Source organism: Chrysemys picta, chromosome 15, assembly GCF_011386835.1.
Source record: "Chrysemys picta bellii isolate R12L10 chromosome 15, ASM1138683v2, whole genome shotgun sequence".
Classification (NCBI taxonomy): Eukaryota; Metazoa; Chordata; order Testudines; family Emydidae; genus Chrysemys; species Chrysemys picta.
The window spans coordinates 25,756,914-26,893,403 of NC_088805.1; the positions used below are offsets into that span (position 1 = coordinate 25,756,914).

At 43.6% G+C, this 1,136,490-nt stretch overlaps 23 protein-coding genes and 3 long non-coding RNA genes across 111 annotated transcripts; 12 read left to right on the top strand and 14 right to left on the bottom strand.

Moving 5' to 3' along the window:
• Positions 1-37,417: 37,417 nt before the first annotated feature.
• Positions 37,418-66,636, bottom strand: RFLNA (refilin A). Of its 3 annotated transcripts, none has more exons than XM_008163488.4 (4): positions 66,502-66,636; positions 65,121-65,481; positions 45,083-45,192; positions 37,418-40,235 (listed from the first exon to the last, which is right to left on the bottom strand). In XM_008163488.4, the coding sequence occupies exons 2-4, from the start codon at positions 65,325-65,327 to the stop codon at positions 39,881-39,883; spliced, it is 672 nt and encodes a 223-aa protein (XP_008161710.1). In that variant the 5' UTR covers positions 65,328-65,481; positions 66,502-66,636; the 3' UTR covers positions 37,418-39,880. The 3 variants fall into 3 exon arrangements, with proteins under 3 accessions (XP_008161710.1, XP_065424131.1, XP_008161709.1); XM_065568059.1 differs by lacking the exon at positions 66,502-66,636 and adding an exon at positions 66,386-66,477; XM_008163487.4 differs by lacking the exon at positions 66,502-66,636 and adding an exon at positions 65,863-65,987.
• Positions 66,532-293,231, top strand: CCDC92 (coiled-coil domain containing 92). Of its 17 annotated transcripts, XM_065568048.1 has the most exons (8): positions 66,532-66,669; positions 69,453-69,627; positions 85,527-85,616; positions 173,859-174,050; positions 203,206-203,268; positions 288,685-288,830; positions 290,304-290,345; positions 291,491-293,231. In XM_065568048.1, exons 5-8 carry the CDS (start codon positions 203,225-203,227, stop codon positions 292,264-292,266), a joined length of 1,008 nt encoding a protein of 335 aa, XP_065424120.1. In that variant the 5' UTR covers positions 66,532-66,669; positions 69,453-69,627; positions 85,527-85,616; positions 173,859-174,050; positions 203,206-203,224; the 3' UTR covers positions 292,267-293,231. The 17 variants fall into 17 exon arrangements, with proteins under 17 accessions (XP_065424120.1, XP_065424121.1, XP_042708458.1 ...); XM_065568049.1 differs by lacking the exon at positions 173,859-174,050; XM_042852524.2 differs by lacking the exons at positions 66,532-66,669; positions 69,453-69,627; positions 173,859-174,050 and adding an exon at positions 78,160-78,256.
• On the bottom strand, positions 272,058-278,457 carry LOC135975774 (uncharacterized). The gene is made up of 3 exons (XR_010592801.1): positions 278,301-278,457; positions 277,139-277,315; positions 272,058-275,844 (listed from the first exon to the last, which is right to left on the bottom strand). It is a non-coding gene; the product is annotated as an uncharacterized LOC135975774 (long non-coding RNA).
• Positions 293,232-294,492: 1,261 nt separating the features above from the next.
• DNAH10 (dynein axonemal heavy chain 10) lies at positions 294,493-397,882 on the bottom strand. Its single transcript, XM_008163490.4, has 79 exons — positions 397,554-397,882; positions 396,309-396,419; positions 393,408-393,553; positions 390,179-390,284; positions 388,894-389,009; positions 388,142-388,373; positions 387,209-387,366; positions 381,804-382,034; positions 380,663-380,853; positions 379,939-380,137; positions 378,231-378,425; positions 376,990-377,160; positions 372,042-372,218; positions 371,464-371,640; positions 370,414-370,583; positions 367,242-367,393; positions 366,458-366,622; positions 365,501-365,708; positions 363,372-363,528; positions 361,911-362,387; positions 361,469-361,627; positions 360,069-360,185; positions 359,886-359,988; positions 359,472-359,650; positions 358,614-358,825; positions 357,456-357,612; positions 356,433-356,666; positions 356,202-356,324; positions 355,427-355,660; positions 354,676-354,899; positions 351,636-351,905; positions 351,375-351,558; positions 350,353-350,487; positions 349,787-349,939; positions 349,178-349,366; positions 348,926-349,072; positions 347,701-347,892; positions 347,400-347,518; positions 347,041-347,199; positions 345,125-345,260; positions 344,864-344,986; positions 339,848-339,982; positions 339,222-339,438; positions 337,597-337,716; positions 335,918-336,063; positions 335,213-335,365; positions 333,667-333,927; positions 332,259-332,431; positions 330,740-330,833; positions 329,370-329,537; positions 327,822-328,010; positions 326,979-327,150; positions 325,460-325,663; positions 324,590-324,670; positions 322,392-322,589; positions 321,524-321,685; positions 320,654-320,828; positions 318,814-318,995; positions 317,134-317,270; positions 315,969-316,186; positions 314,978-315,199; positions 313,377-313,524; positions 312,057-312,336; positions 310,928-311,157; positions 309,549-309,822; positions 308,930-309,034; positions 308,135-308,289; positions 306,833-306,987; positions 304,763-304,946; positions 303,593-303,793; positions 302,245-302,454; positions 301,770-301,865; positions 300,886-301,057; positions 300,396-300,527; positions 298,850-299,061; positions 298,589-298,756; positions 297,877-298,057; positions 295,456-295,601; positions 294,493-294,976 (listed from the first exon to the last, which is right to left on the bottom strand). The coding sequence occupies exons 1-79, from the start codon at positions 397,783-397,785 to the stop codon at positions 294,830-294,832; spliced, it is 13,923 nt and encodes a 4,640-aa protein (XP_008161712.2). The 5' UTR covers positions 397,786-397,882; the 3' UTR covers positions 294,493-294,829.
• A 2,257-nt stretch (positions 397,883-400,139) lies between these two features.
• LOC101944206 (uncharacterized) lies at positions 400,140-449,890 on the bottom strand. Its single transcript, XM_065568532.1, has 39 exons — positions 449,688-449,890; positions 448,094-448,207; positions 447,036-447,109; positions 446,014-446,209; positions 445,149-445,249; positions 444,424-444,620; positions 444,024-444,147; positions 443,177-443,312; positions 442,073-442,138; positions 441,250-441,378; positions 440,669-440,746; positions 439,628-439,705; positions 438,977-439,088; positions 437,873-437,976; positions 437,260-437,416; positions 435,946-436,071; positions 434,808-434,896; positions 433,673-433,794; positions 432,328-432,338; positions 429,770-430,457; positions 426,246-426,324; positions 424,485-424,582; positions 421,821-421,958; positions 421,195-421,295; positions 420,159-420,285; positions 419,197-419,279; positions 417,803-417,896; positions 416,053-416,265; positions 415,168-415,318; positions 414,095-414,234; positions 411,396-411,553; positions 408,717-408,807; positions 408,064-408,182; positions 407,058-407,268; positions 406,243-406,362; positions 404,848-404,967; positions 403,285-403,402; positions 401,819-401,990; positions 400,140-401,540 (listed from the first exon to the last, which is right to left on the bottom strand). Exons 1-39 carry the CDS (start codon positions 449,776-449,778, stop codon positions 401,438-401,440), a joined length of 5,229 nt encoding a protein of 1,742 aa, XP_065424604.1. The 5' UTR covers positions 449,779-449,890; the 3' UTR covers positions 400,140-401,437.
• LOC101936190 (uncharacterized) lies at positions 430,595-431,795 on the top strand. Its single transcript, XR_010592800.1, has 3 exons — positions 430,595-430,726; positions 431,055-431,107; positions 431,659-431,795. It is a non-coding gene; the product is annotated as an uncharacterized LOC101936190 (long non-coding RNA).
• Positions 449,891-453,213: 3,323 nt separating the features above from the next.
• GTF2H3 (general transcription factor IIH subunit 3) lies at positions 453,214-463,166 on the bottom strand. 2 transcript variants are annotated; one of them, XM_005298723.5, is made up of 13 exons: positions 463,033-463,166; positions 462,383-462,462; positions 461,267-461,373; positions 460,480-460,643; positions 459,729-459,791; positions 459,376-459,405; positions 458,290-458,318; positions 458,125-458,199; positions 457,550-457,603; positions 456,546-456,614; positions 454,783-454,918; positions 454,651-454,687; positions 453,214-454,557 (listed from the first exon to the last, which is right to left on the bottom strand). In XM_005298723.5, the coding sequence occupies exons 1-13, from the start codon at positions 463,040-463,042 to the stop codon at positions 454,488-454,490; spliced, it is 924 nt and encodes a 307-aa protein (XP_005298780.1). In that variant the 5' UTR covers positions 463,043-463,166; the 3' UTR covers positions 453,214-454,487. The 2 variants fall into 2 exon arrangements, with proteins under 2 accessions (XP_005298780.1, XP_065424130.1); XM_065568058.1 differs by lacking the exon at positions 454,783-454,918 and having other exon boundaries at positions 453,215-454,557; positions 454,651-454,729.
• EIF2B1 (eukaryotic translation initiation factor 2B subunit alpha) lies at positions 463,153-471,652 on the top strand. The gene is made up of 9 exons (XM_005298724.4): positions 463,153-463,315; positions 463,569-463,670; positions 465,716-465,852; positions 465,953-466,069; positions 466,676-466,788; positions 468,277-468,345; positions 469,743-469,818; positions 470,756-470,881; positions 471,488-471,652. Exons 1-9 carry the CDS (start codon positions 463,153-463,155, stop codon positions 471,641-471,643), a joined length of 1,059 nt encoding a protein of 352 aa, XP_005298781.2. The 3' UTR covers positions 471,644-471,652.
• A 150-nt stretch (positions 471,653-471,802) lies between these two features.
• DDX55 (DEAD-box helicase 55) lies at positions 471,803-486,703 on the bottom strand. Its single transcript, XM_005298725.5, has 14 exons — positions 486,512-486,703; positions 485,234-485,284; positions 485,057-485,143; positions 484,245-484,336; positions 484,097-484,159; positions 482,657-482,806; positions 481,462-481,651; positions 480,588-480,670; positions 478,995-479,126; positions 477,912-478,004; positions 476,861-476,975; positions 476,106-476,274; positions 474,605-474,900; positions 471,803-472,450 (listed from the first exon to the last, which is right to left on the bottom strand). Exons 1-14 carry the CDS (start codon positions 486,617-486,619, stop codon positions 472,289-472,291), a joined length of 1,791 nt encoding a protein of 596 aa, XP_005298782.2. The 5' UTR covers positions 486,620-486,703; the 3' UTR covers positions 471,803-472,288.
• Positions 486,704-489,260: 2,557 nt separating this feature from the next.
• TMED2 (transmembrane p24 trafficking protein 2) lies at positions 489,261-498,241 on the bottom strand. 2 transcript variants are annotated; one of them, XM_024101457.3, is made up of 5 exons: positions 497,811-498,071; positions 495,361-495,553; positions 494,899-494,919; positions 492,644-492,751; positions 489,261-490,790 (listed from the first exon to the last, which is right to left on the bottom strand). In XM_024101457.3, exons 1-5 carry the CDS (start codon positions 497,988-497,990, stop codon positions 490,666-490,668), a joined length of 627 nt encoding a protein of 208 aa, XP_023957225.1. In that variant the 5' UTR covers positions 497,991-498,071; the 3' UTR covers positions 489,261-490,665. The 2 variants fall into 2 exon arrangements, with proteins under 2 accessions (XP_023957225.1, XP_005298778.1); XM_005298721.5 differs by lacking the exon at positions 494,899-494,919 and having other exon boundaries at positions 497,811-498,241.
• Positions 498,242-507,587: 9,346 nt separating this feature from the next.
• RILPL1 (Rab interacting lysosomal protein like 1) lies at positions 507,588-548,525 on the top strand. Of its 10 annotated transcripts, none has more exons than XR_010592802.1 (9): positions 507,733-508,358; positions 512,622-512,772; positions 520,441-520,559; positions 522,029-522,247; positions 531,828-532,000; positions 533,815-533,907; positions 538,967-539,086; positions 541,219-541,264; positions 542,491-543,356. XR_010592802.1 is itself a non-coding variant. In XM_008163505.4 (9 exons), exons 1-8 carry the CDS (start codon positions 508,059-508,061, stop codon positions 541,219-541,221), a joined length of 1,146 nt encoding a protein of 381 aa, XP_008161727.1. In that variant the 5' UTR covers positions 507,733-508,058; the 3' UTR covers positions 541,222-541,264; positions 542,491-543,356. The 10 variants fall into 10 exon arrangements, 8 of the variants coding, with proteins under 8 accessions (XP_065424140.1, XP_008161730.1, XP_008161727.1 ...); XM_008163505.4 differs by having other exon boundaries at positions 538,999-539,086; XM_008163508.4 differs by lacking the exon at positions 538,967-539,086 and having other exon boundaries at positions 507,720-508,358.
• Positions 548,526-550,600: 2,075 nt separating this feature from the next.
• SNRNP35 (small nuclear ribonucleoprotein U11/U12 subunit 35) lies at positions 550,601-554,083 on the bottom strand. Of its 3 annotated transcripts, none has more exons than XM_005298712.5 (2): positions 553,683-554,083; positions 550,601-552,611 (listed from the first exon to the last, which is right to left on the bottom strand). In XM_005298712.5, the coding sequence occupies exon 2, from the start codon at positions 552,606-552,608 to the stop codon at positions 551,793-551,795; it is 816 nt and encodes a 271-aa protein (XP_005298769.2). In that variant the 5' UTR covers positions 552,609-552,611; positions 553,683-554,083; the 3' UTR covers positions 550,601-551,792. The 3 variants fall into 3 exon arrangements, with proteins under 3 accessions (XP_005298769.2, XP_005298770.2, XP_065424144.1); XM_005298713.5 differs by having other exon boundaries at positions 553,562-553,731; XM_065568072.1 differs by lacking the exon at positions 553,683-554,083 and adding an exon at positions 552,784-552,922.
• Positions 554,084-555,110: 1,027 nt separating this feature from the next.
• Positions 555,111-562,204, top strand: RILPL2 (Rab interacting lysosomal protein like 2). Its single transcript, XM_005298711.4, has 4 exons — positions 555,111-555,590; positions 556,659-556,810; positions 560,529-560,642; positions 561,893-562,204. Exons 1-4 carry the CDS (start codon positions 555,252-555,254, stop codon positions 561,921-561,923), a joined length of 636 nt encoding a protein of 211 aa, XP_005298768.1. The 5' UTR covers positions 555,111-555,251; the 3' UTR covers positions 561,924-562,204.
• A 2,193-nt stretch (positions 562,205-564,397) lies between these two features.
• On the bottom strand, positions 564,398-575,578 carry KMT5A (lysine methyltransferase 5A). Of its 5 annotated transcripts, none has more exons than XM_042852519.2 (8): positions 575,320-575,578; positions 574,529-574,626; positions 572,233-572,389; positions 569,924-570,143; positions 569,046-569,133; positions 568,542-568,601; positions 567,352-567,542; positions 564,398-566,152 (listed from the first exon to the last, which is right to left on the bottom strand). In XM_042852519.2, exons 1-8 carry the CDS (start codon positions 575,561-575,563, stop codon positions 565,942-565,944), a joined length of 1,269 nt encoding a protein of 422 aa, XP_042708453.2. In that variant the 5' UTR covers positions 575,564-575,578; the 3' UTR covers positions 564,398-565,941. The 5 variants fall into 5 exon arrangements, with proteins under 5 accessions (XP_042708453.2, XP_005298765.2, XP_042708454.2 ...); XM_005298708.5 differs by having other exon boundaries at positions 575,351-575,490; XM_042852520.2 differs by lacking the exon at positions 568,542-568,601.
• Positions 575,579-577,127: 1,549 nt separating this feature from the next.
• On the top strand, positions 577,128-581,394 carry LOC135975775 (uncharacterized). Its single transcript, XR_010592803.1, has 2 exons — positions 577,128-577,286; positions 579,181-581,394. It is a non-coding gene; the product is annotated as an uncharacterized LOC135975775 (long non-coding RNA).
• Positions 581,395-585,454: 4,060 nt separating this feature from the next.
• Positions 585,455-627,454, top strand: SBNO1 (strawberry notch homolog 1). 10 transcript variants are annotated; one of them, XM_065568062.1, is made up of 34 exons: positions 585,899-586,016; positions 594,529-594,613; positions 595,515-595,642; positions 596,625-596,729; positions 597,671-597,980; positions 599,746-599,790; positions 600,204-600,304; positions 601,666-601,762; positions 604,460-604,620; positions 604,809-604,942; positions 605,095-605,185; positions 607,489-607,650; positions 608,373-608,508; positions 608,588-608,693; positions 609,420-609,573; positions 610,736-610,918; positions 611,188-611,285; positions 611,445-611,596; positions 612,000-612,197; positions 612,733-612,903; positions 613,015-613,184; positions 614,677-614,808; positions 617,019-617,154; positions 617,913-618,025; positions 618,128-618,199; positions 618,784-618,883; positions 619,652-619,726; positions 620,064-620,210; positions 620,301-620,395; positions 620,649-620,741; positions 621,385-621,522; positions 622,410-622,486; positions 623,341-623,534; positions 625,466-627,454. In XM_065568062.1, exons 3-34 carry the CDS (start codon positions 595,517-595,519, stop codon positions 625,606-625,608), a joined length of 4,215 nt encoding a protein of 1,404 aa, XP_065424134.1. In that variant the 5' UTR covers positions 585,899-586,016; positions 594,529-594,613; positions 595,515-595,516; the 3' UTR covers positions 625,609-627,454. The 10 variants fall into 10 exon arrangements, with proteins under 10 accessions (XP_042708452.1, XP_065424138.1, XP_023957155.1 ...); XM_024101388.3 differs by lacking the exon at positions 599,746-599,790 and having other exon boundaries at positions 585,806-586,016; XM_065568061.1 differs by lacking the exon at positions 594,529-594,613 and having other exon boundaries at positions 585,878-586,016.
• Positions 627,455-637,079: 9,625 nt separating this feature from the next.
• Positions 637,080-666,067, top strand: CDK2AP1 (cyclin dependent kinase 2 associated protein 1). 2 transcript variants are annotated; one of them, XM_042852516.2, is made up of 4 exons: positions 637,080-637,202; positions 661,103-661,209; positions 662,471-662,597; positions 665,272-665,478. In XM_042852516.2, the coding sequence occupies exons 2-4, from the start codon at positions 661,132-661,134 to the stop codon at positions 665,337-665,339; spliced, it is 273 nt and encodes a 90-aa protein (XP_042708450.1). In that variant the 5' UTR covers positions 637,080-637,202; positions 661,103-661,131; the 3' UTR covers positions 665,340-665,478. The 2 variants fall into 2 exon arrangements, with proteins under 2 accessions (XP_042708450.1, XP_005298759.2); XM_005298702.4 differs by lacking the exon at positions 637,080-637,202 and adding an exon at positions 643,855-644,098 and having other exon boundaries at positions 665,272-666,067.
• Positions 666,068-667,080: 1,013 nt separating this feature from the next.
• MTRFR (mitochondrial translation release factor in rescue) lies at positions 667,081-673,954 on the bottom strand. The gene is made up of 4 exons (XM_042852515.2): positions 673,822-673,954; positions 673,166-673,262; positions 670,393-670,710; positions 667,081-669,111 (listed from the first exon to the last, which is right to left on the bottom strand). The coding sequence occupies exons 1-4, from the start codon at positions 673,896-673,898 to the stop codon at positions 668,899-668,901; spliced, it is 705 nt and encodes a 234-aa protein (XP_042708449.2). The 5' UTR covers positions 673,899-673,954; the 3' UTR covers positions 667,081-668,898.
• A 144-nt stretch (positions 673,955-674,098) lies between these two features.
• Positions 674,099-721,534, top strand: MPHOSPH9 (M-phase phosphoprotein 9). 5 transcript variants are annotated; one of them, XM_065568710.1, is made up of 26 exons: positions 674,214-674,383; positions 677,118-677,514; positions 680,447-680,585; positions 684,634-684,787; positions 689,725-689,814; positions 690,565-690,604; positions 693,029-693,549; positions 694,979-695,105; positions 698,554-698,644; positions 699,744-699,850; positions 701,428-701,550; positions 702,174-702,628; positions 703,844-704,002; positions 704,089-704,176; positions 705,184-705,399; positions 708,095-708,142; positions 708,703-708,767; positions 712,384-712,485; positions 713,859-713,996; positions 714,823-714,998; positions 715,930-716,094; positions 716,442-716,562; positions 717,447-717,550; positions 718,532-718,782; positions 719,306-719,374; positions 720,846-721,534. In XM_065568710.1, the coding sequence occupies exons 7-26, from the start codon at positions 693,152-693,154 to the stop codon at positions 720,945-720,947; spliced, it is 3,105 nt and encodes a 1,034-aa protein (XP_065424782.1). In that variant the 5' UTR covers positions 674,214-674,383; positions 677,118-677,514; positions 680,447-680,585; positions 684,634-684,787; positions 689,725-689,814; positions 690,565-690,604; positions 693,029-693,151; the 3' UTR covers positions 720,948-721,534. The 5 variants fall into 5 exon arrangements, with proteins under 5 accessions (XP_008161733.2, XP_065424781.1, XP_023957162.2 ...); XM_065568709.1 differs by lacking the exon at positions 677,118-677,514 and having other exon boundaries at positions 674,194-674,383; positions 690,568-690,604; XM_024101394.3 differs by lacking the exon at positions 690,565-690,604 and having other exon boundaries at positions 674,198-674,383.
• Positions 721,535-727,039: 5,505 nt separating this feature from the next.
• On the top strand, positions 727,040-927,255 carry PITPNM2 (phosphatidylinositol transfer protein membrane associated 2). 14 transcript variants are annotated; one of them, XM_065568711.1, is made up of 27 exons: positions 727,040-727,135; positions 749,117-749,216; positions 824,740-824,913; positions 855,025-855,239; positions 856,242-856,363; positions 858,098-858,331; positions 868,720-869,049; positions 872,466-872,561; positions 879,575-879,676; positions 880,753-880,823; positions 882,973-883,217; positions 884,036-884,225; positions 885,202-885,321; positions 886,142-886,353; positions 891,706-891,881; positions 892,609-892,779; positions 894,085-894,234; positions 902,408-902,572; positions 906,601-906,813; positions 909,629-909,777; positions 914,477-914,593; positions 915,723-915,839; positions 916,132-916,280; positions 917,669-917,818; positions 917,916-918,099; positions 921,767-921,895; positions 922,592-927,255. In XM_065568711.1, exons 3-27 carry the CDS (start codon positions 824,836-824,838, stop codon positions 922,934-922,936), a joined length of 4,230 nt encoding a protein of 1,409 aa, XP_065424783.1. In that variant the 5' UTR covers positions 727,040-727,135; positions 749,117-749,216; positions 824,740-824,835; the 3' UTR covers positions 922,937-927,255. The 14 variants fall into 14 exon arrangements, with proteins under 14 accessions (XP_065424783.1, XP_008161743.1, XP_065424786.1 ...); XM_008163521.4 differs by lacking the exon at positions 727,040-727,135 and adding an exon at positions 727,270-727,409; XM_065568714.1 differs by lacking the exon at positions 727,040-727,135 and adding an exon at positions 727,270-727,409 and having other exon boundaries at positions 902,411-902,572.
• Positions 927,256-928,622: 1,367 nt separating this feature from the next.
• ARL6IP4 (ADP ribosylation factor like GTPase 6 interacting protein 4) lies at positions 928,623-939,700 on the bottom strand. Of its 3 annotated transcripts, none has more exons than XM_008163533.4 (6): positions 939,309-939,700; positions 935,666-935,871; positions 934,707-935,033; positions 932,767-932,884; positions 930,085-930,154; positions 928,623-929,739 (listed from the first exon to the last, which is right to left on the bottom strand). In XM_008163533.4, exons 2-6 carry the CDS (start codon positions 935,856-935,858, stop codon positions 929,683-929,685), a joined length of 765 nt encoding a protein of 254 aa, XP_008161755.1. In that variant the 5' UTR covers positions 935,859-935,871; positions 939,309-939,700; the 3' UTR covers positions 928,623-929,682. The 3 variants fall into 3 exon arrangements, with proteins under 3 accessions (XP_008161755.1, XP_023957171.1, XP_042708446.1); XM_024101403.3 differs by having other exon boundaries at positions 935,656-935,871; XM_042852512.2 differs by lacking the exon at positions 930,085-930,154.
• A 2,941-nt stretch (positions 939,701-942,641) lies between these two features.
• Positions 942,642-953,571, bottom strand: OGFOD2 (2-oxoglutarate and iron dependent oxygenase domain containing 2). 3 transcript variants are annotated; one of them, XM_008163531.4, is made up of 7 exons: positions 953,260-953,571; positions 951,303-951,359; positions 949,483-949,593; positions 948,206-948,305; positions 947,025-947,149; positions 944,819-945,076; positions 942,642-943,865 (listed from the first exon to the last, which is right to left on the bottom strand). In XM_008163531.4, exons 1-7 carry the CDS (start codon positions 953,419-953,421, stop codon positions 943,590-943,592), a joined length of 1,089 nt encoding a protein of 362 aa, XP_008161753.2. In that variant the 5' UTR covers positions 953,422-953,571; the 3' UTR covers positions 942,642-943,589. The 3 variants fall into 3 exon arrangements, with proteins under 3 accessions (XP_008161753.2, XP_042708445.2, XP_023957170.2); XM_042852511.2 differs by having other exon boundaries at positions 953,313-953,507; XM_024101402.3 differs by having other exon boundaries at positions 953,099-953,482.
• A 16,329-nt stretch (positions 953,572-969,900) lies between these two features.
• Positions 969,901-1,004,802, top strand: ABCB9 (ATP binding cassette subfamily B member 9). 4 transcript variants are annotated; one of them, XM_008163536.4, is made up of 12 exons: positions 969,901-970,036; positions 979,707-980,411; positions 980,709-980,823; positions 981,979-982,109; positions 982,634-982,839; positions 985,309-985,506; positions 989,522-989,650; positions 991,811-991,999; positions 994,756-994,929; positions 996,832-996,991; positions 999,386-999,522; positions 1,003,038-1,004,802. In XM_008163536.4, exons 2-12 carry the CDS (start codon positions 979,787-979,789, stop codon positions 1,003,335-1,003,337), a joined length of 2,364 nt encoding a protein of 787 aa, XP_008161758.2. In that variant the 5' UTR covers positions 969,901-970,036; positions 979,707-979,786; the 3' UTR covers positions 1,003,338-1,004,802. The 4 variants fall into 4 exon arrangements, with proteins under 4 accessions (XP_008161758.2, XP_042708436.2, XP_023957212.2 ...); XM_024101444.3 differs by having other exon boundaries at positions 969,920-970,036; positions 979,742-980,411; XM_024101445.3 differs by having other exon boundaries at positions 969,947-970,036; positions 980,709-981,345.
• Positions 1,004,803-1,013,953: 9,151 nt separating this feature from the next.
• Positions 1,013,954-1,037,665, top strand: VPS37B (VPS37B subunit of ESCRT-I). Its single transcript, XM_065568738.1, has 4 exons — positions 1,013,954-1,014,157; positions 1,032,649-1,032,820; positions 1,034,836-1,034,918; positions 1,036,475-1,037,665. The coding sequence occupies exons 1-4, from the start codon at positions 1,014,053-1,014,055 to the stop codon at positions 1,036,976-1,036,978; spliced, it is 864 nt and encodes a 287-aa protein (XP_065424810.1). The 5' UTR covers positions 1,013,954-1,014,052; the 3' UTR covers positions 1,036,979-1,037,665.
• A 10,610-nt stretch (positions 1,037,666-1,048,275) lies between these two features.
• Positions 1,048,276-1,110,688, bottom strand: HIP1R (huntingtin interacting protein 1 related). Of its 7 annotated transcripts, XM_065568727.1 has the most exons (33): positions 1,110,625-1,110,673; positions 1,082,113-1,082,548; positions 1,081,494-1,081,557; positions 1,080,608-1,080,750; positions 1,078,915-1,078,971; positions 1,077,961-1,078,041; positions 1,077,647-1,077,723; positions 1,074,245-1,074,306; positions 1,072,332-1,072,472; positions 1,070,244-1,070,301; positions 1,070,057-1,070,132; positions 1,068,963-1,069,100; positions 1,068,102-1,068,160; positions 1,067,947-1,068,019; positions 1,067,311-1,067,494; positions 1,066,790-1,066,878; positions 1,066,164-1,066,280; positions 1,065,195-1,065,296; positions 1,063,657-1,063,851; positions 1,062,564-1,062,711; positions 1,061,660-1,061,746; positions 1,060,583-1,060,690; positions 1,058,740-1,058,876; positions 1,056,813-1,056,923; positions 1,056,486-1,056,544; positions 1,056,023-1,056,053; positions 1,055,829-1,055,891; positions 1,055,063-1,055,163; positions 1,054,190-1,054,295; positions 1,053,150-1,053,273; positions 1,052,097-1,052,158; positions 1,051,318-1,051,521; positions 1,048,276-1,050,617 (listed from the first exon to the last, which is right to left on the bottom strand). In XM_065568727.1, exons 3-33 carry the CDS (start codon positions 1,081,552-1,081,554, stop codon positions 1,050,570-1,050,572), a joined length of 3,102 nt encoding a protein of 1,033 aa, XP_065424799.1. In that variant the 5' UTR covers positions 1,081,555-1,081,557; positions 1,082,113-1,082,548; positions 1,110,625-1,110,673; the 3' UTR covers positions 1,048,276-1,050,569. The 7 variants fall into 7 exon arrangements, with proteins under 7 accessions (XP_065424799.1, XP_065424797.1, XP_065424800.1 ...); XM_065568725.1 differs by lacking the exon at positions 1,082,113-1,082,548 and having other exon boundaries at positions 1,068,936-1,069,100; positions 1,110,625-1,110,688; XM_065568728.1 differs by lacking the exon at positions 1,082,113-1,082,548 and having other exon boundaries at positions 1,110,625-1,110,668.
• A 1,208-nt stretch (positions 1,110,689-1,111,896) lies between these two features.
• CCDC62 (coiled-coil domain containing 62) lies at positions 1,111,897-1,133,605 on the bottom strand. 11 transcript variants are annotated; one of them, XM_065568732.1, is made up of 14 exons: positions 1,133,494-1,133,605; positions 1,132,395-1,132,531; positions 1,131,239-1,131,431; positions 1,129,106-1,129,272; positions 1,127,736-1,127,837; positions 1,127,213-1,127,384; positions 1,127,031-1,127,132; positions 1,125,713-1,125,801; positions 1,124,404-1,124,504; positions 1,122,303-1,123,076; positions 1,117,619-1,117,787; positions 1,115,908-1,116,039; positions 1,114,519-1,114,611; positions 1,111,897-1,112,746 (listed from the first exon to the last, which is right to left on the bottom strand). In XM_065568732.1, exons 2-13 carry the CDS (start codon positions 1,132,428-1,132,430, stop codon positions 1,114,525-1,114,527), a joined length of 2,124 nt encoding a protein of 707 aa, XP_065424804.1. In that variant the 5' UTR covers positions 1,132,431-1,132,531; positions 1,133,494-1,133,605; the 3' UTR covers positions 1,111,897-1,112,746; positions 1,114,519-1,114,524. The 11 variants fall into 11 exon arrangements, with proteins under 11 accessions (XP_065424804.1, XP_065424801.1, XP_065424803.1 ...); XM_065568729.1 differs by lacking the exon at positions 1,133,494-1,133,605 and adding an exon at positions 1,133,301-1,133,484; XM_065568731.1 differs by lacking the exon at positions 1,133,494-1,133,605 and adding an exon at positions 1,133,187-1,133,475.
• Positions 1,133,606-1,136,490: the final 2,885 nt, after the last annotated feature.

A 1,136,490-nucleotide genomic window follows, 5' to 3' on the forward strand; every position in this document is an offset into this window, starting at 1 on the left:
AAACGTTGGCAATTTTTTAATGAGACATGGACGCGCTTTTCACCGAAATGTTTGCCAGAAATCCATCCCGTTTTTGACTGGTGCTGGAAGAGAAAAAAATGTGATTTGCTACAAAAAACGATGCCAGTTTTCAGCCAGCTCTAGAGACAGACCTTTCAGTGTAGCTTTTTTCTGTTGGCATGAGGGATCCGAGCTTTGTCAGCCACCCTTAGACTAGACCTCAGCAGTACCTGCAGTAGGTGACAGCAAGAGGAAATAAACCCGAGTAGCCTGTGCTAATGGACAGAGAAAGCTGGTCTCAGACGTCGGAGGGGTTGTCATCCGGTCTTTGCTTAGCAGGATAAGTGCCTAGAGCCCAGCAGTGCGAGCTGGATGTGTGTGCATTTCCCGCGTCTCGTGGGGAATCTGGCTGGGTGGTGCAGAGGGAGTGGCATTCTGCGTGAAAACTAGAGCTGAGCTGGGAGGAGGGGCTGGGATTCTCTTCCGCAATGGGCTGGTCCCTGAAGGTGGCCATCAGAACGTGTCGGATAAGTGAGACTCTTCCAGAATTTAGGCTGGAAGTTTTACAGGGGGCCGAAGGGAGTTAGGCACCTGTCTATCATTGACCTTTAGGGGAAGCTTGGGAACCTTAACCCCTTTAAGCTCCTTTGAAATTCCCAGCCCAACTAGCTTGGGTTTGCTGACATAGCCTCCCCACCCCCCATGCCAGATGTGCTGATGTAGCACAAATGATAACAAACACCTGTCTAGAGCCGTTCCACTTCCCTCCTTCCCATCCCCCCGCCCCATTCATGCTCAGCAAGGCCTCGCCCTAGACTCTCCTAGTCAAAGTGAAAACCCTTGGACATCAGCATGGACGGTTTGGGGTTAGACCCTTGGGCATCCCCCACCGACAGGAAGAAAAGGAAACACCTGCAAAGTGCAGGGTTAAAATATAACTTGGCAAAGAGCCATACAAACGTGCGTTGCTGTCTGATGACGCCCGTTATACTTGGCAACCTGGGCTGGGTGAACGTCACTGTGATGTAGAAAGTCCTGTTACGTCAGAGGGGGGAATATCTAACGGGGAGGGAGGAGCCTTGGAAATCCTTTTGATGTCCAGGGCAGCCGCAGCTGTTTGTCTCTGCAGCCCCTCAGCTGCCCCATTGCTTATTTTATACCCAAGGGAGGGTTTCGGGCAGAGGAGCAGGGGGGAGGGTCTCCTTGTTCAGCGCTGGCCACTGTTTCCTTCCGGACGTTTGCAGCGTAGAGGGTTTTAGCCCCAGAAGTTGAATACCTTGGGAGCAGAGTGAGTCTTTCAAAGCCTTAATTGACTGGTAAATCTTGAACGATTGGTCTCTTTTCTTCCCGGCACTTACTGCATCCCAAGTGATGAGTGGAACCACCTGGTACGTCCCTGTCGAAGTGGGGAGCTCGCTGCGTTTAATGAGGACAGGCCTGGGATTACTGAAAAAGAGAGAACCTCCAAAACCGCTCGGCAAAGGTCGTCTGTTAAATCCAAACCTCTTTAGATATTGCTGAGACTCTTCGTCCGTTTGGGTTCTGTGCAGCAGTGCTCATCTTATATGGCTGGATGGACATCATCCTGTGGCTTCTGTGGTGCCTTGCCTTTGCTAAGGGGCGTGGAAGTGGTCACCTGGGCTTTAGGCACATGCACTCACTGGAAGGAGTGACAGCCAGAGGCCCAAGGTGAGCTACCCAGGAATGGTGGGTGGGTCTGTAGCAGCCAAGAGGTTCAAGCCTCTGTAGTTCTCTTCAGGCTAAAAGTATTTCCTTCTGCGAATAGCTCTGGGGAGAGGTGCTCTGGAGCATGAAATCCCCTAGCTGCAGAACAGGAACAGCCCAGTGCCCATTCCCCGCTCTGCTCTGCAAGGGGGCCCCCAGGCCTGGCCTGCAGGGACCGGCTCTAGGGAGTGAGGATGGCCCATTTGGTTGTGAGTCTGCCCACAGCTGTCAGGTAGGGCGTGGTTCCTGCGGTCTGGGGTGAGGACAGAGATCCACCGACTCGTTCCACGCAGGCAGTTGAAATCAGGACTCTCAAGCAGTAAGCTGTCAGGCGTTGCCGCTTTGCCACATGGAGCAGTTGGACAGCTCTTTTTTTCAACAATGACAAACGACCGAGCTGGGAACTAGCCCAGGCTCCTCTTTACAGCGTCAAATGCTCAAAGAAAACCTTGTTAGTAAGATACCGTTCCACTCCTCTGTGTACAGTACCAGGAAAAATCAAACCACCTCAGTGCACCCACGGATCCCCACCCTGCTTCTGAATGCAGACAGGCAGTGCCCAGAACTCACTGATGGCCTTTGCTAGGATTGTTACTGGGAGAAGGCAGAAGGATCTTTTTTAAAAGCTCCCGACCTCAGATTTGCAGCTTTCCGATTGGGCTAGAGTCTGACTGAATTGTTCTGGCTCCTTGTTTGTCTAGACGCCTTCATGGTAGGTGTTGAATGATTTTCATTGGAAAAAAATGTCCCCCCCAAAATCACGCACCATCTGTCATCGCCGTCCCACCTGTGCAGATATCCCTAGCGTGTGCCGCTGGAAGACACCCAGGGCAAACCCAAAAGCATGTAGCGTTGCCAGAAATAACAAACCTCCAATAGCCACATGTGCCTAGAACTTCTCTGGGCGTCCTTGATGTGACAGATCCAGCATCATTGAGTCTAAAGATAGCCCCAAACCAAGCTGAAAATGGGGTGGGGTGGGAAACATACACAAGCTTGGAGTAGTCACAGTTCATGGTATCCTAGGCCAAGATCCTCACAGGTATTTAGCCATTGGTGTCAATGGAAGTTAGGTGCCTCTATACTTTTGAGGATCTGGGGCATAGGGCTTAGCTATACTTTAAAGGGATGTTTTCTTTTAGTAAGTGAGAAATTGTATTCCTATTGAAATTAGTGGCAAAACTTCCACAGACTTCCCCGGGGGCAGGATCACATCCTGTACCATACGCATGGTATTTGGCCTATGTGGGACCAAAGAAACACAGTGAGTAGGGTTAGACCTGAACTAAGATTTATCCAACTTGGGCTGTTTTTCTTTATCCGGTTGATATCAGTGACTGGAATAGAGCTGCCACCACGGAGTGCGAAATGCATTTGATTGTTGTGCTTATCTTAGGCAAACTCTTCTCCCGGTGTAAATTTATTCAGGTCCAATCAGTGACGCTTACATCAATGTTGTCTACTTTGTCAGGAAAGAATGGAGGGTAGCCTCTCTCGCTCAGTGATCCGGAATAGAAATAGGTGACCCAGGATGTTGAGAGTGTGTATTCTGTGTCACTGAGGACTGGTGTTTTTCTTATAGTTACAGTACTTGGTATTTCAGTGTTACAGGGCTGAGCATGAGCCAGTCTTTTGCACAAAGCTGCTGGAACAAGCAACTATTGAACTTAGAGACACTAAGATTTCAAAACTGTAACCCCACCTCAGCCCTCCGCTCGGTTTTGGGTTTTCAAGGGACTGACCCTTTTAAGAGACTTTCCCCAATGTCATTGGCTCGATGGTATTAGTCTGACAGGGGGGTGTTTTTACTCACTAGTAGTATGCTGAGGTGTGTGGCCAGGAGCCTGTTGCTTTAGGTTTCCGGGATGCAGTGCTAAGGAGACATGTTGTAAATACGCTGGTCACTTCTGATGTTTATCTAACATGTTCTTGCTCACCTGCCCGGGTGCCTTTGAATACAAGGGACTGGCGTCTTCTCCAGTGTTTGTGACTACAGCCACGTGTACATTCCACACAGGGATTCGGGAATGGCTGTCCCTTCAAAACCAGGTACTTGTGCCCAGATACTGTAAATTCTGTGTGTGTGTGTGTGTGTGTGTACACTCCTAGACTGTGTGTGTGTGTGTGTATATACATAGATCTCCATATGCATGTGTGTGTAGGTGTGCGCACACACGTGCTTTTACATGTGCCTGAATCGATGTATTGGCATATATCCATGGATGTACTAAACATACAAGCTGGATTTTGGTAAATCAGGTTCACCACAATTCAGCCAAATTCAGACTCCATTGACCGCAACTCCCATATAAGGTGAGCACTGTCTGTGTTAGCTGAAAGGAAAGACATTTTTCATACAAAACTGTCTGCATAATCTCTGTCAGATTTTGGTGACCTATGTCTTTGTGCTACCTGCTATGATTTTTATTGATCGTGCAATCAAAAATGGAGGTTATATTAAACTATTTAAAGAAAAAGGTTTGAAGTTAGTGTAACCAACTTTCTAATTTGTACAAACAAACAAAAAGATAAAAGGACAATTTATTGTTTGAACTGTACAAGGGGGAAAAAAAATCTATCTTTTGTACAACCAAATTGTGCATAGCTGTTTTGAAGCGAGTTGTATGATAGAACGAACTGTATATAGAACTGATGAGTTGTAAATATTTATGCGGCTTGCTATAAAGGGTTGGTTTTCTTCTACTGAAGGTGAAGTTTTTGTTCACTGTCATTTTGCTCAACATGCCCACTGGCATTGTGGGTAGCAGGGTCTGAACACTGTCTTACTGTTTTCAATAAAAAAAGGAGGAGGAAAAAAAAAGCTTATTGCCCACAAAGCAGAGCTCTCCTCTGGTTCTTGTGTACTTAACCCAGGTGACAGCAAGATGGTCAACTGACCTTTCCAGAGAGCACTAACCTCCAGGAGGTGCACACGATGGTGACAACTGGGTAGAGTTTAAAGAGTTCACTAAGAGCGCGTCTCCACTGGGATTGCAGCGCAGGTAGACATATCTGCACTAGCATGGCTAAAAATAGTGTAGATGCGAGCTACAGGCTGCAGCCTTTCCCCGCCGACGGAGCCTTTCCCTGCAGCAGGGAAAGATCCCAGCAGCAGGGAGGCTGCGGCCCTGCTAAAAATAGCAGTGTGTAGATGGCCGAGGTGCTGCTCGGGCCTGTCTAGAGCTGTGTAGGGGACACACCCACAGGATTCAGGCCTTGTGTCTTTACTTGCCTGAGCAGTGCCACACTGTCTACGCGGCCATTTATACCATGCACTGTGTGTCCTCTGCACACTGCCATAAGCAACGTGCAGTGTGGATGTGCCCTCTGAGGCACGTGAGCTGGAATCCTGCATTTACACATAACATGCCAAACACAGAACGTGTATTATACCACAACACACATTGCTCTTCACGCCCCTCCCCCCCCCCCCCCCCCGGGAGCTCTAGTTCCAAGTAGCTCAGTGCACAGGTGATGAGCACCATGCAGGTACATGGACAATTACACAAGGCAATCACACCAGCTGTAGCGAGAGGAGGATTGGACATGGGGGCGGGGGGGGGGGGGGGTTAATTCTGCCTGCAGGTGTCACTCCTGCAGAAGGCTCTGGGTGCTGCATCCATGCATTTAATGACACTCTTGGGTCTTGTGAGTCCAGCTTGCATTCCTCACTGGCCCCCCATTTCTGTTCTTGGGAGCTCAAATCTACACGCTGGTGTTGAAATCCTCACTTTAGAGACCCCCTGTTGATGTGAGCACAGGATTTGAAAACCGGGCTCCTTGCGCATGGAATATGCCAGGCCAACAGCACAACTGAGCCTTTGTATTAGGTCCCATTGGATTGTCAAGCACTTGCTTCCTGCCTCTTGGAGCCTCCAGCCTCAGGTGTCTGTGTGTGTTGGTCAGCTAGAGATGACAGGTGAGTTGCTCTGAAATAGCGACGGTTGCCCAAAGAAGCCAACAGGACAAGCGTTCCAGGTGGATCGTGTGGGACGGGGAAGAAAGAGGCTGGGGAACTAGTGTCCACCCCAACAGCTGATAATTTTCTCTGTGGATGCCTCGCTCCTCGGGAAACCCTCCAGGGTCCCTGCCCAGAATTAAATCTGCTGTAATAAACCCATCATAAAGCAGGTTGGCTGACTGGTGCCTGTTCCCAGTTTGGCCCACAAGGTGGCAGTATCTGCCTAACCAAGCATCCTTTCTTCTGTAGCCTGTGGCAACCTCCTGGCGCTGGCCTTTGTTGTGAGTTTCTAGTCCCTGGCAGTTGACCAGGTGCCCAAGGAGTCGCTTTCATAGAATCATAGAATATCAGGGTTGGAAGGGACCTCAGGAGGTCATCTAGTCCAACCCCCTGCTCAAAGCAGGACCAATTCCCAACTAAATCATCCCAGCCAGGGCTTTGTCAAGCTGGGCCTTAAAAACCTCCAAGAAAGGAGATTCCACCACCTCCCTAGTAACGCATTCCAGTGCTTCACTACTCTCCTAGTGAAATAATGTTTCCTAATATCCAACCTAGACCTCCCCCACTGCAACTTGAGACCATTGCTCGTTGCCCTTCCCTGGCTGCTGTGGAGGCCTTAGCTTGCATGGGCCTTTCCTTCGAGAAGTCGAAAGCAAATCAACACTGAAGCCCCTTTGTTTTCTGCCTCAGACTGAGTCGGGGTCGGAGAGGGGCCTGGGTGTGCCCGATTCCTGTGATTGGAGTGTAAGCCTCGTGTTATTTTGGGGGGTTCTTAAAGCCCCAGCTGCTGGAGTCCTGTGATGAAGGGAGACTGCTTTCCGTTTTAAAAGATGTGGAGGTTGTAGGGGGAAAAGGCTCAAATATGTGACGCTGGAAGGCAAATAAAAAAGACCCCGACCCTGAGCGAGTTACTAGACACTCAGGATTTTTACTGCTAGAGGCTGGCAATACCTGGTTCTCGCCAGTACTTGGCAGCGAGGTGGGAGGATGGGCTCTTGGCCGTTGAAGCAGGCATGTTGGACAGCAGCAGAACTGGACTTCCCACGCCCAACGCTGAGAGGCTATGGGGTATCCGAAGGAGCTTGGATTTCTGCCTGTCTCCTCCCCTCAATACATGGCCAGATCCTGAAGGGGAAGGGGGCCATCTCAGGGACAGCGTGGCAGCACGTGCCTTTCATCTTTAACAGCCCCTCTAAACATCAGAGTTCCCGAGATCCCGGCCTTGCTGAATGAGATCCCTGAGCTGCTGATCCCCCTGCAAACTTGCTGGGGGAAGAAGCATGAGATGGGGAGAACATGGTCTAGAGTGAGTGATGGACTGGGGATCCAGAGACTCAGATTCTAGTCCCAGCTGCCCCACTACTTCTGTGTGAGAGTGTTGCCACGATGCTGAGCCTGCTCTGTGCCTCAGTTTCCCCGTCTGACAGAGCTGATCCCCTACCATTGCAAAGGGCTGCGAGATCCTCAGACCAAGTTCTCCAGAAAGGCAGTGTTTGTACCAGGGAGCCCTAACAGAAGCACTTTAAAATGTTGCCTTCCCCAAAGTGTCTGAAACCCAGAACAGCACTTCTAAATAGATCTGATTCCATAACATCCCAGGCTGAGTGAGAGGGGAAATGGGAGGGGTGTGGCCTGAGCTCCCAAATGGCGCTTTAATGCAACAACTCCTTTATTTTGTCAGCCATGCCGCGACGGAATGAGCAATCAAAGATCCAGCGTGATCCAGCCACAGCAGCTGGATTGATTTTGGACTCACACTGGGGCCCAGAACGCCACTCCAACAGTCAACAGCTCTTTTCTTTCCCTGTCATTTCCACCTTCCACCCAAGTGACACAGTCCTCTGCTCTTTGCTCAGGTGGCAAGCAGCCATCTTCTCCCTCCCTCTGAGGCTTGCCTTGCTATACCTAATCCCTTGCACTGGAGATCAGGCTACATGGGAAGGCAATGTGGCCGAATGGATAATGCCTTGGGTTAGCACGCAGAAGACCTAGGTTCTAGTCCTGGCTTTGCTGCTGGGTGAGTCACTGCACTGGTCTGTGCCTCAGTTTCCCCATCTGTAAAATGGGGGGGATGAGACTGACCTTGTTGGTAAAGCACTTTGAGAGCTGTAGCTGAAAAGTGCTCTATAGGTATAAGGTATTGTGCATTGGGGAGCTAGTCCCATTTGCGATTACTTGTATCCCAAACACACAGGCCTCGAAACCCCCATAGAAGGTATCAGACCAACTGATGGCTTGGTAGGAATTGAAATCTAGATTTGGGTTTAAGAATCAAAGCGGTTAAGGGCTGAATTTCAAAAGCTGTCAGGGGAGGTCTGGATTAACTCTCCACTCAGCTCTCTCTCTTAGCTGAATGAATGTTAATTAAAATGACAGTGTCAAGATATTTCTCATAACTTTACAAATCATTTTCCTTCCACCTCGCTGCTATTTGTCATACAGAAGCTTGCAGCTGAGATCTGTTTTAGCCATGTTCTCCCCTCCTCCACTGGAACGAACAGCTCCGTCTTGCATTCGATGTGCTAGGCAGTGCAGGGCTCTGGAGGCCAATGTGTTATGGTAGGGTTGCCTCTGAGTGCTAAGTGCTGTGCATGGTGCTTTGCTATTGCAGATTTGCTAGTGAATCTTGGGATCTGTGTATTGCTTTGTTGGCTTACATGTGCTGGCCTATGGATATTGTCTAACGATAAATAGCCTTTTAAAGCAGGTTTTATTCAGTATCACCTAGAGAAAAGATCACCTGCACGTGCCAAACAAATGTACCATAAAAGGGGCTGAATTAAAGTTTGGAGCTGTGCACCCTGAGGCCATGTCTCCAGCTGCTAGACAACACCATTACCTTACTTGTTATAAATGGCCTAGTGGACAGAGCACAGGACTGGGACTTGGGAGGGCTGGGTTCTATTCCAGCTCTGCCCCAGCCTGATCTGTGACGTTGGGCACGTAGCTTCACCACTTGGTGTCTCAGTTTCCCCATCTGTAAAATGGGGATAATGCTATTGACCTCCTTTGTAAAGCACTTTGAGGACTGCTGCTAAGTGCTAGATGATGTTATTTATTTATTACTACAGATATGCCTGAAAAGGACCCCATCCTAATGAGCAAGATTTCTGGACAAAATGCAACCTAGGGAATGGCTCGGGGGAGCCCGCTTTATTCATGTGACTTCTTCATGTATCATTTGTCATGTCCGCTTTAAAAGCCATTGGCTAGAGAAAGGGAAACAATAATACGCGGCACTTCCACCATGGCCTTTGGCCCAGGGAGGATAGATGGGAGTGCGGCCTAGCTGAGACCTCTTCACGCTTCAAGGGATGGGATTGTTCGGGGGGCTTGTGAATTGGACACAGCATCTTTCACCGTCAGGTTGGGGGCTTGGGTCCCGTGGGTGACAGTGAGCCGGGGGTATTCCCTTTGATGGCCTAGTATCAGACTCTTTGTATTCCTGAGCACACAACCACATTACCAAGGATATCAATGAGGCAGAACAATTTGTTGCCCAAGTTCAATATCTAGTTGGGAGCCCCGATGTATACCACGAAGACACTCACACTGAGGGCAAAGCAAAACTTGTGAAGCAATTTTATTAGCATAGTCATAAAGACACAAATGCTCCAAATCACATTGCAATATAGCAGTAGTACAGGGTAGTTCAGCTAATATCTTGTACTGTTCCTTACATGTCTGCTCACACCCTTCCTAGGAGATGTGGGGCGGGTGAGAGAGAGAGAGATCTTGCTTTGTCCCTGGCGTGATGGTCCAAATCTCCCCCTTACATGGTGGTCTGGCCTATTATAGGGCCTTAGGGGACTGTCATGTATATTCATAGAAATGCCAGGCCTCCTTTGTCCGTATCTAACTTCCTCACCCTAATAATGTTGGGGTGTCCTTATCCTATAGGTTTAGTCAATTAATTATCATACGCATGAGTTCATCACCAAGGCAAGTTCATGGTTAAGCATCTGCCAACATTTTATCCGAAAATATCCTAGTCTAGTATCAGTTCAGTGTTCTTACACTTACCTGTTATTATCTTCAAGCTCTCCCGCCAAGCACAATGTTCCCCAGTTGCCAAAAACTCAGGGTCACAGTTGGGCCACCTCAAAGCCTTATGCTAACTCCTTAAGCTAATGCCTTACAGGATATAGGCCTGTAAGTTCCTGTGCTACTGCTAAACCGAATGCTAAGCTATCTCCGTGGGCTACATCCCATTACCATCGGTGCATCTGCCCAGCCCAGGGCTGAATGCATGCTGGGGATGTGATGTGAATGAAGCCTGCATGGTACCTCCCTGATGGGCAGACCAAGGTGAAAAATTCTCCAAAAACCAGGTAAAAACATTAAAAATGAGACAAGAGAAAACCACAAGGCAACAGGAGACAACTGAGCTGAGCAGCGATCAGCCGCCAGTTCACGCAAGGAAGGACTCAGGGTTCATTTGCCATCACCTTCCAGTTAATTTGTCCTGTCAGCTCTAAACTGACTGCGCGCTCATTGTCATCGTTTCATTTTTTTATTTGAACTCGCTATTTCCTGCAACTCAATAAAACTCAAACAACCCCTCGTTTTTATTGGCAGAGCTAACAAATGGCAGGAAACAGCAGACCGCAAAGTGCATAAGACCAGGGGCTTTTTCCCCCCTCTTCCCTTCCTTGGGCAGGAGACTGTTTTTACTGGATTATTGGAGGGGAAATTGAAACCCCTTGAATACTGAAATCTCCTTGCGAAGTTCTTTCACTGCTTTATTTAGGCTCGGAGGGGGAAATGGTAGCAGCTCTGAAAAGTCCCCTTGAAAAAGCTGAATGATTTCCCTGACACATCAGATGCTGATGATCTCCTACATTGAGATGCGCGTTGGCCAGCCCATTCGAGGCCTGGATTTTGGATGGAGACAAAGGCTGCCACATGCCTTTCAGAGACTAACGTGCCTGGCTTTGCTGAGTCCCAAAGCCCTGGAGATGGAAGCCTTCGAAGGGCGGGTCCCCACTGCTCTGGTTGGTGGGGTTTATTAGGAGACCCTTGGCCTATCTGTCCGCTGGCTCTGAAGCTCTGTTTGGTCCCCCTTGGCAGCCAATGAGGTTCGGGTTCATACTTGTCTCCGTGTTTGTACTACAGACCTGGCTACGTGCACAGTAGCGTCTGCCGTCCTGGTTCTTAGTGTGGAGTTTGTGGAGCCCAATGAGTAGTTGGCCAGGAGACTTAGCAGCAAAACAGGTGTCTGTCCCCACTCCAGCACCTGCCACTCAACCCAGCCAGGAGGGGAGTGGGGCTGGGCTCAGGCACCCTGAATTGCCCCATCCCAAAAGACAGCGGCGGGAGCGAGCTCTTGGAATAGACTCATGCTGGCTATGAGTGAGCCCTGAGGTAGCCCCCCTCTGGGGATGGCGGGAAACTGGAGCGGCACAGAGCGCTTTGTGACTCCCTTCAGCTGAGCTCTGGCTCTGAGGATCACATTGCGTTGTGTACAGCCCAGGGGGTTCAGAGCCTGGGTGGGACACAGCGGGCCAGGAGAGTGCAGGCGAATCCCTCACCAGATGCCACCTCACTTCATGGACCTGGCCTGACCCAGCGTAGCGGGACTTCTGATTCCCCTCTAGGGCGCCTCCCCTGTCCAAATCTGGGAAATCAGCTCTCGCGGCACCAGCCCCCCTGCCCCCAGTCTGCTCTCTGCTTGCTCTGGGATACTCTCTTCTGGGAGGGCAGGTCACCCTTTGGCCCACCCGTTCCAGGGTTACAAAGTCCAACAGAGGGCCAAATGCCTTCTCTGGACACTGCTCAGCCCTGGCTTGGGGCAACGATAGCAGTGGTTGGCAGGGGGAGCCTTCCCTCCCCCCACCCCCTCGACTACACTGGGTTCTGGCCCAGGGCCTCTATAACCAGCAATCCAGGTCGGCTCAGGCTCCGTCCCTGTTGCCGCTTCTCTGGGCTCCTTCCTACTCAGCAGCTTTCCCTCCCCTTGTCTGGGTCTGGATTTACCACAGGAGCCTGCTTTGCGCCTCATGGCAGGACAGGATCTCAGGGGTTACTCTCCCCCGGACTCTCCCCTTGTGCTTGAAGACCTGATGCCTACTTCTACAGCCCCCTTCTGCTTTCAGCCTCCTGGCTTTATAGTCTGGGCTTCACCCTCAGTTAACCCTCCCCTCCCCCCCGCCTCTCAGGCCCTCGTTAACTCTATCAGAGCTGGTATGGATTCACAGCCCGTCACACCCAGACCGCCTCTGAAATATGAGCATTCCAGCCTGGCTGATAACCCGTTGGTAACAGGACCCCAACACCCACCATCTGCAAGCACTTTCCTCACTGTCACATTCAAGTTCAAACTGTGCTAACTTCATCCCATTGGGAGACCAAAGCGGAGAAACATAGCTAACATAGGCCGGGGGGAGCGGGGGCTCTGAAAACCAGAGCGTACGGCTTGTGTACTCAGGACTGCAGCTCTGAGACCGGATGTGCCAGCCACGCACCTGATTGCTGGCATATGGGTGATCACACGTTTGCACTCCAATGTGTGCTAAGGCGTGTGTTCAGCGTGCACTTTTTGAGAGAAGACGATTGAGACGGGAGCGTGCTGGAAATGTTTGAATTAGCTCAGGACTGTTAGACAATGAATACTGGTGCGCTATCTGAGAGGCCGTGGGACAAACCAAAGAAAAGGGGGCCTGAAGGGCTGGGGCAAGGGGAAATGCATGGAAGCAGCGTTTAGGTGTTAGTTTACAAAGCCAGTGATGAATAGGTAGTCCAGGCTTCCCACTGAGTTGGTGGAGCCGAGTGGTTATAATGTGTTTAAGTAAAAATCAGATGGAATTTAATACATTAAAGGGCCAGTCCTTCGTTTTGTCCTTGGGAGCACACAGCCGCCTTTCCTAGCGGGGTCCAGAGGGGATTTAACAGTGGTCAGGTCCATTCTCTTCCACTGCCCCTGAGAATGGCAATGCAGTATTGTTCCTGGGTAGGTTATCACACTCCTCTGACCTGGGCTGTTGTAAAAAGAACGGTTGCATGTATTTAAAACTTTCAACTAACATTGACCGGGGGGTCACCAAATGGTTCTGAGCATCACGGGCCATTGGGTGCCCTCTGCTCCTGCACAATCGTCTGCCTAACCCAACCTGTGTCTTCCTATCATTGTGCTTTACAGGTACCAGTGTTGGAGGTATCCAGGCAATATTGGTCATATAAATCTGTTATCTAGACAGCTAATGGTGCAGCCTACTGATCTATCTATTGATTGATTGATGACATTTCTGCAGCCCCCTCCCCACCTCCATAGCCAAGTATCCATGTGCTCTTCTGCCTCACATGAGTCCCATGTACATAAGATATGGGGTATAAATCTTCAGTCTTAAGTTTGGTTTAAAGTTCGTTGAGACCAATAACACTGGGTTTGAAGTCTTTTGGAACGTCCTTTCTCAAGGCAACTAGAGAAATGTTACCGACTGAAGCTGAGCTATTTGGCTTGTCAGTGACTGAGGTGTGGGTGGTCACGCCTAGTGGTTGGAGCAGCAGACAGTGGTCAGGAATTGGAGCCCAGGACCAGAGCTGAAATCAGAAGTTGGAGCCAAGGGTTGGAACTGGAGTCAGAGGCCAGAGGCTAGGGCCAAGGGTCAGGGCCAAAGTCAGAAGACAGGAAACAGAGCCAAGGGTCAGAACTGGAGAAAGGCAAGGCTGGGAAAAGGCTGGTGCCACTTCCGGAGCAAGGCTGGGAACAAACAGATGCAGGAGCTACTGCAGCTGCAGGTCAGCGCTTTGAGCAGCCTCTGAGCTGCCACTGCTGGGCGTAAGAGACAGTCTGATGATTCTTCCAACCAATCGGGCAGCGTAGCCAATCAAGCAGCCTGCCGCACTCCTTAGGTTGCCAGAAGACTGACTCTCCGACAGGCCCGGCTTCCTGACACAGCTTTATCAGCAGTCAGATTTAAATAAGGGAGCGTGACAGCAATGGCCCTCGTCAATAACTCCTATTCTGGTTGGAGAAGCAGAGGCGGACTTCAAGCTTCGAAGCCAAAACTTACGTTTTAATGAGAGCAAACGGGCTGTGTCCATAAGGAGTTGAAAGTGAAAGGGGACAAAAGCTGCTGGGTTTGAAAACACCTTGGTAACAAAGGATAGAAATTCAGAACTCTTATGTTTTGGGGCTAAAAGGTCACAAGTGATGGTTACGAAGCGGAGGGAGAAGTGCCGGGAAATAGGTCCTGCAGATCCCTAGCTGGTCTGGCAATGATGGATTGCTGCTGAGTTGGGCCTGTGAGAATATTTCTTAGTTTGGAAAGCACTGAAGTGAGAGGAAGACATTTGGAAGGGCTTGTCCAAGGTAAAGCGAAGAGGGAAAGCAGAGCATGAGAGAGCAGCCTGACGAGTATTCAATCTTCATTGCTCTTTCTGCAGGGTGGAGAATCAGGGGCCCTTCATGGTGCTTTAAATTCCCTTTGTAAGCAAAGAGTCGCAGAACTGGGATGCATAGCACAGATTAAGGGGAAAGTATTTGTAGGATCCGGCAGTGAACGTCGCAAGAAAAAACAGAGTGCCAAAAGGCAAATGGTGTCTGCGAGGAGACCTATCCTGCCTTGCCATTAGCAGATACTCTAAGAACACAGGAAGTGCCATCCCAGACCCAAACAAGGACCCATCTGGTCCACTATCTGGCCTCCAGCTGTGGCTGCAAACAGATGTTCTCTTTATGCTTAGAAAGCTTCAGAGACATGTTTTGATAGTGGGCACTCAGGCCTGGAGGGCCCCCTCGTGGCCCAGTATGTAACTGTGGATACGCTTCTGCCTCAGTTTCCCCTAGTGGGCTTTTAGTAAGTTCAATGAGGCTTGCATACAGTGAACAAAGCCCCTTCAGGGCTCTGGTTTATTTAACCTATCAAACGTGGTATGTAAACAAGCCCTCTCCTTCTGCTGTAAGTCCCCAGGCTTCTGCACTGGCTGGAGCTCTGCAGTCTCTCACCCTGAGCCAGCACAGATCTCCCAGGCTTCCCTGCCTGGAGAGCTTTGTAGTCTCTCTCCTCCGGGGCTTTCTCTCTTTGTGTTGCAGGCCTGTTCCTCTCTCCGGGAGCCTCTGCTCTCCAGGGAGACACCACTGGGGGTAGCTTCCTCCCCTGAGGAGCTCTCTCCCCAGGAGATTCCACTCTGTGTCTGGGCTCCTGCCTGAGCCCCCATAATGCTTTATTATGCTCCTTAACTAATTAATTAATTATGCCCTGCTACTTATCCCATTAACCAGCCACAGGTGGACCTGGGTTGGCTCATTCCCCTTAGTGGAGCCTGTCCCAGAGAGACTGGGTGCTGGACCCTTCAGAGAGCCACTTCTGTGACACTGTGGGACCAGATTCCCAGTGCGCAGCACCCACAACCCAGGGGTTAACCTCTTCTGGAAATCTGTCCCGCAGTCACCATGAGGTGCTGCGCTCTGCTGTTATTCAGGGCACCACTCGCGTGATACCTTTCCTGTCCGCAGGTAAGGTGGTTTCTCCAGATCTGTTGTCATTCACCTTTTCCCTGGCTCCTTTCATGTCCCCACACTTGTGCTGTTTGTGACACTCCGGAGGATTTCTGGCAGGAGGAGCAGTTTTACAAAGTGTTATGGGAACTCGCCGGGGAAGCGGCTTTGGTTTTTGTTTGGGACTTTGAGGTTATTTCTACTGTAACGTCTGACACTTCTCTTCATGCCAAGGTGCCCCTCCCCACAGGAGCATTTGACCCTTAGATAAGTACGGGCCTAGAGGAGGAGTACCACAGATTGGCTCTGAATAGGGAAAGAAAGTCTACCCGTATAAATAGCGGGTATAAGTCAGCAGCCTAAACTCTATGGCCTCTGGCCCGAACAGTTTTCTTTTTTAAACTGAAATTCAAGGCTGGCGAGTTGAACTGTAGCGAAGGCATTTGTGGTCCCTGAAAGGCAGGATTGTTTCTACTTATGTAAAAGTCCCTCAGCTATGCCAGGTGAGCAGGGGGCTGTTCAAATGAGGAATGGAGCTGGGCAGCTGGGTCTCTGGCCAGAAAAAGCAGGTAACTGTTCTTCGGCTCCTTAGAACAGGAAGTATTTTATACTCTCCTGACAATTGCAATCTAAATAGTCATTCATCAGTTTCTGTGATTTACCATGAAATTATATATGCTCGCTGATAATGATACATCGGGCTAAAGAGCTGATCTTGGCAGCCGATTAGACACGCCAGATTGGCATGCAACTTGGAGGGAAAATATGGCAGCCTTCTGCTGCTATTCCTGGCTATTATCAATTTTAGCCCATTGGGGGTGTTGTTTTAGCTGGCTGATCAGTATTTGTTTTGTGTGTGATGTGAGTGGGAGAATAAGGCGAGTAAGGAAGCATGGGAAAGGGTGCCATTTTTTTTAATTGCCGAATTAATTGCCAGGTTTATTTCCCCTCTCATTTTGGCCCCCTGTAATGATTGAAATGAATATTTGTCAGGACAGCAGCCAGGTAATAAATCACGCGCCACAGGCTGGAAGCTGGAACAGTCACACCTGAGATTGATGTCAATTGTAATAAAATGAAAGAGCTGTCAGGCCCCGCAGAGGAGCTGGTGGGATGGTTAAACGAAAATGTTTTTAAAAACACCCATTTTGCAGACATACTCCTTCAAAATTCCATAATCTTCCAGTGTTGGCCTTTAAATCGTCTTTCCTGTTCTTTAGGGACAGTAATGAGGGATTGCCTAGGAGGACAGCGTAGGACTCTTCCATGGGAAGAAAGCCAGGTATGCAATAACCTGATCTCTTATAACTGATAAAGTGGTAACCTTTATTGCCTTCAAAAGTAGGGAACCTGCTTGAGTCAGAAGAAAAGGCACCGTTAAAATGACCGAGAGAGTTTTTCCCGAAGCAGTAAATAAAAAGCTAGTCTTGTGGCAGCCATCTCCAGGGCTCTCCAGAACGTGAAGGGCATTTATGGGATGGGAGGTGACTGTACAAAAAAGGCACCTTCTCATCTAAAACACTGTGAGCCCTAGTCGTGCCTTGTTTACGTTCGTTTTACCCAATGCAACGCCATTGACTTCAGTGGAGTTACTCCTGGTGTGAGAGGGGAATCAAGCCTAAGATTCAGTTTCTATGCATTTTTGGCTCAGGTAATTGACCCAAACCAAGATCCCAGAACTTCGAAGGCATCTGGCTCAAGACTCATACTTTTGCAGCTGGCTTTTTTCTCTGTAAGTAGTTGAACCAAAACTCCAGATCTGAACAATCACAAACATGGGGAAAGCTCTGATCCACATTTGTAGCAGAAATTTTTGGCTCAAGGCATTTTCTACTGCTTGCTTTACTGACAAAAAGTCTTTTCTCCTGTTAGTACTCCGGAACCAATACACTTATGGGAGCATTAGCAGGATTATTTTCTGCTTCCTACATCATGAGCTAAATTCCAAATTGCTTGTAAAGATGCATGATGTAAGAAGACCCAGGTTGACCCTCAGATTCTAGGTTGAAGTTGCAGTTAGAAAACTCATCTTTCCATTTATAAATTGAATAACTCTGATCGGAAAGTCACGAGGGGTGAAATTCACCCTTATGTCAGCCCACACATAAATGGAACAGGTGTAAACCGCTACACAAGGTGCAAGGCGGTAGAGTACTAGGACCCCGATACGTAATGCTGCGGCTTATAGCATTATGAAAAGTGCAACGTCGGTTGTGGATATTAATGATTCTTTTAAAAAATATACCCCTGAAAGAATGGCCTCCGGTTTGAATTCCATCTTTGGGAACAATCAAAATGACTCGAGATGTAAATGTGTAACTTGATAAAGCACGCTGTGTTAGTAACAGTGGTAATCTCTATCTGGAGACCTCTTTCCTTTGAAGTTGGATGCAGTTTTAAACTCCGCAGGGTATTTTTGCTTAGAAAAATCCAGCAGTTGCCAGTGAAGATTGATCTTTGTCCAGAATTCTTTTCTCTGTAGTATTTGTTAGCCACTTACAGTTTCTTTGATGCTAGATACATGGCTGGCTTAGCTTAACCAAGAAGATTGTGTTTCAGTATTTGATGTGCAGGAGCAGGATGCTAGGAAACATGGAACACTCGAGCTGCCGGGTAAGGTTATGTGACAAATGGTATATTTCAAGTTAGCGTTATTATTTGGCCAGAGCAGCCCCTAATGCTGGCAGCTGCAGGCCCAGGGACTGCAGAAAGCTGTTTGCAGAGGAATCCCGGATGTGGAACATTGCTGATTTTCCGGGGGGGTTTCCTGACTGGCATCCCTGCTAAAGTGTGGGGCTGGTCTTCTGAGCCCCATCAAAGCCAAAGGAAATTAGGGGCACTGCTCAGACAGTAAGATCTAGCTCAGTGTGGGGAGGGGGATCAGAACTGAGCCCACCGAGCATCTGCAGGATCTCCATACACAGTAAGTGCTCACGGTGACTAGCATTTACACTGATGCTGGTGGCATTCCTCACCGAAGCATTGTTTGTAATGAGCAAGAGAGGCAGAATCTAGCCCTTGTTAATTAAGCCTCTCAGCACCCTGTGAGATGCGTGTTCTTATACCCCTTACCCCAGGGGCCCAACACAGAGCGGTGAGCGTTGCTTTTTGCCCAATTTATCAGTTGAGACACAGAGAGTTACTGGGAAAGCAGGGCATAGATCGCTCTCTCCTAGATCCTTACTGCAAACGCCAGAAACTCCCTCCTTCAGTCACGTCCCAGTGCATGAACTGGGCCAAATTATGTATCACGGAATAGCCAGGACCTAGGTTGAGACCACCAAGCTATTTCGTTTGAGCTAACCCAGCTCTGAACTTGGGGCATTTTTCTCCAGACTTTTCTGTATGCAGTCCCTGTGCTGGGTAAGTGCTCTCAGCTACCTGCAGTAAAGAGATGAGGCTCTCATCTTAATGCAAGGATATCATTCCATGATGGAATTCTGTTGAAGGTAAAATCTGGCTACCAGCAGGAGCTTAGGCTAGAGTGACCATGGTGATATTTAATCCAGCACCATGTGTTGCAATTTATGATGCCTAGAATGTTTCAGAGCATTCAGGGGAAATATCATATATGGGTCATTGGGATTTTTTTTTTTCCTGTTTAAGGGCCCGATCCTGCAAAGACGTACTCATGCCTTTCCCTTTAGGCACATAGGTTTTTTGCATTAAAGCCAATGGGACTATGAACATGCATAGCATTAAGCAAGATGGTGGGTAAGTCTTTGCAAGCTTTGAGCCTGAATCAGCAGTTCTCAGCTGTGGTCTATGGTCCCTCATGGGTGGTCTGAAGAGAGCTGGACAGCTGCAGGGTGCTGAGTCCTCCTCGTTTCCAACCGATATGGAAAGAGGAGATGGGATGAGGAGGTTCGATGAAGAGCAAAAGCACACGATGCCATTTACTTTTACCCAAAAGCTTTGAAAGAAGCTAAATGTCATTAAATACTTTCCCAGTGCTCCATTCTCCGTGTCAGCAATTGCTCCAGTTGCCACAAAGCTGTGCTGGGCTGGCCAGATGATCTCCCTGTTGAGTTGTTGTCCACATTATGAAGATGCACGAGACCCCCTGGTTTGAATGATCTTGCTCAAGATGGGCTCAGAGTCCAGGGATGGATTCACGTCTGCTTTTCCTAAGCTCTGAGGGTATTTGCAGCTGCAATTTGGTTTCAGGAGAGAGAGATGGGCCAGCTGCAGAGTTCAGCACCAGAGGGATGGTTCAGCCCATTGCTGGAGAAAGGGGCTGGATCTGGTTTCAAGTTGGGTCTGGCCAGAGAGGGCACAGCCAGATCCTGGGCATTGGGCTGGACCCATCTCTAGCGATGATGTTTTTGAAATACCAAAGAACCATTGTTACTGCACAAGGTGAGTCCTTCATTTGGGAGGTGCAGTTGGGCCAGGAAGGCTTGCAGTCCAGTGGATGGTGCACTGGGCTGGGACTCTGGTGATCTGACCATTGTGACTGTGTGCCCCTGGGAAAGTCACTTCCCCTCTCTGTGCCTCTGTTTCCCCTCCTGCCGTGTATCTGCCTTGTCTACTGAGATTGTAAGCGCTTTGAGGCAGGGAGACTCATGCCCAGCACCCTGTTCCTGGCTGGCACTGCTAGGTGCTAATGTAATGCAAATGATCAATAATATGAACAATGCCAGGAGCCCCTATGGAGAGCCAGGCAGAGTATCAATTAACTCTAAGGTCTCTTCCCCTGCAGCCCCTTCCTCTGTGTAGCTGTTACACATTATCTGGGCTGCTCACACATGTGGGCAAAGGCAGTTTGCACTAGCCAGCTCTGAAGTTACAATTCCCTTCTGGGCAGATCTCTTGTACTGGTTTCACATAGAGATGTAGCACATCACCCACTGGAGGCTGGGGAGCCTCCATGGAGGGGCAAGCGTGCTCTCCAGATGTTGTGTTTTTTAAAGACCTGCAAGCTGCTGGGGGAGGGGGCATTTCCCCTTATAAAATGCAGCACTTGGTGAAAGGAGCCTCTCAGAAATCGCTGAGCTTCGTGTTTCAGAGGGAGGGTCTGTCGGGCTGCTGCCCAACGGAACGCGGTGGGCAAATGCAGCTGGGCCGGGATGTGTCCCGCTGGTGGGGAGCCAAGCCTGGAAGCTTTCAAAACGTGTGGGCCGTTATACGCACGCTCACGATACAACTGTGGCTTTCAGAGCAGGGGCTGTGCTGCCAAGAGGCTTGAGATTTAAATATTTTGACTTGAGATGGGCCCAAGCTATAAAGTTCAGTTATGGTGGAGCCTGAAACAGAGTAGAGGAGGGATGGCCTGGTGGTTTGGGTGCTTGTCTGCGGCTTTGGTGACCCAGGTTCAGTTCCCTGTTCTGCCACTGACTTCCCGTGGGACCTTGGGCAATTCACTTAGGCCCAGCTCCGCAAAGGTATTATGGCTCCCAACTTCCACTGAAGTCAAGGGCAATATCCTCAGGTACCTTTAAGCATCTGGGCCTGAGTCTCGCTCTGCCTCTGCACCTAGGCTGTAAAAGGGGGATAACGGTGCTTCCCTACCTCCTGGGGGTGTTGTGAGGTTAGAGATCGTGAGGTGCTCTGACACTCCCCAAGCAATGGGTGCAGCATCTCAGCAGTTAGAAACCTTTCAGCTGCTGTTGTGGGACGTGACAGGGCTCGCTGCTCCCTGCTGCGTGGGCTCAGTTTGGCCCAGCTGATTTTAGTGACCAAAATAAACATGTTCTGCATTTCACTCCTGTTAGCGCCCCGGAGCTACAGGGGAGAGTGCTGGATGCTGGCCCAGCTTGGCCAGCAGCAGCAGAACTGTGGATGAAATTCCAGTGAGAGGGGCGATCAGTGACACCTGCCAGTGATGGGTGAGCACAGAGCAGATCATTTGGCTGCAGAACCTTTTCTGTCGGAGGTGATGCCCAAGAAGGAAAGCCCCAGCCGTGGTTCACCCTGGGATCGGAGGGCTGGCAGCTAGAAGAACCAGCTTCCTGACGTATACAAGAGAGTTAAGAGCAAGCTGTCTGGGGTGCCCCGCAAAACCCAGGAACAAGGCCACATATCGCTGAGTGCTGTCTCCTGGCACTTTCTATATTAATGACTTGCATGTACGTAGCCATCTCTAGCAGTCAGCACGTTTGCTCTGCAATCACTGTGGCCCAATACAGTGTCATTTTAGGATGTTGGTGGCTGCGATGTTCAGAAGCACCATGGGGAGTTGCCCGAAACCCCAGCTGAAGGGGGCAAACAGGATTTGCATACTTCCCTTGGAGCTGACATTGGCTGGGTGGGGGGGTCGCTTTCTGTATACAGGGCGTGTTGCGAGGGCTGTCGAACAACCCTACCCAGAGGTGGCTGCATTGAATGACGGAAGAAGTGATCACGTCCTGGGTGCCGTTTGCCCAGCGGGTATGGTGGTGAGGCACGTACAGCTCCATAAGGAGGTAGGTAAAAGGAAGGGGCTAATCTGTCCATAGCGTATGGGGATTGCTGGTGCGAGGCTGGTTGATGAGATGCTGCATTAGGAGGGAGAGACTGGGTTTTAGTCCTGGCTCTGCCACTGGTCTGCCATGGTCCCCTCTATCTGGACTCTTTGGGACTGTCTCTTCCCATGGGTATGTCTGCACCGGGGTCGCAGAGCTCCTAGCACGGCAGGGCTCTGAGCTCAGCTGGCGCCTTTAGTCAGGGCCGGCTCTAACTTTTTTGCCGCCCCAAGCAAAAAAAAAAAAAAGAGCGCCACCCCGCCAAACCCCCCGCCCCCGAGTGCCGCCCCGCCGAAACACACCCCGCCCCCTGCGCCGCACCACCAAAACACCCTCCTCCCCCCGAGCGCCACGCTGCCGAAACACAAACAACCCAGCCCCCCGAGCGCCGCCCGGCCGAAACCAAAACAACAACAACAACAAAAACCTAGAGCACTGCCCCGTTGAACCAAAAAAAACCCCCAAGCATCGTGCCGCCGAAACACGCCCCCCCCAGCACTGTGCCGCCGAAACACGCACACACACCCCAGCGCCGTGCTGCCGAAACACCCCCCCCCCCCCCCCCCGAGCACTGCCCGGCCGAAACCAAAACAACAACAACAAAAAACCCCGAGCGCCCCCCCACCACCCGAAGATTGGCCGCCCCTTACAAGGTGCCACCCCAAGCACATGCTTGGTCGGCTGGTGCCTGGAGCCGGCCCTGCCTTTAGCTGCTTGCCACCGCAGGACAGATTGTAAATATGAATGACGAAGCGCGCTCAGATCCTGGGAGGCAGTGCAGAGGCTCTTTGTGGTGTCTTTGTTTCACTGCATTTTGTGAGCTTTGCAAATGTTTAATAAATTGTAACAATCTCCTGCCCCCCGCCAATACCCCTGCAAACTAGAGCCCTGCAACCCGCCCGAAGCCAACAGGGCCCAACTGAAAGGGTCAGATCAGGTGGAAAAACAAATGGACCCGCTCGGGCTGGCTCCCCTCCTTCTGCATCATCGCTGTGTACCCCACTCCTGCCGGCCACTGCTACCTCACTGTGCTGTGTGCGCCATGGAGCGAGTGAGCTGGGGTGTCTCAGTGTGTGGGATGGGATGGCAAGTGCTGGACCTGCAAACCAAAAGGAATCCTGAGCTTTTCTGAAAAACTCGTCTGTCTTTACTGCCTGAGTCTGATCTCACTTACATCAGTGTTAGAGTGATGTAACTACACTGAGTTACATGCGAGCTCAGACAAGGGCCCCACGTATTCTGCCAGCCATGCGGTTAAGTGAATGTTTTTCTTCTTGTTGGTTTGTTCCCAGATCCTTTTGTTGGTTGGGTTTACATGCTGCAGCTACTCATGGGTAGAAAGGTTTCTACAATGACTTTCCACTGAAATACCATGCGATTGTTGTGCTACTTGGCTGGAGGCAGCTCATGGGGAGTATTGCAAGCAATTCTGCCCTATCACATGAGAGCTCTGGGTTAGAGGATTAGCCAGAGGTCCCAAAAAAACATGCTGCTGCTTCATCTGCCAGGCCCTTGTACTGATGGGGGGGGAGAGGGATTTTCCATGTGGCTTCCAATGTGGTAACCTGGCCAGAAGGTAAAATCTGATACACCAACAAAGCTCTTTGCAGCCTATTCCTCCAGGCAGGTTCTCTGGACAATCAGTGGGGGTTTGGACAGAGGAGGGCTGGAAGGGACAGCACTGCTGCAGGTATTACAGGGCAGGTAGAAAGCCAGAAAAGCTGCTGCCCAGATTCCGAGCCGAGATGCGTGCCAGCCAACCTGACCGTCACTCAGCTTATCTAAGGGCCCAGGGGGAATCAGCCCAGCATCTCCCAGGAAAGAGAAGAATCCGCGCAGAGCAGTGACACTTGAGTCTGCAGCGTCGGATGCTACAGAAGAGGAGAGCCAGAGAGGAGAGCACTCCGGGCAGGGAAGAGAATTTCTTGAAAGGATGGAAATGGAACAGAGGCTGTGAACGACATCCCAGAACTGAGCCATGGGGCCTGTGGTTAAGGGTCTGGTCTATAGTTCTTACTCAGGCAAAATGGCCAGTGAAGTCAATGGGACTTTTGATGGGAATTGTGCCTGGGTGAAGACTGAGTATGAACAAGGTCCTGATGATTTAGGCATATGTTTAAATGTGCTGATTAAGGCCCCAATTCAGCCAAGCACTTGAGCACATGCTTGACTTAAGCAGGTGCTTAAGTCCCTCCCTATTCACCAAAGCACTCAATGGAATGCTTGAAGCCTATGCCATGTGCTGAATCAGGTTAGTAATGCCCGTCTGTTTTCCATTCATAAAATCCATAGATTGAGCAAACAGTTAAACGAATGTCCTGGAAGTGCAGGCGCTAAGAAGCTGTCTGATGTGGAGCAGAAACGGCTGTGACCAGAGGAGGTCAGAGAGGAATACAAAGGCTGTTATTTCCTGAGGAATTTGTCAGTATGACAAATAGGGTTTTTTTAATTCACGGCATTTTTCTAGCCGGCCTCCCACACAACAGCCAAAGTGACTTTCACATGCATGTAGAAGGGGATCGGCTTGTGTTTCTTGTAATCCAATGCTCGTGGATTCAGACAAGAAATCAGTCGGATCACTGTTTATTATCAGTAAGTGGGGCAGGTTTAAAGGAAATGGGCAGATTTCAACACTAGAGCTATAACTAATTTACTGCTGGCATGTTCCGCTCTTGCCCTCATTATTTATGTTGAAAATGATAAATGAGGGATTGATGTTTCTTGCTGGTTTATGAATAATCAGGTTATTGCTCTGCAAAGCCCTGGGGGAGGGTAGTGTTTCTGCAATCCTCCGTCAAAGAGAATGCAGCTTGCTGTGTGTGTGTGCCCACGCAGCCCCCCCACACTTCTCTTTGCACACCCACCGCTCTGTGCATGCGTGCATTTGCACACTCACTACCTGGGCCTACACTTGCCCGCACCCAAACCCACCTTTCTGCTCACACCTCTGCATGTGTTTGTTCACCCCTCTGTGCACCTACGTGCACTCACCCCCACCTTTCTGTGCACAATCAGTGCCTATGGCCACGTGCACATGGGCCCACGCACTCAGATCCACGCAGATCCTGGTTGTCAGAAACGTAAGTCGCTCTAACTCTCCTCCAGCCAGTGGAGTCCCATGATGCCACACGTGGCTAATTCTGAGTTAGTGACTTTTAAAGAAACAAACGAATTAGCTTCTCACTGAAAAGTACTAGTTAGCTTTGGGGTGATATTGTGGGAAGTACTTGGTGTAGCAGAGGTCTGGATGCTGGGGACAGGGTCCGTCTATGACTCTGTTTGTACAGCACCCAGCACAGTGGGGATCCTGTGTTTGATTGGCCCTCAGGTGTTGCTGTAATAAACATGGTTATTACTAATGGTATCAAAAGGCCCAGGCTAGTGATGCAAAGGGGCAGTAGTCGTCTGGAAGAAGCACTGATAACATTCGTATTTCAAGGAGCTCTTATGAGGAATTAGCTCGCTCACTTTGCAGTGAGAATGCAAGCCCATGTGCTGCTATCCCACAATTCCATCTGGGCTGTACTTTGTCTACCTCCATCTTTCTTCGGCACTGTAAGTCACTGACACTGGCTCAGCGCTCTAGCCCCGTGTTTGCCTGCTCCGTTTCGGCCGCCCTTCCACTGCATTTACAGAGATGCCATCCAAGAAATACTCCTCCTGTGCTGAAACTAGCCCTCTGGTAGAGCTGTGATGTGCTAGTAGTAAGACTCGTAAGTAGGAGAAATGTACCCCAAATGACATTTTTATGTTTAGTTGACAGGAAAGAAGCAGAGAGGCTGAGCAGTCAGCCAGCTGTGCTGTGAATCACTTTGCAGACTGACTTAATTAATGGCATTCTCATTAACCGTTCTTGCTGCCAAATACTGCTTGCTTTCACCTTCAGAACTGTCTGCATTGATAATGAATAACTCCACTTGCAAGTTACTTATGAAATATTGTTTTCCTGTCACTGCCACAGACAGCAGCTCGGCTAGCTGAGAGAGAGAACCCTGTGAATGAATTCATAGAGCACCGCTCAGAACCATGGGATAGCCCAGCAGAAATCCAGCCCACCACACAGGTGGATACAATTACACAGGTTGGCCACAGGTAGCACTTAGGTCTCAGAGCAGAGTTAGACTTCAGTCTTTCTTCAGACCAGCCTTATAAACCTGTTCATTTTGATTTATATAAAACTGAGTCTCTCTCTTTCACAGTTTCTTTCCGTCTTGTTTAAGGATCTTGATGCAAATGCAACTGGATGGCCCTTTCTGCATTAAGGCGTCACCTAGCTCTTCAGAAGACCCATCTGCTGACAGTACAGGGTTAGGTTCTTATATTACCAACTGCCCAGTGGAAGTAGTAGCCCATTGAGGAGATAGTGGTGGGGGGGAGGGCTCGTGACCTTGCACCCCTTTATACCCTTGCACTGCTGTGTTAGCCAAGCCTTAATTCAGCCCCCAGTTCCCTTAGCTCAGCCAGGATAGGTTCAAACTGGTGGCTTGGTGATCAGTGGTTTAAACTGCTCAAATGCCTGTTTTTGGCTGGCTTCCCACTACTGGGCAAGTTAATTTTCCAGCAATTCCCTTCATGGCTTATTGACCGGAGAGAGATCTGGAATAAAATTTGACAAATGGTTCTGTCATCCCCATATGCCTCCCTAGCTGTGTTTTGCATGATGGAATGGAGCTCTCAGCTATTTCTTTTTATTTTATCTGAATCTGCAGTTAAGCCATATTTGTCCAATCGATGCCCAATATCAGTAACTTTGGTGACATCAGGTTTTTTGACTTTTTAAGTTTAAGGTTCTTGCTGTCTGCAAAACTTGCCTACATTTTTTTCCTTCTGTTCTTTAAGGTGCCTAGTCCAAATTAAAGCACCATCCATAACTTCAGCACCTTGTAATCCCTCTGAGATCTAGGCAATTGCTTTTTGAAATATCCCTGGAGCAGAACTAATACCAAATGTCATTCGCTTAAATTTATAAGATCCAAATGGCATAGTAAAAGTTGCTAGCTTAGAGCTTGGCTCATCTGATTTTACTATCCAAAATGCATGTCCTTCACCCAACACAGAGATTGCTTTCGCCTCTGAGGGCTTAGCTACTACAACTGTTTTCACTGGATGATGCTAATGTTTTGTTTAAATACCAAGAATAGTTGCATAATGATATTTTATTTGCCTCTGAGTCCCAACCAGCCCACTCGGTAGATAGTTCTGCCTTTTCCAAATCTTCCACCCTCTCCATATTATCAGGTTCAGTATCTACTTTGTCTGTTAGGGCAAAAGGATTTTGGTTTGTTTTCTGATGGATGACTCACCAAAGATTTGTGTGCAGAAAAAGAAAATGATCACCTTCTTGTAGGCTTTTCAACCATCCTATCAAACTGAATAGACAAGTAGATCTTTTGCATATGGTATCCTTCTCTCTTCAGCTCTATAGGTTTTAACAATCCTTTCTGTAGACACCTATTAGTTTCACTCCTATTAAATCCTATAAGACTTGTCCGTAAGGGTTAAGACAATATTCTCCTTGCAGACATTCTAGGGCTTGGAAGACAGCTGAGAATTCTCCCAACATGCTGGCTGTGCTTTCTTCATGTGAGTCTATGACATTCACAGCTATGTCTTTTCAACTAACTTCAGAGTTAGGCAGGGTTTTAATTCCCTAATACAGGTGGTGCATCTGTCTTGACTGTTAGGAAAGTTATTAAGCAAGATTGACGTATAAAACAAGTTGTAAAACTTGCATGTTGTTGTACTAGTGTATTAATTCCTGGATATGAAACCAGTCAAAGCGTGTCACATCAGCATTGTTTCACAGTGTTTGAAAGGCATACAGGAAAACCTATGAGAGAGGAATTAGTAGGTTGGATGCTAGGGTTATCCAATTAGGTGTGGTGGGGTGAGTGAGGTAAAGGGAAATTTAGACTGAATGACTGGAAAAACTTCAAAACAGTGAAATCTCCGATTGTGAAACAGTCTCCTGAGAGAAGTGGTAGAAGCTTCTTTGCTTGAATCATTTAAAATTGGCCTGGACACAAAGTGCTTCAGAATACATTAACAGTCAAGACTGAGCATCTGATGCTATATCATCTCTTATCTGTGGCTCTTGGAGCCTTTACAAACATCAATTAAACCTCCCGGCATGAGGCAGTGTGGTGTAGTGATTATGGGGCTGGTCTGAGAGTCAGGAGACATGGGTTCTATTTCCTGCATCTCTGGCTGGCTTGCTGTGTGAGTTTGGGAAGGTCACACCTCTCTGTGCCTCAGTTTACCCTCCTGCCCTTGGTCCATCTTGCCTATTTAGCTTGCAAGCTCTTCAGGGCAAGGACTGACCCTCACTCTGAGTTTGTACAACACCTAGCCCAACAGGACTCTGACCTCCATTGGAGCTTCTGGGAAATATTGTACTACAAATAATACTCCCACCCTCCCCCATCCAGAGAAGTAAATAGTATCATCTCCATATTAGAGAGTGCGAAACTGAAGCCATGAGCAGGTAGGCAATGTGAGTATTTGTGATGATTTCTGTCTTGCCCCAAACGACACACAGAAACTTCCAGTTATTAGTGGTGGATGGGGGCAGGTCACCTAGTGAGGCTGCACGTAAGGGTGGCGGAATCAGGAGAACGTTCCAGTTCCCTGCTCTAATTGGTCATGCTGTCTCGCGTACGCCGAAGGGAGGACTCAGCCCTGGTGATGGTGGCTGAGATGCAGCTTGACGGGCTGTTGTTCCAGTGCTGCTGCTGTTCCGTCATGGTAGGCCGTACACTAGCAATCTCCAGCAAGTCTCCCAGGGATACCCAAGCAGGTCTCATCGAGCGAGAGCCCTACTGCTGTTCTGCTCTGTTGGTGGAGCTTATCAATATCATTACTTGGGACATCCCTGCCCTCAAGAGAGCAGACCAATCTGCTCTTCCTGACACCAGCTGTCACAAAGAAACCCCACTCCTTCCTCTGTCCGCTCCAGGGGATTACGCTGCTGGCAAATGAACCCCATGCTTGTGTGCTGGGAGAAAAGGAGAGAGGCTGCAGAGGAGTGGGAGGTTTTTCTGGACGCGATAAATCGAACCCAGAAGTGCTCCCCGTCGACTCCGGTAATCCTGCTCGGTGCGAGGAATACGCGGAGTCGACGGGGGAGCCTGCCTGCCGCGTCTGGACCGCGGTAAGTTTGAACTAAGGTACGTCGACTTCAGCTACGTTATTCACGCAGCTGAAGTTGCGTACCTTAGTTCGAATTGGGGGGTTAGTGTAGACCAGGCCTCAGAGATTAAGTGACTCCATAAAATCATACAAAGATAAAATCAACTAAGTCTCCTAACGTAAAATGTTCAAAAATGCCCAGCTGACTTAACAAAAGAACAGCCAGCTTCGGTCAGACTAATGGTCCATTGAGCCCTGTATCCTGTCTTCTGAAAGTGGCCAGTGCCAGATACTTCTGGCAGTGGGAGGCTTAGGGACACATGGGGCCTGGGGTTGTGTCCCTGACTTTCTTGGCTAATAGCCATTGATGGACCTGACCTCTATGAACTTAGGAGTTTGCTACGTCTTGTTGACTTTCAAAGGGGGTCAGGTTCCTAAGTGCCTCCCTCTTTTGAAAGTGGGACAAAGGTTCCTAAGTCTCTGAGGCACTTCTGAAGATGGGATCATCAGTCCCTAGTGATTCCCACACTTTATCCAAGGTCACACTGGAAGTCTGTGGCAGAGCCAGCTACAGACCCAGCACTCCTAACCCCCAGTCTTGTGCCTAGATCACAAGAGCCTTTCTCCCTAAATATCCAGTTATTTAACAACTAACTCCTGTAGATTGTGTTTCACCGAGTATATTCTGTTGAGAGTGGCTTAAGGAAAAGCTGAAATGTACTTTTTACTCCCTCCCTCATGTTCCCATCCCAAAACTCCCAATCAAAAGAAAGTTTGGATATTTGTCTTATTGACAACATGCTACCAGGACTTCCTAACCCAAACCCACTAGAGAGAAGACATCCAATAGAAGCATCACAAAAAATATCCCATCTGATTAGACTGTACTAATACAAGGCTAGGCAGTGAGTTGCAAGTTGTTGTGTGTGGAAGAGGAAGCAAAAGCCAGACATGTGAGCATTCTGCTTTTCTGCATTTTATTAAGATATATACATTTGTTTTCTTAAATTATTTTCTATGAATTGAACAGGAAGTGATTATTGTGGAGAGAGAAAAAATACAAAAATAAAAGGGTATCAGGAAGTACCGGATCACCACATATACAACAGTAAAGTACTTTACAAGCACTTAGAGTATTAGAATTATAAAAATAGAAATACAACACATCCAAGAGCATGAGCCACTTCTCTAATCATCAAACATCTTTCAATTCCACCTGCAGTTCAGGATTCCCATGACAGAATACATTAGCTGGTTTGGACAATGGACATATTGGCTAGAGAGGAAAGGGCATCCCAACACTTTAAAAATAAAATGGTTCATCTGTTAGCAGCGTGGGCTTTTTAGATGTGATCAGCATTGGCCCTAATGTTGCTCCCAATGACACCAATGGGGTCTAGCTCTCACTGACTTCAAGTGGGAGCAGAGTTAGGTCGACACTGGGAGCATTTGAAGATCCCACCCACAGTCGCCTACGGCCTGACCCAAAACCTATTGAAATCAACGTGAGCCTTTCCACAGACTTCGACTGCCTTGAAAGCCACACTGTGTACCTGGCTCCACAAGGGCATGCCACAGCGCTGGTGCAGGATCTGGGGGCTTCAAGCCAAATTCTGAGATTCACTGTTTTCAATCAGCCTGAATGGATGCAGGTCAGGAGGTGTTTTGTTTTGTTTTGGTTTTTGGTTCCTCAGCCTCAAGGAAGGAAAATGTGTCTGTGTCACTTTTTGTTTCAAATTTTGTTTTGGAAAATGTCAAAATCTTGAATTGAAAGATATAGAAATGTCAATATTTTGTTTGGGGAGGGTTTCTCTTTGGGCATCACTTATTTTATTGCATTCATTGACAAAGAGTCTGTCTGTCTGTCTCTTTCTTTCTCTCTCTCTCTTTCAAAATGTTACAAAGGAATTATGAAAAACAAAGAACAAACAAACTCTGGGCATAATTGATTCTATTACATCCTGTGACAAAATGGTATAGAAAAACAACCCCCTCAAAATGTAAAAAATATCAACATTTCCAAATTTCTGATTGGGATGGCTAAGCAGAACATTTTGGGGGGAAAAACGGGAGCTTTTTGCAAAAGTTCCTGGTTTAAAAAAAAAAAGAAAAATTTTCGCTGCGGGCAGGAAAGTATTAAAAGAAAGATCTTGACCAACTCTATCCATTGGGCTCATGGCATGATGGAAAACAAACAGGTCAAAAAAGCTCAAGAGCTTGGGTGACACTGGTAAGTAACTACTCAGGGAAATACACCTTTTCAAAGCTACATTTACTCATTGTAGATTAACGGCCTGTAACTCTAGAAAAATAAAGGTATAAAGATCCGTTGTTTAAAATTAATTATATCCCTTTAAAAAAAGAGAGCTCTGTAAAATGAAACAGCCCCTTTAAATGCATAAAACGCTACAAATAAGGCATTTATTTGCTGCTGGCAGAAATTAATTGGCAAACAATTAGCCTTTTCTGATTGACATAGCAAACCTAGAATCTAATTTATGGTGTTCAAGTGAGATGTAACAATTATTATTCTCCAAACCAAAAAAAGAAGTGTTGCAAACAAAGCTCCGACTATTGGCAACATGTAAACAAGCCGCAGGGATATGGCTAGCGAGTGGGTAAAAAGCACTGTGTAGGAAGAAGGCAAGACATGCCTGCTTCTGACTATCAGAAGCACATGGGTGATTCACGCACTGATTCAGCATCAAACCAAAAGCCCAGTGAAGTCAGTGGTTCTCCTAGTATCTGGGATGTATTTGTGTATGAATGCCCAAAGGGACAGATTTAAAACAAAAGAAAACTGACCCATCTTGTTGCAACTACGTTACAGGAAACTGGCATGGGTACAAGACCACGCTGAATGAGAGGCGACGTCAAGGAAATCTAGGCTGTAACTGATGACGTTGCTTTGAAAGAGAGCATTAAACTAGCAAACAATAAATGTGACTGCAACAGGGTCTGATCTGACTGCCACTGATCTCAGTAGGAGTCTCTTGGCTGATTTAATGGGGAGTTGGCTAGAGCCCTTAGACAAGTTAAATAAAAACCTGGTGCTGTAAGGGCCCGGTGCTGTAAGGGCCCAGTCCTGCAAGGAGCCCCCAGAACTTTGTCCCAGCTGGGGGAACAAGAGGAGATCAGACCTGTTGGGTATAATCCCTGCTTAGCATGAGCCAGTGGGTTCCATCTGCAGAAGCGTTTCCTCTTGCCAATGCATTGCACACCTTATTCCGCTGAACCTTCGCCCCATTGCTTGTCAGCTTATTGTAAATCTCCAGCGCCTAACCCAGCTTTTCAAACCAGCTACCTGTGCAATCATGCACTTAATCTAGGAGACCAATCACTGTGATTGCATGTGCCGATCAAGTAACCGCACATACAAATGGCTAGCTAGGGTCATTAGTATACTGAATTACCTGGCTGGGTATTTGTACTGCAGCGCTGGGCTGCATCGGGAATGAACCAAGTTACCCCACAAATTGTATTTTGGGCACCCCGACTGAAAACAAGGACCAGATAAATGACGTCAATTGGAGCCGTTATAGACTACGGGGCCTGATCTATTTTAGATCTGCACAGACATAATCCCAGTCCAAATCGGTAAGAAGATGTTAGAAGGTATTTGAAAAACCCTACAACTGCCACACGTGCTGTATTATAGTTCCACATCCCAGGTTTAGATCCATTCATGTTCCTCTGTAAGATTATTATTCAGGATATCTCAGCGCTAATGATACAGTTCAGACTTTATGTTTTCCCTTTCAGTCCTGCTGGCACCCAGTGACACTGATTTCATTGCTCCCTAGGACGTTCAATAACCTCCTGTGCTTTTTTGGTCTCCTAACAAGCAAAATATCTTGCAGCTCTCCAGAGGCCTGATCAGTGCAAACTGTTCTGCAGCCGCTGAAGCTGAGCCATGTTCAGGATTCGAGTGATTGCTGCTTTTTGGACCGTTTGTCTGTTAAGAAACCACGTCTGTGAATCTATTTTTTTCTTCTTTTTAAGGCAAAACAAGCCAATAAAAATCACCTTGGCTCCCCCGGAGCCGAGAACGGCACGTTTGGACGTTTCTTTCAAGTATGTTTTCTAGTCTGAAAGCGCGTTTAAGTGTTTGCACAGCAAACAAAGCCCAGAACTGGGGGTGGATTAGTTTGGAAGGACGAAGCCGCTCGCGCTCCAAACCAGCATGTTTTACGTCTGGCCCTGGTGACTGCTGGGAGCCAGCAGAACCTTCGCACAGTGACCATGCTCGCCTCAGCGTGGAGTGGAGCTGTTCTGGGAGGGCAAGGAGTGGAAAAGATATGGTGAGTAAGGGCTGGGCTGTGCCTTCTGGGCAGTGGCAGGCGTAGTGCAGTCACACAACCCTAGTGGGAACACCAGGAGAACATAGCACACACTGACCCACCCCCTAAGACAGTGCAGTGTGTATTCACCTCTGCAGTTAGCCAGCCTGCAGTGCTCCCTGCCCCCTTTGGGGGAGATTGTGTCCTGGGGGCACAAGGACTGGGACTGTGCACTGTGGGGGTGGGAAAGGTGCCTTGTACCTTTCCTCCCACCTTGGACAGCCTCCCAAGAGCCAGTCACAGGCTGCCGAGGAAACTTTGACTTAAGCAGAGTGTCAGGGGAGTGGGGCCAAAGAACGGACAGCGAGTCAGGTGTCTGCCCCTGGATTTCATTTGCCAACCAGATTTTTTGCAGCAGCTGGCATTCATAAAGCAAAGGCAGGAAGCAACAGGCTCCCTAGGCAGCGAAGTGGTGTCTGCCCAGCATGCTGCGATGAGGGAGAGCAGCACAAGTGACCCGCTGCATCGGCTCAGCTACACACGTCGCTGTGGCAAGGGCTGGTGTGCAGAACAAATAGCCGGCGGGATTCCGGAAGGCAAGACTACGTCGAAGCGGAGCCAGCCTGGCAAGGGATGGCCATTTAGTTTGCCTTCTGAGTCTGGCCTGTCCCTTGCGACCAACAAGAGCAGGGAATTTAACAGGTAAGGCTGAACTGCAACTTGTAAGTCACCCTGTTGGGAGTCTAAAGGACTCATCAAGGGGAAATCAGGTCCAGATTGTCCAAAAAGGTGCAACCTTGGGGTGGGCTCTTCTAATTTTAGAGTGAGTGTGAGGGGGATTACGTTCCAATCTGAGAGCAGGAATACAGGTTAAAGGACCTTGGGGTTCCCCTTCAGCTCATGGGAAATGGAGCCTCAATTTACTCCTCTGTCCACTCTTTGGAAAGCCCTGAACAGCCTCAGGGTCTGTCTTCACTGCAGAGGTAATTTGGGCTCTTGCTCAGACATTGGCCCCAACACCCATCCTGTCCACAAACACAACACTCCCCCCTGAGTCTGGTGGTGCTGTAGAGCTGGGTTAGTGCTCAGTGCCTGTTTTCGCTCGAGCTGGTAACCCACCCACTTTGCAGTGAGGACACAGGCTAAATCACTTGTGTGCCAATAGTCCTCCAAACTATCCCAAAATTTCCCTCCATGCACCCAGAAGGACAGACAAATTCTCCCACAATTCACTGGGAAGGGATTGCAGAGCGGCCCAGTTGACCACTGCACAAAGGACCATAGGCTATGCCCCCTGAAGTCTACTGACGCACATGGGGAAATGTAAGGCCCCAGTAGCTTGTGTGGCTTTGCAGACAACTCAGACCTGGATGCCCATTCACCCGAGTTAACTGTGCCATGAAGACATACCATATGTGGGTTATGGTAGGACACCCCCCCCCACACACACACACACACATTTGAAGCTGGATAGTTTGGGGCAAATACTATGCTTCTTTATGCCTGAAGTCAATGTGCTGGACAGAGCAAGTGCACAGCTTTCAGTGCTAGCGGTGTCCCTGCAATAGGGTTACCATACGTCCGGATTTTCCCGGACATGTCCGGCTTTTGGGGGCTCAAATCCCCGTCCGGGGGGAAATCCCCCAAAGCCGGGCATGTCCGGGAAAATCGGGAGGCTCGGCCGGGGCCTCTTTGTCCGGGGTCGGGGGCATGGTGCCGGGCCGGGAGTGCGGTGCCGGGCCGGGCCCGCGGGGCCGGGAGCCGGTCCGGGGAGCCGGTCCGGGCCCGTGGGGCCGGGTCGGGGAGCCGGGCCGGGGGTGCGCCGGGCCCGCGGGGCCGGCAGCCGGGCCGGGGTCGGTGCGCCGGGCCCGCGGGGCCGGCAGCCGGGGCCGGGGCCGGTGCGCCGGGGCCGGTGCGCCGGGTCGGCAGCCGGGGCCGGTGCGCCGGGCCCGCGGGGCCGGCAGCCGGGGCCGGGGCCGGTGCGCCGGGCCCGGGGTCGGGGCCGGCAGCCGGGGCCGGTGCGCCGGGTCGGCAGCCGGGGCCGGTGCGCCGGGCCCGCGGGGCCGGCAGCCGGGGCCGGTGCGCCGGGCCCGGGGTCGGGGCCGGCAGCCGGGGCCGGTGCGCCGGGCCCGGGGTCGGGGCCGGCAGCCGGGGCCGGTGCGCCGGGCCCGGGGTCGGGGCCGGCAGCCGGGGCCGGTGCGCCGGGCCCGGGGTCGGGGCCGGCAGCCGGGGCCGGTGCGCCGGGGCCGGCAGCCGGGGCCGGCAGCCGGGGCCGGGGCCGGTGCGCCGGCAGCCGGGGCCGGGGCCGGTGCGCCGGCAGCCGGGGCCGGGGTCGGTGCGCCGGCAGCCGGGGCCGGGGTCGGTGCGCCGGCAGCCGGGGCCGGGGTCGGTGCGCCGGGGCCGGGGTCGGTGCGCCGGCAGCCGGGGCCGGGGTCGGTGCGCCGGGGCCGGGGTCGGTGCGCCGGCAGCCGGGGCCGGGGTCGGTGCGCCGGGCCCGGGGTCGGGGCCGGCAGCCGGGGCCGGGGTCGGTGCGCCGGGCCCGGGGTCGGGGTCGGTGCGCCGGGCCCGGGGTCGGGGCCGGCAGCCGGGCCCGGGGTCGGGGCCGGCAGCCGGGCCCGGGGCCGGCAGCCGGGCCCGGGGTCGGTGCGCCGGGCCCGGGGTCGGGGGGCTGGGAGCCGGGCCGGGGTCGGGGGGCTGGGAGCCGGGGTCGGTGCGCCGGGCCAGCGGGGCCGGGAGCCGGGGTCGGGGTCGGTGCGCCGGGCCAGCGGGGCCGGGAGCCGGGGGGTGCGCCGGGGCCGGGGCTGGGAGCCGGGCAGGGGTCGGTGCGCTGGGCCCGCGGGGCGGGGAGCCGGGGGGTGCGCCGGGCCCGCGGGAGGTGGTCGGTCGGGGCCGGCACCCCAGGGCCCGAGCCAACCCAGGCTGGAGCCGCCGGGGGGCCACCCTGGGCCGCGCCTCCTCCCCCCCGCCCCCCCTTACCTGCTTCAGGCTTCCCGCGAATTAAATGTTCGCGGGAAGCAGGGGAGGGGGCGGAGACTTTGGGAGGGGGCGGAGTTGGGGCGGGGGCATGGGCGGGGCTGGGGGCGGGGCCAGGGCCCCGGGGAGTGTCCTCCATTTGGAGGCACAAAATATGGTAACCCTACCCTGCAATCAACACTTCCGAGATACATTAAGACGTCAAGTTAGTGTCTGAATAAAAAATATGCTTCTTTAAAACAAACAAACCCCCCAAGAATGGCCCTGGTTCAGAAAGGAAAGAGTTCTGGTTACACAAATGAATTGCCTTTCCCCATGGCTTTTGAAACAGAACGGAAGGGGGCTATTGGCCCCGTACTGAAACTCAGTGGGGTTTTTTGGCTGGCCATCTCCCAGTACCAATAGAAGGGGGACGGGCCGATGAGAAATCAGGACCCTGAGACTGACACTCCCTGGGGGCAATGGGAGAAGCCAACGCTCCAAGTCACCCTGATTGACAGGGCAGGCTGGCCAATGAGGGAGGCCAGGAGTCCCGTCCTCCGTGTGAGCGGGAGCTGCCTGGGCCAGAGCGGGGCCGAGCGGAGCCGGGGAGCAGGCCTTCGCCGGTCAGAGAGAACCAGGGAGCTGCGCTGAGGGCAGAGTGGGGCTGGAGCTGGAGCCGGGGGCGGTGAGCAGCTGGGGAGAGTGAGGGGGATCTGGGCAGTGGCCCGGCGCAGGGAGACACCCCCAGCCACGAGGCTTTGCATGGAGGGGATCATAACCCCGACGAGGGGCGACGCTGGGAAGAAGGGCCCGGCCACCTAGAGCCACCGCCAGAGCAAGTGTCTGACCCGCAGCATCCCTGCAGCACAGCCAGGGCCTGGGCAGGGGCCTGGGCCGTGCGAGGAACAGACTGTGAACTGCCCGGATGTTCCAGAGACGCTGTTTGGGGTTCCCCCGTTTCCACAGAGACGTGTTTTCGCCTTTCCCATTTTGTCCTTATTTTTTAATTGGTTGCTGTTTAATAAATGGTATTTGTTTTGAACTACGTGCAATGATCAGTGGGTCAGGGAAGGGTCCAGAGTGGAGAGAGCACCCCGGAGTGAGGTCCCCTTAACCCCTGTCCTAAGTGACTACCACAAGATAGGGGGTCGAGTCCCCTCGGGAATCCTGGATTCAGTCTTCTCGGGGTTACGAGGGCTCTGCCACATAGGAGAGTTGAAGGGGAGCCCTTGAGGTCAGGCAGGGCAATGGGAGTGGGAGCGAGGACTCCGATCCTTTCGCTAGCCGATTCCATTGGGGTAGTGTGTAAGCTAGGAACGTTTCCCACAAGAGCAGGACCATTCACTCGCTTACGTAGAAGGAAACCTGATCTTTTCAAATCAGTTTTTTTTTTAAATATCTGGAGGGGTTTGTTTGGTTTTAGTTTATCATGGCATTTTTAACAGCTGTGGGCGTTCGTGTGATTACAAACTTTCTGGGCAAGGAGTCTGAGTTATTCCTTATTATTAGGTGGTGTAACTTGGCTGGTCATGTGTACACTGAAATAACTGAATCAGAATTGCAGCAAGACAAATACAAAACACTTAAGGGGGGCGGGGGAACCAAATAGACATTAACTTCCAGAGCTGTTTAGCTAAAAAGCCTGCAGGAGTTACAGGTAACATTTTCAAGAGCATCTAAGTCCCATTTGCCAAAGTGACATAGGCACGTAGACACCTACGGTCTATTGATTTTAAATGAGACTAAAAGTTTCTAAGTGCCCAAGGCCCAGATCCTCAAATATATTTAGGTGCATAATTCCCCTAGGAGTTAGGTATCTAAATACCTTTGCGGATCTCAGTCTGTCTCCTTGGAAAATGGAACTTAGCCTCCTAAATCACTTAGGTGCTGTTCAGAATTTTACCGTAGGTGTCCAAACCCCATACAAATCCAGTGAGAGTTAGGTGTCTAATTCCTTTTGTCTCCATTGACAATCCCAGCCCTGTTGGCCAGTATTCACAAAGCAGTAACAGCTTTGGGATCTTGTATTGCTTTCTTACCCCTCTGCGTAGGCACTGTCATTTACTGACGCACTGTTGCTTAGCATTGTTCCTGTTGTAGTCTAATCAACACAAAAGTCCCACTTGTAGGCACATCAAATAATCTTTGTAGGTGATGCTGGATGGGTTCAATTTTCATAACTATGGGCATGATTTCCTTAATTCCTTTCCCAGCCAGAGCTGTGCTTGTCTTGCTGCAGTTTGTTATCCCCAGAGGGAAATGAAAACAGCTAACAACAGATCAGTACAGCGATGCCACATATGGAGTCCTGCACTAAAACAGAGCCTGCCAGAGCACTGTTGTTCTCTTTTCTCGTTCCCTTTCAATGCTGATGCCAGTTGAAGCCCTAGAACGGACGGTTTCCTTATAGTTTAGATACAAGTGAAAGTGAGCATTTAAAAAAGAGCAACCAACTTCCCTCTTTCAGCTTCAGCTCACAAAAAAATAAAGTACCAGGAGGTTAAATCCATTCTTTGTAAAGAAGAGGTGGGAAAAGGGTATCAAATCAGTCTCTGCTAGCAGGGGTCTGTCTCGGGGACAAGGTGACATGCAGATGCCGTCTAACCCAGTGACAGGATCTGTTAGTGCCAGAGCTCCGAGAGCTTGTAGTTGGCAGGGAGGGATCAGCCAGGTTTGAAGCTGGCTGCTGGTGCTGGCCCGCTGGCACCTTCTGAAGGCTGCCCACCTCCGTGTTTTTACAGCTGCATGGGAAGTAACCAGCTTGGGGGAGGAGCAGAGGGTAGGAATAGGCGGTTCCTTTCATTGTCCTTGGATGAATTATTACTATTGTGCACTATTACCGGACTCAACAGGCTGGCGATGAGCCACGGCCCCATTCTGCTGAATTTTGGAAACATCTGTCCTGTTGACAGTCTTCAACTCGGAGTTTAAACTTCTGCTCCTGCTATGGTCTTTATCATCTCATATAACAGAAAAGACTTTTGGTCCTCAAGGAATTGCCCTTGAAAGCCTATTCTCCTATACCTAGTTAACCTGATTGTCGTAAGCTGCCTTTGCATAAAATCAGGTTAATCCTGAATTAGATCTGTCCTCTCTGTGTGTTTTATCCCTGTTAGCTAAGCTTTCTGCCATTTTCCCTGGCTTGAATCCTCCTTAGAATGCAAATCTCCCCTGAAGCATTCCATTCTCGGCTCCCCTAGAAGCCCCTTGCACGGTATCCCGCTATGGCATGTAAACATCTGGCTCCTCAAAAGGGTCTCGAATGGGAGTTTGGCACTTGCCTATTCTGGAAAGGCTGGTGCCCTGTCAGCATGATCGATCGTCTTCCCTGTTTTGGTGACCATTTTTATTTAAAAAAAAGCTAAATCGGAGGTCGCTGTGGTGCTGCAATGCAATCCTGGAGCCGTCCTCCAGATGGGGATTCGAAGTGGGATCAATGTCTTAAGCAATTAAAAATAACAACTGTCTTCTCTGTGTTTAAACACTAGGAGAAGCAGGCAGATAGCAGCTGTGCAGGTTGGATGGTGAGTCTGCAGCTGGTCTTCTCCTATCAGACAGGATCGGCTTCCAAGGCACTGCTAAGTCGTGCCTACATGCTAGAGAAGACCCACGGAGCTGGGAAGCAGCACTATAACATATGGTAACTGCAAACCTAGGGCCTTTGCTGTCTGATTTCATTGAAATGCTATTTAAAATAGATATGTGTCAAAAAATAAAATAAAAATCCAGAGCGTGAACATCAAAAATGTCCCACAACAAACGCCAGCCTTGTGCTGACCAAATCCATAAAGAGTACGACCCCTCTAGGCCTCCTCTTGGAGCAGTTCAGATGCGTCTAAGACCACGCACGCCCAGCCGCTAGTAGTCAAGGGCCCATCGCCATCAATGAAGGCACCTGGCCAAATCTGTCTGTCCGGAGAGGCCAGCGAAGGACGCGGCCTTGTGGTCGTCAGAGCCCCCCACGGGTGGACGAAAGGGTCTCGCTGTAGATGACGCAGGGGCTGGTTTCTTCATACAGCTCCAGTTGCACGCTGGACGCGAACCAGCGCTTGGCACAGCCCAGGCTGTAGGTGAGGGTGGTTCGGTAAATGTTCTTGGTGCGTTTGGGGAAGATGATGGTTGTGCTCTGGAACCGCAGGGGCTTCTGTCGGGGCTCGAAGATCAGCTGCGACTTGTAGTTCCTCCAGGTGCAGTTTGGCGTGGCTATGACCGTCTCGCTGTAGGCGGTTATGGTGGGGATGGGTCCGTAGAAGATGTCGTCCTTGTAGTGTTTCTCTGAGTCATATTTCACCTCCGAGTTGCACCTGAAAAGGGCAGTGAGAAGTCAGGCAGCGAAGGGAGCGCATAGGGCAGGAGGGCTCTGTGCTGACCCGCTCCTATCTTCTGCCAAGTTCTTGGCCCAACCAAAGCAAATGGTGCTCTAGGGAGGGCTGGGCAGATGGACCCTCTGGCGCAGAACAGCAGCAGAATGCCCTTGCTGCAACCACAGGTTTGCAATAGCCATCTCCGTTGCTGTAGCCACCCATCTCCTGGTAGTTCTGCTTAGTTGTGAATCCATGATCCCAACTCCCCATGGGTGGTGGGGCACAGGGATCCCTGCTGGAGCCTGGTTGCCTGCCATAGAGAGGATTGGGACCCCCTGCACAGGCACATGGGTTCCTGCCCCTTTCCCTGGACAGCAGAACAGCTCTGGTTTGGTTGCTTCACAGTGTCATCCCTGCTCCCTCCTGGGGCCTTAGGATTATCCCGGCCCTAAGCCAGGATCCCTTTTAGCTGAGTTCCACAGTGAGAGCAAGCCCGGGCACAGTGGTGAAGGGCACAGCTGTTGGCCACTTGTTGCTGGTGCCCCGTATGTGGGAGGCAGAGGAGTTGGAGAGAAACAGATGTTCAGCCAGAGGCTGGAAAGGTGAGCCTGGTCAAGGATTCCTGACATTTTAGGTGCATCCGTGGCCCACCCCTGCTTTTCCACCACGTGGTGTGCTGGCTTCCTAGTCTCTACCCGAACACACATCAGTGGTCTCTGGCAGACCTTCTGCGGCTAGTCTCTTGTAGCATTGCCATCAACCATGATGGCAAAGGGTTCCCTTGATTCTTAAATCATGCTGCATAAGGGAACAGATTGTCATCATGCAGCACACCACCTTCCCCTGGCATTGTGACGGAAAGAGGCAGCCCTCCCTTACGGGTAGTGCACAGGGAGCATGGGAAATGGACATGCAAGCTGGGTGAAAACTGCCTCTATTGGTTCATGCTCCTGTACTCCTAATGGGGACCCTTAGGTGGCCCTAAGGCGGATGCCTTTCTGGTCTCTGTTGTGCACCAGTGTCAGCTCCTGCCCTCACTTGGCAAAAAAATAACACCCTGGACATGGTTATTAAAGGGAGCTAGAGGGGGCTTGATTGAGCTGTTTAACACCTTCTGCCCATCCCTCGCATATTAGAGCAAAGGGTCACCTGCTTAGAGCAATGACAGCTTGATTTACATGTCACCTAGAGCACAAAGCCATTGCCCCCAAACTAGGCTGCAGTAGGGAAAAAGGGAGTGAAGTGACCCAGCACAACCTCAAAAAGCTGTGCCAAATGGGTAGAGGAAATCCTGAGCTAGCCATAAACCAAGGAGCATGAGGGAGTGGATGGAGATTGCTTGATGGTCTGGGTTCTACAGAAACGCCAGTGATGGGTCAAAACTAGGGCTGTCAATTAATCGCAGTTAACTCACGTGATTAACTCAAATCTAATCACGATTTAAAAAATTAATCGCAGTTTTCATTGCATTGTTAAACAATAGAATACCAATAGAAATTTATTAAATATTTTTGGGTGGTGTTCTACATTTTCAAATATATTGATTTCAATTACAACACAGAATACAAAGTGTGCACTGCTCACTTTATATTATTACTTTTGATTTTAAATATTTGTACTATAAAAATGATAAACAAAAGAAACAGTATTTTTCAATTCACCTCATACAAGTACTATAGTATCAGAGGGGTAGCCGTGTTAGTCTGAATCTGTAAAAAGCAACAGAGGGTCCTGTGGCACCTTTGAGACTAACAGAAGTACTGGGAGCATAAGCTTTCGTGGGTAAGAACCTCACTTCTTCAGATACAAGTGCATCTGAAGAAGTGAGGTTCTTACCCACGAAAGCTTATGCTCCCAGTACTTCTGTTAGTCTCAAAGGTGCCACAGGACCCTCTGTTGCTAAGTACTATAGTGCGATCTCTTTATCGTGAAAGTGCAACTTACAAATGTAGATTTTTTTTTTGTTACATAACTGCACTCAAAAACAAAACAATGCAAAACTTTAGAGCCTACTAGTCCACTCAGTCCTACTTCTCGTTCAGCCAATTGCTAAGACAAACAAGTTTGTGTACATTTATGGGAGCTAATACTGCCAGCTTCTTCTTTACAATGTCACCTGAAAGTGAGAACAGGCGTTCACATGGGACCTTTTTTAGCCAGCACTGCAAGATATTTATGTGCCAGATATGCTAAACATTCGTATACCCTTGCATGCTTTGGCCACCATTCCAGAGGACATGCTTCCATGCTGATGATGCTCATTAAAAAAATGAGTTACCGTAATTAAATTTGTGACTGAACTCCCTGGGGGAGAATTGTATGTCTCCGTCAGGGCCGGCTCCAGGCACCAGCCTGGCAAGCAGGTGCTTAGGGTGGCCGCTCCGGAGAGGGGCGGCACGTTCAGATATTCGGTGGCAATTCGGCGGATGGTCCCTCACTCCCGCTGGGAGCAAAGGACCTCCCGCCGAATTGCCGCCGCAAATCGCGATCGCGGCTTTTTTTTTTTTTTTTTGGCTGCTTGGGGCGGCCAAAACCCTGGAGCCGGCCCTGGTCTCCGGTTCTATTTTACCCACATTCTGCCATATATTTTGTGTTATAGTAGTCTCAGATGATGACTCAGCACATGTTGTTCATTTTAAGAACACTTTTCCTGCAGATCTGACAAAATGCAAAGAAGATAACAATGTTGAGATTTCTAAAGATAGCTACAGCACTCGAACCAAGGTTTAAGAATCTGACGTGCCTTCCAAAATCTGAGAGGGATGAGGTGTGAAGCATGCTTTCAGAAGTCTTAATAGAGCAACACTTCAATGCAGAAACTACAGAACCCGAACCACCAAAAAAGAAAATCAACCTTCTGCTGGTGGCATCTGACTCAGATGATGAAAATGAACATGTGTTGGACCGCACGGCTTTGGATTGCTATCGAGCAAAACCCATCTTCAGCATGGACACATGTCCTCTGGAATGGTGGTTGAAGCATGAAGGGACATATGAATCTTTAGCGCATCTGGCATGTAAATATCTTGCGACGCCGGCTACAACAGTGCCATGAGAACACCTGTTCTCACTTTCAGATGACATTATGAACAAGAAGCGGGCAGCATTATCTCCTGCAAATGTAAACAAACTTGTTTATGCGATTGGCTGAACAAGAAATAGGACTGTGTGGACTTGTAGGCTGTAAAGTTTTACATTGGTTTATTTTTTTAGTGCAATTTTTTTGTACATAATTCTACATTTGTAAGTTCAACTTTCATGATAAAGAGTTTGCACCACAGTACTTGTATTAGGTGAATTGAAAAATACTATTTCTTTTGTTTTTTTACAGTGCAAATATTTGTAATAAAAATATAAAGTGAGCACTGTACACTTTGTATTTTGTGGTGTAACTGAAATCAATATATTTGAAAATGTAGAAAACACCCAAAAATATTTAAATAAATGGTATTCTATTATTGTTTAACAGTGCGATTAATTGAGATTAATTTTTTTAATTGCTTGACCGCCCTAGAAAATCCCAACCCAAACAGGGAGAAGTTGCAAGGTCTGGTTCACGCTGCCTACACAAAACGAGCACTGCGGGGCTCGGCCACCATTAAGATGAGGATAAAAAATAGACACCAAGATTATTAACAATGGCTCTTCTAGCCTTGTTGGTTTCTCTATCTATATTCCATTGTGCACTTAACCTTCTCTACTTGCTCATGTGCACAAGCCGGTAACCCTGCAAGGTAAATATCCTTAAACTGTATGCTCTTTGGGACAGAGACTGTCTTTTGTTTGTTCTGTGTCCGTACAACATCTAGCACCATGGGGTCCTCGTCCATGATGGGTTCCTAGGTGCTACAGTTATACAGATGATAATAAAAAATCTGGTTTTAGTAAAGCTCAGACTGTAGGGAACTGTGGGACTTTCATGCGTTTTACTGCTCCAAACCTTTCAACTGTAATCAGCAGGTAAGGAATTTGCAGCTCTGTGAAAAAAGATTAAAAGCTGGGTGTGTCCACGTCAATTACCTCCACCCTGGAGGGAGCCTGGAGGATTATGTGGCACACGTAACATGATCTGCCTTAATGTATTTTGCACAGCTAGGTGTGTAAGCAAGCAAGTCGCTTGGTGCACATAAAACAAGACTCTTGTGTAATCGTCATAAAAACATGCCTGCCAGCTGTTCCTGGATAACCAGACATTTATCCGGGTACGTTCCCAGGACGGTCTTTGTGTGGGTTGTGGGGAGTTGTATTCACAACCTCCCCCTCCCTCTAATTATTACCACAAGCTGGGTGAGTAACCATACTGAAAATGCACGTTGGTGTTTTTAAAGTGAATTCCAGGCTGGCAAGAAGAGACCCAGACTGTGAGCCCTGGTACCGTGTAGGCAGCAAAGCAAAGCACCAGCCTCCCAGCATTGAATGTCAGCAGGCCTCTGTCATGGGCTAGAAGGACTGCCCTTAGGGGCAGAGGACAGACTGCCCCATGGAGATGGATCTAACCTTGGCCTCTCTGTTGCGAGCAGCAATAAAAATGGACGCCAGTTATGGAGACCACCAGCTCATTCCGCGTTGGCCACCAAACAGCATTCCAGATGGTAATGGTTTTCTATCCCGGCCTGCACTGGATTTGATATAATCTGGAAATGAAGACCTCCATCTCCTATTACCAACCCCGGAACCACCCTCGCTTCCACCACCCCTGTCAGTTTCTTTTTAGTTCAGGAATTAATCTCCCACTTCCTCCTCCCCTTCACCCCCAACGAAATAACCGTGACACCCATTGATAAACACTGTTAATCTTTTGCAGAAGAAAATGTACTGAGGGAGGGAAGAAACCCCTCCATATGTACCTAATTTCCTGCACAGGTTCAGGGTTGACCTCAATGCTTTCGCCAAAGAACACCGGGAACATTCGAGGCCTCATCTCGGGCACAGAAGAGTTCACAAGAAGGTAAGGAATCTACAGGAAAAACAGGGAAAGAACAGCGCATCAAGCATTAGGACACAGCAGAATGCTGCTGGTGTTATTTACGACATACACTGTTCAGTCATTGAGCATGCCACTGGCGCTATGGCCAAATTCAACCCTGGTGAAGGTGGGCGCAACTCCTCTGAATTCAGACCTCCCTGGGTTCGTGCTCTGCTGGGACTGCCCAAGAAGACGTCTCCTGTGGCAGGTGCTTTTTGTGACGTGGACACGGGCTGGAGAGACAGCACCATCTCATGTCAGGCTGCTGGTGGTAATGGCTTTACATTACAAGGGGCCAAACTTTGCTGCCAGCTAGACTGGTGTAAATCCCAGCTAACTCCATTGACTTCCATGGAATAACTGTGGATTCACCCTAGTGTAAATAAGATATTCTGGCCAATGACTTCATTGGCATTGCACTCAGTTGCACCGAGTCTGAATTTGCCCCTCCCACCCCCTCAAGGCCCTTTAACTCCCACTTACATTCCCTCTTACTTCTCGCAATGGTTAGCCAGTAGTTCTGTTCGGTGTCAGTGCATGGGGAGAAGGGATTCTTCCTTACTCAGGTTACAAAGCTCAAAGGCTCATTTCTCAAAGGGTGGGGCCAGATCCTCAGCTAGTGCATGCTGGGGTAGTTCCTTTGATGTCAACACCAATTTAAATCAACCCCCGAACTGGGAGGTGCAAGAATAGGCACTTCATGGACTCTGATCGGCTTTTCAAGTGGTTTGGCCCGATGGTGCGTCCCCACTAACACTGTCTGTACTTATGTGGTTGCTTTCATTTCTCCCACCCTGGTTGCAACACCAGAATTAGCATTACACAGCTGAGCCTCTGCCAGCACCACCCTAGACACTGCCAGTAGCCGTCCCATCGCAGTGCCTCCTTCTGAGCGCCCAGCCTTGACGTAAGCTGATCTAGCCCTACAATCCAGGGTCGCCTCGCTACCCTGCAGATTCTTTCGTTTGGAATGTTATTCCCTTCCCGTATATCTTTTTCATTTGAATTATTCTTTTCTTCCCTTATTGCTCCTGCTATTGTGAGCCAGTGAGACTAGATAGTTTTCATGGGGGGTCCCCTGCTCAAAATGGGCCTGATCAGCAAAGTTTCAGAACTGGAGGTGGATCTAATGTTTGGGACGGGTGAGGTGGTTCAGACCTGCTGTGGGTCCATCTATGTTTCGTATATTCCTTCCTCTCCTGCTGCTGCTGATCTACATAGGATGAAGCCTGCCTGGATACTCACTGCTCAACCTCTGTCTTGAAATGTCGCTGCCCAAGGATCATAAGGAAAATCCTTCCTGGGGCGGGGATCTAACAAAGCTTTGAGTCTCCAAAACATTTTCCAGTAAGCATTGCGCATGAGAGCCTCAATGGCTTTGTTTCCCCCAACGAGTGCCCTGTTCTGGAGCAGTACTAGTGATGCACTAATGCCCACTTACTCCAACGGGAATGGAGGAGTGAAAACATAGGCCACATTCCCCCACCTGCTATGTCCACCTTGTGCAGGGTAAGCATCTCCCGCTACCCCTCCTCCGCCAGGGGGAGTGTCAGGGGCGTGGCAGGGCAGAGCAGAGCTCCACTGCCCCCAATGCTCCTTTGGAGTATGGCCCCTGGGGGGCTGCAGCTCCAACTTGCACTGGGGCAGGGCAGCTCTGCATCAGGGAGCTGCAACTAGCCCCCTCTCTTGGAACGGAGAATCCAGCCTGATGTACCTTGATTTGGGCTATTCACCCCTGCAGCTGAGTAGCCCTCCTGGTCCTTGCTCCTCGCTAGAAATACTGCAATCCCCAAATGTCCAGGGGACCTGCAGGGAGGCAGAGCGCCCTACTGCTGAGTTCCGCAAACAAGCCATTCACTGCCCCACAGCTGTTTCTGCTTTTTCTGCACCAATGAACACCTCCTGGAATGTTTGTTCCTCTAGCCTAGGAGACCACATTCGGACATGGTGGAGATTAATTGGTGCCTTTCGTTATATTTTCTCAGCCTTGTGAATCTGGGGCTTTAAAACAAAGTGACATAGAGCACTGGGATAGACTCTGAGCACCTTCTCCTGAAGCTTGGGAATGTAGCTGCTTTGCAACTTCTACATGGGACGATGTCAGAAAAACTAGGTTCGGTGGGGAGGACACAAATGGTAGATAAGTACCCAACTCCCATCGAAAATCAACCGGATTTGGATGCCTTTGAAAATCTGCCTTTTAGTCTTAAATGTTACAGTCGTCAGTGGAAATCGCATCCCAGTCTATAATTAATAAAGTCAATATCCTGAACATCTAGAGCGCCTCCCTGCTGACTATTTGAAACTCACTTTGCAAACATTTCAGCCTCAATATCTTCTTAGTAAAGCAAACTAACAATGGGCAAACACCAAGGATTCCCTTTTATCCAAAGCACCAACGTTCAGGGGTTCAGACAAATAATTCTCAGTTTGACTCGTCTCTAAAGCAAACCAAATAAAATGGATTCAGACAGCTTGGGGAACACTGAGGGATTCCAAATTTCTAGTTACTCTCTTGTCCTCTATCAAGAAACACATTCTTCCTCTCTCTGTATTCCTCCCCAAAGTATGGAGTAAATTTGTGCATGCCCTCCATTTTAGATTTTGACCCAGTCATTTATTCAGAACCCTTGAACACCTTAGTAGCTGTTCATACATAAAGCCTAATGGGAAAATAATCTTCTACGTGGTCTGATGATCAGTAGGGGGGAAGTATTGGAGGACCCATAAAGTTCTCTGAAATAATGTTGAGACAAAGAGCTTCTTCCAGCAATATAATGTAGCTGTCTATTCTCACAAAGGCCAGTAGCTTCTCTAGCACACAGGAAAAGCTGCTTAAGTCTCTTTCTCCTTAGATCTGGGGCCAGATTCTCTGCTGGTATAAATTGAGGTGGCTACATGGAAGTTACTGGCGCAGAGTTTTTGCACTGAAGGCAATTAACCGTTGGAGCAACTTACCGAGGAATGTGGTGGGCTCTCCATCATTTGAAATTGTTGGGTGTCTTTATATGAGACGTGTTCTAGTGCAACTACAAATTATTGGGCCTACAGCAGGAATTACTAGGAGAACTCTTATGGCCTATGTTGTACAGGTTGGACTGGATGACCACAACGGTCCCTTCTGGCCTACAAATTTATGACTCTATGGAACTGCTTCAATTTACATCAGCAACAAATCTGACCTCTGAAGTTCTTGGCAGGGAGGAGGGGCTTAGGGGTAAGGCATTTTCAGAAATGTGCCACAGGACATGAAGAAGGCTCCCCCTGACCACCAGGAAAACTAATCATGAACTCCTCTCCAGCATAATGTCCTTAAACATAAGTTCCCAGATTGAGTGAGCTGGGATCTGCTGTCTGGAGCCAGTGCAGCTGCTACGTTAGCTCTGTGGTACTCCCTTGGAAGGCTGCCGTTGTGTGTTTCAGTCCCCACAGCCACTTTGCCGTTGGTTTTGATTTATGAAACACGGGAACCTGGTGTCCCTCTAGGGAAATGTCTGGCGGCCTCTGGGCAGAGTTTAAAGGTGTCTAAGGCAGGTGAAAAACCCTTGAAAACATAATTCTCTCCACCCTGTACAAGCTGAATCTATGCATGACAGAACCTGAGCGCATTTCTCAGCAGTCGCCCATTAAATAACAGTGAATAGCCTGCGAACATGGAGGATCCACTTGACGGTAGCTGAATGGATGGCTTCTAGCTTCCCTCTCTCTTTGAATTGTCTTTCACCTCTGGGTTCCTTACGGCTGGGTGGATCTGCTGCGATGGTGCACTTGGCCCAACAGGCCGCAGGAAGTACTGGCAGTCTCCAGACGCCCTGTGCTAAGAAGATCTCTAACTGTCTCTGCAGAGGCAAGAGGTTCTGAGATGCATCAAACGTTGGGGGGCTTAGCCTGACCCGAAAAGTAAGACTTTGGAGCTTCTACTCCATGGCCAGACAACGTAGTTCTAGAAAATAAAAAGCAAGACCTAAATACTTTTCTAGAGTGAAATTCATGCCTGTGCAGAGGGCCAGCTCCAGGCCTATGCACCACTTAAGTTCCTTGTAAGCCCCCTGGGCCATATCCTCGGGTGATATAAATTGGCATAACTCCACTGACTTCAATGGCACAATCCCGATTTACATCAGCAGACCACCTGGGCTTAAGTGGTGCGTAAGCTGAGAGCTTTTGCTTTTGACTGGCAATGAAGTTTCAGCGTTTCATCTGAATTCTCAGGACCACAGACTCCAGTTTATCGCGTTGCTCTATTACCAGCCAGTTCTTTTTAAACCAGTGAGATTAAAAAAAATCCCTCCTTTTATCAAATGTTGCTGCTCCATCATCGATCATAGCCAGTATTTGCACAGTGCTATGGAAAAGGCTTGTCTGCACTGACTTTCATCTCCTATCCAAATGGGAAAGGTCATTCCTGCTTATTCCTGGCTCACATTCAACACTCACGAGGAAGGGGTGGGCATTTCTATTTGTAAATAAAGCTCTTTGCCTTTTGCATGTGATTCTTTTACAGGGCTATTTTCCATGACAGTATAACATGCCTTGCCTTAGATCGGTATGCTAGCGTTCACCTCTTCTCTGTGTCCAGTGCTCTGTTTGAAAGCACCTAATCTGCAAGGGTTTTGTTGTTGTTGTGGGTGGGGGCGGGGGAGGCAAATTGTACGCAGACACATTTGTAGCATCGGGTAACTGCAAACATGCACCTGCAAACCACTGCAGATTGCTTCTACTTGAGTGGGAAGCAGAGCTGGGAATATGCATCCCTCAATATGCACCCATTGGGAATGCGCAAACGAGAGAGAAACGTAACTAGCTGTTGGGTGCTCTGTGTGACCTGCACAGGCAGAAGTAGTAAAATGGAAAAGAATAATATGATGAAGACTGTTTAGACACAGCCTGCTCTACTAGGTGCCTTCTTGTTCTGTACCATCAGCAATCAGCATGTATTTTTAGTGCAAAAGAATTTGCTGGCTTTGTCTTGTTTTTATAATTCTATGACCAAATTTATCCTTGGCATAACTCCATTGATTTCAGTTTGGTCCCCGATGTTTGTAATCTTACCCAGTCTATCTAGATGGAATCTAACAATCAGAGAGCAGGATGGGACGTAAGCGGGGAATGGGGGGGGGGGTCAGATAATCCCACATCTACTCCTGAAGGGTTCTGACCACTATCAAAGACAGGATACTGGACTACATGGACCTGGGGTCCAATCCAGTGGGGGAATTCCTATGTTTCTAATCAGCCAGATCCTCAGATGGAGTAAATCACTATTGCGCCATTGATTTCAGTAGAGTTATACTGATTTTACACCAGCTGAGGATCTAGGCTGTGCCCATGGTCATGATATCAAAGAGCCCGGTTTCTCTCTACTGGTAGCTAAGGTCAGGAGATTGTCGGCCTTGGGATCCCCAGGGTTGGACTGTGTGAAGATGTGGATGGGATCCCTCCAAGAGGAGAGCGTGCTGGGTGCTTTTCCCTTTGAGTCCATTCTGAACCAATGCCCCAGCAGGTGGTAGCTGGGGCCTGAAGGGACAGTGCCAGGCACAGACCTGGATAGACAAAATAATGTCTATAGAAATGAGCATTTTCAAAACATCCAGGACGAAATTCTGTTTGCGTGGGACAGAAGGGAGGAATTTTGCCCCCGCAGTGAGGAACAGACTTGAATGGATAAATGGCTTTTTATTACCTTGTTGGAGGATTTGCACAGTGCTGGTGCCAGCCCTATAGTAACTGACTAGTTAGTGGGAAAGAGGGAAAGAAATGCCTAAAACAATACTTCAGTGCTCCGGCTAACTGGAGGGACAGATGCTGGCAAGGTCTATTTGAGAAGAACAATGAGCAATGCAAAACGGGTAGAAGACAACCTTCTCCCCAGCCCTCCACAGGGCTTTCCCAGCTGATATCCAAATGATGTGCAGGAATTACCTCGCCACCATTCGACAGAACAGGATGCAGTGCAAAGAACACTGGCCCCGACTGAAATTACAGCGGGAGTTCAGGTGGCGGAATGTAATGTTCAGGGTTGGATTCTGACCAGCCCCCTGGGGCTAACGCCTCTGTCCTGACACAAAGTGCCCCTGGATCTTCGAGAAGCCCACAAGAAGCTGGGGCTTTTCAGACGGCACCTCCAACAGTACAGCAGCCCCCAGCCACATGCCGGGGCATTGGTTTGGAACTGACCCAGAGGGGAAAGCACCTGCCTATTGAATTACCAACGCTCTTTCCAGCATCATCTAGATTTTCCTTGGCAGGATTCCATCCTCCTCCTCAGCCTGTCCAACCCTGCTTAGCATGTGTGAGCTGACAGGATGACAGCACGAGAAAACAGAGCTGGAGCAGCTATACATGCTACATCGCAGCCCTCAAGGAGACTCAAGCTCAGCTTGCTTTGGCCTAGGGCTACACGGTTATTTTAAAATCTAAACAGTTGAGTTGATGTCATGTGCATTTGCCATCTCCTACAGTGGGCAAGGAAAGCTGCTGTCACAACCAAGGAAGCCGCTTTGGCACCCAAAACCAGATTTCCAGCTACCTTGCAATCAAACACTTCATGCTGTCCTATTTCCCCTGAAACCATTACCCTGCAAAGACTTTTTGCATGTGGTAGCTCCGCTTTTCCCTGCACTGTTTCCTGCAGAAGCGTCCATCTTAGGGCATGCGCAGAAGACTAAAACTACGTATAGAGGCAATTCCCGCCATGATTCAGTTTGTTCTTGGCATGCTATTAACTCCACTGTATCTGATTGGATAGAGGTAGGTATTAATACTGCACTCATCACCACGGCATCTTGTCCTTCTCATAATTGGATCTGACACACAAACCCTTGGAGGGAACCACACAAAATATAGTTGAACTGAAAGTATTAAATAGTAAGGGGGAAATGTGCAAAAGCATCTAAGGGATTTAGGAGCTCAATTCCTGTTGATTTTTGAAAATGTCTCCCTAAATCAGAGACAAGGTGGGTGAGGGAATATCTTTTATTGGAACAACTTCCGTTGGTGAAAGAGACAAACTTTTGAGCTACACAGAGCTCTTCTTCAGGTCAGTGGGCAAAAGCTTTGGCTCCAGCATCCTAACCAACATGCCCACTGTATGTTATCAAACCATTTGATCAAAGAGCTAGTCAAAGACCTGGACCAATGATCAAAATGCTGCCAGTGAGGGATGAATCTCATATACTAGGTCGGTCAAGTGTTGTCTTACTCTGCATTTGAAGTGACGGGAATATGTGTTCTTTACTTCCACTGCCAAGAGGGAAAGGAACTTTTACTAAAGTGGAACTATTTGGAATTCAGCTGCCCTTCATGTGCTAGCTGGTTTCAGTGAACCTGTCCGATAATCCCTGTTGCACTTTAGCCAACGCCAGTTCATTGCAGCGCTGAGTAACAAACTTGGTGACAAGGTAACTGGGAGCATTCTTGAGGGATTAGCACATTAGAAGTCCAGACCTCGTAATGTTTCCCCCAAGTGCAGCTCCAGAGCACAATTCTGTTCTCAGCTCTGCACAGCTGATCTCATTCTCCTTACTAACACGCACAAATCGCGTGCTGATTCAAGGGGCATTGCGTGCATCCCAGGACAGTAGGACACTGGAGCCAAGATTTTCCATGTGACTCAGAGAGCAAGACCATGCCCACAGCACTTCATGTAATCTGCACTTTTGTCCAGACTTGTGTACAAAAGGGGTCTGTGAATGGAGAATGTTAGATAGCTGATTGCACGATGTGTATCCTGCTAAATCAGATCATGGACACAGCAGCACTAGGTGTTTGTCGAAGTAATTAACTCATTAATACAACAGGGTCCCTCCGCTGGAAACAGGCGCCTGTCACAGGAATTGGAACACTGTCTGTTGCATAGCAAGGGCCCATCCTACACAACTGAACTCAACGGGAGTTTTGCCATTCACTTCAATGGGAGCAGGAACAGGTCTTCAAATGCATCTACTCCTGAATGCTGGTCACGGGACCATTTTTACACAGGCTATGGAGTTTGCAAAGGTACTGGCGGGGGAATGATCAAAGTAGAAAATGACACATTGGCATAGGTACCAAAGGTAAATCAATGTTAGCATTGCTCCTGCAGGCTTAATTGGAGATATAAACTACACCTATCTGGGTAATCAATAAAGAACAGAACTGCAGAATGACATGTTGAGCTGGTGATTGCCGCTCTTCTACCATCAGAGACACTCACCGTGTCACAACTAACTACACAAGAACGGCCCTGCTGGGTCAGACCAATGGTCCATCTAGCCCAGTATCCTGTCTTTAGATAGTGGCTACAAAGGGAATGAACAGAACAGGACAATCATCAAGTGATCCATCCCCTGGCATCCAGTCCCAGCTTCTGTCAGTCAGAGGCTTAGGGACACCCAGAGCATGGGGTTGCATCCCCAACCATCTTGGCTAACAGCCATTGATGGATTTATTCTCCATGAACTTATCTAATTCTTTCTGAACCCAGTTATACCGTTGGCCTTCACAACATCCCCTGGCAATGAGTCCACAAGTCCAATCATACAACTGCTGCATGAGAATTCTCTTGAAGTCACTTAGAATTCTGCATGTGGAGGCCCTAAGTGGCTTATAAAGCTTGGCGTACATTGAAAGACCATTCATAAAACACTGCAGTTTGCTCCTACTCTAAGCAATCAAAAACCTTGCAAAGAGTGATGAAGTCACTAAATAGCAGCACTTGTTTTATGGAGCAGCTCTTTGGAGGAATCCCAGCTGAGGTTCTGTTTGTCCGTACAGCATTCAGAGTTCTGAAGCATCTTCCCTTCCATCTAATCTGTAGTGTCTGAGTGAAGAATGGGGATTAAATTAAATGGGTCAATCTCTGTATCTTCATTACAGCAGAGTTAGTGGCAGATGTTACCGGAGTTAAGGTAGCAAAACAGTTTCCAACCTAAACTCCCTATTTGCACACATTCACAGCCAAAACTGGTTTAAAAAAAAGGGTGGGGGGGGCGATTTTGTGATTTTTTTTTATTATTTTTTATTTTAAATTTCACCGTTATTTTGAAATCTGAAATTCCAAAATTATAAAAGGTGGAATCAGCTTTGCCTCATTTTTCAAACCAGTATAGTTTCACCAAAATTTCATCAACATTTTCCCCACCTCCAATTTCAGCAATATTTTGAGATTCAAAAAAATGTTGCTCAGCTCAACTTCTAGCTTTCCCAAGTGTTTGTCTCTGGGGCTGAAACGTGACATGCCTGGTGTCTGCCAGAGGCTGGATGGTGGGGGAAGGTTTGAGCACAATCCTGGCAACTGGGCCAACCGAGGCATGGCTAGGGGAAGTGAGCGGTCTCAGATCACACAGCAGGTCAGCGATCATGCTGGGAATAGAACCCAGGAGTCCTGGCCATTAGACAGTGCTACCTCCCAAACAGCCCTTCATGATCCATAAGGAAAGCAGAGGCCAAGCCTAGGAGTAGAAATGAAAATACATATTGGATAGTTGTAGCTAGTCATTCACACCCTTTGGATCACTGGTGTCCTCTGACACGCAGCTAGGTGTTCCTCCCCTCCTCTGACGCTCCCATCAGCATCCCGCTGAAAGTCACCACCCTTACACCCTGTCCAGGGATGGGATTGCTCCCAAGGGTGCACCTGGGAGAGGGCTCAAGAACAAATTAACCCTGTACAGAGTCAGCACCAGGCCCATACTACAACTGCCTGCAAACCAGCACTTCAGTGGTACATCTACTCTGCGAAGGGGTGAATTTCATCCCAAAGCACGTCTAACAAGGGACAGAATAGACTATTTTCTTTTTAGTAAAGAATTTGCTCCTAACACCGAAGGGTTAAAATCTTACTAAAAAACTTAAGTTATTTCTTGTTTGGCAGCATTTTTTCCCTCTTTCTCAACTCCTGTGCCTTTCAGGCATGTAAGGGCCTGGGCAGCTAAGCTCTGCTTTTGAAAGCTACCCCATGATAAACACACACAAAAAGGGTTCCCCAGACAGGTGTTCAACCCCCTGCCCTGAGCTGTATTTTATCTGTTCCGACATAAGTATCACTAAGGGTTACTATGCAGGGACAACTGGCCAACAGCTTAATATCTGCTGGAGGACTACGGGAAATGCACCTGAATGTTTGGAGTATATAGCGTGGTGAAACCTGTTCAGAACAATTGCATAAATAAGCCAGTACAGAGACTGGAGTTCCTCTAGCCACGATAACCATGGGGCAGGGTCTGTCTTTTTGTTCTGTGTTTGCACAGTGCATAGACCAGTGGGGTCCTGGCCCGTGATTAGGGCTACTAGGCGCTACAGTAACACAAATAATAAAGAAGAGAATCAGACGAATACTTAGCCCTGTTAGAACGCCTTGTGCTCAGAGACTCGAGGCATTTTCCAGAAGGAAATGGATTGCAGATTGGGAAGCTAGGAGGGGAGCCTTTCCACCACAAAAAGTGACAACCCTGGCACGCCTTTTGCCCCCAAACCCTTACCAACCACACCAAAAAAGGAAATTAATAGAATCTAAAAAAGGAACAACAACAAAATCAACCCCCTACCCCATACAACTTTAGACTCCGAAAAGAGAGCAAAGGCTCCATGAAATCTACTAGGGACTTCGCTACTGCTATTGATTTTATCTGGAAGAAGCTCAGATCCTATGGTGATGGACAGCAGTCTGAAACAGGTTGATCGATATGAACCAAAAGAAGAAATCACTTGCCCGAGTGTCAGAAGTAGGAACTGAATTCAAGTCACCAGCAGCCCTCTTCTAGCTAACCCCCGTACTAATCTCTTTCCAGATTTCACGTGAACATACTGGTCCATGAAAATGTCATTTTCAGCAAGCTGACATTTACAGCAGTAATGAAACATTTGCCTGAGTTATTCAGTGGCGATGATACATCTACATCTGTTTTAACCGGTAAGATACACTTGGTTAATAGATGATTGTGCATTGCTAATGTCTTGATGTACTGGAGATTACAAGCCCTGTTATTCATGCAACTATCATGGTCCCAGAAACAGGACAGGTTTCCTTTGGAAGTGATAACAGTCAATGGAGACATCAAATTGAAAGCATGGCTGGTAGTCCTAGTGTTATGGAATATTTAATTTTAGATAATTACATCCTGCAGCTCTCAATCAACTTTCTGTTTCAAGTGGGAAATGTATGGTACTTAACTTCTAGTCCAAAAGAGCTATATAGTGATGCAGTGGGGTGTCAACGAGCTGAAAGGTTCCACCCTAGAGGTGGCTACATTTTCATAGCCGGTGAAGTGATTCCTGTATATCTATCTAAAAATTGTGTGCCAAATCCTGCAGTCTTTACTCTTGCAAAACTCCCCCGATTTTATTTCAATTCTGTGTACGTTTTGCCTGAGTAAAGACGACAGGATTTGGTTGTGGCAGGCCTATCTGTCTCTGTGTGTATATCTGCGCAGCAGCTGGAAGCATGCTTCCCAGCTCGGGTAGGCAGACGCTCGCTAGCTCTGCTCAAGCTAAGGTGCTAAAAAGAGCAGGATGGTGGCGGCCCGAGTACCATCCTGCCCAGGGCCGGTTTTAGGAAGTGTGGGGCCCAGTTCGAAGAGTTTTGACGGGGCCCCGGTAGGGATGACTAAAAAAAAAAAACCCACGTAAAAAAACATGCAGGGCTTGTACTCACTGGGCGGCGCTCTGAGTCTTTGGCAGTGGGTCCTCCACTCGCTCTGGGTCTTCGGCGGCACTGAAGGACCCACCGCCAAAGTGCCGCCAAAGACCCGGAGCGCCGCCGGGTGAGTAAAAATTAAAAAGGCGCCTCTAGCCAGGGAAGGGATTCTCGGCCACTTGCCCCCCACTCTGGGCGGCCCTGCCACTGGGCGCGGGGCCCAATTCAGGGGAATTGGTGGAATTGGCCTAAAGCCGGCCCTGATCCTGCCCAACCCCAGTGGGTCTTGGGTGGCTAGCCCAAGCTGCTGCCCGTGCTGCCATGGCCACAATGCTATTTTTCAAGCTAGCACGTGCACGTGTACCTGAATGGAGAATTAGATCTCCCAGCAGCTGTGTACATACCCTATGTTCTCCCTCACCCGCCAGGTATGTGCAGTGTTTGGGGCCAAACATTCAGCCTGTGTAAATCAGTGCATTCAGTGGAGCTGTGCAGCCGGATGGCAGCTGAGATCTGCCCCTATGTATTTAATTTTCAAAGCATTTGGGGATCTTTGGGGCAATGGACACTATATCCTAGAAAGACTTTAGTTCAGAAAGATGGATCTGTGTAGCTATGAAATGAACTGAGAGCTGCTTGCCCAAACTAGGCAGACGCAGTTTTGTTTCTGCAATTTGTGTTCTGGCATCCGGAGACACTCCTCTGGTGGGGACTAGAAAAGAACACTACATCCCTCCAGGGAGACGCTGTATTTGACAGACAGGAGGGGCTGGGTCCTGCTTTACATGCAGGCCTGACATTTTGGGATTCCCACTCATGTGACTGCTAGGAGTGAGATATTAATCAACACACAGACGCAAAGGTTAGTTGGAGCAGTCTATAAACAAGACCATGTTAGCCTGGTGAGTAACTGGAATGCTGAGCTGGCATATGGTTTGTAGATTAGGCAGTGCCCGAGGCCTGCCCGCTCTCTCCTGCCAGGGATGTTTCAAAGAGGTGGCGAAATGGGCCCAGATTCATATAAGAGGGGATGAGGTGGAGCAAGAGCTGGATTCTGGCAAAAAGGGGTGCAGGGCAGGGAGGGAGGTGAGACAGGAAATGAATTCATGCTGATGGGATTGGCATTCCAAAGGCTTCCTGTGGGGTATGGGTGAGGCTCGGATGTGGCAGGGTCTCATGGCTTCAGTGGGGGGCATGCTGCTATTTGGAATGGAGGGAGGGAGGGATTGACTGGGAGCCTCACACCTCTATGAACTTTCTTCAGGGATCTCAGGATGTGTGGGGTTTGAAGGGCCACCAAACTCCACCTCCTAGAAGGGATGATGGCTTTTCCACTTGACTTAGGCCCTGCTGCAGCTTTCGGTGTGTGTGTGTGTGTGTGTGTGTGTGTGTGTGTGTGTGTGGGCGGGGGGTAAACTGGCCCCTAAGGATCCAAAGTTGATGGGACATTTGGCCTGGGCAAGGCCTGACAGATGCATTATCCCCCGCCACACACACACTTCTCACCCAGAAGGTACCTTCCATGCATGGATCGCCTCCATCCATGCTGTCTCCTTGGCACCATCTCCCCCAGAGGGCCCGTTGTGGGGTAGGAGGCAGTATCCCAAAGGGACTGGCATGCACATTGCCCCATCTTAGCAGGGATGCCAGTGAACTGGGGATGGGTGGCATAGAAAGCCATGGATTCTGGGGGCTAAACATCCTGCTCATTCCATGGGCATGAGGTGGTGGTAGGGAACTAGGGTTACCATACGTCCGGATTTTCCCGGACATGTCCGGCTTTTGGGGGCTCAAATCCCCATCCGGGGGGAAATCCCCAAAAGCCGGGCATGTCCGGGAAAATCGGGAGGCTTGGCCGGGGCCTCTTTGTCCGGGGCCGGGGGCATGGTGCAGGGGGCCGGGCTGGGCGCGGGGCCGGGAGCCGGGGGGCGCGGGGCCGGTCCGGGCCCGCGGAGCCGGGTCGGGGAGCCGGGCCGGGCCCGCGGAGCTGGGAGCCGGGGGGTGCGCCGGGGTCGGGGAGCCGGGGAGTGCGCCGGGGTCGGGGAGCCGGGCTGGGAGCCGGGGAGTGCGCCGGGGTCCGGGAGCCGGGGTCGGGGAGCCGGGGGGTGCGCCGAGCCGGGGTCGGGGAGCCGGGGGGTGCGCCGGGCCCGCGGGGCTGGGAGCCGGGGGGTGGTCGGTCGGGGCCGGCACCCCAGGGCCCGAGCCGACCCAGGCTGGAGCCGTGGGGGGACCAGCCTGGGCCGCGCCTCCTCCCCCCCCCTTACCTGCTTCAGGCTTCCCGCGAATTAAATGTTCGCGGGAAGCAGGGGAGGGGGCGGAGACTTTGGGAGGAGGCGGAGTTGGGGCGGGGGCATGGGCGGGGCTGGGGGCGGGGGCGGCCCCCCGGGGAGTGTCCTCCATTTGGAGGCACAAAATATGGTAACCCTAAGGGAACCCACACGCCTTACATGGAACATTGCGATTTCCAACTCGTTCTCCCCTCTGTCTTGGACTGTCCCATGGGACAAATTTTCCCCGAGTAAGGATTTGATCTAAAGGGCTGTATCTGGACCTCAGTTATTTACGTAGCATACCCTGGGGTGGGGACACTTCTCATGTGGAGTGACAGGGGTGTTGCTCTGGTTAATTTAGCGGACAGTGATGTATCAGCCTTTCAGATAACAAGGAACCTGTTGCAAATGGGACAGTGCTGGGAACAGACGGCCCTGCCCTGCGTGGCTCCCAGATGACAGGCCTGCTGCCAAGGGAGCTGTGTCTGCAAATTATTTTGACAAAGGGCCAAGCACATCCAAATAAATTTGACAGACTTTTTTCCCACATGCATAGTGGGGCAAAAGCAAAATAGAGCCGTTTGGCTCAGAGACACAGCACATACTTGCATCCAGACAAATGGGTACGATGCTTCCCACTCTCGGCCCAGGCATGGACCCAGTTCTTTATATGCTGAAGTACCAGTAAGCATCAGCAGCCAAGCTAAGCAGAGAACGTATGCATTTCCAAAGGGGTGTGGTTTAGAGCTACAGTGCCACTTCCATAGCACCTTCTACCTTCCAGACACAAGGAAGATCCCATTCCTGCATTCCTTCCATTTCACACGTGGGGAAACTGAGGTACAGTGGGTCTGGGACTGGACCAGAGTGACACAGTTCCTGACTCCCAGCCGTGTGGTTTAACCACCCATATCCTTCCCTGTTTTCATCCCCTGTCTTTCACCGCCCCCCCCCCCTTGCCCCAACACCACATATGAGTTCTGATCAGGGCCCATTTCTGCTGCTTTGTTTTCTGTTAATGTGAGCAAATGATTCAGCACCGAACATTTCTAGCCAGATCACGCACATTCCCTCTTTTGGGGACAGAATTTCTGGGGCCTCTCAGAGAGCTCTGGATTGTGTGTCTGTGCGGGGAGGGGGACAATTCCTACCTGCATACCACATATTTCTCTAGCAACTCTCCCTCCCCCAGAAAATCCTGGCATCTTATTGCTGTCGCTTTTTGGGACCCCAAAGCCACCAGAATCCCCATGTACCATATGCAGCTCAGCGCTGAAGGAAAGTATAACCCAGGAACATTTTTTAAAATTGTAAACAGTAAACCCATAAGTAAGTTCTGAGCAGACAACCTTTGGGCCTGATTCTGATCTCATTTCCACGGGTGTTAATCCACTGAAAACAATGGAGTTATATCGGTGAGCTGAGAATCGGACCCTCCGCATCAGAACTGTATTCCTGGGCAATCTTAGGAGTAAATTTTCTGTGGGGGTAACTGCACTGAAGACTGAGAATCTGCCCCTTGATCCCTGTCCACTTCTTTCTAGCAGCTGTTTTCTTGTGAAAGCTGTTAACGTATGCTTGTTCTTGCAGCTGATATTAGGGGTCTTCCTTTCTGCCTGACATACAATACAATGTATACCTTGTCTTTCTAATACAATGTATGGGATGCTTTGTAACACAAGTTCCAGTGTGCTTGAGAATAAAAATTAAAAATTCAGTCATCTTTTAAATTTAAAAGATAGCTAAAAGTCCCTCTGTATTTCTAGGCTATATACTTCTCATGGGGACACTTGCCCGTACGCACAAAGCAGCCGAAGAATCTCCAATGAATGGGTTACTTGGGAGAATTAAAAGTAAGTTTCCCTGTATTCCAAGCAAAGTCCAATATAATGGTGTTGAGCTTGCGGTATTTATTACTCTGGCTCTAAATTGCCTTTCATATTTTCTTGGATCCCAAAGCTGTAGCCAAATTGGCTGGTTAAATGTGAATAAATGGTGCATTGTCTTCAAAACAAAATCTGGCTTATTAAAAAGAAGAGTTTTCTTTTTTTATAGTTAAAGTTAATCACACCAAACCCAGGGAATGTGGACTGTAAACAGAAGAATGTCCCTGGGAAGTACATACATACTGAAATGATCTTGTATGTCAAGAATTATCCCAGAGCTAGAAGAATTCTTAAATCTATCTTTAAAGCTGGAACAAAATAGCTGAACCCCAGGAAGATTAAAACTGGATTTTTTGATAATATTGTAATAAGAAATGCCATGAAATACTTCAACTATTTTCCCAGGTACAACTAGACTTACTGTAATTGTACCTAATAGATTTTTGGATATTAGGAATATAGCTTATATATATTTTACTGTATTATAGCACAGACTATTCTCAGCTTTATCTCATGTATAAATACCACAAATAATAATATAATAGGTGCTAAACATGCACGATTTAGTCTGCAAATAGCATTAATTATTGATTCACCAATTGCGCATGCTCTCTGATAAACTGCAAAGAGCAGGGCAATTAAAACAGGAGCACATATTCATGGATTGCATAATTACTCACAGATCTGTGAGTTCTCCTTAAATGGTGAGATGAAAGCTAATTAGAAGCTGACATTTAATAGTATGAAGCAAGCATCATTCTTCATAGTTTTACTTTCTTAACAGAACCAGTTGCAAGCACAGTATTCACAGAGTGAAAATTAGATGGAACGAAATTCCATTTATAGAAAAGTAGAATGACAGTTCCATACAAATAAATAACATATTTCACTATTTTGCAGTGTGCCAACTGCAAGTCTGATTAGAGTAAATCTCCACTTATGGTACAGTCCCATGTCTCAAGCACTTGCATTGCTTCCTCCTCCATATTAGCGCATAAGATTGCTTTTTATATTAGTGGGTCTGTGTTTCTTCTACACCTACTAGAGCATAAAGCATCCACCACATAACAAGCCTACATCCTAACAGCAAGGGCTGACAGCTAACACTGTTGTAATGTGGTGTCCAGTTGGCAAACAATTGTAACATTAACCTCTCAAAATGCTGCCTAATGTTTGTGTGTTCAAAATGAAAGAAATAGCTGGACAATATAATTTTGTTTTTCCATAAATCTTAGAAAATATTTATTCTACAGGAGTCAAGAAGACCCCAGGGATTAATTCAGCCAGAGTATTCCGCTATTCCATTATTTGCACCCACTGATACCAAGGCTGAATTTGTTCTCTGATAAGTAAGGTGCCATTCTGTACAATCTCCTTTTCAGAGGGGCTGACTGAAGAGTGTACAGGGTCTCTGATAACTATCTGCATGGCAGCTGATCTGACTCCATAGTAGAGTTTTATACATGTTTCTAGCTGTTTTTCAGTTCATTAATCCCTCCTCACACATTTCATTTTACAAATGCATAACAAGGACCAGATCCTGCAAAGTCTTAGGCATGGGGGTACCCAAGTAGATAACCCCCTGAAGTTAATGAAAACTGTTCCTATGTGTAAACTTACTCACATGTGGGATGAGGCTCCAAGTTTGGAACCTCAATATTTACTTTATGAATTTGTTTTTTAAAATTAAAACCCACCCTATTACTTTGGTGAGCAACAGTTAGTACTCGTATCAGAGGGGTAGCCGTGTTAGTCTGAATCTGTAAAAAGCAACAGAGGGTCCCGTGGCACCTTTGAGACTAACAGAAGTATTGGGAGCATAAGCTTTCGTGGGTAAGAACCTCACTTCTTCAGATGCAAGTAATGGATTTTTATACCTGCCTCTGGAGATTTCCATTACTTGCATCTGAAGAAGTGAGGTTCTTACCCACGAAAGCTTATGCTCCCAATACTTCTGTTAGTCTTAAAGGTGCCACAGGACCCTCTGTTGCTTTTTAGTTAGTACTCGTGTGAGGACTTTGGCATATTAAGGTGTAAAGGTCAGTTTTCAATAAAACATTAAACACATCCTGAGAACCTGAAAAGGTGAACTTTCAGTGCAAATCTGCACAGGGGGAAGAAGGTACTAGGGTGGTAACTGAAATTCATAAAGTGTTATTCTTTCCTATGGAGAACTAACATCTCATTGTTGCATATAGTTTTTACTTTGTATTTAAGCCAATTAAACGTCTGGTTGAATACACCTAAAAATCTGTTTGTTTTTTTAACAGAAAAATGTTTGAAAGAACCTTGGGCAAAATCCTTCCCTCCAGCAACTCCTTCTAAGCCTCAGTCTTTAAAAGCAATTTATAATTCAACAGATTGAAATTGACAAAATGAAGCAGAACAAAAATCATAATAAATCTGCTTAAATCCTCCTCCAACCTCAAACACTTCACAGACCCTTTGTCAAGATGATCAGAATCAGGCTTCTATCTAAATAGCTGCTGCCAGGCGTTCCAATAGAGCTGTACTGTTCAGCCGTACCACGGATAACTTTTCAAACTGCATCACTCTCTGAAGCACGATTCAAGCAAAGAGCAGTAGCACAGAGCCACCTCTCAAGCAAAAACAACTTCATCCTTTGGAAGAGAACATGAACGTTTCCAAATCTTGTTTCTGATACCAACGGCCCTGACACATGTACATACACTGTTCTGAATAGCGCACTGTTCCACGTTCAGAGCAGAAATGACTGTAGCACTGTTGCTTCAGGCTCACAAACAAATCAGACTGATTTGGAATGAAACCGTTTCAGCAAGCTGAGAAGCCAGCTCTGGTATGTCTAGTCACAACTTCAGACCTAGCCACATGTAGCATTGCAGTAACCAGCCTTGTACTCTCTCTTACCGTACAGAACCATGTCACCCAGGCCAGTGGTTCTCAGCCAGGGGCACACGTACCACTGGGGGTATATCAACTCATCTAGATTTTTGCCTAGTTTGACAACAGAGTACATAGAACGCACTAGCAAAGTCAGCACAAACTAAAATTTCATACCGACAATGACATGTTTATACTGCTTTATATACTATACACTGAAATGTAACTACAATATTTATATTCCAATGGATTTATTTTAGAATATGGTTAAAAGGAGACAATCAGCACTTTTTCAATAACAGTGTGCTGTGACACTTTTGTATTTTCATGTCTGATTTTGTAAGTAAGTAGTTTAAGTGAGGTGAAACGTGGGTGTACGCAAGACAAATCAGACTCCTGAAAGGGGTACAGTAGCCTGGAAAGGTTGAGAGCCACTGAGAGGCTGATTTCTTATTTCTTTCTTTACACTGGAAATTGGAGCATGTGTCTGATATGTTTTAATTAGCAAACCCTTCGTATGATTTATCCTCCAGTTCCCAATCCAAACTGCAAATAATTCACCACAGGGAACTGATGGGGGCTTTGAATGTCCCCAGATCCCCCTGAATTCTGTCACTGGTTGTCCACCAGGGGCCAAACCTTTGCCAGCCAATCCTAACAGCACAGTAAGGAAGTAGGCTGCTGGCTGCTTCCACAGTTTGCAGCTGGAGCAGGGGTTCTAGGTTTGAAGTGTAGCTGTCTTCAGGAAGGCTTAACCCATGACGTGCTCTGTAAGAGCTTTTAATGTTTTGCCTCTGGGGTTCACCAGTGGCCCATCTCACTTCATGAAGCCTGAATGAAGAGAGGGATTAATCATGAGGGAGTCTCACTCCTCACTAGAGACCACATCCAGGTCACCCTGAGGTGCAGGGGGTTGGGTTTATAAAGAGGGTCTATTTGTGAAACCCAGATCCAGGTTGGGATCCAATGCTGGAAGCTCCTGGAAGCCTGGTTTGGGTCTGAGTCACTCATCTCATTCCCTGCCTGCCTCTGACACCCAAACAGGCTCGTACAAACCCACTTTCTTCCTCCCACCCTTTGTCTCTCTTGTCTATTTGGATTGTAAACTCTCTGGGGGCAGATCCCAGAACAAAAGCGTCCTGATGTGGAATAGGGGGTGGTCCCCAGTGAAAGATGGAGACAGTTCCCCCCACTTAAACCCCTGTGGAGCCAGGAACAGGAACCATCCCAGCCTCTCATCCTTGGGAGGAAGCTGTAGGGCCCCAGGGGGGTGGGAAAGGCTCTTACCACTTTGCCTTCCTTGGCTTCCTTTCTGGGCCCATGTCCTGGGTGATCTGTCCCCGTGCTGCTGCCCCCAATGATCCCGGGAGCCAAGGTGTAGAAAGGGGGGCTAGGGCTGGGAGGCAGCCCGGAATCCGGACTGTCCAGCAGGCCCTCCCGGCTCTTCTCTTTCAGACTCTCTTCCATTCCTTGCAGGTGCAGGTGGCCCACCATCTCTGGGGGGCAGTGGAGCCAAGCTGAAGAAAATCCGCCTCCTCCCTGAGCTTGAAGGTAGGAGGTGAAGGGCTTCGGGCACGGCCAGGAGCCCCACAGTCCAGCCAACGAGCCGCCCCCGCTCTGGCACAGCTGCCCGCAGCCCGAGCTGACCCTGCGGGGGAAGGGAGCAGAGAGGGCGCATCAGAGACAAGACCAGCCCTGATCCGCTCCCAACCTCGGTCACGCAGGGTGCCCTGCCCCTAGCAAAGCCCAGGGCAAGAGGCTAATGCTCCCGAAGACGGTTCCACTCCTGTCCCTAGCCTCGGCCCAGAGCGCACCGACCCTACCGCCGGGGCAGAGCGCACGGCGCCCCCTTCCCCAGCCCTGTCCCCGAAGCAGAGCGCACGTATGAGACCCTCTCGCTCCCTAGAGCAAAGCACACCGGACCCTTCCGCCAGGCGCAGATCCCCTGGCTCCCTGCCTTGGGATACAGCGCACGCTCCCCCTCCCCTTGTCACCAATCGCTGAACCGGGGATAGAGCGCTCGGCTCACCCCGAACCTCTCTCCTCGGAGCAGAGCGCACGGCGATCCACCGCCCGCCCCTGCACCTGGGCCACTGACAGCGCCTCCAGGGCAGGGCGCGGGGAACGCAGGGCACCGACCCGCCCCCCTCCAGCCCCAGCAGCAGCGCCCCCGTCTCCGCCCCGCACGGATCCGCCCCTGTGCTCGGTGCACGGAGACGGGCAAACTAGCCCAGCCCCCCCTCGCCTCGCCGGGCGCGGCCCCGCTCTCCGCACGCGGGGGGTGCATGGGGAGCAGGGGCACGGATCGACCCGAGGCTGCCTCGCCGGGCCACGCCAGGAGCGAAGCGGAGCCGGGCTGGGGATTGGTGCCCAGTGTTTGGCTTTACACGCTTCCTTCCTGCAGCAGAGCCGGGGCGACGGGGGCACAGGGCAGGCGGCTGCCCACCGCCTCCCCCTGGCGAGCAGACCGGGAGCCAGCGCTCAGTGTTGGGGAGCCCCTGGGGGGGGTCCCTCGTGCGTTTGTAAAGCGCAAACCTCCCCCGCGCGCGCACCCTGTTGCACCCCGACGCCAGCCGGGCCCGGAGCCCCGCACCCCGCTGCGGGAGGCCGGGTGCGCCCGGAGAACCGGCGGGAGGCGCGGAGCCGAGCGCAAGCAGCGGCCGTTTACGTGCGGTGCAGCGAGCGGTCCCCCGCGGCGGGACTGAGCGCTCGGAACTGGCTCGGCGGCTGCCTGGGCGCGCTCCAGCGCCGGCAGCCAGGGAGAGCTCGCCCGGCCCCGCCGGTCCTGCGCTTCGCAGCAGCCGCTCGGGCACAGGGGGCTGCTGCCGCCGGAGAGGTATTGGGGAAATCCTGCCGCTCGCTTTGGTTCTCCCCGCCTCCTGCCGCTCGCTGGTTTAGCTTAATGGGGTGGGTGGAGAACCAAGGGGCCCTGCCCCCCTCGAACCCTAGGCCCCCCCCTCCCTTCTGTGCATGTTCAGTCACTTCCCCGGCAGGGGAACGGGCTTCTCGCAGCCCCCTCGCTGGCTTTTTCGGTGCTGTGCATTGTTACTGGCTCAGGCAAGGCCAACACACCCCGCCCCTGTAGCCTTCAGGCTTTTTTGGGGGGGGGGGCTCCCTCTCACCCCCATCCAGCTACCCCATACACTTGCCTGGGTTCTTATTTATAGGCCCATCTACAGGACTGGGCATTGCCCAGTGGGCTGGAGAGTGGCTCTGAGAGCAGCGTTTCCCAGAGGAGGAAGCTGGGGAAGGCGCTTGGAAGATGGGCCTTTAACAACATATGCCAGGCTGGTTTCCTGAAGGCCTAAATCCTCACCAGGCCCTTGACTTTAGTGATACGACACTGATTTACATCAGCTAAGAAGCGCTGACCCGGCTGATCTTACCGCCACATGCCGTGGCTGTAACATTAGGGTGCCCCAGCACCTCGACCCTTTGGACACCCAGGTTGGGGCTACAATTAAAAGTTAGGTAACCACAGCAACATAGGGCAGGGCTGTGCAAAAGCCACACGGGGAGCACCATAACTGTGCATACCTAACTTCCCTTCCCCTCCCCTCCCCTCCCATGTAGCTGCAGCTATCGATGGACAAATGCTTCCCATCGTTTGGGGTGGTGGTGTTCCTACACCTTCAGGACAACCGCCTTCCGTCGGCTGCGGCTACACCAGGGGTTATGTCCATTCCAAAAACTCAGCAAACCAATCTAGTGCAGCAAGAAAAGCTTTTATTTTTGCTTGGTTTCTGCAAAGATAAACTGCAGAATGGGTTTTCTCACAGCTTACAATGTGGAGAGAATGTGAGTCAGTGTACACCTTTAAAGGGGGATAGGGGGAGCTGGCATTAGGTAGTCACCACCTGCCTAGCCAAACTGAGACTGCTGCTTATTGCACCGCATTACCTCGTCCTCCCGCTGTGTGTGTTCCTCAGGCACCTTTTGCACCTGTGCATAAACCTAGATTGTGAGAAATTTGGGGCAGGGCCTGCTGATACGACAGACCAGCTTTCAGGCCCTTTCTTTGCACTGAGCAGGCCCTTGCCTCGCAAGCAGGCCTGTTAATGTCAACAGGACTGTTGGCTGTGAGTAAGGATGTCACACCTTGGAAGGCACCTAATGATGCACAGCACAATGGGGCCCATGGCCTTGATTGGAGCTCCTTGGCACTGTGCTAAGGCAAAACCCACAAGGAGATGTTTTTGTAAATTGGAGTAACAAATGAGGGGGTAATTATCATTGTATGGACTATGTCTGGTACTGACTGTTTGTCGGATCGGGACTGGAGCTAGACGCTAACAGGGCCGGCTCTGGCTTTCTGGCCGCCCCAAGCAAAAAAAAAAGAAAAGAAAAACCCGCAGCGGCCAGAACAGCAAAGCAAAAAAAACAAAACCAACCACCTGCAGGAGCCAGGGTGCAGGGGGACTCCCTGTCCTGCAGATGTGCCCCAGCTAGCATGGAGAGAACAGGGGGAGAGAGAGAAGGGGGCGGCCAGGGCTTCAGTGGGGCGCTGCTACGCGGCCCCTCCTGCCGTGCCCTCTGCCAGGAGGGCTCCGCACCACTCCGGTCAGCTGGGAGGGAAGGACATGGACTGCCCTGCTGGGCTTGCTGCAGGGCGCTCCCGTCCTCCACGCCGCTGCCCCCTAAAGGGCGGCCAGAGCGGAGCAAAAAAAAAAAAAAAAAAAGCAGCCATGCCGCCCTAGGATTGGCCGGAATGCCGCCTCCTACAAGCTGCCGCCCCAAGCACCAGCTTGCTCGGCTGGTGCCTGGAGCTGGCCCTGCAGGTAGGGAAGAGAGAGGGGCTGCAACACAAAACAAATCACGTGGTTTGACTTGGTAGGCTAGGGACCTGGCCTGCTGCTTCCAGGAGGACTTTGACTTTGATTTTTACTCTCCACGGGCCGGCTCTGCCACCCTTACCCACATTGAGTAATGCTTTAGGGCCAGATTTTTAAAGCTATTTGGGCACCTGATATGTCAGGTAGTGCCTACTGGGCTATTCAAACGCACCTAGGTGCCTAACTCCCATTTAAATCAATGGGGTTTTGGCATCTAAGTACCTTTACAAATCTGGCCCTTACGCCGTATCCCAGTTTTATACTCATGTAATTCCATCAACTTTACTGAGCAGCTCCTGATTTACTCTGGTGTCACTGAGTTCAGAGGCAGCCCACTGACTTCAGCCTCCTTGAGTTGTTGGTGTGACTTTAGTGCAGTAAGCTACTCAGTGTGAGTAAAGGAAGGCAGAGTCTGACCTCAAACGAGCCATGTTCCTGCACACAGCCCCCTTCAGTCCGTTCGGGTGGTGGTAGAGGAACTTGGCTGTCAGTAAAACTAGATTTGATTAGGTTTATTCAAGTTCAGGTCAAAGCAAAGGCCAAGGATGCCCAAAGCCACTCTTGGCTGAAATGAAGTGCCTCTCTCAGATTAACTATAGTGATTTGTATGCACTGAGCAGTGCAGAAAAATGTAGTTGATTTATAAATGTCAAATAGCCAGCAAGCAGCCCACACAATAACCTCAGTGAATTATTACCTCTGACCCATTCATCAAACCCAGCCAATCATCTGGTAGTGCAGAGTGATTTAAAGCCTATTACTGTAAGAGCTTTAATGTCTCTCACAGAATGCAACTGATCTGCAAATGTCAAAGGGGGGCTGAAGGTCACAATGGCCATAAATTAGGCCTTGGCTTACCACCTATGGAGTTAGAGGATCCCCCAGCACGCTAACGGTGTGACCCTTGAACATTCAACCGGTTAGCCCAATGCAGCCTGTCATCAACCCGCCCTCCTGAACTGGTGAGTCTGTACCGGCAAGAGCAAGCATGGTTCTGTGCAAGGCTGTGTGAGAGGCAAAGGGAGTGAGACAAAGAATTTGGGCTATGGAGAAGGGGTGAGGGAGACATTTTCTCCTGTTATGGATTGTCTATGTTTCAATGGAGCAGTCACCCTGAAGCTGTGTCCCGTGTCTCAACTGAGTGGGACCTGGTTAAAGAAGCCATGTTCGTCTCAGTCTCAAAACATGGCACAAAGGTACACAGCAAAAGAGGCTGGGACCAGTGTGGAGCGATGCTGGTTGACAGCATTATCCAGAAACTTTTATCTGTGCTTGGTGACAATAAGCCACTTAACAAGGTCCCGGCTCCTGTTTTGCGCTTGTGTCTGTTGCACTGGCTGCCTCATCTGGGAGATTCACTAGGTTAGCCTGGATGTTCTCTTCGGCCACTTGGCCGCCTGTAGGTTTCTCCCATGAGGCATCAGCTGAGCCTGACAGGAAGTGAAACAACATTGGGTGACACTCAGGTAGCGTTCGCGCTGCCTTAAATGAGAGAGTTGCCCGAGGAAGGACTGAGAATGGACTTTAGGCTCTAACAGTTATCTTTGCTATCTCTATGCGAAAGAACCATGCATATGCATTACGAGACAGTCTTTCATTACATGATCACATGCTATTTTTTTCCAGAGCCCCTACCTCATTCAGGAAACTGGATGGCCTGTGCACTGAGGATGACACAGGATCATGTAGTGGAGGCAGCTGTCTGGAGGACTCCTACCAAAATATGAAGAACAGCTAGGGGCTGTTACATAGATAGTGGAAATTGTCATAGCTCCAGTTTTAGGAACATCTTTTCAGCATGGTGATGTCAGAAGTAGGGCGCCCGAGAAAATGCTCCCTCGTTCCAGGCTTGCTAACTGAGAGAGTTGTAACGCCGGGAGTGATACGTTTCCAAGTTATGACTTGGAAGGCAGGAAGGAGCAGGGGCATTGGGCCCTGACTGGTGTGGTTGAACCAAGAGGAAGGAAGAGAATGGAGGGAAGTTTTCCAAAATGGCTGCATGCAGCCGAACAGGTGCATGCAGCTGGCACAATGGGCAGCAGTGTCCTGAAGAGACATGCGGTCCACAGCAGCCTGCCCCACCACCAGTGCTTCTGAAAGAGCGACCTTAGTTAGCAGGGAATGGGAGTACAAAATAACAAAAAAGCACCAAATCAGCAAACCTCCAAGAAAAGCCGCATTTGTCAAATGGGCCACAGCTGTTATTTCCATCTCAGTTGGCGATGTGTTTTTAGCAGCGGTTATTAAGTTAGTCTTTGTAAAATATACAGTTCTTGCAACCCCCTGTTGTTTTTCTTCATCAGCTTGTTTCACTGAGAAAAACAACACAGGGCCTGATCCTGAGAAGTGCTGAGCACCCGCACATCATTGGGAGCTACTGGTACTCAGTATCGCTCTGGATCAGACTCTTACTACAGCAATCAGATGAGTCTGATGCTGGAAGGGCCTTTCAAGTGCATGCAGATAGGGCCGGTGCACTCATTAGGCGACCTAGGCGGTTGCCTAGGGCACTGCGATTTGGGGGGCGGCGACCGCGGCGGTATTTCGGCGGTGGGATCTTCCGCCGCCTCTGTGGGGGGGCGGCATTTCGGGGCAGGACCTTCCGCCGTCTAGAGCGGCGGAAAAGCTGGTGGCACTCCTGCATGCAGATTACAGCAGAACTGAAACGCTACTTGGTTCATATAAATTCATATGGGTGAGATCCACATCTGGTATAAGCGCTCATAGCTCCAGTGAAGTCAGGGGAGCCACACGTGTCGCATCAGCAGAGGGTCTGTCTACCAAGTTCCATGCAGTTGTGCGTGGGATTTTCAGACAAGACCTTACAAACCCAGGTCCATTCTTTTCTGCATGGACATTAAAGATCTCGAGGACCATTGTGTGTAAGTGACAGATCTTTGCCCCATGTCCTTGGCCAAACTTTCTCCCTTTCTGTTGGCTCTTTTGCTCTGTCCTGGCTGTTCTCTTTCCAGCTGGTGGCTGCCCTCAGCAGGACTGTAAGTATAAAGGTGCTGATTCTCCTCTGCCTTACACCAGTTTCACACCTGGTCAGTGGAGTGGCTCCTCCTTTACACTGGTGGGAGATGAGAAATAGGTTCAGCTTTCTCCTCCCACACATCTCCCCCTCATGGTCCCTCCACTGCCCACCATACACCTCTCCCTCTCTTCCCCTTCACTGCCTTCCTTTGTTTCCATACTCCCATGCTTCTATTCATTCTTCCCCAGACCGCCCAGCCACCCTGCCCCCCATAATAGCAATAAAAAAACCCTCCGGTGCCAACCATCACCTTGCTCATTCTCTATGTTATGTCCCTTTCCTACACCTTTAATCTGTCTTGCTTATTTAGATGTAAAGTCTTTAGGGCAGGGGCTGTATTCTCTTCCGTGTCCCAGCACAAGTGTTCCAATCCCGATGGAGGCCTTTGGTTGCTCCCAACATAAAACAATCCTATAGTTTGTATTGGACTCCTTTAGGCTAAGTGGCGCCACATCAGTCTAAAGCGTGAGGATGATTTTCCAAGTCTGACCAAGCTGTTGGGCAGGAAGAGGGATTGCAGGCCGCCTGTGTTTAATTAGTAAAGGGAAGCACCTGAGTCAAGCAGCCAGCTCCGGCATAAACAGCAGCCGGTGAATGCCACAGAGAGGCAACAACAACCACAGGCCTTTGGTTTGGTGGTGTAACTCTTTGGCGCTGGAATCTAGCCTCTAGTAGACTCCAGTAATGTTAACGGCAAGTACCTAGGCACGTGGTTAATTGCAGCTGGGAACTAAGCCACCTTTCTGATTGTTTATTTCATGCTTTTGTATGCACCCCCCCCTTCTCTGTCAGAAGGAGGGAATTCCTGCATTTGGGGGGATTCTCTTATACAGATTGTGGCCAGACTCTGAGCCTAACAAGCTATTTGTTCGGCCAAGTTCAGCTCGCAGGGACACTTGCATAAAGCCAGAGGAAGTCCATTGAAGTCAATGTCATTAGTAGTGTGTCTGAGTGCAGAGATTGGTCCATTGGCATCATTAGCGTTACTCTGTATTTACATCAAAATCAGAATCTGGACCCGCTTCTTGGAGTGAAGCTCTGAGGATCTGCATGAGATCAGAGGAGTCCATTTGTCATCTGTGCTACCCACGTGATTATATTTCTATAAAACACTGGTTGATTTTTTGTTTAGGTCGGGGGGGGGGGGGTTGTGTGCCTTAAACAAAAATATCTTCCCCTGACTCCCCTCTCTTAACTTTGTTTTCTTTTAAACTTGACTCTCTACATTGCTCCGAGAGGGTTTATAAAATCCAGTGAGGAAAGAAACTAAGCGGGCTGAGTCACACAAGGGAGGCATATCTAGGCCCATGCAGTTTACTGTGTGTCTGTCTCTTAGATGAGACAGTAAGGCTGAGATTTTCCAACACTACCCTAAAGGAGTTGAACATTCAGTTATTGCCAAAGTCAATGGGAAATGGGCACTCAAATGCCATAGGCAGCTTGGCATATTGCAGCCCCAACTAGCCCCCTAGTTTGTGACAGGTCAGGTGTGCAATTGCATGTGTAGAAAGGCTCATGTGTGCACTTGCATGTGGAATTTGTGCATGCAAAATTACCATCTTTGCATCCATAAATTGGGTGCTTGCACACTTCTCTCCCTTTGTGCCACTCAGGAGAGAGCTGGATGCTGCCAAGAATCTGGTCCAGGGTATGAACAAGTATATGAACAAAACCCGATTTGCCGTGATTATCTGCACAGAATTGTGTGTGCACGGTGGCATGCCTCACCTTGCTGAAAACCCAGACCTTAAACGCACTCGCTTTTATTTCTCTAGCTATTCTCCCAGCTGAATTTTAGTGTGCTTACATGGCAGAATGTCAATATCACGTGCTAAATTTCCTATTCTTGCTGCCAGCCTTGAAAGACAAATACGGTTAGGAAAGAAAAAGAAACGATACAACCGCCGACATCAGGACTTTTCCTGAAGCAGGCTGGGTGGCAAAACGTTAGGAATGTTAGGAATTCCCATTACGGCTCACCATTAAACTTGATCCTTTGGGAACACCCACAACATAACCAGTCCCAATAAAATCGACTTAAGCCACTCTTGGATGTAGCGCTCTTTGGTTCCCTTTGAAAAGGTGGAGCATGTGTCTCGGGCGTCGTTTGATGTGCTCCTGTGAATAATATTCCAAGGTGCTGTAGGTCTGAAACATCAGCATGGCTGGAGCCAAGATGGGGTAGCTCTGTGTGCAAACAGGATTGGACAGGACTAGGCATTCAGTGTGTTGGGGCTGATTCTTCCTGGTGGTGCACCTTGTGGAGTTGTGCGCACCAGGGCAAAGTGAGTGTGAAACGCCACGGAATCAGGATGGTGGCTTGTTTACACTTGCTCGACACTGGAGGAGTGACGGCACAAGATGCAGGACAAGGAGGCTCAGGCACATGTAGTGTTTTACCTGGAAAATGCACAGAGATAGAGCGCTCCTGTGCAGAACAGGAGGGCAGAGCTCAGTTCAAGAGCCTTTCTCCCAAACTAGCAGACACACTTCAACAGGAAATAAAAGCCCCTTCTTTCATAAACAGGCCCATTGCTTTCTTTTCAGGCAGCCCCTATAACAGAAACTCCAGCAAGGCAAGGTCTTCAGCTCTTGGCTGGTTGGTCTAGCCGAGTCCGAAAGCCAAAAAGAACTAAAACAAAATAGACACTTGGGCCTCAAGGAGCCCTGTCAGTGAGCAGAGAAAGGATCTCTCCAACACATCCACAGCCGCCCTATTACCGTCCTACTCACCGTACATATGGACTTCTTCCCTTTGAGCACCTGTGATGATTCCTCTGGGTCCAAGTTTCCCCCTTCATCAGGTAAATGTCATCTCACTTGAGGCAAATGGGTGCAGGGGGGAAAGACCAAAATCACGAGGTTCCCTTTAGGATCCCGAATGGTCTGCCTAGCACCCCATCATAGGAAGTCAAGTCAAAAGGAAACAAACGCTCTTCTATTGCTCTGGAATTAATGTAAATACAGTGAAGATGCTGCCATCATGTACGGTCAAAGACAAGACGTGAAATGTTGTTACTTTGGCAAGAGAGGATTATCTTTAAATAACTTCCTTAAAGTTAGCTGGGCAGAGTGCCTTGTTCTGAGTTTTGATTGCAGCAATCTATACAGTTCATGCTGCAGCCAAGACCTAAAATAAGGGAAAGCTACATTCCAGAGTACATGCCTGATCCAAAGCCCATTGACGTCAATGGAAAGACTTCCATTCACTTAATTAGACTTTGGATCAGGCCCTCGGTGGAGAATACGCGATTGCCAATTGACTGCAGACAGTGTTTGCTGAAGACCCATATACGATTACATGCTGAAGTCAAAGTACACCTTCCAAAGTCTCAGTACCAGCAAAGGCTCGTGCCGGTTAGCCAGGGAAATTTCCTCCACTTCTGTGGAAATTCTCCACAGAATTGCTGTGCTGTTAGCTTGGAGGAAATCAACAGCAAACCCATCCATAAATCAGGAGTTACCAAGTGCCGATAAGGTGTTAAATTTCAAGCTCACGAGGCCATCTTTCTAACAATGACAATCGAAAGGGAGAGCATGAATTCTTTTACACGGAAAAAAAATTCTTGGAAAAACCACCCCCTTTTTGTTTGCCTGTGAATACACTCATGTGTTTTAGATTTCTGCACTGCTCTCCTGCCCGTTAGATGGGAGCACAACGCAACCTGAACGCTTTCACTCTCACGCCAAACCAGGAGATCAAAGTGCCACAGCCGGGCTTGAACCATTAAACCATTTCAAAAGACACAGAACTAAAGTGCTGCCTGATGTACAGACAGCCCATGTTGAAGGGGCCTGTTCATTCAAGAGGAAGGATGGCCTACTAGTTAGAGTACTAACCTAGGACTTGGAAGGTCTAGGTTCAAGTCCCTGCTCTGTCACAGACCTTCTGTGTGACCTTGGGCAAGTCACTTAGTCTCTGTGTGCCTCAGTTTCCCATCTGTGCAATGGGGCTAATGCCACTGCCCTACCCTTCAGGGGTGCTGTGAGGATAACTACATTAAAAGAGTGTGAGATGCTCAGATACAATGGTGATGGGAGGGCATATAAGTACCTTTGATAGATTCTGCCGGCTTACTGTGAATTCAGTGCCAAGCCTGGGGAACGTGCTGCACTGACATACTTGCAGGGTGAAGTCCTCTACCTAACCACAACAGGTACAGCATTGGCGGTGCTAGCTGCCTGCATGCCATCCCTTGTGCCTCTGCCTTTGCGGGGCCATGGGCCTGATCCACAACCCTTCAGAATCAATGCAAAGACTGGATTTCAGTGGGCTCAGGAAGATGGGTTAGTTCCGTCTCCATTCAGTTCTTGGCCTCTCTGACGAGGCAGCCAGGCAGTTTCATGGTTTTGTGACACAGGCATTTGACTGCCAACTTATCTCATGTAGTCCATCAAATAGCCAGTAAACAAGGACTTTTGGTCACTCATGACCAACTGAGGCTGGATTCAAACTGGGAAGCTAGAGGTCAGAGTCTCTGTATCCCATTATTAATCTCTCTGAGCACTCTAATCTCCTGCTGTTTTATGTCCGGGCTTCTTGGAATGGCCATCCGTAGTGTTTCTTTCCCTTGCTGCTGCTCCTTTGACTTTGTTCGCTGGTCCGTGATGGACCCTGAAGCACTATTCATCTATTAAACTGATTAATGTATTGTGTCTATGATACGCAAAGCAAGGTCCGACTCAAAGAAGATAATAGCTGAGCAATCGCTCCCTTCCTATTGTAGATAAGGTACGGCTAACAATGGCATTAGCTATAAAGAGGTAGATCACTTTCCTGGATATAATGGGGTAGCTGGTGGATTGTGAAAGGGTTTCTGCTTAAAGTTTATCAGCCTGATTTCCAGAGGTGCTCCGTTGAAGTCAGTGGGAGCTCCAGGCTTCCAGCACTTTTGAGAAGGCCAAAAACTAGCTGTGTACAGAATCAGAGTTGAATTTAGATCTGAAATGGATTTAGTGCCAACCTCCTCCCAAGTCATGCGTTCCTTTTCATTACCAAACCCTCCAGCAAGAGCATGAAAGGCATGCCGGTGTTAAAATGCAGGTTGGATAACTGGACTTATTTGGCTCGTTTATAATTAAAAATTAATAAAGTAACGATCAAGTAAGTTATCTAACCCTGGGTGTGGCATCTCAAAAGAGTCATCTTTTTAAATAGCATGGTTCATGTTTCTACAGCTTTTCCAGTTGATGTTCTCTTTTCATTCACAAATAAAACATGGACTTACTATGCGGGAATATTGTAAAAGGGGAAACCTGTGCCCTAAACCTTTAGGATTAAATAGTGCAAAGTAGTAAAATCCTAAAGGAGAAGCCAGGAGATCATGAGGGTAACACGGAGCTTGCTAAAATGTCTGAACTAATGACTGCTTTCCCTCTGATATGTCTCGAGTCAGAGCGAACGTGCCCCTGGATGGCTTCATGCAGTACTGCTTGGACTGCCTGATTCATAGCCATAGACTGTGTTTCCCACTTCTGTTTTTCTAGCCTACTTAGTTTTGTGACAAGCAAGGGAAAAATATCTCAGTGGGAAGGAAGCTTCTGTTCTAGGACTGCTCAAAGAAAAACAAGCGATATCAGGAACAGGCCAAAAACTACCTTGATCCCTTTTGGAAAGTAACTAGTTTCCCAGATGAAGATTTTCTCCCAAACTGCAATTTTTAAAAGGCAAGAAAAATGTGATTATGGGAAGAACAATTCTAGGAAAGAAAATTAAATCCATTTCAGATTTGGGTTTTATGTTCCTTTTTAAATGGAAGATGCCAGGTGAATGGAGGGAAACATTTAAAACACCACCAAGTGTCTTCAAGGCAGTTAATTGCTGTCATAGAGTCTAGAATAGTTTATATGCTAACCAGCATATAGAGGTGACATTGCATTTGTCTTTTATTAATGACACGCTCTTTCCTCCTGTGATGTCACACAGTGAATGGCAAACAGTGGTGCTGGAACACTTTTACTAGTGGGGGTGCTGAAAGCCAGCCCCCTTACCCCTGTCTGTGCCTCCACCCCCACCCCAGAGCTGGGACCGGGAGCAGGGCTGTCTCTAGGGGCGGGGGGGACCTGGACAGGGCTAAGGGGGCTGAATCTGGGCTTGGGCACAGGCATTTGACTGCCAGCTTATCTCATGATGTCCATCAAATAGCCGGCAGCTGGGATCCCGTGTGCAGGGCTGGGAGTTCAGTCCCGGGTATGAGGCGGCAGCCAGGACTCCACATGCGGGGCAAGGAGGAGAGCACAGGGCTCGGGGCTGGCAGCTGGGACCCCGTGTATGGGGCCTCGAGCAGAGCCAGGGTGGCAACCAAGACCCCCGTGTGGTAGGCCAGAAGCAGAACCCCACGTAAAACCTGAGAGTGCTGCAGCATCGCACGCACCCCTAGTTCACGCACCTATGGTGGCAAATATATTTCCTTTCCAGGCGCTTTGTGGTCACTGACAGTGAGCTACTGGACTAAAGCTGGGAAGGGGGAGCAGTGCGTCCTGAAATGCCTGTGACAGGTCTGGCTCTGTGGGAAGAGGAGAAGCGGCACAGACACATTATGGGCTAGAACCAGGTAGGACAAGAAAAGGATCTGTGCATATTATGGGTGAGCTGTGGTCGAAAAGCTATCTTCTTCCAAGAGGCTCTCTCCAAACTAAACATGGCCTTTGGTTCCCACTCTGAAATCAAAGGTGGTCCTTTGGTGACCTCACCACCTCCCTTGGCCAGAGAGAGCCTAGAGCTTTGCATCCTGGCTTTAAGATATGAGACGTTCGTATCTTACGTCTTACAGGTCACTGAATGAGACACCAAGGCCAAATTTCCAGTTCCACACAGTTTGCCTTTTTTTTTTTTTTTTTTTTATAGCAGAGTTCAATCATACATGGTCATTATATGCCTGGTCCCAGATGCTGTGGCTATCCAAGTAACTGTCTCATCCAGCTTTGGGAGTCCTGGCTGTTTAGGTCCTTGCAATAAGCAGAGAAAGAGAGAGACTTTGAGGCTAGTGCCAGAATGATACTCTTGGAGGCTGAAGTCCTCCACCTACAGAACTGGACCAGCATAGTCAGCGACATGGCAAGCTTTGCCCAGCAAATGTGCCTCTTCCCACATCTGGTGATTCTTGACTGGGTTATCTATTCACTAAGACCCACTCAAGCTTTTCTGAGACTGCCAACCAAGTTTTAACTGTTGTGGGTTTTGAAACATGGGCATCTGTCCACTGGGAACTGGACTGAAACCACTAACAACATCTGATAGACTGGGCTTGAGTTGATGACCTGGAGATGAAAAGCTCCTCATCTCATTCCCAGTCCTCTGAGCCATCCAATCCCCAACACCCACACCACCCCTAAGTCCCTAATAGTTCTCTAATAGAAAATAACAGAAGCCCAAATACTTGCCACGCAAAATTGAAGCTTAATCCATGTTTCCTATAAGGGTTACAGCAAACCTTTGTCAAAGCAGATATGTTAATCTACCTTTTGGTGCAGAGCACAGTAGGTTTTCAGCTTTAAATTACCATTGTACAGGAACTAATGGCCCTTACAATGGAACTGACTGTGGAAAAACAAGGAACCTGAGCAATTATTAGGTATATATTCCCAGTGAAAACAACTCATTGTCAGTAAAATGCATGATTGATCATCTGGGTCTAGCTCACTTTCATTTTCTTTCCAAGTTGCTCTACTGTATGATGTTAATAGTACTGCAATTATTTTAATGAACTGCACTAAGGGAATTTACAATGTGAATAATTCGGATGCTACCAAGCTGGGAACTCTGACAAGCATTTCTTACTAAGGAGTCAGATATTGCACACAAAAGGGGCGCTGGCCTGGGTCCCTACAAACATCCAACTTTGGGAATGACTGAGGTATGAATTTACAAAGGTGCACTTTGAATACCTGGTACGATGCTACACATTCAAGGCCTGACCCAAGGCCCATTAAAGTCAGTGGAAAGACTTTAATAAGCAGTGGATTAGACCCTAAAGCTGCATTCTTTATACATGCAAAACTCCCATTGCATTCAAAATGAATGGGCGTTTTGGGTGCATAAAGAATGCAATATTGGGCCACAGGACAGAGAACTGTTTAGTTTGATGTCGTGCAGGGATACAGCCATGTCTCCTGTCGGTAACATTAATGGAAGGTACACGGTTACATTCTTGCTTGATGGGCTAAATAAATGGGGTTGATTCAATCTCAGTGAAAAGCAGGTGCATCTCAGCTCCCTTGAAGCCAATGGGTTTATATTAGTTTAAAGTGAGGGGTAAATCAGGCCCAATTGTTTCCCACTCTAAGATTATGAGTGATCCAGTGCAGCTCTAATAACTGACCCACACTGCTACATCACACTCAAGCTGAACTTTTGCGGGGGAGGGATGGGAAGGAAGGAAAGAGAGCTCAGGAAAAGTTGATTTCACTTAATACACATTTCTATGTGTGACTTCTGGTCTTTTGCACCAGACTGGCTATTCTAATGCTATTCCTGGCTCAACCATAAGTGAGAAGGACCAGACAACACCAGAAGAGAGCTTGTGAGGACATTTCCCTGCTGATTCGAGAGGCTGGGATAAATGCTGAAGCTACGGGAGTCGAGACAGGCCCGCAGCCAAGTTCCAATCCCAGCCTGAGGCTTCCCATAGCTTGTGAGTGTTTGCATCCCTGGGGGCTGATTTGGGCTGATGGCTGCTCCGCAGAGGGTCAGAACTAGGCCTGCCTATCACTGGGGAGGACCTGCAAGTTAATCCATTGCATGTACGGAAAGATAAACACGCTGTCATAGCCATTTGGGGGAAGCCTTCAGCCCAATACAGAGCCCAAGGGCCTGGCCTAGGTGCTGGGGCGATGCACAGAGGGAGAAGCATCTTCCCCACTAGCCCGCAGAGTGACTCCACCGCTGCTTTACCAAGGTTTTGTTCCCCTTGTACTCCTCCAGCTTGAGGGGAAGACTGAAGAATCTGTGCTGGGCAGATGCTTTAGTTCTGCCCTAGCCTGATGATACCCCACCTGCACGCGCCTCCTGCTTGGCTCTATGGCCGATCAGCTGTGTGAACCCCCAGTGCATCCTGTCCCAATTCCAGCCCCCTGCCTTGTGCAGCTGCGCCACACTGGCTGCAGAGCTGGGGGTCTCTGTGTGGCTACGGAGAGGGGGGCTGCATTTGCCCCTTAAGGACATACCCTGTGTTTCTTACTCAGTGTTTAGTTGTATCTGAGGGAGACAAACTCCCAAGGAGGAGAAGCTGTGGCATTTGGCCCTGGTCTTGTAGCAGAGTGAGTGATCCCCTAATTTCTACCATTCCCTGGAGTCCATTAGGATTAAGAAACACTGATCAAAGACGGACATTCCCATTTCATCTTGTGGCAGTTGCTCATTGTCAGCTGCTGCTGTGGCAGCTAAGAAGGTGAAATGGGAACTGCATGTTCATGCAGAAATGGCAGGGCAATAAAAATCGATGCAAAATAGAAAAAACCAACCCCACACCGGATGATATTTTATTTCAAATGTCCTCAGAAAAGCCAGGGACCAAATCAAAGCGTGGGGCTCGAAGCTTCTCCACGACATCGATGAGCTGCATTATTCTGGAAGACCCGTTAGGCTCTTTGGAAAGGTGTGTCACTTGTTTTCTGCAGCCCTACAACAACCTGAGATGTTGTAAAAATAGCTGACAATGTCTGATTGACAGCTGAGGATGTGACCCTAAACTCTGATGTTTTCCTTTTCCTGGTGAAATCAATGGTGCCTCAGACAGATGCTGAACTACATGTGTTTGCGGTGGGAGTGCCATTTTAGGCCAGTTTCTTTTGAAAGGGGGGTTGGAATTGCGAAGGATCAGTGGCGCTCCGGGCTCACAAAGAGGCACTGTCTTTGAGGAATCTTTACATAAGCCCCGCAGAACCAAGGCAGCAGGAGTTTGCACAGCTGCTGCTGGAAGCAAACATGTACTTTTAGCTGACCTGTGCTGATGGCTTTGGGCATTAAATCTGACGCTTTCCAGATGTACAGCCCTCTCTTGCCACAATCCAAAAACATTTGGTCCCCAGGTTAAAAAAAAAAAGGTGCTGTAAATACCACATTGTACTATATATTCCAGAGCCTACATTCACAATTTCACTCTAAGACCTTAAGGTGTATACTGAGCTGGGAATTTACAAGGAGGGTTTCAAAATAAGTTTGGTTCAAAGTTAGTTACTGTGCCAGTCTTCATAATTCTTTGCTCTTGATTGGGGCTTTTTCTTCATCCGAATGAGGCTCGTTAGCCAGCGTTTCTTTTAATTTATTAATTCTAAGTTAGCCATAAATCCAGTGACCTCTGCAAATGCAAACATAAGACTCCTATTGATTTTGCTGGGCATTCAAATGAGCCCCGAAACCATTGGCAGGGAAACGGAAGCCTTCAAAATAATTTGCAGATATGCCTTTTGTAAAAAAAACAAAAAATATTTGATTCAGAGCCAGGGGTTTCGATCCTGGGTTGGATCAGAACTTTCTGGGGAACTTGGGACCAAGGCTGAGATTTGGGTCGGGGACAGCCGCATTGCCATGGGCAGAAAGCTGTGCTTTAGTTTAAAGTCATGACTGAAATGCGGAATGGCACTGACAGTTCCATGACGTGTGCAGTCGTTGGTGTGACAAGACTCGCTATTATTGGATAGTGTGGGGAGGCTGGAGAGGAACACGGTTTTGTATTTAGAAAGGATACGGGACTGGTAGTAATAGAAAATCAAGCCTTCTGGTGAACCAGAGGCCAGTCTGGTGCAGACAGCTGCGGCATGAGCTCTCTTCAGACCACCCTGCCAATTCTCTCAAGCGTGACCTGGACTGAAGGACCTTGAAAGGAAAAGGTGATTGGCTCAACTACTCCTTCCTTTTCCTCCAGCTTGCCATCTGGGTTGAGCGGGAAGGATCCTGTGCACTAGCATTGTCACAGGGCCCAATTCTGATCTCATGCATGGCATTGTGAATCAGGAGTAACTCCAGTGAAGTCAGAGGTGCAAGTGAGATCAGAATCGGTCCCAGAAAACCTACAGTGACTTAAGGACTCAGCTGAGGTTACTGATTTGGATTCCGTCTATGAGTGTCAGCTGAATTCAGATGTCTGGTCTTAGAGATAAAAGATACAGAGATAAAAATAAAACTCAGGTAAAAGAATTAACTGACGCCTAAAAGGGACCTGAATTGAGATTATATCAACATAGAGTCATAGCCAAACCAGAGAAACATAGATTCATAGATTCTAGGACTGGAGGGGACCTCGAGAGGTCATCGAGTCCAGTCCCCTGCCCGCATGGCAGGACCAAATACTGTCTAAACCATCCCTGATAGACATTTATTTACATAACTAGCTCACATGCATATATAAACTCCCATTCTGGAGTCATGCTGATCTCAGGCATTCAGAAAAGTGGGGTACCCAGCTGATGTTCCCTTCTTTCTGACTGCCTGACATTCACTAAACTCCCCAGCTTGGCTTGACCTGTTTACAGGCGCCTTTCCCAGCATGTTATCCTGGTAGCTGGCCCTTTAAATCTGGGAAAGGCAAGTAGCTGCAGCCCAAGCATGGATATTTTACTTCTTATTGCAGTAGAGCTGCAAGTCCCTTTTGTGAGGATTTAGTTTCTTTCAGCTTCTCTTTCCTTCCCCCTCTCCTCTGACTCCAGGGGAGTGGCTGTGTTCAAGGGGTGAGCACGGCTTAGGACAGCACAGAGCTCGGAGAAGTCCATGTGATCTGAGTTTTAATAAGATCTGAGCGTTATTCGGACTTTCCGTCCCACATTTCAGTGTTTGTTTTTGTCCCAAACTGGGACAAAAAGTTGAAATTTCGAAATTGTTCATGGAACAGAGATTCTCAAAAAATTCAAGTTGGAAACGCCAACTGGTTTTATTTTGACATTTTTTGATTAAAATGAAACATCTTAACATCCCCACAAATCTCAATATTTCATTTCAATTTGTTGAACTCACCTGAAGTGCTTTGTTTCCAGTCAGTTCAACATTAAATTCCATGTTTTCATTGTGGCGCATTGCCTCATGGGAGCTATAGTTCAGGAGCCTGACGCCCCCATTTTCACTGGCTGGACTACTTCTCCCATGATGCACCACACCAAGCTTGCTTGGAAGGTAAGCCACATTGCATGAGGGGAGATATAATCCTCCGGGGAGCTTGGCCCATAGGTGAGAATGGGGGTCTAATCTACAAAACCCGTAAGGCAATGTGCTGTTAGGGAAATGCAGTTTGTTTTATTGAACTAATTCAAAACAAAAAGTTTTGGGTCAGTTCAACAAAATGAAATATTCCAATTTGGGTCAAACTGACGCAAAATGAAATATTGCTTTTAGATTTTCCCAATGGGAAACTGAATTTGGGAGGAGGGCCAAAACCAAGATTTTTCCCATGGAAATTTTCAATTTTGCAGAAACTTCATTTTCCATCAGAAAATCATCCCAACAGAAAATTCTCCACCAATTCTAGTTTTTGTTTAAGTGCATATCTTTAGGGCCGGATCCAAAGCCCACTGACGTAACTAGGAGTCTAATCATTGCCTTCGGTAGGCTTTGGATAAAGTCAGAAGTTTGCCAAAGTACACTCTATAAACCTAAAAATAAATTGCAAATCTAAGTCATCGAGGGATTTTCTCCAGTCACTAGAATGATCAGCCATATCCCAAAACAAAGGCGCCGGCTGGAGAGAGTGACCTATTTATCAATAAAGTAACAGTGTGCTTTTGCAGCCTCAGTCACTGGAATGCTCTGCGTTATTCCTGAGCCCAACAAGGAGGGAGGTAGCATTATGCAAGCTGCATTAATCTGCAGCAAACCGCTAACAGATCCTTACAAATAATTTCCCCATTAAGTGTCAACCCCAGAGGGGACAGATGGGATGTGTTGCTGCATGAGAGGATTCCTAAATTGGTTTCCCCGCTCAAAGAACTACAAAGAGCTGTGCTGCCCTGTTTAGAAAACATTTGTGTTACAAGCCTAGTCCCGGCGAGGAATCCCTGCTGTAACATGTAACAACTTCACTCTCTGCCCTGGGAAGTGGAGATGTCCCTACTATATGGTCTGGGGGTTGCTCTAATTACTGCAGCCTCCCGAGGCCTGTAGATGAGCTATGTAACAGTCCAGCATCTCTGTAGCACCATATGTTACACAAGTATCCCTCTGCTTCTCCCCCTACCTTGCCCCCAGTCCAGGCTTGGCAAGGTGGGGCTATGTAGAACTGATTACATCGGCCCAACACTGCCTGCTCTAGGGGAATTCTCTTCCTGCCCTTTGCGGCATTCTGACTACCCGCTATACCTCCACAGAGATGTACAGGGGCCAGGCCTGGGGAGAGGGTCTCTCCCCTAGTTGGAGGAACCTGTTAAAGGGGGGGGAAGTCCTTTGCCGCAGTTAACGCATGGTTTAGCACAGAATGTAGATGGGGTGGAGTGCAAGGGCTGTAATACACTCAGGGGATGGAGTTAAAACATGCCTAGGTCCTAGCTGCACTGCAAGCAGGGCCGGTGCAACCCATTAGGCGACCTAAGCTGTCAGGTACGGCGCTAACATTTGGGGGGTGGCGACCGTGGTGGCCGGATCTTCGGCCGCCCCGTTCGTCGGCGGTATTTCGGGGGCAGGACCTTCCGCCACCTAGGGGAGCAAAAAAGCTGGCGGCGCTCCTGACTGCAAGAGTCAACCACACTGCAGGACGGGTGTAGCATGTTTTGTTGCACAATATCAGAGGCAGGTACCGGGTGGGTTTGGTGATGTCTGGGCTCAGTTTGAGCTGTGGGAGAATGTTCCGGTCATCCCTAATTTCATTTACACTTGTTCCCCCCATTTTCACCTTTCATCAGTGAGAGCCATCCATGCACATCTCGGAGACACCACGAGGTCCTGCACCAGTGCCACAGGAGTCCAGCCATGACCTTCCTGCTATTTCTAAGGTAAAGAACAAGCAAAACGCCTGCCCCCCCCCCCATTTTCCCCATAAAACCTTTCCAGCCTTCTCTACCTAGCATCCGAAAAGGTACAAGCCCAACGTTTACAAATTATTTTCCACGTCACCTTTAAATCTGCACTAGTTCTGGTTCTTCTGGCTTCTTTTTATTGTATGAATTATATTTCCCCCCTCCTCCCCGCACGCACGCACGCACTGGCCTGCTAAACCCAGGGTTGTGAGTTCAATCCTTGAGGGGGCCACTTAGGAATCTGGGGAAAATCAGTACTTGGTCCTGCTAGTGAAGGTAGGGGGCTGGACTCGATGACCTTTCAGGGTCCCTTCCAGTTCTATGACGTAGGTTGGTTTTCTGTTTGCAAGGTGCTGGAGATGGAGCCCTGTCTTATGCACCAAAAAGGTATAGTCCCCTTCCCCGCCGGTGACTTCCATGACCAATGCGTCTGCATTGACTAGTCCAGTCTCCAGGGACCAGTTCAACCTTGGTATCTCTACTGAGGCTGCCAGTCATGGTTGGGAGGTTCATGATGCCGACAGCTGTGCTCTAAGAACTGGAATAAGAGCTCCCGCTAATTTTGTGTAGGCCATCAAACAATCATCAGCTGGTCACAACTGACTGGAGTCAAACCAGTGCCCCAGAGGGGAAAGACTGCAATAGAGGTGCCACTGGTAATCCACTGAGCCATCTCTAAAAATTACAAACAAAGCAAGATCTTTTCTGGACTCTCTCAAGGACTCCCTTCCAGCCCCTGATTAGCACCTGTAACTCCCATGGGCGATACCTGTGAGAGCAGAGGTGAGAAGAAAACCCTTAATCCCCATGTGATATAATCTTCCCCATCCCCCCCATTCATTCCTGTCAGTGTGCCCACTGCAGCCTTTTATGGATTGCTTTGCCAGCGCTGACAGTGAACTCTTCATTATAATTACAGTGACTCAACCCTGTGTGGTTTACCTGTTACTTTGTCCTGTTAGCTCAGCTGGCCTGAGTCACCTTCAGGGGCAGAAAAAGTATTGCCATGTCTCAGCTGTAAAGCGTCAGTAACTGTTTACATCTTGTTGGCTAATGGATCATTAAAGATAATTAAAACTAAGCCATTGCCTGCAGATGCTGCCATTTTATGGGTATCTGTGTCACACTCCGCTTTATTCAGAGGAGAAACAAACTATAATTGTGGCTTGTGTGACGTTTTAGTCTGAACGTTAGTGCATACCAGTCTCTGTGATCCAATGCCTCTGACTATACTTTGGTCCAGTTAGAAAGCGGAGTGTTTTGAAATGTGAGCCCTCAGAGATCAGTTCCACTGAGTCAAAATACACCCAGCTGGGGTTTCTCTTTTAAGAGTGAACAGGGGGGAGAAATCATTCTTCTTCTGGAATAGCAAGATGATCATCAAGGAGATAAAGAGTGTGAATTCGCTCCTCTGGTCAGATTAATTACCACTGGCTGACATTCACCTGATTTTCCTTCCTTGGAACCTCCTCAGAGGCTGCGTTCAAATGCTCGCTCCTGGCCCTTGCCCCATTTTTATAAGGATTGCTGATTAAACGATGCTGAGAACGGCCTCCCTTCCACCACGGTGGTCAGAGAGGGAGATTAACCAAATCTGCTGGTAAACCTCACTTACGCTGGGTGCGTTGCCAATCCCTTTCATTTGCTAATCCAGATACACTGATTCCAGGTAATTGTACCCATTCATTTCCTGATTGGTGTAGTCTATACTAACTCCACAAACCACAGGGAAACCTGAAACCCCAGATGGGGAACTTTGCTCCTGCAAGCTGCTCTCTTAGGCGCAGATCCTCATTTGGGCCCTGTGTAAGGAGGAGAGTAGCATTCGGAGCACCTACATTGCTCATAGGCACATATTGCCTTGCCTGTGCTAGGCTTTGCTGCCAACAATGTATCCCCCTTGCTCCCACCAATTCTGCAGGAGCGATAATATAGGCAAGATACCAGCAGCTGCGTTGTCACCACCCTGCCATGTGCTCACCTTTGTGGGAGGGAAGGTGGCCCAGCAAGCCAAGCGCTGGGACTCAGAAGACCTGGGTTCTATTCCTCTCTCTGCCATTGGCCTGCAGGGGCAAATCATTTCTCCTCTCAGGTTCCTCATCTGTAAACTGGGGAGGGTCACTCTGACCTCCTTTGTGAAGTGCTCTGAGATGGAAAATGCTGTATACGAGCAAGGCATTATCTTTATCTAGACCTACTGCACAGCACAGTGGGATGAACGCTAATGGCAACAGGATCCTGGTGTGAAGGACATGGGAGCTGCCCAGGTGGCTGGCTGTTCGGGTGCTGTTTGCTGTAGGATTACAGCTGGAGCTAAAGGGGGAGTCACTTGTGATAGGCCCCATTCACTGATACTTCGTGGCCAAGGCAGGTGTCACTCACTCACTGTGAAGTTTTACCTCTGACCGTGCTGAGTTCAACAGCCCAGCCTGGTGCTGGGAAAGGGGAAATCCAGGCAGGAAACCGGACATGAGAGGGAATAAAAACACCACCCCCAAGTGCGGCAAAGAGAGTGGCAAAGGCTGCTGGGAAGGGGACTGAACTCCAGTCCCCAGGGTTGAGGGTGTCGGGGGTGGGCTAGGCCTGACTAAGCCTATAGGTAAGACAGAGGTGTGTATAGACCTTGCCCGGTGTCCAGGCCCTTTACTCTTGCTGCACCGTGTTCCCACAGTTGAGATTAAACAACACTTTGGTTTGAAAAGGCTGTTCAGATCACTTCCTGAAGGGAAGATCTGCAGGATCCGAACCCCGTCGGGCCTGCTGAGCAATCACGCAGGCAGGGGCTGTAGTGCCAGGCCCAGTCCAGGAATGGGGGAATTGTGGGAATCCATCCTTGGCCAGGTGACGGCAAGAGGCCTCACTCCTTAGGGAGGTGCACTCAGAAAGACCATGGAGGGATCAAAGGTTCAGCTAACCCTGAACGGGGACCGAGGGCCCTTGCCATTGGAGTTGAATTGGTGAGAGCCATGGTGGGGGATTTGGGGCGGAGAAGCCTTGTGTGGACATAGTATTCATGTGCCCCTCAGGTATCACTTAATCTAATTTAATCTCTGATACGAAGAGTGCCACAAAGGCAGCTGGCACTTTAGAGGTACCCAAGAAGTGAAAGGCACCCGCTCCAGAGCACTTGGAATCCAGCTCGGTCAGCTGCATGAGCAGGGACGACAGTCGCAGGGCAAGAGTTTTGGGAGCGTCAACATGGGAAAGTGGTGAGAAATTGTTACGAGGTGTGTGTGGAGAAGGAGGGTACTTGGCATGTGGCTTGGGAGGTTGTTCCAGGCACAAGAGGCTGTGTGAAATAAAGGCATGCAGGCAAGAATAGCAGCAAGTGAAGTTTGTGAAGAGGGTTGGGAGGATTTGGGGGGAGCAGGAGTAGGTGGGAGGAAAAAGGTAGCCAGGACAGAGTCCTGTAGGGCTTTGGAGGTCAGAAGAAGGCACTTGAGAAGAAGGCTGTAGATAAGGACAGGGAGCCAGCTGAGGGATTTGGGGAGCATTTGGTGCAGTGGGAGAGGAAGATGATGGTGGCAGAGTGGGCTGGAGAGGTAAGAACCTGGGAAGCCAGAGAGTAGGTGGTTCTCACAGGAACTGTATGGCAGTGGTTCTCAACCAGGGGTACACGTACCCCTGGGGGTACGCAGAGGTCTTCCAGGGGGTACATCAACTCATCTAGATATTTGCCTAGTTTTGCGACAGGCTACATAAAATGCACTAGCAAAGTCAGAACAAACTAAAATTTCATACAGACAATGACTTGTTTATACTGCTCTATATACTATACACTGAAATGTAAGTACGATATTTATATTCCAGTCGATTTATTTTATAATTATATGGTTAAAAGGAGACAATCAGCACTTTTTCAATAACAGTGCTGTGACACTTTTGTATTTTTATCTCTGGTTTTGTAAGCAAGTAGTTTTTAAGTGAGGTGAAACGTGGGAGTACGCAAGACAAATCAGGCTCCTGAAAGGGGTACAGTAGCCTGGAAAGCTTGAGAGCCACTGGTCTATGGTCCTGCTGATGCCGATGAATACACCAGAGAGCCCAGCATCATAGCCCCCGATGACCTGTCAGGCTGCCCCTCCCCCTGCACCCCGCAGAGGTCACTGTGGGCGTTTCAGCGCCTGCCTCCGCAGTCAAACGTTGAATTTCAATAGCAGTATTTGCTTCTGATGGGGCAGCCACTTAATTCTGCCTGATCCAGGAGCAGAAGTCAGACGTTGGGGAAGTTGGTCTCTTTCCTTCCCGAGCCCCTTGTAATGCCCCTCTGTGCACTGAATATGTATTTTTTTCCACATGTAGTGAAATGGAGTTTGCCTCCACTAAAACAATCGTGTGATCAGCCTGTTGTACAGCAGCCACCATGCTTTCTTGTCTGTCCTTCGTCATTCACCGCCCTCACGCTCTCGTTTCTCAGGGCGGCTTTCTCAGCCCAGCCATTTTCTGCGCTTGCGGGTGTTAAGTTGTGGCAATAATAATCCTGGCCCTGGTGAGAATACCGAACGTGTCGTTTGTTGATCCTGGATGGCTGAGTTGTACTACTGGCTGGCTGGCTGAGCTGCTAGAACTGGCAGACGGAGCTATTTCCAGTGCGTTCCTCTGACAGGGGAAAGTGTGTTTTCAGATTTCTTCTTTCTTCTCCCCCCTTGGAGCCAGCAGCTGCCAGAAAGCTTTGGAGAGGAAACTTCAGAGTTCTTCTGTAGCTCTCGCCTGTGGACTGCGAGCAGGCAGAGTTGGCAGGGCTCTTGCTGCAGGCTGGAGAATACTCTGCAAAGCCGTTCGTCAAGTTCATGCTACTTTAATCGTAGCCGTTTTCCTCCTGCTGGGGTTGGTGACACCGTAGGGGGCGCTTGTCCCTGGGATCCAATAATGAAGCTGCGCCCAACATGATATCCATCCGTTAGCACTGGGCTGCCAGAGATGCCACCTTTCAGGAGAGGTGCAGAAACAAAGTCCTGACTACATGTGATGGGTTAAGATCCTTTGGCTCTCTTTCCAAAACTAGGGGTGTTAGCCCCAGTGTCCTGGATAAACTCTGCTTACATTCTGCCAAGGCAAATTCCCCCTGCGGTGTCAGCTGGCTGCAACATCCTTCGCTTCCTCTCTGTTGCTTAGCATTGCTGTGGGCCATTAGCCAACTCACCCACTTTCAAGATCCCCTCCCACCACACCTCTTCTATGGGGAGACCGGGGAGGTGGGGGGTAGTGCACACCCCAAAGACACTCGGCGTCTCCTACTTGGAATACCCCGGTCTCCTCCTCTCCAGTTATTGCTTGACACCCAACTCCGACCCCCACAGAAAGTGGCTGCCAAAACCATTGTTCCCCCACCAATTTATTTGTTACCTTCACCTGTTCTGTCCTGTCTCCAGTGTAGATTACAACTTGTTTGGGGCAAGGGCCTTTCTTTTTACTTGCTTTGTGAAGCTCCTAGCTCTGTAAAGGTAGCAAGAAACAGCTCACTTTGCACCTGAAGTTCCCAGAGGTGTCACAGCAACAAGCGGCTTATTGAGGCAGGATGGTCCCGTGGTTAGGGTGGTAACCTAGCACATGGGGGGCTTTGGTTCTATTTCCTGTTTTACCACAGCTTCCTCTGTGACCTTGGGCATGTCACTTAGGCTATTAACTCCAATTGATTTCATGGTGGATCTGGGCCTTAGTGTCTCTGGCCTGGCTTTTTAAAGGTATTTATGCAGTGCTGTACTCAGCATTGTAGTACCTATCTGATTTAGGAGCCTAAATCTCATTTCCCTGTTTCGGTACTTAGGAGCTAAAATCCCATCCACTGTCAATGGGAATTTCCTTTTGGAAAAGAGATTTTGGCTCCTAAATCAGTTGGGCACTGCAATGCTTGGCCTGTGAGCCTCAGTTTCCCGTTTCTGTAATGGGGACAATAGCCCTGCCCTGCCCCAGAGCCTTGTTTTGAGAATAACTCTTAAAGATTGTGAGGTGCTCAGACATTATCATGGGCACGTATGAAGACCTTCAATAGATAGAACTTGGAGCGTGATCCAAATCCTATTGCAGTCAATGGAAAGACTCGCATTGACTTCAGGGGACTTTGCATTGTAACATTGCCAGGCCAGGTGTGTAACCCTGAGCATGGGTTTAATCAGGGCTGGAGCAGCATGGTACGTACACCAAACCTGGTCCTGGTGGAGAAAGTCAGAGTTGACACTGAGGCCACAGCTATCAAATGAATGTGCAGGAAAGTGGCTGCGGATTGCAGACGGGGCTGGCTGCTGTGGCTAGCGGAGAACTGCAGACATTTGCTCAGCTCAGGTTTCCCGGCCTCATGGAAATGGGGCGAAGGTGCAGTGACGAACTTCCTGACAGCTGGAATGAAAAAATGTCTAAGCAAACACAAGCCATAATAGCAGATTGGCACAGCTTGTTTATACTCTCTATTGATTCAGTTATAATCATTCGTTAGAGAAAGGGCCCTACTCAATTACTTCCAGTGTGGACATAAAGAAGAACATACTTGCATACAAAGGTTTGGAACAATCGGTCTCTGTTGAGCTTGTGTTGAATTTGACAAAAGGGTTGGTTCAAAAGGAGAGGCACCGGCGTTGAATCCTTGAGTTACCATTGCAATGAACCAGGAGACACAGAATGGGATGGGCCCAATTCAACCACGACCTTAAGCACGTGGTGATGTGCTTTGCTGAATTGAGGCCTTTGGAGGGGTTCTAAGAACCAAATTGTCCTGCAGCTCTCTGCTCTGTTGGGTGCCAAACACTGCGCTGGTGTGAGTGAGTGGAGTGTTCAGAATGAGGGTGGGGTCTGCAGATGTTTCATACCCATGTGCATGAGAATGGCCTGACTCTTGAGTGCTTAACCATGCAACCAAAACAGTCTCCAAACTGGGGGGTGGCGGGTAATGGAATTATATTGAGGATATTTTTGCACCATCCTCCGTCACAACTGACCCTCATTAGACAGTTTCACTAGAGAACCCTTCTGTCTGGTTTAAACTCAAGAGAAGGTTCTGCCAGGACAGGTGCTGGAGCAGCATGGGAGATGCCTTCACTGCCCGTGCTGCACCTGTGGGTAAATAGAGAACAGGGGACTGTTCCTCAGCTGCCAGCATCTCTCTTAGGAGAGAGCTTGCGTTCCCTTTTTAAAAATCAACATGTTGCCTTAAGTGCAGTCATGTGTGTAATGTACAGAATGAATATTGATTCACATGTTAAGGGCCAGCTTTTAATCGAAGCCTGACCAAGGCCTGGCCTCGTTTCAGTCTCTCCCCTGAATTCTTTTAAAAACTCCATGCAGAGCCCTGAAATGAATCTGAATGAAAATGTGCTGTGGGGCTTTGATAGGGTTATTCAACAGCAGAGTAAATGTTCCAGCAGTTTGGGGAGTAAACAGTCCCCGCATGCTCTGCTTTTGCTCAAGGGCAACAATAATTTATGCATCCTGTTTGCTCTTTATAAGATGGATACATACATGTTCCCCTGTGCAATCAACTCCCAAATGCCTTTATTTCTTTAGCCCTTTCTCTGGCCTCTTTATTTCTTCTGGTGTGCAACCAAAATGTTTACACACATGGGGCCTGGTGTCAATCAGGGGAGATCCATTGGCTGCTGTGAAGCTTTGTTGATTTGCACCAACTGAGGATCAGGCCCGTGGGACTGAAAAGCTAAGAGTTGCTGTCGTGCAGATGTTCAGCAATTTCTTTTCTAGAATTCAGAGCTTTGGAATTCCTTAAGCATTTCCCAGCCAGGTTTGGAAGCAGGGGAAAGAATCTGAAATATTCCTCGCTTGTGACTGGCCTTGGTGCCTTGAGACGACTTCGTGACTGCTAGCTCCTGGTCTTATTCACTTGTTGACACGTGGCCTTATAAGACAACAAAGCCTTTTCTTGTTGAACACCTAGCACCAAAGCAGATCCAACATGGATCCAATGATTTGTATATGACCATACTGAGCCCAGATCCACAAAAATGTCTCCCCACAAACAGTCCCTGGATAGCTGGTAACGGAGTCAGTCACGCAACCGATTGTCGCCATTTTCCTGTCTCAGGTCCTGAGTGAGGAAGAGGGTGGTACCTCTCTGGATATTGAGTCACCAGCAATCAGCTGTGCAGTGTACCTCAAGCTGTTCCCGGACACCCCACACACACCCCCTTCCCCTGATCATGGGGCTTAGAACAAAAGGGTTTCCCCCAACACCCCTGTGCTGCTAGCATGCCATGATAATCCCTGTCTGTCCAGAATCTGCAGTTGAAACTAAGTGAGCAAAGTCAGCTGCCAGATGGTTAGCTTTGTGTTCTCCTTTCCTGGAGCTTATCTAGCAGCTTCTTTCAAAGGGCAGCCTCGAGGTGTCTTTCTTTCGTAGGCAGTGTCTTCTTTAGCTCGTCCCAAAGGGTACTCTGATGGCAATAACATCACCTTACATTTATATGGTGCCTTTCATTCTTTCAATACTAGTGTCACCTTCAGCTCACAAGCACAAGGCAGGGAGGGTGTCCCTAGCCTCTGTTTGCCAGAAGCTGGGAATGGGTGATGGGATGGATCACTGGATGATTACCTGTTCTGTTCATTCCCTCTGGGGCACCTGGCATTGGCCACAGCCAGAAGACAGGATACTGGGCTAGATGGACTTTTGGTCTGACCCAGTATGGCCGTTCTTATGTTCACTCTAACCCCCAAGTCCTAATGTAATCATCTGGCACCAGTGGATTGAGGTGTATACTCATCCCAGAGCCCTGGTATCAGATTTTGCCTTAAATATACACAAGAACCACTTCATCTGCCACACAGATACAGCCACTGCTGGGATTAAATGCGGCAGCTGTTTAATTGCACACAAAAATACTCCACAGCCGTTTAGGACTGAACACTAAGGATCCTGTATGCAACTGAAACTTTAGGGGGAATTTGCTGAAAGTAACTACCTCAACTGGAAATGGCCAGGACAGAGAGATTAACAGCCTTACACATACAAAAAGCATCCGGGGCTTCTTAATGAACTAAAGTGATCAGGACCTTGATTTTCCATCTTGTTTGAGGTCTCAATTAGAAATGCAGGGGGCGGGGAGGGGATGGGATGGGAGGAGAGACGAGTGCTTATTTCCAGGCTGCATCAGCTTTCTCTGCAAAAAGGAGGGTTATTTATTAGGCTAGGTCCACACTACCTGCCTGATTCGGCGGGTAGAGATCAATCTGCTGGGATCGATTTATCGCGTCTCATCTGGACGCGATAAATCGATCCCAGAAGCGCTCCCCCGTCGACTGCAGAACTCCTGCTCGCCGAGAGGAGGAAGCACTGTCGACGGGGGAGCTTGCCTGCGCCGCGTGGACGTGCAGTAAATAAACTTAGTTCGATCTAGGAAACGTCGACTTCAGCTACGCTACTCTCGTAGCTGAAGTTACGTTTCCTACATCGATCCCCCGCCCCAGTGTGGACCAAGCCTTAGAATAGGCAGGTCACAAATTAACCCGAAGATTGTTAAAGGGGAACTGAGCCAATAGGTTTTATGACAAAGGTGCTAAAAGAGCAACGCTGATCATTACCCAATCAGCTTCTTTTTCTGAGACCATAACATTAAAAATACAAAACAGAACTGCTGAAGATTTCTTTTCATTAATGGGTTCTTGTGGCACGAACGCTGCTTACACTATCAACATTGTTTCTGGGCAACCACAGGCAACTAATCAATCTTCATTCTGTAAAGAACTGTTCCGTGTTACATGAAAAACCACCTCACTTCTGTTGTTTGAAGGGGAAACCTGGACCGGATAGCATCTGCGCTCTGTAGTGGTCATGTCCCCATGCTTGGGATGCATTCCAGCAAGCGCAATGGTCATTCTACTGGGCAGGGGCAGGTACTCTGAATGGGGATAATCGATTGATGGCGCTCTTCTTAGGGCAGAAGCAGAAACGCTTCACAAACTGAGAACTAGTATAGGAAAACGCTGGCTAAAAGCGCTTGGTCTGATGGCATTTGGCCAATTTGTCAATATCTTCCTTATCCCTGGACGCAATCTGTCTTTGGGCCAGATCCTCAGCCGGTGTAAATCAATGTTGCTCCATTGATTCGTTTATACCAGCTGAGGAGCTGGTCTGCGATGCCGGATGCAGGGTCCGGAGCCTGTTCGGAGAGGATTGTTGGGTGCTCTTGGTTCTGATCGCCGGCAGCCAGTTTGGCTATCGCTGTAATGCTTCCCGGGGATACCCTGGGCGGTGAGGCCCCCTTGCTACCACCTGCCATTGGCATGAGGAAGCCTTGTCTATGCCTGCTGTGGGTGGGGTCCCCAATGCCACCAGTCTCCAGTGACACAAGTGTTGCCTTCCAGGTCTTCGCAGGCCTGGTTCTCTCTATACAAGGTAGCAACAGGCCCGCTCCAACCCCCAAGTCCTCTGAACATCCTCCTGGAGGGCCCAGCTCCTGTGCCACTGGACACTCCCAGACCCTCTGCTCCCCCAGTTTACCACCCCCACCTTTGATCACAGCTCTGCCTAACACAGCACTTAGATATGTTTATGGTAATAACAAGAAGTTTATTTAACAAAGATCAGAAATTTGAGAAAAAGCAAATGGAAACAAATAGTTGCATATGAAATAAAAACATAACAGGCCCTCTAGATCCTAGACTGATATAACTAGCAATTGTCATATCATAGAGAGCAAAAGTTCATCCAAAATCCTTCCAGCGTATGACAGCCAGGCTTGGCTGTGGTCTTCCGTTCATGAGACAAATCATGCTGTCCTCTTGCCTTCTCAGCTGAAAGAGCCAGAGTATGTCTCTCCTCCTATGGTTATAGACCAAAAATGTATTGTCTTTGCTTGCATACAGGGCAGCCGCTTGTGTCTTCCTGTCTAGCATCTCCCCTGGAGGCTTTGCAATCACTTGCTTAGCATTTTGCTCAGAATGTAAATAGGGGACCATTGCAAAATGTACAATACTCAATTTACATGTAGCCAGCCAGAGAGAGAAACATCTCTTGCCTGAAAGAAACCTGTTTCTCACCTTTTGGTGGCCAGCCCAAAGTCACCGACTTTAGAAACGTAATTTTCAGGCTCTACACATAACTCCTTACATATTATCTGCACACACATTTCACGGTGACTACGAAGACCAGCGTGACACAAGCTTCCCGCACAGACGTTACATGATGCTCTTTGGCAAACCAGTACGTAGATACCAGATGCAGGGGATCCCAGTAACTCTTATGTGGTCCCTGCGTCACAGCGGTCGTACAGCAGGGATTGCTGTCAGTTAATACTGAGTCGGAGGCCCAAATTCTGACTGTGGGTGCTCATGCTGCTTTGACTGAAGTCAAAGAAAGCCCCATAAACACCTCTGAGGACAGAAGGCAGCTTCTAGTTTAATTGCCTGTGGATGTTTTGCTCTGTGCTGTCATTCTATTAGCTCTCGCCAGTGGAACGGGCTCAGCCCAGCTCAGTGCTTGGATGGAAGAGGTGTAAGCAATGTTGAGGCGCCTGCAAGTCTCCAATGCCCCAGCTTGCAGCAAGGGGGCTCTGTGGGGATCAGGGAAGCAGGCCTGATTCTCCACAGTCCTGTACCTGGCAGAGCTACCTGCACATGTGAAAAGGAGGAGTACAATGCTACCACATCAGGCTGCAGGTAGCACTGCGCGCCTCACGAGGCTGCGAGGGGACCAGCCATGCTAGACGTTCACATTCTAAGCTTAGAGGTGGATTTTCCTGGTTCCGCAAGGTGACTAGATGATGATTTGTGCCGGTGGCTATGCTGTGCTGCGTGGCACGGAGAGAGGAGAACACCCTCAGCAGAACAAGAGATGGCTTCCTGTGAAAGGGACCTCAGGATGAGAATCACCAACGGAAAGGGCCATTCGCTCCATGCAGCCCATTTGCTCATACCAAAGGCGGTAGAACAGCAACCGGAAGCATTGCTGCCTTCTGAGGGGAAGCCTGTTTGTGCCGCATATTGCCCAAGCCTTTCTCTAGCATAGCATCTCCTTGTATAAGAGCCACTGGTGTAATACTGCCCCGATCAGCGCAGGGTTAGCTTGTGCTAGGCAGGGGAGGTCAGACTAGAGGACCCAATGGTCCTGTCTGGCCTTGGAAGCTATGAATTGGCTGCTGAATGCTAACCCGTGTCCCTGACTTGTCAGACACCCTACAAATAAATATTCTTCAGTGTGCACTGGAGTGACTAGTAGCTCTGGGCTGGCGTGACTCATGCAACTGGGAGGTGGTGCAGGAGCTGCCGCTGCTTCTGCTCCTGAGCTCCCTGTATTGCTCCATCAGTGTACCTCAGCCCCGTGCCTCACCGAGAGTTCTGTGTTGGGCCAAACTGGGGCCCTCCTGTACAGAAAGGCCCTGCCCCAAAAGGGAAACATACAGAGGAAGTGAATGACTTGTCCAATGTCCTGCTGGAGGGTAGTGGCGGCGAGTGGCCAGTTTCCCGAGTCCCAGGCTACTGCCCTATCCACTAGACTATGCTGCTTCTTTAATGATTATGTGCTCCTTTCTCAGCTGCAGCCTTCCTTGTTGCACCTTCCCCAGCCCCCAAAAGGCGTAATGTCTCTCGGTATCAGGCTCGGCACACCGCATGCTCCTGCTCAATCCCCCTCCACCATTGGGCCAGTCTCTACTGGTTAGTTCCATGAAATGTGTTGAAATATACCTTTAGGTAGCTGCTTTTTTTATTATTATTATCATCTTTGGTTTTGTTTCCAGCTTTCAGGTACCGAGTGTTCCCAGTGCTCTGGAGTTGAATCACTTTAATTTGCCCTTTACACACCCACCCCGTGCCTCTGGGGGTTGTGGTTTTTATATACATATAAACACAACTTCACAGGACAAAGGCAGAATTTTCCTTTGAAAGGGACTTATTCTGAAAAGAGGCTCCTCTTTGAAGGCTGAGATCTGTGGTCTCGTTAATTTTCCTTCTATTTCCTCAGGGCTTTGGGCAGAAGAGTGGCATATTCTAACCTCTGTTTTCAAAGGTCATTTCAAAATCATCATGGGGCTTCCTGGGAAGACGATTGAGCTGCAAAGCATGTTGGAGAAGCAGAAGGAAAAGGAGATGCAGACAGGCCAAATGAACAGCCTGCAATGCCTAGGGGGTGCTTGGATCCAGAGTTTCAGTCTGGATCTGTTTCTAATGTGATAGGTGGCAACATGTAAACAGCCTTTATGAGCCAATGTGTTACAGCAGGTAGAGCGCTGGGATTCAGGAAACATGAAGTCTTTTTGTATCTCCGCTACTGATTTGCCCTCTGAGCTTTGGTAAGTCAATTTCCTTCTTTGTTCCTCAGTTTCCCCTTCTGTAAAACAGGGTTAATGGGCATCACCTTTGTAAAGCAAGTTCACAGCAGTATAATGCTGTTCCCTTTCTGTAGTTAGTGGAAGGAATATGGGTGCACATGGCATATTTGGGACTTCAGAGCTAAGACTTGGAACTCCGGTGGTTATCCAACTCCAGTGACATTGGTGTCAGATCAGAAGAGAGCACTCCCAGCCCCTCTTTCTTTTGGCCAGAAGGGGGAGCTAGAGAGCAACAGGAAGCCGTCTCCCTTGCACGCCCAGGGTTTAGAGAAGCACTGCTTCATTTGTTCTCGCAGATTATGGTATTTTAATTTAATTCTTTGAAAGTCTTGTCATTTAATTGCATAATAAGGACTCAGCCATGCACAGTCAGGCTAAACCCGTGGTTGGTACAGCTCATATAACTACTATAGGATCAGGGACAAACCAGCTTTCATTTGTGTCCATAATTCAGATCACAACACAGGCATGCATGGGTTGTAGTGGGATTTTTGAACCGTGCAGTGATATAGCTGTATGAATTAATAGTATCACTTGTTCTCTTCTTCACTGTCTAGAATCAGTCCTGCTTTCTCTATAGTTACTTTTTTCAGCATGAGGGAAAGTCACATGGTATTTATTTTTGAACCTGCTTCATGTAATTACTCAGTAATTTGCAGGGACATGTACAGAAAGTTATATGTAGTTACATGTCATTATAGAAATAAAACTTTTATACTGAAGTGACGTACCGTAATTATAGTTACCATGAGATTTATAGAAAAAATTCTGAGATAAAATAGCTTTACACCAACGAATGCAATGGAGTTGTACTGAGGTGTCAGGATTTTTCTTACTGAATCAAATGCTATTTTGTACTAATTCATAATACTTGCAGTTCCTGTGTGTTCAACTTGTTCTTAAATGATCTGTGAAAAGGGGCAAACAGTGAGGTGGCAAAAATTCCAGACAACATAAAATTACTCAAGATAGTTGAGTCCAAAGTTGACTGTGAAGAGTTACAAAGGGAATTCACAAAATTTTGTGACTGGGCAACAAAATGGTAGATGAAAATCAATGTTGATAAATGCAAAGTAATGCACATTGGAAAACATAATTCCAGCTATACATACAAAATGATGGGATCTATATTAGAGAGAGAGGTGGGTGAGGTAATATATTTTATTGGACCAACTTCTGTTGGTGAGAGAGACAAGCTTTCGAGTTTACACAGAACTCTTCTTCAGGTCTGGGAAAGGTACTCCCAGTGTTACAGCTAAACACAAGGTGGAACAGATTGTTTAGCATAAGTACTTAGCACATATTGTAAGGGACAATTCACGATAGAGTGGCTGGTTAACACCTCTGCAGACACAGGACAAAAAGAGGGTGTTTGTGGGTTATAATAAGCCATAAATCCAGTGTCTCTGTTCAGTCCATGATTTTTAGTGTCTAGCAGAGTGATGAATTTAAGCACCCAGACTCATCTTTTTGAAAGCGTTGTGCGGGTTTCCTTTGAGGATATGGACTGATAGGTCAGATATAGAGTGATCGCTTTGTGAAAAGTGTTCACCCACAAGTGAGAGGATGTTTTTGTCCTTTATCATTTTCCTGTGTAAGTTCATTCGAGAATGTAATGATTGTCTGGTTTCACCTACATAGTTGTTATTGGAGCATTTAATGCACTGGATGAGGTACACCATATGTTGTGCTAGGTATGTGTAGGACCCATAGATCTTGGAAGGTGTAGTGGGGGTGTTGATCAGTGTAACAGTGGAGATATGTCTGCACGTTTTGCATGTGTTGCTCAGGCAGGGTCTGGTGCCACTTTGATTTGGTGTGTCCTGGTCTATGGGGAGCTTGCTTCTGATGATGAGCTTGGATGGCTGTTTGAAGGCCAGAAGTGGGGGTTCAGGGAAGATTTCTTTCACGATGGGGTCGCCATTGAGTATGGGTTATAGTTGTTAGATGATACCCCGTATGCTTGGGTTCCAGTGTGGGGTGGCAGGTGGCAATGAGAGGTGTGTGGCCAGAGAGGGTTTTATTTCTGTATTGAAGCAGGTTCTGTCAGGGTATTTGGGTGGCCCATTCCATGATGAAATCTACTATATCAAGAAAGTCATCATGGGTAGTTTTCTGAAACATCTGCTCAATGTTCAACGGCAGTCAAAAAAGCGAACAGAATGTTAGGAACCATTAGGAAAGGGATAGATAATAAGACAGAAAGTATCGTAATGCCACTACATAAATCCATGGTACATCCACACCTTGAATACTGCATGCAGTTCTGGTCGCCCCATCTCAAAACAGATATATTAGAATTGAAAAAAATACAGATTTGGGGTATGGAACAGCTTCCGTATGAGGAGAGATTAAAAAGACTGGGACTGTTCCTAGAAGAAAATGGATGACTAAGTGGGGTATGATAGAAGCTAGGAATGGGTGACGGGATGGATCATTTGATGATTACCTGTTTTATTCCTTCCCTCTGAAGCACCTGGCTTCAGCCACTGTCAGAAAACAGGATACTGGGCTGGATGGACTTTTGGTCTGACCCAGTATGGCTGTTCTTATGTAAGTCTATAAAATCATGAATGGTGTAGAGAAAGTGAATAGGGAAATGTTATTTACCCCTTCACATTACACAAGAACCAAGGGTGTCCTGATGAAATTAATAGGCAGCAGGTTTAAAACAAACAAAAGGGGGACTGCAGGAAGCTGGGACTAAACAATAGGGGATGGACAGGAGATGGACCTCTGTATATGAGTACATGGAGTAAAAACCCAAATGTCTGTATATATGCAAAATAAAGCATTGTCTAAATTGCATTGCTAAAGACAGATTTTTACACAGAAGAAAGATCTGTCAAGTCTAACTCATCTGGAAAGAAACGCAAACATTTTGCATTAATTTTAAGGTAAATTTTAAAGCATCTCTTTAATAGATTCATAGATTTTTAAGGCCAGAATTCTGTGTCTGCTGTCTCTATGCATAGACGAGTTCTTAGACATTTAAAGGTGTCCTGTATGGTAAACAAAGTCACCACAGTTTCATAGCTACGTACAACACAATATGTTTTTTAAAAATGATAGGCGGGGCTGATAGAGATGCTTCTTGTTATTAAGGTTGCCTGACATTTTCCATTATAAGACCCTATTCTGAATTGCTTACAATTGTGCCAAACTTTACCTGTTTGGGCTGAAATTTTTCATACTGGGTGTCTACCTCTGACTGAATTCAGCTGTTTCCAAGAGCAAGACTAGGGGGAAATACATTGTTTGCCCATGTGAAAAATCTGGCAAACTTTTCTATGAACAGGTCTGGCGTCACCATACTGTGGAGCAGGGGCTTGAACTGTTGGAGGAGGAGGGGCTGGGAGCCAGTTGGGTGCAGGGAGGGACACTGAGATTGGAAGAGGAGCTGGGGGAAAGAAAAGAGACTGGGAATGGCTGAACAAGGAAACTGGGACTAGGGGAGGGAGGCTGGAGCAGAAGGAGACAGTTCTGACAAGGAGCTGGGGTGTAGGTGGAGAACTGGGACTGGCTGGGCAAAGAGACTGAGATTGGATGCGGAGCCCAGGGAGGGAGGGTAAGGTTGGAAGCCAATGCAGTGGGAGGAGAGATAGCTCAGATGAGCAATCGGGCAGGGGGAACAGTGGCTGGCCGGTTGGCAAGGAAACTGGGGACTGTGTGTGTGAGGGAGGGGAAGTGACTGGGAGTCGGATGGAGGAAATTGGAATTTGGAGAGCAAACCTGGAGAAGGGGAACTAGGGCTGGCTGAGCAAACTAGGGCTGGGACAAGATTGTGCAGGCACCCTTAATTCTGGCATTTCCTAATTTTTGAGTGTTTGACTTTGCAACCTGAGCAATGTTCTTTTAAGTGTGAGTGAGTGAGTGAGAGAGAGAGAGATATTTTATTGCTGAGATGAACAAAGAGACAACTTATGGAAGGTAACGTTAGCCGGGAAAGTCCTCCTGATGCATAACCTAAGCAGAATAGAACTAATTCACTTAGAGCCAGATTCTTCAATCCTTACGCTGAGGCTACATCTCCACTGCATGCCACTGGCAGTGCTGTGTAGTGTACAAATGCAGGCTGCATCTATGCTGTGGCAGGTAGCTACACGTGTGACTGAAAGGCTCGGGCAGAGGGGAGGCAGCAGGGAAAAGCCTCAGATGCTCCCCAGTGCTCGAGTCTTTCCTGGCAGCGAGGAAAGGATCTGGTCGTGGGGAGGCAGTGGAGAAAGTCTCCAGGAGCAGGGAGCTGCCGGAGCCTTTTCCCGCTGCCGGAGCCTTTCCCTGCGGTGGAGGAAGGTTCCAGCAGTGGGGAGGTAGTGTAGACAGAGAGGCACCACGTGGGTGTGTAGACAGCATGTAGGGTACATACTCACATACATAGCCACACCCTTCAGGTGCGTCTTTACTCGCCTAAGCCATGCCTCACTGCTACACTGTCTACACTGCTCTTTATACCCGTGCTAGGGGGCATGTATGTGCACTACACACCACCAAAATTAGGGGGCAGAGTAGATATACTCATAGTCAAATTCCTGTAGAAGTCATTGGGAGTTATGGCCGATTAAGGACTACCCACGTGGCATTCAGACACTACCATTTTGTGAATGATTCACACCTACAGTGTGGTGCTTGCTGTGGTATTAAAGTCACTTGATTCTGTTTCTCCTCTAATGTGCTAATTTTTCTTTATACAGATGCATTTAGAAGGCAAACGATCCATTCTAGAGCTCCATCCAAAGAAGGCCAGGGTTTTCCTGGGGGCTACATTAGTGTTTTGTTAGAGAGAGTTTAGTAGGTTACTCAAGTTGTTACACCTGCAGTATTTCAGGCCAAATTCTCAGCTGGCTTATCTCCATTAAGGACAATGGAGCTAGGCCAGAAGAGGTTTGGCCTTAATCTCGAGAAGTAGGAGGTTTTCTGGGATCCATCCATCAATTGCATTTGGGGAGCACAAAGGAGCAGCTCTGACTTTCAAGCAACAAACCAGAGTCCAGAGATAAGGCGTAGGAAAGAATTCAGCCCAACGATCCAGTATGGACAGATTCGCTGGCCACAGTAGAGATGGCCCCAAACCAAACTACAGCTCCAAATATCTCCAGGCTTCTGCACGTTCATTTAGGGCAAGCCCTGAGCGAATGCAGCCTCATGTAGCTCTCTGTTTTGTGCTAGCAGGACCAAGTGAAGAAGCAAATAAAGCCCAATTCTTGCTTGGGGCCCTATGTGCCCTAAGAATGGCCCTTTGTTGCTGCTACTTGAATGGAGCAGCGGGTGTCTGGAAGACCCTTGCTGGGATCGTGCTTTCCGGGGCTATTAGTGAGGGGCTGCTCTGTTCATTAGAATGCTACCTTTGGGCTGGTTTCACCTCCCCAGGCTCGGGGGCTGGGAGGGGCACCCAGTGCTCCCCAGAACCAGGACTCTGTACTTTACAAAAATCCACTGTCTGTGCCGCTCTGGGGGTTTCCTTCACCAGCTGCTGTGTGTGCATCTCCAAATCCTCCCTGCATCTCCCTGCATGTTTTTAGGCCCTACCTCTTTCCCAGCCAGCCCATTTTACCCTCTTTCTCCCATCTCAGCATACAGATACTTTGCGCACTTGCCTTTATAATTGCTTTTCACCAACCCCTCAGCTGTGCAGCCCAGGCCTTACCCCAGCATGGCTAACCACTAGCCAGCACTGACTAATGGGTAACTCCAGGTTCTTGCACAGGATCACTTGTCCTGCAAAACAAGGAGAAAGAAAACAGCCCTTCTGAGGTGGAGTTGCCTCCACAAATGTTTTTCCAGCCGGTGAATGTTTTTCCAAACATGAAACACCTGCCATCTGGCTAAATCCACCTTGAGAAGAAAGAAGCTGTGTCTGGGGCTGAGAGCCTGCCCCAGAACCATCTTAGACCATGTTTGCAAAAACACAGGGCAACTAGAACATCCCAAATATAGGAGCCCCAGGGCTGCTGCTGTAATGGGGGCTTTGTCTCCTCTGCCTTTCCAGGAACTTTTCTAACTCAGCCATACAGATGTGTTGCACTGTGGATGGTTGACGTCGACAGTACCGTGCTTTGCCATTGCTCTCAGATGCTTTCGTATTTTTCATAAGGCAAGCGGCAGGCAGAGATGGCTCCAGAGGGACCACTCGGGGTCATCAGGTACAACATAGGCAGGCTATATTGTTTTTAACAGTTACCTAAGCATTATACAGGGACAAAGAGTGAGGCATCGTCTAAACGTAGCGCTAGGAGACAGGCACTCCGGGGTTCTAATCCCAACTCGAACACTGACGCCATTCGTGATGGGGGGCCAGATTGCCTATCAGTGGAAGTAAGGAGACTGATTTTTGCAGACATGTCTCCCTGTCATAAATTGGAATGGGCCCTTTAAGGGAGCTGGGTGTAGCTCCACCTCTGACTAACTACCTACCTCCCAGGTGGTGAGCTAAGCCCAGCAAGCAGCTCAGTTGGGGAGTGGCTGCAGAGCAGGAGAGAGGCTGAAGGAGACCCTGGGCCAGGGAAAGGAACGGCAGGGACGGTTGTACTGATGTGGGTGGGCACTTCATGGGTAGAGTCATAGATCCCAAGGCCAGAAGGGACCATTTTGATCATCTAGTCTGACCTCCTGTGTAGCACAGGCCAGAGAACTTCCCCAGAATTATTCCTAGAAACGACCTTTTAGTAAAACATCCAGTCTTGATTTAAAAATCTTGCCAATGATAGAGAATCCTTGGTAAGTGTTCCAATGGTTAATTACCCTCAGTGTTAAAACCTTATGCCTTATTTCCAGTCTGAAGTTGTCTAACTTCAACTTCCAGTCATTGGATCGTGTTAGACCTTTCCCTGCTAGACTGAAGAGACTATGATTAAATATTTGTTCCCCATTTAGGTAATTATAGCTTGTAATCAAGTCACCCCTTAACGTTTTCTTTCATAAGCTAAATAGTTGGAGCTCCTTGAGTCCATCACTAGAAGGCAGGTTTTCTAATCCTTTAATCATTCTCGCGGCTCTTCTCTGAAACCTCTCCAATTTATCAACATCCTTCCTGAACAGTGGATACCAAAACTGGACACAGTATTCCAGCAGTGGTTGCACTGGTGCCATAGAGGTAAAATAACCTCTCTACTCCTACTCGAGATTCCCCTATTTATGCATCCCAGGATCTCACTGGCCCTTTGCAGCGGCCTGGTGAGTTGGCCCTCTGCTTTGTGTGAGAGCAGGGAAACAGAGGCAGGGTCCAGTGCTGGGTTTGAGGAGCCGCGGTTACATGGCTCCTGTAAAACTGAGATAACTGAGTGCTTTGAAGATAATATACAATAATGCTTTGCATTTTGTTAGGGTCGTTCATATGAGGATCTCAAAGCACTTTACACATATACATTACATATAAACCTCACAACGTTCCTGAGAAGTAGGTCATGACAATGATCCCCATTTCTCAGATTGGGAAAGCGGGGCACAGAGAAAGTTAGGCCAAGTTTTCCAAAAGTGACTGACCTTGGGCACCTCCATACATGAGTCCCCCACCTGAGACACCTTAAAGTGGCCTGATTTTCACCAAGTGCACAGCACCCGCCCCCTCTGAAAATCAGGCCCCTTTGTGGTGTCTCAGGTTGGGCAGCCAACATGGAGACGCCCCAAAGCGCTAGTCACTTGAAAATCGTGACTTGCCCAGGGTCACAAAGCAAAGCTGGAGCAGGGCTAGGGTGCCCACCTGGATCTTATGACCCCTAGTCCTGAGCTTTAGTCACAAACTTTAGCCCCTCCCAGGATTCCATCCGTCTGTGCTATAAAGAGCACTATGGCATGTGCTAATCTTCTTCTTCTTCAGCCAAGAAACCCGGACTGGTCCAAAGGAGCTTATTTGGTCCCTTGAATGAAAGAAATACAATATTTGAAACCTTTCAGTGGAACGAACACACACACACACACTCTCTCTCTCTCTCTCTCTCTCTCTCTTACTTTCCTTGGATAATGTTAAGGAAAATCAAGGAAGTTTAGCAAGAAATCTGTCCTGCTCTTTCCTTACCTCGTGTGAATGTATTTTTGTTTCTTTCCAAAACAGTGATATTTCCGGATCGAGAGCCAGGACTTTGCTTTGAATTTCTTGGCTCTTTTCAGTTCATGTCACCATAACCATTCCCTTATTTAAACAGAGCCTTTTGTGCTTAGTATATGAAGTCGAACCAATGGCAAATATTATTATGGTATCAGATTCTGCATCAACACCAGCCAAACCTAACCCTTTGCACCACCCTAGTAGGAGTTCTGAGTCCAGTTGTTCCATTTTCTAAAAATATGATTCTGCCCTCAGTCACACCCATGCAAACCCATTAACTGCAGTGGGTATAACTGAGGGCTGAATTGGGCACACAGTTCTACTTTTGCTTCTCTGCCTAACTTCTACAGTTTGGTCTAAGCTGCAGAATTCAGACCCAGACCCAAAATTTGGAGTATGCAGATGCAGACATTTTGATTGGCCTATTATAGACGTAAGGGACAACCACAATGTTCAGATCCAGATCATCTCCAAAGATCTGGTACCGGCCACTGTCAGAAGACAGCATACTGGGCTAAATGGACCATTGGTCTAACCCAGTATGGTCGTGCTTATGTTTTTATTGGCGGGGCAGGGAAAATTCAGATCCTGGGATTTAGTTCTATAAAAGCTCATGCTCGCCACTCCGTCAGGGATCAGCTCACTCAGAAAGGGAAAATTAGAAACAATCAGAGGAAGCCTCAAATAGCTGACCCTGTTCTTTCTTTCTTCTTTCTTTGAGTCTTTCATTCTTTCATTCTTTTGTTCTTTGCTTTTTTACCATCCTGCTTTCATTTTTTCGCTCGTTTGCTAATTACTTCCTTGCTTAATTTTAGGCTTTTATTGTTTTCCTTTCAGCTGGGTACTTGTTTGCATCCTTTCCTGTCTTCTTCAGGAGCAGCAAAGAAAAATGAATGGGGAATGGGAGAAAGAAAGGGAGGAGTTAATCCAGAAACAAATCTCTTTTGTCCTACCCCTATGCTAATGTCCCCCCCCACTCCCAGCCCTGGTGGTCACCCAGGGCCGGTGCAACCATTTAGGCAAACTAGGCAGCCCCCTAGGGTGCCTAGCTGTTGGGTGCACCTAAAAGCCCACTCAGGCGAGGAGGTGGAGTGGAGGTGAGCTGGGGCGGGGGGGCGCGGGGAGGGTCCCCCCCCCGATCACCTCCACTCTGCCTCCTCCGCTGAGCACAGAGCCCCCGCTCTAAGTCTCCTCCAGTCGGCGCCGCAAGCCAGCGGGGGGAGGAGAATTAGAGCGGCGCCGGCATGCTCAGCGGAGGAGGCGGAGCCGAGGTGAGCTGGGGCGGGCTCCCCTAGCAGGGTTAGCTTCTGCGGCGGGGGTTTCCCTGGGCGGGGTTAGCTGCCGCGGGGGGGGCTCCCTGGGCGGGGTTACCTGCTGCAGGGGGGGGGGGAAGAGTCTCCCCAGGCAAGGTTAGCTGCCGCGGGGGTGGGGGGGGCTCCCCGGGCGGGGTTAGCTGCCGTGGAAGCGGGGTTAGTTGCCGTGGAGGTGGGCTCCCCGGGCCGGGGGGGCTCCCCGGGCGGGATTAGCTGCTGCGGAGGGGGGCTCTCCGGGCAGGGGGGGGTGGCGGGCTCCCCAGGTGGGGGGCTGGGTTAGCTGCCGTGGGCGGGGCGGGGTTAGCTGGGTGAGGGGCGCAAGGTGGAAGTTTCGCCTAGGGCGTGAAACTTCCTTGCACCAGCCCTGTGGTCACCTACTAATCTGTCTTTCAAGGATCTCCAGGGAAGAGGCCAAGTAAATTATGTTCTTGAGATCCTGGAACAGCAAAACAAAATGTCCCTTCCCCAAAATGTCTTCTACGGTGTTTTTGGTCTGGCCTGTTCTTTGAAGAGTCTTTGTTGGCCTCTTTCATTTTCTTGGGGCAAAACTGGGTGCACGTACATGACTGCCTTGGTAGACTGTTTATACATCCAGTAAAGGTGAATCCACAGAATGCCAGAAGCGAGCCAACAAGCAGACAAGACAAGCAGCAGCGCACAGGACATCACCTTGAGGTACCTGCAAAAGTTTCTGAAATCTATCTTAGGTCCTTATTATGGCCACCAGTATCATAGTGTTGGAGCATCACAATCTTTTCAATGTATTTACCCTCAGGTAGGGCAGTGCTATTATTCCCATTTTACAGATATGAAACTGAGGCACAGGGAGGGTAAGTGACTTACCTGTGGTCACACAGGGAATCTATGGCAATCTGGTCTCCTGCATCCTAGGCGAGCGCCCGAGCCACTAGGCCATTCTTTCTCTACTGAAATGCACACACGTGAGCTTAGAAGCTGCTGGTCTGTGATCTTGTGATGGTGGACGTTCACAGATCAGATGAATAGTGATCAGAGTCCTCCATGGCAAGTGTTTAGCTGGGTGGTTATGCTGATGGAAACTTATCTGGGCCGTAATGTGAAGGAATCCAAGGACTGGCTGAGAATTTTCACATGCCCCATTTGTCACCGAGGGCCTGCGTGTGTACGTGTTGAGGTTAGTCACTATGTCCCATATCACCTGTGAGGAGCAGAGCCTCCGGTTTTCGTATTCATTCACTGTTGGTTTCATATAGTGGAAGTGAACGGCTCCCTAGAAGGCACATACAGGGCCAGCTCCAGGCACCAGCCCACCGAGCTTGTGCTTGGGGCAGCACCTTGAGGGGGGTGGCGCGGTGCTCTGGCCACCGGGGAGAGTGGAGCCGCAGTGGGCTCGCCGCCCTCCCCCCTGCGCTCTGGCCGCCGGGGAGAGTGGAGCCCCGGCCGGCTCGCCGCCCTCCCCCCTGCGTTCTGGCCGCCGGGGAGAGCGGAGCCCCGGCCGGGCTCGCCACCCTCCCCCCGGCACTACAGCCAGTTGGGGAGAGCGGCCCGCAGCCAGGCTCGGCGCCCTCCCCTGCCGCGCTGGGGAGGGGGGGCGGCGGGAGGCTTTTTTGCCTGGGGCGGCAAAAAAGCCAGAGCCAGCCCTGGGCACATAAACACCAGCTGTCTGGTTTTCCTTTTGCTAGCCAGAGATCCAAGTATCAGTCATTTTACTAGATTCCCTATTGCTGGTAGGGAACGACTGATTCTAGTGGGTGTTGTTCCTCTCTCTCTCTGTAGAATACAAGGCATCTGTATTTTGATTCAGGCTCTAATCATCTCAAATGATTGTCAACATCTGTCTGAACAATCAGCATCCAAACAAAGCCAACCTCCCATACCTGCCCTGAGTCAGCATTTTAGCTGGGGACTCGGGGGAGCGGGGATAGATAGAAACTGATAAATCACTAGAGCACATGGTAGGATTAGAATTGATATTAAGGATGGCAGGGTAGGCAATGGGAAGGCTACATCTAACACCTTCATCAGCAGTGTTGTGTGGAGTGTTGAGAACTGAAATAATAATAAACCAGCTTTGGGGCTGAGTTGTCGTCTCTCAGAATGTGCAAATGGGATAAACGAGAGGCAAGCAGGCCTGGAAAGGTAGAGAGGTTCAATTGGCTTTGGTGCCTTTGTGAAGAACTGCATGCAGTGTTGTTGTAGCCGTGTCAGTCCCAGGATATTAAAGAGACAATGTGGGTGAGGTAATATCTTTATTGGACCAACTTCTGTTGGGAAGAGAGACAAGCTTTCAATCTGACACAGAGTGTTTAAGCGCAAAAGCTTGTGTCTCTTGCCAACAGAAGTTGGCTCAATAAAAGAGATTACCTCACACACCTTGCCTTTGTGAAGAACTGTCCACCTGCCAGGGGAGATGGGTTTAAAGCCCACTTGTTCTTTTACAAGGCTCTGGCAAAGCTCTTCCTCCCTACCATTGAGAACATGAGTTTAGAAAGAGCGGCAATCTGAAGTTGTGCTCCTGGCTGCACATTGCCAGTATTGCCTACATTCAATATGCCACAGCCCCGCGGGTGCCCCAGCCGAAGTGTCTTCTTATCTGAATCATGGTTATGTCACCTGGCCTGAGTCACGTACCCAGTCACCGCCATTTATTCCCCTGTTCTTGGGATCCTTCATGCCTTTGGAATGGGCAGAGTTGCACTGATACTGTTTATGAAGTGGCATAACTGTACATGGTACTTCAGTGTTCAGATACCACAGGGATGGAAGCCATGGAGAAACCTAGATGGCTAGATCTGAGATTTCTGCCTCAGGCAGCTTGTAGGCTTAGAGCTTGATCCTGCAGACATTCACCTCAGAGTTTTTGGACCCAGCTTTTCTTCTTGCCCTCCTGGGCTCCATCCTGTTGCAGGCCCAAAGCAGAACCCCGAATGCAACCCCCATGTGCCCCTTGGAGAAAGTTTGGCTCAGAATTACTTGGATAGCTCTGGGCAGGAGCTCTCCTAGCTGATCCATCTTCAAGTTTGGCTCTCCTCTGCTTTGGGCTGATCGGCAGGCTGGGGTTCTCCTAACCTTGTGCACTTTGGAAGCGTTCCAGGCCTCGTTTTAGATCTGCCCCTTGCAGACTCAAGGACTGGTATGCACCTTGCTTTAATTTGCTCTCAGATGGGGCCCAATTACATCTTTAGGTGCCTGGCTGTTAAGTCAGTAATTTATTTCACAGTAGCCTAGCGTGTTTCTTAAATGGCTGCTTTGCTATGGGGTCTCTATAAGTTACTGTACTGTGCAAACCTGTAAAAAAAAAAAAAAAAAAAAAAAGACTGGAAAGAGTTTGCTGGAAAAAAAATGAGGCCCATAGTAAACTGTGCTTTTTTTTTTTTCCTGCTCACCCATTGGGTCATAAAAGATATAAAAGAACTAAAGAGTTCATATTGCTTAACAAGCTTTTCTTAGTGAGGGTCTCTGACCCAGTGAATCTGTATATTACCTATACATCCATCTAGAAATGAATGTACCCCAGAATAGGTGACACCAGCTCAGCATGATGCATTGCGTGGTTGCTCTCTACATGGCTATTTCTGGTGCAAACTGAAAGGCAAGAGTGATTAAACCAGTGGAGTTCTAGGCTGGTTCTCCCTAGAAGGAGAAGGGACTTGAAGCTACACGGAGAAGACATATCTTGAGGTCTCTGCACAATGCGTCAGCCCCTCTCTGAGGTGCTGTCCACCCCCTTTGCAGCAAGCCATACCCGTCTCCCCTGCCAGGAGCCATGCCACCATTATCTTGACCCTCTGCCTAGGAGTGTGCAACATGCCCCTCTCTGAGGGAAGTGTAGGCACAGAGCGGTAGCTAATGCTTCAAGGAGCAGTAGTTAATGTCCAGTGTCTCCCATAGATGGCCTGCTTGCTGGCTCTACCATCCCATATGCTCCACTTCCAAATAGTCATGGAGGATGAGCATGCAGCATTGGTTTTGCTCCCTCCCCGTTACTTGGGCTCTGGGGCTTTGGCCTTGACCTTTGGCGTAGCGTCTGACCATAACGCTGACTTTGCTCTTGGCTCTGACCACTAGGTCAGACTGCCCTGTTATGGGCCCTGACAGTTGGAGAGTTTACAACATGGTAGGATATTTCTCAAAACACACTGCCGGGAAGTAAGTTTCAAGGCAGTATCTATTATCCTAATAATCCTCTGACTTATTTCTAGCCAAAAGGATTGTATCTGGGGACAGTCCCAAAATATGTGAGCCAGTGTGGCTCCATGGATGTTGAGTCATCACCTACGCCTGTGTGAAGTGTGTGATTTGGTAGCATTACACAATGGGGTAAATGACAGCACTGAAGCTGGTCACAATGCAGAATCCCATTCCATTTCATCATTTCCTGAAAAGCAACATTGAACACAAATTTTGTTTCCGGTTAATCAAAGTATTCGGGTTTTGATAAAATCAAAATGTTTCATTCCAATTTTGACTTTTTACAAATTGTGATTTATAATTTTTAACAGAGCATAAAATAAATTTTGAAACATGTCCTTTTGAAATGACGAATCAAAATGTTCTGCTATGGGTGAAGGCTTCCCTCTAAGCCAAGTGCTTCATTTCTTTTGCAAAATGAAATTGAATCAAAAATGACATGTTCCCGCAGGAATTTCTGATTTTACAAAATGGCATTTTACAATGGAAAAACGTTCAGTCAGAAAATTTTCTCCCAAGCTCTAGCTGACACAAGTTAATGGAGAATTGAGACCCATCTAGATATTTATCTGGCCCTTGTTACCATAGTAGCTGACCGTCTTGCAATCATTGATGTATTTCATCCTCACAGAACGCCTGTGAGGTTAGGAAGTAGCATTAGCTCCATTTTATAGATGTGGAACTGAGGCACAGAGAGACTAAGTGACTTTCCCCAAGTCACACAGGAAGTCTGTGATTGGGTCAAGAACTGAAATCATGTGTCTTGTCCACTAGTCCATTTTTTCTACCTCACCTGAATAAGGACTAAGTAAAAACGGAGGGTCTGATTCTTGTCGCATGCTGGGTGTGCCTTGGTCTAACTCCATTCACTTCAATGGCATTACTCCTGATTTAGAGAAGGGTAAGTAAGAGGAGATGCAGATGCTGAGGAAGGCCTGGGCCATACTGGCCCCAGCCCAGTCCCACCCTCTATGCACTGTAATGAAGAACCCAAGAAGGTTCCAAAGAAAACTTTGAGCTACTCTAAATGTCATAGCTGGCATTGTGCATCAAAGGAGCACAGTCAGGATTCTGACAGTGTGAGCCTGATAGTTCTCTTAAACTGGGATAATTCAGGACCAGTGTCGCTGGAGTCAATGGGGATGCCTGGGTGTAAGATTGGTGGGACTAAGAGGGGAATCAGGCCCCTCGTTTTCAAAACAGATACGGAAGAAATAGACAAAGTTCAAGGGAGAGCAACAGAAATGAGCACAGTATGGAAGATTAGGCCAGTAAGGAGAGCTGTGAGGCCCAGGTCATGATCAGGTTGGAGACGACAGAAGGCTGAGGGGAGACCCAGGGAGTCTGGTTCTGTGCTGCTGCGTCAAGCCAGTTTCGTGCTGGAGGAGCTCCGTTGACTTCAGTAGAGCAGTGCTGGTGCAAACTGGAGGATCAGGCCCGGGTAATTGGCTGCAGCTGTACAAACAGGTGTCACAAAGAGGCCAGGCACTAATTATTTTGCACAAAGAGGACAGCACAAGCAGTAATGGGCTCACGCTGTAGCAGCCAAAACTTCGATTAAACAAATGAAAAACTGTCCAAGCTAAGTTCTGCAGGCATTCATCAGACCTTACCCAGGCAAAACTCTCATTCAAGTCAACTGGGATGCTTGCCTAAAGTTTTATCCCTACAGGAACAATTAGGCCTTGACCCTGCAAGGGGCTCCAGGCAAGCAGACCCCTGCACCCAGCGACTACACGAAGGGCTCCCTGCGGCGTTCTGCTTTGCAAGATGGGGGTGTTTACACAATGGAATAAGCTGCCATGAGCAGCTGGGAAATGAGCTGCGCTGGTGAGATTCAAGACTGGCTTCTATCTATCAGGGATTGTTGAGGAATAACGGTACCCATCCTGCCACGGTAAACGAACTCGGGTCCTTTCCAGTCCAAATGGTTCAACGTGATCCTAAGACTAGTAGCCCCAGAATGTAATGTACCTTTCTTTTCTTGTGTCTGTTTGCTGTCTGTGTAGCTTTTGGGGCATGTGTTTAAACAAACCAATCCCTAGGTTTCCTGTGCATTAGTACCGTAGTTTGCTCCGTGGCTAATGTTGTGTTTCTGTATTCCATGTTATTCTGTTCAGTAATAAATGGTGTTTTCTTTACTGGCATTATTACTCTCTCAGCTGGCTCTCCACTCACAAAGCAATCAGCTGCACCTAGCTTTAAACGACCATTCAGACAGTTGGATGGGGACTGATTTTTGTCAGAGTTAGCCCGTCAGTGGTAACTCGAGAGTCTCTGTGACTTTGCTGGGAACAGGATAGGATGGTATCTCTCCGTAACACTTTGCTGTTTAGAACCTTCTAAGAAACAAACAAATCTGCACTTCCAGCTCTGAAATCTTAGTAGCCTCAGGCCTTGGGAAAACTCCATTTCATTTAGATTCTGGCATTTACGTTTGTTTGCTCTAACTATAAAGACCTTTTCATGCCGCTCCTTGAGAGCTGTTTACCATTTAGCACATGTGGCCTGCATCTCCAGCACTAAAAATCACGTGACAATTTGGCAGCACTCTGTTGAGTTCTCCAGTCCACTAGGGCGAGGTAACAATGACAAAAACCTGTGGCAGTCTGACGTGCGGTAATGTGTTGCCCCAACGATGAGTAAAAGGACACAGTCAAGATAAAGAGAGTTGATGACATTCTGATCTCCGCTGTACCCCTGTACATCTGGAGTAACTCCACGGAAGTCCAACTAGATGGGCTGGTATAAAACAAGGAGAACCCTCAACTGGCCTCTCCAGGTGGCTTGCCATCTGCTTTAGCAGCGCAAAGCAGAGTTAGTGGAGTCTTTACTCCTTGCCCTCGACTGTTGTGTAGAGTTGCGGTGCACCATTAACCACTGGCTTGTTCTCCTCCAGAGGTGGCTGCTTTTCAAAGGCACATACAGCAAGTCTAAGGGCTTGAGCATGTGGTAACAAACTTGGGCAAATCTCCTGTCGACTATAATGGGAGCTTTGCTTGACTGAAGAGTGTGGGTCTGGCCCAAAGACCCCAATCCTGCAAATGGACCCCCTGCCCATATGCAACATTGAAGTCAGCAGAACTGTGTTCGGGCTCAGAGGCCCCTCAATGCACTGCTGGGTGCAGGATCAGGGCCATAATCCTGGGGAAAGAGTCACTATATAAAGATAGTATCCGAGGGGGAGCCGTGTTAGTCTGGATCTGTAAAAAGCGACAAAGAGTCCTATGGCACCTTATAGACTAACAGACGTATTGGAGCATAAGCTTTCGTGGATGAATACCCACTTCGTCAGATGCATGTCTGACAAAGTGAGTATTCACCCACGAAAGCTTATGCTCCAATATGTCTGCTAGTCTATAAGGTGCCACAGGACTCTTTGTCGCTATATAAAGATAGGTTACTGGTAGGAAACTTGCCAGCGACAGGAGTGATTCAGAGCTGGTGATGATAACCAGCGGCTCCTTCTAGGTGCCAGCGACTCAAGAAGTGCCATGAAGGTGAAGAAATAACTAACCACAGCCATTTGCACAGAGAGAGGGGAAGGACAATGAAGATTTATGGCGGATGGCTTGGAGCATTATGGCAACAAAGCCCTAAGGGGGGTGTTTTTTCTTGTGCCTTGGATAGTTCTGAGCTGCCAGATAGGAAGTAGTTGGCAAAAGCTAGAAGATTCTTTTATTAGTTTAATAATTAAATCTCAATAGCTAACCTGCAGCAAAGTGACCAGGTTGGTGTGTTGTGTAGGGGACTTTTTTTTTTTTTTTTAATACATTGATTTCCGAGCCCATTCCTTCCTCGGCGTGTTACTGGATACATCTACACTAGATACCCAGCTGAGCCGAAACCAAGAGCTGGATCTGAACACGCCCCTCCCTTGCAACTTTGCCATCTTGGAACCGTCCCTGTCTTCATAAGGGGTCAAACTGAGCCTGAACTGAACCGGTCCCGGAGTTTGGTTCTTCGGATCCCATGCAGAATCTGCAGCCCAGTCCGGCTTCCATGGCTTGAGCCACCTGGTAGGCAGAGAAGCAAATGAAGCTTGTTGACCTATAATAGGTGACTAAGGAGCTGACGCTACCGAGTAGCATCCTCCTCTATGGACCTGCCCCTCAGTTAGGCCAAGGCGCTCGTGCGCTGCTCTGACAATGTAAAGAGGCTTTAAAGCGGGTGATGCCCCTTCCAAACTCTTCCCTCCTGCACCTTTGCTTCCCCATTCCAGTTCCAGGCAGGTTGTTATAGTGGAGCCCCTGTGAGAACACCCTCAGTGTAGGGGGCCTCCTGAGCTGGTGTAGCGAGGCCTTAAAGGCTCTGCCCCAGCTTCCAGTCCCCAGCACAGAGGTCTGATAGGAGTGTGGCCACCATGCCCTGCACTCTGACTATTCTCTGCTTCCCAGCAGTCCAACAGGGCATAAATCATAGCATCCCGTGGCTTCCTTCACTCACCCTGGGGGCAAGGCAGGCCCCTGCCTGGACCCAGGATACGGAGAGCGCAATGGTGGCTTAAAGTCACTTTAACTCAGTCCATCCTTGCCCCAGATGCAGGCATGGTGTAACTGAGCATCAGGCCCATGCTGTCACCCTGTAATGGAAGACAGGACTTTCACCTCCAGATTGCTGCATCAGGTGAAGAGTAACTGGGTCACCAACCTGCACCGAGCTCTGTGCAGGAGGACCCTGGACTTGCCCATAGCCCCCGTGACTTCAATGATGCTGGAGTCCGCTCACAAGGGGCCCCAAAGTTATCGCCATCTGATGGCTGTTCAGTGATAGACCCTCAGCTCTGAATCTAGCATGGCAATGTGGTCTGATTCCTAGGAGCTGCTCCAGCAGCCTGATTGTAAGATCACACAAACGCTGCATTCTGCCTGCAATGGTATTAAAGCGGCTTAAATGCAACGAATCAACAGCTAACTGTTCTGAAGCCTTCTTGCTTCAAGTCAATCCAGCCCTGTCTTCCAGGGGGTGCTTCAGCAACTAGATCAGTTATTTGCAAAGACCTTGAGTCAGCAAAGCACTTAAGCATGTTCTTAATTTTAAGCAGGCGCTTACAACCGTTCCTTACTCACTTAAGTGCTTTGTTGAATCAGAGTCAAAATGTCCGGCTCCCTTGCCGTCCATCGGTTTAAATTCAACAGCAGATCTAAATTACTCTCTAGCACGCTGGGCTGTTTGTACTGTACAACGTCTCTGTGCTGAAAAAACTCAGAGGCTAAGAATCACGGGGGGGGCACGACGGGGGGAAGTCACTTCCTCAGGAAACACCTAGAACAACAGTTCTTGAAAAAATACTAGCGAAAACCTCCCCTTGTTTTGATAAAATAAAATTCTACCTCTGACTCCACAACATTCTGATTCCTTTATTTATTTTTCTTGAGATGTGGTCCAACATTTTTAGCTAAGAGCTAAAAGGACAGTGAGTAGAACTGAGACATTGACATAAAATAATGCATGCACCTGCTAGCTGGCCTGTAAAGAACGAGAATTATTTGGGCTAACAAAAAGCAAGAAAACTAAAATACACTAATTAAGAATGATAGTAAAAAAAACCCAGCAGTTTAAAAATGCATATAAAATTCCATGAGGCCTTTGAATGACCTTTCTTGTTTGACAGCATCTCACGAAAGCTTTCTTTAGCCAGTTCTGATCGGTGACTGAAAAATTCAGATACATTTCAAGTTTTTGCCTGTTACACTGTCTATTGAAAAAGATGCTTTCGGCTCATAATGATACATTACAAATTAATTCGGTAATCATTCTATTCTGTATGGGTTCTCACACTACCTTCATTACTATGTTATCTGAGTGCCTTCCAGTAGCTCTTGTAACTAATGTCACGTTACTAATGACTTTTCCGATTCTTAAAACAGGATGAAATTTAAAATCAAAGGCTCCACTCAGCTAAGTCAAGGGGACAGCTCACCGGAGTAAAGTTAAGCACACACATCCGTGTGTGTGATGGTCTCCATCTTATTCAGCTCACCAGAAACTGAACTGAGACCCCACAGAGCTAAAAGTCTGAGTTAGTACAGTTGAGCTAAAGGAACAGCCTCTCTGTCTGCGAGCAATGCCAGACTCAGATCCTTCGTGAACTGGGCACAGAGAGGGGCCTGTGACACACACCCCAGTGGGTTACACTTGCAGGACCCAGGCTTCGTCCATGTTTCACCTTTGATGCTGTTTGTTTGGTTTTTGGACTTGACTCCATTTTGGACAACGAAACGCGACTTGTGTATGATTTTTTGGTAATTGTCAGCTAGAGCCAACAATGGCCACAGGGCTGAACAGGATAAAGAGAGTCCCTGTTCCAAAGAGCTTACGGCCTGAAAGAGACACGGAGAACAAGGGAGTGTTAAGTGTCTCTCTTAGTAGTTTAAGTTTCTGGTTTGGCTGGACTAGCAAAGGGCCCGATTCTGGGAGGTGCTGAGCACCCTCCACTGCCACAGATGTGATAAAAAAAATCAGGCCCAGATTCAGGAAAGCAATTCAGCAGGTGCTTAAGTCCCACTGAAGTCATGCTTCAGATTAGGCATGTGCCTTTGTGTGTTCCTGAATAGGGACGGGGCATTTATTACTATTCCAAGCATTTATGATAACAGAACAGTCCCAACCCCAAATGCAAACAGTGCCGAGAAACACTGGTGCTCTGACCCACCCGATAAAAACAACGTGCATCCGCGTTCCAGGCAGGCTGCCTGGCACAGGGGCACCTCCCGGTGTCTTATGACAAGACCTTTACATTTGATGCCCCATACCTATTGCTTGGACAGATCTCTGAATAAGCTCCGACAGGTCCCTTAGGGTTTAGAAGTGCCGTTTTTCTTTTTAAAGCAGTGGCCTGCATGACAGCAGGAATCAATGGGTCAAAGCATGCATGTTCATTCAGTCCTCACGCAGGCCAAGCGCCCATTGATTTCAAGAGCGAGGACTGAATGAAAATGGCATGAGGAAGGTAGGATTTGACCTACCGGATGTTACTTGTATTCGCGCTGCCAGGCCATGCCACATCCTAGTGATACAGTTTCCTCGCTCTGAAGAGGCCAGGTCTGGTGAGGTGTTATGCATCTGTGAGCAGCTAGATGGAGCTACAGAGACCCACACAGGATTCCTAAAATCAAGACATAAAATCCTCGTGCGGCTGGGCTCCTAGGAGAAAAGGCGTATACAGCGCCTCGCTTGAGATGGGGCAGAATCATTTATCCAAGCTGGGGATGGGTCCAAGCGGCAGCATGCGGATCTGGATTTTTAAGCCCCTTGCGGCACGTCTGCACTGCAATTAAAAAACCCATGGCACTGAGTCTCTGCGCCCAGGTCAGTGGACCCAGGCTTGCAGGGTGCAGGCTGCGGGGCTATAAATTTGCAGTGTAGACATTCGGGCCCACGCTCGGAGACCCTCCCCCCTCTTGGGTCTCAGAGCCCAGGCTCTAGCCCAAACTCGAATGTCTATACTGAGTTTTATAGCCCCTTGAGCCCAAGTCAGCTGACCTGGGCCAGCCGCAGCCATGCTATGGGTCTTGTATTGCAGTGTAGACGTACCCTGAGAATCCAGAGGTGTCCATCGCTTAGGCATTGGTTTGTCTCAGGGTAGAGAGATGTGGGACCAGCCACGAAAGCCAGCTCTGAGTCGGATTGTAGCCCTCCTAATGTCCAGGAGCACGTGGGTCTGAGGTTTTGGCTCAGGACCAGGCCTAATCTAAACCCCTCAAGCTTTGGGGGTTCAGATAAGATGAAAGACAAAACCTAAGCAGCCCTGCTTTTAGTGTTGCAAACCCCAAAGCACCCCTTCTCTCCTCTCTACCTCCAGTGGTGGAGCCTGGCCTCCACTGGTCCTTGCAGGGGGAGAGGTGTTGGAAGAACAGATCCTATCAGATCCCGCTTTGCCAAGCCTCCTGATCAGAGACGTGGAGCCGGATTAGCTCCAATATGCTAATTTTCTCCAGCTGAGGATGTGGCCATAGGCCCCACAAGAGCCATGCACAAGGACTCAAGAGCCCTGGGTTGCAGATCTTTGGTCTAGTTGGTGTCACCACCTAGTGTCCTAGTTCCTGGGAATTCCTGGGTCCTTTTACTTTCTCTCTACTGATAGCAGAGGACCGGTGCCATGTGTACCCAGGAAGATCCAGACCCTCCCACCATTGGTCCCTAGTGCCAGAGCTATGCTTTTCTCCTTGAACACGTTGCTCTTTCTGGTTTTCCCCATTGGCATAAGGACTGTCTCGTACTGCAGCTGCCCATGGCACTACATGGCTAGAGGCAGGAATGTGCGTCTTGGCATAAAGCAGGGTTGCATTCCCCATGACTGCAGGACGCGAGGCGCTTTCCCCCCAGTGACATTGTGCTGGGCACCACTCGGCCCCTCGAAGCTCCCAGAGGCTGCTGAGGAGATGACTCACCAAGTGCTGAGGCCTCTCGAAACACCGACACTAGACTAAGCAAATAAATAACGAAACGCACTGGAAACCAGAGGTACGCCCCACTAAAACTTAATAGACGACTTCCTCCACCGCAAACACTGCCCCTGTCTGATGGACCAAGCTACAGGAGTACAAATCAGTCCTGCCAGACACAACCAGGGGTTGCCCTTTGCCGCTCCAGAGCAATATAATTTTGCCATGTAAAAATTCCTGGCACTTACACAGCGCCGTCCATCTGAGGATCTCAGCCCCCTTTCCCAACACGGATTAATTAAGGTCCACAGCATGCCCTGTGAGAGAGACAAGCATTCTCAGGCTTGTTTTATAGCTGAGGCATGGGGGATACACCCATGCTTCTGAAGTGCTAAGTACTTCCTGGCAGGTGCCAGGTGCCCTTGTCTCCCCTGAGCATGCTGCACCTTGCAGGGTCGGGCCCTAACACAAGCTCGCACAGCAAGGTGCCAAGCTTGCAAATCAGTCTCTGCAGGCAGCTCTGTGTGTCTGTGCAGAGCCCCCCGGGAGTCAGTGGGGCTCCATGTGGGTGCAGGAGTCCATTGGCACAGAGCTCTTTGCAGGATCTGGGCCCCAGCGTGTGCTTTATCTTACACCTTTTTATATCCACCTAACACCAGGTTCCCCCGGCCCTGTCTTAAAACCAACTGATGCCACTGCTCGCTTTGCCCAGGAATTTGGCCCAGGCTAGGGCATTAGCCTCTTACCAAGGGCAGGGCCCTTTCCCCTACTCAGGCACTTGGGAAGCACTAACTCAGAACAGCAGCAGAGATACTGCCCTAGCCTGCTGCAGTGTATTGCCTTATGATAAAGCTGCTTAGTAAAGGAGTCTTCCTGCTGGGGTTCTGGTAGGGTGTAGGGCAGGGGTGGCCAACCGGAGCCTGAGAAGGAGCCAGAATTTACCAATGTCCATTGCCAAAGAGCCACAGGAATACAGCAGCAGCCCCCCTTCAGCTCCTGCACCCAGCGCCTCCCATCCACCGGCAGCCCACCCCATCAGCACCTCCCCCTCCCTCTCCACACCTCCCAATCAGCTATTTCCTGTTTTGTGGCATGCAGGAGGCTCTGGGGGAGAGGGGGAGGAGCGAGGGCACGGCAGGCTCAGGGAAGGGGTGGAGTGGGAGCAGGGCCTGTGGCAGAGCCAGGGGTTGAGCAGTGAGTACCCCCCGCCACATTGGAAAGTTGGCACCTGTAGCTCCAGCCCCGGAGTCGGTGTCTATACAAGGAGCCGCATATTAACTTCTGAAGAGCCGCATGTGGCTCCGGAGCCACAGGTTGGCCACCCCTGGTGTAGGGATTACACCCTTTTTTTCCAGTGTATCCAGCAGATACTTCATAGCTTCAAGCTCTTTTCCTCCAGCTCTGCTCCTTTGGATAGTCTGAGAATTTGGCACGGACATAAACCTGAGCCATAAGTCACATCAACCTGGTTGGTTATCATCATTAGACTCTGCAGGACTTGAGTGAGGATCAAAGCCACCCAGATGTGGTGGGAGCAGGATGAAAAGCTGCTTGCTTGTGACATCGGTAGCTGGGGACTGTTGCATTTGCAGGATAGTATGGAAGAAAATGAAATTCAGCCTTTAAAACAAAGAGCCGAATGATCCCAGCTGCGCTCCCCAAGAGACGGATTCTGATAGGCCTGAGCAGATTGAGGATTCACTGGTTCACTCAAAATCATTCTTCATTTAAAATATAAAGCCATGGCTAAATCAAGAGCTATGAGGCCTGTCCTGCATTCCTTACTCAGGCTGAAGTCAGTGCGGGTTTTGCTTGAGGAAGGCCTGCAAGATCGGGTCTCCAGTCTGGATTTGCCTGGGTGTCTTCCAAGGAACAGGTAATTTGCAAACGTGCCAGTTTCAGAGGAAATTCTTTGGCTTTACTGGATCCACACACACGCCATGTTCAGTGACATGCATGAGGACGTCCCTGGCAGGGTGGGAGAGTGTGGAGGCTCTGGGATTCAGAGAAGGAGGGATAATGCTGCCCAGTTTCTATTTCACAAAACAACTTACCACACACATGGATAGGTAAAATGTGGGCCATCCTTACAGGATAGGAGCTCTATTCTGGGCAGCAATAACTTTGGGGGGTCATGGTGCATAATCAGCTGAATATGAGCTCCCAGGGTGATGCTGTGGCCAAACGAGCTAATCTGAACCTGGGATGTATAAAGAGGGGAATCCTGAGTAGGGGTAGAGCGGTTATTTGACCTCTGTATTTGGCACTGGTGCGACTGCTGCTGGAATCTGTGTCCAGTTCTGGTGTCCACAATTCCAGAAGGATGTTGATAAATTGGAGAGGGTTCAGGATTAGATTTAGGAAACCTGCCTTATAGTGATGGACTCAAACTTAATGAACAGCAGTTAAGGGGTGACTTGATTACAGTCATGGGGAACAAATCCTTGATAACGGGCTCATCAATCTAGCAGCGAAAGAACTAACTCCTTGGCTGGAAGCTGAAGTGAGACAAATTCAGACTGGCAGTAAGGTGTAAATAATTAACAGGGAGGGTAATTAACCATTGGAACAATTTACCAAGGACTGAGGTGGAGTCTCCACTACTGGTAATTTATAACTCAAGATTGGCTGTTTCTCTTAAAGCTCTGCTCTAGGAATTATTTCAGGGCAGTTGTGCGGCCTGGGTTAGACAGGAGGTCAGACTAGCTGATCACCATGGTCCCTTTTGCCCTTGGAATCTATAAGCAGCTACCAGCCAGTGTTAATGAGGCACATAATGAGGGTTCTCATTATGGACTGCAGGCAGACAGCTGGGGTTTTCCCAGTGTCCAGGCAGGCAGAGAAGGTGAGGCCTGGTGCTACCACAAAAATGACCCCTGTACAAAAGGAGTAGGAGACAGGCTTTCTTGCTGGTTGTTACTGACTGCCTGGGTGAGTCTGGGTTTTGCTCAAATTCGCTTGTTTTGAACTGGGCTCTAAAGTTGGTTGTTGCCCGATAAAGGATGGCCAGGGCCCGGGCCTTTGTGCTGCTGGAACTTGCTACAAACCAGTAACTCAGGAAAGGGGCTCTTCTGCAAACTGGCTGCAAGCTGTGCCACTCTTGTTCTGATGTGGCTGCTGGGCCCCCAACCAGTGGGTATGCTAAGGATGGGGGGCAGGCATGGCCCCAGGAGGTGTGTGTGTGTGATAATTAGCAGCAATGAGATTCTTTTGACCTAAGGAAAACTTAAGCTGCAGGTTCAGAAACAAATTCCTCCCAAGCGGTGTCAAGTGGCTTGTGGAGGACAGAGTTGGTGGCAGGCCCTTCTCTTGGGTCATTTAAAAATGAGCCACACCGTGTAGTGGTGAATGTATCCTTGAGGGAGCTTTTCTGCATAGGCAGGGATGAATATGATGGCTTAGTGGATCTCTTCCAGCTCTGATTGCTGCAGCACAATCACCCCAGTTATCTCCAGACCAAAGTACACGTGTATAGAGAGAGTTGAATAATAAGCACACGGGTAATGCCATGCTGCTTCGGGCCAGTAGCCCATCTCCACCAGTGGCCAGTACCAGATGCTTCAGAGGAAGCAAAGTGCAAAGAGAGCCTGTCATGGGTAACCAGTCCTGGGTAACAAGTCCTGGGCCTGGTTCTGTGTGTGATGAAGGCTCTTAGCTAACTGCAGAAAGCTCTTGAGGTCTTACAGGATCAGGCCCTAGAAGAGGATAGTGCAGTATTGATGTATCCAGGTAGCTGAGTAGAAATGTTGATTAAAGTCTAAATCCTTCCAGAGCATGAAGTTATTGATGAAAATTGAGTAACCTCCGTTACCAGATAGGATTGTTGACCTTGTCCATCAGAGATTAAAGAGAGTGCATATGAAAACTGGCTTGGACAGGTTTATTCACTCAAGAATTAGCATTTTTATCAGTGTTTACCCATAAGACACCTGATTTAACAAGGAAATCCCTGGCTAGCGAACCCAGACGCTAAACTCACACATGAGTCATGGGCCTGGTCTTATTGACTTCAAGAATAAACATTGCAGAATTACTCTGGCGAGTAAGAGCTATTTGTGTGAGTAAGAACTGCAGCTTGGTCCTTGTATCTAGGCCACTACAGCAATTCTGCCTGGCTGGCATATTGCTGCACTGGGCTGGGGGGTTAGGTCCCTCACCCACCTGTGATACGGCAATATCCCAGCGTGATGCCGTCTGTAGAATGTCATGCCAGGCTTGAGTTAGAGCCCGCGGAAGTCAAGGAGACACTTTCCATCGACTTCAGGGGCTTTGAATGATTTCTGATGGAGCCAGCTGGATTTATGGCTGCCCTCCTACGCATGAGCCACATGCCAGACTTTACTTTGATTGAATTATTTATTATGGGGAAATAAAGCTCTGCAAGTCTAAAGGATGCCACAACAGATGAATGTGTTTGAGGCACTAGCTTGTGGAAAAACTTCTGTTGGTGGGGCACCTGTGTACTGATAGTGAATTTCAGCTCAAGTGCCTGAGTTGAAATACAGGAGCAAGAATAATATCTTGGTAACAGAAGACCTGAGGTTCAGCCCATCAATACCTCCTGGTTAGAATAGACAAATGGGAGCAGTCACAAGGAGCAGATGTGATGGCCAAAAGTGTTCTTATTAAAGTCCCTTCAGCTTCTTTTTAACGTGGCAAATGTGCCCCTGCAGGTGGTTAGTGGCGTAGTCTCCGTTTGCATTGGGATAGCTGAGGTGGAGCCGTTCAGGGGAAGATTCATGTTGCATGCACGCAGGATGCTGGGGTAACAGTTTGTGGACCTCTAAAGAATCAAAGACCAAAGAGACTAAGCTAAGCATTTTCTTTGAATTTTGCTGTTTAAAAGCAGGTACTTTGCCAACCCTCATTTAGTATCCACGCAGGGTTCTACAACATTTGTATCCACATCTGATCCGTGATTCGCAAACGTGGGTTGCAGATACAAAGCGGATATCCGCAGATTTGCAGGGCTCTATGGTTTAGCACCGGGAATTGATGGGATTGTAGAGATTGAAGGGTGTTGGAACAGGCTCGGGCACTTGCATGACAAGTGCAGTTTAGTTCTAGATATGACACTTCCCAGCATGCAAGTGACAGCTTTGTGATGTGCTGCAGTGATGGTGAAGGAGACACCCTGGCTATGTTCAGCTCAGGCCAGAAGCACACCAAAGTCAGCTGCACCCGAATGAACCCTGCTTTGCATCACTGCAGCCCAGCTCTGTAAGGGGCTTGCACCAGTGTCACTAAATTGTTGTCATTACAGCTCTGTGAATTTGCTTTTTGTGGATGGGGGTTTGTCTTAATAATACAAGACCTCATCACAGCTCTGTCCCTGTTGCTAAGGCTTGGCCAAAGTAGGAACGGAGATCACAGTTTGGTGTGGGAGCGACAAGCTGTGCAGATCACTCAGGGTTAGCTGCGATTTGCCGAACTAACTTGATTTCACTATCACTCCTAGAACTTGACTCATTGCTGAATGCAGGGGAGAGAGTCTGTGTGGAGGGGTGCATTGTAATAGTGCCATCCACCCGAACACCCACTGTGCTAAGGAGTGCCCCTTGGAGGTGCACTCATGAGCAAACCTGAGCTGGCAGGTTTGCTCATGAGTGCACTAAAATTGCCTTCCCTTTGCAGAAAGGCCCAGAGAGGGGATAAGCAGTAAGAAATTGAGCAATTGTATTTGCTTTAGGCCCTTGGACTCCAGCAAATAAAGTCCTTGGGGGCGCGCCCGTTATCTTGGGGAAAGCAACAGACCAGGCCTATAAAGCTGATATTTTCTCGGTCGGGATGGCCTTTGGGATCAATGGAGCTACTGTTGCTTGTTGACAGCAGTGCTTGTACTCGGCGCCACGCTGCACAGCGTTCGCCTAGGTCAGAGGTGGGGTCCAAATCCAAATGCCACCGGCTGATGGCTGGCTCCAGAGCTCAACCTCCCAAAACAGCCCCCCCACCCCCTTCTGTTACGAATGCAAAACTCAGAGTGGGTTTCTCAACCGCATTGCAAAGACTCAACACCCACCTGAGCAAAGCCAGGGCCAGACTGGGGTGGATCTGGGCTGATTCGCAGGTTGATGCCAAAGCCAGGTGACATTTGAAAGCTTGTGTGTTGTGCAGTAACTGCCTGGGGGGGGAGGTGTCCTTCTCTTTCCCCTTTCCCACACACCTCCATTGTATCTGTCTAGCTATTCAGGCCTCTGGGGTTTGAGCCTCTGTGCTTCCTAAAGATCTTTGGGCAGGTAAAACTTACCCACAATCCTTCAGTTTCTGTGTCTCTTGCCTTCCATGGGAAGGACAGTCATGGGAGGGAAATGCATGACTCAGGCTCTGTTTCCCATTCTTAAGGTGGAGCCTTCACTCTATTGGGGAGGGAAGATACAGAAAGCAATTCATGGTTTGGTTCCTTGATGTTTCGGAATCCGTCGCCGTCTCCGAGCGGCCAAGGCTGCTCTCGTAAATGAGATCATGCCTCTGAAGTTTTCATCGCTCCAGCTAGGAATAAAGTTTGCTAAAAATGTGTAATAAAGTCACAAAATACACCAGTGGCCATAAATAAACCCGTTGAGTGGGGAACTCAGTAAGCTGCAGAAAACCTCTTTGACAGATCAAAGCTCTTCTGTAAATGTCACACAGGCCGTTTATGAGCTGAGAATGACATGGCTCTGTCACTGGCCCTAGAACACAGTTTCTCCCCAGAGGTGATTTGGGGGGATTGGCTAGAATGGCTTGCCAGGCGTGCACCCGCTGACAAGTATTGCCCTTCCAAGTGCCCGCCCGTCACCTGCTGGGGAATATTTGGGACGAGAGAGAGAGGCGGTTGGAGGCCTTGAGACACCATGGCACTGCTAGACTTTTCCTGCTTTTGAAGCTTCTCCTGGCTTTTGCAGAGAATGTTTCCCCATCTACCTGGAAAATGAAATAATTTTCTCAAAGGAGCTTGTAAAGCACAAATGACGCCAGGCGGGCGGCAGTGGGGGGAAGAGGACCACACAGGGTGTCTGAAATGTCTGCCTGGGACTCAGAAGGCCTGATTTCTATGCCCAGCCCAGCCGGTGACCTTCTGGGAGACCTTGGGCACGTCACTTACCCTCTCTGTGTGTCTATTTTCCATCCTGCCCTTTATCTATCTCAGGGGTTCTCAAACTGGGGGTCAGGACCCCTCAGGGGGTCGTGAGGTTATTATATGGGGGGTCATGAGCTGTCAGCCTCCATCCCAAACCCCACTTTGCATCCAGCATTTATAATGGTGTTAAATATATAAAAAAGTGTTTTTAATGTATAAGGGGGCGTCACACTCAGAGGCTTGCTATGTGAAAGGGGTCACCAGTACAAAAGTTTGAGAACCACTGGTCTCTCTGGACGGCTTAGATGGTAAACGCTTAGGGGCAGGGACCGTCTCTCCCTCTGCATGCACAGCACCTAGCACAATGGGGCCCTGTGCTCAGCTGAGGCCTCTCGGGGGGGGGGGCCCTCACATCATTACTGTAATAGAAATAATAAAAGCACTAACTTGTGTGAGTGGTGCCGCTGACTTCTCACGTGCGCTAGGGTTTTGCAAGACCAGGCCCGTACTGCCTGTAAACCTCTAGCGGGAGCAGTACCATGAGGGAGCGCATCTTGTGTATCTCCTCTGCAGCCAGTCTGCCGCTGGATACCCAAGGACAGCTTCCCTCTGCTGCAGGAAAGGGAGCGTCTCTCTATTTAAAGGTGCCCTCCACAGGAAAAAAATCCTAGCCGATACAAGCTACATCTTTCTCCCCCACCCCCCGCCCCGCCCGTCCTTACTGCTTCCTGTCTTAGTCAGATCTCCCTCTGAGAGGGCCCCCCCACCCACTGTGATATTTCCTCTAGTAATAAAACCAAGAAGCTGGAACTAGCTCTACTTGTTCAGTTTGGGGGAGTCAGAGGTTAATAGCTTGGCATTGAGTTGCCACTTGATAAGATTAATGTTCCCTGGAAGGAGCCCGCACGTACATCGGGCACCTTATACCGCTAAGAACTGATGTGGCTTTTTATAGCACAGGGAGAGAGTTAACTGCTGCCCTTGAATTTCAGAAGCATACAGTTACCAGTAAGTACAGTCTGGCCCTGTAAATCCTGTGTGTGAAGTGGGATGGGGAGGGACAATACCATGTCTCCCCATCTGTCAGCTGTAATCTTTGGGAGAATATTGGGCCTGCTAGATCAACATGTTTGCACATTAGCTGGGCCACATACAGGGGACAGATTCAGCTGGATCTCTCTAAATCTGCCAATATCTGTGCCAGGGAAATCTAGTCTGTCGGTTGTAAAGGACCATGGTGCTATTAGAATAGTGCCCTGTTTGTGTAAATAGATACGGTGCCAGTAGATGGTGGTCAGGAACATGTAGTTCCTGGGTTTTGTAGGACCAATGACCTGTTCTTTGTGGACTTCAGATGGCTTCCTCTAGCAACAATTTGCATCAGCTCAACAGGTGCACATTTTAGGAGGGTCCTGCACCAAAGCCAGATGTCATGGACTTGATTCTCCACTTGGTGTCCTCATTTGCACCAGCCCTAATTGGGTATAATATAAAACCAGACGACACTGGAGTCTGACTCCCTTTTTACCCTGGTGTAAAAGATGAGGTACAGTGCAGAGCAGTGGTGAATCTGGCCTCACATATGTAATTCGTCAGTTGCAATCCCCTCCCTGCAGCATGCACGGTGAGATGAAGCTAGTCGCTTTGCTGCTAGCCCAGATGGGCTCTGTGTTCTGGAAGTCTATTCTTAGAATGTGGGGAGAGGGAACAGCCTGATCACCTTGATGGAATTCTGTTAACTGTCTCGGCCAGCAGGTATGGCCAGGTTAGGAGCTCATGTGGACATGAAATATGAGGTGGTGGGGAACCAGATTCCCAGGTTAGCCCTGGGGAAATAGCACCATAGCATTCCACAAAACACAGCCTTTGACAGAAGTGATGTTGTAATATTGAGGGTGATCACTGTAGTAGTTCAAGTATTGTAAGGGAAGCTTCTCCAAAATGCTAAGAAGGGGGCTGCTTACAGCCATGGCTTTCTCAGATCCCCTTTGCTCTTGTGTGGGAGGAGTGCGGTGCGTGGAAGTTTAATGTAAGCCCGTGTGCTGTGTAGAGTGACGGTGCCTGGTGGAGCCAGGGATGGCAAATGACGCTTCTCAAGCCAAGCTTTGCCCTGGTCTACACTGGGGAGGGAGGAGGTCGATCTAAGTTACGCAACTTAGAAGTCGACATACTTAGACCTACTCACCACAGTGTCTTCACTGCGGAGAGTCAACTGCTGCTGCTCCCCCGTCGACTCTGCCGGCGCCTCTCGCGGTGGTGGAGTGCAGGAGTCGACGGGAGAGCGCTCAGGGGTCAATTTATCGCATCTAAACTAGACACGATAAATCAACCCCCGCTGGATCGATCGCTGCCTGCTGATCCGGCGGGTAGTATAGACATGCCCTTTGTGATGCTATAACCAGGACTTTTCGCTTCATTGCCAACGTGAGGTTAGTCAGTGCAGTGACCACAATGACAGCTGAGAGAAGAATAAAATATGAGTGGAAGAGGGGGGTGTGTGTGTGTGTGTGTGTGTGTGTATGTATTAAATACAATCAGAGAAATGGCTTTGACCAGCCCATGGGTTGGTCAACCCTACTGGGGTTTCTGCAGCTCCTCTGTCTAAGACACCATTTGTTCATACAGCCATTGAGACAAGCTCTACAATGAAACTATAGCGATGCACATTCAGCAGGGTATCGCTATGCATGCAAGAGCTTGGACTTTTGTTTTCATCTTGCCTTCAACACCCTCTGAATCAGTCACAGAGACCAGATAAATACACCACGTGGTCTGGACAGTAGGTTGTAAAGGCATTGGATACCTGTGGGTGACTCCAATTCCAGCCCTTTGCACACTGGTGTATAGCACGGAACCATGTGCAATGATGTTATTCACGCAGCTCTGTTCTGTGCCCCATATGGGTCACTTGAGAGGAGTTTAATTAGGGTTACCATACGTCCGGATTTTCCCGGACATGTCCGGCTTTTTGGGCTCCAAATCCCTGTCCGGGGGGGAAAGCCCAAAAAGCTGGACATGTCTGGGAAAATCGGGGGGGCCGGGCCGGGACGGGGGCTTGGGGGCCGGGACGGGCCGGCGGAGCGGGGCCGGGCCGGGGGCTCGGGGGCTCTGGCGGGGCCGGGACGGGGGCTCTGGCGGGGCCGGGCGCGGGGCCGGGCCCGGGGCTCCGGCGGGGCCGGGGGCCGGGCTGGGGACCGGCAGTGCGGTGCCGGGGGCCTGGGGGCCGGGCCGGGGACCGCAGTGCTAGGCGGGCCGGGGGGCCGGGCCCGGGGCCGGCACCCCAGGGCCGGGGCCAGCCTGGGCCGCGCCTCCTCCCCCCACACTCCCCCTTACCTGCTTCAGGCTTCCCGCGACTCAAATGTTCGCGGGAAGCAGGGGAGGGGGCGGAGACTTTGGGGAGGGGGCGGAGTTGGGGCGGGGGTGGGGCTGGGAGCGGGGGCGGGCCGTGGAGTGTCCTCCTTTGGGAGGCACAAAATATGGTAACCCTAGTTTAATCTACGAGGCTCATTAAGATCGGAGGTTCTGTGCTGCAAAGTGACTGTAAAACTATATGTGGTGTTCCCCTATTTGCTGTCTGTCATTGGCTTGCAGATCAAATCTGCTCAGTTAACAAATAGTATTTGTTTGTACTGTGGTAGCGCCTAGGAGCCCCATTCATGGGCCGGACCATATGGTGCTAGGCGCTGTACAGACACAGCAGAAAAAGAAGGTCCCTGCCCCAGAGAGCTTGTAATGGAAGCAATGTCATTTTTCCTGCCTGTCACTCCTGCAGTCTCCACCTGGATGTGAAAGTCAAGCTGGATTCTTCGTGGCTCGTGCATCATCCCTGAAGGCCTGGATTTGATACCGAAAATACTGTTACAAAAGGAACTCTTTGTGCTAAAGAACAGAGCTAGTGCATATAACATGTTGCAGTGTTACATTCCCACCCCAGTCTATGACCCGTCCCACAGCGCACTGAGCAGATCACAAAGGCACCAGGCTGCCCCAAGCACATTCAGAACGCTGGCACTGTATCGAAGATGGGACTAAATTCCAAGTGCTAAGCTTTAAAGCCGGCCTCCCAGTACTAACCCAGCTCAGCTGTGAGGCATGGAAAACTGCCGCCAGCACTGTTCTTTTAAGTCCTGACTTAGCTGATGGTGCCAAGATTCAGCTTCAGTGTCTGCCAGTCCCCAAACCCATAAACGGCTCTACAAACATTTGAATGTCCTCACACCAAGCTGACCTGAGGGGGGCCGGGGCAGGGCAGGAGAGCGTCCTTTGTGCCTCCGTAAGTTTAAAAACATCTGTCCAGCTGGGAGGGCTGTGAATGATTCCATAGGATTTCTTCTGGGGGGGTTCCCCTCTCACATAGCTTGTAACTGACATAGGTGACAGCATTTAACCTAAGGTCTGAATGAAAACAATTCCAAGGGTTCTGAAATAATCCAGCTCGGCTACTTTTATAGACCGCCCACCTGAGGAGCTCTGCTCGCTTTGTAGCTGTGAATGAATTCAGCCCCGCACCACCCCTGGGATGTTTTACGGGTGGGGGAACTGAGGCATGGAGAAGCATAAGACGTCTGTGGCAGAACTGGGAGTAGTACCCGTGTCTACTGATTCCTACTCCTCTGCGTTCACCACAAGAGAGTGCTCCCCCCCACCACCACTGCACTGGGCGGAAATGCTTGTTAGGCAGATGCCCATAACAATCGCTTTAGTCCATGTATTAGAGAAGGCTCCTGGTAGCACATGCTACAGTTAAGGTTGCAAAACTATTCCCATTAAAACCTCTTCCTGCCTTCAGATGCTCTCAATGCTCCAAAATGGTCACTTCCATGGGGTAGGGAGAAGGTCCCCTCGCCTCTGGACTTTGCAGCGGCCTGGGGAGGCAGAGGGGCAGGAGACTGGCCTTCTCTGCAGGTGGAGAGGAGTGACATTGCCCTGTTGGGGCAGCAGAGCCGGCTGGCCGAGGAGGGTTGTGACGGGAGACTGATATGGGAGGGAATCTTGAATGGGCTCAAAATGTGGCTCTCCTTCGCTGCTGAGTTAGGGTGGTAGAAACTCGTGTGTCTGAGTCCATGAAGGGCCAGTTCAGTGGAGGGTTGGATAAACACGGGAATGGTGTAGATGGGGAATTTGGCCCCATTTTGGAGAGAGGGGTATGTGTTCGGATGGAAAGGTCTGCATATCTGTCTGTATCTGAATGTCTGCGCAGAGCTGCACCATACCGGCCATGTAGAGCAAAGTCATTACACAGCACTGCTCGGACACAGCACTTTTCATCGGAAAGTCTCAAAGCATTTTACCGAGGAGGCCAGGATCATTATCCCCATTTTACAGGTGGGGAAACTGAAGCACAGAGTGGGGATGTGACTTGCCTAAAGTCACACAGCAGGCCAGTGGCAGAGCCAGGAGTTGAACCCAGGTCTCCTGAGTCCTAGGCTAGTGCTCTAGCCACTAAGCAATGCTGCTAGGCATTGCTGTCCTTAAGTGCACAGGAGGTATTGGGCATTGGACAAGGCACAAAAGGAGACAGTCCGTGCCCTGAAGTGCTTACAGCCTGGCAGCTGTCTCTGAGCAGGTCCCTGCTCTGTGGCCACAGCCTGGACCAACCCCACTCTCCTTTATTTCTTCTAGTGGCTACCTTGTCACCACTCAGTGGGGACCAGTCCTGCTGTTCAGTAACTCCTGAATGCGCTTCATTGCTAATGAACCACGTAGCGTGTGTTTAGTCTCGTAGCCCAGCCAGTTCTGGGGTGGGATTTGGCCCTTGGCATGAGGGGGTATTAAATGCCAAGCAAACGCTTCCCTGTTCCACTGCCCCTACTAACTGCCAGGCCCCAGGCTCAGCTGTGAGCTCACACATTCGTTCCCAATGCTTTGTTGTCTGCGCCCACGCCAGGTGACCACGGGCCATTTGGAATAAGCTTTTAACAAGGGGCTGGTCCTGTATCTGGGCACTGAGGTGGGGCTGGGGGATCCTCCTGGCAATAGAGAATGCAGAGAACCAGGGAGCTTCATCCTTTCCTGGGGAAATGGTTTTAAAAAGCAAACGGTGCCAATGTAGGGTGCCAGTGTGAGCTTGGGGGGGGGCTCTTCCCCCACAGCTGTGCTATGGGATGGCTCATTGAAGTCCAGCTGCTGTTCTGGAGCCCCCTGCTGGATCATGCAGATCGTCTGTTGGGAGCCGGGGTGGGGAGTGGATCAACCAGCCCCAAAGATCCTCAGACAAATTCAGAAAAGCAGACCTCAGGAGGCACTGTAGATAGCCCCTCTCTGAACCAGCTGAGCACCTGGTGCCCAAGAGAGACTATTTCTGCTGCCACCCTTCATCAGAGTTTCTACTTGGGCAGAAGTTTGTTCCCATGAGGAATTAACAGGAGCAGGCTGCTTCCCCCCCCCCCCCCGCAGCGAATCAGGAACTAGTCCTGTTCCTGCTGGCAGTTACCCAGAGGTCCCAGGCTGCGCCATGATTGTGGGCACGTAACTGTAACGGGCAGTTTCTCCTTACTGACCCCCCATTTCATCCATGGACTCCAGCCAATCACCAGCACCCATGGTGAGCGGGGCACCTGCCAAAAGAAATTTTAGTGTGTGTGGTGTGGGGAGGGGGGCTATGGGAGGGATAAAGTTCTGATCACAGCAGCTTGCAGAGGGCAGGGTGAAAAGAGGGGTCCAGCTCCTATGTACCCTACCTTTATCTCTTAGCTGTCCTTAGCAATGTGTCTTCCACAACAATCTGCGGGATTTCCCCTCCCCTCCAGCATCTAGCTCAGCGTTTCGAACAAGCTCAGCCATCAGCCTTGCTCATTGCAAACTGCACTGGGCAAATCCTAGAGAATACACACTAGGGAAGAGTCCTTTTATGGCGTTAGTGGGCCAGACGCCCCCCCTACCTCCTTCCCATCCCTGGCTTCTGCGGCAGAACTCTGTGAACACACTTCAGCCACGGTGGATTTACCCAGCCATCCAAAAGATGGTTTAGTTTATTCCTCTGCATCTGCAGAGTAACACAGTGGGTTTAGCCAATAGCTGAGTTCAAGCTTACTATAAATAGTTCCCTAGCTTGTCCGGGGAGTTACCCATTTATAACAGATCTCTTCCTCGTCGACAGCCTTTTTCACATTTGGCAGCAGCAGTAGCGCTGTGCGGGTCATCCCTGCAGAGCTTCACTTCCAAGCCCCTTGAGCACCTGATGAAGCATAACTGGCATTCCCTGTCTGGAGGGGAGGGCTCCTGCTGCAGTCTGTCTATATTTACAGTTTGTGTCTGTAACTCAATAGTTGTGCTTGCGGCCTGTCCGGATACCAAAGTTTCAAGTGCCTCTCACGTCCTTTGATGTACATGCTGGATTTGTTACATTCTACATGGCTGCATCTGCAGCACTGTGCTCGGGGAAAATCTGTCCCGCAGCAGTGTGGGAGGAGACTAAGGGTTTTGTGTTTTTTGTTTTTTTAAATGAGGTTTGTAAAATTTGAGCTGCTTCAAACTCTCAGAGCATTTCCCAAACAGGAATTAACCCTCACAATGCCCTTTCAGGTGCTTCTTCCTCTCCCTCCCATCCAGCCACAATAATACAACACATTTTTTTTAAATGATGGAATGCAGCCACTTCTGGGGGAGAACACAGCAGCCGTTCAACAGTGCATAGCAAAACTACTCAACGGTTTAGAGCAGGAAGTGAAGAATAATGCTGTACCTATTCGAAGTGGGAGTTTAGATAGGCTGCATGTAATTACAGCCATATGGGATTTGGCCAGGACAGTGCCTAAACTTGTCAGCTTTTAAATGACTTGCTATGAATTAATCACGGGGCTGTATTAGCTGAAAATGTGCCCATCACTGTGGGCTCTGGATACTTACAAAGAAGACTCTGAAAAAGAAATTTATTTTTCTTTCAATTTTTTTGTAAATAAATGAATAGTAGGTTGCTCTCCCATGGGTGCTGTAAGCCACTGGAAAATGTGACACATTTCCCCCCCCCCCCCCCCCCCAAAAAAAAAGCCTCATCCAACTTTATCAATTTATGACTTTATCTTTTGTGAATCATTTGGAGTTCTCACCATGAAAGTATTATAAGAATTTCCTTGGCCTCCTCCAGCTCTGATTTTTATCAGAGATGCTGATGACACTTCTTCCACAAAAGATGTGTTAATGTTACTACCCCCAGGGATTTGTCATGTGGTGGTGGTCTTACTGTAGGCTTTGTGTGTTCACGTGGCTAATCTGCTTTGCAGGGTTTCTTTACTGGTTCCTGCCTCTGAATCAATAGTTCCTATCTTCTTATGTGTGCCAAGGGCTTTCCCCCACCAGTCTCCATCATAATCCTCTGTCTGTGACCCACTCCCCGCAGTGACATATTATTTCAGCACCGAGGATTAAGATCCTCTTCTCCTTGACAAGCAGGAAGGCCTCTGTGAACCAAAAAAAATGATTGTCTCTAATTAGACGCAAGTCGACAGAGAAAGAATTGGCTGTAGCACGGGAAAGCTGAAGGGACTAATGTTAGAATGCGGTCTTTTCAAGTTGGATGAGTATAAAAGTTGATCCTTTCCCACAGGAGATGTGGCATGATGAAAAGAACTGGAAAGAAACCACACTGTTCTCCAGTAATGCTAGCTGCTTGGGGGGACCTGCTGTCTCTCCAAGCCAGTGAACTCCATGTCCAGGCAGGAATGTTTGTGTGCAAGCCACACGCTCTTGGGGAAAGCGTCCTGCTGCACCCCGAGGCGCAAAGGGCAGAGTTAAGAAGGAAGCCACAGCCCCTCCTAACGTGAGTTTTCCTTGCTTTGATGGATTTAAATTGGACTTGCCAAGTTACTGGAATGTTGTTTGTTGTGGTTTAAACCTTTTTGTTTTTAAAAGTGTAGCATTAAGAGAGAACTTCCGCAGCTGGTAGAACATCTGTGAAGTGTTTCCCCAGAGGGAGAGCGGAAAAGTTAGGATAAAATTAAACAAGGGCCCAAACAGTGACTGGAGTTCGTTTTTTTTGTTTTTGTTTGTTTTCTCTCTCTTCTCTCTGGGCATACTACGAGAAAGTGCCTTTTGGCAATGGACCCAGCTCAGTCAGTGGCGGGACTTTTCACTGCCCCCTCGGCTGGACAAAGACACCACCCCCGGGGATACATTCTTATACACAGGTACAAACAAGTTACACGTCACTCCTGACGTAGCGAGGTGCAGCCTCTCACCTTGTACATGTTGGTTCGATCAAAACAACTCTATCCATCATTTTACCCATTTGCCCCTGTCATTGGGATGGGTCGGCTTGTTCCATGTTATCTGTGGAATGTTCCAGTATTGGAGTGTTTTGATATCTAGTGTTCAGTACTTTTTAGGTATGTATCTTTTTGCAGCATCAGCCCTTTCCTTGCCAGCTTCTGTGAGCAGGGCCTGCCTCTGGCTCACAGCTTAACTTTGCTTTACGTTAGCAAAGTCTTGACCGTTACTTTAGTTCAGGCCTTAGGCCTCATACCAGGCCTCTGATACCAAGGTTTATTTCTCAGGGCCTCCTCTTGCTACAAGCAATACTGCAAGAAATGCATTTTTAAGAAATTTGCTGAGTCAAATTAGAAATGGGTCTAGAATGGAGCTGCAGATCCAACCTCCCCTTGTATAATGGCTCTGAAGGGGAACACCAGGTGTGAACAATGGTGCTGGAACAATATGTAAAGTGGGGGTATAGAGAGCCAGAGAACCCAACTCTAAACCCTGTATATGATGGGAACTACTTTAAACAGGGGGTGCACGAGCACCCCTAGTTCCAGCACCTGTGGATGTGAACCCCCTTCAGGCTGTGGGGAAGCTCTGATTCAAGTCTCAACTCTGTGGCTAAGGCCCACCTCTACTCTGAACCAGAACTTCTACTGCAGTGTGTCTAGGGCCTGCAAGCTCATTGCTAAGTTCCAAGTGTGAGTAAAGGGTGACATCCCATTGGGTGGCCATGCAACACGCCTGTTTAGGGTCCTTCTGCATGTCTGTGTGGCCAGAGCGCCCACGCCCGAACCCTAGCTGTACAAAATGTATCCTGAAAATCCGTTGCCAACTCCACCAGGAGAGCAATGGAGCCAGAACTTCAATGGGAGCAGGAGCAGACCTGTGGAAGTGGGTATGAAGTCTCTGAAGTAAGTGACAAAATACCTATGCTGCTATCTGTGGTCTAACAACTAATTCAATCCATACAATGGCTTACATCTTTAGGAGCCCAGGGTGAATGGATGGGTTAGTTTCCTTTGGGGTGCTAAAGGCCACATCTTCAGTTAGCATTGGTCAAGCAGTTTTTGCCAACATCATCTCACGATGCCCAAGGAACACTTTTTACAGTACCCATCTTTGCAACACGGATCATTGTCTACACAGCTTTAGTCTTAAACACAGATGGAAGGTAACTCTACAGCAGATGATATCTGGGACATGGTTGTAGTTCCTGACTGGTTGAATATTTATAATGTGGAAGTTATTTGGGGGCGGAGGAATTGCTGGGTGGTGCTGTTGCACATAGTCTCACTCATCTTTTTTCATATCATGCGAGCAGTGCGCAGTCTTTGAAGAAATGCTGTATTGTTGGTTTGAGGGTGGGTTTGTTTTTTTGTGGTGGACGGTGGAGCTTCTTTGTAGGGAGCTCTAGCAAACAGCAAGGGTTCCCTCTCTGCTTATTATCTCTATTAGAAGCAATTCTTGGTGCGGAGGTACTTCCTGGGGACTGGACACTGGTGGGTTTGGGCTGCAAACCATGCAAGTGAGGACTGGTGCTGTGCCATTTGTGACCACCTCAGTTCAAGGACTAGTGTCCACACTGTAAATAAACACCCCCCCCCCCCAGTTTTCTAACTATACATGAATGATTTCTCCTCCAACAGGGAAATGACCTGCAAGGCCCCCAAATCTTCCAACACTGGGCAGAGGGGTGATAATACTCTTGTCTTCATATGAAGACTGGGGGAAGTCACACATTTCTGAACTTCACTACGTTATTCTTATGATAATCTCCTTTCATGCAGGTCACCAGCTTCTTTTATCTTTACAGTCAGACTGGCAAAGTAAAGAAAAGCACTTGATACACGACTTTTAAATACCTCTCCTCCCCCTCCCCTGCCTCCTCGAGGTCTCCATTGATGACGTCAATTTTCATTGTCCAACTGAGCTGATAATGGAGAGGAAGGAAAAGGGATGAACTGTAACCTGTAGTTTGTTTGTTTGAAACCTTTAATAACAATCCACACATGGTTTTAAGACCAAAACAGTCTTTTATTGAGAGTGGGGGAGTGAAAATGAACCAATCTATGCAACCCTGCTAGCTCACGCTCATTTACAAGTCTGCTCTGAGCACTTTCGATCCAAATGCATTGCTCACGTACAGACCTCTGCTCCTGCAAGTTCTCGCACGGCGCAAGGCAGAGCACGCAAGGCTGTGGTTGTTGTGGAGGCCATTCCTGGGGGCACAGATAAGATCAAGCCAAAAATGTAGCGGTAATACATAGCGCGATGTTGGTGTTCCTATGTGTAACGGATCATCCTTAATCTCGAATCTCATTGAACCAGCAGGGGAGCATATCCTTCTCTTTCTAGTCTCATGTTCCAATTTTTTCCCCACCCAAATGTTAGATGGCCCGATCTGTCTGGGGGTTGATTCCCTCTTGCCCTGTCCCTACATCCTTTTTGCTTCCTACGTAAATTCAGCTGAACTCTGATGAATAGAGCATGGGTTTTTTTGTTTTGTTTTGTTGTTTTTTTTTGTTTTTTGTTTTTTTTTTAATGGCCAGGTTATAAACCTCTTGGTAAAAGATGAAGTTGTCCAGTAACTGCCTAAAGCAGTCTTACAGGGCTCTATTTTTGTGAGGCTCTTTTTATATGGTTGGCTTTGATACCTACCTAGCTTTTAAGGGTTGCCCTGGTGTGTTCCTGTTTGGGCTAACCTAGCAGTTGATAGATGTAACTAGGTGTGGACTCACCCCTACAGCACCCCCTGCTGGTTGTCTCAGGAATTAGCTCACCAGCCGTCGGAGCGCCCTCTGCAGGCCAGGTGTCCCACCTGTCGTTGGCCCCCTGTGTCCCTCCCAGACCCCGGTGCCCTTGGCTTGGGTGCTGTCCCCCTGGCAGTACCCCACTCTCAATCTGGGTCTTCCCACCCAGGGGAACCTCCACCCCCTATCCCAATGTCACCTCAGTCATGGCTACTGCCAGTCACCATTTAGCCCCTGCGCCCTGGGGCAGACTGCAGTCTATCAGCCATTCATCATTGTCAACAAGGGGTTTGGACTGGCTGCCTTTACCCACCCTCAGGTTGCCCCTCTGCAACCCCAATACCTATGTGGGCCTAGGACTAGACCCTGCAGCCTGGGGAGTTGCTGGCCTCGGGCTTCCCAGCACCCAAGGCCTTTCCCCAGCCCTGCCTCACTCTAGGTTCCCGGTCAGTTCCCCAGCAGCCAGGCCTGTCCCTCTCTCTCCTGTCAGAGGGAGACTCCTCCACTTCTGGCTATCCTGGCCTTCTTATAAGGCCTAGTTGCTCTGTTTGGGGCGTGGCCCCAGCTGCAGCCACTTCCCCAATCAGCCAGGGTTTTGCTCCTTTACACAGCCCCAGCCCTCTGCAGGGCTTTTCCAACCCCTTCAGCGCTGGAGCGGGCGTTCACCCCGCTACAACAGGTTATTGGTGAAACAACCTCTGACAATGTTCTCTGTTCAGCAACAACAAATTCATGTTCTGCCCCCTGTAAAAAATGTGTGATGAGTGTTGAGCATTGTTGGAACACGGCAGCATTAGATTACAATGAGATTAGAGCAAATCCCTGCTGAAGATCCTTGAAGGCAGGAGCTGCTGTCATGTTACTTAATCCTGTGGCCTTTGGCTTGGCTGTGGAGACTTCATCTACTTTGTGGAGCCAATGAGGTTATGAGGCTACATAACCAGCTGCTTCTTTAGGCCCATGAATATGGATTTAGGACCAGAATTGCCAAAAGTTGTTCATGATTTTTGGGTGCCCAACTTTGAGATCCCTTTTAAAGGGGCTTGGCTGTTTGAGGGTGAGAGCTCAGCACTTATGGAATATCCGTCCCCTTTAAGGTGGCCTAAATTGGGCAGACAGTTACTTGGCTAATCCCTCGGCTGTTTGTAAACGTTGTCCTCCATCCTCTTCCCGGTGAGATTATGCAGCCTCGCCGACTGCAGTATTCGTGAGCACATCCAGAAATGACCATGACTGCCCTCTAAGGTAGGGGAGCACCCAGGCTCATTAAGAACTGTGTGATAGGGTTACCATACGTCTGGTTTTTCCCGGACATGTCCAGTTTTTCGGCAATTAAACCCCCGTCCGGGGGGAATTGCCAAAAAGCCGAACATGTCCAGGGAAAAATACCGGCCGGGCACTTGCCCTCCCGCAGCTGCTCTGCTCCTCCCCGGACTCAGACTTCGGCTCTGTTTAAGAGCCAAGCTGCCCGAGCCAGCGCTACCGGCTTCGGGCAGCCCCCGTGCCTCCAGACCCTGCGCCGCCGGAGCAGAGCAGCTGGAGCCGGGGAGGAGAAGTGCCCGGCCGGGGGCGCAGGGTCCGGAGGCATAGGGGCTGCCCGAAGCCCGAGTGCTACCGGCTTCATGGTTTGCCGGGCAGCCTCCAGACCCTGCGCCCCCGGCTGGGCGCTTCCCCTCCCGGGCTCCAGCTGCGCTGGGAAAGCGCCAGCCGGGGGCGCAGGGTCTGGAGGCTGCCCGGCAAACCGTAAAGCCGGTAGCGCTCGGGCAGCCCTTTTTGCGTGGCTGGGAGGGAGGAGGGGGAGTTAGGGCGGGGACTTTGGGGAAGGGGCGGGACTAGGGCCTGCGGAGTGTCTTTTTTTTTTTTTTTTTTAAATATGGTAACCCTATGTGTGACCTGATCTCTTGTGAGGAGCTCTTCCAAGATCCCAAGCCTGTCTTCCTGTGAAGCGTAAGCCTCTTGTGGCAAGGTTAGAAAGAGGAGGCACCATGCGTGGCACTGTTGGCATTGGAAGGCTGGTGTGGAGCCTAGCAAATGACTGCAGTGCCCGTTCCTGTGCTTGCTTTGAGTTGATAGTCTGCAGGGCTTGCTCATAGTCTGAACCAATTGACACACATTCCGAAGGGGAAAATGGAAACCCCTCGATTCAGACAAATAACAAAGGCCCACGTGCTCCTGTACTGTGCTGAAGAGTGGAGGGGAACAAATTCAATAATGGCCAAACTTCATGGCTCCTTGAGAGCTAGGGATGTTCTCTCCATTTCTTCGCGCCCCCCCCCACCCCAATCACCAGTCAGTCTATCCAACATCAAGGAAAATGGTGGTAGTTTCTCCATTTCTGGAAGGCTCCAGATCAAGCCTGAATGCCTTTCTGGAAGAGATGCTTTAGACACATCCAACTGTTGGGCTCTGTACTGGAGTAACTGGGTGAAATTATGTGGTCGGTGGTACGCAGGTCCGTCTAGATAATGTAACGTTCCCTTCTGGCCTGAAACTCTATGAATCTCTCTAGGTATCTCTGTGGCCCCATCACCATGAGACTCCAAGCCCACAAATCTCCGGCAGCTGCACAGAGGACCCATGTTGTGTGCTTCCATATAGCCCATCATCCTTGGCCCTGGAAACCTGTCCTGTCCGTAGTTGTGAACCAGCTGCACCTTGTTTCCCCACAGATGGGAATCCTAGAGCACATTGTCCCAGCTGGACAAGCCCCCAGGATTTGTAGGTGGTGTAAGTGCTGCGTATTGTTAGCTTGTAGCACTTGGCACCCCAGCACAATAAACCAAAGGGGCAAAGTCATTAAAAAGTGTAACAAGTTTACCTCCCTTTTGTTGTGTATTAAATACAACACATTCTCCCCTTCAGAATAAAAAGGCATGTTACCATGGTAAATATCTAGTGTGGGCAGGATGCTGCACTGTTGGCCTCCGTGGGCTAGAGGAGCATTGCTTGCAGCCCGTGAAATGAGGCTTGAAGTGAGGGGAACTGTCCCATGACAACCCCGCACACAAAAGAAGCCAGGATCCGATTTAGCATGAGGAAGGGGAAGCGCATGCCATCGTGCCTACTGACACATTCTAGCCCAAAGCAGAAGCTGGGGGAAACGGTCCAGGCCCCAGCTGGCTAGCACGTAGACAGGATGTGCTAGCCAGGGGTTCCAGCTGCTCCTCTGAGCCCACCGCCATGTGCTCTCTGCCCTGTCCTGAGTCATCCTGCCCTGCTCTTTTCCCCAGCTCATTGAACCTTCATATGGTTTCAACCTCTATGCTTCCTCCCCGCTCCTCCATGCTCCTACTAGGGCAGGATATTACACCAGCTGTTTACTAGGGGCATCTGTCCTCGCCCAGTGTTTCTAGCCCATCTAGGGCTGGCTGCCTTCTCCTAGCAGGCATAATGGCTATGTTCCACCTGAGTAAATAAAGAGCAAAGAGAGGAACGTGCTGATCAAGAGATTTGCCGGAGACGCCATGAGCAGATTTATGTGTTCGGAACATAGGGTCTTTTATGTTTGGGTTGCAGTTAACCAGCCTGTTAAGAGAAACAAACAAAAATATCCTCTAAAGTTTAGCAGAAAACCAAGGGTTTATTCTGCAGGCAACACTGAGGTCTTGTTGTCTGGCTGAGAGACCCACTCAGTTATCCAGTTTCTTAAGCAATATTATTAACCCTGGGACTGAGCCCCTACAGATCCAGTAACTGTGCGTGCAGCATACATAAAATGTCTGACCACTGGTGTTGATGTGTGTGGTATATTGAAAACTGTGTTATTTAAAATTGTGATCTATCACTTTAAATTCTCAGAGGTTTTCCTGGTCCTGCTTGCAGGCCTGGGGCTCTGTAGGGAAGTGTCACGTGCCAGTACTGTCTGTGTCACTGTACAGCCAACTAGGCTAGAGTAAGGTGGAGTGAGTTGTGCCTCTCTGTTAAGGAGCAGCCTGCTTTGTCTGTCTCTCTCTCTCTGTTTTGGGGATTCTTGTATCTTATTGTTCTAAGAAATAAAGTAGTGTTACGCTGTAGCCTTCCAGTCATTATTTAACTTAACAAGATAGAGCCTGTTGGGGTTTTTTTTCCCAGAGGCACTGGTGACGTGAGTGCTTCTTAAAATCAGGTCCATGCTAGGATTAAGACTGTCCCCTTTTGTATTAAAGCAGAAACTTGACCTAAAAGAACTTTCAGTCAAGGAACCTTTTGCTTTTTCCCTGGGATAGAGAGACAGGAGATCTCTCTCTTCCCTCTGAGGTGACTTGCAGACCAGCCTTCTTTAGGAAACAGGTTTAAAATTTTGGACCTGACTTGACTAGCATGGACAGCAACCCCATTCATTTCCACTTAAAAATGTACACCTATGCAGATCAACTCAGTCCCGTGGGGGGAGAGGGGTTTGTAGCAGGAGCTCAGGTACGTTTGGTAGCAGGGGTGTAGCTGTGTGTTCTGGCCAGGGAGCCCAGCACCTCTCTTCCCTGATGCTCTGGGCAGGCACAGATGAGACACTGGAGCAGGGAAGTCAGAGGAGCTTAGGAGCATTTCTCTGCTGGGGTTTTGGCATGTGTATATGAGCTGGCTGGAAATTTTGCCTGAAATTTGGCTTCTACACAAATACATACGGTAAATGAGCCCAGTTCCTCCGCCCATGGAATGTTTCTCTACCAGGGGTCCAAACTCAGAGAGCCAGTGAGCTTCTCCCAAAGGGGCCTCCCTGACTAGAAGGGCCACAAGTGTGGATGCACTAGTGTGTTTATGGCCCTATTACACCACAGCATGTAGGGGGCTTTCATCAAGGCAGGGGCGCTGGAACAATTTGCATAGTGGGGTGCTGAGAGCCATTGAACCAAACTGGAAACCACTTCAAGCCAGGGGAATGCGGCAGCACCCCCAGCACTCCTAGTTCCAGCCCTTAGTGTGCCAAGTCTGCTCCTCTGCCGCCTCTCCCCACGCCTGGCCCTGGGGCTGGGGGAGCTCTGCTACACAACACTGGTGTAGGAGCCAGACTGACCACACATCAGCACAGCAATTAGAAGTACCCAGCAGCAGCTGGGTTTTGGCCAGCCCTGAGAATTGGGGTGCTCTCCCCGGGCAGTTATTCTCCCCCAGCCGGCATGTGTTCCACAAAGTACACAGATTGATGCGTGGACCATCAGGTCAAGGGAAATCCAATCCTCCTCTTAGGAATAGATGCATTTACCAAGCTGCCTTGGGTAACTGACTCACAAGAAGGCAAGGCTGTTTTGAATTTGAAAGGTAATAAACAACAAGTGAGCAAAAAACCCCCAGCTCCGTTGTTTATCATTTCTCTTGCATTGCTGCTTTAGAATTTTCCAGCCTCCCTTAACCCCCCTCCCCGCCACCACCACACACCCCCCCCCCGGCTAGGTGGGCCCCAGACAATCCACACAACGCTTGCCCCAGTCTTAATGCCGAACTGGAGCATTGAAAATGTGATTGCAGCGCTGGGGGGGAGAACCTCTCTTATTTTGATAAGGCCTTTAGCTTTCTGGTATGAAACAAAAGGCGAACAGCTGTGATATTACAGTGCTAAACAGGTTGAAATGTTGGCCACCCCAAGCCAAATATGTCTTTTAATGTTAACCACTGTGTTCCCACCAATTTCCAGTAATCTTTGAAATAGGAGCCCAGAGACCCTAATGGGCAACGGCTGTGCAATGGGGAAATCTGATGACTTCGTTACCCACAATGCTGCTGTGAAAGACAAACTACATATTTCTGCCTGCAAGGCCTTTTGGCATCAGAAGGGAGCTATGCAGCAAACCCAAGCAGCGTAGTCAAAGGGTTATTATGACTGAAGCCGCGTAGCTGGCTCAAGATGCTGCTTTGCTAATTATTTCAATTGTTTTAGGATTCTACAGAACACAAACCTTGAAAGCAATATTTGTTTTGTGTGCTCGGCAATGCCAAGAGGCTCTTCCATCTCCCATAGTTTGGTGGAGGAGAGATTCTGGCTCAGGAATATAAGGGCGGGGGGGATTTACAATGTTTAGATCCAGATCCAAACTGCCCTGAAGTCCGGAGGGGTTCAGAAGTGGGTTTTTGGCTCAATTGGGTATTGAGAAAGGGAGCCATCTGCAAAGTCCAGATCTGGATTCAGATCAGGTTCTAAATTATGCAAGTGTTTGGATCCAGGATTTTGGTTTGGGGGCCAATCTTTTTTTTAAGCTACTTCTAGATTAATGCCATATTTCTCTCTGATGACAACTAACCATAAATTATGCAAAAGCTGCTCCATCTATCCCAGTTGATCTGACATGCTGCTGGAGAGGAGTGATCCTGAAGGACTTAATTAATGGCATGAGGCAATGTGGTGGGCACTCTGTGTAAGTGGCTTGTTAATTAATAACACTTCTGGAGCAACTCCCTTTATCGCAAAGTATCTTACAAATCTGAATGGCTCGAACCTCTCAAAATCCCAGGGAGGGAAGGAAACCCACTAAACAGATTAGCAACCTCAGGCCAGGTGTACACTAGAAAAGCTTTGGAGATGCAGCTTTCGCCACGATAGCTATTATCTGTTTGAGAAGCAAAATAAGCTCTACTTGCAAGAGTGTCTAACTGAATCTATGTTGGGGCTTTTGCTGGTACACAAATATCACAAAAAATCACATCCCAAACCAACAGTGCTACGCCAGCAGAAGGTCCTAGTATAGGTCTGACCTTAGTCACAGAGAGGTCAAGTGAATTCTCTGAGGTCATAAAAGCCAGCTCTACACTACAGACGTCTGCTGGAGTAGCTGTGTGCAGCTGGCAGTGAAGAGACATCATTGCTGACTGACCAAACATAGCTGTGCTGGCCAAAGCCCCTAGTGTAGATGCAATTATACTGACAAGACTCGTGCACTTCTGCTGGTAGAGTTTGTTTCCCTTTCTGGGCTAGAGAAAGCTGCAGTAGCAAAAGCCAGGCTTTATTGGTATACGCTGCGTCCACACCAGGAGGACTCTGCTGGTACCGTCCGTTGGTAAAGCTATACTGGCCAAGTGTAGACCTGGCTATAGCCTGTCAGTGGCAGATCTGGGAATAGAACACAGGAGACCTGGCTCTCCGTTCCCTGTTGTCCCACTAATTGCCCCTTGGAGGCCAGCGTTCTTCTCCTGACCAGAAATGAATACACCGTACCATACAGCAAGAAAGTGTATTTCGATCAGGGCCGTACTAAACAAAGCCTTTTGACAGCAAGGGAATGCTGTCCAATGACTTCAGTGGGCTTTAGATCAGGCCCCAAAAGCCGCAGGTTTCCTCTTACCCATCCACCATGCTCTGAGAGGTTTCACTGACCAACTCATCCCACCCCCACCTAAAAAAGCAGAAGTGTTGGTCAGGGTTCAGTTAATTTAAAGGCTAAATATCCCTCCCCTCAGACGAATGAGAACTGGCATGTCTGAATGCTAAGCCATCAAACACACATTGCTGGCAAGGCCCCTGAAAGCACTGAAATCCTACAGTAGCCTTCAGCCATTAACATGCCCAGTGTCATCCAGTCCTCTGAAATGTCAAGTTATCTGTTAATGTTTGCTAGACACACGGTATTTTTAAAAGCGGACACCTGTCCTCAAGCCTGGAGCTGTTCTGCTCCTGGGTTGCAGCAGGGCTGGGAGGGCTCAGAGGAGCATGTCTCCTATTTCTTCAGGCTGTAGCTGCCCCACGCTATGCTGCTATGACCATAAAGTGTTACTGAAGTGCTTTCTTCTCTCTGACGATGCTCGTTTAGGAGATGCAGCATGGTCCCCTGGATACAGCACTGTATGGGGAGATGTGGGCCTTATTCCCAGCTCTGCGGCTGGCCTGCTGGGTTGTCTAGGGCAAATCATGTCCCCCCCTCTGTGCCTCAGTTTCCCTCCCTTTGTTTAGACTGTCAGCTCTTCAGGGCAGGGACTGACTCTTGCTGCAGGTGTACAGTGCCCAGCACAATGGGGCCTCATGCTCTAGCCTGATGATAATGTTCCATTGCTAACTCCCCTTCTTTGTCACATGCAGGCTTAAACTTCACTCCAATCTCTTTGAAGTTAAAATGGTAGCACGTCACCGTACAGCAGTTCCTCTAGAGACCGCTCCTCTCAGCTGTCCTCCCATCTCCGCACTTATTGCAAACCCCCTGCAGCAATCGCCCCAAACACTGCGGAATTGTTACCATAAACCATAGTGTATTGGACCATTACACTAGTGTTACCAAATAGCATCTCCTGCTCTGCCCTATTGCCAGAGATCGTCTCCATCAACCAACTAGTTCTCATCAGGCCCTCATCAGGTGGTTTAAGACTTGTATTTATATCTACCATGCTATCCAGATGTGCAGGATGGCAAATGTCCAGCTTCTAATGGCTCTATTTAGTCCCATGATCTCAAAGCATTTTACTCATTCTTCACAACCTCCCCAGTATGAGGCTGGTTAGTATCATTGGCCACAGATTACAGAAGGGGAAAACTGAGGCACAAAGAGGTTAAGGGATTTGCACAAAGTGACCCAGGAAGTCTGTAGCCCAGCCTGGTACAGAATCCTGATCTGCTGCCGCTCAGCTCTGTGCCGGTTATCCTTCCTCCTGCAAAACACTGTGAGCTCAAAGCTGGAGATCTGTAGGTTAGCTGCCGAAACGCGGGGGAGCCGTTGGTATCTGCAAAAGTCCCAGTGACAGGCATAGGAGACGGGCGGAGCTGCCGCAGTCCAGAAGTTGGGGTACGTTGTGATCCAGGGCTCTGACTCTGACTCCGTTCCGCATTCCCCATGGCAGCAGCTCACCTACAAAATCCTCCTGGTGGGTTTTTTAATCCTTTTTTTAATAGGGTGCATTGTTTCTAAAAAGCCTGTCTTAAACATGGAAGGGCATTGTCTCGTTTCTGCTGGCTGAACAGGTCCAGTTAAAGTGGAGCGAGCATAAAATGTGTCCCACTGCCTGCCCACCGATGGGAGGTGGGAGAACAGTGCTCGTTTCTGTTCATACAGAGGGGTTTGAGAGGTTGGGCACAGAGCTGGAGCCAACACAAACAGGGGCCTGTTTTTGGTTTGCCATCTGACCCCAGCCAGCTCCGAGCACTCCTGTCTGCAATCTCAACCTAAATTAAACCTACATGCCATCAGCAGGATTGTTTCTTGTCCCCACAATTAAAGCTTTTCCATGTGTGTAGCTAGGGATTTATTATGTACCTTTAAATGTCTGCAACTGTGGCAGTGTGATACTGCTGAGGCTCGTTAAACCATGGAGCATGCATGGCCCTTACACCCTAGGCCATATGGACCCAGTGGTACAATCAAAGGGGAAGTGCCCGGTCCGTGACAAGCTCCTTGCACTGTGATGTTTTGGTTGCTGTCCTTTAGCAGAACAAAGATCTCAGTGTGCATTTTGTTTCCTTCGTTCTGTTAAATTCTTGGCCACACCAGTCTTCAGTCCACTTCTTTTGTGTAGCTGATTCACTTGGTAGAAATAGCTTTGGAAACAAAGCAGCATTATGTAGCTGGGAAGAAACACTACTGTCTGATTTGCACTCGGATCACTTTCTTTTGAATCCGAAAGAAGACAAAGACTTCATGGTCCAGGGCCTGGCAACTCTTTCTTTGAAAAATAGCTGCTTTCCCTCTGAAGTTTAAAAAGCGAGGGGTCATTTTATAAGCAGGCATGCTGAAAGCTGAAATTAATTTCTGCTAATTAGTCTAATGCTGCCTTCGGCCAACAGTTTGCTGGGAGGGCCAAGAAAGAGCAGCGCACCTCCTGCTTGCAAATGTGAAAATGCCTAAGTCGTTGCTGTTACTTTCAGAGCGGTGTCATTAGCTAGATAGTGTCTCGAACCGGAAACTTAGTTAGAATCCCATCCACACCCAGACTCGGTGTATTCTGATAGGTCCCTCCTGGGCCAGCCAGTGCCTCGCATCTCCTAGGGTGGGGGAGGAGCTGTCTTTCTGTGTGTCTCGTACGGGACTGAGCACATCAACCGTGCTTAACTAAGAAGAGTAACATCACATATTGTTTATCTGTATGTAGTAGCGGCTAGAGGCCCCAATCATGGATCTGTGTCCTGATATACAAACACATAATGAAAAGATCGTCCTTGCCCCAAAGAGCTTATTATCTAAAAACAAAAGCGTCCCCTCTGCTTGGACTCAGATGCTCTGTCCTGGAAGTTTAAAAAGTGGCTTAGTTAAAATAAAAATCACTCATTTACTTCATTTATTTATTTTAACAAACCCATATGAACTCTCGGAGCTACTGGAGTCTCCCTGGAACATCACTAATGAGCCTGAGTCTGTTAGCATACTTCTGTGTCTCGTACTGTGCTCCCCAGACATCCCCACTGTATGCCAGGTGCCGCTACCATGGGAAATGACACAGACTCCAAATAAAAGCTCTGGAGAGTTGAACGATCTCCAGCTCATTAATGGAGAAGTAACTCCAAACATAATTTCAGCTGCGTCCTGCCCTTGTTTGTTTGTCTGCTGGGTGGTGTCCCCTTCTGCCAGGAGTTCTCTGGGTGGGTGTGGTATGTTCGTGTCCGGGCAGGTCTGTCCATTGGGGTGAACACTTCACACGCCAAGCCAAACGTTCGGGGTGTGAAATAAACAGCTCAGAGAGATTTTGGAAATTCTGTTTTCATTCCAGGACACGTAAGAGGCAATTTTGGTTCAAGTAACAGCCTCACACCCTGCTAGTCACCTAGCTTAAATTTTTGCAACTTACTTGTTAAGCCTCAGACTTTATTTTGTCTGTTTAGATCTGTGATTCTTTGCACCAAGAAACACCCCAGCCATCCAGCCTCTCTGCATGCAAAACTCTCCTTTAATTTCATAGACAGTAGAAGATGCCAGGCTTTAAGCCCCTGCACAGAGATGCAGGGCTGTTCTGTGGACTTGCCCTGGCAACCAGACCTGATGGGTCTCATTACCTTCCACTTGGGAGTGTAAAAAGAAAATGCCCCAATTTTCAAAACTGTTCACTAATCTTGGGTGCCTCCGTTCCCAAATTTTCAGCTCTAGACCTCAAAGGCCTGATTTCCAGAGGTGCTGAGCACTGGTCTGCAGATCTATTGGTTAGTCCCACTTGCCCAGGGGAGCAGTGACTGCTGCACCCTCAGAGAGCCTGATAGGCTCCCAGAATGCATTGCTCCCAGCTCAGCTACTTCTTGTTTGGGGGGCGGGGGTGAGGAAGATTGCAGAGACATGTTGAGGGTGAGCACTGGGTCAGAGCTGAAGGCTGTTCTGCAGCCCCAAGAAGGCTGTGCTTTATCCAGGGTTTTAGCTGAATAGCTCCCACTGAAGTAGCTGGGAAGCTGTAGCAGATACACTAACCTCTGAGTGGCCCAGCCACCACTGGAGAGGGGCGGAGCGCCCCACACTACACTAGAACTGCCAAACACACTCTTTGATTTGTGTCAAACCCACAAATAACGTGTTCCCCCCCCCCACGTGAGTAGAAGAATGGAAATGGGGGGAGGGATGGGGGTTAAAAACAAAATTTCACAAAAATCTGTGAATAAATGAAAAATTATTCCTCTAAGAAACCTGTGGAATGAGTGATTTTTATTTCCTCCCCCCCCCCCAAAAAAAACCCTCTTTTGACCAGCTGCTATTAGCAGCACTAGCTGATCTGCATGAGTGCTGTGAAATGGGTACAAATTGCAGTTGTGTAGGCAAGATCCATGATGCTGGTAGAGAAGGCAGGCAATTTCCAATCCCAAAATGTTCACTGGTTGTGAGCAGGTGCTTTGGAAATGCTGATAGACTCGTGTTAATTTCATCTCTGTCCAAAATTGGTAGAACAACAATGGACCCGCCTGGCCTGTTCTTTGAATTCGGTGGGAGTTACAGGCACTGAGTATCCGTGAGGATTGGGCATGTTTAATGCTCACTAAATAGAAGAAGACAAATTTGAATGCGGGGAGGGGGGAGAATTTCAAAAGTAAAAGAAATAAAAGTTCTGTGCAGCACATCACGTGTCTAGTCGTCTGCCTTGACGCATGATTGTAGTGGTTCCACTGGATTCAACAGATCTAGATTCACGCCACCTATTTTCAGTAAGAAATGGGGGCAGTTTTATATTGTCTCTCCTATGCACGTTTGTGCGTTGATGTGGAATATATTTGATCAAATATATGACGGCTCTGGGGAAATCCATTTTCTATGTAGGTGGCACTTCCTGCAGCTGGTAACTGCGGTGCTGCGACTAGTCTGGAACACATTCCAGTTTGATGCATATATGGTACGATGAAAGGTGGCTTATTACTTAAAGATCCACTCCCCTAGATCCGACCTGCAGCATTCAGAAGAATATAATGGTAGGATTAATCCTGCTTTGCATTAGTTTCCATCACCCTTAAGCATTTCTTTTATTCTCGCCTTGTAGCCTATTTTCAAATGGAACATTTTAATTAGAAACAAACCCTGCCGTATTGTAAATAGTAAACTTGCAATTTGACAATGGGAGAAGAGTCTGAAAAGTGCAGATCATTCGTGGATCTGATGTTTGCTGGGGACAATACAGGTCAACAGGTACTGTGTGTTAGTACAATGCCCACACATCATTAACCAGAACCAGCTGGCTTCCATCAGGCAATAAGGAGACCTGACCCTCTGCTAACAGATAGGGGGCCTTAATGTGACTGGAGCAGCAAGGGCTGGGGGCGGGGAGCTGGAACAGGAGAGGAGGGTTCTCTCTCCCCTCCCTCATCCCACATTTGACCTAATTGTGGGATAACCATTCACTGAATTCCTGGTGGACTGCTCAGTAGTGGCCTGGGAACCCCCCAGAGAGAGCGCTGATTAAAACCCAGCCCATCTCAGTGCAGGAACATTATTGCTGTCTGATAGATATTTGGTGACTTATGTGGAATGAATTGGAGTCTCAGCCCCGTTCTGAGTGGAGAGGGGTTCACACCCCCACATCCCTCACACTGATGGAAGCCCTAATTGGTCATATGAGCAGAGAAGCCCAGGGCCAAACAGATCCGGCGATCACCCCACACTCTGAGGTGATCTGTCCCCCTCCAGTTGAGCCGCAGTGATTGCTGGTGCCGATGCTCTGCCTGCTCGGTGGGTGGATGGAGGGAAGTCAGTCCCAGGACCTGCCAATTCGGCATCTCTCCCATGGGGAGAGAAGCTTAAGCTAAGTTCTGGAGCCTGCCCGTTGGTTCTAAGCCTAGGGATCCAGCCTAGCTCGAAGGCACAGGGCCAATGGAAAAAGCAAACCAGGGTCGGACTCACCTTAGAGATTCATTGCACTGGCAAGAAATACACAGGAGACTGGGGGAGAATGCCAGAGAGACAGATTGAAGTGAGGCGCCCAACTCCCATTGACTTTCCATCACTGCCCTTTGTACCTCTGAAAGCCTCACTCTATCCCACTCTCTGGACACGGCATGGCGACGTAGTCCCAGACTGTTCAAAGAATGGCCTGAGGCAAGCACTGGACTCCTTGGATGCTCAGAGCCGGATCCGAAATCGACAGCTCCAGCCCATGTCTAATACGGACACCCTCACGTTCGTAATTAGTTGGCCACTGACCCGACCTCCTTCCAAATCAGATCGAGTTTTGCCTGAGGAGAGATTGACTGACTATATAAAAAAGGGGGTGGGAAACAAGGGCGTCGAGATCTGAGCCGGCAGGTGGGTTGGAGTCCAGGGACTTGGTTCGAGGCAGCCCCCAGTCAGAAGGGCCTGATTCTCTGTTGCCCTGCAGCTGCCCCTGTGCAAAGCATCCCCGTTCTGACGGGACAGTGTTGGCACTGCTGCAAATGGTGCCGGGGCATGACACTTGTGTGGCAGGGTGGAGATGATGACATCATTAACCGCGCACTCCAAGTACCTTTAATGGAAAAGCGGGCGAGGAAGAGACAAAGCCAGGCTGGTGTTTTGTAAGCCTTGGCTTGATTGACCAGCAACGGATTTTTCAACTGAAGTAGATGATTAAATCAGGGGTCAGACTCGATGAGCACCGTCGGGGAGGTATGGAAATAACGGAACTGCCGGCATCACGCTAAGGATATGTTGGGCCCAGTGCTGCATGGTGTTGAGCAGCACTTGAGGCTGCACTGCAGAATCAGGCCCTTTGTCTGGCTGGTTCACAAGCAGTTGTTAAAATGCAAAATCCTTCTTATCCCCAACCCTGAGCCTGCAAACCCTTACTTGCAAGAGTAGCGCTTACTCCCGCAGGTAAGCCTATTGCGTTCAGTGGGGCTGCTTGCGCCAGCGTACTCCTCCTCTGAGTAAGGGTTTGCACAAGCCCCAGAAAGCTGGGACCAAAGTCTCCATTGTTCTCAGCATGAGAAGAGGAATTGGTTATTTCTTCTTCAGCAAGCGGTTTTGGTTCCCACTCTGTGAATTATTGTTAAGGATCTCTCCACACACCCTGCCCTGCCCCCTCCCTGCATTGTTTCCAGGAATGCGGTGAGGCTCCAGTCCATGAAAAGGGGGCGGGAGGGTTCAGAAAAACGTATTGCGCCATTTCAAAACTTCAGTGGAATTAATTAAATCCAAACTTCAACAGTGTGACTTAGTTGACTTTGGATCAGGCCCATAATGAGCTCAATCCCTAGGTGTAGCAATGTGCCAGTGGAGGGGTGTGGCTTCTTGTGATACAAGCGCAAAACTCCCATCCATTTTAGCACAAAACTTAAGACTAATGGGAATTGATTTTTGCATTTCAAATGCATAAAAAAGGAAATAATTTTAATTTGTAATCCGTCTATGAAACGTGATGCTGCTGGATATGGAGATATATAATCTAAACAGCTTGGTAAGGTCCCAGCAAGGACTGAGCATTTATTTGAATGAAGATAATATCTGCAGTTGCATTAGTTAGGATAACAATTACAAAGTCTGTCAATCTTCATGCCTCAGGGTAAAAACTAATCACAGCTGAGGTCAGGAAGACATTTCCGTACCCAGTGACATAGGAGCGCACAATTGGGCTGATGCCTTTCAGAGTGGGAGTGTGGGGGTTATGCCTCTTTCTAACTCAACGGTATGAGTCCTTGTTGGAGACAAGATCTGAGTCAAACCATTGATCCGTTCAGTACAACAAGGTCTGTATGTCTAAAGTCTTTACCATCGTTTCAAGGCCAGAAGAGACCGCTGTGATCATTTAGGCTGACCGCCTGTCTAACACAGGCCACAGAACTTCCCTGAAATAATTCCTATGTGACCTAGAGCATAGTTTTTAAAAGCACCTCCAGTCTTGATTTAAAAACTATGATGACAGGGTCCTGCCCCCAGGCAAAACATGTGGACACCATGCAATACTTTGACTTGTATCTTGCATCGTCAGCTACTGTCCATGCATAATACTGGTGGCTGAGTTTATAAGCTGTAGGTGAATGTCACTCAAGTGACGAAGAATAGAATCGCTATTAAAACCTACAATTGAGGAACCAGACTTAAGGCCCAGTCCAATTGCCAATGAAGGGTGATAGGAGTCTTTTCACTGCCGTCAGTGGGAGCTAGATTGGTCAGTATGCGGGGGACGTGGGACAAGGGGATGAATTTCGAAGACCTAGTACGAATGGCTACCCAACCAGGTGGTGCCTGTTCTAAGAGGCTTTCTCAGCCACCGGCGGTTACGCGTGGGCAATACAGCGTCCGGCGAAGCTAGCACTGAAACGCCAGCCAGTTGATAACAAAGGGAAGCGTGGGCTGGCTGAGTCTGCGAGGTGTTCCCACCCACCGTTCCCCTGCTGCTCTGAACATTGGAAACACATTGGGTGTTACGGTTCAGTGGAAGTTCAGGGGCGGAATCCACGTGAGGGCAAAGCAAGCACTTCCCCTTGTGAAATGGTTACTGACAGGCCGCCTGATACTCCAAGCCCTTGGTGGGTAATTGGCATATCAAATCCATTTCCTCCTGCTTCCTTCTGCGTTGCATCAACAGCATTGATCCCGCATGGCAATAACGTGGCCCGAGACAGCGGGATGGAACTACTTAGACGCTTAAAAACAGGGTCTTAGAAGAACTTGTCTGCTTCCAGCTCTTTCCTCCCCTGATCAGACCTGCCCAAGCATTTGCTTTATTGCTTCGCAGCAGCTGGTGCCTTGAGTAGGGGCTGAGCCGGAACAGCGGAGATGCTCTAGGCTGGCCTGGAGCTCTGAGCCTGGAAGGCCACAGGGGCTGTAGCTGTACCCTGAGGTGCATTGGCTGTGCAGGTGCCCATGGGTGGAACCGTACAGGAACCGGCAGCACTGTGCTGCATTAGCAGAGTTGAGTGGGCACACCAGCGGTGGCACGTCCCTGGAGGCTGTGGCTCCGGTTTGCAGTGCATTGGCTGAGTGGTGTTCAGGGCCATTGGACTATCAGGGCTGTTTCAGATCACTAGCAGAGCTGCCCTTGGCAAGTCGCTGGGGCGCCAGTACAGCTCTTAGATGCACTTTATGTGACCCTAGCCAGTGCTGTGTGAGGTCCTTTACTTTTTAGTGCCCTCATCCTATACTCCCTTTCCCCTTCACGCTCTTCTGTTCTTCACTTTCTATCCTCCATGTTTACTGCATCTCATCTGCCTCCTCTCACCTTTCCTGACCCTCTCACCTTCCGTCTAGTACCTGTGCTTTGATAGGTGTGGTGTATTGAGGACCGTGCTGAAATCCCAAGTTACCACTTTCAGTCCTGTCCGGCTAGGGGGAATCTGTCGGGAAGCATGTGATCAGAGATGGTCTGGAAAGAAGCTGCCTAGAACAAAGAGGGGTGAGTTGTGCCTCTCTGCCTTAGGAAGCAGCCTGCTTTGTCACTCTCAGTTTTGGGGTTCTTGTGTGTTATCGTTCTGAATTCCAAGAAATACAGTGATTACGTTCTTAGGGCTGACTCTGTGGGTGCTCTGTGCACCCACCAGCAGCCCCCCTACCAGAACATCCCCCTCACCCCAGTGCCTCCTACCCATCGGTGGGCACCACAGATCAGTGCCTCCCCCTCCCTCCCAGTGCCTACCACGGATCAGCTGTTTTGGGGAAGGATGAGGGGGGTGGGGGGAGGATGCAGCGTGCTCAGGGGAGGGATTGGAACTGGGCGGGGCGGGAAGAAGCAGGGTGGGGTGAGGCCTTGGGGGAAAGGGTGGAGTGGGGCAGGGCCTGAGGGGAGCCAGGGGGAGCACCCTCCAGCCAGGGCTGGCTCCAGGGTTTTTGCCGCCCCAAGCAGCGGGGGGAAAAAAAAAGCCATGATCGGCAGCAGCTCCACCGCGCCGCTTTCTTCTTCGGCGCAATTCGGCTGCAGGTCCTTCCCTTGGAGAGGGATCGAGGGACCCGCCGCCGAAGAGCCCGACGTGCTGCCCCTTCCCCTTGGCCGCCCCAAGCACCTGCTTGCTGGGCTGGTGCCTGGAGCCAGCCCTGCCTCCGGCAGATTTAAAAACTCGGTGCCTATGATTACATTGCAACCTTCCAGCTGGAGTATCCTATGTTTTTATCTAGCCTCTCTGTATGTATGCTGTGACAATAGCAATAGGTGCAGCCCTGGGGAAGGGGCATCCTTTTCACTCTCTTAGCCTGTTGGTATCCCCACCTCAATAGGACGGCATGAGTCCTGGGCTCCCCTTAGCACTTTCCATGTGGCTGTACCTCTGTGCTCTCTTACATTCTTGCTTTCTTTGCCTCTTCCCACTATCTGGCCCATGTGTTTACCTATCCAAGGTCCCCAGCACTCTTTGATGCCCACACCCTTTCCCTTGAGTTTTTAATTTGTTTCCAATCTAAACATGAAGGGCTCTTCTCCAGCTCTTGGGTTTTTTTAAAAAAAGCACAGTAGCCGTGTTTTCCTGTTCAGTTGTTTGCTGGGATATTTTCACATGTGGCAAACATACCCAGACAATTAATCTTGTGCACCCCCGGGGTGTAATTGTAAAACAATGCATGACTGATAAAGCTGTCTCTTCAGTCGCCATTGTGGTGTTTCTTTGTAGGAACCTTTTCTTGCTGTGCCTGGGCCAATTTCCCCCAGGCTATATCTGGTTGGATACAATGAAAGTAGACCGTATACATCTTAAAAACCACCCAATATTAGGATCTTCTATTTTCCTACTGTTTCTCTTCGGCAAGGGGGAGGTAGCCAAAATCAACAGAAATTCACATAAACATAAAAGCAAGATGAGAGAGAAGCAGCTTGGCTCCCGTCTCCTTTGCTGCAGTCCAATGCCTGCTGCTTGGGGGCCCAGATCATACCCGGTTTATGATGCTTGTCCTCCTGTGAAATGAGTAGGTGGTCTGAGCCCAGCTCTGAGGAAGCGTCCTGTCACAATTGGCACTCTTGTTAGCCGTCTCGGCAGCAGAGAGACCATCGCGTGAGAGGCTGAGCTATCCTCTCGCCCCCAGAAGTGGTCTGTCCCACCAAGCGCTGAGGCCCGTGGGCAGGGCAGCGTGGGAAACTTGTGTAACTGACCCTATTGGGGCTGATGGCGGGGGGTGGGGTGGGGGGGAGGGCTGAAGTCTGACCCTTCGGCGCTAAAAGCCGCTGCTGCTTGTCCTATAGAGGGAAGTCCTGTATGGGGAAGCAGTAGAAGACTTGCAAACCTCTTATGTGGACGGGTCGTGGGGGCAATGCCCCTCAGTTTCGCTATGTGAGGATCACATCCCACCAGTAGCGCAAGTATCTCCGCTATGGCCAAGCAGAGGAACCAGCCCCTAGGGCTTTCAGTGCAGCAGCTTTCGCAGCCCCTTCATGCAAACTGGCACGAGGCTAATCCGACAGCATCTTCCCCTTCCAGTCTGACAATTACCTGTGCATCTAGTGTCCCCATCTCTCCCAACCTACTCCAAGCAATTGATTGAACAACGTTCGCTTCCTAAAAGGCTCCCAGCAAATCTATCCCTCTGTCCAAGCTCAATGATTATAAGGATGAGACACAAAGGTCCGTTTTGACAGAAATCCTTGCGTAGCTTAACAGGACATGGCAGCTTCTTTAATAGTTAACCTACCGTGAAAGCAAATTGAAATTCACCACCATGTTCCTGGCACTACCTGTGTGTTACCCGCATACAAAAAAAGATTTACCCCATTGGGGTGTCTGGGGAGGGGGCACCACAAAAATGTTCAGCGCCCCTTGGATGTTGCTATGCTCATCCAGTGAGAGTGTACTGGTGATGGGGCTCTTTTGAAACTTCAGAATCAACTTTATTTGCATCTGTCGTCTGACCTCTGAACTAACCTAGAGCTCTCTGACAGGAGAACTGGACTGAGACCTGCTGCATCCACACACACTCACCCGATGTTCACTCCTTGCCTGGAGGGGGTTTGGACCACCTTAGCAGTGAAAGACTCCATAGCCTGTTCCCCTCCCGCGCACCATGCAGTTCTAGAAAGGCATGTCTAGGAAACCTCAGATAAGAGCCCCATTGTCCCAGACTCCATGCAAACACCACAAGTGACAATCCCTGCCACAGAGAAAAGGTGCAGTGTGTGTGTGTGTTGGGGGGGGGGGAGGTATAGCCATTAGCCATCCAGGGTCAATTGTGATACTCTTGCTCATGCCAAGTAGTACTTTACTCTCCCCATGGTCACACTGAAATCATTGGGACTAATGGCAGACTAATGTGCAAAGCTCTCACTATCTGCCCCTTAATGAAGGCACCAGTATTAGCTGATCCTTCTCTCTTCCAAAAGTTGTGCTTTTCCAGTGTCCCTTTTTCCAGTCCCTGTCTTGACAGCTGTTCACTCCGTGACTCATCCTAAGCAGCCGTCTGTCCCTGTCTAGCATTCAGAAAGTGAAAATCCAGCCTCCCAAGCTTTGAGAAAATAACAATACAGGCAAAAATGATCACTGTCTCCAGATACAGAGTATAGCCTTGTGGTTAGAGATAAGTGGACTGGGTTCTTGTCTGGAGATATGTCCTCCATGCCCTCTACATCTGTGGTGTCTACACAGTTAAAGATTGATACTGACATAGTCAAACTGAATAGCAATGGTTGTCGCTGCCAGGAATTAACAGGACATTGTATGAGCTTGATTGATAGGCTCTTCCATTGTTGCTCCATGTCCATCCTGCTTCAGGCGGAGTGCTGGTCAGCAGCTCATTTGAGGGGAGACAGTCGGGTCAGAGATTTCAGGGCTGTCTGTTTTCCTCCTACCCATCCTTCATTTTTGCAGCCACCGCCTGCCATGCACAGATCTGCTCTCCCTGCAAATCGGCCTATGTGCCAGGACCGCAGCAGGGCTGCTAGCAATGGAGTTGCACTGAGCAGCACCGACGGTCACGCAGCAGCTGTCTGCGTCCGAATCGCTCTCTAAACTAACCTTTCCACTGCCGTGTGCTCCTTTTTAGAGGAGTTTCAGTACCAGGCTGTTGTTAGCCAGCTCTGCTCTTCAGCCTCTGTTGCTTTGTATCTTCGGGTGGTTATTAATATAGAGAGACAGGCCCAGATCAAAACTCTCTGAACAGTGGAGAAAGGTTTGTGGCTCAGGTTTACACACTGCACCCTGCCACAGGGGAAGGGGAAGCAATCATGACTCAGGGGAAATTAAGGCCTTGATGCTGCTGATCAGGAAGGTTTTACACTCTTCCTTCAAGTACAGTTAATTAAATTCCATCTACTGAAAATTCTCCTTGCAGTTTCAATTGTATATAGGATTCTTCTCTTCCTGTCCTGGTCAGGTGCACCAGGTTTGCCATATGCCATAAAATAGGTGCTACATTCCACTCCGGGAGTGGCTGCATTTCAGTGGTGGGTGACGTGGTTTCTTGGCACGTGCACACGCTAGGGATAGCGTTACAAAATCTTAATTAAGTGGGAAGGGGGACCAGGGGTGCCGAAGGGCAAGGATCTTAGTTCCTTCTGCATGGAATAGTGCAATATAAAGTCTTTCGAACAATCATTTATAAGCTGTGCATTGCGTCCTTCTTTTTTCTTCCTTTATGAAAATGTTATGTTTTGATTTCATGAACAGGGGTGTTAGGTAATGTCTGTACTGCGCTCTGGATAGGGAATGTACCATATAAATGCTATTTAGTATTAATAGGCCAAACCCTCAAGTCCTCGAGCAGGCATAATGCTTGGTAAAGTCCATGAGAAATTTGCCGGTTTAAGTACTTCTTTAAAACTTGCCCCCTTGGCATTAGCCCATGTGGCAGGAAAGCACCATGGAACAAAGCACAGTGCAGTGACAGGCCAAAGTTCACCGAGTCACTTGCAGGAAACCTCTGAACGCTGGTGTGCAAAGCAGCGGGGGGCTTGAGAAAGGAGGAACTCGGAAATCTGCCCCTGCAAGCCCCCAGTTCCAGGGCAAGGCAGTTAAACCCCAGAGATTGCTCGCTACATGTAAAACCACGGAGCCGGTTAAGAACTGCAGGTGGCAAGCTGCTCGGTATGGATGGCTTAGGAGCAGATGGTCTCTTGACAAGTTGTATCTTTTTATCTATTAAAACACCATCCCTGGTCGGATTTGTGCCATATTCTAACTGGGACTCAACAAGAGCTTGTAAACCAGTCCCGGCTCTCCCCTGGATTAACATGACTGACCTGTCAAGGGTGCTACGTGTGATCAGACGATTCAGTCTCGGATGATCTGGGTGTGCACGTGAGGGAGATGATGATTCCTGAGCCCGGCGGGGCTGCGCAGAGCAGGGGATCTGAGTGAGCGTGTAGCACTGAACAGAACGGGAAGCTGAGAGCCTGAGTGCCCATCTCTACAATGCTGCTCCGTGGCTTGAGCGTTTCTGTTTGATCAATGGCCATGGAACTGAAGCCAGCCCTTCTAACACTTCAAAACAGTAGAGCTTTATTTGAATTCAAAGAAAAGAAAGGTCCCTTTGGCATTCTGCAGGAGAAGAGATTGTGTTTCTAGCTGCCAGGAGCGCATACTTTCTAATTCAAGAAAGAGCAGCAAGACAGACCCCATAGACTGTTGTCGGCGCAAGACCAACAAAAATCCTGGCGTTGCACATGGAGAGACTGAGAAGCTGAATAAATTAAAACAGAGGCTGCTTTATTATTAGTCCGAAACTGGGCCACACATAAGACTGGCAAGGGCTCAGGGAGTGGAGTGGGCACCATATCTCCGAGAGGAGGTTGTTTCATTTCCAATCAATTTCTCTTCCTTGCCCAGGACTGGATTCCCCTCTGCTGTGGCAGGGCAGCAACGGGGCAGAAAAGTGCAAGGAAGAATGGGGACTTGGGAGGTCTGGCTTCAGTTCCCAGCTGTGCCACAGGCTCCCTGTGTGACCTTGGGCGAGTCACTTCACCTCTCGCTCGCTACCTCAGTTTCTCCAGCTTTAAAACAGGGCTGATGCCCTGGCAGGCAGGCAAAGCGGCTGTGTTCATTCCCATTTCTAAAATGCCTCCTGCGGAAGGCACAACACAGGTGCAGAGTTATTAGAAACAAGCACAACGAGCTTGAAGCTCGTGGCTGGAGGGAGCAGAGCCTGTGTGACACTGGTCTGTCTCCCACATAGTCCGTCTCCAGTGGCTTTGGGGGAGGACAAAGCATGGGAACACACCACACCCCATGCTGTGCCTATGCCCAGGTAGGTTAGCGTGAGTCTCGTGTATGCTACGTGCCTCTGCCATAGGACAGCAATAGATCCTTGTGGGAAATCGCTGCTGTCCCACACAATGGCTGCCTCAAGCCCCAGCCCTGCAGCCCCCAGAAATGAATTGCTTCCTCCTCAGCGCGTTTACCCTGCGTCTGATGCTGCCTTAAGCCCAGCCATGCTGAGCAGTCTTGTCTCTCTGTCCCTCTCCCTTCTGCACCATCCCATGCCTGCTGTGTTTCCTACTACCAAATGCCACAGGACCTTTTGCTTTCCAGCCCTGATCCTCCCTCTTCTTTCAAAGCTCCTCCTGCCAAACTGCTGGAAACCTCCTTAATTGCTTAATCCAATTTTCCCTCTGGGTCCCTTATGACTCAATTAATTGAATGCAGGATCTCTACCTCCTGGATTCTGCCTAAAAGTGCTTGCCTGATGCTCAAGTTGTCCTAAGGAGAGCGTATGAAATGTACAAGTCCCTGTTCTCTTACACTGCCGATAGTTTACTTTGGTCAGGCTCTTCTGGGGTACTGGGACCCAGAGCCCCATTTATTTCAATGGGGGCCTAAATACCTTTGAGGATATAGACTTGAGACCCCTCAACTCCATTCTAAATGAAACCATCCCAATCTTTTCATTCCCTTTGCATTGTTACAGTTTTAGTCAGAGGAGCCCAGTGCTGAGGGAATTGTGGGGTCAGGGCTGGGGAGAGCTCTGTGGGGAAGGAGAGCTCTGCTGCGGGGGTAAGGAGGACCAGGAGAAGTGATGGATAGAGCCTCATTGCCATAAAGTTCTCCACAGCTTCCCAAGCGACGGGGACCCGACCCCCCCCCCGGACCCGTGCCAGCTTGCCTCACTCAGCACACTGCCCGTGTGACCTAGGTGGCAGGAAGGAAACCCAGTAGGGCCACTTTACTGATCCACCCTGGGCCAAGGCTGTGAGCCCTAATTTGGCTGCTCTGGCTTCGGAAGGGGACGCTCCTGTTTTTCCTGGGTTGTTCACAGCACCACTCCCTGCAACCTGGGAGAGGAGCCAGCTCTTTCCAAGGCCAGTCACCAACGATCGCCAAACAGCTCCCCTCCCTACCGCCTGTCTTCAGCCCTCACAATGAAGAGGAAGACAGATGCCTAATATCCGGGGTGGCTGGTTCCCTGCCAGCTCCTCTGAGGCCTGCTGGGAAGAGGAACAAAGCAGGAGAACAGATACCAAGGCTAAGAAAAATGGAACCCCCCCTCCCCCCAAAGAGCTACCATGCAGAGCACCCTGACAACTAAGGGCCAGAGCTTGGGTGAGGATGAGCACCTGCCCTTCCCATTGGCTTCAGTGGGAGTTACAAGTGCTCAGCATCTTTCAGGATCAGGCCCCACACAACCCAGTTATAACCCTGGCTATTAATACCCATGTTTACACAGGTCAACCAACATGATCCTTCTGGCCTCAGAGTCTCTGAATTGACAGCTCCCAGCGTAGCACCTCCTTCTCGGAAGGGGGCCTTTCCTCGACCAGTGCAGTGCAGTGCAGCCCCCCCCTGACATGAAATGAGACAACTGCAGCTCTGAAGAAGAACATTTCACCCACTTGAAACTTCCAGGACAATTTAAATCTGCAGCCTTAGCCCTCCACAGCACTGGAATCGACGCCCCCTGGTCTTATTTACAAACATCCTGGGAGCTCTAATGGCCCGGTGTGATCAGGACCGTCGTTTGATGACTCACAGGGAAGAGTGCTACCTAATGAAATACCAGCCCCACTTCCTGCAGTGCTGAGATGTACCTTCGACAAGTTCTGAGCTGACTGAACTGCGGGTAAGGTGTGATGGCTCCAGGTTTTTACATGCAGTGGCGTTTCCAGTAGTAACCTAAACAAAAGTCCTGTCGCTCTTTGCATCTTAATGTGTCTTAACAAAAAGTGGCCGCATCGCAACATCAAACAAGAGAGATCTTCTTGGAATAGAAGCACTTGGCATTTTCCTGCTCTCCCATCGCTGGCTGCCTGGTTCTTTGTTCCCAAAGTAAACAGCTGCAGAGAAGAACACAGGCATTGTTGAGCTTTTCGGCAAGTTAGATCCTACCCTCTGAGTGGCATGACATGTACGCACCTTCTCCCCTGTGGCAAGTCATGAAAGAGGCCCGCTTCCTTGCTCTTCAGCTGACAGAGCCTCGTCACTAACTCACTGCTGCTTCACTTGAGTTCTGCATGCCCCAGGGTGAGAATCTGAGAACCGTGCACTCGTGTGTTGATTGATCCGGGATTTATTGCAGATCCGAGAGTCTCTATCTGACCCAAGTAGCACTCCCAGCATTTCTTCATGTAAAGCGCTCTGGAAACCCATAGCGTTTCAGTGGATCGGCTCACCGTAGCAGTGGCGTCTTCATTCCCAAGCTTCCTTCTACCTCTGCGACTCTGGTGCTCACACTAGGTCTCTGTTGCCAAGGTAACTCTCACTCCATGGCCTACGACAGGAGGGGCTGCCCAGCACCATGCAATAGAGTGCCCTGTTCCCACTCAGCTATTGACCACCCTGCTCCACGGCTGAGGCTCCCTGCAGACACGTTGTGTTTCATGGGCTCCATCCTGCCAAGCACTCAGCGCCTCCACTCCTGCTGAACTCGGTGAGAAGCATTTAGCTCTCCTTACCAGGGCTTGCGGGATCAGGCTCTGTTGCCACATCTAAAATGCTCTGCAGGTTTCCTCACAAAGTCCAACCCGTTGCAAGTGGGGAGAGATGAACCTGCTTTTCTTCCCAGCAAGCTGCCTCCCGGGAAGACATCCCAGCATCCTCCTTGCCTACCATGGCTCTGCTATGGAGGGAATTAAATGTCCTCTTTGAGTGAGGCCGGAGCAGCCAGCCCCAGCCCACCTTGGAGTTCTCTTGGCTGCTGTTCCTCAGGCAGACTCTTGGGGTCATTAAAAGATGGAACCTTCTCTCCTTGAGTTCCTGCCACATAAGCTTTGCTGCTCCGCCTCCCTGATCTGTTTGGACGTTTAACACGCTTTCCTGGCTTGGACTCTCCGGCCAGGGAACCAAGCTCACTACATCAAGGGGTGGAGCCATCTAATGTCCCACCCCCTCTGGATTGGCAGGGTCTGCAGTGAGAAAGGGATAAGACCCTTCTTCTCCTCCGGAAGCTGACTGCCCTAAGAGCAGCAAGTGTCCCTCCAACTCCCTCCTAAATAAGTACAAGCACCGAGAATGCTTTTGCAGATTGCACTAGTACCATGAACCAGGGCCCAGTCCTGCAGGGCGCCCAGCACCTTCCCTGCCCACTGAAGTGGATGGAAGCAAAGGTGACCGTCTGTCCTGTCATTGGAAGGGATGCCCCTAATATGTGCCTAATGTCCTATGAACTGCAGCCAAACCGATCTGCTTGCAGCATTTGATCAGATAAAATACCAGGGTTCCAGGCACTAACCATGCAGAGGATTCTGGGTTGTAAATAAAGCACTGCAGGGTGGTGTCCCGAATCTGTCAGAATCTTTTGAGGCTGTCCTTTTCAAAGGCACCTCAAGGAGGAATATGTCCAATTCCCTGTGAACGAAGTGCTGAACTCCCGTTAGACATCTGTGAAAGGGCCACACAACTAGCAGGCTCATTGACCCTGATTCAACCTTTACAGACATATTAGTGGGTTTTGCATGTGTTTTTATATATTGTTAGAGGTTGACAATGTAACCAAACGGTTCCTGTCTGTCGCTGTATTTTGTTAATTCAGAGATCAAAAGGAAATGTTAACGTTTAGATGAACTGTGAATGTAGTAACATCAATCTTCATTTCTCTTTGAAATATTTAGTAAACTACCTGTAAATGGTGGGAGATGGCAGTTGCCTTATGTTAATCCATGTAGTTAATTACCGGTGGTGCTTAGGAATAAGGGAGTTACTTCAAAGTCACTATTGTTCACCCAAGGACTGCACGCTGTCAAGGGGCTGCTAGACAACTATAAAAGGAACTCTGGGGCCCTGATCCTTTTATTTCAGATCTGCTTAAGCTTCATCAGGGGACATTTGAGTCACAAGACTGTGGTCTCCAGCTCCAATCTGGGTCACCCTGATATTGGACTATATGACATATGGAACTTATTCTGAAAGGACTCACCATCTCTACTATGAAACTGACCTAAGAACTCTATTCATATCTGTATGTATAATGATCTTTTAATCGGTACACTCTCTTTTTTTAATAAATCTTAGTTTAGCTAATAAGAATTGGCTGTAAGCGTGTATTTGGGTAAGATCTGAGATATTCATTAACCTGGGAGGAATTGTGTCCCATCCTTTGGGATAGGTAGAACTTTTTATATGATGAACACAATTTTCAGTAAACTTCATCATATTTGACTGGGCTGTCTGGGTGGGAGCGCAAGGCTGGGTTGCTTTGAGAACTATATTTCTGGCTTCTGGGTAACTCGTAAGGTATTGTAGAAGCTGTTTTGTTCCTGGCTTGGTGAATCTAAGTATTAGAATAACCTCCAGTTTGAGGGATTGTCTGCCCCATTCTTTGCAATTTGCCCTAATTGAGCAATCTCAACGTGGCCCCCCTGAGACTCCAGTCACAGCATCTTTGAAAATCTCAGCCTTATTTCCCTAAACTGTGAGGTGTCCTCTGGGGGGTGGAGGAGGAGAGGGATATGAGGGTACTCAGCACCTCACCAGATCAGGCCAGTGGCACACAGCAATTCATTGGTTCCTTCTGGACTTGGAATCTGACCTCCTGTGTAACACAGACCAGAGAACTTCCTCAAAATAATTCCTAGAGCGGAGCTTTTGGAAAAACATCCAATCCTGATTTTAAAATTGACAGTGATGGAGAATCCACCATGAGCTTTGGTAAATTGTTCCAACAGTTAATTATTCTCATTAAAATGTACACTTTATTTCCAGTCTAGCTTCAACTTCCAGCCATGGGTTTGTGTTGTATCTTTCTCTGCTAAACTAAAGAGCCCATTATCAAATATTCATTCCCTATGTAGGTACTTAGACTGTCATGAATTCAGTCTTCAACCATCTCTTTGTTAAGCTAAATAGACTCAAGGAGCTCATCGTATCACTATGAGACATGCTTTTGTAATCTTTTAATCATTCTTGTGGCTCTTCTCTCAATCCTCGCCTGTTTATCAACATCCTTCTTGAATTGCGGGCCCCAGAACTGGACACAGTATTCCAGCAGCAATCGCACCAGTGCCACATAGAGATCAAATGACCTCTCTACCCCTCCTTGAGATTCCCGTTTGTGCACTCCCGGATCCCATTAGCTCTTTTGGCCACAGCATGACATTGGGAGCTCGTGTTCAACTGATTATCCACCCAGATCTTTTTCAGAGTCCCCACTTCCCAGGATAATGGCTCCCATCCTGTAAGTATGGCCAACGTTGTTTGTCCCCAGATGTACACATTCACATTTAGCCGTATTAAAACACATATATTATTTGTTTGCGCCCAGTGTACCAAGTGATCCAGATTACTCTGAATCAGTGATCTGTCTTCTTCATTATTTGCTACTCCCCAATGTTTGTGTCATCTGCAAACTTTATCAGTGATGATTTTGTTTTCTTCCAGGTTATTGTGAAAAATGTTAAATAGCATGGGGCCAAGAACCCCCACTGGCAAGGTCCATTGGTTGCTGCCTGAATATAGCTGTCGTAGGATGTTCGGAGCGAAGTCCTAGGCCCCAATCCTGCTATTGACTCCATGTGGGGAGCCATCCCTGGCTCCCTGTAGGGGCTCTGTGCAGATACAGGGCTCTCCCGCAAAGTCAGTCGCCGGATTAGGGCCTCAGCGTGCACGTTGAAGGAGAATGCTAGCTCCCGGTCCTGAGCATCGAAAAAAGTAAACCCAACTGCAGCAGGGGGTAAACTAGCCTGGAGTGGAAGTGAGGCAGAGCTCTTGGCGCCTCCGTTGTTTGCACTTTGCCTTGCAGTTCCTTGGATCCACCCACAGCCAAGCCAAAGGGGCTACAGACATTGTCAAATTTCACTTGTGTTCACAGTGCTGCTTGGATTCTTCCCCCCCACCCCACCTACTTCTCTGTATTAACCGTAGCCCTGTCATCAAAATAAAAATCTCATTTTCTTGGCGATGGGTGAAGGACGCACCAAAGTGTCATTGCAACAGAGCCAGGTATCTAGCTGCACCATGTCCCCACACCTGGCTTAAAAAGACGTGCCCAGCAAAAATATTTACAAAATATAGCACCATCTAGTGGCCATTTAAAGTAAACGGCCACAATCTAATGCAGGGGTAGGCAACCTATGGCACGCGTGCCAAAGGTGGCATGCAAGCTGATTTTCAGTGGCACTCACACTGCCCGGGTCCTGGCCACCGGTCCAGGGGGCTCTAATTTTAATTTAATTTTAAATGAAGCTTCTTAAACATTTTAAAAACCTTATTTACTTTACATACAACAATAGTTTGGTTATATATTATAGACTTAGAGAAAGAGACCTTCTAAAAACATTAAATGTATGACTGGCACGCGAAACCTTAAATCAGAGTGAATAAATGAAGACTCGGCACACCACTTCTGAAAGGTTGCTGACCCCTGGTCTAATGGCTCCCTTCCACCTCCACCTCTCTTCTCACCCCCCCCCCCAAAAGTATTGCTTTACTTTGGTCTGTATCAGCTATTTGTTTTTTTTTCTTTCATTATGTATGTGAGATTATATGCTTTTAGGAGCAGGTTTTAGATGGAAATGTGTCAGTTTAGAATTGCCGGGACAAGTCTTCATGTGCCTTAGTTGATTCATAGCATTCCAGCATCCTGTTGCACAATTCATGAAGGAGTCCCATCTAAACTGTTCCCAAAACCCATCATGGGTAGATTAAATAAATCTGGAAACCACGTTTGCAGATTTAGAATCCTTACAAGTAATTTATGAGCCTTACTCTTGCATAATAATATTAATGTCAGTTGCATTTTAATGACTGTCAGATACTCCAGTGTTGAGTGACATAGAAATTAATCAAATGCAATTCTCTCCAGTAGCACTGACATGGAGCCACAGAACTTAGAAGTGCTGCAAACCCTACACAGTTCAATGTGTTCGCTTTTGACTAGGTTTAGAAATCTTTGGCCCAGAGCAGCGCCGATCTGGAGCTTGTGGGATTAATTTCCCACCACCATCCCCATACAAAATGTTGTTTCCCATTTTCTGCAGAATTTAAGCTTTATTCCTAGACTTGTGCTTAGAACTGAAAGACCAGACAAATAAGCTCACACTTCTCCTAGGTCATATAGCACTGGGGATCCCTTAGATCGCAGGAAAGCTGTCCGCTTAGGTAGGACACCCAAAACAGGTCTCTGAGATTTATTATTTGTATTACTGTAGCACTTAGGCGCTCCAGTCAGGGACCAGCATCCTATTGTGCTAGGTGCTGTACAAACACACAGCATAGAGACAGTTCTGCCCCAGAGAGCTTGCTAGCTAAGTAGACAAGGGATAACAGATGGAAGACAGGCTGATGGGAGAGTGCAGAGAAATGATAGGTGAAATATATGTGTAGAGGGAGTTATGGGGAATGTGATTACAAAACAGTATGACTATTAATGGGTTCCCTGGAACTGATCCCAAGCTATGAAGTTTAGAACCAGGTCCAGACTTCCCTAAAGTTTGGGGTGGTTGATATCCCAGGTCATTGTTTGGCCCATCATTGCAATTGGGATCTGCCTGGATCTGATCTGCCTTGATCCAACCTGCACCCAAGTTTGGTAGGTTTATGAGTCTATTTCTAGTTTCTGTTCCATTCAGGCTCTATCCCAAGCCCATCGCCATAGTGTCAGAGAGCTTTCCGGTAGTACAGTAAGTGATGTGACTCTCACCCATTATTTGAGGTTCCTTCTCTGTTCCTCCCCTCCCTGCCCCAGAGAGGAAAATTGCATGTGGATGTTCTTGTTTGGGGTTGTTTTGTGTGATGTCCTAGGAACTTTATCTGTGAAAGCCAGGTCAAATAAACGCACCTTGTGTTAGGAATAGGAAGGTCTTAGGTTCTGTAGGAGCAAGTGCCACCTCGTGGACTGGCCCCTGAGAAAGCTCCGTCTTCTGCACAAACAAGTCTGTGTCAAATCCTCTCTCCCATTTATTTGGCTCAATACAACCAGTTTGGCTTAGATTTAAACATATCCCCCTGGCAGTGTGGTGAACCCAAGAACAACAGCACTGCACTCGGGCATGAGAACCGGGAAATGAAACGGGTTATAAACAAAAGTGGAAGTTGATCTGTTGGAATTTTATTGCCCAAGACAAGTAAAAGGGCAAAAACCCAGTGAACAAACAGCCTAAATGGTGAGAGAAGAATGAGCTAAACTCTCAGCTTTAATAATGGGATTTGTTCTGAATAACAGCTCTGACTTATTTCATCATGACTGTCCCTTAAACCAGTGCCCCATTATGGTCAGTTATTGTGCACGGATATCCTCTGAACACTAATGCGTCTTGACACTCCTTTGATAACCCTCCTCAAACATCTAACCCGTCTTGACAATGTTTCACTGGTATCATAATTTGAATAAATCAGACCCTTTAATTCTCTAGCTCCTGCATCTTGGATCACAAGATCAATGCATTTCTCAGTTCTGTGCTGTAATCAGATCCATGGGCATACAATAGCATCACAGAAGTGGCCCATGCCAACCATGGTAAGATAACACTGACGTTTGCTGATTTGCAAAAATGGAAACTCCTAAAGCGTTCCTCCCGGTGCCAGGCTGAAAGAAATTAAAAATACATATATCCATTCTGGCCTCATGCCTGCCTCATGCGATTCCCCCTAAAATTCCCTCTGACCACCTGTAAAGAGAGCAGTGAAATACTCGCTTCTCCGATTAGTGGAACCATCAGTTGTGCAGAATATCTTGAGCAGTCACTTGGACTCCTGGATCAGCTAATCCTTGGGAGAGCTAAGCAACCCACTGACTGGTAGCAATTGGACACCAGCTTGAATCCCGTTTCACCGTCTCGGATTGGGGTTTTTTGAACCAACAATTATTGTGTGCAAATGGGTGAAATTCACCCATCGTGTGGCCAGCCAAAGCTCTCTGCGGTGCATAAACCCTGCACTGGGTTGGTCAGGGGACAAAGGCACAGCAGCAATAAATCATAGAATCGTAGGACTGGAAGGGACCTCCATAGGCTCTAGTCCAGACCCCGGCACTGAGGCAGGACTAAGTATTATCAAGACCATCCCTGACGGGTGTTTATCTAACCTGATCTTAAAAACCTCCAATGACGGAGATTCCACAACCTCCCTAGGCAATTTATTCCAGTGCTGATCTATCCTGACAGGAAGTTTTTCCTAATGTCCAACTAAACTGCCCTTGAGGCAATTTAAGCCCCTTGCCACAGAGGACAGGACGGGAAGTAAAGGAGAACAATTTATCATCCTCCCCTTTAGAACACCCTTTTATGTACTTGAAGACTGTTATCATGTCCCCCCTCAGTCTTCTCTTCTCCAAACTACACAAACCCATGTTTTTCAATCTTTCCTCACGCATAGATCATGTTTTCTAGACCTTTTAAATATTTTTGTTCTTGCTCTTCTCTGGATACTCTCCAGTTTGTTCACATCTTTCCTGAAGTGTGGTGCCCAGAACTGGACACAATACTCCTGTTGAGGACTTATCAGTGCTGAGTAGAGTGTCTTGCTTACAACACTCCTGCTAATACATCCCAGAATAACATTTGCTTTTTTCTGCACCTGTATTACGTTGTTGAACCGCTTTTAGTTTTTGATCCACTGTAACCACCAGATCCTTTTCCTGCAGTACTTCTTCTTAGGCAATCATTTCTCTGCACCCAGCAACGTTATTGCGCGTCACCAGATGGCGCAGTTACCGATAGTCTTACAAACTGTTTTGCTGACTGTACAGTATAGGCAGTTAAATTTGGGAAGGAAAGGTTTGTTGTTAGTTGGGGTGCAATTTTTTTTAAATGAGTATAAATCCAAGTAAAATTTGATTGCCTGAGTGTCTCTGATTGGAACCATTTCTGATGGGACACTGGGCACGCACAAAATTAAACAAGGGTAAAACCCCAAAACACTAGCACCTGTGGTGCAAAGAAGTGTGTTTCTCAGACTTTAGTGAATTTCACCCACAATATTTAGTCCCTTTCCATCTTTAAAAGCATTCCGCTTTTCAAACTTATCCATGCATTATTTCTAGGTTGCCATTTCTGAGTTAGAGGATTCTGAAAGAACTCCCTCCATGTGCTCTTTAAAAAAAAATCCTTCTTGTTGACTATGCATCAGAATAGTAACTGCAGGGGCTTTTAGTTGCCAGCTACTATAAGCTGAGCATCATCAACCTAAATCAAGTCACATCAGCTTCAAATGCTGGTTTTGAAACCGAAGCTGCTAGTTGCAACTAAGGTGCAGAAAATGTGGTGGTCTTACTGGCAGTTACAGATTTAGGTCCCAGGCTCTCCAGCTGCAGCTGTATCTCATAGTCAGGGCCGGCACCAGGCACCAGCCTACCAATCATCTGCTTGGGGCGGCACCTGGAGGAGGGCGGCGCTCAGGCCCGAGAGCGGGGCCGTGACCGGGCTCGCCACCCTCCCCGCGGCGCTCCGGCCAATCGGGGAGAGCGGGGCCCCGGCCGGGCTCTCTGCCTTCCCCCCGGCGCTCCGGCCGGTCGGGGAGAGCGGGGCCCCGGCTGGGCTCGCTGCCTTCCCCCCGGCGCTCCGGCCGGTCGGGGAGAGTGGGGCACCGGCTGGGCTCACCGCCGGTGGGCGGTGGGCGACGGGAGGCTTTTTTGCCTGGGGTGGCAAAAAAGCCAGAGCTGGCCCTGCTCATAGTGTGCATTTGAAAGATGCAGGAGTCACCAGCAAGTCCCCAGCCATGTACAGTTGTTGTCACGTGCTCACATAGGGCCAAACCCTCCTTTCTAGTTTGCACTGCGGCTCTCCAGTGCATGCTGAACTCGTTGTTTGGGAGGAAGTTCTGTGCATGGGAACTGGTATGGAATCTTCATTAGAGCTCCAGACTTCAGGCCAGTAAGGAGATGCTTTGCCCGGGGTGGAGCTCTCATTGGCCAGTTGGGCTGGGCCGTTAGAACTCCTGATAGTGGTGATGTGCGATGAAGTGAAGCAAGGACAAGGCAGCAGCTGAAATTCACAGGGTCTGAGTAATCCCTGAAGTTCCTGATTCAAATGAAGACTCTCTGACTTCCAATCAAGTGGCTGGAGGCACAGTTATGCTGACGTCCATGAGCATTTGTGTCTTTGACTTCATTAGAGCCAAATCTTAGTTCCATCTCTTTTGCATAATGCGTAAATAGAAGAGTGACACTCTAAAGAAGAAAGAGCCAGTTGTTCCATTAATAGCCTTGATTTAAAAAAAAAAAAAAAAGCCCCCAAAACCTGAAAATCTGTTTCTAAATCCAGGAGACTGTTCCTAAATTTCCCCGGAGATGTCAGTGAAATCTGAAAAGGACTCAGCCCAGGAGCTTTTTCTTTATAATATTGAGATGTCATTAACAATAATTAATAATGAAAGTGTGCATTTGGCTTCATTTGTTTATGGAAACTCCAAGTGTGGATGCCTAAGATCTTGCTCTTTCTCGGCTCACAACAGAAGCAGGGCTCAAAGATTTGTATATGTTATTTCTCCATCACAGATGCAGCTAAGAAATCCCAGGAGGTTTGCTCCCCAGAGACCATGCAGCAGACACGAATGGTACATTGTTTGTGAATCCAATGGGCGCAAATTACTGTGTGGTCACCATGGAATAAATTCCATAGATGTCAAGCCGAATCATGCCACAATGTATTTCTGTTCTGGTGTTCAACTTGAAAAGCAACTGAGAAAGGTTAGGAACAATTTAAATAAAAAGAAATATATATTCCATGCTGATATAGATAATGAATCAGAATATGTGGGAAGGAGCATTTCCCATTATTTTCCTGTGTAGGGTTAATTTACCCATAAAACTTTCAGAAACAGCATCAAGGATCTGAAGGGCATTCAGCTTTGAAAAGTGATCTGTCCAAAAATAGCACTTCCTTTAATAGATCTGCTCCTTGTGTGGGCATGTAGGGTCAGATCTGCTGGTTTTTAGTGACACAAATCAGTTTTACTACTTGTTATCCTTATGAGGGCTGCAGAACACACACAGCTGGGAGTGAGCTAGAAATTATCACCAAGATTACATCCTATCAGTGACAGCCATACAAACCCACTGAAGGGAGTGGGGTGGCACAGGAACTGCTGAGGGCTTAGTCTCAGTGCCCTGCCACTGCAGAGGTGTAATGAAGGCCTAATCTGACCCCTTTTTCCTTATGATGATGCACCGAAAAGAGAGATCTCAGGTTGATTCTCGGCACTCAGGTGGCCTCTGCAGTTACCGAGCATATTTGCTCTGAAGTTGCTGAAGGGGCCCCGCATTGATATTTATAGAGTCGCCTTTTGGAGTAGAACTGAATTTTAAACTCGAAGGGCCTGATTTGTGCAGCCCTGCGTGTGCAGAATTGTCACGGACTCCTCTGGAGGATCAAGAGTAGCTACAGGATCAGGTCCATAAGACCTTCCTATTATTGGTACTGTTAGCGAGAGCGCTTTTTGGGGGGACTATAACATTGGCTTTTAAGACTGGGCTGACTGAAAAATTGATGCAAGATCAATTTCATGATTTGTGGTGTGAAAAATCAAACCTCTGAGATTTGTAATGTTCCCTGTTGAATCGGTGAAATTGGAGCTTACAGTATTTGAATCAAATAAGCAGTGTTGCCAACTCTGAGTTTTATCACGTGACTTGCAATATTTTGAGTTGTTCCTTAGAGCTCTAGCTCCTCCAGTCATGTGAATAGAAGAGAACCTCAGCTTTCATATAAAACAAAAAAAAAAACTTAGACCCAGATCCTCAAAGATATTTAGGTACCTAACTCCCATAGTTAGGAACCTATATACCTTTGAGGATCTGGGCCTAAGTTTATAACTCTCATAGCAATGGAGGAGAGCTTGAGAAGATGAACCATAAAGACTCAAAAAGCCAGATAAAAAGAACCCCGTGTTTTTTGTTGGTTTAAAAATGGTGAGATTTAAAAAAAAAAACTCATTATTTTTTGTGGGCCTGACAAATAACTTTTGAACATGTGATGTTGGCAAAACACCAGTCACTTAAGTGTCTCTGAAAATCCCACCCAATAATTAAGATAGGAATGAACAGACTTATTAGAGATCTTATCCATTCCCTGGTTAGTGCAGGATTGTTGCCTATATTTGCTGCTAGTGCTTTTTTCCAGTCTAATTATAAAAATCCCCAGAGACCGGGATTTGGACTTCATTCACTGTGCAACCAGGCAACCCACATTCATTACATCCAACCATTTCCAAAGTGGTTTATAAATATCCCATGGCAGGCTCCTACTAATTAGAAGACAATGACTATAGCTGTGTTTACACTGCTATGCTTGTTAGAAAGAAAAAAAAGTCTCGGGTTTTGTACTATGTGCAACCTGAGATCATACGTTTGAGTGGTGTTTTGATTTTTTTTTAAATTGTTTTTAAAGAAATATTTCTTGAGGGTGCTTTTTGGTTTCTGAGTCAACATAGGCACACGGTTTATAGCTAGTTCCTGGATGAAGTTACCGATCACATGTTCACTGTGAACTTTCCCTAAGTTTATTCAACTCTAAAAATGCAAAGGTGGGTTAGGGAAAAATGTGTAGCTCAGCAATGAGCCTCGTTCTTCGTAAATGTCACGAAGGGCCAGGACTTGTGTTTCCGTTTCGTTGGGCAAATGCAAATATTGTACGTATATTTCAAGCTACACAATGTATGTTCAGCCAAAACCTAGTCGAGCCGAGATCTTAGCAGGGAAAGTCTTCAGCCTAGATAGATCAGCCACGTTATGGCTTTTGCTTTGCAGTGTGTGAATGTTTCATGATGTTGCCAAAGTCAGCCCTTTACATTTTGCTTGAAACTATGTCGTTTGACAGTGGCTTAAACTCTCTGAACTTTGGGCCTTTACTCACTCGCGTAGGCCTGATTTGTGCATTTGGACCCAAACTCAAAAGGAAGAGTAGTCAGTGGTAAGATTAAATGTAGAATGTGTACTTGTGGAGCCAGAAGAACTTTCCTAGAAAGCACTGGTCGATGGGACTACTTGTGCGACTATGGGTTGAGGATTGGGCCCTCTATTGGTAGGGTTCACGGACTTCTACCAGCAGGAGAACATCACATAATTCCAGGAATTCCAGTGCAAACCCTCCCCAGAACAGTGTTGATCTGCTAAGAGGAAGGCTGAGGTAGTGGTTAGGGCGCTAACCTAGGGCTTGGAAGCCCTGGGTTCAAATCCCTGCTTTACTACAGGTTCCTCTGACCTTAGACAAGTCACCTCTGGCTTGGTGTATAAAGATGCAGAGAGGAGCCTAGAAGGATTTACAAAAACACATAAGCAGGCTAGGCATCCAACTCCCATTGAAAGGCAGTGGGAATTAGGCACCTAACTCACTTAGGTGCTTTTGTAAATGCCAGTTGGTGTCTATCTGCATCTTTAGGTCCCTAAATACCTGTGTAAATATGGCCCTTAGTCTCTCTGTGCCTCACTTCACCATTTGTAAGGTGGGGATACCAACACTTCCCTGGCTCACAGAGGTGCTGTGCAGGGAGATATATTATTCTGAGAAACTCAGATATTCTGCGTAAGCACCTAATGTACTTAGGTAAGCACCTAAGACAGATGGTAGCTGAGTACTTCCTGGTTTCTAGTAGGATTGTTTTGTCTCCCTCCATCCCCTGGCAGGAGGTCACTTTCCTACCCTCTAAATAAAGAGACCACGTAATAGTCAATCTTGCCTTTCATTCTGAAAGCTGCAAGGTTCATGGTCTTCACACAAACTTCACCCTGCTGTCCATGTCCTTGTTTCCTAATGAGAAACTCAGTGTTGGAGTTTTAACTCACAGAACAATTTTTACGTCAGGAAGTTGGTGTTCTGACAGTGATACCTAAAAATAGTGTCTGGGTCTAGAATGTTGTTCACCTAGGCGGAAAGCCAGGGAAATCAGCTTGGTAAATCAGGCTTTATGGTCATTTTTCATGAGATTGGATGCAACATCAATGCAGCCTTTTGGATGGAAACTGCTTTTGCATCTGCCAGTTAATTTGTGAAAAAAAAATTGCAAGAATATTATCTCCCCATTGTGCACTTCCTCCCTAATACAACTAAAGAGTGTTCTAATAGTTTATTGCCTGCAAGGATTTGAATATCTTTCCTTCTGCCCAGCAGGGTTTCATGTACAGAACCAGATACCATACTTAAAAGAAAAGGAGACTTAATAACATTGATGTTTTTGGAGTGATTCTAGCTGATCTATTCAACAACTGCTGAATTGTTAGTTGAAGAGAAACCACATTGGGGCTCAGCGTTGGCAGTTCTGTTTAGCTGCTGGCCAAGCAGCATTTTTAAAGCATCTTGCTGCTCTTCCAGTGCGATCAGCAAACTTGTGAAAAAATGAGATTTGACTTGATAGTTGAGAGTTGTGTCTTGTGATTTGCCCTAACTGCTGGTTTTCTAATTGTGCCACTGATCATAGCGATAGTGTTCTGTTCTCCGGCTGCTTTTTTCTGACCTTAATCACCATTAATTAAGGTTTACAACAGGCTTGCATAGTAGGTATTGGCATCATGTTTACAGAGAGGGAAACTGAGGCAGAGGTGTTGAGTGACTTGCCCATGGTCACAGAGTGAGTCAGTGGTAGCCATGTAGACTATATGTAGTTAAAATCTGTCTACCGCCTAGTCATTATAGGTACTTGTACAGTAAGTAAGAGCAGGTCACACATGGATTTATTATCCCCTCCCTGGAGAGGGCTCTCAGACTTTGCAGCCTCTTTGGATGGGGAGCGGGACTGTGATAATTTGTCCCCAGTCTCTGTATGACTTGCTTCTGAGAAATAGAATCACTAACTCCTGTGAATTTGCCCATCCCACCAACAGGGCCAACATGTTGGCCAACTCCTTCCTATTCTCTTACATTTATAATCCCCCTACTTTACACATTCAACAGTTCTTCACACGTTGCTTGACTTTCCTTGCCTTTCCCTGGCTTGTCTTCTTGATTTAGCATCTTCCTCCGTATCTGAGCTGGGGAGGTGGGGAAATCCACCCCTTTTGCTGAACATGGTGTTAACACATTGCTACCAGAACTGACTTGTATCATATCTTCCAAAGAGCAAAGTCGTTTGTTTTTAGAATCCACCAGATTGCTCCAAATGGTACCTTTAGAACATGTTCCCTGGGGAGGATCCCCATCTCTTATGGGGGGGTTAATCTTCTCCTCTGGAAATGAGTCTGTTCAAACACCGTTCCTCATGTTCCAGTTCCTTTGGGTATGATTCTCCATGTCTCGACTTACATTTCCTGCTCCCAGTTGCTATCCCAATTCCATGCTAGGAAAATGGCATATGCTTTCCTGCTTTTCATAAATTACATACATGGCACACGAGGGAGCATGGCAAAACCTTAGAAACTCCAGATACTTATTGCATATAGGATGATGTAGGAGTTGAATGTCCAAGGAGAATGACTATTCCTCTCCCAAGATGATCAGTGTTTACCATAGTCAGTGCAATAGTTTCAGCTATATTACACATAGAGGAAGAATGGGCTTGTGGGTAAGGCTCTGGAGTGGGACTTTGGAGATCTGCATTCAGTTCTTGACTCTGTCATAGACTTCTTGGGTAAATCACTTAAATTCCCTCTGCTTCACTTTCCCATCTGTGAAATGGGGATGACCCTTCCTTTCTCCTGCCCTTTGTCTGTCTGGTCTATTTAAACTGAAAGCTCTTTGGTGCAGCATGCACTATGGAGCTCTGATTTTGGTTGGGGCTGACTAATAACCTACTTACATTATGAATCATCCTATTTTTAAAAGGCAACAAAATACGTCTTTGATCTCTGCCTTAGTCACGTCACGTGCATGTTGAAACCGAGGAAGATGGCAAAGGTAAAGGATAAAAACAGTAATAAATGTACGTGTTCAACTTCCATAATGGAAGTTCTAAAGCTTTTTCACTCAGCTCCATGCTGAAAACACACTTCTAAATGTGCTGAAAAGTCAGGGACAGCAAGCTTTTAAAACTCCTCTTATAAATTTACAGCACCATTTTAACACAAATTAATATTAATGTTGTTTTAGTGCTTTAAAACATTACCTGTCCTAAACTGAACCATGTGAGTTTAATCTTTTCCAATTCCTTTTGGACCACTCTCTTTGCAAGCTAGAAACCTAACTTATCTGTATCTGATCAAAGGCCGGCAATGATAATGTTTAAGCAAAATCTTACCCAAATTCCTGGCGAGATTCAATTCTGAGATAACCATGTACAGATTTCCAAGGTATTTCTGTAACTGATTTTGTATTCAGTGTGTATTTATAAAAGATTTCTGTCACGTACAAGAGGCACGGGGTTGTCCAGAGTTTGGCTTGGCATTTTATGTTGCTCTGAAATTGCTGGTGTTGGTATTTATTTCATAGACATTTTATTGAATTATGTTATGGTTTGGTTAGCTGCACATTTATGAAGATGAGACTAACTGGTCACTTTCTGATGCAAGGAGATTCACCTGATTTGCCTCTGGTGAAGGGGACTTATGAATAAAATAAACATATATTATACAGGCGGGTGTGCATTAGCTACTGATACTACTTGTATCACCCTTTCCATCCAAAGATCTCAAAGCACATCACAACCATAAAGGAATAAAGCCTCCTAACACCCCGGTGAGGTGAGCAAGCGTTGTTTACTAAGAGGTGTGTAAGCAACTTGCCAAGGTTATTCAGGAAGTCTGAGGTGAGTCAGAACTAGAACCTGGAACCCTTATTATTTGTATGGCAGTAACAACCCCAATCATGAACCAGTGCTCTGCTGTGCAAAAGCTGAACTCGAAGGCAGTCCCTCCCCTAGAGAGCTTACAGTCTAAATACAAGCCAAGAGCCGACAGGTGGATACAGATAGGTGGGGGAGCACAAGGAAACAATAACTTTCAGGGTGAAATCCTGATCCCATTGAAGCCAATGGGAGTTTTGCCTTCAACTTCAACAGAGGCAGGATTTCATCCTGGAATCTTAGCTTCTCCACAAGGTTAGTCGCCTCCATGTCAAATGAAGTTTCAGTGATACAAATTGTCGAGTGCACTTTTCAAAGGGGCATGTGGCAAATCCTGAGCCCGCTTTGGAAATCCCAGCTATTGTTATCACTGTACACTCATGCAGTAACTTGTGATGCTGCAACTTCATTGTAGTTTCCAGGTGTCACTGGATCGGTTCCAAGCTGGCCTGGGTTTGAACAGGTAGCCTGGATAGTAGACACTGCCCATCTTAATGTGTTGGGCTTTCTTTCTTTAGAGCCGCACTTTGAGAATGAGATGCACCTTGAGAAGAAGAGGGTAGCTGGAGATCTTCCTGGCTTTGCACTAATTGGAATGGATACAGTCATTCATATCTTGCCTGAGAGTTGGTGTATGCGCTAAGCATCCTTCATGTTGCAGCTGCCATGTCTAATCACAGTTGTTTGTGTTACGTTTTTTGATGTATGGTTCCCATTTGTGGGGAAACCTGCATGGCAATTATCAGGCACTTCCCAGTGTAACATTTAAGAATTGTGAACCCAGGCTGAAGGCTGCTGAAATCTGGTGACTCAAACAAGGTAACCCCATTTATAAATAATTACAACCCTTCCAGAGGATGTGGACTGAGAGGCCTGGCTTGCCCCAGGAGAATATTTACAAAATTCGGATGTTAGTACAAAGTACATTTATTGGGCTTGAAATAAGCTTACATTTTTTTTAAGAGGGTCTAGTATAATTGAATTGGCAAAGCGTTCTCTTTGACATTGATTTTTACAACAGCTTTACCTTTTAGACAAAGTTTCACATGTTCCTGATTTGCAAAATTCATTGTGAATGTTTTCAGATCTGGTTTCTGTCTGCGTTGGGGAGGAAAAAGAATAACACGCAAAATTGTTGCAGTGTAAAGTACAGGTCATGGGCTGAACACGTCTCATTTAAGGGATTCCTGCTTTTAAACACTGACCTTTGACTGCCAGTGTTTCAAAACTTTGCTGTCCCTGTCAAAAAAAAAAAAAGTTAAGTGATGACCTCTCATGTGAAGGGGAACACATCAACTACGAGCTAGACTTACACACATGGACACAGGATTTTATTGTTTAGAATCCATAGGTCTCTTTGTTCTTAAAAAAAAAAATTGACAACCTTTTCCCAGGGAAAACAGTTTCTTGCTTTGTTTTTTAATTAGCTCTGGCGAGTTAGACTAGGGTCTGATCTAAATTCCACGGTCAGTCCAGAGAGGGGAAATGACTTCCACAAGGTCACGGTGACAGAGCTGAAGTGGAACCCAGTCTCCTGACTCTAGTGCCCAATCCACTGGACTACAATGATTCCCCAAAAGTGTGTAGAAATCTATAATATGTCATCAACGCCATTTACAAGTGGAGCAGAAGCTAAGGCATGTATGCTGAAGGGTTTTCCCAGGGACTGGATCAGTTCAAGAAATAAAAGGGCTCTGTTAGAAATTGGTATTATGGGCAACAAACTGTTCATCTTGCTCTACTTCACTGTAAATGTAAGATAGGTGAGATTGCCACATGTTTGGTCTCTGGCGTTCTATCTGGTATGCCAGGAAGGGAAGGACTATGTTGAGTTCTGAGTGTGTTCTGATATGTCTAACAAGGGCCAGGCAAAACACATCACACCGCTCACAACAGGAAATATACCTCGGCCACTTCCCCGTGGATGGCCACCATAGTTTTGCTGGTGCGGATGCTTCCAGGGAGGTCATCTCTGCATATTGGTATCTAAACTAGAGCTGGCAAAGTCCGTAACACTTCTCAGGCAGCAGGGAAACTGAGTGAGAGTTGTCAGTTGAACGCTGCAACGTGGGCATTTATCCCTCCTCCATGCTATTATGGAGGAGACCGGGCAATGATGGAGATGGGCCTGAGCTACAAAATGGATGTGAATGCAGATCAAAGAACTTCCCCAAAGTTTGAGGAAGGGGGCTTGAGTCTGGTGGGCAGGGCTGATTTGGCCCATTATGGACCTTGGGGCAAGCTGCAGAGTTTAGAGCTACCTCTGAACCTTCCCAAAGTTTCTGCCATACACATGCCCCCCTCAATCTCAGGGAGTGCAAGTGACATCTTATATCCATTGTACAAGTGGGGTCAAAGGATGCCCTGTGACCTCAGACACCTGAATAAGAGTGTCCAATTCTAGCCCCAAATGCAAGGAGCTGTAGCAGTTTCCTAGATAATTAGCTCTTCCCTTTTGGGAGCAGTGTAATTAATTGCCTGGGCACAGAATGACAGGTACAGGACCAGGCTGCTACAGAAGATGCTGATACCCAGACGCAAAGGTAATACGTTCCCTTCTTGCTACAGCCTCTCCCCTCAGATGGCCACTGGGAATTTACATCAGTAACAACCTGTTAGGTGTCACCACTGTTCCCAAGAAATGTGGCTAAAACAGCCTTTCTTTGGAGGTAACAAAAATAATTGGGTCTCAAAAGGAAAGCAATTTACCTAGGAAACTCTGAAAGCTCTGGGCATTTCAGCACATCTCAGCTTTTTTTTTTCTTTTTCATTTTCTAAATGGCACAGATTCAGTCACTGTAGATGGTGCATGACTGTGTACATCTGGTTTTATGGTTAAGTGAATAGCTGATTGAACTGATACACTGGACCCAATCTACTGGAGTAAATAAAAGAGCACTTGAAGGAAGCATTGTTTTCTAACAGATGTGATGGTCCAAACTCATTCCTGGTGCAACCCCACTGAAATCCATGAAATCTACCAGGGCAAGGAGGACATTTAAAATCCATGTCCTCCTTGTTTCGGTAGATTGCAAATGGCAAAATTTGGGGGGGTTACACTATATCGTTTTCTCTTGCTGACCCTATCAGTCGCAACTGTAAAGCTATAATCCTAGGAATTTTTCTTAAGCAGTGACCCAAAATCAGCTTAAAAATATAAACAAATACCGAGGGGGAGGAGGGAAAGAATCCAGAAAATGGTGAGACTTTGACTTTGAAGGGGATTCGTATCCCAGCTAACACTGATCGTACATCCCGTGTCATTTCCTATGCGTGCTGCTTTACCGGTAACTTCTTGGGTTTTGTCTTCACTGCCCCCCCCCCCAAAAGGTGTGTGTTTTACATCAGAATAGTTGTCTCGCTGTTATAACCTAGTGGAGACAAGGCTCCGGTAGTTCTTAGCTCGGTGTAGCTAGTCAAAGTCAACCCTATATCTCGACTGTAACTAGCTACATCCAAGTAAAAACAACAGTGCCTTGTCTCCACTAGGATTTTACACACAGTTCACTGTCTCAATGTAAGAACACACCATTTTTTTTGCAGGGAAGGGGTAACCGTGGCCACGTTCTTCTGGGGGTGGTAAGTGGCTTTCTTCTGCGTGTGTGGTCACATGCCATGGTCGACGGAGACTGCCTTTGTGAGTGTGTCTTTTTGTGTTTATTCCGTTTGTTAAGGAAACAATAGATTCTAGCTGGCGTGCCTGGTATGAAGTGGTGACCGTTGCTGATTTCTCTAGGAAGTTACAAGATGCTAAAATAGCCAAAACTCAACAAAGAAAATTCATTTAAAAAAAAAAAAGAGAGAAACTAAAAATCTCCTTTATCTGGCCAGAGCCCTAACTAATGACTGTAGGCCTGACCCTGCCACCTACCCAGATGAGCAGTGACTTTACTGGCTATCATGGCTATAAGTAGCTGGTTTGCACCCCATGCTCCCAATTTTCCTTTGCTGTCCCTGTAACAGGGAGCATCTGGTGAACAGAGAGATGACTTCCTGTTCAAGTCTCCTCTACCCACCCTGCCACGCACACCTCACAGGTGCTCATGGTTGTACTAACGAGGCAGCACTCCTGAAAGAGGCAAAGAGCCAGACCTGCTAACATGGCTCAGCAAGAGGCAGAGGGAGGATAACCCTGGGTAGCAGGCTAAGCTGGGAGTTGAATTACTGCACCGCAAGGTACTGGGATTGGCTGTCCCCTGTTGGTTTACTAAACGTGTTTAACACAGACATTTGGGAGGGGGGAATGATAGTTGACCAGTGTGGTCAAAGAGCAGTTTCATGGACCTACGCTTTCCAGTTGGGCTGATTTAAAAAAGAAACAAACAAACTTAGGAAGTAACCACTGAACTCAGTGGAGCATTTGACTTGATGTCTATTGGTAACCTCGAGGAGCTGTTTTGTCTGGCAGTCCTGCTATCTTTCCAGTAAAGACTTTCCTTAATTGTCTGCCTCCTGCTCAAGTCCTACATGCAGCAGAGTGCTTTAGCACGTGCTTAAATTCCCCTAATTTCAGTGGGTGCAACGCATTTGCTTAAGTGCACTGCTGAAATGGGGCCCAAAACCCGAAGGGGAGGTTCAGCCACAACTCTGATTGAAGTCGGTGAGATTCTTGCACAGTTAAGATGTCCAAGAAACATACTATCCTAGGGTCAGCTATAGAGCAGCTCAACTGATCTCTTCTGCTAGCCAGGTGCCCAACTGTTTTAAAGGGACAGCCCTAACCAAACTTCGAAACACAGGCACGCAGGAAGGGAAATAACATGCAGGTATACATTGAATGACTATGCAGAACAACACATAAATTGTTGGCCTTGCAGATAAGGGAAGAATCATAGAATATCAGGATTGGAAGGGACCTCAGGAGATCATTTAGTTCAACCCCCTGCTCAAAGCAGGACCAATCCCCAAACTAAATCCCCAAATGGCCCCCTTAAGGATTGAACTCACAACCCTGGGTTTAGCAGGCCAATGCTCAAACCACTGAGCTAATAAACTGAGCAATGGGATTTCTGCTATAAGAAGGAGTAGGGGGCCATGGGACAGGGTGACTTGCTTACTCTATGTTGTCTGAGGAAAATTTGTGACTGGTTCCATGAGTTTTATGGTTAACAGCTACACACCATGAAGTTCTTGGCTCAGGAAAGCGACATAACTAATGTGCGCTATAAAATTAAAACACGTTCCACAGAGCAGAGACAGGCACGTACGTTAGATAAGGAAATCTAGACTGAAAGAATGGCTGGAGTTATAACTGCCTTTAATGTGGACCAATCTGACTTCACTTGAGCCATTGCCACATTAGGGCTATTGGCTAATGTATTTATCCTGTGCATTCATTCCTTTCATCTCTGCCCCAGCATTATAAAATATACCGACTGTCACTGCAAAGTAATGTTACTAAATGATTAGTGTAGGTGTCTGAGAGACAGGACACCTGGGCTCTCTTCTTGAATCTGCCACAGATTCAGTGTGTGTCATTGTGAGCAAATCACATAGCCTCTTTGTATTTCAATTCAACCCTGCTATGTAATGGGGATTAAATAGCACATGCATGTCTGCCAAATGGGTGTTGAAAAGCTTAATTAATATCTGTAAATTGAGATCCTCTGTTGAAAGGTTCAGCAACATATAATTGCAAAGTATTACATTAAAAAGGAGGGCAAAATCTCTAAAGAGTTCCTGGGGTTATGTAGAGTATAGAATGCCTGTCATAAAGGGATTTAATAACCTCTGTCAGAATTCAAGAAAACCTGCATTTAAACTGATTTAGATTTACATAAATACACATCAATGAGGGACTCTTACAGGCTCCAAGTTACTTCAGTGAAGTTTTTGACAGTTAATTCTTCATTCTTTCCAGTGTATCATGAAATTGACAGACTCGACATACTTGTCCTTCCTTTTCATAGTCTGAGCAGAACATGGAACCAAATGAAAAGTGCAGGGGTTGTTATTCGGTATAGCTGGCTGAAAGCCCAAGGTAGAGGTCTGTCTGTCTGTCTTTCATTTACTTTACATGTTAACATAATTTCTGACACCCTTGTTCCCATGAAAATGACCAAAAGAGAAATATAATTGCATGACAACAACTTAGTTAATTGCAACAAAAATAGGACTAACTTTACCCTTGGACATTGATATTTTCCAAGCTTCCAGTTAGATGAATGCATAGAAGACAGGGTGCAGTGTATATACTGGACACACAATTGTGTGAGAAATTTGTTTGGGGACTTTTCGAAGTCGATTATGCACAGGAGGGGATAAGAACCGATAAAGACACAGAGTCCGCTCTTCAGCTGGCGTAAATGGATGTAGCTCCAATGAAGTCAACTGAGGATCTGGCACACATTGTACCTCTTGGGTATTCTGTAGCCAATTACAAATCAAACTGATGTATGCTGTCCTTCAGAGCATCACCACTTGGAAAAAGGTTAACTCAGATTCGCTGCAGTCTCAGTGTTGTGAATTCCCTCGGAGCCACATCAAAGCTCTTTGGTAGGAGGATCTCCGTGCCATGTATGTTCTCAAGCAGTCAAAGGGAAACCAGTCCAAGCTGGGGTACAGTGTACATTTCCCGGATCTTCTGTCATCTCGAAGGATTAAAAAAAATTCTCTTGCGCACACACAGAATCCATTATAATACAAATAATAAACAATAATAATAATCCGCTCGTCGCTGGTGAAGTTAGGAATTGCCACACTGACTCCCTGTGGTTTTCTCTCTGCAGTGGTATCCTGCTTCTAATTAAGCAGATTCATCAGACTCAAATTGAAGCACTATGACAAGGCTCAGAATATGTTCCATCTGTGACTGACCATAACACTGCTATCAAAAGGCTTTTGAAAATAAACGCTTGGAGGTCTACTGATGAAAAGCCCTAGTATATCAGTGTTAGCTGATGTTGTAAAGTATTAACTATCACAGCCTGTTCCTTTCTTCTTTGCTCCTATATCTTACATGAGGATGTGGTCTTTTCTTGAAAGCCAGGAAGAGCCCTTTCCTGTTCCAGCCTGAACTCTAATCCCCAACCTGGGGCCACCAAAACGAGTCGGTTTCATGAAGAATCAGCTTAGCTGGCAGAGCCCGCAGCCACTTATACTAACAGTTTTCACATTTTAGCAGAGGTTTCCTACTCAAATAGATAGAATGGTTGACAAGCCTAGGACCAATTCCAGTCATTCTAATAATAACACCTAGCTGCACCCGTAGAGAGGTTTATAAAGGGGCTTATGTGTCTCCAATATCTTATGTACCAAACTAACAGGTGTTTGGGACCCATTAAGTCATATAACAGGCCTTTTCGTGGTGATGTTACTCCAGAGTATTATAGCTGTCATGAAAAAAGCATTAAAGGGAACTAATTCTAGCCTTGAATTATGAGACTTTCTAGTGAAGGTTTCCCCTGGGTCTTCAGAGTAGATCTTATTTTCAAAGCTTTTCCTTTTTAAAAAAGCCTGGACCACTGTGTAAATGGTGGAAGCCAGTTCAAATTGTTTGATTTATCGCAGTTGCTGCTCTCCTTTGGAGAGTGAAGATAATCATGGGGGTACAGAATGTGCTTATGAACCTACGGTTCTATACTAAGGGTTGGATTCTAATCTCACTATTACGCAGGTGTAAATCTGGATTAGCTCCAGTGAAGTCAATGAAGTTACTCCATGTTTACATAAGTGTAAGAGAGATCGGCCTCTTGGCCCCAGAGGACTTCATCTCTGTCTAATCAACTGAATGAAATAACAGCAACAGATCTATCCTATGTACGAGCCCAATAGACTGGATTTTTGGAATCCTAATAAATTTGAAGTGGTTAGTGATACGAAATGTGCCTATGTATTGACCGGAGGAGTTTGCTGGATTTCCTGAGTGACGGTGAACAATACTTGGGGAGAAAGGGATGCGCTTCCTGACATAGCCATAGTGGTGTGACATGAGAGTCACAACCGCCCCAAAACAAGAGAATGAAGCAAGGGGGGAGGAGAGGGAAAATACAACAGCTAGCTGAAACTCTTTTATTATTTTAGTGGGAAATCTCTGGGGGGAGGGATTTTTTTCTCCCCTTTTCCCCACCCCCCAAAAAACAAACACAACTTCCTGTGTAAATTGTTTAGCTTTCAACAACAAAATCAAAACCCGGGAAAATATTTAACCATTTTTGGTAATTTTTAAATCTTTCCCAAACTGAAATTTTACTGACTTGTCCCTGAAAAGGAGAATTTTCCATGACTGGTTCTTGCTCTGGTCAAAAAGCCAAAAAAAGTCAACCAGCTTCAGAACATACACCAGCTCAAACGCCAACTAATCTTCTGGGAGCTGCTGTTGCTTTCCAAAGGCTAAGTGTTGCTGGAGCACTAGTAGCCAAATGAACAATCACGTCCATATAACTTCCTTGTTACCAGCTCCGTTGTATTTCACACATTCACACTCTTCACTTCCAGCTGCTCAGTGCACTTCAATGTTTTCTGTAAAGAACCCCGGAGCCCGAGCTATTGACTCCAATGTTGATTTTAAAGTGCTGCTATGATTATGCTTTACCCATAAGCAGTTAAATGGAATAAATAACATTATTAATTCAATCTGTGGCTGTCTGGCTCAGTGGAGTGCACTTAATTTTTAATATAGCATAATGGAGCTTGATTCCTAGCTACTGGATGGCTTCCCTTAAATTGTCTCTTCAATCATCAGGCAGCAGTGGATTCTTTTAAAATGTTGTTCCTTCTGAAGTGCGGGGAGGTGTTTTTTCCCCACTGAGATGGGGGTGCAAATAGCAGACAGGGAACAACTGTTCTGAGTTACTGTGTGAGGCACACAAGATACCAGAACACACTGCACACAGTGTGGTATGGAGTAGCTGTGGGATGTATCACAGTGATAACTCAGGGATAAGTCCTCAGCTGGTGTGAAGTGTTATAACTGCGTTGACTTGACTGGTTGAGTGGTACAAGGAGACTGAGTCGAAGAATAGTGCAGAAGGGGTCTGGACCCTGCTCACCACTGATGTAAATTCCTAGAGGATCCATAGACGGTGATGGATTTATACCAATATAACGCAAACTCATAACTTGGCCTAAGGTCTCTAACATGCAGTTGGAAAGTGGAGTTAAAGTAGAGACCCGAGATTTTGTCCACACTAAAATCAATGGAATTAACTTGTCCCAATGCCTTCTAAATCATCTGGATGCCAAGGTGGTTGTGACAAAACCTGCATCTTTACTCTCCTAAAACTCCCATTCAGCCCTGGAGGAGTCAGTCCATGGCTATGTCTCCTCTGACCCTTTGTCTGATTAGATTGTAAACTCTTCAGGACAGGAGCTGTATGGCACAATGGGGCCCCACTCTCCGCAGGCCCTGTTAAGCGCTCCTATAATAATCTGTATTTACAACAGCATCGTTTTGTCCTGTAGGTCTGGACAACAGGCGTTTAGCCTATATAAGGGGATCAAGATGTAGCTCGGTTACATTGCAGCACTTGGTCATCGAGTTTTACTGGCACAATTGTTCAACAGAAAGCAAACTTGAAAGCGGGAGTGTTCACGGAAAAATGCATTTTAGATCCTCTTACATAGTTGCACTGCAACTTCTTACACAGTCATCCAATCAGGGAGAAGAAACAATACCTTGTGATTGGGCAGATCAATCGCAGTTAAGCACCACAGTCTGAATTTTGAATGTTCCTGTTGAATCCATTGAGCAAAAAATGTGAAAAACTAATTTGTGACCAAAGCCTAGACTGGCAGGAATAACGACCTGTTCACAGATAGTCCATCAGCAAAATGGAGCTAACTCCTCAAATTATCTGTTACGAATCATCCTCTTAACCGTAGTCCCTAGAGTGAGGATCTCACAGTCTCACCCCTGGCAATGTCTATCCCCAGGACAGCAGACACACCACACAAACTGCAAAGCGAAATGCCCTGGATGGCCAGTCAATGAGAATCAGTGTCTGAAGGTTTCACAGAAGAACTTGGATTTAAAGAGGAGAGTTTGGGAAAAGGGAAGTGGGAAACTGCTCCAAGATTGAGGTGCACCACGAATGAAGGCCCGGAGTTGGGAGTGGATAAATGGAGCAGCTACCTTTCAAAGATAAAGCCGTTGGATGAACTTGCAAAAGAGCTGTCATCGCGTATTCATCAAAACTAAATTATACATGAGAGAGAAATTTGAAACCAAATACCCCAAATGGAAGCATGGAGAGCATTACGACAAGAAGGGAGGAAACGATGCAGCTCTTTGCTGCAGAATCGAAACTTATGAGGAGAAAGTAAATTGGAAACAAAATACCAGTCGCGGAGGCAGAGACACAGTTATGACAAGAATGAGAGAAGGAAACGGAGAAAGGAAATCTAGAGAATCGTCTCCTAATCCTGTGCTTTGGCTGTAGTCTTTCAACAAGCTCTGACAGACCAAACTATCTTGAGAGGATTCCTTCAGCACTATAAACTGAGTTTGCTTCTGTCGAGACAACAGTGTATGCATTATTCATCCTGGTACTTGTTCTCTTAGAACGTCGTGCACAGTCATCAGACTGTGGTTATTGACTGGCCAGGATTTCATATTGATGTGCATTGCATCTAACTGGGGCCACACAGAATATAGGCTGTGGAGGTTTTTGTCTTAATTTTCCCTGCATGAACCTGAAAACTCTCCTTATTCTTGGCATGAAATTCTCTGGCCGAGGTTTTGCAAAAGGTCCAGCTAGATAACCAGAGTGAGCCTTTCTGATCTTTGATTCTATGGAAAAATCCCAGTGTCTCTGAAAAAGGAGCATGCGGTTGGTTGCATTCTCCATATGCCTGAGTAGAAAATGCCTCCATTTTAGAGGCAATTATGAATGAAAAGGTTCTGCATTTCCCTCCTCCAGCTCCTTTACCTACCTCAGGAACATGCTATGAGCCTTAATTAATTAAACGAAGGCTCCTATTGTGATCCTTAATGAGGCACAGCATGGGGAATGAGGGGGTGGTGGATGCAGGCATGCTTATCACCAGGGCCATCCTACCTATGAATACCCAGGCAGCAGAGGCATGCTTAGATGTGGCTCAGACACCACCTGTTTGGAGGTGCGTGCTCTTTCCTCGTGCCCCTTTACCCCCCCCCCCCCCTGACTCCCCACCATGGCAGCTGCGGTCTGTCTGCCAGGATTGGCAGGCATAAGAGTTATTCAGACCATTGGTCCCCATCCTGCTCCCAGTGAAACCAGTAAGAGTCTTGCCATTGACTTCACTGGGACCAGGTTTTACCTCTTCATTCTTTTATATTGCGATGGTGTGAATGAGCTTCCAACCATGCAACCATGAACTGACTCAGCTGGCCCCACCTTTGCACCCCTTGGCCCAAATTAATCCCTGAGATAGTTCCTTTGGCCTGAAGCTTTCTGCTTTCCCTAAGGTACACACATGTGAGTCTCCACAGGTCAGCCAGACGGTGTCAGTTACCGTTGACCAGTAAGAGACCAGGAGATTTTGAAATGTCTGGTCCTCCTTTGTTGTCTTAGTTTAAGAAGGTGACAGTGGTAAGCAGGCATTTTGGTAGCAAGATTACAATCCGCTCTTGAGGTCGCATTCATGCCTTCCTCTCTTGAACATCCAGTCCTGCATATCTTATTCACATGAGTCAATGGGATTTCTTATATGAACAGGGACTATCTGTGTGAAGAATCAGGCACAAATCTATGACCAGTTGGAGAGGAGAAGCATTAATGTGTTGCATAGAGCCACTATATTCTCTTCTCTAATGTACCAATGGTCTCTCATTGCCTAACTGTACGTCTGTAGAACTCAGCATTAATCGTATCCTTTGGTAAATTCTAGGGGCCCAGTCCTGCCACACTAAAAGTGCTGGGGGTCTTGCCAGTAATTTCAATGGGGGCAGGAGTGAGCCCCAGTTCAAGGTCTTTAGACTGTCTTCCCCCAATATAATAGTCATAGTGTGGGGACGAGGGGGGGGGGAAATCATGCTGAATTCCCACAACCCATCCTTTGTGTCTTTGAGAGGCAACGTGTGTCTGATAAGAAAAGGGAGCTGAGCCTCAGGATTTCCATGTGGTAGCCTTTACTTCCCTTTTGAATCGCTTTGCCTTTCAGTTCCTCCGGTTCCACTTCTGTAAAACAGGGAACGTAACGTGTGGGACTTAATGCTTGTGATGCGCTTTAAAATCCTTGGCTGCAAGGCTATATGTGCTGTTAGGTAGGGTCTATAAGCTAGGAATGCTCAGATATACATTTACGCTTGGCAATGTCCGGACACACAATGCAGAAAAGCCGTGTCATAAATCCACATAATTCCTCCAGCCCCCGCGTGTATAATGCAGACAAATGTGTGGTTTTAACTTGGATGGCCAGAGCAGACGCTTAGCAGCAACACAAGGGAAAGGGCAGATTGCAATGTATGTTCAAAGAAGATCAGAAAACCAAACACCTCCTTTTTTCCTTTCACTGAGAGATGGAAGTTAAATCCACCCATGCCGAGCTAATGCTTCTGTGAGCTGTTATGCTGAGGACTGATATGGTGTTGAGAACTAAAGAAGAATTGGAAATACTTATACATAATGGATGCTGGCAACAAAGTCCGCTCACATCACTATAGCAAGTAGCACCTTCATACTGGTGCAGATTTTTCCTCTGTGCTTTGAGACTTTCTTCTGACCAATTGGCAGATCTAGCAGTGACCTCTGTTGCTTCAAACTTCCCAGTCTTAGGCTCTCCTGGCATTTGCTCTCCTGATCAATGGCGTAAACAGCTACAATCACCATATAAATCACCACTGTCGGGATCGGTGAGGTCTCCTTTGGTAAAAGGAGTCCAGTGGGTTGCCAGAAATGCTGTGTTTAAAGTGAAGGAAAATCTGTGTCCCATTATATCTTGAAACGGTATTTATTACTCCTATGCTCACTGGTACTATAAAATAGAGATGGGCCTGAGCCATAGAGCTCAGGTGTGGGTCGGACCCAAAGCTCAGGTGTGTTTAGAGATAGGGCTTTGTCTCAGTCTGTTAATCACAAGAAGGAGCCGCTCTTAATATTCAAATCTGGATTCCAGTTTCAGGGTATCTGTAGTTGGGGATCATCTCTAAAATATCCGGGCCAGATTGCAATGCCCTCATTCACCCTGGGTAGTACTTTAGTCCTGTCATAGTCCCATTGGAGTCAGTGGGACCATTTGTGGAGTGAGATACTACTCAAAGTGAGTAAGAGTATTGCAATCTGGCCCGCAATTGTACACCAGGTGGAAGAGGGAGGTGAGGTTTTTTTTTTTTTTTTTATCCCATGCTAAAAGAAAAGTACAAATGGTGGAGTGCAAATTTCATGGAAGGATTTTGTCCCTTTAACACAAGACTTCTAAGTGTCCATCTTCTTCCCCAGATCTCCCGTAATGCCGTCCATGCAGCAAAAAGGCTCCACTTTGCATCAAGAGAACATGTTCATTTCCACTCTCGCAGCAACAGTAGCTCCTCCCATAAAGCAAATAGTTCTTTCTCTGTCAGACATGAGTAGCACCAGCGGCTAGTTACCTCAGAACTTTGATCAGGCCCGTAGTCTGCCCTGAATGACAAGAGAACAGGCTTTGCCATAATGTAGGGGCTGAATCCAAAAGCCAGCTCTCAACACTCCCAAAATCTGGATCCAGATTTGTGGGCCTTGTACACATCTAGTTTCTATGAGTCTGTGATTGGACTGAGCTCAGCTCAACTCAGCAACTCTTTAAGTCTGAATATCATTACTCTGCAAGCTCTCTGGACCAGGAACATTGCGTTTGTACAGTTCCTGTCACAAAGGGGCATATTTTTGCTGGGGGGCGATTTTTCGCTTTAGTCCTCTGGGTGGTCCTATAATACAACTGATAAACAGACCTAAAACATCCCTTTCCACACTTTCTTTCACTCAGATGCTGCTTTCACACGGTGCAGCTTTTCCTATTAGCCTCCTAATTAGGCTTGGTAGACGCAGTTTGGAGGAGAAATAACTCCTTACAGTAAACAATAACTTCTACCCTGTTAAAATGTTGGGATGCTTACAAAAATCCTGTGTGTGTTACTTGTTCAAAGAACTGTGTGGTGAAGTTGGTGGGGAGTTCAGAATCAGAAAATGCTGATTCGTCAAAACCAAGCTCTTTTTTTTGTGGGGGATCATGCCAGGGTCAACAAAACTCTTGTTGAGAGGTTTCTCGGAATGTCTGGTGAGGCAGAGAAACACCCTAACCTATCCCCCGACCCTCTCTGCTTTCCTGGAGTAGCATGCAGGCCATATACTCATGTGGGAGACCCAGGTTCAAGCCATTGGTAATTCAATGCCCTAATCCCCACTTGATTTCATCCTCATAGGAAAATTTTTGAAATCTGTTTTGCAGGATGGGAGAATCATTTCCCACCCAGCTCTACTGTACATCCACCAGCTAAGTATTCATGCTGAACAGGTCTTTCCCTAATCTCTGCGGGTGTAAAATACGGCTAAATCAGAGTGAGGACACAGGGTGCAGGGCTATGAAGACTCAGGCCCGAAAACTCTGGGGCAGATTTCAGTAAAGCTCTGACCACTTACTTATACCAGCTGAGGATCTGCCCCAAGGTCTATTTTCATCCAGCTGGCTTTTACCATCCCTGTTGTGGCTTTGATGCTGAGGAACTAAAATCACCTTTGCAATAATTCATTGCTTTCAAAGATCAAATTGCCATGCATGTGAGTTTTAAAAGGCAGCCTGAAAAGTGTGGGCCACCACATTGTGCAGCTAAACAAATTAGTCCTGATCCTAAATCCCATTTCACTTGGTTCCAGTGGCATATAACTCTCCACCTTCAAGGCACATACAGTGGCTGGGAAAGAGACCTTCCGTGTCAGGCAATCAAACCTCCTGTGAGCTTAGTTGCAAAGATGAAAATGCATCAGTTAGGAAGCAGACCTCTTGAACTATACTGTGATGTTCACCAGGGTACAAACTGGACATCTGTGTCCCCTCTGTTCTCTAACTTTTTACGCTGCTTTGCTGTGAGAGCAACCACTCCTGACCAGCTCACACACAGCCTCCGGCATGTAAATTAACCCCAGCGATACTGCAGGAGTGCTTCAGTTAACCAGTCTGCTACCCTTGAATTATACTGTAGAGCGACACAAAGAATTTCCCAGTCCCAGACTTGTCCTCAGAAATGTTTGTCTTGTACTGCCCAGCTCTTTCCTTCTGAACAATACAAGGTCATAGAAAGCCTGTCATTTCATTCATGGGAAATGATATGCACAGACCCTCTTATCTCAAACGCTTCAATCCAAACACACTGGCTTAGATAAAACAATACAAAAAGTTTATGAACTACAGAAAGATAGATTGTTAAGCAATTACAAGTAACGAGGCATAAAAATCAGAATTGGTTACAAAGAAATAAAAGGTAAAATGCAAACTAATACCGAATTTAACAAACTAAATGAATTTAAAGCAAAAAGGTTTCTCTCACCATAAGCTTACAGCAGTCTGGCTGAATCCCTTCAGCAGGACCCATTCCCCAGTTCAATGATGCTGCTTTTGTCTTTCAAATGTTATTGATGCCGGGAGTAGAGATGAGGGGAGAGAGGTGATTTGGGGCCTCTTTGAGAATCATCTCTAGCTGGGATTCAGGTGATAGCCAGACTGTTTACACAGGAACCCCCAGTTGTTCCATTGCCAAATTGTAAATTTCTCCCTCACAACCCTCTTCCTGACAAAGAATGGCCACTTAACCAAATGATAGTCCATTTAATTATGCTGACACCTGGCTCAGGTGCTGACTAACCTTTTGTCTCCGATGAACGCATTTGGGCTGCTTCCCCAGATTTGGAATATGCCTTAGTAAGATCATACAGTAGAATCTTATAACTTTACATACAGTGTTGCCACACACATTTTATCAAGCCAATAATGATCAGCAAATTATGGGTTTTCAAATGATACCGCACAAGACATACTTTGTACAAAATTTATCATAGTTTTTTAAAAGTGGTGAACATAAGGTACAGACTGTCACATATGACCTATGACGATGCAGGGTACAATGTTCCAGTCTGTCATGGAATTAAGTGAAGTACTGATACCAGAGTCCAAGATTATTCATATCCCCAGGTAGGTAAGCATAAACAATGAGTCATTCAGCTATCAGTTGCACATGTGCTAATGTGTACAGAGTGGATCTTGTACATGGGACCTAGGGAGTATTGACTTGTGACTATGGCACCGGATTGAGAGTCTGGAGTTCTGGGTTCTATTTCCAGCTCTGTTTCAATTTTGACAAATTGGCATTTTCCAATAAAAGGCCATTCTGTCAGAAAACGTCCAACCAGCCTGTTAGAGAGTCTGGAGAAACATTAAAACTGGAACCAAACTCTGCACCTCATGGGGTTTTCTCATCACTTATGGAGGGGAACTCGACACCTGTACCCAGCTTCCCAGCTGGTGTAAATCAGTGTTAGTCCACAGACACCAGCTGGCAGTCTGGCTCCAAATTCCTAGTTCATCTTACTTTGATGCCCTTAATAGCCATCCCAGGACCACCTCCATCTTTCAGCAATCATGTAAGTACCATGGGAAATGCTTCTCCAAATTAGGGTAGCATGGTGCAGAAGCAAATCAAATTCGGATCCTACATTTGTGGAACTCCATATTCTGCACGAAAGTTTAGGAGTTAAGCTGTTCTTTGTAGTTGGGATCCCAAAGAATAAAAGTCTGAGTTCATGGCTTAAATTCCCTCCTCCCAACAAGTCCTAGTAATAACAATGCTAAAAATAAATAGCCTCTACCTCTATTTACCCAGGTGCAGCAGCTTGATTTTTCTTGAGCTTAGCTCTTCAGTATGGAGATGCTTTCTATTCAGAAAGTCACCACTGATCTCCATCCCTAGCTGCACGTTTAGATGTTTCTTGCAGGAAGTTAGTCACTCATCTAGGGTATCCACTGAAAAGAGCTGTATTCTTGTGCCACAGCTCATGAAATCCTGCTAGGCCCCTTTGGTGGAGAATCTGGTGTCATATCATGCAATTTGCATGAAATCAACATATTTAATGAGCTGATGGGCCCTGTCTATAGCAGATTTATTACCTGATGAGGGGAACATAGCAAGCAACCAGCAAATATAGGTGCAATCACCGATGAAAACAAACTACTTAGTGGGTTCGTGTTGATGGTATAATACTCCATCAATACTAACCTAATGAAGCTTGACTGCAATTCTTTCTTCTCTGCAATGAATTAACGAATGTATCACTTCATTTTTGCATATCCAGTATAATAACCCTACTGTACTTGGTCAGGTTACTTCATCCTGACTCTGACTCCTTTAACGCCCTCAAATTATATTCTTCTCTAAGGAAAAGCCACCTACTCTTCCAATCAGATGCTACATTTACTTTTTAAAAGGGGATCATTGTACAAAGTCCTGCTTCTGCTTTAAATTACCTCCCTAAGCCATGGTGCCAATTCTGCCACGTACAAATGAGCTCCTTTCTACTATAAGTGCACAAATAATTTTTTTAAATTCCGCTAGTGGAGATTTGGCAATAAGAGCTCTTCTGCTGTTGGGACTTTTACATAGTTTTAATCAGCAACAGTGGTCATATCTACTGAAAATCTCTTGCCTTGTTGGAGGGAAAGCCCGAAGTTCAGATGGGCTGAATAGCTTTGCAAGGCCAATATGCACCAAGTGTAGGGAAGGCAACAGTGGGCCAACTGCAGGCAGGCTTGCACTGTAACGTCTTTCTCAGCCCAGTACAGCTGATCCAATGGACAGGGCAGTGCACTGGGAGACATGGGTTCCAGTCCTGGCTTGGCCACTGACCATTTCTGCCTCAGTCTCAATCTATCAAATAGGGACGACGATGATGCTTGCTCACTTTTGTGAACACTTGAGCTATGATTACGTGCCGTGTGTTACAGCTGGGCTTTTTTGGAACTCCAGTGTGGGAGGCCTCCTTAAATTAAACACGAAATAGCTCAACAGAAATTCAAGCACATAGAAATGATTGGGCCCTCAGGTGTGTTTGTGGGTTAAAGGACAAACTGGCCATGCGGCCAAGCTCTGTCAGCTTCAGCAAAGAAACTTTGCCCCTTGCTCTCTCCATCCCAGCAAACAACCCGGGAGAGCAATTTGCTCCAATTAACAACAGGTGGGTCCAAGCTGCACAGTTAGGAGCTAAATCCAATTCTAACTCTCCCTCCCACCCTCAGAGGTGAGTAGATCTGGGTTTCTGGCTAAGTCCATTATAGAAATAAAGGTCTGGCACCACGTTCCCTTCTGGATCCAGCCTTCCCCAGAGTGCACAAGTTTGTCTTGGTTTGAGGCTTTTGGTGCAGGTCTATCTAGCCAAAATCTATTCATATTCTGTATTGTATTGTCAGAACACCTAGGAATGGCCGTCATGGGCCAGGGCCCCCCTGTGCTAGGTGCTGTACAAACAGAAGAAAAAGACTGTCCCCACCCCAAAAGCTGACAGCCTGACATGAAGCAAATTACCTCGGAGGTAAATTCTTCCAGGCAGCAACAGGCTTTTAGTTCTGTGTTTGTACAGCACCTAGCACATTGGGCACCTAGGTGATACTGCAACCCAGAGGACAATGATTCTCCATAATAACCAGCTAAGTACAATGTTCCTGATGTCCCTCTAGCTAAAAAGAAACTTTGGTCAAGATGACTGGAGCTGAGTGGCAGACTTCACAATGGCTACATCTATATAGGGTGACCAGATGTCCCGATTTTATCAGGACAGTCCCAATTTTTGGATCTTTTTCTTATATAGGCTCCTATTGCCCCCCACCCCCTGTCCCAATTTTTCACATTTGCTGTCTGGTCACCCTATGTCTATACTTGGAGCTAGGGGTGTGGTTCCCAGCTCGCACAGACACAGTTGACCTCGCTGTCTCAAGCTAGTGTACTAATGAGTAATGTAGCCATGGTGGACCCTGGGGATGCATATTCGGGGCGACTAGCCTGTACTGCTCACCGCTGCCCGTGCTACCATGGCTACCCCAGTGTTTTTAGCACACTAGCTCGATGATAGCTAGCTCTCAGTGTGTCTGTGCAAACTGGGAACCACTGGCAACCAGCCCTAGCTCCCAGGGGAGCCATAACATAACTGGCAACCAGGTTGCCTAAGCAAATCGTATTTTATGTTAGTAACAATTACAATGATTTGCTTAATGCTCCATTAGCAAAGCTATTCTCTAAAAAACCTGGTCTGACTTTTTTTTAAAAATCAGAAATCCCTGGATTACAGAAGTCATTATTGCAGAGGCTGGTTTTTTTCCCTCTAGCTAAACCAGCTGTGCTTGTATATACCCTTACTAATCTCTAGTAGAGAAATGTTTTTATGCCTTTAGCTGCACCTGCTACATCTATTATGTGGATTATTCTCATTTGGGCTTGAAGCTAGTTGAGAAGATACTCTGAGCACAGAACAGTCATTCTTGACCAGTTTCCCTGATGCTGTAGATACAGGCAGCCTTATCTTTACCATCAGCCAGGCAGTTCTTCTTTCACATGCTTTTCCCCCTTTATTAAATACTTTTTTTTACTGTGAATGCCTTAGTGAGGAAATCCACTTTCCTATTGAAGCGTGGCCTTCTGTGGCCTTCATACTGCGTCCCAGCACTGGTGCAGCATGCAGGAACTTGCTGCATAGCTTTGCAGATACAAATGTCTGACCAGCTAGGAAACTTTCCGGGATGTAGAAACTCATTTCCTTCCTCTTGCTATGTTAATTTGACATGTCCAGCACACAGGACCCCACAGCTGCATTACTCCTCATACATGGTGTGTCGTAGCCTCTTTGAACATGCCCAGTGGATCTAAATCCGTGCACAGGATTTTAAAAATGCCCTTGTGCATCTTAATGCCATGTTGAGATGGGCAACAAGCACTTTGCATTCTCTAACGCTGACTTCTAAACGCGTCTAGACTTTCACCTATGCCTCATCCTTGACCTTACTCAAGGCAATGGGTAGTTCCGTCTTCATAATCCATTTAGTCCCTGGTGTGTCTGACTTTGTTTCCAATCTGTTCCTGTTTCTGAACGCATGGACACTGGGAAGTGGGAACTGGATGGATGCCACTAAACTTATTTATCTTAGGCCACAGAGCAGCCACTAGATCCGGGGCGGCTCTATGTATTTTGCCGCCCCCAGCACGTTAGTCAGGTGGCTTTCGGCAGCGCGCCTGTGGGAGGTCCGCTGGTACCCGCCATCGAATTGCCGCCGAAAGCACGGGACTGGCGGACCTCCCGCAGGCATGCTGTCAAAGGCGGCTTGACTGCCGCCCTCCCGGCGACTGGCACGCCGCTCCCCCGCGGCTTGCCGCCCCACGCACGCGCTTGGAGTACTGGTGCCTGGAGCCGCCTCGACTAGATCTCATGAATGGCTCTACTTGAGTTGGCATGTCTACACTTACCTCCGGAGCGATCGATCCAGCGGGGGTCGATTTATCGCATCTAGTGAAGACGTGATAAATCGACTGCCGAGCCCTCTCCCATCGACTCCGGTACTCCACCAGAGCGAGAAATGTAGGCGGAGTTGACGGGGGAGCGTCCACAGTTGACCTACCACAGTGAAGACACCACGGTAAGTAGCTCTAAATATGTTGCTCTCAGCTCCGCTATTTTCGTGGCTGAAGTTGTGTAACTTAGACCGACTTAGCTCACGCACACACACCCCAGTGTAGACCAGGCCTTAGAAGCAATAGATTTTACAATCCCCTAAAACAGCCTGTCAACCCTTGATAGTGCTGCATTCAGTGACACTACTGTCAACTAATTTTGGGACTACTTTCTTCAGCCACTCTCTGAAATGCTTGAATATCTCTGAACTCGTAAAACTGCTATTTTCAAGCCCCCCCTCCCCCCCTTGGCTCTGCTTGCCTCCTTGTGATTCAAACAGTGTTCTTTTCAGAACTAGGCACCAGGGCCCTGTGGTTTCCTGGTACTTGGAACATAAAATCTCTTCATTCTTCTCTCACAGCTAGCTTCAGAGGCAATGGCGTGATTGATATTTTCCATCGCTGCATTAATGGTCATGGTGCAGTAGTTTTAATCTGTTTCTGCTTCACTTTTTATTTTAAATAATCTGCCTTAAATTTTCTCAGCCCTTCAAGTCACACACAGTGAATGTTATGTGTTTTAAGCTTACCTTGTAACCTAAACTCGGGGGGCTTTGGAGGCTTTCCTATGGCAGAGCTTTCTGAATTCTGAGACGTCTGGGGACGTGGCTGATGTTGCCTGATGTTTGTGTTCTGTGTTTTAATGAGCTTAGCAAATACACGGTTAGACAGCTGCATTCAGCTACGGGGCTAGATTCTGATCTTATGCCAGCTACTCACAATTTACATCAGAGTCAGTGAAAAAGGATTTATGTTACATTAGCTCCTAGGGGCCCTAACTAAGGGCCCCGCTGGGCCAGGTGCTGCACAAACATTAGTGAGAGATGGTCCCTGCCCCAAAGAACTTACAGTTAAACGAGACCGATAAAGGGTGGGAAGGGAAACAGAGGCAGGGAGAGAGGAAGTGACTTGCCCTTCAGTGCCGGGGCCAGGAATAGAGCCCAGGTTTTGGTGCAGTATCCATTAAACTAGACTGCCTCCCATATCAGCCCTGCCTCTGTACTGGAATCCTTTGTGGTGTTGCAGGTTTGATAGTGGCTCCTGATTACAGACAGTGACCAAAACAAGGTTGGGGAAAAAAGTAGAGAGAAGCTGTAGCCGCTAAGCCCCAGATCAAAACTGTCCCAGAATTTCTGGGGAGCTTGGAGCGGGAGGGTTGGTTCCAGCTTTATCTATACAAAGAGGTGGGGAAAATCTTCAAGTACCACAGGCCTGGTTTGCTCTGACAGCTCATGACTGTCAACTAGCTACCAGTGCAGGCCCAGTCTGAAACACCCAGCTAACATCTCTGTGCCTCCATTTCAGCCTGCGTTGTCTTCCTGTGCGATGTATGCAGTCTCTAAATAATCAGTTTCTCTAGTTCAAGCAAAATAAGGTTGCCCCCGCTGCAGGCCTTGTTGGCAACTTCCCCAGAGCCTGCACCTAACTTGTGTACAATTGAGCAGATGATAACCACTTCTAATATACGACTGCCCCACTCCATCGATACCGAGTGTTGTGTCCTGGGATCTGTAGCTGTCTCTCCAGGCCAAATTTTTGTTTTAAGGAGCTCAGCAACTGCAAGCTACTTTGGAGGGTGCAGGGAGGCCCACACAGGCCAAAGCTGAAGCAAAAGTTTAAGAAACTTGTTTGTTTGGCTTTGCTGGTCCTTGGCTCTGGCTGGGGAGAGGGGAGAGGAGCATCAGAGCTCGCTTCCTGGGAGACCCTCTGATTTACTGCACACTGTCTCCTTCCTTGGTTTGTTCCCAATGGTTCTTAACCCTTAGAGCTCTGGAGAAGAGTATGTCCTGTATTTCATTCTCTAGTCTTCAACTGTGTTAAAATACTGCTCCTGCCCTCTTCCATCCCCCAGAGCAAGACTCCCTCCAGAGTTCTCTGCCAATCACCTGGGCAACCCATCCCGCCACAGGAGCACAACGGACTTGCATTCTCTCTTGTCCACCCATCCCATGTCCCTGGATGGAGCTAATCTGGGCTCCATGCTGGTTCCCCTCCACCCTGAACTCCTGTGTTGTTTCACCTCAGCTGGCTTCCAGCCCAAGGAAAGACCTGGGCATTGGAAGCAGTGAGAAGTATGGCCCATCACCAGCACAGGCCAGGGGAAGGCAGCAGGTTCCTGGTGAGGCAGGGAAACCGAGCCGGCTAGGTCTTGCTGCATCCTAGAGTCCTGACCTGGGGGTGTCTCCCAGCACCTCCTTTCTAACACCCAGGAAATTAGCCTGGTCCTGGTGACCTCCACCTGGAATGGAGCTGGTTTCCCCATGGTTAAACATCTGTCAACACGCTGCTGAGATTTTCTCCTGACACATCAGTAATAATTCTGTAGTCCTTATAAATTATTTTTCATTCAACTCGCCTTGGAAAGAGATGGACATGCTCTAGCTTGAACACCCCGACAGTCTGTCTTTGCTTCATTCCTGACATGTTCCAACATATTCTGTTTCCTCTTTGATTTTAAAACAATGCATCTTTGTAATTGTCTTCTGGCTTGGGGGAGTGTTTTTCTTCTTTTCACCTCTTTTTGTTTTTGCCTCCTCAGGAGAATCACTGTTTAGCTGATGATCTACGGACTTCCTACCAAAGTCATCACACACAACATCTGGTAAGTCACTCACCTTTTTATAAATTCAGTCTCTGCTATATCTATTTATGGGTGGAAATTGGCATATTAATAGTTTCATTTTGGTTACAAGGGTAATGAATTCTGGCCTACATCCTGACAACTCTGCTAAGAAAGCTCTCTCCAGCCCTTTGTAAAATCTAGCACCACGATATAATAGCGCGACTGATCCATGCCTGCTTAGGATTTTACACTTGTCGCTTTGCTGCAACATGCATCAACTCTGATCTCCAGCCTGTCAGCAGGGATAGAACCTGCCTTCCCTGCCTTCCCCCAACTCCAAACCACAGGCCTCTCTACTGCTTGCGCTAAAGAAGAATCTGTCAGTTGTTAGAAGTAAAGAGCCTATGAAACAGTTTGGCTGTTTCCGTTCCAGTGGCAGTAGCAGGTGAATGCAGAGGCACAGTCTAATCTCTCTCATGAACAGCGAGGCATCCGGGTCAGATCCTACCAATGTAGGATAATCTTGTTTAAATTCTCTTGAACAACCGCCACCTGCATGTTAGTTCAGTGTTGTTTGGTTTACAGCCTGAATATTGCCTTGGTTGCAGGATAGCAAGCCAGAGTTACTGAACTCAAAGTTGCTGGACTGAGTCCAGGCCAGATCATGGGGGAGCAAACAGTACTACTGTGTAATAGCTGCTTGGTGGCTCGATTGAATTTGGCTGGTGGATCTCTTAGCTCCCGACAGATGGTTGTTCACATCCTGAAAGACCATTGCTGCTACTATCAGAACTGGGTCCTTTGTTAGCAGGCTCTATGGGGAAGCAAAAGGATAATCATGCTTTGGAGAGCGAGCCACCTGTTTACACCCTAGAGATGCCTTCAGGTTACAGTTGGGATGGGAGCAGGGGATAGTTTGCAACACTGCTGCTTAGGCTGCACCTGTTCTGTAGTGAACAGAGGACTTCAATCTCTAGGGCTGTCAGTCTAGCATTTTCACTAGTGCAAAATTCACCACATCTTTTTAATGAGTGTATTTCATTACTGCCAGACACAATCTCTCCTTTGGTTTCTTTATGGATAGAGTGGCCACTCTGTGGTGAAAATGCAAATGTTTGGATGTTATTTTTATGGGAATTTCCTGTTGTTCTGAAGTCAGATGGCCATCTTAAAAGTTCAGATATCACTTCCAACCTTGGTGGCCTAGAGCATGGGTTTGGGCACCTTTATGTGCTGCAAGATGCACCTGTTTTTCCCAAATTCCCAAGGGAATTTTTTTGTGGTGGGGTGGAGTGGAGTGGGGTGGAGTTGGGATCTCAGATAGACGCTGTTATGGTATATAGTACATAGGCTGGATAGAAGTCAGGACACATTTGCTCTGTGTATCTATCACCAAAGCCACGTAAGTACTTAGACAGCTGCACATTGGGACATGTTTGCTCTTAGCCATCTTGCTCAATGTTTTCCTCCAGCTTCAAACAGTCCCACACAGAAATAACTCTGGTGCATAGTGTTTTGCATTTCTACAGGGCTCTTCATCTGAGGCTCTGTCAATATGGAAGGTGTCTTGGTTGTGTTCACAGTATCCTTGATAGAGAGGCAGGAAACCTGAGTCCCAACGAGATTAAATGAGTCAGTAGCAAAGACAGAACTTGCTCCAACTTCATTCTGTCCTAGGTATATTTTCATCACTGTTTTATATCTGCGTTTCACTTCTCTGGGGTCTCTCAGCAAAAGTCACTTGACCTAGAGTTTGGTCCTAATAAAAGCAACCCATATATTGTTGCCTTAATTCATGTACCCACTGGAATTTCTCACTGCAACTTAATTGGGTTAAGTACTTGTAATGCAATTCGCTAGCAGTCTTAACCCTATTCCCAGGTGGCAGGTATGGTTTCCAATGTATACCTATTATATATATATTCTGGCGTCTCCAAGAAGACAATCCAGATTTGTATTTACGGATATCTTTTTATAAGCATGTGTTGCATATTTGAAGACAGCCGGTTCCCCCCTAACCCTGCCCCTTTTGGAGTCAGGTGAATATTAGAGAAGTACAGTATTGAAATGGTATTATACAGCAGTATTGGCATACATTTCTTACCCATGTTGTTTTAATAAATTGGCCCCTCTAATGCTTGTGAACAATTCCCAGGCTCATAAGTAATTTAAGATGAAAATGGGGAACAGAACAGAAAAACTGAATGGAGACACTGACACAAAACAGTATCTGGAGCAGTGTCTCCTCTTTCATAACAAACCGGAACACATCAAAATAAGGACCTGTGCTCCTGCTCCCACTCAAGCTGGGGCTATCACTCTCGTTGGGAGGAATGCTGAGAGGATAACCTTTTGGTTTATTGCAAATTCCGAAAAATCAAAAAACCTTTGTTTCGGGTCAAACCAAAAATGCAATTTGTCAAAACTTTTTCAGTAAGTAAGAAAGTAAAAAGAAAAAGAAATTTTGTTTTGAATTTTTTTGTAAATTAAAGGAAAACTTGAAATGAAAAGTCACTTGGAATCAAACCATTTTGATTTTCTCTGGTTTTTTTAACCGAAATAATTTGCCGTAGATACTAATTTATAAAATGACTGTCACCAAATCCGCTTTATCTACTTACTTATTTATTTTAAAAGTTAGCCCCATTGAAAGTGGGAGCAGAGTTGGGTGCTTGGGCACTTACTCAGCCAACCGTCTATCTGGGTTCTAGGCAATACCACTGAAAGCCTTGAATCCATTATTTCAGGGGTGCCCTGGGCTTCTTGAACATTGAAACCAGACCCATATATCTTGCTGAATCAGAGCCTGGCTCACTGGGAGCTGTGCCTGAGTGATGGTTAACGAGTTAAGATGTGTGCAGAGCTTTGAAAAATATCAAATGCTAACACTATATATCTGCAAAGTATGATTAACTTTGATAAATTCACCCTTAATATACTAAAAGTCTTCCCCTTAAAGGAATTGCCTGTGGAATAAACCAGGGTTCTTATATTGTCCTTAAGAACTTACTGATGTTAAAACACTTCTGAATTTTCAGCTGCCTCCTGAAATCAGGAACAGAACAGAACATGTTCTGAAACAGAACACTGGAGCATTACAAACAGTATTTATTCCCCAACCTGATTTAATTTCTTAAAACTTAAATGCTTTATTCTTTTTTGAAAATGTTAGTAGTTTGCCCCTATGCAAATGATGATTATTGGAGGCTATTCCTGGTCACTGAAGTCAATGATGGAAACTCCTATGGGAACGTAAGCTATAGCAACACTGGCGCTTTTGGAAAATCCCACCCCTAATCTTTGCTGTTGAATTCCGGGCTGGGCCACCAGCAACCTAAGAGCCTATAATATCTGGGTTTAAATAAACTCAAGCAACTAAAATTAAGCCCCTCCATTTGGATTTTGCATTACAAACAGGAGGTTTTTATAAAACCTGGTAAGAAGGGAAATATTTTTGTGACTCTTACTTGTGTGTCAATGAAAAGGGTTTTTTAATGTAAATGATATCCCTTGTAGTGGTGGAAACCCAAACCGCTTACAAGAGCATACAAGTGCATGAGAACTAGAGAAGCCTTTAACCTACAAAGACCTATCGTTCCATGGCTGGAAGCTGAAGCTAGACAAGCTCCAACTTGAAATGTGGTGCAGGGTAATTAACCATTGGAACAACTTAACAAAGGATGTGGTGGATTTTCCATCACCTGAACTCTTTTAGATCAAGATTGTTTTTCTTTAGACCAGGTGCTCTATTCTGGCAGAAGTTACCAGCTTGATGCAGGAATTACTGGGTGAAATTCCAGGATCTATGTTATGCAGGAGGACAGACTAGCTGATCATAGTGGTCCCTTCTCGTCGTAAAATCTATGCAATTAGATGGTGATGCTGACTAGTTACAGGCCTGAAACAGAGCTGGTCTGTTTCATTGTCCAAGCTGCATAAAATTCAAATAATAAACATAACTACCAACAAGCAAATTAGATTTTTAAATACTTTCTGCTTAATTTTTAATTCATTCTAGGTCAGTATTGAAAGCTCAATGTGCTCAGCTCCAAGCTATTGGTTTGGGTTTGTTTCTATACGTTCTCACCATCCCAACTGAGCAAACCTGAGAAGTGCTAGCCAAGACAGTTTTTTCCTTGAGAAATTATGAGGAACTAAAAAGACACTATGACCATTTGTAACATGATTACAGATGGAGGAGCCAATTCAGAAACATTCAGGAAGCTCCTTTCTCCCAGATCATTGTCTAGCGCGAGAACCGAACCTATTTGAAGGTTCTAAAATTGTTGGTTACTTTGGTTTTTTTTTTTTCATTTACGCTGGACATGGAGGTGAGCTATGAAGTCTGGATCCAGCTACAAATATCCCCAGGTCTTCAGTTCAATGAAGTGCAGATCCAGTGTTGTCAATTGGACCCATCTCTAATTTTCATTCTCTCTGTACTTCTGGGTTCTGTCTAAGAGCAGAATTGGAAGTGCCAAAATACCTCAGGAAATACAATGCTGGCAGTTGTATTTCCAATTTGTTCAGAAACAGAAGACAAAATATATATAATATTCCTAAAATTCTAGTCAAATTCTGCAGATTCAAGAAGTTTGGATAAGTTTTGGCAAAAGCATCTAAGCATATGGTGGCTTGTCAGGGCTGCACATGAACTCTGACCCCATCGCTTCTGGGAATGCCATGGTGACTTGCTACTGGCATGTTGTCTGTCGCACCCATTCTCTATGCATTCAACGTGCAAATACTTTTCATTCAACCTTAGGCACAATCTGTGCAGATGAAATTATTCAGCTTGATGTGGGGGAAACGAGAGGCCCATTTATTAATCAACTCCACTCAAGGTTGGCCCATCTGCCCCTCTGTAGATGGAGACAGAGGGGTGGATGAGCCAGACCAAATGGTGCTGTGCCTGTGATCCTTTGTTGCAATGCCCAAAGCAGGGAGGCTGACCCAGTCCTGTGGGATGGGACCTACTGCTGGAGGGTGAATGAGGAGTGGGCTTGCTCTGCGAGCCCTTTCCCCCAGGCCTCAGCTTTCAGCACCCCTGTGATGGGGGGGGGTACTCGTCCAGCAAGAGCTAAATTGGGCCAAGTGGGCCCAATCAGCCCATTTGGCTGCAATCTGGGACGTTTAAGCCTGGGAGGAAATCCCTAATTAGGGGAAGCTCACCTGTGCGGAGACAGGCAGGGCTTGTATAAGGACAGGAAATTGGAAGCAGAGGAGGCTGCAGGGAGGTAGGCTGCAGTCACTCCTTGGGAGAAGGGAGGTGCGTTTGGGGGGGCTGTAGAGACAAGTAGCTCACTCCTGGGAGGAGGGAGCTATGAGGCTCGCAAACCCAGAGGAGTGGGGAGGGCCAGGAGGTAAGGAAGAGTCTCAAGGAAAGGCTGCAAGGTGCCTTGGCTGCTGTTTAGAGGGCCCCTGAGCCAGAACCCAGAGTACAGGATGGGCCCAGGTTTCCCTGCCAGCCACTGAGGGAGTGGCACTTGGGGCAGTGAATGGGAGGACTGCCTGAGACTACTGGTGAGCAGGAACTTTGAGACACAACTCCCTCCCCCCCCCCCCGACACGCACATACCTGAACGGGAAACCACGCTGTGACCTGGGTGGAGGGCCAAGTCACAAAGGGGAGGCTGCGGTTCCTGGAGTGAGAAAGGGGCCGCAGGCCAAGAGAGTGGCTGAATGTAACCACTGGAAGGGGTATCAGCCTGGCAGAGCTAATCCCCAGATTGGCCAGGAGGAGGCACCATCCAGTGGTGAGTGGAGCACCACACCACAACCCCCACTATACTCTTGCATATACAAAAACAACAAAGAGTCTGGTGGCACCTTAAAGACTAACAGATTTATTTGGGCATAAGCTTTCGTGAGTAAAAACCTCACTTCTTCGCTATGCATCCGAAGAAGTGAGGTTTTTACTCACGAAAGCTTATGCCCAAATAAATCTGTTAGTCTTTAAGGTGCCACCAGACTCTTTGTTGTTTTTGTAGATACAGACTAACACGGCTACCCCCTGATACTCTTGCATATGTTGATGTAGCAAAAAAATACATTATTTGGTGACCTTTCTGTGACTTATTTTTTCCTCACACCTCTGCCGTGAAATGCACTAAAAATGTCTGTGCCAAAACCATAGCCTTAATTATGCGCCTCTTAAGGCCCTGATTCAGACAGGTAGTTAAAGTAGGCGCCTAACTTTCAGAATGTGAGGCAAGTGCTGCCTTGAATAGAGTCCTGGATCTAAAGGAGGTCTCACAGTTAGGAAGCTTTGGAATGTTCAGGGATTTACTCACAGACAATAATTGCATTTAAATTGCCTCATCAGTTTGCACCATGCTGTCCTACAGAATATGAACAAACAGAAGAAATTCTTCCTAGAAGTTTTTTAACTTCACAGCGGCTTTTCAGCATTCAGCACCCAGAGGTAATGGGTCATGTGCATTTGCAGGCACCAAATATGTGATTGTGTTTGGGTTTCTTTTTAACTTGACAGTAGCAGTTGGGGGAATGAAGTTCAAATGCAATTTTTGTGATTCAAATGGCAAGGCCTAGAAAAACAGATGTGGGGTGCGTGCCCTGAGCCAAGATCAACTTCACAAAACGTAAAAGATCAGTTCTGCAAAAACTAGAAAAAAATGAGCCCGTCAGTGTCATGATGGATGGGAGTGAGGAAATAGCTCGAGAATATTCAAACAAAAAAAAAATTTGCAGCACAAAAATGTTAACATTCTGGTGCCATTATTTTGTTATGGGTAGGAAATTATTTCAACAAGCAGCTGAAAGATATTTAAATACCAGCCTCTCTCTGAAATACAATGAGAACAGAGGCCTTATTTCTCTGAACTAAGTCTGCATTCATTTTAGGATCAGAATCACCATTATGTAAAAACCTTGACATGTGCTTGCTCTAATCCTTGTCTCTCTCTCCTGTCTGGGAGAAAATTTTGATTTTGTAACACTTGTTCGAATTGGTCAGGAAAACCAAAATGAAATATTTTGTTTGGGCCAGTTTGACCTGAATCAGAATATTGAGGATGTTGAATTAACCTGAAATGTTTTTAGAGTCCATTCAAAATTAAATTGCGTTTCTGTGTTGTGGCATATTGCCTAATGGGAGTCCTAGTTCAGGTCTCCTTTCTCTCCTATGGGCTGACAACAGACAACATCTCCCATGATGCAATGTAGTCTTCCCTCTGACAGAGTGATCTGGTGCATCATGGGAGTCACAGGACTTCAGGTGCCTGATGGGAGATGTAGGCCAGCAAGGGAGCCTGGCCCATAGGGGAGAATGAAGGAATCAGGCACCCAAACTACAATTCCCATTAAACGATGCACCTTAACAGAGAAATTCAGTTTAATGTTGAACTGACTTGAAATATTTTGGGTCAGTTCAATAAACCAAAACAACATAGTTTCATCAGAAATACCAAAATTAAATGCTTCATCGTTTCCCAATTGAAATTTTTCGAAAATTTTCATTCTGCCAAAAAAACTTCGACATTACCACTTTTTCTCCCAAATTGGGACAAAAACAAATGTTGAAATATTGGAATTTCTTGTGGCATGGAAATTCCACTTTTAGCTCCGCTCCAATCAAGTTCTCGTGGAGGGAGAGAGAATTTTTCACCAAGGGAAATTTTTGTTGTGCTGAAGGCCTGATTCTCGTTTACATGAAGGCCCCTGGATGCTCCTAGGGCTGTGTAAAGGGGCCATTATGAAAATCAACATCAGGCTCTGAATGTCATTTTCAAATGTGAACATATTATTTGTGTTGTAGCACCTTCCAGCCTCAGCCCTATTGCGCTAGGTGCTGTACAAACATAAAAGACAGTACTAGACCCAGAGCTTACAATCGAGGTAATAAGACAAGACAACAAGTGGACACAACAGACAGATGGGGGCACATCTGGTGATGGTGAGATGATTGTGATAATCAAATGTTGCACAATAGGCCAAATTAATCCCTGCTGTTACTCTGTTAAGGCAGAGATAACATTGGTTCACAATCATTATGCCTTGTTTCCAGGCTCTCTTTTGCAATGAGCAGGCCAGGGGGCCTGTCAAAGCAGCTGAAAAGGAACAGTCTGGCTATCTCCACTAATGACGGCTGCTGCTGCACAAGAGGTGGAAGTAGGGTGACCAGACAGCAAATGTGAAAAATCGGGACAGGGATTGGGGGGTAATAGGAGCCTATATAAGAAAAAGACCCAAAAATCAGGATTGTCCCTATAAAATCGGGACATCTGGTCACCCTAGGTGGAAGAGAGGAAATGGACATTGCCCTTCAGGGCGAGCCACCAGCGGAAGAGTTTAAAACCCTCACTAATCTCCCTGCTATGATTTCCCAGGGAAGCGATTGCTGTAGCTGCGGGGGAATGGGAAGGGAGACATTGGGCCCTATTAACATGGGATCTGTGCTGTAAGGATGCTTGAGACCCCCTGCTCTAGGCCCTGGTAGATGGTGAGTTTAGTTAAGATGTCTGAATAAGATAAATGCATCATAAATCCTGTGCTCATTTTCACCGTACCCAGAAGCAAACTGAGATGTCAGCTTGGTCTGGACCGTGGTGTGCACCGGCTGGTACCTGTGCACACTGGGCTAGATTTAGAAGAGTGGGTGGTGTTAGTGAATCCCCCTGTGCAGCAGGTATTCACCCCAGCAGACAGGAGGTGGTGTTCTCTCTCTTCTTCATTGTGGTTTCTGCCCATGGAGCAAACTCATCTTCCCTCCCATAAGTGCTCTGCAGCCAGAGCTACTGAAGGGAAGCCCTGGCTTGGCCCACTCTCTGGCTGTATAAGCCCCTTGTCAGCCAGACCACCAACCTCTGGACACATGTTGATCCCTGTGGCCCATCTTCCTCCCAGCATCAATGAAGTTGTAGCCACATTACCAACAGGGCCAGCTCCAGGCACCAGCGGAGGAAGCACGTGCCTGGGGCGGTACATGCTAAGGGGCGGCATTCTGTCCATTCTTGGGGCGGCACAGTCCAGGCGGTTTTTTTGTTGTTGTTTTTTGCTTGGGGCGGCAAAAATGGTAGAGCCAGCCTTGATTACCAACACCTCATTCCATAGCAGATCCTTTGCCCATGGGCCCCTCCTTCAGATTCTCCCGGGGTGAATCTGACCCACTGCTCTCACAACCCCTCAAGACAGGATAGATTCCACAGAGCAGGGACTCTAGCTGCAATCAGAACCGCATCCCAGCTGGGAGATTTTCAAGTGGCTTTTCACGCCAAACCAAAACATTGCCGAGCAGCACGCGAAATGGGAGTCGCCTCTGTGAAAGTGGCTATCACAGACTTCAATTCAAAGCCCCTGTGTCTTGTGTTAAGTCCCTCCCTGTTCTTTACTGACCCTGTTTAAAAAAATTCTCCTCTATGGGGTTCATGCGGAGAAGCCCGTCTGCCATGCTACCTGCCAATGACTGCCATTTCCTGGAAGCCATACAGAGATTACAAATGTTTACTCTGTATATTTGTCTAAAGCATCCAAGTGGAAGGCTTGGGGCAGCGTTTCGGGGCTTACCACATGCTTCATCAAGCCGAGCGTTTACTGGCCAGGAATCCGCAATAACATTGAGTTGCTATTTAAGCTCCACTGTCCTTAGATGAATCTGTAGCCTGTGGCTCCGATAGAAGGGGTCTCTTCTGGCAGACTTGCTGTAAAAGATGAGGTGCCTCGTTCCTGAGCTCCCCTGTCAGAGCTATTTGTGGCAGGCAGTGGTGTCAGTAACAAAAGACATACCCGTGGGTGAGTTTGTAGGTCCTTGATTTGTTAGGGGAGCATGTGCCTACTAATAGAAAGCAGTATCAGATTCCCCCCCTGCAATATTCCTTCCTGGTCTCTTGTTATTTAAATAGCCTCTTTTATCTTACAAACTGTGTGGGTGGGCGAGATGGGTGTGAACCAAAACGCCATAAATTTGGTGGAATTCAGCACCAGATCCAAGTTCCCAGATGGTCTATATCTCTCTAATGGGTGGTACCAATAAAAGGATCAAAGCATCTCCCTTCCCCCTCTGGGGAAATTCAGGTCTGGATCTGAACGCTGTAGTTCAGGCCCGTGTCTCATTGATGGTCCCGGTCCAATTCCTGGCGCACAAGGCTCAGCACAGTACAAACGCCTCGGCACTGTTGTCACCCTGGCTCAGAGTCTCAGCGAAGTAACCCAGACGCTGACTATTTCCTCTTTGAAGGTGGCCCTTCCCAGTCAGAACTGAAGCACAGCGTGGGGGGCCCGGTGAGAAGCTTGCCTCTGGCCTGTTCTCTGGATAGCCAGATGGACCAACACTAAATCCACTCACCAGAAAATGTGTGTGTTTTTAATAAAGAAAACACAACCTTCTTTTACAACAGCAAAGCACTCCCCAGCACCAGCTGCTAGAGGCATCCAGCCGGCAGAGCGGAGTGAGCATAGAGTGCTTCCTCCACCACCTTCTTCCAAGCAGAGATGAATCCGTTTTCCTGTCCTGATGAAATTTTTGAGCTCGCCGCATTGTTCCCGTTCTGTATTGGGGTGAAACTGACACTTTGTGAATTTTTTGGTGAAAAGTGAGAGAGAGAGAGAGGGAGATGCACACCCCTCACACACCCCAGAATAGCCAAGAGCCTGATGGTTACAGCACCTGGGATGTAGAAGACCCAAGTTCAAGTAACTTGAACCTCTTCCACATCCCTGGGGAGTGCCCTAGTTGAGAGAGTGTGACTCTGCCTGTTGGAGCAGTTCCACTTTGTTTAAACAGTGAAACATTCATTGGGCCAGTGCGAGGCTGATTCTGTAGCCCAGTGGTCAAGGCACTTAGCTGGGCACTCTCAGTGGAGCAGAGATTGGTTCTCCCATATCCCAGATGAGAGCCTTAAGCACCAGGCTAATGACTATATTGGAGGGGTGGGGCGTGTCTCTGGCCATCCGGCTTTGACCAGAAATTCCATCCTGGACCTGAGACGCTTTCACAGAAACAGCTACATTCCTGTGAATAGCGTCAGTTTCAACAAATCCGCATTTTCAGCCAAAAAAGGTTTAATTGAGAAATTCCTGACCAGCTCGACTCACTAGGCACGTTACCTACATGAACAGTCTCAAGGCTTTCTAAGTACTGAGCTTTAAATAGAGCCTCAGGGCAAAATTCATCCCTGGTCAGGATTGCATTGGCTTGTGCTAACTGTCTGCCCAGGGGTGAATTTTGCCCTGCATGGCTATTTAAAGCTTGGTACTTCGAAAGCCTTGGGACGCTTATGTAGGTAATGCACATTGTAAGGATGACCTGTGCTGCCTTCTGCGGTCCCTCGGCACAGGGACAATCTCACTCTAATGGCATGGTCCTAATCTCTTGGTTTTAAAAAGTAGAGGTTCCCCTTTATTCTGAAGAGGCAGTAGCTGCGGTCTGTGGAACGATCACTGGCCGTTCTGTGGATTCAGTCTCTTCCTCCAGCACAGTAGCATTTAGGCTGTAGCTTCGTGACAGATGAGGATACGAGCAAGTCGGGAAACACTCCTATTTTTCACCAGATGTGTAGACAGAAGAGCTAAGCCTATAATGAACGGTTCAGGCTTGTATCTCCTGCTGACAAAAGCTGCTGAGAAAGGAGTTCCCAAATTTTGGCTGTGTTTATTGCAAAGCTCAGAAGTCACCCGATGCTAATTTTTCCATTGTCTAGACAGTTACATATCCAGGCAGTGTTATCAGTGTGAACATACTGCAAAAACACCCACTTTTTCTGCTCGTTGTACTTACATGTATGTTGGGTTTACATGTGGTGGCCAGTTGAAGAACCTGCTTCTCCAAAGTGCTGAGACATGTCTTTATAAATCTCTCTCTGGTCTGCTCCTGCAGCTCTTATGCACCCAAAATGCCAATTGACTTAATCTCTCACCAGTGCTGACATTAAGGATGGGCCTGATCCAAACATCCCTTAATTTAAGATGCTTGGGGTGAACTTAGTGCTCGATCAGCATCTCTGCTCTGGGCCAAACCAAATTCTATGAGCCAATCGCGAAGCCCCTTTCCTTCCCCCTCTCAAACTTTGGTCAAGGTCACAACCTTCGTGGCTTGGAGCCGTCTCTAGCCAAAACCTGCTATTTCTCACCGTGTGAAAAACACCTGCCCCTAGCAGCAACCCCTGGGCTGATGTTGCAGTTTGCCATGTGCAGAGTTTCCCCAGGAGGGAGTTAGAATGCGGGGTGTGCAAGGACTGCAGAGAGCCCTTGTCTGCATTGTTAGCAGCTGGTAACCAGTGATGAAATAACCTGTGTGTGTGTGTTCCTTCTACCACTTGTTAGGACTCATATGACTTAAGGACCATGTAGAAGAGGAACAGGCTCCAAGGATTTAGCCCTTGTTTTTATAGTACAAGCTGGATCACTCAGTGCTCGCCAGCTTTTTAGGGTGATTGTTCCCTGACTTTGGCACTGTGTAAGTGCTTACGTTTCAGGGTCCACCTCTGCTGCCAGGGGATACAGCCTAGGCCAAACTCATGAGCTTTATTTACAAAAGACTAATATTTGAACTAAGCTCAGGCATCCTCAGCCAGCTACCTCCTCAGCTCTCTCGCCAGCAGCTTCCTCTCTTCCCTTCCTTTAATGATGAGCTTGGCTTCCAGCCTCTGTGCTGGCTTCCTGCACCGGGTCTGTGGGCCCCCCATTCATGTGGGTGAGTATGTTCTGCCCTATAGGAGCTGGGGGCAGTGTATGCTGGATTGCTTTGCTCCAGCAAAGGATAGGGCACGTGCACAAGTTGGGGAGATGAGTAGCAGAGAATGTGAGACCTGAGTCGATCATTAAGGGCTTGGTTGTGCCTTGTAGCCTGGGGGTGGCACGGAGCTGCACTGTCCTAGAGGGAGCAGTGGTAGCCAGGCAGCCTCACACAGCAGCCAAGGTGCTTGGGAGCTCTATCTTTGGCCCAGCCAGTCAGCTTCACTGGCCAGTGGGGGGATAGAGCCCTGTCCCTGTCCCTTCCCCCACCCCCTTTGTGTGCTCAGGGAAGTGTGGCAGGAGCAGACCCTATACTTCTGGGACTGGCATTCTGCCTAGAACCTCTCTGGGCTGTGCAAGGAGGGGAGGGCCAAGGGCACAAGGGCCAATCAGAATCTGTCTTGGAGGTAGGATGGGGAGCCTAGAGCACTAGGTGAAAGCATCTAAGCCATTGGTTCCCAGTCACCGGTACACTGAGCATTACAAGTATCCTGGAAAGCCTTTAATGTTCAGTGTAGTGGTGACTGGGAATTACTTTCCAAGGCTTTCCAGGGTACCTGTAATGGTTTGTGTACTTGTGGCTGGGAACCAGTGACTTACATGCTCTTACTTGTGAGGAGTCCAAGTCAGGCACAATGTGCAGTTTTTCAGTGGCCTCCACAGCACCCTGAGAGGGGCAAAAGGGGAATGAACCCAAAGAAACCCGTCCCCTTCTGTGACAGGTTTGCCTTCTCCCTTTTAGGTGCCATCAGCCTCCAGTGGTAGAGCCTGAGGGCTGCAGAGGATGGGACCCTGCGTGCACTGGCCAAGCTGAGATCATGTCCCAGAGACAGAGCATCCATCCAGGAACTAAGGCAGGGAAGGAGGAGGGATGGCCGTAATTCACAATCTGGGCAGCTTGCAGTGACAGTGCTGAGGAAGTTTCTCGTCCTCCAAGATTGCTGTGGTCAGTTCCCCAGCTGTGCACTCGCTCTGGCTCTGTTCTGACCACATTGTCCTTCCACCAGCTGGATTTGTTTGGCAAACTGATCCGACCCACGAAACCTCCTTATCGCACCGTCCTGCATATCTTGCGCTTCTTGCAAGTCTTTAAGATTTGGCCCTGTATCTATATAGAGTTCTCTTGAAATGCCCCCTTTTCTGCCATGGAGGATGGTGACCCACAAGTGCCGACTCCATGGGTGCTCCAGGGCTGGAGCACCTATGGAAAAAAATTAGTGGGTGCTTAGCACCCACTGGCAACCAAACTCTCCTCCCTCCCCCCAGCACCTCCTGCCTGCCAGTGGCCCTGCCAAACAACTGCTCCCCCTCCTTCCCAGCGCCTTCCACCCACTGTGGATCAGCTGCTGTTCCAGCATTCAGGAGGTGCTGAGAGGGAGGAGCGGGAGATGGGGCAAGCTTGGGGGAGGGGGCGGAACTGGGTAGGAAGAAGTGGGGGAGGAGTTTGGGGGAAGGGGTGGAGTGGAGGTAGGGCCTGGAGTTGAGCACCCCCAGAGAAAATTGGAAACTGGTGCCTTTGTGGTGACCAGCACAAAGGCAGCATTCAAGGGGATTTTTGAACTAACACAGAGTAAAACCCCAAATATCTGTTCAAAATTAACATTCCATTTAATATTGGCTTAAATTGAGCTGGTTTTGAGAACATCCCATTGTGTAAACTCACAGGACCAGATCCCTAGCTCGTGTCAAGCACTAGAATTATAGAAGTGTAGCACTGGAAGGGACCTCAATAGGTCATCTAGTCCAGTCCCCTGCACTGTATTATCTAGACTGTCCCTGCCAGGTGTTTATCTAACCTGTTCTTTAAAACCTCCTGTTTGGTTTAAAGCAGCCATACAAAGGGGTTGCACCAGTTGAATTAGCTAAATTGGTGAATTGTCTCATGTAGATAAGGCTTTGGGATGGAAAAGCGAAAAGGCAAGAGCGCAGGTAAAAGGGAAAGACTGCTGGAGGGAGATTTTTCAGAAGCACCCAGGATTGGCCTACTGCTGCTGCCCAGTGAAATCTATGGTAAAACTCCCTCTGAAGGCAACACGTGCAGAGTTAGGCCTTGGCTACACTTGCAAGTTAGAGCGCATTAAATCAGTCCCGGGAGCCCCAACTCCTGAGGTGTCCACACTGGCAAGGCACTTAGAGCGCCTGGACTCTGCAGCTGGAGTGCTCCTGGTAATCCACTTCCATGAGAAGCATAGAACTTGCTGCGCTCTGGCTGGAGCGCCGGGGTGTCAGTGTGGACGACGTGTTGCATTACTGCGCTGTGATTGACCTCCGGAAATGTCCCATAATCCCCTGAAGTCCAGGAGCGCCGCCAGCTTTTCTGCCGCCCTAGGCGACAGAAGGTCCCGCCCTGAAATGCCGCCCCCACAGTGGCGGCGGAATATCCCGCCGCCGAAATACTGCTGCAGTCGCTGCCCCCAAAATTGTAGCACCCTAGGCAACCGCCTAGGTCGCCTAATGGGTTGCACTGGCCCTGCTGAAGTCAAGTGGCCACTCTGGTCATTGTTTTGAACTTGGCTGCAGGCCTTTCAAAGCTCCGTTTCTGACAGCCCGCATGCTTATCTGCTCCGGGACACAAAGCAAACCATTACTGTGGAATGGTTGGGGTGTGTGTGTGTGTGTGTGTGTGTGTGTGTGTGTGTGTGTGTGAGAGAGAGAGAGAGAGACGGGGGACAGGGGGGACTGAACTTACAAGATAGCATGCTGACACACTCGGCCCCCCATGCTTTGCAAACCCTTTCCAAAGCACGCTGCAGCCACTTGCACACTGGGATAGCTACCACAATGCACTGCTCTCTGTGGCGTTGCAAGAGCTGCAAATGTGGACATGCTCCACAGTCACAAGAAGCACAGTGTGAACACACAGCAGCACTTTCCCTGCTGCTGTCTCCAAGGGCTCTACATTTGCAAGTGTAGCCATGGCCTTAGACCAAAACTTGGGCTCTTTTGCAAATCCCAACCTCAGCCACCAACATAAAGCAGAGGTGATTCCTGGTAGAAATGGATCTGGAGGAGGAGGGGCATAAGGTTTGCTCACATTCCTCACCTGGATTATGGCTTCAGGTGCATGAGGTGGGCAGAGGGAATGCTCTGTGTGTGCTCTCTCCCCATCTCCTTTTGCAGCTGGGCAGCGCCAACAGGACTCTGGCCCTAGGGGTTTGTCACGGTGTTGCTAAGGTGGGGAGATGGAGGAGGCTTTCAGAGATGGGAATGAGGGATGCAGGAAGGAGGTCACCCCCAGTTTAATGCTCCCAACCCTTAGGGTGTCATAAGAAACCCTGCTGAGAAAGTACCAGAACCCTTTAAAATCTAATATAAGGGAGAGGCTGGGGAGCTGGGAACATGGACTCTTCCCCAAGGTTTTGTTCCTGCCACACTATTTAGTTTTTTTCCATTTGGGGGCATCTGGTTGTCTTTGGCAAAATCAGCATCTCAGCTCATTATCCTTCTGTCCTCATTGTACATCCCAGGCTCCAAATAACATGCTTTGGTTCCAGTTTGAGTGCTGGTCTCTCAGCAACCCAAGGCGGCCAGAGAATTGCTTCTCCACCACGCTGTGGAAAAAGGGGGTGGGGTGAAAAGGAGGAGAACTATTTCCTGCAATGAAACTCTAGCCCATTCCACTTAAAATAGCAGGAAAACAAACTCCTGAGGGACCTTCTAAAAAAAGTTTTGATGCTTGTCTCTACCCTGCCCTCCAAACTCCTCATTTCTCATTTATCTGACTGTTTGGCAAGAGCCTTATTAGACACACTGGAATTCTTTAAACTCCAGAATGTCTCAGTGCTAGGAGAAAGGATGTGTTATACTCCAAAGGAATTGGGGGGGAAAACACCGCTCCAGTTCTGATAGGTACAATATAACAGCCTAGAGCCTGAGCCCGAATGCCAATGTAACTGGCTACAGACAAGTCTTCCCCCTCCCCAGAATAGACAGACCGTTGTGTGCAATAGGCCAGGCTAAGGACTTCTGTGCTGTGTCCCCATTTGGTAGCCAGGGCAAGAGACGTAGGTGGAGGGAAGTGGGAGTGGTCAGGGCATCCTTATGCTCCAGTGATCACTGGCTGCTGGACCAGCTGTTAAGAGTTAGATTCAAGATGATTCCATGCATAATAACAACTTGATTGAACCTCCTAACTAATGAACAATGCTCAAGTGTCCATAGGTGGCATTCTTTAAATTAACTATCTAGCTTTTCAGTGCAAAACTCAAGTATCCCGAACTACAGCAGCATGACTGGTGCCTCCATGATCCCCACAGATACAGATCTACCGTATATAGTATTACTGTCGCAACAGCCCATTGGTTCCAGAGGCAATTGGCCCACGACACGGGCCATGCAGAGGTGGCATAAAATCACATTTGTGTCTCTCTCTGCTTAGCTGTCCTCAGTCCTCTCAGGCTGCAGCTCAGGATCAAGGCCAATTGCATCTTCTAGAACCACCTTCCACAATAGGGCAGTTAGGCTATTTGTTGGTGAAAAGGTATGACTTGGGTATAGAGCTGTGCGAATAACTGATTTTTTTTTTTTTTTTGGTTCACTGGCAGTTCCAAAAAAATCATGGGGGAGGAGGAGAAATTCTTTTGGGTTAACTGAAAAACTGAATTTTGACCGATACCTGAATTAGTCAGGTGACATATGCACCCTTTAAACGAATCCTGCAGGCTTTCATGCAGCTGTGTGAGAGGAGATACCCTGTTCGTTTCAGCTCCTTGCTCTTTCTTCCCCCTCCCTATTGTTTTTTGTTACTTGCCCCTTTTCTCCTGTCTCCCCTTCCCATTGCCCCGCTCTCCTCTACCCCACTGTCCTAATACGATGGCCAAAGAGTAGGGTTACCATCAGGGCCGGCTCTAGGATTTTTGCCGCCCAAAGCAAAAACAATTTTGGCCGCCCCTCCCCCCCCGTTCTTTAATTACCCCACCCCCCCGCCCCGCCTCAACTCCGCCCCTTCCCCAAATCCCCAGCCCTGCCTCCTCCCCCCAGGCTCTCAAGCCTAGGAGGGAGGGAGTGGGAGAAGCGGCGCCCGCGCCGCGACCACTCGGAGTCTCCCCCCGTTCCAGGTTTGAGAGCCTGGGAGGGAGGGGGAGACTCCGAGTGGCCGCAGCGCGGGCGCCGCTTCTCCCCCTCCCTCCCAGGCTTGAGAGCCTGGGACGGAGGGGGAGCAGCGGCACGCGAAACGGCCGCTCGGGATCTCCCCCTCCCTCCCAGGCTTGAGAGCCTGGGACGGAGGGGGAGCAGCGGCGCGCGAATCAGCTGTTTCGCGCGCCGTGGCGGCAGCAGCAGCAGAGGTGAGCTAGGGTGGCCGGGGCACATTTGTAGGGGCGGCATTCTGGCGCCAGCCATGCCGCCCCTAAAAATGTGCCGCCCCAAGCACCAGCTTGTTTTGCTGGTGCCTAGAGCTGGCCCTGGTTACCATATGTCCGGATTTTCCCAGACATATCCGGCTTTTTGGTCCTCCAATCCCAATCTGGGGGAAATTGTCAAAAAGCCGAACATGTCCAGGAAAATACTCCCAGCTTTGTTTTGCCGGCATCCCTGCCCCAGTCCCCTGCTTACCTTAGAGCGGCTCCGGCAGGCTGCGAGCTGCAGGCAGATTCCCCTGCGGCGGCGGCTGCTGCTGCTCCCCCCAGACACCTCAGCTTTATGCAGCTGAAGAGCCGAGCTGCCCGAGTGCTATCGGCTTCACGGTTTGCCGGGCAGCCCCCAGACCTCCAGACCCTGCGCCCCCAGCCGGGTGCTTCCCCAGCACAGCCGGAGCCCGGGAGGGGAAGCGCCTGCCCGGGGCGCAGGGACTGGAGGTCTGGGGCCTGCCCGGCAAACCGTGAAGCCGATAGCACTCAGTCAGCTGTTTCGCGTGGCTGGGAGGGAGGAGGGGGAATGCGGGGCGCTCAGGGGAGGGGGCGGAGTTGGGGCGGGGACTTTGGGGAAGGGGCAGAGTTGGGGGGGAAGGGGCGGAGTTGGGTTGAGGGTGGGGGTGGGGCCCCATGGAGTGTCCTCTTTTTTTAATGTTTAAATATGGTAACACTACCAAAGAGGAGTGGGATATTGACCCACCTTTCTAGGGTGTTGTGAACACAAAGCCTGACTTTGCTTCCACTGAGGACAAAGGGAATGTGTTCAGGCCCTCGATTAATTTCTGTTCTGTGCTTTGACAATGTGAAGCATTACAGATGCGTCACGTCACTCGTTCCTCTCCCCACCCGCACACTCCTGGCTTCTCTCTACCATTCCCCTCCTCTCCCTCTCTCTGACCCCCTCTTCTCTCTCTCAATGCTCAGCTTTTTCCTTGTTCACCCACCCACCCCTTTCGCTCTCTTACCAGCTCTGACTGCGTAGGGGCCTGACCACATCAGCCCCACTTCAATGCTCAGAACTGTGAGAGAACCAGCCTGATAAGCAGGACTCTGGGAAGTTCCTATTCCTGACCAGGAAGGATGAAGCTTCAAGAGGGGAAGATCCATTTTAATAATGGGCTTGCAATGTCTGCAAGAAAACAGCAGAGTGAGCATCCCGCTGCCTACAATGCTTCTGCCCCCGGGATGCTATTGGCCCTGCTCCAGGGATTGATTAGGGACCTGCCCTATCAATGAGACCTATGCTCTCTTGACTCACTTGGGCTGCTTGCATACAGCCACTGCAGGGAGGAAGGGCAGCTCAGAATGCCAGTGTTTCATTGCGTCTCATTCCTGTTCTTTAGTCCAACCTCCCATTGCAGCCATCTGACCTCTGGGTGGGACCGCACTAACCAGTGTCGTACCTGGCTGTAGCCTCCTTTTCTGAGCTGCTGAGCCCTCATTGCTCTCGCTGACTTCTTTGGGATCTCTGAAAACCGGGCTATTAGTGATTCAGTCAGTGGGGCTCTTTTCTTTTGAGTCAACAATGAACCGGTGTCTCTCCCAACTCTGGCATGGAGCTAGGAACTGTTAACATGTGCTACAGAAAGTGGTTTAGGTGATTCAATAGAACAGATCTCTTCCCTGTGAATCAGGAATGACGCCTAGATTCACCAAGGTGCCAAGGGGCTCTCTGTTTCTGGAGCTACCGTATTTCCGATGCTATGTAAAACCAAGGGCTGAGCCACTTGATGTCATTAAAGATCCCCAGGAATTTTTTTAAAAGCAGGGATATTAGCCCAGGTATTCGGGCCACGTTCTAATTTGAGCAACTACATTGTGCCTAACTCTAGTCCCACTGCACTAAACCAATTGTATCATGTTGCTGAGAACGGCTAAATAGCTGCTGTTTTCCCTGGGACCAGTGATCCAGCCTGTCTCGGACAGTGCTAGTACCAGCTGCTGCAGCCCTGGTGTACACACAAAGGTGCACTGGTTCATCTAAATCCATTCAATTGAGCCAGTGCAAACCCCTTTGTGGTCAGTCTTCAATTGATTTCCACCTGGTTTATATCGATGCAGCTTAAATTAGTAAGGAATTGACTTAAACTAAATAGATATAAACCAGGTTGAAACCATTGAATGTCTGCACAGTGGTTTGTACCAGTTTAATTAAATTGGGTTTTAATTCTCAACTTTGCACTTAGAGAAGGCCTCAGTGAAAGTTACAAGAAACCCTGCAGAAAGCAGCTACTGTGTTTCAGTGGTAGGAGGAGCGTGTATCGTGCTTTAGGATGTCTCAAGATGGAAGGCACTATATAAAGATATTATTGTTTTGGGTGGGCAGGGGGGTGGAAATAAGGGTTGTGACAAAGAGGCTAAAACAATGCAAATGAAATCCATTCTCTGGCCAGTCTAACAATTGCAATTTCCTGGTATTCCTTGGATGCTATACGGCGTGTGAGGGAAATATTTGAAAGCCGGTGTGGCAGGGGCTGAGGCGCGCAGATCTGGTTATCATTAACGGCGGCTCTCTCCCTCATTTTCAGTATTCCCTCTGATGAAATGCCTGCTCTGTTTCATTAACCTTTTTGTCAGCTTGGCGAGCAGCGGGAGGCGACTCTGCGCAGTGTCGCCACCTGAAATGAAACTCCCCTTCTCAGCAGTTCATTTAAGGAGCCATATTTACCTTGCCACATTGAGCAAAACAAGGCTTGTTGTGGGATTTGGGGGGCAGGCGGGATTGTTTGTTTTGGGAGGGAGAGAGAAAGACTTCTCTGAAATTCTGTGTAACTGATCCTATGTGAGCCACATAGTGGCAGTCTGCCTTACTGTCTGAAATGTGCATTAGAAACTAGTTTCAATCAAGGTAACCATTCAGCTCCCCAAGCCAAGAAAAATATTGGGCTTGTTGTCAGACCATTAGGAATAGGCTCTCTCAACAGACCGGCTTTCCTTGCCTTCGTATGGGCTGTTTGGGGGGAAAAAATCAACTTCATGGTTACTGCGGCCTTGAGTTACGCACACATGTTAGATTCTGACAAGCAAAATATTCGCTGCACTTTGGAAGACATGTCCCAGGCTGTTCCTCCCTTGCTATTCAGTACCTTGGGCCTAATTCTGATCTCCCTTATGCCAACATAAATCTGATCGATGGAGTTACTCCAGATCTCCCTGGGAGTGACTGAGAGCAGAATCTGGCCCACCTGTCTTTTTCCACCTTTCCCTGCTCCTTAATGAAAGGGATTGAGTGCGAACCCAAGTTCTTGCTGGAAGCTGCACCTCCATTCTCATGTAAATGACAATTTCCAGGTGAAATTTCAGCTGTGTGGCCACAGCAAAGCCTCTGACCCTGCCTTCCCAATTCTAGGTGTATGTCAGTGCCTGTCCTTCAGGTGGAGTTCTGGGACAGGGTGTGTTTAAGCTACATGGAGTGTCTAAGGGGCCAGCACTGGTTCCAAGGACTCGGCATGGGCCATGTGGTCTATGCTCAGAGGAAGGGGTGCCAGATGGGATGCCAGATGGGAGATCTGTTTCCTGAGAGTCCCCAGAGCCCCTAAGATAGAGACAATGCCTGGGTTCCGTTCAGACTCCGGAGGCTAAAGCACCCGGGATCCCACCGCTGGTTCCCCTCATAGCAGTTAGGTGAGTAGCCAAGAGGGGGCGCTCGATGAGACCTGTAACACAGCTGCTCTATATTAAAGGGCAGGATAAAATCAGCCCTTTAAGCTATTCACAGCCAAACCTAGCAACTACCTCCATTGGCACTGGTGCGGTTTTGTCAGGTTTCTTGGTATGGATGTGTTGTTAAGATGAAAGACTGATGAACTATGAATGTGCTTACCAAGGAATGCTGCTGCATGGTCGATCATGTGGTCTCCAAAAGCTTCAGTGGCGTGATAAGATCACCAATAATGGACATAGACTGAATACCCAGCAAAACTGTCTAGAGATCAGTCCAGGTGGCACTCAACCTGCAAGGAGGCTACATCCCTTTGTGATATGTCATGATGGTAACTGTTACAGGATTCATGTGCACCGGTGTTTGCATTTAGATTCCCAGCTTCCAAGTGCTAGAAGACTGAGCTGTCTGCTTTCTGTGCTGTACCCTCGGGAGGTTATCAAGAGAGATCAGATTTACTGCTTCTAAAATGTCAAGAGAGAATAACAGGCAAAAATCTTGTACAAGGCTCAGGTTACAATCTATGATTCAGTACAGACATTTGAAAGGTTTGGTTCTTTAGGGCAGAAGAAAGCCACCACAATGGTAGGCCTGCTAGAGGGAGGATGCATCCTGGGCAAAAGCAGGCTGTTTGGGAAAACAGCTCAATTCTTTCAAGGATCCTGCTGCCACGTTGGTCCCTGGGAAGTGAGACCACCAGTGGGTTGAGTCTTCAAAACAAGTCCCACCATTCACAACATACTGCAGCTATATGCCCCCCAGGTCCTGTATCGTTGCCCTGCAACTCACATTAATGCAGCTGTGTCATTGCTTTTATCATAGCCCTATTATACCAAACAACAAACAGCCAACACCATATAAGCTTTCTGGGCCAGGGACTGTGTGTGGGGACGCTACCTAGCACGTTGTGGTCACCTCCAGAACACAAAGAACGGCCAACAAGAACACAGCCATGTCAGTCGCAGGCTTTCGTGTTCTGTCTCTCGGGGGTCCTTCACAGTCACTGCTGACGGCATGATGACGTGGATACGGTATTTCTTTTATAGTTGCTTTATGTCCATGGTCAGTGGAATGTAACCCAGCTAAGAAGTATCTGTGTAAGGCTAGTATAACAGGTGCCCGAGAGAGAGACCCAAATCCCATTCTTCCTTTTCCCCATCTCTTGGACAAGCTGTTAAAAAAGCAACCAAGAATTCTTGTAGAGGAAACAAACCCAAAGATGTCTTGCAGCAAGGAATAAGCCTGAAGGTGCTGAGAACATCCGCTGTCTGAGCATCGTCATGTATGTTTGTCGGCCATGCCATCCTTCCAACCCAACCATTCACCAGCCTAGCTCTGAACAGCAGAGATGCTCTGGTGAGTGTGCAACTCAGAGTAAACAGAGAAGTGGCTTGCATTAAGACATAGTGCACTCTGGAACAGGAACTGGGCCAGTGGATGATTCTGACTTTAGGGTGTGTCTACACTCGGCTGGAGATGTAATTTCCAGCTCAGGTAGACGTACCTGTGTTAGCTTTGAATGAGCTAGCACTCTAAACAGTGTAGTGCACGGGCAATGGGAGAGGCCAGCTGTCCAAGTACGTACCTACGGTCTCGGATGGGATTATAGTCCGGGCAGCTAGCCCACACAGTCATAGCTACACTGTTATTTTTAGCATGCCAACTCAATCAGAACTAGCGCAGGGATGTTTACCCAAGATGGAAATTACACCTCCAGAGAAGATATACCCTTAGACTCTGAGATGCCCGTTGCTTAGCAAAAAAGAAAATACAACTAGTGCACACTGGGCCAAACTCACCACTACCCTAACCAGGTGGGACTCCATTGAAGTCAGTGAAGTTTTGCATGCTTACCCCAGTGCTGAATTTGCCCAGCTCTCACTACTTAGCATGCTTGTCACAGCAGGTCACATAGACATGGCGAGAGGTGCAGAGCTGTGCACTGACTTATGAAATCCATCAGGCAAGCAGCTGGCTGGAGGCAAGTTTTCCTACAAACCAGAATGTTATTTAATCACAGAGTTTAGTACATTAAAACAAAGGGGCTGCCAACCGAAAAAAACCCAACCCCAAGCCTGGGGCCCATTATTCACTTTGGCGTTGGCCATTTGTGGGTTCCTGGAGCTGTGTGAACATTTCATAAATTTTGTTGCAGACTTGAAACATGAGTCAGGTTCACCCAAACATCTGCTGGGGACAGAGGACTCTTGTTTGTAGACCCTGGGCCAAGTCTTGTGTGAGCCTGACTTGAGCTTTGAGTGAATCTGGACCCTTTGGGTGGAACCCATTGACATTAACTGTGTGGTTTGGACCCAAATCCAGGCAAAACTCTGGGTTTGGCAGAGCTGTGGTTTGAGGAGCAAATCCTGCTCCACAGCCCTGGGAGCGCCCTGCCTGCAGCAGAGCTGGTCCCTTCCTACAGCACAGAGAAAGGATAGGAAACGGAGCGCCCCTAAATCTAGCAATAGGAGGCCACGCCTGCAGCAGAAGTGGTGCATTGCTGTGGCACGGGGAAGGGATAGGGCTGGGTTTCCCGACACATCCCTGAACCGAAAGCTTTGGAGGCACGTGACAGGGCCTGTCTAGGTAAAAAGGGCCAATTGCCGCGGTGACAGTCTGCACTGGAAGAGAGTCAGGGCTGAGACAGTCTAATGGCTGCTGAAGCCCAGCTGGGCAAGGCCTGAAGAGAGGAAGTTGGTGATAAGAGGGGGCTGCAGGGAGGAACTCCACAGTCACTCTCTAGCATGGAGAGGCGAGGAGAGAATGCACACGTGGAATAAACCCTGGGATCCTGCCTGGGAGTACACACTCTGGCAAGAACCTGGGAGAGGGTGAAGTAGCCACAGGGAGCAGAGGAGGCTTCGGTGGTAGGCCAGAAGACAGAGACAGGACAATAGGAAAGAGCCCAGAGAAACAGCAATAGGATCTGGGATTGGGCAGACTGTGGTTGCTGGGGCAGAGGGTCCCTGGGCTGGAACCCAGAGTAGTGGGTGGACCAGGGTTCCCCTGCCATGCCAGTGGCATGGTCTGGGCAATAGAGCTGAAGACTGCCTGAGACAGTTAGTCCTGAGAGACTGTTACTCCAGAAGGGAAAACTAGTGACCTGGCTGGAAGGCCAAGCCACAAAAAAGAGAGCACCCGAGTCCCAAGGAGTGCAGGAGGGGGGAGAGAGGCCACTATGCAAGGGAGAGGGTGTCAGACCTGAATGGAGCTAATCCCCAAACCCAACCACAGGGAGGCACCCAGTGGTGAGGGAACCTTGTGACAGGGAGGCAGGCCTGGGAAGAATACAATGAGTCGAGGATGATGGATAGGCTTCTCTGTAGACCTGCTGGTTTTGTTCTCCATGGAGCAGAGGTGCAAGAGATCCTACTGTAGTAGCCTCAGGGCAGCAGCAGTAGCTACCTAGGGCTGCTGCTCCTCCACAACCTAAGGAAAAGGAAGGATTTCTCCCAGTCGTGTGGAATGTGTATCATGCTCAACTTCCCTCTTTATGCAGGGGGGAGGATTTAGCAATGAGTTGGGGGTGGGGTTGTTGCTTGAATGTAAAAGACAAAAGCTGGGAGCCCTAGATTCAGTCATAACTGGCACAGTAAGGGAGCCAGAGACCCGAAGCAAAAAAAATGGGCTTGCACAAACCCAGTGAGCCCAAATTGCTGGATTCCTCGGGGCTCTATGTGATGTGTCTGTTAGCAGTGAATACGTGTGAAGACTAGCAAGGATTCTTGGCTTAGCATGTGCAAGAGGGGTGCTCTTCCTCACAGGCTAACCGTGATGGAGAACAACGAGCTCCGGGAAACCTGTGGCAATATGTTGACTTGAGTTTTCCTCAGTCACACGCAGTTTTGTGCAGATTGGTGGTTTACTACTGATTTGAATTAGAAGGATCTAGGAAAAGTGCTTGGAGTAACAGATTTTTCAGTATTTATTTTGGAGGTACATCCAGTGGAAAAAAAAATCTTCCAAAGCATTTTGCTTGGCTATGTGGCCTGTTTTATTTGGAGAACAATTGATGATGATGAGTGGCATTAAATGGGAGCGCTGCTTGACAGCTTTTTGACTCTCATGCAAGTCAAAGTAGCAAACTCCATATGTCTGTGCATGTGCATGGGCAGGGGAGAGATACGAGATTTGGAAGAGCTGCCAGATGTATTTAGCCGCTCCACGCTAGGTAGGACTCAGTGCGGATGGCAAAAGTATGTCCGTCTTTGCACAGCCCCGAACGCTGATTTTCTGGAAATCCCTGCAGCATAATGGGAAACTAAATGGAGCATTTCTGCCATAAATATTACAGAGATGAGTTTGATCTGACTTGCAATATCACAGTGGTTGACCGTGGCTTTGCCACAAGCCCCACATGAAGGGCAGCATATATGTATAGGACCCGCCCCAGGAGCAGACTGACGCTGCTTCCCGGTTTCCCCTTGCCCCAGGAGGACAAACCTTGGGCCAACCTTATTTCTGGCACAGGACACATCCACCAGTGAGCCAGCACAGCTGTGCTAGCCAGTGGGTTGTGGGGGTGGAGCCAAGGCTCTGCCCCTTCCCATCCACTCCCCTCCCACACGCCTGGGAGGGATATTGCAGTCCCACAGCAGCTGCTCTCCCTTCCTCACTGCTATGCACAGCACGGGCAGCTGGCCCAGGGAGCAATAGGGCACCGAGCAGCCCGTCGCTGCCCTGGGGGATGGGCCGCAGGCAGCTGCCAGCAGTGGATCATTGGGACGATTAGATGAGCGCATTGGTCGAACACGATTTCTCCCTTCTTTGTATACAGCGTTCTTGGGTACCAGAGGCAAGTCTAGGCAATACGGCAGGCAGCTGCAGGTGGGATAAATCCAGAGCAACTCCACCACAGCCAGTGGATGTACTCCTGGTGTGACTGAGAGCAGAGCTGGGCCCCAACAGTTTCATAAACTTAGGAGCAATAAGGCAAATAAAATAAGCTTAACCAATTACATTTAAAATTAGAGAGAAATGCTTTTGACAGTAAGTTTTGAATTTCCGCCCCCCACCCCAAATGCTTCCAGCTGCGACCTATGACTTGTGAAGCATTCACCTGAGACGTGGGTCATGGTTGCTTCTTATAACTGGTGCTTTCAGTGCATTCGGTCTCTCCTAACAAGAGGCCTCCTCTGCAAAACATTAGCCTGACCCAATGAATGGCATCTCCGCAATGAAGTCCAGACATTCGGCTTCCTTACATGGAGCAGAGAGAAGCATCTAGACATTAAGGCCCAGATTTTCAAAGATATTTAGGCATTGCTCCATTCAACACTGCAACACCTAGGTGATTTAGGAGCCTAACTCTCCTAGGCTCCTAACACTCATACAAACCGCAGCATTGAGCACATCAACCCCTAAATACCTTTAAAACCTGATCTTAAGCTCTTTGGGGCGAGGACATGTATTTGACGTTTGTACAGCACAATGGAGCCCTAGCCTGTAAGCAGCACCACAATCAATGGTAAATAAGGAGCATTACACGGGGAAAGATGCCATCTGTCATCTCATACCATCACATCCTCACTACTAGCTCCAACCACACATGCAGAGAAGAGATCCACTCTAAAAAGGAGGGTGAGGTGGAAATGTGCTGGGGGCAGAAGAAAGAATTTGTCCTGCTGTGGGCAATGGCACATCTGCCCTAGGACACTGCAAGTTAAACAGCGAGCAAGGAGCAACTTTGTGCGGTGGTGAAATGTGGCCCTGTGAATTCGCTGGCTTATGTCAGCGTATCTCCATTTCCGCGGAGAAGCTGGCTGTGCACTAAATCCTGAAGTGCTTTAGGAAGGGACAAGGCCGTGTCTGCAGTTCTTTCTTATTCTTTTTCTGGAGACATTAAAAGGTTTATTTATTATGCAGCTTGCCACACAACCAGCTTTCATCTTGAGGGCTGCCTAATGTTTTCAGGCTGTTTACTCCCTTAAAATGAACAGATGTTTTAGGCTTATTCTTTGGCCTCTGCTTCCAAGTCCAGCAGAATTCTTCCCAGTGCTCCTCACTGGAGTAACAGATTTTTGGCTCTAATAGTGAGGAAAAGATATCATGGCGGTTGGTTTGACTGTAAACATGGAGACAGCCATCACTTCCAGCTGGGGATATCGCTGCATCTTCATAGAAACAGTCTGAACTTCCAAACACACTTTGGATTATCGCAGAGAGCAGTTGTCCTTCCAGTGAACCTACTTTTCTTTCTAAAAGAGGTGCGATAGCTCTAACAGAAGTGATGGGCTTGATGCAGAGATGACTGTGTGAGGCTTTCGGCCTGTGTTATGCAGGAGGTCTGACTAGACGGTCAGAATGGTCCCTTAATATTTATGAATCTATGAAACAAGGCGTTGGAGGTCAGAGTGTGGCATTTGCCAGGGCTCAGCTAATGCCTACAGATTTGTTCGTGAATATTCACAAGGAACCTTTTTGAATTCTCTCTGGGTGTGTTCATATCACAAACCCATTCACTAGCCCCTTTCAGTCCAACTCTGCCGTTCACTCCAGCGTTTCTGCTTTACCGCCCAGTCTAGAATCTTTTTCTCAGGTGACTGATGCCATATCGGATATTCTGGTTGGGATTTTCAAAAGCACTCATCATTCGCCTAAGCCTGCTTCCACTGGTGTCATTGGGAGTTTCACCATTGAATTCAAGTGATGCTGAATTTGATCATTTATTACATTGTAACTTGCTTATTCATTGGTAGTGATGAACAGAACGAGTGTGAAAAATATAAACTGCTGTCCTTCATTCTACAGACACAAAGAGAGAGGGCGAGAAATCTGAACGGTCTGTTATGGCTGTGTTAAATCCAGTCAGAAAATGTCTTAATTTGTTTACACAGATTGATTTGTCAGATTTTAATGCTTTCCAGGTGCTATAACTCAGTGCTACTTGGGCCATAATAACCTTTCTTCATAATTTCCTTTGTCACTGGTGATTATCAAGGAATGCAGTATGCTATATAGAGATGAGCCAAAATGAAATACGGGGACCCAAACACCCCTGAATGATCTAAATTTAATTTCTAGGACGCAGAGTGACCTGCAAACCTGTGCTTTGCGGCGATAATCATCTGCTCAGACTTTAAGCAGTCTGACACCTGCAAACCCCATTGTGTCACTCTGCAAAGTGCATGCCCATGTATTAGAATTGCACAGCATGCATGGATGTTTACTAGTGTGCGCAGGTGCAGATTTTAGTGATCAAAAGTTTAAGCCAAAATAATAATACTTTGTACCTTTATAACATCTTCCATATGAAGACCTCATAGTGCTAATTAACTAAGCATCACAATAACCCAGTGTGGTGGGTAAGTATTCTCCTTTTACAGATGGGGCAGTTAAGGCATAGAGAGGTGAAGTGATTCACCCAAGATCTCATGGGGAGTCTGTAGTAGAACCAGGAACAAAACCCAGATCTCCTGAGTTCCAGCCCAGTGCCTTAACCACAAAACCATCCTCCCATCCTTTAACTTTGAGAGCGTTCTGAATCCAAATCCAAATTCTGTCATGTCATCTGTGGTTCTCTTCATAACGTGCTGATCCAAAGCCTTAGAGCCAAACTCTGATCTTTAAAATACAGACCTGAGTTTTGTGGCTTGTGATACTCTTTAATCAATGCTTTTGGTCGCTAATTTGGCCTCTGTCTAATGACTGTTTCTTCCATTTAGTGTTAACTAAATGTCACCATCTTGAGCTCATTGCTGGCCACTGTACCACACTCTGCGTAAAAGCAGAGATAGAAGAGAGAGTATTTTATTTCAAAGAGAGAGGGGCATAAGCTACAAAACTCTCATCTGAATCTGAACTTCCCCAACACTGAAGGTCAATGGACTCCATGATAGGCCCCATGCCACAAACATTTAAAGGCAGGATCAGTCCCAGTGGTACTTCTCAAATGCATAAAGCTATTGGTGTCTGGGTCCTAGATGCCACCTGTGATGTTCAGCTCTGTTTCCAAACTACCCTGTGGCCCCAGCTCTGGTACACTGCATCTTTTGTGTGTAAAGTTAAAGGAAGGCAGCAATGGAGCCAAGGCCAGTGCTAAAATAAGAAGCCTGGCATAATGCCACCAGGCCATCTCACCCCACGTGCCTTCTGAATTAACACTTTGTGTCATCCTGAAATAGGATTTCTGACTCTTCCTAGATTCACAGATTTATAAATTTGAAGGCCTGAAAAGACCGTTGTTATCTAGTGTGATCTCCTGGCTGACACAGACCATAGAACCTCACCCAGTAAACTCGGCATCAAGCCCATAACGTCTGTTGGAGCTGTAGCATTTCTTTTAGAAAGATAGCAAGTCTTGATTTTAAAAGACTACAAGTAATGGAGAATCCACCACCTCCCTGGGTAAGCTGTTCTAATGGCTAAATACTCTCACTGTTAAAAATGTTCACCTTGTGTCTAATCAGAATTTATCTAGTTTCAGCTTCCAATCAGTCGATCTTGTTTGCCGTTTTCTGCCAAGAGCTGTCCGTTATCAGAAATCTCTTCCAAGTAGGTATTTGTAGACTATGATCAAGTCACCTCTTAATCATTTCTTCAATAAACTAAATAGGTTCTCTATGCCTCTCACTATAAGGCAGGTTTCCATATCTCGAATCGTTCTTGCATCTCTTTTCCAAATCTTGTTGCTCTTTTCCAAATCCTTTCCAACTTCTCAACATCCTTTTTGAAATGTGGACCCAGAACTGGACCCCCTGTTCCTGTAATGCTTTGTGGGGAAAATTTTAAATTCCAGAAATAGAAAGAAGAAAAAAGCACATGTCAGCGAGACGGGGTCTCATTTCATTTCTCAGTCTCTGTGGCTCTTTCTTGGGTTTTAATGTTTCGTACCACAGCTTATTTTAGCCCAGCTGGGGGAAAGTTTAAAATGTTTACTTAAGGGCAGAGCCTTAGCGGTTGTAAACTGCCCTAGCTCCACGGCCTTCATTTTACACCCGCTGAGCATCTGCCCCTTAGAGCTTAAAACACTTGTTGGAAGTGGAAAGCGGAGTTGCTTGAAATAAGCTGCAAAGGCAAAATGGAAATATTCTTTCCGTATCAGCAGAAGCAAATGTGCATACTAGTATAGAGTGGGCTGGGATAGAGGCTGCTAGCCTCACATTCCATACAGGGCTTAAGTTTTGGGTCACTGGCTCCATATAGTCCCAGGTGCCTCGGCTCTTTCCCATCTCACCTGCAAACTCCCCCGCTCCCATCAACCTATTTAGAGGCAGCACAACTCCCTCTTTTACAGTCTGGTCCCTCTCACATTCCCTCGCACAGCCTCACTGTGCTGGACTGTGTAAACAGGGCTTAGGGGAGCCAGAGAGCCCAATTAGCATTTTCTGTGGCACCTGGAGGGAGACCAGTAATTAAGGATTAGACCCAGCTGGGGAGAACTAGACCGGGGTTTCCTATAATGCTAAGACTGAAGATAATAGGGAGAGTGGGCCCAGGAGGGAGGTAGTTGGAAGCTTGCTCTGAAAGCAACCACAGGGGGGCCTGCAGGAAAGTGCCTCTACCCTGAAGGGAGAGGGCAGCTGGGGAGAAGAGGACTCCTAGAGCAGCTCTGGGAGAGGAGAGACTCCAGGGAAGAAGCCATGCGGGTCAGCAGCTCGGGAAGAGCTGGGCCTTCAGGGAGATGGCCCTGGGAGGCCTCACTCTGTGATAGAGTGAGGAAGAATTCTGCACAGCCTGGGAAGGAGCGAAGAGTCTGTTGAAGATTGAACCTGGGAAGGGTGGGAAAGTTTTTTTCCTTTGAGTCGGAACTTCTTTACCCTGGAAGAGTGGGACTCTTAGGGTGATCTGCCTGGAAGGACAAGTGACTTCACAGACCACCAAAGTCAAGAGAAGGAGGGTGAGGCAGATGGGCTGCAATGCCAGGTCTCACCATGAGGAGGTGCTCTCCGATGGTGAATCTATGACCCCACTGAGGTCTAACATTGTTATTCACACCCCAAGAAAACACAGGCACTGGGTTTCCTGTCTGTGAGGTGTAGACTCAGTCCTTCCTTTGACACGTTGACCAATCAGCCTTGAGATCAGCTTTCCTTAGCTATTCTGATTAGCTTTCCTTAGCTATTAAGTGTTTTATTAGCCAGGTTGGTGTTTTTGCCTTTGGATTCGCTTTGCATTCATTCAGGGCAGAGTGACTGAGAGCCCTGATATGTCTTTATCAGGCTTGAAAATCCATCAAAAGTACTGATAGTCTATAATGGGTCTAGAACTTCGTGTGTCATGGCTGTCTCTGATGTTCCTTTCACCTTTTCCCTCAGCATTCAGATTCAAACACATTTTCCCCATCTTCCAGTTGCTTTCCTCCTCCTCCTCTTCCAGAACAGGTCAGCCCCAGACACGTCCCATCTCCCTACCAGCATCAGCACAGATCCTGTGTTTGTACTACGTGTAAAATGATCCCTGGCACAGGTGCCATTCAGCTCAGTGCTTTTACGAGCAACATCTACAAGTTCTTTTGTTCACCAAATCCTGATTGGGGGGGGGGGGGCAGGGGGGAGGAGAATTAACAAAGATGCAACTTGCTTTTCTTTCCTGTCAGGATCACAGCAAGATTAAGTTATTCTGGATGTGTCCCTCCCAGAGTAACTGAGATCAGAGACTGTCCCACTGAGCGGAATAGACTACCAAAGCACTTAGCATAACTTCACCACCATCTGAGATATAGCACCATATCGATGACTGGATTTTCCTCATTGCACGAACATTTACCGCTCCCTCGGCTTTTGCTGTGGCACCATGCCTGTGACTAACTGCATCGCTGTTATCTCTCCTTATTACCTTTATTCTGCAGAATGTCCTGTACATGAGGGGTCCATAGTGGGAGCTTGGGAGGTTGCTGTGAATTCGTGGTGAGCTCCATGTTGAGACTTGCCAAAAGTCAGGGAAACCACAATTATTGGGTGTTGGTTACACCGTCACTGGGGAGAGGAGGACGGCTATGGATCTGGCCCAGCCACTGACACAGTGCTGAGAGCAGGAGTTGAGGGCATTTAGCACCTTGCAGAAATGGTTTGACCCCTTGCAGAATCAGCCCCTGGGTGCTGTGGAGAGGAATTCTATGACCCACATGCTTGCTGGGTGCTCTCTGTGTCTGAGTTGCCCAGTGCTTAATTTGTAATGAAAGAGGTGCTGGAGCTCAAGCAGTTTTTTACATTCATAACTGATGCAGCAAGCCCAGAAACTTCCATGGGTTGTCTGCTTGTGTCCTGAGAAAAATAGCACTTTGCAAAGCTCAAGGTAATGAAGCCTTAGAATGCGTGAGTGAAACAGGCTCCAAGCCGATGCTTTGCCGTTGCACGTTTTAAAAGCGTGTGTGGATTTGATGTAAAGCCTGTTATATTTGGCTGGTAACTTGCTTACTTTGTGTCTGAGCAGATAATGTTGCCTCAGTATCATCTATTCCTCCCTCCCCTCCTTTAACTTTACAAAGTATGTCTTAAAAAAAAAAAAAAAAGCCTGTGTCTTTGGCTGAGCAACCTTCTCAGGAAATGTCTATAGACTGTCTGCACAGGAAATATCTCCAATGGGGAGGAGGGGGAGGAAAGAAAAGCTGAACAGACCTAGATTCTTCTCAACAGATAGATCGTGTGCAATCGCTTCCATTTCACTTCCTCCTTCGGTGCTGTGGTTGGCTTTTCCTCGCGGCTCCCAACCCTCCCACACTACAAGTCTTTAATAAGGTTCCTTCGCTTGGCCTCCCATCACACCAAATCCCAGTAAATTTCCTTGTACTCTCAGGACCAGATTTTCAATAGAGCTCTAGGCCAGAGTTTCAAGTGCTCGGTAACCACAATTGGGGCGGGATTTTCCAAAGAGCGTAGGATTACCTTACATCTTCCCTCCCTGCAAGCCCTCTGCCCGTGGAACTCCTCCTGACTCCAAAGACAGGGCCCAGCGTTTCTTCCCTATAGCCCTAACCCTACAGCATGTCCACAGGCATGGACCTCTGTATGACATCCCACTGACGGGAGTCTGCACAGGCACAGGGTTCATTCAGGTGCATCGTTACAGGGTCAGGGGCTAATATGAGACTTGACAATGGAGAGAAGAAACCTGAAATTTAACCATCCCACGTGCGCACGCACACACACCCCTACACACAACAACAAAAATCCCTTCCCTTTATTTTTATGCCCTGTCACTTGCATGTCTCCTCTACTAGCTCAGTTTGTTAGCAGCATTACTTACTTTCTGCAGGTTACTTTGAAATTTTGCCATTGTTTTAAGTCGAGCAGCAGCAGAGATGGATTTCCCTCGTTCCTCTCTCCAACTGCAAGTTTAACGAAGGATTAAACATCTCAGAGGTGCAAACCACAAATCATTGCACTTTACTATCTTAATTTTAGTTGAACCATCTGGATCAACCACAGCCGGTCTTCCGTCTTTTATGATAACAGGAGGCTGCTTTGTGGAATGCTCCTTCTATAACGGAATATATAGTTACCTCTTTTGACTTGTGTGGTTGGCTCATAGTGCAGATTGTTTCTGTTAGGAGGAGAAATTAATGAAGTGGTCAGGTATCTCTTTGATGCAATCCTGTTTATTTGCACAGAATGGACACACAATCTTGTTACCCTAAACACAGTAGGAATCAAACAGGAGCAATTTCTTTGCTCACAGTTCCACGCCTCCTTCCATCCGCAACTCTGCCCAAAAAGTTCTCTCTCCTAGCTTTCTCTCAGGGCCACACTTTAAGTGCTTCTTGGCTGTCTCCTTGGCTTTATTATTTTTTATGCTTCTTTCTGCTGGTTCTCTGGCTGCCTCCGGTGCTTCCTTTCTGACATACACACTGCCATCAAACATGCCCAGTGAAACCCCTTCATATAGCTCAGTTTCTGACCAGCCTTGCACGCAACTTGTGTTTTGGATGGTGGCTCCTATTGGTTTCAGCTATCGTACTCCAAAAAGGAGCTTAACTGCTTCCTGAATGAAAGGTGTCTGTCACACCCACCAACCTCACCCAAGCTCTCTCAGAATGACACTTAAAAATGGGTTTGAATTTCACCCAACTGCTATCATGTTCAGAGATCCATGTCTGCACCTGATAGGAAAGAATTATCAGGGAAAACAAGTACCTCTTTAAAGTTAACAGGAAAAAGCACAAAGCATATGGCCATGTAAAAAATTGTGGATTAAGCCGAGTGACGTATAAACAATGTGTTTTCTTCCTAGGGTTATCTGATGTATAAAGGAGCCTAATTATGGGATTTTCTTGCCTGAGCCTGAGATTTTGAATGCTAATGTGAGTTTGATCAAAGCCAGCTGAATTCACACAGGTGCTGTATATACAGCATCCCCACCAAGCTTCAGAAATAGCTGAGCCCCACCTACTATTTATCTTAGCATTAGCCCCAGCCAGGGGAATATGCCTAGTGGCCTCTTGGACGGCAATAATAATGCTAATGGAATTCTGAATGTACCTACTTACCCCATCAAGCTGGGCTGTGTTCACCACCCCTCCTAGGACCTTATGGGATTCCTTCCTCCCTCGTAGCAGCAGCCATCATCCCAGGCCTCACTCTTTCACTGGGAGACCAAACAGCAGGGAGAGTATGAAACACAAAGCTCCCTAAGCAGCAAAGAGCTTCACCCTCACCCAAGACATTGCCAAAAATCTTGGTCACACCATGAAAACTCCAAGATTCTTGCCGCAGCTACCGCTGGGCTAGCTCGCTCATGTGGCTGGCCCATGCCTCACAATGGGCCCTCAGGCCAGCCTCTGCCCCCCTCCTTTGGAACTCCAATTGGCTTGTTGACATGTGAACGTCCCCTTTGAAGAAGAACAGAGATTTTTCATTGCAAAGAGCTCAGGCCCCGCGGGGAGCTGGCCCATGCTGGTGAATTACAAAGTGAAACTGTGTTCGTGCTGCCATCCCCAGGGCTCCTCATGTGTAGGTCGGAGTATCTGATGGCCAGGAATGTGGGGGTGGGAGGTGGAAACAGAAGTCTTTTCGCTATGTGTCGGCGTCCTCTCCAGGCCTTTGCATGTTGGAAACCATTTCCATTATCAACCCTCACAAACACTCTTGTTTTCTATATTCATAAGTGAGACTTTTCTGCCTTTCCTGCTACTGTTTCTTCCGACCTATTCAGTCACTCTGCCGATATCTCCAGCTGTCCTGGTGGTTCTTTCTGAGATGAGGGCATTGATACCATAACACCATCGATCATGCCATTCTTCCCTCCCTAAGCTCCTTTCCCCACTTATTTCCATTATGGACAGCAAGCAAAGGTCGGGCATCCATCATCTCTGTCCCTTGATATCAGAAAGCCTCTAACTGGCTGTTGAGCTTTGCCATTTTTGTTGGGAAACATCTGAGTTCAGGACAGGAAGGAGAACCAGCAACTGTTTCAAGAAGCCGAGTTTTCGTCCTGTTCCGAGTGCTTCCTTTGCCCTGCTATGAAGGTGGGTAAAGGGAGTCTTTGCCAGCCCCCAACCTCACCACAAGCAAGTTTGTCAGCTTCCTGCCCACACCGTACACATTCATCATTGCCATGGACAGCGGCGCATTTCCACAGCAGGATGGAACCCACACACCGTGATATCTCTTTGTGTTCATGGGAACAGCTCCACAGCCTTCTATTTAATCCACAGATACAAGCACACAGGATGGGCGGTGGCAGGCCATGCTTCCCCATGATGCCCCACCAGAATGCCTCTGCATCTACTTACAGCACCCTGCACACCATCTCTGGTGCGGGAGGTGAATTCTGTCTCAATGGCCCATTCACTGGGACTGCCACTTACCACCAACTGTGGCGGTCTGTTTTGAGATATGGAGACTTGTCCACTGGAAACTGGACCAAGACCACCATAGCTTCCTGTACCCTACTTCATAGTACTCACAGTATTGGATCTTTGTTACCTTGTGCCTCCCACAGCTGTTTTGTTTGTATCTTAGGGTTTGTCAACAAGGAGAAATTTGCGGCATAACTATACCAGTGTAATTGTATCACTGTAGTTCTACTGATTATGGTATAATTCCCCAGGTAGACACTCATTCTGGAATTAGTCCCTTTCTCCAGTTTACTTTGTAGTGAGATACGCTAAACCAGAAAAAGGCATTCTTATTGTGCAAGAAGAGTGCCCATATGGGGAGCTTTACTGGTATTACTCTAGAGGTGTAATTATCCCTGTGTAGACAAGAAGTTGGCTGAGGGACTGTCTTTTCCCGTGTTTGTACAGAGCCTAGCACAATGGGGTCCAGGTCCATGGCTGGGGCCCTAGGCATTTCCTCAATACAAATAATAAACAGTTTCATAACACCAGAATCCTCAGATAGTAACAGCTTTGTTACTACCAACCCAAGCTGGATTTGAACCAGTGTCCTACATTGGGCTGAGCTTTGCTGACCAACACCAGCTAAGGATCTGGCCTATTTCCAATATTGTAACTTCTAACATGAGCAGAAATCAAGTCTTTTGGATGGGAAATTTCACAAAAGGCAGTTAGAATAAAATGTATGGATTGATGTTTCATTTTCTGGTAATCCAAATAAAAACCGGAGGCTGGGTACATCAGAGTACGAGGGCTCCCAGTGGGTACATCGGAGTAAGCGGGCTCCCTCTGGGAGCCAAGATTTATCTTCCAAACATGCTGAAGAGAGACAGTTTGCAACAGTGCTTCAACCACGGGGCTTTCTTCATTTACTCTATCTTGTGTGTAGTTAGGATAACCCTTTGCTTCTAGTATTTCATGGAGCTACTCATACTGCAAGCACAGTAACAGATGGCCACCAGATCAAAGTTAATCAGCATTCTGTATGCTGTATTTCAAGCTTAGAAATTCATCTGGTTCTAGTAAAATATAGCCTGAAAGCTTCCTAACGTTTCAGTTCAACCACAGAATTATATTAAATGTCTAAGCCTCCCCATCCTCACAGGAGACTGAGAAGAATCATAGGACATATTTAAAAAGGGCTTGATTAGCAAGTTAATTAGAAAAGATTTAAATGCAGTCTTGTACTGGTATGTTACTGGAGATCAGCATTTTTAATGGAGGCTGCGGACTCTTCTTTTACTTTGGTTACTCCTGAAACTTACAGGAGGGTCACATTCAGACCTGGAGCAAGAGGGAACAATCCCATTTCCATTCTCTTACACCTGATGGCCTCCGTAGTCAAGACACCACCATTACTGCTGTGCTAGGAGTATATAATATACTTTGGATTGTTTAGCTGTTCTGCATTTGTCAGCAGAGTTTGGGATTTTTGCATTGCTCCTCAGTGTTTTTCACTGGTTTTCCTTGTGTGCATCTTATCGCTATTATTAATACCTCTACTGCGCCAGGTAAGAGAGGAAGAGATGGTCCCTTCTCTGGAGAGCTGACATTATCAATAGACAAGACAGACAATGGATGAGAGAAAGAAAAGTGTATTCTCCGCATTTGGAACTGAGGCCCAAAAGAGATGATGTGGTGTTTAGTTGTATTATTGTAGGACCTAGGAGCCCCAGTCATGGAGCAGGACCCTATTGTGCTAGGGGCAGTACAAACACAGAACAGCAGGCTACGTAGGTTGTCTGTAGCAGAGCTGGGAACTGAACCCAGTTCTTCTGAATGTCAGTCCGGTGCCCTAGCCACACCTTCCTCTTGAGAGTATAATGTGTGTTAGGTGCTTGATGCTTCTGCAAAGTAACACTTGCTTCTGAATGCATCAGATGAACTCCTGGGCCCACTGAAATCAGTGACAAAATTCCCATCAATGGGACCAAGATTTCACCCAACATTGTTAAATTCTTGTATTCCTCAAACCATTCATGATTCTTCCTTTTTTTTCTCTTTCCCCTTTAAAAAAATCCCACCACTATAGAATACTTATTCCTATGGTCTATGAGAGCAGCGTACACTCTGCAACTTACTTTTCTGCCTTGATTTGTATAACTGGATGGTACAGAGCTGATGGGGAGTAAAGCAGAAACTGTTCAAAATGACACAGAAGAGACAAATCCAAATGTCTTTCTCACATGGGTTTCATTGTTTTAGGATCGAATCCAAACACTATGAATTCCAGTGATTCTAGACTTTGGGAGCCTCAGACCTTTCTGTACAGTCATCTCTGTGGTTTCATTGTGGCCGGCAAACCTGGAAAGAAAGCTTGTTGGACTGGATCTCAGGTATTTTAGCTAGTGTAGCTTGAGCTGCCAATGGTGAAAAGAGCGCTCCCAAGCATGAATGAATGTTTTATTCTGTGCATTTTAGATGAATTAAGCATAGCCAGGCATTATTGATGGGCTGGAGAGTTTTTCTCATAAGAAGTATTTCCATTGACACATAATAAATGTTCTTTGAGATACCAATGTGTAGAAGTGGGAGGCATCCCATGGTTGGTAGAGACTACTCAGATGGTATATATTTAACACACACACACCTAATTTTTGGCACTAGTTTATCCCAAAGCACCATGTATTATTTTTCACTCTTCCAACACAGACACACCCAAATTGCTGTTCAGAAGTCTGAGCGGTATAACTTCCTAACTGAAAAAAGATGACGCTTTGGGACAAATCCTACCCTTAGTTACGCTCGGGTAATTGAGGGCACAAGTGCACATTATATGTCTCATTACAAAAATGGTCTCTGTGAGTGCCTCTTCCATTGGACCCAAAAGAGCAACTTCATTAGCTGGTAGCAGTAGTTGGCTCTTTATCCCCTACGTAGAACAGGCAGTGTATTATTCATGCCTACTCTTAGGGGTGGCTTATCACAAATATCTGAGCTCCACAGGGTTCAAATCCCAGCATGGCCCATAGTGGGAGAGTCATGATAAACTTGTGACCCATTTGAGTATTTGAACTCTTGTTGACCTCATACTCTTGAAATGAGCCGTCTCTGACGGGGAGTGTGTGTAACCCACCAGCAAAGGGCGGTGGTTCTCCCTCTCCCCTGGCTGGCCTATGTAGAGGATATGAGCCTACTACTGCTACCACCAAATGGAGCTAATTAAGTTAATAGAGGCCTGTGCTTTTGGTACTAAAGGTCCTGGTTTCTACCCTTGCTAATGAGTGAGGGGGTTGTTTACACTTGCACATGGTCTTCTAATCTTATTTATGTTAATACATTTAACGTGTGAAAAATGTAAACAGCATTTAATATTCAACACCAAAGTTTGTGTGATAATTTAAAGTCTGTGCCAACAAAATGCCAAAAGGATGAAAGCTTTTAACTCGCATATTTTAATGAATTTGCATGCCACACGCCATGATCGTTCACTGAAACAGCGGAGCTTTTCCTGTAATTAGGACAGCACAGAGTTCCGCTCATGTTGAGCCTTCTCTTGTGCTTTATGGGACATCCCACTACATATAAACATTCCTGCCCTTTGGTCAGTTTCAGAATTCCTTAGCCAGTGGGGATGGGGATGGTGGGATCCTCTGGGCTTTGATTCTTTCTGGACAGCTCCCTAAGACATGCAGGCTGAGTTGAGTGTCTTCTGTTTGTGGGTGAGCGGAACTAAGGCCTGGTCCCCACTAAGTCCCCACTTCGGACTAAGGTACGCAAATTCAGCTACGTTAATAACGTAGCTGAATTCGAAGTACCTTAGTCCGAACTTACCGCGGGTCCAGACGCGGCATGGAGGCTCCCCCGTCGATGCTGCGTACTCCTCTTGCCGAGCTGGAGTACCGGCGTCGACGGCGAGCACTTCCGGGATCGATCCCAGAACATCGATTGCCTGCCACCGGACCCTCCGGTAAGTGAAGACGTACCCTAAGATGCCAACAGTCCTTAGACACTGCATTTGGGGCCAAATTGTAACTTCACTGAAGCCAATGGGAATTTTGCCATCTGCTTCAACAGGATATGGTGCCACATCTTAAACTTAGCTTGTGAACTCTTTGGGGCAGGGAATGTCTCTTTGTGACATGTTTGTACAGCGCCTTGCATAGTGGGGCTCTGGCCTCTAGGCACTACTGTAACAGAAATCATAACAACACTCAGGATTTGGTCCTTGGAGTATTGTGATCCCTTCCCAGTTAGCTGTTGGCTCCATGGAGATGTGCATAGTCGAGTTGATCCATTCCATTTACTGATCAATAGAGGGCCAGTTGGGCTGAGTAATGCCACCTAGCATCTGTATGGATTATTGGAATATTGAATGGGGGACTGGGAGATGACTTGAGCCAGCTGATCTGCTGAAGAGCTGGCTGTTGTTGGCATTGATCTGATTGATAGTTTTAAGCGCTTCTATTACTTTGGCAGCTAGCTAAGTACTACTGTGAAAATAAAACTCCCACATTACACTCACAGATGCTGAGAGCCAGGGTGGTCTAAGAAATGAGTCCAAGGACCTGCCAGGATAATATGTGCTGTTGGCTTAGGAGCCAATCAGATGTCTTCACTACCCCCTTCCACAGCCCTGGAGTGCCCTGGCAGCTGCAGGACCTGAGGGCTGGGGAGAGAGGATATTGGGAACATACCCATTGCATGCTGTGGGGCCCAACTCCATCCTTGCTGGGACTGAGAGCAGGAAAAGGGAAGGGCAGGATGGGGCCTGTGTGTCTATGAACATAGAGATCCAGGAGTACATCTATCCGGATGCTTCTGCAGCTCCAAAGCCACAGTATGTCTAGAGAGTGGTTCAGGTATCACTGTCTAGGAATCGCTGCAAAGCCCCCATGCACTTCCATCATGAGTGAGAAAGCAGAGCAAGGATGCAATTAGACAGCAATGACTCGAGATTCAGGGCATTTTCTGGAGGTTAATGACCCTGGGGGAGGAGTTGATGGTCCAAGGTGCTACCAGGCACCTTGAAATCCAGCCAGTCAACAATGCCTGAGGATTCCAAGGCAATTGTTGGAAAGGGAGGGGAGAAACCCGCAAGCAGGTGTGTTGTCTCTTTATGGGTGATGCTATTTCATCTGGTGCATATGGAGGATGTGCCATGTGAGACCTCTCTGGCCACTTGTGCCTGCTTGTGGCAGATGAGATCTGCTGGATTCCTGGAGTTGCATATTCCAGTATCAGGGTTCTCAGCTGATGCTCCTCTTCCCTGGAATCAGCTTCTCCAGTGTCTTGGCAGATCCCGGGTTGCTGAGCTTTGGGCCCCAAACAACCAAACGTATTTGTTCAGCTAATCCCTGAATACCACTCCTTCCTTCCAAAGCTAATGGAACTCTTCCAGATGGATTCCAGTGCCGGGGGGCAGGATTTGGACCCCTGGACTCCTGAAGGCATGTGAGGGAGGTAGGCGACTGCCACTGATGCAATAAGCAGGACTATCTTGTCTATTCAGATTGTAAATCCCACAGAGCAGGGACTGCCCTCTCCTGCTCAGTGTATGTGCAGAACCTAGCACAGTGGGGAACCAGTCTCATCTGGGACCTATGAGCACAGCTGTAATTCAAATAATAATAATAATAATAGGGCTACGTTCAAACCACCTTGGATGCTTATAGCATGAAGCCAGTCTAGATCCAACCCTCCCCCACACACACACACACATGGGCTGTCTCAGAGCATCAGCACAATTCCACCTCAACTCCATAACAACAGGCAGGTTACTTGCACTGATCCATTTTCTCTTTTAATACTCCAAACCGCCTCAGTCCTTCTCCCTACAGATGAATTTATTTTCTGAACTAAGAATAAAGTTGTTGCAACTGGATGCCAACTATTTCCAGTGCCAGGAAGATGCTGCTGCTCCCCCTGCCTCTGTTTTACATTGAACGTTATCCGCTCTTACTTGTTTCTCTTTGGCCTTCGGAGCCAGTTCAAAGTCAACTGCCTTTCACTTTGATTTAATTTCAATCAAATGTATCCTGACTGCTGACTTGCTGCCTGTTTTTTACATGTCACCAACAAATCACTACCTAGTCGTATTGTTTTGACAGCCATCAAATCTCAGCCTCCCTACTCATTAGGTTTTTTTAATTAACTTGGAAAACTTTGTATTTGCAGGCCAGATCCAGATTTACGTATTCAAAGGAATATTCACACTAAATGTTCAAAGCCTCATGAAAGAGTTACATGACTGAAACAGGGCTTTGGTAGCAGAATACAAAGTGTTTCATTTGAAGTTGCCGGTTCAAATCCAACCTGGATTGATGGTGAGTGCCTGAGTGGATGGTCTCCATTCCATTTCCTTGTTAGTAGGTCCCTTGTCCTTGCTGGTAGCTTCTATCCTTGCTGGTCGTCTCAGTAGAGAGGCAAAGGACTGAAGGGATGTAGAGGTTGAATTCTCTTACTCCCAAAGATGTTGCCATCCTGAACAGGGGAGGCAGTGTCGGGAAACTTGCATAGCTGCTGCTACCACTGTCCTCTGACTAGGCAAAGCAGGGCTAAAATCTCATGCAATGCTGGAAAATGTACATCTCCTGGTTACAGACTGTAGGTTTGGCTTTTGCTGGACTCTGGTATTGAGAAAGCCGTGGAAGGTAGTGGGTACATGAAGGACCAAGGAGTTTGGACCTATACTGGTCCCAATTACCATGCAGATTTGGAGTCAATGGGAGGGGACTCAGCATCTTGCAGTTCTGGCTGTATTTGCAGTGTTATCGGCCGTTCTGGGTGTATTTGGAAGCCCAGAGGGAGGGTGCAGTCTCCACAGGTCTTAGTTCTGATTCATCCTTAGCACTGTGAACCCTGTGAAGGGCTGTTTTTCATTCCTTAAAGGTTCAGCTTTTGCACATATTCCTTGGGAGATCCACGGTCAAGGTCCATTTATGGGGCAAGGCAGAAGTGCTTTCTCCATGACTTCTGTATGTTTTTTCTGCACAGCTCTATGCGCTGCCTTTATAACTTCACCCATCCTACTCTATGGCTCATTTAAGCCCAAGGTTTTCTTTGTGGACCAGGAGTGAAATCCATAATTCTCCTGCCACATAGAGACGGGGGGGGGGGATCACAAACTATTTCACACAAGCCTGGAGTCCTTTGGGTATTGCAACACATCTCACCAATACATCATTCAACATCTCATTATCTGTGAGGACACTTGTTATTAATTACAAAATCTCAAGCTGTCACTGTCTAAGCCATTGATTTATTTCTTGGGGCAACTAGATGTGGTATATGTAGCTATGCAATTGCTCTGGCTTTATCTTCACCTTTAAATCCTTAATGGCTCTGCCTGTTAGACAGGGCAACTGCAATTTTGCACACCGGTGCTGGTGCAGCAGGTTACAATATGTGTGCACGCATGCGTGCACACTGTGTTCTCATATGGAGACTTTACTTTTGTTCTTTCCAGTTATGTTGTTTCCCTTGATCTAAAGTAAGTCATTGAGTGGAAAAGACATGGTTGTTTTGGATGTGTGAATAACCTTATACAATGCTAATTAAAAAGCAATCCACAATAAATAAATGTGTGACACTTCTGTAGCATCTTCCCTGTGAGGAGTGCCTTACGGGCATTAACACAGGTAGCCTCGCCACACTCCCATGTGGTAGAGAGGTAGTAGTCCCATTTTACAGATGGGGACACTGAGGCACAAAGAGATGACTTGACTGGCCCAGACACCTGAAGCCTGTGACAAAGCCAGGAATAGAACCTAGATCTCTTGACTGCCAGACAGTCCCATTCTTCAGCCACAGTTGGTCAGCCATTTAAAAGCATATGTCACAGTTTCAGAGCAACTACACCTGTATTTCCCCTCCATGGTCTTCTAAGGTCACCCACTTTGGGCTTCCAGCTGTCACCCCTCTCTTGGGCAGACACCCATGTCCCACTCCCTCCTAACTAGGGATTTTAAGGCTCCACTGCCTGAGACTGTGATATCGCCAACAAGCCAGACTGTCTAAAAGGCCAGCACCTGCACTTTGCTCTCTCTCCAAGGGCTAGGACCAGGGTATTGTCTGGTTCTGAAATAGGGCAAACACTCCTGCATGTGCTGAACTTTCCACACATGCGTTGACCCACTGAAGTCAATGGGACAATTTACATGCGTAAATGTTTACAGGATTATGGCCATCATTTGCTCCCCTGTAGAAACAGCTCTATTCATTCAAAATCTGTGAGTGTTTGTTTTGAGTACAGATATTTGCTCAAGGCCCACGCAAGGTATAAAGCAAAAGTGCTTTCTCCCTCTAGCGGGTGGGGAGGGATTACTTTGATCCTTGGATAAAAGGTGCTATAGAATTGCAGACAGCACTTCATAAATAGTGTTATTCAGGTTTCAGCCTCACGTGCTCCCTGTAAAGTACAGAAATAACATTAAACCCATTTTAGCCCAAAGCAGTTTAATAAATGATTTGGCTAAGAGAGAACCCAGCAGCTCAATGGCAGAGCTGGGTACAGAATTCTGCACTCCCTGGTGTAACAACTAAGCAAAACTTCCACTCTTGGCCTAGGCCCTAGTCCCTCCTAGCTGCACCAAAGCTCTGCTCAGCATGACTGGAATGGGGGGAAACTACCATTAGGCTCTCTTGTAACTTATGCCAGGCAGGAATTACCAGAATGAAGCTTGCTCTGGCCATATCCCTCCCACCCTGTCATACTGCCTGTCGCTCATGCCAGGGTAATCCTCTACCACCCATTTAGGGCAACTTTAAGGCTTCTTTATGCCACCAGAGCACCACAAAGGGGCCTTAACAGAGGCCGATATCTGGCCCATACCTTTTAGTCCTGTGTCCTTTATACTCCCTAGACATCTGCTCTCCTAACTCCCACTCCCTTCCTTGGAGTTACACAGAGCCACCAAGCAAGAACAATCCCCTGTTATAGCCCATCTGCTAAGTTACAAATTCACAGGAAGACAGCTGCCAGCATGCCCCAATTAACACCTTAATCCAGGAGATAACCTAAACTGGCCTGCATGTTTACTATGTGCGGCGCTTTAGCTGGATCATACACACAACGTGAATGTCTTATTAAAGACTAAAAGGCGACTACTAAAGCAGTTACATAGAAAATGTAACTGTCCAAACCTACCTGATCATTATTTCTATGAAACACTTACGGTACCCACATGTGGGTTAGGCTTGAATCTTTTCACTTGTTGCTCTGTACATAGATCCTTCCTGACAAAGAAAGCAAGCGCCTTCTGCTGGTTGCAAGTGGGAAAGGCGTAGTATATCCCCCCAAAATGTTCTGTAGAAAGTCGAAAACATAACAAAACTTGTTCGTTCTTGCAGGGTGTTCTTATGTTCAGAGAGGTTGTGGTTTGACTATGCTATAGAGCTGAACTATAGATATAAACTCAGCTGGTTCTTTAAAACGGCTGTCTTTAAGGGACACTAAATTGGCACCTGTTGTCATATAGGATGCTGGAAGCATCCCCTGTGGAGGAGGGGGACAGCAGTGGCTCTCTGTCACCTGTGTGCCACCTGGATTCTGGGCTGCTACAGGGACAGAAATGTGCAGTGTAATGTAGATTCCTGGGCCACCTTGCAGCCCAGAAGTTCCATTGCCCTAAGTGCCCTGACAATGCCCCAACTCTGTCCTTTCCCATCCCTGGCATGCACTATATGTTGGGGCTTGGGAGGGCAGGAGGGGCGTAGTAGTAATGTTCCTGCATTGGGGGAATTCTCTGCCAGCCCCTTGCAGCTCTTTTGAGGTCACTAGTCACTCCTGGAGTTGTGTATAGGGACCAGGGTGCAGGCCAGAGTCTGGCCCAAGGTCACTATCTGCATTCCATCTGTCTTTTAGAAATCGGTTACGTCTCAAGCCCTTGGAGATCAATGGGGGTTTTGCATCTTTTCCCATCTGTTACTAATCTGTGGATTTTGCATATGCCAAACCACAACACCCATATGGAAAAACTCTATCTCCTATAGTTCAAAAATACTACACATACCATGGTTCTGTGCCTGCATTCCCCCCTGACACACACACCTCCTGCTGCGTGGGACGGAAGCAAGGACAGAGCATGTGGGATGCCTGGAGAACCTTCAAGGGGCAGGGAAGGGAGAGTTACTCTGTAGAACTGAGCTCTCAGGGGTTCCAGCCATAATAGCATAATAAAGGCAGTCGGGAGCACAACGGGAATTGGCTGAGGTGGTGGGACAAACAGATCCTTGACTACCCAGATTCCCCAGCCAGTCCCGGGGAGTGGTTGGCTAGAATGAGCACTTGTGGAGTGGCTTGACTGTGTTCTGCAGAAGGAGAATTCTGCCCTCTGCTGAACTGCTGCGCATAAAGCCGGTTTGCTGTGAAGAAGGCTTAGCCAGCATATGTCAATTTTCTTTTCTTCTAGAACCCACCGGCTTGGGGAGAGCCTCTTATCCCTCCCTAGGCCGGGGGTTCTCACAAGAAAAATTTTGGTGGCCTTAGAGTGCGGCCACCAACTCTTGCTGGTGGCCACTCTGACAATGTTTCCTAAAATACTTAATTAACTTCAGGAAGAACAAATATATAAGCACATATCCATGTCCAAATCATGGTAATTTAGTTATGTAGGGGTTTTTTTCAGACTCAATAATAAAAATAATGTACAGTTGTCTCTGTTCTTTACTGGATCTAAACAGAAACAAAATAAGGTGCTTTGCCCATTCTTCTTCTTCTTTTTTTTTTTTTTTTGGTTGCTGTTTTTTTTATTTAGACTTGCTAGCTAGTAAGTCTGCTCCTGGGAAAACTGATACACCTCTACCCCAATAGAACGCTGTCCTCGGGAGCCAAAAAATCTTACTGCGTTATAGGTGAAATCGTGTTATATCGAACTTGCTTTGATCCGCCGGAGTGCGCAGCCCCACCCCCCCAGAGCGCTGCTTTACCGCGTTATATCTGAATTCATGTTATATCAGGTCGCGTTATATCTAGGTAGAGGTGTATTTGTAGGTTTGTTAATATCGCTTTTCACAGCAGACTCACTCAGCCCTGGCTAGCTGGGGGACAAATTAAGCTCTGAATGGAGAGGTGGGTAAGGAGGTAGCGAGGGCTAGGGGCAATGGAGGGCTGGGGAAGGCAGAGGAGGCCATCAGCCATGTGGGGGTGTTGAGCCCCGGACCGGGGCCTGGAACCCAAAGCCCCGCAAACGGAACCCAAAGCCCCATGGCCGTAGCCAGCCACCCAACACCCCAGGGCTGAAGCTGGAAACCTGAGCCCTGCTGCCCCTGGGAAAGGGGGGAACTCACACAGTCTGCCTGCTCCTCTGGTTTTTGTGGCTCCAGAGGGGGGCAGGGCCAAACCCCTACTGGTGGCCCTGGGGAAGAGGTGAATGCTTTGCCACTGCACTAGCCGCCCCCTGACCCCATAACTGCCCAGGAGGCTCTGGCTGCAAGAAAAGCCCCTGGTGGCCGCATTTGTGAAATGCTGCCCTAGGCTCTAATGGGCACAAACCTGTCCAAACTGCATTTTATTGAAAACAGAAATGTATTACACATTTAGCATCAAATTTTCAAGTAACTCTAAGTGACTTATGAGCCCAAATCTGATTTTCAGAAGTGACCTAGGCACTTAGGAGCATAAGGCACTTTTGAAATGGGACTTCAAAAATAACATCAGTTCACATTCGCTCAAATCCAGTTGTGTGACCGGCAGGTGATGCAAGTGACGGGTTTGTGTTGGGATCTGTCGGGTTAATTTAGATGGCATAAATGGGTGTTAACATAACCCAGTCATTGTCCCGTATTGCACAGTGTTATAAAAAGGTTCAGGGTTTGGTATACAGAGGCCTCAGCCTGCTTAGTGCCAAGGCAAACACACCATTAAAATTCATATGTACCTAGTATTAAAGATACAAAGAAGAAGGAAAAACAGTTAAAGCATTTGAAATGTAAAGTATTACGTAAAGGTTTCATTTTCACAACAGTTCTTGTTCCCTTTCCCTTTAGATGAAGAGAGATTTTAGAAGGGAAAATCCCTTGTTTGGCGGTCTCTTGGATGGTATCAAAGATGGTAATAACGGTTGTTCTAGGTACAGGATAAGGGAGTGGAGATGGGCTGGAGCCGTTGTGGTGGCTGTTAAAGTTAAAGTCTGATCCCATTTCATCCCAGGTGTTGTTTGGGATTCCGCTGGAGCCAATAGAGATGATGGTATGTGGGTCCCTCTCTTGGCCCGTGCTGGTCAGGATGTCTCAGGAAACAGTGAGGGTGGCGGCCACAATGGTGACGCTTGCTATAATCCCCTCCATCTGTTCTTTCTGTGCTCTCTTCCCAAAGTCTCTTTCTCCAAGGACCCCCAAAAGGAGTGGTGAGTGGGATAGCCCAGCCCTTCGTTATTTTGTCCATCAATTAGGCCTAATTTCCAATACACCCATTTTCATTCATGAATTTCCGGTTCCACATCTTCTGTTTTTACTAGGCGTGATTTCAACATAGTCCTTGGATTATACCAACGTGGCCTTTTTTGTTTGGACTAATTTAATCTCTGTCTGATTTGCTTGTATCTGTATATAACATTCATTATTGACAACAACTTGACCTATTTTTCATGGTTAATTTCTAAGTAGGCAAAAGTTGTATAGACCAATTGTCACAGCAGATTTTAAACCTCTGAAGGCCCAATCCTGCTTGCCTCACTCTAGCTTGACCTCCTGCATAATGCAGGCCATTGAATTTCACCCAGTCATTCTATAATGGAGAGACTTGTCGCTGGAAGGACATTTGTTCAAAACTGGCTCAGGGCAGTAATGCCCGTAGTTGTGATGATAACGAATTGCTTGTATTATTGTAGTGGCTAGAGGCCTCAATCAGGATACCGTTATTCTAGGTGCTGCACGTGCAAAGCATAAGTGACAACCTCTGCCCCTAAAGAGCTGACAATCTAAATAGACCAGACAGACAAAAGGTGGGAGGTGGAAAATGGAGGCCCTGAGGGAGGAAGTGACTTGCTGAAGGTCACACGACAGGTCAGTGGCAGAGCCAAGAAGAGAGATCTCAGCTCTCCTGAGTCCCAGTCTGGTGTCTTAGCCACTGGATGACTTGCTATTATCTCACAGCTTTTCTGTGGCCCATGTGAAAGAAATTGAGTACATGATAAATAGCATTTTCATAGCACCTGCGGATAATTAGAGTCTGAGACCCTAGCCACTGCCAGTTGCCTCGGTACATCCATCTTTGATATTCAATAATGCAAAATTACTCCCAGGATCTAAAAATATCAATTTCTAATCTCTCCCCATCACCACCCTATCAGTCATAAGGTTTTAGTGTTGGTAGCTGGTTGTACAGTAAATGGAATCTAACATTCTTCTTTACCAAAGATTGAAGCAGACTCTTTCAAGAGGCTGCCACCACATATTTTACAATATTGCCACCAACTCCTCCATGGTTGCCAAGTTCTTCAAAGGCTCTTAAAATGAACCCAGTAAAAAGATGTGAGCTGAGATTATAATTTCCAGCCTGATCATAAATTTTGTGCCTGCAGGTTCCTATGGGCGTCTCTAGTCCTTTCCAGCAAGCTAATGGAAACCAGTTATGTATCTTCAAGGCAGAATGCTGAGAGTTTAAAGCATTCCCCTGACTAGGTGCAATGAAGAATCAATACTCTTTCTTTCTGTGATGGCCAAATGATAGTGCATCTTTACTTCACTACATAGCACTTAGCTTTAGCATTAGTCATAGGTTAGGGGGCAAAATGTTGCTTCCTCCTTTATATATAGCTTGTTGAAACCCTCCAAAATACCATCCTTCCAGCCTGAACGCAGGTTAGAAGCACCTTATATGTTTCAGTTAAACTAATCAGCATGTTTTCTATTACTGCAAGAACTGGAGACATCTGTTTTTCTTTTTCTTGACCAAACTTAGTGATGGTTTAAATGCGAATATATCCATGTGTCCTCCTAAAGATTTATCTCATTTATCTGAGCCACAATGTCTACTGACACAAAAATGGTGTGAATTACTGGAGACTTCGTCTTATACCATTTATTATACATGGGGGCTCAGTTAGGGGGACTAGCGTGGGCAACAGATCTAGATTCCAATAGTCTTTGTGCTTAGGGGAACACAAAGACTGACTCTGAAAATCCTTTTGCAGGTGCTTAACTTTATGCACTGTGAGTAGTCCGTTGATGTCCACATCCATTGATGTTACAATGGACTGTTCATAGTGCACATTCTTAAGCATGTGCATAAATTTTTGCAGGATCAGGGGCATAAGATTGCGCCTAACTCTTGTGCAAAATGTGGAAGGCTCCTTGTGTCTTTCCACCCTACCTGTCTTGTGCAACTGCATGTGGAATGGGCACAATCAAGCCTTTAGTAGAGTTTTAAAATGTCATACCCCATGTTGTAATTTTAAAATGTCTGTTTTTAATAAAGAGAAGAACTGGGGCGTGGCCCAACATGCATACTCCATACAGCTTAGATCCCAGCATGCCATGGACATAGCTAGAATGTTTTACTTTAAAATAATGCACAAAGCATGTTGCAACTTCAGCACAATTCCCTTTTTCACTCATTTACTTAAAACAAGGAGAAACCATCGATTTAGAAGAAATGCAGTTCACTTCATTTCCTTCGCCCTGTCTCAGCCAGTACAGATCATAGAGACATAGTGTCCTGATGGTTTAGCTGCCAAGACTACACAGCAGTCATTTGTTATACACAGTAGGGAAAGATCTTGGGATTTCAGCTCCAAAACAGAAACCTACCACTTGACCTCTAGGAAAATTTCCATTGGTTTTCAGTAGTCTTATGACTTATAGCTTCTGTTGTCATTAGAAGGGTGACATGACCTCACATACACTTGAGCAGCTGTGACAACCCATCGAGAAGAAGGTGGTTGTACCTGTAACCAGTACATTCCAGTACACATTGAACCAAAACTCTGCAGTCTTCTCTTGCAAAACTTCCATTGATTTAAATGGGAGATTTGGGTGAGTAAAGCCCATCGAAGTTGTTCCTAATGTAAATAAATACATTTATTTGTCAAATAAAGTCATGCCATTCTTCTAACGAAAACTGCACTAGAGCAGTGGTTCTCAACCCACGGCCCATGCGCTGGACAAAATAGGCATGGTTCTTTATGTATATTTTGCTCTCCAAATACTGGGTCCTCTGAGCTTTTTCTTGATCTTTAATAAGAAGTAGTGAGCAGAACATAGGCACGTGTATGTGAACAGGTCAGTGACTCATGTCCCTGCACAAAGAGGATTTTAAATAAAAGATCTTTAAAAATTGTGATGGGTTTCTGGCCCATGTCTGAAACTTCTTTGTTTTGCCCTGGAAAGTCTATAGCCTTCCCGTGAGACTTGTAAATATTCTAGTCTTTGTCCTTTGCAGTCATGTTGTCCAAGTCTAGCAGCTGGGATTTTCAAAGGACCCCAATTCCCATTGAAATGTACTGGGAGGAAGGTACCTAACTACCTGAGGCTCCTTTTAAAAATCCCATCCAGTATAAGCAAGAGGTGACTTGCCCAGTCATGGGATCCTGGCTAACGGCCATTTCATAGATTAATACTGAAAAGTAATGGATTTGCTAAGTATATTGTTGGTAAAGATGACTGAATGTTATGGGAACTGATCTGGCAAGGTGCTGAGCGCTTCCTGCAGGGAGCTGAGCACCCTGGACTCTCTCAACAAGCAGTGGGAGCCAAAGATGCTCAGCACCTTGCCACAAACTATGGGCCCGATCCTGCAATGTTTTACGTTCAGAGAGTTAGGTCAACTCGCTTGCATATGTAAGGGGTGAGAGAGGATTTGCTTACAGTAAATGAGCTTTCTGGGAAGCATGAGATGTTCTGGATGCATAGAGCTCCTGCCAGGTGGCCCCCAGGCGCAAATTCAGAGCAAGGTCAAGCAGACCTATTTGGAGGTGTTGCTGTACTAAAAACAAATGATGCTGATGTTCTCAAATATCCCGCTGCAAGACAAATAGCTGCTCGGGAGGCTTGTGCCAATGTACTATCCTTGGCATATGGGCCCTGTGCTTGGAGACCACATTCTGCTCAGTACTGTTTTGTTCGCAATAAGAGATGCAGCAAGCAGAGTTGTAGGAAAGAGATCTTTACTGTGCATGCCTAGAGGCCAGTGCTACAGGCTGAGAAGTCTGTGTCTGTCTCCTAGCAAACTTGCCCCAGCTTCCATTCTTGAGCCCCAGGCCTGATGTTGCACCAGACTAGATCTCTCCTAAAACCTGAGCCCCTTTCTCCAGTTCTACTTGTAACCCTTCTGTCAGGTGGAGCCAGCAGCAAACAGGGCCGGGTTCGATATCTAGAAGTTCCTTTTCAACAATACAACACAGAACAGGCTTGAGCCCCCACCCAGTAACCTGGGGAAATTACATATCACCCCTGGGCGCCTCTGAGAGGCAATACTTCTCCACTCACAAGCACAGAGTCTGAGTGTAGAAAAGAAACTTTTAATGAAAGGAAGGAAGTCACCCGCCATTAATGAGGGAAAATGCCACAAGCAGGATTCATAATCCTAAAACTGTGGGCAGGACGCCCACCCCAGAGCATGTGGGGCAGAGCCTTCTGCCTCGTGGTCTTGAGTTCTACAACCAAAAGTTCCTTTTCTGTGCCCCTCTTTGCTCCCTCACCACACCCCACTCACAGTGATTGTCCTTGCTCCGTGAGGATCCAGGGTTCAGAGGGGCATCTGTGAGAGTTCACCTCCCACCCAGGCTAGTTGGGAGGGGGAGAACTCATTCAGACCCTGCTTACACACTCATCATGCTACACATATGTTACAGTTCTTCAATCTTTGTTGTTTATTATTCATATTGCTGTACTGCCTAGGAGCCCTATTCCTGACCCAGGCACTGGGCTAGGCCTGGTATGAACAAGAACAAAAAGATGGTCCCTGCCCCAAAGAGCTTATAGCTTCTCCTTTAGCTTTATCATCTCTTCTGTAAATAAATCCTTGGAAGCATCACCATTTTTACAAGGACAGTACAAAGAAACCAACCTCGCTCCATTAAATGGACTTCTGGCATTTTCAGAGTGCTCTCCTTCCCCTCCCAGGCTGTGAGCAGTTTGTTAGCAATTAGTTTACATCTGCCAGCTACTACCCCACTTATTGTACAGTGCAGGGCCCAAACCCTGCCCTCAGCTGTAACCCTGCATTGAAGCCGATGGCTTGAGTGCGTTTAACTGAGAGCAGAATTTAGCCCCGTGATCTAACTCATGATTTTCAGTATTGTTACCAGATAGCAAAAGGGAATGGTCTTGATTGCAATTTATAACATTTGGTTCCAGTTCATACCTGATGTAGTTCTATATCTCATCTCAATCACAGTGGGGTTACATAGGACCCATGGCTATTATCTGTCAGTGAGGGCTGCATTATTAATCATCATTACATTAAAACATACTTCAAGTAGGTGACTCCAGCTGCAGGTTGTATTATTGTGCTTATATCAGCCAAAATTCGGTTCTCATTTACATCATTGTAAATCTGTAGTAACTCCACTGCGCCACATTCTAATCTCAGTGACATGGGTTTAAATAGGAAATAACTGGGTTGACTTCACTGATAGGTATTCCGGAGTTACCTGGGTGTAGCAGGGAACAGAAATAGGCCCATTGTGTGTATTGTCACCACAGATTTTACAGTAGAAACATTCTTCATATTGAATTGGATGGATAATGGTATTTTTTATGGTCCCTCCTCACATCCCCGACCCTGCTGCAACATCCACCTCCCAGCTTCATAATCAGATCTCTGTCTTCTGTCTTTGTTATTGTTTACAATGTATTAAATTGAAAAGGGGGTAAAGAGAAAAAGGTAGTTGCATTTATCACTGTTTATTGGGGGTAATTTTTCAAAGGCACTTAGAGAGTCAATGGGAGTTGGGTGTTTCACTGCCTTTTGTGGCTTTGAAAATATCCTCTTCTTCTATTACTGTTAGTTGAGCACTAACATAGAGCTCAGGGCTCTACAGAACACATGAATGCTAGGCCAAAAGTTGATAACCTGAGACATCTGCAAAACAAAGAGATTATCTTCCCCCCCTTCACACTGTATCCACTGTTCAGCCCTGTAATTAGTTGATCCTTTAAATCACACAGCCCCCTCCCCAAGCACCATGCCAGGTTCCATCCCCCCTCTGCAAGTAAAACTAGTCCAACATACAAAAGGCCTTCATATAACATTTGTGCTACCTACTGTTTACCAGGGAAACCAAACCACTGCACTACTACTAAGTTAGTTTTATGAACAGCGAGGTGGTCTGAAAAATAAACAATCCAGTGAGGATTTTTTATTGGATTTGTTTCTGTGTAATACTTTTGGTAGCCTTCACACAAATGATGCACAGCACAATTCTTTATACAACTGTGCTGTCACACAAACCTAGTGAAGGTATGCGGCTAATGTGTGCCATCAAGTAGATCTACAGGCAGATCACCTGGCCTGTGGCTCTCTGCCTGTGAGCAAAGTAGTGGCAATCAAAATTATTCTGTTCCAGCTAAAGCCATACAAATCTCTACATGAGAGGTGTTTCTAGATCCATAGACCTCAAACATAAGATCACAGAACACGCAATAGAGGAATGCTGGTCCTGGAGCTAAAGGCCAGGACTGGGAAGCAGTAGATGCTGGGCTGTTTTCCCAGTGTCCAGACTCCTGTGTGCAAATCACTTGGAGACAAACTTTGAAAGAAAGAAGCCTGCAATTTGAATGTAAAAATATGGGATTACCACCACTGCAAGCACAGTCACTGACATTACACATCACTGCCATTTTGATTTCCACACACAGACAGCAGAGAAGGTAAATGGCTATACGCCAAGGCATCCTTTTGGCATCTACAGTTTGGGTGGAATGAATTAGGCTCTAAGATTTTACAGTTGTTCCCCAGCAGTAACAGAGGCTCACACCTCAGCATTTTAACCTGGATCTGATATTGAATGGTAGGGATGGGGGGGTCCAGATTAAGGGTGAGATGCGGAACACTTCCAGCGTTCTGTGTTGTGATGGGGGCCATCACTGTCAGGAGTCCAGCTGTGTGTGCAAAGAGAATTTAGCTGGCTGTAGATAATAGTGCTTTGTACTCCTATTACGTAGCACCTCCCAAAAGTGCTTTGCAGGCATAGAGGACTGAAGCATCTCAGCACCTTGTGAGATATGTTTTAGTCCCACTTTACACATGGGTTACAAAGTAGCAGCCGTGTTAGTCTGTAGCCGCAAAAAGAACAGGAGTACTTGTGGCACCTTAGAGACTAACAAATTTATTTCAGCATAAGCTTTCGTGGGCTACAGCTCAATTGATTGGCCTCTTACAATTGGTATGCGTACTTCCACCTTTTCATGTTCTCTGTATGTATAAATATCTTCTGTCTGTGTGTTCCACTCTATGCATCTGAAGAAGTGGGCTGTAGCCCACGAAAGCTTATGCTGAAATAAATTTGTTAGTCTCTAAGGTGCCACAAGTCCTCCTGTTCTTTTTACACATGGGGAAATGGAAGCATAGAGAGGTTAAGATAGTCTTTAAAAATAATTCAGAAACAGTCATTTTGGGTGTTTTGGCTCATCAGTCATTGTCAGGGGGCTGCAGAAGATAACACCTAAAGTTTAAGTAGGTCAAACAACAATTTACACTTTTTTAATTTGTTCCCTTCATTTTTTTTATTTGGCTACACAGCGGGTGGAAACTAATTTGAAAAGTTATAAAAATAGGGGGGGAAATGCAAACATTTACATGAAACTTTCTGGATTTTTTTAACCAGCTCTATCCAGAATGTGTTTGTGCTGAATCCTCCCTTTCTACTTCCAAAGGGATCTCCCTTACCTGGATTACAATGAATTTACATTTCAGGATCAAAGGCACAATTGACCATATTTCCTTTTTCAACTGTAGAGCTGTTTTTGCCTTTTTCTTTGTGCTACATTATTAGGGAGTAACACTGAATTTAACAATGCTCCTGCATTTGCTGCAGGATGATTCAAACATCAGTACATTTGTCTTCTGGCAGGGGTTCTATGAGAGTCAGCTTCCTGGCCCATTCCTCTAACATTTTTAAGTTGAGTACAATAATGATGCTGTTTAGAGCAAACTGCTTAAAAAGATCTGAGATAAAACAGAAAAGGACGTGGGCTCTAATTGACTGGTTCTCAGGCCTCTGGGTTCCATTCCTGGCTCTGCCAGTGACTCACTTTGTGACCTTTAGCAAGTTAAGTCACTTCTCTGAGCCTCAGTTTTCCTATGTGTAAAAGGGGAGAACTAATATTTTGCTTTCTCAGAGGAATGTTGGGAGAATTAATCAGTTAATGTTTTTGAAATGCCCTAAAGATGGAAAATGCAAGAGAAGTGAGAACTATGATGATGATTACCCCAATGGCTAAAATACTCTGATTTGCTGAAGAGCACACAGGGTCAGACTTACAAAGGTATTTAGGTGCCTACTGGGCTTTTCAAAAGTGCCTAAGGAGGTTAGGCACCTAACTCCCATTGCAATCCCTCACAATGAATGAAGAATTAGACCTATTCAGTGCTTCCCTGCCTCTGCACCTGCCCTCTTGCTGGGTTCTCAGTCACCTATTAGCTATGCAATGATGACAAATTAGCAAGGCTGTTCAAAAATGAAATTAGTGGTGGGACAAATGTGCAGTCAGGGTCAACGGGACTTACAACAGGGATGAATTTGGCCCCCAGAGTTAAGTCTGCAAAAGGTGAAATACAGTGTTTTGGCTTTGCCTTATCTGGGAAAATATCATTTGTGCAATAAAAGGGTACAAATGGGGGAAAAATCAAGTCAAGTTCAAATCTATATTTGCCTGATACAGTGCTGCTATCTAGCCATCCAGTTCTTCTATTGGAGCATACTACCCTAGCATCTGAGCAGTATTTAAGCAAAGACGGAGAAATAATATTTCTCTCTTCCTCCCCAGTAAATAGGAGAATATGCTTGATTAGGATTAAAGTTATTAGTGGGTGCATGCACGTTGTGGGAATGCTCAGATGAAGAAATTAGTTTTGTACTTAATTATGAAGGCAGCACAATCCTTTGGAAGGAGAAGGGATAGTTCAGTGATTTGAGCATTGGCCCCCTAAACCCAGGGTTGTGAGCTTAATCCTTGAGGGGGCCATTTAGGGATCTGGGCCAAAAATCTGTCTGGGGATTAGTCCTGCTTTGAGCAGCAGGTTGGACTAGATGACCTCCTGAGGTCCCTTCCAACCCTGATATTCTATGATCCATGGTCATATTTCTCTTGTGGGAGTGAGTTTCCATAGTCTAGGTCCAGATCCTATGAAAGTTCTGTCTTCGGTGCTCACAGGCCTCTTCCTACACATGCCTTACAAAAGTCTATTACATCTACACAGTTATCTTTATCAACCAAACTTGTAATCACATCAAAGATTGAAATCAGGTTTATTTGACAAGACCTGTTTTTCTATAAAACCATGTTGACTGGCATTAATTATATTCCTATCCTTTAATTCTTTATTACCTGAATTCTGTATCAGCTTTTCCATTATTTTGCCAGGGATTACCATCAGGCTAACTGGCCTATAGTTACCCAGGTCATCCCACTAGTCCTTTTTGAATAATAATAATATATAATGACTGTCACTCATATTGGAGTAGGACTATGACTGGAAATCAGCATCCACGTGTATGGTTCAGGAAACATGCCAGGACACGTTGGTGTCTATATTTCCTCCTACTGTCGGAGGAGGTAGTGCAACGATATTCTGTTGCATGTTCTGTTTCCATCGTAGCAGAGTGCCAAGCTCACCTGTCAAGGGACGTAGACTCCCAGGTCATTAAATCCAGCCCAGCAGATAGTATGTGCCACTTGATGCAATCCTTGTAGCAGAGTTTGGGACGGCCAGCCTTCCTACTGTCTTTTTTTTAAATTCACTGTACAGAACTCTCTTAGGCAGGTGATTTGTTATCCATACATATAACGTGGCTGACCCAGGCCTTTTGCCTCCGTGCTAGCATGGCTTTCACACTTAGCATGGCTGCCAGCTGTAGTACTTCATTGTAAGTGATTTTGTCAGACCATTAATTCCCATTATGCTGCGTAGGTGGCGTTGTTTCAGGCAGCGCAGTTTTTGGATATGGCCACGATAAAGGGGGCAGGTCTCTAACAATTATAGAAGACAAGGGTGCACGACAGCTCTGTAAACTTGGCATTTTGTAGAGACTTTGGCCCCCCGTCTTGTCCAAAGTCTTTTTGTAGATGACCGAAAACTGAGGCAGCTGACTTTAAGCGTGCTGAAAATTCTTTATCAATGCTGGTGGCGCCGGTAACTGTGCTACCTAGGTAGCAGAAGGACTTGACATTGTTTAATTGGTAGCTGTTCAATTTTAATTCTGGTGGTTATGGAACTTATGGGTTTCTGCCAGCAGATGGTAGATACAGGACTTCTGTTTTCTTTACATTAATACAAAGGCCCAAAAGGGATACAGCATGGACAAAGGAATTCAGGAAATGTTGCAGGTTGTTCTGGAAAGGGTGACAAACACTAAGGCCTGGTCTACACTATGAGTTTAGGTCGACTTTAGCAGCGTTAAATCGAATTAAGCCTGGACATGTCCACACGACGAAGCCATTTCTTTCGACTTAAAGGGCCCTTTAAACCGGTTTCTTTACTCCACCTCCGACGAGGGGATTAGCACTAAAATTGGCCTTTGCGAGTTGGATTTGGGGTAGTGTGGACGGAATTCGACGTTATGGCCTCCGGGAGCTATCCCACAGTGCTTCATTGTGACCACTCTGGACAGCACTCTCAACTCAGATGCACTGACCAGGTAGTCAGGAAAAGCCCCGCAAACTTTTGAATTTCATTTCCTGTTTGCCCAGCGTGAAGAGCACAGGTGACCACGCAGAGCTCATCACCACAGGTAACCATGATGGAGTCCCAGGATCGCAAAAGAGCTCCAGCATGGACAGAACGGGAGGTACGGGATCTGCTCACCATATGGGGAGACGAATCAGTGCTAGCTGAACCCCGTAGCAGTAAACGAAATGGCAAAATATTAGAAAAAGTCTCAAAGGCCATGAAGGACAGAGGCCATAACAGGGACGCACAGCAGTGCCGCGTGAAAATTAAGGAGCTAAGGCAAGCCTACCACAAAGCCAGAGAGGCAAATGGAAGGTGTGGGGCAGAGCCGCAAACATGCCGCTTCTACGCGGAGCTGCATGCCATTCTAGGGGGTGCAGCCACCACTACCCCAACCGTGTGCTTTGACTCCGTCAAAGGAGAAACACGCAACAGGGAAGAGGGTTCGGGGTATGCGGAAGATGATGATGATGATGATGAAGACAATGAAGATAGCTCACAGCAAGGAAGCGGAGAAACCGGTTTCCCCAACAGCCAGGATATGTTTATCACCCTGGACCTGGAACCAGTAACCCCCAAACTCACCCAAGGCGTGCTCCCAGACCCTGAGGGCACACAAGGGACCTTTGTAAATATTACACATGGTTTAAAAGCAAGCGTGTTTAATGATTAATTTGCCCTGGCAATCGCGGCCAGAACAGCTACTGGAAAAGTCTGTTAATGTGTATGGGGATGGAGCGGAAATCCTCCAGGGACATCTCCAGAAAGCTCTCCTTCACGTACTCCCAAAGCCTTTGCAAAAAGTTTCTGGGGAGGGCTGCCTTATCCCGTCCGCCATGGTAGGACACTTTACCACACCAGGCCAGTAGCACATAGTCTGGAATCATTGCATAACAAAGCATGGCAGCGTATGGTCCCGGTGTTTGCTGGCATGCAGACAACATCCATTCCTTATCTCTCTTTGTTATCCTCAGGAGAGTGATATCATTCACGGTCACCTGGTTGAAATGGGGTGATTTTATTAAGGGGACATTCAGAGGTGCCCGTTCCTGCTCGGCTGAACAGAAATGTTCCCCGCTGTTAGCCATGTGGTGGGGGGGAGGGGTGAAGTGATCATCCCAGAAAATTGGGGGGGGGGGGTAGTTGGGTTTATGCTGCATGTTAACCCGGAAACCCCAGCCCCTCCTTTTACATTGCAAACCCATTTTAAATGGCCAACCCAATGGGTCCTTGGTATGGGAAATGAGGGCGCTGCTGTTTGAAACCATTCCCACATGTTATGAAGATTAAAAAAGCCAAAAGACTGTGGCTTACCATCACTGCCTGCAAGCCGAAATCTGTTGCCTGGCACTGCGTGAGTGATCTCTCACACCAAACCGGCAGGCCCTCAATATAAGAGGAAAAATGCGACCTTGTAATGAAAGCACATGTGCTGTGTAATGTTAACAGCAAAATTTAACGTGAAAGAGTGTACCCATTGTTCTCTAAAATGTGTCTTTTTTAACCAGCTCTCCCTTCTCCTCCATCAGCTGCAAATGTTTCTCCTTCGCAGAGGCTAGCGAAGATTAGAAGGAGAAAACGGCGGACTTGGGATGATATGTTCACGGAGCTCCAGATGTCCTCCCACACTGAAAGAGCACAGTAGAATGCTTGGAGGCAGTCAATGTCAGAGTGCAAAAAAGCACAATATGAACGAGAGGAGAGGTGGCGGGATGAATCGCGGGCTGAACAGAGCAAGTGGCGGGCTGAAGATGATAGGTGGCGTCAGCTTGCAGACAGAAGGCAAGAGTCGATGCTGCGGCTGCTGGAGCATCAAACTGATATGCTCCAGCGTATGGTTGAGCTGCAGGAAAGGCAGCAGGAGCAGAGACCGCTGCTACAGCCCCTGTGTAACCAACAGCCCTCCTCCCCAAGTCCCATTGCCTCCTCACCCAGATGCCCAAGAACATGGGGGGGGGCCTCTGGCCACCCAGTCACTCCACCCCAGATGATTACCCGAGCATCGGAAGGCTGGCCTTCAATAAGTGTTAAAGTTTTAAAGTGCAGTGTGTCCTTTTCCTTCCCTCCTCCCCCACCCATCCCGGGCTACCTTGGCAATTATCCCCCTAGTTGTGTGATGAATTAATAAAGAATCTATGAATGAGAAGTAACAATGACTTTATTGCCTCTGCAAGCGGTGCTCGATGGGGGGAGGGGAGGGTGGGGTGGTTGGTTTACAGGGAAGTAGAGTGAACCGGGGGGGGGGGGGGGACGGGGGAGGGTGGAGGGTTCATCAAGGAGAAACAAACAGAAGTTTCACACCGTAGCCTGGCCAGTCACAAAACTGGTTTTCAAAGCTTCTCTGATGCGCACCGCGCCCTGCTGTACTCTACGCGCAGCCAGACACCAGGGCGGTTAGAAATCAGCGGCCAGGCGATTTGCCTCAACCTCCCACCTCGCCATAAATGTCTCCCCCTTACTCTCACAGATATTGTGGAGCGCACAGCAAGCAGCAATAACAATGGGGATATTGGTTTCACTGAGGTCTATCCGAGTCAGTAAGCTGCGCCAGCGCGCTTTTAAACGTCCAAATGCACATTCCACTACCATTCGCCACTTGCTCAGCCTATAGTTGAACAGGTCCTGACTACTGTCCAGGCTGCCTGTGTACGGGTTCATGAGCCATGGCATTAAGGGGTAGGCTGGGTCCCCAAGGATAACGATAGGCATTTCAACATCCCCAACGGTTATTTTCTGGTCCGGGAAGAAAGTCCCTTCTTCCAGCTTTCAAAACAGACCAGAGTGCCTGAAGACACGAGCATCATGTACCTTTCCTGGCCATCCCACGTTGATGTTGGTGAAACATCCCTTGTGATCCACCAGGGCTTGCAGCAGCATTGAAAAGAACCCCTTGCAGTTTATGTACTCGGTGGCTTGGTGCTCCGGTGCCAAGATAGGGATATGGGTTCCGTCTATTGCCCCACCACAGTTTGGGAATCCCATTGCAGCAAAGCCATCCACTATGACCTGCACGTTTCCCAGAGTCACTACCCTTGATATCAGTAGGTCTTTGATTACCCTGGCAACTTGGATCACAGCCCCCACAGTAGATTTGCCCACTCCAAATTGATTCCCGACTGACCGGTAGCTGTCTGGCGTTGCAAGCTTCCACAGGGCTATCGCCACTCGCTTCTCAGCTGTGAGGGCTGCTCTCATCCTGGTATTCTGGCGCTTCAGGGCAGGGGAAAGCAAGTCACAAAGTTCCATGAAAGTGCCCTTATGCATGCGAAAGTTTCGCAGCCACTGGGAATCGTCCCACACCTGCAACACGATGTGGTCCCACCAGTTTGTGCTTGTTTCCCGGGCCCAGAATCAGCGTTCCATGCCATGAACCTGCCCCAGTAACACCATGATTTGCACATTGCTGGGGCCCGTACTTTATGAGAGGTCTATGTCCATGTCGATTTCCTCATCACTCTCGTCACCACGCTGCAATCGCCTCCTCGCCTGGTCCTGGTTTTGCTTTGGCATGTCCTGGCTCTGCATATACTCCAGGACAATGCGCGTGGTGTTCACAGTGCTCATACTTGCCACGGTGATCTGAGTGGGCTCCATGATCCCAGTGCCATGGCGTCTGGTCTGAAAAAAGGCGCAAAACTGACGGAGGGGCGACTGACAACATGGTGTACAGGTACAGGGAATTAAAATCAACAACGGTGGCTGTGCATCAGGGAGAAACACAAACAACTGTCACACAGAATGCCCCCTCCCCAAAGATTGAACTCAAAACCGTGGGTTTAGCAGGCCGTTGATTTCATGGAGGGAGGGGGAAGCAAATGAATACAGAACAAATCTGGTCCATCTACTTTTTACATCTTAAGCTGGCAGCAGACGGTGCAGCATGACTGATAGCCCTCGGCATCTTCTGGGTGCTTGGCAGAAAATGATGTACTACGACTGCTAGCCATCATCGTCAAGACGGTTCGATAGGACTGCCGGCAGGACTGAGTCTCCAGGGGACAAAGCATGTCTGCCCAGGTGCCTCTGATCGAACTGGAGTACAACGATGCCAGATACCAGTCATAATACACCATCTACTGCCAAAAGGCAAGGGGCTGCTGCTGTGTAGCAATGCAGCCCCACGTCTGCCAGCACCCAGATAGCTGATGAAGGCTGCCAGTCATACTGCACTGTCTACTGCCAAAAGGCAATTAGCTGCTGCTGTGTAGCAATGCAGTACCACATCTGCCGGCACCCAGATGACATATGGTGACGGTGAGCTGAGCTGAGCTGAGCGGGCTCCATGCTTGCCATGGTATGTTGTCTGCACAGGTAACCCAGGTAAAAAGGTGCAAATCGATTGTCTGCCTTTGCTCTGATGGAGGGGGAGGGGCCTGACAACATGTACCCAGAACCCCCTGCGACACTGTTTTGCATCATCAGGCACTGGGATCTCAACCCAGAATTCCAATGGGCAGCGGAGACTGCAGGAACTGTGGGATAGCTACCCACAGTGCAACGCTCCGGAAGTCGATGCTAGCCTCAGTACTGTGGACGCAGTCCGCCGACTTCATGCACTTAGAGCATTTTATGTGGGGGGACACACAATCGACTGTATAAAACCGATATCTATAAAACCGGCTTCTATAAATTCGACCTAATTTTGTAGTGTAGATATACCCTAAGTCATCAGCATCCAGGAGATCCTTTATTTCACTTTCCTGGGATTTGCTTTTAGCCTTGAATCTATGGAAGTTTAGAAGTCTGCCATCAAATCGTGGTGTTAAAGTGACACCTGTAGTGGTAGTATATGCGGTGACTTCTAGCACTCCAGCCAGGAACAAAGTAAATAAGCACACAGACCTTTTTAACTCCATGGGCTACAGAAAAGGGATCAGATGAGTTGGCACCCACTGATACAAGGGCCTGCACATTGTCAGGGAAGCAGTGTATAAGGTTTATTAGTTTGTCTGGGCAGCCAAACTTTGCAAGAAGGCACCAAACTGCAGAGCATTCGACGGAATCAGACGCCTTACTGAGGTCGACAAAGGCAATGTACAGGGGCAGTTCTTCAGCAGCTTCCTCCTGTAACTAGCGTAGGGTAAATATCCTATTGGCAGTGCTGCGTGATGAATAAAAATCACACTGGGATGCAGGGAGTACATCATCTGCAATAACCTGAAGCCTTTTCAGCAACATCTTATCAAGGATATTACTAGCTATGGAGAGGAGTGAAATGCTACAATAATTGCCGCAATCATGTCTGTCCCCTTTACGTGTATAGATTGTTACTGTTTGGCATCTTTAAAATCATAGGGTAAAACCTCATTTTCCCAGCAGAAACTAAATAGGTGTAGAAAAGCTTTGTGAAGTATAGGACCACCATGTTTCAGCACTTCAGCTGGGATTGCATCAGTTCCAGCTGCCTTTCCCTTTACCATTTTCATAAGTGTATTATTAGTCTCCTCCAAAGTTGGTGGATCTTAGAGTTCAAATCAAACTGGTCTTTGCTCAATTCAGTCTACTGTTTGATCATTTGTGCTCAACTCGTGATTGAGAAGAGTCACAAAATGTTCTTTCTGTCTTTCTAGTATCATTCTCTGCTCAGTCCTTTTTGAATATTGGCACAATATTAGCACTCCTTCAGTTTTATAGAATTTCCCTGGTATTCCAAGATGTATTAAAAATTAACACTAGCTGACCAGAGACCTCCTCAGCCAATTCTTTTAGGACTCTGGGATGCAACTTCTCTAGGCCCACTATTTTAAAATGTTCATCCCTAGTAAATGTTGTCTAATATCCTCCTCAGTTACTAATGGACTGGAAAGCACTTAATCATCCTCATATAAGAGTACATCGTCTGCTTCTTTCCAAATACAGAACAGAAATATGTATTGAACACTGCTGTCTTTTGTGCATCATTATCGTCAGAGTGGTCCAGATGCAGGGAAGTGGAGCTCATTGTGGGGGCTCTGAGTGCAGGGCATGAGCCTCGATGGGAGGGTCTAGGTATGAGGGGGTCTGGATGCATGGGGGTTGGGCAGATGGGGGAGCAGTTCCCTGTACAGAGATCCCTCCCCCTGCAGCTGAGGAGCGATGGGTGCAGGAGGTGGGAGTTTGCAGAGCTTCTGCGGGGAGAAATCTGGGAGTGGGTCTGACCTGGACCCAGAAGCCATGGAGGGGAATAGGAAGTCCTGTCCTCCCGAGTCCAGCCCAGTCGGGACTAGCAGCTCTGCCTGGCGCAGGGTAGGAGCCACCAGCTGGGTCTTCTCCAGTCCCGCCCCCTGCTCCACAGTGATTTACCTCTCTGCCAGCTGCCCTGGCCACCCAAAACATACCGCTGGGGAGAGTCGCATGACCACTCTTGTGGCTTCCTTTGCTTCCCCGTCAGAAAGTTAGTTTCTGCGGGGAAGCAAAGAAATCTGTGGGAGACATACATTCTGCCTGTGTGCAGTGGTGCAGAATAGCCCCCCAGGAGTAAGCTGTGCTCACACTTATATTCATGCATGTATGTATGCACAGGTCCATACACAGTTGAATACATCTTCACACACATGTACATACATAGCACCCCTAGATGCATTCACAGCTTGCACACTCTCAGATATAGCACATCTAACCCCAGCTCTCAGGCACAGTTCTGCACATACTTGCCAAGCTCCTATGCACATTTATGCACACTAGGGTGACTAGATAGGAAGTGTGAAGAATCAGGCTAGGGGTTGGGGGTTAATAGGTGCCTATATAAGATGAAGCCCCTAATACCAGGACTGTCCCTATCAAATCAGGACAGCTGGTTACCCTGGCACACACAAGCACACTCCTCAGACTCACACACTGTTGTGTGTATGTACGTGTGCACACTCAGGTGCGTGTCCAGCTCTCCCGCGCAGTTGCAGGTGCATACACACCCACTCAGGTGTATGCACACTTGCGAGGGGGAGGGTCACACGCTCAGGAGGACGCCCAGCTCTCGGACACGCGCACGCACTCGGGGGCCCGCCGGCCCCTTCGGGTCAGCGGGTGGAGATGAAGCGGCAGCAGCGGCTGATTAAGCGGTGACCTTGTTGCCATGGTAACGGAACTGCTGTCGCTGCAGCCGCACCTGAGCTCTGCGCCTGCGCAGCCCCCCCCCCACACACACACACTCCCGCCCTGCCCCCTCCCCGGGGAGCCGTCTGGCTTCGCCCCCGCCCGGCCCGGGGAGGCGACCCGCAGCCGGGGTAAGTCTCCGCGCGGGGGCTGGTAGCGCTGGGCACAGAGGGGCCCTGCCGGGTGGGGTCGGTGCCAGCCGCGGGAGAGAAGGAGCTGCCCTGAGAGGCCGGGGTGTCTCGCCCCCCCCGCAAGGACAGGTGGGGGGCAGGCTGAGGGGCTGGGTGTTCACACCCCCCCCCTGCACAGACAGGTGGGGGGCAGGCTGAGGGGCTGGGTGTCTCGCCCCCCCCCCCCGCACAGACAGGTGGGGGGCAGGATGAGGGGTTGGGTGTCTCGCCTCCCCCCCCCGCAAGGACAGGTGGGGGGCAGGCTGAGGGGCTGGGTGTCTCGCCTCCCCCCCCCGCACAGACAGGTTGGGGCAGGCTGAGGGGCTGGGTGTCTCGCCTCTCCCCCCCCCCGCACAGACAGGTGGGGGGCAGGCTGAGGGGCTGGGTGTCTCGCCTCTCCCCCCCCCCGCACAGACAGGTGTGGGGGCAGGCTGAGGGGCTGGGTGTCTCGCTTCTCCCCCCCCCCCGCACAGACAGGTGGGGGGCAGGCTGAGGGGCTGGGTGTCTCGCCTCTTCCCGCACAAGCAGGTGGGGGGGCAGGCTGAGGGGCTGGATGTCTCGCCTCTGGCCCCCCCCCGCACGGACAGGTGGGGGGCAGGTGGGCTGGGTGTCTCACCTCCCCTCCTTGTCGGACAGGTGGGGGGCAGGTGGTCTGGGGTGTCTCACCTCCCCCCCCCCCGCATGGACAGGTGGGGGGGCAGGTGGGGCTGGGTGTCTCACTTCCCCCCCCCCCCCCACAGGCAGGGTGGGGGCAGCCTGAGGAGCTGGGTGTCTCGCCTTCCCCCCACACAAATAGGTGGGGAGCAGCCTGAGGGGCTGGGTGCCTCGCGTACCAACCTGCATGAACAGGTGGGGGGGCCAAGGGGCCTTGCGTTCCCCCTCTGCAGGGAGAGGTGGGGTGGCAGCCTGGGGGGCCAGGGTGTGTCACCTCCCCCCAAACACATAGGTGGGGGGGTAGCCTGGGGCCAGGGGCATCTCACCCTATTTCCACACATACACAAGTGAGGAGGGGAGCAAGGGCATCTGGTGGAGACTTTTTTCCTGCCCTCGTTGGGGTGAAGGTGAGACACTCCCTTACTACTCTCACTAAAGTAGTGGTTCTCAACCACTGTGTCTATAGACCTTGTCTAGGGGGTCTGCGAAAGGTGGTTGTTACCAAAGAAAAGTGGTTTTCAACCTGTGGTCCGGACACTTGGGGGTTTGCAGACTGTTTAGATTTCCATAGGGTCCTCACTTCCATATGAAAGTTTTAGGGGTCCACAAATGAAAAAAGGTTGAGCATCACTGCATTAAAACATTTCCTCCTGCCCACGCCCAGCAGAGAATAAAGCTGAGTGTATAGGGTAAAGGCTTTCTTCTCCATGAATGTAATATATGCAGGGACTGCAGGGTTATAGCAAAACGATTGCCTTCCACTTCTGTGAGCCTTTGCAGCCCCTGCTGCAGTCCGCTGGGGAATAGGAGGCAAGCAGGGGGGTTATTCTGCTGCCCTGTTACTCCCTGGCTAACTCACTGACGGGCGTTTCTTTAATTCCCTGTTCCTATTTAGAAAACACAAATCCATTTCAGTGGACTGACTGGGAGGGGAGGTGGCATGACTGCTTGTCTTAGACCATAAGGTATGCCATGGGGGTACCTAATAAAAGAGGAAACATGAAGGACAATGTTGCCTTTGAGCTTTAGGGAAGTGACATTATTCTCCTCCTCTTCCGTTGCAGTGAATCTGTAGGGTGGATGAAGAAAGAAAAGATGGAAGGACTGTGTGTGGGGAGGGGGAGGGGTGAAATCTTTATTCAAGACGAGTTATTTTATGTAAGGAGAGAGCCCCATCATTTCTGGAAATAGTAGCAAGGAGTGCAAAGCTTGTGTTTGGAAATGGAGTGTCTTCCAGCCACCTAGCTGCTGTCTGTTTATCGCCAAACCCAAGAACTAAGGTGGGACCGAGGGCGGGGATCCTTGCATGTTTGTATGTTGCCACCATAAATTATAATGATATGCTTTTTTAATGTAGTATATTAAACTGTCAAAAGCTGAAGTAAGGACAATAAGATAAAAGGGACACGGGACTGTGGCAGCCCTGAGGATGGGATTGTAGAGTTCTGAGCTGCATTGCAGGTGCATAAGAAATATCCAGGAGACTTTGTTTGGATGGGTAAACACTTGAGATAAAATGTGCCTTTGTTGATGTTTATACAGTAGGAATTATCCAACTTAATATTTTAATATTTCATTTCATATCAGTGTGGCTGTAGTGCAGTCCCTCCTTATTTACTGTTTGTTCGCTAGTAAATATAGTCCTTTAGGGTGGTACAGTAGTATGACTGAACTAGTAAGAGAGAATTATGATCTTGTCTTAGTTTAATATAGATGCACATTTAGGCATTCATAAAACTATACATATCCCAAGGTTCATTTAACTATTTAAAACTATTGATATACTGGAACAGCTAATAAAAGGACAAAAATAAGAAATCTATCCATTAAATCCCATATATGTTATCTGTTCCGTTGAATATTAAAGCTGTACATCCACTCTATGAAGTATATTGAGATTTCAATGATGTTTTGTTGTTTAATTGAATTTTCAATTCAAAGGTGGGGAGGTCATGATTCAGGAAGACATTACATGCCTAAAAATCTATAAAATGAATAATTGGACAAACTGGTGCATAACTGCTGTAGCTATTACTAAGTGTACTGCGTACTATATGTTAAAAGCGTTGTTGCAGGAAGAACGGTGACAGCCAAGCTAAATGCTGATTATAAGATTCATAATAACAGAGTTGAACATTAAAATTGTAAACAAGTAATTTTGAAAAAAATTTACATTTCATAAATTTGATTTCAAATTTTAAAAATGTTATCCTTTTTAACAGCAGTTTTAAAATTATAAACTATTTTTCTTTGGCATAATTTGTAAAATTAAAAACTTTTTTCAATGTGGCTCATTATTAAAATCTAAAACCTTTTGAGAATTACTGTGTATTCATTTGGAGGAGTCATCAGTGAGCCTTTGTCATCAGTGGGCAGAAAGAAAATTCCCCTCTGATGTTTTTCCTGTAAGGAATGCACTTTTTGAACATTGTATATAGTATAGTAGGATGGACTAGGATTGCAGGTGGAATAAACTAGCTTGCAAGCTTTGCTCTTGATATTATCTTTAGCCTGGTATTTACTTTATTTAGACTTTTAAAAGTACTGAAAGATGTCTAAGGAATATTTAAAACTAAATGTAAGATGGTATCTAGGGATTATTTTTATAGCATCAGGATCTCCAGTGTATACTTTGTATGTATGTAAGTGGACAAATATAAAATAATCCATCTTTCTGTCTGAGGTCTTACACATGTGTCATCTCATTATTTTTAATAGTAAAATATTCTAAATGACTAATTTTTAGAAGCAAACTAGTCTTATTTCACTATCTTGTATATAACTTTGATCTTTCATATTCCTGAAGTACTGTTTCTATAATACTTTGAAATCTTTTGCTCCACCAGCTAACACAAGTGACTTAATTGATCAGTTTGTCAATAATTAATAGTAGCATTTTTTTTTTTAAGTCTGATGAGGTATTGCAAGATCAGTGATCCAAATGACTTAATCGTAATATTGGATGCTTTATGGGAATACTTAGGCATGTACTGGCCAGAGAACAGTGTCTGTAGCTTCCTTGTTCCACAGTCTTGTCCTGTTCTCCCTTTCTTGATTCTAAAAGGGGTTTAGGAATCTAAGATCTGAAAAAAAGGGAAGCCCTAGAAAAGGAAAAATAGAGGTTTTGTAAGATGGTTGTACTAAGTGACTCTTATTTGAGGTCTGGCTCTTTATGCAGGCTTTTTCATGTCTGTTTACTGTAGTGCACAGTAAAACCATACATTTGTGTCACAGCAACACTGTTATTGTATCCACAGACAAAAAAACCCATACACACCTTTTGTAGATTCTGCTTTAAGGGATGAGAATATTTTACTATAAATTAATTGTACAAGCTAAATTAATATTGAATATTGTACAATAAGGTAGTTTTCCAGCAGCTCCTGCCATACCCTTTGTAATAATTGTGCTGAATGATGCAGCCCAGGAGCGTGGAAGGAGTTAAACTGGAGAGGTTGCCCATTGTTTGTAGAAAAAATCTTATTGCAACTATATAACTAGATCTTGTTGATTCCTTTTGCATCTACGATATGCCAAAATAAAATTTCTGGGACATTCATTCCCTGGCCCATTCTTGTTTTAGTGCTGTATTTTAATATTTTTGTTTGAATGTTAGAGTAAGGTAATTCACTGAACATTGTCATGCTTTGAATTTCTTTGTTCCTCTTTGCAAGGGCCAGTGTTTGCCTTTCTAATGAACTTCTTGTAGCTGATTACAAGATCTGTTACATTTATTAGGCAATATTAAAACTGTTTCTCTGCCTACAAGAGGATGTAGAACAATACCCATAGTACTGTCTGTATTTCTCAGAATCTTCGTCACCATTGCCTGAAGAAATTACTTTGCAGGGGTGATGCTAGTATTATATCAGTATCATAGCTCAGCTAGTTGGAGAAGTCAGCTAACTAGATTATGATAGTTCTGAATGTGGGATAAACACTTGAACTATTGTACTTAAATACAGTTCCCCTCCTTCATAATAATATGTTCATAAAGCAACAATATAAAAAAATATTGCAAATACATTTATCCTGTTATATTTTGGGGACAGTCTTCCATTCAGTGAATTCAGTTGTAAAATTCTCATTGACTTTACTTCGGTCGGAATCAGGCCTTTAAAATGCTAGAAGATTAATATTGGAGCACTGAGAGTCCTAGGATCTTGAAGATTGGTCCACCAGCACTGATCTTATATCAAATGTATTTTTAGTTAACAAAAAGAGGCAAACATGTAACATTAACTGCGTAACTTTTTCTTTCATGTTGCTTGTTACTCCTGTAGACAACAGATTTCTCACTTGCAGGTAAAGTAAACACAACACTGTTTCTGCAATGGTAGATCTAACTCAGTGCACAGCATCTGTTCTCTGGTACAACTCATGCTGAAGATACATTGTTTACAAAACAGGCCTTTAAAATAAAACCTACTGTGCTCAGAACTATGACACATTCTATAAATTGTTTTCAAATTAATCTTTTTTTTTTTTTAAATCCTGTTTACTCTCTGTTTTCTCTTCAAAACTCTATCAGCTGCTTGCAGACACTGGGTAGGCAGTTTTTCTGTGAAATAATCTTTTTGCATGTTAACCCTACAAATGTAGCACTTTCTCTTGCTGTTTTAATTATTGGAAAGCAAACTCCATTTCAGGTGGGAACCAGAGTAAGCCCAAAGCAATTAAAAACAGAATGTTTTTTTGTTTCCAGTTACTTTTAAAGGTTTGGTTCAAGTTGTCCACCCCGTATTATATCTCTAGTCTGCATAATTTAGGAGTATACAATAGCTGGATGTAGTATTAATAAGACATCTGTGAGTGTTTGTGTTTACTCTTCTGATTAAAAAAAAATAAATCTATCATTCATATGCTGTTCCTTAATTGCATTTTTTTCAAATAATACAACCATTGTTTGTCATATGGATCTTTTGCTCTTAAATATCTTATTTTGAGCAAAATAAGGGAAGCAAAAAAATTGAACATGTTTGTAGTTCTAAGTCATTATTGTAAAACAATGGAGCGTACATTTATGAAACAGTATAACGGGAGGTAGATGAACAGGTAGTGAAATTTTCACTGTTTTACACTATTTCAGTATTTTACATAAAAAAATACTGTTAACTTGCAGGCAGTGAGCCCTCTAATATACTTATCATCAAAGTGAAGCAATTGAACATAGGTATAGAATTGTTGTCAGTTGTGTTCTGATTTGGATGTCCAGATGCCTTCTTTGTAAATGGATTTTCCTGGAAGGACGATTCTCTTTGTGGTGCTGAAAGACTCCAGCTTGTTTTGCCCAGATATGTTTTACATATATGCTAGATATAGTTTGAGATTTATGCATTCCTCAGAGTAAACTGTTGATCACTGTGCACAGATAAATGGGTAAAGGCATTTTGGCTTGTAATTAGGTTGTATAGGCAAATAGCTCCAGATAATATGGGGAAGGAGTCCTTTTCCTATAAAAACTAAACCTAAAACAATGGAAATTAAATGCAAAGAACTAGGGTTAATGAAACATGAAAGTTGAAAAGTCAAACATTCAGAATCAGGGCATTCCAAAAATGATGGCAAATCCTTTCCTCTGAATCTCTCCTGGGATTCCCACAATATTGTCAATATAAACTCTTCCTTTAAAATAACATGAAAATATTGGATCTCAGTTCATGAGGGATTACTGACACCTGAAATATCTAAGAGATTTGGTTTCTCTATATTTTAGAATCATATTTCTAATTTAAACACCATTATAGCTCCAAATTTATGTACAGAATACATAACAGTCAGAGTATGTCCTTGTAGGAAAAATTCTTTGCCTTCTAAATAATTTAAGGCCTGATCCTGCTTTTGAATTTTTTGCTTCCATTTTCAAGGGCCTCTTTAATGAACTTCTTGTAGCTGATTACAAATTCTGTTTAATTTATTAAGTGATATTAAAACTGTTTCTCTACCTAGAAGAAGATGGAACTTTTCTTTCTTTTTCACTGACTATGGAATTGTCTCCAGTAGTGAAAATGACATATGGTAGTTAGTTGTAATATTGCATCGCTGACCACAAATCTAATTGTATTCAGGGCTGAAGGCAGAGCCTACCCTTTTGCTATGGCTTTCCCTTAGCCCTGATGGAAATTACATTAAGTAATAAACTACTGTCTGTTCTCAAAATGGAGGAGAGAGAAATGAAGTGATGTTCTCAAGGAACAAAAGGAGGAGAAAATTCAAATCTGTGCATACAAGCTACTTGAAATTAAACAATTTTTAGTCAAAAAATGATTCATTTTTTTATAAAAAAATTGTAGAAATGTTCACGCCTCGTGAAATTGATTTCCTTTAAAAAAAATGTTTATATCAGAATAATTGATATTTTCCTCCAAAATGAGTCTGTTTTTTAACACCTTGAAATGAAAATTTCAGAGTTCTATTACTGAAGTAGACTTTTTTTTTTTCCTGACCAGCTCTATGTGCAAGGAACTGGGATCCTGAGTAATGGACATAGGTCACAGCCTATCTACTTAGGTATTTATACTGTCTCTGGCACTTCTGACATTGTACAGAATCATTTGCCCATGATGATGTTGTCTAATACCATCTGTGAATCACTCCAGTGCTGGTGATGTCTTTATGTATATGCCACAGTATTTCTCTGACCTAACAGAAGCTTGCTTCAATCTGTTCTGATTTAATTGTGGCATCTATCGGACTTGTGTAGTCTCAGGGGGTGAGAAGGATTGTATAATCTTCATTTGAATCATTCTTGCCAATACTTACGATTTTAAGATAGATTGTGTCAAATTTACAGGAAGTCACTGAGGCGTCTGTAAAGAGTACAAGGTGGCTCATTTGTTCATTTTCTGAACATCTAGGAACTTTAAATTGTTGCTGTCAAGACTGTCTCCTCTTAATTGATCTTCCTGCTACTATCCTGGGGAGGCCACATATGTCTGTCTGGAAAACAGCAGGGGAAAATAACCAGGAAAAATGTTAGAAATGATTTCTTAACAAAGATAGGACTATATTCTCATTCTGAGGGGAGGAAAAGATACGTTAATTTTCTCTTTCCTTTCCAGAGACTATAATTATGCTTGAAATATAAAATAAGGCTTAGAAAAATGTGAGGGCAATGATACACGAATCATTGGTGGTAAAGAGGTGGCAATTCAGGCAGACTTATATATCTGAGGCATGAGAGATGTTGGCTTAATTAGTAAGCATCTTATATGTTTTGTAGCAACCAGAGAAAGGAAAATATTTACCATAGCCTGTTAGGAGGAAATTGTGTGGTCCTGTTATATAGTCAAGGCTTCTACATTGCAATTTTTAATCAAAAGGAGAAACCTGTGCATGTCTGTCATATTTTATTATTTTATCCTTTGAGTTGCATGCTTTTCCAGTAACATGAAAAGTCAGTGTGACGGGTTGGATCACAGAAACCCCTTTGGGGTTGCCAACTGATGTGCCAAGACTACTTCTGCCCCTGCTTTCCCTGCCAGCTTGGGACTCCAGAATCCTGCCTGGATGTGCCAGACACGCTTGCCGGCCACAAACACAGACCCAGGTCTGAACCATGTCCCACAAACTGCAAGCTTAACTGAAAGCAAATTAAGAAGTGTTCCTGTCTTTAACACTCAGATGCCCAAACCCCAAATAAATCCGTTTTACCCTGTATAAAGCTTATGCAGGGTAAACTCATAAATTGTCTATAACACTGATAGAGAGAGATGCACAGCTGTTTGCCCTCCCAGATATTAATACATACTCTGGGTTAATTAATAAGTAAAAAGTGATTTTATTAAATACAGAAAGTAGGATTTAAGTGGTTCCAAGTAGTAACAGAACAAAGTAGAACAAAGTGAATTACAAGCAAAATAAAATAAAACACGCAAGTCTATGGCTAATACAGTAAGAAAGCTGAATACAGATAAAACCTCACCCTCAGAGGTGTTCCAGTAAGCTTCCTTTTACAGACTAGTCTCCTTCTAGTCTGGGTCCAGCAATCACTCACACCCCCTGTAGTTACTGTCCTTTGTTCCAGTTTCTTTCAGGTACCCTTTGGGGTGGAGCTGCTATCTCTTGAGCCAGCTGAAGACAAAATGGAGGGATCTCCCACGGGCTTAAATAGACTTTCTCTTGTGGGTGGAGGCCCCCCTCCGCTCTCCTCTGCGAAGTCCAGCTCCAAGATGGAGTTTTAGAGTCACATGGGCAAGTCGCATGTCAGCAGCCATTGCCCACATACTATCTTGAATGTCTTCAGGAACACTTCTTATATTGATTGGAGCCTTCCAAGATCCATTATTCATTAAGTATTTCTTGATTGGGCACTTAATTTGCACATTCCTTTCTCGAGAAGCTGACCAAATGCTTTACTAAGGCTACTTAAAAATCAAGCAAGTACACAGCCAATATTCATAACTTCGAATTAAAAAATGATACATGCCTACAAATAGGATGAATAGATTCAGTCGATCATAACCTTTCAAGAGATATGTTATATGGCATATGTAGCATAAAACATATTCCAATTATGTCATATATATATATATATATATATATACATAAGCAAATGTCCACAAAGCCTTATGGGGTGCACCCTCACAGTCAGTTTGACAGGAACACTTTTGTCATCTGTGAACTGAAGCTGACTAGAAAGGGTCTTCAAAAGATACACTGTGCCCCTGCTTTCTTTAGGTGACTTCCTGAAACTGGATTTGCTACAACACATAAGAAAATATTCTGTCAGCTTATGATTTGTTTTGATCAAGTAAGGAATTGGCTCTCAGCTGAGAGGAAGTTAGTTGCCTGCCTGCATAAATAGTGTATTCCAGCATAAGATGTGAATGCATGTCTGGAGGGTGCTCAAGTGCTTGGTATGTCTGGAGATGGATGGCATGGGTACCATCTGGAAAGAGATGACTTTCTTGTTTAACTGATCTCCCTCCGTCAAAAATAAAACCTTATAAAAATGGCTAGTTAGCTTCATTCCAGTACTGTCTTAATATGCTCTCCCTCCTGGATTCTAAGCCACCATCTCTCTGCTCTTATCTTATGATGTGAGGGCTATGTGAAGGCATTCCAGTTTGTCCACAGGAGCCTGATACACAGCCAGAAAAGGCTTCTGACTCCCTCAGAAATATTTTGAACTACATCCAAACGCTTCAGATCAGAAGGAGCCCTTTCTCTCAGCCCTGCCTATCATTTGTGAAGCAAGATTCCTACTTTTGTCAACTCTTTCAGTTTAATTTATTTTACATTTTGGCTTAAGAATTTTTTCTTTTTTTTTTTTTTTTTAAGAAAAAATACTCTGTAGCACTGAGACAGATCTACCATGAAGCGTTTTTTCTAGTATGCCACAATAGAGTGGGATTTGCCCTCTAAGAGCTGCTGAATACGTCTGCTTTTGACTTGTATCAAGATTTCATCTTGCATAATATAGTTCATTTTGGCAGGTAACACTGCATCATCCACACAGAGCCATGCCGACACTGAGAGGAGCTAGGAAAACATTCACTTCTTGGGGTGGGTAGAAGAATTTTAACATTTATTTAAGACTTCATCCGGGAAGGTGAGTGAAGTCTTGGACTGATTCTTACACAAACGAATCTACTTGCATGCTCCTTTTGGTGCACCTGAAGAAATGTTGTTTGATTAAATTTATCTGTTCCTCTGTCTCTGGGAATCTGTGTATGTCCATAAATCTTTATGGGCAGGTTGGGGGCTTGATCCTGCATTTCTTATTGTATTTACATATTTTTCCTTTTGGTCTCCATTGAGACCACCACCTTCGTCTAAAATCTCATGGGTTTAGGGTGGAACACCGTACGTTTGTCTAGATAAAAGAACTAGCACAATACTGCCGACACACTCGTTGTGCTAATGACAGTATGAAAACTATAAGGGTATATCTACACTGTCGCTGGGAGAAAGCCTCCCAGCCTGGGTAGACATAGTTAGCACTCTAAAAATAGCAGTGTGACTATTGCAGCTCTGGCAGAACTCAGATCCAGGTGACTGGGTGGGCTTGAGAATCCATACTGGTACTTGAGCCGCACCATTCATGTAGCTATTTTTAGTATGTTAGATTGAGCTGAACTAGCATGTCTTTTTACCCAGACTAGATGTTCACTCCCAGTTGAAGTGTAGACATACCCTAAATAACTAGCACTATTGTAGCTGTAAAACAGTTGTCATGCTCACTGTTGTTTGTAATCAGCGGAGTTTGACTTGTAAATATCGTCCTCTATTAATTTGTAAAAAGAAGAACAGGAGTACTGGTGGCACCTTAGAGACTAACAAATTTATTAGAGCATAAGCTTTCGTGGACTACAGCCCACTTCTTCGGATGCATAGGCTGTAGTCCACGAAAGCTTATGCTCTAATAAATTTGTTAGTCTCTAAGGTGCCACCAGTACTCCTGTTCTTCTTTTTGCGGATACAGACTAACACGGCTGCTACTCTGAAACCTATTAATTTGTATCACTTCTTAAATATTTGGAAAGGTTGAAAGTTGTTTTTTTCTTTAAAAAGTTGCAAAACTAAATGTTTTATGGTACCTATAACTTAAGTTTTCTTTTGACTGTGGATTCCAGCCAAAGGGCCCAAATTGCCTTCAGCTTATAAAAAGTCACCACTATCCTACCTGCTCGGAAAAAAACTCAGATCTCCATGCAAGTAGTTCTTGAGTCTGGATCTCCTTGCTATGAAGATTTTTCCCTTTAATATAGTAATAATAATACTTTGTACTTGTTTAGTTCTGGATGCTAAACCCTAAACCTATGAGATTTTAGACGAAGGTGGTGGTCTCAATGGAGACCAATGGAGATGCTAGGAAAGGGATGCTATCAACTTGAATTTGAGTCAGTTTTTAGAAGTTAAAAATAGTTTCAGGTACTGAGCTTGCTCCAAAGTCTATTCCTGTCATTTTTTGTGACTTTAAGAAACAATCCCTTGTTGCTACGTGAAAGACTCACACAAATAGGGAAACTGATTGTACATGGAAACAGTGAAACCTCCTAGATGTAAGGTGTTTGCTTACTTTAGGCTATCTGACATCTGAAAAGGTTTTTATTTCCTCTAGCTTTTTGCTTGTTGTCAGCTTGCATATTATTTCTAACAGTAACGAAAAAAAATTTCAGACAAAAGTGTAAGTTTTAAGTTGACAGTATCCCTGTAAGGCTTCTGAATTAATTGCAAAAAGTAATATTCCAAATCATAAAGTTCAAAGTTAGCTGCCTTTTGTTCAAGGACTGACTGTGTTACAATGAGTTGCCATTGGTGACGTGTATTTTCAGGACACTGCGATTGTTTTTAACTGTGCATCAATCTAGTGCTCTCTTCAATCATGTGTCTCAACATGTTTTAAGATGAAATGTAGAGCATGGGATGGAGTTTCAAAGGTCATGCTAGTCACTCAAAAGGGGATTACAAATTTTAAAATTCCACGAGCCATGCTGAGTGCATCCCATTGAATAGCACTGAGTTCCTGTGAAAACAAAGCAATATCCTCTTTCTCGTCCTGCAGGAGTGGTGAAGCATAAAAGTTCTATCAAAGTGTTTGTGCAAAAACTTAAATTATTTTCAAAAGTACAGTTGATGCACCCAGAAAAACTCAATACAATTCTGTTTGTACATGTGTGCTCAGCTGCCTACCTGCATTCACCAGATCATGAAGCATCGTCCCAAGGGAGCAAAATAATCTTTATGAGCACTTAAGGGAAGGCCATGCACCGTGCTTTTTAGTGGCTTTTGCATCAGTCTCCAAAGGCTGTGGTCGAGTGGGTCCAGTTCTGCCCTCAGTTACAGCATTGTAAAATGAGAGTAACTGCACTGAACTCTCGGAATCTGGTCCAAACTGACTAGACATGCAGTACCTAATCTCGTTAAGGTAAACTTAGTCTTTTTGTTTCAATACCATTTGTAGTTCTTTGGCTCATGCCAGACACAAAGCAGAATAACAGTCAAAGAGCGGAAATGAGCCATCCTGATTATCACTACAAAAGTTTTTTTTTCTCCTGCTGATAATAGCCCACCTTAATTGATTAGTCTCGTTAGAGTTGGTATGGCAATACCCATTTTTTGATGTTCTCTGTGTATATATATCTTCCTACTGTATTTTCCACAGCATGCATCCAATGAAGTGGGTTTTAGCCCACAAAAGCTTATGCCCAAATGAATTTGTTAGTCTCTAAGGTGACATAAGTACTCCTCGTTCTTTTTGCTGATACAGACTAACATGACTGCTACTCTGAAACCAGTCAAAGAGTTGTCTTCATGTAATAGTGACAGTGCTCTGAGTAGGGAGACAGTTGTTTAGTTCATTTCTGTTGACCATGGGGGAACTCCTCATTAAAGCATTCATGGCAGCATTATCCTGTTCAATAATACTTTTGGTGCAGTAAATAATTCCCAGATTACAAACATTCCCTGGCAAAGCAACGAACAAAACCCTATTGAGTGAGGACAAAGAGCTAAAGTGTAAAGAGCAAGCTATGTATGCAACATAAAGAATGAGCTGCTTCAAAGGCACCAGAAAGAAACGTTGATTGTTTCTGAACGTAGTGTGCTTTGTAAATACTAGACACACCAGGAAAGGTTAAGGTATCTCCCATTCTTTTCAAAATCCTCCTTTGGTCTGCACTCTTCTGGGGTGTCGGGCCCTGACCTTTCAAACCTCTTCCCTCTATTCCCTGCTTAAATCCATGCTTGTGAGCCTCTTCCGGAAGTGTGTGGGAAATGTTTAATATACAGACGCTCCCCAACTTATGCAAGCATTCCGTTCCAGAGCACCTTGCGTAACTCGAATTTTGCATAAGTCGGAAACATATACCCAACAATTACGCAAAAAAACCCCAAAACCCCTCCTATTTCTAGCTTATGGAACTTTTCCGTAAGTGCGGATTTGCGTAAGTTGGATTTGCATAACCCGGGGGGTGTCTGTATTCCTAGTTTGTGATCATCTTGGCCTAGAAAATTTAGCCCAACCACAGACTAAGAGTGAATCAGTAATAGAGGTCCAGCTTGTTACACAGCCAGGTTTATTCAGGTTGATCCTTTCTTACGCTCATATGATTTGTGCTTTGGAACATCAGTTTCAGAATCTTTGGACTTATCATCCATAACAATCCCTTTCAAGTTAAGTTTGCATCCTGTTAGGTTACTATGTGCCTAGCAGTACAAAACAATTTGCTGTCAACCCAGGAAAATAATAATTTATACTTTTTATTTAACTGGTTTCCACTTGAATAGCTCAAGTGAAGTTTTTTTATTCTTTTCCCAGATGAGTAAATAATATTGTGTTCAGCCCCTCTTCTCGTCCTAGACTACCAGATGGGGAGTGCATTAGCTAATAGATATCTAGCAAAAAACATTGCAGAATTAGAGCCAGCTGAATAATGATTGATCAACTAGCGTCTGAGAAGCTGTTCAACAGTCAGTTATCTGAGTTTTTCCAGTTCTTCTCCCAATCCACCCCTTGCTCTAGGAAAAGTCATCTAAATTAGGATACAATGACATTTCTGCACTGCAAAAGCATAGAATTCAAAAGGCAGGTAGCTATTATATGTCCATACCATGACTCTGTCTTCCAAAGATATAAAGTTCCCTCTTATTTGTACGGAGTGATATTTCCCCCCATTTCCAAGAAAATGCACAGTTTCTTCCACAGAGACTATATGGGATTGTTTCCACCTGTCTTGGAAGAAGGTACGGTTGGGCAAGCTAACGGTGGAATTGGGGGATGCCCGCATACCCATGGAAACTTCAGCAGACGTGAATGCTACTTTGTGTAGCATTAACTTTATCATTGCCCTTCACCTTCTGTTTTTCTCAAAGGAGGAGGTAAGGTTCAGGCATGACCACAAGGCATCCCCTGGGATTTGCTGTAGTGCGGAGTAAAAACACAGGAAGACCCCAGGATACTCTCAGGATTGGAGGGCTGTGCTCCCTTCATCATCCAGAGGAAGGAGAAAACTGCTTACCTGAGAGGGGCTGCTACCTCAGAAACGCTTGTGTATTAAATTCCATAGATTTCCCTGATTAACTTCTGCAGGGGGAAAGATGTCCTAGGTCCATATTGTCAATTTCTGATGTCACATTTTCCTGCCAGCCTCATAAAACTAATCTGTTTTATTTTTTCCTTCAGACTAGTTAATCCCAATGTGATCCTTAAGACCTAAGGGAGCTATGTGAAAAAAATAACTCCTGGTGTGGAGTAATACTACTGTATAATAGACGCTGAAGAAATCCAATCAGGTTGTCTTATTTTCTGACATATAGTATTATTTTGTTGAATATATTTATTTGGAAGGTTTATATATTTTGAACATCTTTTCTGTTACTCTTTGTGTCTTTAAGTCTTCTAATTTTTTCTTAAAACTTTTCATCTCACTTTAACCTACAGGCACAAAGCTGCTATCGGTAACAATTGTGATAGGAAAGGTTTCCAGATATTATTTATAGACATCTCTTTAAAAAATTTTTTTTCTTTTTATACACTGAAATTAACCAAATAAATCGATTGCTGATATTAACAAAAATCCTGTTTGAGCCCCCATCTGCCACTGCAGTTTTTTTAAGAGTGTAAAGCACTGTAACCATATCTGAAAATCCTGCCATGTTTGGGGAATGGTCTCTAATGCAGATTTCATTCTGCTGTTGCATTCAGTGAGAATACAATGAGCACTTAAGAATCAGATGATGCTGTAAAGCTTTTATCTGGCTGAACTTGGCTTTTCAGAGTAGGCTACATCATTCTGAAAAGGTAATGCAACAGAAATATTGACAATGCTTAAAATTAATGGTGCCCCAAGGTCACGAATATAGCTGAAAAGTCCATTTAAAAATTATCATCTGGCCCTGTGGGCTCTGACAAAATACAGTTGTGGTGGCAACAGAGTGACTCTCAGCAAAGCCTCCTCCCTCACTTGCAAAGACTGTGCTGAACCAATCCTGTTTTACTGAAATCCAGGTTTTACCAGAGCATCCACCCAAAGCTTATTTGTTACTTGTCCAGCACAATAGTCCTTTGCTTAGAGCACTATTGGGCTATAACTTTCCATTGCTTTATGTGTTATGATTATGGTGATTTAGTTGCCTACTAACTAGCTTTGTACATTGTCAGCACAATGCTGGCAAGGCTACCACCCACCCCAGCAAAGACTGAACTAGCATTGTTAATTTAGAATTTTTTGTAAAACAATCATTTTAATCCGTGAGCTTTTTTCTGCAAATCAGCTGAAAGCTCCATGCTACACTTCCATGGAAACTGATTCCCAAAAAGCCCCTTTACTCCATTTTTGACCGGGCAACTCTTGTTTCCATGGGAATAGCAGCTTCCAGCTGACTCATCAGAACTGTATATTTCAGCTCTGGCTACCAAGTAAGATCACCAAGACCCTGTTTTTTAACTACCAGCTAGATTCAAGAGGCCCCAAAATCCTCTGGTTCTCACTTTGGGGGGAGAGATGGAAGTCAAAAAGTAGTGTATGTATTTTTAGAAACATTTTTCAATTTCATTAACTTAATTTGCTGTTAATGTTCCCAAATAAAGATGTTTTTAAAAAGTAATTACATACCTAAAAGAACATCTTTTATGTTTTAAGTTCAAGCATTTAAGATTGCCAGTGTGACCTTAATTCTTCCCCCTTGTTTGTCCATCCTGTGCCCTGAATGAGTCAGGGATCCTGGGGGGACGGACGAGATCATGTAATTAAATACTGTATCATAATGCATATGGAACAAGAGGGAAGAAACAAGATTGCATGGGCAACCATAAATCTGGCACTTCTAACTCTTGAGTACTTGACTTTGCCATCTTAATGGTGTTCACTTAACATAGTCTCTTGTACGTACTTTTGTCCTTTTTTTAAAGTTTAAACAAACTCTGTTATGAAAAACTGTGACACACCTCATCTTGTGTCATCAGTGTTTGTACCCTGAGCCTGCAGGACAGACTTCTGCCACTGAGCTACGGACTAACTACAATAGCTGGCAGTAGGAGAAGGCTGTTGTCCCAGCTGGGGTATAGGCTACTGGAGCCAGGGAATGCTCAGGAGTAGCTTGGCACAAATCTTTCTTCACCCTTTCTTGGAGTTTGAGGGAGCTCCTGCCCGTTGTGGTGCCCCCAGAAGGGGGATTGGCCCCAAAAGCACATGCCAATATGGGAGAAGTCTGGTTCATGCTCACACACACCAGCTGCTGCAACAGTTCCACATGTTTCCGGTATAGCGTGTGCTGATGCTGTCGCTTTATCAGCATGCACCCAGCTCTTTAGAATGTTTGTTGGCAATTATTTTGATGTGGTGCCAAAACTTTCCTGAGGCATGCAAGGAAGAGAAGGGAAATGGTGATTTTCAAACGTTTATAACTTTATCAAACCTCAACAACTTCATGGGACCAACAAATGGCACTTCCCTAGCCTGAGGGCTTTCTTCCTGCAGAATTTCAAAGACCTGCTGCAAACAGTGGAGGTGTTAGAGCTTCTCAAAAAAAAAGTCACAAGAATCTTCTCATAGAAAGTGTTAGGCAACCTAAATATAGAGGTTACTACCAAATCAAAATGCATCGATAAGTGCAGCAGCACTGGATACCCACACTTCTTGGTTGTCTTGGAGATTGGCATTACTGATATTACAGTTTTCTTTACTGGAGCATTAAGTAATCAGGGAAGCTGATCTCTGGGAAGCTGGTGTTCTGTCATAATTTCCTCCCAAAACCATCTAATTCCTGGACACAACTTCCCCGTGTGCAAGAATGTTCCCCTTTCCCTGCAATCTCTCCAAGAGATTTTAAAGTGATGAAGGTTCAGTTAGAAACACAGGGGCTGAGGTTACATAATACCTCACATAAAATGGAGGTATGGCAACTGTATGAATTGCATACTATCACTTCTGGATTTCTGGCAACTACTCTGTGCAGATCACCCTGGGACTAGAACACTCCAAAATGCCCTTTTAAAATAATCTCAAGAATCAGACCCTGACCACTGCCTTAATGTCTTTCTCCGAAAGGAGAATGCGACTACCCTTGCCACAGGTCCCATCTTGCTTTTGTCCTTGACTACACCATGCTGAGTAGAGTCCCTGTGGTCACACTGAGAATCATTATTGTCTTCCCATGAGCTGCAGTTGTTATGGTAGTGCAGTGGAAAGATGTCTTTAGTGTTGTGTAGCTGTGTCACTCAATGTTGTACTATTCATAATTATAAAGCCAGAAGAGACCACTGTGATCATCTAGTCCATTAGCCATCTCCATCTCTTCAATGCCACAGAGAACCTCTTTTTACCTCAATGTGGGTGCTTTGGGGTAGATCCAAGCCCTAGATAACTACTGCCTTACAATCTGTAGAATCCAATGTCTTAATGTTTCTGTTTGTACCAACATTTTATGAGTACCAAAACGGATCCATATTCTCATTAAATGACACATCCCATTGGTCCATTGTCTTGTTCTATAGTATGTCATCACAGAATCTTGGAAATTCTATCTTGTATGGAAATGTCAGGAGGCTGTTCTCCAGTACTGAGAATCCTGCAAGAAGTTGCAAGGATCTGTACTACAGTGCAGTAGAAAATGCTATAAGAGACAGAATAGCACCACACAACGTAGAGTTCTCCTCGAGCAACCTTCTCTTAGTGCAGGTTCCATTGTATACATTTAAACAAAAGCCAACTTCCATTAGGTAACCTTAACAACAGCTTCAGTGTGTCCCAGTCCCAGAGGTTTCCAGCACCATTTGTCTCAACCTTTTGTTAAAGGCAAATGATTTGCTGTCTTGGACGTTCCCGTAATAAGGTTTCACCATACTTGGGTACAATGCACTTCAGTGCTCTGTTTCCTTGCCCTATATAGGGGGAGTTACCGCGCGTGCCTAATTTCCTGTGCCTCAAGAGGTGAATCAAAGTCCACAGTAAAACAAACATCTATTATTCTGTTTTCTTGGAACTCCACTTTTATCTTGTTAAGGGATTAGTGCCTTAAAGCCTGTCTGGAGCTAATGCTTTAAATGTGTTAACTACAAACAAATGAGCACCCTGTGCCCCTATCCCGGCTCTCAGCATGGAGGCTGCTGCCTAGAATGCACTCAGACTTTCTATGAAAGTTAATGACCAGTTCCAATACTAAGTGTCATTAAATGCTTTAATAAACAGGTAATGTGAAATGCCTTTTACTCTTTGTGGGCCTGATTCTGCTTTTGTACTGGTTCTACTAGTGTAACTCCACGGACATTATTGGAGTTTCTCCTGATTCACCCAAGGCTAGAATTGGACCCTTATATCTGCAGGGTAACTGTGTGCTATAACTCTGACTCTCTTTAATAACAGGTTCCTAGATGTCAGGATGGCAGCTTCAAACCTGGAGAACCAGTTGCACAGTGCCCAGAAGAATCTGTTGTTTCTCCAGCGGGAACATGCCAACACACTCAAAGGTTTGCACGCTGAGATTCGACGACTGCAACAGCATTGCACAGGTAGTTACATAAATACTGCCAGCAGTGTTGCTACGAACACTTAGCAGCTCAGCTTTGTGCAGGCTTCACTCCCAAGTCCTCTCCTTCCTGAAGCCATTTGAAATACTATTTCACAATAGTATTCAAATATTATTTGACCAACTGCACTTTCAGAAGAAGCTTTGTATTATATTAGTATTATATTTTAGTAATCGCATAAAAATCTGCAGGTTCAATCCACTTCAGTTTTGAAATCTCCATAAAGCATCGTCTCCTGTGTTGTATTTAGCTCAAACAATGTACATTTCTGAGTACACAAACTATTGTCATAAATAAAGTACAATTGTTAAAATAACTGAAAAGTGTGTTTTTGTAAAGTGTTCTCTCATTTATTTCACGTACATTGGCTTACTTGCTAATATGGTAATCTGCAGTGGATCTCTTAATTCAAAGTAGAAAGGTTCTGCTATAATTTATTATAGCAAATAATAATGTACAGTAGAACCTGAGAGTTACGCACTGACCAGTCAACCACACACCTCAATTGAAACCGGAAGTATACAATCAGGCGGCAGCAGCAGACACCCCCTCCCCCAAAAGGAAGTACAGTACTGTGTTAAAAATAAACTACCAAAAGAATAAAAGCAAAGCAGCATTTTTCTTCTGCATAGTAAAGTTTCAAAGCTGTAGTAAGTCAATGTTCAGTTATAAATTTTTGAAAGAACAACCATAATGTTTTGTTCAGAGTTATGAACACCCTCCATTCCCAAGGTGTTCGTAACTGAGGTTCTACAGTATTGCTGTTTTAAGGGCTTATAAAAATGTTTGTAGTGCAAAATATGTATGTATGGTCTAGCAAAATTATAATTTGAACTCAGGTCTAATGTGTTGGTGAAAACTGATTTTGATTTAGTAGCAAAGATCACTCTTACATTTCTACTGGCTCCATTTAATATGAATTATTGTACCAGCACCAAATGAACCACAGAAACCCTGTAAGGTCCCAACTAGTGTGTATTCCCAGCCAATGCAGGATTTTTCCCTATGGTATATTCTCCAAAGCTCTGTCCAGTCAACAACTTTTCAGAGACTATTTCACAGTATTAGTGTACAAGTGTGCATTGGGCTCAAGCAAAATATAGTCTATTAAACTGATCAATGGCAAACAATGCTAATAAGTGAACAACCGGACAGAACAGATTTTACTCTTCAATTTTAGTCATGAAAATCATTTTAAGTATTTACATAATAAACAAACACTTAATTCAATAAAATTAAACACAAAAATTAACATGTGCAGCTGCAGGATACAGGGGTAGTTTGGGGAGCATTTTCTGTAGCTTTCTTTAAGTCACTAGCTTTTTAAATCTGTTGAAGCAGCCTTTTGTTACTAGAAACATCTATGAATGCAAAAGACAGTTCTAACCTCTTTGCAGATATGCTCTATTTTAATCTTATGTAATGTCCAAAAAATAAAACAGCTTTCTTTTTTAGATTTGACCTATGAGCTGACTCTGAAAAGTTCGGACCTGGCAGGTAAGAAATGCAGTGCAGGTGATGCTTTTCATGGTCTGGTTAACATCTTCCATCTTTGTAGTGGGGTAGGGGTGTGTGGTGTAGGCATGCATTTTTTTTTATAACGCAAGTATATAATAATACTTTTCAGTTAGAATTTATAGTGCCTTCCAACCCAGGATCCCCAAATGCTTTCTTACTTGCTAAGCTTAATTTCTGAATGCTTGTGAAGTGTTCCTATCCCAGGATCACAAAAGAAGCCTATGGAAGGACCAGGAATAAAACCCAGAACTGCTGACCCCCATTTCTTTGTTTTAACCACCAAAGCATCATTTCCCTTTTCCAGTACAAGAAGACAGAAACTATAAATACTCTCACTCTGCCCATAAATCACATTCTTGAAACTGTGCGACTACTGTAGCTGCATCACAGATCTGGAAAAAACTGCCAGGCATTTCAGATGTGTTGTGCTTCAGCTGCTGATAGTTACAACAGTAATGTTTGCTGTGGATAAACCCTAGACTAGGAAAAGGGTACAAACAGGCCTCACAACATGCCTTTGTGTTCAGTATTTGATTGTACCTATTTTACAGAAGGATAAGATGAATATGAAGAGATTAAGTGATTTGCCCGAGGCGTCACGCCATGGCAGTGGGGCAGCCAGGAATAGTGCCCAAGCGTTCTGACTTGAAGAGCACTCTTCTAAGCATTAGCTCACCATAACATTTATAGACTTTCTAATGTGGTACAGCCAGGCATTCTCCTAGCCAGGTTAATGAGTTCTTGTTACTCTTGATGGCCTTGCAGGATTTGCAAAATGACTTAAATTTGGGAGCGTTCAGCAACCAAAATTTACTATAATCTCTGGCTACTTTCCTAGAACAACTGAGCTATCTTCATTTTTATTTCAAGTTGGTATCATCAACTGGGTATCCTCCCCATCCTAAGCTGCTGAATGTGGCATTGATCTTGTATCTAATTTTTTGTTGAACTAAGAGCTATCGTGTTAGCTTTTAAACTATGAAGTGGTCAGGGTATTTCCAGAAGTTAGTCTATGGGATATTCTTACGTTCTGAGAATTAATTTTAAAGAAAGGAGTTGCATTGCTCATTTTTACCCAGTGGCTATAATTAGCTTGAAACCATTTACTTTTCCTGTTCTTCTAGAAAATGGTAATTCAAGAAGCGATGAACTCAAAAGAAAATGTGAAGCACTTGAAGCTCAGCTGAAAGTCAAAGAGGCTGAAAATAATGAATTATTAAAGGAACTGGAACAAAAGACTGCAATGATAATGGTGCTGGAAAACACCATCAAAGAAAGAGAAAAGAAATATTTAGAAGAGTTAAAAATGAAAAGCCATAAGCTAAATATGCTGTCAAGTGAACTAGAGCAGCGAGCAAGCACTATTGCATATCTAACTTCACAACTGCATGCTACCAAGAAAAAGCTTATGAGTTCAAGTGGGACTTCTGATGCCACCCCATCTGGAAGTCCAGTATTGTCCAACTACAAGCCAGCTCCTCCCAAAGATAAGCTACCTGAGACTCCCCGACGCAGAATGAAAAAGAGTCTGTCAACACCACTAAACCCGGAGTTTGAAGAGGCCTATAGATTAGGATCGGATAGTCGAAAGCTGCTGTTGCGAGAGCCTGTTGATGCTATGCCTGATCCCACTCCATTTTTATTGGCCAGGGAAACTGCAGAGATCCACCTGATCAAAGAGAGGCCTTTAGTTATTCCACCCATTGCTTCAGAACGCACATCAGGCCAATCACACAGTCCAGCAAAAGAGAAGCAGCACAAGGCACATATTGGTGTGGCACATCGAATTCACCATGTAGCAACATCCCAGCCTCAGCCTGAGGTTGAAACATTAGCAGTGGATCAGGTCAATGGAAGTAAAGTGGTCCGAAAGCATTCAGGGACAGACAGAACTGTATAAGTCAAATGATTGATGTGATGCTCTATTATTCTGTTGCTGTTTATGCACTGTGATCAAATAGGATAAATCTCATCTGCAGTAAAGTTTCTTTTAATGCCCCATGCATGCCAAATTTTTTCCAGATCTGTCATTAATAATTAGCCTACTTCAATGAAACACAAGTGAGACTCTCTGTTCATATTGCAAAGTATATAATTACTAAATGCTGTGGCCAAATCTAGGTGTACCTGACTGCTTGCTTCTAAGTACTACTCCATTTACTATAACTGCATATGTGGACAAAAGCACAGGCTACAGTCTGCATTATTAATCAACATTAATGAAAAAAGATACTAATTATAAACCTCCAGCAATATGTATTGGCTGTTAATGTTTAAAATGTCAATGTTCCTTTGAAGTCTTGATGGTGTGTATGTAGCATTTCATACACAGACTCTAACTTTCATGACAAAGCCTTTCTTATGGCAGCATTGAAAATAATGCAGATGTGTTAAGATAACCTATGAGAGAACTTTTTTCAGGTGGTCCTGATCAAATTGTGTTCATATTTTTGTTACATTTCTCTCCACTATTACAAAATTCCCAACAAACTTTATTTTATTAATCCTGTATTTTGATTTGTCTCCTTTTCTTCATTCTTTTTAACCGTTTCAAATGGTCCTAATATATAACTAACTCTGGAAAGAAAACACCAATTGAAAAACTATTGTGTAAGTCTTCATGGAGAGAGTATGAACACTGTCCTAATGGAAAGCAGGCTCCTGTTTTGGTGTTTAGAAATTGAATGGTTAATATTAAGCTTACACTAATTAATACTTTGCACTATGGTGCCTTTTGTACAAGGCTGTTAAAACGCCTTACTAAGGTGTAAAAATAATACACTGCACAAAAAGTGCACTATTGAAATGTTTGTTTTTATACTTAGCCTGTATACTGTACAATAGCATAAAAACCATCAGACCTAACCAATGATTTATTTGTTTTTGTTTTAAGTTTGAAACAACTTTATGGAGACACCAGGCTCACTCTGTTCTGAGGCACACTCATGGAAGGATGCAAAACCGAAATGGTATTTTTAGAGTTATTTGAGAATGTTAACCTTGGGAGCCCTTCAACTCATTCTCAATGTTTCAAATGGTTTGGAGAATTCCATTACTAAAACTGTCAATTATTAGCAAAGTACAAATATTCTGGGGTTTTTTTTTTATAAGAGGATGGGGATCTACAGTTCAAAGGAAAATTAGTTACTAAACTGTGAGACAAAAAAGGGGAATGTTTTCCTTTTTAACTCACAATTTTAAAAACTGTTTTGGTTTAGTATCTCTAGTAGCAAATAAACAGAAATATTTAAGTAGTTTATCCTTAAACCCCTCATTCCGGATGTTTGGAAGATGGCCCTAGTTTGCAGTTCTGTAGCACACTTCAACCATAGATCTCAAGGTACTTTACAGCCGTGGATAAATCTGCTACTCATTTTAACCCGTGTCTTGAAATGACTTACCCAAGCGACCACAGGAAATCAGTACTGGAGAACCTGGCTTTCCTCAGGGTATTGTCATGCTGGTTTTCAAAGGATGGGAGGAACAGTGTTGTCTTTGACCTGTCCTATGTGATTCCTATGCTCCCAAAAATACTTCATCTCTCCCAGTAACATACCAGCTGCTTGCCCTTTCCCCTACCCCAAATACACACACCACAAAAACGCAAATGCAGATTTTGTATAAGCATATTCCTTTAACTCCTAAATTTCTGGGAGTTAGCCTCAACACTCATTCTTGCTGTGGTATGAGTCTGCTGTCCGATAAAGCACAACAAATAAAACTGAGCAAATGACTACTCCAAAATGCTGGTAGGTCCATGATGTGCCTTTACCAATTCAAAATACAATACTTGTTTAAGCTAATAAAAGAAACAACTTCTTAGGAGAGGTTGGAAGTAGGTACTTATCCTTTAGACTAAGGACATTATAGATCAGCCAGTGCTTTAGAAAGTAATCCAACTTCCCATGCCTGAGTCTAAAGATGGGATGCCTGAGTCTAAAGTTTACAGTAAAGTGTAAGATTGAAGCTACAATGATATCAAAACCAGTCTGTGGCACGGAAAGAATCTCTTCTAAAGAAAGACCATAGCAGGACGCAGGGGGAAGTGAAAAACGTTTCTTCTAATCATCCCAACCTATGACAGTATTTGTGTGCGAGATTATTTTGTTTTAAGAACTCTCCAGCCTAAAAGGCTAAACCCTTTATTTTTCAAAAGTATAGAAAAAGTTAAATACAAATTGACATAAATGGCTAAAATTCTTCTTTAAATTTGAAGACAAAATTAAATATAAGTTAAACTGCATGGTGCTTTGTATTTACTAAATCATAATGTCTTAGGAAAAATTGCTGCAAATACTTATTTTGAAAATGTCTCTGGGCCAGTTTAAAATCAGTAGAATTCTCTTGAAAACATAGGGAGCAAAAAACTTGATCCCGTGCTTCTTGGCTTAATTTGACTTCATAAGTTGTTCTCAGATATCCACCAATGCACTTTGGGTGTGGGAAATGGACAGTTTAAGGTGTCAGTCAGAGTTCAAAGTGAGACACACCCCTTGCAGCACCCAGTGGGAAATATGCTTTATGGTTGAAAGATCAGCTTCAAAAACTAAGCCAATGCCCATGGCATTTCTTCTCATGGAGGTTGTGTACACAGGTGTCCGGAATGTGTTCTAAAACAAGAGAAAAGCAGCTATTGTTTGAAGTACAACAGGGGCTCATGACTCTGCAAACTAATCACATGAATAAGGATCCTTAACAAGGATTAGGTGTTGCAGGATTGAACCCTTATGCCTTTAGTAAAGGTGATATAAGAAGCTTGCATTCACTATTAGAATCCTAAATCCATAATGTTAAGACAGTCTTAATTTAAATCACTGGCTGGGGCAGATAGGGGGACAGGGATGTATCAGCTTCCCCAATTTTCATTTCATACAGTAATCCTAATTGTCCAAAACTAAATGCGTCACCAACTGATAGCAACTAACAGCAGAGAAATCTAATTAAGAAAGACAAAAATGATGCCTTGTCTATTTCACACACAGTCCTCTCTAAAGCTATTTTGCTGTTAAAACAGTCACATCTGTATGTGCTCTGCCTGTGGTAATAGGAAAGAGCCTGTCAATCTATCCTTGAGGGAAGATGTTCATACCTGTAGTTTGAGCCGATGTGATTCGATAGGAATTATCTTTAAAATAGGTAAATCTACCATCAAGACTTTGGGCTTGCTCCGGGCAAGACAGCAATTCTCAATGTCCCAGTCTGCTCCTTCCAGGTATAGACCAGAAACAAAGCATCCTGCAGCAAGTAGAAAAGCAACATTTTGCTAAATGAATCCATTTGAAAAGGATTCTTTTTTTGTAAGGCACATTCTCTCTGGACTTGCAAGACCTTGTTACTATGGGTTTACAGCAACCTCAGTGCACTGAAATACTGTAAGTGACTCCTATGTTTACTTACTGTGAATCAGGCACAAGCCAACTTTATGCAGTTTTTAAAATTAAAAATATCTTGAATTACACTATCTAGGCTAAACATTTTTAAAGGCGCTCAAGCCTCAGGGCATAAACCAGCTACTAAGTGCCTGGGGCATGTTATTGTATAGCACCTCAACACCTTTGTACTATATGGAAATTTCCTCTGTCAAAGAAGGGCTATTGGAGGTGATGGACACCTGCTGCACTGATACAGCACTTCCTATGTCTTTGGTGAATTAATAATTAGATTGGAAAACTGAAAATTTTGACAAAGGAAACTACAAAAATGTTCAAATATTTCCCCTGATTTGTTGACCAGCGTTGATAACTACTGCTAGGCTGTAGTTATCTGTCTAAAGGTCTTTAATATTAAGGAATAAACCCTTAGCATTACTGTCACCTGATATTTTTACTGATAAGCAAGCTAAAGTAGAGAGCTTATACTTGCCTAAGGTCAAAAAGAAAGCTACTAGCAAAGCAATAAAAGGCTCCCAGGAGTCTTGACTCCCAGCCCTCTGTTCTAAGCCTTAAGAGCTACATTTGCAAAGGCACTTAGGTTCCAAAATCCCAGATTCGCTAAGCCCTTGCTTAACTGCTGCCTAAACTCACTCCGTGCCCAAGATTTTCCTGTAAAAGATCCTTAAGTGCCTATGTTTCCATCCCTGGGCCCATGCATTGCTGTGTCCCTCTAGGGGTCCACATGCCTAAGCCCCCGTGTGAGCCAGAAAATCCACTGATCTTGCCTGCAGGGCCTGAGCTAGGCAAGCTCAGAGGCCACCTAACTCCACACAGCATGGGGGGAGGAGGATCTTCCTCATACGTTGTAGCTCAGTGATTCAGCTGGGATATGAGAGACCCCCTAACTTCAAGTCAAGTCCCCCCAACTGCCTGGGAGAAGGGATTTGACCAGCAATCTGGCACCTCTCAGATGAGTGCCCTAACCACTGAGCTAGTCCAGATTCCCTCAATCTCTCCTGTCGAAGCAGTTCCACTATGTATAAATAATGAAAGAGGCAAAATGGAACAGAGCGCATGAGGCTGGTAGGTAAGGCACTCACCTGACAGACCCAGCATCTAGTCCTCTGTGCCAATGACTCGCTAATAATTTATATGAAGTGCAGTCGCTTCAACGAACGCAATTGAGGGGCCTCCCCACATCAGACTATCCTATGTGCAGTGGTTAGGGCACTCACCCAAGAGGTGGAAGACTTCTGGTCAAATCAGGCAGAGAGGGGACTTGAACTGGAGGTCTCCCACATCCCAGGTGAGTACCCTCACTATTGGGCTAAAAGTTAGGAGGCTGGTCCACCTCCTCTGTTTCTTGCAATAAATACCTTAGGCACCTGACTCCAGGAGAGGTTTCCAGTTGCAGAGCACAGCACTAGCTGCTTCTCTGCTACCTGGATTTAGGGATGGGGCCTAGCACAGACCCCTCTCCTCCACCAATGGCACTGGCTAGTTCAGGCAGCCCCTGCTCAATGTACTGGTTTTTGTGACTTCCATTCTTAGGCACCTGTCTCCCCACATTGATTGTACAGGGAGCCTAGGCCCCAAACCCAGGCTTTGTGAATCCTAGTGATTTTCTAGGAACCTAAAAGTTAGCTGTTGTGATGCTCAACATCAGTCCCTTTCAGGGCTGTGCTACCCTAGAAAATTAGTGACATCGCTCAGGGGTGTGAAAAATCCATGCCTCTCAGCACTGCAGTGAAGCTGACCTCAGGCCCCCAGGCAGCCGTTGACGGAAGAACTCTTCCATTCCCTAGCTACCACCTCTCAGGGAGGCGGATTTACTACTGTGCCAGGAGAGCCTCTCCCTTTGCTGTAGTGTCCACAATGAAGTGCTACAGCTGTGTAGCTGCAGCTGTGCCGCTGTAGCATTTTATATATAGATAGAGCCTCACTCCCATTCCCACTGAATACCTTGGCATCAGTTCCTTCCACTGAATGGTCATGCGTGACAAACAAATCCAAGTTCTTGGCTGTAAAGGCATAAGTTAAAACAAACTAATACTTATTACCTTTATAAAATGGCCAAATATTGTGTTTGCAGCCCAATTACCAACCGCTTTTGCAAACTCTGCATTGGAAAGTGCTACCTTGCCCAGGGCGCTCGGTGACTTCCTCTGCAGTACCATACTGGGTCACTTGTGTGTACAGGGTGGAGCGATCCAGCGGCCAGCCATTTTTCCTACAGGTGGCTTGAACAAGAGCTGTGAGATAAGACTCGGGAATATGTAGTCCTGAGAGCCACATAACATTTGGTTCGCCCTCATTAACCTGGAATCAATCACAAGAGAGACCTCTTTAAATTCTGAACTGCTCTGTCCCATGAGGAAAGTGCCTGCTCCTCATTCAAAAATTGGGGGTTCAGTGCTATGGAAGCTGCAGGTGCTAAGCATCGCTAAAGATTGGCCAATGAATCTTATTTAATCAGCAGTGTGCAGTGCGGGGGGGGAGGGATAGCTCAGTGGTTTGAGCATTGACCTGCTAAATCCAGGTTGTGAGTTCAATCCTTGAGGGGGCCATTTAGGGAACTGGGGTAATAAAAAAAAAAAAAAAAAGCTGGGGATTTGTCCTGCTTTGAGGAAAGGGGGGGTGGACTAGATGATCTCCTGAGATCCCTTCCAACCTTGATATTCTATGATTCAATAACACTATACATGGTGTCATTACTGTAACTAAATGGGTTTGTTTCAAATAGCTTTTAGTTAAAGCATTTTGTGTTAGGTGTTGAAGCCTATAGACTGACTCTATTTGGGCACTAAATAATGCAGACACAGAAGACGGTTTCTCTGTTCTCTTACTCACCCAGGATGTGTACTGGTTATACCTATTCTTAAAGTAAATCATCCAATTTCCAAGTGTTTTTAGTGTGTCAGGTGCCAGCTTTCTCCAGATGCTAGGGATCTGTCCATTAAAGAGCGCCCGAGCCACTTCATCCAGTTCACTGCTCATTCCAACTTCCCCAGCCAAGGCCTGGTGAGAGAATTTGCAGAGACAGAACTTAAGAATTTCAAAGCCCAACAGATTTAAATGAGGAGGATTCCCTTTGAAACTTAATATTCTTACTCTTTGTAGTTCAGCCAGGGATCTGGACATACGAATGATCAGTTTGTTAAAACGTTCCAATTCCTGCAACAGCACAACTGTTGTTGGCGAAATTTCTATTCCCAAAGTCTTTCTTATCTGGTCAAGATCAAATATTTGAGGCATCTTGTTTTCTATGTCCTTTGCAACCTGTCCAATATATTCATCTCGACCAATTCCACTGCCAGATTCCCCTGTAATGAAAACAATTTAGCGAGCGCTAAATAACTTTACATTTTCTATTAGTCTAAATTCAATATTACATGAATTCAAATGTTTCCTATAGATTGTTAATACTAGCAGATTCTTGTTCCTCTCCTGCAACATCTTGCACATGGGCACTGTAGCGGGGTGATCACACCCCGCTCTGGCCCTGGAAGGCCACGCCCCAATCAGGCCTCAGCTGGCCCTTAAAAGAGGGCAGAGGGCCAGGAGCAGAGTCAGTTTCTCTCTGCCTCTAGAGAGGGAAGGGCCTGGCTGCTCAGGAGCTCACAGGGTACTGAAACCTCCCAGGCTGCAGGCTAACACGGCCCAGAAGGGTACTGGGGTTGCAGAGGGCAGCCCAGGGGTACGCCAAGGCAGCAGGTCCAAACCCCCTTGCCTGTGATGCTTGTACACAGCAGTCTGCCCCAGTGAACGGGGGCTAGATGGTGACTGGCAATAGCCTGATAGGGAATTAGCTCTTTCCATTCATTTCTCCACCTTCAGTTCCTTCACTTGGATTCCGGGCAACAGTCCTTGCCCTTCCCCCTGTATTGGGGCGGACCGCATATGCCTGCATTCTCCACCACTCTTGTAACGGGGCGATGCTCACCTCCGTGGCGCCTCCTGCTGCCCTCCCAGGGAATTAGCTCACCAGCCTCCGGAGCGCCCTCTGCTGGCCGGTGTCTTGCCTTTCGCTGGCCCCCGTGTCCCTCCCAGACCCCGGTGCCCCCTTCTCTTGGGGGCTGCCCCCTGGCAGTATCCCCACCCAGAGGAACCTCCACCCACTATCCCCACCTCACTTCAGTATCAGGCTACTGCCAGTCACCATCTAGGGCAGATTGCAGTGTACAAGCCACTCATCACAGGCAAGGGGGGTTTGGACCTACCCCTGGACTGCCCTCTGCAACCCCAGTATCCTTCTGAGCCTTTAACCAGGCCTGCAGCCTGGGAGATTTCCAGGCTGGAGCTCCCCAGCTCCTCTGGCCTTTCCCCCAGCCCTGCTCCACTCTAGGTACCCTGTGAGCTCCTGAGCAGCCAGGCCCTTCCCTCTCTAGAGGCAGAGAGAGACTGACTCTGCTCCTGGCCCACTACCCTCTTATAAGGGCCAGCTGAACCCTGATTGGGGCATGGCCTTCCAGGGCCAGAGCGGGGTGATCACCCCGCTACAGGCACCCTGCTGTGCCCACATGGAGCCATGCTGAAGACAATGGCCATGCAAACACAACAGGCTGCCCATGTGTAAGAAGTTACAAGACCAAGGTCTTGTACATTCATGATTTACTTTTTGTTTGCAAGAACTGTATTCTAGGTGACAAAATCATACCTGTTTGAGGTTGCAGCTCAAGAAGATGAGACCACATATCTCGAGCAGCCTGTGTATAGTATCCGATTTCAGCATTGGGATGAAGACCAAACACCTCTGGGGTATTAGCAAGTGGTAGAGACTCTAGCTCCTCTAGAACACAAAAATACATGAGGCTCGTCAAAATGCAGTGTAGTAAGATATCGCTACCAGATTTACTTGTGTAAAGGGTGTTTAAGGTTTAAAAAGTAAAGAATGTATTTATAAAATCTTCAGTTTTTTCTAAAGATTTTATAAAGAGAAGTGTGATGAGCTGACCACTAGACTCTCGCAGATCTACACACGGCTGGCCTTCTTAACCAAGGGAATAAAAACATTTCTATCAGTGCACACAATGGATGGCTGAAGTTTGCTACAGCCCTTATATAATAATAGAAATACAGAAAGGAAAACATAACTGTAGGTAGAATTTTTAAATACTAACTTGTATGGAAGGAAATGCATTTCTTACCAACAAAGTCATCCTTTGAATTCCCTCCTGGGATTTTATAATCAACCTCTTCATTTTTATAAAAATGGAATGGTTGGAATGTGTCAAATATGAAATCCCCTAAATACTCATCCATATATATGGTCAGAATGCGACGATCAAAGCTGTCAATTGCACGCCCACCGTACATGACCTAGAAATTGGTGAAACTATTTTTATATAACATGCTTACTTGCAACAAGTAGATTTTAAAACTTTTGAAAACTTCAAAATATTTTTGGCTGTTACATACTGCCCCTCCAAGAGGAAACCCTGTGCTTCTCTGGTAACTCCTCCTAACGGGGCAAAAGCAGGAAGTGCTTGGACATTAGTGGGAGTCGAGAGATGGCTGCCAGATTGTGAAGATCATGGCAGGGCTGGTCCTCTCAAGCTTGATTACTGCAAGGACCACAAAGGGTCAAGAGCTCACTAAGATGAAACCATTCAGTTTCCTCAGCAGCGTTACTGAACTATGCATAGTGTGTAAAGAGAGCTCTGAAATGCTGCAACACTTCAGGAGCTTTGTAAATATCCCTTCCTATAGTTCACACTCCAGCACTGGCCTATTGTAATGATAATTCTTTGTAGCTAGTCTGTATAGTGGTTTTCACCAAAGGATCCCAAGGGCTTTCTAATCAAGAATTAAGACTCGCAGCTCCTCCGTGGTATAGGTAAATGTTATGTCCCTATTTCACTGAGGCAAAGAGGTTAAGTGACTTACTCAGGGCCATACAGTGATTTCTTGAAAAAGCCAGGCGAGAACAGTAGCCCACTTTGCTTGAAGATAAGATAGATCTTTTTGCAAGTGCTGGCCTTATTTACAGGATATCATTTTACCATCAGAGCTATTTAACAATCAGATTTACCTCTCCAATGAGATACTTGAGACTGCCCCATGGAATTTTGTCATCATTTTGCTGGTAGGCTTTGGTCAAGTACGTATTCAGGATTTCCATGCACACCTAGTAACAGTTATTACAACATGTTGGATGAGAAGAGTCACAAATTACAAGGATACAGACTTATTTAGTTTTCACACAATTCTAATTCGTACATTAATTATCACGTCTTCCTCAAAAGAAAATGAAAAATAAACCTCACAACAAACAGCCAGCAGGGGGGATGTGTAAAGAGGCTGGATCAGGAATCTGGCTTCTTATTCTCAGCAATCCTATATACTGGCTAAAAATAACTTTATAGACTCAAGGGTCTACAGTGTCTGTTGTGACAGGGAAAGGAGGACCACTCTAACTTACTGTAAAAAGGAGACGGACAGACAGACAGACAGTATATTTGCAAAGGTATGTGCAAACTCAAGGGCCATTAGCTTTAGCTTCTTACCTGGAAATCAGATTCATTAAAATCATATGATACATTCCAGCCAATCTTCCCAAACTTCCTTCTCTCCTGAACCACCGCATGGAAAAATGCTAAGACATAGACCAGTGATTTAAATGCGCCATGGGGGCATTGCTCAAGGGCTTCATGGGGAATTTTGAAGTAAGTGGCTCTCATATTCAGTTTCAGCCCATTCGGTGGTTCTGTTACAACCTAGCAAAAAAAAAAAAAAAGAAAAAAAAAAGAAAACCCTGTCAATTATTTGAAATAAAGTTACAAATTTTACATGTTTGCTCATCACATCATGCTAAAAATATAAAGAGCAGTTATATAACAATAGTGATACCTTATTAAGTACATTTAATTATATTTTGAAATCAAATTCAAATATTTTATATTACACATTTTAATTAATGTTGCCTTAGATCATGCTTCTGAGAAAGGTAAGGATTATTAACCCTATTTTGCAGAGGGTGAAACTGAGGCACGGACAGCTGCTTAGCTTGAGTTTCAAATGTCACACAAGCCCTAATTTGTGCTTGCAACCGTCACGGCTGTGCGCACAGATTGGGTATTTGCAGTGTTAAATTGAAGGTATACACACAGCTATTTTTTGCAGATCTGGGATTAAGCCCTGCCGGTGGTGAATGTTTTAAAGATGTCATCGATACACTAACATACATATCTGAATCAATGACAGGTGCCTAAGTGTCACTCTGCTGCGCTAACATCTGTCAGATAAAATGATTATTGTCACTGCAATGATTTACAACCACATAAATAGTCACCACAAAAGGAACATTAGCACAGCATCTCTGGCTTGCCATTTATAAATAATCAGCTCATCTTGCTTGTGATAAATGCTTCAGCCTCACGTAGCAGCTGGAAACAATTGTCCCATCAGAACATCTGCCCTATTGACACTGTTGTCCAGCTAGACACAGACCTCAGTTCCACATTTTCAGCATTAGCCAACTGACAGGAGGTATTTCTGTGTATCTGGGTATTTCTAACCCACTCATCACAGTGGTATTTGGGACTAAAGGGCATTTACAAGTTCACTTTTACTGACAGGGATTGATTATGCAATATGTGCCTGAGGGTAGCATCAGATGAACACTTCTATTAAACTTATTTCACATCAGTGAAACCCCACCAGCTGGAAAACCAGAGGCTGAAAATAGGAACTTGCTTACCAAGAAAAAAGACAGCATTTAGGGCCCAATCCTGTATGCTGTATTCAGGCCAAATGCCCACCAAGGTCAATCAGTTTTCCCTGAATAAGAGTGGCATGTCATGAGTAAGAGTGCTGTGTCATGCCTTCTGCTGGTCTTTCACCCCTGTACTGTACCTTTAAAGACTTCTGAAGTATTCCAATGGGAAAGCCCAGTGTGGGGTCAGTAGTCAGCCACAGGCGGAAGTCTGGATGAGGCTTAGTAATTCTCTCCAATGCTTTCTCCAAATCAATCAGCCATTTCACCAAAAGATGACAGTTCTGCAACATTAACCACTGTCCGCGAGCCACTGCATTCTCCAGCAACTGCAGTGCAACCTGTGTCAATGAGACGGAAACAGCTGCCTATGAGTAAAGCTTGCTTTGACCCTGAAAGTGCAGGGATTCTGATCGGTTTAGTGCATCCAACTGCTTCCTCATAGCAAGAAAACAGTCAGAGCATTTTCTTGCTTTCTTTTGCAGAATTCTCTTGGCACACTCTGGGGGAAACAAAAATGTCCAATTAAGCCATTGTCCCAATTCTCAGAGCCTCCCAGGAATACCTTGTGCTGGGAGAGATGCTCTTCTATTTCATTAACTGTTTTAAAAATAAAAACAGCACAAAGCTTTCAAACACTTGAAAATGGTAATGAAGTAAACTTGGGTCATTAGTGTGGGGTTTTCAAAAGAGCTTAATACTGGTCTAACTCAGCTCTCACACCAATGGGAACTTTGCCACTGATTTCAAATTATAGCAGAGGAACCGAATGCTGAGTGTTTTTGAAAATCCCGCAGCCATGATAGAGCAGGGAAACAACCAAAGGTACAAACTGAGCACAGATCAGGGTCTTTTTGCTTGCAAATACCAATATGCACTGATGACTTTCCCCCACATTCATATCAAGAGATGGAGAGGCAGGGACACTGACTAAAATCTGACAGCCTGCATATCTGAATCTTTTCAACCTCAACTGTTTTTTTGCTACAGGTGAGGAAGCAATTCTGAACCTATCTTTACTCAAACAGCAAATGAACTGACCAGACCAATATCTGCTCTCATTTTACAGAAAGTGATTGCTCCGAGGGCGGTAATTTGTATGCCAATTCCCACCCATGCTTTGTTTCTAATACACAGAGTACGGCTTTCCCAAAAGCCGGGGGTTGTTGGAACAGAGGCATGGTTGTTGGAACAGACGCATGGCCAGACCCGTAATGTCAGAAATGAGATCTGCAGCAGTCACAAAATAATGTACCGAAGGCAGCACACACGCCATCCCACTGAACTGTGCTTTGTCACAACAAAGTTACCTTTTCTTGTCCTTGTCCCATGGCGAGGAACTTGAGGCGATTCCCTCCAAAGCCTGTCCGATCAGCCAGTTTCATGAGGTCACTGGCAGGGTCAGAGCCAGGACTTAGGATAAAAACAATGGGCGAGTTAGGTGTGCTCTGCTCAAAGATAGCTTCAAAACTGATCACAGGAGGCTGAACATATCTGGGAGAGAAGAACAACAAATTGGTACACTAATTTACACAAAATATTTAAAATGCCATCGATTAGGAGAGTTAATCTGGAAATGGGACAAAGGGATATTAATCCCCGTTTCCTGTTTAGGCAAATTATGCAAATACTCACATAAATGGAAATTAGTGATAATCTGACTTTTCTGTAGTCCCTTCAATTCAAAGGATCTCAAAGTTCAGTACAAATGTAGGGCCTGAACCTGCGAACCCATCATCCAATGCAGTGTTTGCCTCACAGGCAGTCTCAATGAAGTCAATGGGACTATATGTAGGGATTGAGCCCTTTAACAGAAACACTTAGTATATCTATGGAGCACGTCACACACTACTGAAGTACAGCCACCTGTGGTGTGGAATTTGACAGTTATGAAACAGTTTGGATCTTAGGACAAGATGGTAAGTGGAATACTGTGTTCAACTGAAACCACGGGGGGAATTTACAGAGAAAGAACATCACCATTGAAGCTGGCAATTGGCTCAGACACAGGACTAACACTGGACCTAATGAAAAGTGTGGCATGATCCTTAATGATCAAAGTGATACAACATCAGTGCTGTGTACTGTATGCAAGTCTTGTAAACGTTACAACCAGAGCTGGTCAGAAAATGGAATTACTCCAATCTGTGAGAAATTCCAACATGCCAAAATCTGTTTTCATTCTGAAACAAAACAAAAAGTCAGAATTTCTTGCAGAATAAAATATTTTAAAATTTTTGATATGGGGCCAATTAAATGTTTCAGTTTGATGTCAAAACAATATAATATAAATAGTAATATATTATAGTAAATATTATATATAATCTTGCAGTGAAATTATAAAAATGAAATTAATCAAAATCATAAATTTGACGCAAAATATTTTTACCTTATCAAAACAAAATGTTTCAACATTATCAAAACAAATCAAGAAACTCAAAACGATTTGTTTCAACTCCCCCCGCCCTCCAAATTTGGTCAAAATTGACACATTCCTGTCAGAGGTTCTGATAAAGCTACATTGTGTGATGGAAAACTGTTCCATCACATTTTTTTCGAGCAGGTCTACTTATAACTGATCTCAGCCCATTTTATGTATACTTTTAATGGCAAGGAATTTTTAAAACTTCTATTGTAACTTTTCTTGTTAAATCTACTGATGTCACGTACATTGTGCACTGTATATATGGGAAGTACAGATGTTCAAAATAATGATACTTGTCAGTTTAGGGGTACGGTGTGTTGGTGGGAGGAAGAGAGAATGGCAAAGTGAATTGAGCAAAGGGCTAACATCTTCAGGTAGAGTAGCTAGGGGTTATCACACTGCCCCTAAGACAGCTGCAGCTCCAAAAATGCTTATGTCCTCGAAGTTATAAATACCAGCTAAAATAGGACACTTGCAATTCTTGAAAAATAAAATCCATCCAGTCTGATACAGAACCTTTAACTATGCATTAAGAGGCTAAATGAAAGGAGAAATGTACATGGCTATGCACTAGAATTAGCCCAGGAAGGCTCTGGATAAAAGCAGGGGAACATCAGTTACTCCTTTGCTCTCCTGTGAGCAAATCTTCCCCACATGTATTTACCTCAGTAAGGAAACACTGGACAGGAGACCTTTTGTGTACTTTTTTCCCCACTTTACACTGATTTTTCAATTAATCACCACCTGCTTTTTGTTTACTTTTCAAAGATCTCATGTCAAAAAAGCTTGTTAGAATCTAACACAATGCATTTTGCATTCCCATTTAGGTTTGTGTCCATGAAATATCAATTTGCAGTAGATGCTTAGCAATTGATTCAGGGTACCTCCGACTTTCTTTGGTTCTTTTAAAATTGGTAAAGATTCTGGATAAAAAAAATGTATGACAGCAACTTACTTCTCATCCATTGTCAGAGTAACGTAGTCAGTCACTGCGCGATATACACGGTCTACTCGGAAACACCGTAAAAGCAGCAGCTTCTGAAAATGTGTGAGACTGTTTTGGTATTGCATGGGAAATGGTGATTGTTCCAGGGCATCCAGATCATACCACTGAGAAAGGAAATACAGTAGAGAACATGAGTTGATTAGATGGACAAATCAAGTTTATTAGGAAAGTCAAAGTCAATCTGATAACAGGACTGCAACAAGAGAAACAGACATGGGGAAACAGAAGAATCAGAGAAAATCAGAAACTAGAAAAAAATATTAAATAAATGCCAAAAATCAACTTTTTCAGTATAAAACATGTCTGTCCAATGCCATTTTCATACTTTCATTTTATGGTAATTGTCATAAGATACAAATAAATAAGGTCACAAGCTCAAGACAATAATGGATGGTCTAGAGAAGGTGAATCGAAGATTCCTATTTACTCTCCCGCATATGCAAGAACAAACGGACATTCAGTGAAATTGAAAGGCAGCAAATTTAAAACTGATAAAAGGAAATACTTTTTTATACAACATGTAAACTACTCTGTGGAACTCACTCCCAAAAGTGGTAAAAGCTAACAATTAAATAGGAGTTGGGGAGGAGGGATAGCTTAGTGGTTTGAGCATTGGCCTGCTAAACCCAGAGTTGTGAGTTCAATCCTCAAGGGGGCTATTTAGGGAACTAGGATAGATATCTGTCTGGGGATCACCAGGGGGTGGGACTAGATGACCTCCTGAGGTCCCTTCCAGTCCTGATATTCTATGATTTAAAAAATGATTAGAGGTGAAATCCTGACTCTGCTGAAGACAATGGCAAAACTGTCATTGACTTCACTGGGGCCAGGATCATATGTTAGACATTTAACTGGAAAACAAGAACAGCCACAGTTACATAAGATGTTTTAAAACATTTTAAACCCTCATGCTCCTAAGCCAGTCACAAACTGCCCAGGGTCAGGAAGAAAGTTCCCCAGGTGTAGGTTATTCCAGATTTGTTCATTATCAGTTTCTTGAACTTTCCCTGGAAGTTTCTGGTACTGGCCAGTGTTGGAGACAGAATAGCACACTAAATGGCTGACTGGTCTGACTATGGCAATTTCCATGTTTCTATGTAGATCATGCAATTACCCCACAGCTTCTAAAGAAACATCCAGTCAAGGAATAAAGGGAAAAGCCAGTGACGCCTCAAACATTTTTAACAGGTTGAATCATGTTTGAACATTTAATGGGGGGGGAACAGAAACTAGACTAAGAAAATCACTTACTTCTTTCCATATTTCAGGATTTTTTTCCACGTCATCTGGAAGAGACCCAAACTCCTCAGGAAATAGTTCAGATAGGCGAATTATGTCCTCCCAGCCTTGATCCAAAAGCCAAGCACACGGCTTCTTTCGTGTACTCTTCTCCAGGGAAATATTGCCTAGTCACAATTCAGAAAACTAAATAAATATCACTATCATAAAAGGTAGCACAATTACTTTTAATTAGTCTGCTGGAGAAACAGTTACTACTTTGCAAGTATTTTTATGCCGAGTTTATATTTTTGCCACTATTTATGCATTTAACTAAAGATGGACTCTTGGTGTAAAATCGGGGCCCTTCTGGAGTCAATGGGAAGCTTTGTCATTGACGTCACTGGAGTCAGAATTTCACTGTTGGCCTTTCTGCCCTCAAACAAGCTGGAAAGAAATGCAAGGGATCACATCCTCTACTGGTGTAAACCACCCTAGGCCTGTTGCCTGAAACTAAGCTATGCCAATGTACATCAGCTGAGGATCCACTCTTTCAGTTCCAACAGTGCTAGAACCCGTTCACAGAAGTCAGTTGAACATATTTTTGTTGAACATCTATTTTACAATATTCCGCGGGGCTCAGGCTCAGTATGCTGAGGTTTAGGATCTATCTGACTTAGGAGCCCAAGTCCCAAGTAAATGGGACTTAGGTGCTTATGGAAATTTACTAAGCAGCTGACTTTGATAGTCAAATATATGTAGTCAAAATCTCCGTTTTAATTCTAGAAGAGCATGTAACTACTACACGGTATTAAGTATCCAAGTTACCTTTTAAAAAGAAGTCCAGTTCTTCTTGTGGGACTCTACCATCAGCTTGTTCTATCTTGATAGTCATATTGAAGGAAAATAGTAACTTGTGTCTCTCAAACAAGCCTGCAATGAGAACACAATATTCTCATCAGTCTGCTTCTTAAGAATGTGGGCCTCGGACAAATTTCAGATCCAGATCTTGACTCTGATCACCCCACAAAGTTCAAGGTGGTGAATTTTGGTTCAGCCCACTGTAAAGATTTGAGCCTGCAACATTCACATCCAGATCTAGCTTCAGATTCCAAACGATCTCCCCTCCAAAGCCGAGAGAGGTTGAGATCCATATTTCTGGTTTGGAACCACTGCTATTTGTAACTGATTGTTTATTAAAAGTACAAGCACTTCTTAAATGTCAAGGGGATGGAATACAGCACTTCTCTGCATCTCAGCGGAACCTCAACATGAGGGAAGAAGGGGTAGAGAAGGCAGAGGCATTAGCAGTGAATAGTGAATTCAATATTTGTTGAAATACCTTTGACAGTACAAAATTACATTGCTTTGCACAGCTGACTGAAGGAATTCCCATTACAGTCATTCAAACATACACAATGCCATCTCATTGCTTAATCACACTAACCTGTGCAGCCATAGTTATATATGTTGAATGTCAATGTATCCATGATATTTTTTAGCCTCTTTGGAAGAATTGAGTGGGGCATGGATTTCCGAAGCGAAAACCCAAACACATCTAAGAAGGAGGCCAAGGAATATTGATACATGGTGTTGACAAGGGCCATTTCAGACAAAACAAAGAACAAAATGGCGCCCCTCTTAGCAGCAGGTCGGTAACCATCTCGCAGCTTGTCAATGTCCACTGCCGTCTTCTCAGCCAGCTTGAGTTTCTCTGATACCTAGTAAGTGAGAAATGTGGATCCCAGGCAATAATTTTATCTATATATAACTACTACACAGAACTACATGGTTAATGATATGCTGAGCTAATCTGTGGCTAAACAATATTGAAACAGCGTTTTGAAATATTATGAACAACTCTTCCAGGATTTAAAAATATATCAAGCAGTAAACAAGTATCAAAAAATCCTATGAACACTGGCAGATGTGCCATCAAAAGCCAGTTGCTGCCACAGAATCAAGAACATTTCCTTGAAATAATCCCACATTAAATAGCTAAAAATTCAAGTAGCCTTTTTTAAAGAAAAAAATCATATTAGTAAAAATTTTTCCCTCTCCAAAAATGCTTTAGTTCAGTTTATTAAGCTTCCAGATTATAAAGTTGGAATATCTGTGTTACAGAGCACTGTATGTTTGTAAGAAATACTGGAAAAGATTTACAAATTTCAGTTAACCTTCAGTTTTAATAAACTGAAGATTGTTTCGGAGTTGGAATAAGATGTTACCAAAGATAGATAGATAGATAGATAGATAGATAGATAGATACTCACTTTTATTTTTAACTAAAGGTCCCTATTATAAGGAAGTCTTCTCTGAAGGTAGACTTGCCATTTGTGTGAGGGAATAAAATCCTCCCCATGGCACTGAAATATGTCATGATGTTACATCATGAATTCACGATCCAGGTGAAGACCTTCTGACTCACCACCATCACATCAAGCAAAACATTGTAAAGTGCTGGTGTTTCATAGGCCCAAGATTGACTTTGAGACTTCTGCACATTAAGGTATTTCCTCAGGAAATACCATGCTGCCTGGCCCCATACCTAAAGATAATGTATTTCTGAGTATGGATAAACATTCCTGGGTCAGGTGGGCAACTCTGAGCAAGCAAATTCTTAAAGAATTAAGATTTCTGTCTCTGGGCACAAGTGCTAGACCTGTGCATGTATGGAGTTCTCATTGACAAGTGCTCACCATGTAACTCTCAGCTACTTTTCAACTTACATCCTAACTTAAGGAATAAAGGAGGATGAAACAAATCCCAAAGGAAAGATGGGGATTCTTAGGTAGAACAATGGTGAGATAAGGCTCGAATAGGTACCTCACTAGCTTTGGCTTTTGTCTCCTCCAGGGTGTGCACCAAGTCCACATTATCCAACATGTTTCCTGTGGAAGTGGCTAGTTCCCGGAGGAGAGAGTCTTCCAAATCTTTCAGCAAGTTTTTGTTCTCGCTGGTTTCCTGGATGAGATGTTCTCTCTGCTCTTCTAGCTCTCTTCTTTCAAACCCCACAATAACACTGAGCAGCTGATCCTCCAGGCCTTTTAGTGTAACTATGGATGGAAAATGGAGAACCATGTCCTTAGCACAATCTTTCTTAAAACACAAGGTTAGCTTTCATACAGTTCCTTCAGGCTATATGATCTTATATAACTGTGCCAAAAAGACCGGTTTAGTTAACAGCATCGAGTGTTGTTCTTCTATATCAGTTCTCACCTGACACATCTAATAAGCAGCATGTAGTTTAGTCTCCTTTTAGACTAACAGCGGGAAGTGGAAAAATTTAACATTAAATCATAGAATCGTAGGACTGAAAGGGACCTCAAGAGGTCTTCTAGTCCAGTCCCCTGCCCTCAAGGCAGGACTCAGTATTATCAGAGGCTGAATATAAGGGGGAGTATAAACAATATAACATACATTGTAATATTATACATAGTTAACAGGTACTGCAAATTCCTCTGCCAGAGAGCCAGGACATTTCTGTCCCCTCTTCTGATGTGATCAGAGGGCTAGCCACTATTTACAGCACTCGTTCTCTGTTTTCTTACCCACCGAGGGCCAGATTTTGACCCCCTTACTGCTACTGAGAAGCAGCTTTCCCCAGGGGCTGTCAATGGGACTCGTGGAGAAAGGGATCAGACAACACGAGTAAGGGTGTCAGAATCTGCCTTTCATTCAGGCCAGACCTGGATTTGCGGAGGTACACGAAGCAGAGTAACGCCTGGAGGCATTGGTTTCAAGCTAATGAATCTCTAGCTGGGCTCACTATCTCCTGGCTGAAAACACTTGCATTTTACAGCTCAACTCATCCAAACTCATGTGCTGTGGTTTCTGGTACAAGAGAAAGGATCTCAGCTTTTTGGAGCAATCACTCATCTGAGCCTAGTTTATGCCCTACGTTTGCACTACTATGCAGTTAATACTCTGCCCCTAACAGCATGCATTTGCTCACCTGTGTAGTTGATAACCATGGCTTTTCCAAACACTGACGGTGAATATTTAGGGTTCGATAGCTTGGTGTTCAAGTACAATTTGAAATTATTGTCATAGTCTACCTCCTTATCACCCAGCACAATAAATATTCGCCCCTGGGTAACTTTTATATTCTTTTCTAAGACATTGTCAATCACAGGATCTATGTACTCATCTACATCATGGAACAAGAAAGGACTCCCATACTTTATGGCCATTTCTAGTTGTTTAAGGAAATCAGGGTCATTAAAGGAGGCCATCTGAAAGAGAACAGAAAAATGGAAAGATTTGGAAACAGTTAATATTGAATTCACTGAATATTTCTTTTTTACAATAATTGCCAGTATTCATTAAGCTTGCTGTTTGTCTAGGCATCTCTGCCTTTCATCCTACAGATGATATAACCCAGATTGGGAGAGACCAAAGAAAGCACATTCTTGATTCTGATCCACTGAGAAAAACTGTCCGCTTGGAAAACAATTCTTTTCTGCTGCAACTGCGCCCCTAAACACAATGTGGCCTAAACTTTTGTCTATCCTGTTCCTGCAAGCACTGGGGCTTTCTGTGAGATGCAAGTCACGCACCTTGCAGCATGAGTAACGAGGCAAGCCCAAAGTTCAAGCAAGTTTGCAGGTGCCACGCAGGAAGAGCATCACATTGTTGGGTATCCACCAGAACTTAAAAGGCTAGGCAATGGAGCAAGGAGGGGAAAATAGTGGTTTTGAGTGAGCTTGGAGGACTGGAACAGTGAGGGAATTGAGGATCTTGGGAGGGTCATGTCCCGGGGGGATTAAGACTAAATAGTTCTTAGATATAACAGCATTTCACCTCCCCAAACAGACACCCCTTCCAGATGAACTACTGAATTTTTGACAACATGCTTTATAATTGGAGAAGAGGTGTCTTGGTGGCATCTGCCTATGGTCTCCCAAGTTCACACAGCACTAAAAGAGACAGAAGCATGATGTAAGCTGTTGCTCCCCTGCTGAGGGTAGAAGGAAACTGGAGCCCAGCATTCTTCGTTCCCAAAATTGGAGGTCTCTGACATGGCAGCTTGGCGTCTGGTGTTTCAAATATCCTGCTTCAATCCTCCACAGGCTGGATGCAGGGCAGGGTCACTATCCATTTGGATAATTGACTTTATTTTTAGATGCTTAATGGAACTGCACTTCCATCCTATTGAGGGTCAATCATCACGACTGTCAATTTCCACTAGTAAGTGATGTCTTGGTCAAGTGGCAGATATTTATGCATCTTTCAAAACAATAGCTATAAAAATAAAATGAAAATTTAGCTTCACCCTCAAATTATTTTTTTCTTCTTTTCTCCTGATCCAGTTTAATGCCTGCTGCTGGGGGTCTATGCACAAAGGGAATCGGCTAGCACGTGTTGTCAGAATGCCATTCTGAACAGAGAGCTCATCTGGAGGCAAACCTTGGGAGCCCCACCTGGGGAGGAAACAGAGTAAAGATTGCTGTGTATTTTATTCTTTATGGTACAGCAGCATGCTTCACTTATGGGTAAAACAGTGCCGTCCTACTGAGCATTCTAGTACAACACCCTGGAACATACAGTGTATTAGACTGGGAGATGAGGCATGTCTGCATGGCAAAAACAACCTCACAGCAGCGAGTCAGAGCCTGGGTGTACAGAACTGCGCTACAGTGCTGAAAATAGCCATGCAGATGTTTGGGCACAGGCTCTGAAGCCCAGGGAGGGGAGTGGGTTTCAGAGCCCAAGCTCCAGCCCGAGCCCAAACATCTACACAGCTATTTTTAGTGCCACAGCATGAGCCTGAGTCGGTAGACACGGTCTCTGAGACTTGCTGCCCTGGGCTCTCTTTTTGCCATGTAGACATAACCATAGACTCCCAAGGGAAACAAAACATCATTGAGTTACTTATAACTAGCCTGGCTAAAGCACTAATTCACGTATTGTGGTGAATAATCCTGCACTAGCAGGAAAATGGTCTAAACGAGACAGGACCTGGCCCAAATCCACTGAAGTCAATGAAAGGACTCCCACTGGTCTTTGCATCCCACTCATAGTGTGGATCTACTTTGTGAAACACATTTTTCAATGGCATCACGTGGTACCAGCTATACTGAGTGCTATAGATGTGCAAAGTACAATGATTTATTAGATTCCAGGTGCTCAGTTCACAGGAAGAAAGATGTTTTGTCTCACTGCCAGCCTTGGGATCTGAAAATTCTTCCTGGGATGCTTGTGCATCACGAATAGTAAAGATTATACTCTACAAATTCAGCCATTGCTCACTCCGGTAAAAGCCCACTGCATTGACATTCTTATCTATCTAATCTCTATCAGGTATTTCTAGAGCACCAATCACTGTATAGAACTTAGGGGCCTTCAGTTGGTAGCCTAAGGGTAGCAGAGAGCAGGAACAGAGCTCCAGACCGGAACTTAGTTAAAAATTCTGTTGATCAGTGTGAGCAGAATACAGTATATTTAGTATTGGAGACGGGTCAAGATTAGACAATAGCTGTATTGGTTATGCTTGACTACCAGGAGTAAAAAGCAGTTCAAATTTAATTTTGTCATTGGAGTAAGCAGACAGGACTCCAAATACACAGGGGGAAGATCTCTTTGCAAGGCACTTTGAGATTCTTGGATGAAAAGGACTATAAAATTATTATGCTCTATTGAGAAAGATGATCCCGTTTTCAAACAGTCATTTTTTAGAGGAGATTGTATGCTAACGGCTTTTTTCTGATTTCCATGATTCAGTGCACAAACAGAGATGGGCCAAACCCAATCCCCTCCAAACCCAATGATCTCCAATCCTGGATCCAGATCCAGATGCAAACTGCGGGACTCCCACCCTTCTCTACACTCAGTAGCAGCTCGGCTGCTTTTTTAAAGCTCAGTGATTTCACATACCTGCTAATCTCTACATCATCAGTCAGGAGGTATTCCAATCTAAAAGGCTGGCTGAGAGGAATCTCTCGTGATCGTATATCTTCTTGCCACTCATGGTAGATCATCTCATTACGGAAATCCCAATTGAATGCCCCTTCATAGCTCAGAAAAGCAGCACAAAGTAGACAGTCGCCTAGCAGCTTCACTTTTCGCATTTTTAACTCCTCTAAGTCATTTGTCCATCTGATAGAAAAATTAATGAATTCTGGGTCAGTTTGAGATCCTTTCTGCAGCAGGGGTCAGAGAACTCCATTTTGTGTAGAATACCTGCAGCATTTCTAAGCTGCTTAAGTTTTAACTTCAGGTTGCGAAGAGCCCCAAACCTACAATCAACCACCGTATCACAGCAGTAATGGCAGCAGAAAGTTCAATTTGACCTGGAACTAACTTCCTTTTAATCTAAAACAAGTGGATTTGCATCATGCATTTAAGCAGTACTTAACTGCAGCTACATTTTGCTTTTTTGCTTTTCAGTTTAAAAATGTGAGCCTCGAGTATGCCCAGTAAAGACTTCTGGATTGAAAAATCATATTATTTGTTTTTATTATTTTTCAGTAGCCAAAGTATGTTAGTTGCTTCACAAAAACAAACAAAACACACAGGGTGCAATTTTCAAAAGCACCGAGGGAGGTGGTGGAATCTTCATCCTTAGAGGTTTTTAAGGCCCAACTTGCCAAAGCCCTGGCTGGGATGATTTAGTTGGGGTTGGTCCTGATCTGAGCAGGGGGTTGGACTAGATGACCTCTGAGGTCTCTTCCAATCCTAATCTTCTATGATTCTAATTCCCATTTTCAAAAGTGACTTTCATTGAAACTTAGGCTCCTAAGAGCCTGAGTCACTTTTGAAAATGGGACAAACTCCTACGTCACTTAGGTGCTTTTGAAAATTTTATGCATGGTCTCTAAGTTTACATTTTAATGCACAAAATCTATCTTCTGGCACTAGATTTAACCTTATATTTTCAGATCCCAAGCCAGAGATGAGCTTGTCAGCAGCGATAAGTCTCCTTTCCATGATCTCTGCTTCTTCTTGTAATTGTTGTTTTTCCCTTATTGCAGCTTCATACTTATCTCCCAAAGCTTTGAGCTCCCTCTGAATTGTCGCCAGCTCTGTCTGTATCTTTTCCAGATCACGTTTACTTAAGTAGTAGTTCCGTTCCAGTCTAGCCACCTACATTATGAAAGACATCATGTGTCGTGTCAGAGGAAAGAGGAGTTTTATTTTTTGGTGCAAAATCATTGGTTTTCAACCTTCAGTTAGCTAGTTCATATATGTTTAAGACAATCTGGTAATAAATAGTATAAGAAGAAAAAATAGGCACTGTTTTTCACCCAACTCCTCTCACCCCATACACGCATAATATGGTCTGATTCTGCAGTTCTGACACAGACAAAACTCTTAGCCCTGATCTAGCCAGGTACTTAAGCACATGAGCAGTCCCACTGACATCCATAAGAGTACTGGCTGCCTAAGAAAAAAGGGATTAGGGCCTAATAAAACATTTAGAGCCAGGACTTGCCAAATGCACTTGCCCACTGGCAAGTGGCAAACAGAAAACCTTCCTTAGTGACCAGAGATGTTTCCTAGTAGTATTGATAGGATTTACACTTTCATTTTATAAAAGAATTACATTGCTAGTCCTTTTTAAACAGGCCATAAAAATGTTTCCTGCTTAAACCAGATAAATGGATTTGACATACTGTACCATTGAGTCCCACTATGCCCAAATGCCATGGGTATCATTTTAAGTGAGTTTTCAGTAGGCACGTATAACTTTCATCCCTGTTTCCCGCCTTCCCCCAACATCACATTACAAAACTCTTCCTTTTACTTCATGCTTTAATGCAAATGGAAACTGGTATCACAGACCTATAATACAATTAAAACAGCCGCTTGCAATTGAAAGCTTGGCTTTGTAAAGTGCTTTGAGGTCTTCTGAGGAAAAGCACTATATAAGAGCTAGGTATTATTATTTCAATAGTTCTAGCAAACACCACTTTCATGGTTGTTAACACTTTGAAGAGGAGAAACACTGCAGTACATAGAATTGCCAAGTGTTATTTTTGTAGCAACAAATACTCTTCATAGTCCTTTATGTTCACATTTTCACAGTGTACCTTTTCTCTCTTTGGCCTGATTTCCTTAGCTACGTCACAGTAACTCATTACTGCATCGACAAATTTTAACATTCCCAATCCTGCTCTGCTAACAGCTTCCATTTCTTCAAATGTTGTGTTCAGATTCTTTAACAGAGCTAAATGTTAACACACAAAAACACTGCAAGTCAGTTTAATAACAATGCATAAATCACAAGAGCAGTAGCTTTCCTTGTTAATCAAATCTCAACTAGCTCTTTAGTTCTGTGGTATGTATTGGAACAAGGATGTGATAACCAATGCAAAACAACTGTACAGTATAAGGCTATGCTGCTGGACAATAATAAAACAAGCAAGCTATTGTCAGCTATTCAAGGACTTTAGGCCAGATGACTCCAAGGGAAGCTGAGTGAGATCAGCACTTTGCAGGGATTGCTCAGCATTTCTCAGGATCGAGCCCTTTGATGCATCCGAAGAAGTGAGGTTTTAACTCACGAAAGCTTATGCACAAATAAATCTGTTAGTCTTTAAGGTGCCACCAGACTCCTTGTTGTTTTTGTAGATACAGACTAACACGGCTACCCCCTGATACTTGCTTCCTAGGTGGCAGTCAAAGGTTATTATGCTCAATGGACCAAATTCTCCTCTCACTGCCCCAGAGTAACTCCAGTGGAGTTACACTAGATTTACATTGGTGTAAGCTAGGGTTACCATACGTCCTCTTTTTCCCGGACATGTCCGGCTTTTCGGCAGTCAAACCCCCGTCCGGGGGGAATTGCCAAAAAGCCGAACATGTCCGGGAAAATGGCGGCTCTGTTTAAGAGCCGGGCTGCCTGAACGCTACCGGCTTCGGGCAGCCCCGTGCCTCCAGACCCTGCGCCGCCGGAGCCCGGGAGGGGAAGTGCCCGGCTGGGGGCGCAGGGTCTGGAGGCAGGGGGGCTGCCCGAAGCCCGAGCGCTACCGGCTTCACGGTTTGCTGGGCAGCCTCCAGACCCTGCGCCCCCGGCTGGGCGCTTCCCCTCCCGGGCTCCAGCTGCGCTGGGGAAGCGCCGGCTGGGGGCGCAGGGTCTGGGGGCTGCCCGGCAAACCGTGAAGCTGGTAGCACTGGGGCAGCCCTTTCCCCCTGGCTGGGAGTGGGAGGGAGGAGGGGGCAGAGTTAGGGTGGGGGAAGGGGCGGAGTTGGGGCGGGGCTAGGGAAATGGGCGGGGCCATGGCCCGTGGAGGGTCCTCTTTTTTTATTTATGAGATATGGTAACCCTATGTAAGCATGAGCAGAATTTGGTCTGATTAGTTTGAATTGCAGCCCACTGCCTTTCCGTGACACACTTGTGTTGTATCTTTAACGTTCGTTGTGAAGATGATGTGACAATTATACTTTCAAAGTAGCTAAAAAACAGAGGCCCTGCTCAACTGTTCAGTTTATGTCTAACCTCCTCTAAGCAAAAGTCACACAAGATTACAATGCAAGTTAAGGCATAACCCTGTGCAGAGAGCAAGCACAAGGCCTTTGTGCCAGGAAAGTCCTGGTTAAGCCGACAGTGCAAAGCAAGTTGGGCAGAGCCCTCATGTTTGCCCTCGGCACCACGGTGAATTTCCCCAAAGAGAAGAAAGCATCCAGCATAGCAGCTAACATCTGAAATGATATTAATAAAACTCTACATTCAATTCCAAGTGCCTGGTTCATTCAGCTAAACAATTTACCTCGGACGGATTTAACTTGGGTCTGAGTAATTCCATCAAAATCTATCTCCATTAGGGATCGCAGGAAATTTGGGTCAGACATCATTCCTTTGGCCATCTTCCAGTTTAATTCTTTGTATCCTCTCATTATGAGGATACATTCACAAACAGTCTGCACCTGTTTAGGGGGCTTAGCAAAGGATCTAGAAAATAAACATGGGGAAGGGAAAGAGACAAAGTGCATGATGCTATAAATACATAACTCTTATTGGAAGAGCTTTTTTCCCAACCAGTGGTATTTAGTGCAGGGGGTGCTATAAGATAGCAATTCCCTAAGATACCTCCTGATCCAAGTGAGAAATACAATCCAATCCAAACAAGGAAAGATTTATAAACAGAGGGCTAAAAACTAAATATTACATTCATACAACAACGTTCTCAAGGTTTCTAAAGGAGTTCAACCATCAGAGAAATAAAACCCTTAACCATGTTTTTACTGGAGCTTAAAGCTGCATCAGCCTGCAATAACAGCGACAGAACACTGGCAGCAGCCATACTGAGCTGGTTTTGGAAATAATCCTCAGGACCCTTGGCTAAACTAGTGTAATCTACTAGGGGAACAAAGGAGATTTTCGGATGGAAAGGTGAGAAGAAACCCATCAAAGTCTGATACTCTGATCTTGCCTTTGAATTGCCAGTTCTATCCCATCATAGATGAGTATCCAGAAGAAAATATTGTATCTCCTGTTTAAAGGTCTTTATCATACTAGGTGATTAAACGTAAGCATGCTTTCCTATTCAACATTATTTAACAACTGTGAGGGATGACAGGCCTTGAACCCACAGGCAGCATCAGGCCACAGCCACCCCCCAGCAGCTCACCTAAACAAGCAGAGAAAAGGAACCAGTGAGTGCTAGCTCGCAGAGGGCCCCAACCCTGAAGCTCCCAATTGGGGGAAACATCCAGCACCCCTTATTGGCTGAGGAGCGCTATATAAACCAGGAAGAAACAAGAAGTTATCTGAGCAATCCCTGGCTGGCTGCTACTATGGGACCCCTCCTGCTTGAGTGACTCCTGAGCCCTGCATTCCTGCCTGCTCCAGGCCTGGTGGAATGCAATGGTGTGTAACTACAGCCAGAAGCTCCATTGGTGTAAATCAGCATAACTCCACTGAATGGAAGAGGAAGGTCAAGTTGCCCATTGCAAGGGGAACAGGGAGGAAGAGTGTCTAGAGGCCTAGTGGGAGGAGGACGATCAAGAAGTGTGGTGGGGACTGGAAGAGTCTGAAGGGAGCAGGAATGGCAGAATTTTGAGGGGAGCTGAAGTTTGGGTATAGCTTTAAAGCCACCTTTACAAGAGCTATTATTAAAACACAAAAAGAGGAAGGTATATAAAAAGAGAAACACACATTCATACCATCAAACATCTTTGAAACACAAGTGCTGTGTATCCCACATCTAGTGCAGAATAAAATCACCACCCCAGAATGAAAGGGCTAAGATAGCTACTGCTTGAATGACCCCCACAGACATTTCAGTAGTACTCAGGGTGGCAGAAATGTATTACAGAATAATTAGAAAGACATCAAATATTGGATTGCTTTCCTGGAAGGAAGGACAGGCTTGTGGTTGACCCACGGGACTTGGAGATCCCCAAGCTCTGCCTCAGACTTCCTCTGAGACCTTGACCTCTCTATCCTCAATCCCCACATCTATCTACTAGGGATGATCATGCTTCCTTACCTCAGAGGGGTGTGTGAGGCTGAGGGTGCTGGTGCTTGTCAGGTACTTAGACTACAGCAAAGGCACCATGGAAATGAATTTCTAAGAGTTTATGCTATTACAAATCAAAATTAATCACCTAATCTCTGTGACATCAGACTTGTCAAGCTTCTGCAGCTCCAGTTTAGCAGCTTCTAAAATAGGCATGGCCTCCGCCAGGGACGTCTCAGCATCCTTCTTTTCCACAGCAATGACCTTATTCTGTTCTTCTATCTCCACCGCTTTTTCTTCAGCCAATTTTTTCTTCTCCTCAGCTAAAAAGTGCGAAAAGCAGTATATAGTAAATGGCTTACTAAGCTTTGTATCTAGCTAACAAACCAGTAAAAGTGCACATGGCCTAAAATCAGAAACTACCACGATCTCTAGATCACTATTAACTCATTTGGTGCTAGGTCACTGCTATTCACAGTACTCTTCCCATCACAGATAAGTTCTGGAATGCTAAGAACAACAGAACACAATCTCCTTTTCTACTCTCTTCTTCCTGTTTGTGTCTCCTCTTTCAGAGGGGAAACAGCTCACAAATCCCCTTCTGATCCCCGGCGCATTCACTCCCATTGCCTTCCCACATGTTGCCATGCCTTTGGCTCACAAAACTTCCCTTGCTGCTAGTGTCTTCTCTCATAATTTGCTCCTCAACAGTTTGGGATGGGATGTGAAGAAGAACACTGTATCTACTTGAAACTGCAATGGACGTTACTATAGGCAGATTGCAATTGTACAGGTTGGAATTTGGTCAGAAAACAAAGATCAACAGTCCTACTCTTGTGCTAAGTACTATATGACCATTAATGATACCATGGTGGAACCTTAGGTCAGTACTGACAGAACAAGAGTACCACCTATTGAATCATCAACACCTGTGTTCTTTAAGAATCTCCCAGCCTAATACTGACCTGACCCAACCCAGCTTAGCTTGTGGGATATGACAGGAGTTTTAAGTACTTGCCTATTGCTGTGTTGGTTGCTATCTCTTGTAACAAGGCCTCACAGGCAGCTGATTTTTCAGCTAATACAATCTTCTGCTCTGCAAGTTTCTCATTTAGTTCATCCAGCTGAACAGTAGCTTCCTTCAGTTTAGCTAATCCTCCTTCCAGACGTTTGCATTGTGCTTAGTGAAAAAGAGGGAGAAATATTAGTGATTAATGGAGCTATCATACAGTGTCAGACACCATTATTTAACGTGGCCTGTTCTGTAGGCAAAGAAATCAGTCCTTTTCTTAAAACTGGAGCAGGCCTCCCTTGCTTTTTTGCAGGGTCACAAGTTATTATGGAGCTCCAAAGAGCCCAGGCTCCTTGGTCCGTCCTCTTGTTGAGAGTGTAAAACAGAGTCCCACAAGAGAGTTTTCCCCTGAGCATCGGCTCAGGAGTTGCAGAACTTGGCTGAACCATGTCCCCTCTCCTCCTGTGGCACATTTTCTGTGCTTCTGCAGAAGACCAGCTCTGACTGTACGTCAATCACATTTCAATGCACTAGGCACATTTCAGTATCCATCAGAATACAGCTAACTATTCCAAGAGGAACAAAGCACATGTCACTCAGGCATCTCTATAAAACCCTGAGCTGAGTCTGAGATACCAAGTTCAAATCCATACCCAGACTCTCCCAAAGCTCAGGGATGTTTGGATAGGAGGTTCAGGCTTGGGTCCAGATAAAGAAAAAGTGTCACTCAGGACATAGCCCATTATTCAGGTAACATTCATTTGAGGGTATTTGGGTTGTATTTATTTGATTGCTTTTCCACAGATTTGCCGAGCAAAATGAGTCTGTTTAAAACATTTCAATCACATACAGTCTTAAAAAGAGAAAACCTTACCTAAAATGAACTGATTTTTCTCTTCCAGCAATTTGGAGTAAGTATTAATGAAATCAAGATAATTTTTTGGCGTAACATAGTTGCTGCGTCTCAGCTTTTGGAGGAATTTTTTACTGAAATTCCCTACAGATTCGTGCACCATGACTATGTGCTCAATCACGAACTCTGTGTGCTCTGCTGGGATCAGTGGATTTTCCCCTGAAAAGAGGAGATGAAAAATAAAATATCTCAAAGCCATTTAAAAGGATGCTAAGTTTCATTTATCCCCATTTTACAGATAGGGAAACTAAGGCACAGAGAAGTTAAATGACTTGCCTCCGGACAAAGAAAAATCAGTTGCAGAGTTAAGAATAGAACCCAGGAGTCCTAACAGCTGGTCTGCTCAGAGCACTAAACCATGCTGCCTCTAGGCTTGGGAGTTCTCTCTTAACTTTACCAGTATATTTTAAAAATGTTCTTTCCCTGCACACCCCCACGCCCCCTGAAGAAGGCCGCAAATTTGAGTTTTGTGGGGTCTGAGATATAACCACCCACTGTCAGATTGAGCTCAGGTATTTGCATTATAGTACAATGTACTATTTTCCAGCCATCAATTCTTTTCTAGCCTAACTCAACTCACCATCTAAACAACAAAGGACAAGAAGTTGTAGATTTGAGAGTGTAAGATTAGAGCAGATAGTCCACTGCAGTTCAAGACCAACACAACCAGATCTGCAGAGGTTTAAAAAACAGGATCCGTGCAAGTTTAAGAATCAAACACTTCTTATGGACCCCTTATGGGAAGCTGGAATGACTTGAGAGCTGTTTAGATACATCAGACCTTTGATGTCTACCTTCTTAGCAGCAAGGAGTGAGAGTGATACTGTTTCATAACTAAAGCTCCCAAGTCCTTTTCCATTCACCTTGCTGCCAGCTCCTGTAATCCCTTGTGTATCTGTTACTTTTTACTGCCTCTGGGTGGGATTTTCAGAAGGGCTTAAGTGCCTCCAGAGAGCAAGTCCGGAATCCGTGCTTCTCAAAATCCCATTCTCAACCTCTAAACCACATTCATTTAAGAACCCCAAAAGGGATCTGTCTTGAAGTGAAAACCTGCTCATTGGTACTGAACCTTGTGCAGAGGACTGCAAACATCCTGCTAATGTTTGTGAGGATGCTTTATTTCACTTACCTGGCCAGAAGATGATCTAACTTCTTGGAAATGCAGACCCGTCAGCTTTGTTGTTTCAATTTGAATTTTAGCAAACTTAAAAATATATTTGGGGAAGCGACATATTAAAAAACCTATAGTCTGAGAAGGGAGGATTTCACACCTGTCAGGATTTATACAGTCTGAGCAACTGTAAGCAGCTAACGCTCAGCTCAGACACCTGCGCTTTTATGAGTCAACAGTGTGCCCTTGTTGCCAAGAAGGCGAATGGCATTTTGGGCTGTATAAGTAGGAGCATTGCCAGCAGATCAAGGGACGTGATCATTCCCCTCTATTCGACATTGGTGAGGCCTCATCTGGAGTACTGTGTCCAGTTTTGGGCCCCACACTACAAGAAGGATGTGGAAAAATTGGAAAGAGTCCAGCGGAGTGCAACAAAAATGATTAGGAGGCTGGAGCGTATGATTTATGAGGAGAGGCTGAGGGAACTGGGATTATTTAGTCTGCAGAAGAGAAGAATGAGGGGGGATTTGATAGCTGCTTTCAACTACCTGAAAGGAGATTCCAAAGAGGATGGATCTAGACTGTTCTCAGTGGTAGCAGATGACAGAACAAGGAGTAATGGTCTCAAGTTGCAGTGGGGGAGGTTTAGGTTGGATATTAGGAAAAACTTTTTCACCAGAAGGGTGGTGAAGCACAGAAATGGGTTATCTGGGGGGGGGGGGTGGAATCTCCTTCCTTAGAGGTTTTTAAGGTCAGGCTTGACAAAGCCTTGGCTGGGATGATTTAGTTGGAGATTGGTCCTGTTTTGAGCAGGGGGTTGGACTAGATGACTTCCTGAGGTCCCTTCCAACCCTGATATTCTATGATATCTCAGTAACCATTTTTGAATGTTTTTTAGTCGTTACACCGTTAGTTTAGACCCAAGAAGCATCCTTAATGTAAGAGCAAATAAAGAGCCTTACAATATCTTAAAGTAAGGAGTGTGTTTCTTGATACCACTGGATACACCATGAGTTTGAAGGTTAAAAATCCCTAACATTTTACTTACCTAAAAAGGACTTGGCAACTGCGTACAAGGCTTGTGGGGGCCAGGGCAAGAACCAGTCAATACCAGTATTGTTGACAAGACCTTAAAACAAATGAATATTATCAATAAAACAATCCAATCCAGGTCTACCCCTCTTCTAGCTCAGTGCATTGTTCTTTAGTGCGGGATGCAATAAAACTTCTCTTATTTTCACAGCCACTCACAAGCCCACTTTTCTTTGTAAATACCAAACCACAGGATGGAGACAATTCGAGAGTTACTCTAACACAGAGACTAAATGCTGCAAAATAGACAGGCCATTTACTGTACATACCTGGCTCAAAGAAGTTAATTAACTGTCTGACCCAAATATAAACTGACCTTGTAAATGTCAGTCAATAATTTCCACTTAATGTGTGGTAAGTAACTGTGCAAGTACTTAATAATGAAACGCACTATGGTGTATGTTTGCCTTGATGCAGTTTAGCTGCATGTTTGTCAGATATCTGCACACACCCACTGGAGAACTTGTACATAAAAGACAACTGCAGACCTGCATCCCACACAGGGCCGGCTCCAGGCACCAGCCCACCAAGCTTGTGCTTGGGGAGGCACCTGGCGGGGGGCGGCGCGGTGCTCCGGCTCCGGGGAGAGTGGGGCCACGGCCGGGGCTCGCCACCCTCCCCCCGGCGCTCTGGCCACCGGGGAGAGCGGAGCCCCGGCCGGGACTCGCCGCCCTCCCCCCGGCGCTCCGGCCGCCCTCCCCTGCCGCGCTGGGGGAGGGGGTGGCCGGAGGCTTTTTTGCCTGGGGAGGCAAAAAAGCCAGAGCCAGCCCTGATCTCACAGGCACACAGGGGCTAAACACTAAAGTGTTACATTTAATATACAGACCTGGGAAATTTCTGCAACGCGTTCTCAGGGTATCACCAACTGGTGACATCCCAAGTACAATGTGAAGGTTGTTTGCACTCTTATTTACAAAATACTGCCACACACTTTCTTTAGCAGGTCCCATTCCAGCTTTAATAGCTTCATCTCCAATCTGACTGAGTATGGAGTCTTTTTCATCGTCTGGAAAAAGTGCTGGTACAATTCCTATCACATAAAGACAGAGGAGTCACAGAAAGTTGGCAGTATGGCAAAAAGGCAGCATGGCGTAGGGAATGAGCATGGGCCCAGAAGTCAGGAAATTCCTGACTTCTAAAATTGGCTCAGCAAAAATTACTCTTAAGAGTTCTGGACAAATCACTTAATTAACCTCTCTGTGTTTCAGTGTCCCTATCTAGAAAATGAGGGCAATAATTATGGTACCTTCATATCTTACAAGGGTGTTGTGAGGAATAATTACTTTTTTTGTTTAGGTTTCAAACATATAAAACATCATAGCTCAAAAGCTTGTCTTTCACCAACCGAAGTTGGTTCAATAAAAGATATTACCTCCCTCACCTTGTCTCTCTGATATCCTGGCACCAACATGGCTACAACACCACTGCAAACAACATATAGGTGCTAAGTAATTTATCAGTGCTTATAATAATGTAAAATAAAATATATTTTAAAATTATTTTGATCACATGCATATGAAAAATTAAAATGCATGCTTCATCAGATTTGTACATAAAACTAGTGAATATTAATAATCAATCCACATTTTAACTATCACAAACGAATGGCTACTCTAGGTATTTAACAACTGATACAGACAGACATCAGGACAGGGTTAGACAAACAAACACACACACACACACAAGGGAGACAAGGAAAGAGAACACAAGGAAGAGAGTAGGTGTGATCTGTGTAATAGAGATTCTCAAACTGGGCTGTGGAGCACTGGTGGTTCACAGAGCACTTGGTGGTGGTCTATGGAGAGAGGATGGTCACATGGTGTTTTCTCCTTCTCATTTCAGCTGCTAAATGCATTAAAATATGCTAAAAATACATCTTAAGATGTACTTTTCCATGCAAGCTCTTGCTGTAGTTTCCATGGGGATGTTATTCAATTGCCAATGAGAGGGGACATGTCCCTCTGGATCGTGAATGGGATCAAAGATGTCCATGAGACAATCTTTATTATAGTCCACCTTAGGGAACAGTTTGAGAATACTGGGTCAAACACCATGGCCAGGGCAAAATAACCATTCTAGCCCACTAAACCTACCCAGGCATATGTATATGGCCATGTGGGGATGCAGAAAAACTGTAACTAAAGCCAAGGTTATTTCAGGCAATATTTAAAGAAACAGTGTTTTTGCCCTCAGACTGAAACATGAACTCCAGCATCAGAGAACACAGTATGAATAGGAAACATTAATATTTAAAAGCTACATTTGTCTGGTGGTTCAAGCAAAGGTGCATTTTTGATTGTGCATTGCAAGTATTTACGGATTAGCAATCAATCTTTCTGCATCACCTGAAGTTAACATATTGTTGATGAGTTCCAGGAAACCTTCTTCTGCCACATGGGCATCTGTAAACAGGAAAATCATCGACTTGTTCTCAATACCAAGCTTTACATACAGTGTTTTTAAGTCTTCACGGAAATTATTTTCTCCATATCCTCGACTCAGAACAATTTCAAACACCTAATAATGCAACATAGAAATACACTTGAAAGACACAGAATATTGTAGAGATGGGCCAACAACATGATTTTGAATCTGGAACTCAACTTCCCCAGGGTTCTGGTTTGGTCCTATAACTAGTAAACATATAATGTGGAAGTAAAATGGTGACAAAATACTCCTCTGTATTCTCTTTAAACTATTCCATTCCCACAATCCTCCAGGCTTGGAACCTCAAAATCATTTTGGACTTCTCCCTTTCCTTTGTTTCCCCACCATCTTATTTAGATGTTGGTACATCACTGGGCACAATGAGGCCTTGCTGGTACCTCTGAGAACTACTGATAAATAACAACAGTAGTAGTTAAAGGCTACTGATTTTTCACTTAGATCTCCAAAACCTACCCTGTACTCTCTGCTCCCAACCACAAACACCCAGGTTCAAGACCTCATAATCTTCCATGCCAAATCACTGTAACCTCCTATCTCCAGTCTCCGAATGCTCACCTCACCCCTTTCAATCTCTCCAGAGAGCAGCTATTACCCTGATTTTGATTTCACTCATTTCCCCTCATTGTCTGCATCAGGCTTAATTTCTGTGACCTCCCCTTCAAGGCTCTACTCAATTTAGGGACCACCCGCCATTTTTCTGTCCTCAACCCCTTTCAGTGAAAATGTGCAATCCCACAGACCTCACATCCAGCTGTATATGCAGCCAGTCTTGCCAGGGACTGTTTTCCTGAGCCTCCCACTCCTACGAGCAGCGCATGACCACGATCCATCCGTATGATGCGATGCACGCGGGTTAAATGCTCCAAAGCATCATCAAAAAGCACCAGATTCATTTTTGTATTAACTTCATTGTACTCTTCAAGAATCTCCTTTAAAGCCAATTTGTTAGACAGTTAACAACAGAAATGGGAAATGCTGAAAAGGTTAATAAACAAACACAATGTAATAATTTATTTAGAAGCATTATTACACAAAAGGACATTGAGAAAAAGTAGATTATCAAAAAGATTTTTGCATTTAGGATTTCTTCAGCTCATGGAATAGATAGATGGTCACTGATTTCTACTATTTCATACCCAAACCTACTGCCAATGGAAACTATATGTGCATAACAAGGGGTGAATAGACTCCTTAATGGTTCCAAACAAGTTTACTTCACACAAAGAACAAACAAAAGCCTGCACTGGAATATTATGAAAAATGGGCACTATTTATTTACTTTGGAAATGTTTCAATCTCGTGGATAAATCTGTTTAAAATCTAATCCAAAATTGAGTTAAACTGAGTTACCTACACCTGTCCTTGAATCCCCTTACCAATTTTTCTTGCTTTACAATCAATATTTTCCTATTTGTAAAATGTTTTTCTCTCGCCTTTCGCTATGTGAAAGACTCACATAAACAGCAGGGGAAACTACAACTCAATGAGGAAAGAGTGAAAATGACTATATGCAAAGCACTCTCACATCCACAAAGTAAACAAACTGATAAAATAGGGGGAAATGCTTTTGTCTCTCTAATCCTTTTCAGTTTGAGTACTCTCAGCTGTTATTAGTCACAAAAGGGGGAAAAATTCAGACTGAAATGTGACTTTTCTGTTGACAGCGTCCCTTAAAAAAACCCAACCCAAACTCATGTTTATAAAACTTGAATTACATACTGCATGTGAGCCCAGAATGTCTCCAACTTAGGTTTTAGTTAAATGTCAGAAAGCATACAGATTAAATGAAGTAAATACTACTTTTTTGTAGCTTTTAGTCCGGAAAATTGTCAAAGTCTGAATGTACCACAGGTGGCATGGAATCATAGAAATGTAGGCCTGTGAGGAACCTGGAGAGGTCATCTAGTCCATCCATCTATGTTAATAGCCACACCCACCTGAAGGGCAAACTGTTGTCAACGATGGGTATGTCGACACTGCAAATACAAACCCAAGCTGGCCTGTGCCAGCTGATGGGCTCAGAGGGCTTGGGCTAAGGGGCTGTTTAATTGCGGTGTAGATGTTTGGATTGGGCTGGAGCCCGAGCTCTGGGACCTCCCACCTCACAGGGTTCTAGAGCCCAGGCTTCAAACCTGAGCCCGAATGCCTACATTGCAATTAAACAGCCCCGCAAGCCCAAGCCCCGCTAGTACAAATCAGTTGGCACAGGCCAGTATGGGTTTTTATAGATATACCCTATTAGTTCATACAGACAGACTCATACACAGATGCTGGTTAAAGCACTATACCTGAAAGAGAGCTTTTGCTGCATCATAGTCCTGGATGTCTTCATAAACACGAGGTTCCTCTTCATTCAGTGCCATTCTGAAGTCTCCAAAAAGAATAGGGTCTCTCATGGCCTGCTCTAAATCATCTTTGTAATGCTCTTGAATCAAGCCTTGTATATGCTCTTGTACCTTGAGCAAACAGGTAAAATGATGTAAGGAGTTCTGAATTCAGGAACACTAGAAGGGCCTGATCCTGCAAACTCTTACCCATGAGCTATTTGATTGATTTCAATGAAGCTACTGGCACAAATACAACATTTGCCGGATCGGACTCTACTAGCATTGTGAGTTTATCCTCTAAAACCATGCAGTATATACAAGCAGCCCAGGCACTACTGAGACCAATGAGCTGCACAAGTTTAACGGAGAGCAGAATATGCCCATTATAAAAAACACTATCATTATTCTGGTAAAATCACATACCATCCTTCACTCTTATAGTTAGTTCTGATGTCATGCCACCAGTGTCGCCAAGAGTTCATTCACTCTTGTAATACATAATGTAGACACATACTGTATACAGCACACACATATGCATATAAATATAAATGCATTTAGACACACATACATTATATAGTATTGGATGCAAACATATCAAAGTGTAAGGAGATTTAGCACATCAAAATGTTTTTTCTTATTCAAATATTTTATGGTATTACACAAGAAATTGTGAGCTCCCCATCCTGCAGCCCTTGCAGAGACAAAATTTCCATTGGGCCAGTGTATAGCTGCCTGCCTAACTTCATAGTTTTTAATACTGATTTTCACCAGTTTATCTCAGGGGCTGATGCTAACCCTTAATCAGGTAAAACTCACGATTGGGACTGGTAAGCTTCAGGACTCAATACTGCAGAGCTATATTGAGATGATGGTTACCATGCCAATGAAGCATAGAGTCACAGAGTTTAAGGCCAGAAGGTCATCTAGGATGACCTCTTGTAGATGTATGAGTAGTTCATGGAGTCAGCAGAAGCCTAACACACATGCAGCACCTCATTCAGCTTTCCAGTGCTATGTTTTATATATCTAATGCCTGTAATGCCCAGAAGTCTGTAACGTCACAGTAAAATCACAGATTAAATGACCTTTTGGCCGTCTGTGGGTTTGTTCACTTATTCTTTCGTAGCCAGTTGCTAACCTTTTTCATGGTTTTTACATCAGTGGGCTATGTTTAAATCAATTACACTGGTGTAAAATTGGAGTGATGCAGTGGTGAATCAGGCCTGCAGTTTGATTTCAAGACTGTAGTGGAACAGTTGTTAACATTACTATTTTAAACTAATTCCCATATTAATATAAATGATTACTAGTAAATGAAAGAAATTACTCACCAGTGTCTTGTCTACTTCATTGATCAATCTGTCATGGAAAACTCTCAGGCACTCATTTCTCCAGACTCGCACCATCTGTGTGACTGTTTGGAACCTATATCGAAGTTAAAGTATCAGACTGCACCAAATCAGTGGACACAACAAATACGGTCATGTGGTTAATAGACTGTATTCAAATCAGGACTTGTTTCCTTTTTCACTGGAAAGAGTAACTTTATCTACAGAGATCATATTTTATAGTGTTTGTCATCAGGAACAATATCACAATTCAGGATCTTCTAAACTTCTTTACTCCCCTAAGTGATGTATATACAATGAAAGGCAAAACAGAGACAACTGCATCTATGCATTGGTTCTTTTTTTACCTACCTGAAAAAAAAAAAGAGATCTACATAGCTTTTCACATAGCCCAATCACTGATTAATTTTATCCTCAATGTAATTTGATTAAAACCTCAGTAATCAAATACTTTTACTTTTACCCTTCATTCTCAGCAATGCTGTTCAGGCAAAAGTACTGCTTAATTTGGCTATAAAAAGTTCCCATTTAGGTCCCAATTCAGCAAAACATTTAATCATATGCAATTTGTCCTAGTCAACAAATCACTTAAGCACATGTATGTGCTTAAACCCCACTGACTGAAGTACAGGCCTAAAGTTTTGTGCTTAAGTACTTTGCTGAACTGTGTTGGACTGCTGAATCAGAGCCTTAATTATTAAAGAAAAGCCCACAACACTTAATGGGACACAAGAAAAAAGAGTCAATGATATTCAAAGATGCTTTACAGACATTTGTTACTGACTTCATTAGCACTGCCGTGTACTATGCAACCTGGAGGTCAGGTGGATAACAAGATAAACCATTAATTTACTCAAAGCAATAGGATGCAACTTGAAATAAGAACAAGGCATTGCAATCAAAATTAAGATCAAAGAAGCCGGGTAGCTGAAAGTAAGTATTGGCACAGCATCCATAACCTATGCCATTACAGATAGGCAAAGGCATATTGACATGGGTTGACTTAAATGTCAGTCTTAAACAGGTCATAATTGAACAGCTGAGAATTATGCTAGAGCGAAGAACTCTCAGCTGGGGTAAAGCTGGCAGAACAGACTCCTGACCAAGTGCCCCCCTTACCCTGGCATGGAGGGTGTGTCAGGAAAAGAAAGTGGTGTATCAGAGCACAGTGATCCTCAGATGGCATGCAGTTTCTTAGGGACTATATGCTGCTGGAAGTAAATCACAGAAGCTCCTAGACCTCTCTAACTCACACAACAGCTGAAAATGGTCCAGACACCCCCTTACTCTCAGGAAGCTGTATCTGACTCCCTGATGCCCAACTCTCCTGAGCAAAGCACAGCTCAGCTGCAGGAGAAAAGCTACCCTTTTTAACTCCTATTTATGTGACTGCTACATGTGGGTGTTTTCCAGATAGCAAAACTGCCTCCCACTGGGCCAGATCATAAATGAGTGTAGTTCCAGTGAAGTCAATATTTCTAAACATTTTTTCTCCACTTACCGCTCTGGGGTTGTAAGAACAAGTCCATTGTAGACCCTGGAGAGATCACGCAGATTAAAAATATAATGGAATTTGGAAGGAGTTGGGGGTAGATCCCGGACAATCGCTTTATAAAGTTCCAAAGTACAGAACGTCATCTTGTCAGCGATCGCTGCTATAGAGTCATTAAAAATCTGCAAACATGAGAAAGGCAAGACTTCTTCACGAGACTGATCGGAGAGAAATGTGTTTCATTAAACATACTCCACTTTCCTACTTTTCTACCCCTACTTGATAGATTAAAAATAAGTCAGTGCAAGATAAAATGTTCTTCAGAATTTCAGTGTATAATGTAACGTGTGCATCTGACATTTAGTCTAGCTATTTTATTATTTAGATTGTAAACTCTTTGGTGCAGGGACCATCTTTTTGTTCTGTGTTTGTACAGCACCTAGCACAATGGGGTTCTGGTCCGATGACTGGTGCTCCTAGGCACTATCACAATACGGATAATAAATAATATTCTCATATATAAAATTGCAATTTCATGTGCTCAGTGATGCAGTTTAATGCATTATATTTAATTTTCTGTGTTTCTTTTCAAGTCAATATTTTGTAGATCTTTGTATATTTACAGTAACTGGCTATAGACAGCTATGAAAACCATCAATTTACAAATTATCTTCTGGCTTAAAAGTCTATTGCCCAATATATATCAATTCAGCACAAGATGATCACTCTTTACTAATTTTTTACTAGCAACATTCTTTGAGCAGCTACAAAAAAACACTTACTTTATAGAGAATTTCAGGGTGGGTTTTCTTTTCTGATTTTAATAACTATTTGAAGACCAATAAACACATTTAAAAAGCCCACTACAAGGAGAAAGGAAAGAGGAGGGAAAGGAGAAGAGAAAAGTGTATAAGGTTCTAAAATGAATCAGAATAATTAATGTGGAGAAGTGAAAATGATATGCAAAACTGTTTGTCAGCAGCAACGTGGAACCTGATCCAAAAGTCTACATTGAAGTCAACGGAAAGACTCCCATGATTTCAGTGTGTCTGTGGACGAGGACCATGGTGGCTAACAAAATCTCTTAGTAGAGTGATAGCAATATTGCCAATCTGAAGTGTGGCATTATTGTTTGCTATGACTTCACAACACTTTGCCTTCCCAGGCAAGTTATTCCCTATTTGGAGCCAAATTCTTCCCTTGGATAAATGCATGAGGCTCTCCCAACTTGAATAAAGACCCAGGAAAGTATCTGAGTGCCCATTAATAAGAGTCACCAAGCTGCAAGGGAAAGATTGGCCACAAACGGGAAGATGGGAAATCATTAAAAGAAACGCTTTCAAGTTCTGTAATTTCATGGAAAATAAAACTAATTAAATAACAATCCTATGAAGCCTTTTAAATAAATTCAAATTACCTCAGTGTGACCTTTCAGGATGGAGGCATAAATCAAATGCAAAGATGCCTCAGAAGGAAAAGGTACATTGAAAACACTGAAGAGTGAAATGAATCGAGGGTCAACTTCATTACGACCTCCTCCAGCTTTGCCCATGGCAGCAATAAAGCCAAGGTCTCGAAGACTCTTACAATTCATCTCCTTACCACGGTCATATAAGTAACCTTTTTCCAAGAGCAACTTCAACAAGGCAATTGGTTGCTGTGTGCCATATTCATCAACCTTTGTAAAATGAAAGAGCCAACATATTTCAATCACAGCATGTCTGAGTCGCCTATAACTACTTTGAGCAGAAAATCATTGGCTCCATATTCAATAGAACATTATCATGTCTAAATGACATTTTGTAGGGCTTTGGGCACTAATTAACCTCGCTCATTCTGATTGTTTCCGGTGGGGAAAGCACCTCATGTTGCTGATGAGTGACATACACATACACCCCTGCCAAACTTTTGGAGAGATATGGATGGGTTCTAAGGAAGTCATATCCCGCCAATGTCAACCAGAGGGAGGGTCAGTGTGTCACAGGAATTTTAAGGGCAAGAAGAAAGGAAGATCCTAATGACAAAAGAGGCCACCATGGACAAATCTGCCACCATGGACAAAACTTCAGTTTGATGGTCCCCTTCTTATAGGCCTAGGGCAGCAGATTTGGCCCAGCCATCCCTCTGTCATGATGAAGGGGTTGCTGGGCCAAATTTGGGTGAGCGGCATTGCAACCTTGCACACTGAGTCACAATGCCACTCAAATTTGACCCAGCCACCCCTCTATCGTGGGGGGGCCCTAGGCAGCTGCCTAGTTTGACTATAGATAGAGCAGGGGTCGGCAACCTTTCAGAAGTGGTGTGCTGAGTCTTCATTTATTCACTCTAGGTTTCGCATGCCGGTAATACATTTTAACGTTTTTAGAAGGTCTCTCTCTATAAGTCTATAAACTATTGTTGTATGTAAAGTAAACAAATTTTTTAAAATGTTTAAGAAGCTTCATTTAAAATTAAATTAAAATGCAGATCTTATCAGTTTAGTGCAGTGGTTCTTAACCTGGGGTGCATGCAGGAGGGCCGGTGCAAGGATATTTTGCGCCCTAGGCAAAACTTCCACCTTGCGCTCCCCGCCTCCTGCCGGCCTGGGGTTCCATTCACTCAGCCGGCAGCGGGCTGAGCGGGGCCAGCGGCCGGGACCCCGGCTGGCAGCCACGTGCCAGGCAAAATCGGCTCGTGTGCCACCTTTGGCACGCGTGCCGTAGGTTGCCGACCCCTGAGATAGAGCGACCCCGGGATAGCAGCCTATCCATCAAAAAAAGATACATGTTTAAAGTTTAAGAGTGATATTGTAATAGCACTGAAATATGCCACGGTGCTCAGAGGTCCAAAACTTAGAAATTGGAAGGTACAAAGCTGAAGTCCAAGCGTGTATAATGAACCCAGTTGGACTTGTGCGTTAATGGACCACAAGAATGCAGCCTATCATCTTCTTATGTTATATTGCAAACAGGATGGCAGCTTACCCTTGGCATGTTCATATCATCCATGAAAACCAGGAGACGCTTTCCCATAGGGGGCCCATAAGTATCCTTAGTACGTTTCTCTACATTTGCTTCCAAGTTTCTCTGAATATCCATTGATGTTGTACGAGAAGAGAAGTTAATTATTAGCAGCACCTATACAGGAAGAAAAAACTTGATCAAAATGTTTTTTAAAATATTTTAAATGGCATTTTTTAGACAATGTTCTTCACATTTGACAATATGAAAAAAATAGCACACCAGCTATACATTAAACACCATTCTGGTCTGGCTATTCACTTAGAATATAGCCGGTATCATTCTGGGGGTTCAGTAAGACCCCAAGATGATCATTTGATAAACGCATTTTTACCTTATAAAAAACTGAAGCCCTATTTAAGAATAACTATATTAATTCAATGCCTTTGATCCTGAAGGATCCCAAAATATTTTAGATACTTAGGACCTTGCAATCAGAACCTTGCATCCAAGTGGAGCCTCATTGAAGTCAAGGGAGCTGTGCACAGACTCAGGGCCCTAGCAGTGCAAATCCAGTTGTTGAATCCGGGTTTTTAACTGGAGGTATTATTTCACCCGCCACTGAAATGCAGCCACCTCTGGGGTGAAATGCAACTATTTAACAACATACAACATGAGAAAGAGGAAGACACAAGTTTTATAAACCGAACAGAATCCACGAATACATACATTCGTGTCTTGGTTTAGGTTTTTTAGAAATGTTTGTGTAGTTGCAGTCTTAGAAGTGCCAGATTCACCAACAAGAACAACAGGGTGTTTGATTTTTACCATCTGTTCTAACAACCATGTAGTGCGTGTTGTATCCACAGTAGGAACTATTAAAAAAAAAAAGAGTAAAAGATCAATTTAAAATGCAGCAGAGCTGGAGGTTTTGCATATGTAATGATGGCGCAAACCCATACTGTGTTAATATACTGCAGCATAAATGTGTAATCTGAAACAGCAGATAAGTAACAGTATTTAAGAACAACCTTAATTGCACAACCCTCTCTTTTCAACATTTACTGTGGAAACTTTATTCATATGTGTTGAAATGGATTACATTCACCCCATGCACAGATCCAGCAAAAAGCTCGTGCACCATTTAAGCCCCACTGAACCCCTATTTTGAAGATTTAGCTGGGATTTATGAAGGCCTTTTGCTGGAGCTCTGCAGAAGTGAATTTTGCACTGTGTGACTAGATTGAAGTTATTAGGGATAACTTTAGTGGCCATATAATTTATTTGTGTTTTCAGTGAAGTTAACATGTACTTGCTGAATTGTTACTATAAAATTATACGCATTACTTTATCATAACTGTACAACTCACTTGTCACTACTTTATTATGCTGACATAACAACAGATATTGTATTACGGGATTTCATGATAGGTTACTTTTTACTCTGACTAGGCAATTGAGCCAGGATCTGTGATTTTCTTGGCTTGTCTACCCTGGGAGACTGTGGTTGTTTTTTTTCCCACTGGTTCAGCAACTCCCTAATTTTTACCTTAGTAGTTATGCAAAACATGGTTCCTAACAATCCTTAAAAGGTGAACTGTGAACTAACACATTTTTTAGCCATCCCCTACTGCTTCTTTATTATATATAAAGATGGCCTGACAGTGTTTTTTTTTCCTTGTCCTTTACATTACGATGTATCATGAATATCAGTTTTCCACATTCCTCATTTTACTGAAGGGTTTTGACAAGATCCTTGAAGAACCTGAAGGGTGACATCCCACAAGGCTGAAGCTGCCACTGAGAGGGAAGGGGTGTTGAATCTCAGGCTATGTCTACATTTAAAACTCTACAGTGCCACAGCTGCAGCTGCACCAATGCAGCACTTCAATGTAAAAAACTTACTACCGCAACGGGAGGGGTTCTCCCGTCGCTGTAGTTAATCCACCTACCCAAGAGGCAGTAGCTAGTTGGACTGAAGAATCGACCTAGTGCTGTCTACTTGGGGACTCAGATCGGCTTAACTATGTCACTCAGCAGGGTGTGAATTATTCACAATCCTGAGTGACATGTAGATGTGTAGACTAGCCCAGCTGTCTAATTATGATGTCACCATTCAAACCCTCCTAAAACCTTGCTGGAGTCCTCCAGCATGAAGAAGGATATCAAAGCCTATTACTTCTAATGGGAAAAACAGGCAAAAAAAGAAAAACCACTTCCAGTAAACTTTAAGGCTATTGTTGTATATCACAAAGAAGCAGTAAAGAGCAAAATATTTTTTTTTGCCTTGTTATTCATCTTCACTTCCTGAATGAAACATCTCAAAATGGAATCTTGCACTGCACAGGTTATTTACTGCTAGATGGCTATAGATAGCACATTTTAGATTAAAGGATAGCAACACTTACCTAGAATGTCAATAAATTTCACATCAAGTTTATGAAAGTATTCAGGAACTAGTTTGCTCCAAGGTACCCACTTTTTTTGACACCCATCAAAATGAAAGTCATACAAAGTTGGAAGCTGACCTGCAATATACAATGTGGTTCTCATTTAACAACTGAAGATCATCTGGGACATAGAAATATTTCAGGAGAAACATCATTTGACTAAGATAAATGTGCACGGTGAGATTTTGTAATAAGAGGTGCAGCACAGAACTCGCAGCCTGAGGGAGTGTCCTATCATATCTTTAAGTCACTTTGGTGCCCTCCCAATCTTGGGTTACTCCAGGGGCTAGAGAGGCCCTGATGGCCTCTCTAAGTCATTTGAGAGACAAGGTGGGTGAGGTAATATATTTTATTGGACCAACTTCTGTTGGTGAGAGAAACAAGCTTTCAAGCTTATACACCGCTCTGCTTCAGGCCACCTCTCTGTAGGCTTGAAAACTTGTGTCTCTCACCAACAGAATTTGATCCAATAAAAGGTATTGCCTCACCCAACTTTTCGCTCTAATATCCTGGGACCAATATGGCTATAACAATGCTGCATGTCTACATTATTGCAGTCTCCCCAGACTTCCCACGGCCATAGTGATTGCTGCCTAGAGTCTCTGCAGCGCTGAGTGCTGAGGCCTCCCCAACATGCCATTCCTACCCCAGCCCCCAGAACACCGCTATCCCAGGACTTGCAAGGGGGACCCTCCGGAGCAGCCTTGTGGCTGTCTTCCACAGTTCCTCCTGCCTGGACAATCCTCCCCTGGGTGGAACTCTTCTCAGAGAGTGTGTCAGTACTTGAGAGTCATTCAAAGTCAATAGTAGCAGATGGCTCTCAATGACAGTCCTTCAAAGAGGTGTCAAAAACACCTTTCCAGCGCAAGATGTCTGGAGTGCAGAACAACACGCTGCCCTCAGGCAAGTTTAGACATGATGTTCAACACACCTTGTATTTAGCTGTGACACTCTGAGTACATTTCCCAGACCTGAAGAAGAGCTCTGTGTAGCTCAAAAGCTTGTCTCTCCCACCAACAGAAGTTGGTCCAATAAAAGATATTACCTCACCCACCTTGTCTCTCTAATATCCTGCATACAACATACAGGGCCAGCTCCAGCTTTTTTGCCACCCCAAGTGGTGAAAAAGAAAGAAAAAGAAAAGAAAAGAAAAACCAGAGCCGCCCGGAGGGAGCGGAGGGGCAAGTGGGGCAATTTGCCCCAGACCCCACAGGGACCCCAGGAGAATATAGTGGTATTGCAACTTTTTTTTAATGGAAGAGGCCCCCAAAATTGCTTTGCCCCAGGCCCCCTGAATTCTCTGGGCAGCCCTGAGAAAAACCCGATTGAGCTGCCACCGAAGTGCCACCGAAGACGAAGAGAGTGAGTGAAGGACCCGCCGCCGAACTGCCACTGCAGACCCGGACGTGCCGCCCCTTTCTATTGACCGCCCCAGGCACCTGCTTCCTTCGCTGGTGCCTGGAGCCGGCCTTGACGACATACAATACGAACTCTTTGATATAGGCATATCCCACTCTGTCACACTGTTTTCTTTTAAAACAAGGGAAGTGTCCCAGACTGAATTATAAATGACAAAATCCTACCTGGCAGTTCCCCTGGTTTAGCCATGACATTCTCATCTTGAACCATTGACATTGAGGAAATACGTTTAATACTTTCATCAAATTTAATTCTTCCCGTATCAAGGAGCGTAGCACCTAAAGAAGCATACAAAGCTTCCAGGAAGTAGCACTCCAGAACATCAGGATCATCGGGTTCCAGCACTACTATGGCTTCCAGCATCATAGTCAACTGCATCACCTGTGGTAGAAAATTGAGAAACAATGGCTTCAGATGAAGTTCAGAATTATGATGACTTTTAATATGCCTTCTTTTCTTTTCTTTTCTTTTCTTTTCTTTTCTTTTCTTTTCTTTTCATGCCTTTGGGGCAAGGCAATATATTCAAATATGTTGTGATGATTTGTGTGCATATAGGTGTGTGTCTGCTAATATAGGTATTCGTTAAAGTAAAAGAATAGTGTTAGCAACTGACTGTCTTTATTATAGTGGGAATAGAGGCATATTTTGTCTAGTCGTCATACTGAGGAACACTTTGGTTTCACCACTGTCATTGGCTTGCTGTGTAAACTTAGGAAAGTTATGTACCCCCTCTGTGCCTCAGTTTCCCCTTCTGTAGAAGCGTTCTTAAACAATACTCTTTATATCTTACCATATTTAAATCTGTTTGGGGAACAATGGTTTTCAGCTTCTCTCCTTGCTTGCCATCCATAATTCCTTCTACAATCATATCGATAAGGTATGGTACATATTTTTCAAAGAGACGATTTAACTCAACTTGTTCTTGCTGAGAAAAAAGAGATAGGACACAGCCACATAGAAACATTAAAAGCCAGTTTGCTACCTGTCTAACCAACTGTAACTAGTCTTAGGATTTGTCTAAGCAGCCCGACAATTTGGACTATGAGGGTATGAAATGCAGCACACGTTAGCATCCTGCGGTCTAACTGTCCTGTGTGGATGCTGTGGGCGTGAATGAAAAGGTATCTAACGGTATATCTACACTAGGAAATTAGGTCGAATTTATAGAAGTCCATCTTTAGAAAGCGATTTTATACAGTCGATCATGTATGTCCCCACTAAGCGCAGTAGGTCGGCGGAGTGCGACCTCAATACCGTGGCTAGCATTGACTCACGGAGTGTTGCACTGTGGGTAGCTATCCCACAGTCCCCGCTGCCCATTGGAATTCTGGGTTAAGCTCCCAATGCCTGATGGAGCAAAAACATTGTTGCGAGTGGTTTTGGGTACATGTCGTCAGTCTCCCCTCTTTCTTTCCCTCCCTCCTTGAACGCAATTGCAAACAATCATTTCGCGCCTTTTTTCCTGGGTTACCTGTGCAGACGCCATAGCACGGCAAGCATGGAGCCCACTCAGCTCACCACTGCTGTTGTGAGCATTGTAAATACCTTGCGCATTATCCCGCAGGATGTGCAGAACCTGGCTATGAAACGCCAGCATGAGGACGATTGTGAGGAGGACATGGACACGGACGTTCCTGAAAGCACGGGCTGTTGCAATTGGGACAGCATGGCAGCAGTGGGGCAGGTTGATACAGTGAAACGCCGATTTTGGGCCAGGCAAACAAGCACAGACTGGTGGGACCGCATAGTGTGTGTGTTTCTCCTTGATGCAAAACCGCCCCCTTTGTTAAATTTACTTCCCTGTAAGCCAATCCCCCCCCCCCTTCGACCACAACTGGCAAAGGAAATAAAGTCCCTATTGTTTTGAATCCATGCAATCTTTATTTATTAATTTTTTAAGAAGTGAGATAACTGACAAGGTAGAACGGGTGGGGTGGGGGAGGAGGGAAGGACAAGGACACATTGCTTATTGTAGCCACACTACAAATCAAAACTATTTGAATGACAGTCTTCTGTTGCTTGGGCCATCCTCTGGAGTGGAGTGGCTGCGTGCCTGGAGCCTCCCCCCCCGCGTTCTTGGGCGTCTGGGTGAGGAGGATATGGAACTTGGGGAGGAGGGCAGGCGGTTATCCAATGGATGCAGCGGCGGTCTGTGCTCTTGTTGCCTTTCCTGCAGCTCCACCAGACGCCTGATCATGTTCATGTCCTGATCTCTCCCATTAGCCTCAGCATCTGCTCCTGCGTATTCTTATCACGCTCACTATATGCTTTCCTGGCCTCTGCCTCCATGCATTCAGCTGTGCCCTATCAGTGTGGGAGGACTGCATGAGCTCTGAAAACATGTAATCACGAGTGCGTTTTTTTCACCTTCTAATCTGCGATAACCTCAGGGAATGAGATGATACAGGGACCATAGAAGCATTTGCACCTGCAGGGGGGATAAAAAGGGAGAGTAAAATTTAAGAAGATACATTTCTGAGAACAAAAGGGAGACTCTTTCCCAGTGAATCAAGCAATTCACAGCAGACAGCACATGTGCTTTAGCTACAAGGTCGCATTTTGCCTTTTATATTGAGCGACCTGCTGGTATGGTCACACATCACACACGGCTGGGCAACAGAATTCGTTTTCCGGGCAGCCGTGGTAAGCCAAAGGGTACGCAGGGTTGGCTTCTTCCACCTTCATAACATGTGAGAATGGTTTCAAACTGCAGCGCCCTCCTTTCCCATAGCAAGCAATGCCGGTTGGGTTTGCTGTTTAAAAGGAGGGGGCTGCGGTTTGGGGTTGGATGTGCAGCACACCCCTCTCCCCACTGCGTGGCTATTCTCTGGGATGATCCCTTTTAGCCAAGTGCAAACAGCCCAGCATGAACGAGGTCCTTTTACTGTTCCCTTACAAAAATTCCCCTATTTCAACCAGGTGACCATGGATGATATCACTCTCCTGAGGCTGACACAGAAAGATAAAGACCAAATGTTGCATGAATGTGACCAAAACCCAGGACCATTCGCTGCCACGCTTTGTGCTGCAACGATTCTAGACTACTTGCAGAGGCGGCTCTATGTTTTTGCCGCCCCAAGCATGGCAGGCAGGCGGCTTTTGGCTGCGTGCCTGTGTGCGGTCCGCTGGTCACGCGGATTTGGCGGCATGCCTGCGGGAGGTCCGCCGGTGCTGCGCCATCAGGTCCCTGCCGCCAAATTGCCGCCGAAGCCACAGGACCGGCAGACCTCCCGCAGGCATGCCGCCGAAAGCCGCCAGCCTTCAGGGCAAATCAAACATTAAACACAATTGCTTTTAACCCCTGTACTGTAGTTACAAATGTGTACTCACCAGAGGTGCCTTCTCTGCCTTCAGGGTCCGGGAACCCACCTTGGGAGGGTATTGGCTCCAGGGTGATGAAAAGATCCTGGCTGCCGGGGAGAACAGATTCTCCTCCTCCTCCTCCTCATCCACAAAATCCTCCTCCGTGTTACATGAGACTCCCCCCTGGCAGGTGTCCATGGACAGTGGTGGGGTGCTGGTACGGTCCCCCCATAGAATGGCATGCAGCTGATCATAGAAGCGGCATGTATGGGGCTCTGACCCAGAGTAACTGTTTGCCTCCTTTGTCTTTGGTAGGCTTGCCTGAGCTCCTTAACTTTCATGTGGCACTGCTGTGTGTCGCTGGTATAGCCTCTCTCCACCATGCCCTGTGCAATTTTGGCATATATATTAGCATTTCTTCTTTTTGATCGGCGTTCTGCCTGGACAGATTCTTCTTCTCATACAGCAATCACATCCAGTGTCTCCTGTTCGCTCCATGCTGGAACTCGTTTGCGATTCTGGGACTTCATGGTCACCTGTGCTGCTGTGCTTGCCACCCTGACCAAACAGGAAATTAAATTCTAAAGTTCCTGGGGCTTTTCCTGTGTACCTGGCTAGTGCATCGGAGTTGAAAGTTCTGTCCAGAGCAGTCACATTGGAGCACTCTGGGATAGCTCCCAGAGGCCAATACCGTCAAATTGCACTATGCTGTGTCTGCACTACCCCAAATTCGAACCAAGAAGGTCGATTTTAGCGCTACTCCCCTCGCCGGGGAGGAGTACAGCAGTCGATTTTAAGAGCCCTTTAGGTCGGCAGAATGGTGTTGGTTGTGTAGCTGCATTGCTTATAAAATCGACCTAATGCGGCTACGTTCGACCTAACCTCGTAGTGTAGACCAGGGCTAAGTCTGTTTGAAAGAGGACTATGTTAACATGAACTAGATACCTTCTAGTCTGTGTCAGCAGTATTCATATGGGCCAGAGCACAACAATTTGGGGCACTCTGCAATTCCCACCGCTGTAGTCCACATTGCGGCACAGTGTAGACATAGCTATAGAGATGTTCCCTGTACCAGAGGAGGTCTGGGTATAGTTCCCTCAAGAGATGCAACATCACTCTATGGGCCAGATTCTCAGCAGGAGTAGATCTGAATCAGCCAGCTGAACGCAATAGAGCTATGCCAACTTAAACCCACTATGGATCTGGTCCTTTGAATCAAAATCATTAACATGAGAACACTGAGCAAGCCCAAGGGTTAACTCTCGTAGAACTGAGCTGAATTCATAGAGTTCTTGCTTCTCCAGTTCCCAGAGAGGATCAGGACATATTGCAGGAAGAACTTAATAAAATGAGGGACTTCCAGGTATAGGAGGCCATTCTCTATCTCTCTGCTATAAAACTTGGAGTCTGGTGTCTTTCTGCTCACACTACAACTCTTATCAGCTATATGAATGGATGACACATATTTGTTTGTACATAATATAGGAATACTTGTTATAAATACAGTTTAAATAGATTATACTTTTTATGTACATATAACCTTATTTTTAACATAGAAACAGACATGGTGGTATACACTGATCACACACATCATGATGCCTATTATTTGGTGTTAAAGTACCCAAATGAATTATTGGTGTACTGGAAGATTACTACCTTTTATTTGGCATATTATGAAAAATCAGGGGTGATGAAGATGCTTACTTGGGTTTATTACAGGATTATATTTATTTATTGCTGATAAAACTGGTTGAACCCAGGGCATGGGGATTACTCTAGAGCAGTGGGGTCCTGAACTTTATTGATTCACTTATCACCTGTGAAGTGAATGGCTGGAACATCAAGACCCCAGACCAGTAGTGGAACCCTTTTAGTAAAGTATATTAGTCTATGTTAGTTCATTTTCATTTCTATGTCACTGTAGAGCTTCAGTGAAGACATTATGTACACCAACATGAGGGGTCCTTCCATTGGGGTGGGTAATCCACCTCTCCAAGAAGTGATAGCTAGGTTAATGGGAATATTCTATCCATCTAGTGCTGCTCTACACCAGGGGTTAGGTCAGTATAGCTGCGTCTCACAGAGCTGTGGATTTTTCACGTGCCTGAGAGGCGTACTTATACCAAAGTAAATTCCTAGTGCAGTCCAGGCCTTGGTATAACATAAAGCCCTCTTCAAAGCAACCTGAACCATATTACATAAGCAGGGATCATGGATTCACTATTTTATAATATGAATCAGTTCATTCTTATGATAATTTTTTACTTTTATTCTGGAAATCAAGAACCTCTCGCTGATCTGTTTTTATATTATTTGTTTCCACACCAAAGAATTAAAGGTTAACATGCTCATTTTCTTACAGCTCTAATCAAACTTGGTAACAGTGATCTGTATGACAAATGAATTCTAAAGAAATTCAGCCAATGAAGTTGCCACATTTATATTCTATATTCAGATAACAGTTTCTGAAATCATTATCTTATCAACACCAGCAATTTTCTACCTTGTTTCCTCTCTGGTTAAGCCATTTCTGCCAGTACGGCTTATATTTCAAGTTTTTAGGATCTACAAAGACCATCCCACAACGGGATACGGTAGCGGGAGATGCATACTGTAAGTCTCCAACCTAGAAAACAAAGTTGCAATGATGGCCATAAATAACTTGAAACCATGAAGAGCAGTTGAGGCTCCTGCTTTTCAGAATCTGCAGAGCCAGATGGAGTTAACCCTTTATTTGTTGTTAAATGATGTGGTCATTACTCACCTCAAATAACAGAGCACAGTGAGCCTGCAGCCTGATGCGCTCCCCATTGGCCAAGGTTAACAACTTGTTATCATCCATTACAGAATTCATATTTTCCACCCAGAGAGCATCCACATCTCCATCAAATAAAATGTACCTGTAGACATGTCAGACAAAGAGACGTTAGATAAACAGTGATTCATCTTCAATAGTCCCCTCATGTTTTGAAATTAACAAGGCACAGTCTATCCATTTATTTCCTTTTTTAAGTACTATCATCATCATCATCATCATCAAAGATGTTAGCTCAATTTTAGGATAAGGATATGAATTAACCCAAATGGAAGAGATTTAAAGGCTCTCTTGCCCTTTCCTTCAACCTGCCTAGTTCCCATTCACCTTACTAGGAGTACTGAGCTCACATTAACAGACTGCTACACCTTTACAGGCTCAATTCATACAAAATTTGTTTTTGAGGTTGCTTGCCTGCTGAGGCTCAGGCATTCTCCTGCCCACATACCAGAGAAAGATGTTCTCCTTGGGCCTGACACAAAGTCCACTGACTTTACAGTATATCCACCTTAGAAAAAGCTGCCTAGTAGTGAGGAAAAGAACACCGAATGTGTGGCACCACATGTGACGGGAGAGGACTGAATCTCTACTTGGAAGTTATGGTATACAATAGGGCAGAAGTAGAGAGCTCATGGGCAGATCTCCCCAACCCGCCTCAAACACCTCTACAATTCCTCCCCCACCTTTATGGCCTCATGAGAGTCATTGAACTGCTCAGCTTTAGTTTCCCCATCTGTAAAACTGAAATATTATTACATATCTCATTCAAGGGAATGTGTATTAGATGCTGTTTTCAAGTGCTTTCAACCAGAAAACTCTATACAAGAGCTAAGCAATACTGTTAGCTCCCTTCTTCCCATGTACAGTGCACAAGGCCCTCAAATGTGCAATGCACAGGGCTGGAGTTGCAGAACTAATATGTTAAATTTGCTTCTGATGAAAGGCCATGACTATTGCCCAGTTTAAAGTAATTCAATGGAAAGAGAAAAGATAGTATCTTATGTAGCTTAAAATCACTCTAGTACAGGGGTGGCCAATCTGAGCCTGAGAAGGAGCCAGAATTTACCAATGTACATTGCCAAAGAGCCGCAGTAATACATCAGCAACCCCCCATCAGCTCCCCCACCCCGCTCCCAGCACCTCCCACCAAACAGCAGCCCCGTCAATCAGCGCCTCCCCCACCCTCCCCATCAGCTGTTTCGTGGCATGCAGGAGGCTCAGGGGAGGGAGGAGCGAGGGCACTGCAGGCTTAGGGGAGGGGGCAGGAAGGGGTGGAGTGGGGGCAGGGCCTGTGGCAGAGCCAGGGGTTGAGCAGTGAGCACCCCCCGCCACATTGGAAAGTTGGCGCCTGTAGCTCCAGCCCCAGAGTCAGTGCCTATACAAGGAACCACATATTAACTTCTGAAGAGCCGCATGTGGCTCCGGAGCCACAGGTTGGCCACCCCTGTTCTAGTAATTCAAAATAAACTTAAGAGAATGATTCCTTACCTATCAGTACCTGTGGTTCTTCAAGATGTTTTGTCCCCATGGATCCACTCATATTGCCCCTCATCTAATGCATGCAAGATCTCATATGTATGAGGCACATGTGCACCAAGACTGGGATCCACATGGACAAAGACTCAAAGAAGAACTGTCAAATACAGGTCACATTTTTAGCAGAAGCTATTGTCCCTACAGAATCAGATTGGGACACCAAACTCTTAGGACAATATCGTTGTTTGGTTCCTAACCTTTGGGTATGTTCCCTTCATTTTTCTTTAGGACAGTTAATCTAATTTGTATTAAACATAAAATAAAGTGACTTTGTAAAATTCAGAATATCTAAAAGTTAGTAATATAATTTTTAATTCTTAGGTGGTTACCTTCGCTCTTTCTTATCAGTAGGTTTGTTGATTTCCCTGAAGATGTTTGATAGAACTCCATCTGTCCAATCTCGCGTGGTAGGTTCAAGAATACCATACAGCTCAATCACACTCATGGCTTTAGGGTTCAGCATATAAACCTTTGTCACTAATCCTAGCCTAAGCAGAGAGGTAACAGAAAGAACAATATTACCAAACACAACACAACCCAAGTTAAACTTCACACTAAGCAAACACTACAGTAGGATAAAGTTTTAGGGAAGATCACAGCATGAGCACATAGGACTGCTGCAGTACATTTGTCCTATAGACTATGCCCTTTCAAATTCTGATTCCCTTACATCTACTACTGTGCTCACCTGGTTTGGGCCTGGCACAAAGTATTAATGACAACAGACTTGCCACCTCCAGTAGGTCCAACCACCATAGTAGTATGACGAGTTAACATTGTCTCATACATTTGAACTACTTTATCCACCTGAAAAATACACATTATACACTTAGGTAACTGTGTATAAAAAATCATAAGGGCCAGATCTTCAGTTGGTGTATATCAGTATAGCTCCACTGACTACAGTGATGCCAATCCAATATACACCACATGAAGATCTTACCCACTGTTTACAACAATAATGTTAAACAATTCAACATTTCTTCTACCTGGATTGGTAAAACGACATAACCACCTTCTTCTAGCACTTGTTCTACAGCATCGTTAAAGTTAGGATAGCGGACTCGAGGACAATCCAGGCCAGGAAACAAGTCAGAGATCAGGCCAAGGAAGAGAGGTACATCTTCAAACACAAACTTAGGAAGATTCATATCTCGGAGAGCTCTCATCAATACCACATCCTAGACAAAACACAAAATAATAGAGAATCCCCAAATATTCAACCAATTTTCAAAAGTGTAAATAGCCTAGAAAATATTTGTATAAAACCGTTATACAATTATTTTAATACAGTGTTGGCAATTTTTACTATATGCACTCCTGATACCTTTAGATAATTATCTTGGCATGAATTACTGTTGGAAATAAAAGTTATTTCATCACAGTGAAGCTGATCAGTTTCAACTGGGATTTTAAATTCCATTTTTTCATTATAGGAACCAAATTTCCAAACATGGGTGCTGGAATGTCCCAAATTACTGGTTGTTTCTTGAATTAATTCACAAAGGCTCACTGTTAACGTACTTACTTGCTCTGCAAGGAAAACTCTGCAAAACCTACATTTGGGTTTACAAATGTACTGGAAGGTATGGTAAATTAGCAGCTTTGCATGTGCAAATATGGGTTTTGATTATACAACTGGCATATAAGCATTTTTGGTGAGCATAATTTAGGTGTTACATTGGAAATTTTTACTCTGTATATTCATCTAGCCTTTGCATCCTAGATATAAACATTAAGGCCCAGATCTTCCAAAATACTCAAGTGCCTAATGGCAGTTAGGTGCCTAAATACCTTTAAGGACCTTGCCCCAAGACCTTCAAACGTATGTACAAAGTATATACAAACTAAAGGTTAAAACAGCCGTACTCTTCCTTTTATCTGCATTTTGCTGATAACGTAGTCTTCCCATATTGACAGACCCTTTCTGTAAGCACTGCATGTAAAGAGGTGGTACCTGAACATTGTGCAAGGAATGATGTTGCTCAATAAGTAAATCATTAAGTGGGAAGACAAATGCCACAGACAGGAAAGCATCCCTATTTGTGTAGCAGATGTACAAACGACATTCTCAATATATCCAAAGATACTATCAATGAACTGCTACATACGGTGCTACATACAGATCCACAGAAGGTGGTAATTTCAATAAACCTTTGAGAATTTACACCAGTCATACGGGGGCAGTTCCTCAGCTGAACACAGTAAGTCTACCTCATTAAGATCAGGTGATCCTCTCTTCAGTTCTCCAGCCATCACAAGTACAGACTTGAGAGCACGCAGTCCAAAATCATAATGATGCTGTTTAGAAAGTTGCTCTCTTGCTAACTTGTATAATACTGTCATCTTTTTGGCAAGGGCCTATTAGAGAGTGAAGACAGAGAATCATAAGAAAGAAGTCCCAATCCACACACCACGCATGTACATGTTTTTATTTTACTTTACTTTGGAGTAAACTTTCCCTACCTTTGCCAAAAGAAAACCTTCGGAAAAGAGCATGATTTCGCAGATTTGCTGGAGATCTGGTACAATCACAACCACGGGCCTGAATAAAGCTTTTACAGATTCAGGGAGCTCAGTACGGCCAGCATACCCAGGATTCATGGTTATAAAAATGCCCATTCGTGCATCCAGGGAAATTTCCTGCCCTTCAAACTAAAACATAAACAAATGTCAGACTATACTGACTCTGACTTAAAAAGATAAAATGGCAAAAATGCTTTGCACTTCTCTACTATACCTTTTACCTGAGGATCTCAAAACTTTACAATAAATAATAAATTAAGCCTCACAACCCCCACGTCAGGTAGGTAGGTAGGTAGATGTTATCATCCCCATTTTACAGATAGGGAAACTGAGGCACAGAGCACTTAAAGGGAAGTGCTCATTATCTCTGAAAATCAGGCCAATTATTTAAGTGCTTAAATATGCACTTAAGTACTTAACTCTTAATACTCAAGTGTAATACGTTGGCACAAGTAAACTGAATCTTATGATAGCCTCCCCGAATCCCATGCCTTAAGTACAAGACTAGCCTTCTTTCTCAAGAGGTTTTGTGTGTGTGTGTGTGTTTACCTGAAATGTTTTCAACTGATTCATTAGAGCATTTCGTATTGTCTGGATCTGAGAAGAGATGACTGAAAGCACAGAAGCATCTATACGATTAAATTCATCAAAGCATCCCCATGCCCCACACTGGGCAAGACCGGAGAAAATTTTACCAACTGCCTGAAAACAAAACAAAAACAGCACAAAAAACATTCAGCATTAGCACATTTTGGCATATAGTACACCTGTAAAGGACTTAACAAAGCTTATGGATACTTGTCTGCCTTCCCACTCCAAAGTCTATTGCTAGGCTTATTCACTGTATGCTGGTGGCCCACAATGAGCTTAGAATCTTATCATCTAGCCACTGATTCGCACTGTTAAAAGGCAAAGCCAGAATCCTGAGCTCCAGCCACCTCAGGAACTTAAACAAGAAACATTTTTTTTACTATATTTCATTTTCAACTACATGGGATTTATTTGTAAATAGAAGAGGTCTTCTTCGAAAGCTAAAGGCAAGTCATTTAGCCTGCTCTTTGTGCATAATGGTGCTAGTATCCTGTTACCAGAGAACGCAGCCTTCTAACTCTTACTTTGAAATCCATGCCTTCGCCGCAGTTTGTTACAACACACAGCAAGCCCAGGGCTTTGGCCAGATCCTTGGTTGTCTCTGTTTTCCCTGTACCTGCTGGCCCTGCAGGTGCTCCTCCCAAAAACATGGATAGCGCCTTTTGGAAACAAACCACAAAAGCAAGGCTGAATGGAGCAGGGTAACACACTGCAATTCAGCTCAAAGGCTTCCAACAAACATTGTCAAGAAAGTCACCATGTTTGCTCAATAAAAAAGTTATGCAGGTTCCTTACATGCCACAATGTAGCATATGTGTGTGTGTGTGTGTGTGTGTGTGTGTGTGTTTGTATACATATACATATACACACACACATACAGTACAATATAGTTTAGCTATGTGGAGATCATATAAACCGTTACACCTCAGCCCGGGTTTGGGTTGTTTAGCAAATATACTAATTAGAGGAACAAGTCAGTCAGAGATTGCATCGCACTCATGAATTTTATGATTTATTTCTGCTTCATCCCTGTTTGCGCTCTTCCTTCACTTCCCACAGCTGCCAGAGTGCCTCTCTCCTAGCATTTCTGGCTCCTGCCAGTCTGCTTTTACATTGCATGCACCTCAACAGTCTCTCCAGCAAAGATTGATACGTAAGAATGGAAAGTCAGCAGAGGATTAGGCAGAACAGAAGATGGGCACCAGAAATTAGAACTGAAAATACTGGCTGAGGTTGGAGTTTTGGCAGCCAGCAGCAGAGGAACTGGAGATCTCACAAAGTGGCTCAACCATCACTGTAATAATGCCTTAAAATGATCATCTTTCAGCCATGATTTTAACAAAACAACCAGCCTTGAAGCTGATCTAGCCTTTTACATAGTCTTTAAAAATTTCAAATCACATGGGATTTTAACTGAGTTTAAATATACTATTATATAATGTGATCACTTGCGGAAACAGAAAGGGGCAATAAAATAATTATGTTGTGAACCCCAAGAAATATATTTCAACAGAATATTATATGAAAAAAGCCCTTTAATATATACCTGTGTGAGCGTTAGATAGATACGATCTGTAAGGGGAGTGATGACTAGTCTTCCATTCAAGCCCATATATTCATAACCATAGGAAAAGGTGCCAGTGCATTGACGCACATTCAGGTCATCAGGCTCTCGATCCCAGTAAAAACGTAGCTGGCTTTCCCATTCAAACTCTCGAGCTTCCATGATGCTATAAAGGAGAAAGCAAAAGATTGTGAGTACAGAATACAATCTCTCTGGAATTATCTCAGCGGGTCAGTGGATTACCTGTCTCTTACAAACGAATCAACAATATCTCTGGCATGGACATCAATGATGAGAACAGTATTGTATTTTTTTCTGTCATTTTTATTTAATGGCTTTGTGATTCGGGTAACCAGGGCATCAATCTGCTCATGCATTCTCTTGGCATAAAGTTTCATTGCCTGTTTTTCTCCTTTCTTCACTTTGTGAAAGACGTCTTCCACCTCCCAGGTCCACCAGACCTGATTAGCAGCCAGCACCATCATGCCTTGATACATCAACATCCAGTCAACTCTATGGAAAATATGGATAATATATTTGAAAGAACAGTTCTACCCTGAATTTTTGGAACAACTGTGATATCAGTCTGTCTTTCTAGAGACAAGAGAGCACTCTGTAAAGGTGTCAAATACTATTTTAAAAAAACTAGGAAATTCCCCCACAACAAAACTAACTTGTAATTAAAGGTTACTAAGTGCAATTCATAAAAAGACAAGAAATACCATTACACACATCATCAACACTAAAAACTAGGGCTGTCAATTAATCACAGTTAACTCACGTGATTAACTCAAAAAAATTAATCGTGATTAATCGCTGTTTTAATTGTATTGTTAAACAATAAAATACCAATTGAAATTTATTAAATATTTTTGGATGTTTTTCTACATTTTCAAATATATTGATTTCAATTACAACACAGAATAAAAAGTGTACGCCGCTCACTTTATATTATTCTTTTTTATTTCAAATATTTGCACTGTAAAAATGATAAATGAGAGAAACAGTATTTTTCAGTTCACCTCATACAAGTACTGTACTGTAATCTCTTTATTGTGAAAGTGCAACTTACAAATGTAGATTTTTTTCGTTACATAACTGCACTCAAAAACAAAACAATGCAAAACTTTAGAGTCTACAAGTCCACTCAGTCCTATTTCTCGTTCAGCCAATCACTAAGACAAACAAGTTTGTTTACATTTACAGGAGATAATGCTGCCAGCTTCTTCTTTACAATGTCACCTGAAAGTGAGAATAGGCATTCACATGGGACTTTTGTAGCCAGCATTGCAAGATATTTATGTGACAGATATGCTAAACATTCATATGCCCTTTCATGCTTCGGCCACCGTTCCAGAGGACATGCTTCCATGCTGATGATGCTCGTTAAAAAAATAATGCATTAATTAAATTTGTGACTGAACTTCTTGGGGGAGAATTGTATGTCTCCGGCTCTATTTTACCCGCATTCTGCCGTATATTTCATGTTATAGCAGTCTCGGATGATGATTCAGCACGTTGTTCATTTTAAGAACACTTTCGCTGCAGATCTGACAAAATGCAAAGAAGATATCAATGTGAGATTTCTAAAGATAGCTACAGCACTTGAATGAAGGTTTAAGAATCTGAAGTGCCTTCCAAAATCTGAGAGGGACGAGGTCTGGAGCATGCTCTCAGAAGTCTTAAAAGAGCAACACTCTGATGCAGAAACTACAGAACCCAAACCACCAAAGGAGAAAATCAACCTTCTGCTGGTGGCATCTGACTCAGATGATGAAAATGAACATGCGTGAGACCACACTGCTTTGGATTGTTATCAAGCAGAACCCGTCATCAGCATGGACGCAGGTCCTCTGGAATGGTGGTTGAAGCATGAAAGGACATATGAATCTTTAGCGCATCTGGCATATAAATATCTTGCAACATCGGCTGCAACAGTGCCATGAGAACACCTGTTCTCACTTTCAGGTGACATTGTAAACAAGAAGCGGGCAGCATTATCTCCTGCAAATGTAAACAAACTTGTTTGTCTGAGCGACTGGCTGAACAATAGGACTGAGTGGATAAAGCTTTCATGATAAAGAGATTGCACTACAGTACTTATCTTAGGTGAACTGAAATATTAAGTGAGCACTGTACACTTTGTATTCTGTGTTATAACTGAAATCAAAATATTTGAAAACGTAGAAAACATCCAAAAATATTTAAACAAATGGTATTTATTGGTATTTATTGTTTAACAGTGTGATTAATCACGATTAATTTTTTTAATTGTGCGGTTAATCTCAATTAATTTTTTTAATTGCTTGACAGACCTATTAAAAACCACTAAAAACTAAGGAAATCACAGGCTCTGGTTATGTACACAGTGCTGACAACAATCATAACATCCAGTTATGCACACAGATGTTTAAACAGAAAAATTTTCATGGCCCAGCACCCAAGCAACCTTAGCTCTCTCTTTACAGTAAGTCTAAATGAACCTTATCCATTCAGCACACAGTTTCCCTCTGAACTGTCCATAACAATTTAACACTGCATTCTTATCTGTACAAAGGTTGTATGACATGCAGCCTCAGACAAGCATCATATCAGAAGTACTTTAAAAATTCAAGAGTACATTAACATAATCCATCTTATCTATTGATTTATCTGTCTATGTTATTGAAGAATGTATTGATCTATGTATATCATAGTGCCTATCACTGAAGTGCATAAGCACATACAAATACTCATCCAATCTTTTTCTCCTGAGCAAAATAATTCCACTTAAAAGTGGACAATGTCAAAGGACACAAAGCTAGTGGGTGAACAGATCCTAATTCCTAAGCAAGTTCATAAAATTATTCTTTATACTGAAAAGCAACTGTTAGTGTCAGAACACTTGGCCCACAGAATAATCCCCAATACATAATCAAGGCTGTAAATTACATTTCCAGTTATTCATTTGGAACTTATAGAATTAGATTTTGTTCTTCAAATGGAACACTTTAAATGCATTTTTAAAGATAACATTTTTTAAAGATAAACAGAACTACAGGGGCAGAGTTAAAGTTGTTTAGATGCTGGGGATTGAGATTTTTTTCTGCTTAAGTGTCTGTGCATGTGAACTGGGTGGCAATCAATTTTTAATGGACCCTTAACATACAGAGTAAGAGAAGGGAACTATATTTAAATAAAAAAGCAAGTTTCTACAACACTTTCTCTATGGTTTATATAGACTTCAAACTATTAATGGTTTATTATGCTTCAATTGTTATCCTTATCACTTTGATTACTTCACCTGCTTCTATCTTCACAGTATCGAAAAATGGCCTCTTTAGTAATGAGTCTGTTTGTTCTTCTCATTTCAACCAGAACAGCTGTCATCCAGTTCTCGACTCGGCCTTCTGCGGCAATGGCCCGCCGGAACTCCATCACTTCTCCTTCAGCGGAAATCATGGCTGTTGCAATTTTTTCACCACTATCACCCTCCTGAAATCTCAGGGATGCTATGTTATCATACATCTGAAATATGCCAGCAGAGGAACACTTTGTACGATTTGTACTAGAGGTTCCTAAGCTCTAGGTACCTCACTTAACCCCCATTAGAGTTCAGGATCAGGCTCTGAGCAATCAAATATAGCAGACAAATTATTTTTAAAGACTGACAGGCAGATTTTGCACAGACTTATATCCCATGAACCCAACTGCAGTGTGTAAATGAGCATAGAATTTGGCCCAATTAAGATTTTTACAGAAAATACAAATTTACCAAGAGTTATAGAGATGGTTATTCCATAGTAGTTCACTATGGGGCATCCTGAATCTTCCTCTGAAGCCACTGGTACCAGCCATTGGCACTGACAGGATACTGTACTGTATGGATCACTAGTCTGGTCCAGTCTGGCAATTCTTGTGTTTCCTATGTTGCTATTACAGCACGTTTAGTTTGAAAGAAACACTAGCAGGCTCTTAATAATATGTATAATATAGAATCTTCCACCTAAAAATCATAGTGCGCATGGAGCATTCTCATAAGCAGGATGCTGTACCTTTATCATGTGTTCCTGAACGCAGAGCGGGTCACTACTACCAAGGATGCTGAGCAACTCATCATCAGAGATAAAGAAAAATCGGGGGAAAGCATTCCGCTTTGAATCCAGATAATCGTTCAAGCTTTTCTGACATTTCTCTAGACCATCACTTATCTGCTGGAGGTCTGTGAGTCGATTTGGGGCTTCACAGCATTTTTTTATCACTGGGTCTTTTACAGTGTCACCCATTATCTACGGACATAGAAAAGAATGTTTAGAAACTACTAAGGAGTAACATCGAGGAGCAAATTGTGATAGATTTCTCTTATGGCAATACTGAAACAATATAGGATATTATCATTATATATAGTCATACTTTTTATTATTATTTACTATTTCTACAGTACTAAGGTATGCATGATGCCTTAGACAGATAAGTTGTGAAGCGCTTGCAGCTGCAGAACCTTTATTACTGACAATGATGCAAGAAATGGACAGGATCCAGCTTGACTATCAGATCACAGCTTAAATGCGTAGGACTGGCAATTAGGAAAGAAAACATTTTTACTTGTAAACTGATTTCTGTGCCAAGTAAGCTCACTGTCACATTGACATTTTTACAATCAGTTTGAATAGCTGGGAGTATCGCTAGAGAGAAGTACTTGCTTAGTCAAAAATGTTAGGGCACTGACATCTATAAATGGAGGACTGCAGTTAAATATGGACCTAAAAGCAAAACATATCACGTAATTCTCTCAATCACAAGCCATTACAAAACAGGTCAGTTACTTGCCCTTTTAAATATCCTGTCTATGTTGTCAAATTTTTTTGCTTCCTCTGGAAGCTGTGATCTTATATCCCCACCAATAAAGATGCTCTCCAGGTACATCCATTTCCTCTGAACGACCATCCAGACCTGGAAGAAGAGTCAGGTGTTACAATCAAAAAAACAAGTTCTATGGAAAATCTTGATCATGAACAACAAAAGCTAGAGACAAAATTAATCATTCAGTTTCTTCCCTACCTCAATAACTTCACCAATCAAGGACAGAGTTTTTTCCCAGTGGTGAACTGTTGATAGAAAAGGACCTACAAATCGACTGCCTGAGATACTCTGAAGATTGACGGCATTGTCATCAAGAATCTGAGTAATTTCATCGACCGGTCCCAAAATAAAGCCTCGCTCTTGAGTGCCTTTGAAATACCTTTGTACAGTGAACTTCATGTTCTCCCAAGTTTCCACTATCTCCTTAACACCCTGGATGTGAACATAAAAAGAAGGCTGTTTCAGTCCTGTAAAACTAGAGGACAGTCATTCTAACATCAAAATGAAAATCGCTCATTTAGGAAGTCTTTTACACAGATTTTTCTAGCTCTAAAGGGCAGGTCTACTCTGAACAGGGACAATGTATCCATCAGATCTGTTCTTAGTGTGCATTATGAGTTTTATCTGCTAATCTCAATGCGAGAAATAAGTTCTTTCTGCTTTTTATCACTACAGAGCCAACACAGCTCAGAGAGAGATGGATTTGGCTCCATCTAGTGCATCATTAACAGAGCTATCTTCTCTGTTACCTCCAGTGCAGCTCCAGTGAAAATAATTCAGTTATACTAGTATCACTGAAGGACTTATCTGAGCTGCAGAACCTTTATTACTGGCAATGATGCAGAAAACGGAAACCATCCTGCTTGACTATCAGATCCCAGGTTAAATATGCAGGCCTGGCGGTTAGGAAAGAAAATATTTTTAATTGTAAACTGATTTTTGTGTCAAGTAAGCTTTCTGGTAGACAATAAACGTGGAAAACTACCTTGACGCTTTTACAATCACTTTTCAAACTAGACTCACACTTTAAAACCCATCTAATCCAAACAAGGATCACACAAATGGCTAACATAATCTTTTTTGGCAACTAAAGGTTAAACTATTTACTGCTATTCTAAATACCATTTGATAACTGAAAGATCAAAAACAATGAAGAAAATAAAAACCTCTGTTGTCATTACGTGTCTTCAAAACAAGCTAGGTATTATTTAAAAACTTTACCTTCTCAATGCTAAGCTCTTTAACAGCAGATCCCACTATCTCATTGATAACATCTGAGTATTTGTGCAGCTCCATAGCAAACATATTCTCCAAGGTGAAAGTTGCTGTTGTCATTTCAAAACTAGTGCCAGTTCTCTCCATAAGATCTTTCCAATGCCTGGAAAAGTTTCAGTAAATCAACATGTTATAAACAAGACCAGGTATTATCAATAGGGATCAACTTAAAATGCAGGGAATAATGCTATCAAATGAAGACAAATTGGAGGGAACATTCATTTCCTAGACACTCCATCTTCCCATCCCAGCCAAACACCAGGTTGGGGGTTGGCTCAGCAGCTCATTCTTTACTTCCCACAACTCGGTGGGGGTATGGTTTTGGCAGTTCCATGTGATGCAGATAAAAGAGATGAACTGGTAGCTTTGAGCTGTCAAGCTGTTCTAGCAGAGAAAGGGTGGTTTGAATGTCAGGGGAGCTGGTGATAGGAAGGAGGAGCATTGATTTGATCAGATCTCAGCTACTTCTGCTTGAGATCAAATGTAAGGAGCAAAACATCAGTCAGCAGCCAGCTTTGAACTAAGCACAACCAGTGATTATCAGATTCCAGCAGTGTTTCTAGCATTCCAGACTAGAACTACTAGCATTAGACGCTAGATCAGTAGCTATAATATCTACATGTTCATTTGAGTGCACAGAATAGGTAATTATGTGGAACTATCACATTTGTATGATCAAGTGCCTAGCTGCCAGTGCAAGTGAGATAACCACATGGCCTCATTTTGCATGCATGAATTGAGTGGCTGGTCTGAGATACTGAGCCTATGTATCTATGATTTTGGTTTTGTTCATTTTGTGAAGCACTATGACACAGTAAATGTGAAAATTACTGTCAACAAACGTATAATAATGGTCCTGTGCTCGATACAGTTTAGAATTATATTTAGAATTATATTTCATGTTTAGAATGAGACTTCATATTTTACATAAAATACACACAATATTTACACATACTGCATCATCTTGTGCGATCTTAGTAATTGGATATCAACTATTATGGTCCATAATATGCAAAATGTTTGCATGATTTCAACATCTGAATAACAAACAAAAATAAATGTCCTTTCACATATAGAAAATTCCTTAAACAAACAGGATCAAACCTGTCTCTCAATGCTTCGTTTTTCAAATCAAGCAGCAAAGGAATGGAGTCCTTGAATGCCTTCATTTTTGCTTCCAGGTGATAAGCCACCGGCACGCTGCGCACTTGCTTGGGCAGCTTTCGGAGGCTTTTAAGAAATCCTTCAATTCCTTCTTGGAGAAACTGCACATTGAGATTTACCCAAAGGGTCTGCGACCATTCCTCTTTAGCAGCCTGGAAACAAGGTAGATGCAAACATTCATAACATTTCCTTTTAAGTTACTATGAAAGGAATGTGACAACATATTTATTATTTCTACTGCAATAGCATTCAGAGGCCCAGTCAGCATCAGGGACCAAATGTGAAAGACGCTGTACAAACAGCATAAAAGGCAGTCCCCTGCCTCAATGAGCTTATAGTCTGATTTAAGATAAGAGACAACCGGGGAAGCAGTAATAAGAACCTGCTTTACAGAGTCACCGTCTGGCTTTTAATGTTACCACATTTTAATTATTCCAAAATCCATTTAAAAAAAGAAAAACTCGTTCAAAGACCAACTAAGGTCACTTAGGGCCAGCCTGAAATCCGTCTACTCACGAGCACTGCACCTAACCACAGGAGCAATCCTACTGAAGTCAATGAGACTACTTGGGGGTAAGATGCTAACCAGCATGAATAAGAGTATCAAAATCTGGACCTAACTACAACATTACACTTCCTGGACCAGTGTGTATAACTAAAGCACTATTCAGATAATCTACATTCTGGTAGTCAGAAGGATAAAACAATCACAACTTATTTCAGTCAAATGGATCGGAACAGACTTGACTGCAATAAAAGGGAAGTTCTATATTATACATATTTTTATAGAACACTTACTCTTTGCAACTTATAAATTTCATAGATCTGCTTTAGACCCTTCATATCCTTCTGCACTTTTAATAAGTCAGGGTACATTGTGATTGGAAGGTCAAAAAGTTTCTCAGCATTAGCCAACTCCTGACGATTTTTCTCATGTTTTTCCAATTCCTTATCAAAAATATCTAAGAGCTCCAATCCTGTAAAGAGAAGGAAAGTCTGCTAGACAAATATTTTTCATGGGTTATGATGGATAAATAATGCACCATTTTTGTATACATATACACAAATTATATTTCTTCAAATGTCATACTAAATGTTCAGCTTGTATTTTAAGAGGGGAAAACATTTTGAAAGTACATAGGTTTCTGTTTTCAAGTGTATCAGGCTTCACACTACTTTAGATTGTAACTACAGAGACATAAGTCTTCTTACCTTTGTCAAGATTCTCCCCAACAGCACCAGGCCCCTCAGTAGTAAATCTGTGGAAAAAATCTGCTATCTGGCTACTGTAGTCTCCAATCTGCTCCCTTGTAATCTAAAGGGAATATTGTTTGAATTAGGGTTTTTTCCTTCCTTTTCTAAATGCATTTTAAACATATAAGGTAAAAATATTACCTCTGTGAATGTCTTTTTGATGCTTCCAAGGCTGTGATCAACTTCCGATGCATCAGATAAGAGGGTATCCCACATTTGCTTAATCTTGTCGACCAACTCTCTCTCTTCTTCAGTTGTCTAAAGAGAACACACATATGAATACAAAGTATGTGAGCCAAATCCTGAAACTCATACTCACATGAAGAATCCTGACTGAGGATGAAATTGACCCATGGTGCAAAGGCAGCACAAGACCTTCCACATCATGAAAGCCTTCCATCAGTACAGTGAGTACCCTTGAATAAGGCAGTACATGCACACCAAGGAAAGTTTCTTCTCACCAAAACGACACAGGCTAGGGTAGATGGCCATGGGGTGAGTATGCCAGGACAGGGGTCATGAGATGGACATTTTTGCAGATTTTGTTTCAACACCCACACAACTAGCACAGAGAGCTGCAGCTCCTATTCCAGCTCACAGAGCAGCAAAAGCAGATATGGGGGAGAAGTGCACAGCAGCCCAGCTCACTGACCCTGAGTTAGAGTGGTTGATTTCACCTCCCAAACCTCACTGCACTCAGGGCCTGATCCAAAGCCTATTGAAGTCATGTTTTTCCAACTCTTTATCAAAAATGCCTGGTCTACACTAACCCCCCAATTCGAACTAAGGTACGCAACTTCAGCTACGTGAATAACGTAGCTGAAGTCGACGTACCTTAGTTCGAACTTACCACGGTCCAGACGCGGCAGGCAGGCTCCCCCGTCGACTCCGCGTACTCCTCGCGCCAAGCAGGATTACCGGAGTCGACGGGGAGCACTTCTGGGTTCGATTTATCGCGTCCAGACAAGATGCGATAAATCGAACCCAGAAGTTCGATTGCCTGCCGCCGAACCAGCGCGTAAGTATAGACAAGCCCTAAGAGCTTCAATCTTGTAAAGAGAAGGAAAGTCTTCTAGACAAACACTTTTCATGGATTATGATGGATAAATTATGCACCATGTATGTATACATCTACACAAATTCCATTGATTTTAAAGAGCTCTGAATCAGGCCTCCATTCTGCATAAAGCCCAGTCACTGGACTCTATGTGAGTGGAGTGGATTTCCCCAGTGAATGGTACCACTGACTTCTGTGGGAATACCCTCACAAGTAGGAATTACTCACAGGAAAGTACGGGTTACATGATCAGGCCTTCAGTTATGAAATATACAAAAACATTATTTGAATAACCTGAAACTGAGCTAAACAAATGAATAGCAATCTAGTAAATTTCAATCTGGGAGTAACAATGTGAAAATATTACTTTTTGATTCTGTTAATTCAAAATAGTTTAATTAAACTTCATTTGTTTACACAAAAGGTGTTTGTATCTGAAGCACAAGTATAAAATATATATGGGATTAGACATAAATTCACTTACAGGAATGTTATATACTGCAAGGGTCCGGTATCTCTCCTGAATGTCTAAATATTTCAATTCCACCTGTAGAGTCATATCTTTGATCTCTGCAATTGTGCCAAGAACAAATTTGAGATCTTCCAAAGAATCAGGAGTTTTCCTAAGGTTTTGTGATAATCTCTATAAAAGAAAATTACTTTTCAGAAACAGCATTAAGAGAATAATTAGGCAAAAACATAGACAATTAAGTACAATTATATTAAGTCAGCTCATGTAAAACAAATAATCTGCATGTATTTTTTTAGTTAGCAGTTAGTTAATTGATGATAAAGATGAACCCAACAATGTCTGATTGAGATTTCTTTTCCCCTCATAAAATAGGAGGCTTAGGTCATGCAACTGTGCAGCACCACTCAGAGCTGGTTAGAAAGACTGATTATCACTGAGCAGAGAAAATATCTACCTCAATTTCTTCCTGAAGACTGAAGAGTTCTTCTTTTGCAGATTCATTGAGAAGTTTTCCAAGAGAAGTCACCCAACCTTTTGCATTTTCCTGTACTGTGTAGGCTAAAGGGCCCAGGGTAAGCCTAATGCACTGTTCATCTTTAATCAAGGGCTGTTGAGTCACTTCTTGAGCTATCTTAATATAGAACTGCAACTTTTCATCAAAGGTGACACAAGCTGGTTTCTTTGCAGCAAACTTCTCCATAACAATGGCTTTATCTAATTTCCACAGAGGGCGATATCTCTTCCATCGATTCAAGTACTTGGTGAGAGAATTCAGGAGCTTGTGTATGTTTTGAGTGATGAGAACAGCCTGTTCGATTATTAGTGGGTTCTGAGAGATGTCATTAAAAAAACTTAAGGTGATGAGTTCGTCTTCTTCAGCATGCTGAGGGGGGCAGTCGATACAGGTGCCGTGCATCCATCGTACAAAATGCTAGAGTTTTAGTATTAAAATAATAGTGTATTAATGGGGGTGGGTGAAATTAGTGATAGTTGTTAGCCCTTAAGTAGGAGATTGCTCTACTAAAATACTCAAGGCTTAATTCTGATCTGAAATATTCAGGCATGTTGGACTTTTAAAGTTAGCTGTTGGGTATTTGACAAAAGAGGACACCTATCTATCTGAGATCAGAACTGAGCTCAGAGTACCCTGTAGTGCCAAATGCATTCTTCAGGCATTGTTATTTGGTCTGTTTTTCAAGTCTGTCTCCTGAGGATGTCATAAGCTAGGCCAGAGGGGCAGGTACAGGTCAGTCAGGCTCAGCAAGAAAGTAGAGCATGAGCCGTGAGTTTTGGAGTGGGAAGGTGGAAGGCAGGACTGACCTGTATTTATATTTTTAGGGGGTGTGTTGTCTGTTCATCAGTGCAGGGTAGGATTGCTCCTAGAACATTGTTTCTTTTCTGAAAAGAAGCAGTGAGCATCCTACGATTGTGAACAGACCCCTGGCCAGATACCATATCCCATTGAGCTAGTATAGGAGTTATGCACCTTCCTGAGTGTTAGGTAAATAGCCTGCCCTTCTGCTTGTGAGGAGGTTGGTGGTTATAGGAAAGGTTACCTACACCTCTTTTCCTCTTAGCACACATATGCCTAGGGTCCATCCAGTCTTAATTGTATTTGGATGCTATTTCCCTGCTGGTGTTTATATATGTATAGGACCAAATCCTAAAGTTCTTACCCAAGCAAAACTCCTGATGAAGTCAATGGGAATTTTGCCTGAATAAAAACTGTATGAAGATCTGAGTTTGGTCCTTTGTCATTAGCACAGTTTGTAAAATAAAACAATATACTGAATATTTTTATTCCAACCGATATAATCAAAATCTTCCCCTTGACATATGTTCCAACACAAACATAAAGCAAGAATAACTCATTGTGTCAACAAGCAAGCCCTGAATAATCTTTATCAATAATCACCTTAGTGACTTCAACACAGTCTCTGATACAATGAACACTCATTTTGTCAATTTCACTGGCATTAGGATGCAGGATTATCTCAGGAGCAGATAAAATAGTTTCTGTTTGGAACAGTGGGACATCCCGAAGAACGGCTGCATTAAAAGCCTGCAGATTCCTGCCAAAAAAAAAAAAAAAAAGTCAGACAATCTTAATCTGCATTTTATGGCATCATAGATAGGCACAGATCCGTGACAATAAATAGCAGGAATTGCAGACATGAGGTCAAACTCTCCCCTCAGATGTGCAAGTCACTCCCAATTAAGCCATTCACCACTGACATCAATGAGAGGTCCACATGTGCATCTGAGGACAGAACTTATCTCATGTGCCATGTAGAGACTGGTTTGATTGGTAAACTCTTATGGGGCTGCAAGAAAACAGGCAAGAAATTGAACTCTGGTAAACTGATTTCACAAACATTCCCAGAATACAGCAGGGGAACTGCCCTTTGGCTCAACCTAACTGGCACAATGGGGCTGTAGCAAAAAGCATAATCCACTCTCGGAGCACCCCGGTGCAGTGTGCCTCTAAAACCAGGCGGTTAGTCAGCTCCACAGCTGCTCTCCACCACAGGGGACACACTCTGGAGCAGGCTGAGCGTGTGGAATAAGGAATAGGGTGGATCAAGGATTGGAGGAGGTATAGCCAGTGTGCTTTTACACGCAGTGATTCTGAACCCCTAAAATGGCCCAAGGGGCAACTGTAAAAGGCATTCAAGTTGTTTGCCTGTATTGTTAGAGAAGCAAAGAGTAAGTGCTAAATATGTCTCTGTTTACATGCATCCTATTAGAAATCTAACAATGCGACCTAATTAGCTTGTAGATGCTAAATCCAGTTCCTGTCTGATAATGTTTCATTACTGTATTCTATTGACACAGAGATCAAAGGGGGATATTATCATTTAGATGGGACTTGTGGTGTAATAATATTATTGTCCTCATCCTCCTGGAAACTTGTAATTCCACATAGTAAACTACCTGTGAAATATCTTGATAGTTTGAATGGCTATTGCTAAAAGTATTGTCTGAGAAAGGACCCATTGAATAGAGATCACAGACTATCAGCTCGCTTTCATCAAAGCCTACATGGTAGAGTTGCCTGTCAGCGCCCAACCTGCTTCAACTATAAAGGAAGCCTCCCAGCCTGATCTCTTTCATCTCTAATCTGCTTAAATTTTGAACAAGGAAAGTGTAAACTGTAGGATGGAGTTCTTCCAAAGAATTATTTGGAATACCCTGGAAAACGCATGGAAAGAGAGACTTTACATCCAGAGAGACTTTGACAAATCAAGAAGAACAGGAGTACTTGTGGCACCTTAGAGACTAACAAATTTATTAGAGCATAAGCTTTCGTGGGCTGTAGTCCACGAAAGCTTATGCTCTAATAAATTTGTTAGTCTCTAAGGTGCCACAAGTACTCCTGTTCTTCTTTTTGCGGATACAGACTAACACAGCTGTTACTCTGAAATTTGACAAATCAGCAACTTCACCATCTCTGCTTTGAAACTGACCTAAAGTCTTTACACACATTTGTATGTATATTGCTCTCTTAACCATTATAACGCTCTTCTTTTTCTTTTTCCTTTTATTAATAAATCTCTGATTTAGTTATTAAGGATTGTCTGTCAGCACGATATTTTGGTAAGATCTGAGATTAATATTGACCTGGGGATAAGTGTCTGGTCCTTCAGGATTGGTGAACCTCACATATGGTGAATCAGGTTTTCAGTAACATCACTCTATATTAGACTTGGTTGTCTAGATAGGAGCCAAGGGCTGGAAAGCCTAAAAGGGAGTGTGTTTGGCTTCTTGTTAACCAGTGTGGTACTACAGAAGCTCTTTTGTTACTGGCTTGGTGAATCTAATTCAAGAATAAACCACCAGCTTTGGGGATTGTCTGCCCTATTTCTTGCAGTCTCCCCTAACTGTAGCATCCTCGGTGTGGCCCATCCAGGCACCTAATCACAGGGGGGCTGGATTAAATTTTTGCACCTATGAATTTAAAAACAACTGATTTGAAAAAAATAAACAGATGCAAGACAGTAAATCTATTAAACAGATGCAAGACAGTAAATCCATTAGACTTACTTCAGAACTAACTGTGTCAATGTATGATAGATTTTATTTTCCCAAAATGCATAATAGGGTGCTAGTTTTGAAGCTTTGCCAGTGTTTGTGTTGGCAACCAGCCCTTCCATTTTTGTTAGCAAGGGTCCAATGGCAACATACTTTCTAACAATGTGTTCCACGTCTTTAGATCTTTCGCGCTTAATATACTCAAAGAATTCCTTCACTCCTGTAAAAGTTTATGAGAGAAAATTATTATTTATCACTATTTAGTTGTAATAGTAACAGTAGATTAACAAAATAATTAGTTGGGATTTATCTTTGAACGGTAAATTCATCTTGCAAGTTAGTTTAGAATTTAATCTTCATTATTATATTAATACCTCAGACCTTTTGTTGAGTACAGATTCAAGAATCCCAAACTTGACTAAGACAGAGATTTTTACATATGGCGGTAACATTTTTAATGATCAGAGACATTCTGAAATAGCTAAACTCCACTAGTGCATGCTAATGACTGGAAGACCTGCTGTGATGACTGAATTTTACAAATGAGTAAGACGCGACTCCAGCCCCATCCTCTATAACTGCAGTCTTCCTGACAGAACTTGTGCAGTACAGCTGCACAAGAGGGCAGGAGACACTGTATATAGGGGACTGCAGCACCAAGGAAGCCCCCACACAGCAGCACATGGTCGAGGTAGGGGAAAGGCCAGGACATGGATGACCAGAAGAAAGGCAGATACACGTTAAAAGTTCCACTGCTATGTAGATCTTCATGTCTCACCACCACCAGTGGGGATATTGAAGCTTTGCTTGTACTCCCTTCACTGTACTATGACACTGTACTGTAATTAGCCTAGGGAAGTACTTAATATCGTGTTCTCTTGGCAACAATAAAAGAGATGTAGCAAGGACACCACTTCAATAAGAGATTTCACAAAGCTGAGAAATGATCATACAAAATATAAGACCTACCAGGAAGTTCATCCTCATTTTTCAAAGGTGGGGATTTAAATAGATTTGTTGACTCTATTAATAAAAGCTTGTTGTTTATATCTCCGGCATTCTTATGAATCTGATGTACAAGCGATTCAAACTTCCCAATGGCTTGGGTGCACCGAACAATATAGTCACCAATACCTTGAAAATAACATGTGTCCATTTTATTCTCCTTCTTCAACATATCTTACACCCCCATTTTATTAATTAGCCAATCTAAGCTTCTAAAAAAGCAATGTAGGCAGTGCAATGCCCATTCCTTCTAAGACCAAAAGGTCACTGTATTAGCATGTCATGTATAGGGGATGCAATTCCATATTCATTGGGGAAGACTAGTATGTACTTCTTTAACAGGCACTGGGTCAGGCCAACGGACTGCACCATATTTTCCACAGGGTAACAGTCTGTCTTCCCAAACCTGGACTGTGCACCAAAGCTTCCACAGTTCAATTTATGATATCCTTGATCTTGAGCTGTAGTCACTTCTGCTCAGCATTTTAGATATAAGAAACTACTATAAGTTGACAAGAGAAAGAAAAATGTATAGCCTGGGAGATGTTTTACTGAAAATTAATATCTAAAGGACAATTTTAAAATATCATCTATATTACCTAAAAAGCAACAGAGAGTCCTGTGGCACCTTTAAGACTAACCTTTAAAGACTATCTTTTCTGTTAGTCTTAAAGGTGCCACAGGACTCTCAGTTGCGTTTTACAGATCCAGACTAACACGGCTACCCCTCTGATACTTGATATATTACCTAAAGAGTTCCAGTTGAGTCTCTTGTACCCTGATCTAAATACTTTCCAAAGCTCTTGAATGTGATCATCAAGAAGCTGGATTTCTGCTTCATTTAGTGTTCCCATTAATTTGTGATAGTGATCCAACATCTGTTTCATTCCATCTGTGTATCTAAAGAGAGTCACAAGCATAATGCAAAACATTACAATAAAGATATTGACTAGAACATCTGAAAACCTAATTTTGAACCCAGACATGGAGTGCTACACTGGTAGTTTTCCCAAGATTAACAATTTAGTCACCTAACCAGAGACTACTGGCACATCTCCTCTCTGTCATCCTGCTTACACATCAATGCTATTGAAGCCTTGTGGATGGGGGAAGCGGTAGATATGGTATATCTTGACTTTAGTAAGACTTTTGATACTGTCTTGCATGACCTTCTCATAAACAAACTAGGGAAATACAACCTAGATGGAGCTACTATAAGGTGGGTGCATAACTGGTTGGAAAATCCTCCCCAGAGAGTAGTTATCAGTGGTACACAGTCATGCTGGAAGGGCATAACAAGTGGGGTCCCACAGGGATCAGCTCTGGGTCTGGTTCTGTTCAATATCTTCAACGATTTAGATAATGGCATAGAGCAGTGGTTCCCAAACTTTAACAACCTGTGAACCCCTTTTACTAAAATGTTAAGTCTCGTGAACCCCCTCCTAAAAATGAATATTTCCAGGGATTTTCTCCTTCACCTGAGTATAAATAATAAAAGCAGTGATCTTGGAAATATAATTTGTTTTTAATAACATGCTTATTACACACTATTATTATTATTATTTATCATTACAGTATTTGTATTACATTATGAAAATGGCAACACTTTTCCAAGATCTCACTTTTGTAGCTTGTATCACTTTGAATAATCCTGTTATAAGACAAGGCTCCTATGTTTCATCAAGAAGTATCAGATGTGAAACAGCATGAAGGTATTTAAGAAGCCAACTCAGAGTTCCTCCTACACAAGCATTCAGATCTTGAGCAGTCCAAGCAAACACTTCATGTTATAACAAAGCTTAAACTTATAATATATGGAGATATACCTATCTCATAGAGCTGGAAGGGACCTTGAGTCCCCTGCCTTCATTAGCAGGACCAAGTACTGTCCCTGACAGTTGTTGTTGGTGTTGGTTTTTTTTTTTTTGCCCTGATACCTAAATGGCCCCCTCAAGGATTGAACTCACAACCCCAGATTTAGCAGGCCAATGCTCAAACCACTGAGCTATCCCTCTCCCACCAATCAAGTCCAGCCCCCTACCTTCACTAGGAGGACCAAATACTGATTTTGCCCCAGATCCCTAAGTGGCCCCCTCAAGGATTAAGCTTACAACCCTGGGTTTAGCAGGCCAATGCTCAAACTGCCGAGCTGTCCCTCCCCGCCCTTGCTCATTATAATAATTTTAAAAACAATACTATCTGCCTATTTAATTTTAAAAACAGCAAAAAATATCCACCTCCCTTTCCATTTCTTATAATGAGTCTTGAAGTTTAAATCTCCTCAGTGTGATAGATATACTTGCTTTGATCTGGTCAGCTCTTGGAAGTCCAGGGGCTCCGGTCTGCTGGCCCAGTGCTGGCTGGGGTCCCTAAGGTCAGCTCTGTCCGCCATTAGGGAATTTTTTCCCAAAAACCCCCTGTAACATTTCGCGAACCCCCAGGGGTTCACAAACCCCAGGTTGGGAACCACTGGCATAGAGAATACACTTATAAAGTTTACGGATGATACAAAGCTGGGAGGGGTTGCAAGTGCTTTGGAGGACAGGATTAAAATTTAAAATGATCTGGACGAACTGGAGAAATGGTCTGAAGTAAATAGAATGAAATTCAATGAGTACAAATGCGAAGTACTCCATTTAGGAAGGAATAATCAGTTGCACACATACAAAATGGGAAATGACTGCCTAGGAAGGAGTACTGCGGAAAGGGATCTGGGGGTCATAGTGGATCACAAGCTAAATATCAGTCAACAGTGTAACGCTGTTGCAAAAAAAGCAAATATCATTCTGGGATGTATTAGCAGGAGTATTGTAAGACATGAGAAGTAATTCTTCCGCTCTACTCCACGCTGATTGGGCCTCAACTGGAGTATTGTGTCCAGTTCTGGGCGCCACATTTCAGGAAAGATGTGGACAAATTGGAGAAAGTCCAGAGAAGAGCAACAAAAATTATTAAAGGTCTAGAAAACAGGACCTATGAAGGAAGACTGAAAAAACTGGGTTTGTTTAGTCTGGAGAAGAGAAGACTGAGAGGGGACATAACAGTTTTCAAGTACATAAAAGGTTGTTACAAGGAGGAGGGAGAAAAATTGTTCTTCTTAACCTCTGAGGATAGGACAAGAAGCAATAGGCTTAAATTGCAGAAAGGGCGGTTTAGGTTGGACATTAGGAAAAACTTCCTGTCAGAGTGGTTAAGCAATTGCCTAGGGAGGTTGTGGAATCGCCATCATTGGGGATTTTTAAGAGCAGGTTGGACAAACATCTGTCAGGGATGGTCTAGATAATACTTAGTCCTGCCTTGAGTGCAGGGGCTGGACTAGATGACCTCTCGAGGTCCCTTCCAGTTCTGTGATTCTATGAAGTCAATGGAAAGACTCCACTGATTTCAACAGGTGTTGGGTTGGCCCCTATAGTGCCAATCCAGAAAAAGTATTTAAAACATGCTCAATTTTAAGCACATGAGTGAAATCAATGGGTGTCAGGGGCTTTTGAGAATCCCATTAGGCACCTATCTGCATAATTAGTGCCTTAATACCTTTGAAAATCTGCCCTAGGTGACTTGCCCAAGGTCACACAGGAAGTCAATGGCAGAGTCAGGCATTAAATTGAGGTCTCCTAGTGACTGAGGAATGTTACAATGCATAGCAGTATAGTATATGATTTACTTTACTTCATGTTTTTCTTGGGGGGTTACCATGTTTTTTGTTTGCTTGATTTCATCATACATAATTCAGAAAGCAGACAGCACCAAAGGAAAGATTATTTGTGCAAACTTCCAAGAAAACATAACAATGACCATGGGGTCTCATGTTTTTAAAATTTGATGACAAAGGGCCCATTTCTGTTCTGGGTGAAGTCACTAGGAGTATTGCCATTAAGTACAGTCAGAACATAGAGCATGTTCAAATTTTATATCCTTACCTAAGAAATTTGTCCTCCTGTAGTGCCACGTTCCTTGCTATTTCAGGTACTGGAAACCCCAGCTGCTCCATGTATTTTGTTTCATTGATAACCTCTTGGAGTTTGGGAGAAAAATTGACTATGAAACGACTCCACTTCTCCCTGGTGTCAACCTCTTCAGAATGCGGGCTCTACAGCACAGAAGAGAAACAGCAGCAAGAAGGAGGGAGAGGTCAGTTAAAAATCAAAGAAGCAATTATCTTCAAGGGGCATTTTCAAGGCAAACAGACTGATTCACTTGTGTCATATAGCAGGCTTGACATTCAGAGCTAGCTATGGAAATGCATTTCAGACTGGCTGCCACATTCAGCACTTTCTTTTCATGAATTAAACGCAACTATCTCTTTATTTAAAATTGACCATAAGAGACAGAACAAATACTCCCCCTCCATATGCTGTGCCAACAATCCATAATGGAAAACCCAGTGTATTAGTCCCAAGAAGTTTACAATCTAAATAGACAAGGCAGACACGGGGGTAGGGGAAGACATATAACACACAAGCAGAGTGAACAATGTGATGGCAGCAAACTCATGTTAATTCCATGATTTTTTTGGATTGCACCCAGAAGTACCTGGGAATCAAGTTGTCCTTTTAAGTGGAGTATCCTGTAGTGAGCACATCACACTGGAGCTGTATAGTTAGTATAGTAACAAATCTCTATATAGTAAAGATGAAGCTGTTGGAAAATACTTACTAGTTTTTACAGCACCTGAGGAAAATAGAGATATTAAGACAAAGCACTGGCATGTCCTACCTGGAATTGCCAGGAATGATGGCACAACACACATTATCATTTATGCTTCTGCCAGGTCATTCAACAATTGTGACAAATATGACAGCCCATTTCGGATCCCCAAATAATTCTGAGTTCAGAAGTATCGACATTTCCCCAAACAACTCAGTTCTTCTCTTTAAGGAACCACTCTGAGAAAATCTCACCTGATCAGTAACTTGGCTACAAATCAATGAATTAGCAGAAGATTGACACCTGACCCTTCCTCCCCTCACCTGATCGGAGGGCTCCGAATTAGCTTGGACTATGGTCCCAGAAGGATGGACTTTAGCAAGCAGGGTTTTTTTCAATAGTACTGGGAGCATCTGTTCAGTCCAGTCCCTCCAGTGATCATATTTCAGATCTTCATATTCTTTCATTCTCTTAGCCACTTCCAGATACTTATGTTTTACCTGTAAGAAAGAATTCAGCTCTGTTCATCTTACTCTATAATATAAACAGAGACGACATTTTCTTGTCTGAACAGAGCTACTTAAAATAGTTTTTAATATTTGTTTTTATTAAATAAGGGAGCGAGAATAGTCTAGTGGTTAGTGCAGGGGGCTGAGACTGTAGACTCCTAAATTCCATTGCCAACTCTGCTACTGCCTCTTTGAGACACACTCAGAGATGTCACAATCAATGTGTGCCTCAGTTTCCCCATTTGTAATATGTTTTGTATCACAATACTTATGTACACAAACATGCCATGAATTTTAATTGTGTGTAAAGCACTTGTATATATTTGGATGAACAGTGCTACTGAAGTGCAAAGTACTACTTTCTTTATTAAATACCAATGAAACCAACATACCTCCTTCCCACGCTCACTGGCCAGCAACTCCTCTACTTCTTGAAACCGAATAATAGTGTGTTTGATACGATGGAAAAGGGATCGTGACCAATATATTGCCCCAGCCATTGGAGGATGATTCTTGTACAGAGGTGGATTACTGAGGTTTTGGATGAAGATGTTATTAACTATGTCAACCTATACAAGAATTTACACAGTACAGAGTTATCAAAAACATCACCTTTCATCTCCACTATCTCTAGCACATGCCATACACATTAGAAGGATCAACAGCTAATTCCAGCAGCAGAACACTAACAGTTTGTTAATAACGTCCATGGCATCTTTATTTTGGATTAAACGGATTAGAATTATTTGCCCTTCTACATTTTCACCAATAGGTGCTCATTTCACTGTTGATATTCCCAGCCAGATGGCACTTCATTTTCATAATGTCCTTTTGATGTTCTTGCATTTTTTTATTAAAAGGATATAACTTGATATTATTATATTATTTATTATATATTATACACACATGCATGCCCATACATACATGTGATCATATTTTGGTTTCTATCATATAAGCAATCTCAAATGGTCATCCTAATATTATTCATACAAAGAGAAAAACAAGCTTTTAATACCAAGGGATCAATCCTGACTTCACCTGGAAGGTGGAAAAAGGTGTGTGACAGGATCTATCAGGCCTTCTCTGCCCCCTGCTGGAGACATCAGTGCCCTGACACCTCTCTTCTCAAGGAAAACCCACTTAAGCCAGGCTACCAATAAGACTTAGCCCTCCAGAGGACTAGAAGGGCCCTAAGGAGACCCTGACCAATTAGAATCCAGCAAACCAGATAAGAAGGCTTGCAGGCTTCTATTGAGAGAGAGTGCTAGGTGAGACGGGTATAGAGGAGGAGCTCCTCAGTGCTAGGTCAGAACTTAATGGGCCAGGTCAGGGCCTTGCCTTCAAGCACTGAATTTACCGCTTGCCTTTGAGGTTTGTTTATTTAAGGGAACAGATAAACAAAGGTAATAAATTCAGAATATGGCTAACTGTTTAGAGACTGACACTAGGCTTTCAGCATGGGCCACTCTGCTCCAGGCAGGTGGCCATGACTTGTGGACTAAGGCAGGGAGCACTGGCAGTACCACACTTGGCCCCACAGGGAGTGCTATGAAGCAGTCCCCACCTGTGATGAGGTAGAATTACATGTGCAGCAGTGTTGTGTGCAAATAATGCATGAGGAGAGCCATGATCTTACCCTGACAGCTATAGCTGCCTAATAAAATATGATGCCTTGCATAATGACAGGTTTCAGAGTAGCAGCCGGGTTAGTCTGTATCCGCAAAAAGAACAGGAGTACTTGTGGCACCTTAGAGACTAATAAATTTATTTGAGCATAAGCTTTCGTGGGCTACAGCCCACTTCTTCGGATGCATAGAATGGAACATATATTGAGGAGATATATATACACATACAGAGAGCATGAAAAGGTGGGAGTTGTCTTACCAACTCTGAGAGGCCAATTAAGTAAGAGAAAAAAAACTTTTGAAGTGATAATCAAGCTAGCCCAGTACAGACAGTTTGATAAGAAGTGTGAGAATACTTACATGGGGAGATAGATTCAATGTTTGTAATGGCTCAGCCATTCCCAGTCTCTATTCAAGCCTAAGTTGATTGTATCTAGTTTGCATACCCACCCAACAATATTGTTAATCTTTCCAGCTATACTCTTAGCCCAGCAGAAGAGTCTGTCCTATCTCGGGGCCTCTCCTTTTGTCCCTCCAGACCCACGAACATGATACAGTTCTGCGGTGACCTAGAATCCTATTTTCGACGTCTCCGACTCAAAGAATATTTCCAACATACCTCTGAACAGCATACTAACCCAAAGAATCCTCCCTACCAGCACTACAAAAAAAAGGATTCTGCGTGGACTCCTCCAGATGGTCGAAACAATAGACTGGACTTCTAGAGTGCTTCCGTCAACGTGCAAAGGCTGAAATTGTGGAAAAGCAACATCACTTGCCCCATAACCTCAGCTATGCTGAACACAATGCCATCTACAGCCTCAGGAACAACTCTGACATCATAATCAAAAAGGCTGACAAAGGAGGTGCTGTCAGCAACATGAATAAATTGGAATATGACCAAGAGGCTGCTAGACAGCTCTCTAACACCACATTCTACAGGCCATTATCCTCTGATCCCACTGAGGATTACCTAAAGAAACTACACCATCTGCTAAAAAAACTCCCTGACAAAGCACAGGAACAAATCTGTACAGACACATGCCTAGAACCCCAACCAGGGGAATTCTATGTGCTACCCAAGATCCATAAACCTTGAAATCCTGGACGCCCCATCATCTCAGGTATTGGCACCATAACATCAGGATTGTCTGGCTATGTGGACTCTCTCCTCAGGCCCTATGCTACTAGCACTCCCAGCTATCTTCGAGACACCACTGACTTCCTGAGTAAACTACAATCCATCCATGATCTTCCAGAAAACACCATCCTGGCCACTATGGATGTAGAAGCCTTCTACACCAATACTCCACACAAAGATGGACTACAAGATATCAGGAACAGTATCCCCGATAATGTCACAGCTAACCTGGTGGCTGAACTTTGTGACTTTGTCCTCACCCACAACTATTTCACATTTGGGGACAATATATACCTTCAAGTCAGTGGCACTGCTGTGGGTGCATGGCCCCACAGTATGCCAACATTTTTATGGCTGACTTAGAACAATGCTTCCTTAGCTCTCGTCCCCTAACGCCCCTACTCTACTTGAGCTACATTGATGACATCTTCATCATCTGGACCCATGGAAAAGAAGCCCTTGAGGAATTCCACCATGATTTCCATAATTTCCATCCCACCATCAACCTCAGCCTAGATCAATCCACACAAGCAGTCCATTTCCTGGACACTACTGTGCTAATAAGCAATGTTCACATAAATACCACCCTATACCGGAAACCCACTGACCGCTATACTTACCTACATGCCTCCAGCTTCCATCCAGGACACACCACATGTTCCATTGTCTACAGCCAAGCTCTAAGATACAACCGCATTTGCTCCAATCCCTCAGACAGAGACAAGCACCTACAAGATCTCTATCAAGCATTCTTAAAACTACAATACCCACCTGCGGAAGTGAAAAAACAGATTGACAGAGCCAGACGAGTACCCAGAAGTCACCTCCTACAAGACAGGCCCAACAAAGAAAATAACAGAACATCACTAGCTGTCACCTTCAGCCCCCAATTAAAACCTCTCCAGCGCATCATCAAAGATCTACAACCTATTCTGAAAGATGATCCCTCACTCTCACAGATCTTGGGAGACAGACCTGTCCTCGCTTACAGACAACCCCTCAACCTGAAGCAAATACTCACCAGCAACCACACAACAAAAACACTAACCCAGGAACCTATCCTTACAACAAAGCCTGAAGCCAACTCTGTCCACATATTTATTCAGATGACACCATCATAGGACCTAATCACATTAGCCACGCCATCAGGGGCTCGTTCACCTGCACATCTACCAATGTGATATATGCCATCATGTGCCAGCAATGCCCCTCTGCCATGTACATTGGCCAAACTGGACAGTCTCTACGCAAAAGAATAAATGGACACAAATCTGACATCAGGAATCATAACATTCAAAAACCAGTAGGAGAACACTTTAACCTGTCTGGTCACTCAATAACAGACCTGCGGGTGGCAATTTTGCAACAGAAAAGCTTCAAACACAGACTCCAACGAGAAACTGCTGAACTTGAATTGATATGCAAACTAGATACAATCAACTTAGGTTGAATAGAGACAGGGAATTGTCATCCAGCACAAGGAGGTTCATGAGTGTAGGAGACATAATTTTCACAGGAGATGGAATACTGTAGAATGGTGGTTCTCAAACTTTTTTTTTTCGCGGACCACTTGAAAATTGCTAAGGGTCTTGGCAGACCACTTAACGATCTTTCCAAATGTTGTTGTAGCAGTAGCTAACTATTGTAAAGCACTTTGGATAAAAGCGCTATATAAAAAAACCCTTAATAATAAACATTTTTTGTTCTACAAATAAAAGCACACAACTCATATTTTAATATCAGTAGTCTTACCTTTCTAATGCGATGGATTTGCCCTCTCTCCCCCGCCGCAGCAGCCCTTGAGCTGGGCCTGGGAAGGGGGGGGCGTCTCTCCCTCGCCACGGCAGCCCCCAAGTGGGGGCTGGGAAGGAGGGGGAGGTCTCTCCCCGGCAGCCACAGCCCTGGAGCAGGGAAAGTCGCCTTTCTCTGGCTGCCACAGCCCTGCACATCTCAAATTCCTCCCCACCACCCATCTTTTCACCCCACTGCCCCCTCCTACCTACCTCCTGTTCCCCCCAAGGCCACCACCTTACCTTACATGTGCGACTTCTCCAGGGTCCAGGCACCTAATCAGTGGAGCCATGCCTGCAAGGCTCCACTAATTAGGTGGGTGGCCCTTCATTCTCTCATGTGCGGCTGCCCAGGTACGCACCTTAGGGGGAACTATCCGTGGACCACCTGAATGGAGCTCGCGGACCATTGGTGGTCCACGGACCACAGTTTGATAACCTCTGCTGTAGAACTCATGCTCACAAGAAATAAGAATGACCAGGCCCCACTGCATACAGAACTAAATGCAAACCTTGTATCCCTTTGACCCACAATAAGTATCCTAACACAGACAACCACATACACAAATATCTACATACTAATCGTGCTATTTCTCCTTCAGGCTGCAAAGAAAAGAGAGAGATTGTTATGGTTATTTCTAAATACTTGGGAGCCTCTCAGACACTATGGTGACAAGGGCTGTGTAAGTCCCTAGACAGATACATAGATTTATTGTTCAAGAAGGGATACTGCTACTTGGTAGAAAATGTTATGTATTTCTTAAGAAATTCTTAAGTGAAATACCTCTTTACAATACTGTGCCAGAATATCATTAAATTTCATCATCATCTGTCTATTGATGGCATCCCGAGAGCGGATGTGTTTAAAGTTTAAGAGCATGTCAAAAGCAGCCTCTGCTGATCGAAGGGTCTTAAAGGACTCGTCAATAAAATTCTTGGCCTCTTTTTCTATAACCTAGACAAAGAAAAAGACAGCAAGTCAAGAAATAAAACTGCTTATGGATTAACTTTGCAGAGACAAAGGGCGGAAGAGAGAGTGGCCTAGGTGTAAAACACATAATGTTGTGCTAACATTAAAGTATAATTTTGCTTCTCTTTTTTTAATTTTTTTTCCCCCCCAAAACCACCTGATGCCTGTTCAATGGCCTAAGGGAAATGGGTGCACTGGATCTCAATTCAATGCCTACAGGGCAAGAGTGTACATCACAATAAGGGAGGAGGGATAGCTCAGTGGTTTAAGCATTGGCCTGCTAAACCCAGGGTTGTGAGTTCAATCCTTGAGGGGGCCACTTAAAGATCTGGGGCAAAATCAGTACTTGGTCCTACTAGTGAAGGCAGGGGACTGGACTCAATGACTTTTCAGGGTCCCTTCTGGTTCTAGGAGATAGGTATATCTCCATATATTATTATTATTATAAGCACCATCCCAACTGGTACCATTGCTGGTCTTCTCAGCAGACAGGGGAGGGACTGAAGGAGGCCAGGAGTGTGAGCCTTAACTCCCATTTAGGTCATAGGAGAGGCATGTTAAGTGAGTGTCAGGAAAGCAAACTCTACCACTGCTCAATTAACAAAGAGCTTCAGACTCCAGGGCTGTGAATGAACCACAGCTCTACACTCACATGCAAAGTGTAAAACAAACAAACAAAAATAACCCTTGGCTTCCTCCCAAAACTGCAAATTAAAATGTTTGGCCATGATTATCTACTTTTTATTTTATTATTTATTCATTTCTTTTTTACTTTTCAGGCTTGCATTTATTTTAAGTTTAAATTTTGAAATTCTAGAAGGAAGATATACAGTGTTATAGAAAGAAGAACAGGAGGACTTGTGGCACCTTAGAGACTAACAAATTTATTAGAGCATAAGCTTTCGTGGACTACAGCCCACTTATGCTCTAATAAATTTGTTAGTCTCTAAGGTGCCACAAGTCCTCCTGTTCTTCTTTTTGCGGATACAGACTAACACGGCTGCTACTCTGAAACCAGTGTTATAGAAATAACCAGCACAGGACCTGCTACCTACCAGCACTTCCGATTTAAAATCTTCCATAACAAATTTCCATTGGGATGCACATTTGATGCTAAAAGGGTCAAAAGTCAGCACTTCCATAGGACTAATCAGCCCATCAACCCTTCGCAATACATCATCAATGCGCTTTGGATCTCCAGTGACAGCTTTCAGTTCAGGACCAAATATATTGTAGAACTCTTCAATAACCTGTTTGTTCAGACAAACAGACAAGAAGGAATTATTTTTAACTAGCTTTCTGACAAAACAATATTTTTGGATATTCTTCCCTTTAAAAAATAACTTTTACATAGAGGAAATAAATAATCCTTACATTGACATACATTTTGTATAGTCCCATAAAAGACTGTACAATTCCATATAAAAATCTAGGTGCCCAATATCACAGTTCTCAGACAAAATTCCCATTCCTGCTGGTAAGAATATATTGTAAGTTACTACAAAGTTTATATCCTTTCTCTTACCTCAAGATATACTTTCTGATCAAAAACTCACTCATTCACGAACATTATATTTATTATGCCAATGTGATCAAACAAGAATTTCCATAATTCTGATCTATTATCTTGCATTTGACATACTGACCTTTTATGTGTCAAATTTTCTAAAATACTGTACATGGAAAACTCCCACAGTTTCAGGGATTATTTTCCCCCAAAACCAAGTATGTTCACTGTTATTTAATATAATTCTAATAAGATACTAAATCCTAAAAATGACTCATATATAAAAATATTTGATTGTTTTAAATATGTATAGAGTTAGCAATAATGTAAACCTATTAAAATATACACCTTTTCCAGACTAGGGCCCTGATCCTGAGAAGACTTAAGCATGTGCTTAACTACACACACTCATAACTGACATCAGTGGGACTGTCCATTGCCTCAAGTTAAGCACAAGCATAAAACTGCAAGATTTGGTTGTAGTTTTGGATAACTGTTCCTCTATTTATGTCTATGAATTTGTTTTTAAAACATTACATTTATTCTTCAGTGTTAAAAGTACACATTTAAAATACAAGACCTCTTAAAACATTTAAATTATTTTAAAGATAATATAATAATGTGTAAATTTGGTAGTGAATCACATTATCCATCTCCAAATAAAGAGCCCAATTTGGATTAAAGTCAGCATCCATTTCTGGTCCTACAGAAGTTGACCCAGATATAGGAACCCATTCCATAATGCAGTACTGGTGAGCAGACCCCTATGCCCACACACTCCTATAGAAACCATTGAGACTCTGCAGGCATTAGAATCTATCCACATGGATCCCACTGAAGACTTGGGTCGATAATTATTACACCCCCATAATTTTATCCCTTTTGAACTTCCTTCTCCAGTTTGATCCTTTTCCTTTTCCTCCAACTTACTTGGCCCACACTGAAGTCAAGGCCAATTGTATTCCAAGATCAGATAATAAGTGCTCAGGCAGGCAGAAACCATCTGCCTTCCCTCCTCTGCCGCCTTATGTATATTAGAAAAAGTGCTTAGAGTCTAAGAACCTGGGAGGCAGGAGATATACATTTCTACTACAACAGTATTACGAAGAATCTGCCAGGTGAGCCCACTAGCAAATTTCTTAAAGGTTACTAACATTTCATTCAATTCAGCAAATACAATACAATGCAAAACAATCTCTCACAGCTGGAGAATCTAGATACACAATCCTTTTATTTAAAACCACACACATTACTACCTGCACAATATCATACAGATCTTGACAAATCGAAGCCATATAATCGGTTTTTTCAAATAGACGCTTTCGGTCAAATTCCCATCGTTGGTCTCTTCCTGAGGCTTCAATTTGGGCACGAATATCAAAATAGGATTTTTTCCACATTTCAAGAGAGCCTTTGGCTTCCAACAATTTAGTTTTTGCAATGCTTCTATCTTCTCTATTAAACAAAACAAAGCAGTTAGAAGATTGACAAGAACCTTTAAAGGTTTAATATGAAATGATGCTTTCATTGAGCTAGAATATCTTGGTTCAATAAAGTCTTCTATTTTAATGAAATCTAGCTAAAACTTAAAATTTCACAATACTGTCTCACCCTCAAGAACATTTTATGAATTTGGTTTTTGAAAAGTTCAAAAGGAAGAAAGATTTCAGGGCTGATTCTGATAGCACTTACATCATATTTGTACCACTGGAATTCCACTGATTTCAATAGAGTTACGACTACTTTATATCAGCTCATGTCAAAAGGGAACCAGTACCCCCATCTTTAAAGCTGCTTCAATAATATACGAAAGTGCATATAGTGAACTTCTCAAATGTGCCTTTAAATTTGCTAAATATAATGAAAGCTCCTGAAAATAAGTAAAACATACTTGATAAAATTGGCACCTATCATACTTACTGTAAGATATTCAAAGCTACTAATAGTTATGACCTAGTTAAGTAAGAATCTACTGCTTACTTAAACAAAGTCCGTAAGTCCACAACTTTGCAGACCCTTGCTGTAATTTCCCATGCGATTCTTTCCATAAGGGGTATCATCCGCTCATCCTTGTTGTAATGCCGTGAGATAATCCAAACCATTCTCAGTGCGTTCATCATTGAAGGAATTGTATCCAAGACAATATTAAATCCAGTGCCATGAGTTAAATTCTTTTAAATAGAGGATAAATATTGTGAATAAGATTGCCATGAAAAAACAGATACCTATTCTAGCAACTTTTTTTTTCGTGGACCACTTGAAAATTGCTAAGGTTCTCAGCAACTAAATACTTGGGCTCAAGACATATGGCCAAATCTAGCACACCTACATGTCAGTAACTTTAAAGTTACTCATGTGCGTAAGTGTCTGCAGGATTGGGCCTACAGACGTGAATATTCAGGTTGTTGTCTCACTAAAATTCAGGTTTCTATTAAAGACTGCCAGTACTTATTGCCCAAATCTACCTCCGAATGCTTGAATGAGTCCTGTCTCCTTTAACAGGAGACTCATGAATGCATTCAGCAGCAGAAGCTGGCCCAAAAACGGAGCAACGACAAATCTTTGGTTTTGTTTATTCACTCATTTTATTACCCTTGTTAAGTGACTCCCCCGAGGCTGTGGTATAATAGCCAGCACTTCCTACCTAAGTGACTAAAATCTCAGACCTAATTCTACTTTCAGTTACTATGCGCAAAGTACAACTTCCAGTAAAGTCGGTTCCAAAACTGGGGTTTGAAGCAGCCCACATTCCATCAAGGTCTAGTGGGCACAGAAGTGAATGAGAGTTGGCATGCAGTAGATGAGGCAGCCAAGAGTTGAATCAGGCATTAATTCAGTAAACTTGTACAGTTGCCAAAAAGGTTACAAACCACTTCTCTATGAGACAGAATACACTCTCCGCTCTATTGATCACTGCCATCCAAACAACTCTTCACCCAGGAAGAGAAGCTAAACGAGCATTTTTTTCTTTTTCACTATCTAAGCAAATCACCGTGTATTTTTATTATTGATAAAAAATGACAGGAAAAATAAAAAAGAAGAGCTGGGCTTATATCAAAAGAAAGACATGACTGAATTAAACACTGACAAATCTTCCCAAAGTATCATTAGATAAACATACCTTCAAATGGCGCTCCAGAGTTGAAAGAAACCTAACATTATCTACAGCTTCCACATGGTGCCTGCTAAGATCACTTATGACTATCTGCACATTTTCAAGAAGTCCAGATTCAGCTTCCTTTAGTATTGCTAAGATTTTTTTAACTAATGGGAGCTTTATCTGTTCAGTCAGAGCACTTAAAGTAGCATTTCTTTCACGCCACAGGTCAATTTCTGCTAGTGGGCCATTACCCTGAGGATGAGAGGAAGCAAGAAAAGGCATTAGAATTCTCTTTATGACTGGGGGGAAATTATAACCATGCTGACATTTCTTAAGCTTTTATTTGCAACATGTTCAGTGCACTAAACAAGGCTGCATCAATAAAGATATTTATATGGCTACACCTACATAATATGGCCATAAGACATTTCTGAAACACTGAGCACTTCCTAGAGGAAGAAATATTTGCCAATTTAGGCTCCGGTCAGGAGATAAGCCCCACACAATCAGATCCCTGAAGTTAATGGGGCTTCACACAGGCAGTGGGATCTGCCATATGGAACTAATTGCAGGATTGGGGCTTTAGGCCCCAGTTCTGCAAACACTTATGCATATGAGTAACTTTACAGATATGAGTAGTCAGGTTGACTTTCATGGGCTTACTCACTTTCATAAAGTTACTTGTGTGTGTTAACTGTTGGCAGAATCAGGTCCTTATAGTGAGAATTTTTGAATATTCATAAAGATTTCAGGGATAAATAAGTGCTAAATTAAAATAAAATGTCATTGCAGTTTTTAATATTATGTAATGTTTATCACATTGATTTGACTAATAGGGAGACAGCTAACAATGATGATTTTGAAAACATACACTCCATTATCCAAGTTTATTTTGCTGAAGATTCAGAAGATGGGGATAAAGGGTTTCTCTTCATTTTTTTCTAAAGTGTTTCTATTCAAGGCAAATACAAAATGTGGAATAACAGGCTGGGCAATAGTATTAAGAAAAGGATCTGGGGGGTATAGTGGATCACAAATTGAAGAAATTGAAAACTGAAACTGAAACTGGAAATTGAAATGGTTAATATCATACTGGAGTGTATTAACAGGAGTGTTGCATATAAGGTAATTATCCCGCTCTACACAGCACTGGTGAGGCCTCCGTTGGAGTAGTGTGTCTAGTTTTGGGCACCACACTTTAAGAAAGATAAGAAGATACATAAGAACATAAGAACGGCCATACTCAGTCAGACCAAAGGTTCATCTAGCCCAGTATCCTGTCTTCCAACAGTGGCCAATGCCAGGTGCCCCAGAGGAAACAAACAGAACAGGTAATCATCAAGTGATCCATCCCCTGTCACCCATTCTCAGCTTCTGGCAAACAGAGGCTAGGGACACCATCCCTGCCCATCCTGGCTAATAGCCATTGATGGACCTATCCTCCATGAACTTATCTAGCTCTTTTTTGAACCCGTTATAGTCTTGGCTTTCACAAGGAACTCGTTGAGAATTGGGAGGAACTCGTTGAGAATTTGAAAGTAGAAGGCAGCTTGGGTGAAAGTGATCATGAAATCATAGAGTTTGCAATTCTAAGGAAGGGTAGAAGGGAGAACAGCAAAATAGAGACAATGGATTTCAGGAAGGCGGATTTTGGTAAGCTCAGAGAGCTGATAGGTAAGGTCCCATGGGAATCAAGACTGAGGGGAAAAACAACTGAGGAGAGTTGGCAGTTTTTCAAAGGGACACTATTAAGGGCCCAAAAGCAAGCTATTCCGCTGGTTAGGAAAGATAGAAAATATGGCAAAAGACCACCTTGGCTTAACCACGAGATCTTGCATGATCTAAAAAATAAAAAGGAGTCATATAAAAAATGGAAACTAGGACAGATTACAAAGGATGAATATAGGCAAACAACACAGGAATGCAGGGGCAAGATTAGAAAGGCAAAGGCACAAAATGAGCTCAAACTAGCTACAGGAATAAAGGGAAACAAGAAGACTTTGTATCAATACATTAGAAGCAAGAGGAAGACCAAAGACAGGGTAGGCCCACTGCTCAGTGAAGAGGGAGAAACAGTAACAGGAAACTTGGAAATGGCAGAGATGCTTAATGACTTATTTGTTTCAGTCTTCACCAAGAAGTCTGAAGGAATGCCTAACATAGTGAATGCTAATGGGAAGGGGGTAGGTTTAGCAGATAAAATAAAAAAAGAACAAGTTAAAAATCACTTAGAAAAGTTAGATGCCTGCAAGTCACCAGGGCCTGATGAAATGCATCCTAGAATACTCAAGGAGCTAATAGAGGAGGTATCTGAGCCTCTAGCTATTATCTTTGGAAAATCATGGGAGACGGGAGAGATTCCAGAAGACTGGAAAAGGGCAAATATAGTGCCCATCTATAAAAAGGGAAATAAAAACAACCCAGGAAACTACAGACCAGTTAGTTTAACTTCTGTGCCAGGGAAGATAATGGAGCAAGTAATTAAGGAAATCATCTGCAAACACTTGGAAGGTGGTAAGGTGATAGGGAATAGCCAGCATGGATTTGTAAAGAACAAATCGTGTTAAACCAATCTGATTTCTTTGATAGGATAACGAGTCTTGTGGATAAGGGAGAAGCTGTGGATGTGGTAGACCTAGACTTTAGTAAGGCATTTGATACGGTCTCGCATGATATTCTTATCGATAAACTAGGCAAATACAATTTAGATGGGGCTACTATAAGGTGGGTGCATAACTGGCTGGATAACCGTATTAATGGTTGTTATTAATGGTTCCCAATCCTGCTGGAAAGGCATAACAAGTGGGGTTCCGCAGGGGTCTGTTTTGGGACCGGCTCTGTTCAATATCTTCATTAACGACTTAGATATTGGCATAGAAAGTACGCTTATTAAGTTTGCAGATGATATCAAACTGGGAGTGATTGCAACTGCTTTGGAGGACAGGGTCATAATTCAAAATGATCTGGACAAATTGGAGAAATGGTCTGAGTTAAACATGATGAAGTTTAACAAAGACAAATGCAAAGTGCTCCACTTAGGAAGAAAAAATCAGTTTCACACATACAGAATGGGAAGAGACTGTCTAGGAAGGAGTACGGCAGAAAGGGATGTAGGGGTTATAGTGGACCACAAGCTAAATATGAGTCAACAGTGTGATGCTGTTGCAAAAAAAGCAAACATGATTCTGGGATATATTAACAGGTGTGTTGTGAGCAAGACACAAGAAGTCATTCTTCCGTTCTACTTTGCTCTGGTTAGGCCTCAGCTGGAGTATTGTGTCCAGTTCTGGGCACTGCATTTCAAGAAAGATGTGGAGAAATTGGAGAGGGTCCAGAGAAGAGCAACAAGAATGATTAAAGGTCTTGAGAACATGACCTATGAAGGAAGGCTGAAAGAATTGGGTTTGTTTAGTTTGGAAAAGAGAAGACTGAGAGGGGACATGATAGCAGTTTTCAGGTATCTAAAAGGGTGTCATAAGGAGGAGGGAGAAAACTTGTTCACCTTAGCCTTAAGGATAGAACAAGAAGCAATAGGCTTAAACTGCAGCAAGGGAGGTCTAGGTTGGACATTAGGAAAAAGTTCCTAACTGTCAGGGTGGTTAAACACTGGAATAAATTGCCTCGGGAGGTTGTGGAATCTCCATCTCTGGAGATATTTAAGAGTAGGTTAGATAAATGTCTATCAGGGATGGTCTAGACAGTATTTGGTCCTGCCATGCGGGCAGGGGACTGGACTCGATGACCTCTCGAGGTCCCTTCCAGTCCTAGAATCTATGAATCTATAAACATCCTCTGGCAAGGGAATTCCATAGGTTGACCGTGCGCTGTGTGAAAAAATACTTCCTTTTGTTTGTTTTAAACCTGCTGCCTATTAATTTCATTTGCAGACCCCTAGTTCTTGTGTTATGAGAAGGAGTAAATAACACTTTTTTATTTATTTTCTCCACACCAGTCATGATTTTATAGACCTCTATCATATCCCCCCTCAGTCATCTCTTTTCCAAGCTGAAAAGTCCCAGTCTTATTAATCTCTCCTCAGATAGTAGCCATTCCATACCCCTAATAATTTTTGTTGCCCTTTTCTGAACCTTTTCCAATTCTAATATATCTTTTTAGAGATGAGGCGACCACATCTGCATGCAGTATTCAAGATGTGGGTGTACCATGGATTTAAATAAAGGCAATATGATATTTTCTGTCTTATTATCTATCCATTTCTTAATGATTCCCAACATTCTGTTTGCTTTTTGGACTGCTGCTGCACATTGAGTGGATATTTTCAGAGAACTATCCACAATGACGCCAAGGTCTCTTTCTTGAGTGCTAACAGCTAATTTAGACCCCATCATTTTATATGTATATTTGGGATTATGTTTTCCAATGTGCATTACTTTGCATTGTGATGTGGACAAACTGGAGAGAGTGCACAGGAGAGCAACAAAAATGTTAAAAGGTTTAGAAAACCTGACTTATGAAGACACGTAAAAAAATGGGCAATTTTAGTCTTGAGAAAAGAAGACTGAGGGGAGAACTAATAACAGGCTTCAAATATGCTCAGGATTGTTATAAAGAGGACTGTGATCAATTGTTCTCCATGTCCACTGAACAAGCAGCTATCAACTTAATCTGCAGCAAGGGAGATTTAGGCTAGATATTAGAAAAATCTTTCTAACTATAAGGATAGGTAAGTACTGGAATAGGCTTCCAAGGGAAGCTGTGGAATCCCCATCACTGGACATTTTAAAGAATAAGTTAGACAAACATCTGTCAGGGATGGTCTAGGTTTACTTGGCCCTGCCTCACCGCAGGGTTCTGAACTAGATGACTTCTCGAGGTCCCTTCCTGCCCTACTTTTCTATGATTCTCTATTAAGTTAGTTCTAGTGAAAGGAACCTGATGGCAGCCCAGGACGTTGAAGTCCTCTAGCCTCAAAACAGGCAGCTGCAGCAAGCTCCCATACACTGTCCTGCCGATGCGCTTTGCTCCTTCCCCATGATCCCACCCCTAGGAAAGGAAATGTCAGTCTCCAAACCCATTTAGTACCTTGACTCCCTGCAGAGGCTGCCAATAAAAATAGCCATTCAAGCTAATTGTGGTGATAATTTTTGTGATGTGAACACTTGATCATTGGCAGCTGGGCTGAGACCACCACACTCATTTTACACAGAGCACTGAACAGCCATCAGTCGGAAACAACTTTCCATAACTAATAATCCGCAGGGTTTGCACTGACAACTTGGAAGTGAATTGCTTTATACTCCATTACCCAGAAGACACCCAGTTCCCCATTACCTTTGTTTTGCTTTATATTAGTCAGCAGATGGAAACCCCACCCTTTTGGGCAATCAAACAGAGAATAACATTGAGCACAAACCAGTAATGGAGAGATCAGTTTTGGCATGCTGAGTGGTTATTAGCAATGTTACCTGTGGGACCTTTCTGAGTTGTTCCTCAACGGCTGTGGATATTAATGTTAGCCAGGTCATTCCACAGTGCTCCAGTGTTTCAATCACTTCTGGATCTGTGGCAAGTTCACTCACTTCTGCATCTAGATTTATAGTTGGCATCTCCAATTTAATCTCTCCTGTTGGAACAAAATGCAGTTAGACTCAGTTAGCCGTTTTATTTCCTCCATATGCTTCATCAACACCATTTGAATAATACAATGAAAAAAGCACAAACCTTCCATCTAAGTATCTATCTGATGACAGCCAGTAAACCTTCTGCTCATTCTATCAGTGATTTTGGCCAAAAGTTTCCTCTCTCTTCAGAGGTATAACATTTAATGAATGCAAAGGTTTTTGAAAGTGTAACACCCCCACCTCTCACGTTCCAGGGTTTAAGACAATCTCTAACTATTAGGAATTAGGCTGAGACATCATTGGGGCAGATTATCCCACATCTACCTATTCTGGGATTCTTGCACCTTCCTCTGAAGCATCTGGTGATTGCCATTGTCAGAGACAGGATTCTGGACTGGAGAGACCAAAAGCCAGATCCAGTAGGCAATTCCTATATTCCTGTGCTCCCCTCCCTCACTCTCCCTCCACATGACTGCTGGAAGGCAGTTAGGGGAGTTTAGCCTCTCTCCCACTCCTATTCCTGGCTCCTTGGCAGGATATTTATTACAGATCTGGTCCATTTGCTCCATGCTCCCTTGCACGTATAAAGCTGTATGTAATGCTCTTATCATCACAGAAGAGGACCTCTGATCAAATCCGGAGACTCCCCAGGAGCTGCATGCAATTATACAACTACAGGTTGAGTATCACTATTTGAAACAAAGCCAAACCTGAATTAATTTCTTTCCACTGTCATGTAATGTAAATATCAAGTGTGGGGCAGAGGGAGATACTTGCCTTCAATCTGCTGTATAGTCCTTTGAATATGGCTTAGGAATTTCTGCATGTTCATTAAGAACTCATTCCTTATTATGTGAAAACTGTGAAATTCCACAGACTGCTCTTTCTTTTTTTCAAGAGGCTCAGCTTCAGCTAAACGCCTGTCTTCAGGCTCTGGCTTTTCGGTGTCTGGATGAAAGGCAGGTTCCTCAGCCTTGTGCTGATTATGGGACAAAGCAGGCAAAAAAACCTGAAATGAAAACATGTACCACAAATTACACTGTTCACAATTTTGAAAGATCAACATCCAGTCAAATTTCTAACTATTCATTTAACAAACCTTTGGATCTATTGCACATGACTAACTATAATTCATTTCATCTCTTTATCAGCATGATTTTCTCCTCAAATCTTATGGGGTAATTGCCCAGTCATCCTTTTTTATTCTGTCTCCACACCCTATCTGAAAGCTTCCTTCAACCTCACCTGAGTCTCATGTATAAATAAAGGCATGTGTTATTACATTCTCAGACATCTCCCACACTTGGAACATGCAATGAGATCAAATATCAGCTCTCTCCACACTCTTCCCTAAACACCTGGGGGGGGATTCAAATTAAATATTATATATAAATTTAAAGTGGGTAAATCAGATTAGCTCAGCAACTATTAGTATTTACTGTGTACTGATAATATCAACCTTGTACTAAATGGATTAGACTCTAACAAAAACTTCAGGGGCCCATACGCAGAAATGGTAACACCTTTACCTGTGAGAAAATATTCTTCAGCATCAAAAGAGTGTGGCCATTCAGAATGCCACACTCTAGCAATTCAGGCAGAATTTCATTAGCTTCATTCACATCATTAGGTTCACTAACTGTTTCTAGACAGTAATAAATAATAAGTGTTAAATTTTGCTATTTGGTAAAGAAAGCAGTAAGTAAAACCAGTGCTGATGTGTTCCTGCATAAGGAGCAATTAAATGTTAATCATTCTAAAAAGTAAAATATATCTGCTAATAAACTGGGTATGACATGAGCCAATTCACTCAGCCACTTATAAATGAAACCTGCCTGGACTCTCAAATACTCTAACGCAGGTTATTATAAGCAAGCAAAAGGAGATCAGATGGATCATTCTACTATAAGTTTTTATATGCCAGCTTGATGGCTTAGTGGTGGTTCTTTCCTCTGCCATGTCTTCTGGAGATGCTGTTTTAATTTCCAGCTTCTCACTCTTCAGGGGTAATGGGAAAATCTTGCACAGAACTCATCCAAAAATGCCAATTATTTTTTGCTGGAAATGTTGAAAAAAGGAAAGAGAAACATCGAGACGGGGGTGGGGGGTAATAGGCGCCTATATAAGACAAAGCCCCAAATATCAGGACTGTCCCTATAAAATCGGGACATCTGCTCACCCTAGGCTGGTTAGTTCTGCCAAGCTCAGACTGAGACTATTCGATAGCCCTTGTCTAGTATTACAGTGAGGTGGCACCAGGATAGGGTTACGGATTGGGTCTGGACAGTGGCTCAGGGTTAAGGTTACTATAGCCTGCAGCAGACATTGTCACTGTTTTCAGGACAAATTGTTAACTGTTAAAACTAGATTTGTTTATCAGAATTTATCAGAATTTGAGTCATGTAAACAACCCTTGTCCATATAACAGGCTTGGGACACTAAAGTATAGCTCAGTTATCTTCATCATCACCCTAGTGCCTAGCAACATATACAACTTTTCATCTTCAAAGCTTCCTACAAACATTCAGTAGTTAAATCTCAGTACTTCCTCTCAGGAAGGTATGCAAGTCTTATTCTCATCTGTAAAATGGGGGAATGAAGGCAGACAGCTTAGATGACTTTCCACAAAGTGGATGCCAAAGACAAATTAAAACTCAGAAGTTTCTGACTCCCAGGCCTGTTCTGAGACCACACATGTCTATTCATCCTGAATATACATTGTCCTAAATCCCAATCATCATCATTTCTTAGTCTAAAGCGCTTTTTAATACAAACATTGAAAACGTTCAGTCATAATTTATCCATGAAAAATACCTCTTGTATCTCTGAGAAAGAACATAATATCATCATGTACAAATTCTTCAGAAATGTCATTAAAAGCCACATGAAAATATAGGTTGTAAACTGTCTGTTTTATGATCTGAAACATAAGAAAGATGGTAATCAATGTAATCAAATATGCATGTGATTATTTGCTGCCACATTTCTTAAACAAATCCTACAACAGATTTAGAGTTCTGTCAGTTACCAGCAGCAGGACAGAATCAATTCCATCTCTTACTCCAGTATGTTTATGTTATTGTGCCACATAAACCACTAACACAAAAACAAAATTAAAAAAAAAATCACACACCTAACAGTACAAATATTCAGCTTTGGGAGCAACCTAAGAATTTTGCCTCCCAAGCCTATGGAAGCTAAGAGGATCAAGAAATGAGCACTGTCAGTTTCAAATCAGAGAGAGGTTCAGACCACAATGCCTTTGATGGTAGTCTCAAAGAAACACATAAACATACATCCAGCTACTCAAGTGGAAGGAGATAAGACTGGGAGTTCAGAAAAAGACACCAGTCATACAATGAGATTAATTAAATGACTACATCCTGACAGCCTCAAAGAGGCAAGAGCCCTGTTAGCATGCATCCTTAGGTGAACATTAAATGACAAGTAACCTCTGGCCAAGCGCCTAGTGTCCTTCCCACCTCCTTCGCACACTATTGTTACTTATTGGTTCTAGCTAATTATGAACTTTGCTAGCTGTTTGATGCAAACAGATCTGGAGGTTGGTGGTGTAGTATGTGGTACACAAACAACCCATTGATATATTCACTGTAACCATAAATATTGAAAACCTATGTCAGGGATAAAGAAGAACAGGAGTACTTGTGGCACCTTAGAGACTAACAAATTTATTAGAGCATAAGCTTTCGTGGACTACAGCCCAGAAGAAGTGGGCTGTAGTCCACAAAAGCTTATGCTCTAATAAATTTGTTAGTCTCTAAGGTGCCACAAGTACTCCTGTTCTTCTTTTTGCGGATACAGACTAACACGGCTGCTACTCTGAAATATGTCAGGGATAGTGATTCACAGTGCCTGTACAGCACTGTACAACAGCCAGAGTTGAATTATAGGGGGTTTTCACCTTTCTCTGAGGCATCAGGCATAGGCCACTGCCAGAGGCTTGATACTGGACACTTCAGTGGGATGTTGTGTTCACCCCACACCACCCCTGAAGGGGTTAAGGAGGCTCAGAAGTGGCTAATTAACCTAACAGGCTGCATCTGGAGGAAGACTTAGGCCAATACTAATTGACGATGGAGACCATCTGGGGAGGAGTAGGAGGGACTCATATAAAGCCAGGAAGTGAGGGCATAAGGAGGCTTCAGTCACTTGTTGGGCCGAGTAAGCAGGGCCGGTTCTAGCTTTTTTGCTGCCCCAAGCAGCAAAAAAAAGCGCCGCCCCCCCTAGGCCCTCCGCCGAGCGCTGGGCCGTACCGCCCCCCCGCTGAGCGCCGCCGGAAACCCCCCCCAGAGCGCCGCCCCCCCGCCGAGCGCCGCGCGCCGGAGCCCGCCCCCCCCCGGAACCCCGAGCCCCAAGCCCCGCGACGCCCCCTGGTGCCGGAGCCCGCCCCCACCCCCTGCCAAGCGCCACCGGAACCCCCCTCCAGCGCCGCGCCCGCGCCGCACCCCCCCCGTGCGCCGAGCCCCGCGCTGCCGGAGCCTGCCCCCGCCCCCCGCCGAGCACCGCCGGAACCCCCTTCCAGCGCCGCACCCGCGCCGCCCCCTCGCCGAGCCCCGCGCAACCGGAGCCCGCCCCCCCTGCGCCGCGCCACGCTGTCGGAGCGCCCCCCCACGGAATGCCGCGCCGCGCTCCCCCCGCCGCCCCTTACCAGGTGCCACCCCAAGCATGTGCTTGCGTGCCTGATGCCTAGAGCCGGCCCTGCTAGTAAGAAGAGAAGAAGGAAAACCAGTGAGGAAGCAGAAGCCCTGGGACTCTGACAGAAGGGTTTTTCCCCAGAAGGGTGACAGAGAAAGAAGACTGCAGAGTATGGAATAGGAAGAAGCCCAGGGAAACAACAGCAAGGGTTGAGACAATGCAGACCTTGGCTGCTGATAGTAGAGTCCCTGGACTCGAACCTGGAGTAGCAGATGAGCCTGGGTTCCCCTACCAGACAACGGGAAAGTGGTACAGTCTTGAATGGGAAGAGTGCCTGGAATGGTACCTGGACAGCTGGTCTGATGATACTTTGTTAACCACAGTAGGGGAAAACTATATAGTGACCTGGCCAGAGGGCTAAGCCAGGAAGAGGAAGCACTGTGGTTCCTAGAGAGGGGCTCCAGTGCAAGCAAGCAAGGGAGCATCAGACCAGGCAGAGGTAATTCCTAGCCATGAGGGTGCTCCCTGGATGGCTTGCAGAGAGTGTATCCTATTACATTCTGTTTCAGTTGGAAAATCATATGCTCGTATGATTTGTCTTGCTCTAGGACAGGGGTGGGCAAACTACGGCCTGTGAGTCAGGGCTTTGGATCTGGCCTGCGGGATTGCCAGCCCCGTGGCACAGGGGGGCTAAGGCAGGCTGCCTGCCTGCCCTGGCCCTGTGCCGCTCCCAGAAGCGGCTGGCACCACATCCCTGTGGCCCCTGGGGATGGGGGGAGCAGCGGGCTCTGTGCACTGCCCTCACCTGCAGGCACCACCTCCTGCAGCTCCCATTGGCCGGGAACAGGGAACCATGGCCAATGGGAGCTTCGGGGGAGGTATCTGAAGGTGAGGGCAGCATGTGGAGCCCTCTGCCACCCCTCCCGCAGGGATGTGGTGCTGGCCACTTCTGGGAGCGGTGTGGGGCCAGGGAGCCTGTCTTCGTGCTGCTGCCACCCCGGAGCTGCTCAAGGTAAGTGGCGCCGGGCCAAAGCCCACACCCAGAACCCCTCCTGCACCTCTGCCCTCAGCCCCTTGCTGCACCCTGCACCCCACACCCTTCCTGCACCCTAACCCCTTGTCCTGAGCCCTTTCCTGCACACCACACTCCCTCCCGCACCACTGCCCCAGCCCTACATTCATGGCCCTGCATGCAATTTTCCCACCCAGATGTAGCCCTCGGGCCAAAAAGTTTGCCGACCCCTGCTCTAGGATCACAGTATGCAGTTTTACATCTTTAACTCGACATAAGGTTTATTGAAACATTCACACATTCAAATGTTCATATCACAAACAGAGCCCCTTCAGATTCCTCCAAGAAAACAAAAGTAAAATGTAATGGACTTACTTTGAATATTTGCTCTCTGCTTTCACCTGCAAATCCTTGGGCTAGCTCACTCAAACCCGACATAATGGATAGACGCGATGTATGTTCTCGGAAAGATTTAGTGTCTAGAAATTCTGAAACAGATGCTTTGGTTTTCCGATCCCTCTCTAATAAAGAAATTCACAGAAGAGGAAATCAATGAAGCTCACCTATTCCAATCTTTCAGAACCAACTTGTCAAACACAAATTATAGTCCTGAAATAAATGAAAGAACAGCTTTGCTGGTCTCTTTCACAAAGTAGCCATCCAAGCTATGCATTAATCATACATTTCTGTGATTCACACCATTCCATTTCTGCAAAACAGGATCTCAATGTATTCCTAAATATGCATGTACCCCTGCTGTTCTTACCTAGTAACTAGGGTTTGTTTACAATTTCTAATGTCTACAATTGAATATGATGGAAAAATAGATCAACATATTTCAAAAGTCATAGGTGCATTTGTCTAGCCAAATACTTATGGCTCAGTCATGGCCTTCACTGGTAGAAATGTGCTGGTGGGAAATGCCCAAGCAGTGGGGGCTCAAGACATTATGCCTACATAACAAAGAAACAGCCATAACAGTTCTCTTGCTGGCTTTTTAATCACTTTCACTTTTCTTTCCTCCTCTTTTGTGAAAGCCTGTTGTGCCATAATATTAAAAATTTACTGGGACAAATTCTGCACTTGTTTACTTTGTTTACTTTTATTCTGAACTAGTTAAAATGGAATAAAAGCAAGGCTTTACATCCAGCATAACTACATTATGGTCCTCTTGAACCCTACTGAAAGGATTTACATTTAATCCATCTCAGTCTTGATGGTCTCAGTATATAAAGATAGTGACAGGTCTCTGGGACCCTGAAAGAATCACCTCTTCAAAGACAGATCAGTTTAAGTAACTGCCCTAACTGTGCTGGGTGAAGAGTTTTGGTTTTTCTTTCCCAGTCACTCAGTAAGAGAAACACAGCAGCTGATAAGATGAAGAAACAAGCCAAATCAAGTGATGTCTTTTAAGGAAAGTACCATAGCAGAACTCCTGAAAAACCGTATCAGATATTAGTTTGCCATCCACTCTAGACAAAATCTATTTCACCCTGCAAAGTCAGATTTACAGGCCTGGGGAACAGACTTTAAATGGCCTCAGATCTCTGCTGAAGAACTCTGTTCTCGGAATAAATATCACAGGTTAAGTTAAGTCCTAGTGTATGTGGGAGTAATGCCACTGAAGTCAGTGGAGTTTACCAAGACTGAATATGTCCCTCTGAATTTCTTCACTGCATCTTCCTAGGATAGGTCTACACTGCAATTAGACACCTGTAGCTGGCCCGAGCCAGCTGACTTGGGCTCACAGGGCTGAGGCTAAGGGGCTGTTTAATTGTGGCTGTAGATGTTTGCACTCAGGCTGAACCCCAAGCTCTTGGATCCTCCCACATCACAGGGTTCAAGAGCCCGGGCGCCAGCCCAAGTCCAAATGTCTACACTGCAATAAAACAGCCCCTTAGCCCAAGCCCCACAAGTACAAATCAGCTGGCGTAGGCCAACCTCTGGTTTTTAATTGCTTAATCTCTTTCCTGCAATGTAAATCCTTCACCTTTTGTATGAAGAGTACCTCAGCACAGAAATTACAATGCTCAAAGTCATTCTAAGCTACTGCACCAAAATGTGTCAATTTGGGAAGAAAAACATTTTGAGTGAAGTATTTTCATAACGAGCAATATTATAACAAGAGTTTCACTCGTTCCTTATATGTACATTGTATACACACAAAATCAGGACTCAGTGTAGTTGGAATTCTCAGTGACATTTCACATATGGACATGAGATAGATCAGTGTTTCTTAAACTGGGGATCCTGACCCAAAAGGGGGTCAAGGCGATTGTAGGGGGACCATAAAATCACAACAATATTGCTGGGAGAATGGGGAGCTGGAAGGGGGGTACAGCAGCCACCGCTCTCTGGCTACCCATCTCTGAAGGCAGCGCCACCAACAGCAGCAGCACAGAAGGGTGGCAATACCATACCATGCCACCCTACTTCTGCACTGCTGCTAATGGCAGTGCTGCCTTCAGAGCTAGTGGCCGGTCAGCAGCTGCGACTCTCTGACCAGACAGCTCTGAAAGTAGTTTAGATGTAAGGGTGGCAATACCATGAGTACACTTCTATGAGTATGTACAGTGATTTGCTATCACTTTTTGGGGAGGTCATCACAGCCTGAAATATTTTCCAAGAGGGGCCCAACAAAAATAGTTTGAAAACCCCTGAGATAGATGATGCCTCAGACAGGCCACTTCTAAAACAAATAGTTCGTGTGAGTAGCTCTCTGTCTTTGTGTTTAATGCAACACCGTCAATTTTATTGTTAATTACATTTGTCTGAAAAGTTTTTACTTACTATTTATAAAAGTAACACCTACTATTACTAAAGCTGAAATTAGAAAAAAAAATCTGTTTTTCGTTTGGTAACTTTGTGCATTTGACTTTCCTTTGATTATAGTTGGTTGCAGTGTTTCGCTATGATCAGTTTTCCCCTGTTGCTTACTTTGTGCATTTGACAGCACTTTGTGCATAATCAGTTAGTTGGGTTGTTTTGTTTGTGTGGACCCTTCACAAATCGAGAGAGGAAACTGTGATTTTAAAAAACACATCAAACAAAAGTCAATAAAGGGATTCTAGGTCTAGGATAGTAAGTTCAATGACTTTTAATTAAGTATTTTAATTTGATGATTTCAGGTTTACAGTGTTCCTTTATATTAAGGCTTTTAGGGCATAACAAACCATCTTCCTTACTTATGCCATGCTGGGTGAAGCATAATCCTGACGTACTCATCCCCAGCAATGAACCTTCAAGTTACTTACAAGGTCTACTGATCATACATACTTCCTTCTGCTGCTCCAACTGAGGCGGTCTCAGCCAACTCCTCCTGACGAGGGTTATCTGGATCCCCCTCCTTCAGGTCATTTTCAGATATGGTAGGCTCCTCTGTTTCTACTGTACAGGATCAAAATGACACACATGTACAAAACAAACGTGATTTACTCAAGTAGCTACTGTACCACAAAAGGGGACCCCAAAAATCTGACATGCAGTCACACTGACAGAGATGAGACAGACACATGGACTGCATAGATACAGAGCCCTATGCATGGATGGGTGGGGGGGTCACAAAAGCACACTGACATGGAGATACATAGATGCAGGGAACATATGATTATATGCCCATATGGCTGGGTGTGGACAGTGCACAGGCATAGGAACACTGACATGAGTCATGTGGACAAGGCACATGGACACAGGAAATGGACAGACGGACATGGGATGGGCAGACAGAGAGATGCCACAGGCAATGGTCCCAGGGGTGGAGTGACAGGGGGCACATGTGATGGATGGAGGATCACAGATGGAAATGGGGGATGGACAGACAAAAGAGGGGCACGGAAGACGAGGGGGATAATGAGGATGGATGATGGATGGACACATCCCAAGTGAGGTTGACAAGGAGACACGGGAGGGACAGACAGACAGTCAGGGGACACGGGGCATTGGTGCTGGAACTTTGGGTGTTGCCACCTCACCCCCTGGCTGGAAGTGGTTATTAAATACGGGGTTTACAGTTTGGGTCAATGACTCTCAGCATATCCCCCTATAAAAATTGTTCCAGCACCTCCGCACAAGGGATGGACATGGAGAGGGACACACAGGGGATGGATGTACAGATAGCTAGGACACTGAGGAAGGACATGGGGAATGGACAGATGGGGAACACAGAGGATGGCCAGCCACATGGACAAGTGAGATGGACGGGTGGACAGACTGGAGCATAAGGCATAAATGGGGGGACCCAGAGGATAGTCAGAGGGACAGACAGGAGACACGGGATGGAGGGGGGCACATAGGGGAAGGGCAGACATTCCGTTGGTGGGCAAGGAAAGGACGAGGGACGGTTGGACTGAGAGGGTGGACGGACGGGCGGGCGTGGGAGCACAGGGGACAGACGCCGAACAGACGGAGGGCTTGGGACAAGCTGGCTGCGCGCAGACGACAGATGGGCAGGCGGGGCGCCGGGCAGGGGGTCACACGGACGGAGAGACGCGCGGGGCGGGCAGGCGCGTCGCACGGACGGACCGATCTCGATCTCGATCTCCTCCTGGCGCAGCTCGGTCCGCAGCAGCAGCGCGGCCCCCGCCACCTCCCCCTCCTCGCCGGCCGCGCGCTGGTTGAGGAAGCGCAGCACGGTCTCGCCCTCCTCGCCATCGCCCCGGTTCAGCAGCTCCTCGAAGGGCGCCTGGTCGGAGAGCCCCAGGGCGCTCAGCACCCGGTCCTGCATCCACTGCACGCGGACATCGTCCAGGCTCATGGCGGGGCCGAGCCGGGCAGCCGCGGGCAGATGAGCCGCCGACTTCAACGGACGCTACCCGGTGCCCATAGCAACGGCTGGGGGCGGGACTGGCCGCGGCGCGAGCCCTGTGCTTCCCGCAGCCCGCCTCTTTTCCCGCCCACCGCGCGCCTCGTGGGGCCCCCCCAGGGCCGGGCGGCGAAGGGGCTGAGGGCGAGTGTTGCCCCCCATCCCTGGTTGCAGCGCCCCCTACCGCCACCTCACCGTCGCCAGCCAGCACCTTCCCTAGGGTGCCCAGAGAGCACGTGTGAAAAATAGGAACAGTGTGTGGGGGGGTAATAGGCGCCTATATGAGAAAAAGCCCCAACTATCACAACTGTCCCTATAAAATCAGGACATCTGGTCACCCTGACCTTCCCCCACTCACCCTCCCACTCCTACCCCACTGCCCCCACCCAGCCCCTGCCCCCACTCACCCTCATTCCCACCCCGCTGCCCCCAACCAGCAGCTTCCCCCCACACCCCCAAACCACCTCACCTTCCTCTCATTGTACTCGCCCTCCTTTTGCCTTGCCCCCCTTGGAGGGAAGGTTATCCCATGAGGTTCAGTATAACCCCACCTGACGCTAAGGCCCCATGAATAGTGCCACTCACAAGTCGGTTTCAGAGGGCTAGCTTATGCCCAAATAAATATGTTAGTCTCTAAGGTGCCCTAAGGACTCCTAGTTGTTTTTACTCACGAGTTGGGTTCCCCCCCCCCCCCCCCAGCTTTGGGCTAGGCACCAGGAACAAGGAAGTTTTTCTTTTTAAGAAGAAACAGGGCTGAAAGGGCAGGAGAAGCAGCAACAGTACCAAGGGGGTGGGGAGAAAGAAGGCAGCAATACTAAAGCTTGTCCCATGCAGCCTGCACCATGCTGGTGTTCCCTGGCTGACCTGGGGCGGGCATGCAGGGGAAGGATGACCCTGTACAGAACCGGCCTTGTTCCCACCAGCCTCTGCAACATTTGTCAGTTGTCGTTTTGTGGGAGTGAGCCACTCCCACTTCTGGATGTGTTTCTGGGCTGGATGTGTGTGCGTCTAAGAACAGGGATAGATCAGACCTGATTATTTTTACTTCTGCTCACTAGAGGCCGCTGCTCCAACAGAGAATAGCAGCATTAGAACCAGCATATTCCCATGCTGTACTTGCTTGGTGCCTTCCAAAGCAAGCAACTGTGCCTGTAGAAGACACAAGATCAGAAGAGAGGCAAGGGGGGTGGAGGAAGGAAAGCAGCAGCAAAGGGAACAGGACAGTTTATCCGAAATCCAAGTTTTTCTCTCACAGACCCAACAGCAGGCAGCCTTATCAGTTAAAGTAGACTGACAGTAGCCCCATTACCTACCACAGCACATCCCAATTTTTTCCCCAGAATCCTCCCTTTGCTTTTTGGAGTCTTTTCACACTTTATTAGTAATGAACACTAATTCCTCAAGAAGGATTTTTCCTTCACTGTTTTACTTGGTTCTCAAAACAACCTGAATTAGTACAAAATGTCAACAAAATTCCACATAAAAATGCTTTCAACGTACTGGTCTTTAACCGTCAAGTAATTTTTGTTTCATAGCACTAAAGTTTGGGGAGGGGGTGTTATTAGTTTTCTAAATTCCAGGTTATGACACTGCAGGTTTAGGAAATCTATTAAAAGAATGAAAATGTAAACTAACAATCAGTTACTAACTCCAGAGTGTATTTTCAGGCCTTAATCCTGCAAAGAGCTCAGCCACTCCTGTAAAAGTAACTGCAGTTTGCAGGACTGGGTCCTGACAGACACCCTGATGCAGCAAGGACTTTAAATATGTGCTTAACTTCAAGCACTGAATAGTCCCATTGAAGTCAAGCAAACTACTCAAACACATATGTAACTTCAAGACTTTAAGTGCCTTGTTGAATCACAGCCAGAATGTTTTCAGATAGGCTGCTCAATGAAAGTCCAGACCCTAGGTAAAGCAAAAATCCTGTGTGGGATTTACCTATGTGATCTTATGTCTCCACTCCAACAATTCTGAATTTAACACAAAAAAAGTAGATCTTTAGTCGAAAATCTTCTCAATTAAAATAAAATTTAGAGATAGAACATAATGCATATGCAGGCTCTCATTAAGTGAAGCTTTATTCTTAGAAGAGGCCAAGTGGCCTGCTTGGGGTTGCACAAGAAGAAAGAAATGAAAAAACCTAAGATTCAGTAACAAATGTAACTTTTTACAATAGTGGGAACCTCTTAAAATATTGTAAATAAGAAATTGAAATATTACATAGGACAAAATTTTAGTGGTATAGTTTAAGAGCTGCAGGAGTTCATTTTAAACAATTAAATACAACCAAACACTGCAGAATATTAATTCTGCAAATGGCAATTAGATTTTATTTGGAATCAGTATGAAAGAAAACTGTAAACGTTAACTTATGCTGTTCTTATGGCACAAATGTCAAACTATTATGGTAAAATATCCCAATTTTCATTTTGATATAAAAAATGCAAAAGCACGGTCTCCTCCCTTCACATACACCCTTTTAAGTAACATTTCTTAAAATCAGTATAAACAACTTTGGTTCAATAACATCAGATAAACCAGTCACTCCAGTCAAGTTATATCCATAAATGTCTTTAAAGCCAAATATATACAGAATAAATTCAAGGCCTGATTCTGCACTCGTCATAAAAATATAGTTCCCATTAATGGGAACTTTGCATGTGAAAGGTCTGTAGAATGAGCATTTAATACACCATATTCTGCTATACAATTTGAGTCACCTGTTAAAGACATCATTAAGGCCCTGATCCTGCAAAATGGTCTGGATGGGCAATCCCTGCACCCAGCAGAGTTCCACGCAATATAGGAGTCCACCCACACAGACCATTTAGCAAAATTGGGGCATAAGACTATAAACTCCTCAATGAAGGGAGATAAAAAGAACCATCGTTGGGTTTCCCCTACCTGCCCTTAATTTTTCTTTTATCAAATGAAGCTTCAGGATGTGCACTTACAAAGATTAAAGTAATAATTCTGGGCAGAATTCAAGACACAAGATTGTTTTTATAAAAACAAAAAAATAATGTTGGTGTGGTGTTTTAAAAATAGCCCCACAAGAGCATTTTATATTAGTATTTACCGGTTTATACTATTTTTGGTAATCTCCTGGGAATAACTACTGAAAACATACACTGTTTAATCTTAACTGCTTCCAGATTCCATTAGATGGTAAATTAAGTTAATGAGGGGGTGTGATCACATGAGTAATGTACAGTAATCTTGCTGTGTATTTTATATGACGAAACAGAAATTAAGGTCTTTAAGATCATTTAAAAGTATTCATTAAAGAATATAAACAGTCTCTTCTGGAAATAAAATACCTTTCTTATTTTTAGAACAAGCAACAAGATTTTTAGAATTATCTTAAAATTAATTTACATTAGTTTATTATGAAAAAAACATACATTTTATGCCTATATATTTTACAAGAGTCTCCAGATCTGCAATGTATTTGTATGAAGGAGGTATATATTACAGAATTATTTGGCTACATTATAAGGCAATCAGTGAAAAACACATTTTTTCTACAAACTGTACATCAGTGAGATCTAATTACATGATTTGCAGACAACTCTGAACACCTCTGCTTATGCCAATAAAATTATGCAATATCATCTTTATTAAAATGTAAAAAAATGTGCTTAAAGGAAAAAGGAGTAAACTTGTAACCTCCACCGGTGTAGAACTTGTTCTGAAATTCCACCCTGTAATGAGGGGAAAAAAAAAAAATCCACACATTAATACACAACTCAGAGAACAAGACTAGGAGCCAGAAATTCATGAGATCTAATTCTGGCTCTAACACTGATGCCTTTAGGCTAGTTACTTAACTCTTCTGCCAGAGTCATTCGTTTTCAAAATATGCATTCTAAATTTTGGGCCTATCCTACCCAACAATGTCTCTTTAATAAACCAACGCACAGTTGGGGGGGGGGGGGGGGGGAGAAAGGGCAGTTTTTAAAAATTAAAAGTTAGCACTTACCAATGAAGTCGTACAGCATGTAGAAAAGCAGAAAGACCTTCCATGACCAAAAGAATGAATACTGTTAACACAGCAAAGAAGGCTAAAACTGGAACTAACAGCAAGATTCCATATGCTGCATCCACACGAAGGCCCACTCTCATTATCATTGCCCACAGCACTTCTGATAACTCTACAAAACAAATGGTTTCCAAAATTACCTTTGGAAACATACACGTACCCAGTGAGTCTGTTTAACCAGTCTGCACTCCAGTTTCAATTATGTTACTGTGCTAGAATCTCCAGGATCAGAAAATGGAGCAAAAAATGTGCCCCTTTGAAGGAATCCAGTGTATATCACAAGACGCTCAAGGAACTAAACCTTGCACAACAATTAATATTTTTGTAACGGGTGGTAATTTGCATTCACCAGAACACTGAATGAGTAGTCTGTTTACTGTATAATCATATGTAATCAGGGCACAATTATCTGGAGCTGCAGATGCTGTTTTGTTCTCTCAGGAAATAGCTTGTTTATAATTATAAACAGTCTCAGAATAAAATCTACTACTTACGACATCTAATTTATTAAAACCACAAATCCACTAACCAATACTTAATAGTTACTATTGCAAGTGATCCCAAGACACAGACCAGTGTTCACTATATTAAGATTTAAGTACTGAGATACATGTTTTAATTTCACACTGCAAAGCCAGCACACCTTTTCAGACAAGGTTTTTTTTTTTTAAATGTTTAGAAACAATATCACACTCAATAAGATTTTAATAAGCTCACATGCATACAACACATCACTACTTCATCTGTATTAATTCAGTGTAGCATAAAATACCTATATAATTTGGCTGTGAGACACATTCCTGAAATCAGAACAAGAATATAAAATATGAAAAGGTTAGGTGGTTTTTATGATAACTCTCTCATGGTCTCTCAATGAATAATTAAAGGGAAATGGGCAGTGTATTTGGAACATAAATGCCCAGGTTCTAATTTAGAATGACACAAATTCAGAAATATACTTGTCCTGATTCAGGAAAGCATCCCTATTCAGGATAGCTCTTAAGCACATACTTAACTTTAAGCCCATACTTAAGCATGTACTTAAGTCCATCTGTATTCAGGACAATATTTAAGTGCTTTCTCGAATCCTGGCCACTAAAGGGGAAGACTTTAAATATCACATGACATAATATCACCATCTACAGAACCATTTTAAGAGTTACTAGCTGACAGACCTTCACATAATCAGGAGTGAACAATGAAGCCATATACCATATGCAGCACTCCAAGTCACAATTCTACTTTTCAGTAAAATGTGCTTTTTATTAGTCCAGGTCAGTTCACTAGGGTTTTTTTTTTTTTAAATGACCAACCAGATCATTTTAGAATATTCTAGCTATGAAATTATCAAACAAACAACAAACCCCCATACAATATTAAAGTTAGATTGGAATACAAAGACTTACGTGCATGAGCAAGACTTAGTGCCCAGAGTCTCAGGTATGAAGCAGTGTTGGAGATGCATCCTAGACAGTATTCAATGGTATGAATAGTCTGACTCATAAAAACATCTGCAAAGTTAAACTAACAACACATATGTATGTAAATACACTTGTATACATTAAATCCATACTGTGGAGTGTGACAACGTACAACATGCATTTGCAAATCCACTACAGGTTTTAGATCATTAAAAACAAAAAATCTATTTAAAGGTCAAATAAATTTTTATATAATTAAACCAGTGTATAAACTCTAAAAGCTTACATGCTGATTGCACTGATGATAATACAAAATATTAAGGTGTAGTTTTCTAGCAGGTTCTGTACTTGTATGACCAAAGAATATTCTGAAAATGCAAGTAGGCATGTCAATTATTCTGAATGCATCTTATATGAACATATAGTTCTGCCATACTATAATGTGGTCTAATGGAGACCTGAGTTCTAATCCCAGCTAGGCTGTCCATTTACTGTGTTAAGTCTGGGCAAATCACAAACGCTTTCTGCCTCAGCTTTTCCTGTCTCTAAAAGGGGGATAATTATTACTATCAACTGTTGAAAAGCACTCTGAGATCCTCAGATGAAGAGAGCTATAAATGGTAAAGGATAATTATTAATATAGTAATCTTGAGTTATGTTGGCTAGTACTAACACAAACCCAAGATCAGTAATTTTTACTGTAAATCCTGATATTTCTTATGAAACTGTGGTACAATTTGTGCAATGTCTTTCAGTAGAGCTCTCCTATTTCCTAGATATATTAGCCCTACAGAGGTTAAGTCTCAAATCTCCCAGTGAGAAGTTTTATACTAATTTTGCAGATGAGTAAATTGAGGGACAGAGTGTTTAGGAGTGTTAATCAACTCCTATTAAAGTCAAAAGCACGCAGATAACAATGCCTTAAGTGATTTGCCCAAGATTATATTGCATCAGTGTCAGGAACTTGGAGTACAGCTCATGACTCCAGATTTCCAGTTCTCACTAATGACAAGAGCACTGTGCCTTCCCACTGTCAAACTATATAGCATACTATTCAAAAAATTAAAATCAAGAGCCTTTTCTCTAGAGAAGAACCCAAGATGAAAAGAAAAGGAGAAAGTTAGAGTATATTCTCCTCTTTGTCTTGACTAAAGGCACCCAAAATCAAGTACCCATAAAACTATGCAAGAGAGCTTTGATATTGCTTGATTAATCGTACTTTAAAAGGAATTAATGTAGTCTCAGCTGCATGAGGCACTTTGTCTATTTCCCATTATATCAAAACCCAGGAACTCTAATAAGCTGAACTGATACATTTTTGTGATAAGAAATGCAGCGCAGAACAATCACAAATAACAGAATGTAAATTGTATGCAGCCAACCAATCGGGCCATCTTTATAAAAGTCCCCTAGATGGCATTTTTAGAGGTTCCAGGAACTCAACCTGGTTTACTGTATGGCAATTTGCCAAGTATCACCCCATACAATTTTCCACCGCTAACTTGCTTTTAGGCCATTCTTATCACAGGCGGTAGTTGAAAGTGTTACCTCTTCTCCATCCCCTTCTCTGTGCCCACTGTCTAAAGGGCTGCTTCCTTCCTCCACATCATGTGATTGCAATAGAGAAAGTTCTTCTTCACTTTCTTTTCGAACAAGTCTGTAGCCACTCTGCACAAAATGGAAACAGTATCAGTGTCAGTTCACTAACAAGAATTTTTGATGTCACTGTGATAGTTGCAGTTTTTTTTGTATTTATTTAAAGCAGACATTGCAAAAAAATTAAGACTCTCAGGGTATGTGTACACTGCAATTAAAAACCCGCAGCTGGCCCGTGCCAGCTGACTCAGGCTCCGAGGCTTGGCCTGTGGAGCAGTTTAATTACAGTATAGACTTCTGAGCTTGGCCTGGAGCCCAGCCTCTGGGACCCTGCAAGGCGGCACTCTGTGAGGTGGGAGGGTCCCAGAGCCCAGTCCGAGCTCCGAAGTCTACATGGCAATTAAACCGCTCCGCAGCCCAAGATCTGCGAGCCTGAGTCAGCTGTCGTGGGCCAGCCATGAGTGTCTGTTTGCAGTGGAGACATACCCTCGGGACCATAGAAGCTGAGAAAGCTGAAGTGGAAAGGCCCTATTATGCAAAAATAGACATCAATTTTTCTAATTTGCATGGTCATATCAAGCTATAGGACATTTTAGAGATCAATGATTCTAGATACTTTCTTAATCTAAGAGAATTATTTCTTTACCCATATTAACAAATTTAAATGTATCTTACATCTAAAGTAGTTAAAAGAATTTTGACAAATGTAATCTGTGAAAATATCTAATTAGTGAGTTTCCCGCTGTGGTTTTAAAACTTTATTGTACACAATTAGTAAAAGTTTTATTCACACATCTATGACCAACGAAGTGTTACAGAAACAGCCAACAAATATAGCAACAAAGTGTTTCCTCTACTGATTTTGCAGCAGCAGCTAAGTGCGGTTCCCAGAGCTGCACTAATATCTGCAGTGCAGCTAGCTCACAAACACTGAAAAGGCCCAATTCTGGAAATACTCACAAATCATGCATGCGAGGGTTTGTAGCATTGAGCCTATAGTTTGGAATGACAAAGTGCTATGCAAGTTGAAATTGTTGTAGTCCGATTAAATTAACTTTGCTGTTTTTTAAACATTTAAGAAATCTATTTGTTAGAAAGAGAAAGGTGGCCAAAATCATAACGAAAAGAAATTCTATGTTCAGGTTTCTAAAGGCTATTAAAAGCAATGAGTAAAGTGAAACAGTTACTGGATAATGCCTTTTTAGAGCTTCCCCAGTATAGACGAGAATGCTTTTTTTTTTTTTAATTAATTTTAGCCAAAAGGATTTATAAAAAAATACCCTTTAATACAATGCTTGTCAATTTAGAAAATGCATGCTACAGGTATACAGTTCTTTCAATACGTACTCTGTACATTCCAATGCCTCGGCCTCCATTGTGCAACCAATACAAATAAAGTGGTTTTCCAAAAAGCATTACAGGAACAGAAAGCAAAGCAACAATAAATAAAAATCTCTGTAAAATAACCTGTTTGTGGGAGGGGAAAAAAGAAAAGGTGTTTAAAGATGAGTTCAGACAACCTCCCTCCAAGTACTTAAATCAATTTTTTATTAATGAGGAAGAAGCAACTGATTTCCTTTAAGGCCCTGATTCAGCATTTGAGAAGTCACACTTGATTTCAGTGGATCTTAAAGACATCCTTAAAGTTAAGCATGCACATAGGTGTTTTGCTGATTCAGGGCCTTAAATAGCAGTTGTGGGTGCTCATCTTCTGGATTGGCCCCAAAAGGCAGGCAAGCTTGCCAATTTCCAAGCTTAAAAAAATTCTTTTGGTACACAAAATAGCATTAAAAACTAAGAGAGAAGAGATAGTCTGTGCTCTGTTCTGCATCCCTTTTATTAAAGAGAATCAAAGCTAGCCTGAGCAAGGAGTACAGGATTTTGTTCTAGAAATAGCAAGTGTGTTGGGGTTTTTTAAATCTACACAAAAGCTTAGATGAAGTTTAAGAGCAAAATGCTCAGTCAGTCATAATGGATGTGCTTTTTATTTATCTATCTTTTAAAATAATCCTGATACAACCTCTTTACTGTCCCCACACTAGAGGCAGACATTAGCTTAATTTAACATTCAGATAATACTTTGTGTTCAATCACACTATTAAAGAACATATGATCTTCTGAATTCTATCAACCTCCTTTCAGTTTATAAGAGTAGTACTAACCTGTCCTGTATAAAAGGTGTCCATTCCACTAGTGGGAAATAGAAACATGTTAATAAATTGAATCAGAATGCTGGGAGCAGATCTGGAGTTTTCTGCAGAATAAGCTAGCCATTTAAAGATGATCATAAATACAAGATACCCAAAGATGCACAGCATGAATAAAAGTTCAGGAAGGAAAACCAAATAAATATTGTGCCTCTTCCTGAAATATCTAAAAAAAAATAAAAAAGAAAAAGAATTAATGATGAACAACTTTTACATAGAAAGATCACATAGTGTCCAATTCTATAAGGTGCTGAGAGCCCTCAAGCCCTGTGGCATCAATGGAAGTTGAGAGTGTTCAGAAATAGAAACTGTATTAGAAATTATGAGCCAAATCCTGATTCTTTGAACTCAAAAGAAATGTTACCATGGATGTCAATGGTCTCAGGGCCTTAATAGAGGAAGCAAAAGTCTTTTCAATTAAAAGAAAACAAAAATTATTGCAAACAGGGGCCTGAATCCTGCATACACTTATGCAAATACTTAACTTTAAAGAACTGAATCATCCCATTGATTTCAATGAGACTACTCATGCCTTTAGTTCAGCATATGCATATTTGTAGGATTGGGACCCGAGTAACAAAAAGAACATTAACGTTTCAGATAAAACCAAGGCATTAACAATGTTACACAGAAGAGGTTAGGAGGGGCCCAAAAGTGGCAGCTCCAAACCCATCCTTCTCTAGAAGCACAACACAAAATCTCACTTCTCAGAGGCTGCAGATTTTTCTGTATAACACTGGCCTTCCTATATTTTTCCAAGGAAATCAGGATCTCAAGCAAAAACTGACTTGCCTTTGTAAAGCAATTTTCACAGTGAATTCACATTGCCTTTGCTGGAGTTCTCAAAAACATTCTAGTTCCTTCCAATCTCAGATAATAAATACTGATCAGAAAATGTCACATTTATTTGCTTGCATGTGTTTATTGCCACATTCATTTAACTTTAACTTCCCATACTTACAAGTGGTTAAAGACCCCCAGAATAACTCCAAAAGTCATGTGAGTCACTCCAAAAATCACAGACATTTTCATTTTGAAAGAATTTAAAAAACTGAGACGGTTGCTTGCCAGGTTCCAGATCTGAAGGGAAAATAAAAAATAAAAGAGAAATCAATAAGATGAAATAGACTTTCCTAAAATGCCTAGTTCGGGGTGTAACACAATCTCTCCTCAGGAAACCTGTGATAATTCTACACTACAATTAAAAACCTGCAGCTAACTCATGTCAGCTGACTCAGGCTAAGGGGTTATTTAATTGTGGTGTAGACATTTGGGCTTGTCTATACCTCAATTCAACAGCCCCGCAAGCCCAAGCCCAAGTCAGCTGACACAGGCCATCCAAGGGTATTTAACTGCAGTGTAGACATACCCCTGAATTCTAATTCCAGCTAAGATCCCAAGCAAAAATGAGTTTGAAGAAACTAGTTACATCTCTTTCTGAATCACTAGAAGAGGATATCATCCTCATGGGAGAAAGGGGAAATGGAAATCTGCATTTACTCATAATATGTACCCTTACGTTTTGCCTATATACTAAGCAGTTGTCACACTTAACTTATGAGCTGTAAAGCACTGATCATCACAAATGGGTAAATTTAAAGAAAAAGCACCAACCGGATCTATGCCAAAAGGATAAACTCCATTGAACACTCCAGTAACATTTGGATCCAATGTCAAATATCGATTAGACTTCAAATCATCAAGACTGTGGCAAAAGAAACACACAATCAGATCCTGTTGCTTAAAAATAGTAAGCATGTATTGCTTTCACCTCTGCAGAATGTCCTTCCTACTTTCTTGTTTAGCAGAGAGAGAGAAAATAAATGGCTGATCTGAAGGTTGAGGGACGCATAAAGGGATTTCTCAGCACAATAATAGTAAGATAAACAGTCAACATATTAAACTATTCCCAGGTGAATTAAGTACTGATTATAGTTACCAGAATGGCAACCCCTGAAAATGCTTTTCTATTTATCCACAGAACAGATGCAGTATGTGCAGTGTCAGCATAATCTCCCTCATACAATGTAGGTCAGCTCTGACCAGAAAGGACACCACTATAGGTGAGACACGTAGTTCAATAGCCATTCAGTTCTTGGCCTCTGTTGAAACTGTCAACAAAGAAGCTGGTTGTGGTGGTGTTTTTTTAATATGGCTAAATGTGCCCAAGAAATTTGGCTGAAGCTACCAATTTATTTCACATAATCCTCCAAACAAATATCACATAGCAACAACTTATGATCACTCTCAACCTGAGTGGACTCATACTGGTGATCTAGATAGGAAAGATTCCAGATTTAATTTCCAATCCCATAGCCATCCGAAGAGGAGAAGACCACAATGACTGTGGCCATGTTAGCCTAACCAGTCTCCTAGCACTGAAAGACCCTGCTAGCATAAGGTACTTGACAACTCTGTCATTACCTGGCATCTTAACTGCAGTGACAGTTCTAATACCACGTGAGTTTGAAGCCTACAAGAGCTGAAGCATTCAAACTCTATTTTATCTTAAGCATTTCACTTTCCCCCTTTTCGTTTTTTATTTTTGACAAGGAGACGTCCCGTTTTTTTTTTCTATTTTAAGTGTGTGAATGTGTGCTGAGTGCATTTATGAATATTAGTACTTTCTGAATATTTATTAGCATTTTATGAATATTAACCACATGGCAAGGTGCTAAAGAATAACCAGCAGACTGAAGTTACCCTAGAAATTCTGCTTTGTAAAAAAATCAGAGCCTGCGTGCGTTCTTTATTTTGGTAACAGCATTTACAAACTACCATCTATAATTCTTGCTTATCAAAAGTTGCTAACTATTGCATATTAGAAGATCGATGTTAAAGTTTGTGTTCAGAAAGGAAACAGAGCAACCACTGTTGAAATCTAAAGAGGAAATTCCAATTTACTCTGACGACATAGCTTAAAAGTAACAGTAATTTGGCTTTGATAATCAAAATATTCAACTTGCTAAACTGACTGCACTACCATGGGCAAAATCTAAATTGGGGTTTATAAGGGCTTGTCTACATTACCCGCTGGATTGTTGGGCAGTGATTGATCCAGAGGAGGTTGATTTATCGTGTCTAGTCTAGATGTGATAAATCAATCGCCGAGCGCTCTCCCGTCGACTCTGGTACCCCACCAGGGCAAGAGGCGCAGATGGAGTCGACGGTAGAGCGTCAGCCGTCGACTTACCGCAGTGAAGACACCGTGGTAAGTAGATGTAAGTACGTCGACTTCACCTACATTATTCACGTAGCTGCGGTTGCGTAACTTAGATCAATTTCCCCTCTCCCCCCCAGCAGTGTAGAGAAGGCCTCAGAAAACAATTTCTTATTTTAGGGACTATAAGAATTGATTTTACTAGCTAATGGATTAGTTTTAATCCACGGTTATTGTCATTTTTTTTCTTTGACCCTATTTTGATCTTAGGTAAAACAATACAATAATCAAGTTTAGTTTAGTAGTGTGTGTAATAGTGTAACCTTAGTTACATTTTTGTTGGTTTTAATTTTGTTTGCTTATTTGCTTTTAATAAAATTTTATAAAGAAAGTATACCGAGTCATATTTCTTTCAATAAACAACCGGGCCAGAACCACTAAAAATCCTAGTAGATCATCTGACCCAAAAGGAGTGTAATCAGCTCCCCACTAAATTACTCTTTGGTTCTTACTGCTGTTTTGTTACTCTGGGATTACTCATAAATGTTGGGCTGCTATCATTGGTACAGATGCATGTATTTTTAAGACAATAAGCATTGATGTATTTCTTCTGAAGGGAAAGAGACCAGTCTCCCAGCAGTTACATAAATTTTGCAAACAAAGAAAGTGATGGGATTGGTCAAGAAACATTTTCCAGGAGGGTCATCAACTTGAATGCAGTATAAAATACTGAAATGATCCCAAATGACTAGAATTATTGTTTATACTGCACCATAATTGCATAAAGCGAAAAAGAGTTCTGTGGCACCTTATAGACTATAAAGTGCCACAGGACTCTGTCGCTTTTTACAGATCCAGTCCAACACGGCTACCCCTCTGATACTTGACATAATTGCACATTGTGCTTTACAGACAAAATAATGTGTCTCTGCCCCCAAATAATTTCTCAAGTACTACTGTTCAAAATAAGGGCATTTTACTCCTTTGGGAAGGATTTGGAACCTCTTAATGATAACATTTTATGAAGGAATTAAATCAGTCTATTTAAGAAGGCAAAACAGAAGGGAATTATACAATGTTTAGAAAAGACTCTATTTGTTTTAATGGTATAGTAAACAAAGCGTACCACTCACCGCCAGATCTTTTTTTCAAACATTGCGGAAATTTTCCATCCAGAACCAAATATATTTAATGACTTTGAAAAACAGTCATTATAGATCAAGCCAGTGTATACAGAAAACAGACCCATCAACAAAATTATGTATCTCCCTTCAAAGAATGTTTTCATGATCTGTAAATATTGGAGTACAGCACTGTTAGCGAGAGCTATGTGAACTTTCATTATCTGCACATTTCCAAGAGGAGCACATGACCACATTAAAGTTATTATAAGTTATTATAAGTTAAAAATCCATATGAACAATTATTACAGGATATAAAGAAAACTAAGACAAAACCAGGGGGAAAATATCAGACAATCTGGATTGAAGACATCATTTAATAAATTAGTGCCTCTCTTTAAAGACACCCAATTTGTATCTCACCTTTCATACCTTTAATATCGCATGATAGATTTGCAAGAGTTCGGTCACTATCACTACAACAACAACAAATGTAGTCTGAAAGTCACATTTTTGCTTTAAACTAAATCTGTATATTTGAGGAACCTATATAGACTCATACATAGACTCACAGAATACAAACCTAGACCTTCTCTCTATCCTGGAGTCATTATACCACCAAATACTCTACTAAGAGCTTAGTTTATTGCTATGACCATTTTTCAGAATGCTAACGTGTTCATTTTTTGTAGTTGTCATTCATTTAATATCACCTTAAAAGGGTCTTGCAGGCCATATCAAGTCCATGCCTTACCCTGGACTAAGTTTGTCTCTGACAAGGCATGCACTCTCCATACACAAAAAAAGTGAGTCAACACTATACATGCAAATTGGCTTCATATTTTTGAGGACAATCTTTTTTTTTTAATTAATTAGATTTCAAGTTGATGATCTCTTTAAAACTATCCTGCAGCAAGTTTCATTTATGAGTAATGAAAATTTACAAAAACAATGGAAGAAATTAGCATTTAAAGTTTTCGTTCTGCCCTCAAGTCAGCCCATTGTGACTAGGTGCTCCAGCACACATTGAGCAAAAATCAATGCAACAGTGATTGCAATGCCACTAAAGACAATGAACTTTTGCACAAATATAGCAGAGCAGAATTTGACCCATAATATGATATTTAAAATTTCACAACATTCTACTATGACTGAGTGAGTTAGGGATGCAGCAGCAGTCTTTAATTCACAATTTGATTGGCTCAGCTCTTGTCATAAGAACGGCCATACTGGGTGAGACCAATGGTCCATTGAGCCAAGTATCCTCTCTTCCGACAGTGGCCAATGCCAGGTGCTTCAGAGGGAACAAACAGAAAAGGCTATCATCGAGTGATCCATCCCGTCATCCACTCCCAGCTTCTGGCAAACAGAGGCTAGAGACAGAGGATGGTGTTGCATGCCTAACCATTCTGGCTAGTAGCCATTGATGGAACTATCCTCCATGAACTTATCTAGTCCTTTTTTGAACTCTGTCATAGTTTTGGCCTTCACATAGCCCAGCAACAAATTCCACAGGTTGGCTGTGCGTTGTGTGAAGTAGTACTTCCTTTTGTTTGTTTTAAACCTGCCTGCTACTGGTTTCATTAGGTATCCCCTAGTTCTTGTGTTATGTGAAGGAGTCCATAATATTGCCTTATTCACTTTCTTCACATCAGTCAAGATTTTATAGACCTCTATCATATCTCCTCTTAGTTGTCTCTTTTCCAAGCTGAAAAGTCACAGTCTTTAATCTCGCCTCATACAGAAGCTGTTCCATACCCCTAATCTTTTTTGTTGCCCTTCTCTGTATCTTTTCCAATTCTAATATATCTTTTTTGAAATGGGGGAAACCAGATCTGGACACCCTGTTCAAGATGTGGGCCTACCATGGATTTATATAGGGGCCTTATATTTTCTGTCTCATCTATTCCTCTCCTAATGGCTCCTAACACGGTTAGCTTTTTTGACTGCCGCTGCACATTCAGCGGATGTTTTCAGAGAACTATCCACAGTGACTCCAAGATCTCATTTTTGAGTAGTAACTGCTAATTTAGTCCCCATCATTTTGTACACATAGTTGAGACTATGTTTTCCCGTGTGCATTACTTTGCATTTATCAACACTGAATTTCATCTGCCATTTTGTTGCCCAGTCACACAGTTTTGTGAGATCCCTTTGTATCTCTTCGCAGTCCGCTTTAGACTTGACTATCTTGATTAATTTTGTACTGTCTGTACATTTTGCCACCAGTTTACCCCTTTTTCCAGATCATTTATGAATAAGTTGAACAGCACTGGTCCCAGTACAGACCCCTGGGAGACACCACTATTTACCTCTCCATTCTGAAAACTGGCCATTTATTTCTACCCTGTCAATTAAAATGTGTTTATTATTTATTTATATTCCATTTAAATAATTATATTTTGAAAAGATATCATATGCCTCTAGAAGGGGATTATCACAACATGCAAACTAGGAAATCCCGAGACTAATGATCACTACTGCCATCAGTACCACTACAAATTTTTAAAAGGAAGTAAACTGTCCTCTTGTAGCTAGTTTCTGACCAAGTTTCCTTATCCATCTGGACCAGAGTGAATAGTAGCCTTAGCAACCAAAATTAGTATCTTATATGTGCGCAAAGAACAAAGTTTTCAGAACAACAATAACAGTCCTATTAAAATTATCTAAATACTGTTTTGTTTGGGATGGGGGGGATGGGGGAAGCTTACCTCATCTTGTGATCGCGTTAGTCGAGGGTGGTTTTCATAGAGTACCATCAAGAGGGCAAAGATAAACATTAGAAGACCATGTCCAAAGTCTCCAAACATAACAGCAAATAAGAAGGGGAAGGTGATGATGGTGTAGAGGGCTGGGGGGAAAAAAAAAAACAAAAAAACAGCACAACAGACTCGGGTTAATTGCAACCATATTTATTGTGATATTACAATTATCTGAATTTTGCCTAATAAAGTTATACTAAATTAATATAAAGAGGCAGTTACATTCTCTAATGTAATCCTAAAAATGGTATGATGGAGTTCTACTTTTATCATCTCACAGTCACTCCATATCAAGTTTGTTGAGTTTACATATCCAAAGATGCTCGAGCTCCCAGCCCTACACACTTAAACTGGGTTGGTTCTGGCTCATGCAGGACCACACTAATGAGGATTCTGCAATTGGAAATTAGCTAACAATTCTGATTATAATGATGCATGAGCAAGAAGAGAATCCAGCTCTTTCCCCCATTGTTGTATTGACTCTACACTGCTAACATGAGTAAAAAATAAAGATTTATTTTTATCCGTAAAGCTAATAGAATCTTATCCTCATTGTCATGTCAGAGATGGCTGCAGCAATGCATCACAGACTCTGTATAGTTATTAAAGTACTTTGGGTTCCTTCTGGATGACCAGCTCCATATTGGTGTAAGATCAATACCATAACTAAGGTTTCCCATTTTCATGATTATCTTTTCTTCCCAATTCTTCTCTCACAAAAGCAAACAAATTACCAAGACAACGGGTGGAGATACCATAATTAGCTATTGCCATCTTTCGCGGTGCTGAGAGAATACATTGGAAATCAGATCCTTCCTTGTTCCTCAGAGCACTATTTGCATTCTTGATAAAATACTGAAAATTAAAATTGGCCATTAACAATGGAATGTAGAAGTCAACATTTTCCCCTTTACTAAGGGCTTGATTCAACAAGATACTTAAGCACATGCCCTTTTACTGCTAGGAGAAATGAATAAATAATTAATGCAGTGCAAGATTTCATCAACTGTCAGTGGACAAACCTGGATTAACTTCTCTGTAGTTCCCAACTCCATAAGCATCAACAATGTTTTGGAACCCCGAAGTGAATTTATTGGTACGTATTAAAGTTGGAGGCGTTTCTGTTGTTGGTATGGTGTTCATGAATGAAGAGATTGCAGCTCCACTCTTTCTCTAGTTATAGAATGAAATGGGACAAAAAATAAATTATATTAAATCATACTGGACATGTACTTTGCTAACCCAGAAGAGATATTATTTTGATTTTGACAATGTCCACTGAAACAGAAATTGTAAGGTACTTGTCTTCATAACAGAAACTTACTTTCTTATATCTGAGGTACACTGCAGTTTGAGTAACTTTCAAATCTGCAACAATCTTCTCAAGTGCCCTAAGTCTAACATTTGCCTCTCTTTCTACTAGAAATATCCACAATGACCATTTTATACTTAAATCTTTTTACAGAAAGAAAACAAATAGTTACAGAATATGAAATTAGATAAGTAATAGATACTTATGAAACAAAGTCAAGATTTGCTATTACAAATAGTCTAATTTACTGTAACGCCAAGCTTATTCTGACAAAGCTAATTTTATCATTTTATACAAGCCAAATTAGTGCCTTCTAGGGTGATTTCATATGGCCTTGTGAGCCAACTCATTCCTTGAGCCCAATCCTGCAGTCCATACTCTCAAAAAAACTCCCACTGATACCAACAGGGGTTCTACTCAATTACAGTGTTGGAAAGAGCCCACACGGGCCCTTTAACCTCTGTAAGGAGTTACCTATGTCCAGCTCTTTTCCCTCTCAAGTAACATTGTTTTATTTCTTTCCTTATCTTTATTGTTGGCTCAAAACATTCAAAGTTTTGAATTTGTGTGCACACAACCACATAAAATGACTTACTGATCCTTCCTCGAGTGCTCGACGCAAGTTTGGCAGATCAGCTACTGGGCACCAAACCTCAGCAATTAAACATTTATTTGTGACATCAAAACTGCACTGGTTTAGTACATGATGAATGGCTTTCATCTTCTTCACTTGGATAACCCAGGTATAAATGGATTCTGATGCTTTACATAATACTTGTCGTAAATAATCCTCAGTTTTATGCAGCACCTTTGTCAAAGGAAAAATTAGTGGTAATTGAAAATGTAGATGAAAGTTTTACTACAGGAGGAGCACCAAAACTTTGCCCAACTATGGATCATATTGTTAACTTGCTAAGAGCCCCAAGGACAGACCTAACCTACATAAAGTGGAAGGAACTGCAGCTGCCTTGATTTTAATACAGAGATGCAGACCACAGAGACTATAGTTCTTACCAAATAATGTGCCATTCTTGATACAAGCAATCCATCACTTGGATCAAGATGCAGCATTGTATGGTGGAACTTGTCATCTGCACAAGTCACACTTATGTAGAAGAGGTGGCCAGTTGCAAGTCACAACGGAATTGCTGCTGAAAGTGGTAGTTAATATTATTACGGCTGCCCTTGAACTACAATAAACAGAACTGGCAAGATTAAGGTTCTTCCTCTGCAGGTAGATGTGCATGGGTGGGACATTGGTACCCAGGTGAAACTTCAGTGAAGTTAGCAGAGCTCCATACTGGCATAACGGTAAGATTGAATAAAGCAGAATACATTAGTGGAGTCCAAGTATTATTTCCTCATCCTCCTTGTGCTGAACATTCTGAAAATGAAGCCCAATTTACAGAAGCTCATGCAAGGCCTTGGAAAAGGTGTGTTTTTTCTTTTTCAAGCATGACAACATCAACTCAGTCTTTTACAGTACTATGGAAAGCTAGCTATTTTGCAAAAAAAGAGAGGAGAGAGCCTGGAGAAAGGCTTCATCACTGACCTTTTTCCTTTACTCCCTTTATTTAACACATCAAAATAAATATGTCACAATGTAATTAATTCATAAAAACAACTCATTACAAAAGAATTAAAAGATAAAGGAAGGTTTTTGAAAATGTAGGCTTAATTCTTGAAGTATATTTGTCATATTTTTAGTAAGAGTCTAGTATTTAAATAGTATTTAAAGTTTGGCAAAGCACTTCGGATATATGTAATTTATCAAATATTTATTAACCATCGAAGCACAGTACAACATTAGCTAATTTAATCTCTAACATCCTGTGATAGTACATAAGTATTAACATCTCCATTTTACAGAAAGGGAATTAGATGAAGTGGTTAAGTTTCCTGCCAAAGGACACTGCCAGTGCAAGATCATAGATAGGAATTTAGGAATCCCTGGCTCACAATCCTGTGCTCTGACAACTAGCCCATGTTTCTCCTTCTATAACCCTGTTACCATCATTGTCCTTTTTTTATAAGGTGTTTACGCAGGTCAACTCAACTCAGGTACAATATCTAGTTTTGAACCAGGTCATGATTTTCAAGTGACTTGCTCCTGGTCACATCCTACTGTCTCTAGTCCTTTGTTCTGACTGCTTTACCACACAACTACTACATATCTAAAAATCTCCAGTACCTTTTACCAACAAAAGTTTGGGCACTTGAAAAAAATAAGTACACAGCATCAAATTATAGATGTATCAACATAATTAATACTGCAACTATGGGCTAAGTGGTTATCTATGCTCCAATATCTTCAATGAAGAAGGTACTAGTTACATTTTACTCACAACATGAAGATCCTGAATGCGAACGTTTAGTCCTTCAATAACATCTCTGCGCTCCTCAGTGGTATTGGGATAGGGGTATACATGACAATGATAGCTGAAGGAAAAAAATACAGACGCCTGAATTAAACATCCAAGCACTTGAAAAAGATCTGTAAGGAGTAGATCAGCTTTTATAGGTGTGAGTCTTACCTGACCAAGAAAACTTGTGAAAAATACTGAGAGGCCATAGATAGGTGATGAATTGGGTTGCTGTACTCACCACCTTTCCCTTTCACAGATCTTGGATCATAAGAAGTTTGGTCTCAGTCCCCATGTGCACTATAACACATCACCACATAATATGGCATGATTGGCAGTCACTGCCCAGAAGAGGGCCAGGACTAGAGAAGGACACTGCAGGTAAGGGCTAAGGATTGTTGAGGTTTTGGATCACGTCTGCACAGAACTTCGACATGCCATTGTTGTTACTCCCTCCCTAATTCTCAGAATTCACTCCATTCAACTATCCAAATCACCTGAATATTTTTATTAATTTCAGACAATTCACAATCTATTTTACTGATGGTTTTAAAACAGCTCTCTGTATTTTTGATTTAATCATAGTCTAGTAGATAGTTCACCGGACTGGGAGTATGGAGATCTAAGTTCTCTTCAGAGCTCTGCCCCAGACCATGTATGATCCTGGTCAAATCACTAACCCTCTCCGTGCTTCTGTTTCCATTTTACAGATGGGGAAACTAATGTACTTATCCTCCTTTGTAAAATTCTTCGAGAACTACAAATGAAAAAGCATTAGGTAGTATTTGTTCCCCCTCTATTGTTATTTGGCCTACTTAACAAAAGCAGAGATACTGAAGCAAAGTACTGCCAGTGAATGGTTTTAAAACTAAAACAGGAAACTGCAAAATTAATCAAAAAAGACTGCTGCTTACATTTGACAAAGAAAAAAAATAAACAGGACTTATGAAAACACTAAACAGTATACAATTTGACCCATTAAAGGCCTAATTCAAATTCCACTGAAGTCAATGGAAAGACTGGCATTTGACCTCAATGAAAGGTGACTGGCCCTAAGTCCTTTAGTCAAAATTCAAATAGGAAACAATAGAAATGTTAGCATATATCCAGTTGATAAGGTCACTCTTTAGTTGCATACTTAAATTAAATACTTGAATAGAGATCTTAGATAGAAGGATTTGGACATTTCTTTGTACATTACATAACTATAAAACTTGATTACAATTGGAAAAATAACAAGCAGAAATAATGAAAATTAAATCTTCAAAAATGTCCCATGAAATCAGCATACCCAAGTAATGAAATAGTCACCATAAGCAAAACCTAAACAACATTATTCAATATTCAGTAAAAATGAAATTAGTTTTATTTCTCACCAGTCACATATCTTCTTAACCTTCTGGCCAATCTGTTCACCCCAAAAGGATATTAAAAACACGAACCATTTTCTGATTTCACCCTAAAAATAAACAAATAAATGGATGTTGTTTGTTTTAATTATGATTTATAATTCCACCACAATTTGACAATATTTGATTGCCAGTTACTCTTATTGGTTGAAAAGGCAAAATTTTACAAAATTTCTGAAGCAAAATAATGAATTTTGATAACAGGAGAAACACCATTAGCAGCATAAAATTCACATACTCTTAAAAGAGACCTGAAAAGGAAAATGTGTTGGTGCCTTTTTTTTCTTCTTTATGTTGGATTAACACACACCTTTTGAGAGGGGATAAAAGAGAAATCAATTTTTTCTACTCTTTTTCTTATTCACCTTAGAAATATCTGTAATACAAGAAAAGCTCACCCTTTAAGAACTATAGTGTTACAAATTAGATCCATAACAATATTTTCAATAGAGAAAACAGAGTACAGCAGTGTGAGGCAGTCTTAACGTAGAATCTTTTAATGTTTAAAGTTTAGAGAAAAAAATCTTTGCAGATGATCAAACATTCCTTTATTATTGTAATAGCAGATTAAAATAAAACTATATAATATTTAAAGCACTGTACGTGACTGGTTAATAAATACCTAAGTAGTCATTAATGCCATGTACCTTACTCAGGATATCCTGCCATAAAACCATCACCATTTCACAATGAGACTCCACATATGTCAAGCTGAACTACAGAAACTGCTGATTCTTACTCCTGCAGTGATAACAGGATCAGGACCAACATCTGTTTTGTTTTGTTTTAATTCCCAAAGATATTGAAAACTCATTAACATTCCCTTTTTATCTACTGCTGGACGACTAATGACCCTTCCCCTGAGAATCATCTTATCTAATTGTATGATGAGTAAACATAATGAAATGGTAGCTATGACGTTTACTCACTGTATCTGGATCTTCCAGACATTCATCCAGCTCTGCATAAGTAAGAATGGTATATCCTTTACAGACTCTCCATAGCATTTTTTCAAATGCTTCAATTTTTGCTTGGTGAACTAAACCAGATATAAATCTATATAAAAACAGACATGTTATAAGAGTAAACCAAAACTTGACAATATATTTTCTCTAAGACGACTAATTATAATAGTTTAGCATCAGAATTTTTATAGAACAAAATGTCATACCAAACAAATGCTAACCAATTTTCTTTTATTTCCACTCTACAATGTACAATACGCAAGCTTATGCCCAAATAAATTTGTTAGTCTTTAAGGTGCCACAAGGATTCCTCGTTGTTTTTACTGATACAGACTAACACGGCGACCTCTCTGAAACCAATACGCAAATAGTACATTCTACATCGGGAAGAAAAATGTAGAGTACTGGTCTGAGCACACATCTGTGAACCAGCTCAACAAATTCCCTCTGTACCCAGGTGCAAATTACTCAATTGTTCTGCACCTCATAGATTTTCCATTTGCAAAATGTGATATTACCTACTTCACAGAAGAGTGATGAGGATTTGTGTTTGTACATCACTTTGAAAATATGTATGTGTTAAGTATTAAAAATGTTATTATCTTTACAACTTTCATGTCATCATTACTAGTTCATTAAAATGCTACGTAATTACCTTGGGATAAAAAAGGCACCACACTAGATCATTGCATTCTATTATTATACGCAAAGCATTTGTATTACGCACAATGTATATCAGTTTAATGAAGATTTTTGGTAGTATTTTGGGGCCAATCCTACTGCTATTAAGTTAATGTCAAAATCTGGCCCGGTAAGTCTAAGACACAGTGGGACAGATTTTCAGCTAATATAAATTGGCATTGCTCACTTGAAGTAAATGGAGCTACACCAGCTGAGGATCTGGCCCAATATTTAGAGTAGTTTTACAACAGTGCATCAAGGCTTGATCTGCCACACTTGACCAATAAGATTTCTGTTCACGTATTTTAATGTTACCTACCCTAGCTTGGCACCCAGCCGATGCATACAAGTGTAGTCCACCAAAGGATCATTTTCTAAAGATGGGAATTCCTCATAATTGGCATGTAAACAGGATTCATACTGAGAAACAAAAGATACAGATAACTCTCAGGAAGTTCAATATTTTAGTCAATTTGATATCATAAAACCAACTAAAAATTCAATGAAAAAAAATGTCCCATATAGGATTTCAGACAAGCGAGGTTTCAGGATCTCAGGTAAACAGCCTTTTGTCAGCATTCAAAAATATTGTTGCAAAGATTCTATGACACTATTTTAACCGCAACTTGTGTATATAAAAAGTCAAGTCATTCCTTCATCCAATTTCTACTAGGCTGCAATAAAAGCATTTCAATGACTAGATTCTTAACCTGTTAATTCTTTAGCGCGGGGCTGCCTTTTCATTGTGTATGTGTACACAAAGCCTAGCACAATGGGTTCGCAATCCCTGACTGGGATCTACAGGAGCTACACAATAGAAACAATAATAAAGGACAAGACACTGCATGTTGTTGTAAAGACTGCCAAGTTATAGAATTACTAATAAACTTATAAGACAGAATTTTCCCTGAAAATACAATCTTCCCTATGGAGTATACACAGTACCTCAACGGGTCTTTTGATAAAGGTTTGTGTGATCCGCAACATGTATGTGTACTCTGTCAACTCAAGCAGGTTTTTCTTCAACTTTTCTTTGTTTTTAGTCACCTCCCTCAATTCTGTCTCGAGCTTCTGCAACTGTTCCTAAAAAATGGAAAAAGACACTGTATCACTTTCCCTCTCCATTGAAAGTTGGGCATAGTTATTTCTAATTATTTAATGCTTTTTACCAAACATGATCATTAAAAAAAAAAAAAAAAAACAATCAAGGAGAGCATCAGAGACAGTTAAGTCTTCAATCTGGTCAAATTAAACAATATATGTACCTAAAATAAGGAATGTTTGACCATTTATTCTGATAATAAAGACAGTCAACTAGCAGTCTATTTTTTACAGCTTGTTCTAGAACTGACATTTTGTCATCCCAATTAATTCATTTGAAAGTAAGAGCAAAGGAAACAGTCCAAAAATTATTTGCTACTGGTTATATATTTTAATTTAAGTAAGAGCTACAATAAATCTTGTAATCTAAATCATCTGTGAAAAATGCCTATTAGTACATTTGGCAGAAGATGATGACAAGATACTGAAATCAGAATAACTTCCAGCTCTGCTTAAATTATTTAAATCCTCAAAGAAGAAAGTGTATTTATTCTGCAACTGAAAATAAAAGACACATCCTTTATTTTCCTTCCTTTTCTCCCACATTCACTATCCAAAAGTGTCCAACCTGTTATCCAATCACCCTTTTGTTTTTATATTACATAGTCTAGGGCTCCTTTTCAAAAAAATTTATAATGTTATACTCAGATCCTGTAAATACACCCATGCATAACTTTACTCATGAATATTCCCATCAAAATCAATAGGACTGACAAAGTGAGTAACATTACAAACATACCTAAATGTTTACAGGATCGGGGCCTTCGTCACTGGAGTCAAGGCCAGCCCTAGACCAAATGGCACCATAAACGAGGAGCGTCTTCAGCTCCCCCCCCCCACCCCATTTGTTAAACTTTTGAATACCTTATTTTTTATTGCATTTTTAGACCATTTCACTACTTTGTCTCACGATTTGTATGCATGATTTATCCCGGTCATATAAGACGCTAACAACAAAAACAGTACCCCAAGCCCAACACCCAAGGCGGCCTCCTGCCCCTAAATCCAGCCCTGACGGAAGTTACACCAACAGAAAATCTGGCCAGCTATCTTTTTCTAGCCCAGGATCTCTTTTGTTTTGTTTCATCTATACAAAGTACTGAATGCTTTCAATTCCCAGATTTCTCAATGCAAACTCTGCATGTTTAGACACTTGCAGAGTCCTTAGTTAAATCCCTACTTAGCTTGCAAGGAAAGGTAAGACAATCCCATAACTTACTAGTTTTTTTCACTAAAAAGATCTAACATCTATATTCACACAATAAGAAATATTTAAAACTTTATAAGTTTGCCTCACTGATGCAAGAGATTCCCAATGTTTTAATTATTAAGCACTAAGGTTTGGATCCTTCAGTCTGCCTACTCCACTTTGCATTGTGTAGGCTTGATACACCACTGGCATCAGTACCATAAATTAGGGCTGCCTCTGTGCATCCTTAGCTTGTACCAGAGCTGGACAGCTCTTAATCAGAATTAGGTCCTAAAAGGTTTTACGGTATGAATGACTGAATTTTGAATGAGAGATTATAAAACATACCAGGGGTGGTCAAATTGCAGCTCACAAGCTGCATGCAGCTCTTTTACAGTGCAGTTCACAGAACCCCTTGCTCTCCCCTCATTCTCTGCCTACCAGACTTGGGGAGGGAGGAGCTTGGGGCTTCTGCCCTGCGGTGGGATGGCAGGGCTTCAGCCCCATGGGGCGCACCTGTGGGGGCTTGGGGCTTCAGCCCCAGCAGGCATCTCCTGTAGGGCTGACGCCTCGAGCCCCAGCAGGCTTGCCCCACTCTTAAACTTCTGAAGATTTTAGTATGTGGCTTGAAAGGCCAGTAAGTTTGGCCACCCCTGACATTCAACTCATCTCTGCATTTTACAAACAATTGTTTCTACCGAGATACTGTAAATAGAAATCAATTCAACCGCATCTAAACAAATCAGCTGCTTGCTCAACTTTCACATTCACAACTGCCACTGACCTCCATATGCTAAAGGACTGCAATATTGGGTACATTCCCAAAGTGACCTACAAGACTAAAAGATTACAGTCACACTAGTTAACAATTTGTTTGGGAATCCTGACAAGTCAGGTAAACCAGCATACTCAGTATGTCAAAACAAGAGATGCCAACAAGCTCTGAGTTAAAAAGACAAAGAATTAAGAGTTAACTTTAGCTCTGCCACAGAAAAGCCCACATCAATACCACATCTGCACGCCAGTCTCTAGCATATCACTGGCTGAAAGAGAAAAAGCTACAGAGGGGAAAGCTTGAGCGCGAAGTAAAGACATTTTTTTTTCTAAGTTATGCCAACCTGATAGCAGCATTAAGCACAGAACGGTTAGGTTAAAAACATAAAGGTCAAAGACCAAAAGGCACTGAGCACCTGCAGCATGCAGTTTAGTAAAGGAGAACAGCAAATTTTCAGGATTTGTTCCAAAATGAAGGAAAACAAAATTCAGTTCCAAGATCCAATCCTACCCTTTCATTTCTGTAAAATTCTTTAAAGAGTTACCTGGATTTCTAACATGTGTTTAAGATGAGGGGCAGCCGGAGCAGTATCTCCTTCAGGAAGAGGAATATCAGCTTTCTTAATTTCTTGAACTAGAAATCCTGGAGTAAGAACAGAAACAGAATTGGAAAAAGAATTGTATTATGCAATGTTTTTCAAAACATATTGCCTAGATAACTTACTTAGGGGTCCAAACATGCCTGAACACCCCCTGAAAGCTACAGAGTACCCTGTCAGCAGTCATTGAGAGCTCTAAGGATATTGCAAAATCAGGCTCTACAGATCTTATCTTTTTCTGATTCTGATATAGTCTGTCAAGCTAGTGAGTACTGAGGACCTTTAAAAGGGATACAAGGTGATGGAGTTATTGGGGGGGGAGGGGGAAGGTCATTTAACATACAAGGCATAATTTTCTTTTAAGTATTTGTGGAATTAAATATCTTCAGCCATTAAGTCTTTGCAGAAAAATGTCAGTCACAAGGACCTTGAGAAACTTTTAACATTTCATGATACCTCCTCAGGAGACTCCCTTCCCCTAATCATGCCTTCTGCAAAAACTGATGTCCTGCTCACTGATCCATGTGTGCAGAAAAGATTCTTCAAAGTAGGTGGCAAGGGTAGCCTTGACAATAAATGCAACACATGCAGAGCAACGGAAGAGTTGAGACAGCTACTAAGCGTACGAAAAGAATGTGGGTTTTACATGACCTAAACAAACAGCTCATAAGAGGTTAGCAAAAACATTTCCATAAAGAGAATTTATGATATTTTTCCAACAACAAATGGAAGCAAGTTGAAACTCCATTTTAAAAAAAATCTAGTTACCACTAATCTACTAGCACATGAACGTAATTATGGGCACAGAAGGCTATTTTTCAGGAGTGCTTGAAAGTTCAATAGCTGAAGGCCACCTTGTGCACTAATCTACTTAATTCCTAAGGAATTCATTCTAGAGAGAAAGTTCCATTTTCTTAACCAGAATTTTAAACAGAATTTATGTTGAAACAGTTGCAGTAATTTATCAGCAATAGGGTTTAGCAAGTCTTCTACCACCCTATGTTTTTTATTAAAAATATTTACTGGGCACTTAAATAATGTTTTACAAAGGTAAACAGACATCACTAAACTCATTTTACAGCTGGAGAACTGGAGGCACAGGGAGGTTAAGTGACTTGCCCAAGGAAACACAAAGTGTCAATACCAAAATAAGGCCTGGACAACACCTAAAAATTCGATTGGCCTAGCTGTGTCACTCAGGCCAGTAAAAAATTTTACACCCTGAGCAACATACACAGGTTGACCTAACCCCCAGTGTAGATGCAGCTAGGTCGACAGAAGAACTCTTCTGTTGATCTCCCAGAGAGGTGGATTAACTACACCAATGGAAAAAAACCCTTCTGCCAACGTAGGAAGCATCTACTATGATACTACAATGGCACAGCTGCAGCACAGTAGTTGTCGTCATAGCAACTGTAGCATAGACCCAGTCTAAGAAACATCTATTTGTTTTCACTCTCAGTACAGTGACCTATTCGCTGAACCATTCTGATTCCCAAACTTCTAACCATCATAGACTCTACAGAATATATAAAAGAAAGTCTCAGATTTCAAAGTGCTCAAATTCTGTTGTGATCAGCATAATAAAAGAACACAGATAAATAAGATCTCCAATGTAGTAGTACTCTGATTACGTAAACTTTAATTAAGTAAAGACATAGTTTAAGAGATTAGTTTGAGAAATTAAAATATTAAAACAAAGCTTACCAAGTATCCTTTCCATTTCTTCACACTTCTTCACTTCAACCACAAATTTTCTTTGAAATACACTTACACTGGGGTTGAGCTGAGGGTGAAGGAGGAAAAATACTCATTAAATATTTATCACAGCTGTAATTCCTCCAAACACAACTGGTTCATCGACTTTAGAACCCCAATCTTACAAACACTTGTGCTCAACAATTTTACAAACGTGAACAATCCAAATGAACTCAACGAAACTAATAACGTGTAAGAGTTTGCAGGATCAGGGCCCATGAATGCCAACCAGCACTGTTTCATTTGAAGTCTGTTGCTATGATACTAAAACTGGGTAGTCTGGAATTAGAACCACAAAAGGTAACTCCTCCCAGCAGATGCTCCTCTTCATTTAGGAAGATGTAAAGGGATTTCAAACAACAAAATTCAATTAAAACAGAACAATCAAAACCTTCTGCCTCTTTTTCAGCAGACTGTAAAAATAATTACATCCAATTGAGAAACCATGCCAATTTTTTATTTTTTTAATTTAGTGCCTTTATGACTCCAAATTAAAGAGAGAGATTTAGGATTCAATCCTACACCCACTGCAGTGAATGGGAGTTTTGTCACTGAACTTCAGAGGAAACTGAAAGTGAATTCAAGTACAAAAATTTCATTTTACTAAAAGCTACTCTCCCAATGTCATAAATTGTATGTGTAGTGTTCATGAATGTGTATTCAACTTTAGGGTTGGAATTATCATCATGGTTTTTGTATTATCAGCTTGAAAATATGTATGTATAGTATTTTCCACTGTTTTCCTTTTCTCTGCAGCACTAAAAATTAAGGGCCTGACAATAATACCCTTAATCATGCGAGTGGTCCTTTTAGGATTAATCCCATTGACTTCAAATGGTACTACTCACAAAAACAAGAGTTGTAGAATCAGACCCTAAAACGGTGTTTGGATGACAGGACATAAGTTGTCTTTAAACACAGTTTTAGTGTTAATTATTATTATAAATAATTTTCTTCCCATCTACCATCTTTACTTTCCAGTTTCCCTTCAGAAGTTACTTCTAATTAAAAAATCTGAAAGGAAGTTGGAAAAAAATTCTGAAGTTTCAGTCATTAAGCAAAGATCACCCAGATAATCACAACGAATCAGACAGACAAAAAACAAAATTTAGCTATTGACCACCTCTATTTCACATTAGGCAGGGACTTGGTTTCACCTGCTAAGGAAATTCTGTGAATACCTCCAGAAACAGGTATGCTTTAAAACTGGCAGAAAAAGAGAGTCAGCAATATTGATGTGACCAGAAAATGAACTCTGCATCTTTTTAAACAGTTTAGATGCTTCCACTGGCCTACCACTTGGATGTGCATTCATAATAATTGAGACCATATACTCCAAGACTGAAGTCAAAGGGGTTCCACATGGATGTGAGGGTTCACCCACCTAGATCTGATTATAAAATCAAGGCCTAAATAACCTCCAGGCCAGGGTTAGGAAAGAATCTCCTCTGGATGTGTTGACACACTTTGGAAGGTTTGAGGCATTGCTTTGCTGACCTTTCCTTAGAATTAAATGGGTGTTTCCCATACAGTCCCTTTAAAGCAACTGTGGGATGAGGAGCGGCATTGGTGGCCCTCACCAATCTAGGTAGTTTTGCCATATGCACAAATTTTCCCTCCAGTGGCAGGGAAATTGAGTGAGTTATTTAATCAGTTTTCTCCATCTCTAATTTATGATCTGCCTCAGGAGATTATGGAGCTACTACAGATAGTTAAAGAGGAAACTTATCTGCCAGTGTGTGTTGAAATTTCAGAGATTAGTTACACCATAAGTGGATCTTTGAGTTGCCACCCAACCCAGCATCTCTGGGACTATTTCAATTTTCCAAGCATTATCCCACCTCTTGGAAGCCTATTAGGGTATGTCTACACTTACATTTTATAGCATTCTAACTTGCTGGCTCACGGGTGTGAAAAAATCACTCCTCTGAGCACAGCAAGTCTGAGCACTTTAAAGCGCTAGTGTAGACAGGCTCGGAGCTAATCCCTCATGGAGGTGGATTACCAGGAGCGCTAGGAGAGAGCTCGCGCATGACCACACTTGCACTTCAAAGCGCTGCCGCAGGAGTGTTCCCACAGCAATGTTTTGAAGTTTCCATTGTAGACATACCCTATGAAATTGGGGGGAATGGGGGCAGGAGTCAGAAGGCGAGTCACAGGGGAGGGGAGGGGAGGGGATGGGGCAGGAGGAAATTGGGGGGGAATGGGGGCAGGAGTCAGAAGGCGAGTCTCAGGGGAGGGGACGGGGCAGGAGGAAATTGGGGGCAGGAGTCAGAAGGCGAGTCGCGAGGGACGGGACGGGGCAGGAGCAATTGGGGGGGGGAATGGGGGCAGGAGTCAGAAGGCGAGTCGCGGGGGAGGGACGGGGCAGGAGGAAATTGGGGCAGGAGTCAGAAGGCGAGTCTCAGGGAGGGGACGGGGCAGGAGGAAATTGGGGGCAGGAGTCAGAAGGCGAGTCGCGGGGGACGGGGCAGGAGGAAATTGGGGGGGAATGGGGGCAGGAGTCAGAAGGCGAGTCGCGGGGAAGGGGACGGGGCAGGAGGAAATTGGGGGGGGAATGGGGGCAGGAGTCAGAAGGCGAGTCGCGGGGGAGGGGACGGGGCAGGAGGAAATGGGGGGGGAATGGGGGCAGGAGTCAGAAGGCGAGTCGCGGGGAAGGGGACGGGGCAGGAGGAAATGGGGGGGGGAATGGGGGCAGGAGTCAGAAGGCGAGTCGCGGGGGAGGGGACGGGGCAGGAGGAAATGGGGGGGGAATGGGGGCAGGAGTCAGAAGGCGAGTCGCGGGGGAGGGGACGGGGCAGGAGGAAATTGGGGGGAGGGAATGGGGGCAGGAGTCAGAAGGCGAGTCGCGGGGGACGGGGCAGGAGGAAATTGGGGGGAGGGAATGGGGGCAGGAGTCTGAAGACGAGTCGCGGGGGAGGGGACGGGGCAGGGGGGAATGGGGGGGGAATGGGGGCAGGAGTCAGAAGGCGAGTCGCGGGGGAGGGGACGGGGCAGGAGGAAATGGGGGGGGAATGGGGGCAGGAGTCAGAAGGCGAGTCGCGGGGAAGGGGACGGGGCAGGAGGAAATGGGGGGGGAATGGGGGCAGGAGTCAGAAGGCGAGTCGCGGGGGAGGGGACGGGGCAGGAGGAAATGGGGGGGGAATGGGGGCAGGAGTCAGAAGGCGAGTCGCGGGGGAGGGGACGGGGCAGGAGGAAATTGGGGGGAGGGAATGGGGGCAGGAGTCAGAAGGCGAGTCGCGGGGGACGGGGCAGGAGGAAATTGGGGGGGGGGAATGGAGTCAGAAGACGAGTCGCGGGGGAGGGGACGGGGCAGGGGGGAATGGGGGCAGGAGTCAGAAGGCGAGTCGCGGGGGAGGGGACGGGGCAGGAGGAGGAGGAATCTGGGAGAGAAGGGGACAGGAAGCGGGGGGTGTCTCGGGCGGAGAAGATGGGCAGGAGGGAATAGGAAATCCCCCCACACCCATACTCACGTCTCTGAACTCGGCCAGGCCCCTCTCGCCCAGCTCGCTGAGGCACTCATAGGCCGAGCCCGCCTGCAGGAAGAGCTGGGCCAGGCACATACTCTCGCTGCGGAACAGGGAGCCCATGATGAGCCCTGGGCCGGAGAGGGGGGGAGGCTGCGGCCACCCGGCACCCACACGCCAAACGGGCTGAAGAGGATCACCGGGCCCTGTAGCGCGACCGCCTCCCGCGGGCTTTGGCGGGCTCCCCCATCCCCGGGGCCATGGAGAGAGCTCAGCTCCTGCGTCCGCGAGCAGCAACTCCAGCCGCTTCCGGTGTCTAACCCTTCTCAGCAGGCCGGGGGAGCGCGGGCCGAGCGGCGGCGAGCCCTGCGCTCCTCCGCCCCGCCCCCGGGCCGAGCGGCAGAGCGCGCGGGGAAAAGGGCCAGGGCGGAGGCTCCTCTCAGAGCAGCCGCCAGCCGGGCCGGGGCCGGGGCCGGGGCTCGCTCGGCGCTCTGGCTGGGGAGCGAGGTGAAAGGAGAATTCACTACCCGAGGCGGGATGAAGCGTTCCAACGAGTTCCCCGGACCGCCTGCTGTCTACACCACGGAGATCAGCCAGCTCACCCCCCTTCTCCTCCCAGGGGTTGATGTCCCTTAGCTCCAGCCTGATGAAAACTACTGAGCCTTGGCTCCTTTCAGGATTTACAGCCACACACCTGAGCCGGGTCAGTTATCTCGTAAAACCCCAACGCTTTTGGCAGAGAAGGGCGCCTTAAAACTGTAGGGAGCCTGCTAACTTGTGTGAAAACTACAACTACCCGGTCTTCACTAGGCGTTTATCTTGTATTAGTTAGTTACCTCGAGTTAAGAGTACACCTTTTCTCCCTACTGAAGGCACCTTCAATTGAGACAACCCACATGGAAAGCGTCACCAGACCCAGCTCCCATCTGGGTCACATTTTACCCCTCCCCCCCAGTTTTCAAGGTAGTTCAGCTTAACCACTGAAGTTTGGGTCTATTATCTTATGTCTAACAAAGAAGGGACTGAAAAACAGCAGTTTGGTTTGGAAAACCTCATTAGCTAGCTTTGGGTTTGGAAAATGTAGATCAGGGATGGTTGTGGGCTTGATTAATCCCCAAGGATGTGGCAAATGGATCCAGTCCTCAGCAAACTACAAAACACTTTCCTCCACCCCAAAGGGGAGGACTTTGAAACTAGCATTAAAGTAAATCCCCAGGCCCTTTGGAGGGAGATGCAAGGACAGAAAATCTGCTTCATCAGCAAAAAATAAACTGTCCTCTTCTTTCCTCAGAATCTTGGATTGTCTTTACCTCTCAGGCCTGCTCTAAGTCTCATCCATTGGAGGTAAGGAAATTCCTTAACTGGGAAAATTCAGTCATTTTTAAAGCCTCTCCCTTATGAAAATGAGACTTTGAGACATGTGTTTTAATGATATGAATAAAAATAGTAATTGAGACATTTACTGTCATATCCATTACTCAATCATTTTTCTTTACAATCCCATTCAAATTGTCCCAAGCATGAAACAGCTACCCCCAACTCTGTCTCTAAAATGATCCAGTAGCTAGGACAGATGGCAAAACCTCCATACAAGAACAGATTTAGAAGAGCAAAATATTTTTGCTTAGAAAGAGGAGTGGGGAGAGATTATAAAGACTATATACTTTTAGATAGATAAGTAAGCTGTTATTTTTTATCATGTCCCATAAGATAAGAGCACTTAAATTTTAAATGGATACAAGAAAATAAATGCTTTATACACCTCATAATTATCCTATAGAACACAAAGTTGCAAGATACTAAAATAAAGAGTCCAGTTTCAATTAAAGAATTATATACAGATGAGTAAAAAATAGGCTAAAAGTTACATGATCTATTAATCTTTATTCTTCAAGGCAGGTGATCATCAGTTGGAACTTCCACCCACAACTCCATCTTCAGGCAGTGTAGTGCATAATTGGCCAGGTTGATTGTGCAGAGCTGAGTCACCTCCTGCTGCAGCACTGGTGTTAGGCCACTGTTTAAGACAAGATACCAGGCTAGATGGAGCCTTTAGTCAGTAAAATAGGCTAGTTCCTGGCAATTTTTAATATATCCCATTTAAGTCTAGTTTTTTTTTTTTTTAATTCCTGCTTTTATGCAGTAACTGCATCTTTCTAAATGTATCTATTTCAAACCACAACATACAGTACATATATATTTTTGTAAAGAGGTCACCTGTGAAGGGGGGGGGGAGGAGGTGGAATTTATGTCTGCAAGAGGTTTTGGTTGAGAAAAAACTGTTCTAGCCAGGACGTTAGCCTGTTAAGTCTAGTCTCTAGAAATCATGTATTGATTTTGTTTTATTATCCTTACTCACTATTTCTTGAATCTTGATCTTTAATAATAAACTTATGATTGTTTTCACTACAAATATATCTCAGTGCTGAGGTATTGTACAAGGAGCTGACCCGGAGTTGAATCAGTCAAGCTGGTGTGTATGCTGTTTTCTGCGAGTATTCAGTGCATAAAGGGCTGAACACTACATGGGAACTCTTCAGAGGGGCTTGGGGACTGGAATGCACCTAAGGTTAACCTGTAAAACAGAGTAAGGACTAGGATGACTCAGAGAAGATTGTCTGGATGGCTAACAGACTGGTGGTATCAAGGCACTGACCCCCAGTTTAGCACAAGCAAGCCTCTCTCTCACTGGAGTGGTAAACATGACTCTCAGTCCTGGGAAAGTTGAGATCATCACATTTCCACACTAGTTATCCACGGCGTCATCCAGCAAAAGCAAGAAAAAGAAGACTATCTTAAGAAAATAAAAAACAGCCAATTCTTTTCTTTAAAAATATACTTCTTGTTAACATGTACAGAAGGAGAAATTGTTTTCCTTTGCAGATATATTTTTAAACAACACTTAGCATCACAAAGGGAAATAAACACAGTGACTACTACTGTAAGTCAGATAAGGCATTTGGGAAACCAACTCCAGTGGGATTATTGCTACTATTCCAAATGATTTATTTCCAGAGTGATCCAGCAAAATGGAAAAACTAAATTAACTGTAAAGCTCAATCTTTAATTGCTTAGAGAACACTAGTTGTGTACTTGAATTAATCATTAACTGAAGTTTTTATCTTTTATCGGTAAATACTCAAACATCTTACAGTTTAGGTATGAATCCACCCAAGCACATTTCTGCACCCATGCAGTGCACCTCCTAAATCAATGTCACAGGAATGAACTCTGGCAGATCCATTTACAGGATCTAGCCCTTAATTAACATACTTTTTTTAAAAACCTATTACAACCATTTTCTATATAGAACAGACATTAATTTTACATCTGAGTATTTATATAAAAATATACAAAATCCAGAAATTACTTTTTTCACAAGATTTATAATAAAAGTACTACTTATTGAAACATTGGTTGAATACAAAAGTGTAAAAAAACACATTAATAAAATGGTTCTCTTTATACTCCCAAATTTTAAACTGTAGTATTATTTCACACTTTAAGGATTCTGCTCCAAGGATTACTCAGAACAGCTGCGAGTAGAAAGAAAAATGCTAGTATCAAGCCTTTGGCAAGACACTGAGAGTATGGTTCTCCTGAAAGAAAAAAAAAAATCTGAATAAATATAAGGATATGAAAACCCTGGCCCTAAAGTTTTATTTTTATATTGAATTAAAAATTAGGCAAAGATAAAAAGCTACAGAAAACAACTGAACATGGACCTGAATAAAATAATGTTGTACAAAACAACTTGAGGCCTCAATCTTGTGCTGAGAACAGTAGGGGCAGTCCTCTGTACCCTTGCAGTTCTCATTGCAGAAGCAGTGCCTCTGGGCTGGTCCACACTAACCCCCCCCTTCGAACTAAGATACGCAACTTCAGCTACGTTATTCACGTAGTATCTTAGTTCGAACTTACCGCGGGTCCACACGCGGCAGGCAGGCTCCTCCGTCGACTCCACGTACTCCTCTCGTGGTGCAGGAGTACCGGCGTCGACAGCAAGCACTTCCGGGATCGATTTATCGTATCTAGACAAGACGTGATAAATCGATCCCAGAAGATCGATTGCTTACCTCCAGGTCCGGCAGTAAGTATAGATGTACCCTTAGTGTGCTTTACAAACATCAGCTATTTAATCCTCGCAACCCCCTATTAAGCAGATCATACTCATCTTTTACAAATGGAAAAACTGAAAAGTTAACTGATCTACCAAAACGACAACGCCTGGATTGGAACACAGGAGTTCCTAACTCAATTAGCTGAAAGTTGCCAAATGCTACAGGCAAAGGCAGAATACAGAACTTGACAGACTAATAGGCCAGTATTATAGAGCAAGCCATGCATTCTTTTTTATAAAGTAGGTTGGCCAGAAAAAAAAGAAAACTAAACAGAATGGGGATGTAGTGGGGTGGTCACCCCGCTCCTGCCCTGAGGGGGTTAAAGGAGACCTGGAGAGGGCTGTGGCGGAGAAATGTGAGGTTGACTGGGGGAAGCAACCACAGGTGGGGCCATGTCCCAATCAGGCCACAGCTGGCCCTATAAGAGGGCTGAGGGCCAGAGACTAAGAGAGACACCGGGGTCCGGGAGGGACATGGGGGCCAGCGGCAGGCAAGACACCAGCCCGCAGAGGGCGCTCTGGGCTGGAAGAGCTAATCCCTAGGACGATCAGCAGAAGGCGCTGCACTAGTGAGTCGTTGTCCTGCCACAGGGGGATAGAGAGCTTTGAAAGGGGCTAAAAAAGGAACCTTACTCTCCTTAAAACAACATTTTAAAAATAGCAATAAACCCCAAGCGAACTGACAAAGTACTGAGTCTGGTAACTATTCTTCATTTTTTCCCCACTTATCTGCCAAGATACAATATAAATCCAATCATGGACCGTAAAGAACAATTTAACAAACATACTTTACAGCTCACAATTTCCAAAAGACAGGAGAACTTCACTTCCCTATTACAAAGCATCATGTAATTTAACTGATTTTTGTTAATATTTGAAGAAATCCTGATAATACATTGTACTCCACACACACTACTTTTTTACCTGTGTAATACCATGTCAATGGATAAAATAGTTGTGGCCAGCAAACTTCATTTCGATTGCAGTCATATTCTGTATAGTTAATCTGAAATCTACAAACACAATTTAAAAAAAAAACTTAAATTGCAACTATGGTACAACCAGGCACCAGTGCAAATAAAGGGAAAAAAATTAGAAAGCTGTTTGGATTAAATAATCTTGCAGCAGTTTCTTCATGAAACTATTTTTTCATGAAAGATCAATTAAAACAGGAGCATGAAACCTGAAGACTTCCTTTCTGATCAATATCTCTCATTTTTAGCCATGGGATGATTTAAGGGAATGTTCCTTCTTGTGATGAGCACAGATTTACACCAACAAAGAGGATTCTTTTCGGGGTAGTACCAGGGTTTTAAACCAGAAGAACTGGGATGAAACTGACGGGAAAATTTAGATTGAATATAATGGGAAAAAATTATTTATGGTAAGAATTGTTAGTCCATAACATAATTTCCTGAAAGAAAGTCTCATCTCTTGAGAAATTTAAAACTAGACTGGACAAAGCAATATAAAGTTTACTATAAGAAACAAGCTTGATTTATTGGGGCTGACCTAACAGACCTTTCCATATATAATTCTATGGTTCTAGTAGCAAGAGAACAAACACTATGCTTTAGAAATAATAACGTAATTGTTTGAATGTACCTACAAGTGTCAGTTTAGGGTTCAGCACCCGTTATCCATTTGAGTGAATCTCACACAAATAATTCTACTGAGGGACTTGTCACATGAGTAAACGTTGTAGGATGAGGCCCTAGATGCGGAGTACCCTTCAACTCCCATTGAGAGTCAACTGATTTAGTAGGATTTAAGGCACTTCACAGAAACTGACACTTAACTGATAGAACAGCTGTGATTCAGTGCAGTCTAACCAGGCCTCAAACCTAATGACTATTTTCTGGCAAACCAAATTTACTATTTTATTATTGCTATTTTAATTTAGTATTTCTTCATAGGTTTCAGAGTAGCAGCCGTGTTAGTCTGTATCCGCAAAAAGAACAGGAGTACTTGTGGCACAATTTATTTGTTAGTCTCTAAGGTGCCACAAGTACTCCATTTCTTCATAGTCGATGTTAGATATCTGATTTCTATAAAAAGTTACCTTGTCATTGGAATGGGTGGTTGAGCTGGTACTTTAATAAACTGGACTGAAGCAGTGATAGGAAGAGAACTGGACTTATTTTCACAGATAATCCCACATTGGAATTGCCATATCACTGTTGAAAAACTGAAAGAAAATTAACATACAATCAGTGTAATTTATATGGGAAATATATACTCTGACATCTATTTGATCTTATAAAGGGTTTTTTAATAATATTTACAATGTACCTATGATTCTTGCACTGCATTTTCATAATTTTATTAGTTATTCTCTATTTTAATCAGAGTTGGGCAATATCACTCTCCTCGATCCTAATTAAAATTTCAATACACTGAGTTTAATACAAATGCTTTTCACTTTTATATTGTCTTTTCATCATGGCTAACAAAGCATTTAATAAACATTGATGGAAGTCTCACATCACACTGTGAGTCAGGTAAGTATCATGCCAATGTTACCTAGCAGTAAACTGAATTGCAGAGAAGTTAAATGGCTTGCCCTGGGTAACTCAGTCAGTCAGTATCAGGGCTATGACCAGTACTCAGAATAGCAGTCAGGTAGGATCTCTAAGCAACAATGCACATTTGCCAGTCCAAACAAATGCTCATTTTGCATGGACAATGGGTAAATGCTTTTTTTTTTTTTTTTTTTTTTTTTTTGCTGTCACAACTTTGGCATACACACAATAGAAAATTTTACCTATAAAGGTTTATATTATCTTCATCTAATGAGATGGAATGTATAAAACTTACTGCTAACGTGAGCTTTTGACACTTGAAACTTATGAGTTTTGGTTATTTTCTTCCGGAGTTTTTCCACTTATCAGGCTTTCAAATATATAGTTTGCTACAAATGTGTATCAAGTGAAGTTACACAAGTGAAGTTATTTATAACCAGAGAAAAACTTGGCTGCTAATAAAAAGACTGTCAGGTTAAAATAATATTTTAAAGTAATACATTTCCTTACTGCTGTTGCTAGCAACAATGGAGGAGACTTTTTTTTTTAATTGTTTCAGTTTTAATAAGTCTATTTTATCTTTCACCAATAATTTACTTTTTGCACATCTCACCTTGAAAATGAAAACAAGCTAACCAGAAAGTGAAACTGATTATGTATTAGAGCAGCTGGATTTGGGTTGCAAACATTACGGAGAAGAGGAAACCCAAACAAAACCCTAGATAATCATGAAAAAACTGTAAGCAACTGTTTTTTTAAATCTACATATTTTTGGTCTCATTTACCCAACAGTGTCCAACTATATTTGAACACAATATTAATGAAATATAACAACCACCATGATTCTGCTGTACCTGATCTGTACACCGAGTATCTCTTCCTGTGCAATCCCTTCTACTGCACCCACATCAGCAGTGATTATGTGAATATTCAGGTTAGCAGGAATATCTGAGCAGATGCCGTTCAAATTTCCAACACTTGCATTTGCACTAGGATTAGGTGGATCTAAACCTATTCAGGAAAACTGAGTTACTTAGATTTGAAAAAAAAATTAAAAACATATTTTAAACATTATCATGATGCAGTGAGATACTAATAAATACTGCATAGGAATATAACAAAAATGTCTTTTCTTCCTTGGATAAAAGAGAGGTTCCACATGAAATGCTGAGATTGACAGTAAAAATAAAATTTTACTAATCTGTACACATGACATAAATTGGAATTTTTTATTTCCTCATTGTCATAATTTTTTTCCCATAGTATCAGTATTTATATTTAATGTGTGGGGGGATGGCATTGCATGTACACAGAAAAAGAGGATTTCTCATAATTTGAAATTAAAACAGTTACCATACACCTTTACTATGGTTTTATAAGAGAAACTACGTGATTAGAATATTTTAAAGTAAAACTAAAATATATATTAATCTAAGATACAGATAACAAGATGAAGCTTTGACTTACGTATTATTTCCACCAAGTCATTTAGATCACTGTAACTTGAGTTGCCTCTCTTCCCAACATGAGTAGCTTGTATTAATGAATTAAGTCTATCAGTTACATCCTCCCTGCAAAACACTCATGTTGTAATACATTACAAATAAACCTACATCTATACCACTCTGGGCTGTGATTTTATTAGATCTTGTCAGTACTTGTACAGGAGATCCAATATGAAAACCCAAGTGCTGCTGGAATTGATGCGGATGACTCAGTAAGGTGACACACTTCCTTTTGAACCAGTAAACTCCATGCCCAAGCATGATGCAATGAGTTGCTATGCTACTGGAGGGGCCATTTTCTGAATGAGATGTAAAACAAGGGTATCCAGCATTTGTTGTAATTAAGTACCCATCCCTAGAGAGGAAGGCTAGTCCAGTGCTTTGAACATTAGTGTGGGACTTTGGAGACCTAGGTTTGATTCCCAACTCTCTCACAGATTTCCTGTGTGCTTCCATTTCCCATCGGGTAAAATGGGGATACAAGCATTGCCCTAGCTCCAAACGGTGTTGTGAGGATAAATACATTCAAGATTGTGGAGTGCTCAGAGATTATAGAAATGGGGGCCCATGGGGATTTTTAACAAGAGATATTTATTAGTAGTTTGAAGTTTCAAAATTCTCAGTACAGGCACTTAACAAAAAACAAATTTCAGCTATTTGAGTTATTCCAGTGGAAAAAAAAATAGGTCTTTTTTTTTTAAATGGGGAAAATTCATTTTATTGACATTCTCCCAACTCCAAAACAACTTTAAAGATTTTGCTGAAACTACTAAAAAAATTCTTTAGAAAGGCTCTAAAAATAGCCATTTTCAAACCCAAAAGTTACATACTGGTAATTAGAAAAATATGAATGTGTGGATATAAGAGGCTTGTATGGGAACAGTTTTGCAGCATTGGCTATAGTAAGATAAAACAAAAACCCACCACTATAATAATTTCAAATTAGTTAAAGTGCATCGGTTTCTTATTTTGAATGCTAAGATAAGAGTTCTATAAATATTTAAAGCCACAAATGAAGGGGGGTGGGGGAGAAATAGGAGGACAGGACAACCCACATATACCTCACCTTAACTGACCGCAATCTTCATTAATATTCACTTCTAAAACGCATCCAGATAGTGAATTTAATCCAAACAGAACTGGTGTGAAAGTTGCTGATGTACACAAACCATTGCCAACTACAAAATGAAAACATCCATTTGTGTTTCTCATATCAACTTTTCAGTCTCTAGCATGCAAATTTGTAGAAAGCTACTTTGATTTAGAATGCTAAAACAGTTTAGCTCAAATACAGTACTACTAAAATTCTATTTATCTTAAGTGTCCATCCATTTTCATTTGTAGCATCTTAAAAATTACAGATTCTTCAATGCTTTGTTTTATTGCGTATGTCTTGCACTTCCATATAAATGACAATACTTCATATTATCTGTTAGTATATTTTTCTAGTATTTCAGTAGTGGTCTTTTATTCAAGAAAGAGCACTATATACAAAATATAATTATGATATAGGAAAATCTGATTTATACTTGTATATTTAATTGTATTTGGAGTTTCTATTATAAATTTATCTAAATTCCAAGAAACATTAGATTAGCAACTCAGAGCAGTCTGGGAAGGCCAACATAAAAAAAAAATGAAGCAAAACATAATAAAATTAGAGTATTTTTGGTTTATATTGCAGTTGTGATTAAAACAGCATATCAAAAGGTAGTACCTGGCTGCCAAAGTTTTAGAGTGGTAACAGTATCAGAAGAAATATTTACCGCTCTAACAGGTTTGCCAACTTGGTAACCTAAACACAGAAAGAGAAATTGTGAAAGTTTTATAAGAATTAATCAGCATTGACAAACATTTTTATAATACATAAAACTCCCCAAGTTCTTAAAGGTGCCATGGTCTAGTGAATTGAGTTCAGAAATGAAGGCTAGGAACTACTGGATTCTAATCTTGGCTCCCTAGCTACTCTGTGACCTTAGGGATAATGATACAGACCTCCTTTGTAAAGCGCTTTGAGATCTACTGCTGAAAAGCACTGTATAAGAGTTAGGTATTATAGTTAGTCTCAATTACTCTCCCATAAGAGTGTTGTGAGGATTAGTTAGTGTTTGTAAAATACTTTCTAAAAGTGCCTAGTAGTATAATCATGAAGCCTTCTCATTTTGCTAGAAGTATTGTATCCTACAATTCTGAACATGTTGGGGAACCCTAATTGACTGATTAGGTGCTTAGTTTCACATCTAAACAGAACTTTTCATTACAGCAAGAATGGTTTAACTTCAAACAAAAGAGTATTAACGACTTTCAGAAAACAGTAAGAGCCAAATTCTACCTTGTGTTAGCTGGCTGCACTATGGAAGAGAGGAAAGAGGGCAAAGAAAGCCTCTTCTCTTCTATCTTCCTATGCAGCCACAGAGCAAGATTCTAATTCAACATTCAAGGGAGCATTAGGATGAAAACTGCTAATGCATCATGTCAATGGGAATACACACAGTAGCAAGCACTATGCCTGGTAGTGTTTTCACGATCAGACCCTAATATTTTAGTTCCACAATATCTGATGATACTTTTCAGCATTATCAATATTAACAGTGGCAGGGCAGAAAACAGGGAGGCTGTGATGATCAACATTAAGACGAAATGAGAGGGATATAAGAAATAAAATTGGGCACAACTGGTTATGGCTGTCAATAAAAAAAGATTTTTTTTCCCTTCCCCCATCAGCCAATAGAAGCTTAAAATAAAACAGTAGTATTACCTGGATTCCCAGATAGCTCTGTTGTATTAGTAGTATTGAAGCTTACAAAGTTTACTGAAAATCTCTGTGTCAGTATTTCTATTAAAAGAAAAAAAGTAAATAATTTCTTAGCAAAAAAGTAGTCCATTGCAATATTTTTGTTATTTAAAAAAGCAATTGCATCAAAAATTAAACTCCCTCTCCCCCACCCCCCAGTCACAAAAGTCTTGTTAACTGACATACACATCAACCAGCAGCTGCCATTTAGACCCACACTCTTGGATTGTGCGTGCTCATATACGATTATATGATTTCAGAAGCTAATTTACACCTTCTGTGAAGCTTCTCAAATCCAGCAATGCAGGCCACTGACATGCCTTTTTTGTGTAAACAGTACATAATCAATGATTGGAGGTTGATATTCTAAGAAATAACTACCTAAAACAAATAATATACCAACCAGACACCACCCGGCTCTTCTTAGCCCAATGGAAAATTCTATTTCAAATTGATGTTTGATTAAAAGTATTTTTCACAAAACTTCTATGCTGAGAAAAAAACTATTTCTGAATAAGCAATTTTGTAGAGATGCATTACAGTACCTCCATCACATAATTCTCCAATGAGGACTGTGACATTTATTTCCTCTATTGTCTTGCCTTTCCATATGAACATATAATATTCTGCAAAGGTCACATTTGTACATAAAACCTCAGTAGACTGAATGTCTTCTGCAAAGAAAAGAACAGTTCAAATGATGGAAACCATACTAATGAAAGAGGTTATTATGCCTTAAGGAAGATTTTCTACAGAATGCAATAAAAAACTATCTTTAACAAAATCTTGGGCATAACAGCCTTCATTCTAACTTTTTTTGAAAAACAAAAACACCTCCGTTTTAGTGTTTAGTTATTATGATACCATGCCAGCTCAGAGCATCTATGATGCACTCTTCTAGCCTGGAGATCTTCTGCATGAAAGTGTAGATCAACTGGCTGTAAGATACATTTAATGAGAAAGGAGGTCTTTCAAAATACCAATCTATACATCTGCATGTGGATGGGGCTCAACTATTATACTTGAGTGTAAACTTTAAATATAGCCAAAGGGATCCTTACATCTTAACTCCATTACAACTGTTCATTTTTAGTTCTATAAAATTACTTTTGCGACTGGCTAAGATGTATAAGGACTACAGGTCTGATACAACTCCCACTAAAGTCAATAGACTTCTTTACATAGATTTCAAAGGGAGATGGATAAGACTAATATTTTTCAATTTGCATAGCACAATAATTTTTTTTTGTTTTTTCTTTTTTTTAAAGTTTCAGGTAATTGCAAAGATCTCTTTTAACATCTTAACTTAATCATCAACTCCTTGTCTCTTTAAGAATGGTAAGAATAATATGAGTACAGAAAACATACCTGGTTTAGTGATGAAGTTACGTACATCAGTTACATTCCCATAGATCACATTTTGTTGGACAGTGTCTGACAAGAAAAACAGTAAATGCAGCAAGTCTAACTAGCAAATGAGACACAGCCTCATACTGTTTCCTCATCCAAGATAGAGGATTTATTAAACTATAAAAGAATGAGTTAGAAAATAAACCAGCAGGTCTCAGTAAAAGACTATACAGTCGTTACACCACAACAGGTTCCTCTGAAAGAGCATGCTTTATATGACACAACAAAATAAGCAATTTTTGCTGAGTTGCTCTATTAAGATCCAGAGTGATATAACGGACCCAAGCAATGCCCTCAGATACTCAGGTACAACAGGAAGACTGAATTAGGCCCAGACACTTTAAGCCACTAGTTGTATAATACACTTTCAGAAGAGCAATAATTATACTGACACTCTCTATTTTCTAATTATAATCAGATCTTTCTCATTAAATGATAATGTATGGTGTTTTGAAGGATTAATATACTCCCACAGAAGTGCAACATGTGACAAGAAGTGAGGTGGGGGGAGTATTTTACAGTGTAAAGAGAATGTCTTACCTTGGAAATTTATTGGCAAACAACTTAAGATATGTTGTCCTCATGCTGGCACAATGGCCAGGGGGTAATGTAAATATATCTGAGACCCAGGAGACAATGCTTTCTACACTAGGAGAACAAAGTGTTACAAAGAAGCCACTTATGGCTAACTCTAAAGGGAGAATAGTGTCTGCCCTTGGCTGGGGGGAAAAAAAAAAAAGCTCTTACAACAGTATGAATACATAAAAGGAATGCTCTTGATGGGGGGTCAAAATCTGTTTTTGGTGGGAGAGGGGAAACTGAGGAAGTCATAGCCCAAGCTCAAAGTCTCATATCCTGAATCTGGGGACCCTACAGCAGGGGGCTTGCCACAATAACCAGTCAGTCAACAGTTGAATGGCTAAAATGCCTTGCAAGGGAGAAGTTGTTAGATCATAACAAAAATAATGCAGGATATCATATTGTCAATATTAGGACTTTAAGATTACTATATCTATTCTTAAATCAATATCAGTACATTTTGTCAAAGCAAACACAACATACCTCCAGTACCACTGGTTATCATCACATTATGAGACAATCCTTCCTTGTAAGCTGACAGACTAGTAACACATTTAACATCAAAATTCTGAAGGAATGCTACTGGGGCGTTTCCAACACACTGCCCAGCCATGGATCGCTGCATGCAGTTCAACAGAAAAGAATATGAAGATGGAATTTATTCTAGCTCTACTGTTGAAGCTAAAAAGCACACAGCTATTTCATTGCACACGGTGTCTGTACTATGCCCACCTACACTTATCTCAAAACAAGCAAGCTGTTAGACCAAATGATTTATATAAAAATAATCAGATTTTAAAACACGGCTTTCAATAATATTACAATATAATTCAAGGTTTCACTCTGATTTGTAGACCAACTACAATCAGTGACTCTAAAATTAAAATTCTAAAATGTAAAGAAAATTAGAAAAAGCCTGGGTAGTTGAGGTAATAGAAAATAAACAAAGTTTTCAGTTAAAGAGCAGGGAATATAAAAAATACAAAAATATGTTAAGAACCCCTAAAAAATTTAAAAAGCAACAGGGAGTTAAAAATTTTAAGTCATGCCAAATCTGTTTATATTTCTTGACAGTGTATTTTTCTTGGTTAAATTCAAAATATTAATTTTATATGAGAAAAAATTGATGGTAGAAAGACAATGTTTATTTTTTTTAATGTGAATTTTGTGCTAGTTGAAAAGTGTATTTCACCAGTTCAAAACAGCTAGTCACAGAATTGCTTGTATCTGTCTTTGTTCCTATACAGTGAGACAGACGGACAGTGAGACTGACAAATAAGGAAAAGAAAGAAAAAACAAAAGCCAAATACTGCTAACATGAAGCTATTACCTGACGAATTGTAAAATACTCATTCTCTGTTGTCATAATTGGATCTCCTTGTTTGTAACCACTTAAAGGTTTTTCTGGAACAGTTTGCAAAGGAATCTTAAATGAAGAAACTAGAGATGAAGAACTGCAAACAAATTTTAAAAAATAAATGATTAGTGTATCACCTATCCGATGCAAATAATTACTCATTATCTCTTTCAAATCTCCCTCTTTCATATTACCTCAAAACCATACACAGTTACATTTTACTATAAAACTTTAATAATGCATATATTTTAAAATGTTGGTTCTGGATAGTTCCTGTAAACAACATTATTCACATTACACAAGTGGCATAACTTCTTTGGCATATAATAACTATTCGATACATTCACTATGACTTTTTTTTATTAAAACTTACACAGAGCCATGGTAGAAGTAGCCAAGAAATGGTGTATTGTTAAGAGAAGACTGTACACACAAGAAGGGAAACCAGTCAGGAGCACTGTTCGTTGTCTGAACAGAGCACAATTGGTCAAAAGGCAGGTTTACATTCCCACCAAACACTCCAGCAAAACATGATCCACTGAACAACTGCTTCAAATCTGGCGTGCATTCCTTGAAATAAAAAGAAAAAGGAAGTCGTTTAACATGACAGGGCTTTTTTTCTGATTCACCAAGGATGCGCTCTCATGGCAGGTGATATACATACCAGGGTTATTTAAGAAGTGTCTCCTAGCACTATGAGGAGTTAAGATTAAAATGGAAATACGGACACAAATGTTGTATTCCATAACACATTTAGCAGAGCCATAACATTTGAGCGGAGTATGGCCTTTTAAGCGTTTTCACTATATCAAGTTTCCCTTTTTAAAATTCTATCATTAAAAACCAAAGGGCAATAACAGAAACAGTGTTTCCAGTGAAATTTAGTGCTTAGGACACTTCTAGTGACTGAAAGCCCCTATTTATATTGTTTTAAAGTGATGTACTTACTCTTCAAAGACAGACAGTTGATACTAATCCACAATATTTTAACAAATAATTTCTCAGGTATTTTAGTGGACTTTGCTGTATTTCCCTAAGAGTACTGGTGACATCAAACTTTAAAGGGAATAACTTAAAAATTAAATGTGTAATCAGTACCAGATCACAGCAACAACGAATATCACAAATTCCAGCTGTCAGGTTACAAGGACAAGAGCCGAGGGGCTGGAACACTTGGTTAGGGATGACTGTTGCATTTTCTATAAAAGCATAATATAAAATAAAGTTAGGCCATAAAATTAACATTTTCATTTGCATTGCAATCCCACTAACAGATTTATATGACAACATTTTTTTTAAAAAGAGAAAGTAGGCATTAAAGGTTATTCCTACCTTATACATTTTTTTAAATATTGACAAATAGTACCAAGGATCTTTTATTGCTGCCCTATCTCCAGTTTTCCAATTACCTTACATTTTGGGCCAAACCCACCCCAATCAAACCCACTAAGGACTCCCCTCTAACAGGCAACTTCACATGTCTAACCTAAAAGATTAGAATAATCCTGTTTCCATTAAAACTCAACAGATGGAAAGTGACTGCTAAAATAAATCAGACGTTAGATATCCACATCAATATATTTTAATCATCACTTCTCTTCTGTTTTAAAAAAATAATGATAATTAATTGAAAAAAAAACAAACAATTACTACTAGTTTGCCTCACAAGCAATGGAACTGCAAAGGTAGTTTAGCTTGTAATTACCTTATTAAGTCAATTTTGCAAATGCCCAAAAGATACAACTGTAAAAAAAATTATGGGGTGAAATGCTAGCTGGCGCAACTGATGTTAATGAATGTGTTGGTTTGATTTAATCTTTTGTCTATAAATTATAAATACATTAAAGTTTGGGGCAACAAGAGTTAGCACACTGGGAAGTGCCAAGGAATACATACAAATATTCAAAAACGAAACTAGAACCAGCCAAGATACTGATTTCTTTTTAACTACCTAACCATTTACCTGACACATTTCCTGTAAAGGAAGAGTTGGCATATATTTCAGCTTGAATCAGGAGATTTGCCAACACTGTTGAACCACGGCAAGCAGAAACTTGAAGAGTCTCAACAACGCAAAGTGGCTCCATGCAGCAATCAGTTGTGTTAGACAAACACAACTGCAGGTTTCTCATCAAGGTTACTGTCACTTTGGAAACATTCTGAAAAATATCAGTTAAAGTTTGACAGCTATTTTTAAATGTACTAGATTATACTTAGTTATATCCTGCATCAGCTTTGTGCAGGGCAAGCATGTATCCCTTCTGCTACATGCGTTATAATTGAAGCCTCTGTATATCATTGTATCAAAAAGAATATTTGTATGGGACAAAGATCTGCATTGAGATTTGCAAGTAAACAAAGCTGTGAAATGTATGCAGATATCTACACAGATGTTTGCTCACACTTAAATGAATTATACTACCTCAAAACTTACATGCACAAACCTAAAACAAGCAAAAGGATTCATGTTTGGTTTCTTATAGAGTCCTGACAGCTGTGGATTGGACTAATTTTGCTGTCCATCAAGGCCTCAATTTAGAGAAACACTTCTGGCTGACCACAAGCAATGCAAATCATGGTATCCCACAGAAATTCCAGAATTCATAAGAATAAATAAAAGTGATAGTCTAGCATTTACATAGCACCTTTCATTCTTATATAACACCTTTCAAAAGATCTCAATCCCCTTCACAAACTACAGACAGATAGCAAGTGCATCTACTTCTGGAGGGGAGGGCAGCAGGAAACCACCATGACAGAGTTAAATTTTGACATAGGATATACCATACCCCTAAATCCCTACTCTTATGAAAAATGTCATGGAATCTTCAGTGTCCACAAGAATTATTATTCCAAGAAGAGATGAAGACAAGAAATCAAAAATGGGAATTCTTTATGCTACCATTAAATTAGCTTCACATTAACTTTTAATACACCAAACTTCTACTCCCTACCTTTAGAGTGAAGAATCAGTATTTTACGTACCATACCACGAGAAACATTCAAACTCCATTCACCATATCTGTTACTCCCACTGCAGTGTAACAGTGGCAACATTCCTAAATTTAAAAGAAAAAACGGTAAAATTTGTTTTGCTGCTTTCCGTCATTCTCATCTACACATGGAGCAAAGTTAAACCCCAATCCTGTAACTGGCTCCATATGGCAGGATAGATAAAAATCACAGATTTATTTAAATTGGATTTGTTTTAATTTTGTTATTTACATTATAATAATTTTTTTCTTTTTAAAAATAAACCTTTTTTAAATTAAATCTGAATTTCATACAAAATATGTTAAGGCCTAGACTACTTATAATCTCTTATAACATTGAAATAAAAAAATAAATATGCTGAATCCATGAGCCTCTTTCAAAAACTTTGAGTTAAAGGTTGCTTTTCTCTATAAAGAAATAAGCAGGGGAAAACCATCTAACTTTTGAAAGTCAAGTTTTACAAATATGGCACAATATTAGTAAATAAGCAATATATTATTCACCATTTTGTAACATACTAAAAATGTACAATTAAGAATCTGAAAATATTAAGCTACATAGCTGCTTAAATAAATGTATAAAGTTATACTGTACCCTTTTGTAGGTAGCAAAAACATGTACCAAATCTAGTGTAAAGACTATTTAGTTGTAAATCAATATGTTTTAATGGTGATATGAAACACTGAGAATACACCTTTCTTTAGAAAATTACTGAAGTACAAATGGAAAAGTTGATGAAAATCAATTATTTAAATTGAGGCTTTTCACTTGGTGATTTAAATCACCATCCACTTTGCCGCATTGGCAGAGTCCCATGTCCACATGAAGCCTAAGTGGAGACAATGGGGCTCTGTGCAGTGCTGGTTGTAGGATCAAGGCCTTATTTGGTCAGTGGTGGGAGTACTCTGGAGCATCCAGTACAGAGGCCATTGTAAAACAAGGTATACAATTTTCCATCCAATCATCTTAGGAACATAAAGGGAAATAAGATTTCAACTAATATTTGTTTGACTGTAATTTTTAAAAGTAATGGTTTTAAGTCATCTCACCTGTCTCAGTGTTCACATGTATTACATTTACAGCCAGAACAACATCTGCTGAATTCCCCACTAAAAATGAACTGACTGTGGGCCCAGACATGTGGATAAAAGAAGGCTGAAAGACTAAAAAAAAAAAAAAAACAAATTGGTATTAATATTCAGAATATCCTCAATATCTTATATTTATTACAAAATGGGGTGGACACGACTTGATTTTTTTCCCCTGGCATTCTAAGTTTAATTTAAATCATTAAAAATAAACAAAGATCAGTTTCTCATAGAGCCCAAGAGAATAGTAGCCCACCAGATTTTTGTTTTCTACACTCAAATCTCCCTGAAGGCCTCAACAGGTCATTTAAACTTGGCCCAAACAAACAAACAAACAAAAAACCCCTAAAGGATTGTGGGAGGGCTATTTCAAAATTTCTCTTACTCTTCCGGACACGCATGTATTTTATGGAGTCTTGTCTGCAGCCTTTGCTTAATATTAAAAAGAAAGTTCTGATATCCTAAAAAAGTATGGAATACTTGTGGCACCTAAGAGACTCTTAGGTGCCACAAGTACTCCTGTTCTTCTTTTTGCGGATACAGACTAACACGGCTGCTACTCTGAAACCTAAAAAAGTATGGTTACTCAACCTACAAAATAAAACTCTAGTATCCAGTAACATTTACCAATGTTAACATATTCCAGGAAGGACTAGCACCTTTGGTTTCACACACTGAAGAGTCACTTCTGAAAGCCTGATTACCAGAGTACACCCATAACGAGAGAGAGACCTTGGCCTTCTCTGACCCTTCCTTGTTGTCCCCCATTTTCTATGACCAAATAGTCCCATGCAATCCATCTCCAAAAAATATAAACACTCACTAGTCATAGGTTAACTCTCACTGCCTCTCCCATGAGCCGCAAGACCGTGACCTGTCCAGCACCTGCCCCTACAAGCCCACTACCATAATTCAGTGTCCCTCCCCTCCTGCTTCTCCTATGGGTCCGACTAATCTTCAGTCTGTACACCCCACTCCTTAGAGTCTATGTAACCCCACCCCACTCTCCTAACCCTGCCTCCTCAGTGGTCTCTCTGACCCCTCCCCATTATCCCATCCTCCTAGCTCCCCCACAGGTCTCGGACCCCTCCACACTGCTCCACCAACCCCATCTTCTGCCTCCCCCATGGGACTCTCTGGACTCTCCCCCTACCTCCCTCACAGAGCTCTGGGCCTTCCCACTCCCCCCCCCCCCGGGATTGCCAAAACTCCAGGATTGGCCTGGAGTCTCCAAGGATTAAATATTGTCATGTGATTAAATCTCTAGGAATAGTCCAACCAAAACTGGAAACGCTCCCCCACAACGTGTCCCCCCACTTCTCACATGGGTCACTGCCTGCCCCTCCCCACCCCCAATAGCCTCTGGGCCGCCTCTCCCACACAGGTGTCTGCGCTTCATCCGCTGCCTGGCCTGCCCAGGGTTTGAACTGAACAGCGCCCCGCGGACCGGAGGATGGCAGCCAGGCGGGAGACGCCCCGGGCCGAAGGGAGACGGGCCCCTCCCAAATCTAGACACCCCCCCCCCAATAGTTGCCAGGGCCCCAACAGCACCCACCGGGGTTCCCTGGCGGGGCCGGGGTCTGGGCCCACCCCGTGGGGCACTCAGACCCCAGCAGCAGCAGCGCCCCGAGAACAGCAGTGATCATGGCGGGCAGGGGCTGCCCGACAAACGCTTCGGAGGCCGCCTCAGCGCGGCCGCCATCTTGCGGCGGGCCTTGGTCGCTATGGAAACGGTTGCCAGCGGCTCAGAGGAAGGAGGACGGGGCTGGCGAGGCCATGGGGAGCTGGCTTTAGCCTTCTGCCAGGGTGTGGGCTTAGTGGGCTGCAGCCGCCCCCCCCTGCGCGCCACTCGCGCGTAGCTAATGCTGCGAAGAACGTGTGTCCTTGTCTTCCCCAGGGAATGGCCTCGACTAGCTGTGGCGGCCTGGCTCCCTGCCTAGTCAGTCGGGTTCTCAAACATTTTAATGGGGTCACCAAGGCTAGTGTTGGCCCTGGGCCTCAGCAAGTCCAAGTCCCAGGGCTAAGGTTACACAGTTCCGGCCCAGAGCAGAAGCCCTTGGGTTCAGCTTTGCCCGCCTGGGACAGGGCAGCTAGGGTGGGCTCAGTCTTTGGTCCCCCCTTCTGGGGGAATTCTGCATCACTGCGCTTGCGTAGAATTCATTCCCCCTGCAGATTTCTTTGCTTCCCCACAGCAAAATAACTTCTGAGGGGGAAGCAAAGGGAAGCCACAAGAGTGGTCATGTGCCCCACCTCTCCAGCTGTGCAGGCATAGGCACCGACTACGTGAGTGCTCCGGGGCTGGAGCACCCATGGGGAAAAATTAGTGGGTGCTCTGCACCCACCACCAGCCAGGCTCCCCTCACCCCACCTCCTCCCCCACCCAAGGATGCCACATCCCCGCTCCTCTGCCACACTTCCAGCCAGGTGCTTCCATAAGGGATGGGGAGGAGCAGGGGTGCAGCACACTGAGGGGAGGAGGTGGGGCAGGGACCTGGGGGAAGGGGGTGGAATGGGGGCAAAAAGGGGGTGGGGACTTTGGGGAAGGGGTGGAATAGGAGCAGGGGAGGGCGATGCAAGGGCAGGGCCAGGATCAAGCACCCACCAGGCACAGTGGAAGTCGGTGCCTATGAGTGCAGGCAGGTTGGTTTGGGCACCCATAGCAGCTGGTAGAGATGTAAATCACCACCGGGCCTGGGCAGTTCTGCATGAGAGAGAGAGAGAGAGAGATGCTCTCTCCCTCTGGCTCCCTATTGCAGCACGCTCGGCATGGATAGGCAGGGCTTTGGGGTGTTTCTGAAGATGCAGGCGAGGGGCAGGCTCTGTTCCCTCAGGCAGAGCAGAATGTAGCAGCCTGCCTACTTAGTGAATTGTTCCCATTGTTCTTAGTGAATTCCCCCAGGAGTATAAAACCAGTGTAAAAATGTTAAGGTTCCTTTACATTGCCAGAGTGGTGTAAAGGAGCCTTGTTGTAAAGAACAGTGTGGTTTTATAAATGCTTATGGTGCTTTAGTGATTAGAACTGGTCTAAACTTTTGGACTGAAAAAATGTCCTGTCAAAATGTGCTCCATTAATTTACCTTTTGGGAGATGGTCAGTATAAATTGTGAGTTTGGGTCCCCAGCCCTCACTTGCTCTTCAGTTGCCTATGATGTAACATTGAGCATATGGCAGCATATATTTGTTGACTAAGAACTAGAAGTAAAGGATCAATACTAGCTCCATTACTATTAGACAGAGGGGTTTGGTGATTTCCTCCAATGCTCCCCACTCCCATTCTCCATCCATTGTACTGTAGTTTAAATAAATTACCAAAATAATTGAAACCAACTTGATCATAGTGTGTTATTTTGACAAAAATATACAGAATTTTGCAGAATTTTAAAATACTGTGCACAGAATTTTTAATTTTTTGATGCAGAATTTTTAAATTTTTGGCACAGAATTCCCAGAGGAGTAGGTAGTGTAGTAATTTTTGTTGTCAGAAGGAGGTCACGGTCCAATGAAGTTTGAGAACCGCTGGTCTAGACCCAGTGTCTTTTCTTCTGGAATAGCATCCTCACAGGAGCTATTCTGGCCCAGCTCTTGCAAAACAGCTCCCTCTGCAGTAGCTATTCCAGGCCATTTCCCTGGGGCAGGCAAATGTCTTCACAGCAATGGCCTTGCTAGTGGCTGTTTTGTGCAGTTGTAAAATTAAGTGTCAGGGTATCTAGAGCTCTTGTAAAGGCATCTTTCTTAAATCTAAATAAATACATATTCAGTATTACTCTTGGGGGAATTCTGCACCACTGTGCACGTGCAGAATTTATGTCCCCCACAGATTTCTTTGCTTCCCTGCAGAAAAATGACTCTCTGACAGGGAAGCAAAGGGAAGCCACAAGAGCAATCATCTGATCCTTCCCAGCAGTATGTTTTGGGTGCCCAGGGCAGCCAGCAGAGAGTTAAATCACTGTGGGGCAAGGGGTAGGACTGGGAAGATCCGTCTGATGGCTCCTACCCTGCGCCGGGCTCAGCTGCTAGTTCCGGCTGGGCTGGGGCCGGGGAGGATAGGACTTGACTTCCTCTTCCCCTGCATGGCCTCCGGGGCCAGGTCAGACCCACCCCCAGAATTCTCCCCAGCTGCAGGAATGTCTGCAAACCTCCTGCTGCCCCACTTCCTACACCCATCACTCCTCAGCTGTAGGGGGAGGGATCCCTGTATAGGGAGCTGCTCCACCATCCACCCAACCTCTGTGCATCCAGACCCCCTCATACCCAGTCTCTCCCACCAAGCCTCACTTCCCCGCACTCAGAAACCCCCCGATGAGCCACCCATGCTTCCACCCCACTGAGCCCCACTCCCCCAGCATCTAGATACCCCACTGAGCCCCTCAGATCCCCCTGCTGAGCTCTAACTCCCCCCCAGGCCTCCTCCTCGAGCCCCAACCACCTTCGCCTGGACCCATTACCGTTGCACCCGGATCCCTCACTGAGCCACCCGCACCCAGGTTGCCCCACACAGAACCCTCTCAACACATACCTGGATCTCCCCACATTAAGCCCCTCCACACTTGGATCCTGCCATGCTGAGCCTGCCTGCCCACACCTGGTTCACCTGGCATGGAGTGGCATGGCCCTAGGGTGTTTCTGGGGCAGGGTCTGGTCCTTGCGCTGTGTCAAGGTTAGGTGCAGCCTCACTGCTGAGTCCGTGTTCCAGGAGGGAGCTGCACAGTGATCTCCCACCTCTGTTCAGCCAGTGGCCTGTGCTCCCCTGTGCCATGCTGGAGCCTCCATATTTATTCAACAAATAACATTTGAAGAATTTTAAAATATTGTGCACAGAATTGTTATTTTTTTTCGGTGCAGAATGCCCTCAGGAGTAACAGTATGTACCAACAGTACTTAGAGTTTACAAACCACGCCTAATTTTACATTGCAAGGGCCCATATTGCCCTCTTTGTTGCACACGTTTGAGTCTAAACTGTTCATCAAGATACTCAGCAGTATGCAAGATGCCTTGTCTGGTGTGGACCCTCATACTAAATTAACCTTTGATGATTTTGCCTTTAAGGTTATAAAAGCGAGGATAAAAGGGGAAAAAGGCCATTTTTTTTAAAGTCACTTTATTACAAATATTTATATAAAGCAAACTATAAATACAGTGTTCATATAAAATTGCATTTAGTTAATAAATGAGCCAGTAAAAGACTGGCATTTTCAATAAAATGGTAACACAGGCAAAAACCTGATGAAAATATTATAAATCATCATTTCCTGCATATACCATTAAAAAAAGAATTTATCTGCAGTCATGTTTTCTACCTAGAAAACAATTATTCCCATATTGCCTCTGAGTAGTACAACAATTATTAAATATATTTTAAAACACCAAAAGATACAGTTACGGATTAAAAGTAGGGAATTAAAAATAGAGAATTAAATTTTTTGTTTGGTTTAAACACAAAAGGTTTCGAAAGCTGAACATGCACCACGCGTTCACCTGCTGAGATACAGAAAATAAATCAATTCATAACAGAGGCCTTCCTACATTATCTTTCTTTGGTGCAAGTCAAATCTAAAAAAGAAACTTGCTATCAGATTTCAGACAATTAAACTGTTTTCCAGTTTCAAAATATCGTAAAAACAAATCCCTACACATGAGAGTGGAAAAAAAAAATTCACAGATGCTTCTGTTACTGAATTTCAAAAGGAAAATTACTCATTATCTGTATTACCTTGTAATAAAATTATTCACCTGAATAATCTTCAATATACTTGTGTTTTGGGGAGAAGATATTAAAGTGAGAAAAGAATAAAACACACTTAAAGCAGATAATACCCACGAAAGGGGAATTTAGTGGGGGCGGGGGGTGGGAAGAAAAAAAAAAAATCAAACTTGCCTCTTCACAAATTAAATTGAACAACAAACCGTGTTGAAAAGAACTACAGAATCCATCCATAACACTACAGCCTGGATCCTGCAAACACATACAGCCATGCTTACCGTTAACTTTAACATGCATGCAGGATCAGGGCCTAAGCATTTGCATTCTCTGTCTAACTTCTAAACTGACTTAGGGATGCTATTATGTTGTTCTATGATGGTAAATGCACCTTCTGCTTTATACAAGCAGTTTCTGGCTCCTGATAGTCACAAATAGGAGATTTGATTTTAAAATAACACAGAGCATGCACCAATACAACCATTTGTTGCTTACAGAGATGGTGCATATAGTGTGTGATGTTTTTCAATGTTTAGCAACATAGATTTGAACAATTATTTCTTTCACACCTATTAAAAAATGCCACTTTCTCAACTACATGCTGTTTCATGGAATTACGTGGAGGAGGTAATGGTTGGTGTATTTCTATAATGTTGCTATATAGCTAGTTTTAGCTTCTTTTTCTTGGCCTTCATGACAGGTGGTAACGAAATCTTAAAAGCAGTCCTGAAATAATACAAGAAAGAAAAAATAAAATATGCTGAATACATTTCTAAGCCTAGCCTACACAAGCAAACAAAAGTCAAGAAGAGTACTTACTCGCATGTGCTACAAATAGGGCTGAAGTTGCAGAATACTGGAAAATAAAAGAATAGGCCATTTTCACTAAAATAGTTACCTTGAAACAAGAGAAATTAGGTCAGTTCTGTTAAATATATTTGTAAAACTTACTTGACAAACACACAGAGCAGACATAACCTATTTCAATGAGATTTCGATGACAGAAGCAAGCCGCTCGATAGTCAACATGAATGGGGGGTGGAAGGATTAGTTGGGATCTTTGCTCTTGATCAGGAAGAAATACCCACTGTATAAATTAAAAAAATGGGAGGGTATTTTAGAATCTGGGAGGAAACAACTGTGTTAAAGGACTTTGCTATATACACCAAAACTACTGCAGAGAAGAAAGTTACCCTCCCACTTGCCAAAGAAATTCACCTCTATGACTGCATCAGGTCATTAAGTAATTTGAGGAAGAAGGGAATTTTGTCCTCATTCACCTTCCAGGAAATGTTTTGTTGCTCATATCGTAATAAATAAAAAATGGCCTTTTTAAAATCATCAAGTCATTTTAAGACATGACTATTCATTCAACATCAATTTTAAGCATGAGAGAGTTTACTGGGGGTTAGAGATGCCAGAATGATACCCCAGGAGACACGTCACAAATGTATCCACAGAATCCATAAAGAACAAAGAACAGTTATGAAAAGTTTGCTGCCCCTCATTCCCTCCTATCACCGTGCCTCATATTCTAACCTGCTGCAAACACCTCTGCAGGTAAGAGCATACTTCAGTCGTCATGGCATAGGAACATAAGAACGGCCGTCCTGAGTCAAATCAAAGGTCCATCCAGCCCAGTATCCTGTCTACCAACAGTGGCCAATTCCACGTGCCCCAGAGGGAGTAAACTTAACAGGTAATGATCAAGTGATCTCTCTCCTGCTGTCCATCACCGCCCTCTGACAAACAGAGGGTAGGGACACCATTCCTTACTATCCTGGTTAATAGCCATTAATGGACTTAACCTCCATGAATTTATCCAGTTCTCTTTTAAACCCTGTTATAGTCCTAGCCTTCACAACTTCCTCAGGCAAGGAGTTCCACAAGTTGACTGCGTGAAGAAGTACTTCCTTTTATTTGCTGACCATTAATTTCATTTGGTGGCCCCTAGTTCTTATATTATAATTATGGGAACAAGTAAATAACTTTTCCTTATTCACTTTCTCCAGACCACTCATGATTTTATATACCTCTATCATATCCCCCGCTTAGTCTCCTCTTTTCCAAGCTGAAAAGTCCTAGCCTCTTTAATCTCTCCTCATATGGGACCCGTTCCAAACCCCTAATTCACTCACTGAGCACTATACAGGTTGCCAGTTGCTGTCAATTTTGGTGGGTTCTGCATCATAGGCACTTGTCCACTAGGAACTGGACTAGACCAATTCATTTCAAACAGACAAGGAACAGCCATCAGATAGTAATAACTTTCAGTAGTACAAACTTATATCATATTGTCATTTTCCTCCAAGTCTCCCCAGGCAAAATCAATATTATGCACCAGCACTTCAGGTAAGTGACATTCTTAGATACTTTGAGAGATATTTCCCCTTGTTCAGTTTCCCAGTCTTCTTTTAGGATATCCCCTCACCACAGTGAAGTGTCACACATGACTATGCCAGCCAAGCATGAAAGCCCTCCTGCAAAGCCTGTCCCTTATGATGCTTGTCCATACCCTCCCATGACTTCTCACTGCAGCATCTACTGAAGCATATCAAACAGCTGAATCCCTTCGAGCAGTCAGGGTTCCCAACGCTTAACTTCCACGTCAGCTCAAAGAGTCTGCTTCTGCTCCCAATGAAGTCAAGAGGAATTTTGCAACCGACTTCAACAGGAGTCAGAGCAGCCCTCAAGTGTTTTTTTAAGTTACTTACCAGCAAATACTGCAAAAGGGAGGGAATCCGGGGCACTTTCAAGTATATGCCTCCTGTAATGTCACAAGCCTGGAAAGCATACATTGCAAGCACTTAACATAGGAACAATTTTGACACAAACCTGAAAAGAAATTGCTACATAGTACAGGAAGGTTAAAAAAGCCACACATTTTTTCAAGTCCCACAGATTTCAGATTCTAAAGAAGTTATTTGCCCCAGATATTTCCATCCCTGGCTTTTGAACAGCCTCAGGGGAAACTTAAAGGTGGAGGATTGTCCATGGAGAAAGATATGAGCAAGAAAGTGTCTCCCCTCTCTTTGGTACTGCAGTAAAGGACAGCCGTTAGAAAGAAGTAGATGTCAATGGACCTCACACTTAGATACAGAGCCAACTTTATTTTTTAAATTAAGTTTCTTAAAACCATAGTTGTTCTTACATTGCTTATATACCTGAGAACATTTTTTTTGCTTGATTCCCAGTTGAGATTTTAAAACTGAAAGACTCCCCCCGATCAATAATTTAAATAAAAAGAATCCTCAATTGTTTCTTGTACTATCCTACATTAAATTTCTTGATCCGTATATACTACCAAAACCAGTGCCTATTCAACAAATGTTTATCCCTGGAAGGAGGCAATAGTTTCCAGCAATCAGTGTTTGTTAAGTAGAGAACAGTTCAGATTCAGGACAGTGTGTTCCAATAACAGGGTGGGGAGGAACTGATCAAAAACATTTCTGATGCGACAGAGTATCCAGGAGATAAAGTGGAGAGAGCTGATTTAAGGTTTTGTCACATAAAAGGGAACAAATAGGAGCCTGTTCGTTATCGCACAAGATTGAGGCTTGATTTGCCCAGTTCTAATCTTTCCATCTCCAAGCAAAGGGAGCAAAAAGTTTGAGAGAAGATGATTTCAAATGTGTCAAACAAGTGGTCACAAAACAGCTATTTTCAGTTCTTCATCTAAGAACCAATATAACCAATGAGTAATAAAAGTATATTATACCTGCTGTAGGAGTCCTGAATCAGAGTCCAAAACACAGGCATCAATCAAAATATTCTGAAACCAGAAAGATGAGGCTTACAGAAAACAGAAGTTACAATAGTACAATAACTATAACTCTCCATTACCATTACTGCTGAGATCTATTTTAGTTGTAAGTCCCACTACATTCATCTGAACAGACTGCTGAGGCTATTGGCCTTCGGCACCAAAACAAAGTACTGTATTTGACTTTACCCATAGCATGTACCACATCATCCACCCTTCCCTGTCCAATAACTGGCAATCTGGGAAGGACCACAGATGAAGCTTACCTAATATACAGTATCTAATTCTAAGATGTAGGGGGTAAGGCTCAGTAGTCTTTTGGGCTGAACTGGTGGCCACTTTCTGTTACAGTGTGGTGACTTGGATCTACATTTTAACTTAGTTGTCTCTTCCCATGGCAAGAAGATGCTCAGATGGCCCCAAGCATCCCTTAATTAGAAGCACATACATAACAGGGATAGACAATCTTTATGTTTACATGTTGATATTGAAATAATTGAATATTTATCACAATAAAACATTAACTTCACCTGTTTCTGTGCTGCAAAGATCACATTCATGAAATTCATATACTGCAATGCACTGTCTTCTGCAGCTTTTATGACCTAGGTAAAGCAATTGACACCTGTTAGCCTACACAATAGTACTACTGGATATCAAAGCTCATTAAGAAAATTTTATATAGAAGATCTTACCAAAATTCTTGATTTAATTTCTTGGCTGGCTACATATTGGAGACAAAAACATGCATTAGTGTTTCACAGTTACTCCATACATTAGCCTCCAATATTTTTTCTTTGAAATTGTGTAGTATGATCATACACCTCACTTACAGCAGTCAATGAGAGACTGCTTTATCAGTATACTGAGAAGACTAAGTATCATGAAAAGAGCAAGAAAGAAAAATCTGACAAATAGCAGCAGACTTAATTCAGCATTGGTGTGAAAGCAGATACCACCATATTCATTCATTCTCAAAAAGCAACTGGATGGTGAAAAGCAAGGGAATTTCAGTCTCTCATTGACGGTTCACTGGTTCAAACACAGACCAGTTCACAAGTGTGTGACAGTCATCATAATGGCTTTCTGGTTGTAATTTCAGTCCAACGCATAGATGTCCACATCACAAAAGGGTTAGGGTTATTAATTTGCTGTCACAAAGATCAACTTAAATATAGTGACATGAGGTGATCCCCAAGAGTCCTTTCAGGCCTTAATCACAGACCACAACCACTCCAGGTCTCCTTCACCAACACCAGACTTCATTATAGTCTTTCAGCAGGCCACAGCCTGCAGTGTTATTTACATGTATTTAGATTCCATAGCCAGCTGCCCCACTTGCCTCTAGGAAGAGAGCAGTGCAAGCAGCACCTAGTTCTGCCTTCTTCAGCCTTCCTTCAAGATCCCCACTCTTCCTTCCTGTCAACGTATATAATCCCACCTGCTGGGGTTGCTTCTGCTTCCATTAGCCTTTCAGTTGTAGTGCTAATTCAGTTAACTGACACCCTCTGTCAACTGTCTGTCTTCCAGTTAGGTCCCACTTGACATATACTGGTGGGTATTACAGTGACAGGTGCTGAATTAGCTCCTGACTCAGCATACCCGGTTACGTATGTCAACCCCTATATTACCAATCTTCAATCGGCGCTCAAATTGGGTAGTTTAGATGATTAGGACAACCAGTACTGCCCACTGCTGCCAGTTGAAAAAGGGCCAGCATTTTCCCCTCCCCCCTCGTTCTAATATTCAGGTAAATATTCAAGTAGAAGAAAAGACGGTACCTTTTACTTCCTTGTTCATCCTGTGAATATCTATTACACTTGGTATTCAGGAAACATTTTATTCTATTTAGGAAACAGCTCTATAAACCTTCCAAAACTTACTAAAATAGACAGAAAATGTACTAACTGCACTAAACAATTGTACCCTCTTTTACCAACACACACTTTACTGAAGTTTCCGATCTGATGGTATTATACTCATAAGTCATAACTTTAGCATAATAAACTGACAATATTCTAACACAGAATGCTACCACAGAAGAGTTCAAGATTCCCTACAATGATGGTGTAAACAACATAAGATAGAGAGAGAGAGAGAGATTTTGAAAATTCCAGTATTTTAAAAAGGATACAACAAAGTGCTTTAGCCAGTGATCCTGCCAACAAAGTTTCCGTTTGCTGGCCCTTCATGTCAGCTGTAATCCAAAAATACACCTTTGTACAAATTAAAAGTATTTGAATACTAAACATTTAATTTGAATTGTGTCTTGGGCAAATAACATTAAAACATAGGCTCTAATAAAGGTTCGATAATTCAGTATCCCACTTGGCCTCAAATTCTTGCACATTAACAAAATATGGAATGATGGAGAATAAGCTTCAGAAGACAAATGCAAAGGAGCTTCCATCAGTTCCTAGCGGTCTTTCCAGCTATTTTGTAGTTATTCATATTAAGCTTAGGAATTTCCTTTGCTTCATCCAGACCTGTAGACAGCGATCATATCCTTAGTTATCATTTAGCCAAACCGTCCACATTTACTTATTTCAATCTTTATTAAATCAGCCCCTTAGGTTTTTTGCTTTTCTCTGAATTCCCTCCAGCTTCATTACAGGTTTCTGATATTGAGCTGCCTAGAATGGGACAAAATATTTCAGGTGTGTTCTAATCAGTTGTACAGTTGTTTTAGCAACCCAGCTCCCAAGTAGATCATTATAAAGATAGGTAAAATGTGGAACGTAATCTCCTTAACAGTGTCCTTTTCACATAACATCTCAAAGTATTATTTTTCTTACTTTAAACAGTATTTAAAAAAAAAAAACTAACGAGAATGTGGAACTAAATTAACCAAGATGGCTATATTCATTAACAAAAAATCATCTTACTTTTTGTCATCAGGTCTTTAATCTCCTCTGTGATTATTTCATTTATTGCAGTTAATAATTCATATTTTCCATCTTTGCTGCCAGAGCAATTAGACTCTACGAAACTACCACCGTCTCCAAAGAGATCTGCAAATGCCCAGTGCTTTCCAGGGTACAAGAAACGACTAAAAGCGAGAAACAGCAGCACAGTATTAATCATTTGTTTTTAAGGAAATAGGTGAAGAGCCACAAATTCAACCACTGACACAAAATTTTATTCCAAACAATTCTTAGTACCCAGGACACTAATAACTATGTAAGGAGTGTGTTTACAAAGCCCTAAACGGCGTAAGCCCCACCAACATTAAATACTTTCTCTCTGACACTCATCCTGTTGGGAACTGGAAACACCATCTGCCTTTAAGGAACTCCCCCTCATTTCTTAGCTCAGCAAGCAATCACCCTGTTATTGTGACAATCTCCAGAAAGGGAACTTGCCACCTCTTTTGTTAATAGTCAAGATTTAAAAGTTAATATTTTTATTTTTAATTTCAAAAGCTATTTTTGTTCACCTCTTTCTTCTCACAATCCCTTTCTCTTGTTTTCTTTTGCATTCAATAATCACCAACCCACAATCCCCTCCCCTCAATGTTTTTATTCGTTTGTTTTTTAAAAGGGTATCTAATAGATCATGTATTTTAACCTTTGTTTGAATTATTCTCTTCAGCACACTGAGCTATTCAAAAGAATAATATATGAAGGGAAGTTTTATAAATAAAAAGGATACTATATAAGAAAGCTATTGTACCTTTCTTGTGTATGACTTGCTATTACAGCAAGTTTGTTGCTACGATTCATAAATAGATGTGAATTTCCCATCACCATTACTGCATCCAGGCATTTTGATAATGTAAACTGTTGAAAAAAGAAAATCAAGAAAGGACACGTGTGAAAAGCTCAGAAAAATAGATGTACCAGAAGAGCCACCGAATTTAAATAAGAACTTTTAAAAAAAATCTGCACATACAAGTAATATTTTCATTAGGGTTTGGAATTTACAAAGGGAATGAACATGAAATTCAAAAGGCAGATAATCCTCTCTGTAGTACGTGGGAGAGTGTCTGGAAAAACGTTTTTCCACTTCTGTGTCTGTGCATACAGAGACAGAAATGGAAATTAAAATAAATATTATATATGAGAGACTGTCACCCCCCAGAACCACTAATAATCATTGTCATGCTCCAGAACATGTTTGGCATTGGAATACCATTTATACAGGGTTCAGCATCTTCAAAGCACAGCACAAAGATCAACTAGTTAATCCTTACAAGAACTCTGATATGGGTATTATCATCCCAGTTTTAAGAATGAGGAAACCAAGGAATAGAGATTTTACAATTTTCAAGTGTCCCCTAATCAAATGTGCATGTCCAACCTGAGAAACCAACAGCCTGGTTTTCAGAGGTGCTGAGCACCGACAACTTCCACTGATTTCAACTAGAGTTTTGGGTGTTCAACACTTCTAAAAATCAGGCCCAAGATGCCTCAAGTTGAGCTCTTAAAATTAGTGGCCAATTTTGAAAATTTCAGACTAATTTACTTGGCCAAGACTACAGAGCAAGTCAGTGACAACAACTTGGATTAGAACTCAAGAGTACCTGACTCTCCATCCTGTATTCAGTCAAACTGTTGCAGCGCAAACCAATCCAGCATATCATTTGTTTAAAAGGGCATTAGACATGACAAGACATTATTTCAACTATTTTATCATAAGGCAATATTAGCATAATTTTGAATTCCAAGAGTATTTCCCAGTTTCTCTCCAGCAAATGCAGTTCAAAATAAAACAGATTTTGTCAAAAAATTACAGAAAAAGTCTTTTGGAAAACTTCATTGTGACCCCATGCTAGTCAGGAAGCCTTACCTCTGATTCTCCTAGCGCTTTCTTCCCCCACCAGATAGGATTGGTGTCAATGATGATGACTAAGAGATTTAGCTCATCATCTAGAAAAGCAATAATAATACATATGTTTGAGAACAGACAACACTCTGACAATATGGCATCAAGTAACAGCTTCTTTAGAAATATGGGAAGGCCAAAATTTAAAGATCCATAAGCAAAAATACTATTTGGTTTGATGCCCATTTAATTGAGTGTGCATAAGTGTTTGCAGAATCAGGGCCTTATATTCTACTATTAGACATGTTTTTCTTTAGTAACACTTTTCAGTCTCACACACAATAGCAAAAAAAAATGTTAGCAAGAATGTGTGAACAAACCGTCTAAGATTCAGCATAAGTGCAGTTATTCCATAAGTTTATTACCAAAAATTCCATGAACGCCATAAAACATGGAAGGGGAGTAGAATCTATTATGTTATACATAATGAAGCGTTATATATTTTTGAACCCAGAAATACGGGGACGGGGAGGGGGGACGACAACGACACACTAGAAATGAAGAGACTCGGCCTGGGCTCTGAGGAGAGCGAGGGGGAGATGACAGACACCACACCCCACCCCGCTTCCCGCGCGGCCCCCGGGCGGCAGGACGAGGCCCCTGCTAGGACTCACCTGCGCTCATAGTGCCCAGCCCCAGACAGGCGGAGAGCAGACACCGGCTAGGCCGTCGCTTCCGGCGCCTGGAGATGATGTCACCGCTCACTAGTCGCACTGCCCCGTACGTCACGCGTGATGCGGCAAGAGCCGGCCTGTGGGGGAAGGCACCGGTGTCACCACGAAAAGGGGCCGGGCGGGGACAGCAGCTCCCTCCGTGTGAGAGGGGGAAACAAACCCGGCTCTTGCTGCTCCCAGAGGCCCGGTCCCGCCGGGGCAGCTGAAGCCATGAACGAAGCAGGTAACAGGGGCCGGGGCCCGATCAGGGGGTGGGATTAACCGGGCCCTCCCCCAAGCCGCCCCTGGAGGCAGGTGTGTACGCCGCGGCGTACGTGCACTAGCATCCCTCGCGGCCTGGGGCTGCCCCCTGCCGGCGGGGGCGAGACGAGATCCCGCCTGCCCGGCCGGGGGGACCAGGCCTGGCCAGCCCCAGGTGGGGGCTTTCCCCAGGCCGGGCGGGTCCCTGTGGCTGACGGGCCCCGTCTCCCTTGCAGAGCTGATCGAGGCCTTCAAAGCCCAGATGAGGGAGGATCCCGACGTGGCCTCGGCCGTGGCCGCCATCCGCGCGCTGCTGGAGTTCCTGAAGAGAGACAAAGGTACAGGGGCCCTGGCAAACGCCGGCCCAGCCCGTGCTCCGCTGCAGGGCGAGAGCGAGACTAGAACCCGCGGACCCTGCTCCGAGCGCACAGGCCCCTGTCCTGGAGCGAAAGGAAGATGGTCCCGTAGGACGAGCAGTCCTGAATCCGTCCAGTAGAGGGCAGGGGTAATACACCTCCCCGACCACCTTGCAGTATTGATAGGCTTGGACGGATTCCGTTTTTATGAACATCGATTTCACCGTCCGCACACAAACCGACAAAAAAAATGTTTCCATCCATAATTATCAACGTTTAAAAATAGGCAAAGTAAGAAAAATGCTGCCTGATCATTATTGAATGAGGCTAATAAAAAGAACAGGAGTACTTGTGGCATCTTAGAGACTAACAAATTTATTTGAGCATAAGCTTTCGTGGGCTACAGCCCACTTCTTCAGCTGCATAGAATGGAACATATAATATATACATACAGAACATGAAAAGGTGGAAGTAGCCATATTAACTCTAAGAGGCTAATTAATTAAGATGAGCAAGTATCAGCAGGAGAAAAAAAACTAAAGTGGGCTGTAGCCCAATAAAGCTTATGCTCAAATAAATTTGTTAGTCTCTAAGGTGCCACAAGTACTCCTGTTCCTTTTGCAGATACAGACTACCATTGCTGCTACGCTGAAAGCTCTCTAAGTTATTGTCTGAAACCCCCATAATTTCCTGCAACTATGAAAACTGGTAGTTGATAAAAACTGAAAAAATACTAAAACCCCCAAAATTTGCAGAACTGTGAAATGCAAATCAATAAAAATTAAAAATGCTCACAAATAACTATTGATATTATCCATCAAAATTATGTAAAAAAAATCAAATTCTGCCAACCCTAAATATTTGAGACACACCTAATCACATTCATGGTGTTTCAGGTGACTGAAATTCAGAGCTTTGTTGCATTTCAGGTGATTATTTAATTTTTGCTTTCTCAAGAAGCAAGCTATACTGCAGTTCATCTCTGCTTCCAAGATCCTGCCTTTTCTTTTTCACAAGCAAAACTAACAGTCCAGTTCCTGCATTGCAGTAAAAGGCAAGCCCTGTGTTTTGAACCTGAATGTCATACTGTTTTTTAAAGTTCAGAGAAGAGTTAAACATGGAGGTCTTTGAGCAAAAAAAGCAGGCTACACTCCATCCAAAGTTAGAAATAAGAAACTTGTCTGGTAGATGTTGTGCAGAAATGAGCACATGCTGTGAGAAGCGTGCATTACTAATCAAAATCTGGGAAACAGAAATAGTACCAAAAAAGTTTTCAAAATGTATTTGGTGTTTGTTTCTTTAAATATAATCTGCTTCATTGGATATGTGCTCTTCTACTCACAGAGTGGCTAAGCATTGACTGAGCATGGGTGCTGAATTACCTCATTAGCGGCAAGAACGTGTTCCTTCAGGTTACAATCAAAGCACATTGATGGGCAGGCAGGAGCAGTCAACACTGCTGTTGACTATGTAGTAGTATTTCATCAGTTTTCATTCCTGGCAGTAATACACGTTTCAGGAGTGTTTATATTCTCTTTTTAGATGACTGTTATTCTAGAGAAAGGTGGATGGAGGGCATGCGGCAGGTAGGGCTTACAAGACTATAGATTTTGTACTCAAACTTATGGAATCAGTTGAAAAATTTCCACATGGTGTAATAAGCTTCCACTATAATCCCAGGAGGAGAAATACCAAGTTAGTCATTTGGAAAATTTTAAAATACACCCATTAGTGCCATACCAGAATACACCTAAACTTCTGTCTAGCACAGTTGTTCTCAAACTTTTGTACTGGTGACCCCTTTCACATAGCAAGCCTCTGAGTGCCACCCCCCTTATAAATTAAAAACACTTTTTAATACATTTAACACCATTATAAATGCTGGATGCAAAGCAGGGTTTTGGGTGGAGGCTGACAGCTTGCGGCCCCCTGAGGGGTTCCGCCCCCCAGTTCGAGAACCCCTGGTCTAGCATGTAATGAGTATCTTGTTTTGAAATTAAGTTTGCATTTCTCTCTCTCTCTCTCAGGTGAGACCATTCAGGGTTTGAGAGTAAATCTCAAAAATGCCATTGAAACTCTATCTGGTGTTGACTCTTCGGTGGCAGTCTCTTCAGGGGGAGAGCTCTTCCTAAGGTTTATCAGTCTCACCTCACTGGAGTACTCGGTGAGTTTGTCACCAAGTGTAATGTTTCACTCATCCACAAAGTAACACTACTCACAAAGTAATCCTGGGCCCTAATTTTTGTTCTTACTGCTTTTTCCAGGACTATTCAAAATGTAAAGAAATCATGATCGAACGAGGGGAACTTTTCCTTAGGAGAATCTCTCTTTCAAGAAACAAAATTGCAAAACTCTGCCATACATTTATCAAAGATGGTGCTGTAAGTATGTCAGGACTGATTACTCTGTTCTGGGTGTTCCATTATTTCAAGTGATGGAGGAAATAGGTTTTATCCTCATCTGTTAAGGAGAGCCCACATTATCTGATATTGGCTTTCCCAAGTAAAGATTTTACTCCTACCTATCACCCATCACATTTGTTTATGCCACATATTCAAATATTTTCTAAAACTCCCTTTTTCTTTCCCCTCCCTCCACCTTTTTTTCCATATAGACTGACATTAAGCCTGTGGCCCGGTTCTAAGTGGTACTAAGCACCCACAACTACTGGCTTAAATGGAAGTTGTGGGTTCTCAGCCCCTCTCACTGTTAGGGTTTCAGTAATTAAGTGTCCTATAAAGTCCAATTTTCATGATAGTTTGACATCCCATGGTTTTGTAAAAAAATACAGTTTAATATTGGACAGGTCTCCAAAAGTATCTACAACTCTTAATGTTACATTTTTTGTGAAATCTGGGATATCATCTAAAGTAACTGAAGATTATGTTTAAAACATTTGTGCATGGTAAATAATTACAAGAGATCATGACAATAACAAAGCTTTCCTGAAACTTGCTAAAGTAGTAAAATGTCTGTTACTTTAACAGCGAATATTAACGCATGCCTATTCGAGAGTGGTCCTCAGAGTGTTAGAGGCAGCTGCTGCATCAAAGAAGCGTTTCAGTGTTTATATTACTGAATCACAGCCTGATCAAGCAGGGCAAGTATATGTCAGTTTTGTCTTCTTGATTAGTAAGATACTGTAGAGCTAATGTCCATCAGTGGAGTCCTATTTTAAAACAGCTTTTACCTATTTTTTAATTATTGAAAGATAACTATTTCATTGCAAAACATCACATCGCTCTTGACAGATCATCTACAGCAACACCCTTCCAAAGAACTGCTATCAAGTAAACATATTATAGCATCCCCAAGCTTTCCAGCTAAGGTGTAACAAAACTTTAATGACCAGCCACTGCTAGGCAACCCATTTTTTCTCTAAGAATGATTGCTTAAAAGCACAGTCAACTTGAAGTATTTTTTAAAATAAGCTAATAGTAGTAAGTGTTACTTGTAACAATAGGAGGATACAAATGTTTACCAAAAATGTGGTGGGTTTGGGTTTTTTTTTTTTTTTAAGTTCCCTTTAAGACTCTACGTAGTGTATATTACTGACAGCTCTGTACAGCGCTGTCAGTCTCCAGAGGATACAATATAGTTTGAAGGAAGTAAAGGAAAACCATACACGCTGTACAACAACCAGTGCAACCAACCAGGCAGTTTCATTTCTAATGACAATTGAAATACCTGAAGATTGGCAGATAAAGTGTGATTTATCAGCTTCACTAAAGTAACATTTCACAGTAAACTCTGTTCATAGTATCTTGTATTTAACATCAAGTAGATGAAGAAGCTGGGTGTTAAATGTACAGTAAACTGTCAATTTAATCACATGTCTGAGTCTTTTACCTTATAGAGTTACAAGTCATACCTATGATTTCTAAATTGAATGATTAGAGGGGACTCTTCAGTTTTACTCCCTGTATTGTCAATTTCACTATTTCTGTGATAGTCAGCTTGTTTTCCCCTTTATTTGTGTGAGTTTTTCATACAACAGGGAGAAACCAAAAAAAGGAGTGATTGTAGAACCACAGTTACTAATAGGGAGATTTAAACACTGCTGCTTTCAGAGTTGTGTGGCCAGAAAGTGGCAGCTACTGACTGAGGGCCCAGCTCTGCAGGCAGTAGTGCAGAATGGCAATACCATACCATGCCATCCTTACTTCTGCGCTGCTGCTGGTGGCGGCTCTGCCTCCAGAGCTGGGCTCCCGGCCAGCAGCCACCACTCTCCAGCTGCCCAGCTCTGAAGGCAGCACCACCGCCAGCAGCAGTGCAAAAGTAAGGATAGCAGCAGTGCAAATTCCCCCTACAATAACCTTCTGACCACCCCACAACACTTTTTTGGGGTCAGGACCCCTACAATTACAACACTGTGAAATTTTAGATTTAAATAGCTGAAATCATGAAATTTAAAATTTTTAAAATCCTATGACCATGAAATTGATTGACCAAAATGGACCACGAATTTGGTAGGGCCCTATCAGGTTTCATTCATATATACTGAAAAAAATTAGTTTTATCACATCTATGAATTTCACTGACCTCTTTAAAGAAAGATTTAAAAACTTCATAAACATTATTTTAATAGGCAAAAAATGGCAAAGGCCCTTAGCAAGCTCAACGTTCCTGTGACTGTGATTCTAGATGCTGCAGTTGGGTAAGTATATTAATTACATTCTTGGATGTTAACAAGCCTTTCATTGTCCTTCGGGTTTTCATTTTGACTATAGTATATATGAACTTCCCAAAAGGTTGTTCAAATTGGAATAGGTGGTTTTGCTAATTTACTGTAGTATCAACTGGCACAGCTACTGTACAAACTAAATCTTTTGACAGTTAGGATGTGATTGCCATAAATCAAGCAGAAGTATTTGATAATGTTTAGATATTAGATTGAAAAAGATAATTAAGCTTAAGTGTAGCATTTAGGGATATAGGGGAGAAAAGGAGCTGAGATGCTATTAGTAAGGGCTCCATTTTGCCTGCCAGTGTGTTTTTTGTTTTGTTTTGTTTTTTTAAAGTCAGATGCTTTATATAGACGGAAGTGCAGTTACTGGATTTTTTTAAAAAAGCTGATAATTGCTTACTAGATACCAGAATTTGAGTCCTATATGCATGAGAATGGAACAGGGATGGTGTCCCTAGCCTCTGTTTGCCAGAAGCTGTGAATGGGTGACGGGATGGATCACCTGTTCTGTTCATTCTGGGGCACCTGGCATTGCCCACTGTCAGAAGACAGAATACTGGGCTAGATGGACATTTGGTCTGACCCAGTATGGCTGTGCTTATGTTTATGTTCTTATGAACAGCGTGTTAGTAAAACTTAATTCTCTATCCAATACAAAATGCCTGAGAGGCAATTGTCAAGAACATACACACCACTCTAACTTGCTGTATTTTACAAGGAAGTTAACATGAGATCAGTGACTTGACTGATTAAGTTATCTGGCCAGATAACTCTTAGAGACAGAACTGAAAAAATATGCTCATAAGGAGAGAAGTTATTTTAGTTGGTGTTGCATTTCCTTCATGCACCAAGACACATGCTATCTCCTTGGATGAGAGGTGCTGTATAAAAGTACAAAGTATCTTCTTTCTATCAGTATTCTCCATGAAGGAGAAAACAGATGTGAGAGGGCATTGAAAGAAGGGAAAATGCGGGATTAAAGTCATTTGGAATTATTTAAAAGTATATTTTGGTTGTGACCATCTTGAAATGTGGAGGTAAGATAACTTCATAATAGTGTAATATTGAATATCTAAATTTCTGTAACTGATTACTAGTAACTAGTAGACTTCAGCCAAAATATCCTCAGCAACTTTTGAGGTCAATACCTCAAGTATGTTTGGAGAAGCATTGGTTATTTAATATTCCTGTTTGGGGAGATCAAGGAAGGGTAATTCCAAGGACATATGAATAGGCTGCATGCATATATCTGGATAGTTGCAAGAATGACTAGGCTACTGGAAAAGCAAAATGATCATGAGGTATTAACAAAAATAAGTCACATTTCTAGTACTACACTATATGATTTAACTTTTTTTCTTAAACAGCTACATCATGGAGAAAGTGAACCTAGTAATAGTTGGTGCTGAAGGCGTGGTTGAAAGTGGAGGAATTATTAACAAGGTAAGAAGTAGTGAATTAGTGATTCTTCAGATACCTGGAACTGACTGTGCGTGTTGATAGATTTTGAAAATGTGAGCAATGTTTGCATTTTATTTCTACTAGATTTTTACTCACTATAGCTTAATGGGCTCCTTCTAGATGACGCGGGGGGTTCATTCAGGAAACTCCGATAGCTGCTGCTAATTATGTGTGGATAACCCATGCATTAGTGTCATGATTAAAACTATTACAATAAGTTGCCACTTTCTACAGCCCACTGCAATCGAATAGTCTTCATGCTTACAACACACTAAAGTTTAAGGTTAAATCAATTTTGCTTCAGAGTCCTATCAGTTTCAGTTTTACACAGTTGTCAGCATCAAAGTCTGTACCTAAGGCAATGGCTTTATTTTGCTTACTCTGCTTTTTAAAAATAACCATATTCTGTTTGCAACTTTCATATTGATATGCAAAATAAAATATAGCCTAAAGAGTAGTTAGTTTGCAGATAGAAAGATATCTTTTTAGCTTGAAGGAGTACATTAGATATGAAAGCTAGTTAGAATAAACAAAGATGTAACTTTCCTGACCTGAAACACACTGATAGGTAGTACTCTTCGTTTATCGGAATAGAGAGTGGAAGTCAGGACTTCTGGCTTCTGTTCCCTTTTGTACTACTGCTTCCTCTATGCATCAGTCTTCTGCTTTGTAAAATGAGGATAATACTTGCCTAGATCACAGGAGTGTTGTGACCCGTAATGGCGAACAGATGAAACTCTTTTAAAGGAGCATTCTGTTTCTTAAGCTTGGTTTCTATGAAGAGTTCCAGGCTTTTCAGAAGTGCTTTCAGTTCGGATGTTAAGTACTCTCGAAGAGTCTACTGGTTGGAACCATGGAAGTTTACTGTCACTCAGTACTAGAGTGTATATACTGTTTTCCATCTAAACTGTCTCTGCAGATTGGTACAAATCAAATGGCTGTGTGTGCCAAAGCTCAGAATAAACCATTTTATGTGGTAGCAGAAAGCTTCAAGTTTGTAAGACTCTTCCCTCTGAATCAACAAGATGTCCCAGATAAATTTAAGGTAAGGGAAATTCAGAATACTTGCTAACCCACAGAGTTGCACATCAATTGTTCTATGAGCAAATAAATTTATGGTATTAAGATCTTAGCCATGAATTTACACCTAATGCACTGAAAGTGAAGTTTACATTTTTCTATCTAGGGTAAGTCAAAGCCACTCCTGACCTGTAATAACATACAGTATAGCTTAAACAAAAGTGTGTTTGCCAATTTGGATTTTCCCACCCTCACTCACTTTACTAGTATTTTATAGTATTGAAAAGTTTCCTGCTCTATATACACTAAACCAAACTGCCAGAAGCAACAGCACTTCCCCTTAAGTTCTACCAACAAACTGTTCCTGAAGCAGCTCACTCAGTAACAGGACAAGCAGCTGGCAGCAGAATGGCTGGATCAAGGGAAACTTTCCAGAACTATAAACCTTACGTATTCCCGTAGATGAAGTGGCAGTACTAAGTGGCACCAGTCTATGCTGTGGTTAGAGCAGTGGGTTCCTTCAGCTACAGCTAGGGTCCATAAAGTTTGGTCACGCCCTTATTATTATTAGAGCTCAAAAAATTATGGCATATTATTTTGTGACAACTAACGTTTTTCTTCTCCCCCGCAGTACAAAGCAGACACCCTGAAAACAAACCGAAGTCTAACTGAGGAGCACCCCTGGATTGACTACACTTCACCATCACTAATTACATTGCTGTTTACAGACCTAGGTGTGTTAACTCCATCAGCTGTCAGCGATGAACTTATTAAACTTTATCTGTAATGAAGCAGATTCACTGCACGTTATGCTCTATTGTTCAATGACCATCCCTTCACAGTTAGAGTTTGACAGATATAAACTATCCCAACATGTTATAGAAAGGAAACTGTATAAGGATTAACTCCATTACCAGCAGCCTTTTGATTTTTACAATGAAGCAGAAAGTTTTGAATTCATTTATTACATAGAAATGGACCAGTGTGCAAAGTGCAAGTCATTGAGGGTCTGAAGATCTAAAATAAATTTTTATAGAGGGATGCAGCATTGAGGATGACACCTAAACTGCCTTTCCCCACATATGATCTCTGAACAAGTTTAAAAATTACTTAACGATTCCAGATATGTTGGGTACACATCTGAACAAAAAGAATCCACCAGGGACCTGATAACTGAATTCTACATTTCTTACCCGAAGCATTCAGTTTTGGAACAGCAGTCTGATTTAGTTCTGTCTTCAAAGTTGCAGCTATGCTTGTGCCCCCAGTAGAGACTGTAGAGATTCTACTAGATGCACATAATACTTAGGGAAGCCAAGGCTGTTTTGTAGGTAACTAACAATGCAGAGCACAGCGTGAAGTGGCCTTGTGTAAAAGTACAGCTTTACTAAAACGAGACGCATCTTCAAGGAGACACACTTGAAGAGGATTGTCAATCTTCAGACTCTGAGTCAACCACAGCTTTGACTTTTCTCTCACTGCTCATCAGCCTCTTCTCGAACTCTTCCTCGCTAATTTTACCCTTTTTTAACCTTTTCAAAAGTCGTGTGTCATTCAGCAGCTCCTCCATTTCCTCATCTTCAATATCAGAGCCCTGCAGATAGATGAAACACAGCGATTTACTCCTGTACTGAAATGCTTATGTTCTATATATTTGAACACTCTAGAAATAACCATATTAATTTTTTACTGCTGGCGCTTTGTTACATGTATTGTGCTGCTGCCATCCATTACGTAGCCATATTAGTTGGCCCTGGTATGTGCGGCAACACATGAGGCAGTAATAAGGGTTAAAGATGCTTTAGTAACAGAAGGGGACATGGGGAACAGTGGATTCCCTTTTAACAACATTCAAAATACTATTTAAATCTTAAGTCCTCCCTTTTTCCTGCTTATTCAACCCTGACCCTATTAAAGGAAACCCCCAGATAAGATTAAACTTGCCAACTGAAAGTGGGGGAGGCAAGGTTAAAATTAATACAAAGAACTTTGCTTTACTAAAAGTAACATTACATTTGCATAAAACTTGCACGGAATATAGTGAGTTTGAGCCACTTGCAAGGAGAGGGCAGCCTCACATCTTGCTCCAGAGGAGGCTGACTGAGGAAGGTGCAAACCAATGTATTTCCTACATGCTGCCCATTTTGGACCATTCAGGCCTCCATAGCTTTCATGGCCCATCTTGACTTTCTGCTACTGGAGGCTTACAACAGGGTTCTGCTGACAAAAGCCAGGCAAGGAATAGAGCCTCGTCCCTCTCTATAGTGGGTTGACTGCTCACTTTTTTTCCTTAAGCACTCTTGAGAATGCAAGAAACTCAGGTACTGCAGCTCCCTTCATTTCAGATTGTGTACAGCTCTGAGGAGTGAGACTTAAGCAATCCAGTCATTGGCAGAGGAGAACTGGATGGAACTTGCTTTTGAATTCATCAAGTTCTGTCTTTGGGGGTAGCAAGCAGGCAATGTGGACAGTTCTCCAACTTTCTGCCAGACTGAAGTCCTTATTACCCCCCTCCCCCTCCCCCCCCCCCCCCCCCCGCGCGCTTTTGAGGACTGTTACATTCTAACCTGGCTGTGACTATACTGAGGTAGTCACATGTGAGTTTGATAGGGTTACCATATCTCATAAATAAAAAAGAGGACCCTCCACGGGTCCTGGCCCCGCCCATTTCCCCACCCCTAGCCCCGCCCCAACTCCGCCCATTCCCCACCCTAACTCCGCCCCCTCCCACTCCCAGCCAGGGGGAAAGGGCTGCCCCAGTGCTACCAGCTTCACGGTTTCCCGGGCAGCCCCCAGACCCTGCGCCCCCAGCCGGCGCTTCCCCAGCGCAGCTGGAGCCCGGGAGGGGAAGCGCCCAGCCGGGGGCGCAGGGTCTGGAGGCTGCCCAGCAAACCGTGAAGCCGGTAGTGCTCGGGCTTTGGGCAGCCCCTATGCCTCCGGACCCTGCGCCCCCAGCCGGGCACTTCCCCTCCAGGCCCCGGCGGCTCTGCGTAACTTACACTGTATAAGTTACACAGAGCCAAAGAGGAGCAGAGCCCCCGCAGCGGGAGGCTCTGCTCCTCTTCGGCTCTGTTTAAGAGCCGGGCTGCCCGAACGCTACCGGCTTCGGGCAGCCCTGTGCCTCCAGACCCTGCGCCCCCAGCCGGGCACTTCCCCTCCCAGGCTCCTGCGGCGCAGGGTCTGGAGGCACGGGGCTGCCCGAAGCCGGTAGCGTTCGGGCAGCCCAGCTCTTAAACAGCCGAAAAGGAGCAAAGCCTCCAGCGGCTGCGGCTCTGTGTAACTGACACAGTGTCAGTTACACAGAGCCCCGGCGGCTGGAGGCTTTGCTCCTCTTTGGCTCTGTGTAACTGAGAGTTACACAGAGCCCCGGCGGCTGGAGGCTCCAGCCGCCGCGGCTCTGCTCCTCCCCGACTCTTCGGCTCTGTTTAAGAGCCGGGCTGCCCGAGCGCTACCGGCTTCGGGCAGCCCCCCTGCCTCCAGACCCTGTGCCCCCAGCCGGGCACTTCCCCTCCCGGGCTCCGGCGGCGCAGGGTCTGGAGGCACGGGGCTGCCCGAAGCTGGTAGCTTTCGGGCAGCCCGGCTCTTAAACAGAGCCGAAGAGTCGGGGAGGAGCAGAGCCGCCATTTTCCCGGACATGTTCGGCTTTTTGGCAATTCCCCCCGGACGGGGGTTTGACTGCCGAAAAGCCGGACATGTCCGGGAAAAAGAGGACGTATGGTAACCCTAGAGTTTGAGGAACTTAATTTACCTCTTCTCTTCTCCTTTTTGTCGTCATTTTCTTCTTCTTCTTCTCCTTTTTGGCTTTCTGCTTTGACCAGGCTTTATTCCTTATGAATTTTCTTTTTCCTTCATTTTCTTGTCTTTCCTTTCTTTGTTGCTCTAACAGCTTTTGCCTTTGTTTTTCTCTGTTTTTATCTTTGAACGGAATGGAGTCTGTATCAATACTGACAGGAACAAAGTCTGAAAAACACTTTCCTTTTAGTTCAGGCATCCTCGGCATCCTCAGCAGGGCAAAACCTCGAGCAAAACTAGCAAAGTCCAGATCTGTTAAAATAAGGATTAAGATATCAGCATGTGACAAAGTAATAGACCAAATCCAGCAAAGTACTTAAATACATGAGTAGTTCCACTGATTTCAATGGGACTACTCATGTTTAAGTATTTTGCTGGGTTATGTTGCGTTGTGAAGGAGGAGGTGTCTATCTTAATATTTGCGTAGGGTTAAACGCAGATAGAGTTTATGTATGTAAAACCCCTTCCTTCCCTAACATACTGCTTGCATCCTGATACTCAATTGCTTCTCTACTTAGCAGTGCCTATCAGTGGGAAATTGTCCAACAAAATATTTTTTCCATCAGAAAATGTCGATTTGTCCAAATGGAAATTGTTTGCAAGATGGGAGATTTGTGGAAACTGGCCCTAATTCAAAATAATGGTAGGGAATAAGTTTTGAAGTTGTCAGAATGTCCCACTGTAATGTTTAAAAAGTCATTTCAAAATTTATTTGAAAAAAAAGTAAAATAAAGGTCAAGAACTAAACGTTTAGAAACTTTTTGACTGACCCAATCAAAAAAATTCATCTGATTGGTTTGCAAAAATTTTCAAGAAAAACTTTTCATCCCATTTCAGGACAGGAAAAAGATTCAAAATCTCAAACTCTTGTGAGACAGAAAAATCATTCCTTGCCCAGCTTTACCGCACAGACCCAAAGAAAAGTTATTAAATCACCACGCTTGTCATATAAACAGTCCTTGAAGTAATGCATTTTTCTGCAAAATCAGCCCACTGTTAGATGTGTTTAGAAAAATCTGTCACCAAGAGATAATGCATCTTTTACTGTTTTCATTAAGTCAGACAAGGATCTCTGCACACTGCAAGCAGTGGTCTATGTCTCTCTTAAGATTTGCTTTCTTGCTCTGTCAGAATGGCATGGGCTGGGTTCTTATCTGCAACTTTGACTCTGGCTCCCCTCTGTGGCTTGACCAAATCACTTAACCTCTGTGCCTCAGTTTACCCTGCTGTAAAATAGGATTATGCCTCCTTCTACAGAACTTCAGGAGTCAATAATTCATGATTATATAGAAATTTACATCTTCAAAGTGGTATCAATATTTAACTTAAGGTAAACTATGTGCATGAGAACTTGGCAGGTGGATGAGCCTGTAGTGCTTGTGCAACAATATAACTTTTGCCAAACTGAATATAGTCTTTGAAGTAAAGTAAAAATAGCAGCTGCTGCTGGGAATTACCTTTTATTCGGAAGATAAGATTGCACTCATGTTTGGCATAGGCCTGCACACAAGATACAAATGCTTTCATCCCTTTCTCAAACATGGCTCTGTCAGCCAGAGCCAGAGTCTTCAGTTTTGGAAGAACATCTACCACATTTTTCAGTGGTTTCATTTCCTGCATGGGACACTTAACCAAAAAAAGAAAAAAACATAAGCAAGAGCTAAATCTAATGGTTTAAAATAAGCATTGGAACTTCAAACACATACTTCAACATCAATTAAGTCTCAACACATGGAGGATATTTACCTACCACATGTTTTTTATTGATGAAGAAACAAAGTTAAACGGCCTAACCAAAGTTCACACATTGAATTCTGAGAGAATAGGGAACAGAATGCATAAATCCTCACTCAACTCAATTACTAGATCTCACTGCAACTGTCCTACTGCTATTCTGGTGCAATTAAGACCATTATTTTACTTGCAGCCCCAAAAGGAGAAGGATGTCACTACAAAGGTATACGAAGTTTCTATTATAGATTAAGTAGATAATTACACAATGCAGGGAACAATCTTGCTTTAGCGGGGAGATGAATTAGTTTACATAGTAAAACAGATGTGAGAGAAACTTGTTACTCAGCTAGGTTAAAACATCTCATATACATGTTTTAAAATGTATTCATTCGGATTTGAACAAAAACTGGTTTTAGGTCCCATGAATTAGTTTTCATTGTAACTCTCTTCTGCTGTTAGGAAATAAAAGCCAACTCACCTTTTGGTTTATTGAGAGAAAATTTATGTAAGATTCTTCCATGGGAAGCAAAAACACAAGCGCACTGCCTAAATGGCCAATTCGAGCTGTTCGGCCGCAGCGATGCACAAAGGCACTAAAAACACAACAAAGTTGTTTTAACAGGATGAGATGCTCAATTTGCTTTTAAAGTAATACAAGACTGAGTGGAATGGCAGGTTTTATAGAACGGAAGATCTAGGGCTACTGTACTCTTGACGTAGGTGAGGAACTACCAACAACAGTATTGAATACAATGCCTGAATACAGCGCAAGCAGCATATAATCCCCCTCCCAGCACTCAAATGTTCATGTTAAAAGAAGATTTGTCAAATATTTGAGTGTGTGTGTGTGTGATGGTAAAACGATGACACTGGTAGCTGTAAGAGAAATAGTTCCTTTAATTAGCTTTGTTTTTAACCCTCATAGCACTTCCTGAACAGCTCTGCCCCTGCCTACAGCTCTGCTCATTTACTTCTTTCATTCCCTGAATGTCTCCCACCTTACTGCCCCTTTGGTATTCTCTCCTGCCACCCCTTATGTTAGGAACTCTCTTCCATACCCCGTAAATGGCCACTACCATTTTATTAAATGTTAACCCACCTAACCTATAAGTGCAATTATACATCCATAAGTGCTGTTACAAACGTCAGCTTTAACAAAAACTGCAGCGTTCCAATCTTCCTTTGGGCACGTGGGACAGTACACTGTTTTGTCTATCCATTCAGACTAAGTCTTTGGCAGGGAGTAGGTCTTCCATTGTGTTTTGTACAGTACTGAGCTCACTCTGCACTTAAATACACTTCTACCCCAATAGAACGCTATCCTCGGGGGGCCAAAACATTTTACCGCGTTATAGGTGAAACCGCGTTATATCGAACTTGCTTTGATCCGCTGGCATGCGCAGCCCCCCCCCGCCGGAGCGCTGCTTTACCGCGTTATAGCCGAATTCGTGTTATATCGGGGTAGAGGTGTAGTACATTTACATGAACAGAAGTGGGATGAAAGTTCTTATGAAGAATTGAAGTTGTACCTTGCACTGCTAGGTGGATCATACTGTAAAACCCAGTTTACTTCGGGAATGTCTATGCCACGGGCCATCACATCAGTGCAAACTAAAATGCCACTAGAAAGTTGGAAGAAAATGCAAATTTCTGATTAAATAGTCATTTGAGAAGTGCCAGCCAACAGCTCCAACTTCTGCCCAGATTTATATATCATGCATCCCCAATAGAGGCTGTGGGGGTGCATGTCAAGGCAGAATATTTGGCCTTACATTTTTTAAAAATATGAATATCACCATTAGAGAACATATTACAGGCGAGCTAAAATTCACATGGAATGAAAATTCCACTAAGTACTTAGGAGAAGGAATGTATTTTGTATTATATCCTACATACCACTAATTTAAGCTGGATAATCAACTCTTCCCTTTACAAAGTTCCATATTTAAATTATTTCCCCTGCTTCTAAATACTATAAGCATATTAAAGAAAGATCAAATGATCTAACTGCAGTTTTGAAACTATCAATAGGAGACGGGGGAAATGATTCCGTTTCACAGAGAAAGCTAAAACTGAAGTCCTAATGCTTAGATGGCAATAAAAAGGACATAACTGGGCAAGAATTTCAGCCTTTTTCCAATGAGACACAAATATTGCTGGGCCCTAATGACTGCACATATTGCAAAACTGACAAAAGCAGATTACTTTAATGGAAATGAAAAAGCATTTTGTTGGCGATAAAATCCACGTTCTTTTGTTCATACACTAATAAATGAATCTCTGGGTTTCAACTCCTTTTATCAGACAGAGGGGAATTTTCACCATCGCTTCTCTTTTAAATGGGAGTTACCCAAGAGCAGTTTGTGTTGCTGTTTTACCAATTTATCTGAATTTTTTCCTCATTCAGTACACCTATAAACACTTAAAAGTGAGTGTGATTTATATCATCCACATTATCCCAGCTGCTTCAGTAGTCTAGCTAGCAGCCTGCTCAACAGGAAAGCCACATTTCTATAGTCAAGTGCTGTGTACTTCCCCAGGCTGAAAGATGAAGTTTTACCTTTCTTAGCATTTACACTTTTGGCTGGAGTAGTCTATTCAAATGCTCCTACCTTGGGAGTTTCCGAAACTCGGTAAAAATCTTGTTACGTTTATGTTTCATTTTCCCATGAATGCACATTATTTTCACATTTTTAACTAAGGATTCCAGAGCTTTCCCATAATATTCCACACAGGCACAGGTACTGAAGAGACAATGAAAACCACAAAAAGTCAGCATCAACTTTTGTTTAAAAATGCAGCTTACGATGTTACAATTGCATGTGGATTTAGTGCTGGTGAAAGGTGTTACCTTGAAACCCCTGGAGTCTTGGAGTGCTCTGCTTAGCCACAGAACAGGTACAACATGACAGGACAGTGCAAACTTCCTCCACAATGCCCTGCCAATGTGCCTAAATCCTGACCCAGAGGAACCTCCATGGTTCAATCCTTGGCCTCTCTGCTGAAGTTACCAATCATGCTTGCGGTATGTGTGATACAGTTATCCATGGGGAACTGGATTGAGACTATCAACCCATTTCACATAGGTCACTGGACAGCCATCAGATAGATGATGAGTTTCCGTCACTACCAACTTGTGCTGGATTTTAAGAGCTAAGCTGAAAGCAAATGACATCCCCATTACTGGCACTCTGAGCCATCCAGTCTCTTGCTAGGAAAATTTGTTACTATGAAAAATGGGAATGTAGCTGAAGATCTTTTACAATACATTTTCTAGACTCAACTATTTCTACTTGATATATTCTTGAGGCGAGATATATTGTGAGTCTAAAGAAAGGCAATGCAGGATGTTGGACTAAATGGCTTAATATGGGTCCCTTAAAGCACTAACAGTTCTATTATTCTATAAACTCATCCAAGATATAAAGATGTCTTTAGAACCAGCTTAATTTGTTTTATGACAGCAAAGGCCTTTCATAAGAGACCTAAAATTGAGGTCCTGCTATTTCTGGTCACCAAAGATCTCATGCTGTTTTTCACTTGAGTAGGAGCACTGGTTCTCAATACTCTGGCCAAATTCTAAAAAAGATTACAATTACATTCTGTCTCACTAAATACCCTCTGAAGTGTCAGACAATATTTTTCATCACTTCCTATTCTTAACTATCAATTGCTGTTGATGTTAAACACCAGCTATATTCCACCCCATTTTATAAGTACAGAAATTGCTTTACCTACTATAATTTGCCTGTCAATTTAAAGGTCTGATTCTGAATTCCTTGCACATCCAAAATCACTTTGAATTAATTTTGCATTCGGCAGGAATGTAAGATCTAGCCTTACAGGTGGAAAGGGCTCGAGGATCCTTCTGAAAGAAAGGTGCTATACCAATTGCCTATTTTTATTACTAAAAGTATGAGCATTATTTAAATGACTAATGTACAGCTGTCTATGATAATACCTTATTGTGGTTAAGAAATAAACACTGAAAGGTCACATGGCCTGAGCAGTTCTTTCATTGTGACAAAGTCTAAGACAATTTTAATGTGAAGCAATGATCCGCCCCCTTTTTTGTGCATTGTACTCTACACAGAAAGTGGTTAATGTGCTCCCTAGTAGATCTACTTTAGCATGTGTGTCTCATGCGACACTGAGCACACAAATAATCATTGCACTGTTTTCACAAAGAAGCCCAGATGAATTACCTGAAAAAGACCAGATGTTTTTCCTGCTTGTGTTGTCGAAGAAAATGCACCAACTGATTAAATTTTTCATCTGCTTTGCATATCTACACAACATCAAAAACATACGGAAAATAAAACAGTGGGTTCAAGATGAGCTGATTTGCTTGTTTCTTCCATTCACCTCAGCATAGAGCCTTTGTGATTCATTCGTGCACTAATATAGGAGGCATTTTACACAAGTTAATGCTTGCTGAGACGTATTCCACATACATCAGTGTGGGAATACTGTCCTTTATGTATATTGCTGCTTACTGAAGTTAATTAAAAAGAAATAAACATTAACGCTGGAATTCAGCTTTAAAGTTACTTATTATTGGAGGTTTCTGAAGCTGAACTATTGACCTAATTACCAATCTTGGTTGAAGTTATTTTCTCGGTGAGTAAATAAAGAATGACCTCAGGGGCTGGGGAGTGTTACATATTATCCCCATTTCAGAGATGGGGAAAAATGAGGCACAGAAACGTTGAGCAAGTTCCCCAAGGTTATAGAAAGTGAATCAGTGGCAGAGCAAGGAATTAAGGCCAGCAATCCTGACTTAGTGTCTCCAACTCAAGCTACTTGACAATACTGCTTCAGCGGAATTTGAAAGGTCTTAGGCTTGCTTTAGTAGTTGATTTATCTGCATGCATCCTTCTGAGTGATGCTCCTATTTCAATCTTTGTTTACTGCAATAATGTTGCTAGCTGTTTTTGCTGCAGTCTTAGACTATTCACTGTTGCATTGTTTTCTGAAGGCAACGTGACTGTCGAACTGCAGTGCACCAGAATGCAACATTCTGAGTTCATCATTATGTTTAAAACAGAAACAACAAATGTGGGGAGCAGGGAGCCTCACCATGTAGTAATTTTCAAGCCGTGTGGGTGTTTTCTGAGTGCTACTTGCTGCCACTCCCTTCTCTTTCACTGAGATGCGGACAGGATTTCGGAGACCTGCTCTCACCAGGTTCTCTACTTCTTGAGTCTGAGTTGCTGAGAACAGGCCTGTTCGTCTCTGCTTGGGCAAAAAGTCCAGAATGGTATTTAAACTGCAAGTAAACACAATTTAAAAAGAAAATGGCTCCAGTTTTCCATCAAGAGTAAGTTTTATAATCAGTTTTTAAACAGAATGATTTTTTACAAAAGGGTGCTGGGCACACCACCAGCTGTTGCACTACCAATCATGTGTTTGCTTGACTGATTATACTCCATGTGTGTTAGCATCTGAGGTTTTAAATATGAGGTCAGATGAGATTTACTTGAATGTACTATGGATATGAATAACTATGTTTTTGATTATTAGCCTTGTTATGTTGCCCACTTCCTTTGGCTCTTCTCTTTTTCCTCCAAGCTCTGCAGAGAATGATAAAAAAATTACAAGGAAGCTCAAAAAGAAGACAAGATCAGAGAAGAGTGGATCCTTGATGCATACTATAGTTTGATATTTCTTCCTCTTCAGTTTACATTAGTGTATGATCAATTTTAATCTCATATTTGAAATACCAATTTATTTAGTGTGATGGTACCATTAAGAGCAGAAAGGTATAAATAAGCTTCATATGCATTTCCCCACCCATCGTAAAGTTAAAAACGGAGGCATTGTGTAGTGGTCAACATCAGAAGGATCTTGTGGTTAAATCACTTGACGGAGACTCAGGAGAAACAGGTTTAATTCCCAGTGTGACAAGTCACTTGCAAATTCCCTTAACGTAGACAAGGCCTTTAATTTCTTTGTGCCTCAGCTACCCAGCTGTAAAAACAGAGATAATACTTCACTACTTGAAAGGAGTATTGTAAGGACACATTCATTGTTTGAGAGGTTCTCATAGACTATCTTGATGGGTATCACAAACACCTAGATAGAAAAATTGGGACCTGGGACTCCTAAATTTTAATCTCATTGTGTGACCTTTTACAAGTCATGTTACCATTCTGTGACTCAGTTCTTCATCTGTAGCATAGGAATAATATTAATGGTTGTAAAATGCTTTGAGAGCCTTAGATGGATAGCATTATAGGAATAACAAGTACTACTAAAATTATATTAAAAATACCTTGCTTCGAATCCCATATCTAGAAGTCTGTCTGCTTCATCCAATACCAGCACATCAAGTGATTTCACACAACTTGCTAAATCCAGCCCATCTGCTTTTCTTCTGAACATATCCTCCAGACGGCCCGGTGTGGCTATAATGATGTTCCCACTATCGGTGATGGAATATACAGTTTAGGTTAGATTTTAATTGTACTTGGATGTCAACACCATCCCAGAATCTCATCATACCACAAACCTGCACTCAAAACACAGTCTGGAATCTTCAAGTGGGGACTGTGCACTTTTGACTATGGAAGAGAGCTCAGTCCACTGAAGATTTTGCTATTGTCTGTCTTATTAACATATAAAGTGCTCAGATATTATGTTGAAGGGTGAAAGAACAAAACCCTAAAAGATAGATAACTTGTGCATAAAAACAGCTCCCCAGCTACTTATATTGATCCTAGAGCTCAAATAGCTAACAAATAACTGTAAACTGAAAAGCATTCTGGGTACTGGCATGCAAACAAGACCACCAAGTATATGCCACTTTATTTCAGAATTTCCACGTAAGTATCACCACAGAAAGCAGTTTGTTAAAATTACATATCAAATTTACTTAGACAATAGTCTGGTATTCCCAATTCAGGCCTCTGACAGAATGCCAAGCAAGAAAGGCTGAGTCAGCAATCTGTTCACAGCAACTCCAATCAAGCAAGGCAGAATGGAGCTGACTAAGCAGAGCTGTGCCTAATTTGTGGGTGGGGCAGGGCAGAAAAGCTAATTAAGCCATTAGCCAAGAAGGAAGTGGGGGGAGGGGAGAGAGAGATTGCTCTCCCCTGCTTGTTATAGGAGCTGTATATGTTTTGAAGGAAGGTAGTGGGAATCCATTTGTAAATAAACTGCACAAGGTGTTGGACCAGCAGAAGGGTCTCAGAGTAGTTTGCAGACAGGAACAGAGGCAGGAGCCAGGAGGCCCTGTTACAAGATCACAGATTGGTTTCTCACAATTAAGTGAATGCAGAGTATTTTTTTACAAAGATCATTCATCTTCTACATGCTTTTTTCAACCCCGCCTTTCCCAAGCTGAACCACAAGGCTATTTATTTAAGATCCTCTTTAGCACTTAATGTAAAATGTCACAGCAGGGCTAAGTAAGCCATATCTCTTTAGTTAAAAAAAAAAAAAAATTATACTATGCACTAGCCCTCGGTCAGTAACACATTTGAACCCTTCCTACTGTTTTGTTAGTCCCTCATTATGCGTGTCTAATTAAGAGACAGATCCCACAAGCACAAATACATAAATAACTTGATTTATAGAAGGCAATGGGTTAAATACATCCTTAAATATGTGCAGGATTGGCACCCTAATTTATAAACTCCTTGGGGCAGGGATTATGCTTCATTTCTGCTCTGAGAGACAACAATAGAAATACATTAATTATCAGCTAACTCACCCATGTTCTTTGAACTTTTCAATATCTTCTATTGGATTCCTCCCACCAATCAAAAGAATCTGGCTGAAACAAGAAACATGTCACTCAAAAATTTGCAAACAAAAGCCAGAGGAAAGTCTGTTTTCATTACAAATCTAAGCATACCTACCTAAATTGAGGGAAGTGTTTTGTGAAATGTGATAGCACTTCATCAATCTGAACAGCTAACTCTCTTGTGGGTGTGATGACTATGGCTCCAACCTGCTCATTAGAACAAAAGGAAAGACAGAAATAGACAAATGCCCCAAAAGACATTTACTATTTGCTGTGACTATGAAATTCTGATGCTAAAGTTTCCATGTGCAAACACCATTTTTGTTAAAGTGCTGAGAAATAAGTAAGTGATCCAATTCAACCGTCATGTCCTGAAACATGACAAAATGGGATGCATTTTACACAACAGACTGTACAGTACAGTAAAACAAAATCCCTTTGAAATGCCTTTTTTTTTTTTAACTGGGTGCACTTTTTTTTTTTTAAGGCAATAACAAGGTCTTTAGTGACAAGTAGAATGGAAGTGAATTCAAATTTGTTCAGAAATCAAGACATTACAATAAAAAAATAAACGATCATACTTCCTTGATTTCATTACACTGTTTTATATTTTAAGATATCTTGCTCTCTAACAGTTTACAGACATCTTTTGGTCTTGGTAAACAGAAAGCAATACACAAGTACAAATTATTACTAATCAATTTCACTAGCTATTCAGGAACACATTTAAATAAATCTATAAAAAGCAGCACAGTACTTTAAAAATTGTTTTCAATTAATTTCTGGTTACGAATGTAGTAAAGGCCTGATCCTGCAAACCTTTAATCACATGTGTAACTTGACTCTTAAGTAGTCCTATATGTTTTCAATCTTAAGTTACAGCTATAGATTTATTTATATATTCAGAATCCCTCAATTCAGTCTTACCTGCATTTTCTTTAACTTTTCTTCCCGTCTGAGGAGAATTTCTAATATGGGAATTACAAAAGCTAATGTTTTGCCACTGCCTGTTACCTGTGAATATCGAAGCAAAGTTAGTTTCTTCATGAGTGCAAATACTTGTAAGAAAAAACAAACAGCGAACTCAATTAACAAAATACTCACCGCTTCCGCAGCAACATCTTTATTGTTCATAAACAAAGGTATCGTTGCAGACTAAAGGAGACAGAAATATTGCGCGCTTACATCCTCACTGGTTTAAACAAATCTTATGTAACTCAATTCACCCAAGGATCTAAAAGTGCTTTACAAAAGCACATAAGTGTCATCAACCCCATTTTACAGATGGGAAAATGAATCCCAGAGAGGTTAAGTGACTGCTGGTCACACAGGAAGTGCAGGGGGAAAGAGAGATATGGACCTGCCCCGAGAGAAATAAGGGGCTTGGGAGGACCCCAGGGTGGCTAGGAAGGGGAACCTGGCAGGCTGGGGGTAGCATGGGTTGCAGATGGGAAGCTTGACAGGGTGGCAATAATTAGAGAAGTGTGTTTGGAGGAGTTGGGGGGGCGGGGGCAAGGTCTGAGCAGTGACTGACCCAGGAATAGAAAACCCAGGAGTTCTGACTCTCCATCCCCTGTTCTAAGCACCAGACAGCCCCTCACACCCCCATGTAAAGCAGATGACTTGAACCAACTTGTCATTTCCATCAGCTCACTAGAGCAGCACACATTAACACAGGGGTAGGCAACCTCACACTGCCCGGGTCCTGGCCACCGGTCTGGTGGGGGCTCTGCATTTTAATTTAATTTTAAATGAAGCTTCTTAAACATTTAAAAAAAACATATTTACTTTACGTATAGCAATAGTTTAGTTATATATTGTAGACTTATAGAAAGAGACCTTCTAAAAACGTTAAAATGTATTACTGGCATATGAAACCTTAAATTAGAGTGAATAAATGAAGACTCGGCACACCACGTCTGAAAGGTTGCCGACCCCTCTGCTAGCACCTATTGCCCTCTCAGGCGCTACTCATTACCCCATAATGGAGCATCTTCCTTTGGGACTTGCCATCCCCTTTGCATTACACATAGCAACAAACTGCACCAAAGGGGCCCTCCCCCGTCACATTACAAAAAAGGCAGCGCACACAGGTCACCCCACGGACGCTATATGATGGGCTCTCCTCTGCATTGGCGATATAATACATATTATAACAAAATACCCGCGAGGGCTCCCTCCTACGAAAGGGCCCAGCAGGTACAACTGCAGTGGAGCCGTGAGGGGGTCGCTCACAGGGCCCCCCACCCGGGGACACACGGCCGAGCTCTCCCCCACACCGTACTAAAGGGGATGATGGCAATCACAGGGCCCCCCTGTACTGAGCACGGACCACACCACAGAGCCATGGCCCAGCACGCGGGGCTGCTCCCCCCCTCCTACCTGCACGGGGGTCATGTGGGGGAAGCCCAGCTCCCGCAGGGTCTGCAGGACGCCCGGGCTTAGCGTGATGGGCAGAGACTCCCACCTCCCCTCGGTCACCCTCTCCATCTTGACCAGGCTCCTTGCGCTTCCGTCCGTCCGCTCAGGCTGCCCCCCAGCCTGGCTGGGTCCCTTCGTCAATGAGTCCGTGGGAAAACAGCGGCCGGGCGCAGATGCGTTCCGCTTTGCAGCAGGATGCCGATACAGAGCTGCCGCCGGTGTAGAGTGAAAAACTGCGCAGCGGCTGCTTCTGGACTAAGCCAAGTCCTTCCAAACTTGATCGAGGCTTTTATGCCACTCTCCGTAGGCTAAATGTTTGAGCACCTTCTGAGTTAGCGCTTCAGAGGTGATTTCTAGCTTCCAGACCTTTCTGGATCACTTGTTGCTCTAGCTCAGGGGTCATCAACCCTTCAGAAGTGGTGTGCTGAGTATTCATTTAGTCACTCTGATTTAAGGTTTTGTGTGCCAGTAATACATTTTAATGTTTTTAGAAGGTCTCTTTCTATAACATAACTAAACTATTGTTGTATATAAAGTAAATAATGTTTTTAAAATGTTTAAGAAGCTTCATTTAAAACTAGATAAAATGCAGAGTCCCCCAGACCGGTGGCCAGGACCTGGGCAGTGTGAGTGCCACTGAAAATCAGCTTGTGTGCTACCTTTGGCATGCGTGCCAGAGGTTACCTACCCCTGCTCTAGCTCCTTTCACATCACTCAAGATTGCCACAGATGAAAATGCTGAATTTTCCACTGCATAACCTCAAAGTGACAGGAAGGTAGGTATTTCCTCTATCTAAGAGATATGGATCCAGTTCTGACCTTCCTTGCACCAGCACTAAGTCAGGAACACCTCTGTGTAAAATTATATAAAACAAGAATCAGGTTCTATACATTTAGTAAGTTCTTGCTTAACATGTACCAAAGCACATCTTACTAGGCAAGCCTAAAGACTTGATGGGTATGAGTGATGAGATACTGATGAGTTTCTCTGCCCTGACTTTGGTTAATTAGCCTAAAGTTTTTTTTTTCCTTCCTCTCCTTCAGTTAGATAAGTAGAGACCATAGAAAGGTACCTTTCTCAGCACAAGTCCCAGTGGGGAGAGGTCAGCTTTTGGTGAATAACTGTTCTTCAATAGCCTCTGAGAAATTTGGAAGTTACAAACTGAAATACATAGTAATTGCTATGCAAGTGCCCTTCACGCTTAGCCAGTTAACAGTGGATATGCTGGCTATCTTTAGCTAGCTGTACCTCTGATTAACAAAGCTGAGGACAGTCCATGCGATACAATATTAAAGTACGCTATAGCCTTAATTTTTTCCTACATAAAAACTTAATATTGACATTATCAAGGAAGCAATATATTCAATGGACAACTTATGACATCTAGGTCAAAGGCATCAAATGTGAGGTGTTACTGAACACACAATGAGATTACATTTTAAAGTGATAAGATTTGAATATTCCACATAATAGTCTAGGAAAGCAGCAAGGAGTCCTGTGGCACCTTATAGACTAAGACGTATAGGAGCATGAGCTTTTGTGGGTGAATACCCTCTTCTTCGGATGCATCCAAAGAAGTGGGTATTCACCCACGAAAGCTCATGCTCCTATACGTCTGTTAGTCTATAAGGTGCCACAGGACTCCTTGCTTTTACAGATCCAGACTAACACGGCTACCCCTTTGATACATAATAGTCTAGGAGTTTACAGACCAGGCATTTTATAAAATGCACTAGAAATTTATATGTATTATGAACTAAGAGTCAATTATACCCAATTGCTTCTCTACCAAGGACAGATTGTAGATGTGCTATGAAAGCAGCAGCACTAGTTATGTGGATACTACCTGGATATGTATGGTAAAATCCAGATCTTGATTATGATACAGAAATGTGCTTGTCTAGTCTTCCCACCACAGTGACCTGAATCAGAAACCACTAGTCAGCAATATAATTGCACAGAAGCTAGAAGATGGACAGCAGGTAATTGTATTGGTACTTGGAAACCTCATGAAGTGCTTCGGGCACCTATGTCAATACTGTTTCACAAGCAGTCCAGGTGCTTTCACCTGTACCAGCTTGAAGAAAGAAAGATAAAGATTCCCCAACTCCTCTTCTGCTCGGTCAGACTTCTCAATTTTTAAAGTTGTTTTTATTTAGTTTTGCATAAATGTTACAGGGTATTAGTGAAATGCAACTATTACCTTGCTGTTTTAAACATAAACAAGCCTCCCTACAAGAATAAAATAAGCATTTTCCATCAAGCATCTACTCTTTGCTAAAGATCCCATTTTAAACATTTCCTTTACGTGCCCTCAAATACCCAACTCTAATCAAACTGTTTTGCACTTATTGCTAAGCAACTAGTGCCCAACTAGCTTTCTCTGCAAAAATCAGGCCAAATAGTTTACAATCAAATGAGTACATATTTAGTGGAAAAAAACAAAAACAAACAAACAAAAAAACACCACTTTCCACACATTGATAAGAAAACTAATAAAATTAAAATACAAGCGTGGCTGCACGTTATTAGTAAAAGCTGTATATTAGTATTGTCCAAAATTCCTTTTACCCCATAAACAGAGTATGATGTTCCAACTAACGTGTATTTTTCTTTGCACTCATTTTTTCTAAAAATATTTTAAAAAGCAAAATCTCAAACATGAAAAGGTAGAGAATGTCCTAGTTAACTGTCAAGAGACAAAAACCATTTTTTTAAGAATCTGTTTATTTATTGAACTTGGGTCATATTTAGATTCACAAGCAATTTTAAATGTACATCTTAGAATTCAATTTTGAAGTGTTTCACACAAAAATATTGGCACACAACAGTTGCATTAAGGTGTAACAGCCACCCTTTTTGAAGAACTGCTGCAAGTGTTTGCCCAAGGTTGAAAAAGTTTACTTGGAACATGAAAACCTGTAACAAATTTTAAATTAATTGTACAAAACTGTTGTGTGTTACTTGTAATACCTTCCCCCCTTTTGAAAAGACCCCAACCCCACCCCACCCCCAAAAAAAGATTACAACTAATATACATCAGTCACAACATAATCCTGGATCGGCACCCACACCATTTAAATTGTTTAAACCCAGCATCAGATACCAAGAAAGGAAAGTAATTGTTTATACAAAAAAAAAAAGAAATCCACATGTGCCTGAAATAAAGAAAACACACACCAGTACTTAGCATTATGCTAATTAGGATCAGATAATGGCAGAAAATGCCACTTAAATTAAAATAAGGGCTGCATAGCATTGCAATAAACCCCAAGAACCATGAACCCTTTGGCATCAGAAATCCAGATTTCCTGAACACTGGTGCATTCTGCAATAGTGCCAACAGTATGAGCTTCGGACCTGCAAGCACTATGGGGTTAATAACTACTGTTTGCCAAGACACCGCACACAACTGGCTTTGATAGTTATAAACCTGTGAAACTAAAACCAAATAATTGTCTGGTAATAAAAGGAAAGCGTGTATTTTAATATCAATTTTTAATTTAAAAGAATGTAGGGAACAAATCAATGTAATTAAGATCATTACTGTAGATTTTTTTTGTGACCAAGTATGCATACTATACTGGAAATGTCAGCTGTCTTCTACTCATTATCAGTCATATTAGAATGAAGTTCTGCTTTATTTGCCCTTCTGGGCAGTACATGAAAGTGAAGAGGGGATTATTTTCATTCCATACTGTCTACTGCAGGATTAAAGATGTGAAGAATGCAAATAGTCACTTTAGGACCTTTTACTGTTTCCCTAGACAGAATTGCAATTAATTATGAAAACAGAAAAAAAGTTAGAAAAAGACAGTAACATTGCTTATTACTACATTTGAATTATAGCATTTGCAGTCTGTTTAGACCTCGCTTAGCAGAAAGACTAGGCAGATTTCAAGTGAAAAAATTATGCCAATTAAGTGACAAGATATTTTAAACACAGCTTTTGCTACAGAAGATATATAAAAACATTTTATTTTAACTAGGAACTTAAGCAAATAAAGTTTTATAGTTCAGAAATTAGGGCTTAGAAACTAAATGACATTGTTTTGTGACCAAGATGTTTGGTAGATAGTAAAGTGAGTGTTTGGGATCATCAGGAAAAGTTTTCTTAAACAACTCTTCGGACTTCAAAAAATCTCTTCAGGTAGTAGATTTGTCCCAGTGTCATGGCAACTAGTACAAGGGCTTCAAAGAATGACCAGAGGACCACTCTGCTGTTTGTGTTGTCATTAACTGTTGGAGAAAAAAAAAATACTAATTAAATATTTTAAGTATGGTGTAAGATATTTAATAAAGCCTATATAGTTATGACAGCAATCACTATACACATCTGTGCATTCATCCATACAACCCTTAGAATGCTGGCACACTCTGCATTCTTAGCCAAGTAAGTGGTCTAGGATGACTGTGTTACTCTCTAAAAGGTTAATAAAGCTGATAGGACATCACTATAAAATTACAGCGACAAAAGGGTTATAAGGTCTAAAGGTCCAAGCAGAATTTGCCAGTTACATGTCCATTTTTCCAATCCAAGGGGAAATTTTCCTACTGGAATCACACTTTTCAGACACCAGAAACTCTTTCAATCTCAAGGTCAGTCACAAGTTGCAGCATCTTTCAATGCCCTACCCTATCTCCATGAGAATACCTACTAACCCAGACTAATTTATACAAGTTTGATGGCCGCACCTGGTACCTTACTCCAGATTTACTCCTCTGCTTTCTTCCCCTTTAGTGCAACAATTGCATTTCCTAACTTCAGAGTCAAGCTGCTATACCAATTCAGTATCAAGTCTATTAATCCACTGTTCTACAGAGTCAGTACCATTTCCAATATTGATCAAACAAAAATACAGCCAATTACCACTAAAACTGGTTAGTTTGCACATACTGCAAAGCATTTTTACTGTAAACATTTAAAGAGTTCACTGGCGTGTCAAGAATGAGATGTTCCTCTCAGGTAAAATTCTAGAATAGTGTCACTTTGGTAGTAACTGCAGCAAGCTGACGGTTTGCCACTGTGTTTAAAGCACTTTTTCCTAGAGCCTATTGTTATACCATCATATCTTCTACATCCTTTAAAAAACAGCCTAATGGACACGGTTAGGAAGATAGTAAATGAAATGGATACCATAGTTCACAAAATGTTAGGTCAATTCTTTTGCAGTAATTATTATTGCTGAAAGAAAGCATGAAGACATTCTTCCTGGATGTGAAATTATGAACAGGGACCACAACTGCTAGAACCAGTGTAATGAAATGCAGCAATGGAAGAATTTAATAATTGGATTTTATTTGATGGATGTCCCCTCAGGAATCTGCCTCATTTCCCCCAAGTCTTTGATTATGTTTCTCTTTATGAAAAGCCTATCAAGATAATTTTGAATCCATGAGGATAAGGAGAAGTTGATGTTAATGTACATTTATAAATTCAGCCCTAAAGGAGTGGAAATTTTTATGCATTGAATCTTTTTAAAAAGTAAGTTCCTATACAGAAAGTTCTAATGTAACATTATGTGTTTCACAGGAAAACAGATTTCCCCTTTATTTGTACTGGACTTATTCTATCTGCCAATTCTATTTTAAGTAGTGAGGATTGTGTCTTAGACCCTGTTCACCTTCCTCACATGAGTAGCAATAGTTCCACTAACATCCAAAGACCTATCTCTGCATAAGGAAGACAAGGTGAATTAGGCCCAATTACAGCAAAGTAAGCCAGACTTATTTCTCATATCAAATAATGCATCCATCTACCACCAGGAAACATATCACTGACCTTGAGACATTCATAAACATACAGTACTATTTACTAATTGCAAATAGTTCCTGCTTTATCTTTCAAATTTTACACTGGCAAAACAGATAGATATTTTGCATAATTGAATTTTTTAGTTATACTAGGGACAACCAGGTTTAAAGAAAGGATCTCAATGTCATATCACTTTATTTCTATCATGCCAGTAGGACTCAAGAGTTTTTAAATTCTCAAATAACCAAATGTAGTTTTTAGATAGTTTCCCTAAAGCTCAAAATATACTAGCATTTAAGAAAAAAAACCAGCATGCAAGTCAAAGAAAGCCGCATACTTGCTCTGTGTATTCTTTCACGAACTTCCATGTACTCCTGTTCATGCTTTACAGCTGTCATGGCCACTGCTAACTCATTAATCATCTCTTCTAACTTGTTCTGATGAGCTGCAGAACAATTTAAAAAAAATGTAAGAAAGTGTATTATTGACATATCAGAAACAGCTTCTCCTGAAAGTGGATGAATAGTTATATTTAATTCCATACTATGGTTAGTTTTATAAAATGCAGAGTCTATACAGCTGAAAACTTTTCGACCTTGTAGGAAAAGATTATTTGATAAGTAAATCTGATATTGACAATGATGGGAACTATATTTCTAAAAATCTCAGTGTCAGGTTCACAGGTTTCTTCCTTTACAATTATATTTTACGTTTGTGTAAGCCTCCTTCTCCATGGTATCTAACTTGGAGGCCAGGGAAGGGGTGACCAATGTTATAGTCAACACAGATCAGTTACATTCAACATATATATATTTTTCCAGAGAAGCAGAGTGCAAAATTTATCTGAACATATCAAATCAGTACAATATTGTGCTAGCGTCTCTCCTGCTAGGATTATCTTCACTATACGTCCTTCAAACACATTCTCTTAAATAGCACAGAGCTTTAATGCTAATTTGCCAACAGCACAGCAACTGAGAATTTAGTTGAAACTTGTGATGTTGGCTAAAGATGATGAGTTTCTGGAGAGGTGTGTTTGGCTACTCTTGTGACCTTCTTTTGTAGTTGACATATGGGATAAAATCAGTTCTGAAGGAAGACACCTCTCTTTCCAGGTACTGGCATGACATGACAGTGTCCTGATAATGGAAGAGGAAAATAACACCGGATGATTATCGTAGAACAATGGCTTGAGGTGGCTCACCACATGCTGGGAGCAGAGAGCCAGTATTTAGCAGTTTGGATGTCAGATGACAGTAGGCTACTGCCTTCAATGCTCAGAGCAATTTGCAACTCTGCAACATTTAGATTAATAAAGTGTACTTATCAGATTTCTCTAGCACCAAGAACTTCACGTCACTCCCGCAGAGGTTGACCTCTGCTACTAACAGTTCAGATAGCTTGCAGGAATTACCTAGAAGTGCAGGGCAATTCATGGGACATTTAAGGGCAATACTTGGGAGCCACCATACATTATTTTTACTTGTAAATGGCAGATATTTTAGATGCAGCCTTAAATGCTACACGAAGGACCTCTCTCTTTCAGTGATAAGAGAAAGAACAAGGCTGTTCAAAAGCCACACTTCTTTTAGGAAGGAGAAAAGAACTCATGAGTTATGAATTCTGTCACCAAAAAAAACCCCTTTACAGTTGCCAGAGCAATACTGACCTTACCTTACAGATATCAAGATACACCACCCATTCTCACGGCCAGCTGGCTACTGCAATATGGGTAGCTTATTAGTAAGAACAAAGATTACTACTGTATGGATTGTTTAAACATGCTGAAAAGATAGTTGCTTTAAGGCAAACATCTGCCGTAAGCTGACGAAACTAGACTTGTGTCAGTATTCTGCATGATAGGTGTGCTATTCACAGACTTGAGAGAATCTTTTAACTATCTCTTATGAATAAGAACTCAGTTAGAAAATTGTTAAATATTTCAAGAAAATGTCAAGCACTCACTTCACACATGGGTTACATATCTGCTATAATAGAAGACAAAAGGTATTACTGTCTTCTTGCTAATTACTGTAGTGTTGCATGATTTTCTAAATTTTATGATTCAGTCTGTTTCCCAAAACATTAATTTCATTCTTTGGTAAATGACATCTGTTGTAATTTTTCACTTACAGGTTATGCATTAGCTGTAAGATTATATTACAAGAAAGTGGTTCATTCCCCTCCAAAATGCTCTCAATTCCCCACACCCACTTTATTACCAGAAAGCAAAACAACTACTATGAAATATCTAAAGTTACTAGATGATCAGTATTTTAAATTGAATTCTACGTAACAGAAACTCCTGATTACGTCTCCTGTTAGCCATAAATAACCCCCTGAAGACAAATGTTCATTAACAGTTTAAGGGCCTGATCCTGAGAGATGCTAAGCACCCAGACCTCGCAATAGAAGTTGTAGGTGCCCAGCATCGATCAGGATCAGACCTTCATTTTGTGTAGTTTATTAAAAAGACATTCTCATGCTAACAAACAGATGTTAGAAAAGAGGAAAAGCACAAGTTAGATGTTAGTGAATAAACATATGCAAAAGACAAGATGCTAATGAGCTTTCAAAAAGCAGTACACATACCATCCCAGGTATCTCCACCACCTAGGGAAAAGTGTAAGAGATGAACACGAGTACAGGACAAAAGGCTGCAGATAAACCAGTAATGTACATGGCTAGGAGAAAATTACGTATTAGCACACTTATCAAAGAATTGAATGAATGCATGTGGTAATCTACATAGTGCTGAGCACCTGAACTGGAAGTGTGAAACTGAGGAAAAGACTAAAGAATGAAAGCATTAGTGCCTGCAGACGGCAGAGTGATTCCCAGTCATTTTGCATGACGTTGTGTAGTAGTGTCTAAAAATATTTAGACCCAGTTGTAGCTGCTCAAGAAAATGACAAACTAAAGCGACTGAATGAGATAAGAATTGTGAGGTTTCTTGTACCGTACTTCAGAAGGATGTGTGCAGAGAAAAGCTTCTAAGATTAGTGTTTCAAGGTCACAAATCAGAACTATTTTCCTTCCAGAAGTTCTCCTCACCTTCTGTCTCCATGTCTTGCCCTTTTGGAGCTTCTCCAATATCAATAGTGAACATCACTATCTTAGGAGTCATGGTGGACATTCTGTTGCTAAAGCAAAACTTGTAAGTTCCATCCATGTGAGCAGCAAATGTGTATTTTCCACTGGACTCTCTGTCTCCTTTATAAATCCCTTTATTGTCAGGTCCTGTAATCTGGGGGGCAAAAAAGAAAATTTCACTACTCTGTGTGTGTCTTGAAGTCATGCATTTAGAAAAAGCAAATTTAGACTAAACTCATGATATTCCATCTGGAAACGGCACTCCTACCATTGATATGCAATACCAACAGAATCTATATAATCTCTTATCTGCCACAACTAAAAAGCAGTATGACATTTTTCTATCTGCATTAGAACCTTTCAGAAAATACCTCTTTAAGGTGACGTGAAAGGCTTTTTACCTGCCAAGACTTGCATTATCTTTAAACGGTGAAGATGAACATTAGCATCCAAAAGTAAACATAATATATAAACACAGAACCCTAACCTCCATTTCTGGCAGGAAAGTAAATGAGAAGCAAACGTACTTGTTTTGACTTATCACTATTGTTTTTAAGTATACGATTCTGTGCTGCTGCAGGTACCATTCTTAGGATATGACTGAACCAGTGTACTGACCACTTGTGGTCATTAAGATCTTAAGGCTCTTTTTGCCAAAAGTAGAGTGTTGAAACTTGCGTCTTGGCCTTGTTTCATTACATTCTGCTGCCCTAGATGTGAGTTTAAACTGCATTTAATACTTTTCCTCAATACCACTCCTACCTATTCCATAATGTCACTGCATAACTGCAGAAAGCATCAAGAAAAAGTACTGCTACATCTAGTCATTCCACTCAGAAAATCACCCTCAACATTTTTCTTCCTTATTATATCTCACAATCTCTTGTGAAAGTGCTCAAGATAAGCCTAATAGTTGCCATATTCCACTTCAAAGTTGACTGCATTTGTGGTTGGTGAAGAGATTCCACTTGTAGACTGAAGCGTCTTTGGGATTCTTTGAGATGAAGCGTGTACATTATTCTCCTACTGACCTGGATTTCTTTGGGGGAGGAGGGCAAGGGGGGGGGGAAGGTGTCAAAAAAATTAAAAGCCCACAATTCATAATGTGTCAGTCAAATCCAACAATGTTAAGTCAAAATTCATGCATCAAAACTAGGAAACTGCTGTAGGGCCCCCCAAAACTAATCAGCACTATTCTGTAAGAAGCATCCCCTACCACATCCCCTGCTAAAAGAAAGCTTATTTTGAAAACTTTCAAAAGAGGATGTGGGATATAGAAAGGAAGGAAGATTTTAAGAGGGTGGTTTTGAAAGTGCAGTTACTAGACATAGTAATGCCTTTTCCAGGTGCTTTCTGCAGTTATGTTGACAATAGAGAGAAGTTGGCCCTGGGCAACTTGATCTGCAGAAGTAATTTAGCCTCTTCTGGGGGAATTTGGACATCTCAAATTACCAGCAGCAGAGACCATGACCTAGCATGAGTGTGATAGTGCTTCTGCCAAGTAGGAATTTGGCAGGCAAGCCTGGCACATAAAGAAATGCAAGTGGACAAAGAGAGAGCTATATGAGCATTCCAGCCAATTGTGATTAACACATTTCTGTCTTTGGATTTATGGCCACCAGAGCAGCCCCCATCATCACTCTCCCTTCCTTCATAGCTCTGAGCTCTCCCCATTACTAGCCATTAGACTACTAACTGCTCAGGCTACAATCTCCGTTCCCCCCGAGGCTGTCGGTAGCGTCACATCCCTGCTCTCATGCCCCTTTCCCCCCACACACACATCACCACCACCCCGTGGTTACACTCAGAATCCCCTCGCACCACAATAGGGCACATGCATACACTGCCCTGGCCCTTAAAGGATCCTGCTTTTGCCCTTGATAAGATAGAGCCTGACACAGCTCTGCTCCCCAAGGCCAAAAAGCTTCGCTTTGCCTGATCAAGGCGCTAGTTTATCATTCTCTGTTCAGCACGGGCAGATGGGAGGCTGGGCTGGGCTCTGCTCAGGACATTCCATGCGCCCTGGGGTGAGCAAATACCAGAACCCTCATCCCGCCTGAACAACTGTGCCCCCCGTCCCCAGCCATGGTTACACCCCCCTTACGCTTTATCAACCAAACTGCCCCCCAAGCTCAAGGCAATGGCCAAAAGCGCCCCCCCCCCCCGCCATAATTAGAGCCCATCACTCTCACCTACAGCACGGATCACCCCTTCCATGGCATAGCCTGGCATGCCTCGGCCTACCCTTCCTCCCCGCCCCCCACAAGGTCAGCCCACAGCCCCAGCTCCCCTTGCAGGTCCGCTCCCCACGTCCCGCTCTCGTGCCCTCCCGCCTCACTCCCCGGCCCTACTGCCCAGGGGCCGAGACCCCCGTTTCCCCTCCTCGCTTTACCCGCCCTCCCCCGCCTCACCTCCACGTCGATGTCCAAGAAGCCCCCCTCGGCCACCTCGAAGATGAGCCCCATCTTGGTGCCAGACGGGACCCGCTCCAGGAAACACTCCTCCGCGTGCGCGTCGATGCTCACGAAGTAGCCGGCAGCCGGGGCTGAGAGCGCGGCCAGCAGCGCCAGCACCGCCCTCACCGGCGACATGGCGGAGCCAAGGGGGACCGAGCGGCGCGGCAGAAGGGGGGCACGTCCTGCTCACACCCCGCCTCTTCCGGGGCACGGGGCCGCCGTTCATAGGCCAGAACAGACCCACTGCCACGTACAGGCTGCTCTACGGTGGCCACCGAGGGACACGCCAGGGCGGGCGATGCCAAGCCGCGAGGCGCAGAGTTTGGGGGCGGCGAAGGGAATACGCGCTGCGCAGGGGGCGGGACGGTACCCGGCAGGGCCAATCCGCGCCGCGTGGGGAACGGCCGGCGGCCGGAAGGGGACAATCCGCGCGGCGGCACTAGAGCGGGCCTGTCAGAGGCCTGTGAGGAGCGAGTCCGGATGGGGGTGTCAGAGCACAAAGGGACCCGGGGGGAGGGGTCAGGGCCTAGGAGCCTCCCGGAGGGGGGGACCACTGAGGCCAGTGGGGGAGCGGGACGTTAAGACACAGAGGGGAGTTCAGCTGCCAGGGCCCGCCATGGAGCAGGTTGCACTAGCTGCAGGTTCTTGTCACGTGTAACCTCAAGCTGGGCTCGTTACGGGAACAGTTTGGAGGTTCACCGGCTTGGGATCACTGCGGTGAAGAATTGCCATTGCCTCTGGAGAAAGCGCCACCAGTGCAGCAGCTTCTGCCTGCAAAACCAGGCATCACAAGGGGTCGGCTCTCTGACCTGTATCGGGGGCAGCCGTGTTAGTCTGTATCCACAAAAACAACAAGGAGTCTGGTGGCACCTTAAAAACTAACAGATTTATTTGGGCATAAGCTTTCGTGGGTAAAAAACCCTCACTTCTTCAGATGCCTGGCCTGACCTGGTTCTTCTACTGCACCCGTCCTCTGGAAATGCCCAATAGGATCCCCCAGCCTGTGACCTGTGTTGACAAATTTGAAGGTGGACCTAGCATTTGTCCAGTCAACTAAATATTTACCCTTATCTGTCAATATTATTTCTTGTATTGGACCAACATCTGTTGGTGCAAGAGACACATTTCGAGCTACACAGGGCCTTAAGAAAAGCTCAATGTAACCTGAAAGCTTGTCTCTTTCACACAGCTGTTGGGTCAATAAAAGCTATTCCCTCACCCACCTTGTCTCTCTAATATCTCAGCCCTAACGGGGCTACAACAATGCTACAAAAATATTTGTTCTGTCTTGTTTGGTTTGTGCTTAAGACAATCCCTCACAGCCACTTTTCCTGCCATGATCAGGCAGTGCCAGAAAGCAGAAACTGCAGGGTCTGAATTTGACAAGAGTGAGCTCTAAAGCTGAATAATATACACTAATTAATTATGCTACTCACCAAAACTGAGACAATGTTTACTTACTTTACTAGGATTTATGTTGATAAATAGCACTTTGATATTCTTAAGTGAATGGTGCTACATAAATACAAAGTATTATAAGGCCACTAGAAATAGGACTAGTTGAGCAAGAAAATTAATCAATTGGGAACTGTAGAGAGAATAGAAATGTAAAATTAGATATCGCAGGCACTGCATGAAAATGTGATGGATATACATATGATATTGCATCACATATGTATGTTTCTAGTCAGAGGGTTGGTGCTTTCCATTTGTTAACAGGGACCTCTTTTTGTACACTTTTCAATGCTAATATGGGAGGAAAATAATCAACACTGCCGGTCACAAAAACAAACAGTCATGTTTGATTTAATTTTTGTTGTTGTTGCACCAAACCAACAGAAGAGTTTTTAAAGCTAGTGTAAAAGTTGGGCCATCTACCCAAATGTTCGTAAGCTGAGACTTGCTGAAGAACCATTGTGATTAACAGTCATCTGAGGTAAGATGTGTGTGTCAACATCACATGTATTATTTCAGCTAAAACTCATAAGCCTAGTTTCACTTGCATTTTGTAACCAGTGTAATAAGAATATTTGCTGCATGTAGTTAAAGTTCTGCTATAGCTCGCTTGCAACTAATGACAAGTAAGACTCATGCTGCATCTCTTTCTTGATTGTTCCTTTTTCACAAAAGTAGTCCGGTTGAAGTCAACTGTATTAGTCAGACTTTCAGGCTCAGGCTAGAAGTACCTATAGAATAACAAAAAAAACCAAACCTGTATGACAGAAAGATGAACGAGGAGCTTCCATGCCCCCTGCAACAAGTTGATAAGGTAAATTTAAATGGCGTATAAAAGTGAGATTAAAATACATTCATGTAGGACTCCTTTAAGTAGTAACTTTTAAAATATATTCATGCAGAACTCTTTTAAGTATAACTTGGCTGGGAAGTAAAACCATCCAATTTACTACAGTTTATGTTGTGACAGATAGCTCTGGAACAAATCCAAACAGCATAAACTAACATCAATCTCCTTAAATCTGTTCAACAAAACAATATGATCTCACATCACAAATGGTTTGGACTAGCCAACAGAATGGTTGGACAAAGTATGACCCTGATCCTGCAAAGAGAACTGACTAGACCCCTGTGCATGTGCAGAATCCCACTGACTTCAACGTTGTCTTTACAGGATCAGAGCTTATGGACAAAGAGAGAGACAGCATTTAACATAAGCAATAACATCATAATTAATTATAATGGTTGAAATGAAGTAAGGGCACAGTGAGCTCAAAACCTTCATTTATTAACAAAAAGGAACATTATAACTGTCTAAATTACTGTCTTAATCATGAATTAGCCTTTTCTGCATTTTAGGAGAACTTGTTGAAATACATATTGGGCACTAAGACTAGATGAGGCTTTGCCAAATCCACTTTTGAACAATGCTATAACAAAATTATTTCTAATTTACAGGAGATTTAAGCAATATGAGTAAATTCCCATATTAAATTTGCACAGTGAATCTTGACTCTAGTAATCTGTTCTCCCTAAATTAATGAATCTTCAAGCACATAGAGAGAGCAGATAATTTCACACAAAATGAAAATCAGAGTGGGGGACAACTTATTAATAGCTCCTGATTTTTTGAAGACGGAAGCAAAGTATTTCAGGAGTGGAGCAGTTTCAGTCTCTGAAAGGAGGTGACTTTATAGCCTCACATAATTCAGTTTTACTTGTCTGTATGATACTTATACGGCTGTACCTTCCATCCAAGGATCTCAAAGTGCTTTGCAAACATCGATTAAACCCCACAACACACCTATAAGGTAGGCATGACAGGTATTATTATCCCCATGTTACAGAAGGGGAAACTGAGTTACAGTGAGGTTTCATGATGTTTAAAATCACATAGCAAATCAGCATCAGAGCCGGGATTAGCGCTAAGGTAGTGTCCCTTAGATGATAGCTTTGGAATTATACTTGTTTGCTGTTGTTGGCATCAGTAAAACGTTTGTTTGCTTGGGGTTGGTTGGTTGTTTTGTCTTGTTTTCAGGGGTGACCAGGTTCATTTCAATCACAGCCAGATGATTTTTTTGGATCTACTGCCAGTTGCAGGACTCAATGCAGGAAAAATCCCCACAGAGGTCATTAAGAGTTTGAGGTATATTAGTGCAGCAGGATCAGGCCATAATTCTTAAATCACTGCTGTACAATAGAAGTAAGATATGGAAACTGCTTATTCAATCATTGAGTCCATTTCCTTGTGAGGGCAAGATTATGCCCTACAATTCTTTATCTAATCTAATTATGTGTTTCAAGAACCTACTGGTATTTACATAGGTTAGCCTTGCCAAAGTTTAAAAGATTATTTTAATAATATTTCTTATCCTGAATAAATTCTGAAGTGCATTTAATTGCATTTCTGACCCAACTATGAGCAGTGGCCTTTATTTTGAATGTTGGAGACATACGGTTTTGGGGAACACTTTCAGAAGTGGATTAAAATAATCTACCAAAATCCTATAGCATGTATTTGGGGAAAGATCACAAAAACTGAGCCAATACCATTATACAGAGGAACAAGACAAGGATGGTGTCCCTTACCATCCTTATTATTTAATGATTGAACCATTAGAAGAAAAGATCAGGGACACTGCAGAAATGCAGGAAATAAGTATATTGGGAATAGAAAACAAAGTTTCATTATACACGGATGACTTTATGCTTTTTATACAAGTTATAAATAAAAGTAGGCCAGTATTGCAAGAAATAGTTGAAGGTTTTGGTCAGGAATTGGGATGCAGATTAAACTACTCTAAATCAGCAATACTACAACTTGGCTCCATATGATCCCAATAAATTATATATACCCATGGAAAACAGTGGCATTAGTGCATCACCTAAAGTGGGGGAGCTGTTTAAATTAAATATTGAGCCATTCATGACAATTATTTACAATGACCTAGAAAGTTGGGTATTATTACCAAAGACTTTGATAGGTAGATTTCATGTACTTAAAATTCATGTCCTGCCCAGGTCTTGTATCCTTTTTCCATTATTCCCTTTACACCTCTGAAAAAAATCTTCAAGAAATTAAACAAACTTATTCAGAGATTCCTATGGTCAAATCAGAATCCAAGAATCAAAATGGAATGGCTGGAATGTCCAGTTGAAATGGGAGGCCTGGCATTATGAAACTTCAGGAGATACTATAAGGAAGCACAAATTAGGCAGGTACTGGAATGGCTCTCTAATACAGAGAGTCCATCATGGATACAGATGTAACAGACACTGACAAACCTAATCTCATTATATAATTATGTGCCAGCTGGATCATATCCCATTATTCTGGCACCCAGAAAAGTGCACTTACTAATTGGGCATACATGAGGCATAAGACCAAACAAAAAGAGCAGATCTCAGTAATATCAACATTGCAAAATAATTGTGTTTTCAAAGCCCAGCTGAATGATATTGGGGCAAATATTACTATGATGAATGGAAGGATTTATTTAGGGATGGACAACCCTTCCAACAAACAGATGTAGCTGATATATTACAAAAAGAAAAGTATGCACAATATGAGTTTATACAGATTGTTTATCTTTTATTTATTAAATACATTTTCAGATAAGAAAGGAACAAACAAAACTATCTGTATTTGAAACTTGTGTATGTGGTCTTCAAATTTCAGCGATCAAGATTACTTCTAGAATGTTATAATCTCATGACTATGTTTTAAATAACAGATCACATACAGCTATTGTCATGGAGTGCAGACTAAATCTGAAACAACAGTAAAATAATAGAATGAGATAATGCAGATGATAAATATTGGCTCTAATACTAACCAAGTAGTGCAAATTCAGTACTTTTTAGTTTACACAATTTATATTTCTCCATCTCTATATAATAAAATAAATAATATTGCCCCAGATATTTGAATGAAATGCAAAACAGCCAGACTCACTTTCACACCCATGATATGCAGCTGTTGGATAGTAAAAAATAAAATTAGAAAACCATCTTGAAAGAAATAAAAACAAACAGAGATAGAACTTGAACAGGATTTAAAGACGTATTTTGGGAACTGGACTATTACAATGATTCAAACAAGGAATAAGGAAGTTACTTCTATTCTTGCTCTTTATAGCAAAAAAAAAAAATCTTAAATTTGTGGACACAGGCAACGATTGCTACTTTAGATCACTGGAAAAACTATTAACAGAATATCTTATAAAGGAAGGCTTAAATTAAGTGAGAACAGTCCCAGACAAATTCTCAAAAAAAAACAGATAAAAGTAGTAGTATGCCTTGCACAGGAAAACAATTGAAATAATTCAATCATTGATATGCTTTGACAGAGAGACAATATTCTGAGGATAGTCAAGATGATTATATACAGAGGATAATTGAATTACATCTCCTCCCCCTTCCTCCATTAGCTTTCCTTTGTATTTTCTTAAGACTTGCCCCTCCTCCCCCCAAAAAAGAAATTAATCTCCCCCCCCCAACAACAAAAAGTAATAAGAATGATTACACATATACATATGAACCATGCGAAGGTTGTGTTTAAGTAGGTTTGGGGGGACAGGAGAAAAATCTTAATGGTATAACATGATATGGTCAATATACAATGTTGCTTAACATGTTAATTTTTTATGAAGATTTGGGTCTATCTGTGTCAAAACAATGTAATTGTAATTTGTTATTGTTAATTACTCAAAATATCAATAAATAAAATATTTTCCCAAAACAAAACAACTGTTAGCAGTGCTTGTCTTACTAAAACAGTGTGATACTGGCAGTATGGGACATTTTGATTAAACATTCAGGTTGCTTATTGTGAGTCCCAAAACACAATGTATGGATGATGCTTCATAATGGACAAAATAAATGGAGCCGAACATTTAGAGATCTTTCACTTATTAGCAGAATAGCAGGGGAGGTGTTTTCAATCATATTTTACATGCTTTTATAGTAAGAGCTGAAATAGCTTTTCTAATTAAAAGCAGGGTACCTAAGATGAAGGTTCCAAAATGAATTGAAACTGATAGTTAATTTGAATTAGTCAAGAGCAAGAAACCAAAACAGTTAATCCACACATTTTATAAGTCACAAAATAACATTTTCTTCCCACTTTTCAGTAAAGGTAGGCATCCCTGAAGTAAGATCTCATATCACTAAGAATTTGTACAAAAAATACTATACTATCTTTACAAGTATGTTTATGAGTAAGGTTGCCAGGCATCCAGTTTTCAACAAGAACGCTCAGTTGAAAAGGGACCCTGGTGGCTCCAGTCAGCAGCAGGAGGAAGGCTCCCTGCCTGCCTTAGCTCCACGCAGATCCCGGAATCGGCCGCCAGGTCCTTGTGGCCCCTAGGCACATGGGCAGCCAGGGAAGCTCCACCCACTGCCCCTGCTCCTAGTGTCAGCTCCACAGCTCCCATTGGCCGGGAACCGCAACCAATGCGAGCTGCGAGGGTAGCACCTGCGGGTGCAAGGGCAATGCACGGAGCCTCTCTGGCCACCCATGAGCCTAGGGACTGCAGGGACTTGGCAAATGCTTCTTGGGAGCCGCAGTAAGTGCCACCGGGGCCCTGCATCCTAAACTCCCTCTCACACCCCAACCCTCTGCCCCAGCCTGAAGTCCCCTCCAGCACCCAAATTCCCTTCGAGTCCATACCCCTCCCCAATACCTGCCCAGAGCTCCCTCCTGCACCCCAAACCCCTCATCCCTGGCCCCAACCCAGAGCCTGAAATCCCAGCTGGAGTCCTCACCCCCCACGCACCCCAACCCTCTGCCCCAGCCCGGTGAAAGTGAGTGAGGGTGGGGCAGAGCAAGCGGTGGAGGGAGGAGTGATGGAGCGAGCAGGGCGTGGGGCCTCAAAGGGGCGGGGCAGGGGTATTTGGTTTTGTGCCATTACAAAGTTGCCAATCCTACTTATGAGGTATCAAATAATTAAAATGAAGTCACATAATGCATTTTGTGATGAGATAAGCCTTGATTTTTTTAATTTGTTCACTAATGGTCTGATCCTGCCAATGCTTACGCACCTGCAGGATTAGGACCTAAAGGTCCAATCTTGCAGTATGCCAGACACCTTCAACTTCCATTGAAAGGGAACACCCAGCTCTTCACAGGATCAGGCCCCTTTCCCCTAAAGGCCTGATCAAAAGTCTATTGAAGTCAATAAAAAAACTCCCATTGGCTTCAATGGACTTTGGCCAGGCTCTAATTTACACTGTCTCGTCCAATCGTTAGGGTGAATTAGTGATGTTCTACCATACTTCCCTTTACAGCTATCTCCCTACAGCTGTATCTAGCCTTGGTTTTTGCTATCCTATCCAGTTTATTATTATTTTTTCCCCTCCGCATTCGTATGTAAGGCTGGGCAATTTTTCATGATTGACTCTGTGGTCACATGGATTATTTTTTCATCTTTATTTAATCCAGACAAGATATTCAGTTCACAGCACATTTGCTCCTCTGAGGTGCCCTGGTGTGGCCTTTCATGTATTCTCATTATACCCCCATAGCTTTTCATGCCCCCTTAGGCCATGTTTTCCATGAAGTGATGACTTTACTGTTATTCACTCTCATCCCTTCTCTCTTCTACACTGGAGCATTTTTGCCCCTAAAAAGTTTGTTAACAAAAAGTATAAAAGTAAATTTTTACTGGATAACCTGGATGCTTTGTGACTAATGCTAAGCAGGGAAGTAGAGTGTTCAACCCAAATACATTTGGATTGTTTTCTTTGCCCGTAGAGCCACACAATTCAATGAACATGAATGCCTCCTGCTCCTGGCCAATATGGGGAAGTTAGTAATTTTACCACTTATGATGGAATGTAATGTGATACTGACAGCTGAAGTGAATCAGTTTCGCTGCATACACAGCCCAATGTTGCAATGCTTCTGTGCATTCAAAGCTCCCACTCACATCAATGGACATTTTGTGTGTATGAAAGAAATGCAGGAGCAGGTCCAAAATCACAATATATAAGATATTATCAGTAAGTCACATCTTTATTAATTTATTTATTGTAACTTTCCCCCTTATTCCAATCCCATTGTTTGTTGCTCTCATTCATTGTCTAAAATTAGGGCCCTGATCTTGCAATGCATTTATTGGATTGCAGGATAAGGGTCTAAACTAATCACTTCAGGGCAGAGAATGGGATGTTTTATTTATCTGCAAAGTATCTAATACACTTTTGTGTTCCGTATAAATAATAAATAATATACATTTATCAGCATAAGCAAAAAAAGTATTAAACTGCAATTAATACATATACATAGTTTAGTATATAAAAAAACTATTTACATTAAATAAAAATTCTATTTCCAGAGCAGAGTCCAATTCTACAGACAGTTACTACTAATGTCAATGAGACTTCTTAGAACATTATGCCTGGTAGTGTTTGCAGGATCAGGCCCAAAGGTAAAAACAATGATCAGTTAAGCCAGCAAAATCAATTTACTCCAATATTAGGGCTCAAAACCTGCAACTGGATCTGTGCTAGTGGACCCTGTGCACCGGAGCAGACACACTGACTTCCATGTTTACAGGATGGGGCTCAAATGTTTTCTATCCTAGGTAATGCCACTAACTACAAAGTGACTTCTAATGATGGTAGTAACTTGTTTGTAGGATCAGGTCCTCTGTTATACCACTGCAAAACACTTTTAAAATTCATGTTTAAAAATGTTCTGTTCACTTAAGAAAGAATTCTCAAAACTTTTTCTGCCTCCTTTTTAAGGTGCTTTGAGATCCACTTATGAGAAAATGTATGAGCTAGATATGATTAATGAAATATTTAAATATTTTAATTCAACGCAGATTTAAAAATCTCTTTGTTGTTTTTGTATCCTAAATAACATGCGATCACACTATAATTTAATACTAAATAATTATTTGTTACATCAGCATAATAAAACTGTATTACGTACTGTATCTTGATGTAGCTATTTTCTTTTTTTGCTGTACAGCGAACAATTGTGGCAACAGACAAACCTTGTAATTCAGATGAAATCAGACTTGCTGAGGTTGCACAACTGTTGAGGCGAGGGGCACATTAAATAAAGAATATGTAAATCTATACAATATTTATCCAGGAGAAATAATAGCGGCGAGATATCAAGCTAACAGTTTTAAGTGAACGTTTACTGTTGACATCACATTTCTCCAGCTTCTCCCCCCGGATCCAGACTTACACTTTACACAGACGTGCTGTTTGATGCGCCACACTGATTTCCAGTGAGGCTGCCGTGTTTTGAGAGGCTGGCGTGGAGAGGTGTAAACACAAGATCGACCAGCAGGAAGACACTGGCGTGCCCCAGACACGCAGGAAGTATTTCCTAGTGCAAAAAACAAAAAAGCAGTCTGGAGCATCACGTGCTCCCAAAATCTCGTTTCCCATCCCCAACTCCTGCTATCCCAACTTGGAAGGCAGCAGGCATGCGTGGTGTCCTCCTCCTCGCATGGTGACAGGCTCGTGTTATTGGCACCGAGCAGGGTGGAGAGGAGGAGGCAGGCAGGGGGGTGGGATTGGTGGGGGAGCTCTCTCGCTCTCGGCTGCCTTCAGCTGTTCCCATCCAAATGCCAGGCCAGCGCGCAGCCTGCAGCAGCCCCGTTTAACAGCGCAGCCCCGAGCAGAAGTTGGCGAGTTGCTGCTTGGGAAGGGCGGGCGGCTCCGGCGTTGGGGGGTGGCGGCTGCGGTCTATGAGGGACTCCCGGGCGCCGCAGGAACCGGCGAGCCATGGACGGGGGTGGGGGTGTCTCCTCCTCGGCCCTGGAGAAGAACGTGGCGGAGCTGACGGTCATGGACGTGTACGACATCGCCTCGCTGGTGGGGCAGGAGTTCGAGCGGGTCATTGACCAGCACGGCTGCGAGGCCATCGCCCGCCTCATGCCCAAGGTGGTGCGGGTGCTGGAGATCTTGGAGGTGCTGGTGAGCCGCAATCACATCAACCCCGAAATGGAGGAGCTGCGGCTGGAGCTGGATCGGCTCCGGCTGGAGAGGATGGACCGGATCGAGAAGGAGAAGAAGCACCAGAAGGTGGGGGATGGGGGGGTAGGGAAGAAAGGAGACGGTGGGGGGGGGGGCTCTTGTGCATTCACAACGGAAGGGGGGGGGCGCAAGGCTAAACTTGTCCCTCCCGCTTTGCCGTGGGAAGTGCTAGGACTCCTCCGCAAACTCCTGGAGGGACCCACCGCCCGGCTCGGGGGGGGGGGGGGGGGGGGGGGGCTGCCGCCGCCTAAATCCTGCCCCTTGCTGCCGCCCGAGGCTGGGACTTCCCGCGGCTCTGGCGCCGCCAGACTTTCTCCCCTCGGCGGATTCGAACACAAAGCGCGAGAGGAGCCGCCGGGCCGGGGGATGGGTGCGAGGCGCTGCAGGCCCCCGCCCGGGGAAATGAGGATGGCGGTGGGAAGGGGCCCGGCTCTGAGTGACGGGGGCGGGGGTGTGCCAGATACGAACCGCTTCACCGAGGGACTTTTCTCCGGGGAGATTCCCCCGCCCATATCCCCTTTCCCCCTGCTTAGCCCGGCTCCCCCCTCCAGGGGCTCGCCCCGCAGGCAGCGGCCCGCCCGGGAGCAGAGCTCTGTAACACTGAGGACAATGCCCTGGGGAGGGGGGCGCGTAAATAGCCTCCTCCTTTGCCGCCTGACAGGGAAAGACCCAGAGGTTGAAAGTCAGTGCCAGGGTCTGGCTCCCAGACTCCTGCTCAGTCCACTAGGGCGGCTCTGGGGCTGGCCACGACGGCCATCTATCAGTCCAGGAGGGGGAAACTGGACAGGGGGTGACTGTGGGGCCTATTTCTGTTCCCTCTCTGCCGTGTCCAGTGACTCCTCAGGGTGTGGCTACACTGCAATTAGACCCCTGCAGCTGGCCTGTGCCAGCTGCCTGGAGCTCATGGGGCTTGGGCTGAGGGGCAGTTTAGTGGCGGTGTAGAAAGTCCAGCGGGAGCTTGGATCCTCCCACCTTGCCGGGTTCTAGAGCCCAGGCTCCAGCCGGAGCCAGAACCTCGACGCTGCAATTAAACAGCCCCTTAGCCTGAGCCTGGCGACCCCGAGTCAGCTGGCACGGGCCAGCCACAGGTTTTTAATTGCAGAGTAGACATACCCTTAGACACCTGGGAGGAGCGGTGGGCGCTGTCTGGGCTCCTCTGTTCAGTTCCTCTTCTGGTTCCCTGATTTTCAACCGTTGACCTCACTTCCATCCCTGTTTTTCCTTCATTGTCCCACACACTCACTCGTAGCCTGCGCTTAGTGGTTCCTCGGGCTTGGCTGAGGGCACGGGCCTTTAATATTGGGTGGACCTAGACCCACCTCTTCCAGATCTGAAACTGATATGGCCTCTCTGAGGAGCAATGCAGTATTTGGACTAAGCTGCTACCAACATAGTGCTCCCACTCCTGCTCACCTGGATGCCAGAGACAGACATCTTTTCTCAAACCCTATTACCCTAATGTGGCAGCAGAACAGCATGAGCGGCTTTGATTATTGTATTAGAAGTGATTGGGTTTATTTAGAAAACTATCCAAATAACTGTGATTTGGATAAAAATTGCTTCTTTTAGCAAACTCACTCCCATGTCATCACTGGTGTCTTCTTGTACTATTGCTAGTTGCTGACACAAATACAAAATAAAGATATTTATAGAATTTCTCAAAGCTAACCCTACAAACTCAAGATATAGTTAAATACAAAACTTCCCCAAACCCCACAAAGATATCAGGTAGAAATTTAGCTAAATATATTAAAAAGCCCAGTGCTGGCCTAGAGACTTCTCACCTAACATTGTACAGATAGGAATTGTGTGCAATAGTGCCTTTAGAAGTGATGGAGGAAAAAAGTACTGGTAAATCCCTACAGAGTGATCTCGTCTCTTTTTATCTGCATAACGGAAACAAAACGGGCCGGAGCAGATTTTCTTCCCACTCCCCTTTCCTTGCCCTTCTAAGACCCCCTGATCTAGAGAACTATTTCTGAATGAGCAGGTAACTCATTCTCCAGCCCTCTTCAATCCTTGGACCCTCTGCTAGACTGGAACTATATCCCTTGACACCTAACTCTCATGGCATTTTTGTGAACTGAGCACCTGTCTGGTAAAAACTACTATGACTTGAGACCCACCGACTTATTTTATAGGGGCCATCAAACAGTGAGTAGGTGAAAATCACTTTTTCGCTATTAAAAGAGAATGCTATAGTGGGTAGCAGCATCAGAAACTTTATTATTAGTTGATACTCAGTGTGGACACTCCTAAAAGTCAGTGCATGTTTTTAAAGTTTCCCTTGACATGTGATGATCACATGTCATTCTAGGGGCCACAATATGTGGGATCTGGCAAAAAGTTTAAGCACAGATGTAAGTTTTTCCCATAGATATAAATATTTCAGGGTAGAGAGAATGGTAATACACCTTAATATCCGTAACATGGGGATCAGTTTGTCATGCCCCTGCGCTCCTCTAATAGTTCAGCCCCCCCAACAGTGATCATTCCATCTTGGTCTAGTCTGCTAAGCACCAAGCGTGCTCTTGGAAACTATAAGTAACAACTACATGAGGCTAAATTTTGGACTAAAATGACTGTGTAATTGAGCCTGAAAGTGGATGGCAGTTTGGTTTCATAGGGAGATAGGACTAGGAGGGACCTCCTGGGTCATCAGATCCAATCCCCTGCTGTCTCTGGCATCCCCATCATAAAATCCCATCAGAAGTTTATCAAGTTTCTCCTTAAAATGATTTAGGTTGTTTGTCCCCAGAACTTCCAGTGGAAGGCTCTTTTAGAACCTCATTCTTCTTATGCTTAGAAACCTTCTTCTAATTTCCAGTCTAAATGTATTCATGGCCAGTTTATACCCAGGTGTTCTTGTGCCAACATAGTCTTCTAATTTTGTAAGAGAGTTTTTATTTAGATCTAGTATGAGGGGTGGAAGGATTTGATTGTTATTGATAAACATTGATTTCACTGCACACACAAACTGACCAAAAATATTTCCGTCAATAATAATCAAAACTTATAGACAAGCAAAGTAAGGAAAATGCATGTTGAGAACTTCGTAGAGTTTGATTTAAGGATATTTACTTTGCATATTTTGACATGTGCTGTTGACAATTGTATTTTAACAGTTATAAAACTAACTTTTTGAATCTCAAAGTCTACTGTTATTAAATAATTATTGTCTGAACTCTCCCTTAGGAGCCCCCCATAATTTCCCACAACTTTGAAAATTTAAAATTTAAGCATTTTTTTTAAACCCATAGTTTAGCACAACTGCAAACAATTTATAAACATTTAAAATAATTGCTTAAAAATTGATATTATCCATCAAAATTATTTAAAATCAAATTAATTCTGCCAAGCCTATCTATTTCGTATTATTTTCAGCAAAGTTAACTCTAGCCCTGTGTTAGAGCTGTGCTTTGATTTTGAAGTTTCATATAGTTACAACACGCTCCTGTAGAATTACACGCGGAAAAATCAGCAAGTGGCTCAGCCTAGGATTCCATGTTCTGAGCATGGCTTTCTTGTTAATCACAGCACCTACCTTAAACTGGAGCACAGATTGCCCACAGTGAGAAATACTGATAGTTGTGATGAAGCTTTCAAAATATAGATATAAATATGGTCTCTACTATTCCAGGAGGTCTTTATACTTAGTATCCTAATTTGACCTTTCCTGGAACTGGTAACAGCTGCTCTTGACACAAAGTGGCCTGAATAAAGGTAGTTGCTATTTTGAATAGTTTTGCTGTTCTCTGTATAGTTAACACTGCAAAATGTGATTACAGTATATTAGAATAAGAAAAAGGAAGCATAAGTTCATGGTTAAAACAGACGCCTGGGTAACAGGAGCTCTGGGTTCCAACATGAAAAAAAACCCCTCTATATTCTACAGTAGCATACATGGAACCATCACTCATCTAAACTGTACTGTTATGGAACATTGTGATCTTTAAAAAAAAATAGCATGTCCAACTCTGCCACTAACTGACCTCACAAGTGTTGTGAACAGTGTGTTTATACTACACTTTGAGTCTGCTGCCTAGAACTCAGGGGATCTGGCCTCAATTTGTCCCTTTTATATGGACTACTGTTGTGACCTTGAGAAAGGCAACTGAGGCATACAGAGATTAGATGGCTATCTGTGAAAGGGGAGTAATCATTGAGGTTGGCTAGAAGTTCAGAGTATTATTATAAAAGGATAGCTTTAGAGGACAATTGCTAGTGTATTCTGCAAATAGTTTTGGTCAAAGGCTATTGATTGTATATATTACAGCATTAATGTTATGTCATGATCCGGCTTTACTTTAGGAATTAGAACTGGTGGAGGATGTATGGAGAGGGGAAGCACAGGATCTTCTTACCCAAATTGCTCAGCTTCAGGAAGAGAACAAACAGCTGATGACAAACCTGTCGCACAAAGACATCAATTTCACAGAAGAGGAATTTCAGAAACACGAAGGCAAGTTTAACATTTGAAATTCAGTGATAGTATTTTTTTTTAAAGTCATCCCTGATCAAAGTGTCTTGATTGTACATTTCAGCTTGTTCCTGTAGATTGTTGCAGGTCTGTTTTATCAGGATACAAAAGCTGTGAATAAATTCTGGAAACAAAATAAAGACTGGAACAGAGTTATTCACTTGTATGGATGAGAAAATTTAAAAAAAGCAAAACCTAGTTTTCTTTTGGTTTAACATAACATTTTTTGAGGATAGCAACTTGTTAAGAATTTCCTTTAATGAAGTTTTTTTAAATATAGATAGATCTAACCACTTAATAATTGGTTTCAGAGTAGAAGCCGTGTTAGTCTGTATCCGCAAAAAGAACAGGAGTACTTGTGGCACCTTAGAGACTAACAAATTTATTAGAGCATAAGCTTTCGTGGACTACAGCCCACTTCTTTGGATGCATCCGAAGAAGTGGGCTGTAGTCCACGAAAGCTTATGCTCTAATAAATTTGTTAGTCTCTAAGGTGCCACAAGTACTCCTGTTCTTTTCACTTAATAATTGTATGCATATGATAGTGTGGAAATATACAAATCAGCATTCACACTTGGGCATTTAATTCAGCATACTTGATTGTAAAGCAATTATTCAGGCTCCCTTCTGCTGAATTATCAGAATACCAATTAATCCACAACATGCAGCGTTCAGGGGTGGGGGAATTCATATTTTGAAAAATCACCATGTGGTCTCAGATGTCTTGCCAGAATTTCAGAAACCATCTCAATAAAATGCACAAAGAGGGGGAAGTGGTTACAGGAAGGAATTAAACACTAATTCAGGCCTCATAATGAGTTTTATTTTGGGAGTGAGGCTAAATTTATAATCAGGACAGTCCGTAAGCACCAAGGAGAGAGAGCCATAACTTTAAGCACTTGCTTCATTTCAGTTCTCAAGTTCTAAGGCTAGTTGGGAGGTTTTGTCTCTCACAGTATTAAATGGGCAGAAATCTGATTATCTGATCACGGTCCTGAACCACAATCCAATACTGCAATTGGTTCTGTGTGGACAGATTCTGGCGCCCATCTGGAGCCATGCTGACTTCACTGGGTCTCTGCACAGGCACAGACATCCACCTGCAGGATCATAGCCTGTTAGTACAACTGCTCAGATCAAAGATCAGAGTAGACATTCTGCTCATTTAAAAATATTTTTTAAAAGTAACAGTACTTCATCTTGAGACCTTGTAAAGGCCAGGCACTTACTAGTGGCTAATGGCACTTAACCCTTTGCCTCCCCAATGCACCTGCTTCACCAGCATTGAATTCAGCCCTTAGACTTGAGTATCATTGTACTTGATCTGCAGAAAAGTGTTAATGGCATATTACAAAAAAAGGATATCTTACCCTCTCAAGATCGCTGTTTCTTTAAAATAAATGCAGCTCTTCCAATGTAACAGGCTGTATTTGATCTAATTTTTGCAATTTCCTTAGAATTTAATAAACTATTGATTCCATGAAAAGTGTCAGAATATGAAATAAATAAAGATGAGTCACAGACTATAAAAAAATGGAAAACAAAAACATGTCAATGGGTGACCCAGCTCAGTGCAGTTTATATGCTTGTATTTAAATACAGTAATAACTCTTGAATGTAGATAGCCAAGCAGGTGCCAGACATGCTTTTCAAGGTTATTTTTACTTTGTGTGGTAGAGACAGAAAAAACTGCATGAGAACACAAATACTCTAAGTGCCAACATCTCATTTATTTCAGTGAGAGCAGAATTTGACTCAAACTGATATAGATTAACAATGATCCTAACTGGGGAATCCCTTATGTCTGACATGGGAGTTATTGATGCCTATTCCCACTAGAGAATTTTGCTTGTTAACAAATGGGACCAGGATTGAACTGCACATCATGTTAAAGTTTTAATTTGTTCTGGTAGGAAACACTGAAACAGACGCTTGATTTTAAAGGCAACTGATTGACAGAGTAGGGAAAAAAATAACCAGACATACAGTGAGTTGCTGGATGCAGCTTTCCAAGTCCCAAAGCTCAGTTCATGTAGCTGTAATCAGGTTCTAATCTTTACACCCTAGCATGATTTAGTAGGCGTGATCATGTCTCCTAGTGGCTGGTCTCAGGGACTAACAGTCCGCTGCTTAATCTGCAGATAACTACAGAAGTCCTCTCTAGCTCAAGCGGCAGAGGCCTGTGGCTTTGGTGTTAAGAGGTCAGGTTCAGTCCCTGGCAATGACTGTGGTATCTGAATGTACGTAGCCTCGGTTTACTACACTTGGAACTCCTGCACCCCACTGCATTCATATCCCTCCTGAAAACATAAATCTTCTGTGAGGTCTTTCAGTGATAATGAGGGCTTTTGGTTGGTCATATTGAGACCACTGTCCAGTACTGTGTCACTGTTTCCTTGCACTCTTCTGGCTGCATCTGTCTTCTCTTGTCATATATCTAGATGGTAAGCTCTTTGCGGCAGGAACTGACTCTTTGCTTGGTGATTGCACAACCTGTAACACAGGGGTGTCCTGGCCCATGAGCGGATCTCATAGGTGCCACATGAATATCAATAATGGTTATTTGAAGTCACAGTCACTCATGGAAGGAGAGACTAAAAGGGTTAAAATTACATATTTATAGTAAATAAAATTGGCAAGAGTGACAGCTCACAGTACTGTCATCAAAATCTGCATTTCCTTTGCAATAACAATGGCTTAAAGCCACTTTATAGTAGTCCTGAACCCCTCTCCTGACAAGCAGGGTTCATCTCTGCAGCAGCTGTGAAGGGGGACAGGCAGGAGAGAGGCTGCCATCCCTTCTCCAATGCTGCTTTCCTATTTCTGAGCCTGATTCTGCACCATGGAAGTCAATGGGATTTTTGCCAGGGATTTCAGTGTGAAGAGGATCAAACTCCCTCTCTCAGCAAAGGCAGCAGGAACTGCAGTGGGTCTCAACCTAGCTGTCTGAGCTTTGCTACCCTCCAAACCCAGAGAAATCACAGAATTTGATTCCCCACCCCTGGGACGACATGAGAAATGATGAGCCCTAATTCTGAGCATTCCTGATGCATCTCAGTCTCCCACACAGCTCAGGTTTTATACAGGCAGCTTTCAAGTTTCTCAGGGAAATTGGTTCAAGTTGTCGTCAACTGTCACAGCACCTGCAGAACTCCCATTGTCTCAGCATCATGGATATTCTAGGAAAATCACAGAATCCATGACAAATGCAGTATTAATAATAACCCACCCCCACGTACTGAGTGTATTTAAAGGAAATATTCAGCAGCAACAGAAAGGTAGACGTGAACCTATGTATCATATATGTATATGAATGTTTAGTACTCTGCATCTATATAGACTGGGGTCCTTTGGAGCAAGGACTTCTGTACTTTGAATAAACACACTGTGAGTGCTCAAACAATTACAGGGAAACCTAGTGAAATACTTCTAGTGGCCTTGTTCCATAAGGCAGCTCTTTTATCTTGAAGAATGGCCTGTAGCAACTCATCCTTAAAGTATGCAGGACAGAACAGCAGTAAGCGTGAGCCCCTGGTCTTTGGGAGTTTGAGCAGAGGCCTGCAAGAAGCAGAGCAAGGTTAATATGAAAATTGTGTGGCAGAAAACAGAATTCTAAGTAAATACAGCAGGATCTTGGGCTGCAGCTGCAATGTTAGAAATGTGACTCCTACTCATGAGACCAAATTAATACCTGGCATAACGCCAGTGACTGAACAGACTATATCCCTGGTGTAACCCCCACTGGTCCAAGGTCAGACCTTGGATCTGGCCCAGGGCACGTCAGAGAGGGCATACAGATATACTGCTCCGCTTATAGAGCAGCACAGATGCCATGACAGGAGGTCACACATCCTGCCAGCTCAGATAGGATCAGCGTTGTGATGGGTACAATAAGCAGGAGATCTCAACAAACAAGAATCACAAAAACCTCTCAAGTATGTGTTCTAAAGACACTCAGTTACTCTCCACTTCTCATCAGATCCTGAAATCAGACTTGAGTGGGGATTTGGTTTGGTTTGGTTCCCAGTTACTCAGGCCAGTTTCAGGTAAGAGACAATCTACAGTCTTAAAAAAAGCATTACTGTGTCAAGTTAATTCTTCTGCTTAGAGATATGGCCTAAGGGCCAAATCCTGGAATGTGCAGAGCAACCTCAGCTCAGTCTAGTAAGGCAATAGGAGTTGTGGGCTGCCCCGGAGCTCACAGGATCAGAACCCACGATCACCAGGAAGGAGATGAGATTTTGCGTCTGCTTATCCTGGAACCTGTCCTACCCCATATTTGGATCTTTAATCTGACTTCAAGCATCGTATTGTAACATCAGACAACTCCTTCTTGGAGACTGTAGCCTGCACTTGCATGGAGACATCCTCAATGATCTCATAAGCCTTGTCCTACATCTTTAATTTCCATGATCCTTAGGGCCTGACCCTGCTCTCAAGGAAGTCAGTAGAATCAAGCCCTTATTCATCATTTTCCTAACAGGATAAGTCAAGAACCCTTAACCATGATCTAGACAGTTCCTATTAAAATCCTCTTGCAAATGTAGGGGCAAGCAGTATATTTAAATTAAGTATTTATATTGTGGGCCCTGTGCCCTGCTCTACAAATGCATCAGTAGACAGAGTCCCTAACCATAAACAGTCAAGATTTTTTTTAAACTGCTTGCTTCCTTACCATCCCATGGAACAATGCATCAACCACACCAATCCAAAGGAAATTGCTGATGGGATGTGCTTAGGGAAACCAGCTGGGTGTGCCATTTTAACATCTTGCAGATACACAATTCTGAATCATTCAGGGTTAATTATTTCACACTTAGTGCACTCCTTGCATGTTTAAGAAAAATGTAGAGGAGTAAAATGATTGTGGAACAAAAACATCCCCACCCACCCTTGTCCTGGAAAAAAGCCCAGTGATCTGTGTAGACATCTGAAATCTTCCATATTCACCAAGAGTTAAAGAGGAAAACAAAAAAGGAGGGGGAAAGGAGTTAACTGAACATTAGAATGAGACTTTGAGATTCATAGCTAGCAGGTGCTATTTAAGGAGCAAATACTTTCCTCATGAATTAGGTATGGGAGAAACTTGCTTTTTAGAACTGCTGTATTTTGAAGGAAAGTTTGTAAGGGCAGGTGTTTTAGGCCCTGATCTTGCAACTACCTCCGCATGGGTGAGTCCCAGTGCCCACACAGAACCCTACTGATATTTGCTAGCAGGCTATGAAGCATTATCCATAAAATGGAACTACTGTTGACAAGATACCTGTGTAAAAGCACACAGTGCTAAGCTATGCTGGCTTGTTCACTTACTCATTTGTAATGGGGCTCTTGTTCCTTTGTAAAAGTTAGCAGGGGTGCATTGTAATACTATTCCTGTTTTACAAATCGGGAAACAGAAACACCGAGGTGTAGTGACTTGCCCAAGATCATACAGAGAGTCAGTAGCAGTACTGGGAATAGGATCACAGCATCCTAGCTCCCCAGGTGTGTGCTTCAACAGGAGAGTGCAGACATAGTGAAAAGGAAACCAGTTGGTAGTCCAGGAGCCCATTTCTCTTCCCCACAGGATACCAGTAACACCCACTGAAGTGAATAAGAATCATTGTTCTCCTGCAAAGCACTAGAGACTGGAGAGAGAGAGTGAGAATCAGGCCCCAGAAGTAGGACTAGCAGGTTTAAGCAGTTTATTGAGAAATAAAAGAAAATAAATATAAGACAAATAAGCTTATCATGAACATCTGAGTCACTCCAAAGGCTTTATAGATCTTGACAGTAACACACCCTCTAAAACAACTTAATAGCTTTTCCTATTTACCACTCCTCCCTCCAATGCTCTAGTAGGGATTACCTTTCTTCTACTTTTGCATAGCTCAGGTAGCTTCCTAGCTTCCTTTGCAGTGGTAGAGGGGAACTGCTACTCTCCCCCTTTGCAGTCATGTGCTTTTGCACCTCATTAGGAACCTGCACCTGCTCCAAATTGCAAGCTGTAGAAAAACTGGCAGTCAAAGGCAGGCTCCCAGCAGGGGAGTGGAATTGTTCACTCTCTTCCACCCACTTGTCTCTTTCAGGTTTGTCTTGCTCTTGCCTGCTCTCAGTGCACTGTTAACATCAGTGCTCTTCAGGGCAGGGCTCTTAAAAGGGTTCTACTCTGACTTGGGGTGAGGGAGTTTGTGTCACCTGGGATTGGGGTCTACTCGCACCCCAACTGACAAAAGGAAAAACCAGTCAGGAATGAGTCAGCTCATGGTACAGAGCAAAGAACAGACCCTGCGACCCCAAGGTGGGTAAATCTGCTTACACAGCATATTTCAACTGAGACTTGCCATAGTTGTTAAAAAGGGCTTTGAATTTGGCCTCACAGTTACCCCATTGGGGTAAGTAAATTATTATAATCTGTAGTTAATAGAGGGGAAGGCTAAGGAACAGCAGTTAAGTGCCTTGCTTAAGGTCACACAGCCAGTCAGTGGCAGGACTACGCAAAGAACCCTGGATTCTGAGTCCCAGATTCCTGCTTTAACCACTAAATTGCACTTTGGCCAGGGCATCTTCAGTGTTCCTGTTAATAGCCCATTAGCCCCAGGCACCTGTTCACTGGCACAGAATTATGTATCTGTATTAGATACAATTTAAAATTATTTTACTTGATCTGTTAAGAATATCAAACTGCAGGTCTCTGTAGAAGGATGATGATTAGCTGTGAAGCAATTGTAATGAATTTATAACCTCACCATCTTAAACACTTGGTTACATTAGCAGGACAATATGCTATTGTTCTCTTTGTTGCTATACTGCCCACAACTGCAGTCCTTAGGTGCTCTATCGTCTCTCCATTCAGGTGGTTAATGGGGGAAGAGTTTCCAGTTTTGTGATTCTGATATTATCCTAATGAATTGTTGGTCAAACTACAAGTTAACTTAATCCCTTGTTAATCTTTAAACAGTATTGGTGGAGAGATTTTTGACAGCACTTCAAACAGGCTTTACAAGGGAATTCTATCTTTTTTTTCCCGCCTTGTAAAGTGTAATTATTTTAAATCTGAATCACTACAATGGAATGAGAGAAGAAGTTAGAATGGAAAAAACATATATGGCATGATCCTAACTCAGGTTAAACTCCTGTTAAATTTGCTCTGACTTTGGACTGCAGGATCTAGGAAACTAGAAATGGAGATGCAGAATGTTAGTTCAGGCCCCAGTATAGTGGCATGCGTATAAAATCTGAATAGATCTTGCCAATGCAAAATGCCATCTCCCACTCCAGAGAGAACTTTTTTCTTCATTAAAACCTTTTAGGGAGTGCTAACTAGATTACAGGCCATTCATCCATGGGATCCGTACATACATATCACCACTGGATATATCATATAGAAGCACAGTAATGGTATTACATACATTTGCTTATAAATATATCAGAAGCATCACTTTCAATGTTGTGGTTCGCCCTGTGAACTGTATAGCCTGTTTTCCCATCATCCATGGATCCAGTATATTGGCTAAATAACCTTAATTTCTTTATCCAGGGTATTTAACCAACAACCTCTCCCCCTTTGCTGGCTGAATCAGACTATGTCCAGTGCCTTTCCCAAATGTTTCTCCCCATTGTCATGATCATTCTCAGTTTATTTTCTTTGTTTTGTGTTCTTTAAACCAGGAATGTCGGAGAGGGAGAGGCAAGTGATGAAGAAGCTGAAGGAAGTGGTAGATAAACAAAGGGATGAGATCAGAGCCAAGGACCGGGAACTGGGACTTAAAAATGAGGATGTGGAGGCAGTAAGTGTTTCTTGCTCTTCCCCCCCCCCCCCCTTGAAGGAACCATACAGATGTTTATAACCAGTTTTAAATTAATTTAGTGCTTGTGAAGGATGGCCAGATTATTATCCCTGAAGAGTCAAGTCCTCTGTGTATCTATAGAAGAGGTAAAAAAACTGTGAACTCTTCAGGGCAGGCACCAAACCCTCTTCTGTGTCTGGAAAGAACCTAGCACATTGTGGGCATGACTGGAAACCAAGAATGACGGGAGCAGATTTTTCATAGGCCCAAAGGGGAATTGGGTGCCCAACTCCTATTGACTTTTAGTGTGAACTGGGCACCTAACTCCTCTAAAGCCTTTAGAAAATCTCCACTTAGGGAACGCAAACTTTTCCACGCAGCTCACGTAGCCCAACTTCGCCCTTGGAGACATCAGCTGTGGACAGGAGAGGGCTGCATGGCCCATTAAGCTTTGCTTTTCTCTGCTGAGCCTGTCAACCAGAAAGCCCCACTGGGGTGCTATTTGTGACGCGGACACCTGCTCCCTAGAAACGGAGTGAAACCATGACATCATTTCACATACACTACCAGAAAGTCATCAAGGAGAGGATGGACGGGCTTGTGCTCAGGCTCTGGACTGGACTCAGGAGACCTGCGTTCAGTTCCTGACTCTGCCCCAAACTGTGACCTTGAGTAAGGCACAGAATGTCTCTTTGCCGCAGTTCCCCATTCCATCCTGTGGCTGTCCTGTCTATTGAGATGGTAAGCGCTGCAGGGCAGGGACTGTCTCGAACTACGTGTATGTACAGCGCCTGGCACAGTGTGGCTCTGATGTTGGTTGGGGTCCTCTAAGCACTACCACGGTACAGGTAATTAGGTGAAAGCTTGTGCTGTCATGCAGATGTAATTCATAAAGTGTAAAAAAGCCAAAAATGGCTCAGAACTTAAACTGGACAGTGAGAGACTGTGAAACCCAGTAACGACTGAAACTGGTGATATTCTAAACAAAACAAGCTCTCATGCTAATACCATGCTTGTCGCTATTTCCATCACGTCACACTGACCCAACAGGCTTCAGAGTGACAATCCTGGCATCTTCGTACATAGATTGATACTAATCAGACAGTAATAACCTTGACCGCTTCCAATCTAGGTCAAAGCTTGAGCCAGTATCCCATGAGACACCCAGTCCCTGAACCTTGCTTTGCTGAAATAGATTCCAAAGAAAAATGTAGCATTTGAAAAGCTGGATGTGCCTGGAGGATAATGTTCTGTGCTGCAGGAGAAAAAAATCTTCATTTACTCTGAAAGCCAATTGTGGAGACTGCAACTGTAGCAGATTAATTAAATGGTTAAAAATGAATGTGAAATAAAGGAGATCTTTCAAGATAAATACAACAGGAACCTATTGCTAGTTCTTTAATTTAATACTTGTGATTTAATTTACCCTGGTTTAATGGAGGCATACTTATTGTGTCACTTTATGGCAGCTGCAACAACAACAGAACAGGCTAATGAAAATTAATCACGACCTTCGGCACAGAATCACAGTAGTTGAGGCTCAAGGGAAAGCGCTGATTGAGCAGAAGGTGGAATTGGAAGCATATCTGCAAACCAAGGAACAGGAGATGGGCACTTTGAGGGCAGAGCTTGGGAAGCTGAGAGAGAAGCTACAGGGGGAGCACAGCCAAAATGGAGAAGAAATAAAGGTAAGAGGCACTTGATTCTCCCTGAGCAAGTGATTCCCATGGGACAACTGCACATCCAGGGTATACTGTGCCATCGGATTTGAAGTGTAGATCCCCTCTGATTTCAATGGGAATTCTGATCAGATGACCTGATACAGCTGTGACACTGGACCCTCGGATAAGTAGCAATCTGGATTAAAGTTCTGTGTTGCTTAGTGACCAAAACATTCTCCAGAATTTACAGGCATCAGTTTGAACAGCAGTGCAGAATCTCTCAAATGTGATGAACCTCCAACTATTCATGTCCCTCCCAAAACACCCAGCCCACTGGCAATAAGCAGCTGCATGTTTCAGCAGAGTTACATTTATAAAGGTGGACATTCAGCTAGAAAGAACCAAAGGTCGACCCATCCATTCCCATAGATCATTACAAAGTCATGATGTACTGCTGTTGAAAACTATAGTATCCTTGGACTGTTATTGTAGTGAGAGGCAGTGTGGTCTAGTGGATGGACCATGGGATGGGAGCCAGGAATTCCTCAAGTCTAATGGTCTGGCTGCATAGTTTTGATCGTCACTTTTGCTACGTCTACACTGCAGGTGAAGGTGTGACTGTAGTAGGGGTAGGCATACCTGAGCTAGCTTTAATCTAGTTGGCACAGGTAATAGTAGTGAAGATGGATGGCATGGGCTGGCAACCTGAATGTGTCCAAGTTCTGTGGTGGGCTTGTACTCAGGTGGCTAGCCCATGCTGCCACATCTATCCTATTATCTGTGCTAGCTAGATTTAAAGCTAGCACCCTTAACTCTTGGCCTCTGTCTTGCTATATATAAAGTGGGGAGGGGGTGATAATACTTACCCAGCTTTAGTAAGGCACTTGAAGAACCAGGGAGGCCCTATAAAGTTTTATTATTCATTCTTTGCAGTGTAAATGCTTGATGTGCATTTGAGGCATCCAGGCCATGGCAGGGCCTGTGTTAGGATGTCTTATTTCCAGTTAACACAACAAGTAGTAATACCATGTGTTTGTAACTTCATAGGGTAGCCAGCTGGGGAATACTGCAGCCCACAGGTAGCCAGTCCTAGCTTTCTGTAGCTGTGGCAGCTGTTCATTCAAATACACTGTGCTGATGGCACTCTTCAGTGGTGGAATAGTTCTATATTGAATAAGAAAATCTCATTTATGCATTTAGCAACCCGTCGAGCTGCTGTCCTGTGCATCACAGGAAGTGTGACTTTCTGATTGCATGACAGATCACAGAATCCTCCAGATACAGTGACACATAGTTGATTTGTGAGAGCAGTATTAAATACGCCTCGGGCAAGCCAAAATATCTCTAGTGTCAGCTGTTGGTTTATATTCAAGGCAGCCAGTATTTTGGTTGTGCTGTTTTTAGTCTGTGTTTGTGTGGTAGTGGTGTTTTTTCCCCATCCTAAAATATTTAGTGTTCCAAAATGCAGTGGCTGACGAGAGGTTTTAATTTTCGCCCCTAATGGGTCTCACAGGTGATACTGTTGTTGGTCGGTGAAATGTTTTGGTGCAGTAGCAGTCCCCATGTTCTGCAGTAGACGAGGTCTCTTCATTTTATAGAGACACTGCTATTCAGTGGAATTCAGCCTGCTAGAACATTAAATCCCCTCTTCCCCCTCACTTGCAGGACAGGTGGAAATTTTAGGGCTCCAGGACTTGTACGTGGGCCTGACAGTATCACAGGAGGAGAAGCTGGTTACTGATGTTGAGGCTTGAAACCTATGCCTAGTCTCACTGGAGTGAAATGGGAATTTCTGTTGGCCTCATTAGGAACAGAACATCTAAGACATAGGGTTTTTACTGGTGTCCTTGGCTTAACATTTCTTTTCCCCATCCACTTCACTTTTGTGCAGTGTGTCAGAAGGCATCTTCCCTCCACCCCACGTCAGAGGTACTGTGTGACTGTCATGCACATTGGAGGGAAAGGTGCTATGGAGATGTAAATAATGGTCTGACTTTCTTTTCTGGCCCCTGGCTTTCGCTTTGTTTTATTGGGAGTTAGAGACTTCGGTTTCTTTGTGGCTTAGGCTTTTCTCTAATAGTTTTGTTGCTCTGAATCCTCCCAAATTTTGTGGGAGGTGTTATGATCTGGGGTTTTGGGTTTGCCCCATATCTAGTTCCTACAGATGTCAGCTCTGTATAAAGCAGCATCAATTATCACTGCCCAGGCTTCCCAAATCCACTTTCATAGGCCTGCAAGTTACTGTACTAAAAATCTGCAGTAAAATCTGAGAGAGTTAAAAATCTCTTGTATGCCACTCATTTGTGGCAAGTAAGCAGAAGTGTTATATATAGTTATGGTTGAGTTCCAGTTTCCATTCTAAAGCTTCTTTTTTTTTTTTTAAAAAAACAATTCCTCTTTTTGGGAAGAAACTTTCCATTGGTCTGGCTTTTTCTGAGTGTGTGTATGGGGGAGGGTGGAAGGAATATACTGTACTTTGAGCCTAACTTTCCTTTCACTTCTTATACTGGTAATAACCATGACTTCAGTGCAGTTACCAGTCTAAAACTGGTGTAAGGAAGAGGAGAATTGGGCCCTGTATCTTTTGCACTTGCATAACTTAAACAGTTGACTGTCTAGAAACTTCAAAGTCGGCTCATTTCACAGCCTTCACAGGAAGGAAAAGGAATCTGTGTGTCTGAAGAACATCAGCTTATTGGCTATAAAGGGAGACAAGAGAAGCTGTGACTAAAACACAGGATTGGGAGTTAGATGACTTGGATTCTATTTCTGTGCTACTACAGACTTCTTGGTGACCTTGGGCAAATCACTTAACCTGTCTACAGCTCAGTTATGAGAGAGACAGAGAGATGCAGATGTGGAGGACCTGGTTTACATATGTAATGTAAATGACCATGTTTGTCACAGATTAGAAGCACATTGTAACACAGCCCCTTGACTTGGCTGTAGCTTTATTGTAGATGGTCCCTCTGAGTACCCTGCATGGATGCTTCATGTTGTTCTTTGTTGGCTTGAATGTAATGTAGTGCTTCAATTATCAGTATCCAATTGTTGCAGGCAGATGAATTTGCAGTCCTAATAATGGCCAGTATGGGGCCTATTACCCTACAGAGGGCCAGTGTAGTTATTACAGTCACTGCCACTGAAGTTGCGCATAGAATATTTACCTCTCTATCTACATTAGAATAGAAACCCCAACAGAACAGTTTACCAGCAGTGACTGAGGAGAAATAAACATTTTTGTCTTAAAAAATCTGCATAATTAATATAAAACAACTTCAACCATACTTCCTGCATTTACAGTGCACATGGCTTGTTAGTCCTTGTTAACACATACCTTTAAAAACTTAATTGTGTCATCTTGCTACAAATTTTGGGGGGGGGGGTTCTCACAGTAAATTTAACCATTTGTAAGCGGTTTGGACTGTCTCTATACAGCACCTAGCAGTGTAGGGTCCCAATCTCAGTTGTGGGCTTTGTGCTACTGTAATCTCACTAGCCGAGCACTTTCCAGTAAGCTATGTCAATTATTGGCATAGAGATATCTCCAAAGTGAGAAGTACTACCTGCCTGCATTTTATATACCTGATACCTTAACGTTTCTGTTCGGGTCTGTTGTTGTTCCCTGGGTCACTTCCTGCTTACACTACTGTGTGGTGTTTGGCAACAGCTCAGCAGATAACTGGCACGTGCCCTCTGAAATGGAATAGCACACAGCTTTCCAGGTACTAAGCTGGAGAAATAGGCTGCCCTGCAGCAAAACGTTTATAAACCTATCCGAGCACTTGATGTACTTGACCCTTTGCACTCTTGGAGAGGTTACAGGTCTTGGGGGAAACTCCCCTGCAACTTGTGTTTATATCTATGACTGATAGTTAGGGGCTGAGCCACGTGTCTTGAACCCACAAATAGGAATGGTCACTTCTGATAGACACACAAGTTAACCCCTGGGAGACTACAAATATAGAATAAAGGGTGGGTGTGTGTGTGTGTGTGTGTGGGTGTGTGTGTGTGTTGTGCACATGCACACACTATATGGAGATGATCTCAGTGTGGTAAATATATCCTGCATCTTTGACTGCCTCATCTGCACTCTGTCCACTAATCCAGCCCTCCAGGGACTATTTCCTACACACACAACCTCTAAGCAGCTTGCGTCAGCTGCCATTTACCAATAACAGCTTGTCAAGACAATCATTTCCACCTTCCTTTTACTGCACCAAATTGGACTCTTTAAATGTTCCCTCGTCAGAGACTCGGGCCAGTCCTGTGCTTAGCAGAATACCAATGGCAAGGGAGACGCCCCTATTTACAATGCTTCTAGCCCTGGCAGGACCTGAGATACTGACTTGAAATTGTCACGTTATTCTGCACAGAATTGTTTTTGTGGGTCACTCTTAAGAGTTGTTAGTGTAATCTGAGCCCTGTACAGTGGGACTCATATTCACAAAGCACCTGGACTTACAGGCAGAGGAATACAAAATACAGTCCCAATTAAAAAACAATTGTGAAACTCACTATCACATTCCTAGAAGCAGTATTGGTGTAACATACGTGGCATATAGAAAATAGAGAGGGATGGAGTGGGGAGGTATACATTTTAGCAGTACTCATTTGGGATGACCTGAATAACAACATAGTGATTTTTGCCACTGGTTAATGGTGTCCCCATTCATTCATGCTGTTAAAATCTTTGTACCAGACACACATGCACAAGAAAATAGTAAATTGCTAATTGAACAGCACTTAGGCAAAATCTTCTTCCTAACACCCATTGGGTGACTCTCTTATCATGAAGCATAATGATCCTAATTCATATTAAAAATCCAGATTGACCATGACATAACTGAGACACTTACTGTGACTTTTAAAAATTACCCATATCTAATAATCATTTTATTCCAGTGAATGTCCCATTCATTTCACTCACCATTTGGAAGATGCCAGCATCCTAGGGATTAACAAGATTTTTCTGTCCTTTTTGTTGGCACATCATTTCTCGAACAACTGACCATCTTCCCATTCACTAAACTAATTGTGAATGTTCAGAATTAAAGCGTGAATGAATAATGCTCAGGGCTGGTTACAAACCCATAAAAGTGAGGAGAGGTTGTGAACCTGCACCATTGATGCTAACGGGAGCAAGACTGAGTCTGTAAAGTGGCTATGGTATTGTTCAACTGACCTATCAAGAACAGACCAGGGATAATGCTATCAAACAAGACTGTAAATATTTGTAGGCATGTTTTAAATGAACTTGCATTGGCCCTATTCATGCATTAGCTTCCTATTAACATTTGTGCAATGGAGTATTACTAGCACAGATGCTCATGGAAAGTAAATTTGAGTCTAAGTGATCAAATATTTGCAGAAACATGCAAAGCACCAAACTACAAAGTAACCTGGTGAGATTGTCTGCGTCCCCCATTGCTCTAGTGAGAGGAGAGTAATTCTGATTCAAGGTGAAGTCCTACACTCATGTGCACAGAGGAAATAAGCAACAAGGACATGCAGTGGGGATGAAGGATCAAGCAGCACCATCCATCCCATTAGAGCAAATGTACTTTCATCTTGTCTCCTTAATGGTGTCCTGATGGAACTTTGCCATATAACGAAGTTCTCTATTTGCTGTAGGGGAGATGCTGGGCCTGGGCAGGGAGGTGTTCACAGGAGCACTTTTGTTTTAAGTAGTCCATGGTCTGAAGCAATTTGAGGACCAATGTTCTAAAGAATTTTCCTATTGTGTTTAATGCCAGCTAAAATATTGGCTTCCCCTCTAAGGTGGCAAAGACATGTCCAGTCACGAGCACGGTATAAATGCCTTAGCAGAAGACTGCAGCCAGAGAGAGGGAAACTGAAAGCAGCAGAGAAGTAGATAGGAAAATAAGTGAGAAAACAGAGGTGAATAGGGGCATGTGAGGATGCTTGGGGTGTCCTGCTCCCCCCCCTCAAGAAAAGTGACAGTGACTGTCAGTGTTTTACTAATGAATTGAATGAGCTTGGTACTAATCGTTTAAGGGATGATTTCATTGTTGTTAATTCAGCTGGGAGACCCAGCTTTGTAAACAGGCCTAGGCCCTGAGCCAGCAAGCGTGAAAGTGTCTTCAGTCTCTGGAGAGAAAGGATGCTTTCTTCTTGTGGCTGTAACTCATCAGTTTCATGGCAGTGGCATCTCTTCTAATTACGGCCGTTCCCATTCTTTCTGCCAGGGCGAAGGTTAGGCAGTAATTGCAGTGGAAAGCAGAAAGCTGGAATAACTGCCTTCTCTGGAACTAGCACTGGTTGTTGGCTTGGGCTGAGTAAACTTAGCTGCATTGGCTACGTGTGTGTCAGTCTTTGCTGACTTAGATGAGACCTGGACAAGCTGGCGTATCTGGGGAAGGGGATGGGAAGTAAACAGAATTGAAATGGGCTTTGAAATGATGCATGTGACCAAGATGGGTGTAATTGTATGGAAAAGCATTTACATTCTGATTTCCTCTGAACATTTTGTGTTCCATAGTATCCATCTTATGACATTAGGTTGCGATAAGAAGAAAACCTAATTGAATAGTAAGGATCTGACAAACAGAGACCAGCCATCAGTCAAGCTGCTATTCCATCCTTGCAGGACATTGGATAGAATATTCTGCAGCACCAGTTTGCACTTCTACAAACATCCATTAACTAACCCTCCCCACAGCCCTGGGAGGAGGGTGACGGTTATTTTGCTGATGGGTGAGCGGAGGGATGGAGACAGTTAGGCCCGTACTTTCAAAAGTGGCTTGTGTTTGGATGTCCCAGAACTTGGGTCCCCAAATTTAGCTGCTTAGAGTCTTTTCCTGTGAAGTGCTGAGCACCCACCATTCCCAAGTGAAGCTTGTGAGACCTCGAGACCTGTGAAGAATCAGGCCCTTGGTGCCTAAAATCAGGTACCCCAAACTAGAGGCCACGATTGGAAAAGTCACCTTATGTGTCTTTCACAGAGTCACACAGTGAGTTAGAGCAAGAGGTGGGAATGAAATCCAGGAGTCCTGACTTCCTGTTCCCTGCTCCAACCACTAGACCCCCTTCCCGCCCAATGGAGAGAATGTTATTTCAATCAATATAACAGTGACAGTGGGGAGACTTTGACCCTGATCCTGCAAACAGGTACATATGTGCTGAACTTTAAATATGTGAGAAATCCCATTGAACTCTATAGCACTACTCAGATGCATAAAGATAAGTGTTTACAGGAATGGGGGGTCCCTAGGTTGCATATTCCCTGTAGTGCTAGAAAATGGCATTCTCAATAATAGGAGCATGTAGACTATCTGCTTTCAGTGGTATATACCTGCTGTTGACATCGCCTTCACTCTAATCAATCTCACTCTGTAGTGCTTTACAGAGGAAAAATTGCTACCACCTTGTTTTAAATGTGGTATAAATAGATAACCTGCTTTACTGATAGGTTTCATAACTAGAGGGTGGGCTCTAGAAGCCAGTAGTTTTCCTGAATTGTTATAAAAATGGCCTTTTCCCTTTTTAATCAAACGAGTTTAATACCAATTAAACCCATGGGTAGTTTCCTGGGAACTAGAGCTGGTTGGAAAATTTTAATATATAAAACTTTCTGCAAAAACAGTTTGGATTTAATTTTCCAACTAGTCTACTAGAGACTATACTCCCTATTACTACATATCGCCTATAGGACTGACATTGACAAGCGGTGCAATTTAGTGGATAGAGTATCAGACGGGAGCCAGCAATTCCTGAATTCTAATCCTGACTCTCTACATGGACTCGCTCTGTGAGCAAGTCACTTCCTCTTCTTGTACCCTAGGCTAGGTCTACATTGCACTTTCACCGATAAAACTTTTGTCAGTCAGGGGCGTGGAAAAAAAAAATACAGCCCTGACCAACAAAAGTTTTACTGACAAAAAGTGCCGGAGTGGACAGCACTTTATCGGTGGGAGATGCTCTCTCTCGCCAACAAAGCTACTGACCCTCATTGGGAGTGGTTTTATTTTGCCAACAAAGAGCAGGTATGCGGCATACCTTACAGCAGCACTTAGTAGCAGCCCAGCTGTGCTGCTGTAAGGTGCGCAGTGTAGACGTAGTTCTCCTGTCTGTGAAATGGAGGTAATAATACTGACCTACTCTGTAGGGTCTTGGGGATCAATTCAACGTCAAGTCTGAAGGCATCTGAAGCTCTGTAGTGCTATGCTTTAGAATAGAAGTGCTCAGTATTTATTTTTATTATATTGGCCCTAAATGGGGGTGCATCTTATTTAGAGAAGCTTTCCCTGGGAAATGAGATCTTGATCTGCCTTTTTCCATTTGGAGTGTTGAAAGGAACATCTCTATTTAGGTGGCTATACTTTGAATATAAAATACCTAGTTAGGAGCCTCCATGCCACTGGAACACCAACAGACTCCTGACTCCATGACATAGCCAGGAAACTCTTGGACTCTCTTGGTATCTCTTTAAAATCCAGTTTGGGAGATGGGCAGCTTACTTTCTTCCCTGCTTATCTTCATTAGGCCCAAATATGTAAATAATGTGTCTCTCTCAGCCCATTCAGTGACACTGCTTCCATGTGCTGGCACCCCATCAGCTCTTGCAACAAGTACTGAGTTTCAAATGTACTTTGCTGCATGCACCGTTCCAACATTTATTTTACAGCTGGAAGTTTCCCAGACCTCGTAGTGTTCTCAGTTGTGTTGCAGAACATCCAGATTCCAAGCACACACTTCCAACACGCTTGTATTTTCTCCATATCGCTTACTCTGCTTTATATGGCCACCTGATGTCACTGACTACAGCAGCAGTATCGTGTATGGTGACTTTCTTCTCCTTCTCTGTGCTGTAGTCCCTTGGGCCACGTCCCTGCAAACAGAGCCACGCAGGATCTCATTGATTTTGGTGGGGCTCCACACAGGTGTGAGAAACCATCTGCGTAGATCACGGTCCAAGTTCTGCAGAAATTAGGATGCAAGAGACAGAACATCTACAGGCTCCAGGACCAAAACTGGAGAAATCTCCTAACTTTGAGTGAATCTTACATAGAACTATTATATAGAAGAAGAATGGGAGTAACTGGTCTATTTCAAAAATAAAAAAGCCAACCCTACCGTTACCCACAGGGAATATGGGGTGCTCTGCACACATCTGTATATCTCCTCTTTGCAGCTGTTCAGGTTCACTGGTGTTAACATCAGAGGTGTCAATTGAGCAAGGGCATTAATGTAGTAGGTTATTCTATAATCAGGGAAACTTGCAACATCTTCTCAAGAAGCGTCTCTTTATGATTGAAAATACACTAAACAAGCCACACAGCAAAGGTCATTTATTTTAAAATATTTGATTAACTATCTTTAAGAAACTGTGGAAAGTAGGCCCTTGTCAAAACACAGGCCCTACATTTTAAAAAATGACTACCATTGAATTATTCTTGCTGGGGATCTTATTAAACCTGAGCAATGAAGCAAAAGTAGTTGGCTTTCCGTAGCACTCCTCTAACATTGTTGATGGCTCTTATAATATTAAGAATAGAGATGGATGATTCAATTGCATCTCTAAGGAAAAGTTAAGCCTTTGTTGAGTGTGCAATGAATTAATTAAAGCTTGTATTTCATCCTCCAGACAGAACCTAACAATGATGACTTTCTCTCTGAATCGGAGAAGATGGCTCTGGATTTAAAAGATCCAAACCGTCCAAGATTTACTCTACAAGAACTACGGGATGTCTTACACGAGCGGAATGAACTGAAGTCTAGAGTGTTTTTGTTGCAGGAGGAGCTTTTATATTATAAGAGGTGTGTTGGCTCCCACTGTTGGTATTGCTACCTCTGCCTTCTCCATTGTCCTACTCTTGGAGAGGCACAGAATAGAGGGAAACCAGAGATTGGATCTAAAAACTGTGAGTGTCCGCTTAAATAGTCTCTAAGAAATGGCAGTGGATTCTTGGCTTCCCTAAGACAAAGTAAAGATGGCTCCAAAATCTGGTTCATGGTGAAAATTCAAATAAGTTTTGGGAGGCGTTTGGTTTAATTTTAATGTTCCCCAAAACCTGTGACCTCTCAATAGCAGAAATTGCAAACAAATGCATACTTTTAAAAGGGAAAGAAATTGTTAGTGCCTGTTTTTTTTTTTTTTTTTATTATATATAAAAATAAAAATAAAAAATCAGAAAATGGCCTGTTGACAAAGATGGAAATATTTGCCTTTTTTTTTTTTTTTTTTCATTTTCTTTCCCCCCTTTCTTTTTTAGTGGCAAAATGGAGGGAGAGAATCTGGGGAAGGGAATTGAAAACCCCAACAACCAAAAATTTTAGTTTAAATTTTTTTCAAATGAGCAACAAATAAATCTTTTCCATACCTGTGGAACAAAATCTGGCTTGAAATTACAATTAAAAAAACAACCACCCACTCTGCACACTCTAACTCTTTCAATCAGTTCTTTTAAAAAAAAAAAAATGTAAATTTCATGTAGGGACAGTTTATTTACTTACACTCATTTAACATTCTCAGCAAAGCTATATAGGGTCTATATGTCCGTGGGACTGGATACACCTCTAGGTCACTGGCAAAAATCTATTCCTCAGCACATGGCTAGTGCCAAAAAGTATTGCATCTGATACCTGTTCTGTGGCCCAAGGGCAGCAAGGTTATGGTCGCAGTTCAGCACCCAGTGGAGAAGTGCCAAAATCCTAAAACTATCGTGACCATTTCCATTAGCATGCCAGTGATTTCCAGTCCCCTCATAGAGGCCAAGGACTGAATGGGCCTTGAAGACAGGAGAGCTTAGCCTCCCCTACAGGAGCTCTGTTTAGACCGTCATTTGAGGTATATCAGTAGGGGGAAGACTGTCTTGCTGCTCCCCATGCTGCACTTGTTCTTTGACTAAACCAGGGACTCCTGAGCTGTCAATCCAGCACTTACACAACTTTTTAAAATCACATGGTCAGTTTTCCTCTCATAAATGGTGGGATCCATTAAATTCAGCCTGTCGCTCTCAGGGATTGCTGTATGCGGCACAGCAGTATTCTGTCCTCTTCTGAGTTTAAGAAGCTATTGCAGGTACTTGGGTTACCTGAATGTTGAAGTTTTTTAATATATGCAGTATTGTAGCCATGTCAGATCCCAGGATAGTAGAGAGACAAGGTGGGTGAGGTAATATCTTTTACTGTTCCAATTTCTGTTGATGAGCAAGACAAGCTTTCAAGCTTACACAGAAGTCTGACCTTTTTAATGGCACTCACTGCGTATGATTAACCCTACAAATCCTCCTCATGTGACAGTTATAGAACTCCTCTTCTAACATTGGTCACTTGAATTTGAAGGAGTATTGTAAATTAAAAGAAACTAAGGGCCTTATCCACTGCTGATGAAAAGATTGCCACTGACTTGAATGAGTTTGAATCAGCCTTTCAGTTTACAAAGCTTGTTCAGATTCATGAAACTCAGGGTGTGATCCAAACCCACTAAAGTCAGAGGGCATCTTTTCATCTGTTGTGGATCAGGCCCTTAGTTTCTTTTAATTTACAAAACTCCTTCAAATTTTATTTTAAATTTCTCCAGAATAATGGAAGAACTAGAACTTAACTGTATTTTTTTTCTCTTCTTAAAGTGAGGAAACAGAAGAAGAAACTAGATCCCCTCAACCTACACCCATAATTAATTCAAAAACCTCAACTCAGCCAGAATCTGGAATCAAACGACTGTAAGTAGCATTCTCTTCCAATGATCTTGAACTGGGCATGTTTCTTGGGGGTGGTAATTGGGTTGGTTTTAGTTCTGGTTTCTCCCCCCGCCCCTCCAACCCCATTAATCTTCATTTAGTGATATCACGTGCACATGTGTTTTGGAAATAATCCTATAATAAACAGTATTATAAACATACATTTTAGAGGTTTTATGAAACAAAACAGAACATAGTGCTGATTTAATTCTCGGTGACTTCCTATCTCTGACCGGTTCCCTTCACACACATAATAGGGAGAATAAGTGTTCTGTGCACTTGCATTTATGGTTACAGATAAACTGAGAGCCTATGGTGTGTTACATTCTAATATTCCCTTCTTGAGTACTTTTATAATACTCAGATTGAGTAGAATAGCATATGTTATGGATTGTAACAGCATATGAGCTAACAAGCTGTTAGCCACAGAAACTCCGGCTCTTATTTGGAACCATCTTGTCAGGCTCTGAGGCTGTTTGTGTCTGCATATGAAAGTGAACTGCTGGTCTCTCGCCATGGGCTGTGGTCCTATTTCAAGCCTGATCCTGCATTCCTTGGGCACCCCAAATTGCAGCTGAGCCCAATGTAAGATCAGGGTGCATTAGGAATGTAAAATTGGGCACTTTTTCATCTATGTGCTTGCTTACATTTAGACAGTAAACTCCTTGGGGCAGAGACAGCAGACTCAGCAATGGGAACATGTCAGCAAGTTGCCTCCTCTAGGTCTCACACCTGAGAGCGGTAGAATGTGTTGGTTACGAAAGAAACGAAAGCTCAAGCACATAACAGCTGGGTCTGGAGTTCAGTCTCCTTCCCTTCCCACTACTAAGTAGCCGTGTTTACAGATTCATACATCCTGAGAATCTGATTGAGCCTTCAGGTTCAAGCCTTGCCATTTCCCTGTACACACCTAGCTGTATACAGAACACCTGCATTAGGTCTAAGCACAGAGTTAACTCTTTGCTTACTATGCACCCTGTCCGAGGGGGCTTGTCTCTGTTGTTTTTCTGACCTGTAAAGCTCCATGTCCCCTATAGAGGGGTGTAAGTAACAATACTGTGCAGAAAGGATTAGAAAAACAAATTTTTGAATCACTTCATTTGTCAGTTTATCTATTGTCAACTCACACTCTCACCATTTTATTCCAAATATTAGCTTTTGAACCTGCTAAGAGGTTTTCAGGTTTTGTGAATAGTGTAACTATTTTAACAATGCATAAACTATTTGGATATGCCACATTTTTATTTAGTTGCAAAACTCTCCCGTCCTGTCCCTATATGCATATAACCTTCAGCTTCCATATAAAAATAGTGCCTGCACTTACCTAGTGCCTTCCACTGGCTGATTTTGGGGGCTGATCCAAACTCCAGTAAAAGTAACTGGAATGTTTCCATTGACTCCACTTGGCTTTAGCTCATGCTATTAGTGCATAGGAATGGGCCATATTTCAGACTGGTTGCTTCAATGACCCTTTATTTTATATTTGAAAATTATACTTTGAGTTTGACACTTGGATTACTTTTCCTCATGATTATGGTTATGATGCCCTACTTTTATAACACTTATGAGAAGAGCATGTCATGTTTGGACTAGTGGGTTTATCTTGTATGTTCATCTCCATCATAAATGTTCTGTTCCTGTATTACTATTTAATCCTTCACTTTATTTAGTTTGATTCCCCATTTGTGGGGAATGGCCACATAACCAATATAGTGGTGACTGCAACTTGTAGATTGGGATTATCTTGAGCAAAAGCGGGACAAAATTGTAAACTGACCACATTTTGTTGCAATGCTAACTGGACATTCTTAGTTTTGTCTCTCTCTGATTCTAACATACATAGGCAGCATAGGGAGTCATGGCAGGAGAGCATGGATATTTGGAGTGGCTGTCTCGCTGGGTTCTTCCTCTGACTTTTCTGGAGTGCTCTGGAACATATGTTGGGCAGCTGGCCACTAATCAAATGGAAAACTTCTAGACAAATTCAGATCTTTCTTTATCATGTTGCCTTTTAATTTATAATCACCCGTATCTAACAGTAGTAAAAGTTAAACCTGTTGTTTCGACTTGTTCCCTTCTTTCAAAAACTCCTTTCACATTTTAATAAATTCCCAGGCTGTCATCCTAAGCATAGAGCTCCCCTGCCCATTCTTACTGGGATATGGAACTGTGTACCAAACCTGCTATCTGGGGGAACTGGCTTTCTTGTCAACTGGCACTCTCAACACCTTGTGGTGGTGGTGTTTTTTTTTTTTTTTTTCCCTGCCTCTTGCAGGGTGTGTGTGTGTGTGTGTGTGTGTGTGTGTGTAGGGGCGGGAAATGGGACCCTTTTAATTTTTTTAATATAATATAAAATGTGTGTGTATATATAAATTTATTTATTTTTTTTGTTAAATTTGGGATAATTCTTTCCTTATCTTAAGTTAACCAAGACAACAATGGTACTTGAACTTTTTTGCAGCCTCCCTAGACAGAACCCATCTGTCTTCATTGTCTCTCTCATGTCTGGAGTGCCTGAAACTGTGGCACCAGCAGTCCTCCGTGGCTGGGGCACTGTCTGCAGTCCCGACCTGGGGGGCACTCCAGGAGTTTAGTAGTCCCCACATAGGCCAAGGTTTGGCAGGTGCTGGGGGTCTATGTGATTGCCTGAAATGAAAGGAAACCGAATTGCTGGGAAAGAAAAAGGCCCCCATTTCTGTGTCTTCTCCTGCAGCTGCCACTTTACAGCCCCCCACTCAGGTACCAGAAGGAGAAGTAACACAGCCCAGGTAGCCAGCTGCTTCTTGGTCAGGTGAGAGTTAGGGATACAGTTTATCCCTCAAGCTGACAGATCTCTCCTGCTCCAGGCAGACTTTCAGCACCCTGAGACTATAGCCATTTAATTACCTAAATAGTAAATAAATCCCATTATATCCATTTTACAGATGGGGAAGTGGAGGCAAAAAGAAGATGCAGCCAAATTAATAGACCAAAATACCACAGCTTACCCCAGTGATGCTGCAGGGCTGGGAGACACAACTGTGGCTGAAGGGAGCCTTAGTCAAGTTACTTAGGATCTGATTCTGCAAGGTGCTGAGTCACTCCTGTGCTCCAGGTCCCACTGCCAATGGAAGTTGTGGACACTCAGAACTGCTCAGCACCTTGTAAGATCAGGCCCCAAGTCACCTGCTTAAAACCATAGAGGGACACCGTAACTACAGTATTCTACTGTAAGCTCTCCAAACCTGCAATAGCACTGGGATAAGATGTAATAGATTAAAAACGCTACCTTAGTACTCCTTTGGAACAGAGCTGGGATTAGAACTCTGACAGCCTTAGCTGCCACTCCTGTTTTCAGACCGTCTCTCAACAAAGCCTAACTAAGAAAATACAGATTTATTGCCGTTCTCTTAGGAAAAGCTGTATGTCTGCCTCTTTAAAATACACCTCTTTCCCTTCACTGTGAGTACAGTATTATAAAGACACCAGGCATATTCTCTACCATCTTGGATTGGCTCATACAATTAGTGTGTTGCTGCATTTGCAAACAGCTAAGGGAAACAGAAGTTCTGAAATCTACTTTTTTTTTTTTTTTTTTTTTTTTTTTTTTTTCCCCTCCCTGGGGTTTCAGCTTGATTTTTAGATTCTCTACAAGTTTAAAGGGGCACTGATCTCCTGAGATCACCTTAATTTACCATTAAGTTTGTCTCTATTCCTCTATGGCTGCATGTAATGAGAGAATATCTGTCGTCAGCCAAAAGGAGATACTTGTGCGGAAAAAGCATCAGCACTGGAATTAAAAATGCTGGCTCTATTTTGTTTGTACACTGTACAGGAAGACCCTTTTCTTTAAGAGTACCACACTTGTTTGTTCAATGTAATGCCTGAAGTAGTCTTACATCTTGTTCTGATGTCTGAGCGCTATAGATAACTGAGTTGGCCATGGTGTGTAAAACTAGAAGTCCAAGCTATGGTGAATAATATAACAATGTTTGTTTGTTTTGATTCCAAGAATAGCAACTACAGCAGCTGTGTTAGGAAGGCTTTTGAGCTGCATTAGGTCACAAGTGAAATGACTCTGGTGATCTCAACTTTATCCTTAACTGACACTAGTCCACAGCACAAAAATAAATTGGCCACAGTTGACCGTATCTGCAGAGGAGAATCCTTAGAACAGCAGAGGGTGTTGCAGGTATGGACGAAGATGCTTTGTGTGGGCCAAGTCATACAGAGCATCTAGCCGAAGTGCTCTCTCATGTTCAGGTTTTTTGAGCACCAGAGTGTACCTCCAAGTTGCATGAATGGTATGATGTGCAGTAAAAGGGCTGAACACTTACAAAGAAACTGTCACAGCAAGTCAGATAAAATAATGTTTCTTCTAGCATAGTTGTAAGGCTTTGAAACCAGTATTATAGCTGCCTGTGGTTGGCATTTCTGCATGTGTATTGATGCAGAACCACTCAAAAAAGAGACATGGGCCCTTTTTAACCAAGTAGAATGCAATGGGGTTTATTTCAAGTCTTCAAATCCTTTTTTTTTTTTTTTTTTTTTTAAACTTGACAGTATCAGTTTTGTCACTTGTAATACCCTTAACTGTAAAATGGATCATTTCTAACCTTAGTTCCTATGCAAATATCCATGGAAAAGCAGTAGCTATTGTATTGTAGAGCACTGTTTGTATTTCTTAACATCCACCTTCATCCTTCACTTCACCATTATGTATGTGCCTGTTTCTTTTACAAACCTGTAAACTGGAAAAACAATGTATTCTCATGCTCTGCATTGCTAGAGATTATAATCCCTTGGTGAAGTTACACCAAGGCTGTGTGCTGCATCACAGCAGAAATTTGACCTCTCAGTTATGAATATTTTTAAGATGGCATAACAACCAGATTTTAATTACCATACTAATTTATCTAACCCAGAAGTGCCAGTGAGCAGCTGTCTTGGGTGCTGCAGATACATTTCTCTCTCTCCCTACTCTCATGTGTGATAATTCAAAGTAACCCTATGTATCTTGTTTACCTGTCTTTTATGGAATGTCTTTTATTTATTATTCCAGTCTTATCTCTGTGCCTGTACTTTTCTGACCAGGATCTTTACAGCCATAATGCCCATGGTAGCAGCTGGATTGATTCCAGATGATCCCACATTGCAGCCAATAAGAAGACTTGTGTCCCTTGTAGGAATTTTTTTTTAAATGTTTCGTACTGTGGTTTTTTTGTGGGTTCTCTTTTGGTTTGTTTGTTTTTTTTTTGCATGACCCTCATGTATTTTAATATAAGCTGCTGGTTGCATTCTCATTGGCTGACTATAGGATCACAGAAACTCAAAAGCTGCCCATCAGAATGATCAATCAGTACATATTCATTTCAGTATTTGAATGCTCAGTCTTGACTATTCTGTTCCATCATTTCTGTCTTAGTGTTACCATGCTAAACCAATTTGTCCATTACCCATTAAGAAATTAATTCAATAAGAGCATTTTAACCAACATCTGTTAATTTTGCTTACTAAACCTGTTTTGTGTTATATCTATCATGACAAGTGCTTTTTAAAAACTAATTTTTTTGACCTGCTACAAATTAATTCTACAGAATATAATGGCCGATATCTGTGCTAATGCCTAGTGTTTACTTTACTTATAGGCTGTCATTTACATGTCTGAATACATGTTAACTGTGGATTTTGGTCTCCTATTGTGTGCTCCACACTATCCAGATTATATGTACTTAAAACAAGTTCTACAACTAGATTCTTGGCTATCAAAAGAGGGCATTGACTACTGCTAATGCAAGTTCTGGTTGAATTTTGATTTATTATGGTGATCATGTGAAATGACCACTACTAGGGTTACCATATTTAAAAAATAAAAAAAGAGGACACTCCATGGGGCCCTGGCCCTGCCCCTTTCCCACCCCTCTTCCCCGCCCCAACTCCGCCCATTCCCCCGTCCCTTCCCCAAAGTCCCTGCTGTAACTACCCCTCCTCCCTCCCAGCCACGCGAAAAGGGCTGCCCGAGCGCTACCAGGTTCATGGTTTGCCGGGCAGCCTCCAGACCCTGCGCCCCCAGCCGGCGCTTCCCCAGCGCAGCTGGAGCCCGGGAGGGGAAGCACCCAGCTGGGGCGCACAGGGTCTGGAGGCTGCCCGGCAAACCGTGAAGCTGGTAGCGCTCGGGCTTCGGGCAGCCCCCATGCCTCTGGACCCTGCGCCCCCGGCCGGGCACTTCCCCTCCTGGGCTCCGGCAGCTCTGCTCCTCCTCTGACTCTTCGGCTCTGTTTAAGAGCCAAGCTGCCCGAGCGCTACCGGCTTCGGGCAGCCCCCTTGCCTCCGGACCCCGAGCTGCCGGCCGGGCACTTCCCCTCCCGGGCTCCGGGGGCACAGGGTCCGGAGGCATGGGGGCTGCCCGAAGCCGGTAGCGCTCGGGCAGCTCGGCTCTTAAACAGAGCTGAAGAGTCAGGGGAGGAGCACAGCAGCCGCGGGAGGGGAACTGCCCGGCCGGTATTTTTCCCGGACATGTTCGGCTTTTTGGCAATTCCCCCCGGACGGGGGTTTGATTACCAAAAAACCAGACATGTCCAGGAAAAAACAGACATATGGTAACCCTAACCACTACACTGAAGGCTGCAAAATAGTTTTCATTCTAAATTCCTTCCCTTCCCACACAGAAACTTGTAATCTTTCTAAACAGTCAACTTTTGGACTGAGAATTTCCATGCTTTCTTGGCCCAACAATGACACTCTAAGTTCACCAAAATCTCTTCAGCTGGATTTAGAATAAATAGTTTATATATAAAATATCCATTTTCCTACATCATAATTTGAGAGTAACTCAAATGGCTGAACTTTGACCCTTGAAACTTAGCATGTAAATGCAGCTGTCCTCACTGAAAAGTGTGCTTTACTAAACTTGAAAAATGTTAATTATAAACATTTCGAAAATGCAGGAACAAATATGCACAGGGGAAAGCCCTAGTTAGCAGTGCACTTATGCCAGGAGGACTTGGAATCTGGCCTTTAAAAACAAAAACCAACCAACCAACCAAAAACAGATACAGCATAATGAATTTACAAGCTCTGGGGTGACGGTGGCAGGGTAGTGCTGACATATACTTTCTTAGAACAAACCGGAAATTAAATGCAAGACACTGCAATGTTAAGGCTGCAGACTTAAAATCAAAAAGTTAGGAAATGCAAACATTCAGGTCCCAGCAGCAATGTTAACTTGCTTGAACTGCACTCATGTAGTAGTAGTTTCTATCCTGTACTTAAAAGTAGCTTAATGTAGTACTCATGTTATTATTTGTATTGCAGTAGAACCTAAGGACTCCACTCGTAGACAAGGACCCCATTGTGCTAGGTACTATACAAACAGAACCAAAAAGTCCTAAAAAAAGAGCACCATAAAAGCGGAAGGATATGCATTGTGGTTAACACTGAAGATGGTACCTTAACTTTTGCATTTCCCAACAGACATTAATTACATTTTAACATTGCACGAACACCTTTTGCATTTTTTTAATATATGGTTCACTATAACAAAAAATTATTTTGCTTAAGCTGGTAACGTCTGCCATACAAACAAGAAAAACTAAAACTGATTTTTTAATTTTATGTAGTATCAGCTTTGCATTTAATTGCGGTTCACAGGCTTATTAAAATGGCTTATCAGTTCATGCGTACTATTAACTGAGCACCCACACACAGTGTGTGGGTAAACGATATGCACATTTAATATGTTAATTAAGACTCTGATCCTGCAAACACTTGCATACGTGTTTAGGTGTGTGCTGGAATTGGGCCTAAGGTATTAGAAGTATTCACTTTAAACATTTCTTTAAATTTTTAGTGCAGGGGTCGGCAACCTTTCAGAAGTGGTGTGCCGAGTCTTCATTTATTCACTCTAATTTAAGGTTTCACATGCCAGTCATACATTTTAACATTTTTAGAAGGTCTTTCTCCAAGTCTATAATATATAACTAAACTATTGTTGTATGTAAAGTAAATAAGGTTTTTTAAAATGTTTTAAGAAGCTTCATTTAAAATTAAATTAAAATGCAGAGTCCCCCCCCAGACTGGTGGCCAGGACCCAGGCAGTGTGAGTGCCACTGAAAATCTTCGTGCCATAGGTTGCCTACCCCTGTTTTAGTGACTTCTTATACTTATTTCCCTCTCTCCCTCACACCCCCAACTTTTTCTTTCTACTTAAAAGCATATTGTAGTGTTTTCATGCCAAAAAGACACTATGCCAATTTATTTTGTTTATGGCATGAAACTAATCCTTTTGTTTCATTGTTGTGGGTTTGTTGTTTTTTTTTAAATAACTAATACACCCAAACTAAGACTGCACGTGTGTGTAGGTCACAGCATTTAAAGCTTCTTTTGAAGCTTCAGTAACAAAGCAGCTGGAGATGGCAGTGACTTCATCTTGAATAATGTTTGACAAATACTCCATCAGGCTTCGCTGCCCTCATTTTGCAGATGCAAACAGTTTTTTGCTCTTTAAGTTTTGTTGCACCTTGAATCAGTTGTCTCAAATGTCTCCAAACCACTAGATCCTAATTTGTCTTTCTTACTTTCTGGAAGGTTTAGTTTCTTCTCTCGTGATAAAAAACGCATGCAGACGACACAGAAAAACGTTCACTTCCAGGATACTTTTGGCGAATGGGCAGATTCAAACAAAGAGGACTCCTACACCGAACAAGGCCAAGAGGCCCTTCAGCATCTGTGATTAACACTCCAAGCTGTGTTGCTTACCACAATAGATCTGAACATTCTAGTAACAAGAAGCTTCCATAACCAAATCTGGCAGCTCATCATTTTTTATTTGCCTGGCCCATGTTGACGGTTGTTTCAGACATACTTTTCCAAAGGGATTCCTCAGTGTTTACTTGGCGACTGCTCTCCGAAAACAGAATCCAGGCTCTGTAGTAATGGTTATTTATACTCTCGGGTATCAAAGCTTCTAGATAACTGGTTTTGTGCTGAATAACAAGTCTGTCTGACTCTTGCATTAACTACAGTAACACAAGCTTCTTTAAACCAAAAAGCCCCCTGTGCCATTATTAGAGATTTATTTGCATTGCACAATATCTAGTGGTGAAGACTCTGATACCATGTTTGTTAACTAGGGGAGGGGGGGGATTTTTCTTAGTTCTGTTAATGACACTTTCAAAGAGAGAGTTTGCAGTGTATACACTATTTCCAGGGCAGGTCCTACCACAGCTGTATCCTGTCAAACTCACAGGTTGCAGAGAAACTTCTTGGAACTTCAACTGATAAAAATACAGAAACTGGAACAGCTGTGAGGGACTGTGATTGTATATTCCCCTTGTTGTTTATAGTGCCTAAAGCATGTAGATACTGATGTACAAGGTGAGTGTGCCTTGCCTTTTGCTCTGAGTTATGCAGTATTAACAGAAAATGAATTGCTCACATGGAGGAATTCTAAACACTCTGCTTTTTTTTTCTTCTTCTTCGTACCATGCCCTTTTTCCCTCCACCCCTCCTCTCTATGTGTAATATCAGACCTCTGCTGTACAGGAAATAGATCACTTTCCCACAAAAGGCTTTGAACAAAGCCCCAGGCACCACTTACACAAGTTCTTATTCCCTATCTGAAAACCATTTTAACACAAGTATAGTGGAGGTTTTAAGTCAGATGATAACTCCTTTGTTCTGTGTAGACAGTCCCAACCCCCAATCTCACCTCCAGCCCTCCCCAAAATTCTGTTGGGACTGTGGGGACAATAGACTCTAAAATCCCAATCATGCAGGCTATGCCCTAAGCTAACACATGTTATACTGCAGGGGTGCTCTGTATGGACCCTTAGTTACATGCAACAGCTTGGAGCAGTGGGGCCTAACTCTATAATGAAAATCCCACCTCTGTACACAGATGATCTATGGGAAGGTCTGATCTGAAACTCAGTTGTTGATATAAGCCCATCCCCAATTTAACTGTATTTGAACAACTGAGTAGTGGCCATAAACACCCACTAGCAAATCCATCTGTAAGACAGTTGTTACTGGAATAGGTGCCCACCCAGACCACATTGAGACACACTCCCTGAGAGCCATGCTACCCAAACTGTGCTACACATTATCCCCCTAACGTGAGAGAGGCCTTGTCCACTCTGTTGAAGCAGAGAGATAACTATTCTTTGTTACAATGAAGTCTAAGCCATTTTTTGGGCTCAGCTGTACTATAGAAAGAGTCATACTACTGCACAGTTCTGCCATCGGTGAGATGTATCTGCATATATTTGCCTATTGGCTTGTCTGCTCTAGAGTAACATTCTTAAAAAAAAAAAAAAAATCCTAGCAGTACTTGCTATTTTAACAGCATAGTGGTTAGACTTGCTTGAACAGGACACCACGCTAAACTACAGCAGCAATCCACACTCCGTGTATACTAAAGCTCCCAGTGTTGTTGACGCTGCTGGATCTGAACCAGCGACGAAACTTGTAAGCAGAAAATAAGCTTTAGAGAGTTCGTCAAACACGCTTCCCTAGCGTGACTACAAATTTGTATTTTGAACTTAGACTGGTTTAATACTACTGGTTTTGGATTTAAAAAAAATCCCTGTATGTACAGGCTAGGGAACCTCTGCTCGAACCTATCTATAACTCAGCAGGGCTGGAAAACCTGTTGCATCATGGTTCAAATGCTCTTCTGTTTTGTACTCTAAATGGGAGTGAACTGTGCTATGACCTTGGGCTCTTTCCACTCTACAGGATAACGTCAATGTTCCCCACATCGTCCCTTGCACTGGTTGGGCTTTTCAGTTAGGGGCCTACGTGCACTCACCTCAGAAACCGCTTACAGGCAGCAGTCTGTTAACAGGTCTAAATGAGGCCAAAGCCAGGTCTACTCTGCAACCTTGTATCCGTATAACTCCATCACTCAGGAGTGTGAAAAATCCACACTGCTGAGTAACGCAGTTGTAACCACCTAACTCCCCATGTAGACAGTGCTATGGCAACAGCAGGGCTTCTCCCGTTGACATAGCTGCTGCCTCTCGCAGAGGTGTAGTAACGACGCCAATGGGAGAAGCGCTCCTGTCGGTGTAGTAGCAACTTCACTGAAGCGCTGCAGCAGTGCAGCTGCAGTGTTTTAAGTGTAGCCCTACCCTGATATTGCACATTCCCAGCCACGTCACATCCTTACAAATTCAAGTACATCATTCCTTAAGAACCCCTCAGTTAGTTCTGTAGTACAACTCCAATAACTGGGTGGTTGGTTATGCTTTAGCCTGTAACGCTATGCCCACACTGCAGCTGGGACCAAGCCTCCCAGCCCCTGGTAGATGGACTTGTGCTGGCAGGGCTCAACCTGGTGCACTAAAAATAGCAAGGTGGCTTGTGCTGCTTGGGCAGCAGCTCAGGTATTCAAGCAAAGCCCACCTCAGCTGCTGGGTGTGAGCTGGAGTGACTAGCCCGAGTCTCCACTGGAACTGCAATGCCCATGCTGCCATTTTTAGCACACTAGCGCAAGCCCCACTAGCATGAATCTGTCTATATGGGCTGGCAGGCTCACTCCCAGAGGCAGAGGGGGAGGGGTCTGATACTTGAAACGCATTCACATTTGAGATGCTGATAGCACTGTCCAACACTAGCATTTTATGAAGGCTGCGCTATGAAAACAGAACCAGATTTAGACACACTAAAATAACTTATGACCTATATTTCTCATCTTTTAAGAGAAGCCACACCTATAGAAAGTATCTCCACTACCTGTTTAAAACGTGGATTGGGCATACACTTTGTTTATGCATAGGCCCTTACACAAAATGAGGAAACAATAATACTTTCCCAAGTTTCTAAGATAAGTTGGGAAAAGAAATGTAAATGAAACCAGGAAGGTACTGCTATTGTATGATGCATTTAAGATGTAGGAAATCTAGATAATGACCCTTTCATATGTTACTATCATACTTTTATTCCTCAACTTCAGAAGAAAAAAAAGAAGCTTCCCAAAGTGCTGGGAGTTCCCCCTAGTAGGGAAGTGCTATAGACAGCCCTTGCATACGTTATTTTGGACAACTACAGTGACAACACACCACACCATTGTTGCTCTTTATAAACCCAGTTTGTACTGTATCCTGCTGTGAAATTCACTGTGATGTTCCTGTAAATCCTCTTTATAGCCGTTTGTCTGGCACTTTAACAACACTCCAGCAATATTAAGCACTGCGAAAATGTAGTAGGTTTACAAACTGAATCCGCAAACCACTTTCAAAACTGATTAAGAGCTGTGACCTGGGACAATAGCAATACATAAGCTAATACTTAGCCCAGTATCTAAGTGCTTATCTTAAAGAGGAAGTTTCTAGCTCTGTGTGTCAAGTTCGCCCCACAGAGTGGACACCACTGCACTATTGTTGGGCCAAAGCTGCAGCCCATCTGAAACAATGGCACTAAGCAGTTTGAACGTCCCCCATTCATCTCTGTGGGCTGCTACCTTGGAAATCTAATTACTACTGAAACGTACCATTAACCATTTCACTCCTGACTCCACAAACAGTAAGAACATAAGACTGGCCATAGCAATTCAGACCAAAGGTTCATCTAGCCCAGTATCCAGTCTTCCCACAGGGGCCAGTGACAGATGCTTCAGAGGGAATGAACAGAACAGGGCAATTTATCAAGTGATCCATCCCCTGTTGGCCAGTTCCAGCTTCTGGTAGTCAGACGTTTAGGGACAGCCAGAGCATGGGGTTGCATCCCTGACCATCTTGGATAAGAGCCACTGATAGGCCTATCCTCCATGAACTTATCTAATTCTTTTTTGCATCCTGTTATACTTTTGGCAATCAAAACATCCCATGACAATGAGTTCTATATGTTGACTGTGCATTGTGTGAAGAACTACTTCCTTGTTTGTTTTAAACCTACTAATTTCATTGGGTGACCTCTGGTTCTTGTGTTATGTGCAGGAGTATATAACACTTCCTTATTCACTTTCTACATCATGCCGGATTTTACAGACCTCTTATCATGTCCCTAATTAGTCATCTCTTTTTTAAGATTAACAGTCCCAGTGTTTTTAATCTCTCCATGTGGAAGCTGTTCCATACCCCTAATCATTTTTGTTGCCCTTTTCTGTACTTTTTTCAACTCTACTTATCTTTTTTTGAGATGGGGCAACCAGAACTGCACGTGGCATTTAAGGTGTGGGTGTACCATGGATTTCTGTAGTGGCATTATGATCTTTTTTGGTCTTATCTATGCCTTTCCTAATGGTTCTTAACTTTCTCTTTTTGATCACCACTGCACACTGAGTGGATGTTTTCAGAGAACTATCCATGATGACTCCAAGAACTCTTTCTTGGGTAGTAACAGCTAATTTAGACCCTGTTAGATTATGTGTGTATTACTTTGCATTTATTAACATTTAATTTCATCTGCCATTTTGTTGCCCAGTGACCCAGTTTAGTGAGAGCCCTTTGTAACTCTTTGCAGGCAGTTTTGAACTTCACTATCTTGAATAATTTTGTATAATCTGCAAACTTTTCCAGCTCACTGATTGCCCCCTTTTCCAGATCATTTATGAATATGATGAACAGCACTGGTCCCAGTACAGACCCTTGAGGGACCACACTATTTACCTCTCTCCCTTCTGAAAACTGACCATTTATTCCTACCCTTCGTTTCCTATCTTTTAACCTGTTAGTGATCCATGAAAGGATCTCCACTCTTTTCCCATGACTGCTTAAGACCTTTTGGTGTGGGACCTGGTCAAAGGCTTTCTGAAAGTCCAAGTACACTAGATCAACTAGATTACCCTGGTACACATGCTTGTAGACCACCCAAAGAATTCTAATAGACTGGTGAGGCATGATTTCCTTTTACTAAGGCAGCGTTGACTCTTCCCCAACATATTGTGTTATCTATGTGTAATAATTCTGTTCTTTGCTATTGTTTCAGCCAGTGTGCCTGATACTGAAGTTTAGCTTACCGGCCTACAATTTCCAGGATTGCCTCGAGATCCTTTTTTAAAAATCAGTGTCACATTACCTATCTGCCAATCATCTGGCACAAAGTCTGATTTAAGCGAAAGGTTACACAGTTGTTAGTTCTGCAATACTTGGGTGAATACCACCTAGTCCTGGTGATTTATTACTGTTTAATTTATCAACTTGTTCCAAAACCTCTGACACCTCAATCTGAGATGGTTCCTCAGATTTGTCACCTAACGATAATGGCTCAGCTGTGGAATCTTCCTTACATCCTCTGCAGTGAAGACTGATGCAAAGAATTAATTTAGCTTCTCCACAACAGCCTTGTCTTCCTTGAGTGCTCCTTTAGCACCTCAATCCTACAGTGGCCCCACTGATTGTTTGGCAGGCTTCCTGCTTTTCATGCTTTCAGCTAACGCCCTCAGATGGAGAGCAGTCATCTGAAAGGACGTTACTGGGGGAAGAGCTGCTCATTTGGAATAGGCAGAGAGTTGAATATCTACCATGTAGCTTCTTGACAGATTCAAGGAAATGCTCTTCTTTGAAAAGCCAGGTGAGAGGCACAGCAGTCTTGCATTCACTGTGCGGAGTCTTTGAGGTTTCTTTGGTCTAACAGTAAATCGCTTCAATAATGTAATAAATATTTCTGATGGACTTTGCTATGTGAGTGGCTTAGGTTATCTGGTGTTGAAATACAGTGTGTAATGCGATCCTGAGTGGGTTCTACTCATTTGGCACATAGCTGAGGGGTTTATCTTTTCTTTACACATTCACAAAGCTTGTACTGCTCCTCATGCAAACAAAGTCTCCTTGAACTAAACTGAGAGGCTGGCAGATCAGTAGAGGGGAAAGCCTGGAGGGGGAATAGTGCAGATTTGAAGGGGAAGCCACTATAGCAGATTTCTATTGTTCCTGCCTCTAAAACAAATTTTCACCACTGAAATAAGGACTTGGAAACAACGGATCAGATGCTGGACTCCACCACAGTGCAACCCCCTCTCCCCCCACCCCCCAGCTTCTCACTGTGCGGGAAAATCCTTGGCTGATGCAAAGCAGAGTGGAAGCTCCTGTGTCACTCCTATTCTAGGCCTTGGCTCTGGGTGTCCCTGAGCCACACTAATCCCCAGCTGCCAGAATGGCCCTTGGAGCCCTGGACAGCTGGGCGTAAATTAGGGCCTCCAGGCTGCCCTAATTTACACTAGGGCAGTGATTCTCAAACTTCATTGTATCGTGACCCCCTTCTGACAACAAAAATTACTACATGACCCCCCCCCCTCAAGTTTCGGCTTCAGCCTTGGGTGGTGGGGCTTGGGCTTTGGCTTCAGCCTGGGCCTCAGCAAATCTAACACTGGCCCTGGTGACCCTATTAAATGGGGTCGCAACCCAGTTTGGGGTCCCGACTCCTGACCCACAGTTTGAGAACCGCTGCACTAGGGACTGAACTAGCCTCAAGATTGAGTAGTAAGCACAGGGCGATCTAGGCCAAAGTGTAAACAATGGAGGACCGTTTGGAACTGTTCTGGTAAGAATATTTACATAGCTGCTGCCGCCGCCCTGCTTTCAACAGGGCCTCTCCCTACTAAACATGAATATGCTGAGCTTGCTAGAAGCAAAACTACACAGGTTCTAGCACAGAACGCCTTTATCTACCCTACACTTGTAACAGAGGTGGGGCAGTCAGTTACAACTAGCAGCTGTAGTGCACCCAGCAACCATTCTCATCCCCAGAAGCAGATTAAAATCATGGACGGGCTGGGCTTTACTCTTGTTAAGTTCGCTTCCATCTCCATTACAACTTTTAACCATGTTATAGCCAGCTCAGCTGTTGAGGGAGATGGTCTGACCCAGAAAAGCATTTTCTTGCTTTGCAAAATAGTTCGGGTGGGCGTAACCTCAGAGTTGTGCTCTCTAGGCAAGAAAGAGAAAATGAGGTGCAAAGGGAGCAGGAGACAAGGAGGGACAATAACAAAATTACAAACTACATAATTCTTGCACCCATATGGGAGAAGCACCCAACAGCAGCTGTGGTGGTACAAAGAGTAAACAACAGGTTACATGGCTGTTGTATTACATTGCATAACTGTCCCACTGGCTGGTCCAGGGACATCATTCTGAAAGCTAAAGCAGGAGTTTCAAAACAAAGGAATACACAGATGAAAGTCGGGTCACTTTGCTTTGACTGGGCGCTCTCCATAGACTTTACATTGGGATGTGCTATAGCCGCAACAGCTGCTGGAAATTAACCTGAGAAGTCATGTGACCTGCAATCTGCCCTCATGGATCTCTATGTCTAGAACATACAAGTTCTGCTAGTTAAAGGCGAGGATTGAATGAAGCAGCACTCCATTAAAAGAAAGATTTCTAAGGCATGTCTCCCCATTGCACCCAACACCAGTCAAAAACAAACATTATGTCTATCCCCATATCTCTCAAGCAGCTGAATCATTTCCTATCCGTTTTATATTGTGTGAAACATTTGCAAAAGCCAAAGATGATGATTTTACAGATATTTCTTCAATAGGTGACTTCATCAGTCTGTCATATGAGCACATGGCATATATAGGAAATATTTAAGGGCCGGGCTCTCTCATATACAAACAAGCCGTTCTCTCAATAGCCAAGAAGCCTGGACACATGTTTCATTTTGCATCCCACTGAATTAGGTGTGAATACAGGCACATCTGTAAGTCTGGTGTTCCTTACAGAATGCCAACAAGTATTGTGTGGTTAAAAAATTTTTAAAAACATTTCCTTTTTATTTTCATAGGTACATATAACTTGTACATTCCATTGGGTCTCCCCGCAGCAAAGTATAATAGAGAACCCACAGCAAACAGTGATTACTGGTTCCTTAACGTTCTTAGAAATGGAACTACATAGAGCCCGATACCATCAGATGCAGTAAATGCAATACTGTGTGCTTTCCAATGCTTTTGTTATTTCCCAGATCCTGCTACCCCTCCACTCCGCTCTATAAAACACATTAATGAGACTTTGCTTAAAGAAAACCTCTGAAGAGCAACAAATAAAATAATTGGCTGTGTCTTAAGATCTGCCTTCTAACACTTTTGCTGTGAATGCCCAGTTCTGGCTCTCCTCTTTTTCCTGCAGGACTCCTGTCAATATCTGGAAGGCTGGGACTATGATACCAATGCCAGCTGCAGCTCTCTCAGCTCCAAGCTGAGTGAGTGGGGGAGGGCTATGCTGAATCTAACGCAGGATAAGGGCCCATCTATAGAGGTAAACTACTGAGTAAGGGGGAAATCATGTCATAACAGAACTGGGGCTCTGTCCTGTTTATAAGAGATGTGGGTCTTGCCTGTCTAGAATGGTTTGAACCATGTTAAGGAATCCTGCTACAGTCCTGACCTCCAGAAAGAAAGGAGACAGTCACCGCATAGTTAGAATACCCCTACAGGAAGATTTGCTTGCACACAAAGAACAATTTAAATTTTAAATTTAACAAGGTGGGGGTGGGGAATCAAACCAAAGAAAAGGCAGATACCACATAATACATGAGACAGAGAACAAAAGCTCTATAAATAAGAGAGTCACAACTCAACACAGGTACAGGTTACTGCAGGAGTCATTGTCCCCTCTTTCTGGCAAAACCACCATAGAAATTACCTGAAGGACAATAAACCAGAGACAATGGGCCAGCTGCTTGGCTGGCCCAGCTTTGGTGAAGACAGTGGCTCTATCCAATTTTACACCCGCTGAGGATCTAGTTCCAGGTGATTAGCAGGACTCCTTGCAGGCTGGAAGCACGCAGCAAAGCCACAGGTTGAATCTGTGCTCAGAGCTTTCTTAAACCAGAGGCGGGCCCATGCCTGGATTAGAACCTGACCTCAGTTCAGGGTTGTTTGAATCAGAAGGTTTTGGAGGGGGTCTGGCTGTAAACTTCCCCACAGTTCATGGGTGTTCAGCTTAACGGAACTTTCTTCTACCGATGTTTGTCGTCATCTCTCTGCTTCTTAGGGTCTCTCTCCCTGCTCCGGTCTCTTTCCCTGTCTTTTCTCTCTCTGTCCTTCCTCTGCTCCTTTCCTCTTTGGAATCCCGCTCTCTGTCCCGGTTGCTTTCACCCCAAGCCCACGATCGCTCCCTTTCCAGCCATCTCTTGTCTCGGTTCCTTTCAGGGTCTCGGTCCCTCGCTCTCCAGTCCCTCGCTCCCTCACGAGACCAGCTCCTCTCTCTTTTCTCCACTGATCCCTCTCCATAGAAGTCACTTTTCATAGTTGGCAAATTGATGGGCTTTCGGAAAGGCCTGTCCCGCCCTCCAAACCGCAGCTGCCCGGATTCCTTCTTGCCTCCAAAACCACCTCCAAGTCTCCGAGGGATCCATCCTTTGAGGGTCCTTTCCAGCTCGAAGTCCACAAATATCTCATGCTGGTCAATAACCAGCCTGTTGGCATCTCTATGGGCTTTCAAGAGCGAACGTTCCTCTTTGTACTCTATAAACGCATAGCCCTTGGAAAAACCTGTCACCAAGTCTCTAACCAGACGAATCTTCCTAATGTCTCCATACCTGGAAAAGGCTTCCTTCAGCTTCTCCTCTGTGGTTTGTAGATTCAGTCTTGCTACAAAGAGAGTGAGGTGGGGATCTCCTGTAACCCCCTTATTAGGTATGTACCGTGCCAACATGGCCCTCCAAATGGCACGGTCATGGGGCTCTTCATCTGTGCCATCAATGCTCCCTGCTTTGAGGGGGTCATACTCTTTCGCTATGGGCGCCCACTCGTTCATTTTCTAGAGGGAACACAAACATCAAACACACTCCAGCATCACTGCTAACATTCTGTATAAACGTTCACCACTACAGGTGAATTGGAAGACACAGTTAATGAGGATACTTGGCATTTGCCTATAGCACTTTCCATCCCAGGATCACAAAGCACGTTACAAACATGAATGAACTTACAACACTCCACCACAGGCTGATTCCCATTTTACAGATGGGAAAACTAGGACGCAGAGTTCAGTTTTTAGCACAGATTCATCTGCTAGCACTCCACCTGGATAGGCCGTGAGGGGCACAGAAAACCCTAGACATCCTGCATCCTCGCTAAAAAAAAACCCATTAGACTTTGCAGAAATGACAAAGAATCCTTTATAAGATTAATTAAAACAAACTCCACGGAAATCCTCTTTTCAACTAGACTCCCCCAAGCTCTGGCCCCCTGTGGAAGGCGATTTGCTCACTGTGGAGGTGGGGAGCATTTGCTTCCTGGTGTGGGAGGAAGCCTTGCATTATCTGGGTGTATTTTAGGGGAACATCCTTCCGATGCTCTGGTATTGGGTGTTTTTAAGCGAGTGCAGAAAGAGGCCGGATGCCTCCCACAGGCCACTCGGGGAGGGGGGGGGGCGCACAGGCCATGTGCTTCTCAGCCCCCCCCAGCTGGGCTTTGCAGACTTCGCCCCTTCGCTTCCTGGAGCGTGCACAACCCAGCAGCCAGCTCGGCTCCTTCCTACCTTTGCCCTCGGGGTCTCACGCGCTGCCAAGAACCCGGGGGACGCTTAACCCCCTCGGTCCCCGAAATTAGTCAGCACACCCCTCCCCCACCTTCCAGCACAGCTCAGGCCTAGCACATCCCTCCCCCGCCCCCCAGCTCTGGGGCTGAACCTCCCCTAACAGCCCACAACCAGCCCCTCTCTCCAGCCACCCGGGGCGGCCATAGAAACATCTAACGCCCCCTTACTGCAGGCGTCCGGTGCAGGGGCCGGGCCCATTCACACCGGGCCTGGGGACTGTGAGCACCACCGCCATCTGCCCGCCCGCCCGCGCACAGCGGGGTTCCCAGCCCGTCCCCGCACGCTCACCGCCTCTCCTCCGCCGCGGCCCGGGCGCGCTTCTCTCTGCCCACCGGCTGCAGGCCCGCGGCCGGCTTCCCGTCGGCAGGGGCCGATTCGTGCGCGCAAACCACAGACGTCTCCACTTAGCAAAACCCCGCGCGGGGAGGGGCGACTTGTGCAAAGCGCAGCTCCGCGGCCGCGGCCGGGAATTATGCGAGGGCAGCGCGCGCGCTGCGCCCCGGACGGGCCAAGCCCGCGGAAAGTGGCGCTCCAGAAAGGCAGATGCGTTCGCCTTCCTCACCCCGGCCCCTGGGGGAGGGAAGCGGCCTGCAGATGCATTGTCCTTGCTAAGCTGGGGGGGGGGTGGCTGGCTGCAGATGGGTTTGCTTTGCTCACACCCGCTCTGCGCTGGAGGGGGCAGGCTGCAGCAGCTGCGTCCATTGCCCGGGGGAGGCAGCGAGCTGCAGGAGCCTGTCGGGTTTTTGAGACCCGTTACAGTTCACAGGAAACCACCCCCAAGCCCCAACCAGAAGAGGGATTCCTGGCCAGAGTCCTTCCTTGCAGACCAACCAGCCCGGCTGCTTTATTCCCCCGTGCAATGGCTAAGACAACAGGGGCTTTGCAGTGACCCTGGAGCAGGGCCGCTGCCCCTGCCAGTTGCCAGGGGTTGTTGCCATGTGCGGTCTGCCGGGGCGTGCGAGCAGCACCGCAAATCCCCGCCTGGCTTAGCTGTGGCACGGGCGGAGCTGCCGCCGAGCTACGGATCCGGAGAGCGGAATTCACTTTCAAATCCGAATCGAGTTGTAGTGACCCGAGAGAGTGCACAAGGCAAAGCAGCTACGCGCGGGGGGGTGGGGGGGGAGCTGATAAATCCCAAGGGCAGCTCTGGCCCCTGCTTTTGGAGACGGAGCTGAATATTTGGTTCTGTGATAAGGGGCCCCTACATCCTGAGGCATGTGAGTGGGAAACTGGCCCTACCCAGGAGTGTTTCAGTCCCTCCCCATCCTGAGGCGTCTCCATGGAAACTGCAAACGTTACCCAGGGAGGGCAGACGCTTCACCCTGCCCAGGGTTTGCTTTGTCATAGTGCTTCTTGCAAAATGCAATGGGAAATGTCTCCAGCTGCCCTCGCAGCATCAATCCCGCCTGCCTGCAAAAGCCTCCACCCAGTACTTCAACACAGATCACTCCCAGGCCAGCCACAGCCCAGCCTCTTGCGACAGAGACTGGGTCTGCTGGGTAGTTTTGTCTGCACAACCAGCAGTGAAACACACGCCCATAGCCTATCACCCTGCAGCCAATCTCTGTCTCCTGGACACTGTCTAAGAATGAGAGTAGAGCCCACTCCAGCTAGAAGGGAAGCTGTCCCGTGCTGGCCTCGCTTCCCACATGGCTTTTAGCCCCACCCCAGCCTCCCAGCCTTGTTATCTGATTGGCCCCCAGGAGCCTCCCCTGGAGGCGAGAGGACTTGGTCACAGGTTAACAAGTTTCACAGAGGAGGAGGAAGGAAGTTGTTGAGTGTGGCAGCCGAAGCAGGCGACAACTGCAGCAGCAGGTCTGAAACCAGCCTTCTCCAGACTCCCCACTGGGGCTTGCCATGCAGGGTCATCAGCACCAAGAGGAGGGAGAGGTGAAGGAAGAGCCTAGCCCTGAAAGCGCCTTTGAGAAGAGCCCCTTCCAGCTGACAGCAGAGGATGTCTATGACATTTCCTACCTGGTGGGCAGGGAGATCCTGAAAATAAGCAGCGAGCCCCAGGGGGAGGTGCCCACCAGAGTCGCCCAGTTGCAGTTCAAGATAGTGAGGATTCTGGAAATGCTGGAAGCTTTGGTGAATGAGAGTAACCTGACAGTGGAGGAGCTGAAGATGGAGAGAGACAATCTCAGAAAGGAGGTGGAGGGACTCAGAAAGGAGGGTCCCCCAGGGAATGCAGAGCAGGTAGGTATAAGGGCAAGTGCAACCTCAGGAACTGATGTGCTTATTGTGGAGGCATGGGGTTTTATTAACTACACTTTATACTAGTGACATTCAGCGAAGCATCTCCATCAATTTGGCCCACCTTTCACACATTGACAGAGTTACAGCTCCGTTGAGAAACTGCTGTGAGCAACCTCATGAGCGTAGGCACAGTTTGAGGTTAGCAGAATTCTCAACGTCAAAAATCCCTGTCCGATGGGAGGCCATGCTAGCACCACACACTGCAAAACACTTTTGCTAGCATGATTCAAGCCATTGTGTGGACAGGCCCTATTGGAGAAGTTTACTTTTCATCCCTGTTGAAGTTCCTGACCCAGCTGCCCGCGCAGAGACTGGCTCTGGCTAAACAACCTACAATGTTACGGTACAATGTCCTGTAGTATTGTAGGTATAGGGCATGGTTTTGTCTGGACAGAGTCAATATGCTGAAAGAGAGAAGTTCAGACATCCGGGCCCTGATTTTCATGTAGTGTAGATGTACAATTGCACATCTGTCTTTTATGTACAATTGCTCACACAAAAGCACCTAATTAGCCATTTGCACACATGTGAAATCCTTGTGTTTGTGCAAATTAGATGTATCAGAGGAGGAATGACCTTGTGGTTTAGGCGCTCAGCTGGGACTCAGGAAAGCTAGGTTCAGTTCTCAGCTCTGCTCAAATTCTCTCTGCAACCACAGGCGAGTCCCTTAATTTCTCTGGGCCTCAGTTCCTGTCTGTGACAATGGGGATAACAGCACTTCCTTTGCAAGTTTAGAGGTAAACTCTTTGGGGTGGGGACTGTCTTATATGTGCATAAAGCACCTGGCACAATGGGGCCCACAGGCACTACTGAAATACAAATAATTATTTTGCACCTACATTGTATGAAAGATCAAGATTGTAATGTCTATAAATAATTGAAATTACTATTGATTGATAAAGCTGATTCCTTGTCTAAGGTACAGCCTGACAGCTGCTCAGGGGTTATCTGGGCATGTGGTGTCCTTACGGTTGCTTGGTTTTTAAACTGTTGCCCTTTGTTCTACAGCTGAGCCTTGGACCAGACAAAATGATAATAGATCTCACAGATCCAAATCGTCCACGGTTCACGTTGCAGGAGTTGAGAGATGTGCTGCAGGAACGTAACCAGCTGAAAGCACAACTTCTTATTACACAAGAGGAGCTACAGTGCTATAAGAGGTAGATCACTAGGTCATCCAGTCAGCAAAGAACCCCTGTTTATAACACCTGTTTATTATGTAGGGATCATTTCAGAGGAGATTAGTGTTATTTGTTTGCTGTAGCACCCACAATGTGCTAGGCACTGTCCAGGTATACAAGACCGTAAACTCTTTGGAGCGCTGTGGTTATAGAGAGCCTAGCCCAATGGGCCTTATTCTTGGTTGGCCCCTTTGGCACTATCACAATAAATATTATTATTAATAATATTAATAAAAAAGAAGGGACATTCTGGCCCCTAAGAGCTTACGGTGTAAGGATAAACTGACAAGCAGAGAGGGGTCAGGGAGTGGGGGTTTCAAAAGGAATTTTCTATATAAATCAACCTTAAAACTGAAGTTCTGCCTGCTCTGTGTGAGTCAAAAACATGTGTAATTTCACATACCAACATCTGCAGGCAGTTACTTCAACTGTGTGTGCAAAGTAGGAAATTGGGCACACAAATCCAGTGTGTAGGTATGCCTGGCTAGCCATGTGTGAGTGCAAGTACCTTATTCGCACATGCAATCATAGTAATTGCACACATGCATTTTGATGAAAACCAGGATGTAGGTATCTATCCTATGCCACTTGTCATAAGAGCAGGGAGGTTTCTTTGCTGGCCTTAGTTAAAATTTCCCTTCTCCTGTTGTGCAGACTTATGCATGATAGTTTATTTACCACCCTTCATCTCAGAGATGTGTTCATTTCCGTGATGCTGTATGTATAGCTGTAAAGCACTTTAGCATTGTTCAGGATGAAAGTGCATATTTTGTAAGACCCCCAGCTAAAGACTGAGTAAGGCACATACTACAAAAAACTCACCCAGGGATAAGGATTCAGTTCAGGGCAGGTGACCCAGGTGACTGCCTGGAGTGCCAGGCGTGGGGGGCACTGGTCTCGGGATGCTGTTTTTGTTGTTAGTGACAAAAGGGAACATAGAATGTTTGAAGTAACATGGCTCAGGTATTCCATATTTGCTTATATATGGCATGAATAAATACAGATTTACAGATCCTAGCATGCACATTTAGTGTCTTATATGACAGGGATAAATCAAGCATCAAAGTTGTGAAATGGGCTAAAAATGCAATAAAAAATAAGATATTCAAAAGTTTTAACAAAGAGGGGGCGCCGAAGATGCTCCTCGCCTGGGGCACCATTTGGTCTAGGGTGGGCCCTGATTCAGATGACCTCGGTTCTGTTCCCGGCACTGCCACTGATCTATTGTGTGATTTTGGGCAAATCACATCACCTCTCTTTTGTTTTGTTTTCACCTCCCATCCTTTGTCTGGCTTGACTAATTAAACCATAAGCTGTTTGGGACAGGCACTGACTTTTACTCTCTTTGGGCTTGTCTATACTACCATGCGGGGTTGATCTAAGATATGCAACTTCAGCTACGTGAATAGCGTAGCTGAAGTCAAAGTACTTACTTACCACAGTGTCTTCACTGCGGTAAGTCGACAGCTGACGCTCTCCCGTTGACTCCGCTTGCGCTTCTCGTTCTGATGGAGTACCAGAGTAGATGGGAGAGCGCTCAGCGGTCAATTAGATACGATAAATCGACCCCTGCTGGATCGATCCCTGCCCACCGATCCAGCGGGTAGTGTAGACAAGCCCTTTGTAAAGTGCCTGGCACAATGGGGCCCTGATCTCAGTTGAGGTCTCCTTATGATACCATAATACAAATAATAATAAATCCATCCTGAGTACACTTCTATAACAGACATGCATAATGCAAGTTATATCTGAGAAGCCAGTTTCAGACCTGCCCACTCAAACAGCAGTTTTGCCAGCAATGCAGTTAAGGACCCACTCCCCCAGCTCAGTCACACATTAATGGCTTCATTGGCTCTTGACTCTCCAGTTGCCTAACCCAGCTCATTGGAATCCAAGTTACAAATTAACCATGTGAATGTTTAATTCATGTCTTGCATCTGAAGAAGTGAGGTTCTTACCCACGAAAGCTTATGCTCCCAATACTTCTGTTAGTTTTAAAGGTGCCACAGGACCCTCTGTTGCTTTAATTCATAAGTGGATCATGAGCTGTGGGGCTCTAATTACCAACCCATATTGTCAGTAATGGATTTCAATCCAAGTGAATCAGAGGAAAAATAATAATTTGATTTACATGGTAACTTCCTAACAAGGTGCCCAGGGTGCTGAAAAACCCAACTGAAGGCATCAGATATAAAACAAAGTAGTATAAATATGGGACCTTTGAAATAAAAAATGTGTTTTAGAATGTCATGAGTATACTTCCATATAGCACGTGTATAGCACAAAATGTCACGTCCTAAATTTAAGACTCACAGAAAATGTTTTAGTGGCTGGATAATGTATTATTAAAGACATGAGTTTGTCTCGAGTGTTTTTGAAGGAGTATGTTTCAGTGCCCACATTGAACAGCATTGCTTATCTGCATATTGTGGGCTTTGATCCCCTCAGATCTCAAGATAAGCAGAGTCAGGCTAGGTCAGTGCAGTGATGGCCGTGAAGGTGTAGAACTAAGCACCCTCTGCCTGGCCATACAAAGCCCTAATACAGGCCAGCAATGCTTGTAGTTATGGCTTGCACTGGTAGCTTTGCCTGTTTAGAGTAGGGGTTTGCACTGGTACAGCTATATGCCCTAAGGCTGTAACCAGTGAACATTTCCAGTGTAGGGAAGGGAAGTGACACGGGGAAGGTGACATTTATCTACCTCACAGGGGTCTTGTGGACCTTCATTGATTCAGGCCAGAATCTGCTGTTACACCTGTGTAAATCTAAGTGACTGTGCTGGAGATACCCTGGATCTGCCCCAATGTAACCAAGCTTGGAATTTAGTGCTTTGAGATCTTTGGATGGAAGGTGCTTTACAAATGCAACATAGGATTAAAATCAGTCCTCACTGAGTATTAAATAATTACATAACACTCCATCTGTAGCTATATAAGCTTCTAACAATTATCAGTGGGGTTCTTATCAAAATATACTAAGCTAAATTAGAGAGACAAGGTGTGTGAGGTAATATCTGTTATTGGACCAACTTCTGTTGGTGCAAGAGACAAGTTTTCAAGCCACACAGAGCTCATCTTCAGGTCTGGAAAAGAGCTCCTTGTGGCTCGAAAACTTGTCTCTCTCACCAACAGAAGTTGGTCCAGTAAAAAATATTACCTCACCTACCTTGTCTCTCTAATATCCTGGGACCAACACAGCTATAACTGCACTACATCTAAGCTAAATTACTGTGCACAATTAAAATAAGAGTGATTCACTATTAGCATTAGTCCAGGTTAGCTGTGTCCAGAGAAATTAGAGCTCCTATTCAGGAAAGCACTTACACACAACTTGACTTCAGTGGGACTTGAGCACAAGTTAAGAGCTTTCTGAATCGGTGCCTACATTAATAAAGACATAATATTGACTGCATTGTGCATGCCCTAGCTTTACAGACCAGCACAGAACAGTTCCTAGTATCATTTTTTCACAAACTAAAACTAGTACAACATTCCTACGCACAAAGGAAAGGTGCAAAGACACCACAGCCAGCAAACGTGACAGTGCTGCAAACTTTAGCAGGGTATTTTGACATCATCTGCTCAGATGCCACATGCTGCCAGAATTAAGAAAGGGTTCAATATGCACAATGGGGGCGTGGGGGGGGAGAGGTGTAGCACAGATTAAAAACAAAATTCCCATCTCCCTCGTTTGCTAGTGGCATCATTTCACAGAGGGAGGACCAGGCTGGGCCAATGGAAAAGGAATCCACTGTCTGCAGTCCTTCTGGCTCAAGTAAATCTAACGAAGAGAAAACAATCATAAAACGTCTGTAAGTATTGTCACTTCTCTTGCAGCACTTTATAGTGGTGGGCTGACTTGATTGGATACTTGTTCTCCCCTCACAACCCCCCCCCCATTATAAAAATTAAGGGCTGTTGCTGGAACCCTGAAGCCTGCAAACCTCCTCCTGAAGCCAACCAGAATTTAGTAGCATCAGGAGTCTACCACCGAGATGGTTCACATTGCAGCTGGGCATAGCTCCTCTCTGATAAGATGGCAAAAATAATAGCTGCTTCAGTTAACTTTTATGTGAGTTAATCTCCTGACAGGGATAGTCTGAATTAGACACAGAGAGGATGAATGCTTTGTGTAAACAGTGTTAACTAAAAGGCATCAGACACAATCTCTTTAACTAGTAGCAGTGCCTGTAGGAGGAAAGGGTTTCTTAAGAATGGTCCCAGGTCAAATCCTTGAATACTTCTTGCAAAATTAGAGGGAAATTACCACTTAAATGACATGGCCCAGCTTTCAGGTCTCACTTTCAGATTCCTAGAGGAAACTACGTCTCAGACCGCTTTATAGCAGTGCACCACCCCTGACACACTGCATCAAAATAACAGTAAAAACTTAACACTTTTATAGCACCTTTTAGGTGTAGAACTCAAAAGTGCTTTATAAAGGTGGGCATCAGAATTTTAGAGATGGGGAAACTGAGGCACAGATGAAGTGACTTGCCTGAGGTCACAGCATGACACAGCAGAGACGGGGAGAGAACCCAGTTCTCCTGCATACCAGCCGCATCCACTGGACAGTGCTGGTTGCGTCACATACTAGCACAACAGCAAAGGGAGAAGTGATTTTGCCCCGTGCCTGTGAAAAGCACCCTATGAGGCCAAAGACTTTCCAAGCAATCCTTGCTACACAAAGAAGCCTTCAGTTAAGGTCTCAGTCCGGGGGACACATGAAATTGCATGGTATTTATTTATGGTCTTGAATTTAGCCGCCTTGGTCAAAAAATTGCCAGCTTTTCAGAGCTAATCATTAAGCTCTCCTATGCTGTAGGAGGCCATTGCCTCCCCTGTGAGTACACTAAGAATGTCCACGTTGTGTTGTGTACTGACTATCCCCCAAGGTTTGTTTGTGATGGGATTCAAGGGGCTATATGCAGCGGGAGCCTGCTCAAGCTCTGTGCTTATAGCCCCTGAGAGCAGCCCAGTGTGTTAGCAGGACAGGCTCAGCTGGTGGGTGTAGCCTTTCCTTTTTGTAAGACACTTCCCCCACCCCCTCTTTTTGCTCTAGGTTCTCTTTTAAATACGGAAAACGAATATGACTGAGAATTTAGCCACTTCTGCTCCAAAAGTTGCAGCGTATAAAGCCCTTGAGAAGAAGCATTTGAAGGAAAAGAATCAGTTTCACTGTAGAGAAGAGGCCACATCTCAAGAACAACATGTATTTGTATAATACTTTCAGATTTTGCTTTTTTAAATAACATTTCTGACAATGTTTGTATTAAGGAATAAGTGTTGTTTTCTCCTCTTGTAAAGGATGGCAGACTTCCTCTAGACATATCCAGGCAGATGGGGTACGGAATAAACCTTTTTTATATAGCGATTTTCAGTCTTTCGAAGAACCATACCAAGACATAGCCTACAGAAGAAAGAATATTAGTTTTTCCACTCACTGCGTGGGCTAGGGGATTTTCAAAGGCTAGAATGATCTTGCTGACATTTTGCTAGAGTTACACTATCTACAAAGACAGACAAATATGTTTACATTTAGTGACTTTTGTTGTGCAGTGGTCTGACACCAGAAATATCCATATCTTAAAGCAACCCAGAAGCTGAAGCAAACTGGAAGTTGGCCACGTGGTGGCTGTCTTGTGGTTTGTATTAAATTAGTTTGATGTCCTCTGTTCAGCAGCCTAATGCCTACCACTGAGACTACTATAACTGGGAGTATCTGACACCTTTAGCGGTAGACTCACAAGCCAAGCATTGGCTAGACCATGGATATAGAACTCTCATGGCTAGGGGTGATCCTTCAGGTCAAAAGTAAAGCAAGTTGTAGCAGAGTATTAACACTGTTACTACATATGTTCATCCTGCTCAGTGGACATATAGGACTTCAGTTAGTACTGGAACCTTTTAGAGGCAATACCTATATTCTTGAAATATAGCACATTCAACACTGACTTCTCATAGGTACTGAATGGGAATGAAAACACTAAAAATGGAGATAATTCTAGTTTTGGGAAGATAATCACTGATTTAAAAAAGCATACCTAAATGAGCTGCATATACAGAACAGATAAGAGATAGGAAAGTTAATTATCTAGCTGCACTCCACTACTAAATGCATTTAGGTCAAACAGATGGAAGGTAGGTGTAGGGGAGATAATTAATATCTCTGAGGTTTGTACTAAATCTACAACTAGGAAGACAACAGCTATTTTAACAGCATTAGATATGAGGCTGATTAGACATGTAAATAGTAGGAAAAATTAAAAGACTCAAGAATGTCTTATTCCCTTTCAAAAGGGAAGTGAATTCTATGATCTCCTTTGATTCCCTTTTATATGCTAGCAATAGGCAGAATATAGGTCAGTTGATGTATACAGTATATCTATACTTAGTAACAAAGAATGCCAGTTAATATGGCTGCACAGAAGGTAGAAAAACAGCAGTGTCATTTTCAAATGTGTTCACTAGTAACAGAATATTAGTAAAGCAATATCAAAGATACCTAACTTGGAAAGATGTGTCTATAGGGGATAATTCTCTGCAATGGATGGGTGTCACACAGGGTTTGCCATCTTCAAAACATTATTACACCCCAACAGTGGGGATGCTTCTTATATAACCCTTCTGGGTCTGAGGGCTAATTAAACTAAGATTCTATCAAGTATGAAAAAGTCTATTGGGCCAATACATCCCAAAATAGTCTTATTCTATTTGTAACACAGGCACCAGATCAGCAGCTGGTGCTAACAAAATTAAAGCATAACTCTGGCACAAAGGTCTGTGTCCTCCACCATGCCTGCCTGTTACTTGGAGGGAGTGTTCATGAACATTTCTAATTCAGTAGAGGCATGCTGCTATTAGGATAGCAATTTAGGTGAGGGGGGTGGGAGGGAGGAAAGGTGGTAAGATCTACTCCGGTTCTGACAGGTTTCAGAGTAGCAGCCGTGTTAGTCTGTATCCGCAAAAAGAACAGGAGTACTTGTGGCACCTTAGAGACTAACAAATTTATTAGAGCATAAGCTGTCGTGGGCTACAGCCCACTTCTTCGGATGCAGGTTCTGAGTTTTATAGGCTAGCTCTGCACACGAGAGAGAGCAATTGAGAAAACTGACAGCTTCAGCATTCCTGAGGAAAGTAGGCATCTCTCTACAGTGAGTTAAGAAGGGGAAACTGAGGAACAAAGGTGAAGAGTGACTTGTCCAATGTCACAGTGAGCCAGTGGTATAATAAAGCACAGGTTTGTTCCAGTTTCAAGTCTGTTCTCTAGCCACTAGCCCATGCTGCAGAGGGAGAAGCTCTTTCAGAACGATGGAACCTGCACACATTTTTGGCTTCTCTAATAGAGAGAGAGAAGGAACTCTGTGCTGTGCCCACATCTAATTCAAAGCCCCAAAGTAGTTTGCATACAAAATATATACTGATGGTGGTAAGAGACCATGGACATATACATATCCACCCTCCTGAGCTTTCACTGGATGGAGTAGAAGATAACAGGCATCTAAGGGTTAACCATTTTCACAGCTTGCTTAAAGATATCTGAGACAGAGGCAGGCACAACAGCCAATTCATTGTTAATAAATATATATCTTTTTATTTTACAGACACATTTTCTTCAAGTTTTTGTTTTTAAAATACATCACTAACCCACCTCTCTTGCTGCAGAAACACATAGGTTGGACTGTATTACCCTGGCTATCATACAAGTGCACAAGACTGTCTTGGGTGGTATGAGCAGGAGGAGCAGCTTTGAGAACATGGAGAAGCAGAGGACATTAATAAAGCCACAGACCTCTTGCTGACACATTTTCCAGCAACAAGCGTGGCTGGTGGCCTAAGGCCATCTTTCAGCTACACACATGCCAAGCATGCCTTGGCAAACGTTTCAATTGATAAGAGTTCATATTCACTGTAAGGATCTCCATTGTATAGCTTTCCCATACTATGGATTTGGTTCCCCCAATAATGAGCCCAAACCTGTGATGTACTGAGCATCTTCTGCAAGGTGCTAAGCACCCTCAACTCCCAATGAAGTCAATGGGACCAGACAGTGCATGACAGCTTACAGGATCAGGCCCTAAGGAATCTACTCTCTTCAATGCATATGCATAACTCCAAAAGCAAGACTGAAGATGCACATGACGACAAGATTCCAAATTTTGGAAACACTCTGATCCACTTCCAGCATTCACAGTAAATAAATAATTCAGTTTCTGATGTGGCCAATTAACGTTGGGAGGTAATATGTTTGTAGAGAGAGGCCTTTTGTTTTTTAAAAAGCCCTCTAACAAAACTCCCTCAAATCAGCCACCAACTATAAAAAAGGTACCATCTCAAACTTTAGAAAACACAGTAACGCCAAAAAAGCAATTCCTCATTTTGATGACTTGCATGTTTTATCTTCACATTTCTAATAAGCATCAACCCAGTTTATAAAAATCCAACTCCATTTGGATTGGAGTTATGTCTCTCTGAAGAAGGCAGCCAGGTTGATCATTCAATCCCATTATTGCAGTGGATTGTGGTGCATTTGTTGCCAACAAGGGGCAGTGCGCTGGAAAAACTGGACTCCTAGCACAGACTAGTTAAGAATGATCCTAGCAATGCTTCATTCATGAAAAGGTCCTTGGCGTGTCAGTACTAGGTTTAAAAAGGCTGACAAGTAGTCAAATCAATGACTTAAGAGTTAGAACATATGATACATCTGTCACCATCAAGCTAAACAGTTGATAGCTTCCCCCTTTAAAACAGGACATGAGATTTCATTGCCAAAGCAGGAGCATAAACCAAGAGATTCAGATTTATTTTTTTCCCTCCCCCCTTATAAAATATGCATAAGTCTTTGACTGCATGCTCAGGAAGCACTGATCAATCTATTTGCAAAAATGTACAAAATTGAACAATATAAAAAAGTTTCAGTAATCTACGACCATCTGTTCAAGCCTGTCTGGAAACCTGTAACAGATATTTAAATACTTCAGAGCAAAAAGGTGTTTTTTTTTTTTAAACAATTTTAAAACACCAGAAGCAATCCACTAAGATAGCGGTGTTTAAAAAAAAAAAAAAATCCATCAACTCTCCTCAACAGTGCTCAGTCCAAAGAAGGATGAATTAGTGTTTCAGCCACGGATGAGCTTCAATGGAAGCTTTGCTCCTGTCGCCATAATCATACAATAGTTCTTCACCCACTTTAATGTCTCGCGAGGCTATCAGTATGAGATGAGGTACGCCGTCAACATCATGAAGCTTTGTTTGACAATTGCCACATTTGCTGTGATTAATCAGCCTTCCCAGACGATTAGTCTCTTTTGTAGCATCGACACTGAAAGAACAAACACAGATTGGAAGATTTCTGCACAGCACACACAAGTCACACTCTCACAACTAGAAGAGGTTAAATCCACACTGAAAAAATCAAGAGATGAAAGAAAGTATGCAGTCAGCACAAGGCTTGAAAACAGACAAAAAATACTAAAGATCCTGATGCCACTACTGCCCTGATACGCAGAACAAGCTTAACCAAACTGCTCTAACAAATCTAGTTAGTCTTACATTACCACAAGTCAACGTCCCACGGCATATATTCATCACAACTTTACAATTGTGAAAAAAGGGTCTTTCAACTCAGCCATGGATTTCTTCTAGAACTGACTTAGAGTCACTTACTAAGCTTTTTGTGGATCCCTTCCTTCTCTAGATTTTGCTTTCTCCCCATTAGCAGCCATAGGGTAACCACCCAGAAGGGTTTGCTGTCTTACACACAGCTTCCCCAGAAGATATTGGGTCAGCCAGCAAAAGGATGCACAAAAGACCCCTGCTCCTTTAAGGCCGGGTATGCTTAGTGTCCAACACATGCTCAGTCTCCACTGACTGTGGATATTCCCAAAGTGGGTCCACACGTTGCGGTGCCATAGCATCTACCTGAAGCTGTATAGTGCCTATCGCAATAGTAGCTAAGCACAGGTGTCACTGGGACAGCATGGTAGAAGTCAGACCATTAGAATCTATAATTGTCAAAGATATTTAATATGTAGGACTTTGTTACAATAGACTTAGGTTCCAATATTTAATCGATACTAGTTACTGATTTAATCAGCTGCAGTAATTTTAAGTAAATCATGGTATATTACTACTCTTCAATTCTTGGGCTGCTTTTAAAAGCAAAATCCAGCCTGGCGAGGAAGGTTAACATACAGAGGTAAATAAAGCTAATCAGAAAGCCAGATTCTCAGCTCTGCTGCTGATCTATGAACCTCAAATCTATCCACTAAGACATATTGTCTCTTAATTCCAACTTCACTCACTATAACCAGAAGAGATACTCAGCATGTAATTTTGAATGTTCAAGCAATACAAGTGAAAAATATATTCAAATAAAAAGCAAATATCTCAAGGTAAATCTTGAGCTTGGAACTTTTACACTTAGCAGGAAAACAGAAAGATCTGGCACCTTCAAAGCATCCACTTATTCTATTATTATATCCCCTTAAACTTTAAAAACAAACAGAATCAAAAGCTTACCAGTACATTTTGCTTAAATACTGAAAGTAGTACATATAGCAGCCTGTGGATGGATCTTGGGCATACACAGCTTCTCGTTTTTTAGCATCAGTGATCTCTATGAGATCCCCATGATATTCTACCACAAATTCTCCTCGATTAAAGTGTTTGGTAGCAATTACCCCTCTCCCTTTACCATCAATGAAGTCAATCTGTCAAGGAGAAAAGGAGCTCAGTTAGCAAAGCTGCAAAATATTTAAACTGTTTTAAGTAAATCTATTTCCTACCTATTTGGGGGAAGGGAACCTACAAGGATTTGTCTTTGAGACATTAGCACCAATATAAGAGTGTGGCACATATGAACAAGTATTTTAGATAGCAAGATATGGCAGCAGATTGCACAACTTTAGGGGAGATACATGGGATGAATTTAGGGATGCAGATCAACAGATATTTAGATAGACGGTTTCCTAGATAATAAAGACCAATGTCAACTGGACTGAAAAATGCAGAAAAGTGGGATTAGTCATCTTTTTATAGCAATTATTTGTTTTCTTTGAGCGGTGGGGGAGGAGTTAGTCTTTCCATTGCAGACCAGGAGATACCCTCAGTGTCCAATTTGGCTGCAACATAGAATAATAAGAGTTAGAGATGCAGAAAGGCCTATCATGGAAGCTAGTCTAGTCCAAAGCCAATACAGTTTTGTTCCCTACAACATGTTCTCTATTTTATTATCTAATCCATCACTTCATTGGATCACTATTCCACTGCCTAACACACACAAGGGAAGTTTTCCTGCTACTAGCACAGAAGTTTCCTTATTAATTTGAACACATCACTTTTCAGTGTAGCCCTTTCAAACATCCTAAATGATTCCTTCAAACATCTGAAAACATTAAAGACGGAACAGCTTCAGGAGTTTTGATCAGATAATAAGTTTTAGTTCCCCTCCTCCCCCCCAGGTTAGCAGGGACAAGAAGTACAAACCCTCACTTCTGAAAGGGAAAAACAGCAACAAGGGCCCCAGGCAGTGAGCAGAGTTAACTCCAGTAACTGATACTAGCTAACAAACTGATAGGAGTGCCACTACCACCACACTCCCATTCAATGCCACAAGGAAAAGCCTACATTTACTGTTCAGTGTCATGACAATAAAACCTTTTTACCATACAGATGCAGTGTCATGCTATTTAAGTTGGCGTAGCAGTTACCTTCATTCCTTCTTCTTTCCCACTTTCAATTAATTCATCTATTCTCCTCTTTTCCTCAGTCTGCAAAAAGAAAAACCCATAGTATTGCTACTAGGATTTCTGCAGGGTTTTTTAAGATAAGTGTTTTAGGAAGGTGTTTATCTGGTAATAATCTCACTTTTCTAAGCACTCTGTGGTGCTCTATTTAGAGCTCAAGCATGTCAGTTTTGTCAGAAATATTACAACATTGAAGAGAAAATTTCAAATTGCTGTCCAGGAATGTGCAGTTTTTCTATACGAGCAGCTGGGAGGCATCCTAAAGGAATCCAAATTTAGGTTTTGCTGTTTATGAGGAAGTGTTACTTTATATAGTTATATTGTGCATTTGTTATTTGCACTTTTCCTAAGACCTCTCCTAGACAGTACTTTGGAGATTACAAGTATCTGCATTCATCATACTAAATTTTCATTTGACTGGCAGCATGGAAACTGCCAGGATTCGATGGGTTATACAAAAAGCACTACCTGCAATTCCGTTTTGCTCTTCCGGGAACTTCTTCTAACAGGGTAATAATCTGTCACTTTTCGATTCTGTGATATTTTTCCTTGCGCTCTGAGGGATAAGGAAAGAATACATAAATACTTCAGATTTTCTGGCCTCACTGTCCTAACCCAAAAGGGTCAAGAAGCTTTTACTTCCAAGACAGTGATTTGAGAAATGGCTGTTCAGAATTTAAGATTTTTTATCATCTGCACCCTTCATTCTGATACAACACCTTGTACACTCCCGTTCTTCCCCACCTGGTCTCATCACCAGTATTTCAGCCCAAACTCTTGAGATGAGAAAGATATTTCTCAAAGTGTAGAGAATTAGCTCAAATTACTATTATACAGTACCTGTGTGTGTCTCAACCCAAGATGCTCTAGAATTTCTATCATTAAACCTGCTCCATGGTTGGCTGCTGCTGGAGAGGGATGCACCCATCACACGGCGAAACCTTGGTTTACACTGGTCATGCAAAAGTGAGCTTAGATACCAGCTCAGCCATCAGATCACTAGCTATAAAGGTAACAGCCTGGATCTGGCCAAAGAACTTCTTGTTTTGCCCCCCCTCAAAAGTGAGGTCTTAACCACTTTTGTTAGTTCCCATTAGTTAAGATTAGTGGAAATGCACACCAATTTATATACAAGCTAGAAAGCTGTATGTTCAAGAAAAAAAAAATCCTTTGCAAGGCATATCAATGCTTACATCATAGTACAGAATTTACATTGGATTGTTCTTTAGGGTAGGTTTCAGAATAAAACCCTTAAGCCACTATAGCAGAAAATATTTTTGGCACATTTGCTTAAAAAAAATCCAAGATATGGCATATGGATGCCTTTGCTCCCACATGTCACCTACTTTCTCCTTGGTCCAGGTTTTGCTTTTACCACCTTCTTCTGAGCTTGCTTTGCATTTGCTGCATCAGTAGAATCAGAAGGCAGAGGCATGTTTTTCTGAGTTTCTGCAGCTTCTTGTTTTTGATTAGGAAAGGACACTGAAGAATCACACCCACTTTCTTTATCATTCTGGTCTTCTGGTTTTATAGCACCTTCTATTGTATTAAGAGTACTTTTTTTCCCTGTGGATGGAAAATGTAGGACGACTAACATAAGATGTCTTCTAGCTTTCCTTTCTTCTATATCACAAAGTGCCCTAAACTCTTAAAGGTTTCTAACCTGTATTTTATCTGTATCAAATTACAGGGGCAGGATGGGGAAACATTGTATTTATTCTGTTACATGGCAAAAGTAAGTAGTTATAAGGGCCAAATTGGACCAAGTTACCTGTTGATGCATCATGAGTAATTCCTACAGGTCATAAAGGGTGGAGGGGAAGGATTTTAATCCAAGTATTATGTCTAGTTAAAGATGTTATCCAGACAAAGAATTTCCCAAGTCTCAACATCACAGACACTACAAAGGGAGTTTTGTAACAACTGCACTATTGTCCAAGCCAGCAAGTTTGCCATGTTGAACTAGATGAATACTCTGCAAGGAAAGTGACTTCAGGAGTCTGCTGGGGGACTATAGTCCCATACTTAGTGGCTATTGGTATCAAGAGGCCAGTGCCATCAAAAACAAAAACAAAAAAAAGGAAACAAAAGGAATCAAAATTGCTGTTCCTATTATACACATTGTAACAAATCTACAAGCTGCAGCTGGTACAATCAGTAAATGCAGACTCAGAATGTGGGTGGAAGTCTCTAGGATTCCTAGTAGATTCTGAAGGTAAATGGCTTTTAAAAATCACAGATAAAACATTCTAGACCTTCTCCTGGCCTAGAATGACCTCATGGCCTAGACTCAGCAAAGCATTTAAACTTGCTTAATTTTAAGATTTAAATTAGTTTTAAGAGCCTTGCTGAATAGGGATGGGATTACTCACATGCTTAAAAGTTGAGTACATGCTTAAGTTCTTTTGCCTTTATCAGAAACCTCTAGGGGCCTGATGCAATCACTGTTGAAGTCAGTGGAAAGACTTGCATTGACTTCAGTAACGATTGGAACGGGCCCCCAAGCATTGTCAAATTGCAATCTGAGTCCTTTTACCATCTATCTCCAGAGCCCTCACTTTTGACAGGGGAGGTTCTTTATTTCTGGAACACATTTTCTATTGGTCCATCCCAGCCACTTTTAAGAAAGGACGTGCTTTTATTTTATTGGCTTTTTCTTTGTTGCTAAGTTTGCAGCTAGGTTGATGTGGCTTAAGCCATTATTTTCTGTTTAATGGAAACGTGAACTGGCTTTTTTTTTTTTTTGTTAAATGACACCCAAGTACCACAGCAATTGGTGCGTAAGAAATCCTAGTAATAAACAAGCAACAGTAAAACTAGTTAGGGTCGGACTAATTCCATGAACCCAGGAAGAGATGTTAACTGCATGCAACCCAGTGTTTTGTATGTACAAATTTTCAGGTAAGATTTGTATCCTGGTCAACTAAGTAAAAAGGTTTCTAATATGTGCTAAAATTGGTGAGAGCCTACGGTTTAACAGATCAGTGATTCTCCAACTAATCTACAAAACACTCCCATTTGGTGTATAGAGCTACTTCTGTAACAATGAAAAAGCAGCTACCAGTTTTCTAGCATTGGTGCTCAGTCCAAGAAACAGTTTTCGAAAGATGCTTTCCCCCACCACACCCTTAACTCTAGCCACACAGACACTAAATCTAAACACCAGCACCTCTCATCACACTACATGGCTGCTTCATACATTTCTTGGCTTGGTGTTTCCTTGGCACCAAATTTGATTACTATTTAATTACAGAGGAAACCAACTCTGGGTAATAAACATGCAAAGGAGGACAAACCAAACTGCAAAGTGACCCACAGAGATTAAATACAAATGGGGCATGCAGGGAATATTAAGAACTAAATATTTAAGTCCTACACCAGGAAAAGAAAACAAATAAGCCAAGAGACAAAACAAGAGGGAAATTTTAACCAAGCAGCTGCATCATTTAATTTAAATGAAATTGGTAAAGAGAGATCAGTATTCACGAGAGAGTTGAAATTCCATACACACTAACTATTTGCTGGGAAGGCAGGGGATCTACAAAAAAGGGATCTTAAGTTGTACCCAATTTGAAAGTTTGGGGAAAAAAGTCACAGGGCATAGACAAGGCATGTTTTCTAACCCACAAGCAAACGGTTGTAAGGTCAATCTTACCGTCTCCTCTTTTGCATGTTTCATTTAGTGTTTTGCCTTGACATTTCACCTCATGATGCATGACTGAGTTTTCCTCTTGAAGTGGAGGACGAGCACCAGGAGATTTGTTAGAACTTAGGTAGGTGTAGATTTTGGACTGGCCAAGAAATACGTTCTCCTAAAACAGAGACCCAATAAAGCTCATTACATCAAAGAAATCTCATCAATCTCAAACCTCCAGTTGGTATCTGGATCATGCTACATAAGCCAACACCTACATTACTGCAGCATATTTGCATCTGAATAGCAGAGAATATATACATAAAAACCATCTGTGTTCAAAACCATATCACTCTGGTTGGTAATAGCTTGAGCAAAACTTGCCATGCAAATTCTCTGCACAGACACTTCCTCAAAAACAAATTAAATGCATCATGTTAGTTGAATTAAGTGTTAGGGTACAGGCCTAAATTCTTTTCTTGAATGTGTACATAGCTCCTAGTGACTTAAACACAAGGTGCAATGCTGGTCCCTGAGGGCAGCATTTGGTGCTAATATTTTTTTCATGGACCTACATAATTAAGGTTCTCTCAAATGTTTCTTATTTTTAATAGAATAACTATTTAATTTTTGATGATTTTTCTCCACAGTAGTGCAGAACAGAGACAAGTATATTCCATTATTTAGGGAGCTGAAATTGCACTAAAAGGCAAGCAACAAAATTGATCTAAGGCTAGTTTTTTAAAAACTCAGCTTTGGTAATTCTCTGCAGTTTCTCCTCCCACCCCCATTCCAAAAATCAATTCTAGGACACACATCAATACCTACAATACACAGAGGTACCAATGACATCAGAAAGAACTGGATGACCAATTTTAAAATTAAGCAGCATTGTTTCTAGCACACTGTATGAACAGGTTAGAACCAGTGCCCGACACTTCTGAGAAAGTGAACAGAACAGGGTGATTTATTGAGTGATCCATCCACATTATCCAGTCCCAGCTTCTGTACTTGTGTGGGAAGGGCTTATGTGGAGGGCTTAGAAGAGTACCATCATCTTCTCCCGCCTCTCCCAGGTTTAACTCCTAGGTGTCTATCTAGTGATTCTGATTGTTCAACCCCACGGTGTCATGATATGTTGACATAATTTAGCCAGAACCAAGATTGCCTTGGCTATATTTCTTACACACACAAAAATGATTTTCAGCTGTAACAAAAAATATATATATTTTTTCACTAAAAAAGGAACCCTACAGTTAAAGCATAAAATGTACCACATATTCCAACAGATGGGTGCATAAGCACTGAAAATTAAAGGGAGCCTATTGTGGAACAAAATAGATATGTTTTAACCTTAAAATCGGATAAACTCCTTAATGTTATAACCTTAGTGCTCTGTGTCTGAATTATCTGTAATTTGTAATCTTTTTCTGATAGAAGAATTTTGTTAGTTCCTGGCCATTTAAAGGCTCACTCGGCTTGTTTATTTGCATTTATAAATGTATACATACCCCCCTCACAGGTCTATAAATATTTTCCTTCTTTCTGTAGCATTTAGGTCCCAATTTTGTGGGCACTTACAGATGCTCTAACTTCAATGCCACTAACCCCATGCTAAAAGTCAGGCACATAGGCAAGTATTTGGAAGACCCAGGCTTTAAGACTGCAAATTCTTCCAGGGAGGGAGAGAAGCAGTAATTGTAGGTGTTTACACCGCTACCATAATCCCTTCTGCTGCCACCCGACTCCCACAGACAGACTCTTAAGCCCAGCCAAAGCCTCAATGAATGGGGATCAGCTTGCAAAATTGGGGCTACAGTGAAGCTTTGATCCTGCCTAGGGCTTGCAAGGCGACTGCAACAACAACAACGGCAGCGTCGTCCTGCCAGCACTTACACGAGGAACTTTACTCACGTGAGTAGACCCATTGACTTCAGTGCGTCTGCTGCGGCAAGTTCCTCCCGGCTGGCAGCCCCGGCGGGGCCAGGCCCGTGGAATAGCTGCATGGCCACGTCTGCCGGGGCGGGGAGCAGCTCCGGGCGCCCCTTAGCCGGGGTTCGCAGAGGGGAGCGCGGCGACAGGCCCGGGCTGGCTGCAAGGGGCGGCCCTTTCCCCACACCCCGACTCTGCCTCCCCGCGCTCCTGCAGCTTGGCCCTGCCCGGGGAGGAGCCGGGGGGTTCGCCTTGCTCCCCGGCCCCAGTTCCCCGGGCGGCTCCAGCCGCCCCGCCGCAGCCCGCGCTCGGAAGTGGCAGGAAATAACCTTCCCGGCCAGGGCCCAGCCCCCGCGCCCCAGTGTGGGGGACACACGGCGCTTACCCCGTTCATCCTGGGGCGGCCGGGCCCCCTTCTCTCGGTGCTCTCCGGAGCCGCCGCCGCCTCCGCTTTGCCTTCCCGGGGCTTGGACATGGTCTTGCCTAGGGGAGAGCAGGGGATGGGGGCGTCAGAGCCATGCCCGGGGCCGCTTCAGTCCCCAGCAGCGGCCGGAGCCGCCGCCGCCACCTGCGCCATGTTTCAAGGGCTCAGTGCAGAGAGGGAAGCCCAGGCAGGCCGGCCCAGCGCGCACCCCGCACGGGGGGGAGGAGCGCCGCCGAGCTCCCTCCCCCGCTGCCGAGGACACGCTGCCCCCCAGGGGAGCCCACAGCAGCGGTAGAGGGCAAACCAGCCTGGGCTTAGGGAGCCGGTATCTGACACCCCCCACCCCGCAACACACGCCTCCTAGACCCCCACAATACCCCCCATCTACCCACTCACTCCGCCCTCCGTAAGACACACATCCCCCAGTCACCAGTCCCCCCCCCGGGACCCAGTCACCCCCCCCCAGGCTCCAGCCCCCCCAGGGCACCACGCACCCCTCAGGGCCCAGCCCTCTATATAGCCCAATTACCACCCCCACGTCACCCCCACCCTCTATGTAGCCCCCACCCCTCAAGAACCTCAGCTCCATTCACACCCTCAGAACTCCAGCGCCCCTCGCACCCCACGTGCCTGCGCCAACCCAGCCACTCCCTGCCCGCTTCTCTCTGCCCCCATAGGCGCCCGGTCACCAGCCCCTACGCGCGCCCACTGCCCATATCCAGACACACACCCCCGGACCCTCCATAACTTACCCTCCCCCCCAGCACCTGTCAGGGCGGGTACCTTTAGCCATGGCTCCGAGAGCGGAGCCAAGCCCGGCTCGAAGCTGTCCTGGCAGGAGGTCCCCCTCTGAGAACCTTCAGTGTAGCCGGACTGCTCCAAAGAGATGATACACTGAGCCGCTCTCCGCTGCCTGATTGGCGCTTCCACTTGCCTATCACATCTCCCCGCTCTTTGATTGGTGCGCAGGGGAATGTCCCGCCTTCCCCATTCCATTTGAGTCAGCGCACCTCCCTCCCAGTAAGGGTGTTTAAATGTGCGTCCTCTGGTCGCTGATTGGCCAGTGCGAAAAGCACGGGGCCTGTGATTGGAGGCCAGACCAGGAGTTCTCCCTCCTTTGCTAGGCTGGGTGAGAGTTCTGGATCGCTTGACAATAGCCTTATGCACTCCTAGCCACTGTATATGGGGTTCAAGTTGGTTGTACATAAGAGCCCCTATAGGGAACAGTGCAGAATACGGACCCTACATACACAAATCTCTCCCCACTTTTCCAAATCTTTGGCTCTATACTCTTCCCTTCCCGGCATTTCCCTCCCCCCTCCAACCGGCAATTTTTCCTACTTGAGTTAACTTATATTTGGAGCCCTGAAAAGACAATGCTGACTCCCCTGAGACTGCAAAACTCTTCTGCTGAGCTCTGTGTATTCTGCTAACTAGACCCGGTTCCAAGAGGTTTGGCTATGTGCACATATGCACATTGGGATGGGATTACATGTGAGGGTTTAGCTTATTTAAAAAGTGCCTCTTCATTGTCATATATGATGAACACAACCTTGCACATTTTATTTTAAACAAAGCATTCAGCTCCCAGTAACTGAAAGAGCATGGTTATAGTTCTGCATTGTACTTCCCAACACCAGGAAGTACAGAATGCAGATGTGGAGCCCTATCCACTGAACCATACATCATGGCTGCAGGGTTACATTCAGGGCCAGATGACCTCTTCTGTGGGCCTCGGGCTGTTAGATTTTGTGGGGTCCCTGTATACAAGTCTTTTTCCTAATTTAAAACAAAATGCTCACAATTATGGCATCAAGGCTATAATAGCTCAGTGGTTTGAGCATTAGCCTGCTAAACCCAGGGTTGTGAGCTCAATCCTAGAGGGGGCCACGTGGATTTTCCTGTCTGGGGATTGGTCCTGCTTTGAGCAGGGGGTTGGACTAGATGACCTCCTGAGGTCCCTTCCTATCCTGATATTCTATGATTGCTATACTAAACTTGCCTTTTAATTAACATAAAGCCGTTCTGTGTTTACTTTTCAGTATTAAAACATGTAGCATATAGTTAAGTGAATTCAAAATAGCCTACATCTTACTTTAAAACAGCTGTTATAGTCATTTATTTCTGGGAGGGAGTTGGGTGCAGGAGTGGGCTCCAGGCTGGGGCAGAGTGTTGGGGTGCAGGAAAGGGTGAGGGGTGTAGGCTCTGGGAGGGAGTTTGGTACAGGAGGGGATTCTGACCTGGAGCAGAGGGTTGGGATGCAGGAGGGGGTGTGAGGTGTAGGCTCCAGCTGTGAGGCGGTTACCACAGATGGCTCCTGGCTGGCAGTGCAGCAGGGCTCAGGCGCACCATAGCCCCATGCCACTGCCGGAAGTGGCTGCTGGCACGTCTCTGCGCGCCCCTGAGGGGAGGGGGACAGCATGTCTCCATGCACTGCCCGTGCCCGCAAGCGCCACCCCATGGCTCCCATTGGCTGTTTCCTGGCCAATGGGAGCTGCGGGATGGTGCTGGGGGTGGAGGCAATGCGCAGAGCTGCCTCACCCCCCCCCCCAGGGGCCGCAGAGACGTGCCAGCAGCTGGCCACCGCTGGGAGTGACATGGGGCCACGGCATGCAGGAAGCCTACCTGAGTCCTGCTGCGCCGCTGGACTTTTAGCGGCACAGAGATCGTGATTGACTGGTAGAGGCTCCAGGATCAACCAATCAATCGTGATTGACGGGTTGGTGACCACTGAATTGTATATAATTATGGATTTATTTTTGCAGCCCCCCCCCTTAGCCCGAGGCCCTGGGCTGCAGCCCCTAAAGCCCCTGCGTTAATCCAGCCCTGGTTACCTTGTACCTCAAAGTCAGAAAAAAAATATCACCAAGAAGCTTGTAGAAACAAGGAGGCTGGACGCCACATGAGACCATCAATGGGATACAGTACTGAGCTTTTCACCTCTAAGTTTTTGGTATCAATTCAGCTAATTTTGATAATGAATGAAAGTTATTATACAATGGGAGTTTGGTAGCCTATATGAAATGAGTTTGGTGGCCTAAATATAGCTCCTACTGGTCACCCAGCCACTTCACATGTCAACATCACTACAACTGGCATCAATTTGTAATTCTTGTTGGCAGTCCTAGCAGAGAGGCCAAGACATGATTGGGCAGCGGAGACGGAACTATCTTCTCCATCTTAGAGGTAGCTCCTCAAAGTCTATCTCGTCACTTACCAAAAAAGATGGGGTTTTACAGCCACATAGTTAACCAGCATTATTTAGTTATCTTGTTGTAAAATTCTAATGTAAACGAGGCTCTGTATTTTTTACCACAAGGTAGCTAAGTAAGGTCAGCCATAGGTGGTGGTAAGATTTAGTGTTGGCCAATTTACCTATTTAAGCATTTATACCAAGCTGATCAGCAGGGTATCTGAGCTCTTTATAGAGTCTGGGTCTGATTTTGCTCACAATCCAAACTCACACTCTAGTTCTGAAATCACTTACTGTGTAAGCTAATATTTCACCACAAGTAATGGAATCAGCATGGATGCTATACAACTAAACACAACAATAGCAAATTCCGTTCTCTCTGCTACTCAGCTGTTACATTTTGTTCCTGTTGTCTTTCTATTATGTAGGAGCGGTAGTAAGACCATAGTTAAGGTTGCATCAAGGGTTTCAGTGTCACAGGGTAACGATTTGCTAATATATTCTAAATCTTTTGAGAATAAAGCCCAAAATAGAAACATAGTTTTCAAGGTCTAATTTTCTGTGTATATCTTAGACAGAGCTGATTTTTATTTTGTGAAATATTATTAATTGTAGGATAGTGGGTAAGCTAAGTCAGAGAAACTTCAGAAAAAAATTGCAATCAGGGCTGATGTGTGTTGTCGGGACAGTGTGTTGGAAGTTTCACTGCTGCTCCCTGCAGTGTATCTGTTCTGTGAATAAAGGACTGCAATTTCCAGAAGTGTTAAACCTGCAACTGTTACAAGCATAAATTTAACACACACACACCCACACCCACACACCACAATTCTTTAATAATCAGTCAATGTTTTAGATGTCAAACCACTAGCGAATGTGCAGAAGATGGGCCATCGGCAGTCCAAATATACACTTTTGACAAAATCAGAAGTTTCAGCACAGATGTGCTGATTTTCAGTAGCAGAGAGGAGGCCCTGCTGGTTGCTGTAATAGAAATGGAGTAGAGAAAAAGAATATTATTTTGTCCTAAACTGGAGGCTGAGTAAATTCCCTCATTCACACACACTGCCAAAAAATAAGACTGTCGATAATGGGGTTTTGTATGTTATTTTTTTTACTAATATTTCCCACTGTTGCTATTACCAGTTCAGTTCCACAGGCTATGATCATGATGATACGACTATTGCAAATAGGGCTCAAAGCACCCAGAGACATTTTAAACACCATGACCTAGGTCCTGCAATGACCTCTACATGGGTGCAGAGTTCTGGGCTCAGTGAAGCATCAGACCTATATCATCTACTCTCCATGCCTCGCATTCTCCTCAGGCTTAGGATTGTCTACGTTATGGAGACTCTTCTGGCATAACACTGTAGTGTAGATGCAACGTACACTGACATAAAGTGTTCTTCTGTCCATGCAGGAACACCACCTCCCCCAAGGATGATGATGACATCGACGGAAGTATTCTTCCATCAACATGGCTGTGTCTACACTGGTGGTTAGGTTGGCATAGCTATGTCATTCAAGGGTGGTTTTTTTTTTCTCAAGCTACAACTTGTAAGTGTAGACCAAGCGTCAGTAGAACTGAGAGTGATAAGGTGGTTATAAAACAGAAAAGCAATACCATAGTTACAATAATTATTTATATTGTGATAGGCCTCCCAATCAATGTGCTAAGCACTGTCCCCACACACAAAAGAAGAAAGTCCTTGCCTTAAAGAGTTTACCGTTGAAGTAATCTTATATTTATCTGATTTTATTAAAACATAGTTCTGATTGCTATGGTAGCAAAGCACACAGAATACAAAAGATATAAATAAACCACCTTCAAATTATGGCTCTCAAACTGCTACTACCTTGGCATTTTAGCTTGTGCACCTGCAGATACTATTTCATATATCAGAGGGGTAGCCGTGTTAGTCTGAATCTGAAAAAAGCAACAGAGGGTCCTGAATCTGTAAAAAGCAACACTTGCGTCTGATGAAGTGGGCATTCACCCACGAAAGCTTATGCTCCAATACTTCTGTTAGTCTTAAAGGTGCCACAGCACCCTATGTTGTTATTTCATATATGTTAGATGCCATAATTAAAGCTGAGATGGCCATTCCTGACACTGGATGTAAATACTGTTTACATTTTAGCACAGACTTTGTACAAAGCAAGATGATGGAGCATCCATGGAAGATGCAACTGACAATGTATGTCATCTCATATGAGTTAGAAACAGATTTTATTTTGTGCTCATCGGAGAAATATCAAAACCCACATAAAATTACAGCCTTTTACATAACACCCTCAAAGGATAACTCTATAGTCAAAACTATTTTAACCTGTGTCCCCCCCCTCTATTTTTACTGCATCGTTTCACCCATTTTTCACCTACGCTTAACAAAATCAAAACCCTAATTATAACAAATCAATGGGACAAAGACACAAGAGTAAGTTGAGTGGAGAGAGATCACACTGTGTTTTGAAGCATCTCCTGCAATTCCATTAAAGTATCTGAGACACAGTTCTGACTCTTCAAGTATAATAGTAAATTATCAGTAGTATTTTATATCTTACAAAATATGTAACAAAAAATGTAACAGAATGTCAGACAGCCAAACGGAGAAACATCATAGAGGGTGGATTCTACACACTTGCATGAAAACATTGTAAACCACTTTTTAAATTTGTAAGGAGTCCAAAGGCTTGTCTACTTCAGGGATTTTTGCACAAATGTTGCAAGCCTTCTTTTTCCACTGGTGCAATGAATCTATACAAGAGGGTTGCGCTGGTGTAGTACACCAATGCAAAAAATCTATAAGGTAGACATTTCACAGGCCTGGTCTACACCGGGGTAGAGGGGGTGGGTCGGGGAGAGGACAAGCTAAGTCGGTCTAAGTTACGCAACTTCAGCTATGAAAATAGCATAGCTGAAGTCGATATACTTAGAGCTACTTATTGCGGTGTCTTCACTGCGGTAGGTCAACTGCTGACGCTCCCCCGTCGACTCGTTTCTCGCTCCAGTGGAATACCGGAGTTGACAGGACAGCGCTTGGCGGTCGATTTATTGCATCGTCACTAGATGTTATAAATCGACCCCCACTGGATCGATCGCTCCGGAGGTAAGTGTAGACATGCCCATAGGCTGGGACAACGCCTGAGCCTGACTGCTCTCAATGCTGCTCTGAGTTCTGCTGCTGCTTATATCAGATTAACGCCTCCATGCCAAACCTCCAAACAGAAAGTGAAGGTTAGGGTTGAAAAATCACTAGCTGTCCAACAATCGGATCCATGCAGGGAGGTATCCTTGCACCCTAGTGGGGTCTACTGATGTCAATGCAGTTCCGTGTGGCAGCAAGGGTCCACCAGTCCAGATCCAACTCGAGGATCAGGGCCATGATCCAAAATTAAACAGCGAGATCCCAATTCTACAAACATTCACACCTGAGTAACTTAATCCATGTGATCAGTTCCAACCAATTAGATTATTCACAAATGTAAAGTTACTTACATGTATGTTTGCAAACCCCGGGATTAAATGTAAACTCTTTTTTGTTAAAGGTGACCTGCATAGGAAAAAGCAAATTGAGCCTGTGTACTTTGGTGCTCCTTTATGATGTACAGTATAAAGAAGGCCCGAACATTTTTGTTTGTTTGTCTGTTGGTTGTTTAATTATAAAAAGGGGTTTTTGCCAATAATTTTTTAACATTAGCATTTCAATTCCTGTTTAGCCTGGAGCACTAGTTAAGCTATGACATGATAAGAGCCAAGAGAATGAAAGCAATGGAGAAGGAAAGAGATTTTAGTCAGACTTCAAAACTCTTTTGTTAACAACTATTTAACTGCAATGACTAATGAACATTTAGGAAAATGAATGTATTTGTTAAAATTCATCTCCCCTCACCCACTTCCCTTTCAATGAGCCCTCCAATAGATTCTCCAGGAAAAACAGGGAAGACAATAGTTCAGATTCCTATGTAAAGAACAAGTAAGAAAAAACAGTCTTAAAAATGCAGGCCCTCTTTTTACACTTCAGAGAAACAAAGTTTTAGAGGTCACCTTTAGCTAACCCTTCCCTAAGCTCATTTGAGGTTACTATACCTAAAGTTTGAAGTAGCTTTGTTAATGAGATCAACACATTAGCTTGTCATATATTTAACTTTTTTATTGTAAAGTCAAATCTTGGACATTTTTTAAAGTTTTCTCTGAAAATAGAATTTGAAATTGTGGCTCCACGGGCAGCCACCAGGGGGCAAAAACAAACTACGGTAAGTAACCATCATCTCCAGAGCGACAAAGAAAACAATGTCATCTAAAACAGTCTGCTGCACTGGACAGTGTAGATACCATTTTTTTAATGTTTTATCACCACTATTAAATGACAAAAAACACTGTATTTTCTCCTAGGTCTCATTAGGGAGCTATAGATGAAAATGCTAATATGGGGGTAATTGTATTTCATCATGCGTGAGCTTGTAACCCCAAGGAGTCAGTCTGTCTGCTGCAGCCAGTCACCATGATTCAGTGCACTCAGCACACATGGGAGTTGTTCGCTTACTCAGTCTCCATAGAGAGCACCATGGTTGTTACTATGCAGTGCTGAATTAAAACACATTTTCCCTTTCTAATCAACTCACACATTTGCAACTGATTGTGTTAGTTCCTATTATGTATTCTTTGACTTATGTAGCAGGCACCACATTTATAGATAATCACTTTTCATAAACTTTACACAAGTATTTCTTTATGATATGAAGTGTTGACTCAACAATCCATCAGTCTCACCCCTATAGATAACTCACTCACTTATTTAAAAATAAAATAAAAGTGTAGTGATGGAAAAAATAATACCTGACCAATAAAAGCCTGGCAGTGTGATGTAACATTATGTAGAATGATTTTATATAAGACCATATATTACTAGTTAACATTTTAATGATATCAGGATATGACTAATTATATTTCCTATATTGGGTGATGGGGTGGGAAATGGTTGACTGCATTCAGAACAGCAACTGCTGAAAATTAAAATAGTATCTCAGGCCCAAATCCTTAAAGGTGTTTGAGTGCCTAACTCCCATTAATTTCAATGGGATTTAGGCATTGAAATACCAGTACCTAATGCGGCCCAGTTCAGCAAGATACTTAAGCACAGGAGTATCATAAAGTTAGGTACATGATGAAGAACCCAGACCTGCCAAGACTTATGCATGTGCTTAATTTTACATACTGCAAGTAGTTCCATTCCAGTCTACTCACAGTGCATAAAATTAAGCACAAGCATTACTTCTTGCAGACTGACTGGAGCTTATGTATCTTTCTGAATCAGGGCTTGAATACAAGAATTATACAACAACATTAAAACATTTTATATTTTATGGCAGAAAATTTTACATTTACACAGGTGCCCTTAATGTTACACATGCTGCACGTAGACTGTGCACAGCTAGTTAAGTATTCTTTTATTCAAAGTGGTTAAGAGGCAGTAGCCAGGCATTAGGTAGCTGCATTTTACATATTCTTATCTCCTCTGGCCAGACTTCCATCCCCCTCAATGTTTGAGGCCTGAGTGATAAGCCTGATCTGCCTTACTTCAAGCATGGTAACTAGACTGATCTAATTTACAACACCTAATTTACATCCCACTTATCCCATACAGAAATGCTCTGGCTCTGCAGAATTTAAGAGCTCTGCGGGACCTAAGCATCAACCTGCAGAGATTTGTAGCTCTGCAGAAATAGAGTATCAGGCCTGGGGAGCTCTACTCTAATGCTCAGCATCTTTGGAGATCGGGAACTAGAGATACTTTTATAAAACTCCCTAGGAAAATAAATGCTAGAAACTTTATTAACACAATATTAATATGGCATATACCAGGGACAAACATGCAATCTTAATGATATAAACTAATATTCAGTCTTTCATTATCTGATCACATACAATTTTCAATATGCAAAAGTTAAGGTTCCCATAGCAATGTTAACTCTGTCATATTGCACATACATAATATTTTCTATTCCTTTTTTTCTGTTTAAATGTGAAACTGAATACATTTTATAACAAGCTGCAATACATAAGACACAACACTAATATATGAATAACTTTAGCTATATGATTAAGTGCTGCATATGCTGAAAGTTTAAAAATATGTTTTGTGGTCAGAGTTAAGCTTATTTTTGGAATGGGTAAAATGATTTTTTCACATCAGTAATGTAGCTAATCAAATATGTGAAATGTAAGATTAATATTTATACAATTTACCCTAACTAGTCATTTTCATCCTTTATATTCTCATTTGTATTGTGCAAAAATTGAATACTTACATATAATGAAGGAGTAAGCATCACTGAATATTTTTAGTAATTTTATAATAATGCCTATATAAAGATGTTAGCAATATATTTTATGGCTCCTCAGTTCACATTAAAGATAAATAACTTACATACTTCTTAAATGTTCAAATGTTAAATTGCAATATTTTTGTTTCCGAATTTGGATAAACATCATTATTCTTTGTAGCAATCTTAACTGTAAGTTAAAGGTTTGCGGTGCCTAGTTTTTTTTTTTTTTTTTTTTAAATAAAAGGAGGCCTGAAAACTAAAATAAAGATGTCATAAAAAGACATGTCAGCACATAAAAGTTTTCAAGCATACTGGGCTCATTGCAGTTTGTGTAGACAATTTTATGCATCAGGCTAGTAGTTGACTGTAGAGAAAACTTGATGTGCCAGGCATATAGTTTTGTTTTTTTAATAGTAAGGCTCTTAAGGTCTGTGACAGAGTAGCAGAGACTGCTCTCATCACAGAGCCCTTGAGCTGGGCAGGAGTCCTCCAATTCATGAGAAGAAACTTCCTAAGAGAAAAACAGCAGCGAGAACTGTGGACTTAAGCCAGGAAGTCTGTAGTTCAGGTGATCATGGCAGTGGGAAGTAGTTCAGTAGGATCTTGGCACCGATCCTACTAGACTGCTGAAAGTTTTATGCATCTAGAGGTAAAGAGCACCTAACACGACCACGTGTTATGCACCTAAAGAATACACGAGAGGCCCGGTTTTGTAACCACATAAGCAATAATACACCTTAGCCACGGAGTGGGGACCATAGAGGGGCCTAACTTGCACTGATGTTGTGTTCACTGGACATGCAGGGTGCCAGGCATGTGCCAAGCAGGAGCAGAGGCTGCAGGGATAGCAACGGCCAGGGAGATGTAAGAGAAGGCAGCTGACTCCTCGCTGACCCACGCACAGCTCCCGTCTTCAGTTTAGCAGCACCAGGTATAAGCAGACTAAGCAACTGGTTAGGGCCCTGAGCAGCTCGAGGGGAGGACTGGGCTATTCGCTTTTTGAGGACGTGTGTTTAGGGGTGGCAAATATTCCTGTGTAGGGCCCCCAATGGTCTAGCACCGCCTCTGCAGCTTAGCATGTCGCACCCCCCGTCCTATAGGCCTGCTCAGTGACAGTAACCCCGCCGCAGCACTGAAGACCACCCAGGCAAGGAACCTGTGAGGTGCATGCAAAGGCTGCACAAACCCAGGGCCCCATCAGGGCCAGCCTGAGCCCGCCCGCGCATGCGCTCATCCTCTCTAAGGCCCTCAGTGACGCTAAACCGTGCGCACGCGCCTAGCCCTACAACCGTGACCTCATCATCATGGCTCTGGTTCAGACCCTTCTCCCATCGTGCCACGCGCAGAAGACGACAGCGCCTCCCCCTTGCGTACGCACGCCAACGGCCGCCAGCGTACGGGATCACGTGACTCCTAGCAGCCGACTTCTCGCTCTCCCCTCCCCCACCCAACGAAAACTGGGCCTGCACCGACATTCTCATCTACGGCAACTACCATGGGCTAGTCCGGACAGAAGAAGTCGAGCCCCGGGGCTGTCGGGGAGCTCCTTCTACCCGTCCAGGAATTTCTTTCCTTACCCCAGGCTCTACTACGGGCGCTAAAGGCACCACGTCACGTGATGGGAGAGACCGCGGGGAGAAGAGATGGCCACGCCTCTGATGGGAGGGGCAATGAGAACAAGTCAGGTGGTACAGAGCGCCCGCCCGCGACGCGACATACTGGTGTCACGTGGATGTGGCGCGCGGCATACGGCGGGAGGAGGGGCGCCAAGCGGTGAGGTCACGTGTTGCGCCGCCGGCCCTTGGCCCCTCCTCCATGAGAGGGGAGGCAGGGCGGGCAAACATGGCGGCGGTGAGTTAGAAAGCGTCGGACGGCGGGGCTAGCGGCGGATACTTCCAGGAGCGGCTGTGGAGGGATCGAGAGAGAGTGAGTCCGCCCTACCCTCTTGCCCGATACCGCGGGGGGCCTATCCGGCCGCCTAAGCCGGTCCCTGCTCGACGGGGCCGCGGCACTCGCGGGGATCTCCCCCCTCAGCTCCCAGTCTGGGCAGCCACGCACCGAGCGGGGCCAGGCATTGTCCCGCGGCCTCCCCCACTCTGGCCCCACACCGTGCGGGCAGGAGGCCCTTTGAGAGAGCCACGCGGGGTAGGGAGCGGTCGGTGCCTAGGCATTGTCTGGAGGTGGGGACTCAATGGGGAGGGGGATGCAGGTCGCCCTTGCAGCCCCTTCCTCTAAGCCTGCCCCCCAACCCGAGCAGCCGGCCCCGCAGTGACTAGCTCCCCCAGAGTGTCCCCTTGCCGGCAGGGACGCTGCGCCCCCTTCCCCATGCCCCTCTGAAGTCTTGTTGGGTGGAGGGCGCTAATCGCTCCAGTGGGGAGGCGTGTGGGGGGAGGGGGTTGCTATAGGCGGTGTGGGGCCGGCTCGCACTGTTACTGCTGGGGGGGTCACTGCCCCAGAAATGAGCGAACTTTCCTGCTATTGGCTGGTAACACGTATCTGTATGGCGAAGTTTCAGCTCCTGGGTTTATTGAAATAATCTCGTAGGATCCGGTGGTTAACGGCAGAGAAAACTTGTGGCCCTTATAACGTGGCAGGGCGAGGTCCCCCCACACACCCCGTTTTCTAGTTGGTTAAGCAAAATGGCCTCATCATCTAATATTTCTAACCACTGTCGTTGTGTGTCTCTTTAATCGCTTGGTTAATTGTTACAAATAGAGCCTCTCTAGCGACGGGAGAAGACTAGCTGGAAAAGATGTCTTTGGTACTTCATTGGCTTTAAATGTTGTATTTGTAGAACCTCCTACTATCTCTGTAAGCTTAATGCTGTTGTTAAGGGAATTTTTAAGGTGTTGGAGAGCTGAAAAGAAAAGTAGTTTATGGGACGCAATTACGCAGCCAATTCTAACCCAACCCGGAAGTTTATGTCCTGAACACGTGTTTGTGGGCAAGGTTAGGAGGCTGAGGATTGCTGACCCTTTAGTGAGAGGAACCTGTTCGTTAATGTTTGTGTGAATAGCGAGCAAAGTGCTCAAGGGTCCCTGCGACCAACTGGGATCAATGGTGGGATTGAATGTGCTACAAACAGTAACGATTAACGAATGAGCCTCAAGGTCCGGTTAACTCTGACAGCACACCACAAACAAAGGTTGCTAGGGAGAGTAATCACTTAACATGGAAATGCTCTTAAACTTTGTTGAGAAGAGAGGCCTCACTTTTTTCCAATCACAATGATTTTTAAAAATATCGATGATATCCCAGCCTTTTTATTTGAGGAGGAAGTTACATCTGTTAAAAAGTTCTTTCTGAAATAGATACATTCTTAGAAAGTCATGTATCCTGTTAAAGAATGGGCTAATCAGTTGAAGTGTGAAGGGATACAGTTTAAAATTATCTGACAAATTTACAAATCTCGTTTATTTTTCTGTTTTATTTAGGCTACTCGTTGCATTTTATATTGCTTAATAAGTTTCTTTTAGTTTGTCATTAACTAATGCAGTGGGACAGTATTTAAAGTTTATAGATGTTTAGATTTCAATAATTTTAATTAAAAAAAAAAATAAACTATTGAAGTTTCACAACTTTTTTATTAATCCTAAATTTTTGGGGCTTGATCTGCCTGATGGAAATTGATTTATGTATACAATGGTGTATGTTGTGTTATGGTACAGTATTCGTATTGGCTTTCAAGGACACACTACATGCTTACAAGGGCCATAACTTTACCTGAATCTAAAAATGACACTCCTGAAAAATGAAAATAGGCTACATCTCCCCCACCTTCTTCCTTCCCACAAGTCTATCCCATGTTGTCTAGAATAAGTTCTTTTCTCAACTGGTGCTAAAATGGTGTGAGAAATTGACATTAACTGTAGGTGCTTGAGGAGGGTTCAGAGGCAGACAGCTAATTGAAAAGAACTGTTTTGTGTATCTCAGTCTATGCTAGTACTGTTTTCTGGACTGAAGTAGAGAGAGGTTGGTGACCCCCAATACTTTATTGGAGACTATCTCATTCTCCAGAATCTTACTTTTCAGGGTTTTTTTTTTTTTTTAAGTCTCTAGCTCATACGGAACAATTGTTATTGAGAGCTGTGAACTGGCCCATTCATTTAAATGGAGGTGCTAACTTATATGCCCAGTTACAATTTAGACAGAGTTATGATGATAACAGTATGTAAGGAAAGAGAGGAGAGGGACAAAAATCAGCAGTCTGAGGCACTAATTTTTTTTTGACTCAGCAATTAAATGTTGCTTGGGAGTGGGCCACCAATTTTTTTTCCCCATCCAGTGAGACACCTGAGCTTCCTCTCCTCCATGGTTGGGGATTGTTTGTTTTTTTTCTGGACAGGTGGCTTCCTCCCCGGTTCTATTGGCTATGCTCCTCTCTGTGCTGGAGGCTGTCTGCAGGCTTGAGCAGACATTGCTGTATTAACTAAACTTGGGTTACTTTCAGGATTTTCTTTGCCGCTATGACATACATACATAATATAAACATTGATAACTTAGATTCTGATGTCATTGCATGACACTGAGAGCCAGAGTGCTAGGCATGTGCCTGTTTTTCCTTTGCCTTATTCCAGACTTGCCCCGGGGGTATCTGAACCCATTGCAGAGGAGCCAAGCCTAAGGAATTCATCAGATCTTGTATGGCAATGTTTTGAATATCTGCACAGTCTAATGTGTGGCATCTAATTTTGGCTTCTGAAGAAGGCAGAGCTTGTGAGACCAGTGCTTTTCCTAGTTTGAGTTCTGTATGTCTTGTAGTTGTAGCAGAATTCTTGCTAATAATTCCAAGCAAATTTTACTGTGATCTTATTTTTTGACAAGGCATTTCAGATCACTTGGGGTAGTGTAAGAAATGATCTCGGGACAGATTACTATGCTGTGTATGGAAGCAATTGGAGGTGGAGACGGAGAATGTTAATTGTTACAAATAGAGCCTCTCTAGCGATGGGAGAAGACTAGCGGGAAAAGATTTGATCTTTGGTGGTTCACTGGCTTTAAATGTTCTATTTGTAGAAACTCCTACCATCTCTGTAAACTTAATGCTGTTGTTAAGGGAATTCTTAAGGTTTTGGAGAGCTGAAAACTACTTTTGTTTATGGGACGCAATTACACAGCCAGTTCTAATCCAACCCGGAAGTTTGTCCTGAACACGTGTTTGTGGACAAAGTTAGGAGACTGAGGGTTGCTGACCCTTTAGTGAGAGGAACCTGTTCGTTAATGTTTGTGTGAATAGCGAGCAAAGTGCTCAAGGGTTCCTGCAACCATCTGGGATCAATGGTGGGATTGAATGCCACAAACAGAAACAATTAACGAATGAGCCTCAAGGTCCGGTTAACTCTGACAGCACACCACAAAGGTTGCTAGGGAGAATAATCACTTAACATGGAAATGCTCTTAAATTTTGTTGAGAAAAGAGGTCTCACCTTTTTCAGTCACCATGAATTTAAAAAAAATGGATGATATCCCAACCTTTTTATTTGAGGGGGAAGTTACATCTGTTAAAAAGTTCTTTCTGAAATAGATGCATTCTTAAAAGGTCATGGATCCTGTTAAAGAATGGGCTAAGCCAGTGGTTTTCAAACTGCGGGTCGTGACCAGTACTGGGTCGTGGAATGTAAGGCTCTGGGTCGCGGCAGCTCTGGTCAGCACCGCCGACCAGGCTGTTAAAAGTCCTGTCGGTGGTGCTGCCTAGCTAAGACAGGCTAGTGCCTAGCTAAGACAGGCTAGTCCCTACCTGTTTTGACACCGCGCTGCACCCCAGAAGCAGCCAGCAGCAGGTCTGGCTCCTAGACAGAGGGGCCATGGGGCTCTGCGCACTGCCCCCGCCCTGAACACCTGGACGGGGTATGGTTCCTGTGGGTGAGAGTAGCGTGGAGCCACTTGCGCGCCTCTGCCTAGGAGCCGGACCTGCTGCTGGCTGCTTCCAGAGCACAGCCCTGTTGGCAGTGCCAGGACAGACAGGAAGCCTGCCGTAACACCCCCTTGCACTGCTGACCGGGAGCTGCCCAAGGTAAGCCTGCACCCCAATTCCCTGCCCCAGCCCTGAGCCCCCCCCAAACCCAGAGCCCTCTCCTGTACCCTGAACCCCTCATTAATGGTCCCACCCCACGGCCCTCACCCTTGTACCTCAATCCTCTGCCCCAGCCCCGAGCCCCTCCCACACCCTGAGCCCCTCCTTCCCACCTCCGTTGGGTCACGGGCATCAACAATTTTCTTCAACTTTCCGGGTTGCCAGGAAAGAAAAGTTTGAAAACCACTGGGCTAATCAGTTGAAATGGAAAGGGATACAGTTTAAAATTGTCTGACAAATTTACAAATCTGGTTTATTTTTCACTGTTTTGTTTAGGCCTGCTCATTGCATTTTTATGCTGTGTATGGTAGCAACTGGAGGTGGAGAGGGAGAAAGTTTGTGTGGAAGCTACAGCAAGGATTTTAGTGTTAAAGGGTGAGCAAAGGCTGTCAGCACTGTTGACAATAAGATGTTACCTTGGGTTTTTAGTATTCCACATAGTGTGAGATGTTGGGTTCACAGGGGATATGCCATAGACATCAGTGCTTTAAATATTAGCCAGTGGCTTGGAGGGTTTGGTGGAAGCCATAGCAGATTGACTGTGGCAATTGCAAACACACAGTTGAATGCAATTTATGAATAGAGAAGTTCTAAAAATGTAATGGTATATTTAGTGTTATGTGACTTGTAGGGGGGCTTTTTTTAATATGGAAAATCTTTCTGGGCTTGAAGTTACCACCACCCTTCTTTCCTTCTGGGGGAAAAAAGTAGGCTGGACATCTGTTTCTGACTATCTTAGTTTTATGCTGCTGCTTTTGCACTTTCCACCAAGGCTATAACAGGGAAGGTGCGAGACAAAGATTGGCAGGTTGGCACAGATGTATGACATAAAAATGGCATTGAGAATACTGGCAGTTGTGTTTTGATCTTAAATCAGAAGCTTATTTTTGCATGACTTGAGAAGAATTGGTTTATGTAATACATAATGTTAATGAAACCCTCTTTTACTTTGAAAAAATAGTTTTGTGGTGGCACAGCACATCATACAAAATGTGTACTGAGCCATTTTTGTAGCATTTTTTTTGTTATGACAGTAACTTGGATTTTTCTTTGTGCTTTCTAGAAAAAGTGAGTTGTACCACTGCTCTCAAGGTATCTAGTAGTTGTATAACAATTTTTTGTTTTGTGCTTCAGCTTTTTTTGTGATTCTTCTAACAGGTTGGGTCTTGTTGCTTAGTAGTATTGGGATAGATTGCAGACTACAGCTTTTTTTAAAACAAGATTCAACAATGAAAATGTAGGGAACATCTTGCAATATCGTCAACTTTTTTAAAGTAACTTTTGTGTGGATTTTGGGATGCAAGAAACAGCCTTTTATAGTATTGCACAACTTGAGCCACAGAGCTTGATAAAGTAACTTTTGCTTATGCTTACTCAAAAGCATTATACTTTGTAAAAATTATGGAGTTGTATTTTGACTTGATTAGCTTAGTTTTAGGTTTGACTACATGAATGTAAGAATATAAACGATAAGGTATTAAGATGTAGCTTTTTCTGATGTACTTCTGTTGTGTTTTTGGATTCTAAATTAATGCAAAACTGAGTAGTTGAAACTTATATATTGAGCTTAGTTTTGTGGGTTAAGTTTCACAAAACAGAAGATTAGCTATTATTTATTGAATGTTTTTAACGTCAGTCACAATGTCAGGAGTTCGGTATTACCCTAGTGTTTGCAACCAGAACACTATAACTTTATTCTGATTATTCAGGAACCAGATTACTGAAACTAACTAGTCCAGAGTCGTCCAAACTGAATGCCATGCAAGTAAACTGTCACAGTTCTTTCACTCAATCTAAATTGTTAGCAACAGATATCTTTAAGGGAATTAAAAAATGGAGGGATGTATATGAAGGAGAGTGGCAATTGGGATGTCTTTTGGAGATTACTGTGATCATACAGCTGGAGTGCTTAAATTATCTAAGGGTGAGTATAAAACTAAACTTGGTTATTCTAAGAACATATGAATTGCTATACTAGTTCCAACTAGTGGTCATCCTTTGTAGGCCCTGCAGTAGGCAGGTATGAGATAACTTGCCCCCAGGGAAAGCTTCTTCCTAACCCTTTTAGTTGTTGGCTTATACTCAAGCATGAGTATTTATATCTTCCAAAACTCTTGTTTGTTTGTTTAATATTTATAACCCAGGATATTCTTAATATACATGCTAAACTTTTAAATGTCTTGCTTTGAGTTCCACGGACTAATTGTTCATTATGTAGGAAAGTCTTCTCTCTCTCTCTCCCCCCCCCCCCCCCCCCCCCGCAATTTTGGCTTTGTCCCATCTAAATCACCCCATATAGATTGAAAACTTCTGTTCACCCCATTCATTATTTTTGCAGACTTTTATAATGTCCCCTCTCACTCAACTCCAATTGAAGATACAGTCCCAATCTTTTCAGTTGCCTTTCATGAGATTTTCCCTGTGCTTAATCATTCTAGTCACCTGTCTCTAAACTTACTTTATTTCCGCCATCTCCTGATAGAGTTGGGGTGACCAAAACAGTATTCCAGGTGGGGACATTTTGTTGATATGTCGAATTCCATTATGATTTCCTCATTTAGTCTCTCCCTGTTTGTTTGCTCTTTTGGCCACATTGAGCAGAAGTCTTCATTGAGCTAGTAACGGTGATACTCAGGTTTCTTTTCTGAATTGATAGTTTACTTAGAACCCAGTAAAGCGTGTGAGTAGTTCACATTGAAGGAATAATCTGCATTGCTTGCATATGTCCACATAGAACAACTTCTTCCGCTGTGAAGTTCTCTCTGAAGTTCCTGGAACTTCTCCAGTATTGACTAAACATTGTCTTCTGCAAACTTTGTCGCCTTGCTACTCCCACCCTCTTCCAGTTAATTTATAAATGTGGCATTCTACTGTTAACCTTTTCTCATGATGAAAATTAACCATTTTTTCCTACTTTGATTTTTACTTTAATCCAGTTTCTAAACTGGCTACTTAGTGTTTTTTTTTTTAGTAGCCCCTTTTGAAGGGTGGTCAAAGGCCTTTTGAAAGTTTAAATTGTCACCTTTTTCTTTTAATAATTTATTGACTTATTCAGATAATTCTAAAAGACTAGTGAGATGATTTTTCTCTGAGAAAGCAGCAGTGCTGACTAGATTTCCTCATCATGGTGTTCTAGGTATCTTATATTTAATTAAACCAAGTACAGAGGTAAGGCTTACCGGTCTGTAATTCTCCAGATCACTCTGAATGCCTTAAAGTACAATATTTGTTACCCTGTAATACTTTGTAGGAGTATCTGGCTTTAATGGGATTATATGGTTTTACTGACAGTTAAATCTGGATGTGTCCTCTTCAATTTGGGGCTCTCGCTGTCCTCACATTTTGGCCGTGTCTAAGTCTTGTCTATTTTTTCTGCATAACATCTCTAAGATGCAGCCTTTCTTATTCATCTCCACAATTAAAACTATCATGTAAACTCGCATCTTGATTACTGCAACATCCTCCTTTTTGGCCTTTCCAATCCAATCCAGCATGTCACCCCCTCTTTGAATTCCTCCACTGGCTCCCCTTTCTCTAACATATCAAACATATTCACTTCCAAGGCCCTTCAGTCAGTCCCCATCCTACCTATTATCTCATTTGCTGTTGAGCTGTCAATGCCAGCTTTTGCTTGTCTACTTGTTATATTTTCGAACAAGCACATTCCTGTCTTCTCCCATGCTGCCCATTTGCTTGGGCAGTTTTACCTGTAAAAATCCACAAAGATATCTCATTATGCAACTCCAAAACCCTCCTAAAGCGCTCCTTCACCATGAGACTACAAAAAAATTAACAGGCTGTTGGTGTGGTGAAATCACTGCCTGTCCTATTGACCAACATTGTTTCCTTGTGCTCCCCTGTCTGTGTCCATCTGTTCTCTTGTTTTATACTTAGATTGTAAGCTCCTTTAGGTAAGGGCCATCTTTTTGTTCTGTTTGTACAGCACCTAACAGTGGGGGTCCTTATCCTTGACTACGGCTCCTAGACACTATGGTAATAGTTACTAACTTCATTCTTAAACTGATTGATGGAATTTACATTATCAGTTTGTTCCGGCATGTGTTTTTGTTTTGTTTTGACACCACAATCTTTGCCAGTACCTCTTGTATTACTAGACAAGGGTAGGTATCTCCTCAACAATGGGCAGTCTAGAACTAGGGAGCACAAGAATTTTGGATCTTTGAGCTTTGTCTGTTACCTGTTCTGGCAATTGTCAGCAGTGTAGGTGCTGTTAACCAAGTGTTTGAACGTATCTTAGCTATTAGTGCAGACAAGGATAAGCTGCTTAGCATTGTTTTGAAAACTTTGGATAAAACCATGTTTCTGAAACAATGCTGAATGTTTTGTCCTTTTCTATGCTTACAGCTAAACAGAGTTAAGCTACACAGTGCAGACACCTGTTGTCAACAGTGAGTAAACTCTAGGAGTGCAAGCAAACCTATACAGAAAAGTGAGTAACTGTAATGTTTGAGCAAAAACTCAGTCCCTTTGTGGAATGAAAGGGGATATTTGTATTATGATTTCTAGTAACTGGGCTTCCCCTTTTCCCCAAAAACATGGAGTATTTGACTTCTTAATTTACTCCAGGACGGTATAAAACTTAACAGCTATCCTATACATGAAAAGCCCATGGCCTATGTTTTGCTCAGTGTCCCTTACTGATATTTGGTGACTTAATACATTAAATACAGCACTTGACCATCTATCCTGCCCACTATGCAAAAAATCCTCTCAAATTCATGTATGGTACAAAAACTAAAAGCTTATTAGTTTAGTATAAAACAAGTATTTCTAGAACTACTTAAATTAACTGACTTTTCCTGAATTCTTGTCTCATTAAGCAGGTACAGAATTGTTATAGGCTAAACAAGCCAATTATTTTTAACTACTACCTAAGTACTTCTCCCTGCTTAGGCAATATGCTTTAGGGGCTGTTCTTAAAGGGACACAACACAAATTGCACTTCCATCTCACCACTTTTTGCCTACCAGTATTACTTGAAACTCCTACAATTACCAAGACAAAGGCTAGAAGAAAGCTTTTTTCACTTTGTTTACTGTGTGCATTTAATAGCATCTTGTGTATAGTTAGGTTTTCATTGGTTCCCCCATTTATGGGGATCTTGTACGTGAGAAATATTTTTTAAATTTGGAAAATTGAGCACAAAACCACAAGAATTGTCAAGAGACTCTGGACAGATTTAGAACCTGAAACTTGTTTTATGAAAGTGACTAACTTGACTGTGCCCTTAAAAATCAGATGATGAAATATAAAATTCTAAAGGTTTTGCAGAATAAACAATGATTACAATTGTAACTTATGCCTGTGGTCTTCTTTATTTTTGTTTTTAGAGATGGTGGAGCCAGGACAAGATCTGTTGCTTGCTGCTTTGAGTGAGAGTGGAATCAGTCCAAATGATCTGTTTGATATTGACCCTGCGGACATGGGCCTTGCAACACCAGTGCCAGCTGTTCAGCAGGTTAAAAATGAGAACCTTTTTAAATTAGCCAAGATTGCATAATATAGAATCATAGACTAGTTTTTTTTTTTTTTTTTGGTTAACTACACCTCTACCCCGATATAAGGTGACCCGATATAACACGAATTCTGATATAACGGGGTAAAGCAGTGCTCCGGGGGGGGGGGGTGGGAGGCTGCGCACTCCAGTGGATCAAAGCAAGTTCGATATAACGCGGTTTCACCTATAACACGGTAAGATTTTTTTTGGCTCCTGAGGACAGCGTTATATCGAGGTAGAGGTGTATTGTGAAAGAGTGGAATTGTATGTTTTCATTGCTGTGCTGGGCTTGTGTATGGAAAAAATTGAGATGGTAATCACCTGTCTTAAATATGTATTTTAGAAATCAAAAGTATATACGTTATTGACTGAACTTGTATCAATATGAGTTATATATACTTTCTAGGGCCACAATGTCATGTATCCATACATAGAACTTCCATTGATATATCTTGCATGGTTTTCCTCTCCTCTGAAAAAAGAGAGAATTAATTTAATATTTGATTTAATCTCTATGACAACTTACACACCACAAGAATGGAACACATTTTTGGACATAGACAGGGGTGGGTGGGTGAGATTCTGTGGCCTGCGTTGTGCAGGAGGTCAGACTAGACGATCATAATGGTCCCTTCTGACCTTAGTCTAAGATTCTATGAAAACAGTAGTCTGTCAACAGAAATGAAATTGCAGAACTCACTCAGTTTTCAGAGCAGTTAACTGGAAAGGCTTTATGCTTGAAGCAATTTTGGGGGCAGAGTCAATGACTTGGTGTGCTACCAACTTGATTTCTAATAAAACCAGGATTATTAACAGGCAAAGCAAATGAGTTGGTCATTAGTTTTAACATGGGAAGGTGCGGGAGGGGATAGTAGTAAAGGTTTTCATTCTTTTTTTCCTACTAAAACTAGTACCTGATCGTGCTTGCTTTCTTTCTCTCTAGTCAGTGCCACTTAGTGCATTAGAACTAGGCTTGGAGACTGAGGCAACAGTTGCTGTTAAACAAGAACCAGAGACTGTATCTACTCCAGCACTATTAAATGTCAGGGTAAGAGCTGACATATTTAGAGTTTTGTATGTGTAAAATAGTGAAGTGAAAAAGTGAGGAAGGCCTATAAATTGTTGGCTCTTTGCCATCCCTTCAGTATAATTCGTAATACAGTCAAATTCTTTTCTGGCTTTTTCAGTAAAACTCACTTTTGAAGGGTTGGCATGATGTGTAAGAGATGCCATGTCTTAGATCAAGCAAGATTTAAAGGGAAAAGTTGTTTAAGGAAGAGCCCAGTTTCATTTCTTATGAGTACATTAAGGATGCCATTAAACCTGATGCTTTTAGGTACCATATATTATCCTAAATTGGGAGACTGAGAATTCTGGACGTATTATGCGGAAGATCAGTTAACATAGAAGTTATGAACAAGATAATCTTTATCTTACTAGAAGACGTATAAAGTAGTAGATCAATATCTGGAGTGTAGGGTTAACAAAGAATCTGCACAGAAAAAGAAGTTTTAAAATAGATATTAGTTTATTTATTAACTAACTGTAAAACCATGTTGTGCAGTTTGTAAGATTTCTCTACAACCCAAGTGTCTCCACACAGCAGATGTACTTTGTGTCTGGATGGTGAAATCCTTCTCTTTCTTACCTGTTCTTTCCTTTTCTCTTTGGGGAAAAAATCATGTGGAGCTGGATCCTCCCATGAAGCAACACTCCTGCATTTTGGTAGAAGCTTCTTTCTCGGGCTTCCACATCCTGAAATAAAATGGCATTCTAGCATCAGTTAGTTGTGCGATGGAAAGATAATATTGATAGTCCACCGGCTTTAAGAACAAAAAACCCCCTCACACAGCTTAAATTGATACCTCCTGTCCTCTAGCTGAGAGGCATATAACACAAGTTTTGCTTTTTGAGTATTGTCACTTTGAGAATTATAAGGATGATATTTCCAAAACAGGAAAATCTTAAGTTTTTGTTTTTGTTTTCTAGCAACCACCATCAACCACAACCTTTGTGCTGAATCAAATAAATCAGCTTCCAACTTTGGGGACTACAATAGTAATGACAAAAACCACACCTGTGACAACTACTAGGCAGACCATCACTGTAGCAAAAATCATTCAAACCAGCACAACTACTCGACCATCTGTTGCAGCACCAGCAGTACGCAATGCCTTGACCACTACACCTTCAAAGGACCAGGTCCAGCTGAAAGATCTGCTCAAAAACAATAGTCTTAATGAACTAATGAAATTGAAGCCACCTCCGAACATTGCCCAGCCAGTTGCAACAGCAGCCAGTAAGTGGTTCTTTCCCCTTCATCATGTGCATTTTGTTTCGGAAATGTGATAGTGAAATGATCGAATAAAAAGATCTTGGTGGTGGTCTTTTTGGCTCTCGGTGGAGTAACAGAGTAGAATAGCACAATAGCATTAAAATTGAGCCTAGAAAACCTGACACATGTTGGACTCCCAACTTCTCAACATTATAAAAAGAAAGTATGAAGTGGCACAAAATGATTGAATTTTTAAAAACTCAAGAACCATTTGATATATCCTTTTAAGAAATGAGACAAACTGAAAATAAATTTTGAAATAGGACGCTGGTAAATGACTGACATTAGGAATGTTTTGTATATAGCAATTTGTTAATCTTGTTGAAGTTGCATTATTTGAACCTATGCCATTGTCTAATCTGGTGGGTGGGTGGTAGGGGAATACTGTCCTTAAATTATAGTCACAACCCTTTCTCTCTCTCTCTCTCCTTCTCAAAAAGACTTTAGAACAAGCTAGTATTTTTGACTTCTAGCCATGTTTCTCTAAAGCATCCATTGGGGAGGGAATAAACAGAAACCTGTGTCTGCATGTGCGTGCGCACACACACACAGTGCATCCCTCTTTTGTGTCGTATGTTAAAATCTATTGTGGTGGTGGCTAATCTTTTATAGACAATTTAGTGGTTCTCCAGTACTCCATATTTAGGGGGAAATTGTTGCAGGAATAGTTAAATGGTAAGTTACAAATAGTGGGAGATCTAGTATGTATAAATATGTGAGATCCTGTGGTGGGATAATGCCTAGGAACTTTACTACCAGCTTCACCTTGAATATAGTTGATGCTGTACTGCGGAAGTTTTTGCAAGTCTTCTATGCGGCGTATATATGTGGATTTCAGTGTGTGTGTGTGTGTATGTATATGTATATATATATATATATATATATATATATATATATATATATATTAAATCTCCCGCTGATTCCATGTTAATGTTCAAAGGGGTGATTGTGAACTTGAAAGTTAAAATTTCAGGTACCACATGTCAGGAGTCTGTTTTTTTTGTTTTCTGGAACGTGACATTGGTTTTGTAACACACAACTGCTGAACGTGTAATTCAGCTGTCCTGTGAAAGGGAAGTGTTTTTGTTTGTTTGTTTGTTTTGTTTATAAAAACAGCCCAGAATCTACAGAAAGCAGACTCTGCAAAGATGTCATCAGGGAAGAGAAAAGAAACACTTAATAGAACTTGGAAGAATGAAGCTTTACAATGGAGGATTTAAATGCTTTCTTACTATTTAACATACAATTTTTAGCTATTTATATTTTTATTTTACTCTTCTTACAAAAGTAACCTTTGCAAGTCTTACATTTAACTTATATTTTTGCTTTCACATACTGGAAGTTTGAAAGATAGCTCCTTAACTAAAACTTCCACTAAAAGAACAGGAGTACTTGTGTCACCTTAGAGACTAACAAATTTATTAGAGCATAAGCTTTCGTGGACTACAGCCCACTTCTTCGGATGCATCCGAAAGCTTATGCTCTAATAAATTTGTTAGTCTCTAAGGTGCCACAAGTACTCCTGTTCTTTTTGCGGATACAGACTAACCCGGCTGCTACTCTAAAACTTCCACTGTATCTATCCTTGTATAAATAATATTTGTCTTAGATCTGTACTGTGACCCTCATCACCATTACATTCTAAAGGGAGGGAAATGAACAAATGTCTTGTAGCTGTCCATTTTTAGCATTTAAAACAATTCAGTCCAACATGTTGACTTTCTTACAGAAATAATTGTAGTGTCTCCAAAGGTGGTAAACACCACCAAACCAGGTAAGATCACGTCTCTTGATAAAACTGGGTTTGTGGTTTCCTATTAAACTGCCTTCGCTCTCACGTGAGACGGCATACTATTAAATGGTCTATATAGAGGTTTGGTGAAGGTGTCTTTTCTTTAAGTTACACTTAATAGACTCACGCATCTCTCTCCGATATGATGGTACTGGTTAAACTAAAGCTTTAAGTATGTATGGCTCCCTCAGAAGGAGGCAACAGGACTAATTTCAGGCACATTCACAGTTATGTAGATAAATATATTTGGCTATTGTTCTTGAGGACGTCAGTGTACTGTCAAAGATTTTAGATCTTCATTTCCAGCTACCTTGACTGTGTGATGTATAAATCAATACAACAGAGAAAATGTAAGGAAAGTTATTAATTTCTGTAAAATTTAATTTTTTTTGTAGCTGATCTAAGCAATGGTGCTGTAAAGAAGGAGGCTTCTACAAAAGAAGTAACAAGAATATGGGTAAATGATGTAAAAATGAGAAGTTATTCACCTACTATGGTGAGTAGTAAGAATGAATGGATATAGGTTCTTAAGTGAGTTTTACATATAAATGGCCCCAACTGTCTTTAGCTAGTTTCAGCAGTTGCTCATGGAAGCTTCCTAGGTTTCCATAACCACATAGCATATCTGATTCTGAAGGAAAATTTTCCCTGGCTGCAATAGTTGTGGAGTGGTTGGTCCAAGCAGACCAGACCACCATATCTCCAGAACAGTTTCCATATGAGCTAGGGTGGGAGTCATTTGAAGGTCAGGCATCTTTCACAAGAACCCATTGTGCATGCTGAAGGGTATCCTACCTGACCAAAGTTGATGTGCAGCTCCCTCGCTCTGCTGTTGGAAGCTTCCTCTGTATACATTTCCCTGTCATGCAACCAGATACACAACTCTCCACAGTTTGAGGTTGTTAATGTTTCTGTAGCAATTTGGACCAGCATTGGGTTGTATGACCATAATGTAAACTCAGTTTCTTCTCCCATTGATATGCTGGGTGTTTAGTGAATAATTAGTACTAATACTATTGAAACATGCACTTAAATCTTACTTCAACGAGAACTAGATTCAAATGAGTTTAGTGTGTGATCTCCAGTATGGTACCTGGAAGCTGTCTGGATCTTTAATATTAAAAGAGCTATCTGATGCTGAAGGGTTTTGTCTTCAGGCACGGAGGAAGTTTCTTTTCTGCTTAAAAAAAAAAAAAGTACTTCAGGCATCTGTTCGTGTAGTAGCCTGGGCCACAGGATAATAATGGGCTAATGTCATCTCTTTGGGTGTTATATGGGATACCCCAGTGGTGGGTGCATTCCATATGCATACTTTCCAATACTTTGAAGTCATTTGAATCTTTAACCAATGGAAATCTGCAACAGATTTCACAGAAATATTTACTTGAAGGACTTTTCTTTTCTATTAGTTCTCATTACATTTGGATAATTGAAGTTCAATTAAAATTATGCCAACTGGTGCATAAAATCAACTTTAAAATTGCATATTTTGGACTAAAAGCTTTATAAAAGAGTTGGTCCACTGGCTTAGTTGGAGTGCTCACGCTGCTTTGCAGGTTTTATGTTTTTGGCTCACATTTCCTATGCTAGTATCATTTAACTCACTTTCCAGTGATATTTGCATCCAGTGGAATGCCACTGTCTGTGAAGGGAGTCCCTACAGAAGGAATATGGCTGAAGCCTTCTGAAATCTTGTAATGTTTCTTTTGCTCTCTGGTTCAGGTAGTGCACTGTTATGGAAACAATACTAATGTCAATGTCTGTATTCTAGCTTCCACGCCACATGCCTGTACACTTCTAGGATGTTGAGCATCAGCAATGTATCATTTGACTAATGCAGATATATTTTTATTGTAGAAAGTGCCAGTAATAAAAGAGGAAGAGGAACCTGAGGAGGAGGATGAAGAAGAAATGGGTCATGCAGAGACATATGCAGAGTATATGCCAATAAAATGTACGACTCTCGGTTTGCATCCAAAAACTGAAACTCTTTAAATGGTTTAGTGCCCAAATTCCTAACAGAATATGCAAAGATAGACTAGTAATGCTTTATAATGCATCAAAATCAAATAACTAAAAGGGGACCAGATTTTGCTCTTGTGGAGAAAATACCTTTCTCCTGCAACAGTCAACTTTTGAAAGACACACTCAAATCTTTGAACTTGGCCTTGGACAGGTCTGATACTATTTTTGATTTAACTTTCTATCAATAGTTCATGAACAATGGTAAGTTTTTAAAATAACATAATTGGTAAGCCAAAACTTTGGCTTGCCAATGGTCTTTAGAATTGTGTCCATCTATGCACATAATTTTAAAATAAACAGTTGTTCCTGACTGCTCAGGACTGAACTGTTGCCTTCGTATTAAGGGGCTTTGTCTTATTAGCCAAGTGAAGCATTTCAGTCACTTGCTTACTGGGCAGTCACTGTCCTAGGTCTAAGCACTGGCTGGGGAGGTGTTTACATGTATATAATTTAAGTGAATGGTCAAATTTGGCCCTAAATTTTATTTTTTGAGCAGCTTTTATAGAACCAAAGATTACTAGAAATAGTTCCACAGTTTTTCTCTTATTTCGGAAATAAATGGTCTTTAAAGCAAATGAACTTTATCCTGCAGATGGATACTTAAACTTTGCAGCGCTAAGAATATGGAAGTAACTGACTTAATTGATTTGTTTCTCTGTCCAATCTGACATGTAAATAGAACAGGGGTAGGAAACCTGTGGCATGCGTGCCAAAGGCGGCACGCGAGTTGATTTTCAGTGGCACTCTCACTGCCTGGGTCCTGGCCACCAGTCCGGGGGGCTCTGCATTTTAATATAATTTTTAATGAAGCTTCTTAAACATTTTAAAAACCTTTATTTACTTTACATGCAAAAATAGTTTAGTTATATGTTATAGACTTATAGAAAGAGACCTTCTAAAAATGTTAAAATGTATTACTGGCACGCGAAACCTTAAATTAGAATGAATAAATGAAGACTCGGCACACCACGTCTGAAAGGTTGCCGACCCCTGAAATAGAACCTAAATAAAGACAAGTAGATTAAATTGCTAAAAATTTTAACTTTTAATAGCCTATAGTGTTCCTAACATAGGTTTTAAAAAAAATTACAGCATTATTTTAAGCAGTGTTTGAATCCCCTGGTTCATACTGTGTGAAAATATTGTTCTATTGAAGGCAATCCCCCACTAAAATGTTCATATTTTTAAGGGCAAAAGTTACCAATAAGATCATCTCTGTAGAACTCCAGGAAATAGGATTTCACCCCATGTTGTAACTTTAAATTAATAGTTCTTTTGCATATGGGTCCAAAAAATGTTTTGCTTTCCACTGTCTTTTCATCCTGGTTGCCTTTATTTTTCCACAGCAGGATGTGGCACCAATTTCCTCCCTGAATCTTACAAAAAAGTAAACCTTATCCTTTTCAGTGGCACTATAGTAGCCCACTTCTCCTAAGTCATCTCCTTTTATTTTTGCTTTCACTGCTGCTTTCAGTTGAAGAGTTCACTCATTGGAATAAAAAGATTTAAGAGCTACCCCCATTATGCTCAGTGTGTTGGAAAGACATATGACACTTTCTGGGCAGTTAATGTAAAATTGCACTCCTAAGTGTATTATCTTACTGAAACGTATGTAACAGATTCTGTGGGAACCCAAGGAATGTAAGATTGTAAATCTTAATCTATCTCATTACAGCTCAACATGAGTGAAAAACAGGAGTTTAGTTTAAGCAATTCAACGTGTCACAGAACAGAAACTAGTTTTCAAATGCCCTTAAGCTCCCATATTGATGACATTGCTGTAGTCTCATCTGCTATTTGTAACCCAATGATACAATAACATTAAGTCTATTTAAGTGACCTGCAAAGCTTTTGGGATTTTTTTCTAACAGCCCTCATATGACTGCGTATGTTTAAGTTCTCATAACATTTTAAAAATTCTTTTTCTGTCTTGTATTCCTTGGAGTGTGTGTCTTGGAAGTGCCTTTTCTCTCAGTTCATGTAACTTCATTTTTTGAGGATTAGTAACATCACAAACCCAGTGGAAATGTGTGCTAATCACTGACTAATCTGAGCTGCTCCTAGTCAGACTCTTTTCTTCCCACACTCTGTGCTATGGTATTGCTAGATTGCGTACATGGTCAGATAATGTGTAAATAAAGAGTGATTGAGGAAAGCTATTTATATGTTCTTGATAGGAAAATGGCAGTGATCTCATCAGAGAGCAGAGCTTAAGTCCTTCAGGGGACTTTTCTGTGAGGGAAGGCAGAACTCAGAGCCAGTAGCTTTAACTTAAAAGGGAGATTTTGACAAAGCAGAAGTGGATCTTCATGGACCACGAGTCTTGCAAACTGAAAGTGAACAAACTCAAAAGCTTTGAAGGTCACCTTTAAGCTACTTTCATTATATGAAATCCTGGATTAATGCACTTTTTCTTAAAGGAACACCATTTCATATATTAAGAGGAGGAGCTGGATTCAAAAGAGCATAGGAATTTAGAGTTGTCCTGCATTTAACCTTAATCATGAACCAAAAACATCTAGTCTTGGAAGTTGTTTGGGGATTTATCCACTTCTGAAATAACTAATGTAACAATAATGAAACTGTTCTGAATTATGTTTAGAACTACTGTTTTTTCCCAAACTAGTAAAAATTGGTCTACGTCATCCTGATCCAGTAGTAGAAACAAGTTCGTTATCCAGTGTAACCCCTCCTGAAGTATGGTATCAGACATCAATATCTGAAGAAAGTATTGATAATGGTTGGCTGTCGGCATTGCAACTTGAAGCAATTACTTATGCAGCCCAGGTATGTTGCACTACAGTATTTGTTAAAAACTTTATTTTTAGAATACAAAGGTCCATTGAAGGACTAAACTTTGCCTTTCAGGATCAGCTTGTGAAAGGGTGGGAGGGGGATAGTGTGGACTGTTCTGTCCCTGCCGGAATCTATAAATGATCCATTTTTGAAAACTTAAAACATGTTTTCTTTCACAGCAACATGAAACATTCCTGCCTAATGGGGACAGAGCTGGATTCTTGATAGGTGATGGTGCTGGTGTAGGAAAAGGAAGGACCATAGCTGGAATAATCTATGAAAATTACCTGTTGAGTAGAAAAAGAGCTATATGGTAGGTTAACTATTTGTGATGGTAAACTTTGTAGTTACTGCAGTATTTAAAGTTAGTGTAAGCTTTTTTGGACAAAAGTCTTGGATTATGGCTTTTTTGGTCTTTTGCTGTAATAATTTTACAGATTATATGCCCTTTTGTTTTGTATCCAGGTTTAGTGTGTCAAATGATCTGAAATATGATGCTGAAAGAGACTTGAGGGACATTGGCGCAAAAAATATTTTGGTTCATTCCTTAAACAAGGTGTGGAAACTTTTTACTATGTACAATTGAGACAAACCTTTAGGTATGCTCGTGTGATGATACATGCATGTTACTGTTTAATACTATTCTTAAATTTTATGTTGAAACAAACCAGATTAATGGTGACCAGATACTCAACACAATTAATATTAACAATGAGGGGAAAAGAATGCAAGCCAAATACCTATCTTTAAAAGAGGGAACAGAGGATCTAGGGAATTATAGACCAGTCTGGCTGACTTAAATATCTGGAAGGATACTGGAACAAATGATTAAACAATCAGTTTGTAAGGACCTGGAGGATAATATGGTTATAAGAAGTAGCCAGCATGGATTTGTCCAGAACAGATCATGTGAAACCAACCTAATTTCCTTTTTTTGACAGGTTTACCAGCTTAGTGGATACGGGTGCAACAGTAGATGTAATGTAGCTTGATGTTAGTTAGGTTTTTGACATAGGCATAATGTGTCTTTCTCATAAGAAAACTGGGGAAATGTGGTCTAGATGAAATTACTGTAAGGTGAGTGCACAACTGGTGGAAAGACCGTACTCCTAGTAATTGTCAATGTTTCACTGTCAAATTGAGAGGGTGTATCTAGTGGGGTCTCTCAGGTGTCAGTCTTGGGTCTGGTACTGTAGTACTTTTATTAGTGACTTAGATAATGGATAGAGAGTGTATGTATATAATTTGCAGATGACTCCAAACTGGGAGGCGTTACAAGCATTTTGGAGGACAGGATTAGAATTCAAAAGAAGCTTGACAAATTGGTCTGAATTCAACAAGATTAAAGTCAATAAATATCAGTGCAAAGTACTTCACTTAGGAAGCAAAAATCAAATGCACAACTACAAAATGGGGGAGTCACTGGCTACGTGGTAGAACTGCTGAAAAGGATCTGGGGGTTGAAGTGGATCACAAATTGAATGAATCAACAATGTGACTTAACTGCAAAAAAGGCTAATATTCTGGGGTGTATTAACAGGAGTGTTGTATGTAAGACACATGCGGTAATTGTCCCACTACTTGGAACTGGTGAGGCCACAGCTGGATGCAGCTCTGGGTGCTACATTTTAAGAAAGATGTGGACAAGCTGGAGAGAGTCCAGAGGAGAACAAAATACATTTTAGAAAACCTGACATATAGGAAAGGTTAAAAGAGCTGGGTGTGTGTTTCATCTTGAGAGAAGATGACTGAGGGGGGACTTTGCTAATAATCTCCAAATATGCTAAGGTCTGTTATAAAGCAGATGGTGAACAATTGTTCACCATGTCCACAGAAGCTAGGATGAGAAGTAATGGGCTTAATCTGCAGCAAGGGAGATTTTTGGTTAGACATTAGGAAAACCTTTTTAAGAGTAGTTAAGCTCTGGAATAGGCTTCCAGGAGAGATTGTGGAATCCTCAACATTGGCGACTTTTTAAAAACAGGGATGGTGTAGGTTTACTTTGTCCTGCCTCAGTGCAGGGGGCTGGAGTTGATGACTTCTTGAGGTCCCTTCCAACCCTACATTTTTATAATTCCAAGTGCCATGTAGATGATTTTGTTCAGTTAATCTCTAAACTTGCAAATAATTAGCCATATATACCTAACTTCAAGCATAAATAGTGCCCTTAACTTCTGACGAAGTCCTTTTAGAGCTGTGCAGGGAATATTGCTTCAATTTTTTTTTTTTTTTTTGAGTTTGGCATTTGTATTGCTTTTTTCTTTTTAATGATAAATGCCTTGCTATGTAAGAGCTAAGTGCTGTTACTGGTCATATTCACTGTCTGACTTGAAATGATTTTGCTTCCTCTTTTTAAAGTCTGTTGGACCAATGACTGTAGGAGACAGATGAGTAAATCGTTGCTTTTTAGAATGTTAAGACAATTCATTTATAGTAGCTATTGTAAATAAATTTGATCTCTTGGCTAAATGCTGTATTCAACTTAAAAGGGGAAAAAAAAATGCTGAGCAGCTTCTGATTCATGACACATCTTGGCTTTACACTAGGGGAAACCCCTAAATTAGGGGCCTAAACTGTAAAATCTGCAGCCATGGAAGTTTATACCTTCCATGATGTACTTACAAGAGAACCACCATACTATCCTCTTAACCATATTCCCAGTTTGCAAATTGGGACCTTATCCTATAAATTGAAATCACTAGTGACTTCACTGTTATGTAAGGAATGCCGAATCAGTGCTTCAATCAATGTCACTCTTTGAGTATTCACTTGGGTTGTGGGGTATCTCTTCTTGACTAAGATGTGGACAGACCAATTTTTGTAACTTACTAAAATATAACTTTATCTTTTTTCTTGCAGTTCAAATATGGAAAAATTTCTTCCAAACATAATGGGAGTGTAAAGAAAGGTGTAATTTTTGCCACATACTCTTCTCTTATTGGTGAAAGTCAATCTGGTGGTAAATACAAAACCAGGTTAAAGCAGCTTCTCCACTGGTGTGGCGATGACTTTGATGGAGTTGTATCCTTTCATTTCTTAGTCTGCAACAGAAATAATTAAACCATAATATAAAACACATCTTTTGGTGCAAGACAGCCGTGTACATTTTATTTACGGTTATGTTTTAGGAAGGATGTTTTTCATTAATTTGAAACTATATAATATATCAGACACCACAAATGTTTTCTAAATGCTTTATTCAAAACATGTAGCACACTGTACATGTGACCAACTAGCAGCTTGATTCTGGTCCTATATTGGTGTAAATCAGGGATTGACTTCAATAGAGTTAATGAACTACATTGATGTAAACCAGAATGAGATCAGAATCAAGGTTTTGGTGTTTAAATAGGCAGGTTGAGCCTGGAATATGGTCATGAGAAACCTTACCTCTTAGTTAAATTATACGTAATTTCTTTCCAGTTCTTATGGCTTTTTCCTGTAAAATCTTTGGAGGAAACGCATAGTACTTCAAGAGAATTCATTCCAAAAATACATGTAAACATTATGGTAATTGTATATTTGAATAGTTTAAAATTGAATGTCTTGACATTGCCTTAGAAAAATTTGACTAGGCTTTTTTTTTTGACTGAAGTCTGTAGAACATTTACTAGTTAAAACTGATAGCTAATGAAAGTATAGAGTTCACTGCAAAAATCAATTAAAAAAATCCCTCTCCATTCTAAAGACCCTGTACTATATTGACTGTAGGATGGCATGTTTATTCCTTAATTAATGTTCAGATAGTATTTGATGAATGTCACAAAGCTAAGAATCTGTGTCCTGTTGGTTCTTCAAAACCAACAAAGACCGGCTTAGCTGTATTGGAGCTTCAGAATAAACTTCCGAAGGCTAGAGTTGTTTATGCTAGTGCCACAGGTAAGTACTACTTAATGCAGACGTTTAGAGAAAACTGACTTTTTATTGGCATTGGTACAGTATGTGCTATTCCTTTCAGGTGCGTCTGAGCCACGAAATATGGCATACATGAACCGTCTGGGAATATGGGGTGAAGGAACCCCATTTAGGGAATTCAGTGACTTTATTCAGGCTGTTGAAAGAAGGTAATGTAATGTCTTAAAGGATTGTAACAAGAACAGCTATAGTTGTGGCTGCATTATGGTTTCCATTTTTCCATTTCAACCCTGTTTTCAGTCACTTACAGTTCTCCTGAAACTCTTTCAGGCTTGTTCTGTGTCTAAAAGTGAACCTTTCTTAACTTTTTAGTAAAAAATGAAGTAAATGGAGCTTGGGTAGGGATATACTTTAAAAAAAAAAATTGTAATTAACTTTCTAAAGCACTCTACAGCTGGAAAAGTTTGGGGTAGAATGGTTTTCAATTAGAGAAGTGCAGTTGGAGCCAAATTTGTCTCTTATGCCAGTATAAATGGGTAACTGAATGAACAGAAAATGCACTCATTTAACACACTCTGGAGAAATGCATATAAAAAAATGTCAGATAACTGTAACTTTGGCATGAAATTAATGTAAGTATAAAAATGGAAAAAAATTACAAGATGGCTACCCATGGATGTGTTAGGTTATTCGAAAGATAGGCTGCGTGAGAATTATCTACACAATCATATTGCAGGGTATATTCACAAGAGGGCAGAGTTATGGTTGTGCATGCAACCTTATCTCTAACATTTTCTGATTTGTGTTTAATCATACAACTGTAATGCTCATGCTCATTGGTTGTATGGAATAAATATTAGTTTCTTATTTTTCATAGTGTACTTAAATATGCCATTTACTTCTAAACAACTTTGTATTTTTTTGTTTTTATTCAGAGGTGTAGGTGCCATGGAAATAGTTGCTATGGATATGAAACTGAGAGGAATGTACATAGCAAGACAGTTAAGCTTTTCAGGTGTGACCTTCAAAATTGAAGAAGTTCTACTTTCACAGAACTACATTAAAATGTATAATAAATCTGTGAAACTGGTAAGAATTTATTCAGTTTTTAAATATTCATGACAGTTTGAACTAGTAGAGGCTGAGAACATAATGGATGGAGATCATTTGTTGTCAGACTAGGCATAGTGTCCTGATTATACAGCACATGCTGCTGTTATAGGAAAAGAATGAAGTCCATTAGCTTTGCTTTAGTATGAAGGTTCCATTACATATCCCTTTTCCTTGGAGAAGGGAGTTGCTCCTACTCTGGAATATAAAAGTTTAAAAGAATTTACTTCAGAAACATTTTTAAATGAGTCATTACAAAATCACAACAGGTTTCAAGATTTATATTACATTACTTATTCCCCAGCTTGTGCATAACAAGTCTGAATGACTTATCACTATAAAAATTCAGACTTCTTAATCTTCAGAAGGAATTCTCATATAAAATTGTGTAAACTTCTTATGAAAATTTTAGTTCAAATTGAGTTGAATTGTACTAAAAATAAAATAACTCCTAATTTTAATGAGCCATCTTTACAAACAAGGAAGTTGAAGTTTCTATAATTCACTTAACTCTTGGCTATTGCAATGGTCTTTTCTGGTTACTTGGTATATATACACTAATACAATTTTTCTACATAGAAAAACTGTAGAAATTTGTACCTTATATTGGATAATTGAATGGAACAAATAGTGTACATAATTGCATGTGTAAAAATACCAAGATCTATGTTGAGATATTATGATTGTTATATTTAAATTTGCAATGAAGGCATGTTTAATGCTTTCTGAGGTCTAACTTCAAGTTTGATTTCTGAAGTACTTCTCTTGAGCCAACCTTCTTGGTAAGTTTTTTTCAAAACTTCACAGCATTAATTCTGCTGCACAAAACTATCCTGATTATAACAGTCGCTTTTCATAGTTTGTCCCTAGTTTCTGGCAGGCAGTTATTGGTTTTCAGAACAGTGTTTCTTTAGCTCACTCACATGAAACGTTTTGCTATATACTTATTTGGTGTTGGATCTTCTGTCAGAGGACCATTCATTATTGTGTACTCTATTGTCCACCATTGCTTTTCAATTCTAATAATGCTATAAAAGACTACACATGTTTCTTTCTTTGGCTGTTACGTATCTAGTGACAGTAAAATGTATCTGTCTACTTTGAAAGGCGTGATATGTAAAACTTTCGATTTCTTCTTCAGTGGGTGAATGCCAGAGAGAAATTTCAACAATCAGCTGATCTTATTGATGCAGAGCAACGCATGAAAAAGTCTATGTGGGGTCAGTTTTGGTCAGCCCACCAGAGATTTTTCAAGTACCTCTGCATAGCATCCAAAGTCAAAAGGGTGGTACAGCTAGCTAGAGAAGAAATCAAGAATGGGAAAGTAAGTTGTTTTTAAGTCTGGTAGTAGTTCAGAATGTTTTGGAAACCTCTCTAAGTGTAGTACCATCCAAATTACTTGTTCAAATGGCTTTGTTCCTAGTACTAATGTGTTTTGAAGGTGTGTGGTGACATGCTTTTCAGCTTTCTGAGGTTGTTCTTGATTGTGAATCCCTGTTTGTCTAACTTGCGAGAAGTAAAAATACATGCTTTTTTTTTTATCAGAATCTCAGGGCTTTGTGTTAACTGTATTTGTTTTTTTCCCCTTTACAGTGTGTTGTTATTGGACTACAGTCCACAGGAGAAGCAAGAACGTTAGAAGCCTTAGAGGAGGGTGGTGGAGAATTGAATGACTTTGTTTCCACAGCAAAGTAAGTCTTCCTTTTTTTGCTACTGTATCAGTGTGTCTGAGTGAATTTTAGTGCCAAAGAATGGGGGAGAACTGAAAAGTCGCTATATAACCATTTTTTTTCTTAGATGAAAATTGGACTGAGGAACATTCATTCTTAATTTTGTTTTTTCTTACACAGAGGAGTATTGCAGTCTCTCATTGAGAAGCATTTCCCAGCTCCTGACAGGAAGAAGCTTTTTAGTTTGCTGGGAATAGATCTGACTGCTCAAAGTAATAACAATTCACCTAGGGACAGTCCTTGCAAGGAGAATAAAATAAAGAAACGGAAAGGTAAAGTGTAAGCTGCTATTTTTATGTATTTCTTATACTATTGAGGTAATGGCAGCACTTGAAGAATTGCACAGAATAAGATTCTTTGTAGAAGAATCTTTTTATGGGTGGCAAATGGAAACGATTGGGACAGCTAATGGAATCTGGTTCTTGGAGGACCAAATCTTTCACCTTCGATCTGTTTGATAGTATAGATATGCAGGAAAGTTGCAACCTTCGTGACTCACCAAAAAATTTAAAGATTTAAATTGTTAAATTCATGTACTTTCAGTTACGATTCACCCAAAAGCCCCATTTCAGTACTGAGACTCCATTTTTTCCTGGTCACTGCAGAGGTATGAAAACAGACTGTGAAAAATAGACTACAGATCTCTAAATTCATTCTTATTTTGGGGGAAAATAGGTGAGGAAATAACTAGAGAAACCAAGAAAGCTCGTAAAACAAGTGGCCTCGCTGGGAGCAGTTCCGATGAGAGTGAAAGCGAGTCTGATGCCTCAGACAACGAAGAAAGTGACAATGAGAGCTCTAAGTTTTTGAGTTCTGGAGATGATGATGACTTCAACCCATTCAGAGATGAATCTAGTGAGGATGATGAAGATGGTAAGATAACATAAATACTCTTCATTAAGAATTTAGCTGTATTTCTGAATATTACATGTGTTAAATAAAGTTATATTTGACTTCAGTATGAGGCAAAATAGAGGACATTTGTTATAAATGTATAATGTGAAGAAGTACACCTCTACCCTGATATAACGCTGTCCTTGGGAGCCAAAAAATCATAACACGGTTTCACCTATAATGCGGTATCTGCTTTGATCTGCCAGAGTGCGTGCTCTCACCCCCCCCCCCCCCCCCCCCCGAGCACTGCTTTACCGCGTTATATCCGAATTCGTGTTATATCGGGGCGTGTTGTATCAGGGTAGAGGTGTAGGTCCTGAAATTAAATAGTTGTAAAACTGTCATTTTATGCTGAGTGGTTTACCTATGATAGCTGTACCTGACATATCTTTTTAAAGTATTTTTTAAACTGCTTTTATGACATAGAATTTGTCATTGTACTTGGGAATGTTTAAGGTTTTTGAAAATGGGGGAAGTGTCTTGATTATTTACTTAATATTTTCTTTAACTTCAGACCCCTGGTTAATTAGAAAAGACCATAAGAAAAATAAAGACAAGAAAAAGAAGAAAAGTATAGACCCAGATTCCATTCAGAGTGCCTTATTAGCTTCTGGTCTTGGATCAAAACGACCTAGCAGTTTTTCTTCCGTTGCTGTTACCACTGCTTCTAGTACCAATACATCGGGTATGAATGAGTTTTGGAATTATTTAGAGTCTCTCTACTTTTTCAAAACAATTGCAAAACATTTTTAAAAGCTTAACTTCTTAAGGAATTGTTTTTGTCTATAAATTTCAGCTACCAGTAATACTAACAGCAGCTTTGTAACAAGTCAAGATGCTGTTGAAAGAGCCCAGCAGATGAAAAAAGAATTGCTTGATAAACTGGAAAAACTAGCTGAAGACCTTCCTCCTAATACTTTGGATGAACTTATAGATGAACTTGGTGGTCCTGAGAATGTGGCTGAGGTAGGTCCAGTGTGACTATTGCAAGTGAAGAATTTGCTGTTTCCCTCCATTTCACTCAATGTTTACATGTATTTTAGAAATCTGATTGTGGTATTACTATTTTTCAAGACGTGTAGTGATGTGAGCTGCATATTAGAGGATTAAGCTGATAAGTTCATTAGTCTTGCAGGTCCTTATAACTCCCAACACTATAGAACGAAATGTAAAGGCTGGTGAAGAGAAGGGATCTGAATAGATAAGGACTGAGGAAAAACTCTGATTTTATTTTTCTGTTAAAATAATTGTTAGGATTTTCCTCATTAGGTAAGAAATGCTGGCTTCTGTCTGTCTTTGTACTGTTTCTTAATTTCCTGACTAGTTAGCTAAAGCTGATATACTGTGTGTAGCAACATATGACTGTGCTATTCTCTTTTAACTCCAGGTTTCTCTCCCAAAAATCCAGGCAGGGAGGACTCAGAGTGGAGTTGAGGACCAGGGAGGGCATGTGTGTAAAGCTTCACATAAGGGGCAACATTTTTACTCACTAGCAATAAGAAAATTTTCTCCTGTAGACTTACCTGTCTGTCCAGCAGAAACATTCTTTGTTCCCTTAGTTCAGAAGAGACCCTGTTACTTTCAATGAAGTTCTTTGGAGTTCTAGTTCCTTTCTTCAGTGCTCTTAAATTCCTCCCCTTACAAGCATCATTTCTGTGATGTTCCTAGCTGCTGATCCAGGGAGCACAGTGTCAAGCTATCATCCTTCACAGCTTTCCATACTTCCATTTACTAAATATTATGGCTTGTCTACATGAAGAATTAGATCACGGCAAGCTGGTGTGTGAATCTACCTTGCATTACTATCCAGTCACAGTCTAGCTGTCTATGGACAACGCACATCAGCAGGGTGTTTTGTTAACATGTTTTGAGCTAGTTCTGTTCAAAGGGGACTAATCCAGATCAAAGCACTCTGTTAACATGCTTAGTCCTGCAATGAGTGCAGTTGGACTGGACTAGATGACCTCTTGAGGTCCCTTCCAGTCCTGTGATTCTGTGATTCTATGCATCGGGAGGGTGCACACAGACCGTGGCAGGCTATTGCAGAGTAAATTCACACTGCAACTTGCTGCTGCCTAATTGTTTGTGTAGACAAGGTCTTAGACTTACGAGTTCCATGACTTAACTACAGTAACAGTTAAATTCTCTAGTTACTAATGATGCTTCCATTATCAGGCAATAAAAAAACACTAAGATTGGTAACCTCTGCTTTATTGGGTTGCCTTTTTGATTCTCAAGGTTATTCCCAAATAGGAGTATTGTGCACCGCTCAGTATTGCCTCAATCAGGCAGTTTTCAGTTATAAAATGTATCTTAGTCTTTCGGTACTTGCAGTGAATTCTTTTGCTGTCCTCTAAGGATAGTGTGTGAATAAATAGCACTGATGTTTGAAGTAATTTCATGTTCGATCATTTCAGCACCTCTATGATAAGGTTAAAAATGTTCCTTTGTTTTAAAGATGACAGGCCGCAAAGGGAGAGTTGTAAGCAATGATGATGGCAGCATATCTTACGAGTCAAGGTCTGAACTTGATGTACCTGTTGAAATTCTAAATATCACAGAAAAGCAGAGATTCATGGATGGAGACAAGGTAAACTACTTCTGTGTAACTTCAAGGAATAGTTTTATGTTGGAGAAATTATAGCAGGTCTGTCCACAAGCTGTAGGTGCTAGACTATTAAAATGTGCCGTTCCAAGCACAGTATAATGGAAATTAACTGATCCAGAGAATCATATACCCATTTTGCTCCTAAAAGCTCTGTCAGATACGTGACTTCTATGGAATGCCCTGAAGGTCAACAGGCTTTTTCAGCTGGGAATGGGAATTTAACCTGTAGCTTTAAGTCTTTTCTGTTTAAAAGGGGAGACTCAAATTCAAGTTGACACGTGCTTCCAGGAGCCACGCAGAGCGGGAAAAGCCCCCAATCCCGCTCCCCGGTAGGAGCTTGAGGGCTGGATTAAAACGTTTGGAGGGCCAGATGTGGCCCCTGGGCCATAGTTTGCCCACCCCTGTTGTAGAGGCTGTGGAGGCCTGAGTGATATAGCTGACCCTCAACTAAACAGGGACACAGTTATCGGACTAGCTGCACCTCTGACCCCTTGCTGAGTGCATTGAGTGCAGCCGCTTATGTTTCAGGCCACCTCACCTCTCCTGCGATGGAATCATGCAGCTTCTCCGGGTCTTAGACTGGGTTCTGCACTGCAGGACACTGGCTCAACCATACTTACCCCCAACAGATCTGGCTGGGTTCATGTACCTCCAGTTCTTCCCTCTGAGAGCTTCTAACCAGTGCATTAGTGACTCAAAACAGCCTTTTTAAATCAAAGTATTTAACAGTAGGAACAAAACAAGAGAAAAGAGGCTTTAAAACTAAAGTTCCACATGTCTGTCTTTCTGTCTGTCTGTCTTACCTAAAGGCTTACCAGCTTCCTGGAAGCTTAGGAAGGTCTAACTTCTTCAGACCCACAGGTTGGTGTCTGTCCCACCATGAATAGCTGCCAACTACTGTTTCCACATTAGATTGAGCAACTTTAACTGTTTGTAGGCCTTTTGCAATGTTGTAGCCATGTTGGCTCCAGGATATATGAGAGACAAGGTAGTTGAAGCAATATATTTTATTGGACCAACTTCTGTTGATGGAAGGTACAACCTTTCAAACTACACAGAGTTCTTGAGTTCTGAGGAACCAACACCCCCAGACCTGAAGAACTCTATGTAGTTTGAAAGCTTGTACCTTCCATCAACTGAAGTAGGTCCAATAAAATATTTTCTTACCTGCCTTGTCGCTCTGATAGACCTTTTGGTTCCCAGCCTTTGCAAAACAAGCTGTTAACTTGGCTGGAGCCAAGGAGCTAAGATCTTCCCATTTAATAGCTCAGGCATTGTCTTTTGATTCCTCTCAGTGTTTGGCTGGAGGTGTCTCGTATGGAGTCCCTGTCTTGCCTTCCTGCTTGTTTTTCCAACAGCCTGCTAGTAAACTAAATCAATATATTCATACAGTAAATGCTCTAATTAATGGTCTCATACAATATTCATAAGTTAGAGCCTCTCCATATTGCCTATACCCACAGTCCTGTGAGATGCACAAAGACCAACTTGAGAAATCATGTTTTCCATCTGAAAGTTTTACACTGACTACTGTTAAAAGTAACTTCTCAGACTACAGAGAGCCTATTTTTTTAGCTTGGTTGTTATCTTACTACCCTCACTAAATTGTTTGAGTGAGTTGTAACTTAACTTTGCTGTTGCAGTTTTGTTACAAGTTGCATGTAAATATTTAAATCTTTTATCCTGTTTTATAAATACTTGAGTATTTTCACCTGAGGATCAAATGCCAAAATGGTTTTGTACTTGGCTATCAAGGTACCCTTATCCAGTGCAGCAGCCTTATAATTTATATTGCTTGTGGTCAGATGCCACCTTAGTTGCTATAGGAGTTTTTCTCCCTTTCTTTCATGAGGGGCTGGCCTACATCACAGGAGCCACTCCTCTGCCATGGCAGGACTGGATGCAGATCCCTGCTGTTCTCCAACTGCAAGAGGGAGTTGCTGGGGAAGTAAAGTTGATAACCCCCTTTCCTCTCTCAAGGGCTGTGTGCCTGTAGCATTTGTTTAGCCTAAATGCAAGAAAATTAAAGCTGATTCTCTTTCTCCTCCCCCCACCCTCCATGTGACAAGTACCAAAGCTAGTGGTGTAGCTCCAGTCACATAGCAATCGGCAATTCCAAAATCAGCTGTTTTTTCACAGATCTGGAAACTAAGGTTTGGTCTAAAACTTCTAATTTTTCTTCTATGTAAAAGAACATTGCCATCATCTCAGAAGCTGCCAGCTCAGGTATTTCATTACAAGCCGACCGTAGAGCTAAAAATCAGAGGCGGAGAGTGCACATGACTTTGGAGTTACCATGGAGTGCAGATAGAGCAATACAGCAATTTGGTGAGTTAATGTCTGTGTTTTAATTCATCAAGTTCAGAAATAATCTTCTGCACCGGGCATGTCGATGGTTAGTTTTGGTATAATATGGAGTATTCTGTTCGTTAAGTGCTGAGTTCTCTCTCTAATTCTGGTGAATAAAAGGGTGGTGTATACAGAGATTTGTAAATGCTAGAATTAGTTGTTTTGCATGTTCTGTGCATCTTCAAGAAGTAATCAGAAATTTTGGAGTGTTGCATTTGGTAATGTTCATCTGCACATAGTTTTATAGTAGTATTTACAGCATAATCAACAATTTTCTAAATGTTGTCTTGCTAGTGGAGCAGCAGGATTGCTAAATTTAGTTATATTTAAGCTCCACCCCTCTGCCCATCCCATAGTAAGGCCAACTGTCTATGCCCCTCAGTAGAATTTTTACCTGTAGGCATAGTGTAAAAAGCCTAAGCAAAATTGGTAGTATACCTTGTTTCATAGTATGTGCATCCACAAACATTTCTCCTTTGTGCATAGCAGTTACTTGTTTCTCTTTACAGGATTTGTCTAAAACTGGTATAAATAGTATGTTTTTCTGAATTTTTTTAGTCCCTATCACATTGACTCTACTTAAGAATGTATTAAGTCTGTGAGTGGCAAAAGTATCAGTCTCTCCCAATTGCTTGTTTAGGATTCTGGAGGAGACTTTGTTCTACTTTCCCATCAAATGTTCCATGGAGCTCCTGGTTGGTTTTTGTAACACTTTTTTCTCACTTTTAAATACACAGGAAGAACTCACAGATCAAACCAAGTTACTGCACCAGAGTATGTGTTCCTAATTTCCGAATTGGCAGGAGAGCAAAGATTTGCATCTATAGTTGCCAAAAGATTAGAGAGCTTGGTAAGACTGTTACATATAGCTCAGTTAAAGCAGTGTACAGAGTTTATTTTTCAGTACAGAGATCTTTTGTATGTTTTAATTACAAAGATATTGTCTTGACAGGGAGCTCTCACTCACGGTGACAGAAGAGCAACAGAAACTCGAGACCTTAGCAGGTTCAACTTTGACAACAAGGTGACATCTTTGTTTTGTTTGTTTTGTTTTTTAAATAAAAACAGATTGCAACAATACTTATACTAGGCAAAATGAAAAACTGCCTGTGAAGGAATCCCCCCCCCCCCCTCATTCTTTTTTGAACTGTTGCATTTTGCTTCGCTCTCTGCCTGCTGTTTGGGGCGGGAATGTTGTACTCTGCTTAGAAAGTGCCATGTGAAATTACAGCATATATAGATGACTTAATCTACCAGGTAAAGTTCCATGTTTTAACCCTAAGCAGTTTGCTGTCTTTCAGTCAATATGTTGAGCATCCTGAACCTTGGGAAATGAGCATGTTAAGGAGAAATTAACAGACTGGGCTATTACCGTACAATACATCTTGTTAAACTGAGACATTGATTAGAATTTTCCCATTTTCTTCTTCCATGCTCTAATTTGGTTGTTTGTAATTTGGATTATGAATGGAAAAATTATATTCAGGCAAGGATTAAAAAGAGTTCTTTAACCCATGGTGTATATCAGCATGCATACTATGATTCTGAGGCTTAACCCATATGCAAAATTTTTACAGTACTGTACCTTAATCTTTTTTCTTGATACAGTATGGGAGAAATGCTTTGGAGATAGTTATGAAATCCATTGTGAATTTAGATTCCCCAATGGTGTCCCCACCTGCTGACTATCCTGGAGAATTTTTTAAAGGTAATTGTAATTCACTGTTTTCTAGCCTCTAGTTTTTGGTCATCCTTTTTCAAAAACACTTATTTCTGTTTTTCTAAATGGTAGTGAGTGAGGTTTAAATGTAAAGAATTATTCTTAATATCAAGTGGCTTAATTCTGTTCATATTACCAGTACAGTTCTTCTAATTTTGTTTAAATTAACTTGTGAATTTTATGTACTAGTTCATAACCCAAACATGAGATCCATTTCCCCCATGATAAATACAGCTGAATATAATTCCCATAAAAATGTTTAAGGGAACATGTATGGTTATTGTATGCATAGGAAAATTTGAAGTTAAATTCTCTTTAAATTCTCTTTTCCTATGGGTACCAATTTCAGGGAATGCTACAATCTTGTCTAGTTATGGCTATTTAACCACAGTACTACCAGCAACTGTTTAAAAACCTTGCCTGATTGTCATCCTTTTTAAAAAGCTTATTTTGCTCTTTGGTTGATCAAAAATGTAGTAATATTGGTATTCTTCTCTACCCATGTTTCGACTGGACCAGAAGCTAAGGCTTTGTATCGTGACTTCCTAGCATATGGATCAGTCACAAATTTTATATAATATGGGTTGTGCAAAGATTTGGAATTGGATTTTTGGGGCAGGAGTGGGGATTATCTGCTGCTCCAGAGGTAACACAAATATTGGTTTCCTAGCTATTTTCATTTTCTTGGCAATGATATGCTTATTCAGAGGACAGGACAAAGGTGGCTTCAGTCCTTGTAACTTTTTCTTCCCTTAGATGTTCGGCAAGGATTAATAGGTGTGGGCCTAATAAATGTAGAAGACCGATCAGGAATTCTGACACTTGACAAAGGTATTGTTTTTGGTATATCTGTCAATGTTGATAGCTGATGTATAATTTATTGTCACATCAGAAATCACTTTTGTGATTATAAAACCACAGACCTGGCAGTGAGATTTGGGGGTAAATGTGGCACCTGAAACTTTTCTTTCATTTATGTCTAGATTTGAAGTTAATCTCTTTAAGAAGTGTATGCTTTATTTCAAAACCACATGTTTTGCTTTGATCGTTTGAGAAATTTGATTTAGTTAATTTTTAAAACATTTGAATTCTAGTTTAGGACTTAACTTCTACCAGAATTCTCTCTCCTAAGCTGTGCACTTTATACATCATATGTGATTCTTTTTAGATTACAACAATATAGGAAAGTTCCTGAATAGAATTCTGGGAATGGAGGTGCATCAGCAGAATGCTTTATTCCAGTATTTCTCGGATACGTTAAATGCAGTTATACAAAATGCTAAAAAGAATGGAAGATATGACATGGGTATTTTAGGTAAGTCAATTAAATTTCTTAAATTTTTTTCTGCTCCTTAATCTGCTTCTCTTACACAAATTCTTCCGTTCTTGGTTTGGTTTTTTTAAGATCTTGGGTCTGGAGATGAGAAGGTCAGAAAGGCAGATACTAAGAAGTTTTTAACTCCGGGATACTCTACCTCTGGACGTGTAGAATTATACACAGTAAGTTAATTCCATGTTTCTTCAAACTGCCATAACTTTAGTTGCCCTTGAAAATCCTTAATTTGAAACTTCAGTTCTTAATTTGAGACTTGGCATCCTACTATGGAGGCTTGTAAACCTGTTACTGAAAGAATGAAGTTCCTTGTCTTCTTGTAAAGAGCACTGTTAATTGTTTTGACTTAATTGTTTGTATGTAATCTCAGTAACTGTTCCAAAATGTGTTTAAACATCCTTGTTTTAATGTCTCTTGTAGATCAGTGTAGAAAGAGGTATGTCTTGGGAAGAAGCAACTAAGATTTGGGCTGAGCAAACTGGACCAGATGACGGATTTTATTTATCTTCGCAAGTGAGAATCTACTATTAAAATGTTCTGTTCATATTTCTCAGCTGCATTTTTTTTTTAACAGAACAATTTTAGGGCTGCCCCAATAAACTTCACTAACTTGATTTCTTTCACATTAAGTGTGTAAAGTGAATATATTCAGAACTTTAAGATTTTAATTTATTTTCAATCCAGTACAATCACTTTTTTATTCAGTTTAGCAAAATGCTTTCAGATTTTTATAAATGAGCACATTCATTTTAAAAATGATTTTGTGGTTTATGTAACTTTTTTTAATCATAAGCACTGATGACAAAACACTACTTTTAAGATATTCAGGACAGGTATCAAATGTAACCATACACTTAGTATTAAGTGGTATTCATCTTAAAATGTGTGTGCTCATCCTACATGCAAGGAAAACAGTGTATAATCTCAGACATTAGGGTGTGGATTATGGTAATCATGACACCTCTTGGAAGCCAGTGCCCCGATCTTTCACCTCGTGCCAAACTATCATTAAGGCATGTCATTACTAGACCATAATACACACCCTGTTGCATCATATTGGTTAATTCTGTACTCATTTTAGTTGTGAACCAATATGTATATAGAATTAGAATCTGCCCATGTTTAAACTTACAAAATAATCATTTTTTTTTTCCAGATAAGAAATAATAAGAAAACTGCTATCTTGGTAAAGGAAGTGAATCCCAAAAAGAAGCTTTTCTTAGTATACAGACCAAACACTGGAAAACAACTCAAATTGGAAACGTATGCAGACCTGAAAAAGAAATATAAGAAGGTGACCTTTTAAATCAACATTACTTAAAAAGTAGTTTCTTTGTGGTAAAAGACAATGCAGGATTTTTCAAAACTATGTCTGTCCATACACAATATGGTGGCAAGTTATAGAAATACTGCATAAACAACACTGGTTAAGTAAACTTCATCCAGTACAAGCCTATAGTTATCTTTATCCAAAAAGATCTTTAGGGCTTTGCAAGCCTGCCTAAACAAATAGTGTTTTGTATCTGCAAAAACTTATCAAAAGATCAATCGTTCCATTAAGACTTTCCACAACCTAGAAGCAGCTTTCCAAACATCAACTAGGGAGAAGGTTCAACTGCAATTCAACTTACAGAAGATGCTTTATTGCCAACATGTTTGACCACTAGGTACAATATACTCTAACCATACATGATTCTGAACTTTAGAAACAGTAGCAGGGAAACAGCCGAAAGTGCTGAAATTAATCCTTTCATTTGTCCCTCAAGATTGTATCAGAGCAACACAATTGCTTTAGTAGCCAGTGTTTTCATAGGCAAGTTAAGAACTTACACTATGCTTATAAGAATAAGTGAATGAAGTGCACTCAAGTGTGACGATGTCTTTGAGCTTGTCATTTTATAAACGAGGTTCTTGGATCTAGACGTCTCAATCAGTGAGATTCTACTATACCTAAACCTTTATTGACCTCCTTAGCAGGATTTCCACTTTTAGCATGGATGAACCAAAATGCATGCCGAGCATTATAACTTGGGATTTGTTCGTATTTAGTACTAAAAACAAAACCATAGGCGTATCAATATTATCTGTTGCTCCATTGCTACAAGCAAAATACGGTGTGCTGTTCTGTAGTTTTCAGAAGCCACGTTTATATTTTAATACAACTTTTAAATGGCTTTTCAGGTACCTTCTGAAGATGCTCTACCACATTGGCTAGAGCAGTACAATTCATCGGCAGATACCTGTACCCATGCTTATTGGTTAGTATTTATATGTATATAAACAGGTTTTCTACCAAGGTGTTTGACTAAATCTGTTACTTTATCACTTGGACCAGGAGTCTGCAGTTTAATTTATCAACTTCATAAAAATTCCAAGAGCCAATATTGGTCACTTCATGTAATTTCTGAAGGAGTCTCAAAGTCAACAGTCCAAGTGGTAATCTGCAACTTCTTACCTTACAAGAGAGAGAGGAAACTATGAACTTGTTTTCAGACTTCAGTTTTTAGTTCAGAGTGGGCATAATGAAGAACTTTTGAAATTACCCAGAGGGACTAAAAGTATCTCATGCTTTGGTAAACCTATTGATCTGTTGAGATGTATTCGATATAACTAACTTGAAAAAATGTAAACTCAGTAACTTTAGCTAGATTCAGAGTTTAGATGGTTGAACTAAAGAACATTAGTTTTAATGCTGATTCTCCTAGCAGTATGCTGTTAAACCCTCAACATCTGGTGCCTTGACTTCTCAGTGCTAACCACTGATGAAGAATGTCAGTGTGTTAGTACCCGAACAGCTGAATTTGTTTACAGAGCACTTACCCTCTTGCTATTTCTAATGGACATCATTGGTCAGAGCCTCAGCTGGTGTAAATTAGTGTAGCTCTAGTTCTTTAATGCAGCTATGTCAGTTTACACCCGCTGAGGATCTAGCCCGAGATGTACTTTAAAAGCCATTTTGTGAAGTAGCTTTATCTATGTCCCCATCTCACTATCCAGCTTGACTATCTTCACTTTCTCATCCTTTAGTGTTTACTTACACAAGTACAGATCATTTGAATTGCAAAATACTCTCCCTTTTTCTTTAATGTGTTAAACTCTCTTCCTCCTCCAGGAGAGGCAATTGTAAGAAAGCAAGCCTGGGATTAGTTTGTGAAGTGGGCCTCCGCTGTCGAACTTACTTCGTCTTGTGTGGTTCAGTACTAAGTGTCTGGACAAAAGTGGAAGGAGTTCTAGCCTCTGTGAGTGGTACAAATGTGAAAATGCAAATAGTTCGGCTAAGGGCGGAGGATGGACAGAGGATTGTAGGTAAGCAAGTTTGTCCGTTATTTTACCTTGTCTCTGCTGGACCACATAGCAGTCAGTTAACTCTTCAGTCTATACACTGAGTCTATCTTCTGAGTTTGTGTAGGAGGTATACAGGTACACATAGAGAGCAGGCCTTTGTGCCTTACTATAAGTAAGTATTTTGACTTCTGTATTATGAGTTGTTTGCATGAGGTTAAAGGGGAGGAACTATTCCAAACCAGCCTTCTGTGAAAACTTCCACCGGCTAGAGCTGAAGAGCAAAAAAAAAAAATGTAGTGGGTGTGAATCACTTCAGGCTAAGCAGCAGGCGCACTGTCGAAAAGGTAAGGGTCGTTGCACCCCTACACTATTGGACCAGTGTGTTGCACTTTCCCCCTCCTGTTTATCACCTGATGCATATTTCCCAACAAAGGCAAGATCCACCTCTGCCCCAATACACCTGTGGTTCTCTCTGCCACCCAAGTCTTTTCCACCCAGCTATCTTTAAAACCAGAGTCACTCCCCTTTTCAGCCTTGAAGAGGGGTGGCAAAGCCTTAATTCAACCACTAAAATACTCACTTCTGCAGTGTTTGTGGGCTATTGAAGCCATGGCTGAAAAGTATGCGTGGAGAATGTAGGCCTTAGCACAGAGGTGAGCAAACTTTTGGCCTGAGGACCACATCTGGGTATGGGAATTGTATGGCAGGCCATGGATGTTCACGAAATTGGAGGTGCGGGCTCTGGGGTGGGGCCAGGGATAAGGGGTTTGGGGTGCAGGAGGGAACTGCAGGCTGGGGGTGGAGCAGAGGGGTTGGGAGTATGGAAGGGGGCTATGGGCTGAGGCAGGATGTTGAGGTGTGGGAGGAGGTACGGGCTCTGGGCGCAGGTTTCAGAGTGGGGCCAGAAATAAGTTCAGTGTGTGGGAGGGGGTTCTGGGCTGGGGCAGGGGGTTGGTGTAGGAGGGGCTGAGGGCTCCAACTGGGGGTGCAGGCTCTGGGGAGAGGCTGTGGATGAGGGGTTTGGGGTGCAGGGTGCTCCAGGCTGGGATTGAGGGTTCAGAGGGTGGAGGGGGATCAGGGCTGGGGCAGGGGGTTGGGGTGTGGGAGGGAGATAAGGGGTGCAGGCCCTGGGAAGTGCTTACCTCAAGCAGCTCCCAGTAGCAGCAGCATGTCCTCCTCTCTGGCTCCTACATGGAGGTGCAGTCAGGTGACTCTGCGCACTGCCCCATCCGCAGACCACCCCTGCAGTCCCGTTTGGCCACGGTTCACGGCCAATGGGAGCTGCAGGGGCGGCACTTTGGCCAGGGGCAGTGTGTGGCGCCCCCTAGCTGCCCCTGCGTGTAGGAGATGGAGGGGAGACATGCTGCTGCTTCTGGGAGCCGCACAGAGCGACGGCATGAGCAGGGCAAGCCCCCGACCCGCTCCCCGGTGGGAGCTTCAAAGTTGGATTAAAAGGTCTGATGAGCCAGACACGGGCCGTAGTTTGCCCGCCCCTGCCTTAGCAGCTTAACTCAAATGTCCCTAAACTCAGTGAAGATGTTTAAACTGGGTTTTGTTTTTTTTCACTTCATTCCTGAACTTCTGTGGTTTTGCGTCATCTTCTGTTCAACCAGGAGAGTGAATAAATGGCCAATTGCTGCCTGGTGCATCATTTAGTTGAAGGTACAGCAAGAGTAGTTGAAGCTGTACTTCCCTAAAGACAACTTGCATTTTTTTCTCTGCTAGTCTGTGACTGAAGGATCAGATGACTTTTGAATGTATTACTTTTAGTTGGCAATAGAACCTGTTGTAGCGCTCAATAAATTCTTAAAGCCCTTGACATAAAAAGATTTAATTTTCTATGCAAAAGCTACTGCTGACATTTAAGGAACTTGGAACTATTGGCCTAAGTTCTTAAACATACAAACATTGTATACATGTATGAAGTACAACTGACTTGTTGCTAATTTCAGGTTTGCTCATTCCTGCAAATTGCGTATCGCCCCTTGTAAACCTCCTGTCAACATCAGACCAGTCTCAACAGCTTGCAGTACAACAGCAGCAGATATGGCAGCAACATCACCCACAGAGCATCACCAACTTCAACAATGCATAAGAAGACAGACTACAGATGTTGACTTTGGTGTTTGAGAAAAGGCTGTAAAAGCATATCACTTGCATAAAAATCAGGGACAGATTCCAAAGAAATATTTTTTCAGTTCAGTTGTGTGCTCTCAGAAGTACTTTGGGAATAAAGAGGTACATAAAGGATGGTAGAACTGAAAGCCAGCAGTTGCTTATGGTGGTGCATCTGTCTATGCTCTCTGTAGAGCTTCCTGTTTGCTTTTACTTTTGGCCTTTTAAGCCACAAACCACACATTTTGTTTGACAATGCTTGAAAATTCCCAAACAGGCTTTATTTTTATCTTGTCATACAGTGCTCAGGGTTTAACGCAGTACATCAATGCCATTGCTGTGGGAGATAACCTCGAATGCATGTATTGAGTATATATAGAAAATATATATTGGGTTTTTTCTCTTCAGCTTGTAAGTTTATATAAGCATGAAAACTAGAGATTGCACATCATGCATTCATTCAGGTTCCTTCCCAGTTTGTTTGACAGTGCATGTCTTTGGAAACAGGCATGAACAGGATAAACACCCCAGTCAAGAATTCCGAGAGAAACAATCTTAGTTGTACAGCATTGGTTATTGCATTTTTATAGTGTTTATACCCAAGTATTGCATTTTTTCTGGTTCTCTCCTGGAGGTTATATATTTGAGTCTGCAACATGTTTTTTGTGATAAGCATCTTAAATTAAAAAGTTACTTCATTTTAATGTATTAATGGTATTCCTAATGTGTAATGCAAAGATGGCTAAAAGCCTTTCCTTTAAAATTAAAATATTTCCTTAATCCGAGGTGACTATGGAAACTAAGTGCAAATTCACTTCCACCTCACATACAATCTTATATTTTTTACTTCATTAATGTAATTTAATTTGTCACTTGTAAGATGAAACCTTACTTGAGCTGTAAATTAGACAATGGGAAACTCTTGAGGGTTCCGCTATATGTGCTGTTTCTGTTACCCAGTAACTTGAATACTGTTTAATATGTTGTAAGACATTGTAGAGTTTATCTGGAGCTGTTTAAAAGAAATTGTAATGTACAAATGTGAATAGTCACTTATCTATAATATGGGTAAGTTTTGTTTTGCCTATAATAGTAGATGTTTATAAGAAAGTGAAGGACAATGTTTGTCATTTCTTGCTTGCACAGGTTGCACTATTGAAAAATTGAGATTGTATAAACCTGTCCAAAAAACTGCAAGATACCAAAATCTTGTAGATGTCAAATAAAACGTTATTGTACTAACAAAACTGGAGTCTTGTTTAGGCAATCACTGTATTCCAAAAAATTAACAAGTCTAGTTTGGCATTCAACAAGACTTGAATGGTCCAACCTACTTAAGCTAGTCTTCTGTCGTATGGTCCATATCAGTCTTTAAGTTGAGCTAGTTTAGTATCTGAGACAAGGGATAAACTCTATACTGAACTTCAGTATATATTTTACAAGTAAAGATAGTGCTGTAAGTACAATAAAGATAAGGGTAAATGGTTGACCTGATGGCGACTTAGTGCTGTGATCCATTGTAGTGCCTGCTTCATTTCCTTAAACACTTACTCAGTGGACCAGATTCTGATGTCTCAGTGATGTAAATTTGGGATAACTATGGAACTGAGATCAGAAATTGATCTAATAATCTTAGATTTAACTCCGTTAGGTTAATGATCAGTGTGAAGTCCCGTTAGTGCACTAGTATTAGCACATGCAGCACTAATATAGGAAGAACTCATGAATTTGGGGGGAAATGTGTGTGTGCAGGAAGTTCCATGTTTTATTCAGCCAGCAATTGAACAAACTGAAATGCATTTTGAAATAAAGATTTGTAACTACAATTGATGTCTGAGGCTAATGCTGGCAGCAGCTAAACTGCGAGAAAGGATTTCTAACCCAGGTACAAGTGGGTGCAGTTCTATTTCTAACTGTGAAATTGCAAGACAGCATTGACCTGACCTCAAACCCCCCCCCCCCCATACTTTGTTCTAGTGGGGGCAAAGAGTTATTTGACTGCTGTAATGTCATCAGCAGATGCTGGTGATCCAGGCAGGCTGGACATTGTGGACCATAAAAGTAGCAGGAGTGGTGTGAGTTGCATGCTCATCATTGCCTTGTTAGTGGGTACATTCAACATCCTAATAAAGGTGAAATATACTTCATTCATTCTGAGGAGAGGCTGCTTACTCTCAACCCTAAAATTGTTGTGTTGAACAAAACATCTTCAATGTGTTCCTGGGTTGGAAACCTGAATGCTCTATCTGCAATGCAAGTGCAGAGCCTGGTCAAGAAACTTCCCCAAAAATGCAGTTTTCCATTTTCCAATCCGTTCTGTTTGTTTCAAGACAAATACTTTTAATGGGCTGAAACAATCAAACCAGTAACTAGACACACTTTCCTCTGCCACAAAGCTATTCCTTCCTCCCCTCCCCCCATCCTTAAGTTGCAGATGCACAAGAGCTGTTTCCATACTGCTATATCCTTGATTTTGCGACCCAGATCCTTTTCTAGCCTTATGCCATTGATTTCCTGATGCAACCTGCTAATGAATCTAGACCCCAGCTCCAGAGGGAGTATCCCAATAGGCTGTTATAAACTTCTGTTTTAACAAAGGTCTTGTCTTCAATCTCTTGCTCCCTATGTAAACAACTCAGGCAATCTTGATTTTTATGTGCATGCACCCTGGGACGACATGGCATGTTTGTCCCATGGGTAGCCTTAGTGCTATTCACTTTGCATATAAGAAGTATTAACGCTTTTTTTGCAGTGATTAATTTGTATTGTTTTTACCTTTAGATGGTGGAAGTGTTAACACCTAATGCTAGAAGCTCCTGGGAGGAGTGGCCTAGGAGTGTAGGGATAAGTAGAATGGCGTGGGAAATAGATCAGTCATCAAGAAAGGAGGAGGGAAGACCTAACACAACTACAAAGGTAGGGGTGGATATCCTGTCACAGCACCTCTAGCAAATTCAGGCGTCAAGAAGTGGAGGGGGCAGTAAGGGACCCAGATCACAAGCTAAAAGGGAGGCAAGACCCTACTTATCACTTGATCCCTATTTTTGTCACTTACAAAAATCATTGTTCCACTTAGGAACATATGTAGAACTAAAGCTGGATATAGATGTCATTTATAAGAATAATTGTTCAGTCTCATTTTTCACCCACCATTCTAACAATGCACGAGTCCCAGTGGCATGCTATATAAAATGACTGTGTAGGAGCTTGAACTGTCTTGGCCTGGAGTTAGATAAGGGATCAGACAGTTTTTACATGTCTGAGTCAAAATCCACTGACCTTATTCACTTATTTCATGCCTCTACTAGTATGCTCAAATACACTACAGATAAATCTATGACTCCTGCTGAAATTGTCTTGTCCAGTAACTCTATAAACTTTTGTAGTCCTCCAAAGATGCCAATTGTTTAGTCGTGTCTTGAACCGCTTTATATAAATGAAGAAAATTCTGCAACCTGTAAACATTTTGGGAAATGAGTTGTTTTGGAGTTTTGCTTTTACTATTGGGATAAATCTTGCTTAAATCCCATAGTATGTTATCTACGTATATAGATAGAACATGTGTATATAGAGATCTTAAAGACAACTGAGTTCATTAATTTAAATATCTCCTGTAAAGCGACTCTAGTGATCTTGTTCTTAGTCTTTTTCCCTTTCATATGTCCCAAGAGTTTTATTTCCATTTTCTTTACTTGCCCCACACAGCATTTGTATGTACATTAAAATATACAAAATTTTCCAGGGGTATCTGCATACACCAGATCAGTGGTTCTCAAACTTTTTTTTTTTTTCACGGAAGGCTTGAAAATTGCTGAGGGTCTCAGCAGACCACTTAATGATCTTTCCAAATGTTGTTTGTACAGTTAAACTATTGTAAAGTACTTTGGAGAAAAGTACTATATTAAAAAAAATTAATAAACAACTTTTTTCTACAAATAAAAGCGCACAACTCATATTTTAATATCAGTAGTCTTACCTTTCTAATGCAATGGATGTGCCCTCTCTCCCCTGCCGCAGCAGCCCCTGAGCTGGGGCTGGGAAGGAGGGGCATTTCTCCCCTGCCATAGCAGCCACAATGTTGGGGCTGGGAAGGAGTTGGGTCTCTCCCCTGTCATGGCAGCCACAGAGCTGAATCTGGGAAGGAGTTGGGTCTCTCCCCGGCAGCTGCAGCCCTGGAGCTGGGAAAAGTCGTCTTTCTCTGGACCCTGCATGTCCCAAATTCCTCCGACCCCCTCTTCTCACCCCACTGCCACCTCCCCCCTATTCCCTCCCAAGGCCACCACCTCACCTTACGTGTGCATCTTCTCCAGGGTCCAGGCACCTAATTAGTGGAGCCATGCCTGTGTGGCTCCACTAATTAGGTGGGTGGCCCTTCATTCTCTCATGTACAGCCACCTAGGCACACACTTTAGAGGGAATTATCCGCGGACCACCTGAATGGAGCTCGCGGACCACTGGTGGTCCACGGACCACAGTTTGAGAACCTCTGGACTAGATAATTCTATTTTGCAGTCATATTTTCACAACTATCAATTGTCGTCTTCCAAAAAGTTTTCAAAGTGTATTATGTATTTTTAATTCCATATTTTTAGTGTACAATGCATTGTCTTGAAACTGATTCCTGATGTTGTCTTTGGATTAGTACTCAGTTTTTATTGCCTGTACTAGAGGGAAGCAATAGTTTGAGTTTTGATTCAGCTTATGCTCATACGTTTTGATATTCAGTCTCCTTAGCCTTTTCAGTGCATACTGTCTGCTCTAGCAGACATTGCTGAGTAAATTCATCTTAGCGTAGAGTGGGAAGAGAATATCTCCAAGTAGTGTGTTATGAACGCCTACAACGAAGGCATGATTGCAAGCACAAGACCTACAACTAGAGTTGGCGCCCTAAACAGCATTGTCCTCAGTCCTAAAACACAAAGGTATCGTGATCAATACTTATCATGGCTATAGCTCTTCAAAGTGCTCTACAAAGGTGGGTAAGTTGAAGGGAGAAGATGCTGCTGCGATCGTGTCATCCCAGAGAGGGCCTTAAGCTTTATTTTAATGCATCGATTCATGACAAGGAAGTACAGACTGAGAATTAATCAGAAATTGAGTGTCTGCAGAGCAAGTGGCAAATGATCCACATTTAAATCTAGGTCAGAACTCCTGGGGAAACCATTAAACTTTCATCACAGGGAGACCACCCATATACTTGTAGAAGTTACTTACATTTTGGTATAATTTTCACAACCCCATTATTATGGGTGGTACAGGAAGTTTTGTTTCATAAGTAATTCCAAAGCAGTGTGGGATTGGAAAAGAAATTGATAAGATTAAGGTAATTTTTAGTTTGTGCCTTACTCTGCTGTTAAAAACTAGAGGCCATCCAAACCTAAAAGCACTGCTCTCTGTCTTCTCTTATCTTTGAGAAGGATTTATTTAACACCCTTGTTACTGCATTGTACATTCCACAAACTGGAATATCATCAAAGGAAGAATCTCATCGCACATTAGAGACAATCTGTGCTAATTCTATTACTGTTGCAGGCTTCACTAAGAAACAATGAGCCTTAGGAAATATTTAAACCATTTCTCCATTGAAGTTCCAGCCACAGTAGGAGTCCTTGGAACAATATCATGCCCGAGACTGACAAAGCTAGCAGAAATAACAAAGCAACTACCCATGGGAATGTATCTAGAGGTAAACCAGGTTCATCTCTGGTGCTAAAGACTAGAGTGTAAAAGTAAATCCAGAGTGCAATTGATAGCATAACTTGCTAATTATGAGACATTGAAATTGAACAGTAACTGCTTTTCTATTTAGAAAGAGGAAAGAAATGCTTGAAATGCTACTGTCTTGCAGCACATGGTTATGACCAGTAGCAACAGATGCTCTTAAACCACACTTTGGTCTTGTAGTAGTATTGTGGTCCTGTGGATTTTTAACACCAGATGGGTCCATTGTTGTCTAGTTTGACCTGCATAACCCAAAATTTGTAATATAGACTGTGATCCTCAAATCATAACAGTCCACAAAATCGCTAAGCTATAGGATGTTTCCAGAGTATAGATTGGTCCTATACAAGCCCAAACTGTTACAACCTGTTCAGGAGCTACCATGTCATCCAGGTCTACTAATGCTGCAGCTTTTCATAGTATTGTGTAATATGCTCTTAAAAATCAGAGGCCATTTTCACAAAGAAAGAGACCCTTTCCTGGCGTAAAGATATAAAATAGAAATAGTGGTAGCTGCACTTCAAGCCAGACTATCATTCCTGACCAAATCTAGAAACATGGGCTTTTTTTAAGTTTAATTGGTAGGGGGTTTAAGACTCATTTAAATCTTCATATCAGTTTGCTTTAAATTTTATTTTGTAATAACTAAATCCACTTCTGAGCTGAGATTTTGAATATCAAGTTTTTCAGTTTTAACTTTAAACAGACTTTAATGGGCTGAGTTACCTGTCTGGGACCAGTCTCTTGCTATATTTGACATTTGCACTGGAAAGGATAAAGAGGTTTTACTACTAATGTTTTTGTTCTTACAAACAATGTCGGAGACGATAACTTTAATAAAATAGCATGTTCATCATAGGCCCATCATAGTATAGCTATATGTAAAGTTATCAGACCCCTTAGCCATTTACAGAGAATCCCACAAACTACTGCATTTTATTTTAGGTGAGGGTTTCTACCATCTAATCCTGTGGAGTTTTGCCCCTGCAATAACTTTTGCTACAAAGCTAACTCAGAGCAAAAGATGTTGCTTGTATAAGTAGAACTTCACTATTCATGTTCTCACTATACATTTTTAACAGTACATGATGGATTCCAAAGACACCTTAAAATAAAGGTGAATTGTATGATTTTTTTTATATTGATAATGCTAATTTAGATTTTCTGACTCCATTAGAGACTTCACCCTATGCTGGTACAGTACTGCACTGCATCTCCTTGCCTTTCCTGTGTTAACAATAATCCAAAGTATACATAAGCACCAACAGTTTTGATTCAAGATGGCAGAAGATTTGGGGTGTCGTGCAGTAAAATTTTGATGGCTGCATGGATTAGCAGGTTTTATACTCAAGTAAAAATGACAAACTGAAACATTGAGTTTTGTAGTTTTCTTTTTTGTAAACATTCTTCAGTAAATTAAACTGGCTGCTACTTTCATTATTTTTCTTTGCTTATCTACTGTAACATTTAGATACACAACTGTTACGTCTGCAAGTTACCTTCAAGCCATACTTGCATCCACTGAAGATGTTCATTGTTGCCTCACTTCTAGGAACCTTTAGACCCTTAAAGATTATTTTGGTATAGCACAAAAATATTTCCCTTTCATTTTGTTTAGTAAACTAAAATATATCTGACACTTTTAGCGCCTATCAGAGGCTCTCAAGAATTTAAACAATTATTTAATAAGAATGGGGAGTTACCAGTCCTACTTAAAAATTAGTTGTAGGATTCCTTAACCAAAGGGAAAAAACAGGGCTGGCTGGTCTGTGTAATAGAGCTCAGAAACTTATCTTCTGAGTGCTTTTGCTTCTCTTAACCCAGGATCGGCAACCTTTGGCATGCGGCTCGCCAGGGTAAACACCCTGGCGGGCTTGGCCCATTTGTTTACCTGCCGCGTTCGCAGGTTCGGCTGATCGTGGCTCCCACTGGCCGCAGTTCGCTGCTCCAGGCCAATGGGGGTGGCGGGAAGCGGCGCGGGCCAAGGGATGTGTTGACCGCCACTTCCTGCCGCCCCCATTGGCCTGGAGCGGCGAACTGCAGCCAGTGGGAGCCGCAATCGGCCGAACCTGCAGACGCGGCAGGTAAACAAACCGTCCCGGCCTGCCAGGGTGCTTACCCTGGCAAGCTGCGTGCCAAAGGTTGCCGATCCCTGTCTAACCCAAAGTTACCATCGGAAACGGACCAGTCTTTTCTCTGTTCCCTTTTGGATTAATTGCTTTAAATTTTCTCTGATTCTTTCTTTGTTTTACTGTTTCCCCAAAATTGTGCACTCAGATTCTAACGCTTGTGTGATGCCAGTAATTCTTTGTGACTAATGAAGATGCTCATATATTAGAGCTGCATTCTTCATTTTTATTGACTGATTTTTTTTTCTTTTGCCTGGGAGCAGGGGTGGAATTCTGAAAGGAATTGGGGTGGAGGGAGGAGGATGTCAAATTGCCAGCTAGCAAACTGAAGCCCCCTACCTGCAGCACGCCTTTGAAATCTAAATCTAGATAATTTTTTTTCTTGAGACCCTGCTACAAGTAGACATATGCAGAATTTATTGTAACGCAGCTAAATTTACGATGGGTTCTAGAGGGCATGAAACTGAGAGATGTATGTGATCAGGCAGAGTTGCTGTCATTTCTTTTAAATCATCCGCACTAGAACTGAGAGGGATTTAATTACTCCTAGATTTGATCTTCACTGCAGTTATTTGGGAGTGAATAAAAATTGAGTGCATGTCCGAATGAGCAATGAAATGACATCTGTCTGAGCCTGCAACAGCAGGTGAATGAGTGCACGGAAGAGCAGAGGGGAAAGACATAGTGACACTTCCTACACATTCTGATCCTTCTCCCCTCCCTGCCCAATTCTTTTGCCAGAGAAGAGAGGAACCTGATTTTGAGAAGACATGGAGCTGCCTCAGCCTGCTAGGTCTCAGGAATAGAAGCTTTAATCCAACAAGCCTAGCTCGCTTCCAGTCTGGAACCCTCCCAGAGGCTGAATAGCCAGGTAGGAGACCAACATTCCATTGAGGGCCAGAGTCAGTTTTCATTGGGTCAAACTCAATGAAATGCAAGAAAACAAAAGGCAAAAAGAGGCAGGGAAATGTCTGTCAGTAGTAAGAAGAGATAATGATGTTAAGACAGTAACTTTAACCAGACTCTCTTTAATACCAAGACTACAAGTGCCCTTTGAAACAAGAATACAAGTGGAACCTTCAAATGCTCCATCTCCTCTGAAGATAGGCAACCAAGCCTCACTGGCTAAGAAGGTTATTTTTACCCTGACCTCTTCCTGCAGCTCTGACCACCTCATGCAGCATTTCCCTTAACGTCTTCAGGCAGGCCTGCTGCTCCCTCCTCAAGCATATTGCCAAGATGCTTAGAGGTAACCCCCCAGTTTTATTTTCAATGGGAGCCTTCCCTTTCTCCTACTAATTAATGTGTTTGTGACAGTTGAGCAACGTTTCCTACTAAAATTGGCCCTGTCCAATACTTCTGCCCAGCTCTAAAACCTCCCTGCTGCTATAAGACCTTGCAAAGAACCTCTGAGCAGTCACCACTCGTTTTCACAAATTCCCCTTCCCTACTGCATTTAGGGAAGCGTCCCTTATCAAGGACATTGTTCCCTCTTTGAGCTTTACAGTCAATGCACCATTCTAGGCTCTTTGCCAGGATCCCCTGGATTCGGTGTTAATGAGACTCCTGACACTTAGAATGCTGTTCCCTGTTGCCATAGTTGCAGCAAGAAGGGTCAGGGAGATGGCAGTCTCCTGCCCTCCTCACATTTCACACAGGTTAAGTGCCTTTAGGGCTGCTCTGTCCTTTTCTGTCCATAGGGGCCTCTAGGGGCATGTTGATGTTACAGCAGTACAGCTATGCAGCTGCAGCCGTGTCGCTATAGTGTAGATGCTTCCTACTTGGACAGAATGGGTTTTTCCATCAGTGTAGTTAGCTACCTCTCAGAGAGGTGGATTATGTTGATGGAAGAATTCTTCCGTTGACCTAACTGTATCAATGCTGTGGGTTAGTTTAACCTAACTACGGCACACAGGATGCCATATTTTTCACAGCCCTGAGCAACATAGCCGGCTAGATTTAATTTGTAAGTGTAAAGCAGGGCTAGATCATTGCAGTCTTGTGGACAGAGCTGGGAACACCATAAGCTGTCTCAGGACCCTCAGCCTGCAATATGGCTGCCCTCAGTCTCTCAGAGCTGTGTATATTAATGACCCTGGTCAGGAGGGAGCTCTGCTAAATTGTGGCTCAGCTGTACGTGGCTGACTGCAGCCCAGTTTGAGGCAATATTACACCAGGCCCTTGTGTACCCAGCCAAGAACACAGCAAGCAGACTGGGCGCTCAGGAGAAACTTCGATCCTCATCAGCTCCTCATAACTGTCTTAAATTTAACGTTCATGTTTCCTCCTTTCATTAGCTAGGGAGGCGTGTACTCTGAGTAGCTATTCCATTAACTCCAGCTCATTCTGAGGGAGGGCTGAGGTAATCTGGCCTGCCCTTTCTGAGAGGCCTATTGACCATCTACTTTTCTAGATTGTTGGAGGAGAGAAAGCGAAGAATCAGTGGCTGGGGCACTCGACTGGCACTCTAAAGAGCTAGGTCCAACTGCTGGCTTGGCCACAGACTTCCTGTGTGACCTTGGGGGCACGTCTCTGTGCCTCAGCTCCCCATGTCTACAAATCAGGATCCTGCTACTTCCTGGGTTTGTCTCAGTGCCGCAGCCTAAGCAATTGATTAGCCTGAGCGGCTCAAGAGGTCTCCCCTACTCACTTATTTTCATAAGAACTTGCCTGTTTTAGTATTTGGGGGAGCCAATGCCAAATGCCCCAGAGGGAATGAACAGAACAGGTAATCATCAAGTGATCCCTCCCATCACCCATTCCCAGCTTCTGGCAAGCAGAGGCTAGGGACACCATCCCTGCCCATCCTATGCCCCCCACAATGCACAGGGAGTGCCCACAGATGCCAGGAGGTTTGCACAGAGATCAAAAGGAGAGTGCAGCCTATACATAGTGACATAAGGGCTGGGTATTATTTATTCAGTGCCTCGTTATCCCATTCACTGGCCAATGGGAGAGTCTGTTCCCCTTTAAGCCATTGCTGTTACTGCCCGTCGTTTCTCTTTCATCCCATCCTCCTTTTTCTATTTCTCTCTGGCATGTGACCCCATAAATACATCATGTAGGCCAGGTCTAGTGAGTGGACTGTATGTTTGACACCCCTGCTTTAGAGCAATGATAGGAGTAGCAGCCTGACCCAGGAAAGTAGGCATGGTGCTTTCTTTAGATTTGCTCCCTGCAATTAGCTGTACAATAGACCCTGGAGCAGGACTGGCCGTAAGTCCCAAAGTCCCTTGTCTCCTACTCAGAACCCACCACCTCTCAGAATGCTGTCTGCAGCGGCTGAAAGGCAGCGCTTCTACATCCAGGGAGCGGAGGTGGAGTAACACAGGATCTTTGGGATCTCATACCACAGCCTGCAGGCAGTAGTAAGAGACAGAGCAATACGCACTGTTACAGACCGACAGCTGAGTGGTGCCAGATAGCTACTTGCTAGGTTGGGCTTCCTCATTTGGCAGGAAGATCAAGGACTCAGGAGTGGGAGGAAAACAAGAGTCAACTGCCTGGAGGGCTGGAAGAGAGATTCCATCCAGGGGAGCTGAAGGGGTTGGGCTGGGAGGACTGAGAGTTTGTCTAGGATGGGGCCTTAGTCTGGGAAGAAGTCTGCCCAGGGAAGCAGAGAAACACAGAGAGATTTGAATCCACTTGTGCAAACGGTCGTACCAAAGAAAGAGTTCTAGAAACACGGCACTGTCACAGAGGGATTCATCTCACTCACTGCCAGGTAGGGTTCCCAACAGTCCCTTATTACAAGGGACACCCCGTCTTTTTTCATCTCTTTACAACAAGGTCGGGAATTGCTGAGCGCTGCAAAAAGCAGCACAAAATACCCCTGGCAAATGTAGGTGAGTGGTGATTATTATTAATGATAATACTGGGAGCAGGGGTGCTAAGAAAACAGTCCCTTCTTTTTTAAATACAATGTTGGCAACCCTATTGCCAGACCTGAACTCCCCAGCACTTCCTCACAGTCCCTGGCGTCTGTGCCCCAGCAGTGCTGGACCCATCCTTTCCCATCACTGTCTTCAGGAGGGGTAGATATAGGTAGATCCCCTGTTTTTACAAAGCAAAACAAACCAAAAGTTCATCCCTGTTCTTGTTTTCTGTTGTATTTTGCACTGGACATCCAGGGTTTGTCTGCCCTCTTTTCTGGAGAGCCGTTAGAGTGATGGCATCACACAGCGCCAGGAGCCTCAGAGCTGAGCAAACAAGAGGGGAAAGGATTTGTAGTCAGGCTCTTTAGCCGGTTTTGTTCACACCTGTCACTTAGATTCCAGACAAAGAGCTGAGGGGGGGCGGGGAAGAGGTGCTCAGTGTGCAAGATTCTAGACACACAATTGCGTGACTGAGGTTTAAGAAATCTCTCACTTCAGTTCTCTAGTGCTCAGGGAGACCTCCAGCAAATCAGGGAAGACCAGACTTGATACCAGGGCCGGCTCCAGGGTTTTGGCCGCCCCAAGCAGCCAAACAAACAAACAAACAAACAAAAAAAGCCACAATTGGGATCTGCGGCGGCAATTTGGCGGGAGGTCCTTCGCTCCGAGCAGGAGTGAGGGACCGTCCGCCGAATTGCTGCCAAACAGATGGACGTGCCGCCCCTCTCTGAAGTGACTGCCCCAAGCACCTGCTTGGTAAGCTGGTGCCTGGAGCCGGCCCTGCTTGATACTCCTAATATTTCCAAGCAGCAGCCAGGCCCCTTTATCCTAATCCCCTCAGCCTTTTGTTACACCTTCATAAAGAGGCCCCAGGACAGTTTTATTTTACTTGTCACTTTTAAGGCAGAATCCAGGGAACATGGGCCTGATAAACAGAGAGAACCTGGAGTCAGAGATGCAGACAGGGAGGCAGCACCCAACTGTCTGCCTGGCAGGACTGTTCCACTTGGCAGGAAGATGAAGGACTCAGGTGTGGGAGAGAAACAAGACTATCCTAGGGCTGGAAGGGAGTGTCAGTCTCTCCAGAGCTAGTGAGGGGCTAGGGCTGGGCTGGGAAGAAGTCTGTTTTGGGGAAGTTTGGAGAGAGAGCCTGTCTGGGGGCCTGAAATACTGCTGTACCTAGGCTTTGGTTACCTTGAATCCACCCATGATGTGCTCTAGGGGTTAGAGCAGGGAATCAGGACTCTTGGACTTCATTCCCCCATCAGCTGCTGCTAGTTTTGTGGCGTAACCGCTCTGTATCTGAATTCACCACTCTGTGAAGTGGGAGTTGGGAGACTTCATGTATTATTGTTTGTAAAATGTTTTGAGATCTCTGGGTGCTTTATAAAAAGGGGTTAAGTGGTGTTATCAGAAGGGCGACTCTACCAGATAGATGCAAAGTACTGAGCAACAAATTACACAATGCAACATCTGAAAAAAGAAATTAAGCAAAGATGCTCAGGAAAAAGCCACTAGCCTAATGTCCAGAGAACTTGTAAGAGAAAGATTCCCTCAGGCATTCTCCTCTGCTTGCAACCCTCTTGTTTCCCACTGCTTAGCTTCTCAAATGGTTCCATTCTGTGTATAACCAGGAAGGGCTCTGCAGACTTCTGGCGCTGCACACTTTAAGCAGCAAGAAGCATGACAAAGGAACTACATCTAGTACTACAGACACATGGCGTGGGATTTCAGTAAGGCCGGGGAGGGAAATCTTGTTGGATAGGAGCAATAAGTGATGATGGTAGGAAATGAGAGGGAGCTGCATGAGGAACAGAAGGCTTGTGAGTGTAAGAAAGCTGTGAGGCTTTGGAAAAATGATAGTTGGGGTGGAATATCAAGACCCCACACTGGAGGCACAGAAAGGGAATAAGTTGATCTGTCTTCACCGGAGATGCCTTCACCAGTTGCCACCGAAGAGCCATTAGAGATTATCAGGCAAATAATCAGCATTTGTGGAAGTTCCTAAATATGTATTTACCCAGCCGACTTGGAAGCAGTTGTATGTTTATAAAGATAGACGATAAAAGATCTGGAGGAGCTGTCATCAACTTGTGGCTCAGTAATTTGTGCTTTGAACAATCTCTAAAGTCATATTTACATGAGATCTCAACAGCTTGTTTTACCACCTCTCATATACAAGGGACTGTTTATGTAATGATTATATTGTATATAATGATTGATTTGCATATATTCTATATGATTATTTGATTATAATAAATATTATTTAGGTCCTTAACATCTTGGGGATATTTACATAAATTATTGAATATAAATTCCTTCCAGAACAGAGACAAATCTCTAATTTCTTCCCCTCACTCCTAGCTGGTTTGTATGTTTCCGCAGCAGGTAGAGAGTTAATGTTAAAACACACACAACTTAATTAGTTAAAATTAACCAAATTAGTTCAATTGATATTAACTCCCACAAGCAGTTTTTTACACAAATCACAGTGGCAAGGAAATGCCGAGATTTTGATGCTCCACCTTGAATTCCTCTAATTTAATGGTTTAACCCAATAGGATAATAAACATGGCTACTTTACACTCAGCTATCGCTTTCTGTTTGTAGCTCTCTAAGTGCTTTATATAGATGGATCTACATCATTAATTCTTATTCTTTTATTTTATTTTAAGAGATGATAGAGTGGTTACTGGTCTCATTTCACAGCTGGTGAACATACACAACTCTCACTGAGGTCAATGGGAACTAAGGATGTTCAGCACCTGTGAAAATCAGGCCACTTGTGACTTTAGACTGAAGTCCTTCAAAGCAGGGATGGTCTTTTTGTCTGTGTTTGTACAGCACCCTGAACAATAAGATCCCGAACCTAACTGGGGGCTTTGGGCACTAACATCATATAAATATTGACTACTGTTTGCCTCAGGTCACACAGGAAGTCATTGGCAGAGATGAGACATGAACCCAGGTGTCCTGGCACCTAACCCAATACACTATCTAACAGATCACAGTTAGAAAGGAGTTACCACCTTATAAGTGCTGCACCAGCAGCAAGAGGGACGTGTAATATGTCAGGTGAACTTAGAATTCCTTTGTTTTGGGTTTCAGTCTTATAACATCACTTACATGTAGTTTGTGTGTGTTTCTTATACAAAAGCTAGAGGGATGTAGGATCCAGTCCTGCAGTACTTGCTCAGGAGAAACTCAGCAGAAGCTTTGCCTAAAAAGGGCTGGGGCCTTAGTAATGCTATGTATTTCCGTAGGGTGCCCAATGGCCTTGGAGGAAGGGGGTTGAGAAACACTGGTCATGGAAATGAAGAAAGTCCACAGAAGGAGAAGAACCAGGTGAGGGCTCACACAGGCACAGCTTATGTCTTTCAGCTAGTGCAGTCGTTTTTGGAAATGTAACTGCATGTAAGGGGGCCAGAAGCAATGTGTACAGAGAGAAGGAGATGACTTAGTGGAGGCTAGCCCCACTTATGGCCTTTTCTCCCTTGATAAAAAACAAGAAAAATGAAGAACACAAACTTATTTTAAGTTACTCCTGCCTTCAGAGTGTGAGTGTGGGAGAGAATATCAAACTCATGTAACACATTAGCTCTGTAGGACATGTCCCCTTCTAGTGGCTGGCCTACATAGAGATTAAGAGCCCACTACTGCTATCAGTTAACAGTCAGCTCAGGTGGTAGAGACATGATTTTGGTGCAGAAGGTTCCTAGCTTCTATCTCTGCTGAGTGTCCCATGAAGAGAGGTTATTGCACCTGACAGGTGCTGAATGAAGAACAATGGAAGTGATGTCCTCTATCTACAGAATAAAGAACAGGAGTACTTGTGGCACCTTAGAGACTAACAAATTTATTTGAGCATAAGCTTTCGTGGACTACAGCCCATTTCTTCAAATGTAGACCACGAAAGCTTATGCTCAAATAAATTTGTTAGTCTCTAAGGTGCCACAAGTACTCCTGTTCTTTTTGCGGATACAGACTAACACGTCTGCTACTCTGAAACCTATCTACAGAATGTGAACTCCAGCAGTGCAACATGACCTGACCCTCACCTGAAGGCAGTATCTCGGAGGGAATTCGTCTCTGGCATCCTTGCTAAAATTGCCAACAAGGAAGATAGCTGGGATGGGTTTTTTTTTGTTGCAGCTACAAATGATTGAATTGAGACCACTAATTTTACATGGACCACAGACCATTAGACAGATGGAAACAACTTTTGGTCACTTTGTACCCAAGCCAACTTCACTGGGGGCTGCCCAAAGTGAAAAGTCAGAACAAAAGATAGCCAGTCAAGACAAGTAAAGCTGACATGTATTTCAGGTCCCAAAACGTAAGGGTCTGATTTTCTGTGGTCTTGCACCTTGTGTTGTCATTTACAGATCCAAGAGAGTTGAGGAGTGGATGTAAAATCCTATTGTTCGGACAGGGTATCAATAGACACCCACTTTGCACAGGTGTCAGTGATGGAGAATCCGGCCCTACATTCTTGACAGCTTCCTATCAGTGGAGAAAGAAAAAAAGGGATTGCTCAAAAAAGTAGAAGGGTCCCTCTGCATCTTGTACTATTGTATTCTAAAGAGAGATGTTTTTATAGGGTCTTTGCTGTTTTAAAGACATTTCTTATAGGAACGTTGTATATTTTTAAGTTATCAGTGTGAGAACTAGTTAAACCACCTAGACTCCAATTCTCCAAGGCCCTGCACCACATGCAGTTGTTGACACTAATGCAGAGTGGCTGTAGAATACTACTGACTGGGAAAGGTACCATTCTACACCTACTTCATAGACATGTAAATAACTGCAGAAGGGTCAGGGCAAGAGAGAATCAGGCCCACAAACAGCTAGGCCAAGAATTGTGTGTTCTGTAAAGTTTTACAAGCATTCGAGGGATCAGTGTAAACACAATTCTTTCCAAATCCTGCAGCAAAGTTTCAGGGACAGTCAGGCATCAATTTGCAAAGTGATGAATGAGGGGGTTTAGCCGTGTGACTCCTGTTGACTTTTGATGAGAATTGCGCAGCCAAGCTTTATGCGCCACTTTGAAAATATGGGGTAAAAAGCATGTAATTCTATGCGTGAGGTTTTCAGCCCTGTGCTAATGGAGTACAGCACACATCCGTTGTCTAAGCAATAGTCCGCACCACGCTGGGCTCCACTGCCATAACTTGAGATGCATTCGGAGTTGAAAGTGAAACTTCAGAACATCCAGATAATTTGTTTAACAGTAGATCAGGCATCAGCCATGGTTATTCCCATTGGACAGTGCTCTTATGTAGTGTTTAGTCGGTAGAACAGGGGAGTGGAGCTCAGAGACTTGAGTTGTAGTGCCTGTTGTGTGACCTTCCACAAATTGTTTAACCTCTGTGACTCAGTTTCTCCACCTATAAAATGGAGATCATACCTACCTTCCTTTGTAAAGCACTAATGAACTGAAAGATGATATAGGCCCAATTCTGTACCATGTAAGTCAATGGGAAGATTCCATTCAAAAGGAACAGGATTGGGCCCCATCTGGTTGTAAAATATTAGTAGAAATTATAACAGTGTTACAGCCTTCTCAGGGTGACAATCTTACAATGGAAATGCCATGTCATGTGAAATTTCCAGCATGATGCTTAATTCCAGTTGCAGAACCCACTAGAAAGGGCAGTTGGCCAGATTCTGATCAATTACACTCATGTAAATCTGGAATAATTTTAACTGAATATGCCACAGGTTTACTGTGGATTAATTTGAAGATAACTCTGTTGCAATTAAATTGATCCATTGTCTGAATGAGTTTTGGCGTCACAGATTGATGTTTCTAATACTTTTTTTTTAATTTATTTTTAAAATTTAGCCTTCTTCTGAATCTGAGTGGACATTTATTTTTTATGACCATCTCTTTGCAAACAGAAAACCAGTTAATTATTATCTAGTTTTATTTTTATTAAAACTCTCAGTTGCTGCAGTCTATATTAACCTTCAACCTCTGATCAGACCAAATTGATGGTCCAACAGAAAATGTATTTAGTATATAAAATCATTGAAAGGAACACCTCCTTCACTTTATTAGGAGAATTTGCATAGAAAATTAAAAAAAAAAAGATTTTATAACTTATTAGCAGATATTGCCCACCACTCAAATGAATTGGAAAAATTATCATATTAAATTAAAAAAATACAGATTATTGTCTAGTCTCCCATAAAAACCATCCCAGCCACCCTAAAACAAATCCAACTCTTTTTATCCTTTTAAGAATGCCCATTCAACATTTCCTCACATGCCCAGCTCCCCCCTTTTAACAAGTTACAGGATAAGATTTCAACCCAAAAGTTCTGCCAAAAGTTTCTGAAGTTAATTTGAAAACCAACGTTATTTAAAAAAAAAGAACTCTATTGTTTGCTCTTTAAAAATAAAAATGACTCCCCAGCCCCCCAGTAAATAAAAATCTAAAGTGCTCTGGGTGAGGAGGACTGTGGCTGCGAGAGACGTGTGAATTCCTTTTCTCCTCTAAAGTTTTTGGATTCATGTCTCCTAATGATGTATGGATGATATATTGCATTGTGGGTGTCAATATAAGTGACGGCCATATTTGCCGGTGCTGCTACCGCTGTAAACAACCCAAAGTGTCTGGGAGACACAGAGACGCTCCACTGAATGTCAGGACATTTTTATTTCTTGCATTTGCCATGTCTCTAGGAATGTCTTACAAGCCCAACTTGAACGCCCACCTCCCCGGGACTTCCATCAACCAGGGTAAGTCTCCGATTGCAACTGGAGGGCAAGTTTTCCAGCCCTTTTTGGAGGCACAAAAAGAGCGCCGTGGTGCAGCGTGAATACCTGGGGAAAGCCCCAGACTGTAGTTTTTGTCCAGTTCTATACGTAGGGTCAGATCCTCGGAGCTGATTCATATCCGCCATTATTACTAATCACCCACAGCGCTGCGCTTCCCAAGGCGCAAACTTCGGCTCCCCCCCTCTCCCTCCCCGGGCCCCGCGGCGCCCCGGGGCGCTGCGCCCCGCCTGGCGCCCAGGTGCCGGCCGCCTCCGCGCGGCGCCGCTCAGTTGGTGGCTCTTTTGATCCGGCCGTTCGCTTTCCTCCATGATCGCCTCCCCAGGGCTGCTGATTGATCTGGATCAGGAATATTCTGTTCGCGGCTCAGCCGCGACCGCTGCTGGCAAGACGCTGCAAGTGCCTGGCCGCGCGTGGTGTGTGGCCAGGCAGCCCCGCTCTCTCTGCTCCTCGGGGCCGGGGGGCTCGCGCTCTGGGTCCCCCCTTTCTCCAGGGCTGCGCCCCAGAGAGACTTCGAAACAGCCTCCCCCTGATCTGAAATGGGCCCCTCTCCATCAGGGTTTGGCCTCCGGGAAGAGTCCCTCAAAGTGCTGGAGTCTGGGGATGAGTCTGTGCTGGATAAGTCTTCCTCTGCCAGCATGAGAGTCAGTTAGGAGCTTTGGAGAGCTTCATTTTTGTTAAAGAGAGCCTCCTTTAATTTATTTATTTATTTATGTATTTATTTTTCTGTCTGTGTTTATTTTTATTCCCCATCTTCTCCCCCTCCACCCCCCGCAAAGTGACTCGGGTGGATTGAACTTTTTTTATTTTCAAAGGTAACTGACATTTTTAAAAAATGTAATTTCTGCGGTGAACTTTGCTGGGTGTGCGCGTGAAAGAGCGTGCGGGTGTAATTCGGAACAAAGCAGCCGCAATTCATTCACTGGGGGATATTTTCAGGAGATCCCATATCTCTGCACACCGACGGGTATTAAAACAAAAAAATGGAGAAGTTGTCTTTAACCGTTCTGGTCTTAACAGCTCGCTCACACATATAGTGTCTACAGGTCTGACATCAAAATATCAACAGGAAGAAATGTGACTTAAAAAAAAAAAAGAAAGGCAGAGAGAGAAGTTTTGGTGTTTTAGAAGGGAGTAGAAATATAGTACAGTGGTTTTGCAGCACTGTCTGTGATTCTGTTCCTGGGGTACTGATGAGCTAAAGGGATGAATTACATGTACCCCAAAGAAGCTACAATGAGTGGCAATTATAGCACATCTCATTTTGCTGCAAGGAATTGTCACCAGCTGATAGAGAAGAAAGAAATGAACTATATAGCCTTGATCCTGCAAACAGCTACACGTGAGAATAGCTTGAAGCAGGTGAGTAGCTGACTTAAATGGGTACTCAGGTGTGTACAATTAAGCATGCATGTAAGTATTTCCAGGATCATGGCCTGAGATCAGCGTGCTTCTTAAAAAAATAAGCCAGGAAAAGGCATGTTCCTGACTTCAGATTCTTGTGACATACTAAAGCAGTGTCACCAGAAAGAACCAAGCGATGGAACTGTTCTTTTTTGTCTCCCACTACAGCCAGTGTCTCATTCTCTAAAATACCTCCATAGAAGAGCAGGGACACTGAGCTTTTTGTTTTGATTTTTGGCTTACATCATGGAGCGAGGGGAATACACAAGGCTAACGGCACGTCAGATGAAAAGCAATGGCTAAGACCATGGCAAACATGTTACTGAGGATATTGGTTTAAGTAACTCTGAAAGTTCTTTCTGTGATTTTTGTTGCTGTCATTGTTCGGTCTATATGCTCTCTAATGATCCACGACATGATTCAAGCTTTACATTTCTTTCATTCAGTTTGTCCTCCTTTTTTAGTGGCTTTTCAGCAGTCCCCTGTGAGGCTTCCGTGATCCCCGAACTTGTGCTTGCTGGGTTCATGTCATCCTTAACACCCACAGACTCTTAGCAAGGAAAAATATTTTAATCGGTATCCAAAATGGGCTCTCTCTTTCTTTCGATCTCCTGCCATTATCCCTCATTCACCAGCCCTTCCTCTAGCTAGTGGCAATGCCAGCATGATGGCCTGAGGCCAAGGGAGTTAGACAAAGCAGTCCTTGCAGGGGCACACATTGCATTCACAGTGATGTGACTGCAAATGGCTTCCCTCCTTGCTGGACCCTAATTCCGAGTTTCAGGAGGTTCCTTCTCTATTGTGTTTAAATTAAATGCCACCAGCTCAGCTAGAAGTGGAAATCCTGGCTTTGCTTCCGAACCTGGGGCTAGAGCATCCCTTTCCTTTGAATCCCTGTGAAGGGGCTGAAAGCAGGACATCTGTCCCTTTGGCCTGAAATCAGCCCTGCAGAAGCTGCTCTGCGGGAACCTGGAGTGATTGGGGCTCAGTAGTTTGAAGGGATGTGGCCAGCTTGGGGTATCTATATAATAATGCCGATGCTCTGTGCTGCAGGGTTTTTGGTGCAAGTGGGACTAGAGGGGCTGTGGTGCCATGTTTCCGAAGTCTATGTCTTCACTGCACAGTTAACTTGTGTTATCCACACTCTGGTTAATTCCTCTCCACTTAGTCTAGCTCGAGTGAGAGTGGCCACTCTACAAAATAACACGTGAGCTACCCAAAGTGGTTCTATTAGCAGCTGATGAGTTGTGCTAACCTGAGCTGCAGACTATACCGCCAGGCAGGCTAGCCACCACCAGCTAAAAGGTCCATCACCCTGGGATTTGTGTGTGTGGATGGGTCTCGAATTAGGGACAATGCGCCGGTTATAAACCAAGTTACTTGTGCAGTTAAGGCAAGCCCTGAGAGAGAGGAGAATTGCCATAGGGGCAGGAAGGGCTGCAAAGGGTTAATGGGAGATCTGTGGGGATTCTCTGCAGATCTTGGGATGGCTGTGTAAGGAAAGTCTGTCTACTCCACAGGTGGTTTAAACCCCCTCCCCAGCTATATAATACTGTGGGCACTCCAGGGGCCTGATTCTCCACTGCCTTGCAGCTTTGTCATTTACACTAATTCAAAGAGAGAGTAAATCGCTTCCAAAGTGGAATTTTACACTGGCTCTGAACTCGCTTTGCCCAGCTGTGAGTGATGACGCAAAGCTCAGGGCAGTGGGGGTTTAGGCCCCATGTGATTAAACTTGCAGTGTTTTTCCAGGTATCTGTAATCTTCCCATGGGACTTTCCACTCTGGAGCCTGGGCTCTTGTGGTGTAACGTTCAGTGCTGGTCCTGTGTTTTGAAACCAGCCACTCGCAGACATGTTCTTAATCTCAAACACAAAACCTTTCATTTTTTAAGGTCCTCTTTATTTTTATTATCTCACTCACTTTTTTTGTTTTGCCTTGTTTGTTTAAACAGGGTTAGAGCCATTATGGTTGTATTTTGTTTGCGCGCCAACATCTTTAATAATTTCACCTGGAATCTGCACAGCTCTGGGAATGGTATTTGCAAGGTGCATACTGTATCAGTCTTTTTTTTTTTTTTTTTGACAGCTTAACCAAATGCTAAGATCAGAGTGAAGTTTTAAAACTTCCATGTGTAGAATCAAATTCCAGCAGATTATTATAATATTAAGATAGTAGGCTGCATCCCGGATCCATGTTGTTCAACAGCAACCCTTTAAACAGAAAAAAGATTGTAACCTAGGACTTCCGTAGTTCTCACTGTGCCTGCAGTGTCACCACTCAAACTTTACAGTGACTGAGATTCTCCGGCTCCAAAATCACAAGTACCTCCCGCCACTTGAGCCAAAAGAGAATCTCCATTACCTGGTATCAGTATAGTAGGGGCACAACACAGCTGAGAGTTCTGATTCCAGCCAGAAGAGGGCAGTAGAACGTATGCACGCTAGCTAGTCTCTTATGTCCAATAATATGTTACATTATTCATATTAAGGATCTGACTCAGCTCCATAAACAAACTGCTTCCTTAACGTTCTTTATGTAATTATATTTAACGTAATCCTGTTGTCTGTATTCAGGTTTTATGGAGTGGGGGAGTCTATTGTGCCACAGCAGTGCAGAAAATGAAGTACTCTGTTAAGATATCAGTTTGTGGAAGCTTTTACATACTAAACTATGCTAGACACAAGGAGTAATTTGTGGGCATTATAAGAGCTTTAATATTGGTTTTCCAGATTTACATTATTTAAAAAAAAAAACCTCTTGTCTTGGATTCACTCTTTCAAAGATTCGCAGTGGCATTGTTTTTATGACTGTAATTCAGTTTGCTAAAATGTAATACAGCGCTTGCTCACTATTCACTGGAGGGCCAAGTCATGTTAAAAATAGTCTGAAAAGAACTGAGCTAAACATGCTGAGTAGTTTACTTTTTCCAGGTGTAACTCACCTGGTCCTCTATCAAATGAGTACTACCCTCCCCCCTCCTCCCTCCCCCCCCAAATAGGAATGGATAATGGCAGGGGGACACTGACAGGTATTTTTCGCTGTTTTGAGCAAAAAAAGGTGTGGAATTTACAAAACCGAATATGAATTACCTTTGTCTATGTATAAAATGTTAAAACTTAAACGAGGTTCTTTGGCTGTTGCAGAAGAATAACCTGGCGTTTTTTGTTTGTTTTTGTTTTTAAGGAAATGGCCTGATTCTCATTTGCCTTCCATTTACACCAAAGCCCCTTTCTAGGCTCTGGCAATGTAAAGGGGATTTAAAGTGGGTGTAAATATAAAGTAAATGAGTAGATATAATGCATGTCTCATTTACATTGTGAGAGCACTGTAAAGGGGACTTTGCAAAGGGGATCAGTCCCAATATTTTCTACGGAAATGGCTTTTTTATTGTTTGTTTATTTAAATATTCAGTGGGACCGGAGTGTTTAGGGGAGTTCGTAATGGGACACCGAGTGTTTCACTGCTAGGTTGGCAGTGCCTGTCCCGTGCTTTGCCCTGGTGCTGCAATAGGATCTGCCTGCATAGACACTGATGCCCATGTGGCATCTCAATGATTAAAATAATAGAACCGTCAGACTGGAAGGGACCTTGAACCAGTTTCTAGTCCAACTCCCCACACTGAGGCAGGACCAAGTAAACCTAGACCATCCCTGACAGGTGTTTGTCCAACCTGTTCTTAGAAACTTCCAATGATGGGGATTCCACAACCTCCCTTGGAAGCATATTTCAAAGATTAACTACCCTTATAGTTAGAAAGTTTTTCCTAATAACTAACCTAAATTTCCCTTGATGTAGATTAAGCCCATTACTTCTTGTCCTACCTTCAGTGGACATGGAGAACAATAGATCACCATCCTCTTTTTATAATAGCCCTGAACATATTTGAAGACTATTAGCAGGTCCCGTCTCAGTCCTCTTTTCTTAAGACTAAGCATGCTTTGCACTTGTCTTCATTAAATTTAATCTTGTTGATTTCAGACCAATTCTCCAGTTTGTCCAGAGGGTTTTGAGTTTTAATCCTCTCTTCCAAAGTGCTAGTAAACCCTCTCAGCCAGAAGTTATCCACACATTTTATAATCATACTCTTCACTTCATTAGCCAAGTCATTAATGAAAATATAGAATAATGCCAGACCCAGAACTGGACCCTACTAGATACGCCCTCCCAGTTTGACAGTGAACCATTGATAATTACTCTCTGAGTATGGTCTATTAATCAGTTTTGCACCCACATTATGGTAATTTTATCGAGACCACATTTCTCTAGTTTGCTTTTGAGAACATTATGTGGGGCTGTCAAAAGCCTTAGTAAAACCAAGATACATCACATCTACACCTTCCCCCCATCCACTAAGATAGTAACCCTGTAAAAGAAGGAAATTAGGTTGGTGTGGCATTATTCATTCTTGACAAATCCATGTTGGCTATTACTTATAACCCTATTATCCTCTAGGTGCTTACAATTTGATTGTTTAATAATGTTCCAGTATCTTTCCAGGTATCAAAGTTAGGTTGACTGGTCTGTAATTCCCTGGGTTCTCTTGGTTCCCACTTTTTAAAGATAGGTACCATGTTTGCCCCTCTCCACCTGTCCTCCATGAGATTGCAGTTTCATTTTGTATAAACGAAGCCAAGATGTTTTGAGTGCTAAGAATTCATGTTCTTTCCTTCTAAGTTTGAACTTTAAAACCATGATTCAGACTGATGTGATTGTAAAATGGCCAGATTCCACAAATTGGGCCTGGCATCTGGGGTGAAATCCTGGCCCCATTGATTTCTCTCTTTGTGGGTCGTCACTTGCACCTGTGCCCAGGGGCTGTAGAATTCCACCCAATCAAAAAGGCAGCAGTTTGCCCAGAGTACAAGGCAGTGGAGGAATTTACCCAATGAGCTTAATTCTGCTGTCACTTAAACAAGGTTTACATGGCTGTGACACCAATAAGTTCAACAGAATTATTTCCGATTTACATTGGTGGTTTTGAGAGTAGAATCAGGCCTATATGTTCATTACACAATCTTAGTTGGGCAAATGTGTTAAACTCACAATTAATCCACTTGTATTAAAAATGCAACTTCAGATGAACTGGCTTTTTCTTAGGGCTGAGAGTTGTGTGTGGGGTTTTGTTCTTAAGAAAAAGCTTTTATTTTCTGCTCTACTTAGAAATATCAGGTTTTGCCTTGATTGATTGATTGCCAGAGGATTCTATGGATGACTAGAGAAGTGGGGGGATTTGACATCACAAGAAAATGACAGCTTAGCAACTGAGAGGGGAGTAGGTTTTTATTCAGATTGTTTAAGACATGTTTTTTAACACCCGTTTTTGCTCAAATGCTTGACAAACACTTGGGATAAAAGCACTCTGTGAAAAATTCAGACCTCCTGCAGAGGCACTGTGGGATAATTGCATGGATTTTCTCCAGCAAGCACCAAAATGTTCACAGATTTTGTACCAGTATAAATACTTTAGTTAAAATAATAAAATCAACCCCCTAACTAAATAGTTATACTTGTAGGACCCCTAGTGTGGACACAATTATACTGGAATAAGTGTTCCTTATATTTGTATAGTTTTTCCCCCTTCCCATACAGGAATAACTACACTGCTATAAGGGTATGTCTACACTATGGGATTAATCCGAATTTACAGAATTTGAATTTTGGAAACAGATTGTATAAAGTCGAATGTATGCGGCCACACTAAGCACATTAATTCGGCGGTGTGCGTCCATGTACCGAGGCTAGGGTTGATTTCCGGAGCGTTGCACTGTGGGTAGTTATCCCATACCTATCCCATAGTTCCCGCAGTCTCCCCCGCCCATTGGAATTCTGGGTAGAGATCCCAGTGCCTGATGGGGCAAAAAACATTGTCGCAGGTGGTTCTGGGTACATCCTCCTCCCTCCATGAAAGCAAAGGCAGACAACTGTTTCGCGCCTTTTTTCCTGGGTGAACACTGCAGACTCCATACCACGGCAAGCATGGAGCCCGCTCAGCTCAAGACAGCAGTCATGAACATTGTAAACACCTCGCGCGTTCTCATGCAGTTTATGCTGAACCAGGACCAGAAAAACGAGGCGAGGAGGAGGCGGCGATGGCAGCGCGGCAACAAGAGTGATGAGGACATGGACATGGACACAGAATTCTCTCAAACTGCGGGCCCCGGTGCTTTGGAGATCATGTTGTTAATGGGGCAGGTTCTATCCGTGGAACGCCGATTCTGGGCCCGGGAAACAAGCACAGACTGGTGGGACCGCATAGTGTTGCAGGTGTGGGACGATTCCCAGTGGCTGAGAAACTTTTGCATGCGTAAGGGCACTTTCATGGAACTTTGTGACTTGCTGTCCTCTGTCCTGAAGCGCCAGAATACCAAGATGAGAGCAGCCCTCACAGTTGAGAAGCGCGTGGCGATAGCCCTGTGGAAGCTTGCAATGCCAGACAGCTACCGGTCAGTCGGGAATCAATTTGGAGTGGGCAAATCTACTGTGGGGGCTGCTGTGATGCAAGTAGCCAAAGCAATCACTGAGGTGCTGCTACGAAAGGTAGTGACTCTGGGAAATGTGCAGGTCATAGTGGATGGCTTTGCTGCAATGGGATTCCCTAACTGTGGTGGGGCAATAGATGGAAACCATATCCCTATCTTGGCACCGGAGCACCAGGGTACCCAGTACATAAACCGCAAGGGGTACTTTTCAATGGTGCTGCAAGCACTGGTGGATCACAAGGGACATTTCACCAACATCAACGTGGGCTGGCCAGGAAGGGTTCATGAAGCTTGCATCTTCAGGAACACTACTCTATTTAAACGGCTACAGCAAGGGACTTACTTCCCGGACCAGAAAATAACCATTGGGGATGTTGAAATGCCAATAGTTATTCTTGGGGACCCAGCCTACCCCTTAATGCCATGGCTCATGAAGTCATACACAGGCAGCCTGGACAGGAGACAGGAGCTGTTCAGCTACAGGCTGAGCGAGTGCAGAATGGTGGTAGAATGTGCATTTGGCCGTTTAAAAGGTCGCTGGCGATCGTTACTGACTCGCTCAGACCTCCGCCAAACCAATATCCCCATTGTTATTGCTGCTTGCTGTGTGCTCCACAATCTCTGTGAAAGTAAGGGGGAGACCTTTATGGCGGGGTGGGAGGCTGAGGCAAATCGCCTGGCTGCTGACTACGCGCAGCCAGACACCAGGGCGATTAGAAGAGCACACCAGGAAGCGCTGCGCATCAGAGCAGCTTTGAAAACCAGTTTCATGACTGGCCAGGCTACAGTGTGAAATTTCTGTTTGTTTCTACTTGATGAAAACCCGCCCCCTTTATTGACTCATTCTCTGTAAGGAACCCACCCTCCCCCTTCGATCACAGCTTGCTTTCAAAGGAAATAAAGTCACTATTGTTTAAAAATCATGTATTCTTTATTAATTGATTATAAAAAGAAGGAGAGAACTGTGAAGGTAGCCTGGGTGGGGTTTGGGAGGAGGATCGGAGGGAAGGAAAAGGCCACTAAAAAAAGGTTAAAATAATGACAGCCCTTTGCTTGGGCTATCCACTGGGGTGGAATGGGAGGGTGCACGGAGCCTCCCCCCCGCGTTCTTACACGTCTGGGTGAGGAGGCTATGGAACATGGTGAGGGGGGGGGGAGGGTGGTTATACAGGGGCTACAGCGGCAGTCTGTGATCCTGCTGCCGTTCCTGAAGCTACATCAGACGTCGGAGCATGTCTGTTTGCTTACACAGCAGACCCAGCATTGCATCCTGCCTCCTCTGATCTTCCTGCCGCCACCTCTCATCTCGAGCGTCTCTCCTCTCCTCACGTTGGTCCCTTCTGTCCTCATGTTGGTCCCACCTGTCCTCACGTTCACTGGCATCTTTCCTATACTTTGAAATTGTGTCCTTCCACTCATTCAGATGAGCTCTTTCACTGCGGGTGGATTCCATGATTTCCGCGAACATCTCGTCTCGCGTCCTCTTTTTCCGACGCCTTATCTGAGATAGCCTTCGGGACGGAGGAGGGAGGCTTGAAAAATTTGCAGCTGCCGGAGGGAGGGAAAAAAGGAGAGAATTTTTTAAAAAGATACATTTTACAGAACAATGCTTGTACACCATGAAAGAGTATAACACTATTCACATTACATAGCACATGTGATTTCTGTGCAAGGTCGCATTTTGCCTCTTAATATTGAGTGCCTGTGGCTTTGCTGCTAGAGATCACAGACGCAGGTCCAGGCAACAGAATTTGGCTTGCATGCGGCCATGGTAAGCCATTGTCTTTCGGCTTCTGCGCCCTCCTTTCCCACATACCAAGCAAAGCCCGTTGAGTGCTGCGATTTTCCTGTTAACCTTCAGCAGCAGAAAACAAACTAATCCCACCCCCCATCCAATTCTCTGGATGATCGCTTTATCCCTCCCCCCACCGCGTGGCTGGTATCAGGGAAGATCCCTGCTAGCCAAAGGCGAAAAGCTCAGCGCCAATTCCCCCCCCCCTCCCCCGCGCTTGGCTAACTGCAGGGAAGGATTTCTTTTCAGCCACAGGCAAACAGTCCAGTAGGAACGGCCACCTCTGTCCCCTTAATTAAATTCCCGTATTTCAACCAGGTTACCATGAGCGATATCACTGTCCTGAGGATTACACAGCGAGATAAAGAATGGATGTTGCTTGACTGCCAGCAAACACCGGGACCATACGCTGCCAGGCTTTGTCATGCAATGATACCAGATTACTTGCTACTAGCATGACGTGGTCAAGTGTCCTACCATGGAGGATGGAATAAGGCTGCACTGCCCAGAAACCTTGTGGAAAGGCTTTTGGAGTACCTCCAGGAGAGCTTCATGGAGATGTCCCTGGAGGATTTCCGCTCCATCCCCAGACACGTTAACAGACTTCTTCAGTAGCTGTACTGGCCGCGAATGCATCCCAAGTCCTCAGGGCAAAGTAATCATTAAAAAACGCTTGCTTTTAAAACAAGTTTTATATTTTAAAAGGTAAACTCACCTGAGGTCCCTTCCATGGGGTCATGGTCTTGGATACTGACTTGGGAGGGTACTTCAGTCAGGCTGAGAAAAAGATCCTGGCTGTTGGGGAGAACGGAGTGCTGTGTGCTCTCCGCAAGCTCCTCCTCCTCCTCCTTCTCCTCCTCCTCTTCCCTGTCCGCAGAATCCTCAGGTGTGGCTGATGAGATTACCCCCGCCTCGGAATCCACGGTCAGAGGTGGGGTAGTGGTGGCGGATCCCCCTAGAATTGCATGCAGCTCGGCGTAGAAGCAGCATGTCCGCGGCTCTGACCCGGAGCGACCGTTTGCCTCCTTTGTTTTTTGATAGGCTTGTCTGAGTTCCTTGACTTTCACGCGGCATTGATCAAAGTCCCTATTATGGCCTCTCTCCATTGGAGATTTTTTCAAAAGTTTTGGCATTTCATCTTTTCGAACGAAGTTCTACTAGCACTGAATCCTCTCCCCATATAGCGATCAGATCCAGTACCTCCTGTACGGTCCATGCTCGTGCTCTTTTTCAATTATCGGCCTGCATGGTTACCTGTGCTTATGAGCTCTCTGTGGTCACCTGTGCTCTCCTGTGCTGAGCAAACAGGAAATAAAATTCAAATGTTCGCGGGGCTTTTCCTGTCTACCTGGCCAGTGCATCCGAGTTCAGATTGCTGTCTAGAGCGGTCACAATGGTGCACTGTGGGATAGCTCCCGGAGGTCAATACCATCGAATTGCGGCCACACTAACCCTAATTCGAAACGGCAATATCGATTTCGGCGCTACTCCGCTCGTCGGGGAGGAGTACAGAAATCGATTTTAAAAGCCCTTTATTTCGAAAGAAATGGATTCGTTGTGTGGACGGGTGCAGGGTTAATTCAATTTAACGCTGCTAAATTTGAATGAAACTCATAGTGTAGACCAGGCCTAAGCATCTGTAACTGTATGCAAGTGGAGGTGGGGGTGTTATACCACTTTAACTACTTCTGTGTAATTAAAGCAGTACAACTTTTGAGTGTAGATGAGGCCGCAGTTAAGCAGCACAGTAGATTTGGATGCGATAAACATGCCACATGGTTGTGTGGTGACAAAAGCTGCCACCATGTATTTATAACTGTCTGTGTGTGTTGTAAGCAGATCAGATGAGTGCCTTGACCTGGCTACAGAAACACAGTTTACCTTGCAGCATGCACCGGGTTTTGTGAGCTCTCCAAGCACAACCTGACTTCCCATGCACTTCACTTGCTGGCAACAGCAGTAGATTTAAAAACACAACTTCTCATCAACCAGACGAGTGAAACCAGAGAGAATTGGAGGAGCAGCTCTGCAGGAAGGAAGAGGAGTTAAAGGCAGGGCAGCTGGGTGGGAGGCAGATAGTGCTCCATTCAGCTCCTACTGCAGTCCGTGGAAAGGTTCCTGTTGCCTTCAGTGGGAGCTGGGTTGGGCATATAGGGCCTGATTCCAGGCCCGTTGAAGTTTATGGGACCTTTCCATTTACTTGAATTTCACTGGGTGTTGAATCAGGTTGAGAGAGAGCAGCGGGAGGTAAGTTGGGGGGCTGAAAGGGGGAGCATTGGGAGTAAATGTGATGAGTCATTCCAAGAGTGCAGCTGAATCTTGAGAGGAGGGGATGTCTGAGTCTGAGGAGTGCAACTAGCATCTGCCATTCCTCCAGAGGCTCTGGTGACAGTCGTACTGCAGCATTAGTCTCTCTTGTCTGTTTGCGGTATTGCTAATTGCCAGCATTCAAAAGTAATGAGTCAAGCCCCAAAATCATGAGATTGTCCCTTAAAATCATGAGATTTAGAAAAAATACATTTGGGGTTCTTGTTTGACATGTGGTTTCTGAACCTTCGTGGGTACTCGGGTCACATTTTCAAGCTTTTTTCCTTCAGTCAAGAGAAACTGAAACTTAAAAACTTCTCTTTTTGAACTTCTCTAAAAATTGCTAAAAATTTCTCTTTTTAAAAACGATGCAAGCTGAGATTCTCACATGATCACTTTCCTCCAGCACCCAGAGCATTAAGAAGAACATCAAATAGTGCAAGGCTCGTGATAAATCCGTGAGCGTTGTCGGCAGTTTTTATGTCTAAAGCTAGATACATCAGCATGCCTATTATCTTGTCACCCACGCCTCCTTTATCAATATCAGCATGGCTTGGCTACCAGCCTAGGGTTAGGCGACATGTGTATCCCAAAATCGCTGCCATCAGACCTTACACCCTTCGGTGAAGGTCAGCAGCCTTGACCTCAGTTGGATCAACCAGGGGAGTGAATTTGAGTTGTCCCTGCACCTGCTACTCTCCCCTCCATCTCCACGTGTATAGTGAGAACATACTGCTCCAGGTCCCAGATGTTCAGGTCTAGAGTCTGACTCCGGCTTGCCTCATCCCTGGTGCTGGCAGAGGGAGAAGCCATATAGCGCTCTGCGGATCTCGTCGGCACTTTGGATCAGTCCAGGGCTGATGCCAGAGAAAGACGACATCCAAATGCCATGCTGGATCTTTTACCCTCTTCTGTGAAGTACAGTCATTTTGACCTCTTGATGTGGTCTCCTATGACTTAGGATGCCATTTGAGGCTCGCTGGCCTGGTTTTGCTGCTCATTATAATGACAGGGGCCAGCAAATATAATTTTAAATCTATTAAATGCTTTGATACACACATGTATTTTGGATTAACTAAGTAAAAACATCTAAAACCCAGGGCCCTTCCAGGGGACTAATGGGAGAGTTGAGAGGCTGAGAAAAGGCCAAGGTCCATTACTCCCCACCAGACATTAATTGTCAGGAAATACTCTGCACTCAAGCTCGTTATCAGGATCACAACCGCATTTTAAATAAATACAAAAATTTGCTTTTCTTTTTATTGTGCCGAGTCCCACACACTCCCCTACTCCCTCTGGGAATGACTGGCAGGTGTCTGACATGGGCGCTTGCAGCGCATGAAGAACTGGTATCACAGCCAAGCTAAATCCCCTTCTTTGTTCTCTGTGCCTGCTGCTACTGATAAAGAGGTTGGCGCATGGCATTATGTCTTATTACATTTTTGATGCAGACTGCAAAGAAACAGGTAAACTCACCATGGTTACCGCTACTTGTCATTCGGCAGGACATTCTTTGCTCTGTAATGGCCTCTAGTGTCTGCATCACAGCTTTGCATATGCTGTGGGTAAAGTAGACAATACAGTGTCCCTGGCTTCTCCAGTGCCAAAATTCCATGGATCTGATTATTAATGAGAAGTGATGCCCTTGGTGTCACAAAATCCCAGCGCCAATCCTTTCCCCATTGCTCTCTCACAGGATCAGGCTTTTAGTACATTCTCCTTAGTGGTTGTACACTTTTCCCTTTAATGCTAATTCAGCCACTGTCAGAATCTGCAGCTACTCTATACTGCAATGCCATATTGTTGTCAGCGTCCAGATCTGTGAAACTTTCTCATGCAACACCTTGCCGTGGTGTCACTGCTTTGTCTCCATGCATCAGGCACCTGATGGTTTTTGTTCTTATCTGTACGCTCCTTATGTTGTAATCTTGACTTCTATCCAGACTGGGAACGTGACATAGTTCAAATTAACATGGTCTAAGCAGGAGATCAATGAAATGTCTGTTCTGTATTGTTGTTAAAAGCAGCCAGCTGAAACAAATAATTTTAGTTGTTTTCTACTTTTTTTTAATACTTCATAACCAATAGGAAAGATGCGGTGGCTAGTTGCTAGGACAGGTGACTGGGGTCTGGACTCCTGAATGTCTTGTCCTTGTAAACTGATTCAGGGCTTGACCCTGTAAATGCCTTTCCGCCCAGGTGGTGTACTTATTACTGCAAGCAGTTCCACAGACTTCAATTAGACTTTTCAGAATCACCTGGTGGCAAGCAGTCACAGGATTGGGCCCATCCTTTGTGAATGTAGGGAAAGACACTTAACCTACCTATGCCCAGTTTTCTTTTCTGTAAAATGGGCATAACCAAACTCCCCTTCCTTCTAGCGTGCTGGGCTAATTAATGGTTGTAAAGCATTATGAGACCCTTGGAGGAAAGGTGCTACTACCTGCAAAGTAGCATCATGGATGTCTGTTTGACATCATTATTATAGATTTTTGAAATGTTGGGTAAAATGTGGATATAAAAATATTGCAAGTGTAAGTGTGTCCTGAGACAACAACCCACATTACAGAGTGTAAGAATTGAGAACGTTAAGGTGTACCATCATTAGGAAAAAGGTGTGTTCGTACCTCATGTTAGCAACCCTTTCAAGATAAGGCAGTCTGTAATTTTTCAAACAAATTAGCAAATTGAGCTAAAGGTTAAAGGGGAGATGAGTCTTCAACTCAAGCAGCTGACTCATGAAAAAGCTACAGCCACCTTGTCTTCACTAGGATTTTATCTTGCTTTAGCTAACTCAAGTTAAGAACACCCTTTCTTTTTGTAGTGAAGACCAGGCCATCATGGTTCCCTGTGATTGCTATAGAAGCACAATGATACTTTCAAAATGAGGAAGATTAGACTCATGGTTCCATCATGCACTCAGTAGCACTTCTTATCGTGTGATCTCTGCTTCCTTTGGTGGTGTCCTTGCAAAAATAAATAAGTCAGGAGTAAAACACTAAACGGAACAAAATGACTCTCACAACGTCAAATCCTTTTCATTTGTATTTAATTTAAATTCCAAATAGGGCCACAGACATGGGAAAGGGAGTGGGAGAAGCCTTGGAATTTTCAGGGAAGGAGTTTGTAGAGAAGGGAGCCGGTGTGTCTGAGAGGCTGGAGAGAAAGCCTGGACAGAGGGAAGCTACCGTGGGAGCAGGAACGTTTAAAGAGGAGAGAAAGAACAGCTAAACATGATGATATAAATCCCCCTTAGGTCAGATTCTGCAACCCCTACTTGGGCAGAAGGTTATGAAAACAAGCAGCAGGATCGGGACCCTTACATGCCTTTTTATGTTTAAAATGGTGCATTTTCCTGAAAAGGATGATAGACGATGACTGAGGAGGCTGTTTCAGTGGGCAGATGAAATGAGATCAATAGGTGCCATTAGCAGACTCACGTGGACAGAGGTTGAGCCCTTAAATCAGCAATACACAACACTGGATCTGTCTATCGTGTGCGTCTCCTTTCACTGTTGATTGTGGCCCTCGAGGAAAAGGGGGAAGTGATCTGATGTTTCTCTCCCCCACACACATCTTGAATGTTAGAAACTGATTAAGGAATCTGTTCAGATTCTCCTCTACCGGGGCAGATCTTTGACTGATAACACTGGCAAAACCCGTTAAATGAGGTCCTGTAATTCTTGGTTAATTTAAAAAGCCACATTAACTTATGGAATAATAAAGGACACAAAAGGTTTTGGGTTTATTTGGAGGAAGCGTAGGAAGAATGTTCCTGTGCAATATGAGTAACTCACCTTGAACTCCTTCAGGAAAAGGCACTTTCTGAAAGATTGCATCAAGTATAGCAGCTATCTTTTGAGGAACCTACTATTTTAAAAATAATCAAGATGGAACATTAAGTAGATAATTACCTCTGTTACTTTACGATCCATGCAAGATTTATTGACCCTAGAAGTAATGTCTGTCAGTATTTACCTAAGGGGACCATAAAGCTTGATAGTGCCAAAAGTAAATATATGTTCATAATAAAAATGTTCTGCCAGTGCAGTTTAACTTCACTCTGAAGTCTGATGATCTCGTGAAATATCAGACTTAGTAACAAAAAAGTGGTGTTATATTAGTGATCTCTTTCCTTGGTTTATTTGCATAGCCCAATCCTACTGGTTAAAAATGTCTGACATCACACAAGAGATGAACATGATGAACAATATTCACTGCTGATGTCACACAATGAATAGTTGTGGTGTAGGCTCAAAATAGCTTTTAGGGTGATTTGCATTGCAAATGTGGTGACAGTTTGAGTTGTAAAATTACAGCCATATTTACAGTAAGTTTACAGAACATTTACTTTTATATAGTATTGAATTTTTAACAGTACAAATGATATAACCAGGCTTGGCAGAACTTAATTTTTACTTTTTCAGTGTTTATTTTTGAGCATTTTTTTCTATTAATGATTTAAATATTCACAGTTGTTCAAACTGATGGGGTGTGGGATCAGACGCTAAGGTTCAGAAAGTTTAAACTTTATAACTGTTCAAACACAAATTGCCAACATCACATGTCAAAATATACCAAGTAAATATCCTTAAATCAGACTCTAAAGTTCTTAAGCAGCTTTTTTCTTACTTTGCCTCTCTGTAAATTGTGATTATCATCAATGGAAGAATTTTTGTCATGGGTTTGTGTGGCTTTGGTGAAATGATCATTTACTGAAATTTCCCGATTAAAAATCTAATCCTTCCAAGTCTAGATATATCTGTAATGTTATGGCCTGCACTACTTTCACACGTACAGTGTACACTACAGTAAAGTTGGTTACTTTAACTGTCTGTACTGTTTGCAGCGAACAGTGTGACTCTTGAATTAGTGATCTGGAAAAAAATGTTGACAGGTTACTGTTTATTTAAAAAAAACACCTCACTGAATTATGCCCCAATGATAATAAATCTTGCTTTCCTATTTTTTCTTCCTCAAAAGCTGGAAGTGTTCACTCTCCCTCCACAAGTATGGCAACCTCTGCACAATACAGACAGCTTATAAATGATTATGGACCCCCGTCTCTAGGCTATACACAAGGGATGCAGGTAAAATTCCAATTTTTTAAAATTGTATTGGTGACGAGGTTTGAGCAGTAGTATGAATTGTGGCATGTAGACTGATGTGACCCTACCTTGCTTTGAAATGAAATATAAATGGCAGACAGATTCATCACGTGCATCCTGGTTTCATATTAGACTAACTGTAGTGCTCACTGGGGGTTATAGAATCATATGTAAGTCTGAAAGGGACTTCAAGAGGTCGTCTAATCCATCCTCCCATGCTGAGGCAGGGTATTTAATAACTAACCATGAGTCCCTGCCCTTCTGACCACTGGTGAACCACGATGTGAGTTGTGTTTGAAGACAAAGACATAGGTATAAAATGATCAAAGATTATAATTTGATGGTAAAGGCTGCACCAAACAGGACTTTATTAGTATGACTTTTAAAATACAAAATAATATTTAATTGTAAATATATCTTTAACTGTAAATTAAGATTTACCCCAGCAAAACAATGTTATAAAATGCATGATCCAAACCTTCCTGTTGGCTGCTACAAGAATCTAACTGGTCAATTTTTGTGAGTGGCTTCTACCATTTAACAGGGAGGAGGCAGCCTTCTCTAAGCGTATGGACAGCTTTCTTGTATCTCTCTCTCACTGACTCCCCAACTATTTTTAACATACTTGAAAACTAACCATGAGTCCCTGCCCTTCTGACCACTTAAAATTAGAATATAATATATGGAGATATACCTATCTCATAGAGCTGGAAGGGACCCTGAAAGGTCATCGAGTCCAGCCCCCTGAAAGGTCATCGAGTCCAGCCCCCTGCCTTCACTAGCAGGACCAAGTACTGATTTTGCCCCTTTAAGGATTGAACTCACAACCCTGGGTTTAGCAGGCCAATGCTCAAACCACTGAGCTATCCCTCTCCTCCCCTCCCCCCCCCCCCCCCCCCATGAATGGAGGGGTGGGAGAGAGTGATAGAGAGAGAGGAACTTGTGCATTGTGCTAGTTAATGATATGGAATACTGTTCTGATGAAATGTTAAAAGGTCCCAGCCCTGCAGTCAGATCTGCCCTGATAGATCCTTGCAACTGCATGGTACCTCCTCGTATCCAATTGTAGGAGCAGGGGCTAATGCAGCATTGTGTTTAAAATCCTGTAAAACTATGAACTTGATGCATTTAGTGCAAGTGACCATGATCAACTGGGGCACATTATGAAACAGATTCATATGATTGTTTTAATCTGCTATTATTTTTTGCCATGTATAATTGATTAATTTCTTTCAAACTGTAGGGTACCAGCAGCAGTCAAGTACCACAAAGCAAATATGCAGAACTTCTAGCTATCATAGAAGAATTAGGAAAAGAAATTAGACCTACATATGCTGGAAGTAAAAGTGCCATGGAGAGGCTAAAACGAGGTAATTGTTTTTATAGAAATTTTTTTTGTTCCAATATTTACAAACCATTTCCCCACATCCCTTACTTCAGAGATGGGGGAACTCTTACAGCTGGCTTGACTTAGTGTGTTTAGCTATGAGTTGCTTGTTTAACATAGCTTAGCAATCGCCCATTCACTTCCTATTTGACAAACCAATGACTGAATGTATTTCATGTGCACAGAGGGGCGTAACTTGCACCTTCTTCCAGCCCCCTCACTGTGTACATATCAATGTAGGCTCCCAAAAGACTTACTTAGAATCCCCTAAACTAGACTCCAAACCATGTACCAAAGTGTCACTTATACATCACTTTTCCAGCCAGCACTCAAACTTTGCTTGAAGAGATTCTACGCTGTGGTAACTTGCATATTGAGGGGCCAGTAGAGAGGCATGCGGGGGAGGGGGGGGGGAAACAAATGGGAGGCTAACATTGAACTATCCAGCATCTTCCTCTATCACATGTATCACTCCTCCTGGCTCCTCTGTTTGTAAATTCCACCTGTTTAGACATCAATAAGCAGATGTAAATAGATCTAAGGGAGCCTGAGGCTACTAGAGTCTAAGGGCCCAGTTTATCTGTGGTCCACAGTTCCTTTTGGCCAGCAAAAGAGGATGGTAAGTATCCTTTCCTCTTGGTTGGGGAAATCACTGCATGCCCTACAGCTGGTGTAGCCAGCTCCACACCATCCTGTGCAGGAGGCATGTCAAGGACATTCCTGAAGTGCTGCTGAAGTGACCCATAAGGGCCATGGGCAGTTGGGTGCAAGGGAGTTCCCCAAGCTGCTCTATCCTGTGCCAGAGGCTAAAATGGTCACGGATTAGCCCAGCAGCTGGGTGGTGCAAAGGTGGTATTAAGCCAGCTGTACTTAAGGCCCAACTATTAAGGGGAGAGTAATATTTCTGCCACCACGTGCAATAAAACGAATAGTAGCTGTTCTTGGAAGGGATGTGATAAAGTCTGCTGATAAGAGTGGTAAAGTGGAATCTGGGCTGACTAAAATCAGTGTTGCAGGAATCTCTTTATTGCACTGGCTGAGTCAGTGTCAAAATAGATCAAGAATGGCAATAGGCTAATGAGAAGGACGTAGCAGAGACCTGGAAAAGTTCAGACTGTCAGCATGAACAATTGCTTGCTGAACAGTTGCTAGATTAAAGTTGTGCTTTCCTACATTACAGTGAGTATGTATTTATATAGGCATCATGGATATCAGCCAATTTTTCTGACATCTTCTGACTCAAAAACTTGCCCACTCAATAGCGGAGGAGGTTCCTAGGAGGAGGAATTAAGTGTGTGTGTAGGGAGCATACAGTAGTATGATGGGACAGGTCTGGGGGAATCTTGCAGGTGTCCCACATGGGAGCAGGAAGGTATCTGCTATATGGAGCATTCCTCCTGCAGGAGATTTCTGTTTCGTGCTCCACCAGCTTAAAAACCACACAAGCTATCAGGCTTTGAAACCAATTAACTGTCTCAGTTTTCTACCTAATTCAGGGTAGCTTTGCTGCATAAACAGGGCACCTTGCCACATAAAGTCTAATGTGCTGCTTTGAGTCCATCTCTGTGCAAACTATAGGTACAGGCACCAATTTCCTAGTGTGCATATATATATATATTTAACCCTTTGAAAATCCTTGTATCCCTAAATTTTCTAGTGTAACTATTGAATGAGCAATTATTTCTCTGGGTGCAATCACTGGCTGTTGCTCTGTGACCTTGAAGCTTCCGGGCTGGCAGTTCTTCAGAGGCAATGTACTTTGAGTTTGATGAGGCTAAGCATCTCCTGCCGCTCAACAGCAGCTCCTCCACCCAGTTAAGGAGCAGTAGTGGTGAGCTCGGAGCAGAAACCAAACTATTCTCTCTTGCCCTGAAACCTTGGTGCCAGAGTGTAGCCCTGTCTGCACTGGGCAAGTCATGCCAAAATCTCCCTTGGACCAAACACAAGCTCAGACTCCACTGCTGTGAACTTTGATAGCACTAGTCTAGATCTGCCACTAATGTTTTAAGAACCAAGGCTGGGACTTAAGCTGCTTTTGAAAATTCTAGTTCATGTCAACTAGACCTGAGCAAGGTTAGACAACATGGTGCTTAAAATGATGGCCTAGCTATGCTAGCACTCTGCGTTGTTAACACTGGCAGAGCTTAGACTTCGACTTTCAAGGTGACCATTATGGCTCTGAGTTGAGAGACACCCTCTCGAAGAGAAAGTTACTCAATGGACAGATCACGCTTTTTTATTAGGTTATTTTTAGCAGATTTTCAAATTACAATTATGCAAGATTTTTTTTTTTTTTTTAAATTAAGATTTGCAGTTTAAAATAGGCCTGAGCTGCAAAGTTTAGATCCATCGCTGAATGTGGAACTTAAGTTCACAGGTGCCTGGATTCAGGGTTTTGGTCAGGACAGATTTTTAACTGAAGTTTAACACAATGGTCCTTTCTGGCATTGATCTGTGAAAAGATGCCAGTTAGGAGAACCAAACTCACTTGCTTTAACTGCAGTTGGGACGCTGGGGGATGCTGCTGCTGCTGCCTTAGTTATGGTACATCGCAGCACCCTGGCAAGCTATTTTAGGACAGAAACATTAAACCACTTTTTTGAATTTCAACTGTCACCTAACCGGATGCTTTCAAAAAATCTACCGTTCTTTTGCAGGCATCATTCATGCTAGAGGATTAGTTCGGGAATGCTTGGCTGAGACTGAACGGAATGCAAGATCCTAGCCTACTAATTAAATTACAAGACTTTCCATCTCTTTATGAAGAAAAATGTAATACTTATTCCTTTTGAAACATGCAGATGAATCTTTTTATTTTGATTTTTACCCTTTTTTGCCCTTATGAAAATGTACAGTTAAGAATGAGAAGATTTTTCAATTTACTGAGGGTTTGCATTTTTTTTTAAGATGTTAAACGCCCCAAATTCTTTCTAAAAGGTTAAGACTAAAACTGCATGCAGAGGAATGCTTTCTCTCCCACAGACTATACTTAAGTTCCTTTCTTATCCAGCCACAGTCTCATTCTTTTTATTTCTTTGACTATATTCGCTTAACCCCACATGGTCAATCTTTCAACCTTTGACATAAGCTCTAAGGATTTTTTTTTTTTTTTAATAACTGCACTGGTAGCATGTTTTACCTAGTAGTCGGCTATACTCACAGTTTGCCATACAGCATAGACCCTGCTTAGAAATAACCCTTTTTTTGCATAAGCATTTGCATGATTGTTAGTGCTTTGGAGTCCATTTAAAGTGCATGAGTTATAAATACAGAAGATAGAGCAACCTAACAAACAATAACAAGGTCCCAGAAAACTAATTTTCACCCTAAGGCTGAAGATTTCAATTGTAAGTTTGCCAAAAAAACAAAATTCTGGATAAATTACTAAAACTGTTATTTGCATCTTTGTATGTATTTATTACTTGATGTAATAAAGCTTATTTTCATTAACAATTTGTATTAAAACTGTATGTACAGTCACTTTAATCAACCTTATGTTAAAAGTGCAAAAGAACTCAGTAGATAGGCCAATGTTTAACCTTCATGCAGGAGCCTCAAGTCCAGGAACAGACTAGGGAACAGTGCTGTAGACTGCTGGAGATGTTCCAGCCATAGTCCTGGCCTGATGCAGTTAATCTCTGCAGGAAGCAGGTAAGGCTGCTTGCCGGCTCCATTACTACTTATAAAAAGCAAAGTGCGGGGTATGTGTAAGAATGAAAGATACTGTAAAGTTCTAGGGATATGATTTGATACCTTGTAAAAACAAACAAAACAACAAAAACCACCACCACCACTCCATTAAGATGGAAGATCACCTCTTTTCCTTGTGATTTTAAATCAACATCTTTAATAAAACGGAGTAGATGCTCCCTATTCAAATAAATCAGAGGAAATTTTAAAAACAGAATAAAGACCCTTTCTGAGGTGAAACTATTCAAGTGTAATATGATATAGTAAAGACAATGGCATAACGCTGGCATTCAGTCGCATCAAAATTCTGCAAGGTAAACTAAGTAAAACTGACTACTGAAACTGGACAATGAAACCCAAAGAAAGGGATACTTATCAGTGCAAACTATGGATGTTAGGGGATAATAGTTTTGGGAAAGGGACACTTTGCATAATGGTTCAGATGAGTGAACTCACCGAAGTTGCTTTTAACCTACAGTATCCTCCACATCTTTGTCTGATTGTCAGTTGAAGAAAGATGTGATGACTAAGATGTAATGTCTAAAAACTAGGGCTGTCAAATGATTTAAAAAAGTGTTTTAATCGCATTGTTAAATAACAGAATATAAATTTAAATTTATTAAAAATATTTTGGATGTTTTTCTACAATTTCAAATACAGTGATTTCAATTACAACAGACTACAAAGTGTACAGTGTTCACTTTATATTTTTGATTACAAATATTTGCACTGTAAAAAACAAAAAATAGTATTTTCAATTCACCTTCTACAAGTACTGTAATGCAATCTCTTTATTGTGAAAGTGCAACTTACAAATGTAGAATTTTTTTTTACATGCACTCAAAAACAAAACAACGTAAAAATTTTAGAGCCTTCAAGTCCACTCAGTCCTACTTCTTGTTCAGCCAATTACTAAGACAAATGAGTTTGTTTACATTTATGGAAGATAATACTGCCCGCTTCTTACTACAATGTCACCTGAAAGTGAGAACAGGCATTCGCAAGGCACTGTTGTAGCCAGTGTTGCAAGGTATTTACATGCCAGATATGCTAAACATTTGTATGCTCCTTCATGCTTTGACCACCATTCCAGAGGACATGCTTCCATGCTGATGGATTCTGCTCAATAATGATCCAAAGCAGTGCAGACTGACACACCTTCATTTTCATCATCTGAGACAGATGGCACCAACAAAAAGTTGTTTTTGTTTTTTTCGTGGTTTGGGTTCTGTAGTTTCTGCATCAGAGTATTGCACCTTTAAGACTTCTGACAGCATGTTCCACACCTCTTCCCTCTCAGATTTTGGAAAGCACTTCAGATTCTTAAACCTTGGGTTGAGTGCTGTACAAAGCTCCAACTTTGTAGTCTTATGATATAGACTAAGTATTCGTGATGCAATGGGCTCTTGGGAGAGCAAGGTAGATCACTGATTGGAAGATGCAATTTGAATAACACCTCTTAAACCTCTGTCGTTTACAATGTTGAGTGGTCTGCAGTCCATAGCTATCCACTTTGCAATATCATTGGTTAAACTGTTGTACTTTGTTTGGTCCATGGGCTTGTAGCAATCCTGAAACTCTGTAAGCCTACTCTGTCGTAGCTGGCAGGAATCATTTGCTGTCAATGGGTTATCTGTAGCACAAGAACTGGAGGCGAAAGCATGTTTAGCGCACATGTGTACTGCAGACAAAGTCCTTTGATGGTACTGGAACTCAGCCTTGCAATAGCTACAGATAACCATCCAGAAGTTTCTTAAAAATAAACTTCCCATTCAAAAGACCTAACTTTTGCTGCTTTGCTCCATTAACTTTTTCTGATATTTAATCACTCTAGATCATGAAAACACAGTAGAACTGTGCCAATGTCCACCAAGTAATGTAGTACAGTAAGTGAAGATGGTCAAAACAAAGCTGTGTGATTAACTCGTTAAAAAATCATATTAATTGTTTTGCATTAATCACTTGCATTAACTGCAATTAATTGACAACCCTACTAGAAACAAGTTTTTTTTTTTTTTTTTTATAGCTCATCCAATCTGTCTACTGTAATTTATAAAGGGGATTCTGATTTAAATGAAAAAGTTGCTTGAGTAGGGACTATAGCATAAGCAACTGTTTCAGGAGAAGTCCTCATCTTTGTGACTTAATCAGCTGAGAATATTCTCCCCTCACTGTGAGAAGATTTAGAAACAATCTCTAATGCTTTAGTGCTTGAGTTTCTTATTCCCCCCCCCCCCCCCCTCCATTAACTATATTGGATGGAGTTTTCCTATAACATCTATTTAATTAAGGTCTTATGGATCTTGTTTTCTTATCACACCTGTCCTAAACTTGGCACAAATGAACTGATTATATTGAATCTGAGTGTACGGGGATGTCCACAGTAGAAGATGAAATATATAACTGCTATTAACGTTGGGCTAAATACTCTAGCCTTGCACTAATAGCAGGTCACTAAACTCAACATTTTAATAGTGTTTATTATGAAGTCTTATAACAGTATTAAGCCAGAAAACTTCTAACACATGTTTCAAGGGTAGTGACAAACAGTCTTCTCTTTTCCTGACAAGCCAAATCGATAATTTCTCTCACACTTATTTGGCATCTGATTCTTGCATTTCTTTAATATGCCTTTTCTTTTCTAGAGTCTCCTTTGCTCTTTTTTTCTTTTCTTGCTTTTTCTTCTCAGCTGCTCTTTTCTCTTTAAAAATGGTACTATTTTCACCTTTGTAAAAGAGGTCAACTTTTTGCTGCAGGATTGCTCTGGCTCTCTGTCGGTTCAGCTCCACTGATCTAGTTTGATGACACTGAAAAAAAAATGTATTGTAAATTAATTCTGTTCATTCTACATATACATATTTTTCCTTTTACTAAACAGGTTGTACTACTGTAGAGCCTCATTCTGTAAAATCCTCAATATAAATTAATCCTAAAATTTAAAACTGTTTGAGTAAGGAGTGGAATACTTGGCCTGTAATGTGATTTTATTTATGTACTGGCTGAAGGGAAAAAAAGCAACTCTGATAAGAGCTATTTAATTTCAGACTAGTAAGGGAAATTGCACAAGGAAATAAGAAGCCACATTTGTGTCATGACAGTTTCTAAAGGAAAAGCGTTCTCTTTATGTAGTAACATTCAAGAGATGATTAGAACAATTATGAAGTGTATTAATTAAATTAGTGGCTCAAAAAAAAAATCCACTTTAAATGAGCTAGCCTCTCCCTTTCTGCTACAGCAGTAAAGAGCAAACCATTTTTGGCAGCCACCAGATGATGTGATGTTAATGTTTTGAGGTAGCATTTATTGTTTAAGGGTTCTTGTAGTTTGCCTATTGATTTTTGTCTTAATCCTCTCACTGGTAGACTTGAAGATTGCTCCTCCATTCCTTTGAAGTTACTTCTGAATTTAAATTATACTGAGTAAAAGGAAAACATTAAGCTATAGTTAGTGAGCAAAAATTTGTCTCATAAGGATAAATGGCCAGCCCCTAGTTAATAAATTATTCTTACTCATGAATAATTTGAGGAGCAATAGGTATGCTCAGTTTGTACCAAGCTTATTGGATCTGTAGTCTCATCTAGCATTTGTAACAGGGAAGGGAGAGCCAGGAATCCTGATTTTTGTTCCCTGCTCTAGGACCCTGGAAAAATCACTTAAGCTCTGTCTCTCCATTTCACCATTTGTAAAATGGAGAAATTTCCTTACAGCATAGCACGTTGGAAAGCTTACAGTTTAGAAAGTACATTGGAGTTCTTTAGATGATAGGAGCTATTGAAGAGGAAAATTTCAGGAGCCCTTTAACTGGATGTAACATTTGAATGCAAATTTGATGCTGCCTACTTTTCTTATGAATGGTATCATGAAAGGATTGCCTTAAAAAAAAAATCTGGGACAAAGTAACACAAATGCTATCATTTAGCTCTTTAAATTCTAATTATATATTATATTATATTCCTGGGGGAATTCTGCACCAAAAATTAAAAATTCTGCACACAGTATTTTAAAATTCTGCATATTTTATTTGTCAAAATAACACAATATAATTACGTTAGTTTCAATTAGTTAATGGAACCAAATAAATGAATTACCTTGACTACGATCCCAGATGGAATATGCTTCAGGACCACACAGTTGCTTGTCTTATTAGTTGCTTGACCTCCTGGGCCATCACCTCTTACAAACTGTTCTTTTAAGTCTGTTTCACTTAGTGCAAGAAGATCACAAGAATTCTTCTTTCCTGCTACGGGGAATAAAGGTACAGCCAGTCGGGGGGATAAAAACTTTTGCTGCCTCCAAAGCCATGGCCTCCAAGACAATGTATTTATTTTGGTTAGTAAGATGGTGGAATGAAACAAACTTGAAGCATTCATAAAGAAATGGAAACAAAACTTCCTCTTGACTGGAACCTGAAATAGAAAATATCTTGTTTTAACATGATCTACTTGATTTCAAATTAAGAATCTTTTGTGCTCTGCTGTTTGCCATAAGTTGCTCCTGTCATCAACCCTTTGTGATTTCCTTAGTGATTTTCATGCCCACTCCTCATCCGTTTTCATCTTTCCCTTCACAACTGTTTGTTTCCACATCAAAATGGACACTGACAATTTAAGACAGCAGGTGAAGGAGCAAATGGGCTACGAAGACAGAACGCTTGACCCCTAGAGATGATCCCTCCTGGTCCGGGTTTCGATCCTTCTAGGCCCGAAAGTGCAGGGAAGCTTGCACGGCAACCACACATGACTTCAGATTTCTAGTGCTATCAAACAGCATTGTTCCTTGGGCTCTACGTTAAGATAATAAATGTCTTTGTTTTGCTTGAAATATTTACGTATTTGGCTCAAAAGAATGACTACTTGAACATGTGAACTGTATGTCCTGAACACAGTTGATGAAAAATGTTAACATTCAACTAGCAATAAATCTACACTGCTATGAGAAAGGGGGGAAAATGGAAATAGTTTTGAGTGGTTTTAATGAGCAAGTCAAACTGGCCACTTGGTGGCACTAAAAACTAAAAGATGGGAATGCAATGTTTTATTGCAGAAACCATAAAGCAACACTTAATTCTTCAAAGCATAGCAGCAATGAGTTATGGTAACAATTTTTCCTTTCCTCCAGCTCAGTTACTATTGTCAATAACTGGTTGCTTAGGCAACCTTAGTTGAAACAAAGGATAACTGTCTGAACTACTCATCACACATGAATAGAGAAGATTTGGAGAATGCTTAAATGCTTGCAGACTTATATGAATTTGCTACTGTTCCTTGATGCTTTAGCTATAAAAAGATGACTAAAACAAGTATGTACAGAGCAAGACTGACCTACCAGGATTTAATTTTACACAAAACGGGGTCTTTAAAAAAAAAAAATCACACAGTTGTTAGGTGTAGTGTGTGCAGGAGAGAAAGGAAATCATGGTCAACCTTAGTCCTAATCAGAATGGGTGGTACCTTGCTATCATTAGTGTAGCTTAATGAGGGGAAACATCTCAGTCTATAAAAACGGTATCATCCTAGGGTTTTTTAATACAGTCCTAGAAATGTCAAGTCTATCAGAATTCCTTAGATCAGGAGATTTGTGCAGTTTGAAAGCGCTGCAATTATTATACCCTATTTATAGCATTCAATAGCACACTGGGGATTTTAATTATTAAAGTTTCCACACACACTTAAAACACAGAAATATCACTCCATTTTGATTAAAGGCTTCTAAATAGTCAAATGTCTTGGTGTCTCTTGGTTAAATATATCCTGCAACTCAATCTGACAAAACTTTATCAATTTTAACAAAATGCTCTTAACAGTCAGGCTAGGAAGAACAGTCAGTACTTTAATATGCTGAATATTTTCCTGCTAGCCTTCTGAATTGGCGCAGTCAGCACATATTCCCAAATACAAGGATGTCACCTACTAGAAAGAGTAGTGGACAACTTGGGTATTAGGATACCTGTATCCTATTCCTTCTTCTACCCTGACCCACTGTATGACCTTAAACAAGTCCCTTACCTATAGCTTATTTCACCCATCTCTAAGACGTGCAATACCTGCCTTATTGAGGTGCTGCACAAGTGAGTAGCATTATTTAATGAATCAGCATTATCATACTGATTTGCAGGTCACCTTATACATAAAAAATATAAATACTTCCTGTGATTTAGTCCTTAGTGAAAACACATCCTCTCCTTCTGCTTCATCCTGCAGTGAAGTCACAATCGAGTACTTACATTATCAGTTGTCAAGGAAATAATTGTGGTATTAGAAACACTGCATCATGATTTTACTGCAGGATCAGCTAGGAAGAGGTCTGCAAGGGACCATGATCTGATTTAAAACATAGATTGGAAAGTATTCATCATGGTAAGCAATTATGGCATATACATAAGAGATGGGTTTTTTCCCCTTTCTAGTAGAAGATCTTTGGAACAGGCACCTTATCTTCATATCTGTCTGTAAAGCAACTAGCGCTCTGTTGGCATTGTGTGTGTATGTCTGTTGGGGCAACTAAGAACTAGTCCAAAACATCAGTGTTTATTTTGAAATGCAAATAACCACTTGCAATAACTTGTATCTATTTCTTAAGAAGAGTACCATCCACTTAAGGTCACTGACTAGGGTTAATAGTTAAGTAAGACAGACCTGCACAAACTGTTTCAATGATTCTCAATCTGTGGTTCATGCAAGTCTCCTTTCACTTCCTCACACACTAGCAGCACCCTAACAAGCACCTGACCCACCTCTTAGCAGCATAAAGGATTCTAGGATAGAGTTGAGGTTGTGAGCATAAGCGTGGAGAAGCCGGGGGTGGGGGTGGGGGAGGGGACAGAGTAGAATCTGAGGTCAAGGGAATAAAGAGTTTGAACACCTGCTCTGTTTGGTTTGCAACCTGGGGTTCCAGTGTATGGGGAGTGAGATGGGTCCTTTCTCTCAGCCAGTGGTGATACCAAACAGAGCCTTGACAGCTAGGGGACAAAGCAGGAGACTCAATGTTGCAGATGGATTGTCCTGCTGGCCCCCCATCAGGCATCTCTTTTGGGGGAGCCATCAAGACCTTAAGAGAAGTTCTATAACCCAGTTCTAAGTCCATGAAAAACAGACAGTTTTGAAAGGGAGTCTGTGCAGTGATGGCTAGAACAGGGGAAGGGGGCCCGGAAGCCAAGACTCCTACATTCTCTCCCCAGCTCTGGGAGCGGGGTGGGGGCAAGATGGGCATGCAAGGAATAGGAGCTGGGATTCCTGGGTTCTCTCCCCAGCTGTGGGAGCAAAGGGAGAATGGGGGGGCGGTGGTTAGAGGCCAGGACTACTGGCTTCTCTCCCCAGTTCTAGGAGCCGGGACTCCTGGGTTCACTCCCGAGCTCTGGGAGGGAAAGGGGGGGCTAGAGATGGGGGGGGCAGGGATAGGAGCCGGGTTCTCTCCCCAGCTGGGCCCCTGCCTGTAGCCTGATAAACCCCGGCGAAGAGCTGGAGTCTGAAGTCCAGCTAAAAGGGGGCTGGGCGCCAGGCGGGGCCCTTCTTACTTACGGGTGAGTGAGGGTCAGCACAGCCCCCGCAACATCCCCATCGACCGTTTTGCGCATGCACCCCAAGACAAGACGCATGCGTAATACACTTTCCGCTGTATGAGCGCTCTGCGCATGTACAATCCGCAAAAATCCCTCACCGTCCTTCACTGAGCATGCGTAGGCAAGCCAGGTCTCCCGCACACTATGCCGGAGCGCAAAAGCCAATCACTGGGCAGTAGGCAGTGTTACGGCTACTTCTTCCCTTCAGCCAATCATGACCCGGGTACTCGTGCGGCGCGCAGCCGCACCTGCCAATCGGAACGCGGGGATATGGCTCGCCTGTACTTCCCGCACCTCAGCCAATAACGTCGCACGATTGGGTCTGGCGCGCGGCCAGAACAGCCAATCATCGCGAGGGGGCCCCGTCTCTTGTGCCCTCTGCTTCCCCCCAACGTTCGAATCCCAGCCGCCAATCGTGACGAAGGAGATCGCGGCTAGTGCTTGTTTACCGCCTAACGGTCGCCGGAGGGGAACAGTGCTGAAACAAGGACACCCCTCCCTCCGGACAGGCAGAGATGCAGGTAAGGGCTGAGCGAGCCCAGACATGGCCCCTTGGAGTAGAAGACACCCAGTGAGGCAGGTCTTGGCATGCCGCAGCTTGCAGCCCCCCCACCCCTTAGGCGAGACGTCCTCATTTATAGCTTCGACCCCGCCCCCAACAGCGAGTGGCGGTCTTTCCGACCAATTCTGGGGCGGCAAGTCTGTCAACAGTCTTAGAACGCGGTGGGTAAACGTCGAATGAGAGGAGAGGGGCGGAGCCTGAACTGAGAAATTGGAACGGGGGGGGCGGAGAGCTTTTAGGGGAGAGGAAACTGACGAAAAGGAGGCGGGGCTAGAGGGAGGAGAGGAGAGCAAGTGACTGAGGAAGTAGTTGGGAGGACTGAGGGAGATATGCGAGAAGAGACTGGAAGGACCTGGAGGGGGGGAGGGAATAGGAACCAGTGGGCGGTGAGAAGAGTGGGGGGTGACCCAGTGGGAGGATAGGGGCCTGAGGTAGGATGGGGGCCTGAAAGGGAAGAGATAGTGGACAGACAGAGGGCCTGAAGGAGAAGGGGAGGAAAGTACTTGAGGGCAAAGGCACCAGATGCTGCTCAGATGAAAAAAGAACAGGAGTACTTGGGGCAACTTAGAGACTAACAAATTTATTAGAGCATAAGCTTTCGTGGGCTACTGTCCACTTCTTCGGATGCATGCATGCAGTAGCCCATGAAAGCTTATGCTCTAATAAATTTGTTAGTCTCTAAGGTGCCACAAGTACTCCTGTTCTTTTTGCAGATACAGACTAACACGGCTGCTACGCTGAAACCTGCTCAGATGAGGCGGTTGTTAAATAAGGGGGGTAGTCCCCCCCATAAATGTGTTGGTGTAGCAGCTCACCAGCATACATGTTTAGTTCATGTTTTTTTGAGTTGGTCCTACAGTTTTTTCTGGGATGTACCTTGGCCTGTAAGAATAGAACCCAGGAAGTGTTTCCTGTCATTATTCTCATTTTTTATTAAAAGAGTGAAGGTTATTTGTCATGCTCTTAAGCACTGGTATAGTTGAAGTAGTTTACTTCTCCCAAATGAAGGTTAGTGATCAAATGTATTCCTGTTATGGCCCAGTTATTTTAAGAGTGATAAGAAAGCCAGCATTTAATGTCTGAAATGTAGTTGCTGCACACTGACAGCTCAGAGCAATTTAGATGCAATTTTATGTGCACTTCTTCATATTTTTACTCACAGGTATTTAACTTGTATTAAAAAACTTGCATCAGTTCATCTGAGGGAAAACACATAAGAGTTAGTTTTGCAGACTAGTCTAATTTAGTGTCTTTCTACACTGAATGGAAGATCAGTGTTTGGGACTGCAAGGGCTGAGCTATACTGCAAGAACAACCAAAATAAGGGACCCCATGGCAGCTGAGTTATTTCCTGATCCTGTTACAATCATGTTAAAATTTGTAATGTGGACAGGACTAGGCTTGGTAAGCTGGTCAATTGACTGCTCAAATAATATCAATTGACTGGCCAACTATTATTTGACCACCATCAAATATTGTCAACAAATATTCCAGCAAGAATGCCAGGAACTGGGTAGCAGCCTACTCTTTTGATTGCATCCTAGTGCTATCGATTAGCAAGCCTACTTAAATGTCTTGTCATTCACTTTCCTACCTGCTAATGCCATCTGTTTCAATCAGGTGAACTGACTGAAAGCTGAGCATCTTGACCGGGTATAATCTTCAGAACAAACATTCTGTGTACTGTATGTATAGCATTGTATACTAGACCATCAATGTACATGGCAGCTTACAAAGCACACTAAACCAATTAAAAGACGTGCTCCATGTCCCAAAGTGTTTACTATCTAAACTGACTAGACAAACATACAAACTCAGAAGTGAGAGGAGGGTTCAGTCATTAAACCTTCTCCCCTAACACAAAGAAAATAGATGCACAGCCATTAAGCTGCTTGAAGAGTTGGCCTAGCATAAGTACATTTAAAAATAACTTTTTTCTTTTATAGTTGCTATGTGTTTGTTTTTGTTTCTGTTTAATTTCATGTTTCTTTTCTTTTGTAACTGCTAAGTCTTGAGTAACTTCATATTTAAATGCTAACCTAATATTGCTATAAAATATAATCATGCTATCATTTTTTTCAGAACTTCACTTAATTGTGTTTTGCATTTTTCTGAGTTAAAATAACTCAGTTAAGTAACTTGTTTTTTGTACTTAGGTATAAGTATCTATCTAAGATCTATTGGACACCATAAAGTCATACTCTTTTTTGTTACTGTTAATGTTTTGATAAAGTAGTGCTTTACAATATTTGGCTATTTTTGACATTATTTGACTAGTCAATTGACAAGTTATTTTTGGAATGATCAAATGCCCAACCTTAGACTGGACCTTTACATCACAGTTATGTCCCATCCACACTACACCTTTTAATCATGTTGTAACTAGGTTACATGGCTTGATTATTTTTGTAGTACAGAAAGGGTACAAGGCCTTATCTATACAGAGCAGAACTGTGCTTGACAAGTGTTTTTTGAACACTTTTGTAGCTAGTATAGTACTAGTATGACTTCAGTACATATTATGGACAGAGTTCTTTTCAGAGTTACCATACCAACAGAAACCACACAGTGTATTTCACCTCTCCACTTCCAGCAAGTCCATGGCATGGTTTCTGAACACTTGTAACATAGTTTGTTGTTGTGTTGTTTGTAGATGCAAATCATGTGACAACTGTGTTTGAAAATTATTCCAGATGCTGTTATATATCCAAGAGTGGACCAGGCCTGATCTGATATTCTTGAGGCAGCGCTTGAGTCTGAGTGCAGTGAAGGCAGTTTATTCAGTCCTTGAGGGAGAAAAGGACCTCATATTGTTCTGTAATGATTTCTTTTGCTGACTGGTAGAGCAGTGCTAATGGATTCCTGAGGGAGCAACTTCTGGCTTTCCTGGGCTGGATCAACAGTTGACACAATCCAGGGACTTTTAGTATGGGGCTTGATGCAAATTTACCAGACCCCCATTAGTTTAAATACTAAACTTATCAGACAGAGCCAATTATGAGAGATTGGGTTCAGGAGAGCCACCAGCAAATACCAGGAGCAGTTTGCTGCTAAGGAACATAATCCATGACTTCAGACTGATGGAAAGTGGTGAGTGCTGGGATTCTTTCCAAGAAGCTGTCCCTGAACTTTGGTTGGGACCTCTATTTTTTATATCTGCTTTTAGGTGTCTGATAACTTTGAAGCCTTTCCACATCCCTTCTGGCTGCTAGAAGGGAGAAAGCTTTCTTTTTCTAAGCACCTCTGACTGTTAGGGAGGTGTGTGTCTTTAGTATTCTACCCTTTCCCCAGCTTCCATTTGTTTAGGTCCTCCTCTCATGGAGATAGCTGCAGTGCCTGCCTGTAAAGTACTTTTCTCAGACATGACTTTTCTCAGTTTCACTGCTGCCTACAGAGTTATTAAATACCAGCAATGAAACAACCAGAGTCTAGTTAATTTTCATCAGCTGCTGCTTGGAAAAGCAACTTTAAGATGAGTAGGAGTACTGGAACTAGCTATCTGTAGAATTAGTAAGACAGCATCATACTGGTTCATGTTAATATCTTTAAAACTCTACAGGCTTTAAAAAAAAATGAAAGTTTAAGTTCTGCACAAATCAATGTTATAGTCCCTCTAATGCATTAGAAAAGCTCTGTAGAGAGAGGAAGGGATGGTCTTGTGATGAAGGTATTGGACTGAGATATAGGTTAGTTGGATCTTATTCCCAGATCCAGGGCCGGCTCCAGGCACCAACTCAGCAAGCAGGTGCTTGGAGCGGCCAAGGGGAAGGGGCGGCATGTCGGGCTCTTCGGCAGCAATTCGGCGGCAGGTCCCTAGGTCCCTCTTGGAGGGAAGGACCTACCGCCGAAGAAGAAAGCAGCGCGGTGGAGCTACCGCCAAAGTGCTGCTGATCGCAATCCCGGCCTTTTAAAAAAAAAATTCCTGCCACTTGGGGCGGCAAAAACCCTGGAACCGACCCTGCCCAGATCTGTCACAGAATTCTTGTGTAATTTCAGGCAAATCATTTACTCTCTCTGTGCCTCACTTCCCCATCTGTAAATGGGGTTAATTATATTTTCCTACATCACTGGGGTATTGTGAGGATAAATTCGTTAATGTGTAGTAGGTGCTCAGATAAGGACCATAGAGATTACTGATTTTTTTTTTTTTAATAGTGGGGCAAGTGTGCAAACTAGAAATCTCTTGTTTTCCCTCTGCCTCCTTCACCCCACATAAAATTGTTTACTTATTTGTACTTTGGGTTTCTGGTGTCCAAATCTTATTGTTGCAGTGTCAGACACAATCTGATTTTATTGTCATACAATGTTATTTTAAATTATTATACTTTTAATTAGCTGCAATGTTTAACTACAGTTGAATTCATGTTTGGATACATTTTGTTCTTAGTTGAAGAGAAATATTGTTGGGGAAAAAAGTTGAAAACGTTTTGAGTGAATCACTCTACAATATTCACAGACAGAGTAGATTTGATTTAAATCATGTTGATTTAAATCACTAGTCAGGAAGACTCAATTTAATCATGGATTTCTACATAAAAGTACATGCTTTTTGGTTGTTACCAACCTGAAGATCCTGCATGTTCAGACATGTTCCTTTCATCATCTTCAGCGCAGCTTCCTCCTGAGAAGGAACACTTCTCATGATGTTGTTTCATTCAGGCAACCAGGCCTTGCATTTCTTTGTTGCACTTTGTTTGCATTTTGCACGCATGCCTGCCTTACCCACAGGTAGAGGAACTTCATTAAAATATTCCCAAACTGGGTCTCTTTTACGGCCTGCTGCCATTATAGGCTTTCGCTTCTAGTGAGAGACTGGTAGGTCTCAAGTCAATGAAGGCTACACTCAAAGACCTCAAGATTTCTGGAATATGCTGCTCAAACACTTTCACTTTTGTTTCTACTGCCTGTCCCTCCCTTCTCACATTTATCTCCAGACTTCTTCTCCTTGTCCAGATCTATTCTGCCCCCAACTATCTTCTACTGATTGAACTTTTTGAAACTTTGTACTTTTAGAGAGAGGTAAGGGATTGACTCTGTGTACACAAATTTGCAGAAGGACAAAAGGGTTGAGGTCTGTTATTTCTCACCTCTAGATATTATTTATTTAAAAACATTTTTGCTGTTAACAAGCATGTTATCTCTGGAGACACAAATCCACAGTTTGAGAACTGCAAAACTAAGCATCTCTGATGGTATCTTCTAGACTGAGCACTGAGTCCCATTGGGTAGATAGAAAGATTGAACCTAAATAATCTATACATAAATAATCATAAGATTGGGTCTCTAATCCATGAACTATTGGAACTCATTTACAAAACTTTTCTTAAACATTACATGAATTTATTGTCTCATATTCAAGAATTAGAATTTATAATCCCTATTCCATGATGAGATATCTTTGAGTTATAATGTATCTTAATTAAAACTATCTTTAGATAGTTTTTTTTCTCAAAAAGCATTTTATCAAAAAAATTATATTTAAATTAAAAAAAAAGAGAGAGATATTTAATCATTGATTTTTATCCACCCTGCCCTTTGGGGACCTTTACCAGTCAGCATAAATTAAAGTAGTTTCAGGAACTACTTTAACTAGGACTGGGAGCCACATCCATCCCTAACTGTTCTCAATGTCAGGGAGATGTCTTTGTGCCCAACTCCCCTCTGGTCCTGTGCTGAGCACGGCTTGGGTAGATCTGAAGATTGAACCATAGTGTTCCATTTGATCGTTTTCACCACTGCCTTACTGATCATTTACATTTGGTTATAGACTGCATTTTGTTTGATATTCTAGCTAAGTTAGAGTCAGTCATGAAAACATTTACCAAGTGGTTTTGAAGTATGTCAACTCATTTTTTTTTCTTCTTCAGAATATGTATTAGAGCTTAGGATGTTCATGTTTATGAATGTTGACTGAAAATGTGCTTAGATGATGAGCATCTAAAGATTAATCAAATTGTTTAATTAAACAACGAAGCCAAACTGCTTTTTGAAATGAGAGTATGATAATTCTGTATTTTCAAAGGATAACAACAGTATCGTTCTTGGGAATAAAATATGGAAAATTTGGACTCGGTGAGAACTGTGCAAGAACTCTCCCACTCTTCTATAGAATCTGACATCAGAAGTTCCTCCAATTCTGGCTGTAACTTGAATACTAACAGGTAATGATAATGTATAGCACAAACTGATATATATCTTTTTAAAATAGGAAATATGTATTGGACTACAGCTGTTTTTTTGTCTCTTTCTGTTTGGATGATGCCTCAACTCATTTGAAGTGATGTCGTTTTACTAAAACAAAAGCTTCAGAATTTATTATGTGGCCTTGTTAGCTTCTGCTGGGACAAAAAGAAAGGTGACAAACAAATCCAAAGTGAAATAATACCTCAACTGTTGGTGTGCTTCTTTATTATTTTAAATCTGTAGAGAACGCAGCTGTATTATTAAATCTGTATGTAAACATGTATATAGGCCACTTCTACCTAAATATAATATTGTGAATAATTTGTTCTTTCATATGTTAAATGGAGCTAATATAAGGCCACTGTTACCATAAAATTGTTTATTAAAATAGTAATTGTATTCCGTTACCTATACTTACATTTTATAATGCAGGAGGAAGCATCACAGTTCACATTTATTTATTGTTCTTAAAATGCATCTTCCTTGTCTTTCCTACTTGTCTCTTTCTTCCTTTCAAGATTGAACTTTTTCTTCTTGTTCGCTTTGGGCCTGATTAAAGCCCAATGAAGTCAATGTGACCCTTTCCATTGACTCCAGTGGGATTTGGATTAGGTCCATTCAGTCCGGGATCAGTTATATCAGTGTAGTGTGAGCGACAGTTGTGATCTTGCACAGCCTTTTGTAATACTGATGTGTTTTCTGGCATTGAGAAATGAATAAAGATAATTCAATTCCTTTAGTATACTGTTGCTGTATGAGGAATAGGACTATCTATTGTGATTAATGAGTATTGCTGTTGAAAGTCACAAAATCTCATTTCTTCTGAAGATAGAGAGGTACTTAGAATGAAACTAGACAACCTTTTAGTCTGTCACTCAAACTGCTAACAGTCACCATTTCCAAGCAGGTGAAACAATAAATGTTGAGCCAAGAATGCCAGTCTATATCCAGAGTATTTTATTAAATACAGCTATAAAATAATAGAACATACCTGTTGAATCTTGCCAATTCCTATTCTATTGATAGGTACATCTTTATATAGACAAGAAGGAAAAATGAAAAATTCTGTAATCGTGATGGTCTCATAATATCTATCAATGCAGAAGGAGGCACTGCAGTTCTTTTCTTTTTCTTTACACTTCATAAAAACAAAGAAAATCTATTGTAAGCATCCTGATATGAAATAGGATTCTGCAAGACAACTGTAATGTGCAAAACACAAAAAGGAATACAAAAAGCTGTCCACTTAAGCAGATTGTGCCGGGAAGCTAAATCTGGGCTAGTGAACCTACCAGATAGCTTATCAAGTATAGGATTGTGATCACTAGTTCAGCAAGGACCCCAAGTAGTTAGCCTTCAGATGCAAGTGAGCACATAAGCTTTCTGTGGCATTACCCCACACTTTCACCTCCTGTGAGGGTTAGAATTTCCAAGTAGGAATTAAGGCTAGGACAAAGATTTTTTTGGGACTATACCAGATTCCCAATAGAAAGAGGGGAGGATGCATTTCCCTGGAAAACAGGGATTTGTGATTAAATTGTAGCCCAAAAGTTTATATGTATTACACGCATCTACCACTTATATATACTCATTAGTCTGCACCTAGTCCATTAATCAAGAAGGTAGGGCTAGTTAATCTTCAGGTACAAAGAAATAATATCACATCTCTGAAGTAATCTGTATTGTATATTAGATCCCCCTTTATAGTTGCCGATGGAAACCCTTAGTGAGATTTCACCCCTTTGTGAGTTTTGTAAATCTGTACTTAAATCTGTTAGTACACTAGTTTTCAAACTGGGGTGTGACAAGATTAACAGTGGGGTGCAAGAACATATGCTGTATTAAGTTTAGAATATTTATAGTAACTTGTCTGTTGTAATAAACAGTTGCTGTGAAAACCTGAATTCTTTTTCTATTCAGCCCCCAAAATATGAAAAGAAAATGTGGGCTAAAGCAGTGCTTCTCAAAGTTGGGCCGTCGCTTGTTCAAGGAAAGCCCCTGGCAGTCCGGGCTGGTTTGTTTACCTGCCGTGTCTGCAGGTTCGGCCGATTGCGGCTCCCACTGGCCCCAGTTCACCGCTCCAGGCCAATGGGGGCTGCGGGAAGCGGCGGGGGCTGAGGGATGTGCTGGCTGTCCTTCCCACAGCCCCCATTGGCCTGGAGCGGCAAACTGCGGCCAGTGGGAGCCGCGATCGGCCGAACCTGCGGATGCGGCAGGTAAACAAACCGGCCCAGCCCGCCAGGGGCTTTCCCTGCACAAGCGGCGGACCGGCTTTGAGAAGCAGTGGGCTAAAGGACCAGGTGGTAAACGGGAAGAGATTCTTCCTAACTAGAGCTACTAACATGAAGGTTATATGCCATACATCAGTATGATTTTCTCACAGGAAGTTACATCTCTAGAGCAGTGGTCTCCAAACTTTTTTGATCGCGCACCCAATCAGTAAATTTTTGAGCACGCACCCCCTGCCGTGCCGGCTCTACCAGTTTTGCCAAAGCAAAAAAAAAAGCCGCTCGGACTCCCGCCCAAACTGACGAAGCAGAGGGGGGGAAAAAAGCGCTCCTCCTGCCGCGCACCCCCAAGGATCCTCTTGCGCGCCCCACTTTAGAGACCACTGCTCTAGAGGCACTGCTCTCAAACTTCAGACATCAGCAGTATACAAGGACACTTTTCTGTAAGCTGCTGTCTTCAAAAATTACTAAGGAGTCCTGCTTTAAGGAAAATGTATGATTTATTGAAATCTATGCTGGTGACCAATATTAACTGCAGATTTGTGAGGGGCACACTTTCTCTTTTCTTGGACAGCCATTATGTTAATTTTTAAAAATACTTCTTTCACAGCCCTGGTTGATCTCCCTCCTCTGGACACTCACTAAGCTGCTGTGTTTGGATCCTGACACTGGATCATTTTGTTTTTAATCTCCCTGTGGTTCAGCTCTTTGACTCTGGTCTTTCTGACACTCTGCCTGGGCATAGATTCTGTGTGGTACCCTTTCTGGAAGTGGGATCCCTGGGCCCAGTTTCCCTAGTCCCCAAGACCAGTGCTGAACTCCTTAAGACTCCCCAGTAACTTAAACATGCCCTTTCCCAGAGCTCCACTTTTGTGGGCACTCTGGTTTATAATTTACCCCTTCAGGGATATATTATAGTTGAAGCAAATAGAGACAGATTTTGCAAAAAGATTTCTATAACAATCACTTTTTGCTTTAAATAGCACCAGAGATACACAGATCAAGACAAAACAATACAGATCTACACACCATTACCTGCCCTCATTTCCTTACCACTTGTGTGCATTTTTCAAGATTAGAATCTGTTTCTTTTCAGGGATCCAAATCTCTTCTCTGGGACTTCACTCCTCCAGCTCAGGCTTCTCCTCTGAATCTCCTTTCTGCCCCTGCAGCTGCTTCCTTTAGCTTTGTCTGGTCAGAAACCTGCCCCTTTTGAATCACTCCAAGTTCTCTGTTTTTGTGGTGGTGTGTGTGGTTTTTTTTGTTTTTTTGTTTTTTTTTAACCCCGTGCTCTGACACTTCTGTCTCTTTGTTCCCTTCTGGAGATTTTGCACTCCTTAAAACCCTTCTACTCTCTGCAGACAAGCAGGAGAAAACTGCTTTCACCTCCAATGCAGTCATCCCAGAAAACTGTCTGGTCTTTCACACCTGTCCTACTCAGAGACAGACACTCTGGCACCCTCCCTCTGTCTCCTTAGGACAATAAAGTTCATAGTCATAAGTACTTAAATATGCAAAAAGTTCATAATTTCAAACAATTAATAAATTAGACATAGATTCCCTACGTTGTCACAACATGTTTAAGATGACACTGAATCATTTTATGAATTCTCTAACTTTTTTGAAGGGAAAAATAGTCTTGTGTGATCAGATCAGTCTGTTTTTTAGTGTATTAGATTTCAAAATGAGAATTCAATACCAAAGGCTTTTGTATTACTAGTGTATTATTTTGAGTACTGTTGTTGGACATCATCTGGCACAATAAATAATTCAAATATTTTTCTTCATGTTTCAACAGAAGTAGTCCCTCATCCAATCCGAATGGAGTTTCCAGTTTCTCAGGGAAGACCAGCCGCTCTGTAATTCCTGGCTCTGTTGAAGCGCTGGCCTCCTTTATGCAAGATATACAAAAGAGTGGAAGGACAGACTCAGAAATTTTGAAGAACTATGAGGTATCTGATGTTCAGTTTAATTTTTTAAGTTTTTGTATTAATGTAAAAAGGTTGCAGTATGGAGGACAAGTCTAATGGTGCTATAATTTAGAAATAAGACATGACAATGTGTGTTTTGACATTATTTAGGGAACTGTTTTGACACAAGAGTTAGAATGTAGTACATCCTAGTGTAATCAGATACATTGCTGTGCCTTATTGCAATCCTAGCTTGGCTTTGTATGTCTTAATAGTGCACATATAAAGTACAGACGTAAATGTGTTTGAAATGTAATAGACATTTTTTTTTTAATGTTGCAATAACTTTGAGTCTAATTTTTAAACCTTTAAAAGCACTGAAATTCAACGTAAAATCTTACACCAGGGTAGCTGCACAGTTAGCAGAGTTACTTGTACTGTACGGTACTGTGAAATCAGAATCCGAACCAAAGTCTTAGAAAAGTACTAGTGTGAGTCATTAGTTTTATTTTCAAGAAACTATTAGTGTGTTCGAATTGTGGCATTAGTGTGTGTTGCATTCTTCAACAGGTGTCAGGTCATTTTAGCTCATTCTTGATTAAAATATAAGTATAAAAATAAGATAATGTAAATAAAACCAAACTCACTGGTGCTATTTATAAATTTGTTAGTCACTTAATGTTTTAGAAGTCTTTCACATAATTTTATTAACCTGCATTTGTTTTAGTCTTTTTAAAATCTGTAATAATGTTATTGACATTGTAGTAGCACTTCGTAGCGGTGGAAATGTCTTGAAATATTATTAATGTTTTACAAAAAAGTAGCTTCATTGCAAATCCAATACTTTTTCAGAGTTTCATGACTTGACTTTTTAACATAAATTCCCCCAAACCACTAGGCAGAAGTGAATAAGAGATAGTAGGTAGAGTGGGATATACTGTGAAGGGCTTTGAAAGGGCTTTTGCTGGTATGAACCTTAGACAAATATTACTCTGACTGGAACCGACCCCCTCATCGAATTAAGGGGACTCGGGATTTTTGGACTGCATACATAATGTATGTTTGCTGTTTGGAACATACCCTGAAAACCATTGATGCTCCTATTGTCTTGTTATGTGAAAGACCATGAGAATTGAACCAGTACAGCATTTTTATGGCAGGACTCTGCAAGACGTGTTGGAGTGGTGCTGCCGAGATGATTATTAATGGCTATAATTGTCTATGGTCATCCCCTAGTGGTGAGGGTGTCGGCTATGTGAGTCTTGACAGTGTTGCCTTGACCTAGTCAAGGAACACTCAAAAAATCCCTCAGAAGCTGGTCTCCCATCTCCATATGTATCATGGTGGCAAGATTTTCTCATAGATATGGCAACATCAACATCATTGCTGCTTACGCACCTGCTAACCTTGATGATGAGGAAGACAAGGAACTATATGCACCAACCATGTATGATGTCATCAGCAGAGTATCTGTTCATGACATTTTCATTGTGTTATGTGATGCCAATGCTACGCTGGGAGCCAATGCTAGAACAGCTTTGCCGGAAAGCATTGGGCATTTATTTTTGGATGCGACCATGAATGATAACGGTGAGTGATTGCTCAACCGGACTCCATATTTCTGACACCGATTTCCAACAGAAGAACATACATGCCTGGACTTGGTACTTGAATGATGGACGAATCCACAAAGTACTAGATCATTCTCGTATCCAAACAGAGGAGAATCTGTATACATCTCTGTTGGGTGATCGGCAATATTGACTGCAGGTTGCCTGTGGCCATGGTGAAACCGAAGTTGACGGCAACTCAAACCAATCCTTCCATTAGTCATTTAGACTGACTGACTGATGTTGCTGTCAAAATGAAATACCAGACTGAAATCTGCAAATGATTTGACACTCTAATCCAGGGGTGGGCAAACTTTTTGGTTCGAGGGCCACATTTGGGTATGGAAATTGTATGTCGGGCCATGAATGCTCACAAAATTGGGGGCTGGGGTGCAGGAAAGCAGGAGGACTCTGGCTGGGGGTGCGGGCTCTGGGGTGGGGCTGGGGATGAGGGGTTGGGGGTGCAGGAGGGTGCTCTGGGCTGGGACTGAAGAGTTTGGAGGGTGGGAGGGGGATCAGGGCAGGGGGTTGGAGTGCGGGAATGGGTCAGGGGAGCAGGCTCCGGGTGGCACTTACCTCAAGCAGCTCCAGAAACAGCGGCATGTCCCCCCTCTGGTTCCTACACAGAGGCGCAGCCAGGCGCCTCTGCGTGCTGCCCTGTCTGCAGGCACCGCCTCTGCAGCTTCCATTGGCTGTGGTTCCTGGCCAGTGGGAGTGGCGGGGGCAGCGTGTGGAGCCCCCTGGCTCTCCCTACGTGTAGGAGCCAGAGGGGGGGGACATGCCGTTGCTTCCAGGAGCCGTGCAGATTGGGGCAAGCCCTCAACCCTGCTCCTCAGCTGGAGCGCTGCAGCGGGGCAAGCCCCAGACTCCACTCCATGGTGGGAGCTCGAGGGCCGGATTAAAATGCCTGGAGGGCCAGATGCGGCCCCCGGGCCATAGTTTGCCCACCTCTGCTCTAATCCTTGCATATGAAAACTTTTAACATGAGGAAATCAACAATTTGTGGGACTGTTTCCAGCCTTCTATTATGGATGCCCCAAAAAGTGCTGGGGAAAAGTTGCACCAGCCCTAAACATTAATGAATCAGTCAACAGAGCCCGGACATCATAGGAAAACAACATGTGGCTCACTTAAATGGGAAGTATCAAGAATACTGATGGCTCAGTGCCTTGCATAACACAACTTTAAAGCAGGACCATGAAATGTTTTGGGGAAATAAGGCTCAATTGATGGAAGCGTCATTGGCCGGAAATGATTATGGCTTGTCTGTAAAGAACTGTGCACCTTAAAAGCTGGTCTACAGAACAAATCCTCGCCCGTGAAAGATGGACACAATAACATACTGCACATGAAGGCAGAATGTCTGAGTGGATGGAAAGAACACTTTCAGGAGCTTCTGAACCACCCCATCAGAGCTGCTGATGTGCAGCTCCAGGAGGATGCAGAGAGTCCAGTAACCGCCCCTCCATGTAGAGGATGTTACTATCGAGGAGGTTTGAAGTGCAGCCTATAAGCCCAAGAATTGCGGTGCTGCTGATATTTGTGGTATTGCTGATCAAGCACGGTTGGGATTCTGTCTTGGAGTGGCTGACACATATTATCAATCAACTATGGATTCATGCGAAACTACCCGATGACTGGGACCGTGGAATTATTTTGGAAAGGGAAAGGTGATTGTCTGGTGTTTTCAATTCACCGTGGCATCACTTTGTGTTCCATTCCAAGCAAATTCATGTTCATGCTGGTTCTTCTTGAGCACGTTAAGCCCACTATAAGGAATCTATGACCTCTATAGCAAGCGAGGTTTATGCCTGGCTGATTACCACAGAACAGATTTTTACCATTAGACAAATGATTAAAAAAGCCCAAGAGTTTTGGTGTGGGAAGGATGACATGTATACAGCTTTTATTAATATAAAAGCTGCTTTTGACTCTCTGGGCATTGCTCCCTTTGGCTCTGCTTGCAAGATGCTGGTGTGCGTGGCAAATTCTGCATCCTTCTCAGAGATATGCACTGCCAAAATGAAAGCTGTTTGCTTAGGTACAGGTGTGTCCAACTGGTTTGAGTACCACAGAGGCATCTCTTAAGGGTGCATGGCTGTCCCTGATCTGTTCAATGCTGCTGTTGACTGACTGGAGGCCATCAACTAGCTGCATACAGGGGGTGGTACTGCGTGACTTTGGCATAATAGACCTGGAATATGCAGATGACATGGCTGTACTTGCATTCTCATGAATTAATCTCATCAGTGCCCTGAATGTATTTACAAAAGATGCAAGTAAGCTTGGTCTTCTAGTCCAATTAGAAGAAGACCAAAATGATGTAAGTGGTTGATATATCTCTACCCCACCCCGTCATAATCAATGGACAAGAAGTTGAATTCATCAACTCATTTGAGTATCTTGGTTCTGTTGTCACCAAGGAGGGAGGTTGCCTTACTGATCTGAAACATCCAATTGGCAAGGGTATGGGTATTATGAACGCTCTTTGGAAGCCTCTGTTGCATCAATGGGACTAAGATGTGTATCTATAAAGCAGCAGTGGCTTCTGTCCGACTCTGTAGCGGACCAGGTTTTAGAGACGCAAATGTGTCAGCTGGATGTTTTTGACATGAAACCAATGAGGTATTGATGGCATGTGGTGGATTCATCACATTATGAATGAGGCTGTCAGGTGTTGGACTAACCAGTCTCCAGTGTCTTCCCAAGTGACTCAACACTGGCTCAAATGGTTTGGCCATGTCCTCCGTATGCTGCAGCCCACACCAGCCCGCCAGCTTTATGCATTTAATCCAACAAAAGCTGGATGGAGAAGACCTTGAGGCTGGCCTTGCACACACTGGAGGGATGTCATGGCTTCCGACCTTGCTTTCCTCAGCCTTAATATAAAGCAGGCTGCAACCTTGGCAGGAGAGTGGGCTCTCTGGAAATGCATGATACGAAGTGTGCACTCTACAGTCCATGAGCAGGAGAATGAATACATAAATAAGTAAATACCTTGAAAGTGAAGACAAGCGGCTTATGTTTGATGTGATAGAGAAGGGGGAGCCAGTGGAGAGATGTAAAGAGAGAAGTAATATGGTCTAATTTTGTAGAGAAAATTTTTCCTCCTTTATTTTTTAAATAAAACGTAGATATGCATACATTAACTAGAAGTGTCTTTTTTTATTTTTCTCTGTGTGTTTGCTTTATGAGTGTCACTCCTTTTTCTTGGCTGTCGTTGTTTCTCTAGCCGCTATTATTGTTTATTATTTGTATTACAGTTATAGGTAGGGGCCTCAACTGAGACTGGGGTCCCGTTGTGCTGCTAGAGTAAAAGGAATAAGGAAGCAATATGATTTTTAATTATTTCATTTTATGGTTTAATAGACTAGGTGGATACAGTTATTCAAACTGGTGGAGAAACAGTGTCAAGAGCAGATAGTTGTCCAGCAAGAGCAGTTCCATCACCAAATCCAAGTAAGCAATTATTTGTTTATGCAGCAGTTTTAGGCTGACTGCTTTTTAACGTTTTGATCTATTTTTGTATATTTACAAAACAATACAGCACTGTATCATCCACTGCTGTTGTATTTGTTCTGTAAATACATGTAGGGCCTGATCGTCCTTTCATATGTGCAAATTTAGTCAATGGGCGTTGCATGTTTGCATATTGTGGGAAAATTGGACCTCTGATATTTAATATACATGTCTGCAGTACCTTATCACCTGGCTGTTTAATAGTGTATATTTTTAGAAATGGAAAAACAAAGCGGGTGTTTTTATTCAAATTGTTCTTTTTCATAAACATGTATTTTGACCAAATATACAACAAATGAGATTTTTAGAGATAATTACCATTATATGGAATACATATTTTTCTAATTTTAAAATATTATTTGCTCTATTTCAGAAAACATAATCTGAAACATGATTGTCTTAGTTATATGGAGTTTTGCACATAGTACAACATTCATTGTAATATTGTAACAGCTATTTTACCCTTAACTTGGAGAACCTCACTTTCTAACAAAGAAAAAATGATTCAAGATGTTAAGATCTTGTTGTCAAGATTCAAATTCTCCCTCATTCTTGTTTCACAATAAAATCAGACTAGAAGAAAATGTATGTGTGCACATACAAGAGAGAATATTTTAATATACATATACAGTATTTAATATCTTCATTTTGATTGCTGTTTTTTCCCTTTCCTGATGCCCTCTACACTAGTAGTAAGCAACAGTTCCTGAATTGATAAAATTAACAAGAGGTACTGTCCTTTTCTTCTATCCTATCTCCTATTACCCCCCTATTTTTTTAAATATTTTTTGTCTGAACATTTTTGTTCCACCCATGTCCTGTACTCTTGTATTTCCTTCTTCATTTTGTAGATTTTAATTATAGTTGTTGTTGCTCTTGCTAGCCTTGACTAGTACACTATGTTGGCTTTACCTGCCTTGCTTTTACCGATAGGAGGGCCTACCTCTGCAAGAGCTAACTCTGCACTTTGTGATATTAGCAGAGACTAGCTGCATGAATGGCCACACTGTTCAATATACAACCAATGGCCCTAATGCTTTTCTCAATTACTCCAGTATAGATTAGGAGTAACTCAATTAAATCCATCACAAAGTAAATGGAGTTACTCAAGATTTATACTGATTAACTGAGAACAGATTTTAGCCCAGCGAATCAGTGGAAAAAATATGGGGAGAAAACACATATTTAATAAGGAGACAAAACTTGTAGCGTAGCAAGAAGCTTCTTTGATATTTAGTACCACTCGGAGATATTTGATTTGCTGTGCTGTCAGTGACATTTTAACTCAAGGGACAAAGATCCTGAGTTTGGGTAGGAATCACTACAGGGCAGATCCTCAGCTGGTTTGTCATAAATTGTCATAGCTCCGTTACACCAACTCTGAATCTGCCCCAGTGTCTTTCAGATAGTTTGACCCACTCCCATCCTGATATATGAAATTCTTTGAAAAGGTACCTAAAATACATGTTTCCTATAGGTCTGAACATTTCCAAAAGATAATTCAACATCTAGATATTATGTAATATTTTCTATTGCTTTGGACCTTGTGGAGTCATTTACAGCTGTGCAAAGTGGGTGTAAAATGCTGCCCAGTCAGAATAGTGTTTTACACACTTTCCACAGATCTAAATACCTACACACGGTGAAAGGCAATGGAGAATCTGACCCATTTATGTCTAGTTCCTCCCCACCCACAAAAAGAAAATGAAAACAGAAAATGTTGTTGGTCTTGTGATCCAAATCACCAGTGGCCAAGGAAATTTTAATTTAGGACAGGAACTCCATCCTTGAATCTTTGTGGACAATGAGGGAGAGAAAAAGACTGAGTTGAAACCCGCAATAGTTCATTTTTATCACAAGTTAATTAAAGCTAGTGGGCCTGATCCTGAGAGGTGCATTACACCTGCAACTCCCACTGAAATCAGTGGGTTTTGCTGGTGCTCACTTTCTCTTGGAATCAGGGCTTGTTCTTCTTTTTCAGATTTTTGGACCGAAAGGTTTTTGTTTAATATTTTAATTTGTGCTCTCCAGTTGGTATTCATATATAATTGACGTGATGTGGCTTTGGGGAGAAACATTAAAGGAGATTTGACTCCTGTGCACAGAAAACTTATTAAAGTGTATGGGAGTTTAATACGTTACATTTCTGGAAAACAGCTATAGACCCTGATCTTGCAATGCATGCATGGAGGACCCCGTGTACATATAGAGCTTCACTGACTTCAGTGGGGATACAGGTTACAGTTCTAGTGCAGCTCATTGCAGGATCATGGCCATAGGTACCAACACAGAACTTGATAAAAACGTTTGGTTACTCTTTGGAACTGTTCCAGTACATCAGCAATGATAAAACACTTTTTAAATGGTGTATTATTTACCGGTATACTGAAACGGCTCTTTTGGAGACAATCCAGACTGAAAATTAAATGTTTGAATTCATACTCTTTTAATTCTAACAAATCTATATGGATAATCTAGTTAGTGTGGATATTTATGACAGAATGTTGTACAACCATAAGGCAAACACACAAAAAGTAAACCTCTGTGTCAAAATGAACTGCATAATGTAAACTTATTACCCAAAAGGGATATTTTAAAACAAAGAGTTCTTAGAAAATAATCTTACAGAGGTACGTTATTCCTATTACAGTTAAAGCTGAATTATAGTTTCCACTTCCATTAAAGCTCTCCCTCTATTGTCAGAAATGTATAACTTGGATATAAATTTCCTTTAGACCTAAATTTAGGAAACATGTTCTTTGCCCTGAGACAAATTGTTTGCCTATTTTAAAGGATGTGATTAAACAATTTATAACTCTGTATGTAGCTGATACATCACAATAATTCTGAAGGCATATTGGATACACACGTGCATGTTTTTAAATTTATAAGTGATTGCTCAGGATAGTCATTCACTGCTTAAGACTAAGATTTTTTTTTTAAACACACATTTTACTGTTATAGATAACACACATGTTTTTATTTTATGCATGATATATCTATACATTGAAAAGCCTTAACCAGGAATTAGTTCAGATAAGTTCACTAATTCCTAACAATGAAAGTTAATGTAAGATGCATCAAAATACTAATGGGATTTGTGGCACAATTGTATGGTAAAAGCATTTTATCTATTCATCTTTTCTTTTTTTAGTGTATACAGAATGAGATAAGACACTTAGTGAAGTTGCAGAACAGTAATGCTTCATGGGATTCCTTCAACAGCAAAAGTTCTCCTGCTAAACAAGCAAACAATTTCTCTTCACTAGAAAGTCAAATGGGGTTTTGTTCTGAAACCTTTGAAGAAACTGGGTGCATTGTCAATGAACTTAAATCTAATGAAGCTGAAAGTCAGCCAAAAGCATCTCCTGAGCATCCAGAGTGTTGTGTAAATAGGATTTCAATGAGCAGTGGGTATGGTACCCTTTCTGCATCAGAACTGAATCCTAGGAAATCTAAAGACATTAAGTGCATGGGGTATCCAGAGAAGATTTCAAAAGGACAAGGTGATGCACCTGTGATGAAGAAGGATTCAATTGCAGCCAGTGTACAAACTAAAAGAGAATTTATACAAAAAACTGAGAACTATTGTCCATCACTAAAAGATGGTAGTTTAGTTTTTCCTGCTGAATTTGAACATGAGGTTACTGAAGGTCATTGTGGAAAAAAAACCTGGTAAGTGACAGACTTTCCAATTAGTAAATTTAGTACAGTGTGGCGCCAGTCCTGCAAACACACGAGTAACTTTATGCACACAAGTAATCCCATTGAATTTAATGAGACTACTGGCATGCATAAGTGCCCTGTGCTGTTTGGCATATGGTCAAGTTCATTTATCCCAGCTTTTTATGTATGATATTTGAAATGTTTGTCTGATATGGGGGGACAAATGCAGTGATATATTTCTAATTACAAAAATGAGCTAAAAACACATAGTTGATATGCAGCGTTTTCATTTATAGATTGCAAATTTCATATGTTTATGTGTTGAATGTCTGCCTGTATGTGATTAGTATGCTGCTAGCTTGTGCAGTGGCAGCCTACTCATCATTTCCTGTGTGCATGCATTGTAGTATAGGTTGGACTATCGTGAACCACAAAAAACAAAATTTGTTGTTGTTTTGGTTTTTTTTTTTTTTTTTTTTTTTTTTGCTGTACCCAGCAGAATGCAAGTTCAAAGGGTAAGAAGAACTTTTCATCATTGATAAACTGAAATGAATGTCAAAATGTTTAAATTAACTTGGCTGGTTGACAGCATATAATACCATATATGGCTGACCCTTCCCTTTCAGTGAGGTGGAAATGGGAATCTGTGATTTCTGCTCCATATTTATATCCTCTGGGTGTGGGTGTGTTTCTTTCATTGGGGTAGATTCTGATAACCTTGTTCATTGATGAATAGTATCTTAGCTCCATGAGTTGTCCTATTGAAGTCAGTGAGGCTCTCAAAGAGTACTACTCATCATGAGTAAAGGTATCAGTCTCTCTCTCTCTGTATAACTTTTCTTTCTGTATCTCTGTTTGCATCTCTCCTACTGTTACAGAATTACTTGGATTGGAAGGGACCCCTAATAGTAGGCTATGTGGCCATGCCCCTGCTTAATTTTGTAATTGAGTCTGAAACACTTTACTTATTGAACTAGCTAGGATTCCATAGTTCTGTTCAATTTCACCCTATAGCCAGTGTGCCACTGTTAATGTAATTCTGTGAATTAACATAGCACTCACTTGGTTGATTGTAATCCACTGTGTGGTTACTTGAACGGACCAGGAAACATGGTGTTTGTCTAAGTATGTGTAGTGCCTCTGTTATACATAAGTTTTCTGTTGTGATTTGTTAAAATATAGAAAGTTTGATTCTAGACTTACGGGGCCAATAACTTTCCTTATCAGTGCTTTTGCTGGAAGTCAAAACACAGAAAAGCAAATTGGTATCAGTTATTTCTCACTCTTTCTCAAGAATGCACATGGACAATGAAACTTTGATATCTGTGTTTCACATTGAATGGTTTAGCAAGAAATGAATTGCAACAGAAATTATTTTTACGTTACTATAAAGGGAATAGCTGTTGTGTGTTTTTTTTTAATTCTTCTTTCCATGTAGTAAATATCTAACATCATGGGCACAAAAGCTGAAACAAAACCAACCGAAAAGAACAAATATGGAAGAAGAAGGGTACATGAACTCTGTGCAAGGAAATGAGCAAGCAAAAAAATTAACATTGGAGAATGTAAGTGATATACTATTTCTGCCTAGGATGTTTCTACATGGCTGTTCAATTAAAGCTTTAACTATGAGTTACTTTTTACAATATGTACTTTTTGTATATGATCTTGTACTTTGCAACTGTTTGTGTTGTATTACATCCAAAAAATCTCGCTACAAAATATAGGGCCTAATGTGAGGTGAAGTCCTACAGAGTTGAGGGCACTTAGCGTCTCCTAGGAGACACTGCGCATCCTTTCCAGATTGGGCCCTTAAGCAGCTGGGAACCACTGACCATTTTTATTGGCCTTTTATAATAAAACTCCTGGCAGTTTTTCTTTTTTCAAGCATTAGTTGATGCAAGCTCAAGGAACTTTGTCCATCCCCATATATGGCTTCACTAAAAAAACTGCCCCATGAATCCAGTTACACTATAGGGTGCTAAAACACACACAATCAACCCTACCTATGAGAGAAGTTTGGGACACTGGACTGGATGTTCAAAATCACTTATGGTAATATACATAGTTATGGCCATGGTATTTATGCTTTTTGTGCTGTAGCTCTAAAATTATAATGTTGCCTTTTCTTTTAATGTTCATTATACTGTCTGTCCAGAATACATTCACTCTTGTGTTGCCTTCCATATGTCTTTGAATAAAAGTGCCAGCTGGCACGATGTTTTTAACTTTAAAGGAGCAATATGCAGTATAATAATTTACATACTAATCTCAGAATCTGGTCAGACATCTAACTATGAAGCTTTAGAACGATGGTAATTGTACTAATCATTGTCAGACACCTCTCTCCTGACACCATCTTAAGGAAGAAATTCCTACATAGCTGTTTAATGACTCCACCTGCCAGGAAGTAGCAGCCTTAAGGATTGCTTTTCACCTAACTTTATAAGGTGCTGCCTATTCACTTTCCTTTTAGTCTCTTTGCTGCTCTAGAAGCGCTCAGTTGAGACCTCTTCTTCATTTTTCATTGTCATGCCTCTGAAGAGCAGAAGACAGAAATTTAAAAAGTGATGTTAAGAAAGAAGAAAAAAATTTGGGGGGGGGAGGGAAGGGAGAGAATATGTGATGCAATGATTTGGGAAGGTTTTTCTGCTTTGTTTTGGTTTTTGTTCCTACTTTCCCATTTAGCAAATCCTCCCCTTTTTCAGTCTTGAGCTATACTGAGCTTTTCACTTCTGCCAAGCAGCATAGTTATTGAGCAACAATAGCTTCCTGCATTTGGGGCTGAGCATCATCAGTATGCCAAAAGGGGCGGGGGGGGGGGATCCTAGTTGATTGGAATGTCGTCAGACCCATGTATGCTCTTGAGTAAACTTGAATGTACTGCAGGATAGTATTTTTGTCTTGATTAGGTGTTTCTTCACTCTTTTCCCCAGCTCTGCTTAGCAGCCCTTCTTGAGGTGTACTTCCCACTCTCTAGTCCTTTGTGGGTTAGTGCTTTTTCCTGGGGGGGGAAACCAAACAAACCCCACATATATAGCTTCTGACTCTTTCCATACTTTTCAGATGGTATTGGAGGGAGCTTAGCTAGTCTTTCAATCTTTCTGTTGGGCACCCTGAATGTAAAATCCAGTTTTGTGTGTTCTGCAGGGGGAGGAGGGGTAATGGATTGTGTGAGGTAATTCTTAGAAAGTACAAAACTTTAAGTTGCAGCCATTAGGGATTTTTCCCAATAAGAAATCTCCTGGAATCACTTGCAAATGATTGGATATCTGCAATGTAACAACTTTGTTTTATGCCAATGTGTACAGGTTATTAAGGAAAGTAATATACTGCATGTATACAGGACAGGTTTTCAGAAAACAACTTTATATAGGTATCAAATGTATTGAAATTTAGGTAAAATAGCATGTCTGTAGTCTTCTATGAAAAATACAAAGTTTGACTCCTTTACAAGAAAATATCTTTGAGTTACTAGAGTGCAAGTTCAGCATTTCCGAAGAACAGCACAGGAATTGTCAATCTAGTCTAGTATCCTGTCTCTGACAGTGGCCAGTACCAGTTGTTTCAGCAGAAAACTCTGCAGGTGGGATGGTGCTCTTAAGTATGATGCTTTATTTACCTTCCAAAACTCTTAATTTTTTAATATTAAAGGTGGGTTTGTAAATTATAAACTCTGTCTGTTGATTTCTGACTCCCATCTTGAATTTGACCCCAAAAAGTTTTAGTTTATCAATGTACTACATCAAAGGTCTTGCAGAGATGGTCTTCAGTGAGAGTTGCAGTACTTGGCACCTCTATGGATGAAGTCCCTAGTCATATCCTAGTCGTATTCTGTTTTAGCAGTGTTTCTTCGTTACAAAAGCTGTTTTCATTCACTGAATGTAAAACAATTTTTGAAGTTTCCCCTAAGGAGTTTTGAAATTCCCAAAGCTTGCTCTGTTTGATTCCAGGCTTTTAAGTAGGGTCAGAAAGCTTTAAGCACTCTGCTGTGTTGTTGGCTTTAAAGATGATGCAATTAAATTTGAAATAATCTAGAATACATTACCAATGCACAAAAAAGGTCATTTTACTAGCGTTTTGACAACTTGAGGGGTTGAGATGATGAAAGCTTCAATAAAACACGTTTGGGTAGAGCCATACCGGTTCATGTGCCATATTTTCATGTACCTTCTTAAAAGTTGGGACTACTTTTTTTCTATGGATGTTTATTTTTGTCAGAGTGCTGCAGGTAGCTGTTTTTAAGCCAAGACCTCAACCTCGTTTAACTACTCTGTACATCAGCTTAGTGAAAGGCATGTCTTCCTTTGATTAGGGAAGAGGAGAGAGTTATGACAAAATTAAAATTGAAATTATTTGCTGTAGTCTTCTCCATATTACTTCCAACCTCTTTTGAGGTTTTGGGTCACTTTGTATTTTGTTGGGGTGGTTGATTAGATAGTTTTGACTGATGACAAAGGGTGTATTATAAGGCTAAGATGATAGAGAGTATTTACCTCCTGATTCCTGGTAGGTGGAGTCATAACAGCTGAATGTAAGAAATTCCAGTCTTAGGATGAGGAGAGAGAATAACACATTTATTGGTAAGTAAGTCGTCTCTATAATTGCACCTTTTATGGAGCAAAAGTTCAGATGACTGTCATGCTGACAATGGGAGAGTTCTTAGTTTTGTGAAATTTCACAAAACCACATTCAACTAAATGTATCACACTTGAACGAAATAGAAAAGTGGGTTCCCAAATGTGTGTATGGGTGTTTTTTGTTTTTGTTTTTTAACAAATATAGTATGCTGTGTTTGTTGGCTGCAGCTCATTGAACACAATGTCAGGGCCTCAATATCAATTCAGTTGAATGGATATGAATCATGTTATTAAACTAAATTTTTAATTCAATGTTTATTTAACAAAAAATGTTTTAATGCAATTTTTTGAACTGGTGGAACCTTTATTCCTTCTTTTCTGCTTTTTTATTTTATAGTCCATAAACCATATTCTTTTCCCTTTGGAATTTTAGACTAGTGTTACTGCTGCTGCTTCACCGTCTTACACTTTTTACCTCAGCCAACCAAATGAAAGTCCAAATTCCTTAGCATCTGAAGCTTCAGGTATAGTTAATTACTAGTTTATTACTAGTAAAGCCCGACATTCCATTCTTTTTTCTTTTGGATTCTCAATATTTAGAATTCAGTGCTGTAACAGTTACCACTTCTGTTATTTATTTGCTATAGGAAATTTGTTTCTAGCATTGGCAGGCTGTTGAGCCTTTTTAAAATCACATAATTCTGATTATCAACTTGCTATTTTCCCACTTCAAACCCTTGCTGACTTTTGCAGCCAATATCTCACTACAGCTCGAGTTAGGCTGTAAATCAAAGGATCTAAGGCAATATTTCAAAACCTACTAGGACTAAAATCACTATGACGGATTAGTAAACATTTTCAATTGTCAATCCTGGTCCAGTGATCCGAGGGGGTATGGAAACTTGGAAGCACCACTGCTGTAAGCCTAAAACGTGTTTCCATATTCCTTCCCCAAATATGTGAGCAGACTCCACAGACCTGTTTTTGTCTGTCAGACCCAAACAATCAACTCACATATTTTGATCAGAATATAATGCAGATACATTTTAGGAACAAGACCAAGTACAGAAGTACATTTATGCAAATTTACTACACCCATTCACAACCCACTGAGACAGAACTGTGAATTTAAGGCAGCAACTTGGACTCAGGGCTGTTTGTTTATCCCATTGATGCTGGGTCTTTTGGAGGATTTATTAGCTTACTCCAGAGTGCTGATCCAAACCAAGGAGTAGGCAATTCAGAGTTATGTCTAGGGCTAGATTCTCAGCTCTAGCGAACATTCTCATAGCTCCATTGACTTAAATAGGTCTATGACAACGTATGCTAGTGGAGGATCTGTCCCCTAGAGTCCAAGGAGTAAGCCCAAATATTTTCACTAATTTATTGGCACTGTTTCTGGAGTGGTATAGTGTAATACTAGTATACATTTGTTAAAACCTCTTGATACAAAACATCAGTTGCTGCTGCCAAAGATTTGAAGTAAGATACTTAAGTAGACACTAGTATTTAATACAGTGGCTATGTTGGCTATGAAAATAACAGCTACATAACTGACTTAACTATTTTTGTTATGCAGAAGTGAACTTTAAAATTGTGATATCTTTTATTTTTGCTTCTTAGGACTTACATACTGGAAACTAGATGAAAAGGAAATGTATCACTCTTTGCCTGAAAATGTCAGAAATGAATTTTCTAGTATTTTTGCCACAAAAGTGTCATCTGATCAGGTACTTTTTTGTTCTTGCTTTGAAAATCCTGTAATTGTTCATTGTTTCCCATTTGCTCTTTACAGTCTGCAAAGGAGTCAGTCTCTACAGTCTGCCTGCTATATGGGCTCTCTAATTTCTTTTGTGATCCTGTGGCTGTTGAGGTCATAGAGGTGCTCAAGCTACCAATAGCAGCCCCCTAATTTAAAGAGAAGGGGCTAGAGGCTAGCATGTTTAATGAAGGAGACGGAACTCTGGATCTTCTCCCTTTCCCACTCTTAATAAGACAGCAACAGAATCTGTTGACCTTCTAGAGTATGTCTACACTGCAGCTTGGTGCATGGCTCCCACCCTGGATAGATAGACATGGGCTATCTCTACTTGAGCTAGCAGTATAAACCCACCCAACCCCCTGTATCTGTACTTGGGTGGCTCACCCATGCCACTGCCTGTGTTACAATGTCCACACTGCACCAGCTCAAGCAGAGCTTGCACATGTCTGTCCGCGCAGACTGGGAAGTGTGCTCCGAGCCTGTTCCCCACCCTAAGGCATGCTGCAAGACCTCCACTCAGCAGGCTTTTGAGAAGGGGTGCATGGATGAGGATCTAAGTGAGTAAAAGAGATAATTAATTGATAATCCTGACATGTTGGGTGTGTGGGGAATAGATTTCATGAATAACAGGTTATTTTGTAAGGTTTGTATGTATCCTATTGTACATTTGTCTAGAGTTTAAAAAATAAGTAACTGAGAGACACCTCCCAAACAATTGCATACAAATTTCATTAGTAATTAAAAAATCTTTAAACCCTGGGGGCCTGAATGTCTTGTCACTCCAGTGATTTACAATATTATATTTACTTAGGTGGTCTTATGTACGCTTTGGTGCCTAAAGGGAAGACGAGAAGGTGGATAGACAATTATGAATTTACCATAGCAATCATACTTCAGATGATCCATTTTCATTTGGATTGAGTGGTGGGCTTCTGTTGTTTAACTCTGTCAATTACACAGAGAAGTAAACTTCCCCAGGGAAATGTCTTTTTTGCCATTAACTCCCAGTCTCAAATTTTGCTTCTTCATTATTCACTTGCATTTGATGAACTGCTGTGTTGGGGCCTGTGGGGTGTCAGGTGGAGAAATTGTAGTAAAATTGAGGAAAAGGCAGAAGTGCTGTTCTTCAGCCATTCACAACGGGATTGCCTCTCCTAAATGTGTAGCCATTATTGTTTTGAATGAGAAGCAACCAGAATAATTGTTTTTTTTGAGCTCCTCATTGTCTTCAGTCTTTGTAATGTCTACTGGAAACTAATCTGCCTTTAACATGGGTATAGTTGAGAACAGTAGAATTAAAGTTACCACCTGCTTTTTATCTTGTTTGAATACTTCAGGCATTCATGGAGAGAGAGAGAGAGAGGCTTACTGTTTACTAAGGAGATATATATATATATATATAATATAGAAAGCTCAGTGGTTTGTGCATTGAACAAGCCCTTCCTAACTTCTCCATTTTAAATTAAGTATATTAGGTGAAGATTGCTTAAATATCACGGTTGTTTTAATCAGGGAAACAATTAGCTATTTTGTTATTTTTTTAAGTTATCTTCTGGTGATGAGATGAAGCCATCGTTGAAGGATATTTATCATAAAAAACAAAGGGAAAGCAAGCAGCTGCCAGAATGGAATCTCATTTCTCCAGCCCAGCCAAGTCACCCACCAGAGGTAACATTTATTTGAACATTAATGCCTCACGTTTGAACAGAAACATATTTGGCTCTCATTTTCAACTCACAAACCAAGTTCCCAATCTTGAAACAAAGACAAGATGTAGGTTGTGCAGATCTTCATGACCTTATCTAACTGTATCAAACTCCATGATAGCTGATTTTTCTCTTTTCTTCCTTGAATCATCACCAAAATAGTTAATGACTATTTAAGAGTCAACCTTGTTAAGTTTCAGAACCAAAAGTGTGATTAGGAACAGCACACTTTTCTTGCAGTTATTGTCTCACGTTCTCTGCAGTCTTGGGCAGATATCACTGAATTTGATTACATTTGGCTCACACTTTAAAAGTTTTCTTCACAACTACAAGTTCTAGAGATCACTCCTTTTTTAAAATGAAAACCAGGAAGACCAGTAACAGCCACCAGAAAAAAGTGCCAGCTCACTAAGCTGTTGCAAGTCCATCCAGTTCTACCCATATGTATTGCAACCAAATAACTGTTGTCATACTACTTTTAATAGTTTCTGCAGTAGATTTGTATCTCCTTCTAATGGATTAAATGATTCTTCATTCATAAAATCCAATCATAGTTTATTAGTATCTTAATTATTTATTTCATAGGTCTTAACACTAGATCCAACACTGCACATGAAACCCGGTGAGCAGAATCCAGGACATTGTTTTGTCAGTACTCTTGGTGAGAAGACTCCTTTTTCTCCAGACTCTATAGTGGAGCCCACTTTTTCAAGTCATTCTGACACCGATTCATTTTCACATACAAGCAATATAACTTCACCTCAACTAGGCGGTTCTCCAAAATATACTTCCAGCACTGAAGTTTTACATTTGGACCCCTGGGAAAATAATGCATTCCAAAATGAAACCAAGATTGGCTGTTCTTTTCCAATGCCATATGCTGATACTAGTAATGATCTGTTAGTCAACACTGAGGATGAAGAAAGTTTAACTTTAACTCCATCTTCGATCATCCAGTCCCAGCTTCCATGTGGTGACAACAATTTACCAGAATATAGTATTTCAGTGACATCCTTCGAAGATCCGGTGATGTTGTCAAAGTAAGCATTTTTGGCTTTTGTCTTACTTAAATTGTCCTTTTTTCATAAAAATAAAATGTAAAAATACAAAGTTCAGCAAAATGGAGGGAGAAGTTGGACTAGCTCAAAAAAACACTGCTAGAATGTCACTTAATGAAGTTTTTTTGGGTAATAGAGATTTGTGCATACCCTCTATGAGGTAACTAAGAACATAAGAATAGCCATACTGGGTCAGACCAAAGATCCATCTAGCCAAATATTCTGTCTTCTGACAGTGGCCAATGCCAGGTGCCCCAGAGGGAATGAACAGAACAGGGAATCATCAAGTGATCCATTTCTTGTCACCCATTCCCAGCTTCTGGCAAACAGAGGCTAGGGACACCATGCCTCTCGTATCCTGGCTAATAGTCATTGGTGGACCTATCCTCCATGAATTTATCTAGTTCTTTTTTGAACTATTATCCTCATTTTACAGACGAGGAAAAACTGAGGTTCAGAGAGGTGAAGTGACTTGTCCAACATCACGCTACTGGGTGTGAGAGCCATTAGAACCCTGTCACCTCATTCTATGCACAACATTAAACAGCTTGCACAGGAGGTAACATGACTGCTAATGTCTCTGTGCCTCTGTCACCATTTATAAAATGGAGATGATAATACCTGTTTCACAGAGTGAATGTGAGAATTAATATGTATAAAACATTTCAAGGGATAAAATGTATATGTATTCTTATTTGCGCTGCCCTGCTAAAAGAAGCAAAGAGCCACACTATCCAATGAAAAGCAAATATCCCTTCACTCCCTCTGTTTAAGCTATATTGCTTTCCTTAAAGACCAGCAGACCCAGTTTATAGAAGGTGTGTGTGACTTTTCTAAGGGATCATAGCTTGGAGGTAGTTTTGGAGTTTTCTTCTGTCCCCTCCTCTCCCCCCCCCCCCCCCCCCATTTTAATTTAGCATGCATATCTTCTATTGGTCTGTGCAGGCAGAGAGAAGAAAAGCCTTGAATTTGTTTACAAGCACTGAGAGCTTGATCCTGCTTCAGTAAAACCAACTTTCTCCATTGACCTCAATAGGAGCAGTAGCTAGTCCTATGTGAGAGAAGTCCATGTAGTAATAAATATGGCAATGGTTTTAATGCTGGGTTGCCAGTGGATGGTAATGTGGACTAGGGTAAGATTTACATTCAGTAATGTGGAAAAAAACAATAATTTTTTGTTCTTAATTTTAAAATCAGGATTAGGCAGAACTTGAGGAAAAAACATGCCCGACACATAGCTGATCTACGAGCTTATTATGACTCAGAGATCCATAGTTTAAAACAACAACTTGGGGCAAGCCATAAAACTGCTTCATCTGAAGAGCTGAAGAAAATCAATCAAAATCTTGTTGATAGGTAATATTTGTTTTGTGACTATAAGGGAAAGGGTTTTTTTTATTGTATAAATTCTTCGGTAATTTTTAAAAAATTTATGCCTCTAGGTGTGACCAGTTAGATGCTGCTCTCAATGAAGCTAGTACTCGCATGAGAACCCTTGAAAATAAGAATAATATGCTAGAAATGCAAGTGGTAAGTATATATTGTGGGTAACATGGATTAAAGTTGTTTGTTAAGTAAAAAGGTAAGAGTGTGTGCAACTGTTAAAAATATAGATTAAATTGATAGTTATGTTGGCCTCATCCAATATCACATAATATGAACAGCCAGCTCGTATTTGCATAGATACTAAGTTCTGCACCTTTAGAACCTCTTGATCTACAAAATCCCTGTCTTTTGAGCGTCATTCCACTCCAACTACTGCCCATTCTCATGCAAAGACATTTTGCCACCATGTGAGTTCTCTCTGCCATTTTATTCCCACACTCCCTTACCAGTGCATGATGGGCAAGCTATACTCTACAGATGTGATCCTCCTTATCCCTGATTGTTAACATTTCTGTTTGGGGTTTGGTTGAGAACCTTGACCTCTGTAAATGTTTAAACTTTATTATTTGTAAATAACCCTATCCCCTCACCTTCCTTCCAATTTTAGCAAGAACTAAAGTTCACCAATAAAATATTAAAGACGTGTTTCTGATTTTTCTCTCTCTCTCTCTCTCTCTCTCAAAAAAGGGGGGGTCTAAATAATTACGTCCTTTTTTCTTATTTTATACATGGGTGATCAGGCAAATTCCTTATGCAGTGAGGCAAAAAGAACTTCCCTTTACCTATATTTACCCTACTATAGGTTGTAAAGGCCCAGTTGGGCCAAAATTTACGAATCCTCCTTTCATGACACACAGCTTTCCTGATAGTCCTGGGCCTGTTCTGTCATGTCTATACAGCAAACTGGTTCCTTGTTAAAGAACAGGAAATGTTTTTATGAGATGGAAATTGGGTGTCTCTTCTTGAATCTTATTTTTTTAGTCCAATGCATTGCATTAAAGAAAGTAGTTTAAACTTTTTTTCAGTTCCTGTGCATTATTAAAAATTAACTTCTGCTTTCTATCCTTGTAAGATTTAAGATTATAACTTTACTATTTAGAGGCAAAATCTGTTATGTAAATGTTTTAATGAACCTTGTTTTTGTTTTGTAGACAGATTGGAGAGAACGCTTTTATGCAGTCAGTAATACTTCCAAAGTTTTGCAAGAACGTATTGAAGAAATGCGCACAAGTCATAAAGAGAAGGATAACACTATCAGCCGACTAAAATCTAGGCTTAAGGATATAGAAGAAGCATTTGAAAAGGCTTACAAGCTGTCAAATAATAAAGATGCGAGGTTAAAGGAAGAAAATAAAATGTTTCAAGATGTAAGTGAGAAAATAATGAATAATAGTTTACAACTGCACAATATTCCATGAACTGTAAAAGTCTTAGATGCTTTTGGAATAACACTCAAAATTTACTGCAGCAAAACCTGTCTTAAGTGACCAGGAAAACTCAGTCCTGTGGAGGTGGCAGTTAAATAAAGGTTGAACAAGATGATACTAGAAATATAATAGATATTTTAAAATTGTTATTTAAGAGACCAAATTATTTACTCAAATTGGTCATTAGTGCAGATTTGATTATATTCTGTTATTGTACATACTAAAATAAAAGAATATGTATAGTATAACTTATCTTGTATTTTTATTACTTTTTAAACTGTTAGATCATTTTACTGACATTATAGAGAATTTAAGTATTATTTATACCCTTCAAGTCCAGATGGCTAGGTGTTGTTTTGCAACAGCAGGGAGACAGATCTCTAAAGACTCTGCCTACTCAGTTTCTTTTCTGTCTCCAGCAGTCAAATAGTGGTGCTAGCTTAGCTTACCATCTGTGTGTCTGGTAAGGTAACATTTTCTGAACTAATTTTAGAATAAATTTCTCATTGATTTCTTTTCTTTTTTTTTTTTAATTCACTGGGGATGAGCTGACGTTCTGTATTGTAACCCTTTGTGGTTTGTTCAGATTTTCTGTCAAACTGCAGACCAAATTAATAGAACCTTGCTTTCTGACTGTTCATTATTACTTTATAGTAAAATTAATCTGTCTTTACAGAATGCAGATTAGCACTGTGAAAACATATTGGGAGCTTTAGCTCCCTTTTTAGGATGGGATTCTGAAAAGTGCTCTATGTTGGCCAAAATCTTTCCTTTTGAAGTCCAGTGGGAAATTTGACCATTGACTTCACAGGAAGCAGAGCAAAGCCAGTATTGAGCACCTTTGAAAATCCCGTCTTTGGTGGGTAAGTAATTTTGTTTCCTTTTATCTCTTCAGTAGTTTTTTCTGATTCCTTTCTTGACATTTCATTTATAAGAAGTTTTTATATTTTGTATTTTAAATAAAATTCATTAAAAAAAAAATCTAACATACTCCAAGCAGGGTAATGTTAAAGCACACAAGGATTATTAGACAAGTCAACAAACTGCTAACATTATTTGTGCAAACAAAAAGGACTGCCAGTATTTTAGAAATAAAGCCTTTTAGGGAAAATCTGACTTTCTGGACTTATCCCAGTTTGTGTACTGTTATACATATGCCCTGAATATTTAAAAGTATGTCTGCCATTGGGAATTGGAAGAAAAAAGTGAATTTAAAACCAAAACAGCTGTCAGCAATAAAAAGGGCTAACTCCTGAATAGAGACAACTATATTGATCAATAAACATGAGTTCATTAAGAACCACTCCCAACAATAATTTCTTTAGATTGTTCAGCAATACTCTTCTAGCATGAAAGACACCTCTCAAACTCTTTTTAAAGCTTGAGCTCAGCAAAGCACTGGATCTAAGTGCTTAAATAGGTCTTAAATGGTGGAGATGTTCTTGCAAGCGTCCTGCTCAGTGGTGACTTTCCACCCATTGTGAATGAGGAGATCTATATTAAATATTTTTCATGTGTTGTTGGTCCCAATCTTGCAAATTGTTCTGCAACGCTGCATTTGTGCATAGCCCCATTGACTTTAATGCAGCTCCATAGATAGGCAAAGGTGCCTCTGTGCAAAATAGTTTGCAGCATGGTGGTTGTAGTCAGAAGATTGCTCTATGTTAAATTACTTGGGTCCACATCCTGCAAACTCTGACTCCCATAGTTAAGCTCCTGGCTCTGCAGGATCTGGCCCATAATTCTTTCCATATTAATTTTGTTCAGTTTACATTTAAAAGATTTTTCACTTTTATTCGGCCATTAGTCAGTTTTACGGCCCAGACTCCAATATTACATTATCTGGATTGCAAATACTCTAGGGGACTATGTGTATTAAGAAAACCTGTTTCCATTGGATTTTTTGTGTAAATTTTCAATAGATCGTAAAGCTTCATAAAACAAAAGTTTATCAAACCCTAAAGTTCAGGCACAACTGATTTGGCAGTATGTTTTCAACTTTTTGCCTCAAGTAAACTATTCATCAATTTGAATAATTCTCCATTAAATCTTAATAATCAAGATAGTGCAAAGGACAATGAATTGAAACAGAGGGTAAGGGGCTATAAGGTGCCTCCTTACTTCTATATGCTCTTGCTGGGGCCCAGTGTTGGAAGGAAAGCAGCCTTCATGCAACTTCTTCTTCCCCTCCACTCATGTGCAGGTGGGCTGGTGCGGGCAGCCAAGTAATGGTTTGCTTATCCCTCCAGTGTGCCACCCACTTCAGCTGCACTGGCACAGAGAATGAAATAGTCTGCTTTGGACATAGACCAATAGCAAACTGGTGTACTAAACCACCGAAGCAAATGGGCAGCCAAGGAGAGAAGTTTAACTCTCTTAAGTCACAATTTCCTCACATGTCTGCACCTTACATTTACAATCAGAAATATACAGTCTAGCCTTAGCGTGGTGCAGGGGAGCAAATATGCTACAATTCTTATTTTGCTTGTAGCTAATTGGCTTAAACTTAGTTTTTCTAATTGGACTTTTGCTTTAGGTCAATAACTTTAAAATAAATTAAAATGCATGTTAGAGTATAAGAGTTTAGTTTTCCATTATGTTTTAATTTTACTACTTGCAGTTTTTTTTCTTTTAGCTTCTGGGAGAATATGAATCCCTTGGAAAAGAACATGAAAGAGTAAAGGTAAGTAGGCATGGATTAATTTTATTTAAAAACTTTTGAGTAAAAATCTTTGTATAGTTTTAATATATGTTTTTTTTAAAGGAGTGACAGTACTAGAATGTCCAGATATCCAACTATAAGTGAGAGGATAATATTTGAATCAAGGGAACTAAAGGCAGGGAAAAGTTTGAACGGCCTCAGTATTAGGCCCAGATATATCACCATGGCACAGAAATACATATTAATTGAATTTAAGTATTTAAAAAAGGAGTACAGGGATGAATCCATATATTTTAACGAATGGCTTCCTAGTATGTTTGCAATGTCATAGAAGGAAGAAGAGCATGGAGTTCAGAGTACATCAGATGAAGAAGGAAATCTTATTGTTTATATGATATTCTAATCCTAGGCAACAAGGGTATTGCAAAGTCAAATTGAAGTCTAAGGATTTTGTTTTAACATAACTCCCTTTCAAATAAAAAGGTGATACGAATTGTAATTTTTCAATATAGATGAAGTTACTCATTTTTTCCCTTATAAAGTGTCTGCACTTGTTACTTTTTTCTTTGTGTATTTTACAGGATACATTGAATGCAACTGAAAATAAATTGCTTGATGCAAACACCCAGATTTCTGATTTGAAAAGGTAAAATGTGAAAGTATCTTAGTACTATCTTAATAATGTGAATCTAGGTTTAATGCATTTAGCATTTAATCCTTGATAATGGAAATTATTGCAGATCTTTAGATCCAGTTGCAATTTGTAAAAATTAATAAAGCACCTTTGTACAGATATTGAATAATTTTATGTTACGTTGCACAAATTATAAGAGCCTACTTATTTTACAACACTTTAAACATTTTTTTCCTCATCAGGACCTCCTCCCAATCTGGAATGAATGGGTTGCGTCTCCTCTTTCTGTTGTCATTCAGTTCAGCCAATCCACTGGTCAAGCTTTTCATGCCAGAGTTCTCTCCTCAAAAGCCCTCATCTTCAGCTAACCAGTCTTTGATATGGTTTTCACTAATGTGGATGCTGACAGGAATTTGCTGTTCAAGATTATGGCACCTAGGCACAAATAAAGGACAGGAAGGTGTGCCATGTATAGAGCAGGAATAATACCTCCTATGGCTGTCCCTCCTGCTATCTAGACCTCTTTCTTGGCTGATAGAACCGCAATCCATTGAATTTACACTTTCTGGATATGCATCAGGCAGGACTCATGACCATCAAGGGATGAATGGGCCAAAGTCCAACCAGTATTGTGCATGGCTACCGACTGCTGAAAGTCTTTTGTCTCATATTTCTCAACAGTTCTCTTGCAAGCCTCCTAAACAGAGCATTCAGGGCGGCTGTCAGGGGAAGAGGGACTTTACTCTGGAAAAGCTCTAGTATAGGCCGCACAGGATTTCTTTGAGCTGACTTCTCTTGGTATATGACTCACTGTTTCTCTTTTGTGGGTATGTGCTGTCATCCCTTCCCTCCCCATGTTCATCTGAGCATCTGGAGTCTTGCGGTTCATAAGTCAGAAAGATCAGGAGAGATGGGGAAATTACAATTTTTCATGTACATTTTTGTTTGTTGTTTTTCAGTGTTAGGATGGTCACCAGTTTCATCGCCTAGTCAATTCTAGATTTCATTGCTACTAAGCCATTAACCTTCTATTGCTTTGTCTAAAACCAGTCTAGCCAAAGAGAGAATTTGGGACCATTTTGGGTGTTGTCCTGGCCCTTTTATATATTTGTATAATTCACAGGATTTTAAGGAAGCCAAAATCCTTATTTATTTTGTTCTGCTCTCTTTCCTCCCCCCCTCCCCCCCCCCAAAAAAAAAAGGGAGGGAAGAAGGCCTCCTGCTTAGGCTTTGAATTTACTCCTCAATCAAGAAAGTATATATTATTAAGCATTTGAGAGTTTTTAAGACCAGAAAGGGTGTAGAGACATCCCAAGCTGACATGGTGTCCATCTGTCTAAAAGAAACGTAGATGCCAGGTAAATGACCAGTATCTAAACTTTTGTTTTTAGTCATTGTTGTGAAGATTGAGGTGCCTTTGCCATACTTGTATGCTATGTTCTGAGAGCAGGAGTCGGGCGGTTCAGTCTAGTATTTCTTTTGCATTGTCTGTTTCTCTCATCTGGTTCTGTGAACTGCTGGGGCATAGACCATTCCAGATTGGGGGCAACCTTAATGGAAAAAGATATTTTATTTTCCTATCTGAAAACTGTATTTCTGTGATGGATCCCAGTGACTGAGGTGGATCACTACCACCTTCTTACAGCATGAGAGAGCCTTTTCTTTGCCCCCTAGACCAGGGGTGGCCAACCTGAGCTTGAGAAGGAGCCAGAATTTACCAATGTACGTTGCCAAAGAGACACAGTAATACATCAGCAGCCCCTCCATCAGCTCCCATTTTCCCCCCTCCGCATCTCCTGCCCGCTGGCAGCCCCAACAATCAGCACCTCCCCCTCCCTCCCCACATCTCCCACTCGCAGTGATCAGCTGTTTCACAGTGTGCGGGAGGCTTGGGGAGGGGAAGGAGGGAAGCGAGGGCGTGGCAGGCTCGGGGAAGGGGGCAGGAAGGGGTGGGGGCCTTGGAGGAAGGGGTGGAGTGGAGGCAGTGCCTGGTGCAGAGCCAGAGGTTGATCAGTGAGCACCCTCCGGCACATTGGAAAATTGGCATCTGTAGCTCCAGCCCGGAGTCAGCGCCTATTGAAGGAGCCGCATATTAACTTCTGAAGAGCCACATGCGGCTCCAGAGCCACAGGTTGGCCACTCCTGCCCTAGATTTTAGGAAAGCCTCCCCAACTACCAGCTGTTGGCAACACAAGCCTTCTGCTCTGGGCTCTACAAGCCCCTCTCCCAATGCAAGCTAGAAATTTCACACACCCCACTTTGATACACTTGAGTGCCCAACCCTTCATTGACTGGAAACTCACAGTCTACACTGATCCGTGGCCTCCATGGAAGCTGTGCACCTCAATTCTTCTTAGCACAAAGGACTTAAATAAAATTCACTTTGGTTTTAGGTCTAACAGAGTTTGAGATAGAGATTCAAATAAAAGCAAGTATAAAGGTTTGGAAACATAAGGATACAAGTAAAAGAAAAACATACAAAATCTATAGTTTATACTTATTAACAAGTTACTTTCCTGTTGAATACGGTATTGCTCACTCAGTGGTCAGTCCTGGCCATGTTTGTCCAGTTCAGAAAGCTACGATCCACCTTTAATGAGAACCCCCACTTCTGCTGGCAGTGTATCTCCTCTGTAATAGAACAAATCCTGTGCCCTTTCCCCAGGGGATTCCCTTATTCAGAGACTTTTCCTGGAGTTCTTTTGTCTTTAATGCCTCAAGCCTGCACCTGGTCCAGATAGTAACCATAGGCTGGCTTCACAGATGTCTATTGTTCCCAATGTTGATTGAGTTAGCCTCGAGATCTGCCTCGCCTCAGGTGACAACAGTTTTGAAACCTAATAGTCTGCATTTTACATATCTCTTAAGTTATTTCCCTTACAAACATTTCACAGTAACCATGACAATCAGCTAGTTCCTAGGTTTCAGCCAAGACCACCCACAACCTCTTTGATGAAATATTGAGAAATGGTTGGACACAGAGGTAATATACCTGCCTGGGCATGTCTATGTCACAGTCCCCAATCTAGAGGACCACCAGGTCTGGGGTTTTTCACTTTAATTCTGATTGCAGGTTTAACAGAATTCTTGCCAAGGTTTGATTAATTGAAGGTGTGGGTTACTCTGTGGCGGGGGAGGGGAGAGTTATGATGTGAAAAGTCTGAACAGCAGGCTGGGTGAGTTACCTGAGTAACATGTGAGATGAAGATCAGCCCATTAAATCCAAAATGGGGGAGCTTTTTACAGAAATCCACCTTTTCAAGGAGGAAAAGAGATTTTTTTTCTTCCTTTTGGTGAAACTAATTTAAAAAAATAGACTTCATTCAGATAGAACCCATGTAACCTCATTAGTATTTTTAAATGGTTTTACACTTTGATGGAATTATTCCACAGCAACATATTTTTTCTTGCCCTCCATCCATGTTGTTTAACTTCTGATTTGACAGAGCTTGGAATCAGATACAATGAAGTCTCTTTACATACTGGTTACGCTTTTTCCACCTAAACTCCACCAAGGACATATATTAAAAAAAAATCCCTATATTTTAATACTGTGTAAGATCTAACAACACTATCCTAAACTTCTTTTAAACCTCCTTGTAATATGTCTTCTTTACTTCTGCATTAGAACAATTTCAAAACTTGAAGCTCAGATCAAGCAGGTAGAACATGAAAATATGTTGAAACTCCGTCATATTACTGAAAGTCATTTAAGAACATCTCATGCCAAGTAAGTGAATATTCTATCATGTGAAAAGGTGGGTGATGTGTTTTATTGAGAAGTTTTTCTGTTTTGGCTAAAAATGGGTTATCTAACGGTAGACTGTAGCACTTGAAAGACATATTACATAATCCAGCATATTATATGCCAGGAAATGATTAAAAGATCAAATAAAAAATATGGGTGTCCAGTTTTGCAAGCTTTACCTGTATAATCCTTACTCTATAAGTGGTTTCAGTTACTTCACTGGGATTACTTAAATGAGTAGAGATTACCCTTGTGAGTAAAGGTACACAGTAGGAAGTATAAGATCTGAACCTGCAATTGCTCCATGTCATTGTACCTTTAATACTTTGAATCAGAAAGGTGTATTTGACTTTTTAAATTTTTTAAAATAAACTTTTACAAATGTCACTTAGATTATGTGGAAATTAGAGTGTAAATTTTGCTAGAAGAGGGGCAAAACTGGGGTGTGCCTGCTTTGCTCCTTTGATGTATAAAGCATGCCTCAAAAGTTTTACCTTCTATTAAGGAACTTCAGAAATGTACCAATTAGCAACTGAGAGGGATGCCTCCAAAATAGGAAAAATGGAAAGACTTAAATGTTATGAGACAGATTTGCCCCCACTGGTGTAGGGAAGAGGTGCAATTTACTGAAGCCAGTGTAGAACTGGGGATGAAATCAGGCCTTATAAACTGATAGCACACACAGAAAGAGCATCATTCCATTTAAACAAACAGCAGGATAGATTTAAAGAAATATAATTATTGTTCTTGGTATTGTGTGAATGATACGCTGTTATTCTAATTTTTGTGTGCTTTTTAGTGAATCTATATATAAAATCACTTTTTTTGGTATTTCTAATCTGTAATTGTTCAATTGAAAATAGTTGGTGGCCTCTATATTCAACACTCCTCTGTATTATCAGTTGTGCTCTTTCTTTTTAAGAAATATATAGGATGAGACAAAAGAGAAGTAAAGAGTTGGAGGCTTTAAACCAACAGCTTCATCTTAGGTACAATTATATCTTAGTTTTGTATAATTCATTCAAAATCTTTGCGAAGAAGCCAACTTGGTATCTGGCATTTGAAGTCAGAAAAGCAAGTGTTTCTGTATGGAAGTATAGATCTGTGGAAAATACTGCCTTCTAAAAATACGTTATAAATAATTACTGAAATTTGAGTGTGTGTGTTCTTTTAATTAAAACACTCACTTTTTAAAAAGGTACTTATTTCTCCAAATCTTTACAAATTTGTAATTGTATATTGGAATGTAAGGTGCTTTCTCTCTTTGGCTAGTATAAGTGCTATTTGTTTTGTTTTTTAATTTCAAAACCAAAACTTCAAGCATTTCATAATCCTGAAGCTTTTCACTCCAATAGCAAGCTGACAACTTCTGATGTAAACAGACGGAAGTGGTTGATACCAGGAGCAGAGTATTCAATCTTCACAGGCCAACCTTTAGAAAATCAAGAGAGCATTATGGATAATAGACTGGAGGAAACCTACATACCTTCTAGGTAAGATAGCTTCCTGTAACCTCCACCCTCCACTCTGATCTAGTGGAGAATCAGAGCAGTTGTAATCTAAGAAATATCTATGCAATTTCTGATTTTAGAAATAATTTTCTCTAAAATTGACTGTTCTTGAGTTTTGTGCTTGTATTTATTTACTAAAGCCTAAAGTATTTATCCATTGCCTGAAGTGCTGTGCATGTTTTGAAAGAACCTACTAATCTAGTGTGAAACAGGCAGAGACTTTCTTAGCTCTCAAAGGTCTTTTGCCCTTGAAGAGACCTCATAGGTACGTCTTGTTCACTGACCAACCGCCATTGCCTTTATGCCCTCGCAAGTATTCTACTTCAGGTCCTTTGTCAGCAAAGGAGTTCTCGGTGAGAATCGCACTGGCATGGTTGGTTGCAGCTCTGCTGGTTCTGCAGACTTCAGTTTTGATGAGGATGTCACTCTGTCTTTTTAGTAGTTTGCCTTGTTCTTTGTTCGTTCGTCAGTCTCTGTCAGGGTAGATTTGATTTTAAGATTTTACGGAGTTGATGTTTCAAAAATTCTAGCTCACCAAACTTCACTCATTTCCACTATTGCTCAGATTTGGGGGTTCACATCATCCTGTAACTAATATTTAGAAGTCAGAGGTTTCTGGATGAAATAGAGAACATTTATAAGGATTTTCCATTTGGATTGTTGTAAGATGACACAATACTTTGCACCAACAAACTGTAAAGTATTACATTCATTTTTATGTGAGTGTAACTCTTGGTTGATATTTGGATAGCCTACTTACAGTATAAAATCTTGGTTCCTCATATGCTGCTTTCATATATTATTTAAGGCACCATTCTCCGCCTGAAAAGGACCCTTCACAAGAAGATGCTTTAACAAATATAATGGCAAAAAAAGAAAATGAGCCACCAGACACACCAATCATGAAAGCCTTTAAAGAACTTGAAGAGGGAAAAGCATTTAAAAGTTGGGGCACACAGACAGAAAAAGAAGACACTTCAACTAGTAAATTTATTTATATTCTTGGATTTGTCTTGACTTGCATCCTCAAAATCACGTTTTTTGTGTCCTCCAGGATTAGAATTAGTCTGGCTCAGGTGACAGGGTAAAAATAGTTGTTAGCTTTGCAAAGAGTCTTTGTGTATCCTAAAACAATGCTCTGTAGCTTGCCTAACAAAACCGGAAATAACAAAGCTAGCTGACTTGTTTAAAATAATAGGAATGTAAGAAATTCTCTGTAGCATTGTATTAGTTCATCTAGTTCATGTCCTTTCTCTAGCGGAAATTTATATATACTGAGTGTTAACAAAGTTCCTGCTGTCTTTGCACCCACATTTGTTTTGTTGTAGTGTAACGTCTAAATGTTGGCATGAAAGCTGGCGTGTATTATATGACTGAGTAGACTTAATCTCTTCCTCTATGGTGCTGGAGTTGCAGGTGCTTAATACCTCTTCGCATCAGGCCTTTATTACTCAGGCGCCAAAAATATGGATTTAGGAGCCTAAATTCAAGCACCTAGGTTTGAAAACTTAGGTCCTGTTCTAACTCCTGTCTCTCAAGATACTTGTGCTGCCCTGCTTTCTGTCTCCCATTTCTATTAAGCCTGTGCTATTTCTCACTAGCTCAGACTTGTCCTGTTTACCTTCACTTTAAATTCATTTCTTCTCTTCTATATCTGTGCTGCAGAACAGCTCTCCTCATAGGTCAGGTTAACATCTTACTTCAGTGAATGTCAAATATTGCTCAATTTCTAGTGGGGATAGGACTTAAGCATGTACAGTTGGTTAGTATAACACAAACCTACTGACATGGGAAACAGCTGAGATGGAACAAGTACAGGGTTGAGTACAGTAGGTTACATGGGGTCTGAGTGAAGGAGAATCCTCAATATCCTGTGTAATATAAATGTTAATTTTTATGTTTGTTTTTTTTACAGAAACATCACATCGACGTCAAACTGTTGGATTTAATGAAAGCACTTTTAGTGCCAATCGGTCCCCAGAGAAATGCAGAGATCAACAAAGACCAAAAAGATATAGCTCACCTAGTGGGCAGAGGTCATCATCCCTCCCACCTTCAAACAGGAAGGCAAACACTCCAAGTAAGCATTTTTGTGTACAGGTTATTGTGTCACTTCAAAATGCAGTGTATTTAAATAACATAAGGTTGTGTTACAAACAGCTGAAGGTAATTTACAAGTTACGATTCTCACATTGTTATCATGGATTTTCTGAAAAAAGGATTGCGTACATGAGTTACAGACTATGTGAAAGCTGTAACCTTACTATCATTTGTCAGTGTGTGACACATACTTTATATGATTTAAATGGACAGTACTTCATGGAGAACTTTGAGAATAATTCTTTAAGACTTGGGGATCAAATTGTATTAAGAAAAACTATTTAAATAGAAAAAGTGTTAGGCACTTAAATCTTTTCCTCTCTGCAGCACGAAGAGAAATAATGCTGGCACCAGTGTCCGTGACATACAGCCCAAAACGATCTCCAAGAGAAAACCTGTCTCCAGGATTTAGCCACCTGGTTGGCAAAAACGAAAACACAATGACTAGGTACATATTTGTAAATATTAATTTTGGAGCGGGGTTTATTTTCAGATAGTAGTTACACAATTTACGGGCTTGATCCAGCATACCCATACTTTTATGAATAGCTCTTACTCATGGCAGTAGTCTTTTATCACATTTAATCTGAAATACTCATATGAGAGAGGCCTGGTCACTTAAGTAAGGGTTTGCATGACTGGGACATGTATTTGAAGTCAAGTTTGCTTTTTGAAATAGAGCAAGAATAACCTTGGATCCCCCCAGTTAGCATTCACCAAGGTGATGTGTTAGGTATATCGTATTTGATGGAATAATATTGACAGGGAAAAGACTGTAGAGGCATTGTCCTATGTCAACACAGAGTAAATCGGGGTCAGTATGCAGGGATACAAGTGATGCCTTAAAGAATGGGTAAAAGAAAGTAAGCACTTAGAGCTCTTTTTCACTCCCCCATAGAAACTTGTGTGAAGACTAAACTTACTACTGAAACAAAGGGTTTTCTTTATATTTTGCTGGATATCCTGTTTGGCAGAGCTGCAGAGGCAGCATTCTGATTCTGGAGGTGGGGTACAGGGCAGGCATATGTAAGGTGGAGGAAAAGGGAAGTTCAGCATCACTCTTAAGTGTAACATTAAAGTGCTCTTGAGAATGGGAGTCAGGCCTCTTCCTTTAGAAAGAAACAGGTTGCATGATTCAAGGCCTTTGATATATGGAAACCAAAGAACCTGAAGGTGGGGTTGTAATTAGGAGAATCCAGAGAGATCACATTTTCCATTGAAGAGGAAATTGTTTTTAATATGTAAAAGTATAAAAAGAGAGACTATTTTTTATAATAGGTATTTCTAACAAGTAGTTGTCTCTTCTACACCCCGTCCCTCATCATTCTGTAGATTCAATATACTTCTGGATGATTTGGAAACTGCTCCTACCTCTACGTTACAACATAGCAATCCAAGAAAACGACTCCAGTTTCTTTCACTAGATGATATAGAAGGTAATTTGTCAGAATGGGCAGAATTATGATTTTTTAATTTTTTTCTTCACCCTCCTAAAGGGAACTCTTTTTTCTCCACATAGTTTCCACTGAGTAGATAAGAGGAATCCTGACATTTTTCTGATAAATCTCTGTCCTTTTATTTTGCAATAAATAAATGCAATAGTAATATTGCTTGTAGCAGTAAAAAATTACTGTTATTACAGTAAATATTTAATTTTTATACACACACAAACATGCACAAACAATAGAATAACAAAATAATTCAACTGAAAAATAAGAGGAAATAAATTTCCTAATTTCTAATTTAGTTAAGCAATGTATATATTACGAAGAACCAGGCCCTTGTGTGTATTCAATATCCTTAATGAAGGTTCTGTTACTAAGTGTTGCATACAAATAGTGAAGGGTAATTATAATAATAAAGCTAGTTAATTTTAATGTTTTAAATAGTTGGATGAAAACATTATTTTAACCACATTTTCATTAAAATACTGAATGTATGACATTTTATATTATATTTTAAATTTTTAATATTTTAATATTCAATCATGTTTTTAATTCTTTAACTATAATATAAAGAGCAGTCTGAAGCTACAGTGAAATATTTTTCATTACCTATATTAAATATTCTGGTTTAATATTGTAGAAAATTATGTTGTTGTAAATCTGAGATTACTAAAGTCTTCAGTCATCAACAGCAACTAATCAATATTACATAACTTCTTCCCAAGTTTAGCTTCATCTTGAGATAATTCTGATATCATGAGGCATAATTAAATACATTAGTATGTTTGTAGTGAAAGCCTCAAGTGTGAATTTTCATGCCTTTGTCTGTTTGTGTCCTACAGAATCACAGTGATTCATTGCTTTTCCTATGGTTCACTTTATGTTCTGTTATGAATAATACATTTTATATCTATCTATCTATAAATAAAAAGGGGAATTAAAAAAATAAACAGCACTTTCATCTTTTCATAGGAAGGCAACATTCAGGTAAAGGCATTGACAGCTGTGTTAAACATAGTTCTTGCACTGAATCTTTGCACACTGGAATGAAGAAAGGAACTGTGGCTTCTGCCTGGGAAGAGAGGAATATACCACACAAAAATGAACAAAGTATTCCTCCATCAGTAGTACCTTATGATGCTGATTTCAACTATACATCAAGAATTAAGACATTGGCTGAAACTGAGAGACTTTTTGATGAACTCACACAAGAAAAGCAACAGGTAAAAACCATTTTTCTTCTAATTTTATGAATAAATGCATTTGTATAAGAGAGAGGCTAGTGAGACAGCCATATAGCTGCACTATGCCTGGCTCAAACCAATTCAAAGTTCCCAGAGTTGTTCTGACGGTGCAGCATCTTCCTTGCACAGTAAACTTTAGATACTTCAGTCCTTTGACTCTTCTAAGCAAAGTCATATTCTGCAATTGAGATGCAGACAAATGGGGATAGAGGGTCTGAGGTGAATTTATTTTGCAACAAGCCAAGATTTAAACTAGCCTTTCAGAGATGAAAGGTTTGTGCATTAAACCATTCTAGCACCTAATTAGAGTGCTATCTTCTTCAAAGGGATGTTTATGAGGGTGGGTAGAAGTACATATAATTACATAGTAATAATTACGATATCTAAACAACTACACTGCACATATATCTCTAACCTATCCCTGACTTTCTTGCAGATTAAAGATTAGGCAGGTTTATACTGACTTTTGAATTTATATCTGCAGTATTTTGTGTGTTACTAGATTGAGGCTGCATTGAGTCGAATACCTGGTAGTGGGGGAAGAACAACCTTACAAGCAAGATTAAACCAGGTGAAAACACTTATTTCTGTGTATCTGACTATTTTTTCAGTTAATCTCCCAATACTGGAAGTTCAGTCTGTATTCTCTGTTTTGCTACAGAATAAGGTATGGTTTAGTGCAGGGGTAGGCAACCTATGGCACTCGTGCCGAAGGCGGCATGCGAGCTGATTTTTTCAGTGGCACTCACACTGCCCAGGTCCTGGCCACTGGTCTCGGGGGCTCTGCATTTTTATTTAATTTTAAATTAAGCTTCTTAAACATTTTAAAAACCTTATTTACTTTACATACAACAATAGTTTAGTTATATATTATAGACTTATAGAAAGAGGCCTTCTAAAAACATTAAAATGTATTACTGGCACGCGAAACCTTAAATTGGAGTGAAAAAATGAAGACTCGGCACACCGCTTCTGAAAGGTTGCCAACCCCTGGTTTAGTGGATTGTAACAGGAACTTTTCCATACCACTCTACACTGCCCATGAATTGGTTTGAATCTTTAGCTTTTATGGAAATTGTTTGCCAGTTATCATCGTGTCTTAGGACCAAATTAAGAAATGATAGGGTGTAAATCAGATTCAGTTAAAATCACTTCCAACAACTTTACATATCAGTAGTTCTAAGTTAGAGCAGTGGTTTTCAACCTTTTTTCATTTGTAGACCCCTAAATATTTTGAATGGAGGTGTGGACCCCTTTAGAAATCTTAGACATAGTCTGCGGACCCCCACAGCTCTGCGGACCACAAGTTGAAAAACCACTGTTCTATGGCAACGACAACCTTTCGCAGAATCCTTAGACATAGTCCATGGACCCCAGGTTGTAAACCACTGAGTTGGAATACAGTAGAACCTCAGTTATGAACACCTTGGGAATGGAGGTTGTTCGTAACTCTGAACAAAACATTATGGTTGTTCTTCCAAAAGTTTACAAGTGAACATTGACTTAATACAGCTTTGAACTTTTACTATGCAGAAGAAAAAGGCTGCTTCCTCCCCCCCCCCTTTTTTTTTTTAGTAGTTTACGTTTAACAGAGTACTGTACTGTATTTGCTTTTGTGTTTGTGTGTGTGTGTCTTTCTCTCTCTGCTGCTGCCTGATTGCATACTTCTGGTTCCAAATGAGGTGTGTAGTTGACTGGTCAGTTTGTAACTCTGGTGTTCGTAACTCTGAGGTTCTACTGTATATCTACACAACAAATGAAGGTATAGTGGTAGCTCAGGTAGACACACGCATGCTAGCTTTAATCTAGCTTGCACAAGGAACAATAGTAGTGAAGATGTGGCAGCACAGACTTCAGTGCAGGCTAGCTGCCTGAGTACATACTCAGGTAGACAAATGTCCCGGTGTTAGTGGAAAGCTGTTAATGCATCAGAAAAGACACTGACGGAAAATGGGGACAGTACCAACATATTTATTTTAGAAGACCATTGTTTATAACTGTATGGTATTGAATGTATTATCTTTTTAAAATGTTTTCTTTAGGAAGCCTTGGAAGATCGCTTGGAAAGGATTAATAGAGATTTGGGCTCAATCCGTATGACGTTGAAAAGATTTCATGTTTTACGTACCTCTGCAAATCTTTGAGACTTGTATCTATTAAATTCAGATATGCTTTTGTTTGCACTAATGTATAATTATGCACTCAGCAAATGCAAATTGTTTTGTATTTTTGTAAACCCTCAATAGTAGTTTTACAACCATGTTATCCTTTACACACAGCAATATTTTGTACTTCAAATAGCCACATATATTTAAACATATTTTTTTACACTTGAGAAATCAATGTTAATCGTGTATTTTACTATTTTTTAAGAATGTGAATTATTTTTAAATAGTATATAAGAATTCAGTTTATAATAAGGAAGGTAAACTGAGGCAGCTTGTTTTCTGAACAAAATCATGTTGTAATCCTTTTGCAGTTCATTTTGCTCACCATTTTTATAGAGATGAATAGCTACATTGTAAATAATAGGTACTATGACATTTTGAACTTTTATATTATGCAGAAAGCAACACAGCTTCTATGGTGACTATAACTACAAGCATATGGTAAACACCTTTTATTTAAAATATTGTAGCTTGGTTTTTAATTCGCTGTTATTGTGACACATCTTAAATAAATGTATATCTGCAAACTGGAATTCTATTAAATATCCATTTGTATAAATGCATAGAAAGTAGTTATACACACTGAATATTTTTGTTTCAAAATTGTATTTCTTGTGTGATGGGGTGAGGATATTACAGAGCCACATGAATTAAAAAATATTTCTTTAGTGTTGAGACTTACTAATTAATTTAGAAGCCTGTTGGAAATATTCAGGGCCAAATTCTGTTCCATGCCATCTGGTCTTGTCCTCAGATATCTCAGTATTGGTAAATAAGAACTCCCCTCCCAAGGGGCTTGGAGAGGGGAAAAATATATGGAGCTCTTCAAGTGTCTAGGGCTTGTGCAAACAGTGTGGCCTTTATCTAAGACTGTGAGGGGCATCTTCCCACTGTGAGCCTAAATTAATGCTGAAAAAGGGGTTTTCAAGTTACAAGAAGGTTGAGTGTTGAAGATGCAGAGCGCTACAGAACTACATGCGTGGCAGCATTGGTAGAGGGCCTTCTATGTATGGAAATCTTTTTCATGCCCCTCACAGTCTGAGATAAAGGCCACACTCTTTGCGCAAGCCCTAGACACTTGAAGAGTTCCATATATTTTCCCTCTCTTTTGCGAGAGTAGTTCTTGTTCTCTATTCTCTCTATTTGTAATCATCAGGAGTAATTAAACGTAATGATCAATGTAATCGCTCAAAAAATCTCCACAGGTATCTTCCCTTGAGGAAATAGTTTGCTATAGTAACTGTGTACTTAATGTTTCTACTTTGTCTTGATAAAATTCACTCCTGATTATCTCCTTCACACCACACACACAAAGGAGAATTGCACACAATGAAGGGATGTATAATGACTCTTGGACAATAATACTTGACACAGAAATGCATTCTGTACTATGCTTCAGGAAGTACATTGTATATGAGTGAAAGAGGGTTGAGTTCTGTTTCACTTTGGCTTTTAGGGGTTTATATATAATTTATCATTCCAGTCTGAGATTTTGCTTCAGTAGTTTTGTAACGAGTGCTTTCTTTATACATTTTAGCAACTAGAAGCAATACTTGCATTATGTCTGGATGACTGTAGATTGTGATGTTTTTTGCTCGCTTGATTGCCATTGGGCCTATACTAGCAGATCATTTCTAGCACTGTTTTGCTATTTCTCAAAGCTCTAGTTTGTAAAGTTCTGATCACAGTGAGTGCTAGCACACATCCCATCTCCCCATGACACTCCAAGACCTGGAAAACCTAACAACAGTTGTTGTTTTTTTTAATATGCCAGACACTAACCATCATGCTGTCCCCATTCCAATCACAGTTATGTTCACCTTTGTTGCCTTTGTCTGGGCTTGTCCTCGTCCATCCCTCCACAAACGCAAGTTGATGCCACACAATTCCTTTTTGTTGCAAGCTCATTCTTTTCATTTCTGGCCAAAGAGTTTTGTCATGGGATCGGCCCAGCGCATTTTCAGTCTGCCTGGCGATTGCTTGTGGTCTCTGGGTATCCAGTCACTGACGTGGGTTGTCCACTTATTGTCTTGCCATGACCCGCCCATCACACATTAAAAAATAAAATCAGCCTTTTACACTTACAAATTTTGTTGTGGTGAATAATATGTATTTCTTACGTGGGACATTACTGAATTACAAAGGTGTATACCTAATATTTCAGTTTTGTATTTTAATATTAAACATTTAATTAGATTATTTTCTGCTGCCCAAGAATAATACTAGGTTTAGGGATATTACCCAGTGATAATCTAGGTTTTAACCATATCATCTGTTTCAAATTCTGTCATCGTTAAAGATATCAACAATATGATTACTTTGCAACAGAAAGGGCAGGGTCACTGGCATAAAGGCAGCTTGTGCAAGTTTGATTCTAACATTACTGAATGCTTTAAAACCTAGTTCTCTAAAGAACCTTCCCTATTTGTTCCTGCGCGCGCGCGCGCACACACACACACTCTCTCTCTCACACTCTGCAGCCTTAACTTTGCCAATGGAAGATTGGAAGGGGGACTGAATATGTCAGTGAGGGGGAGCTCAGGTGGTGGAATATTCTCCCTCTGATTTAACATAGACTAAGACTAGTCTTCTGGGCATTTTATATTCTGATTTGTAGATTGGATTCAAAATACCTAAAGAGAATAAGAATCTCATCCTCCAACCAGCTGCAATGCCACTCACAAGGAATGGTGTTGCAACGATTTTGAATTATCATAGAGTGCTTGCTCTAATGCCTTCAAATGTATAATTCAGCCTGGAGGGTTTCTCGCAAGCAGTCCATTACTGGATAAGTTTACGCTTGGGAATTAAAACAGGGCTTCAGTCTTCACATTGTCTTAAGTGCTTTTTCTTGTTTACAAATCTGTTCTCTTCCCTCCGTTATCAGAAGAACCAATTTTCCTTGGATAATTGATATACTTACTGGTTTCCACTTTCAGCTATTCCATTATCGCTCCACTACCCTTCATTTTAGACCTAAATTTACCTCCATCCTACCCTCTTTGGTGCCGTTCCCTTTTTATTACGGTCATTTGTTGACATCCGGAAAGAAGAATCATTAAAGTGAGTTTATATGATTTCTGTCTGAAAGTAACCTCCCATTAGCTCAGGCTTTCTGAGCTATTTCTGTTTGTGTTCTCATACTGCTGAGAAAAACTAAGTGTTGGTCCAACATTTTCAAAATATCACTGATTTTGGGTGCCCTACTTAAGACACCTCATACCTGATTTTCAGAAGTGCTGAGAACCTGCATCTCCAAATTAAGTCAGTGGGAAATCTAGATGTTGAGCACTTCTGACAATCAGGCCAACGGTGTCGTAAGCAGGGAACCAAGAAATAGGCGCACCCAAAATCAGTGGCTGCTTTTGAAACTGTATCTGTTATTGCAGCTGACATTTCTGAATGGTGTTCCTTTACATTGGATTTTTAAATGTACAATTTTAAAATGGCTTTCCTTTAACACAGATTTAAATCTCATTCTGTGCTGAGGGCCAAATTATATTTTGAACAGGCTCGAACATATTTATGCTCTTTCCAAGTATGCCCTTTTCCCTTTGCAATTCCTCCCAATTCCTACGGCACTTCTATGCATCGGAGGATAGGAAATTAACTAGGAATCACCACTTTTGTGTGTGTCAGTCTTTTCTGTGAGTTTTCTCGTAGACAGCTCTGCAGTGTAAATCTCTTCCATTGCTGGATCCTGCTTTAATTTGTTGCCCAAATTACAGCATTATGGTAAAGTGAAGAGAGAGGCAGATCAGTTAAGTTATCTCCAGACCAACTGACTGACCAACATCCCTGCTCTGATAAGTATAGTTAAGATTATTCTCTGAACTAAATCACTGAGATGTGCTGAAAAATAAACAGGAACAAACATTTAAAACAAAGGCAACAGGTCCGGAGTTGTATAAAATTGTTTATCTCATTTCCTGACCTTCAGATGGGGAGTTTTGTTACTTCAGTAGTACTTCCTTAAGTATGTTGCACTTAGCTGGTTTCAGTTATTTATATAGCAGTGTATAGTGTAACTGTGGACAGGAACTTTGCAAAGCAAATAAAGAGACAAGGTCCCTGCTTTAAAGTATTTATAATCTAACAGAGAAACAAGAGTTGGGGCATAAGACAGCAGCAGATGAGCTCATTGGAGGCGAGGTTTGGAGGAATGGGTTTTAAGGAGGAGATGAAGGGCACTGGACAAGAATTGGGAGATACTACATTTGGGTAGGAGGCCAATTTTGGGAATTTAGTGGAAAAGCTGAAAGGAGCAGTAAGGAGAGAGGATAGGAATGTTAATAGGGAATGAAATTGGAGGATAAGAGGGCAGTGGTGAGATATGTGTAAGGCTTTGACAGTGCGAACAAAGATCCTGAACATGCTGCAGATAAAGAAGAAAGTTCAGTGTGTTGATAGTGCAATTATGTGGATAAGGCTAATGACTTTATATGTAATTCAATGTGTGTCTCGGAGCTCTGCAAATTGGTAGACAGTGTTGTATAGTTGTGTGATAGAAGTACTCACATGATATATTTTAAATACACAATAACTAATGATGTAATTTTTAAAATATGTAAGGAATCTGGTTACTTCGGCTTCAAACCACTATAGATCACTGTATTTTTTTTCTTTTTCGCTTTTATCCAATCTTGTTAGTGAGCAAAGCTGTAAGAGTAGTCAGTGCTGCTCTAGTCTTGCTATGTATCTCAGAAATTGTAACAGGGCTGGGGTGCTGAGAATTTAAAGGAGAGCGGATCTGGTGGGAGGTCAAATTAAATGAAAATGTTAGGCTTCCTAATTCTGGCCATTAAGTTCCAACCCTCGCATGTGATGAAAAGGTAATGTGAAAGAAAAATCAGTAAAGGAGAGCTTATAGGATGCAGCTTATCAGTTGCTTGTTAATTTTAAGTTAATTTTAAGCCCCATTATCATGGGATGGAAATTAGCATGCAGATGATATAGGCAAGCATTGTCAAACCAGACTTAAAACATTGATTTGTGAAATTCTAGAAAAGCCACACACAGGTCTCCTAGATGCAGACTCAAGTAATTAACATGTTGCATTATATCTATCAAGGGGTAATGGGGGATCTTTCCTGGCCTAAGAAATTAATGAACATTTTGAGACAGAGATCATATGGCTTAGTGAAGCCCTATCTTCATATTTTGAGATGGTGATGATGACTGGTGCCTTGCACCCACACCCAGCAGTCATCTGAGGAGTTTTACCAATATTTGTTGTGCTAGCTGGGGGTTGCAATGCATGAGCTGAGGTCTTTCACTTGAATCCAGCTGACCTGGTTTCTTTTTAGTGTGGATGAGAAGTTCCAAGCCTGGCAGCTACTTTCCCTACATCCAGCCCTCAATGCACTCTGCCTTGCACTGGGATATGGCCCTAAAGCCATTGATCCCAGCAATGACCATAGCAATAGGACTATGGTAAAGGTGTTTCCTAAATCCCCAAACGCACTGGCATTATTAGCATGAGGTACTCCCTGTACCGATGTGCCATAAGAAACAGGGCTATTGTGTGTACACTGTGCAAGACAAACTTCCATTTATGGATCTGAGATTTAGGCGAGGTGGGATCCATTCCAGACTCTGCCATTAACTCACTGTGCCCCATTGGGGAAGTCAGTTGACTTCTGGATACCTCAGTTTTGCATCTGAGAAATGGGGATAAAGATGCTGACTTCCCTCGCTTTGTAACGCAGGTAGAGATCTAGCCCTGAAGAGTGCAATCTAAGCGTATTATTAGTCCTTAGGCTAACCCTATACCGTTGCACCTGCCTTCATCCCCTGTGGCTGGGGCCCGGAAAGTTCTGGAGTTTAGTCCCAGGGAACAGCTAGTTTGGAAGGGGGAGATTTCCCAGCCTCTCGCCCCACCTCTGTAAAGCACCAGTGAGCCGGTGCTGGGGTTTTCTCGCCAGCCTCACCCGAGCCCCTGCCACCCTCAGCAGCTCAGAGCCCGGGGGTGCAGCTCCCAGGTGGCCCCTGCCCGGCCGGAGCTGTTGTACCCCGCCGCGGCCGGAGGGGGGCGCACCCCGCCTGGCTGTCCCCTGGTGCTCCCGGTGCCGAGAGTGAGGGAATGCCTGCGAGCCGGGGAAGGAAGTGGCCGCGCTCTGCAGCAGTGGGCAAGGCTCGCGCCGGGAGAGGAGGCTGCCAGCCGGGTCCGTGTCGCTGCCGAGGGGCAGAGGGAGAGCCAGGCCGCCCCTCCTCCCGCCACAGCCGCGGCAAGAGACCTGCCAGGCAGCCGCCCAGCCGCGCCGGGAGCCCGGGGATTGCCGCGGCAGCTCCCCCCTGGCCAGCGGCACCGCGGAGCCCCGCTGCCCTGCCCGCCCTCGCCGGGGATTATGCGAGAGGGAAGCGGGCAGGTCGGCAGCCCGCTCCTGGTAGCCGGGGAGAGCAGCAGCAGCAGCCGAGCGAGCGCTGGGGCCGCAGCCGGTGCGTGGGGGGAAGGAGCCGCCTCCCAGGGCAGGCGCTGCTGCGCGCGGGGGCCCCTCGTCCCGGCGGGAGGGGGGCGCCGGGGCCGGCCTAGGCCGCTGGAGCCGGAGGGGGCGGGCGGCCCCGTGGCGACGCGGCTGTTCGGGGGGGGGGGCGCCCGCCCGCCAGCGCGGGGGCCGGCCTGGCTGTGGTGGCTGGAGGGGCGTGTGGCGCAGGCTCTGGGCTGGGACCCGGGCGGGTCCCCAGGGGCTGTGGGCTCAGCCCCCAGCCTGGACAGCGGCGGGATAGTGCAGGGGGCAGCAGGTGGCTAGACAGGCCCCCGGCTGGGCATCGCTCCCGGGGGCAATAACATCAGTCTCCTCTGGGCTCCAAACCCCACTGACCCGGGAGTGGGGAGGGATGAGTGTCCCCCCTTCGGCTTAGTTACGTGGGCGAGAGTGTGGGTCCCTGCAGGGAGCGAGTTTCGCCTTTCACCAGCGGTTTCGGGGGACGGGGGGAGATACATTTTAAAATGCCCCCCCCCCTTTTTTTTTTCAAGCTGGTCAGGTCTGTTTTATTAACACGACCGAACTGTGGATGGCAAAGCTCCCTGCTCCCTGTGTTGCTAAGAAACAACCTCTTCGAGCTGCTGCACAGACCCATGCATTAATGGTCACTTCTGTGCCCGCAGATCCAGTCTCGTGTTTGTTATTACTACAAAGAAACCTTTCAGAGAGATTGGAGGGGGCTGTTTTTCTTTTACATGTACTTGAGGCATGGACACGTCTATCCTAGAGACAACATTGTTTTGTTGTTTGCACTGACAGGCTTTCTCACGTGGATTTCTTCGGGTGCTATAGTTAGCAACACAGGGCTGGTAATGCACAGTGAGAGCAGGCTGGAAGAATAATACAAGTCACTTGCTCTTTCCAACTAAGTATTGCTAGAACTCTTCTGTGTTTTAACCCGCCCTGTGGCAAACAGGGTGTTTTGCTAGCAAAAAGTTTCCTATGTAAATGAGGTGGCATGGTAGGAAAGACAGACTATTTTCATTATATTACAACAAATCTAAGAGCTGCAGCAATAACAATGCGGTTTTACAGAAAAGATGAACTGCTCATGATCTAGTTAAAATAACCCATAAATATCCTAAAATGTGGCTTTTTCTTGCTTGCTGGCTACTTGTGCAGAGTGGCTTGCCTCTTAATTTTAGGCTGTAATTTGAATATAATGTCTGAGGAGATGTTTGTGTTTGAAAATATGAGGTAGCAGGTGTACCTGTCTCTTGTTTCAAACCAGCAGATGGAACATTTTAGGTAGTTCATGTACTTGATGTGTATGAAATATTGCTGGGCTTCAGGGATACCACTCTGCTAGACTTTAAGGGTCATATAATTTTAATGCTAAAATTTATTATAAGCATGTGATTTATTTACCTTTGACCATAATCTTAAACTCATGACTTGAAGGTTAGGTGTTTGATTTGGTTTGGATTTTTTTGTAAGTGAATTTAGCCCTACCAAAGGTGTCAGATTTGCATCCCTGGAGACTTCGCTCTGCACATCCCCAGAGCAGGTACAGCACAGGCTGTGGCAGCACAAGCTTCCCTCAAGCTGCCCTGTGATACTTGTCAACTCTGACTTGGCTGGATCACTTCTAGGGATGAAAGGGCAGATCTGTCTCAATCCCATTTCAATTCTAATCTCTCTGCTGAAGGTCCCCAGCTAGTGGGCTGACTTTCAGGACAAGGGCACTTTTCAAATTGAAATGGAGCTGTGACCACCAGCTGGGTTCACATAATCCAGGGGTTCTCAAACTTCATTGCACCGCAACCCCCTTCTGACAACAAAAAGTGCTACATGACCCCAGGAGGAGGAACCGAAGCCTGAGCCCGTCCAGGCCCCGCTGTCCCTGGTGCAGAGGCCAAAGCCCATCAGCTTCAGCCCCAGTTGGGAGGCCTGTAATCTGAGCCCCACCAGCCCGGGCTGAAGCCCTTGGGCTTTGGCTTTGGCCCTGGGTGGTGGAGCTCGGTCTTCAGCTTTCTCCCCAGGTGATGGGGCTCGGGCTTCACTCCCGGCTCCGGGCCCCAATAAGTCTAATGCCAGCCCTGGCAACCTCATTAAAATGGGGTCATGACCCTCTTTGGGGTCCCGACCCACAGTTTGAGAACTGCTGATGTAATCTATAAAAGAGTCACCAGATAGAATAATAGAAATGTAGGACTGGAAGGGACCTCAGTTGATCTTGTCCAGTCCCCAGCACTGAGGAAGGACTAATTATTATCTAGACATTCCTGACAGGTGTTTGTCTAACCTTAAAAATCTCCAATGACAAAAGAATCCATAACCTCCATAAGTAATTTGTTCCAGTGCTGCTTTACCCTGACAGTTAGGAAGTTTTTCCTAATATGTAACCTAAATCTCCCTTGCTGCAATTTAAGCAGCTTTGTCCCAAGCTATTCCCTCTGCAGTCTGACTTGGCTTTCCCCTCTGGGAAGAGAGGTGGAAGGGACTTCCCTTTTCAGGGGGATTCTCTGGTTATTCGGGTGTTGGAGCATCTGCTTGGAGGGAGGGGAAAGCACCTCCATGCTACTTTTTGCAAAGGGGCCCTAAAGAGAGATGCTGGCTGCTCCTCCATCCACCTGCAAGGATTATGAGGACTGAATTTTCAGTATTCTCTGACAGCCTAGAGCGCTTTTGGACTGGGTTCTGGAGCTGCGTGTGTATATGCTCCCCATGGAGAGCCCATGGCACTGCACTGGTATGGTCTGGCAGCATCAATAATGATGCTTTATAGAGTGCTGTTTATCCATAGCTCACAAAGGAGGCTAAGACATTACTATCCATAGTTAGGGAATCAGAGCACAGCTGACTTGCTCAAGATTATGCCACACATCCATGGCAGTACTGGGAATAGAACCCCAGTCTCTGGTCTCCTAGTTCAGTGCCCTCTCCAGAGGCCCATGCTGCCTCCTGAAGATGGGCTGATTTCATTTCATTCTTCTTTGGCATCACTGATTCCAACTCTGTAGATTCCATTCCAAGTGTCTTGGTTTTGCAGTACAGTGCAATAAAATGTAAATTGATGCATATGCTCAACTCCAAGTATGTGAGTAGTCCCATTAAAGTCAGTGGGACTGTGCAGTCTTTGTAAGCACAGGGGTTAGTAATTAGTATGCACTGACTTGATTTCATATTTGAATAATGTGGACTCATAAAATTCCCTCTCCCTTTATTGCTTGATAACCCTCGTTTCTGCCCCCGATCCTTGATTCTCTGGAATATTTTTATCATGTTTGTTTCTACCATGTCTGTTTTGTGCCCCTGAGTAATAGAAGAAGATTGATTATATTACAAAACACAACACTAGCTTCTAAGTGATTTTTCCACTCTTGAATAGTAGGCTGTTGGGAGTGCACCGTTCTGTCCTTTCACAGACCTCATGCCTGATATGTTCAATTGATCTTTGTACGGCTGGTTATTTTAATGTTTGACCAGTTCATGGGCTTGTCCCTGAGTTGCTTGATGGCTGAAAATCCTTAGCATGAAATACAAAGTGAAGAATAGCTAAGCATGACAGAAGAATGGCCACAAACCAGTCCTCTCTTGCGGTTCTACGTTGCAATGCTTCTTTACAATACTGTTCATGTATTCTGATCATTATAGCATCTCAAAGAGAGAGAGAGAAAAAGAGATGTGAGCAAATGACTGAGGTTTAGGGGTTAAAAATGTGGCTTGTTACGTGTCTTACCTTTGATAGATAGAGCAGACTCCTGTTAGGATGTTAATTTGCATTAATCATATTTAAGTTTCCATAACTAACTTTTAATTAAAGCATGGCTGATACCAGCTTAATGAATGTACGTATGCTAGGCCATCTGCATGAATAAAAATTGTTTTTAATTCCCTTACTATTCCCTTTATGGCCCCTTAGATGCTTTTTGTGGCCATTTAAACAGCATATGGTAGCAGCTGTTCATCTTTTTAATATAACTTTTTTGCATCTGTGTTCAAGAAACAATAATTATGTAAATAAACAACTATCTCATATCTTTAAAAGTACCTTGGAACATGAAAAGGTGGTAAGGTATGTCTAGGTGCGTGGATGAGAAAATGTTGCCTAATTTAGGACCTGATCCAAAGCCAGCTGAGGTTAATGGAGAGCCTTTTCGTTGACTTCAGTAGACTTTGGATCAGCTGTTGGGCTCCAATTCAGCAAAACATTTATGTGCTTAAGTCTCACTGAAACCATTAAAAAAACTAACGAGGAATTCTAGCCCATGAAAGCTTCTGCCCAAATAAATGTGTTAGTCTCTAAGGTGCCACAAGGACTCCTCGTTGTTTTTGCTGATACAGACTAATATGGCTACCACTCTGAAAACTGAAACCATTGAAACTTAAGCACGTGCTTTAACTGTTTTGCTGAGTAGAGGTGGATTGTTCAGTCTTAATGCACTCTGATCCGAAATCTCCTCTTATTTACAGTAACTTTTCACAAGAATAACTCTAATGACTTCAGCAGACTTAATCCTGATTTACACCTCGGTTAGTGAGAGCAGAATGAAGACCTCAGAGAGTGATTTTTTGGATGGTAGTTTATTTAATGGGCATCTTTCACCAAAACAATACTTTCTGATACAATATCCCTGTTATTTTGGATTTGCTTCGGACAGCATATTTGAATGTCTTCAGTGTTGTGCATCGAACAGCCCAAACGTTTATTGTGAACTGGCATCTGGTATGTGGGAGTTTTATGCGTCTGCTAATTTTAGTTAATAACCAATTTAGAAAGACTGTGTTTTAGCCTGTTGAGAAATGCTAAAAAGTTGCAAGTGAAAGTGGGATGTTTTGGGGTTTAATTATTTTATTGATTTGCCTTTTTAATTTGAAATCTGTATTGCTTCTGAGCGTTTTCTCTAATGCAGCATCACATCTTCCAGGTAAGCTAATTTTTTAAAAGGCTCATTCAACTGCCCCAAACAGGTTTTTTTGGAATTTACACACTTCGGTAAGAAAAAAAAACCTGTCCTATTTATTGTGATATCGACATAATCTCATAGCTAATTAGCCACACTATATATTTTAACAAACTGTTATGTGAAGGCCTGATTCAAGAGCTGTAGAGTAAAATGGTGCTCTTTATAGTGTAGAGTGGTAGCTGCTATTTATTTTTTTCTGAATCTAGCATGACTCATTACTGTGAATTTGTGAGAATGCAATAATGTGTTCTAGGACCAGTACAATCCACTGGGAAATATTTCTTAACCTGTCACTTTCCCTTTTAAGTTTTCTATCAAAAATGCATTTTTCTTATTTGAATTGTCTTAAATTCACAAATTAGAGAAAATGGTTAATTTTTCTACTAATTTATTTTGAAGGTGATTTGTAAAGAGAAGGAGTGCAATCAGTGTTTCTATTTAAAAAAGCAAAAATTAGTGAAAGACTGTTTTTCAGTCCCAGATTTCAGGTTTTGTAAACAAACAAACAAACAAGTGTTTTGCAAATCCCAGTATGAATAGAAATATAGTTATGAAACTGAGGGAGGCTAGGGTGGAGAGAATAAAATTAAACCTGCATTTGTTTATAACTTTTCCCAGGCAATGTTGGGAATCATTGTACTAGGGCAGGAGAATCTGAAATTGAAACTTTTTATAAACCCAAAGTGTATCTGAGTAGTCCAGTTTCAGTGTCTCAGTTAAGTGTGGTGCCAATTGTAAACAAACAACATAAATAGTGAACAATAAATTTTTGGAAAATTATTTCAATCTTAATAACGTAAGGTGGGATTTTCAAAAATACTTAGTATCAGCCTTGCTCGGCTCCCTTGAAAGTCAACAGGAGTTTTACCCAATAGGGGTGTTAAGTCAGGGTGAAGAGCTCCTGAAAATTCTGCGTATAAACTATTAGTAACATGGGCAATGAGGTTAATATGTGTAACTATCTGAATACTGACTCTTCAGTGAGTTGCACTGAGGGAACTGGGAAACAGTGTGAAAATACACCCGATCTTATCATGGATGATCCTGGCTTCTGGTGTATCACCTAAGATCTACAGGTGTCAGGAGTCAAATCTCCTTTCCATTCTGCAGGGGACAAAGGTCTACAGGGTTAAGTGGTTTGGAGCCCTGGTGATCACCCTCTGCACAATGACAGATTTCGCCCAGAGAGGAGGATGGAAGGATTCTCTTTGTCAGAGGATAAATAGTGAAGGAATGTGCCACAGAGAAAAAGGTAACTGAGCTTGAAAATGTGTTTGCAAGCTCCATCAATGAAAAGTAGGAAGAATCCAATAAACTTAGAGCTAAAACAACCCCTGGAGAATACTTGGGGATACCTGAGGAAATCCATGCAGGAAGATATTTCTGACTTTGAATGAAGGCCTCTTTTAGGACTGAGCCTCATTGCCTGGTGCTCTTCTCCATACAGTCCAGTCAGGGGTGGATTAGGGTTTTGTGGGGCCCTGGACCAGAGCAAATGGGGGCCCCATCCCTTCCGCCTGAAGTACCTCCCCACCCTCGGCACTCTTGCTGGGGAGTGGGTCGGGGTGTGGGGGCTTTCCCTGCTCTGCCCACCCACCCCCCATGCTGGGCGAAATGAGGCACTGGCTAATCTGCCAATGAATCCAGTTATCTGTAAATCTTCATAAAGGAGAGCAGGGAGGGATGCTGTGTAACAGTAATAGCTGGCATTGCTGGTGTAGGGTGCCTTTTCATCTAAGGATCCTGAGGGATTTGATGAATGTTGACTAACCACTGTGCCACACAACACCTCTTTATGTTTGGAATGGGATGCATGAATATCGCTTCCCCTGCCGCTAAGTTGCAGCTGCCTCCTGGGATGGGCATGTCAGGTGTATGAGAGTGTTCAGCAACAAAACAGTTGAGGACAGGAATTGACAAAGAATATTTTAGCCAATAAGACTGTGGGTAGAATGTAATTGTCTGAGCTGGGATATGGGCAGCAGGCCAAAGTTACCCGTGCTCTTATAAAAGAGCAGTAGGATCTTTTAATGACCATGTGTCATTAGGACTTTAGTTTTTGCATCTCTTCCCAACTCAGTTGCAGCTCAGGGGTTCCAAATGAACTGCTTCTGGACCGTCTTCCAGCTTTGATGCAGCAGCCAAAATGTTTTGATGAGTCCGACAAGGCTATAAGATCAGGAATCCTCAACCTTGTGGACAGTGAGATGCCCAGCAATGAGAAAAATGTAAGGAGTCGGGTATCCTGGATAGTTTTGGAAGAGTTACACAGATTCCATTTGGTTTTGCATGGTGTTTAGACAGCTGTGCTCAGTAAGGGCCATGAGAGTACTCACAGGAGACTTTATAACCGTTATGTGCACAGGGAAGGAACAGCACTTAGGCAGCTTGGAGAGAGACCTTGAATAAGATAAGCAATGATGATTCACCACTAACTATTCCCCCACCAGAGTGACTTAGCAGCTTAGCTCCCTAGCTGAGACCAAGTATATCAGATTCCTGCTTGGAGTGAATTTTTATAGCCAATTTATAAGCCTAGGTGACCAGGGGAAAAGGGCAGAGAATTGGCTAATGTCCTAAATGGTGTGCTGTAGCAATCTAGAAAGGCGCATCCCAGCATTCTTGTACCGTCAGGAGAGGTTATAAAAGACAATAGTGAGTTAATGGTTTAAAGTTTTTAATTTGTCATGGTGAGTGCAACTAATTTGATGGATAGAAAAGCTGACTATAATTTGTTTGGATTGCTGGTGCTTACAGATCTAATCCTTAGCTACTAGGTCAAGCAAATTATCTGATTTAACCCATACAGCCATGTCCTCAAAAGGCATTCTCTTCCAACAGTGCAATGCCCTGCTTAGAAAGTGGGCATGTGTAACAGTACAAGCATATGGAGGACCTTGACATACCTTAACACTTCATTGTCAAGAGCCACTGGAAAGGCCTCATTATCCCAAGATGTATAGGAAGAGTCAGGTCCTTGCAGGGTGTTGGACAAATCATAAGGATTTAATTCTACTAAGTGCTTTAAAAGGATATGGGGGGATTGCGGGTTTTTATAGTACAGCTGTGGATCACTACTGTTCAGCTTACACAATGTGTCTCGAATTGGTTAGTCATCAGCTCTGGCTTTTTGGCCGCCCCAAGCAAAAAAAAACAACAACAAAAAAACGGGGCGGCCAGAACAGCAAAGCAAAAAAAACCACAAAAACCTGCGGCGTGGCTGGAGCGCGGGTGCAGGGGGACTGGCTGTGGGGGGAGGGAGCGGGCGGGAGAGAGAGAGAAGGGGGCGGCCAGGGCTACAGCAGGGGCGCTGCCCACGCGGCCCCTCCCGCTGTGCCGCCTCCTGCCGCGAGGGCTCCGCTCCGGTCGGCGGGGAGGGAAGGAAGAGGACTGCCCTGCAGGGCGCTCTGGTTCTCCACGCCGCCGCCCCCTACAGGGCGGCCGGAGCGGAACAAGAACCAAAATAAAAAAGCAGTCGTGCCACCCTAGGATTGGGCAGAATGCCGCCTCCAACAATCTGCCGCCCCAAGCCATAGCTTACTCAGCTGGTGCCTGGAGCCAGCCCTGGTCATCAGAAATCTGGTTTGGGGCTAAGTGCGTCACTCTTCTGTCAGCTCATTTTGAATTGAAGCCAATGAATTATGACTTCTTGGGAAAGCTGGCAGGGCTGTGACTATCTCTGAAGAGGTAAAGAATTCTGTTGTGCCTTGTGAGTTTACGCTCAGGTTCCACTCCTGCTTCCAACAAAGTTGCTAGGAGCTTGGAATTAATAGATTACGATTTTTCTTTTTTGCCTTCTGTCACAGAAAGGCACAAAATGGGGTGTGAATTTCTGTTATGATTTTTTTTTTTAAGCTCAATAGTTTTAGGTAATCTAAGGGGCCTCCTTTTAGGGAAAAGGAACAATGTAGAATGATTTTTCTCTGTGAGCAGTTTACTTACTTTAATGTTGTTGTTCTTCCCCCTTCCCCTTTTCTTTAAAGGAAATAGAACATGGTTTTATGTTTATCGTGTCAGATTAAATTGAAATCCAAATATTTACATCTTCTTGCTGTATCTCAGGTTGAAAACCAATTGTAGGCATTTCCAAGCTGTTTAATTTTCCCTTTCACTGAGTCGGTTGTTCCCCCTGCATGATGGAAACATGGATCCTAATTTCTTTTAAATATTTCTCAGCCAGACTCTGCAGCTGGAAACACTTCCCTCTGTAGGCCTCTCAACCTGGCGTCAGGCTCCTAGTATTCTAGCCTGAACATACCCAGACTTTGTTACTTGCCCCCTCTCTAGTAGCAAATAAAGTGAATGAAAGGGTGGGAAACAAGGGGAGAGAGAGTTTAATGTCTAAATAAGGCTACATCTACACTACGGGGGGAGTCGATTTAAGATACGCAAATTCAGCTACGTGAATAGCGCAGCTGAATTCGACGTATCGCAGCCGACTTACCCCGCTGTGAGGACGGCGACAAAATCGACCTCTGCGGCTTCCTGTCGACGGCGCTTACTCCCACCTCCGCTGGTGGAGTAAGAGCGTCGATTCAGGGATCGATTGTCGCGTCCCGTAAATCGATCCCCGAGAGGTCGATTTCTACCCGCCGATTCAGGCGGGTAGTGTAGACCTAGCCTAACTGTGGATACCTCTGAAAACAAGAATTTAAAATGCTGTGGGAAAAACAGAGGGCTTATCTCTCTCTAGATAACCCTTACCTCTTCTATATGTCCCTTATCTGACTATCTCAAAGCTCTTTGAAAAGGAGGTTGAAGTATCATCATCTCCATTTTACAGATCTTTACACTGAAGCGTAAAGTCGTTTGTCCAAGTCACACAGTGAGTCAGCCAAAAAGCCAGGGAAAGAACCCAGGTCTCCTGTCTCCTAAGCCAGTGCCCTATCTTTTGGTGCACACTGACTCTCATGAATATTCCCATGTAACCAAGCTGAGACTATTTTTCTGTTGAGCAGTTCTGGCAGATCACTCATTTGGGCCCCTATCCTGTGCATTGTATAGTCCCACCTAAATAAATGATATGAACAGAAGCACAGTAGGCACCATGGTGTGTGGGTTTTTTGAGGAGTTGTGTGTGTATCAAATGCCACATTTACAAAGATTTGAAGATCATATTTGAATTTACTGCTGTTTTCCCCCTACTTAGACTATGAAATACTGCAGTTAATTTAACTATTGCAGAAGGTAAACACTTGTTTTGTTTTTAATTGTATCCACTATAAAGTAACACTTTGAAGAATTGTTCCCAAATATGCATTTAGCATGGCTACAATATGTGTCCTATCTGTTTTGTGAACCCAGAACGACTCTTAAAGCTCACTATCTCTTGTGTAAACTCCCCTAAATGGGCTTTTCAACGACAGAATTTATTTAACACACAGTAACTGCCAGGTAGAAATGCATATTAGGGCAAGCTTAATTGAAGCATTAACCTTCCAGCAGCAGCTCTTATGTAGCAAGCCTCTGTTCTAGCCTCGTGTGTATTTTATCAGTTTGTTTGTTTAGTGTAACAGGATGAGTTTTTGACTCTCTGCATACTTTGGTAGCTCTATTTGACAAGCTACTTGGCCAGAGATTCATATAATGATATTATTTGAACCAGGGCACTGGAAATGCATCATCGCTGCTCTGAGTGGGAAAAGCTGTATTGAATTAGGGGCTGATCTTTAACAGTGGTGATTTTTCTTGCAAATCTGTGAGGAAAGCTGTTCAAAATGTTTTACTCTCGTACATTGTTTCCCATTCTGAGTTAATCACCATACACAGTGGACTTCACCACAGAGATGCACTAGTTCTGTGACATGCTTCTCCTTTCCGTTGACCCTGTGGAAGGCACTTCTGTAAGCTTGGCAAAGGGTTCGGACTCCATGGATGGTGAAAAGAAGAACAGGAGTACTTGTGGCACCTTAGAGACTAACAAATTTATTAGAGCATAAGCTTTCGTGGACTACAGCCCACTTCTTCTTATGCATCCGAAGAAGTGGGCTGTAGTCCACGAAAGCTTATGCTCTAATAAATTTGTTAGTCTCTAAGGTGCCACAAGTACTCCTGTTCTTCTTTTTGCGGATACAGACTAACACGGCTGCTACTCTGAAACCTGTCATGGATGGTGAGGGCATTTCTCTCTTCCCCCACCCCCAGGGAGATTCTCTTGCATATGATAATGTTGACATCACCAGCATCCTCTTATGTTGCATGATGTGATATTCCCTGGAGGGGAGTTTCCAGCACCTCCCAGTGGGGAGTCCATGGGAAGTGCTGTGGAACTGAGTAGAAGCACTGGGCCCTGCAACTAGCCTGTGTCCAGCATGGATGTCGATGCCTGTAAGTTTATGGAGGAGGAACCCTGTCTCTCCCCAGTGAACAGTTAAAGTTTCTTGTGGAATCAGCTTCCTTCTGCTGGTTTCTCCACATTTAGGAATGATACTGCCGATTGTTAGTTTTTTTAAATAAAGTACTGCACCTATCCTGCCAGGACATGTGCTAACCTCTCTGGCAGTAATGGCATTCCCTCCCCTCCTCCCAAGCCTTGGTGAGGCCAAGTCCCTCCCTCTGGTACAACCATATAGCCCTGTTGATTTCGGTAGGGCTGCAGAAATGTAACTGAGAGCAGAATGTCCCCCATGTAAGCACTGGAGTTGTTCTGTGTTGCAGGCTCTTCTTCAGAGAAAAGAGCGTTTCAAATTTGGTTTTTGATTTTCAAAATGAGGCCACCTTTCCTAACACACCCCCTGCAGGAATAGTATTAAAATTACCAGTGTCAGTGTTTTTTATTGTGAGAAACAGGGCTGTAATAAAATGAGCACAGTTCCACTAGTACCTACTCACCATGTCTGCATGCTGGGTGTCTTTGAGCCATACCTGATTGCTTTAGTGACAAAACCTTGTTTTGACTCCCTGCTAGTAGTGCGGAGCTTAAAGAGCAGGCAGGAATATCTTTTATCTTATGCATCATCAATAACATTTTCGTCTAAGTTGAGTTAGCAGTTTTTACTGCTGATGATCTGAGGCAGACCTTGGCTTTCAGACCTCAAGTTGAGTTTGCAGCACCAGCAGTTAGAATATGCATCTTCTGTTGTAAACTGACCTGAAATCACCAAGAGACTAAACCTGGAACCCCACGATGTCAGTTTTGCAGCTGCTTCTCAGAGGAGAACTGCATTTTAATATTCCTACTAAGTGCTTGAAAGAGATCTTGCAGTAAACTTGTAATCGTTAAATTTTTGTGCATAATTTGGTTATATTGTTATGAAACCTACTGTAAATGAATTAAACTTTTAAAAACTTTATTTGTAGACTGGGGAATGAACTAGGTCCATTCATTTTTTTTTCTCAGTGTACTCTAGTCAAATTCTTATTCCACACCCTTTACTGTAGTATCTGTAAGGCAGATGTTAACATTACACTTACTTATTTTTCATAAACTACTGAAAATCAGAGTTGTACAGTAGATCACATAACTGAATACCAGGGTGAAGTTAAACCACTAATTTGGGGGGAATGGGTGAGATGCCTTTTCTCCAGAATCAGTTGCTGAATTGGCAATATGTTCCTTCTGTTAACATATGTTAATCTGACTAGCGATAGCTGGAGTAAATATTTAAAGCTCTTCTAGCAAAGATTTCAGTAGCAAAACAGTTAGCTTTTTTATATGATTAAAACTCTGATGTAAATCCTACCAAAGCTGTTTGTTTTCAGGGATAAATCCAATTTAAAGCCAGCTTCCTAAGTCTGTTCCTACTTCAGTCACTTGGGGTCTCTACCAGTGAAGGCCAGCAGGACTGGCTCCTAAATTGTGGCCATATGCTACTATATCTAGGAGAGGGGAGAAATGTAGCTGAGCTCACTACTAATCCTGCATGAAAAGCACAAGCTCAACATCTCTGAGTTTCCAATATGGGGTCTCCAATAAGGAAAGATAGGAGCAACGAGGGAAGGGAAATCCAAAGCACTGTACCGTACACTGGAAAGCCGACTTAACTTAATCATAGCAAATAGAAAGTTATTGTAGCTCAGGGCAGTAGCGTTTGTTTTATTTTTAGGATTTAATTTTTGATTTCTCTGTGCTCCCGTCCCCCAGCTGTAAAATGGCGGTAATGCTTCCTTTGTCTGTCTTGTTTGTTTAGATTGTGAGCTCTTTTGGGTATGGACTGTCTCTCAGTATGTATTTGTACAGTGCCTAGCACAAAGGGACTTACCTTTCAGTTGGGGCCTCCAGATGCTATTGTAATACAAATGACAGCACTGGGGCCCAATGTTCTTAAGCTACTATGAGCTATTGCCTCTTGAAGAAAACCTTTCTATAAAATTATGTCTTAATCTGTAAAATAATGAAAGCTAGCAAATTGTGACAAACCTAAATGACGTGTTTCCATTTGACTCATCAGTTGTCCAAAAGATGACACCATTTACCTCATTAAAAATGAGACATGGTTGCTGAACTGGCACATTCGTTTGTTCTGATAGGTGCTGAGCACTCATTTTCGGTTAGGAAAATAAGTAAATTATTATTTCAGCTAAAATTGGGGTGAAATTTGTAAATTTTCAATCTTTAATATTTAGGATTAAGAATTGTAGCAGGGATGGATTCATGTGTGATGCTCTACCTGGACCTAAACAGCGTGCAAGAATCCACTTCAAAAATAATATATACTGTATTTTTAAAACCCTTTTAAAATGCAGACTAGCCAGATGGTCAAAAGAACCAATCAGTGAGGCAATATGTAAATATTTTCAATCATTACCATGGCACTTCTGTGTTGACACTGAAATATAAAGCGCTATTCCATGGAGCTCATGGGTGATCAGCAGATGAGCTCTGATAAAACAGAGAATAAAGGTGAAAGCCTGAATATTATTGTGGATTATGGGTTTCATCTATACAGGGAGACTACAATTCATTTGTAGAACATGATGGAAAAGCTCTCTGTATCCTCTCTTGAAGCATATTATTTAAACCCAGACAGTCTTTATTTCCTCTCTGTCAGGTCCTGATCAAATGTGGTTGTGGGTTTTTTTTTCTTTTTTTGAGACTTCTCGTTTCACCTGAAATATGCTGTGCAGTAGTTACCACTTCTGCTTTAATTGCCACGTGTATTTGGAAAGGGGCTGGGGCTGGAGCTGTTGAGGAGTTCTTTGCTTTAAACATACCCAGCTAGAGAGAGTGATCAGAAAATAGTTAAAAATCAGCAGATTAAAATACACTTTAAATTTAAAAAAGCCTTCCTAAAAGGAAGCTGCATGTACCAGCCAGAGCAGATCTTTTAGAAATGTGTACTTGGGGCGATAACATTTTCATGTATAAAACATGAGGTTCCCTCAGTGAAAACAAATGCAAAGCCCTCATCCAGCAGAAAGCAGCTTCCTCAATTGCTTGGCCCTTCAGAATCTCAGTGTCTGCAACCCCCATTGAGGATGCTCCCTCTTGGGAGGATTTTTTCCACCCTTTTGTGGTAATTCCTAAACTAACATTAGACAGACAGCTATGGCAGATCACTGTGGTGAAGTCCACTGTGTATGGTGAGACTGTAACTGGCCTTCTCACTAGGCCTATGTGGAGCAGTTGCTATTGTTCTAGTAGGGGCATGGCAACAGAGGGACCCAAAGGCCAGTGTCCATTTTGGAAGGTGGGGTTCTAAACAGACTGGCTGCAGTTTACAGCAGGCTCTCATAATATTAAATACAAGTTCTCCCTGCCATAATGAGAACACAAGGACCAGGGGAGTTAAGTCAGGATGTACGTGGGGCCTCCTCCTTTGAGATGCTGAGTATTGCCGAAGTCCATGGGATATAGATATGGCGACTTTAGTGTGTCTCCGTGCAGCCTAGCACAAACGTTTTACGAGAGGTCAGGAACAGTGCTCTGAGTACAAGGCCGGAAGACAGGAAGACAGGAACTGCTGGGTTCTGATCTTTGCTCTGATGCAGACTCCATCACTGACCTTGGGCCCATTGCTAACCTTTTTGGCCTCCATTTTCCCATCAGTAAAATGGGATAACCATTTGCCTACCTTGCCAGGGTACTGGGCTGGTTACTGTTTGCAAGGAACTTTGAGAATGAAAATGCCATGTGAATGCTGAGTGTCGTCGTAGGCATTGCACAGTCCAAAGAGCTGTCCCTGGATGACATCTCTGCCCTGGTGCTCAGCCAAGGAGAGAGCTCTCCTCACCCAGCTGCTTCCTTCCTCAAACAAAGTGACGGGGAAACTCCATGCGAGGATGGTAGGGTGAGGAGCCCTGCCTGGGCGGGGGTGAGGAGAGTCTGAATAATCTCACTCCACCAAGGAAAGAAAGACCTTCCTCCTCGTAATTGTGTAAACAAATTTACCACAGGAGCCTTGGGGGGCCCACTTGTATTCCCTCTCTGAAGACCACACACAGGGTGTCACTCCATCCCCAGGTGTGCAGTAACTCTCTTGGGCTCCATAGCTGTAGTTGGGCAGAGAGGTCCAGGATATGGGGTTGCCTTGCAGTGAAGTGAAGTGCACGGCTAGATGAGCTCCTCTTCCCTTCCCCGAGCTGCTTTGTCATTCTCCACTCCACCCCCCTTTCCCTTTTTGGCCTTGTGCAGCATCACGTCCTTTCCCTTGGATAGATCCGCCTGCAGCCCAACCAGTACCTTCAGTCTCTCAGACCTGGCATTTTCCTGAAGTCTGTGTATATTTTCTCCTGGCTCAGGCCCTTTATGGGTGAAACCAGAAGCATCTCTGTTACTTAAAGTGTGTAACCGCAGCAGCACAGTAAAGGATCCAGATGCAACTGACATTGGGGAGGGAAGAGCTGGAAACATCCCTTTCAGTGCACCTCATATTATTTCTGCATTAATTGCTAGATTTAGCTTTCTTGTTATAAACTGCACCTGTTCCCTGGCGTATTCTGAATACAAGGTGATTTTTGGTTTTGGATTTATTTATTCCTTTTTTAAACAAAAAGCCAAAGTGCTGGCAGCAGCTTACCTAGTTACAGCCGGATATGGGCCGTTAGGACCGGTTAAAGGTCTGATAAGACGGGAAAGCCCTTTCATTTCAGGGTAGGCAACTACTGTGAATACCCAGCCAGAGAATGTCGCTTGCAAATTGTGTATGTACAGTATTTGGCAGCAGCTGACCTCTGTGAGGATGTAACATGTATTATTATAGATTGTACAAAATCATTAGACTGGGCTATAACAATTGCATTGTTTGGAACTATTTCAACAGTTCATTTACCCTTGGAAAATTGCACTGTGTCCACTCTTATGGGTATGCAGAAACAGAAAAGGGATTTTTCTTCCTCTCTCTCCCCACTCCTTTCTCAGTAGCAGTGTGGCAGTGCTCTTCTGTTGACCCACCCTGTTATCACATGCTAAAGCCCTGCCTAAAGCTACTGACTGATTGTGGCAGGTGTGGTTTGTTAACTCTGGTTAAAAGGAAGGTGAAAGTGCCCTTCTAGGCACAGGGAACTAGGGCACAGAGGCTTCTGCAGGGAAACCCTAGGAACGGCCAAGCATAGGGACAAGGCTGAGGCTTATGGTGTATTGTTATATTTGTTTCAACGAATGATAAAGCCAAATGGCAGGTGGGGACCAAACTTGGGATGCAATGTAGTGTTGTGTATAGGGTACCAGAATGGGAATTGGGAGTCTTTGGTTATGTTCCGAGCTCTGCCAGTCATCTGCTGCCTGACCGTGGCAAATCGCTTTCCCTCTTTGTGCTTCTATTTCCCCTCTCACCCTTTGTCTTCTCTATTTAGATTGTAAGCTCCTTGGGGAGGGACTGCGTCTCTTGTTGTATGTCTGTACTACGTTGGGCCCTGATCTTGGCTTGGAACTGTAAGCGCTGCCATAATCCAAATCAATATTTGGTCCATGGTATACCCGAGTGCCTCTCAACCAGGGGTATGTGTAACCCTGGGGTATGCAGAGGTCTTTCGGGGGTACATCAGTTCATCTAGACATTTGCCTAGTTTTACAACAGGCTACGTAAAATACACTAGCAAAGTCAGTACAAACTAAAATTTCATACAGACAGTGACTTGTTTATACTGCTCTATACACTGAAATGTAAGTGCAATTTTTATATTCCAATCGATTTATTTTATAATTATATGGTAAAAATGAGAAAGTCAGCAATTTTTCAGTAACAGTGTGCTGTGACACTTTTGTATTTGATTTTGTAAGCAAGTAGTTTTTAAGTGAGGTGAAACTTAGGGGTATGCAAGACAAATCAGACTCCTGAAAGGGGTACAGTAGTCTGGAAAGGTTGAGAGCCACTGGTATACCCTGTTGTATTTGTTCTGTTCAGGGTGGGAACGCCACCCATTCCCCAATAAAAAGTACTTGTGTGTGACACTTATGATATCTCTTAGGGGGAACAACTGAGAACTGCAGCACAACACATCAGTTAAGTAGACAGGCCTTCAGAAGCCAGCCAAAAGAATGTTATAATTAGTCTGCTTCCATGGAAAGATAAATGCCAGTTCTATTAGTGTAGTGCAGCGTTTTCAACATTTGTGCTAAAAATGAGCAACTCACCACCTGCTGGGTGGCACCTCATCCTAACTGCAAAATGTATTTACATATGAATCTGTCTACTAAAGCTGCTTTGATCGTCTTCTGCATGGTGGTATGATGCTTTTGAACCTGTGTGTGTGTGTGTGTGTGTGTGTGTGTGTGTGTGTGTGTGTGTGTGTGAATCTTAAGAGGTGCTGAGCAATCCCAACTCCCATGGAAGTCTGAGAGAGTTGCGATTGCTCAGTACCTCTCTGGATCAGGCTCCTAATCGGTGGTCAGTAAATATGCTATCATGTATTAGCATTTCCTTTTTATTCTTGGTGTGAGCCACCTTGGCTCAAATGTCTCTCTGATGCAACTCCACTAAAGGGTTCATGGTTGCAGCAAGAATTAATTTAGATCTATGTGTTTAAGAAGACACACTCATGGTATGTCTTTATAATGAAGATGCAGTGGCTAAAAGTCGATGATTGTTATTTTAAATGGAAAAAAAGCATTTTCATATTGAACTTGGGTTTTTTAAATTAAATACATTTATCTTTTTAAAAATAAACCTGTTTAAAATTAAATTTGAAATTATGACAAGCTATGTAAAGGCCTAAACTTAATATAATCTACTAATTGTTTAAATTTTTTAAAAAATTGCAGCACCCTTCTGCAAATTTTAATGAATTAAAGGGTGCTCCTTTTTAAAATTATGTACAGAATAACGGGGTGGGGGAATCTTTAACTTTTGAGGTCAATTCAAGCTATGTCACAATGTCCTGTACTGTATTCAGTAAGTATCTCAGTTATTTTCAGTCTTTACAGTGGAGGGAAGCCGGTATTTAATTTCCAATGTAAGTACTTTGAAGAAGTATTGTGCAGAAAAGCTTTTGCCTTAATTTCTTTTGGTTTCATTTTAGTTAGCAGGTGCAGAAAGAATATTTTCTTTATGTGGACTAGTTAATTCAAACTTGAGAAGCTGCTAGGGAGTTGAAAAAGCAGGTATGCTCATTTTTTCTCATCCAATCTATGAATAAAAACCAGGTGGGAGAGGATGAGGTCTACTAATTCTAAAAACGTGAAGGACATGGCACCAGGTTTTCAATGGTATTTAGGCAGAGAGGCACCTAATAGGATTTTCAAAAAGTGCTTCCCATGGGAGTTAGGCACCTACTCTGTTTAGGCACTTTTTGAAAATTCCACTAGGAGCCTATCTGCACCTTCAGGCACTTGAACACTTTTGAAAATCTGGCTCATGGTGACCAGAAACAAGTTAGTCAGTTTACTAACTGTAGATGATATTTCCTTTATTTAATAACTTGGTTAGTTTAAAATGCAAGGCATAATTTGATAAATATTTTTTATGTATCTAGCACATTTAAGGTAGTTTTATTTAACTCATAAAAACTAGTTTAAAATGCTGCTTTTGTGCATTTTTAGTTGAATTAAAATTTTCATCCTAATGCAAGTGTGAAAGAAATCAGGAGTAAAAAAATTACCATCTAGTCACGTAAATAGAAAACGGTGAATGATATATTTTTTAACATGATAAAAAATGTAAAAATTAAGAATCTGAACAAATGTATATTAAGCTACATAATTCCTTAAATAAAATATGTATAGGTACAGTGTAAACTTGATTAGCAAAAAGAAGTACCAACATGTAGTATAAAGGCTATATTTGCGTTGCAAATCAACATATTTGAATGGTCATGACAGCCAAGCAGAACAGACCTTTCTTTTGGACTATATACAAATGCAAAACAAAATTAAAATGATTTAAATCACAAGGTTTCCTGCTTGCTTATTTAAATCACTTTAATTTAAATCAAGCCTCCCCAATGAGGACAGGAGGTAATTCCTGTCGACTTTTGTCTGGCATCAGATTCTGGCAAGCCTGAAGCTGAAATCTATCAATAGATGTTTCTTTGTTGGCACCAAGGTTAGCATTTGGGACTGCCTGACTATTGGTCCTGTTGTCTGACCACTATGCCATGTTGCCAGAGCTGCAGCTCAATTTCTAAGTCAAATTTCATCCTTTAATAATAGTCACAATACCAAAGGTTTGTATATAGGTTAAATAATGTGCTGTCGAATTGTTGTAGCGTTTTTATCTGTGCTGGGAAGGCAGAAGTGGTGTTTGGGCTCCATACGACCAACTGAGCTGTGAATCGTCAGATGACGTTAATAACCATTTGAGGACTAAATATATTTTAAGCTGTCTGGCTGTTTGCTGTCTGTTAGGACTCTGAGACTAATGGACCTGAAACATTGTTCATGCTTGCTCTTTCTCCTGTGTAACTGTGACCCTCGCAAGCACGTTAAATAGCTTTGTATGAAGGTACAAGAGTAAACTGCAATTCAGATCTATTTTGGTAAGGTATAAATCAACCCTATTAGCTATGGCAGGGTCAGCTAAATAGTGCACCGTGTAGTGATTCCACGCCTGGCTCCGTATATCCTGCCTTCTGGCTTGTAATCCATGTTCCGGTCTCCAAGATGCTGTGCATGTATGCAGCCTGCTCTGTAGGCGTGTGTTCCAAGGTAGAACCTGCCAGGATAGGTTTTACTTTATGCTTGATCTACAGGAGGTTTTTTGGGGGGGCGGGGGCGCCCATGTATCTCTGCTGTGAGTGTGTGTATTGGGGAAACGCTTGCACTGCCATGAAGTGTTTTTTCTCCTGCTATGTAACGCAGGGGCTTAGAGTCCAGGATAGGGGCCAGAATCACCTGCTCTGGCACAAGTTACAACTCCCAGTGCTGGAAAGGGCAGTTGGGCACCACCCAAGCTCAAAGGGATAATGTTTCCACTGCTCCCCTGGAGGTTCTGCTGAGGTAAGGCAGCTTTAACAGGAGGCCAGTTAATGGGGGCTGCTGTGTGGATGCACTGAATTGGTGCATCACCACTCCCTTGGCAGGCCTGGCTACACCACCTCATGGCCACACCCACCTCTGAGGTGGTGGTGGCTGGCTGTGGGCCTTCTGGCAAAGGCAGATGCGTGCAGATGCCTGGTGTCATTGCTGTCTTCCCTCCCCTCTCTGGACTGTCCACTGCTAGGAGCCTTTGTCAGGGTCTGTGCTGGCTGCCTCTGGAAGAAAGGGATTAAGGAAGGAGTCAGGAGCAGAGGTGTGGGTGAGGCCAAGGTTTTGAAGGGCTTTGAAGAGACATAGTGAGCTTGATTCTAATGTGGGAAGGGGCAAGAAGCCAGTGGAGTGAGGATCGGCAGGACAGGGGAGGGTTGTGTGTGTGTGATCTGATATACTGATCAGGCACTTTAAAAGCGTGCCTTAAAAATGATCTGCAGTGGTTAAAATCAATGCTGAGAGTCCACCCAAAGGAATCTTTTTAAAAAGGTAATAGGCCACTTGCCATAATTAAGCAAACTGCATGAGCTACTTAGGTTATAATTGTTCTATTATGTTCCTTATAGACCTCTCTCAGCTCTCCGGGCAAAGACAGCCTGAGGGGCCAGGATACCAGTAACCACAGGCTGGGGTAGGGAGGTAGAAGGGGCAGTGTCTCGGATATAAATTCCCCATCTCTGCCCCAATACAGCAGGGGAGGAGTAAGGAAAAATAGCACCTCCCAGTACCACTACAGAGAGATGGGGCACTGAAAACTCTCACTTCCCCTGGTAGCCTAGCCCACTCCCCTTTCACCGTGCTGCTCCTCTTGCAATACTAGGGGAAAAGAACCATCTCTCTGTAGTGGTACTGGGAGGTGCTATTTTTCCTTACTCCTCCCCTGCCTGTGGAAGTGAATAGCTTCTATAAAGGCAGTTCCAGCTCCCTTCCCACTCCTAAAGCAAGGGGTCCTGCCTCATCTCAGAGGAGCTGTTTAGTAGACTGCTGCTATGTGAATTTTTTCTTCATCAACATCCATGCTAAATATCTGTGCACTTACATCATTCAGCACCCTGCGTGAACTGGTAACCTTGCATGGGGGATTATGATTATCTTATGCAAAGAGAGCACATGGTAGTGGTCAGTGCAATATTTTTTTTTCTTAATTTAAATTTCCATGAGTTAGAGATTACGATGACTCATGGCTTGGAACGAGCTGAAATCCCTAAGGTGCTTGTTACCGCCTACTATCACGTATTGAATTTCTAACATACTGGAGGGATGTCTGCAGAGAACTATGATGTACAATTATAAAAGGTTATAGCTTCATGTTGTTTGTACAGGAGCTATTTGCATGGCATAACTTCACTCTTGCTGTTAATTTCCCAGCGGCATGGTCGTTAAGTACATGTTCTTTATTTTCTCTAGGATGTTGACATATGTGGACCAACAGTGACATCCTACGTCAGCAATGCTGCGTTGACTCCCTCCTGCATTCAGAAGCATCCAGAGAGATTTCATACGTACGGTATGTTCTGACAGTTCCATTGAATTGCAGTTCTCTTTCTATTAAAAAAAAAAACAAACCACCATTCGTACACTACTGTGGGGAATGGCAACCATCTCTGGGGAACAAGCGGTTAGCCTCAGCTCAGGTTCCTCAGAGGAAGGGCTATACAATGGAAGTTCAAAGAGTGGCTGCTTGGGTAGCCTTTGGGAAGGTCAGACTCCGTGCCTAGGGTCACAGGAGTAGGTTGTCCTGTGCTGAGTTAACTTGTGTGTGTTTTCTGGTTATAATTGTTCTCCTTTTGAAGAAAACTTTTGCTGAGTGAACCTGTGCTTTTGTTTCTGCTCAGTCAACACCCAGAGCTCTCTTAAGTTTGTAAAGTGGGTTCGTTAAAGGGACGCTACCAAATAGGTTACTCCGCAAATTTAGACCTAATATATTTTAAAAAATAACCCTCATACAAATATATTCATTTTTCTTCTTTTTTAAAAAATCAGTGAATGTAAGTATTTTATTTTAAATTTAAACCAGGCAGTGTTTGGAACCTGAATACTGCAATATTGTTTTAGTGCAAGTAATCCAGAAAGCAAGTGCAAGTAATCCAGAAATTGACAGGCTCATGTTCATTTTCCAAGCTGACAGAAATGCAACACCTCCCCCCCCCAACCCCATACAAACAGCACGAATGGTGAGAAGTTGGAATTTTTTTCTGTTTGGATAATTAAAGGTATCAAGAGACGTTTTTGTTTTTTGTAATGACATAGTACATTGTAATTACATTGTGATTTAACCTTGTGATGTGTTCCTTTTAATGTTTATTTTAAATATTTGGTGATTTTCATTAAATGTCCTTCATGTTAGTTTTGCTGTCCTGACTCATATTTCTAAAACTGCTTATGGAACTAGCAAATGAACAGGTGTTCTTCAGCTAATTTACTTGAAAGTAGGTGTGGCCTCAGGATACCCTTTTGACTATTCATGACTGTTGTATTTTCCCACTTCCCTTACCCCATTCTCCCTGAACCCATTAAAATTTGTATCAAAAATGGTTTAACTTTTATCTCCAGTCAAAGTTTCCCTTTGGACTGATGTCTAGGGTGCTGCAATCTTGCATTCTGCTGTTGTAGACTAAAATTCGGGGCTGCTGACCTTCAGTTCAAGAGCAGCTGGAAGCAGGCACAGGATAGACAAGTATAGTTGTGAGAGTACCCAGGCTGAGGAGTACAAGTATCTTTCAGTGATTCTAGATTCACATGCTCAAGGCATTGTAGTTATTCTGAATGTTCACAGTTGCGAGTGAAAGCGTAATCTGGCCTTGAACTAGCACTTGGGTGCCCCAACCAGAAGTCACTGAAGATGAAGGGCCACGTGGTATCCTTAGTATTGTACTGGCATAAAACCCAGGGAGAGGGACAGAGAGCCCAGGAAATGGAGCAGCATTCACCTTGGAGCATCTCCGTCTGATACTCCCCAGAAAGTCTGTGGGGCCAGGTACTGGTATGGTAACTGTTCCTAACCCTGCAGAAGGCTTGAGCCTCTCTGGGACCCAGCTTCTCTCCTGAGAGAGCCATGCTGCCATTGGAGTCTCCCTCCCTACCGCAGCCATGCAGTAGGAAACATGGACGGTCTCTCTGGGAGTAAATACCACTGTTAGCAGCTTAACAGCAGGGTTAATGCTCTTGGCAGCACAAAATTTTCACTCCTATCCACAGGGCCCTGAGAAGAGCCTCCCCTGAGCCTCCTCTGTGTGGTGGAGGCATAGAAGGGCCTCCACTTGCTTGGCGGAAGGGCAGGAACTGGCTCTGCTCTCACTTCCCGTGAGTTTAAAACATTTTATGTCCTAGTTCCTGCTCCTTTGCTCTCCTCTGGGCCGTGTAATGGAGAAGAATGTGACTCTGTAAACTAGTGACAAGCAAAGGAAGGTAAATGCAGTCTCATCCCATTTTCAGGGTTAACTTTGCCCTGTGGACTTAGCCCCATGCTTTTCACTCTCCTGAAGGGATTAATGTATCAAGAGGGCTGAGTGTTTCTCTGTAAAACAGACACAAAATTGGTCGTCAGTTACTCAGAGAGCAAGGAAATGCTACCTTTACACGCAGCAAAATGAAGCCGTGCAGTGCAGGTCGCTAGGAAGCTGAAAGGAGCAATGTCTATGGCTCGGCAGGTTAAGTACATAAGGGAATAAAATTGGCTTTAAAATTTGATGGTGAATGCGGCACTCATGAAAACAAAGTTCTAAATGGCATTGGCCAGAACTAGGAGCAGTTGGATGCAAGCACTGGGTAATTTTCCTACTGTGCTCTACATTGTCCCTGTGCCAGACTTCTGCTGTTCAGTCCCTGAGGGACTTGTGACCAGACTGCCAAACAGAGCAAATAATGTGCGGGGGGAGGAGGAGGAGGAGGAGGAAGCTCCCTTAAGGCTGCTCCTCTGAGGTGCTGAGGGTCTTCCACCCCCACTGCCCTCAGAACCTTACAGGGTCGGCACCTGAGAGAAACCATATCCCACATCCATGGGGGCATTATAATTAAAATACAAGAACTGGGCTTGATTCACAAGGACAGAGCTGGCTCTGTGGATGTACAGGCTGAATGTCCATGTGTGGTGCCTCCAGGACCTGTGATGGGGCTTGAGCCCCTCATAGAGACTGGAAGAAGCCAGCTGGGAGGCAGCACCTGTGCTAGGGGACAGAGGTTGCTGGTACAGAGTGCCTGCTGCACCAGCAGCCTAACCTGTCCCCCTGCTCCCTTGCTCCTACCTGTTCCGAGGGACAGAATTTCCTCATTGCCCTTCCACCCTTCCCTGAGCCTCAGAGGGGAGGAAACGTGAATGTTCCCCTCCCTCATACTCATGTTGGTTAGTCTTTGCCTCTACCTCTGTTGGGTGAGAGGGCAGTTGGGAGCTGGTGCACAGGAAGGGAGTGTGGAGGGGTGACAGACCAGGTGTGGAGGGTTATGTGGAAAGGGGCAGCAAGAGTGAGGTGGTGGTAGGGGGCAGGAAGGGCTAATTGGAGGCAGGGCTGTTGTACTCTGGGGAAGCAGTGCCCCCTCTGGGCAATTCACATGTCTTAAAACAACAATGCATAGAACCACCCTGCAAAGGGAAGTATAAATTACACCTGAATTGACTCCTCCCCATATATCCTGGTTGTGCCCCCTTTTCCAGCCTGCACCGCCTCTTCTTTGGGCTTCACTGTTGCCCTAAGCCCCCAGTAAAGCAGGTGGGCACAGCTGAGTTGGGTTGCCTGAACGAACCCTACAGCAAGCTTTCCCTGTAGAGCCCTGGGCCTCTATGTGGGAGTAAACCAGGGCTGAATCTAACCCTTGGCATGTGCTGTACTAAGCAAGAGTCTTAGAATTATGTGGTCTGAGGAAAGTGGTCTGAGCATCACCCATAGCATGAGAATTGTAGGCCACTTTAGAAGATGACTCTAAAGGCGGATGAACGGATCAATACAACACAATCTATTTTTATGTAGAATCTTTTATATGAAGTATCGCAAGCCATTTTACGAGGAGAGTTAGATCAAGGTGATAACACTTCAGAGAGCTGGGCAACAGCCACTCTCCAAAAGACAGAGAACCGGACTCTGTGTGGAGATGCAGCTCAGCGAGATTGGAGAGAACTGCAATTTAAAAAGCGTTTAAAGGTAGTGCGTGTTAGCACGGCAGCTGTTGAGTTACAGTGGCGGGAGAGGAGAAAGGAGTCGGTAATAGGAGAGACGCGAGTGTGGATAACTTGTGGTAAGGGAAGTGGATTATGAGCAACTTGAATTGGGTATGGTATTAGTTCTCAGCAGAGGTGAGCAATCAGGTACAGGGTGCCTCTCTTTAAAAGACCATGACTTCAGCCTGCACTGATGTTTTTAAATCTCTAGTGGAAATAAGGGTGTGTTTAACTTTTTCCCCCCTTCTCATTGTCGCAGTAAAAGCACTAGGCGTGATGAGCTGTTTGGACACCCAGTGTAACGGGGAGGAAAGAGCTGACGACACTGGTGTGGTTCTAACCACAACATCAACTGACAGTAGTTTCCTGTTACTGGTGTAACTCTCTATAGATGTGAACTTTCTTCATCTGTGTGTGTGTGTGTGTCTCTCTCTCTCTCTCATTTGTTAATTTTTGGCTGAGGTTCTATTGTGAATTTTGTTTAGGGGTGGTTGTATTTTTATTTATTTATTTATTTATTTTTGCACCTTTGTCATACTTGTGTTTGGAGGGTGAGGTAATTATAGAACTCATTACAATCAAACATTTAAGAACATGAAAACAGACGTCTGCATCTCTCTTTTACAGATAACAATAACAAAGCCAACAACCCCCACCCCCCCAAAAGCATATCAGGCCCCAGTTTTGCAATCAGATCTGCACATAGCAAGCCCTACTCATTTCAGTGGGACTCAGTGGTCATAAAGATATACCTGTGGGGATCTGATTACAGGATTGGGGCCTCTGATTCCACCCTTTCCACAGATTCATATCATCCCCTCCTCAATATGTAAAATATCACGGTTGCAAAAACTAGAGCATGCTCTCTTCTGCCGTTCCCATTCCAGCTGCGAAACTTGGCCAGATCCTTCCCTTGTGGTTTGTGATATTGTAAATAAAGGCTGAGGGAGGTTGCATGTTTTCCAGCTCAAGTTATGTTGATTCCAAGGCTGTGGAGTGTGTGTGTGTGTGTGTGTGTGTGTGTGTGTGTGTGTGTGTGGAAATTAAATTGAACTATTCTGGGTTGTTGGGGGAAATATATTATTAATATTATGGGAAAACTATGGAAAAAAGACCATCCCAAATAAGACCATTCCTTTCTGACCAGAGGTTCGTCTAGGGACATGGGGGCAGAAATATTCTAAGCTAGGCACCTAAAGAAAAGTGACTTGATTTTCCAAAGGTGATGAGCACCTGCAGCTCCTGCTGACCTCACTGGCATTTATGGATGCTTCTGAAAAGTAATCCATTTATCCTTAAAAGCATAAGGACATAATTCTGCAAATATTTATGCATGTGAGTAACTCTAACCATGCCCATAGTGGCACTACCACATGAGTAAATTTACTCAAATGCATTAATGTGCACCAGTCAGACCTTTGAATATGGAGTTCTGAAAAATTTTGGTGTTAGATCTTATCAGGTCTGACACATCCTGTGGTCAATTTAGTCCAGTACTCTGCCTTAGGTAGTCAGCAATATCTAATGCTGTAGAGAATGGGGTAGGAGGTGCAGGGGGAATGCATTATATGAGAGCTGTACGATTTAGTGTTTTGAAAACCTATGCTGGTTTTTACTAGTAGATAGAAACTCTCTCGTGCTGAGCCATGATTTATTTGTTTTTGTTATCCAAGTAAATGCCTGTTTCATCCATCTGCCTGGTTTTTGTCTCCCCCTTCTGTGTCGGTGTTTGAGACTTTCTGGTAATGAGTATTCACAGGAGAATATTGTTGGTGTTTAAACTACCGTTTCATGTTGTTAGTTTTGATATTTATATTTAATCCTGTTAGGATTTACTAAGAGACAAGGGATCACAGCAAGGCTATTGGGCTTTATTACTGCCTGATATGCAGAGTGTGATGTTTATGTTGGCTACTGCATTGCAAGTTTCTCTGTGTTGGTCCCAGGATATGAAAGAGGCAAGGTAGGTCGTCAGGTAATATCTTTTTTGAGACCAGCTTCTGGTGACAGAAGGTACACACTTTTGAGCTACACAGAACTCTTCTTTTCCACCAACAGAAGTTGATCCAATAAAATAATATTACTTCACTTACCTCATCTCTTTAGAGTAACCAACAATTACTGGGAATTCTTTGTGTCAGTATTTGTTGTTGGTGGTGCTTTTTCTTGACATTTGCAGTTTTCTTTAAAGACCTTTTCCTGGTAAAGATTTTCTTGGTACTTTTCTTTATCAAAACAGGATATAAAGTGTGAATGCCGCTTGTCACTTTAATCTTGCATTGTAGCTCAGTGCTAAAGAAGTCAAATTTGACATAAAATTTATATAGCTCTAAATGCATAGCAGGAAATAGAATTGGTGAAAATACATTCTACATATAGATGTTAATTTGTCTCTGCAGGATAGGTTTTAGATACATTCACTTAACCTGATTTTGTTCTTAGTGGGCACATAATTCATGGACATAAAAATAATGGCCCAGTTTTATCCCTGCTGTAACTCCATTGACGTCATTGAAGTTACAGCAGGGATGATTTGGCCCAGTTTCTTTAAAAGTAAGACCTGATGAGCAAACCTTTAAGGAAAAGACCTAGAGAGAATTGTTTCTCTTGGATACGATAAAAGGGATCTAATTTTCTATTAAATTCTATAGGACCAGTTTGGTTCCATCCCTATGAAATTAGATAGGACCCTTTCATAAGGAAAGAGTGTAACATGCACTTGCAGTCTGGAGGGTACATTGTCACAAGTGGCACCAGGGAAAGGTTAATCGGTTCAGAGTATATCCATTTTAAAGGGACAAATTTAGAACTAGTCACGTACATGGAAGTCAGCTGGGTTGTATCCTCTACAACAGATTTACATTTTGCATGCTGAAAGACCCAATAGAGCAATCTACTCTGATATCCCTCCTTCTTAAGAAACGACATTCTGAGACATGTAATCTTGAACTAGGTTTTAGAGAAGTGACTGTGTCTATTATTGAGATGCCAAGTTTTCCTTTTCCTCACTGCCTTCTAGAACTGTTGTGGCTGAAGTATACCAGGTTAGAAACCAAAGACACAATAGCTTCCACCTGCCCTGTTTGCAGAATTTTGTCCTGCTGTGGAAATGAGAAGGCATAGGCAATACTGAAGGCAAAAAACAATACTGACCACTACAGAAAGGTAAATAACAGTTGTCTTAAATCTCCCCGTCTCCCCAACCAAAAATAAAAACCCAGCAAAACAACCTCCTGTATTTGCAGGCTTAGCACAAATTGAAAACTCGGACAGGTACTGTGGACATTTAAGAAGTGCTGGTCATTAGTGTCTCCCAGCTCCTTTTGTGGGTGTTGTAGATACCCAGCACTTCTGAAAATTGTGCCATTGATTCATAAAGTGATTATTTTGGTTCAGAGCCTATTGGCAATATTTGGAAGAAGAAATCGTTAGAAAAAATGAGGCTTGTTGTAACTGATTGAAATTTCAGAGTACTGGTTCAGTTCAGCTCTTGAAATGCTGATTTTTGTTGTATAGGGTAGCTGTGTAATTGGGAACTCATTAAGCTATGGGTTCTTGGCACTTTAGATGGCAACAGCTATATCTGGTCAAGATCTAGTTAGCAACTTCTTTTTTTAAATCATTCTTGACCTCTTGCATTTCAAGGTGAGTACTGCTGGACATGCAAATAATTCTCCATGATGAGGAAAATGCTTTTCACATTTTTGGTGAAATAATTCTCTGAGCATGCAAAGCAACTGGCTTGCAAAAGAAATACCTTGCTGATTTAGGGGGCAGTGTTTCCTTGTGCGCATGTGAGTGCATGCACTGTAAGGGAATTCAAGTGGGCAGGCTTTTGCTAGAGCACTACAGAAAGTGCCATTTACTAGTATAAACAGTGAAAAAACTGCCAGAAGCTGGAACTGGCCACTGTTAGAAGAGAGGATATACTTGGCTAGATGGACCGCTGGTCTGACCCAGCATGGCTGTTATAACGTTCTTATGGTCTGTTTTCTCTCCCCACCCCCTTTTAATTTTCATACTTATTTTGTTAGCTTCCTTAACTCCAAATGGAAAATGTGTACTCCTTTATGGTGGGAGGGAGCTCTTAGTGGGGGTGATAGGTTCTAGAACCTAATCTTGAGCGTTTCTACTGCTCTAATCTCTACTCCTGTGCATGGGCTCACTAGCTCCAGTGGGACCATGAATTGGAGCGTAAGGATAGAGAAGGCATTTAGTTTGCAGACTTTTTTCATGTCCATTTTGTATATGAAAATACCCCCCCCCTTTTTTTTTTCTAGCTTGAGGAAGGCGGGGGGTTGGGGCGCCATCTGGTACAGCGAAGAGCTGACCCTCTCCTTTTCTAGCCCCTTATATCTCCTATAATGGGGGACGTTGGGGTCCCAGCAACCAGATGGCTGGGGCCAGGCTGGGGATTTGTGGAAATTATTAGGGGACAGGAGATGACCTGTACTGTACAATTTGTTGCTGGGTACTCCCAGATATGTTAAGAGAATAAAGTTGCGGCAAGTAAACCACATCCATTGCCTCCTGTCTTTCTTCTGGGGTGGCTGGAGATGTTATGTGGCAAAGAATTAGACAAAGGACAACATTTTCAAAAGTGTCTTAAGAGCCTTAAGTCACTTTTGAAAAATTTGCCCTTGTCTATTTCCAAAAAAAAGAGGATGCTTAAAGTGCCCATAAATTCTTTAGCTGTAGCATTCACTGTGGTCCTGTTCGCAATGAATTTATAGGCCTTGTGGACAGAGAGCCCCCTGATGTAACACTTTTGACCACAGAGAAGTTAAAACAGATCTGAATTTTGCTCAGTAGGTTTGTCACATCATGTCCATGTGAAATGGTGCATTAATTAAAATCATAGCAGATTCACAAGTAGATAGAGTAAGAGTTATAAGTATTGGATTACTATTGAAGAAAATAGAATGGCACTGGTAGAATGCTGCTGTGATACATTTAGTGAAACATTAATAAGACTTTGGGTTTTTTTGGTTTATAAATACACCTCTACCCCGATATAACGCTGTCCTCGGGAGCCAAAAAATCTTACCGTGTTATATCGAACTTGCTTTGATCTGCCGGAGTGCGCAACCCCGCCCCCCCGGAGCACTGCTTTACCGCATTATATCCGAATTTGTGTTATATCAGATCGTGTTATATTGGGGTAGAGGTGTAGTGGCCAAAGTACTGTCCTTCAGCTGGTACCTGCCCTCTCTCAGAATATTCCCAACTCCAAGCATTGAAAAATCGCAAGTCTGGCCCCAAAAGATTATGAGAATTTTAAAAAGAGTAAATAATTTTTTTAATTTGCCTTTTTGGTTTGAGTTTTTAGGTATCTCATTTTTTTTCAAGGTTTTCTCACCAATCATGAGGACAAGAAACAACATTTTAAAATGAAAGCTGAGATTGATGTGCAGTGTAATCACATGACTCCAGAAGCTAAGCCTCTTAAGAAAAATGCCAGATGTTACAAGACTTCTGATAAAATTGTGAGAGTTGCCAACAGAGCTCAGGCATTGATTGTAAGATCTCTCTCACAGCCCTTTAACGACTTTTTGCACTGAGATCTTCCCTCAGATGTATTTTCAACCCCTTCCCCTTTAATCACGGCTGTTTCCCCCCACCTGTGGAGGCAGACTCATGTGGCATTTCTCTTGAATCCCCAGCCCATTTTTACATCCCTACTCTTGACTTATCTGCCATCTTGAATCAATGATCAACCCCTCCCCCCCTTTCCTTGGATTCAAGTAGGAGTTAGAATTTGGCAGAGGGGTCTGGAGGCATGAGATAGATGTATTGTTTTATTCGATGGGGGCAGGGTTGGGGGGACATCTATACTTCCTGGTAATCAGGGTGGTGTTTTTGTTTTGTGCATGTCTCTGTCTTTAACAAATTCAGTTGTTTTTGTTTGTTTTTGGGTGGGCTGAGTCATCGGGATGCGGCATCCTCACTTTGTGGGCAGTTGAGGCAACTTTAAAATTGACCGTACACCAGCCATTTTACTTCGAATACAGAGCCCAGTGCTGTAAGTTGCTGATGGCCGCTGGCTCCCACTCAAGTCCATAGGAATAAAGGGCACTACCACCTCACATGACTAAACTCCTGATAGCATGAGTTGTGTTGGGACAAAATGAACAGACTGTTAATCCAGCGTTCTGATTGGACCGGAGGGGCCACCTGTAGTAAAATGAACACTGAAGTGCTTGTGCTCTTTGTGCTGTCTTTAGCAGTTTTAATTCAAGGACAAAGACCTGTTCTCCAAACAGGATGCCAGGAAGTTCAGAAGGTGGGAAAGCAGGAAGAACTAGTATGATCCAGGGTTACCGCAGGCTGCATACAATCCTGGTTTAGATTTATGCTCGCTTTGTGTTGGTGGGATCTGTACTTCATTTCCTGGCGTACTCAGTGCGTTACCCATTGTCTCGCTAGACGGCTGCACTTAACCCTAGGTCGTCACCATGGGTCTGAGTAGAAATAAAGACTAAGATGAAAAGCTTTTGTCTGGATCGAGACTTGTCCCAAGTTCTGAGGTGTCTGGACCCAGGGTTTTGGTTTGGCCCCATCTCTGACTCTTATTGTACTGAGGATTATAAAAACAGGACCTTTACAGTTGGCATTAGACATACATCTGCTTCCCTAAACATCTAGAAACACACTTTTAGCAAATATGTGATCATTGCAAAATGAGGATGTTGTTTGGGCATGTGTCAGAAAAATTTATATAATTTAGGGAACTTATTTCACTTGATTGTGTTCTCGGAATCATTCCCTGTTTATAAACGGAAAAAAAAAAATCCTCCATGCCTATTTCCATAAGAGGTTCCTACCTCTATCTCAATATTAATTAAATTATACCAATGAAAAAACATACCAGCTAGTATAAGCTGCAGTGCTTGGGACCCTTGCTGTAGAATGTAGCAATACATCTTTTTTCATATTTTTTTAAAGTAGTCATATTCTAAGAGAAACCAGTCTCACACATTTTTGCCAAACCTGCAGCCAACAGTGGCCTCAAGTCATGGGATGCCCCATCTCACCAGGGACATGTTGAAAAGCCAGCATGACGATTTCTGCTCTCTTGCCACTTGACTTGGGGTTGAGTGGGTTCATGCCAAGTGAGAGCCGTGTAGGGGATTGGGGTATCTGCCCCATAGGCCAGCCTCTCATAATTGCCCCCTCCTTCTGTTCAATGGAAAGCATCCAGCCAATAACCCTATATGTCCCTCCACAAATAACCACATCAGTTCTGGACATGCTACCTATTGACTTCCCTCATCTGTGAAACATCTCCCCACACCCTCCCTCTGATACAGAAGAGGGAATTGAGGCAGGTGAGTGGAAACATACAGCACACTGACTATTTGATTCTGCAGCTTTGGATTGAAAGGAACGGCTCTGCAGAAGCCTGCCAAATTTTCTTGAACCAGCCCTGATCCTAACATCTGTTGCATACAAATACAAAATCCTACTGAGGAAGACTTGTTGAGAGCTAAGCTAAATCAAATGGTACTTTTGCCAATTAAGTTGACTTATACCTTCTATAAATAAGTCTTTACAAAAAAATATGTACTTTATTGTAGTGCATAGAAGCTTTCAGATGGATTAATTTCTTCTTTGAGTGATGGTCCCTATCTATATTCCATACGTGGGAGATGCATGCACACCATGTGTCTGGGTCTGGAATTTCTTTCAAGCAGTGTCCATTGGCCCATGCATGCACCGTAGCTCTTCTCATGTGCCAAACCAAAGGTATAAAAGGCGATGCAGGCCAATACCTCTCCATTTCCTTCTCACTGTCGCATGGTCTGAGTTTGATTCTTCAATGTACTCAGTTCCTTTTTGCTACGTCATTCCTTTAAGAAATATATATAGCTTAGTTTATAGTAGTTTTTATAGTATAGCATAGACAGATAGATAGCTTTTCCCCCCAGGAAGTCTGGGATTATGCCCAGAGACCTAGGGTTCAAAAACTGTGTTTCCTGGCCTTGCTCCTTTTCTGTTAGTGACAAACATCAACACTGCCTCTACTTCTTCAGAGGCTTATGTTTCCTCCAAGTGCAGCATCTGCCAGTCTTTCACTCTCCCCAGAACTTGTGAGGGTCAGGAACTGAGACTCAGAAAACACCTCTTGGAGAAGTCAGTGAAGCCCCAATCAAATGCAGTCTAGGAACCACTTTCCCCCTCCCCTCATACATGGCCTCAACAAGCAGGCAGCGCTCCTCCGAGCATGAGCTTGGGAATGGAGGCTGTTTGCTAAGTCTACAGAGAAGGCTTCACAGGAGAGTAAGGACACTCTCATAGACATAAGGACAAGTCATCTATGTCTAAGACTGTCCCAAAGAGAAGAGATCCCTCCCCAACCTCGCCATAGTCAGGAGAGCCAGTGTGTTCGGGTGCTAAGATCTTAGGCCCGACTAAATCTTCTCAACAAGAGAAGGTGGTGTGGAAGGGTACAGATCTGACAGTTCCAGCACTGGCTCTGGTGGTAAAGACATGGGATAGACAGCTCCTGGTGCTTCCATCTACTTTGGAACTGAGGTGGTACCAGTTAATGACGCAGTCCCAGAGGGAGCAGACTGCCATGGTGACCAGACAGACTCTGGCTCCATCAATAGACCCTCCTCATACTCCAGGATGGTCAGAGACATACATCTCCCTGGAAGACATATATGCTGCCCCTACCTGCATTACCCACTCCGATTGGGCCCACCATATACTACCTTTCTATAAGGAAAAGGTCTTGCTATGTCTCCACCCCAGATTCATACCCAAGGCAGTTTCTGAGTTTCACGAGTCAGATCATCCACTTATCTGTATTTTTTCCCTAAATCACATGCCTTGGAAGAGGAGAGACGACTGCATTCTCTGAACATTCGGAGGGGTTTGGCCTTTTATTTGCAATGAGCAAAGGACAGTAGAAAGACACCTAAATATTTGTTTCCATAGCAGAGTGATCAAGAGGTCAACCTATATAGTGCAGAGACTTTCAAAATGGATCTTGGGTTGTATTATCCTTTGTTACCACCTAGTTCCCCACCCCTCTTCTCCCCAGAAAGAGCAAAGGCTCATTTCACCAGGGGGCAAACTACTTCATCTGGATCTCTGAGAGACGTACCTACAGTAGAGATATGTAGGGCAGCCACTTGTAGCTCTTTGCATACTTTCACGGGACAGTACGCCCTGGTACCATCATCAGCTGTTGATACGGCTGTGGGGACAGCAGTACTATGATCAGCCATTACTTCTGCGTCCTTGCACCACCTGTTTGACTACTGCTTGTTAATCTCTCACGCGTGGAATACACCTAAGGACCATCACTCGAAGAAGAAATGAAGGTTACTTACTGTATCTAGAGGTCCTTTAAGATGTATGGTTCCTATCTGTATTCCACTACCTGCTCTCCATCCCCTCTGCTGCAGGTTCATTACACTGCAGTAAGAATGGGAAACTGGAGAGGCGTCAGCCTGCACCACCCTTTATGCCCTTGGTTAGAAGCATGGGAGAGCGATGGCGCATGTGTGGGCCAATGGACACTGTTTGCAAGAATTCTGGACTGAAGCAGATAGTGTGCATGTGTATCCTATGTGGAATACAGAGAGAGACCATGCATCTCAAAGAAGCTGCAGTTACAGATGAGTAACCTCCATATCCTGAGTGACCCATTAGTGTAGCCTCTAATGACTTTAAAGATCTGTTGTTAATTTAATTCCTTCACTTCCATTAAAATTGTCTGCTGTTTTCACTCCAGTCCAGCTTACATAGACACGCACTTAAAGTGGGGTGAGGAGAGGGAAGAGATACAAAAATGTCTGTATCCACTTACATACCAAAGATTCTGAGAAAGAAACATATTACCCAGCTCTACCATAGCAACTGAAAACTTGATATCAAAGTACAAGCAGATTCATCAAGTGAGGTAAGATGGCATCTTGTTCAGACAACATTTTGATGTTCATTTCATAATGTGGCAGAAGGGGAAGAAATATCTACACAATGTATAGGCAAAGCATATGCTTTCAGCGAATACTTTTTCTAAATAGCCCCTTATAGTTCACTGAAATTGCCAATGTTGGGTGTATGATCACATCTCCTCTACTCACGTAGTAACGGTGTGTTGTCCAGCCTTGGTGACTCTCTGTTAAGTGCTAAAATGTTACCATTTTGAGTGTTGTTATGGTCTCCTGGTACTGCCTGTTTAAAGATAAGGTTACAGAAGAGTTTTTATTATAACTTTATAAACATGGCTGAAGTTTGAAACTTGGCAGGGGCAGAGTCTTCATTATGATCTAGTACAAATATTCCAGCATCATGGTCCACAGAGCAGTTGCCAGTGGTTTGCAGAAGGCTGGCTGGTCACATGCTGCTGTCTCCAACTTGTTTTTAGTTGCAAAACTGCATTAAAAGAAAAATACATAGGTTATATGTTGTGTTGTATGCTAAGAGCTGCATTGCTCGTGCTCGCTCTCTCTCTACTTGGGATATGAGAGAGATTCATTTGATCTAAGGCAACTGTTAGTACTGTAATACTAAGGTTTCTCCCCCCACCCTATCCTCTTCCCCTTTTTCTAAAAACATTTCTATTTGATAGGTTGGGAGAAAATAACTAGTTCTAGAAATATTGCTTTGTTACTTGAAAATAATCTTACTGATTTTAAATGTATAAAATATTACAACTGTCCAGTTAAAATGAATGGGTTTTTTATTAATGTTGTGTTTTGTTGGTATAATTTAATTAATATGGAAATAGTAAAAGTCCTATGGAAATAAAATGACACTGACGTTAATGCCAGATAAATAAATCATGTTTAGTGCTATTACAATGAATACAAAATTATTTTTTTAATTCTTAATGGACTATTGGAACAATAAATGTAGATCTAAAGAGACATGCTTATATGCTCTTGCTCTAAGCTTATGTTTATGGGTGTATAATTAAATGTTAGGTAATAACATGTTAGTCATTGATCTTGGCTAATAACTAGATTTCGGCTATAGCTGAGAGTTCCAAAATGTCTTTACTATAACAACTTATCTCCACAGCCAGGTCTAGAGTTTTTAAAGCACCTGCATGTACCTGGTGCTGTCTCTGTGTAGTTTAATTAAATCCTAAAATAGCCCTGTAAATAGTATCATCCCTGTCTTATGGATGGGCATTGAGCAAGTGGAGTATTCTTTCAGTCTCCAGCCTCAGACATTGGCCAAGTTGGTAAGAGAGTCTTGGCTAAAGATGGATGAGGAAGAGTAAGGTGTGTACAGCTTCCTAATTCACTGTTTGCATTGTAAATCCTATTTTGTGAGTAATCCGTTTCCACTGGTGGGAATCATATACTATGCAGATAACTCATTAACTCAGAGAGCTTTATTTCATATTAAAAAGGTGTCAGTGGTTTTTACAGCTCTGTTACAGTATTTTATATGATTAAATTGTAGTTTTGAACTAAGTATTTTTGGCATATAATTTTCAATAGTACTTGTAGTTTCAAGGATCAGAAATCCAGTTTCTAGCAGTAATGAAACGCTTCTTAATATGCTCCTCTCGTATGTGCCTTTGTTTAAATTATTAAATCATTGTGGTTGTGACTATGATAATGCTGTCGTTTCATATCTTAGAAAAGGAAAAAATAATTTTATTTGGGCAGAATAATGCAATTGGAACACACATGCCTCTGGGTTCTTTGAGTTAAAGGCTAAAATGGTGCTGGTAGTTGACAGAGATGCACAGTCCTGTTCTTTGATGATAATCTGCATAAATTCCACCACCATATAGTGGCAGCATATTGGTTTTCCTCAAATTACTCATGAGTAAACACTAATATTTTTATGATGTGAATTCACTGGAACAATGCAGGATAAAAAACGTGCTTGTTAGGGGAGACAGTATTTCTAGCGTTTAGATCTGGGGTTTTGGAGTGAGTAGTAGACCTGGGCTCTGTTATGGGAACTACCACTGACTTGCTATGTGACTGTGGGCAAGTTGCTTAACCTCCTTGTGCCTCAGTAGATCACTTGTAGAATGAGTGTCAATATCTATTTAAGAGGTACTTTTTGTAAAGCACTTTGAGATCCTCAGATGTAAATTGCTGTAGAAATGGAAAATGTGGTTTTATTTCTCTTTTGAAGGAGAGGGGAAACGTATGCAGAAACTTGATCACTCCCTAGAGAATCTTGAAATCAAGGCCCCTGCACATATTGTATCCAATGCTGAGTCAAGTATAATTTTATACATTCAATATAAAGACCCAGTGTATGACCTTCTGCAAAATGCAAAGGTGTGTGTACCATTTGTGCTTTAAACACTATGCACATCTTCATCTTTCCTGTTTGCTGCTCATTGAACAAGTCCCTTGTGCCTTGTTGTTTTTGGCTCAGTAACGGATGGCTAAGTGGAACGTGCTGAAAGTGAAATTTCAATATAAAAAAGTGATGTGCTTGTTTTTCACATAAAGGTCTTTCTATAATTCATTAAAAAAAACCCAAACCTTCTTTCCACGATTTATTATCTGTGTTCTTGTGACTCCCACAATATGCTAGGTGCTGTCTACATAATCACAGTCCAGCTGTGAAATAGACAACTCTTCCCTCTCTGAAATATCATGTGCCTGAAGTGAGGAGGCAGAGAGATCAATTTCTTTTCCATCTAGGCTCGAGCATCATATGGGCTATAAACCTCTCTTGCCAGCTCAGTGGTATGGGCAGTTTGTAGACATGGGTATCTGGACAATGATGTGTTTTTCCTCTCTGTTTCGAAGCAGAGTACATCCTGACTATTTATTTGACAGTTGTGATTGCTGACATTTGTTGGGCGAAATTTTTTAAATTGCATCACATCCAGTTTCTCATTTCACTGCAATTGACTGTGAAGCCTTGGTAGGACTCCCAGGAGGAAGATGGCTGTACAAAGATGTGCGAAGCAATAAAAGTTCAGTGGCGCTAGCGTGTGAGCAATGTTACTCGTGTGAGAAATAAGCCCACGTCTTTTGAAGGGCTCTAGAGTTCTGCTCTGTCAATGGGATCCTATGCCTGCAAGGCATCGTGAGCTGGTGTCATGACTTGTGCTACTGGACACATAGAGTTGAGGTTTGTAATAGATACGTTGTGTCCCTCTCTCTCAGTGCCATGGATTGGAATGGTAGGGGCTCAGTGTGATAAGTCCCTGGCAGAGTCCAAGGGACTAATGAGACTCTCATGATGAGAGGGAGACTGGGCTGGAAGGACTCTTGGATTTCCTTGTCCTTCTTTCCCCCTCATTGTCTTCCTTGCCCTCTCTGAACCTGCACCCTTCCTTTGTATTCCCCTCCACTCCCTCCAGCCTGCTGGCAGGGTGAAACCTACACTGCTGGCATACTCTCTTGCCTCAGTTAGTCCAATCATCAGCACTCCTTGCTCTGCCTGAAACAAATGGCCAGACTGCCCGTAGGGGAAGCAAGTAGTGTTCCTCTAAGTGGTGCCTGGCTCACTGCAAGTGAGGGAGAGAAATGGACCTGGCAGAGAACAGCCTGAGCAAAAGGGTTGCCAACAGTTCTGTATGATAAGAGATGTCCCTTATTTACATAAAAAATTGCCCATTCTGTGTTAAATCAGTATGGGACGCCTTTTATTCAGTATTTCAATCAGAGAAAGAAGAACAGGAGTACTTGTGGCACCTTAGAGACTAACAAATTTATTAGAGCATAAGCTTTCGTGGACTACAGCCCACTTCTTCGGATGCATATAGAATGGAACATATATTGAGGAGATATATATACACACATACAGAGAGCATAAACAGGTGGGAGTTGTCTTACCAACTCTGAGAGGCCAATTAATTAAGAGAAAAAAAACTTTTGAAGTGATAATCAAGCTAGCCGAGTACAGACAGTTTGATAATAAGTGTGAGAGTACTTACAAGGGGAGATAGAGTCAATGTTTGTAATGGCTCAGCCATTCCCAGTCCTTATTCAAACCTCTCAGAGTTGGTAAGACAACTCCCACCTGTTTATGCTCTCTGTATGTGTGTATATATATCTCCTCAATATATGTTCCATTCTATATGCATCCGAAGAAGTGGGCTGTAGTCCACGAAAGCTTATGCTCTAATAAATTTGTTAGTCTCTAAGGTGCCACAAGTACTCCTGTTCTTCTTTTTGCGGATACAGACTAACACGGCTGTTACTCTGAAATCAATCAGAGAAATACTTCTGGTTGGCAACTTGACCTGGGGCACAGGGTTGCAATGCCAAACGCCACTCGAATTTGGCCTGGCCATCCCTCCATCATCCCTATGTGGCCCATGGGTTTGTCCTGTATTTTTGAAATGCAGTTTTGGCAACCCTACTGAGCAGGTAGAAACTGTCAGAGATTGAGGGAATTGGAGACCACTCTCACTCTGAGGCACTCCCAGAGCAGGTGATTCTGAGGGAAAATACCTTGCATTGTTCAACAGCTGCCTCTCCAGTCAACTTAAAGGGATATCTTCTTAAACTTGTTTTGCTAGGAATCTTTGGACTTCCTACTGTTACAAGTAACCTCTAAATCTCTTTGTTTACTCTGTGCTTTTGGTAGAGCTTCGTGTTCAGTCATTGTCACTGTTTCCATGTGTGGTCAATTAGCACAAAGAGAAGATAACTGAAAAGCCCCTTATGAACATCAACAGGGGAGAAAGAGCAGAAACACTTTCTTTTTGAATATGAGGCCCTGCATTCTGTTGTGTGCGCTCTTTTGGAGCGCATTGCTTTCAGGAGTGGTGTTGATGGGCTCAGTTTGAGAAACCTGACTTGATTCCATCAGGGAATGTCAGGAAGAATGAAATTGGGCATTGAGGTTGGGGAAGAATTTAGCATAATAACAACACTGGTAGATTATCTGTGGAGCTACACTCAATGAAGACGAGCTCCCTGAGAAAATCTTGGGTGAACTCTTTAAAAAAGAATATGTAATTAATTTTTTTTTCTCTGTAGCTGAGAGTCCGTGGGCAGCATAGGAAAGGTTTTGTTTCAAGAGTATGTAACTGAATGAAAGGTCACAGTCCATTTCTGGATTGTAACCTAGAAAATGCCCCCTCTATAGCACTGTCCATTGTTTTCACACAGGGGTTAGTGTAACACTTCCAGGTGCTCCTTTGCATCCTGCATGGCTGCTTCATATCCCTTTTGGGGTAAGTTCAACCGTGATCACATTTTGCAGTGCAGTAGGCTACAAGAGGAGGTTCAGAACCAATAAAACTCTACCTTTGCGCTCACAGGAAATAAAGTATGGATAAAGGGGAAAAATAATTGGAGGGCAGATGGCACCTTCTGCTCTGCACAGTAAAGTGAGTTTGTTTTACTCTTGTCATCTTTAATACTGCCTAGCATTATTTCTTTATATAATCAAGCACAGAAGCTGCTTCGGGGCAAGGGTTGAGAGTCTGGGAGTTGAGTTGGTGCCTTTGAAAATCTTCCTCTCTTTAGAAGTGGTTGGTCCACAGTCTGAAAAAGTTTGAGAACCACTGACTGTACCAAATTGTAAACCATCTCTAGGACTTAAAATTATTCTGCCTTGTGTTGGACACATTGGGAACCTGCTCTCCTATATCCAGCACTAAAAGCCTATGAGTTGTTGTTTCAGCAGGATGAATAATGGAGATTTAGCACCTGCACCTCTTCTGATGGAAATAGGGGAGGAAGGCTATCTATATTTTGCTCCCTCCTCCTGTAATTATAGCATGTTTGGGCTAGAGATGTATTGAACTACCCAGGCTGCAGAGGATGTTATGGATTCTCCATATTGCTAGTCCTAATCTTAGTTACATACAGCACAGTTCATGCCAATATTCACCCACTTGGATTTGCACTTCCAGTAGCAATCATCACACTGTGAATTTCACCTACGCACAGCTTGTCATGCAGTCGAACCTGTGGTGTCGACTCATTTTTGCCACAGCATGGTGGGGGAAAGGAGGGAGAAGAAATCCACACAACTGAGACACTGGGACAAGCTTCTGAAAAGTGCTCTTTTGTGGTGCTTGTCACAGCCCATTGGAGGTGGGTTGAGGGCAGAAAGGGGAAGTAATTCATTAACTCTATTTTTTTCCTTCTACTTTGAGAAGCCCTGTGCATTTGGGAAAACTCTGCTGTATGTTGCACATTGTGGTATGTGTGTGTGTTTGTTTGGGTTTTTTTGAGAATTCCCACTCCAGTTTGTCAAGTCAGGAGCTTGAGTAGATTCCAAAATGCGCATGACAATGGGAAAGCTCTACTGTCAAAATCTCTCCTCCATTTGCAATGAAACTAAGGGTACATCTACACTACAGGGGGGAGTCGATTTAAGATACGCAAATTCAGCTACGTGAATAGCGTAGCTGAATTCGACGTATCGCAGCCGACTTACCCCGCTGTGAGGACAGCGGCAAAATCGACTTCTGCGGCTTTCTGTCGACGGCGCTTACTCCCACCTCCGCTGGTGGAGTAAGAGCGTCGATTCGGGGATAGATTGTCGCGTCCCGACGGGACGCGATAAATCGATCCCCGAGAGGTCGATTTCTACCCGCCGATTCAGGCGGGTAGTGTAGACCTAGCCTAAGAAGCTCATGAATAACTTCTCCCCCAGATGCTTAAAAACCCCACCCTTCCAATTTCCCAGAGTTGTTCTTAGTATGACATCGTCATTGTATTCAAAATGTGTTTGTACATCTTTCACATGCCTATTGGAGCACTTAAAAACTTGTAGCTGTGGTTATAGCACATGATTTGGTTTTTATGATCTCTTTAATTGGACTGTCACAGGGTGGCTGACTCCTGTAACTCAAGTAGATCCAGCATTCTTGTGCCAGAGCAGGTGCTCCTAGTTGGGCTAATTAAGGGGGTGAGGTTGCAGCTGTGGCTATAAAGGGTTTGAGGGAGTTCCCAATGTTCCAGTGTAGGGTTGGCTGTGAGAAGGAACTTGCTGAGGGAGAGTGAACCAAAAACAGGAAGCTGCTTGGAAGCAGGACTTCGAGTCCTCTGGGAGGGGAGGCAGTGAAAGCTTGAGATACAAAGTGTAAGCTGAGAAACTGTTCGTTTTGGTTGGTTGTTTAAGTTTGGACCATAAAAACCTGCCTAAAAAGAGATTCTGGGTGTGTCATTGAGGCCTCTGTAAGCTGATGAGAAGTCCTGTCACGTGACCCGTAATGGATAATTCAGGCTCTTCAATCAGCTTCTGATTCCAAGAGAGAATGAGGATTGCTGGTGAAAGAAAAGAAAGGGACGTTAAGTTTCCCTCTAAGATTGACTGACCCCCACCTCATCTGAATGTTTAAGGAACATGGAGAAGGCGATCGTCTACTGGTGATGGTGCGGCAGCAGACAGCCACATACATTACAATGGCAGCAGGAACAGCAGCAACAAACACAGACAGTGCTCTGGTAGCTGATGGGAGAACCTGCAGAAGCAAGAATAGGCAGAATTCGGCACTCAACAGTGGAGGCAAGAGGCCCAGTTCCAGCAATAGTAGTGGCTGCAGAAGCTGCTGGACCAAGGGTATCAGTGGAATGTGGTTGGTGCTGGAGAGGGAAGCTTGGGCTGGCTAGTCTCTGGCCTGGCAAAGCTAGGGCCAGAAGATGACCCGGACGCCTTCCTCAAGACCTTTGAGAGAGTGGTGAGTGCTGGTAGGAATCAATTTGGGCAGCCCATATAGCTCCTCCGTTCCTGACTGGTGAGGCACAGGCAGCCTACTGAGCAGTCAGCGATGAGCAGGAAGGCTCCTATCCTGTGGTGAAGGCTGCCATCTTAGATAGATTGGGACTGACTCCAGAGGTGCATATGCACCAATGCTGGGTTGAACCCTTCCAGCAAGGGATATGACCCTCGGTAGTAGCTCAAAAATTACAGGACCTCACAGCTCGGTGGCTATGCCCCCAAATCAGCTCAGTAGAGAAAATCATAGACCAAGTCATCCTGGAGAAGTTTTTGAAGGTACTACAGATGGCAGCCCAAAGATGGGTAAGATGATTTCAGCCTCCCAGCGGAAGATTATCAATCATTCAGTAGAACTGGAACAGCAGTTTAGCCTGGGTTAGGATGGAGGCAGAGAGTGAGAATTGGTAGTGCTTACTGCTAGAGCAGGAGTTGGCTAGGCTCCAGATAGAGAACGGGGGGCAGAGTATAGTAGGGGCCTAGAGGCTGAAGTTGAGTGAGTGGGATACAGTAGGGACCCAGACAGAGCTTCATCAGCGTGCTGGGGGCCAGGTCAGAGGCCAAGGGCAAAAACAGTGGTCTTTTGCGGAAAGGGAAATGGACACCTGTTTTATGGCTCCCGTCCTGAGGACTGGAGAGCTCCTGGAATGACCGGAGGCCACAGAATGTTAGCTACAAATCATTGGACGAGAAAGAGGGAGAGCAGCTGGCTGCTCAGGAAGAGAGAGGTTGCCTGGTCCTGACGGTCAGTGAGCATGATGGGGAAGTAAGAGACTATGCATGCAGAGACCTCAAAACCCCAGAGAGGATAAGATTCTAGAAGATCCCTAGTGAAGATATGAATTGTCTGACTGGTGTTAAGGCCTGTGGGGAACTTGGGGAATATGGAAATAAATATAAATACATTTATATGTATGAGTTCACATAGAGACTTTGTGTTTTGGATTAGGGGTCAGAGCAGTCCAGATAGAGCCCCACAGGCCAGTGTAAAAACCTGCATGTGAAAGAGGCAGGCTTTTCTGAAGGGGCGGGGGGTATGTCACACAGTGGTTGGCCCCATAACTGAACTAGGTCCAGCTCCCGTTTGCCAGAGCAGGTGGTCCCAGTTGGGCCAGTTAAGGCGGGACTGCACTTGTTGCTGTAAGGGATTTGAGGGAGTTCCAGTGAGAAGAAACTGGATGAGGGAGAGTGAACCAGAGAGAGACAGGAAGCTGCTGGAAGCAGGACTGCCAACGTCCCTTGGGAGGGGAGGCAGTGAAAGTCTGAGATGCAAAGGGTGAACTGAGTAACTGTTTTTTGGTTATGTTTGGATAATAAAAACGTGCCTAAAAGAGACTGTTGTTGTGGCTTTGAGGCCTTGGCAAGCTGTTGAGAAGCCCTGCCATGTATCATGGACTATGTGAGATTATATATATTGACAGAAGTGTCTAGGAGGAGCTGTCAAAATACTAAGGAAGGAGTGAATGCATATATTGTTGTAATCTGCTCTTGATCAATATGTTATAGTGTATTTATCAAGTCAGGGCGAAGCCTTAATTACTGATATGAAGCCATTAGGGTCAGAAGCCGTGATTTGAGCTCTTATTGAAGTTGTGCTTATATTTCTGTGCTGAAGATTTAAGCATGTAGAAGGCTTTCTAGGTTGGTTTTATAGGCTAATCCCTTGCTTTTGTTCTCTCTCTCCTTTTAAACTGTACAAAGGTGACAATAGATGCTCGGATATTACAATGGTGAGCACCATGGAAATGCTTACAAATAAATAAGAATAACCTGTTCATAAAGTGTAGATCATTTCCATGGCCAGACTTTTTCCAGAAGTGGAAACAATACTTTTGTTCCACAAATGATTCTTATCCTGTCTGTCTTCTGATGTGAGATTCTTGGATGCAAATTTCTATGGAGGTGTAATGCATTATTAAACATCATTTGCTGTCAATATTGCAAGACTCTGTAGGATATTGGCGTCTTACTTAATAAAACAAAAGTGAACAAACCCTGGAAAATGTACATATAAGGCGGTAAATCATAGGATTGTACGAGAAAGCTTGTGTAATGGTATCATTACTTAAATCTAAAATAGATGCTGTGCTGCTCTGTTTAATGCAATATTTCTCCCCCCGATAAGAAGGCTAAATATGACCTTTACTGCTATAGGGCAGGATAAAATGTGCATCATTTGTTCATATTTTCAAGCAGTCAGCTTTTGTAAACAATTACAAACATGACATGAGAGGAGTGGTCAATGGAAGCCTTAGTCTAGACCAGTGCCCTGCTATTCCATCTGCAGTGTTTTTGATTCAAATTGGCTACAGCTTGTCTTCAATTTAATCTTTGGACTCTTGGTCACCTCTGTCAAAATCAGTGCTCTGCTCTGTTGCGCTTATGCTCCCCAGCACAAACATGCACACACAAACATTTGCAATAAGCTTTGAGTTGCCTAAATGCAATGAGTATGTGCCTCATGCTGAGAGATGCTAAGCACCCACATTTCCCAGTTCTGAAGTTAATGAGTTGCAGACTTCTTGCTGTAAGCTCTCCAGGGCTGGGACTGTGTAGGTCCAACCTTTTCAGCCTGTGGGTCTCACACATTATTTCAAGCTGCATCCAGTATGTTGGAGGAAAACTCTCCTTTGCCACAATGCTAACAAAAAGAAAAACTTGACAATGGTTAGGCTCCTGATGTGCAGAGGTCATGCTGACATGCTCTCATAGTTTCCTTACACTGCCCCATCTGCCTGTGTCAATCCATTGTCTCTTATCTTATACTTAGATTGCAAACTCTTTGGGGGCAGGGATCATCTTTTTGTTCTGTGTTTGTACAGCACCTAGCACAATGGGGTCCTGGTCCATGACTGGGGCTCTTGGGTGCGATGATGATACAAATAATAATAATAGTTGGTCTGCCCTTCTCTGTCAGTCAGTGGGTGACTTAGATCTCTATGGCAGGATCTAAGATTTATTGTAGTATAAAAGGCCTGTTTTCTCAGATTGTCTGTCCAGTTGTCAGTTCAGTCATTTGACTTCTGTTTTAAGGCTGTGTTTTTTCTGACTTCTGGCATGATAGGTTGGTTTTGGTGGTGAAAATATTATTGCCTAAGCTCCATAGGGTAATAATTCATAGTATGGAGGTTGAAGGATTACTTGATGTCTTTGAGTGGCTGTAGTAATGACACATCTGGTATATTTTCTCAAGTCTTCTCTCCCTGAACTACCCTTTCCAGAGTAGAAAAGAGCTAATTAGCTGTGAGGTTCAGGTGACAGCCCCTGAATGATGCAGCAGCTAGTGAGCATTCAGAACAATTTTCCTTAGATGTTAACAAGAAGCCGTCCATGAAATCTTCCAGACACAGTGCTGCTGCATTTTTCATTATTTATCAAAAGGTAAAACTTCTCTGTTGTTTGATGTTCACCCTAATAAACTGCTGTGTTTTAGATGGCTTTTTAAAAAACATGTATAGATTATTACACATAGAGCAGTGTTTCTTTCCTGAATGACAGCACTGCCTGCTTAAATCCTGTCACTGCTATTCATAAAAAGAATTGCTAAGTATACTGTCCAGACTAGAATATCCGACTCTGAATAGTTCTAGAATTACTGTTGATGTTTAATAGCTTAAATTAATACAAATTATCTATTTTTATGAGTGGGTAATTTGGCCCAGTACCTGCTTCAGAGATTTAGTTTAATTCTTAAACTAAATTGTTTACAAGTGTAAATGTCTAAGAGAAATAAAAGAAAGCTCCAAGGAGCTGTTTGAAGAATCCATAGAAATTTTTAAGATGGAAAGGGCATTTTATATTCACTCTTCATTCATCGTCCTGCCAAGACAGAATTGGTTTCTTCAATAGATTCTCCAGTACTTGTTCCAGTCGAGCTTTAAATGACCTAAGGAATGGGGCTTCTGTCACTTCACTTAGGGACTGTTTCACGACGTGACATCTTATTGCCAATATGTTTTCTCTGATGTTACTCATAAATTTACTTTTGCTTTAATTTATTCCAGGCACTCCTAGCTGTACACTCACATTGAGCTATCCTGAATCCTCTTCCTTGGTGTTTTCACTCTGAAAATGCTTGCAGATTGGTACCTCCATCTTAGTTACTGCATAGTTAAGCTATACTCTTTCCTTATACAGTGATTTTCCCTTCCCCCTTAGTTGTTTTGTTCTATGATGCTGAGGCTGGGATTTTCAGGGTGGGTGACTGAAGGAAGTTGGGCACCCAACTCTCATTGACTTTGCAGGATCGGGGCCTTTTGCGCAAGCACCTCCTTGAGGCAACTATGTTGTTACTTTCTATGGGTTGGTTCCTGTCTCCCTTAGGCCCCCTTGACAGTTCTCTACAATGCATTGTGTCCTCTTGGGTTCTCACCAGTGCTGGAGAGAGAGACCCTCACCTCTTCGATCTACTGTTTGCCTCTGTATGCCTCTGTATATTCTACTCAGAATCACAAGGGATTTTTTGCTGTCATATCACAATGCAAACTGATATCTAATTTACTGTCTACTGCTATCCGCAGGTCGCCTGAGTTATCTTTCCCCCAGTGTATTTGCTTGCATTTTTCCAAGCTGAAACTCACATTTTGTTATTTCAGCCCTGTATTTCTAAACTCTCTACAGAAGTGCATTATCTTTGTGTGTGTGTGTGTGTTTTCTCGATCCTCTGTGGTCTTCACAACATCCTCTGATTTCATATCATCATCAGTGAATGGTATTAACATGCTGATTACATTTTCTCTTTCAGATAATTAATAAGCATGTTAAATTAAACTGGGCTTAATACCAAGCCCTGTGCTTTATCAGCCCTGTATTGTTTAAAAGAAATCCCACATAACAAATGTCACCAAGAATGTCTGATGGTGCCTTGTGAATGAGTATGCTGCATAATATGGTATCCTTTAGGGTAAGGTATGATAAAACTAGCTTAAAATGTGTTAGCATAGAAATCTGAAAACCGTGAGAAATCCCTAAAATGAGTTGAGGGCCCAGATAAATGGCAGGATCCCTTTCTGGTTCTGTTGCTGCAGGACAGGGTGAGTGGGTAGGGCCTCCATGTCTCATAGCCCTCCTTGTGGGCCAGACAGAGAGCAGGTCTACTTTGCTAGACCTGAAGGTCTAGGAAGAGGCCATCTGTATGCCCTGTTTAGAGGTGGTTGGGAATGATCTGTGAGTATAGTAATAGGAGAGAGCCTAACATGCATTGCTCTTTCACAGCCCCTAGCAGATATTTTAGGGAGTGGGAATTATAGCTTTGGAGGAAGTTGCCCGCTCTGTGTGATGTGGATTGGGTTCCAGTTTGACGTCTGGCTGGGATCCTCATTGGCACTGACTCACCTGAACAACTGAATGAAAATCCATTTCAGGTAAACTTCAGGGCTGTTTGGAGGAATTTATGCTTAATGGACTAAAATCTGCTCTGAGTGACATTGGTGTTGGTCTGGAGTAACTGCAGTGGCTTCACTGTGGTTACATTTTACTCTAGTGAATTTAAGAACAGAATTTGATCTAGTGGGTGTTGCGCAGTACATCCCTTTCCCATCCTGAAAATGTTAACCCTTGAGGATGTTTGGGCCTTTCTACATTTGTGTTAATATGTTTTCATTTAAAAGGGCTCTGGTAGTTAGGTTTTAATACTAGGATTTGGGAGATGAAGGGCTGGGGAGAGTATATTACAAGCATGTATTAATAGAAATATGTTAAGTAAACTATTAAAACAGTTTTCATTAACTGCTTCTAGTATTCAAACCTCCAGTTGCAGTTCATTGATCTAGGTATTCAATCATTTACCAGTGCATGAGAATCGGACTGTGAAATTGACCAGCTTTTTCATTGCCAAAACTGAGTGAAAAGCCAAAAGTAAGTGGCACAAATGGTGAAAAGTGAGCTAGACTTTTAAAAGCCTTTCAGCTTTGTTACAAATACTACAGTACTAGAAACATGGGGAAGGACATTTGCTTTAAAAAGAAACCTGATTTATTTTATCATAACAGTGCTATTTTTAATTCTCTTTGATTCTGTAACATTTGTAACTTTTTCCTTCCTCCTGTGTTCTCTTCTTTGGCATAGATTTGCACAGTATGCATTGTTCCAGCTTGTTACGTTGTACTTCTTCTTGCAGCCTAATGTCTCCGCAGACTTATGTTGACAGTGATTTTTTGACATCACTCTGTTGCTGTCTTATATTTTGCAGTCTCTCCTGCTTGCTTTTCCCTTTCTTCACAGCATAACACTGTCTCCTTTAGCTTTGCATTGACATTATCATGAGGCTGCTATCATTCAAACAAACGGAGAATTCCTATTAGCATGAGACTGTTAAGAGAATTGCTGCATGTGCACCACCACAGCATTACTTTTATTAAGATGAATGGAAAAGCTTGCAAGGAGAGAGGAAGTACTGGTGTCTTGAGGGCATGATGTTTGGAAATGCAACTCTCCCACCTGAGGAGACTTGGTTTGAGGTTCCTATGTCTTCCCCTTTCTGATTATATAGGCCAGATATTTTCCACTTCTGTATGATGTGAAGGGGAGAGGAAAGGTCCGTTAGCTAGGTAGAAGTGTTCTGATAGGAGTATGCGGCAGGGGAGTTTGCAGCATTTACTCTTTTCCTAGCCCTGAAGAATCTTTCTTGGCTAGCACTATGTAAGATTGGGTTGGAGATGGAGAGCCCATGCAGTGCGTGAGCTGCTCCAATGGTGGAGCTAATAGGGGGACAGGGTAGGTGGGAGAGACAATCGTCCTCCGATGTCCTTTAGTGGTGCCATATCAAGCCAATAGGTATAATTGAAAGTGGCATCACCAATAAAACCCATCAACCCCCAGTTCTATATCTGCTCAAAACCTGGGCTCCGCTATTGAAGCTCCCTCAAGCACTCGTGGAAAGTGGAATTAACCCCTCTTAAGTTATTTCTTCCCAATTTGGGGGGGAGGGTTGGGGCATAGCCATGGGTGAGACCCATTAGCAGTGTAACTCTTCAGGGATATGCTGCCTAGCAGGAGGGGGGGATGGACACCCCAGGGAACAATGGAGGATGCCTCTTGTGAGACTGGAGCTAGATTTCCCCATGGGTCCTTGACTTCTCTGAAGTTCCTGGCCCAGGCTCCTTTCACAATCAGTAAATCTATCCCCCAGTGAGAGACAGGGAAATGCTGCAGAGTTTTCTGGCTGCGTTTGCCCTCTTTTTTGTGTCTTTCTGATGCAGGCAGCATTTAGGCCTCTGACTGTGAGATGATCCCACTGCTATTCTGCAGATGTCATTGCACTGAGTAACCCAACAGCATACGGAACCTGAGAGATACACCAGGGAAAACTTTCTGCCTCCCAAGACTTGAGTTTGGGGCTCTGTGACTTTACCTACAACAGTAGATCGTATCACACAAAACCGAGAACAGAAGCTGCACTCTCTGGAACTTCTTTGCCTACTTTACAAACACTCTCTTCTCCTTGTTGGCAAGCAACTGCTGTTGGTTTTGATGGAAGTTATGAGTGCTCAGCACTTCTGAGAATTGGGGACCAAAGTGTCTCAATTTGGGCACCCAAAATAAATGGGCACTTCTAAAAATGTTGGCCGTAGTTATTCCTTAGACGGCTCTTGGGATATAAACATGCTGTTCAGCCCTACCCCAGGAAAAACAAAATGTATATTTGGACTCCCAGTTGCTTTGTGTGTGAGTGCATGTTTATTTTATTTAAGGAGTTGGTACATAATCAGTTTTAAAATTAACTGTCTGTTGACTTGTCACCCTGTGAATGAAAGCACATTGCTTGTAATTTGTTTGACATTATTCTGTCCTGTTGTCAGACTGCTAATTACATTTAGAACATAACCCAGATGTCTGTCTGTCTCTCTCTTTTTTCCCCCCCTTTTAATTTTAAAACATGGAGGGAAACAATTATCCGGTGAACCTCTGGAAGTCTGTTTGCTCTTGTAAAACTTGTTTACTTACTTGGGGTGTGGTCATCTGCAGATGGATTTGAGATGCAAAGTTCATGTCAGGATCTGGGCCTGTCAAAAGGGACTAGTGGGTGCTTTGCTTTGGTGCCCAACCTGAGATGCCTTAAAGGCAAAATGTGAACACTTGCCCTTCTGAACATGAGGCCCTTTTAAGATGTCTCAGTTTGGGTCCTCTAAATCACTAGTATTGTTTGAAAGCTTAGACCCTAAAGTGGAATGTCCCGGCAGTTTGGGGTATTTGAACCAACCTCTAAATGCATCCCCCACCCAAGGGGGAAGGGACAGCTCAGTGGTTTGAGCATTGGCCTGTTAAACCCAGGGTTGTGAGTTCAATCCTTGAGGGGGCAATTTAGGGATGTGGGGCAAAAATCTGTCTGGGGATTGATTCTGCTTTGAGCAGGGGGTTGGACTAGATGATCTCCTGAGGTCTCTTCCCACCCTGATATTCTGTGATCTATTTTAAGCATCTCTCTTTAGCCATTGCTCTCAAAAAATGTCAGTTTCAAAAGAGATTAGGTGGGGAGTGAGAGAAGAAAGAGAGAGAAATTGCTTGTGCTTTATAATGTTTATATCTAAATAGCGAGGAAAGAGATGCAGAAAGGTTGCCTTCTCAGGAGGAAAGCCATGTTTGCAAGTGAGTGATCTTTTATAAATCAGGAGTAGGATTGGCTTTCCCCTGAATAAGAGCATGATATACCCTGCAGGCTTGGCTTTGTGAGGGTTTGGCTGGGAGAACTCAAGCCGTTTCCCACCTGCTGGAGTGGGAAGTTTACCTCTCAGAATCTCTTTGCAACTTGTGTTTCTTAGTGACTCCCAACACACTCTTAGACATGTGGGATAAAATTTTCAGTACCATGTAAACGAAATCAGCTTAAGTTTCTCTTTTTTCAAAAGCACCAAAGCCACTTAGGCACTCTTGAAAATTTTACTCTAGCTAGTCCAGTAGTGGAGAAAGAAAGTCCTGTGTAGGCTGATAAGTGAATACCTGTCCCATCAATAATAACCCAATTCAGCGGATCCAATTTTGTAAGGCGATTAGGTGCTCGGTAGCTGTTTTTAGTGCTTGGTGACTTCACTCCTTTTGAAGAGCTTTAGTCCCCTCAAGGTCTCCTGAGATCCAACTTTGTGTGTGTGTGTGTGTGTGTGTGTGTGTGTGTGTGTGTGTGTGTTGTTTGTGTGCTGATCTCCATCTTTCTAAGCACCCAAATCTGCAACACTAGCACCAAATTTAACACTGTCCCCTCTAGAGAAAATATTCTGATCTGGCTGGCTCCAGCAGGGGGACTGATTTCTCAGTTCTACAAGGCTTTGATCCAAACTGAGATCGTGGTGTAGGAGAAGGCAAAAGTTTGAGGAGGTCTTAGTGGGTTGTTGTAGAGAAGGACACCTGGGGAAGAAGAAGAAAGGGAATAAAACATACTTCTAATACAACTGATGTTTGAGAGACTTAACACAAAATAATTCCTCGGCTTTTTTTCCCCTGCCACAAAGAACAAATATTTCCTGACGCGTAGCCTGAATGTTGTAAAGGTAGGACAGGCCACGCAAACTGGACCCCATGAGCAGTTCTGTCCCTTTGGTGGAGGTGATTTTGTTTGTCATTCTGTTTTAGCATTGTGGTGCCTCTTGATCCCCTGCCTTTGTTACTTAAGGACTTGACATCTGTTAAGGACTTGCCACCTGCAATCTAGAATGGCCTATGTTTGAACAATGAAATACGTCTATTCACTGGATCCAGGATAAACTCACTTTATGGAGATCTGTGCTACAAAAATGCTCTGCTAATGACAAAAATGAAACCCTGGGTTGTGGAGATAGAGACCGCTTTGGGGCTCCTTCCCTAACAGGTCAAAAAGAGAATGATAGAGTCAGACCTAGATAAAATAGTATTGAAATTTACTTGGTGCACACTTTATGGTAATGGTAATGGTGAGGTGTGGTTCTTGGCTGTAGAATGACTAAAGGGAAGTGATGAGGGGTTGTTTGGAGTACCTTCCCTGCCTGTCTGCTCTTGTGAGCATTTGTTTTATTGTCAAAGGGGAAAAGCCTTGTCTCTTAATTCTTGTGTGTTAGTTTCTGTAACTGATAATTCACCAACAAAATAAATACCATAAATGTTAACTTCATTTGGCCTGTTCATACATATTCTTGAACCTATAATAATATTTTATGCATACATAGAGAAATGTTGTTTTCACCTGGAAGAGATGTTACTGAGTCCGTATGAGGACCAATATGAAAATTCCAAGCATATCTTTTTAACAAAAAATTATTACCTGAACTAGGATGTGAAATTTCAGGTGGGTTGGTTTGATTTTGTATAAATTGGCATCTGGTGGGATGTCAAATTTGCGCTTGTCATGAGAAGCTAGCTTCAATAATTGTTGAAAGGATGACGTTCCTCTCCATAATATAGCTTGCTTCATTTTTCTTGAAGGAGGTGCTGGTACAAAATACAACCCTAATCCTGCAGACACATTCACATATGTTAAACTTTGTGTGCATGAATTGTCTCAGTAACTGAAGTGGAACTATTCACATATGTAAAATTAAGAATGTATGTATGTATTTGCAGGATTGAGGCCTTAGAAAGTAAGGAAAATAAAATAATCAGTGAAATATTAATAGGACAAATATGCAGTGTGCCTTTTATAGAAAAAAATATTGAACAGAAAAAGCAACCAGTATTATAATTACACTAATAAGGGGGAGAATTAAGAAGACTTAACAGCTTAGATACATTTTTGTGTTTCCTTGTGTTTGGTATTGTATTCACTATAGGTGTTACTTCTAATAGTGGTAGTTTTTCCCCCGTGATGAGATGCCCCTATGATTTATTAAAGCATTTATTATCCGGGATTATGCATTTTTTCCAACTTTCAGCCAAAACCTAAAGAGAGAGAACTGTAAATAGGATTACATAGTACGGAAGCAATGAATTTTACACCCTTCGTGTTTCCTTTTGATCATGCAGTAGCATTGTATGAAAGGGAATCTCTCTTCTGTGCTCATCAGATTTCATGGGTCCTTTCTTGTCCATGATGCAAAATATCCAGGACCAGTAAACTAAATCCTGAACTTCTCTTCATTGCTGAATTTTAATTTTAATTTTTTTTCAGTTGTCCATATTTTCCCTCTGTGACAGAACACTAATCTTGTTCTTTCTTATGGCACTTAATTCCCTCCTCCACTCCCACCGAGACAGGAAAAGCTATTTGATCACTTTTGGTAGGAATCTTTCCTTTGCAACTATACCATCTTCCTAAAGAAGAACTGATGAGACTTCAGAGAAATACTGACTACATTTGAATATATAAATCTCTCTCTCTCTCATTCTGCTGTGGTTTATCTCTGGATAACGTTGAATAATGCTGGTTTCTCTCTCTCTGTGCCCTGCCATTTGTGGATACAAAAGGTCCAGTCTAAAGGCTTGACCCTTCAAATGCTTACACGTATGCATAATCCTGTTGAGTTCTACAGAATTACTCACATAAGTAAAGGTATTCATGAGTCTCTGCAGGCTGGGGGCCTAACAAAAAATTCAGCTAGGACTTGGGAAATGCAGACCCCATTTGAGTGTTTGATGAGACAGATCACTTTCAAAGTTTTAAGTTCTGTTGTTTTTTGATTAAGGGCCACTGCTAAAGTGTGCAAATCCTTTCAAATTAATAGAACTTAAAACAATTCTGATTGGCCAGTTCAGTCAGGCATTCAGGAATGATCTGCATTTCTGAGTCCTCCCTTAACTTATCAGGCTAAGAAGGTGGCTTCCAGTGTGACAATCTTTTAAAATTATACTGAAGAAACTTAGTAATAAAATGGTGATTTATTTTCTCTTTGCAGTTAGCCTCAGTGACTGGGTTATCTATATTACACTGCCTGTTTGCTGTAATGAAATGACTAGCTAGAGCAGGGGTAGGGAAACTTTTTGGGGCGGGGGCCACATCAGGGTTGCGAAACGGTATGGAGGGCCGGGTAGGGAAGGCTGTGCCTCCCCAAACAGCCTGCCCCCTGTCCCCTCTCACTTCCTGGCCCCTGATTGCCCCCCTCAGAGCCCCCAAACCATCCAACCCCCCCTGCTCCTTGTCCCCTGACCGCCCCGTCCCGGGACCCCCTGCCCCAACCGCTCCCCGGGGATCCCATCCCCTATCCACTCCCTCCCATAAGCCTCTTTCGGAATGTGGCCCTGCGAACATGGGCGGAGGACTCAGGAGGAGCAGGGGCAGCCGGAAAGAAGCGGCGGTTTCCCCTTCAAAGCACCGCTTCTCTCCGGCCAGCTGCACGGCTGCCCAGAGCTCCTCCTGAGTCCTCCAGCCTTGTTCCCTGCGCTTCCGCCACCCGCACCACCCAGCTGCTTTCCTGCCCCAACAGTGCAGCCCCTCCCTCCCTGCGGGGGGTGCGCCGGTGCTGAGCTGCCCCGGTGCGGGCCCTGGGGCCCCCTGTTGTTGGGGGGTCCTGTGCCAGGGCACCCTGTGTTCACTTGTAAATCTGCCCCTGAGCTGCCCGGCCAGAGCCAGCCATGCTGCCGCGCTACCGGCACGGTGAGCTGAGGCTGCGGGGGAGGGGAGCCAGCAGGGGAGGGGCTGAGGCCAGCCAGGAGCTCAGGGGGCCAGGCAGGACGGCCTGTGGGCCGTAGTTTGCCTACCTCTGAGCTAGAGTAATCCTTGGCACGTTCACCTCCGAAAACTTTGCAGAACTAGCTCTTAGTTTTCCTTTTAGGTATCATTCCTTCTCATACTTTTTTCTCTTCTTACTCTAGTTCTGACATACCCAAAATAAACCAAACATGCAAACCACTCCTCCTCATGTTCCTCCATGTCTTTTAGGTGTTGACATTTCAAAGGGATGCTGTCAGCTGAAGTTGCACTTCTCTCTGGAAAGTTTTGGGTTTACTTATTATTCTTTCCTAATAAAAATCATACCATTTGCCTCTTTGTGCCTCAGTTTCCTCATAGTAAAAAGAGGATAACTGCACTTTGCCACTTCACAGGGTTGTTGTATGGCTAACTGAGTCTTCATAAGGCACTCGGAGATAGTCTGAGGAAAGGCATTTCAGAAATGCAAAACTGTTATTTAATTCTTTTTACTATTCAGGATGTTTAGGCCAGAGTTCTTAGAATCACTGTCTGGCCTTGCCCACATGCGGAGAATGGGCTGCTTTTGACATCTGTTATTAAAATGGCTTCCTCCAGGCCTTTCTCTAAATGGTTTTAAACAACTGCCCTTCTGGGGTCAGTATGGTCAGACCAGTTCAGCACGTTGTAGGAACGCATTTGAAAGGTTCAGAGAAGAGCCATGAGAATGATTAAAGGATTGTTATAGTGATAGACTCAGAGCTTGACCTATTTAACTTGACAACGAAAAGGTTAAGAAGTGACTTGACTACAGTCTGTAAGTATCTACATGGGGAACAAATATTTCACAATGGGCTCTTCAGTCTAGCAGAGAAAAGTCTAACACGATTCAGTGGCTGGAAGTTGAAGCTATACAAATTCAGACTGGAAATAAAGCATACATTTTTGACAGGGAGGGTAATGAACCATTGGAACAATTTACTAAGGGTCATGGTGGATTCTCCGTCACTGATAATTTTTAAATCAAGGTTGGAAGTTTTTCTAAAAGATTTGCTCTAGGAATTATTTTGGGGAAGCTCTATCCAGGAGGTCTAACTAGATGATCCCAATGGTCCCTTCTTCTATGTATCTAGAACTGTTTGCTATAACTTGTATTGAATCTCTTAGGCGCTCTCTTTGCTGCAGAAAAGATGGGTTCTTTACAGCGGGATAATTAATGCACAATTGCCATCCTGCTGTAAAATCATAGTGGAGGCAAGGCACCTGTAGTTTTTAATGTGGCGTAGCTAGATGGGGTCAACACTTTCAAACATAAATTCCCCTACCTACCCTTCGAGCCACCCACAGTTGATCTTGCCTAGGTTACCTCATGGTAAAACTGCAGAGCCTTGTCTCCATTAGAATTCTACAGTGGGCTGGGTAACGTGCATTAATTATCTCACAGTAAAAACACGCCTTTTTGACAGTAAATACAAAGCCTTAGACTACAAGCTCCTTGGGGTAGTGCGTATGTCTCCCTCTAAGTTTGTATAGAGTCTATGGGTGTTACTGTAATATAAATATTACATATTAAATATTAATGTTGACCCTCTGTGCCCCAGTGGGGCAACTGTTTGCAACAACCATTTGAGAGGTACAGGGGAGCTGTTGTCAAGAATGGCTAATTTTCCTAGTGTACACTCTGCCTCCCGTGACATGCTTCAAATCAGCAGCTCGAAGTATGTTGAGATGTGCACACTTTCTGTGAATACAGCTGCTGTTCTTGACCCATCTGCCAAAAATTCTGGTCCTCAAATACAGCTTGCTGCCGTTTGGCTCTCTGTTCTGCTGGAAATGAGAACAGCATTTTAGCACAGGTTTCAGAGTAGCAGCCGTGTTAGTCTGTATCCGCAAAAAGAACAGGAGTACTTGTGGCACCTTAGAGACTAACATTTTAGCACAGTTTTCCTTAATGCAAAAGAACAACTAACTCCCCTATTAAAGACATGTTCCAGAGTGTGAATAAGCATGGTTTTAAAATGGGCCAGCAATTTCTGAATTTGAACCACCACATAAAAGTATTTGTCACTGTGAAAAATCTCCCTTCAAGAGCATGAAAATTCCTTAAGCAAACATGGCTGTGTGATGCCAAACCTAGTTAATTAAAGACAATGCTTCTTAGGTTTCTTGCCCTCCCCATTCAAACAAAACCTGAATCTTCTGGTGCATCTTTAATTTGAGATGAGTATTTCTGTGGGTACAAGGACTTTCTCTGTGCACAAAAAGTGAAGTTGGTTTCCATGACTATTTCTTGATACCACTTTATAAATTAAATAAGTTTTCCCCTACTCTATTCAATTCTGTTAAACTTGACATTTTAATGACTCTCTTAAACCTCTTTTATTTTTAAGTTAGGGATGTTAAACCAACTGGAAAATGTTCAGTTGGCTGAAGGCCTGTGAACATCCATTCTGCATTTAAAATACCTTGTGAGATGCACAAACAAGAAACTCTCTAGACTGATGTGGAGTGGTGGATATGGGAGAAATGCTTGTGTATGTATTACTGCTCCCTACTGGAATGAATGGCTAACTTATCTGTGTGAGAGGGTGGGGTCAATCTCTAGTGGCCGCAGTCTACAGCTGAGAAAAGCCCTAATACTACAGCAGTTCATGGAGGTTAGAGGACAGATGTCTGTTTTTTTTTTTTAATTATTATTATTATTTTTTGCAGCCATAAATTCCAGGTCCTATTGCCTGGTTTGTATGCCTGAGGCTTAGCTAATGACCATGGTGAGAGGGAATTTGCAGTGTAAGGGGATCCATAACTACAAACCCAGGGGGGAAAGAACAAACAAGATTTTACTACTCATTTAAATAAAAAATAAAAAAAACCCTAAACCTCTCTCTTTTGGACAAATTGTTTTAAAATATGTGGCTCCCTGTAACAGGGTGCAACTCGCCATTGCAGCACCTCCTCCTGGCTCTTTTGGAAATTAGCTGTGTGCCCTCTTCTGGTAGTGTCTCGCCCACCGTCACCTCTGCTCCTGTACCCACGTTACTCCCAGGACTGTGGCATCCTCTTCATGACACTGCCCTCTGGCTGTGCTACACTCTGTGTTCTCCCCTTCTGGGGGACCTGTAATCTCCTGTCCGGCCACTCCCTTCAGTGGCAAACTGCAGTCCACAGTCTAGCCACTTCCCACCTGTTTCCAGCACCCTCCTTGCCCTTGCATCAGGGCCTCAGTCTGCAACCCCCAACAGCCAGCCAGGAGCTGTCTCTTGCTCCCTTGGCCCCTGTTGGCAGCATTGCTCTGTCCAGGGTGCTGGCAGTTCTCCCAGCCCGTCAGGGACCCAGTCCTTCCTCCCTGGATTCCCAACAGAGAACTGCCCTCGTCTACCCTGCAGCTCCCTTTTTATATGGACCTACTTTGCCCCGATTGGCTGCCTCCTGCACAGCCTCCTATGGCTACTTTTAACCTCTTTTCTGCCAATGTGGGGGCAGATGCCCGATCACACTCGCGAAGGGGACTCCCAACTGAATTATAGGGAGCCTAATTCCAGTGCTAGCTAGTGACAGTATTGTTCTTCTTCACGACCTGCTTGCTGCCAAGAGCAATGTTCGTGAGACACCCTGTATGAGCACCCTGTATTTTTCAGTTAGAAGTTACCCTTTCAGGAGCCATATCACGATATTGTTCAGATTCTGGAAGCTGAGACATGATGGAACACAATTGTTAATTCATTACAGTGGCATTTTAACTTTACAAATTAAATTGAGGGAGTTGTGTCCCAGTGGGGCTCCTTCTCTGTGCTGCTGGGGGCATCAAACTGGTTATTGTTGCTTCTATGGAAACTGACACGCTCTTGGTACTCATAAGTATCTTAGATGCTTATTTGCTGTTTTGCTTATCTGTGTGTCCACCTCTGGGGGCAAATATTCGGTGTATTAAATACATGTTCCAGCTATCTAACTAGTTGCAGTCCTCTGAGGGGCTCTAGGTTGACTGGCTCCAATTAGACCCCGCTACCTGCTCCCTGACGGCATAAAAGGGTCTGAAGAAGATATGGAGGCCCCTCTTCATCAAGCTGCACCTTGTCTCCTCTTTTCTGCATACCATGCCAGTTAGTGACTAAGTGGCATCCTCCTCACAAGGCCTGCAGCACCTTCCCCAGCATAAGAGGGCCCCTGGAGGCTTTTCTCTTAGCAGCTGCTCAAGTATATGAACTTGAGCAAGGACACCAATGCTGTGTGTCCACCAGTGCCAGTGTTTTATGCAATCAATGAACATCAGCTGCAGGCAACTCAGGATACTAACAAAAAGATGAGTATCTGATCCTGCTGGGGACTTTTGCCTCTTGGGGGGACACATTCATGTGAAGGTAATCTGAGGGCAGACGCAATCTGCTCCATCATAGGCAAATTAGCTACAGCCTTTGGGTTCCAAGCAAGCTGTAAATACAGCTTTCAGTTGGGTGAGGTGTGGGCACCTCCCTTGCAAAGTAATGCTCCAAGAGCTGTGGTTTGTATCTCCAGTTTATTTAGTTAGCTGTATTATAGTGTATTTTCTAAATAGCATATTTTGGAAATGTGACCTAACTGCTGCTTAATTCCTTACGTGCAGTCTCAGCCTTGTAGAAAAGGCGGTATGGTAGCAGCGCTCCAGCGGGAATACCCATAGTTTACCTGAAAGAGACATTTCAAAGCTGGTAATTTCACAGAAGGGGGATGGCAATAGGTCTAATGCTGCCGAGTACAGAAAATATTCTTCACCAAGCATTCTCAAAACTACGATACCCACACAAGGAAATAAAGAATAAAGAAACAAATCAACAGAGCCAGACGTGTACCCAGAAGCCTCCTGCTACAAGACAGGCCCAAAAAAGAAACCAACAGAACTCCACTGGCCATCACCTACAGTCCTCAGCTTAAACCTCTCCAACGCATCATCAGTGATCTACAACCCATCCTGGACAATGATCCCTCGCTTTCACAGACCTTGGGAGGCAGGCCAGTCCTCGCCCACAGACAACCCGCCAACCTTAAGCATATTCTCACCAGCAACCACGCACCGCACCATAACAACTCTAACTCAGGAACCAACCCATGCAACAAACCTCGATGCCAACTCTGCCCACATATCTACACCAGCAACACCATCACAGGACCCAACCAGATCAGCTACAACATCACCAGCTCATTCACCTGCACGTCCACCAATGTTATATATGCCATCATGTGTCAGCAATGCCCCTCTGCTATGTACATTGGCCAAACTGGACAGTCACTACGCAAGAGGATAAATGGACACAAGTTAGATATCAGGAATGGTAATATACAAAAACCTGTAGGAGAACACTTCAACCTCCCTGGCCACACAATAGCAGATGTAAAGGTAGCCATCTTACAGCAAAAAAACTTCAGGACCAGACTCCAAAGAGAAACTGCTGAGCTCCAGTTCATTTGCAAATTTGACACCATCAGATCAGGATTAAACAAAGACTGTGAATGGCTATCCAACTAGAGAAGCAGTTTCTCCTCCCTTGGTGTTCACACCTCAACTGCTAGCAGAGCACCTCACCCTCCCTGATTGAACTAACCTCGTTATCTCCATACTGATTTATACCTGCCTCTGGAAATTTCCATTACTTGCGTCTGATGAAGTGGGCATTCACCCACAAAAGCCTATGCTCCAATACTTCTGTAAGTCTTAAAGGTGCCACAGGGACCCTCTGTTGCTTTTTACAGAAAATATTAGGACAGTTTTACTGTAATTGTGATTGTACATTGTCTGATTTCGATGGTTAAAGGTTCAACAATAAGCAATTATCTTAATAGGCTAATCTGGCAACAGTGTGTGGTTTTTTGTTTTGCCTTTGTGAGGATAGCACTGGCTCATGCTCATGAGTGTTGAGTGGAAGTTACGTTAATAGTAATTGCTAGTAATTTCTTCTCAGCCTCAGGTTAGTGGGTGCACTTAGAAATGTGCCACTGATGGCCCATTTGTTTCTACTTTCCCTCTGGCTACACTGTACTGTCTCCTTTCACCACATACTTCAAGTTGCTTCACAGCTCCCCTTTTCTCCATGGCAACTTAGCTTAGTAGTTCCAGCAGAGGAGAGAATCGGTTTTCTTTTTATTTTGCCTGAACATGGCTTTTGTGTCCAACTGACATGAATGCATCACTCTGCTCTCCTGGTTTTATGGCATGTCATGAAAGAAGTGGTGGCAGCCAACTCATTAAAGATGCCAGAACAGGGGAATGCCTCAGGATTCTTCAAAAATATATCAGACCAACAAATGCTTACTGTGTTCCCCCTGCCCAAGGTAATTTTGCAGTTTCTTTGGAAGCATGGTGATACAGTGGTTCTGTCAGCTTGTAAGGCAAAGGATTAGTCACACACGCTTGTTTTAAAAAGAGAGACTGAAAGTGGATGGTACAGAATAGTTTATTCTTTCTGGGAGAATCCTGATGAGTGCTGCTTGTTCCATTCTGCTATGCAGGAAGTAATCAGACAGCTTTATCTAATTAATTCATACTTAAAAATGCAAGGTGTGCTTATCAAGATCAGGAATAATACATAGAAATACATGGTACTGCTATGAACATAGTATTTTCTAAAATAGATAAGGAAATAGAAATATGGAGAAATACTCTTTATTCACTGTGTATTGATTTGAGAATAAATCCTTTTCTATATTAGAAATTGGGTTAGTTTATATTAAAGACTGGCTTAAGAGCAGAAGTATTTTGTTAGCAACTTTGAGAGCAGGCAGATGTCTGAAAACATCATCTTGCTTGCAAACATTTTCTGTTTTGGTTTTGTTTCTGGCACCTGTCTGATTCTTTAATCACCTTTTTCTTTCCCCCCCTTTCTCCTTTCATCACTGTTGCTGATATTTCCATTGAAAACAGAGTCTTAATTCAGGAAAAGGCTAATAAAAGGAGATCTTCATGCCATACTACTGCTGGGTGCCTCACATGCCAGGAAGACAGTATGTCTGCCCCATTTTTACCTTAGAGATCTTGGCTCTGATATTTATTTACTATGGGTTAGAATATTTCTCCTGTCTTTGAATGCCGTGTGCTCGAGGGAGTCTGACAGAGAGGACATTACGGGGATGCAGTTCAGCAGTCAGCTCTTAGAAACAGCTGTTTTGAATTTTGTTTGAGAATAAAATGTGTCTGATCTTTTAAATAGCAAATGGGCACAGAAATATACTTCATGAGGCACTTCCATCAGATTTATCAGGACTTTGATATAAGCAGCCAGAAAAAGCAATGGTTTGTTTCAGCTCATCTGGGACTGACTGTAATTGTACTGAGTTTGAATGAAATTCAGGCTTTTTCTCTTTGCTCTTTTTTTCCCTTTAAATTGCATTGTTGGAAAATGTAGTTTCTGCTAAATGCTGGCTTTTATTCTGTTTTGGAGAGTCCATATAGGGGTGCATGTTTATAGCAATAAACATGTGGCTTTTTAGTCCAGAATACAAAATGGATTCTTTGCAGGGTAAAAATATTGATCCTTCTCTTCAGCATCTTTACTAAGCAACAAGTCACTAAAAGTAAATAGCGCTAAAAGGGCAGATGGCTGGCTTCCTAAGCAGAGGTTCACAGTCCAGGTTAGTTATCTGTTTGTAGGTTGTTTTAAATTTTGGTTTTAATAGATAAAGAAATGCTTACCTTCTCGCAGTGCCAATTAACTGTGTTGCTCTGCACTTCAATATATCTGCATTTGTTGGGCTGGATTTGGAATGTGTGTGTTGTGCTGTGAAAGACTTTCTTTTCTCTGAGGCTGAAACACTGTGTATGAATGCAAGAGACAGACATGTAGGATCTTTATATTGACAGCATTACTAAACTTTTTTGATGTTTAGTTGGTTGCAGTGTGTGTGTGTCTGTCTCTGTGTGTCTGTCTGTCTTACTGGTTGCTTCATGTAAACTGGCAGTTTAAAAAAAATTACTTTTCTGAGCAGTATTTAACAGCAAGTGGAGAATTTAAAGGTCAGATTCTAGACAACAGCTCTGCTTTTGTTATCCTTCATGTTCTCCGCAGGACAAATTTGTGTTCTCTATCTTGTCCAGATTTGCTGTTGTGTAGATTTATTTTTCTTTGTGTTTTTTTTTAAACAGGAATTTTGAAATGGTTGTGGCAGTAATACTGTTCTCAGAATGTATGTATTATACTGTATGTATCATAGGCATTGCTGCTCTCCTACTAGTTACTCAGAGATAGTAGTATTGATTGGAGCATGGAATTTTCATACTGTTGGAAGCAAAAATTATGCTATTACGCTGGAGGCTTTTAAAGGATTCTTTTACAACAATAAATGTATGTGGGCAGTAGTTATCAAAACTCTTTATTAAATATCTGTAAACTATCTGCCAAGCTGTAGGCTAAAAATTCTGCTGGCAGTTTGTTAATATTTCTAACTCTGCTTTCAGCGTAACGGTGTATGGATTGTATGTTCAGAAGCTAATTCCAGAAAGAGACTTCTGTCTGGCAGAGTAGTTTTCAGGACCAAAGAAGTGATTATCTTTTTCCTTTATGGAAGATCATGTGCTATTTATGAAGGTGGTTGTTATTGTTAGGGCTTGGTTTACTGAGAGAGGAAAAAATCAGTTCATAACATCATGAACTTCAGTAGGTAATGTGTTTGTTTTTGTATTCCTGTTTGTTCAGTTCAGCTGGCTAGATGAACCACCTGTTCTTAGAACTGTATGGGCTGCACTCTTAGAACGGTAAAGATGCGATGACATAAATTGCTCTGTGTGACTTTGATTTCATTTTAGTGCGAGTGCAGCTGAAGTGAGTGTTTTTTATTTGCAAGGTGAGCAGTTCTAATGAGAACCGTCTTGTCTTCAGGCTTTAAAGATGTCCCTATGTTTTGTTATGGCAGATAGGTCTGTGGTTTTAAGTGGAGACTTTGTTTTGTAGGGCCCCTGGGTGACAGTGTTGATTAAGAATTTGTTCTTCGTGGTACATTTCTGAATAGTTCTACAAGTTTCTTTTGTTCCAGTTCATGAGCCCTGGAGTTTGATGGGCCTGAACCAAACATCTCTGAACTTTGGGAAATTTCAGATACAGGTTTGCATACAAATTTGGTGGGATTTGGATCAGTCTCTGGTCTGGGCTAGTGCAGGGAAGCTGCTATACCATGTAGCCTGTTTTTTATAGCTGAACCAATTTTGCGATCTAGCTGGAAAGGATTTTTAAAATACATTAATCTTCACACCAAATAATTAATTTTGTAACAAACAATCTCCTTTTGTGTATGTTTCTCTCTGCTAGAAGAGCCTGCATTGTCAGTATAAGGTAGGCCTACCAAACATGAGTACATGGCTAATTATTGGAAACAAAAGTAGAGCATCTTTAATTACTTTGGAACCATTGCTTAGCATTTTTGACAGGTCTCTTGATGTTGTGCAAAAACATTACTTGCTATATCTGAATGTTTAATAGGACACAGGCTTGAACTGAATTCTGCCTTGAGTGGCTCACTTCTTTGCAACTGAACTGTTTTCTCTTTGAAGTTCTGTTCAGTTTTTGGACAAATGAATCCAATCAGTTGCCTTTCCAGAGGCATTCCAATATTTCTTTACTCTCTTGGTCATACCAGTGATGAAGATGTGTGCTCCAGAAGGGCTTACCCAACCTATGGAAAACTCCAGATTTATCAGAAATCTGGAGTTTTCCAGAAAGACGTGGACGTCTTCAGAGAACTATCCACGATGACTCCAAGATCTCTTTCCTGATTAGTTGTAGTTAAGTTAGCCCCTATCATATTGTTGTATAGTTGGGGTTATTTTTTTCCAGTGTGCATTACTTTATATTTATCCACATTAAATTTCATTTGCCATTTTATTGCCCAATCACTTAGTTTTGTGAGATCTTTTTGAAGTTCTTCACAGTCTGCTTTGGTCTTAACTATCTTGAGCAGTTTAGTATCATCTGCAAACTTTGCCACCTCACTGTTTACCCCTTTCTCCAGATCATTTAAGTTGAATAGGATTGGTCCTAGGACTGACCCTTGTTTGTCTTTGTGAATTTTTAGGTTTTTGTGCCTTTATGTAGTGTCTCTCTATTTTCCTTTCCCTCTTTAGTTACAATAGAAACCACATCACTGGCACGAGCGGAGCTTTGTGACTCTCACAACTGCGGAATAAAATTGCTCTGTATAGTCTTTAGTTGGTGAAATACTGGTAGTATATTTGATACCCCAGGGCAGCGTGAGACTGACTTCTTTGTATGTGGACATGCTAATTTTTATATCACCTACTGCCTTAGCAACTAGAAGCTTCAATTATAGAAATTAAAACCATGCAAGGAACCTGCACTGCCCCCAACAAGCATGGGTATGAAACTGAAAAACACCTTGACTGCAACTGTGCCCAGCAAGCCTTGGAAGATGCAACACAACCATCAACCTGACATGTGGGCTGGGGCTGGACCCTTCACCCTTTGCACACATGAGCTGGGGTCCCACTGAAATGTGTAAAGAAGCTGAGAGAGATCAGCACTTTGCAGGGTCTGACCCTAATAGAAAGACTCCTATTGACTTAATGATCTTTGGATTGGAACCTCTATGCATGGCGTTAAACAGCAAATGCATTTTTAAATCAAAGCAGCTGACAACTCATTCCTGCCTCCCTAGTTCAGAGCTCTCCTTGCAGCAGTTGTTGACATTACAAACACTTTGCAGGTCAGTGCAGACGCACTGTCTCCCTGCTCTGTTTATGGGGTTAGTAATGTCACACAACTCCTACAGGAACCCTGAACTTGGATCATGGCAAATCAAAGACCTTTTCAGTTTACCTTTAAAAATGAGGTACTCAGTGTCCTCTGCCTGGCTACTTTGGAGATGTATCTAGAAATGCAGAGTAGCACAGCAATGGTCTCTGTACTGTGTATGAACCTTACCTGCCTTTACTACTGCCTGATTTATCTGGCTCTATGCGCTCTGTTCTGGTCTGATGGCTTATGAGCTTCTTCCTGAGAACTAGACAGAATGGATATTTTAATATTGATTGCCCTATTAGAAAGCAGAACTGCACTTGTTTACAAATTTAAGGAGGTCTTTTATAAGAGCAGCTTGCTATGGTGCGATCTAACAGAAGCATCTGCCACCCTAGCCTTGCCTGACCATCTGAGCGATTAATTGTGGAGACCCCTTAACTCAGGTGTTCTCAAACTGGGGGTCAGGACCCCTCAGGGGGTTGCGAGGTTATTACATGGGGGGGGGGGAGGGTTCGCGAGCTGTCCTCCTCCACCCCAAACCCTGCTTTGCCTCCAGCATTTATAATGGTGTTAAATATATAAAAACGTGTTTTTAATGTATAAGGGGGGCTTGCTGTGTGAAAGGGGTCACCAGTACAAAAGTCTGAGAACACCTGCCTTAACTGCTCCATGGTTCAAGTTGCCTTCAGAGTTTCACTTAAATCAGGGATAAAATTCTGCTACCTTGCACTTTAGGGTTTTCAGTTTAGTCTCTGAATTTAACCCCTGTTCCTAAGGTCAAAGACTTACTAGTTTTGGCAGAGGAATCATTTATACATGAAATCTTTTTGAACTTTTCATTGAGATTATAAATTCTTCTCTTCTGTCTGAACCACAGGCCCTGTGTGTATTTGTGTCAGGACAAACTGGTGGCAGTGTCAAGTTCTGCTGCTGGTTTTGGTTCTCGGATGCTGCTATGCTAATCCCCAGTTCTCCCCAGCACAGAGTCTGAGGGGACAGGGAGGTCTGAGTGGGGCTGTATATGCTGGGAGCTTTGGGAAAGGCAGGATCTGTAAGGTGATGGTTGGGGTGGGAGGAGCAAAATATGAGGTGTGCAGAGACTTGGCTTCCCAGCCTGTTGGGCGTTGTGCCATGGGTACACAAGGTAGATGGGTGTAATCAGTTCTATAGCATGGTCTGGCAGTGCAGTGGAAATGTGTGGTGGAGTAGAGGGATGGGAGGGGGCATGCATGTCTCCACATCTGGGCTTCCTGGGGATTCCCACCATTCCCCACTGGTAGTTCCAGTCAGATGGACTTCCCTTTGGCAAAGCAGAGAGTGACGCTCCCGTGTCTCCCCATCTCCCATTGTTACTCAGGAAAGTGGGAGAAGCCAGTGCAGGGAGATGGGGGTCAGGGTTGGGGCCAAGAAGCTGATCTTGGAGGCTGTGTTTTGAATACAGAAACACCTGGGCAGATAGAAACACACGAGTCCTTATTTATTTTTTGTTAAAAACCAGGCCAGGTGCACATAGTGCATGTGCAAATAGTTGGTTGCACACTCAGACTGACACTACCACAGCAATTACATGCCTAACTTGTTTAAAAATCGTCCTGACATCATCCTGGCTTCTGGGCAGTACCAACCCTGCTCTGAATGTTAATTGAAAAGGCCTGAATTTTTAATATTATGGGGTTTATGGTGCTTAATTTACCCCCACAAAGTGGGTATAACTGTTTTAAAAGTAATAATCTTGTATTTTTTATATTCCCCAAGCATCAGATTTTAGACATCCTAGAAGTGTAAATTGAAATCCCATCTGGGTAATCTCAGCCATTCATCATTTATACATGTGGTATACTATATAGTTCACTGTGTTTTGATTCTTTTGGCTGAGACCTTAAAAACCAAGCTGTAATCTGCACTTCATGGATGCTAGCAATATGCCTGCTTGCTTACTTACCACCCTAAACTTGCCTGCATTTCAGTAGTGAAGAGCTTTGGTTCCTCTGGGAGGAAAGATGCTAGAGAAATGTAAAATATTATCCTTATTGCTCCCTTTTTAACCTGACCTTTGTCCCACTAGACAGAGCAATCGGGCCTAGAGCAGGCTCAGAATAACCTCCAAAGACTATTTTATGGCCTTTCACAAAGAAAATCTGAAAGTGTGTCACAAAGGACATATATAGAGCTTTAAGGTATTAATTACAGCTCTCAACATACCAGTTTTTGGAAAACATGCGCCTTCAACAAATGTGATTATATAAATTGGGACTTTCAAAGTCTAAGAGAATTCGACACCCAAATCCTATTGAAATTCAGTGTGTGGTGGGTGTCTAGCACCATTGGGTTCCTTTGAAAACTTCAGCCATAATCCTTATGAGGGGCACTTCAGAAAACTAGGCTGCTGCTCATTGCAAAGTGATCAGAACAAAATGACATTGTGGGCCATATAATGGTGAATGTGATTTATCTACGTTTTTCTGTTATTGCCAGGCTAAAAAAAAATAGTGTCCCGTCCTGTTAATGAATCATGAGAGCGTACCTTGAAAGTACAGTGCTGGAGTGGATGATATGAAAAAGAACATTATAATTTTTTGTTTAGCTTTTCCTATTTTGTCCCTTCACAGGAGCACCTAAAAATAAGTAATAATTCTGTGATACAGTCTGCTTGTAATCCCATCTGTCCCTATGAAACTGGCAAATACTTGAGGTTCAAAATAAACTTCACGCGCTATCAGCTGAGACCATCAAGCAGAGTAGTTTCCACATATATTTTCTGCTCAAAGGAAAGAGATTGGTCTTTCTCTTAACAAAGGACTCAAGCAGGCTTTAGTGGTGCTTCTGGGAAACAGTAATAGTTGTCCTAAGATTGGCCATTACCTGGTCCATGAGCCACTTTACCTTGAATGTTCCTTTAAAGTTTAAGACTATGTGCTAACTACTTATACTAAACTTATCTGTTCGATCTTATTTTTAGCTGTGACACTATCTTTCCCAGAGCCAAAGAAGAGCTCTGTGTAGCTCAAAAGCTTGTCTGTCTCTCCTACTGAAGTTGGTCCAATAAAAGATATTACCTCACCCACCTTGTCTAATTCCCTTATAAAAGGCTGTTTTCCTCCACTCCCCTTTTGATTCAAATAATTAAGCATTAACAATCTGTGTAAAATACTAATGTACCAGAGGAAACTGCGAGTAGTTGGTCTGTTGGGTGATGTTGTGTACAATGGCAGACTCTTTGGTTCAGCTTGTCTCTAAGCACTGCCCATCAGTGTATTAATAACACAGCTTCTCCATGGTAACAGGCCTCATCTTAAATGATCGGAAAATAGTGATGCTTCCTTCCCAGATGGTAAGTGTTCCCCTGTATTAATCTCTGCCCTGGCATCGTAGCTGCCAGAGTCAGTGGCATGTTGTGATGACCTTGTGAAAGAGACCAGAGCAGCACAGTTAACTGCATTCTCTACTGGGCAGTAGAATAGCAGATCTCCCCTTCTTATGGAGGCCCGGTTTAACAAGTCCATGCTCAGTAGTGGGGGTTGTTTAATGTGAGACTAGTTTGTAGTCTAATGCAGGAAAGTTAGTTTTGAGCTTCCTATGGGACTGGATGGGATTATTAATGAAGGGTCTTTGTGTTTGGTACCACTCACTCTCAAGAACAGTCACCCTGAAGTTGAGGGGGGATTGTTATATAAGTGGTTCTTGGTCTGAGCAAGGGTTTCAGAATTGGGCCCCATGTTGTTATGCGGAAATGCAATTTGGGGTTTGCTCATGAGAGAGAGTTTCCTGCTGAGAGCATTTATAGTTCAGTACCAGCTTCCCAGGGGAGGGGATGCTCTCTGGAGCAGGCTCTTGGCTGTGAAATTCCTATGTCTAGGGCACAGTGCAAGTATCCTCTTGTCATAGCCCAGTTAATGAGAGAGGCTTGTGCTGTGTGGCCTGAAGATTTGATCCCACTTAGGAATGTAGGATAAAAATGAGGGCGGGGTGGAGATGGCCGTCTTGTATGCATGAGAGGGAGCAGCAACAATGCTATATGCACCCGTCTGCTATGGAGATTGGAAGAGAGAAATGGATAGATGGAAACCTTATAAAGTCCAAGATATAATGCAAAACCTGGAAGAACTGAGCAGCAATCCGGGCTTTTAATTGCCTTCACTCTAAACTCTTCTCTGAAGTTTTGCTCTGTATTGACGTGCTAACGCATAGGAAGCCAATGTTGTTGTTTTCTCCTAATCTTTTCCCAATAAAAAAAGCACTGGCTAAATTTAGAAGGAAACAGTCCTCCATGTTGAGCATTGGCAACCACTCCCTTTTCAGAAATTAGTTCTCTCTGTTGACCGACATTACTGATGGCTTGTGGTACTGAACAAGCCGCCTAAGAATTTGTCTTTGTCCATTACTGTAAAGATCACTGTCTCACAACTCTGGGTCATTGCTGGCAAGGTGATACATTTTATGCCAGTGTAATGAAATCTTGACTAATTACCCTAGTCTGTGAAAGATGTTTGCAAACCTACTTAGAAAGCCCAGTGGCCTTGGTTAAAGTGCACATCAGAAGTGAAGAGTGTACGTGTAAGTATACAAGCGTGGTGGGATGAAAAATGCTTGAGCATAAAAAATTAAATGTGTTTAATTTGGACAGGCACCTGCCTGTTCTGTACAGTCAGGCACAAACTGGGAAATTTGGATCTGGATTTTGACTTCCCGAAGCACATAGGTGTTGAGGTCTGCTGCAATGTTTCAGTTTGTTTATTTGTAGCTTCCTCGGTGTCATGGGCATTGTACAAATATATAGAAGGTATGGGCCCTGCACCCAGGAGCTTAGTCTTTAAAAAGAGAGAGAAGGATCGTGAAATTCAGACTTTGATTCAGAGGGGTTTGAGTCTAGGGATTTTAATTAAATCATCTCTATTATCTCCTTTTCCTTCCTAAAATCAGTGAGATATATTTGGCATAAGAAAGCCATTACTGTATTTCACTTCTCTAAAGGTGCATTTGGCTAATAAATTCATCCTGATCAGTGTTAATCCACAAAGCTCAAACGCACCAGAGAGATAAGGCATCAAATTGCTGGTACAAGAAATAGAGCAGCAAGGAAACCTGTTAGTAATAGCAATTCTTCTCAGCCTTATCTAGCCTCTGCTGTCTGAGGGTCTCAAAGCACTTTAAGCCTCTTAATCTTTTGTCTTCCCATCTCCTCCCCCTTTACCTTTTTTAATGGAAAGTGACCTGTACAGTACGACTTTCAAATATGGCTCTTCTCCCCATGTCTCTTCAGAAGAATGATGTTAACTTAAATCGTATATTATCAACAAGTAATTTTGCCGAGGTTACTAATACCCTAGGTTATCAAAAGTGAAAGAGGTTTTTTTTTTAAATCCAATTTATTTGTCAGTGTTTATGCTCTTACTTTTTGCCTTTCTTTCTGCTTGGACAATAAAAATCAATGAAGTCCGTTTCATTTCAGATTCTTAGTGTTGTGATGATTTCCAGTCACTACAGGGGAATGTCCTTTTAATTTAAAAACAACTGTTTTCATTAGTGTTTTTAAAAACAAAAGTGGAAAATTTTACAAAATGTAAATGATGAACCACCTGTAAGTTGACAATGGTCTCTTTAAAACCGTTCTTCCTCACTCTTCTCCTTCCCTTTTTCAGGCTTTCACTGAATGAACATTGCAGAGGTTGTCACTTGGCTGGCTTTGATATAGTCAGATTTATTTATTTTTTATTTTATTTTAAGTGGCAACCACTTTCGCTGCTCTAGAGCTACTAAAAATAACATCAGAACTCTCCGTTAAAGACAGACTAGCCAGAATTTTTCATAGTGGGATTACACTGGACAGTGCCCCTTGACTTTTTTTGTTTTCTCTCCTGGTCTAAAGAGGCTAGTATGGAGCAGCTGGGTAATTTTTCTGGATGTCTTTTGGAAATGGCAGCTCTGGTTAATGTTGATGCAGAACGTGGGCTGTTTGCCTTTGCTCTCTAACTCAGGAGTGTTCACTATTGCATTTGTTATTTCAGCTCTTACATGATCATTTTATTATTCTCTCAAAGTTTTTTTGAAAATTAGTGGATGAAAAGTGGCGACATAACAATAATGTATTTAGAAGATTTGCTCCCTGTGTGTATTTTGAGTCATCCTTGCTGACTTTAGTAAAAATATTTTTGTCACCACTGTCTGCTCCTGACCTGTTAGTCATCAGGAGAGGGTGAGTTTGATTCTGTTGTGGCTCATGCATGATCAAGAGAGTTAACTAGGGTCGAATCTTGTAAACACTTAAGCACATGTTTAGCATCACATATGTGAGTAGTCTCATTTAGCTCACAGATTCCTGTCTGATCTATCTTCCTGTACCTCAGTTCCCCACCTGTAAAATGCGGCTAAATCTTCCCTACCTGGCAAGGTTGTTGAAGATAAATTAATGTTTATGATGTGCTCAGATACTGGTGACAGGGGCCAAATAAATATCTTGGCAGATAGATCTGCAGACATTAATCACATGAGTAAGAGTTTGCAGGATTAGGCCCTAAGTGAGTCTATGGTTGGGATCTGACACAGACTCGTGATTGTTTAGCTCAGGCTTCTTGTTAGTTTTTGGGGGGTTTATTTATTTTTATTTTCATATAACTTATCAAATCAACTCAGAAGATTTTGCCCATCTATAATGCTGCCCTGAGAGCAGGAGGAGGGGATAGTTCTTTTATTTATTTTAAGTGAGTTTTCAGAAGGGGCTTGAAGATTGGACAGGCAGGGTTGTTTGGTTTATGTTGAGTATATTGGTGTCGCTGTGCTGGGTTTCAAACATTTCTCCACTCTGAGTTGCAATTGCAAACCTTCCACTCTCTTATCCCCACCTAAGGATTCTGAGCTTTATTTTTGCAAGAGATTCTGGTTGAATGGTGACCTCTGAGGGCCAGATCCTCAACTGGTGCAAATCAGTAAATGATCATAGCTCCTTTGACTTCAGTGGAGCTACGCCAGTTTGTGCCTAGCTGAGGATCTGGCCACATATATATATATTTTTTAGACCTTTTTCTTCGAGTGATTGCTCATGTCCATTCAACTTAGGTGTGTGTGCTCACCACATGCACCGGTGCCGGAAGTTTTCCCCTCAACAGTATCCGTAGGGGACCGCACGCACATGCCGCGGTATATAGGGCGCCACCGGTTCCCCCACTCTCCGTTCCTTTTTGCCGGAAACTCTGACAGTGGGGAAGGAGGGCGGGTTGTGGAATGGACATGAGCAACACATCTCAAAGAACACCAGTTCTGGAAAAGGTAACTGTCTTTTCAGTTATTGAGACTGCATTGCTCTGATTCTCCTTCTTTCCAAGCTGTATCATCTCCAAATAAACTTCCCCTCTCTCTGACATTCTTTACAGGTGTTGTCCTTGGGACACAAGCCAGCCACTGACTGCCCGGGGTTAGAAAGAAACTTCCCCTTTGGGCAGGTACTGCATAATTGCCCATTATGGGAGTTTCACACCTTCCTCTGAAGCATCTGTTACTAGCTACTGTCAGATGGAACAGCAGCCTAGATGGGCCACTGGGATGATCCAATATGGCAATTGTTGAAATGCCTTCCAGTAACTCCCCATGGTGCAAAACTGGCTCCTTGCCTCACTTGCAGTCAAGGGTGTTACAAATCTGTCTCCTAAAAATCATTTGTGTTGTGAACGGTTGACTTCCAGAGTTCAGAAACTTCATAGTGGCTTACTGAAAAGCAAAGAGCTGTAGGAGGACAAATGTATCAGTAAATCACATTGAAGAAGCAATAAGTAATCAGTCTGAGGTGAACTGAGCTCATAACTTAATTGCACAATGTAAAATTAAAAACCTTTATTGTGCAGCCCAGTGACTATATATAAAAAGTTTCTTACCAGTATATTTTGGAAATCTTGTACGTTAAAGGGGTCCCACTAAAAAACAAAACATCAGTGTGTATTAGTAGCTCTGTGGCTTGCTGCTGCTTCGCTTTTCTTGTAATTGGCAAGGCTGGTTTAGGATAGTTTTTCCGCATATCAGTATTTCCTGCCAAATTGGCTAAAGAAATGCAAGCATTTGTCTCCTCTGACATGAGAAATGTTCTCTCAGGAAACAGACATCGCACACATCCTGAACTTTCCTTCATGCTCATGTCTGGTTTTATTCCTTTAACATTATGGTAACAACAGCTGATGTAATCATGCCATCTTTATTAAAGCATGCTTGTTTTTATTTTTATATGTACACATATAGATCTCATGAATTAGTCTTATGAATCGGAATGTTCTCTTTGGCTATTTTGTATTACCAGCCCCAATCATAGCCTCTTTCTTTTTCTGATATTCTTTAAATGCACATCCCAGGGCCTTGATCCTGCAACGAAATCTATGCAGAAAGACCCCTTCACCGAGGCAGAGCCCTGACTCCACAGATTTCATTGTAGCAATGGAGCCTTAGGTCACAATAAATAAGAGCAGGAGTTTTTAGTTCCTGTGTGATCCTCTCTTCTCCCTGCTGAGCTGGTCTCTGCCTTAACTTCTATGATTGTTTGTTACGTCAGGTATCAATGGTGAGTACCATAGACTGAGCTATATTGATCATGCTTCCCCTATTTGAGTATATTTTTAGCATTAATTCAACTCCCACAGTGACTTATCCTTGCATGCACTGGATCAGTATTTTCAGTAAAATAACCTGGAATGCACTTTCTCGTCTTGTTTGTACCCAAACCCTGGTCAAAATATTGCATGCCTTGCCGTAATAGTGGACGTTCTATTTCCCTCCCCATAGCTGCAAATCCTCTGTCCCAGGCTCTGAACCTTACCTTAGCCTTGAATCTCCTGAAATAAATCTAGTCTCAGGCACAAACCTGTCAACTGCCTCCCTTATTAGACCCAACTGTCCCAAACCAACTGGATGCTGCTGCTCCACTTCTTTTGTAGTGACTTAATTTGAGTCCTAAATGCCCGACTCCTGAAACTGAGACTTTTGACAACAGTCTTGTATATGGCAAAGAGCTGATTACCACCTCACTGACATCATGCCTCTTGTAATGCTGCTCTTCTTGTGTCCCACATTTGGATCTTAGTTAGTGTTTGAGATTTATTGAGCTGTGAATTCACCTGAGTTTACTGAGTAGAGAGATACCCACTGGTTTTAGTTGATATTAGACTGTCTGATAATGGCTGGAGCGCTGGGTACCTTTTTAAGGTATTGCAGTTTGATTACATGGAACACAAGAAAAGGTCAGTATAGATTATAGAAACATGTAGCCATTGATGGAGCTAGTACGTGCTGATGTCAAACTCCCCTTTAGGAGAAAATGAATATTCATAGGTATTTTACCCTCCTTGGAACCACAGGTTCATATCCCAGGAGGGTCATCTCAACCCTTCCTCTTTCTAAAGAGAAATCCAGTACCGTGCATCTCAGTGCGTGGGACTTTGCATGAGAACACGAAGTGGAGATCCTGCTTGCTCTACACTGACATTAAGGAGCCTGTGGTGTCTTCCATAAGAGCAGGTGTTTCTCCCAGTGTTGCTTAGTAAAATATCCCTTTCTCCCATTGTTGTTGTTTTGCCAGTTGCTTGTGGGTGGCTGCACACAATTGGCATTTATGTATAGTGTGTAACATGCTTAGGGATGAGATGCACTATAGAAATGTAAAAGGTGGCGTTGGATACTTCTTCATCCGACTTGTAATTTTGGAGCTTCCGTGGCTGAAGCATTTCTCTGTAAATATGGGCCTCCTGTCAGAGGTATTGTTGTCTGTGGGTCTGACAAGGGCTCATTGTGCACAGGGCCTTTACCCAGTGACTTGTCTCAATTCCTTCCTTCCTGCTTTAGCTCCCAAACTCAGGAGTGTGCAGTTATTTCACAGATGACGGGCCTTGTTCTGAAACTGAGGGACGAATACTTTAAAAAGATGGCTTATGCTTTTACTGTCTCTGTAAATGCTGACTGGCTTATAATTTCGACTGTCTTGTTTCTCTCCCACTGTCACCACCATCAGTAGGCAGCTGTGGTTGCAAACAATGCCTGTTGGGCAGCTGAATGACCCAGATGCCAAGTGGAGGAAAATATGGATTCTGTTTCCAGCAGTTGTCACACTATTTGGTGCATGTTTCTCTCTTTGACAAGATACAACCCATTCCCAGAAGTGATTCTATCGGATGACTGGAGCAACTGAGATTTATTTTCCTTGGGTTCAGTTTTGATTGTAAATAAACATACAATAGTTTCACATGTCTTTGAAAAGAAACCCTTGTCTGTGGAGGGTTTATATCTACCTGCAATGGCATTTGTAATGCTGTAAGAGCAAAACAGGACAGTTATTCTTCAGGACCATCTGCACAATGAATTGCGAAGTCTCTGCATCACCTCTTCAGTGATGTATGTGATCAATATAACCAAACCAGTAATGCACATAATGGGGAAAGGTTCATTTGAAAACTAGGCTGTATACCAGAGCTCAGATGAGTTTTTAGGATTGTGATCTGGCTTAAGGAGCTCTGCTTTTCTTGAGGATTCTCCCAGAGAGACTTAATTTTTTCTGTGCCTTTTTTTTTTTAGTAGTTCACAAAGATACAGGGTGAATTGTAATGTCTCAACACTTCTGCACAGTTTACGCTCAGGTAAACCTCCTAAATGAACATGCCTCTCACTTCACATCCAGCAAACTGTAGCAACCAATTTTTTTTTAAATAAAATAATTGTTTCCCAGGCAACATAGCGGAGCAGTAAATATATTTTAAGCACCCTGCGTGTGTAGCAAGCTATTGCCCATGGAGACTAGAGCCAAGTAATGCCAGTGCCCAGAAAAAGCCTCATTCAGGTTTAATTAAAGCACATGGAAAAATAGATTGGCAAGATGCTGTGTATTCTCAGGGGCAGGAGAAATACGTCAGTGAGTCAGGGCAGAGCCTGGACTAGGACTCAGTAGGGCCTGTGCCTGCTCAGGTCACTGCCTACAGTGAGTTCTGCAGATCAAGTTTATCTTTGCAAAAACATTAGAAAAAAATAGTATTTCTAAATGTGTCACCTGTATTGAGATCATTTATACCTCAGTAGGTCATGATTATAAATCAGATCTAAGATTTTAGGCTAAACTTGGAGATTGCCCATCAAAGGACCTGTGGTAGGACCCCCTGATTCCAAACAATCTAGACTGCGAGGAGTTTCATGGTGCTCATCAGAATAGTACATATATAAAGGGTGACAGGAGCAGACAGCATGGCTCAATGTGCTCTGCAAGATGATGCTTAGCTTACTAAGGATAAAAGTTGGGGGGGGGGGGGCAGGTGGGAGGGTGTGTTACTGTCAGGCAAGACCTGTGTCCCGGAAAGTGAGTTTTGAAACTGTAGGAAAGGATCTGTGAGCAGCTGTATGCTGTTGAATGGTTTCTCATGTCACAAACCATAGAGCATAGTGTTTCCTACATTGACTATCAAGTCTGCTATCCTGCCATGGCCAATATCTGATGCAAGCCGTACATCTGGCCGTTTTGTACAATGCTGTATTTAGGGAGACATAGGGAATTTCCTACATGACCTCTGCAGCAATCAACTTGTCACTAAAGCACGCAATTATATATCTGTTATTGTAGCTTGCATAGCTATGGATGTCATTGGTCATAACATTTATCCAGCCCTTTTTCAAAAAGCCAACCACAATATTTGTGGTATCTATTTCTGTTACTGTTAGGATCTGAAGAAAACTGGAAGAGCGATCTTAGAGTTCCTGGAATAGCAGAAGAACACAAATCAATATATTAGTGTAACAAAGCTGTACCATGCCTGGCAAACGTATCTCAAATCTTCCACTGGGGAGGGCGGGGGAAGGATTTGAACTTTAAATAAAAACAGACATGAGAAACTGAATTATCAAATGGTTGTATTATGAGTATAGTGGACACTCTTCTCAATTTGGTGAGCTTTAAATATTCATTTAAATCTAGAACCTGCTTTAAAATCTCAGGCTTCTAATCCATTTTCAAATGGTAATGAATTTTGAAAAGCAAACATTTATTTGTGTCTATAGTGACGTGATTCAGGATAGTCTGGAGTTACCTCTGGAGAGGTTTTATTAGGTTCTTTAGCCACAGCCTGTGGGTTCTGTAGTTCTTGGTGATCAAGTCAAATTAAGCAGACGAGATTGAGACCAGTAAGAAAATCAGTCCATGGTACCGTTTGGTCATACGTTTAGTTGCCTATTTATTGTAAGTGTTCGGAACAAATGGAATGGTCAAAATGAAACGAGGAAGTTTAGTGGTTAGAGTGGAGGATTGGGAATGTGAACACTGAGATTCTATTCCCAGGTTTGTCACTGATTTGTTGTGTGACCATGAACCAAAGTATTTTAGAGCTTGAATTTCAGAAGTGCTGAGCATATAATTTCCATCAAACCTTAAGAGACTCTGTCCCTCAGCTTACCCATCTATAAAATGGGTTCAGTGTTTACTCACCCAGGGCTACTTGCCTCTCAGGGTATAGTCAGGCTCAATTAAATATTTGTGGAGCACGCTGAGACCCTCAGCTAGAAGGTGCCTTTAAGACTTCATGGATGCATTCAAAACTTCAGGGCAATAAAATGTGTAGCATCTAGATCCGCCTCCTCCAAAAGCACAGAGTACTAGTAGAATTAATGGGGAATTTCCGTTATTTGTTAACATTTCAGGGCCTATGACAGATAGTTGATCAGTTCTGATTCAATTCATTAGAGGCCAGCAGTACTCACACACCCTCAAACAAGCCAACACAATAATCTTAATGTTAAGATTGTTTTAAAAGTCCAGAACTCAGGTTAGGTCACTGTTTACATCAAAAATATGTCTGCTGTATATACATCTGTAATGCCCCAGTGCATGAAGGGTGTGTATAATTTCTCACAAAGATCATGCAATTTACCTCCTATCTGATATACTGACAGCTGAAGCCAAAATATCAAGAATAAATAAATTCTCAAGACACAAGCACTAGGTAAATCAGATAAGGATGGACAGGAGTCTGCAAGAGACAGAGACAGAGAAGATGTATTTCACAGAAAGAGAGCTCAGTTCTGGTGGTGCAGAAAGGTGTACTGTAGTGGTGGTTCTTATTGTGTACGGCAAGAATACTTACAAACAACACTGTCCTACGAGAGGCCAAATCCTACAAAACTTACCCAGATACCAAGTATGGTAGGATTGGGTTCTCTAGTTCTACCTGTGCTTCTGTCGGAAGCATCATGCCTGTCTAGATTACATCTGTGATGGGTTGGATCACAGAAACCCCCTTGGGGCTGCCAACTGATGTGCCAAGCCTATTTCTGCCCCTGCTTTCCTGCCCTGGCAACTTGGGACTCCAAAGCCCTGCCTGGTTTGAGCCAGACCCACTAGCCTGCTGCAAACCCAGACCCAGGTCTGAACCACGTTCCCTAACAGCTGTAGGCTTAATTGTAAGCAGGTTAAGAAGTGTTCCTGTCTTTAACACTCAGATACTCAACTCCCAATGGGGTCCAAACCCCAAATAAATCCGTTTTACCCTGTATAAAGCTTATACAGGGTAAACTCATAAATTGTCCGCCCTCTATAACACTGATAGAGAGAGATGCACAGCTGTTTGCGCCCCCCCCCCCAGGTATTAATGCATACTCTGGGTTAATTAATAAGTAAAAAGTGATTTTATTAAATATAGAAAGTAGGATTTAAGTGGTTCCAAGTAGTAACAGGCAGAACAAAGTGAATTACCAAGCAAAATAAAATAGAACACACAAGTCTATATCTAATACAGTAAGAAAACTGAATACAGATAGAACTTCACCCTCAGAGGTGTTCCAGTAAGCTTCCTTTTACAGACTAGTCTCCTTCCAGTCTGGGTCCAGCAATCACTCACACCCCCTGTAGTTACTGTCCTTTGTTCCAGTTTCTCTCAGGTATCACAGGGGTTTAAATAGACTTTCTCTTGTGGGTGGAGACCCCCTCCTCTCTCCCATGCAAAGTTCAGCTCCAAGATGGAGTTTTGGAGTCACATGGGCAAGTCACATGTCCATGCATGACTCAGAGCTTACAGGTAGCAGCCAGGGTTCACATGCTGCCTTGAACGTCCTCAAGTAGACTTCTTATGAGGATTGAAGCCTTCCAAGATCCATTGTCTGTTAAGTGCTTCTTGATTGGGCACTTAACTTGCACATTCCTTACTCAAGAAGCTGACCAAATGCTTTACTAAGGCTATTTAGAAATCAAGCAAGTACACAGCCAATATTCATAACTTCGAACACAAAAATGATGCATGCATACAAATAGGAGGTATAGATTCAGTAGATCATAACCTTTATATAGATATGTTACATGGCATATGTAGAATAAAACATATTCCAGTTATGTCATATATACATTCATAAGCATATTTCCATAAAGCCGTATGGGGTGCAACGTAACAACATCAGCTATTGTCAAACTGACACAATAATTCATTATTTCCTGTAACTGTTCTGATAAAAAAATAAATTTGTGCCATGACCTTTTCACACTGAGATCAATGAATTTGGTTTGTACAGGATTTTCTTAAAAGGACACTTTCAGGAGGAATGGGGAGGAGGAGGAGGGGAATGGTTTGCTCATTGTTTATACTAACCATGGAAGGCTGAAACTGAGATCTGTTTCCTATCTTTACTAATTGCTTTCTGTTGCCCCTGCACACAATGGTTTGTTGTTATAGAGCTGCCCTTGAGTGTTGGGTTGCGGGCTTGATTTTTATTTTGTTTTGTTTTAACAGTGAAAAAATGAGTATGGAAGTCCAGCTTGTTTTGAGAAACAAAAATACATGGAATTACATGAGCATTTGTCAATAGTTATAAGAAATCTACACTTGGGAAGGTCTGTAATATATTATAGCATTGAAACCATTATAGTTAATGGTCAGCCTTGCTCCTCTAAAAGAGTTTTTGTCTAGGATGAAACCTGGCACAATCTTAACAAAATCAGATCTCAGATTTTTAGAGTAGCCAACAGGAGGGAAAAATGTTTCTGGGGACCTCAGTCTTTGCAAAACAACTCAAAATAAAGTACTAAAAATGAAGCTGTCACATATGTCCTGAATCTGAGCTTGTGTATTTGACCATTTGAAAACGAATTCATTCCTGTAGTTCCAAAATATTAATGCTAAAGTGACTGCTCTGGGTTCAAGTTAACCACTTCTGATAATGTGTTATCAGTGGCAGGGATTATTTTCACCAGTCTTTCTCTCGAGGAGCCCATTTAAATCAGGGTTAGATCATCTCCCGAAGCCATTGGTATTTAGGAAAAAATGTCCATGACACATTGGAGGAAGGGGCTACTCCACAGATTTTCAGTACTAGTATCATGGGGAGAGGAGTAGAGCTTCCATCCATGAATGCCATGTTATATTGTGGTGGTCTGCCAAATTTCCTGTTTCCATTCATGATATTGAAGTCACATTTCCAAGGAGTAAGGGAAATTTTCAAAAGTTATCTTGCCTACACTATAAATAGTGGCCTCAATATCCTTGCCAGTTAGAAGGGCCCTGTCCCATATTAAAAGGGGACCCAAGCTCAAGGGTGGTGCCTTTTGATGATGGCAGTTTTAAAGAAGAAAAGTCCTTGTGGCATTGAGGAGTCTTTTTTCGTAGCTGGGCTAGCCAGTGCGTGTGGAAGATTATACAGGGACATAAGGAGAAACTTAGTTCTGAAAGGAGAATCCATTTAACTGGGGCACTTTCCAGGAATGATCCATTCCTCTGGAAGTTAATAGTTCCAAGTTTTAAGGCAGCATGTGTTAAGGAGTAACTTTAAACACATCTTTAGTACACATTGTTTCTGATTTTATTGGTAAACCCCGTGTAGGGATCTACTTTGGCCATACAGAATGATGCTGATCAATGGAACTTAGCCTTGTTCGTTTAGAGAGGGGAAAGGTGGTTTTGTGGCTGAAGCCTAGAAGTGGGAGCCAGGAAGACCTGGGTTCTATTCCCAGATCTATAACCCATTCATTGTGTGACCCTGGGCAAGGCACTTGGTCTCTCTCTCTCTGCCTCATTTCCCCACCTGCAAACTAGAGAGAATGATACTACCCTTACTCAAAAGGGCACTGCAAGGCTTAAATCATTAATGTTTGTAAAGTGCTTTGAGATTCTTGCAAGGAATTCACTAGGTCTGGGCAGCTAAGTATTATTTATTACTCTTACAGCACTTGTTGATCACCATCACTCTTTTATCCTTCCCTGGTTTGCAAAATTGGTGTGCTTAGATACTAGAGTGATGGGAGCGCTAAGCATGCTTCAGATATTACCCGTTTTCCTCCCAAGTTAACCTTTGGTCCCTGTCTTATATCTTCTATTTTCAGGCAGTGTTCAGTGCTGTTGTGGTTTTTCTTTTTTTGTCGTTGTTGGTTTGTTTTTGTTTTCTGAACCAACCATTTTAAAATAACACAAAAAAGCCAATAGATTCCCCTCTTTACAGTTCAGGTAGTGGAACACCTTGCAGAGTAGTCACTTAGGACGACAGGGGCAGGAAAACAGTTCAGAGTAATTTGTGATGTTGCTCAGGGTTTTTAGTACCGACCACATGGAGAGGCTACAATTCCTGTAGTGCTGTTTTCTTTCCCTTCTCCAGCTCGTCCTGTTACAGCTGTTGCTGCAATATACAGTTTGAATGTTCTTTACATTGTAGCAAGGAAACCAAACAAATGTGGGATTGAGTTTAATCTTGCAAAAGGTTTATTAGTACTGCGCTGAAACATGCTGTACTTCTGATTCAAAATGGCTCCTACAAGTTTAAATATACAAAGGTATGTCTGGCTTCCCTCTTGGGACTGGCAGGGTCATTTTCTGCAGTATAATCAGCCTTCTCTAACCGTGGCCTGTCTCTGCATCTGGGTTTTATTATGATCGACTTTGCTGCAGGCGTCCTTTAGTTGAGGTTTGCAAAAGCTCAGCTTTGCTATTGAGAATCATCAGACATGACTGGGCTAATGGAGAAGAATGTGGGTTCAGTGGGAAGTTGATTGGGGCACTGTGATAAGAAACTGGGGAAGAGGTGACTTTTAAAAACCAATCTAACAATTAAGCAAAAGGAAACTGTATTTCATTAACCTCTCTGCTTCCACACACTTAAGTGCTTTTCAGATGTCCAGCATGAATACGTATTCGCTTTGCTTCCTGAGTTTGCTTGCATGCAAAAAATATATATTTGGCTTTTCTTCCCCTCCAGTACAATATGGCTATGTAAGCTACATCCACTGTCTTTGTATCTCCAGTTTATGTCGGCAGGTGTAAAATGCATGTCCAGTTCACTTTGTGCATTGTATATTTAAAATGCCTTTTCTCTACTTCCATTTCCCCCATCATGCAAACTTAGCTGTTTTGAATGTCAAAAATAGCTGCAGAAAACAGGTGTTCAACCAAAAGGTTGCAAAATGAACAAAGGTTTTGTGAAAATACTGGTAATTTCACGACGGTTTTGGGGATGGTGAGATCTCACATAGCCCCAAATTTAACCACAACCTCAAGATTTTGTGAAAAGAATTTCCCCAAAGAGAGAATTGGCATCCCACAGCTCTCATATCCTTTGGCGAGTGAATGTGGCTTACGGGGTAGAGGAGCAGGGTACTGAGAAACAGGAGCCTTGGGTTCTATTCCTAGCTCTGCCCTTGTCCTGCTGGGTGGGGGTGACCTTGGGTGAATCCCTTACCTGCTCTCTGCCCCAGTTTACCAATGTTTAAAATTAGGATAATATTTCCTTACTTAAAGCTATCATGAGGAATATTTAATGTCTGTAAAGTACTTTGATCCTCAGAATTATGGCACTGGATATAGTAAATGTGGAGAACTAGCCTTAATATTAATCTTCATTGATGCAGGTTGGGCTGAAGCCTCCAGCAAGTGTTAGAGAGGATCCCAGGAAGCTGTTCCATTCTCCCTGATCAGTATTTGAGGCTGGGTTACATTCTTGGAGGGTACACAAGTAGAAGTGTGACTAGCACACAGAGAGGAATGAATTTGCACCGCTCAGTGCAAAACAAAGGCTTCCTTCAGCTAGATATGAAACATAAATCCAGGGTTTGCAATAACTGAGGTTCAAACACAGGGTCAGGCTTCCTACAGCAGAGAGCCAATGGGTCAAGCTCCCTGCTGTGATTAGTTGCTTGTGGGCATGAGTTGAAGGCTCATACTCATATGGACTTCTCCAGGCTCCCATCAGAGTCTCTCCTTCCTGAGTTATATCCCCACCTGCCAAGGGAAAAGGGGGGCTGCTGTCAAGTCACCTTGATAACCAGCAGGAGTTTCCTGGGGGGCATGAGTGGGGAGAATGCTGATGAACCCAACTGTTGGCAGCAGCTATGGGGCCTGCGACTGCCTGAAACGGGGACTTAACCCCAGGCTTGACAGGTGCTGCGTGGGATCCATTGTGCTGCCACAGAGGCTCTAGGGGTTCTTTATTCTTTCCATTTAATTTGGATCCTGCAAACGGGAATAGTGAAAATAACCCCCCCCCCCAACCCTTTGCACTGCTTCATGGCCCCTTTCCTCCTCCTGCAGTAGGCAAATCTGCTTCTCCTGTGACTCATGCACTGAAATGACAGCTTTTCTGGCATTTCCTGTGCTCATCCAATGCTTGACTGGCTTTGCAAGCTGCGCTGTGTCTCGTTTATTGATAGTCTGGAATGTTTGATAGGAAAATACTTCTGCTCAGAACACTGCCGAGGAGTGGTTATGCTGTTATGGGGAGAACTAGCACCCTGGATGGTGCTCAGTCGTGACACAAGCTCTGTGGGAGTTTTGCCGGGTAGACATATTGCTCCAGGCTGTACAATGGAAAATAACTTGTCGCCAGGCCTTTCTTGCTAAGTCCCTGTGCTTAGTCCTTAATGAGAAAGAAATAGCATTGGGCGTCTGTCCTTTTCACAGGGGCTTGGATATCAATTTTGTGTAGCTATTTCCTATACAGACATTTATCTAGAGACTGGGTTAAGTTAGATGACAGTTTAAAGTACTATGAAAAATCTGCAGGTAAAGTTACTGCAGGCAGCAAGCAGGGGAAATGCGGGAATGCTAGTTGTCAGTGCTGCCACGATCCATCATCCTTCAAAAAACATAAAATAATATGAACTTTATTACAGCCAGCTGGGATAAGAGTGCTATTTCAATTACAGTGGCCAGACAGTGGGCCCAATGCAACTCCCACAGATGTCAAGGGAGAAACTCCTATTGGCTTCAGTGGGTATTGGATAGGTCCCAGGAGACAGCCTGGTGCATACAATGGAGCAAATGTTTCCTGGCAGTTTTCAGAACTCTGGGTGGTGCAACTGCAGTTGCTGGTTTAAGCCCGTATTGATCTGTGACCTCCTTAAAGATCAGGCCCTCTAGGAAACACTGGTTTACTCTGAACTAAATGTTTACCTTCATTACCTTCAGCCCTTGCCTTTGCTGCTCTTCCAGTTGTGTTTATTCTTGAACTATCATAATTGTCCTCAAAGCATCAAGGAAGGAAGCATAGATAGTAGGTACCTCTGGAATTTTACAATCAAGGGGTCAAATTCTGCTCTTGTTTTAGAGGCACAAATCTGGAGTGAGTCTTTGTTTGAGTGGAGTTGAACCAGATTTATGTCTATGGATCAGAGAATGGAATTTGACCCTAACTGAATTTTCACACTTACTGGGGAATTTTCCATGGCTGATGGAATGGGAAACACTTTTTAATATCTGGCTTTATACTGGTCTTCTTAGGACTATTACCCTTTTTGTCAAATTCCAAGCACCAAGATTGTGTTTACTATGTCTTGTTAGAGAGGAGCAGTGTGTTTTGTTACACAGCCAGAAGAAGAAATCCCACCAATCTACCAGTGCAGCTCAATTTGGACTCCTTTGCATCAGCTCGCAATCTGCTTAGCTGAAAATATCCTGGAAACCCATAAATTATTTAGGCGTTATTAGAGGCTGGGTTCCATGTTGCAGTCAGTATTAGGAATGATTTGTAGCAGCAATAAGATCTGACGGGTAAAAACACTGCATCACTTCATGTGGGGGGAAAAAATCAGCCCCCTAAATGTACTGACTGATTGATTTAATATGTAAAAATTCTTGATTATCCATGTACCTTCATTACCCTGGTGCAGTGTTGAAGGGAGGAAACATAAGTCTCTTCTTTTCTGAAAATCACCGTAAAAGGCACTTATCAGATATTCAGAGTAATTATTTTCGAGATTGAAACTCTGAAGGCATTATGCAGTGTGTGAAATCTGTTGGTGTTACGGATGAAAGAACCAACAGACACAGATATTAAACATTCACCACAGCAGGACATGAGGATCACAAACTTTGAATCTCAGTTCCAGTATTGGTCATCAGCCCCCACTAATTAGTCTTTCTCCTCTCATCCTTTGCTTCCTGGGCAGTTCTAGATACCTGGGCAGTTTTCCTGTGGGATAGATAGTGCATGCTTTCTCAGTCCCTAATCAGTCTTTAGGCAAGGTAGACTTCGCACTGACAGATTCCAGTGTGGAGTATTGTGAAGCCATGGTGATGACTCCATGGTTGAGAGTGTAATATATTTTTTCCTTTTATAAGACCATCTTTAAACCAGTTCTGAATGTTCGTTTTAACCACTGCAGTGTTCAGATTTGCTACCTTAATCGTGGCTTTTATGCAGCAGAGAAAAGGGTGAAGCACTCCTGTTCACTCGGCAGTGCTTTCACAATTGCAGGTTGGGTTTTTTGTTGCAACTTTGTTTTTAGAAACCCCAGTGTTAAATGTGATTTTGAGCCTAGGAGCTCTGCAGGGTTGGTGTCATCCTCCTCAGCCCCATGGCTGAAGACTCCGATTGGCGAATGGACACCATCTAGCAAAGAGGGCAGGTGTATGTGGCGGGCTATTGCTCCCTTAGCTCTTCCTTTTACTACTCTTAGTTTTCTCACTTGGTGTTGTTAACGTAGGTCTTATTTTCACTACTCAAAAAGACCTGTTCTTAACAGCTAACGCACAGTGGAATGCTAGTGAAGATAAGGCGGATTCAAGTTTTCATATGAATTAACGAGTAGAGTGAGATGAGGTTTCCCCCAGAGTGTTCGGCTGTGTTTCATGGCAAAAAAAAGTGGCTCTTCTTTTTTATGATGGTGGGATCACTAACATGTGTTAGTGTTTTAATGGAGACAAGGTACCAATAATTCTGACTGGGCAGTAGCTAGGTGATGTCAACCACGGCCGGGGGGATGGGTATGGCGTTGACCTCACCTAGCTATGTCATGGTAAAAACTACAGGTGCCTTGTCTCCACTAGGGTTTTACACGGGATGGCTACCGCATGTGAGTTATCTCACAGTAAATCACATCTTTGTCTGGTAGTGAAGACAAAGCCTTCATTGGCCCAAAGGACACTGGCTAAACACAATCACACAGTCTCCTCCTAAACTCCTCCAAGAGGCCCCCACAAAAGCTCTTTGACTTGAAGCGTATAGGAGCAATAGATTCTTCCCTAGCCATCTTAGGGGATGTCTTCACAGCAGCTGGGAGGTGTAGGCAGACAGCTCAAGCGAGTGCCTAAAAATAGCGCTGTGGCTGTGGAGGTCTGGACAGCAGCTCGGGCTGGCTACCTGAGTACGTACCCAGGGGGTCAGTGGGATTGTAGTAGGGCAGCTAGCTCGAGGTCACACTGCTATTGTGAGGTGCTAGCTCAAGCAGAGCTAATACGTGTCTGCCTGCATAGGGAAATACACTAGCAGCTGTTGTGCTGCGTACCCAAAGTCAGAAAAGCCATCTCGAAGCATTCTTGGCCAGGCATCACACCTCCCTAGGTGCTGCCCACAAATTACACAGGCTTCCAGATGGCAGTTTCTTAACAGTCCACAGCCATTGGATTTACCATGGAACAGATGCAAAAATGCCCCCCTTTACTGTGTCCCTTCAGGTTTGCGATGCCTATTTACAGCAACCCCCTGCAGTTACCGTTCTCTTAATGCTGCTCATATATATTTTTGTATCCAGTTATTTTTAGCAACATGATGCGGAGGGAGGCAGGCGAGGAACAATACTGAGAGAGTGGGGTCTGCGTAGTTCTCTTCCGCAGAGCTGAGCCTGCAAGAACCTGACTAGAGTTGCTCTGCTGCAAGCCTTCCATCAGGGCGCTCGTGACATTTTTGTGACTGTTGCTTGAAATGTGCATACAATAAAGGCCATTTGGAAGCATTTATCATTTAATCTCAGATGTGTTCCTTTTGATATCCATTTTTTCTAAACAACAGCAGAGGGGGAATTATAGCTTATTTTATTTTTTTCCCCTAAACTGATCCATGACTTCACTATGCATCGCAGGTTTTTAATGTCTCTCTTTATTTCATTTTTTCGTAACCTCCAGGCACAGCGTAACCTTAAACATTAATTTTCCAACTACCATTCGGCTAATGGACTTCCCTGCTATTAAATCCCCTTGGAGTTAGAATGCCAAAAGCTGAACTGAGCACTTTGGGGAGCTCACACTGTAGCATCATTAATACAATAGAAAGAAAGAAACGCAATATTCCTGTACCCAGATGTCGCAGGAATCGAGTAAATGGAAATGGTTATAAGATACTGTATCGTAGCTTCATATTAAAAAATGTTTCATGAATCATTTTTTTGCTGCAAGCCAGTATTTGGCTGCCCAGTGAACTATAACAAGATTTAATAGCCACAGTGCAGTTGTATTGCATTTGGACTGATTCCATCCTTCTGTTGTAATAAACGTTGGCTTTACAATGGGCTCTTAAATTCTACAAGTGACGTCAAATTGCATCTAATAATGGAAAAAAGATTAAGTACTGTAAACTCAGCTTTTTCTCTTAATGTTTTCTTCAAGCCTTGCGTTGTCTTCTGGTCTGTGTCCTCATCCCAATGCACCATTATCTACACGTTCTGTATCTGAGTGAATTTGTTCTGAGCTTTGCATCTTAATAGCATCACCAACCACACATGCCCACACCTCCTTTTGTTTTTCTCTTTTATATTCCTGAAAGTGTGGGATTAATTGTACTGCAGGCTAGAGACAGATATGGTGTATGCAGGCATTCTGCAGCCTTTCCCCCTCGCAGCTCTTCCAATGCACCTTAACCCATTCCTGCATTCAACACACCACTCCGGGGAGGTATTGGATTGTGTCAAATTGTGTGGTGATTCTGTGTCGTGGGCAAATGTTGGGTAGGGACCCAACTGATTTTCACATGTGATCTAAGGCAAATTTTGAAACTGAGTTGGGTTTTTGGGGGTTTTGGGTTTTTTTTTTTTTTTTTTGAAGGGACATTATCAACCTGAATTGTTTGTAAACTAATTTCCCAAAATATCATTTGCTGAGACAGATCCCTTTAAACATGTATAATTCACACCATGCTGGGTTGAAGGATTTTTCTGCTCCCTGATGTTTAAATGGATATTTCCAGTTAATTAGTTTATTTTTTGCTATATAACTATATATGAAAACGGAGATTATCTATACAAAAAGTGCTGTCAAATACACAAGGTGGACCAACTGAAGAAATATAGAAAAATATTTTTAACGCTAACTACTTTCAGGAGTAGGTGTTTATAACAACCCTAGTAGTCACAAAGTTATTGTGCAGAAATGTGTTTTTTCAACTTCTAATGTGAAAGTTACATGAACTAATCTACTTGCTCGTGCATAACGTGTCACGTTTTTAAAAATTGCACAATGTTCACATGTTCTTCAGCAAGTCCTTGTAAACAGTATTTTTCCCCGAATGAAGTAGCCCTTAGCTAAATTAACTTTGGTCTTAGAACCCTTACACCATCTCTCTCAGCAGCGTTGGTATGGGGTGTGGTACTATCTGCCTTCCTGCTCACTCTCCCCTCAGGGACCTCTTACGGGATTGATAGGATTTTAAAAGAAAAACAGTTTAGGGGACAGCTCCTTGAAATGTGGTGGTTAGAATGAACATTCTAATGCAGATGGGACAGACTTTTTTGTGGGGATTGTGGAGGGGGGACACAGGACTGATCCAAATGCTAAATATCACTCTCTTCACAAAGAGGTCATTTCAGGGGATAAAGAAACCATACCGAAGCTAAAGAGGGGCTCAGAGCACAAGGGACATGGAATTTTTAAATGGTCTCTAGGTAACACCTTTACAAACCCCTTCAGTATTATTTAGTTGATTTGTTTGTATTGCATATTACCATTGTTTCCTTATTAACTACCATTCATTTCATAATTGTGTGAAGATATTTTGAGGAAAACTAATTCGTACTTGAGTTATGAACACTGATAGTCTTAAATAGTAGGATCTTTGGGGGAGCGGGCTGTTTCGCAGGGAAGGGAGGGAAATTCAGTCACACCCATTTCTTAACCTAGTAGGTGGGTAGTATAGCCTAGTGGATAAGGCACTGTACTAGTACTCAGGAGACTTGGGTTCAGTTCCCAGCTCTCCTGTGAGTTGACTTGAATCAGTCACTTGCCCTCTGTGTGCCTCAGTTTCCCCATCTGTAAAATAGGGGTAATGATATTGACCATGTTTGTAAAGTGCTTTGAGTTCTACAGATGAAAAGTGCTCTGTAAGAGCTAGGTATTAATAATAAAATAAACATCTTGGGTGTACCTGTCTGTGTACAGTTACACCTTTTAATTCTAATTGTGTGGGATAAAGCTCATACCTGCAGCTAGAAAAGCTGTTTTCTGTTGCTTTATGCTTTTAGGATTTATTTCTCCCCTAATGAATATGTTTAATATTAGTTTCAGCATGGGGCATCTATTGCTTCCGCTGTTTAGCTCATTTCAGTCCTAGCTCAGCTCTGTGTACTGCAGAGGCAGCTCTCAGAAAATATTAGCTGATCAGAAATGAGTTGTTGAGGTGACAGCTGGGAGAGCTTGTAGCAGCCCAGCTGGGGGTACAGCAATAATGGGTATTTATAGCTTGAATTTACCAGACGGTGATTGGTTTTCCCACATTGGACCCAACTGACAAGCCGAGCAGCCAGAAGACAGTAAAAAAAAAAAAAAATGTTGTTTTTTGTTATAATCCTCAACCCAGACCTTTTAGGGTCATCCCTTCAGCTTGATCAGGGTTTGGCCTTCAGGACTTTTGATGTTTAAGTATCTGCCATTAATAGTCTCAGCACTCATTAAATCTTATTCCCTAATTACAAGGTTTCAGTTGTCATCAGTCCTTCAGTAAAGCCCTTTTGCAGTCTCTGAAGCATCATTTAATGCCAAGGAGGCTGTGGCAGTCACATCTCAAACCTCTGGTGTCAAACAACCGATACGTGGGCTGGATTGAGGTGATTAGATGCATCTGCTGATGGATTTGGATTCGGCTGAATCTAATCTTTTTTCTTTTTAAATTGAAGTTTCCAAGCCTTTTGTTGTGAAGGAAACCTTTACAATCAGAACTCAATGAAGTGGGGGGGGGGGGGTGTCTTCAGAAAGCCTGAAATTATAGTTCAGAGGTGGCACTGACTTGACTCATCTCAGTGGGGCATTAACTCTGAAGCCCAAGTACGATGCTTTAAGAGCCTGACTTTAAAATAATTGAAGTATAAAATTATGCGCCTGGCATATATGCAAATAGTTACTGCAGTTCTGTGTACAAAGGAGTAACGGCATATACGAATAGCCAAATAGCAGTGGACCTAAAAATGCCCTGTATCACTATTTCCCTCCACTGCACAGCTTTTTAATGTTACTAACTAGCTTTGAGTGTCTCAGATTTTAGTGACCTTCAGGAGCTGCAGGTGATCAGCGCCTTGGAAAATCAGGCCCAAGATGCCTGAAGTTGGACAGCCAAAATCCAGAGCCACTCTTGAAATGATGCCCTCAGTTGCAACCTAATGGCCATATTCCACCTCTTTGCACAACCCCCCACTTTAAGCAGTGGGGATTCAGCAGTGGATTGGGCTAGTCTATACATGTGTAGACCTGGCCCACAGACTATAAATAAACTTTAATTGATCCCAATTCACAGGCTGTGATCCCAATTCACAGGCTGTTGACAGCCCTGCTCTAGAGCCCTGTTCTGCTCTCTCACTGGTGGTCACCCTTAAAAGCTTTCTGTTTTTGCTTTAGATAACATTACCTCTGTGCAGTATTTGCAGTGTTGACTATACTTGGTACCGGGAATACTGCAAATACCAAGGTCATGCTATCTGCTTATCTATGACCATCAAAACGTCTTTACAAGGACAGCTGCTGTCCATCAGTGTGAATTGGGAATAACACTGCTGATTCAGTGCATTAACTCCCAATTTGCATGGATATATCTCACATCTGAATCTGGACCATATCTGTATTTTATCCTTCCCAATACAATGCGTTTTCCTGGGTTGCCACTAAGGGTAGGTCTACACTTACCCGGTAGTTCGGCGGCGAGCGATCGAACTTCTGGGTTCGACTTATCGCGTCTTGTCTGGACGCGATAAGTCGAACCCGGAAGTGCTCGCCGTCGACTGCGGTACTCCAGCTAGACGAGAGGAGTACCGCGGAGTCGACGGGGGAGCCTGCCTGCCGCGTGTGGACCGAGGTAAGTTCGAACTAAGGTACTTCGAACTTCAGCTACGTTATTCACGTAGCTGAAGTTGCGTACCTTAGTTCGAAGTAGGGGGTTAGTGTAGACCTGGCCTTAGTCAAACTGCAATGTTTGACACAGGTTGCTATTTTTCAGGTTAAAGGCAGCCCAGACTCCAAATTTTTCCACATTTTTTTAACTCAGACTGACTTAAAAATTTGCTTTATGTGTGCCAAGTGCTTGGTGTCCCTCCCTCAGGATCAAGCTGCTGATCCTAATCCTGGGTACGTTGGCTGACTGGCACGCATAGCTTGAAGTTGAAAATGAAATCTGGCATTTCAGCTCCGTTTCCTTCAGAAGGGTAGTTGCTTCTTTAGACAATGTTTTGTGGAGGATGTGTATGCATCTGCCATGGCAGGCTTTCTTAAGTGCAGGATGGGACCCAAGCAGTGGAACAGAGCCACAGGAGGAATTCAGAAAAGTACAGTCCAGATGGGCGTATCCTCTGGTCCTGCTCTTTTGTGGAGTGCTTGGTGGTTCTAGGCAACAGGAGACTTGTCAGTCACATATTGGGCCAAACCAAAACCGTGGCTCTGAACGCACTGAACTTTTGGAAAGGCCACATCTGGAAGGGAGCTTTGCAGCGAGGGCTTGCTCATGTCTCATAAAAACTGAGATGTGAGCTAGATCGCTGCCCATTTCTGTAACCAAGACAGGCTATTCAAGGGGGGCCTGACACTCAAAGACCATGTGCAAGTTGAGCCTGCTGGTGGCTGCTACTGTATGTGCTTGCGGCCCTTGGGTCTTTTTTTGTTTTTTAAAGGATGCAGTAAAATAAACCATCTTGTGTCTTGGTTGCCTGAGTCTGTCTGAATTATTATTTATTACCTGTCTGGCACTGAATTATAAACACTTTTTTTTCATCCCAATACCCGTTTCCTGCCATTTTATTGCTCCTAAGATGCTCTTTTGTTTTATTCATCTCTTATAATCGACTGAAATACCCTGTTCTTAACAAGCGCGCGAAGACAGGCAGGTGATGGATGTACCCAATGTGCCTGTGACACCGTTTCAAAGCATCTGAAAAAGATTTTAACTTAAATTTTAAAAGATCACTACATAGACTGAACTGTTCCACCCCACACAAGCAGCCAAACGTTATGTTAAACCTCCTGCTTTAAAAGTTCGGATGCCAGCTTCTCCTTGGAAGGTCAGATATGTTCTGATCTTGGGGTCAGGGTGCTGTTCAGGGCTTATCTCTATTAAATATTATTGCTTTGTTCCATAACATTAATTAAAAGCCTCTTAAGCTTATCCACACCCCATTCTGGAATGTTCTCCTAGTGGATTAGCCTGCCAGAGAAATTCTTTTGGTAGAGTGCACACACGCGTGTGTGTCGGGGGTTGTCTTGACAGAAGTATTCCCCGCAGGGTCTGTCATGTCAGGGAAATTTTCCCTGGGGTTGCGCTGACAGGAATAATAATAATAATTTAAAAGCAATAAAATGCCATGAAACAGAATTAAAAATGAAAAAAATACATTTAAAATTCAGTGCCAGACGGGTAATTATTCTGGGCAAGTCAGTGAGAGGTGAGATAGGGGAGGTAATAAAACAAACCTTAATAATAAAAATAATAATAAAAAAGACTTAAGCCCCTATGTAAATACCCCAGCAACCTTCCACCCCCATCCTGCTAACACTTACACAAGTGTGTTAAGTGTTAATATTCCCATTGCATAAACTCAGGAATGTGTGTAGGTGTTTGCAGGATTGGGCCTAAACTTGCTTATAAGAGAGTGCTTCTTGGCATGGCACAATTTGGTTTAGGCACAAGACAGGAGTGAGGAGGAGCCTGGGTTCTAATCCTGGTTCTGATGCTCATGTACTCTGTGATTTGGGCATATCATTTAGTATCGCCAAGCCTTATTTAATGTCAATAAAGTGCGGTGTAAGTGCCAAGTATTATTAGGGACCCTCAGTGAGAGCGGTGGGACAGGAACTCAGTGCTCCCAGGCTTCCTGCCCTCTGCTTAATTCACTAGATCATGTGGCTTTTGTGGGATCATTATCACTAAAGCAAATTTTAGGATTTAATGTATTATCTGTATTAAGCTAGGCAGGCATCTTGCTGTATAATGAGCTAGTGGACTGTGCTTTCACTCTACTGAACAGCTCTGGCCCTCTGTTAACAAAAACGTGAATTTGGAAGCTAACGTTTAGCGTGGGTGGAATCCTTTGACAAGGTTGGAGAACTCAGTCACGCTTTTCTTGGAGTTATTACAGTAAGTTTACCAAATTTTTTGCCCTGGTGCACATAGTTTTTCTGTGGTATCAATCTTGAAATTGGGATGCCTTTATTTTCCGTGTACTGCACCTTCGCGTTTCTAAAGATTGCTTCTCTTCAGGGACAGCAGCCAGATTGTCATCAGTCACAGCAGCTGTTACAGGAGTCATACAGTGTGCATTCTCATGGAGACTTTACATGGAGTTCTTGTTGTTTTCATTAATCTAAAATCATTCAGATTAAAAGTACGTGTTTCGTTCTTTGAGTATGGAAACATTAACAATTTTTACTTCCTCTGTTTTGTTTGAGGGAGTTAAAATCTTGTCTGGTGGTAGAACAGCTTATTCTAACTTTCTAAATATACACAATAAATAATGCAAACCAATATTCACCTGATTTTGAAATGAGAAATGGAAGTACACCTTATAGAAGCATGTTGTTTCTTTTGTATAACTACAGTATCTTACTTCTGTAAAAACAACGAGGAGTCCTTGTGGCACCTTAGAGACTAACAAATTTATTTGGGCGTAAGCTTTCATGGGCTAAAACCCACTTCATCATGGGAGTTGCCTTACCAAGTGTGGGGTCAGTGCTAACGAGGCCAATTCAATTAAGGTGGAAGTGGCTTATTCTCAACAGTTGACAAGAAGGGGTGAGTATCAGTAGAGGGAAGATTACTTTTGTAGTTGTAACGAGGCCAATGCAGTCAAGGTGGACATCTGCTTTACCGTGTTATATCCGAATTCGTGTTATATCGGGGTAGAGGTGTACACACACACACACACACACACACACTGCTTACTGTATTTTTCACTCCATGCATCTGATGAAGTGGGTTTTAGCCCACAAAAGCTTATGCCCAAATAAATTTGTTAGTCTCTAAAGTGCCACAACGACTCCTTGTTGTTTTTGCTGATACAGATTAACACGGCTACCACTCTGAAACCTGTTACTTCTGTAAGCAAGTGTAAGATCCTGAAATTGCCCACCCTGTGAATGAGTCATTAAACAATTTTTTCTCTGCTTTTCCATTAGATGTTCTTTTATGAAAAAATATATATAATGTAACCAGATACAAAAATCTAGGTTAAAAGAAAATTATTCAGGTTAGAAAGTCAATCACTCAAAAGTTTTAAGGTCCCCTGTACAGCTTTTTTTCTGCCTCCTTGTAAACACAATAAAGGAATTTTTCCTCTGTTTTTTGCGAGAATTATATCGGAACAGTTTCACTAAGCAGATGTGACAAGAGGCCTGTATGCTTTCTGTAGAAGGAAAGGCATTTGGGGTTTATGTGCTGGGGAAACTATTTTTTAAAATCATTTATTCTAGTGACAATGTTATCCCGTAATGCTGCTAAGGTTGGTGTTATCTTGGATAATCTGCCCCTGGGACTACTAGAAAGATTTACAGGTCTGACTGCCAGAGGGAGTTTTGCAGTCACGATTCAGTGTTCTATGCTCTCTCCTCTCCTCACCTTTCTTCTCTCCATTTCTATGTTTAGTACTGCTACAACCACCACCCCTCGTCTGCCGTGTCCTGGAAGTACTCCGAAAGTTGCTCTCTTAGCCCTCTGTGTTGATCAGTCATATTTTCTTTTAAATTGCACAGAAGCTGTGTATTCTAGGACTTCTTTTCTGACTTGAAGTTTGATCTAATGCTGTTAACTTATGCTATGGGTGTGTAAAACAAGTTCTGCCATTAACTTCAGTGGCGGGAGGATTTAATCCCTGGACTTCATTGGAGGGAAAAGAGAATGGATGCTGTTAATAATAATGGGAAGAAAAGTACGTTTTTACAGACCTCTTTGTTAGAGTCCAATTTAAGTTCTCCAATGTGGTGTTACCGAGGGCTGAGGAAGTCTCCTAATTAGTCTCTTTTGTCAGCTGCAGAGCAATCATGTAAGAGGATAAGAAGATCTGATGTCTCTGAGTGGCTACATCTCTGATGTGTCACTGACATTGGAGAGATACATTATTGTCCTACAACAAAAGCTTCACTTTTTCATTTTCAGCTGTGTCATATCTCAGCCGTGGAGATGTTACATATAAAAATCTGTTTGACATGGTGGCAAAGGTCCCTAGGGCAATAGCTTTGAGGGTGTCCCCTGTAGCAAATCAAAATTCTTCTAAAAGAGTCTGTTCAACTTGATACCAGTTCCAGAGTAACAATCAAGGGATTTTTCTTTCTTGTTTTAAGATAAATTAATGTCTCTGGAGATTAAATTATTACGTTTAATCAGTGCAGAAAATAATTGCATCTCTCTGTTTTTATTTCAGGGGTCCTCAATGCACTCACTTACCATTATTTAAGGAGACTCTACTAGAAATATCTGGATTGCATTTCTGAACTGACAAAAAGGCTTGGACTTCAAGATGCTTATAAAGGAATATCGTATTCCAATTCCAATGAGTGTGGAAGAGTATCGGATTGCCCAGCTGTACATGATACAGGTTAGTAATGGTTCAAACAGACATAGTGATGGGCCCACACTGATTTACACAAATGGTATTTTGGTCTTCACTTCCTGTGCAAAAAGTGATGTCTTGATGAAGAACATAGTAATCTGGCGTTTCCGGCAGACTTTTCAGCTAACTTTTTTTAATGCAGTTTTGCTTTTAAAATTTATTTGACCATCTTCTTTCAAGTTAAAGGTTGGATCCTGCTGTCCTTAAACTGGCAAAACTTCCTCTCCTGAAAGAGAATTGGAAGTAAACAGATCTAGTACAAACTTGGGAAGTATCACACCTTGGGTAGGTTATTCCTATGTAGGGAAGCACTGGACCTTAATTTTTATGTGGAAATATTAGTTCATTATAACTTTCAAAAGGTAAACTAAAAATAGCTTAGCACATGACTTACATACTATTTCTTTAATAATTATATGTAAGCACACAGATCCTGTCATCTTAGTTTAGGCACAAAATTTAGTTTTTATTAAATCTAATGTAAATGTTTTCATAACTTTTTAAAAAAATAGAAAACAAAATGTTTGTTTTTGTAATCTCAATCGTCCATGCTCCCCCTCCTAAAAATGGAAATCCAAAAACAATAGCCTTAGGATGGTACATGAGAAACCCAGCAGTGAAATTTACTAAAAAGGAAATGAAATTGCCCATCTAGTTTCATTGCCCATAAAGCTAAAGAAAATGCAAAAATGCCCTCAATCTAGCAAAACACATGCCTAACTCTGAGCACACAGAGCAGTTCCATTTTTATTTCAGTGGGACTGCTCCAGAGGTTTGTATTTAAGCATGTGCTTAGCTGCTTTGCTGGATTGGGACCTAAAATGAACAGCATTAAATGGTGAAAAATTATTCCAGATATGAGAAATTATTTTTATTATACTGTGATTTTTATTTTTACAGTGCCCCCCCCTAAAAAAAAAAAGAATAATTCATTGCTAGACTTGACTACCAAGCAGTGCACAGCATAATATATATTCTTCAATATTACCAAAGGAATTCTTTTTTCTGGCAAAAATATTTGAGTACGTATATAAATTGATAAATGGATTTGTAACTTAATATTAGCATAAGTGAGTAAACATTTTCTCAGGGGGCTTAATTTCTCTGTAGCTTCTCCTGAAGCTAAAATTGTTTTGAAAAATGTCATATAATTATTTTCTCATGACTTTTTCTATCACATTTGGATTAGATGTTTAAATAAAAATCATACTAAGAGGGGAAACATATTAGCTATGCAAATGTAACAGCAGGCTAAGGAACCCGTTGAAGAATGGTCTCATTAGTGGGAGAGATTCAGCATGCTCTTTGTTGGGGAGAATACTTTAATACCATATGCCATTCTGGTTGCCCCATCTCAAAAAAGATACACAACAACTGGAACAAGTACAGAAAAGGGCAACAGAAATGATCTGGTGTATGGAACAGCTTCTGTCTGAGGAGAGATGAAAAAGACTGAAACTGTTCAGCTTAGAAGAAAGATGATTTGGGCGATGATAGAGGGCTATAAAATCATGAATAGTGTGGAGTCAGTGAATAAGGAAGTGTTATTTATCCCTTCACATAACACACGAACTAGTAGTCACCCATTGAAATTAATAGACAGCAGCCTTAAAACAAAAGGTAGCTCTTCTTTCACACAATGCACAGTCAACCTGTAGAACTCGTTGCCAGGGGATGTTGTGAAAGCCAGAAGTATAACCGGCTTCAAAAAGATAAGTTCATGGAGGATAGGTCCATCAATAGCTATTAGCCAACATAGTCAGGGACACAACCCCATGCTCTGGGTGCCTCTAAACCTCTGACTGACGGAAGCAGGGACTGGATGACAGGGAATGGATCACTTGATAATTTTCCTGTTCTGTGTGATCCCTCTGCAGCATCTGGCCACTGTGGGAAGAGAGGATAATGGGCTAGATGGACCATTGGTCTGACCCATTATAGCCATTCTTATGGGATATGTCCTCAGGTTAACAATATTGTTGAATCAGAATTGCTGCCAGGTTTAATGTCTTTTGATGGTGGAACGTTTAGTTAGCGCAGTGGTCCCCAACCTTTTTTGTCGGCGGCATTTCGGTGGCGACGCCTCTGGATGACGCTGCTTGTCGGTGGCATTTCGGTGGATGCTTGTCTGCTGGCCAGTACGCGGGCGCACATAGATTCCCCGGCGGGCGCCATGGCACCCGCGGGCACCGCGTTGGGGACCACTGAGTTAGCGGAATTCTGCTGGTGTTCTCTCAGAAGCCATAAACAAGATTTTATCGGATTAGCACAGAGTGTGTGATTCCATTTAATTGCCTGAAACCATTATCAGGTGATGTGTGTAAGGTCTAGATTCTACCTTTTGGCACTGGCTTGAGCAAGGGGTGGTGTGTAAATGCACCATCCCAGCAATATCCCTCCCCTGCTGCCCCCTTGCCAGACATAATTTGCTGCTGGACTGTGCCCCATCAGCAAATTAGTTTCCCCTGCACCAGCCCAGCTGTACTGGCTGTTGGGTTGGAAGGTGGTTGGAGCCAAGGCTCCAGCCACTCACTGCCCAGCAGGGTAGTAAGTGAACTTGTTTAACTCTGTGTCCCAGCTCCAAGGTCCAGCCTGCAGAAGGGTATAAAGGTGGGGGAAGGTTTCTTACTCCCACATACTTGAAGGTACAATTCATCCAAGGCACAATCTATCTCTAAGAATGAACATAAGCACTTCTGAGAGAAAATATCTATCTTAGCTCAAAATATTTTGAAAGACCCTTGGAATAAAATGTTAGGGTTAAATTCCCCTTTCTTTAATCTTGTTCTGTAAGGGCTCGTTCCATCTGCCCTTGAAGTCAGTGGAAAGACTCCCACACACTTCAGTGGGAATTGGCATGGTCCCCATGACATTAACTGCCTCTGTAAAATAACACTGCTTTATCCTTTGAGAGATAAATCAGGGAATGTTAACTCAGAAGGAGCAGGAAAGAGCACGAAAGACTTTTCTAGATGTTTTCAGAGTGTGATTTTTAATAAGACCCTTTTGTCTGGCTATAGAGGAATCACTATTTTTCTTTTCTTTCATTCCTTTGGAATCTGTAGCCCACAGGAGAAGTTTTTTTTGTGAGTTATAGCATCTAGCTGGTGAGCATATTCCAGGGGGAGCAGCAAACTGGGATGTCTATATGTAATATATAGTAATGTAAAGCCCATTTTTAAGGACAGAATAATGCAGAGGGAGACTTTTCCGTGTTCCGAAAAGATACTGAGCATCTCTCCTTGAGAAGGGATTATTCTTTTCTTTCCTTTTATTAAAATGTGTCCTTAGGAGCACAGAGCCTAGTTTTAAATTTCATTTGTTATGCAGAGCACTGTACAGATGCTGCACTAGAATGATAATCATACCAGTTCGTAAGAGAAGAGGTAGATCTCCAGCACTGCAAAAGTGAAATATGTGGTAATTTATAGGAAATTTTGTTCATAAAGAGTATATTTGGCTTCAGTGAGACTTAAATACATGCTTGACTTTAAGCATATGATTTGTGGCTTTCCTCAATAGGGGTGGAATTATTCATTAGGTTGAAGTTAAATGCAAATCAGGTCTTTTATGAGCAAAGTAAAGCTTTGTGCATAAGTGTAGCCTGTTGAAGTCCATGGATAACGTTTTCAAAAGTGTCTAAATCGCATGGTAGTGAGGCTCTTAAGTTACTTACATGCTTTTGAAACTTTCACCCCGTGGCATTACTTGTGTGAGGGTTGCAAAGTCAGGCCCAAAATAGTTGCAAGGTTTTTTTAAAGAGAGGAATTTCCATTGTTTCTTTTCCCCCCCTCCTTATTCACACAGTGTATGGAGAGGCCACGCTTTACCTTCTGAAGGAGCTGTTCCTGTTGGAACTCTTGGAAAGATTCCCCTTCAGTTTGCTACAAGCAGGATCAGTTCTTACAGAGAACAAAAAGTTCTCACAACTGCTGCTTCTCTTAGAATGATGTATGGTAAATGCACACTGGATAGGAACAATAAAAGTGTACAGGATGAGATTTTGGCATCCTAGTTCTTGGCTCTTTCTGTGCTATTGGCTGCCCAAGGCAGCAATAAATTGTCCCTTCTGTACTCCTTAGTATCTTGCATCTCCCACATTTTCTGGGTTCCCTGCTGATGTTTAAAGTTCCAAAGGCTGAAGTGAATTAATGGCCAGTTTCTTAGAGGCTTGTCATTTTTCCCCTTAGCATCACTTTTGCAGCTTCTGAATCCTTTTCTGCAGAGACAGCGGTTTCAGTACACAGAGTAGCACTTAGATTCTTCAATAAATAAGTTAATTTTATATTACAGCAATGAGCTTAATGGATCCTTGACCTGCTTCCAGACTAGAAGATCTGAACCAAATTGTTTTTTCTCAGTTAGATTTGAGACTCTATAAATAAAGTATTTCCATGGGGAATCTCTAGCATGATGCTTGTCATCGTGTTCAGTTCAGGAAGTCTTGTTGCATCTGTAATAGGGCAGGTAGGGTAATCCTCTGCTGTATGTACAGCTCTCTTCTCATCTTTGTCTTGATGATGGTCTTATTTCTTTCTCATTTGCTCTCCATATGAAAAAATTCCATCTGTTTAGTCTAGACTCCTAACCAATAATCTCCTTTTCTGCAACAATCTCCTTTATTCTGGTGCATAAATCAGGGAACTGAGAAAATAGTGCAAAATACTGAAATCATTCTCAAAACCTCTTTTCAAGACATTATTTTATTCGTGTCATTTTCATATTGATTTCACATTGTTCTTTGATTTGACCAGATCATCTCTCTGCAACACGCTCCATCTGTTTTTAAATGAGATCACAACAGTGATTCTCCTCTCCCCCCCAATGATAAATGGTTGACTGCAACACCAACCAACCACAAGATGGTTGGGGGGAGCAGATATCAAGCATGAGCAGCACATATAAGAGGCTTGGGGAGGTTAAACCTCACTAGAAAACACTGGCCATGCAGGAGGGAAAACCCCATGGATGAGGCATGGGTCACCTCCCTTTGGAGGAGCGCTGGAAGCAAAGCTCCCAAGAAGTGGGGGGAGGCACCAGTCCCCGGATCGTGGGCCCACTCCACCTCTTCCCCCGCGGCCTTGCCCTCGTGCCGCCTCTTCCCTAAGTGGCCCCTGCACACCGCTCGCTCCTCTCCACCACAGAGAGGAGTGAGTGGGCGGGACTTGGGGCAAGAGACGGAGAGGAGCAAGCAGCGGGTGAGCCTTGGGGGAGGAGGTGGAGTTGGGGCGGCGCCTCAGTCCAGGTGCTGGTGCCCCCCCCTTCTAGGGAGCTTCTGGCGCTTGCGTGTAAGCTTCCTCAAACTGAAGACTCATGTGTCTCCTATAATATCAAGCATTCCTTTTGTATGCTACCAGCGTTTCTCTCTGCTAAAAAAAACAGAAATGCGATACATGCTTATTCAAAACTACCTCCTGCTGCCAAACGTGAAGGTGCTCTCGGTGAAATTTGCTCTTAGTAACCAAGGACTAATAACTTTGCACAAGTTGCCATGATGAGCTTGGGGAACTGCAATCTGGTGTGGGGAAGTGCACATTCCTATCCTGGCAAAGGAGGGATACAGCCCAAGAGAACTCTTCAAAAGCCAAAGTCTGGAAAGTAGAACTACCATCTCTGAGGGTCTCTGTGAAATGTCTCACTCTACCAAGTGGTTATGGAGACTCCTGTTCCGAATCCCAAAGTGGACGTTTCTCCATGGAGAGAGGAAATCAAGTGTGAGAAAATGTCTAAACCAGCCTCCTTTGACCTTCAACACAAAATGCTCACAATACTTGTGTTTAAAATACAATAAATCTGAATTGAGGGTTACAAACATTGTTTTCATTTGTTGCCACGTCAAACCATGCTGTCAGTTTAAAACATCTTTCTAATTCTCTTTTTCATCTTCTCAGGAGTTTGCCATCCCTAATCCTTATCAGGGAATTGACAGTGTTCTTGTTACCCACCTTCGACAAACTCATCTTAATCTTGAATCTTTTTTGCTGTTTCGTAAAAGTTTGTATTCTGCTCTATCTTGACCCCATTCACCGTAAAGATCACTGTACCGTTAGGTAAAGGTCAGTCCATTTATCATCTCCATGCCAGTTGCTACTGGAGTTCCCATATGCCCTGGGATTCCAAGAGGTTCTCACTCTTGTGACCCTTAGATGAAGGGAGACATTTCCATTTGATATTAAATTTTATTTTAAAATCGGTGTTCATAACTTTCTTTCTTTGTAAATAACCATGCCCTGTCTAGCTCTAAGCAGTTTCCTGAGGATGGTTGTGATCTTCCTTGGAAGACCATATATTTGAAGAACATTCCCTCTTCATCTTCTGGACCTTGACAGTTGCCTTTTGAGGATGAAAGTTATTTGAAACTGACGCATGAATCCCTTAAACTAAGAATCGTAATACTTGGTACTCTGTTTTGCACTTTATGGGCCTTATCTTGCAAGGCACTCCATTAAGGAGACAATGATTATTTGTAGTACCTAGAGGCCAGAGTCTCTGTTTCTGCTAGGCACATTGTGTAGAACACAAGGAACTCTGCGGGCTCTTATCTCCTCTTAGAATCAGCCCTTTCATACAAGAGTCTCAAAGCAGTTTGGAAATATTAGCCAATTAAGCCTCATAACTCTCCAGGGTGCACTTCTATAGAGTCCAAAAGCAGCTGTAGCCTGAAGCCCCACCATTGCTCATGGCCAAGTGGCCCAGTAGTGGCCCTATTAGCATCTTGGCCAGGAAGTTCAGCTGAGATTGTGGCTGTTTAAAACTGTTAAAAGAAAAACAAAACCACCAAGCGAAAACAGAAGATTATGGCTGAACTAAATAAGCTAGTCAGGAAGCAAGTTTAGCTCAGCTCAGCCAAAGCAAAAGTGGGACATCCGCCTTTAATATTCAGGCCACCGCTTTCTAGTGTGATGCAGTATATTTTGCTATTGAGTTGAGACAACAGCCACTATAATTTGTTAGCCATTCCTGATACCTAGCAATAATGAAGGGCCTTCGCACATGAAAACCCAACTTACCCAGAATTCCCAAATAGAATTAAAGAATAAGTGCCAGAACTTGTCTCTGGCATGGAGTACACAGTTTCACAGCATTGTGTGGACAATACTCCTCAGAGCATACCCTGATAATACCGATAAATCAGGATTATTATTCCTACTTTGCAAATGGGGACACTGAATGAGGAAATGACTTGTCCGAAGCCCCCAAAGAGTTGAGATGGTTATAGGATTTAAGAGTTCCTAGCCTCATACTCGATCTGCTATTTCATTTGAGGTCATTCTTTGGCAATCACAGTTTTTCCTATGTGGATGCAAGTCTTTACAGTGTCACCTTTTGAATGATTTGGACAAGACTTGCAGTCAGTCCTGGAAATTTAAGTTATGAAAACCTCAGACCTTGTTTTATATTTTAGTTCTTTTGGATTCATTTAGCTTTACCTGATCTCATGGGCTTTCTGCTGGATTAATGGAAGGAAATCTCTAGTCAGATGTGTCTTGATGTTCTTTCCATCTCACTGCAGGCTCCTTTTTGCTAGCTCATTTGTAGTTTGGCTTCTGCTCAGACCCTTTTGCACGTTGACTTGCAATGATCCTCCGACATCTATAATTTGCTGTGTTCTCAGAAAAGCAGGCAGTGCTTTCAAGGGTGAGAATCTTATCTCACTTGTGCTGCTCCTCTCTGCTTGATTGGTATTGACTCTGTTGTTTTTCTTTCTCCATATATACTGTGAATCCTGTCAATCTTCAGTTGTCATTTTTTTTCTTGGCAGTCTTCATCATCTGGGTGGGGCTATTCTCTGAGATGCTTGCAGCTGCCAAGTAGAGTCTTGTTGGTTCTTGAAAATGGATTTGAAGAAGTTAAGTGTGTGTTTGTGCAATGAATTCCTGGCATTCTGTCTGATTTCTAGTGGACAGGAGTCCAGCTCAGCAAAACCTCCACTGCATTTGGCACTGGCCAGTCCTCTTTGTTGGCGGCCTCAGGAGATAGGTAAAGGACGGAATGGGTTTGGAGAATGAGCTACTCTTTCATCTCTGGATGTTGGACACTGCAGAACAGGGAGAAACACTGGCAGGTACAGTGTGGGTGAAACCTGTGCATACGTTGCGTCTCATCTACAGGAGAACTCACTTTCCCTGTTACCAATGTGGCTTGTTTCACTAATGCTACATCTTTGAGTTGTCAGGGCTACCCCATGTACCCTGTGCCTCAAACCAGCACTTGATATTCACGCTGTCAATCAGATCCCTTTCTGTTTGTGTTATCTGTCTGACTTCCAATGCCATGCCAGTGCTGGCTTGTCTTTCAAAGTCTGTCTCTAGCCTGGCACAGATTAAAGCACCCAAGATCTGACAGTGACTCTAAAAGTCATCTGTTTTCTCTGAATCTTTTTTTCTTTTTATACCACTGATTAAGATGCAGTTGATCTGTTTTGGATACTTCACCATTTGGAGGATGGTCATTTGCATGTTTCTGTTTTGAAGGCAGTTGCCACTTATTGGTACTGTTATACAACAGCAGCAGCAGAAGAAGAAATGCAGGTCCCTTTCTCAGAGCAAAAAAATGGTCTCATAACCAAATCCACATTTTCAACCTGCTATCTGCATAGTATTGCCAATTGGAAGTGCTCAGAGATCCTGAGTCGGCCTCCCAAAATCATGCAGTTTTTAAAAGTCTTCCATTTTGTTTTGTTTTGGGTTTTTTGGGGGCCCATTAGGGTGTACTCGGGTCATGTTTTCAAGATTTTCTGTGCAGCTATAAGGGTGAGAAACCTACTGTTTTAAAATGAAAGCTGAGAGTCTCACATAATCACTTAACTCCAGGAAATGGGGAAAAACACCAAATATCGAAAGACTGACAATAGAGCTGCAAGAGTTGGCAATACTGTCTGCAGGTAGTGTTTGAAAAGTGCTACATAAACATGAAGTAATATTTGCAGTCATTGTATCAGTACCAGTTTGTGTCCCTTGCTCCAAAAGCATGAAAATTAGGGTTGATTTTATATTAAGTAACTGGTTTGGTTATAGCACTAAGAGCAGGACTCAATATGTGATGTTAAACTGGGGTTAGAATGTAACTCTTGCAATTTTGTTGGGAGTCTCACAGTATTTGATGTCTTTCTTAAAGCCCCAGCTCCTAGAGTCATGTTTTGTGAGAATGTCAGTAATTTTTTTTAATGAAACTTTCTAGCTATTGGATTTGTGGAGAAAAGCTTGAAACTGTGACCCGAATGTATCTTCAAAGCTCAGAAACCAAAGACAAATAAAAAGAACCCAGAATTTCTGACTTTCTTAAAACCTCAAGATTTTTAAGCGAATCCCATGAAATTTTGGGCCTTGGGTCATGATTATTAAATGGTTGGGATTGGCAATACTGTGTGTACTTTTTAAATAAGTAAAGCTTTATCTTTTCAGCTGGGCCACATTTTTTTATTTTATTTTATTTTAATGCAAAATTTTGATTGTGTTTGGTTTGCAAAATAGAAGGGAGTAGTCTGAGTGTCAGACTGAGATTCAGTCTTGATTTCACATCCCATCCCTGATGCACTGAGTGCCCTTGGGCAGTGTGCTTCATCTACCTACCTCAGTTACTCCATCTGTAAAATAGGGATAGTATTTCTCTCAGATGGTGCTTTGTGGAGCAGTCAATGTTGTGCAAATCTTTGAAGAAGAAAAAGCAGGACATAAATGCCAAGTAGAATAAAAAAACTGAGCAGGAAATGGAAGCTGAAATGTTAACAGCCAGTTTAAAAGATATAGCATGTAGGGCAAGCAGGTTTGAGGTGTCTTCATAATAAAATTATTTCCATTTTGCATTCCTGTGCGTCAGGCAGCCCAGCTCCAACAAAAGTGTGGTTGTATGACTTTGCACTGCAGAGTGATTTATGAACGGGTATAAGAATGGTTCTCTTTTAAGGCTGTTAATTATTTATAGACTTGCACAGCGGATTGTCCACATAATATCATGGTGTGTTGTACTAAGAGCTCCATTAATAGCCAGACCTGGTTCTAAATAATGCAGTGCATATAGTATTTGTACACATTGGCCTTGCACGTACATCTGTACTCTTTTGTGAAGGCCTGCTGCTCACAACTTGGCCATTTTACATTTGCTGTGAAAGCAGCAAAGAGTAATGAAGCCTCAGGCAACAGAGGTATTCATCTGTGCATCATGCTGCAGGAGCTTCTACAGTAACAGTCTCTTCTTCAGGGGACAGGGAGGTTGTGTGTTGCTGCTGCTCCTATCTGGGTATATCTCATTACAGCCTTCATCAGATTTCATGCTGAAAACCAAATGAGAGAAGGTTCTTGTGGTCTAGTGATGCAAGGCAGGATATTTTTACAAGCCTAAGCAGGAGTGACACTTCAGACTGAAGTGGGAGTGCTGTCTTGGTCGTTCTGGCTTAAGCTCTTGCTTGGTTCAGCCTTTTGAATTTGCTTCTGAAGGGGCCAGCATCAGAAACCCAAATTTAACTTTGTTTTCTTAAACTAGCAACACGTAGCTTGCATCTTAGTTCAGATGTTGTCCATTTTGTCGCCAGTTAGCCCCTCTGCACTGATGTACATGAGCACCATTCCTCAGCATTGAGCTGTAAATGGTCACTAGACAACCTCTTCAATGTCATAACAAGAGGGCAGTGAACTCTTGTGGTGGTTTAACGGAAACAAATGTTAAATACAGTCTTGACAGTAAGAAACCAATTTACTGAAGCTCCAGTCCAGGAGATATCTGGGATTTTGGGAGCAATGTAAGGTTTTAATAGGTTTGGCTGTTTAAATCCTTCATATATTTTCCAGTAGATGCACGATGTGATCTGTAGTTTATTCCAGCATACCCACACTCCCATTTTACTGCTGAGGAAAACTGTGAGATAGGGCAGGTAGGTGATTTGTCCAAGGATACTTTGGGAGGTCTATGTCCAACCTAGGAATAGATCCCAAGAGCACTGACCCCTAGTCCTGCACCCTAATCATAAGACCATGTGTAATGAGGGTCTGCATTTTGTTGACTTCCCAAGTCACTTTCAAACTCTCGTGTCCTGAGGCACTGGGCTGATGTTTTGATTTATATACGAATAGATACAGTGAACTTTGTGCTAATGGCCTCTATCTGAATGGCCACTAAAATCTCAGTCCTTATGAGAGTTTCCATATTAATAGCACTGTACTATGTGGCCATCTGTTATAGCAGCCTGAAAAATAGCAATTCCCTTGGTGGTGATGTTACCAGGTTTCATCATTTCTGTATATTTTTAATTCTCTCACTTTGCGGACATCTTCTCTGAGCATTCTTAGATTTCTTCATCGTTTTGCCTGAAGAGTAACAGTGTTTGCACAGACTTTATAGTTGAGACATTTGGCCGAGTGCCAGTCGGTGGGGGGTAATGTCCAGATGCAGCAATGCACCGTGTGCTGCTCAGAGAGTGATCAAACCTAGAAAAGGGGGATCTTTAAAACAGCAGCCTGTTTTGCCTTTACTAATAAGCCACTTGTTGAGTGTGTAACTTCCCCCTCCCCCAGTGATTGAACGTTTTCAGATCCTCAGTAACTTACAATATGCTCAGACTGGAACTCAAAATATCCTTGTCAAGCATCATGTTCTAATCTTCCTTAGAGAGACTCAAAGTAAACTCCCTTTGCTGAATATGGATTAAAATCATTTTGTGTCATGCATGAAGGATGCATGTTACAGCACAAAGGGGACACAGAGACCTCCTCTGTGGGTACCATGGTTACTGGTGACATAGTTCAGTTTGATATTAATAATGATTTGTGTGTAGATGGCCTAAACTAAACCCATTGGATTGCTGATGCAGTCCCATTGCCATGGAAACAGATGCTGCAGCTTAAGGTTGCCTGTATCTGTAACATGATGCATGCACACAAAAGCATGGTCTGGTGGTGTCCATAACTCTTAAGAGGATATGAGTGTGATTACTGGAGAAAATGGGAAATTGTAATGGAATTTAATTTATAATGTAGGGGCCTCTAGTTATAAGTGCACAGTAATTCATGGCAGTCTCTGTATTTGGAGAAATAACAAAACACAAAGGTTTTTAATTGTGATTTGGCCTCCAGCTACATTACTTCTAATGAGCATAAGCTGCACAGTGCATGAATTCTTTTTTTACGTGTGTCTTATACAGTGCAGAGCACAATATCAATGCACAAGTAATCGAACAGGCTCACAGGTACTGATAAACCTCCCTGAGTTGGGGGTTTTTGCCTAAGGGTGGGGTAATGGGGAAACACTCTCCTCCTGTGCTCTATCCCAGCTTTAGTAATGACTTGTCAAGTGACCTTGGGTAAATCCATTAAACTGCTGCTTACCCAACTACAAAATGGGAATAATTAGACTTGCTTACTTCACCAGAAGGCCCTATATAAGCTCATAGCAGTAGTATTGATAGAGGAAGGGTGGCTTTGTGGTTAAAGCACTGGACTGGGACTTGGAAGATCTGGGTTTTAATCCCATCTTGGCCACAGACTCCTTGTGTTCAAATCTCTTGAATTTTCTGTGCCGCACATTCTCCATTGTAATTCCCATCCTGTGTTGAGGCTATATTTGCTAATGTTTGAGAGGTAATCGAATGCCAGGAAGATGAGTGCCATAGAGAAGCCAATAAATAAACATTTAGTACTTATTATATACCACAGCATTCAATCAATTGCAATGCATTTACAGCAGTATATGTAACTTTCTTATTCATATGGATTGCAATTTGGTCTTCATGTTGTGTTTTTAAATTTGTCATAAGAGCACATTATGTGCTGATAAAATTTCAATTTTGGTTTTGATTTCAGTTACTTCCAGAAAGGTTCCTCTTCACTGAGAGGTGGGCTTCTCGCTAACACAGAAGAAGTTTAACTCCTTGGCTGAGATAAGAGTGGAATTATTACCCTCTCCCCCACTCCTAACCCTTTTGACTCTGGAGGTGATTTTTCCCCCTCCAATATTAGCCTAATTAGTTTGCTTACATTTTAATTGGGTACTCCAGATCCTTGATGGAATACTGGATGCCTTGTTTTAAAAACCCAGTTTAATATTGTTTTATATAAATAATTTCCCTACCCCCTGCCCAGGTATATTTTTAGGGCAAAATGACTTTTTGTTCTCCTATTTAATTACATGATTTGGGGGGAACCTGCAGACATTAAGTAACTGCCAGCTGTGAATGATACCTGGACTAATAGGTATCTGTATCCAGCAGACAGAAGGTTGCTGGTGGTGAAAGCAGATTGCTCATAATGAATTAGATGTCAGATCGAATGATCAAAAAGGAATAGTTAACAAAACACAGGGCTGACTCATACCACAGCAGGAGACAGCTGAGGATAAAAATGATACACCCATGGGTGCGCATATAATCGCAGTACGTGTTGTCGGGAAACGACAAATCTTACCCTGGAAAAGTGTATTAAAAATAAACTATGCATTAGTTGCAAGACCTTCAGGTATTTTTCCAATAACTGTATCAGTGGGCTTCTGTTTCCATTTAATTATGGCTCCCAGCAACTATGCCCAGACCCTTGTGTCTGTCATCATTCCATTTATTTGTGGCGCCTGGATGCTAGTCTTTGTAAATGGCATGGTCACAATAGGCCCAGATGCATGAGTTAGGCTGAGTGGCTGTGCTACCTATTACTTGACCCAGCTTTTCAGGCAGCAGCTATAAAAGGATATTGAACACTCATCAAGGATGAGAGAAGAGGCAATTTTTAAGCTATAAAGAGAGGACACCTCATTTCAAACCACAAACGCTTCCTTTAGCTAGATCAGCATGCAGTATCGGTAGTGATGTGTGTAGCCCATCTGTAATAGAGAACAGTGCTACAAAACAATAAAAATGATGGGAGGGAAAGCGAGGACTGTGATTATATGTCTGTAAGCCAGGTGTACAACACAGTGCAGCCAAAGAACCTTAATGGAGGCCCACCCACACCCTTTGCCTCTCACTGCAGTGTCGGGACCAACCTGATCAGCTTGGGTTCATCCTTAGTGAACTCAGACAGTTTTTATTCCACAATCACAGAAGATGCCAGGATCAGCTAACTTGAGGCTGGCTTGTATTTGATTTCAAACATCAATCCTGATTGGGATGCAAAATAAGCGTGGCCATTTTGCTCCCCTGGGCAATTTTCCAATGCATCCCTTGGTATTTCAGAGTTTGGGCAACGCCTGCTGTGTAAAACCATAGATAAGGTTGTTCATCGCTTCCCTGTTTCATCAGTGGCTACACACAGTGTTGTGGTAAGTAGCGGTGCAGACAGTTACAATAAACTGTATTTAACTGTCTCCTTTGATTACTGCACTTGCCTGTTGGAGGAGTAGTGGAAAAGGCCCTGGCATCAGATGGTTTGGAGTTCCACAAGCACTGGAGGGAAGAAGCCATAAATGATTGAAATTGAACTCAAAGGACCTCAGTGATCAAGAAAGACTCTTGGCCCTGCTTGGCTATTGTTTTGTTTGGGTGGAGGCATTTATTTTTTGTTTCTTTAAAACAAATTATTGTTAAAAGGACATTGTCAGGTTCGGTAAGACTAAAATTTGGTCTCTTGTGGACTGCAATCTCTTGTATTCCCTATGGTTTTTCACTTGGATTATTATCACTCTCTGACCAAACAAAATTATGGTACAGAATAGATACATATTTAAGACACATAAGTGGAAAAGGGACTAAGGTTATAAGTGAGTGATATTCTGAGACTTAGGGAATCAGTGCTTGGCAACACAGGAGGGGAAGGAAAGACTGATAGATTGTGCCCTAGAATGCATCAGGGAATTAATTATAAGTCAAGGAAGATAATGGTCATTCTTTACAAGGTTCTTTCAAAGCCCATTTGGAGCATTGTATGCTGGTCTGAGCACTGATTATTTTTTGAATGCAGTAGCATCGCGTGGCCCCTACTGAAATTGGGGCCCTACTGTGCTAGGCACTATACAAACACACGGGGAGACATAGTCCTGGCACCAGTGAGCTCACAGTCTAAATAGTCAAAGGGTGGGAGAAGAAACAGTCTCACCCAGGGAAGTGAAATGACTTCCCCAAAGTCACACAGCAAACCCATGATGGAGCCAGGAATAGAACCTATTTATTCCAGTCCAGTGGTCTGTCCACTAGACCATGCCTCCTACCCTGACATTCATTCTACCTTTGGAGAAGGTACAGATGAGGGCAACAAGGATCATTTAAGGTCTGGAAAGGAGGGTCTCTTATTTAGTGTTGTGAAAAGTTGACCTCATCACAAAGTTTAATTAGCTTAAGGGAATTGTGACTTTATCATGAGTCTTGCAATATTTGGTGTTTTTCTTATAGCCCCAGCTCCTGGAATCATGAAAATATGTGAGAATTTCAGATTTCATTTATAAATACAACTCTACCCTGATAGAATGCTGTCCTCGGCAGCCAAAAAATCTTACTGTGTTATAGGTGAAACTGCGTTATATTGAACTTGCTTTGATCCGCCGAAGCATGCAGCCCCCCTCCCCCCCTCCAGAGCGCTGCTTTACTGCGTTATATCCGAATTCGTGTTATATTGGGTCGTGTTATATCGGGGTAGAGGTGTAGATGGTTTCTAGCTTTTATGGTTGTAGAGAAAAGTTTGAAAATGTGGGCTGAGTGCACCCTAAAAGCACAGTAACCAAAAGGCAAACAAAAAGAACCCTAAATTTTTTATTGCTATTATTTTAAATAATGCTTTGTTGGGGGCCTGACTCAAGCTCGGGAGTCGGGATTAGCAATACTGCCAAGGCTCAGGAAAAGACCATTCTGGATTCCAGGGAGATTGTGATCGTAACATTGGGAGAGATTGTGAGACACTGTGAAATCCAGCAGCAACCTTTGGCAAAATATCCCCTTCTCTACACAAGCAGCCTCCACCATAAGCACAGCGCTCCGTGCCTGGAAGAGACAGCGAATGGACAGAGGGCAGTTGGCTTACACTTATCATGGCAGATAGCGATGGGAAGAGGAAGAATACTGTGCAAAGTGTTCGGAACACTGAATTCACCGTTGACTAAAGACATTCAACTGCTAATAATCAAATTAGTATGAAGTTACTGTGGGGGTTGTGCTTGATTCTGTGGGGGTCCCAGGGCGCACATGTTACAGTGGCAGCGAGGAATGTTTTCTGTCTTTTTGGCTGGCCACCGGGATATTTTCCCTGAGACAGCACTTGTAAACAGAAAGGAATCAGTGTCTGATTGGTGATAGGATATTTCAGAGCTGTCTAAGCCACTAGTGACTGGTGGTTGCTACCATCTTGTTGTTCAGTGGACTCTGAAGGATGAGTTTGATCTCAGTGCAGTTCCCAATGGACAGGTACGTGTACACACACACACACACACACACACGTCTAATTAGCACCTTTCCTGCTAGCCTAATCACAACAACAACAAATCAGGAATGGAATTGGCTATGCAGTATAAGTTCCCAGTTTGCCTTACCAGGGTTAGGATTGAGTGTGTTGGCAGGTCAGTCTGGGGAAGTTTGCCCCAGTGCTCCCTTACCCACTTCTGTGGGTAAATAGATGCCTTCATTCTCCAGGACTGTCGCTCTGGCACCTTCTACCAGTGTTAAATTCACACAGAATTTTAAAAAATCCCAGTAGTTACTTCAGTAAAAGTGAAGCAGAGGATCAAAACTTCTGGTCACCGAACTGGAGACAAACCTTACGGCAGGGGTCAGCAACCTTTCAGAAGTGGTGTGCCGAGTCTTCATTTATTCACTCTAATTTAAGGTTTCACGTGCCAGTCATATATTTAAACATTTTTAGAAGGTCTCTTTCTATAAGTCTATAATATATAACTAAACTATTGTTGTATGTAAAGTAAATAAGGTTCTTAAAATGTTTAAGAAGCTTCATTTAAAATTAAATTAAAATGCAGAGCCCCCTGGACCGGTGGCCAGGACCCGGGCAGTGTGAGTGCCACTGAAAATCAGCTCGTGTGCCGCAGGTTACCTACCCCTGCCTTACGGAGTTACAGAAACCCCTTGGTTATTGTTCTCAGAGAATAGACTGTCCATTATTTATGGACACTCGGTTTTATCAAGTATAATACTGTCAATCTTTTCATTGTACGTTACACCAGTTCAAACCAAAACCCCTCATCTCCCATGAAAAGCAAGTCTGTATAAATGTCACAGTCATGCATGAAGAAACTTCATTGTAAAACAAAACCATGTCAGCCTGTTATAAATGTCTAATTTATTTGGATGTGATTGAGGGTTACATCTGTAAACCATAATCAACGGTAAACAAGTTAAGACTTTGTAATTTATTTTAAAAAGCTAGAACAATGTCTTGGACTCCTATTATTAGTATGCAGCTTACACTTTTCTTACTGTTCTCTGCAGCATAATAGCTTTGCTAGAAGTAGCAAATTATACTTAAAAACAAAAAAACCTCAAATGAAGCCAAACATTGAGAAATCTGTTCCTTCATTGTCAGTTTAACTGTAAACTGTACTATGGATCTACAGCTTTTAGAGTCAAAATGTGGTACATTTTTACCCTGAAAGCAAAGCATGATGAATAGGATTGATTTGTTTAGGATCATCCGATCATCAATATCTCTCATGAGTCATGTTGAAATATAAACGGCAAACACAATAATAACATGTGTACATCTACGGAGTGTAGATTGCAAAGTCATCTGCATGTGCATCTTACTGCTGGACGCTTTCATTAAGCAAATTAGTTATGTAAATTGAATGACCTAAAATAGATCTTTGTGGAAGTTTTTTTGATATCACAAGCCATGTTAAAGCAGACCGAGATAAGCTCTTCATGATCCTAGAACACTGGAATTGGTATAACAAGCGAGTTCTGCCCACTGTCCATTTAAATTCACTTTGAAGGAGTGAAGGACAAGCAAGTTCTGCTGGTAAAGTTCTTCTGGGCATTGGAAGATATGAGTTCTATTTCAGGCCTGCCAAAGACTTCCTATGTGATCTTGAGCAGGTCACTTCACCCTGCAGTGCCTCAGTTCCCCATCTGTAAAATGGAGCTAATTAATGTGTGTCTACCTTATACAATTGTTGTGAGGTTTAATACCTTATGTGAGGTGCTTTGAGATCCTGGGTTCAAATGTGCTCTGAAAGCACAACAAATTTTACACTGATAACCAGCTAAAGCATTTTGGTCTGAATAAGAAGGAGGTTATATACCAACCCCTAAAGAAGGGGCCACTAGTTCAAAAAATTCTACTGAGGGGGTTAGGATTTTTCCAAATCCCCCCCATGCAGTGCTGCCACGTGTTGTATTGTAGAGATGCAAATGAGAGGGTATGACACAGCCTCACTGTACAGGGTTCCTATTCCGTTATGCCACTGGCATCCCTAGTTACACAGCAAAGCTATGTCATATAATGACAACGGAGCTGCATGATTATTTATACCTCCAGATCTAGGCTGCTATGCAGAGATCAAAAGAACTGAAAATGGCTGAGATCTGACTGTGTCTCATCTAACCCCATCTCTGAGAGTCAAGCATTTTGAGTGTTAAGGAAAGAAGAAAAGAAATAAAGAGATTCAGTGTGATTAGGATTGTGATTATGTTGAATACTTGTTATATTAGATGGTGCAGAACTAGATAATGAGGCCGGAATTTACCTATCCTGAAAGGCACTTGTTGGGGTAAAGTGAAATTACCAGTTAGTTGGCTGGATTTGTTCTCCTGCTATTGGTGCCCCTTTGGAGTAAGTATGCTGTAGTGGGCCTGGGTTTCCTTGCCTAACAGACACTGGACACTCAGTGTTGTTTGCCTGCAAAACTTCCCCACTGCTTGGGATTTGGGCTGCATTTATTAGGCCTTTAAAAAGGAACAGAAAAGCCCCAGGAAGATTCCTGTGTCTAGTATCCTTAGGCTGGGGGGGTCTTTCACAATCATTAAGGGCAGCAAGCAAAATAATGCCCCCCGCCCCCAAGCAATTTGGACATGAGCTACTTCTGCAGGCTCTTTGGCCTTCCAGCCTTCTTCCCAGGGAAGATCAGATATACATTGCTGGCTAACAATCCCAGCTACCTAATCTCTGCTGGTCCTCAATACATCCTTGCTACCTGCTCTGGACAGGGTGTATTCGGTGGAGAGGGGTGCTCTGTGGACTGTGAAGGGAGGGTGTCCACCCTGTTCCACTGACCCAGGAGAGCAATCCCTGTGACTATCCAGGTAGGATTTTAATCAAACTCTCTGAACTTCTGGGAGCAGAGGCTAGAGGCCCATCCTGAAATTCATCAGCAGAATAAATCACTTTCTAAGACATGAGAGCCTTTGGCCTTATTTGCCTTCAAGGAATGAGAAGTGCCTGTTTTTGAGCAACTGCAGTGAAGACGTATCACTATCTCCTTCTCCTGCTTGTATGTCATTACCCACCTCCCCAGCTCTGGACTGCAGAATCAGGTTGTGAACAAGACTGGCCTGCTGGTTAGTACAGCAATGACAGACACTGGAAACTGTACCATTAAGTATAGGGCAACCTAATCAAGTCTCCCCCCATGATTCATAGTGCTCTGATTATTTGATTTCACAATGTCAACCAAAAAGGCAGCCCTCGCTTTCAGAACATGTTTACAACTAGAAAATAATTTGGGCAGGTGCATTGTGCTTTGTCAATATTTGTAGCTTTTCCATATGTTCTTGGTCTTGGACTCTTACAATCATAGGGTTGTTATATCTGTCTGCTGCCTATATACATTGCTGCAATGAGAACCTATCAATTTAGTAGCTAAATTTCAAGATTTTTGGATTACTTGATATTCAGGAAGTTCTGAGTTCTAATCCTGGCTCTGACATTGACTCTCTCTTTGGTCTTGGACAAATCACTTAACTTCTCTGTGTCTCAGTTTCCTCATTTGATTATAATGACCTCATAATTGGGTTGTGGATTAGTTAATGTTTAAACAGTTTTGAAAATGAAAAACTGTACATAAAAGCTATATTATCATTCCATTTTATAGGACATGATACAGCCTCTAATTTAAATACACTAATTCTTAATCCTGTTAAAATGAGACAAACGGGAAATTCACTTTTCAATGTTTCTATGGCCACCATTTAAAAAAAGTCAAGAGTTTGCATCTTCATGCAGTTGGACAAAGACAATATCTATGTACTTCATAACACTTTAGTTAGACTCACTAAAACTGTGCCCTTGAGCTGTGGACAGATGTACAGAATATTAAAGAAAATCATATAAACTGGACCAAAAACCTACAAATGACACCCCAACACTTTCCACACCCTTTTACAATCACTGGGGAAGACTTCTGGAAAACTGATAATCCTGGGAATTTTCAGGTAACACTGCAAACTCTGGGCTTTAATAAATCAAGAAGGGGGAAGTTAAGGGTAATGTAGCATCTTTAACTTTAAATTTCCTGGTTTAACAGCTTTTGTTCATCTGTACTGATAAACTGTGACACGGCTGCCCTTTGACACCTTGTGGGAGGCAGCTGTTCCCATAGAAGCCAGTGGTAGTAGTAACATGTCCAAAGAGAACTTCTGCAAGACTGCAAAGTTCTGACCTGCGGAATTTATGGGATCATAAATTACTTTGTAAGCCGAGAGACTCTAAACTCAATCAGAGATGCCAGGTTCTGGGTTAAGAGCAATTAGCATCTTCTTTCACCAAGGAGATTGCTTGTGTCTGAGAGAGCCTCATAGGCCATCACTGAGATCGGGACTGAAAAACCGTGCAGCATCTTCCCAAGAACTCTGCCTTTTCATAAATTCAAGTAGAAATAATGACTGAGTGCCACCAATGCTTCCAACACTTGTGACTCTGACCTCTTCCCTTACTGGCTGGTAGAAAAAAGTAGAGAGAACCTGGAGCCTTTCCTAATGGAGACCTTCAACATCTTCTGTAATGTGGGGAATCTGCCACACAACCTCACACCTGCAATAATCCATCCTGTACTAGAGAAACAGTCACTCAGTGCTAGAGATGTCAGGAACCGTTAACAGTTGTCTCACCCTTCCTTTTGTAAGCAAGCCGGGAGGGGAGAATGTTACCTATCAGATGGCAATAACCTGGATCCCTCTTACCCTGGCTTCAGGCCAGGGTGTGGTATGCTTACAATTTGGAGAAATCGATGTGTTGTGAGGTTCAGTGACTTGCTCAAGGTTCCACAGAAAGTCAGTGGCAGAGCTGGGAATAGAACCCCGAATACAGTGCTTCCATTTACAGTCTGCATGAGTCAGAGTGACCATCCCAGCTAAAGTGGAGAGGCAGTGCAAAGGAAAAAGTGTACCTGCCAAAAAGTTTGCTCCTGATTGATTTCCCCCACTGATACAAAAAGATGTACTGCACCTGTCCTGCTTATCCTCCATTATTATTAATTATTATTATTATACAAGAAGCCACAGCAGACATTCAGTTCCAGGTATTCTAAGGCTCTTCACGCTATTGGTTTCTAATGCCAACAATGACCATAACGCTGCTGAATTGCAGCCTGCGACAAAAAGATAAGAGCTTGATCCAACTAGCCCTGACTTGGTTAACTCCAGTGAGACCACTTGCCTAAAAAAGTGTTTGCAAGAATGGACCCCAGGCAGTTAATTAGTAGGGAGGCATACTTTTTCATATGGGGAGGGGACAGAAAATCTGAAAGCCTGTCTTTGAGTGGAACCCTTTGTTTACAGCCCTTTATTTTCAGTTGCGAAGGGCTCATGATAAACGGGGTTAGGTTAGCCCAATATTTAAATGACATTCATTGGAATTACTCATTCCATAATTGTTATTGTGAGGTCATGTGCTGTGTCCCATGTTTGTGCTGCTGTGCCAAGTGATTTATTTTAATAGAAGCCTTTAAGTAACTGGCGTTCTTGCTAATCATGGTGCATCTGCTTCTCTGGGTTCCCTGTTACGAGTAATTTAATGCTATTACTTTAGCTGGAAGGGCTCTGTGTCACCATCTGTCCTGGAAAGCTATTGATGGGGCTGTACGGAACATGGAGTGTCATCAGCAGAAGAGAGAGAGTTCTAAAGGGATGACTGGATTTCCTGTTGTAATATAATATAAGAGGGTTTACTGTGATTATGGCTTAGATGAACTCGTATCTAAAGGTTGTTAGCTGCTATTTGAATTTGCTGGGGACATTTCCCCAGATGTGTATGGAGAGATGTAATATTGTTGGCAGTTAGTTCCAGGTAGTAATCACAAAGGTAAACCATTAAAAGGTTGAAGTTTGTAAGGATACAAGTCCTGTGAAATTAGTATCTAAAGAGCCCCAACCTCAAATGCCTGCACGTCTGCAGCTCCCAGCAACCTAACGTTCAGCAGCAAAGGCTTGCCAGATGCTGCTCAAGCCAAACATTTTCCTAATCAATGATTATTTTTTAATTGTTGTTTACAGACCTGTTCCACGTAATAAACATCTCTTCAGAATATGGCAAGGAGTCACAACAGACATGAAAAGGCTACACAGTTGAAAAGCAAGTTGCTTTCTCATTATCAAAGCCAGGGATGCAGTATAACTTGTACACTTGTAAATTGAGCACAGGTATATGGTATCTTCTTGGCTGTGTCAGAGCATGTTACTGATGCTTTACTTTAGTCATGAGATGAATTCACTCATTGTTCAAGTGACTGGTTTATAATTGAGTTAGGAAATTGGACTGTTCTCAGTCTAACCAGATCTGTCCTTGCCAAACCATTGTAGTTACGTCGGTTTTTATTGTAGTCTAATGGAAAGCATAGGAGTTTTTGACAGCATACTGCTAAAGAAATTCAGTTACGGTTTTGTTTTGTTTTTGTTTTTGTGATGGTTCTGTCCTTCTCAATGTGCCTGACTGGATGGTGCACAGTAACTCGTGTTTTGAATTTTTAGTACCCATTGGACCAACCCAGAATCCTGGCTCCAAACTCCCCTGAAAGTTCAGTTCCAGATCTCAGGTCCGTGGTTCAGGCCCCGCTTTAATTTTATTGAGCAAAGTGCAGCATCTCTTAATTTTTCATATAAATTTAATAGAAAAATATACTTGCTGCATATCAACGTAGCTTGTGCAAATAACCTACACCCAGGAAGAGCAGATATGCACTACACAAGGCAGGGCCAAACTCTCATCCAGCTGCAAAGCCCACCCAGAGGTTAGGTGGAAGGGCTGGTGTGTCTGAAAGCTCCCCCACCCAGTATGCTGGGTGTGAATTAGCCAGAGTCACTTTAGAGCTGTTGTTCCAGACTCTGGGCTATAGTAGTTGGCTGTGGTGCTCTACAAGCCCCGCTACCCAGGCGTTTTGGCTGTTGGATCTATGCAGCTCATGGATTCACTGGCCATACCTCTTGTTTACCACCAACCCTTCTCCATGGTGCCATAAAGGGGATCACAACAAGGAATACTCTGTGGCGTGTGTGTGGGGGGGGGCATAGCATGGCTGCGTCCCCCCATGGCCCACCATCTTCCATGCAGTGCTTCCATTGCACACCTATGCCAGAGGTAGCAAGATCGACCTGTAAAATAGTAAATCCTGATCTGTGCACAGTTACACAGTGTCCAGCTAGATTTACAATGGTCACCCATAAGCTGTTTTAATGACTCCACATAAAACACACAGTCACAGTTGACAGGAGGCTTTTCCTCTGGGATAATGTTTGTAAGGAGAAAACAGAACGAGTTAATGGAAACAAAAGGAATTGGAAATTATATCGTATCAGAACAATGCTTAGCTTTTCAGAACAAGTAGATCTCAAAACGTTTTACAAAGGAGGTCAGTATAATTAGCCCCATTTTAAAGACAGGGAAACTGAGGCACAGAGACGGGAAGTGACTTAGCCAGGGTCAGCCAGTAGACCAGTGGAAAGTGCCCCTGCTTGGACTCAAGCTAGCCTGATGACCACTGGACATGGAGCCCAACCTTCCTAAAGGCATTCTCCCCCATTTTCCAGGCAGCAACTTCCCCTGAGCACCTATGCAGCAGAAGAGAGAACCCCCTTTCACCCGTGACCAGGCTGTGCCATGGCCCAATGCTACCTGTCCCATCACCCTTAAAAACCAGTTCAGTCACCTTGAAGAACTAAATGATTTTACCTCATTGTTGGCAGTCTTATAGGCATAGGCGCCAACACCAAGGGTGCTCCGGGGCTGGAACACCCATGGGGATAAAATGATGAGTGCTAAGCACCTACCGGCAGCCCCCTATCAGCTTCTCCCCATCCCCTCAGCACCTCCCGTCTGCCAGTGGGCCCCACCAATCAGTGCCTCCCCCTCCCTACCACTCCTCCCACCCACCACAATCACCTGTTTCGTGGCATGCAGGAAGCTTGGGGGTGGGAGGAGGGGAGAGGATGTGGCGCACTTGGGGGAGGGGGTGGAACTGGGTGGGAAGAGACAGGGTGGGGGTGGAGTGGGGGAAGAAAGGGGCGGGGCCCGGATTAGAGCTGGGAGTCGAGCACCCCCTGACACTTTGGAAAATCGGCACCTGTGCTTATAGGTATTTCCTATTGCAAGTACAGGGGAACATAGACAATAACAATGCAGATGCTAATGCAACTATTTATTTGTCTATGACAAAACCAGACGGTATTACAGGGTGACCATTGTATCAACCATACAACACAAACCAGACAATTTATTCTAACGCCAAGTCAATTGTGACAAAGTAACTTAATTGCAAAGAAAAAGTAGAGAATTTTGATCTTGGCTGTGTATTGTGATGATCGCGGTATCGTTGGACTCCGAAGCAGAAAGGGATTGTTGTTCATGTTGGGTCCATTCTTGACAAACTCTCTGTCACTAATTAGCTGTTTCTGAATCTAAGAAAATGACTCTGCTTTTCAGTAACACGTTTATAAACCATCCTGGAGCTAACTTCACACCTGGTGTCACTATAGAATGATCCCAGGCATGGATCTGGCCCCACTGTTTATAAGCAACTTGTTGCTTGGTGGAGTAAGACCAGTGAAACTGGTCGCTGGACAATCTCAAATGTAAGAGATTTCTTCCTGGCAAAGAATCAACAGTTTTTGAATCACGACATTTATAGATGCTTAGGATACTCAGCAGAAACATTTCCAGTGAAAGGCATGCAAATTACTTCCAGGGAATTGTTAATTTTATCTGATAAGGAGGGAGAGGCCTTTTTTACAAGGAGCTGATAAAGCATAGCAGATAGCAGCTTTTTAAGTGAAGGCTCTGTACAGCTTACACGGGTATAACTTATGTCGCTCGGGGTGTGAATAAGCCATCCCCCCTTAGTTATGTAAGTTACAGCAATGTAAGCATCAGCGTGGACAGTGCTATGTCCGCGGAAAAGTTTCTCACGCTGACATGGCAACCACTGCTTGCGGGGGCTGGAATAATTAAGTCGATGGGAGAGCTCTCTCCCGTTGGCTTAAAGCATCTGCCCTAGTAATGCTACAGGGGCGCAGCTGCACGCTCTGTAGTGTAGCCATAGCCTGAGTCTCTAACCCTAAGACTGGTGGAGACAATCTTGAAAACCTAAGAGCGACAAGGTGGGTGAGGTAATATCTTTTATGGGTAGGGTGACCCTACGTCCCGTTTTGGCCGTGACAGACCCCTTTTTCAGCTCTGTCCTGCCCGTCCCTACTTTTTTGCCAAAACTGGGCATTTGTCACAGCTGCAAGGCCGAGTGGAGAGCAGCGGCTGATGCCCAGGGGTCAGCTGAAGGCAGTGCTGTCTGCCAGTAGGCAAGCAGAGAAATTGGCTGCGGGCGGGCAGCACTGCCTTCAGAGCTGACCACCCCCCCCGGCCGGTGCGGTGCTCGGGTGGTGCGCCCCAAGCCCAGTAATAAAAAATAAGGGTTGGGAAAAGTTTCCTGATCTCCACAGTGACCAAAGTTCTGTTTGGGGCTCACATGAGGAAAGATGTTGGCTGGGAAGTGTCCAAGATCTTCTCTTTCACCAGATTGGGGGGAGGCGGGGGGAAGTGGGGAGGACAGCTTGGGTGAACCCTGGGCTGTCCCGTTTTTACTTTAAGAAATATCGTCACCCTATTTATGGGACCAACTTCTGTTAGTGAGAGAGAAGCTTTTGAGCCACAGAGAACTCTTCTTCACCTATACTGAAAACATGAGCACAGTTCAACCGAGACATTGATTCCTGCCTGTGTTTGCAAAGAGCCTGAAACAGTAGCTCTGGGAGGTGGGGGCTGCCCCATTTGCCTCAGTGGGCTAGCAACTCAGATGTCCGGTGATGCTATTTTAAACGTCACCATTGTTAGCTATTTCACTGCTGTTGACATAAGTGGGGGGGAGAAGGAGGATCACAGATCTGCACAGTGTACTCTGAGTGGAGTCTCATTTCATTGATTGGTGTTTGGGAGAGGAGCACCATTCACACACACACACCCTGCCCCTATCTGAGCCATGGAGCCACCATGTCAGAGGGGAGGAGCAGAGGTTGGGTACATTTGAGACCCACCAAGGGGGAGCAAATATTTCAGAGCCCAGCAAGGTACCTGCAAGCCCTCTGTCAACCAGCCCCTTACCCAGCCTTCCAAGCAGTGAGGGACAAGGCTGTGCTGCTGGTGGGTGTGGGGCCAGGTGGCTTCCTTCCTGGCTAACGGCAGCTGTAAGCATGAGGACTAGAAACATAACTCTCTTTAAATGCTCTGGGAGCTGGGGCCCTTGGTACATGCCAGTTGTGCCTGCTTTGCCTTAATCCAGCCTGCCCAGGGGTGATTCGGAGCCCAGCAGAGCCTGCGTGATCATATTTTGAATATCTGTGCAATGGGCTGTGAGTGGCATGTCACTGTGGCTTGCCTAGTGGGTGGAGCTTGGGAGAATACAGCCCCTTTTCCCCCAGTTCAAGCCCTGCAGAAGTTCATGCCGTTTATATAGACAGTAAATACAATATGAGAAAGCAAAGCTCTTCTGCCATGATGACAGCTGGGCCTGATTCCATCCTGTCTCAAACTTGCTCCATGGTAGGCAGTTGGTATTTTATTAAAGAAAATGACCTGCTGTGCAGGGCACCTATAGACAATCCTTTACTGCAGCACAACTTTCTGACCCATTCGATGGGAGTCTCATCTGAGTAAGAAATGCAGATGTTGGGCCTCCAAGGTTGTAACTTGGGCCAGCAAAGTGGTTGGCCCACTGGATAGCTCTCTCAAAGACGATAAGGGACATGAGAAACTTTTAGCAGAAAGTCAAAAGTGGAGATATTGTGCTCAGACTTAACTCAATTATAGCCATGATATAAAGTGTATGGAATTACATGCTTTTATCAAGAATAAAGCCTAGATTTCTTTCCCCCTCCCCCACCCATCTTGGTATCCACTATGGTTATAAAAACAGGCCACATAAATCATCAGCATTTCAGTATCCAAATCCAATGCAAGTGTTTGTCTGCAAATCTCCACACACAGTTACTGTTCTGTGTGAGTTATAATAGGCTTGATCCTGGGTGCTGATTTCAGTGCGAACTGAGGGTGCTCACTCAGGCTATTTCATGTTTCAGCCCAGAGCAGGGAGCTGTTATCTGATTCTGAGTTCTTGGAGACTTTATCATCTCCAGTGGTAGGTCTCAAGGCAGCCAATGCAGGGTTTTACATGGTGTGATTTGGCACTAAATGTCATCCATGTTTCCCCTGCTTCTTCAGATTTCCATGTACTACTGCCATGTAATGAAACTCTAGGGCACCATAATTTGTATCGGCTCTTCAGACCAGATGCTCTACTAGGGTGACCAGACAGCAAGTGTGGAAAAATCGGGACAGGGTGGGGGGTAATAGGCACCTATAGAAGAAAAAACTCCAAATATCGGGACTGTCCCTATAAAATAGGGACATCTGGTCACCCTATGCTCTACTATTATTCTGTCTGACACATTCACCATGCCTGCTGGGTTGCTGCCTTTTCTTAGACCTGCTATGTTATGAAATTACAAAATGTTCAGGTCATCAAGATTATTTAATGTTATTGTCATAAATATTTGGACAGGACTTGGCCACAGTTTACATAAGCACTGAAAGACCGTAACTTGTTTTAAGAGGATGTGTGTTTAATGAATTGCAAGCTCAATGCTCTCTCTATAAATTATTTTTACAAATGTGCTTATCTAAACTGCATATCACAATTTACAAAAAACAAGACCCAAAACATTTTTATATTTAGATTTTTTTGTCTATCGGGGAGGAGGGGGAGATTTAAAATGCTTTGAGAATTGGTTTGAAAGTAAATAGCTCTTCTTTGCTTGTTGTTTTGTCCTCAAACACAGACTCTGATCTTCTGCTTCTTATCAATCACTTTTTGTTAAACCATGTTTCCTTTCATGTTGTTTTTCTGCCAAAAAGAAAGGGTCAGTATTGCAGTATCTTTTACAGTCAATTTGTACTACTAATTCCAATTTGTTAATTTTTTAAATTGTTAACTTTCCAATGCACTTTACAAAACAAAAAAAGAAAATGAGTCAGGTGTTCTGAAATACTGAAGTCCCTGCATTATCCTACCCACTGCAGCATGTGTGTTAGAAGTGCACAAACATTTTGGACATCTCTGTCTTTCTTTGCAGGCATTGAACTTAGGTTTTCTTATTAAAGGAATGCTGCCAGGGTTTGGGACAGTTCTCAACATAAGCCGGGATATGGAAGCTGCCAGAGGGTGCTGTGTGCATTCTGGCGAATTTAATATATTTTTTCTATAAATATCTTAATTATCAGGGTGTAGTCTTCAGGCTGTTCTTAAAGAGTTGTCTCTTGCCAGATCATTAAAGGAAAATGCCACTAAATGCTACATTTTCTGCCTATATATTGCATTGTGATGTTGCAGCTAATATTTATTGATTAGTCACTCTGATGTAATATTGCAAAAATACATGTCAAAGCAGGCAAAACCCAATTCCTGCTACTTCTGATAATGTAAAAGGTTATGTGGTGTGGTCTGATCAATTCAGATCTGAATCCAGACTTCAGAGCGTACGAATGCAAAGCTTTGATTCAGCCTATTATATATAGGGGAGTTGCCTGTGACATTTGGGTTTGGATCTTGATTTAACTTCTTCACAGTTCCCAGGCTGTCCTGTACTAGAGTTTTGGCTTGAGTCGGTGTCTAATAGACCATACCTGCTTTGGTCAGTGGATAAATAAGATGACCCAGTAGGTCTCTTCCATTTATAATCTCTCTGATTCTGGGGGTAGCATGTGGTAATATGAGACCATTGGGTGACTCTGCAGTGAGGAAGTTCTGTGCAGGAATGGTGTCCCTAGCCTCTGTTTGCCAGAAACTGTGACTGAGTGACAGGTGTGACAAAGTTCCTTCTCTATCTTGGTGGGTCCTGCGCTTATTGGTAGATTTTCTTGCCTCAGAGATTTACCATGTGGGTTGGGGAACAGCCCAGAGACCTTCCCCACTGGTAGAACCCACAGTCCAGGTCAATTGGGAGGTTTGGGGGAAACCCGGTCCCACCCTCTGCTCCGGGTTCCAGCCCAGGGCCCTGTGGACTGCAGCTGTCTAGGGTGCCTCCTGGAACAGCTGCACAACAGCTACAATTCTCTGGGCTCCTTCCCCATGGCCTCCTCCCAACACCTTCTTTATCCTCACCACCGGACCTTCTTCGTGTCTGTTAATGCTTATACTCCTCAGTCCTCCAGCAGCACATCCTCTCACTCCCAGCTCCTTACACCCACACCACAAGCTGAAGTGAGCTCCTTTTTAAAACCCAGGTGCCCTGATTAGCCTGCCTTAATTGATTCTAGCAGCTTCTTGATTGGCTGCAGGTGTTCTAATCAGCCTGTCTGCCTTAATTGTTTCCAGAAAGTTCCTGATTGTTCTGGAACCTTCCCTGTTACTTTACCCAGGGAAAAGAGACCTACTTAATCTGGGGCTAATATATCTGCCTTCTATCACTCTCCTGTAGCCATCTGGCCTGACCCTGTCACAGAGGGGATGGATCACTTGATGATTGCCTGTTCTGTTTATTCCCTCTGGGGCACCTAGCACTGGTCACTGTCAGAAGACAGGATACTGGGCTAGATGGACTTTTTTGTCTGACCCAGAAGGGCCATTCTTATGTGTTGGTGGTTAGTGGCTGTTGTTGAATATCAGTCAGTTCATGTAGGAGAAATGCCATCTCTCATGTTAATGTGCTTTGAGCAAGTGGTATGTAAAATGTGTATGAGTAAAAACAGTGGTGTCTTTTCCTTTCAGAAAAAGAGCAGAGAAGAGACATGTGGAGAAGGCAGTGGAGTGGAGATCCTGGAGAATAGGCCATACACGGATGGTCCTGGTGGCATTGGGCAGTATACCCATAAAGTGTACCATATTGGTATGCATATACCCAGTTGGTTTCGGTCTATCCTGCCAAAGGCAGCTTTAAGAGTTGAAGAGGAGTCATGGAATGCATATCCTTACACAAGGACAAGGTACTATTCCATGTAGCCCTCCCTAGATTTTGAAAGGAACTGAATATCACTTTACTTGCCATGACTGAGTCACAATGACATCTCTTGTGTTTCCATGAACATTCTTTAGGGAAACATTGGAGCCAAGTCCTGAAATCCTTACTCAGTCCTCAGAGATTTGTGTGAGCAGGCTGTGTGAGGACTTCAGGATTTGGCCCATTGTCTAAAAGTGTAAGCCCAGTTGTGCACCAAAGTGTGGAAAATCATTAATGTTTTACACAGCGTCTTGTGTGTCACACTGCATGTTCCACTAATTGTTGCAAATATCTGATAGTTAACTTAGATTATATTTAAATGTATGTGAAGATGGCAAGGTCAGCATGTCAAACACTGCCTAGTAAAAGTGAAATTGGATTTGCATCCCGACCCTGTTCTAGGTTGGAGAGTCAGAGACGTGGGAGAGAGAGATTTAAGGATAGAAATAAAAGATACTTTGGAGGTTCTCAGATATTAACATGCGGAGGGCTTTATTATTATTATTATTGATTATTTTATTGATTATGTATTTGTTAATTTTTAAAAAAAGAAATAAAAACTCTACTAGGTGTAGGGTTAATCCCCAAAAGGGAAGAGAGCCAAATACTCCATGAGGCCCTAGGGACTTTGGCATTGCCATTCACTGTATTTGGAAGGCATTCAGATATTAGCGTGATGGGCAGCAGTCACTTTTAGCCTAATATCGGAGATAATCTGTGGTCTTGGAGTCTTAGTGTAGCAAGCATTCCCATATAAACCATGTCCTGAGGCCACGCTCTGGCCTTAAGAACAAAATGTTAACACAGCAAAATCACTGGCTCCTTTTTTGTACATGCAGATTGCATCTTAAATGGTATTTAAAGCAAAACATGAGCGAGAAATGGCCTGGATTCGCAACCGGTATTTAGGTGTCTGTTATGAAAGCACTTCTCTACTCCATCAAGTCTAATAGGCTTTAGTCTAAGCTTCATTACTCTTCTCTTCCAGGTATACGTGTCCTTTTGTGGAGAAATTCTCTATTGATATTGAAACGTATTATAAAGCCGATCCAGGGGATCATGTCAATGTATTCAACCTTTCTCCTGCAGAAAAAAGACAGACAATTCTTGGTGAATATCACTTTTCCCCTCACTTTTTCTTCTATCCTGCCTATTGATTGCGACACAGAAGTTTTTATAGTAATTTTTCTTAGGGGAAGAAGCATTGTCTAATGGTTACAAAAAAGAACTGGTAACTAGGAGCTCTGTTCCTGGCCCTGCTGCAGGCAAATCACTTAATTTTTTCCATCTGTCTCCATTTTTCCAACTGTAAATGGGGCTAATACTTTCCTGCCTCATTTGGATGTTGTGAGGACTAACCCTTCTTAAAGGGCTTTGAGATACCAGATAGAGCTATCAAAGGGGAAAGTATTGCTATTTTTAAATAATTTTATAATAATACATTTTCTTTGTATGGGAAAACATTGTTCCTGTGTAAACTTTCAAAACATATGAAGGATCTTCCCCCTTTCTCCCCAGTACCATCTCAGCAGTGGCCAACATTTCAGCATTAAATTCCCATTTGCACCCTTTTGGGCAGATCAGTTTATTGAGCCGTACAAAGGACTTCAATGTGAAGAAGGCAAAAGGGGGCATTTTGTGAAAAGGCCGAAAATGGCAAGTGTCATCCTGATTCCTGCCGCTTGTATTTCCTCCTGGCCAGTCCCTATGGGATAAGCAGTAGACCCATTGTGTCGGAGTTAGTGCTGGCTATTATAGTTACACACCATTAAAGCATCACTTGCTTATGAAACTACTGACACTCTCATGGATTGATTTGAGTTTTGCCTGGCCTTCTTTTAGGGACTGTGAGATTAGCAAGCACAGTATCCCAGTGATGGGAAGAAGGACACCTAGTGGTTGCTGTACCTTTTTTCTTAGCAACTCCTGAAATGCTGCCTATCAGTGGGCAAAGATAGTATCTAAGGTGCAATTTTATTGTGTTTAATTTCTGTAGGCTTGAAATTTTTTGTTATTTTCAGCCTGGATTAGTGTGTTCTCGTCACTGAATGTCAAACCTGCCTGATCAGCCTTTGTGTACTAAATTAACTCTATATAAGAATGATTTGAGTCATGTTCCTTCATACAGAATGTATTGAAAGGCCTGTCAATTCTGAGGGAATAACTGAGATATATAACCGCTTCAGATGGAAGTTTAGATGCCTCTAACAATGTTTTCTGATCTCAGGATTATTTACAGACCTTTTAGGATGCATTCATTAGTTCAGCTACAGTTGCTTGGTCCCCCTTATCACAAAAGTATTCATTAAATAATTTTTAGACTTCAAAGAAAGAAAATTCAGGTTACATATTGTCCATAGCACAACATCAGCAAATGAGAAGTAAACCAGTAACATCACTGTGATGTTCTGCAATGGTACCATATTCAGTGGCTAGTCTCTGTTCTATGATATTATTAGAAAAGAACTGTTGAATTGTAAGCTTCTAAATTTAGGCAGAGCTACAGCATTGTGGTGGCATGAGAGGAGCTGAAGGGTGAAATATACAAAAACTCTTTTTACAGCTGAAAAGATGTAACAGATCTGCCAAAATACCCTCGGTTTACAAAATCTTTGGGCAAAAATATCCATTTGCTAAGACTGTACACGTGAGTTCTCCAGGCATTGTCAACAGCCCTGTCTAGCAGGATTGTATAAACAGTTTAAATATCAATTGTTTAAGGGAAAATACAAAGGAGCTAAATTGCTTTAATGTTTCTGATAGACACCAAAGCGATTTTTAAGTGTTATTTTATAGTTATGCAGAAAGAGAAAACTTTTAAAAAACGTTGTTTTCTGCCTTTAGATCCTATTGATATTGTTAAAGATCCTATCCCACCACATGAATACAAGTCAGAAGAGGATCCAAAGGTTTATAAATCTGTGAAGACTAAAAGAGGGCCATTGTCCGAGGACTGGATTGAGGGGTACAAGAACAACCCTGGGAAATATCCCATCATGTGTGCATATAAACTGTGCAAAGTGGAGTTCAGATACTGGGGGATGCAGTCCAAAATCGAGAGGTTTATCCACGACGTTGGTGAGTAATTGTAGTCTTGTATGTGCTGTCAAAATTTTAACATTGTTTTTAGCATTTCTGAGTCAGAGTGCAGCAGCATGTTACATAAACAGTATGTGCCCAGTTTTCATGTGTGGATGCCTTAAGAGGTCACTGGGCTACTCAGATTAACACTTGGCACAGAATCCTGTGCATATAACATAAGAGATGCCGTTAAAAGAGATTTTTGACAGGGCCATGCAGGATGGCTGTGGGACTGCCCAGAGTACTCAGCATCATTCCCATTGTTTGCAGTCAGACTGTGTGTGGACCCTAACCATGTTTGGTCATAGCTGTATCCTGGAAAATGTTGGGCAGGGCCTTAATCCTCTGAAAAAAGGATTCATCTGTCACAAATCTAACCAACACTTTCAAAGGTCTGTTGGTTTTCCTTAGAATGGGCCAAATCCTCAGGTGCCTCCCAAACGCAAGTAAATGGGCCTTGCAGAGGAGCCTGCCACAGGGCTCAGTGGAGGGGGGTGGGGAATCTCCACTCTGCCCCACACTTTCAGAGCTGCTCTCTCTCTCAGGCCTCCTTGCTTCCCTTCTGAGTGGGAGGAGGGTTGGCCAGTGGCTCTGCATAGTCACAAATCTCTCAGTCCTCCATGATGCACCACTGAAGGCTCTCTGTCCTCTTGTGATTATAATTAAATGTGGTTCAGTGACAATTCTCAGCTACAGTAAAGGTACCACACTGATTAGCATGTGCATTCTTGCGTCTGTGCCTCTAAAGGAGGCCAGCTTGTGTTTTTGTCAGAGGACTAGCTAAATGGATGCTGTACATGGCGGGACGATGGCAGCAGCGTTGGTAATAATTTGTGCTTCGGCTTTGCAAAAAATCTGTAACATAATTGAGACAGTTTTTGCGCCACGCCACAATAGGCAGGATGTACGACTGGTCTGAAAAGAGATTAAATGGTTCCTTAAAACAGTGAAATCTGCCAAGTGTCCTTCCCAAGAATCCAGGCTATAGGGGGCCCTACTACATAGGGGGCCTAGAAGGTTGCTTGCTCAGAACATGCACATTCAATTATCTAGAAATGTTGTACTGATTAGATGCATTATCATTAAGTACAGAGTGATGGCACTGATGCGTGTTAAATAAGGCTATTGGTCATCAATTGCAGTGCTAACTAAATGGCCAGTGCAGCCCCATAATTTCTTCTTTCTAGTAGGGATTCTGTGGTTTTACTGATGTTTCCAGTCACTGTAGGGTCTCAAATGCCAAGTTTTAGCACTTTGACAGTGAATTGTGAACGCATTGATACTGATTAACACTGCTTTCTAACCTCTCATCTGCATTAGAAAATTGCAAAGCTAATGCAAAAACAATCAAACAAACCCCCCTCTACCTGCTACTGAGCCATTCCAGTTGTATCTCATTTGCAGGTACACTTTCAGATGGGTCATTTTCCCTCCTTGCTTTCCAGCTGCTCTAGTTTTGATTGGATTGAATTTCCCTGGGTTTGCCTGCTGGGGACAATTACTGGGACATGCACCATAGGGAGTAGGTGGAATAAGGTAATCCATTTGGAAAATACATATCTCACTTTTTCTTCCAGCAGCTGATCTCAAATTTTAGACCCTTCATTAGTTTGTCTGTATAGAGTAGGAGGCACTTCAGTTTGTGCTAGATGAAGTGAAGACATGATGACCTTTAAAGGTTTAGAGATTTGGTTCAGTTTGGGTGAACACCCTGTAATTTATTTGCTTATCCAAACTGTCCAAAACTTTGAGTCTGCAAAATCATGCCTTGTGAGAACAGGCTTTCTTGCAGGAGTTTGGAACTTCCCATCTCTGCCCAAACCCATACGTGCTGATGCTCCCAAAAACGGGGGTGGTGGGGGGGGGGGGGAAACAGAAACAGGATTTTGGAAAACAGTTCACCATTTAAATTTATTCATTTATTGAGGCTCAGAAGTTTAATTTGCTTTGGGTCTCAGTTTGGGGCAACAATTGGGGATAGTCTTACATTAGCGCAAGATAATTCAGTTGGGGGATCCACCACAGGTTTTTATAATGAGCCCAGTCTAGGCTGGGTGAGAGCTGTGGGAGTCTGTTGAGTGCCAAGTGGCTACCCAGGCAATGCAGAGGTGGTAAATGACACTTACATTTAAGTACCTCGTGTTACCAAGTCAAATTTCAGTGTTCTTTTAAGAGTTCCCAGCTACCTGAAACAAAACTGTACTAAACCCCAGCTCTTGCTTACTTTAAAATTCTGTGTAAAAACGTGCTAAATTCTTGGCTTAGAGAAGGTGGGAAGTAGAGGGCAGTGAATGTGTGCATGCTAACCAGCAGATGTCTCAGAAATTATATGTGTGAGTGCTGGGAAAAAGGATAGATAATCCAAGATTTTAGTAATTACACTAAAACACAATCATTAAAATGGAAATGAAGATGCCAGATGTAATGTCCTAATTCAAATGTATATACTGAAAGCCCTTGGATTCCATTAAGTAATGACATCCAGCTTCTGTTCACACTACATTTTCCTACGTTATCTGCGCAGTCGTTCCTTCCTATTGGCAAAGCTTCTTTGAATTGATTCTGCCCGCTCATATAGAATGACGGTGGTACTGCTTACAATAGTTAGCATTGGTCCCATTGTTTGTAATCATACTGTGTTTTCCATATTAGTTATCTCAGGAGCACTGTTACAGTCCATTCACTAGCCTCGGTAGCAGGTATCGAGTGCTCTGCTAGAGCCATTTTGGTTTTACTTTGTCCATAACCCGAGGCTCTTGGCCAGTCTTTCAGTCTGGTGTGGACGAATTGTTCCTCTCTGACAGGCCGTATTATAGATGGCTCTTACACTATAACAAACCCCCTCAGTATATTGGGGAAATGAGTTAATTTCATCTTTGTCACAAAACATGGCAACAAAATAAAATGAGCCCTTTTTATCTGGAAAATGAAGAGGAAGTATATGGCCCTTTCAATTATTCATAAATAGGATTAGCAGAATTGTTTTTTTTTCATGATTTCAACTGATAGTATCAATGTTTATATTTAAGTATTTTTTATCAATTTACATTTTCATTGTGTGAAATTATGGGAGGTGTCAGACAGTAGTGTGGGGCCAGACAGCAATGGTTTAATGTCTGAGGACGTTGAGATTCAAAACATTAAAGCTTTATAACTGTTAAAACACAAATTGTCAACATCACAAGTCAAAATATACAAAATAAATATCCTTAAACCAAACGCTAATAACTTCTCAAGCAGCATTTTTCTTTCTTTGCCTATCTGTAAAATATGATTATTATCGATGGAAATATTGTTCATTGGTTTGCTTGTGTTGGGTGAAATTGACGTTTACTGACATTTAGCAATAAAAATGTAATCTTTCCAATCCTTTTCATAAAGGAGCTTTGCATAAGTTAAATTGTGGTCTCTTGGAAAGATGGCTCTTGTATATTTCCTAAAAGACTTCATTCAGTCTCTTGTTAATCCAGCTGTTGCAGTGAGCCATATCATCTGATTGTCTGCCACTCAGGCTCCTTACCGCTGTGTGTTATTGATATAAATTATGCCTCTTTGATCTGAAGTAACTTTAAGTTGCATAAAATAAGAGAGGTCTTTGAAGCAGAGTCAGAAAATTGAATGAAGAGTGGAAATTAAAAGTTGGGTATTTGTGGGAGATGGATAGCCTTGCTTAACAGCCCTGGATGCAATACTTGCCATGTAGGAGAGAGTCTCCCTTGTGTTAATATGTTCCCTTGGTACTGGTAACAGTTTGGAGGATGTGCTTGTTGTCTCAGGCCAAATTGGTAATAGCAAAATCACAATGTAGAAGTAAACTCTAATTCGGAGGAGGGTTTAAACTGTACTCAGACCTCGCACTTCTCTTGTGTTTTTCTCTGAGGACCTTTTTTCATCCCAAATTCCCTATTATCCTCATTTTACAGATGGGGAAGCTTACACATGGAACAGTAAAGTGACTTGTCCATGGTCAACAGATTAGCAGCAGAACTGGGAGTGGAATGCAGGAGTTCAGACTCCTAATTCTCTGCACTATGGAGTTATTTAGACTGTGTTCAGTAAATGACGTACAATAGAAAGTTCGGGGAAGGAGTTGAAAGAGAAGAAAACATTAGTTTAGTTAAAAATAGGAAAATTATAATATGTGGTTGACTTACTAAGAGGCTAGATAAGGAAGGGAATGGCTGTGAGAGAGACCGTTGAAATGTTCTCAGTCTCTGATTGAACATAGAAGTCATTCGTTAACTAATTGGACAGTCGCTCTGTTATCTGACATCTTGAGACATTCACTGAAAATGTGGGCTATTAATCTAGGCTAGGTCTACACTACGGGGGGGGAGGGGAGGGTCAACCTAAGGTACGCAACTTCAGCTACGTGAATAGCGTAGCTGAAGTTGCGTATTTTAGGTTGACTTACCCGGCTGTGAGGACGGCGGTGAGTCGACCACTGCTGCGCCGCCGTCGACTCCGCTTCCGCCTCTTGCCGCGGTGGATTTCCAGAGTCGACGGCAGAGCCATCCGGGATCGATTTTATCGCATCTTCTCTAGACGCGATAAGTCGATCCCCAATACATTGATTGCTACCCGCCAATCCGGCGGGTAGTGAAGACGTGCCCCTAGTCTGCTGTGCTAATTGAATGTGCTTTGGATTGAACCCCAAAGAGTTTGTTTACATTAATGTTGCACAATGTTGTACAAGTTTAGGATTTTTGCCATTCCCACTCAGTTGGTACCCTTTGTACATGGGTTATATTTCTTTTGTTTTTCTTAAACAAATCAGTGATGATGTATCTTAAGGCTATATATTGCAGATGATGTGTATGCTAGTGCTGATAACTTGAGAATTTTCTGGATAAGTCCGTATTTTTCTGAGAAGTTTTGTGTCACTTAAATTTTCTCTGTAAAGTACTCATCTAATAATGTCTTATCCAATGCCCATTTAAGTCTATGGAAGGGCTCCCATATATTGGCCAGCCCTTACAGCTTGATATGTACAAGTGTTGGCATCTCCGCTAAGCTTGTGTTTTAATAGATTGCAGCTGGAGGATCAGACATAACCATGTCATTTTGCTTTGTGAGTAGCCTAAATAAGGGAAACGGGGGGGGGGGAATAAACACACAACTTCAGGGTTACATTTTATCAGAAATGTTCAAGCAACTAGAACTGTTCGGACAAGGTTATGGTATCTGTTATGGCTATCAAGGAAATAACGTGCCCACACAAGGGAAATCAGACGTCCTTTATCTGCAGCCAGGAAATTGCAAGTGTGTTATAAAATGCTTGGGACGCGTCACTCTTGTGTGTAAAAACAACTGCCCAGATATACTTAGATTCTGCAGTGTTTTTATGTTATACTTGGATTGTATTTGTGGTTTTACTTTAAATAGAAAAAGCAAACCATGAACTATGAAGAGAGATCTCTAGCCACAGACAGAGCCCTCCAATGGCTCCACACTGGTTGAATTCTAGAAGTATTATTATAATTTGACTGTAACAGAGTTAGCTGGGATGACAAGTTTGAAAGACAAGTGATTAAACGTCCACCACCAGCTGATAATCACAAGGGATGATCTGTCCTAAAACGGTGGAAAATATTACAATTAAATCAACACAGAGATACTAGTCTTTTCTTAACTCAAAAATACGGCAATATTATTTGTTTTAATCAAAACGTTGCACTCCCTGGAGAGTTAATAAAACCACACTAACTATTATTAGTATGTAGGCTGAAGAGGTATTTGGTGCTTATCCATAAAGACTGTTCCTGCATTTCTTTCATAGGCCGAATTCACATTGACTTTAGTGGGTGTCTTGCCTGCATAAGGACAAATAGGGTTGTGCTCATTCCATAAATGAAGGTGAGAACTGGAATGAGACAAGCCAGGGCTTTGTGACAATTTGTTCTCTCTAAATTTCTCAAGATGAAAATCAGTTCTGATTCTCCCTTACTATTCGTCTTTTTTATGAGAAAAAGAGAGCTCTTTGGGAGACTACATGGTAGCACTAGCTTTTCTTCATGTTATTGGACCAGTCTGTTGCATTCCAATCTACGGATATGTCTATACTGAGGCTGGGAGAGTGCTTCCCAGCTTGACTAGACAGGATCAAGCTCCCATGCAGGGCCAGCTCTAGCATTTTTGCACCAAAACAAAACAAAAACAAAAACCCGTGATCGGCGGCAGCTCTACCACCGCTTTATTCTACAGTGGCAATTCAGCGGCAGGTCCTTCGCTCCGAGAGGGAGTGATGGCCCCGCCACCGAATGGCCGGACGTGCTGCCCCCCTCTTCATTGGCCGCCCCAGGCACCTGCTTGCTACGCTGGCGCCTGGAGCCGGCCCTGCTCCCATGCTCTAAAAATAGCAGTGTAGCTGGGGTTAACATGGTGGTGGCTCGGGTTAGCCACCCAGGGATGGTGTCCTTAGCCTCTGTTTGCCAGAAGCTGGGAATGGGCAGCAGGGGTTGGATCACTGGATGATTACCTGTTCTGTTAATTCCTTCTGGGGCACCAGGATTGGCCACTGTCGTCAGACAGGATACTGGGCTAGATGGACCTTTAGTCTGACCCAGTAGGGCCGTTCTTAAGTACATACCCCCTAGGGGTCCAGGCGGGTTCGTACTCACAGGGCTAGCCCAAGCAGCCCAACCATGCTACCCCTGGCTACACTGTTATTTTAGTGCATTAGCTCAAGCCAGGCTAGTGCATGTAAGTCTACTTGAGTTGGGAAACATGCTGCCAACTGCAGTGTAGATGTACCTTAAAAGTGTCAAAAGTGAAAGAAAACAATTCAGTAAAGGTTACATCCATCTAGTTCAGCAAACCTGACCCTGACCCATATTGCCATGTGATAGTGGTTTGCTCAGCAATGTCTGTTGCAATGTTCTAGGTTGTTCCAGCTCTGTTCTGTAAAAATAGCATCATGGAGTTCCATGGTTATTTGCTCTTATTGACTCTAGATCACATTTGCCCAGTTTAAAAGTAAAATGCTTTTTGTTCTGACAGCCCCAGAAAGTTCTCCTGGGATCTGGCAGTGGAACTGGGAATCCCTTCGTGCACAGGGAGGATGGTCTTGTGGTTAAGGCACTGGACAGACACTCAAAGTCAGGGTTCAATTCCCAGTTGAGCCACAGACCTCCTTTGTGACTTCCGAAAGGTTACATGGTCCCTCTGTGCCACAGTGCTCAAGCTGCCACAATATTATTTTTCTACCGCAGAAGGGTGTTGAGGATAAATTCAGTGATGTTTGTGCTATGCTCAGATATTATGGCAGTGGGGGCCAGGTAAGAACTTTAGACCATGGAGAGCAAGAAAGATTCTTTCCGGAGGCCAAATTGTACACTGCCTCCAGATCTTGTCCTGTGCCTGAGAGAGCCATGCCAAGCTTAATTGTCCTGTCCCAGGTTGAGTCTGCAGCCTGGCAGGTAGAAAAAACATTTATTTACTGGTTAAATGAAAACTGTTGGTCTGGAATGACAGACACACAATAAACAGGGAGCCCCGCGATGTCATTTTCAAAAGAATAGTGCTGTAGGAAGAGGTGATTTAGATCTCCAGCCAAACTGTTCATCCAGTTCTAGTACAGAAGAGGAGGACTGCTCTCTCATTGTTGGGATGGGGGTTATACATGTAATTCCTATAATCTAAGGGAAGGGGAGTGAGACAGGGAGGTGAAGAGGAATTAAAGGAGTCTGGCTTACTATCCCATGTGATTTTCTTGGTCCTAATGATTAAAATAAGGTCTGTGATCAGAGCTGTCTGAGCCTTTACACAGAGAGTTTCTGAGAGAAGCAGAGCAATTGAGGCATTACTATATCCAGGCTGTATTCAATAGTGTGAGCAGAGATTGTCATGCTAACGAGCCTCCCGAGTTCTGGAATAGGGGCAGGTAGAGGAAGCAGGCTTCCAACATTGAGATGGAGCTGGAAGGGTCACTGTGATCAGACCAAGCACTCACCCTTTCTCAAGGCGGTTAAGCAATCCGTTTTCAGAGTGCTGCCACCGTCCTAAAAGGTTCCAGTTCCAACCCATGGTAGATCTCAACCACAGCTGTGGCAGAACAGAGCACAATACAGTGGAAACTAGTGAAAGAATTTCTTGGCTATAAACTCTCAGCCTCAAAAAAAGGGGGATATGTGACTGGCAGTTTAAGCCTTGTTTATAGCTGCTGAATGTCCAGCTGTTCTTGGGAAAGGCATTGGAGGTGACACCCATAGCTAAAGAGTTCCCCAGCAAGTCCATGACAAATAATCTGATTGGTGAAACAAAATCAAATTGGCCGGGGGTGGGAGGAAATTTGAACAGAATTGAGATGCTAATCACTGCTGCCCTGCTCCCAAAAGGTCACAATGCGGTGGCTAGGACATGCATATGTTGCATGAAATTACCTTTTGAAAAAGGGCATTGGATGCCTGGCAAGCGCACACACAACGTTGATACACGGCATTGTATTTTGCAAACATAGCCTGAGCATACGGTGAGCTCAGACTGATCTGACACAAGAACCAATGACCCAATATACCGCCGCCTTGTCTTGAGTCATTCTATCAGAGGCAATAAGTGACTTCATGGTGCTTGGCAAACTGACTGTAGCACCATTATCTGACAGAGAATTCACCCGAATGAATAGCAACAACACTGCCTATGGCTGGAGAGAATGACTTATATGGAAAGAAAGATCAAATATGCATATAAAAACAATCACAGAAGGTGGGGGGAGGGGGAGACGTATCCGGTAACATGTTACAAATAATTAAAGGGTGCAAGCAACTGAAGGGAGAGGAATGATTTAGGCTGCTACAAAAGGATAGATAACTAAGCAAAAGTAACATTAGACTGAAGATCTGGAAAATCATTGTAGTAGTTAGATTTCTAAGAGTGTAGAATGGCTTTCTTAAGGAAGCTGTGAATATCACTTGAGACAAACAACTAGAAACTGTATTCTGTGGGGAGCAATTCTGCCTTCATCAGGAGCAGAGGGAGTAGAGGACGGCTTTACTAGGTCTGTCCCATCTCTATTCTCTGTAGGGCTGAGAGAGCCAGTCTTTACCCACGGCCTTGACGGTTTTTTCCCCCCTTAATTAATTGTTAATTGGCTTCAATAATCCTGGGGCAGTTCAGTGACCTCTCTGTGGCTCATTATGTCAGAAGCACAATTGTGGCCAGTGATCTTAGGTCAGAGGCCTCATTGGAATGGTGGACTGTCTGCAGAGCTTTCCTGTGTAGTCTCATTCCCACTCAGAATGTGGGGACTTGATACAATAATCGAAGCGCCAGTAACTCTGGACTTCCAATCTCACCTCTGTTGTTTTGGGCAAGTCCCTTAACCCATCTCTGCCTCCGTTTCCCAATATGTAAAGTGGGGATAATGTTATTTATTTGAAGGGTTTGTGAGAATGAATTTGTTAATGTTTGTAAAAGACTTGAAAGTTGGAATGTGCTGTTTGTATGTCCTGTGCATCCATCAGAGATAATCACCAGTTTAAGGGCATGATCTACCATGAGATTTTAAGTAGTCCTCATTGAAAATCCCAAACAATGACATCTGCTTTAAAGTTTAATGTCCTGGTAATGGTGGCCATCATGTTTAACTTTGGAAGAAAGTTTCTGGAGCACAGTCATAAATATTATTCATGTTTGTGGATGTTTGGAAGGATCTCCCTTTCGGAAATGTGGTGCATTGGAGTAAAATGCTAAATGATGTCATTATCCACTAGATGTTTCTAATGCATCAGTAAAAAGAGCCTGTATGTTGTGAAATAAAGTATTATTTCCCCTTCTCTCTCTCCTCCTGTGCCACTAGTTTGGAAGCTCATATTCATTATTCTATTTTGCCCACAAGTAGAGCTGCATGCAATATTCATGGGAAAACCTGATAGCACCGTTTGAAACTCTCCTGGATAGGAAGCCAGGCAAAGCTTTGACCAGGGATATACCTGACCTACACAATTTGGATCCAGACTTCAAACCTCCCAAAATTCAGAATGTGAGTTGTAGCTGGGTCTGGCTTTTTAGTTAGGCTCATTATAGATAAAGAGAGGAGCCAGTCATGAAATCCAGCTCTGGGTTTGGATTATATGAAACCATCCCCAATTTAAATTATCGACAAAACTTGCATTGTCTTTAGTGGTCCAGACTCTGGCATTGAACGTCTGTGCAGTGTCAGCTTTGGGCCACTGTGGTCAGGGGTTAGTGAACTGACCAGTCTGTATAGTTTTCAAATGGCTGGTAACATCCCTCCTAGCAGAGACCCCTTTATGGCAGATTGGTTAGCTATGTGTAATTAATGCCACTAAAATCAACTCAGTGGTGATTTAGAGACTTCTACTAAATTAATAAAGTTTCTGCCGTATGTTAGCTTTTCTGGTCACTGGCATGTTGTTGCTTTGCAGGCCTTCGGAAGGTAATGGTGAGAGCCCACCGGCAGGCGTGGTGCTGGCAGGATGAATGGTATGGGCTCACCATCGAGGATATCCGGCAGCTCGAGAAGGAGGCACAGCTGATGCTGGCTCAGAAGATGGCCCAGTTCAGCTACAGTGAAAGTGAGGCAGAGCAGCATGGAGCAAAAGACTCCCCAGGCAAGAATGATGCTGAAAGCAACGCCATGTCCTCCGTCGACGCAGCAGACGCTGCTAGTAATATTGGTGAAGCCGTGTCTGGGAGAGGGATAACCAAGCAATGGTCCACGTCTTCCAAATCCTCGCGATCTTCAAAAAGAGGAGGTGAGATGTTTGTAATGGGATTAATTGCGTTGGGAAAAAAACATACAACTCTTGCCTTGGTTCAAGCATAAAGTGTGCTGATGTAACACGCTGGGTAAGTGTGATCATGTCTCACTTCAGTGGCTAGCCCATACAATGGGTCAGAGCTTATTTATTGCTACCAGCTAACTGACTCACTTCTTTAGCCTGTGCATTTGGTGTGAAAGTCCCCTCTGGTGGAGCTGTGTTGAGGGTTATGCCCATGCTGCAACAGCGGCTCCTGAAATGACATTGCCATGAATTCCGTCGAAGTTAAATAAATTACAAAAAGGGGAAATGAGGAAAGGCAGTGAGAGCTGGTGGCAGTGATTGTTGTCAAAAGAAAACAAGAAGGGCACCATGGGGGGGGGGTTAGTCCCTGTTGTTAGTAACATGGACATTTTTATAAGGTTTAATTCCTCAGGCGATGTTCTCTCTCTGGACATGTGCCTGTCTGATGTGAAATGCTAGATGCAGAGAGAGAGAGTCACTGAATAGGCCTTGATCTGATTAATTGTTAGAGTCCATGTCTCCTGCTTTGGATTTCTCTGAAATACAGTTAAAGTGACAGGCATAATCCTCCCTGGTCAGCGATAAATGTTACTGCTTGTCGTTCATTTCTAAGGAGGGGGTTGGCTCCCAGGCTGCTGCAATGTAGTTTGCACAGCTAAGCACCATAATTGGCCTTTTGGGAAAATAATGCAGGTCACCACTGTCGGTGAAGAGAGAGATGAATGACAGCTGTTGCATTTTGCTGCTGTTAATGTCCTCTAACCATCATCCATGGCTAAGGAGATCAGATGCCACCATGGATCATGTTTGTATTTCCTTTTAAATGCCATGCAGGAAAAAATGTCCAAGAGGCTCCAATGAACCTCATTGAAGGACTCACTTCAGACCCAGGAATCTCCCCTGTGCAGTAGGAAGTCACATTATCTCAAGTATCCTTTACTGTACACTCCTTATTTTCTTGACCCACTCTTTGGAAAAGATGACTCGTGACATCTTTAGTCAGTGTTTCCGTCAGGCACAAGTCACATCAAAGACAGTGGAAGGTTTACAGTAGCAAAAAAGTTGTGTGTGTTTTGCAGTAGGGTAGCTATCTCACTGTAAACTCCGAGGATGAAAACGTGGCCTATTGAAGTCCTTGGGGCCAGAATTCATCCCTTTGATGTAATTGGGCAAAGTGAACCACATTGAACAACCTACATTTCTTCTTCAAGGAGTGTCCCTGTGGGTGCTCCACTTTAGGTGTCTTCAAAAAAGAACAGGAGTACTTGTGGCACCTTAGAGACTAACAAATTTATTAGAGCATAAGCTTTCGTGGGCTACAGCCCACTTCTTCGGATGCATATAGAGTGGAACATATGTTGAGGATATATATATACACACATACAGAGAGCATGAACAGGTGGGAGTTGTCTTACCAACTTTGAGAGGCCAATTAAGTAAGAGAAAAAAACTTTTGAAGTGATAATCAAGATAGCCCAGTACAGACAGTTTGATAAGAAGTGTGAGAATACTTACAAGGGGAGATAGATTCAATGTTTGTAATGGCTCAGCCATTCCCAGTCCTTATTCAATCCTGAGTTGATTGTATCTAGTTTGCATATCAATTCCAGCTCAGCAGTCTCTCGTTGGAGTCTGTTTTTGAAGTTTTTCTGTTCTAAGATAGCCACCCGCAGGTCTGTCATTGAATGGCCAGACAGGTTAAAGTGTTCTCCCACTGGTTTTTGAGTATTATGATGCCTGATGTCAGATTTGTGTCCATTAATTCTTTTGCATAGAGGCTGTCCGGTTTGGCCAATGTACATGGCAGAGGGGCATTGCTGGCACATGATGGCATATATCACATTGGATTTTACTGGAAAAAGTGATGAAAGGAGTGAATTGCAATGAGCTGGGAAATACGTCATGCAGATATTTTAATCCTCTTTCATGCTAGGTTTAAGAAACGGCAGCATATTCACATACATAAATGCAAAGAGCTGTCTGGATTTACAGCTACCTTTGACAAGAAAGTAACTCCCTCTCTTTGTATGCAGACTTGATCCGTTTTACACTGCCTAAGCAAGACCCCTGGTGTGAGTGGGGCTCTTGTCACCATCCCATATATTATTACGTGCTCTATTTTTAGAACCTAGCATGCGAGTGTATTTGACGTCATTCCAGTGTGATTTAGCTCGGCTATGCCAATCACACTGCTCGCTATTCCCAGAGGGGTGGATGGTGGGATAGTCGGGGGCTACAGAACCAACTAAGCTGTAATTAACTGCCTCTACTCAGGGTCACAGTGGTCTTTCCACATGACAATTAGGAGTTAAAATTAGAATCGTAAGAATCTGACTCACATATTTAACCCTGTTACAGCAATGGAATAAATAGTTTTCATACAGCCATTACAATAACATGAGCCATTCAATGTTCTTTGTATGCTAAATAAAAATTGTAACCCTGCTGTGTTACATTAGAATGCTGCTGCTACAGGTACTTTGTGTGTGCTCCCTGTTCTGTAACATTGACGGGTGCACCACAATCATGAGTGAAACTGAGAGAGAGAGAACCAGCCTCTCTTGCTTCTTTGTGTATGATTTTCACTTTAGCTGACTTAGTATCCTGTGAAGAGCTCAGCTAAAAAGAGTTCACAGTAGCTAGTTTCTAAATTGTATTTTGAAAGCTAATGTCACAAAAGGTTTACTTTAGCACAATGAACTTTGAAATGGAAAATGAAAGGGATCAAGTAGATGTAAGAAAAGGAGGGCAAACAGACACTGAAGGAATTGTCATGTACTCTTGTTCTCACTGTATTAGTGTAAATCTGTCCATAGTGCACACTGAGAACTTCCATAAAAATAGTTTGGTAGCATTTTATTTAAATCACCCCAGTTAAAGTTTAAATAGATCTCTGTTCCAATTGGTTTGGAAGCAATTTCCTTCTAGAAAACAGATTATTTCTCTCCATACTGTTCCAGGTAGTTTCCCATCTGAAAGTTAGTGGAAGCTGTAGCACGGCTTGTGTGCTGTTACAGTCGAGAAGAAGGCTTACAAATCAGGCTGTTTCCTTTTTAATTGCAAACTGTAAAAACAAAATGATTTTACACATCCTACTAATGGTTATAAATAGCTGCCGTTCAAAATAGCATAAGAGTGATACAAACAGCTTGCTTTAATGTGGCAGCTTGCGGGCAGGTTATAACCACAGTAAGCAAACAGGACTTGCAAAGTGGTACATTGACATCACACTAGCATCACTGGAATATTGTGCCTTAATCTATCGCTGCAGTGATAGATTTTCACAAGGTGCACACGACTATGTTCCTGTACCAAAGACCATGTCAGGAACACTCTGCCTTGTTTATGTAGCTTTCCGCATACGCCTTTTTTTTTGTTTTTTCCAGCAAGCCCCTCCCGCCATAGTATATCCGAGTGGAGGATGCAGAGCATTGCCAGAGATTCAGACGACAGCTCAGATGATGAATTCTTTGATGCACATGGTATGTGGAACCAAAATGGTGATCAGTTTTTTATCTTCTTAAATGGTGGAGTTGGGAGGGGAGCAGGCAGTGTGACCACCTGCCTTGCTTGAAACTGTATTGTTTTCTAATCAAGGGTTTTATGCAGCATTGATGTAATTCAGAGCAGCACTCAACAGACTGTTTCATTCAGCTGGGCAATATTTCAAGTTTAATGTAATCTGTCTGATTATTTTTTAACATTAAATGATCTTGAGTTCTTTTAACATATGGAACTTTGGTATTTTTTGGTGCGAATGCACCTGGGTAAAATTCTGCAATTCTCTACACAAGCTGTGGATATAACTCTTAATATTTCTTATTCAGCATGACTGAGATTGTTTGTTTACAAATAGCCAAGTGGTAAAGCTCATGACAAGTAGAGTCCTGCCTGAGTAAGAAGAGACCCTAGTCTGTCTTTAGCAATAGTCCTTATTAACAGCTTGTATGCCTGCACGAAGAAATGCAAAAGGGAGTGAAGGGAGATGTCGGAGTTCACCAGCATTGAAAGGTTTTTTTGTTTTTTTTTTCCTGCAAGAATTCCTGAAGTGTTTTAGTGTGCTATAGCTCTCTCCACATATTTTTGTTTGCTGTCAGGACCGGCTCCAGGCACCAGCGCAGAAAGCAACGGGCCAACGGGAAGGGGCGGCACGTCCGGGTCTTCGGTGGCAATTCGGCAGCGGGTCCTTCAGTCCCTCTCGGAGGGAAGGACCTGCCGCCAAATTGCTGCTGAAGAATGAAGCGGCGGCGGTAGAGCTGCCACCGAAGTGCCGCCCATCATGGCTTTTTTTTTTTCCCCCGCTTGGGGCGTAGGGTGACCAGACAGCACGTGTGAAACATCGGGACAATGGGTGGGGGGGTAATAGGAGCCTATATAAGAAAAAGACCCCAAAATCAGGATTGTTCCTATAAAATCGGGACATCTGGTCACCCTATTGGGGCGGCAAAAACGCTGGAGCCGGCCCTATTTGCTGTGTGTATCTAAAAGGAGGATGCTCTGCTCTACAGCAATGCTTCTCAAAGTCGGGCAGCCGCTTGTTCAGAGAAAGCCCCTGGTGGTCCGGGCCGGTTTGTTTACCTACCAAGTCCACAGGTTCGGCTGATCGCGGCTCCCACTGGCCGCGGTTCGCCGCTCCAGGCCAATGGGGGCTGCGGGAAGTGGCGTGAGCTGAGGGATGTGCTGGCTGCCCTTTAGCAGCAGCTTCTCTTGAACAAGCGGCAGCCCGACTTTGAGAAGCACTGCTCTACAGGACTCGTATTGTATATATTTGTTAAGCACTGACAGTGAGTTCAGCACTGGTACAAAGCATTAACTACCAAGACACCCTTCTCCAAACAGTCTCCCAATGATCATCTAACAAGCTGGTTAACCTGCACTGCTGGAGCTGGCAAATGGAGTTGCTGATACCATTTTGTAAATAGTATTTCATTCGTGATTGACCATAGCAAGTAGTACAGCTGAAGTGATTTACTTCAGAAAAGTTTTGATATCAAATATTACGAACATGCCCCACATTCTCAGGCTTTCCTTCAAATGTTTTCTTGTGGGAAGTAGCACGCTGCTATAGAGTAAGACTGCAGGTTAAGAGGCTGCTTTGAGTACAGGTTGGCTCGGGGTTGAAGCCCTAAGTGTCACTGGCTCATCAGCCAGGGCTAACTTATTTTATGTGTCTTTATTTATTAACTTATATAGTTCCTGTAACAACTGTACCTCGGGGCTTTACCATAGCAATATAAACATATGAATATAAGTGAGTCATCTAAACCAGTGGTTCTCAAACTTTTTTACTGGTGACCCCTTTCACAAAGCAAGCCTCTGAGTGCGACCCCCCCCCTTATAAATTAAAAACACTTTTTTATATATTTAACACCATTGTAAATGCTGGAGGCAAAGCGGGGCTCAGGGTGGAGGCTGACAGTTCGCAACCCCGCATGTAATAGCCTCATGACCCCCTGAGGGGTCCCAACCCCCAGTTTGAGAACCTCTGATCTAAACAAACTCATAGCTATCCACCATGCATTTTACCTTTTAATCGCTGACTAATAGAATCTAGCGATGGACAACATCTGCTTAAATCATCTAGCTCATCTGCTGCCAATGAAAAATTCCTCCCTATTCTGCTTTGACTGCATCCTATTCAGTCTAGGTTGAAATGTGCTTAATTTGATTGGTTTTTTTCTTCACAAATCGATGTTCTCGACAATGCATATTAAGACTACTGTTTTTTTGGGTAGTGACAATCTGCTACACCCTTTATTGCAGACCAGACGGCTCTCTCATTAGACGCCAACTGCATTGGATTTGTGAATATGGAATGAGTGTTTCTTACAGTGAATACTGTAAGAGAGGCTTGCTGGGCCAGTACCATGGAAACTAAGTGTTGATTGGGATATGAGTCAATGATGAATTCAGTTCCTCATGAGTGCTTCCCGTATACATTCAGATTTCCTTGCTGAATAGTGAGTGTAATCTGAGCCTGTAAAGATTTTTATCTTGTTAGACTTTCCACATGTTCTCAGTCACTGGCATGTTCTGGTAAGGAGAGTTAAAAATACAGTAATATCTATACTGTAATAAATGATAATAACAGGAGTAATATCATATTTGGTGATCACTAAAGCAGCAGTAAGACCTATAATTAAACCTCTCAAGGAAATGAGTTCAATATTTAGATTAAGTTGCTGAAGAAGCTTTGAATTTAATCTCCCCCTTTTTGTTCTCTGTCTGTTTGACACACACGATTTCTCTGGTGTATTCCCGTTGGCAGAGGTATCATGTGATGTTACCTATTTGTACGTTCTCTCTGTGCAGTGAAATCAGATCAACTCAAGTTTTATGGGGGTTGGAAGAATTAAATAGTATGTCGACATGACCATTTCCAGGTCGCTATCTTTTATGGTTGAGGTGTTATTAAAAGCACTAAAAATAAACAGTCTTTGTGCAGCAGTGCATTCAACCCCCTTTATATAACTCTTAGCTGTTTATCAGATTTTCTGAAAAGAATAGTGTTTCAAAATCTTTTTGTTCCTGATCCAAAGAACCTTGCAACTAACAATCTTATTAGTAGCTGTAAAGCAACAAAAAAAGAGAGAACCCTAGCCTGTGAATCTGAAGATTATAGCTTTTACATCTTGGAGACAGCTGAAATTGCAGTCATTTTTATGTTTATAACTCAGTTAAATTTACCTCTTCAGGAAAACAAATCGCTAAGCATGGAACGATAAATACAATTAAAACACAATTAACCTTCAATGATAAATACGATTTCAAATCAGGATTACATAAAAGCTGAACAAAAGCAGTGTTTTATGTGCAGCTCTGAGGTGGTTTCTCTTCAGTGTCAGAGGGAAGAGTGCCCAGAAGTCAGAGATGGTCTGCTAGAGAATTGGCCTCTGACTGTGGGCAGTCTACAAGGAGGGGGCTTTGTTAGATGAAAGAAGAGTTTTAGAATAATGATATTGATATCGTGCCTATCATCTGACTAGCTCATTATGCTTAACAAATAATAATTTAGTGAAGGTGGAAGTTGTATGAGGCATAATGTTGCACACTCTCTGGTAACACAGATTCTAATGCTCTTCCAAGACAGATTTTCTTTGCTGCTATGTCTCTTGAGTCTGGACAAGAAATACTAATGAAGTCACTTAATAACTGTGTTTAATTAAATCTATCCCTGCAGATAGCTGTGCTTGACTGAATAATGGTGATAGCTCATAGGAAGATAATTGCTACGCCGCAAATCCAATGGTCTTTCATACATTTCCATTTGAGAATTAAAAATATTTTTAATAGAACAGATTTTGCTGGTGGGTTTTTACTAAGTCCCACTCATCAGTGTAGGAGAAACAAATATTTAATATGCTCCAGCTTCCAAGTCTCAAAACAGAAAAAAGAAAAAAATCACTTAACAACTTAACAACTTCCTGGCTAACGATCAGGCCGGTGTGTCAATAGGGGTGTTATACAGTTAAGTCTGTTTGTTTGCCATACTTGGCATTTTTCAAATGTGATTTGAAAGAATTTTTCACTTACTAAGACATGAGCTCAGAGTTCTGAGCAAACTATGATGTCATCATTACAGACATCAACATTTATAGGAGCCTATCACCATACTGTTAGAGCGCACTTTACCCAGCTTAAAATTGCATCCAAGACCTTGTCCAGGAATTAGGAGCCATTGCACTATTCCCTCATTTAGCTCACGTGCTTAGAATCTAGAGAACAGAGTGACACCATTAGGCAGGTCTCCACATTAAACTTTTGCCAGTACAGTAATGTTGGCAAGGGGTGCAATTTTTTAACAACATGTTTGTATCGGTAAAGCCCTAGTATAGATGTAATTATACCAGCAAAAAAATTCTTTACCTGTATAGCTTATTTCATTCAGGGGTATAAGCTATACCGGCAAAAGCACTCTTTTGCCAATATAAGCTGTGTATACTCTAGGTGAGTTTGCCAACATAGCTATCCTGGCAAATTTCTTCTAGTATAGACTAGGCCTATTGGCCGGGATTTCTAGCCCATGGTCAATATAAAGTGGAAAGCCTGTGCAAAGTGGATGTCTTGCTACTCTTCCTAAATGTGACCAGGTTCAGGCTTAGATTTATTCAAATTTATTAATGCCCAAAATAGCCTTGGGAATTAGGTTCGCTTTATTCCTTTCAGGTACTTGTGGTGTTAACAATAATGATACTTAGCACCCTTTAATCCAGAGATCTCAGAGCTAGACAAACAAGGCAGCTAAGCTTCCTAACTCCTCTGGGAGATATGTACGGCAAATGTAGGGATTGCTTCATCCACTCCTGAAATGCAGCAACTCCTGGAGTGGATCATGGTGCTTGTTTATTATTTATTATTTGTATTACTGTAGCACATAGGAGCCCTACTCATGGGCCAGGACTCCAATTGTATTACATTCCGTACAAACAGAACAAAAAAGATGGTCCCTGCACCAAAGTGCTAACCATATTCGTATAAGACAAGAAACAACAGATGGATACAGACAGACAGGGACCATAAGGAAACAATGGGTATGACTACCCTACGGCAAAAAAAAAAAAAGCTACTTCAGCGAGTCTCCGAGCCTGGGTCACCTGACTTGGGCTTGTAGGGCTAAAAATAACAGTAGACATTCCGGCTCAGGCTGGTGCCCAGGCTCTGAAACCCAGTGAGGGGGAGGGTCTCAGAGCCTGGGCTCCCACCTGAGCGTCTACACCGCTGTCTTTAGCCCCACAGTGTGAGCCCCGTGAGACCAAGTCAGCTGACCGGGCTCTGAGACTTGCTGGCATGAACTTTATTTGGTCTGTGTAAACATACCCAATGAGTCTGTGTCAATCAGCATGATGGGCAGTGGTCTCAGACACCAGCCCTCATCAGGTTGTTTTTGTAGGCATCATGGCAAAGGAGAGTTTCAGTGGATGACAGTCAGTTAGTTTTGTGGATGTTTATGGGGAGCTCCTCCTGAGCTTAAGCAGAGGCGTGGGAGAAAGCACGAAGGCGCTTGTTAGAAAATGTAACTAATGGGCAATGGAGGCTAGTATCATGGGCTGATCGGAGATGAGAGTCAACATCCTGATAGTGAGAGGGGGCCATCGAGGGCCTTGAAAGTGAAGACCAGAGCTGAGGTTTGATGCAGCAGACAAGGGGGAGCCAGTGGAGGGATCCAAAGAGAAGGTTGACATGGTCAAAACAATGGGCTAAGAAAACTGTTTGCAGCAGCATTCTCAGTGGATAAGAGGGGGGCAAGATTGCGTTTGTCAAGGCCAGAGAGAAGAATGTTGCAGTATTCAAGACACGAGATGGTGAGGGCTTGTATGAGAGAGTTAGCTGTGTGGATGGATAAGAAAGTCTGTGTCTTAGAGATGTTATGCAAGAAAAATTGGCAAGATTTAGACACACCCTGGATATGAGGAGCTAGAGAGAGGTCCAAGTTGAAGATGTGCCCATTGTACAAGCATGAGTGACAGTCAGTATGATGGTGTTGTCCATAGTGACCGAGAAGGGAGATAGCAAGGATAGCTGGGGAGAGGGAGATCAGGAGCTCTGTTTTAGGCACGTTGAACTTGAGCTGGTGGCTAGACATCCACAAGGCGATGTCAGAGAGACAAGCCAAGGTTTTAGTTTGGACAGAAGGAGACAGATCTGAAGTAGTAGGGGTAAATCAGTGAGGCTGTTTAAAATCATACAGCAGTGTTTACAATATAGTTTAGGACAGAAAATGCATCAAGGAAAATACCAAAACTTGGATTCTAACAGCTAACAAGAATTTAAAGCTATTTATGCACATTTCAGAGCTATACACAGATTACTTGTATACTCTGTGGATGAACTTAAACAGCTCTTCTTTTATATTTAAAATGCATTTTGCTCTCACTGTCCTGAGAGCTGATGTCTGTATTAGATTCCAGGATTGTCACTCTCTGTGTGTTGCTCTGAAGCCTAGAAGGTCTATTGCGTCAGCGTGAACCGATGGAGACAGCTACAGGAAGGATTGAGAACACTTTTTGTTTAGAATATCACCAGGTTCAATCATCACTGGGATTTGTGATGTGTTACCATCCAATGTCTAAGTCTTCAGCCATTTTAACTTTACAAATTGTACCTGTGAGTCGTAGTACATGTATCTATGCCATGCCAAGAGTCCTAGACCATTGTGATACCAGAGGTAACTCAACCAGTGACCAGCCTTACTCTGCAGTTAATTTGTATGCGCCATTTTTATTGGTTGCATAAGGGAGACTGCACGGATGGTGGACTTTGTGGCCCAACTGCCACATCCAAGTGACAGCACGAGATTTCAGCTACTAGTTGATTATACAAACACCACGTTTAAACGTTATCTTGCCTCAAATTGCAATGAGGTTACGCAGAATTAATAAAGGTATAGTGTTATTTATAGACATGCTGTCTGTAGTGTGTGTATGTGTGTGCATACACACATCTGCACACACATGTATACAAGGGTATCATAAAAATATTTTTTCTGTCTTTAAAGAGGGCTTGTCCGATAACGAAGAGATGTTCCCAAAAGAAATCACCAAATGGAGTTCCAACGATCTCATGGATAAAATTGGAAGCTCTGAATGCGATGTCCAGGGTAATTTATTTCTTTTTACTTCACACTGTACATAGCATTTTTTAGAGTCACTTAATTTAATCGTCCTGACTAGCCTCTAAAGAAGATAAAATTTGTTATCCCCATTTTACAGCTGGAGAAACGGAGGCAGAGAGAAGTGACTTGCCCAAGGCCCCGGAGAGAGTCAGTGTCCAAGCAGGGGTTAGGAATAGGGAGATCTTGTCTCTCAAACTCTCTCTCTTACGTTCCATTTCAGTTTGATTTCTTACTATAACAAAAGCAATTATCTGATAAAATGATTAAATGCTCTGATGCAGTCTTAAATCACCCATACATTCCTCAGACTTTTTAACCCCTTCTTCTTCCTTGCTCCCTCCCCATACAACAGGGGTTTCTGTTAGGAGAAGGTTTAGCCTTCTCACCTGTATCCTCCTCATCTGATAACATCTTCCTCTCTAAGCCTTTTTGAAGTTGGAAGAAATAGACTCATCAAGTTAGACTGATTCAAGTAAATCCACGCATGCAAGAGCAGGTCAAACCCCATTCCCTTGTTAGAGTTCAAACAGCCTCTTCCGTGCTCCTGTGCAGCTGATCGTTTCTAACAGCTGTGCAAGGGTCTCTCCCACTGCCGCTCTTTAGTTGCTGGAAAAGAACCGTTCTCTCCTTGATGAAGAGACATATGGCCAAATTCAGACTGTTGTTAGCGATTTGCAATTCCATTTCCTTCAGTGGGCTCCTGTCTGCTCATACCAAATCTGAATTGGGCCCCTTTTTTAAAAATATGGGCCATGTCCTCCGTTCTACAGCTGGATATCCTTAGAAAAACCTTCATGTTAAAAAAGAGAGAACTACTAGGACATTTAATGATGGCGTAGTTCATGAGCTCTCAACTTGGGAGGTGACCAAAAAGTGTTGGGACCACACACACCCCATCGTTCCCATATTGCTAAATGGGAGAGGGAATCTGGCTAGGTGGGAGATGGATCCTGATGTGGAAAAAAATGAGAACCACTGCCACAGCCAATGCCATCATTTATATAGCTGCTGTCTAAAATGGAGTCTGGCTGTACTTACATTAGAAACCTCTTTAATTCCAGATGACTTGTATCATGAAACATCAACAGAGTACCATGTTGGGTCCAGTGTGGAAAGGCTAAGCATCATCGAGGTAAGCCCTTGGATTGCATCGAATTAAAATCCCCTGTTTGTTTAAAGAATGTAGCTGGTGAAGTGATGGAGTAAATAGTGCACTTCATTGCTGCAGATGTTTTTTAAGTGACTCCTGTGGCATCTCTGTGTCATGGAGCTAGTTCATGACCAGGCTTACACAGTTACATCACTAAAGTACCTACCTATGGAATACTGTTAACCACGCATAAAAAACGACAAAGCTTGTGAATGTCAAATCATAAAGTCCCTCAGCTGAAAGAGCAAATGATGTCCCCTTGAACTAGCCTAGCAGCAAACATATTCAGCAGTAGCTGTCAATGCACTGTTCAGAACCGTTTTCCAACTCGGTTATAGAGAGAGGTCCAAATCTGAGCCCCACATATAAACAGCCATGATGTTCAGGGACGTTGTGAGCTCTTTGTGGTTCAGGCTCATCTTTCGTTGTAGCCCAAAGCGGGGCAGGGATTTTTATTCCTCCCTCTAGAGAGACATGCAAGCTCAAATCATGTTATGGACAAATCCTCCCCACCCGCCACCAAACACCCTCTAGTTTTGTTCCAAAATTAACATGCGCAGAAATGAGGTGGAAAACAAATAGAATGAGGGTGTAATAGAGTAATTCTAAAATTTCTGAATTGTTCCTTATGGGGAGGAGCCGTGTTTTTATTTTACAAGTTTAACAAGTCTTAATTATCCAAGAGTAGTTGTATTTCAAGAAACGTGTCTTGAAGTCATTTTCTAGGGCGTGATTGGATTAAAGAATCCAAATAGCCCTCTCCACCCCTTACCTTACCTTTACGAGCAGAAGTCATTGAACTTGACAGGAAAGGAGCCTACAGGCATCTTGCTGATAAGCCTCTGAGTGATTCATGGCATCTCAGAACTACACAGGGAAGAACTACACACATAAAACATTTATTACTGAAAGTAAAAGCAATACTGACCTGGTATAACAGCGCCTCCCATGCTTTTAGTCATGCACTTCCAGACAAGAATCCACTTTACAGACACAGTAGGCCAAAGTGAATGAAGGTGTAAGTGGTGGTGTAAGTTACAGAGACTAATAATAATAATTAATAATACTTAGCTCTTAGACAGCATTCCATCCATAGACAAATTCTAACTAGAAATTCCATTGCTTGAAGTCTTTAAATATAGTCTGGATGTCTTTCTAAAAGATTGCATAGCTCAACCAGAAGTTATGGGCTTGGCACAGGATCTGTTGTATGAAATTCTCTGGCCTGTGTTGTACAGGAGGTCAGGCTAGATGATCAGAATGGTTCCTTCTGTCACTAAAATCTATGAATCTCAAACTCACTGAGTTGGGTGAATATCCATACCCCCATGTTACAGATAGACACATCATCCATAGACCTTGGTTTCTCTGATACTGGGTAGATGTGGGGAAGAGTTTACACTGTTATTACTTGTGCTAGGAAAAATTAGGACTTGAGTTACTCTACAGAACTCTCAATCTGGCACCTTTTCATGAGCACAAAATTCATGATAAAAAATGACATTGCATTCTAAGAAAAAAAATGTTCAAAGAGCTGATGTTTGGGTTAACATAAGAAGGTTTGGAATGTTGCCTCCATTACCATACAGGGATAAAGTGTTAGGAAAAAGGATTAGAGCAGGACTCCCACAGTGTTTTTGCTAAAATTATATGATGACGCCTTAAATATATGTTGAATGTTTTGACCTGGTCAAATGCAGTGAAGGAGTCAGTGACACTAGTTATTACCTAGATTTTTAATAGTATGATACAAGTTAAAACAGATATTTTTGAACATGCTTTTGGGGTATCAGCATTACCTCTCAGGCATTTCGGGAAGAAAGAATCAAGTTTCTTTAAAGATACCCTCACTACAGGATTCCTTCTTGTGCTTGAAATAAACCATTTGTCCAGCGTTGCATATCTTGAAGTGCACCAGTTACAGTTGTATGGACAATATATGTGTTTTGTTGCTATTGGGTAGAAATTGGCCTGTCCCCTGGAGGTGCCTGTATTTCAGAGCAGTGTTGTAAGTACATTGTTAAGGGCTGTGGACTAGGAGGTGCTAAATAAACATAGTGTTGTTGGGGCAAATACCAAAGGCTTGGGGGAAACAAGTACTTCCACTATATTTTGTTTAATTTCCTTTTAGGATGAATCAGTGCACCCATCAATGCAGCCAAGCAAAATCCACGTCCTAATCTTGGTACTACATGGAGGAAACATCCTGGATACAGGAAGTGGTGACCAGAATTCAAAACAAGGAGATGTCAATACTATCACAACAGTGTTTGATACAGTAATGAGGGTACATTACCCAGCTGCTCTTGGACACATTGCACTCAAGCTAGTCCCTTGCCCAGCCATCTGCTCAGAAGCCTTTTCACTGGTATCCAAGTAAGTTTGTGCTCCTTTATCTTGGAGAGGGGCACATTTGTAAATTTTTACTCTGTTGTAGTGCATCTATAATCAACGCTATGGGGTATGCTCTGTCTTTGGGCTGGTCTACACTGGGGGGGGATCAATCCAAGATACGCAACTTCAACTACGTGAATAGCATAGCTGAAGTCCAAGTATCTTGGATTGAATTACCTGGGGTCCAGACGGCGTGGGATCGACGGCCGCAGCTCCCCCGTCGACTGCGCTACCGCTGCTCACTCTGGTGGAGTTCCGGAGTCGACGGTGAGTGCATTCGGGGATCGATATATTGCGTCTTAATGAGACGCGATATATCGATCCCGGATAAATTGATTGCTACCCGCTGATACGGCGGGTAGTGAAGACGTACCCTTTGTTGTGGATGCCTAATATTGATGACAACTATCCACACACTTTGAGAGCGCACTTTATTAATTAACTAGCAAGCCTTCCAGCCTCAATTTCATACATGGCTGTAATGTATACAGTACAATAGCAATGCAGCTGGAGTTCTGTGATTGATTTACTCAAACTAATCAGATAAGTACTTGAACTTGAATTTACAGAGTTATTGTCCAAGGGTCATTCTGACTGTGTGTGTTCTCTGAAGATTTAGGTTTAAGGGGGAAAGAAGTGTGTTTTCCCCAGCCCTAGAGCATTTCTACCAGCAAGAGAACACACAGCTTTTGTACTTTGAGATTTTTTTTTTTATGATCTGAAACATTGATTGTGCTGGCTGCAAATGATGAACTCATAATGCAAGCCTCTGTCTCTTTCATCTCCTCTCCTATATTCAGCCTTAGCCCTTACAGTTATGATGAAGGATGCCTCTCCAATAGTCAGGATCACATTCCACTCGCTGCACTTCCTCTGCTAGCAACATCATCCCCACAATATCAGGAGGCAGTAGCCACGGTGATTTTGAGAGCCAATCAAGCTTACAGCGAGTTCATTAAATCACAAGAAGGCACATCATTTACTGGCCAGGTGAGTAAGCTCCTGTTTTAGAACAATAAAATGAAAAGCAGACAAGGCCATTTCCCTCTGAATCTCTTGGAAGAGTTGGAAACGTTTGACAATGCTGGGCTAATTTATGAAAATGTTTTCTTGGGCTTTTTGTTTTGTTTTTAAGATAAAGATTTTTCCCTTATTTTACACTGTTCTTATTGGAGATTAATTTTTATAAGAAGAAAATGCAAATTAGAGCTCAGAAATTTAGCTGTAAAAATGGGAAGTTTAAACAAAAGACACCATAGGTGTGATGTATCTCTCCAAATGAGGTGTAAGAAATGCTCTTTATCTGTTTTAGGTACTCCTCTGGCCCCCATTACCGTAACATCGGAGATCCTCACAATCTTTAACCTATTTATCCTCACAATGCCCCAGGAGGTAGGGCAGTGCTATTGTCCCCACTGGAGTGCTGCAGTCTCCAGACGAGGAACTGAGGCACCAAGAGGCTAAGTGACTTTGCCCAAGGTTGCACAGGAAGTTTGTGAGAAAGGAATTGAATCTGGGCCTCCTGAAACCCAGGGTGGTGCCTTAACTGCCGGACTGTCCTCTTCACCATGTATCACAAGTGCTTCTGCCTCTCCCCACCTTTTATAATCAGGGATTTCATGACCTCCCATATGGGAAGAAATTATCTCAGATCCTGCCTCAAGCCAGATCTGTTCCAGAGCTGGAAACCTTCCAAGGTACCTCACAGCCTGGTATAGAGTAACTGCTGACCCAGAACTCACCCATCTGACACATGATGGTCAATAATTCCATAATTGCTTGGGCTAGCGAGAGCTCTTAGGCAGATATCATCTGATAAAGCGGTGATGCTGATAACTACATTGAAGGATCTCATGTTCCCCATTTTCTGGGCTTAGATGCTTTATTCCTTTAGCTAGTATTTCTGTGAATTCAAAGTGAGGGGGATCATTTTGGGTTTTTTTCCCACCTCTGGTTGCTCTTTCAGGTCTGTTTGGTAGGGGACTGCGTAGGAGGAATCCTGGGATTTGATGCCTTATGTTACAGCAATCAGACTGTGTCTGAGAGCCAAAACAGCAGCCGACGAGGGAGTATTGTGAGTGTGCAGGTAATGTAGCCTACTAGAAACCAGTCAGGATAACCCTGTTGGCCACAGAACTTCCCTGTCTGCCCCTAGCTCCAGACGGAAGGGAGGGTTCCACCTTTAATCCTTCCCCATTCTACCTCCAGTCATCCCCCTGTGTCCAAGGCAGAGGCACTATGGAGGCCTGGTTAGGACTCTGTCAGTGATGCCCTAATATCAGCAATAGTCACCACTGCTAACCTGCTTGTCAAAGCAGAAGAATGTATTTTAGAAAACATGGACTGTTTCTAATTTATTTGGGGCTTTCATCAGAAAGAACAAAGCTCCGTTTTCCAGTTTCATGGAGGGTGTGTGCATACTGGGGTGTGTGCTTGTGTCCCTACTTTTGGGGTAGGCTTTGCGCAACCCTGCTGTGTTGTATTGTTTTGTATTATACGCCTGCCTAGTGGCTATAGAAATGTTGTTTTGTTTTAGGTTTGAATACCAGAAATCCCGTATGAAGCTATTTTTTTTTTTTTAGTATATTTGTCAAGTGAAAATTCATTACAGACTAGGATGTTCTGAGTAATCATGTTCAGGACCATCAAACCTCCTATTCTCCCAGACGGTGAGAGTGGAGCTTCAAGTTGTTAGTGCCCTTTTTAAGCTTTTCAGTTGCACTCCGAGGTAGGTAAAGTAGAATAATTCCCGGAGTGCACTTAGGGTAGGTGTGTTAGGAAATGCAGAGATTAGGTAGATTTGAACTGGAACAAATGAGGAGGCAGTGCAGTTGTTTGAAGAGGGAGGATCTAATGTGGTTGCACTTCTGACTTGCTGCCTGATGCCTGTGTACTTCAAATCCTAGGACACTGACCTCCTGTCTCCTGGAATAATTGTGAACAACAGTTATTGTTCCAGTGGCTCCAACCTGGAGGCCAGCAGACACCTCAGCAGAAGCAACATTGATATTCCTCGGAGCAACGGAGAGGATCCAAAGAAGCAGCTGCCCCGAAAAAGGAGTGATTCATCAACCTACGAAATGGACACAATAAAGCAACATCAGGCATTCCTTTCAAGGTAAGGTTTCAAAGGAACAGTGAGTCAGGAATCCCCGGGGACAAAAGAGACACCCGTGTGCAGTTTTAATGTTTTGTAACCCCGGGGATGGCAAGGTTGAGTAACGTTGTCGAAGAATATCAGAGGTGTTCAGATTCCATTGGCAAGTGTGGGCTTTACAGAGGAATTACCAGCAGCATTGTACGGTACCATGTGATTGTGGGGACAAAATTAACTATGAGCTGCTGCTGTGCTGCACCCACATTACAGTGGGGGGAAAACAGCCGCATAAGAGTAGCAAGAGGTTGGTGGGTTTTTTTTGCCATGTTACTGCAGCAGAGTAAGTATGTAACCAGTGCAGCTGACGAGACAGGAGGACTTAGAGTCAAATGTCATTTTAAGTTTAGGCAGCTATCAAAATTGATCCTGACCTGGCTGGCCTGTTGGTTGGAGAGATGGGTCCGAGCCATCTGTTATGAGCATCCCTAAACATTGGGATATTTTGAGTCTGGATATGAACGCCGACCCTGGGCCCTTCCCGGGTTCCTAGGGCCCTTTGCTGCTATTCTGGAGACACAAGTCCAGGGCAGTAGTCCCTTGCTCCCAGGCCATGGGGTTTGGGATGCTCTAGGTGCAGCACTACAGTCCCCAGAATTGCTCAGCTTTGTCCAATACTGACCCTGACCCTGTTTAAGGAGCAGCATTGACTGGCTCTGAAGGGTGATTCCAAAGCCAAGCCTTCTTGCCTGGAGGTGAGTGGGAGCAGTCCAGGGCCTTGCATGTCAAGCAGGGAGATGAGGGATCCTCAGGGCTCTGCCAGAGGCACAGTGGAACCCTGGGAGAGGAAATGAGATGATCATGGATCCTAAAAGAACAGAATCCTGGGCATTAGAGATGGAAGAGACCAATTAGTTCCCATCCAGTACATCCCCAGTTAGTGCAGGAGTGTCCTCGACAGGTTACTAGACTGAGCACAGCATTAGATTTAAGTGTTGTAAGCTTTGGGTCCCCCCCATCACTTCCCTTGGCATACTGCTCCCCACTCTAACAGAGTGCTGGGAGGAAGGTTTTTGTTCTTGCTCTTCATCCTGAATTTTCCCTTTTGGGAAATCTCTTTCATAACACCCTCCTGAATCTCCCAGTGCATAGGCTCAGCCAGCGGCACCTGTTGTATATTTACTGTATTGTCAGCACAGGCAGCCAAAGTTACCTCTGCCCTGTTAACCCCCTCCTCCAAATTAATGTGTACCCTTTACTGAGCATGGAGACTGTTCAGTTACACCAAAAGTCTGTTTCAGGTTCTTACATATATTGAGGCCCTTACGTAGCGTAATACTGAACTTTTTAAATGGTTCTCGAGAAAATCACTTAATTTATTATTAATTGAATTACTTTCCTAGAGGAAGGTCCTGTTACTACTTAGATGCTGTTCAAGGAGCGTGTCTTTGAAGCAGGATGCTTATGTCCTCACTGCTGCATTTCCATCAGCTTGTGGAATTAGGAGAGTTCTAGACATTTTCTTCTGATCCTTCCCTGTCACTGTCTGACAAGCGATGAACCCTATATTCAACTCCAAGCCTCATTCTCCTACACCAGCTAAGGTCTTCTTTCCATTCCAGCTTGAGGGCTTGGACTCTACTCACCTGTCAGAGGCACTTTACTAAAAGATTTATACACGAGGGAAGGTAGGAAAGTGAATGGCATTGGGGCTGCTATATTAAATGGAACTGCTATATTTAAAAAGATGGCTGCATTTAGGAAAACCAATAAGCTCTTTCCAGCAGGCTAATAAAAGACAGTCAGTCTCTTGTCATAGCTTAGCAAGGCAACCTCCCATATTAGACAGGCAAATGCTGGTCAAATCAAAACGTATTGCTTTCTCCTCCTTGCTTGCTCTAGAAGCCAGAGAGGGCTGTAGCCTGGACTGAACCAAGGAAGATGCCCTTATTTGGTATCTGGCAAGCAGCTTCCTGTTTACTTTGCAAAACGGGTGGTGCGCTAGGGATACTGGCAGGTCCATTGTGTTTACCCCTGTCTGATTGCATATAACCAGCGTGTTACATTATTGTTACATTACACTCTGCTTATGATGATTGATTAATGAACAGCAGAGTAACCAGTACAGTCTCCTATCACTACATAACTTTACCACTAGTATGAATTTTTGCTATGAAAACCAAGATATGATGTAATATGGTTACATGGCTTAATGCAGAGATCTTGGCAGGAGAGAGACCCAAGTTTTCCTAATGAGCACAGCAAATGTGTGTCATTCAGGCAGCCTGGCATATGGCGATCTTTCCATCGGTGCCCAATGCAGATTTTAACACATGCCAAAGACAGATTAATTTTCATTCGCGTGTTAGACTTATCCACTACTTTGGGACAATGCCCAGCAAAGTCAGAGCATCATCTGGTGAGACGACCACTCTTTTATTTTTAAATGCAATCCTTCTGCACTGCTACAATATTTCTGGTTGTGTTGGTTTTATATTATTGTCAATTAGTTGACTTGCTACTAAACCCAATTGGATCCTGTCTAATCACTGCAGCTGTAGCATTCTAAAGGAAAAGCAGGACTATGTGGATTGCTTTGGGCATGATGGATTCTGATTCCCCCTCAGATTTCATTTCTTTGATTCCAAAAGCAGGGCCGGCTCCAGGCACCAGCTTAACAAGCAGATGCTTGGGGCGGCCAAGGGAGAGGGGCGGCACCTGCGGCAATTCGGGGGCGGCAGGTCCCTCACTCCCTCTAGGAGTGAAGGACCTGCCGCTGAACTGCCGCCAACGATCGTGGCTTTTTTTTTTTTTTTTTTGCTTGGGGCGGCAGAAATGCTGCATATCCACTAAAATGAGAAAAACTGTACCAAACGGCTTATTAGAGTGTGCTGTCTCTCCCCTATATCCGACCTGAGGGAGGCTGAAGGAAGGTGCTTGGAATGTAACAGAAATTGAAACCCATCTAGAAAATCCGTTCCTGTCATAATACATCTGATATATGTGCCGTCTGTCATTTTGTGTATTCATTTGAATCAAGCTAATGGACTGGTTCTTCTCTAAAAGGGTGAACTTGTTGCTTATCAAGTTGTCTTAGTTACACATAAGACCAGCGTGTTGCAGCCCTGACAGCTAAAATGGTTCTAATTTTACCAGAGGATTGTTCTTTTGCACACGCATGCTAACATCATGCGTTCTAGCAGCGTGACCTCTTGGAGCATTGTTCATATCACAGGCAGGAAAACAGGCTCATTTTAGCTGTCATTGCTGTTCACCGTCTTGATGCCACTGTTTTGACTTTCTCAATTATTTGTGTGCATAGTATAAGCAAACATCATAACTTGCTCTTGTTGGTAACCAAAACTCTAGACATAGAGCAGTGTGTGTATTACAGAAAATATATGACAGTGTGGTACGGTGCAAAGGTTTTATTAGTGTCCGTCTAGATTGGCAGCCAGTGGAGGCACAATGAGAAAATAAAATCAGAGTGAAACCAATTTACCTTCTTCCCAACTGTGTGTGTGTATGTGTGTGTGTGTGTGTGTCATTCGCAGCTGTTCATTTGTTAGACTGGCCTTCCCAGGTGAAGGATGCATGCAAGGACAGCTGCTCCAGTATCCCAGTGGGCACAGTGCATACAGCCATGTTCCACTGGGGGCTCCGAGACAGCAGCAGTAGCAGGACCTCACTGCACAGCCTGGCAGCCACTTCACTTTCAGAAGTGCCCCTAATGAATGAGCACTTCATGCCTGTAGAGCTAGGGCAAATTGCAGTGACCCCCTCTAGAACTCTGCCCCAGAGCCGGGAAGGGCAGTGTCATTTGGGTCAGCCCTGACTCCAGGCCAGTAGAACTTTTCTGTCAAACCAAGCTGTCATGTAATTCATTGATCCCCCATATTTTACAGGAAAATTCTTTCAACTATGTTACAGAGAGCTTTAAATACAGCCAGATTGTCTTGGTCTAACTCTGCAGGCCTTGGAAAATTACAATTCAGACTCCGAGAACAGGAGTACTTGTGGCACCTTAGAGACTAACAAGGTGCCACAAGTACTCCTGTTCTCTTTGCAGATACAGAATAACACGGCTGCTACTCTGAAACATGAATTCAGACTCACTCTCCTAGAGTCTGGAAAAAAAACCAACCCCTCTTTATTCCCTAAAATAACTTCTTTCTAATCCATACGTTCTGATATTCAGCATCTGATATCTCAAAATCCACCAGCTCCAGAATGAAAACAAGCACTCTATCCTGTTGGAAGCTGGAGTGATCCCCAGCTCACCCATGTAAGAGAGCTTGTGTTTCTAATCCTATTGGAGTTCCAGGAATATTGGACTTTATACTTGTCCTTTAAATCTGCATATTGCCGCCCTGCACTTCAGACCCATTGAATTTTGTAGGGAAATGAGACCCTTTAGAAGGGGAAAAGAAACAAATTAGGGGCAGGCTTTATATTTTTTAATTGAAGCTTTCTGAAGTTGCTCGGGATGGGGCAAGAGGGGAGTTTAAAATGTGAGTAGTCAGGACACGCATGGATTACTGTGCAGAATCCAGGGAAAGATATTGCTGATAAATGCAGTTTATCACGTGGTTTGCTCAGTTCATCACATTGAAATCACCACCGTAGTATCTGGGGTATAAATGTGTATATGTTTTTATATAAGCTTATGCTGTTAGAAAACTCTGTGGCGTGAAGTTGGTGCACAAGAATGTAGGAAACGCTCTTGCAGATTTTGATCTTTCTTTTTCTCTTTCCCCTCCCATTTTCTTTTTTCTTTCCGTTGTAATCCCCTAACATTTGTCCCACTTCCTTGAAGAAGAAATGGGTAAGCACAGCTCACTGCTTTCCGTAGCACTGAGAAATAGAGTGATGAAAAGAAAAAAATGATGAAAAGAATTATGTTGACAAGAAGAGAGACAGTAATAACAATACATGTACTTGGAGTTAAGTTAAAATTGATTGTAAATGCTGCCTTTTGCATGGTACTATAGTAATTTTTGTTTGCTCTTGCTAGCATGCAAATTACTACTTCAGTAGCGGTAGCCAGCATTTTACTCCACAAAGAGCATATTAGAGATTGGAGGAGTGGGGACAGGAATATTAGAGATTGTAGCTCACTTGGAGCTTGAATTTATGGGCTGGATCATATCAGTGAAACAAGGGGACTCTGCTTTGATAGGGTCTCTCACTAGCATGTAGAGGCACAGGTGATTAATGGATACATTTCCTTTTCTTAAAAATAAGAAGAATCGTCTACACGATTAGCCACAGTACAATCTGTGTTCATTATTTCTTTAAAAAAAAAAACACACACCCTTGTGAACAAAATTTTGGCTTTTGACCGTGTTCTTATTTATGAATGTATTGTTGTTTTAGTTTACATTCTAGTGTTCTGAGAAATGACCCAGGATCCAGACGATCGAGTAGCTCCACAATGTTGGATGGAGGAAACCTTGGAAAATTTGAATTTGAGATCACGGATTTCTTCCTGTTTGGGTCTCCCTTGGGCCTGGTCCTTGCATTGAGAAAAACCGTCATCCCAGCCCTTGACAGTAGGTTTTGGCATGCACCAGTGGTTCCACTTAGTGGGCATTTTAAATACCTTCTACTACAAAAAAAGAACAGGAGTACTTGTGGCACCTTAGAGACTAACAAATTTATTAGAGCATAAGCTTTCATGGACTACAGCCCACTTCTTCGGATGCATATAGAGTGAAACATATATTGAGGAGATATATATACGCACATACAGAGAGCATGAACAGGTGGGAGTTGTCTTACCAACTCTGAGAGGCCAATTAAGTGAGAGGAAAAAAAAAAACTTTTGAAGTGATAATCAAGCTAGCCCAGTACAGACAGTTTGTAGTTTCTACTACAAAAAGCTTTGACTTGCAAAGAAAAAATCTAATAACTTGGATGAGATGAACTGTAGAACATATTGTGAAACTAAATTATATATGTGTTGTTCCACCATACAAGTCAGTACTAGCTACTCCTATAAATATTGATTACACATTTTTTGTCATTTAGCCCTAGACAACAAAAATCTAAACATATGCAGCAAAAAACTATTTAGTAAAGTATGTTCCACAGAAACATCAGTTGTCCTGCTTGACTTACAACTGGAGTGTGATGGAAGTAAGCGCTCTTAAAGGGCTTTCCTCCCCCCTCATGCTGCACTTTACAACTAGTAAATCACCTTTTAAATAGATTTATACGAGCCTCACAAATAACTTTGTAATACTTGGGAGTTTCTTTTTTCCCTCCTTTTCTCCTTAGTCTTTCAGCTGAGGCCAGCCTGCCAACAAGTCTATAACCTGTTCCATCCTGCAGACCCATCTGCCTCACGCCTGGAACCCCTTTTGGAAAAGAGATTCCACATGTTGCCTCCCTTCAATATTCCACGCTACCAGAGGTTCCCATTAGGTGACGGCAGTTCTGCTCTTCTGGGTACGTCCGTTTTTATCTGTTATCTGCCTATGGCCCAAAGACTGTGCTCTTGGCGCAGACGCTGAGGTCAGGGGGTGTTTTAACGATGTGAGGTGCACAGGCTTGGCCTCGTAGTGTTTAGCTTCTTCAAAAAGTTCCCAGGCAAGTGGATTTCTCTTTACAAATTCAATGCTTCACATCCAAAATGCCATTGTTGTCATTTATTAAATAAAGCCCAGAAGTTGTGTGAGTCGATATGCAATGTACTTTGTATGTTTTCTCCATTTTACATCCCAGGCAGTGCTTGAGATTGGAACACATGATCAGCTAGGCTGAGATTTAGGGACTTGATTCTTCAGGGGGTTGAGGAGGACTGGGAGGGAGCAGAGCAAAGCCACGTAAGGGATGCAGTTTGCTTTTTTGCACACAATCCATATGGGTGAAGCAAGCTGAGGGGACTGGGTGTCTGAGTACCATTAGCTATGCACGGCACATTCTGTTGAAATGCTGCTGCATATTTTGCCCATGCAAATGGCTCAAATAAGAGAGCAGTGCTCAGAAAGCCCATTTTCAATTCTTGTAATCTACCTGTATGTAAGCCAGCAGTTGGAGACCTCTTTCAGCCTAAGAAACTTGTCTATAGTGAACTCCATTCATAGTAAAAAGCAACAGAGGGTCCTGTGGCACCTTTAAGACTAACAGAAGTATTGGGAGCATGAGCTTTCGTAGGTAAGAACCTCACTTCTTCAGATGCACTTCTGCAGATGTCTTGGAAAGCTTATGCTCCCAATACTTCTGTTAGTCTTAAAGGTGCCACAGGACCCTCTGTCGCTTTTTACAGATTCAGACTAACACGGCTACCTCTCTGATACTTGACTCCATTCATAGTGAAATCACATGCAAGGCCCTGATTATTACAGTGCATCTCAGTGTGCAAATTTAAAATCTTATTGAAGTAAATCTCCACTTGTTTTGGGGAATAATTTTCTCACTTTAAGAAGATTCCATTATATATACTGTAAAATTATGATCAGTGATCAATTTGAAAAGCTACATTGGAGGATTTCCTTTTCTTTTGTTGTAAAATTGCCATTCCTGTGTTTTCTTCTGATGTTATAACTGTTTTAACTAGTAAGGCACTGAATTTAGGCTTATTTGGAAGACCATCTGTCTTGTCTTCTATTTCTCTAATGGAAGGTTGGTCCTTTATAGAAGACCCTGAACTGTAGTTGCAAGTGTTTGATTGTAGTTGTTTGTATGTTTTACAGTTTGTGGCCACATGTTGGTTGTTCTTGTCCTTTTGTTTTCTTCCCCACCTGCTTCTAGTTGAGACAGTCCAGAACAACCCCATCCTCCTTGTGGAAAGCAGCCCATTGGTTGCTCTCCAGCGCCAGGACAGCTTCATGGAAACCAGTATACCTGTTCCAGTTCTGAATTGGCAAGATGTTTCCAATAAAAATGCCGTTTTTGCTGAGTGTGTGTAACCTACCCTTTTCTAGTGTCTTGTGTTGTGTACTTGGGGTGCTCCTTGGAGATTGGTCTTCTACCTCATGGGCCTGAAAGCTTTGCACTATGTACCTGAATATGACAAGTGAAGTGCCTGCATAACCATGTATTCTTGGACCCCAGGCAAGAATAGGACCACAAGCCACTGACTGGGGGTGGTGGAAACTGAGCTGTGAGTTGTCTCCCCTTCTGCTGCAAATGCTGGAAGGGGAGATTGGGGCCAGACAATGAGTTTGCTTTTCCTCTGGTCGAGCTACTGGAGAGGCATCGAGTGGCCGAAAGGCTCCGGGCCCCCACGCTTGCTTTGCTTTTGCTTGAGGCCTGCCCTGCTGTTACAGTTTATGCAGTGTACAGAATCTGCCATTGAAACTGACACCTGGTTTTTGCCTGCAGTACCCAAAGTTTGCCAGTGCAGTCAGCACGTAACTACAAATTAACATACTCTGTATTGTATGTCTGTACCAGAAAGTGACCAGATATTGTCACATGCCCAAAGGTGCACATCTTATATTTAGACACTAATTTTGCATCATCTAAACACAGTGGACAAAGCTTTCAGAACCCAAAGGTGTCTTTTTTTATTTGATTTCTCAAATAATTGCTGCTTTAAAAACAAGTTTGGTTTTTGTTGCTATCAAAAATGCTGCATGGCTATATTTTTCTCGATTACAGCTGATACCAAATCTGCAAGTTAATGAGACTTTCAACTTTATTTCTTTTCTCCTGTATATTTTTTTTTTTACTCTTCCCACCCCTTTTAAATATGCCCCCTGGAGATCCTGATCCTGCAGCCCTTACTCATGTCAGTCAGCTCTTATTGGTCTGAGTAACCCCATTGTGCTGAGTGGTAATTTCGGAACAGCAGCACCTCCCATTGGTTACATTGGATAGAAGATGACACAGGGAGAGATTTTCAAAGGTACAGATGGATGTTAGGTGCCCAATTGCCATTTGTGCCTTTTGAGGTTCTCTAGGAAGGGCGGGGGAAAGGACACTACAGTATTGCCTACCATCGCTTTCCACTTCACTAATGCAGGGTCACTTAGCCTTCATCCCATGTTAGCTGACTGACCATGACTATGCATACAAAAAACTCTTCTCCCATCCCCCATCATCTCAAGAGTGTCATGTGGCCTAGTTGTGCCCATATCTGACTCTACAAATGGAGCAGCAGATGAATTTTCAGGACTAATAAAAAGGTGCTTCAGCCTCTTTTTCTGTTGCTTTTGAAATTAAGGATGGGATTTTCCAACGCACTCAGCATTGGCCACCGACTTCAGTGGGAGCAGAGTTAGGTCAATGCTGAGCATTTAAAATGCCACCCCAATTTTTTGTTTTAACTGCTGAAGAGCTCTTTGCTTCAATGGCACAATGCAGCCTATGTATTCCTTTGCAGGTTACCGTGCTGCATTGAAACAGCCTGTTTCCTGATGGCATGCAGCCCTGACACCCCAGGAACTTAACCCAATGCCACTGATGCATTAGACAGCCCGATGCTGGTCATTTGGTGGGAAGCAATTACTGAGCGCACTGAAAAATACGTCTTAAAATGAAGAGTTGGGGCATTTGAATTTGTATTAAAGCTCCACCGCCCAGAGTTGGGAGAGGAGAGGATTTTCCTCTCTCCCCACCCTTTGCTCACTTTGGAACTACATTAGAACTTGGCTTATTCTCACTGCATTCATCTACACACTCTGCAATTCACACAAGCAAAGGCAATTTCACACAACTTCTCAGCAAAGCTCTACTAGCAGAGGTGGTGCTACAGTGTGAGATCTCCTGTTTCTAAGTCTTCGTTACTCAAACAAATCTTTACCACACAAAGTGCATTTAGGCCAGCATAGTCAAACGGACCTAAATCCGTATCCAGAGACCTAAATAAGTGGCCTGGTTTTCCAAGGAGCTTGTCACCTCCTACTCCCATTATAGTTACTTATGCATCTAACTTTAGGCTCCCCAGTTTGAAAACATTGGCCTTAGCACACAGTTAAAGTTATCTTATTTAGAACTAAATTGCACCCGTCAAGTTAAATGAAAGTATGACCTTTTGTTGCTGCATTATCCTTTTTTAAAACTGTGCAAAATGTTAGTGATTTATACTGAGCGAATTGTAATGCAGTGAGTCTCCCAGTCACTTGTGTGAGTAAACGAGGTTCTCTATTGAACAGCCTAAGGTTTAATTTGCAAATCACTTTCAATATAGATTTGGGATTTCGGAATACTTGACAGAAGGGGTAAATTGAGAAGCCTACGTTTTCTAGACACATTTTTGTCTCTTGTGTTTCCTGTCCCGTATTTTCCCTGGAAACAGCTCTCTGTTATAGAATTGAGGGCTCATCGTTTGAAAAGGGGGGACTCTGTCACTAAAAAAGGGAGAGATTCTGGAGGTTTAAGAAAATATGAAAGCAGATATAATTAAGGCCGCATGAGGGAGCACTGCTGTCAGAGCCAATAGACTCCCTTTATCTGCACGTAGAGTGTTGAGCTCAATAGTGGTGTAACATTAAAAGCTTAGACATTTATATGAATGAGAATAGTCTGTGGTGACACCAGCTAGGACGATATCAAAAGGGCTGTCGATCTTCCTGCTTCAGACCCAGTATTGCCAACCTCAAGCATTCAAAAATCATGAGTCAGCCCCAAAAAATCATGAGATTTTTCTTTTCATAATTTGTTTTAAAATTTGCATCCAGATTTGTAAGCCTTTCGTGTGGCCTCACATCACGTTTCCCAGCTTTCTAGCCCTCCTGGTTGTGGAGAACACTTGCTTTTTTATGTTACATGAAAGCCGAAATTCTCCTGCAATCTCTGATTCCAGCAGCTGGGGCTCTGAGGAAAAAAAACAGATATTGTAAGAGTTGGCAACACCAAATGCCAAGAGGCTGCCATTTTGGATCACTCTTGCCACGTAGCTTTTGAGCTACACAAGTGCTGCAGCACTGTCACCACTAGGTGGAGCTCTTGTATTGGCATGGTTGAAAGTTGGTCCTTGCTCCCTATTACTGCCGGCTGCAGTTGGGATGGGAGAAAAAGTGCCCCCCAACCCCTTGTGTGTGCCTTGCGGGTTAAGTCATTTCCTCCAAGGCATCTGGCATTGGTGTAGGTGTCAGGATACCAGACACACTGGATCATTAGTCTGATCAGTAGTCTGTTTTGCTGCAGCAATTCTTTAAATGTTTACAGCCTGGCAAAACCTCCTGAAAATAGGATTCCACCCATGCTTTCTCTGCACATCTTTGATTGTGGGCCTGATCCTGTGAGGCATGGAGGTCCACAATGCAGGTAGCTCAATAGGGAGCTGTACAAATGCCACTGACGATAAGCGTGTGGAGACTTGAATAGGATCCACCTCTCTGGCCTGGTGTTCACTAGGAAAAAATGGTTGAATTTAGGCTGGGTGTAGCTAAAACGTGCTAGCTAGGCCCGAGCCGAACTCGACCTTTTTCCCCCTAGTGTAGGTGCAAGGTAAGATCTTGAAATTGAACTATTTAGCTAGGCTGCAGCTCAAGCAACTGAAATTGAGCTCCGGATGTTAGGCTATATCTGCACTGGGGAAAAGATCAGGCTTAGCTAGCACATGTTAGCTGAGCCCAACCTAAACTCAGCGCTTTTGCGAGTCAGGATAAAGTCTCTGAGTCTGAGGGGTTGTACAGCTGAGCTCTGCTGTGTGTCTGCTGATTTAATGGAGAGCTGTTCCCATCACACACATTCCAGGCCCTGCTGCTGTATCACTCTGTGTTATAGGAGGGCTGTGGGCCCCATAAGGCATTGTAAAAGCACATGGTAAGAGGCCCCTGCCCCAGAGCACTTACAATCTAATAGATAAGCCAGACAAAGGCTAGGAGGGGAATCAGGTGCAGAAAGGGGAAGTGACATGCTCAGGGTCGCACAGCAGATTAGTGTCAGAGCTGGAAATAGAGCCCATGACACGTGTCTCCCACTCCAGCGTCCCTGTCCACTGGACCACACCAGATCTCCATTCAGTTCCGAACTGTAATCAGCTCCCATGCTTGACTTGTGCCCCTTTCTGGAATGTGGCTTCAGTGTGTTTCCTTTCTATAAATCTTTTATTGAAGGAAGTGCCAGTAGGAGCATGAGACTGCTGCAAAGCGTGGCACGGTGAGACAAGCTGCAGTACAGATGCTGTGCAGCAACCTTGATAGCTGGCAGCTCAAGGCAAAATGGAAAGAGGAAGGAAGTGAGGGGAGCGTACATCAGAGGAGAGGGTGACACTGGCCGAGGCCTTTCAGGCTTAACTCATACAGTGTATGAAACACAAAGTGTCAGGGTCAGACTCTAACTGGGCCCTAGACACTGACAGTCCATATGGCTTTAAGTTGATCAGCTTGTAGCCTTTTTTTCCTGCAGAGCACTGAAATGATTTTACCAACATTTAAGTCCATGTTCTACTACTTTCAGCCATTCTCTTTCCCATCAGAACGGCATAGTTCACGTCAGTTGTATGCCAGAGCCTGTGTTAACTGCAGGTATCTAAGAAAGTACAAATGTTTGGAGTTCCAGTTAGCAAGTCAGTAGCACTAGGCATATGGGCTTCTCGGATCAATATTTAGATGACTCATTTGTGCGCTTGCTAATACAACACCAGACTGACCACATCCAAGTATATTTAATTTCCGGTTAGATCATTTCCCACACAGTTGAAATAAATAATTTACAGTAGGGCTGTCGATTAATAGCAGTTAACTCACATCATTGACTCAAAAAAATTAATCGCTATTAAAAAGTTAATCGTGATTAATCACATTTTTAATCACACTGTTAAACAATAAAATACTAACTGAAATTTATTACATATTTTTGGATGTTTTTTCTACATTTTCAAATATATTGATTTCAATTACAACACAGAATACAGAGTGTACACTGCTCACTTTATATTATTATTTTTTATTACAAATATTTGCATTGTAAAAATGATAAAAGAAACAGTATTTTTCAATTCACCTCATACAAGTACTGTAGTGCAATCTCTTTTTCGTGAAAGCGCAACTTACAATTGTAGATTTTTTTTGTTACACAACTGCACTCAAAAACAAAACAATGCAAAACTTTAGAGCCTACAAGTCCACTCAGTTCTACTTCTCGTTCAGCCAATTGCTAAGACAAACAAGTTTGTTTACATTTACAGGAGGTAATGCTGCCAGCTTCTTATTTACGATGTCACCAGAAAGTGAGAACAGGCATTCTCATGGGACTTTTGTAGCCGGCGTTGCAAGGTATTTACGTGCCAGTTATGCTAAACATTCGTATGCCCCTTCATGTTTTGGCCACCATTCCAGAGGACATGCTTCCATGCTGATGACGCTCGTTAAAAAAATGTGTTAATTAAATTTGTGACTCAACTCCTTGGGGGAGAATTGTATGTCTCTGGCTCTATTTTACCTGCATTCTGGCACATATTTCATGTTATAGTAGTCTTGGATGATGACTCAGCACATGTTGTTCATTTTAAGAACACTTTCGCTGCAGATTTCACAAAACGCAAAGAAGGTACCAGTGTGAGATTTCTAAAGATAGCTACAGCTAGGGTGACCAGATGAGATGAAGAAAATATCGGGACACCGGGGGGCGGGGGGGAAACAAAAAACAAAAAAGCCGAGTGCTGCCAGCGGAGCAAAATATCAAGACAAATTGCGTCCCGACCAGAGATCGGTCAGGACGCGGGACAAACAGCTAAAAATCACGACGGTCCCGATTTTATCGGGATGTCTGGTCACCCTAGCTACAGCACTCAAACCAAGGTTTAAGAATCTGAAGTGCTTTCCAAAATCTGAAAGGGACGAGGTGTGGAGCTTGCTTTCAGAAGTCTTAAAAGAGCAACACTCTCATGCAGAAACTACAGAACCCGAACCACCAAAAAAGAAAATCAGCCTTCTGCTGGTGGCATCTGACTCAGATGATGAAAATGAGCATGCGTCGTCCCACATTGCTTTGGACTGTTATTGAGCAGAACCTGTCATCAGCATGGACACATGTCCCCTAGAATGGTGGTTGAAGCATAAAGGGACATATGAATCTTTAGCACATGAAGCGGGCAGCATTATCTCCTGCAAATGAAAACAAACTTGTTTGTCTGAGCAATTGACTGAACAGGAAATAGGACTGGGTGGACTTGTAGGCTCTAAAGTTTTACATTGTTTTATTTTTGAATGAAGGGGTTTTTTGTACATAATTCTACATTTGTAAGTTCAACTTTAATGATAAAGAGATTGCACTACAGTACCTGTATTAGGCGAATTGAAAAATGCTATTTCTTTTGTTTTTTACAGTGCAAATATTTGTAATACAAATAAATAAAAAGTGAGCACTGTACACTTTGTATTCTGTTATGTGAAAATGTAGAAAACATCCCAAAATATTTAAATAAATGGTATTCTAATGTTTAACAGTGTGATTAATTGCAATTAATTTTTTTAATCACTTGACAGCCCTAATTTACAGCTGACTTTTGTTGCTGGGGGAGGCATTTTCCTCCTTGTTTTGGTGTTTTGTGCCTGCTTGCACAAAATCGATTGATAGTTGTGAATAAAGTTCAGATGCAGATATTCTGATTCTCCAGTGATGGGCAGCAGTGTAGAACTTCAGATAAAAGTGCAAACTCACCTGCTTGCTTTCCATGTCAGCTTTGCATTCCATTAGGTATGTTGCACTAACAGGACATAGTTTCTTTAAATTGAGGATCTCCGTGTGCATCACAGACATTAATTAATTCTGCCTTGCAATGCCTCTGTAGGGTGGGTAGGTATTGTTATAAGCAAATACAAGTAGGAAAATGAGACACACAAGTTAAGTGTGGCTTTGAGCGAGTCACAGCAAGTCAGTGGAACAGCTGGGAAAAGAACCCAGGAGTCACCTTCACTCCCAATCTGCTGCGCTAGCCACTAGGTAACACTGCCTCCCCCATGCTTTAAAATGTTTTTAATGTATAGTTTTTCCCAAAGAAAAGCAGGATTGCCCAATAGATCCACATAAACCTCACAGTTTCTCAGTTACATGCATTATAGAACTAATTTCCCACTAATAATACATACGTACACACATGCACTCCATATGAGTGTGATTTTTACTTCTCATTCCCCTTGTGTTTACTTCCTGAAGGATAAGGCCAAACTTTTTAATCTTGTGGGCCTAAAGTTGTGCTCCTAAATCCAGATTTTAGGTATCTAAATAAAAGTGGCCTGATTTTCAAAAAGGCTGAACACCACCAAATCCAATTTAAATTAAAGGGAAATTTGAGTGCTCAACACCCAGGCTACGTTTACTGAGAAGCCTAAATATGGAGTTAGGAGTCTAACTGGAGGCCTTCAGTTTCACAAATGGTGGCTGTATTTTTTTAGTAACTAAGGGTACGTCTACCCGTAGCCGGAGATGTGATTGCAGTGTGAGTAGGCGGCCCCACACTCGCTTTAATCCCGCTACCGCAGCTAAAAATATCAGAGACAGTGGCACAAATCCTGGTGCAGGCCAGCAACGCTAGTATGTCCCCAAGGTTTTGGGTGGGCTTGTACAGCCCACATTAAAGCCCGGGCCGCTGCGTCTTCGTTGCTGTTAGCCGGGCTATGTAGGTTGAAACTAGCCTGGGTATGTCTGCCTAAGCTGCAATCACACCTTGGATTGCAATGTAAACACACCTTAACTACAAGTCCAACATGAGGCCCACCCTGGCATGACAATATCTCCCTTGGAAACCTTCCCCTTTACTTTAAAAGATGCTATAAAGCTAGTATCTCCTAAATTCAGTTTTTTACCTTCCGCCCTTTCCCCCCATTGTTCTGGCTAAACGTGAATATATAAAGCTGTATATATTCACATGGGTCTGCATGACACATCTTTCTATTCTTGCTGCTCAAGCAAACCTTTCCTGATTTGCTTGGGTTTAAACTGATTCTTTTGCTTTTCTCAATCGGACAATGAGATGCTAGATGCCAACTCTCCTTTTGCCTTTTCTTTCTTTTCAAAATAGAGCTGAGATTAAATGCGTTTTCCTTCCAATTGGTTTGAAAGGTTTTGCATCTGAAAGCCAATCCTTGCCTTGTTTGCCTCCTTTTCTCCTCTTGATTTTGTCTTGCCTGGTCTCTGTCTGTTGGTCTAATATTTTGATTTCCCTGTTTCGACTTCATAGCAGATGTTGTTCAGTCTCATGGTGCAGTCTTCATGGAAAATGCGTCCCTTTCCACCCCCATTACAACCCCTCAGTTCAGGGGATTCCGGAGGGCCAGTGAGATCAGCATTGCCAGCCAGGTCTCAGGAATGGCAGACAGTTACACTGCTTCCAACATAGCTAACAGTAAGTGTTTCGCACCCTCCAAGATTTCTTCTCACTGTAGCACTAAAGTAGCAGCACCACACACCAGGCTGACCTCAATGTATAGGATAGACCTGTAGAACTGTCTTTATTTTGTGTGTGTGTTTAACATATAGCCTGGTTTGGAGTTAACCACTGTATTGCTCCATGATCCTTCAAACTCCACACTGTGCAGTGTTATCAGATACAAAGGGTTGGGGAGAATAGGACACTGAGGGTATTTCCTGCTGTTGACAATGTTTCCTGGTGAGGGTCAGTCATAACACCTGCCGGTCCTCCCGATTGCTTGCTTAATTAAGTCTAATAATAGCAGCACAGAACATCAGACTGCATGGCCAAGGGTCTTCTTTGAAAAGCATTTTGCTCCTTGTTAAAGGAAAACAGCTCCCTTGACTATTGCAAAGGATGGAGCTTTCCGATCCATTGTAAAGCTGATCCCTGCCTGAATATCAAAAAGAATATACATACTTACATCTGAGTGGTGGTGTTACTATTTATTATTATCTATACCAATGTAATAACTTCTTGTAGTTGTGTTAGACTCACCTGTCCTTTAGAATTGGGGTGTGAATGGAATAGTTTGGCCGACTTTTTTTCCCCCAATGGGAAAACTGATCTAATTTGCACCTTTGAAACTGATGTCTGTAGAAATGGAGGTCCCTTATTCCAGATATTCATGGGTGAACCATCCGGCTGTTTGTCCTCTTAATTTCTTGTTACAATAGTTGCATGTTTTGTTTAAATGTATTCTCCTAAAATACAGTGCGCCCTCATTAGCAGGCATTCCACAGGTAGGATTGGAATAGGTAGGATTTGAGTCCTACAAGGTTTACATGAATTCCTGCAATGAGGAGTCAAACATTGCTGAAGACTTAGGCAGGCTAACTTTGTCACTGGAGGTGGGGCTGAACCAGAATGTCTGGGGCTGTTTAAATCCCGTATCTGAATTTGATGGCAAGAGTCAGTCTCTGCTTTTAGCTGGGCGCCTTGCAGTGAGGGAGGATAGCGAATGTAATTGCTTGTCTGAGGCTGTTTTCAGTGATTAATAAGAAGTTGGAACTATTCCACCTAAGCCCAATTTTATCATTGTCAATGACACATTGTTAATGCACCCTTAGGAAGAACAGATGCCTACAATTATAATACAGTGGACTGCCACTATATTATGCATGTTGGAGTGATTATGGGCATAAATTGTTCATGTATAAAAGATAATTGATAACCTTGAACAACCATTGGCCCCTGTGCAACATTAAGGAATCAAATGGTATGTCTAGTCTTCAGTTGATAATTGTGATCTATGCAACTGGTATATGATCAGCACTTTTCAATAAATAACGTAAGATCTGACAGGTGGCACATCACGTATTATTTAAAGGTAATGTGCAAAGGGAAAAAATGGGGGGGGTGTCCCTTTTTTGGGCTACTTTCTGTTTTAAAAAAAAAAGGCTGGGGGGAGGGAACTGAAGTTTTTCTTGTTTGGTTTACACGTTAGAAATTCAGCTCATATTTTGCCCGGAGGACTAGAAAATTAGCAAAATGATGACATTACAAGAACCAAAGCTGAGCAACTGAGTGTGGAAGTGGTTTTTCGCCAGATTGAGTTAAAAAATTTTTTTGTCAAGGCCCATTTAACTTCAGTGACTAAGAAATCTTTTGGAGAAAGGCAGCCTTTGCTAAAAATTCACCCTCTTCCTCCTCTCTATTAAGGTGTGAGTATTAACAATAGACATTCTCTGCGACCCCAACAAATCAGTGTTGGGCTGGTCTAGCTTTTCTGGCTGATGTTCCTGATACTGCTAAGGCAAAAACCCAAAAAGAATTTTTAAAAAACAAAAAAAACTTTGAGAACCTGGAAGGAAGCCAAAAACCCCAAAGGCACAATCCCAGTTTTAAAAAATACTTGTTCATGTCACCTTTAGTGGACCACTAGGCTTTGAACTATGACATTTATAATTAAACACTAAGGTTTTTAGTTCCTCCTGAGGTAAATATCATAATGTGAAGTAAAATGTGTAGGCTGGGACATTCAACAGAACCCAAGGTTTGTATGTTCCTGACTCCCATTGAAATCTGCCCAATTCTCTGCTGCATCTTTGACTATTCCAGCTTTAACCACAAACAAAGGGGGCACCTGCTCTTCTGGATATGTGCACATACCTCCTCTGAGCACTCGGCCAAGTGCAGTGCTGGTCTGTGTGCAGGATTGGGAGATAGGAGTCCCCAAATCCTCCTCCTGTCTCTGATACTGACTCCCTCTGTAGCTTTGGGCAAATCATGGAATCACTCTGCCTCAGTTTCCCCATCTGTAAAACAGGAATAATAATATTACCCTCCTTATGGGCATGTGACAATGAATCAGTTAAAGCATCTAAAATACTTTGACCTTGAAAAGCAGTATATATAAGTTCCTAGTATTATTAGGATTAGGATTTCTCATGCAGCCCGTGTTTATGCCATGTAACATTTTTGTGCATATGTTACAGTGGGGTTGAGTAGCTTCTTATTTTCTTTGCTAGATGTCAGTGTGTGGCGAGAATAAACTACCTGCACTTTAACAAATGGGGTTTTCCTTTCTTAAGGAGAGGATTTTTTGTTTATCGTATCAGAGCAAATACACAAAACACACAGTGGGACTGCACAATAAAATGTGTTATGCCTTGCTACGTGTTAATCTGTCTGGGTAGAAGGTTCCTTACCAGGGGGTTTGTTTTGTGCACGTTTCACACCCTGGGGTAATTGCTGAGCTCAGCCAGTCAGGAAGGTAAATCCTGGAGGAGGAGTTGTTAAGGGTTGATTATTAAAGATGTATCTCATGGTAGCGCCCCAAGGTCCCTATCAGGATCAGGGCCCCAGTGCGCTGGGGCCTACACAAGCATAGAACGAGGCGATTGCTGCCCTCAGGTGTTGACAAGCTGAATAAAGCCTTCGTGTAAATATCCAACATTTCCCTTCCCTGAGGAAGTGAAGCTTTGCAGACAATGTGGGTCAAATTCATTAAGCCACAAGCTCTGATGGAGTTACACCAGGGGATGGATTTGGCCAGCTCTCTTCAGACTGCCATGTGCCTTCATTATACGAAGGTGGGAACAATTTGTGCCCTTGCTCATGCCTACATAACCCCACTGACCTCAGTGGGATTGGTGGAGTTTAATGGAGAAAGCAGAATCTAGCTCGTCAGGTGAAAGCTGGTGCTTTTGTATTGGACTGAAAGACGCCCTCTTAAAACGAACTTCCCTCCTTCATTTCAGGGGCACTTCTGCATGTGTTGCTGAATAGAGAAGTTGACCTCCCCACCCCCGTTTGTTTGATTATTAAGACTTCTGTTTGCCACATGATTTTTGTCTTCCTGCACAGATGGCCTCGAGAGCCAGAAATGTAGCACTGAAGGTTTTGACTTTGTCTCATTGTCCTCAGCAAGCACTTGAGTTAGGCCTTCCAAATACATTTCCATTTCTATATCCTTTCCAGGGCCAGCTTCAGATACTGGGAACAAGCCACTGTGATTCCATTGCATGAAGTCCAGTGAGAATCCGCAACATGGGCCTCCACAGCCCTGCTTCCCGGGGAGTTCCCTCTGCATGGCACTGTAGAGTGGTGGGGGATAGCTAACTGTGGATGCACAGGCTTAACCCCTCCTCCCCATGGAAAAGCAACATCCTATCAACAGTGGCAGCAGCTTTGCAGCCATTGAGTTAGGGAAAGAAGATTCCCAGCTGTATACCTCCTTAGATTTCCACCATAAAGACAGGCTACTCAAGGTGGCAGGTAGTCAACCTTCATCTCTTTATAAGGAAACAGATGTAAATGCTTAATTTCAACTCCAAAATAATAGTTCCCACACATAGGATCGCAATCTCGTTCCTTTAATCCATGTGTCTTTTCCATCATAATGTTAATTGCTGGAGGACAAAACTGATGTGTTCTGCATGTGTGTGCTGTGATAATAAGTGTGGGTTTTTGTTTGTGTGTGTGTGTGTGTGTGTTTTTTTTTAATTTTGTTTCTTTAGAAAACAAAAATCGTCTTAACCATGCCAGAGGAGGATTTAGCTTTCTGTCCCAACTTGCCCTCCCTCACAAATCCCCCACCCAAGCCTCGCCCAAGAGACGTAGGCAACGTAAACATGAAATACCCCAGAACCATTTAGGAAGAAGGCTTGAGGGGCCATCAAGTTGGGATCCGGACTCTATTCTACAAATACCAGATCTGGACATCAAGAAAGGTATTCTGGAGAGGGGACTTATCTATCCAGCTAATCTCCTACATCATCTAACTGGGGCAGTTCTCTTCTCCAGAGGAAATCTGTTTGCTTTCTCCTTTCACCAAGGGTCCTCGCAAACTTAGCCCTATTTAACAAATACTTGTTTTCATATTGCATGAAAGAGTAACAGCAGCACTGCTAACAGTTGGCGATGGCACAAACTCTTGTAGACAAGACGTGGGAGCAACCACACTGGCCCATAGCCCCTGTTGCAATCTCTTCCTAGCACGAAGGCATTCCTCCTGGCTGATCTGTACAAAGAATCTGAAGTTAACCGAGAATAGGACTTTCATGAGAAATGGAAAGTTGGATCTTTACCAGTAACTGGTGATTCCATAGCCAGAAACACAAGCAGAAGATCATGTCTTTTCATAGGTCAAAATCTCTGTACAAATGGCCATTGTGTGTCAAATCCTGGGCCGAGCAGGGAAAGCAGAGTAACGGAACTGGCCCACCTATACTCAGGAAAGGCAGCACCTGTATTCTGGCTGCCAGCAGAATACCCTGCCCATTATTCTTGCTAGAATCAGGGATAGTTGGCCTGGGGAAGCCTGGTTCATAGCCACCATTGCTGGACCAGGGGGCGTATGCACATACCAACGCCATACCTCAGATCACCCTGCTGTGGCTCCTGCCAGGACAGCCTGCAGAGGAGTCATCGGCTCATTTGTGGAGAGAGTGGGCAACTCTTCCCTTGGGCCCAGATTTTCAAATGAGGTGTCTGCTTGGTGGCAGCTATCACATCCCCTCCCATGTCAAGCTGTCTCGTTTTTGTGTCTGGTGCCTTATTGGAGAACGTTCTCAAGAGAACCAGCAAAGCTATTCTAGGGAATCCCAAGCTCCTTGTCCAAGCCCCAGCTTGCTACTTGCATGCAGAAGTAACTCCTCCTAACACCACTGCTCTGGGGTTTCTACATCTCCTTCTGTGGGTGCTTTTTCATCACAAAGCCATGTGGGAGTTCAAGGCTGCCTGCGTCTAGAAAGTCAGCCCCTTGCTTTTGGCACTGAAATCTATGCGCTGAAATGTTCTCAGTCTGACCCATTTGAAAAGGTGATCACGTGGTTATTTACAATGGCGCTCAATGTGGGGTTAAACCGTGGCAGTGCCCCAATCGGGTAAGTGTGACAGCCACTGGCCAGGTGTCACTTGTGGGCTGCCGGTGGGTCTCAAACTGTGGTCTTGCAGAAGGAGATATTCTGAAGAGCAACAGTGGGGAGTGGGATCTGGGCAGTGGGGTGGGGCCTGGGAGGGAATGTGGATCCATTTTACAGGGAAGACGTTGGGAACCTTCTGGTCTAGCTGAAGGATCTGACTGGCTGTTCCTTGTGTTTGGTGGTGATCTGTGTGCAAACTGCCCCCATTGAGCACTTCCGCGTCACCACCTCACTCCCATTGATATCCCTGCAGTGTGGCTCTGTTACTAGAAGAGAGAATGACTTGGTATTAAAATACGGTCATTGACTTTTCTGCTGGGTTTTAAATTACCCTGTAGCTACCGGCTTCCCCTGTAGCCCCTGTCCCAGTAGACCTGGAGATTCGTCCGTATCTTCACCGTTTAATGCCCCCATCCTCAAAGCTCGCCAGAGCCTCTGTTCTGAGAGCTGCAGGGTTTAGCGAGTCCTCGCTGGTTCTCTTGGTGGGCCGGAGGGTTGGTTGTGAAGACACTCGCTCCTGCAGAGGCTGAGCAAGTTGCTTCAGTAGCCCTCCAGAGGCTGGCTGCCTGCAGAATGGTGGTGGTGGTGGTGATGATGAATGCTTCACTATGGGCCTTACTCATAATCCAGTCTCTTTCCCCCTCCCAGTGTTTCGCTCATGTCTTTCCATAGCAGCTAACCTGTGACTCCATTGCCTTTATATTGTTCACTTCTGCTTCTGATATTAATAATAAAATATGGGATTTTAACTCTCTGGGTTTGAGAGGGTTTATGCCTCAGTGAAAATTAAAGAGAAACATCCTGTTTGTTTAGTTTTTTGCCTTTAACAGCATCTGCTAGCCTCTGCTTAAAGCAGGCCCATGGAGCTGAAAATGACTCAGGTATATGTGTGCAGTGTTGTTGTGGCTGTGGCTGTCCCAGGATATTAGACACACAAGGTGGGTGAGGCAATAGTTTTTATTGGACCAACTTCTGTTGAGGAGGGAGACAAGCTTTTGAGCTTACACAGAACTCTTCAGGTCTGGGAAAGGTTGCAGTACGTAGACGCATCCATGGCTCTCCCCCGTCCCACCTCCAGGGCAGAGACTCTTTTTATTCCATTTTTGCTGTACGGATTGAGAGGTTTGTTTGATCCTCATCACCACGGTATCAGCACATTGTCACAAACTCACTGTGAGTGGGAGTGACCCTGCACCGAGGACACCCACTGGCTGTCCCCAGGAGCGTTGATGACATGTACATGCCCCGTCTAATCTGAAAGTTATTTTGATTATCGCTGTTCTAGTATGCACAAGAGACTCTAGGGTATGTATTAATGGCCTCTAATACCCTGGCTGGGCATGGAGTCACCAGCCTCACATTCCCCAGGGGTGTGGATTAATGGCTAGTTACTGCCTCCTCCAGGGATATCCTGTTTGATTGAATAAAGAAGATGTCATGCTCTGTGCCTCGTACTATCCTTGGGTGGCTCGTTAATACTTTTGAGCCCTGTTCAAAGACTGCTCCATCTTAACAATAAAATCAATGGGGAAAGAATTGCCCAGCGCAAGGACCCATGGCCTAAGGTTAACATTTAAAACAGCTCACTCCTCTCTTTTTAACAAGCCTTTTCTTTCATTAGTTGCTGCCAGATGGTGGGGAACAAAAAGAATAGACTATGCCCTTTACTGTCCCGATGCACTGACTGCCTTTCCGACGGTAGCCTTACCACACCTCTTCCATGCAAGCTACTGGGAATCGACAGATGTAGTCTCCTTTCTGCTGAGACAGGTACCATCAATATTTCATGCTTCTCTCTCTTCTCCCTTATGCCTAACTTTGGTTGGAAAATATTTTGGAGTCTATTTTCGCCTTGCTGCACCCTCCAGAATAACTTTTGTTGACACTAACGGGGGCTCACCGTATAAATGGAGGGAAAAAATGTACACTTCACAACTGCAGATCCATCTTCTTTCCCTTCCCATGCTGTTTCAAAGACAGCTGCATTGCAAATAATACTTACTGCTATGCACAGACTTTTCATGGAAACCACCAAATCACACATGACTTGCTTGGTGCTGGCTTTTGTTACTGGAGCAGGTTCTTGGAGAGAGGTTCACTAATGATCTAAATAATTTGGAGTCAATTTGGGCCCATTTCATATCATAGGCTTGCAGCATTGCATGATTTTGAGGCAAAAACCAGGTGATGCTTGCGTGTTTGGATTGAACTTTGCTTTGAATTTTTACATCCTTTCAAACCTGAAGCTCAAAGGGAAGCTCTCGGTGCAAACCCTACATGGAATGAAACAGAAGGAAAAGTTTGTACAAGTTTCAGACTTGGCTTGCTAAATTAAAGTGTTCAATCCTCCATTTGGGCTCTCAAATTAACACTTAAACACCCTGAGGACTACGGATTTTTGCTTCAAGATCCAGAACTTGGTACCACAGTTCAAATTACTTCTCATGGGGGTAGGTAAATAACAAATGATGGTTTCGACCATCACATTTTGGATTCTTTCAGTTTAACTTTGGTGACACATTTAAATTTTGCAACATCACATTTTTTTTCTAAAACCAGTGGGGATATTTCCCTTTAAAGCAAACAAACAAACATTGAAAATAGTTGTTTTCCCAGAAGTGCATGAAACCCAAAAATAGCAGTATTAAGACCCTGAAGGTGAAAACAACTATGAACAAAAGAGAGACACATTCTTCTTGATTGCCCTTGTCCACCTGGAGAGAAATGCAAAGAGTAAAAAGGAACATAAATAGTTAAAGAAGAAACTTGCTAGCTTGTGACATGTGGGGCAATGTGTTCAAATCAGGGGCCTAAAGTTGGGCTCCTAGATTTATGCTTAGGCAGCTAAATCAACGTAGCCTGATTTTTTTAGAGACCCTGAATACCACACTCCCACTGAAGTCAGTGGGAGCTGCAAGTGCTTAACCCCTGGGAATTTTGGTTGTCTCAATATAGATTTAGAAGCCCCAACTTTAGCCCCCAGGGTTTGAAAACTCTTGCCAAGATTATTAAGTTGACAATGTACCTTTAAAGCACAGTGCATTGTCAGAGCATAACAATCCCTCGCTGCAACACAAACATTGCGATCCGCAGAGAAAAAACACACGAGCCCAAAGGGCTGCTCTAGTGACCATATTGCCATGGCCCAACATCATTCATTTCTAAAACTCAAGCAGAGATGCTCTCTGTCATTTTCATCACAGCGGAGAGGGGGCTGCTTCTGTGGATTGCAAGCCGCTGGCCGTGTCCTTCCAGATGCACAGTGGGCCGGAGTCTCTTCTCTCCCTCCTTTCCCTGTCCCAAGTTCTTTCCCCGATAAGGATTTGGAAACATCTTTTCATTTGGTGCCTCTTCTGTTGGGCGCTAGCGAGAGGACAGGTCACCCAGGACAAAGGGATAGTCTGGGATCATCACTCCACAGACTGTAGCTGAACTGGAGCCAGTTGTATCTGTTTTGGTTCTGCCCCCGTTTATTCTGAATTGCCAGTGGCCTGGTGCTGGAGCATTCAGAGGGGATCTACCCACTTTGGTGTTGGTTGCATTAGTCCCTTTTGCCAGAAAAAATTCCAGGGGGCCCTGTGCTGAAGAATGGAGAATAATTATTTAATCCCAGTACCCTGATTTTATGCTCCAACTCCTTTTAGTCTAAACTTTGAACTGGCTTAAGTGAAGTACTAGCATCCTCACCTGTGCAGCTACTCAGCACCGGGTAGGATCCAGCTCCTCATATTGGCCTGGGTTTGCTGTGTATTAGCTCAGCGGTTTAAATTACCCCAGCGCTGTTGCAGCATATCTGACTGCAGCTCTCCATTATTTATAGCCCTCTATTGGCAAACTCTTTTTCATTGCTGTCGTCCAAGTTTGTTGGTAGGTTCCATAACAACGGGGATGTTAGCACTGGTGGCTGCAGTACCCTGGTATTAATTGATCTCGACCCTTTATTCCCTGCCCTGTCTCTAGTTTCCAACCCAGTGGGCCAATGTTGCAGTCACATGCTATGTCTCCTGATTTTGAACAGTAGGCTCCAATGGGGAACTTCGCCTAAACGGCTGCAGGAAGAAAACAGTGTGTGTGTGTGTGTGTCAGAGTCTTAAGGAGTCTAACACACAAAATGTCCTGTTCTAGAAATAGCCCAGCCAGTTACTCAGAATGCAAAGAAAACATGTTTGTGTAACGCAGCGTGTGACGTTACATCTTGTGGCATGAAAAATATCCTTGCCATCCATTCAAAGCCCTTGGAGCTCAGCAGTGGCTGTTTATTTAGCCTTGTCTCTTTCCGTTGCCCCACCTCTGCTTCTAGAGCATTATCTTTCTCAATCCCCACCCCCTCCCTATTCTTCCAAGGCCCTGTGCCGCCTCCCCTCTTATTCAACAGCCTAGAATGCCAGCATTGGGAAGCTAATGATAGGGATATGATTTTAATCCTCATTGAAAGGCATTCCGGACAAAGTTAAAAGGAAACTATCAAGTAGATTTAGGCCCAAAACCTTACGCTTTATTAAAACAAATAAATGCAAATATGATCAGAAACATTTTCGTGATTTAAATTTCTCATCAGTCAAGGCCATTGTTTTATTCATCCCCTTAGCTTTTCATTCCCAACAGCATTGGGGGTGAAGTGGAGGTGGGGCAGGTAGATTAGGAGAACCAGGAGGTGAAACTGACCAGTCTTGTTTTGCTGTGAGTGAAATGGAAAAATGAAACAGTCTAAATTCTGCAAAGTAAACTGGCCTATCAGATTGCTTCAGTTTTAATCTACATGGGGCAAATGGTAACACGTGAGGGAATGTGTGAGGTTTTTAAAATATGTTTATTCACTTGACAGAGCCCCTTTTAATCTTTTCATGGCCTGGGAGAAAATTGGAAAAAAGCCATCTGATCATAGTACAATTCAAAATGCTCCGTGTAATCTCTCTGCCCAGTCCTTTTTTGTTTTCTGTGTGAGATTCCCCTCTTCTGGAACTGACCTAAGAACAGACTAGCTGCAGTGTGAACCCAGAACATAACCCCATTTCCCTCTGCCATTTGATCCAGCCGGCAGATGTCCCCAAAGGTTGATAGTGAGCTTACCATAGGAAATGTTTGCACACTTTGCAAATCTCATTGTGTCAGTCCGCTCGTCCCCATTCCAGTGCAGGAACATCATACTGTATGATGTGCCGGAACTTCTCCGTGGACCCAGAGAGCCAGAGCCCCATTCCTCTCCTGAACTCTGGTCTTCTAAATCACAGAACACTGCTGGCCCAGTGCTGAACCTGGCTCAATACCTAATGTCATCATCAAAATGAGAGGAGCACAAGAAGCAAGACAGGAGAACGCCATGTGCAATGTATTTAAATAGAAACACTAGATGACAGGCAACTGGGATTAACTCCAGCCCAATCAGGAAGCCTGCTGGGATCTTAGCCCTCGTAGGGTCCAGCTTGCGCAGACCCGTTAAGGGCAGACTCAGTAGGACTGGAGGGAATGATGAGAATACTTCTGAAGAATAAGCCTGAGGAAATGACACATGCAGATAAGTGAGCACAGTTGGAACAGGTAGCGATGGATCTGAATTACTGAAATGGCAAGCAAATAATGACTGGAAATGCGTATGTGACTTGAGGACCTGGCAAGAAGGCAGGCAAGGCTGGAGCATAATCAGGCGAGATGGTGGCTGCAAACTGTAGGATTCCCTACAGAAGAGGCAGTTTTCTATAAGTACCTGAGTGCCAAAGTTCTTCCCCTGCAGTGTTTGCTGAATGAGCATTTTCCAAGGGCAGCTTTTTGGACATGGTCTCAAGGAAGTAGCAGGGTCTGAGGCGTCACAAACTCTCAGTTTGTGTTAATTGAACATCTGGGACAAAATCCATCCCCGGTATAAGCCCAGCGAAGCCAAGAGAGTTACACTAGCAGCCTAGCAGTTATGTATCTGTGATCAGCATCTGTGCTTCGTTGCCTTTGCTCCATTTTGTACTCAGCTTGTTAAACTCCCCTATAGTTCTTTCTGTTCCTTAACTCTTCCCAGACTCATTCCACTGTCTCTTCAGCCTTTTCTAGCTTCCCTCGGCTTCTTTTTCATCTCTCTCTCATTCTAGTCCTAACCATGCTTCACCATGCTTTCACACTTGCCCTCCTATGTGCCTACTTATCATCTCAGTCTAAGGTTCCCTTTTATAGCTTCAACCCACTTCTTAATAACTCAGCTCTGGCAACAACCTTTCCTGGCTCTAAAGATCACTAACATCATACAGTTATGGGAGGGCCAGAAAAATCTTGTAGACTAACAATGCAAATTTCCTGCAAGCAAAATTCTATAAAGCCACCTGCCCAGCAAATGCTGCGATTCCATCACATGCTTTGCAAACGCAGCAGAGAGGAATAAATACCCTAAAGCTGCAGCGGGTGCATTCACTATGAAATTCCTGCAGCTCTTGGGGTTTAGCCCAGGTGCGTCATGAGTTGCTGATGGGGGCTGGTCTTTCCTTAGGTGATGAGACACGAAAACTCCAGCATTCTGGAACTGGATGGAAAGGAGGTCTCTGTATTCACTCCTTCAAAGCCCAGGGAGAAGTGGCTGCGCAAGAGGACGCATGTTAAGCTAAGGGTAATAGTGTTTCTATTATGTCTCCCCAAAGGAAACTACTGTTAAACATGATTTAGCTGGATTTGGGCCTGTAATAAGAACAGTTTTAAAGTTAACCAATATGGGTACAACTCTGTTACTGCCCATGGACTGCACAATTACACGGGGCTGGAGAGGTTGCATTGCAGTAATCGGCTGTGTCAGTGAGATATCCCAGTTATAGATTTCTGGAAGAGAGAGACACTCTCTGCCACAAGGTCTCCTCCATATAAAATACTGAGTGTTGGCTATAGGTCAAGAAAGGAGACGGAATTGTGTCAAAGTCTGGTGTCCTGAATTGTCTTTACAGTAACTGTCATTCCCTGGAGTTCCTGAATCCAGAGGATGAGAAGCTTTTCTGATTCCATGAGCGGGAAGTTTGTTTAGCCAGTAATAATGTCAGCAGACTCCTGATGACAGTCATTTTGCCTCCTGATTTGAAGGTGCAACATACAGAATTTTGCACCACAAGGGATCGGATTTTCAAGGTGTTCTGTGTCCCTCACTATACAGTATTTGTGCCCCAAGGATCCGGAGTAGTATTACTAGCCAGTGACAGTATCATTGTGTGAGATCATGGCATATGCATGTATAAAGGTCCAGAAAGGACAACCATCATTTTTGCAGACTCAAATTTTGCCTGTTAGGAGTGGCAGCAGGGAAACCAAGTAGAGGCCCCTTCTCAAATAATGCTCAGGATCAATTAACTGTAGGTGCAAATTCTACCATTTACATGACTAGGTAATTAACTGCACCCAGACATCAGCTCCTTGGCCAAATACATTAGGATCCACGCCCACAATTGATGGTGGGTGCAAATCATGTGGCCATAAATTACTATAGCTAAAACGGAGACCAAGTGCAGAAGGCCCTTTAAAAGTCTTGTCCTAAATGTACAATACTTCTTTTTCCTTAAAAATGTGTGTTGTTTAATATAGATATATAATAGTGATGGGGGACAGAGGATGTCACAAGAAGAAAATTACTCCTCCAAAAACTCCTGTTTGTCCATGTGTTTGGCATTATTATCACTATAGCAACTTTGCATTAGCCATGAGGTTCTGCTGGGAATCTAACTAGGTTTATTCTGTTTTTCCCTTGACGTCTGCAGAATGTCACAGCCAACCACAGAATCAATGATGCCATCGCTAATGAAGACGGACCCCAGACCTTAACAGGAAGGTTTATGTATGGGCCGTTAGACATGGTCACGCTCACTGGGGAAAAGGTACATTTGCCTTAGGTGTGCATTGCCCATAAATAGCAAAAGACCTAGGCAGTAGTAGTTGCTGGCCAATGTTCCTTTTGTATCTGTAAATGTTAAAAGAGAGAACTGTCCAGTTACCTGCACAATCAAGCACCTTTTCCTGTGTCCACTAAGAGCCCCCTTTGCCCAGCCTATCTATTGCATTACACTTGAGAGAGATTTGAGGACGCCATGTTCAGACCCAGATTAGGATCCTGTCTAGTATCAAAGTTATTTAATACTTCCTTAGTCCTGAACCTCCTTTGCCTCCCAGGTGGACATTCACATCATGACCCAGCCGCCATCTGGAGAGTGGATTTACTTTGACACCGAAATCAGCAACAGCAGTGGCCGGATTTCCTACGTTATCCCTGAGAACAAGCGTCTGGGGATTGGCGTATATCCCATCAAGATGGTGGTCAGGTGCTGAGCTTTAAGCTCATTTGGCTTAGCCCCCAGTTTGACAGGACTCTCTGAAAAAGACTGTAGACACTTCTCAGTTATTCTGATTGCATGATAGAAAATCATAGAAAATAAATGTTAACTGGTCAAGTGCAATTCTACCTGAAAAGTGACTGTGTTTAAAAAGTGGCTTGTTCTTATCAAACGCTCTTCTCCCTATTGTATCATCAGAGTCTGATCTGCTGACTTGATGGACAAAACAATTTTACTCGTTACCCTGCAGCACCAGCGATGGGACAAAGAGCTGTATTCTGTTCTGCCTCCTGCATCATCAACAGCATTGTTAACTGAGTTCCAATGGCTGGGCCAGACTTTTCCTCCTTTTCCAGATGTGCAACTTCATTGTCTTCAGTGGAACTGCATAGCTGAGCGCACCTTGAAGACTGTAAACTTGCACTTGCCCAGGTTCCCCTTAGGGCAGAGCCTTTGTTATTAGTGATGATGCACAATGCAGAAAGTCTCTAGCTTGACTTTTGGCTTTCAGAGCAGGCAGCGCCAAAAAGCATCTTGTCATTGGTGAACTGAACAAATCTGCTCTAGAGGCATTGAAACATACTGAAGCTGGGGCCCCCCACAACGCTAGTCCAAGTCACTGTAATTATATTCATCTTACGTATGGGCATTTTCTGTGGGGCTTCTCGCTGTAGTATCATTAATGACTTTGCGGCAGATTTTTAAAGATATTTAATAGACACCTGGTGGGATTTTCATAAGTACCCAACTACCATTGAGGAAAGGCCCTGCACTGCCTCTCAGTGGGGGTTAGGTGCTTTTGAAACTCCCACTCGGCAGCGATCTGCAAATTTAGGTGCCTAAATACCTTTAAAAAATCTGTCCCTTTATCCTTGCAATAACACTGCCAGGCAGGAAATCATTAGCATCATCCATTTGACACATGGGTAACTGAGGCACAGAAAGATGATTTGCCAAGTCAGGAACAGAAGCCGTATCTCCTGAGTCTTATTCCAGCGCCTTACCCACAAGGCCTTCCTTCCTCTCTGAGTACATACCTATCAGATCAGTGGATAGTCTTCTCCACCATTTGTGCTGAGATACAGACACAACAGGCCATATCTGCAGCTGGTATAAATCGGAGTAACTCTGAAATCAGTGGATCTGTGTTGATTTACATCAGCTGAGATGATCTAACCCTTAAGACACAGGAGGGGGTGTAGGGCCTTAGCAGAATTGTGTGTGTGAAGTGATGGCAGGATCTGTCCCTTAATTTTCTGTATTCCCTGGTCGTTTACTGTATGCTTGCTGAATTGGTATTGCAAATGGGCATTGTAGCTTTAATCTCTCAGCCAGGTTTGTCCACTGTTTTTAACCCCCTATTTCTTTCCTTGTAGGGGTGACCACACATATGCAGATAGCTATATCACCGTTCTACCTAAGGGGACGGAATTTGTGGTCTTCAGCATTGATGGTTCCTTTGCAGCCAGCGTGTCTATAATGGGTAGTGACCCCAAAGTCAGAGCTGGCGCAGTTGATGTTGTAAGGTCAGTGGCTGGGGGAAATGCTTTCGTATTAAATGAATATTTTAATCCTACCTCAAATATAGGTCCATAATACGCTGTTGTTTTTTTCCCCCACCAGGCACTGGCAAGACCTTGGCTACCTCATTATCTATGTCACAGGCCGACCTGATATGCAGAAGCAAAGGGTGGTGGCATGGTTAGCACAGCACAATTTCCCCCATGGGATAGTCTCATTCTGTGATGGGCTTGTCCATGACCCACTGCGGCACAAGGCCAACTTCCTGAAAACCCTCATTACAGACGTAAGTATGGGCTGTACTGAGATGTGAGCAAAGCGAGGGTTCATCCACTTGACCCGGCTTAGTCAAGTCCTGCTCTGCAGTGGGAGATTAACCTGCATTCATTTTATTTTTAGCCACCCCACCCCCTGTTTTTTTATTTTCTAACTCCACAAAGGTGTCTGTGCAGTTAAAATATGTTCGCTCCATTCTGCGCTGTGCTGCAATCCTTGCTGCTTCCATTACTAAATGCCTATTGCCCTAGAGGGAATCATGATTATTGTGCTTTCTCCCCACCTGCTTAGTGCATTTCTGGATGCCTGTCATATCTGCAGATAAAGGGATGCCTTATAGATAGAGGGCTGTCAAAGAGATTGTGACCTGCAGCCAACCAAAACCCAGAATTCAAGCCTGTCTCCATATTGGGCCGAATCCAAATACCCCGTTATCTGGGAAAATTTGGACTGGAATCTCCATGTTTGTGAACATTAAGATCTGGGGTTTGGGTGAGGTCCATTATATAGATGCCAAGTTCTGATCCAAAGTTCCAGTTCAGGGGCTTGGGGTGGACTCATCTTTACTTGGAGAGTTGGGCCGGATTAGCACTTGGATGACAGACCTTTAAGGAACATCCAGGCAGGATTGATGGTGGGGGATCTAATGAATGAATGCCCTCTCATGGTGCTGAGGGTGCATACCATCCTTCAGATGAAACAAAACCAATGTGCTCATTAGAAATCCTTTGGCACTTTTTGCAGGAGAAGGCTTGTTCACCTTGTTGTCATGGCCAAATGCCAGTTGAGATAGTTAATTCCTCCTGTGGTTGAATGTTAGTGAAGTCCTTTGAGATCCTTGGATGCAGGATTCTATAGAAGTGCCATATAATTTCCTTTATCTTTTGAAGACTGGCCTGCCCTGGCAGTGCTTTGCAGGGCTTAAGAAGACCTCCAGGTCTCCATCTCTCACTGCTTTGGGTTGGTGAGAATTAGAGTAGTTTAGGGTGATGCATGTAGTGATGGGAAGAAAGTGCTGGTTCAGATGATAGCAGAGCAGCTAGAGAGGGGCTTTGACAGATCAGTGAATGTCACAAGAGATGGCAGGACTTCAATCCATCCCTTGCTAAGATGTTAATGTTGTCGGGCATATCAGAACATGTGAGTTTGCCCGGCAGCAGCCAACTGATGATGATATGGCACTGCTACAGCGCCTTCCCTTGGAGGATCTCAAAGCACTTTACTGCTATCGATCACCCATCCTTCACAACACCTCTGATGTAGGTAAATATTATCCCCCTTTTACAGAGAGAATCTGAGACACAGAGCTGAGTTACCCATCACAGAGAGGATCATCTGAAAAGCCAGGCTTAGAACCCAGGAGTCCTAGTTTTCTGCTCTAACCAGGAGATCACTTTGCCTCTCTCCAACAAAGGCTGTGCATGCTCTTTGTAGCAGGTGCACAACCAAGGAAGTAAATAGGAGTTAACTTCTTGGTTTGTACTCCCTATTCTGCAAGGCCCAGAGGATCCACAACCCCATTCAAATGTTCCCCTCACAAGATCTGGCTCTCACTCAGCATGGAAATTAACCAGCAACTTTTATAGAGGCTGTTGGTGCCAAGGAGACCAGACAGTGTAATAAATGTGAAAGCAATAGAAAGGCACCAACTTTACTGCATGCAGTTAAACCCAGTCAATCCTAAAGGTTGTTAGAGAGAGTGGAGAATGAAGTACAAAATAAAACCTACTGCACAGATTCTGTTTTTAAAGACTAGCCCAGTGTACTCTTTGCCTGTGGGGACCCCCCAAGGTCATACTGCATACATTACCTGGGTGGAGAGAGAGCAGAAAAGAGCAACAAGATTGATCAGCGAGCTGGAGGAAAGATCACAAGAGCATATACTGTATCTGCAGTTTGGGTATAGGATGACTCAGAATGGGACATGCTAAATGTCTCCTGCATGAGGAGGGTGTAAATTGCAAAGAGGGAAAGGAGTTATTTAGGGATGTAACTAGGAGGAGTGGCTTCCAAGAATTAAGAATGTAAACATTTATGCTGAATACCAGAAAAACTTCCTGGCCATGAGATCTACTTGTTGTAGGAACAGCGTCCGGGGGGAAGTGGTGGAAGCTTTTTAGCTTGTGACATTTAAAACTGGACTGGGCTGAATACTAGAAAATATGTTGAGGGGATTGATTCTACACTGGCCTCTGGGATTGGAGCAGATGTCACTGTCAGGGCTTTTCAAGCTCTGATAGCAATGTGACTGCGAAGTGCCGTCTTTGGACAGATTTCCATAATGTCATATTTCAGCCTGGTAACTGATGGGCTTTTATCATGTCTTAGACCTAGGCTGTTCGAATTTCCCCTTTATTTCAGTGATAAATCAGGGCTACTTAATGGGGCCACCTTGGTGATCCCAAAGTTATCTAGCCCACTGGATCACATATGCCATTGTCAACCATAGTGAGCTCAGTGGTTTGAGCATTGGGCTGCTACACCCAGGGTTGTGAGTTCAATCCTTGAGGGGGGCCACTTAGGGAACTGGGGCAAAATCAGTACTTGGTCCTGCTAGTGAAGGCAGGGGGCTGGACTTGATGACCTTTCAGGGTCCCTTCCAGTTCTAGGAGACAGGATATCTCCATATATTATTATTATTATTATTATATAATGTCCATTATTCTAGGGTCACTGTGCCTTATTCTCCCACCACCTTGACAAAATGAAAGCCCATCATTAAATACTGAACGCAATGACTGTTGGAATCAGCCTGTAACTTGAAATCTAAGTCGAAAATGTCAAGAGTGAGCTGTCTTTGGAATCCCCTTGTTATAGAAGATGCTATATTATTATCCCTTGTTGGAAATCGACCTTTCCAGAGAGCACTAAGGGTCACAGATTTGCTACAGTGGGTCTTTGGCCAGCTTGCAGCTCTGCAGGAAGAACCAGATGGGTCCATGCAGGATAAGCACCTCCTCCTGCAGAGCCCCACCAGGTTTATTCCACCTCCACAGCTGCAAAATGATCTTCTCAAATGTCTGGCTAAATGGTAAATGAAATCTTCTGCTCTGTGGGAACAGAGCAGTAACTACTTATGGGTAGAAAAATCCAGTGCATCATGCAAGGTGATATGCATAGTTGTCTGTCTAAACCGCCTCAAAATCCAACAAAATTAGAGATGCAGTCTGGCTAACCCAGCCTCCAAGCCAGTGTTGCGTGCGGCGATCTCTCAGTGGAAGGGAATTCTTCATGTAAATAGCAACAGAGGGTTCTGTGGCACCTTATAGATTAACAGACGTATTGGAGCATAAGCTTTCGTGGGTGAATCCCCACTTCGTCAGATGCATGTAAATAGTTACGGAATATAATTGAAAAATGCTCCCTCCCTGGCTACGGTGTATATAAAAATCCTTGGAACAGAGCTGTGGAGCCTGCCACACAAAGAAAGGACATTAGGTAAACATAGCTACATTGCGCGTGTAGTTCCTAACTTCCTTCTGCCCTTGTATTCTGCAGTACAGCTAGAACAGTAATCAGCCTATAGTACAAACTCTCAGCATTGCTGTTGGTTAATTAGTACATAATCCTGCAGAGCACTGTCCAGGTGGGACTTGCAGTGCCCTCTTGACTGGATATTCCTACAATGGCTGTGTCTGAGCGGTGTCCTAGCATAAACTTGTTCCCTCTTCCCACAGCTCCACATGAGGATCCACGCCGCATACGGATCCACTAAGGATATTTCGGTCTACAGCGCCATTAGTTTGCCACCCACGCACATCTATATCGTTGGCCGACCAACCAAGAAATTACAGCACCAGTGTCAGGTAGGAATCCCGGTTATTTTGTCTGTAGAACACTAAAGCCCCTACTGGAGTCAGTGGGAGTTTAGACACCCGATAGATGGATTACTACCCGCCGATTTGGCGGGTAATCTGGACGTACCCGCTAACTTCACCAGAAGCAAGATTAGACTGTTTTGTAAAGAGAAAGTTCCCACACACCAGGATCCCTCCGCATCTCTCTGAGAGGTGTGAGGGTTCCTTGCTTTATGCATCACCACTATGGAAATAATGGAGTGAAAATACCAGTTGTTCCACTGCATTGTGTCTTGTAGTGTTATATAATTAGATTTTTTTTTTTTTAATGAAGTCGTGTCCACTTAAAAATCCCCCTTTTGTCTGAACTTGTCCCTGCTGTTATGTTGGCTGAGTAAAGCAGAAGATCAGAAGGGGGCAGTTCTCTGTAGAGTTAGTTTCCTTTGTGCATGTGACAGCACCGTATGTCCCTGTCGGTTGCCTCCTCAGTCTGCTCCCTCTGCTGTTTTTGTGGGATTTCCACAAAGCAACAGGGGAAAGAAACATTTAAGAAAGTGATTGTCAAACCGCAATTGGCAGAGGGACTTGAAGGCAGATGTGGGATCTGAACCGACTGTGACTCCATTTTTTTTTTTTTTTTTTTTGAAAGTTGTTGATTTCAAGTTGACTGTGTCCTATAAACCTCCCTGACCTATTGTTTCACAGTTCATTACTGAGGGGTACGCAGCCCACCTTGCCCAGCTGGAGTATAACCATCGCTCCCGGCCTGCCAAAAACACGACCCGGATGGCATTGAGAAAAGGCAGCTTTGGTCTCCCCAGCCAGCCAGATTTCCTGCGCAAGAGGAACCATTTGCTACGTACCATCTCCTCACAGCCCCCGGGGACGAGCGGGAATGCCAGTCACAGACCTGAACGAACGCAGAGCCAGTCGGACAGCGATAGGGAGAGAGAGCGGGAGCGTAGCCAAAGAAGCATGAGCATTGCCACTGGGTGCTGGGGCCGGAGCGCAGCCTCAAAACTGGAATCTGGCACTTTAGGTCAGAAGTAGAGCCAGCCAGGAGCCAGTGACAGTCGGCCACAGCCACCGGAGGAGAAACAGAAGGAATAAAGGACAAGGCCAGCAGTGTGAGATGGAAGGGTAAATATGGTGCTACTCTCTAACAACAACATGGTATGCTAGGAGGAAAGGCTGGTGTATTTTCCACATGGAATGTGCAGGCCTTAAAATGGCGTGTTGGGTTTGCAGAGCACTAGCCCGAAAAACCATTTGAAATTAGGGAACCAAGGGGGAAAACAAACAGTTTCCAGATCAAGACTATGCTCTCTTCTGCCTCCTTTTCTTATCCAGGTTTAGCGACTGTAAATATGTGCCTCCCTCACCTTCTTAGCCATCAATCAGATACACGTGACTGAGTGTGATCCTCAGTGCCATGGGGTGGAAGGAGAAGTCTGGTTAGACCTTTCACTTGGGTTGTTCCATTAGCCAGACTGAAAGAGACTGCTGGATACCAGTACTTTTTTGTGTGTTTTTAAACTAAGTATGTCATTTCCAAGGTGCAGAGAGGCTGAAACGAGAGGCTTCTTCTGCACTGGGTGAAGCAATCAAGTGTTTTACATGTACAGAGAGCTTAGAATTTATCCACTTTGTACCCAGGAGGATGTATATCAGCAAGGCATTAACCAAGTGTCAACTGCTGTTGGTAGGAGCCGTATGTCAGCAGATTGATACTCTAGAAAGTGGGGTCATTCGTTTTTTGGTTTTGTTTTAAACATTTTGAAAGGGGATGGAATTTAATGCATTAAGCTATTAAAAAAAACAAGGAGTTTTGTTTTAGCTGTTAAAAACATCAGCCACTTACTTTACTGTATAGTTCTCCAAGTATTACTGCTGTATATTATTTCAGAAACTAACCACCATATATTTAAGTGTCTGAAAGTACTCAACAACTAGATTACACTGCATTTCCTGTCAAAACGCAGAGTCCAAATATTTCACCACTATCCCCAACTCAGAGACATTTCTTCTTCCCAGGTCCTCTCCGATATCAGTAACAGCTTTCACGGGAATTAGACTTGTTTCTTTTAACTGTAGTTATTCAACTGTAAAACCTCATTGTTTTTGCACTGATAATTTTTAGAATGGAGACCTGTTACCATCTCATGTAGCTACACCTAATTGTTTGTAGTGCATGACAATTAAATATTACTAAGCCAGGGTGTGTGTATATATATACATGTATATTATATATATATAAATTTGTGCAGAAGTTTTTCCAACAATAAGGAGATTGTAAGGAAGTGTGCCAACTAAGTTGCACAAGCTTAAGAAAAGGCCATATCTTAATTTTCCTAGCCTCTCTTTCAGTGGATGTGTGTGAGCTGATGGTTTGGTGCGCTGCCATGACTTGAATCTCTCTCTTGCACTGAGCATGCCAGGGTCTGGGAGCACTGCAGAGGTGACATTTCCAGTCTGCAGGACAACGTGCTGGGCTGCTTGCTAGCACCCCCTACCGACCACTGCAGAAGAGGAAATTGTCAGCCACAAGGTATTCAAAGGTGAAGGACATAATTTAAGGAGGAGCAGAGAACAGTGCCTAGAACAGAGGGGTTGCCTGAAAGCCCTGCCCCCTCCCAGGTCAAACTAGCCAGGATTTCTGAATTTCCAGCCTCGGTGAAGGGTGCAGCTTCCTTCTTGCACACACCAACTGGGGTATGGGAAATATCCACACTGGGATATTTGGGGCTCCCACCTGCCTATTTCACATGAAGATTTTATATTCATAGCACATTCATTGGCTAAGTTTTATCCTGCTCTCCTCCACCACAATATACTATGTTTATATCACTTTCTACTTACAAGGATCTTATTTATAACAGATTTTTTAGACTGTCTGCTTCATTTTATTAACTGTTTCAGTACTAAGTGCAGCACTTCTGCACCGAGACACACAGCACTGTGAACACTGCTCTGCTAACCGGCTCAGAGCTGCAGTAGGCAGACATAACTCATCCAGGCATCAAAAATCTTATTTCATGACTACTGCTTAAACCTCAAGTTTCAAAACTAATTTAGAATGTGTGCTCTATCCCTACAGTGATATAAAGAGGACAATGTTTAACTACTGAGAATGTCCAGGTTGATAGAGCTTTAACAGATCCACCCACTAACACAGTGCATCTCACTTACTCTTAGCCTCATTGCAAACTACTACGCCATTCATCTTTGATAATTATCATATTACAGAACATACCTACAGATTTTTACTACTGAAAAAATTACTTCCCTTTCTGCTGACTCAGCCTAGTTACCTTGAATGTATATCCAAAGCTACTGGGTAAAAATGTGAATTGTGTCATAGCTTTTTGCTAGTTGAATATTGTACCAAACTGTTGCCATCTGACTTAGAAGCAAGCCGCAGTCCATTCTGTAAAGTAACCAAACCATGATCACAAAGCGTATTTGCAAATTTGGATATGGCCTTTACAAAGTTCAATCTTACTCTGAAAGAAGAGTCCACAAACCAAGGCATGATATGTACATTTTTTTCAAAACGCAGATGAGACGTTAACATTTTCTTGTGTGTAGATAGTGTAAAACTGAGGATAATGTAAATGTTAAAAAAACAAAAGTGGGTATATACAAAGTGAAAGTTATTTATTTTATGTAGAGAAAAAGTGTCTGGAGGGAACAGAACCTTCAGAGATTATTAATATTAAAATGTAGCTTTTTTGTTTCAGGCATTATGTACAAAGCAATTATTTTATGGACCAAGTTTAATGTAATTGTCAATGACCGCAGAAGTGCAATATTATAATCACCTCTCCATCACTCCATATTTTAAACCAATAATGATCAGTGAGACTGACAATCATAGCACCTGTGTTCTGACCCTTTGTTAAGCTTCTTGGAGTTTCCAACTTCTCCCCCATCTGTTTCCATTGTAAGAATCCATACAGAGAAAACAATGATAGTGCAGAATCTTTGTTCATCACTGCAATAATAGCCGATATGGGGCCATGTATTAACATGAAATATGTGGATAGTTTTTTTTCACCCATACAGGTACACTATAGTTCCCCATGAATCTATCGTCTCATACATCCCTGTCTTCTTCTTGTCTGTCTGAAGCGAAGATCAGTATATTACGCTGTCATTCTAAGAACAATAGCAATAGTTTAACTTTGTGTTTATAAACTGCTCTGAAATGGTCTAGGGAGTGGTGCATTTGAAACAAAATCTCTTTCCAAATGCACAAAAGAGGCTGCACTGGGATACAGTTAGGGAAAGCTGAATGTATTTTCCATTCTTATTAAAGGGGCACTGTCAGGTTAAAGACCTTATTTACCTTTGTTACAAGTAACAGTTCTGAGTTGTTTAAAACAGAAGGAATATTAAAAGTTTGTTATACTTTTCACCGTTATGCTGGTTAGTTCCTTTTTGCATTCATCAGCTTGGCCAAGGAAAACAGACTAGTTGGTTCTGGTAACTATCACTTCCTGGTTCTCATGCACTCAGCACAAAGCCGCAATGTTTATATTGCGAGGACCGGACAGAGGGATTTATTTATTGGGTTTTAAAAACCAACACCTGTTTCCACTGGAATTAAACATTCGTGGAAACATTTCTGTGGATCTGAAATATGTGGATTTTTCTAAAAAGCAGCTTTTCTGTAATCTGAACGTTGGGATAGAAACCTGACACTGTCCCTTTCCAGTCTTTCTTTTTTTTTTAAATCCAAACTGTCACTTTAATTCCTTATTTTCTTCTTTTGATAAATTATTAAAAAGGCAAAATTTTAATACCAAAAAAAAATGTGTCTAGTGTTAGAAGATACGTTAAATGAAAACCAATAGCTAACCAAAGGGTTACTAACAAACCGCTCTTCCCACAAGCAACCTGCACTTCTTGTAGTAGCCCCTGCTCTTCAGGTATCTTCACCTTTGCTGCATTTTCCTATTAGTTCTAGAAGCCTTACGTTTTTCTCCCTCTCCTTGTATGAAAACCCTGGATATTGATATCCTTGACTGTCAATTTTATATTCAATAATGTTCTATTTTATTTATAAAAAAAATCTTTTAGGGATACAGGTGGGGGGGGAACTACATCATCGCTTAATTTGACAGACACACCTGCACCCCACCAGGGAATGAGAGTTAGACCCGAGTCTGCCGCTTCCTGGTTTTCATTTTGTGTATTATGTTGTGTGTGTAAAATACTGTTAAGATCTATTTGCTTGTATGTAACAAACCATAACTACTGTACAACTTCCTTTTCCTCCTTGCTGTTAGTGCATTGTTCTAATGCCTGGGTGTGCTTTGTGTACAGTATCTTTGTACATTACACAGATTAAAGAAACGGGAAGGCTACTTTCTGTGTCTGCTTCTTTTGGTGACTTACAAACTGACAGTTAATGCATCACAAAAGCTAGGAATTGGGAACTGAAAATGATCCGGTTTAATGAAAGTGTCCAATGGGATTAGATGCCAAAGAAAAAGATGGCAAAGACGTAAATTGCTGAGCAGAAAAATTCAGGGGCTACACACATTGACACGAGGCAAATGGAAACCAAATGGAAAAGAGAGAGACAATTACAAGCACTCTGTGCTCTGAATTGCAGAAGATGTTCTACAGCTAGTGTGTGAGTGAAATGATGGGACACAGTAAGTGAATCAACGACAGCAGAGCGTGAGAGTGGAGAACAGGGAGACACCCACCAGCATGTGGGTGCTTCACTTTGAACTGGCTGCCCGTAAATGCAGCTGGGGAAATGCACTATCCGTAAAGCCTAAGTCTGGCTATCTCAGGGGCCGTCTCTCGTTCCCGCACATCGCCTGCTGTCAGTGCTGCTGCCTTACCCTGACCCTTCCAAAGGGGGAGACTCAAGAGAGCTGCACCCTCTGCTGTTCAGTCGCCTGGCTCAGCCCCACTTCGACACCTACCTGTTTGTCCAGGGCTTGTCCCCCTGTCATCCTGGCTGCTGTCAGTGTCCTCCTTGTTAAACGTATGGTCCCAGGGAGGTTTGTGCCATAACTAGCGCCTTTATAAAAGGGAAGTGTGTTGGCTCCATCTGACCCATGTGCCTAACACCCAGCTACTAGAGGAGGAGGCCTGCATTAAAGGGGAATGGAAGATGCATTGATAGACCTGCCAGCAGACTAGGTGAATCCTTATATACGTGATCAGCCTCCCACAGTCAAACACCTCCAGTCCTTCTATGAGGCTAGAAAAGTGGCACACGAAAACTAGTTCAAACCATACAGAAGGACAATTTTTTTTGAACAGGCAGTGATTTTACAGTTCAGAACAAGACTTTCCACCAACAGGCATCAGACCCAAGTGACTGAAGAAGTCTGCGGTGGGATCCGTTCAATAGAGTGGAGTAAAGGGACCAAGGAAACTAAGAAGTCACCCAGGGAAGCAGGTAAAACAGGCGTCTCTGGGGGAGGCAGTGTGGTACTGACGGCACTTTGGGCTTTCTAGGTCTTGCATTTCACTAGCTGTAGCTGCTCAGCTGCGGTAGCATAAGGTCAAAACTCTGACCTATTCTGCTTTCCTTAGCAAGCCACTGGGTGCCGAGGATGGGGCAAGCATTCATTGTAAAGCTTCGGGTATTAGCCCAAACACACACACACACACACACACAAAGATCTTGCCTGTCCCCTTGCGACAGATTGGTTTGTATAATTGTCGTCCATTCACACTGGCACATAAAAGAATAACTTGGGCTGCTGGATTGATTTAACCAGTTTATTTTGTACAAGTTTTCAGATTCACCAAGTTAAGGGGGGGGGGGGGAATCAGAAGACTGAGTTTTCCTGGGCTCCTCTGCTTCTGAAAGGCCAATTTCACAAACAAACCAAAACTGCCCCTTGCACCTTCGTAGGGTGGCAAGAGACAAAGAGCAAGGAAGGGGCATCGCTTTGGTGCAGGGACATGAGCAGGGCTGAGCAAACCCCTGCCCATTACACTTCACCCACTGGCAGGTACAGCAGCTGAGCTCCCAGTACAGCCTGCCATCAAGGGAGCCAGTGCTAATTAGCTTGAACCTGTACCATGCCAAGTGCCTTCACCTCTCATTGGCTCAGTGAGAGAAGGCACCTTGCAGGATGTGGACCTAATGTTGCAGCCTGCACAAAGCTGGGGCAATGTATGAATGTGCCTCTGTACAGCTGAGGGCTAGTAAAGGGACCCCTGTGTAACTGGGCAATCCAACCAAACACAGGGCAAATATTAATTCAAAGAGCAGGCACATAGCAACCACTTGTGAAAAATGATTCAAAGCAGCCTCATTTCAGGGGATCACTGTGGCAGTCACCCCAGTATCAGCAGGGTTATGGCTGCCTGTACCTGGGCATTTGCCTTAGAGCTTGGAATCTGAATCACCATCAAGGAAGTGTATTAACGATAACATGGTGTTAACTGGGTCAGTTTGTCTTCTCCGGGGACTCAGCATTGTTGTGCTGATGGCACCCATGAGCTCCCTGGTGGGATTCTCACTGAGCAGCAGTGGGTTGAGCCTCAGAAAGTGACCAAGTTGAGAGCAATGTTGGTCAGGTCTTAAGGACTTTGCATGGACTGGCAGGAGAGAAGCCATGGCCATCAAAGTCACTCCCTCCTCCAGGCACTAGATGGACCCAGCAGAACAGGACATGTCCAAAGGGTAAAGATCCTGCTGTGTCACACACAGATCTCATCAGTGCAGGGAGAATGGGGAGCTTCTGCTTTGGCAGATTAGTGTCTCAGCGAGCAGAACAAGAAAACCACCTTTCCTGATGTACTTGACATCTGGACTGTTACTGAAGCATCCCTGTCCTCATCTGGAAGGCCAGGCCGTCTCCTCGGGTGGCTTGCTGTGAAGGAACAGACAAACAGGCACTTATAGGCCAGTCTTCCCAAAGAATCATGCTTGGTGCTTCCATACCATCTACCTGTGAGAGGCTGAAAGGCCTCTGCTAATGTGAGTGATCAAACCCACTTCCACCCTGGCTAGGTAGGATTTATGATCCCAGTTTTACAGATAGGAAAAGCCAAGCGAGGGGCTGCAATTTCCCCAAGGCCACACAGCGAGTCAGCAGAATTCAGCTCTCCTGCCCCCCAGGCCTGTGTTCTAGCCACTAGCCCATGTTTTCTGCTTTACAACCCAGCTTAGGGCCTTGCTGGCTCCAGAATGCGTCTTCAGTACAAAGGCCGTCTACCTTGTTAATCTCTTTGTGTCTTTCTTTGGTGACAATTTCTTCTAGTACTTCTCCATCTCCCTTAATAAGCCTGTAACAGAAGCACATCAACACAACCAGTAAAGTCTATCAGCCATCCAGTTACCAGCTGTAAGCAACACATTGCTTTGTTTCCCCAGCAGCAGAAGGCAACATTCAATGAGGGTTCTGTCCCCACTGGAAGAGTGACTAGATCACCTCCCTCATGCGCCCACCCGGCTAATGTTTCATGCTGAGGGAGACGGTATTTTGCATCGGAAGATGTCCAACAAGCTGGACTTGTTGAGGGGTAACACCAGCAGCACCTTCTGTGTGAGCATGTGCTCTAGAACAGAGTCAAGGGCCTCTGCCAACACAGGCTGGCTGCAGCCCGGTGTCCCACACAATCTCTGGGAGGGTGGCAGCTTTGCAGTGGCAAAAAGGCTCATCACATGCTGGGGCTTGGGCCAGGTGCTGCTCTGACAATCTGGTGTAAACCTGGGTCAACTCCACTGACGGGTGTAACGCTGTCGTCTCTGTTTTAAAGATGAGGGCAGCTCCACTATAGAACACCGGGAGTCGGGCTTTAGCCAACCCTCAGTTAAAGGGCCTTTGCAGCCTTTTCCATTATGCTGCCTGCAGGATTAAAACCAACAAGGTCTTGCTTCAATACACTTCTTCGAAAGATGCCGTGTACTGAACGTATTGGGAACAAGCTTCCTCTCCCAGCATTCCCATGAGGTAGGATCTGCCGTGCTTTAGGCAATCCCCAGCCCCACATTGAGCATTCCCTAGAGATCAGGCATGTTGCAAATCAAGCCTAGCAGGCTAGTGTGCTGCAGGAAAGACACATGCTAAGGAAAAAGGATCTCCCATTATCCTATAACTCGGCGTGTGGTTTTTCTCGGCAATGGGAAACTGGGTTGGTTGTTCCCACTCAAATGTAACGTGCAGACAGCTTCCTTTATGACTGAGGAGGGGCAATGCAGAGGTTTAAGTCCAGTCCCCAGTTGCACATAAAAGTTGCTGGATTATCTAGTAATCAGACAAGCATTTGACCTTTGGTAACAGAACTGGAAAGGACCCAGTGGGGCGAGGGAAGGGGAATGGTCTCAAACCAGCAAAGCCAGTAGCAGAATCAAAGGCAGTGCTCAGCCTCTGAATGCAGAAGAGGAATTTAATTGTCTTCGTTATGTGCCTTACGGGTAACTGACATTCATGCAAACATCTTTCCTGAGCATTGCTGGCTGCCTTCTATTTTCAGAACTGCCTTGCCACACACAATTTCCTTCAGCGTGATATTTTCTATTCACTGTAAAGATACAGTTTAGTGAAAACAGGGTCATTTCTACTCCTGCGGGCCCCTAGAAAAGAGGGGCAATTGCCCCCAGTTGTGCAAATAAACCCCTCTGGCCAGAGGATCTGTCTGTACTAGGGACTGGACGCTTCAGACTTGCCAGGCAAACATCCAAAACAGCAGCTGCCACCGAAAGAGCAACGTCTGACAGGTCAGAAAACAGCAAAGCTCAGAACTGTCAGCCAGATCCGCTGGTTCAGGTTTTATCCCCACACCACAGCTCAGAATTGCATTTACTTTGGGGAAACTGATCTCTCCCTCCGTGGAAGGAGGAAAAAACCCTCCGCCCTGAGTAAGAAAACTTCAGCCGGATCTTGCAATAGCTGCTCCTCTTGGCTGCATACTGAGCACAGGCCATCAAGGACTCCGCTCTGGGCGGCTGTCCATGCTCTGTAATCCCACTGATTTCAGGAACAGAGAGCAGTCAGCACTACACAGGAGGTGCTTAGCACCTGGCAGGATCAGACCCTTACTTGGCATCTTCTAACAAGAATAGTCTGAGCCTCTCTCTCTAAACACAGCAAGCCTTTTTCTCCGTCCCTCCTTCAATCCTGGTACTTTGATCTGAGCAGCTCCGCTAGTCAAGCAGAGACCAGTGGGATGTAAACCTTTATTGTCTGAGCCTGAAAGCTTTAATCTCGAGCTGGCCTGATGGGTCCCAGTGTTCAGCTTTCACACTAAGAGCCTGGCTAGTAACAGCAAGGTAACAATGAAGGCTCAAGCGGTTGCTGCTGAGAGTGACCGCCCCTGGAGGGGAGGTAAAAAGGGATTTAGAGAGAACCCTGCTTTTACAAACAGCAAGGAGCTGGTGCTAAACCGGCATATGCTTCTGCCTCTCTTTGGAAAAGCCTAAAAAGATTCTGCTGCCCCATCTCTCTCCACCCTTCAGCCAGCCTCCTACACTGCTAGGAAACGAAATTGTTTCACTGGTTTCAATACAAGATGTGAATTCCTGTCCACTGTTCAGAAGCTTTGCGGATTGTAAATTCTTTGGGGCAGGGACCGTGTCTTCCTAGGTGAGTATACAGCACCTAGCACCTTTTGGGCCCTGCTGCAGTACAAGTGATTCATCCTAAAATATACCCCTTAGTGGATATGCTAAACGAACGATGATTATTTAGCTCAACATTATCTACTACACTTACACCTCAGCTGGTATAAGACAACTAGCTCTGTAGACTTTAACAGAACTATGCTTATGTGCATCAGCTGAGGATCTGGGCCCTAGAATTCTTGTAACTATGGAAATCGTGCCTCTCCCAACGCTCCCAAACAGCACTGTTTCTCAGCTATTGTTTCAGGACCCTCTCTAACCCCTGGGACTGTACCTTGTTCTTCCCGTTTCGGGGTCCACGACTTTTCTGATGACACTTTGCCTTGCGTCCCATTCTTCTTTCGTCATTGGTTTCATAGCCTGGATGCGGGACTTTTGTTCATCTGTCAAAACTAGAATGCAAACCTCAATGAGCTCCTTGAATAAGAATGTGTGCACATAGGTGTGTCTTCTGTCAGAGGATCGTGAAGCAGAGGGCCATACAATTATTATGGAGCACCACTCTGTGCAGTGCACCGCTGAAAACACTTGTTCCAAAGAGCCACCTACCCCAAAAAGCTTGAACTATTTAAGCCTCCCGCTGCTCCTCTGAGGAGGGTACTGCTAGCTCTGTTTCTAATGAGTAAACTGAGGCCTGCAGAAGAGCTAAGTGATTTGTCCAGAGCCACAATGGGTGAGATTTTCCAAAGCACTCAGCATTAGCCGGACACACCTCCTGTTTAAGTCAGTGATAAAATTCCCATTGATTTCAATGGGAACAAAGTTACGCCAATGCTGAGCACTTCTAAAAATCTCACCACTGGTCCAAATGCAGAGATGGGACTAGAATCCAGGCGTCCTGGGTCCCACTCCTTTGCTATGCTACAGACGTTTAACCCTACACCTGTCTTTGAAAACCCTCTTACTAGCACTTCTGCTTGGAACATTTTCCTTTCCAATGCTATTCTACCCTGCTTATTTATCCCCCGCATCCTCTCTTTCCTTTTAACAGTAAGGAGGATTTAGATACTTTGTAAATATCTTTAAGACAGAAGAGGAGAAATCCCTGGGGAAGGCAGGGCAAAATGCATTCATCCAAAGCAGGTGGTTTTGGATTCCTCCCTTATCAGCAAACCTTCATCAGTTAGCACCGCCCCCCCTCCCCCCAATGGCTCCATTACAATTCCTCTGTCTCGATCCATCTGCCACCTGGTCTGCTTCTGGGACTCAGACTATCTGGCCTGCCTGCCTGATGTATATAATTACACACATTAAAACTGAATTACTACCTATTGTTAAAACCAGTGCTCTTTCAGCACTAGCATTCACCACATACTACAACCCCTACTGCTTTGATCACAGACGTAGGAGAGTTCCCACCAGGACTAGATAACACACAAAGAATGGATAAATAATAGTTGGACATGAACAAGATCTTTCCAAGTAAATCATAGATTCTGAGAGGAACTGAAACGGGGATTTGTGTATGACTCTAACTGAGGGATCAAAGCCTCGTCTGCTTTTTTACTGTCACAAACTCAAGGAGCAGATAGACCTTCGATTTCAAATTTGAGGCCTGAGGGAAAATTTTCCAACACACCCAAGTGACTGAGGTATTTGAAGTCCCACTGACTTTCAATGAGACTTGGGCGCTTTTTGAAAATTTGGCCCCTGGGTTTGTATTTCTTGCACTCTCAGCTCACCCATGAGATACACTGGAAGATCTGGGGGCACCTTAAATCAGTGGTGGATACTGTATAGAGGACTAAGTCTCAACAGATAGCGCTAAATTTGTGTTCATTCCTTATCTCTCTCATGGCTTTACATATGTGAGCAAAGGAACATGCAGAGAACTATCAGCTTCACATCCTGAATGCCAATACCAAGTGCTTCATGAATTCATTGCCTGTGGGTACGCCCTTTCATTTTCAACTCTTGTTCCCAGATCACAGGCAATTTTAACAAGCTTACAAACAAAACCATCCATTCGGGTCCTCGTGTATATTCATGGTTGCTCAAATTGGGCCACTGAAATTAGGAGGGAAAAGGCATCCATAGTTCAGCAATCAGTGTTCCTTATCATGCAGTTTCTAATGATCCTTGGATGAGACATTAAAAGAATCTGCTTCATTAATGAGTGGGAGAGTCACATGGATTTTCTCAAATGGCGCGTCACTTCTCTGCTCTTTAAGTGGGCAAGTGTGAGTTTTTTAAACCTGGAAACAAAAACATTACCTGGGCCAGGTTCCACCAAAGATTCTTTCTGCCACTGCTCCAGTGACGGGCCCGGCACGCCTTCCACTGTGGCTCTCTCCTCTTTAGGCCGGGCCTTCGATTTCTTTTTCAGTTTCTTTTTTATTTTTTTCTTCTTTCTCTTTTTGTCTTTCTGTGTTGTTCGTTTCTTCTTGCTGTGTCTCCTCTTTTTCAATTTGGATTCACTGTCACTTGAATCATCTGAAGAGGAGTTGGAGGAGGAGGAGGAAGTCCCAGAAGACGAACTTGTCGTGTCAGAGGAGGAAGTACTTGCCTTTCTCTTCTTCTTGTCTTTGGCCTTCTTTTTCTCTGCAATACATTAAGAAGGGGGTGGTTTGGAGAGAACATTTGCTCCATGGCAGCCAAAGAGTCTGTCACATTCTGCATTTTAAGCTACAACAGTTCGTTGTTCTGGCTTTGTTCTTTGTTAGGTTGCTCAGAAGACTGAACAAATCAAAACACTAACGCCACAGCAAAATCCCACTGGGCTAATACTTGTATATTAGCCCCCTCCCACTGTGATAACTGGGCACTGTGCCTGATCCAGTCAGCACCTCTCCTGTATGCCTAGATATCCCAAGACTGGGGCAGGAGTTGGACTCCATTCAGGCCCTTGAGGCTCATGCTACCCAGGGACTATGCAACCCAGAGGCCTGGATTTCCCTCACAGGGATGGTCAGCGAGGGGTGCCTGAATGGATCTGTGACAGGCACAATGCTAAAAGCTCTGCATGCGGGAAATTTTTAAGGCTCTAGAGATGTCGGAGCACAAGACTAATGGGTATGAAGTGTGTGGTGAGATGATTGTCTAAAGTTAATTGCTAAAAGCAAGCATTGTGTATTCCCACAATGGCACTCACTGTGCATATGCCCCCTGGTGGCTCCCAGAACCATGTGAGAAGTCAGCCTTCAGCAGTAGCTATCACCCTCACCTGCCCTTACCGTCTTTAGTAGATGCTGAGCTCGACCTGCGTCTGTGAGACCTGGATGCCTTCTTCCTTGGAGGAGACAGACTGCTTCTCTTTGAGTCTTTACTGCTTTTTCTTCTTTTCTTTTCGTCTTTTTTGTCCTGTCTGCTTTGAGCATCGCTTTCACTCCTGCTTCGGGAGCGTTTCCTGGATTGGCTGTGAACCATTGTGCTTTGATTCCTATTTTAAACGATTCATTTTTCTTTCATTAGTGGTGTTAATAAAGGACAGTGAAACTTAATTCCATCTAAGGAGACTGTCCCAAAGTATCCCTAAACACAGCAATTCCAATTCTGCTCCACCTATAACGAGGAGGCCTGCCTTTGTTAAGCACCCAGTTTATGCTTGTCCATTAAGTAGTTGCTGAAGACAGGTTTAGTGTATTACATTAGACTCAACTTACAGCCAACTTTTCTCCTGAAACTATATGTGAAAATCTCTGACAACTGCACAGCAAGTTACTCTGTTACATAGCAGTGGCCAGGCTGGGTTCACCAAGCCCTTCCCAGTAGTCCACAAAATAAAACACAAAGGAGTGAGGGACAGAGAGCTGAGGGGACTCCATGAGAGGATCTTTCAAATGCTGTTTTTCTTTGCACTACAAAATCTTTAGGCAACTCTTCTGTGCATCCCAAACAGCTCTCTTTGATTAGATTTGGCATGAGACGTCCACCACTCTCTCTTCCCCCTTTCTTTTAAATGTCAGCAGTAGCTACCGTGACACACAATTTCACAGCTGTGACGATTCAGCAGAGGGCAGTGATAAACACACTTCATTACTGTATATTCTCTGATCATTTTTCATCCTTCTCAGGCTCTAAGAGCTAGGGGTTCTACTTTCTAATCCATGCCTAAGTATTGCCCCCATTACTGTTAGCAGGAGTGTCACATGCTCTTTATGGCCCCATGGCCCCAGTCATTGCATGATGAATACTGCCACTGCTGTCAGCAGCATTAAAAATTCCATTCAGAACTGAACAAAGAAGAATCAATTACCGGTTTATTTAAAATACTGACAGCAGCCACTAGCTAAGGGAAAATAATGAATTTTTAATATTTCAATTTACTTTTATAAAACAGATTACATGCGGAACTGCCACCTTTTTCAATCAGCCCAACACACGGGCAGTGGAATATAAGGGCAAACCAATCTATGGTTAGATACAAGCTCACATTCATTAAAAAAAAAAAAAACTGGCATCAGCGTAATTGTAGCTGGGAAAAGCTCTCATATCAGATATTTCCTGGCTAATATATTAATCGTGTCTCTACCACACAGAAGTTCAAAACAAGGTAATCCAAGCTACATACAAGTGAATCAGAAGTTCAAATTGATTTACAAATGAAAGCCTCAATAAAAAGAAACAAAAGCTTTAAGGACACATAGTAGTAAAGCTGCAAGGGATCAGATCCACACACCAAATATATAAATAAAATAAATTAATGGAGATATCCCATCTCCTAGAACTGGAAGGGACCTTGAAAGGTCATTGAGTCCAGCCCCCTGCCTTCATTAGCAGGACCAAGTACTGATTTTGCCCCAGATCCCTAAGTGGCCTTCTCAAGGATTGAACTCACAACCCTGGGTTTAATAGGCCAATGCTCATGTTTACAAAAAGACAGAAATCTCTTTCACTAGGTCCTTGAAGACCCAGATAGCCCTAGAAGCACTATTCTGATCTCAGATCCACAACTGCATAGACACAATCCTGTACAATTAGCTAGTGTGGACAAAAGTGCAGTAGCTGATTCTACAAGAATTCCACTGATAAAGTCCAGAGATTCATGGCTCAGCCTAGACTGTATGTGGTTATTTCCCTGAACTGGATTTTTCTATGTATTGCCTGTGTGAATGTAAATGAATGCTGACATTAAACACTGCCTTTCCTTTCTAAAAAAGCATTTGATTTTGCCCTTAGATAAATGGGGGAAATAATGAGCCAAGTTTTTCCGGGGCCTGCAATATAAGCTGGATGTGTGTTTGTTTTGGAGTCTGAATCAGGCTAATGAAGTTTACAATGAGGACTGACAGAATGTTTTCCCAGCTGCAGAGAGGTCTCAGCAGTCTCAAAACCCAGAGTGGAATCTTTTAGACACATCATGCTAGAGAACAAGTCACTAGATCCTAGACCAGTGATACTCAGACCTCAGTGGTTCAGGAGCCAAATTACTGATCAACATTAGCCAAGAGCACCACAGTAGTATGAATTCCTTGTTTCATTTACACTCTCTCTCACACACACACAAAATTCTCACAGCAAAATGACTGACCAAGTATTATTAACCAATTGTAGTTGATAAAACACAGTAAAAGCATCCTGATTGGTTAATAATTAAATCACACAATGTTTTAATATGTGCTGCAAAGAGCTGCAGGAGACACATTAAAGAGCCACTTGTGGTTCCCAAGCCTCTGTCTGAGTATCACTGTCCTAGACACTAGCCCAAAATAGCAAGTTGTAATGGTGCATGTGCAGACACAACTCTACAATGGTGGAAATGTTTCCTGTCCTCTCCTAGTGTTTGTTCAACATGCTAGCCACCCCCACAGATCTCAGCCTAAAACAGTGGAATCAGATTTATTTCAAAGTGATTTAAGCTGAAGAAGTAGATTAGTCCAAACTATTCAGTAGCCTAAAACAGCTGCATATACACATCAGCTTTTTTCTCTCTCCCTTTCTATACACCTGTACCCTGATATAACGCAACCCGATATAACATGGGTTCACATACACCGCAGTAAAGCAGCACTCCGGAGGATCAGCGCATCAGCTCCCAGCCACGGCACTCCGCTTCCCGCCGCGTGCGTGGAGGTGGGGGAAAGGACAGTTGACAAGAAGGTGTGAGTAACAGGAAGGGGAAATTAGCATGGGGAAATGAGTTTTTAGTTCTTGTAGTGACCCATCCACTCCCAGTCTTTATTCAGGCCTAATTTGATTGTGTCCAGTTTGCAAATTAATTCCAGTTCTGCAGTTTCTTGTGGGAGTCTATTTTTGAAGTTTTTTTGTTGAACTATTTAAAATGGGCCACCCTGATTACCACTACAAAAGTGATTTTTCTCCTGCTGATAATAGCCCACTTTACTTGTCTTGTTAGAATTGGTAAGGCAACTCCCATCTTTTCACATACTATGTATATACATCTTCCTACTGTATTTTCCACTCCATGCATCTGATGAAGTGGGTCTTAGCCCACGAAAGCTTATGCCCAAATAAATTTGTTAGTCTCTAAGGTGCCACAAGGACTCCTCGCTGTTTTTACACACCCCTGTGCTTTTCATCAGTAGTTCTCAGTGCTTTACAAGGCAGAGCAAGTGCTGTTATGCCCATTTCACAGATGGGGTGCCTAAACCCTGCCCACCCCCCGACTCCGACACAGTGGGTGCTGGCCCTTTAAGACACACAACAGGCGGCTGGCACTTTAAGACTCTCCCCCTTCTCCTCCATTACTGCTAGATACGGTCCGTCCCCAGACAGCACCGCGCATGCGCAACGATATCGGCCCATGAAGGCTTTGCGGACCCAATCTCGCCCCGTATTCCTCCTGCCAGGGCTCGTCCCTCTCCCCCGCCCGGCCCCTCCCGCACAGAGACAGGCCGCCGCAGGTAAGGGACTCACCCTCGGGGGTGGGGGGCGCGAACAAGCGGCCTGCCCCGCGCGCGCTGGAGGGGGCGGCACAGCCCCCGCGTCTGTCGCTGAGCGACCCCCGGGAACGGGTCACTTAGTTGGTTTCAGTTCGTTGCCTCGCCCACTTCCGGTGTTCTTATGTTTTCTGGGTCCGGTGGGGAAACCAGACCCCGCGCATATAGTTCCTACCCCAGCTGTGTCTGGGCCGGGGGAGCAGGGCTCAGCCCGAAGGAGACGTTGCAGCAGCCTGTCGGCTGCTGTGCCCCCCTGAGCCCGGCTGGGGGCAGCCCTCAGTGGGGTGAGGGGGCCTCTGCCCATGGCAGGGTGTAGAGTCTCCCTCTCGGGGTGATGGGGGAGCCCAGGTGTTGGTGAGAGCGGGGCTGCAGCAGGGAGGAGACGGGGCTGGGGGCTCTTGCTGTCTGTGCTTTGTGGTGATGAGACCAGGTGGGTGAGGTAATATCTTTTATTGGACCTACTTCTGTTGGTCAGAGAGAGAAGCTTTCCAGCTCCACAGAGCTCTTCTTCGTGTCATGCTGCTCAGATCGCGGGCTTCTCTTCCCCAGCTTTGGCTACACATTTCAGGGAAAGACAAAATAACAAATCCGAAAGTAGGGGAGCCGACACAGCAGGACCTGCTAGAAACTATCCTAAAATAAAGAAGGCTCAGGTGGTTGTGACACATAGACCATATGAAAGACCAGAAACATGCTAAGCCAGCATTGAATTGGGTACCTGAGGTAGGAAAGAGAAAGCAAGGAAGATCAGGGAAGAACTGGCAGAAGACAGTGACAGAGGATATTGAATACTCTGGCATCACGGGGGGGAAAGTACAGTAGAAACTCAGAGTTATGAACACCGTGGGAATGGAGGTTGTTTGTAACTGATCAAAATGTTATGGTTGTTCTTTAAAAAGTTTACAACTGAATGTTGACACAATACAGCTTTGAAACTTTACAATGCAGAAAAAAAATGCTGCTTTCTTTTTTTTAAGTAGTTTACATTTACAAACAGTGCTTTTTTGGTCTCTGCTGCTGCCTGATTGCATACATCCAGTTCCAAATGAGGTGTGGGTGACCGGTCAGTTCATAACTCTGGTATTCGTAACTCTAAGGTTCCACTGTACCACAACTAGCAAGTGACCATAATCAATGGCGGAACTAGACTGCCTGATGTGTCAGTGGCACAAGAGGAACTAAGAGAAGTGCCTACGGACTGCGAGTGGAGCCCGGTTGTTCTAGGCACCGTTCAGAGTAGTAGACAGACCCTGACCCTTTGAAGCGTTTACACTCAGAATAATGAGACATTTACAGTCTCCCCAGGGTTCTTGGTGAGTTATTTTTTCCCTCCTTATATCCCCCAAATTCTGTATTCCAGCCTGAGACACAGGGAACTTGTAAGAAACCGATGCAATAATAATACAAAAAATTCTCAACATGCAGCCGTGTGTTGATCCTATATTTTTCCTAATACTCCAAACTATTTCCAATGTCATCTTTTTCCTGGTGAATAATTCCAGCCTCAGCCTCGTGCAGCTTCTTTGGCAGCTCAACTGTTTTTGTTTTCGGCACAAAACCCTTCTGGGCTTTTCCAGACACTGGAAGTTCCACTGGTTACGGATGACTGCAATTTGTGTTAGAATACTCTGCAGAAGCAGAAATTAATGACACTGCCACTTTCCCTCCTCCACTTTCTGTAGGTGAATAGCAGTTTGATGTCCGTTTGCTTAATGGCTCTGATCTGCTAGAATTAGGGTGTATTTGTCAGATAGACAATGCATATATTTGCCCTGGTCTGCATTCCTTTCCTCCTTAACTTTGAGGAGCAGAGTTTAATATGTCAGGGGTTCTAAATGATAACCAAGGCATTCCTATTCCCTGGGTTAGGCAAGTTTGCCTTGTTAGCCTGTTGCAGGCAAAAGTCTCACTGAAGAAGAGGTGTTGGAGCAAAAGCCAAAGAAAATCTTCCTTATCCTCTATCGCTGTCTTGAAGGGGTTGGTTTTCCCTGTGCAATTCAGAATGTTCTCTGGAATGTAAGTGAAGTTCAGGAGGGTTGTTGGTCAAGGTCAGTAAGAGAAGCATCCACTGATGATGCCCAGGTAGAGATCCCTTGCTCTATTGTTACGGCTGTCCTTGACATACACAGCCTACAGCTTTTTCTCTTCGAGGGTCCTCCTGTAGTCTGCTTTCTGCTGTTCACCCTCAAAGACATGACCAGCTAAAAGCTCAGCACATATTTGATTTCTTTTCCTCCTCCAGAGAACATGCAAGTGCCTCAGAAGTATTAATGAATTTAGCTTTGAATACATGTTAGATAAGAACAGTATTATCCTAATTTTACACATGGGGAAACTGAGGCATAGAGTTGCAGTACCCATGATGACTCAATCAGTGAGTGCCAGAGACTCCTACGCTCCTGATTTAATGACTAGATTACAGAGGAGAGAGATTATTCCTGTATATCCCAGAGCCTTTTCTTTATTGTCAGTCATTTACAATCTGAATTCACGGTAATAGAATTCAGACAGCAGCCATACTGACAGGCACATTTTTCTTTCATTAACTTAATTTTCTTGGTATAATTTAAATGCAAATATGAAACAAACATTTCCTGATGAAGAAATTAAGATTCCGTGATTGGTTTTGTTGTTATGGAAAACAGCAGAAGCAAAATCCTTTGGTGCTGATTCTGGGGTTTTGTGTACAAGGGTAATGGCCATTTCAGTTTCCAAATGGAATTTGAAGGAGTTTTTCAAATGCAAACTAATCAGCAGCATACGCTAATGAGATGTCAAGGCCAAAACACTCCAGGATCTACTGGGAATGCTTAAAATTAACACTCTTCATAAACTACAGTGGTGATATTCAGAGTCTGCCTTTCATCATATTGTTAATTATGCAAATGAGAAAGTTCATATCAAGTAATTACCAGAGCTAAAATGAATGACCTAAAGAAGCCCCCAGTAAAGTCAGTGGTATGGAAAACTAATAGACATCTAGTTTTCTCAGGAGTCACATGAGGCAACAAAATCAAAAGGATATTTTGGCTTCTTGAATATCAGTTTTCTAGATTTTTGGAGTCTGTTACTTGAAGCTTTGAATTAATGTCATGGACTAACAGGCCCTGAGACAGACAGTGTGTGTGACTATCTAATCTCACTCTCTCTAATGCACTCGTCATAGTGGGATATTCATGCCAAATTCAAGAATTCAAAAGATTGCATTGGTCATGTAAGGGACTAGAATGTCCACTCTTCGCTTGGAGATAGGTTTCAGAGTAACAGCTGTGTTAGTCTGTATCCGCAAAAAGAACAGGAGTACTTGTGGCACCTTGGAGACTAACAAATTTATTTGAGCATAAGCTTTTGTGGGCCACAGCCTTGGAGATAGTTTATTCTGTATGCCCACCTTGGAAGGATATTCTCATACCTAATGGAAGGTGATTACAAATTTTTAGACTACTTCTGCATACTCTCTCCTTACACCAGAGAGACCTGTTGTCATAAATTGCAAATAGCCCCCCAAATCTTTGGCTCTCCAGCTGATTTCTGCTTGTTCATGTGGAATCCACAATATCTTTAAAAAGTGATTTTTAGCACTTTGAGTCTGGGGTTATAAAGGCAATAAGTGACTCACTTATAGAGTAATAGGTTTATGTTTGTCCTGTAAGATGCAGCCATTGGAAGCAACTTGATCACAAAGTTGCTTGTTTTAGCCACTAGGGGACAACACTGTCACATTCTGGGCGGGTCTTGCATTCCATCCATTGGGAAGCAGCAGGTTCTTACCCTAGTGAAGTTTGATATTCCATCCAGAAGAGGGTAGTGGTAATTGTGAAGGACGCTGACTGACATGATAGCATATTGTTATAATTCTTTTTTTTACACATCAACCAGTAACAGTGGCTGTCAGAGCAGCTGTCCTTGTATAAGATCTAAGCAGTCTTTCTGCCTGTTTTCTATACGTGTGATTGTACCTCTGCAGTTCACAGTATACATCAATACCTTAAGCCTTTTTACATTTTCAGAATATGCTTATAAAAAATTCCCACAGTGCAGGCATTGTCTACCCAGACACCAACGCCTCCAGTAGACCCCAGATGGCGGCTGCTGCTCAAAAAGCTGTTTTCCCTCCCCCAAGAGAAGTTTTTGAGTTGCCTTCTAAGAAGCTATTTGTTGACCTGACAAAAGGGATACTGTGCTTGTTTCTGCTATCTTGGGGCTTGGAGCTCAGTTTTAGCCAGCTCAGACTGGAGAATTCACTCCTTACCATCTCCTATATTAAAGAGCATAAATCCACAGTCTTGGGCATGTCACCTTCAGGACTTCTTGTGAACCCATCTCCAAACCCTTCAGCATCCACTAATTCAGGTTTCTTGTTGCACATGGGACAAAGCTGATTGCGGACAGCAGATGATCTCATCCATACAATGAGGTTCCAGCGCTCCCCGGAGGCGACAGGCAGTGCCCCATGAATCTGCCCTCCTTGGTGTAGCAAGCCTTGGGATACCACATGTTCAATCTCCACGTACTTTGGCACTGGGGTTGGGGCCTTGAAAATAGATAATAAAGCAGACACAAGATTACATGAACTCTCTCTTGCTGCTGACTTTCTAAAGAGTTGTTATAACTTGCTTTTAGTGCCTTTCACCCCAGACTGTTTTACTAACCAATGATATCTAGGGATCATGTCACATACATCTGAAATGCAGTCACTTCTGGGATGAGACGTTACAGCTGTTAAACCGTTCGGACCGTTAAGGACAGACAGTAAACAGTTCCCAGCTCAAACTACATAGAGGCACATAGAGAGGCAGACTGTAACCGTTCAATAGCAATTCGGCCAGCACATATTAACCCTCTCTTGCTAAAAGTACATGGGAAATTCTAATCACTGCAAATGACCAGGGCTTTAGTTTCTCAAGTGAAAGACTGAAACTGCTTGAGTCTTTAAAGCATTTTCTCCGCTCCTCCACAATGAGCCCCCCGGATTATAATTTTAGTTGTGAAGGAGGTAGAGCATTTTACTCCCTCCTCTGATGTAAGAGTTATCTGTGTGGTCTATTTGAATCGACTCCTGTTAACGTCAATATTTATGATTAATTCACAGCAGTAAAGATTTCACTATAACCTCCTCTTACATGGAAAACTGGTGAACAAGATAGTCCTGATTCGGTCAGAAGCAGACAATTAATTTTAGTCAATCAACTTTTTAAATGATCCCTTTTTCAAAGTACAGCTCCCTACAAGCACCAATCCTCCTCCACAGGTTATTCTAGTTAGGCTCATAACATCAAATAAACCAATCAATGAAAAGGGCCAGGTTTGATCTGTGAGAGTTAACCCTATATTTTAAGCATAAGGCTACTTGATGGTGTCACCTTTAATTCAGTTACTTAAAAAGTTCCTGAAACAAAGTTAATGGCCTGATCCTGAACCTCTGAAGTCAATGGGAATTTTGTGGGGAGCAGGATCAGGCCTAAGTTAGAGAGAGATTCTCAGTACCTGTCTGAGGTCTCCAAAATACAAGTTGCCCTCAGTAAATTCTTTTCCTAGGGATACATTTAATGTGACTTCTGCATTGTCATAGTGAGAGCTCAAATCCAGATCTTCATGTAGCGAGTACTTGACGATAAATGCTTTGTGGCTGTCCAGGGAGCCTCCCCCACAGTCAGGGTAAAGCAGGGATGTTATGGGCTGCAGATATTTTTCACGCAGAGGTGTAATGAAAGCTTCATACAATCCAAGCTCATTTAACAGAACCTGCGCCAAAGAGAGAGTACATGGAACACACTGATCAGCAAATAGAAACATGGTCGCTTCTGCTATATCATTAGACATGCGACTGAGCCTCCTGGTAGTCATCTTCCCTCCCAACCTGGCTGCTTCCGTGGATGAAGAACTAGCGAGCAAAGACCCAGGCTGTAACAGGGGCAATGAGTTCAGAATGAAAAGCGACGTCAAGCAGAATGCCAGTAGAATCAAAACCAGCATGGGTAGTGCCATATACAAAGCCAATTTTTACTGATATGTTGTGCTATTCCTGCTGGTTTTATAGAGCAGTCCTGTCTTGTGTGGCTAAAGAGAACTCCAGTCGCAGGCTGTCAATCCAACCCTTTTCACCAGCACTAAATTCATACATAAAATGCTATGTTCTTGAAGTATCAAGTCCCAGTTGTATGAAGTACTTCTACAGCCAAAGCAAGGACTGAGAGGCCCTACTTGGAATGGTGTGGTCAGTGTACAGTCACTCTGTTTTGAGGCGACTTTCTAAAGGAGGGAGTCAGTGGATCCCAGAGCAGTGGCAGTAGACTCCAGAAACTTGCTGTAACTGTGCAGAAAGGCAAGAGAAACTGGGACTTGTAGTCCTGGGAGAGGAAAAGACTAAGAGCAGAAGGCCTCATGGATGGCTGAGGGAAATGAACTCCATTGTGGAGGAGCTAGAGATCAGGACTATTGAAGTTTGTGTGCAGAGCCACAAACTCTGCCTGAACTGTGTATTTCCTTAGTTTCTTTTACAACCTTTCCTTGTCCATTTGGACACTGCAGTTTATAGTTCATATTGGAGAGATTGATTCTCTTTTCAGAGAGTACAGTTATAATGTACAGGTGACTACAATAAAGACACTGGATTATGTCCTCTATAATAAAGCAGGACCTACAGTCTGAACAATAAACCTACTAACCCACTCTTTGCATGGTTATGTCCCAATTTATATAGTAGAAGTCTCTTAAGTGGGACACTCGGGTAGATGGCTAATCTCCCACATCAAATGAAGACACTTATTAAAAATAGACTTGAACAGAATACAGTATTGCATTAAATATTATGCATGGTATTTCATCTTTATTTTTTAAAACTTTATTTGGCAGCTTCTGTACTCAGAGCAGAATTACATCTACCATATCAACACCTAGTTAAACACCAGTTAACCCCTTGGCACTATCCAAGGGTGTCCCCACTTATATTAATGCTGCCCCAATTAAGTAGCAATCATTGCCATTCACTATCACTCGGATAAATAGATCCCCGAAATATGTCTCAGTAAAGCAGCCATCTCAGTTAACTAGTATACATTGTGCTACTTTTTGTTTAAAAGTGGGGTGCTAACATTTTACCATCAAACTTTTTCAGTAATTGTTTTATTTTTATATGTAATATAACACTTTAAATGCAAGATTCCACTAAAGCAGATTCCACCTCACATCTCCTTCTGGCAACACCCTCCCCCCCACACATGTACTAAGTTAGAAGTGTAAGTAAAATTAACTCCCTCACCCCTGTGCCTTTTAATTTATGAGTGTCTCTGCATTTGGGGTTGCACATCAGTGTGTGTAATAAGAACAGGAGTACTTGTGGCACCTTAGAGACTAACAAATTTATTAGAGCATAAGCTTTCGTGGACTACAGGCCACTTCTTCGGATGCATATAGAGTGGAACATATATGCATCCGAAGAAGTGGGCTGTAGTCCACGAAAGCTTATGCTTTAATAAATTTGTTAGTCTCTAAGGTGCCACAAGTACTCCTGTTCTTTTTGCAGATACAGACTAACATGGCTGCTACTCTGAAGTGTGTGTGTAATGGATTTCCTCAGATCTTGGCGGGGAATGGACCTTGATACATGCAAATAGGTTGGTCTGATGAGTGTCACTCACCCTAAAGGCTGTAATAGCACATGAGAGGTTAACTCTACAAAATTGAGTCTTACCCCATAGTTATTCATAGTGTTTGGCCGGCCTTTGGGCATCTCAGATTGCTCAAAGTTCTCCAGCTCTTCAATGAAGATTCGGCAGAATTCCTCACTAAACACTGGAAGTCGATATATCCTCTTATCTGACCAAGAAAAGGGAGGTGTCTCTTATTAGGTAAAATAGCAATAGGGACTATCCTTAACAATAACTTGCCAGAAAACGGCAATACAAAAGAGAAGACAGCCTCCATATGCCTCATTGCATGTTTTGTTTGTTAAACAGTTATTACTACAAGGCGGATGGACTTTAGGGCATGTTACTTATTGGTCACTGGAAACTGAAAGCCTCTCAGACTTCCCAGGCCAATAGCTAAAAGCATTTGAATGATGAGGTGACCAGGTGGTGATGGAGAATTACTTGAGGCATGGCATTTTGTGGGAGGTGGGACATCATCCCTCTAAGGACTCCCCATGCCAATCAATTAGCTCTTTCTGTTAGGAATACAATACAATTACATTACACTTCCAGCATAGGGCCTTAAAGATCCACATAAAAAGTGGATGAGTATTACAAATGGGGGAACTGGGATACCAACAGCTTGAAAAAGTCACCTGTACCTGAAAATAATTCCTCTTATGTAACACCCACAATGGGTGTCAATGCAAAACCCCTCTATTTTCCATTTTACTTTTTATGCTTTCATTGCTTCCCCTATATATTCTGTCAGCTTCTCCCGTACTGAAAAGGCCCCACAAACATCAACAAGCAAGCAAAAAAACCCGGAACTTTTAAAAAAAATATTCAAGACATAATTTAAAGGGGGATCTACTAAATGGTAACTTTGGGAAATAGCCCATTTAAAATAATCCAAGTGTACAGTGTCCCTTGAACAGACTTGCCGAAGGTCAAACATTGAGTCAGTGGCATGGCCAAAATTAATCCCAGGATTCCAGGGGTGAAATCCTGGCCAATGGGAGTTGTGCCATTGACTTTTAAGGGGTCAAGATTTCCCCCATCTCTAACAACTAGACTATGTTGCCTCTCTCAAGAACTTTGATCATGCAGAAGAAAACGTCCTAATGGTCTCCAGTCATTTTTCAAAATTACAATATTAAAGAACTTGTTTAGAACAAGCAATTCACCACTGAAACGACTTGTATGTATCTACCTACATTGCTGAGAGGTTCTTTCGCTTTACCTGATATAGAATCAATGCGGCGCACGAGGCCTTGGAGATCAGCATCTTGTGACGTGCAGTACTTAACTGTCTCTAAAAACTCCGGAGCCAGAAATGAATCCTTGTGTTAGATGGGGAGAAAGACAAAGAAAAAAAAATAAAATGAACACACAATGACTTAATCTCTGACCTTCAAACAGCCACACCGCAGGCAGATTGAAATGTAAGTGGACTCTAGGGGGCCACACCTAGCTTGCATATAAACATATATAAAATATTTAAATCATGAAAAAATACACAAAGCTGTAATCTGCACTTGTAATTTTCTTGGTAGATTTATGTAAATTATTTATTGCTGGAGTTCAGTTGTAATTATAAAGCTATAGCTGGTCAGATTTATCTTTGCCCTGGTCACACTACGGGCACACATAACCTAGCTGACAGCAGTTCTCAAACTGTGGGTCGGTCCCCAAAGTGGGTCGCAACCCTGTTTTAATGGGATCGCGAGGGCTGGTTTAGACTTGCTGGGGCCTGGAGCCAAAGCCGGAGCCCCACTGCTCAGAGCCGAAGCCAAGTTGCTTCAGTCGTGGGTGGCAGGACTCAGGTTACAAGCCCCCTACCCTCCCAGGGCGGTGGGGCTCGGGCTTTGGCCTCCCTCAACCCAGGGCAGTGGGGCTTAGGAGGGCTCAGGCTTCAGTCCCCCTCCTGGGGTCATGTAGTAATTTTTGTTGTCAGAATGGGGTCACGGTGCAATGAAGTTTGAGAACCCCTGGCAGATCAGTGTGCAAACAGTCATGCCCAATTGATTTTTTTTTTTTTAACCACCTTGCTTTGGGCCAGGCTCTCAACACCATCCAGTATGAATGCTATGAATATTACACAGTGAAGAGCGTGATGCAGAGTGTAGCACTTGTTATTAGATTAATCTTTCTATTGGCTGCTCCTTAAACTCTGTACTGCCCAATAGTCTTCATGATAAGACTTTATGCCTAATATTACCAACAGCAGTCTGAGCTGGTTCTGAATCTATCCTCATCTACGGGACTGTAACTATTGACTTTAGTTAAGTTACCCCAGAATAAATCGAGAGTAAGAAGCGAATCACATCCAGAGGGTGTCCTGTCTTCTTCACTAGAGATTTATCAAGATGTCCAAGTTGTGGAAGTCACTTTTAAATGAATACAGTCCTGAGACTATACAGGATTCTGAAGGGCACAAAGGAGGCTTTCCTATTTCAAACTAGATTTCCATGTGGTTACTACAGCACTATTACAGACTCAAAACAGCATGTATTTTACCTGTAGAACGTATACTTCTGGATGCTTTGGTTTGTAACATTGTGAAATTATGGCTTTTCTTGCCATGGACTGATGATCTAATTGCTTTCTTCTTTGCACTTCTTTCTGAATCTAGGAATAAGTGAAATGATCTTGTTAAGAGATCAAATGTTGGCAGTAATAAAAAAAGTTCCATTCACTGATTCAAAATAGTAATTTTTGCTCAATGCATCATCTGCTCATGTGCACCTTCGGTAGTCCTGAATGTACTTCTATGCCTTCAACGGGTCACTAAAGGAGAGGTCTAAGTCAGACTCTCATTAAGACAGATGGATGGGTTTAAAAAACAAAACAACACCTAAAGGAATTCCATTGAAGTTAACTGAGGCTGCAAACTTTCAGCACCTTGGAAAAACAGGCTCCTTATTAGTGCCTACATATGGTTTTAGTTGCCTAACTTTAGATTGGCCAGAATTTTCACACTTGAGTAAGTTTGGGCAAAATGAGGGACTTCAGTTGCAGAGAGATGGTGCTCATTAGTGAAGGCTTATTCCCAAGCGCTGCTGTGATGACCTACTCTGTCACTTAAGGAGGAAGCAACCCGTAGTAATAGTAAACTCAGGCAACTCTTCCAATTTCATAAACCTCCCGGGAGGTTAATTTTGAGATACCCTTGTGAAAGTAGGAAGCAGAAAAATTATCTGAGGGTGCGGACACCATGTCTGGTCTCCTCCATTCTCCTGGGCCTAAAAAGCCAGGCACTTACCAGAGAGAGAGAGAGGTAACTTCCTTTCAAAGATCTCCCTTTATTTGGGCCTATTTGGTAACCAGAGATGGAATCCTCCCTTGAAAGTGCCCTGTGGAGAGCTCCTGCTTTTAACAATATCTTCTAGTGGCAGAAACTGGGTACTGCAGACCCCATGTATTTCAGAGTAATTTCAGTGTAAATGCATTTTTAATCCTGTTTTTTCTTGAAATTGATTTTCTTTTCAGTCTTGACTTGAACTGGACATTGATGCTGGGGGACTCTTGGTTTCCTTATGGCCAAAGAAGACTGTGGGGGCTATACTGATTTTAAGTTGTTTAGGAATCCTTTCCGATTAAATGGTGCAATAAATATTAATCTATTTTGCTGAATACCCCACCCTAGAAGTGGCTGCATTTCAGTGGCATGCGAGTGATCCCTGTACACAGTGTGTGCAGTGCTGCAGGATCCTTTGGGATGAAATGGTATGATCTAAATGCACTACACTAACTATTGAAACATGTATTTTACAAAAAAGGAGAATGGAGGGAAATTAGAAAACCTGATTAAACCAACAGGAAGGAGAGCCAGGGACCCATTGTCATGCAATAAATGTCAGTGTTAACTTCAGGACTTTGTCAGCAAATGAGCTCATCAGAATATCCAATCTGTTCTCAGGTGCTAGTAGAGAGTTTTTAATTTCTATGTCAATCCAGCACATCGTTTATGTCTGAGTGTGAGAGTGCGTTGGGGGACAGGAGAGAAACCAGGACGGAGTGTTTCAATCCTGTATGTAACATTGCCTCCCTCTGGCTTTCAGCAAATCGCTTGACCTCTCTTCTTCACTGTTCATACAAACTATATCCCCAAATGCTGTAGCGTTAACCCTATATATGAAAGTTCCTGTAAATAAAGATGATTCGTTCTGAAGAACGCCTTTTAGATTAGATCTCTACTCCCACTTAATCAAGCAGACTCCACAACTTGTGGTTGACAAATTGTAATTAATTGAGATAAGCAATACATAAGAAAACAAGTGGTCCATGTGGAGCTGTCTGGACTCTTACAAATGACTTATTGGTAAAATTGTGTATACCTCTTCCAGAACTGCATTAAAGTCTTCATCACTCCTGCAGCCATGATCACCTAGCACCTGTAATGTAGAGAGATTAACTGTTGATAAGGATCATGGATTTTTATGGTGCTCATCAACCTGGCATGGGCAGTGTTGTCAACTCTCGCAATTTTACTGTAAGTCTCCTGATATTTGGTCTTTCTTAAAGTCCCAACTCCTGGAATTGTGTACGAATCTTAGATTTAATTTAAAAGAATACATTTCTAGCTCTAATCGAATTATGTCATGTAAATCTATTTAGATTTAGCAATAGGTAGAGCAATTGACACAGCAGTCTAGCTCCCTAAGAAACAGTCTGGGGCTCTGATGCTGCAGCCCAAAGTTTGCTTTAGGAGCAGAATTAAAACATAAAACTGACTATGAGCAAAGAGTTTGCGTTTTCTCCCCAGATCCTTTATTCTGGGCTGCTTTTTCCTTGATCCCTATATACCCATTCCACAACCAGCCCTTTGGGGTGCAGCCCATACCCACTCATTCCTTTATCCTCAGTTCTTTTGCATAGTAGCACTACCTGCTGCCAGAGGAATCAGGAGGTCTCCTGGATTCTCAGGCCAGAAGATAACTAGCTCTCTACTCACCCAATCCATGCCTCCCTATCTACACAGCTAATTTTAGCAGTATAGTGTCCTGCTGCTGGAGCCCTTGCCCCACAGCAGGGAGAGGCTCTGGCACATCCTCTACAGTGTTGTGCTATAAGGTTGTCAATTACCTGCCAGCTTTTTGACATAGCCAGATGGGCTACAATTTGAGTCCCACCTGAGACTTGCCAATCTGGGGGGAAATCCCAGACACTGGCAAGATTGGTCTTTTAACATGTTCCTAGAAGAAAGCTCATTAAAGGACATATTTTACTATGTTTGTGTTACAGTTTGAATTATGCAATTCTGCTTTTAATGGTACTATAGAGATGGGTAGACCTGAAAATTGACCAACATTACCCCAGTGGTCAGTATCCCCGTTGAAGGTCTTGCTTTAGTGACTCTTTGGTCATTTTTCCCCTTCTAATATGATCCTAGCTTTATAGAAAGCCTGTATGTTGAACATGGAGTTCATAGATCACCTATAATATGTTATGGCAATACTCTGCGTAGGGCATAAGAGATGGCTGGCTCCCTAGGGAAAAGTACAGTATTTCTATAGTAAAGGCCTGGAACACTACAGCTTGCTCTAGCGCATAGCCCAAGTGCAGGTTTGTGTTTTCCAGGAACAGCATTTGCAACACAACTTTCATGGAAAGACTCCAGATGGTGACTAGACTTGTGGGTGTATTTTCTTTTAGCATGTAACTGTTCTGAATATACATTTTAAAGGGAAGCAGTGTTGTCTAGGGAACCATGAGTTAGGAGATCTGGTTTCTACTTCCAGCTCTGCCACAAATTTGTGGCCTTAGGGAAACTGAGGTCCGTATTAAGGAGTTTAACAATCTATAAAATAGGGATAAGACTTCCCCAATTTTGCAGACTGGCTTAAAATCCTCTATGGCAGTGTAATATTAATGGATGTTGCATTTCCACTTCTTGATGGAGACTGTTGTGTTAAATAGCTACCACCTCCTGCCCCTGAGGTGGATGCATGTCAGAGGCAGGCAAGAGGCCCGTGTACAGTTTGTGAAGCATTTTGGAATCCTCTGGGATGAAATGGTGCAATAAGTGTTTATTCAAAATCTATTTTGCCTGCAGCTGTAGGGAAGATCCGGCCCAAATGTAGCTGAACTGGGGGGGGGGGGGGGGGGAAGGGGTGACCACCCAATACAGTACCTGGGATCCAACAGTACAATGTAAACACCAGGCACTGATGCTTGCAGGGGTCCCCATCTGCTTTCCCCAGCCAGGGACCCCTCCCCTGTGGGTGCCGGGGAGGGGGAATCCCCCCCGGCTCCCATATCCCCCTCCCCTGTGGGTGCCGGGGGGGCGGTTACCAGCCCATAGTCCCTGCGGAGCTGCGGCTCGTCCCGGTAGCTGACGTGCAGACCGTAGCGCCGCAGGAACAGGTTGTCCGTGTGGAAGCAGGCGCAGGCCAAGAAGCCCCGGGCCGGTCTGGGGGAGTCGCCCCGAGCCGGGGACCCGGCCCCCGTGGACATGTTTCCATCCGGACTGGAGAGGGCGAGGGGCGGCGCCTCGGGCTGAGACAGACGCCAGGGAATGGCTGTAAGGGCAGCGGGTCCGGTAACCAAATGGTTCCGCCGGGAACCAACAGGCCTTGCTTCCGGTGGCCGCTGCTCACACAAGGGAGCGTCAACAAATTATTCGGGGCGAGGGAACGAAGAGAACCGAGGGGGCTTTTTGCCTGTTTCTCAATCTTCTGTCGCCACACCCCGATTTACTGTCTCTCCCCCTCTTCCCTCCTGTTTCTTCTCTCCTGTCCTGTTTTCCTTCTCTTCCTCCTCTCCTCCTCCACCCGCATTGGGCTCTCCTGAATCATCCCCATGGTATATTGAGAGCCCTAGTGGAACAGTGGGATGGAAAGGGGCATCTTAGTTCTGGGTGGGTGACCCTGACCCCTGTGCATGGATTAGAAAGCGTTTGGGGTCTTTCTTTGGGGATGACATAGCTCAATCACCCTGTGCTGATGCTCTATTGATGATAATTGTAATGACCAACTTTTGAACTAATTTGGAAGAAACTGAATAAACGTCAGCGTTTCACCTGTTACCAGCACAGACATTCACCTTTGTGAATGTTTTATGATGTATTTAAATATGTGCCCATCCATGTCACTCATCACAGAATAATGTGTGTGGGGGGGTGCCCCATGCCTCAGTTTCCCCTCTATAAAATGGAGAGAATGGTCCTGCTCTCCTTTGTAAAGCACTTCGCGACCTGCCAATTAAAAGTCAATTCCATTTACACTGAGTAATTCACTTTGTATGATTGAATTTTAACTGCATCAGTATAAAGAGCATTGCTATTAATCTATAATTTCTGTAATCATGCCAGATATAATTGTGGGGGAAAAGAACTAGGTGGCCTTCTTTATAACAACCAAAGTAACACCGAAGGCCCACATTGAGGCCCTCTGACAGAAGCTGACTGCACAGACGGCCTTTACATAAAGCAGTACAGGCCAGAACCTGAACAAAGCTAAGCTGTACAATTCCCTGCCAAATACGGTCAGGGGCCATGACCAGAGGAGAGAGGGGAAGGAAGCTATGCGAAAGGCCTTAGCAACATGATAACCGCTTGTTGATGGAAAAACATGATAACTGCTTATTGATGAAACATAGTAACGGCTTATATGAAGAAATTGCTTCTAGTAAAGGCCAGCTCATCCTAAAGTTCCAGCTACCTGCCACCAGCCAATCATATCTCATCTTTGGGCATCCTGTAATAAACCCCTACGCTCCCCCCGGAAAACAGTAGGCTGTGGATGCTAGAAGAGACAACATGGTCACACTTGCTTATGCACTTGAGTAGTGATGCTTTATCCAGTTGAGGGCAATGGTGACAGATACACAGTGTAGGAGGGCGTTAGTGTGTTATATATGCTGTAAGCCCCAAACTGAGAAACTACTGGAGAGCCTGGAAGCTGTAATTAATCCATTCGTTGTTTTCTTGAGGAATGGCAGGTCTGACTGAGGTGGAATGCGGCACGCAGACAGAAGTCCGAGCTGTGGAAGGGATCCAGACTGAGACCAGAGCTGAATCCTTAGAGAGGTACAAGCAGGTGTACAAATACCTGACCAAAGGCAGATATCCCAGGCACCTCACCGCACTACAGAAGAGGAGTCTCCGCAGATATGCCATCAAGTTTGAAGTGGAAGGTAAGTTTGAGGCGGTGCCCTAACTGTAGGGCCTGATCCAAGGCCAATTGAAGTCAGTGGGACTTTTTTCCACTGATTTAAAGTGGAACTGGACCAGGCCCGTGGAGCTGGGTAACTTTTATCTCAACACCTGGTTTAATTTTGTTAGGGAAACTCCCTCCTCACTCTCTTACACTCACGCATCGAGTGTGGCTGATATAAAATCAATGGATGTCATTGGAGGAAATGTCCCATCTTTCACATTGTTACCCAAACCTAGTTCTGTTCTCAGGCAGACTTTCTGAAGGCAGTGAAGGCTGAGAACACCTTGCCCTGGAAACAAACCACGTTACCGTTTTTAAAGCCTCCAGTGAACTCCACAGTGCTGTAATTCTTAGTGAAGTCTCCAAGCTCCTCAATCCCAAGGGAGAGGGTTTTCTGTGCTGCCCACTGTCATTCCCCAGGGTCAGGCAGGGGGCCGGACTAGATTACCACTCCTGGTCCCCTCCCGCCCTATAACAGACTCGCATCCTCTGCAGGGGGTAGGGTGACCAGATGTCCCAGTTTTATAGGGACAGTCCTGATATTCGGGGCTTTGTCTTATATAGGCGCCTATTACCCCGCACCCCATCCTCATTTTTCCACTCTTGCCACCTGGTCACCCTAGCCGGGGGGCTGGAACAATTTGCATAGTGGGGGTGCTGAGAGCTATTGAACCACACAGTAAACCCTGTGTATGATGGAAACCACTTCAAGCCAGGGGGTGTAGCAGGAGCAGCACCCCCAGCCCCAGATCCGGGCCGGCGGCGGGGGAAGGCCCCGGAACACACGCAGGGCTGTGGGGAGAGTCTCTGTGCGGCGTTCATTGCGAAGCGACACTGATACACGGACCCTTAGCTGGCCCCAGCCTGGGAACCGCCGAGGGCGCTGCTGGTGTCCCAGTGAAAAGAGCCCGGCCCGGCCCGAGCTCCAGGTGGGGAGACAAGCGCGGCGCCTTGGCAGCGGCGGAGATCCCCGGCCGCAGGGCGGCTTCCCGCACTGCTGGCCTCCGGCCCCCGCCCCCCCGAGCCGCCAGCCCCGGCGTGGGGGCCCGCAGCCTCCCCCATGCTGACCATGGACTCCGCCCTGCAAGTGGCCGAGGAGGAGGTGGTGGAGTCCTGCAGCCCCAGCAGCAAGTTCGAGGACATCTACCGCCTGCTGTCCGAGGGCTGCTTCCCGCCCAGCTTCTGCTCCATCAAGAGGAAAAACCTCAAGCGCTACGCTCAGAAATTCATCATCGAAGGTAACGGGGGGCACGGACACCGCCCCTACTGCCACCCCCAGGGCTCAGAAATCACGAGATTGGCTTTACAGTAATGAGATCATGTCAAACTCATAGATTTGGGGTTCTTTTTATTTGCCTTCTGCTTTTTGAGCCCGGGTGCAAACCGGGGTCACGGTTGGAAGCTTTCTCCGCAGCCATGAGGGCTAGAAACTTGCTTTTGCTCTTAAGAATGAAGGCTGAAATCATCATATTTCCACCTGACTCCAGGAGCTGGGGCTTTAAGGAAAATGATAATTATCATGAGAGTTGGCAACACTGAACTGCCCCTGCAGATCGCTGGCTCCCTGCCCCAAACACTCCTGGCACATGCATGCTATGCACCGCCCCTGCTATCACGCCCACAGCTCTGCACCTACACTCCCGGAAGAGGAGCGTGCGCCTATGTACACAGCCCCTGCTGACTAGTGTATGCTTTCACTGGGAGGGAGGAGAGGTGTATGGGTCTATTCTGTTCTGTGGAGGTTATTCTACCACATTCATCACCAGAGCATCTGAGCACCTTTGCATAGTGTGTTTGCCACTCACTGTACCAATAGTAGGTATAAGAACCTATATCGCATGCGGAGGGGGGGGGATTTGGTCACTTACATTCTAAGGAGAAGGTGAATTTCAATAGAGCAGCCCATCTCATATAACCCTCAATGAAATTCCTTTTCTATTAGTCTCTGGTGGAATTGGTTTCTGGCGACTCTGGAGGGAGGAAAGCTCTGAGAGCAGTAAAATAAAATAAAGTAATTTTGATGCACTGCAAGGGGTAAATTATTATTATAGCAAACCTCTGCTTAGAGTGAAGTTATCCTGGGTCAAAATGACTTCCCGAGCCTGGAGGGTTCTACTGCATTCCATATTCAGAAAATAGGTTCTTGGGATTATTTTGTGTTGGTCCTAGTTTAATTCTGTTTCAGTGGGCACCTTGCACTGTCTTTTTGTTTAGGCATCCCATGGTCAATTCTCTGTTTGTTTTCTCAGCATGGAAGAATGGCCTCTCATTTGGGATCCAGTAGCTGGAAGTTCTGGGAGTGTGCATTTAAAATAAAAAAGGCTATGAGCTAGCCAGTGTGCTGTGAAGTGCTGGTTTTTAGCTCTCTGTTGCTAATCCTCTTTCGTGTTCCACTGCAGGTGGCTGCCTCTATTATGTGGGACCAAAGAAGGAGGAAAAACGCGAAGTCGTTGTGGATCCTGAAAGGAGGCGGCAGGTCTTCCTGGAAAGCCACTTCACAGAAATCGGGAACCATCTGGGACAGAAGAAGACGGTGCACAGGATTCAGAGCCGGTACTACTGGCTGGGGATTGTGAAGGATGTAGTAGACTGGGTAAGTACTAGAGCTGCAATGTTTCTTCCTCCTCCTTATAACAACCTTTTATGTATTTGAAAACTCTTATCATGTCCCCTCTCTGTCTTCTCTTCTCCAGACTAAACAAACCCAATTGTTTCAATCTTCCCTCATAGGTCAAGTTTTCTAGACCTTTAATCATTTGTGTTGTTCTTTTCTGGACTCTCTCCAATTTGTCCACATCTTTCCTGAAATGTGGTACCCAGAACTGGACACAATACTCCAGTTGAGGCCTAATCTGGATGTCACTGGTTTTCCCCTCCTGTTTAACAAGAAACCTTCACTTGCAGCTCTCTTGAGTTCCTCCAGAAATGCACTATTTGTGGATCTGTTCCCATCTGCGCCTTCCCCACCCTGATGCTTACACACCCAGCTGTTGCAGCAGAGCAGTTTGGGCCAAGTGGGTGGGAGAAGGTAACACACTGAATTGTGGCTTTCAGGGGGGAAGAGGGCAGCCAAACAGAAATCTCTATTAGGGCCAATTGTTTCTTCAGGGGGCAGAGGCAGGTGATTCTCTCGGCTCCCTCTTTCCTTTTGAACCCTTTGGTGGTGGGTTTTTCATTTGATGTTGGGGTCATTGGAGGTATCCTTTGCTGTGCCTGGCCTTGACCATCCTGGATTCCTGCCAGAGCTTCTTGCCTTCTCCAGGAGGGACCGGAGCTTCCACCCACCTCTACATCGTGGATGGCTGGTTTTCTACTTCCACTATCTCACCACCACTACTCACATGCGGCTTAATCCCTGCAGTGTCACTCTGTAACCCGCCACTAGGGGAAGCTAAAGCATGATTTGAAGAAAGATTTATGCCTTCTCACAGTCCAAACAACTCCAGCCCCTCCAAAGCAGATGATTATCAACAAAGATGGGCCCAGATTGGGACACTTGCAAACTCTTGGAAAGTTCTGATCTGGACCAGACCTTGCACCTTGGTCTTATCCATCTTCATTTGGGGATGTTCATCTCACCCCAGGACTCCCTGACAGTAAATCCCAGCTGAGTCAGAGGTGGTCAAACCTGTTGATATGTGGGCTTGCCTGATTGCTGTGAGGAGACTCTAGGGTGCGGCTGCTCCAGGGTAAAAGGGTTCTTGGACTCAGTTGTAGTATGCAAACCCCAAAACCTATCCCAAGAGGTTTAGATTCATAGGTTCCAAGGCCAGCAGGGACCATTGTGATCATCCGGTGTGACCTCCTGTACAATGCAGGCCATTGACCTTCCCCAAAATAACTCCTAGAGCAGACCTGTTAGAAAAACATCCAGGTTTGATTTAAAAATTTTATGTGATGGAGAATCTACCACAACCCTTGGTAAGTTTTCCAGTGGTTAATCACCCTCACTGTTAAAAATTGACACCTTATTTCCAGTCTGAATGTATCTAACTTTAACTTGCAGCCATTGGATCATGTTAGACCTTTCTCAGTTAGACTGAAGAGCCCATTCTTAAATATTTGTTCCCCTATGTAGGTACTTAAACAATGTAATCAAGTGACCCTTTAGCCTTCTCTTTGTTAAGCTAAATAGATTGAGCTCTTTGAGTCTGTCACTGTTTCCTAAATCCTTTAATCATTCTCATAGTTCTTCTCTGAACCCTCTCTAACTTTATCAACTTAACTTCTTAGATTGTGGGTGTAACGGGATTCACTACTGTGGTGCCTCCTTGTGGCCGCATCTGGGGAAGAACTCGTGATCAGTCTGATGCCCATCCTTCAGTCTCTCTGGACTCGGGTGCTCTCTCTTCGTGTCTCAGGTTGCTCCCTCTTTGTGGCTTGGCCCTCCATCCAGGTCACTGTAGGTTTCCTCTTCCGAGGTATCAAAGTCTCAGGCAGTCTTCCATTCCTCTGCCAAGACTATGACACCTTCCTCGGTAAGAGGACATGGGCCCACCCACTACTCCAGGTTCTAGCCCAGAACTCTATGTCCAGCAACTATAGTCTAAGTAATCACAGACCCTTCACTGTTTCCTTGGACTCTTTCCTGTCTCTGGGATGGGCTAGAAGACAGGTTACCACTGGAGCCGCCTCTGCTTCCTGTGGCGACTTTACTCTCTCTTGGATTCTTGCCAGAGTCTGTACCTCCAGGCAGGATCCCAGGGTTCCCTCCTCCCCTGGAACTCTTCCATGTCTCTTACCCTCTCCCCTCCTCTTTAGGGAGTGGTGCACTGTTCCTTCTGCATCCCCTTTTCCTTCTTCCATTTTGCAGCCTAGCAGACTCCCTTTCTGAGTCTATGATCACCGTACGCTGTACTTCTATCTTTTACAGCCCATTCTTGAGCTCCACTCCTGGTTTTATACCAGCTCAGCCTGCCCCTGCCCAGCTGGGCTTCATTGACCATCTGACCTTTTCAGCCCTGACTCTCTTCTAAGTGCAGCCTGTCAAAGTCTAATTGTCCCTTTTTACCGAGTTGGGCCTTTGTGAGTAGTAGTACTCACAGTAGACACCAGAACTGGACAGAGGATTCCAGCAGCGGTTGCATCAGTGCCAGACATAGAGGTAAAATTACCTCTCTGCTCCTACTTGAGGTCCCCTGTTCATGCATCCTGGGATCCCATTAGCTCTTTTGGCCATAACACATTGGGAGTTCATCTTCTTCATCTGATTAACCACCATGACGCCCAAATCTTTTTCAGAGTCACTGTTCCCACAATAGGGTCCCCCACTGTGGAAGTATGACCTACGTTCTTTGTTCCTAGATGTATAGATTTACATTTAGCCATATTAAAATGCATATTGTTTGCTTCCGATCCAGAGCTTTCTGAATCAGTGACCTGTCCTCTTAATTATTTACCACTCCCACAATTTTTGTCTCATCTGCAAACTTTATCAGTGATGATTTTGTTTCCTTCCAGGTCACTGATAAAAATGTTAAATAGCATAGAGCCAAGAAGCAATCGCTGCAGGACCCCACTGGAAACACACCTGCTAGATGATGATTCCCTGTTACCTTTTGAGACCTATCAGTTAGCCAGTTTTTAATCCACGTAACGTGTGCCATGGTAATTTTATATCATTCTAGTTTTTTAATCAAAATGTGTGGTACCAAGTCAAACACCTTACAGAAGCCTAAGTATATTACAGCAGCGCTATTACCTTAATCAACCAAACTTGGAATCTCATCATGAAGTTTGTTTGACGGGATCTATTTTCCGTATAACCCATGTTGATTTGGATTAATGTCGTCACCCTTCTTTAATTCTTCATTAATGACATCCTGCATCAGCTGCTCCTTTATCTTGCTCAGGGATCGATGTCATGCTGATAGACCTATAATAACCCAGGTCATCCTATTTATCCTTCTTAAAAATTGGCACAACATCAGCTTTCTTCCAGTCTTCTGGAGTTTCCCCAGTGCTCCAAGGCTTATGAAAACAGTACGTTAATGTTCAAACCAGCTCCCCAGCCAGCTCTTCTAAAGTTTTGGATGCAAGTTATCTGGCCCTGCTCATTTAAAAGTGTCTATTTTTAGTAGCTGCAGGTTAACATCCTCCAGGGATACTAGTGGAATGGGAAGAATTTTCTCATCACCATATGATGAGACTATATCATCAATTCCTCCTCCCCCCCCCCCCCCCCCAAATACAGGACAGAAATATGTAATGAACACTTCTTCCTTCTCTGCATGATTAGTGATAATTCTACCACTTCTGTCTAGTAATGGCCCAATTGGCAGGATTCTCTGTTCTTGATCCCTAGTAGTCCTCATCCCCCCCCGCCCCCCCCCGAGGTTCTCTATGCTGGATGTTTCCAAGCAGCATGCTTCCGCTTTGACTAGTTGGGTGCAAATCCAGGATCCTGTTCAGAGCCTGAGGCTGCAGCTTGAGCATAGGGGAGGGCTCTGATGGGGTCAGGCGATCTCAGGGTGGGGGCATCCCCCAGGTCTTGGAGCAGCGACAACCGTAGCCTCAGGGCTGTTGTAGCCTCTCTGGGAGATATGCCCACTCTCCGTGGGGGGCACAGGTGGCTGCCAAAAGCAAGACCTTCCCATAAACTCTGGCCTGCACACCAATCCAGCTTGAGTCCCTGCAGAGCAGCACGTCTTGACAACCCGTGTGTGCTCCCTTCATCCTGGTCCCCACTATGCAGTGGAATCCCAGTTCCTTCTGGTATTTCTCAACCCTCCTGCAGGGAATGAGGAAAATCTGCCCCTTACTGTAAAGCCGGAAGAGAGAGATTATTGAAGGGGTGGGGGGCAGGGGGATCGTTCTGTGCCACAGCAATTCAAGCTGTGCTTATTGATTTATTTACTGTAGTTTCTCGACTCTAGGGAACACCTTGTGTAGAGAGAGGGGCTCGGAATCCTGGGGCCATTCCATCCATGACTAATGGCTTCCCAGTAGTTCAGGTCTGGGCCTAGCAGCGTTTGACAGCCTCTCTGGCAAGTCATTGGGCCGGGCTGTTTGCTTTTCAGATCAAAATGTGTGAAACCTGCCAGAACGCAGAACACAATAAGAACGTGTCGCGGAAAGCGAGGCCTGTCAAAGTGGAGTCGCCCTGGGAAGTGCTAGGACTAGACATTCATGGTAAGTGTTTGGGATGAGGCCCCCCACCGCCTTTCACCAATAAACAGGTTTTTCCTCTGTTGTTTGTAGGAAACCTGTGCAGACTGTCAGTGGATAAGGAAAATCTATCACTGTGTGTGGAGCAAAATCTACCAGACTCTGCACTGAGGGAGAACCAAGGGTGAATTTATCCGCCTGCTAAAATACAACCTGATCCATGCAGTTTGCTGAGCATCTTCGGTGCACTTAATAGGAGCTCTGGGCGCTGACTGTCACCCAGGATTGGGACCGCAATGAAGATTTTTGTGCTGACAAAAGTCACTGAAATTTGACAGCTCAATGCCATTGCACTGCAGACGTAGCCATTTCGCCGTGACACTCTTTGCACTGATCATTTCGCGGTGTTGTTCCTTCTCTTCCTCGTTCGTGTAATATTATGGCCTGGTGTTGATTTAGATTGACACTTGTTTTCCTAGGACCTTTTCCAGAGACAAGCCGGGACAATACGCACATACTCACTGTAACGGACTATTTCACCAAATGGATCGAAGCTGTCCCTCTGCAAAAGAAAGATGCCTTATCGGTGGCCAAGGCACTGGCTACAATTTTTTACAGGTGGGCTATTCTGGTGCTGGCTACTGACACTTCTGATGTGTTTTGAGGACACAGTATATTTTTACAGTACATGTACACTTCTCTCTGCTAGTAATATTTCCCACTCTGGTATGGATGCTAGGGAGTGCTTTTCAAATGGTAATGAATTCTTCCTCACAAGGCACCTGTGACATATACCCATTAGTATCTCTGTTTTCCAGATGGGGAAACTGAGGCATAGATCAGTTACTTGAGTTGCCAGAAGTCTATGACCGCTGGTGTCCCCTGATTCCCAGCCCTGTGCTTTAGCCACAAGACCATTCTTCCTTCTTTAGAATAGATACAGGGCCTGATCTTGCTCCCACTGAAGTCATTTGGGGAGTGTTGCCATGGAGCTCAATGGAATATGAATTGGGTCCTGAAGAATAGAGGAGGCATGTGAAACCCAGAGGTCATTCTTAACCAAGAGACTGGTGTAACTAGAGAAGACTGAGAGATTTGTCTCTCTCGCCCCAGATTTCTCCCCCTCAGCCAAACCCATCTGCTTTCAGATGATGCTTTCGTTACTGAAAAGATGGACACAGCGAATGTTCCCTGCCCCCAAGGGAAGGTTAGTTTGTGCCTTTCCATTTAATAATGAAAAAACCGAACACCTGCTGACCTTGGCTGAGAGGCCTATTGTGGGTGATCACTGCAGAGCTTTCCCCGTGTCTAAATCAGTGCCTTTGTCAGTCTTCCTTGTCCCATAAGGCAATGTGAGAGCAGCTTGTGGGGAACTGAAGCCTTGAGTCTGATGAAATAAGGTTGGGTTCTATAATTTTCTTTCCTCCTTTTTGTCCAGGTTTGGAGCATCCAAGAACATCTATTCCAGTCAGAGCTGGGACTTCTGCGACGAGGTGGGTCAGACACTGGGGTGAGGCGTGTAACAGTGAAAGTGCCTCCGGGGGGAAAGCTGCATTCCTCTGTGAAGCATCCTATCCCAGACCCATGTGCAAAGTGCAGTACGTGGGTTTTGCACAGGGGATTTAAGTGGTACTTGGGGGGGCAACAGGATCCTCTCCCTGCTCCAACCCAGGGGCAGAGTGCAGGATACCTGTGTGCACTGTAGTAGCAGCTGGTGCTCTGCACTTCCTCTTAAGGGAGATCTTGACCAACGGCTCTATGAAGTTGTAGAACCATTGGCCGTGCTCCCAGCTGACCATGCATGCGGTCTTCCTCCTCCTCTCCACAATGTGCAGAGGGTGAGGAGTCCCAGTCAGTGACTTATCCATAAACTCTCCTACCACCCAATGGAGTCCCACCAGCTACACATGGTTCTACATGGCCCCAAACACAGTTACTATTTATTTATTGCAGAAGCCGTATGCAGCATCATTCATTCATGTGGCGCTTTGCACACCCCGCTAAAAACTCCCTTCCTGCCCTCAAGTCCTTTCAGTCTACAGGGAGCATTTCTACCTAAAATTGACACTTCTGAGACCCTGCCTACAACCACATTGCTTGACAACAGTGAGGTTTGCTCAGGTTCATCTAATTTACCATCCTGCAAATTTACCATTTTCCTTCAGACTCCCTCACAGAAATTCTGAACTGATTTTGGCAGCCACTGTCTCATGAACTGCTGGAATCCAATGCCTTAAGCCATCCGAAAGTGCACATGAGATAGTGGGCGTTCAGTCTGTCCATCCAAACCACTGCCCTTTTGGGACAACGGCACTTTTTACAGTGCTGGTTCACAGCTGAATATAGCCAATCTCGGAGCTCAGACCAGCGTGATCTTTAGCCTCTGAAGGCTGTGAAGTGATTTTTGTTGTATTAAACCATCTTGATGTTTGACTGATGCGAGCCTCTGCTCTTTGCAGGTGAGCCGGCGTTTATGTGAGCGCTGGAATATCTCCCAGACGCTGACCCCTGCCGATCCTGCAGATTGCCCCGGCCTGGACAACTGCACCAATGAGCTGCTCAAATCCTCCATCCGAAATGTGGTGAATGAGAAGCCAAGCGAGTGGGATGACTATCTCGACCCGATTCTCTTTGACTTCCGCACATCTGTCAGCTCCATCACTAAATACACCCCGTTCTTCCTGATGTTTAACAGATATGTCTGTCTGTCGTCAGAGGTAACGTTTCGAGAAAGAAAAGCCAATGCCGATGTTCTCTCTTAACGCAAATAAAAACTGTTGGGTCTCATCCGTGCCTTTCAGGTTGAGTTTGTCAAGGACTCTAAAGAGCAGGGTGCTGCTCCCGGTAAAGTGGGTGGCCTCCCACCATTCACCGCGGCTGTTCAGGAGCAGCAGAATGCAGTGAAAGAGATTGTAAGTCACGTTGTGGTTTGGAATCCTCTGAGTGGGGCGGAGCATTTGCCACACGGTGGGGGGGGGGAAGGACGGTCCATGCACCGGAGTTGGCACCATTTGATACATCTGCTTGTTGGCCAGCACCAGCACAGTAGGGATGTTGCAGCGTGGCACCGAGGTGGGAGCTCCTGGGCCCAATCCTGTGAAGTGCTGAGCGCCCTCAAGCCCCACTGAAATCAGTGGGGGGGTTGTGGATGCTCAGGAGCTATGGCTAGGCCTGGCCAGGGCCCTGGCTCACATCTCTGATATCAGGATAATGAGTATGGCCTGGAGTAGCACAGGGGATCCTTTGGGAGGGTCGGGGGGGGGGGCGGCAGAAATCCTATCTGAAGCTCACCATGGAACACGCTGAGTTCAAACTCCTCCCTCCCCACAGTAAGGAGACCGGAGCTCTGGAGAGCCATGGCAACAAACTGCTTTTGCATCTGTAATTCATGCCCGGCGTGGCCTACTGTAGGGTTTCTCAACAGTGGCCCGTGACCCAAAATTGGGTCACCAGAATGTGTCAAAGGGTCGCATGGGAAGCCTGATGTCGGGGAGAGGTTTTGGAGGGGTGCAGAGCCCACCCCGCATGGGCAGCTCCAGTCCTAGTTGCAACCTGGCGCACGGGGGTCACACCGCTGCTCAGGTTTGGCTCAGCTGCTGTCCTGTCATAATGATGGGGACCGGCCAGGCCAAATCTGAGTGAGTGGCGTTGAGCCCCCATGCACCAAGTCGCAATGCCACTCACTCAGATTTGGCCTAGCCAGCGCCCAGTCAGAGCAACCGGGACAAACGTGAGCAGTGCTGCGACCCCGGAGGTGACACTGCCTGGAGTTGGGAGCTGAGCCCAGCCAGCGCCATGGGACGGGAGTCCCAGGAGACGCTGCTATGGTATGCATGGTGCACTTATCTGGTACTTATTACATTAATGTGAACCTTGTATAGCATGGGTAAGAAATATTTAGGAAGCCAGATGTTTTTTGCACTGAAGCTATTTACTGGGTAGTGACAGGCCATTAAGCTTTACAGATGGGTCCTAAGTCCCAAAAGGCTGAGAACCACTGGCCTAGTGGATCGAGCACTAGACTGGGACTCAGGAGAGCTAGGTTTGGTTCCTAGCTCTACTACTGACCTGTTGGGTGACCTTGGGCTAGTCACGTCACCTCTCTGTGCCTCAGTTTCTCTCTGTAAAATGGGCATTAAGATCTTGACCTCACAGTGCTTTACAGAAGAGATCTATGGATGCAAAGTGCAATGTAAGAGCTAGGTGGTATTATTATTTGAATTGGTCGACTTGGTAAGACTCTTTTCTTATTCCAATAGGAATTTGATTCTTTTGATTGTAGTAAAATCTAGTGTGGCAAGACGAGGGCTGGGAGCCTGGATCTCTGGGCTCTACACCTGAATTTGCCAGGTAGTGTGACCTTGGGGAAGTTATGGAACCACTCTGTGACCTAGCTTCCCCCTCTGTAAAACAAGGATAACAGTTTGTGTATGTGCTGTGAAGCAAGGCTAAGATCCAGACTCGGGGGAGGAGTAAGCTTCACACTGGTAAGTGACTCCATCTGAGCCTAAACTCGCCCTCTGAGGGGCTGGAAGAGAGGGGTACAGCAAGAAAAGCAACTAACAGGAAAGTGTAAGGAAGAGTCAGTTACAATACCCACCTCTCCCCCAGCATGCAAACGATACCAACTTAGACCCCCTTATACCTAGTTACAGACCTGTGATTCACACCCCAGCAGCATCCCCACAGACTACAGCCCTGCAGCTCACTGGCTTTTTGCTGGAATGCCTTGTTCTAGGTCAGTGTAGGTGAGAGAATTGGCATACGCTGACATAAGAACTTAAAGCACGTTTGAGAGGAGAGGTTTTAATTAACCGGAGCCGCAGAACCCTCCCCCACCACCACCGCTAACCGAAGCGATCCCCTTTGCAGGTGATAGCCAACATGGCCGCCGCTTACAAGCGGGAGCAGAAGAGCGTGAAAAGGAAAACGAGGAGCCTGCCGTCCCTCTCCTTTAAAGTGGAAGAGGGCGTGTTCGGCAGCAACGCTAGCTCGTCGCTGAAGAAGCTGAAGAAGAACCAGTTTATGGCATTTCAAATTGAGACCGTGCTGACACCTGAGCAGAGTATATCCGGGGTGAAGAAAACCAGCTAAACTCCGGGGTCTCACTCGGTGTCATCCTGCTGTTGTATTGGTAATCTTAGCATGAACTGTTCTCTTAAGGTACCTGTGTGGAAGATGAATGCTCAGACCTAGGTCGCTCTGTGGGAAGGGATGGTAAAAGTTCAGATCTGGTGTGTCTGAGTATCTATATGGCCCCACTGCTGTGGTACCAAAGCCCCTCCCGAGTAGTCCTGGATTTTTCCATACCATGTCCCTGAGAGGTGTCATTATTCCCACTTTACAGACAGGACCCAGGAGCAGAAAGCGTTTAAGTGACTGGCCAAAAGCCCCACAGTGAGCATGATTAGGATTGCACTCATGTTGGTGTAAATCAGGAATAACTCCATTAAATTTTATGGGGGTAAATGAGAGGAGAATCAGAGCCGCTAATCTGCGGCAGAGCTGGAAATTTAATCCAGATCTCCTGAATTCTAGGCTGTTGCCTTAGCCTGAAAATCGTGTCTTCCTACCATCAGCCTAGATCATTGTTGCACCAGGTCCGTGTGTGTCCTTTGGATGTATAAATAGCCTGAAATTTACACATTTGTCTTGGGGGGATAAAACTCAGAAAATGAGAAGGGTTTTTCTCTGATTGTCCAGGCAGAGGGAGACTTGGCCTTGTGCTTTGAGCTTTCACATCCTACTCTTCCCTAAAACGGAATGAATTCTAAGAGTCCCATGCAGTCAGTTCCCATATTGTCTTGGGTTATACGGTGTAGCATGCAAGTCCAGGAAGTGCTGGGGAATATTGACTACTGCACTTGTGACAATAAACAGCCTAGGTGTTAATATTGTTTTGTATATAAAGTAACTGCGTCCTATCCCTGTGATAAGGCATATACAGGGGAGGAGGTTACAACAGTCTCATAGCTCTGAGATACGAGGGCTATTCTGATTTTGAAAGGAAATATTTATATGTCAGTTCTTGGACTTCTTGAAACTAGGTCCCTCACAACTCTCACCTAGGGTTAGGGGTTTAATTGAAAATCCTCTTGAGCTGATTGTCTAAATCTAATGCCTATTTTGTATTTTCCTGTTGCTGGAGGCTAATGAAGCACTGTAAAGAATAAAGCATTTAGACATTTTTTGTAGATAACATTTTCTTTAATGTGTGTAACTTCCGGGCTGGCTGTGTGATGGTCTGGGGTACATTAGATCAGACTTTTGTTGCTGGAGAGGAAGAAGGGCACGTGCAGCTGGCTGATGAACTTCTCTCTTCTTTGTAACACTGCCAGAAACTCTTCGTAATAATCCCCAAGTCGCCCAGGAGAAGGCGAGATGTGCATGGGAGAACAGGGCTCATTCCAGTCTTGACTTGCTGTATAACTCTGCCGGGGCAATGTGCATGTTTGTTACGTCTGTTTTCGCTACACACCTAGTTTAACTCATTTTGCCTCTTTATAACAAGATCATCCCTGGATCCTGCCGCGGCAGGGGAAGCGGATTGATTTCATGATGGACAAAGCAATCTGAACTTCCCTTTGGGCCACCTGTAGAAACATTTTCACCCCATGAAAAGGACATATAAAAATGGGGAGTGGAGTGTGGAGGAAGCTTGTACTGGAGGATAAACACTGACGTGAGGCCTTTTTGACTGGAGACCCGCTGGTCCCAAGAGCCTGAAACAAGAGGAACTCAGCCAGGAGTTATTCCTCCTGCTCTCTGCCATGGGGGCACCCGGTGCTGTTTCTGCACCCTCTGCCCTTGCTCCAGGAAGGAAGATGGGGGAGGGCTGTGAGTTGCCAGGTCAGCACAGGGGCACAGAAGGGTGGGCGGGGGTGGGGAGGTTGGTACAAAGGCCCTGAGCTCAGCACAGGTGCTTGCGTTGATTATGCCTAAGGCCTACTGCTCTGCTTCACTTTGCACTTTAAATCAGCATCACCATTTCGTTTGTTCAGCCTAAAAGGAACAGAGTCCAGGCAACACTAGGGCCCTGGCAGCTGAACCCGGGCACCTCCTTACGCAGGAAGCTGTGGGGCCCTGGCTACCGCAGGGTTAAAATTCAGGGGACGTGGCAGGAGGGTCTCACCCTGCACTGGGCCCCAGCCTGCACCCCATGTTTATGGCTCCAGCCAAGCTTGGCAGCTGTAGATCCCCAGGGGCGTCCTGCCCATCTCGAGTAAATCCACCCACGTGCAGGGCTGGAGCCTACACCCAGGGGCTAGGACAGCAGCTCTTGGAGCAGGGTCCCCTGCTTAGCAACCCCCCGTGCAAACTGCAGGGTGGCCAAAACCCTCCAGATCGGCCTGGAGTCTCCAGGAATGAAAGATTAATCTTTTAAATCAAGATTGTCGTGGGATGAAACCTCCAGGAATGCGTCCAACCAAAACTGGCGCCCCCCTGCAAAGCCCAGTGGGGAGCCCCCAAGGCGTCGGACCAGGAGCCCACCGGGGCTAGGCGGATGCATTTACACAAGCTCCCACTTGCAGCCCTGGCTCCTCCTGCGGTCAAGCAGCCGGTGCAAGCCAGGGGCCAGGGCAGGGTCCCTCCCATAGGGCCCCAGATGCTTTAAGGTCAGGCCAGGCACGTGGCTGCAACCTGGGTGCGACTTCTCCCCCCTAGACCTCCCCCCACCGGCTGCAGAGGTGGGAGTGCCCTGATGATGTCACCCGGACAGGCTCCTCCCACTTCCGACCTTGTCCTGCTGGACCGGGGGCCGTGCGGCTCCGCAATGATCCGAGCCTCCTGCCGCCGCCGCCCAGGTAAGAGCCGCCGGTGCCCGGGGGCAGCACGCGGCGCTGCAGCCCCCTGGTCTGGGACTGTGTCTGCAGGGGCAGCTCGCTGGACCTGCTCCATCGCAGCCCCGGGCGGGGGGGGTCGCTGAGTTTGGGGCGCCCCCTCCCCCGGCTGCAAGAGGCTCAGAGTCTCGCTGGTTGTTGATGCAGGACCCGCAGGGTGACGATGTGTTTGGAAAGATCAAACCAGGCTGGCATCCGCGGGGCAGCTGGGAACATGCACTGAATTCCCTTTCCTCCCTCCAGCGCGACTGGGGACTTGATTTCTGCTTGCGTCTGCTGGCACAGATCGGAGCTCGGACATCCTGGCCGCTTTCAGAACGAGAGGGTGGGTGGGTATCCCTGGGTCTGATCCTGCCCTCCTTTTATATGATGCAAATCAGCTGTAACTCAGGTCAGGGGCGGAAGCCAGATCAGAATCAGGCCCCTTGTGCTTTCCCGTTTGCAGTAAGTGCTGTACATTGTGTAGCTTGTCAATTGTATTTATTTGGTCTGGTCTAGTCCCCCTTCAGACAACCCCCCCACACACACACCCCCACACACACACGTTAACATTGCAACAAAACAATACATGTAGACACCCCACTCTGAGTTCACTGCAGGGTGGTCATGTCACTTGGTGATATAGTCATGATGAGCCACAGTGTGGTATTTCAAAGGTTAATTTTTCTTCCTACAAATCTTCCAGTGAGTCTGTCATTAACAGTCGCATAAATGGAGTAACAACAACAATAATGACACCAGTACATCTAATTTCGCATTTAGAAAGTCTTCTACAACATTTTCTACAACCGTGAAATAACTTTATTAATGGAACATGAACTAGAATTATACTAAGCACCATTGAGTCTGGTGGCACCTTAAAGACTAACAGATTTATTTGGGCATAAGCTTTCGTGAGTAAAAACCTCACTTCTTCGGATGCATCAAGTGAGGTTTTTACTCATGAAAGCTTATGCCCAAATAAATCTGTTAGTCTTTAAGGTGCCACCAGACTCCTTGTTGTTTTTGTAGATACAGACTAACACGGCTACCCCCTGATACTTGACACTAAGCACCATTATGGCTCTAGCCAAAACAAAATTCTGCAGAGGGCTCGTTGTTGATCATATAGGTTTTTATAAACTCTTTAGTTAAAAAAAAAGAGTAACACAAATTATATTCCTTTTATTACAGTAACAGCTACATCATAATAGTAGAGTTCAAAAACTGATGTGCAAGTCAAGGCTGTGTTTTATTGAGACCTGTTTAATGTGGCGTATCAAGCAATTCATTTGTTACAATTATTTTCCTCTTTTGATTTGGCTAAGCAAGATCAAATAGACTGTAATTGTTTCTAATTTCTATCACTTTAGCCAAAAGTCGAATGCCTTTTCCCTAATCTGCTATATATTCTCTTTTCCTTGAGTCTGATGAGACACTCGTTAGAAATCGTATTTATAAAACTCTGCATCAGATGGCGTTTGTATGTGGCCAAAGGAATGGATGAGGGAATATGAAGGTTTTTAGCTTTAGGATTTGTCACTGATTCGAAACAAGCACAGACTGTCACCAAAAGTCCTTCTCTCTGGGTGGTTGTTCTAGTGTCCTGTAGGAAATAAGATTGTGGGTCTCAGTCCAATTCCTCTAATTGTCAGGTTTCCTCATTATAGCTGGCACTAACTGGCACCCCTGAGGACACTCTCAACCGAAAGGCCAAGTGCTGAGCGGTGCATGGAATCTGAATCCCCCCACCTCGCCACCCCGCAGGGCTGGAGCACATTGGTGGGGCAGTGGAGAGCAGTTTGCATAGCTGCTGGATGGAGGCACTGTCAATCCAACATCCTTCACAAGCACTAAAATTTGCTTGATGTTTTTTTTTTTCTTTTTAACTGCCTCAGAGTAATAGGTGGTTTTAATGCACAGACGCTGGGAAATCCACAATAGTAGAGCCTCCGATGCAACTAATAGGATCTGGACATTCAGTCAGTTTTGTTTATTTGAAATAATATTTAAACTATCAAGGTTTCAATCTACTGGAGCTGCACCCTGTACCTGTTACACAGGGACTCCAGATGCTATTGGATGCCACAGATAACGTGTCAGTCCAGTGCTATTCTGGAATGTTATTCAGGACACAGGGGAGTCTGTGGCTGAGTTCTTAATTAGAAATCTTTGGTTTTGGCTGGAGCTTCTGCTGCCCTTTCTCCACTGGGTTCCAGTCCTGCCATGAAACAGCCACTCCATTCCTGCTGCTGGAAGCTTCATTCTCCTATGTCCTCAAGTTTTCACACACAGACCTTCATCTGCTTGCTTTCTTCTTCGTTGCTTGCCCTTGGTGCTGTCCCCTGTAGGAAGCCCTGCTGCAATTTGGGGTGTAATGCAGATTTTAATGGCGGTGGAAAGACAAACAGCGTTTACTGCTTAGATCATAATCAGCCTTTTTTGCCCAGGAAAATAGAAGGAACTAGAAATCCTCCATTCTCCAGGGTTCACGCGTGCTCCAGGGCTGGCCTAACCTAAGTGTCTCTACAGGGCTCCCTTTGAATTCCAGATCCTCCTCACTGCGGATGGGGTGGGGTGAGGTTTTGGGTGGGTTCCAGCCTGAGAGGCTGATGATGCCAAGCCTGTGCCAAAGGCCTTTGCCCTGGGGAGCTGAGCCCGGGAGTTGGCCAGGATTAGAAAGAGCTGTAGGGGTCCTGAGACCAGCTAGCACCAAAAAGAGGCAAAGCCCAAACAGAGCAAGAGATCAATTAAGTGGAGCTGGTGCTGGGGTTACTCAACTGTCAATGTCTGGGCGGATTCAGAGCCCTTCCCTGCAGATGGAGATCTGGCACCGGGGTATTTGGAAGTTGTTTTGCTCGTTCCACCTCTTGCTGGCTGGATCATTAGCGGTTCCTGCGGGAACAGACCCGGGCAGCAGGCATGGGACCTTCACTGCACGTGTAGTGGACAGCAATCTACAGATCAAATAAATTAGGGGGAGATTTTCAAAGGCACAAAGGGCAGTTAGGTGCCCAACACCCCCTCACTGTCCCAAGGAATTGGGTGCTTAATTCTCCTTTGTGCCTTTGAGAAAAATGCCCCTCTCAGTGCTTGTCTACCCAAGAAAATTGACCAACACAGATAAAGCGGAATAACTATTATTCCAGTCATTAATAACTATTCTGCTGTAGTTCTGCTGGTCAATTTCCACAGCTATATAAGCTGTTAGAGAATTATTTCATGAATAATAGATGACGATGGTAAACCATGACGTTGGCTGAGGCCTCCAGGACAAAGGCCCTGTCTGTTCCGCATGGGCATCGAAGGTCACAGGCACCTTTCATTAGAGGAAAGGTTTGCCCCAGCCTCTTTGGACTGCAGAAGGGACTGCATTTCAGTGACCCCTGCAAGAGCTATATAGAAGGTTCTCACACAAACAATGCCTTCAGTGGTGTCAGTCGAGGCACTGATTACTCTAACCCAGGGCATGGTCATGCTACCTCTTGTGAGGTTCCTTATTCTACCCACCTGATAACAGCATTTACTCTTCATTATTTATTTGTGTTCTAGTGTCCAGAGGCCCCCCCCCTGGTGATCAGGGCCCCGTTGTGCTAGGCACGATACAAACACAGGGGAGGACGTGCAATTTGAAATTCCCTGTCTGCTGGTTGGTGATTGATCATTCCTGTTCTCTCCCTCGCCTCGTGTTAGCTCTGGGCACAGACTGGTGCAAAGCCTGCATTAGGATGAGGTAGGCACAAATTGGAGCTAGTTCTCTTGAGCTGAGGACTCCAATGGTGGTTAAGCTAGAAAGCCATTATGGTGCTTTTCCTGCAAATCCAGTAGGGGGAGCCAGTTGGTTACTGAGAGATGGTTCGCGTGGGCCAGAATTTCAAAAGAGCAGGGCTCCTATTTCAGCCCCCTAATGAATGTTCTCTTTGAAATTCTGGCTACTGATTTAGGTGCCTACATGGAAGCTGTTGGATGCTGAGTTCTCTTGAAAATTGGACCCTGAATGTTTATTTTTGTGCTACAGCATGAGCCAATACGTGTCTTTGGATCAATCGACTGCACCGCACTAATAGGACCCCGGGAAAGTGCAGCGATGCACATTTGTACAGTGAGATTTTAAAAACAGACCCCGAGTTGTTAGGAGTCCTATCAACTGAGTAATACACCCTTGAAGTGGCTGGTGCTGGTGCGGCCCAGAGCTAGCCCTGTGTTGGTTACATGCAGTGACGTTTGTGTTAAATTAAACATGACACACTGTGCTTGGACAGAGTATCCCCAACACTTACTTCTTGTTGCTATCGCTCTGTCTTTGGGGTTTGAGCTTTGGGTTTCTCATTGCCCAGTCTTGGGGGAGAAGCCTTATTCTTCTACCTTATTTTGTATTGCACAGCAGGGGAGAGTAATTTGATCTTCTTTCTAGTGTTGTTTAGACTGTGGAGTGTGTCCTTTATGGACAGTGGTGATTGAAACTGCCTGCTCTCTTGATTATTTGAAATCCCGTATTTCAGGCACTTGATTGCCTATTTTGTTCCTTTGTAAAAAGGGCGAGAGAGGACTGGTTTGCCACCGTAGAATCAATATTTTCAATAGAAAAGCTCTGACAGAAACTGCAAGGGTTTTGAAATTTGTTGCATAAAAACAAATTTTGTCTTAGCCTGGAAGGAATTTGGATTTAGCAACATTTTAGGCCCCTTTTTAGATTTTAGACTGAAAAGTAAATAGAGGGTTTGTGGCTCTTGAGACGTTTGGTATTTTTGTTCTGTTGCTCCAGACTCCAAAGATTTTTATGAACAGGCAACCTTAATAGTAGATGGTGCTTAACAGCCAAAACTTTCCTTCATTTACAAGCTTTCATCAGAAAGATACTGAGCTAATTCATACCTAAACCAAGCCTGGCCTCCAGTGGCCAGCTCCAAAGTATGTCGGAACACACACTGAGAATGAAGCTGTCCTATTGGTCCAGGTGTCCAGCTGCTAGGGAAGGACCGGTTCTGGCCCAGTATTCCATCTCCATAGGAACAGACAGAGGCGTTTGACGTGAGAAGGTTGTTACTTTATTTGCCCTTTGAATTTTGTAAAGTATTTGTATGGTTTATAATGAAAATAATAAGGACCTCTGAAGTCAGGAACATGCTGGCATTTAACAAGGGGCTGTGTTTACAGCTGTTGTATTAATTTAAATAGAGAATGAATGGGCCGAAGGTGTTAATATAACCCAGTCACTGTTCAGTATTAAACCATGCTAAACGAAGTTCGGGTATGGAGAGACCTCAGCTTGATTAGCACCATGGCAAACGTGCCATTACATTGTATAACCTTTCATTAAAGATATCAGAGGGGGAGCCGTGTTAGTCTGAATCTGTAAAAAGCAACAGAGGGTCCTGTGGCACCTTTAAGACTAACAGAAGTATTGGGAGCATAAGCTTTCGTGGGTAAGAACCTCACTTCTTGCATCCACAGACTTGCATCTGAAGAAGTGAGGTTCTTACCCACGAAAGCTTATGCTCCCAATACTTCTGTTAGTCTTAAAGGTGCCACAGGACCCTCTGTTGCTCATTAAAGATATGGAAAAGAAGGAAAAACCTTCTTTTGAAAGCATTTGAAATGTGAAGCATTCAGTAAGGCGTTCATTTTAACAACTTTGTTCTATTTCCCTTTAGCTGGAGAGAGTTTTTAGAAGGAAAAGCCCCTTGGTTGACAGTCTCTTAGATGATATTAAAGATGGTAATAACTGGCCTTTTGGGGGAAAGAGAAGAAGTGAGTTGAGATGGGCTGAAGCTGTTGCTCTTAAAGTCCGATCCCATTTCGTCCCAGGTGGTATCTGGGATTCAGCTGGCGCTGGCAGAGTGGGGGTCTTATTTGGGCTCCTCTGCTTGGCCCGATCTGGTCAGGACATCTCTCAGGATCAAGGCCAACAAGGACTGGGGTTCCAGGACATGGTGAGGGTGGCAGCCGTGACGGTGAACCTCACTCCAGTCGATGCCGTCTGTTCTTCTCTATTTTTCCCCCCTCCAAAGTCTCTTTCTTTAAAGACCCCCAGAAGGAGTGGTGGGTGGAGTAGCCCAGCCCTTCATTATTTTGTCCACCAGTTAGGCCTTATATTGGACACACCAGTCTTGGCTCATACATTTTTGGTTCCACATCTTCTGTCTTTACCAAGCATGATTTCAGTGGTGTCATGGGATTATATCAACATGGCCTTTTTGTTTAGACTAATTCAATCTTTTTGTCTCCCTTTCGTACCTCTTTCCATTAACATTTGTTATTATGAGTTACTGTGACATTTGTAAAAAGCAACAGAGGGTCCTGTGGCACCTTAGAGACTAAAAGAAGTATTGGGAGCATAAGCTTTTGTGGGTAAGAACCTCACTTCTTCAGATGCAAGTAATGGAAATCTCCAGAGGCAGGTATAAATCAGTATGGAGATAACGAGGTTAGTTCAATCAGGGAGGGTGAGGCGCTCTGCTAGCAGTTGAGGTGTGAACACCAAGGGAGGAGAAACTGCTTCTGTAGTTGGATAGCCATTCGCAGTCTTTGTTTAATCCTGATCTGATGGTGTCAAATTTGCAAATGAACTGGAGCTCAGCAGTTTCTCTTTGGAGTCTGGTCCTGAAGTTTTTTTGCTGTAAGATGGCTACCTTTACATCTGCTATTGTGTGGCCAGGGAGGTTGAAGTGTTCTCCTACAGGTTTTTGTATATTGCCATTCCTGATATCTGACTTGTGTCTATTTATCCTCTTGCGTAGTGACTGTCCAGTTTGGCCAATGTACATAGCAGAGGGGCATTGCTGGCATATGATGGCATATATAACATTGGTGGACGTGCAGGTGAATGAGCCGGTGATGTTGTAGCTGATCTGGTTAGGTCCTGTGATGGTGTTGCTGGTGTAGATATGTGGGCAGAGTTGGCATCGAGGTTTGTTGCATGGGTTGGTTCCTGAGTTAGAGTTGTTATGGTGCAGTGCGTGGTTGCTGGTGAAAATATGCTTAAGGTTGGCAGGTTGTCTGTGGGCGAGGACTGGCCTGCCTCCCAAGGTCTGTGAAAGTGAGGGATCATTGTCCAGGATGGGTTGTAGATCACTGATGATGCGTTGGAGAGGTTTAAGCTGAGGACAGTAGGTGATGGCCAGTGGAGTTCTGTTGGTTTCTCTTCTGGGCCTGTCTTGTAGCAGGAGGCTTCTGGGTACACATCTGGCTCTGTTGATTTTGTTTCTTTATTTCCTTGTGTGGGTATCGTAGTTTTGAGAATGCTTGGTGAAGATCTTGTAGGTGTTGGTCTCTGTCTGAGGGGTTGGAGCAGATGCGATTGTACCTCAGTGCTTGGCTGTAGACGATGGATCGTGTGGTGTGACCGGGGTGGAAGCTGGAGGCATGAAGGTAGTCACAGCGGTCGGTGGGTTTTCGGTATAGGGTGATGTTAATGTGGCCATCGCTTATTTGTACTGTGGTGTCTAGGAAGTGGACCTCCCGTGTAGATTGGTCCAGGCTGAGGTTGATGGTGGGGTGGAAGCTGTTGAAATCATGGTGGAATTCTTCCAGGGTCTCCTTCCCATGGGTCCAGATGATGAAGATCATGAAGATCATCAATATAGCGTAGGTAGAGAAGGGGCATGAGTGGACGAGAGCTGAAGAAGCGTGGTTCCAGGTCAGCCATAAAAATGTTGGCATATTGTGGGGCCATGCGGGTGCCCATAGCAGTGCCACTGGTCTGGAGGTATATATTGTCACCAAATTTGAAATAATTGTGCGTGAGGATAAAGTCACAGAGCTCAGCAATAAGTTGTGCTGTGTCATCATTAGGGATACTGTTCACATACTGTCATACGGGAGCTCACAATTAGGGTAAATTTGCAGGCCCGACGATCAGAACAGAGCACATGGCTTTCAGCATCACCAGCTGTTCCTTGAAGGAGCTAATGTAGGTCCAGGCTTTAGATTTTCTTTCTCTTGAAAGATTGCATTTGAACTATCTTTTAACTAGTTCGTTTTCTGTCTATGAAAACTTAGTTTTGTCGGGATCTGGTGGTTTTTGCCACCCAAACAGACAGCAGGTTGGGGTCGTGCAGGGCACTCGGGGAATTAAACTGATGAGGGGAGCTGAGGGACACCGGAACTGACCCGTTTATTTTCATTGAGAAGTGCCAAGAGTAAACATGGCATCAGTAGTGAAGAGTAAAATAGACTTTTCAGGTGCTGCCTGGTTTGAATCTATTGTACTACCATATGAACTGGAACCATTAGCACACTGAACGTTAAATCTCACCAAATGAGGGTCAATCCATCCTCATCATCGTATCCACTCATTATACTCCACACCCGAACCTAGCCATCATATGAACAACATACCCTCATATCTCAGTGTCTGTACTTTGACCCATCAACCTTTTACCCCCAATCAGGGATATTGCAGATGATGTATTCCTTACGCCATCCAATCTTAATCTGAACTTCGCACCCCTTGATAATCTGTACGTTATTCCCTGATAACCAGAAACTTCTACACTTAAACTCTGTTCCGTTCACTTAAAAAAAAAAACCAAAAACATCATCTTAATAACCAAGGGAAGGAAATATTTTTGGCCTGATTGTCCACCTGTAAATGGGGATAATGCTCCAGTCCCTCCTTTGGAAAGCAGGAGTGAGATAAAAAGCACCAGATAAGAGCTAGATATTATTTATTCTTCTGCCCGCCAGGAAGTGCCGCCCTCATTGCTTATATAATCCACTGGGCTGCTGGCGCCCTCGAGCAGTTTTTCTACCTTTGCTTTTGTTGGTTGCTGCATTCCCACTTGGACACACCTTACACTTTCATGCTGCCCTGGACAATAACCAGCCCTGGTGGAGCGAGCTGTCTTTTCGGTGTCTAGACACTGGGGTCCATCCATCTGTCTGATTTCTAACCTCTGCCACCTGCTTCTGTCTCTTGCGGCAAATCCCTTTTGAATCGTATTCAAGAGCTCTTTTCGTGTGGGCACAAAGAGCCGGCCTCTCTCTCTTGCTGGCTCGCAGTGGGGAGCTCGCAGCAGAGGCCTGGGGGACACTCCCTATCGCACAGCCACCATATGTTCGGAGAGCTGATTGTCACCTGGGTCTTAGACTGCAGCCGCTCTGGCTTCAGGGACCCGATCCCTCCAAGAAACATGAATAAATATAAGTTCTGGGGATAGGGATGGTGCATGCCAACTTGGAGCCTGTCCGCCTTGATGGTTTCCCTTTACCGCACAGTGCTCCTGTGGCGGCAACGGAGAGGCATTGCAGAGACGTTTCAAAACAATTTGCTTGGCATCATGTTCTAGGGACCTCCTGGACCCTATTGTTAACCCGTGGTGCTGAGAATTGGGCTGGTCCGGCATTGAAGAGAGTAGCTGAAAACACACCATGACGCTACCTGTAGCCTAGAAATAATTCCCGGCCCTGAAGATTGGAACTATAGAATCAGCCTGAAAAGCTGGATCAAACTCAGGCCTGCATGAAGGCATATTGTACATGCCAGCTCCCTGGGGTATCCTGATCTGGGAGGGGATGGCAGGGAATTGGCCTCTGGGAGAACCAGAGCTCTCACATGAAACTAAACCGCAGTGCTCCACAGCGCTCGGTCCCCCTCTCTGCCATTTCATAAAGGTCACTAATATTCTTGTGTTGTTCCTTTTCCCCATCCCAGGAAAGACTAACATGGAAGCTTTTACCTTGAACTAGGGGTTTCTCTGCCTCAAACTGCAATCTGCCTTGCCCCAGAGTCAGATGAAGATGAGAGTCTGGAAGGCTGTGGCTTGCACTCTGGCGTTCACCGGTGTGGACGTGCTGGTGACCACGCTGCTGTACGTGCACAGCCGTAGCGGCAAGGACATTGTCCAGGATCTGAAGCACTTCAATGTCTTTAATTCCATGTTGGACGTGTGGGGGGCATGTCTGTACAGGAGCTGCTTGCTGGTTGGCGCTGCCATTGGGGTTGCCAAGAGCTCGACCTATGGCCCCAAGCGCCTGAAAGCATCCCAGACCTTCATCACCTTGGTCTGCCTGCTAGTGGGCATTTATGCCCTGGTCAAACTGCTGCTCTACTCGGAGGTCAGGAAGACCATTAGGGACCCCTGGTTTTGGAGTTTGTTTGCATGGACGTATGTGTCATTGGCTGCAACTTTCTGCCTGTGGCAGCTGCTGTCTTCCGTGACGTCCTCCAGAGAAGCCTTGCAGGTCAGTTCAGAGTCCCGGGCGGAAGCAGAGGAGATATGTGACCCCAGCCCTATTACTGTGCAGGAAAAGAGGGAAGAGGCGTCAGGAGCCACTATCCAGAAGCTGCTGTCTTACACCAAACCAGATGCTCTCTTCCTCGGAATAGCCACTTTCTTCCTCCTGGTTGCCGCTTTGGGTGAGTGAACAGAGTTTAAAGGGACATTGCCAAGATCAAAATTCCATTTTTTCTATTAATATCAGTTCTATAAAAATCACACCTCTCCACCCTGATGAAATCTAAATATTGGGTTTAAACAACCTTTTAATCTTTGTCTCACACCTAGATTATCAAGGCCAGAAACACCTTCAAAGATATTACTGTTCCCAGAAACCAGTTAAACTCCACTGCTAACATTTGCTTTACCCAATAGCTCTGTGTTTGAAACCCTGCCTCTTGTTCTAATCCACCTTCTCTTATGCTGCTCCCATACAGGAGAAACATTCCTTCCTTATTACACTGGCTTGGCGATTGATGGAATAGTCATCCAAAAAAGCATGGATCAGTTTTCCTCTGCAGTGGTGATTATGTCGCTTCTTGCTATAGGAAGGTAACGGCAATAGATAGATAGATTATTTGTGCCTCAGTTATAAAAAGTTTATTATGTTGAGGTTTAAACCTTCTTCCATAGTATTGTCCTGAACTGGCTAGTGGTTATATGAACCTCTGCTCGATGGATTAGGAACTGCTCAGCTGTGTGTTTCAGGTACGAAGCTGCTAACAGCAGTTCTCCTTTAGCTCAGGTGGCAGGGATGTGTCCATGTGAACCCATAAGATGTAGGTAATCCCTGCTCTTGCTGCACAGTTCTAAGTGCCCACAGTGTGGCAGCAGAATGACAACCGTGAAGCCTTAGATGGCCATGACTTTGTTACAATATTTACAGACTCAAGAGGGAGCAGGGAAAGAAACATCCTAAACACTTGGTTTAGTTTTATCTTTCAAACATCCTTGCGGAGGACAAGGCAATTCAGAGGCAAAGCTTTGGCCCATCCCTGACTCTTCCATGGTGACAGCTGCACAAAACCAGCAGATGCAGTTTGCAGAGGGACCAGATGGGATGCCAGCTTGTAGGTTAGTTTTGGTTAATGCAGCTTTGTGGACCTAAGTCACTTGGTGTTCAGGGGTGAATGAGCCCCGGACTGAATGGCCATGTGCATCCTGCTTGCCACTAGAAATTACGTGGAGTTTTTCATGGTTTCCATCTGAAACTGTGAAAGGGGCCAGGGCTCAACTGAAAGGGTTTTTTTTGTTTTGTTTAAGATTAGTTTGTAGCAGAACCGGGTTAAATCAGCCTGATTCTGGGTTTTGTAACAAAAGTTTCTCTTGTTTCTACTCCTGACACTTGGGTGTTGTCTAAAACCGGATGCATGGTGTTAATATGTAGTGGAAGTGTTGTCTAGTAGTGATAGCACATACCTGAGACTCTGCCACTGACTTGGCCTGCCACTTTCGCACTTGTGTGTTAGTTTTCCCATCTGTAAAGTGGGGATAATGAGATCCATCTCGGGGGTGGGGTGTTGTCAGGCTAACTTAGTTGTCTGAGCAGCTTTTTGAGATCCTGGGATGAAAGGCACTGTCAGTACAAAGTATTATCATTGGCCCCTGTTTCGATATGTCTGTCTTGGGTCTGATGGGGCTTGTATGTTGTGCTAAGGAGTGGATTTTGTGCACATTGCTATATAACGTCTCCTTATCTGCAATTAGCTCATTTGCCGCAGGTATCCGGGGTGGCCTTTTTACGCTCGTATTTGCCAGGCTGAATATTCGACTCCGCAACTGCCTCTTCAAGTCACTGGTTGCTCAGGAGACAAGTTTCTTTGATGAGAATCGCACAGGTTGGTTTCTCTCCATCCATGAGATCAGTCTCTCTTTCAGCAGTCCAGCCTAATCCTCGCGTGATGATGATCTCTGGGAGACAAGAGTGCTTGGTACGCCACATTTCCTTTGTTTCTCAAGATATGAGAATACAGTCTGAGTAAGTGATTGACCTGAAACACTAACGCACTGATTGTGGTGGTAGATTTTGTGGTGTTCTCACCTTGACTGAGACCTGCCAAACTCGTTTCATGCCACCCACTGACCTGCCAGCGGGTGGTACAGTAACCGCTTCCAGTCACTACTGATCTGGGCTGGATTTGAACTGGGAGCCTAGATCTGAAAGGTTCTATGACCCATCATGAATGGCTGCATCCCCTGAGCCCCTGACCTGTGCACATTTCATTCTTGGTTCCCCATGACCCTCCAATTTGGCTCATGGCACGTGCAATCGCTACCTGCCCGTGCTGGTACGGAGATAGGGGCTGTGATTCCTGAAGCACTGACAGATCGGAGCTCTCGCCCACTCCCCTTTGCCTTGCAGGGGACATCATCTCCCGGCTGACCTCGGACACAACGATTGTGAGCGACCTAGTTTCCCAGAACATTAACATCTTCCTGCGCAACGTGGTGAAGGCTACAGGCGTGATTGTCTTCATGTTCAGCCTATCCTGGCAGCTCTCTCTGGTGACCTTCATGGGCTTCCCCATCATCATGCTGGTGTCTGACCTCTACGGGAAATATTACAAGGTAAGGCAGATTGCTTGCATCTTTAATATATGCCAAGTCCCTCTGTCTCCCCCACAAAGCAGGACTCTTCCATGGGCCAAGTGGCCTCTAAGAGCAAGGCTGGGCTCTAGCTGTGAGCTGCTTCTCATGGAGATTGGGGGTGAGCAGCGAATGAACTGTCTCCCCTCCAGTCCTGCTGCTAGGAGAAGAGATCAGGCTAGCCTGTGCGTTGTGGTGGCAGCACAGGACCCCAAACACTCCCTTGCTTTGCTCGTGCCTAAGGCCTGCTTTGGCTCCGAGGAGTCAAGATGGCTCCGTGGAGTTGAGGGAAGGATGCCAGATACATCAGGGATGCTGTATATGAGCAGGGGAGGGTGCAATCTGTGCTGTTGTACTGCCCCCTGCTGGCTGTCCAGAGAGCAACATTGGCTGTAGCTGTTGAACACCCAAAGTGATCGTCTAGAAAAACGTGGGTTCCAAATAGGGTGACCAGACAGCAAGTATGAAAAATCGGGACGGGGGTGGGGGGTGGGGGGTAATAGGAGCCTATATAAGAAAAAGACCCAAAAATCTGGACTGTCCCTATAAAATCAGGACATCTGGTCACCCTAGTTTCAAAGTATGTGGTAAGGAATCTTTAGGATACTGTTGCACCACAAGCTTTCCACAGGCCAGTTCCCAATCTTTGTTCCCTGTTGATCTCTCCTTTCTGTCTGAAGTGGCCAGTGATCCGTTCTGCAGATCCACCAAGACAGGGAGTTTAACCAGACCAGAGGTGTTTCCCTTCATTTGCTGCTGACGTGGAAAGAGTGGGCTAGAACTAGCAGTTAATACAAACCCCCACAATGAGCTTTAGCTGTTCACAGCCCCCTGATCCATCAGTCTAATTGTGGCTGGCTCTCACCCACCACTTTCTGGAATGAGTCAGTTCCCCAAACTGCAATGTGCCGCTTCTCCTGGCCACACCTGTTCTCCCCAGACTCTAAATCAGACCTGTGAGGCTTTTCTTGTCCCAGTGGACCTGCTGGCTGCATGTGCTATTGATCTCGTTTCATAAGATTAAACAAACAGATGTTTGCTCAGTATTCAAAAGACCTTCTCTCTTGATGCTGGATTTCTCTGTTAGCCAATCTAATGGAATTACAGGCTCTCTAGTAGCGTGATCTTGGGGATATCAAAGGAATGTGTTCTTTAAAGGGAAAGTTGTCTGTCTAATTCGTTCACCCCCCCTCCCCCCGTGTTTGCGTGTGCAGTACACAGTACTATGTGACCTTTGCTTTCTCTATTTCTGTCCCTTTTTAGTCCCAATTTGAGCTCTGCTAGTCTGTGGAAACAGTGGAATCCCCATTGCTTGGGACTTTTAGAAAAAGGACAAAACAACCGAAAATATACTGCAGGGAGGAATCCCGCCCTGGTGCCCGAGAGAGGGCTGGGGTGATCTAATGCATCTTCTCCTCTGAGTCTACAGCTCTGCCAGCTCCATTGTCATAACCTGTAATACCGGTTGGGGCGTGTGCGCACTTGGCTGAGTCTCATTGTTCATAAGGAGCCTCTCTCCGACTCCTGGGCGAGAATCCTCTCCGAAGTGACATGCCCGCACTTCCGTTGGGTGGAACACAGGAATCAGTACAGCGCACGGGCTGGGTGCTGGGCTTTGAGAGCTTTATTGCTGTCGACGTCCGTGCCGTGGGGCAAATCCTGCCTGTGTGCGTAGTGCCGCCCGTGTGATATGCACATGCTGGCATGCTGAAAAGCAGAGGCGCCGTGCCTGGATTCTGGCCAGCTGTGGCTCCCTTGTACGGATTCTCGGCTCTCTCCCCAAGATTATTCTTGCTAGAAGTGTGTAATTGGCAAGTGGGGGAAGTTTGCATATTGCCATTGCCTGTTCAGAGTGTGCACATGCACAGACACCAGATTGTGCCCCCCAGTCCTAGGTTCTGACCTGGAGAACCCCTTTGTGGCTTTTGTCACAGGCAGCTGCTGGCAGTCCCAATGTGCTTAGAGATCCCAGCAGTACAGGGACTTGTGTTCATTTCCTGGCTTTGCCATAGACTTCCTGTGCGACCTTGGACAAGTCCCTTAGTCTCTCAGTGCTTCAGTTCCTCATCTGTGACATGGGGATAATAGCACATCCTGTCTCCTCCTTTTGTCTGTCTTCTCTATTTACACTGTAAGCTCTTTGGGATAGGAAGTGTGTGTGTGTGTGTGTGTGTACACATGTACAGTGCCTAGCACAGTGGGACCGGGTCTCAACTTCAGGCTCTAAACGCTATCATCATACACAAAGAATAATCATGGTTGCCCAGAGCCACTGAAGGAGTCTGTCAGACCCAGGGACAAAGGGATAGTGAAATGAACAATGGTCTCCAAATCCCTTTCCATCAGGTGTGCGGTGCGTCCTTTGTGGGGGGGCACAATGAAATGGAACAATAGCCCCTCTGGTATATACAGTCCTGCTTTCCCTTCCCGCCTTTCCTTTGTTCACTGCAGAAGCTCTCCAAGGAGGTTCAGAATGCTTTGGCGAAGGCCAACAACACAGCAGAAGAAACCATTTCGGACATGAAGACTGTGCGCAGCTTTGCAAGTGAGGACATGGAAGCAAATGTCTATTGCGAGAAACTGCAGCAAGTGTACAAACTGAACAGAAAGGAAGCCCTGGCCTATACGTACTATGTGTGGTCCAGTGGGGTATGTGCCTTGTTTCTATTAGCCACCTGTCGTCACTGTGATGATACTGAGGGCTGGGAGGGGATATGTTCTCATACTGCTCATTCTCTGCTTTATGAACTTCGTAATACATTGCACATAAAAGGTTTGGGGGGGGGGGTTAACAAAAGACACAAACTGTAAAGTCTGCTCACTATCCCCTATGCTTTATTTTTAACTCTCCAAACAAAGATACATTTCTGTTAAGAATTTTGAATAGTGTCATTCAACAGGCAATTTCCTGTAGTAAGTAGCACTATAATTAGGCTCAGTCAAGGGCATTTGAAGCACTGTGTGCACATGTTATTGTGTTATGTACTTAGGCCAGCTAGTTTTTGATATCCCAAGCTATAAAACAATGTTCATGCGATTTGATCTGCTGCTCAGAAACTGACAAAACCATTTTCAGTGTAGTTTCTTTTTTGAAGGGCACTTTGTTGCCAGTCAAGTCTAGATTGCCGGGCTTCTACTGGTAACCAAAGTAGTGCAAAATCTTCACACGCAACTGACCTGGTTCCACTAAATTCCTTTGTTGAAAGGTTTGTGAACCTGGTGAACCAACTCTGGGGTGACGCATGGCATTCTACCAAAGCCCTGCAAGATTTGTGGTTTCTCATGGTTTGGATGCAAAACTAGACCATTTTGAATTTGAGTTTTTGGGATCATCCAAAGGAAAGCTCACAGCATGAACCCAGGGGGGCTCAGGAAATTGAGAAGACCTGTCCAAAATGAAACTGACAAATTTAGCACAGCTCTAACAACCTCTTTCTCAGGGAAGTGCAGAGTCCTGAACTCAGGTCTTGGCAGATGAATAAAGGAGAAATTTGTTTTCATTATGTTTGGCTTGTAGAATGGATTTATTCGTGGCTTTGTAGTCAACAGCTTTCACTGGCTAGCTTTGACCTCTTAGCCCAGGGGTGGGCAAACTTTTTGGCCTGAGGGCCGCATTGTGTTTCGTAAATTGTATCTATCCAACCCCCCTGCCCCCTTGCCGCACTGCCTGGAGAACCGGTGGCTGGCGGCGCTACAGCTGTGCCGCCTGTCTGGAACCAGCCACGCCGTCCCCACTGCGCAGCACAGAGCACCAGGTCAGGCCGGGCTCTGCAGCTGCACTGCCCCAGGAGCTCACAGCCCCGCCGCCCAGAGCATTGTACCGGCGCTGGAGCGAGCGAGCTGAGGCTGTGGGGGAGAGGAGACATCAGGGGAGGGGCTGGGTTCTAGCCTCCTGGGCCAGGAGCTCGGGGGCCGGGCAGGACGGTCCCACAGGCCGGATGTGGCCTGCGGGCCGTAGTTCGCCCACCCCTGTCTTAGCCAGTGGAAGAGTAGACGAGTGAGGATTCCTATGTTCCATATTCCACACTCTGCTACTCACTCATGTGACTTTGGGCAAATCATGGAACCATTGCGCCTTACCCACCTGAGAACCGGGAATGAAGAGTGCAAAGCACTTTTATTTTTCAATTCTCTTTCAAGAGTCTGGTTCAACTTCCACTGAAGTCAGTGGAAAAACTGCCTTTGACATCAAGTAAGGGTTGGATCAGGCTTCAAGGCAGCACTTCTTAGCGTATGCTCAACATGCCTCAGGTGGCACATGACCGGGATTCATCACTGAAATACAGTGAAGTAATTCCATTGTGATTTATAACTTAGTCTAGCATATTAGGCCCCAGGCCAGAGCTCCATGTACATTCCAGTGCCAATGTTTGCTCTGAACTTTACATGTACTTTCTGGATTTCAGGGTTGGCCTTAAGTGCCCTTGAAACAAACAGCTGCAGGTGGAACCACAGGCACATGTGGGTACTAATGTGTTGCTCGTTAATTTCCATATACTCCATCCTCTTATCTGACCCCTTAATGTAAACCACTGCTGACCCTGCCTGTGCTCCTAAGTGTTTTTATTTATTTATTTTTTCTTTAACCACATGTAGGCAGATTTCTGGTCCTACGGCTTCCTCTGCTTGGATGCCAGCAATGTTAATAACAGCTTTGCCTGCCATGGGCATAGAGAATATGGGCTTCTCCTGGCATCTTCAGTCTGAAGTGAAAAGCTAGCATTTTTGGCTAGGTGAAAACTCTGCTAAAATATTCCCCTTTGGCCCCAAATGGGGCATTTAATCTGGTCAGGGAAACCTGTCCTAAGGCGAGTCATGTTTAGGTTCGTTCTTTGTTTTAATTGTGTTGGTCTGCTTATTACATAGTCCTGCCTTGAGGGCAGGGGACTGGACTAGATAACTTCTCGAGGTCCCTTCCAGTCCTACACTTCTGTGATTTTATGAGTCTTCTACGCTAACTTGGGGACAGAGAGGTGCTGAACCACTGCAGCAACCAGGGAGGTTAATGGGATCTGCTAACTGTTATTTCTTGTTGTTGAATTAGTATCACAGCAGCACCTAGGGGTCCCAGCTGGGATCAAGGTTGAATTGTAGCTGGCACTGGCTACTCACACAGTGAGAGTTTGCAATCTCAATGGACAGAGAAAGAGATACAACATCAGAGCAAAAGTCTGGAGACTGAGTAACAGGGAGATTTTAAGGGAGTTGCCCATGGTCACACAGGGAGTCTGTGGCAGAGACAGGAGCTGAACTCTGATCTCCTGAGTCCTTGGCCAGTGCTTTCACTACAAGATCATGCTTCCTTCCATTGCTCAGGGCTTTTCAGAATCAGAGCTTTTAATTACAGCCCCTTGCTTGAGGAAACATGCTACCGAATTAAAGAAGAGTGTCCCCTCTCCCCCAAACTCTGTGTTCAAATGCCCATGATCCTTGAGGAAGTTAGGCCTGGAGCATAACTTTCAGATCCCAGTCCAAACTCTTTAGCCCACACTCTCTTGCATATATTCATCCCTAAATTCAATTCATCCCAGTTTAATTTTCCATACAAATCAATTGTTTAGATGTTACGTGTTTTTCCCAATATCTGACGTAACACCACAGTCCTGCAGCATGGCTCCTCTCTCCTTGCCACTTGCAGTACAGTTCAGATTGAATTAGAGGCAGCCCAGAATCCCAAATCCCAAACTCTTCATGTTTCCAGAGGTGAGCGGAGCATTTGGCTTTGAATTCCCAGATCTGAATCCCGCTTCTGGGTTGGATCCTAAATCAGAAAGGGCCTGTTTTCTGCTTTGAATGCTGACAGTATCTATTACGGTATCTTGAGATTTGGGGCCTGTCCAGTCCAAACCCTGGCACCGATTCAACCCCCAGCCTGGACTCTAGCATAATCCAGAAACAAACTGCATAAGAACATAAGAACGGCCATACTGGGTCAGACCAAAGGTCCATCTAGCCCAGTATCCTGTCTTCCGACAGTGGCCAATGCCAGGTGCCCCAGAGGGAATGAACAGAACAGGTAATCATCAGGTGATCCATCCCGTCGCCCATTCCCAGCTTCTGGCAAACAGAGGCTAGTGACATCATCCTTGCCCATCCTGGCTAATAGTCATTGATGGACCTATCCTCCATGAATTTATCTAGCTCTTTTTTGAGCCTGGTTATAGTCTTGGCCTTCACAACATCCTCTGGCAAAGAGTTCCACAGACTGACAGTGCATTGTGTGAAGAAATACTTCCTTTTGTTTGTTTTAAACCTGCTGCCTATTAATTTAATTTGGTGACCCCTAGTTCTCAACCCTTCTCTAGTTCAGATCTCTTTTTAAATCTGACTTAATTCCCACAGCTCTGACCATCCCCTGAGCATCAGATGCTTTATGGTTGAGACTTTCAGAGTAGCACAGGGGGATTAGACACATCTTCCATTATTCTTAATGAAAGAGATGTCAGAAATCCCATAGATCAACCTGTGCTTCTGAACTACTTTGTTCCTCCAACATCAATGACCCTGCTTTGAGTTTACAATCTACTGCACAACCTCAAGTACACCGTTGGGACACTCCAGAACTAAAGATTACACTGGTGAATTCTGGATAGCTGTGTGAATGAATAAGCATAAGCCCGAGAAACAACCAGCATTGTCTGATTGTGTCTGTGCTTGATTTCAGCTGACTCTTCTGGTGGTGCAAGTCAGTATCCTTTATTATGGTGGCCATCTGGTGATCTCTGAGCAAATGACCAGCGGAAACCTGATATCTTTTATTATTTATGAATTTGTCTTGGGAGATTGCATGGAGGTGAGTGTGGTTTATCCATCCACCAGATTTTTTTCACATCCCAGGCTGGAAAGCTGTGGGAGGGGAAGTAGAAGTGTTTTGTTTCTCTCTAGGTCACCATCGTCATAGTATTTTATCACCTCCCAGGTATTTAAAAATGGAAACAATGACAGTCACTCTTTATTTCCCCTCCCCCCCCCCCCCAGCTGATAGGAGTAATAGCTGGGTCAGGGTATAGGGTTTTGCTTGGTGGGGGGGTGGGTGTTATAGGAAAGTTATGTAGGCTCTGTCTACACTACAGCCGGGATTGACGCTCTGAGATCGATTTAGCGGGTCTAGTGAAGACCCGCCAAATCGACAGCAGATCGCTCTCCAGTCGACCCCCCGTGGTGTAGATCCCGCAGTAACTCGACCTAAGGTATGTCGACGTGAATAACGTAGCTGGAGTTGCATAGCGTAGGTTGACTTACCGCAGTAGTGTAGACATAGCCGTAAATAGAAATTAGTTTTGCATTTAGTTCTTAAAGCGGGTAGGTTTGTGGTCACTCTTATCTCCTTACAAAGCTCTTTTGATTCAGAAGGGCCAGATTTGGGTATGACTCACATTGACTAATAACACAAGAGAATCAGGCCCTAGATGACACTGAGGGCCAGGTCCTTAGCTGGTGTGAATCCGCTCCTAAGACTCCAATGGAGCTGGGCTGTTTTACATTGGCTGAAGATCTGCCTCTGGTTGCTTTTGTTATTCCTATGAGTTTCCTGGCCTCTCCTGCCACCATAGCAGCACCTAGCTCCTGTAGGACGTCCTTCAGATTAGACCTGTGACTTGGCCTCCAGGTCCGATTGCCCCCAGTGTGACAGTGTGCTGAGAAGGCAGCCTCGCTCAGCGAACAGCACGGGCTGGGGAGAATCACATTGTCCTCTCTGAATAATAGAAGTAGTTCATCCACTGATGAGACAGCCAGCTGCAGGAAGTGGAGCGGAAAGCTGTCCATTGCTTGAAGGGCAGCGTCCTGGATGTCTTCTGGGCAAGCTTTCCTGCGGGAAGGATGAAAGGGTTCGGAGGCTGCTTGTTACATTTCAGGGCCCATTAAAAGCTTAGTTGGATTCTTTTATTTAATTGGTTATAAATGGCTAAACTGGCAGTGAATTAGCGAGATGGGATTCTGTCTGGGAGCGCCCTGGGATTGCCGAGCCTGCACAAGTCTGCTGTTGTCTCGCCTCGTTAGCTCAGCTAATCCAGGCAGAAGAGATCAGCTCCAAACTTCCTCCTACCCGGGTGCGATCGCCTTGGTGCTCCAGCCTCCCCTGGAATGAAGAATAGCACACTTGGCACTAGCCATCTGTTCACAGGACTGCTTCCAGTCTGCTTTCCTCCTTCTGGGATGCCTGTTCCTTGCACAGTCTGTTCTGAAGCCTTGGGCTTGGTGCTGGAGGCTGAAGAGTATCAGAGTTTCAAGGGATGTTTTACTCTAATCGGCCCCACCGTCTGCTGCATAGCAGACCTGGGTTTGGGAGTGGGCTTTGGGTTCCTATTGGGGCTCTGATAAAATGCATTTCAGAGGAGGGAGGGGCCGTCCCATATTCATAGGATTGCTGCAGAATCCCGGGTGTTATGGGAACTGCTTGTCTTGGTCACACGGAAAACGACAGGAGGGTTTCAATCCATGTTTGGGTGATTTGTTTTCTGGGAGACCCCTCCCTGCATTCGCTTTTCCTTCACACGCACGTGCCTTCTACAACCTCCATAACCGTCACTCCACCTCGCACGCATCTGTGTAATGAATGTTGGACCAAATCCTGAAATTGCAGGTGTATACATTGTATCTTAGACCAGCAGTCAGTGCTGCTGCAAGCATCAGCCAGAGAGGGGTCACTCAAAAGCTACATCAGGTATTGGTGGGAGGGGAGATAGACCCTTCCACACGGCCCCACCCTTTTGCGGCTCAGCACAGGGTATTACGTTGGTGGCATTCCCTGGGAATTTGGGCTTAGCTGCCACCCTGCCATCTGGGGTGTTACTTTCTATTGCAATGTATGACTATGCAGTGCATGTTTATTTCATTTACAAGAGAGTGATATATTTTAATGATCATTATTTCTGTCTTTACTAACGGATCCTATCTCTAGCCCTGACACATGGAGATGTGTAACCTAGGCCTGTTTTGTGTTTCTGTTTAGTCTGTTGGTTCCGTCTACAGTGGATTAATGCAGGGAGTAGGAGCTGCTGAGAAAGTGTTTGAGTTTATAGATCGCAAGCCGACGATGGTGAACGATGGAACCCTGGCCCCAGACCATGTGGAGGGTAAAGTGGAGTTCAGAAATGTTACTTTTTCCTATGCTACCCGGTCTGCAACACAGGTCCTACAGGTGAGGGTCTTGGCATGTGTTCAGCGTTCCCTTCCTGAATACGCAGCATCATAGATAGCGTTGCCTCCTGGAATAGGTTAAGTGCAGTATTTCTCTAGCCGGTCAATTACTAACTATTTGCAGACTGCAGCATAATCATTGAATCATAGAAATGGAGGACTAGAGGGGACCTCAAGGGCTCATCTAGTCCAGCCCCCCAAACGGACGCAGGACCTACCCGTCCCTGACTAACTCATTTGTCTAACGCCTCCTTAAAAACCAAATGTTGTAAGCCCCATCCTTGGAGACATTTCAAACCAGACTGGACAAAACACTGGGAAATAGATAGTGGGGAACCATTCCACATGGTGGTGTGGTGAAAAGAGGGCATCTAGGGCCTAACGAGGGATACTTACGTTAATAAAACCCTTGTTTGCTCTTACAACTTAAGTGTCGTCCAGGGTCTTGAGTCACGTTATTGCTGGCGACACCCATTGTAGCGACCACCATTAAATGCTTTTATTCAAGACACAGAAAAAGAAAGGGGGTGGGAAAACAGTTAAAGGCTTTGAAATGCAAAGTGTTAAGGAAGGCTTTCGTTGTAATAATTCCCCTTATTTCCTTTCCCTTACTTGCTCTGTATTAAGATTTTTGTATAGGAGAAGCTCCTGTTTGACAGAGGATATTGACGATGTTATTATCTCTGTCCTTGATGGAGAAGAGAGAAGAGGTTAGTTTTAGGTGGCTTGGAGCTATTGCTGTGGCTGCTGCTGTTGTTGGAGTCCAGTCCTGTTTCCATGAAGACTAAATAAGACACTCACAGACAGACAAAGGGACAGAAAAGAACAGCAAAGATAGAAAATGCAGCTTCTGACTCGGGTGCTGACTTTCACTGGCTGCTGGAGGGACACAGGCCCAGCACACCCACTTCTCCGCCACTCAAGGTCTGGCAAACTTTTATCAGCAGCAGGCTGTTTGAGGCATTGCTACTAGATGCCTTTCAGGTCACAGGCTCGTCATGGTGGTGCAAAAGGTGGAGGTGTCTTGGCCGGTTCAGCCAGACTCTGATTAGACAAAAGGCAAAGGAGAGGATAGGCAAGAGGAAAGATAGCGTGGGAAGGGAGGAAGGACACATGAGGAGTGGGTAAGAACAGGAACCCACGTCTCCCGCCCCATGTATTGTTCAGGATTCAGCTGAATCTGGTGGCGGTGACGGTGTCCTTGGTTTCCTCTCTGGCCTGGCTTGAGGACCAGGACAGTGCAGGCCCGACGATCCCAGGAGACAGGTGGCAGCCATGCCAGTGAAACTCGCTCCTTCCAGCCCTCCCTTTCCCCCGCTCCCATTGAGTGACCCCCAGAGAAACAGCCGCCAGTTGAAACACATTTTGGGGATTTCAACTATCAACGTTCCCTCCCATTTCTAGACTCTTTCAGCTTATTCTCATGTCAACCTGTGACTTTACCAGGAGCCTTGATCCCTGAACCTAAACCATCCACTTTGTACCAGTCTCTGCATATTCAACTTTGGCCGACTTTCATAAACAATTGTATGTAACAGGCTGAGTTGGACTTTTGTTACTTTGCACAACTTAACATACCGGCCTCTTTGTAACTGGCTGCCAGAGGACTTACTAGATGACTCCTCACTGTCGTCCCGTCATCGTCTCTTCCCCCCACCCACCCCAGGTTTTTCCTATCTTTCATGCCTATGATTTTGCATAGCTGGAAAAGTCCATCTGTGAGCTCACTTACTAGAAAGCCTTTTGTAGCTGTTTAACACTGAGACAGAAGGGATGTTTCTAGGTCACTCGGGAGGCTTGGCAGACGGCGAACCAGGTACTGATCTCAGATGCATGGGATATATGGGTAACGGGTTGGTCTCGGAGAATCAGCTAGATTCCAAGTGTTTATATATATATATATATATATATATAACACTGGAGGAAAACTGAGAGCAGGATATGTAGAGCTGCCCATTTGTGGTAGTGGTGTTTTGTGCAACTGCGGGCATGTTCTGTTTTGTGTCGTGCTAGTGAAAGCTGTTGGCCTGTTCGATCTCCAGTAGGTGGAGGGAGGGCCCTGAAAAAGGATCTGCCCATTAAATCAAAAAGAGCAGGGGTGAGATGAGAGGATGGGTACCAGGGCATTGCTGGACTGCCAGCCTTTGAGACTGAGCACAGGACAGGTGTAGCACAGGGACAGCAGAGAAAGCCTCCCCATGCTGCCCGGTGCCAGTGGGCCTCAATCCTGACCCTCTAGATCTAGCCCATTCAGCCCTCAGCTTCTCTAGTGAGACGACCAACAAAGTTGCCAGTTGTGGTTGTGCCTTTTATGATGTGGCCACCAGACCACTGGGGACTGGAGAGAGGCCACTGACCATTTCCAAGTTAAGTTGGGTCAGAGTAGCAGAGGAAAGGGGTGTGATCTGCAGTCTCTCTCCTGGCTTTTGGACATGCCTGTTCTATGAACAGGTGAGTTTGAAGAAAAGATGTTGGGCCCACCTGCTTGTTGTGGAGGAGGGGAGGAGTGAGGTGGAAGATGATGATACAGCACTGGGAGATTATCTAGTGGGAGCTCATAGATGCTCATCACCTGGCATTGAAGCTGGAGGCAGCCAATCAACCAGTGGTAGGACAGCAGCACTAAAGAAAACCCTGATCACTGTTTTCACTCTGTTTCAGCTGCCTTTTCTAGTGTACTCTCTGCAGATCAGACACATGGATGCTATAAAAGGCCGGGTACACAGGCTATCACTCACTCACCTCTTACGTTTACAGAATGTGTCCTTCACCCTCTATCCTGGCAAAGTGACTGCACTCGTGGGTCCTTCGGGCAGTGGGAAGAGCTCCTGCGTCAATATTCTGGAGAATTTCTACCCTCTTCAAGATGGGCAGGTCCTGCTGGACGGGCAGCCTATTAACATGTATGATCACAAGTACCTGCACTCAGTGGTACGAGTTATTCATAAACCTATTATAGCTCTAATCTGCCATGGAGCAAAGCATTTTAGATCATTCAGGGGATACTGTCTGGTCAAATTTGGGCCCAACATTTAATTTAGCTCTTTCTAAAATGTTTCCTCAATGCCTGAGTCTAGAGCTGGTTAAAAAAAATAATCAATTTTTTTGATGGGGGAGTGGGGAGGAAGAAGAGGAAGAAATGCACTTTTCCCCCCCCAAAAAATTTCACCCCAAAATTGTCTTTGTTTTGACTAGTTCAGCCTAAGACAAGTAGAACCATGTCTGTGATTGTTTGGGTGTTTTTAAAAATTCTAGTATAAACCAGGTTTTTTTAAATACTTTGCACTTCTACAGCACCTTCTATCCAAGGATCTCCATGCACTTTACGAATATTAATTAGTTAAATTTTCCAACACCCCTGTGACGTATATGATCCCCATCGGCGAAGCCAAGAGACAGAAAGGTTAAGTGACTTGCCCAAGATGACACTGGAAGTCTGCAGGCTTCATTTCTAACACAAATAAACATTCCTCTGCAGTGGTTACAACCCAGAATACACAACATTAAGCTTCTGCATGAGAACCTGAAAACATAAGGGATTAGAAACTGACTCTAAACCAAAAATGAAATTGACTAGTCTTTGTCCATGACAAGAGAAATTTAAAAAATAAACAGTGGCATAAATGGTGAAAAGTAAATTAGTAATTTTTTTTAAATCCTTTCCATTTAAATAGCCTGATGTTGTGGTGTCAGTAACACAAATAAGGCTGTTAATGTTTGTTGTATATGCTTTTAATATCTGCTGTTGCTCTACATATGAATTTGTGAGAAAGAGTTTGGAAAATTTGATTTTTAAAATGTAAGAGAGTTTACAGAAGAGGGTTATAAACTGCAGTTTGAAGTGGTTGCTTTCAGGGTGGGAAGGAGAAGGCATTGTTTAGGAAATCAAAAATGACAGCTCTCTAACTTTCTAATTTTGGGATTGAAAAATGACGCAGAGCCAATAGGGCTGTGTGGCTGAACGGTCTAATTCTCAGACGCCCCACCAGTGCACTGTCTTCTATAAGCCTGGAGCACTTTATACTGACTTCATGCTTCTAGTGACGTAAATGGTTTTGGACATGAGTTAATTGTGTTGGTTGCTAGGCTGTTGCTGCAGCCAGCACCGATGGCGATCTCCATGGTGTGTTCAAGATGCCTAACCATGGTGACCGGATAGACTAAGCAGGAGGCTCTTTCTAGTCTGACTGACACATGTTGCCAGCACTGGGACTGGTTTCGTGTTACTGCCTGGTGGACTATAAGAAATGACAGCCCTGAGCTTGCAGTGTTACAACCAAAATGCAACAATATCACTAGTGGAAGCTGCAGGGTTTTGTCCCATTGCTGCAGTGCTTAATAGAGTAATACCCTGAGATAAACAGACCAGATTCACTTTTGTTCTCCAAGAGCTGCACTTTCAAACAGAGCAGAAACCACAAAGCACTAGAAGGTGTTATTTCCCTTCGCTCCTACAGTGTCGTCAGTTTCGTTTCTTGGTTCAGTATGAAGGTGGTGCGTAATCACTTCCCCACACTAAAATACCAGGTACATCTGGCAAAATGTGGTTCAGTGCAGACTAATGCCCTGCAGCTTCCATGAGTCAGCTAAGAGCTCCTTCTGAGGGCACAGCTGCCTTGTTCACACGGGCAGCCTACAACAGAGTGTAATTAGTACCCTCGCTGAAATCCTCTCTGGTTTAGGCACTTTGGGTCTAGGTTTAATGGTGGAACTCTGCCATCTACACTCTCAAACCAACTGGAACCAATTATTATAATCGGCAAGAGGACTGTAATCATTAAACTGTGACTGTTCTGTTTTGGTTCTGACTGCCTCTTCCCTTCCTTTCTGCAGATCTCTTTGGTGAGCCAAGAGCCAGTGTTGTTTGCTCGATCTATTGCGGAAAATATTTCATACGGTTTAACTTCAGTCTCATTCGAGTCAGTTGTCCAAGCTGCTCAGAAGGCCAATGCACATGCGTTTATCACAGAGTTGCAAGATGGCTACAATACAGGTAATACGGACCATTTCGTTTGCTTCAGTTGCAGCAGAAGCATGGCACTTAAATATCCAAAACACTTCTTGGAAATTGGTGGTAACATACAGAGCCAGTCCTCTCAGGTTAAGGGATTAAATTCAGCTCATGTTAGCAGTGACCAGAACTCACTGGCAGTTGATGGTTGTTGGCCAAGATGGCCTCTGACTGACAAATATTGGGACTGGCTGACAGGATGGATGACTCAATAATTGCCTTGTTCTGTTCATTCCCACTGGCATCACCCAGTGTTGGCAGGCTACTGGGCTAGGTGGACCATTGGTCTGACCCAGTGTGGCCATTCTTATGTTTCTTATGTTCCATGGCTTACTGTGTGTGAACTTAGTTTGGTCTCAGTTCCTCCCCCTCCCCACCCACCCTTATTGACAGACTCATTAGAGAGGCCAAGGACTGAATGAGCTACGGAGACTGAACTATCTTCTCCCCACAGAGGTGGTTTCTCCAAGTCAGGGCTGTGGCACCTGGTTGGGCTTTACGTGGAACTCTGTGCTATTGTTGCCCCTGATATATTTGTTATGTGGCTAACAGGAGGCTTTAAGTCAGCTTTCCGCGGGAACAGGATTGGGCTCTGGATCCCTAACTCGTAGTTTATCCAGCGCCAGGTCCTGGACGGAACACACCCTGTATGTCTTAGTTTTTCAGTGCGCTTATTCTCTCAGCAACTCAATAGCAATAAAACTGAGCAGTGAGGCATAAACCAACCTGCTCCTGCTTACCAAGAAAATAAAATGACAATCAGTCTGCAGGAACAAGAGCTGATGTGTTGGTGACAGAAGCACTTTGCATGGGGACAAATGGCTTATATGATGCAACCGAAATGTTTCAGTTTCCCCTCCCGTCTCTCTTCACTGAAAGATCTGCAGAATGAGTCTCTAGGGGAGAGAGCACACGTAACCGACAGTATATGTAAATGTGCAGAAGTAGCAATAACTGGCGCTACCTTTCAGTGCTGAGGTTTCCTTTGAAGAACTGGTCAGTGAAGATTTTGTATAGTTGATCTTCCAGTCTCGTGTAGCATTTCTCATCCTAAGAGCAAGGGCTCTTGGAATCACTGTAGCATATGTCAATCCCCTAAAATGCCGGGTTGACTGTGGTGATTCACTGCTGGAGAGAGCGGTTATAGCATTCCTTTAAGGGTATGGCTACCATAAGGGCACAGGGTTATTTTGGTAACTTAGGGCCTGAAAGACTCCCATTGAGTTCGGTGGGCTTTGGATCAGGCCCTTATTGAGGAGTATTGACCTTAAAAATCCCAGGCCAGCATTTCTGAGGAGGGCACAGTTAGAATACCTTCCTGTTTTCAGGGTAGGGGAAATAATACAAAATATCTAACAGGGAAAGTTGGTCTGTATCCAAAGCCTATTAATAAATATTCTGGAAGTGAGGGAGGGAAAACAGCTAAAGAACCTTGGGCCCTTCATTCTCCATCTAGCAGTTTGGTGGTTTACGTGAATGGTGGGTCTCAGTTCAGTTTCCAGGGCTCTAGTGTGTATATCACACACACACACACACACACACAACGATTGACACAAAGGGTACCGCTACACAGCCCATGGCAGTGAGCCTCCAAGCCAGGGACAACAGACTGGAGCTCACGGGACTTGTGCTGCTGCGACACGGTTGCACCTCAGGCTGAAGCCTGGGCTTTGAAGCCGAGAGAGGGGGATGCGCTTCAGAGCCTGAGCTCCAGCCGGAGACGCAATATCAACACAATTATTTTTAGCACGGTAGCGCAAGCGCTGTGAGTCTGAGCTTGTCATCCTGGGCTTGGAGGACTCACTGCTGCTCACTGTGTAGATGTATCCTTAGTGTCCCTGTTTGCAGTCTGGGAAGAGGTGCCAAGGACTGAAGAGGCTCAGGCCATCGAGATTGAATGACTCCACCCACCCCCCAGTTCCCTTGATGCAGTCCTTTCAGCGTAGGGATGAGGCACATTAGGGCACTAGCCTAGGACTTGGGAGACTGCAGTTCAATTCCCTGCTCTGCCACTGACTTCCTATGTCACTTTGGGCAAGTCACTTAGCCTTAGGGTAACTAACCATTGGAACAGTTTATCAAGTGTCATGGTGGATTCTGCTTCACTGACTATTTTTAAGCAAGATTGGATGTTACTACTAAAAGATCTGCTCTAGGAGTTACTTTGGGGAAGTTCTCTGACCTGTGTTATACAGGAGGTAGATGATCACAGTAGTTCCATCTGGTCTTGGAATCTCTGACTCTCTCTGCAACTTAGTTCCCCATAGGGAAAATCGCACTACCTTACCTCACGGGGGTGTACTGAAAGAAATCTGAATCCAATGATACATCTTGATTTTTTTGTCTCATTTCCCCCCCCCACCTTTCATCCAACAGAAGCTGGTGAAAAAGGAGCCCAGCTGTCTGGTGGCCAGAAGCAGAGAGTGGCTATTGCAAGGGCTTTAATCCGAGCCCCCCCAGTCCTAATCCTAGATGAAGCCACAAGTGCCCTGGATGCAGAGAGTGAACACACGGTTAGTAGGGCAAATTCAGTTTATTCCAGGAAATAAATAGGAGTTAAGTCTGGACTTGGGGTACAGACGGGCAGAGACCTGAGCTGCAATTTCTAGATGGTGGGCCTGCATAGTCTGGACATAATGTGTTGCCTTCTTAACATCTGGCAATTGTATGAGCAGGTGAGAATTAGAAACTCATTTCCGCTTTATCTTCTTTCAAACAAGGTTGTAACCATTACAGAGGGAATGATCTGGCATCTATAACATACCAAGACTAATTCAGGTTCAATACAAATCGCTTTGCCCAGGGAAGAAGTTAAACAGTGCACAGCAACATTACACAACAGCTTAGGTGAGGGAGTGGAGAAAACTGTATCCTGGTGAAACTGCAGTAAGGCAGAATGTAATTGCCTGAGCTGGAATGTAGCCAGGACACCAGAATGAGCCTCTCTGCTCTTGCCAGCAGTACCCAGGGAGCCTTCAGGGATAGTGAGCAGTCAGAGCCTTTGTCTAGTCTGATATGACACCTTGGTACCACAGCGCCCCCTAACATGTTGGGATATTGCTTTGGTGCCATCTTGAAGGAAAGTTGGTGAATCGCCAGCGCCACTTTCTGCAGCACCTCCATTTTCCATAGAGAGCTCCCATCTGAGTACAGTAACTCCTCACTTAACGGTGTAGTTATGTTCCTGAAAAATGCTACTTTAAGCAAAACGATGTTAAGTGAATCCAGTTTCCCCATAGAATTAATGTAAATGGGGGAGTTAGGTTCCAGGGAAATTTTTTTCACCAGACAAAAATCTGTATGTGTGTGTGATATATATATATATATATATACACACACACACACACACACACACAGAGTATAAGTTTTAAACAAACAATTTAATACTGTACACAGTAATGATGCTTGTGAAGCTTGGTTGAGGTGGTGGAGTCAGTGGGTGGGATATTTCCCAGGGAATGTCTTGCTGCGAAATGATTAACTAGCACTTGGCTGAGCCCTCAAGGGTTAACATATTGTTGTTAATGTAGCCTCACTCGCCAAGGCAGCAGGAATGGAGGAGACACAACAGAGGCTTGGCAGTGGCTGCAAACATTCCCTGCAGAAACTGAACGTGATGATGAACCCACGCTATCCCACTGGAGCGCACCACTCCCTCCACTTTCCAAAGTGCTGGGGGGTGCATGTGTGTGTGAGACAGACGTGCATTGCCCCTTTAAGTACGCTGACCCCACTTTAAGTACACTGCCTTTTTAAGTAGATCAGCAAGTTGAGACAGCAGCTGCTGCCAGCAAGCTCCCTCCGTCCTGAGTCCTGTCGTGTACCCCCTGCTCTGTGGAGATGGGGTGCAGGAGCGGGGGGAGGAGGACACCCTGACATTAGCACCCCTCTTCCCCCCCACACACACCCTGCACAGCAAGCTCCCGGGAGCAGCTTCAAGGCAGAGGGCAGGAGTAGCACACAGCACTTGTGGGAGGGACACCTGAACTGCCTGGCAATTGATAGCCTGCTGGGAGGCAGCCGCACAGGGAACTTAGGGGACCGGGGCTGCCAGCCCACTCTGGTTCCAAGCCCCCACCAGCTAGCTCCAACAGGCTGCTCTTTCTGCAAGCAGTGGACAAAGCTGGCAGCTGCCAAACAACGTTATAAGGGAGCATTGCGCTACTTTAAACGCGCTTGTTCTCTAATAGATCAGCGACAAAACGATGTTAACCAGGACAACGTTTTATATATATATAGAGAGAGAGAGAGAGAGAGAGACCTATCTCATAGAGCTGGAAGGGACCTCGAAAGGTCATCAAGTCCAGCCCCCTGCCTTCACTAGCAGGACCAAGTACTGATTTTTGCCCCAGATCCCTAAGTGGCCCCCTCAAAGATTAAACTCACAACCCTGGGTTTCGCAGGCCAATGCTCAAACCACTGAGCTATCCCTCCCCTTTTAAAGTGAGGAGTTACTGTAGTGATTTTCCCCAGACTTGCTTTGCTTTCAGGGATCTGATGAAATCACAGCTCTAGGAGGTAATATGACTGCAGATCTACTGAACAATTCAGCAAAAATGCGGGGACTTGAGATCCACGGTTGACTGCAGCTGGTTTGAATACCTCATGTCGGAATGACTCAGTTGGTAGCACTCATCTGAGTCAGACTGTAGAGCTGAAGTCCCACAGCAGGACCTAAGGGCATATCTCATGCTGATGTTACAGTGCAGTACAGTGAGCCACACTGTTAGGAGCGGTTAGATGCATTGTATTCTGAACTTGTACACTATCATCTCAGTACACGATGCAACTTAATATGAGGCACCATAGCAAGATGTGTAGTCTACAGTGCCTGTCCCAAAACAGCATGATCCCTGCGGTTAAGAGAAACTGGCTCTTAAATGTTGAAGCTGGCAGTGGAAGGGTGTTTAATATAATATACCTTACATTTATCCCACGGCATTATGCAAACTTCCAACCATTGAAATGCAGCCACTTCTAGGACAGAGTGCAGCACCTGCCACACTCCACAGCAGCGGGATGGAGGGGAAGTTTTGACTATGGTTACTGAGGAAAATCTTAATTCTTAACAAATGTGTATGGGTTCATTAACGTCCACACACAAACAGATGGGACTTTGGAGTTTGGAAGGGCCTGCCTGAAAGTCCCACTGAAATATACGAAAGGCTGAAACTGGCTCTAGTCAAATGGAAATACAGGTTTGTATTTGTGTAACATGAATGCGTTTCAGGATTAGTATTGATGACAGCCAGCTGCTTTATTAATGATGACAGCTGTGAGACTACGGCCATCTTTGTTTCCAAGCAGGTAGAAGGTGTGTCCATTTGACACATACCTAACATAACTGGCTGCCTTACTATGTTAAGAAAAATGTCATTTTTTTGTGATGCTGCCTTTATTGATGCTCAGCCAGCCAATATCCCCTTTTTTCCAAAGCACTGCATTTAGTAGGTGCAAGCTTCTTTCAGCCCCTGCCACTATAGAAGGGCTTCTAAATTCAGGGCCCAGTCCTAATGAGAGTTCACCCTGCAGAATCAGGGCTGTAACCTCTAGATCCACCAGACCAGTTGGTGGCTGCAGCTGCTGCTGCTGCTGCATTGCACGGATGGGATTTGTGAGTTGAATTTTGAGCGGTTTGAGGGAGTGCTTAGGAATAAGTACAGGTTTCAGAGTAGCAGCCGTGTTAGTCTGTATCCGCAAAAAGAAGAACAGGAGTACTTGTGGCACCTTAGAGACTAACAAATGTATTAGTCTCTAAGGTGCCACAAGTACTCCTGTTCTTCTTTTTAGGAATAAGTAGTCCATCCAGAGAAGTGATATTCATGCTTATTTCCCATTAATACTAATGGGACATCCTGTTAATAGATCCATGTGTATCCAGAGGAGAATAAACCTGTTATTGCAGATTTCTTAGTAAGGAGTCATAAAAGACACTCTATCCTCCCCCCCCCCCCCCCCCCCCGCCCATGGGTAATAGTGACATTTGTGTGTTAATCTCTTCCCTTCCCAACCCCCATCCCCCAAACAGATTCAGCAAGCAATTTATGGTGACTTGCAGAACCACACTGTGCTTGTCATAGCCCACAGGCTGAGCACTGTCGAGAAGGCACACAACATCATTGTTTTAGACAAGGGCCGAGTGGTGCAGCAGGGAATGCACAAGGAGCTCATGGAAGAAGGCGGCCTTTATTCCAAGCTGGTGCAGAGACAGATCCTCGGGCTCGAAACTGGCACAGGGGACGGCTATCATCTGGAGACTAGCTTAGCTGCTGCCAGTGGACATTCGATGAAGCCGCCGGGAGGACTGGATGAAGAGTTCAGGGTGTGACATGCTCTCTCTGGATTGAGACAGGATGGTTACAATCCTGTAGCTCACAAGTGAGAGAGCACCAGGGATTCCATGCAAGATTCTTGCTGGGATGCTGAAACAGGAGTCCACTGTAGTCCAGACTCGGACACATTACTGTAGAACAAGGCCTGTTTACTAGTCACGCATACTAACCTTCCAGTAGGCAGACTGGTAAAACAGGGAAACAATGGGCCTGGTTTATTAAGGGGAGTTGGGTCTTTAGCAATTCCCAGGTATTTCTACTGGGTTTCTTTTCTTAGAGTCAGCAATTCCCAAGGCAGTTGATGAGGTCTGTTCTCTCACTGATATGCCTGTTTAACTGCTGTTAATTGTAATGGGTGTTATACACATGCATGGAGGGGAAGAATGAACCCTCTTAAGGAACTTCAGGAGGTAGTTCTGTGAATTGGTAGGGAGACATTGAACATAAAGTAAGAGCTTGATCCTGCAGTCAGTCTGGTGCCAATCCCACACTCAGTGAAGTCAATGGAAAGACTCCCATTGGTTTCAATGGGAGCTGGATCAGCCCCGAAGTGCAGAACTCTTATTCAAATCTATGAGAGTTCTGCACAGAGTGTCTGCAGGTTCAGGTTCTGGTCTAAACCACTACCATGCAGAGCTTTTATTAGCTTCATTGCAGTGAGCCAGGGGCCCACCGGCAAATCCTACCTTCTGAATCGCTGATGGAGTTTGGTGATTTTTTTGTTTGTAAAGGATGTAAAATTTTACCATAGCTTGGTTAATTTTTTTTAAATGGCTCTATCTCTATGGGCACCAGCATGGTTTCTGTCTGGCTCCATCATCCATTGAAAGCCAGTCAGTCTTATGTTTGTTTTTAAATTCACAATTTCAGTGCCAGGTTGAGAAATATTACCTAAAACCAGGCATAAAATATAAATGATGGCACTTTATAAACCCTACCTAGGCCCCATTCAACTATGGGCTATGCTACTAGCAGTGACAGTGCATGAGAAATCCATACAGCCGCGTTCCTTGAAATCTAACTGCAACTGCCTGAATCCACATTTAGTTCTTTGATTATTTTTGTTATTTATTTATTTTATTAGTCGGAGGGCAGAAAGAAAGATACCATTTCTAACTGCATACAACACTGGTGGATCTGGTCCAATCTTACTACCACTCCATAAAGATTGGCAGGAATGTTTATGCAGCCAGCAAGGTGCTAGTTTAAAAATAGCATTAATTGTATCTTATACAGGGAAGATTGATTCAGGTTGCGCAATTATTTAATGACCTCAAGCACTTTAGCGCTCGTGTTAATTACTTTCTGGGGTTTGGATGCTGCTCTGTAATACTTCATGGCAGCTTTCTCGTTTGCAATGTTGTTATTTTTTTATTTTTAAAGTGACATTTTACAAACTGTTTTAGTGTCCTCAAAGGGGATACTTTAAAAATAAAATACTACCTCTGCCGGTCAACTTCATAACCAGCGTCTCAAGGCTTGATTCATTTACAAATAAGTTGCAGGTTATTTTTAACGAGACAACTTGTGAATACAACCACATACCTTTCTGGCCCTGTCATTGGGAATGATGAGATGCAGTACCTACAAGGATCAGGTTATGCTGAACATCAGCTAATCATATTGAATCCTAACAGTAGGTGTAACCAGCTTCATGACTTGTTTTTATTCTGTCTCTCATTTGGTTAGTATGTCTGCCCTTCTGTGTGATATTATCTCATCATTTCACAAAGCAATGTGCCCCATGACCAGCTCTATCTTTAGTATCCAGCCTTTGTAATGTGATAAAAGTCTGGGCCTTGGAATTCAAAGGTAACCCAAGGGTGATGCCATTCCTAGTATAATCTTTTGTTTTATCTTCCTGTGCTTGTGAAATTCTGCCTCATTCTAGAGCAGAGGTTCTCAAACTGAGGGTCAGGACCCCTTAGGGGCTTGTGAGGTGATCACATGGGGGTCGCAAGCTGTCAACCTCCACCCCAAACCCTGCTTTGCCTCCATCATTTATAATGGTGTTAAATATATAAAAAAGTGTTTTTAATTTATAGGGGGGGTCGCACTCAGAGGCTTGCTATGTGAAAGGGAACAGAGGGTCCTGTGGCACCTTTAAGACTAACAGAAGTATTGGGAGCATAAGCTTTCACGGGTAAGAACCTCACTTCTTCAGATGCAAGCCTTGCATCTGAAGAAGTGAGGTTCTTACCCACAAAAGCTTATGCTCTCAATACTTCTGTTAGTCTTAAAGGTGCCACAGGACCCTCTGTTGCTTTTTACAGATTCAGACTAACACGGCTACCTCTCTGATATGTGAAAGAGGTCACCAGTAAAAAAGTTTGAGAGCCACTGTTCTAGAGAGTCATCTGTACCATTCTATGGACATTTCCACAGTAAATAGCTAGGCACATACCTGATTGCAGAAAATTATTCTATAGATGTGACAGGTGTATGGACCCCATGTAGAAGCTGAAAGGGGTAGGGATAACTCTGCATTTACATCCATTTAATTAGGAACAAAATCAACAGAGAGTCCTGTGGCACCTTTAAGACTAACAGATGTATTGGAGCATAAGCTTTTGGGGGTAAATACCCACTTCGTCAGACGCATGGGTATTCACCCATTCACTCTGTTGCTTTTTTTTTTTTTTACAGATCCAGACTAACACGGCTACCCCTCTGATACTAGGAACAAAATGTGGCCAATAGTCCTTAAAAGTGGAGTAAATTTCTACTCTTGCAAAGTCTGAGAAATATGATTAATGGACCTAGAGAATGCTGCCTTTGCCTATGAAGTGCTATTTAGAACAATCCTAGGTAAAAAAAAATAAAGTGCCAGCTAACAAATGGGATGCTGGAAAACAGAGCCAGAGGTGCATGGGTGAGCTGGAGAGTTCTATAAAAAATTAAATGGGGTATGTAAACTGTAATACATTTCATTGCAATGCCAGCACTCTCAAAGACTGTACTGAACCTGAGCCTGCATAGTGTTATGTTAAAATGCACCCAAATAGGAATCTTGGTTCCCAGGCTTATTATAATCTCATTTGTATTAATGCTCCAGATGCTTAGATCCTAAGAACACATTGGAAACTGCAAACTGGCCATATCAATGGCAACAGTCTGACCTGACATCAGATTTTGACTTTTCTAGGTATTCATTGCCACAGATGCTGGACTCCCTGCTATACAGTAGAACAACTCAAGGCATTTTTTCTGGATAGGGTTAAATGTTAAGGTTTGTGAATGCCCTAAGTTATCCTGTCAAATCACAAGTAGGCCTGGATCTTTCTTTATGCTATGGTCCCTAAGATTTCCTTCTAGCTTTGGTGCCTTGGTATGATCCCAGACTAAAAGTCAGGATATTAATGGCAGCTCTAAGACTGACTCTGTTTTTTTGACTTGGGCAAGTACTTAAATAATTAATATTTACAGATCACTGCAAGTGTATAATACATTCTGCCTTCCATGAACATACAAACTCACAACTTCCAGTGTTACCCCATCTATAAAATGGGGATACTAGTGCCTCACAGGGATGTTTGTATCAGTTAACATTTTAAAGCACTTTGAAGATGTCTGCAAAGTATTTTATTCTTATTGTGCCTGTACCATTGCTATAGTGAATTAGCTGTTCTATTCGAAACCCCCTCATTCATTCATCACTCTGTTCAGACCCTGTTGAGTTATGCAATCCTGGAGAAGAAGTCTTCTCCTTTTAAGATAAAGGGTATTTATTTTCCACACACATGACTCAACTGACTTTGTTTTAAAACTTAACCTCTTGACCTTGATACTGAAGGCACATGCTGCAGCGCTGGAAGAAATTAGGTTTGGAAAGAAGTTCAGAATGATTGCAATTGCTATGCTGAGCATGTGTAGCACTTTCCTTCCTACAGCTACTTCATGTCTTTCCAAGAGCTGTGTGCATACTGGCATAAACACAGCTGTGTTTGGTGTAAATGCTGAAGGACCCCACCAAAAATCTATTCAAGGTGAGATACTGTGGTCATAGCCACGCATCAGTGAACACATGGTTACATCTGTACCTTCACGCTGACAATGAATGCGGATGTCCTGTTGACATCACCATGGAAACATAGTGTGGTGAATCAACCCAGCTGTGTTTATTTCAGTACGTGTATATTCTAATACATCTGACTATGCCAAAATAAGAACATGTATTTATTTCAGCGGTTAGGCATCGGAGTGTTTGGTTACACAGGTATGGGGAAACATTACAGATCCACAAAGCACCTCTGTTTCAATATTTGAGTTGCTAGATCCCTTTGTTTTTCAGATCTGAGCACTTTAGCTTCTAGGTCTTGTGCACTGATTTCACTGGGAATTTATGATGACCAACGTGTCCAGGACTAGGCTCTTGCTGTATTGCCTCTGTAGCATTCCCTGCCCTTTCTAGCTTGAGAAGCAAGGCACTGACAATCAATTCTTGATCTCTCAACTAGCACTGGGACCACTGTCTCTACCCCAATATGCTGGATGGTCACATCGTTTTGATACATGACAGAATCAGTCTTTGACTAGAATGTGGAGTCTGAAGAGAAGCAGATGGGGGCTCCTCTTCCTAAATAGAAACAAGGAAATTAACAAGTCACAGGGTAGCTTGAACAATGTACATGGTGTTTACCAACCAGACTTACAAGGGTTAATAGACTCCAAAGATTAGATTTGCAATTCAGTTTCTGTGTAACTAACCAGTTTTTCCAGACAAAACAAGCTGTCGAGAAGGTGACTTGCAAAACATGGATACACCTAATAAATATGCGCTGGTACCAGAAATAACCTTGAAATGATACAAGGTGAGAAAGGGAGATCCAGAATCATGTTTAAAAATACATCAATATAAATATTAATAAAATAGGCTGGATGCTGATTCTTTCTAATACTAATGTTGGATTCTTTATTAAATGCTATGCAACATGATTTTCATTTTGATCTTGAGCCTTTTCATTCCTTTCTACTGAAAATAAATTCCCCTTGCCAGAAGAAAGCACTTTGATAGATAGCCATTGAAAAAGTGCCCTGGATATGGGAGAAATCCATTTCACTACACCTGTGGGTTTTGATTGTATAACTGAGTGCTGTAAGGAAAGGAGCCTGTGTTCCATAATTTGCATGGCAACAAACAATGTTCATAAAATGCTGTCAGCATAAACGTAATACCAGGAAAGATAAACAGGAACCACTCCTAAGTGTCTGATGTCCTGTCACGCACAGTTCGTGATAAGTGTGGCGTCCCTCCCAGTGTCCCAACAGAGGCAAGATTCTGGAGTTCTTGACACCCAACCCTGTGCTCAGCCCAAGAGACCATTCTGCCTCAATACCTTTATCTTTCATTAATGTGGCTGAACAGAATTGCACATAACTGTCAAGACTGGAATACATGTTTATACAAAAGCAGGTGAACTCTGCTGTCTCATCTCACCTCTCTTTTAACCTCCGTTGCCTCTCCCAGCTGGCTAGGAAGCTAAATTACACACAAACTGTGTCCAAGAAGGTAGGGCTATAGGTGACTAAAATGTCACCCAGCAAGCTGCAATAAACAGAAACTCCACCCCAAGAGCTATAGCTCTTAAACAAGTCTGACTAAGCAGTTAGAAAGGTTATTGGCAATATGGGTTGTACTCAGGGGTTGAAAATAAGCCAGTATAGGCCGGTATGGCGTATAGGCTGGTAAAAAGTGGCTGCTGGTACCGGCCCGTACTCAGCTGACATTAAAGTGCTGCTGCTAGTGGGGACCCGTCAGGGCCGCGGATGGGGGGCAGTGATGTTACAGCAGGCCCCCTGGGCTGCCAACGGGGGCGGGGGAGGGGGCAGAGGGTCAAAAGGAGCAGCTGCCCCGGAGCTAATGAGTTTGTTCAAGTCTCTCTGTACATTTTGCCATGACTTCACTATTATGTATCAGCTGGTTATTAACTCTAATGTAATAAAAGCTACTAATGTGAAGTGTGACTAATTAGAAGAACTGATTTACTGATGGCTGGATTAGCAGACTCACAGCTACCCCCATTTTCACATAGCTCCCACTTGGTGCAGCAGTCTGGGGGAGGGGAAGTGGGCTGATCCTGACTGGGGCCTCTCTGTGCCACTGTAAACCAAATAACTAACTAGTGAATCTTCCTAAACAGGTAGTTAGTAATATGACTAATAAATTATTGATAGTGCTTTACCCAATGAATTCAAAGCAGTTTACAAGTATTTGTTATTCCTTACAATCCCCCTGTGAGGTATGAAGAAATCCCCAATTTTATAACTGAGGAAATAGGCAAAGGCTGAGAAACTTCCCCAACACCATACAATGATTGGCAAAATTGGGTTTACCCATCAGCGTGCCACACTCTTAAACCACACCATTGCCCAATACTGCTTATAAAGTAACCCTGATAACGTTATACCCACTTACTTTATACCTTTATAAAGGTGGGTATAACGTCTATTTTTTAAGCCCTCGTCTATTTAATTTCTCCTCAAATGTCTTTTTTTAAATTTTATTTTTCCCGCTATGATGGGTGTATGCGTAAATGTTATGTGATATGGTGTTGTCATAGCAACTATCTGCTGGTTTTGAATAACAAGGTCATACTGCAGCAGCTCATGTCAGTCAGCTGTAAACACACAGGTGAAAATTGCTCATGAGTAGCATTTATTTACCCTTTATGTAGCATCCCCCACTGTTGAGGATATACACACAACAGAGAGATTCTTCAAAAAGCACAATGTACATGTTGTATGTTGGTTGTGTGGCTTGCCTATAAATAATAATTACAATGATTGTTCAGTATATTTGAGTCTGGGAGATTAAATTCATAACTTTGCTAGACACTAAAAATCATGGAGTGAATTGAGACACTAGATTTATAGCTTATTACAACAATCTATAACCTGCTACCAACTCTGCCAGCTGCTTTCTCCCCTTCCCTTCTTTTTTTCCCAGTGACTGGAGGGAAGTTAATGGGCCACTTCACCTTGAATGGTCCTTTGTGTTAACTACTTATGCCAAACGATCTGTTCCACCTTGTATTTAGCTGTGATATGATGAGTATGTTTTTCAGACCTGAAGAAGAGCTCTGTGTAAGCTTGAAAGCTTGTTCTCACCAAGAGAAGTCAATCCAATAAAAGATACTACCATACCCACCTTGTCTCTCTAATGATTGTTCAGGTCAAGAAGCCGAGTATGTTGTATTAGACTGACGACAGACCATATTTTTTTTTATCTATACATTCAGCTGTCTGCTAGGATATCTTGGGCCAACTTCATCCTTGGTATAACTCCAATAAATTAAAATGTGACTTCATTACACTTCAATGGATATACACCAGAGAGAAGCTTGACCTAATATGGTAACTGTATTTCTTCCATCACATCAAAGGTGGCAAAAACCAGGATAATGACCTTATGACCACTACTTGTCCCCTCCTCTTAGCTGCAAATATTTTAACTATCTAAGCATTCCAATAAGTCAGTACTTACATAACATGCAGACTGGAAAATATATTGATCCAGTAAATTATTTTTAGGCATAATTTTAGTTATCAGCTACTATAGTAATTGGAGATTTCCTGGGTCAAATTATTACTAGACCAAATTAATTCCTGGTGTAACTCCATTAACATCAATGGAGTTACACCAGGAATTAATTTGGTCTAGTAATAATTTGACCCAGGAAATACATTTTCCCATAGTCTATAAAACATTTCAGAATGTTGCTGCTATACAAATATTTAATATATGTACTTAACATATATTAATCAGAAGAAATGAGCAAATTTTAAAACTAAAGCAGACATTCCAACATGAGCCACATAACTTTCTGGTGTGGTGGTTCTGAATCTTTAAATCTCCAGGCTTTTGCTGACGTAATAGTCTCTAAACAATTTTTGATTTAATATGAAATGCAGGCTTGATGGAAAGAGCTTTGCATATGTTCTGTGATTCCACCCTTAAATAGGAAGATACTTATACACTGACAAAAGTTTGGCGAGATATTATATTAGCTATTTTTATATGAGTGAGTACTAAATCTGGATTTGAGAACAATAATGTGGTCACTCTTTTGAGACTTTATGCAGTCAAGAGCTTAATTAGTAAGGAAGTGTGGCTAAAGTATAGTTTTCCTTCCTAATTTACAGCTGTACAGTCATAAACAAAAGGGGAACAAAAATGCATGTAATTGTGTTAGTCTGGATTATTGAAACCTTTTTTCATTTACAGAACCCTACACAATTTCAAATGGAGGTGCAGACCCCTTTGGAAATCTTAGGGGTCTGCAGACTACAGGTTGAAAACTCATTGTATCTGAAACGAAACATGAAAATGATGGACAGGTGCCAGCTAGTTCAGAATGCAATGCCCACCTTTTCCATGGCTCATGCCATGGACCTGAACTCAAGTCCCTCAACTGGCTCCCAGTCAGCTTCCAATGCCAGTTTTGGTCCTAATTTTCAAAACTCCAAATGGATCAAGAACCAACTACATAAAAGACTGAATTCAGTCTATGAATCATCATGACAGCTAAGCTCCTCTGGGACAATACAGATCTTAAAGCTCAGGACAAAGTACGTGAGAGCTGGAGACAAAACATTCTCTGTTGAAGGGATCTGACTAAGGAACAATCCTCCAGTAAAGAGCAGGTGAATCCAGAGTCTGATCATCTTTAGGAAGGGTGGCAAAGCCTTTCTCATTGAGAAAGTCTTTCCACCATAAGTGATGGTCACAGTTCAAACACCCCTTTTATTCCCATGCCTCTACCAGCTCTCCCCCCACCCAAAACAAACAAACAAACAAACAAAAAACTACTCCATGCAGACTTATGACCTCAAAAAGGGAGAAGTACAAGAGCCACCAGAAAGTCCATTAGGGAATTAATTATTGCTGTTGATTTTTACAAGGGTGCTCAGCTGCTATGGTGATAAGCGGCAGTATAAATCCCATCAATAAATCCCATCATTTAAATTTTACTCTGTGATTTTGTACTAAATAAAAATGATAAAGCAAAAGTTGATTCCATCCCTGTATTGTTATTTACAAAATGTAAACCACTAAGGGTCACATTATGTAATTTAGTGTTAAATATAAATCCTCAGGCCCCAATCCTCTAAATATTTACACACACGTTTAGGTTTGAGCATGTGCATAAGTTTTTGCAGGTCGTAGTTTGCCCACCCCTTATCTAGACCATCCCTGACAGGTGTTTGTCCAACCTGCTTTTAAAAAGCACCAGTGATGGAGATTCCACAACCTCCCTAGGCAATTTATTCCAGTGCTTAACCACTTTGACAGTTAGGAAGTTTTTCCTAATGTCCAACCTAAACTGCTCTTGCTGCAATTTAAGCCCATTGCTTCTTGTCCTATCCTCAGAGGTTAAGAAGAACAATTTCTCTCCCCCTTCCGTGTAACAACCTTTTATGTACTTGAAGACTATTATCATGTCCCCTCTCAGTCTTCTCTTCTCCAGACTAAACAAAACCAATTTTTTCAATTTCCCTCATAGGTCATATTTTCTGGGCCTTTAATAATTTTTGTTGCTCCTCTCTGGACTTTCTCCAATTTGTCCACATCTTCCTGAAATGTGGTGCCCAGAACTGGACACAATACTCCAGTTGAGGCCTAATCAGTGCGGAGTAGAGTGGAATGGTTATGGACCTAAATGGTTAGTAATGTTGAAAATATCAAAGGGTTGGTACCTTTTATTTGTGTGGGGGTGGGAGGGTAGTTTAGTGCTGGTGAAAGTGCCAGATTGTTATCCACAGAACACGTACAGCTTGGGAAGGGGCAAGCTTCTTCCTCCCTGACCTGAAGGAGCCACATGTAAGGCGAAGAGGGAAGTTCAGTCTCCATTGCCTAGTCCTTCCCCTAGAGTATCCCAAACCCCATGGTCCAGTCTGTCCAACCACATCGCTCCCTGCTTATCTTCCTTGTGTCCTCAATACTCCAGTGACTCTGCTTTCCCCAGACCCAACTACACTCTCCTCCAAAACCCTCAATGCTGCCCTGAATCCACCCCCTCATCAACTCTCTCCCTTAGTCTCTTCACCCAGTTCCCATCAGTGTCCCCTGCTCCCCTCCTAGTGTCTCCCCTCAGTGACCCCTGCTCCTCTCTCAGTGACTCCCAGCTCCCTTCCTCGTATCTGCCCCTCAGTGACCCCCCCAGCTCCCCTGCTAGTGTCTCCCCCTCACTGAGCCCCTCATCTAATATCTCCCCCTCAGTGACCCCCCCCAGCTCCCCTCCTAGTGTCTCCCCTCAGTGACTCCTGCTCCTCTCTCAGTGACTCCCAGCTCCCTTCCTCGTATCTGCCCCTCAGTGACCCCCCCAGCTCCCCTGCTAGTGTCTCCCCCTCACTGAGCCCCTCATCTAATATCTCCCCCTCAGTGACCCCCCCCAGCTCCCCTCCTAGTGTCTCCTCTCAGTGACATCCCCAGCTCCCCTCGTGTTCCCCCTCAGTGACTCCCCCAGCTCCACATCTAATATCTCCCCCTCAGTGACCCCCCAGCTCCCCTGCTAGTGTCTCCCCTCCCACCCCGCGCACCCCCTAACTGTCCCTCTCCTGCAGAGGGCGCTGCGGGCACCGGGGCGTCTCCCTCGAAACACCCGCACGGGGAGCAACCGCAGCGGCACTTCCGGTTTGGTGGCGGCTGCCGGAGCAGGGCCCGGGCGGAGCAGGCGGCGGCGGCTCGGAGGAGCGGAGCGGAGCGGCCGGGATGGCGGTGGACACGCGGCTCCTGGAGGGTCTGACCCTGTGTCAGCTCAACGAGCTGCTGGAGGACGAGGAGCAGCTGCAGGTCATGGCCCTGGGGATGGACGAGGTGAGCGGGGCTGTGGAGAGGGGGCTGGGGTGGGAGCTGAGGCGACGGGCCCGGGGCAGTGAGCGCGAGCCGGGCTGGGACTGGGGGGGGCCGCGGCGTTGTGAGGGGGGCTCACACTCCGGGGGTGGGACGGGCGGGCGGAAGGGACGTGGTGGTGGGGGGCGCGGGCCTGGTGGGGGGGCCCCTCTTTGAGCTATTTCTCGTCCTGTCGCCAGGAAATCCCGCATGTTGGGGGGCGTCTGCCCCGGGCCTCCCCGCAGCCGAGGGGAGACAGTGACACCCTCCCCCGGGCCCGGCTCGGAGCTGCCTGAGCTCACTCTGGCTCCTGGCAGATTTGGGGGGGGGGTCGGGTTAGGCCCCTCCACTCAGGAGAGTGATTCATGGGGCAGGTTAAAGAAACATACTGTCCCCCCCCCCCCCCCCCCCGGCCCAGGGATTGTGGGGGTCCATCTCCCCTTTGCATTTGGTTCTCTCCATCACAACTTGCTAAATGTGATGAGCTCCGGGGGTCCCAGCTTCCAGTCTTGGGTGTAGCTCTACCGACCCCCCCCCCCCCCGCCATTTTCACTTAGGAGCAGGTGACCTTTTTCCTCTTTATTGGAGTTGCCGTGCTGCTGTGGGTTTGGTAATAAAACAGCGGATCAAATAAGGAACCCCTGGGTGTTGACTCTTTTCTGTCCCCTATTATATCCTCTTTTGTTTGTTGGCAGTCTATAAGGGGGCGTTTCTGCTCTGTTATTCCTCAGTAGCTGGCTAGTACATAAAGCGCAAAGCCAGCCTAGGCTACAGGTTTGAAATGCGGAAAGTACTCAACAGATCATTGTACTCAACTATAGAGACACCACTGTAGCAGAGATTGTATCAGTCTTTCCATTAATACACCTCTTGTTTCCATGGTTTTTGTGCCCTGGGCATAAAAAAAAAATTGTGCTCTAGCATAAAACACGTTTATGCTCTCAGTCTAAAAGCAACTGTTTTTTCAAGCTAACAGGAAAGAGAATTCCTTGTGGTGCTGTGTGTATGCTGAATGCAGAAGAAAAAAATTAGTTGAGTTTTGATGCTGCTTTTTACATACTTGTTTTGTTAGTGTATTAGAACCTTAGTAAATATGGACTAGGTGTACTCTTAAAATTAGTGTCTGTTAATTAGTATTATCTGTGTGAATACTGTATGCTGTAGTCTGATATAAGGCTAATTCAGTTTTACAAGATCACAGGTCCTCCCACAAGATTTCACAGATGTTTCTATTATGTGCATAACGTGAGATGAAGCCTCTTCATACATACAATGATTAAAGCAGCATAGGTGTACCAGAGAGCTAGTGTGCTCTTGTGTTCCTCACTAGATTTAGGATAGTGCTGTTTTAAAAGGGCCCAGTCATGCAGTGTAAAGCCATGGGAGGAAAGCTGGTGGCAGTTGAGAGATCTGCTTTAAAGAAAACAACTTAAAGTTTTTCTTAGTTTATTTGCATGAATTTATATCCTTATGTACTTATCCTTGTGCAGTCATAAGGGGCTGACACTGGGTCTCCTTATATCATTCTGTTAACGAAGTAACACAAATTGAAACGTGTTCAAAGATGAGTTTGAATAACTACTGTAGTGCACCCTGTTGTGGTTACCTGTTGCATTACATATTGCAAAATGTGAAATGTGGAAATAAATAGGTGATTTGGGGAGTGCCAGACATAAGTGAATTTCCTTTCTCCTGTGGGTTTGCCACTCAGTTTAATGTTAAAGAAACAGCATTTATTTCTTAGCTTTAGTGCTGTAATAACTAGGGTGTGCAGAGATAACTTTGAGATTGTAATACATCGTATGAGAACATTGACAGTCTAATGAAATCCTGTTACACGCTAAATGTAAAGTGAATTCAACAGGGTTATTCTTCAGTCTGAGATAATGGACCAGATTCTCATTTGGCATAAATTGGTGTTGCACCTTTCAGTGGAATCTGACAATCTATGATAGTTGAGGATCTGGCCCATAGGATGTGTAATTTTTTTCAGGTTGTACAGGTCAAAATTGGATGTGCATGGTGGGAGACTAGCATGAGATAAAAATGATAGAAACCCTTTTCAGTCTGTAGAACGAGACGGTATTCTCAAGTTGATACTATGGTTTTCCTCTTTAGTTGGCAAGAGAAACGTTTTAAATTGTAGAGTAAAGTTCCTCAGGCCTGAGGGAATATTTTGTGGTGTATGGAATGTGTGGCTAGGTTTGATGGTATTCAGTGTTGGGCCAAAACACAGCTATGTTACTGTCTACTATAGTATAGTCCTTTTTATTGTGTATATAGAGGCTTTACCAGAGTCCATTCAATTCAAAACATATTTGCCCAGTTCTGGAGTGGTTAACTCTTACTAATGACAGGTTTCAGAGTAGCAGCCGTGTTAGTCTGTATCCGCAAAAAGAACAGGAGTACTTGTGGCACCTTAGAGACTAACAAATTTATTAGAGCATAAGCTTTCGTGGACTACAGCCCACTTCTTCATATGCATCCGAAGAAGTGGGCTGTAGTCCACGAAAGCTTATGCTCTAATAAATTTGTTAGTCTCTAAGGTGCCACAAGTACTCCTGCTCTTCTTACTAATGAGTGCTGCCAAATGTCCCTTCTCTATTCTCAGCACAGTCCTAAAAATGGTGAAATCACAAATTTTAATAACTTGGATTTAACTGTGTGCCAGCTTATCACATTGTTTTGCTTAAAGTTTTCTAACGTTCTGGTGAAATTTGTCTTCCTTCAGTTATTTACTTTAACTTTTTTGAGTATCATTGGGTTTGCAATACAAGGTCCTGATCCAGCAATATTGTGCACATGGGTAGACCCCTGTACCCATGAGGAGACCAGGTGTCTTTAGTGGGGCTCCATACAGGCTTGGGGATCCATTCATATACATCATGCTGCTGGGTTAAGCCCCAAGTCCCTAAAAGGAATAACTTAATTGAGCATGCTCATAAGTCATGCTTCCAGGGACATTTTGTTGAGGTCATTTATATTTTTTTCACTGGGAACATTTACTGGAAGTAAGTATCAGATGGTTAGCCGTGTTAGTCTGAATCTGTAAAAAGCAACAGAGGGTCCTGTGGCACCTTTAAGACTAACAGAAGTATTTGGAGCATAAGCTTTCATAGGTAAGAACCTCACTTCTTCAGATGCAAATTTCCAGAGGCAGGTATAAATCAGATTTATACCTGCCTCTGGAAATTTCCATTACTTGCTTATGCCCCCAATACTTCTGTTAGTCTTAAAGGTGCCACAGGACCCTCTGTTGCTTTTTACTGGAGCTAATTACTCCACAATTGACAAATCCTTTGTTGTCCTTATCGTAAGAAGAACCCAGCTCATCATAGAACAATATTCTGCTCACAACAAGGAGAAAGATTTGGGAAACCATTTGAATTTTTTCTGAAAGCTAAAATTAACCAGCCTCTATATTAAAGGGAATGTATTTCTAAGGTGCATGTTGGAGGGATTTGTATATATTGTCACATGTATGTACATGACAACTCCATGAAAATGTCCTTAATGGCATAGCCCCAAGGTATGTGTGAGAATGTGCCACTGAAGAGTTTAAGCTACTTTCTCCCTTTGGCTGTGTCTATACTGTCACTTTCAGTGCTAAAACTAGTCGTTCAGGGGTGTGGAAACCCGCCCCCCCCCGAGCGACAAAAGTTTTAGCGCTGAAAAGCGCCAGTATAGACCCCGCTTTATTGCTGAATGCCACACTCCCACTGATAAAGCTACCACTGCTCGGTCGCGGTGGTTATTTTTTTATTGCTGGGAGAGCTCTCCCCCGGCGATAAAACGTGACTACACTGCCCACGTTACAGCACTGCCACAGCCATGCTGTAACGTGGGCAGTGTAGACATACCTTTGTAAGGTTATGTTTTTGAAGCCTGTAGGCTTTTAACACTTGAACAGAGAACATCTTATCTGTTAAATTGGATTCCTTCCTCATTTTTCTAACTGGGCTCCTAATCTATTAAAGTTCTTCTGAATTTTATAAGCCTTTGGGTTTAATCTTTTAGTACATAAGTAATCTACAATATTAATCTTCCTGGCATAACAGTACTGTGTTTACATAAATCAGAGACTCTCAATGTGACAGATTTTGAACTGAGTTGAGCAGCTAGTGGCAGTAATGTGTGTGATCTGAGTAATAGAAGATCCAGGAACCTTCTCAGATTCCTTGTGAATATGGATTTTTCCCTTAGTACATGTGTTGGAACTATACATTAGTAACAGTGAACCATCATGATATTGAACTCTGCAGTTCTTTAAAATGTTACAAAGTACAACTGGCAAAAGCATACACTGTCTATGAATTTAAATATGTAAAATCAAGAAGCCAAAAATGTAATTTCCCCATGACTTCAAAGTACAGTAGTAAGCACAGGAAAGTTTTCAAGTATAGTCTTTTTCTCAAAAGCTGCTTGGGAAGACCTGGCGATAAAACTCAAGCTTAAACCAAGTAAATAGATGCCCAGATTTCTTGGATCCCTAATCCTGTTTTAAAACCATATTGTGTATGTGGTTATGTACTGTTTGGCTAACATGAAACTTAGTTAGAAAGTTAGTAATCAAATATGCTTACAACTACAGATTATTTTTTCCTAAGTGTCAAGTTAATAAATTGCCTGCATCTAACAAGCACAAATTACTGTTATTTGTGCTTTCTTCCTAATGTAAAAATGTTTGTTATACCATATTTGCTGCCCTATATATTGTCATCTTTAATGTAATTATAGTTACCACAAGAAAATAAATAATTTAAACTTTAATAAAGGCCTTATTTTGAAAGGTGAATTACATGTTATAAATAGGGCTGTCAAGCAATTAAAAAATTAATCTCAATTAATCGTGTGTTAATTGCACTGTTAAACAATAATAGAATACCATTATTTAAATATTTTGGATGTTTTCTACATTTTCAAATACACTTATTTCAATTACAACACAGAATACAAAGGGTACAGTGTTCACTTTCTATTTATTTTTTATTACAAATATTTGCACTGGCACCTCCTTCGTCTCGCCGGACCAAGAACTTCCCTCTCTGGCGATGGCGGGCCTGGGGTAAATCAGCCCCACCCTACTCTGGGCAGTGTTTGTCTCCCTCCCCCCCTCCCCCCCTTCTGTGCTCCTTTGGTTGTATTTCCTGGGTAGGCCTATGGGGTGATCCTCCACCAAACAAAAGGAGAATAATATATGGAGATAGATATATCTCATAGAACTCGAAGGGACCCTGAAAGGTCATCAAGTCCAGCCCCCTGCCTTCACTAGCAGGACCAAGTACAGATTTTGACCCTGATCCCTAAGTGGCCCCCTCATGGTTTGAGCTCACAACCCTGGTTTAGCAGGCCAATGCTCAAACCACTGAGCTATCCCTCTCCCCATAGACATAAAAACAAAGGATGATACCTTCCCCTGCCTCCTCAATGGGGCTGGGTGTTGCCCTATAGCCTGCCCTGGGGTGTCAGTCCTGCCCTGAGCAGGCACTCAGGTTTGTCTGCTTCCCCTATGGGGAGGAGCACAGCCTCCCACCCTGGAGAAGCTTACTTCCCTGTTGCCACTAGCCTGGTAGCAGCTTGTCTCTCGCTCCCTTCTGGTTTTAAAAGGTCTCAGGCAGCTCTTAACTGGATCCAGGTGTTGATCTGAGGTAACCCCTTCTCAGCTTATAGGGAAGAGGGCCTTTATAGGGCTAACATATCTGCCTTCCCACACTCTCTTGCAGTCGTCTGGCCTGACTTTGTCACAACTGTAAAAAAACAAGAGAGAGTATTTTTCAATTCACCTAATACAAGTACAGTAGCGCAAGCTCTTTATCATTAAAGTTGAACTTACAAATGTAGAATCGTACAAAAAAACTGCATTCAAAAATAAAACAATGTAAAATTTTAGAGCCTGCAAGTCCACTCAGTCCTACTTCTTTTTCAGCCAATCACTCAGAGAAACAAGTTTGGTTACATTTGCAGGAGATAATGCTGCCTGCTTCTTCTTTACAATGTCACCTGAAAGTGAGAACAGGCATTCTCATGGCACTGTTGTAGACGGCGTCGCAAGATTAATTTTTTTAATTGCAGTTAATTTTTTGAGTTAATCGCGTGAGTTAACTGTGATTAATTGACAGCCCAAGTGATAAATACATATTTTATAAACCATCCAATTTTATAGTGTACATATAACTCACCAACACTGATAGACTTTCTTATACAGGCTCTTATGTAAGAAGGCTGATCCCTTTCCTCCTCTGTTCTAGTTCTCTCCCTTACTGTTCCAGGATTGATCCATCCCTCCAAGTTTGTTGAGCATCACTCTGACGGTTGCACTTTTGTAGTGTTGCTGTACATTTTGTTCCTAATTTTAAAATATACATAGTATGTAAATCTGTTCCAATTCTCATAACTATATAATGCTTCCCCCCCCCCCTGAAATTCACAAGTTAATCTCCGAACAAACTCAGGCAAAGTGGATTAAAATGTCAACAAATACAATAACTGTTCAGCTTCCGTTAATCTATTTATCAGTTGCTAAGTAAAATAGTTTTCTATCTTTTGTTCTGGGTTTTGTTTATAGAACTGCTAACAGGCAGCTTATACGTTTTCTTATTCAGTTATAGTGTACTCCAAAATGCTGGTTGCATCACAGACAAATAAGATAGTGTACTTGCCCCAAAGACTTTGTAGTGCTCTTCACTGTACTATCACCAGTGGAAGCACTAGTGAAGACTGATATCAGATATTTTTACCACTGTCGTCTAGATCATTGAAACACTGGCTAGGAGGGAAAACTGGCGTGCCTCTGCACTTATTTATAGTCTGCTTTACGGTGCTCATTGACATAGTATTTTCTTGCATATATTTTTACTCCTGCAACACTCCAATGAGGTAGTTATACCCAGTCTATACATAAGACTCATAGACTTTAAGGTCAGAAGGGACCATTATGATCATCTGGTCTGACCTCCCGCATGATGCAGGCCACAAAGCCGTCCCTACCCTTTTCCCTTGACTCTGCTGTTGAAGTCCCTAAATCCTGTGGCTTAGAGACTTCAATTAGCAGAGAATCCTTCTGCTAGCGATCCCTGCGGAATGATGGGTTTACGTAATTTGCTCTTGGTCACCCAGGAAGTCAGTGACAGAGCCAGGAATTGAACCTGGGTCTCTTGAGTTCTAGTCCATTGACTTAACCAACAACACCATGCTTCCAGTTCATATTTTCAGGCTGCTGTTACTGCTCTTTCAGCAGAACTTGGGCCTTAGTATACCACAGGAGGCAGAAGATCAGATGGCCCCACTGTTTCTTCAACAACTAATCTTTGCACTTTTGAAGAGAGCTGTATTAAAGTTTAAACTCAAATTGGTATATTTTGGGATAATTTCATATAATATAAATAAATCAGTACTACATCTAAATAAGATGTCAAAAACAACCCAGAGAAAACTATCCACAATAACCTGATGATTTAGTTCTATGGAATGGGTACTGTCATTTATTATCTATTTCTACAGTACCTAGCCCAAGAGGGTCCTGACCTGGTTGGCCCTCAGTGCAACTGCAGTGTAAATGTTAAATATTAAGAACTTGGACTGAATCAGCCAGACTCTGCTGTTGTAGGTTTTTGATCCATGCATCTCATCCCATCCTATGTATTTGGGTGAGTGCTTGAATTCTGTGCTACTTGATAGAGTTCATACACTACCACTGAAACAAAATGAATAATTTTTGTAATGTATAGAAGCTGAGGGAGACGGCTTCAGTCTGCCTTTGCCAGAAGGCCCTAAAATCTAGTATATTCAATCTTTTGGAGCAAGGGTTTGGAGTGCACAAGAAGAGAGGAGTTGTAGCTTTAAATACAGTATGTGCAGAGTATAGTATCATTTGAGTCTGATGTTAAGGGAAAATGTGTCTCTTTCTATTAACTTAATCAACAAGTTGAATAAAAAAGCACTTCAGTAATGTATTTCAGTGTGTACATTTAAGTTAACATTTCCCCTCCACCTGACAATGAATATATGACAAAGGGTTTTTGTTTAGTTATGAACTCAGAGGAACATATTCATTTGTTGCTTTCAGTAGATTATCTAAAGCTAGACTCTCTGGAACTCCACTTAGTAAATGTGAACATAGTGGGGGATACAAAATGAGGAGGAAAAACTATGAGGGAAGTCCTCATCTTTTAGGTTCAAATTGGAAAAGTGAGAGTAATAATGGCTAGTCTTGCACTGTGCTGCAGGTGCAGCGTTTTAGAGCAAGTAAAACTATGATCATACCAGTTTCACTTTATGCCACAAGTCCTAAGTGTACTGAAACACTGGTATTCTGAAAAGACAGAGGGTGCAGAACTGGTAGTCGGTGCTGGTTCAATTGACTTCAGTTGGTAAAAATAAAGGAAACCTGCCAAAGTACCAACATGTATCTTAGAAATGTGGACTACCAACTTGTTCATAGGTACGAACTTTGCTCTTGCTTTTCTGAAATACTCTTAGGTTGTGTTTATACCAGGGGTAGGCAACCTATGGCACATGTGCCGAAGGCGGCACGCGAGCTGATTTTCAGTGGCACTCACGCTGCCTGGGTCCTGGCTACCGGTCCGGGGGGCTCTGCATTTTAATTTAATTTTAAATGAAGCTTCTTAAACATTTAAAAACCTTATTTACTTTATATACAACAATAGTTTAGTTACATATTATAGACTTATAGAAAGAGACATTCTAAAAATGTTAAAATGTATTCCTGACATGCGAAACCTTAAATTAGAGTGAATAAATGAAGACTCGGCACACCACTTCTGAAAGGTTGCCGACCCCTGGTTTATACTAAAGAATTTTTGCAAAAATTTCCCACTGGTAATAAAATGCTAGCAGCAGTTAGAGCGTTGTCTATACTAGAGCTCCTACCAGTGATACCGCCAAGTCTGGTGGTAGCAGAGTGGGAGTTACTTTGCTAAATGTCTCCAGTGTAGACAAAACCTTAGATGCAAGGAGGTTAAGTCTCTTGCAATGAAAATAATTTTCAAATAAGAAATTGTCACATTTGGGCAATTTTCTTTCACACAGTTAAATCTACATATCTATTTGATAAGTATGTCTTGTTTTCTAACATGCTTACACAACACAATTCCTTGTGTTTTATGTATAAACACTGCCTTTTAACCAAGCTTTAACCAAATTTTCAGACACTGAAATTCCTTGACCATTTAAACACTGAAAGAATATTTTACTAATCAAATATTAAAAATTTGTAGTCCTCCTTTAAGGAAGACTTAGCACTGTCTTAACATAGCTTCTCATTTTGGCTGTTTTCTTTTGTGTTTGTACAATAGTGGCAAAAGTAAAGAGAGGGCAAAACGTGGGAATATTAGGGTATGTGGGGTTGGGAAGGGAAGCCTGAAATTAGTGTGTGAGAGAGTTAAATATAAGGCAGGTTAAGGGCTGCAGCTTGGAACATTTTTTTGTGAATTTATAATTCACTGAAAATAAGGATTTTGAATGGAAATGCTGACAGTGTATTTACTGTATTGCCTGCCAATGCAAGATTATAATTATGGTAGGATTTGCCAGACTTTGTGGCTAGCTGGGGTTAGTCTCATTCAGACCTTGCATTACAATAGGTATCTGGTTTGGAATTGTTCCCTTAGGAACACACATTCTAAAACTAAACTACACAGTAACTGACCACCATTGCACCACACAAATGAGTCTTGGAGAATCTCTTATGTAAACCAATGTTTTTAAGTGTTGAACAAGCTTCTTTGGCATGGCAGCAAAATCAGGGTTTTGCTCTTTTAAAAAATATATGCCTAGGTATGTGTGACCAGGGTTTCAATTTCTTGCCACATAGTCTTGTGCCTTTATAATTATATATATTTAGTTTCAGAATGACCCACTCAACATTAAGCAATCCTTCTGTTATTAGGTTCCTCTTCTAATTAGCTCAGTATTGTTGCATTGAATGTTCAGTGGGAAGTGGTGAAAGCTCAAGTAGTTACATTAGAAAGCTGAGTTTAGATCCCCCTCTCAGGTGGTACTGTCTTGTTGTCAATTCTGACCAGTGCTCTGCATCTGCTTCAAATTGCACGTTGAAATTTTTATCTAACTTTCATTAAGGTACTCTACCAATCCCATGGGCAATTCTGCAAATGTTTAATGAGCTGCTGGTTTGTTTCATTTGGATTTAACTGTTTGTCTGTACTTGGATTATGTACTTGAAAACTAATGTTTGTAGTTTGTCTTAATTTCCAGATTTGATCTCTTCTGAGCAAGTCTCAGAGGGAAGGCTCACATACAAGTAGCTGAAAGACGCATTCCTCCCTGCTGGCTGGAAAGGGATCTGAGGGAGATTGCTTGAGACAGTTTTTGGTTTAGATTTCATATCCTTTTGTACAGCATATTTAAAAGTAACTGTTACTTCAGTTTGCACTCAGTTTACATAATGGGAGGGCTTCCCTTAAACATCTCATTTCTTTCAGCTGAAGGTCTTCAGTTGGCTTTGGTGATCTTCCTTTAGCTGACCCTTCTTTGCTGTACTGTCCTGATGTCTAACACAGTATAAAACAGCCCCACAGTTGACCTAGGAAATGTATTTGGGATTGCTATTCACTTTAAAATAATGGGATCATTTAATTTGTCTAATAGTTTAAGTATACAGGCCTAAAGAAGTTACAAATTTTTACATGCGGTGTGTTTTGCTTCCATTAGACTTATAGACACACAAGACAGTTTATATATCTTTTTTTGCAATAACTACAGAAATTGGAGCTATATTTTACATGGATACAAACATTTTCATAACATGATTTAATGTAGACATAGTCATGTTTAACGTATAATACCATGAGAAGACTTATTCAAGTTGTATTAAAAATGAATGTTGGTAATTTGCCTCTTGACTGGTCAAAGATGAAGAATGTCAGCGGAACTGCTCTATTAGCTGGGAGTTCTGCTTTTCCACATGCTCAGAGAACATCCAGGCAGGAAAATAATCCAGTATTTGGATTTGTAGCATTTGTATCTCCATTTTAAACCCACCTAGAATGCATTCTGGTTCAGGCCGTTATTCTCCTCCTTTCTTTTCTCTCTCTGCCTGCAAACACCTCCAGTTGTACACACCTGTGACATCCACGGAGGTGAAAAGAGAAGTTGAGGTTTCTCAAGATGATATGTCCACCTGAAAAACCAGGCGGAAGATATTTAGGTGATCTTTTTTCATATATTATGGAAGGTAATCTTTGAGATCCTCAAAGGTTTCAGTTACTTTGTCTTTCTCTTCATTGGAGAAACTTCTAGATTTACTAAGGCTTGGTTTACCTATGTCAGAAAAAAAGCCTATGTGGAAAAATCACACCGCTAACCCATTTAGATATACCCCAAAAGCTCTAGTCTGGGCATAGTACAGCTTATTTTGTTTGAGGAACTGGTATAAACTGTAGCAGCAATAACTGTGTCTCCATCTAGGAGGCTTTTCTAGTACAGCGACATTGGCAGACCATTTCTAGTGTAGACAAAGCTTAATTGTGGAGACTAATTGGAAGAAAACGAGTGTTCTGTTAGTTTAGAACATTCACAGCTTATTTTGCAGGCCTGATTTTTTTATAATGCTGAACAATGCGGTTCTTGAATCTATTTCTTCTGAATTAAATAAAATAACCGTAAATAACAAATTGCAATATGTTGATCAAAATAGTGTTTTTAATCTTAATTGTAAAATTGTTTAACTTACTTTACATTCTTTGGAGGTGGACAAAATTGAGGTTGCACTTCATTCAGCTAACCATTTTCATGAAAACTGAGACATTATCAAACGTTATGAAACATTAAGGAAAGTAAAGATTACTTAAGCAGTAGTGTTTGATGTGATGGTAAACACCAATCATGTTTACCTTCTGTAGGAAAATTTGGTCTTGTTAGAGATGTAATGTAAAACGGGCTGAGTCACTGAGTTCATCATGTTCTATTTTCGATGCACCTTAAACTGTGACACACTTGAAAAGCTGTGTTTAACAGATTGTTCTTATAACTTATATGCTTTAAAAATAAAGTTTAGTTTTTTTATCATCTATTTAAATAAATATCTTCTGCCGGTAAGTTACTGAAATAAATAAAATAGTTTGCTTTGCAAAGTTGTCATTCTTCAAAGGGTCATAGACAAAGCCTACTTTTGTGGCAGAACGTCACAACTTAGCTATTTTGTGGATGGTACAATTTGAGGCTGATTCTGATAAGTTTGTGCAATTTGGAGGCAGCCTGTTATGCTAATACATTCCCTCGATGTTTACATTTAGCTTCACACCACGTTTGTGGGATAATCGGGTATTATCCATGATTTACAGGTGGAGAAAGATGAACAATCTGAGACATGGGAGTTAGGTGAATTGCCCAAGGCCGCTCAGGGTACATCTACACAGCCAGTGGCAGCCCACAGCATCAAGCCTCCAAGCCCAGGTCGACTAACTCAAGCTCTTGGGGCTCATGCTATGGCTCTAAAAACTGTACTTTTAACTTGCAGCTTAGGCTCTGAAGCCCAGCCCTCTCCCTGGACTTCAGAGCTCAAGGCCGAGCCACAATGTCTACACAGCTGTTTTTAGTACTGTAGTGTGAGCCCTGAAAGCCTGAGTCTGTCGACCTGGGCTCGGGGACTTATTGCCATGGGCTGTGTAGACATATCCTAAGTGAATCAGTGCCAAAGCCAGGATTAGAACTTGGGGCCCTCCAGCTCTGTCTCCTGACTTCTTCCTTCAGACCATGCTTCCTCCCAGCAATGATAATTTAAATGTGTTCTCCAAGGTAACATAAAGGCTATCACGGGGTTGGGCATTTGACCTGTCCAAAAATTATTGGTCAAATATTTTAAAGCACTAATTTATTAGAACAGTAACAAAAAAGAGTAAGACTTTGTTCTCCACTAGGCTTAGCCTTAGATATTTGTGCCTAATCAAACCAAGTTACTTAGCGCGTTGTTTTAACTAAAAAATATGAAGCACAATGAAATGAAGTTCTAAAAAAGGAAACAGTGACACCATGATGCAATCAGAAATGGAGTCCGCCACCTACATCAGAGTGCTGCTGTTGGAATATTTGACTGGTCAGTTGACTGAATTGCCAAATCTACTATTACTTAAATTGGCTCGTGTGTCAGCTGTTGGGAATGGGGCAGGTTTTGAAATGGGGAATATTCCTTCATTACACAACAGAGGTAGGGCAGCCTCTGAGGCTCAGATAATGAAATCATAGAATCTAGAGCTAGAAAAGACCTGTTAGGTTATCCAGTCTGTCATCTGCATGCCAAAACCAGTTTGTTTCCTTTTGTACATTTACTATAGTTTTGTCTAGTGTTAAACATGCCAAAGATGGAGCCTCTACTCCTTGAAAACAACAAGGAGTCTGGTGGCACCTTAAAGACTAACAGATTTATTTGGGCATAAACGAAATGCCCAAATAAATCGGTTAGCCTTTAAGGTGCCACCGGACTCCTTGTTGTTTTTGTGGATACAGACTAACACAGCTACCTCCTTTTGGTCCCTGTATATACAATGTGCTGTGTTCTCCTCCATCTCCTGTTTCTTTAGCAGATATCTAAGCTGTTAAGAGTTGTGCTGATGGTTTTTGTGTTGATAGGAAGCTGATGAGGTTGTATAAATTAGGTTGTTAACTAAGAACAGACATGTTTTTTTCAGTTCCATTCAAAATCCAGGGAAGGGCAAAGAGGGTGGAATGATGTTGAGCAAATTGAATCTGGCAAAATTGGTGAGGGCGGGGGGGGGGGAGGGGAGGAGAGGAGAGAGAGAGAACTTATTTTCACGCTTTTAAGAATGACAAACCATTGCAGGAGGTTTTTTTTCAGTGCTTTAGGTGGCAAGATGAGGACGAACAAATGGGAGCAACCATGAAATATTAGACAGTCTTTAGCATTGGATTTGGGTAGAAGTGTGTTTTTTCCCTTCAGGGAATGGAGTGAATGAGGTTGAAAATATGTGGTTGGGACTTGCTGCCCTTTATTCTGGGGAAAATCCTCTGAAAGTAAAACAAAATAGCAAATTCAGTTTGTCCTAAATTGAAAGAAATAACTTCAGTTTGACTTACTGGTGTGCTGAGTGGGTGAGATGGGTCAGGTAGAAGAGTACAAAAAACAAGGGCAAGATATAGCGCTTACTATACCTCAAGTACTAAGGATGATATGCATTTTAAATACAGCATTAGGCAGTGTTTGAAGTTGGCAGATTACATTACATACAATCCAGAGCCTTTCAGAAGAAAACAATTACTTCTGAAGACATTGTTGACACTGCCCTTAGTGCTTTGAAAATAAACATTCTTTTTATTTTGATGCAGTCTGAGCACAGGACTGGAAGCTAGGAACACTTGGCTTCTGATCCTAGCTCCCTCTGTGGCATGGAACAGGTCACTTGACTCCCAGCTTTCCTGTCTCAGAAATAGGGAATTTCATACATACATGCCAACTTCAGAGATGTTTCTGAGGATTCATTAACGTATAGACAATGCTTTGAAGATAGAAAGTGGTGTATAAATGCAAAGTATTGTGAGCCAGATTCTTCCATCTTTTCTAATGTTTAGTAGTATTGTACTCCACAAGCATCCTTACTGAATTAAATGGGTTTCATCTTAATTAAGGTAGTACTATCAGTGAATAACATTGGTATAATCTTTTTTTTTATGATAAAAGGTGGTTTTGGTCTTGGTGCTGGGCATCATGTGTTCTTAGTAGTCATTGCCATTCTGTACTGGAAGGAATCCTTTGGCCTGACTGTTAAAAGTATCTGTCTATCTCTGTATAACATGACTGCACAAAATATTACATGTAGGTGTGTCTACAGCACTTTACAAAATATAGGCATTGTATCTGTTGGTCTTGAAAGATTTAGTCCCTTTACCAATGCAATTTAATCAATAATACCAAGTTTTAGTCTGCATGCACGCTGGCATGTTGGAGAACTATATGTTAAACTAGGAAATGGGCAGACATTGGCACAGTCTATACAAAAGGCTGATGAGAGGAAGGAAGCAGCAGCTAAAATAACAGGTGGACAAGGCGGAAATATTAAGGAGTAAAACTGATAACACGGGGAGGATTAGGGAGAGAACAATAAACAAAGTTAAGTGGAAAAACTTGCATAATTTAAAAAAAAAAACAACCCAAACAATCCAGTAATAAGGTTGCTTTGGGGACAGAGAGTTTAATTCAAGGAAAAGGAGAAGGGAAACCAGAAGTCATGTATGCAGAGAGATTTTTCAGCAGTTTCAACTTAACCAAACATTTTAGGAACGCAGATGCTAAAGGGAGGTAATATATTTACGTAACAGAAGTGGAAGTTGTAATTTTATTATTAATTCTATCTTTATTGGGTAAGCAAAGTGAGGTTTAATGCTCAGCTTGATGATCTGTGTGTTGCAACTGATCAATTCCAGAATTTCAGGGAGTGGTCCAGGCGTCAGTGGCCAGAACCCTATTGATTTGGGGGAAGGGGGAAAAGGCAGGACACTTGTAGCCCCCGGCATCTGATTAACAAAGCCAGCCACTTCAACCACCTCTATAGTTGTCCATGGATCGAGGAATCTCTTAATGGCAGCCATTAACATGTTCCCCCATCTTAGCTCTGCCTGTTCTCCCAATATAGTTTTAAACTGACACCCTGAAAGAAAGGAAAAATATGGGGGGATGGGGGACACAGAGCTCCTGATATAGAGGAGAGTGAGGCCCTGGCATGGGGGTGAGGGGAAGGGGGAATGGGAACACTTAGATCCCTTGGCATGGATGAAAGGGTGTACGCAAAACCCTTAGTGGGGAGAGATAAGACAATAGTTTGGAGGAAGGTAGACATGGGGAACACAGAGCCCCTGGCATGTGGCAGAAGAATGAATGGGAGCCAAGGGGTTGAGGGAATGAGCTTCTGGCATGGTGAGGGAATGTAGAATGGGGAGAGACAGAGCCCCTGTGATCTGGTGGAGTGACTGAGGGGAGACAGAGTCCCTGACATGGGGAGGTGACAGCTGGGGCACACAGATCCCTTGGTATGAGGGAGTGGGACTGAAGGCTGCAGGGAGTCTGAAACAGAAGGGATAGGAGAGTGGCACACAGGTCACTTGTCGGGTGGGGAGAATGGAGAGCTGCAAGGAGCTCCTGGTGTTTGCAGTGCGCTCACACTTAGCCCTTAGAAGTAACAAAGTGTGCAACTCTATAGTATAAAGCTGATTGGAGATTTTTGAGGGAGGAATTAATTGAATTTAAACAGGGAGCACATTGGTAGTGTGGAGAATGTGTGGAGAATCAGCTTGAGCATTCATTAGTCAACAAAGTGCAATGTGGTGAATCTGCTACTGCTCTTCTCCTTATGCTGTGGAGTGGCTAGGTGACAGTTCTGTGGCAGTTGGAGGAGGGGTCACAGAGGCAGGCCCTAGGAGGAGCATAATGCTGAAAGCTGTTGGGGAGCGGACTAGGGACCTGCGGCTGATAGTCTTAGCCCTGAATTGCCTACAGTGTTTGCATGAGGCATGATGCACCTTGTGGCATGCTACCAGGGATTATTTCACAAGGGACACTGGTGTACCACTGCACTCCCAAATTTACCATGGAAGCAAAATCTTCCTATCAAAAGGCACAAGAGGATGAAGAAATAAATAAAATTTCTTGTGAGAATAAATAGTGCAGGATGGTAGACACTGTGTTAGTCCAGCAGGCAAAGAACACAAACTACTGAAAGTTGTAGAGATCTTTCATTGGATTAAATAATAAAGGCAAGCGCCAGAGAATCAGTCCCCCTGGCAGGCCATGGGAAAAGAGTACCATGGTGTTGATTCAGACTGAACTGAAATAAAATCTCTTACATTTTTCCCTTTTGATGTCTAAATCTTGTTTTGAAGTCTAAATTGAAATCCTGCCAAGGCAGCCTTTCCCACAATGCTCTGCTTTCCCAAAGTCTCATGAAGACTTTCTTGAAAAATTACTGGTTTTGGACAAACTTGGAATATCTCCTACAGTGATCTTTGTTTCATGCTTTTTGAGAACTGGCCATTCATTCTTTGAGAACAGCGTCATTCAAACTAGGATGTGTCAATTGGAAGGATTAAACTGCAAAAAAAAAAAAAAAAAACTTTTGCCTATAACCCAGGATTGCTTTATTAACACTATTTGGAATTAACACTATTTGGAACAATCTGTAGGAGAGGGAACCATAAAGGAAGCAATTCTTGATTTTTGCTTTTCAGTAATAGAGGAAGGATGGTATATTTTGCACTCAGTTTACATCTTTTATTCTAGGATCTCTACACATTTTACAAAAAAGCCTTGCCTTACCCTTCAGCAATCACCATTTTAAAGAGGGAGAAATTTATGCACATAGATTAAATTACTTGTAAGAGGACACACAGTGAGTCAATGTAGCCTGGAATAGAACATAAAACTCTGGACTCAAAATCTTATGACTTGACCAGTAGACCAGACATCTTTCACATAGATTTAGAATTGGGATTAGAATAAATTCTTCAAATGACAAAATGCGCGTACTCTCCCACTTCCTTGCAGATATTTTCTGAATAAACTCCCCAAAAGCTCTGTCTACAGTGTGAGAAGAATGGGCTAGCCACAGCCATATTCAAAACATCAAGCCTGGCTCTGTCAGGAATGTAGCGAGAGCTAGAACTATTCCAGTTTCTACTTTGGTCAGTGATTTAAGAATTTAAATTAAAAAAAAAACTGTACTTGCAAAAACCCACCAATATCAGTGATTCCTCCTCCCCTCTGCAAAAAAGGGAAAAAAAAAAAAAGGATATGCAACTCCTATAGTTCTCTTCTCCAAAGCATGAGTGCCTCCCAAGTATTTAAAAATAAAAACTACTATATTCGTCATCATTTCCACTTTGTGTCAGACACAACAATTTCATAAGCTTTCTGCTTGTGTGAAGGAAATGAAAGCAAAATCAAAGAAATAAGTCTTTAATTTCATTCTGAAAGTGATTGATTCCACTCTTATTTCCTGTGGTAGAGATTTCCATAGGTGCAGTTCCTTTTAAGTTTGTTTCCAGCATTCATGAGCCTCTCCCACAATAGTCCTTTCTACTGTAGGCATTTCTAATATGCTCCTTGCCATATACATTTTACCTGTGTCTCCTAGAGCTGCTTTGTTCCTTTTTTAGCCTAAGGCTAAAGCACAGTTTTTGAAATGGATTTTCATAGTAGACTGGACAAAGCACAGAAGATATGGTAGGAAACAAATCTACAATGGTTGGAATAAGGGTTGTACAAGATGACCTAATAGATCTTTCCCATCTTTAGTTTTTTGGCTTACTATGCATTGTTCAAAAATATCAGCATCTGTTTTAGAATCTGATTCAGTGGTGATGAGGATGACTCAAGACAGTTTGGATTTTGCTGCTCAGTCAAATTTATAGAAGTCTTGTGTTGTCTGTATAGATATCAATATTTGTCTAATATATCATTGTCCCATTATACCTTACATATCTTTCTTTTGCAGGCCCAAAATGTTCAGCTTAGCAAGGAAATGACTCTTGCCAGCAACCGTAGTCTGGCTGAGGGCAATCTTTTGTACCAACCAAAATTGGACTCTCTGAAAGCAAGTTTGAACCAAAAATATCAGGAGCTGCAGGTTCTTTTTGAAGCATATCAGATCAAGAAAACCAAGCTAGGTATAACATGTTCTTGTGGTTATATATCTCCTATTTTCCTGTACTTTTCTCTGTTATTCTAAAATATGGATAGACATACTCTCTTTTCTGGTGCATGTCCCTAATTCTTAGCTGTATGTATATAGAATATCTGTATGAGTAAAAGAACTGAAGTGTCAAAATAGTAATGTTTGGATTATAGATCATTCTCTATTATTTATTATTTGTACTACCATAGCACCAAGGAGCCCTAGTCATAGATCTGGACTTCATTGTGTTAGGCCAGGGGTGGCCAACCTGAGCCTGAGAAGGAGCCAGAATTTACCAGTGTACATTGCCAGAGAGCCACAGTAATACATCAGCAGTCCCCCATCTGCTCCCCCCACCGCTCCCAGCCCTGCCAATCAGCGCCTCCCCCTTCCTCCCCGCACTTCCCGATCAGCTGTTTTGTGATGTGCAGGAGGCTCTGGGGGGGAGTGGGGAGGATCGAGGGCACGGCAGGCTCAGGGGCGGGGGCGGGGCCTGTGGCAGAGCCAGGGGTTGAGCAGTGAGCACCCCTTGGCACATTGGAAAGCTGTTGCCTGTAGCTCCAGCCCCGGAGTCGGGGCCTATACAAGGAGCCACATATTATCTTCTGAAGAGCCACATGTGGCTTCGGAGCCGCAGTTTGGCCACCCCTGTGTTAAGCACTCTACAAGCACAGAACAAAAAAAAATCATCCTTGCCCCCAACGAGCTGACAGTCGATAGTAGATCTGGAAAATCCCACTGTTCTCATATATTATTAATAAGGCTGTGAGTTTGTCCCCATGGTCATGGCTGTGGGAGGGGCAGGGGGTTGGAGCACGGGATGGGGTGAGGCGGGCTCTGGGCAGCAGTTACCTGGGGGACTCCTTGGAAGCGGTGACATCGCCCTTGCTCAGCTGCTAGGTGGAGGCATGGCCAGGTAGCTCTGTTCACTGCCTCCATCTGCAGATACCACCCCCGTAGTTCCCATTGGCTGCAGTTCCCGGCCAATGGGAGCTGCAAAGCCAGCACTCTGGGCGGAGGCAGTGCGCAGAGCTGCCTGGCCATACCTCTGCCTAGCAGCTGAGTGGATGAGGGGGATGTCGCTGCTTCCGGGGAGTTCCCAAGGTAAGTGCCACCCAGAGCCCGCCTCACCCCGTTCCGTGCCCCAACCCCCTGCCCCGTCCCACACCCAAACTCTGCTGCTGCTGGGGCGGAGGGGAGGCGCGGAGCCAGATAGGGGCCAACCCCCCACTCCAGCAGCAGCGGGGGTCCTGGGCCGCGCGCTGCCGCCTGCCCTCCCCAGCACCTAGGCCGCTCTCCCCCAGCACCCGAGGCCCCCCCAAACACCTCCCTCCCCCCCCCCCCCCCCAAGTTTTAGTCACAGGTATAGACAGGTCATGGGCCGTGAATTTTTGTTTACTGCTCGTGACCTGTCCGTGACTTTTACTAAAAATACTCGTGACTAAAATGTAGCCCTAAATATACATCTTCTGCCACCTAGTAAAAAGAACTAGAGACAAGTATGTATTATTGGAATACACATTCCTTTCTATGATTAAAAGAACATACATACCTAACTACTGTTGATCTTTTGTCTGCATATGATCAAATTTCAGTTGATGTTAATTAAAAAAAAAAAAAAAACCCTCAAATTTTTCTTTCCTGAGATTGTCCAACCCAATGAAAATTCAGACCTAGACTGAATATAATCTTGCATTTAATACATTCTTGTTTCATACTTCAAGTTATGAAGTATTTTATCTTAACACATTTACCAACTTAAGTTCATTTGATTTTTTTCAGTTATAAGTTTACTGTAGTGAGTAATTTTTAAATGAAATTTTCAGAAAACACATTAAAATTTTCTACGTAGAATCCTCCTGTCTGGAGTAGTACAAAGAATAAATAATCATATAGTATGTTTGGCCTTTAAAAGAAGCCTTATCCTTACTGGATCTGTATAATTTCAGTCAGAAATTATTGCTTGTAACAGCTGCTCCATTAACTATTCTTTTCATATTATTACAGATAAACAATCCAGCAGTGCTTCCCTGGAGACACTATTAGCACTTCTTCAAACAGAGGGGGCTAAGATTGAAGAAGACACTGAGGTAATGGCAGTACATGTGTAGTGCAAATAAGAGATTCTGCTACTCATCTCAGTTACGCAAGGCTTTGAACATACCCAGTTGTAACATACTATTAAATAAAGATATCATAGATCTAAGGGTTTTTCAAAGAATAGGGCCCAAACCATCACTTAAAACTTTTGCAAACAGCCAGTTGAGTTCAGTGGGAATTATTTTGTCTGAGTAAGGATTGCAAGCTTACTTTAAAGATTTTTAACATAAATACTATAATTTTTCTCTAGCTTGTATGTAGAAAGCATGCTCAGGCCATAGACACACAGCTACAGGCTCGGGGGTGTGTGTGAAAAATTCACATCCCTGAGTGCCATAGCTATGTCAATCTAATCCCTGATGTAGATGCTGATAGGGGAACAGAAAAATCCTTCTGTTGACCTAGCCACCATCACTCAGGGAGGCGGTGTTCCTACAGAGAGTGGAAAACCCCTTCCATCACTATCGGCTGTCTGTGCTACGGGGTTATGCTGGCATAGGTATGGTGCCTAGCTGAGCTGCTGTAGTCCCCATAGTGTAGATGTGCCCTCAGGTTGTTTTCAACCCAATAGCATGTCTGTGTAGAACTCCTTCTAAATAAACATCCAGATGTAATGTTGTTTGCCAGGTGCATGTATTAATCTAACACAACATGTCAGTCACTCTTGGAGTCTGGGTGAGATGAAAAACAGATGTGAGCCCTTCTGTCTTGCTCAAACTGAAAATGTAATATCAGTAATGAGGATAGCGAGTGCGCAGTGTTCTGGGGGAGGAGGAAAGCCTCCTCAGCAGCAATGGAATATTCCATTATGATTCTTGCATCTAGTATCTGGTCACCCCTCATTGTGCTCAGGTTTTTACAGGCATTGACATGGTTGGCTCTATTTGTGAATTGCCTGTGGGACATTAGCTTGTTTTCACTGCACTGTTTTAAGAGTAATAACCAAACCTGTTAAAACTGACTTGTAATCTCAAAAAGTCATGTTCAGGGCAAATTATAATTGGTTATATTGAAATGTATTGTTGCCTGTCTTGATTAAAGTAGCATTTACCAAAGCCTCACTTTGTCCAGGCAGTGAGAATGAGTACACTAAAACCATGGCTTAATACTGATCTCTGACTCTCTACTGATGCTGGAACCAGTTCTTGCTTGCAGGGTTCTAAGTGGTTTCCTGGTCAGTATTGGCAATGGTGAATCATAAAATGAATGGTTTGGCCAGCCATCTGGAAAACTGTTGAATGTGATTCATTCATGTTTCCAGATGTCAGGGAAACATGAGAGCCCTGCTAACCAAGAGCCAGGTTTAAATGTTCTTGCTACCATGGCTTGGGCACAAAATGATAGCTGAATAGAGATGAACTCAAATACATCTGAGAAATAACTGAGAAAAACATTGCTTGGAATTGTAAAGTATACCGTCTTCTGTCTTCCACGTGCAAGCTGGAACAAATGACAGGAAAGGAGACACAATGCTGTTAGGATATAAGCTATTTCTGGTTCCTTCAGAACATATTACTTTCTAACAGGGTTATTCAATGTTTGACAGAATATGGCAGAAAAGTTTCTTGATGGTGAAGTGTCGCTGGATTCGTTCATTGATGAATACCAGAGCAAACGTAAACTGGCTCACTTGCGACGTGTAAAAATCGAGAAGCTCCAAGAGATGGTGCTGAAGGGACAGAGACTTCCACAGGTTCAGCAGCAGCCTCAGCCAAGAGCACCTGAGACAACACCAGCACCTCAAACCTCCTACTCTTCAGATGCAAACACTCCTCCCTCAGTTATGCCCCGGCGAATACCACCCCCACCTCCTCAGTCAGTCCCAGCAGGACGCTTCCCCACTCCATTTACTGCAGCAATGGATTCAGGACCTGCTCTTCCTTATCCAGGAGTTCCATACCCTCCCCTTCCCCCACGAGTGGGAGTTCAATCTGTAAGTCAAATGCCACAGCCAGGATACCCATCTCAGTTTGTATCACAGTACCCTCCAGCACTGCCCCAAAGACCACCACCTCGTCTTCCACCACATCCTGGCTTTATCCTACAATGAATACATCAGTGCGCCTAACTCATGTATTGGTGCTTAAATTTTAGTCCTTTCTCTCTCCCTCTCAGAGACTTAATATAGGCAATGGAAAACCTCTGTGCTTTGCACAATGGAACACAAAGTTTGGGATGCAACACGGGGTTGTGAAATTACTCAGTAAATGTAATCATTTTCTTTTCTGTTTCTTAAAATCAGTGACTATGTAAACTATTTTTTGTAGGAAGGTGGTGGGGCCGAATTTTGTAAATCTGGCAAGTTGTGAAACAATGCAGTGGATTTGTTTGCATTGTAAGTATGCTCTCAATACTTCAGTGATGGTAAATGAGTTTAAGGAAAATAGCATACTTGTCTGACGTGGTATTGTGTTCTCATTGCGGCTGGATTTTAAGCATGGTTAATTGTGAGCTATTTATATCTCGAAAGAATTTTCTGTGCTGTCAGTGCTGGTATTTGGGTGGTAACCATTGTATCTAAATGCTAAGCATAAAGCTGCAGTGGAAATGACCTGCATTCTTTGAAATAAACCCAAGGCTCCACATTGGTGGCTGGGTACACTAACTTTGTTCTCGGAGCCTGCTAATCAGAAAATGTTCGGTAGCTTATTTTGAAAAACATTAATTCTTAAAATATTTTTAACTCCTAAATTTGTTGTTGCTTTGGGTTTTTCACAATAAAAATGCGCACCTTTCACTTCTGTACATTGTTACTTTCCTGAAAGTCCCGGTCTTTTGAAATAAGTAACCGAATATCTTTCTCTATTAGGTGATTGATCCTGGAAGCCATGTACAGAAAACTATTTGTAGTGCCAGTTCATATTTTTGTAGAAACTTCACCATCCACACCCTCTTGAACCTAGTCTCACCAGCCGCCTCCTGTTTTCCCCACTTTCCTGCCTTGCTATTAGGGTAGCTGCTTACTTTTTGCTTAATTTGTCCTTCTCATGTGATGGGTTTGAGAAGCAATTTTTTTTTACACAAGTGTAATTTTTGATGTTGTCTTGTGATTTCAGGAGCCCGAGTGCTAGGCCTAAATTTCTCTTAATCCAGCACTGGGCAGTCATTTCATTTGGTGCCCATTCAAAGTCCACAAACGCATATTCTCAGCCTCTCTGCTCTGTCTCTTATTTAGAGGCACGCCTTGCCCCTAGACACCATCTTCTGTCCTACAGTGTTTGAAATTCTTTTAAATCTGAAATGTACAATTAACCTTCCCTCCAATAGTCAAAACACTCTAGGATGGCTGTTTGCATCTTCCTTAATTTGTCCTCCCATTCCCATGCCATTTGGGGGCAGAAGGGGGATCTCTACACAAGTTTAGCTTTTGATGTCATTGTGTGACTCCTGGAACCAGGGCCCTAGGCACAAGCACATGTCTTAATCAGCCCTGAGCAGCCATATTGTTTGATGACTAATCAAAATTCTGCAAACTCATATTCCCAGCCTCTCCCATCCTCAGTCAACCTTTGCCCTTCCACTAATTAGAACAATGACTTAAGAAACATAGTTCAGAATCTGCTGCATCTTGTATGTGGAGGCAGACTTTCTCAAACCACCATCTCCCACTGTCCAGGCGAGTGTTAGATTGCTTGGAAGGCTCCAGTGCCTTTTTTCTGATAAGGGTCAAAACAGATTATTTATTTGATTTTTTTTCCCCCCCTCACCCCCTGTTCTATGTAAACCCTCTGACTCCCAATTAGTTATTTCCCCCTGAAGTTTGATAGGTGCTAATAATAAATAATCTCATAACAGGAAAGCCTTATATACATGGCTAACTCTCCCATTTGAAGATCAGAGACTGCAGATGGGTACCTGAACAGCTCCCCCTACATAAATCTGGAAAGGGGGGGAATTTTGTAAACCTAGCAAGTTGTGAAACAATGTGCAGTGGATTTGGTTGCATAAGTATGGTCTCTGTAATCTAGTGGCGGTACATGATTTTTTAAAGTGTCTTTTCTTGGTATTGTGTTCCCATTGAGGCTTCCTATATGCATGATTAATTGTGAACTGTAAGTCTTTCACTAAGAATGTTCTGTGCTACCAGTGCTAGGATCTGGATAGTAACCATTGAATCTGAATGCTGAGCATAAAGCTGCTGTAGAAATACTAAACCCAGATCTAGAGCTACAAGCTTGATAGATGGGTACAAAAACTCTAAATGGGCACTCAGATTAGATTTGCTAAAGCTTTGTAAAAATAACCAGGTAGATTTTATGCTTATCAATTGCCAACTTATTTTCTCGGTTACAAAATTCCTCAGAAACGATGGCAGGGATGAGATAAGTGTATTTTGAACTTTGCACTGCATTTTATGTACCTAACTCTTTTTCGAATGGTATAGCCCATTATTGGTATTACTGAGAAATAGTCCAAAATATTTTTATTACTTACTAAATTTGTCTGTTTTTAGTTCCTTTAGTGATAACAGGACCATTCAGGGATACTTTGTTTAAAAAAAATACTGTATTGTGCAAACTAAATACAGATTAATTTGATGCAATTTACTGTCTGAAAACAATGCATTATCACATATGCGTGTGGCTGATGTGCCTTAGGATCACTACTTGTGATTGTAATATTCTTACTAGAATATTAGCATATCTTTCAAATCAATGGCCATTGCTTAACCCTTTGGATGTAGGGACACTTTCTTTTATGAAAGATTTTTCACCTAGTACTTTAGAATAAGGCAGTATCTACTATTTATATGCTTAATTGCTCTGAGCGGATGATTAGTTTGGTTTTTAGACACTGTCACAATGACTGACTGTTTCAGTTGTTAGAACAGTCTCAAAACTGAACTCCAGATGTTCATGGAAAATGCTTGGCCATTAATGAGTATTGATGTATGTGCAAACTGGTTTGTAGTTACTTTTGTGCTTGCTTGATGGCAATGTTTGGGCGGTGGGGGAAGAAGAGAGCTTTGGGAAGCTTTTGGAGTCTTATTTTCAGAAACACAAATTATACCATTTCACGCCTCCCACCCTCTGACACTGTTTCCAACTCATCTGTTATAGGTAAAGAGTAAATTGTGATATAGATCGGATGTTTAGAACCATATGAATCTGTACTGTATGTAATGAAAGTGTTGTTAAAATGCTGTTGGCAAGTTGGATCCTATATAAGGGGATGGCTCCATTCTCTTGCCAAAATGTTCTTTAATATACAGTGTGGTTTGATTTGAAATGTGTGCTACAAATGGCAAATACTTCTAAAAAGAATCAGAGTTAAGGAAAGATTTTTATAACATAAAAGTGGACACTGAGCTCAAATGGCAAGGTGTAACATGGTTTTAGAATGCAGATAGCATTTTAAATGCCCATTTTGGATGGTTTTTGCTTCTGCTAACCTTTTGTATGCAACTTTGTAAATGATGACTTTATTCACTTTACCTGTACTGGGTAGTTAGTGTTGAATAGTAATAATTTAAGACAAGTTTCGCTGCCCTGGAAAGCGAGCTCCGAGGGGACCAACCAATCAGTTGTTTAGAAAGGTTATACTGGCAACCCCTGTGATACAATAGAGTCACTGTTTAGAGTAATGTTACATCATGTGACTCCAGAAGGCAGGATACTGAGCACAACCCTATGTCTTAATCCAGTCCTGGGTAGCTGTATCATTTGGTGTCCAATTAAAGCACCAAACCTCATTTTCCCAATCCCTCCTGAACCTGCCCACTCTAAACTGGATCAATGATATAGAAGCAGAGTCCAAAATGTCTGTCTTGCTCTCTCTCTCTCTTGTCTGGGGTTTTCTGTGTTCCGTCCCTCATCTCCCAGTGTCCTGAAGCTTCTGTAATTTCTCTTTGGCTGGAATGATTCATGAGCTGTCTTCCTCTAACGGTGGTAATAGAACTTTTTAGAATAATAGAATATAGAAATAAAATATTTTTTTTCTCTATCCAAACCATGATTTTTCAATAGGCTGTTTTCCTCCTAAACTTGGTAGTTGCTAGCAATTACTAGGAAATCTTATCAGGAAATCCCTTGGTCTAAAAATAGGACTTTTGGCTAACCCTCCCCCTAGAAGTTCAGAGGCAGCAGATTGGTCAAAGTTCTTGGCACCTGAACAGTTCCTTAGATAAGTCCGGAAAGCGCTAATAGAGGGGTAATTTTATAAGCCTAGCAAGTTGTGAAACAATGTGCAGTAGTTTTGTTTGCACAATAAGTGTGGTCTCTCTGTAATCTAGTGATGGTACATGATTTTTAATAAACTAGCATATTTGTCTGTCTTAGTATTATGTTCCCATTACAGCCTGATTTAAGCATGGTTAATTGTAAACCATTTGTCTCAAAATAATGTTCTATACCATCCGTTGGTATTTGATGTGTGGTAACTGTATTTGAATGGTAAGCATAAATCTGCAATGGAAGTGTGTATTGCTTGAAAAACTAACCCCAGGTCTAGGCCACAGTGTTGGTGGTTGTGTACAGTAAATTTGCTCTTAGAATCAGAGGAGCACAAACTCTAAACAGACATTCTTGCATTAGATTTTCGAAAGTTTTAGGAAAAGCAGCCAGGTAGATTTTACCCTTTCCAGGTGCCAACTTACAGAGGAGCTCTTAAGTTTCAGTTTCCTGCTACTTAACCTGGCTAGGAAGATAGATCTTGCACATCCTAGATACTAAACTTTTGAAGGTTGACAGTGTGTGGAGAAAGGCCTACACATTGCTCCTGTTTTCATGCAGAAAAACTTTACACTGAACATAGTTAAGACAATATAAATATGGAGAAATAAGACTACCAAGTCTACTTAGGCACCTGAGCCATAGGAAGAGCAGAAGAGAGACCTGGGGATACTCCCCAAAAGTAGTTGCCACTTTAAACGCAGTATTAAGCAGAAACTCTAGCACAAGTAAACTGATCACCAGCTATGGTTAAGAAGTCTTTCCCCTATAATATTGTTCAGTTAGCTGCATCTTGGGGGTGCAAAGACTGGGGACACACTTCCCCCTGTGCTGCAGGAAACTGGCAGTGTTGAAAGCTGGGAATATAAGAGACTTCCTTTCTGTGCCTTTAAATGATGTGGCCTGTGCGGGAAGACAGAATCAAGAAGTTGCAGTTGCTGAGCATTGGTTTTCTAGGAAGTTGGGACAATGGCTGCAGTTTGAAGACTGTTAATATGTAACTTCCAAACAAGTCTGTTAAAAGCATTTACTCTGAGATCCAAATAGGCCATCCTGGAAGTTGTCAAATGTTTGGTAAGCTGAGAGTGATATTTATTCTGCATGGACAAATGTTTCTTATGTAGATTATTGTCCAAATGGTGGTAACCTTTAGTGGTGAAAAATGCCTTATGTTAACTCCTGGAGGGGGGGGGAGAGACACATTGGTTGCCTAACTCAGGCTGGTCTTTAAATATAAAACAAAGGTGTAATACCATTAAAACTGAGATCAGCATGTCATTGGCATATTGCAACCCTGCGGGTATTATAGAGCGTCTGTTTCGAGCTAGCAGTTGTGATCTATCATGAATGTTCACGGTGGTGGTAAGTTTGTGTGCACACACTGTTCAGCTCTCTCTATCCTTTAATAATTTCTGGTGACAAAGATTCACCACTTTTGGTACTAGATGATCAATTCTTTTGGCCTAAAGAAAACTCCTAGTATCAACTTCAAATTCAAAACACCCTCCATCCCCTCACCCTAGTTTATCCCACCCCAATCTTGGTTTTCTCCCACGCTTGCTGTGGAGGGGCTGACTGTGTGTTTGCTTAATTTCTCTAAGTATGTGGGTTAGATTAGAATATATTTTTTCATGACTTTGGAAGCTCGGATTTCATTGTGATGATTCAAGGAACTGGAGCCAGAGTCACAAGCCTACATTTTTAATCCACCGCTGAGCAGCCTAGCTCATATTCTAAACTCCCTCTGACCCCAGATCTCTCACCAGTGCAGCCTAAAACAATGACACCTACGAAAAAGCCAGGCCCAAAATCTTTTCCATCTCTCATCTAGAGGCAGCTGTTTTTTAAACTACAATCTCCCACTGTTTAGAAGTGGTTGTAATAATTTTCCATCAGGAATGGTCCAGGGATTTCTTTCCCTTAAAGGTCAAAATAGAATATTTTTTTCTCTACACAAACCATAACTCATCTAGTTGTTTCTCCCCTAGAATTTGGTAGTGGCTACATGCTAATATTAGCATAATAGCATCTAGTCTGGAAGGAAGGCTGTTGGGCTAACTGCCCCTAGAAGATCAAAGGCACCAGAATGGTCAAAGTTCTTGGTATCTGAACAGCTCCCTGAAAGCCTGGAAAGTGATGAGAAGGGAATTGGTAAGCCTAACAAGTTGTGAAACAATGTGTGGTGAATTTGTTTGCAAGTCTGGTCTCCCAATACACTAGCTGATCGTAAATGATTTTAAATAGAGTAGCATACTCTTTTCTTGGTATTGTCTTCCCATTATGGCTCGCTTTAAGTGAATTGTGAACTACTAATGTTTCAAAATAATTTTTTTGGTGATGCCATTTGGATGTTAAATGTCGTATCTGAATGCAAAGCATAAAGCTGCTATGAAAATGAGCTAGGCCACAAGAGGTGGTGGTTGTGTACAGGGAGTTTAGGGGGGTTGTATGGTAAATATGTCCCTAATCAGATTCTTAAAAGCATAGTAAAGTAAACCAGGTAGATTGTACACTTAGCAAGTGCCAATTTATTTTGAGCTAAGAAAAATTCTCAGTGATGGAGGGGATAAGAAGTGTGGTCTGAATTTTATACTGAATACTATCTACCTACCTTTGTGGGGGGAGTGGTATTGGCCAACTATTTCTAGTAAGAAATAGTCTAAGTAAAATACACGTAAAAATTTCTATTAAGAAATAATCCAAAATATTTTTACTTGTTACATTTTCCTCTTTTTAAAGTAATTTGTATAATGATGACAGGACCATTCAGGGATACTTTGTCTAAAAAAGCAAACCTGTACTGTGCAAATTAAATACAAATTAAGCTGATGCAATTTGCTGTCTGAAAACAATGCATTATCACATATGTATGTGGCTGATGTGCCTTAAAAATCACTCTTTGCAATTGGACTAGTAAGACTATGAACATACCTTTCAAATCAATGGCCATTGCTTAACTCCTTTGATTAAGGGCTCTAAAAGGCATCCTTTTTTATAAAAGATTTTTCAGCTAGTACTCTAGAAGATTAAAGGGTGGTATCTGCTATTTGTATGCTTAATTGTCCTCAATGGATGATGGATTTGATTTATTTTGTTTTAAAATACACTGTCAAGGAAACTTGTATTAAGTCAGTTGTAGCAATCTTGCAACTGAACTCTAGCTGCTTATGGCAAATGTTCTTTCATAAAGTGTGTGTGTGTGTGTGTGTTCAAACTAGTTTGTGGTTACTAATATGCTTGACTGTTGGCAGTGTTTGAGGGTGGAGGAAGAAGAGAACTTTGGAAGGTTGAATCCTGCTTTCTGAAACCCAGTTGACACTATACTAATCTTTCTGGGTGGAATGAGAGATGCAGGTGATATTTCAGGCCTATCCCCATGTGATAGTGTCTCTCAACTATTTTTATTAAAAACCGAGTAGTTTCTGTTGTAGATAGGATGTTTAGAACTATACTAATCTGTACTCTTTAAAATGAGAGGTTAAAATACCATTGGCAAGTAGGATCCTATATGAAGGGATGGCTCAATTCTCTTGCCAAAATGTTCTTTAATATACGGTGTGGTGTGATTTTTTGCTACAAATGGCAAATACGTCCTAAAAATAATCTACGTTAAGGAAATGTCTTTATAACATAGAGTGGGCACTGAGCTTAAATTGAGAGGTGTAACTTGATTTTAGACTGTAGGTAGCATTTAAAATGTGTTTTTGGATGGTTTTTACTTCTGCTGACATTTGTATGAAACTTTGTAAATAGTGACCTTGTTCACTTTACCTGTGCTGTGTAGTTAGTGGTTTTTTATTTTTAAAGATTATAAAAGTACTACAGCAATGAAGATGGACTTGCCATGTTTATCCATATGGTTCTTTAAAAATCTCATTTGTATACACTATCGTAGTTCTTTGAACATTCAGCAAAATGAGCTGTGGATAGACAAATGGTGATGAGTTGTTGTGGTTATAGTTATGCGTTAGCCAAAGTGTGTATTCCTTGGAGGTACTTCCATCATGGAACTCACTGTGTTAATTGGCTTTGCTCTTCCTGTGAATAAATCATTAGCACTGTTTGTACATATGTTGAAAGCAACTATGAAACTGAAGAACTACCTTCCCCCTTTTATGCATAGTGTGACAAGTCCACTATGTATTATTTCTCAGACCTTAAAGGATGAAGTTCAGGATGGAGTGAAACTGAAGAAAGCTAAGAGGTATTGGACTTACCTGGCACAGTGCCGAGAACCCAATAAGTATAATTGACTAATCTGTCAACACTACTTAGCATATTAAAATAATAAACTGGTATGTAAATATCTCCCCCTCCACACGCACTTTAATGAAGAGGTTAGGAAGGATGTAAATCTTCCAGGCGGGGTGGAGGGTACTCAGTATAGCTTGATGCATTAGACATGTTACTTGCTTTGTCAAATGACGCACAAGATTAACACCAAAAACCCTATTTCAAAATGCATTTCATACAGGGAAATCAGACTGGGGCAGCTGGAAATCGGAAGAGACTCTAAGCAGGTTGAAACTCTCACTACACTTACAGTGGTATTTGTTTCTAATGTAACATAATACTATAAAGGTTTTATTTGTGCTGTATAAGAATGGAATTGTTAGTGGTTAAGAGACCACTAGTTCATTTCAATAAATGATAAACTAAATTCCTTTGGTGTTTACTTTTTCTTTGGAGTTGGCGATCTGTAATTGTTAACAGTTTCAAGATTACATTCAGTAAATGAATAGAGTGGGCTCTGCTTTGGGCAAATTTCTCCTTTAATGACTTGGCTATTTGTTGGGTGATGTGTTGTTTTATTTTATTTTTTTTTTTTTTTTCAGGAAAAAAATAGGATTACAATTTAATCAGGTGAAAATATTAATAATTTAGATGATTAGAGGCAACAGTGCAATATCCTCTTACACGTGAAGCAAAGTCTCTTCTATTATATTTAATTTTGTGATAGTTCTGCAGGAACCAAAAGCTGTTCTGAATACGTGTTCAGTCCTTCCTTGCCTCGCTTTCATCCCTGATGTGTGACTTCAGGATACAGCTCAGTCCTGCAGAAGGGTTCTGGGAATGATTTGAATAAATAAAACCAGGGGCAGTAGCTCTCTGGCTGCCTTCCAGTGCTGAATCTTGCAGCAACAGGTAAGGAAAGGAAGCTATAACCATTCCTGTCTGAGGCATTGTCTACTATATGCAGGGTTGTTATAGCTGTGTCGGTCCCATTACCTCAACTAGACTTTTTTTGCCAAACATTTCTCATGGTAGCTACTACTACTGTTTTGGCTCTACAAGAGGTAGTGTAACCAAACTGCTGTCGCTGCAGACCAGCACTGACATAAGGGCTAAAAGGTTTTCTGTTTAAGGTTTTTCTTAAATGGCTTGAACTTCGATCATTCTCGTCACTGATGCAAAAATGTAACTTGTAATTTATACAAGCCAGTCTGAAGGATGGCCCCTTACATTACAGATTTTGAGATGTGGATAGGATCTTCATTCCAGCATGTTTAATTGCTTTTCCTACGGTCCTTCCATGTTGCAGGCTACACGTGTGGATTTGACTGTGTGGAGGGAATAAGCATGGTGTTGGGGACTGAAGGCCTGGATGCTAATCCTGGCCCTGCTACGAATTTTGCTTTGAAACCAGGTGGGTGATGTAAAATCTTTTATTGGACCAACTTCTGTGGGTGAGAGAGAGCAGCTTTTGAGCTTACACAGAGCTCTGATATCCTGGGACCAAAATGGCTACAACAGCACTGCATACAATTAATTCGTTTTAGCATTCAGCAAGCTGTTTCGCGGCTGCCATTGTTTTCCTTGCAAATGAGACAACACTGTTGAGGATTTTATTGTGCAGCATTTTGAATCTATAAAGACCTAGGTCCATTCTGCATAGTTATTAAATAGTGATGGCATGAACCTTTTTCCTAACTCGGAATAAGCCAAACTGTTCTAGACGGGGAAGAATAAGAAGGGATGAAATAAGGGGGTGGTGTAAACGTTTGGGGGTTAATAGAATGAGATGTCCCCTGCCATTAGGATTTATTTAGAGTTTTGTTGGGCCTTCAAGCACCCATGCTCGACTGTTACCAAAGCCAACGTTGAATAGTAGCAGAAATGCAGCTCTACTCTCCCCCTCGCCTAAAACATGCCTGCTGTACCGGCAGCCTATGCAAAGAGGGAGAGTCCGAGCTGTATATGGCAAGGTGCATGTATGCAGCAGGGTGTCTATTTGCTCAGACATGTTGGCATGCTTTAGAACAACGACAGTAACTTGGCAACACTGGGTCAGTTTTAGACCAAGTCTCCCAGGGTTTGTTTGTTTTTCCCTAAGAGTCTCATTAATTGCTGACTTTAGCAGCCATGAGATGGAAGGATATTGTCCATTGCTGTCCAAAGCCACAGGCTGCCATCTCCCTTTGAGCTCTTTGTGTGCAGCCTCACTTTCACCTAAAGGTGCCCATCAGTTCCCCAACGTGAGGGGGTGACCCATAGCCAGTGCCCCTTATATCAACGGGGATGTTAGGGAACAGGCTGAGAGCCCTTCCATGTGAGATCTCCAGCAATAACTCTTCTCCCCTACAACTACCCTTCCCCTCTCCCTTAACCATATTCTCTCCCTTTCCTGAAAACCCTCTGCTGTGTCTCCCTAAGTATTTGCCCTTCAAAGATGCTCCTAAGCTCTCAGCCCCTGAGCCAGAAGCATAGAGGAGATGTGTCCAGCTAGGAAATGAGCTAGCTCAAGCAAGTATCACTGAGCTGCTCTGTCCTGGTGCTGCCTCACCTCCACCCAGACAAAAGTTTAGGGCAAGGCGAGGCAGAGACTGATACTGATCTGTGGGACTGGGATGTGCTGGTCTATTTTGAGGGATATGAATATTTATTAAACATTAGTGGCTGTTCAGGTGCATGTGATCAGGGTGGTCTTTCTGTGCAAACCAAACAGAAGTCCCAACCAGCTGCAGTGTTTTAAGAAGGGCCAATTTCCATTTCCAATGCTAAAAATAATTGAACAGAGGGGGGAAAAGTGTGAACAAAAACTTGTTTTTTTTATGATGAAGGAAGTGCTCTTGAATACCAAAACTTAGCTGTTGTCTGCATTAACTTGACTCATTAGCAGAACCTGCCCCTTTGTTAAATTGTCTCCCCTTACCTGCCACAATTTATAATAAAGATATTAGACCCATGAACACATTTTATTGCTTGTTTGAGATTTACAAAAGAGTACAAAACCAAGCTTTCCTGCTACTAAAATATAACAAACAGATTTCAGTATAAAAACAGTTACAAGCCTTCAGTTCTCCTTTTGCTGTGAGAGTTCCATCATGTAGTCTTGTCTTCACACTGAAAAGTTGATAGCAAGCAACCGCTGCAGACTGCATGTCAGTACTACCTTTAGAAGTGATTTGTGGTGTGGTTGTCTACATGGAAATACCTTCAATTAACTGGGTGGGAGGGTGCAGTGACAGGCTAAGTTGTCACCTGGATTCACTTCAGTTATCAGAAATCTTGGTTCTGAGTGGTCAGATTCCTTAATTGAAATCCTGAAGTGACAAAAATCACTCTCCCGGAAGTAAAACGTGGTTTCAGAAGACATATCAGCCAACGTTTTCAATCGGGTGTATTGCTGCATAAATTAACCTTATGCATCCACATTTGAAATGCTGAGTACAGGGCTCTTTGCACAGTGAACAGGGCTTAAACTCCCATTGAGTATTTCCTGGAGCCCTGCAGGAGGTGCTGGGTCTCAGGGCGTCTGTGCCCAGGGTTTGAAAATATTTACAGGAGCTCTGCTCCAGCTGAATTTAAGCTCTGATAGTGAGACAGTTCATTCTAACATACAGCGGGGGAGTCTGTTATTTTTTTGACAAAAAATAGTCACGGTCCAGACTCCAGAGAAACATTTTTTCACACTGCAATAACCATAATAAGTAAAGATTTCAGGGTCTATTCAAAAGTGTCTGGTGGTCCAGATTTGGTTAGTGGTTTGCCTATGGACTCCCCCTGCAGTATACTATCAACCCACTATACTGCCTGGGCCATGCTCTCAGCAGTGGAGGAGGCGAAGTACCAAATCACTGGGGTGTGTGTGGAGGGGGAGAAGGCCAGTGCATGGCTCTATGCTGCTGATCAAACAATGCATGAAGACAACCACACTTCCAGTTTAGAAGCCTGATGTGGCAATGTGCCAGTGACCTCTCCCCTACAGTAGAGAACAAACAGGATGGGAAGTGGGAGTTGAAGCCAGTTCCAGGCTCTCCCTAAGCATTATGTACTGAAGAGCAGTCACACATTCCTATATACCACACTTCCTAGTGCCAGAGAGACTGGGTAGGGCTAAAACATTTCCATCTAGTTCTTGCAGTCCCAACCAGTGCAGCACTGGGCTAGGGCATGAGACCCAGGACCTGAAACTGACTTCACAAGAGATCTACAATGAGCTATAGTGAAAGTGACTATTGTCCATAAACAGCAAGAAAAGCAAAAAAATATATATTTAAATAAAATGTTCTCAAATCTAAATGTTACTAGTAACTCAGGGGAAGGAATTTTATAGTATTTAAACCAACAGTCTCTTTAAATTAACATCTCCCCAAAATGTTTATTGCTGCAGACTTTCTACCAATAATTATTACATGGATATTGTACACCAAGATTGTTTAATTCTGATAATTATCTTAACTATAAACAGTGAAACTATTCCCCTGACCTTGATCCATTAATAAGAAAGAAGTTTGCACCCTTATTGCCATCATATATATTAACTAGTTCTCCCCTGGATGAGCCCTGTTCCTTTAAAAACATTTAAACATTGACAGTTTAAAACTAAATTATGCCTCTTCCTTTGAGTACTTACCCATGCAGAGACATCCGTTACCCTTTCTCAACCTGCCACATTGTTAAACCAAATGCTGCAAGAAAAGAGCAACTTCCTACTTTAAAAACGTTTCACATTTCCTTAAAGTTTGTGCACTACAGTAGTGAGATACACCTACATTTACTTAAGATTCCTACTGCTGATAAATAAAAAATCAATCACCTAGGAGAGCTGCTCCAATCGCTTTCTGTGGAACTGATGTACCACGTGGCATTGTTAGCATTGCTTTAGTAAATGACAGTAACCCAACTGTTCTAGTGATAGAAAGGAAGTATAAAGTCATGTTATTCTTCACACGTGGCAGTCAGGAGTACCAGCCGAACAACAGCCTGCCAGCTTGAAGGCAATTCTTGGGTTAATCCAGTTAGTATCTGTTTAAAACACAGATAAAACAGCTTTGGAATGCCTACATCACGGTACGTGGAGCTCTTCCTGTGAGGGGTAACGTGGTGCCTGCACAGTCTGAGCCCAGCAGGATTAGGAGGGGCAGGAATCCTAGCCCCCTCCACCAAGATGAAGTACTGTGGCTGGAAGGCGAATGCAGCAGCCCACGCCTCCTCTTCCTTGTGTGCTGAATCAACTTCTGTAGCCCCCTAGAAATTTACAATGTGGGCCTGAAAAACGCCGTCGTGTTGCTCCAGCTAAAAAGGCAATGTGGAAAAAACCCATTAATCAATTCTGTTGGTAAAAGGCGGCATCATCACCAGTGCCCATGGCAACCACCGCAGCTGGGTCCTTTCACCAAAGCAGTAGTGAAAGAGCTGTCAATGTGCCCTCCTGCCCCATTCTCTGAACTGCACTGACCATCATCACAAGGGGAACTCTCCACCCTTTGTCTGGAACTTGACTGTAGGTTGTTTGGGGCAGGGACCTACCTAATTCCATCTCTAAGACCCACCTAGCCCACGGGGTATAAATAATCATCATTCACTGGTCTCCCAGAGGGCAGGTGCACTGCTGCTCCGTTTCCCCTCCCCCCTGCGTAAGAATTCCTGGCTGGGTGGCAGGACTGTTACAGAGGCAAACTGAGACACACACACCCCAGCCTTCATTTGTATGAATCCCACCAGTTTATAGATTGAAGTGCACTGGGGACTATTCATGCTGAAAACACCGAGTGCATGCAGCAGACCCGGTGTTGAACTGGGCTGAGCTCTGGGAACTGCAATTCCCATGTTCTAATTCCAGCTCTGCCACTGACTTGCTGTGTAGCCCCAAGCCCGTTGCTTCACTTGGCTCTGCCTCAGTTTCCCCCTACATCAAACAAGGATAAATAAGACATAGCAACCACCAGAGGTGTTTAGTTAGCACTGCGGAAGGGGAATGGATCAGAGAGAATACCTCACAGTCCTGTTTTAGGGGGAAGGCAGGTTTCTGAGCCAGTGGTGGCTTCTTCAAGATGCTCCGCTTTGGAGCCACACCTGGTTTCCCATCCCCCTCATCTGGGTCTTCATACACTCCAGCCAAAGCGTAATGCTTCTTCCTCAGCTCGCCAAGATGAATTCGCTCATTCTCCAGCTTCTTCTCTAGTTCCAGCACCTTCACCTGCATAACAAGAAGCCCTTTACTCTCTAACCCCAAGCTGCTGGGTGCACACCACTATGATCCCTCTAGTCATAGGCAGCAGCAGTCAGAGAAGGGGACCGTTCTCCCATCACATTATGGTTTATGAAGCTCTCGATCATGGCTATGTTCTTTAAGGGGCCTAAAGCTCTTAACGGTATCACAGGGATCTCCTACCCCAGAAATGCAGCCTGTTCTGGGGTAGAACGTGGCAGCCATTCTGCACCAGGAACACCATACAACGAGGTTAGCTTTAGAGTGAGCTTTAGGAGGGGATGTGACGAAGACATTTCTGCTGTTGAACCACAAGCTGAATTTTAGGCAGCTGCAGTGTCCCATCCTAATACATTCTGCTATATATTCCTATTCTAGGAGACTGAACTCTTTGGCAACAAGGTCAGTTATGTCCCATTTTATTGCTGAAGACTTGTCTGCTTAAATCCATACCAGAGATTCTCCAAGACTAGTTCTGAGAGGACGGCTGGGAGCACTCCGTTTGCTAGATCAGTAAAACAAAGCTAGCCCTGTTTGCCTAGTCTCAGCAAGGGGTGCCATACCTGCGTCTCCATTTCTTCCTTCTTCAGTTTGATTAGCGACATGCCAGAGAAGTCCATAGTATCTTGTGGGGGGAGAGGGAGAGAGAGAGGGGGTTTATCCTGTAGCTTACAAGGATCATGTCCCAACAACGATACAGAACAGAGCCAGCTGGACACACACACTCAGTCCAAATAGGTGGGGAAAGTGCTAGTGTAACCCACTGGTGAGTGCGTTACTAACCCTCTCTCTGTGCCCAATCCACAGCTGAAGCACGTATGTCTCAACCCCAGGTGCAGAGCCATGATGACTCTAGCTAGATCGACCTCTAGCCGCTCACACTTCTAGCTTTGGAGTTCCCTTGTTCGATCCCTGGTGTGTCAGCCAGGATGGATGTTGTCCCACTAGTTCCCTGGAAACTTTATAAACGGGGACCCAAATATTTATGGGAAAAGACTGAAAAGTTTGATCCTGTAACAGCTACTTTTCTCTTAGTCCCTGTGGAAGTTATTAGAAATCACTTCCTAGATTGTGTCTCCACTATGGAATATTTCACATTAAATGAATGCTAAACTATTAAAAAAATTATTTTTAAAAGTTCAATCACTGAAAAGTTTTAAGGAACAATTGCAGCTGGTAGTTGGCGTGCACCTGCAGGAGAACGATACTCATCTCCTGGCTGCATTGCAATTTGGGCCTGTAATTCACAGTCAGTAGTTCAGGCCTGCCTGAATGTTTGGTGCCTAGCCAAAGCCCTTACGATGGCCCAGTGGAGTCTGTTGTAAGAGCAGCGGTGTCGATGATGGTAAAAATGACTGAATGTGCTTCCCAGAGCCCAGATAGAAGCATAGGTCTCTGCAGGCCAAGAGCCCCAAACCCCAGAATGTGGGAATCCCATTGCACTTAAACACTGATCCACCATTATATTCTCCTCCCACCAGCTCTGTACGGGCGCTTAGCAGAAAGCGTATAAATTATCTGCTCATTTGAAATGCACATGAGCTGACCCTTGGAAGCAGTGTGAAAGTCGTGTATATTTCTGCACTGAAACCCCCAAGGCTCTGTTTACACCTCACCTTTGTCCTCAATCTGCTCTTGTCCGGACTTAGTGGAAGCCACAACATTGGCCGCCATTTCATTGACGTTGCGTGAGCACTCCTGGAGCTTGCCCAGGTTCCTGCTGCTCTTATCGGCTTTCACCTGCAAAGATCAACCAGGTGTTTTCAGAGTCACTTAGCTACAAGGGAACTGCAGAGAGAGGCCAGTCTTTTGTACATATGCAAACACGCTTCCAAATGTGCGCGTGAATGGAAACCTGAACCCTTTAGAGTCTACTCAAAGCCAAATGAGACACAGCTAAGCTGCGGAAATGGAAAAGGGGCAAGACATCATTTGCTTTTGTTTGAAAGAATCTGGTTATTTGCTGCATCAAGCAGGCTAGGCCCAACCTCTAGGTTTTGTTTTTAAAAGGTTATTTAGTTTTTTAATTTAAACATTACTGCAGCAGCATGCTGCTAGTCCATAAGAACCTGAAGACGAAATGGACTAGAAGCAAATGTGAAATTAACTAGTTTATTTTCATTGTCCGATGTGACCAAAATAAGTGAACTAACAAAGCATCAGTGGTGAAAAATAAAATAAGCTTTTAGTTTTAATCAACTAACGTTGCAACACAGATAAAAGAACCCAATATCTATCTACCTATCAATCATTTTTAACCTTTAAAAACCTCTTTTGTCCATATACATTGGAAAGGTGGCGGAAAATGGAATATATATAATCTCCAACACAGATGTCTACAGTTATTTATTCTGGGGTTTTGTGTTGGTATCAGAACTCTTGCTACAGAGTCAGTTCAAAAGGAGAGGCAAGAAGGTTTTGTATCCTCTTTCAGAGGCCAGCCCTTCTGGAGCTGAAGGATTCAACATCTCACTTTAAAAAAAAACATAATTAAATTGAAAAGTAATAATTCCTCTCCAAGAGAGTTTTGCTTAGCCTGCACTGATTCTGAAGGGGAGGCAGACCCCCACACGTTGATGCCTAGATGTGTCCCCACCAGAACAACACTTGTCACAGCTTACACCTCTTTCTTATGCATTTCTGTTCAAAAGTTTACCTTGGATGCAGCCACCAACTGGGCTGTGCTGGCTGCAATCTCATGGGAGCAGACAATCAGTTCTTCATATTTGCCCGTATGCAGGACCACTCTGTCTGCAGATTCTCTAGAATATAGATCAACAGTGAAGTCTGATTAGAGAAGCCTGACATAAGGAAAGTGCAAAACTATTTATCCTTCAAACTCTGCATGTGGCTTTAAGTAATTGCTTGCAAAGCTTTTCTTTGAAAGGGTTCGTGTATAGAGGAAACGTGCTAAAACCCCAGAGTCTAGAAGTACTTGAAGGGTGTAAAAACCAAGGAGGAAAGGGATGATTAGAGTGGTTCTGGATTCAGGCTATCAGAAAACAAAACTTCCTTGCTGTGAAATGTATCAGGCTGTGGACTATTCTCCCACAGACCCAGTCCTACCATTCACACCGGTCAGAATGGAGGTCAGACTCCTGGCAGGACTGAGCCCTACATTATTACTACTATTTCGATTGTGGTAACACCCAAAACATATTCAATATTTGCTAACAAGAGGAAGCAAAAATCCTTCTCCTGGGACAAACCTTAGAATCTAACGTCTGTATTATTAGGGGTCGATGATCAGGGGAAGGTGGGGCAGCAGCCCAGGAGACAACACTACCTGTTCAATTGATTGAGGGGCTTGGGTCTAGAGAACTGGGATCCTACCGCATATAGTCTATTTGGTCAGCTCTAAATTCAGTTGCTAGGAAACTGGAGCGCACATTGGTTACAGGTTACAGCATATACAGGGGTTCTGTACACCCATAGTGCAGCACATACTGAGGGTAACCTCCTGTGCAGTGCATGAGAAACATTTCCAATCTGTGACTATTTAAAACCGACAGGCATTGCAGATACCTACACGAGCTGCGTGGCTCCCCATCCCACAGCTTTGGAGGCAGAGATCAAGCCTTCCGTCCAACGGGAGTTCTTAGCATAAAATTCTTGTGTCGTTGCTGCCCCCTGTTGTCACGAAAATGTTAGGTCGCATTTAATAGGACACACTTTGCATCAGTTTCTAAATAAGCAATCAACATATCAAAATAGATGTCACATTTTCAAATTGTTCTTAAAAGTTTCAGCTCCCTTGAATACACCAGACACAGCATGTCTCAGGGCACCGTGGTCAAACAAACTTATACGACCAAAAACATAGAACGTGCAGGTGAAATTTTCCCAAAAGCGTGAGGCTCCTAAATCCATATCCAGGCACCGACCCAGAAGTGGCGCAATTTGCAGAAGTTCTGTGCCTGAAGTCAGTGGGAGCTGCAGGCTCTCCACATCTCTGACAAATCAGGTCACATTCATGTAAATACCTAAATCTATAATTCTAGGCCCCCCAGGATTGACAATTTTGACTTCTGTTTAAAATAGACTGGATTGAGTCATCACCATCCTCTGTACATTGACCAGGCTTGTTAAGATGAGAGCAAACATCTCCTAAAAGCACAGGTTACGGATGCCTTTTTCAATAAACACCCCACGTTTCACAGTGTACGGTCTGCTTTAGAAACTGTGACGTTAGGTTCATGTTTGCGCAAGTCGAGCAATTTTTGAAAAAAATTCCTCCAGTATTTCATGTCAGCCCACAAAGAGGAGTGGCTGTATGGTCCCAAAGTGAGCCTTACCCTTCCACTTTCGACAATCTCCTTCTGTAGGTTGGTGGATGTCATTACGAGAAGCCTAATTGCCTGAAACAAATCAAAGCAGACTACATTGTTTCACAAGGATTTGATAAAGAGCAATTGCTCAGCCAAGCATTTGAAGTTACACCACATATTTCCAGGAATTTTAATGTAGGTTTAATATCAGAAGTACCGACCTTCATCAGATCAGTGCAGGAGTTCAAAATTCTGTTGGAAACAAGGAGAAAATATTTAGCAAGTTTGATTGAGGGAACATCTTCCGTGTGATTAAAATAAAATGGAAATGAAACCAGATCAAGGGGAACCCGGTTTGAGGGACCCCAGAAAACAGCTTCAAAACAGATGCAGCAAGGTACAGTACGTGGAGTTTTGCAGTAAAATACATTTTAGCCCAGCATGTTATATTGGGGACATGCTTTTTCCCCACTCTGCAGGAGATAACATTTTGCTTGAACATAAGAAATCCAACAGTGCTGGTGGTGGTGATGGTACAAGGCACACGAAAGGCAGGTTTGTCAACAGAGACACCACTACACAGACAGCTTCATTTAAAGAGATCTATGTCCTCATTAATAGCTCTTCCCCTCAAAAAGAGAAGCTCCAGATTCCACTCTCCCTTAGCTGATACTTTTTACTCACCTCTCGTTCACTTCCAGTTTAACACCAGAGCTTTTATTTCGGGCCTGATTCATCATCTCCTGTTGAGAAGGCAGGAAGAGGTGGTTAAAAACTGCCACCGGATTGGCTGTGGTAGGAAAAATAAAGGAAGAGGGGTTCCCTTCATGAGATCCTGTCAAATGAACTGACGTGGTCAGGTCTGAGAATTCTGGATCCCTGTCTGCCTCGGGGTCCTTGATTCAGAGTGTGACAGACACACACAGCTCTACTGGGACTCAGGCCAGAAGTCTCACACAGATTTCCGATTTTTTTCTCTGCTAGACACAGAGTCCACGGTCTTCATCTCACCTCTATCCTTCTGACAGCATCTTCAATAGCTGCTGAGGTGGAGGACATTTCCTTATCAACCATATCACCCAGCTCTTCTTGCTTGATGTCTAAGCTTTTAGGTCTCAGCTCCTGGCAAAGGGAAGAAAGCGACGAGCCAGCGTGAAATCAGGCGCCAGGATAAAAACTTTCCCAAAGCTTTCAAACAAACAACTAGCAAGAATCTCTCTTTGGCCTGGAAAGAGCAAAACCCCAAGAACAAACCTCTCCATAAAGATGAAGAGCTGGGAATGATCCAGGTGGACCAGAGTCTTGCAGTAAATATATCAGAGGAATCTCAGAGAGGTTCAAAGGGTCATAAAGGAAGTTTGATTTTCCATTTCAAGAAAACACTCCAAAGCCAGGGACAGACCTGCACTTCACAATGGTGCCATGCTCAGCAGGCAGGAGTGCTGCGGTAGCTTTCCAGAGCACGCGGAAGGCAGAAGAGCTCGTTGTGCTATAAGTTAGTAGCATATTAATGTATAATGCTAGTGGTGATTTGGGGCAGGAGGATGGATGTGGGTTTGCACATTTTTCACGGTTTCAGGGAGCCACTTACTGGACTAAAATAACCTGATCTGGTCTAAGGGTATTTCCACTGAAATGCTACCCACCATCATGTTATTTCAAACCCTATAAATGGCTCCTGGAATTAAAATAAAGCACACGGGGAATTAAAAAAAAAAAAATCAAATACAAACATTGAGATATTGGACTTTGATCAGGTTCCAGCAGAACCCAAATGCACAGGAGAGAGATTCAAATTAGATCTTAGGTCAGGATTGTCTCCCAATCTGTGCTTGTACAGCTCCCAGCACAACGGAGCCTGCTCCTACATAAGGAGGGTGGGTGCTACAAAAACACAAATAGAATTAATGTGTCAAGGCTCCAGGCTCTCACCAACATTATGTTCAGTTGGGGGTTGTTTTTTTTTAATCTAAAAAGAAAAAAATAGTCATTTGTTCCACATTAATATCAAGACAAGATCATAAAGAATGAGACATGAAACCAATTCCAAAAGAAAGTTTCCTTTTTCCAGCCGGGGCTTGGAATGCCAGACAGTAATTCAATACACACTTAGCTTTACAAGTGTAACCAAATACAAACACAGAACTCCTGCCCCATGACTGCAACAAAACGAAATTAGAGGGGGTTTAAACACAGAGCAAGAGGAAAGAGGTGACGGACCAAGGGAGCTGGAATACATCACAGCTCTAGATTTCTGGTGTAGAGTAGTGAGGAGGGAGGGGCAGCCATGGATGGGGGAGAAGGGAGTCCCTCATGCTAGCGCTCACCACAGTGAATGCATAATTGCCTGCCAGTCTAAGACACAATGGTGGGGTCCTTTGGGGGCCGGCTGGTGGTACCAAGAGCGAATGCCCATCAGGATGAGACTTGAGGAGGGAGATGTTCTGGGACCTGGAATAGTCATTTCTGAAGAAGGTAAAAATGCCATGTCTAAAACCCAAGCCAGTCCCCAGCCTCGGGTATAACAAGCTGGGAGGATCCGACAGACTTTCCAGCAAGAGAAAAAAGTGAAAGGTGTTAAGCTCCTTGCTGCTAAGCACTAATCTGCACTCACTGCTAGCCAGCAGAAGCCACATCCCTGCAGAGCAAAGGCTTAACTTTGCCGCTATAAATAGAAACCAGGAAACCACCCGCGCACATCAACAATGGCAGAGGAAGCCAGGGGGCGCCACTTGCGGACACTATTTCCTTTCCATCTGAATCATCTGAGCATCCTCCTACTTGCATGTCTCAGCCCCAGTGGGTCAAATCTTTCCTGGTGTGGCTCCTCTGGATTGGATGGAGTTACACTCACGGTGGATTTGTCCCAAGACAATGATGTGTGTAAGACGAAGTGCTCCTCCACGAGTGTATCCCCACTCCGAGGAGCGCCCCCTACCTGGCCCAGTTGAAGGATGCCCTGTAGAGTTCTCCTCACGTCCTCCGGGTTTGCCTGTCTCAGCAACTGCTTATCCTTCAGCTCGTTCAGATACTCCAGACTCCGATGCCCACAGTCCCTGCAGGTTTCAGTTAATTCTGACAGGAGAAAGAGTCTCAGTTACGGCAAAGGATTAAAAAATATGCAGGCAGTTTGTTTCCTCTGCGTGAGGGGGTTATGGTCTAGTGGTCCAAGCGCCGGACTGGGACCAGGAGGTCCTGACATTGACACACTGACTCCCTCTGTGGCTTCTTCCTCAGACACGTTGGGTGGGTTAAGCAACATTTGTAAAATGCCTTGAAGAGTGTGATCTTAGTGCCAGGTATTACAGTGGAGAAGAGAAAATAAACAACAGGAAAGACCACTAGCCATAGGAGAGAGTCAGGTGAACAAACAAGGCGAGGCAGGAAATAGGGAGGTAGCGTGGTCTAGTGGCCAGAGCACTGGACTAGAGCTTGGAAGACATGGGTGGCTGTGTCACTAACTCGCTGTGTGCCCTTCGGCAAGTCACATTGGCCTAGTCTTCACTTACCGGCTGGTCCGGCGGCACGCCATCGATGTTCTGGGATCGGTTTATCGCGTCTGGTTAAGACGCGATAAATCTATCCCGGATCGATCCCGGAAGTGCTCACAGTCGGCGCCGGTACTCCAGCTCGCCGAGAGGAGTACGCGGCGTCGACGGGGGGAGACTTCCGGCCGCGTCTGGACCGCGGTAAGTCCGGACTAAGGTACTTCGAATTCAGCTACGTTATTAACGTAGCTGAATTTGCGTACCTTAGTCCGAAGTCCGGACTAAGTGGGGACCAGCCCATTGTCTCTCTGGGTCTGGTTCCCTGCCCACTCTTTGTCCATCTTGTCTAGTTCAAAAGGAAGCTCTCTGGGGTGGGGACTCTCTCACTACATGTTTGCACAGTGCAGCGCTGATATAGCTAGGCACTAGTGTCATAAAAAATAAGGGACAGCCTGCTTCAGGGAAGGCTTTGCATTCATCCTTGGCAAAGAAGGAAGATTGCCCGTAACGTTCAATTAGTGCATGTCTGGACAACAGAAAGGAAGATCTGCTGAAGCCTGCACCACATTTAGTAACCGCAGAGAGGCGCTTAGTCAGATCTGCCCTCCCCAGCCCTAACCACTACGTAGTGAGTCACTCAAAACCCCTCCAGCAGACACGAACCTTCCTGCTCATCATCAGATGTGCCCCTCACCTTGCTAGGGCCTCAGCGGCACAAGAAAGTACCGGCTGCACGTGCACATCCTCTTTCCATCAGCCAGGCGCCGACAGCAACAGTGGGTCCTGCCACACTCCCGCATTCCATGTGGGTTGCGGGGGCCCCCAGAGGCCCAATGCACTAGGCAAATGGGGAGCGGGTTGTTTTCAAACCTGCACCAACCTCTGGCATCTGCTGATTAAGTGGAGCTGGAAATCTTGGCAGGTGTTGAGAGCAGGGGAGAGCCCGTGAACTTGTCACTACAAGGCATTAGATGTATTAGCTGGTTGGGTCTCAGGCCAGTGTCTGCATCACACAAGCTACCAGCACCTTTGGCATTAAAGGGCACCATGCTGGCAGAGAGACCAAGGCCTGACTGGACCACTGAGATCGAAGTCGCCTGTTCCCACTAGGGCGATCTCGCACATCAGGCTGGAGGCACCTCAGCAGGGTAGTGGGGGGATCCTGCACTGGCCCGGGCTACACCATGGCTGCCCTGGGAGTAAACAGGACACAGGGCTGCCCGGCTGGTGCCAGTCCTAACTGCGCCAGGGTTTTTGAAAGTGCCTAAAGCAGGCTTTGAGTTCATTACTCACTGTCGGCATGGTCAGTGGGTGCCATGTGGGACGTGGCACTGCCATTCACGATGGTGTCAGCGGTCAAGTGAGCAAACTGGGCCAGGGCCGCCACCAACCCAGTGGCATCTATCGAAACAAAGAGAGACAAGCCACAGGGTGAGCACTGGACACGCAAAGGTCCCTGCGCCAGAGAAACGTTTCGGGGATCATTCTAGCCGGGAAGTTGCCTGCTTGCTGGCCATCGGCTCGCCCTTCTCCTCACCTACACCAAGCGTTTGTCAGCGACCCCCAGAGCAGTGTCCGAAGTACCAATGCTCAGAGCTGGGACACACGGTGAATCGGTAACTGCCTGACGAGCGCAGAGCAGCCCACACACAGACCTGGGAGCCAGGGACTCCTGCACCCTAGTCCGAGCTCCAACACCGACTCACTGGGTGACACTGAGTAAAATCGCCCTGGCCAGCCTTTGCATGAACAGGAGCCTGACGTCGAGGCCAAAGGGACGTCTGCACCTAAGTCACTTGGCTCCCTTTGTAAATCCCACCCGTGGGAGCCTAAATATGAAGTTAGGAGGCTGAACAATCCCTCCAAGTCTCAGCGTCCCCCAATCTGGGAACACTAATCCTTAGCTCCCAGATAGAGAGGTTGGGACTTGAATACCCTGAACACAAGAAGAGCCTCATTAGTTAATTCATGTGCAGGTATTAAAATGCACCTGTCAGAGCTCTGAACTCGCAGAAATGGCAGCCATGGGCCAGCACAGCCTACGCTCCCCAACCCACCCACAACCAGAGTTTCCAGCGCTCTCAATGCCCAACTCCCCCCACCTCCTCCCTCCCAGGCGGGGAGCCCAGGCTCTCAGCACTGGGGCCATGTTCCGGGGTATTGAACGGGGCCCGTCGCCGTGCGATTTATTGATTTATTTACACCCCACGGATTTCACAGACACATTAAGCACACGGGATTGTTCAAGTCTGGACCAAATCGCAGCGACCACGCCCGAACTTCCTAGTCTGCCCATTTCAGACGTGCCCTCCCACGGGACTGGCCTCGGTGCCAGCTTCCAATCCAGTCACACGGCCCGGGCGCCTTTACCTGTCATGTTGGTCAGATACTGCGCGTGCCCGTTCTCCAAGGAGTTCACAGACTCCAGGGCTGCCTGCGCCCGGCTGATGAGGTAATCTGCAAAGACACCAAGGGTCAAGTGAAGGCGAGGAAGGGATTACGTGGGACATGAGCCTGAACAAGGCCACGTACCTGTCTGAACAGCCCAAAGCTTTGGAGGGTCTGGATGTTGCAGCTGGGCCCCGATCAGGAGAATTAACCTGTTCCTGGCTTTCCAGGCCATGCTGTCCTAGTGTGACTGCATTAGTAAGAGGATACCTCTGAGTGCTGAGCGTCCAATCGGGGGCTGAGCCTTTCTTTTGCCTTTTGAGTGCTACAGTTATTTTGAGATGCCTCCTGTTTACTGAAGCCCAACACTCCTTCAGCCGTGACCAAGCTGCTGCTGACCTGAGCCCCCTGGTTCAGAGAGCCCTGCAGCTATTCGGCGTGAAGAGCCCTTTCCAGACCTGCATCTGAGCCCGGCATCTAAGCCTGGGCACCCAGAAGGGCACAGACAGCAGAGCTACCAAACTGTTCTGCCGCGGCTTGGCTGGCCAGATGGGGGCCGAGGGTGGGATCAGCACCTTCTAGAGGGGATCTTCCCTCTCCTCACACTCCAACAGACGTCCAGTTGCCTAAGCCAAAGGGTGCGTTCAAGCAGCATTAGGGTCTGACTCACGAAAGAAGGAAAATTCTCTGTCGCAGATAATTCACCCTAGGGAAAGCCAAGGAGCCCAGAACCCCTCAGGCTCAATATTTAGCCAAGAAGAGAGTGCCAGGGAGGCTTATGGGGCAGCATCACCCACCTGCCAGGGAGAAGGCACAGAGCCAGCTCGCATCTGCAAAGCTCGGCTCTCCCTGGCTGCCAACGGCCGTTGGCCGAACAGCTCCCTACCTGGAGAGCTGGTGCATCGGATGTGCAAGGGGTCGTCCAGCTTGGCAATGGCGTCCTGGATGATGTTCTCTGCCTCCTTCACCGTCCCCTGGAGCATACCAAACTGGTCATCCAGAAGCTTCTGCTGGAGGCTCTGCTCCTGGTTTTTCTGTGGGTTGTAAACAAAAGACATTACACATGCTGCAGGGTCTCGGAGTCCTTCCCAGCCTGCAGCTGTCCACCTCTGTAATAATCATTTCCCATCCGCAGTGCCCTTCCGCCCAGGGTCTCAGTGGGCTTTACAGACAGTGCCCCAGAAGCTGGTGGGAAGTATTACCTCCATTTCACAGATGGGGAAACTGAGGAGAAGAGGTAAAGTGACTTGCCCAAAGCCACTCAGGAAGTCTCTAGCAGAGCCCAAAAGAGAATCTAGGGTATGTCTTAACTGCAATTAAAAACCCGTGGCTGGCCCGTGCCAGCTGACTCGGGCTCACAGGGTTCAGGCTAAGGGGCTGTTTAACTGCAGTGTAGATGTTTGGGCTCAGGCTGGAGCCCCTCTTCCCTCCCACTCCTGCGCCTCACCCACAAGGCCAGCCTTCACTACGCTGCCGTCCAGGAGACGGAATGAGAAACGGGCTTCAGCAGGCCGGGAGTTATCTGGCACGAGGCTAGAGTGAATCTTGGGGATATTCAGGAGGCAAAGATGGCCTTTCATTGCAGGATCATACGAAGCCCAAATTAATGGCAGAGTCAAGAACAAACTCCCAGTTCACTGCTCTGACCGCTGGGCAATACACCCTCCCAGAAGGGCAGAGATGTGGAAGGGCTTTGTTTATTGCTGGCTGCAGATCACCTGCAGATCTGCCCACGAGAGAAGCTGTGTCACTGCAAATGACCATTCAGGTTGTAAGGGGTTCGCCACGTCAGCCACATGACATTTGCAGTCTGACCACAAAGTGATTTCTTTGGCATTAGGTAGATTCATTCCACACTGGCTAAGCCTCCTGCCTGGCTCCTTTCTCTGCATGCGCATCGCTCGGGGCCCCAGCAGGTTCCGAGGGATGCTCGGGAAAGGGGCTTCTGCCCTGAGACCCTAAACATTTCTCCTCGGTACCTTTTCCATGAGTTTCCCCTGCAGCTCCCTGATTTCTTTAGCACTCCTCTCTGCCTCCTGGTTCAACAGCAGCTCCTTCTCCTGAATCAGGCCCTTTACGGACAGCAGCTCACACTCCTTCTCGCTCACCGACTTCCTCAGCGAGTCCTTCTCAGCATGCAGGGCTTCCACTTGGGAGTGGAGCTCGGAGCCAGCCTGAAAACAAAGCAGGAAGAGCCAGGGTCTCAAAACTACTCACACACAATCCAAGCCCTCAGCACAGCACAAATCTCTGCCTACTCCACTATGCACCAGGCACCAACTAACCCGCATGACAACCGATGCCAGCCTGGGCCAGCCAGTCATGGGGGATTCTTGGCCTTCTAAAGATCTGGGAAGAAATTTAGTGCTCTTAGAAAGCGATGAGGGACCCCTCCTGTTATTCAACAGCAGGGCAAGCTTCCCTCAGACTGTTCTCCTGGAGAGACCAGCACAGGGGGTGGCATGAGATCACCATGGCTTTGGTCTCTCAGCTACTTAGCACCAAGTCCAGTAGTGGCTTCTGTGAAGAGGACATGCACCAAGTGGGAACGGGCCTAGGACCCACCAAATTCATTTACACACAGGCCACTGGACAGCCAGCCACAGCCATTGCAGTCAGGGACCTAGACATGAAAGATGTATAGCCCATGATGAATCCCCCGAGACAGCCCATCGCCGTACAGGTTCTGGGGTGAGATTCTGTGCTGTTCATCTCAGAGGTGCAGCACAGAACTCCCCGCCCAGGGCGAGTCGGCCTGCAGTAGCTTTGAGCCACCTTTGTGACCTCTGAATCCTGGCCTGCTCCAGGGCTGGACTGGCCTCCGCTGTAACTTGGGACGGTCCTGGGGGGGTCTAAGTTACAGCAAACTCCCAGGGCTGCCTCATGCTGTACCTCAACCCAGGCCCACGCTGCTGAGACTTGCAAAGGGGGGCTCAGGAGGCAGCCCTATAGCTGTCTTACACAGGACCTGTACTGTGGAACCCTGCCCCTGGGGAGAGAGAGACCTTTTAGGGCCCCTTTATGCCATTCCAGCCCTTTTATTCGCAATAGAGGGGCTGGCACAAGGGTGAAGCTCTCGGGGTTTATCCATTTCCTTATAACTCCAATTCTGCAAGCTGAGGTCCATTGACAGCCTGCGCACCCTCTGCAGTATATTCAGGTTGCCACCTGGTGGATCGTGCACTCAGAGAACCTGGTTTTAATGAGCATGGGGATCTCCAGGATCTGAGTGGGAGCAGTTGCCTGGTGCCCTGGGGGGCTGAAATGCTGCCTAAGAAGAGCGGGAAGTCTGCCAATGTATTGTGTGGTCATCTACACAAATGCACAGGGGCAGACATCCTTCATTTCCTTCTCCAGCCTGTCGCCGGGATGCCAGAAAGTCCCCCACAGTTGAAATGCACCACCGGGCACTCTCTTACAGGCAGGATTCTGCTTGGAGTCCAATTCCCAGAGGTGCTCAGCACCTCGAAAAAGCAGTCCCCTTCGTGGGCGCGTTCCTACCATCTGGGCCATCTACCTGCTTGGAATGGCTGAGCGAACTCTGAATCTGGGTCAGCTCTTCTTTCTTGGCTTCCAGTTCTCTCTTCAGCTGCTCCATCTGCAAGGTCTGGTCTTCAAGCTACATTTGCAGACAGATGGGAATCAGAGAAGGCATCAGGATAGCTCTCCAGTTTTACTTCTGTGCCCTTATACAATGGCTTTCTACAGCTCTGCAACCCAGGGGGCCACGGGCAGGGCAGGGCAGCCCAACTGCTTAAAGAAACAGGAGCCTACATTTTCCAGACATGACTAGGGATTTTATTTGAGAGACCTCGGCACATTCTGAATACCAGGCCCCTTTATAGTGCCAAGCAGGGCTCCCATGATCTTTAGTCACGGCTGAAAATTTAGACCCACCCTGGCGATTTCATGGACAGACGGACAATGAATCTGGAGGAGATGTGGGTGAAATGTGCCTATAAACCACATGACTGCCAAGGAATCTGGGCAGCGACAACCTGAGTGACGCCAACACAGGTCGTTAGGAAGGGTTTGAATCACTAATTGCCCCTGAAGGCAGAGGGCAGGCTATGTACCGGACACAAGGAAGAGTACTAGACCGTGTATCGATCACACACACAATGGGCTAGTCGGAGGACTGCTCTCTGCTTGGAGAATTTCAGTCCTTCAGGCAGCTGATTTTTCAGAGATGCTGAGCGCTCCCAGCTTCCGCTGACCTCAATGTTCAGGGCAGGCTGCCGAGGTGCTGCAGGTGCTCAGCCCCTCAGAGAAATCAAGCCAGAGATGATCACTTGATCTCAACGCCACCTCTTATTTTGTGGCTGCCAAACCAGCGAAGACGCCTGCGTGTGTAGGAGCAACACAGCTCTGCACACAATTTTTTCGGGTACAAACACGTGCACATTCATTCCTGCAGGAACAAGATCAGCCCTCAAGACTATTTTGGTCAAAACCACAGCAGAACTTTGGGCAGCAGTAGACATACCTTCATCTCCGACTCCCGCTTCACCTGCTCCATCTGAAACGCCAGCTGCTCTTTGACACGAGCGACTTCTTCCTGGCTCTGCTGGGTGACTGTTAGTTGCTTGGCAGTATCTGCATTCTGAGCACAAGAGAGGAGGATTGGAGAGTTGTTTTGGTATATCAGGGGTGTGTGTGTGTGAGGGGCAGGGATGGGGAACCTCCAAGCACCACTGCTAGGGTTGAAAGCGTTTCATGACTCATTCAATCCAGTCGATTCAAATTCCAAATTCCTCATTCGATCCTTCGCCTCTTTACTCAGGCCAATGAGCCCTGGCAGGATCTGTATTTTGGACAGCACCTTTCATACAAAGTACATATCCCCAAATGCCACAGGTAACAGAAAGAAAGAAATTGACAGGCCCGAGAAAAGATAAAGGGGTCATGGAGAGACGTAGAAAGGCTGCAGATGGCAGGAAGGGGGTCCTGAATTAACAGTCGAGACTGCAGGGACGGGCAGAAAAGAGGCCAGGGCTAGACAGACAGCGGCAGCAGGGGAGTGGAACAGGGAGAGAAAAATATACAAGCTGATTTCTGTGACGCCCTCAGGAAAGCCCCAGCGATCCTGTAGCCACACTAGCCAGCCCTCACCTTTCGCAGCAGCTCTGCATGCGTGTTGATGAGCTCGCTGTGTTTCTCTTTCAGCTTGGCGTAGCGCGTTTCCGTGGCGCTGGCTTTCTCTGGCAGAGGCAAGAACATTCCCAGTATCAGTTACACCCAAGAACTCCACGCTCTGCACCCTAGCGATTCAGTACTAACCAGCCTCCTGACCCACAGCTACTCACACACACAGGGGAAACACAGGAACAGCAGAGACTAGTTGCTAAACACGGGGCATCCTATTAAGCAGTTTGAGCCAGTTTGTTCCCATCACTTTGACATAAGCAGCTAATGGCATTTCCCTTAAAAATATCTGGTCAAACACTGCAGGGTTTAGAGCTGTTCCTGACTAAGCAATGAATCGCTACAGGGAACATCCTCTCCACAAGGGACAGACCCAACACCACAGCCCTGGATTCAGCCACCCCTGGGCATCAAAGGTTTATTTTAGTTCTAGGCCCCTCGGCTCACACTCTCCTTCTCTCTCTGGAGTTTCTGAAGCTGTCACCTACTTTCAGCTTCAACGTAAAGCCCCTGCGTTCGGCTGCTCTCCAGCTGTGCCCTCTGCAGTCGCTCCACCTCATCCCGGAGCTGTTCGTTATCCACCAGAGCTTTCTGCTTTTGTTTCCGTTGCTCCTCCAGTTCAGCCTCCAGGCTGTTGATCTGGGCCTTGAGCTGTGTGATGTACCGCTGAGCCTACAGACACAGACACCTGCAGTTACCCACCCGATTCAGCGAGCCTGGCCCGGACTGAGCACAGGGCTAGGGGCCAGGCACTCCGGAGTGCTAGGGGTGGCTTTGACAATGACTCTGATAATGGCCTGTCCGGGATTCCCCAGAGTCTACCTTGGCCTGTGAAGTCCTCAGCTAATATGCTAACACGCACACACGCAATCTGACATGGGATCTCTGGGAATGGCCACTAGATCCAACTGGAGAGGAATATATTTTTCTAACAGCAAAATTCTCTTCTCCCCAGTACACTGAGTCACCCAACTGGTGACAATATTCAGCAAATGGATTCCAGGCCTGTCATCCAGCTGTGGTAATCCGGAAAGTTCTAACATGAGAGGACACAGGGCAGTGGCAGGGGACAGGAACTGGGTTCTTCCTCCTCCACCCCAGCTCACCGCAGCGCCAGGCTTTACCTCCAGTTTAATTTTCTCTAGCTCAGCCCGAAGCAAGTCCACTTCTTTCTTTAGGTTTTCGATTTGGAGATCCCTGGGAATAAAGAATGAGCCTCATTACTAGCCCAGAAAGCAGCAGCTCCCTCCTAGCGTCAGCTGACCGCCGTCCCCCTCACCTGTCATCCCGAACACCATTGGGGGGGCCGAAGGTCTGTTCAAATATATCCGACACGTTCTGCAAAAGAAAGATGGCACCAAGTTAGGCTCAGCCCTTCCAAGTGTCTGACAGGGGTTGGCCTAAGTCAGATTAGGCCTCGCTGGCCTGGTAACCAGTCACAGAAAGTCTGGGAAAGTGGCCAGGTTAATCTGTTTTCCACACAAGCTGTCAGTAAAGCCAGAGACAACAGTTGCAAGAAGCCCAATACCCTGGTTGCAGGAGAGAGCCCAATTCATGCCACTTACTCCCTACTGAGGGTCATCCACCCCAACAGCTTCCATGACAAACCAAGACTCTCAGATTGCAACGCTGTGAAAAAAAATATCCCCATGGTCCTTGAAAACATTGTTAAACGTCAGTGTCCTTCCAAATTCGAAGGCAAGAAGCTTCCTCGGTCCCTGGGTCTGCATCCCATGCTGCCATCAACTTCCCTGCCCTTCCCAAATCCTGACACCCAGCCCAGCCACATTATACAGAATGATGCCTAGCCTCAGCTGTAACCAGCTGTTCAAAACAAGGAACAGGCAACCATGTGGGAGGAGAGGAAGAGTCCCGACCGAGGTTGTCCAGGGAGACTAACGAGGCCAAGACCAAACGTCTTGTCCTTCAGCACAGCGACACAGATTGCCGGAAATGCTGCAGAAGTTACTGTACGGAGTGCAAAGAACAGCATGTGGCTCGCTCCAATTCCATTTTTAAGCAACACTCCTAGTGTTCAGTGCCTTGGAATGGAGATTACCACAGACCTTTAGCACCCTAGACAGACTTTGGTTTTCTTGCCTTTCCAACACACCCCTGAGAAGAATCTCTGAGCTCTCACATGCTGTTCCACTGGAGGAGCTGTACTGATCTCGATTAAGTTTTCTGGTTCTTCGTCTTCAGGGGCCTCCTCGGGGATGACAACCACCGGTTTCACGTGCTCTGCCAGGGCAGACGCCCGCAAGAAGTTAGGGGGGCTCTGTCAAGACAACAGAAAACCAAACATGTTTCACCTGGTTGTGGTGAAATGAACTGACCAGTGCACCCAGCGTACAGCCCCAGTGGGGGTGAGCACATTGCTAGATCAGGAGGGTACCAGGTACCATCATGACGACGTTCTGTTAGTGCTTCAGCACCTCAGGGTATGGGAGAGAACAAGATAGTTGTCCAGTGGTTCCCACTCTATGGCCCATGGGCCACTGGCATCCGCAGAGCCATTCCTGATGATCTCTGGAATTGAACACTTTGAGAACCAGGCAGCAGGGCCAGATCCAACAAGTGTTTTGCTCTCTCTTACAGAGTGGCCTGCAGAGTGAAAAAAGGGAGGAACCCCTGAAGTGGACAACTCCCTCCCTGCTGATTCTCCATGGTGCCTGTTGTACTGCTGCCTTCCTTTGAAAGTCGATGGGAACCAGACACACTCTCGATGTCTGGCATCATTCCGGCCATCGGATCAGCCAACACTCCCTCTCTCTGAATGTGGAGCCAATCAAGGAAATTCATTGCTGAAGCAGAAGACTTCAGACCATTGAAATAAAGAGACTGCAGGACACAGGACACACTCCCTGCACTGCTATGAGCACCTTGCGATAGGCAGTCGTTACAGGGAGAATTAAAGCTCAAGCAAGGCACCTTCAGCTCTGAATTCCCTTGCTCTTGGACTTTGAGGTGCATCTGGACACCTGGAGAGCCATGAGTTGCCCCTAGGCAACTGAGATCAACAGGGTTACCCTGAAGCGCCTGGCTTGGGTTGCTGGCAAGCCTTGTTTCAGAGCCCTCACTACAGCACTCTGCTTCCCAGGCTCTGCACGCACATAATGGACTGCAAGGCCTTTGGGGCAGGGACTCTGTTTCTGGCTATTCTGTAAAGCGTCGTGTATGTTTCTGGTTCCGTGTCAAAAGACATCAGCATGCAGTAAGGAAAGCAGATCGTACCTCTGGCAGCCTGGGGATCTGGATGAGCCGCTTGAAGTACAACATGTCTGAAGCCCTTTTAAAGAAGTTTTTGAGGCTAGAGAGAAGAAAACGGAAATTATTAAAACGGGAGTAGTGGGAGCCTTGGAGAATGGAGCATTCAGAACAGCTGCGAGCCACTGCCCCGCACTAGGGCGCCCTTCGTTACCTGCGGAACTGCTCGTGGAACCGGTCTCGGTGACCTTGCAGCGTATCAGCTGGCAGACCTAGAACAGTCGAGGAGATAAAGGAATTACCAGCCCAGCCTGAGAAACACAGCACATGCTAAGTCAGTGCACAGAGCACAGTACCACTCAATGCTTCAGCTGGGAAAGGACCTTTCCATACACCTGATCCAACTAGCTGGAAGAAACTGCCCATGAAACACTGGGTGAGAAAGAGACCTCTGAACACTCTGGAGAAAATGTACTAAAATGTGATCTGACCACAAACTACTTTACAAAAAAAATCCAGGTAGGGTCAAGGGGCTAAAGTCGGTCCCCAGAAGTTTTCACATTTGGAGATGCAGTTTAGTTATTGATGCCTCAATGGGAATCCAACCTGTTGCCTGTCAGATGAAAGTGACACAGGAATTCTGATGTGGCTGCAGCTGTTGCTAGATCTCTTTTACATCTCATAGGACACTGGAAGGCTTAGCTAGCGAGTGCTTGGTTGGGCTATTCAGGGGAAGTTACTCTCAGAGTCCAAAGTGTTCAAGAAATGTACATTTCGTTAAGTTTGTCCATAAAAGCTTGGCCTGGAAATTGGGAATGCAGGGTGGGAGACGGCCATTTGTGTTTCAGCCAAGCTCAATTTGATCTTTTAATCCAAGTGGTGAAAGGATGCTGAATCCATGATGCTGAAAGGAGATGGGGCTCTGACCCTCTCACATTTCCTGGGAATGTCGAGTACTCGGGTTCCCAATCTCCAGGTGAAATCAAACCCTGCCTCGCTGCTCCCTGGGGAACCAGTAACAAAGCATGTTACTGCAAACAAGGGAACTAATCAAAAAGTCAGCAGTGGAAACAAGTGGACTATAGTCCACAATCAGAGCACATACTTTATAAACCTTCCATACACACAGCCAAGCCTGATAGTGTTACTGAGCTGCAGGGATATGAAAACTGAAAGCTGATTGCAGGGAAAGGTGCTCTGGGATTAAAGTGTATCTTTACAGTGGGGGAAGGGCCTTTAAAGGCATCAGAAACCCAGGCATAGGAATGACTTGCTCAGCTCAGAACCGTCACATGCAGATCACTGCTTTAACTCTTTCAGCAAGAGGAAACTGAAGCTTGGCCCATGAAATCAAGCAAATGGCTCAGTGAGAGACCATCACGAAGGGAGACGTTTGCAAAATGCACCATGGGGCACCACGCACATGGCTCACATTAGTTATCTTAAGCCAACACTTGGGGTTTAATAGCATAGCTGGCACCCAGGATAGATTAATGGCTCATGTAAGGGATTGTATATTAGCAATCACCTACCAACGCTCAGTGACAGCCAGCTGCATGCACAGACCGGAGCTCGCGCCAACCTAGAACCATCTTTAAATGCAGCCATTGCTGGAAGCGTTCCTGCTGTTTCCTGACTATTGTGCACTGGGAATTTTACTTCCAGAACCGTATTCTAACACCAAGCAATAGATGCCCTGCAGGCTTAAGTCTACAGCACAGAAAAGAAAGCGCCTGTCCCCACCAGCCAGAAAATTCATGCGAGAGCCCTGCTAACCCCTTGGCTGTCAGCCAGCATGGGTCTGGTCTCAGAGTGGACAGGGCCTGAAACAACTGGATATTGAAACAACAGACTCATGGATTCCTAGGGCAGACGGGACCATTAGCTCACCTAGTCTGACCTCCACAGAACTGCACCCAGTTATCCACGGCCCCCGCTTGCACAGCTGCATGGCTCCCCTGTCCCGGGGGTAGTGCACTGAATTAGACATTAAGCCACACAGTGTCCGGCACAGTCAGAAAGGCTGGGGCAGAGGAGGGGGCAGGGGCCTGAACGTCTTTTTCAGGGTAGTGAGGTGAAGGGTGCCAAGCTACTGAAAGCATTTCAGTGCCGCAGACAAAGCCAGCTCAGTGTTATAAACATGAAGCTGTTGCAGGTTGGCACCTGTTAATGGCTTTAACCCAGCAGCCAGAGAAGCTGAACTGCCACAGGTGCAGTGGTGTCTGCAAGTGGCAGATGCGACAGTGAGTTCAGACGCCAGAGGGGCAGAGCTTCAGGAAATCATGCACAGCGGGTGACTCACAGGCGTGGAGCTTGAACATTAACTGGACAGTGTAGTGATAGAGGTGGCTGCAGTCCTGGATCACCTGGATGAGAGGAGCCAGCCTGCACTGAACAGACGACATCTGAGACACGGCCATGGCGGTGTTGAGCTGTCTGAGAACTGCAGGAGGAAGCGGGGTTAGGACTCTGCAATGGTTTCATCTAGTCAGAGGTACAGTTAAATACAGGCTGCCCAGGGGCATGTTCAGGCAGGATAGAAGCGTCTCACTGACAGGCTGCTCCCAAGAGAGGAAGAACAGCCTCCTGGTTAAGATAGTGGGCTGGGACGCAGAAGCTCTGGCTTCTAATACTGGGCAGATCACAGACAATTCCTGCCTGCGTCTATCTACTGCTACCAGGCAGAATCGAATCGGGACCAGGGGGCGAGACCTGCACAGATTAAGTCTTTACCCAGTGTCAGGTTACAGTGTGACAAGTTAACAGCCACTGCAGTGCAGCTGGGGTGGCTAGCGAGATCTTGGATCAGATAGGTACAGACTTGGTGTCATTCTGGGGAAGCAGCAGATGGTAACCCTGACTGAGCCTGCAGCTGGAGCCCTAGTGTCTTTGTTTACTCAACTTGCCATTGGGCAGAGTGGAGCGTGCTACCTGGATTACAAAGCTTTATAATTAACTACAAAGTCCGTGTCTCTACCTACCACAAGTGGAATGAACTCTTAGTTCACATGCAAGGCCAGTGCAGCTGAACTAGACTAGTGGGAGCAAAGCAGCTGCCCCTCCTTGTGATCAGAACTTCCAGAGGTCTTCCTGCGAGTCAGAGTCACTTATGAACTACCTGGGTTCTCTCCAGGGGCTGGTTGGCACCGAGCACTTGAGGTTAAAGATACTGAGACCGAGATGGGCAGAACCTCCCTAGCTTTTATTCTCAATGTAAGACACCTGTTCTGTCACACCGTTCCACTTGCTCAGATATCTCGCCTCAAGCAGCCGCCAATATTTGATGCTACAAAAGGAAGAGGGGGCAGGTAACCAATTGTGAAGGGTGATGAGAACAAAGGGGGTATAAGATTCCCTCCTGCTCCATGCTGGAATTGTCTCATGCCCTGGCCATGAGACTGGATTGCCATTATTGTAGATTTTGTAACTCCATGTCATCAATGGTCAGAAAATTATTCATTTCTTTTACAGAAATCCAGCCAGAATATTCAACTTCAACTTCCTCTGTGTTCAGATTCAAGTATTTGTGACTATAAAATGGCAGTTTTAATTCCCCCCCAGCATAATTGGATCATTTACAACCATCTTGGAGGAGACAGTAAGAGAATCAAGTGTTTTTAGTCACTCGGGAAGTGAAGACCATTAGAATATATTACGTTTCCTGCCCCCTCTCCAGCTGCACGTTCCTGGCTGGTTAAAAAAATAAAAATATTTTAAGTCATCAAAAATTCTTTCAGAATGAGACCAGGCAAGTAACTAAAAGCAGCCTCGCTGTTTCCACTTGCCGAGCCCTTCAGCTCTCAAAGAGGACATTTCAGAAAGGGAAATGAATATTTATAAAGAATACATTACTGACTGCAATCTCCGGTTTCTGGGAATAAAAGCTTTGCGTAATGCATGTAATTAACATCTTTGTATCAATGAGCAATACAAATACATCTTTTCCCAGCACTACCACACATGGTTTGTCATCGTTCAGAGCCAATATAGGTTTGCTACAAGCAGTCAGATTGTTAAATATCTTCCCCAAATTGGCCTGTTTAGACAGTTGTGGTTATAAGCAAACAAAGCTGAAAGACTACTTTAAAAACCTATGGATCTCATTATTAGATGAGAAAAGACTAGTTCTTAACTTGATTACTGACCGAGACGAGAAACTAACATCAGCCTGGAGAAAATACCGCAAACAGTAGGGGACGGCGTCACACTGCTTACCTGACTCTGTGAGTTTGAGTTCACAGTCCATGTAATCAAACATCTCGACTGTGAGCTGAAAGCTGAAAAAACAAAATCCCCCCATCGTGTTACACGAAGAGCAAGGTCAGGATCCGCATAGAAACCCTTATTAAAAAAGATGCTGTAGTATTGTACAGCACAGTATTGTAAGATGCCTTCACAACACTGTCAGCTGCACTGTTCAGACCACAGCTCCAGTCATTTATTTTTACTATCAGCACACAGTGCCGGGGTAGCAAGCAGGCTACAAATACAAACCTAACTGCCACCCAGCAAGTGAGAGGATTACTACAGTACTAGATAAACTCTTGGTAATACTGCAGTAACAGTGCAGAGGGATACACAACTTGCCCTGGGTTTCCATTGTGTTTGGGAGCCATGACTGTAGGGTGCTGTCTTATGTTTAGTACTGCAGTGTTGTCATTGGGATGGAAAGCATTCCTGCAATGCTAACACACAAAACTTTCTTCCTCCCTCATCCCCGGAGAAGCAGTTATTACTACGGCACTGTGTGCCCTTTCGTCAAAAAATACTAAAGCACTCTACAGTAAAGGCTATCAATCACGGTGGTAACGCAGAGGAAGGTGCATGTTTGGGGCCAGGACCATAGACCGCTGTAATCTCTTTCCCCCAGCACCCGTGCACAGTACTGTTCTATTATCACCCGTTAGACACTGCCATTAGGACCCAAGATGCTGCAGAGGGCCAACACGTCCACGGAGAGAGAAGCAGATTCTTCCCCCTTACCCCATCCTGCTCGTGGATTGGACTATCAGCCCCCTCCTTACAGTATGCAAGTCACTTCCTGAGGGTTCCCAAACAGAATGAGATGAGGTTGGGAGTGGAGACACTGGGCTATTTTTCATTGCATTCTGGTGCACACAGAAGAAGAGAAAGTCAGCCACTGGCCCCTAGGGATTTCTGGGAAGCAGCTATCTGGGCATTCTTACCCCGGGGTCCTGGCTGCCATCTGCCTAACAAATGGGCTTTGGTATCGGGATCACAGAAGTCAGAAGTAGATAGGTGGACTGTCCCTGTTGGGCCATCTAGGCAAACCCTCTCACCCCAGCTTGTTCCTGACAGGGTCTTTTCCACAGCTCTGTCCAGTCTTAAGAGACAAGGAAAGGGGCTTCCACCACCTCCCTTTGGAAAAAGAAGAACAGGAGGACTTGTGGCACCTTAGAGACTAACAAATTTATTAGAGCATAAGCTTTCGTGGACTACAGCCCACTTCTTCGGATGCATATAGAATGGAACATATATTGAGGAGATATATATACACACACAGACAGAGAGCATAAACAGGTGGGAGTTGTCTTACCACCTCTGAGAGGCCAATTAATTAAGAGAAAACAAACTTTTGAAGTGATAATCAAGCTAGCTCAGTACAGACAGTTAGATAACAAGTGTGAGAATACTTACAAGGCGAGATAGATTCAATGTTTGTAATGGCTCAGCCATTCCCAGTCTTTATTCAAACCGGAGTTGATTGTGTCTAGTTTGCATATCAATTCTAGCTCAGCAGTTTCTCGTTGGAGTCTGTTTTTGAAGTTTTTCTGTTGTAATATAGCCACCCGCAGGTCTGTCACTGAATGACCAGACAGGTTAAAGTGTTCTCCCACTGGTTTTTGAGTATTTTGATTCCTGATGTCAGATTTGTGTCCATTAATTCTTTTGCGTAGAGACTGTCCGGTTTGGCCAATGTACATGGCAGAGGGGCATTGCTGGCACATGATGGCATATATCACATTGGTAGATGTGCAGGTGAACGAGCCCCTGATGGTATGGCTGATGTGATTAGGTCCTATGATGATGTCACTGGAATAGATATGTGGACAGAGTTGGCATCGGGGTTTGTTACAAGGATAGGTTCCTGGGTTAGTGGTTTTGTTCAGTGATGTGTGGTTGCTGGTGAGTATTTGCTTTAGGTTCGGGGGTTGTCTGTAAGCGAGGACAGGTCTGTCTCCCAAGATCTGTGAGAGTAAAGGATCATCTTTCAGGATAGGTTGTAGATCTCTGATGATGCGCTGGAGAGGTTTTAGTTGGGGGCTGAAGGTGACAGCTAGTGGTGTTCTGTTATTTTCTTTGTTGGGCCTGTCTTGTAGGAGGTGACTTCTGGGTACTCGTCTGGCTCTGTCAATCTGTTTTTTCACTTCAGCAGGTGGGTATTGTAGTTTTAAGAATGCTTGATAGAGATCTTGTAGGTGCTTGTCTCTATCCGAGGGATTGGAGCAAATGCGGTTATATCTTAGGGCTTGGCTGTAGACAATGGATCGTGTGGTGTGTCCTGGATGGAAGCTGGAGGCATGTAGGTAAGTGTAGCGGTCAGTAGGTTTCCGATATAGGGTGGTATTTATGTGACCATCGCTTATTAGCACAGTAGTGTCCAGGAAATGGACCGCTACAGACTCCAACGAGAAACTGCTGAGCTAGAATTGATATGAAAACTAGACACAATCAACTCCGGTTTGAATAAAGACTGGGAATGGCTGAGCCATTACAAACATTGAATCTATCTCGCCTTGTAAGTATTCTCACACTTGTTATCTAACTGTCTGTACTGAGCTAGCTTGATTATCACTTCAAAAGTTTGTTTTCTCTTAATTAATTGGCCTCTCAGAGGTGGTAAGACAACTCCCACCTGTTTATGCTCTCTGTCTGTGTGTGTATATATATCTCCTCAATATATGTTCCATTCTATATGCATCCGAAGAAGTGGGCTGTAGTCCACGAAAGCTTATGCTCTAATAAATTTGTTAGTCTCTAAGGTGCCACAAGTCCTCCTGTTCTTCTTTTTGCGGATACAGACTAACACGGCTGCTACTCTGAAACTTTCCCTTTGGAAAGAATCTAACAGATCTGACTGTTTCCTGATGCGCTGCTTAAGATGACAGAACTTTGGGGCCCACTTTTCAGAGGTGCCGAACACCCAGGACTCCAATGAGTGTTGCAGGTACTCAGGTCCTCTGAAAATCAGGCCTTTGCTTATTTGCACTTTGGCCCATGGCTGGAAGGGTTGGCTGATGTGGATTCAGGCTGAAGTTCCCTGCAGGAGGAATATCATCAGCATGCGCTTACCTTTACACTAGCACCATCTTGCCACTTATAAATGATAAACAACAGTCTCGCTCACAGCTCATGCAGCACTCTGCAAAGGTCCTTCTGTGCAAAGATGCTGTTTGCCTCACTCAGATTTATGATGCATTTTATGGCTTTATCAGTCTAATAAAATAAGCTGGCCTGTGTCTCCAACACAGAGCACTTTGAACTTTAATGTGGAGTATTTCATTGACAGGATGCACCATTTACATGAATGGTGCTCAGGACAAAGAGAGTCATTATGCTTTGTAGAAGGTTTTAAATACCTAAAAGGAAACTTACATGTTATTCACATCTGTCCCAGCAGCCTTTTCTAGCACCTCATCCGTCACTTCTAGGCCTGGGGGAAAGTCAGGATGCTTCAAAAAGAAAAGTCTTCATAAATTCAGCAATATTTTTATGGCAGGTCCCACACCTCCACTCCAGACACATAGGTACATTTCAAGCTAAGATCTCTGCTCAATAATGGCTCTTCCTAATCTAGTATTCACACCCGCTCTCAGAACAGTGTGAATTCAACAAATAAGAGAAAGAGAACAGCAGCTTTGTAGCAAAAAATCTGTCAACATTTCAGAAGGGGTGGGAGATGGAATTACCTTTAGGTGAAAGGATATCTTGGTGAGTAGAAGTTTGGTATAAATATTCACAAGCTGCCCATATCTGTCGTGCAAGTGCCCCTGCCAAGGAATATCGGGAAAACGTTACAAAACTTGTGGGTGACACTAAACAGTCATCTTCCCACCCAGCTGAACAGGACTCAGCCAACAAAGAGAGGAGTGTCTCCAAACTTTGGCCCAGATTTGCCATTGGTATAAACAGGCACAGCTCCGCTGAAGTCAAATGAGCGCCACTGATTTCTGCCACCTGAGGATCTGGCCTCCAAAGGACCAGGAAGAAAAATGTAATTGTGAGCATAGTAGGGCGGGACCTCACATGCCTCTAAATACAGCTCTCATTCACAAACACAGAACCGCATTTCTAGACCCATCAGGAAGAAGAAATCACTGTATTAGTTCCAAAGGGTAAATCGCTTCCAATCCCCTGACAAAGGTGGAAAAGACTTTCATTTTAGTCATGATCCAAACGTGAGAAGAATATGGACAAGTTCCAATTTAGGCAATTGCATTCCTAGCCTACCTACCCTCTCCCATCCCCTCATACTACCCTTTGCAGTGTCAGTTAGATGCAACAGTCTCTCCCATCTCCTGTCCTAAACTCCCCTAGAGTTGCTGTGTAACACAAAGCTCCTGCGCTCCGTTCACCCCTCAAGATGGCCGCACTTCAACGGTAGGTGAAGCAATCCTTGCTACTTAGGGATTACAGTTTAGGGATTACAGGCGTTAAGGTGATGTTTAATTATTTCCATAGTACCCAACTACCACTCAAAAGCCTTCGTACCACAGCACAGAACCCTTCAACGCCCCACTCAGAAACAAAGCATTCACCAGCAGACACCCCCGTTCCCCGCACTTCACCAAAGGCCTGACTGCTCTACCCCTTTTTCAATGTAAGGCTTTCAGTGGCCAGCACAGTCCGTTGTTGCAACTCACCCACAGGTCTCCTGTCTCTCGGATATTACTCCGATATCTTTGACAGTCTTGAAGAACCTGGAAAAAAAGGCAGAGGGGTCAGACATACAGCCGGTGTGCTCAGGGGCATGGGGGCAGGGAGGGAAAAAAGAGGATCAAGACAAGCCTGCCCTGAACTGCCCCTCCCAAACTTCAGTCTACAACCCGCTCTCAGCCCTGTCTGTTGCACCGTACAGATCTGGATTTGTCAGTTCCCCCTTTGCTGGCCTATTGCGAGGAAGCAACACAAGGAAATTCCAGGGGGAAATTTTAACTGGTTCAAAGTGGCAACAAGATTTTTGACTGGAGGGATGGATCTGATGGCTCTGGTCCTCTAGCAGAAACCAGAAATGGATCCCATTTGTCCACAGAAGGTGGAGACTGAACTGAAGTTTCAGTCTAAAAACAATGGGGCTGTTCCAAGAAAGAGGTGTGTACATTCTTAAAGGATCTGTTAGAACAGAGCACTTTAAACTCAATGCTTTTTGGGAAGCAGGTCTAGTAATCAGAGTAGGGAACTAGAAGTCAGGAGACCCAGGTGCTAATCCCACTTCTGCTTCTGTGACTTTGGGCCAGTCACAATCTCACTGTGACTCAATTTCCCCAACTATGAGACAAGAAAATGACACCCACTTTCAAGAAGTGCTTTGAAATCTACAAGTTAAAAGCACTAGGCACGTGCCTATATATAATCATTATGATGGGGGACTGCTTTACTCAGTATTTACTAAACTGAATGTAGTGAAGATTAACACCATTTTTGGAAGCTAGTGATCTATGTATTTAAAACCCAAAGCTCGAATATCTCTCAACACGATCAGCCAACACTGTATCAGCCTCTGTGGTTAGCCTACAAGCTGCCAGGAAGAAGCCTCCTCCTCAAGCTCACGGCTGCATTAAACGTTCACAACAGAGGGGTGGTACTGGAACAGGAGACCCCAGCAAGGCCCTCGGCATTCACAGACGACACAGCTGATCGCAGCCGGGCCTCGCCAGTGAATTGTAGCCTTGTATTCGCTGGAGGGCCAGGCGCCGACTCCAGGAAGTGGTGCATGGAGCAGTGAGGGAGGACAGCTCTGGAATATATGTGAGGTGAACATTAATGATCCTCACTGGAGGAGTGTGTTAATACACAGCAGAGGAAATGAAGGGAGTTCAGCAGCAGAAATACACCAGTAAATGCTGCAGCCCACAAAGGCTTCCTTAAGCACAGAAGACCTTGCACCCGCTGCCCAGACTGTAAAATGTCGCTGGGCCAGCCAGACACGCTTTCTTCTATTTCTGATACCTCTCTTCCCTCTGACTTTTTAAATGCCTCTCCAGGTTTCTGCCAGGTTGGTGAAGTAGGGCACATACTCATCTAGGATGGTGGAAAGTTCTGCCCTCCCATCAGCCAGCAAGCGGCAACAGAGAGCATGGGTTACCCTCTCCTATGCACTCAGCGTCTAACCTACAGCCCCAGCAACTGGGAGCCAAGAGTCCTGGGTTCTACTGCTGGATCTGCCACTGACTTGCCATGTGCCCTCAGGCAAGTCACTTCACCTTTCTGTGCCTCAGTTTCCCTCTCTGCCAGATGGGGAGCCTCCTTTATGAGGGGCTTTGAAAGCTACGGAATAGACACGCTCTATGAATGCAAAGTACACGATTATTAAGCAGAAGGAAAGGAGCCACTTACATTGGGATGGCCGTCTCTCAGGACTTTGTGCAGAACGTGGCAGAACTTCCAGCTGAGGATGGAGCTGCTGGGCAGGGGGAGGCCAATAGCGTAGGACCAGAAAGTAAATGCTCCTTTCTCATGGTGAGTTCCCAAGATAATTCCTTTCCAGATGTCAAGGCTAATTGAACAGGTAGAAACTCAGGGCAGCCATTCCAATCAGACATGCTCATTATCTATGTTTCCTTTATCTCAATCAGCTTCTCATTAGGACTCTCGCCTCATCAAAAGAGCCAGGATTTGAGTAACATAAATCACAAATTTATGTTACATTTTATTTTTACAAAGGGCCTCAAGGTGGACCCTGGTGTGACGGCACACCAAAATGATGGCCTAGGAATGGAGTGTGTTGCAGGCAGTGGGACATCCAAGTGCAGCCCCATGTCCCTGCAAACAACGGAAAGAGCAGAACTGCCTCAGCCCACTTTGTCCCCAGCTCCTGCTCTTTGTCAGTGAGTGGTTGAAAATGATTTTATGTTATATTTCTCCCTGTGCTGCACGTTTACTGATCACAGCAAAGACACTGGAACATATAACACGCCATCCCACATCAAACCAATGGCCTGTCAAGTCCAGTGTCCTACCCCCAGCTGCAACCTATGACTCAGAGGAAGGCATATCTCCTCCCCACCTGCCCCACTCCCCCAAAACCCCATCATCTATTGGCAAATTCCTTTCTGATCCCCGGGGCAATTAAAAGACACCCTGAAGTATGAGATCTAATTGGGAATTGTGTGATGATGTGTAGAGAAATCTGGCCAGGAGATTACAAAGCTCCTTTTGAAAACTGGCCACAATACTGGGCTCTGAGAAGCGGGGCCCACGTCTTTGCTAAGGAAAAGGATACTGCGGGCATGTTTCTCTTTCACTGGCGCTTCTTGTGTGTTGATGGCTTTGCTGATGCTCATAGCCTGTGCGGGGAGAAAAGAGTAAATGTCAGAGGCAGAATCAGCGCAATCCTTTACTGACAAACATTGTTAGTCCATAAAAATCTCAGGCATCAGGTCTGTTTCTGGATCCTTCTTGTCATTCACTAGACACTGCCTGGCCATATGGAGCATTTGATAATGCTCCTAGTTTATGCAGCACCTTTCATTTCAAACCTGCATTCCAACTATTCAGTCTCAGACTATCTCTAGGCAAGGAGTATCCTCACCCCATTGTACAGATGGAGAGATGGAAGGTCAGAGCAGGCAAGTGACTTGTCCAAAGGCCCAGGACATATTAAGTGATAGAGCCAGGATTAGAACTCAGCACCTCCCGTCTCCCAACCCCGTGCTCGGCCTCCTGTAAGGTCTCACGTTTAACGAGGTCCTTGGTTATAGTCTGAAAAGCTAGCCTCTCAGACCTGAGACCCAGGACGCCGCGTGCCTGGACATCCAAGCACTAAGTTCTCAGTGTTCCCTTTATCGATGACTTGATGTCAAGAGTTGCTCAGGACAGATATCTAACGATTTCTTTTGTACCTGCTAGCAATACAGCCTCATCTTTGTATCTGACAACCATCTTGCGTCTTGCCTTGTACATCATCGACCAGAGAGATTCTAGCATTTGAATTTGGGAGTCAAGTTGATGAGAGCAATTGATATTCTCCACGGCTGCTATGATCCTAGTAAATACACGGACTGCATTTTCTCAGCACTAACTCAGACAGGTGTCTACAGAGCAAACATGCATAACAGCAAAATGCCATTTCAGAGCTGTTTATCTAACCATAACAAGCCTTTGAAATGTTTATTTCTTTTCACACAGTAGGTGATATTTTATTGGATCAACTTCTGTTGGTGAAAGAGACAAGCTTTCGAGCTACACAGAGCTCTTCTCTTCACAGCTTTGATGGCATTTCCCTTTATGTCTCCTTACATCAATCTCTCGTCAGATCTCCTTTTGTAGTTTGTACTCCTAAAATTTGGAAAAAACAGGCCACAAATAAATATGGGATTAGCCTCCGACACACCCATTCCAAAGAACTCAAAGTGTAGGGCAAGGTGATTAAAGTAGCAGCAAAATGGTATGAGAGTGATGCTGATTGCAATCTTTATTAGGTGAATAAACTATGCCTTAAGAGTCTAAACACTTTCAACATGTCCCAATCTAAATCACACAGTTCTACTCTGAAGACTGACCCTATAAACAATGCCATCCATTTGCACTGGGTCTCAGTGACTCCAAATCGAGATATACTTGTCTACAACTAAAGATTTTTTTGTTTTTTCCTAATTCCTAGTCCTGCAAACTCGCCCAGGGGTCCGAGCATGCAAGCTGGGCTTTCTTCCTCCTTGCATGACCAATAAAAGGCTCATCAGACTGAATTCCAGCCTCAGCCACATCTGTGTAACCTCATTATCTTCAGTGGATTTGCATAGGTGTAACGGCCCAACCCTGTAATTAGATCTTGGTGAACAATCCTCCCAATGGTGCACATACCAGAACAGACTCCTGCTCTCTCTCAAAAACTTTGCAGGGCTAACAGGGGTAAAGCCTTGTTATACCATCCACAGGGCGCAGGCAGGATACTGCAGACTCACCAGGAGTAGGCCTGGTGAATATTAAGATGCCAATTTTACATTGTCAGGAGAGAGTTGCACTTTAAATGCATTATGATCCTAAGGGGCTGATCACATCAAGAACAAGCTTTCTAGTCTTGAGTAGAGCAGCCATCAAACAGCCAGACTGAAAACATTCCTGTAACTTTGATTCTTATCAGAGTTTCCTCCTGTTTCCTCTGGGAGTTTCCGCCTGTTGTCTCAGAGCTTCAACACAAGGGCAAACGCTAGGCTGTGGTTTTGCACCACGGATGGATTTTCAGGAAAGGAGGCGCATTGATTTAGCATCAAGACACCTACGACTTGAGCTGGGATCCCAAAATGAGAGAGCAGCATCTCAACACACACTGCATTCTCCAGCCCTTAGCCCCGCAAAGGCAAAAGGTTCTTTTGTGTCTGGAGAAGAAGGAATGTGAATGGGGAATCTGGGTAATGAGATGAAGAGGTGAAACACTTGTCAGGAGAAGCATCAGATGCACCATCCACTGCAAAGACTGAAACACTCAGCATAGGTTTGAGAAATCTAGTCACAGCCACGGCCCAGTCCAGTGTCCCACTCACAACCCCAACCTACCCCGAACAGCATTTCTTGAGCCATTTAGTTTGGTCCTAAACCCTATTTCACAGACTCCCCACGTTAAACATTTCAATGTGCTGCAGATTTTGGGGCTGACAAGATATAACTGTGGGAGGAGCAGTTCTGCAGGCTTCACCACAATATCCCACCAACTGGATTCTCTCCTGCCCTGGTGAGACTGGAACGGGGGCAGTCTCTGTGTCCATTCAGTCTCTAGGCTGTGCTGAAACTATCAACAAGAACCAGTTTGTGTGAACTGGGGCAATGACTTCTAGGACATGGAGAGACGCCTGATAAAATCTGTCCTTGTTAACTGGCTTCTAGCCTTAGGCCATGTCTTCCCTCAGAGTTCATTCAGGTGATCAGTGCTCAAGTCTAGCCTGGGTGTGAGCGGCCACACTGCCAACCAGACTCAAATTACTGTGTCCCCCACGCTGGCGCTGCACTCACTGTGCAAGGCCCTAGGATTTCTGGGGTCATCGCTCATGGTTCTTAGCACTGTAGTAAGATGAGTAGCTCTGTGATTCTTTCCCAGTGACTTGTGGGAGAACGTGTCTATCTTTCTGGGCACATGGGGTGGGGAAGTGAACTGCGGGGAGGCACTGGAGGAATATCAGCTCTCAGATGGGTTACCCTGTGTCCTCACCACAAAGCGGTCAGGTTAACCAGCCCAAGCATAAGCAGCATTTGAGTGTTAGCCTATAACCCAGGGCAGGCCAGCTAGTCTGGTTCGAAAACATCACCACATTCAGGTAAGAGTCTTGTGTGTGAACGAGAGTGGGGCTGGGGGGTAATACCCAAGAAAGAGTCCAAGTTAACTCTGCAATGAAGACAAGCCCTTAAGTTTCTCACATCACTGTTGTAAGAGAAAGGCTGCTCTAGGAGTCCTAAAACCACACTCCAAGCCTACACACACACACACACAGGAGGGAGACACACACCCTTCCTGCCCCCAACACACACACACACCACCTCCCTGCCCCCGACACACACACCTCCTCTTACTTGTAATAGGAGCTGGGAGAATGCACTGAGAGAGGAGAGGAGCCCTGCTACAACACACAGAAACACCCAATCTCTAAAGCGGCCATTACATGATGGAGAGGAGAACCAGCAAACCACCAAAAGTGATGCATTGAGAGGTGGCACATGTGACTCCACTGCTCAGCTAGAGATATGAGACCTTTCGCATCTCTACAGAGGGAGATGTGTAACACACTGACCCAGACTAATGGATCACACATCCCCTCTGGACAGAGGAAACTCACCCCATGTATTCTCAAAACAGTTCACATCCCAGAAGAACCCCACTCATGTGATGGGTGCCATCTTGGCCAACCCTGGGAACTGAAGCAGGGAACTCCAGGGCTAAAAGCATGAGGCTACAGCTCAAGCTAAAAAAACAGACCTTCAAGCCGAGTGCTATGACAGACCTGTATCCCCTGTGGATGGGGCACAGAAGGCGGACAAGTTCACACACAGACCCTGACTAGCGGGTTAAACAAGCTTAGTTAAAAACCCCAAATATGGGCCAGCTTCCCCAAAAGGCTGTAGAACATAAGAAAAGATTCAAGTTGACTGTTTGGATGCTTTTAGAGACTTGCTAATACTAATCTTTGTATGTCCCTCCGGGGAACACAATTTCCTCCCAGGGGGAACAGAATTAATCTCCAAAGCTGGCACTGCCTTTAAGTCTATGATGTTATATTCCACATCTGCTAAGGTTGGATCTGCATGTTTGAGGGTCTCCAGGAAACATATGGCGTTTGAAGTTATTATTGTCCCACAGCCCCCACCATGCAGAGTCCTCATTCAGATTTCTACATGCCTGACCTCATTTCATACAGAAGTCTATTGTGCCATCAATTCATTTAGATTCTTAGAACCAATGCTGCAGCTGAACTGTATAAATTAATGAATACATCTCTACTCAGATTGATATACTACTAGTTAATTGTGCCTCATGTTTAACGGTACAACAACATGTAAGACTTCCAAATACAATTCAGAAAAATCCCTGGATGTTATGATCATCCTAAACATCTCATTTTTACATATTCCATTTAGTGAAAACAGTTGTGCTTTGCTTTGTCCGGTATCACTATGCACTACTCCATCCTGCCTGTGAAACCTGGATTATACAATGATCTTTGCTAATGACTGAGAAACCCAGTCTCTGATCTCTCAAACACACACTATACAATGCAACCAGTGAGTTTAAGGGCTGCTCGACACTGAAAACTGATATGGACATCGGTCTGTCTCTCCCATCGCAGCAGTATCTACCCTGTAGTGCTGCTGCAGCACTTTAAGAGTACATATACCATAAGACAAGACAGAGTGAGAATCTCTCTGCTTATAGAGCACTCACAAAAAAGGTATCCTTTTGTAGGAGAAAAGGTGAACCTCTGTTTACTTTTCTAGAAGAGAGGAAATCTCTCTCACGTAAGTTTTAAATAGACACCAATCATCTTAGCGTCTAGGGGCAGACCACAGCAGAAAAAGGGATCAGAATGGATTCTGCTCGTCATCCTGGAGTTCAACTAGTGAAACAGTTTGCCTCCTGCCCAGCTGTTTTGTTCTATTCAAGTTCTTGTGCTGTGCCCATCACCACAGTATCTGGGCACGAGGGGGAAGGCTTTTGCGGAAGGGCAAGAAGCCAGATGGCCTACAACTCATTCCAGTCTCCTGTTAGGATATGCCACAGGGTAGGATGCAGCACCAAGAACGCCGGGGCTGTGAACGTTTCATCCTGCTTTCTGCGTTCTCAATAAACACAGCTGTCTTAGTGGGTTAAGAGGTGACTCTGAGGCAGGCTGGTTCCACCCTGCTAAGGCCCTTGAAGATCAGGACCATACCTGTGGATTAGGCCCAGCAGCAAACAGGGGAGCAGAGGGCACAGTGACAGAAGCGCTCAGGAGACGTGCAGCACGTAGCAGCCCAACATGGAGTTCTTGGTTAGCTCCAGCTGGCAGGCCTAAGTAGAATGAATTACAGCCTCTGTGTCCTGAGGCAGGAAAGGAATGGCTACTAGGGCAAGGGGAGTGGCCACATCTTCTGGCCGTTTGAAGGTGGCGGTGGCCACAGGAGGGGGCTACATTGCTATTGCTCTCTGGTTATTGAGGGGCAGAGATGAATCCTCCACAACCTCAAGGCTGCAGATACTACTTCGACAAGCAGACAGCAGATGCCTTCCCAGGAGAACCGTAACCAGCTCCCTGGCATCTTTCCCTCTCCCTCCCAGCACCCCTTAAGCATGCCCTGGATTACACTGCATCCATCCAGCCACTTGTTTTCCCATCCATCTCTCTTGGAGAACACAATGGGGTGTGCATACACCACACCAGAGTAGGGAGACAACGGGTTCAATTCCAGCAGGAAAGGCCAGGCTCCAAGGCCTGCCCACCTTCTAGAACCAAGAGGCAGGGAAGGGGCCCAGCAGACCCTTTCCCCATCTACTCCCAGCCCTGACTGAGCAGCCTAAGGCCTGGACTCTGCCTGAGGACACCAGGCAGGTTCTCCTCAGGGTTCTTGTGAAGTGGAGCCTGTAGCGTTGTCCAGCTACTCCCAGGAGCGGAGTGGGCCCTGCAGGACTCCAGAGGTGAGAGCAAAGAGCAGCAGAGGGAGCCCAGAAAGCAGTCAGGAGGGAGACATACTGGGAGGTCTGACGTGGAAGGAAATATCGATTGTATAACCCAATCCTTCCACCACGTTGACCAGAGTAATGGACCAGCCAACTGGCATGGGGAACAGCCGTCTCAGCAGATGGGCCTGAGCCACAGTGTTTGGATCCAGATCAGAACTTCCCCAACTTTTGGGGGTTTCTGGATCTGAGATTTTGGTTCAGCCCCATAGAGAAATGAGAGTCAACCACAAAGATCTGAATTTTACCACAGTCCAGGGGCATTTGGGTCAGGGCCTGTCTCCAAGTTAAGTAGCTCACTAGGGAAGTGGCCGGATTGTCACAGGATTGTTCCATGTCAAGAGGGAGGCTGCATCTCCCCCACCCCCACAACTGATATAAAGGTGAGATGTGTTGGGTGAACAGGCTCATTTGACCACTGACTCCCCGCTTCTCTCTCATGTTCTCCTTCAGAACAGGAACATTAAAGGCTGCTGTCCAGCTCCTCCTTAGACAGGCACGCCCAGGACACAGACATTCATTAACTGATTTAGAAACAGAGAGTTTAGCAATGGGGCACTTAAAACCCAGCTGTCCAGGGCTCCTAAGGAAGCACTTCAGCTAAGGAATCAACTTGGCTTGTTCCAGCCACCAAGGACATTTAATTTAATAGCTAATCCTCCCACTCAGCTTTCGGAAGGCAGACAGATGGCCTCAACTGCAAAGATAGCTCCAGATTTGTATCCGAACCCACCCAAAAAGGGGAGGTGCCTGGCTGTGAAGGTGGGGAGGGAATGGGGCTGGCTCAGACCTAACTCCAGAAGCCACAGCCCCTCTGGAGTTGAAGTTACTGCACCTAGTAAACACAGTTCTTTGTCAAACTGGCAGGCTGAGGAGGAGAGTTCACTGGAGCATGACATACCCTGCCTAGCCAGTCACCGATCTCCAGAACACAAACACCACGGCTGTATGTTTAATGAGCAGATGCCAGTGCAAATACCACAGAGCCAGCCAGCAAGGAAACTTAACCGGGCAAGCTCCGAGTATGCACTGAACAAAGCTCAGCTTCAGCATACATTACGCCTAGGCCGCGCTCCCAGAGCGCCCGGGCGAAAGCTTTACACAACACAGCTCAGTCTGAGCATAGTGAGACTCTGTTACATTTCACAGGATGCTGGTATTTCCATGCAACTACAGTCAGAGGCATTTCATACCATGCGAGTGTAGGATAATGGGCGTGGGGACTTGAGAATAATTCAGCTTGCAATTAAAATAACTGACGGGGGGAAAAAATCACAACTTCATGATAAGCGTTTAATAGGTTACATGCTATTTATAATCATTTCCAAGGTCATTGGCCCTTAAATGTCAGGTACATCTGGGGAGAGCAACGCCTTGATTCATTCAATTATTGGCATTTCAGCCTGTGATGAGGCTTCATTACATGCTGCTCTGTCAAGCTCGCAAGTCTCACTTCTGTAGTGACAAACAGGGCTAGAATCTCCACCGGAGAGAGAGGCCTGGAAAAGAACTGGCCTTTATTGCAAGCACAGGAATTCAGTATTGAAACAGGGAGACCCCTATAGAAACACTCGTAGAGAATCTCTTCAGTAGCACATCGGTTATCTATGACCCAGGCCAGAGTGGAATAACCATGCTAGCATGGGTCTGGATCAGAAGCTCCTTGGGGCAGGGACCAGTTTGTAAAGTGCCTAGCACAATGGGCCCCAATCCTCACTGGAGCCTCTCGGTGCTACTGCAGTAGAATAACTGCTGCTCTACAAAAGGTAGCCATGTTGGGCTATTTTTTATTTATTTATTTTTAAATGGCGATATCCCATCTCCTAGAACTGGAAGGGAACTTGAAAGGTCATTGAGTCCAGCCCCCTGCCTTCACTAGCAGAACCAAGTACTGATTTTGCCCCAGATCCCCAAGTGGCCCCCTCAAGGATTGAACTCACAACCCTGGGTTTAGCAGGCCAATACTCAAACCACTGAGCTATCCCTCACTCCCCCCTATTGTAATGTGATGGAGCCACAACTGTCCTGTACCATAGTCTGGTCCCATCCACACAGAGGCCAAACTGTGTTCTAATCACGATCCTGGTATGAAATATTTATAGAGCTCCATAAAGACACCTGCCACTCTGCAAAGTGGAGTCCCCACCCCAACCAGCTTCCAAGGACAGGGCTAGGAGCTGTGGGGAAATAAGGAGAGGATATTGACAATCTCTCATAATAATTCCTAAGGCTAGTTATAACTACCCAGGGATGTTGGTGGTGAAGAAAAGGATGGATACAGACAAACTTGGATTTAGAGCGATCTCTCTTCTGTAGCAATGGAATCATCATTGATGGGGCTGGAAAAGGCGCTTGAACCAAACCGTCCCATCCATCCCCCTGCAGGACTGTTGCTCAGAGAAAAGCTGCATGGCACGGCAGGAGTTAAACAGAACACAAGCGAGCTACCTCCCTCACTTCTCTCCACACCGGGCAAGGGAAGGGAGCAAATTAATCTCACTCTCTCTCCAGTGACACAGTTTCTACGCACACAGTGAGTGACCAGCAAAATTAACAAGAGTTTGTTTTTAAAGGGAAGAGCTGTGAATAACGGAAGGGTCTAGATATGAGAGGCTAGGGGTGCGCCAGGTTATCATGTAGTACGATAGTATGCCAGGTCACCCATGCAAGGAGGTTCTGGAAAAGGTGTCAGCCTGGTGATCAGAGCTGGAAAGCCAGCATGTGAATGAGAACTTTATTTTTTGGTTGCTTTCCTCAATCACCCTTTCTCTGGCAGGGATGTACAACCCAGGCTTTCACATGCCTTCGGCAAAACTCCGCCTGAAGCTGGAGGCCAGGATATAATTCTCTGCCCAGACATTTGGGCAGAGAGAGAGAGAGAGAGGCAGTTTAGGAAATGCCATCTTTGCCCCATCATGCAAATGGTCCTCCTTTTAATTCATTCCCTGCTTCTCCCATGGAGGCAGGACTCTGCCATCCATCAAGCAGTGGCACATCTTAGACAACAGGCATTTAAAAGAAAGAAAAAAGATTTGCTTCCCATCTATCAGCATGTATATAATGCAGCTGCTTCATACACATCCAGTTGTTCGCTTGGGTCTGATGCTTACTGGACTCTACAGCTGAAACTCCAGCGTCAGGCAAAGGCTGGAGTAAAGATTTCCTCAGTGATGGAGGAGAGGTGAGTTTGCTTTCTTTGACCAGGGAAATGGCCTCTTTCTTCAGCAGAACAGGACTGCTTCGAAGGGCTTAAAAGTGTTAATTACTGAGCTATTAAAAGGCCTTTCTGAGTCCTGCACTGGGTATTGTAATACACTTTTCAGTTCCATCCCCCACTCCCTTTGGAGCACAGTAAAAATCCATTGGACGGTCACATCTAGAAAAAAAATGATGAAAATAAGCGGCTTCTGTTTCAGCTACTAGAATGGGGAGATCTACACAGACCCAGCTAAATGCCCAATGCCAATTAACATCACATCCTCTGTAGGCACTAATGGCAACACGTTTTAACTTAGATCACTGCTGTCTTTGATTTGTCAGCATTAGGATTGAGAAACTGCACTTCATCATCCCTGTTTGCACTTAAAAATGGAACTGAATGCAGTCAAGAGGTGCTGGTTTAAATGAGTAGTAAAGGGTGCTCAGCACCCTTCGGGATTAGGCCTTCAGCTAGGCTGTAGCTGAGTGCAAGAACCAGCTACTGGTATTAACTGGTTAATACTTTGACAGCACTTTGAAAATCATTTGAGTAGCAACCAGCGCATTGCTTCTACAATTGTAATGTGTGTACACACATGCGGACTTGTCTGATGCTAAAGATACCAGCCCACCCAGTAAGACTTTTTATGGTCTACTACTTGCCTTAAGGCCCCTTCAGTGAGTTGTCTCATGGAGACACTGTACTGGCATCTGCCAGTTGCTTTGCTTTTCATAGCATCAAACAGTGTGCAGGCTACAGGGGTAACTTATCCCGGGTAGGGCTGTTGTGTCCGTTACCAAGCAACCGAATGGCTTCTCTTCCTAACCAATGCCTCTGAAACAGTGTGGTGCATTACCCCATCTTATTAATTCAGCTATAAAAAAAACAAAACATTGAGGCTGACCCATTTTAGAAGGTCGTGTAAATTGTTTGGCGTCTCCCCCTCGGGGTCTGCCAAGCTGGTGACTCCATAACTGACTGTGTTTGTTTTGGGTTTCTTTAGTACAACATTCCATGGCCAAGGCCTTCTTCAGGGGGCAGAGACTGTCTATAGTTTATTTCTCCTGTTTCAACAGCCCTTGAGGCGGACGTTCTCAGGTGCAGCACAGGAACAGAGTAATACAGGCTCCGCTGACATGCATTCAGTCTCCATGATCCATTCATAACTTGGCCCCTCCTCTAAGACTGCTGGCATAGCCTCCAATCAGCGTCAGCCCCTGTGGTGAGGACGCCTGTTCATCTAGCACTTGTCAGGCTCACGCCTCCAGGTAGCAAAGGCTCTAGGAATTAGTCACTTGGACATTAGATGTTTGTGCATTTCTGAGGCCCTGCCAGTGACCGTGTGGCAGAAACAGATGGGCAGCAGCTATTTCTAAGGAATTGGTAAGGAGGACAATGATTCCAGTGGACACCTGAACTAGTGCATGCTGGGTCCGGCTGAGCAGGAGAGCACAGTTATTGAACACTGACAAATTAGGAGGAGGTGTAAAGTTACCAAAGTGAAGCAGTTGGAGAATTTAGAACAGAAGAACTATTAGCTCAGAGCCCGTCCCTCTGAGTAAGATCCAGCCTCCTATTCAGACTGTAGCAATGAATGAATGTAGGAATTAAACAGATTATACCTGATCAGTCTGCATGTGCATCCAAATGGGGAGGAGGTGTGATGTTTGAGATTGGTCTGGCTTCAGGAAACAGGGGAACCCCAAGGACATTAGGTTTAGGGAAATTCTAAGCTCAATCTCCCCAGATAGTTGTTCCTTCATACAATGCAATGCTGTGGCTATGACACACAAAATAGGTCAGGAAGCCTGACTGTCCCTCTAGAATGTAGGATAGAAGCATGAAAATAGACTTCCACAAATTTTAGCATAGCCACCCTCCTTACTGGAGGTACTTGAATTAATCCCCGCTCCCACAAACACAGGCAAGTGCGGTGTCTGATGCCCAGTATGTGTGGTTATAGAAAGGTCTGTTGGGTTATTTGCTCAGCATGGAATTTACTTTTGCAGATCTTGATTATTTGAGGCTCAGCAGTACAGTGCAGCCACACTCAGCCTGCGTGGCTGGAAGGATCTAACGTAGGGACAGGTTATGGGCGTGGAGAGAAGAGATGCAGGATTTGTTTTCAGTGTATTTAATGAAGCCTGTGGGTTTAGACTGACATTTGGGCTGTAATTGTAGTAAAGTAGCTAAGCCAATAATTTGATCTAATCCTCTTAACCCCTAAAGTTGATCAGTCTGAAACATAGGCAAAATGCACTCACAGGTCCCTCACGGAGCTGCTAACCCAGGGCCTAATCTTTCAAAGGGCTGAGCACCCTCAACTCCATTTCAATCCTCTCAGAACCGAGGGTACTTAGCACCTCACAGTGCATTGCAGGCTCGGGCTCCCTTAAACTCTAGCTCTTAGTATGGGGGTTGCAAGTGACAAAATGTCAAATATGTCACCGGGAATTAATTTTAGATACACCAACAGTCGTGATCTGATGGTTTATTAATAGAAACAAGACTTACAATGCAGGATACAGACCAATGCAAGTCCTATGCCAGTAGCAAGCAATGTTTCTGTGCTGACCAAACAGGCACGAAGGATTTTATTTTCATTCTTCCTGGGTTTATTCAGCCAGTAAAGTCTCATAATATCCATACAGGTGGTTTACAGTGTGCATGGAAGAAGTGTGTTAGGAACCCTTCCAGATACCAGGAGACAGTATGGCCTAGTGGATGGAGCACAGGACTGGGACTCAGGAGAATGAGGCTCTATTCCCAGCGTGGCCACTAGCCTACTGGGTGACCCTGCGCAAGTTGCTTCCCATCTCCTCATCTGTAAAAATGGGGATACAGACGCTCCCCGAGTTACGTAAACCTGACATATGCAAATCTGAGCTTACGGAAAAAGTTCCGTAAGCTAGAAATAGGAGTGTTTGGGGTTTTTTGGGGGGGGCATAATGGTCAGAGATACGTTTCCGAGTTGCGCAAAATTCGAGTTACGAAAGATGTTCCAGAACGGAACGCTTGCGTAAGTCGGGGAGCGTCTGTAATGGTACTGAGAACCTTTGTGATGTGCTTTAAGAGCCACTGAAAAGAGCCAATTATTATTACAGTGTGCTGTAGTGTTCCCATGAGAACACGCCTGTCTTTAGACCCAAGGGCTCAATGTCCACCTGTTTTTCCACCTCCATTAAACTATCTCTGCAAGAGCCTGCTGTTGCCCGTCCCTGTAAATCAATGAGTTAATTCCAAAAGATACTCTGTCTCCGAAATCGATTACAGGGTCAGCCTAAAACCCCACCCGGCAGACCTAGGGGTTGAGGCAGGATTCCATACAGGTGTGTCCTCAGAGCCTTCCCAAGTGGTTTTCATATGGTCACAAAGCACTTACGAGCTGTGCAAACTTTCAGTTCACCTCCACCCTGCAATACCTAATAAAGAGAGGATGAGATCAGTTCTGTGTCTCATTGCACAATCATGTGACTCACTCACACTCTTTGCTGAGAGGCCAAGCGTTAGGAGAAAATCAATGGGCCTATGCATCTATACAAACAGGAGAGCAGGATTTGAGCCCCTTATGATCCCGTGGGTGGAGGAGTTGTGTTTTAATTTCTCTGGGGGAAGGGAGCTTGCTTTTCAGTACTCTTCCACTGAGAGTTGGCTCTGTGTCCCAGCCAGTCTTTCATAAGAATAGAGCATGAGTATGATTTTTCTTTTTTTTTTATTACTCGAAGATTGAGCTCATTTCTAATTCTGAAAGTAAGGCTCAAAGTATTAGCACTGAGGAAATAGAGAAGTCTGTTTCAAACAACAACTTTTAACAAGTGATTCTTAATAGAAGTTAGATCCTTTTGGATCTTAGTAATTTTGAGTAGAGGAAAGGTGATGTGAAAATGTCCTAGCCAGAAACGCCATTTCTTCTGAACTGATGGATGGAATCCATCCACTAACTTTTTGATGAGAGAGTTTCATTTAAACATAAGAATTCACATCACTAAATAAACCAGACGTGGAAACACATGGATCACCCTCACTATACGCTGAAGGCTTTCCCCTTCAGCCAAGAGTTCAAGAAAAATCACTTCTTTAGCTATTGCTAAAATCTAAGTCTCTCCCACATGCAAACGAAGGAAGGAAGTGGTTCCATAGCTGGAGTATAGTTCCGAATACACCTCTACCCCGATATAACACGAATTCGGATATAACGTGGTAAAGCAGCGCTCCGGGGGAGGCGGGGCTGCACACTCCGGCGGATCAAAGCAAGTTCGATAGAACGCAGTTTCACCTATAACGCGGTAAGATTTTTTGGCTCCCGAGGACAGCCTTATATCGAAGTAGAGGTGTACATATGCTCCGGTGATGCAGGTAAGCCTAGGCCAGCACTGATCTACAATGCTTGCTGATTGATGGCTATTCAGTGCTAATGTGGTATTAATATGGTGGGTCTCAGTGCACTTTCCAATGGAGAGGTGTCCATAAATCACTGCCTCCCTGACCACTAACTGGCATCTTTGCTGGCAGTGTGTTGAGAGGGTAAGGATTAAACAGGCATGGAGACAGAGACTTATCCTCTCACTCCTGGGGGTGTCACTTCAAGGAAGCTTGTACTGCCCATCCTATACCAGTTGTGTGGCTAGAGTGTGTGACGCTGGCTGACCTGGTCATGCTAGAGTGTATTCAGGCCAATTTTACTTATGTATTGGTATAGATCAAAATGAGTGTAAATGTAAGAGTGTATTTAGGTGTTTAAACTTAATGAAAACTAGTGAAATGTTACTTGTGTTGTTTTCACTTATCTGTTGCCGCTCTAATGTAATAGCTAACATTTCCATTGTAAATATCCCTGTAACTAAATAACTCATCAGACAGCAAAGCAGCCTTGGGGAATGCTAATGAAGGATTTTATCAGAAAAGGTGCTAATTTCAAAGCAAATAGCCACTGTATGTGGTAACCTGAGGTCAGAGACTCAAAGCACATTCCTTACCCCTCATCATCAAAGGAAAAGCCGAAGTGGGTAGAGAGACTGTCAGCTTATCTTCTGTGAGAAGAAGATATACATATGGATTCAAAGAAAGATCTTTTCTCTCTGATTGTTTGGACTTTTACAGGGAAGTGTGCCAAATGAAACGCAGAAATCCCCAGAGACACCTCTGGATACCTTAAAAAAACAACAAGGAGTCTGGTGGCACCTTAAAGACTAACAGATTTATTTGGGCATAAGCTTTCGTGAGTAAAAACCTCACTTCTTCGGATGCATCCGAAGAAATGAGGTTTTTACTCACGAAAGCTTATGCCCAAATAAATCTGTTAGTCTTTAAGGTGCCACCAGACTCCTTGTTGTTTTTGTAGATACAGACTAACACGGCTACCCCCGATTCTGGATACCTTGACATTTTTGGGGGGAAACGCAGTTTATTACATCTCTGCCACCATTTGGACTTACAGACTGACTCACCGGTTAATATATTTTATCTGCTTTAACCTCTCAATAACTCCCATTTCCTTTTCTTAGCTGGTAAACCTATAGTTAGTTTACTAATGAATTGGCTGGCAGTGTTGTCTTTGGTGTAAGATCTGGAATACCAATTGATCTGGGGTAAGTGACTGGTCGAAACCTGATCTGGTGTGATTTTTGGTTTAAGTGATCATTATCACAAAATCCAGATTGTGTGGGTGGCAAGATAGGCTGGAGAGTCTAAGGCAGGGGTCCCCAACGCGGTGCCTGCTGGTGCCATGGCGGCCGCCGGGGCGTCTAAGTGCGCCCGCGTACTGGCTGGTGGACCAGCATCCGCCGAAATGCTGCCGAGAAGCGGCAACGCCTCTGGATGACACTGCTTGTCGGCAGCGACGCCTATTGACGTTGCCGCTTGTCGGCAGCATTTCGGTGGATGCGCGTCCACCCCACAGTCCTCCGTGGCTCATTGTCTGGCACTTGCCAGACGAAAAAGGTTGGGGACCACTGGTCTAAGGGGACTGTCTGTGACTCCATGGTAAGACTGGTATAGTGATCTAGTTAGTTACTGGCTTGGTGACATCCAGTTATAGAACATACCACCAGTCTGGGGTGTCTGCCCTGAGGTGGGCACTCACAGTTGTGAGCTACTCCAGACAGCATGACAGAAGGAACTTTGGTCACCAGGGCTATCAATTTCACAAGCTTTAAATTCACACTCTTTTAAAAAGAATCTAAATAGAGCGGTCCTGGGGTTGATGGTAAGACTGCTTTACAACGAATGTGGAACGAAGCAGAGAAGAGCTCTGACGGATGCAATGCAGCAGTCTCTAGCCAGCATAGGCAAGCAGGTCATTGTACACACACTTTACATGTGCTGGGGATACCACCTCTTTCGGTGACCAGCAGGGAATTGAGGGAGGGAGGAAAGGGATTGGCTCTTTTATCTGTTTTTTTTCTAACATGTCACTAAATCTCTGACTGGGGATCCCATTGTGTGTAATGGCAGCTCTACCCTGGGATAGCAAAGGCCAGTTTCAGCCCTGCTGTAACTGGGTACAAAAGCCTGTGAAGTTATGCCATTGTCTGCTCACACTACAGCTGCCTTTGGCCCTGGGAGTATATGGCGGCCAGGGCAATTAGCAAGAATGCGGATACATTTTTTTAAGGAGCTCACTGCACCCTTCTAACTACTCCCTGGCAAGGACGAGACTCCCATCCCGCAAGCAGCTGTCATTGATGACACCATGTCCCTCTGGGATCTGCAACTCCATGACTAATAATGGACCATGGAGCTGCTCTGTTTACACCAAGGGAGGCAGGAGTTAGCCCTAGGGCTAGACTGGCAAATGTTGACCAACGAGGAACTTCCTTTTTCCCCAGTTCAGTGAACTCATTCCTTTATTTATAGGCTTTAACCAGGGAAGCTGCATTCTCTGCTTCGATTTGAGACCTGAGCAACCACTCTTCTGTCTGTCCAGGAAGTCGCCCAGAACCTGATGAACATGTGAGGTATTGGCTCTGACCACAAGGCAGTGAGACAGAGGCTCATTCATCCACTATTGACGAACAGTAACCCTGCCTCCACGAATTAAGGCAGAGGGCCACATGAGATGGCTCCAGCCCCAAAGGCTATCTAGTAGGATTCCAGGTCATCTGGCTTCCTGATTCCACTCTCTGCTCTAGCAGGGATAACCTGAGAGTGGCATTTAGTGCGATTCTGCAGCCAGGCTGGGAAAAGTGCCACAAAGGACAGTGAGAGATCTCAGGGCCTGGGCATTAAGGACCTCTCCACACTTGGAACTTTACTGAAATAGCTATTCTGGAATAACGACTTCCACAGGAGACCCTGAACGCACACTCTTATTCCAGAGTAAGTGGGGTCACGGAGCCATTCCAGAACAGCTATCTTGGTCATTTCCAGTTGTAGACAAGCGCTAAGGAAAGCTGGCCAGAGAAGCCTCCTTGAGCCAGAACACAGGAAGCAGTTGTAGCAACACTAGCAGCTTGTTCTTCCAGATGCATTGCCTTAGCAAGACTGTAATGGAAAGGGAGATGATATTTGCCAAGCTGGACACTAGTCTGAGTCAACTGAGGAGTTTATCGTGGGTTCATCAGGTTCCTCGGTCCAGAGATATGGGTGGAAGAGGATTATGTTTGGCATTTTGATGAGTCAATCCTTGCTCTCCTTTTGACATGACATTACTAGGGACCTCGCATTTCCCAGGCCATCAATTCCCTGCTTATAAGTCCTCGCTACATAGATTTTGATTTAAAGTTGAACATAAGTGAACTGCTTGTGATGAGGCCACACTGACCACTTGGGAACCTATTGTCCACAGAACAGGTAGAACAGAGTGAGTAGCAGCACAAGCTACGTCACTGTCAATGTGCACCACCCTGGCTAGGGAGAGACCACAGTAGTGAGAAGCGGAGTTCAGCTTCCAAAATCCACTCTGCCTTTGGTCTCTCTCTGCTGACACCAGGATGCTAACTGGGATGTGGAACCTGACTCTTGGGAACATAAACACGCAAACCTTCTTGATGCAACTTACTAAGAAGGTGTCAGACTATAGCGAGCTTCAGATTGTACTGAGCTGATCTCGGCTTCAGTCCAAGGACCTGAGGTGAGAGGCTGTGTATTCTATTACTAATTCCCTGAGTCTTCCACTCTGGGGAGTGCTGTTGGGTTTTTTAAACTTACACATAAGAGGCACAAAAACTGAAGCAGAAGGAGAATGTGAAGTCTATGTACAAACCTATAATGTCAATATTGATCTATTGTCCATGTGTTACATTTATTTTCCAGTCACTCAGGCTTATAACCAAAGTTATAAAGTTCAAAGCCCTGAATCAATTAAGATGCTTTAGAGCAAGAGAAGAAATATTTGTAATGATTCAAATGGACTGGAGACAAAAGCATTAAAAATGGAGGGCCAGACCCTCAGCTGGTAGAAAGAGGCAGTGTTGTCTAGTGGACAGAATACTGCACTGGGACTCAGGAGACCTGGGTTCTCTCTGAGCTCTGCTATTGGCCTGCTAGTGACTCTGGGTAAGACATGTTACCGCTCCGTGCCTCAGTTTCCCCATTTGTAAAATGGGAATGATACGGACTTCCTTTGTGAAGTGCTTTAAGATCTATAGAGGAAGCATGCTATATAAAAGCTAGGAATTAGTATTAATAAATTGTCATTATTAAATTTAAATCTCACTCAGTGTCTGATTTATCACAGCTGCGGATCTGGCCCTCCAACTTCACATGCCTGTCTATCTAGAGCTCTGACCCTGCACTGTTAGTTGGCGCGCTTGTTCAGCCCAGATTCATCCTTTTGACTCTTCAGTCCCAGTGCTCCACTGGCCAGCAAATCATCAAATCTGGATGTACTGCCAAGCCCAGCTGCCTTGGGAAAGTCATATTTGCAGGGATTGGAGGATGTCTTTGAAGTAGGTCAATTGGAATATTCACCTTGAAGAGTTCACACTCATGACCACCCAGTCCAAGACTCACTCTTCACTTTTTCTGAGGATTGTGGTAAGGACTAGCAATTCCTAGACTGATCTTCATTGGAAAAAACTTCACAGGGTCGATAGGTGTTCAAATTCTGATTGCTCAACTCTTTAAGGGATCCCTTTATGCAATTTGGGGGAAAAAAATGCTGAAGTCACTATATGACAGAGCAGACGGTACCCATTCTGGCATTTCTAGAGTCAGTCAGGCTCTGACTGAGCCAGTATCGTATGGCATGCCAGTCATAGTGACCCCATTTGTTTCTGCTGAATTTAGACTTATTTTTTATGTCTATGAGTATAACCTTGCAATAGCTCTGAATGTTCTGAACTGCCTCACATTCATTTGACTGGGATGTTAGCTCCATAGCTTGATGGAGACAATTTAAATATGAATATGATTAACTCTTTCACTGTTGCTCATTTAACAAACTCCCGCTACTCTGGGATGGTGAATGGTACTTGGATAGAATGGCCCCCCAGGGAAAGCTACTCAGTCTGACAGAACAAGATGTACAGAGATTAAAGTGAGATTTGTTTGTAGCCCAAGTAGGAAATGATATTTGCCTGAATTTAGAGTATCGGGGGCTGTTTCATATCACTGAACCACTTATATAATTCCACACCCTCCCTTTTCAGTATCTCTAGCCTTATGGTGCAGAATGTAGGAAAATTGGCTCTTCTGTTCCAGGCATATCCAAGATGCAACAGAATCAGCAATGGCCCTCACAATCTCTTGGTATCCTGTGTGCACAGAGAAGACAGGGGCTGGGGGGAATGCTCTAGTGACTTTGGACACAACAATACATCAAGTAACCTCAGAAGGAAGGCCTTGGGTTAAGGCACAGTGTAACCCACACACCTCCTGGGTGTGGTGTTCTGTCCCATCTAAGGGGGAAGGAGGGAGAGATTGATTGATTGAATGAAGAGTTTGCTCTACAGTCTTAGCTAAAAGCCAACTGGCTGGCTGTTAGCTCATGCAGTAGAGGCTCATGCACTAAGCTCCACAGGTCCCAGGTTCGATCCCACCTGCTGACGACCGGGATCCGTGGGCGTTACAACAGCACTAGGATTCAAGACACCTGGGTTCTACTCCCAACTCTACCACAGATTTTGTGTGCGCCTCTGGGCAAAAAATCACCTGTATACCTCAGTTCCTCCATCTGAGAAATGGGGAAAATAAATACCTGCTTCAGATATTTTTCATTCTTTAGTCTTTATAAAACATTTGAGAGATACTTGGATGGCAGATGGTCTAGCAGGGCAAAGTAGGTTAAAATGATGTTATGGAAGAAAGAATAGCTAAAACCATTTCCGTGTCTTTCTTGAGCTGTAACCTACACTCCAGTTCACTGAATACATAGTTCATTGGAGCCAGACCCACCTACCCTACCTATCTTTATTTCCAGAATCAGGACTTTTGATGAGTTATGAAGGGACAACACGTGGCCAGATTTTTTTCCCCATTACGCCAGACTCTAGTCTCTTACTCAAAACCCTTATGTACCAATAGAGTGACTAAACCTCATGATTACACAGTCCGATTGATGAAGACTGGTGTTTCACCCACTCTTTCATGTCAGACCACATTAATTACTGCTAGATACTTCCACCCACTATTCTTCCAACTGTTTTGCATGAGGCAGTGATGCTAAAGTGCCACCATCTTCCCCATGACAGAGGTGGACTCGAGTCTCCTGTATGACGGTGCATACTGTTCGCTGTAAGGCCCCCTTGGGGGGTTATTTTTGGGAGCAGAACAGTGCACTGTAAACCTTTTACAGTAATTGGCCCAAGACTTGTCAAATTAGCCTAATCCCCAATGGCTGCTTAAAAGGACAAGTGTCCTACTAACATTTTACCCCCTTTTAAACAAACCAAATGCAATATGAAAGTGATTCCAAATGGAAATATACATTGTGTTCTGGGCATCTGCCTGGTTCATTTGATCTTTGAATCTTCTAGTGGAGATGGTTATCTTTGAATGAGTAAGGAATGCAAACCCCAGGAGGATTTTATTCCCGACTATACTTGTTTACAACTCCTGGGTTCTATGCCTGTATCTGTCATGGACTCACTAACACCTCCAGCATGTATGCTTATAGGGACATCGTCCGGGCAAATTCAGCTCCAAAATGTAGAGTTAGGGGACAACAAAATTTAAGACCAGTGTTCCTATTAAATCATGCTTAAATAATTCAAATGGAAATTTTATATATGCACCCACACAGGCACACAAGTAGCAAAACAAAGAATGAAAAAGAGGATTATTCACATTTCTATAAATGATCTACATGGGGAAAGATAAGCCAGAGGGGGGTGGGGGCATGAAGCTACTGGTGATCAGAAACTGGACTGCAGTCATTCTGAAGCAATTTTCATACTGTTCCACAATTTGGCTCCTAGATCCAAAGAGTGCTCCAGCATGGGGGGGAAGGGGTGCAGGAATCTCAATCCTGCAAGGTGCTGATGGTCCTTAACACCCACTGACTGAGAACAGGAGTTAAGAGCTCCCAGCATCGCAGGATCAGGCTGTAATACCCAAATGAAAGTGTGAACACAGAATAAGGATTTCAAAGCTCTCCAGTCACATATTCCAACAATAGCCCTAGACAGTTCCACAAGGGTTACTGCCAAGAAAAGGTGCTGGACAGTATATGTTTCTTGAATCCTTCGTACTCCTTGCTCCAATGGCCCCTGCCAACTTGTTCTACTAATTGAGTGTCCCTCATCTGGTACGGTGTGCCATACTCTACAGAAGGTTTCCTGCTTCTGAGCAGGCTTCCTCAGTCACCCAGACCAGCAGGAGCAGATGCCAAGGGCAAACCGACACCATTCCAGAGGAAGTGACTCAAGAAGAGGTCGGGCTTATTCAGAGGCAGTCACGAGGCAATGCGGAGAGACACTGCCCTGCTTTGCTCAATGGCGAATCTTGTTTGGGAATGGAATGTACAATCAGGCCTCCTTGTGACTGCATGTCAACAAGCATCACTTCCTTTGGGATGGTGTCATCTTCTGCCTTGGCATCTGCTCCCAGCTGGGCTGAGTGGATGAGGAAGTCTGTTTAGATGCATAAAGGTGACTATGTGAGGGGAACTGTTCCAGGTAAGGGATGCTTTATTTGGAAATAGAAACTACTTGTAATGCAAGGAGGAAATCCCTCTATGAGCCTTTGATACAACAATTTTAGTTTCAGTCTCTTAGCTGAAGTGCCAACTCTTACAACAATATTCTTCAGTGAAATAAATCCGATTGCCTTAAGCAGCCATACAGTGAAGATACCAAAGTCACAAAGCTGTGATATATCAGAGAATAGTGCTCATTCTGTATTGGTATCAATTGGACCTCAATGTGATACTCTCTTATTGTCTTTGTATCAATCAAAGGGGCTGCTCTAATTAAATTTTAAAAATGCCCTTCAATATAATTTACTACTACTTTGAAGGGTTTAAGTTGATGTACATTTTTGAAACAAACAACTAGTCAGTCATTGGAATCAGTGTTACATTCAAGGTGTCTTTGGGTGGTACAAATTAAAGAGGTCTGTTTCATACAAGGCATACTGTTATTAGCCAGTGACTTCAGGAATTCACCAAAATGTATTGAACTGATTCAGGCACCCGCCCCAGCTAGCCTAAGCACACAGTAATTTTTAGCACAGATACATTTAAAGGTGCACCTGCAACTTTAATAAAACCTCTCATTTCTATCTGGAGTGTTTGCAGCACTAATTATGTGAGCTGGATGAAAATTTTCTGCTAAAACTCCTCCCCCCCGATGATAAATGCAGATTTGGGTCGACAAACATTTTGTGAAGTCAAGTAAATTTTGCTGAATTGTTTCAGTCAAATCCTAAAATAAAATCATAAAAAAATAAAGACTTTTTTTCTGATTCAAAATGACTTATTTCAAAATTGATTTCCATTTTATTTAAAGACACTTTTTAAAAAAGCTCAACAAAACAAAATGTTTAGTTTCAGGTTGAACAAATTGTTTAGTTTGATCTGAAACAAAATTATTTTTTTACTTTTCAATTTGCCAATTTTTTAAAATCGTTTTAGGTTGAGCTAAATCAAGTTTTTTTTTAAATTTTTCAGAACGCCCCCCCCCCCCCCCCCCCCAAACCCTAGTTATATGCACAGTGCTACTAGTGACATCTTGCACTCTCCTATGAGGCTCATGAAAGTGAAAGCTCTTGAGAGATATTTAAATTAAACCATCTAGTTCGCCGAGAGGAAATTTGGTCCTGGACAGATAAATGGCTGCATGATCAAGACTTCACTTAAAAAGATGTCATCAATTTGAAATCTTCCCAATATAAAACAAATGATTTACACTAGTTTTGGGCACTAACCTCTTGACAATATTTATGGGTTTGCAATTCTATTTTTCTATTTTAGCAAAAAATCTCTCCGTCCTGTGGCTGTGTGAAAGACCCACAGAGACTATGGGGAAAACTGATAGTAATTACACCCAAAGCGATAAATGCACAAAGCAAACTGAAAAAGTATGAAGAAATATTTCCTCTTTATTCTCTTTTCAGTTGTTCAGAGGGGTTACTTATAACAATAGCAGGTAAATCTAACAAAGTAAGAACTTTGCTTCCAGTGCTATTCTAGTCATGTTGGTCCCAAGATAGACACACAAAGTGGGTGCCTCTCTCACCAACAGAAGTTGGTCCAATAAAATATATTACCTCACCCACCTTGTCTCTCTAAAGTAAGAACCTGTCAGATTTCTATACTGACTTGTCCAAAGGGAACCTGAACTTCAAGTTTGATTCTCCCAACAAAAAGATAGTCTCCGTTTCCTCAGTAAATGCCAGTTATGCTACAGAATGCACTTCAGGAAGGCATTAATCAGCTACCTGCCTTTCCCGGCACAGCTGGACAAACTGAAAAGGAGGAACAAAGCAGCAGTAAAGTCAGCAATTTTTCATACTGTTTGGTGGTGTTTACAAGGAAACAGACTGGGCCTGTTTTCATTCACTTTGTTCTAGCTAACCTGGATACTTATCTATGGCTCCCATTACTGTAGTGTGGGCATATTAGTTAGCCAGTGAGACAGGGCAACATGGAGTGAGATTCGTTCCCTCTGCAGACAGAAAGAACTATCAGAACATCTGGGGCAACAGCTACGTGACAGGAGAAGTGATCAGGTGTTTGAATTAGCAGGTTCAGTTAAAGACTTGGTTCCCCACAGCAGATGCCCTTTGTATTATTCCAAGAAGAAACTGATCAGCCCCTTTTGTCAGGAGAAAAGATGAGAAAGAAATTATCACTCGAGATATTCTTATAGTAGAGAGCTGAAGGGAAAATTTTCACGCACTAAACATTAGAATTGCCACAAGACATAACATTGTCTGTTTGCAGTATGTGATAGCAGTAGAAATTAGAGATGAAAAACTTGTTCAGTGCTTATCCATTCCAAAAGATCTCTGTTTTTTTCCATAGGGTTACCATATCAGAACAGAAAGATTTTCCTGAGCAACCGGCACTCCCATTCACAATGCTGCAGGCCACTATGCCTGTTATGTGAGATCACATAACATCTCTAGGGCAACTATAGCAGTCGCTTGCATGGAAGCTATCAGAAAAAAAAAAAAAAAAAGTCTTTATTTCTAGCTGTCTTCTGGGTGAAGAAGTGTTTTGTCCTTTTAAAAGTCAACCATGTCTATTTTTATTCTTCCTTTTCTCTCTTCTCCATTTGTTTTGGCACCTGGAGTGAATCTGCTTCTATTACACTTTGCCAAATATAAATGTACTTAACTTTTCAATCCCAGAGTCCATCCTACACTAGGGTCATGAGTGTAACAGGCCCGGGTCTTTGTTTTTAGTCTATGCACAAGAACAGCCTGCGATCTACAGAAGATAATATGGGACCAGGACAAACACAAAGACTTTACTACCTCTATTTTAAAAAAAGGTTATCACGACAAGACTTAAGTCATTTGAAGGGCAGCAAAGAACAGCGTGCAGCATGTTTACCTGGCCTGCACTCTGTGTTGATAGAGTACTTGTTCAGCATTCTTTGTTGCTGCTGTTCCTTTAACCTTCAGCAGCATCACTGAATTCCAAGCCCCTCATGCCCATCGGCCTGGAGTTATAAAACTTTCTATTCAATAATTTGCCAATATTTGGAGTGTTTACACAGAAGATAACACTGTGGAAAAAATCTTTTCTTAAGGGACTATTATTGTTCTTTAGTGCAATCATTTAAAAGGGGATAGTCCTGCAGCATCAATCTCAGGCAATTAAAGAGCTAGAAACTGGATATTCAGGAATGCTGGGCACGCACTTGAAGTCAGTGAGATCTGCAGGTGCTTAGCACTTTTGGAGAGAAAAAAAACAAAAAAATAAAATAAAATAAAAAAGCAGACCTGTGTGCATATTTTACATACAGGTAAGAAAGAAGCAAAGAAAAAACTGTAAAACCAATTACTTCAGCAATTGTGTATCTGCTATGTCAGTGAACTCACAATATACAACTCTTGGATAAACTGCTTGGACTTATTTTATCATGCCTTAGGAGCAGTATGTAACTTATTCACTGCCCCTCCTCCCAAACAACCAAATACACATGCATAGGAACTGCATGACTAAGTAGAAAAGACCCCACAATCTTGTGGGCCAAATTAGGAGAGATTATTCAATTTTGCCGCAAGGGGATGGAGGAGGATAGCATTAATTGAGATCACATTTTTTTTCTGTTATTTCACATGATTATTGCTTGAATTTAAGTTCACTTGCTATTTGAGGAAGTGACCCAATACATCTAGTCAGCCATAGAAATATGGCTGCCTCATCATCAGTATGTCCTACAAAGAACTGAAATCAGACTTAATAAATAAAGCTATAAGCAGGGGCAGTATCCTGTCTATTCAGCCTCTGAAAATACACACAGTGAGGTCTACTTATTAGAAACTGCTTTATGACCATGAACAGAAAGGAGGTTCTTCCTTGTAGCACCATGAGTCTATCTTTCAGCACACAGACATATATTACTTTCATATATTATACATAGAAATATTTAAAACATACCCAGAAGTAGTAATTATTCTTTTATGTACACGTTTGCAGAATCAAGATCTTAGTGTCAACACTTCTATACAAACCTAAAAACTTTCTAAAAATTGTTCGTATCAAAATCTATTTTGAAGATTCTTATTCTACAATATCTGTTCCAGAGTTCTGTTTCAGTTTAATGGAGAATCTATTTTATTTTTGCTTATACTTTCAGTATCTTGGCCAAATCTCAAATACCAATTTTGATTAGCCTATTTAGTGTATTATATTAGTAAACACCTGAATTAGAAATTACAGCTATTTAAAACTCCCTAAAGTTATTAAATTGTGGAAAACTATGACTATATTATTCTTATTTTAAGCTTCATGCCAATTGACAATTCAGTTATCTTTTTCATGTGCAAATAACAGAGTTAATTGCTTATGCCTCCTAAAAAAATGTAACACAGACTTTCAATTATGGAAGGGCTTGAACTCCAAATAAAATAATAATGAAATGAACAACCATCCCACAAATCCTGTATTCTTAGGTCTCCTCTTTAAATATCTGTATTTTAGGTTATTTCAAAGCGTCTTTATATCATATGTTAACTCACAAAACTCAAGACCCACAGACATTTCTACACCTGATTTTTAAAATCGATTATAAAGGTATACAACACATGGAAAAGCCAAATTTTTCCATTTGCTAGAAAAACAGTCAAGTTCATTTTCAGAGAAACAGGTATACTAAAGAAAGTTAAAAATAATCCACATCACATATCTAAACAAAAGGGTGTATATTTTAATATACACATAACATTATCAGAGTCAATTACATGCGAAACCTTTCACCTCAGATTCCTAGATAATAATGGACCTGTTTTCCCAATGGAAAGAAAAACAGGTTTGCTCCTGCATCAGGCTTCTGTAACTATGTCAAACCGGATATACTAGGACAACTAGAAAGAGTACCGTCATTGCAACAAGTTTCTAAAAATAAAAATCTTATAGGCAGAGCAAAAGAGAAATGTAGCAAGACTGATTCACTTTTATCTGTACGAAACAAACCAGCATGATCTGATCTTTTGTAAGACCACTTCCTGACACCCACCCAAACACATACTACACCCTAGTCCAAAAAAGGAAAGAGCTGAGTTGGCAGCTGGCATGGCCACGGCATAACCTGATTGAAGGTGTCTGTGATTTAGACAGGCCACAGTTTCCTTGTTTATTACAGGAAGTGTAAACTGTATCGATGCAATCAACAGTGGGCATTTCACATCCAGATGTGTTTGGCCCCCCCCCCGGTCTTAAACTTAATGAATTTTATTCATCAAAATTAGAGAGCAAAGGTAGCCAAGCCAGAGAGAAATGCCTGACCCAGGGATCACAAGTCCCCGGAGCTGTAAAGAGCCCAGGCCTGCCCTGGGAAGCAGTGGAGATCCCACCCACCCCCCTTTTCTCTATCGGAGTCCAGCACAACTCAGTGAACACAAGCCCTTTATGTATGTACTTCCCCGAACAAAATCCACCGACTGCTCAGCCCTCGCTGGGGTGTTCTCCGGCGTGACCCCGCTCCAGCCCCTTCCACAGCACAGACCCGGCTCCACCTTAAGCGCCCCCCCCTCCCCATTAGGTTTTCTAGGTACCGCTACCTGCGTTACCTACACTGAGGCTTCCCCAAGCTGGAAACGAATTAGCGCGGGGAAACCGAATCAAAGAACAGCCCCCGCGCCCCAGAGATGCTCCTCTCACCCCGTCCCCCCAGCAGGCATGCTGCATGCTCCGCCCTCCCCGCTCGGCTACCATCGTGCTGGCCATCCCACTGCCCCCCTAACTGTGCAGGGTGGATGCCGCTGCCGCCGCACACCTGCCCCGCTCCCCGTGCCATGCAGCACCCTCCTCCCGGTGCCGTCCCCCTCCTTGCCTGGGTCTTGTCAAACTGCTCCCGCTCCGCCTCCAGGCTGTGCCCGGGCCGGCGGCTCAGCACGCGGGCCGGCACGTTCTTGATGGTGTTCATGCTGCTGGCAGGGGAGCCCGCTGGGCGGCCGGGAGAAGCGGCGGCTCGCTCCGCTAAGGGCTGAGGCGCGGAACCTTCTGCTCCTGCAGCCGCGGCGGCCCGACCCTCAGCCTAGCAACTGCTCGCATCCTGGCGAGAACCCAGCCAGGGAGCGCAAGGGCGCCCCCAGCGGGCGGTCCGGGCCACTGCTGGGGGCAGGAGCATCCACTCACAGGCGAGGGAATCCTCCCCTCCCAGCTCCCGGCCAGCCACTCACAACCAGCAGCTGCTGCCGCTCCTCCCCAAGCAAAGCATTGTCTCTCTTCTCTCCCTCCACCCACTGCAGCCTCTAGTCTAGTCTAGATTCTAGAATGACAGTAACAGGCGGGGTCTGAAATGAAGCATCTTTCTCTGCCCAACGCAAGGTAATGGAAGACCCTGAAATGATACCAACGGCAAAAGGCTGAGGGGAAATCAATACCTGTTCACAAGATAGGATTGTTCGTATTTAATTACTTCTCTTCCCCTGTAGTGTAAAACACAGAGTTCCTAGGGAGACTGCAGTAACTATTCTGATTTCTTTAGAGTGAATTATGCACTGAGGCCCAAATCCTGATCTACTTTAAATCAATGACAAACCTCCTTGACTTCAATATAAGCAGGATTTGGGTCAGGAAGCACGTTTCTAAACATTTAGCACTCCACCCTCAGTTGTATTCACTCATGTCAAATGGTTATGAAAACATAAGATAAGCCTTAGTACTCCAACCCTGCCTTAGTCCATAGTACTCCCTGTTTATAGTAAAGCCCCTGTTGTCTCTAGTTATGTAACTCAAAAATAGCTAAAGTGATTTTATAAATACAATAGAATCCTCTTACTTGGAGCATACTGATGGACAGCTTACCACACTGATTACACCAAGAGATCATTTTAAGTCTGAAGGCTTTAACAAAATGTTGTAATGAATAAAAGTATAGATGGTGCATTTCAACTTTGACACTTGTGCACAGAAGCCTGTCTACCACCAAACAGTACCTGAATCACCAACTGAACAATTAACTGCAAATGCAGACAAAGAACATCTTGACCATTCCATTGTTTGTCCATCGAGTAAGATGAGGGCCACACTAGAAAAGCTTAAGCCACTACTGTTTGATTTCAAACCTATCAAATTCTTTAGCTACTTTTGTACTTGTCCTTGTCTCTATATAAAAAGGTACTAAATAGCATAGTAATGTATCATAGAACCGGTGTTTTGGTAAAAACCAAAATACCTTTACAGGCACACCTGTATAGATTATGTTCTTTAACTGGATTTTTTCATTCTTTTTGAAAAATGTAAATCCTGCTGTACTATTCATTTGGATGTCATTTAGGATTCTTTGATGGTGTAAGCACCTATATAAACAATATAATTTATATTACTGTAGCATATAGAGCATGCAATCAGTGATCAAGGCCCCATTGTGATAGGCAGTGTACAAAACATGTCATAAGAGAGTCCCTCTGCTAAAGAGTTTGATTAAAGACAACATGTAACAGGTATGTGAGGCAAACAAAAGGGTAATAGTGTGGGATTGGGAGAATGAGATACCAACAACAAACATTTTCATGTAGACTAGATGTACTCTAATACAGCTTACAACTGGTCTTAACTGGCAATGTTTCACAGGCAGCACAGCTGAAGTGAGTTAAAAGAGGGATCTTTCTTATTCTTTTGTTTCAATAGAAGTTCATTATCTCTAAGACATTGATTTTTTCTGCAACAGACTAGTTCATTTAAGTCTGTAAGTGAGCTATAATAGAAAAATTGCTGAGTAAATTAACTGAATATATTAAGCTATTAGAACAAAATATTTGAGTTGGAATGATCCTATACATGTTTTCTCATAAGATTGGTCACCAAAACTAAATGCATACAGGGGAAAGAAAAAAAAAAAAAATCTTTGAAACCATGAGCTGTTATTAGTTCAAGAATGGTGTAGTTATGTGTTGTAAGATATTTGAATATAGACATCTAAATACCAGCTTTCTTTAGGAGTTGAGATACTTTACCTTCAGGGCTTTAGCAGCATTTGCCCTAATAAACTGGAACTCTGCAAATCTGTTAAGGGAAAAGGAAAATATTTGAGACAATTATGTTAATTTTTCTGTCTGTACTGTGTAATTGTCAACTCTCTCCAGTTTTTCTATTTGATGAAGCTTTCCTGAATCAAGGGGTGTTTGTTTTGTTTTTAAAATCAAGCTAGTTTCTCCAAACAAAAATGACAGTAATGGAAAATGTACAAATTAGTTTTTAAAAGCTACAGAATCTCATTGCTATCTTCTTCTGTTTCTCAGACCTCTAATTAGAAAAGCCAAGTAGCTGGAAACACCTACACCTTACTGAAAGCAGTTAAATAAAAGTCTAATTTCCTTTAAGAACAGTACATGTTTCCAAAAGGTTCCTATTCTTAGGTAGTTGATTTAGTTTGAAACTCCATAGAAAGCCTCAGAGCATAATCTGTTTGTTTTGCAGGTGTGTTAATGCAGGAATAAATTCACCCAAGTATTCCACCTCTCTTTCAGTTTGAAAGTTGCAATCTTCCAGATCATCTTATGCCTAGAGAAAACCATATTCAGAACAAGATTAAGATATAGTGGTGTGTGTGAGTATGCCAGACATGAATTCAAACAAATACAGCAGCACTAATAAAGCATGCATAATATGACCATGATACTAACTCTTAGCGCTTGCCTACACACAGTTTTTGCACCTTAACTAAAAATCAGTTTTATGTATTGATTAAAAGAAATTGGTACAACCCCTCTGGTATGAACACATGTACAAGTTTCAAAGAGTTTATATTATTTAGCTTGTGTTGGTTAGAGATGAATATTTTTAAACTGATAAGTGCATCCACAGTAGGAGGTTGCATGTATTTGATCTAAGTAGTTTTTTTTAAATGTATCAATTTAGTTAAATTGGTGCAAAGACGGAGAATAGACCAGGCCTTAGTGCTAGCATCATGAACTTACCATGTATGCTTTTTACTCTGCTGTACTCCACTGCTCCACTTAACAGTAGTCCCTGAGAATATTAACGGCAGTGCTCATTAGCAGATAGGGAATTTGAGTGTCAGCTGCTTAAAAAATTACTTTGAAAGTTTGTTTTAAACTAGTTCTTGTCATGCGAATCTCAGAGCAGGGATCCTTCCCTCCCACCAGTGCCACAGAGTGAGCCAGGGTTTATGCATGGTAGAGCTGTGATGCTAGATTTGAGACCTAGTACATTCATGGTCAATAACTGGTTAAATGTCAAAACTAAGATGCAAGGAAGAGATTAAGAAGTGAAAAAATGGTATTTATTAGGTTGTATGGCCTTTTTTTTTGGTTAAAAATATTTTCAAATGCAATAATGAGTCGTTTCTACTTTTCTGATGGTCACAGATACACAAGGCATAGTTAAAATATTTAAAAAGACTACACATTAAATCCATGTCATATACTGCTAAAAACATCCATATCAATGCATGATCTTATAAGAAGCTTGTGTTAGAATAAATAGCTCATGACTGGGGAAGAGTTATTTTGCCCATCTTGTGGGTGAAGGGTTTTGTAAATTTCAGCAATGTAGGAGGTATACCCTGGTTACTTCACTAATTAGCAGCTTCTTATAAACATTATTCATATCTATTTACATGGCAAAATGTCCAGAACTATAACAATGGACAAACAGGAGTTAACACTTTGCTGTTCTACATTGTAAATACCAAATATGCACAACTATGGCAGTAGTAATAAAAACAGTTCTATATTTAAAAAAATATGTCACCTTTATGGAGTAAACAATTACGCATTTTATATTCTTACTTTAAAAACAAATTAGCATTTAACCTGAGTACTGATCTATAAAAAAAGCAGTTTTTCATCTTAGCATAATTCTAAGTTATTATTCACAAATATAGAATACATTCCAGCATACAGTCATCTTTCTGGCACTTGCAAAATTTTCAAACATTCATGAGAGGTATGACCAAATAACTGTTCATTTAGTTAGTTAGTAACTGTTCATTGTAGCTTATATGTGGTAATGATATTAATTAAAATACATTTTGAAAACTGAAGGACATCTTCTTTGTTCTTGCCAGATAGTAAGGATGTCATCTTTGTTTCTTCCAGATAACATGCAAGGAATCTGGTTAAAGGAGGGGGCGGGGAAGGGGAAGGGAAGAGAACTCAGTTAAAAACATATTGAAAAGTTACTACTACTACTATTACCAATAGTACAAATTTAAAACTACAACACTGAATTGTTTCTCATGGCATAAGACATAGAAATACCAGTAAAGACATGAGATGTCAAGAGGGAAAAAAACGTTATTTTATAGAGTGAAGTGCATATCAGCAGTCTCCCTCAGGGACGACTGGAGGGTCACTACATACATTCTTTTCATTTCTGTGTAAACGTCTAACAGGTCTGCAATTCTCATTGCACAAGGCCTACTCCTTTTTGCCCTGTGTAATCCCGAGAGTCAGGATTTACAAGCAATGGTGCATGCCATAGCTACCAAGAGCTTAACATATCATTTTTCTCATTGCTGTCACCTGTTTTAGGGCTTTAGACTCCCTCCAAATGATTCTCTTTCCCAGAGGAAAAATGACAGACTGATGAAGCCCAAGATGGCCAAAGCTTTGGCAATTAAATAGGAAATTAAGACAGAGCACCTTCCAGCTGAGGATTTCAAAGCAGTTAACATTCATTGATTATGCCTCTAAATAAAAATGTACAAACATACATTAAAGTTATTTCTGGTCCGCTATAAACTTTGTGATGATTATTTTAGATTCAGTTATATCAATTTTTAAGGGAGTTTAAACAGTGTCTAGGAGTATTCGTTAAGGATTTGCAGTGAGTGATTGTGGACAAGTTCCTTTCTTCAGTACTCTCTTGGCTGAAGTAAATTAGATCACCCACATGCTTAAAGTTAAACAGGTTCTTGGTGCTTTGCTCAGGCTGCTCACCATTTTGCAGTGCATTGCCTCTTGAGCAGATCACATCGGCACTCAGTGCCAGACTGGTTTCCAGATGCAAGTCAGGCTGTTGGTATTGACAAAGCCCATAATGGCTTAAATTCTATACATCTTTGGCTGCATCTATAATGGGCTTTTTTTAAATTGAACATTTTTCCCTATGTTACTAACTCTGGTTCATATCCCAGGCAGCATTTAACCATGTCATCTCACCCAGCTCAGGATAGATCTAGACAACATAGTGCTTAAATTGCCGGCTGCAAGTCCCTTGTCTACACTAGTACTCCAATTGGTGGTGCTGGACTGGTGGTAGCAAACGATGGGATTTTTTTTGGGGGGGGGGGGGAGAGGAGGAAGAAGAAGAAGAAGAAAGACCAAAAACAACAAAAACAAAAAAACTATCATAGATTTCACGTTAGAGTCAGCCTTATTTCCCTGAGGCTTGAGGTCAGCACCATATGACCATCTCTAGATTTCCAGTTCTGGGATCTGGGGACAGAGCAGAGCATTCTCAATAATGGACCCTGACTCCAGAATTCACTCCCCACTTCTTTGGTCCAGTAATGCCTCAGGCCTTCATCCTGCAATCTGTTGCACATGGAAAGAATTGCTATGCCCTCCCAGAGATTAACTAATTTCAATGGGGCTCTGTGCAGCACAGACCATCACCCACATGGAATGAATTGCAGGATCAGGGCTTGAGTTGCAAGGCCTAACTGCCCAGGATTTTTCAGAGGGAGAAGTCTGAGGAGTTACTGGCTGCATTAGCTAACATCCATTTGCTGCTATGTGTCTCATGTATATGGGTTTTATTGTAGTAGCACTTAGAGCTTTGTACTGGGCCCATCTTAAGTAAAAAAAAAAAAATACATACATATTATTGCTGCATTTGTAAACATTACAAAATAAAAAAATAGAAGAAAAAAACAGACTTACTCAAGATCATAAAGGAAACAGTGAAAGTTTTGTCTCACTTTCTTCCATAGCTGGCAGTTGCACTTTGCAAAGAGCTTCTGTAAGTTCTGTTGTCTGTAATATAAAGTAATAGATTAAGTACAGACTTAACTTCATAGTGGATCATAAAAATTGACACAGCTGCAGAGTTCAAAACTGGAGAAAAGTAATTATGTGCTCTTCAACTCATCTCATTCTTTCCCACCTTTTTCTTTTCACCCGAGAAGTAGGGTATATGGCATATGCATTTATCTGCCCTAATTGAGCAATCTACCTAATACAGTGCTATTTTGTAGAGAATCTTTCATGCAAAAAACAATACGATGATGTAAAAATAAAATTGTAGCAGGAGTGTGAAATTAATAGGTATAGGCTAGGGAGAAAAATAATTTTGAGATGAGATTTGAAATGTGATGATGAGTACGTAAGGCAAAGAGGTAGAAGAAGAGCTTCATTTACACCTAGAATAATGAATTATAATGATTGAGATTTTATTTGTAACTGTCCCCCCAGCTGACAGCAGAAAATAACTAAAAATATGAGAACATAACCCAGCAGGGACAAAAGCTTACACCTGCCAAAGGCTTATGTTGGATCCTTTAAAATCATGCCTTAATTGGTATAAGGCCCAAATTTAAAAACAGCCTCAGTGAACTCTGTTTCAAGACAGGTTAGTTGGCCAGTGTAGATTAGGATAAACCCTGTTAAATATAGTTTTTAAAAACTATTTTGAAACTAGATCTGAAGATTTAAATCTTCAGGTTTGAAGACAGCTCATGCAACAAGTTTAATATGTCAATATGCTGTGTACAGAATCTTCCTAATAGGGCACACTGATAAGATCATCTTCTGTGATAACTGCATACAGATTATATTCATGCATTTCCATTGTGACTTAATACATTATCTTTAATCTTGCAATGAAAATTAAAGAAATTAACCTGTTAAAAAATGAGTATTTATGCTGTCTGATTTATGCCTGTACCAGAACAGATCATATATACCACACATTAATCGCCGATATCACCTTCCTCCCCAAAAATGATACCAAGCATAAGAAGATAAGGATGAGTTAAGATCAGAATTATGTTCATTATCTGCTGTTCTGCCACAAGTTGCTCCAAAACAACTTCTTCCTTCCCTGCGTTTAGAAACATAAGCCAAATTCTGTCCTGATCATATGAAGACAGAGGGGTGCAAGATTGAGCCAAATTTGGCTCAGACACTATCAAATATCCAATCATTTTCCTCATCAGTAAAGTGTTAAGAGTACTTTGTCTAGATCATAGTTCAAGCCAAGCAAAAGGAAAAGAATGTTCAGAATAACTCTTTCCAACATTCTAAATCTAGCCATATTCAAGTGATAAATACCATATTAACACTGCTGCTGTCGGGACTGCAACAGGGGCTAATGTGGAGCAGCGTGCTAAGCTCCAGATCAGCAACCATCTGTCGAGACTCAGCCAGCAAACGCTGGAGCTTACTTGTTGGTGAACAGGAGTCCTAGAAGAAACAGAAATTGAACCAAAGTTATTAAATGATAATTTTAAAACATGTTCACTGGTTGCAAATGTGAATTATCACTGGGCATTATTTAATAAAAAAACAAAAACTAACTTTGAAATACAGTGTACCATACAATGCCATTGCAGAATCTGCAATTGTTACAAATGTAAATGCTAATATTTCCATTGAAAGGTCTGTGCAGGATAACAGGTTTCATATAGCTATGCATACACACACACACACCATTACTGTTAAAGACACGTGCCAATGAGGAGACAAAAAAACCAACTAGTGTTTCAAATAGATGAAGAGGCAGCAAATTTCTTACTAGTTTCAATAAAGCAACTTGTCCTGGCAGCTGCTGAAAGGAGAGTCAGCTGGTGGTAACTGAAAATTTGATCCTCCCCATTTCTATACTTATAAACAAGCAGCATATCTCCATGTTTAGAGAGGCATGCTTAATTCTTAGACCTAGATCCTAATCCTAGGCCTATTAGGTCTTCAGTTACCCTAAACGACACCTCACAAAGTGCCGTGCTGGGTTATTGCTCATTTTCCTCACACAATGGGGTTCCCACAGACCCAAATGATACGGAAATAGAATGGTGGGTTGATGCCCAATATGTAAAGAATGGGAATTTGGGGATATACCAGATCTGAGAGGGACCAGGAGACAACTCATGCCTGCCCCAACAGTTTTAAATGACTGATTGAAGTCTCCCATGTGGGAATGGTGAACTAACCTCCTGCTCCTAGGACCAAGCTTGAGTTGCAATCCTTATCAGATGGACAGAACAAAGCCCACAAAAGGTGCAAATAGAAATCTACTCAACATTGCCTGCAGTCTATAAATAAATCCAACCCGCACAACCCAAAAAGCAAACAGACTGGCAACACTTGGAATCAAGACAGTGCAAAAGCAGATTATAACCACGCAACAGCAATATTGTAATGACTAAGAAGAATACGACTAGAGAGATGGGAGGGAGGGAAGAAGTTTCCGGTCAGCAAGCAGAACAAAGGAACAACCTCTAATAGTAGCACCCACTCAATCTCAGATCCCAAAGTTTACTGGGATTGACTAATGGTGACTAGCGCTTTGCAAGCATGCTTGCTATTACCTGGTCCCTGATGCAAAGGGGAGACCCTCTGGCTTTGCCCCTTATGCTGGCACCATCAATAAAGCCAGCATAATTTTCCCTGCAGCATTTGCAGCCTAAATACTGCAACATCATGCTAACTCATGGTGGGAAACTGGAAGTGAAATTATTATTTTAATTGACTAAGCAGAACCAAATATTTTTAAAAGGCATAGACATGACAAGCGAGACTTTTAAAGTGATTCCAGTTTTAATAATCAATAACTCAGTGTAAAAAAAACAAAAAAACAAAAAGGTTTTTTCTACATGATTTGTGACTTGACAATACTCTTTAAAACCCTTTCTAAAAGTCTAATTTACTTCAGAGATAAAAAGGAGAAAGAATAAAAACCAGACAAACCCACTCTTTTGTGAAAGTAAATTCACTCTTAGCCATTCTAAAACTAATGTACCACGTTATGAAGCTAGATACTGACTGTAGGACTGGTGCACTTATTTGCTGACTGAATCACTGATAAGTTACTGATCTCTGAAGGGAGGTCTGCATCGAAGAATCTCTCACATTTCTGGGGCCCATCTCTCTTCTGTGTGGACGTCAAACAGGGAGAGTCCAAGTAAAAGGAATTCAGATCCACATGTTCTTCACTGTCAATAAAATTAAGATATTTCCTGAAACAATATCACCAGTAAAATCACTAAGAAAAGTCATAACGCAACATAAATATACTTAGGCCTTGATCCAGCAAAGCCGTCAATACATGTATACCTAAGTCAATGACATTACTCTCAAAGTTATTCACATGCTTAAGTGCTTTGATGGATCCAGCCTTATTTTCTGAGTACAAGAGAGGAATCCTGAAATACTTCCATGAAGCAGCTTAGCATGTTTTCCTTAAATGACAGCACAAAAAAAAATATCAAGGTACCTCTCAAACTATCTAAATGAAAGCAGCACCCCATGCTTTCATTTTCTGCCTCCACCTATTCCCTTATTAAAAACCTCCTTTAAACAAGTCTAAAAATGTAGCTTTAAAATATTAAAGTGAAAATTTTAAGAGTTTAAAAAGTTATTTCCCCACTTTGGATATCACTGTCAGCTTCCTCCCACCCTTGACTACACTGGGGGTTTTTGGTGATCGTGGGTAGAGGGGACCGAATTTAAATACAATTTATGAGAAATTGTAACTACAGCTAACACTCAACTGCCTGGATAGGGTTTCAGAGCATGAAGCTAAAGGTGTATTGTTTCAGCTCTGTCAGGAGGTAAACATCAGGCAGTGTAGACTCAGGCCTGACCTTTGGACACACCCGCAACAGCATGCAAGACCTTTTCAGCCTAGAACTTCACATGCAGCATCATCTCTTTATACTTTCAGCTTTTCTCCGCTGAACTTTAGACCATCACTTATTAGAAAAGGTAGTATACTAAGAAGAGAGAAAATTCCAAAGTTGATATCACTAATATTTTATATGTATGTAAAGCTTTTTTATGCCAAAGGACTTCAACCTATACATAATTCCACATACAAAAAAAAAAAATTTAAATGTAGGATTCAGGTTGCTTGAGTATATTTCTTCACACCACCACATATTAAAAAAGCAAATTAAATTATAAGTTAAGGCAATAGTTACACCCAACACAATACCAGTGTCCAAGCACTGACCCGCTACTATCAGGATACTCAACCATAGCACCACAAAGTCCTCTCTAGCACACTTACTTTCAGTTCAACACTAGGATCTCCCACAATGTGCGCATCAAGGAACTGAACGTTACACATATACTTTCTTTTCTTTCTCTAATAAAAATTAATTTTATTTTCTACCCTTGATAAGAATATTGCTCAAGGATAGGGGGAAACTACCGTACTTCAAGATGACAAAACATATTGTCACACTACACCACATGAAATCTATGCAAACTTCTGACTGCTCTGTAGTTTAGCCAGCCAGTTACTAATTAAAGTTTTACAAAAAAATAATAAAAACCTTGAGCCAACCAGAAATCAATCCATTCCCACAGAGCAGCCCAGGAAACGCACTGTACTAGCACTCTAACTAGATGTTAGAGATACTGAACTGGGACAGTTACTAGAAAGCCAGCAAGTTGCAATGATTCTAAACAATAAATAAGATCACCTGCATCCTGTGGTCTGCTTACACAGAATGTCTAGTGTAGTCTGCAGCTTATTCACAGTTGTTTACATGTGGGCTCAGGGATTTATTAGTAGTTTCTAGCTGTGCAAGGATCGGTTTATTTTCAGCTGCTAAATGAATCAATTTCACTTTAATGGAGCTTTTTAAATGTTGTGTATTATTCTTATTTTAAAAAGTTAAAAATTAAGAAGTGACCATCCCTCAGCATGTTTTCCTGTGATCCTCTCTAATAAGCAAAAGCACCTTTTTGGACACATTTCTGCATCTACAGGGAATTACCAAATAGCAGCATGCATTTTTATATGTAACCTGACATTCATTAACCACCACTCTTTACAGGGCCAATACAGACAGTCCCTAACCCAAAGAATTTACGATCTAAGAAAGATGCTTTGGAAGACCCAAAGGAACATGTTATCTCAGAACAGTTTTGTTTAATTTTAGTTACCTGCTTATAAAATGGTGCAGCCCAGAGTGCATTTGACTGACATGCACCAACGTTTGTGAGCCTTTTAGAAGAAGGAACTCTTTAGGAGGGATATGAATGAGAAGTTGAGGGCCTGCCACTCTTGGTTTAGGAGGTCATTCCACACTGTGATCCATAGCTTTGAAGAAGACAGGGTGGGGAATGGGAAAAGGAAATGAACAGGCTTGAATTTGGCATGCGTGGTTTGGTTCAAGATAGAAATGGGCCTTGTTTAAACCAAAATAGAGCACAGGCCAGCAATAGTACAGCGAGCAACCAGTCTCGTGCTCTAACTTCAAAAATATAACCTGCATTCACATCCATTAGACAAAATGCAGCAACTGCTGGTACAACAGAAATAAAGTCACTGTAGTATAGAAAATAGAGATTACTCCATCAGAATCACATTTCACAATCTCTCATGATAAAATATGGCAGTTCATTAGCTGAGTTAAGATCTCTCTTGCCAGTTATTACAAAAACTGCAATGACTCATGCCAAAATGTCAGATGGACTGACAAGGGAAGCACCCTCCTTTGCCGACTGAGTACCCAATTAAGCTATCACCAAGAGACTACAGAAACAAGAGGCAAGCCCTGGATAAGAGTGCAAACCCTAGCAAAGGCCCCAAGCAACAGTAAATTCACAGTGAGCAGGTTTGTGGTGGCAAAAGGTACCTTCAACCTCCCCTCATCCAAGGGGCAAATAAGCATTTAGTGCAGATTCCAAAAGTAGATAGCACTGGCTGGGAAATGGAGGTGGCCAGGACAGCACATCTTCCATCTGTTGGGCTCCTATGAAGAAAAATCCTCAGGGGAGGGCAACAGTAGAAGCACCACCTGCACCCCACGGGGCAAAACCCATGGTAGGTAGAGTGGCATTCACTGGCAGAAGGAAATGACATCTGCTCTTCCCTGCACTACCAAGGTTGAATCTGTTCCCAAGTGTGACTTTTCAGGGGCAGAGGCAAAGGGATTAAGTTAAGTTTATAACTCTACTTCTCAACCAGGAATTCACTGGAATGGGAGTGTAGTGGTTCCTAGGAAAGGGTGCAAGGTTTTTGTTTTTTGGGGTGGGTGGGAGGGAGGAGGTAGAAGAAAGGGGACTAGAGGGGGAGAGAGATGATTTAGGAACAGTACGAAGTAACTTTAACCAAATAAAAAAAAAGCTGGTTTACAAATGCAAAAACTAAGCTATGTGGGAATGCCCCAGAAAAGCATTCCATTTCAAACGGATGCCTATTCATCAACCTTTTGTCCCTGAAGTGGAATGGACCTATACAACGTTTGTTGGGTTGTTTTAAACAAACAAGAAAGAGTCAGTACCTTAGACATGCCCCTATATAAAGTTCATACAATTGGATGTTGGAATATATTCTCTGGGCAAGATCCTCAACTAGTGTAAATCAGTGTAAATCTATTGCAGTGACTTGTGCTAGCTAAGAAGATGGGCCTCTTCTGTGTCTTGTGGAGAGCTAAGTGGGAATAGGGAGGAATTCTTTGTAAAGTGATCCAAAGGATTAAGTCCTTGTACAATAATGTTGACAACAACTGAAAAAAAATTAGGCAATCTGAGGAGGGAAACTGAAGGGAAGTGCTCCTCAGTGAACAGCTGCTGTCATGGGATATCCATCAGAATAGTTAGAGCTTTGAATTTCCTTGCCTATTGTCAGCATAACACTATGTACATAAATGTTTCCTTAGAGGGCTCCCAAAGCCTGCAAAAATATACCAGTATCTCTTTAAAACTTCTCAATATTCAGAAATTCATTCTCCATCCCACTGGCCTCTGACTACATCTCAATTTTTTCTAATACGACACAGGGATCTAAAGCTCAATAAATGTGTCAGACAACTAAGATTATTGTGGGATCACCACCATATTAAGCTATGGGTTTGGTTTATTATTAAACTTACAAGTTATTTCATTTTCTTTCCTTAACTAAGGTGACTTAATTTGAAGCAGAAGATGTAAAAAAAAAAAAAAAAAAAAAAAGGCATGGATTTTACATCCTTTTCCAGACAATTATTGAGTTGCCAAATGAGATCAAAAAGGGCAATAAAAACTTCACACAGCGACTAGATTTTATATCTGCCTTAAAAGGCACCATCTTAAAAAGAATCTCGTGTGTGAAGATTTTGTTTAGGTAACACTATAACCAAACGTGGTGGTTTTTTTTATAAACAAAAAATAAAATTAAAAGAAAAAAAATCCATTCTTCCCCCTTAATTTGATATTTTGTGCATTTGACAGCACATTGTGTAGTCAATTTCAGAGCTTCCCTTGTTTGTCTGGGTCTTTCACACAACCAGAGAACACAAAAAATTTATAAAAACAGGAAAATGGGATACTTCAAACTACGTAATTTCTTTTAAATTTACTAAGTTTCAAGTTGCTAGTCTTCCTTTAAAACTTAATATGGGATTATTTTAAATCTTGTACAGGTTAAATAAAAGTTGTCAAGAGGTAGTCCAGTTTTCTACTTAATTACAGCTGTATCTATATATTTGGGTTTTCAAATGTAACAAATACATAACCTTTTTAAGCTGGTACTTTTTATTCCATGTGCAGTCTTGGGACAGTTGCAAACTGCTCTGCACCACACATTTCCATCTCCTTCTATGGGTCTGAAAATCTGCATCCATTCCAGATCTGTTACTGGCTTATAACATGCAGCTTTATCTATGATGGAGTTAAGAGTACAGAAGCCAGATTCATCTATGGGAAATGTACCAGGAGACGCTCTGCTTTTTCGGTCACATAAAATTCCCACTGTCTCTGTCTGATCATTACATTCAACATCAGCTCTGTCAGACGGCTTTGACCCAGGACGCCAGCAATTCAACGAATCTAAATGAGGACTGAAGTTGAGCCAATGCTCATGTATAGGTAAAGATGCTCCAAAGTTTTGTTGGTCTCTGCTTAGAAATACATCTTGTGAAGTTTGCGATGTTGTTTCCCTGCCTTCCACAGACCTCATACTGTTTCTATCAGATACAGTTCTGCTGTCTAGTTCATCGGTGCTTACCGAAGCATTCTGCTTTTCATCTTCCATAAACAAAGTCTTTTGTCCACGTGATAAGCCTTTAAAGATTTTCTGAAGCCGATTTAAGTGAGCAGAGGTACTTTCCTCCATGTCTGACACATTAATTAGCTGGCTATTCTCTGCTTCACACACATTACAGATTTTTTTTAGACTGCATTTCTGAGTTTGCGTAGTCCCATATTCCTTAGGTATCTTCTGAGTGCCTTCACTGCTAACTGTGTCTTTTTCGTTGCTACTTTCAAGGTCTGATAATACCAAACCTATGCTACAATGGCATGATAAAGAACGCTAGTTATAAATATTGCATTTAATATGTGAATTGTATTTGGTATAAACCACACTTTGTAGGATTGTGGCTTCATCCTGTGCTAGATGTGCGATACACAGGCAAGGGTCTGTGCCTACACAGAACCCCACTGTCAGGGCTGTCAATCCATGCATTGTACACTGCAGGATCAGGCACAGAGTCTTTTTATATTTTACCCATATTATACACCGTAGAAATTCTACTTGAAACTATAAATTGTGCTCTGATTTTCCAGACTGAAAACAAAAGCCATTTGAATTTTAAAAAATTAGACACTATATTAATTGGCCAGTTTTATGCTGCTCCATATCTCCATACTGCTCTTTAGCAGTTTCACAAAAGAGAGAGGAATGGACACCAATGTATCAGTCTCTCAGGATTGAATTCATCCTGGGAAACAAGGAAAGTTTCATCTAGGACAGTGGTTATCAACATTTTTTCACCTGTGGACCCCTGAAAAAAAAATTCAGATGAAGGTACAGACCCCTTTGGAAATCAGACAGACAATCTGCAGATCCCCATGAATCTGCGGACCACAGGTTGAGAACCACTGTGGACATTCAATATATAAATAAAAAAATAAAGGTGAGAAAATATAAGCTTTATAATGTACAAACAACAGGCATTAGGAATAAAAGTCATTTGGTGAAAAAAAAAAAGTGAATTCTACACTGCTTTTGAGGAAAAGCATGCAGCTAAAAGTACGTGGCTAAGAGTACCGTAAGGTACATCCACTAGAAGAATACTCTAACATGCTTCCAGCTACTTTTCTGAAGACACTAACTTAATCTTGACTAATTTAAAACGCGAAGGAAGCCCCAGAAGCCTGACAGGCACTTAACATAATCTGAAACACTAGTATGGATCAAATTCATTAAATAAATATGTTACAAGGTAGAATGATTAAGGGGGCATAAAGAGATGGTAAAAATGACTATTCTTCACTATACTATGGCTTATTTTACTGGAAACCTTTATGACTAGATTTGTTACGTTTAGTCTAATAGTTTATGTAATCTGATTTTATAAGCTTTTATTTCTTACACAGTAGTAGTTGTCTGACTCAGAACTTATGCTCTAGTCTGTGACTAACATACACTATGTCTCTTGACCACATAATGGAAAACTACATGAGAACAGTATTGTGGCTCACAGGCCAGAGGTGTCATTTTAACATATAAAAAAAGTGTTGAAGTATTATATATTATTTTTTAGAATACTAAATGTGTCATACATGATCAATTCTCTCCTTAAATAATTATGAAAGCCACATCACCAAGCTTACTTTGTTTTGTGTGCCTCCCCCTTGTGTTTCTGCCATAATTCTTGAGAACTCTCCAAGTTGAAATGAAGAAATTGCAGATCCTGCTGCTGTTTTACATAGATCTACTTCCAGACAGTGATAAAACAGTTAGTGAAACGCTGAAGTACAAGGAATATTATGCCATCTTACATTAATATATTGCTTTTCATCTCAAAAGATCTCCAGGGCATTTTACAAACCAACACTGATATTCAAACAAAAAACGTGCCTGATCCTGCATTTCCAATGGGAGTTGGGGGTAAATGGGAATGTAAGATTTGGCTCTACCTAGGAATTACTTTAAACCCTATTAAAAATGCAGCCATCCCTGATTGGGGGTTTAAAACACACACACACACACACACACACACACACACACACACACGCTGCTTAGCAAAATATGACAATACCACAAAACATTGTAAGGCAAGAAGTACATAACATGATATTCAATACATACTCAGTGGAAATTGTATAGACCGAATAAAAGTTACCAGCGTTGAAGTATGATCAACACACACACACACACAGGGACTAAACGCTGCTACACTTACAAAAAGTGCCATGGAATCTTTAAAATGATCACAAGTCATCAGGATACTGGCTTTAACTCTCTTCTGGAAAAGGACAGCACGTCTAGCAACACAGTGCCCCTTAATACCAAGTGACTTCACTTCAGTCATAAAGGATCTGATTTTCCAAGGTGTGGAACACTCACAGCTCCCATTTGCTTTAATAGGAACTGTGGGTGCTCAGCACCTCAGAAAACGAGGCCCACAATTTTTAAAATTTAATTCCCCAGATAATGACAAATTATTCTGAAAAGGTATTTTATTAAATATCAAAGCAATACATATTTGGTAAAGTAGTTTATTTTAATTCATGGTCATTTTTTCCCCTAGACTTAAGCCCCAATTCTGCAAAAAACTCATGCATGTGCTTAACTTTACACTGGGCAGGTGCGACTCCTCCCAATGGGTGAAGCCGAGCACATGCCTAAGTCTGTGTGGGATATGGACCTTATTTGTCACAGCACCAAACATTTTGAGATAAATCAGTGCTCTAACCTTTAGTTACTATAATCACCATGTAACAAAAATAGGGATTTATACCATAGGTTCCTAGTCATAAGCAGCTCAAGATCTACAGTGGGTTCATGATTTAACCAACAAAATTTTATTACTTAATGAACTCTTAATTCTATTTATTTGTATATAGTTCTCTATAGACAAATGTTATTACTGAAAGCTACTTTCATAAACACAGAAGAGAAATGCAATGAGGATCATACCTGCCGCAAATTGGACAGTTCTGTGTTGGTCCGGACTTGTTTAGATTTGGCAGATTGAAGAAGTTGATCTTGTCTATTTGCTTTCTCAACTGTTTAAAAAAAAAAAAAAAAGTGGATTAAAACCAATTATTTTTCCCATAGAAATCAAAGTGAAAAACTAAAAACAGCCAATACCCACAAGAGAGAATGTCATAAAAAGTAATATTAACCTAAAAGTCTCAAGATCAACACAATGCTTTTTCATGAACAAGACAACTCATGCTATAACTCATGGGCCAACTAAATAAAACATTCAGGCATGTTTTTTCACCTGAACAGGCACCCAACTTTGCTAAAATTTCTAGCAATGTTTTTAAAATACATTACCATCACTCACTGTCTTATCTTTGTTTTTATATTTTAAGATTTCTTTATGAAAAACAAACTCCGTAATAAATTCCAACTTTGTCTGTGTGGGGGAAACAGCCGCCAGTATGATTTTAAACACGCGAGGGGTCAATGCTTGGCGCAGATTAGATGGGGGAGGTCAGAGGCTTAAAGCTCCCCACAGCAGGGGACAGAATCTGTTATTTAGTCTTTTCAACCTCCATTGTACATTGTGAAGTATGGAAGAGCAGCAATTTGCCATTCTCTTAGTACTATTTTGCTGCAGTACAGTAACAGCACTATCTATACTCAAAAGCGAAGTGCACATGCCAAGACATACAATCACACTTTTGTTATTCAGGTCTTCATGTTAAGGCATTTTAAACCAAGAGAGTTCGTTAAGGGAGACTAGCAGCCAAATGAACACTCTCCCTCCTTTCCAATATTTGCTTGCTGCTAATCGGAGAAGCTGAAACCACTGAGCACCTCACAAGTCCAGCCCCAGCCATGTTGCAGACTCTTGTCTTTTTATTAGCTCTAGGTTTAAAAGTGTCTTTTTTTGTTTCACCATTTTCTATACAGTTGTGTGAGAAGGGGAAAAAATGTCACTCGTGTTTACCTATGTTACTAACACATTAGATCAGAGGGTCTCAAACATTTTAATACAGAGACTGTCTCCCTGAAGCACCTATCCCCCCCATTCACAATCCAAATAACCACCTTCCCTCCCATTCATGCTCACATAGGATCTCTGTGGCAACTACATAAATAGCTTTAGTAGAAAAGCAATACTACGAATATACTTTTAGCTTCTTTTAATAGAATTTAACAGGTGACAATAAAGGGAAGGCTATGATGAGATAGCTCTCTAGACCACCAGCAAGTGTTGCACAGACCACAATCTGAAAACTTCTGATCCATCAAGAGTTGGGCACTAAAGCCCTTCACTCACCATTAAGTACGAGCTCATTCTTCAAGTAGTTGTTTTCTTGTTTGAGGCGTATGATTTCTTCACGCTGCTCATTATTTTCTTTCGTCTTTTCACTGAGGTCATCTTTAAAATAAAGTGTGTTCTTCAGTGAAAAAGCATACACTCAGATTTACAGTGGAGTAGGTGTCAGTTATATTACTTACCTTTTAATTTATTCATTTCAAATGTTAGTTGTTTCAGTCTCAGTTTGAAATCCTGCTTTTCTTTATTGATACTGGATTCCCCCATCTTAGCTGCACGCAATGCACTTTCCAACTTTTTAAATTTAGATGTAAATGCAGTAATGTGATTGGTTGCTTCAAGTATATCTTTGTCCTACAAAAATATGAAAATAAAGCATACTTCAATAATGTTTCTATCATCATCATCTCTTCTAGGTCTTCTCATTTTGTCTGGTAGATGCAGATGCAATAGTGAAAGCTTCCCACTCTATTAACAGTCTCATGCTGATTTGGAGAAGACTTGCTCTGAATTCTGAACAATCTGTAAACTCCATTTCTGAAGTCCACTATACTTTCTGAATACATGGGTTTCTGGTTCGTTGAAGATTTTTCCCACTTTCAATCAAGTCAACCATCCAGCAATCTGATCACACCACATTTGATAACAGCATTGGAGTTTTGTTCAGATACTTTGGGCATGGAGTGAGAAGATGACAGATGTTACCTTTAGCTTTAGCATCGTAATGAGTTCCTGTTCTCTAGCTTGTAACTGGCCTATTTTAGCCGACAGCTCCAACACTGAACAGTTGAGACTTTGATTTTTCTCCTAATAAATAGAAGGAAAAGAGTATCAACTAGTGACTAGTTACACTGTTACTAAATAGTCTTTCAGTAATTCAACATCAAGGGGCACAACTCTCATTTAAAGTTAAGAGGGAAGCAACATAGTTTAGAGAGTAGAAACTGGGGCTTGGGAGCCAGTTGTTCCTAAATTCCTTCTAATCCTGGTTGTTCTCCAATTTACATTCTTACTTTTGACAAGTCAGATCTCCTCTCTGTCCATTAGACTATCCATCTGTAAAATGAGGAGGGGTGGTGAAAGAATTTATAAATAGCTTTGAAGATGTAAATCACTATTTAAATAGCAACAAGTTTTGGAGGGAAAAAATAGGACTCTTAAAAATGAATCTTAATACCATTAACAGTTCACTTACCTTTAAAAAAGAATTAAGAACCAAAAAAAACAAACAGCAAGGACCAGAAATTCCTAGATATTGAAACACCAAGTTTGGGAAACAATATTCTAAGGAGTTCTAGATCCAGGAAGGGAACAAAGAAGGAGGCAGCTCTGCATTCTTCAGCTAATATAGATCATAGAGCTAAATTTATGGATTTCTCATTCTGTATTATAGCCTACTGGTTAGAACAGGGGATTAGGAGTTAGGACTCCTGGGTACTATTCCCAGCTCTTTCCTACGATCACAGCCAAGTCTCTTACCCAATCTGTGCCTCTGTTTATCCATTTGTAAAACAGTTATGCTACCACTTATCAGCCTCACAGAGCTTTTGTGACACTTCACATTTATATAGATCATCAGGTACGAGAGGATATAGAAAATGCAAAGTATTACTGAACTATATTGTGATAGTATTTTTAAATTGTGTTTTAGATAGATATAGGTATCATTGCCAAATGAACAAAGACAAAGAAAAAAAAAATCTACAGTTTTAATTACTTACATATCTTTAAACTGATGACAAGATTTTATAATCCACGATAGTGACTTAAAATTTATAGCGATGGCTTTCTAAAAAACTGTTCATAATAAAATTGCAAGTACTGTAGTTGGTCAATTTAATGGCTGCAGTTTTGGCATCCCCACACTGGTAAGTGGCGCTCCTCAGAAACCACTCAAATAGAGACAGCAATCACAAAACCTTGAGTGTAATACCTTAACCTAGTGTTATTTGACCCAAAGACAAGAACAATATAGAAGCCTAAATCTGCAGTCATATGCAGAAAATACCCGCAGACTTCAGTGGGAGTTGCATGCACACAAGGAATGCAAAGTCAAGCCATTAATCAAGACCTACCTCCAGGGCCTGACAATGAAGAGTTGCATCTGTTGCTTTTTGAGACAGCTCCTGAAGCTTCTGTTGAGTATTTTCAAGTGTTGTCCTACGATCATTCTGCTGAGATTCTAAGACCTTTAATCTTTGTGTTAGTGTTCTTATCATCTCATTTCTTTTGTGTAGTTCATCTGAGGAAAGAAATCAGGTATCTATTGTGAGCAAACAGTTTAAATTATATTTCACACACCATCTTTTAAAAAGTAGAAGTACTTTAACACAGCATTTTAAAGTAAAAGAACAACAAACATTTAATTTCTAGAAATGGATGCACAGTTGCATAAACCTGAAGTAGACTTATTGATTTTTACCTGACATATTTCTTCCCTACTTAATTGTACATTTTGGAGTTTGCAGAGAGAATCAATCAATATAAATATGTATTTTAAATAAATGCTACACAGGTTATATTAATGAAGCAAATTTACAGATCCTTAAAACAAAAATTATAACTGTTTTCACGTAATAGTTTCTTTCAGAAGTGCAAAGGATCTTGCTGGTTTTAGAACTGCTACAACAAATCATCTTTTAATAAGCTCTAAAGAGATCCTTCCCTCCATGACATTCTAGTATTTCCATGGTAATCTAAGACACACAGAATATTAATTCTGTTGTGAGATACCACTTGAACACGGATGAGGACACAGATCGCACAGTCTCATTCTGATTGGCTGGCAGTGCCTTCCTGATGATGTCACAGATGTGCACTAAATTCCTGATAGTACAGAGCTAAAAATCTCATTGCTAAAATACCCAAAAATCCCTACACCCTTAATGTTCAGAGAATATAGAGGGGAAGTTAGTGAGAGAAGAGGTCAAAAATAAAGTACCCTGTGGGGCTGATAGAGGAAGACACACCATTGAGGATAAGGGGACTGCAAAGGATTGAACACAAAAAGTGACAGTCACAATTTAAGCTGCACCCCAACTAGGTTGACCTTTAATTTTCAAGTCACAACCTGCTACTGAAACTCCACAATACTCAATAGACCAAATTATTTTTATAATCAAGTTAAAAGTGGCTGTTAGATAAGGATATCCTAGAACAGGGGTCGGCAACCTTTCAGAAGTGGTGTGCCGAGTCTTCATTTATTCACTCTAATTTAAGGTTTTGCGTGCCAGTAATACATTTTAACGTTTTTAGAAGGTCTCTTTCTATGAGTCTATAATATATAACTAAACTATTGTTGTATGTAAAGTAAGTAAGGTTTATAAAATGTTTAAGAAGCTTCATTTAAATTAAAATGCAGAGCCCCCCAGACCAGGATCCGGGCAGTGTGAGTGCCACTGAAAATCAGCTTGCGTGCCGCCTTTGGCATGCATGTCATAGGTTGCCTACCCCTGTCCTAGGAAGAGCAGCTAGATTTCTGTGGGATAGAAAGGAAGATGGTAAAATCCAAATAATCCAGGGAATGTTTAAAAAACAAGAGAGAGAGAGATTGATTCAGAAAAAAAAAAAAAAAAAAAAATTCCAAATAGCCAAGTTAAGGACACTCTTGCTTTAATAAGCAACAGAGGGTCCTGTGGCACCTTTAAGACTAACAGAGGTATGGGGAGCATAAGCTTTCGTGGGTAAGAACCTCACTTCTTCAGATGCAACATGTAAAGCTTATGCTCCCAATACTTCTGTTAAGTCTTAAAGGTGCCACAGGACCCTCTGTTGCTTTTTACAGATTCAGACTAACACGGCTACCCCTCTGATTCTTGCTTTAATGTAGCAATAAACTATAGTACACTCCTAAGATATGATTTACAACATTATGTTTTTTCCTACATATTTTATGATTCAATTTTTTTAAATGATACTTCTCACTAGTAAGGATTCATGGAATCAGCATGTGGATTGAGAAGGAAAAGATTATCAAATCATCAGGTACATCTCCTGCCAATCAATAATCAGACCATTTTAGTACCACTGAGGAAGTTGTCTCTGGAAGGATGCTGACAACTACATTTAAGATGGAAAAAAAATAAAAATAAAAAACATCCTTTACATGCTGTAACATTATACACACAGAGGGGGATCTGCAAGGGCACAAGCATCTACCCACATGGATCTGCTGACAGGACCAGGGCCTTACATTGTACAGTACTTACTTTCTAGCCTGCTACATCGTTCTGCCACAGTCAGTATTTTTTGTCGATCATCTTCCCATGCTAGCAGCTGTCTCTGATGTACTGCAACCATGTCATTGAGCTCCTTATCACGATCTTTCAGTTCTGCTATTAACAGCTGGAGTTCTTTCCTCTGTTTCTGAATGGTGCTGTTCTCAAGGTCTGTGCTAGGATTCTACAGAAAAAACTAACCCATCATATACAAGCAACAAGAAATTAATCACAAAAACTAATTAAAATGTTATCTTTATATAATGCTGTGAGGTGGCTACTTGTATTTTTAAAATAAACAAACCATTTAAAATCACCAAAAATAAAATCAAAGAGAGCACTAGAACCTTCCTAAATTTCAACATAAAATCAGAAAGTTGCATTTTTATAGCTCAATTAAAGCCTAAAGTTAGAGCTAAATAGTAATTTACTTTTAATGACCAAACAAATTCTAAATGTTAAAAGAACAAAGAATTGATAATATGGCAATAATCACCCAAACTAATTAGTTAGCGTCTTTAAATTTTAATCTAAAATTAAACATCTTTTCACATCTGAAATCAGATCATCCGAGATCTTTTACACTTTGATAAATACACAAATAGTTGTCAAGAGTTCATAAACGTTAGTATAACCAAATAAAAGAAATAAGGTTTGAATACTTCCCCAAAATGCTCAACTATCTGATGAAGAATAAAGTAACTCAAAACAACTGTTCAGCCTCTGATGCTATGTCAGGCCTCAATCCTGCAGGCATCTACTTACTTACATACACAATTTTACTATTGGTAGTAAAATTAAAAATATCTCCTTGAAGAAATTATACAAGAATTTTAAGTGTCTGTAAGATCAGAGCCTAAATTTACAGAACAATCCCCACAGATATTCATCTTTCTGTACTGACACAGGTTTCCAGGATTCTACTAGTGTTAAATAAGCGCAGGTTACAATGTTTCTTTTTACTAAGCATGCTTTATCCTGTCTGTTCTTCATCTTACTTTGATGTATGGCTTGAAGAAAAACTAATACCTAGCAGTTACTAATACCTAGCAGTTTTGATTGAAGCTCTCTGCACTTCAGTGAGTGCTTTCCTGTTAAACAAACTGTATATGCTACATATTTAAAGCATTGTTTGTTTGTTTTTTACCTGGGGTGAAGCGGAGAGTGGTAATGATGAATTCATAGGTATTCTGTGATCAGCTGTCCTACAGCTTTAAGATTCAGTTTAGAAGCTCCAGATAATTGAAGTGTTACATGCCTAGACCTATTTGTACACGGAGGTCACTAAAAGAGTTTAAAAAAAGACATCAATGATTTCTGGTACTAGTATACTCTCAAGTCATCCAGTCAAATTGAGGAAACATAAGAGACTTCTGTTTACGGGCTGCCGATAAATTCTTTCTTGTAGCACAAGGACTCTCAACTCTCTCCACACCCAGGGGCAACTTCCTGTCCCTGGCACCACTTCCCTGCCTGTAGCTTGCCAAGCCTCCATTCTCCTAGCCCCCCACCCCAGGCGCTAAGGGCCGAGCGGAGCAGCCCCTCACTCCCTCCCCAGAGCTGGGGGCGCCAGCCAGGCAGTCTGAGGGGAAACGCTCTCCCCGGGCGGGGCTCAGGCCAAGCTCGCGCTGCCGACTCCCACAGGCCGATGGGAACCGCCTGGCCGTCCCACCATTAGCGCGGGGCCGCAGCGCTTCAGTCCCAGGTCGCCCTCAGGGCTGCTCACCGGGGCGCGGGGAAGCCCGGGACCGGGCGCCCCACGCCGAGCTCCACAGGACCCTGCGGCTGGGGTCGGCTCCGGAACCTGTAGCCCGTTATCCGAGGGTTGGGGAACCGCTGGGAACTCAGCTCAGCCCGAGAGGCGCCCCCGCTCGGAGGCTGCTGGGCAGGGTCGCCACCTTGCTGGGGAAATATCGGGGACACCTGACGAGATTTATACCACGTCAGTGTCCGCGCTGGGCGGCGGCAGCAGCAGCTGCCATCCGGAGCTTCCAGCTTAGTGCAGCCCCAGCCGATAGGAAACTCTAATCCCGCGTTCCCGGGTGCTACTGACACAGTGCGGTCGTGCCGCGTTTCGCAGCTCCTGGCTGCACTCCGTCAGCTGAAGCGCAGAGAGCCCCAGACCTCCACCGACACGTGGTCTCCCATCCAGCGGCTGAACCCGTTCAGCTTAACCGACACCTCCATCGCAGGTCTCCCGCCTCAGCCGGCCCACAGACCCCGCCTCTGGCCTCCATTAGCCCCACCTAGCGGGGTGCGTCATACGGCTCACGCGCTGGACCCGTTCCCCGGAAAAGTTCGAACGCCGCGCGAGCGGCTAAAGAGGTTGGTCGCGAGCAAGCGCCACCTCCTCAGCGCGCGCTCGGGGGGGCGGGGCTGTTGGAACGCCTGCTCCACGGCTTGGGGCAGTGTCTGGCGAAGGAGCACTGAGGGGGGCGGGGCCATGGTCCGGCCGCCCCCTGCCGGCCACTTTTCCAGCCCTTCTCTCGGCAGCAGCCGGAAAACCGGGGGTGAGATGAGAGGCGCGTGAGCTGGGTGCAGCCCTCCGCCTTTCGGGGACACGCAGACAGCCCTGCTCCGCCCTAAGGTGTCCACACCTGGGGGGAGGAGTCTGGGCCTGCGCTGCAGAGCTAGGTGCATTCTCCCCTGGAGATGGCCGGGGGGGGGACTTGGGCGCCGTGCTGTAAAATCCTCGCGATTAGCCCCCGTCGGGGCGGAGAGGACCGCAATAGCTACAGCAAGGTTAAAGCTACCTGGGCCGTGCCTCTCCCAGGCTTTTACAGAAAAAAACAGTCAATGCAAAGCGAAAGCAATGCACCGTGTATGGACCGGTCCCAACTGCCTAGGTGCTGAGGGCTGCTGCTTGCACTGGAAATTGGGAAGGCTGAGGCACTCCTTTGAATCTTTTACCCAGGAGAACTAGAAGTTACTCCATTTCTGCCCTTTGTGCAGTGGGACAGAGAGCTGAAATATCTGGTTTTTGCATAGCTTACAAAGGAATTGTATTTAATTTTTAGAAGTATAAGTGGCTACTTATTTCTAACTGCACTTAATTTTATCTAATTTTATAATTACAAGAAACTAGTGTCTTAAGATAAATGTATATGCATCCGAAGAAGTGGGCTGTAGTCCACGAAAGCTTATGCTCTAATAAATTTGTTAGTCTCTAAGGTGCCACAAGTCCTCCTGTTCTTCTTTTTGAAGATAAATGTATTGTACTTTAATACACTTTAGGGATTTAGCACTACAGTATTGAGCTTTTCTAACATTATCCAGTAGTGGAATTGGTAGAATTATAGTATTATATAAAATATATATACTTGAAACTGAATTCGTAAGACATATCTAACAGAACCCGGCACCTATATGAAATTGCCACAAGAAGGGGTGTTTTTATGAAGGTGACTAATATCCTGAACACAGTAAAACAGTTACATCAGGGCAGTTGTTGCTTGTCAGATACAGGGCATTATATGAATTAAAACTATCAGTTTATACCCTGTGATGACTCAAGTGAGGTGTATTTAAAACCACTTTATCAGAGAAGCTTCAGCTGCTACTTTATATATATATTGAAAGTCTATCACAGTAGCACCTCTTTGTTAAGAGTTTGAACATAACCATTGCAAAGAGAAATTCCATAACACTCAAGTACCAACATTAATTCTGGCCCATCAATTCAGACTACCTGTGCTAAAACATTTAGCAGGAAAAGTCTTTGGTATGAAGTTACTTAGTTATTTGTCACAAAGGTGTGGCTACAGTCAGATGAAGCAAAATCTTTCAACATCAATATAATGCCTAGATTGAAGAAATTTGGCCCCTAGGCCTAGAGGTGGTTTGGTTTAACCATAATTTTAATTTCTCTCAAGCCAGCTACATGCTAATACTACTAAGAAATCAGTTTAAGTCTTTCTAAAGCTAATTCAGCTTTTATTACATGATTGACACAGAACTAGTTACAGTTTCATAGTATAAAGCTGAAAGAAGAGCTAGTGTGTGTTGCTCAGACTGGTTGATACATTTATTCACAATACTTTTTCCTTAAATTCAGTTTCTTAATTAGCACTGTATTTAAATTTAGCAAACATTTATCTTTAAGACTATAGTCCTGGTTTGAACTCTTATCAGTTTTATACTAGCAGCAAACCAGAAGTCAGATTTGCAGATACTGTTTATTCCAGAATCGTATGTATTAAGTGAACTAACCATACGAGCCCATATAGCATTTGGCTGGTAGGAGTCATGCAAATCTTATCTTACAGTATTTGTTGCAAACAGCGTGTCCTTCAGCGTCTTACATTCCTTCAGTGTTCCTTGCTCTCTCAACCCTTTTAATATGAAACTATTAACAGATCGTTGGAACTTAAGGCCCATTTCTGATCTCACTTTTCATTTACACCAATTTAAATAACTCCACTGAAGTTAGAGGAGTTACACCAGTGTAAAGGCATCAAACTTTGATTTCCAATTGGATCATTTGAAAGTAGTGGAACGGTCAAGTGAGAACACATTTTTACTAGGGCTGTTGATTAATTGCCATTAACTCACGATTAACTAAAAAAATTAGTCCTGATTAATCGCATTGTTAAACAGAATACCAATTGAAATGTATTAAATATTTGTGGATGTTTTTCCACATTTTCAAATATATTGATTTCATTTACAACACAGAATACAAAGTGTACACTGCTCATTTAATATTATTTTTTATTATAATTTTTACAGTGCAAATGTTTGTAAACAAAAAAACAGTATTTTTCAATTCACCTCATACAAGTACTGTAGTGCAATCTCTTTATCGCGAAAGTGCAACTTACAAATGTAGATTTTTTTGTTACATAACTGCACACAAAACCAAAACAATGCAAAACTTTAGAGCCTACAAGTCCACTCAGTTCTACTTCTCATTCAGCCAATTGCTAAGACAAACAGATTTGTTTACATTTACAGGAGATAATGCTGTCCACTTCTTATTTACAGTGTCACCAGAAAGTGAGAACAGGCATTCGCATGGGATTTTTGTAGCCAGCATTGCAAGGTATTTACCTCCCAGATATGCTAAACATTTGTATGCCCCTTCATGCTTCGGCCAATGTTCCAGAGGACATGCTTCTATGCTGATGACACTTGTTAAAAAAATAATGCGTTAATAAATTTTGTGACTGAACTCCTTGGGGGAGAATTGTATGTCCCCTGCTCTGTTTTACCTGCATTCTGCCATATAATTCATGTTATAGCAG

Excerpts from the sequence above, each read along its gene's own strand:
- RFLNA (XM_008163488.4), bottom strand. The coding sequence starts at position 65,327 with ATGGTGGGCCACCTGCACCTGCAAGGAATGGAAGAGAGTCTGAAAGAG. Across the intron at positions 45,193-65,120 it reads AAGCCAAGGAAGGCAAAGTG|ATTCCTTACCTTCTTGTGAA; the intron begins GTAAGAGCCTTT and ends TTTTTCCTGTAG. Across the intron at positions 40,236-45,082 it reads GAACCTGTGCAGGAAATTAG|GTGCAACTCGGAGGTGAAAT; the intron begins GTACATATGGAG and ends TGCCCTTTTCAG.
- CCDC92 (XM_065568048.1), top strand. The coding sequence starts at position 203,225 with ATGATCTACGGACTTCCTACCAAAGTCATCACACACAACATCTG. Across the intron at positions 288,831-290,303 it reads ACTGCAACAGCATTGCACAG|ATTTGACCTATGAGCTGACT; the intron begins GTAGTTACATAA and ends TTTCTTTTTTAG. Across the intron at positions 290,346-291,490 it reads GAAAAGTTCGGACCTGGCAG|AAAATGGTAATTCAAGAAGC; the intron begins GTAAGAAATGCA and ends CTGTTCTTCTAG.
- DNAH10 (XM_008163490.4), bottom strand. The coding sequence starts at position 397,785 with ATGAGCCTGGACGATGTCCGCGTGCAGTGGATGCAGGACCGGGTGCTG. Across the intron at positions 380,138-380,662 it reads GACTTACGGACTTTGTTTAA|AGAAGATAGAAGCATTGCAA; the intron begins GTAAGCAGTAGA and ends TTTGTTTAATAG. Across the intron at positions 351,559-351,635 it reads GATTCGTTTGTAAGAGACAG|CATCATGGAAGCTCGAGAGT; the intron begins GTAATCCACTGA and ends TCTCCTTTATAG.
- LOC101944206 (XM_065568532.1), bottom strand. The coding sequence starts at position 449,778 with ATGATCACTGCTGTTCTCGGGGCGCTGCTGCTGCTGGGGTCTGAGTGC. Across the intron at positions 421,959-424,484 it reads AACACATGTTAGAAATCCAG|GAACAGTTGCAGAAGCTCGA; the intron begins GTAACTCTTTAA and ends TCCATTTTTTAG. Across the intron at positions 408,183-408,716 it reads ATCCTTTTGGCATAGATCCG|ATCTGGAACCTGGCAAGCAA; the intron begins GTTGGTGCTTTT and ends TTTTCCCTTCAG.
- GTF2H3 (XM_005298723.5), bottom strand. Across the intron at positions 458,319-459,375 it reads GATGAACAAGGAAGTAAAAG|CCAGCCAAGAAATTAAATCA; the intron begins GTACCGTCTTTT and ends TCCAATATGTAG. Across the intron at positions 454,919-456,545 it reads CCCTTTTGCAGTATTTGCTG|TGGGTATTTCTTCCTGATCA; the intron begins GTAAGTAACTTA and ends TAATTTATACAG.
- EIF2B1 (XM_005298724.4), top strand. The coding sequence starts at position 463,153 with ATGCGGCAAGAGCCGGCCTGTGGGGGAAGGCACCGGTGTCACCACGAA. Across the intron at positions 468,346-469,742 it reads ATTCTAGATGCTGCAGTTGG|CTACATCATGGAGAAAGTGA; the intron begins GTAAGTATATTA and ends TTTCTTAAACAG. Across the intron at positions 469,819-470,755 it reads GTGGAGGAATTATTAACAAG|ATTGGTACAAATCAAATGGC; the intron begins GTAAGAAGTAGT and ends CTGTCTCTGCAG.
- DDX55 (XM_005298725.5), bottom strand. The coding sequence starts at position 486,619 with ATGGAGAGGGTGACCGAGGGGAGGTGGGAGTCTCTGCCCATCACGCTA. Across the intron at positions 484,160-484,244 it reads AAACACTTCCCTCAATTTAG|CCAGATTCTTTTGATTGGTG; the intron begins GTAGGTATGCTT and ends TTCTTGTTTCAG. Across the intron at positions 480,671-481,461 it reads GGCTTGAAAATTACTACATG|ATATGCAAAGCAGATGAAAA; the intron begins GTGAGGCTCCCT and ends GATGTTGTGTAG.
- TMED2 (XM_024101457.3), bottom strand. The coding sequence starts at position 497,990 with ATGTCGCCGGTGAGGGCGGTGCTGGCGCTGCTGGCCGCGCTCTCAGCC. Across the intron at positions 494,920-495,360 it reads GCAAGACATGGAGACAGAAG|GTGGTGGAGATACCTGGGAT; the intron begins GTGAGGAGAACT and ends ACTTTTCCCTAG. Across the intron at positions 492,752-494,898 it reads TGGTGGAGATACCTGGGATG|CTCATCAGAACAAGTTAGAA; the intron begins GTATGTGTACTG and ends ATTGTTCTGCAG.
- RILPL1 (XM_065568068.1), top strand. The coding sequence starts at position 508,059 with ATGGACGGGGGTGGGGGTGTCTCCTCCTCGGCCCTGGAGAAGAACGTG. Across the intron at positions 522,248-531,827 it reads AAAATGGAGAAGAAATAAAG|ACAGAACCTAACAATGATGA; the intron begins GTAAGAGGCACT and ends TTCATCCTCCAG. Across the intron at positions 532,001-533,814 it reads GAGCTTTTATATTATAAGAG|TGAGGAAACAGAAGAAGAAA; the intron begins GTGTGTTGGCTC and ends CTCTTCTTAAAG.
- SNRNP35 (XM_065568072.1), bottom strand. The coding sequence starts at position 552,810 with ATGGGAATCAGCCTGTGGTGGAGTGTT. Across the intron at positions 552,612-552,783 it reads TCAGCCTGTGGTGGAGTGTT|AAAATGAACGAGTGGGCGCC; the intron begins GTAAGTTCATTC and ends TGTTCCCTCTAG.
- RILPL2 (XM_005298711.4), top strand. The coding sequence starts at position 555,252 with ATGCAGGGTCATCAGCACCAAGAGGAGGGAGAGGTGAAGGAAGAGCCT. Across the intron at positions 556,811-560,528 it reads GAGCTACAGTGCTATAAGAG|TGGCATCATTTCACAGAGGG; the intron begins GTAGATCACTAG and ends CTCGTTTGCTAG. Across the intron at positions 560,643-561,892 it reads AAAACAATCATAAAACGTCT|GTTCTCTTTTAAATACGGAA; the intron begins GTAAGTATTGTC and ends TTTTTGCTCTAG.
- KMT5A (XM_042852519.2), bottom strand. The coding sequence starts at position 575,563 with ATGGAATGGGGAAGGCGGGACATTCCCCTGCGCACCAATCAAAGAGCG. Across the intron at positions 570,144-572,232 it reads AACATGCAAAAGAGGAGACG|GGAAAAAAAGTACTCTTAAT; the intron begins GTAAGATTGACC and ends TTCCATCCACAG. Across the intron at positions 566,153-567,351 it reads TATTTAAGCAAAATGTACTG|TGTCGATGCTACAAAAGAGA; the intron begins GTAAGCTTTTGA and ends TTGTTCTTTCAG.
- SBNO1 (XM_065568060.1), top strand. The coding sequence starts at position 585,709 with ATGGGAGAGACCGCGGGGAGAAGAGATGGCCACGCCTCTGATGGGAGG. Across the intron at positions 611,597-611,999 it reads TAAAATAAAGAAACGGAAAG|GTGAGGAAATAACTAGAGAA; the intron begins GTAAAGTGTAAG and ends GGGGGAAAATAG. Across the intron at positions 613,185-614,676 it reads GTCCTGAGAATGTGGCTGAG|ATGACAGGCCGCAAAGGGAG; the intron begins GTAGGTCCAGTG and ends TTTGTTTTAAAG.
- CDK2AP1 (XM_005298702.4), top strand. The coding sequence starts at position 643,870 with ATGTCTCCTAATGATGTATGGATGATATATTGCATTGTGGGTGTCAAT. Across the intron at positions 661,210-662,470 it reads GCTATACACAAGGGATGCAG|GGTACCAGCAGCAGTCAAGT; the intron begins GTAAAATTCCAA and ends TTCAAACTGTAG. Across the intron at positions 662,598-665,271 it reads CATGGAGAGGCTAAAACGAG|GCATCATTCATGCTAGAGGA; the intron begins GTAATTGTTTTT and ends GTTCTTTTGCAG.
- MTRFR (XM_042852515.2), bottom strand. The coding sequence starts at position 673,898 with ATGCGTCTTGTCTTGGGGTGCATGCGCAAAACGGTCGATGGGGATGTT. Across the intron at positions 673,263-673,821 it reads GTGCTGACCCTCACTCACCC|CTGTCAAGGCTCTGTTTGGT; the intron begins GTAAGTAAGAAG and ends TTTGTCCCCTAG. Across the intron at positions 669,112-670,392 it reads CATCTGGGATCGTAGTCAAG|TGTCATCAAACTAGATCAGT; the intron begins GTAATTCATTTA and ends TTTTTTTTTCAG.
- MPHOSPH9 (XM_008163511.4), top strand. The coding sequence starts at position 680,479 with ATGGAAAATTTGGACTCGGTGAGAACTGTGCAAGAACTCTCCCACTCT. Across the intron at positions 693,550-694,978 it reads CATTGTGGAAAAAAAACCTG|TAAATATCTAACATCATGGG; the intron begins GTAAGTGACAGA and ends CTTTCCATGTAG. Across the intron at positions 704,177-705,183 it reads ATATGCTAGAAATGCAAGTG|ACAGATTGGAGAGAACGCTT; the intron begins GTAAGTATATAT and ends TTTGTTTTGTAG.
- PITPNM2 (XM_065568711.1), top strand. The coding sequence starts at position 824,836 with ATGCTTATAAAGGAATATCGTATTCCAATTCCAATGAGTGTGGAAGAG. Across the intron at positions 879,677-880,752 it reads CTCTGAATGCGATGTCCAGG|ATGACTTGTATCATGAAACA; the intron begins GTAATTTATTTC and ends CTTTAATTCCAG. Across the intron at positions 909,778-914,476 it reads TCTCCTTTCTGCTGAGACAG|GTGATGAGACACGAAAACTC; the intron begins GTACCATCAATA and ends GTCTTTCCTTAG.
- ARL6IP4 (XM_008163533.4), bottom strand. The coding sequence starts at position 935,858 with ATGGTTCACAGCCAATCCAGGAAACGCTCCCGAAGCAGGAGTGAAAGC. Across the intron at positions 932,885-934,706 it reads TTTGGTGGAACCTGGCCCAG|TTTTGACAGATGAACAAAAG; the intron begins GTAATGTTTTTG and ends TTTGCATTCTAG. Across the intron at positions 929,740-930,084 it reads GACACAAAGAGATTAACAAG|CAAGCCACCCGAGGAGACGG; the intron begins GTAGACGGCCTT and ends GTTCCTTCACAG.
- OGFOD2 (XM_008163531.4), bottom strand. The coding sequence starts at position 953,421 with ATGTCCACGGGGGCCGGGTCCCCGGCTCGGGGCGACTCCCCCAGACCG. Across the intron at positions 948,306-949,482 it reads CAGAAGTATACGTTCTACAG|GATTCATTTCTGGCTCCGGA; the intron begins GTAAAATACATG and ends ATCTAACACAAG. Across the intron at positions 943,866-944,818 it reads ATTTTGGAGACCTCAGACAG|GCCCCAACCCCAGTGCCAAA; the intron begins GTACTGAGAATC and ends TCTATTTTCAAG.
- ABCB9 (XM_008163536.4), top strand. The coding sequence starts at position 979,787 with ATGAAGATGAGAGTCTGGAAGGCTGTGGCTTGCACTCTGGCGTTCACC. Across the intron at positions 980,824-981,978 it reads TCGCTTCTTGCTATAGGAAG|CTCATTTGCCGCAGGTATCC; the intron begins GTAACGGCAATA and ends ATCTGCAATTAG. Across the intron at positions 982,840-985,308 it reads TCTACGGGAAATATTACAAG|AAGCTCTCCAAGGAGGTTCA; the intron begins GTAAGGCAGATT and ends TGTTCACTGCAG.
- VPS37B (XM_065568738.1), top strand. The coding sequence starts at position 1,014,053 with ATGGCGGTGGACACGCGGCTCCTGGAGGGTCTGACCCTGTGTCAGCTC. Across the intron at positions 1,014,158-1,032,648 it reads TGGCCCTGGGGATGGACGAG|GCCCAAAATGTTCAGCTTAG; the intron begins GTGAGCGGGGCT and ends TTTCTTTTGCAG. Across the intron at positions 1,032,821-1,034,835 it reads GATCAAGAAAACCAAGCTAG|ATAAACAATCCAGCAGTGCT; the intron begins GTATAACATGTT and ends ATATTATTACAG.
- HIP1R (XM_065568722.1), bottom strand. The coding sequence starts at position 1,108,390 with ATGGCCAGCACGATGGTAGCCGAGCGGGGAGGGCGGAGCATGCAGCAT. Across the intron at positions 1,069,101-1,070,056 it reads AGATCCCCAGGCTGCCAGAG|AGCCCCCCTAACTTCTTGCG; the intron begins GTACGATCTGCT and ends TTGTCTTGACAG. Across the intron at positions 1,052,159-1,053,149 it reads AGAGCAGATTGAGGACAAAG|ATACTATGGACTTCTCTGGC; the intron begins GTGAGGTGTAAA and ends TCCCCCCACAAG.
- CCDC62 (XM_065568732.1), bottom strand. The coding sequence starts at position 1,132,430 with ATGAATTCATCATTACCACTCTCCGCTTCACCCCAG. Across the intron at positions 1,131,432-1,132,394 it reads CACTCTCCGCTTCACCCCAG|AATCCTAGCACAGACCTTGA; the intron begins GTAAAAAACAAA and ends TTTTTTCTGTAG. Across the intron at positions 1,124,505-1,125,712 it reads AACTGTCCAATTTGCGGCAG|ATCTATGTAAAACAGCAGCA; the intron begins GTATGATCCTCA and ends GTCTGGAAGTAG.